The sequence below is a fragment of the Muntiacus reevesi genome, chromosome 15 (genome assembly GCF_963930625.1).
Source record: "Muntiacus reevesi chromosome 15, mMunRee1.1, whole genome shotgun sequence".
Taxonomy (NCBI): domain Eukaryota; kingdom Metazoa; phylum Chordata; class Mammalia; order Artiodactyla; family Cervidae; genus Muntiacus; species Muntiacus reevesi.
Genome location: NC_089263.1, coordinates 16,743,251 through 17,896,683, shown reverse-complemented (window position 1 = coordinate 17,896,683; position 1,153,433 = coordinate 16,743,251). Strand labels below are relative to the sequence as shown.

General features: G+C 43.7%; 1 protein-coding gene, 1 long non-coding RNA gene and 1 pseudogene across 4 annotated transcripts; all 3 read left to right on the top strand.

Moving 5' to 3' along the window:
* The first annotated feature begins 68,624 nt into the window (after nt 1-68,624).
* On the top strand, nt 68,625-379,958 carry NTRK3 (neurotrophic receptor tyrosine kinase 3). 2 transcript variants are annotated; one of them, XM_065906035.1, is made up of 14 exons: nt 68,625-68,878; nt 147,422-147,496; nt 148,001-148,072; nt 187,133-187,201; nt 201,192-201,349; nt 202,349-202,491; nt 203,117-203,258; nt 203,651-203,947; nt 212,282-212,305; nt 213,948-214,012; nt 214,833-214,935; nt 314,140-314,328; nt 375,951-376,085; nt 377,859-379,958. In XM_065906035.1, the coding sequence occupies exons 1-14, from the start codon at nt 68,631-68,633 to the stop codon at nt 377,975-377,977; spliced, it is 1,839 nt and encodes a 612-aa protein (XP_065762107.1). In that variant the 5' UTR covers nt 68,625-68,630; the 3' UTR covers nt 377,978-379,958. The 2 variants fall into 2 exon arrangements, with proteins under 2 accessions (XP_065762107.1, XP_065762108.1); XM_065906036.1 differs by lacking the exon at nt 375,951-376,085.
* Nucleotides 379,959-600,095: 220,137 nt separating this feature from the next.
* LOC136147537 (uncharacterized) lies at nt 600,096-1,112,580 on the top strand. Of its 2 annotated transcripts, XR_010659210.1 has the most exons (5): nt 600,096-600,204; nt 721,751-722,026; nt 1,055,720-1,055,890; nt 1,067,483-1,067,543; nt 1,112,506-1,112,580. It is a non-coding gene; the product is annotated as an uncharacterized lncRNA (long non-coding RNA). The 2 variants fall into 2 exon arrangements; XR_010659211.1 differs by lacking the exon at nt 1,067,483-1,067,543.
* On the top strand, nt 861,264-863,702 carry LOC136147110 (endophilin-A2 pseudogene; annotated as a pseudogene).
* Nucleotides 1,112,581-1,153,433: the final 40,853 nt, after the last annotated feature.

The window sequence follows — 1,153,433 nt, the reverse complement described above, 5'->3', positions numbered from 1 at the left end:
CTGACCAGAGCAGTTCTCCAGTGAGAACCTGGCCCTCCACAGAGATATGCCCGACTTGTAGACACGGGGGTGGGGTGGGGTGGGTGGGGTGGGAAGGAGAGGGTGGGATGAGCGGAGAGAGTAGCATGGACACATACATCCTACCATATGTAAAATAGGGAGCCAGTGGGAATTTGCTATCTGAATCTGGGAGCTCAGACTGGGGCGCTGTGACAACCTAGAGGGATGGGATCGGGGGTGGGAGGCAGGAAGGAGGTTCAGGAAGGAGGGGGCATGTGTATACCTATGCTGATTCATATTGATGTATGGCAGAAACCAACATGGTATTGTAAAGCAATTATTCTTTAATTTAAAAAAAAGGAGCGAGAGAGACCAAAAGACTGGGTTCAGTCACTTCTCCATATGGTCATCGTAAGTATTCATGGCGACCACCCAGGTGTGAGGCACAGTGCCAGGGCCACTGGTGGGCAGAATCAGACCCACTCCTGCCCCGCGTGGAAATACAGCCTTATGGTGGAGCAGTAGAAGAATCGTGCAGATGATGTAGAATGATGCTCATGAGATGCCCGGGGTGGGGGGTGGGGGAAGGGCCAGGATGCCCCGAGGCTGCACAGCACAGGCCCTGGCCCAGCCTGGGAATCAGGGCTTCATCTAGGAAGTGGCGTTCAGAGGTGGGACAGTTATGTGTCCAGTCCTGGAGTGGGCAGCGGCCAGTCCGCTAAAGGTGAGGTATGGAGGAGAGAGAAATACCTGGATGGAAAGCTGGGTCATAGGGGAAGAGACAGCATCGGGAGAGCCTTCTAGATTCTAGTCCCCTGTGATTGCTGGTGGGGCCATTTCCTAAAGTGGCAAAGTTCAGGGATGGGAGTTTGGGAGAGATCATGAATTTGATTTTGGACCTGTTGATTCTGAAGTACTTAAACAATAATTTATTTTAAAATAATTTCAAACCTGAAGAAGAGTTGCAAGAACAGCACAAAGAACTCCCATCTCCCCTCCTCCCAGACCCCCCTCAATATAGTTAGCATTTAATTGTATCTGTTCCATCACCTTTAAATACTCTGCACAGAGACTCTTCATCCCCATCCTACAAGCCCCTAGTCAGGAGATAACCCATAGCGTGGAGCTCACTCATTAGAAGAGACAGTGATGCTGGAAAAGATTGAAGGTAGGAGGAGAAGGGGATGACAGAGGATGAGATGGTTGGATGGCATCATCAACTCAGTGGACATGAGTTTGAACAACCTCTGGGAGATAGTGAAGGATAGAGGAGCCTGGCATGCTGCAGCCTATGGGGTCACAAAGAGTTGGACATGACTTAGTGACTTAGGACATGACATACCAACAACCCCATTCAAATGTCACCAACCCTCTCAAGTAGGTCTTTTCCTTCCCGGCCCAGCATCCCATCCAGGATTCGTGTAGCACTTGGATGCCATGTTGTTTTGGCCTCTCCAGTCTGGAGTATTCTCCCAGGGTTTCCTTGACGTTCCTGGACAGTCAGAAGAGTACAGGTCTTTCTGTAGGGTGAAACTCAGCCTGATGTAGTGTGAGGCTTCCTTGTGACAGGCTCAGTTCTTTTGTGTCAGGTTTATCCAGGTTACTCATCCTCTTTAGTGCATGGTTCTATGGGCTTTAACAAACACAGCACTGGGTCACCACCACCACAACAAATAAATAGAACGTGTCCACCTGGGGTTTCTTCATGGGCATGTGACCTGTGTAGTTACATAAGGCTCAGAAGGGCCCTGTGCTTGACTTAATGCTGTCCTGTCAAGTCTTGAAGTATTTAACAATTTTTTTTTTTTCATCAAGGGGCCCTGCATTTTCATTTTGCACTGGGCCTTGTCAATTATGTTTTTATTTCTCTTGAATAAGTTGTTGTTGTTCAGTCACTAAGTCATGTCTAACTGTTTGCAACCCGGTGGACTGCAGCGCACCAGGCTTCCTCATTCTTCACTATCTCCTGGAGTTCGCTCAAACTCGTGTCCGTTGAGTCAGTGATTCCATCCAAACATCTCATCCTCTGCTGCCCCTTTCTTCTTTTGCCATCAATCTTTTCTAGCCTCAGGGTCTTTTTCAATTAGTCGGCTCTTTGCATCAGGTAGCCAAAGTATCGGAGCTTTAGCTTCAGCGTCAGTTCTTCCAATGAATATTCAGGGTTAATTTCCTTTAGGATTAACTGGTTGGGTCTCCTTGCAGTACAAGGGTCTCTCAAGAGTCTTCTCCAGCACCACAACTTGAAACCATCAGTTCTTCGGTGCTCAGCCTTCTTTATGGTCCAACTCTCACTTCCGTACACAGCTACTGGAAAAACCATAGCTTTGACTACACAGACCTTTGTCGGCAAAGTGATCGTGATAATCAATAGAGTGACATTGCTGGGTCAAATGGTAAGTGTCTGTTTAACTATGTGAGAAGATGCCAAACTGTTTTCCAAAGTGGCCTCACCGTTTCGCCTTCCCACTAGCAGTGGGTGAGAGGTCCAGCCCCTCCACATTCTTGCAAACTCTGGGTGTTTTCCACATTTTAAAATTTTAGGTGCATAGTGATTTTATTTTGAATTTCCCTTATAACTGATGTTGTTGGACATCTTTTCATATGCTTGTTTGCCATCTGTATATCTTAAAGTATCTGTTCAAATTTTCTGTCCATTTGCAAACTGGATTTGCTTTTTACTATTAACCTTTGAAAGTTTCTGAATGTATGTTCTGGACATATGTCCTTTATCACATATGCGTTCCATATATACTTTGCCCTCATGCACTTTTGAAACACTCAGGTGGTAGGTAGAGCTAATGATCAGAGGAAGGTTTTAGGCTGGTGATGTAAAAATGTGACTTAATTGTGTAAATAGAAATTGAAGTCATGGGCATGGGTACAATTGCCAAGAAAGAAAGCAGAGAATTTAAAGAAGACATAGGTCAAGATTGAGTGTTTAGAGATAACAAAATTAAACATCCAGATGGAATGGAATGAGCAGGAATAGAAGATTGAAAGAGGTGTCAGAACTGTAGAGAAACCCAGGAAAGACTGAAATCAGGGAAGAAGAGAAGGGTATGTTTCAAGAAGAAAGGACTGGTCAAGAGTGTTGGATACAGTTGAAAGATCGAATAAGATGAGGTCTGAAAGTTAGCCTCAGTAGATTTAGCAACCTGGAAGTCACTGATGACCTTAGCAAAGCTTTGTATGTGGAGTGACGGAGCAAGGCTGGCATTCACACCATAGCTAATGACACAGCCGTGCTGATTGTTAGAATTTTGCAATGATTAAGTACTGATTGGTGAATGACTACCACCCCAGCCCACTGGCTCTGTCCCTGGCTCTCCTATGGGGCCTCCCCATGGTCCAGTAGCAAAGTCAACTTTCCAGCCAGCAGGGAATCTCTAGGACTCTGCTAGAACTCTATGGCGAGTTGATTGGTTTCCAGGCTGTATCTGTATCTAAACATCCTGACGGTCACTGCTGGCTAGAAGCTGTATTTGAAGTGGATTGAGAAGTGAGTGGGAAGTGAAAAAAAAACTGAGATAATAACCATGAACAATTCTTTAGAGAACTTTGCTTCTGAAGAGGAGGAGAGAGACAGACAGAAACTGGAGGAAGACGGTGACTCTGGGGGTGTTCGATTGTTTTCTTTGTCCTTTTCAGATGAGAGAGATTTGAGCATATTTAAATGCCAATGAGAAGGATGTTAATCAAGAGAGAGGGCTTTATTCAGACAGATCGAGACACTTGAGTCTGCGTGGCCTTTATGTTTCTGTGTTTTTCAATGTAAATTAATACATGAGAATTCAGTTGATATATTTATCTACAGAACTCAGTTGTCCTAAGTGACAGATCAGCTCTTAATGTTTGAGTACCAGATTCTGGAGTTTGGTAAATTCAATGGTGTAAAAAACTACCTGGGAAAGCCATTCCTCCTGTTAACCCTTCCTGGCACCATCCCAACCTCCCTGCTAGAGGTCTGTTGGATCTTCATAACATCACCCACTCAAACCCAGGGCAAGTAATGCCACCACCCCATTTCTGAGACAAACCCCAGCTGCTTCTTCTGACCCTGGTGGTAGCTGAGTGTGTAGGTCACTGAGTATTGATTAGATATTGATCTCTGCCTCTGAGGAGCTCATCTTTTTAAAAAAAATTTATTTAATTAGATTTTTAAAAATACTAGTTTGGTTTTTTGATGGTTGTTGTATTTATTTATTTATCTGGCTCTGTCGGTTTTTAGTTTCAGCACTCAGAATCTATGATGTGTCGTGCGGGGTCTTCATTGTGGTGCATGGCTTAATTAGTCACGCTGTGGCATGTGGGATCTTAGTTTCCCAACTAGGGATCAAACCTGCATCCTCTGCATTGCAAGGTGGATTCTTAACCACTCAACCATGAGGGAAGTTCCAAGGAGCTTATCCTGTGGAAGAAAAGACAAGACAGAACTAAACCAACTTGAGCCAATGCAACTGTTAGTCCCTCGGTCATGTCTGACTCTTTGCAGCCCCATGGACTGTAGCCTGACAGGCTCCTCTGTCCGTGGGATTTCCCAGGGAAGAATGCTGGAGTGAGTTGCTGTTTCCTTCTCCAAGGGATCTTCCCAACCTAGAGACTGAACCCAGGTCTCCTGCATTGCAGGCCAGCTCATTACCATCTGAGCCACCAGGGAAACTAAGCCAATACAAAGAAGACAGCAGTGAGCCTTCATCAATACAAACCTGTGAGGGAGCTCAGAGCAGAGAGAGACAGGCTTGCCAGGGAAGAATATAGTAGTGTAATTGGGTGTCCTCCTCGCGAGCCCTCTGTCTCACCTCCCTGGGACTCTGTGCACCGTTTTGCACATTTCAGGCCCAAGACATTGGTATTTGGGACAGCTCCCTGGCCTTGTCCTGCCATCTGCACAGCTGCACGGGGGTCAGGATTGAGTTGGACACAGTGCGCCACCTCTGGGACTTAGGACATCATCGCATCCCTCCTTTCAGACTCTCTTCAGACCCTGCAAATAGGGCTGTCCGCCTTCACCCACCTCTTCCCCTGTAATCTCTCTCTGCCATATGCAATCCTACCCCCACCTCAGTGACTGATGGTGAGTGATTCTTCCAGGGTTGACTTATCAAATCCTCCCAGGGAGTTTTTCCACCACCTCTTTCACTAGAAAGAGAGGAAATCACAAGCTTGAGTCCACTGGAGCCTTTTTAAAAACATGGCTTATGTATTACTTTTATTTTTGGTTGTGCCGGGTCTCTGTTGCTACACATAGTTTTTTCCTAGTTGCGGTGCACAGGCTTTTCATTGCGGTGGCTTCTCTTGTTGCCGTCTAGAGCACGTGCTCTAGAGCTCAGGCTTCAGTAGCTGTGGCGCACAGGTTTAGTTGCCCTGCCGCAGGTGGGAATCTTCCCAGATCAGAGATCAAACCCATGTCCCCTGCTTTGGCAGGCGGATTCTTACCCACTGCGCCATAGGGAAGTCCCCAGTGGAGCCTTTTGACACAGAAAATAGTTGTTTCGTCCCAGGGGGAAGGGGCTTCCCAGGTGGCGCTAGTGGTGAAGAACCCGCCTGCCAATGCAGGATATATAAGAGATGCGGATTCGATCCCTGGGTTAGGAAGATCCCCCTGGAGGAGGGCATGGCGGCCCACTCTGGTATTCTTGCCAGGCGAATCCCATGGACAGAGTAGCCTGGTGGGCTACAGTCCATGGGGTTGCAGAGTCAGACACGACTGAAGTGACTTAGCATTCACACATACAAGGCGAAGGCCAAGTTCCCTTTCCTGACTGAATTTTCTGTAGACTTCCATGTAGCTCTTTGCTCACACCGACTTACAAGTTCCTGAGGTTTCCTCCCCTCTCTGGACAGAATTACCTTCACTTTTCCTGTCTAGCAAGGGGAGGAGCTCTACCGCACAGTGCAGAAGGCTTCTTCCGGCTCTGCTGACTTATGGAGCCTTTGTCCTTTGTGGTGGGTATCCGCCCTGAGCCAAGGACACCCAGGCACTGCCATCCTCATTGTCCACCTGCAGCAGCCACCCACACCGGATCCATGCAGGGAGGCCACCCCCCACCAGGGAGGCCTTGTGGCGCTTCAATGGCAAGTTTACAAAGTACGGATGATGATAAATAATGTCTCCTCATCATTTTTAACCTTTCGGAAGAATGTCTGTATGCATAAGCCAGAGGCTTTTATTTTAAAATCAATTGTGCTCATTGTGTTCTTTGGAAAAATAAATGAGACGATAGGAAGAAAGAAGTGGGATCCGGGGTTTATTAACACAAAGAGGTTGGAGTGAAGTGTGGTTACATGGGCCTGACTAGCCCAGACTGCTATTGTCCTGGAGGAGAGGGTTAGCAGCCGAAAACCCCAAGTGGTTGCTATGGGAGAAGAGAGCTTCTCACGCTCCAAAAATGTACCAGACATATGTGGGCAAGACAGCTGTCTCCATTAGCCACAGGCGCCCCAAGAGCCTCCATTCCCTTCCTAAGGAACATGGGGCTCTTATCCCACGTATGGACTTTTAAGTCTCAAAGGTCAGACGTCCAATCCGAGTTTAACCATTTATTAGCTCTGTGACCTTGAGGGGGCCACTTGATATCTCTTCTGGAGAATGGAGGGAGTGATACTCACTGCGTGAAGTTCTGAGAATTATGGATACCCTGAGCCTATGTAGCCAAAGGCTTGTCGGGGCTGTGCAGACTGCATGTAGACATGCCCTCAAGGTAACAGGTGGATTGCTGGGTTTGGGCTGGTAACCTGAGAGAATCAAGGCAAGATCTGTGGGTGCAAGAAGGGCTGTCATTTTCGCTCTGACCTCAGTTGGATCTGCCACTGCCTTGGAAAACCATGGCATTCTGATGACAGCACTTGGGAAACTGGGAACACCACCATGCCAGGCTCTAGGTGTCTGTGCTCAATTCTGTGTAGAGTCACAACAGACACACACTGTCTGCCCTCATCCCCACTTCATCACTCAGGACCTCACACTGCTTTTCCCAGCTCACCTCCGCATCTTTTTTAAAAGGTTTTTTTTTCTCTTTTGCTCCTTTTTTTTTTTTTTAATTAAAAAAAAATTATTTATTTACTTACTTTATTTGGCTGCATCAGGTCCTAGTTCTGGTACGTGACATCTTCATGGGCTCTCTAGTTGTGGCTTGTGGGCTTGTGGGGTCTTAGTTCCCTGACCAGGGATCAAACCTGAGTTCTCTGCATTGCATGGTGGATTCTTAACCACCGGACCACCAGACAAGTCCCAGCAACTGCCACATCGTGAATGGAAAAGGAAGGGAACTCTCTATCATCTTTGCAGGGGGAAACCATGAAGAGGTTGGTTGGTATTAGATTCTGTATTAGGGGTTGGTTCACTTTTACTAGTTACGTCACTGTACATAAGATAACATCCTTCTAATGCATGGCACAGAGCAGATTCTCCAAGAGACCAGCAAGCTTTTCATTCTTTTTTTTTTTTTTTCTGACTTCCAAAGTGGTACCAGTGGTAAAGAACCCACCTGCCAATACAGAAGACATAAGGAACATGGGTTCGACCCCTGGATTGGGAAGATCTCCTGGATAAGGGCATGGCAACCCACTCCAGTATTCTTGCCTGGAGAATCCCATTGACAGAGGAGCCTGGCAGGCTGCAGTCGTTAGGGTCACACAGAGTCAGACACAACTGAAGTGACTTAGCACGAACTGACATTGATATGAGGAGGGGTTGTCATTTGCCAACAGAGGCCTCAGTGATGGCAAAGAGATCTTACTGGAGAGGCCACATTCTCAGTTTTGTCTCAATGATCTGCATTCATCTGTTCTTCTCTTTTCTAGGGCTCTCTTATTATGACCTATGTCCTAACAGGACCAGAGACAGAGGTATGGCGTGAGGGAAAAGGATGCAAACAGTGACTGTTTCTTCTGACTCATCAGACATTATTCATGAGGTTTGATTCATTGGGCTCGGGGTTAGTTGCCCAATTGTGTCCGACTCTTTGCAACCCCATAGGCTGTAGCCTGACAGGCTCCTCTGTCTGTGGAATTTTCCAGGCAAGAATACTGGAGTGGGTTGCCATTTCCTCCTCCAGGAGATCTTCCCAACCCAGTGATCAAACCCAGAACTCAGAACTGGGACAGGACTGAAGGTTCTGGTTGCTCTGGGGACCAAGGTCTTCTTCTGAGACTCTTTTCAGCAACATGGGCACCTTCCCGGTGCTCCGTCATTGTACCCTGTGTGGATGACACCCCCTGGAATTGTGCAGCACAGAAGCCCTGATGTTCATCATTCCTTAAACTCCAACTGCAATAGGCATCATTCTATAAACCTGCCATTTCTTCCTGCTGTATGGTTAAACTTTATGCCTGGATTGACTTTGAGTCAACTCTAGTGAGGTGGATGAACCTAGATCCTATTATACAGAGTGAAGTCAGTCAGAAAAAGAAAAACAAATATCATATATTAACACATATATATGGGCTTCCCTGGTGGCTCAGATGGTAAAGAATCTGCCTGCAATGCTGGAGACCCAGGTTTGATCCCTGGATTGGGAAGATCCCCTGGAGAAGGGATTAGCTACCCACTCCAGTATTCTTGCCTGGAGAATCCCATGGACAGACGAGCCTGGAGGGCTACAGTTCATGGGGTTGCAAAGAGTTGGACACAACTGAGCAACCAACACTTTCATTATGGAATCTAGAAAAATGGTACTGATGAACCTATTGCAGGGCAGCAGTGGAAAGGCAGGCATAGAGAAAAGACTGTGGACACCGCAGGGGAAGGGGAAGGGGGCAGAAATTGAGAGAGTAGCTTTGAAACATAAACATCACCGTATGTAAAATAGATAGCTAACGACAAGTTTCTGTATAACACAGGGAGCTCAACCCAGGGCTCTGTGATGACCTAGAGGGGTGGGATGGGGTGGGGAGTGGACGGAGGTTCAAGAGGGAGGGGACATCTGTATGCCTTCTTGTGGTGAGTCAGGGAGTGGTAGGAAATAGGTTAGAGAGTCAGGCTAGACCCCTCTTTTTGATAGACCTGGAGTGAGTTCTAGAACCAGACATTGGAACACAAAGTCATTCCCAGTGTGGTAAGCAGAGAGTGTATAGCATTATCCTCTTGAAAGCATTTAGGGAGTTACTCTGACCCCATGCCCACCTGGAAGATGACATTCAAGTCCTAGACCACCTCTAAAAACCCTTCTCACAGTGCAGCAGAGATCTGATAGGCTGTGTGGCTGGCTCTTCTTGGCTCAGGGACTGGCCGAGATGAGCCTGCAGTTGGCAGGGTTCAGCACCCACAGAGGACATGGAGGAAGTCTGAAAAGGCTTAGCTGGGGTGTGGTCTGAGGCCATTGGCTAAATTCTCATCTTTGCTTTTTGAATTTTTCATGCTGTCCCTGCCCTCCATCAAGCTGGCTATGAAAAAGTTGTCTATGTCATACTTTGTCTGCTCAGGCTCAAATTACCCTTCGAGGAAGCATCCTCGTCTAGAACAGGAGCTCTCCCTGCAGAGCCAGGACCCTTAAAACCCCACCTGCTAGATAGAGAACATCTTTTGAAATCACAGAACATTAGAACTGAGGACGCATGCGTGTGTGCTGAGTCTCTTTAGTTGTGTCCGACTCTGTGCAACCCTACAGACTGTAGCCCACCTAGCTTCGCTGTCCATGGGGTTCTCCAGACAAGAATATTGGAGTGGGTTGCCATGCCCTCCTCCAGGGGATCTCCCTAACGGAGGGCTCAAACCCGCATCTCTTATGTCTCCAGAATTAGCAGGTGGGTTCTGTATCATTAGCACCACCTGGGAATCCTGGAACTGAGGATGCTAAGGCCCAAATAGGAATAGGTGATTTTCTAAGGCTACCAGCTAGTTAGTGTAGAAGCCTGCCTTGGGTCAAGCCCGCCTGGATGGCCAGTTTAGTGTAACCTGTTATTGTTGTTCAGTCTCTGAGTTGTGTCCGACTCTTTGTCACCCATGGGCTGTAGCCTGCCAGACTCCTCTGTCCATGGAATTTCCCAGGCAAGAATACTGGAGTGGGTTGCCATTTCCTTCTCCAGTGTATCTTCCCCACTCAGGGATTGAAACCACGTCTCCTGCATCCACGGGCAGATTCTTGACTACTGAGCCACCTGGGAAGCTGCTTAGTGTAACGTACATGACACTAAATAATACACGGATCCATTTCATGGGCTCCCAGAACAGCTGAAAAAATGGACATGTGGAAGTATGTTCATGGAAGCTGGGGCCGAGGGCAGACATTTATCGAAGTATCTTACTGCTTTGGGATTTTTATTACCTTCCAAGACTTGGGCTCAAGTCACTGAGAGAAAGACGATATCAGAGCTTGAGAGTTCTCAGACATCCGTATAAGAGGTCCTCAGATTTTGATGGGTGCATCTCTTTTAGAATTAATTTTTGCAAGCTGACAGTGGGTCCAATTTGCTCTGGCATGGATGAATCAGTCACCTCTGGTATTTTCTGAAAATCAGACAGCGCTCCTTGGTGTTCCATCAAGAGCTGTGCTGGTCTTGCCATTAATTCTGGCGACGATTCTCGTTTTGAGGAACCACACGATAGGTAGCTGATGGGGTCTTTTCCTCCACTGAAGTGGTTTACAGACAAAAATAATTCAAGAAGTGCTGTCATTCTCTGTGCTTTGTAGGTCACTCAAACGAAAATTTAAGGACCAATGAAGCAATCCATAATTTGTCAGGGGAAGAGCAGTCCCTGATGTTAAGAAGTCCTCAGGGGGATAAGCTGAACTTCGAGTGACTGGAATAACTGACTCCTGTGTGCCCTGCATACGGATGGCCCGCATCTGCCTGTGTGGAATGTAGATACACCTCCATGTGGTCCTGTGTCTTATGACTGTAGTACCACCCACAAACTCACACCTATACCTGCAGAGACACCCGAACCGGGACACAGTGTGATAGAGGGCCCAGTGCAGGGTCCCTGGAGCTAAGCAAGCCCCGGCTCCAATTCCAGCCCACCAGCTGATTGTCTGGAGCTAAGCTCTTTCCTCCTCCGGGTCTCAGTTTCTCTGTCTGAAAAATGGGGATATTACACCAGCCTTTTTGGTTTTAGTAAAGATTAAATGAGATCCCTTTATAACAAAAAAAGTGCATAACTTACAGCAGGGCCAATTGCTTTTCTTTTTTTCTTTTGCCCTCACAGTCTTCCAGCTACTTGGGGAAATTTGGTTCCCCTCCCCCGCCACCCAAAGTCCCTGGAAAGTTCATATGTCAGAAACTTTACAGCCATGTGATAAAGACCCAATATGGCCACCAGAGAAGATGCAGGGAGCAAGAGGCTCTTCTTGGCTTTTCTTGGCTCTTCCTGACTCTTCCCTCAAGCAGACACATCTGCTTCTCGGCAAAAAGCAATCACATCCCTCTTATCCCCAAAGGGAACCTGACTTCTGAGACCTTTTCAGGCATTGGGTATCAGGGTAATAATAGTAATAGCTTCCGTCTCTTGCGTTTTTACTATATGCCAAGCATCACATTAAGTACCGTTCGAGCTTGCTTTCCACAGGCCTATCTGTGGGGCAGGAACAGGCATCCTCAGTACAGGGAGACCCAGGCCTTAAGCAGCGAAGTTCTTTGTTCAGAGTTACACAGCTAAAAAGAACTGGAATCAGGATATGAGCCCCAAACAAAGCCTCCACTCTAAATCAAGGGTCCCAGTAAGACATTCGTACATCCACGTTTTCACTGGTGTCATATGCATTGTCTTACATTTGTTGTCAATATTGCCTTGGCATTGATAATGTGTGTTTTAAAATGTCAGGCTCTAGCATCATTCACACAGGTATTAGGCAATGTTTGTCCCCCTCTCTCCCACTTGTTAAAATGTATGCTTAGAAATTGTAGATAAGTGCTACTCAATGTGTGGTCTCAACTTCACTGGGGGTGGTCTTATTAGAAATGCAGATTCTAGGTTCAACCTCAGTCCTGCTGAATGACACTGGGGTTGACCCAGAGATCTGTGTTTTAACCAGTCTCCAGGCGATTTGGAAGTGTGAGCTGCACTGGCATGGATAGCTCTTTGAGCCACTGGGTATATAGCCATGCAGGAAGGTGGAGAATTTAAATCCATCTTTCCCACATTGGTCCTCTCAGCTCTGGGGATCTTTCTGCCTTGTGTTGAAGACCTCGCAATGCTCTTGTTTTGTGAGAACCCAGGCCAGACCTGTTATTTTGCTGATAGCCGAATGAAGAAGGAACCATCCATTTCTTCTCTGACCAAGTCACTCCTCATACCCCTTTTCATTCGGTGACAATGGCAGCAAGCATGGCCATGCTCTGAAAGATTTAAATACTCAATTAATCAATGAAGTATTCCATTAGTGGGATAATCAGTTGCCATTGGCCTGATCCATAGTTACATCTCAGCTGGGCCTAACAAATTGATTCGTGATGAAGTTCTAATTGACTGAACAGTCTGATAAAGGGCCAGTTGGAGTTTATTGAAATACTGGTGAGCAGTCCCCGGGGCCGGGGCCTTTCTTAGGAGAAGGTGGGGGTGGGTGTGGGGAGAGGGGCAGAGGAGCATAATTTATGTCCAGTTCTCACTGCATCTTCTCTGCAGTGCAGTGTTTATGAGTCCCGGGTGCGGGGTACGTGCTCACAGCTGAAGAACAGGGATAAGACAGCCTCTCCGAGCCTATCCCTGCTCCAGGCGGCAGGTGACCAGAGTGGGATTTGCCCAGACATCCTTGGGGCAGTGGTTTTCAAACTCAAGTGTGCTTAACAATGACTCCAAGAACTTCTTAGACTGTAGAGTCCAGGTCCTCGTCTCAGACATTCAGACTTTCCGGGTCTGGGGCAAGGACCTAGGACTCTGCATTTCGGTCAGTTTCCCATTGATCCTGATATTGGTGGTCTCCAGACCTCCCTTTGAGAAATTCTGCTTTATGAGTTGGTGGCTTAGAGGCAGGCTGTGTCTCCGGGGCTCTGCTTCCCCGGGGGGATTCAGGTTTCTTGGGCTTTGTGTATGGGGACAGATGTGCGTGTGTACTGTCGGAGACTCTCTACCTCTTCGTTGCCTGGCACCCTTTTCATTATCTTTTCTTTTTTTCCACTTATTTTGAGTGATTTTTCCTTCCTCATGATCTACATTTACTGCTAATGGATTTGCCTTCACATTTTGATTTCACAAAGACACAAAGTATGCAATTAAAACAGTATAGTATCACCTTTATTTGTTTGATTCACTAATTCACTGGCTTATTCTCAGACATCTTTTAATGATTATGTGGCAGGCACTGAGGATAACTTTTTTGAAAAACATGAAATCAGGCAAATATATGGTTCCTAGTTGCCAGGAGCTCATACTCCTTCGGGGAGACAGGCAGGAAAGTGAAATGCACATCTGAGGTAAGCATAGCACCCTGCTATAGGACTGTAGGTGATTTAGTAGGTTTTGTTACAGGAAAAATATATATATATTATACCCATTATTATTATTATTTGAAATTTGAAAATAATTCTCAGATTTCTGTATCTGTCTTTGAGAATCCTCTCAGGTCAGAAAGTCTCTGGCGAAATGAAGCCCTTTCAACTAAAGATGCCCTTGGGTGGTCTATGAGTGTCCATGAGGATGGCTCTTCTCTTCTGGGGGTGGGGTGGGGCCGGGGGACCGCAGACACTGTTTGGTCTGAGGGGGCTAGTTTAGATATAAATGACCCAAAGTTCTGTGCATATAAAAAGGAGTTTGGGTTTGTCTTTATCATGAAGGGAGAATCGCCGAAGAATTTCATGCTGGGGAGGGCCACGATCAGATTTCAGATTTCCATTTCCAAACCAGATTTCTCATTTTCCATTTCTTTCTTGCCTTCTCTCCTCCTGCTCCTCTTTCTCTCCCCCTTCTTCCTTCTCTCTTTATACACTGTTTTGTGTATATGCAGCTTGAATTTGTGTTTAGATAGAAATGTTCAGTGTTCTCTCTGTGAAAATGCACTGCTGTTTTGGATGATGTGGGACAGGCTTTGGAGCCTGGGAATGTCTTCATGTGGCCCGGGGCTATCGAGTGTTTTCATTCCTGTAGACACAGGCCTGCCTTAAAGTGCCACCGGGGCTTTTTGGTAGCTGGAACCGTTCGTGCAGTTTACCATTCATTCCGTCTCCTCTGTCATGACGTGCTGCTTCTGACAGAGACCGCCAACTAGGTCAGAGAAAGCTCCTGGCCATGCCATCTCCCATCTTCTGTTCATTAAGTGACTCCAGTATAAGAGGCACTGCAGGCAATGCGACTGTCGTCTGGATGTGATCTTGGCCTTCAGAGGTTCATCGCCTAGGAGAGAGGCCCCTGGGCGGGTGTGGATTTCACTGGTGGGCACTGGGGGTGACTTACGGGAGACCATGAAGAGCTAGATCACACAGTGGGTAAGATAATCATATACGTGTGATTATCGTAAGTATAATCATACATATGATCTGTATGATTATTTTAAGGTGAGAGTCTCAGTGTGGCATCCGTGCACTTTTAATACTTGCTAATCTCCCTTTTAGAAGAAAAAATAGCAAGTCTCAGGCTCAGAGCTTAGGAGGGACTGTAGATTCCAGCTGGTCTTCGATAAAATTGTGAAGTTCTAATTGTATTTTTCTTCTATTTTTGGTAAATGTGATGGCTGATTTTATGTGTCAACTTGACTGGGCCACAGCAGGGGGCCCAGACATTTGGTCAAACATTATTCTGAGCGTTTCTAGATGAGATTAACATTTGAGACAATAGACTCCGGAAGGCAGACTGCTCTCCCTTCTGTGGGTGGGCCCCATCCAATCAGTTGAAGGCATGAACAGGACAAAAAGGCTGATCCTTCTTCAAGGAAGAGGGGATTCCCTCCTGCCTTGCGACCCCATGGACTGTAGCCCTCCAGGCTCCTCTGATCATGGGGATTCTCCAGGCAAGAATACTGGAGTGGGTGGCCACGCCCTCTTCCAGGGAAGCGTCCTGATTAAATGATAATGGAGGTTGAACATGGGTTTGGCAAAAATGGTGAAAAGGGTTTAGGAAATGCAGAGGTTAGGGCAGGGATGCAGAGAGCCACAGACCCAAGCAGGAATGAGGAGGGTACAAGAGGGGAGGTTGAAGTCCTGACCACTTGCCCTGCTCCCTGCCTACCCCGATCTGAGAATAGGGAGGGAAGCACAGCTGACAGGAAGAGAGGCTGGGTTCTGTGCCTGGAGCATTGGACAAGTGAAGGGCCGGCATTGGACTCACTAACTGCTATCATAGTCAACCTCAAACCTCAGCAGCTTACCCAGTCAGAGGTCATTTCTTGTTCATTCACATCAGCTCCTGTAAAGAGCACTTGGGGAGGAGGAGATGGTTCTGTTCTGAGCCCTGGTTCAGAGGCCAGACTTTGCTCAGCAGGGGCTCCATAGAGCAGCACCATCCTAGGGCTTTACGCACTGATGGGCATGTTCTGTATCCACAGTTTGATGATGGAGTACTTGATATGTGGTCACTGCTACTGAAGAACAGAATTTTTAATTTTCTTTCATTTTAAGTAATTTAAATTTGAATACCTACATGTGGCTAGCAGCTACCATATTGGACAGTGCAGTCTGGAGCCTCATCCTCTTTTATAATCATTCAGGGAGAGGGAGAGAGGGAGAGATTGAGAAAGAAGTTTTATGGGCTGGGCTTGGAGAAGTTCATCACTTTCTCCCACATTTCTCTGGTCAGAATACAGTCATTTGGCTGTGCCATAGTCCCCAGAATGAAGCATAGGTACATGCCCAGAGGAAAGGGGAATGGGTCTGGTAAGAATCTAGCCTGTCTGCCACTGCAGATTTGGCAGAAGAAGGTGATGTACCTGGAAATGAGCAATCTAGGGGTAGGCATTGGGCAGTGACTTAATCAGGGGGCATCCGGGAGGTTGGGTACACTGATGGCAGAGTTTTTATCCTGTGACTGAGGTTCAGGGTTGGGACTCTAGTCTCCAGGTACAAGGAAGCCAAACCATGGAGGATGTGGGGAACAGAGACTATCGATACATCTGAGGCATGGAAAACGGTAGGTCTCAGGGTCAAGGCAAAAAGCCGACCAGAACAGAGGCAAGCATCAGAGTGGATCCTCCAGCAAGCTGTCCAGCCCTGAGTCCTGCCCATAGGAGGGCTGCCATAGGCACCTTATAATTCCTCCCCTTTTATTATCCCCTTAGAGGTGGGGAAGGGCTGAGAGGACATGAAGGATCCAGAAGTTCTAGCATGGGAAGAGGCATGGTTGGGAGTCAGGCTGGTATCTCAGATGGAATCAAGGAGGGGGAAATATAAACTTATTTAACAAGCATATGGAAGGCATATTATGGGGCAGGCAGAGAACAGGAGATTTCAATGCACTAGTTTCAATGGTGAAACATTTCAATGCACTGAGAAACCAAACTTTTATACTCTCAGCTATTTTCCAACTAAGAAATGTACAAACCAGACATCTGCACCTCATCTCCCAACCTCATCCCCTGGTCCACCTTCAACCATAGAGTGAGTATCAGTGACAGGATGGCAATTAGGATAAACCGTGACTCGGAAATTTTAAGCATAATAATGGCTGAGCCAAATCAGTTGCACTGCAAAGACTGCATCAGATTGATCATGAGAAAATGTCTCGCTTTTCCCAGGTACTAAGTGTGGGCAGTTTTGTGGGGGAGGTGACACCTGAGCTGGGCTTTGTGGATGCAGTGGAATTTGACAGGTAGAGATGGGGGGGAGGACATTCCAAGTTGTCATCTGAATGAGCAGACTCACAGGATAAAGGAGGGTGGGTGTGTGCACAGGAGGTGGAGAGTAGACCAGTTGGCCAGAGGTGGGCGTGCTGAGAAAGATCCAGCTGGAAAGATTTGCTGGGGCCAGGTTCAGAAAGGTCTTGAATGCCTGGCTAAATGCATCACCTTTATTCTGGGGGCCATGGAGAGCCACTGGAGGGTTTAGAGCAAGGCACTGGCATAACCAATCTGGGCTGGACCAGTGGGGAGTGAGGAATGGGATGGGATGTGATTGGAGGCTGTTGCAGTGGTCTGGAGAGAAGCCTGGATAAGTGTGCTGGCCTAGGCAATGGACAGGGCTGAGTGTGTGTGGCTGGTAGTCGGGGCTGGGGGGGAAATGGGGAGGGGGATTAATCATTCAAGGCCCTAACGTAGGATTTGCTTCATGTTCATTCTGTGCTTGCTCAGCCACGCCTGGCTCTTGGGTATGTGAACGGATCAAGAGAGTGGAAGTTTGAGATGGAGGCTCAGACACCACCACCCTTTTCCTATATGAAAAACTCAAGGAATGTGCTACTTGCTTAGAGGGGAGAGGTGAATCCTGTTATTTCTTATAAAGGAGCCACCTCAACCTGAGAGCAAGAGGCTGCTTCTGGGGTGAAAAACCCATGATTCTCTGTCTCGGGGGGATTGAAAGGTGCCCCTCAGCGTGGGTTCCCATGGGAGATAGGGAGATGAGAGGCAGGTGGATGGAGAGGCTGGGAGGGAAACAGAGCAGCAGCGCTGAGCCAGGTGAAAGCACAGAAGTGAGCTGGTAACTCCCCTGGCTGCCTCGATGCCTGAAATGGCAGCAGAGGCCTGATAGAACCGGGGGTTTTGCATCACATCACAGGACTGCGGCCTTCCCAGGTGGCACTAACGGGAAAGATCCTACCTGCCGATGCAGGAGACGTGGGTTTGATCTGTGGGTCAGGAAGATCCCCTGGAGGAGGGCATGGTGACCCACTACAGTACGCTTGCCTGGGAAATCCCACGGACAGAGGAGCATGGGGTCGCAGAGAGTCGGACATGACCAAGCGCCTAGGCACGTAGAGGACTGCCTGTGCAGGGGGCTGGGCTTTGAAAAGGAGGCATTTGGTGGTTAAATTTGAATCTGTGGCAGCAACCTGATTCTTTTTACCAAGGCCAGCTGGGGAGAGTGATTTTCTTTGCCACCAAAGACTTGCAGTGTGGAAACCAACGTCCCTCCAGCAGGAATAATAGCCGTTCATATAGGACCGAGAAAGCAACAATTTCCTCATTGTATGTGTTTCTGTAGCGGCTGGGAGAAGCCCACATTCCCACCCTAGATAAGTGCCCAATTAGAGAGATTTCAAAGAGGGGACAGTCTTCAAGGTACTTGGTTTTCAGGGCTTTATTGATTCAGTTTTCCTTTTTAGTTTTCATTGTGGTTTTAATCCCAAATGGAGCTGGCAGCGTGTTATCCAGGCAAAGTTTATCTCCTGCTCATTACAGCACAGAGTGAGGCTGGCAGAGCCCTTCTCCCTCTCCAGTGTGAGTTGGTTATAAACGCGTGGGTTGGGCTGGAGCCACCCAAGCACCTACTGTATTTTCAGAGAAATCCCGGCCCAGTGATCAGCAACGCCTATCATGTTACCTCCGGCTTCCGCATCACTCTCTCCGCCTCTGAACCCACAAGGGTGAGCCCAGTCCTCAGGACAGGTCCCATAAACATCCGAGTGCCCCTGGCTAGGCTTTCTTCAACCTTCCACTCCCATCACTGAAGTATCAGCCTGTCAGAAATGTGTGAGTCATCATCATCCACAAATGTGTCCCTGGAACCTGAGCTCTGCTCTGTGACTGAGAAACTTGCTTAGCTTTCCTAAACTTCAGTTTCCTCATCTGTCAAATGGGTATCTTTCACAAAAGTCCAATTCCTGGGGGTGGCAGCTGTGAAAACCAAATTGGTCCCAGGGCGGGGCTGGGGAGCAGGCAGTGACCTTGAGGGTTGATGTTTGGCAAGGCTGGAACCTACCGCTGAGTGACCTTGATGGAGTGGGGCACACACAGCCTGGGATGGCTCTTGCCTGTGGCACCTATGAACTGTGGGACTTGGAACATGTGATCTTAGCTGCAGGAACTTAATGTTCTTCTTCTCAATAATGGGAGTAATAATAGTACCTGAGGCGTAGGGAGGTGAGAGGATTGAATGAAGCCATTGATGAGCAGGAACAAGAAGGGTGAACACAGGGCACTTAGCACTTGTGAGGTGCTTTTCCATCATTCCCCCCACGTGGCTAGTTGGCCGGGCAGACATCCAACATGTATTATGCATCTTGGCACATCTGGCACTGTGCCAGGCATTTGGGCCAACCCGGAACACAGAGATGTGGTCCCTGCCCTCCCAGGTTGCAGTCCAAGTGGGGAAACAGAAAGACAGGACACAAGCAAGAAAGCATGTTTCAGTCGGGAGCATGGGCGCTGCGAGGATACAGAAGTGGGGCTCACTGTATCCGACATGCACTCAGCCCAGAGGAGAAGTTAGGAGGCTGGCATCGTTCCGGGAGCAGCTGGCGTCTTTCTGTAGCGCCTGGGGTCCTGAGCAGGGCAGCTGGCCAGTGAGGGTGAAATGGGGCTGCCCTTTGAGTGGGATCTGGACTGAGAGGTGGGAGCACCCAAAATACCAAAATCTGACCCCAAGAGTGTATGTTGGGAGCCTCAGTTTTCTTGTCCCAGAGGGTCTTGTGAGGAAATGCTAGTTTCCCAAGCCCTGAGGGTCCTGGGGAAGAAGGGTGCAAGGGACCCCCCCCAGTCCCCTTCCTATCCCATGGCTTGTGGGCTGCCCTCTCCCGTTAGCCTTGAGCAGGCATTTTGTAGCAAGCATCTCTTCCTGTTAAGTCTCCCTCCCAGACCTGCAGACCTGCATTCCTGAGCAGCTGAGCATATGGATGGAATTCACAGGAGGCGGAGGGAGTGGGGAGGGGTGTCCAGCCCCAAGCATGTCACAGATGCCCACAGAGAGTGGGGAGGATTAGAGCAAATCATTAATTGTCATTAATATGCTGGGGCTTGACAGCCTCGGGTTTATTTTTATACCGAAGCCCAGACGTGCCTTGCACATGTCGCTGGGCTCCGGGCTCCAGGAGAGAAGGGAGCTGGTTGAACTGGTCACCTGCCAGGCTTTCTCCGGGACTGGACAACCTACTTTCAGCTTGGCTCCCTGGTCTGGCAGAAACCATGACTTCCAAGGGTCCCCTGCCTTCCTTCCCTCCTTGGCTGTCTCCCCTCCCCAGAGAGGTTTCCTGCCAAAGAGGACCCTGATTTCCATTGCTCGTGGACTTTGCCAAGACCCTAGGGAGGGATGAGGGAACTGGTCAGAGAGAATAGATAAATAGGTCAGAGAGATGGATAATGTGAAAGGGAATGGTATTCAAAGGGTTAAACTGCCACCAAGAATTGCATTATTTCAGAAAGAAAAGACTATACAACAAGACTCCTAGAGATGCTAGTGTCTCTATGGGCAAATGGAACTCTGGGTTGCCTTTCTTTTCAAATAGGTTCTGAGAACCCAGGTTAGACTCCAAACTTGACCTGGTAGCCTTTATGAGGGTTCCCAGGTGGCACTAGTGGTAAAGAACCTGCCTGCCAATGCAGGAGACACAAGAGATGAGGGTTCGATCCCTGGGTTGGGAAGATCCCCTGATGGAGGGCACAGCAACCCACTCCAGCATTCTTGCCTGGAGAATCCCATGGACAGAGGAGCCTGGTGGGCTACAGACCTTAGAATCACAGAGTCAGACATGACTGAAGCGACCGAGCACACACCAGCCTTCCCTGTCCTTCACCATCTCCCTGAGTTTGCTCAGAATCATGTCCATTGAGTCGATGATGCCACCCAACAATCTCATCCTCAGTTGCCCTCTTCTCCTCCTGCCATCAATTTTCCCCAGCATTAGGGTCTTTCCAGTGACTTGGCTCTTCACATCAGGTGGCCAAAGTATTGGAGCTTCATCTTCAGCATCAGTTCTTCCTGATGAATATTCAGAGTTGATTTCCTTTATGATGGACTGGTTGGATCTCCTTGCTGTCCAAGGGACTCTCAAAAGTTTTCTCCAGCACCACAGTTTGAAAGCATCAGTTCTTGGGCGCTCAGCCTTCTTTATGGTCCAGCTCTCACATCTATACGTGACTACTGAAAAAACCATAGCTTTGACTATACAGACCTTTGTAGGCAGAGTGATGTCTATGCTTTTTAATAGGCTGTAAGAGACCCCAGGGGTGTTCAGGCCCTGAAATAAAGGTTCTGCGAGGACACAAGAAGGTGGCCTTTCACACACCAAGGAGAGAGGACTCAGGAGCAACCACACCTGTGGATACCTCCATTTCGAACTTTGAGCCTCTAGAACTGTGAGAGATCAATTTCTGTTACTGCAGCCACCCAGCCTGTGGTACTTTGTTATGGTAGCCCGAGCAACACCTCGATGGGAACAACGTTCATCCTAGTCGACATCACCATCTTACCTGGCTCAGGGCCCGTGGAGAAGGTTTCCCATTGACCTGCAACCTCATGACTCTGTTGACCATCCCACCCGCTTTCAACCTATATTCTTGCAGCTCTCATTATTCAAAGGTGATTCTTTGGAACAAACTTCACTTTCTCTGCCTAAATTTGTGTAGATTGCTTTTCTGGATTCTGGAGGAGTTATTGTGACTCATTTGAAGTTAGCCTTGATGAAACCAAGAACTACACATATCTGGAAGTCTCCAGGACGTGGTTTATATTAGGCAGAGTCAGGAGACCATTGTGAAGGTCACTTAAAACACTTACAACGTGAATTCACTTTGGGTTTCATATTTCTTACCTTGAAGCAGAGGCAAGATTAGATTTGGGATGGCAAAGTTCAGGGATGACCAGTTCTAATCAATTCTGAGTGGCTGTGTGGTACTAGTAGGAAAGAATCCTATAACCATGTGTTCAAAGAGGACTGGAGGAGAGAAAGGTAGTCCATATGCCAGGGCTGCCAACTCAGGAGTTTTAAGATCTCTTCTAGCCCCAAGTTTCGTTTTTTAATTTAAATGTTTTTATTCTATAACACTATCAAACCACATCACTAGGTAAGCCAATAGCATTATTTTGATGCCTATAAATATATAATGGTGTTTTGTCTTTTGTCTTAATAGAACCAAGAGCAGTGTCAAAGATTTCTGGCACTGACTCTAACACCATGATGGAATTTCCTATTAGCCCCCAGTTTAGCCCCAAGTTTCTAAGCCCTGTGTTAATCAGAGATTCATGCAGACCTAGACTACAAACATTCTCTGATATTATGCCTGCAGTCATATCCCCATCCTGCTCCTTGGACCACCCGGGTCCTTGCACAACTCCTACTGTTGCTCTTTCATTGACTGTCCTCCTCTGCTGGCACCTTCACCAGGTCCCAGGGCTGCCCATTGCAAATGTCCCTCTCGCTGCTAATTAAGGCAGGGGTCCCCAACCTCTGGGACATAATGCCTGATGATCTGAGGCGGAGCTGCTGTAATACCAATAGAAATAAAGTGCACAGTAAATGGAATGCGAAACCATCCCCCCTCCATCTTCTATGAAACTGGCCCCTGGTGCCAAAAAGGTTGGGGACCTCCGAATTAAGGAATTTCTACTGAGCCCTATTGTTTAGCAACTCACATCACTCTTCAACCCACAGCCCCCGATTCCCACTGGAATCCAACTCTGATTTCATTAAGATTTCTCCACTGCCGATGGCCATCAGCTAAAGATCAGTGTATGGTCAGGAACACCCTTTGAAGTTCATCTTCACCACAAATCCAGTCGGAGAATGTGGGAGCTGGGTTTTTTTCTCTCCTCCTCCTTCTTTTTTTTTTTTTTTTTAAAAGAATGATGCACTTATGTGTATTTGTGTGTTTTTTTCCCCCAAAGAAAGCATTTCAAATGCTTGTTAGGCAAAAATATCTATTTTACACACACCGTAATTGTTCTACCTAAGATGAAATATGTTATTTTTCTGAAGTAAAGCTACAGGCAGTTTATTAGCAGAGCTAATTAACCCACAATCAGCAACTGGCTCACCTCTAATCACAACCTGCTTGCATTCTTCGCAGGCAGTGTGGTGGTGCTATAGCACTTATATTTATAAATATGTGCAATGCAATATGAACTATATTTATGTGGACAGCATCCATTTTTTAGCCTCAAAATCTGACCTACCTAAAACAGATGATGGGAGGACTGGACTACAGGTCTGAGGCTGGACGCTGAGACCCCTCATCTTGATAGCCAGAGTCCCTTTTTTTTGCTTGTCTTTAAACCTTTCAGCCTGCTAGGTGGCCTTTCCTCCTCAGACGGATTCCCAGGTGAAGAACAGTCTTGTGTCCAGGGTGTCGTGAGTGGCTGTCTCCTTGTGGGAGAGCGTCAGCCTTTCCCATCCCTCTTTCATTTGCCTACGCAGGAAATGAATAGGGGTTTCCCAGCTAGGTGGGGGTTGTTGGTGGGGGGAAGGTGGACAGGTCAGCTGGAACTTGAGAAAAGTTTAGGCTTGAAGGGATTCCTCCAAGTGTCCAAGGAGCACTGCAGGCCTGGCAGAAGTGTTCCGTTGGTGGCACATGGACATATTGGTGGAGGTTAGAGTTTGATGGTATGTCTTCCAGAGCTAAAGGCAAAGGAGAAAAGGAAAGATATTCCCATCTGAATGCAGAGTTCCAAAGAATAGCAAGGAGAGATTTTAAAAAAAGCCTTCCTCCGTTATCAGTGCAAAGAAATAGAGGAAAATAATAGAATGGGAAAGACTAGAGATCTCTTCAAGAAAATTAGAGATACCAAGGGAACATTTCATGCAAGGATGTGCTCAATAAAGGACAGAAATGGCATGGACCTAACAGAAGTAGAAGATGTTAAGAAGAGGTGGCAAGAATACACAGAAGAACTGTACAAAAAAGATCTTTATGACCAAGGTAATCATGATGGTGTGATCAGTCACCTAGAGCCAGACATCCTGGAATGTGAAGTCAAGTGGGCCTTAGGAAGCATCACTGCAAGCAAAGCTAGTGGAGGTGATGGAATTCCAGTTGAGCTATTTCAAATCCTAAAAGATGATGCTGTGAAAGTGCTGCACTCAATATGCCATCAAATGTGGAAAACTCAGCAGTGGCCACAGGCCTGGAAAAGGTCAGTTTTCATTTCAGTCCCAAAGAAAGGCAATGCCAAAGAATGCTCAAACTACTGCACAATTGCACTCATTTCACACACTGGCAAAGTAATGCTCAAAATTCTCCAAGCCAGGCTTCAACAGTTTGTGAATGGTGAACTTCCAGATGTTCAAGCCAGTTTTACAAAAGGCAGAGGAACCAGAGATCAAATTGCCAACATCCACTGGATCATTGAAAAAGAAAGAGAGTTCCAGAAAAACATCTACTTTTGCTTTGTTGACTATGTCAAAGCCTTTGACTGTGTGGATCACAACAAACTATGGAAAATTTTTAAAAAGATGGGGATATCAGACCACCTGACCTGCCTCCTGAGAAATCTATATGCAGGTCAAGAAGCAACAGTTAGAACTGAACATGGAACAACAGACTGGTTCCAAATTGGGAAAGGAGTCCATCAAGGCTGTATATTATCACCCTGCTTATTTAACTTATATGCAGAATACATCATGAGAAACACTGGACTGGAGGAAGCACAGGCTGGAATCAAGATTGCCAGGAGAAATATCAATAACCTCAGATATGCAGATGACACCACCCTTATGGTAGAAAGTGGAAAAGAACTAAAGAGCCTCTTGATGAAAGTGAAAGAGGAGAGTGAAAAAGTTGGATTAAAGCTCAACATTCAGAAAACTAAGATCATGGCATCTGGTCCCATCACTTCATGGCAAAATAGATGGGGAAACAGTAGCTGACTTTATTTTGGGGGGGCTCCAAAATCACTGCAGATCATGACTGCAGCCATGAAATTAAAAGACGCTTACTCCTTGGAAAGAAAGTTACGACCAACCTAGACAGCATATTAAAAAGCAGAGACATTACTTTGTCAACAAAGGTCCATCTAGTCAAGGCTATGATTTTTCCAGTAGTCATGTATGGATATGACAGTTGGTCTATAAAAAAAGCTGTGTGCCAAAGAATTGAAGCTTTTGAACTGTGGTGTTGGAGAAGACTCTTGAGAGTCCCTTGGACTGCAAGGAGATCCAACCAGTCCATCCTAAACGAGATCAGTCCTGGGTGTTCATTGGAAGGACTGATGTTGAAGCTGAAACTCCAATACTTTGGCCACCTGATGGGAAGAGCCAACTCATTGGAAAAGACCCTGATGCTGGGAAAGATTGAGGGCAGGAGGAGAAGGGGACGACAGAGGATGAGATAGTTGAATGGCACCACTGACTCAATGGACATGGGTTTGAGTAGACTCTGGCAGTTGGTGATGGACAGGGAGGCCTGGCGTGCTGTGGTTCATGGGGTTGCAAAGAGTCGGACACGACTGAGTGACTGAGCTGAACTGAACTGAAAGTTTGATGGTCTGTCTGCCAGAGAAGCAGGCATGCTCGTGTCATGACTTGACGATCTTTTTTCTTTCTTTTTTTTGACTTTTCTTTTTTAATTGAAATGTAGTTTATTTATAATATTATATTAGTTTCAGGTGTACAACAAAGTGGTTTTTTTTTTTTTTTTTTTTTGGTAAGCCATAGCTTATTTTATTTATTTATTTAATTTAGTTTTTAATTGGAGGAAAATTGCTTTACAGTGTTGTGTTGCTGCACAACAATGTGAATCAGCCATAATTATGCATATATCCCCTCCCTCTTGAACCTCCCTGCACCCCATCCCACCCCTCTAGGTCATCACCGAGCCCCGAGCTGAGCTCTCTCTGCCCAGCATCTTCCCACCAGCTACCTTTTTGCACATCACAGTGTATACAAGTCGATGCTACTTTCTCCATCCGTCCCACCCTCTCCCTCCCCCAGCATGTCCACAACTCTGTTCTCTACGTCTGCGTCTCCATTCCTTCCCTGCCAATAGGTTTGCAGTATTATTTTGACTATCCTTTATTTCAAAATAATGAATGGGAATGAAGAACTAAAGGGAGAGAAGAACCACTTTACTGATGCTGGACTGATGCTGAGCTCTATGGTGAAGAATGCCTTAAAGCCCCAATGCACATCTTCCGTGTCTACTACCTGTAACCATCTGAATGGAGGAAAAAAAAAAAAAAGAGGGACAGCTGGGTCCCAAGAGGGGCCCCTGCATAGACTGGAAGGAAGAGACAGCTGAGTGTGAATTCACAACCTCTAAAACTGGGGACCCAATGCACATGGCCCAGTTGATGCTCTGTGCCTGGGCCAATCAGATATAGAGCTCTTTCTGGGGTGACGGTGGGTGGCAGTGAGGAAAGTGGGAAGGAAAACGCTGTGGGAATCTGACCACTCCATACATTACGATTTATTTGAAGAAAAAAGGGAATGAAGGGAGAAAGGAAAGAAGGAAGGGGAGGAGAGGGAAAGAGAGAAAAGACGGATGAACGTGATATTCAGAATCTACGATGTGTCAGGCAGTATGCCAAACACTTGTACGTTCACTATTTTACTTACCTTCTCAGTCTTTGAGTAGAACATACTACCTTTGTTTTTATGGACATGGAATTAAGATAGAAGAATCTTTTTAAAATGTTTATTTATTTGGCTGTGCCAGGTCTTAGTTGTGGAACATGCAGCACATCTTTTAGTTGCTGCATGCAGGATCTAGTTCCTTGACCAGGGATCAAACCTAGGTTCCCTGTGTTAGGAACTCAGAGTCTTAGCCACTGGACCACCAGGGAATTCTCAAGATAGAAGAATTTTAAAAAAGAAAAACCAACATTTGGACCTGGGTTCACCCACACCTCTTTCTACTTCTCATTTTTCAAGTGTCCACTTAAGTGGGACAGGTCTGTATGTTGGATAATGAAACCACAAGTTTCTTAGCATAGTTCTAACCCAGAGTCTTGTTTTTCACATCAGTGCGGCAAAACTTAGGGCTTCCCAGGTGGCTCAGTGGTAAAGAATTCGCCTGCCAATACAGGAGATGTGGGTTTGATTCCTGGGTCAGGAAGATCCCCTGGAGGAGAGTGTGGCAACCCACTCCAGTATTCTTTCCTGGTGAATCCCCATGGACAGAGGAGCCTGGCGGGCAGGCTATGTTCCATGGGGTCACAAAGAGTCAGATAGTACTGAGCACACACACACCACGCTGGGGCAAAATTTACCGTCAGTTCAAGCTGGGGAGTGTCAAGGTCTCACAGAATTTCTAGTTATGTCAAATGTGGCTCCTTAACGATTGAGTGATTTCATCTAAGTTAAAGGGAAATGTCAGGTATTGCATTAATTTTTCTAATAGACAAGTATGCACGTAATCGGTCACTTTGGTTTTAACTTCCTGGCTAAGTCAAGAGGTGTCCTTAGGGACAGGAAATCGGGCATGGGGATTTCCCTAGGCTTGTGCTGTAAGGAGAAACTTCGGTGGAAAGGAGTGGGAACATCCCGTAGAAGGTTTGTGCCAGCGTTTCTTGTTGCCCCTTTGTGGACCAGGCTTGGGCAGATGGGAGGACTGGCCCTCTGGTGTAGTGTCCATCCCCCTTCCCTGGCCTTTATTCTCAGGACTAGGACTGGAGGCAGGTGGGGTCTGAAGGTTAATGGCGGCAGTGCATGGAGCCAGAGCAGGAGTCTCAGAAAACTTTGCAAGGGACACTGCGTTAGGGCTGGTGAGGTGTCTATAAAGTGCCAGGGGCCTGAGACAAAGAGTGGTTCCAAGCTGCAGTAATAACTCACATAGAAGCCAGAATAACTGGAGCAAGAAGCATTGACTCAGGACGGATGGTCTGGAAAAGTTTCACAGGTGGGATCCAGTGTCCTCTGGAGTTTACGCATGAGTTTGTCCGTGGGGACACCTGGTTTGCTCTTTTTTCCATGAGAGTCTTAGGAACAAAAGCTCAGTTCTTTTGAAGGCCACATCAATTCACTCAGGTAAGGTTTTATTCTCTGAGACAAGGGCAAGTCATCACAAAGTCGCCCTGATGACACCTTCTTTAAATCAGCATCCTCCAGACTTGTGAGGTTGGTTGGAAATGGGAGGAGAGAGAAAACAAAGCAATAGGTAGCCAAGTTGTTCTCTGGGTCTAGGGACTTCCTTCCTGTATTTGGGGAGGGGGGTGGTTTTCTGGGTGGAATCAGCATTGGATTCCTTGTTGCTTATCAGAAAAGGATTTTATTAATAAGGGGGAGGTTTACCAGATGTATGAGGAGCCAGCTGCTCATTTCCAGAAGTATTTAGTCAAATCTGCTGGAATTTTAAGGTGCTGGACCTGTACTTAGAAATACAGATTCCCTTCTCTGAACTTCACTTTCCCCACGTGTGAAATATAGCAGGTGAGTTGGCCATCTCAGTAAGAACTGAAGCCTCACAGTTAGTAGGAATGTCCACAAAAGATCTCAAAAGCTGCTCTGCATGGTTGAACCTTAAAAACGAGCTCAGTGAAATCAACCAGTCACAAAAGGACAAGTACCAAACGGTTCCACTCATGTGAGGCACCTAAAATAGTCAGATTCATAGAGAACGAAAGTAGAATGGTGGCTGTCAGGGATGGAGGAGTTACTGTTTAACTGGCAAAGATACTCAGTTTGGGAAGATGAATGGTGCCAATGGTTGTACCACAGTGTGAATGTACTTCCAGACACCGAACCATAAACTTGAAAGTGGAAAAACCAATAAATTTTATGCTGTATACATTTGTCACACACACAAAAAAGTTGAGCTGCCTACAGTGGGGCCACAATGTCAAGAAACCCAGTTTGCAGAACTGAGACATGTTAGTGGTTCAATGCATAGGTCAACCCTCGTCCTAGACAAAGCTAATCATGGCCTAAAGGCCACTTAAATTTTAAAAATAGTGGTCAAATCTTTTTCTCCTAAAAAGTAAAACTTTCTTATAGTCCCACTACATTAAACAAGCAACAGAGGGACTGTAGCTTAGTGGGGTGATGCGCCATGAACAAAAGTCACAGTTGCTCAGAGCAGGATGCGATCGGCATTTTGTGCTCCAGGCAAGTGAACCAGAGGGCAGAGGCCACCGCTGCCATGTGATGCTGGGCCCCAAACATTCAGAGAGTCCCACGTAGTAAGGGGCATATGAGAGGCTTGTGTCTACAATCCTTGGTGTGCAACCTGGGTGTCCATCAAGTGTGTCTCTCTGGCAGCACGGTGGCAAGACCAAGATGGGGTGAACCCTCCCTTTGGCCTCAGTCCCACCGGGAAACCTTTCATCTGGTCAGTTGCCTTTCTGCTTCCCTAATAGGTACCATCAGCCTCAGCCAGAGATGACATCCTGCGTGGTCCTCTTTAATGGACTATCTGGGTGAATGAAGACCCTTTGGGCTGCCAGTGACAGAAGCTAAATCCAAAGTGGTTTAACCGCCCGCCCCCCCCGCCCCCCAAAGATGTATTGATTTATATAACTGAAATGTCAGGTACAATTGGCTCCAGGAGTTCAAATAATGTCATGAACTCACTCTCTCTCTCTCTTTTTCTCTCTCTCATACTCTGTGATTTCTTTCCCATTTGTTTATTTCTCTCTCAGTCAGGCCCTCTCCGCATGGTGGACCCTTGGTAACAATAGGCTTATGTCATGCTTTTGGCGAGTTTGTTTTTCTCAACACGATTTACTCTCAGGTCCATCCATGAGCTACTGTCAGGGGCCGGGGCGGGAATCGTGTGATCTGATTGGCCAGGCCTGGACCGCTCGCCCGCCTCTGAAGTCAGAGGGTGGAGCCAGCATCATCCCCTCCCCCTAGACCCGCCCCGGTCATGGGCTGAGTGGGGGTCGGGTGGAGGAAGGAGTTGGTCCCCGAAGGAGAAGTGGGCACCATTACCAGAGCAGGTGGTGGAGTCGGACCAGGCGGTGACAACAGACACCCCGCACAGCGCCTCTCACGACGTGTGGAGGTGGGCGAGGGCGCTGCGCGGGCGTGGGCTGCTGCCGCCTTGTCCTTCCACAGGCGGTGCCACCCCTCGTCTCTGTGCCTCATTTGGCTCTTCTCCTTGCCCCCTGCTCTCTTCCCACTTCTGGGGCCAGTGACCCCATTTCAGGTCCTCTGAACCGGCCCGAAGACCTCCCTCCAGACCGACCTTCTGGCGCCGCCCTCTGCAGTCAGGTGCTGCCCCAGCCCAGCCCAGCTGACCCTTGAGAGCTGCCCAGGAGAGGGCCACAGGGACAGCGCCCTAGTCTGGGGGAGCTGGCCTCTGGGGAGACTTCAGGCTCACCTCCTCTGCCCTGCCAAGACCCGGAGCCTTAAACTTTTCTTCCCCTTCCAGGTTATTTTCTTCCTTCGTCAGGTCCCGGTTGTGATGTGCCGTGTGTGTTGTTGGGGGTGTCGGTTTGTTATTTTCACTCTGCTCCGTGCACTGACACTTCACAGAGGTGTGGGCACAATCTAAAATAATGATCTCCCCGTGGTCAGGAGAGCCTGGCCCCTCCGCGGGGGTGGAGCAGCTCTGGTCCGCTGGAGAGGCTGGGGCTTCACTTGACCCTAGTGTGGGAGCGGCTGATGGAAAAGCATTTCCTCTGGAGATGCAGAGAGCCTGGGCTGGAAGGGAGTGAAGGGGGAAAGGTGCTGGGTCTTAGAGAGGCTGGTCTTCAGGGGGGGCACCCAGCCTCCGTCCCCTGCCCCCGTCTCCTTGAGGTGAGCTCAAGGTCATCAAGGGCACCAGGCCCCGAAGAAACCTGGTATCTCATCTAACTGGCTGCTTGGAATGGTGAGGCTGATTTACCAGGGAGGATCTGGGTGGGGAGAGTCTTGGGAGCAGAAGCTGGAATCCCAGGTCATAATTGCTCACACATGAGCCCCCACCTCGCTAGTCTCAAGGTTCATTCTATGATGCAAATGTGGTCCAATGTCCATGCTGGTGGCATCTGCTCTGCCAGATCCAATTTTTGTTGCAAGCAGTTTCCTGCCCCTAAGGGGATCTCTCCTTACGTCCTTACCCAAGGCATTTCCATGGCTACTGTCAAAGGGTCTTTCTCCATGGTGGGCCATATGCCCGCCATTCCTGGACAGAGGAGGTCTTGGGGCACTTTGAAGATAACCCCCATTTGCCAGCTTCTCACACGGCCTCCCTTCTATGTCTGGTTCTGGCCATGGCAATTCAGTCCATTTATAACTCAGTGGTATCTTGTGTGTGCTGTGCTAAGTCTAAGTCTGTTCAGTCATGTCCAACTCTGAGACCCTATGAACTATAACCACGAGGCTCCTCTGTCCATGAAATTCTCCAGGCAAGAATACTGAGGTGGTTTGTCATGCCCTCCTCCAGGGGATCTTCCTGACCCAGGGATTTAACCCATGTCTCTTATGTCTCCTGCATTGGCAGGTGGGTTGTTTACCACTAGCGCCACGTGGGAAGCCCTTGTTTAACATGTTGCAGATACCCAGTTTACAACGAGGCTTCTTGGATTATAAGAAAGATGGTAAAGTGTCAGGATGAGAATGGACGTGAGCTCTAAAGTGAAATGGAAAAGGACGTAAGTTCTGGCTCCACCCCAAGTGGAGTGGCGTAGTCTGAATTATTCATCTTCTACAGTCTCAGCTTCTTCATCAGCACACTGTAAAGACAGAATTGTCTTCTTTTGAGGGCTGTTGCGAGGATTAAATGAAGCGAACATTTATTCCTTCAGTAAGTATTTACCGAGTGCTGAGTACACGTCGGACACTGTTTTAGCTCTTTGCTACACGGAAAAAATAACAGTTCCTACGGCTGTACTGCATGTAATGCACGTGAATGGACTTACCGAGCAGCAGATCCTCCATGAAAGAAGGAGGGGCACGGTCATTGCTTTTAGAAGGGTTTCCATTCCATTGAAATCTGTTCGAGGCCCCGATGCCTTTCCACCCAGAGACTGGACAGCACAGGCTTGCCACTAGGTGTGGGACAGAGTCTGCATGCGTGCGTGCATGCATGCATACTCAGTTGCTCAGTCGTGTCTTTGCGACCCCATGGACTGTAGCCCACCAGGCTCCTCTGTCCATGGGATTCTCTAGGCAAGAATACTGGAGTGGGATGCTGTGCCCTCCTCCAGGGGATCTTCTGACTCAGGGATCAAACCCACGTTTCCTGCATCTCCTGCTTTACAGGCAGATTCTTTACCGCTGAGCCTCCAGGGAAGCCCCAGGACAGAGTCTGCAGCACCCCTAACTCCAGTATGCAGACAGCCCTGGCCAACCAGAGGGCAAATTCCTCGACCTCCCTGAGGTGGTGGGGAGAGGGAAGTGGATGGGAGGGGCCTCCAAATTCCAAGAGAAGGAGAACCTGGTTGACTAAGATTGAAGATTCCTTTTGGGTTTGAAGCAATGGAGCAGCGCCTGGGAGGAGGTAATGCCCTGTTTCTGGCTCACACTTGCTCCTCACCCAGATCATCTTCACCTCTAAGGCTTTACTTTGGAGGTAGACTCTTTGGACCTGCCCTCTCCTCTTCCCACTAGGAAGGGAGCAGAGATGCTAAGGGGTGACAGAGAAATGGAGACTGTGAGTTGCCAGTGGGGCAGGTTGGCAAGGAGGACACTGCCTACCTAGGACAGGATTTTCCTGTTCTTTTCATGTGACTCCGAATGGTCAAAGCTATGGTTTTTCCAGTAGTCATGCATGGATATGAGAGATGGACCATAAAGAAGGCTAAGCACTGAAGAACTGATGCTTTTAAACTGTGGTGCCAGAGAGGACTCTGGAGAGTCCCTTGAACAGCAAGGAGATCAAACCAGTCAATCCTAAAGGAAATCACCCCTGGATATTCACTAGAAGGACTGATTCTGAAGTTGAAGCTCCAATACTTTGGCCACCTGCTGTGAAGAGCTGACTCATTGGAAAAGACCCTGATACTGGGAAAGATTGAAGGGAGGAGGAGAAGGGGATGACAGAGGATGAGATGGTTGGATGGCATCGCCGACTCAATGGACATGAGTTTGAGCAAACTCAGGGAAATAGTGAAGGACAGGGAAGCCTGGCGTGCTGCAGTCCATGGAGTTGCAAAGAGTCTGGCAGGACTGAGTGACTGAACATCAACATTAAAAAAAAAGGAGGCAAGGGGGCAGCACTCTGGCCCAGGAGCACTGGGCTTCTCCCTCAGAGATCAGGCCTCTCCCTTGCCCTGTGTTGTCTCCCTGCTATGGTCAGAAATTCAATTTGCAAAGATTTTCCCTGGTCTGGGCTCTGGCTTCTTTGCCTGGTGTCTCTGGCTGCTGCAGAAACCGACCCCTCCCTTCCCTGTCTCCTTTCAGATTTCTTGGGTGAAATTGATTCTCTTTAAACCTCTCACCCCAATGCAGCTCAAAACAGTAGGGTCATTGAGCGTTTTCTTCAGCAAACTGTCTTCCTCATCTGATCAGCAGTGACTCTTGAACCCTCAGATCTGGAGCATATGTGGGTGTGCCCGCGTGCGTGTATGTGATGATATATATCAAGGGGAGGAAGAATTGAAGGAAGGAGCACAGTCCTCCTGACAGGGGTGAATGTGATGTTCCCAGACTCAGCCCCTTTTCCTCCGGACTAGCCAGGGCAGGATGGAGCAGTGGGCTCTGCTGTGGTCACTTGCGTGGGCTACCCTTTCCCCCTGGAGACTGATAGAGGCAGACAGAGGAAGTTTCCATCCTCAGAAGACGAGGAACAGATATTTCTAGTGAAAACCCAGGCTTGTCATGTAAAATTCCTCTCAATGTCTCTCCCTTTATCTCTCAGATGTTGTTGATGGGGTATTTCTAATGTCCGTGCTATTGCTGTCTTTTTGGGTCCCACAGTCCTGAACATCTTACCTAGACGTGCAGGATCCCATGTGCAGCTTGTTGCATTAGGTTCCCAATAGGACCCTTTTCCTCTTCTCTTCTGTGCTTCAGTCCTCCAACCTTTCAGGGTTTCAGGAACCTGCCACGTTCTTGCTCACCTGTGCCTTGACTGAGTCCACCCTCCCACCTCCTCTGTCCTTCCTACATATTTCATTCCTCTCCTCTTTCGAGATGCTGGTAGCTTTGAGCCCTCTCCATGATGTCTCTGCGGACCACCATCCCCATCAGGGTCTCTGCTAGTAATCTGCCTCGAGCCTGCAACCTTCGGTTGTCAGATGGGGCAGCATGCACTTTGGTGTCTTACCACTTACTCATTGTGTGATGTAGACCCAGTTTTGTTTTCCGTTGTTAAGTTGTCTGAGCCTCAGCTTTCTCATCTGGAAAATGGAAATCAAAGCACCCACCTTATAGAATTGTTATAAGAAGTCCATGAGATAACATACATGAAGGCCGTAGAATGGAGACTGGCATATAGTTACTAGAGGATATGTATCCTTTCTCCAAAGAGATTGTAAAGTTCTCGAGAGAAGATACTGGATCCTGTTTCATCTTAGCGTTGCTAGAGCCTAGCCCAAAACTTACTACAGAGTAAGTGCTGTGGACTGACTGTATGTGCATGCATGCTCAGTTGTGTCCGACTCTTTGCAACCCCAGGGACTATAGCTTACCAGACTTCTCTGTTCATAGGATTTTTCAGGGAAGACTACTAGAGTGGATTGCCATTTCCTCCTCCAGGGGATCTTACTGACCCAGGGTTCAAACCCAGATGTCCTGTGTCTCCTGCACTGGCAGATGAATTCTTTACTCATTGAGCCACCCAGGAAGTCCCCCTGATGGTTCGTATCCACGTCAAGTTGTTTATTGAAATCCTAATCCCCAATGTGATGGAATTAGGAGGTGAGGTTTTGGGGAGGAGATTAGGTTATGAGGATGGAGCCCTCGTGAATGGCATTAGTGCCCTTTTGAAAGAAACCCCAGAGCTCCCCCACCCCTTGTACCATGTGAGGACACAGTGAGGAAACAGCCGTCTATGAACCAGGAAGTAGGTCCTCACCAGCCACTGGATTTTAGAATTCACAGCCTCCAGAATGCTCAGAAACAGATGTTTGTTGTCTAAGCCACCCAGTCTATGGCTGTTTGTCACAGCGGTGATACCTCAAAGTTATGATCATCAAATATCTCTCCAGGGACTTCCCTGGTGGCCCAGTGGTTAAGAGTCTGCCTGCCAATGCAGGGCACAGGGATTTTATCCTTGCTCCAGTATTCCACATGCCACAGGGAAACTAAGCCCTCAAGCTGGAACTACGGAAGCCCTCACGGCTTAGGGCCCGTGTTCTGCAATGAGAGGAGCCATCACAATGTGAAGCCCATGCACCACAACTGGAGAGTAGCCCCTGCTTCCCGCAAATAGAGAAAAGCCACGTGCAGCAACATGACCCAGCACCACCGTAAGTAAGTAAGTAAATAAATCTTTGAAAATGTTTGCAGACATTTCCAGATGTCCCCTCAAGGGCAAGATCACCTCCAGTTGAGAATTACTGCTCTGGAGCTTCGTTTTCACTTAGGTTTTTATGTAACAAATGCAGTCGCCTCTGCTTAGCACTGATTTCCCTTGTTCACCTGCCAAACTCCTGAATCACCTTTGGAAACCCAGGCCAGACATGAGCTCCTGGGAGAAGATCTCTGAGCCTCACTCTGATCCCCCCAGAGGCCCTTTTCTGTGCTCCGGAATCCCATATCATGTACCCCACTGTGCCAACCCGTATTGTCCCCTATAGCAGCTGCCTATTTTTGCATCCCTCTCTTATCCATTGCAATTTGACCTCTTCAAAGCAAAGTCTATGATTTTTTTCCACATTTTTATCTTCAACACATAATACAGGGTCTGGAATACAGCAGGTGGTTAAAGTGCGTTGAGTGAATGAATGGAAGAATTGATGAATGACGGGTGAATTGATGGACAGGTGAATGGGTGAGTTGATAAACTTGTAGGTAAGTAGATGGGAGAGTAGTTGCATGGGAAGGTGAACTAGTAGATAGAAGGATGGATAGGATTTGTGAATAAATTAATAAATAGATGATTAAATAGGTGTGTGCTTTGATGCTTGGATGGAGGATAGCTAGATGAATGGGTGAATGGAGAAGTGACCTGGTAGATAAATGGGTAGGTGATTAGATAGATGGGTGAGTGGATGAATAGTTGGATGAATGAATAGGTGGAGGATGGGTTGATGGGTATGTGAGTTAATGGATGTCTAGGTGGGTGGATGAACGGAAGGATGGATAAAATTTATGACTGAGTCAATAAACTGATAAATGGATAGGCGTGTGGTTTGATGAATGGATGGGAGGATAGATGGATGAATGAGTGAATGGATAGATAAAGGAGGGGATAAATAGGTTTAGTGGGTAGATATATGTGTTGTGGGTGAATGGATGTATGGGTGGGTGAATAGGTAAATGTTTGAATGAATTAACCCAGTTAAGGAATAGAAGGAGGCAATGAATGGGTGGATGGATGCGTGGAGGGAGAGTATGTGAATGAGTCAACGCGAGGAAGAGCACACATCCTTCTCTACTTGTCTCCTCATTTGAACAGCCTGGAGGGAGAAGCTGAATCAGCAGGAAGGAGGGCCTCCTGAGGATCGGGAATTGTGAAGGGACCCAGAATTCCAACCTCACGTTTATAGACAGTCTTTCCATGTTGAGTCTCGTTTTGAGTTTTCTCTCTTTACAATCCCTTGTACATTGGGTTAAGACAGACTCCTCTTTAAAAATATATTTATTTTTAATTGAGGGATAATTGCTTTACAATATTGTATTGGTTTCTGCCATACATTAGCATGAATCATACATATGTCCCTTCCTTCTTTTACCTCCCTCCAACCTCCCACCCCATCCCACCCCTCTCGGTGGTCACAGAGACCTGATGTGAGTTCCCTGAGTCATATAGCAAATTCCCACTGGCTCTCGGTTTTACATGTGGTAGTTTATAAGTGTCCATGCTACTTTCTTCATTCGTCCCACCCTCTCCTTCCCCACTGTGTCCATAAGACTATTCTCTATGTCTGCGTCTCCATTGAAGACAGGCTCTTAAGAAGCATTCTTTTGTGTCATTTTAGAGACGGAAATTGGATCACAGAGGGCATCAAAGCCATTGGGTGTGGATTCCAGATTTTTAACTCCCAGGCTGCTACTCCCTGGAAAATGATGCCCTGACCCCTGCTTCTGGGGATCAAGACAGCCTGGCCAAGGACTAGCAAACTCTCTTACATATAGTAGGGAAGGGCCTGGAATAGTGGTTAACAACACAGTTTCTGAAGTCAGGGAACCTGGGTGTGAATCTTGGCTCCAGTAATATCTTGCTGTGTGATCTGGTGTAAGATGAAGAGCACCTCTGAGCCTCAGTTTCCTTGTCTGTAAAACAGGAGCAGTACAAGTTCTCATCGCAGTGAGGGTGAAATAAGATAATCTGTGTGAAATGCCTGGCAGGTAACACACTCCCAATAAATGTTAGTTCTCCTTTTTTGACATATTTTGGTTAATATCGTAAACATCTTGGTCATGATCATGGTCGTTATCACCTCCTTATATAAAGGGTCTATGTTCCAATGTTGAATGATAGAATTGAACGGGGACATGAGAGGTCATCCATTCTAGCTTCCCCCATAATGTGGACCCCAAGGCTTAGAGGTGAAATGATCCATCTAGACCCACGGACGAGAGTTTGAGCAAGCTCCGGGAGATGCTGATGGACAGGGAAGCCTAGCGTGCTGCAGTCCATGGGGTCACAAAGAGTCGGACGTGACTGAATGAACAACAAGACCTGTGGAGCTGGTGAGTGATTAAGCTGGGGTGCTTGAGAATCTGCAGTCTCTTTCAGCTGTGCCCCCATTGCTTCCCCGAGAGCCCCAGCTGTGCTTTCCTGGGGAGGAGTAACTACTTCTCTTAGGTTGAGTGCTTCCCCAGGAGTAGAGTCCTGAGCTCAAGGAAGTTCTCCCTTCCTTCCGATGGGGTTTCCATGGTGAGGTCTCATCCTGCTTCCCCCTACCCCGGAACACACCTCTGGTCTCCTGAGTCACTCAGCACTCAGTTGTTCTCTCTTTCTGAGTTTCCCAGGTGGCGCTAGTGGTAAAGAACCTGCCTGCCAGTGCAGGGGACATAAGAGACGATGGTCCGATCACTGGGTCAGGAAGATGCCCTGGAGGAGGGCATGGCGACCCACTCCAGTATTCTTGCCTGGAGAATCCCATGGACAGAGGAGCCTGGTGGGCTACAGTCCATAAGGTGACAAAGAGTCGGACACGACTGAGGTGACTTAGCGCGCACATGCATACAAATCGCTAGGGGAACAGGTGACCTACTGAACCCATCAAAGTCTTAATTTCCTCATCTGTGAAATGGTCTCATTTTGTGAAATCCTCTCATAAGGATATTTCCCAGGGTCGCCTCAAGGACAGAGACCCTAGAACAGTGCCTGGTACATGGAAGCAGCTCAACAAACGTTAGTTCCCTTTGTATTTCAAAGAAGCTGGGGCCTGGGAGCCATGAGATGCCCAGCTGACCATCTCATTCTGGATTTAAAGGGGAGGAAAGCTTCAAGGCACAAGGCCAGGCCCCAAGAGGCAGAGAGAAGTGAGGAGATAGATTCTGGAAAAGTCGAGGGCGAAGAACACTGCCCAGCACCAGGGAGCCAGAGCTGGAGTCTCATGCGGTGCTGGTCTCTCCGATGATGGTCGGCATGCCCAGCCAGGCTCCAGTCTGGAAGCGAAGGTGTTAATCTGCCTGAATCAGCCACACAGGACTCAGATGCTTATGCCAGGCTCCAGGCTCCTGGGAACAGGCGAGGAGGAGGCTTCCTAAATTAGAATCAGAGTGCAGAACTGGGGTCACACCTTGGAGCAAGGGTCAAGGGTGGGGGGAGCTGCCTCACTCTGCATGCGGATGGCTCAGACGAGCTGCTGCGGAGCGGCCACCCTGGCCTCTGTTTACAGAAAGCAGACTGGAGGCCTGTGACTCCAGGCCACACATGACTTGCTGCCTGGGGGACCTTACCCGCCACTCCGCCCCCTCCCCCCAAAGGCCCCAGGGGCGTGGAGCAGAGCCCATTTAGCCCCTGGGAGAGCCAGAGAGGAGTAGGGTGAAGGAGGGAGCTGGGGAGAGGCTGGGCGGAGTGGACAGGCAATTAGGCTGCCTGAGCTGCCAGTGGCCGGGCTGCACGTCCTCCCCTCCGGGTGGAGAGGGCCCGTCATTAGCTGCTGGGCTGTAGCCCATCTCCAGCATCTTGGCGCGGCCTCCGGAGGCGGGATGGATGGGCAGCCTCAGGTGGCACGGCTGTTGATGAATAAAAACACACGGTGAGGGCGGCACTCACTCCAGACATCCAGCACTCCTCCTATGCTTTCCCCAGAACACTCTGTTCCTGCCCAGGGCAGGGAAGAGGCTTATGACTGGAATCCCCATCACCCTCCCAGATCGGTTCCCTTTCTCAGCCCTTTGGCCAGAACCTGAGGCACAGGGCAGGGCTCTGGCCTCTGGGCAGTGGGGCTGGAGTCTGAAAAAGGAAAGGGAACCCTGGAGGCTGTTCTAATTCTTCAACAAAAGATGTCTGGTTGGCTTGCCTGCCAATGCAGGAGACATGGGAGACGTGGGTTCGATCCCTGGGTAGGGAAGGTCCCCTGGAGAAGGAAATGGCAACCCATGCCAGTGTTCTTGCCCGGGAAAGCCCATGGACAGAGGGGCTTGGCAGGCTACAGTCCATGCGGTCGCAAAGAGTTGGACTGAGCGCGCGTGCGTGTGCGCGCGCGCGCACACACACACACACACACACACACACACACACACACATATACAGGATCTGTTTGAGGATTGAAGACAGTTTTGATTTAGAATCAAGATGTTTGCAGGACATTCAGGTTCATCTCTTTTGTGCCCAAATGCATTTACTAACTATCTTTTGGCCATTAAGCTTAAAAGATGTTAATAAGGCTTCTGCCTGGTGTACCTGTGCTATGATAGGTTTCTCATGTTCCTTTTAATCAGGTACTTGAAGCTGACACAGACATTGGTCACTTGAAGGGGTAAAAAGGAACCTGGTGTGATCCAAGGGAGCCTAGAATGTTCCAGAATGGGGGCAGTCTCTCTGGTTCCTGGGGCAATTTGTTTGGGGTTTAAACTCCAGCTTCCCATTTGTTGGAGGACGGGGACACCCCATCTGTGGACAGAATCTGAAGATGGGTGTGTGTCCCCCCAACCCCCAGAGGCAGGGGATGTGAGAGGCTGAGGGGCCAGCCCCTCCCTCCGTGGCCCATCTGAGGGTCCCGTCTCTCCAGGCTGGGCAGGGGCATACAGCGGTGAGCCCTGGGGGCTCTGCTTCAAGTGCAGAGAATTCCAGAGTGGTGGTGGTGGGGGGGTGGTGGAGCGGAGAGCTTCAAGACCTGTAGCTCTTCCTCTTCATGTTATAAACTGGGAACCTGGACAGCTGATACGGTAAAGAAGTCAGCGATGATCTTGCAGAAAGAAGTCAGCGATGATCTCCTGGTGAGGCTGAAGCCTTTAAAGGAGCAGGGAACCCCTGAGCACGGAGGATGAAATTAGAATGGTGTGTACATTCCCCTGGGGAACGGTTCTGGGGAGCTTTCTACGTATTTGCAAGAAGCCTGCATTCAGAGCTGTTCACAATGGCTGATCTGGCGGTGGACCCTGATGTCTTGGCGGGAGGCAGGGATTGGAGATGTCAGCTAGCACAGAGATGGGTGGGAGGGCACCTGCTGCCTGCCAGGGGAGGGGTGAGGACTCGGGAGGCAGGCAGCCCCAGGTGGTGAGAGCCCACCCTTCCCCCAGTCTAAACAGCGCCCCACTCCCTCCCACCCCCTGAAGAAATGCAAGGCCCCAGCTGATGGGCTATGTTTGTGGCCAGGCCAGGGCCCTTTTGTTAAGCAAACACAGCAGTCCTCCATTTAGCAGAAATAGCTCTGGAGCGAGGAGAGAGTGAGTGTGTCCACAAACCCATTTGCCGTTTAGGTGTCAGAAATAAATTTTACCACTGGAGTCTGTAGCATCTGATTAGTGAATTATTCAGTTGGGATATTGCGTTCCCTCTGACCTCATTAGTAACCCCGAGGTGAGAGGGATGCATTAGAGTAACCACCAGGCTGTCACGGAGGAGCAGAGTGGGGGCATTAAAGTGGATTAAAGTGCTTTACCAAGAACTACAGCACAACTCATAAAAACAGTGCATTGTTAAACCAGGGCTCAGCAAATAAACAGGCGGACGCCACTGGGAGGAGGAGGGGGGAAGGTGGGGGTACAGAGGGCAGGGAGGGGGGGTGGACAGCTTGTAGCTGCGTTGGCAGTTCTGCCTGTCTGGCTGGTGGCATTGGGGACCTGAGTCTGGGTACCCTGTCCTTCTTCTCCCAGCCTAGCTGATTTTTGTCTTTGTCTTCAACCCTTTCTCAAAACAACTGACCCCTCCCATGATCGTCCTTTTTCGCCTTCTTTTACCAATGGGTCTGAAAGTGCTGGAGAGTTGACAAGTTCAGAACACGTGAGACCTGACTGCATAACTACTATGTTCTGGCCCCTTACTAGGAGTTTTCCATTTCAGCAAAGTCTCCTGCTGCCTGTGGTTGACACACAGTCACCTGGCAAAGCTAGACGGCTGGGCCAGTCAGTCTTCCCAGAGGTCCAGCTTTCCGATTTACCCCCATGTGGAGAGAACCCAGACCCCAGGTCCTGTGTCTAGAAGGTGTGCTAGAAAGATTGCGCTGGTCCGTGGATCAAAGGGAGGCCTGGGATGGGGATGAATGAGCCTCGTCTTTTGTTCTTGCTGAGGAATTCGCATCCCTTCTAGCAGTTCCTTTTGTTGTTGTTCAGTGGCTAAGTCGTGTCCAGCTCTTTGCGACCCCATGGACTGTGGCATGCCGGGCCTCCCTGTCCATCACCAACTCCAGGAGTTTACTCAAACTCATATCCATTGGGTCAGTGATGCCATCCAACCATCTCATCCTGTCATCCCCTTCTCCTCCTGCTCTCAATCTTTCCCAGCATCAGGGTCAGGCTTAATGTATTCCAAACTATTCTTGGCTCACAAACCCAGCCTCGTTGAGCAGACCTTTGGGTCTGACACCCTCCAGAGTGAGTAGAGGATGGAAGAAAACATTGGAAGGCCAGTCCTCCTTCTGCTTATCCAAGTCAAGGGCTCACCAAACCTCCTGGCCTTTGTTTCAGGGAGTGGAACCTGTTGGCTAATCTTTAACACACAGCCTCTGTGCCTGCCTCCAACAAGGGAACCCTAAGCCATGGGTAGATTAGGTAAACAGGATCAGATTCTGAAGGTTGATATCTAAACAGTGCTTACTAACACAGTAGAGCCCAAGAACTCATCTCTATTCATGACAGAGCATTGCTCATGAAGCAAAAGCTATTGGGGGCTCCTTGGCAAGGGGTCAGGGACCTGCCCATGAATGGGGAAGATGAGAAGATGGCGAGCTGCAGCATTCCAGATCTGGATGGAGCTACAGAGCCCAGGACAGGGCTGCTGAGGGCATATCCTCTCCTTTGTTTGGGGTTGGGGCCAGGCTGGTGTTCAAGGTGGTCTCAGGAGACCCGAGCCCCAGTTCGTGACCGGTGTGTTTGCAATTGTTTGTTCAGCAGCAGTTGCAAATGGATGCTAAAAGGCTTTGTGGTTCATTGATGGTCATACTCCTCTCCAGCCCATTCTTCATCCATTTCTTAGGTGAGCCACAAGCCCGCCACTGGCAGCCCCCACTACCGCTCTTGCTTGGTGCTGGGTCCTAAACCCTGCCTGTCCTCGACCCTCCATGCCGCCAGTCATAAGAACTGGATTCCTCTCTACCTGTGTTTTGGAGACCCTTGGCAAGGCTGGGGTCTTGCTGGCTTCTCCCTGAGCCCTGAGCCTCAGAGCAGGTCCACATGGGAGCAGCTGTGGTCCAGTGGAGGAAGTAGTTCATTCAAGACACCCCAGGATGCTGAATCACACAGGGGGCGAGGCCGGAGAGAGGGGCTGCTGGGACCCCCGTTCTCGTTTCACTCTGGAGTGTGTGTGCGCAGGCTCAGTCGTGTCTGACCCTTTGCAGCCCCAAGGACTGCAGCCCACCAGGCTCCTCTGTCCTTGGAACTTTAAGTGGTCCCAAACTTGGACTCTTAATGCTGATCCCCCTGCGAAAGTCGTAGGTAGAATGACTGTACCGGTGAGGGCAGGACCTCCTTTTTACACCCCAAGGGCGTCTTCCTCACAATCTGGAACATATGGGGACTAAGCCAGATGACTAAGGGGTGGGGGTTTCTGTTTCTTTCTGGGGTTCTAGAAAGGCTGTAGTGACAATGGCGCAACTCTGTAACTATATACACTACAAGTCACCAAATCGAATCGTATACCTTAAATGGGTGAATTGTATATGATGTGAATGATGTCTCAATAAAGCTGTTAAAAAGAATCGATGCACCCTCCCCCCATCCAGTGGCCGTTTCCCCTTTCCCTTCTCCCTTGGAAGTAGGTCCCTCCCTGGCTTTGTGCCTCTTCCCCTCAGGGAGAGGAGCTGAGAAATCTGACCCGCCTGTAGGTCTCACAGGCATTTCTGCTTCAAAACCCTAAACCCCCATCAAAGTTAGATGAATTACGGAGACATGAAAAGAAGCAGGAAGAGATGCTTGGGTACAAACCAAGTGTCTTGGAGAAGCAAAAAGGAAAGCTAGACTTTTCATCCTGGACCAAAAAGAAATCCTAGGCAGGAGCAGGGAGGAGAGAGGTGTGCCGTTTCTAGAACAGTGCGGGCTCCTGCCCTGTTTTCAAGAGAACCCCCAGGGAGGAGGGTCCCATGCAGATGTGTCTGCGTGGTGATGTATTTGGTGAGTGTTCTACCTACTAATGATACGTAGCAAACGACTCTGAATTTTGCAAGATGTTTTGTTATGTTCACAGACTCTGTGGGTCAGGAATGCAGAAGGAGCACATTGGGAATGACTTGTCCAAGGAGCACTTTGTCTGGGGAGAGGCAAACGCTGGGGATGACTTGCCAGTGAGGGGCTGGAATCATCTGAAGGCTATTGCCTCCCATGTCTAGCACTTTCTCCTGTCTGTCAGTGGGGAGTCAGCTGGGGCTGTCAGCTGGAATATCCACAGGTGTCTTCTTTATGTGTCTGCTTGGTCTCCCTCATGGAGGCTTCCTGGTAGCTCAGATGGTAAAGAATCTGTCTGCACTGCGGGAGACCCGGGTTCGATCCCTGGGTTGGGAAGATCCTCTGGAGAAGGAAATGGCAACCCACTCCAGTATTCTTGCCTGGAGAATCTCATGGACAGAGGAGCCTGGTGGGCTTCAGTCCATGGGGTCGCAAAGAGTTGGACATGACTGAGCGACTGACACTGCCACTTTGGAAACTATGGCCTGCCATATGGGATTATATGCAGCCTTGAGAAAGTGTCCTTGTCTCAAGTTCTGTGCAGAAAAAAGTACTGAGCCATCAGACCCAAATGGGCCACACAGAGAGGGATGGGGAATGACCTGACAGTGGTCCTCTGCATGAAGAGGTGGCCGACGGCGTCCCTCACACTGGGTAGTCCCCGTCACATCTTGGCACAACTGAAGTCCTGACCTAAGCCCAGGGAGTTTGATTGGCAGGAAAGCCTCAAGATGGACTAAGATGACATTTCTCCCAACTAGGAAGAAAGGGGCTCAGGACAGGAAATGATGTAGAGGGTTGGAATTGGTGTTTGCAAAGAGTCTGCACACTTGGAGTTTGTAGCATGAACTTTGTTCTTGCTCTGCATTCATTCATCTCTACAAAGAGGTAACCACGGGGACAAGGGACAGACACCCAACGTGAAGGTAGCATTAAGTGCTAACTCAGCTTTTCAGCCGCCCCACGTCTCAGTCCATCCTGCCCCAGCATGCTGAGATTCCATGACATATGATACAGAACATGGAGGATTGCCGTCTCTAGCTCTGTGCCCAGAATAGGACGAAGTGCAGTGTACAGGAGCGGTCATCATATCACTTGCCCTACATCCCAAACCGGATGTGGTCCCTCTTAAGTCTGAGGGAGTCGTACTCCTTCCCCAAGAGCCTCGGAAGTTTGTCCAGAGCCACCAGCATCTCCCCTGTCACTTGAAAACAACTTGCTCTTTGTCAGTCAGTGGTTCTCAACGAGGAGCTATTTTGCCCCGCCCCCCAGGGGACACTTGGCAAAGTCTGGGGACATTTTTTATTGTCACGACTAAGGGCATTACTACTGGCGTTGAGTGAGTGGAGCTCAGGGACGCTGCTAAACATCCTGCAGCTCACGACCCGCCCCCCCCCCCCCCCCCCAACAAAGAAGAATCCAGCCTGAAATGTCATTAGTGCCAAGATTGCAAAACCCTGGTCCAGGGTTCCCAACACGAAATAGATCCTTAGAGGAAAGTTTTGAAACACTTGACTGCTTTTACTCTACTATCAGAACGGCATCCCTCCTCTCGCCCCACGTGTGTGCTCAGTCGTGTCCGACTCTTTGCAACCCCATGGACTGTAGCCCACCAGGCTCCTGTGTCCATGGGATTCTCCGGGCAAGAATACTGGAGTGGGTTGCCATTTCCTCCTCCAGGGGATCTTCCCAACCCAGGGATGAAACCCTCATCTCCTGAGCCTCCTGCATTGCAAGTGGGTTCTTTACCACTGAGTCACCGGGGAAGCCCATGCCCTCAAGGTGGTGACAATTTTTTCACCATATTCCGGGAAAAAATCCAGCCAGGCAAAGTTCCTTGGGAGTATGAAATTTGAGTCAGTGGGTGATTTCTTTTTGCCTTTTGCAATCTTTCTCACGCTAAATATAATTTTTTATTTTTAAGGCATCATGAAATCTGCCTTCCTTATAGACCAAAGTATTCTCCAAGGTAACAGTGAGTTTCATAAATGGGAAAAATAAGGTTGCTTGACAAGAAAAAGGATGGCAGGACCAGGGGTCAAATGACTTTAGTTTGAGGTCAGAGATCATGAGTTTGGAGACGCTGAAAGGAAAGACCTGGAGTGACTCCTTGATTCTGGTTGCAGGGATTTCCAGGAAGGAGTGGTCAAAAAGGCTGACTGATGGAAAGAGTGGGGAGACAGAGGCTTCGAGAAATGAAAAGGGCCAGTCAGAGGGGCAGGCAGTGCTGTTCTTGGGCTGTGTGCCCAGGGGGAGACTGGTCCTGGGAATTTTGGGACTAGAGGCAGAGAAACAGGTGAGGGCTGGCTTTGTGATGCTCAAAGAAGACAGAACTAGAGGATGGATTTGGCTTCCTTGGGGAACAGAGAAGGATTGGAGATGAAGAAAGGCAGAGAAAGATGGAGGAAAAAAGAGGAAGAAAAGAAAGAAAGGAGGAGAGGGAAGGATATGAGAGGAGAGAGACTGAAGAGGCAGAAGATAGAGAGCATTATCTGGAGATGGAGACGAAGCAAAGGGGTAAAGTGGGAGAGCCTGTTTGGTTCCAGGTCTCTGTAAACCTGGGACTTCCCAGGTGGCGCTAGTGGTAAAGAACCTGCCTACCAGTGCAGGAGACATAAGAGATGTGGGATCAAACCCTGGATGGGGAAGATCCCCAGGAGGAGGGCATGGCAACCCACTTCAGTATTCTTGCCTGGAGAGTCCCATGGACAGAAGAGCCTGGTGGGCTACAGTCCCTGGGGTCACAGAGGCAGACACAACTGAAGTGATTTAGCATGCATGCACACCTTGCCAAGGAACTTTGTGTCTCGGACTGGCTGGCAGAGGGTGGTCTTCTCGGCAGGACCTCTACAGACGGGGCAGAAAAGGAAGCAAAGACATTAGATCAAGATCAAGACATCTGGAAGAGAGCTCCAAGCCCCTAGAAGTCTGGGCGCACTCAGGGGTGCAGCCAGGGAAGCTCCTGTCCCCCAAGTCGAGTCCTTTGTGTTCAAGAACGGTGCTGATTTTCTGTGTAAAAGAGACACATAGAGACGGGGCAGAACCTCTGGAGCACCCTCTCCTCCTCTGGGGATTGGCTGTGGGGCTGGGTGGGCAGACATGCTGCTGTTCCATGGAACTTGCTATTTCGGACCCACCAAAAGCCTGTTTTTCCTGGGTCTCCACTCAAACACGAGTGACAAGACGCCTCGCAGTGATCTCTCTCCTTAACCCCTTTTACTGGGCCATCTGTTCAGAGCTCAGATGTGTGCTTCCCCTCGGAGTCGTCATCCCATTATCCAGACTCTTCACTCGCCACAGACTCTGTCCTTCCCAACTGCTCCTGCCGCACACGATAAAACCCAGCCACTTGCTCACGTCCAGAGAGTCAGAGATGTCTGCGGGTCCGTGGGCCAGCGGACCTCAGTTGAATGGCAATCCCAGAGGCCTGGTTCCTTGCTCAGCCTTCTTCAGATCTTAGCTTGTGCCTCACCTCCATCCAATCCCCAGGCTGGCTTCAAAAAATGTCCCTCCTCTGCGTGGCAGTGGTGCCTCCATCATGGCCAGTGGGAAGCTGGGGCATTTCACAGTACACGCTGATCCTGCTGAAGAGTCTCTGGGGGGCCTGCACTGTCCAACAGAACTTCCTCCCGCGATGGAAATGTTCTGTATCTTCCCAGTCCAATATGGTAGCCACTAGCCACCTGCGGCAATGGAACCGTGAAATGTGGCCAGGGGGACTGAGCAACTGTACTTTTAAATTGTAGTCAGTTAAGTTTTAATTGACTGAGACTTCAACTTACTGTAACCTCAGAGCAGCAGCTTCCCATGTAGCTCAGTGGTAAGGAATCCGTCTGCCAATGCAGGAGACACAGGTTCGATACATGGGTCAGGATGATTCCCCTGGAGGAGGAAATGGCAACCCGCTCCAGTATTCTTGCCTGAGAAATCCCATGGACAGAGGAGTCTGGCGGACTGCAGCCCACGGGATCTCATGGAGTCGGAATCAACTGAGCACGCATGCGTGCACGCAGAGCAGCAGTCGTCACTGAAAACCTAGGAACTGGCTAGAAATGCAGAACCTCGGGCCTCACCCCAGACCTCCTGGATCAGAAGCTCTGGGGCTGGGGTCCTGCCATCTGGGGCTAATGTTAACCCGCCCTCCGGGGGGGGTGTTCACACAGAGAGTTGATTAAGAAGGCTAACCCGCCCCAAGTCTTCAGGAAGCCCAGCTCATCTCTGAACTCTGCCACCCACCTGGGCCTTGGGAGAACCAGGGGTCCAGAAACTGGCTCCGATCCACCTTTGGACCCCTGCACTGGGTTTGCTGTCCATACCTCAGGCAGAGAAGGCAAAACTGGCCTCCGCTGGTGCTTCTCACACATCCGCATAGCGGGCACCGGGCTGTGGGAAAGTCTGAGTAACGAATGCAGCGGATAGGTGTGCTGGCTTTTTCCATTCGCTTGCTGAGTGCCTTTCCCTGTGGGTGGAGTGTGCAGTCAGCACCCACCCAGGAGCAGTCTTCCCTGTGAGAACAGGCCTGGCCCCCGCATCCTCCCCTCACCCACGGGAAGCTGGGAGCTGGCTGGGGGTGGTTTCGACCCCTGCCTGAGAACTTGCACCAAGAGGCTCCAAGGGGGCTCGGGGACAAAGTGGGCAGGCTCCTCTCTGTCCTTGCTTCCTAGCCAGTATTTATTGAGCTCATCACACAGGTTCTGGGGGCTTCCCCGGTGTCTCAGTCGGTAAAGAACCCTCCTGCAATGCAGGAAACACAGGAGACGTGGGTTGGATCCCTGGATCGGAAAGATCCTCTGGAGAAGAAAATGGCAACCCACTCCAGTATCCTTGCCTGAGAAATCCCATGGACGGAGGAGCCTGGTGGCTACAGTCCAAAGGGTCGCAAGGAGTCGGGCTCGACTGAAGCAGCTGAGCATGCACACACGCAGGGAATTTTTTATGTGATTCACTTAATGTTAGATCATGTGGAAACCTCCATCCCCGTTCCTTCTCCCTTTGTCTCTTTTCTCTTTCTGATTTTCATTGCCATCTCCCAACTCACAAGAGTGGAGCTGGCCCCCAAGCAGGATGCTTCCTGACTCCAGAGAGCAGCTCGGGCAAGGCAGGCGCAGGCCCCCTTGACAATGGAGGCTGGGAGGAGCCACCCAGAGCATCTGGGAGAAGAGAAGTGGCATTGTCCAGCCTGAGGGCACCTTTTGGCACTTGGCCTGCGGTGGCTGCCACGTGACCCCTTCCCAGGACATCAGAATCCCCAGGAGAGCTCAGTCCTTCCTGCCCCAGGAAGACTCCGTGTAAATCTTCCAGCACTTTCCAGGTCTGGTTCTAACCCTCGTTCACTCTTCACCTCTCCCTTGTGTCCCCTTTCCCGGCTCCTCTCCAGCTCTGCCCTCTGTCTCATTCCCTTCCCTCTCCTTAACACAGACTGCTGTCCTGGGGTCTGGCTGCTCCGGCTGCCCCCATGGCCTCTTGTTTCCTTCAGAGCATCCGTATCACCTTGGAAGTTTGCCTTCTGCCCTTGGGATGGAGGATAAGGGTGGGGAGTGCTGGGATGAGAAGGGGTGTGACAGCCAGGCCCAAAGTGACTTCAGGAGGTTTTCCCTGTGTGGCCAGTAGGTGGTGCTAGATTCCAGCCGAGGCCCTGCTGCAACGTTGGCTCAAACCGCAGCCCCGGCTTACAGGAAGAGGGGCCTGCCTGCCCAGCAGCCCTTTTTAGTGGGATGCCAGACACTCCAGGCTTCAGGGTTGATCCAGGACAGGCTGGGAGAATGCAATTGCTCTTCTTCACCCAACCCAGTGGCCCTTACAGGCTGGTCTCCCCTCTAGGACTTGGAAATGAGTTGAAAAGCACCTGCCTCACCTTTTCCTCCCCAAAGGGCTTATAACAACTGGGATACAGGACTTTGCTGCCACCCTTGCTCAAATATCACCTCTTCTAAGTGGGAGCGGTTTCTCTCCTCTAGGAGCTCAGAGCAAGCTAGACTTCACTCCACCGGGGCACTTTACACAGGGCAAAAATGAGTTGTTTCCACAGTTCCCTTACTGTCAGCTTCTGCAGCCTCTGGGATCATTTCCTTTTTAAAAAACTTTTTTTTTTTTTAATTTAAATTGGAGTATAGGGTGGCTCAGACGGTAAAGAATCTACCTGCAGTGCAGGAGACCTGGGTTTGATCCCTGGATCGAGAATATCCTCCAGAGAAGGGAATGGCTACTCACTCCAATATTCTTGCCTGGAGAATCCCCATGGACAGAGGAGCCTGGCAGGCTACAGTCCAATGGATCACAAAGAGTTGGATATGACTGAGTGACTTAACGTTTTCACTTTCATAGTCAATAAACAACATTGTGATAGTTTCACGGGGACAGCAAAGGGACTCAGTCAAACATGCATGTATCCATTCTCCCCCAAACTCCCCTCCCATCCAGGCTGTCACATAACATTGAGCAGAGTTCCGTGTGTTATACAGTAGGCCCTTACTGGTTATCCCTTTTAAGTATGACAATGTGTACACGTGTATCCCAAACTCCTGGGGGTCATTTCTAATCATTCTGCATTTCTACAGAACCTTCCCAGGCCCCTGCGCTCAGCACATGCTCAGAACTGGGTGCATGATGGAGGGAGTGAGTCGATGGCTGCACAGAGGCTGTACTACCCTTCCCCCTTAGAGGTCTCTAGAACTGGGGTGGTCCCTTTACCTGGGGGTTTTAGCCATAGCCCAATGGAGAAACAGTGGGAAGGATGGCCCTTGAAGGCCCTTGGAAGCCAATGCCTACCTCAGGACTTGAGACGTCTGTTGAAGATGCTTTATTTCCCTTCATCTGACCTACATCTCTCTAAGCAAAGAAACCTCCTTGCTTCTACAAAGAAACCTCCCCATGTCCTTGGGAAGAGGAACAACAGGAAGCCTGGGCACTGGGGCTCTGGGACTTTGGTCCTAGTTCCCCAGTTGTGCCAGTGGTAAAGAACCTGCCTGCCAGTGCAAGAGACATAGGAGACATGGGTTTGAGCCCTGTGCTGGGAAGATCCCCTGGAGAAGGGCATGACAATTCACCCCAGTATTCTTGCCTGGAGAATCCCATGGACTCGTGGCTCCTAGGCCTGCTTCTCTCCACCTGAAGAGCTCAGGCTCCTTCACTGGCTTCCTGAGTTTTGACTCTGTCCTGCTTGTTCCCCTCCGGGTCTGTTTCAGTGCACCGCATCTTTAAAAAGGCAGCGCCGGCTCTTTGTGGGGACGGACAGCAACAGAGATCGGAAAGTAACAAAGGGAGAAGCAACAGAGGTGAGGGTTTCAACACCAGCTGGCATTTGATCCAATCTTGAGACTTGGATAAAATAAGCCAGATGGACTTGTAGCCAACACGAACTGGGGGAGGGGTAGGTGATTTTTCTGGATCTGCAAAGACAAGAACAGAAGGATGGAGCAATGAGGTGTGAAATAACAAAGGTAAAAGTCAAGTTCTACTCCTAAAGCCAACTGGATGCAGGAGGCAAGGCTTCTGAGGTGCCAGCAAGAAAAGGCTTTGGTGCTTCTAATTGATCATTGGAAGGACTGATGCTGAAACTCCAATAACTTTGGCCACCTGATGTGAAGAGCCAATTCATTAGAAATAACCCTGATGTTGGGAAAAATTGAGGGCAGGAGGAGAAGGGGGCAACAGAGGATGAGATGGTTGGATGGCATCACTGACTCAATGGACGTGAGTTTGAGCAAACTCTGAGAGATGGTGAAGGACAGGGAAGCCTGGCATGCTGTGGTTCATGGGGCTGCCAAGAGTCGGACACGACTGAGCGACTGAACAAGAACAATTGAGCTGAGACAGCTGTGGGATGGAAGTGCAGCAGAAATGAATGCTCGGAGTGAAGATCGGAGCTCTGATCTGCTCTGGTCAGCCACCCTTGGGATGTTCTGTTCAGTTCTAGGAAACGCCCTATGTGATCCGTTTCATGGCAGCTCGTGTTGAAACCCTCACCTCTGTTCCTCCTCCCTTTGTTACTTTACGATCTCCGTTGCTATACGTCCCCACAAAGAGCTGGCGCCGCCTTTTAAAAGATGCGAAGTGCTGAAACAGACCCAGAGGGGAACAAGCAGGACAGAGTCAAAACTCGGGAAACCAGTGAAGGAGCCCGAGCTTTTATCGTGGGGGAACCAGACCTGGGAGCCACGAGGCTGCAGATGAACCAGTCTACACACTTGTGATGACTGCTGAGCAGACGTGACTGGAGAAGCGGCAGAGTTCTCTGGAGGTTTGCCAGCCCAGGGTGGGGTTGAGTTTGAAGCCCTGAATTTCCCTCCGGGCCACAGAGACTGAGGAAGTCCCTCCATGCCAGGGTCTGCCTTGGGGCCACTTGGCCACGACCTGAAGCAGCTGTAAAGGTCAGTGGCCTCACAGTTCCGTGTCTCCCACTGGTCCTGTGGCTGCACCCCAGCTATTTGCTAGGTCTGGAGTTGCTAATTGTGATGAATTCCCTTGCGTCTTGGGATGAGGACAAGGGCCATCAGCAGAGCTTCCGTCCTCCTGGGTCCCAGAGGGACAACACAGATACGAAGCTTTCTGTTGCTCACCCTTGCCCTCTTCCCAGCAAGGAACTGGGGTTCAAATTCTAGCTTGGTGATCCCAGTCAAGTCAGGAATCTTGGTCAAGGCGACCTCTCTGAGCCTCAGCATGGGTGGTGGCAGGTCCCCTCCACACTGACCATCCTTAGGAGCCACCTTCTCCACCTGCCATACTTCTCAGATGAGGGCCCTGCCCAGAGACTCTTGTGTCCTGGCCTAGAGTCAGTGTGACCCGGGTAACTGCCTAGTCTGCCTGGAAGGAGGGCTCCCGGGATGCAGGATTTTCAGTGCGAAAACCTGAGAAGTTTCGAATGGTCCTCTGAAGGACAGCTCAGGGCTGACATTGAGGACCAGTGCTCCCTTCTGCCCTTGGAGTTGCTTAAATCCCCGCACAGCTGAGGGACCCAGGGCAGCACCTCTTGTGCTATGGGCTCACCCTCCCTTTCTCATTTGCCAGCCATTCATTGCACCCTGGAATGTCTAATGCGTGTGGAAATGGGCCTGAGTCTCCCCCTCTAGTCCTTCCATCCTGGGAACCAGTGCCTTGCGGTGTCCACTGCTGGGGAGCCGCGAGGAGTGGCCCGCTCAGGCCGACCTTGCAGGAGGACAGTATAGCTTTGTCACCCTGTAAACATTGGTGACCATGTGGCCCCTAGGTGTCCGGGCTGGCTTCTGGCCATCACTCAATCTTCCAGGATGGACAAAGTTGACTTTGAGCTCAGTACCCGACTATCCTTGGAGCCAGGAAGTCATTGTGGTTGCTGGCTCTGTACTCAGATCATTTTACTTCCTTTCAGTTTGTCCCAAGGTCCTGCAGGAAGGGGAAGACCGTCTCTCAACACCCAAGAGACCCCACGTCGCTGAGGCCCCCTCCGTAAAAACAGATGCTAATCTCCCACGGAGTTGGGTAGGGCAATCAGCCCCCATCTGCCTTCAACTTCAAACTTTGTCCAAAGACCACACTGCCCAGTTTGCTAGTTTGGTCCCTGGGACCCCAAGGACGATTCTGTTGGGATGGAAGATGGGGGAGGGAAAGAAGAGGACTTGTTATTTTCTGGTTTAATGTTCTAGTTTAATTCAGTGCATATTAGATTGACACAGACTTCAGGCTCTGTGCAAATACAATAGGTCTGGTTTCGAGGCACCTAGAGTCCTGGAAGGAGGCAGAAATATGTCTGGCTGCCTCAGAATAGGAGAGGTCACAACAGATGTTGAGCCGGCACCCTCTCAACATCCAGGGGAGTGGAGAGGTTAGTAGGGGAACTTGGGGAGGCTTGTCAAGGAGGGTGGATGTCCAGCGTTTTGAAAGCAGGGCAAGATTCTGATAGACTGAGGCCAAGGGGCCCCAGGAGCCAAAAGGCAGAGGTGAGTGAGAGTAGGGAGGATGAGGCAGGGAGTGAGCTGGGCTCGGGAACTGGGGCAGTCTGGTGACCAGAAGGCCAAGAAGAGAGGAAGGCTGAGTCCTGGAAAGCTGGTTGCTGAGGGATGGAGCCTGGACCAGAGTCCTGTAGGTCCATGAAAGGTTTTAATTCAGGAGAGAGCTGGAGAGTAAGCATTCTTTTGACAAAAGGTCCGCCACCCGGCCACTTCTGCCCCTTGAGAACTTTGCGTTTTAAATAGGAGGAGTTGGCCCAGCTTCCTCCTCAATCTCCCCTCCACCCCCACCCTACCACGTAGCAGCCGGAGGCTTTGGTCTGTCTTCACTAGGGAAGTGCTGGCCACCGGGGCTGTGTTCACTCCCAGGGAGCTGGAGTTGCTTGTTCTCTCTGCATCTGATGCAGATGGGATCCACGCCTCTAGAGGCACCCAGCAGAGGGTCTGCCCTGGAGTGGACAGGAATTCTGAGCTCCACCCCTCACCTCCTCTGCTCCTGCCTTTCACCCCCCACACCTCTCCCTGCCGGCATTTCCACCCCCCCCCACCCCCCCGCTTGGTCCTCAACCTCACTTCCTCCCCCTTATCCTGACAGCAGGGACCTCCCTCCTGCCCCCATCCTCTGCCCACTGGATCCCTCATCCCTAGTCACTTAGGCAGGGCCTTGAGGTCAGAGCAACCCCAGCTTGTGCCTGTCCTCACCATGTGACTTCCGTGTCAGCCTCTCCAAGCGTCTGCTTCTTCACCTGTGGAGCGAGGCCAACCAGAATGAGGTCCCTGTGTGGTTGGGAGTCTGCTGGTGCCTGCGCTGCTGGCCTTGGTGGGACGCCCTCTCCTCCTGTCTCTCCCAGTTCAGGCTGGTTCTTGGCGCTTCAGGGGGTGGGTCCCTCTGGCTGCAGGGCCAGTGGGGTGTGGGGCTCCTTCCTGGGCCTGCCAAGTTGCTGATGGCTTTTTCAGTTGCCTCTCTCACAGGATAACACGGGCATAAGTCAGGGGACGTCAGTGTTCATCTGCGTTCTGGGGTTGACAGCATCCTGTTGTAGTGGGGCTCGAGGCCTGTCTAAGGAGGGTCAACCAGGGAGGACCATGGTCCAGGGCTGCGGGGGTCAGTTCAGGCCAGAGACAGGCCCCAAGGGGGCCCCAGAGCCATATGAGGGCCAGCCAGCTGTGACTCCCACACGTGCCCTCCTGTCTGGCTCACATCAGTCCTGGATCAGAAAACAGGAGCTGCAGACGGGTGGAGACTTGAACCTTCTCCCCAGAATCAGTTTATTTCAGTCTCTCAGTCGTGTCTGACTCTTTGCGACCCCATGAACTGCAGCATGCCAGGCTTCCCTGCCCATCACCAACTCCCGGAGCTTTCTCAAACTTATGTCCATCGAGTCAGTGATGCCATCCAACCATCTCATCCTCTGTCGTCCCCTTCTCCTCCTGCCTTCAGTCTTTCCCAGCATGCCCCAGGATGCCATGCTGCAAAGCGGAGACCCCTCAGCTTGCCAGGGATGGTCTCTGACAGAAATGGGAGAGGCAGGGTCTTCCACCGGGAGCCTTGGGGAGAGAGAGCCCAACAAAGGCAGGGGACCCTTCTGCTTTTCCTTCTAGGGGCTGGGAGGAGGCCGGAAGCAAGGCCAGCTCTGCGAGAGTCAGCCAAGATAAAGAAGGACACCACAGAACCTCACGACTTGGCAGGAGTGCCCTGGACTTCAGCCAGGACCCAGCTAGCTCACTGTCCCAGCTGGGAGGGGTTTGTGGAACCCTCCAGTTTCAACCTGTCCATTTTACAGATACGGAAAGCAAGACCAGGCAAGTACCATACTTGGTGATCCGCATCTTATTCCCGAAGCAGCTGCAGAGGATCTCAGTACACAGACCCATGCCCAGCAAGCAGATAAATGAATGAAAACAATGGAAAGAATGACTCCCCACATGCAGAATTAACCTCTTCTTCTCATCCCCTGCTCTCTGCGGCACATAACAGGTGACAGTCTGCCCTCCTCCTTGGCTGGGCAGGCAGACCCCAAGTTGTGTGAGAATAGAGATCAAGTCTGACATTCCCACTAACTTGCCTGGCCTGCGGCTTGCTCTCTGTCAAGTCTTGGGATGGTCCAGGGTTCTTTTTCACATCCTCCGTGAGTCCGTCTGAGGCAGGAGTCCCCAACCTCTGGGCCCTGGACCGGTGCCTCCTGTCAGATCAGTGGCAGCATGAGATTGGAAATAAAGTGCCTACGAAATGTAAATGACCTTGAATCATCCTGAAACCATCCCCCCTGCCCCTGAGTCTGTGGAAAAGTTGCCTTCCACGAAACTGGTTCCTGATGCCAAAAAGGTTGGAGACTGCTGATCTGAAGTGAGGGATGCTGGGAATGAAAGGATATTCCCATCATGCCCCACTGCAGCCCAAGAGTCAGCTGGAGAGAAACAGGCGGCCTTTCTGCTCACTGGCCCCCGTACGGAGTCAGCAAATTGGCCATCCTTAGGAAAGGTCAGCTGAATCAGCCCCCCTGCATGAAACGTGCTTGGTATTTTTAGAAGATTTTCAAGCCTGTGCTCCCGAGCTTAGCAGGAGGTACTCAGAGTCTTTGGCTATCCACCCCCAGCCCCTGCCCAGCCCAGCCCAGCCCAGCTCAACCTGACTGTCACAGCTCAGGCTAGTGCAGGCAGCTACCTCTGCACTGAAGCTGATAACAACCATTTTCGAGGCCAAGTGGGTAAAACCTGACCTCCTTTAAACTGTGCTTGAGATCCTGTCCAAGTCACTGCCCCAATCTATCCTGTGACCTTGAGAAAGTCATGTTCCCACATTACCCGCATCTATACGATCATTGTATTTACCTGTGAATTCATTTTGGAGAGGAGGCTGGATTAATAACTCAGTGTATTTGAATATGCTCAATCATGTCTGACTCTTTGCTACCCCATGAACTGTAGCCCACCAGGCTGCTCTGTTCATGGGATTTCACAGGCAAGAATACTGGTGTGGGTTGCCGTTTCCTCCTCCAGGGGATCTTCCCGATCCAGGCATCAAACCCACGTCTTCTTCATCCCCCACTTTGGCAGGAAGATTCTGTACCACTGCACCACTGGGAAGCCCCACTGGATAAACAGGAAGCCAATAAACCAAAAAATTGCTGTACTCCACAAAACTCTGGGAGATTGTTGTAAGGCCTGGGCGCGGTGCTGTTGGAGAATTTTGTGTTTCTTGGAAAAACCTGCTTAGAGAGATGATGTCATAAAAATCTGTCATAAAATGCTGTTGTGCTAATAAGGTAGCTTTCCATTTGGGGAGAGGGGTATGTGGTCTGGGAGGGGCCAGCTGTATTTGGCACATGAGGTTCTGAGAGCTGTAGCTGGAGTCTGGTTTTTGTTGTTGTTTGCTTCTTTGTTTGAATGGCAGGCTAGAGGCCTTAGAATAGAAGCCTTTGGCTGTGGTCCTAACTAGCTGTGTGGCCTTAGGGACATAACTTAGTTACCTTGGGCCTAATTTTTCTACCTATAAAATGACAGGATGGGAGAGGAGAGGCTTGGGCTACATATGTGCTTCTGAAAGTGGTAAGTTTCCACTGACAGTTTTGTGTTAAAACCCCAGAGGTCTTTGAGGACATAAGAGCAATACACATAACACGTACCTTCCAGGATCACTCACTTTACTCCATGGAGAGATTTAAAAACATCAGTTGACACGCTCACACACACATGCACACATGTATTATGCAGTAGAATGACACACTCAAGTTTTTAAAGTAAGTTTCAGGCCTGCTACCGCCCTTCTCCCACCTCCTCCTTTCCCATCGTCCCCCATGGTGGTGGGCTCATCTTCCTCTGGACTTGCAGGCTCTGGTTGGAGAAACACCAGGCTGGTTAATGTCAGGTTTTGTTTCAGATGTTAGCGTTCTCTAATGATAGTGTCTAATTTATTATTATGGTTATTATTTTGGGTATGTGTGCAGAAGGAAGTGGGGTTCATGATAAACTGACCTTACAGAAGACGACTGAATATTTTCTTTCTTCTCCCAAGAGTCCCAGGAGTGGAAACTTCCGGCAGACTTAGAAGTTGAAGGGAAAGTGAACCGGCTTCCTCAGGCAGCAGAGAGTGACGGGAGAGAGAAAAGTGGGAGTCAGGAAGGAGGGTTGATACTTAAAATGTTCTATGCCGCTATCTTCTTCTCTGAGAGCTAGCAGATTTAAAAGCTCGGCATCTAACCCCATCTGGCACAAGGGGGTGAAGATTCCCCCGGACACCCCTGATTAAGCAGCCTCATTTGCCCCCCACCCAGCAACTGCCTTTAGCACCCACCCACCCTCGGCCCCCGCCTTGCTCCCTGCTGCACACATATGTGCACGCCCAGCACAGTCTAAATGCTCGCCCACCCGCCACGCGGCTCCCCCCAGCTCACCTGCACAGCCGGGGGCCCACAGGTGCCCCCAGGGGCTGGCTGCTCAGGCCTCAGGCTGTGCGTCCACTCCTGCCCCCCTCTCCCCGCTCCCCCCCACTGCTGCTGCTCACAGCCGCCCCCAGGCTTCGAGCACACACTTGCTCACCTCGTGGAAGATCAAAAATAAACTCTCCCTGGAACTTGTTCAAAGGCTAATGTGCATCCTCTCTTAATTATTGATCTGTTTATTACAGACGTTTGGGTAGGACATTCAATGAGGCCGCTGTGCCAAGGGTCCACCTCTAGAATTCGCACCCTTCGCCAGGAGGAAGCTGGGACAGCCATCTCCTCCCGGGAAGGGGTTAGCTGCGTATTAGGTGAACTCACCTGCAAGGCGGGATGCAGACTGATCATCCCTCGGCTAAGCCCGCCAGAGCCCTGACCCAGTCCAGAGTCTCCCCTCCCTCCGTCCCATCCCTGCTACTTGTTCAGTCGCTAAGTCATGTCCTACTCTTTGTGACCCCAGTCCGTGGACTGCAACACACCAGATCTCCCTGTCCTTTACTGTCTCCTGGAGTTTGCTCAGATTCATGTCCATTGAGTCGGTGATGCTATCCAGCCACCTCATCTTCTGCCGCCCCCTTCTCCTTTTCCTCATTACTAGGGGGAGACAAATGATAGGAGAGGGCTGTCAGGGTGCCAAGCGGCAGATGGCTCCTCTGCCTTGCGAGGGGCAGCCTTGTCTCTCCTTACCACCTCACTAAGGACCAGTTTAATGTCAGAGGTAGTTTGATGCAGTGGGTATGTGTTTAGAGTTTTAACCTGGGGTCAGGGACTTCTCTGGTGGTCCAGCGACTAAAAGACTCCACACTCCCAATGTAGGGGACCTGGGTTCCATCCCTGCTCAGGGAACTAGATCCCACATGCTGCAACTAAGAGTTTGCACGCAGCAGCTAAAGACCCCATGTGTCACAACTAAGACCTGGAACAGCCAAATAGATAAATTTTAAAACATAAACCAAACTGAACTCATACCACATACCAGCTGGGTGACTCTGGACAAGGGATGTAACCTCTCTGGTTCAGTTTCCTCATCTGTAAAATGAGGTCTGTGAGGATTTGATAAGATCGTGTCTGCAAAGGCATAGAAAAATGTTACACACAGAAGCCAATATACTGTGGTTGCAGCTGTCACCATCTTCATGGGCAGCATCATTTTGCTCATCTTCATCCCCAGAATCCCAGGATCGTAGGAAGTGGCCTGCTGTGGTCCAGGGTGAAGCTGCATCTGGACCTGCTACATCTCAACACGTTGGGGCACAGAGCCTAGCACAATCATTAACTCTGCAGAAAGGGGCTGGATCGTTCAGACCAGCATGCTGGGGAAGGCTGCCCAGCCTTGGGCGAGTGGAGGGCGGAGCTGCCCCTGTGCTGAGGAACCACAGCCTCAGACACACTGGGAAGGGGTCACAGCCTACCATCTACAAAGCCGGGCTCTGGGGCACTCTTTCTTGGAGTCCTGAGGATGGTTCTAGAACTTGATACCAGGAAGAGGGCACCCAAGGGGAAGACCAGATGTTCCCTCCCTTTAGAGGTTCATCCAGCTTCTACCAGTTGGATGAACTCATGGTGTCTCCCAGATCTGCCTCCTGGCCAGGTTTCTGAGACCCTCTCCCATACACTGCACCCTCACCCCATAACTCTGGGGGTTAAATCCTGGCTCCGGCAGGTCTCTGAGACCCTCTCCCCAACACCATACTCCACCCCATAGCTCTGGGGGTTATACCTTGGCTCCAGCAGGTCTCTGAGACCCTCTCCCCAACACCGCACCCCACCCCATACCTCTGGGAGTTGTACCCAGGCTCTGGCCAGAGCTCATCAGGGCTGCTTGCACCTTCCCCCCACCGTCACCTTCACTGCGTGTCCCACCCCCATCCCGGAACTCCCCGGGCTGGGCTTTTCTTTCCCCAGTTCCCAGGCAGTGCAGCTGGTGCTGTGGGCTGGGCAGGGGGTGGAGGACTAGGCAGAAAGCCCGTGGGAGGGAGCTGTCTCTTCGTTCCAACGGGAAGCATGGCTCCCCAGCACCCCTCCCAAACATAATGCTCCCCCCAAAGTCCCACACTGGTGTCTCAGCAAATAAGACTTTTTTTTTTATTTGGTTTTCTACTTGCTCTTGATACCCACTGAAGTGGGTGCACACGCGCTGTTCCCGGTCACTGTCAGCGCCAGAGGACGTCGGAGCCAGGTTGGTGGTTTCTTGCTTGGAATCCCAGGTGTGCTGGGATCCTTCTTCTCTGGGCCTGAGGACTTCGGGGAGTCACTTCTTCAGCCCTCTGAGGTGCTGGACATCTGTGCGGCTTAAAGAAATAGAAGCCCAGATGGTTCCTAGCTAGCAGGCAGGGCAGAATTTGTGAGCACCCTAATATGAGGCCTGAACTATCTGGTGAATGTTGGACCACCCCCCCCCCCCCCCGAGGAAGAATAAAAAGAAAAAGAAGCGAAAGGACAGCTACTGTATGCCTGGCCCCCAGGCTACATGCCTTCAGCACATTTTATGACTGCGTTCCCGAAAATAGGTCTTGGGGGAAATATCCAGGAACAATGTCCAAGAGCACATTTTTTAGGTGAAGAGCACGAGGCTCAGCAAGGTGACATAATATGCCCAGGTCTCCAGCTAGCAGGTGCTGGAGCCGAGGTCTGAACCACATTTGCCTGGGGCTGATGCTCAAGCTTTAGCTGCCCCCTTTTGAAGAGGGAATGTAATATGTGGTGCGGATGGAGGCTGTTGCCTTGCATTTACCTCTCTGAGATCATCTGGTTGGTAATTGCAGGCAGGTTGGGTATGAAATACTGATAGAGTATGCAAAGGTCCTGGGGTCTACCACCTACTTAGTAGGAACCCGTGTCTGTCATTTGCGTGGTGTTCAGGGAGACCAAACCAGTCAATCCTAAAGAAATCAACCCTCAATATTCACTGGAAGGACTGATGCTGAAGCTGAAGCTCCAATACTTTGGCCACCTGATACAAAGAGCCGACTCATTGGAAAAGACACTGATGCTGGGAAATATTGAAGGCAGGAGAAGAAGGGGACAAAGAGGATGAGATGGTTGGATGGCATCACTGACTCAATGGACATGAGTCTGAGCAAGCTCCAGGAGATGGTGAAGGACAGGGAAGCCTGGTATGTTGCTGTCCATGGGGTCGCAAAGAGTCGGACACGACTGAGTGACTGAACGATGACAACAGTGATCATGAGGTGTTTTCACGTATAACATTTGATTTGATCCCTGGGATCCTTGGGCCCCCATGTTGCGGAGGAGGATGTGGAGGATCAGAGAAGTTAAGTAACGTGCCCAAGGGGACACAGCCCAATAGGCTTTTGATACTAAATGAACGAATTAGTGCAGAGCTGGGTCTGAAAGCCGCCATTCTGTGAGCCTGAGCCAGGGCAGGGGAAGGTGTGACAGAGGCTGCTTTGGTGAGAAGCAGGTGGAGGGAAGGGCACCGTGGGAGGTGTTGAAGGCACAGCAGCAGCCCAGGCACCGAACAGGAGTGGGCTGGCTTGGCTCAGGAGGACAATGGGATGGAGTGGGGCCCTGGAACTGGGGAGGAGGGTTTGGCTTTCTGCAGCATGGAATTGACAGCAATGGGGCTGCTGGGCCTGGCTAGGGCCCAGGATGGCTGGCATTGCCCTGGAGGCTGCTCTTGCCAACCTTCTCCTGACTTCAGAGCTGAGAGCAGGAGCTGCTTGTCTTTCTGCTCTTTGTCCCACTGGAGACAAGTCTGCCGCTACGAGTGTAACTCCAGGTGTGGAGGAGGTGGTCACCCCAAAGTTCTCTTAAGGACACACATGGGGATTGGGGCAGCAAAATGGTTCATTAAATCACCCCTGAATGTGTGGTGTCCACTCCTGAGCTGGCCTCGAGGTAGATTCTGGTTTTGTCAGTGCTGGTTTCTCAGGACCAGGAAACACCCAGGTCCCAGGGAAACAGACACGGATCCCTCATTTACAATGTGGTGACTGATTTGAAAGTGCCGTGCGTGCGTGCATGCTAAGTTGCTTCAGTTGTGTCTGACTCTTTGTGACCCCATGGACTGTTGCCCACCAGGCTCCTCTGTCCATGGGATTCTCCAGACTGGAGTGGGAGATACTGGACACTGGATATGGTGTCCAGGATACTGGAGTGGGTTGCCATGCCCTCCGCCAGGAGGGGATCTTTCCAATCCAGGGATCGAACCCACATTTCATATATCCTGCATGGACAGGTGGGTTCTTTACCACTAGCACCAGCTGGGAAGCCCTGACTGTTCAGGGGCTTGTTTAACAAATATGCACAGAGCATCTATTACATGTTTAGTATCATTTCAGGGGCAGGCAAGGTTCTTGTCTTCAAGGGACTTACATTTTAAAAGCTGATAACAGGAAGAAAACTCTCTTGAGAATCAGAAAGGCGCCAGATAGATCTCTGCCCCACCTTTTCAATTTCAGCTTGCCCCTTTGCCAAGCGAAGGTCATGGCCCCTGGCTGCCCTCAGGTCAGTAAATAGATAAATGGATGGGTATTGTGCAGAATGGGGTGTGATGTAAGTTACTGTGGAGAACTTATCTGGGAAGGCACATGAGGGCGGTGTCTATGATGAAGAGCAGGTGTGTGGGTGTGTCCTGGGTGTGCGGGTGGGTGGTCCTCCCTGCCAGTGATGCTGCCTGAAGCCTCTTTCGATCACTTTTCAGGAACTCACCTGTCTGGCTCCTTAGATGCTTGCTGATCCCTGACACCTTGGTTTTATTCTTGAACCATTCTGTCTGCTCTGGACTCTGCCCTCTGAAGGGTGCACAGTGGCCCTGCCCTGGGAGCTCCCATGTGCCTGGACCTAGGCCACACTGAGTTCCCAGCCGCATCCAGGTGCTCCCAGCCAGTGGTGAGCAGGGGTCACCCCGCTAAGGGCAGACCCAAGCCAGCAACCACTCTCCCACCCTGACCCACTCCTGCAGGAGCAGCAAGCTGGCAAGGGAACCAGGGAGGATCAAAGGGTTCTTTCTCAAAGGAGACACACCTCAGCTTGGCCCACGCCTCTTTCTGCAGGGACCTGGGACTCAGACCCTCACCATTCATGACTCTGGGGTCCAGGCATCTGGCTGGAAGCATCCATGAGCAATGGCTGAGCCCCTCAGCCCAACACAATTCAGGAACTTGCTGGAGTCTCGCACACGTGCAGGGTGAGCTTTATGGAGACACTGTTTTTGGCTGAGAGTGGACAGCCAGTGCGGGGGCTTCCTGGACAGGGCAGCAAAGCCCCCTGGGAACCTCAAAAGTGGAAAAATGAAGTTAACACTCACCAAGTACTTATTGTCTGTCAGGTACTGCTCAAAGGGCTTTACTGCATGATCTCACAATAACCTTGTGAGTTGTTGTTTAGTGGTGGTGTTTTTTAGTGGTTAAGTCATATCTGACTCTTTTGCAACCCCATGGTCTCTGGCCTACCAGGCTGGCTCCTCTGTCCATGGAATTCTTCAAGCAAGAATACTGGAGTGGGTTGCCATTTTCTTTTCCAGGGGATCTTTCCCACCCAGGGATCAAACCCACGTCTTCTGCATCACAGGTGGATTCTGTACCACTGAGCCACCAGGGAAGTCCAGAGACTCTATGGATCTATCATTCAGGATAAGTAGAATAAATGGACAATCAGCTGGGGAGCATCACTGACCCCTAAAGCCCTTCCAGACACTCCAACCAGGGCTGGAGAGGAGAAACTAGGTATCCTTCAGGGAATTTTGTTTTTGTAACAACAACAAAAAGAATTCATTTATTTATTTGACTGCACTGGGTCTTAGTTCTGGCATATAGGATCTAGTTCCCCAAACAGGGATTGAACCTGGGCTCCCTGCATTCAGAGCACAGAGTCTCAGCTACTGGACCCCCAGGGAAGTTCCCAGGGAATCTTCTTTAACGGACAGGAGTGAGAGGCTCTGACCCCGGCAGGCGGCTCCAGGGCTTGGTGGACCTGTGCCCACGATCTTGGGCCTTCAGTCCGGGTCCTGAGCTGTGACCTCCTGTGGTTGGATTTTCCCTTTATATCACCTTGGCACTTGACCATCCCTCCTCATGGGTGGGCTTTAAAAAAAATTGTTTATTTATTTGGCTGTGCCAAGTCTTAGTTACAACACATGGGATCTTTAGTTGTGGCATGTGGAATCTAGTTCCCTCACCAGGGATCGAACTGGGGCTTGCTGCATCGGGACCGTGGAGTCTCAGCCACTGAACCCCCAGGGAGGCCCTGTGGGTGGGCTTTCACTCTCCATGTATGGTTGAAATTCCCTCCTTGGCGCTGAGCCTTCTGGATACCATTACATCTTCTCAGCCTCCAACCATGCCTTTTCATCTCGCATCTTGAGTGTAGGCCACCCAGGAAACAGGACTTTCTTTGACCCAAGTCCAAGCCTGCCAGCTCCAGTAACTCTTTGGAACAGCAAATTCTCTGGGGATCTAGCTTTCGCTTTGTTTCCTCCTGGGCTCCCCCCTTCCCCACCCAGTCACCACCCAGAACCACAGTTCCCTTCCTGGCTCAGAGTTACAGTGGTGGGTCCCATTTCTGTTCAAACTAGAAAGCTCTGCAGCACAGTTCTTGGATTGAGGCTGACATCTTAGGAGAGGGGCATGCTGGGTAAATCCGAAATGTCTGGGGTCTGGCTTGCATCCCGGTAATGTGGTGGCTGACTTGGAGGTGAGTGTTCACTGGGAAAGGGGAGATGGCTGGTCTGGAAAGGGGGCAGACGTGTGAGCAGCAGCCCAGAAGGGGTGGCACTGGGGCAGGGGGTGATGATTCCCCCGGCAGCATTTTGTTTGTATGTCTCTTGATTGTTCACTCGCCTCCCTCCTTTTCCCCGTGGCAGAAAATTTGGCTTTGGGGACACCTTATAAACACACAATCAAGGAAAAATCTCAGGTGCTTACACAGCTGGTATATGCCCTTTGGGATGAGACATGTTCAGTTTCTCTAGATGTCGGGAAGGTTGGATCACTGTGCTCTGGAAGGCAGCCCTTCACTCTGGCCTGACCCGTGGGCGACCACATCCAGATCTTAGGAATGTTCCTGTTTTCTCCCCACCCCTGGTACCAGAGGGTGTCTGCTCAGTATTAAAAGGTTTCTGAAGGTTTATTTACTGTTCAAAAGACTCTGCCCACCCCTGCCTCTTGTTGATCAGCATGGCATCCACTGGTAAATCTCCTCCTTTCTAAGATGCTAGCTGCAAGAGATGGGAGGGATTATCCCCTGATTGGCAGGTCATGATATCTCTAGGACCCAGAGGCTAGGAATCATGGTGATGTGATGACCACTCTTCCTTGTCAACCAGGACATTCTCACCAAGCAGACAAGACACCCCAGATGCTCTGTACCCCAGCTGGCCAAGAGCAGGGTATCTGCACTGGACAATTTCTCCTGCCCCCTCTTCGAGATCTGACTGTCCTCGGAGATTAAGAACGAAAGAAGGATGAGAATATTCTCCCTTGCACTTGTAGTGAAACTTCACAGGTCTGTTTTTTGACAAGACCCTTACATCTGAAACACCCAGTTTTTGTCACCCTAACTGAATAATATTCTGAGAAGCCACACCACTGTAACTCCCCCTCCTTTTTTTTTTTCTCGAAAGTCCCTTCCACCCAGATCCATGTAGAAGCAGAGACCATCCAAGCGGGAAGGGACTTCGGGAGTCATCTCAGTGCCTCTCACCCTGTAATGTGTTTATGACTCACCTAGGGAGCGTGTTAAAATGGATATTCTGGTTTACTCAGTCTGGGGTGGTATCTCAGATATTCCATTTCTACCAAGCTTCCAGGTGATGCAGATGCTGCTAGTCAAAGGATCACACTTTGGGCAGCGTGGACCAATCTAGTCATTTTTACAGATATGAAAGCTGAGGTCTAGAGGCCATACATAAGTGATTTCCTTGAGTTCCCAAGTAGAACTCTGCTCTCTCCACTCCTGGCCCATCATGTCAGCTTTTAAAAGGGCCTTCCCCCTTCTAAGTTGCCACTTCCTGCTGAAGCCTGGAGCTCCAGCATAAACATAACGCCTCATCTTAATCCCATCACAGTGGCAGGATGAAAGGCTTCTTGTCTCATCAGGGCCCCTTGCTCCACAGCTGCCCTTGTACCATCTCCAAAGAGGTTTTTACAAGTGTTTTAAATTTGTTCTGACTTTTGGACACCTCCCCTTCTCTGCTGGAAGTGTTAGAAAGAATTTCTTTTTCAATAAAAGTGTGCAGGGCACCTTTAAGACACAACTGTCTTAGTTCCAGGCCAGGGCCAAATCCACATGGCATACCCTGCTTATGGGACTTTCCCCAGATCTGGTCTGAGAAAAGTTCTCCCTGTTTCTCTTCTACCGCCTGAAAAAAGGCCAAGGGACAGCTTTGAGTATGCCTCAGTTTCCCGGATTCTCAAGCAGAAATTCCAGAACTCATCACAGACTGGCGCTGGAGGCTATCAGAGATGGCCTTGGGCCAGTAGGAACTGGTTTGAGAGTCTAAGGAGGTCTCCACTCTCTGTCCCCTCCTGCTGGTGGGAGGGCAAAATGCCAGTCTGGTAAGGAGGCCACACTGGCAACAGGGGGTAAAAGTCTCACCGAGGCCAAGGGAAGGTGGAATGTAAGAGGGAGTCGGGAAGAATTGCCTTTTATAGACACGTTCTTTTCTTTCTTTCGTGCTTTTTTTTTTGCTTCCAAGTTTACTCACAGCGACAGAGCCACTCTCAGGCGCCCAGCCAGCCTGAGACTGCGCCCGGGGCGGGCCGGTGGCACCCGCATCTCCCCCATCCCCCCGTCTTGCCCGCAAGTTGCATGACCTGCATCGGAATCCACAGGGGGGCGGGGGAGAATCCTTTCAGATGCTGGATGCAGCTGAATTCAGCGTGTTCGCTTCCTCGCCTGCCCTCCTCCAAGTCGGCGAGGAGAGCGCCGCTTTCTTCTGCGTGTGAATGCTGTAGTGTGTCTGCCTGCTCGGACTTCCCTAACCCTTTCTTCTCCTTTCCCACCGCGAATGCTCCGGTTGTCTCAGCAAACATCTCACACTTGGCATTCTGACGTTTGATTAAAAAGAAAAATCTCTACCAAGGCGAAGAACGGGGGCTCGCCTCCTCTCCCGCGGGGGACCGAGCTCGCGTGGCAGGCTGCACCTGCTTTGCTCCCCTACCAGGAAGGGGTGCTTGTGTGGGAGGGAAGGGGGGGAGGTCCTGTGCCCCCGAATCCGGAGAAAGCAGCTCGCCCACCCCCTCGCCCGGCAGCCAGCGCAGCGCACCCGATCGCCGAACCCCGAGAAGCCGGCCTCTGACGGTACTGGCCTGGTGCTTGCCAAAAAATGCCCCTTGCATCTCAATTTCCCCGGCGGTTTTTCTCGCACGCACGGTTCGCCCCGAGCCACCTCGGATCTCCTGGGCAGCCCTTTCGTTGCTAGTTCCTTCCTTCCCGGCTCCCTGTCTGCCCAAGGACGCAAAACCCACCGCCAAGAAGGCGCAGGGGGCGCGGGGGCACCTACCCAGCCGTGTCCCGCAGTCCCCTCCCAGCTGATCCTAGCTCCCGGAGTCTAGATTACGGAAACGAGTGTCGCGTAGACCGAGGACCGCGCGTTCAGGCGCGGGTCCCCGGCCCTGGGCGCCTCTCTGGGGTTCCTGTGCGCCCTCGCACTCCCGATCGCCGTCTCCGAGCCTGTGTCCCTCCTCAACCCCAGCCGGGCTCGGGAGCGCTCCCCGGGCACCTCGGCCGCGCTCATTTTACTTCCTTTCGCGGTCCGGATTGCAGCAAAACCGGGCAGCGCGAGGGCCAAAAAGTGGAAAGGAGAGCGCCTTTCCGCGTCGCGCCGCCAGCTCGCAAAGTCCCCCTCCCCAGTCCAGACCCTCGCAATCCCAACTGCAACTTTTCCCCTTCCGTCTGGCTTTCCCCTGGGCTGCGGCGAGCGGGCGCCGGGCCGCTAGGCGTGGAGCGGGCGGTCGCGCGGCTGCGGGTGGCGGTGCGGGCGAGCGCCGCGAGCCGGCGAGTGGGTGGGTGGGTGGGTGGGGAGGAGGGGAGAGGACGGGCGGGGAGAGGGAGCGGGGTGTGGGGAGGGGAGTGGGAGTGGGAGGGAGGGGGGAGATTCCGCTCTCCTGCCGCTCCCAGCCGGGGCGGGGGGCGGGGGGTGGAGGAGGCCGCGAGGAGGGAGGGGAGAGGAGGAGGGAGGGGGTGAGAGGGAGGGGGAGAGAGGGAGGGGGCCGAGGAAGACGCTCCGATAACCCGTGCGTTTCGTAAGGCTCGGAGCACTTGTGCATTTCTGCAGGCGCGCGGCGAGCCATTCGCGGCGGCTGCTGCGGCTCCGACTGCATCTTCTCCTCCTCCCGGCGCCGGGTGTGTGGATGTGTGAGTGTGTGTGAGTGTGTGTATTTTGCAGGTGTGTCCGTTTTAATTCTGCCCAGTAGGTGGGACTTGGTGACTTTCGCACCATATTTTCCTTTTGCCTTTTTTTTTCTTTTTTGCCTCCCCACCGTCTGTTGCCACCCTGCAAAGTCTCGGAGTCGGAGAGCAGTCGGCTCGCTTTTCGAGCCACCGGACCCGGCGAGCCGGCGAGCGCCGAGCCGGCCACCATGCCAGGCAGACCGCGCCACTAGGCGCTCCCCGCGGCTCCCACCCAGCGGCGGCGGCGGCGGCGGCCGCGATGGTTTCAGACGCTGAAGGATTTTGCATCTGATCGCACGGCGTTTCAAAGGCAGAGGCCCCCTCCCCCTTCCCCCCTCCCTCGCCGTCTTTGTTTCCTTCCCCCCCCCCCAGCTCTCCCCACTCCCCCCACCCCACCCCCTCTCCTCTCCTCCTCCTCTTTTTTAGAAGCAGCGATCGGAGATGGATGTCTCTCTTTGCCCAGCCAAGTGTAGTTTCTGGCGGATTTTCTTGCTGGGAAGCGTCTGGCTGGACTATGTGGGCTCCGTGTTGGCTTGCCCTGCAAATTGTGTCTGCAGCAAGACTGAGATCAATTGCCGGCGGCCGGACGATGGGAACCTCTTCCCGCTCCTGGAAGGGCAGGATTCAGGGAACAGCAATGGGAACGCCAGCATCAACATCACGGACATCTCAAGGAATATCACTTCCATGTAAGTCAGGCGGCCGCTCCCCAGCCCCGCCGCCTCTCCCCTCGCTCCGCGTCTCCCTCTCGCCCGCCGGCCCGCAGCCGGGAGCCGGCCCTCCGCCCGCCCCAGCTCGCCGCTGCCCGCTGCCCGCCGCCTGCCGGGCGCGCGTCAGGCTCGCTTTGGCTCGGGAGATGCTCCCGGGCTGCGTATTCCAGGTGACTCCGGCCTTGGCGAGGCGTGATCCGGCGATGCGTGTGTGTGTGTGTGTGTGTGTGCGCGCGCGCGCGCGCGCGCGTGAGTGTGCCTCTCCCCCGAGAGGACCCCAGCGGCCGGGGCACGCGGGACCCGGCTCCCGCCCCCTCCCCCCACCCGCTGCGGCTCGTTTCGAGGGTGTGAATCGGGTTCTTGGCCCCCCACTAAATAGCAACAGTTTGGCCACGCTCAAGTGGAATTAAGTAGACGAGGTTCGATTCCCTGGCAGCGGCGCCGGGCAGCGACAGTGGCGGCGGCGGCAGCGCTTAGCCGGGAGGAAAGGTGACAGATAGGGACTGCTCTCGATTCAGCCGAGAGGTTTGACTCTTTCCGCTTTGAAACCTCAAAACACGCCGTCAAGTAAACAAGTTGGAAGCTGGCTGCTCGCTGGGAGACTTTGGACCTGTCGAGGCAGCCATGGACGCCTACCCCTTCCTCTTCCCTCTCGCCCGCCCTCTCCCACCCCATTTTGGGCATTTCCGAGACAGCCACCCCCCACCCCCTGATTCCCACCCTCATCTGCATCTCGGCGCCTACAGATCCCGTTCCTCTTTGAGCTTTGATAACTGTTCCAGTAATTCCGAGTCAGGCTGCTGAAGGGAGGAGGGAAGGCTTGCGTGTTTGGGAGATGGGGCTTCTTCTGTGATCGTTTATTCGAGAAATCGAACTCCGATTGGCATTGCTTGGTTCTGCCCCATCTGAGTGAGACCTATGGTGGCCTGCTCTTTTTTTGGGGGGTGGCATTTTTCTTTGGTAGGGGTGGGGGTCAGACACCGGGCAGAGAGGGGGAGCCTGTCCAAATTCTCTTCCACTGACCTCAGCCAGGTGACCCCCCCCCCAATCCTACCATCCAGAGAAGGGTGTGGATGGCATAGGGAGGGTTCAGGAGATAGCTCTCGCCTATCTCCCCCCCCCCAACAAGGCCCCCACTCCTTGGAGACCCGCAAAGTGGGTGGGATGCTGAGAAGGGTTGACACTGAAGTGCCGGCTGGCGTCTGAGGAAGGCATTTGGGCGGATTCGGCCGGGGGAACTGTTCTCCTAGGCATCAGACCTCCCTGTGCCTTGGCCCCCAGCACGATGGGGCTATAAAGCTGGGAGGAATTGTGGTCCTGCTCGCTCCCAAGCCCACCAGCCCTCTTGGGTTAATGGAGACTCCAAACGCGTTCTTGCAGCTAACAGTTTGAGGGAAGTGTGCAGCTCAGGAGGTGCCCCCTGAATCCTGGCCCAGGAGATAAGCTTGGCCCATATCTTGGCTGGACCATTCACCCCCGCCCCTCAACCTCATCACCTTCAACCCAGCTGGCCCTGGGGTGACAAAATAAACAGCCAAGGGTGGGGTGGAGGGGAGGGCAGGGGAAAACAGGATGGACCCAGCGCAGCCTCTCCCACCTGCAGGCCACAGCATCTCAGCCTCCCTAAGGATGCAGCAAGGAGGGTGGGAGTGAGATTGCCAGGGAAACTCTGCCTTGGAAGTACACTGTGGGGCGGGGGTGTGTGTGGAGGTGGGGTGGAGGAGTTTCAGGCGAGCCTAGCAGTGGGTTCAGGAGCTCAGGAGCTGGACCTGGGGATTTCCAGGGGATTGGGTGGGTCAAGAGCTGGAGAGATGGTGCCCCGGGTGCCCACTGTGGGTCTCTGGAAGCTGGTGAGCTTCACTCAATCTGTTCTCTGCTCCAAGGATGTGCGTCTCTGTAGGAAGCCAGTGGGAGGCAGGGAGGGTCACAATCACGTAGGCTTTTCATGGCCACGCAGCGGTCCTCTGAAAAATGGTCCCTCTGAAAAAATGAAGCTTGGGGAGGCAGTTCGATAGGGAAGAGCTGGTTGCTCTTTCCAGGTGGAGGGTCTAGGAAGGGACTGCTGGAAAGGTCAGTGATGAGAAGGGAGGAAGTGGCTTCTTGTTCCCTGTGCCATTGAAGGACCAAAAGGGCAGCTGGGGGGACAGGGAGCCAGGAGTAGATTGGGAGTCCCTCTGTGAGTGTCTCCATCCTTGTTTCAGGACTCAAACTCTTTACCTGGGAGTTGGGACTCCTTTCCTTGAAAACACCCCAACACCTCAGAGCCAGGCGACTGGATTCCCACAGGAGCTGTGCTGAGCGGCAGGTGGGGGAAGGTCAGAGGTCACGGGTGGGATGACCCTTCCTCACCCCATCTTCTCCCCAGTGCCCTGTTATATCCATGGCTGGTATTGACTGAACTGGGGGAGTCCAGCCTCCTGGCCTGGAGGCAGAGGACCATGGAGAGAAGGAGGGGAGGTCTGCTCGCCCTGGGAAGCAGATGTCACCCTCTGTATCTTACCCCATGATGAAGGCTCAGGCTGCCAAATGGCTCCTGGGGGCGCACAGCCCTAAGCAGTGAGCCAGGCTTAGACCTCTGCAGGGCTGAGGTCCCGCCTCAAAGCCCAGGCCCCCCACTCTGCAGGGCTGCGCATGGAGGCTTGAGGGCAGAGAGAAGCCCTCCAGGCAGAAGAGGGGGCCTTCCTTTAGTGGGATCTGGGAGGGGGGCTTCACTCCGAACCTGGGCTTTGCTCGAAAGGAATGTGTTCCTTGGATGTCTGATGGTATCAGAGATATGGTGTCAAGGGGTCCCCTAGCCCTCCATCAGCCTGAAACCCTTAATGCTGCTATGTCTGGGGGTGCAGCTTGGACAGGCTCCGGGGGCTGAGGAAGAGGCTGGAGCACGTGCAGCTCTAGCTAAGGGATCAGGGGCGACTGCCACCCAGCCACCGGCCTGTTCCCGGGGCTCTGGGGTCCTGAGGTTTCTCCAGGTGCTGAACTGATGACACCTGAGTTTTCAGAGGGACTGGAGATTTCCTGTGGTCCTTCCTCTCTGGGCTGGCGTGTGGGTTGGTTCCCGCCTCCCCCGTGGGAGGCTGACTGAGGGTGCTTCTGATGGGGAGGTGGCAGCCCCGCCAGCGTCAGGAGGAGATCAGATGCAAGGCCTCAAGACAGACGTGTGAGTCTCACCTCCATCCCTCCCCAAGCGCCCTCCCTTTTGGCCTCTTCCTGTTCAGGAGGCCAGAACCTCTGTGGTTTAAGCTCCTGACATGCAGTAACCTTACCCTGAAGGGTCCGTGCGCGGCCGCGCCCAACCCGGCTCTGACGTCACAAAGGCAGAAGGGTGGTGGCGGGGAGGGGGCCGTCTGGGCGTCTGGAGACCAGGCCTGCCTGGGGCTGGGGTGGACCCGTGCATCCTCGGGCTGTTACAAAGACCAGGGGGAGAAGGCGGCATCTCTGGGCTGGCTGTTCTTTGGTTTGAGAAGAACGCGGGCTCTTGGCTGGGGCCCTGAGCCACAGCGGGGCCCCTGGCGTTTCCGGGGCTCTGGTCCCTTTATTTCCCCTGCCTTCCCCGAAGGCCCTCCGCTGTCTGGGTGAAGGATCATTTGGGACTTCGCTTGCTGCTGCACTGACTCCTTGATTCTGTCTTCCTGAGGGTCACGAGCAGAGCCAGCCTGGACAATTACCAGTGAAAGCCGGACTGCAGGCAGCGGTGGGAGCCATCATGGGGCTCAGTCAGGAGCCCCCAAACTGGGGCTAGGCCTGAGGGAGGTAGGCAGAGATGTGAAGGGCTTTGGGGGTGAGATGTAGCAGGGGAGTGGGTATAGTCCTGGAGAGAAGCTGGGGACCCTGGGCTGCAGACGTCCTGAGCTTTTGTGTGGACGCCAGGCAGTGGGAGGTGGGTTCCAGGCCTTCCCTGGAGGACCCTCCCTGGAACCAGAGCCCTGAGCCCAGCTCAGTCTTCTGAGGAGCACCTGGGGCCCAGGACATCCATCCTGCAGCTCCAGGGGACCAAGCACATGACAGGCTTGGGTAAAACCAGCCTGGCCTGGCCCTAGCTTTGCGAGAGCTTGTCCTGGCCCCCCCGAGGGCTGAGCCTGGAACCTGGTTGTCGGCTCAGCATCCTGCGAGTGGCAGACCCGCTTCTGCGTAGTGGAAGTGGAGCGCTGAGGCTGTGTGGGGGGACGGGCCTGATGCCACCTCCACCCTTGCCCTACTGGTCTCTGCCTGCTGCCCCCTCCTCTTTGACTGTCGGGGGTGGACTCGGCCCCCGCCCCAGCTGACCCTTTGCTGAGACTGTGGGTAACCTGTGACCCTCCCTTAGGGAGGCCTTTGACCCCAGGTTTATGGCATCTCTGCTGCGGCCTGGGGTCCCGCATCTCGAGGGCCACGTCCAGTGGCTTATCCTGGGACCACAGACACCATCTCCAGCCTCCCTTTGGGGCGTCCAGTTGGCCAGTGGAAGGGTAGGCTTAGAGAAAGGGATGGGACATGCCTTTCTAGTCAACCCCCCTAGACTGTCCCTTACCCTCTGTGGACCACGATAGAAGACTGTAGCCTTTCTGAGCCTGTAAATTCAGCTGTGAGTTGAGAGCACGGGGCAGTGTGCTTTCCAGCTTGGAGGTGTGCCCTTCCAGGGCCCAAGGACCAGTCCGAGGAGGCTCTGCTAGGCCACTTCTAAGGACACCAGCCCTGGGCTTGGTGCTGACCCCCATGACGCCACCCTGAGGAGGGGAGCAGGTGCCCCCTTGCTGGCCATTGGCTACTGGCCACTGTCCTCCCCTTCCTTCCCCATCCACTTCTGGAGGACTCTGGGCTCCCCAGTGTGGGGTCACCTGCCAAGACTAAGTGTGACGCTTAGCAAGAATGCACCGAAGCCTGTGGACTCTCACTGGAGGCCTCTCATGAGCCCCTCTTCTGTACCGTGAGCTCAAGCTGGGGAGATAGCCCCTGCCAAGCTCCAGCTCCTTGCCCAAGCAGGGGCCTCTGCTGGGTGTGAGAAGAAAACGTTAGAACTTCTATTTCAAGTTATTCTCGTTGAGAAAAGGGAATATTTAATATTTAATGTATGGATGGAAGATGTATAAGCATATAATTTAGTAAATAGGCATGTTTGGAGGTTACATGATGAAATTTTTATTGCTTAAGCATGCATAATTAGAAAAGCTCAGGGCCCGCTGTTGGGATTGGAAGGGCCTGGGCCAGCATTAGGAGAGGTGGTCCTGAAGCCCTGGCTCCCCTTCTTGGCTCTGTCCCAAGGAAGGGTTGATGAATTGGCAGAGGGCGCAGCAGTGTGGGAGGAGGGGGCGGGCTGGCTGGCAGGGGGATCAGGATTCCTAGAGCCCCCTAGACCCGAGGCCAGGCCAGCGTTCGAAAGACAGTCTCCAGTAGCCCTCCGCGTCCTGCCCTTTGTCGCTTGTAGCAAATCCTTCACCTCCATGAATCCACCCCATTCATTTCTGTCTTGCTTTCCAGCTTACAGTTGTTGCATTTATTTTTGCCACAGCTCCTTGAAGAAGCAGGGATTATTAGCCCCATTGTCTCGATTTACCAAACAAAATGAAGGGCAGAACTCGAGTGTCTCACAGAAGGAAAGATCTGGAAGAGTCTTGAGCCCCCCGCCCCAGCCCCCAACCATGCCCCCTCCATGGCATTCTTTCCACAGCTGTGCCCTGCAGCTGGACACCCTCTGGCTGTTGGGAAAGGAGAAGCAGATCCTTTTTATCCAGAAAGTTCCTTTTCTGCCTAGGGGCAGCATTAAGGCAGCGGCCCATCTGGGAGGGCCTTGTGGAGGGCAGCTGAGTGTCCTGGCAGCTGGGTCTAAGTGTGGCCTGAGTCGAGGCTGGACTTGGGCCCTCAGCTCTATCAGTGACCCCCTGAGCCCTCAGCTCAGGTCATCCATCATCCCTTGAGCCTCACTGGCCTCTGCTTTGAGAAACACAAACTCTCCAGGGCCCGGCATGCCGGCAGCCCCTCTTTGATGGATTGGCTCATCAGACCATCAGGGATGGAGACTCCAGAAGCCCAGTGCCCAGTGGAACCCCCACGAGGATCCTCACATTTCTGCCTACGCCCTGAGGGCAGGGCTCCCCGGAATTCAGAGCTGGGAGGGACCTCTTGGGTGGGCTTCTCCCTTACATTCCCTGCGGGTCCCAGGAGAGGCAGAGAGAGGGGCAGGGAGTTGTGGGCCTTGGGCTGCTGGAGGATATGCCCACCTTGGTGCCAGCCCGCCTTCTCCCACTCGGCTCTGGCACCCTCTCTGGGCACTCTGTCAAAGCCAGAGCCTCGCCCACGACTGTGTCTCCCTCTGGGGCAATGATTCCAAATCCAGGGTCCCCAGAGGCAGCAACTATGCGAGGCTGGCAGCCCCAGGCTCTTCGCAGCCTGCAGCCCACGCCAATTAGAACCGAGCTCCGGGAGGCCTCTGCTGAGCTCTTTTTACATACAGGGCTCCAGGATCTGTGGGCACAGTCGGCTTGGAGCCTGTCCTTCTGACCTCCCCTTTGCCCCTGTCCCTGCATCTGACTTATCCCATGGGAAGTGTGCCCCATTTGGGTGGTGGAAGATTCAGGATTCTGTCCCCAGATAGAATCATCCGGTAGGGAGTAGAAGCTGGCAACTGGTGTCCCCATCAGCTCCCCGACACCTGGCCTTTTTCTAGCTCTGGACAAACCCCTTCCCTCCTCTGGGCCTCAGTTGCCTTCTCTGTGAGATGAGGATAATAATTACAACTACCCTCATAGCCGCACTCTTGAGAGTCAGTGGCCTACGTCAATGCCCGGTAAAGAGAAAGCTACCAATACATGGTAACTCATGACAGCTGGTGTTTACTGAGCACTTACTATGTTCCAGACACTATTCCAAGCACTTTGGAGGTAATATATACCCCATCATGGCCTCACACCAACTCTATGAGATAAGCACTATTATGAATCCCATTTTACAGATGGGAAAAATGAGTCCAGAGTTGGCATGTGACCTGCTTCCTTTCACACAACCAATCAGCGGCAAAGGAGTATGACATTTAGTATTACCTATACTCCTTTGCAGTACTGTTATGCATGTGAATATATACTGCTATACACATGCATTCATGAATCTATGACCATCCAGATAAATTAATCATAAAATAAAAGGTTTTTAAAAAATGCTTTTATGAAGGTTTAGGAGGATCCTTTTTAATGTTCCGGTTCCCTTACTGAGAATTCCCCTGGCTGGGCTTGGAGAGGAAGGCGAATCAGAGAGTGGTGGGTCTTGTGTTGGCCAGTCCGTCCTGGCCAGCGCTGACACAGACAGGCTGTAATGATGGGGGAGAGGTGGAGTCCTCCTGATCTGTTCCCAACAGCAGCCTCCCTGAGGCCGTGTCTCAGCCAAGCCCCCTCCCCAGACCTCCTTGGCCACCTCCTGGTGTCCCGGTTTCTGAGGTCAGGTCAGTTCCCCCAGGAGACCAGGTGCCAGCTGAGACTGGCGGGGATTCAGGAAGCTGGCCGCTGGGTCCCTGCCAGTTCCACTCTGGGCTGAGACACGGTCAGCAGGACTGTGTCCCCGATTGCCCATGGCCAGAGACAGCCTGGATGGGAGAGCGGAGGGCGGGGCGGCTTCTCCCAGGCCAGGTTTGGAGTTCTAAGGCTGCCACTGGATGCGGAGCACAAGGGGATGTCTGGTGTCTCCATCTTGAGCTAGAAGCTGATGTTCAGAGCATCTTCCTGGAGGGTGAATTCTAGTTCTTCCTGATGTTTCTCTTGCCTCCTCCTCAAATGAGCAGCCTTGACCTCCCTCTACCCTTTCTCTTCCTGGAGAAGGAAATGGCCAACCCACTCCAGTATTCTTGCCTGGAGAATCCCATGGACAGAGGAGGCTTGCGGGCTAGTCCCTGGGAGAGCGAAGAGCGGGACAGGGCTGAGCAGCTCATGCACACCCTTACTCTTGCGGTGTGTCTCCGTCCCCCTTGCTCAGGGATGCTCTGTCTAAAGGGATAAACATGGGGGGTGGCTCCCGGTGTCCCCACGGAGAGAGCTGGGGTTCCAGCAAACTGCTGAGGCTGCAGGGCAGGAATCTGTGGAAACACCCCATTTTGCTGCTGCTTGGCTTGAAGAGTTCACCCCATCCGGGAGCCCCTCAGTTCCCCCTTCTGGGAGCTGGGATCGCCTCTAGAAATTGGAGCCGGTCTCCCTCTCGGGGTCACTGCCAGGCCGGGGTGATCACAGACACACTCCATGGGCTCCCAAGCGCTAGGGCGCCATGTTGGTTGGTTCCATTTCTAGATGTCCGGGAGTGTTTTTGAATTAAGGGAAAAGATCAAGACTTTGAACCATAAATCATCTGACCTGGAAAGGGGCTCAGAAACAATTGGGGCCAAATCTAGTTTTACAGAGCGGGAACCTGAGGCTCCAGAGAAATGAGTAGACCGGACTCAGTCACCCAGCGAGTTCCTAGCACAGCGAGACCAGAACGCGCAAGGCCGCCTCCCCAGCTGGTGAGGCTCTCGTCCTCCCGCCCTCTGCCAGCATCTGCTCTGGGGCTGAGGGATCTAGGCTCTCCCAGAGGCAGGGAAAGGAACCCTTAGCCTCCTGCAAAGAGAAGGGGGATGAAGGGAGCAGTCTTAGACTCGCAGTCCTAATCTGGGCTGCCTCCCACGGTAAAACGGGCTGTGTGCGCGCATCGGGGGCGTCTTTGCGCACGCACAACTGCATCTCTTCCGCGTTCTCCGCACATCACGACTGAGGTCCCCGTAAACAAGCCTTAACGCCTTTGGCTTCCTGCCTGCCGAGATCGTCTGCGTCTAGGCTCCCGGTGGCCACCAGAGGGCAGTGCTGCGCACGAGACGGTCCGCGGCTGGCGGCTGCTTTTGACGGGAGCTGGGGTTGCGGCTCTCTAGTCCAGCGAGATGCTCACTGGCTGGCCTGGCTTGCAGATCCTTTCTTGAGCAGGGAGGTCGGTCTCTCCCCTAGGCGGGGCCTCCCTCGGCAGAGCTGGTCCTGCCTGCCTCGTATCTGCAGCCCAGGCACGTGAGTCTCCTCACCTGAGCTTCCTCCGGGAGGTGGCTAGGAGAGTGCCCTGGGTGAAGGATGTCGGCTGGCGCGCCCTCCTTCCCTCCAAGTCTGTCCTAGCAGCAGCAGGAGGGTCAGTTGCATCTGCTCAGGGGTAATGGAGATGAATGAACAGGACATGGTTCCTGCCCAGGAAGATCAGTCTTGCTGGGGACACAGAGAGGCTGACAGACGGCCACGCTGTGGGGTTAGTGTCATGGAAGAAGGGAGCCTTGTGACCTCCAAGGCATCTCTCCCATTTCTCTCCCCGCACCCCACCGCCGCCCCGTCCCACTCCTAAGCATTGGCATTACTTACACACCCGGTAACTGCTCAGGAAGTGCAAGGCCCTGATATTTACCAGACGTGAGAGTTTGGTGCTGTCTCTCACCTCTCTAGACCGTCACTGTTCTCAGAGACACCCATCTACATTGATGGGTATCAACGTGCCTTGCAAACCGGGGCCCTGGGCCCTCCCTGGACTGGCTTGTTGTCGTTGTCCAGTTGCTAAGTCGTGTCCGACTCCTTGCGACTCCATGGACTGTAGCCCACCGGGCTCCTCTGTCCATGGGATTTCCCAGGCAAGAATACTGGAGTGGGTTGCCATTTCCTTCTCCAAGGATCTTCCCAGATCAGGGATGGAGCCCATGCCTCTTGCATTGGCAGGCGATTCTTTCCCACTGAGCCACCGGGGCCTGCTTCTGCCCCGTGCACGCTTTGGGCTCTCCTCCGGCTGCTCCAGGCGTTCTCATATGTGAGCAGGTGCTGTCCTGTCCTGTGCACTGTTGGTTCATGGAGGAGCCTTGTCCCACGGTTACCCGTTTTGGAGACGGGATCTCCCACTTTTGTAGTGGGGCCTGCAGCTCTGCCCTGGGGGCCATCTCCTGCTGCTGGACCCCAGGCTGCAGGTAGGACCCTCTATGTTGTGGTCAGTCTTTCCCCATCTAGTTATTTCTGATACTTTTTATTGAGTCTGATCCTCTGAGGACCAGGGATGAAGACAACATTTATCGCTGTCCTACTGGGTGGAAGACTATTTGCCTGTACAACCTTGCTTATGAGTGGCACCTGCGAAATGAAGCTTGCATTCGCAACCCTGCCTCTTCCCAACTGTGTGATCCTGGGCTGGCTACTTTTGGGATCACAGTTTCCTCACTGGAAATAATACTGATAAGACTTTGATGAGAACATGCACATGCGTTTGTGTGTGTGTGTAGAACTCTTAATGCTGGTCTCTTTCATTTTCTTCTTCTCATTACCATTCTCCAGAACATCACCCCACAGGCGTGGATACTTTTAATGACCCTCATCTGCTCTTCCTGAGTCCAGTCCCTCCTCCTCCCAGCCCATCTTACACACCATACCAGATTCATCTTTTATTTATTTTTTTCTTAAAAAATTTTAAATTGGAGGATAATTGCTGTACAATATTGTAGTGGTCCCTGCCATCCATCAACATAAATCAGTCATTATCTCTCTCTCTCTCTGTAAGTATCTTCCCTCCCTCTTGCGCTTCCCTTCGCCCACTCCATCCCTCTAGGTCATCACAGAGCAGGCTGGGCTCCCTGTACTGTAGAGAAGATCCCCATTAGTCATCTGTTTTACACGCGATAGTGTATATATGTCAACACTACTTTCTCAGTTTGTCCTACCCTGGATTAATCTTTTAAAACTAGATCTTCCATTAGAACAATTCTTGAGCCCTGAGATTTTCAATGGCTCTTTTGTCTGAAAGGCAACTCAGTGTCATAGGAAGAGTAGTGGCTTCTTGGGCCAGATCACTTTCAGTTTAAATCCTGGCGCTGTGGCGGATGCTGCTGTGTGTGCTTAGGCAGGTTACCTAACCTCTCTGAGCGTCCAGCTTTTCATCTGAAAATTTACACTTCCTAGATCTACCTTCCTAGAGCAGTTGATTAAATGATGTTGCAGTAGGTGCCTGGGATCTGGTGGGTACGCAGAGGCCAAACTGGCAAATGTACAAGTCAAGTCTCTCCAAGGTGAAGGGCAGGGTTATTTCTGGGCCTGTGAAAAGTGGGAATAGAGAGGAGCTGGGACCTGGACCAGAGTCTAGGGAGGCAGCAGAATGATCAAGGTGGCGTGTATTTGGGAAAGTGACAGCGTGGCTGAGGCACTTGTCGGCTCAAGAGCAGGGAGACCGTCATGTTTGCTACTGATAGCATCAATGGGGAAACCAAGGGGCTGTGCCTGCCTGCCCCACTCCTCAGCCTTGGAAGTTTAGGTGCCAGGACCCTCCATGCAGGGAAACTCAGGGGCACCGAGCCCCTTGCAGCTGTTGTTCAGTGCGGTTTTGCTGCTCTTCTTGTCCAGTGTCGCTTCTGGCTCTCTGGAGATTCTCTTCCGGTAATTTTAATTGACGAGGCTTGTCAGCTACAGATGGGGCTCCAGGACCAGCCCTGGGAGAAACAGTGTAAGTTCGATGGGAAAGGAGTGACTACCAATCCCTCCCATTAAGAGCCTTCCATGCACATTCATTCCAGTTCCATGTTCAGCCACAAGAGGGCACTAGACCACGATTTCTGCAAGGAAGGAGGCGCTATTCATCCTGCTCTAATATGCTCATCGGGTGGCTCAGGGGTAAAGAATCGGCCTTGGATGGCGTCACCGCCTCAATGGACATGCGTTTGAGCGAACTCTGGGAGATGGTGATAGACAAGCAAGCCTGCTGTGCTGCAATCTATGGGGTTGCAAAGAGGTGGACACGACTGAGCTACTGAACAGCAGCAACAGCAGGAGGACATGGAAGAGATGGGTTCTATCTCAGGGTCCGAACGCCCCCTGGAGGAGGGAATGGCAACCTCTCCAGTATTCTTGCCTGGGAAATCCCACCGACAGAGGAGCCTGGCGGGCTACAGTCTGGAGTCGCAAAGAATGAGACCCCACTGAGCGAAGAAACAACAGCAACAAATATGATTGTGCCTTTGAACAAAACTGCGCATCGTTTCCTCCCAGCACCTCTGAGGAGCATGGCAAGCCAACTTGATTCAACCTGAACCCCCAGCACCGAGTCTGGTGTCTCAAGGGAGGCCAAAGCGTGTAGTGAATGGTCATGAAATTTGCTGTCAAACTCAGGTTCCAATCCTTGTCCTCCTTTTTGCTTGTTTTTTTTTTTTTTTTTTTTAAGCTTAGAATAAGTTAATTTCTAAGGGTCTCATTTTCTTCACTTGCAAAGTCAGGTGTTGCTGGGAGGTGTTCCTGTGAGGATTAAATTATATGATGTGTGTCAACGGCCTGGAACATGTTGGATACTCCATGATGGACCATCTCTTTGTTTCTGGAAGAAAGCTGAAGTTAGGGCACAGTGCAGGATATGTTTATGGGATCCTGTTCACCTGAGCGATAGGGGGGTGGGTGGGTCATTTTACTCCCCAAGGAGCAGGCTATGGTTCCAGTTCATTAGGGGCAGCAGTGACACCAAGTGGCCGGAATCGAGAACAGCAGTGTCCTCTGACCTGGCGGGGTGGCGGCGGTGGGCGTCATTGGGCAGAGAGGACTGAGTCTGCATCAGGCATCAGAGGACCCATCAGTTGAATTCTCTCCCCTTCTGATGCCAGCAGCTGGAGATGGTCCTCTGAGGACACAAGTGTGATGACGGCAATGGGCCATGTTTGCTGCTGGGTCGATGGCATGAGGCCCCACCTGCGGATCACACCTGTGTAGCTGCCTGACTTCATTGTAGCCAGCCAATTCCGGCATCCAACAGCCAGATCCTTCCTGGTGCTGTCTTTGGGTGTTGACTCGTCTTGAGATGCTTTCATCCTGGGTCTATCTGATTGGGCTCAGTGATGAGATGCAGGATCTCTGAGACTCTGTGTGTTTATCTGGAAAGCAGGGTGGGGGTGAATGGTTGGTCTGGTTGATGGGGAGGGCTCGTCTAGCTTGGGTTTGAGTGTCAGACATTATTTCATATCCTTTACTCAGCGTATGCGTTTGTGTGTGTGTGTGTGTGTGTGTGCACGGGCATGTGTGTGTCTAGGGGTGTGGGATGACATGGGAAGGATTTACTTTAGGCTTTCCTGGTGCAGAAAGTCCATCCCAGAGAAAGAAGGGGCTTCCCCCCACGGAGGCGTGGCTGTGAAGCTGGAATTGGGGTGCTGCTGGCTCCTTATCATTTGTAGCTTCTTCATTATCCACCTGAGATCCAGGAGGGAGCCTTGGCAGACGCGCCAGGCTCAGGAAGTTATTTAATATCAGCTTTGCTCCAGATTGTGTTTCTGACTCCTTGCCACCTCCTAAGTGGCAGTCATTTTAACAAATGTGGCGACAAGACACCAAGTGGGAAATAACATGAGGAATGGGGAGGGGGCGGGGTGGAGTCCTAGTCCCTCGGCAGAAGCCTTGTCTTGGAGGCCCTGGGAATGAGCGAGGGCTCCTGGCAGCCCCTGGCAGTGAAGGGGAGGACGTGGAAAGAGGTGCCTGGCTTTCTGGAGCCTGTGGCCTGTGGCCGAAGAGTTCCCTGTTGCCTAGGAGGCTCTGGTGTCCTCTGGGGGTGTCTGTCCCTGGGTGGGAGTTGAAGGGAGAGGCCTTGTTCTCTGTCTTTTCAAAGAACTGACTTCCAAGTGCATAACAGACCGTCAATAGGGACCTGGCGCTGGTGTGTGTTCCCTCACCGTGGAGGCTGAGCTGTGTCTGGCCCCGGACTATGGGGGCCCAGATGTTTAGCTGCCTGCCTCACCTGCCTAGGCCCGGCCAGCCTCTGGCCTCTTGGGGAAGCATGGGCGGAGGCACTGGCTGGGCTGGCAGGCCCAGGAAACAAGGGGCCAACCCTTTTCTGTCCCCGCCCCAGGCTCCAGCTGTGTGCCAGGCACGGTGCTCAGCCTTGGGATGGGACCCTCAAACGTAGAAGGCCGTGGCCCCTCTCTCTTGGAGTTCAGAATCAAGTCAGGGTGACCCGCATTAGTCAGGGGATCTATAGCTCGGAGGGCTGTCTCGAGAGAAGCAGGGAAGAATTTTAGAAAACGTATTTAATGGAAAATTTGAAAGAAAAGCAGAGATGTGAAAATAGAGCTTCCCCAGGAGGAGAGGGGACGGCTTTTTCTAAATGGAGATTTAAAAATTCTAGGTGTACCTGCTTTCGAGTCCATCTGATTGGACACAGTGGAGCTGGCAGTCAGGGTGTGGCCCTGGCCGTGACCTTGACTCAGCGTCCTGCTGTCTGTCCACAGAGGCCCCGCGAGATCGTAGGGGAAGCAGCAAACAGAAATCAGGAGAGGAGAATTGTGTTTCTTCTCCTGTCACTTTCTGATTGTAAGCGACAGAGATTTGGGGGCCCCGGGGGGCGGGGAAGGTGACCCCAGGGCACCCTGGGGGAGGGAGTGAGCTGGAGAGGGAGGAAGCCAAGAACATCGGGTTCCATGAGGTATCGCTGAGCCTCTCCCCAGGCACTCGCTCATTTCCTGATTTCTGCATTTATTCAGCATGTTTATTTGAGAGCCGCTGCTGGGCTGGCCCCTTTTGTGAGAGCTGGGAAAAAGGCAGGCAGTTCTTACTGGGCAGCTGGGTCTGTATTCTCCCCATAGTTACAAGATGTGCAAGGTCAAGCCCCTTTTCTTTCCACCTGGAGTTGACCTCTGGGCTCTGGGGATGTGGACCAGGGTGCTGAGTGTGTGGCCAGGTCCCCTTGGGCCCCCAGGCCGAGTTCCTGGGAGACGTTCCGTCAGAGGGTGATGGGGTGGGTGTGGGTCAGGGGATGGGGTGAGCGCCTGGGAGGGCAAGTGAAGACTGGCTGCACATGTTGGTCCAGGACTGAGCCCAGCTTCCCCCTCGCAGCACCCAGCTGACCCTCTGCCCAGCCCATCGGGGGCTGCCCTTCTCCACTCGGAGCCAGGCCCGGGCCTGGGGAAGCTGCAGGGGAGGAGGACCGGCTTACCCCTCCTGCAGGCATCGTGATCCAGGGCCCCGTCCTGTCTCCATGGAAACGGCCACTCTACTCTTTGCTTCTCCCCATCCTACCCCTGCTACTGGCAGGTGACTCACCTGTTTCCTGGACTCTGATCAGGAGTGTTCTGACCTTGGAACGCCACCCTGTTACTTCCCAGGTGCCTGCCCTCACATGCCCAGGAGGGTCACTGGGCAGAGAGGGTGCTCAGCCAGCATCTTAGTCCCGCAGAGACTCTCTGGGAGTGGCGCCCGCGTGCCCTGGCTGGCATCAGGGTCCTGAACCTTTCCTCCCTGTGGGTGCAGAGGGCCGTAGCCGGCACCTCACAGGGACTCCAGAGAGACTTGTCGAATGGGAACGGGCTTATTCCTGCCAGAATGTCTTGCAGATCCACCGCAGATCCTAACTTGTGGATGGTGCCCACACCTGCCTGGAGCACAGGGCACCTTGTTCTCATGGCTCCCATGCCTCTGTGGGCCCCAGCTTTACCTTCAGCAGAGCAGCTGCTGGAGGAATCTTCTAGGGAAACTTGACTGATGACAGGGAGGGCAGGCACTGTGCAGTGACCAGGTCCCAGGTGCTATTCTCAGGACAGTCTGTTTTTTTAAAATTTATTTTTAATTGAAGTATAGTTGATTTATCGTGTCATTTGATTTTTGCTGTAGAGCAGAGTGGCTCAGTTGCACACAGATACACAATCTTTTATATATGGGACAGTCTGATTTTAATCCTGTTTCACTCTCAACACAATCCAATGAGGTAGGTTAGCATTAGCATCTTCATCTTATGGGTGGGGAAACTGAGGCACAGAGAGGCTATCACACTTGTCCTGGGTCACGAGATCAGGAAGTGGCTGAGCTGAGGTTTGAATCAGCAGGTCTGCTCTGAAGCCCCTGCTCACACCCCCCCACCCACCCACCCTGTGTCACAGACCCCCTCAGTTCCTGCCCACCTACCCCCGCCAGTCCCGTGGCTTTAGTCCTAGACCCAGCGCCCCGCCCCCACAGCTCCCATCACCCCTGGCCAGTAAGGCACAGTGGGTTCTGCAGTGTTCTGCTTCTGACATTGGTCCCGGGGAGGTGGGTGGGGCAGGAGCGGCCCTGGGGCCCAGTGGAGCTCGGCGTCCCTGAATTTCATGGGAGCACGTGTCTTGGCCACATCCTGAGAACGTCCTCTGAGTGAGGGCATTGAGGCAGGATGGAGTGGTCTGTGCGGTCTGTCCCATCACGGCCACGGACTCAATGGGTGAGTCTGGGCAAGGCACTGGCCGTCTCTGAGCCTCCGTTTTCTTATATTTCATCTTGCGGGCTTGACCGGGTGACTTCTGATTCCTCTTCCGGCTTTGACCTCTCATACTTCTAACGTGGGGGTTGTGGACGGGGTGGAAGGTTAGGGAGCCCCGAGGCTGCAGAAGGATGTCTCGGGGGGTGGACCCTGTGGGGAGGAGGGGTGAGGGGTCAGACCCTGGGGGTCCTCACGCTTCTGTGTGCGTCCTCTGGCCAAAGCCCCGGCTGCTGGACCCTGGCCCAGAGTGTCTGATTCCGCTGTGAAGATTTGCGATGCGGCCAGAGGAGGCCATTTCTCATCAGTGCCCAGGTGAGGCGGACGCCGCTGGCCCGGGGACCACACTTCCAGAACGGCTGTCACACTGGCAGCTTTCAAACTGTGCTCTCTGAAGTGAGGTCAGAGCTGGTGTGGTATTCCACATAAGGCTTTTATGGCGTTTGCATGCGTGCTCAATGGTGTTCGACTCTTTGGGACCCCACAGATTGTAGCCTGCCGGGGCCCTCTGTCCATGGGATTTCCCAGAGAGGAATCTAGAGTGGGGTGGCCATTTCCTTCTCCAGCGAACCTTCCCAACCCAGGGATTGAACTTGCGTCTCCTGCATTGGCAGGCAGGTTCTTTACCCCTGCCCCACATGGGAAGCCCTTTAAGAAGTTTGCCATTCTGTGGAATGTTTGAATATGTTATTCCTGAAGAACACTACCCTCCCCTAAGCATGTTCTGGTGGTGCTCCCCCGGGTGCTGGGTTCTCTTTCTGTTTCCCTTTTGTCTCTTCTCTCTGCACTCCCCCCAAATGCTGCTTGGCTCCGTCCTGACCTTGACCCCCACTCACCTTTTCCCAGCAGGGCTGGGCTTGACTGAACATACTCTGACCTATGTCATCTGATATGCAGTTGAGAAATGAAAGAACAGCTGTTTTTTGGAATGCCTCCCAGGCTCAAAGTTGACTTTAAAAAACTATTTGGGCGGCAGGGAGGTAAATTCGGTGACTGCAGCTCAGGAACCTGTCGGGTCCTAATTGCTCCCGGGATGAGGTTGAGCCTTCGGCGTTCGTGTTCTGGCTTCAGGATCTGTCCTAGTCTTGCCTCCTGTTCTTCCCCCATGAGAACTGTCTGCCCCTGCCAAACTCATCAACTGGGCATTCTTGAAACATCCCCAAGCGTTTCCTACTCTTATTCTTCTGCTCAGGCCACTGTCTTGCCCGGAAGCCCTCTGGCCTTCATCCTGTCCACCTGAGCTCTGCCTGTCACCGGCCCCATTGTTGAGATGGTCTTCATTGTCCAGACTTGTGTTTATTGATTGCTCTATCTTTTCAGCTTCTGAGACACACAGTAGGTCAAGGCGGCTGGTTTTGAGCCCTTGCTCTGGGCCAGGCAGTGTATGTAGCGTCTCATTTAATCCACACCATTGTATGAATGGTCTGCCACTGCAGGAGACACAAGAGACGCAGGTTTGATCCCTGGGTCCAGAAGATCCCCTGGAGGAGGGCATGGCAACCCACTCCAGTATTCTTGCCTGGAGAATCCCATGGACAGAAGAGCCTGGTGGGCTACAGTCCACGGGGTCACAAAGAGTCAGACATGACTGAACGACTAACACATCCTGTGAGCGAAGAACTGCTCTCATTTCACAAATGAAGAGATTAAGGCTGAAAGATGCAAGAGCTTGAGTAAGACCATAACTGTTCATGGCAGAGTTAGGACTCAAACCCAGGCTGACTTCAGAGGCCATGGTTCCATGTTCATTGCAAACCAATTGGGAACCAGCTCACCATGTCTTCAGGAGGGAAAGGGATGAGGAATCATGTGTGCATTTGGCTGGAATCCTGCATAGCTGTTGTATCAAAAACCCTGTTCTCTGTGTAATAGCCTGGTTAAACTTAAAAAAAAAACACAACAAGTTGCAAAATGACATACCATATATGTAAAATATTCAATATTCCATAATAAACCATAATGGAAGAGAAAAGAAACAAATGTATGTATATATGTATAACTGAATCTCTTTGCTGTAATTAACACAACGTTGTAAATCAACTATACTTCAGTTTAAAGAAACCACAATGACCAATATAATATACTGTTTATATACAAAGATATGTAGTAAAAAGATAAGACCATGGGCTGAATACAGAGCGATTTCAGGAGAGGCTTCTCTATAGGAAGAGAGGAAGGGGAAGTAAAGGGTAAACACAGGACTCTTAACTTCATCTGTGATGTTTTCCTTCTGTTTGGGAGACCTTCGCATCTGACAAAATGGTAATGTGTATTAATTCCAGGTGATGGATAAAAAGGTGTTTAATGTATAATCCTTTGTTTTTTCTCTATTAAGATGACACTTGAAAAGCTTCAAGCAATAAAAAGATGACCACGCCCACTAGATTTGTAGTTAAAATAGAACCAACGTTAAGCCTCTCTTCTTGATTTGCCAATGGCCATATCCTTTTGTGTTTTCACATGGTCTTTTCTGTGTTTTTGTCCTAAATCCTTTCATTTTATGACATCAGTCATAATGCATTAGAGCCTGATGACCCCATTTTAACTTAATTATCTCTTTAAAGACCTTACCTCCATGTAGAGTCACATTTGGAAGTACTGGGGCTTAGGAGTTCAGCTTATGAATTTTGGGGGGATGCATGTCAGCTTAGAACAGCCATGTGTGTGTGTTAGTTGTTGAGTCATGTCTGACTCTTTGTGACCCCATGGACAGCAGCCTGCCAGGCTCCTCTGTCCATGGGATTCTCTAGGCAAGAGTGCTAGAGTGGATTACCATTCCCTTCTCTAGGGATTTTTGCAACCCAGGGAATAAAACCAGGGTCCCCTGCATTGTAGGCAGATTCTTCACCATCTAAGCCACCAGGGAAGCCCTAAAACAGCCGTAAGACAGACAGTTTGCATGTCTGCTGAAATGAAAATAGAGTCTTAGACTTCTTGACTGCAGAAAAGCTGAATTGTCCTCATTTTTTGGTGCCTCTGGCTGCTGGTGCTTTAAACATACCTGCTTGTTTGGCCCTTGTGAGCCAAGGAGCCCTGTGGGGGAGGTTGTGCATTCATAGGAGAAACAAGGGGGTAAAAGGGAGCCAGTGCCGAGTATGAAAAGGGCCCCGAGGACAGCTCTCTGGTGGTCTGATGTTTAGCAGACTGCAGGTGGAAATCGGAAAATAACCCGTATCAAACACACGATGCACTGTCTCTCTTATGAATTGGCTAGTTTAATTGTTTCAGCAATTACCGGTGAGTACCTGATTTGTGTCACCACCAAGTTAGACACCCGCTCCCCCCATCAAAAGTCTCAGTGGGCTGGGACCACAGCGTACAGTGATCCGTTTACAGGAAGGAAGAACGTCCTCGAAATGGGGCTGTGAAATTGCTCTCCTTTGTTTCTTGTTATTGCTGTTCAGTTGTTAAGTTGTGTCTGACTCCTTGTGACCCCGTGGACTACCGCACGGGCTGTCTCTTGGAGTTTGCTCAAATTCATGTCCATTGAGTCAGTGATCCTATCTTTCCTTGGGGCGTGCAAGTAAGTAGGATTCTCCGATATCTACCATTTCATCATGAAAATTTTTAAGCCTATAGAAAAGCTGAAAATTTTTACAGTGGACAGCCATATACCCACCCTCTGGAGTCTGCAATTAATATTTCACTTACTTGCTCTGTTATAAGGCCTCTCCTTCTCTTAGTCCTTCTAGCCACTCATTTCCACCCTCCCTGTTTTTCTGATGCACCTCAGAAGAAATTGTAGATGTTAGTATTCTATATTCTCCCCGAACACTTTTGTGTGTATATCATTACGCTAGAGTTCAGTATTTGTTTTCACTGCAGGTAGTATTTCTAGTCAATGGAATGTGTGAACTGCAAGTGTTTATTCTGTGTTTTGACAAATGTATACACCTGTGGAACCCAAACCTGGCAAGATCTAGGTGATTTCCCTTCACCCAGAAAGTTCCCCCCAATCCCCTCCCGAGTCTCTGCCCCCATCTCCCTAGAGGTGGCCACAATTCTGATATTTTCCCACTGTAAATTGCTTTTATCTGAGTTATAGCTTCATATAAATGGAAACGCACAGTATGTATTTAGCAACATGTTTTTGAGGTTCATTCATGTTGTAGACAACAGCAGGCTGTTCTTGTCTATTGCTGAGTAGTATTCCATGGAATACCCGAGTTTGTTTAGTCTCCTAGTTGTTGGAACCCTAACTGTTCCCAATTTTGGACTGTTATGGGTAAATCCGCTCTGAACATTCGAGCACAAGGCTTTTTGTGAACAAACACTTTCATCTCTCTTGGGTCTGTCCCCAGGAGTAGAATTTCTGGATTGGATGATATTTAACTTTCTAAGACACTGCCAGATCTTTTGCCAGAGTGGTTGCACCCGTCTACACAATGGGGCTGCTTTTGATGGATCTGGGTTAGGATAGACACATGTACATGACTCATCGAAACAGGTGCTGTTGTATCTTTGTCTTGCAGATGAAGAAGTTGAGGGGCACGGGGTGACAAGGTCACCCCGCTGGTAGGGGGCAGGGCTGGGAGCCCGTCTGACTCAGAGCCTGTGGGGTTTCTGCTGTGACATGCTGCTGTTCCCGGGAGCAGGGCTGAAGCCGGCAGAAAGAGCAGGGCGCTCTCCTCGGGAGCACCTTCTGGTGTCCACAGCCCAAGGACGGTCCTGGTTCTCTCAGAGCTCCGTGTTCTCTGGCACCGTGGAAGCCAGGGACGGGCAGGCGTGTGGTGCTCTCTGGCCTGGGGTTGGCCTCTTTCCTTCGTGTTCCCCATCATCCTAGTCAATTGGCCCCACTCAGTTCGCTGGGCTGGGTCCTGTGTGCCATGGACAGATGAAGGCCAGACAGCAGCCCTGGTTCTGCATTTCCCCCCTGACATGATGTAACCAGGGGACTTTCCTTGGTGGTCCAGTGGGTAAGAATGCGCTTCCACTACGGGGAACATGGGTTCAATCCCTGGTCAGGGAACTAGGATCCTGCATGCCATGCAGCCGAAAAAAAAAAGTCATTCCGAAATGATTCCCTGCTTGCTGAGTACTCAGACATGGGGTGTGAGGGGACCCCAGCCCACCTCCCAATCTGAGGTAGGTGCTGAGCGCAGGGCTGTAGCACCGGCCAGATTGGTCCTGCCTCTCAGGGTCCACAGTTAAGTGGTGTGGCCATGGGTGGGGACACAAACAAGCTTCATTCCTTCACATTGGTGATGCAATGATGCACAAGACAGATAAAGTGTCTTGTGGCCTGGAAATTCAATGGGCAGGGGCCATCATTGTTGATATAAATCACTCAGATAGTGTCAGAGAGCCGTAAGTTCTAGAAAGGAACTGAGCAGAGTGGTGAGATGAGAAGCTTGATTGGGAGATGGGAAGTGGGCGCTGCTCCTGGTTTGGGGTGGGGCAGCTCCAGGAGGAAGTAACAGTCCAGCTCTTATCTGAAGAGTGAACAGGAGGCAGAGCTTCGGGAATATCCCCAAGGGTGGAATTTTCTGGCAAACTCTTTTTGAGTTGGGGATGGACTAGATGTTGTTGGGATGGGAGAGAGGCTGGAGGAGGGTAGGGCAGGTGGGATGGAGTGAGCAAGGAGGAGGGGTGAGGCAGGTGAGGTTGGAGGGGTTGCAGGCCACAGGAAGGGGTTTCAGCTTTAATCTGAGTGTAGTGAGAGGCTCTGGAAGCCTTTTCCTTTTAAACAGGAGTTGATTCAATTTACAGCTTAAATCGGTACAATAAATGTGTTGGAGAAAGCTTACCGGCTCGTGGGATCAGATAGCTGGGGCATGTGGAGAAGGTCTCCAGAGGAAGGGACCACTGAATTGAAACCTGAAGCGTGAGTTAGACCCATGGTGGGCGACCCATGCAATGGATGCTACTCCAGAATGAGAGAATGGTGTGAGGGAGGCCCTGAAAGCATGGGAAACTTTAAAGAGCTTGAGGATCTTCTTCTGGCTGGAGAGGTAGGGAGGGGCCAGGCCAGGCAGGGATGAAGGAGGTAGACTTTTTCTTGGAACTGTTGTGAGCTTGTTGAGGACTGGGGTCTGGTCTTTTTTTGTTTTTTAAGTTTTTTCTTTTTTGATGTGGACCATTTTAAAACTCTTGATTGAATTTATGTCAACATTGCTTCTGTTTCGTTTTTTTTTGTTTGTTTCTGGCCAAGAGGCGTTTGGGACCAGGGATTGAAGCTGCGCCCCCTGGATGGGAAGGTGACGTCTTAATCACCAGGGAAGTCCTGGGGTCCAGTCTTGATTATTACTTTTTTCCCAGTGCTCAGCAGCTGCCTGGCTAAATCAGGGCTGGAGCCACATATAAATGAATGAATCAATGGATTAATGAATTAGGGGAGTTTATGCAGGGAACCTAGAGGTCGTGGGACTTTTTCAAGGTCAGGGGAGCCGAGCGGGAGCCTTGGGTCGTGAGAGAGGCAGATGTGGCTGGATGGGAGGTGGAGACCACCCCGTGACGGTGGGTCCAGGCTGCCTGACCTGACTGCCCGCGAAGGGGCGGTAGGCCTGAACCTCATCTGCCCTCAGTCGGTGGCCCAGGAGGAAGGCCCGGCCCGCCCATACGGGAAGGAGCTCTGAGTCAGGAATGCCACTTGCGAACATCTATTTGTTTATTCAGAGATTTAATTAACATGTTTAAATATTAAAGAGTAAACAACGTGTGTCTAGTGGGATTCAGCATTTACCAACAGGAGTGCTGACTTATTTAATTATTTGTGCTTTCTCGGCCCTCAGGGTCTTGTTTCTGGCTTCCTTCAAGGGAGGCACTGTTCTCCCAGGAGTGGGCGGGGAGTGGGCTTGGGGTGAGGGTGGGAAGTCAGGGGAGGAAGAGGGGCTGGGGAGGGAGGATGGGAGGAGGAGGAGACTTTTCTTGGGAGGTGGAGCTGTCCAGGCCCAGAGAAACCCAGATGCTGGGTGGGTGGCTGGCCTGTGCAGAGGAAGGAGGGGATTGTGAGTTTCAGGACAGTGAATCCGGGACTCTCTACAGCTGGGGGATTGGAGGGTCTTGGGGCCTCCTCTGTTTTCGTGTGCTGACATTTGTGGGGGGCATCTTCTCACCTCGATGTCTAAAGGGCCTGCAGCCCAGATCAGAGCCACCCTTACTTCATTCCTTCTCTTCTGGGGAGAGAAGGACCTGGGTAGTTGAAGAGGCCCAGCTGCCTCCGCAGGGGGAACTCTGAGGCCAGACGTGTTTTACAAGTGATCTGCATTATAACATCTCTGCAAATGAAGTCCTGGGTGCTGAGAGATTACACTGGGGGTTATTTATTGGCAATGCGCGCTACGGTTTTAATTTTTTCTTTTTGCTTATTCAGGCTTTAGCTCCAGAGGAAAATAGCCTGGGGTGGCTCCGAAATAGATTCTCTCTGCCCCATTAACTTATTCAGTGAGTTTAATGGTCCTTTTTCCCCTCAGCCTTGAAGCCATCATTAAAAGGCAGAGATTTATAAAAGCAAAGACACTGAGCTTTAGTCAAACTTTTGCTCTGAGGCGGGGGAAGGGCAGGGGTGGGGGCAGTTGGGGTCCCCTGGGCCCCTCTGCTGTGGGTACTGTCCATGAGTGCGGAGTGAATCCTAACGCTCAGACAGAAGCTCAAGGCTGGCTGGCTGGTCTCTGAGGGTTCGTGGAAGGGGCAGCGCCTAATTAAGGGTGAACGTCCCCCTCCAGGCTTTTCCCAGCTCTCGCTGGGCTGGGGTGTCTTGGAGTGCTTCCGCAGAGTCGCTGAAAGGCCAGGGTTGAGCTTCCCTGGTACTCAGGGATCTCCGAGGCTGTCATGAGGTCTGTCCCCGCTCCGCTCACCGTCTGCTCTGGTCCATTCAACAGAAAATCAGGTCACTGCATGCAGGGAGCAACTTGTCAGAAGCCAGCCCCCCGAAAGCCAAGTGACAGAGAGCCGGTTGCCCAGATGATCGGGGAGCAAATGGCCAACTTGCCTGTAGGCCTCTCATGGAAAGCCTGGCTGGGTGCTCCAGTTCGCCGAATTTACCAACACTCGGATTTAAGGAATAGAGTTGTGGACTCAAGTCAAGCCAGGGCTGTCCAATTCATTTCAATCCAATTGGATCCACTTCGCTTGCTCCATTATTTTAGCATCTGTGGTGTGCAGAGCTGGATGTTGCAGAAACTACAAAAAAGAGCTTAACTATCCTGGGGGGAGGTCAGATTAGACAGAGCCTCAGCTCCTCCACGGAAGGTGCCTGTGAGGAGCAGGGTCACCGCAGGACGGGAGGCGGCGGGGGCAGAGAGGGGTTCAGGAGGACTTGAATGAAGCAGACTTCCCAGGAGGCACTAGCGGTAAAGAACCTGCCTGCCAAGGCAGGAGATGCGGGTTCGTTCCCTGGGTTGGGAAGATCCCCTGGAGAAGGGCATGGCAGCCCACTCCAGTATTCTTGCCTGGAGAATCCCCGTGGACAGAGGAGCCGCCAGGCTACAGTCCAAAGAGTTGCAAAGAGTCAGACACAACTGAAGTGACTTAGCATGCTTGAGTGGGTAAAGTAGCTGATATGGGGGTGTCCCCTGATGCACAGGTCAGATCTGGATTGGGAAGGAGGAGTGGGGGGCACATTTTGGGCTGAAGGTACAGTGAAAGTGCCCAGTGCATTAGAGGAAATGCAGGGTTCCCATTATGGAATATGGAGGGGTGTGAGAGATACAGACAGACGCGCCAGGGACCACTTTGACTGCAGGGCTTTGAATGCTCAACTGAGGCATCTAAATTGGATTGGGTGAGTGATTGGAGTCGTCGAAGGTTTCACAGGACAACCTTTAGATAAAGTTCAAATGACTTCACAAAACAAAAAAAGTCTGTTTGTTAGTGGAAAATTAGAAATAGCCAATAGTAGGCAAAGAAATGACTCATAGTCCCAGCAGCCTGGAAAGAAAACCATGCTTTGGGAGGGTTTCCTTCAAGTCTTGTATTAGGGTTGAGTCTAGAGCCTGCTTAAGGCAGAAAGTAACCCCTGAAACACTTTGTACTCACTGTGAGGGGCACGTGGGAGCGGAGGCCAGCCAGGGGTTCAGCGGTGGAGTTGTAGCTTAGTCTGATAGAGGGTCTCCTCAAGCGAAATGCAGACCGAAGCACCAGTGTCTTTATAAAGTAGTTTTTATTTTCCTTTCTCACTCTTCCTGCTTGCGTAAGCTAAATGGCATAAATTCAGTGTTTGGACAGATGCTGAAGCTCCAATATTTTGGCCACCTGATGCGAAGAGCTGGTTCATTGGACAAGACCCTGATGCTGGGAAAGATTGAGGACAGGAGGAGAAGGGGACAACAGAGGATGAGATGGTTGGATGACATCACCGACTCAATGGACATGAGTTTGAGCAAGCTCCGGGAGATGGTGAAGGACAGGGAGCCTGGTGTGCTGCAGTCCCTGGGGTCGCAAAGCGTCAGACAGGACTGAGCGACGGAATAGCAGTATATGGAAGAAAGCGCACCATTGTGTGCGTGTGTGTGCACATGTGTGTGTTTGTGTGTACATGAGCAGGTCATTTTGATTTGTGTTTTAAGAAGAAGAATCGAAATGACAGGTATACCGTGGGCTAAGGAAGAGGGAGAGGTAAATGGTAGAGAAAGAAGGCAGGTGAGTGCAGTAACTCAGGGGTGGATGAGGGGGGCAGGAGGCAAAGAGGGTGCAGAGGGAAGGGATTTCAAATACCCAGCAAACATTTCAAAGGACTTTGCTGGTGGTCCAGTGGTTAAGACTCCTCACTTCCAATGCAGGGAGGCAGTGGGGCTTACGTTTGATCCCTGGGCGGGGAACTAAGATCCCGTGTGCTGCGTGGTGCAGCCAAAAGAGAGAAATGCATATGGAATTTCAACCTTTCAAAGAACTCTGATCTCACTTGCTGAGTGAGTGATGGAGACATGAAGGGGTACTGAGGTTTTTCGAACTTGACTGAGGGGAGGACATTGTTGCCTGGGGCAGGTTTAGTTGAGAAGCTGAGATGGTGACGTCTACTGGGGACACCTGAGTCCCTGGGACTTGGGAGAGGTGCTGAGGGTACAGGTTAGGAACCTGAGCGGGCCTGGGTGTCCCTGATCAGGGCCCCTCTCTGTGAAATCTCACCAACTGACGAAGCAGCCACGGTACTTGTTAAAAAGGGGCTGTGGCCACCAGCCAGCCTTCTCGATGGCCGTCTTTAGGAGAGGCATTTCTTTAGGAGAGGGTCTTTTGCCTGGGAGAGTTTTGTTAGAAACTCTGGTAGAAAACGGTGGCTCCAGAAACATCTCACCTTTCTGTCTTTATTTTCGAGGCTCTTTGGGCTTCTCTGCTCCTCTCTCCCTTCCCTCCCTTGCCTCACCACTTCTGTAGGTAGCATCCTGCCTCTTATCCCAAATAAGGACAGCAAGGTAATAGGGGGAGTCATGATGTTGGCATTTAGGTGGAATAACAAGGAACCTGGTTGTTAGATGGGTGTTAATAATCATGGAAAAGTTCAGATGATACTCACTGACTTACACTCCAGTGCCTTTTCACAATCACTTCTGATTGCCCTGTGACGAAGGCTGGCCAGACCTCACTGTCCCGTTTTCCAGAGAAGGCAAATGATTTATCTCAGATCTGTCTGTTAAGAGGAAAAGAATCCTTTCCACAGCTTCTAGTTTTCCCACGATCATATTCTCTGTCTCCAGAATGAGAACATGTGGGCACAGTTATGAGAACAGCAGGATCCCATATGTGAACTTGGGAAATCTGGAATCCTCTTATCCTCCTCTGAGCTGAAAAGTTCTTATAAATAATGATGTTGATGATGATAATGATGACAGTTGTTAATAAGAGCATTACCAAAGTTGGGTGCTTACTACGTGCCAGGCTCTATGCTGAGCGCTTTTCATTCCATGGCTTTGATTCTTAGACAACTGAATGAGGTAGGCATTACTGGTCCCATTTTCTAGATGAGCAAACTGAGGTGGCAGTGAGACCTTAGTTTGTCTATGCCCACAATCACCCAGTTTAGCAAGCAACGAAGTGGGTTGGAGCTCAGGCAGCCTGACCCCTGAGCCCATGCTCCCACACCCTCTGTTCTAGATGGCAGCCTCAGGTCTTTGGACTTCCCGTTCAGCCCACACCCAGGGGTGCTGGGACCACCCATCCCGTCCCAGCAGTTGCCTTATAACTTGGTTAGCTTTTCCAAGCGGGAACAGATGTTCCTCATGGCAGTTCAGTGAGAAATTCTGCTCCTTGCTCCCTGGGCTACATTGATCCATTCACCTCAAATAAACCGTGTGGGGAACGAGATAAAATATTTGTCCCATTGATTGCTTCATTTCGTGTGGTTGGGAGGTGGGAGGGAGCAGGTGAGGGGAGGCTGTGCCCGCCTATGCAGAGAGCAGCTGGGACAGGCCTCGGGCTGCTGGGTCCCCTGGGCATTGCCTGGCGCACCCAGATCGACTCTTAACGAGGGACTGGTAATAGCCCTGGTTAGACGCCACAGCAGCCACTGATGCGGGCACCTTCTTTTGCATGGGGAGGGATGAGGGCACCCAGCCCGAGGAAGATACAGCCCTTCCCCACACCTCCAAGGGGTCCTAAAGAAGAAAAGGGCTTCCCAGGTGGCTCAGTGGGTTAAGAACCCGCCTGCAACGCAGGTGACGCAGGCAGTCACGAGTTCAGTCCTCGGGCTGGGAAGATCGCTTGGAAGAGGTCATGGCAACCCACTCCTGTATTCTCGTCTGGAGAATTCCGTGGACAGAGGAGCCTGGCGGGCTACAGTCCGTGGGGTCACAAAGAGTCAGACACGACCAAAGCGACTGAGTACAAAGAAGAGGATGTGGTAAGTGCTTGGTCTTTTTGCTCATCGAGTCACTCAACATTGGAATACAGCATGGCGGGAAGCAGGTCAGAAAGAGCCTGGGTTTAAGAGGCAGGCAGATTTGATCCTGACTCACCTGCTCATGGGCTCTGAGATGCTGGGCAAGTCACATAACCTGTCTGAGCTTCAGTTCCTCGTGTGAAAAGTAAACAGCCATGCTGCAGGGTCACTGTTAGAGTTCAGTGGGATCACTCTTGTGATCTCGCATTTGGTTGCAACTAACTGAAAACTGGAGCTATTAGTAATTGCCCTCCACTCTTCCCCAGTAGCCTACTGGACACCTTCTGACCTGGGGGACACGTCTTCTGGTGTCATATCTTTTTGCCTTTTCATACTGTTCATGAGGTTCTCGAGGCAAGAATACTGGAGTGGGTTGCCATTCCCTCCTCCAGTGGACCACGTTTTGTCAGAACTTTTCACTATGACCTGTCCATCTTGGGTGGCCTGACCTGGAATGGCTCATAGCTTCATTGAGTTACACAAGCTTCTTCACCATGACAAGGCTGTGATCCGTGAAGGGATCTAATACCAACAGCTGTGGGACATAGTGGAGGACAGAGGAGCCTGGTGTGCTGCAGTCCATGGGGTCACAAAGGGTCAGATATGACTTAGTGACAAGAGAACAATGACTGAAAACTGACTTGGGTGGTTTAAACATACAGAGGTGGTGTTGGTCCATTGGGAAGGAGAGCGATGCCTCTGGTTTCTCATGCTGGATTTGGGTTTGGCTTGGAAAAACCACAGGCGTACATTTGGCTGGTGGTTGGAGTTTCAGGGCCAGCCTTGGGCTTAGCTGGAGGTTTGCAAATTCTGTGCCTAAAGGTGAGAGCTGAAGCCAAGGGTGTGAGTGAGCAGTGAGAAGGGACAAGGGCCAGGGAGAGAAACTGAGGTGTCGCCATTTGGAGGCGGGAGTGAGGAGAGAGGCCAAGCAGAGCGTGGGCTCACAGGGAGAGTGCATGGTGTGGTCACCAGGCAGATGTGGCCTTTTGAACCAAAGAGCAAAGTGCTCAGCCAAGGCCATGGCCAAGTGAGGGTGGATTGAAGGGGAAGGGGGAGGGCACGTGAAGCAGTGATGCAGACCCTTCCTTCAAAGGCTTTGGTTACCCTGATGGCTTGGCATGCCCGTGGAAGGCAAGGGAGGGATGGAGCCCTGGGAGGCTGATGTAAGGGCTGGAGCAACAAGGCCCAGATGTGTCCATGGGGTAGGTTGGAAAGTAACACTTTTTTTCCTCAAAGACCTGAACATGCTTGTGGCTGGAATGGAAGGACCAGTGGAAAGAAAAGGCTGATGGAACAAGAGACACTGATAGGGCAGAGACAGGGTTCATGGAATTGGAAGTTAGTGAGGGACACATGTGGAAGCTATGGTTCCTAGAAGGCTGGACACTGGTTTGTGCAGCTAAATCTGCCAGGTCTCGTACAATGCTGGATCTTGAATGAATAAAAGAAAAGGGACCCTCTTTCTCTTCGAAAGGAAGTAAAGTGGGAAAGGTGACTGTCCAGATGCCCTAGTGAAGCGGAGAAAAGATGAAAAAGCTCACATCAGGTGTCCTAGATCTTCTCAGTGAGTTATATAACCTCTCCAAGCCTCAGTTTCCTTATCTGTAAAATGGGGGTAGTATTCCTAGCACTTTCTCAGTGGGTTATTAGGAGGATTAAGGTAGATAATTTCTGTAGAATGCTTGACACATTCTTAGTGCACTTTAAAAGTTCTGTATTATTACTGTGATTAATTTTATTGGTAGTGAAATGGGAAATAAGATCCTTCATTGATGTGAGTGTGGGCCCAAGGGCAGGGATGGGGATTCAGTGGAGAATTGCACCAGCCACAGGTGGTATGCAGGCCAGAGGTGGTTCATTGATGCCGTGGGTGGGGGCCTGAGAGCAGGGAGGAGGGGCTTCTGAAGCTGAGCATCCCAGGTACTAAGATCTCCCGTGGTCAGAAGGACCCTGGGCAGCTGACATCCTCTGGAAACCTCTGTCCACCCACTATGGGCCACGTCTAGAACAATTTGTGCCTGGAACTGCAGGGGCCAGATAGTTCTCTGGGGGGTTGTCATGGTTCAGTCATAAAGTTGTGTCCGACTTTTTTGTGACCTCATAGACTGTGGCCTGCCAGGCTCCTCTGTCCATGGGATTTCCCAGGCACAAATACTGGAGTGGGTTGCCATTTCATTCTCCAGGGGAATCTTCCCAACCCAAGGATCCTGCATTGGCAGACAGATTCTTTACTGCTGAGCCACCAGAAAAGCCCCTCTCTGGGCTGAGAATATAGTAAAACGTGTGGTCCACATACTGTACTCTGATCCCCGGCTTCCCTGGGCATCTTGAGGGTTATCCCATCCACTCACACCTGGCACTTTCCACGATCTACCCTCAGTGATCCTTGGTGATGTGCTCAGGGGCCGGGGCCCGGGGGTACGGAGGGAAGGATATGGGAGGGGCACTATGCTTCCCTGGGGCAGCTGGCCTGTGCTGCTTGAGCCTTAGACCTCCCTGCCTCAGAGGTGGGGACCTAGAGATGATCTAGTTCTCTTCTCTCAGTCCACAGATGAGGAAACTGAGGCCCAGAGAAGCGAGGTCTTACCTGGAGTCACAATGTGGACATCCACAGTGAGAAGTCACACCCACAGCTTTGACTACGTGTCCAGTCCTCTCTGAACTTCTGGGATGCCCTGGGCTTGTCACATCTGCCCTTTGCACAGGTCGTCTGGCTAGGGTAGAGGGACTCAAGTCTGGGGCAGAAGCAGTGGTGGGCTGTGTATATCAGGGCAGCCAGTGACCGCTGACCACAGTCTTTAAGGCCCTCAGGACACATCTGGATCTTGTTGCTCCAGCCCTTACATCAATCTCCCAGGGCTCCAACCCTCTCTTGCCTTCCATGGGTGTGCCAGGTCATCAGGGGTCCTTGCATTTCCGGATTTCTGGAGAGGACTGAGGATCCAATCTATGGGGATCTGGGTGGGTAACATTAGTGTTGTCAAGAGAGTGGAAGTGGACTGCGTCTGGCTGGTTCTGATTGCTGGGATCCTGCTTTATGAATTGAGACTGGAGTGACTTATAGCAGGGATGTCGAGAGAAAGAGAGAGAGGCCTTCCCACGCTCTGCAGCCGAGCCCCAACTCCTCCCGCCTCTTTCCCGACCTCCATTCGCTTCACACTTCATTCATCTGCAGCTCGCTTTGGGGGGGCCTTCTCTGAATAGCATCCAGGGGTTCCTCCTACGGAGACCAGAGCATTCTTGGGGTTTGCAGAGAGGAGGCAGGGGGAGTGGCCTCTGCAGTTCCCACTGGTTCGTCTCTTTTGGATCAGGCAGAGGGTGCAGCCCCTGGCCTCCCCAGCCCAGTGGAGAACCCACAGTGGTGTGAACCCTGTATGTGAGGTTTTCTGTCCAGAAATGTCTTCTTTTATTCAAGCAAAAAGTGAAAGTTGCTCAGTCATGTCCAACTCTTTGCGACCCCATGGACTGTAGCTCTCCAGGCTCCTCTGTCCATGGAATTCTCCAGACAAGAATACTGGAGTGGGTAGCCATCCCTTTTTCCAGGGTAATCTCCCCAACCCGGGGATCAAACCTTGGATCTCCTGCATTGTAGGCTGATTCTTTACCATCTGACTCTGTGATTGGAGGGGCAGTGATCCATTGGTGTTTCTCAGCAAGTCCCCCTCTGTTTCATCTTGAGGTTCCTTCCCTCTGATTCTGGGGCATCGCTTGCTGGCCCAGAAGCATGACTCCCTACGCAGCCCCTGTGAGAAACCCCATCTTTCTTGAGTCCTCTTGGCAGTACTGGCTGACATTTAAAAGAAAAAAAAAATGACTAAATACTTAGGGAGAAGAAAGTGGGATAATTATAGGGGGGAAAAAGCAAACATTAGCAAAATAGTCAGCGTTTCAAAGAAAAGGGCTGCCTTTGTACACTTGCTAAGCCCTGCTCCCCGGGGGTCGATGTCTTTGTGTAGAGCCCGCCCCCCATCCCCAGAGGCTCCCTCCCGGAGTGTGGGGGCTCATACACACTTCTGCCCGCCTCTGTGGCGCAGGGTGCCTTGTGTAGCAGCCTCCCTGTTGAGGCGGGGACTCCTCAAGGTCAGGGGCAGGTGGGTCTGAGCAGCACCTGCCTTTTCAGCATCACAGCTCTTTTCCGTGGTGGGCGACTGGGGCCTGCATTCCTGTTAAGGAAGGGGCGTCAGTGACCACGTAGCTAACGAGAATCACAGTGACTGTCGTGAGAGCTGCTGTTTTGTTGTTCAATTGCTACATCATGTCCGACTCTTGGCGACCCCTTGGATTGCAGCATGCCAGGCTTCCCTGTCCTTCACCATCTCCTGGAGTTTGCTCAATTTCATGTCCATTGAGTTGGTGATGCCATCCAACCAATCTCATCCTTTGTTGCCACCTTCTCCTCCTGCCCTCAATCTTTCCCAGCATCAGGGTCTTCTCCAATGACTTGGCTCTTCGCATCAGGTGGCCAAAGTATTGGAGCTTCAGCATCAGTCCTTCCAATGAATATTCAGGTTTGCTATCCTTTAGGATTGACTGGTTTGATCTCCTTGCTGTCCAAGGGACTCTAGAGTCTAGTACCAGTTGCTGTCTATTAAAGTCTTAATATGATCCACGCCCTGCTACCTACTAATGGAGATGATCTCAGGGATTATTACCATGTTTCTCTGAAGTGGGAATTCATAAAGTCATTAGCCCCATTTGACAGATGAGAAAACTGAGACTCAGAGAGGTTTATGGGTAACATGCCTGAAGTCAGTCAGCTGGGAGATGGGGGAGAGAGTCCCTGGATTCGGCTTGTTCTGGTCCCAAAGTGCAGCCCATGGGGACTTGTCTGTGGTTCCGGCAGGCAGGGATTTGAAGAATCCTAACTACCTGCTATGGGGGCGTTAGACTCTGACCCCCCAGCCTGCCCTGATGCTCTGCTCCAGTTCTAAGTCCTGAGCTGTGGTGCCTGGCACAAAATGGCCCCCCACTTTGCAGGTAGAACCCTGATCTGAACTTGGCTCCTCACTCTTCTCAAGGCCAGATGCTTACAGGGGGTCCTGATGCTAACACTGTGCCATCTATAGGGTGGGGGTCCCAGTTGTTACCTGTGCAGAAAGGCAGAGTCTAAGATCTGAGCTAGGTGGGCATGACGGGGTCATCCTAGTTATGGGGATTAGGGGGTGTTGCCTGTGTCTTCTTAACTCTGCAGCTCTCCGGAGTCCACAGAATGAATGCCCCTGACTGCCCCATCCTGTCTCCAGCTCTATCCTCCCTGCTTCATGTCCCTCGAGCCCTCAGCCTCTGGTCTCTAGGCTGTAACTTCCCAGGTCTTCCTCTCCCACCCCATGAATCACAATAATGACGGCCTTTCATCAAGCACCGGTGTGGTGCCCTTGGCGTGCAACATCTCATCTACCCCTCCTGTGGTCCAGGGAGGCAGATGACCCTGTGATGGCCAGTTTCCATGGAGAGAAGTGACTGGAGATGCAGGGGTTCTGGCTAACTTTGAACGCTACTCCACACACAGCCCTGTGGCCGGGCGCCTGGCCACCCCACCAGCCTCTCGTTCCCGGTGCGGCCCTCCGCCTGCCAGCTGCTCCTCTGCCTCTGAGCCTGTGGGTGGAGGGGCTCTGGGGGGACAGGGAGCAGTAGGCAGTGGGGCACAGATGTGACCGCCCCCCTCTGGGCCCTCATGCCCGGTGACACAGGCCAGCAAACCCTGCTGGGTGGCCTTGCTGAGACACTATGCCCCGGCCAGTTGGTCAAGGACAGTCCTCTGGGAAGGTCACTGTACGCCGTGGACCCCGCATACTAGGGGTGTTCCAGCTAGACCTGCAGGCATCTGCCTTCTGTCGACTGAGCCCCGGGCCCCTCTCCGGCCGGCAGCACGGGCCAGAGGCAGATGGGGAGTGAGGGCCTTGTTACCTCGCCCCTCGCCCACCTCCTGGCCTTTCCTCCCCTCCCCACAGCTAGTTCTGAGCTCTGGGCCACTGAGCGATGGGGTGAGGCCGCCCAGCATCCTTAAAGGATCCTGGTGGCCCCGCAGTGACCCTTTAGTCAAACTCAGCTGCTGCCTGGGCAGTGAATGTTCATCAGGTCATGCCCTCTCCCTGGGCCTTGGGTTTCCTTGTCTGCTTTTTTTTTTTTTTTTTAATATTTTTATTTTTGTTTATTTATTTGGCGTGTTGGGTCTTAGTTGTGGCATGCTGGGTCTTCAGTTGCAGCATGTGGAATTTAGTTCCTTGGCCAGGGATCGAACCTGGGCCTCCTGCCTTGGGAGCGCAGAGTCTTAGCCACTGGACCACCAGGGAAGCCGCTATTCTTTTGTTGTCGAAAGGCCGTTTCAAGCACAAGAGCACAGGCCGGCCCCTGCCTGAGTTTGAATCCTAGGACTGCTTTTGGCCAGCGGTGTGACCTTGCTGTGCCTCCGTTTGCTGATCTGTCAGGTGCGGATAACTGTGGTATCTGAGTCACAGGTTTCTAGTGAGGTTTGGACACCAGCTGTGTGCCAGGCTCAGAGTCACGCGGTGCGTTGGGGGGATGAGTAGATTTGGCGTGTGTCAGAGCTGGGCTCTGGGGTCGGAATGGACGCCTGTGTGGCAGAGGAGATCTGGGTCCCCGCTAGTTGACACAGCAGCTCCTCCTCCGTACGGCCTGGCCTGCCCTGGGCTCAGAAGTTTGCTTTCTGGCTTCTGCTCTGAGGCCAAGAGATTCTGGCTGCATTTAAGGTCTGCAAGAAACCCTCGCTTGGGTTGCAATCTGTCCAGTGTCACATAAGCCGTATTGATCAATTCATCTTATATAGTTGGGACCAAACAGCCCTGTAATCTTTCTATTGTGCAGCCTAATTGGTCTCTAGGCCTGTGTCATTAGCTCGCTTGTTTGTAATCTGACTCCCTGGGCCGGCCTTTGTGAGCCAGCCGACAAGAAGACCCCAGTCTCCATTTGCCCGTCCCCGGGGTGGGGGCTGACCTTGGTGCCCCTTCATCCTGGCCTGGACTCCTTGAGCAGGTGTGACAGGCAGGGGCAGGTGAACTCCTTGGGTCAAGAAGTGAACATAGCGGTGGGATCCCCGGACCTGGGTCCCGGCTCTGCACTTGGCATTCATCAGCTACTTACCTTGTTTATTTACCGTGTTTGAAATCACTCAGTTTTTTCATCTTTATTGATTTTTCCTGTGAATGTGTAATGACATTATAAAACACTTAACATAAAATCTAAGTGAAGGGAAGCTAGGATTCAAGTTGTATATCCATAATTCTCACATCTGCCCAAGAATGCAGATGAGTGAGGATGCCCCCAACGCCGAAGTTGGTTGTCTCTGGGAGACATGATTATAAGTGACTTTAATTTTCTCAACATCTTTTCATTTTCCCCCCAACTTCCTGCAATGAGTCTATATTCCTTTACAACCAGGAAACAAATCATTGAAATTAGTCAGCGTTAGGTGCAGCAGTGATAGATTTTCTTCATTTATAAAATCAAAGCATTGAACTGGATTCCCAAACCCAGCTCTCTGTGCACTAGCATCCCCAGAAGAGCTTGCTTGCTAAAAATTCAGAGGACTGAGCCCCGCGCCGGGGACTGTGATGCTGGTGTTTCGGATGTGCATCTAAGGTTTAGAACCTTGGATATGTTTCTCTCTTGGAATCTTTCTACTGTGATCATTCCCCATGGATGCGTTGTTTTAGACCGTGGGTGGGAACAGGGAGCCCTGTGGCCAGCCACCTCCCTGCCTTCAAGAAGGTGCTTTTCAAATGTTCCTGCTCTAGCTGGGAAGAAGCTGGTTCTGGTGTGTGTGGCCTTTGGCTATAAATGGGTGGTCCCAAAGATTTGTGGGCTCGTGGCTCTGCCCAGAGGGGGGCCCTTCACTCAGACAGCAACTTCTAAGAGCCCTGCAAGGTAGAGCCATTTCCCGTCTCTGGTCACATTTCATCCCCAATAGCTCACACACTGGGGTTCTTCTTCCCATTGCCCACACAGGAGGCTCAGGAAAGCTAAGTGACTTGCCCAGGGCCACACGGCTGCTCAGTGGCAGAGCCTGGATTTAAACTCCCACCTGTAGCTGCACATTTTTTTTTTTTTTTTTAATTTCCAGCAGGTTCCACTGGGGGCTGGCTCTCAGGTCTCCAGCTTGGGGTCTTTGAGGTCCTAGCTGTCCCTATGGGCAGCCGAAGCTGGGATTTTATTTGTGTGGTTTTCTGGTGGGCTGTCTCCCTTCTCCTTGCCTCCAGCAGGACCCCTGGCTCAAGGAGTCTCCCACTCCCCGCCCCCAAATGCTTAAGCTGTTTGCCTGTTTGGGGAGCTTCTGCAGTGTCTCTGTGTGGCCCAGCGCCACTGTCGTTCTCATTATGTCGTCATCCCTGCTATTGGCATTCTTTTTCATTCTTATTTCACTTATTTTATTTTTCTTTTATTGTATTTTGGTCTTCTGATGACATCAGCTCTTAAACCCAAGCCAGCTAAATTATAGCCAGATTTGCTTGGGGATTTTCTGCAGGCTTTTGAAGCTTTTCCCTCCTGGCTGTGAACAGGTGACATTTTAAGTTGGGCTAGTGGGATCAGGGGAGGAAGTTGAGGGCAGTCCTGGGTTTGAATGCAAGTTTCCCAGTGAGGGGTGTGTGACCTCACGGGTCCCTGGTTTCATTGTGTGTGCAACAGTTGGGTAATGGCATCCGTCTCAGTGGGGTGTGCAGGGCAGGGTTGTAATTTACTCAGTTGCAGAGCCTGGACCTGGAAGTGTTCAATGTTTGTCAGTCACCACCATCAATGCTCTTCTGGTCTTGATTTTGGACTTCCCTGGTGGCTCAGTGATAAAGAATCTGCCTGCCAATACAGGAGATGCAGGTTCAATCCCTGGATTGTGAAGATTCCTTGGAGAAGGGAAGGGCAACCCACTCCAATATTCTTGCCTGGAAAATTGCATGGACAGAGGAGCCTAGCAGTTTACAGTTTATAGGGTGGCAAAGAGTCGGACACGACTGAGTGACTGAGCAACGAGTCTTGATTTTGGAAGCCCGAACAGGTCATCATCACTCCAGGAGCTTCGGTTCCCGCCAGGATGAACTGCTCTGGAAATGGAAATGCCCTCATAGTTGGGCTGACGGAGGCCTGGCCTTGGTCAACCTTGTCCAAGGAGAATGATAGCTACTTCTAGAGTTCTGCCCAGGGCAAGGGGGACAGGATAGGTTCTAATTCCTAGGCTTCCTCTGGGTTCCCTGGCTGCAGAGCACTGAAGCCAGTAGGCCAGCCTTCTGCCTCAAGGGACCGGCCTCCAGCAGCTCTGGAGTTCCCACACAGCTGCAGTGCCTTAGCAATGCCCTAGACCGGGCTCCCCCTCCCTTCCCCATTATCAGGGACCTGTCAGTCCAGAGCAGATAGCACCTTTATATACCAACAGCCACACAGCTGGCTGGAGAGGATTAAACTTAATTTGCTGCAGGATTTCCAGCCTCCCCTGTCCCCCATTGATTCTTTCCCTTTGATGTTGAAAGGGGAAGGCGGACTTGGCTGATGGGCTTCGCCCTGTGCCCAGGCAGGTGGTGTCGTGCACGTGTGTGCACCTCTGGCCCTCAGCAGCCCTTCCTCCTTACGTGGCTGGGGGCTGTTTACTTATTTCTCATCAGTCTATGTCCAAGAGGTTGTCTCCTGTCATGGTTGCTAGGCCTGTTGCTATGGCGTCTGTCATCCAGGTTGTGTTGTGAGAGAGACCAGGTGGGTGAGCTCATGCCCTCTGTGGTATAAGCTGTCCTTGCTACTGGGGTGGAGAAAAGTCTCGGTGGGAGATGCAGGTTGGGTTTATAGACAGGTGGGTTTGATGAGAAGGAAGAACTCTTAAGCCAGGGGAATCCCAGGCAGCCTGAAGCTCCTCCCCTCCCGAGGGTGAACATAAAGTCAGAGCCCCGGTGAGGGGGTCAGGGGGTCAGGGACGGATGCTGATGGTGACGTTTTTGAGCTCCTGGTCCTGGTGTGGGGCACAGAGGCAGCATAGTCACACATGGCCTGGGGGTAACACCTCCCAGGAACCCCAGCCCTGCAAGTGGGCTGTGAGCCTGAGAGCAGGCACGTGGGGGCTCTGTGACAACACGGGTGGTTAAAACTCAGAATGTTCATCATCATGGTGCATGTTCAGTCGCCTTAGTCGTGTCCGACTCTTCGTGACCGGTGGACTGTAGCCCACCAGGCTCTTCTGTCCATGGGATTCTCCAGGTAAGAACACTGGAGTGGGTAGCCAATTCTTTCTCCAGGGAATCTTCCTGACCCAGGTCAAACCCTGAGTCTCTTGCATCTCCTGCATTGGCAGGTGGATCCTTTACCACTAGCCCCACCTGGGAAGGCCCATCATCATAATTCCACTTACTAAATGCCTTCTGGATGCTGGCTACTCAGCAGGAATCATCTCTCATTCTCAGAACAGCTCTCGCTGGAGCATTATTTTCCCATTTTACAAAGGAGAAAATCTAAGCTCAGACAGATCCAGAAGGTCTCAGAGGGTCACACACCTAGGAAGTGGTAAGGGCAAGTTCCAGTTCAGCTATGGCAGGACTCTGTAGTCTGAGTCTCCTGCACTAATGACCATGGTCTTGTTGCAGAAGCCTGCTTCTTTGCAGGCCTGGGGCAGTTTTCTATGCAGTCTTCCTAAGAAAACCCATGAGAGGCGTCAGTACCGGGTACCTGCTTACACTGAAGTCAAACACTCTCCTCCTGTCTTTTTTTAAAAAATTAATTAATTAATTTGGCTCTGCTGGATCTTAGCTGTGGCATGTGGGATCTAGTTCCTTGACCAGGGATTGAACCCGGGCCTCCTGCAGTGGGAGCGCAGAGTGTTAGTCCCTTGACTGTTCCTCATGCTTTGTAGGGTGACGTGTGACTTGCCCGATGATGTGCAGAGAGTCGGGCCAGATTAGAAAGGATTCCTTGGGCACAGCTGGGTTCATCTAGTCGTTTGAGATGGTCTGGGCCCCGGAGGCCACTGGGAAAAGCCGATATTCTGTGCTCCAAGTGTTATTCCAAGGTGGCGGCTCCGAGCCAGCCTGGAGGATAGGCATGGGGTTGGGTTTTCCTTTTTCTAATTGTTATAAAATACACATAACATAAAGTTCATTTTCTTCATCAGTTTTAAGTGTGCAGCTCACTAGTATGAAAAACATTCACATTATCATGCAACCCAACCCCAGAGCTCTTTACCATGCAGAACTGAAACTCTGTACTAATTAAACTGGGTGCTCTGGTTTGGGGCTTCCCAGGTGGTGCTAGTGGTAAAGAACCTGGCTGCCAATGCAGGAGACTTAAGAGGTGTGAGTTTGATCCCTGGGTCAGAAAGATCCCCTGGAGGAGGGCATGGCAACCCACTCCAGTATTCTTGCTGGGAGAATCCCATGGACAGAGGAGCCTGGCGGGCTACAGCCCATAAAGATTACAGAGTTGAACAGGACTGAAGCAACTTAGCATGCACGCAAGCATCCATTAAACAATAATTTCCCATTTCTCTTCCCGGCCTCCACCCCTGGCAACCAACTTTCTACATTTTGTCTCTATGAATTTGACTACGCTTGGTACCTCATGTAAGTGGAATCCTACAATATTTATCTCTTTGTTACTTGCTTATTTTACTGATACTTGGTATAGCCTCAAGTTTCATCCATGTTGTAGCATGTGTCAGAATTTCCTTCCTTTTAAGACTGACTAATAGCCCGTTCTATGTATACACCACAGTTTGTTCCATGTATCCATTCATCCCTTGGGTTGACACTTGGGTTTCCTCAACCTTTGGCTATCATGAATGTTGCAATGAACTTGGCTTTACAAATCTCTCTGTGAGACCCTGGTTTCAGATTTTTTTTTGAATAATCCCTAGAAGTGGAATTTCTGGATCATATGACTTTAAAAAAATTTTTATTTATTATGGCTGCTCTGGGTCCTTGTTGCTGTGCGTGGGCTCTTCTCTAGTTCTGCCGAGCGGGGCTACTCTCTAGTTGTGTGTGTGTTTCTCGCTGCAGTGGCTTCTCTTGTTGCACAACACGGGCTCTAGGGCTCTCAGGCTTCAGTAATTGCAGCACCATGAGCTCCAGAGCACAGGCTCAGGAGTTGTGGCACACGGGCTTAGTTGCTCTGAGGCGTGTGGGATCTTCCCGGACCAGGGATCAAACCCATGTCTCTTGCATTGGCAGGTGGATTCTTTACCACTAAGCCACTAGGGGAAGCCCTGGATCATATGATTTTTAATGTTTTGAGAAATGTATGGTTTTCTATGCTGGTTGCACCATTTTGCAGTTTAATGAACAATGCACAAGGGTTCAAGTTAGAACCACATTTCTGCCGACATGTGTTACCTTCTGCTTTTTTGATAACCTATGGTTTTTCTAGTAGTCATGTATGGATGTGAGAGTTGGACCATAAAGAAAGCTGAGCGCCGAAGAATAAATGTGTTCAAACTGTGGTGTTGGAGAAGGCTCTTGAGAGTCCCTTGGACTGCAAGGAGATCCAACCAGTCCATCCTAAAGGAAATCCTGAATATTTATTGGAAGGACCGATGCTGAAGCTGAAACTCCAATACTTTGGCCACCTGATGTGAAGAACTGACTCACTGAAGAAGACCCTGATCCTGGGAAAGATTGAAGGCAGGAGGAGAAGGGAACAACAGAGGATGAGATGGTTGGATGGCATCACCGACTCGATGGATTTGAGTTTGAGCAAGCTTCAGGAGTTGTGATGGACAGGGAAGCCGGCGTGGTACAGTCCATGGGGTCGCAAAGAGTCGGACACAGCTGAGCGACTGAACTGAACTGACCCTAACAGTGTGAGGTGGAATCTCATTAAGGTTTTGATTTGCATTTTCCTAGTGACTAGTGATATTGAGCATCTTTTTCATGTGCTTACTGTCCCTAAGAGTCAGGCTTTGAAGATCTGTCAACTTGGAGCCCTAAACTGCTGACCTTGCCTCATTCCACTGGTACTTTGGAGTCACAACCAAATATAGTTCTTATTTGCAGGGCATTTGTAGATAAAGACAGGTGGAGCCTGAGGCTATTTCACAGACAACCACAGTAAAGCTGGATAAGGGACATTTCCTAAGAGAGGGGCTGATAATAGATTCTGGAGTTCTTGGAGCAGGAGGAGGCTGTGTGTTTGGGATGACCCTGAGCTCCCTTAAGAGGGGGTGACAGTATTTCCCAAGCAACTAGCCACCATCCTTCTGGGTCACCTCTGGGACTGTGTCCCCTGGAATCCTGTTCTTAGGGAGGATGGGCAAGGTGACAGGAGGCATGTCCAGCTTGGATTAAGGAGACATCTCTCCCCCTGGCTGTGCCCAGGTGTTTCAGCCCTCTGCCAAGTCTCGCTGCCAGTTAGGGGCTGGCAGAATTCTTCCTCTGCCCCGACCTGGCGCCGATGGAGCCAGGCACTCAGGCTGGGCGGTGAACCCTGGGCACCTTTGATTCTGATGCCAAGTGTCTCTCTTTCATAGGCTGCAGGTACTTAGGATGGCCTCTCTCTGGGCGGGGACAGGTGCCTGGGGCCACCGAGTGCGGGTTTTCAGTACCCAGCCCTGGTCCCTGGTGTGGCCAGGAAGTTGGACCTTAAGCCCCGGGGTATGTAAATAAAACTTAAGAGGCCTTTTTGATACCCCAGTGTTTTGTCCCTTTGGGATGGGGGGTCAGCAGTTTCTGCCGTCCTTACCCCAGCTGACTTAGAAGGCAGCAACCCATCTCCAGCCCTCATTTAAGTGATTTATTTATGTATTTTTGGCTCTGCTGGGTCTTTGTTGCGGCACGGGCTCTTTCTCTAGTTGTGGCGAGCAGGGGCTACTCTCTAGCTGGGGTGCAGGGGCTTCTGATCACAGTGGCGTCTGTTGCGGAGCACAGGCTCTAAGGGCACGCAGGCTTCAGTCGTTGCAGCACGTGGGCTCAGTCGTTGTGGCTCACGGGCTCCAGAGTGCCAGCTCAGGCTCAGTAGTTTTGGCGCACGAGCTTAGCTGCTCTATGGCATGTGGGAGCTTCCCAGATCAGAGATCAAACTCATGTCTCCCGCACAGGTAGGTGGATTCTTTACCTCTGAGCCACCAGGGAAGCCCACCACCCTTCACTTGATCCTGGATGAAATGCGAGTGCTGTGGGCCTGGGGCCGCCGGCACCCCTGAGCAGACCTTGTGCAGGCACTGCCCCCTGCTTTCCTTCCGTTTCCCTCTTCAGGTCTCATAACTTAAGGAAGACTGCGGATTGTTTCCTCCCTGGGCCTCATGGCTTGCAGGATCTCAGTTCCTTGACCAAAAGATTGAACCTGGGTCCCTGCAGTGAAAGCCTGGAATCCTATCCCCTAGGCTACCAGGGAACTGCTTCCATTTTCTGATAGAATAGGGGTGAAGAACAAAAACCCTTTGTATGAATGTTTGCATTTTCATTACATATCTTCTAAGCGTGTGTCATTCTTTGTGGCTCAGAATTCAAAAGGTGCAGTGAAAAGTTGCCCTTCTCACTGCCAGCTTCCTTTCCCTGGAGGCACCCGATGGCCAGTTTCTTACCAGAAGTGGTCCACCTTGCATTCGGTTTGCAAATGCCTCTGTGCATCTACTACTAGCATTAGATCTGAAATTTCTCCATCTCTCATTCTGTAAGTCCTTAGGCCGTGTTTCTTCTCCTCTTTCATCTCTGCGTTAGCCTAACTCTGCTGAAATCTGCCTTTTGACCTTCTGAGTTCCTCTCCCAGCAGCTCCCTCCTGGCATCCTGGGAGGCAGCAGCCAATACTGAGCATTGCAGGGGGAGAGGGGAGGGGTGAGTAATGATGGTGTGATGCAGGGGTGAGTGCGTGCACAACAAGTAACAGCTCAAAGAGAGAGGGGGTGATGGGGACCAGGAGAAGCCGTTCGGTGTGCGTTTACCCTGGAGCTGCGCTGCTCTGGCCGTCCCTGCTGATCGTAGCTTTCCTTCCCGATCCCCAAGGATGATGCTCCATTCGAATCTGGATTTGCCAGTGAGGTTGTGAACAAACTGGGATGTTTTCTCTCTGATAAACTATTATTGCTGAACTTCAGAATTTCTCCCTGAGCCTAAATGCTAGGCAAGGGAGGAAGCCGGACACAGGAATGGGGAGAAGAGAGATGACTCAGAAAGCCCTCTATTCCCCACCCATAGGCTGAGCCCCTGCTGCACCCCAGGTGCTGCTCTGGATACCTGGGTGTGAAGATGAGCCCTGGGGGTCTGCCCTTAAGGATCTCTCCTCCTTGTGGAGGGATGGACCTTTCCCCATCCGGCTGTGAGGATTGGATGGCGAGTTCTTTTCAAGCTAGGATCGCAGGGCAGGCGTGCTGGGGAAGCTGGTCTCACCTGGGAGGATGCAGCGTGAGACCTTGCTGCATTTTCTGTCTTGATTCTCTCTGGTTTCATTTTCTGCTTTATATTTTCCTGGCTCAAGGGAATCTTGGCTCTAGTTACTTTTCTTTCTAGAAACAGTGTAGCGTGGTGACTCTACTGGGTTGAATAATGTTCTCCTAAAAGTCACATCCTCATGGAAACTCAGAATGTGACCTCACTTGGTCTTGGCAGTGTAATTAGTTAAGAATGCATACTGGATGAGAAAGTGAAAGTGAAAGCGTCAGTTGCTCATTTGTGTCAGACTCTGCAATCCCGTGGACTGTAGCCCGCCAGGCTCCTCTGTCCATGGAATTCTCTAGGCAAGAATACTGAAGTGGGTAGCCATTCCCTTCTCCAGGGAATCTTCCCAACCCAGGAATCGAACCCAGCTCTCCTGCACTGCAGGCAGATTCTTTACCATCTGAACCACCAGGGAAGCACTGTGCTGGATGGAAGTGGGCCCTGAATCCAGGGACCGGTGTCCTTATAAGAGGGCTATGTCCACAGGGAACAATACTCAATATCTTGTAAACCTATGAAGGAAAAGAATCTGAAAAAGAGTATATAGAGACTTCCCTGGCAATCCAGTGGTTAAGCCCCTGTGTTTCCAATGCAGGAGGCACAAGTTCTATCTCTAGTTGGGAAACTAAGATCCCACATGCCCTGTGGCCAAAAAATAAAATAAAACATTAAAAAATAGGTTTATATATAGCTGAGTCACTTTGCTATACACTTGAAACTAACACAGCATTGTAAATTAACTATACTTCAATTTAAAAAGAACAAAAACAATAATAAAAAAAGTTAAAGGAGAAAAATTATACATTTTCCAAAAAGAAAAAATAAGGCCATGTGAAGACACAGACACACACAGGGAGGAAGGCCATGTGAGGATGGCGCCAAGACTGGAGGTATGCAGTGAGAAGCCAAGGGATGTTAAGAATTGCTAACAGCCACCGGAAGTCAGAAGAGGCCAGGAGGGTTTGACCCCTAGAGCTGGCAGAGAGAGTGAGACCCTCTAGACACCTTGGTTTCAGACTTCTAGCCTCAAGAGCTGTAAAATAATTAATTTCTGCTGTTTTAAGTCATCAGTTTGTAGTACTGTATTGTGGGAGCCCTAGAAAACCATACAGTGGCTAAGAGCATGGGTGCCCAGGCTGCATCACCTCAATGCAAACCCTGGCTATACTGTGTGACCTTAGGCAGGTTACCTGGCCCCTCTGTGCCTCAGCTTCTTCTCTGTAGAATGGGGATTGTAGTAGTATTTCTCTCACAGGGTGAGTAGGAGTGACGATAAATGAATGACTGCAAACATTTAAAACAGAACCTGGCAGAGATTTAGCCCTATGTGCCCATGATGATTATTTGAAATTCATCGACACACCTGCTTCTGAACCACAGAGCTCTCTCCACCTTCCCAGATGATGCCAGACTGCCTTGTGTGTCTGTCTGTCTGGACTCTGCAGTGTCAACTTTTGTGAGAGAAAGGCCAGGACAGACTTGAAAAGACCTTCAAGTATGTGTTTCGGCAGCTTTGTCCTTGTCCCTCCCTTGTTTCATTCTGGGTTTTTCTTTAGGTGTCAGACAGGAGCGATGCTCTGACTTCAGAGTCTTGTGGGGATTATGTGAAGTGAGATTTACTCCTCCAGGTTGTAGGTGATCAATACATGTTCCTTGCTCTTCTCCCCATGTGAGTGAGGAGGAGTCATGCTAGAAAGCTAATCTTGCTGATCTCTGACATCAAAAAGGCATATTTTTATTTTACTGCAGTATAAACCCGCGGCAAGCAGGTGCCCAGGGCAGCCACCTTCCAGCCCTGTGGAGGCTGGACTTGTGCATCTGTGTGTGTGTGTGTGTGTGTGTGTGTGTGGCAGAAGTGCTTCTGACCCAAGATGGGGTGAGGATGGAGTTGGGGCCCACCCAGTCCAGAGGCCCTGACTTCATACATGGTTCTCAGCAATTATTTGCACATTTGCCTGCTGAGTTTCTTCTTGGCTTATGGCAGTCCCACAATTGGACCATAGTGCTCACTGTGGGGGGCCTGGTGTGTGTGTGTGTGTGTGTGTGTGTGTGAGTGTGAGTGTGAGTGTGTGTGTGTGTGAGATGCAGTGACCAAAATGACTTTGAGGAAGCTTGGGTCAAGTTGGGAAGGTGGGAAGAGCTGGGGGAGGGGAGAGAAAGGGGTAGCCAGTTGTAGTAACATTGCTGGGTGGGACAGGGGTTCATTGACATGGAAGCTTCTCGTTATTCACAGCTGAATAACGGCTTCCCCTCTTGCTCACCTCATGTCTAACCTTGAGGCCCTCCTTGTGACCCACTCATAAAATATCTGCATCACGGGCATGCGTTAAAGAATCTGTGTGCTAGAGAGTCATGTGCTGAAGAAACAAACTGTTAGAGAGAGACTTTCATGGATGTTTCAGGGTTGTTTCTTTGGGCTTCTTCACGTTTGATTCACGTATTAAATCGGGCATTTAGAAAGCAGTGTGTCTGGGCCGTATTTTCTTTGCTTTATCGAATTACAGTTGAAATGCGTTCATGATCCATATAGAGTTGATTAAAAAGAAAGAAAAAATCAAAGCCACTCATTTGAAGAACATTTCTATCTCTTGCAGAAATATAAAGAGTACGTTTTCCGCAATGTCACACACAATCTTTTATACAAGGATCCTTGTTATGGATGCCTTTCTGGATTTAATGTTAGGGAAAAAAATGGTTATCTCTACAAATGACTTTTCCTAACTTGATTTGCTTCCTTTTTCACCTGAGCTGCTAGGAAACCCAGAGCGAAATTCACAGTGCCTGATTATGGAAATTAGTTCATCTTGGAGTCCTGTTAACGTATACTGTTTTGTTCTCTTTTAAGAGTATGTTTTGCTTACATACCCAGAATTGCTGTTTTATATTATGTCTATATTATACTACTGCTACTAAGTCGCTTCAGTCATGTCCGACTGTTTGTGGCCCTAGGAACTGTAGCTTTCCAGGCTCCTCTGTCCATGAGATTCTCCAGGCAAGAATACTGGAGTGGGTTGCCATTTTCTGCTCCAGGGAATCTTCCCGACCCAGGGATCTAACTCACATTTCTTGTGTCTCCTGCATTGGTAGGCAGATTCTATACCACTGTGCCACCTGGGAAGCCCTATTATGAATGTACTAAATGCTATAAATTACATACTTTAAAATGGTTGCTTTTATCATGTGTCAATTTTTTTCAAGAAAAACCAGAAAATATTGCACTGAAATTTTAAAAAATGAGTGGAGTATAGACATCCAACTGGAATGAAAGGGAGGGAGGCATTGGGAATTTGGGTGAAATCTCTCTTTGTTCTGGGGCACAAGCAGGGCACATCCCCTCCTTCCCTGCCCTGAGTCTTCCCTGAAGCTGTATCCTTTGCAGATGGCACGTACTGCCCAGCGCCTGGCCTCTGGTTAAAGGTACAGGGATGGTTGTACTCACTGCTGCAATCTTAGGATGCGCTTTCACGGCCATTTGCAAATATTATCTTGGGCTCCAAAATCACTGCAGACGGTGATTGCAGCCATGAAATTAAAAGACACTTACTCCTTGGAAGGAAAGCTATGACAAACCTAGACAGCGTATTAAAAACCAGAGACATCACTTTGCTGATGAAGGCCCGTATAGTCAAAGCTATGGTTTTTGCAGTAGTCATGGACAGATGTGAGAGTTGGACCATAAAGAAGGCTGAATACCAAGAATTGGTGCTTGTGATCTGTGGTACTGGAGAAGACTCGAGAGTCCCTTGGGCAGCAAGGAGATTAAACCAGTCAATCCTAAAGGCAATCAACCCTGAATATTCATTGGAAGAACTGATGCTAAAGCTGAAGTTCCAGTACTTTGGCATATTCATTGGAGAAGACCCTGATGCTGGGAAACATTGAAGGTAGGAGAAGGGAGCGATGGAGGATGAGATGGTTGGATAGTGTCTCTGACTCAATGGACATGAGTTTGTGCAAACTCTGGGAGTTGGTGATGGACAGGGAGGCCTGGCATGCTTCAGTTCGTGGGATTGCAAAGAGCCAGACACAGCTGAGCAATTGAACAACCATAAAGCCAGAAGACTTTGTTGAGATTGGTGGTGGTGAGGGCAGGCCTGGGCTTTCTCCTTGAACTTGATAGAGATGTACCTAGAGGAGTTTCTAAATAAAACCAGATGCAAATGGCCCTGGGTCTTGGTGACCTCTGGGGCTTGAGCACGTCCAGGCAGCACCCTGTTCAGGGGCACTTCCAGAAAACTTATTGCTGCTCTGAGCTTTCCCTCTGGCCAGTTTGTTCTGTGCCAGACCATCACGGTGCAAAGCCAAGAAAGGAGTTTAGGGATCATAGCGCCCCAGCGGCTTGAGATAGAGAACACTCTGCAGAGTCCCCTTACTTCTTTCGTAATCAGAGGCTGGGGCAGTTTTGTTTTCATTCTGAGAATTGCTTCCATCTTCAGGGCTCCATGAAGAAGACAGGGCAGACCTTGCTTCTGTTTTGGAATCCGCTCCCACTTGGAACTGCTTCTCTCCTGGTGCTTCCGAGTGGTCTGCACAGTTCAGTGGGTCTGGGACTGCCTTCCCTTGACAGGCCCTTCCTATTCCAGGAGAAGAATTTTCTCTTCACAGGTGTGGTCTCCCTTTAATTACTCTTATTTGTTGTTATTGGAGTATAATTGGTTTACAATTTTTTTGTGTGTTAGTTTCTGCTGTACAATGCAGTGATCATATATATACATATACATATACTTCATGGCAAATAGGGGAAAAAGTGGAAGCAGTGAAAGATTTTCTTTTCTTGGGCTCCAAAATCACTGTGGATGGTGACTGCAGCCATGAAGTTAAAAGATGCTTGCTCCTTGGAAGGAAAGCTATGACAAACCTCGACAGCATATTAAAAAGCAGAGACGTCACTTATAGTTAATGCTGTGGTTTTTCCAATAGTCATGTGCAGATGTGAGATTTAAACCATAAAGAAGGCTGAGCACAGAAGAATTGATGCGTTCAAATTGTGGTGCTGGAGAAGACTCTTGAAAATCCCTTGGACAGCAGGGAGATCAAACTAGTCAATCCTAAAGGAAATCAACCCTGAATATTCATTGGAAGGACTGATACTGAAGCTGAAGCTTCATTCCTTTGGCCACCTGATGCGAAGATCCATCTCATTGGAAATGACCCTGATGCTAGGAAAGATCGAGGGCAAAAGGAGAAGGGGGTGACAGAGGATGGTATGGTTGGATAGCATCACCAACACAATGGACATGAATTTGAGCAAACTCCAGGAGACAATGGAGGACACAGGAGCCTGGTGTGCTCCAGTCCACGAGTCACAAGGAGTCAGACACGACTTAACAACTGAACAAAGGCAACACGCAGATATCCCCTCCCTCTTGGACTTCCCTCCCACCCACCCTCATCCCACCCCTCAGGGTCATCACAGAGCACTGAGCTGCTGCATCAAAAAATTCTACAAACAATGGATGCTGGAGAGGATGTGGGGAAAAGGGAACCGTCTTGCTCTTGGTGGGAATGTAAATTTATACAGCCACTATGGAGAATAGTATGGCGGTTACTTAAAAACCTAAACATTGAAGTACTATATGACCCAGCAGTCCCACTTCTGGGCATATACCCCGGGAAAATCCTAATTCAAAAGACACATGTACCCCAGTGTTCATTGCAGTACTATTGACAGTAGCCAGGATGTGGAAATGATCCCTCTTTCTTAGCTTTTTCTGAGAACGGTGCTTCTCAGACATTTGTGCTCCGTGGCACAGTGAGAAACTGATCAAATTTGCTAGCACCAGGGGAATAACCAGAGAGGGTATTTGCAGCTAGAGGTAGGCGGCGTCTCCCCAGCTCCATTGCGGACAGTGTCTGCAGGACATGGGCTGGGCAGCTGTGCTCTAGGGCACGGGGGCGTTTTAAGTGCAGGGGGAAGGGGTGAGAGGAAAGGGCTGTTCAGTCAGCTTCGGCCAGAGTGAACCTGTCCTTTTCCTGTAAGCACTCAGATCCCTTCCCTGTCCTTCTAGGGCCTGACCCTTGAAAGTTCCATCTCCCAGGCTCCTTTGCCAAGTGGCTCTAGGCTGCAGCTGGCCAGTGGGAGCCACAGAGGGGGCAGGAGGAAGGGAGAAGGCAGGCACAGCCCCACTGCACCCCCTTGCTGCCCGAGGATCAGAGTATTATCTTCGCATCTTTGGCAATGGCTGCATCTCTCAGTGCTTTCTGCTGAGTGGTCCCCGCTGTCACCAGCTCCCAGCGGGCTCTGACCCTGGGCTTCTTGACACCACCTCCTCACTTCATCCTTCAGCCCGGGGGGCTTCCTGCTGTTGCTGACCGCTGGCTTGCCCGGTGGCTCCCTGTTTGGTTTTTCTTTATTTCTGTTTATTTATTTTTGGCTGCCCTGGGCCTCCGTGGCTGCCCGTGTGCCCTCTCTAGCTGCGGAGAGCGGGGGCTGCTCTTGGTGGTGGTGTGCGGACTTCTCACTGCAGCGTCCTCTCTTGTTGCAGAGCTCAGGCTCCGGGTGTGTGGGCTCAGTAGTTGCGCACGGGCTTTGTTGCCCCGTGGCATGTGGGGTCTTCCTGGGTCAGGGATGGAATCTGTGTCCCCTGCATTGGCAGGTGGAGTTTTAACCACTGGACCACCAGGGAAGTCCTGTTTGGTTTTTTGGTCACTCCAAAATATCACTAGTTTCTGCATCAAATTTCCTGTGTCAGGGAGAAGGTGTGGGCGCTGTTTTTCTGATCAGACTCTGGCTCATAAGGCATCCTGGCTGCTCCCAGTGGTCTTCCAGTAGTAGCAGTCCATAACAGAGAACATGCATTGGGTTGACCTTATACTTCATGCTACACTTTCTTCATATACCCAGGGTGGCAGTAGGCAGCCGGCCCAGAATACAGGACCCTGGGTCCTTGCCAGACATCACCCCCTATGACCAAGAATGGGGAAGAACAGAGACCTGGGACAGCTATTCCTTGTCTGCCTAGAAAACTCCTATTCATCCTTTAAGGCCCAGATATCACTGTCTCTTGATGTCTGACTTTAATCCCCCCTCTGATTTCACCTAGACTGGATCAGTTGCTTCTTTATCTGTTATTCTCAGCTTATCTGAATATGCCTTTCATTACTTTTTCTGTTAAGAGTCATGAGTGGACCTGTTCCCCTCATTAGTGGACATGCTCACTGAAGGCATAGACCTCAATTCTCTTTGCCAGTGGAATTGAGCCCATGGTGCCTGGCACGGAACAGGCAATGACATTTTTACTGTTTGAATTGAGTGGGACTCTAGCCAGGCTCCATATTAGGGTCACCTGGGAAGCTTTAAAAATTTCAAATATTCAGGCTGTACCCTAGACCAGTGACGTTAGACTCTGAATTGGGGCCCAGACACTGGCATTTTAAAAGGCTCCCTTGTGACTCAGACGGTAAAGAACCTACCTGCAATTCAGGAAACCTGGGTTCGATTCCTGGGTCAGGAGATCCCCTGGAGAAGGGAATGGCAACCCACTCCAGTATTCTTACCTGGAGAATCCCATGGACAGAGAAGCCTGTTGGGCTGCAGTCCATGGGATTGCAAAGAGTCGGACACAACTGAGCGACTAAGGCTTTCTTTTCCTTGGTAATTTTAATGTGCAGCCAGGTTGGTTTAACTACTTTAACTTATCACTTGGTGTGTGTTAATGATTCCTGCCATCAAACCCAGGTCCTCTTACAATTTAATCCTACCTAACACATCTTTTTGAGCACCTTCCTTGTGCCAAGCATTGTATAGACAGACTCTTGCTACTCTAAGCACGTTCTATGGGCCACCAACCTTGGCGTCGCCTGGAGCTTGTTAGAACTGCAGGATCTTGGGCCCCACCCTAGACCTGCTGGGTCAGAATCTGCATTGTCCCCAGCTCCCCAGCGGGCTCACATGCACGTTATAGTCTGACAAGCAAGGGTGTGGGTCTCATACAGAGGTCAAACGGCTTGTTTACTGTGAATCGCATTTCCTTTCTTATCCACTGTTTTGCTTCCCTTTATGGTGACTCAGATGGTAAAGAATCTGCCTGCAATGTGGGAGAGGGGGTTCGATCCCTGGATTGGGAAGGTCCCCTGGAGAAGGAAATGAATGGCAGCCCACTCCAGTATTCTTGCCTAGAAAATTCTATGGACAGAGGAGTCTGGTGGACTACTGTCCATGGGGTTGCAGAGTCTGACACCACTGAGAGTCTTTCATTTTCATGGAGGTATCATTTTGCATTCGTTTCTCCAGCTCAAATGGCCCATCCCAAGGAAGTGGAGACCATGAAGAGTTAGGTGAAGGGATGAATCCCCCTGAGTGTGGAGGGGAGGTGTTGGTATGGGGGGTCTTTGAGAAATGGAAGGCTTTCAGGGCACACTGATCACCAGTGCTCGAGAGGCCTCGGGGATGGGCTGTTTGGAAGGGATAACGCCCATTTCTGACATTACCATTTCCTTGGAAACGGTCCAGGCATCCTGGAGGGATGCTGTGGCCGTGCCGGATGGAGGACGGCAGTAGGTCCGATTGCCAGGGAGCGGATTGGCAGTGATGCGGGCAGAGCAGCCGTGCTTGCCTCACACATTGGGGGGGGGGAGGAGTCCAAGCACAGTAGGGAGTTTCAAGAGATCGACCTGTCGAGATCCACAGGGTTTCCTGTTATTCAGGCTTAAATGGAGTGCGGTGACCTGTGTCCATCAGTCATGACTTTTAAAGGCAACCTGGAGTGGGCAAGACCTTTAGCATATTCGACTGAGCACGCATGGTCTGAAGAGGGGCACAGGGCTCTTTGATAATGTATGTCTGGGGGACCTGGCCTCGTCCTGGGAGTCTGGAAAGGCTTCTCTGAGGAAGCATGCATTCTCTGAGACTTGAAGGAGCTGGCCATGTGGAGAGGGGTGTGGAGGGCTAATACACAGTCGAAGGCCCCAGGCAAGGGGTGCCCTTGCAGGGGTGAGGCTGAGTGTGGAGAGGTGGGGCTGAGAGATGGGCAAGGCCCGGCCCCACTGATCGGCCACGTTAAGGACTTTGGGCCCTGGCGTCCCCACTGAAGAGTTTTGCTAGTGAATTTGCAGATTGTCTCCAGCTGCTGTGGAGAATGGGTGAGAAAGGGGTCAGGTAGGTGCTGGAAGACAAGGAAGGCAGTCGTTGCAGCTGGAAACGTGCTTTAAGCCATGTCTTCCCACGGCGCCTTCTGGTCTGCGAGAGGGAGCAAGACATATCCTCTTGGGAGGCACGTGGTGGGTGGGGTCTGGGCCGGCTCAGCTCTGGGAGGTCAGAGTCCTGGGTGACTTTCATGCAGTCTGTGTACCCTCCCATCCCTAAACTATCCAGGATCCGTCCCTTGCAGTCAGGATCACCTGACTATTTATTTATTCGAGGCCTGAAGAAAGGAGGGGTCAAGTGGGAATGAGAAGATTGAGCCTGGGGCCCCCAGTTCAGAGGCTGAGTGTAGCCACTGTAGAGCAGGATTGCGTGTGGCTGAGTTACGTGTTGGGGCTTTGGGAATCAAGGGCTCTGGCTGGATGTATTTCCTGGATCTCTAGGATGACTGCCGAAGCTCATGTCTGTGGAAGTTCATAGCCTCCTACGAAGAATCTTAGACCTCCCTTGTGGTCCAGTGGTTAAGACTCTGCGCTTCCAATGCTGGAGGTGTGGGTTCGATCCCTAGTCAGGGAAGTAAGATCCCATATGTCCTGTGGCACAGCCAAAAAAAGATAGAAGAAATCTTTGGCAGATCTGATACTGAGTCCATGTAAGCATCATTACCATGCTGGGCTCTCAGTCCCCAAGGATGTTTGGACAGGTGCTTGCACAAAGGCCTCGGTGACTACGGGACCGGATCTGAGAGCCCAGAACCACATCAGTCCGTCTGGACACAGAAATACCTTGTGTTGCTCACATGCCCCCTGAGGCCAGAGAGATTTGTGCTGGGTCTTGTTTCTTCCCTGACAGGGACATTGAGGCATCAAAGCTCTAACTGAGACCTGTCTCAGAAACTGAATCAAAATCTGTTGTCTTCCCCCCATGTATAGGACAGCATGCTAAGGCTGGCAGCAGGGGCAGAAAACCCCTCTTCATGAATGTCAGTGTCAGCCCTCAGTTTTCTCCCTAATATTTATTTGGCTGAGCCAGGTCCTAATGGTGGCACGAGAATGCTTAGTTGTGGCCAAAGTGTTACTTGCTCAGTTGTGTCTGACTCTTTGTGACCCCATGGACTGTAGCCCACCAGGCTCCTCTGTCCATGAGATTCTCCAGGCAAGAATACCGGAGTGGGTAGCCATTCCCTTCTCTGGGGGATCTTCCTGACCCAGGGATGAACCCATGTCTCCTACGTTGCAGGCAGACTCTTTACCGTCTGAGTCACCAATGTGTTAGTTGGGGCCTGTGGGATGCAGTTCCCTGACCAGGGGTGGAACCCAGGCCCCCTGCATTGGGAGCGTGGAGTCTTAGCCACTGGAGCACCAGGGAGGCCCTTCAGCCCTGGTTAACTTTCTCTTTTCTGTCCAGTTTCACAGTGCTCCTGAGAAACTCTTATTTCCCTCTGGGAAGGGATGGGGTGAGTGGAGATAGCACCCTGATTTTAAACCCAGTTTTTCATTAATAGTGAACCCCGGAAATGCCTCATGGCTGCCATCACCTCCTCTTCTCTTTCCATCAAAATGGAGCCAAGTGGGGCAAACTGGGTTTGATCCAGTGGGAGAGGGGATGTGTTTCCTGGGCCAGGTTGTCCCTTCTTGCTGAGAGATGACCCTGGACAAATGCACTGGAGATGGTGACTATGCCCAGCAGGTAGCAGGTCCTTGGTGGAAATACTGGGAGATGGTGTAGAGTAGTTACCCCACCTGAAGGAGAGGCAGGCGACAGATCTGGACTATTTGCTGCTCAGTACACCTGACACTAGGCCTGCCCTGGAGAAAGCTTTCAGGCTGAGATGGTGGTCAGGAGAGCCTGGTGGTCAGGAGCCCGCCACCAGCATGAAGTGGTCCTAGGGACATCAGGGGACACAGGACATGGGTGTTTGCTCTCTAAAGTTTGTCTTGTCTCACCCAGCCCTGACCCTATTCTCCTGCTTGCCATTTGCATGTGTAATTTCTAGCCTCTCAGGCTTTAAGTCTGTGGTCTTGAGCCTTGGTTATTCTAGGTTCTCAGTTCTGAGCTGAAACCAGGCCTGTGGTACCCGCCCGCCTTTTGGAGAAACAGGTTACATCCTGCAGTTGGTAGCCACGCTGCAGACCTGGATGGTCTCCCTGGCACATCCTCCTGTCCAGGAAACGCTGTTGCAAAGCGGTGGGCTGGACCAGTGATGGAGAGGGGGCCCCCAGAGGACTTCTGGGGTCCCAGCTGTCCACACCCTGAAGATGAGCATGGATGGGTCTTTTAGTGAAAAGGACACCTTCAGCTCCCCTCACCCACAACCATCCAGAGGAGCCTGCTGAGTGCCCGGGGCTTTCGGAAACACTGACTCACTCTCTGGGTTGTCTGAGGCTTCTGCTTTAGAGAATGGGGCATTCGGCGGCCAAGTATGATTTCAGATGCAGAGATCAGCTGGCAGGGAGAGGAGATGAATGACTGAAGGGAGAGACAGGGAGAGGAAGCCAGCAAACTGGGAGGGGGGTGTTGAAGGGAAGTGAGATGGAGAGAAGCTGGCAAGGCTGCTGAGAGGCAGGCTGGGTGATGAGAAGCTTCCCCTGCCTCCCACCCTGGGTGGGGGTAACGTTTTTTAAAAAATATATATTTATTTTATTTGGAGGATGGGCAGGGAACCCATCTGTCAATGCAGGAGATTCAGGAGACTTGGATTCAATCCCTGGGTCAGGGTCCTCCCCCTGGAGGAGGGCATGGCAACCCAGTCCAGTATTCTTGCCTGGGAAATCCCAAGGACAGAGGAGCCTGGCAGGCTACAGTCCGTGGGGTCACAAAGAGTCAGACATGACTGAATTGAATGAATCAGCACATGATGGTTTTTGCCATACATCATATCAACATGAATTGGCCATAGGCATACATGTGTCCCCTCCCTCCTGAACCCTGCCTCCCACCTCCCTCCCTACCTCTTCCAGCTTTTCACAGAGCACCAGCTTTGGGTTCTCTGTGTCAGACATCAAACTTCCCCTGGCTATTTTAGGAGAGGACCTAGAAGAGAGCTCCTTTGGGTTAGGGGCAGCAGTATTCACTTGGGGAAAAGTCATTGAGGGGTGTCTGGGAATGCTAATCTGTGGACCCTGGCCCTCTTTCTTTGCAGATAGATTTGCAAATTTTGACCCCATTGTAGACTCTTTTCAGAAATTCAGACCTCTTGGAAATTTGTTCTCTTTTTAACAAAGAAAAGAAGGAAGGAGGGAAGAGAAGAGGTCAGAATAATTTAGAGCCCCACTCACATTTATTTCTTAAAGCTGCTAGCCCTAAGGAGAGCTTGGTGTGCCCTATGAAAGTGTTTTATTCCAGGGAAATCTTTAAGTAGATTCAATAGACTGGGCCCTCCTCGGCAAACAGGCAGTTTCCATTAAGAAAGAATCTGGCATCTTGGTGTCCTGTCCTTCTGTTCAGAAGTGTTGGGGTCCCCAGGCACCCCCATGTGGTTTAGTCACTAAGTCCCGTCCAACTCTTTTGACCCCATGAACTGTAGCCTGACAGGCTCCTCTGTCCATGGTATTTCCCAGGCAAGAATAATGGGGTGTGTTGCCATTTCCTTCTCTATGGCATCTTCCTGACCCAGGGATCGAATCCCAGTCTCCTGCATTGCAGGCAGGTTCTTTACCAACTGAGCCACCGGGGAAGCCCCCCAGATGCAGTAAATGGCTAGTGTCTCACAGATTTAAGCTCGGGAACTGGATGACTCAGCACCATCTCCACCTGGGTGGGCTGGCCACAGCCCCCCTGAGTCCAGACGGTGTGAATTGGGAGTGCTTGTTTTCCTTGGGCTCGTTTGCAGCTTGACTCCCTCTCTGCACACAGGTAGCCGTTAAGAACTGCCGGGGAAGTGAGAGTTCGGTGTCACGGTTTCCTCCAGTGTCTGAACTGAGTACAAGCAGTTTTCCACCTTCAGGAAGTGAATAAGCAAGTGCTGTTCTAGACTGGACCTTGCATTCTTTTTTAAAATGAATTATTATTTATTCATCTGACCACGGTGCATGGCATGTGGGATCTGTTCCCCAATTAGGAGTTGAATCCAGGCCCCTGCACTGGAAGCTCGGAGTCTTAACCACTGGACCACTGGGGAAGTCCCAGTCTTGAATTCTTTCTTTCTTTTATTTTTTTCAAGGAGCACTGGAATACTAATTTCGTTAATACTTAATTTCCCTAAAAGTAATATTACAAATCAAATAGAAATAATAATTTTTGAAAGCCTGCAATAAGATAGCTGATTTAACAAACTTTACTCAAGTTGAAATATGCTGAATATCCGTAATTTAGAGAATATTACAAACTGGCATTCTTGAATTGTTCATGATGGTGGGGCAGTTTGACAGGTCCCATCATACTCTCGTATACGCAGGGACAGCGCCCTGGGATCCATTGGTGGTTGAAGCATCTATTGGGCATTTCAGATTCCCAGGGCCATGCTGATGAAGGGAAGGAAGAAAGCTAGGAACAGGTGAGTTCAGGTTTAAGGAAAGCTGACACAGCTCTTGTGCTGGTGGCCAGAGTATAGTCAGCATTCCCACTCCAATCTCTCATGGTGAAGTAGGGTATTGGCGCTGGGGTCTGACCTGGGCTGGTGTGGCTGACTGTGGGCTCTAAAATGGGGGTCTGGGCACCAGTGCCATTGTTAACAGGAACCGAAAATGCTATGATTCCAAGGTGGGCAGACAGGAGTCCACATGATGTGAAATTGGTCCCATGAGCGGTTAGCAAGGTGATGATGAGAAATCGTGATCAGGACCTGTGCCCATCCTCTGGGAAAAAGAGGCTGATGTATCCTTTCTGGGTCGTTAGGGCCCAGTTGAGTGGCTAGAATTTGGGCAGAGTCCCCAGCATTCTGACTCCCACTAAAGTGACGACCAGAACCTGGGAAGAGCTTCTGACCTATTAGTGGGACCCACGGAACACGAGGTGGGGCCCACAGCTTGGTGCCGCAAAAGGCCTCTCCGGGTACACGGACGCTGGACGCAGGCAGCTGGCGCACAGTGCGTCCTTCATAAATAAATGAATGAGGACTTCCCTGGTGGTCCAGTGGCTAAGACTCCATACTCTCAATGCAGGGGTCCGGGTTCGATCCCTGGTCAGAGAACTAGATTCCGCATGTCTCAGCGAAGATCCTGTGTGCTGCAACTGAGACCCAGCGCAGTCAATAAATAAATAAGTGAATGTATGCAGTGGAGTTCAGCGCCCCCTCTAATGAGGTTCAGCCCTGCTGGACCAGGCTGAGATGAGCCTGTGGGGTGAAGGTGCTCCAGGCTGATAGCGGCCAGAGCCATCGAGTCCTTCCTGGTGGTGAGAGCAGCTGGGCGACTCCAGCCTGGCGGCAGAGGCTCCTCTGGTCATTACTCAGTCATGCTGCCAGCTCAGTTCCTGGCACTATCCCTTCCGACAGCCATGGGCAAAGGCTCTGCCTTCCTTTCTCTGTGCTCAGTGGCCGAGAAGAGAACTGCTGGGGATTGAGATGTGCTAGGAAAACCCCACATCTTCTGACTCTAGCTCCCGCCCCAGCTTGTAGAGGTCCCCTTTCCCGGACTCACTGAGCATCACTGGCACTTTCTGCCCTGTGCCACTGCTCCTGGAAGGGGGCCCCCGGGCGGTCCTGTCTGCTGAACTCCACGGGGGAAAATAGTGGTGCACTTGCATGTTGCCAAGCCCCTCGGTGTCCTGAGTGAACCCCGCTGTCAGCAGCCTGGAGAGGAGGCTGTCTGCAGGGTTGGGGCAAAGGCCAACCTCTGAACAGGATTCCTCCAGGTCTTGGGGTCAGAGGCTGAGATTCTACCTTGACCTTGGGGTTTCTCATACCTCCAATGAGAAGGTCAGTCTCCAGGAGATGTGCGTGAGCAGGCTCCCTAACAGAGCGTCACTGGTGTCTTTGCGGCATTCAGTTTTCTTGTCCTGCGGGGGACTCCCAGATGGAGCCTCAGGCTTCCCTTCACTGAGAACAGGATTAAATGCTCTTGCCCCAGGGTGAAGCTGACAGTGCAGGAAAAGAGAGCTTCTGGTGTACCTACACCTCCTTTACTGAGGGATTTTGAGAGCCGGGCAGGTGTCCTATTTGGTACTGGGGATGCTGAGATTAAAAAAAAAAAAAACAAAAACCAGTCCCTGCCCCTAAGGATCTCCAAGACTTGCAAGTAGTGGAGGTGTCAAAGGGTATAAGATAGCATGATGAGGGTCTGTGTGGAGCTCATACTGGTCTGCACATTCCAGCTAAGGTGGGGGTGTTGTTAAAATGGTGCATGCTTCTCTGTGTGCGTGCTAAATGGTTTCAGTTGTATCCAACTGTTTGCAGACTGTAGCCTGCCAGACTCCTCTGTCCATGGGATTCTCCTGGCAAGAATACTGGAGTGGGTTTCTATACCTCCTCCAGGGGATCTTTCTGACCCAGGGATCGAACCCACATTTCTTATGTCTCCTGTGTTGGCAGGTGGGTTCTTTACCACTAGTGCCACCTGACAGGCTTCTAAACATCTGCATCCTGAGCTCAGTAAGTGACCACATCCAATTCTCCAGTCACCCTGGTCCCTCCGGGATCCAGGAGCTAAGTAAGCATCAATTCCTGGCTTGGGAGGAGGCCCTTGGGGGCCCTGATCCAGCCCTCTGACCGGAGTCTTTTTTGCTGGGAGTTTGTGCTCTACTTGTTATTGTTCTGTTGCTCAGTTGTGTCCAAATCTTTGCAACTCCATGGACTGCAGCATGCCAGGCTTTCCTGTCCTTCAGTGTCTCCTGGAGTTTGCTTAAACTCATTTGCATTGACTCATTTGAGTTGATGATGCTGTCCAATCATCTTGAGTATCAGTGCTGTTTCTGGGACAGACAGCACAGCCAAGGCACGCTCAGGATCTGGAAGGGGAAGACCAGGGAAAGCTCCCAGAGTAAAGAGCCTGTCTGAGCTGAGTTTTGAAGGAAGACATCAGAGAAGTGTGGGCCAGCATCTTCTCTCTTCAGCCCCATGTTTTATGCTTCTCTGGGCCTTGACATTGGACTCCAGCCCTGCCCCATACCCTAGACAGCTCTTCTCTGCCACAGGCTGGAGTCCACCTCATCCCAGTTTCAAGGAGAAGCTGCTTGGAACCTCTGAGGTCTCTGCCCACTTGGGGCACAGAACCAGCACAGAGCCAGGGGAGGGTGAACAAAATAGACTGCAGAAGACTCTGTCATCAAGGGTCAAGGAATTTACGTGCTCCCTAGGGAAGAGCTCTTGGAGGAGGAAATGGCAACCCACTTCAGTATTCTTGCCTGGAGAATATCATGGACAGAGGAGCCTGGCAGGCTGCAGTCCATGGGGTCACACAGAGTTGGACACAACTGAAGTGACTGAGCACGCACGAGGGAAGCCAGGCACATGCAGGTCACAGGCTCACAGATGCAAGTCCCCAGCAGCTGATCAGCAGGATCACTGATCATTGCAACTGGGTGCGGATGGTTTGATAAAAGTTTAGTGGAGGGAGGGGCTTCCCTGGTGGCTCAGATGGTAAAGAATCTGACTACAGTGCAGGAGATCAGGGTTTAATCCCTGGGTTAGGAAGATCCTCTGGAGGAGGAAATGGCCACCTACTCCAATATTCATGCCTCGAGAAGTCCATGGACATAAAAGCCTGGTGGGCTACAGTCGAAAAGAGTCATACACGACTGAGCGACTAACACTTTTAGTAGAGGGAGGAAGATGCAGCGTATTGGCACCCCCCCAAAAGATGTTGAGCTTCTGGAACGTTTGTTAGGTACTCAAGGCGCCTGGCAGGCAGAGGAGCAGAGGAACAGGCAGAGACAGTGGCTCAGAGCAAGCAGGAGGGAACCAGCCCTGGTAGCAAGTGCTTTGTTGGGCTGACTTGTAAAGTGCAGGCTGTGTTCTATGAGGAGGCGGAGGTGTGGGGAGAGGTGAGAAAGAGGGTCTCGGGCTACATGCATGTCACAACCTCAGCACTGCAGCTACAAGCAAGGTCACTCTCCTGGGCATGGAGGCCCCAGTTCCTGACCCCAATCCATGTTCAATCCAGTGACAAGTTGAAAAGCAAAGACTCACTTCTACTTCTCTGTTCTGCTCTTAGAGTTCTTTACTTCTGGCCATCAGATGTGTGATTTCCCTCCATACCGGTCAATCCTCTAATTCTCAGCAGTCACTGAGTGGGTGTCCTCCAATTCAATGCAATTCTGACACTATCTTCCTGGAGCGAGTGTCAGGTTCCATAGTTAAGGGCTATGTTCCGTAAGGTGGTGTCACCTCAGATGCAAATCACAAGTCCAGGTTGTCACGTGAGCTGCTGACTGACCAGCTATAGATCAGAGGTTCCCTAGACCCCCTCCTGGGGTTTGGTAATTTGCTAGAGTGACTCACCGAACTCGGGAATACAGTTCACTTACTGTTTATTGTGTGTGCATGCATGCTAAGTCACTTCAGTCATATCCGACTCTGTGCGACCCCATGGACTATAGTCTACCAGCTACAGCTCTGTCTATGAGATTCTCCAGGCATGAATACTGGCATGGGTTGCCATTTCCTTCTCCAGGGGATCTTCCTGAGCCAGGGATCGAACCTGTGTCTCTTATGTCTCCTGCATTGGCAGGCAGGTTCTTTACTAGTGCCACCTGAGAAGCCCCTTACTGTTTAATATCACCAGTTTATTATAAAAGGGTCCAACTCAAGAGCAGCCAGATGGAGGAGACACACATGGAGAGGTATGGGAGGGCACAGGGAGGTTCTCTGCCCTCTCCAGGTTCATCTCCCTCCCAGCAGCCCATTGTGGTTGTGAATCTGGCAGCTCCTTGAACCTCGCTTTAGGATTTGTATGGAGGCCTCATTATGTAGGCATTATTGATTAAATTATTGACTTCTGGTGATCAATTCAGCCTCCAGTAAGGTGAGGCTGAAGGTTCCAACCCTTTAATCACTTGGTTGGGTTCCTTGGCTGCCAGCCACCCATCCTGAGGCCATCCAGGAGCCCCCAGCGACAGGCCATTTTGTTGTTGTTCAATTGCAAAGTCATGTCCAACTCTTTGCAACCCCACGAACTGCCCCACATCAGACTCCTCTGTCCATGGAATTTTCCCCCACAAGAATACTGGAGTGGGTTTCCATTTCCTACTCCAGGGGATCTTCCTGACCCAGGGATCAAACCCACGTTTCTTGTGTCTCCTGTATTGGCAGGCAGATTCTTTACCGCTGCGCCACCCAAGAAGCCCAGATTTGGTTAATGGTGTTTACGTGGACCTTCTGTATCCCGTACCCAGGACAGACATCATTAATCAATCACAGTTCTTTTTCTGGCTCAACCACAGCCTCCTTCTAGACTCAGCAGTCTGGGTTAACTCTCAGCATCCCAGTGATATTGCAGAGAAATTGAAATCTATTCATCATCTCTGCTTTAACATTTCAAGTCAGGAGGACTCAACAGAGGTACCTTGGGATAATTCAGAAGGAAAGAGCGAGCTCTCCTGTCCATATTTCTTATTTTGTTCTGAAGTGTCCACGAAAATACGTACTGTGAAAAAAGGAAGACAGGACAGTGGAGAGGTTTAGGCATTAACGGTAGAGCTGTGGAACTGGAATTCATCTCTAATTAGGCAGTTATTGAAGGCATGTGGATAGAGAGATGTCTTCCAAGAGGGTGAGTAGATGGGGAAAAAAACAGGGATAGGAAATGGCTCACGATGCTGAAGCAAGAAAGTGAAAAAAGTTAACAAGAGAAAAAACTGCACTTCCTTTTCTGAGTAGTAAGGCCATCTCCCCAGCTCCCAAAATGGAATCCTCTGGAACCTTAAGGAATGGCGGTGCTGGTTTCCTTACAGATGACAGAGACTAATGCTGTTGGCGTCTTCCTTTTTGGTCTGGGATATAACCAGGGTTTCTTCCACTGGTGATGCTTTAAAGGAGCATGCCTGTCTCCCTGCAGCCTCCCACTCCACATCCTGCTTCCAGTCTTGGCCCAGCTCACCCATCATCCTCTGTCCTGCGACATCTCTCTTCTCCATGGCTTGGTCCCATCCCAGCTTACCATGCAGAGGGAGGGCTAGGTGCCACTCGCGTGACCTTGTCTTGCTGATGATTACCTTGACTAATCACTCTGACACCCTGGTTTCTGGGGATAATGATTCTTGTAAAGTCAAGCACACCCTTTCCTTCCAGTGACCTGGATTACCCTCTTATAAGGAAAGCGCCCAGAGCCTTGGAGTGACTTTTCCACATTAACTCTGAGGCTGAGTTGCAGTGAGGACATCTACCCTTTTAATAGGGGAAAATATTGCCCTTGAATGTCTTTATGCAGTGCACTTGAGCCTAATGCTCACTTACCAATTCGCCTTTATAACTTCCACATTGAGTGAATTAAGTCCTCCATGTGGGTAGGTATTAAAGAAGTGATAAGTGCTTTATAATTCAGTAAGGGGTGGCCTGGCCATTTTGTATTTTCCTAAGGAAATTGGCCACTCCGAGGGCAACACTCTCAGGACCCCTGGGGCCAGCTGCTCTCAGGCACAGAGCTTGCACTATTGAATTACTCTCAAGCCAGCTGCTCTGGCCTAGACCCTACTTTCCTTCTTGCTCAAACTGTCTCCTCCAAGGCCACTGGGGAGAAAGCTGCAAAGCTAGTGTCCCTCCCTGCCTCAGGCCATTTCTTCTTTGGATCAAAGACCTCCTCTTTCTCTCCTGGCTCAAAGCTGAGATGTCTAGGAGGGACTGGAGGTTTTATGATCAACGTGCTTTGAGTAGAGAGAAAACTGTCTCCAAGGGGCTCTATCTCCCTCCCCAGCCCCACATTCACAACGTTGTGCTTCTTTACACCTTTGTCTGTTCAGATAGTTGGAGAACATGCTGGTTCCATCAAGACTTTGGGGGCCATGGCCTTTTCATGACTTGCTGCAAGGTCCCAGTGTTCTGAGGAAGAACAGTCATTCATTAATTTGTTCCTTTAAATCTTATACTGTGTACCAAGAACTGGGCTGAATGTTGTGGATACAACAGCGAACAAGATAGACAGGTTGCCTGCCCTCAGAGATCTTGCATTTGGTTGGGAGAAAGATACAGTAAACAAGTAAACATGCACATGAGGTAATTATAGATTTTGGCAAACAATATAAAGGAAGTAACTAGAGCAACATTTCTCAAGCTTTATACTACTGACGTGAAAAAAAAGTGAGTCATTCAGTCATGTCGGCTCTTTGCAACCCCATGGAGTATGCAGTCCGTGGAATTGTAGTATTCCTTCTCCAGGGGATCTTCCCAACCCAGGGGTCAAACCCAGGTATCCCGCTTTGCAGGTGGATTCTTTACTGGCTGAGCTACCGGGGACATCTTGGACATTCTTTGTTGTGAGGCACTGTCCTATGTTGTAGCATATTTAATAACATCCCTGGTCTTTACCTGGAGAAGGAAATGGCAACCCACTCCAGTGTTCTTGCCTGGGAAATCCCATGGACAGAGGAGCCTGGCAGGCTACAGTCTACGGGGTCACAAGACTTAGTGACTAAACCACCACTGCCTGTCCTCTACCCACTAGAGGCTAGTCATGACAGTCAAAAATGTCCCCAGACATTGCTACATGTTCTCTGAGGGGCAAAATCTTCCTCTGGCCTAAGAACACTTGATCCAGAGGAAGGTGACACAGAATGTCTTCAGCTGGTTGGTCAGGGAAGGTCTCCCTGAAGAGATGACATTGAAAGGGAATCTAAGTACTTTTAAAGGCAAAGTCAAGTGCAAGATCCTGAGAAGGGGGAGGGAGCTTGATGTTTTGAAGACTAGAAAGGAAACCAGTGAGACTAAAGCCAAGTGAACAAAGTTAAGGTTGGTTTGAGCTGAGGAGGGAGAGGGATGAGCCAGACATGGAGGATCTTGCTGGTTGAGGTGGAGACTGAATTCCATCCCAAGTACAGTCGGTGGCTTATTTTGGGCGGGGGTGGGGTGGGGGGGGGGTCTGGAGAGTGGAAAAGAGGGGATGATCTAATTTAGTTATTTTTAACATATTTTTTTGTTTATTTGACTGTGCCCAGTCTTAGTTGCGACACATGGGATCTTTGATCTTCGTTGTAGTATACGAGATCTTGTTCCCTGACCAGGGATTGAACTTGGGTTCCCTGCACTGGGACTGCGGAGACCTAGCCACTGGACCACCATGGAGGACACTTGTTTATGTGATGAAAAGCTCATTCAGATTTCTGTGTGAAGACAGGTTTCCTCAAGTGGAAGTGGAAGCCGCGGAAGCAATGGTCATGTTTTGGAGGCAGTGGTCTTTGAAAGAGACGTGGCATCCTGGGTGGTAAGAGATGATAAGAGTGGAGATGGTGGGCAGTGAGCAGAGCTGATGATCTCCTGTGGAGGTGGACTTGCTAAGGTGTGGGTGTTGGAGGGAGGGAAGGGAGCAGTTGGTGATGACATTTGACTTGGACAACTATGTGGCACTGGGGCCATTTACTGAGACAGAGGCGCCCAAGTTGGAGGACAGCAAGGACTGGTGTTGCTGACGTATCGGGGAAGAGCCTGGAGCTCAGCTGGGAGGTCCGACTAGAGGTACCTTTGGTCGCATAGATGGTGTTCACAGCAGAGCGCCTGGGTCAGCTCCCCATGGCCTGGTGAGGGGGAGACCTGGAGACTCCACCTCTGATGGATAAAGACTATGGAACCAGCAAAGGAGTCTAAGAAGTGCTAGCCAAGGAGGTGGGAAGAAATCCAGCAGAGAGTGAGGTTAAGGGATTCATAGAGAAGAGAATGTTTTCAGAAAGAGAGAGTGGTCAACTAGGTAAAATGCTGCTGAGAGACTGGGAAACTGGATGGCAGAGAAGAGTTTACTAACATGGAAACCACTGGTGATCTTGATAATATTGTTTCAGTGGAGTGGTGGGGATGAAGACAGATTGGGATGAAGAGTCAAAGGGAGGTGAGGAAGGAAGGCCTGGGAATATGGGCACTTCTTTTGAAAACATTTGGCATATGGAGATGGAGAGACATGAGTTGGTAACTGAAGAACATTGAGTTGAGGAGATTTTCTTTGAAACGGGCTTTCCTTGGATGTGTTTATATGCTGATGGAAATATCTAAGAGGGGGAGAGTGAGGGGACTGGGATGAGAAGGAGAAAAATGGAATGAGCCCTGGATTAGTGGATGCGGGCAGGGGAAGGCCCACAGGGGAGCTGGTAGAGGGCTATCCATTTCAGCTCTGCTGTTGATCACTTTGAGGTTCATCCATTCATTCAGGTGTCACTGAGCATTTGTGTGGCACTGGGGACACAAGCTTTCAGAAGGACTCATATTCTGGTGAAGGCCATAGTCATGTGGGGAAGGGAAGGATGGAAAAGATGTGCTTAGGCACCAAGAGCATTTCCACCTCATCTGCTCCAATGTCTGGTGAGAGGAGGCCCTGCCCACTGCCCCACTCCTGACCCTGATGGTGGGCAGTAGACCTGAGGTCTCTCCTGGAGGCGGGGAGGTCTGGTCCATGGGCCTCTTGAGACCTCCGGGATCACCCCATCTCTGGGCTCTGCAGTGATTGCCCAAGTTGCCTGTCCCCATCTGGGATGTTGAATCATGTGCCCTGGGCCACATTCTTATTCAGAGATCAAGCTCAGGGTTCCTGCGGGTTTAGCTACTGGCCAGGGCCCCAGGAGAGGACCGTGCGGGTGTTGTGCCTATAAAACCTCTGGCGTGAGTTGGGGCATCTAGATGGGTACTTAGCACCAATCTGGATGACAGCCCGAGTGTATACTTACCCTGGGGCAGCATTTGAGATTCTGGAGGTAAAGGAGTTGGGAATAAGACAGATAGGAGCTCTGTTCTCATGCCTCATAGTTCTAGGGACACGACAAACACGTAATCAAATAATCAAATAAGACAATTACAGATGGTTATTAAGGGCTGTGAAGGACATAAACAGGGGCTTGCGCCAGAGAGCAGCTGGCAGGGAAGGGAGGGTGGGCTCACGGAGGAGTCGGCTGGCTTCTCCGAGAGACCTTGGAGGGGAGGCCTGAGAGATTAGAAGGAGTCAGGGAAGAGTGTTTCCTGGAAGTTCTGATCAGGAATTAGCCTGGTAGGTTAAAGGACAGAAGTTCCTGTGGCTGGGGCTTGGAAAACCAGGGGGGTGTGTTCAGGGAGGGGACCATCGAAGCAACTGGCCATCAGCTCGCGTGAGATCTTGTGGGCCATGACCTGGGTTTTAGATTTTATTTTAAGGAGCAAAGGAAGCAGTTGGATGGTTATAAGCGGGAAAGAGGAGGATTGCACTGGAGGAAAGACTGTTGGGGGAGGGTGAAAGCTGGGAGGCTAGCTCAGAGGTGGTGGTCATTTGCAGTTACAGGTGGTGGCTCCCTGGCATGTGGATGTGAAGGCAGCAGTGAACGTGGGGAGAACCAGCCAGACTGGCGAGGGGCAGGCCAGTCTGGTCACAGGCTGGGACCTGTGCAGGGCAGCCTGGACTCTCCAGCAAGCTGACTGAGCCCCCAGATGCGTGCCTTTGATCATTCTTCTTTTAGGAGACGCCACATTTCAGCAGGTGGAGAGCATAGGTATGCACACAAACAGCCCCCGTTCCCGGCACGTGTCTCAGAATGGATCAGGAAGCCAGCACAGATGCTGTCGCCTTCCATCTGTTCACCGCACGACCTGAATGTTCCTTTCTGTGGTCCCGGGGGTGCCTGCGACGTGGGGCTGGTTCACTATGGCCCTTGGCAGGCAGCTGCTTGTAGAGCCGGTGTGCTCACGTGCTGGAGTGCCAGGCTTGCCAGCCCAGGAAGGCTTCCCAGGAGTCTGGTATTCCCCTTGACACCTGTCAAGGGAGGAGAGCTGAGTGACTTGGCTGGTGCGATCTGAGGCAGTTCTTCCCCAGTCCTCTGGTGCTTGAGCCCCATGGAGCTATCGCTCCAGACAGTTTGTTTATAATGCTAAACATATCAGATAATTGAAGGCTAATGCTTCTGTCTGGATCACTAGACATAATAGGCCTGGATAACAAATCAATTTTCTCCCTGCCCTACAAGGTTAGGAAGTTGAACATCCAGCATGTTCTTGATGTGTGTGCATCTGTGTGTGCATGCGTGTATGTGCACACTCATGCATGTGTGTGCTCTAACACTGACTTATTAGAAAATGAGATTCCAGGCTAGTTTCCCCAGGTATCCAACTCTATACTTCAGTTTGGGCCACCGTCTTAGATTCAAGTGAGAAGGTGATGGGAGCCCCATGTCTTTCAGGGAACAGGGACATTTGGAGATGAAAGGATGGGATGTCTGTCCAACCTTGATATCCGAAACTCCTATGTTCTTGAAGGACTGAGTACTCATATAAAGAGCATCTGAGAAACTCCAGTTTCAGCTACCTCCTGCCAGGATACACCTCCAAGAATGGCGATAGGAACATGTGAATTATGAATTAACAACAAGAACACTTACTTATTTGGCTAGCTCAATCATCCAGAAAGGGTATGTGAGACAAAGAAAGAAGGCAAGGGCAAATATCTACCTGTGTGTGTGTGTGTGTGTGTGTGTGTGTGTGTGTGTGCACAGATGTGTGTGTGTGTGCACAGATGTCTCTGTGTGTGTGTGTGTGTGTGTGCGCGCACAGATGTCTGTGTGTGTGTGTGTGTGTGCGCGCGCAGATGTCTGTGTGTGCGTGCGTGCGCACAGATATCTGTGTGTGTGTGTGCCCGCGCACAGATGTCTGTGTCTGTGTGTGTGTGTGTGTGTGCGCACCAATGTCTCTGTGTGTGTGTGTGTGTGTGGGCACAGATGTCTGTGTGTGTGTGTGCGTGTACAGATGTCTGTGTGTGTGTGTGCGCACAGATGTCTGTGTGTGTCTGTGTGTGTGTGTGTGCGCACGCACAGGTGTCTGTGTGTATGTGTGTGCACACAGATGTCTGTGTGTGTGTGTGCGTGTACAGATGTCTGTGTGTGTGTATGTGCACAGATGTGTGTGTGTGTGCACAGATGTCTGTGTATGTGTGTGTGTGTGTGTGCACAGATGTCTGTGTCTGTGTGTGTGTGTGTGTGTGCGCACCAATGTCTCTGTGTGTGTGTGTGTGTGTGGGCACAGATGTCTGTGTGTGTGTGTGCGTGTACAGATGTCTGTGTGTGTGTATGTGCACAGATGTGTGTGTGTGTGCACAGATGTCTGTGTATGTGTGTGTGTGTGTGTGCACAGATGTCTGTGTCTGTGTGTGTGTGTGTGTGTGCGCACCAATGTCTCTGTGTGTGTGTGTGTGTGTGGGCACAGATGTCTGTGTGTGTGTGTGCGCGTACAGATGTCTGTGTGTGTGTATGTGCACAGATGTGTGTGTGTGTGCACAGATGTCTGTGTCTGTGTGTGTGTGTGCAGCAATGTCTCTGTGTGTGTGTGTGTGTGTGTGTGCACAGATGTCTGTGTGTGTGTGTGTGTGCGCACCAATGTCTGTGTGTGTGTGTGTGTGTGTGGGCACAGATGTCTCTGTGTGTGTGTGTATGTGCACAGATGTGTGTGTGTGTGCACAGATGTCTCTGTGTGTGTGTGTGTGTGCACAGATGTCTGTGTGTGTGTGTGTGTGTGCGCACCAATGTCTGTGTGTGTGTGTGTGTGTGTGGGCACAGATGTCTCTGTGTGTGTGTGTATGTGCACAGATGTGTGTGTGTGTGCACAGATGTCTCTGTGTGTGTGTGTGTGTGTGTGCGCACAGATGTCTGTGTGTGTGTGTGTGTGTGTGTGTGTGCGCACCAATGTCTGTGTGTGTGTGTGTGTGCGCACAGATGTCTGTGTGTGTGTGTGTGTGTGTGGGCACAGATGTCTCTGTGTGTGTGTGTGTGTGCACAGATGTCTGTGTGTGTGTGTGTGTGTGCGCACCAATGTCTGTGTGTGTGTGTGTGTGTGTGGGCACAGATGTCTCTGTGTGTGTGTGTATGTGCACAGATGTGTGTGTGTGTGCACAGATGTCTCTGTGTGTGTGTGTGTGTGTGTGCGCACAGATGTCTGTGTGTGTGTGTGTGTGTGTGTGTGTGCGCACCAATGTCTGTGTGTGTGTGTGTGTGCGCACAGATGTCTGTGTGTGTGTGTGTGTGTGTGGGCACAGATGTCTCTGTGTGTGTGTGCATGCACAGATGTCTGTGGGTGTGTGTATGTGCACAGATGTCTGTGTGTGTGTGTGTGTGTGCGCACCAATGTCTGTGTGTGTGTGTGTGTGCGCACAGATGTCTGTGTGTGTGTGTGTGTGTGTGTGCACAGATGTCTGTGTGTGTGTGTGCGCGTACAGATGTCTGTGTGTGTGTGTGTGTGTGTGCACAGATGTCTGTGTATGTGTGTGTGTGCGCGCACGGATGTCTGTGCGTTATTTTTTTCATATTCTCTTAGATTCTTATTCAGACTCTTACTACTCTGACTTAAGGCACAGCTCCAAAGGCAGTCATAGGGTCAGCTCCGATGTGCGCTAGTGCTGGGCATCAGAGCTGAACGGAGGACGTGGGCATGGCCTCAGCTAAACCTCAGAGCACCTGGATTTCCTGTTAGGAAACTGAGGTCTGGAGAGGCTGGAGTTACTAGTCCTGAGGCATTCGGTTTCTAGATTCTGGATGTGGATATTAAGTGTCCACTGTTATTTTGTTTCTTCTTAATTATTTTTATTGAAGAAGGACACGGAAGCCTGGCTTGCTGCAGTCCATGGGGTCGCAGAGTCGGACAAAACTGAGCTACTGAATGACAATAGTTGATTTACAATGTTGGTAATTTCTGTTGTATAGCAAAGTGATTCAATTTTATGTGTGTGTATATATAATATGTTAGATAGATAGATAGATCGATAGATAGATGGGCTCGCCTAGTGGCTCAGATGGTAAAGAATCTGCCTGCCATGCAGGAGACCCAGATTCGATCCCTGGGTCAGGAAGATCCCCTGGAAAAGGGAATGGCAACCCACTCCAATACTCAGTATTCTTGCCTGGAGAATTCCATGGACAGAAAGGCCTGGTTGGCTATAGTGCATGGAGTCGCAAAGAGTTGGACACTACTGAGCAACTAACGCACACTCCACCACACACACCTATATCTATTCCTTTTAAAATATTTTTTCCGTTATGGTTTATCATAGATTCTTTTTTTTTAATTGGAAGATAATTGCTGTGCAATATTTCGTTAGTTTGTGCCGTGTAACAGTGTGAATTGTTCGGTGTATGCATATCTCCCCTCCCTCTTGAGCCTCCTCCCACCCCCGCACCTCACCCCGCTAAGTCATCACTAAGCACCCAACTGAGCTCAGGGTGTCCACTCTTAATCTCTGTTCCCCAGTGGACTGCAGAGCAGCATGTGAGAAGGGCCCTGGGGTCACAGCTTGATAGGAAAGAAGGACCAGAACATCTTTAAAAAATGGAAGCAGTAGCCCTTAGAATTCAAGCATCATTTCAGGATACGCTCATTTTGGGCAGGGACACAGGTTCTACCTACTTCAAGAGCCTCTGAGCCTAGCTCAGAGGGACAGGTAAGTTGATCACAATGATCCAGGATCTTCAAGAAAATGTCCTAAGTCGTGTTTTGTCTGTTTTGTTGTTGTTTAGTCGCTAAGTCGTATCCGACTCTTTTGCGACCCCATGGACTCCTCTGTCCATGGAATTGTCCAGGCAAAAATACTACAGTGAGTTGCCATTTCCTCCTCCGGGGGATTTTCATGACCCAGGGATCAAACTTGCCTCTCCTGGAAAAAAAAGTCTGATGGTTTCAAACATAAACAATTTTGAAAATGACTGCTTTGCAGCAAACACCAAAAGTCCCCTGACCAGCACCAAAAGGCTTGCCTCTAGGCCACAGCATTCTGGTGAGAGAAGAGAAACAAAAGCCGTGGTTCTCAGGACATTCCTCTGACAAGGGCAATCCCTACTTGAGGGGGATGAGGGAGTGTTTGGCCCACTGGCCCATGGCCCAAGCCAGGCTACACATTCTAGAAGCAATAAGGGTCTCTTCTCACCAGACTCTGGCTAGAATTCACTTTGCTGTTATTCAGTCGCTAAGTGTCTGACTCTCTGCGACCCCATGGACTACAGAATGCCAGGCTTCTCTGTCTTTTACTATCTCCCGGAGTTTGCTCAAACTCATGTCCATTGAGTCGGTGATGCTATCTAAATGGAATCCAGTGCCTAGTGCCTTTTCCCTTCACCAAAATTTATCCTATATTTCTTTATTTTTATTTCTTTATTTTTAAATTGAAGTACAATACCCAATGAGTATAATACCCACTCCAGTATTAATGCCTGGGAAATCCCAAGGACAGAGCCGCCTGGCGGGCTACAGTCCATAGGGCAAAGAGACATGACTGAGCACGCATGCACACACATAATTGCTTACAATGTTATGTTAGTTTCTGCTCTGTGACAATGTGAAGCAGCTCTCTCTCTCTCTATATATATATATGTCCCCTCCCCCTTGAACCTCCCTCTCACCCCTCTGAAAAGTGAAAGTGTTAATCGCTCGGTGGTGTCCAACTCTCTGCGACCGCATGGACTGTAGCCGGCCGGACTCCTCTGTCCATGGGATTTCCCAGGCGAGAATACTGGAGTAGGTTGCCATTTCCCCCTCCAGGGGGTCTTCCCCGCCCAGGGGTCCAGTCCGGTTCTCCCACGTTGCAGGCCAGTTCTTCGCCCCTCTAGGCCGTCACAGGACCCCGAGCTGAGCTCCCTGTGTCATACAACAGCTTCCCACTAGCGCTTCGAAGGCCTCTTCATTGCACAGGAAGGTGAAATGTTCCATGCAGAGAGGCACGCCAGTGGCCTGTCCCTGCCCCCTCGCCACTGCCCTTCCCTCATGCCACAGAATCACAACACTCTGCCGACGCTCTGCCAGGAGCCAGCGTGCAGCATTTTTCCAGGGAGAGGAAGGAAGGAACGGAGGCTTAGTTCATGACAGCGCTGAGCTCCGGAGCCAGAGCAGAGCTCAGGGTTCCAGCTCAGAGAACTTCCGGAAGGTCTCGGTGGGGGGCCCTTGGTCAAAGCACATGCTCCTTCCAGGTAGACTTGGGAAGGACAGAGTCTCTCCCAGTGGCTCATCAAGCATTTATTCCTGGAGATAAACCCAATCCACAGCTGCTTTGAACTCCTGCAGGGATGAGTCAGAGCACAAGTGAAATACTAATTAACCTGTGTGTGCATGGGTGTGTGCATGCTAAGTCCATTCAGTTGTATCCAACCCTTTTGCGATCCCATGGACCATAGCCTGCCAGGCTCCTCTGTTCATGGCATTCTCCAGGCAAGAATACTGGAGTGGGTTGCCATGGCCCTTCTCTAGGGGGTCTTCCCAACGCATGGATTGAACCCGCATCTCTTAGGTCTCCTGCATTGGCAGGTGCATTCTTTACCAACTTGCGCCACCCGCTAATTAATTAAGCCCCTGTTAATTAAAATATTCATAGAGAATATAAAAATCCTTTGCATTAGGATTCATCCAATTGTGCTGTTGTACCATTATTTCTTCCTCCTTCTCTTTGACTGGGGCCAATATGGTAATGAATTGGCAATCTCCAAGTGCATAAAAACGAGATGGTGCCGACTGTGGTCTTTATTTTAATTAAAAATATGCCATGTGGATATGTTTAAGAGTTGTTTGTATCTCCAATATTTAAAAGTTAAACGCAGAAAACTCGAGAACACTGCAACATCCAACACTGGAGGATTAAGCTGGTTGTGGATGCTCATGAGAGGGGCAAGGCCCCGTACTCCTGGCAGAGCTTTCCTCCTCACCTGGGTACCCAGAAAGAGAAGGACTGCCTGGTGGGACAAAGGAGCATCCTGCCTTTCCTTAGATGCAGCAGGCCGTATTTCCTCATTTTCCCAAGCTTTTCTCTCTCCTCCCTGCTGTCAGATGGCTGTTATTTTTCCCTGTGATCCCTCACTGCCATTAATGAGCTGTTCTTCATAACCAAATTTTCCAGACAACAAAATTTAAATACAGAACCTCTGCATGTTCAACCTCCTCACTGGATGTTTCTTCTTTTCCCTAAGATGCATTACACACCTCCTTAATTTTTGAAGCAAAGTAGACAAGAACACGGGGCTTCCCTAGTGACCCAGCAGTAAAGAATCTTAGATGGAAGTGTTCTATAATAAAGCAATATTTCCCATCCTGAATACTATGGACATTTGGGGCAGATGATTCTTTGCTGGGGGGATGCTGCCTGGTGGATGGTGGAATGTTTAGGAGCATCACTGTGGATGCCGGTGTCAATCCCTGACCCCCAGTGTGGCCATTGCAAATGTCTCCTTGCATGCATGCTCTGTTGCTTCCGTTGTGTCCAACTCTTTGCAACTCTATGGACTGTAGCCTGCCAGGATCCTCTGTCCATGGGATTTTCCAGGCAAGGATACTAGAGTGGGTTTCCATGCCCTCCTCCAGGGGATCTTTCCGACCTAGGAACCAAACCTGGATCTCCTGCATTGCAGGCAGATTCTTTACTGCTGAGCCGCCAGGAAAGCCCCCAAAATGTTTCCAGACACTGCCAAATGACCTCTGCGGGGCAAAATGGCCTCCAGTTGGGAACCACTGAATTTAAGAGACTAAAGTGGAGGGAATTAGAGTAGGGATGGGAGCCTGGAGTCACACTGAGGCGAGGCTGCAAGTCTTTGTGAGGCCACCCCCGCCACACGCTCTGTGCCTGAGCAGACAGATGCGGGGTCTGGGCTCCTTCTGACCTGCGTTCCTGGCTTCACCCTGAGTTCTCGAGCCCTCCACAGCAGTGGCAGGCGAATGCGATGCTGTCGCTCGGATGGGCTGGTGCAGCCTGTCGTCCTGGGAGAGGGTGACCAGTGACTGCCTGCTGGACAGGGCCCAAGGGCCGAACCTTCCTTTAAAAACCCAATCATTCTTGTTGTTGTTATTTAGATGGTAAGTTGTGTCCTGCTCTTTTTGTGACATCATGGACTGTAGCCCGCCGGCTCCTCTGTCCATGGGATTCTCCTGGCAGGAATACTGGAGTGGGTTTCCATTTCCTTCTCCCGGGGATCTTCCCAGATCAGGGATAGAACCCGAGTCTCCTGCATTGGCAGATGGATTCTTTACCACCGAGCCACCTGGGAAGCCCTTGATCATTTGTGATTGCTTTCCAGATGACAGAATCCACGCTCCATGAAAACAACCTGGACAACCCAGAAAAGTGCACCAAAAGAAGTCACATGTAATTGTACTGGGCCAAGGGAACCACTGTTTACCACGAACCAAAGCAAAGCAGATCTCTCTCAGACTTGGTCTTATTTATTTATTATATTTTTAGAGCCTGCCTTTTCCACTTAAACTCACGGTCTCTGCGTTAGCACAAAGCAGCCAGCAGAGTTACGACCCCTGGGGCTGGTACCAAGTGGTGAGTCACTGGGAAAGCTTGGCAGGCGCCCTGCCCATGTCAACGGCAAATGTCAGGCTGCACCTTCGAGGTTCTGCTCTTCCCTGAGAACCCGCTCGGTGCTGCTGTCTGTGCATCCTCTGACGCTGTTTATAATTTCAGCTCGAACGGTTTTCCTGGAGGTCATGAATGACAGGTTCACTGCCCCTCCACCCTTCTGCCACTCAGAGTTTCCCTCAATGATGGCCGAGAAATGACAACTTCCAGCAGAACCAGGCTGCCCTTTTTAGCATGAAAACTGAGAAAAGACTGCTCGGCCTCTACAGAAGTGATAAGAGTAAAAATGTTAGCTGCTTAGTCATGTCCATATCTTTGTGACCCCACGGACTGTAACCCCCCAAGGCTCCTCTGTCCATGGGATTTTCCAGGCAAGAATACTGGAGTGGGTAGTCATTCCCTTCTCCAGGGGATCTTACCAACCCAGGGACCAAACCCAGGTCTCCTCCACTGCAGGCTGATCGTTACAGTCTGAGTCATCAGGCAAGCCCAACCTCTACAAAGCCCGAGGTTAAAAGTAATCATCACAGTGGGCATTCCCTGAGGACTTACTCGGACCCCAGCTGCTATATCGGCTTTTTAATGTAACATGCGATCCTTACGTCCTTCTTATGCTGGAGGTATTCTATTATTCCCACTTGACAGATGAAGAAACTGAGGCACAGACAAGTGAAGAAACCTGGACAAGATCCCATAGATAGAGGTAGCGATGGAGACAGGATCTGTATCCTGGCAGTCTGGCTCTTGGCAGGGGTCAGCAACCTTTTTCTATGAAAGGCCAGAAAGTCAATATTTTAAGTGAGCTTCTGCAGCAATAACTCAACTCCATTTTTGCAGAGAAAAGTGGTCACAGACAAGAATAAATAAGCAGATATGAACGTGGAGATTTAAATTTCATATACTTTTCACATGTCACAGAATAGGATTCTACGTTAGATTGAAAAAAAATGTAAAAACTATTCTTATTTCTCAGGCTGTACGGAAATGGGTGGTGGGCTGGAGTTTGTAGTGGCTAACCCTGCTTCGGAGCAGCAACTCCTAAACACACAGTTGCTATAAAAGTGCCATTCCCTGATGTAGGAAAATTCAGACCCGAAGAAAGATACAAGGGGCTGTATAATATAGATGGGAGTGTCCCGTGCACCAAGGACTTCAGCCACCCTCCTGCTGTGTCTCAGCGAGCACCTCTGCTGGGGAAGGGTCATTTGTGGGCATAAGGACAGGAAGGCTGAGAGAAGTCAAGTATTCAAATGTAATAATGATTGACAACTCAGCCATAATAAAAACACATTTATGGAATTCTAATGTGGGCTCAGAAAACTGATTTCATTTATTTAAACAACTTGATCGACAGCTGCTTGTTGGGAGCTTGTCTGAAGTTGGGCTCCCATGAATGAATACCCGTCGGTAGGAACACTGCAATCTGTTAACACTTGGTGGTTTACATGGACTGAGTGGATACCCTGGGTGGGGGTGGGGCTGGCACAGGTCCTTCTGCTCCCTCTGGCCTTCCTTCTCAGCTGACATGGAGCCAGGGCCCCTGCCCTGGTGAACCCAGACCAAACAAACTGTCCTGGGGCCATGCGGCTTCCAGGGGAGAAAGCTTTGGAGAAGGAATTCAGTACCGACCTGGACACCTGGCCCATGTCCCCAGCAGATGCTAATGTGTCTGGCTGCTTAGCAGGGGCTCCGAGAGAATGTGGTACAAAAAGGACTCTTGGCATACCTTGTCGCTGCGCGGCTCTGAAATGCTTCCAGAGGCCCTGGCCGCTGCCTCCCTGTGGCCTTCCTGGCTCTGGTCCCATCTAATGGCAGATGGCAGAACCACGGGTGGGGTGGGGCCTGGGAGGGGATGTCTGGGGAAGGTGGCTGTCTTTTCTGTGCCTTGGGTATCACTGTCCCAGGGTGAGCTGTCACGTCTTCCCCTTCCTTTCCAAGAGGATGCTTAGACTTTGGGGGCACTGATGGGAGAGTCAGATCCCAGGAGGGCAGCGGGAAGCCTTTTCCTGTGGCCCCCTGGAGCTCCTTGGGGTGGTGGGTGTGTATGAATGGCCTCCTCTCAGATGACTTTGGAGCTGGAAAGGACCTTGGTAATCAGTAGTCTAATGCAGAGATCCCTAACCTCCGGGATCTAAAGCCTGATGTTCTGAGGTGGAGCTGATATAATAATAATAGAAATAAAGTGCACAATAAATGTAATACACTTGAATCATCCCCCAACTACCCACCCTCTCCAATCAGTAGAAAAATTGTCTTCCACAAAACCAGTCCCTGGTGCCAAAAATGGTTGAGGACTGCTGGTCTAATGGTACTCAACCTGGACCCCAAAGCAGTAATGTAGGATGTTTGTACCTGGTATTTTGTATATATATATATATATATATATATATATATATATATATATATATATATATATATATACACACATATACATCAAACAAAGGAAATCAAATCCATAGCCGTGACGAGCCCTTCCATGCTAACAGTACTTTTGAGAATTCCTTTGCTTTGGGCTGGAATTTATCTGCTGGGTGAGTCAGTGTTGGTTTATGCCCGTTGATAAAAAGCTCTGGTTAACAGTGATTTATATCTTGGATTAGTAAATCTGAGAAGATGAATTAATTATTGCTTAATAAGTGTGTGTGCTTGCTTGACACATGTTTAGGGAGCTAAGCATGAAATCTCTCGGGAGAAAGTTCTAAAAGAAGATCTTTGTGAAGAGATGGGGGAGAAACTGCTGATCTGGTGTAACCCTCTCCCCTTACAAATGAGGACACCAGAGGCCCAGAGTGTTGAGAGCTCATGCTTAAAGCCATGGCTGCTAAAGTTCCAGAGATGAAACTGGAATCCAGCTCCTCAAATGCCAGCCTCCTGTTCTTTCCGTGACACCCAGGCCTTTGGTCATGCCTCCTGTGTGGGGTTGGTTCTGCCTTATGAAGCCACTGATGTCCTTGAACTCCAGATGAAATGGGTCATGCTAACCAAAGGGGGCTTCCCTGGTGGCTCAGATGGTAAAGAGTCTGCCTGCAATGCAAGAGACTCAGATTTGATCCCTGTGTTGGAAAGATCCCCTGGAGAAGGGAATGGCTACCCACTCCAGTATTCTTGCCTGGAGAATTCCATGGAGAGTGGAGCCTGGAGAGTTACAGTCCATGGGGTCGCAATGTCAGACACAATTGAGTGACTAACTTTCACTCTCACCCAAAGGGGATTCAGGCCCCTAGGGGACCCTGAGGTGGTGTGTGTTCCTTCTGGGCTTTTCCACTCAAAAGCCATGTTCACGAGCAAGTTCCTGCCAACCCCTTTTAAAAAAAATCACTTCATTTGTATTGTTTCTGTGATCAGGAATGTAGAAAATGAGCCTATTCTTAAAAAAAAAAATTCCTAGAAGTGAAAAAGAACTTAAAGAGAATGGAAAGAAACTGAATTAGGAAGACCTGCAGGGAGACTGAATCTCAAGAATTTAAAGAGTAGGTAGTCTTTCTAGAGGCCAGGGGATGTGGGGACATTAAACTCTGTCCATGGGCTCAGAACTTGGGATCACCCAGCAAGCCCATCATCCAGGTGGTGTGTGTGGCCCACGCAGAGAGAATGAAGCCGGCTCAGAGATCACTGGAGACTTGGTGGAGAGCCTGGCTCACGGGTGGCTGCTCCAGGATTTAAGCCCAGGTCTCTGGCACTAAAGCCAGCATCTTTCCGGTGATCCCTCCGCTAACCCTGCCTTTCCTCCCTCCCTGCAGACACATAGAGAACTGGCGCGGTCTGCACACGCTCAACGCCGTGGACATGGAGCTCTACACTGGCCTCCAAAAGCTGTGAGTGCACCGGCTCCCGGCGGGGGTGGGGCAGGGGCCAGCCCACACGTCGTTCAGGCTTCAAGATACAACCTGAGCCCACGTCCCCCAGGTTAGCGCTTTCCTCAGTCCTGTGCTGGACCGATGGTCCCCAAGGAGCAGGGGTACTTCTAGTCACCTCCTCCTTTGGATTCAGTGTGAGTGTCGGCGGGGAAATTGGGGTGGGGAAAGGGAGGAGGCTGCAGTGTTATAGTTGCTGGACCTGTCTTATCCACTTGCCAGGATGGGCACATTTCTCACCCTCACCCAGGTCCCAGTGGGATGTGAGCCCAGATCCTGCCCACTGGTCCTGTGGTCCTGTCCCTTAACTGGACCATGCGTGATGACCGGTGATGAAGAAATGCATTATTTACAGAAATGGCTGTTGTCCACTCTTGGCCTCACTGGCTGTCAGCCTCGGCCCAGAGCAGAGCTGTAGCTCTACCCTGTAAGCTCTGCTGACCCTCTTTTCCTCTCTCTCTTCAGGACCATCAAGAACTCAGGACTTCGCAACATCCAGCCCAGAGCCTTCGCCAAGAACCCCCACTTGCGCTATATGTGAGTAGAGCTGGGTCCCGGCCACAGGAAGTCGGTGGGTGGGTGGGGGAAAGCATATGGCAGGGAGAGAGAGTCCTGGGCGGTGAAACCCGAGGCCTGAGATCTGGATCTGGCTTCGCGCTAGTGTGTGTCCTGGGGCAAGTCCCATCACTTCTCTGGGGCTCAGATTTTTGCCTCTTAAAATGAGGATTTTGGATTTGATGATCTCTGAGGTTCCTATAGGAAGGTAAAACCTGATACTAGGGGGTTAGTTTGTTCACTTTTTATGATGAAATTTGCAACTTAATGGGAATGTAAATGAGAGGAAATTCCCCATGTAAGTGTAGTGTGTGATGTGAATATTACTCTTCAGAGATCATTTGTAGGTCCGCAAGTGTGTGTGTGTGTGTGTGTGTGGGTTGGGATAGGGTTGGCTGAGGGAAGCAGGTCCAGGTCAAGTGTCACGTCTAGATAGATCCTGGGCTCAGTGGCGACGAGCTCTGGAAAGCAGAGACACCACATATAAAGTCACACAGCTTCGGGATGTGCTCGAGGTGACCAGGCTCTGGTGGGATCCTCTGTGCCTCCGCCTCCCGCCTCTCCCCTCCCACCACAGCCGTGTGTGGTGGTGGCAGGGCCTCCGCAGGCTCAGCTCTGCCTAGACCCGTGCAGATGAAATCTCACGAGCCTAGTGCTTCCTCTCTAAGCCTAGTTCTGGGCTGAAGACTCTGGGATTTGATGGGAGGACCACCATTTCCTGGGGAGAGACGGGCTTGAAGGGAAACCTAGAGCCGGCAATTAGGGAAAGTGCCAACACACTGCACCCATGGGGTCCTTGGTATTCGGTCAGGTCTCCTTTGCGGATGGTGGCCGTCTTGGACATCTATGGGGCATGTTCTCCAAGAGCAGAGATTCCGTAGGAACCAGCGGGGTGGAGTCTACTGTATTTGGCCAGAAAATGGAGGAAAGGTGTGCAGACGACTCTTTCCTTCGGCCACCTGAGAGTTGCGCTGGTGTAGGCACTTTGGACTTGAAGGGCATCCGGCTGCGTAGGAATCTCGCAGGAAGAGACAGAGCATCTGAGGGAAGTGGAGGGGAGGTGGAGGAAGAGAAAAGATCGTGGAGAATTGTGGTGGGAGAGTTGTTTCTCCTTTGGGGGGTCCTGGCCTCACCCTGGGCCTTTGTGTGTTTTTCCAAGCACCTAGTGAATGCTTAGGGCTTCCCTGGTGACTCAGCAGTAGAGAATCCACCTGCCAATGCAGGAGACACAGGAGATGCGGGTTTGATTCCTGGGTCAGGAAGATGCCCTGGAGGAGAGCATGGCTACTCCCTCCAGTATTCTTGCCTGGAGAATCCCGTGGCCAGAGGAACCTGGCGGGCTACAGATCACAGAGTTGCAACAGAGTTGGCAACATCTGACTCGACCGAGCACGAGTGAGGGCTTAAGTGTTTTGTTCTGAAATCAGTGATGGCCACCTCTGCTTTGTGCTGAACTTTTTTCCTCCCTTTGGACACGGCACACCGCAGGGCCATTGCTCAGAGTCTTATGTAGTAGCCGTGGGGGACTGAGTCCCCCTTTACCTCCCAGCGCAGACGTCTCAATTATTTGTTGCCCTCTTGTGCTAGTTGAGCCTCTGTGGTGGGATTCTCCTGATGTGTGTTCTTTGCAGCTGGGGGTGTAGCTGGGACCAGAGGAGGGTCTTGGGCCAGATGTTGCAGGTGTTTATTTTACTGGGGATTTCACATTCCCTGTAAACTGTCCCAGGGGATGAAGCTTTTGCCCTCTAAGAAGTCTCCTTTTCATACTAACTCCTACCAGGGTCACGAGCCAGATGCCCACAGTGGACCAATGGGGACAGTGGAAGCTGGGGGCCACGTGTTCCCTCTTAGGGCCAGCCTGTAAACAGTTCTAGCAGACTGCTGCTGAAAGAAGGTGGAGCCTTGGGTTGCCAGATTTACTGTGGGTTTTTTATTTTTTTCCAAGAAGAGCTGGAGGCTCAGTGAAACCTCTCAAGTTTTAAATACTGGCACTAAAAATAGAGCCTCTCAACGCCATGGGCCAGGCAGCACTACCCTGTGGACAGAATGTGACATAGGGAATGCCAGCTTGGGGGCCGGGGTCAGACTTTGGGGGACAAAAGCTGCCCGCATGGGAGAGGCTCTATTCCTTTAGACGGCAGTGGCTTGGTGCTCAGAATCTGCCTGCCGTCACCTGCAGCTCTCTGGGCATTTGAGAGGGTTTCCAGATGCATCGCATGTCCAAGGGCCACAGAGGTGGGAAGAAGCATGCAGCCTGGGTTCCAGGTGTCTCTGAAGTGGGTTGTACTGGAACTTGTCTTTGAATTACCCTTGAGATCCCTGAAGAGGGCTGTGACCCACCATCTCTTTTGAGATGATCCGGGTCTGCTGGCAGTGACAGGCTGGTGGGGCTTTGCAAGATTCCCCAAGGCTTTGGGGGCAGGAAGGGTGCCAATGGAATAGGTTCTGATGATACCAGTGAACCTGCCCGTGACCTTGGGCCCCGTTTCCTCCTGGACACACTGGCCAGCTCTTGCCCAAGTGTTGAGGTTGGCTGCACAAGGATCAAGAGTGAGGTGGACAGGTCACCGTCAGTCCAACCCCATTTTGGGCCTGTCTGCATATTAAGAATGAGCTGGCTGCTCAGATCCATGTGATAGGGTCAGCATCTGGCCCAGGGGCTGCTGAAGGAGCAGCCTGGGGGTCCCAGAGAGGATAGTCAAGAGGTCCAGCCATGTGCATGCGCTTCATCGATGGATTTGCTTATTAACTTTTCCCATTTACAGAGACACACCCCACATCTCGACTGAGTGAATTTCCCGGCAGCTCCGGGACACTTTCTCCTGGCAAATGGGCCAGGTTTCTCTGCTCTCTCACAACATCTTCTATTTCTGTCCTCTAAGTGCATTTACAAGTCTTCAGGCCCCAGCTGAGCAATCATAAGACGGTCACTTACTCCAGCACTAATTGCTGAGCTCTGACTTGGTGGCTTTCTTCCCCCCTTCTTCTTCTTTTTTTTTTTAGGCTGGTGGCTAAGTCTTTTCTTCTCCCCTTCTGTACATAATAAGAAGCAGAAAGTGAAATCATTGCCGTCTGTACTGATGTCAAGTTATCCAAGTTGTTCTGATTGGTCCAGCTGTCCCGCACCTCTAAGCTGCTGTTGCATTAGTCATAATACTGTCTCATGCCAGAAAATGAGCCAGCCATATGAAGGCCAAATTGTCTGCCACAAAGAAGCCTGGAGACTAGGACTCTTCAAGGTTTATGAGTGACTGAGCATCTCTTTTTGACCGTGTTTGTCTTCTTTGTCTTTTATTGAGTGTGAAGAACTAAATACTGATTTATATACATTTGAGAGACTGGAATATTCTTGACCCTTATATATCCTTTCCTTGGTGAAAAATTTTGGATTTTGAATTCTTAAGGATAAGGATTTTCCAAATAGATCATTGGAGCCACTATTTGATCATCTATAAAATGGGTGTAATGATAGTGCCTGTTCTAGTGATAGGATGTGATAAAGATTTATGATAGGAGGCACATATAGCACTTGGCCCAGTGTCAGTAAATCGTGTTTATAAATGCAAGCTGCTAGTAGTGATGGAATTACTGTTATTACTGGGGTGGTGATCCTAGAATCAATGAGGAGAGATAATATGGCTTTGATGGTGATTATGACCACTTCTTTATTAAAGGAAAAGCTGGATTTCTGTCCTGTGTCTCTCTGGTGACTAGAAGACTCCAGACTACACTCTCCCTGATGACTTTCTTCCTTGAATACTGATTGATGAACAAACCCTGATAGATTCTCTATAGTCTCCATTTAGTCCATCTTGCTCTAGATCAGGGATCCCTAACCTTTTTGGTACCAGGCACTGGTTTCATTGATTTCGTGGAAGATATTTTTTCTATGGAGAAGGCGAGGGGCTGGAGGGATGGAGTATGCAACCGAGATCCCTGGAATGTGCTGTTCATAGCAGGATTTGCGATGCTATGAGAATCTGATGCTGCCACTGCGCTGACAGGAGGTGGAGCTTGGCGGTAACGTGAGCGATGGGGAGCGGCTGTAAATACAAATGAAGCTTCCCTAGCTCACCTGCTGCTCGCCTGTTTCCTAACAGGCCACAGACCAGTACCCGTTGGGGACTCCTGCTGTAGACTGTGTGCACACCCTTCTTACCCCTGTTAGTTTCAGAAAGGATCCAACCAGTGGCAACTGAAGGGCTTACACTTTGTTGATTTCCATCTCACTTGAGACCACACCCACCAGGGCTACAGAATTTGGATTGCTTGCTGAGTGCTCTAATCTCACCCCCTGCAGCAGACTCTTCTCTTCCTTTCTGCGGTTTGTCTTCTCTGGGATGGCTCACATACATAACAGATAGCTGCAGTTTGGAGTCCCTGAAAGCAGAGTCATGACAGTGTCTACCTAAGACCTGCACTCAAATGATGGTGCTTGCTTTCATCCGTAGAGCACTGACTGGTTTCAAAGTACTTTCTTCTATATTATCTGCTCTAACCCCTTTACCATCCTGGGTGGGGGAGTGTGGTAGGCAGCCTTCCTTTATAGCCTGGGAGACAGGTCCAGGGAGGGCCTGACTTAGAAATAGCAGAGATACAACTGCACTGAAGTCCTCTGGTTCTCTTTCCAAGAATCTTTCTCCTGTGGCTTATGACCAGGAGGGACAATGTTTTTCACTGATGCAATTAAAAAATTTCTTAGCATTTTTACAAAATTGCATAAAAAATGCAGGTATATGAGGAGCAGGGGAAAGACTAATACTAATTAAGCACTTCCTATGTGCCAAGTACTGGACCTGCTACTTTGGTAAATATGATCTCGCCCCTTACAGTAACTCTTAAGTTTGGACTCCCCACCCCCATTTCATAGATGAGGACACTGAGGCTCAGAAGTCATAACTGAGTTTCCCCAAGGTCACATGGTAGTTAGTGGTACAACCAGGATTTGTACTCTGATCCTTTGGGCACTAAAGTCCATGGACTTTTCTATTCCCTTGGCATGTTTTGTTTCTCTGTCATGTTTTGTTTTCACAGCAACAATTCCTTGTGGTAGGGGTGGGGGAGGGTCTTTAAAGTTTTATTAGAGAGCAGCCATTTCTCTAGGGGCATTTAGCACCATCCATCCTCAAAGAGCGCCCGTTTAGAAAGCTCCATTTCATCTCTTTGCCTATTCAGGTCAAATCCTATAACAACAGCTACATTATGACCCGAATATCTTTGTTGTAAGATTTCTTAACGTTAGCCTGTGGCCCACTTATTTCCAAGAATATGTAATGTAAGATTCCAGCAAGCCAAGAGAATTTATTTAATCCCTTAGAGTGGTTGTGACGGGACCTTTCTTGTGTTCAGTTGGTTGATTTCTCCCCCTAAAGCTCTGAATGTCACACTAAGTTATTCCTCTGCAAATGTACATGGGATCTTCCCCCTGAGAGAGCCAGCCTGGAGCTGACCTGTGTGGGAGCAGGGTGGGGTGGGGAGGTGAGAATGTCCTGATGTGGGCATGATTATTGTGTTAATTGTGGGCATGTCAATTGTGTTATGTTCACAAGGAGTGAAAGTCAGCAACACTGGGCAGAGAGGATTAGAGGAAGTGGCCAGGGTCCCTGCCCTTTCAGCGACACATTTGAGCTGGAAGCACATTTTTCTGGAGACCACTGGGGTGAACACTTGGTGAGATGGATTTATGATGTGTTGTGAAACACTCGGTGTTCTCTCTTTTTGAAATAACCACCCCAGTCTGGGTCTAAGACAGTGTGTAGATATTGTACCAGTAGACTTGTGCCTCTCTGCTTGCCCTTTACCTCTGCACTGATTTTTCTCCAAGTCCTAAAGGGGTCGTGACTGGCACACTTGTCCCCAGATCTCTTCTCCATGTGTGCCCTCCCGCCTGTTTTATGTAGAGAACTTAACCATTGGGCGTTGTGTAGTAACAGTAAGGAATGTAGGCTTTGGAGACAGAAAGGCCAAAGTTCCGATCCTGTATCTTCTTTGTACAACTTTGGGAACTTAGGCAAGCTGATGAGCTTCCGTGAGCTTTGGAGGGAATGTAAGAGTTCCCACTTCGTGAGATTTTTCTGAGCTTTAAGTGAGACGATGCTTCAAAAGTGCTTAAGATGGTGCTTTACGAAAGACTCAATATTTTCTTTGCTGTTATTAATGACTTCTTCCTTGCTGGTGGTCTCTGATTTCACAGAATCATGGATAGTTAAAAGTGGAAGGGGTCTTAGCATTAAACCCCTAACTTTATATTTCTCGCCTTGCTCCCATCCTGGCCCTTTGGACTCATAAATCAAACTGCCTGGCTGGCATCTTTTCTTGGGTGGTTAAGACACAAGGCAGACTCAACTTGGCCAAAACAGAATTCTTGATTTCATTCCCTGTCCTGACTCCAAACCTTCAATGTTTCTTGTTTCCCTGAATGGTACCATCCACCAGATCACTGAGGCCAGAACCTTAAGAGTCATTTCTGACTCCTCTTCCCTTTCCCCGCCTGGCTCCACCCTTCCACCCTTCAAGTCCATAGGCTCTTTATATCCGTCTGCTTCTCTCTCCCTCTACAAAGGCTGTCTTGATTCAAACCACCATGCTGTCCTCTGGCTCTATGATAATAGCCTCCTAACTGGTTTTATTTCCTCCACTTTGTCCCCTGCATTTGATTCCCAACACAGTTGCCAGAGTGATGTTTTAAACACATAGATCTGATTGTGTCCCTCTACTGCTTAAAGCCTTCCAACTACTTCCCTCCTCACTGACAATAAAAGCTAAACCTCTCACCGTGGCCCTGGGATTCGAGTTGATTTGGTGTCCGTCTCCCTCTCGGCTTCCCTTGCTCTCTTCTCCCTGGCCCTCGGCTGCAGCCTGGGAACCTTTCTTTCAGTCCTTTCAACACACTGAGCTCTTGGCCCTCCTTGGAGGGTTGGCGCTTGCTGATCCATCCGACCTGCATGAATCGCTCGCCCCAGCTCCCTGCAGTGTTCGCTCCTCCTCCTCATTTCCCCCAATGCTCAGCAAGTCGTCTCTAGCCTCCCAGTCCGAGTGGCCTTTCTTCACCTCACTCTTCGATACACTGTTTCCTCACCCTTTATTACTTCTGATGATCTGACAGTATGTGTTGTTTTTTTCAGTAGCTAAGTCGTGTCCGGCTCTTTGCGGCCCCATGGACTGCAGCACACCAAGCTTCCCTTCGCCAGTCCTTCACTGTCTCTCTCGGAGTTTGATCATATTCTTCTCCATTGAGTCGGTGATGCCATCCAACCAACTCATCCTCTGCTGCCCTCTTCTCCTCCTGCCTTCAACCTTTCCCAGCATCAGGGTCTTTTCCAATGAGTCGACTCTTTACATCAGGTCACCAAGGTACTAGAGCTTCAGCTTCAACAGTAGTCCTTCCAATGAGGCTGATTTCATTTAGGACTGACTGGTTTGATCTCTTTGTAGTCCAAGGGACTGTCAAAGAGTAAGCCATTTTCATTTGTTTACTTGTTTACACTCTGGCTCCCCCACTGAATGAACTTCCACGGAACAGGGACTTGGCTCCCATGCCTAGAAGAATGCCTGTCGCATGGGCAGTGGTCCTTAGCTATTTGTTGAGTGTGTGAGTGATGCTAATCTGCCTTGATCATTCTATGGAATTTCTTCCCATAAGAAGCCCTGCACATACATACACCATTTCTCACACACTTTCAGGGATTTGCAGACTTCTCTTGAATCCTGGGTTAAGAACTGTTTCCAAGGATGTCCCAGAGAGAGGTGTGTAGTTTCTGGGATGTAAGGATTATACCTAGCAGGTCTTGGCCATTTAAAAAATATTATACCAAAAGCAACAAATGAGATTTATGTTATGTCATATTCTCATGGGCATAAAAGAATGCCTTCATAGTTTAAAATCTTGAGTATCGTTAATGATAAATCAGGAATATACTGGTACAGGATTTCTTTTTGGGATGATGAGAATATGTTCTAAAACAGATTATAGTGAGGGTTCCATAACTCTATAAATATACCAGAAACCAGCGACTTGTACATTTAATCAGGTGCCTTGTATCTAAATTATATATCAATAAAACTGATGAGTGTGTGTGTGTGTGTGCACGCGGGTGCATTCCCATCCCTCCTAGCAGAAGCTTTCAGAGCCTGTGTGTGGTCCATTGTGTCTCTTTGCCCTCTGTCATGGGACAGAGGGCATTAATGTTCCAGACGGAGGTTGTTCCATTAGCCTGAGTCTCGCTGGGGAGGTGATGGGAGTGAAGCCACAGCTGACTTGCTGTGGACTTGGAATATGAGAAAGAAATAAACTTTTGCTGTGGTTAAAAAAAAGAGAGAAAAGGATAAATCAGGAATGACAGTAGCTGTAACCAGTGCCCAGGTGGGCTGCCAGGAATGCACATTCACTCTTGGTGCCTTAGCTGCCATCCTGTTCCTTTCGATCCTACTCAAGAGAGGGTCTCAGGATGCAAGTAAGATGGCTTTGGACCTTCTCTAATTTACATGTATAAAGAAGAAAATCATAAGCAAGTAACGTTTCTTTTATTATTGGAGTATAATTGCTTCACGATGTTGTTAGTTTCTGCTGTACAGTGGAGTGAATCAGTTATACGGATACATATATCCTCTTCCCCTTGAGCCTTCCTGCCACTCCCCCCGCCCCATCCCACCCTCTAGGTCATCACAGAGCGCTGAGCTGAGCTCCCTGTTCTATATAGCAACTTCCCGCTAGCTGTCTATTTTACACATGATAGTGAGTACATGTCAGCGCTACCCTCTCAGTTCATCCCCCTCTCCTTCCCCCACTGTGTCCACATGTCCATTGTCTATATCTCTGTCTCCACTCCTGCCCTATGAATAGGTTCATCTGTACTGTTTTTCCAGATTCCACGTGTATGCTTTATGTGTTATTTATGACAAAGTTGTGACCACTCGCACCTTTGAAGCTGTGTACCTTCTCTGGTCTTTGAACACAAGGCAATGGAGGGGCCGCTGGTTTAGCCTGTAAGTGTGATTGTGGATCAAAGTTGGAGCATCTGAGGAGGCTTCCTGGAGGAGATGTGGGTTTGGATGGGTGGACAGCCTGCTCATGGCACAGGGGCTGCCGCTCACTGCAGGGTGAGTACAGACCTTCTCCAAAGGTCTTCCTTTGGAGGACCTTCCAAATTATTTTGGAATTTCTCCCAGAGCTGTGTAGACACATGTTCATGGTTCCAGGCCATCATGTCTGGTCAGCAGGGAAACACTGAAAGAATTCCAAGGGAACAGAACTTCAAAATGGAGCCATGCGTCAAGGCACTGGGATTTTTGCAGATCTAATATTGTGGGGAGCTCGAGTCACTGGTGTGTCTGGGTGGTGGTCCGGAGTGGAGAAGATGCTGAGCTCTGGGTCCACATCTGAGTGCGGAGAAGGACTCGGCCCCTGACTGGCTGTCAGCTGTGAGAGGGACTCTTTGGCTGTGACAGTGCTGGCTGACCACACCTTACATGTGACTTTGCCCTTTTTCTGCATTATCTGTGACCCTCGATAAGCTGTGTAACACATTTAATCTGTTTTCACATCTGTAAAAGGAAGCAATGTTATAAATGGCCCAGACCGGGCCTCACTGAATTTTAGGAAATTCTTCCTGGAAGAAAATGTTAGTCAGTCAGTCGTGTTCAACTCTTTGTGACCCCATGGACTGTAGCCCATCAGGTTCTTTATCCATGGAATTCTCTAGCCAAGAATACTGGAGTGGGTAGCCATTCCCTTCTCCAGGGGATCTTCCTGACCCAGGGATCGAACCTGGGTCTCCTGCATTGCAGGCAGATTCTCTATTGTCTGAGCCACCAGGGAAACCCTCCTGGAAGAAAAGTGGCCATCAGGGGCATGGCCAGAGGAAAGCTGTTTTCAGTTGGTTTTGGCCCTCCACCCCCACATCCCTGGAATGGTAGTCACTCCAATGCAGTGAGTTCCAAAGACATCTAGAAAGCACTGGTTGTATGCCAGGCCATTAGCTTGTATGCACATATTATGTCACCTTATGCTCATAATAGCAAGTGGACACTATTGCTGTCTCCATTTTACAGATGGGAATTAAAGGCACAGAGAGCTTAAGTGACTTGCTTACCCTTACACAGCCGCTCAGTGGCAGAGACAGAAGCCAACCCTGGATGGGCTGCCTCTAGGACTCCAGAACTTGTGGTCTTCATAATGGTCTTCATGGACGATCTCTGATCTACTGTCCATTGACTGTGGCCAACTCAGGTCCAACCTGGTCTGGTGTCAGTTCTCGAGCCCAGCTGGACGGGAAGGTCGAGTAATAAGCTTCAGAGCAGCGCTTTTCAGAATAGGGGCTATTTGGGGAGAAAGACCTTTGGGAGACTAAGAAGGACTCCCTGAAAACCGAGTCCTGCTTTAACTGATGGCCAAAAGGGTCGAGGGGAGCAGGTGACCCCCTTTAGCCTACTGGCTGTCACTCAGGAGGGCCATTAGCAGAAGGTCACACAGAGAGGGTGCTCCATAAGAGAATGGAGTGGGTGAGATAAATGGAGATAAATCCGTGCTGCGATATGTGGGTGCAGGAACAGCGGGCGTTCCATCCACCCATGTTCAGGAAGCTCGGAGCTGGTTTCCATGTCATCAGCTCTGGGCAGGACCGTGTCTGTAGGTGGCAGACCTCACTGCGAGATCTGAGCATGGGAGTGGGAAAGGAGGGGATGTGGAACAGAGTAGAGGAACTCTGAGGCCCAGGCTCTGCCCTGTCATGATTTCATGCTCATGTTTGCAGCTTCAACACTTGGTACCTCCTGGTGCAGTCAAGGGGTGTCTCTGTAGAGGTGCCTGCATCCTCGCATTCTTCCCGTGTCCCAGCTCCTGTGACGTCTGATGACTGCAGGGAGAGCCTCTGTTGTCCTCTTTTGTTTTTTTAAATTAAAAAAAAATTATTATTATTTCAGTTTATTTATTTGGCTAGCTGGATCTTAGTTGTGGCACACAAGATCTTGTGGTTGTGGCATGTGGGATCTAGCTCCCTGACCAGGGATTGAACCTGGGTCCCCTGCATTGGGAGCATGGGGTCTTAGCCCCTGGACCATCAGGGAAATCCCTGTTGTCCTCTTTTATTTTTTTAATTAAAAAATTATTATAATAAAGTTTATTTGTTTGGCTGTGCCACGTCTTAGTTGTGGCCCACCAGATCTGATAGGTGGGATCTAGCTCCCTGACCAGGGATCAAATTTGGGCCCTTGCATTGGGAGCTTGGGGTCTTAGCCACTGGACCACCAGGGAAGCCTCTGTTGTCCTCTTAAACGGATACCCCTTGGTCCTATTGAATCCAACATGTGTTTTGTACCCTAGAACTCACCAAGCTCCAGATTTTCAGTTTGGAGTTTCTTAGTCTCCACTCGTTTTTCTGCTGCCTCCAAAGAAAGTAGATTTCTAGTCCACTCACACCCTCATTCTCCTGGGAGATTGCCCCTCTGGAGCCATGGGGAAGATTGGCTCCTTGGTCCCTAGTGAGGCAGGTGGCAAGCTTCCTAAATTGAGTTTCTTTTTTCTTGTCCATTTGTGTCTCCCCTTCAGGCTCCCTATGGTCCTGGGATTACTCACATCTTCCCTCATTATTTCTTCCTTTTCTCTTTGTTTTGTGGACAGCATTGTGATCCACCCGTGGCAGACCCAATGTGACCCAGACTATATGGCCATGCACCTCTCTTTGCCAGCCACTGTCTGTGTTATTTTTTTTCCGCAATTTTCATAGTCAAAGCCCCACATTCAACATAAAGCCTGTGTTCTTTCTCATTTCAGGAAACTCCATTCTCTAGGATTCTTCGGACTGCACTTTAAGAGTTTTATGTAACTTCATCAGCTTTGCCTTTAAAAGCTCAGTCCAGTGCTGAGTAAACACTCTGGACTGCATGTCTCCTAGTCTTGGGGATTAGACTGTGTGCCTGTATTTTCCAACCTTGATTATTCTCTGTAGATTTTCTTTTCTTTTTTCCTCCCCTCCCCTAAGGCGTCATTACTTCCCATTTGTCCACAGCTCTTTTCTCCATTTTTCTTGTTAAGGACAGATTTAGAAAATGAGATTAGTCTCGTGGCTATTTTGGAGTCATCATTAATTTTTGTCCCTTGTCATGCCTTAGCAGGCTGGCAGTCTCGTGTCTTTCTTCCTGGTTTCTTCTCGATGGCTTTGTGAAAGTCTCTTTTGTTCCTGGGTTAACCCCTTTTGTCTCATGGGGCTTGCCTTGGTCTTGAGGGGCCTCTGCCTTTTTTGGGTGGTCTTCTAGGCTGTTCTGTCTTGGAAGGGCAGTGGGTCTCTCAGATCAGGCCTGGACCATCTGCTGCCCTGGCTGCCAGGAGGGGCTCCTCCCTGTGTTTACTTTGCAACCCTGAAATAGACTTTTAGAAAGGTATGTCTTTCCCCATGATGTGCAAGGTCCTTGGGAGGGAAGACTAGGTCTTATTCCATCATGTTTGTTTCATGCTAATTGCAGGTTTGAAAAACAAATGAATGAGGGAGTAAATGGAAGAGTGAAAACAGCGTATGCTTTGGAGGTGACATTGGATCTCCAGCTTTGCCAACTCTCTCTTTAAGTTGATGCTCTCCGCCAAGGAATGATGTCTCAGTATCCCTCCCAGAACAATGGGAGGGAATTCCCACCCTCCAGACCTTTATGTGAGGATTCAAAGAGTGAGCATATAGCACCTCCCTTGGTGGTTGCATGTGGTAGGTGCTCAGTACCCAGTCTGTCCTGTGTCTTGGAAACTATTGCAGAAGTTCGGAAGTTTAGTCCTTACTTAAGGAACTTGTAAGCCCAAGCTCTAAATAGGTGGATCTCAGGCTTCCCTGGAATTCTAACCCAGTATGTGGGGAAAACCAGGAACTCAAAGATAGGGGGGTTAGAAGGCTGTGTTGAGGAGCTGGTTGGAACCAGTGGAGCCTGGTTCTCCCTCCACCATCCCTCACTATATGCCCCATTTGCTGCCAAGCAGTAAGTGTCAGATGCCTACTCATCTCCTTCTAGAGGGAGGGCTTGGTGCTTCCCTGCCAAGAGCCCCAGCCTCTCTTACACGTGTGTGTGCTCTGTTGCTAGTCCCATCCAACTCTGTGCAACACTATGGACTATGGCCCACCAGGCTCCTCTGTCCGTGGGATTTCCCAGGCAAGAATATTGGAGTGGATTGCTATTTCCTTCTCCAGGGGATCTTCCCAACCCAGGGATCAAACCCATGTCTCCTGCATTGGCGGGCAGATTCTTTACAACTGAGCCACCTGGAAAGCCCTCTCTTACACACCAGTGTCCTAAGAGGACACTAAGGTCCTAAGAGGTCTCCCCAGAGCTGTCAATCTTAACCCCATTCCGCGATTGTTTTCTGTGCAAAGGGCAAGGAGTTTTTTTTTTTTTTTTTAATTTGGTTGCACCATGCAGCATGTGAGATCTCAGTTCCCTGACCAGGGATTGAACCCACGGCCCCTGCTTTGGAAGTGTGAAGTCTTAACCACTGGACCACCAGGGAAGTCCCAAGGAGATTGTTTAAACATTTCAATCAGAGCCTCATGAATGTGCCTCTGGTGCTCTTAGGCTAAGAACCAGGTTCCCTTGGTCTTCCAGGTGAGCATGCAGCCTGGACAGAGACCTGAATGGGAAGCAGTACAGGCCTGGTGGTAGCCTGGGGACCTGTCCCAGAGCTCTCCACTGACGTCTCCCTCTCCACCTCTTCTCTTGCTCCCGCTGCCCTGCATTTCCCTCCAAACCTCCATCGTGCCCTGCTCACGGCCTTTGTGGAGATCCCTTGGGTGGGAGACTTTCATCCAGGCCCCAGGCTCTTTAGTTAGCTCCTACCCTTCCTTCCAGTTCCAGCTCAATAATGGACTGGAAGCAAGCTTTTTGTGACCCCCACCCAACCCCTGCCACAAGTGCTGTTCCCATCACTTCTCTTAGGGCCCTGTTCTTTTTCTTCCAGGACACTTGTCTCATAAAATATACATTGGAATTGAATGATTATCTTTTAGTTCTGTGACTTCTCTGGACAAGAATACTGGAGTGGGTGGCCATTCCCTTCTCCAGGGGATCTTCCCGACCCAGGGATTGAACCCGGGTCTCCCACATTGCAGGCAGATTTTTTTTTACCATCTGAGCTCCCTGGGAAGCCCCAATTCTGTGATGTTCGTTGTCCCTCCTGGGCTGAAAGCTCCCTGAAGATAGTCATCCTGCCTCCCTCCTCTACCACCCAGTACCCAGTCCTTGGCAGCCCCTGACACATGGCAGGCACATCAGTGGATGAATGAATGGGTGACTCGATAGAAGGGTTGCATCATCATTTGTTTCCCTTTCCTCATTGGGTAGATCTGAAGCCCAGAGGCATTCGGGGACCAGCCACTGGGCAATAGAAAGTAGGCTTCTGCCTTTGAGAATCTGATCAGCCTCCTCTGATGCTTGTTGAGTCTGGTTCCACACTGTGTCAGAGCCACTCAAAACCAGTTGCCCCCAGAAATGCCTGCTCCAAGGGAGGAGTCAGAGGGATGACCTCACCCACCCACCGGCCACCCCAGCATCTTCCTCCAAAAATGAACGGGCACCTTAGTCCCTTGTCTTTTTCCACATCTGGAGAGCCGGGCTCTGTCCCAGTGGTTGGGTAGCTTACCCTCTCCCGGCGGCAGTGGGGCTGCCCCCTGAGTGCCAGCTGTCTGTCTGCAATCAGGAGTCTCTGCCGATGCCAGGGAGGGTGGTGTTTGCAAAGAGCAACCATGTGCTCCTTATTTATTGTGTGGAAAAGAAAACAAATTAAGGCCTTGTAATTATACAGTGAGGCATGTTCTTAAATAAAGCTTAAGCAGTCAGAACTCCATTTGAAATATTAATAATCACATTTCCCAGCAGCCTTCTCTCTCTCTGCTCTATCCCTCTCCTCCCATCCTTCCTTATTCCTTTTCTCCTCTGTCACTCTCATGGGGGCAGGTCTCTGCTGGGACCTCAACTGTCTCTGGAAAGCTTTGCTTGCAGGCTGGGACTGGGCATCCTTGTCATCCCACAATGGTCTTTTTTTAAAGTATTTATTTATTTTGGCTGCATCAGTTCTTGGCTGCACATGGCATCTTCATTGCATCGTTCACGATCTTTTGTCATGGCACACGGGCTTAGTTGCTCTGTAGCATGTGGGAATCTAAATTCCCAGACCAGGGATTGAACTCGACTCACCTTCGTTGCAAGGCAGATTCTTAACCACTGGACCACCAGGGTAGTCTCCACATTTGTCTTTTTAAAGATCATCAACCTGTTTTTGTAGGTGATTTCAGAGGCACGGGGCTGGATGTGCTAGGATTTTTTTGACCACTAACCACCCTCATTCCAGTTAAGCCTTGAGAAGAGGGTAATGTTGTGTTGAGGACCCAAGGACTGGAGCCAGTTGGAACTGGGCTCCATTCCCAGCTTGACTGCTGACCAGCTGCAAGACTTCAGTGAAGTTCATCTAATCTCTCTGAGCTGATTCTTCCTCTGGCGATAAAATCACCTCCCTCATAGGCTGGTCTTGGGACTCGGATGAGATAATGCTTTTAAAGTCCTGACTCATAGCAGGTTCTTACATATATTAGGTCTTTTCTTTGGATCACACCAAAATTTCATGGAGCTTATTTCTATTGGGAGCGTCCCTGATAGCTCAGTTGGTAAAGAATCCACCTGCAATGCAGGAGACCCCAGTTCAATTCCTGGGTCAGGAAGGTCCCCTGGAGAAGGGATAGACTACCCACTCCAGAATTTTTGGACTTCCCTGGTGGCACAGATGGTAAAGAATCTGCCTGGAATGTGGGAGACCTGGGTTCGATCCCTGGGTTGGGAAGATTCCCTGGAGGAGGGCATGGCAACCCACTCCAGTATTCTTGCCTGGAGAATCCCCGTGGACAGAGGAGCCTGGCGGGCTACAGTCCATGGGGTCACAAAGAGTTGGACATGACTGAGTGACTAAACACAAACACATTTCTATTGACCTGGACCCACACTTTCACTGTGTACCTAGAACATGCTAAGCACCTCTTAGGTCTCCCTAAGCATCTGTGAAGGGTTTCCCTACTGGCTCAGTGGTTAAGAATCCACCTGCAACACAGAAGATGCAGGTTCAATCCCTGGGTCAGAAAGATCCTCTGGAAAAGGAAACTACAACCCACTCCGGTATTCTTGCCTAGGGAATTCCATGGACATAGGAGCCCAGTGGGCCGCAGTCTATAGGGTCACAAAGTGCTGGACGTGACTTAGAGACTGCACATGCATGCAGGCATCTGGGAAATGAGGGATGCGTCTGTCCGGGGCCCTGCAGGTGGGCATAGAGAGGGGCTGCCACTGTCATCTCCTCTTATGACTAATGCCTGATTCCCGAGTAAGATGGTCTCATAACCCACATGGCTACGGTGCTTTATATACCGCTTCTCAGAAGTACCATCTCATTTAATATGCGGTCTTAAGGTGACGTGGCGGTTACTATCATCCTCATTTTACTGCTGAGCAAACTGAGAGAGTGAATTGCCCAAGGCCCCAGAGCTGGAAGCAGTGAAGCATGGATCAGGACCTGCATGTGACTCCAAGTTCTTGGTCTTTTCTGCTACACCGTGCTGTTTTGTCAGTCATCGCTGGCCCTCAGGAGGGGATTCACCTGGCTTCTGGACCTCCGGGTTCTGATGTTGCTTTGAGACTCACTATTGATCAATCACCACCTTGCTGTTCATTTTACTTTCTTGTGACATGGGAAACACATACCAACACTGGTTTAACAGTGATATGATGGTTGGATCATTGCATGCATGCTTAGTCACTCCAGTTGTATCTGACTCTTTGTGATCCCATGGACTGCAGCCCAGCAGGCTCCTCTGTCCATGGGATTCTCCAGGCAAGAATACTGGAGTGGGTTACCATTTCCTCCTCCAGGGGATCTTCCCATCCCAGGTATCAAACCTGTGTCTCCAGTGGATTCTTTATCACTGAGCCAGCAGGGAAACCCCTATTTGGATTGTTGCCAGAAACTAACTCCAAAGTAGTTTGAAAACATTCAAATATTGGTGGGTTCAATTCTCACTGATGATTGCTGTTACAGTTGAGTCAATAAAGATCTTGAGTATCAATATATATCTATATTTGATGATTGTATGGGTGACACCATGAAGAGCCTTGTTAAATGCAGGTAACAAGTGCTCAGAAATGTCTCCCTGTGACCAACACTGTAACCCAAGGAAGGAGGAAGGAATGGAGATACTAAGACATAACTTGTTGCAGGTATAGTTGAAATGTTCAATCTAGTTGGGAAGATAAAATTAGCTTTCTTAGACCAGAGATATCGACATACTAATATCTACTGTTTGCTGTTGACCATATCAGGTAGAGATTCTTGTATTCTGGGAATGCTCGAGAAGGACTGAAGAAGGACCTGGGCCTTAAATTTGTCTTTGAAGAAAGATAAGCAATATTATATGGGCTTCCCAGGTGACACTAAGGGTAAAGAACCTGACTTCCAATGCAGAAGATATAAGAGACTCAGGTTTGATTCCTGGGTAAGGAAGATCCCCTGGAAGAAGAAATGGCAACTCACTCCAGTATTCTTGCCTGGAGAATCCCATGGACAGAGGAGCCTGGTGGGCTACAGTCCTTAAGGTCACAAAGAGTCCGAATGACTGAAGTGACTTAGCATATAAGCAATATTATATAGGAAAAGGGAGAAAGCTCATGAAGTGTGTGTGTGGTGTGTGCACAGTTACAAGCAAACAGGGAATGAAGCCAAGAGAAAAAGAGAAGAAACATTTATTGTGTTAAGCTCTGTTCCAGGAACTCTTCCAACAGTAATCTTGCTCACATAAGGAATATTCTTTCAGTTTTACAAATGAGAACTCTAGGGCTCAGAGAGGTTATGTATCTTGTCCAAGGTCACACAGCTAAAGATATGAACTCATGTCTATAAATGTCTGCTTCAGAACTCACTTTTTTTGTTGTTGTTGTTTTTGTATCATGTTGCAAACACCAACTCACCTATCTGAGGGTGGTCAGGATCCCAACTTTCCCCCAAAAGAACATCAGAAAATTGTTTCTTCTTGGCAGGGAGACTGGTATCTTCTTAGTACCACTGTTTTTGCTTATCATGTTCTCAGCCTCCATGTCCCACTCCCTGGAGATTCAGCACCATGGCCAGAGCTGAAGGAACCCTCTCGGACTCTCCAGAGAGAAACTCCCAGTCTGATGCCCCCTGTATCTTCTCTCTAGCATCATCACAGCCGCTTACCTGTGTCCTTAAGGGCCACGCGGCACTCAGAAAGAGCCTAGCGCATGTGCTGGACAGCTGGCCTGCTCTTTGCCAGCTTGCCCGGTGGGGTCAGATGCAAGCAGAGTAGGAGATGTGAGAAAGGCGTGCTTGTCTAGGCTCCTCTCCCCCAGCAGACCCCATACAGAGGGACGGACTTGTGATTTATGACTGGGTTACCCTGAACTAGGGCATCATCTGAGACCACAGAATTGGGAAAGAGGTGGGAAGTTGGAGTGGGATTCTTTCTTTCAGGGCAGAACTCCCAGGGTCTGTGGTTCAGGTTTGCTGTGCTCATCGCTTTGGCCAAGACTGTTCTGTTTCTGTTGAACGGGGGCCCTGAGCAAGCTCAAGTGTCATGTGCCTTCTCAGAGAAATAGTCAGAGGATATAGACTGAGGGAGAAACAGCGGAGCTGGCTGAGTTACGGGTTTGTCCTATGTGACAATGGGGGTTTGTCCTAGTGGGTTTTTGTCCTACATGACAATGTGCTTTCGTTCTTGGAAGGATTTCATCTGAAGGCATGACTCGGAGTCCCAGCTGGAGGTCACACCTTCTGGCTGATGTGTGTGTGTATGTACACACTCACACACCACACACAGGTGCACACTATAGTAGTGTGTGCTAAGGGTAGGAATTCTGGAATCAGACATAATCATTCAGGTGCTGCTTTAACATTACCAGCTTTGTGACCTTGAACTAGCTACCTAACGTCTAAGCCATGTTGTGTTTTGTTTTGTTTTTTAAATGATAGCGAATCATACCAATAATGTGGGCCATAAAAGGTTTTGAGAAAGATTCAATGGACTAGCATCTTTAATATCTAATATCTTTAGTGATTAGTTCCTAACAAGCACTCAATAAATGTCACCTATTAGTTCTCCTTTTCAGGAAATTATTTCTGTATCCCAATTTTCTTTCGTTTATTCACATGATTATTGTTAATGATTCTGGAAAAATTCCCATAGTGGGGAAAGTGATTAGCAAGTTAACTAATTATTTGCATTTGTCTTCAAAGCTCATGGCTTAAATTAAGCCGAGGTCAGCTATAGTCGTGCCAGAATAAAAAAGAATTAGTTGACTTTGGCACCCTGTTTAATGCAAGATTTGTGAAATTCAGACCATTCAGTGAAATTTACTTGTGTGCTTTTATTTAACTAACAGTGATGGTGATCAAAGTGCTAACTATGTCTTCCACTCTGTGGAAAGAGCTGCGAGCAGAAACATGATTCACAAATTCTGGTGTGGACGGTCGCCCCTGGATGTGCCAGTCTTTGCCAGACTCAGGCAGGAGTGCTCTTTCCCTCTGTTCTTCTCTCTCTCGTTTCTCTAAGTCTCAGTTTAGATCCAGGGCAGGAATAGAGGCACAGACGTGGAAAACGGGCACGTGGACACAGGCAGGGGAAGGGGAGGGTGGGACGAGCGGGGAGGGTAGCGCTGGCATATGTACACTCCGTGTGTGAAACAGACAGCTAGCAGGAAACTTCTGTATCGCATGGGGAGCTCAGCTCAGTGCTCTGTGGGGACCCAGAGGTGTGGGATGAGGGTGTTGGGGGGTGGGAGGGAGGCTCAAATGGGAGGAGTGTATGTATACATACCGCTGATTCACTTTGCTGTACAGCAGAAAGTAACACAACATTGTAAAGCAACTATACTCCAATTAAAAAAAAAAAGTGCCTTATCTCTGTAGGCAAATGCCCTCCCTTCCAGCTTAGATTCCAGCCTCATGCAGCCTGGGAGAAGGTGAAGAAGCAGCCCCTCGGAGGCTGTTCCACTCTACATGGAACCAAGTGGAGGGATGGTAGATTCTGGGTTCCAGGAATTCAGTGTAAGAGTTCTCATTTCATCTCTTCCTTCCGTAAGTCCCCATGGACTCTGTCAGGTCTCCGCAGGAGGGAGTACATGGTGAATAGGAATAAGCCCTGCTTCTCTCAAACATTTTGCAGAATTGGACAATAGAGACCAAAAGACTGTGCATGGTATAAATTACAGAAAACAGTGGTGTAATGACATTGTTTGGTGAATAAATTAAAGCCCTGAGTCATGAGGCCAATAACAGAGCGAGCAAGCGAGTTGGAGAAGTATAATTAAAAGGAGAAAAGAGATGTTTTCAGCTGATGCTGGAAATGAGACCAAGATGGGGGTGGGGTGGCTGGATGGGGGCGGCTGGCCTCTTCCTATAGCCGTAGCTCAGCAGAGAGGATGCGGCTGTAAGAGGCAGTCTAGCAAGGTGAGAGAGGAGGCCAGCACTTCTGAAACCAAGGAGGATAGAGAGTGGTGACCTGGAGAATTTTAGTGGAAGGAAAAACCACATGAGCTTTGGAAATAGAGATAATTGTAGATCCTGAACTCTGAAATGATTTAAAATAAGGAGGGATGGGAGAGGTCTGTGCAAAGATGGATAAACTGGGGAATGAGAAGAGGCATCAAGATTGGGGCCAGGTGTCCTCAGAGTCATGGGGTTTTGACGATTGTTCTCTTGAGTCTCTAATATTTGCAGCTCTGGACTTTCTTGAAAATAAAGTGACTTGCCCTTTCGAAGGATTAGAAAAAACAAGATATTTTATACAAGGGCACCCACCATGGGCCAGCTGACATGCATAGATGTGGACACTGTGGCCAGGCTGACTGCATCTCACAGCCCTGTGGGGCCAGGAGAGGTTTAAGACAATGCAGAAAAATTCAAATTCTGAGCCAAAAGCAAACCTTGTCAGACAGGTCCCTTTCCCCCAATTTATCTGGAAATGTTATCAACGAAGGGGTAGGGGAACGTGTCTTGTTCACCCCACGCTCCAGTGTCTAGCCTCGCCTGGCAGAGACTAGGTAGCAGATCAGCATGTGTCGAATGATGGAGGGGTGGGGTTTACCTTTCAGTGGAGTAAAAGCTGCGAAGAGACTAAAGCTCATTTTGTTTAGAGAATTTGCTCAGCTTTTTTGTTCTGGGCTGTAAAGCAACATCTAGAAGAGGGCGTGACACAGAGTAAGAATTCATTACAATTATTGTCCAAACTGGGATGCTTCTGAGAGCAGCGGGGGAACTAATGGGATGTGATTCCGGGACCACAGGTGTAAACTGGGACTGTCTGGTACACCTTGCTATGTGGTCACCTGTCGTCAGTACTTAGTGAATAAATTAATCTTGTATTCTTGCAGATATATAAGGGAAAGGGAATGTTTTGTGGGTTTGCCTTCTTTTTATCCTTGAGTTCATTCAACAGATATTTACCAAGCACCTACCAGGTATATACGAGGTATTCTGCTTGTATCAGGGATACAAAGAGACAGGAAAGCCATGTTTTGACTCTAAGGATGCCTGCTGTCTAAAAGTGAGCCAGAGTGTTGATAGGCACATTATATGATGCTATGAAGTGAAAGTGAAAGTTGCTCAGTCGTGTCCAACTCTTTGTGACCACCATCTCCAGACAATGCTTTCTTCATGCACATGTGGAGATGGTGGTTAGGAAGGCTGCTTAGAGGAGGGACATTTGAGGGAGTCATGGAGGGTGATGAGGCGTGTACCAGACATTCTGAGAGGAGCCAGATGTCAAGGAAGCCTGCCCAGGGCAAAGAGTTTATTCCAGATGCTGGGAATAGAATTGTGACTAAGACAGTGTGTCTCAGACCTCACAGCTAGATCATCTACAAGTCCCCTCTATGACTACGTCTCCATCCCTTGCCTGCAGATAGACTTATCAGTGCCATTTTTCTAGATTCTATATATATGCATTAATACACAATGTTTGTTTTTTCTTTCTGACTTACTGAACTCTGTATAACAGACCTGTGGACATAATAGGGGAAGGAGAGGGTGGAACGAACTGAGAAAATAGCGTTGACATATATTCACTATTCACTACCATGTGTAAAATAGACAGCTAGTGGGAAGCTGCTGGGAGCTCAGCTCGGTACTCTGTGGTGGTAACTGTATATATAATTACAACTGATACACCTTGTATGCCAGAGACCAATGCAACATTGTAAAGCAATTATCTTCCAATTGAAAAAAAAAAAAATAGAGTATCATCTAATCCATCAGGTCTGCGATGGGGGAATTACAGTGTGTGACAGGAGGCAGGAGGCTTGCTGGGGGTGACCCTGGAGGTACACTTAGTAGGGGGAGAGACTTCCAGATCCTCAGTTTGACTGTGAAGGGGTGGGTGAGCATCCCCCACCCCTGCCCGCCTCCTCTCTGGTGATGTGGGATCGGTTTTTCACCCTGCAGTCCTTCCTCTGCCATTGTCAATGGGCAAATAGAGTGGCTACAAGACTGGACCGGGGCAGTCACTGTTGTGTGCAGAGGTGGGAGGCTCACAGGTCTCCCTGGGCCACCTGAAAATCTCCGGATCCAGGGGAAGAGCCTGGGTGGGAGGTAATGAGTAGACAGGAAGCCAGTGCAGGGGGAGGGAGCCGGGGTATTGCTTCGATAAGGCCCATCTGCTTCCCCATCCAGAGCTATTGAATGTAATATGAAAATGTTCCTCATTATTTTCCTTGGATGGGTTTGCTATCCTGATGATATTAATTATTCTTAAAGGTCAACAGCGCTCTTTCGAATCCCCTTCTGTTCTATCATGTAATCAGTTAATTAATTGGAAACCATTTAGCAGCGTCTGCTGAGCACGTTGTCGGGTGCGAGTTTCCTTGTTTTGCTGCTTCTGTGGTGATGGTTCCCTCCACGTGCCTCTTTTCTTCCAAGAATTTGGGAAATAGAGTGTGGGCCGCACCTTGCATCCCCCCTCCCCTGGTGGACCCCCCGCTTTGTTCACAGTTGTCGTGTCACCAGCTTTTTTCTTTTTGAATCTCTATGAGTAATAATAGCTCGTTTCCATTGAGTGCCTGCGCCGGGCACTATGTTCATGTGTATTATTTAATTCCCACTTTCCAATGTGGTAGAAATTTTGTTCCTGAGTTCCACCCCTGAATCGGGAAGATCCCCTGGAGTGGGGATTGGCTACCCACTCCAGTATTCATGGTGGTAAAGGAAGCCAGCTAAGAATTATATAGCTAGAAAGTGTCTGAGCAAAGACAGAAACTTCTAGAAGCCTTCTATCCTGTGTGCTAGGATGCTGGTGCTTCAGAGCATCTGGGAGAGGCGACTTGGGTCGTTGCTGGAGAATCTGATTTAGAATTCTTAGTCACAAGTGTTGCTGGTTCATAATGTGTGTGTTTAGTTGCTCAGGCGTGTCTGACTCTTTGTGACCCCTTGGACATAGCTCGCCAGGCTCCTTTGTCCATGGGATTCTCCAGGCAAGAATACTGGAGTGGGTTGTCATTTCCTTCTCCAGGGGATCTTCCTGACTCAGGGATCAAACCCACATCTCCTGCGTTGGCAGGCAGATTCTTTACCACTGAGCCACCAGGGAAGTCTTAGAGGGTTGTTACAGTGTGTGATTGGGCTATTATATGCACAATCTTTAAACAGCGCCAGCCCAGAGTGAGGACCACTGGGTGTGTGAGCTCCTATCATTACTACAACCTGCAATACCTCAATGACCCCAGCCAGGCATCGAGTACCTACTATGAGCCAAGAACTTGTTTTGGGGCACATGCACTAATTCATCTTGATCCTCCAAGCTGCTCTTTAAGCCTTCTGCTTTTGATTTCTGTGGTTTAGATGCACGGACTGAGACCCAGAGAGGTTCAGTAACTTTTTCAGAAAGGACCATCCAATTCGGGAGGGCCAGAGCCACCCAGCATCTAGCCCGATGGTCTGACTCCAGAGTCTGGGCTATTTACCAGTAAGCCAGCAGTTCTCACACTTCAGCCTGAGTCCGTATCACCTGGAGTGCTTGATACAACCCTGTGAGTACCCGCCTCAGCAGCTTTGGGGTGGCGATCCTGAGAATGTGCATTTCCAAGTCCACAATGATGCTCATGCTGCTGGTCTGGGGACCACACTTGGAAAATCTCTGCCTGCCCGACAGGATGTGGCTTCACAGAGCGGTGCAGTTGGGGCGTGATGAGGGTCTCCATCACACGGGCTGACTTGGGGGCTCCCTGCAGTGGCAGCTGCCTGTGCAAACTCCATCTTAAAAGCTGATCTGTTACCCAGTTCCTCAGATGTTCTTTGTGACTGAGTCTCCTGACCAGAGGAAAAGGCCCTGAGCACCAGAGACATGTATTTGTCCTCTGGGCTCTGCCAGACGCTGGGCAGGCAGCATCTTCAGCTCCTTATTTCTGCAGTCTGTGGTCCGGGAAGGGGAGGAACAGGGAGGGGGAGGGAATCTGAGCTGCTCTGGTTCAGAGAAGCCCAAAGCCCGCAGGCCATTGTCAGCAAAGTCACCTCTGTTCCACCCTGGTAACTCCAGGGAGTGGTCTCAGTTAGCCATTTGTCCCTAATTGATGACACAGTGCTCCAAGCTCCTAGAAAATCTCCAAGCTCTTCCAGAGGACCACTCCTCAGGCAGCCAGAAGTGTGGCCTTTGGCACAGAGCCACAGGCACAATCGTTTCTCCTGGACTGTGGCTCTGGCCCGCTGTTGCCATGCGCCTGCCTGCCTCCTGCCTCTCCCAGCCCAGCACCAACCTCCCCGCCCTCACCCTGGGAACCCTTCACTCGCCATGCTCCCCAGTCCCAGCCTGGGATCACACTCGTTGGTTTGGAGGCTGTATTTCTATCCCCTTGTTCTTTCTCTGCTCCCTTTCCGCAGGTCCATTTCTTGGACCTCCTTCACTGACTCTCACTTTTTCCTTCATCCTCCAGGGTCTCCAGACATGGAGTTCCAAAAGCCTTCCTTCCTGGAGGGTGTCCCCATGGGGGTTTCCCTAAAACAATCTCCAGGTGGTAAACCTGGGTCCCACGCTCAGAAATTCTGCTAAGGAGAGGGGCCAGGGGTGGGGGTAGGGGAAGCAGACAGATTCATCCTGCAAATACAGGAGGCACTTTGATCTAATTTGTTCATTTCCATCAATTTCCAGTGTGATGACAGCCCCTCTCCAGACTTCTCAGTGGCATCTCCCCATTGGCGATCCTCCACCAAATTGCAGGTGGGGATGGCTAAGTCTCCTTCCTAGCTATGAACAATGACATTTGTTCCTAGGAGCCTTTATAGGAATTGCTTAGCTCCTGACAGAGTGTCTCTTTGCATCCTTATTTTCTTATATATGTTTGATCGTCCAACCTTCCCAGACAGTAGGATTTGATAAGTATTCCCAGGTGGCTCAGTGGTAAAGGATCCACCTGCCTGTGCAGGAGATGCCAGAGACATGAGTTCGATTCTTGTGTTGGAAAGATTCCCTGGAAGAGGAAATGACAACCCACTCCAGTATTCTTGCCTGGGAAATCCCATGGACAGAGGATCCTGGCGGGCTAAAGTCCATGGGGTCCCAAGGAGTCAGATACGACTGACTGACTGAGCATACGTGTAAAGTAAACTCACTGGGGAAGCAAAACTTCACTAGATCAGTGGTTCTTGAAGTAAACTTCCCAAACCAACAACATCAGCATCCCTTGGGAGCTGCCTGGAAATGCAAATTTTTGGCCTGAGTCAGAATCTCTGGAGGGAGGTGGAGCCTGGCTGTCTGGTTTACAAGCCTCCGGGTGATGCTGATACCCAGAGCTGGAAAACCTCTCTGCAGATGCTTTCCTCAAATCCACACCTGGCCTGTGTTTCTTCAAGTGCACATCTTGAAGGAGGGTTGAGATGCCATGTCAGCCTAATCCTATTTCTGTATAAAAAGGCCCAAAGCAACTTTCTGCTCACAATTTTAAGAGAGCCATGTTGTTCAATCGCTAACTCGTGTCTGACTCTTTGTGATCCCATGGATTGTAGCACACCAGGCTTCCTTGTCCCTCACTGCCTCCCAGAGTTTGCTCAAACTCATGTCCATTGAGTCAATGATGTGATCCAACCATTGCATCCTCTTTCACCATCTTCTCCTCCTGCCCTCCGTACTTCCCAACATCAGGGTCTTTTCCAGTGAGTCAGCTCTTTGTATCACGTGTCATAAGTATTGAAGCTTCAGCTTCAGCATCAGTCCTTCCAGTGAATATTCAGGTTTGATTTTCTTTAAGATTGACTGGTTTGATCTCCTTGCTGTCCAAGGGACTCTTATAGATTTCCCTTAAATCCTGAGTAGATCTCAGAATGAGGACAGGTGACTGGCCTGGCTACCAGGTAATTAGCAGGAAAGTGCTTTCTGCATCTTGAAGAGCAGCATGGCCTTCCTGCCCCTGCCTGTCTCCCTCCCCAGCTGCCTCCCTTGGACTCAGGTTTCCCTGGTCCTGACAGCATCTCCCGAGATGCCCAGGCAGAGCCTGCACCAGACTCACCTCTAGCTCCCTCTTCCCTCAACAGTCCCTGCTTCACTCTTAGTCTCTACAGTAGTCATCCCTCAGTATCATCTAAGGGATTGGTTCCTAGACTCTGGCCATATTCCAAACTCCGAGGATGCTCAGCTCCTTTATGTGAAACAGCATAGCACCGTCTGCCCTCGGTATTTGCATCCACTGATTCAACCAGCCGTGAATTCCATCCATGGTTGGTTGAATTCATGGATGTGGAACCCGAGGATGCAGAGGGCAGACTATGATCTCTGTTTCCAGGTTTTCTCACAGATGCTCTCTGCATCTTTGTTTTTCTCCTGCCATGACAGCTCTGGAGTAAAGAGTGGATGTGATGTTTTGGTCCGCATTACCACATCATCCCTTGTGGACTGGAGCCTCTCTTGGGGTGGTGGTGCTCCCCAGCCAGGCCAGCCTGCTCTGTCCCTGAGCAGCCACTGCTGGAAACGCCCGCACCTGCCAGGCTGTGGCCGCTGGGCCGCCTGCCCAGGGCTCCAGTGACTGCTCACGTACTTCAAGGCAATTAGCTTTTTGTTAATTTGTCTGAAAAGAAACTCCCAGGGAGTAAATCCCCCAGAATAGTCTCGGTGACACTCGAGGTCTGATATGAGGCAGCCAAGTGGAGGAACGAAGCTGGCTTTAAGGCCTCTTCTGGGGTTTTGTTGTTGTTTCATTGCTATTTCACATCCAACTCTTTGTGACCGATGGACTGTAGCCCACCGGGCTCCTCTGTCCATGGGATTCCGCAGGCAAGAATACTGGAGTGAGTTGCTGTTTCCTCCTTCAGGGGATCTTCCTGACACAAGGATCGAACCCGAGTCTCCTGCACTGCAAACGGATTCTTTACTGTCTGAGCCCCTGGGGAACACATGCTAATATTTTCGACTTTGAGGGCCTTCGGTCTCCGTCACAGCAGCTCAACCCTGCAGCTCTAGTGCAGACCTGCGTTGTTTTCTTCTGCTGGTGTAACAAGTTGCTGTGGACTTGGTGTAAAGACAAAGTGATTTTCTTACACTCTGGGTTACAGGTCCCACATGGGTCTCCCTGGGCTAAATTCAAAGTGTTGACAAGGCCAGGTTTCCTTCTGGGGCCTCTCGGGGCGAATCCATTTCAATGTATCTTCCAGCTGCTTGAGGTCGTGTGCATGTCTTGGCTTTTGACCCCCTCCCCCTATTACATCCCTCTGTGCTTTCTTCTGTGTCTCATCCCTCTTGACCTCTCTGCCCCCCTCTTCCACCTCTAAGGACCTCTGTGGTTACTCTGGGGCCACAGGATAATTAAAGGTAATTTCCTCATCTCAATTCATACCGTTAATCACATCTGCAAAGTCTTTTTTGCTCTAGAAGCCGATGTATTTACAGATCCTGCGGTTGAGGCCGTGGACATCTTGGAAGATCTTTATCCCACCTGAACCATAGACATAGCACACGCATGCTTACTTCCTCAGTTGTGTCCAAGTCTTTGTACCCCCATGGATTGTAGCCCACCAGTCTTATGGGATTCTCCAGGCAAGAATACTGGAGTGGGTAGCCATTCTCTTCTCCAGGGGATCTTCCCAAACCAAGGATGGAACCTGGGTCTCCTGCATTGCAGATGGGTTCTTTACCATTTGAGATATCAGAGAGAAGCCACAATGTGCAAATAAATGGGCATGCTGTCTTATAATAAAACTTTATTTACAAAAGCAAAGTGCTGGCCCACAGGCCATAGCTTGCTGACCTTGGCACTCAATGATTAATGAATCTGCATCCAATTCTAACATGTGATTTTCCCTGCCATCAAGCAATTCTGGGTCACCAGCTGGGGGTCTCACAATTCAACTCAATTCTGACATCATCTACCCCAAAATAGCATCAGACTACACAGATTAAGGGCTCGGTCCCACCAGACCACCCTCCACTGCAGATGGTAATTGCAAGTCCAGGTTGTCACCTGGGTTTCTGAGCAACTGGCTAGATATCAGAGGTTCCATGACCCACTCCTTGGGTTTGTTCAATTTGCTAGTGCGTCTCCCAGAACTCAAGAAACTCTTTACTCTCTAGATCAGTGGTGTATTGCAAAGGACATTAAAGGATACAAGCCAACAGCCAGATGGGGACTTCTCTGGTGGTCTAGTGGCTACAACTTCACACTTCCAGTGCAGGGGAGCTGGGTTCAATCCTTGGTCAGGGAACTAGAGCCCATATACTACAATTCAGTTCACATGCCTCAACTAATGATCCTGCCTGCCACAACTAAGATCTGGTGCAGCCAAATAAATAACTATTTTTAAAAAAATCAACAACTGGATAAAGAGATACAAAAAACAAAGTCCGAAACAAGGGAACCTCTGTCCCCATGGAGTTTGCAGCTTGACATGGTGACACATAGACATATTTTGGTTTCCCAACCCCAAATCCTATCCTTCTGGGGTTTTATGGGGGCTTCCTTACATCATTGGCCATTGCTGATTGATTTCCTCTCCCCTCACTGGAGATCAGGGGTGGGGCTAAAAGTTCCAACCCTCTATTCATAGTTGATTGCCCTGACAACCAGATGCACTTCTATAGGGGATTTCTAAAGTCACTTCACTCTCTGAAGCAATTTCAGGAACTGGGGACAGGAGAATGAGTCTTATAACAAAAGATGCTCCTGTTTATCTATCCTTAAAGAAATTCCAAGGGTTTTGGGAGCTCTGTGTCAGGAACTGTGGATAAAGACCAAACATATACTTATTATGACCATCATTTCTCTCATCAGCAGTCCCTAGTCTTTTTGGCACCAGAGATGGGTTTCATGGAAGACAGTTTCTCCCACAGACCGGAGGTTGAGGGGGATGGTTTCAGGGAGATTCAAGCCCATTACATTTATTGTGCACTTTATTTCTATGTTTATTGCTTCAACTCTGCCTCAGATCATTAGGTATTAGACCCCGGAGTTTGGGGACCCCAGCTCTAAGTATATTTTGTGCAGTGATTATTTTTGCCTGACATTTCATGAAGAAGGTTCTGGGATCCAGTAAGTTTGAGAGGGGCTTCCCAGGTGGCTCAGTGGTAGAGAATCCACCTGCCAATGCAGGACACCTGGGTTCAATCCCTGGGTCAGGACGATCCCCTGGAGAAGGAAATGGCAACCCACTGCCTGGAGAATCCCATGGACAGAGGAGCCTGATGGGCCACAGTCCATGGGGCCACCAAGAGTTGGACATGATGGAGCAACTAAACAAGAACAACAAGTTTGAGAGACTCAGATCCTTAACTCGGTAAAAGTTCTGAGAAGTTCTGCAGTAGATAAGCCTGTTTAATTTCATTTAGTGCCACATTTTTCAAGCAACATGAAATTTTTGGCCTTGTAATACCCATTAGCATACAGAAGACCTCGGCTTCCCAGGAATGTTCTCTGGGAAACCCAGGGTTTAGCTCAGCCCCAGGCCTTGTGGACAAGCTGCCTCCAGTCTCCTGATCTCAGGTCAAGACACCAGTCACGTCACTTGAGATTTGATTAGAGAAAGCATTTTGGCTTCATTAAAGTTCATTAAATGAGCCATCCAGTGTAATTTAGCTGAATAAAAATGGCTCAAATGGGTTTAACCCACACCCCCCTTTTACAGCAATTTAATTGAGGGAAAAGCAAATATATCAACGACATAGAAAAATACTCCTTGGCCTTCAAGAGGAACACTGGGTGGCAGTATCTGCTTCCTTGTCACAGGGGCTGGATTTTAGGGGATCAGCTCAAGGGGGACCCCTTGGGGGTCGGCAGCAGCCTTAGTGATGAGATGGCTGGGAGCTTCCTTCCTTCAAGGAGGCTGAGGGCAGCCACCCTCACTGCGCCCCACAGTGGGCAGCAGGCATCTCTGGTGTGGGACTGGTGTGTGCAAAGTCCCATGTTCAAGATCATGAAGTGCAAGCTCTCTGGTTCTGCCAGCCTCCTCCTTCTCTGTGGTCTGTTCCTTTTTAGCAAACTCTTTGTAGGGTTGGTGCTGCATTGGATTTTCTTGGACTTTTCCTCCACATCCATCAGGGATTTCAAATGAATCTTGGTGTGGTCTAGCAGATGAGGGAGTTGACTGTCTTTAATAAGACCACAGAGATAGTTCTTTCATGGAAAAAGTTAGAAAGGCAGAGACAGATCAGGGGTGTGGGGTCTTCAGGAAGGAAGAACTGTCTCTTTCACATGCTGCATTCGTGGATGGAGGAAGTCAGAATTACATCATGATGATGTCTTCAAGCCACAGCCCCCGAGAGCTTATGAGAGTAGAAGAGGGTAGCCCTTTGCTATTCTCTGGGTGGCCACGCCTGATGCTTTGAGCTCGTTGTTCAGTCACTCAGTCGTATCAGACTCTCTGCGACCCCGTGGTCTGCAGCACACTTGGCTTCCCTGTCCTTCACTATCTCCCAGAATTTGCTCAAAATCATGTCTATTAAGTCGATGATGCCATCCAACCGTCTCATTCTCTGTCACCCTCTTCTCCTTCTGCCCTCAAACTTTCCCAGCATCAGGGTCTTTTCCAATGAGTTAGCTCTTTGCATCAGGTGGCCAAAGTCTTGGAGTTTCGTACGATTCTTAGAATAATGCTTTCTGCAAGCAGCAGAGTGAATCCTCTAGGAAAAGTCAGTGACTGTGGCATTCACAATTGGGATGCCAGCTGAGGTCACTCCTGGGTCTCTGTACTGTCTTGTAACCATCTTTTGCAAGAGGAGACTAGGATATGCCTGGGGTAGGAGCTGACCAAGCGAACAGGCCTCAGATTGCATCTTCGTGGCTGGACCCTGATTGGGAAGCTGGTTTCCTGGGGTGATGAAACAGGCACAGAGAGGGAGGGACTGAAAATCACGACTTGGACGCTTTCAGAGATCACAGTTCAGCAGCCAATTCTGCTGTCAGGACCTTGGGGGCAAAAGAGGGGCTGAGGATAGGTGTGCTCATCTGCTAGGGCTGCCATAACAAACACTGCAGACTGGGTGGCTTCAACAGCAGAAATGATGGCTTCTTCACAGTTCTGGAGGCTGGAAGTCCAAGATTAAGGTGTCAGCAGGGTTCCTCTCCTCTGAGGCCTCTTGCCTCAGCTTATAGATGCTGACTTTTCCTCCTGGTGTCTTCTCATCATCTGCCTCCGTGCATATCTATGTCCTAATCTCTTCTTATAAGGACACCAACCATATTGGATTAGGGTTCATGTCAATGGCCTCCTTTAGCCTTAATTATTTTTTTCTTCAAAAGTGAAAAAAAACAATATTTACTTTAGTGTCTATTGCCATACATTACATTCCCAAATTTCAAAAAAATAAGGCTGTAGGCAGATGAAATATGAGAAACCTAGCAAAGTGAATCCATAACATCTTACTCAATGATGAAACACTGGATGGTTTTCTTCTAGGTTTAGTAACAAGGAAAATGAGCCATCTTACTTCTCCTACTCAACATCACACTGAAAATCTTAGCTAGTACAATATGTCAAGAAAAAGGAAAATCAATTGGGTTGGGGGAGGAGCACCCAGGGTTTAATGCAGACTGTGAAAAATGTATCTTCTGGTAGGCCAGGAGGCACTTCCAAAGTCAGCCGCACCCTTAAACTGGGAAGTCCACAGAGACTTCCATCTTCAGCATCGGTTTGTGGGTGGGAATTAATATCTCCTTCTCAACCGTCAGCCCCCAATTGTCTCAGGGTGTTTGGGGAACAGACGTATTCACCTGGTTGGCTTCTTCTCACTGCAGAGTCCATCTTCTTTTAGTTTTTGATGTACAACAACATGGATCGGCCACATGTTTGCTAAGCTGCTTCAGTTGTGTTTGACTCTTTGCGACCCTGTGGACTGTAGCCCGCCAGGCTCCTCTGTCCATGGGATTCTCCAGGCAAGGATACTGGAGTGGGTTGCCGTGCCCTCCTCTGGGGATCTTCCTGACCTAGGGATAAAACCCGCATCTCTTAAGTCTTCTTCTTTGGCAGGAGGGCTCTTTACCACCAGCACCTCTTGTGAATCAGCCATAAGTATACGTATATCACCTCCCTCTTGAACCTCCCTCCCACCCCCATCCCACCCCTCCAGGCCGTCACAGAGCACGGGGCTGAGGCCCCTGTGTTATACAGCCGCTTCCCACTAGCTCTCTGTTTTACTTACGGTAGTGCATGTATGGGGCTTGCCAGGTGGCGCTAATGGTAAAGAACCTGCCTGCCAATGCAGGACACTTGGGTTCCATCCCTGGGTCGGGCTGAGCCCCTGGAGAAGGAAATGGCAACCTACTCCAGTATTCTTGCCTGGAGAATTCCATGGACAGAGGAGCCTGGCAGACTGTAGTCCATGGGGTTGCAAGAGAGCTGGACGTGACTGAAGCGACTGAGCAGTGGTCAGTTCGGTTTAACCGCTCAGTCATGCCCCTGTGCACCCACAGTGCACATATTGTCAATCCCAATCTCCCAGTTAGCCCCCCTCCTTCCCTAGCTGTGTCCTTCTCTACATTTTGGGGTCCATGTTGAGTGACCCTTCTGTTGGATGGTAGGGTTCCCAGGGTAGAGGGTGACATCCTCCCGAATCTTGGGGCTCCCTCCTGCTGCAGTTGGGAGCCCCCTTTATGAGGGTCACGGAACTACTTACCCTCCTAAGGTTCCCTCTGTTCACCACGGGGCTGATGCTGGAGGGGCCACCTCAGCCCGTCTCCTCCTCAGAGTCACATCTGGCCATCTGTGCATCTGGGCCTTGTTTCCTGAGCACCTAGGAGCTGCCTCATCGCCATTCATTACTCTGGGCCCCAGAGCCTGGGCTGTGAGAGCAGCAGTAGGGCAGGACAAAATTAATGGCTTTGTTTGGTGTCTCAGATGAGGGACACGGGGCAAGGTCATGGAGCTTGATTTTGGGAAAGTGTTTGATGCATCATCTCGTAAAATCTTGCTCACCAAATTAATTCCAGCGGTCAGGTGACTTGGAAACTGGCCACGGACTCGAGCAAAAGTCAGAGATGGGTGATAATGGATCTGTGAGGGAGGAGGCTCGGGACTGCTATGCAGCTCAGAGGCAGGATGGTTCTTAATTAAACCTTTGTCTGATGAGTGGGGTAACAGGCCCATCAATAACTGATGACAGGTGAATACAGGCGAGGCATCAGCTAGAAGGAAAAGCAGGGGCAGTGGGTGGTTAGGTGGGTGGTAAGTCAGTTAAAACTCTTTGCCTCATCTCTCCAATCTGCCCAGCACCATGAGCACTTATGGATGCCTCCGAGGGCAGGATGGCCAGAGGCGTGCCCTGCTGGCCTTGTTGGGGGTGAACACACTTGGGCTTTGTGTGTTTGCTTGCCTCTGGGCTGGATGCCTCTGTTGTGTGTCTCTGGCAGGCCGCTGTGTACGGTTGCATAGGTTGTGTACACGGCTCTCCCCCCGGGACTTGTGCATCACCATGTTATTCTCTCTGGGGACGGGCACTGTGCTGTGTGTATGTGGACCCGGGCATTTACAAGTCTGTGTGTTGGTTGCAGATGTTCCTAGGTATGTCGTTCTGTTGCCTGTTGCCGGAGTCTTTATGTTAAGACTGCTCAGAGCTGTTCAACTTTGATTGGAAGCCTCTGAACCTCAGTTTCCTCATCTATTGCGTGCAGATCATAGCAATACCTGCCTGGTACAGTTGCTGTAAATATTAAATGAAATCATGAAAGCAAAAGTGGGTAACCGAGTTGTTGTCATTGTTATTTTGTTGCTAAGCTGTGTTTAATTCTTCTGCGACCCCATGGACTATAGCCCGCCAGGCTCCTCTGTCCTTGGGGTTTTCCAGGCAAGAATACTGGAGTGGGTTGGCATTTCCTTCTCTGGGATCTTCCCAACCTGGGGATGAAACCCAGTCTCCTGCATTGGCAGGTGGGTTCTTTACCACTGAGTCAGTGCGGAAGCCCTGAGTAGCAGAGTAGCTGGTAATGAGGAAGCCTTCAGTGAATGCAGATTTTGGTCATGGAGATGATGTGAGGAGGCAGGAGGAGGGGAGAGAATAAGAGGATCTGGACCCCAGAAGGTGAAGGTGGCTTGTGGACCATCGAGGAGGAGGAAGGGGAGAGGGCAGTCATGGACAGAGCCCTTGGGTCCTGCCATGGCTGCTCCATCTGGCCAAAGAACTGAAGGAATGCAAGGGGCTCTTTCTCCTTCAGGTGGGGCTTGGTGGGTGGGGGAGGTCTGGGGCGGGGGGAGCTACAGAGGGGACACCCCTGGGAGAGCAGGAGCCCACCTCCCCTGTACCCAATCTCCCCCCCCCTCCCCCCTCTAACTTGTAATAAGGAGATAATGCCATTTCTTATTCTTTATTTGCCCAGAATGCCTGTTATTTTCTTTCTTTCAGAATCCAATTTTCTCTTGACATTTCTGCCTAATGTAGCAAAACTTGACCTTTGTGAAAGGACATTGCTGGCAGCCTGCTCCCTGCCTCGGGCCCCCCAAGAACTCCTGGCTGTTCCTCCCTCAGAGACGGGCGAGGGTCCCCACTTTACCTGGACTGCTGCTGGGTCCCCGCCTCCTCCTTCCAGTGGGGGTGGGGGTGGGGCATGTTTCCCAGGGCGCAGTGAACCTGGGGTTCCCGGCTGCCGCCTCTCACGACAGCCGCTGCTCAGCTTTAGAACCAGGGACTGTTCCAGGCTGCGCTGGAGTCGGACAGAGAGCTCAAGGCCCCTGGGCCTTGTCTGACTTCTGCTGCCACTGGTGCTGTTGTGCATAAACCAGCAACAAGATGCTCGTGCATAAACTCACCTTTATGGAAACATCAGAGCAGCTGATGGTAATGGAGATATGTAGGGTGGTACCAAATCCTGTGATTCTTGACCCCGAGCTTCAGCTTCAGGTCCACTCCCTGGTGTAAGGTCATGACTCTGATGGGCATAGAGGTCGGATCGCCTACTCCTCCCTTCCGAGCAGGAGATGCTCTGCTGGGAGCTGGGCACCTGGGTGTCCTTACATTGTTGCCATGCAGTTCTTCTGTCCCCCTTTCCTTTCAATTCAGTGGGGGAATGAGGTGGATTGTGGGAAAAAGATTTGCCATTGTTAGGGGTTTTGTGAAGCTGAGCATGCAGATGGGTTAAGGTTTATAGGCTTTTTTTTTTTAATTGGGGTACTGTATTGGGGCACTATTGCAACAGCTAAGGCATGGAAGCAACCTAAGTATTCAATGACAGATGAATGGATAAAGATGTGCTACATATACATGATGGAATATTACTCAGTCATTAAAAGGAGGTTTATAGGCTTTTGGTGAGAGGCTGTGTTGTTATTCACGCCAGCATCCCACAGCCCTGTGGAGAGGAAGTTAGTGACAGTGTGGGGATATAAGGGGCCCTCCTAAAGAGGGCCAAGGAGAGAGTGCTGGGGGTGCGGGAGAGAGTGTGACAGTAAGTTTGGGGTATACCTCCCTGGAGATCTTCCCTTTGTCCCCAGTCCCTTGCACCCCAAGAATGGGGTCTTCCTCCCCCACACAGTCATGGCTGTCACCAAGATAGTGTTAGTTGCTCAGTCATGTCTGCCTCTTTGTGACCCCATGGACTGTAACCCACCAGTCTCCTCTGCCTTCTCCAGGGAAGAATACTGGAGCGGGTTTCATTTCCTTCTCCAGGGGATATTCCTGAGCCAGGGATCCAACCCAGGTCTCCTGCACTGCAGGCAGATTCTTTACCGTCTGAGCCCCCAGGGAAGCCCATGTCACCAAGATAGAGCTGCCTCAAATGCGAGGGGGAAGCCCTGTTCTGTAGCTTGTCCTTGGCTTTGAATATCTGCTCCTGCGATAAGCCATGATTATCCTCTGTGACCTCACCCAGGATGAGCTTCTCCTATGGGCTCCAGACCCACACATCCAACAGGCCGTCTCATGCCTCTCTGTGGACATCAAACAGGCATCTCAGACTTAGTGTCTGCGGGGCGAAGGTCTTGATCTCCACGCCACTCTCAAGCTGAGACCCTTCTGCAGCCTTGGGCTCATTAAATGACAGCATCACTCTCCCGGGCATTCAAGTCTCCCTCCGTGCCTGATCTAACCCTGCAGGGATTCTGGCAGCTCCCCCTCACCACCTAGCTTGAATTCATCAGCTTAATCATCTCTGTGCTCTCTTCTTGCCTGGAATATGGCAGCATCTCCTAACTGCTTTGATGGCTTCCAGTCTTTGGTTCCTGTTTTTAAAGATGCTAGTTAGATTATGCCACATCCCTACTTAACACCGTTTGCTGCTCTCCCATTGTTCCTCACAGTAAAATCCAGATGCCTTACTTTGGCCCAAAAGGTGGGTGTGGCGTGGCCCCTTCTGGGTACTTATTCTATTTCTATTTTAAATTTTTTTTGACCAGATGGCATGGGGATCTTAGTTGCCTGACTGACCAGGGATCAAACCAGCAACCCTGCCTTGGAAGTGCAGCATTTTAACAACTGGACTGCCGGGAAAGTCTCCCTCCTGTTTATCCTAGGCCACACTTCTCCTACTTCCTTTCTCATGGCCTCCTTTCTGGCCCCCTTATCCCTCTCAGGGCCTCACACCTGGTGTTCCCACTGCCTGGGACACACCTTCCCTGGCACTTGGCTCAATCTCACTCCTCTTGTCTCAGCTCCAGTGTCACCTCTCAGAGGGCCTTTATGGAAGCCTTTGACTTGTGGAATGTTCAGAATGCTTGTTTATGGTGATTATTTCATAGATATATATTATTTTAAACTCATCAAGACATATATATATATATATATAACATGGACAAAATTTTTTGGTAAGTCAACTATACCTTAATAGTTAAAAAAAAAAAGGGAGGGATAAATTAGAAGTTTTGGACTAGCAGATACAAGCTGCTCTATCTAAAATGGATGAGCAGTAAGGTCTTACACACTTCTAACATAGCCCTGTCTCTCTTCCCCATCAGTTTCTTGCCCCACTTTGCTTAGACCCTTTATTCTACTCATCACAAACTGCAATTCTCTTGCTTATTCATTGGTAACTTGAACATACATTCCCAAGAGACCTTATCTGTTGTCCACCCCCTCATTCCTTAGTGGAGCCTATATTTGGCTGTGAACAAATATTTGTTATAAAAGTCCTTTAAATATAGGTGCACTTGTAAGTCTATGCATATGTGTATAAATAGGAGTCTGTGTTTGCATTTGTTACCAACATGTTTGATAGACATAGATATGCACGTGCTTGTGTTTGTGGATAGGTATTTACCTAAGTGCAGTCTTTACTGCTCTCCTTTCTCATCACTAGATGAGTCCACAGTTCCTGGGATACCACTTTGACTCTAACTGTCTCCAGCTGCTGCCTTGAAGGACTGTGATCACATCAAAAGTTGTTTGTTGAGCCTGGCAAAGTAATAACCGTGGGTGTGTTTCTTCCTTTATTCAGAAGACTAATGACTGCTCCTTTCCCCTGTACATCCTAATGAGAGCAATTAAATAGCCATTAGGAGGAGAACAGAAGTGTGAACCAAAAGGGTGATGTCTTGATCATCGATGGGCAAGGTTGCTGGGGGAGGGACTGGCTTGAAGGAATTATAGGTGTGGAGTTTTTTTGACTTGTGTGAATGCTAAGAGTTTGTTGGTAACAATAGCCTTACTTATGCAGGGTGAAGAAGTCCCAGGTATCTATAGTACAGGGTAGGGCATAGTTACCCACTCCAGTGTTTTTGCCTGGAGAATCCCAGGGACGGGGGAGCCTGGTGGGCTGCCATCTATGGGATTGCACAGAGTCGGACATGATTGAAGTGACTTAGCAGCAGCAGCAACAGCAGCAGGGCATAGTTAACAATACAATATTGTACACTTACAACTTTGGGAAAGGGCACATGTTCTATTAAATATTATTATCAAAGAAAAGGGAGGGGAGAAGCTTTTAGAGGTGCCAATTAAGTTTATGGCACTGTTTATGGCGATCATTTCATATGTATATCTATATTATCTTAAACTCATCAAATATAAGTATGTGCAGCTCTTTTGGTAAGTCAACTATGCCTCAGTGATAAAAAAAGGGAGGAGGGATAAATTAAGAGTTTGGGATTAGCAGATACAAACTACTATATGTAAAATGGATAAGCAATAGGTCCTACTGTGTAGCACAGGGAATTATATTCAGTTACCTATATAAACCACAATGGAAAATAATATGAAAAAGAATGTATTTTTCTGTAACAATCACTTCACTGTACAGCAGAAATTAATTCAACACTGTAAATCAACTGTACTTCATTAAAAAAAATACTTGCTGGTTTGTATAGGTTCTACCCTGAGGATTCTCTGTCCTCCTGAAAGAGGGTGGGCTTAAAAAGGTGAAATTTTATTGTGGTGAGGGGATAGCAGAGAATGATCAAGAAAATTTTATTAATTTATTTATTTCGTTTGATTTGCAAAGTCTTTTCTTTAAAAGGTCTCAGCATCCTCTCCAGACATTGCAGCCTTGACTGCTGCTGGCAGATGTGCTGTTAGCCGAATGGAACAAAGGAGAAGAACAACTAAGCCAGGCTCCCATGAGATGACCATGCTTACTACACAGTGCAAGACTTATTCCAGATCGTCCTCTGATTTTCTTTATTTGTCCATCTTGCAGAAACCTGTCAAGTAACCGGCTCACCACGCTCTCGTGGCAGCTCTTCCAGACGCTGAGTCTTCGGGAATTGTAAGTTCAGTTTCGAAAACTGTCAAAATTGGTGGAGTGGTGGTCAGAGATCGGGTGAAGCCACTGGAAGCTGGGGCATATATACACCTGAAGAGGTTTTTGGGGTGGATGATATGGGTGTACCATGTTCAGTGAGAGGGAGTCACCCCATTCCTTGATTTCTGGTGCTCTTTCTGGGCATAGTACATTTCAGAAGATAGGAATCTCATCTCTTAGCAGGATGTAGTTTTGTGACCTGTTAGTAATTAGTTAATAACAGTATTGAATTTGTAATAATAAAGAGAGTTAGTTTATAATAAACAACATTTGTAATATATAAATAGATTATTAGGTGTGCTTTCGTTTACATGACCTCTGATTTATCATCACTAGTGTCAATCAAGGTAGGTATTATTATGCTTCCCATAAAAATGGTATCTCCACCCTTTAAGATGAGGGTTTTTTAGCTCCAGAAAGGCATGTGAGACATAGCCAAGATCACCTTGCTAGGGACTGGCAGAACCAGGACTTGAACACAAGCCTTTAATCTCAGATTGCATGTCTTTTCCACTTCTCATGATCTTCTGTCAGCCTATTTGGCTTGAGTATGGGCATCCTGGAGGGACAAAGTCCATATATTTATTCACTCCGCCTGTGGACCTAAGTTTAGCCTTGCTGCATTCCAAGACTGATCAGTGTGCTCCTACCCCAACTAGTCATTTTTCACAAACACATATTGGATGGATGAGTGAAAACTTGTGACCACTGCTGAAAAAAATAACTCATGTTGTCATGTGAGTCATCAGGGTCAGCTCTGTGCATGAAGAACAGCATATTATGTTGAGAGAACAAATCAAGGAATAAATTGCAAAGGAACTGAGACCTGGATGGAATTAGGGACTCAGGGTTCCAGAAACACTGCTCACGTGTCTCCTCTTCTACTTGGTGACTCCAATCCAAATTCACTGAATACAGATTTCTTTCCTATCCTTTACCAAGAGGCAATGAATACCTTGGATCCCTGCCCGTGCTGTTGGCCTTTCAACTTGTTCTCCCTCCAGCTGGTTAAGACCTGAGTTCAAGGATGAGTCATAACCTTTTCTGACCCAGTTGGCTGGGAGGGAGAATATGTACATTGCCATGACAGTCCAGTATATACCCTACTCATCCTCTACTAGGCGTCTACATGATGGTAAAAGAGGTCATTCCAGGGATGGGAAGGGCAGAGAGGGTCTCTTTGACAGTGTTGGAGGGTTTAGGATAAGACTGCTTTCCTACCTTAGGACTTTGCCCTTCCCACTAGCCTTCTCCTCTGCTACAAGCATAATAGCTGTAGTGATCAGAGTTCATACATGGCTACCATATATCAGGTCATATATGGCTATCATCCACATGTACATCAATAAAAACTTCTTCCTGAGCTTGATAAAAAGGTAAATATATACTCACGTGTGTTCATGCTAAATCGATTCAGTTGTGCCTGACTCTGCTACCCTATGGACTGTAGTCCACCAGGCTCCTCTGTCCATGGGATTCTCCAGGCGGGAATAATGGAGCGGGTGGCAATGCCCTCCTTCAAGGGATCTTCCCAATCCAGGAATTGAACCCACATCTCCTGTGTCTTCTGCATCGCCAGGCAGGTTCTTTACCACTAGTGCCACCTGGGAAGCCCAAATATATACTTATTAGTTTGTAAAACACAGAGAAACTGGACAATGTCACAGAGACATCTCAGCGTCAGATTGGTCCACCTGATGCACTTGTGTTCATTCCCATCTTTGTAGGTAGACAAGACGTTAAAGGTAAATGAACGTGACTGCTTTGATCACCACTAATGCTGATTTCTGAGATCTTACTTTGTTGCAGGCACTGTGCCAAGCAATCTATCGAGTTATGTATGTTATTTAATCCTTATAACAATTCTATCAGGTCAGAATGACTACTATCACTTCACCTTTGGGGACCCTGGGGGGTACTTAGCAAGGTTAAGTATCTTGGTTAACGTCACCTGTTAGCTGAATGGCAGCATATGAACTCAAGATCTTGACTATTATGCTCAGCCATCTCCCAACTTTTTCAGTCTTTTGTCAGTCCAGGTGTGTTAGTCACTTAATCATGTCTGACTCTTTGTGACCCCATGGACTATAGCCTGCCAGACTCCTCTGTCCATGGGATTCTCCAGGCAAGAAAACTGGAGTGGATAGCCATTCCTTTCTCCAGGGGATCTTCCCGACCCAGGGATTGAACCCAGGTCTCTCCCATTGCAGTCAGATTCTTAACCATCAGAGCTACCAGGGAAATGCTTCCAATCCAAGGATGGATCCATCCTATGATAATTTTCAAACAAATGTGTGATTACAGTTTTTCCTTACCTTGCTTTAAAACTGACCAGGGGCCCTGCCCTAAAGGATCTGGTTGGGGGCTCTCTTTCTTGTGAGTCTTTCATTTAGTTCTCCCAGGAACCCAGCCCTTTATCTATGGGGGTCCAGGGACTGCATCTCTCCAGGGTGCATCTTGGTCTGCCATTGTTGGAATTATTGAGACAATGTTCAGTGCTCCTTCTAAAAGTCATTGGCTGCTAAATCAATGGTGTGCTGCCCCTATGACCTGTTTCTTGGAGTTTTAGAAACAGTTGTTCCATGGATATATATTTAAAGAAAATGTCAGATTTCTCCCAGAGGCTCATGGGACTCTGCATTCATCTTTGCCCGGAATCAATACACCAGTGAACTGGCTGTGACTTATGGCGGAATGAAGACGTTCCCTCCAGGGCGAGTCACTGTGGGAGAAGCACCATGTCCACGGAGTATTTTATTTCTGTCATATTGTTAAATAAGAAAAGAATTATATTGGAAAATAAAGAAACCCCTCTCTGAGGGAGCAGTCGCCTGATAGGGGTCTATTTTTTTTTTTTTTTTTGAGGAAGAATTGAATGTTGAGAGTGGAAAATTTATCTCTTGGCTGGAGGGGCCGCCTGTTGGCTCTTAGCTGTGGCTGTGATTAAAATCCAAACAATCCCAGTTCCTGGCAAATGGAAGAGGGGGTCGTATTTTCTTGTCTGACTTCCTGATTAGTCCACATGGCGCCATCTGCCATGAGCCATGTAGACTGCCAGGGTCTGCCCAATGGAGCCTGCGGGCTGGGGTGTGGGGAAGGGTGGGGTAGTTCCAGGAAGAAAGACTGTTGGCCCTGGAGGAGATGGCTCTGTGAGCTGGGCTGGCCAGATCCTCGCAAGGGTAGAGGTGTGAGGCTTCTAGCGACCTTCCCCAGGAACAGAAGGATCAAACTGGGGCTTTCGACAGCTTCTTAGCACATTTTATTCCTTCGTGGGGGATCTCTGCCTGCCCCAACCAGCCTCTCCTCTGATCCTTGATAGAGGAATGAATGCTGTTGGGATGCCCCTTCAGAAGGCTGAGTGTGTATGACTTTTCCAGTAGCAGAGAAGGAGAAAGAAGAGACATATATTGAGTCCCCAATGTATACGAGGGCTTCCCCTGTGGCTCGGCAGTAAAGAATCCGCCTGCCTATGCAGGAGGCGCTGAGATGTGGTTCAGTCCCTGGGTTGGGAAGATCCCCTGGAGGAGGAAATGGCAACTCACTCCAGTATTCTTGCCTAGAAAATCCCATGGACAGAGGAGCCTGGTGAGCTACAGTCCATAGGATCACAAAGAGTCAGACACGACTGAGCGACTAAACAACAACAATGGATAAGAGGTCCAGTCTCATCCCAGGGAACAACCCCACAGTGGGGTGGGGATGTCCTTATCCTCCAGTTGGACAGATGAGGGTTGGAGGCCTGGCCAAGTGAAATAGCTGATCCAACATCACAAGTAATGGGAATTAGTACTGTGATTATTAGCATTGCTACCACCCAGGTATGCACTTTTCAAAGACCAGCTCTTTTTTGACTCAACTTAGCCCCACAGCCCACATGCTTTGCATCTCCTTCCAGAGGCCACTGTCAACATGGCAGCTCCCCTTGGAATCAACAGAGGGGAGAAATGGAATCCAAAGGGGGAAAAAAAATTCCAAACAAGTTAGCATCTCAGGGCCATTGCCATATGCCAGACACTTCTTTTACTCATTTCTCATTTACTTTTGTGAGATGAAGGGAATGGTCTTGGCTGAGCACCAAGCCCATCGCTTCTCACTGGTCCGGGCTGTCTTTTTTCTTACTGATAAAAACTGGAAGAATCTTTTGAGAGTTGCATCAGAGTAGCCAGCTGTCTTCCCATGGCATGGGTTTGGAGAGGTTTGAGTTGGTGTTGCGCAGTGCTCGCCGAAGTTTCTGGTTTTGGCAAGATGCTGTCTTCCCATTACCAAGAAGATGGGAACTGTCCATCGAGAAAGCCAAGCGAGAATCAAAGAGATTGCCTCCGAGGTAAAGAATGAATTAGAAAGAAAAGAAGCTTGGATTCTGAATTCCATGATACAATTTAGGCAAAGGCGAGAGGCACCAGAGGATATAAACTCACAGTGCAGAAACCCTTCAGAAATACCCTAAGGACCATTAGCGTATCTCCAACAGGCTTCTCTTAATACCCTGCACGCACGGAGCAGACATGATTAAAACAGATTGGAATATTTCATTTTCTTAAAGCACAGTGATAATTATGTCTGGTATAATCTGCAGATTTAATAGACTTGGTAAAATATTAACTTGGTTTCGGGGATGGTTTTGTGCTAATCCTGGCACTTTCCCTCTCCCAGTGCTGGCCCTGACTGCTTGCCACAGCTCTTCAAGTCACTAAACAAGCTGGTTAAGGGGTTTCCTGGTTGCTCAGTGATTAAGAGGCCGCCTGCCAGTGCAGGAGACTTGGGTTCCATCCTTGGTCCGGGAAGATCCCACATGCCTTGGAGCAGCTAAGCCCATGTACCACAACTACTGAGCCTGTGAGCTGCAGCCACTGAAGCCTGAGCAGCCTGGAGCCCCTGCTCCACCACAAGAGAAGCTACCACAATGAGAAGCCCGCACACAGCAACCAGACAGTAGACCCCACTCACCGCAACTAGAGAAAAACTTGTGCAGCAATGAAGACCCGGCACAGCCTAAATAAATAAATAAGCTTCTCAGGTGACTCAGTGGTAGAGAATCTGCCTGCAGTGCAGGAGACCTGAGTTCAGTCCTTGGGTCGGGAAGATCCCCTGGAAAAGGAAATGGTAACCCACTCAGATATTCTTGCCTGGGAAATCCCATGGACAGAGGAGCCTGGTGGACTATAGTCCATGAGGTCTCAAAAGAATTAGACATGACTTAGTGACTAAGCAACCAACAACAGCAAAATAAGTAAATAAACAATCAGACTAATAATACTGTTATTATAATAATAACCTGACCTCTTTATCGCCCCTATAACTTCAGAAAGCAGGTTAACATAGATCATCACTAATCCTCACAATAACTGTGAGGAAAGAAGATTGAACCCACTTACTCCCTTTTGTAGAAGTTAAAACAGAGCCTTGCAGAATGAAGTTAATTGCTGTCTTCATATCCTAGGGCTGCCTTAACATGTTTCCACAAATTTGGTGGCTTCGAACAAAAGAAAATGATTCTCTCCCTGTTCTGGAGCCCAGAAGTCCAAAATCAAAGTGTCAGCAGGATACACACACTGCAGAGGCTCTAGGAAGAGCCCTTCCTTGCCTTTTCCAGTGTCTAGTGGCCTCTGGTGGTCCTCAGCTTGTGGTAGCACCACTCCAGTCTCTGCCTCCATCTGCACGTGGCCATCTTCCCCATCTCTTTGTCTTTGATCTTTCCCTCCTCTCTCTCTCTCTCTCTGTCTCTCTTTCATTGGCTGCACAACATGGCTTGTGAAATGTCCCTGAGCAGGGATTGAACTCATGCTCCCTGCAGTGACCACTGGGGAAGTCCTGTCCTTCCTTCCTCTTCTTTGGATACCGGTCATTGGGTTTACGGCCCACCGTATTCCAGCATGATCTCATTCATGATTTCACTTGATTATATCTGCAAAGACTCCGTTTCCATAAAGGTCACATTCACAACGACTGGGACTTAAGGCTTTGGTCGAGGAGGAGACACTCTTCAATCTACTGTGGCCCCCAAGTTGACACACCTGGCTCAACTCAGATCTTCGGGTACATTTTTTACGATCGGGCTGTTGGCATCTTCAGGTGCCCTTTGGGCACATTTTCTCCTGTGACAACAGATTTGGGTCTCTGCCCCATTTTCCACTACCTGGCACCAGGATTGCCACCCACAGCACTGATACTGCGGAGGGGAGAAGAAGACCAGAGTGATGGCTGGCGGGGAATCAGTGTTTGCTAAACACCCAGTCTTGGCGTTGGCTGTTCAGCCAAGTGTCTGTGTGCACAGACTCAGATGAGGCTGAGTTAATCTGCAGGAAGCCCCAGGGGCCCTGCAATTAGGCCCCGGGCCATCTTGGGGCAAGGGCTGGGTGTTGGTAATCTGTGCTCTGAAGCAGCTGCTGCTGTATTATTCATGGGGCTGCCTGCATTATTGATGGAGCCTGGGAAGGCTGGCTTTAGGCTCCAGGAGTCTGTCCCTGAAGCCCTGGCTGAAGGCTCCACTGCTCCAGGCTGGACTGGGTGGGAGAACAGACTGGATCATTTAGACCCAGGACTTGCCCTTCTTTGCTTCTGGTCCATTTCATTGATTTTTTGTTTTTTTAAAAAATAATCTTATTAATTAACTTATTTGGGGCCTATGCTGGGTCTTCCTTATGCGCGGGCTCTTCTCTAGTTGTGGCGAGTGAGGGTTGCTCTCTAGGTTTGGTGCATGGGCTTCTCACTGCGGTGGCTTCTCTTGTTCCAGATCACGGGCTCTAGGGCACTCGGGCTTCAGTAGTTGCAGTTTCTGGCCCCGAGAGCACAGGCTGTATAGTTGGTGACGCCTGGGCTTAGTTGTTCCACCGCATGCAGGATCCTCCCAGATCAGGGGTCGAACCCATGTCTCCTGCATTGGCAGGCAGATTCTTTACCCATGAGCCAGCAGGAAAGTCCCCACTGCACTGTTTGACTCTGTTATCAGATTGTGAAGATGACCGTGGATTTGCTTGTGAGATGCTTGTTACACTACTGTTCTGAGTCTCAGCATGCTCTCTGCTGTGTGTATGTCTCGCTGTCCAGGAGGACGGTCCAGAGGGATGGGGGAAGAACTCAGGGTTCTTCTGAAGTTTTCGGGAGACCCGGGGTTGGAGGAAAGGAACAAGTCTTGTGGTGCTTGCCTTTTGGAGGAGAAAGAGGGATGGAAATAAATAAGCCATTAGCGTGCCCATGCCCGGCAGGGTCTTAGCCATGCCCCACATATCTCATCAGCTCCTCCTGCCAGCCTCAGGGTGCTGAGGCATCAGCCTCCTTTCTGGGGGACACTCCTGAGATGTGGGGAAGCACAGTAGTGCAGGACTCAGACAAGAGCCAGAACTGAATAAAGCGCATGTGACCTGAAGCAGCCCGCCAAGCCTCTCACTCGTCTAGTGTTTTCCACCCAGGTGGGTAATTTGGATTTTTACAGCTACTTAATAATGAATGACCACATCTTGTCAAGTAAGCAACTGGGAAAAATCAGGCTGACCTGGTTCAGTTTGCATATATTCCAGCATCTGGACCCTCAATATCCTTCCAACAGGGCTGACAGGCCTCTCCTCGCAGCCCCTGCAGTGTGAATCCCAACCAGTTCTCCGCGTCCCTTCCCCCCAAGCAGGCTGGGCAGTTTCTTCCTTCCAGAAGAAACCTCTCTGGTTTTCTCCTGTCTATATTTTCTCTATTTTCTCTCTTATTTCTCAGCTGCTGCAGACGCATCTACCTTAACCCCAGGGCAAACCCCTCCAAGGGTCCTTAACTTCATCTCTCACTTTCCTGCCCTAGGACTTTCCCTTCCCCACCCCACCCCCTGGCCCTGCCCCCTACCCCAGCCCTGATATGTTTCCCTTTTTCCTTTCCACTGATTTCTTCTCTTCTTTCAACCAAAGACATTTCTCTCCACCATTACTTTCCTTGCCCTGGAGCATAAAACCTTGGGGTCGTATTTTACTCTTTCCTTTTCTTCTACCTCCAGTGAAGCACCAGACTTGACCTTTTCTTCCTTTATGATGTCTTCTCCATTTTCCCCTTGACTCTCCCCAATTTGATTGCAGAATTCCAAATTTGAATGCAGAGTTTTCCAAATTTGAATTCAGAGTTCCAAATTTGAATGCATCTTTTTGAATGAAGAGTTCCAAAGAACAGCAAGGAGAGATAAGAAAGAGATCACTTTGCACTCAGAGATCAATGCAAAGAAATAGAGGAAAACAACAGAATGGGAAAGACTAGAGATCTCAAGAAAATTATAGATACCAAGGGAACATTTCACACAAAGATGGGCACAATAAAGGACAGAAATGGTATGGACCCAACAGAAGCAGAAGATATTAAGAAGAGGTGGCAAGAATACAGAGAACTGCACAAAACGATCTTCATGACCCAGATAACCATGATGGTGTGATCACTCACCTAGAGCCAGACATCCTGGAATGTGAAATCAAGTGGGCCTTAGGAAGCATCACTCTGAACAAAGCTAGTGATGGTGGAATTCCAGTTGAGCTATTTCAAATCCTGAAAGATGATGCTATGAAAGTGCTGCACTCAATATGCCAGCAAATGTGCAAAACTCGGCAGTGGCCACAGGACTGGAAAAGGTCAGTTTTCATTCCAATCCCAAAAAAGGAAACACCGAAGAATGCTCAAACTACTGCACAATTGCACTCATCTCACATGCTAGTAAAGTAATGCTCAAAATTCTCCAAGCCAGACTGCAGCAATACATGAACTGTGAACTTCCAGATGTTCAAGCTGGATTTTAAAAAGGCAGAGGAACCAGAGATCAAATTGCCAACATCCACTGGATCATCGAAAAAGCAAGAGAGTTCCAGAGAAGCATCTACTTCTGCTTTATTGACTATGCCAAAGCTTTTGACTGTGTGGATCACAACAAACTGTGGAAAATTCTGAAAGAGATGGGAATACCAGACCACCTGACCGACCTACTGAGAAAACTGTATGTAGGTCAGGAAGCAACAGTTAGAACTGGACATGGACCAACAGACTGGTTCCAAATCAGGAAAGGAATACGTCAAGGCTGTATATTGTCACTAAGCTTATTTAACTTATATGCAGAGTACATTATGCGAAATGCTGGGCTGGATGAAGCACAAGCTGGAATCAAAATTGCTGGGAGAAATATCAATAGCTTCAGAGGTGCAGATGACACCATCCTTATAGCAGAAAGCGAAGAAGAACCAAAGAGTCTCTTGATGAAAGTGGAAGAGGAGAGTGAAAAAGTTGGCTTAAAGCTTAACATTCAGAAACTAGTATCATGGCATCCAGTCCCATCACTTCATGGCAAATAGATGGGGTAACAGTGGAAACAGTAGCTGACTTTATTTTTTGGGGCTCTAAAATCACTGCAGATGGTGACTGCAGCCCTGAAATTAAAATACACTTACTCCTTGGAAGAAAAGCTATGACCAACCTAGATAGCATATTAAAAAGCAGAGATGTTACTTTGCCAACAAAAGTCTGTCTAGTCAAAGCTATGGTTTTTCCAGTAGTCATGTATGGATATGAGAGTTGTACTATAAAGAAAGCTGAGTGCTGAGGAGTTGATGCTTTTGAACTGTGGTGTTGGAGAAAACTCTTGAGAGTCCCTTGGACTGCAAGGAGATCCAACCAGTCAATCCTAAAGGAGATCAGTCCTGAATAGTCATTGGAAGTACTGATGCTAAAGCTGAAACTCCAATACTTTGGCCACCTGATATGAAGAGCTGACTCATTTGAAAAGACCCTGATGCTGGGAAAGATTGAAGGCAGGAGGAGAAGGGGACAACAGAGGATGAGATGGTTGAATGACATCACCAACTGGATGGACATGAGTTTGAGTAAGCTCCGGGAGTTGGTGATAGACAGGGAAACCTGGCGTGCTGCAGTCCAAGGAGTTGCAAAGAGTCAGATACGACAGAGCAACTGAACTGAAGTCCCCAACTTTTACCTCTCTATTCCAGGGTCTTAGTAACTGAGCAGCAGTTCTCTCATGGTGGTCCAGAGTCCCAGGGATCCCCAAGACCCTTACTGGCAGATCACAAGGTTAAATCTCTTTTCATAATAATCCTGCAATGTTATTTGCCTTTTTCACTCCCTTGTTCAAAGAAGTTTTCTAGTGGCCATGTGATGTATGCTAACATCCTTCCTCTGATGCTCAGTGGAGTTTTTGCTAATGTATTCTTGTGTTTTAATTATTTTCCCAATTTTTATTTCTAATATGGTAAATTATGATAAGTACCATGCACCTGAAAGCTCTTTGAGACCCTCAGTCATCTATCAGGGTGAAAAGGAGTTCTGAGACCAAAAAGTTGGAGAGCACCGACCTGGAGCCTGCCAGCCTGGATGGTGCCTGCGTGTGCCTGAGAAAAGATGCCTCTTCTGGGTGGATAGAGCCCATACCTGGTGCCAGGTCTGCTCAAGGGTGTGCAGGCTGGATTTCATCTCTACTCCTCCCTTTGGCTGGGCACTTTGAGACATGTACAAACTTCCCCACTGTACACCGTGACCCTGTGTTTCTCGGATGTCCTAACTCATGTCCCAGGCTCCAGCTTGCCTCCTCTCTGGTTCATCCTGTCCAGCATTGTTGGATTGCTCTTCTTACAGTTTTGTTCACATCACTGTCCAACTACAAGGACTCCAGTGGTTCCCACTGCCTTCTGGATGCATTTCAAGCTTCTTGATGTGGCCATGGATGTCCTCCGCCATCTGGCTTTCACTTGTCCTTCCAGCTTTATTTCCTGGTGCTCCTTGACACAAGCTCTCTGCCATGGTGCAACTTTATTTTTCTTGTTTTCATAGTCCAGTCAGTAACAGGCCCTATAATTTTTCCCTAGTCACTCCCTCCACAAGCCCCCAAAGTCAGAGGTCCTGCTTACTCCTCTTAGAATCCCCTGTCTAGCAATGCCTTGCCCGTGATAGATGGTGAGGAAGATGCATGGCTTTTGGACTCCAACAGGCTGAAATTTGAGGCCCTGAGGCTTCCCCTATGACTCAGCAAGTAAAGAATCCATCCGTAGTGTAGGAGACACAGGAGACGTGTTTAATCCCTGGGTTGGTAAGATCCCCTGGAGGAGGAAATGGCAACCCACTGCAGTATTCTTACCTGGAGAATTCCATGGACAGAGGAACCTGGCAGGCTACAGTCCCTGGGGTCGCAAAGAGTTGGACATGACTGAGCACATAAATTCACTGCCACACACAGCGGAGGGACTTTGAGCGCATGGCTTGATTCTTCCGAACATGAAAGGGGGAGTCCCTCATCTGTGTGGTGATGGGACTTGGCTATCTCCAAATGTAGTTGTGAGAGGCAGATGCTTGATAAAAGTTAGTTCTTATCTCCTTTGCTGAATGAGTATGGTGTGTGGAGAAAAATCACAGGTACTTTTAGACCAAGAGGATATCACACGGGAGTGTTTGACATGCTACATTTGCTGTCCTGTTGGCTGGAAAACACTGATTCCTGCCCCCAAAGGCCTCTCTTTTCTTCTTTTATTTTAAATATTATTTATTTATTTGACTGTGCTGCATCTTTGATCGTTGTTGTGGCATTCAGGGTGTTTAGTTGCGGTATGTGTGATCTAGTTCCCTGACCAAGGATGGAACTCAGGCCCCTTGCATTGGGATTGCGAAGTCTTGGATACTGGACCACCAGGGAAGTCCCTCCCTTTTTTTTTTTTTTTTTCTTTTCGCCTGAAAGTTGGTTGATGCTGATGCCTGCTTCACTACTTCGGAATTTGCCACCTATCTTAGTGCAGTTACCCAAGCACCCCTCCCTCTGGGCATCAACAGAGTCATCCCCATACTGGCCCACAAAGAGAATCATGTTCCCCTGAGCAATCTAGGCATTCTGATCTATCAGGTGCCCTTGACCTCAGGAGTTTTACATCAGCTAATACCCCTCAGTTGTCTGCTAAAAACTCCCTTCTGGAGGGGTAGTGACCCCCTCTAAGTCACAAGGAAAGTGAGTGAGTGGAGAAGGAAGGCCTTGAGCTTGACTCTTCCTCCATTAGATGGTCTTCTTCACCAAGATGAATGCTCCCAGGAAACAGGGACTGATTATTCATTTCCATTTAAATAGCACTCACTCCAGAGCCAGACATGGAAGAGGTGCTTATTAAAGATTTTGTTGAATCTATGAAAGAATCAAGCTGGTCCTGTTACGCCTGATGTCCGAATCCCCGAGCGGGAAGAGAGAAGGCTTCCAAGACAATGCAACTCGCAAAAAGGGAAGTTTGTTGCTGACTCGAGTCAGGGCTCCTGCTGCATCCAACCCAGTGGTGCAGGTCAGAGAGCCCCGAGCCCAAGCTGTTACACAAATTTATAGGGTGGGCACACGCCGTTGGTAGTTGGTTTAAGTGAATTGGTTACAAGTTTGCAAAGCAATTTCATTGGTCAAAACTTTCATGCACGCGGGACTTTCCCGGGGGTTTCCGCCCCGTTCCTAATTTCCTAATTGGCGAACAGCGGTCAGTGTTTAAGCGAAAGCTGATTGGTTGTATCCAGGTGGCCTGATAATCTTACCACCCAGAAGTAGGAAGGCCTGCTCCTAATCTAAGCTGCCTGCCATGGTGTTACTTCTGCTTGCCTCACAGTCCCAAGATGGGTTTTGAGAAAATGTTGGAAATGGCTAATCACGTTCACTCCAAGGAGAAAAGCCTCCTCCTTCCTTTATACTTACCTTCCTTCCATTTTTCTTCCTCCTTTTATTCATTCAACAGGTATTTAAGTGCGAGGCTCAGTTATAGGTATTGGGAATACAGCAGTGAACCTAATAGTCAATGTCTCTGACTTTGATGGAATTTAATTTTTATTTAGGGAGATAAAGCAAATAAATATTTATTTTTTTAACTTTTTTCTGTATCTGTTCTATGTATAATAGTTTGCATCTGCTAGTCCCAAATTCCCAAGCAAGCAAATAAATATTTAAACTGATGCTGGGCAGTGACAAATCCTAGAAGGAAGAAAATAGGCAAGGACCTAGGCAGTGTGAGGGTATGGGTTGAGGGTGGCTTTCCTACAGAGGTGGGCAGAGAAGGCCATAGGAGATCAAGGGAGCTGATCTCACAGATATGTTCTGGGTCCAAACTCTGTAGACAGAGAGGACAACAGGTGCAAAGGCCCTGAGGTAGGAGCCTGGAGGTCACCCTACTGACCTTGACCCACAGCAAGGTCAGTGTGGCTGAAGAAGAGGAGGGGAGGGTGAGGCAGGCGATGAGAGGTGACAGAGTGTGGTGCCAATTCCATAGGCCTTTGACTTTGACTTTCGATGAGTTGGGAGGCCGCTTGGAGGGTTTTGAGGATAGGAGCTTCCCAAAATGACGTAATTAAAAGGTCTGTTCGCCAGATGAGTTCAGTGGAATGGATTTTCTTTTTAATAAGTTTATTCATTTAGAAACTATAAATTTGTGAACTTCTATGAAGTTACTTCTTTAGTTGTTCAGTCGCTCAGATGTGTCCGACTCTTTGCAACCTCATGGACTGCATGCAGCATTCCAGGCTTCCCTGCCCTTTACTCTCTCCCAGAGCTTACTCAAATTCATGTTCGTAGAGTCAGTGCTGCCATCCAACCATGTCATCCTCTGTTGTCCCCTTCTCCTCCTCCCCTCAATCTTTCCCAGCACCAGGGTCTTTTCCAATGAGTCGGCTCTTTGCATCAGGTGGCCAAAGTATTGGTGCTTCAGCTTCAGCATCAGTTCTTCCAATGAACATTTAGCACTGATTTCCTTTAGAATGGACTGGTTTGATCTCCTTGCTGTCCAAGGGACTCTCAAGAGTCTTCTCCAGTACCACAGTTCAAAAAAATCAATTCTTTGGTGCTCAATATTTCTTTAGAGACGCTGCCAAATGCCTTCTCTCATGAGTCTGAGGAGCAGGTGGGGGGCCTTTGGCTTCAGGGCCCTGGGAGGGACCGGGGCCTCCCTTGGTTCAGGGGTTCCCTTCCCTCGCTTCTCGCCCACAGGAGGTTGGAGCAGAACTTCTTCAACTGCAGCTGTGACATCCGCTGGATGCAGCTGTGGCAGGAGCAGGGGGAGGCTAAGCTCAACAGTCAGAACCTCTACTGCATCGGCGCCGATGGCTCCCAGCTGCCCCTCTTCCGCATGAACATCAGCCAGTGTGGTGAGTGAGGCCCCCGGCCTGGCTGGCTCTACGCCGGCCTCCCACAGACCCCAGGGATGGTGCGGCACGTCAGTAGAGGAAGCCAGGGCTTTCCGTCTCCACTGCCCTCCCAGCCTCGAGTTCTCCACACTGGCTGTGGATCCGGCTCCCCTCTTACTTCCTGCTTGATCCTGTCCCTTCATGAACCAGCTGTGGGAAGGTTGGCTTCAGGCAGCAGTCCCCAATCTTTCTGGCACCGGGGACTGGTTTCATGGAAGACCGTTTTTCCTTGGACGGAGGGTGGGGGATGGCATGGTTTGGGGATGATTCAAATACATTACATTTATTGTACACTTTATTCCTATTTTTATTACATCAGCTCCACCTCAGATCATCAGGCATTAGGTTCTGGAGGTTGGGGACTCTTGGTTTCAGGGATGCAGAAAAGGGTTACATGTGCCCTATTTGTGATCGAACCAGAGTCCCTGTACCCTGTCAGTTTCTTATTAAGCAAACCTGAAGGAGTGCAGGTGCAGGTGTGGTCTCCAGGTCTCCTTTATTAGTAACGTCTAAGGGACTTTTAGAGAAGCAGATGTGTGGGCCTGATCACTCATCTCTGACTTATGAGATCAGAGTGTCTGGGGATGAGTTTGGAAATGTGAATTTCTAGCGAGCTCCCCAGGGGAGTCTGAAGTGGATCAAAGTTTTGAGAGCCAGTGCCCAAAGTGGAAGGTGCCATTTGATGTCATTGCTAGAGTTGCATGCCTTGAGCAACTGTCCTCCCCTCCAACCCTGCCCGCCATCCCCTCCACCAGTAAAAGCTGCATGGGCTTACGTCCTGAGATCTGATGTCTGGAGCTGGTGTGAGGCTTCTGAGACTTGGGGTACTTTTAAGAGGTCAAGCAGGTTGTGTTGGAGTCATTATTAGACAAAGCAGGAAGTGCCACCATTGCCCTCATGGACAGAGTTTTGGTCACAAGCTCTTCCTTTTCTGTTCACCTGCCCTGTCCTCCCTCCCAGACCTTCCTGAGATCAGTGTGAGCCATGCCAACCTGACCGTACGAGAGGGTGACAATGCCGTCATCACCTGCAACGGCTCGGGCTCGCCCCTGCCCGATGTGGACTGGATAGTCACGGGCCTGCAGTCCATCAACACCCACCAGGTAGGTGTGGCCTTGGGCCCCGTCACCTATTAGTCTTATTGAGCTGAATCGTGAAGAGAAGCAAGAGATGTAAGAATAAGAAAGAGGAAGAGGGGAAGTTTGCGGTCCTCTTTCTACAAGAAGAAAGGCGGAGACTTGGGTGCTTTACCCAGCCACAACTTTTTCTGGCCAAACTGATCTTAAGCAGACTATAAACACCTCTGTACCTTACCTTCCTCATCTGTGAAATGGGTATAATGCTGCCATGCACCTCATAGAGTAAGTGTGAGGGTTACCTGAGCTCTTGACTGTAGAGAGCTTTGCCTTTGGTCAGCGTGCCTTCACTGGATAGCCCTCTTTCACTTTCTGCCCGTCTTTCCTTTTGATTCCTGAAGGTGTTGGGGAGTTTGTTGGGGGAAGCTTGTGGAAACTGATTATTGTCTTGGTTTTGGTGCCATCATCTGATTTTTCTGTTTTGAATCTTTTTTAAAATTTTTATGTGGTAAAGTATATGTAACTTAAAATTTACAGTCTTAAATGTTTTTTTAGTTCTTATAAAATATTAGCTCTATTCCCTGTGCTGTACAATATATCCCTGGAGCTTATTTTATATGTCTGATGGTTGTCTGTTTTCTTGGGGTTTTAGACAAATCTGAACTGGACCAACGTTCATGCCATCAACCTGACACTGGTAAATGTGACGAGTGAGGACAACGGCTTCACCTTGACATGCATCGCTGAGAACGTGGTGGGCATGAGCAACGCCAGCGTGGCCCTCACTGTCCACTGTGAGTGGATGCCATTGTGGAGGGTGGCTGGGACCCTGGGGATCTCGGCACAGGAGGTTGGGCTGGGGTGGGGCCACTGCAGCGGGCCCGGTCCACTAGGAGGGCAGAAAGACTCCTGTGGGGCAGTACTGGGCAAGGAGACGCAGGAGACGCTAGATCCCTGGGTTGGGAAGTGGAGAAGGAAATGGCAACCCACTCCAGTATTCTTGCAGGGATAATCCCATAGACAGAGGAGCCTGGTGGGGTACAGTCCATGGGACTGCAAAAGTCGGACATGACTGAGCATGCATGCATGCATGAAGAATTGGGCTGCCCGCCCCAGCTCCTGGTAGGCTGCTCCAGGACATGGGAGGTTCCGTGTCCTGGGCTTCAGCTGGCCTGTCCCCTGGCAGACCCCCCGCGTGTGGTGAGCCTGGAGGAGCCCGAGCTGCGCCTGGAGCACTGCATCGAGTTCGTGGTCCGCGGCAACCCGCCGCCCACGCTGCACTGGCTGCACAATGGCCAGCCGCTGCGGGAGTCCAAGATCATCCACGTGGAGTACTACCAGGAGGGTGAGGTCTCCGAGGGCTGCCTGCTCTTCAACAAGCCCACCCACTACAACAACGGCAACTACACCCTCATCGCCAAGAACCCCCTGGGCACCGCCAACCAGACCATCAATGGCCACTTCCTGAAGGAGCCCTTTCCAGGTGAGGGTGGGACTGCCCTGGGGTGGCCGATCCCTCCAGCGCTCAGGGGGGTCGGGGTGTGGGGGCTTGAGGGTGAAGCAGCGTCAACACGGATACCATCATCACCAGCAACCACACACACTTTGCAGCATCTTCGGCCACCACCAAAATTTTATATAAATTAGATACAGTCTCTGTTTTCTGTTAGCGGTCACTGTAAAAACCAAGGCCCCTTGGAAATACACAGCTATGCATATAAGGGTATACGGTGTCATGGTAGAGTAAGTAGGGACTTGGGAACTGGGTTGGAATGGTGGGGAATTTGTACCCAGTCCTTTGTTTGTTGGGGGATTCTGGGCCTGATCATTACCTCAATATCCTCATCTGTGAAATGGGCATGATGGTACTGCTCCCATAAGAATCTTGTGACTTTTATTAAATAACTTAAAGTAGACAAAGTGTGTGTCTCAGGCTTTGGTACCTAATGATGGTTTGATGATTTTCCATGTAAGGGGCTTCAAGGTCTCTCTGATTCACCCACACATTTAACAGACAAGTTAAATCTCTTTCCACTTGCTGGGTAGAAGCAAGGCTTTGCCTGGAGTTGAGGCTCCCAGGCCTGTGGCTCCTTTCCTCTAATGCTGTGGTGAGTTGATGGGTGGGGAGTTCCTGATGCCCTCAACCTGAATGGTGCTGACTTCCAGTGGATGGGTGGGGGAAGGAGAGGTCATTGAAATAATGAAAAATTTTGTTTGAATATTTGGGAAGGGAGTCTGTCTTTGTCTGGACTGGAATATTTCCAATATCTTCTTGAAGTTGGAGTAGAAGAAAACACTCCAAGAGTTTAGTGAAAGTGGCTGCAGCATCTCTTGGTAGATTTGGCAACTGATAAGTTTCTATTAGTGAAGTCATGTATCTTTGATGACCTTGCTGATTTCTGCTGGGAACAAGCTAGAGGACCTCTCAGCCTTCAATTCCTAGAAATCCAGGCTTCTAATGAGGTAAAGAGTAAAGCAGATATCAGTAAAGATATCAGTGAAGACTGATATCATGCGCGCGCTCACACACACACACACACACACACACACGGCAGAGGAGGACTAACGCTGCAGCATCTGCTTATGTGAAGGTGACTTTACAACATACAGATAACCATCATGGAGCAGCTCCAAGGGGCCTTTTAAATCTTAGCACAAGGAAACTTGAACTCTGGAGACACTGAGAGACACTCTGGAGAGACAAGACTGCCTGGGAAGCTAAATTCTTGCATGGAGCTCTGTGGAGCAGTGATGACACCGTCGCTCAGGAGAGGACTGAGAATGTGCCAATGCTTGAGACCCTGGCCATCCCATATGGTCTGACACTTCCATCATCATTCCTAGTATACCCAGTAAAGGGCCTCAGGACACTTCCCACCGTGGGTCACACGGGGCTTTTTAAGAACTGGAAGAGTCCTGGTTGGCACTGTGGAAGCAGCAAGCTTTAGATGCTGAGATGCTTTGCTTTTCAGGACTGTAACATCAGGCTAGGCTTTGTTGGCATTAAGGGTTGGAGTGGCCCTTTGCCCTGCTCATGCCCATCTGGTGATTAGAGAATGGACTCTGTTTTTAAAGGGGAGGTGTATGAACACTAACAGGGGAAAGGCGAGGTGGGATGAATTGGGAGATTGAGGTTGACATGTATACTCTACTGGGTATAAAATAGATAACTAATGAGAACCTACTGGACGGCACAGACAACTCTGCTCAATGTTCTGTGGGGACCTAAATGGGGAGGAAACCCAGAAAAGAGGAGATATATGTGCGTACGTATGGTGATTCACTCTGCTGTGTGGCAGAAACTGACAGGACATTGTACAGCAACTATCCTCCAATGCATGTTTTCTTTCTTTCTTTTTTTTTTTTTAAAGAGGAGATTCTCCACTCCCTCATGAGTGAGGAGTGAAGCCCCTGCCAAGTGATGCTTCTGTTCTCAAAGGGAAACTCCTGGGGTCTGGAGAGAGGGGGAGCCCTTGAATGTTTGAGAGGTGGGGCAAGACACTCCGGCTCCTGTCTACAGAGGGTGTGCTGGCCGTGGGGCAGCAGAAGCAGTGGAATGGTGCGGGGCATGGCTTTTCCCACTGGGAGGGAAGCCCTTCTCTGTGTCCTCCTAGCCATACGTACACCTTCTCTGTCTCCAAGAGACACAGCTGCCCCGCCTCATCACCTCTGGACACCCCTATCACCTATTGACTCTAATCAGGCCAGTCGTTCTCAAGGAGCGGTCCCCAGAGCAGCAGCGTCCACATCACCTGGGCAGGTGTTAGAACTCAAACCCTAGAGCCCCACCCAGACCTACTGAGTCAGGAATTGTGGGGTGGGGCCCAGCAGTCTGTGTCTTAACAAGCCCTCCCACCCTGAAAATTCAGATGCTCTTATTTGCCAACTGCTGGCGTGGCACGTGATGGACCGAGGAGGCAGGAGAGAGGGTGGAGTCACAGAGGAGCTTGAAGCAAACCGTTCACCCGCAGCCTGCCAGGGCCATCCTGTGCGAAGGTTTGCTTATTCGTAAAGGAATCATTGGATGATGAAACAGCAGTGACGGGGAAGAGATGGGCCAATCGTGTCAGTGACAAAGTAGCTAGGCATTCAGGAGAGTCGGTTATCTGGTTTACGCAGGCAGTAAACTGCACCCCTGCTGAGCCCTGGGTGCAAAGGCTCTTGGTGGGTTCCTAATCTTCCCTTGCTGTAAAGTGGTGGGCAGGTTGTATTTGTCATTTGTACCCGTCTCGCTTCCAGGCAGCAAAGCATGGAGGTTAAGAGTCCAAGGTCTGAAATCAGACAGATTGCGGTGCAAACTGCATCTGTGGTCCTACTGGAGAGGTGGCCTCAGCTCCTAGAATGGGGCTTGGCACACGGTGGGCGTGAGATGCCTCTGCTTCTTCATCTATAAAATGGGGATGGTAACCGGAGCTGCTGCCTGAATAGTCCGAAGATGAATGAAGTGATGTCTGCCAAATGTTTTGCTCTATGTCTGGACAGAGGGATGGTTCAGCTGCTGTTGGCCATGATTCCAGGTGGAGAGTTAAGGAGTTGAGTTCAGGAGTTCTAGAATTGGTAGGCACCCTGTAATCAAGCTGGGAAGTTCTAACAGACCATCTTCAGGCAGTTTCATCAAAGGTGGCGGTTATGGAGTCACAAGCCAGAGTTCAGATTCTTGCTCAGCTGCCCATCAGCTCTGTGATCTCAGGCAATTTATTCAGCCCTCTTGCTTCTGCCTCAGAGATTGTGGTGAAGATTCATTCACAGACACTGGATCAAACTGCCTAAAATATCTCCCACAGTGCTTGGTACAGAGTAAGAGCAGAACTAGTTTGTTTGTATTTTTAATTTTTTAAAAAAACACCCAAGGACAACTGAAAGTGGATTTGTTTGGGGAGGGGATGGAGATCTGAAGGTGAGGGTCTTCTTTCTTGACTGTTCATGGGTCCGAGGCCCACAGGAGAGATTGGATTGAAATGAATACACTGAGTGGAGACGTCTGAAGATGCAGAGGCTTAGATCAGAGGATTTTCTCCGAGCAGGACATTGAGATGAAAATGTTCTGGGAAAGCTTTTTGTAAGCTTCACATCCTATGCAAATGTTGGTGGTTCCTTCTGCATTTCCAGGAAAGCACTAGAATGTTCCGCCTGGAGTTTAAGCCTTAGTGTAGGAGCCAGTCCTTGGAAAGGAAGATGTGTTCTAGAAGCATGGAATCTTCTTTCATGTTCCAGGATCTTGGAGGGGCCACCAAAAAGGATCTGGGTGTAAGAGTGGGACTGTGAGGAATCAGGGATCTGAGTGTCAGAGGAGGCTGGGGATCATGTTAGGGTCAGGGTGGTACCTGGAAGGTCACCATGAGGGATCCTTAGATAATGATGTGATAGGAAGGGAAATGTTGCCAAGGGTGTGTGTGTGTGTGCGTGCATGTGTATGTGTTTGTATGTGTGTATGGGCGAATGTGCATGCACGCATGTATGTATGTTGTGTATGTGCGCGCATTTGTGTATGTATGAAAGAATGTATGTTTTTATGTGTGTGTCCCTGTATGTGCACGTATGTGTGTATGCATGGTATGCATGCATGTGTATGTATGTGTGTATGTATGTGTGTGTATGTGTGTATGCAAGGGAGGTGTGTGTATGTGTATGTGTGTGCATGTGTGTATGGGTGAATGTGCTTGTATGTGTGTTTATGTGTACATGTGTGCATGTATGTATGCATGTGTGTTTTTATGTGCGTGCATGTATGTGTGTGTATATGTGTGCAAGGGGTGTGCACGCGCATGTGTATGTGTTTGTACACGTGTGAATGTTCATGTGTGAGTATGTGTGTGCATTTATGTGCTTATGTGTATGTATGTATGTGTACGAGTGTATGTGTGCATATATGTGTCTATTTATGTGTGCATGCACATGTATGCACATGTGTGTGTATGTGTGTTTGCCTGCACTCCTGCAACGAATATCTGTGAATACCTGACAAAACATTTAGGAACAAGTGAGCTGCCATAACTCTTGAATTCTCCGTTTTTCACTTGGCCAGGAAGTCTCTTCATTGTGACAGCAGAAACCAGAATTCCCTCAGGGCCCCGGGTACCACCAAGGGGAGACACCATTGTGCCAACGCCCTTAGCGGCATCAAGGCTGGCTTCTTTCCCCTCAGGAACTTGTTGAGACTAGAACGTGCTCCCAGCCTGCCGGCGCTGGGGACGCGGAGGGGGCAGCCGCGTGTGGCCGTCTGGGCGGGGTGGGCCACGCATGTGGACGCCTGGCGCAGCTCCCTCTCCGTCCTCACATCTGAAGCCAGGCCATCTCTTCACATCATCACGTCTCAGTGCATCTCTGTCTGTCTGGATGCAAGCTGCCGCCTCTCTTCTCTTTTCTCTGGACCCCACTGGCTTTTCCCACTGAGTTTTTCTTGAGGAGTTTGGGATCTGGAGGAGACAGATGCCTTCCATTTGTGCCCGGTCCCCTTTGGGATTCAGATGCTGCCTTGGCACACTAGTCCAGTTGTTCTCCCAGCCTGCTGGTGCAGGCAGAGACGAGGACCACTCTTGGGTACCATCCTCTTCCAGGGTGAAGTTTCAAGTAGTCCTCCCACAGGTTAAACAGAACCCTGGAGGTCTGCTGTTCCAGGTCTCATGTGTTTCCTGGGTGAATACATGTCTCCAGGCTAAGCATTCATAGACTCACTGAGAGATTACAGGGTTCACAGATTAGGCCAAAACATTTGGCTGACATGAGACTACTTTCCAATAAAGAAAAGCCTTATGAGAAATATGTAAATCAGTTTTAACTATGAGTTGATCTGGCACATCTCTTTTCTCTGAAGTCACAGCTAGGGTCCCTTGACCCCCATCTTCCTCCCAAAGCAGGTAATTGGTCACTTGAAGAGGCTGGGGGTATGAAGGGCATGCTCAGGAATTTGGGCAAAGCTATATTTCTGTCCCTTGAAACAACAGATGATGAATAAGAAATCTATTACCAGTGCATTTACTGTATGTAGAATTTTCTTTAAAGGACTCCTTCCTTATAGAAAGCATCCTTTTCTCCACAGGTAGTTAGAGAATGGAGCTACAGCTGCAATGACTGAAGGCTTAGTTAGGCAAATGCCTGGTAAATAGAAGGTCCATGATGAATGAATGAATGAGCTGTTGCTTTCAGGCTGTGGTAGGCTTGTGACAGGAGGAGCTGTACTACAATGCAGGGGTTCTCAAAGGGAACAGCAGCATCCTCATCACCTGAAAACTTGGTCAAAATGCAAATTCTCAAAACCCACTCCAGACCTCCTGAAACAGAAACTCTGGGGTGAGGACCAGTAATCCATATTTCTTTTTTTTTAAAGTTAAAAACTTTTTTTAAAGTTCTTGATTTTGAAATAGTTTGGGATTTACACCTCCCTGCCAAATTGCAAAAGAGTACAAAAGACTTTCTTACACCCTTCACCCAGCTTCCCCCAATGTCGCCGTCTTACATAATCACAGTGCAGTGATCACAACCAGGAGTGACACTGATACAACCCTGTTACCTAATCTACAGACTTTATCTAAATTTTATCAGTTGTCCTTCTCTTCTTGAGATCCAATCCAGGATCATACGTTGCATTTGGCTGCCATGCTACCGTATTCTCTTAGTTCTTCAACCTCTCTTTGTCTTTCATGATCTGCGTCCTTTGAAGAATCCTCACTAGTTATATGTAGGCCATCCTACAGCTTGGGTTTGCCTGGCGTTTTCTCACAGTTGAATGCCAGGTATGCATTTTTGGTAAGAGCACCGCGGAAGTAATATTGTACCCTTTCAGTGCATCGTGTTGGGGGTACATGATGTCTGTACCTCTTATTACCCGTGATGCTAACTTTCTCACTTGGTCAAGATGGTGTCTGCCAGGTTTCTCCACTGCAAAGTGATAATTTTCTTCCCTTCTGTAATTAATAAGCATCATATTTTGAAGCTTTATAAATGTCATTTCTTATCATTCTTTCACATATTAATTTTAGCATTCATTGGTGATTCTTGCCTGAATCAAATATTAACGTGCCATTTGTCAATGGTGATTTTTTTCTAGTTCCATCCTTTCCTCTCTATTTATTAATTGGAATTTTATTGTAAGGAAGAGCTTTCTTTTTCTTCCTCATTTGTTGATTAAATTACTTCTTATATCAGTATGGACTCATGGGTATTTATTTTGTTCTGTGAATTACAATCCATGTGTTAATTTGCTAGAGCTGCCATGAGAAAAAGTGTCAGGGACTAAATGGCTTAAGCAGCATAAATTTATCTTCTTACAATTCTGGAGACTTGCAGTCTGAGATCAAGGTATCAGAAGGGTTGGTTCTTTCTGAGCCTGTCTCCTTGACTTGCAGGTGGTTGTCATCTCCGTGTGTCTTCATCTGCCTCCGTAAAACTATATCCTAATGCCCTCTTATAAGGACACAAGTCATATTGGATTAGTGCCCACCCTAATGAGTTTATTTTTTCTGAGCTTTTTGCAAGGGGAGAAAAATATTTATTTTTTTAATTGAAGGATAATTGCTTTACAATGTTGTGTTGGCTTCTGCCATACAACAGTGTGAATCAGTCATGAGTATACATGTGTCCCCTCACTCTTGAACCTCCTTCCCACCCTCCTATCCCACCTATCCCTCTAGGTTGCTAATGACTTTAACTTAATTACCTCTTAAAGACACTATCTTTAAATATAGTCATAGTTTAAGGTACTAGGGGTTAGGACTTCCACGTATGAATTTTGGGCAGCTCATAACATAAATAAATAATTCAGCTCATAACAACCTATGACTGTCATTATATTCTGTTGCTCAAATCATCCCCAATTTGGCCACTGGAAACCCCTCATGGTGGCTCCTGCATCCTTTCTTCCTTCCCCTAATAATTTTTGTATGCTTTCTTGCTTTTCAATACCACAAGGTGTTCTAGGTACACCTTTTATTTTTTCTTCCCCAGCCCCGGAATTATGCATTTCTCCAAGAAGCCCTCATTCTTTCTGTTGAAGGATGGTAGTGGTCATCTCCTGGATGTTTCTGTGTCAGGCTGAAGTTTGAGAATCTCTGATAAACTGGTTCCGAGCCCAGGCTTGAATCCAGGTGTATCCCTTCTTAGATGAGTGACATTCAATTAGTCACTTGATCTCTATATGTCTTTTTACTCTCCTGATGAAAGGGTGTAATGCTACCCATCTCCCAGTGTGGGTATAAGGATTGGGTGATGTGTTACATAAAGCATTTTGCACACACCCATCTCATAATCGATGCCCAATAATGATTGGTTTTCATTATTAGGTGATCGTTTCTAAAGGCTGAAGACTCAATAACACATTTTCATCTGGAAAATAGATTCTAGAGGGATTCCCAAGCATGTGTCAGTGACCTACTAGAATAAACTCTAAAACTGGGGAATTGTGATCTTGAGATCATAGCTGGCGTTTCCCAGGAAGATCACAGAAGCCCATCCTGCAGCATTTCTTCTGGGCTCTAATGTTCCACCAGAATCCCCAACACACCTGAGGGAAGGCTGTGGGTGCGACGGGGAGTCTAGATTTAATTCTTCGTCTCATGGTTTGGTTTCTAGTCTCCAGGTGGGCCAGGCCACCTCTCTTGAAACCCAGGAGTTTTAGCTCTTATTCCTTTATTTGGAAGATCACCTTCTAAAGAGTAAAAGGGTATGGGGGGAGGGTTGACATGCCAAGGGTTTTAGCTTTCAGTTGCTAGGGCAACAGGGGATCATGGTGAGTGGGAGAGGTCATAGCTATGAAGAAGATAGAGCGAGGTTGTTCTGATTTGTATTACGTTTGTTAATTATCTCTGTCTTTTTTTTGCAGAGAGCACGGATAACTTTGTCTCTTGTAAGTCTCTTTTACCTTTTGCTTTGAAAGTGATTTATTCTGATACTGTGGTGACTACTGAGTCCAGATAGCCCTCTTTCCTGTGTTATCACCATCCCCAGACCCATGGCCGCTGACAGGATCTGAGTGAACCGTGAAAGGAGAGTAGAAACTCTTCTTGGGCAGTTCCAAGCCCATGCCTCTTAGACGGTCACTTGCTGCCTCAGTTTTCTTGCAGTTTTCTAGGGTCTGACCATGTTGCAGGTCTTCCTACCCAGACAGAGAGAGGTAGTGTTAGGAAGAATGTGGGGTTCACGTGCCCCGGTGGACCCGTGTTGAGCATCTCTAGTTGTTCTTGCAGAGAGAATGTGGAGCCTGTGATGTTAGTGTTTGTCACCTGCTTCAAGAGCCAGGGAATTTGGCCAGAACCCACCCAGGTGGTGCTAGTGGTAAAGAATCTGCCTGCCAATGCAAGAGACCTAAGAGACATGGGTTCAATCCCTAGATCAGGAAGATCCGCTGGAGGAGGGCATGGCAACCTGCTCCAGTATTCTTGCCTGGGAAACCCATGGACAGAGGAGCCTGGCAGGCTACAGTCCATGGGGTCGCAACTGAAGCGACTGAGCATGCAAGACGAGTGGAGCTGTGACTGACAAGGTCTCCCACAGGCTCATCTGTCTTTGAATGAAATGATTGAGGCTCAGTCTATAAGCGATTCGGGGCCAGGACTAGACAACTCCCAAAGGATTTGGGAGTTTGCTCATGGACTGTAGGGGAACCCATATTTATTCCTTTTCCTTTTGTCCCCCATGGGAGAGGAATAGTGACAGCTGAGGTCATTTCAGCTTCCTGTGTGGCCTGAGACAGCAGACAGTCCTTTTTTAGGACATGCATTGTTCGGCTCAGATGTAAATATCACCTGTAATTCTTTTATTTGTCCTTGGCCTTAGTGGACTTGTCATCTCACAGAACATCCCTCTGGAGAAATTTGAACCGGGGGTGTCTCTGGACAAGTTGGTGATTCCAGATGGAGGTCTGAGGGAGGCTTGGCTGCTCCTCCAGGCCTTGCTGGGAAGACCTGGTGTTTCCTAGTCAGATAAACTTGCTGCTTAACTGAAGCTGCCACTGTGCTCTGATATCTGCCTCAGGGCAATGAATAGAGGGTAGTTTGTGGGGCCACAGGCCTCCTGGATCTCACTGAGGAGATCCAGGAAGGGCATAGAAAGAAGGAACAGGATAAAGGATGCAGAGAGGAGCTGTGTGTAGCCAGAGCTGCCTTCACTGACACAATGGGCTGAATCCAGACCCTGGTTGTGATCACAAACCATCTCCCTTCCTCTTATCTATCCAATAGCTCATGGCCCGTGTTGCCCAGGTTAGGGTTAGGCTATTTATTCTGGGATGTGAATTGGGGGATGAGAGTGAAGGCTCTTTATGCCTATGCAGTCTGTCCTTGAGCTTTCAACACCTGCCAGGGAGCCTTTGGGGGTCTGGTCTCTGGGGACCCCTGCAAAGCCTGGAGAGATCAGACAGAGTCTGACTTCCAAGGGATATTCTCTAGGAAGAACTTTCGAGAAGGTTTGGGAGTTGGGTAAGAACTGTGGGGGAGGTTCTCGTGGCCAGCAAACTAACTAACTTTTCTGTTTTTCTGGTTGGTTTTCAGTCTATGAAGTGAGCCCCACCCCTCCTATCACTGTGACCCACAAACCAGAGGAAGACACTTTTGGGGTGAGTCACTTCTTGGTCAAGAGAAAGGTGTTTACTGATGCAGTGGTTTTCCGCCTTCTGTTTTAAGCCGTCAACTTTTCCAAACACTCCCTTGTTTGGAACTGTGGCATAAAGAAGCCGTGATGAATGACCTCCTCTCAGGTGGTTGAAACCTGATGAGAATAATAATTCATTGTTTGAGGAAGTCTTTGAGGATCTGCTTTAAGCCCTGGGGCTTGGAAGAGAAGAGTTTGAGAATTCCCACTCCATTAGCAGCCAGCTGGGCCTGATTTGAAGGGGCTGCTAATTGTACAACCTTTTATAAAAGTCAGAGTTGCTCGGGGTATCTTCTTGGGTGGGAGGTGCCCCTACCCCACTCTCAGAGACTGAGATTTCTCTGGGGAGGAAAGGAAAGAGGTCTTTTTAGAATCTCATGGATAAGAATATTACCCCAAGCAGGTCAATGTGAAGATGCAGGATTTACTTGCTAATTAAACCACAATGAAACAATAGACAGAAGCCTCTCTAGGCTTCCTCCTGCGTCTGTTGGGATGGCCCCAGCTGAGAGGGCTCAGAACACTGAATCATGGAAGTTTTCTCTAATCGATTTGGGTAATTTATTTTTTGATGTTAGTAGAACCTCGTAAATTATGTCTTCTCAAGACTTCCCTCAATCTGAGAAGTTCTGGAGTTTTCTGAAGTTCTGGGAGGGCTCCGGTTGCTACTATTATAGGGCTGTTCTCCTCTGAGCCCGCGTGTTACTCACACACCCTCGGGTTTTCAGTAAGAGCCTCGGGTTTTCAGTAACAGCGCTTGCCTGTCTCTGTTTGGCTCCTAACAGGTGTCCATAGCAGTTGGACTTGCTGCTTTTGCCTGTGTTCTGTTGGTGGTTCTCTTTATCATGATCAACAAGTATGGGCGACGGTCCAAATTTGGAATGAAAGGTAAGGTGGGCTGTTCATTTGCGAGGGTCGCATTGGGGAACCATGGCTCCTTTTGATCAAAAGATGCTGTTTTAATCTCTCTCTGCTCTCTGAGAGGGTCTCTCGTGGTGGGCTTAAGTGGCCCTGGCTGGTGTCTCCTGTCTACACCTTTATTATTGGTAATGATGGACTGAAGACAGTGTTGGTGTCTGTGAGGACCAGACTGTGGACCACTTGGTTTTTCTGTGATGACTGAAAACATGGCTTCAGTGGGCCAGTGGCAAGATGATGCAGAGAGGTTAAGAAAGTAAAGTGAAAGTTTATTTAAACAAGGATACACTCTCAGAGGGAGAGCGGGCAGACAGATGAGGGATTCATCTCATCTGTCTGGGTCTCTTTGGCAAGCCAGGTATGAGGGGCATATAAATGAATGGGCAGAATATTCACTGGGGAAGGAGGGGTTTGGGGGTAGACTTCCCTGATTTGTCACCCCAGCTCCATTTTCCCGAGGGGAGGAGGAACTTCTGTCCCTGTTTAGCTTAGATCAAATGCGTCGTGGCATCTGCGCATGATGAGTACTTCTTATCTGTAAGGCTAATCTTGTTATGATGAGAGGGTGTGTGCATGCTAAGTCTCTTCAGTCCTGTCGACTCTGTGGACTGTAGCCCACCAGGCTCCTCTGTCCGTGGGATTCTGGAGTGGGTTGCCATGCCCTCCTCCAGGGGATCTTCCCTACTTAGGGATCAAGCATGCACCTCTTATGTCTCCTGCATTGGCCGGTGAGTTCTTTACCTATAGTGCCACCTGGGAAACCCAGTCCCGTAATGAGAGCACAATGAGTAAGAGAAGACAGACTCAGGAGATTCCTGCCTTTCCCCACCTTTCTTTGTCTGCTGCTTGAGCCCTTATCACCCAAAATGTGTGGTTTCCTGTCAGTCTGAAGGTCCCTGCTTTCATTTGTCTGCCTATAGACCCCTGTTGTTTATAGGATACGTGGTTTCTGGCCACCTGGCTCCTGCCCCCATTTCTCTGCTCATACCTAGCTACCTGTCTCCTGAAACAAAGTGACTTTCTGAGTAACTGGGTTTTGCCCTTGTCTGCACCTATACGTGGAGTTGTGATGAGAAGGCATTCAGAGAGCTAGATGTTGGTGGTAGTCTCTGGCATTGAAAGGGGCCCATGCAGGGTATTCTAGCCCCTAGCTCTATACAGAGTTCCAGAAATGATGCCAACAGCATCATGATTGCTAAATCTGCTGACCAGTTTCCATGACGCAGAGCACTCAACCCCATGACCGCTGGGATCGGGCTTGAGACATGGCTCTCCACCAAGACTTGGGTTAAGGGCACTCGCACGAAATGGGTTAATATGGTAAATTAGCATCCATCTGCCTGGTCCCAGGATGGATCTGACCAAATGGCTCAAGGGAGGCTGGGTACCAGTGCTTAAACAGAAACTTGAATTTCAAGATATATTCCCAGCTGGGGTTTCCATTTATGGCTGATGTTAATAGGAGATGGGTGGGGAGAGCTGATGAAGGGTTTGACAGGCCATCAGGTTCCTGAGCTAGGATTCAGGGTGGAGTCTTCTGATGAGATTATGGGGTCCAGAAAGATGATTTTTATGACTTCTACACCAGAGCTGGTATCTGTGGTGGGGGTCTTGACCTGGGGACTCAGGAACTGAAGGGGAAAGCATAAATGAGATTCACAGGGATAGTGGTCCCTTGAATTAAATGTGGGCTTCTCAGGTAGCTCAGTGGTAAAGAACCCACCTGCCAGTGCAAGAAACATAAGAGACGAGTGTTTGATCCCTGGGCCAGGAAGATCCCCTGGAGAAGGAAATGGAAGCTCACTCCAGTATTCTTGTCTGAAGAATCCCTTGGACAGAGAAGCCTGGCAGGCTACAGTCCACGGTGTCTCAAAGAGTCAGATATGCCTGAGCGACTCACCAACAACAATGAATTTATATGCAAATGGTTGAGTGTTTGTTCATGGCATGGGGGTGTGGGGTTGGAAAGGAACTAATCCTCAGCTCCTATTATATTCTCAAGAGTCCGTGACTGTCCTATAAATCTAGAACACTGATATATAGCAAGAGATATAGCATAAAGAACCAGAAAGGTAGGAAACGGGGCAGACTGCCTGGCTTCCTAGAAGCCTCCTGCCTCTTCTGCTCTTGGTTAAGCTGAACAAGTCCGAACAAGGCAAACCAGTGTTTCTTGAAGTATATGAGATACTTCGTCCGAGAGAAATATGTGCCCAGGCAAATTATAAAGCTTTCTATGTATAAGCTTGGCCCAAAGCCAGATGACTTATGAAACAAGAGGAGCCCATGATCAGGTACCTTGACTGGAGACATTTTATCTGCCAGTACCCCATGTGCCAAATAGGGTTTCATAGGTTTGGAAGATAAACCATCATCCTGTAAGGCTGGAGCCTGCAATCTTCTTTTAAAAAAGATAATTAATTAATCTTTGGCTGTGCTGGGTCCCCTTGTTGCTGCATGGGGCTTTCTCTAGTTGCAGTGAGCAGGAGCTTCTCTCTCATTGTGGTGCACAGGCTTCTCACTGCACGTGGCTTCTCTTTTTGCAGAGCAGAGGCTGTAGGATGCTTGGGTTTCAGAAGTTGTGGCATGCGGGCTTAGTTGATCTACAGCGTGTGGGATCTTCCTGGAGCAGAGATCGAACCCGTGTACCCTGCACTGGCAGACGGATTCTCTGCCACTAGACTACCAGGGAGGTCCCTGAGCCTTCAGTCTTAGCATCATGCTTGCAGTCCTGGCTTTGAGGACCTGGCGCTGTTTCTTGTGCAGACCTTTGGAACTTCCCTTTCTCTTCCTCCCATCACCTGAGAAAACAGCAGAGCCTTGAGCCAAGGGAAGAGTGGGGCGTTCCTGCTCTCCCCACCAAGAAGCGCGCCACCAGCTGAGACCCTGCGACAAGCTTGGCAGTGCTGTGGGAGCAGATTTTTCCTATTAATTGTCATCCGGTCTCTGGAACAGCGTGTCCCCATGTCGGATGGATTAGGCAGCACCCAGGGCGGCGCCTTCCCCTCAGCTGTCCTTGGAGCCTCTCCCAGCGCCCACTCCCCTCTCTCAGCCTGAACTGCCCTCGTCCATCCCTGCTGAGCTACAGGAGCATGTCCATGAGGTTGGCAGTGAAATATTCCTTAAAGTCAGGTGACCTAAAGAAGTTCTGCTAAAATGAGAGGCAAGATGAGATGGTGTATTGAAGGCTGACCCTGTTTAGAATTAAGCCTGCATCTTTCTGGTCTTTATTATACCTGATTGTATTTAGTTCTCATCTTAGGATGACTAGCAAATGCCCCAGGCTGCATCCACCCTTGATCTTTGATTGCCAGTGGGCATCCCAGTCCAGAAAAAAAAAAGAGCAAAGATGTGGGTGCCAGAAACCTCCCAACTCTGAAGCAGGCAAACCTCCATCTCTTCTGAGCAACCCCGTCCTCAGCTTTGACTTTTCAACTCTAGGTTAGAATCTGTGATGCCACTTTATTGCTCTTTGTTTCTAGCAAAGTTACTTAACTTCTCATGGCCTCTGGTCCCCCAACTTCAAAAGGATGCAATGATCCCACCTCCCTCTTCGGATTTCCCTGAGTGTTAAGATCTGTGTGTGACTGATGTTTGCAAGGATGCCTGTGTTTGTCATTTTCTTCTCTTCTTTGTGTATAAGCCTTTCCAGGTTCTTTTTATTCTCCTTCCAGGAAGGGCTGCCCTCTCAAGACTTAATCATGCCCTACTTTGTCCCGCACAGTATTTAGTAAAAATAGTTTTCTTCTGCCCTAATCCTAGGACACTGTCATTATTTCTCTCAGACATCATCTGTCCTGTTAGACCAGGAGTGACTTGTCATAGAAACCTGTGATCACTCAGCTCGTATGCCTGAAACTTTGCAGTCTGTGACAAATGGTTATTGAACTTAGAAATGAATGACTTTATTTTTACTCATTAAAAAAAAAAGCACAGCTTGTTAATCAGTAATGGGCTAGTTAGGGCTCATTTGGAAATCCAAGCTGTCTGGGCAGTGGGAGGGAGAGTGGGGATGATCTGGGAAACTCATAAATAATTCCCACCGTCCACATCTGAGGGCCTGGAACACAGTGTGTGGATGGGGAGGACTTATTCAAATGAATTCCTTCCGAGAAATTAAAAAATATTTTAAAAAATATGAAGATTAGTTAAACAAATACTCATATTCCATTCCTGCCACTCAGAATGAGCAACTCACTGTTTTGTTTTATATTGCACCTGATTTTTTTTCTTATTACGGATAAAAAACTAAAATGGCTTTGTTAGCCCTGGTCCCATGTCCCTTCCCATTTCCCTGGGCAGTCATTAGCCTGAGTTCACTGTGCATCCATCAGGCCTCTTGGTTTTGTCTCTTCCCCCTGTATCTCTGTCTCTCTTTCTCCACTGTCTCTGCACACCCACACTTACCCTCATGGCTCTCTCCCAACCAACCTCATACTCTGTCAAATTAGCAACTGCCTCCACCCTATGACAATCTTAGTGCCCAAGTGTGATAACCAGTTCAATTTTATAAATCTACTTATATGTATATGTGTGTATATATATGTGTGTATGTATTTATGTGTGTGTGTGTATATATATATACACACATATATATTTTATATTACAATTGCCTTTGTTAACAGATACCTAGAAAATAGTCAAAAGTATTGGGCTGGCCAGAAAGCTCATTCAGATTTTTTCCATCACCTCTTATGGAAAAACCACCTTTCTGGCCTATGCAATATGTATATTTCTGTCTCTTATAGACCTTTTTAGTAAATTTTATTTGGATAAGAGAATGTGTATGCCAGCAGTTTTAAACAGCATAGTGAAAGACTGCAGAACTCCCAAGAATTGCCACAGATATGTACAGGATGTGAAGATATACATATTACATGTATATATATATGTATACATATGTGAGTATATTTATAAGATGCATCATTTGTGTATGCTTTGATGTATGCAAATGTTTACACTGCAAGCATCCTTCCGCATCTTGCTTTATTTACCTGTCATTTGTTAGAGTTCTCACCGTGTTGGTATGTATAGGCATTCCACTGAGCAGTTGTTTTATGGGAGATGAATGTATGGACCAGAGCTTATAGAAATGAACTGAAAATGCATTGTCTCAGACATCTTTTCAGTGTCATCAACTGCCATCTTGATCAAAATTCTGGCCTGGAGAGAGGTCAGGATTCTCTCCTGTGGAGGTGTGAGGATTAGAGCTCCTCTCCTCTTGCGATCACAGAGATTCTAAAATGAGGCTGAGTGTCCAGTGGGGATTCTTTGGGCTGCTGATGAAGCCCTGTGCTTTCGAGCAGCAGGATGATCCTGAAGTACTTGATGTGGTGTAGGCACTGACCGGACAGAACAGACACCAACCCTCCCGCTGGGCAGGGCCCTGGAGCTCCCTGCTGGGTCGTGTGTTAGCTCATGATCATTGCTGGATCATGGGGTGGTTGAGGGGTGGGTGGTTGGGAGGTTCAGGGCAGGGGTCATTTACTGGGAGGTACAGAAATATTTGGTCTTCCCAGGTGGCTCAATAGTAGAGTCTGCCTACCAATGCAGGAACCACTAGAGATGTTGGTTCCATCCCTGAGGTTGGGAAAATCCCCCGGAGAAGGAAATGGCAACCTGCTTCAGTATTCTCGCCTGGGAAATCCCGTGGGCAGAGGTGCCTGGCGGGCTGCAGTCCATGGGGTTGCAAAAGAGTTGAGCATGACTTAGTGACTAATACAGCAAACAACAGAAATATTTAAAAATAGTTCACTATTTTAACATCTAGTTATATTGTGCCAGTGCATCCTGGGCCTGAAAGTGACATGGCTTAGAATTTATACCATGCTCATTCATAAACTATGATATTTTAAAATTATACATCAGAAGATCATGTCAGGGATCTAGCCAGGCTTAACAACATTAGTGTTTATAGATGAGAGAATGAGACATAGGAGATGCCAGAAAAGAGGTGACTTGCTCTGGTTTCTCAGTCTGGTGAAGCTGGGTTGGGTCTAGGATTCCCCTATCTTGCATTTTCACCCATTTTTCATGACAACTAGAATGATCTAACTCCTTGGTGTTGGCTGTTCCATCATGAATGTCCACAGTGCACCTGCCATCTTTGTTTCACATGGTTGTTAGAATGATAACCAGGTAAAGATGCTTTGTTTAAGTATGTCTTTAAATGATTGAACAGGTTCTATAATTTTCATATAAGGCGACTCATTATTATTTAATGAAGAGGAAGCAAATATGTGGGGTTTTTGGAGTCTGTAAAAAGAGCATACATTTGGAAGACTTCCTTGATGGTCCAGTGGCTACGATTCTGTGCTCCCAATGCAGGGGACCAAGGTTCAGGAAATAAGTCCAGTATTTCTTCTTGCTAATTCCCTGGTTTGGGAGCTAGATCCCTCATGCCACAACTAAGACCCGATACAGCCAAGTAAAGAAATAAATGTTTTTTTAAAAAACCAACAAAGGTCTTTGGTGCCCTGTGTCAGTAACTGGGGGCAGAGACTAAAATATATTAAAAAAAAAAGAGCATACATTCTTTGGTCTGTCTTATCTGACTACCTCTTATGTATGTCTGAATTTAGGTATGTGTGCGTGCTCAGTTGTTCCCGACTGTTTCCAACTATTTGCAACCTCACAAGGCTTCTCTGTCCATGGGATACAAGAATACTGTAATGGGTTGCCATTTCCTCCTCCAGGGGATCTTCTGGCCCAGGGATTGAAGCCAAGTCTCCTGCACTGATGTCTGCATTGGTAGGCATCGAGGTTATCCACAGAGCCATTGGGGGAAGTTGCGTGAGCATCTTTATATATATCCAGATGACAGTTACTGTGTTAGTGAACTTCCTTGGTCTTGGTTCCCTCTTACTCCCACAGAAGAACCAGACAATGGTTTATTAGAGTTGAAACAGACCTTAGACTTATTAGGCTAATGTCTCCATCGTACAGGTAAGGAAACAGACCCCGAGAAATGAAATGGCATGCCAAAATACACGGCTAGCTAGAACAATGCTGGCCTGCTTTCTCACAAATGTGGTGTGCGCAGAGTCTGGGAGGGTCTGGGAGATGAAGCTGGATTGTGAATAAATAAGCTTTGCTTATCCAGTATTTTATCTAATTATCTTTGAATGCCATCCCACTTCAACGGGGCTTCCAAAACTATCTCGTGTGAATCTGCTTTTCTCAAGCTGGGACACACCTGGCCTGGGGAGAAGATGGGAGCTGATGGAAGAGTCTTACATCCCAGGTTTAGAGGACATCCTTTGTCTCTTTCTGGATATGTTGGGGACCACCTGGCAAGGCAGAGGAAGCCGGGAGGCTGGGAAGGAAAAGCTGCCTGGGCTTCTGGGAAAACCTTAAGTGCTTCATCTGCTTGCTGTCCATCCTAATGCTTGAATGTGTGCTGGTGCCTCTGATGGGCCTGTAGACGGGCACTCCAGGATTGTTCCACTGTGAATTAGCATCAGCTAATAGGTACTTAAAGTAAAGTGGTTGCCTATTTGATTATGATTGGGAGTTATTAACATCCCCCCCCCCTACCACCATAAACAGATGGTAACTGTCCTCCAAGTGGATTGCAGAATCATGCCAGAGTCTTGAATTTGGAGGGACTGCCTGCTGCCAAAAGAGCTTGGGGGTGGCTACCCACATTGAATGGCCTTGTTTTCCCTCTGGTGTAACTGCTTGGTTAAAGGGGATGGTTAGACTTGGGAAGGAGACATTTCTGCCCTCTCTCCTAAGCTTGGGATATAGGACTCAGAAGGGTTCTTCCAGGGTTGGGAAGGGTCCTGTCCTAAGGTTTGATCCTCTCACTGGCATATCTTCTTCAGTTGGGAGAGAGAATCCCTGTATTTATAGCTGTGAGCACAGAGCCAGGGAATTGATACGAGAGTGGGGTAGAGACAGAGACTTCTGAGACAGCTGAAAGGGGACCTGAACCCTGGACGAGGCCACCATTGGTGCTGTTGATGAGGTAGCTTCTTTTGTCTTGGGAAATACACTTATCTGGCCTTGATTTTGAGGCTTCCGAGGTTGGTGCTAGTGGTAAAGAACCCAGCTGCCTATGCAGGAGGCATAAGAGACGGCCTACTGTCACCATTGGTCATGAAAGACTGCCCTGCTCTGTTCCTGTCTCAGGGCATCAGGGAACCAGCTGTTCTCCAGCACCAACTCTTCTATTTGAAGAGAATTCCCTGGGTTTTTTTTTTTTTTTGAGTCTGATACAAAATGTTTCTCTGCTGTGACTACCTGCTTGCACGGTGTTCTTGGCAGGTCCCTGCTTCCTGGACAGCAGGGCCAAGGGTGGCCAATGTGCCTGCTCTAATGCCAAAGCCATTGTCTCTCTGATTCATTTGGTTTTGGCAGCAGAACACAGTTCTTACTAGTCCATGCCATTGCAACAGGTTCCCAGAGGGTTAACAGCCCTTTGATACTTAAGATTAGAAGTTCTCAGTTTTGTGTCCCCTGCTTCACATGTGACAAAGGACTTTCAGCCACATGCCTTTGCCCTCCTGCAGGAATAACCAGGTTTTCGAACAAATACTGGCCCTTGAAGTAGCTTCATACCTAAAAAAATTAGATGCGCGTACCAGTTAGCAAAAAAGATTTTTAAAATTAGGAATAAATCAGGTCCATGCTAATTTTTACTCTTAAAAAAATGCACAAACTTTGGTGTTTTATTAGTCATCCGAAGTTCTGGTGAGACTTCCTTGCTGATCCAGAAATCTGTCTCTATCTTGGCAGTAGGATGGAGAACTAAGAGGGTAAGGGGCTGCCAGCCATGATTTTCTCACAATGTCCTTGGCCCAACATGGTTTGCCCCCTGCACAGTCAAGCTGCAGAAACAGTTCCAGCAGAATCCCCTGTCTTCTTCCAGCACATTGTTTCCATCTCTCTATCTTCTCCTGTGGGTCCTGGGGGCTTTGCACTCGCCCAGAGGAGGAGGGACCATGGACTTTGTTTAAGGGAAGCTTCCACAATGGCTGCAGCGCCTGAGCCCTGGGTTTAGGCAGCGCGTTCCCCCGTGAACTCTGCAGAAGCTTCAGGATGTCCAAAGAGTGGCCCATGGAACCACAGGCAGTGAAGCAGAGAGATGAAAACAGCCGTTGATGGGGGAACATGATTTTGGACTCGAGGAGAAAAACCACACAAGGAAACCAATGTCACATGAGAGAACCGCTGGAGTCCCTGGTCCCAGCTCCTCCTCAGCCCTGCATCTTCCAGGGGGATGAGCCGGATGGGGCAGGGGAGGGGTGTCTGCAGGAGTAGGAAGGGCAGCCTGCATCTGGCTGGGGCTCAGCCCCCAGGAGTGTCTGCCACCCGCTTGGGGCCCCAGAGCATCCCGAGGAAAGAACACCAACTTCCAGGTGGTCCCTTCCTGGCTCTAGTGACACCCTCTCTTTCTCCCTTCCTTGATAGCCCAGTATGTTTAGAGAAAGATTCATCAGGTCACTCTGGCACTCACCCCTTTATTCTTTCCTCCTGTATTCATTCTGCTGCCACAAGCCAGAGACAGATTTGCCGGTATCCTCGCATGGGTCCCCAAACCAGCTTCCTCCTTGACAGGACCAGCTGCCTGATTTGTGGGACCCAGTGCAAAATCTTCCAAAAGTACTAGAATTTCAGAGCAGCTACGGCAGAGACTTACACCCTGATCATGGGGCTCTTCTGAGCGTAGAGTCAGGGTCAGGCCCGTGAAGCCAGCTCTACTTGCTGAACACAAGCTCCAATGTGGTTTCAAGCCCTGGAGCCTTTATCTTTTCCTGCATGGTGATGAGGGGACCTGATATTTCTCTACTTCCTTTTTAGAGAGAAGCTGAGATTTGGGGTTGATTTTTCACTTCTAATCATAGCAAGGGAAGAGTGTGGGGGCATTGGGCTTTTAATGGGTACTTATTGTATGTTGTTCATTGTTCAGTCACCAAGTCATGTCCAGCTCTTTGTGACCCCATGGACTGCAGCACGCCAAGCTTCCCTGTCCTTCACCATCTCCTGGAGTTTGCTCAAACTCATGCCCACTGAATCAGTGATGCCATCCAACCATTTTATCCTCTGTTGCCCTCTTCTCCCCCTGCCTTCAATCTTTCCCAGCATCAGGGTTTTTTTTTTCCCCATGAGTTGACTCTTTGCATGAGGTGGCTAAAGTATTGGAGCTTCAACTTCAGCATCAGTCCTTCCAGTGAGTATTCAGGGTTGATTTCCTTTCAGATTGACTGGTCTGATATCCTTGCTGCCCAGGGGATTCTCCAGAGTCTTCTCCAGCACCATAGTTGGAAAGCATCAATTCTTTGGTGCTTTTACTGTATACCTGCCCTGCCTTACTTGCTGAATGTCGGATGTCTAATATACCTTATAACATTTAGTTCTTACATGTGACTATTCTCCCCATTGTAAGGATGAGAAAGATGCTCAGACTGGCTAAATTGCCCTGTGTTTTGTGACTGGTGAGTAAGAAAACCAGATTTTAATTGAGGTCACTCTGAATCAATGGTTCTCAATCTTTGCTGCACATTACAATCACTTGGTCAAATTGTTTAACTCCATCAGCCTGGGTGGCACCCCAGACCAATTGAATTCGATTCCAGAGGTGAAACTAGGGCATGGGCATGTTTTTTAATACCTTAGGCGATTTCAATTGTGTAGCCATGTTTGAGAACCAGGTCAAGATGCAGCTGCATATAGCCTCCCAGGTCATGTATGCAGTCTCTAGACCCATCTATCTGATCACCTTACGGACTTGGGAAACATGCAAATGCCTGGGATTCACTCCACACCCGCTGGGTCAGACCTCAGATAAAGTGGGGGTGATTTTGATGCTCACTAACGTTTCATGACAGTGGCTCGTGAATCCTGGGAGATGCTGGGGATTTTGGGGAAATGCAGATTCTAATTGAACAGATCTGGACAAGGGCTGAGATCTAAGTTTCCAAAGGATGTTTCTCCAGTGCCCACAGTTCAGGTAATGAGGGACTAAGTAAAAACCTGAGGCCTGTGATCTGGGGACTTAGGTCAGTCACATCTCTGCTTTTCATTTCTTCCTGCACATCATGACCAAAACCAGCCTGCCTCAAAGGCTTACTGTACTAGCTGGAATAATGTGACTCCTGGAGGAAGAAATGGCAATCTACTCCAGTTTCTTGCCTGGAAAATTCCATGGGCAGAGGAGCCTGGCAGGCTATAGTCCATGGGGTCACAAAGAGTCAGACACAACTGAACACGCACACACAACAACAATAGTGACTATCAGATTACAAAAGAGAAACATGACTTCTAAGTATTTGAGTTCTACCCTGGGCTTCGCTAGTAGCTCAGGCATTAAAGCATCTGCCTGCAATGCAGGAGACCTGGGTTTGATCCCTGGGTTGGGAAGATCCCCTGGAGAAGGAAATGGCAACCCACTCCAGTATTCTTGCCTGGAGAATTTCATGGACAGACGAGCCTGGCAGGCTACAGTCCATGGGGTTGCAGAGAGTTGGACATGACTGAGCGAATAACACAAGTTTGGGTCGCTAAGCCTCGCTTTTTTCCAAAGCAGTTTCTGTAGTGGATTCCTTGGTTTACACCAAACTGCCACCTCCTTCCATGCCAGGGTACTTTGGAAGGCATGCTGCCTCCTCTGAGCAGTATGAGGTCCATCAATGCAAGAGGTGGGGATGGAGCCCCAGGGAGGCCAGCAGTCAGTGGGCAGGCAGCCTTCCCAGCCTAGAGTCTCTTGTGCTGCCGGGGCAGGCATTACCTTTTCTCTTTTAGAAACTTCCATGCCCTGTTTCCTCTTCCTCCCACGGCAGATTTTGGAGGTACCGTTGGGGGCTGTAGGAAATCGGAGCAGCTTGGACTGGCAGGCACCGATGTGGATCCGGGCATGTTCTCTGCTGGAAGAAGCCTTATGGGTTAAGTCAGCGGTGGCCCAGGCCACCTGCCAGCCTCAGAGACGCTGCCCTTGGTGGCTGGAATGTTGTCCTCCTCACTCCTGCTGCTCTGGTGGTATTTACACTGGATGCCTGCCCTGCCCTCCCAACTGACTGTGGAATGAGAGTTGCATAGCTGGCCAGAGACTGGAACAGTTTCCTTATCAGTTCCAGAAGTGCCAGCCTCTCTACCTGACAGGCATCTGGAGTTCAGAGGGGCCTCGGTGCTGGAGCAGACGTGCATACCTGTCCCCAGGTGGTGGAGAAGAATGCCAGTGTCTGTCTGTCTGCCAGCAGGGCCTGACGTGAACCACTAGGAGGGTGCCCAGGTGATACCTTTCCAAGTGAATCCTTCCCAATCGACTGAGTTCAGCGGGTTGACCTGGGACCAGTGGAGGGGTGCCGGGGGCCACCCCGTGATTGGCTCAGTCTTTAAGGAAAGTGGGCAGGACCTGAGTCCTGTTATTGGCCATGACGTACAGATGTGGCTCGAACAGCCTCGGTCGCTGCGTGGGCTCGCTCCTCAGGAGGGAACGTGCCTGCCTGATTGGGCTGTGTGTGGGGCTGGAGGCCTTTAAGGAGAAGCATGGTCGGAAATGAGGGGCCGCGCAAGAGAATGGGAAAACGACAGTCACGTTTGCTGTCGCTGAGAGTGCGGGCTGAGGCTGCCTTTCTGGCAAGCGGCTGGCAAGTCCTATTATAAAGCTAAAGTCAGAAGAAGCCGATGCCCTGGAAACTCCACTTCTCAGAATTTTGCATCAGGTAGTGGTCACAAACAGCTTGAGGTGTGTGGGCCTTTATCCCACTGTGACTTACACAGCCAACTGGATCAACCAAGAATCGCTTATATATCTCGTAATAAATGGCTGGTTAAGCACGTGATGCTTTATACGCGTAATATAATTCAGTGAAGACGTCTAAAATGACAATTTATTATTTATTTTTCCAAACTTTAAACTTTTTATTTTGTATTGGGGTATAGCCAATTCACAGTATTGTGGTAGTTTCAGGTGACAGCAAAGGGACTCAGCCATACATATACATGTAATCATGCTCCCTCAAAACCCCTCCCAGCCAGGGAGGCACATAACACTGAACAGAGTTCCCTGTGCTATACGATAGGTCCTTGTTGGTATCCGTTTTAAATATAGTAATGTGTACATGACCTTCCCAAAGTCTCTAACTGTGCCTTCCTGTGGCCTGTGACCAGCCGTCACGGCATCATGCCCCTTCCTTCTGCAGCATCTCGAGTAGTTATTCAAAGAGTATTTGATGAAGGCTTTCCTCTCCTGGAGTTTCCTCAGATTCACGTCCATTGAGTCGGTGATGCTGTCTAAACATCTCATCCTCTGCTGACCCCTTCTCCTTTTGCCTTCAACCTTTCACAGTGTCAGGGTCTCTTCCAATGAGTCACCAAACTCCAGGAGATAGTGAAGGACAGGGAAGCCAGGCGTGCTGCCGTCCATGGGGTCACAGAGAGTCAGACACAACTGAATAACTGGACAGCAACAGCTCCTCTCCCAGGAGGTGGACTGCGCTGGGCTAGCTCACAGAGCATCACGGATGCGGCAGACCGCCCAGGCACATGGCCGTGTGGATGTCCCCCGGCCACCTGTGCCGTGCCCCCGAGACCTGAACAGACCTGCTCCCCTGACCACCAGTGCCCAGTGCTGTGGCTACTGTATGGGCTATGTGATCCCAGTGTTTTCTTGTGGCGCCTGATGATTGCCTGTAACATAGAGACATTTTCCAGCTAAATATTTTCCAGCTAAAATGTCTTTCCCTGCCTGACTTTCCTCCTTCCACCTCATGGGCATTCCATGGTCAAGAAGATGCTAGATGGACCTGCCTTTCCCTGTGTTTACTGGGTCCTCTCTCGCCCTTGATGTCTCTTCCTTTTCCCACCACCTTCCCCCCTCCTCCTCCCCCCGTGGAATTGGACCAGTAGTATGGCTCCTTCTGTTAGCATCACTGAGACTTCTTCCCAGCCTCCTAGCCACACACTTGGTGCCCCTAACCCCTTAGAGTCAGCCAGTGTGTGCCTGCTCACTCACTCAGCCGTGTCTGATTCTTTGTGACCCCTTGGACTGTAGCCCACCGGTCTCCTCTATCCTTGGGATTTTCCAGGCAAGAACACTGGAGTGGGTTGCCATTTCCTCCCCCAGGGAATCTTCCCGACTCAGGGATCAAACCTATGTCTCTTGTGTTTCCTGCGCTGGCAGGCGGATTCTTCACCACTGCAACACCTGAAAGGCTGGCAAGGAGTAGTGTCACTAGGCATACCTGGGTGAATCCCACTTCTTTTTATTTATTTCTTCGTTTATTTTTATTAGTTGGAGGCTAATTACTTTAAAATATTGTAGTGGTTTTTGCCATACATTGACATGAGTCAGCCATGGATTTACATATGTTCCCCATCCCGAGCCCCCCTCCCGTCTCCCTCCCCATGAATCCCACTTCTGATGTTCGGAAGCTGTGGCACTTACCGTGACTCCTTAATTCTCCTGGGCACCCATTTCCTCAACTGATGAATGAGAGGGCCAGTTCTCACTGTAGATGGTTTTGTGGGAATTAAATGAACTTATGTATATAAAGCAATTAGCTTAGTCCCTGGCCATGTAGTAATCACTCAGTGAATATGGTGAGGGGAGAAATAATTACGACTTTTGCTCCATTCAGACAAGTGGTGAGTATTCCAGAGATGCCATAATGGCTGGGGTTTGCAGCCTTAGGGTTATGTTAGAATTAACCTTGGGATCTTTTACAGATTCCAGTGTCCAGGCTGCTCCCCAGACCAATTAAGTCAGAATCTCAGTGGACAGGACCAGACTCTAGTAGTCTCTAAAAGCTGCCCAGGTGAGTGTAGTGGGCAGCCAAGGCTGTGAACCTACCTTCTGGTTCCCCCTGCCTCTTCCTGACAAAAAGAAAGCCTTCGGGACAGCAGCGGGTGGAAGGGATGGAGGGATGAAGACACAGCAGGGAAGGCTTTTGTTGGTTGTGTTGTGTGCGCAGTTGTGTCAACTCTTTGTGACTCCATCGATTGTAGCCCACCAGGCTCCTCTGTCCATGGAATTTTCCAGGCAAGTGTACGGGAGTGGGTTGCCATTTCCTGCTCCAGGGAATCTTCCTGACCCAGGGATCGAACCTGGGTCTCCTGTGTCTCCTGCTTTGCAGGCAGATTCTTTGCCTGCTGAGCCATTGGGGAAGCCTCTGTCCATAGGATTCTCCAGGCAAGAATACTGGAGTGGGTGGCCATGCCCTCCTCCAGGGGATCTTCCTGGCCCAAGGATCAAGCCTGCATCTCTTATGTCTCCTGCATTGGCAGGTGAGTTCTCTACCACCAGCTTGTTTATTGGGTCCCAACTATTGTGTCAGCCATGGTGCTTGGCACTTTATATGATCTCATTTTTCACTGTGAACTTGTGACACAAATTCTTGTCCCCTGTTCCTTACATGAGCTTCAGGAGGGATGAGTGGCTTGTTTCATGTCATATATCAGCTGGCTTAAGGATGAAGGGCTTCTTTGGTGGCTCAGACAGTAAAGAAGCTGCCTGCAGTGCGCGAGACCTGGGTTCAATCCCTGGATGGGGAAGATCCCCTGGAGAAGGAAATGGCAACCCACTCCAGTATTCCTGCCTGGAGAATTCTATGGACAAAGGAGACTGGCGGGCTATAGTCCATGGGGTCACAAAGAGTTGGACATGGCTGAGCAACTAACAAGGATGAAGGACCAAGAGATGCGGGTGGGACTGGGCTTTCTCTCTTTCCTTTTGGCTCCTCCCCCCCTCCCTCCTTCAGAGAGGTGATGGAGTGCCCTGGCTCTTACCCACTCTGCGTGGGGACCGGCCGCCACACCTGTTACCTGCAGTGTTTAATGACCCAGCCCTCCTGTGGTTCCTTAGGGCTGTCTGCCACCTGTTCTTACATGCACGGTTGACTGTGCTGTTTACTTAACGGAGAGACTTAAGTGCCCCACAGAGGCTCCCTGTGGATAAGAGCAGAAACATCCACTGACTAGACATGGGCGCCTTGTTGTTTGCTTTTTTAAAAAAATGTTTATTTATTTATTCATTCATTTTTAGTTGTGTGAGTCTTTGCTGCTGCTCATGGGCTTTCTCTAGTTGCGGCGAGCAAGGGCTACTCTCTATTTGCGGTGCACTGGCTTCTTATTGCGGTGCTTTATCTTGAGGCTGAGCGTGGGCTCTAGGGTTTGAGGGCTTCTGTAGCTGTGGTGCATGGGCTTATTTGTGCAGCAGCATGTGGGATCTTCCTGGACCAGGGATCGAACCCGTGTCCCCTGCATTGGCAGGCAGATTCTTACCCGCTGCATCACCCGGGAAGTCCTGCTTTGGTTTTTATTGCCGTCAATTTTTAGGCTCTCACGTGGGCTGGGGAAAAGTACGGAGCAGGATGGACACAGAAAGGGAGAGAGACTCTTTCTTGCCTGACTGTAGATCAGACGGCAACCTCTCTCGTTCAGAGTCTCCAACTTTACTGCGCATGGCAGCGCGAGAGGATCTTGGTAACATGCAGGCTCTGACTCAGCAGGTCTGGGGCAGGGTCTGAGATTCTCAATTTCTCACCAGTTGCCAGAGGAGGCTGCTCCTGGTGTTCTGCCAGCCACAGTTGGCTTAACAAGGCTCTAGTTTCCATAATGGATACCTAAGTCTATTTTCTGAACCCTGCAATTTTTACTTTGGGAGATGTCATGGGATAGTTTAAAGATCTGGGTACTAGCCCTGCCTGTACTCTAATCATCTTTGGGGATCTTATGAACTTCACTTTTCTCTTCCTTAATAGGCAGGGTTTGAATTCAGTGGCTTCCAAGGTGCCGTGTCATTGTAACATCCTGTGATTCATCGGTGGATTGGGGTGGGGGTCAGGGTAGATTAAAGGGAGCGTGGAGTAAGGAGGATGCGAATTCCTTGGGAGACGGGAGCTGAGAGGAGTGTCTGTTGCCTAAATTGGCTGTTCCTTTAAGATCAGTGGGTCTGAATCATGAGAGGTCAGAGGTTGAGGGAGATGGGCAGTGAACTTTCTATTGTGCTGTGTGCCCAGGGCCCTGGGGTAGTCTCTGAACTCCTGGCAGGCAGGGGTGTGGCTCTTGCTTCCTCACTTGCCTTCTCGGAATGGCAGGAGTGTACTGGGGGACATCTCTCATGCTGCAGGACTCCCGGAGGGCCCTCTCTGTGGGTCACAGGTCTAGGCCCTGGGGACCGCAGACGTGGGTAAGACTTGTGTTAACACTTGTCCTTCTTTGTCTTCAGCAAGCAGAGTGTACCTGGTCTCTCAGCCCCTCTCTCAAGGGGTGGGCACCCACTCATTGGCTTTCTGCCAGTGGGGTGCTGTTGTTTTCTCCAGCTGCCATGACGGTTAGCCCCTCGGGCCAGCCCCTACGGGTGGTGGCGGTGGTGATGGTGGTTTAGTCCGACTCTTTGAGACCCCATGGACTGTAGTTTGCCAGGCTCCTCCGTCCGTGGGATTTCCCAGGCAAGAATACTGGAGTGGGCTGCCACTTCCTTCTTCAGGGGATCTTCCTGACCCAGGGATCGAACATGAGCCTCTGTATCTCCCGAATTCCAGGTGGATTCTTCATTGCTGAGCCACTGGGAAAGTCCACACACTTATGCACACACACAGATACACCTCGATCTATGTAACTATCAATCTATATACCTCATATCTATATTCACATTTATGTTGTACACGTATGTTTAAATGAAAATTCAGTTCCCTGGTGGCTCAGATGGTAAAGAATCTGCCTGCAGTGGATTTGATCCCTGAGTTGGGAAGATACTCTGGAGAAGGAAATGGCACTCCAGTATTCCTGCCTGGAGAATTTCAAGTACAGAGTAACCTGGCAGGCTACATCCATGGGGTCACAAAGAGTCAGACACGACTGAGCGACGGACACTTTAAATGAAACTAGTCTTGAGCAATCCATACAGTTGTTTTGACCTATTTTTTTCACTTAACAATGTGTCTTAAACATCTTTCTGTGTTATTCAATAGGCCCATGTCTTTAGCTTTTCCATTATTCTGCAAAGGTTATTTTTCTTTTTTGCTTTCTTCTTTTCACGATGCTTATATATTACACCATTTCATCTGGTTCATTCAGAATTTAATCCATTTTCCCTGGGGCAACAATGACAAAGGGGCAAAGGCTGCATTTATATGAATGAGAGTAAGAAAGACACAGGCCAGGCCTTCTCAGCTCCCTTCAGTTCCCTCTGTGCATGTTTCCAGCCTGGCTTTGTCCAGGAAGCATCAGGTGTGAGAAGTTTGGCAGAAGCCAAGCTGACCCTCTTCTGTGAGCAGTGGCGCCAGTCCTGTCATGGGTCCCCCGAGTGAGTGTTAGTCATGAGTTCTGTCCAGCTCTTTGCGACCCCATGGACTATAGTCTGCTAGGCCCCCTTGTCCATGGAATTCTCCAGGCAAGAATACTAGAGTAGGTAGCCATTGCCTTCTCCAGGGGATCATCCTGACCCAGGGATGGAACCCGGGTCTCCTGCATTGCAGGTGGATTCTTTACTGTCTGAGCCACCCTGGAAGCCCACCATGGGGGCATTTCAAATGCTCTGAGGGACATGACTTGTCTGTGAGCTTAAGCTGATGTGGAAGCTGGGACGCACTCAAATGAAGTATTTAGCATCTGTCATCTTAACAGCAGCATCCTTTATCATATGCATGTACACACCCCAACAAAGGCTGAGGGTTGAGATGGAAGCTTGGCCAAAAAACCAAAACGTAAAACAGAAACAATATTGTAACAAATTCGAGACTTTAAAAAAATGGTCCACATAAAAAAAAAAAAATCCTTAAAAAAAATAAGACTGAATGTGGAGTTCCAGACTTGACACTTGCTCTGTGGCTCGGGTGAGTCACTTAGACTCTGTAACCTCAGTCCTCCTCGTTTGTAACGTGAATGAATAGTGCCAACTTGATTGCATTTTGAGAGCATTACCTGGGATTCCATGTGCAAAGCCCTTGGTGCAGTGACAGCCATGTGGTCAGTGTGCAGAAGGTGGCCCCTGGCATGCTTTTAGGGCTCTCCTAGATGGGAGGAAGGTAGAGCCTCTCTCTCTGTGTATTTTCACTCATGAGGTTGATTTCTTTAGATGAACTTAAAGTACTTTCTGGTAGTCATGTACAGATGTGAGAGTTTGACCATAAAGAAGGCTGAATGCTGAAGAATTGATGCTTTCAAACTGTGGGGCTAGAGAAGACTCTTGAGAGTCCCTTGGACAGCAAGGAGATCAAACCAGTCAATCCTAAAGGAAATCAACCCTGAATGTTCATCAGAAGGACTGTTGCTGAAGCTGAAGCTGCAGTACTTTGGCCACCTGATGGGAAGAGCCAACTAATCAGAAAAGACCCTGATGCTGGGAAATATTGAAGGCAGAGGAGAAGCGGATGACAGAAGATGAGATGATTGGATGACATCACCGACTCAATGGACATGAGTTTGAGCAAACTCTGGGAGATGGCAAAGGACCGAGAAGCCTGGCGTGCTGCAGTCCATGGGATCGCAAAGCGCTGGACATGACTTATTTACTGAATAACAACAACAACAAAGTACTTAATGGAGTTATCTTTCTTCAACCTCTGTATGAAGCACAGGGCAAAGATACAGTCCTGCTCTCATTTGACAGAAAGATAAATTCAGACCCAGGGATGCAGAGGTGTGCCAGGGCTGGTGGAAGAGTATTAGACCATTTTAAAGAGGTGGAGTCCTCCCCCGGCCACGGATACTGACTGGCTGTGTGGTCTGAGCAGTCACTGCCCTCTGATCCCCATTTTCATGACTCAAATGGAGCCAACTTGTGGGGCTACCTCATCACTAAGGTCTCTCCCACACTCAGTCCTCTGACCTCAAGACAGCAGTAGCTAGTCTCCCCTCTTTCAATGGTTCCCTCATTCTGGGTGGACGTTTCCGAGACATTAAGCATGGGTGGTCAGGCCCACACCCACTAGTACCCAAGAGAGCCCTGGCCGTTGCCTGGATTTGGCAATGGCCAGCTTGCACTTGGGGTGGGGGTGAGGGTTATGGTGAGATAACCATCATGTCCATTGCCTCACTGGAGTGCTTTCTCTCCCTGAGTGTATCTCAGTTGCAATTATGTATGATGATCCTTCCTAGTCATTTGGGAAGATGAATGACTCTTAGTCATCAGATCCCTTGCACAGCATTCTCTTGGCTAATGTCTATTGAGACATCAGTCCATCCAGAGTGCCAAGACTGGAGAATTTCAGGCTTTCCACTGAGGTAAGTGGGAACTAGCAGAGTCCTCCCAGGCTAAGCAGTAGCCCAACCTGCTGAAGTAGAGTAAGGTTACGGACACATTGTGTTCAACACATAGAAGGGGGGACTTCTCTGGAAGACTTTGCCTTCCATTGCAGGGGGTGCAAGTTCGATCCCTGGTCAGGGAGTTAAGATCCCACATGTCTAGAGGCCAAAAAACCAAAACATAAGACAGAAGCAATTGTTGCTCAGTCACTGAGTCACGTCCAACTCTTTATGACCCCATGGACTGCAGGACGCCAGGCTTCTTGGTCCTTTACCATCTCCCAGAGTTTGCTCAAACTTGTGTCCATTGAGTCGGCGATACCATCCAATCATCTCATCCTCTGTTGTCCCCTTCTCCTCCTGCCCTCAATCTTTCCCAGCATCAGGGTCTTTTCCAATGAGTCAGCTCCTTGCATTAAGTGGCCAAAGTCTCAGAGCTTCAGCTTCAGCATCGGTCCTTCCAGTGAATATTCAGGGTTGATTTCCTTTAGGATTGACTAGTTTGATCTCCTTGCTGTCCAAGGGACTTTCAAGAGTCTTCTCCAGCACCACAATTCAAAAGCATCAGTTCTTTGATGCTCAGCCTTGTTTATGGTCAAACTCTCACATCTGTACATGACTACCAGAAAGACCATAGCTTTGACTGTGTTGATAGCTGGCAAGTGGCAGCAGCAAGAGACTGTCAAGGGCAACTCACCCAAAGTCAAAACATGGTGGTGATGTGAGAGTGGGAAGTTGGCAGCTGTAATCTTCATCCTGGTGAAAGACTATGAAGGAAGGAACAAGTGACCAAATGTTATGAAGACAGTGTCTCAGGCTGCAATAGGGAGACAAAGATTGTTCTGTTTTTAGTTATTATTATTGGAGTATAGTTGCTTTACAATGTTGTGTTAGTTTCTGCTCTGCAATGAAGTGAACCAGCTGTAAATATACATCTACCCCCTCCCTCTCACCCTGCCCTACCCCTCTAGGTCACCACAGAGCACCGAGCTGAGCAGTAGGTTCCCACTAACTATCCGCTCCTCCACCCTCTTTCTGCTGCAGAATTGGACATTAGGGGAGAAATCAAGTGAATTCTTGGAGAACAGTGTTGGTTGGGACAGAACAAGGCTAGAACCCAATCTTTTGACTCCTGATGCTATATTCCTTCTGCTGCAGCATTACTTCTATGAGCTTACTTCTCATAGAGTAAGTAAGTAAGTAGTAAGTAAGCTTATCTCTTCTGTGAGTACTTCCGCTGTACTTCTATGAGCTTACATCCAGGTCTCCTTGTTTCGTAAATCTTTACAAATTTCAGGAAGTACTTTGGCAACTACAGGATCGGTCAATCAGTAAAATTAAGGACCTTGATTTTGAATTCCTGTTCTTCAGAATATTCGCCCTCACCCAGCTCCTGTGGTTATGGACTGTGTCAGCTTTTAGCAGCTCCTGCAGCCAGGACTCCTTGTCTCTTGCATGTGCTTTCTCCAGATTGTCTTTTTCCCCCTTTTTATCAGCTGGGTCACGTTTTCCCTTACACTTCCAAATTCAGTCATGCTTCACATTTTGACTGCTTTCCCTGGCTCTGTGAACTCTCTCCAAGTTGCTTGCATCTTTTGGCCAACAAGCTGCCCAATGTGTTTCCACTGGTCACCACCCTGGAGCATCTCACAGTTTCCTCGATGGTCCTTGACCCCTATTCTGAAAGGGCCAGGGCTTACCCCACTCAGTACATGCTGAGTGTTATTCCACTGTATACATGTCCCACATCTTCCTGACTCATTCATCTGTCAGTGGACGTCTAGGTTGCCTCCATTTCTGGCTATTGTAGATAGCACTGCAGTGAACACTGGGATATATGTGTCTTTTGGAATTATGGTTTTCTCAGGGTATATGCCCAGGAGGGGTATTTCTGGGTCATAAACCATAAAAAGGAATGACATTGGGTCATTTTTAGTGATGTGGATGGACCTAGAGTCAGTCAATGTGAAGTAAGTCAGAAAGAGAAAAACAAATCTCATCTATTAGCGTGTATGTGTAGAATCTAGAAAAATAGTACAGATGAACATATCTGCAGGGCTGGAATAGAGAGATGCAGATGCAGAGAGCAGACATGTGGACACAGGGGGAGGGGTGTGTGTGGTGAACTGGGAGATTGGGATTGGCATGTATGGTTGTCGTGTTTATAAAAGACAGCTAGTGGGAACCTGCCGTATAGCACAAGGAGCTCAGCTCTGTGATGACCGAGGTGATGGGAGTGGGGTGGGAGGGAGGTCCAAGAGGGAGGGTATGTATATATATATATGATTCACTTTGTTGTTTAGCAGAAACTGCCACAACATTGTAAAGCAGTTATGCTTCAATTAAAAGAAAAATACATGCTCTCCTCTTTCCATCCTGTGTCTCCAGCTGGCCTTTGCTCTGACACCTTGTCATTCATAGAGACCCCTTTCCTCTCCAGAGTGTCTTTCAGGATTAAAGTTGGGTGAATGAGGATTTGGGCACACAATTTTGGAGGCTGACAAAACCCCCAATAACCAAGGTTTAAAAGAAAAATCAATGAATTTTTTGCATTAACTTAATTTTTTTTTTAAAGACTATTACATCACACTACTATTTCTCTTCCTTACTGAGCCTTTGGGACCTCCTGAAATTTTGTGCCTGAGATGAATGCCTCGTTCATTTTACCCTAGACCAGACCTGTCATTCATTCTCCATCTCACTGTGTTCTTTTCTCCTGATTTTTCTCCTAGTCATTCTTCCCTGTTATCCCTCTAGCCTTCTGGTCCTTGTTGACTTATTCCTTGTTAATGAATGTTCTGTTGACATCTTTTTCCAGATTGTTCATAAAGATGTTAACACATTCTCTAGGCCTCACTCCAACCTCTCCATAGCTTGTGTGCTAACTGGGGCCCTTCGTTCAAGAAAAGAAACTGCATTTTATCATGAGTTGTGTTGTTTACTGTCTCCCAGCGAGCATTTCCATATTCCCCAGGTCTCTGTTATCCTCAGCCAAGCACCTTCATGGCTCATGTTCGAGACTTGCTGAAGCTCCACGAATGGCTTGAGAGATAAGCCCCTGTAAATTAATCCTTGTGAATGTTGGGAGCTGACAGCATGCGTGGTCTGGCCAATTTGGATTAATTTTTCAAGGGAGATTTGGGTAGAGGCCATGTCAAGAGCTTCTCTGAAGTCCCACTCTCTCATCTCAGCTCCAGTCTCCTGGGCCATCTGCTTGTTTTGGTCAATCAGGAAAAACACTGCTGCCAGTCAGATGTGACTTGCTCTTTATAAACCTAGTTGTTCTTCCTGTGCTCCACCAACCACATTAAAATATCCATCTCCTGTTAGCCTGCTTGTTTCAGAAGCAGTTGGAACTAAATTTACCTTTCTTTTTGTCAAAGGATAAGAGAGATTTTATAACAGAAACCTGGCAAAATAGAAGGATACTGTAGGATGATACATCCTCTGTAAATAGGTACATGCTTTTAGCAGCCCACGTGTTAAAGAAGATGGTCATTTTCTTTGTTCTCCATTAAAGTGGAGAATACCAGTAAAATGAATTTGGGAAATAGAGAAAAACATTAAATCACCCATGTCGTAACATCCTAAAATAACCACATGGGTTTACATCCCAGTCCATTTCTTTCTAGTCTTTTTTACATATTTATTTATGCTGTGGATGCAATTTTATATCTTCACTTTCATCTAGCAAGGTATGAGAATAGTCTCCATATCATTACCTGATCATTATTCAGTTTTAAGGATTTTCTGCTCTATAATTTACATAAATCTGTTTTTTAACAATTTAATCACTTGCCTTTTATTGGTCACTGAGGTGATAAACAACAATGAAATGAACATCTTTGTGCATATCATTTTCCTTTGTTGGGGTGAGTCCTCTGGTTTAGATTCCTGATGGTGTAATTACTGTTAATACAGGGGAATGGTAAACATATTGCTAAAACACTTTACAGAAGAGTCTGATAAAGCAACAAGGCTGCTATCAGCATATGAGGTAGTTCTTCCTACCCCTGTTCTTGCACTGAGTGAAGGTAATTTTTGCCCGTGAGTTACTGTTACCCTAAGAGTTCCTCAGCTGGGCGTATAAATAATTGTGGCACTCTTCAGAGTCCTCTGGTCTGTTCATTTTATCACGCTAACAGCATCAGTGATAGGAGCAATAACATCCCAACTGTTACCTGTCAAATTCCTTCCAACAGCGCTGTCTGGTAGAAATATATTTGAGCCATGTATGTATTGTTAAATGTTCTAGTAGACATATTAATCAAGGTAAACTCAAACAGATGAAAGTAATATTAACATTATATTTTATTTAACATAATGTGTTCAAAACACATTTCACAATTTGACTTGTGGCACTAGCTATGTTTCAGGTGCTCAAACATAGCCGTCAACCAAAAAAGTCAAAATGCACTGTTAAATTCTCTTTCTTCTTTTGGGTAGGCTGTTAAAGTCTTTTCTGGTTTTTTTTTTTTTTTTTTTAGTCTTGAGTTCAGGTTTACCCAGAAGCTGACTCTGAGACAGGGTCTTACTGTATGGGTTATTTATTTGGGAGGTGATTCCAGGAGGCAGAGGGCAGAACGCTAAGAGATGATGAGAAAGGTGACAATACGCACTTTTCGCCCTGGGCACCTGAAACTCAACCCTGCTGGGAGCCATCTGAGAATCTTGGGATGGAGGGACATACCTCAACATTGCTTCCTTGAAGATCGAAGCACTGGGGCATCTACTCACTGATCCTGGTCCTCTCTTCATTAGCTGTGCTTGTTCCCAGAGGTGTTCACTGAGTTGTACCTACTTGGGGCCAAGCCCACTGCTGGATGAAGTCCTCGGTCAAAAAAGAAAGACACAGACTCTTGAGAGCTTTGGAGACTGCATAAATTCTAGTGAACTCAAGTGGGTCAAGGATGCAAGGTGGGACCTCAGCAGCATTGGTCCTTTGGTCTATGTCAAGGGACACTGGGATCTTCTTGAATGGACACAACCCCAGTCAAGTCATTCCCAGTTAATAGTCATCATGGTTGGTTCAGTCTGAATTCTTATATACAAGCAGTCAGAAACTGATTCTGGCTAACCAGGCTAAAGGTAACTGATGGAAAGATGTTGATGACTCAGATTGTAACAGGACTGAGGAGGATGCTGACCATGTTTGGAAATAGGATGGAATAGACTTTTGCTGAATAATGTATGTAGTAAACTGGCAGCATAGCTAACATCTTGTAGTGGAACAGAATGTCCTATGGTCCCTTTGTTTATTCTAGGGCAAGGAAAAAGGTCACCCTGGTTTATTTTCAGAAGGTCACCATCTAAAATTATCCTCCTACTTATACTATACACAATGGAAGAAAGATGTTGTCCCAATAAGAAATCAAGTTGCTATGAAGGAATAAGTGCTGGACAGCTAAAAATGGACAAAGGACACTGAAAAAGAGATCAGGCTTTCTGGTGAAATCTGAGTAAGATCGTGCAGATCAATTTCCTGGTTTTGATAATGCATTCTGGTTGTGTGAGATGTCACCATTGGGGGAAGCTGGGTGATGAATATTGGGGACCTCTTCTGTACTATATTTTTGCAGCTTTTCATGAGTCCATCATCATTTCACAATAATAAGTTAAATAAAGAAAAAGGTAGGGGAATTGGCTTGGAGATTTAGATCCTCCTTTGGAGTAGAATTTGGAGAAGTCACCTTCACCTCCAACCTTCAAGGGCACCAAAAATCACTGGAGCCAGACTTTAGCTCTATACATGCTCTGCAAACCTTATAGACCTGGGAAGAGTGAAACACCCATGTATTTGGATTCCAATGGGTCTCTTGTCCTAGCCAATTTATTATATTTTTTGAAATTTAACTTTGAAAATTTGACGTTAATCTACAATTAATTGGGTAAGACAGCAGACAAGTCTGAAATGGGGTGAGTATTTATAAGATAGGATTTGTACAACTCTCAACTCTGTTTCAATAAGAAGGGAATGTGGCAAGACACATTCTGTTGAGACAATACTCCAAACAGCAGCTCTTTCTTTATGTGACTTCCCAGCCAGAGAATATTCTGGGGGAGATTATTAAATTCTAGAATGTGATGATTGGCATGAAGATAGTCAATCCCCTAAAGAAAGTGAAAAGACTCTGATGCTGGGAAAGACTGAGTGTAGGAGGAGAAGGGGGTGACAGAGGATGAGATGATTGGATGGCATCACTGACTCAATGGACATGAGTTTGAGGAAACTCCAGGAGAAAGTGAAGCCCAGGGATAGGGAAGCCTGGTGTGCTGCAGCCCATGGGGCTGTGAAGAGTCAAAGATGTCTTAGCGACTGGACAACAACAACAAGAGAAAATGAGATGCTTCCATCCTTTCTTCTTGCAGTGCTTTAATGTCAGTGGAAGTAGAGTCTGGACCTTTGGGGGCCAGGAACTGGTAACACCAGCTCAGAGTGCTGTCAATGTGGGGTGTGTCCACCACCCTCAGGTAATGGGAGTTAGGGAGCCATTCTTGGCTAAGCGAGATCTATGAGACATTTACCTTCAGTTAGCCATTAAAATTTCCAGTAATAATTCTCTATGGAGAACTGGGCCAATCAGTCTCATTGTGTTATGATGGACTTAGACAGATTTAATCTAAGCAGTAATAATAATTCATAATGATAGAAAACACGGAGTTGTAATCTTCCCACTGTCTAAGTTGTCACCTGGGAGTAAATCAAGTGTTTAGGGAGGTGCTTCCACATCTGCAGGGCGCCCGGGCATTGCTCAGTCAGGGAACAGCTGCGGGAGAGGTGGTGGGCAGCAGATGGCCCCCCAGGAGCTGGTTTCCTACTCTATGCCCTGCCCAACCCTGGAGTAGGGGTGGGTGGCTCACATTTCATGTCATCCGCCTTCTTCTTGGGAAGGTGCGGTCTTTTAGGGCTGTGATCTCATTCTTCCTCCCAGCATTTTCTGGAGGCTGACTGGGATCTGCTTTGGGGATGCTGCTGGAAGATACCTTTTTTTTTCCTCTCCCAAGACCCCTTCCACAGCTCACTTTCTTCTGAAGCCTGCAGCAAAAGAGCCCACTTTGCTGGCCTTTTCCAGGGAGTTTCCAGGGACTCACCTGGTGTCTCTGCAGAGCAACAAAAATCCATCCTCTCCTCATGTCAGGGATTTGGAGCTGGGGAGGGCTCTGTGCTATCCCGGCTCCACCAGGATGGTGATCTTGCCTGGGTTGTCTGCCCTCCCCCGTCCTCAGTTTCCTGTGGAGATGGGATGCTGGCAGGGCAGGCAGTGAATGATAGCCTGTTACACCAGCTAGCAGGGAGCTCATGTTACCTTTATAACAGAGACACTGCAGCCCAGAGAGGGTTAAAGGGATCCTTACTGAGTCAGCAGCAGCAGTCCTGCCTTCTGGTCCAGGGTGCCCCTGGGGGTGATGCCTGCATGGTCACGGTCATGGTCACAGCACTGACTCCAGGATCGAATTACATGATGGTCCTTATGATAATCACCTGCACCACCAGAGACAGACTTAGTGTGGTGACTTTTTAATATATTTATTTATTTAAAATTATTTATTTATTTGGCTGCATTGGGTCTTCATTGCATCATGCGGGATCTTTCGGTGTGGCTCCAGAGCATCTGGGCTTCAGTAGTTCCCACACATGGGCTTCTTAGTTTCTCCACAGCATGTGGAATCTTAGTTCCCCGACCAGAATTCAAATCCACCTCGCCTGTATTGCAAGGCGAATTCTTAACCATGGGGCCAGCAGGGAAGTCCCTGTTGTGACTTTTTTTTTTAATGAATAACTATGACATTTAATGGATACAATATTTTTTTTGTATTAATTATCTGTTTTTATTTTTGGCTGCATTGGGTCTTCATTGCTATGCGGACTTTCTCTAGTTGAGTCTATTGGGGTCTACTCTCTAGCTGTAGTGTGTGGACTTCCCATTTCAGTTCTCTCCTCTTTCGTTGCAGAGCATGACTCTAGGACAAGTGAACTTCGGTAGTTATGGCGCACTGGCTTAGTGGCTCCGTGGCATACGGGGTCTTTCTTGACCTGTGTCTCCTGCATTGGCAGGCAGATTCTTTACCACTGAGCCACTAGAGAAGCCCCTAGTAGTGACTTTTAGATGCAGACAGAGCCTGTTTACATCCTGACTCAGCCATTTATGAGCTGTGAGATATGGGCAAGCCATTTGCCTTTGCAGAACTGAGTTTCCTCATCTGTGAAGTAGAGAAACAGATGCCTACTCCAGGATGAGAAGAGGAGTGCAGATAGAACACCCAGCAGGCTGCCCGGTGCATAGTAGGTCCTCTCTAAGTGTCTCTTCTGGAGCCTTCCCATTCCTGCTCCCCGTCATGCTGCCCGTCTGCTGGGGATAGCCTCCCTTTCTTCCTTCTTTGTTTCTAATTCCCTGGAGAACTGACTTTCTCCAGGATAATAGATGTTTGACTTTGTGATACAGAACGAGATTCCTCTTGCTAGAAAATGCTCTCCCATCTGTTTGAGATTCTTTATCAAGGGGAAAAAAATTATGTTTACATTGAAGTAGGGTGGCATTTGGCTTTACCTTCTGTGGTAGGTAGAATAATGACACCTCCTCTCCCATACACACAGACACAAATATCAGGTCTTTGCCTCTGAAACCTGTAAATGTTACTTTTCTAAGGAAAAAGAGTCTTTGCAGATGTGATTAAATTAAGGATTTTGAGATGAGGAAATTAACTTGGATTACAGAAGAAGGTCCTAAATGCAGTCATATGTATCCTTTTAAAAGAGAGGCAGAGAGGCCTTCCCTGTTGGACCAGTGGTTAAGAATCTGCCTGCCCATGCAGGGGACATGGGTTCAATCCCTGGTCTGGGTAGATTCCATGTGCTGTGGGGTAACTAAGCCCATGCACCACAACTACTGAAGCCTGCATGGTCTAGAGCTGGTATTCCACAACAAGGGAAGCCACAGCGATGAGAAACCCAGGCACAGCAACTGGAGAGTAGCCCCCACTCGCCACAACTAGAGAAAGCCCACAAGCAGCAACGAAGACCCAATGCAGCGAAAAATAAATAAAGTTGGAAAAGAAATGGAAGAGAGGCAGACAGAGACTCTATACAGAGGAGAAGACAGGATGGAGCAGAGAGAGATTTGAAGGTGCTGGCCTTGAAGGTTGGAGAGATGTGGTCACGGGCCAAGGAATGCTGGCACCCACCAGATGCTGGAGCAGGACAAGACCAGATTTCCCCCTAGAAGCTCAGTGATCAGGGCTGTCCAGCCCTCAGGGGTTAACACCGCAACGTTGGTGGTTGGGTTTCATCTGACCTGTCTGTCTTGATTGCCTGGGTGAGGTTGTCTGTCTGTTGAGGAGTTTGAGGCTGGTCAGGACTGCAGGCAACGGGGATGTGAGATGCTTAGGAGACCATGCCTTGATTTGCTGCATCTTCATAAGACAGGAGGATGTCTTAGACCTGTGGTTCCCACTGGCCTCACTGTGATGCATGATCCAGTGTGAAATGGTATGCATATAACTTGTTAGCAGTATTAAAATGTAGACTTTTGCAGATGATTTACTTTGTTCAGTCAATGAGGGCAGGGGACTTCTCTGGTGGTCCAGTGGTTAAGACGTTACCTTCCAGTGCAAGGAGAGCAGGTTTGATCTCTGGTCAGAGAGCTAAGATCCAACATGCCCCATGGCTGACAAACTAAAACATAAAATAGAGGCAATACTGTAACAAATTAGATAAAGACTTTTAAAAAATGATCTACATCAAAATAAAATAGAATGAAATAAATTAGGCCAGATTCATGGTGCTTTTACTAACTTGCATTCTGAGATGCTCTTTTGAGTAGGGCAAAACAGGATGGGATTTTAGCACACTAGGAATTGCTCACAATTTGGGAGACACTCCTCTGGCAGAAGAGCCACGGAGATAAAAAGAATCTGAGAGTCTTGCCCAAGGTTCACTTACCCCTTCCCTCCAGTCCACAACTACAAGTCAGAATTGTGTGATCTCCCCATCCTTGGGCCCATGGCAGACATCACTAATTGATCACAGCACTATTAGGTTTGAACTCAGATACTGAATGTTTCTTAACACAGGGCTTTAGTTATCTACTACCAATTCATCTGTGTTGACATATGTGGTGGCATACATTGGCCATTGCTGCTAATTCCTCCCCAAACTTTAAGACACTACGAATCTGCTCCAGTTCCCATCAGGCAGGCTGGTCTTTCCAAAGTTCCTTTCTAGGCATCTGTTTGGCAAGAAGTCTGGCCTCCATTAGGGTTTCCCCAGTGGCTCAGCAATAAAGAATCTGCCTGCAATGCAGGAAACTCTGGTTCGATCCCTGGGCCAAGAAGATCCCTTGGAGGAGGCATGGCAACCCACTCCAGTATTCTTGCCTGGAGAATCCCATGGATGGAGGAGCCTGGCAGGCTCCAGTCCATGGGGTCACAAAAAGTCAGACATGACTGAGCATGCACTCATGCTGGCCTCTTGTTTTGATCAGGATAGTCTGCAGGTAGTAAAGCCAGTTCTCAATTTACCTCTGTTCCCCTTTCAGAGCTTTGGCAGATGTCACAGAAAGATTGTGCCTCTGGCTTTTCTCTGGGTCACAGATCACAGAGGAGGCAGGGGCACTGAATTTAGACATCAGCAACTCTCTTGTGATGGGTGTTGGGCTGTTTTTTTTTTTAAGGTGAGAATCTTGATCAGATGTGTTGAGCACCGTCGTGCACCAGGAGCCGAGAAGGGCCGTGAGGGGAGGGATATATTCAAGTTGTCCAGGAAACCGTGCTTTCTCCCATCATTTAGGACTGGAGGCTACTAGCTGGCCACCTGAGAGGAAGACATAGGAGGGGACAGTGGTGAGGAAGGAGACTTTGCAGCCTCTGGTGCTGGGGACTGTGGGTGGTAGTGGCTGTGGGGATGATGGGGGGTGAGGGAGGAGGAGGAGTGGGTGGGAAGATAATGCAAGGCTGAGTCCTGAATGTTCACAGCAGACTGGTTTGTGGATTTACTTATCTGTTTGGTATTATACACCTGAGAGGGGCTGGAGAGGGATGGCTGCCATGTCTTCGCTGGAGGGAAAATGACCATGGCTGGATTTGCATTAGGCATTTCCCACTGGGGTCGCCTAGTGATGTGTTAGCTGCTCACTTGTGTCCGACTCTTTGTGACCCCATTGGCGGTAGCCTGCCAGCCTCCTCTGTCCATGGGATTTCCCAGGCAAGAATACTGGAGTGGGTTGCCATTTCTTTCTTCAGGGAATCCTCTCGACCCAGGGATCGAACCCACATCTCATGCATTGGCAGGCAGATTCTTTACCACTGAGCCACCTGGGAAGAACCACATATTTCAGTTTAAAAATGGACATAACTTTATTTCTCTACTGTGAGCTCCAAAATGATCCAGACCCTGATTTGCCTTCTTGAAAGTGTCAAGTCTACTGTGGGGAGGGGAGTCAATACTTGCCTGCTGAGTGGTGAGGTCAGCTGGTTATACCTATGGAAAACCGGTGCCGTGGCTTTTTTGTTGTTGTTGTTTGAAGGCTAAAGTAATACATAGTTTTGGAGCGGTTTTGGAAATATTGAGAAGCACAAGAAAAGAGTAACAATTCTGTGCTTTCCCACTACCCTGAGATAATTCCTACCTGTGAGTTACTTTATATAAAGTCAGCATTGGATTCTACTGTGCCTTACTTCATTCATTCAACAGAAATGTATTAAGCGCCTATTATATATCAAAAACTGTTTTCAATGTTGAGAATATAGCAGTGACCAAAATAGAACCAAAAAATCCCTGCCCTTTGGGGATCTCACTTTAGAGGAGGGGGAAATGGACCACCCAATAAATAAGCAAAATACATAAAATGTCATATGGTGGTAAGTACTTAAGAAAAAAAAATAAAGTTGGGAAGGGGGCCAGAATGTTTGGGGGGAGTCTATAGTTTTTGATAAGATGTTTATAGAAAGAAATCCTGATTGAAAGAATGTAATTTGAGTCATTTGAGTAAATCCAACAGAGGTGAAGTTGGGAGCCCTGTAGATAACTAGGGAAGAGTATTTCTGGCATAGTTCAGAGGAAAATTCCAGTGCAAAGAACAGCATGTTCAAAAAACAGGGAGGACAATGTGGCTGGTGGGGAGGGAGGGCTTGGGAGGGATGCGGAAGATGAAGTCAGTGAGGTTACGTGGGACCACGGTGGAGACTCTGGCAGCCACTCTGAGTGAGTCGCAAGCTTGGGAGGAGTGTAAGGCAGGGGAGGGACATAAGCTGATTGTGTTTTATGAAGGGCTTCTGTGTGGGAATCAATCCCAGGGGAAGCAGGAAGGGCCGCCCTGTGTAGTGGTGCAGTTTGCGCCCTGCTCAAGGGCAGGGGCCCGAGGCTGCAGATGGGTAAGCAGCAGAGTCCATGAGAAGTGAGCATCTTTCTTGAATTCATCCAATGGATCCCATGGCTCCCAGTGACACAGCTAGTTTTGTAAACCACTCTTTCCTCTTAATAAGATGTCACGGACATTTCCCCTGTGTCTTTAAATAGTCTTTGACAACATGTTTTTTAATGGATGAACAGTATTGCATCATTTGGATGCACTATAATGTAATTAATCTCCTATGTTAGACATTTAAGTTATTCCCAGTTATTCACTATTTTTAAAAATGTGCCATTGGACGTCATTGTACATAAATCTCTGATTATTTCCCTAGGCTAAATTTCTAGAAATGGAGTAGTTGGATTAAATAATACACATTTTTAAGACTCTTGGTTATTAAATTATTTTTTTAGATAGTGGAGCTCAGGAAGGTTGAGGTACTGGCCTCCAGGCAAGCAGCCAGGAAGTGGTAGAGTGAGATTTGAATGCAAGTGTGTTGGTTTCCAGACCCAACTTCCTCCCATCACATCACACTAAGGACAGCTCAAATGTCACTCAGCCCGCAGCCACGGCCCACGTGGCCTCAGCTTGATGATGATGTCGGTTGCCACAGAGATGCAACTATCCAGCTTTCTTGAATCACTTTGCGCTGGGAACTGTGCTTGGCACAGAACATGAGTATTCTCCCTAGATCCTCAAAGGAACCCTAAGAGGTGGTAAATAGATTTAGCTCCATTGTATACATGGAGATACTGAAGGTCAGAGTGGGGAGGCAGCCTGGCTGAGGTCACACAGCTAGGAGGTAGGCAAGCGAGGACTGAGCCCTGTCTAATGCTTGCATTCTCAGCCATCTTCTGCTGCAGGGCTTTCCAAGATAGCAACCACATCCAAGTTCCTTGAGTGATAAATTCTAGCTCATGTAGGCTGCCTGTTCCACAGTCCATGCTTGGCCTGACAGCTTCCATGATGCTCTGTGTGCATGTGTGTGTGTGTGTGTGTGTGTGTGCGCGCGTGTGCGCTCACTTGCTCAGTTGTGTCCTACTCTTTGTGACCCCATGGACTGTAGTCCACCAGGCTCCTCTGTCCATGGGGCTTCTCCAGGCAAGAATACTGGAGTGGGTTGCCATTCTATTCTCCAGGGGATCTTCCCGATCCAGGAATGGAACCTGGGTCTCCTGCTCTGCAGGTGGATTCTTTACTGGCTGAGCCGCCAGGAAAGCCCCTCCATGATGCTCTAGCTTAACAATAATAATTGTCACTAACATAATTGCCTTGCTTTTATTTTACTACTGAATTTTATACTATTATAATAATATGTTTTATGCTGATATATGTATATTACTTTATATATACTAATATTTATATATATTACTGTTACTACATGCTCTTATTGTTACTGCTATTATTATATTATTACTACTAGTACTGTATTGCTACTGTTACCACACTCTGTATTTCTCACTCTGGGGCCCCAGTGAAGGGACAGAGCCTATTCTTCTCAGGGCAGATGACAGGGGTACCAAGGGTAATAAGAAGCCTGTCATGCCTCTTAATTTATTGCCTCATAGTACTGCTATACTTATTATTATGATGATAGTAATAATCATTATTATTATTACTATAATAAATATAAGAGCTGATATTTTCAAGCCAGTCACTGAGCTAAGTGTTTTGCTGGCTTTTCTCACAACTGCCCCTTGAGGCAGGTACTTTTATTTCCTTCAATTTACAGCTGGGGAAATCAAAGCCGCGAAAGTTTCAGGACTTATCCACGTCTCACATAGCTTCCCAAGTGACACTAGTGTAAAGAATCTGCCTGCCAATGCAGGAGATGCAGGAGACGGAGGTTTGATCCCTGGGTCAGGAAGATCCCCTGCAGAAGGAAATGCCAACCCACTGCAGTATTCTTGCCTGGAAAAATCCGATGAACAGAGGAGCCTGGCTGTCTACTGTCCCTGGGACCACAAAGCGTCAGACATGACTGAGTACACCGCACACACACACAGCACGGGGCATCTTAGCGGGGATATTTTTTTAAGCAGCTTTATTGAGGTCTGATGTATACATGATACCCTGGAAGCACATAAAGTGTGTGGCATGGGGTTTGGTATACACTCAGGAAACCATAACCGTGGTCAAGGTCATAACCCTTTCCTGAGTCTGATGTCCCCAGGGCTCTGATGATGCTTATGTGGGGTGCCTCCTTCTGAGACTCCCCCATCAGTCTGTGGGTGTTGCCTGATTTGGGTTTCTCTCATCTGTCCTGTTGACCACGGGAGGGACATCTCATCAGGGCCCAGATTTTTTCATGGCTGCATCCGCTTCCAGTTCCTTCTTGCCTCCACTTAAAAAAAAAAAAAAAAGTTTTAATGAATGGGAATGTACATTTTATTTTATTTTTCGACCTCACCATGTGGCATATGGGATCTAGTTCCCTGATCAGGGATGGAACCCATGCCCCCTGCATTGGGAACATAGAGGATTTTTTTTTTAATTGATTTTTCAAAAAATGTTTTAATTGGAAGAAAATTGCTTTACAATGTTATATATGTACACACACACACACACACACACACACACACACACACACACACATACACCCTCTCCTCCTTTAAAAAAATATTTATTTTAAAATTATAGTTGATTTTTAATTGGGGGATAGTTACTTTACAATATTGTGATGGTTTCTGCCATACATCAACATGGCAGCCATAGGTATACATACGTCCCCTCCTTGAACCTCCCACCTCCCACCTCATCCCACCCCTCTAGGTTATGACAGAGCACTGATTTGAGCTCCCTACATCTTAGAGTAAATTCTCAGTGGCTATCCATTTTGCATATGGTAGGAATGCATTTGAGTCAATTCTAATGAGGTGGATAAACCTAGAGCCTATTACACAGAGTGAAATAAGTCAGAAAGAGAAAAACAGATATTGTATATTAATGCATATGCATGGAATCTAGAAAGACGATACTGATGAACCTATTTGCAGGGCAACAAGGGAGACTCAGACACAGAGAAGACTTCTCCCCTCTCTCTTGAGCCTCCCTCCCCTCCCCCTGAAGCACGGAGTCTGAACCACTTCCCTTAACCAAGGGAAGCCCTTGCCCCCACATTTTGTGGTGCTTTCTGTGGCCAAGGAGCCGAATTCTTGAGTGACAGCCGGAACTTATTTCAGGGATGGCGTCTCTAGCAAGGGGGACTCCGTGGGACCACCGTGCAAGGAAGATGGGATCCCAAGAGGAGAGCAGCCCCTCCGGGGAACACCCCCCTCCTGATACTCCCCCTGAGGCCACCTGGGGAGTGGAAGCCCCCACTCTGTGACCCTGTGGAGCCTCCCACCTCCCCCTTTTCAGCTGGTGAACCTTGCTGAGTCTGCAGGGCCAGCTCTTTGGCTTCCACGCACAGATGCATTTCCTGGCTCCCTGGGGCACACACTTTGCCTCTGGGGAACTTGCTGAATCAGGTTAATTGTTACAGTATCTTCACATGAGCCTCAGTTAATATTCAGATGAACAGTGTGGGCAGAGTAATTATAAGTTTTGTGTGTGTGTTCCATTGCGGGAAACCTCTCTGTGACTGAATAATGTGATGAGCTGGGTCTCCTCAGGTAGAGCGAAGTTAACAGCCAGAAAGTCGGGGAAGTGCAGAGAGAAGCAGGGGGCCTGGCCCTGGGTGAGCTGAGGCTAGACCTCTGAAAATCCACTCTTGGGTTGGCCAGGGAGAGGTCAGTCCTGCTGATCCCATGGGTCCCAGGAGAAGACGCTTGTGGAAGAAGGGCTCAGAGAGGTCAGCCGTCCACCCTGAAGACACAGCGCGTTGTGCTTTCCACTGTCTACAGTGACAAACAGTGGCTGCATCTGTGTCCCCACTGCATGGCGAGAGGCCTGGGCCTTTCTCTGGCATTTTGCTGGAACACTGGCTCCTGCACCTGTCTGCACATGGCAGTCACCTGTGTGAGTTGTGTGTGAAGTAACTCAGCCCCGTCTGACTCTGCGACTCCATGGACTGTAGCCTGCCAGGCTCCTCTGTCCAAGGAATTCTCCAGGCAAGCATACTGGAGTGGGTTGCCATTTCCTTCTCCAGGGGGAATCACCAGGGGAGTTAATAAAATACTGATGCCCGGATGCCCCATCCTCGGCACCTGATTTAATTGGTCTAGGGGTAGACTGGCGATTAGAACTTTTTTAAAAGCCTCCCCACCCCCCACCCCGGGGATTCTTCTGTGTGTCTAGAATCTAGCACAGCACCATCTTATTGAATATAGTGAGGGTCATGTATGTACTTTTAAGTTTTTAATAGCCATACTTTTAAAAAAGCAAAAAGAAACAGGTGAAATGAATTCTAATAATTTTTTTATTTAACTCTACATATCCAAATTATTGGTGGCACAGTGGTAAAGAACCCACTTGCCAATGTAGGTGACTTGGTTTTGATCCCTGGATTGGGAAGATCCCCTAGAGTAGGAAATGACAACCCATTCCAGTATTCTTGTCTGGAAGATCCCATGAACAGAGGAGCTTGGAGGGCAGCAGTCCAACGGGTCCCATAGAGTCAGACATAACTGAGCACACACACATCCAAAATATCATTTCAACATGTTTCCGATTTTAAAATATTAATGAGGGGCTTCCCTGGTGGTCCAGTGCTTGACACTTTGCCTTTCAATTCAGGGGGTGTTGGTTTGATCCTTGGTCAGGGAGCTGGGCCTCAAACCCAAAAAACCAATACATGAAACATAAGTGATATTGTAATAAATCTAATACTTTAAAAATGATCCACATAAAAAATCTTTGAAAGAAATTGATGAGCTGTCTTAAATCCTTTTTTTCTTGTACTAAGTCTTTGGAATCCAGTGTGTTTTTATAATGAGAGCACATTGCAACTTAGACTAGTCAGCTTTCAAGTGCTTACTATGGAATCAGACAATGCAGATCTGGCACATAGTAGGTGCTCAAGGGGAGTGTTAGAACACATAAACCAAGGAGGCATTCATGACTAAATCTACAGTAATGAAACTGGGCAACTGCTCCAAAGATTTAGCGAAGTGTGATTTGTTGGCAGATCTCTGCACAGAGAACAGTCTTGCTTATGTCTTAGGATTCAGGCCTCAGACACCATTCCTACCATGAAGGTTTCTGCAATCACCTCCGTCCCACTCCTGTACTTCACTCAAGGCCTTACTTAAGTGAACTTCTTAGACTGCAGAGCTTCAAGATCCTAGACTTGTTCTGTCATTACCATTGTCTCCCTTCTCTATGTGGCTGTCTGTCATGTAACCTGTAAGTTCTCTAAGGACATGGCCATGTCCTAAATAATCTCTGTATTCCCCGTGGCCAGCCCAGTTTAATTCAATAGATGTTTGTGGAATGAAGTAATAAACCGATAATAGCATAGTGATTCAACTGCCATGGGGACCACTTTTAAGGAACAAGACTTGCCCCACAGGCCAGGTCCTGTATAGAAGGCAGAGCTGACCCAACTGATTTCTTGTAGTCTTGTCATTAGAGACTATAATCGTGTGTCATAGTCAGCTATTGCTGTATAATGCCAGGTAACAAACACCCCCAAACTCAATTGCTTCCAGCCAGCATTTATTAATAAGAAATAAATGCCTCTGAGTTTGCTGGGGTTTGGCTAATTCCAGCTGAGTTCTGCTGAGTTTTGCCCCATGGGGTTGGTCCTGTTCTCATTCACATTTCTCATTCTGGAGCCCTAGCTGAAGGGGTAGAGCATGTTCTTCTCATGATAGACGAGAGGGGTGCAAGGAAACATTCTGTCTCTCTTGGGTTGGAACTGTCCCCATTACTGTCTCTGCATGTCACCCCACCAAAAGCAGGTGACCCCACCAAGTCAAGCATCAGTGGGTCGGTGGGGCAAGGAAAGAGAATATTAGTAATCCATCTTACTGCACTGTAATAGGCTTTCTTGACTATGAGTAACGGGGCTCCTGCTTCCAGAAGCCCCATCCCTTATGTTGGTGATGTTTGACTTTAAGCCTGTTTCTCAATGGAAGAAGAGAAGAGGGACTTCCTTGGTGATCCAGTGGTTAAGAATCCGCCTTCCATTGCCAGAGACGCAGGTTCAGTCCCCGGTCAGGGAAGTAAGATCCCATGTGCCGTGGAGCAACTAAGCCCACGTGCCACAATCAGAAATCTGTGCACCCAAGAAAATATCCCACATGACACATAGATCTCACATGCCACAACTAAGATCTGACACAGCCAAATAAATAAATACATAAATAAATATTTTTAAAGATATGAGGGAGAGAAGAGAAGAGGATCGGAGTTTTTATCAGCTGTAGCTTCTCTGCGGCACTAAAGTTGCCTCTGCTCTGTTTGACATTGACTACCTTGTTTTCTACCCTTTCGACCCTTGAATTAGTTAACATAAGCATTCACGCTAAATTCCCTTCTCGCTCTCTAGGGAAGCCATCAGGGATTGTCAACCTCTGAAATATAGATTATCCAACTGTGCTGTATGTGCAGACTGTGCACATTCCCATAATGGCACTTGCTCATCCTTTGATTCTGTGGTCTCCTTGTTGAGGACAGAACGTGACTGGCCACAGGCTGGTCAGAGCTTAGGGCGGCTCAGCAGGTATTTCTCAGGATCCTTGCCTGCATTGAGAGGCATCTCCAAGGTTTAAGGAAATCAATCTGCTCTTTTTCTGTCCCCTTGATAACCTCCAGCTCCACCAGACAGGGACAGAGAGATGTCTTTGTGAATATGAAACCTTAGGGAAGACTCAGCAAGGTGAAGAATGCATCCGAGGGGGAAGGGGAGGCCAGAGCAGAGCGTCATCCTTCCATCCATCTGGTCTGGACCTTCCAAGTTCACTGCCGTTCCAGAGACCTTGCCAAAACTCACGACAGAGCTCTGCACCAGGGGCCCCGGGCCATTTCCAGAGGAACCTGCTTGTAGGGATTCTGTTTTGAGTCAAGATGCTACCTCTAATGAAGCAGAACGGAACTCCTGGCTGGCTTTTTCTCCCTCCTGCAGGCCTCTGTGCGCTCTGAGGAGCACGGCCTTGGCTGTGAACAGAACAGTGTGACCCTGACATAGCCCAACTGCTTCTACCCCCGCCCCCCCCACCTCTGCTTCTCCTGGTTTAATTTGGCTGCTTTTAGGATCTCTGCCTCCCCGAGAGGTGAGTGGGGTGAGGGGGCAGTGAACACTCCTCCAATTGGTTGAGATCTCTGGGGAAGCAGCAGCTTTGAACCCAGTTTGACCCTCTAAGGGTTCAAGTTCCTGTTCTCTTGGCAGGGTATGATTTCCTGTTTCAAAGAAAAAAACCTGGGATTTTAAGAGCTTTTTTTTTTTTTTTTTTAAAGGCTCTTGGACACAAAACAACTCTTACGAAACAACATGTTGATGAGTTTAGTATAAATGAATCGAAGACATATGGATTAAATTTCCCTTGCAATCCACAGGGGCTTCAAAATTAGGGGAAGAGTGTTTGTCAAAATGTGTATCTGTCTCCCGCCAGGGTCTGGGACAGAATGAGAGCCTGGGCCACCACCCCTTCCCCACGCCCCTCTCCCCTGATAGTGGGACTAAAAGCCAAGGGGTTTACAGCAAGCCTTAGGTTTGCACTTCTCAACCTGCAGTCTTTTTGCTCTTAATTGAGTTGTTCCTCACACCTCCCCTGTGCCTTCAACAGGCCAGTGTCTGACTCCTGCAGAGGCCTTGAACCTGTGCAAAGAAGAGAAATTGACATGAACTGCCTTGACATGTATTATATAGGTGCTTCTCCTTGACTATGAACCATCCCATGTTGACCCATCCTATCTTAACCTTCCTTTCAATATATGCATCTATTAGTATTATTGTTTAGACACGGCCATTAGAAACCTCCCCCACCCAATGGCCAGGGCATGGACTCCATAGAAGGGTGTGGGGTGAGGATTGGTGGCTTATATTTTAAGTTTCTCAGATCCCATTCTTGCTGTCAAGAGGGTTGGGGCTAGAGGTCTTCTGGTCTTATGATAAGAATAACGATACTTAAAGAAAGATGACTTTTTTGTCACCTGGAATCATCCAGATATCCAAAGTGTGTTGATCTTGGTGTTTTGGTTTTTTTTTAAGATTTTTTTTTTTGACGTGGACCATTTTAAAAAAGTCTTTATTGAATTTCTTACAATATTGCTTCTGTTTATGTTTCGGTATTTTGGTCACAAGACATATGGGATCTTGGCTCCCCTACCAGGGATTGAACCTACACCTGCATTGGAAGGCGAAGTCTTAACTACTGAACCACCAGGGAATTCCTTGCCTTAGTTTTTTTTTTTTTTTTTTTTTTTTTTAAATCTAACTTATATCTCTATTTTTGACCAAGGAGCAGAGAAATACAGTGTGTTTGGAGAGAAACCTGAGCAGCTTCTATTAATATCACTGTGTTGTTGTTTGGCCTTAGAACTCTTTCGGCAAGAGAAAGCTTAATGGAAGCCCCTTGTGTGAAACAGATAAACAGCTTCAGCTGATGAACCAGAGTATAATTCACTCTTTCCTTCATACCCTCCTGCCCCACCTTCCCCTGCTTCGTGGGTGTCGTCGGTCCCCTAGGAACACAACTTGAAAGCATAAATGATGTTCTAGAATAGAAATCACTAAATTATTTGGCCCTTACTGCCAGCAGTGAAGTTAATGCATGTCTCACGGACATTATGTTGAGTGAAAGAAGCCAGACGCGAGAGAGAACATTCTAGGGGTTCCCTTTACATGAAGTTTAGAAATAAGCAAAACGAATCAATGCTGATGGAAATCAAATAGTGGTCACTTTTAGCAGTGATTGGGAAGAATGCATGAAAGAACTTTCTTGGGAAGTGTTTTGTGTTTAGACTTGGCTGGGTGACACAGGGGGTATAGCTATGTACATATTATTTCTTGAACTGTGCACATAAGATCAGTGCACTTGATTCTCTCATTGTTGTTCAATCACTCAGTCATGCCTGACTCTTTGTGACCCCATGGACTGCAGCACACCAGGCCTCCCCTCCTTCAGTATCTCCCAGAGTTTGCTCAGACTCGTGTCCGTAGAGTCGGTGATGCCATCCCACCATCTCATTCTCTGTTTCCCCCTTTTCCTCCTGCCCTCACTCTTTCCCAGCATCAGGGTCTTTTCCAATGAGTTGGCTCTTTGGATCAGGTAGCCAAAGTATTGGAACTTTAGTTTCGGCATCAGTCCTTTCAGTGAATATTCAGTGTTGATTTCCTTTGGGATTGGTTGCCTGCTTGACTCCTTTAGAATTCTCTTAATAGTATGCATATGATGTTAAACTAAGCAACAGAAAAATTATCTTCAGGTGATTCCCACACTAACGTCTGAGGGCACCCCTGTCAGACAGACCTCTTAGCATAGTGACTGACAGTCTGGGCTTGGAGATTGTTGGTGCAGGGATGATGGTTGAGCCCGGGTAAAGCAAGACACTGGGAAAGGTCAACTCAGGAAGCACAAGCAAGGTCTCCTGCTCTAAGCAGGGCTTGAATGACAAAGACAGCCACCGTGGAGCTGGGATGATCCAGGTGGGTTCTGATTGAGTAGATTCAGCCTCATCACAAAGGCCAAACTCAGAGGACATCTGTGGGCTTGGCGGATCCTGAGCGGATTGCAATATGACGGCACTAGTGGGCGTGGGAACCAGTCCCGCCTCAGGCACTTTGGGCCAAGTTATCCAGTGGCGTGACCTGAGCCTTTGTCTTCAACCATCTTGATATGCAGAGGAATCTAGGGGCTCTGAAGAGAGGGGAACAGCACCCACACAGCCCTCACCACCCCACTCTTTTGGATTCAGAGGGACTTGGCACCCTGGAGGCAGACAAGAGAACAGAGTGTCCATGACCAGCCTGCCAGGCTTCCAGAAGGGGGCTGTGCCTGTCGCAGGCAGCGAGAAGGCTGCTTAAAGATATGGAATTAGCCCTGTAGGGTTAACTGGTCTGGGTTCTGGCTGGAAAACTGAACAAACAGTCAGTCAGTCAGATTGAGGAATATGGCCTGGACAAAGGATAGGGTTAAGTCCCCAATGGGGGAGGGGGAGTGCACCTTGGGTCGTTACCTGGTGGCCCAGCAGGTGAGGGGCACCTCCATCTCACCCCACCCTCCCCTTCCCTCTCCTGCTGAGCCTCCACACCCATCGTTGGATCCCGGCCCTGAGGCTTCCTGTCTCCTTTCTAGGGTCCATATGTGGAGGCCTGAACCTCTGCCAGGCAAAGCACACTCTTGCAGGAGGGAGATTTCAGTTCCCTTTTGGAAAACAGTTTTCCTTCCAACCTAAGCAGCTGCCCCCCTGCCAACCAGTGCTAGAAGGCAATTATGTACAGCTCTCCTTTAAAATGACCCGCCCAGCTAATTCATTCCAGCCTCTCTCTCGGTTTAGTGCTAAGGCAGGGAAAACAAACACGGTAACTTGCAGAGACTTATGCTGCCACGTATTGACACTTTCATTCTTGAGAGATAAGTGCTCTTCTGAAACTTGGCTAGTTGGACCAACAGTGCCAGTTATATCCGCGTGTGCCCACTTCCTTTCCTTTCTATGGAGTTGCCGAGCATCTGCCATATTGAGGCCACAGTGCCAGGCTTGTACTCCCCCCTCCTTAACATGACGGCTGCTCTACACCTCGGTTCCCAGCTCCTCCCTTCACCAACCTGGGCTCCTTTGCTTTGGCCTTCAGGTTGGAAAAGCCTTGTCATTATTGGATTTAGCTAAACACACTAGGGGTGTGAGAATTGTCCTGTGCATTGTAGGGTGTCCAGCAACATCCCTGAGCTCTAGTGACAAGAGTTCTCCAGCAGCACGCCCCACCTCGAGTTCCGACAGCTAAATATGTCCCTTGTTGTTGTTTAGTCGCTCAGTCGTGTCCAGCTCTTTGCGACCCCATGGACTGCAGCACGCCAGGCTTCCCTGTCCTTCATCGTCTCCCAGAGCTTGCTCAAACTCATGTCCATGGAGTTTGATTGATGTCTATTGATGCCTAGATATTGGCAAAATTATGTAAGTGATCTTTGGTCCTCAGGCCCATGGTGGCTTTTGGAGTAACTTGTAAATTGCCTTTGGGTCTAATAAGCTCTCAAAAATCAGCATGAAGAAGATAAACAAAAGGCAGGAACAGGCAATTCCTAGAATTAAAAAGGGGGAAAAAAAACCAAATGGCTACTTAACATGTGGAAATTTGTTTAGCTGAAAGTGAAAGTGAAGTCGCTCAGTCGTGTCCGACTTTTTGCGACCCCGTGGACTGTAGCCTACCAGGCTCCATGGGATTCTCCAGGCAAGAATACTGGAGTGGCTTGCCATTTCCTTCTCCAGAGGATCTTCCTGACCCAGGGATTGAACCCAGGTCTCCTGCATTGCAGGCAGATGCTTTAACCTCTGAGCTACCAGGGAAGCCCCATGTTTAGCTGAAGTTGGGGTCAAAACGATACTAATTAAATCAGTCACAAGTTTCTGCTTCCCCCTATTAAAGTGGTAAAAAATTAATAGTCCATGGTGGTTTAGATGCAGGAAAATGGGGGCTTGTGAGTTTGATCTCTGGGTCAGGAAGGTCCCCTGGAGGAGGGCATAGAAGCCTACTCCAGTGTGCTTGCCTGGAGAATCTGATGGACAGAAGAGCTACGGTCCATGGGGTCACAGAGTCAGACATGACTGCAGCGTCCTAGCATGCACACACGCGTTCCCTACTCTGAGGGGAGAAATGGGTACCAAACTTCTGGAGGGCTGTTTGACAGTATTTTTCAAAAACTTCAAAGGATATTCTCTTTGATTCAGAAATTCCATGTCTTGGCAATTCTCTTACCTTAAGGAAATAATCAGAGACGTTCATGAGCGTTCATGTGCAAGGCTGTGTATCGAAACAGTATTTGTATGATGGAAAATTGGAAATGACTGAAATGTACAACAATACAGAATCTGTTATGTAAATCAGCGTTCATTCAAATAATGAAACACCATGAAACCATTAAGACATGTCGTAGAACAATATTTGATGGCTTGAGAAATATTTACAGTATTTGCTATCTAGAAAAAATTTCAGATTGTAAGTCAGTATATTCAGAATGATCCCAATTTTATATCAACAACAAAAAGGTCAAATAGATGCACAGGTTAAAAAAAGTTGGAAAGATAAATGCCTGCAATTTCATTATGGTTATTTCTAGGTATGGCTATTATGGTGAATTTTATTTTCTACTTTGTGCTTTTCTTTTGCCATTTTCAAGTAAGAAATTGAATGCATCCTTAATTGTTTGAAATTTAGATTGTTTCCAATTTTCCATTATTGATAATGCTTTGATGAATATCCTTTGCTTAAATGTTTTAAACAGACTCTTCTCAATTCATATAATGGGATTTGAGGGGGGTGGTAATTGCAAACAAAAGTAAGGAACTTCCCTGGTGGTACAGAGGCTAAGACTCCATGCTCCCAATGCAGGGGACCTGGGTTCGTTCCCTGGTCAGGGTACTAGATTCCATATGCCACCAGTAAAGATCCCACATGCCACAACTAAGACCTGGTACAGCCAAATAAGTAAATGGACAAATAAATAAATATTGAAAAACCAAAAAAACAAAAAATAGAACAAAATTAAATCCTTGAAAGGTTTTATATTAGAATATCCTTGCCTCTGGGCTTCCCCTGTGGCTCAGTGGTAAAGAATCCGCCTGCCATGATGCGGGTTCAATCCCTGGGTTGGGAAGATCCTCTGGAGGAGAGCGTGGCAACTCACTCCAGTAGTCTTGCCTGGAGAATCCCCATGGACAGAGGAGCCTGGAGGGCTATGGTCCATGGTTTCATGAAGAGTCGAACACGACTGAAGTGACTTAGCACATTCTTGCCCCTAATCAGCCCTGTATCACACAGCTGTGTGTTCCTTGTGACACGCATCCCTGTGTCCCTCTCATATTTGCTCTCTTTTGAAGTTGTGAGCTGAGAGTTTGTGACTCCAGTGCCCCGAAGACAGGATTTGCTGATAACCTGGGCTCTGCCACTTTCTCCCTCAAATTCTCGCCTTACCCATTTGTCTCAAGCTTCTGAAACCAGGAGGCTTCCTGGGTGTTCTGTTCCTTGAGCAGCATGTCTGCTGGAAGGTGGGTCAGGAAAGGAGAAAGGCTTGAATGTATACTGAGTATCTGGTTTGTGCTGGATGCTTCCCTAGATGTTATCCAAACCCTGGGACATCTTGGATGATTTCTCTTACTCCACATCTAACCTGGTCCTCTTAGCTTTGCCTTCAGATTTTGTCACCTGTCTACTTGCTTCAGCATCTCCACCAGTGCCTCTGCTTCGTGCCCCATCACCTCCTGCTGCACAGTTGTGATGACCTCTTCTTGGCCCCCCGTGTTCCTTGTATTCTAATCTCTACCCAGTAGCCAGAAGGGCCCTTTCTGGAACATACTACCGATTTCTCTTCGCTCCCACAAACCCACTGTGGTTTCCCATTTCACGAACAAAGTCCAGGGCTCTACACATCCCCACCCAGACCACTGCCCCATCCCCCTTGCTTGTCTGCTGGCCACCCTGGCCTCGCTGCTGCTTCTCAGACATCCTGAGACCATCTTCCCTGAAGACCCCTACCAAACTCGTTTCCCTCCTGTCTGGAATGCTGCACCCCCAGCCTCCTCGCTTTGTCAAGGTCTCTGTTCTGAGGTCATGTGATCTCAGAGACCTTCTCTGACCTTGCTTTCCCCTGCCCCTGCCTTATTTGTTATCATAGTACTATCAGAACTTGCCATACAAGATCTCTTTTTCCTTTTCCCCAGTTAGATTGGAAGTGCCCAAGAGCAGAGACTCAGCTGTGTTGCTACAGTTCTGCGCTCAGAACATACCCTGGAGGAGACGTTCTCATAACAGTCCTTGAGCCTTGTGCTAGGATGACAAAGCTGGGACTTAGAGATGTTCATGTGCCCACCTGTTCAAGGTCATGCATGGCATGAACGCATTGCAGATCCAAGCTCTAACACCTGTTAGAGGCAGGGCCCCTGGGCTGGGCTGCTGGACTAGCTGCCTTTCCCAAAGCAGGGGAGCCACTGGTAGGATGCTCGTGTAGCTCAGCTGGCCCATAGATTCACATTGAGATGCACTCTGAGATTTCCCACTGGGTTCTGTCTTTTTTCTTTGCAACCCACATGGGTCTGTCCCCTGTCTGCACTGCTGTGTGATTGTTGGTGCCAGTGTTCCCACATCAGTATGTCTGGGAAGAAGACTTACTTGCTTTTTTGTTGTTGCCATTGTTGTTCAGTCACTCAGCTGTGTCTGACTCTTTGCTATTCCATGGACTGCAGCACGCCAGGCTTCCCTGCCTTTCACTATCTCCTGGAGTTTGCTCAAACTCTTGTCCATCGAGTCAATGACGCCATCCAACCATCTCATAAATGAAGATGGTTAGATAGCATCTCCCTCTCTTCTTCTTTTGCCTTCACTCTTCCCAGCATCTGGATCTTTTCCAACCAGTCTTTGCCAATGGGGTAAATAAAGTTCCTTGACCCCGTGTGACAGTTCGACCAGGGCTGTGGTTTCAGGATGCTCTGAGACATGGACTGAGAATGAAGCTGCATCCCAGCTCTGCATGCAGGAGGGACGTTTTTGCAGTGTTTTACCCAGCGTTCCCAATTGCTGCCTCCTCCCCAGGGTTATTTACAATTTGTCTAGTGCCTTCACTGTGTTCAGTGCTCCAGGAGACATAAGATTCCCTGCCTGAGACCTTGCGGTCTAACATGGGCAGACAAAGGACTCCAGCATAAGCCACCTTCCCTGGGGAAGATGGTCATCTCTCCAAGGCACTGGGTTTCTTAAGGTTTCCATTTGCACGTGACTTTCCATTTTTAAATTCCCCTTGGAAGAAGTGGAGACAACTCTGGCAAGGATGGGGGAGGCAGGGCTGGGAGGGCAGAGTGGAAAATGTTGTCTGTGAAGGGTTTTTCTTTTTTCAGAACAAATGGCATTCCAGGAGGCATTTCCAAGGCATGCAGTTCGTGACTTGAGACAGCTTTGGGGTGGGGCCAAGATGATGTTGAGAAAGAGAGAAAATGAAGGCAAACCCCCAGGGAACAGAGGCAGGTATGAGAATGAGGGACCAGAAGCCAAGTTTAGTAACTGAAGGAGTAGCAGCAAGGTCAGCATCCATCCAGCCAGTCATCCCTTCATTAATTCAGCTAACCCTTAGTCCATGTTCCATCTTAGTTGGAAACTCTGCCAGACCATGGGAGCTGGTTATTTGCCTGCTGCTCCAGGAACTCAAAAGTCTACCTACAGAAACGTAGTTTCATCCTTGAAAATACTTTAAAACCTGTGATCCTCTGACTTAGACTCTGTGGTTCCCCCTTGTGCTCTGGACTCTTCCATCACTGCATTCATCACAATTTTATTTTTTAATTTTTGAAACTAGTTAATTAATTATTAATTAATTTGGCTGTGCTGGGTCTTAGTTTCGGCATGTGGGATCTAGTTCCCTTGATCAGGGATTGAACCTCGGCCCCTTGCATTTGGAGTTCTGAGTCTCAGCCACTGGACCACCAGAGAAGTCCCCCCATCAGTATTTTAAAGTGTGGTGGGGTGTGTGGTGGCTTTTGAGTGTGTGGTGTGTATGCTCATTTGTTAAATATTCATCTCTCCTTCTGTAACTTTTTTGAGGATAGGGACCTGCCCATTTTCTTCATGCATCCCCATCCTGAGGGTAGGCATTCAATAAATAGTAGTAGAATCAATGAAACCATGAATGAATGAAGTGAAGAAAGCCTCATATGGCACTACAGAGGAATAAAGGTGAATGTAGTGGGAAATCAAAAAAGGACTCAATGGAGGAAAACTCACTTAATGATGCCTCCTGTGTAGTAACAACTATAGCACCATCAACAGCAAAACCAGTTTCTCCCATACATGGAGCCAGGCTCTGAGCTAAATTCTTCACATACGTGATCTCATGTGAGATGAGTGTGACACTCCCTATTTTGTAGGCATGGGGACTGAGGCCCAAGGAAACTGACTCATTTGTCTGTGCATCCAGGCATTGTCTGTGGGCTGGGGTTCTCACAGGACCCCCAAGCTGGTGTTCAGTGTCTTTCTGCTTTATTGCCTGTAAACTGGTGTCATCTGTTCTTGCAAATTCCTATTAAAGATTGAACCAGAGGAGATTCCAGCAGGCTCGAGAAAACTTTGGGGTGCATGGATGCTCTTCAAGAGGTAGAGAGGCGTTCTCTTTAGAGACTTTTGAGAAGGGAATGCCAAGCGGTTAGTGTCAAGGAGTTCTGGTGGGGTCCTTCCTCTTTAGGGAAAGAGAGGGCTGGGGATTCTTCTGGGGTTCCATTCAGGACTGTCCCTCTTGACCATTAAACTGCTAATAGAAAGTGTCAGTGCTTGACATTTGGTAATTAAAACATCCACTGACTGAATAATAAGTTTTTTATTGACAATCATAATGATGAATGCAAAATTAACTTGATTTTAGACATCCTTGTCATGGGCTCAGCGGGGCAGAGGCCCCTGTTGTGTGAATGGAGTTGTTGGTCCGGTGGTTGGCAGCGGGGCCTCCCAGGTGGCCTCCTTGCAGGCAAGTATGAGGTGGCCGGTGTGATCCAGTCCATGTGGGGAGACCAGCTGATTCAGGCAAGGAAGAGGTGGAGCACTGGGGCTGCTGGCTTGTGAGTGACGATACAATTGCTCGTGTATTCTGGACTCTTAACTCTGGAAGGTGTTTGGGGAAATACTCTTTAAGGCAGATCTGTGAGGTGCCTTATCATCCATGAATAGTCAGAACAACCCTCAAACGTGGGAAACTTCTAGATCTTAGAGGAATGATGTTGTGGAAGGTAGGGTAAGGGTGTCAGGAAAGGGAGATGCCTTACATTATACATCAGCTCATTTCATTTCAATAACCATAAAAGCTAATTATGTCCTCCCCGTTTTTATAGATGGGGAAGTGGAGATTCTAAGAATTCAGTAGCTTGCATAAGGCCATCCTCCTATTTAAGGACTAGGGTTAATTTGTGACTGGTCAACTATAATCCTAGGAAACCTTTATAATGAGTGTGATGGTGGGCTGGGGGTGCCCCAGGGAAAAAAGAGATTTGCTTTGTCAAAGCCACAGAAAGGCCAGGTGGCCATTGACATCACCACCCACCAGCAAGAGGATGCTGGATGAAGGTGATCTGGGAAAAAGGGTGTTTGCTACTCTGTGACCAGGGCCTGTGCTAGAATTTTGTCACCAGTTCTCTCGAGCTTGAGTCCCCCAGGGATAAGGATCAGTCTGAAATCAAAGATGGAACTCACCATTGATCGAGAGCTGAGCTCTCCAATACAGTGACCACATGTGGTTCTTTAAACTAATTAAAATTAAGTAAAATTTAAAAACCAGCTTCGCAGTACCACTAGCCACTCTTCAGAGCTTAGTAACCACGAGGCAAGTGACTACCATGTTGGCCAAATATTTCCCTTTGTACGGAAGTTCTCGTGGACAGTGCCAGACCAGAAACCACTGGCTCTTTACAATAGCATGACAACTGTGGATCCTGCTTCTCACTTTCAAACTGTGAAACTTTGAACAAAACGCTTACTTTTTCTCATCTTTGTTTCCCCCACTATAAAAAGGGAAGGGGGTTATCATGAGATAAAATGATCATGTATGAAAAGCATGGCCTGTGGTGCTGGGCATACAGCTAGTGGTCATCAGAGGCTGCCACTGCCTTCCTGTCCACAAGAGACAAAGACAAGCCCTTTTGGTCTTGGATGTTTCTGCTGGAGATGGATTTCTGTTTAGTGAGTTTACCGGAGGCCACCTGTCTTTCTGCTGTGTGTATGTATGTTAGTCACTCAGTCATGTCTGACTCTTTGTGACCCCATGGACTCTAGCCTGCCAGGCTCCTCTGTCCCTGGGATTCTCCAGGCAAGAATACTGGAGTGGGTTGCCATGCCCTTCTCCAGGGTATCATCCCAACCCAGGGATCAAACTCGGGTCTCCTGAATTGCAGGAAGATTCTTTATCATGGGGCCACCAGGGATCCTATTTGCTTTTGGAATAAATGTCACCAGAAACAAACAAACAAAAATAAGCACCTCACCTTTCCTCTCTTCTCGTGTGATGATGGCCCTATTTCCATCAGGCTAAAGCTATGTTCCCTTCCAGAGGACTGCAGACCTCTGGACCTTGGCCTGGGTCTTGCATCTTCAGATTTCTCTGTCATGCCTTCTTGTCCACCTATCTCCCACACACCTATAACAAATTCAAACATTTCATTCCTGGAGCTTATTCATCACTGTGCACTTGGACAAGCTGAGGGTATCTTTTCTTATCCCACGTGGCTTATTTTTTAAAATTTGTGTTTTGCTTCTCTGGGTCTTGTTGCTGTGCATGGACTTTCTCTAGTTGTGGCGAGCAGGGGGCTACTCTCTAGTTGCGGTGACCAGGCTTCTCACTGCGGTGGCCTCTCTTGGCAGAGCACAGGCTCCAGCTGTGTGGGCTTCAGTAGTTGTGATCCATGGGCTTAGTTGCCCCACAGCATGTGGGATCTTTCCAGACCAGGAATCGAACTTATGTCCCCTGCACTGGCAGATTCTTAACCACTGGACTACCAGGGAAGGCCCTCACTTTGCTTACAAAGAAGAGGCAGCAGAAGGTAAAGTGGTTCTTAAACTTGGGTGCATATTAGAACCACCTTGGAGGGCTTGTTACTCTAGTCCTGGGGGCTCCGCATGCTGAGTTTCAGCGTCGGTCGATTTGGGGGTAGGGCGACCAGAACTTGCATTTGTAACCAGTTAGAAATGCTGCTTGCCTGGAGACACACTTTGGGAATCTCCCTTTTAGGCCATGCTCCCCTCTATGCTGAGTGCCTTGAAGTGTGTTATGTTAGTAGCTCAGTTGCATCCAACTCTTTGTGGTCCCATGGGCTCTAGCCCACCAGGCTCCTCTGTCCATGGAATTCTCCAGGCAAGAATACTGGAATGCGTTGCCAGTCTAGGGGATCTTCCTGATCCAGAGATTGAACCCGGGTCTCCTGCATTGCAGGCAGTTTCTTTACCATCTGAGCCAGCAGGGAAGCCCAAGTGCCCTTGAAAAATTGTGCATATCAGCATTACCTGCAGGGCTTATTAAAACACAGATTACTGAGTCCTCTCCTCAGAGTTTCTGATTCATTTCTGGGGAGCTAGATAGAGCCTGAGAAATTTGCATTTTTACCAGATTCCCATGTGAGGCTGATGCTGCTGGTCTGGAAATCACACTTTGAGAACTGCTCGTATCTGTATACCAATGTTAGCTCTGTGATCAGTGAAATGTGAAGTCAAAGCCTCTCCCTGCCACTCTGTGAACCTAACATTCTCTGAGCCTCAGTTTTCCCATCTGTCGAATGGAAATGAGGGCTAAGGTTGTTGTGAGAATCAAACAAAGAGTAGGTGCTAAATAAATACTTTATTTCTTCTCCCTTAAATGTGAATTGCTCAGGCTGGGCTGCAGTGAGGCTGCCAGGAGACAGAACGTTCGTAGCTCTGTATTTGCCCATCTACGGCTTTCTGCTATCCCCTAGTCAGCATTTCCCATCCCCCTCTCTGCTCCCCAAACCTGGCAGTCCTCATCAGCCCTCTCCCCACCACAGTCAGGCTGCCAGATCTCGGCCTCCAGATGACCACCATGCCTCCACCCTCTTGCTACCACTTCCTCAGATTTCCCAAACAAATTGTGTGTCCCATCAAATTGTGCGTTAACTGTGTTACCATAAGAATAAATTGTGTTTATTTCCAGATGACCTGGAGTTTTTGGCTGCCTTGCCTTGCCTAAAAATAATTAAAAGCAGTTTTAAAAGAGAGGGAAGAAAATGGAAAACAACAACAGAAAGTAAAGGAAAGGGCAGCTCCAGCCTGATGCGAGATTTGGCAGAGTAGAGTTCACCCCCCCCCCCCCACTACCCCCTCACACCTGGCGATAAGTAACTAGCTGCCTTGCAGTGTCCTGCATGGCAATGGATCCAGAGAAAGCCCAGAGCATCCCAGAGCTGGGGCTTCCCTGGTGGCTCAGATGGTAAAGAACCCGCCTGCCATTGCAGGAGATGCAGGTTCGATCCCCAGGCCTGGAAGATCTCCTGGAGAAGGAAATAGCAACCCGCTCCAGTATTCTTGCCAGGGAAACCCCATGGACAGAGGAGCCTGGTGGGTTAGAGTCCATGGGGTTACAAAAAAGTAGGACATAGTGACTAAACAACCGAAATCCCTGAGCTAAGCCTGTCTGTGGCATGTGGTCTTTCTGAGAGCCACCCAAGGGGAAGGTGAGGTAGGAGGTTAGTTTTGTCCTACAGTTTGTAAGAAGGGACATAACTGTCCTGGGATGCTTCATGGAGGAGCTCCTCTGGGCAGCAGAAACTATCAGGAACTGAGGCACAGAAGCAGAACTCAAAAGTGGGGCAGAGGCTGGGAGTCTGGGGCCATGCCATGGAGCAGGGGTCCGCAGCCCCCAGGCTGCACAGCAGGAGGTGAGCCATGGGCAAGCCAGCAAAGCTTCGTCTGTATTTATAGCTGCTCCCCATTGCTCACATCACTGCCTGAGCTCCGCCTCCTGTCAGATCAGTGGTGGCATTAGATTCTCATAGGGGCACAAACCCTAATTGTAAAGTCAAGGCAGAATATCCTGAGATTGCCACTAAATAGAAATAAAGTGCACAGTAAATATAATGCACTTGAATCATCCAGAAACTATCACCCCCCCCACTTACCCTGGTCTATGGAAAAATTGTCTTTCACGAATCCGGTCCCTGGTGCCAAAAAGGTTGGGGACTGCTGCCATATAGAAGATACAAAAGCAAGGATTCTGTGTCTGCCAGCTCCTGCTTCCAGCACAGTCCTGATGCTTTTTGCATAGAACCTCAATCCATTTTTTCCAGCTTCTTCTTATCGGGCATGTCAGTGCTTTCCAGCTCTGTGATTTGAAGCATGCCATCTAGTCCCCCTCAACTTCTGTTTTCCTAGCTCTGAAATGGGCATTATGACATCTTAAGGCTCCAGGTTGCTGTTCAGACTAAACGAGAATGTTCATAAAACTGGACAGCATGGAGCCTACCGTACAGTAGGTGCCTGATAAACATCAGTTCCCTTTTCCTCATCTCTACTCTGTTGGAAGCCCTGCTGCAGACGTTCAGAGATGAAGGTGTGATCCTGAATGCAATGGCTTGTGCAAACCCCCATGCCTCCTTGACATTCTTGGTCAGAGGGGACAGACACGCCAGAAGAGAGAACCACACCAAAGGACCAGGTTGGCATCTTCTAAGCAGTGAGCGCTGTGGTTTCCTCAGTGCTCCCCGATCACGTACTAGGGCACAATGGCAGGCAAGCTGGAGTGGGCCTCCCAGGCAGGCTACTCGGCAGACACAGTCAGGAGGAGGGCAGCATCCACCCCACACCCTCGTTCCTACGTTGGAGTGAGGCCCTGGCCCTCAGGTGCGGGGAGACATGTATAATTCCCATCTCATCGGGCCCTAGACTTAATCGGAGCCGCCTCCTGCATCACTGCCATCCATCTTCAGGAGACAGGTGAGACTCAATGAAGATGAGTTAGGACGTGAAGAATGCGGCAGGATTAAACCCTGATCAGATCATTACTGCAGCAAGAGGAAAAAAAATCAAGCCAGGCCAGGCTGAGGTCTCTTTATGTATCTTTTATTTATTTCCTAACATCTGTGCTTCTGCTTGAGGGTCAGAAGTCTTCCTTCTCCTCTCCCTTTTTATCTGGCTCTCCTTTTCTCTCTCCTTGGGTTTAAGTTGTGGCTTTTCTTCTTGGGTCCCAGTTAAAGTTGAATGTTGTGTGTACATCCCTGACCTGTCTGGAAATGTATCTACTGCCTTGGAGGATATGCAAAATCAAGTGAAAGCCATGTCTAATGAACTGTTGTTGTAGTAAAAAAAAAAATTGATCCCTAGACCTCTGGTTCCTAACAGCATCATCCACTGACTTCCAGTTCAGGATGCAAAGAGACATATCGTGGGTAGTGCTGGTCTAGGTTCCTGCTCCCAGGCAGCCTTGCAGACCCAAGTAGACACAAGTGGATGGATTGGGGTTTCACTGGGATAGGGGAGTCACAGGCAGAGTAGAGGAGGAGGATGGTGATCAGGCAGCATGAAGAGTGAACATGCAATGGGAGTTAGAATAAAAAGAGCCGAGAATTGTGGGAAGAGAAGGATTAGGGCTGGATTTTGGCCATCTGAGTCTCAGCAGTCCCCTAGGTAAGACCTTCTTTCTCTGAAAGGAGGGATGCCAATCTTCTCCCTCTGCATCTCTTGTCATGTTTCTCTACCCCTCTCAGCAAATAATCACAGATGATCCATCTGTGATGACCCTGTGTGTCCCAGCCTGCTCTGTGGTCAGACGGAGTGCCCACAGCTACCTTAGTGCCCACTTCCTTGGGTACCACTCCTCTCCTTGCTCTCCTTCTAGGTTCAAGTTGCTGGATGATCAATGCAGGACTTGTACAATCTGGGGCACACCTGGTAATTCAAAGGCAACTGCCCCAGGCTGATAGATCCCAGGGTACCTGGAACTTTCCAGTTTTCCTCGTAGGAGCCTACTTCTTCAGACATCTTTCTTTTTAAATTAATTAATTAATTTGTTTTTGGCTGTGCTGGGACTTCATTGCTGTGCGTGTGGACTTTCTCCAGTTGCAGTGAGTGGGGGCTACTCTTCATTATGGTGCGTGGGCTTCTCACTGCAGAGGCTTTTCTTGTTGCAAAGCACAGACTCTAGGCAAGAGTGGGTTCAATAGTTGTGGTGCATGGACTTAGTTGCTCCACGGCATGTGGAATCTTCCTGGACCAGGAATGAAACCCATATCCCCTGCATTGGGGGGCAGACTCTCAACTACTGGACCACACCAGAAGTCCAGACTTCTTGAAAGGGTTGCCCAAGGGGCCTGTTTTCTGTTGAACTTGCCAACGGGGTCGTTATTTTCTCATTGATGGTCCTGCATCGCATGACGGTGCCAAGAATGATGGGAGGAAGGAAGAAGGAAGCAGGACGGAAGAGGCTACAAGATGGGTTAGTGGCAGGTGAAGCTCCTACATGATCTATAATATCAAGGATGGCTCTTGCTATGGCATCCCTGCATATTTCAGCGATCTCTCTAGACTGTAAACAGTGCTCTGTGAATTCTGGCTTCCTGGGCGTACGCCAGAGAGGAGGCACCTTGCATTTCTGAACTGCTGGAGTGCTGACCTTTTCACCAAGCCAGCCTCCCTAGGTGAGGTCAGCAAATGTATTTGGATGTGTACCATGTAAACAGTGAAACCCTAAAGGAGAGGACAAGAAGAGGCAGATGGAAAGCTGTAGCTAGCATCTGGCAGTTTGGAAGCAAAATCCTGCTAGTTCTGTGCCAGCTTCCTCCATGTCGTGTCCCCCATCTGTCTGCCAGCCCTGTTAACATGGGCCAGGGCATCTCTGGGTCCTGAGGGTCAGCATCCTGCCTCTTACTCCTCATCCCCTTCCACTGACATTACTCCACAGGGCGCTGGCTTGCCTCTGCCTGCACCCAGGCTGCCTACATACATGGCTCCTTTCAATACCATGGCAGAGTCATTAGAACGTCAGGTGTTTGCACATCACCTCAGTTCTCTGCCTAGGCTGGTATATTTGATTATTGCCTTTAAATTACTTTCCCCTCTGGGGAAACTGGTGCAAAGTTGAATGTGACTCATGAAGGGGGTACATGAGTCACACATGTACACGTGTACATACATACATGTATGTACATGTGTACATACAACACCCAAAATTGGAGCGATCATCATAATGTTCAAGATGCTCCACCATGAGCTCAGGTAGCCTCCTTCCTAAAAGCTTCTTTTGTGATATCATCTTGGATGGAGAAGGCAAGTGGGACTTGCCCAGAGGTTTTATGATGAATCTATTTCTGCAAGTTTGTAATAAAAAGTCTCACTCTTCTGCTGGAGAACTTGAGAGCAGCACTGGAGTTCTGAGATGTGAAGCAGTACTGATGACCCTTGGCACTCCTCCTCTTCGACCCCTTCCTTATCAGTGACTTCACTTCCTCTCCATTTCAGCCATACAATAGTAAGGCCACTCCTTGGCTTGCCCTATGGCATGGAATTTCTCTAAGATCCAGACCTACCTCTAATCTCCCTTCTCCCCATTGTACCTTCACTTTATTTTATTTTTTTTAACATTTTATACTAGAATATAGCCAATTAGCAATGTTGTGATAGTTTCAGGTGGATAGCAGAGTGACTCAGCCACATATATACATGTATCCATTCTCCTGCAAGAGCTTCCCAGGTGGTGCTAGCGGTGAAGAACCCGCCTGCCAAAGCAGGAGACATAAGAGATGTGGGTTCAATCCCTGGGTCAGGAAGCTCCCCTGGAGGAGGGCATGGCAACCCACTCCAGTATTCTTGCCTGGAAAAACCCCACGGACAGAGGAGCCTGGCAGGCTGTGGTTCCCAGGCTCACAAAGAGTCAGGCATGACTAAATCGACTTAGCACACACACATTCTCCTCCAAACTCCTCTCCTCTCCAGGCTGCCACACGTGTGATACAGTATGTCCTTAATGGTTATCCATTTTACATATGCTGAGCTGTGCCTCCACTTTACACCTGATCTTGACCGCCAGTCTCTTGGCCCCTGTGACTTCTGGGTTCTCTTGGCTCCATTTGCTTCCCCATCCAACCAGCCCCATTGTTAGCTCTTCAGGGCGTCTCCCGGAACTCTAGACTCCCTCCATTCCCATCATTCTTGCTCTGCCTGTTTAACAACCCCTTCTCTGTGGATCCCCATTCTGTGATTTTTCTTTCCCCTGTCCTGAGTGGCTGAACAGGACAGCTATAGACCTTTGCTAAGTGGGTCTACTGCATACCTGGTGTTCAGACCCCAGCAGGACCCCCACTGATCTTTGGCACCTTTCATTTGGCTACTGCTCACTCTATTGCAGCTGTTCTGGGCCTTGTCTAACCCTTTTAAACCCCATAGTTCAGCTCTTTGACCCTTGGTGAAATATCTTGTATATTTGGTTGAGCTTGAAGCTGCCACGTGCTTGCACTTGCAGTTTTCTTCCTTGCAAATGCAAACTTTACTCTTGTTCTGCATCCTCATCTCTTCTCTCCGGTATCACTTAAAGTATCTGCAGGGACTTCCCTGCTGGTTCAGTGCTTAAGAATCCTTCCCTTCCAATGCAGGGGACGAGAGTTTGAGGCCTAGCCAGGGAACTAAGATCCTGTATACCTTGGAGCCACTAAACCCATGTGCCACACTAGAGAAGCCCACACATTGCAGTGACGACCCAGGACAGCCAAAAGATAAATAAAATATGTTACAGATGAAATAAAGTGTCTGAGTAGGTTTGTTCATTAATTGAAAGTCTCTCTGTTATCCACTATATTCCTGAGCTAGGAATATGCCCATCACTGTGTGCATCCTAAGACAGACACACCCTACAAGGCACTGATATTCATAAAAACTACCAAAACAGGTATTAGATCATGCTGAGAATAATTGTTGTTGTTGTTCAGTCACTCAGTTGTGTCCGACTCTTTGCGACCCCATGGATGCAGAGCGCCAGGCTACCTGGTCCTTTACTATCTCCAGGAGGTTGCTCAAACTCATGTACATTGAGTCGGGGATGCCATCCAACCATCTTGTCCTCTGTCGTCTGCTTCTCCTCCTGCCCTCAATCTTACCCAGCATCAGGGTCTTTTTGAAAGAGTCGGCTCTTCGAGTGAGGTGGCCAAAGTACTGGAGCTTCAGCTTCGTCATTGGTCCTTCCAATGTTGAGAATAGTACCAATAGTTATAAGAGCAATTGTTTTCATTAATGAACACTGACTCTTATGTCAAGCCTTGTGCCAAGTACTTTTCAGGTATATCACACTTCATCTTGACCCCAAAGTCAGTGAGTTAGGGACTTACAGGATTCTCATAGAAGAGAAAAAAAGGCTGAGAGGCTTAACTCAGAGGCAGAGTTGGGATCTAAACCCAGAATGTGCCTTCAGATTCTTCCCTTGTTGCCCTCTTTCCCATTCTCCTTCCTTGTAGGTGGACTCACCCCAGGAGGGTCTCATGAGAGCATCTGGTCCCTTCCTGCATCCTCTGTGCCCTCCTGGCTTCCCAGGTCCACGCCATTCTGCTGAACAAGCGCCGCTGCTCTGACCTGCCACACATTTAGCTGCTGAGCACGTGTAGACTCACATCGTGCTTTTAACTGCAGGCAAAACCCATCCCCCTGGGAACTGTCCCAGTTTGAGGAATTTTTTTTTTTTTTTTAAAGGCAGTCATGTTAAAATAGAGATAAATACTATAGACAGAGAGAGACATGAAAATAGATCCAGGAGGGATGGTAGATAGCCTATCTAAATAGATCCCAGAGATAAATACATGGAAAGCGTAGATAATTATTGTTGGGAATAATTCTCCATGGGAGGCTCTATGGATAAATATATAGACCAGGGATAGTGGAATCATTTAGAGGAAGTGAGACGAAAACAGCGCGTGGGAGTCCACAACTGTGAGAGCTGTGCTGAATGGGCTTGGGCCTTCGGTACCGCGCGTTTCGTGGAGTTGTTCCAAGAGGAGGTTGGAAATCCGTGGGCGGGCCGTAGTCTTCCAGAAGCCACGTGGCAGGGCGTCCTGGTGAGAGTGAGAGGGGAATCAACTGAGGACTTTGTGAGTGGGGGTCTGCGAGCAGGCTAGGAGATGCTGAGGCAGACCTACCAGAGTACATCATCAGGGTCGGCTTTATAAGTTGACACAGGGATAGAAGCCTGGGAAGAAAGGGGCTAGACTGCAAAGGGCAGTGTTCCCAGGGACCCACAGAGAGACGTTCAGGGCTCTAGTCCTTGAGGGCATCTGGAGAGGAGAGCCAAGTCCCCGACCCAGCAGGTGAATCAGTGCAGCAGGCCGTCTGCACAGCATGGGACATATGTCTGGAGGCTGCAGCCCAGTGTCATAAAATTCCATCCCCGGGTAGCACTGTTCCTGTGGTTGATGACTGTGGCTCTGTGGTGATTGGATCTGGACTTGGCTCAGGCCCTGCCCACCAGTATCCAGGAAGATTATGAAAAGCTGGGGTGAACTTGGGACAGACAGCCGTTCACATGTTCTTCTTCTCCCTACCCTGGTCCCTGCCCTGTTTATCCAGAACGCTGCAGTTCTGTTTTACAGACATTCCTGACTGTGCTGTTTGGCTGTAGAATTTTCTACTCAAGGGCAGATGAAAAGGGCCAGGAGGAGGATATGATTCAGAAAGGTGGGACAGTGCTCATCACTTTGCATGAATGCTAAGTCACTTCAGTCATGTCTGACTTTGCAACACCATGGACTGTAGCCTGCCAGGCTGCCCTGTCCATGGAATTCTCCAGGCAAGAATGCTGGGGTGGGGTGCCTGCCATGCCCTCCTCCAGGGGATCTTCCCAACCCAGGGTTTGAACCTGCATTGGCAGGTGGGTTCTTGACCACTAGTGCCACCTGGGAAGCCCATTCATCTCTTTATGGAACTTCTTTTGTTTCTTAGAATGATTGACTAGGAAAGGGATCAACAATCCTTAAGTGAGGACTTTGATCCTGGACACTGATTCCATCTTTACACCCCACCCTCCTTTTCCAGATGAGAAAGGAAGTAACTGTTGACTGTTTCTGTCAGAGATCTTGCCGTGGTAGCCAATGACCCATATTTCTCCCATGCATGTCAAGAGTATCCACTGACTATCTTGCCTTATTCTAGGGTGGGTTATGGGCCAAGGTGCATAGGAATGTAAGGTCTTTACCTTCAAGGAATTTGACATCTGAAGACTTTATGTCAGAAGTCAACTTGCGGTCCCCTCTGTACTGGAGAGAAAAGAGCCCAGATGGTTGCTTCTTTGATATTGGGTGTTTTGCCTCCTATGCATGGTTAGCTGCTCCAACACTGTTTTAGATGTCATAAGACCCAGATGTCCTGTCTCAGGGATTAGCCTTGACAGTAGGGCATTCTGGCAAAGTTGCCTTTCCTTTCTGAATCAGGGTCTCTCTCCCTATGTTGGGTAAGAATCATGGTGATGTGACTCATGGGGGTGTCAGAGAGATCAGGTGAAGGATACACTGGAGAAACCCAAGTCCTCAAGCTTCCCGATGAGAGAGTCTTAGTTCAACAGAGAATTTGGAGTCCAGAATTTCTGTTGGGTTAAAATTCCTGCCCCGTTTATAGAGGAGAGACATTTGCATAAATAACAAGGGAGCAGTTCCAGAGAGAACTTTTCCAGTTGGAATTTGGCTAATCAGGTCTCTAGCTGGACTTGTCCCCAGAGGATTCATGAGAATAAAAATTGAGGGGACAGCCATCCAGATGGCATGTGGCAGGGGCGTGGGTTCTGCTCCAGCGATATTCTGGGGTCTCTGCCCAGTTCTGGCCGTCTGGAACACCCTTCCCTCTATTCCAGGCAGGGGGGTGTCCTGGAGAATGGATAGCCATCTGGTCGCCAGGCAGAGCCTCAAACCAGGGGGACAGGGACCATATGGGCTGCTCATGGTTCTACCTTGCTTACTTTTGACTTTAATCTTAAAGTCCTCTGAACTGGAAATAGGATTCAGGAGAAAGCTTTCTGTTGGAGAGTCAGACACTCTGTTTGCCATGGAATTTTTTTTCTCCCTGCTATTGCTGTGATCAGACTGATGGGCAGGAGGGTGATCCAGTAGACAGGGGATAGGGATAGGGCTGGAAATACTAGGCTTCCCTGCTAGGTTGACTGCTTATCAGCAGCCACATGCTAAGATGACCTCCATTTCCTCTCTGTAATAGGTGAAGGAAATACAGTCCTAGAAGTTGAATCTGTAAAATGCATGGACATCAATTATATGGTTGTTATAGCTACCTAGTTGTCATAACCCCTTTATTCAATACAAAAAAAATATAACCTTTTGCAAACTTAGGTTGGGCTTTCCTGGTAGCTCAGTGGTAAAGAATCTGCCTGCCAATGCAGGGGATGCAGATTTGATCCCTGGGTCAGGAAGATCCCCTGGAAAAGGAAATGGCAACCCACTCCGGTATTCATGCCTGGATAATCCCATAGACATAGGGCTCCTATAGACATAGGAGGTTGGTGGGCTACAGTCCATGGGATCACAAAGAGTCAGACACGACTGAGCAACTGAGCGTGCATGCATGCAAGCATATGTTACATGCCAGATATTGGATAGACCAAGAAAAAGGAAGATTAAGTCCTTACTTTTTTTTCATCCATGATTCCTCCCTCTTGACCTTCCAGAAACCATGTGGCACATTGCTATGTGTATCAGTGAAGGAAACAGTGTGAAGGGCATACATAGATTCAAGGATTGGACTTGGAACTCAACTGCAGAGACCCAAGAGACCTGTTTTGAACCAAGTTTTGGTTCTTCCTTAGACTCTGGGGTTCTTGACCTAGATGTTGAGTCCCTCTTCAGTAGAGGGAAGACTGGGAAAGATGGGAGTATAGTATTTAAGAGCAGGAAAGCCAGACAGATTTAGATGGGAGTCCCAACTGTGCATCAAGGAGCAAATGACTTTACCTCCTCTTCCCTGAAATAGGGTTAATAATAGAATCTACCCCAAAAGGCCATTGGAGTGTTGAAAGAGACAATGCATGCATCTTCATTGATATTTTAAAAAGAAGAAAGTGTTAGTTGCTAAGCTGTGTCCCACTATGCGACTCTATGGACTGTAGCCCTCTGTCTGGCGATTACATTGCCAGGCTCCTCTCTGTTCATGTAATTCTTCAGGCAAGAATACTGGAGTAGGTTGCTATTTCCTCCTCCAGGGGATCTTTCCAACGCAGGAATCAAAACATGTCTCCTTCATTGGAGACATATTCTTTACCCACTGAGCCATCAAGGAAGGCTGATATAAAAGTCACCATAAACTGGGTGACTTAAAACAGTGGAAATTTATTCTATCAAAGTTCTGGAGGCTGAAAGTCCAAAATAAGGTATCAGCAGGGCCATTTTCCCACCAAAGGCTCTTTTTCTTTTTTCGTTTATTTTTATTAGTTGGAGGCTAATTACTTTACAATATTGTAGTGGTTTTTGTCATACATTGACATGAATCAGCCATGGATTTACATGTATTCCCCATCCCGATCCCTGCTCCCACCTCCCTCTCTACCTGATCCTTCTGGGCTTTCCCAGTGCACCAGGCCCGAGCACTTGTCTCATACATCAAACCTGGGCTGGTGATCTGTTTCACCCTAGATAATATACATGTTTCGATGCTGATCTCTCGAAAGATCCCACCCTCGCCTTCTCCCACAGAGTCCAAAAGTCTATAAGTTCCAGAGCAAGACATACCACGCAAATTCTCCAGCAATGCAGGAACATAGCCCTGAACGTCAACATACAGGCTGCCCAAAGTCACACCTAACACATAGACCCATCTCAAAACTCATTACTGGACACTTCATTGCACTCCAGAGAGAAGAAATCCAGTTCCACACACCAGAACATCGACCCAAGCTTCCCTAACCAGGAAACCTTGACAAGGTTTCCAACTGACCAACCCCACCCACTGGGTGAAACCTCCACAATAAAAAGGAACCAGCAAAGGCTCTTAGGGAGACTTTTCCATCATTTCTTCTAGTTCCTGGTGACTCCAGGCATTCCTTGGCTTTTGGCTGCATAAAACCAGTCTCCACCTCCATCTTCACAGGGCTTTTCTCTTTTGCCTCTGTGCCGTCCTTTTCTGTCTCTTATAAGGACACCTGTCATTGGATTGAGGACCCCACCTGATTCGGTATAATCTCATCTTGAGCCTTACCTTCATTACATCTGCAAAGACTCTGTGTATACTGTGTGCTAAGTCGTATCCGACTCTTTGTCACCCCATGGACTGTAGCTCATCAGGCTCCTCTGTCCATGAAATTCTCCAGGCAAGAATACTGGAGTGGGTGACCATTCCCTTCTCCAGGGGATCTACCTGACTGAGGGATCGAACCCATGTCTCCTGTGTCTCCTGCATTGGCAGGCAGGTTCCACTAGCACAACCTGGGAAGCCCAACAAAGACTATTTCCAAGCAAGGTCATAATCTGAGATTCCAGGTGGGCATCTCTCCCTCTCTCTTTTTTGGGTGGCAGGGGCTAGGGACAATGTTTAGCCCACTACACTGACCAAAACAGAAGCAAGAGAAGTTCTTTTTCTTTTCATCCAACTCATCAGTTTCTTACTTCTGGGCTTCTGGTTACCTGGGCTTCTATGACCTGAGAAAAGAAGTTCTAGGGAACAGTTCATTCAGCCATCCACCCATGTCAACATGTACTTGTTGAACACTGCTACCCATGAGATGGATGCTGTGCCAGCCATTGGAGTATGAAGATAAATTAGGAGAACAGAAGCATGCTGCTAATGATTGGGGGCCAGCCAGGGGTCATTCTTGTGCCTGGTCCTGGGCATAGATATGAACCACATGCTCCCCACCCTCTCATAGTCTTCAGGGAAAGGTGGGCAGGTCATGAGTCAAGGACCAGCCAGAGAACTGAGCGCTCTGGCAGCTACCAGTCCAGGGCTCTAGGGGCAGAGCAGAGACCCTAGTGGACCATAGGGTCATCCAGAAAGGCCTCCCAAGAGAAGTGGCACCTGGATTCAGTCTTCAAGGGTAGGGCAAATCTGGTAGCTGGAGAAGCTTTAACTAGGCAGATTAGAAATCTGCAAAATCAGGAGACTTGAGAGAACAGGCTGGTTCAGAGAGCCATCAATAGCTCTCTGTCTGGTCCTGACATGTGCAAGTTGGTGGTGGGGAAGCTGGACAGGTGGGCCTCATCCTCACCATTGTTGTCATCGTTATCATCAACATGGCTAATGTTTATGGAAACATGGAAACTGGCTTTGAGCCCCAGTCTAAGAAATTTGGCTTTCCCCCCCCAAAGCTGTGGAAGTGTGTGTGTGAGGGAGGTGGAAGGCACCCTGTTGGGGAGGAAGAGTGAGTGGGCCGTGTCCTTCTCCACCAGGCGTGGCACCATGGATGGGGGCAGCCACTCCTTCTCTGGTCGGCTTCTCTTGCTGTTGTTGTTCAGTTGCTAAGTCATGTTCAACTCTTTCTGACCCCATGGACTACAGCATGCCAGGCTCCTTTGTCTTTCACTATCTCCTGGAGTTTGCTCAGATTCATGTCCATTGAGTTGGTGATGCCATCCAACCATCTCATCCTGCCCTCAGTCTTTCCCAGCATCAGGGTCTTTTCCAATGAGTCAGCTTTTCCCATCAGGTGGCCAAAGTATTGGAGTTTCAGCTTTAGCATTAGTCCTAATGAATATTCAGGGTTGATTTCTTTTAGGATTGACTGGTTTGACCTCCTTGCAGCCTAAGGGACTCTCAAGGGCCTTCTCCAGCACTGCAATTCAAAAGCATCAATTCTTTGATGATCAGCCTTCTTTATGGTTCAACTCTCACACCCTTACATAACTACTAGAAAAACCATGGCTTTGACTATACAGACCTTTGTTGGCAAAGGGATGTCTCTGCTTTTTAATACTCTGCCTAGGTTTGTCATGCCTTCTCTTAATATCAATTTGTTCTGGTCTGTTTTGGTCATTAAATGGAGGGCATTCAAGATGCCGAAAGCTGACCCTCCCCATGTCTTGGGGAGGGAGGCGTGAGCATTCTGTGTCCCTTTGACCACTGGGAATCAGGTAGGCGGTCATCAGTGATGGGGAGGCTTTGGTAAGGTTTTATTCTTTAAGCCAAATTTGATCATCAAGGATTCAAACTTGACTATGCTATTTTACTATAGCAAGTATGCTTTTCATGGTCGGATGAAAGTTAAATTTATTCATTTATTTAATCTTGATTAAAGGCATCTCTAATGACTTATTGATTTTTTTATTAGTTGGGGGGAAGGGGAAGCTCACGTTCTTGGCAAGCAAGCTATTACCTGATGCCAGGTTTGAAAGCTGCTAAACAAGGGATCTGTTTTTGAAATATGAAAAGAAATATTTCAACATAAAAATCGATAAAGGGACTTGAAACAATTGAAATGGATGAGCAAATTAAAAACAACTCTTTTTTCTCTTAATGAAGATCATTTGAAATGTTAAAAAAAAAAATGAAAGAAAAGGGAAGCGAGGCATTGCAATCATTTGTCTGATACCAAGACACAAAATTAACCCACTGTGAATATGTTGAGATTAAATGTGAAGATTATAGCAATGGCTGAACATAAATATGCTTTTACAAAATTTTGATTGGAGTATAGATGCTTTACAATGCTGTGTTAGTTTCTGCTGTATAGCACAGTCAATCAGCATTTAGATTGGATTGTTTCATCACTAAGTCACGTCCTCCTCTTTTTGACCCTGTGGACTGTATCACCCAGCTCTTCTGTCCATGGGATTCTCCAGGCAAGAATCCTGGAGTGGATTGCCGTTTCCTGCTCCAGAGGATCTTCCTGGCCCTGGAATTGAACCCTCATCTCCCGTATTGGCAGGTGGGTTTTTTACAACTGAGCCCCCAGGGGAGCCTGGTGTATCAGCCATATGTAGACATACATCCTCTCTTCTTTGGATTTCCTTCCCATTTGGGTCACCAGAGAGTACTGAGTAGGGTTCCCATGATGAACAAAGATAGCTTCTCACACTCGGGTTGTGCCTTCACCTTTTTTCTTTCTCGGCTGATTGAGATAGGCTTTGAATGGGGCTAATGCTTCGACTTCTCCCCGCGAACCCACAGTCCCTGTGCACACAGCATCCCGGGTGATCCCCTATGAAGCACGGTCAGATCATGCTAGCCCCCGAGGTTCAACCCCCGATGGCTTCCCAGCACGTGTAGAGCAGACAGCACTCTCTTCCCCAAGACCCACGTGGTCCTACGTGGCTTGGCCCAGGGCTGTCCCACACTGCATCTTTCCGTTCACTTCCCATCAGCCCTACCAACCTCCATGTTACTCCCGATCACATTGAGTATTTTCTCCAGGACCTTGCACATGGGATTCTCGCTGCAGGAACTTGCTTCCCCCAGCTAGCGCCCCAGTTCCTCCTTCATGGCTTGCAAGCCTCTGCTCTGATGTCACCTCCACAGGGAGGCTTCCCTACCACCCCTCTGTCTGCCTCTTTCCCTGCTTCATGTGTCTCTGCAGCGCTTAGCAGTTCCTCCCCATGTGTTGTGGGTCTCCTCTTTCCTCTTGATCATGGATCTTGCCTTCTGGGATACAAGCCCATTAAGGCTGGGGATTTGTTGTTCAATGTTCCCAGAACCTGGTGCCTCTTGGGTGTGGCATCACTTGTTATTGGGTTGACTGAAAAGTTTGTTCACGTTTTTTCCATAAGATGCTATGCAAAAACCTTAACGAACTTTTTGGCCAACCCAGTATATGACCTGGTGAGTTCTTCTCCCCATTCTACTGTCTCCTGGAGCCTCACAGTAACCCTGGGAGGTGGCCAGGACAGACAGTTGTCCACTTTTCTGATGAGAAGACTGAGGCCAAGAGCACTCATGGTCAGCTGTGGGGTGGGCCTGGGACTAGCCTCAGGGTCTCTGATGCTCAGCTAGTTCTCTTCCTGCACACCTGCTTAGGATGTCACACCAGAGACTTGCAATTTCTGCTGTGCAGTTTCTGCATTTGAGGGATACCTTGTGGGGGCCTACCCTGTACCTGACAAGAGCTTAGCAGATCCTTGGCTGGAAGCACCAAACATCTTCGAGCACCTCCCAGCGTGGGGTGTGGAAGAGAAAACAAGCTCAGTCAATATTCGTGCAACCTAATGGAACCTAAATTATCGTGGTGATTAAATCAGGGGCTTGTGTCCCAGCTCATCACTTACACAATTCCCTTAAATCTCTCTGAGCTTCAATTTCTTCAACTCTAAATAAGAACGGTAGTGGTACTTATAGAGATAGGATTGTCGGGAGTCTTGAGTGGGGTAATGGATTGAAAGTGCTTAGCAGGGCTTGGTATGTGGAACTTTTCAAAAATGCTCTTCATTTCATCTCCGTCCTTGTTGTCATCCTTCTGTGGTTTGTGGACTCTCTAGGAATGCTCAGGTTTTACTACTGAATTGGGCTCAGTTCAGTCACTCAGTCATGTCTGACTCTTTGCGACCCCATGGACTGCAGCATGCCAAGCCTTCCAGTCCATCACCAACTCCCGGAGTTTACTCAAACTTGTGCCCATTGAGTAGGTGATGCCATCCAACCATCTCATCCCCTTCTCCTCCTGCCTTCAATCTTTCCCAGCATCAGGGTATTTTCAAATGAGTCAGCTCTTCACATCAAGTGGCCAAAGTATTGGAGTTTCAGCTTCAACATCAGTCCTTCCAATGAATATTCAGGACTGATTTCCCTTAGGATGAACTGGTTGGATCTCCTTGCAGTCCAAGTGACTCTTAAGAGTCTTCTCCAACACCACAGTTCAAAAGCATCAATTCTTCAGTGTTCAGCTTTCTTTATAGTCCAACTCTCACATCCATACATGACTACTGGAAAAATCATAGACTTGACTAGATGGTCCTTTGTTGGCAAAGTAATATCTCTGCTTTTTAATATGCTGTCTTGATTGGTCATAACTTTTCTTCCAAGGAGTTAGCATCTTTTAATTTCATGGATGCAATCACCATTTGCAGTGATTATGGAGCCACCCCAAAAATAAAGTCTGCCACTGTTTCCACTGTTTCTCCATCTACTTGCCATGAAGCGATGGGACCAGATGCCATGATCTTTGTTTTCTGAATGTTGAGCTTTAAGCCAACTTTTTCACTCTCTTCTTTCACTTTCATCAAGAGGTTCTTTAGTTCTTCTTCACTTTCTGCCATACGGGTGATATCATCTGCATATCTGAGGTTATTGATATTTCTCCCAGCAATCTTGATTCCAGCTTGTGCTTCTTCCAGCCCAGCGTTTCTCATGATGTACTCTGCATATAAGTTAAATAAGCGGGGTGGCAATATACAGCCTTGATGTACTCCTTTTCCTATCTGGAGCCAGTCTGTTGTTCCATATCCAGTTCTAACTGCTGTTTCCTGACCTGCATACAGATTTCTCAAGAGGCAGGTCAGGTGGTCTGGTATTCCTATATCGTTCAGAATTTTCCAGTTTATTGTGATCCACACAGTCAAAGGCTTTGTTATAGTCAATAAAGCAGAAATAGATGTTTTTCTGGAACTCTTGCTTTATCAATGATCCAGCAGATGTTGACAATTTGATCTCTGTTTCTCTGCTTTTTCTAAAACCATCTTGACGATCTGGAAGTTCACGGTTCATGTATTGTTGAAGCCTAGCTTGGAGAATTTTGAGCATTACTTTACTAGCGTGTGAGATGAGTGCAATTGTGCGGTAGTTTGAGTATTCTTTGGCATTGCCTTTCTTTGGGATTGGAATGAAAACTGACCTTTTCCAGTCCTGTGGCCACTGCTGAGTTCTCCAAATTCGTTGGCATACTGAGTGCAGCATTTTCACAGCTTCATCTTTTAGGATTTGAAATAACTCAGCTGGAATTCCATCACCTCCACTAGCTTTGTTCGTAGTGATGCTTCCTAAGGCCCACTTAACTTCCCATTCTAGGATGTCTGGCACCTATGCAGTATCCAGGTCTTCTCAGGTGGCGTTAGTGGTAAAGCACCCACCTACCAATGCAGGAGATGTCAGAGATGTGGGTTTGACCCTCGGGTTGGAAAGATCCCGTGGAGGAGGGCATGACAATCCACTCCAGTATTCTTGCCTGGAGAATCCCATGGACAGAGGAGCTTGGCTGGCTATAGTCCATAGAGTTGCAAAGAGTCGGACATGACTGAAGCAATTTAGCACCGCACATCGTGAGCAGTAGTAGTTATAGAAGCAGCAGCAGGAAATCTTTGATAGTGTGGTCTACTTGGCCAACCTTGTGGACTTTGGTCATTACACCATTGAAGACTAGAAGGGTCCCATAGACAAGTGTCTTTGTGCAGAAGTGGACCAGCATTCACACATTTGTGAACCACACAACCCATTTACTGGTGTAGACTGAGCTCCCTGTATGTTGACTGTGTGACACCTGAGTACCAACTCCCGTCTGGCTGAGCGTCTTTGTTTGCGAGCGTTGTCATCACAAAGCACCATAGGCTGGGTGGTTAAGACAAAAAAAATCTATCTTCTCCCAGTCCTGGAAGCTATAAGTCCAATGTCAAAGTTGGCTTCTTCTGAGGTCTCTCCACCTGGCTTGTGGATGCTCATGTTCTCCCCGTATCTTCATATGGTCTTCCCTCTGGGTGTGTCTGTGTGTTGATTTTATCTCATAAGGACACAAGTCATACTGGATTAGCGTGAGTGCGTGTGTGTGTGCTCAGCCGCTTCAGCCACGTGTGACTCTTTGTGACCATATGAACTGAAGCCCACCAGGCTCCTCTGTCCGTGAGATTCACCAGGTAAGAATACTGGAGTGGGTTGCTGTTTCCTCCTCCAGGGGACCTTCCCGACCCAAGAATCAAACCCTAGTCATCTATATCTCCTGCACTGCAGGCAAATTCTTTACTACTAGCACCACGAGGAAAGCCTGTATTGGAGTGATGGCAGCCCTCTGAAGACTGGGTGGGTGTTCTGGAAAATGGATGCAAGCACTTGCCAGTGTGTTCATTTGCCCGTGTTGGTGGAGGTACATGAGGGAGATTGCCTAGGTCATGTGTTACATGGTTGGAGCTATGCACAGAATAGAAGGTGTGTGAGGCATGTACAGTTGTGGGGATATGCATGGACTGTGTTTGTACGGGTCTGGGGTCATGTGTATTTGTCCTGGACAAATCACCGGGATTTGTGCCCATCACTCGGGGTTTGGAGATGAGAGAGCAGAAACCACAAAATGAACACACAGGACATGTATGCTGCCCATCAAATGAAATCCCCAGCTCTCTGCAGACAGAATCATTCTATATTCTGGACTCTGGTCTCCCAACAAAGCCGTCCCTGATCTATCTGAATTACAGATTAACTGGCACCGAAGGGACAGCAGAATCCATTTAAATGAATAGCTCTCTAATTTATTAAAGGGCTTATTTATGCTGCTGGTATCAGAGGCTCATCAAATTCTTGGAGTGGCGCGGGCCCCTCTCCTGCCCCCCTGACCTGTCGCTGCTAGAATATTTTATCTTTTTCCAGGAGAGCTGTAACAAGCCTGCGATGGAGGATATGGGTGGGATAAAGGGCCACACACCTTCCGTGGTCTTGCTGGGTCCTTTGTAGATTAACAGTTAGCTTGCTACTCGTGAGGAACGTCTGAATCTTTGGGAAGAGGCCAGAGTCCCGCACTTTTCTCTTGGAGAAGAGGATGCAGCGGAAACACTTCCCTGACAATCAGACCCTCTGCTTAGCGTCATCCTATGTGTTGTGATGATGTGGTTTCTGGAATCTGACACATGACTCTCAAGTTGCTCTCTTGAATGTGACCCCGCTTCCCTTCTCCAGCCCCATGGTTTGGGTGAGATCTCAGAAGGATGGAATAGTCAGGAATGGTTGTGTCTGAACATGCAGGGGGCCTTCTGTGGGGTTAGCTGGCTGGCTCTTGTCTCAGGAAAGGGCACGGGCCATTGGGGAGGTTTCTAGTGCCAGGTTGGTTGCGGGGAGGGATTCTGGTAAATGAGGTGAAAAAAATGGCCATGCTTGGAGTCCTTCAGAAAACAGAGAGGCTCAAAGATAAACATCACCATCTGACCTTAGACTTTCACTAACTTTTGACCTTTGGAAGGAAGATATTCAGTTCTGCTCATCATCCTGTTCGTGCTCAGTTGCTAAGTCATGATAACTGTAGTGTCAAACATTGCTCATGTAAGCCTGGGTTTGGCTGTCTTATCAGTACCGTTTTATAGATGGAGAAACAGATAGAGAAACTAAAGAACTCCCCCACCCCCCATCAAGCCACTCAGTTAGTAAATGAGGAGCTGGGGTTCAAACCCAAGTTCAAGTCTGATGGCAGAGACCTTGTGCTTCCCTGCTCCACTGGACCATCAACCTTTCCCCTTTGCCCCAAGCAACCTGAGTTCCTGCCGACTCTCCAGACCTCGTCAGAGTCCAAGCCCTGGGCTGTACTCTCTGCCATCTGCTCTTGCTTCCATGTGCCAGGGAGAGGGACGGGCTCAGAGAGTCGTGAGCTCTCACCCTGGGAGCACGAGCTTCGTCACCCGTGGCTTCTGCGGTCGGAGCATCTGCTGGGCTCTTCATCCCCGGCCTCTCTTTCCTTGGCAGGTGATTCATGGTGTCAGTGGTGTAGCGGCCCCATGCTGGCAGCAGGCCACTCCCCAGCACATCATCAAGGCTGAGGAAGAGCAAGAAGGACGAGGTCAATCCTCTTCTCCCATTAAGATTGTTGTTCAGTCGCTCAGTTGTGTCTGACTCTGTGTCTGACCCCATGGACCGCAGCATGCCAGGCTTCCCTGTCCTTTACTGTCTCCCAGAATTTGCTCAAACTCATGTCCATTGAGTCGGTGATGCCATCCAACCATCTCATCCTCTGTCACCCCCTTCTCCTCCTACCTTCAATCTTTCCCAGCATCATTAAGTTAGTGGGAGTCATTTTGAGTGGGCTTGAAAAAGAGCTGGACAGGAGCTCAGAGGTGTCATCAGAGTGAACCTGGGTGCAGCCCTGGTTTGCTGGGGGTGGGAGTCAAGGTTATGTAAACATCTCACAGCCCCCAGTGGCACAGCGCTATGCCTCCCAGGTGCCCTTCTGAAATTGTAGCTGACAGCCCCACAGAAACACCGTTACCTTCCCTTGAAGCTCACCTCGAGTTTCCTGTTCCTCCACCTTCCAGGACTGGCCAAGGGACTCAGATAAGTGCTCCTTGGTCAAGACACACTTCCTTTTGCTTCTGATGCACTATGAAGGAAGCTGCCACTCTAGTGAAGGTGATAATCAGAAGGGATTTGGTCTGTCCCTAAAGACCGTCAGCCCAAAGGAGAGCTCTCTGCCTCCTGTCCAGGGAGGTATCACAATGGAAGATACTGGAGAGGAGTCACAGACTCTCTCTTTTCTTGTTTTTTTTTTTTTTTTTTTTGATGTGGACCATTTAAAAAGTCTTTACTGAATTAGTTATAATATTGCTTGTTTTATGTTTCACCTTTTAGCCACTGCCAGGAAGTCCCCAGACTCTCTCAGTTAGAGATTTTCTAGTCCTGAGGATGCATGCTAAGGTTTTGTGCAAGTCAGTGTTGAGCGAGTTTCACATTTTCATAAAAAAATGCTGTCTCTTTGTCACATTTGAAATTTGTGTGAGATTATTTGAATTCTTGAAACCAGTTTCTTCCCAGCTGCAAATTATGATCTCAGTGTCAAGTTGAAGCAGTGTATTTGTTCCCAAGCAGAACCAATACCCTGAGGCAGTTGATAAACTATATAAATATTGCAACTATAGGTAGAATATTTACTGTATTTATTTTTCTAAATTTGGACTGTGAAGAAAAAAAATAGAGAAATGTTATCATCTCCCTTCATCTCTGCCTTTATGCCCTAAAAATTGACTTATTATTAATATTTAAGAGCTGTCACTTTGTATGAATCATTGGCTATAAAAAGACATACGTTTTGCTCGATTTCCATTTTATTCACATATTTCTTCCATTCTCTGCCGTATGGTGGAGGTTCCACATTAAAAATACATGTATAGGAAAAAGGGTCTGTGCTTGCAATGTCTCCCCCACCTTGTCTTCACTGATTTGTTCAGTTGAGAACTCTAGGAAAATTTTACCAGTGGAAATCAGGGGCCTGACACTCTGCTTTTAGTTTTCCCGTCTGCCAGCGTTCTGTTCAGTTTGACCTCAAGCCATGCCTTAACCTACATTTAATGCCCCTCTGCCTGTTGCCAGGGCACTTTTCTCTGCCTGTGTCTGGCTTCTTCATGTGGTTGTCTTTCAGTGATGCTAGGGATGTAGGACGTCAGCCCCCTTTCATCCTATCCTTCTTTCCTTATCAAGGCTCCCTAAATTCAAAACCTGTTCCAGCTGCTGGGAGGTGGGAGATGTCTTTGTTGCTGTTGTTTTGTCTCTAAGTTGTCCAACTCTGTGACTCCATGGACTGCAGCACGCCAGTCTTCTCTGTCCTCCACTATCTCCCAGAGTTTGCTCAGATTCTTGTCCCTTGAGTCAGTGATGTTATCTAACCATCTCATCCTCTGTCACCCCCTTATCCTCCTGCCCTCAGTCTTTCCCAGCATCAGGGCCTTTCCCAAAATGAGTCTGCTCTTTGCATCAGATGGCCAAATTATTGGAGCTTTAGCAGTAGTCCTTCCAATGAATATTCAGGGTTGATTTCTTTTAGGATTGACTGTCTTGATCTCCTTGGTGTCTACTTTGGACTTAACAAACTTTTCGATTGCCCTGTTTAATGCCTCCTCCTCCATCCTGGGTGTTAGGCAGCATGCATTCCGAGTGGGGTGGGAGCACAGCATGGGAGCACGCGGTCACAACCCTGGCTTCTCCTTTTAGCTGGCTGATTGAGCAATCTCGGGCAGCTCCCTGGGTCTTAGTTTTGTCACTGGCTGGAAGGGCAGGATGTTACCTGCCTTATCTCTGTCGGGGGGTAATTGGGAGAGGGAAGCCAATGAGCCAGTGAGTGTGAAAGCTCTTGGAGTCGTATAGTGCTCTGCACACTGAGGAGATGCCGAATGAAGATTATGATGACGGCGATGACGGTGCTTCCAGGGGGCACTGGTTTAACAGATTTTATACTTCCAGGAAGTATGTCATTTGGTTTTTCCTATAAAATTTCATTATGAGAGTCTGAGCTTGAGCCCAGTCCAAAAGTTGGGAAGTGCTTTCTCCCCCAGAGCTGCCTCTGACCTCACCAGTGCTATGGGTGGGATGCGGTCACCGAGACGCCACTGCGGGTCTCCATCTGCCTGCCTCTCCGGCTATAATTCTTTAAGTGGCACAGATTTCCTTTAATCTCTTTCCTACAGAGAGGGGGGAGGGCTAGAAAGGGCAGTTGGCAAAGGTCTTTGTGTTGTCTACAGAAGTTGGAGGCCCTGGGGCTCCACTGTGGGGCCTGGGATGTGCATTTAGAGCCAGAATCTAAGCTCACGAATGCATCACACCATCAGCCATGCCTCCTTCCCTGACTCTCTGCCACCCCCGGGATTTGTAAAGTACAGGGAGTGGTCAGGCCCTAGACATACACACATTGAAATCCTAGCTCTGGATTTCCACCTCCTTGATGCTGAGCAGAAGAAGGCAATGGCACCCCACTCCAGTACTCTTGCCTGGAAAACCCCATGAACGGAGGAGCCTGGTGGGCTGCAGTCCATGGGGTCGCTAAGAGTCAGACATGACTGAGCGACTTCACTTTCACTTTTCACTCTCATGCATTGGAGAAGGAAATGGCAACCCACTCCAGTGTTCTTGCCTGGAGAATCCCAGGGACGGGGGAGCCTGGTGGGCTGCTGTCTATGGGGTTGCACAGAGTCGGACACGACTGAAGCGACTTAGCAGCGGCAGCCAATGCTGAGCAAGGGATTATATTTCTCTGAGCCTCAGTTTTTTCATCTGCAAAATGCGGCTATTCAAAGAACCTAGCTCATAGAATCAGAGGAATATCTAGGTGGGGGGTGGCAAAGTGCCTGCAAAGAGCACAGTGCTTGAAACATAGTCAGCACGACTATATTTTCAGAAGCTAGGGACAACCCTGTGTATCCTGCTAACCCGTGAGAAAATAGAGCCTCAGGAAGATTTTGGCTGGACCCTGTGTTTGCCACTGTAATGTCAGCTACCAAGGACTTTGGTAGAAACTCTAGGACCGAAGTAGGCTTCCCAAGTGGTGCTAGTGGTAAAGAATCCATCTGCCAGTGCAGGAGATGCAAGATATGTGGATTCAATCCCTGGGTCAGGAAGATCTCCTAGAGAAGGAAATGTCAAACCATTCCAGTATTCTTGACTAGGAAATCCATGACAGAGGAGCCTAGTGGGCTACCATCCCTGGGGTCGCAGAGAGACATGACTGAACATGCATACATGCATGCCGGGCTGAAGTAAGAGGGGCCATATTCTTCTGCAGTGTCTATTCATTCAGTTATTCATTCATTCTAACCATATAGAAGTCTGTGATACACTCCTCATTTTAAGGGCATGGATGTGATTCTAGTATGTCTCTGCTCTGGTGTGAAAGAAAAGCAAAAGTGTTAGTCACTCAGTCACATCCAACTCTTTGTGACCCCATGGACTGTGTAGCCTGCCAGGCTCCTCTGTCCATGGAATTCTCCAGGCAAGAATACTGGCATGGGTTGCCATTGCCTTCTCCAGGGGAACCTTCCTGACCCAGGGGTTGAATCTGGGTCTCCTGCATTGCAGGCGGGTTCTTTACCATCTGAGCCAGCAGGCAAGGGGCCTACAAGGCTAGGACACCTAAGACCCCATTACCAGCTGCAGGACAAGATGGACTGTGCACCATAGTGGGGCGTGGGGGTGAACGCCACGGAAGCAGGGGTCCCTTCCTTGGGAACTGGGGGATGGGTGAAAGCAGCGAGGCACTCGGGCCAGGATTCACAGAGCAAGAGGCCTTGAGCCAGGTCAGCAGGATATATAGATTGTCACACCTGGCTTATATTAACTTCTCAACAAATGGTAGCTATTAATGTTATTATTTAATGCTTTTCTCACAATGGGCATTCAATGTATTTTTTTGGATTGACTGACTGCCTAACTGGCGGTACAAACAAATGAGGCAGGTTTTATTATTCCCATTTCTTTCTGCCCAGAAGGGCCTCTGGCTTTTACTGAATTCGTGTGCCATCAGTCGTGGCGCCAGGACCTGAGACATCTGCAGGCCTTCACTATCCTCCCCCGCTACCCCCAACTCTGATTTCCCCTCCGCAGCAGGGCACACACCGCCTACCTGCGCACAGGATGGGGCAGACCTTCTCCGTCAAATTCCTGTCGTGTCAAATGAAACAATCAGTGGCTTTCTGTGGAGCTCGATGCAGAGAAGAAAGCTCAGGGCAGATTGCCAGAGGACAGGCAATTCCAGGCCTTAGCAGTTCCGTTAATCATGGCCTCTCCAGTCAACAAGAGATGCATATATATACGTATCCATGCTTAATAAGACTATTCAGAAGAGCTCACATTTATTCAGCCCCTTCTGGATGCCAGTTGGGCTTCCCTGGTGGCTCAGATGGTAAAAAATCTCCTGCAATACTGGGGATGCAGTTTCGATCCCTGGGTTGGGAAGATCCCTTGGAGAAGGGCATGGTAACCCACTCCAGTATTCTTACCTGGAGAATTCTGTGGACAGAGGAGCCTGGCTGACTGCAGTCCATGGAATCACAAAGAATCAGACATGACTGAGCCAGGTACTGTGCTAAGTATTTTCCAGACATTTCTCCATTTAATTCTCACAGTCTCATAAGGTTGGTGCTATTATTTTTCCCATTATTCAAGTGGAGAAACTGAGGCACAGGAGAAGACAAATAACCTGCCCAGCTGAGGTCCAAAGAGCCTGGACTTGAATGTGGAGAGCTGCCCACTACAGTCCTGACCCTGAATCAGAATCCATCATGTGACCCTGAATCAGAATCCGTCATGGCCTTACTGGATGTTGGGAATGAGATTCTTGATTGGCTAGCTTTAGACAAACTCAGGGTAAATGGCAGCACCGGGGATTGCTGGTTTCAAGGATTGTTCCTGGAAAGTACCCTTCAGCAGTCCCTAAACTTTTTGGCACCAGGGACTGGTTTCACTGAAGACTGTTTTCAGGATTATTTTAAGTGCATCATGTTCATTGTGCATGTTGTTCCTGATCTGATGCCACCACTGATCTGATAGGAGGTACTGGTCTGTGGCCCAGAGGTTAGGACCCCTGCTTTCCATGATCTTGTGTATCAGTCCCAGGAAACTGCTTAAGCCATCAGCACCCACAAAGCTCAATACTTCCACTATTTAGGAAGATCCAGGCTTTCTGCCTTTGTGGATCACCCATGTGCTGACTGCAGGGCAGATCATTTGAACCCACTGGATCCTCTAAATCTCACTAACTCATGTGTAACTCTTTTGCGATCCCATGGACTATAGCCTGCCAGGCTCCATGGGATTTCCGAGCAAGAATACTGGAGTGGATAGCCATTTCCTTCTCCAGGGGATCTTCCCAACCTAGGGATCCAACCTGTGTCTCTTGCACTGCAGGTAGATTCTTTACTACTAAGCCACCAGGGAAGCCCCATATATAAAATTAACTTCCATCCCTCGCTGTCCCCCTTACACTGCTACATCTCTTTATGGCTCTTATTCCTACCTGACAAGCATTTATTGATTTGCTTATCCACAATCTGTCCCCTTCCCCTGGAAGGTTAACTGCACAAGAGAGGGGCTTTGTTCTGCTCACTGTGCTATTCCAGTCTCTAGAATAGTGTCTGGCACATGGTAGGTATTTAATAAAATTGGTGAATGAACTGTCTTAGGTTGTACACTTATTCCTTAGTTTTACTGATGAGGAAACCAAAGTTCAGAGAGGTTAAGCAACTTACCTAAAAGTCACACAGCTGATGAGGCCCCCAGATCTTGTCAGCCAATAACCTTGGACCCACAGTCTATTTAATTTCCAGCCCTTGGTGGTCAGATACTTGGAGTCTGACAAGCTATTCCAGGAGTGAGTGCTTCTGTTACTGTGACACCTCTGTGGTCATGTCTGCCGGCAGCTTTCTGCACAAACACAACCCTCCCTACCACTTCCACTCCTGGGCCTATTACCCAAAGACTTTTCACTTTCCCTTCTCATTGCATATTGATTTATTAGCATAAGCCATTTTTAGCTCACTACTAGAAGAAATCTCTTAATTCCTAATGATTACAATCAGCATTGATTACATTTAAACTACAGTATCATACAATGCCTGGGCAGAGGGGAGACTCAGCTTTTTGACACGGTGGCCCCTGTGACCCCTGGCAGTGGAAGTCCAGGTGCCCCTTCAAAAGATGCCCATGAGCTTTAGTATGTTGGGGCTACGGAGGTCATGTGCCTGCCCAAACACTGGAGAAGGGGTGTTTAACAGATATGGGTTCAGATTGACCTTTTTTTCCCCCCTAGCCATGCATGCTTACTCCTGTGAACCCCAGTTTCCTGCCATTGGGAGATGGAGAGATGGCACCCATACTTGTTCATCCCCCAGCTACTCCCCAGAACAGGATATGGGATGAGGAACCCAGGATCAACTGCTGTGTATGTCCCATCCAGTCCTTTGGCTCTTTCAGATGAACACCTGGAAAATATTTATTACCTCCCTTACTCTGCATTTCGCCCTTGTATGGAAATCAGGGACCTGTGTCCATCTGGCTTAGAGGGCAGTGCTGCCCTTTGACATTTATTGCATCCCTACCAAATTCCTGGATGGGTGATAAATCAGACTAAAGTCATGGAAGCCAAGAAGAGTTAGCCGTCTGTCAATTCATACCCTCTTTTCTATCTCTAACAAAACTCGTTTCTTTTTTTGCATCATTAAGTACTCTTTCTTTGATCAGGGATGAGAAACATTGGTTCATTCTAATTCCCCAGCATGGAGTGGGAGACTTTCAGAAATGCAAACGGTGTCGTTCGTCTCCATATTAAAAAAAAAAAAAAGAAGAAGAAGAAGCTCTCAAATCAGTAATTAGTGTAGAGGTTAAAAGTATCAACAGCAACATTCTTGCGTTAGCTAACTGCCATTTGCTTTTGTTTTTTTACTTTCTCGGTGTTATTATTAACAGTTACTGAGTGCTTATACCAAGCCAAGTGGTTTACATAAATATTTAATTTAACTTTAACAATAGCCTGATGAGGGTGTTACTATTATTAACCCCATTTTCTAGATGAGGAAATAAATACTTCGAGGGGTTAAGTGACTTGATTCATGAATCAAGTGGGAAAATGCTCATGACCTAGACATCCTCACTGTTATCTTTCCTCAGTTGAGAAGAATAAAAAGGAAAATGACCTCAGAACTAGCTCCTCCCTTTTTGTGAGCCTTTTCCTGGCTTTGCAGAAAATAAGCATCAATTGAAGGAGACAAGAGGAGTAACTGGGAAACCTTGATTTTCAGAAGTGCTGCAGGAATTTAGAGAAGGAAGTGGCCAGGAGGCTGGGATGAGGAGAAATCAGAGAGAGAGGCGTGTTCAAGAAAGGCTTCAGGGTGATGATGGGAATTGAGCTGGCTCCTGGGAAGTACAGGATCTGATGTGGGGACTGGAGGCATCAGGGCAAGTGGCTTGGACTGGAACACAGGTATGACCAGGCTAGGAATATAGATCACCTATATGGAATAACAAACAGGCAAACAAAAAGCCAGAATTTTTACTCAATTAATAGTGGGAGTTGCGATCGGTCGATAATTAGAATCTGATGGGCTTTGAGTATCAAGGCTAAATCACCAGGACACACCTAAATAAAATTAGAGAGTGGATATGATGGAAATTCTGCAACAGACCTAAGGAAAACCTTAAATATGCTTTCTCACCTTTCATATTGCTTTTTGAAGTTTTCTTAAAAGGTTAACTTCTGTCAGACTACGTTATGGGATGACTACTGCCCTTGGCATGAGATAGCCTCTAGATTTGAATTCAGCTTCATCGTTTACCAGCTGAAGGACTGTGGATAGGGGGAAAAAGTAGTTCTGAGTCTCCATTTCTTTGTTTATAAAATGGAGATAATTGTTGCAAGATTATAAGGGTGAGACAGGCAACATTTATACATTGTTTGGGACAATTTTTTGGCCATAATTGATACTCATCCAAGAGTAGTTTATTAAATGAGAAAATAGAAGAGCACAGAGGCCAGTGCCTGGCGTGTAGCAAATGTTTCAGAGATAATATCCATTTCATTGGTGTGTGTGCTTGCGTATGGTGTGTATATGTATTTGAATATATGCACATATGTAATATTTATGAATCACTCAACCTACCTAGTAAAACTTTGAAAAGACACATGTATCACATCTGAAGTCAAAAAACATTCCACTTACAGACTCTTGGTGAACCCATGTGTGTGCCTAACAAAACTTGTTTACCCTCTAGTATTTTCTGACAGTTTTCGCCAGCAATTCCAGAGATGATGAATCATTGATTCTGCACCGTCTTTGATTAGCGGGAACTTCTAACAATCAAGTTTCTCTGCCCCAGCCCATCTCTCAATTGGTTGCATGCACGCTCAGTTGCTCAGTCATGTCTGATTCTTTGTGACCGAAAGAACTGTAGTCCACCAGGCTCCTCTGTCCCTGGGATTCTCCAGGCAAGAATACTGGAGTGGGTTGCTCTTCCCTTCTTCAGGGGATCTTCCTGACCCAGGGATTGAACCCATGTCACCTATGTCTCTGGCATTGGCAGGAGGATTCTTTACCACTGCACCATCTGGGAATGACCTTAAAAGACCCTCAGTTACACTACCACATCTTTATAGGTCTTCTTTTTAAAGGCACCTTGGAAGGCTTTGGTGGCTCAGACAGTAAAGAATCTGCTTGCAATGCAGGAGACCTGGGTTGGATTCCTGGGTTGGGAAGATCCCCTGGAGAAGGGAAAGTCTACACACTCCAATATTCTTGCCTGGAGAATTCCATGAACAGAAGAGCCTGGCAGGCTACAGTCCATGGAGTCGCAAAGAGTCGGACATGACTGAGCAACTTTCACTTTCACACTTGAAAGGAGTCTCCTGATTCACACATTCGCATATTAGGGCAATGTTCTGAGTGTGTTTGGGAAGTCAGCAGTTCCAGATTATATTGACAACAGCCTCTGGCCAGAGTTGACATTATCCAGCTCAGGCTTGCTCTATATGTTGGTTTGCTTGCCTCACTGCTTAGGTCAGTGTCAAGATCAGCTAGTTAATATTGGTGTTTGCTAACCCTATCAACACACACGTATTCTGAAATGGATACATTAAACTAGGGTGAATTTTAAATTCCATTGCAAAACACTGTGGAGTTTTTAATAGAATGTTAACGAACAATATTGTTAAGCAATTAAGAAATAATAAAGCAAGCCTGCTTAAATAGCTATAACCTAAAATTATGCCTGTTGCCCTGGGAACATAAGCTCATGAGAGCTAGGGAAAGTAAACTGTTACACTAGAGGATTTAAAATAGAGAAGTAGCTTGAGCATCACTTCCATGCTCTCTGCACGTGGTTCACTTAGCAGGAGATAAGACTGGCTTTTTTCTGTCTTCAGTCTCACCATCAACTGCATTCTCAGCTCCAGGGTTGCTTCTGTGCATCTTCTGTCAAGCACAGGGGGAAAAAAAAGCCATTTCTACATACCTTGAAAGGTCTTAAATAATCTCTGATCCCTCTGTTACCCTTGGCACTGTTGGCATTTCATTTCCTCATGGCATTGCTGGGCAGCGGGAGGTTATGGTTGACCTTCCATGAGGCATTTGAAGCTCCAGAGGAATGATGTGACCAGTTCCTGATTTCAAACAGTTGTATTCACAGCAATGCTGGGCTGAGAACCTGGATTAGAACCCGGGACCCTTGCGGCCTCCATCTGTTGCTCTTGCCTTCTGTGAAAAATCTCCTCTCCTGCTAGGATGGTTTGACTTTTACAAGATCTTGATTTCCATTTTAATAATCCCAAGACATCCCTTGACTCTGCAGAGGAATTAAATTTAAATATGTAGCCTACATTTTATCTTGACATTTTCTTTAGAAGGCAGGAAAAAGAAGGAAAAAGAAAAAGGAAAACGGGGACCAGATTGTCATTCTTCCCATCACGAGAGCAAAATCTGTCTCTTTTGTTAGAATCGTTTGCTCAGATTCTCTTGGGAAAGGTGTAGGACCAAGGGCTGCTTTGCAAGCCTCCAGGCTCTCTAGTTACCCCTGGAGACACCAGGAAAGTCTGCATCCCGTCTTCTACATCTCTGTGGGGAACGTTCAGTGTCAGCACTAAGTGATATGACTTAAAGATAGGCTTGTCAGTCTAATTGATCTTGAGTCATTGCCTTTCCTGTCAGAGCTGTCTGTCTCCTTACCCATAATCCTCATCACTTTGATAGCCCGTCAGGAATATGGGACTTGGCCCAGCCTTGCCTTCATCCAATAACATTATGAAATTGATACTGACACTTCCATTGGCACTAATTTCTCTAAGAGATTGGAGCCAGAGGACAAGTGGTTTAGCTTCATGGCAGTTAAGCTTTCCAAGTAGATCAAGATGGCCTAAGATTGATTGACCTGTACCCCGAGGAAGGGGGGAGGGAGGAGGGAACAGGGGAGAAGAGGGAATGGATGGTCGATGGCTGCTTCATCATCATCAAGTGGTATCTATTGACTGCCCACGAAGGACAGTGTCCTATATGGACAGTTTGAAGATACATGCCAGGTCCCTCCAAAGACTGCTTCAAAGGGAGTTTAGAAAGTTAGGATGGAGGCGAGTTGGCTAGAGTGGGTCACTGCTTCACTTGTGGTATCGCCCCCTTGTGTCTGGAATCTGAAACAGCAACTGAGCCTATCCAAGACTGTCTTTTCTCCACCCTCCACTTCAACACACAGCGCTCACTTTAATTAGGGAGACTGTATCATTCATCCGGCTTCCCAGGTGGCTCAGTGGTAAAGGACCCACCTGTCAGTGCAGGAGATGGGAGTTCAGTCTCTGGGTCGGGAAGATGCCCCAGAGAAGGAAACGGTAACCCACGCCAGTATTCTTGCCAGGGAAATGCCATGGACAGAGGAACCTAGTGGGCTATCATCCATGTGGTTGCAAAAGAGTCGGACATGGCTTAGCGACTAAACAACAGCAATAAATATCACTTATCATCCAATCCAAAGGATGCACTGTTGGTAATTCCTGGACCAACATGTATAAAGAAGGACTGGCCTGGGAAAATCAGGATGCATGGTCATTCACCTTTCAGTAATCAAGAACAAAGCATATCTGAGCTAAATGAGGAGATGCTGTCTCTTTGACAGGGTTTCATTCCTTACCTGAACCTCCTTTCGGTTAATGGATTCATCAGGAAGCAGGGTTTTGATGAGGAGGTCCCGTGAAAATGAGAAGTTTTTATGGATTGGGAGGTTTAATATTACCTAATCTGGAAGTCAGTATAAGAATAACACCTTAAAAGTGATTGCTGGAAGTCAGAAAGTTGAAGAAGAATATGCATTTTCAGATTAGATTTTATATCTTTGGATTTTTTTTTTCTTTCTTTGTATCAGTCTGGCTTATGTGCCTATCTTTAGAAAAGTAAATGGCTAACTCACTACTACTAGAATCGCCCTCACCACCCCTTTTTGGGGTATTCAATTTGAGTTTGAGTTTTATGTCTTTGATATATTATACTTTAGTATATTATATACATTACTCATGCAAATACTTTTGTGAGATGGAAAAGGGTTGAAATTGTAAAGAAATGTAGACCCATAAGTCTCCTTACACACCTGTTCTATGACCAGTAAACTAGTGTTCTTTACGTGTGCATCCATCTGTATTCTTGCCAGGAGTGCATCCGTGAGTGCATGCATGGAATTTCCGGCACGTTCATGAGGGTCTGGTGGGGAGCATGCCTGGGTCATCACTGCCTTGCCCTGTGTCTCCTTAGAGAACGTGGCTCCCTGCAGGGGGGTTGGAGGGAAGATATGTGAACAGGCACAGATATGACAGCATGTAAAGCGTGCCATACAAGGGAGGTGATCATAGGGCTGATACGGTGTGATTCTGATTGATTTCGGTGTTGTATTTATACCTTCATATGCTGGAGATCGATGGATCCTTTGCATTCTCCCCAGTTCCTGCAACAGCACCACTCAGATGAAATGTTTATATCATTTTTATGGCTTGTCTGCTAAAGGGAGGAGTGAGCTGAGAGATTAGTAGGGGCTGCGGAGGTTCTTGCTCGATTGCTATCCAACTGTGTGGGAAGAGGCAGTGGCCAGGGTTCAAGGTGCCTCCAAGGTGACGGCCACCACACTAGTAGAGACGGTGTCTGTAGGGCAGGAGGGAAGGTGCATCCTTTGTGATGAGGCAATGACTGTTTGTGGGGATGAGCGATGATGAACCTGAAAGCTAGTGTTTGCTGGAGGCTGGGGGTCCTTCTCTGGGCTGCCTTCCTTTCTGTCCTTCCTTGGTGTGGCATCTTCTACTTACCACCCCTAGGGTCTCCCAAGTGGCGCTAGTGGTAACAAACCCACCTGCCAGTGCAAGAGACATAAGAGATGAGAGTACCATTCGTGGGTCGGGAAGATCCCCTGCAAAAGGAAATGGCAACCCACTCCAGTATTCTTGCCTGGGAAATCCCATGGACAGAGGAGCCTGGCGGGCTACAGTCCATGGGGTTGCAAAGGGTCGGACATGAGTTAGCAGCTCAGCACAGCACAGCAGCTTCATCATCAGGCTTCCCAGGTGGCTCAGTGGTAAAGAACTCACCTGCCAATGCAGGTAGCTTGGATCCTTGGGCTGGGAAGATCCCCTGGAGAAGGAAATGGCAACCCACTCCAGTATTCTTGCCTGGAGAATCCCATGGACAGAGGAGCCTAGCAGGCTACAGTCCATGTGGTTGCAAAAAGTTGGATGTGACTTAGCAACTGAACAACAGCAACAACAAACCTCAACATTAGTCAGGAAAGATCCATATGGATGAATGGAATAGCTAAGTTCCAAAGTAGAATTTCATGGGATGGCTCGGTAACTTGTCCATGAAGATATCCTTGCCAAGGATGCAGGCTGAAAGCCTCCTATCATAGGACTCTGAGTCCCAGATGTACAGTCTTTTGTGGAGTTCCTGCCTTTAAGATAGCCGAGCCTGGGAGATGTACCAACCAAGACACGCAGGTGCCAAACCCTGGTCCAGTAGGCAGCAGGTGAGAGACAGCACTGGCAAGTCTCCATCTTCTCTGCCAGGACAGAGCCTGTGGTCCGCAGTGAGACAGTGCAAGGCTCAGGCTGCGCACAGCCTTCGGCAGATGTAGGGTCAGGAACTGTCAACCTCCAAAGGCACCAGCGGAGAACCTGGGTCTCCATCTGGAGACCACAGAGAAACCTGGGCATGTCTTGACAGCACTGTTGTCTCTTCAAGTGATAACCCCAATAATCTGCATTCTTTGAGATAATTTTGCTGGACACGCATGGGACCGACTTTGACCTTTACGGCCTTTTGTGAGGCAGGCTTTCCTTTTGTCTTGGTTTATTCTGCTTCTCTTTCATGTGTGTTGGCCCCATGGTTTCTAAGTCACTCTTGTGGGTTTCTAATTTTAGAAGAAGAGATTTGCAGCCAAACTCTTGAAATCTCCAAACAATTTCTGCAAAGATCCATCTGGTGGGAAGTCCTCGCAGCTCCCAAAGACACCAGTTTGCATCTTACTCCCCAGATGGAGAATTGCGATGCATGGCCACCCCTTAGGTTTCTAGAGGAATTAAGTTTGATGTGAGCTCTGAAGAACACTGGAGGGGGAATCGGAAGAGCCAGACTGAAGCCGCAGCTTTTCCCAACTGTGCCTTAGGTCACTTCAACAACTCTGAGCCTCAGGTTCCTCATCTGTGAAATGGAGAAGGCAGTCTCTATCTTGAGTATCTCACTGGGTTGCTTGAGTATCCCACAAGGTGATTATGGAAGTTCAAGGATAGGAAAATGTATTGGAGCAATAATATATGCCACACAGATCTGAGGGGTTTCCACTGATGTTAGATTGTGTTTTTTAAAAAAGCATTTATTTATTTGGCTGTATCAGGTCTTAGTTGGGTATGCAGGCTCTTCATTGCATCATGGGGGATTTTTTGTTGTGGTGCACAGACTTTCTAATCATGGTATAAGGGCTCAGGATTTATTGTGTGCAGGCTTAGTTGCTTTGAGGTATGTGGGATTCTTAGTTCCCTGACCGGGGATCAAACCCATGTCCCCCTTGCATTGCAAGGTGATTTTTTACTGGACCAGTAGGGAAGTCCCAGGCTGTGGTTTTTAATGCATCATATCATGAGATCCCCATTCTAAAAGGCTCTAGGGTCTGTAACTCTCATGTCCCTCCCTGCTAGGGGCTCTTAGGAGGCCTCAGACCTTTCCATTGAGCATCTTCTAGTAAAGGGAGAAATTCTTTTTGCCTGAAATAAGGTGATGGGATCTGTGCCCAGCCCAGGGAAAGCTGGGTGAATCTCTGGGTTTGGGAATGAGTTCACAATCTCAGATTGGCCTGGAAATTTCATGGTTTCTCTCCAATCTAAATTCAGGCCTCATTGCAGCATCTTCAGTTTTGGGGCATTGGAGTTTTCATTGAAGTGTGTTTATTCTAGACCTCACTGATTTGAGACTATATAATTATGTTCTCAGGTGGTGCTAGTGGTAAAGAACCCACCTACCAGTAAAGGAGACATAAGAGATGTGGGTTCAATCCCTGGGTCAGGAAGATCCCCTGGAGGAGGGCCTGGCAACTCACTCCAGTATTCTTGCCTGGAGAATCTCATGGACAGAGGAGCCTGATGGGCTACAGTCCATAGGGTTGCACAGAGTCAGACACAACTGAAGTGACTCAGCATGCACACACCATAAGGCAGTTAGGGGAGTGATTAAGATTATGGACTCTGGAGTCCAACAGGTCCAGCTTGAACCACGATGCAGGGTGTCCTGAGGCAGGTTTCTCAGCAGCTCTGACTCTAATTATAGGGCCCACTTCCCTGAGCCACTGTGAGACTTGAACGAGACAGGACAGTGCCCGGTGGTGAATATGCGCTCAGCAGACATCAGCTATTTTACAGTGTTTTGTGTGAGTACCTAAGGCCATCACTCTGCTGTAGGAAGCAGGGTTTTTTATAGGTGGCAATATGCCATGGCATCACTCCACATGTACTTAGAAATACCATGAAAGGGGTTTCTGCCTGACATACCTTGGATAAGCTATTGCTTAGAAAGCAGTGCATGAGACCCAGGCAACTATGGGAAGCTTTTCTAGTGGAGAAGCCCCCTATGAGCCAGTGCCTTTAAGCGCCCAAGTTTCTCCTAAAGAAATTTCATCTCTGTCTCTTCGAACTAGTTATGTTGTTTAGTTGCAACTAGCTGTTGTTTAGTCACAAAGAGTTGGACACGACTTAGTGACTGAACAACAGCAACGATGTCACTGAGTCATGTCCGACTCTTTTGCGACTCCATGGACTATAGCCCACCAGGCTCCTCTGTCCATGGGATTTCCGTAGGCAAGAATACAGGAGTGGGTGGTCGTTCCCTTCTTCAGGGGATCTTCCCAACCCAGGGATCAAACCCGCTTCTCCATCATTGGCAAGCGGGCTCTTTACCACTGAGTCACCAGGGAAGCCCTCCACCTAGTCATGCCTCTCTTTAATTTAAAGAACCTCACACTGAAACCATCCACAGGTCAACCAGTGAGGTTTTAGATATTGTTTCCCTTTTGTGAGCTAGGTGAAGTTAGAGGCATCCAGGTTTAGCCCTAAGGAATCTGGGCTCTCCTTCTCTTGGTCTTAGTGTTGAAATCTGATCATGCAATACAGTTACGTTAGTGAAAACTCAGACGAGTGAGTGGGTGAAGGACATGGAGACATTGTTGATCCAACATGGCAGGACTGAGTATAGGAAAATCAGAAATGATGTTTCCCTCTATTCACCCACGGTCCCCAAAAGGATGGGGAAAATCTCTGCATAATTCTTTTTTTTTTTCCAATTAATTTTCTTTGGAGTATAGTTGTTTTACTATGTTGTGTTGGTTTCTGCTGTATTGCCGAGTGAATCAGCTATATGCATGGAAATCTATGGATAAGTCCTTAGAGGAAATAAATGCCTCTACTTTGGGGTAATATTGACTAGTGCTAAATTTGAAAAGTTGAGACTTGAGCTATGATCTCTTTACGGGGCCTTGGACAAAAGCACCAGCATTTTGTACTTCAGTTGGCTTATATATGCACTAGGAAGGTGATTACTCACTTTCTGTTTGTGCCTGCAATGTTCTGAAATTCTGTCTGTATAAAGAGTCTTTGGAGAAAGATGATGAATGACAATTGCCTTTCTTCCAGGCTGCCTATTTCCACCTTCTCAGGCCCCTTGCTCCCTGCCACTCTGTCTATGAACTCCAGGTTACCTTTGCTAGCTACAACTGGGTGCATGGGTTGTGGGTCTAAAGTTCCTTAAAGATGTTGTGAGCTCCCCTCCTCAGTGAAGCCAGTTTCCTACAAATGAGTTACAAGGGAATAAAGATTGGGAAGGAGCTGGGATTGACCCATTATAACTTTTTCCAGTGTCAGAAAAACAATGCTGGAGGGTCAGGCAGCATGGTGCAGTGAAATGAGCCCAAACTTACAAGTCAGATAGACCTAAGTCGGTCTACTGTTTATTAACCATGTGACCTTGGGCAAATGATGAATCCTTGCGCTTCAATTTCCTCCACTGCCTTACAGGGATAACAGGATCTACCCTCAGGGCTGTTGTGATGATTAACTGAGATAAGGAAAATCGAGTGTTCAGAGAGACCCAGTCCTGCCTTCCTTTCCCTTACATGTGCATTCTCCAGTTGGTTGTTCACCAGCATCATTTTCAATCACCAAGCAATACCTCCAAGCTATGAATGCTACCAGGCATGAACAAAGTCTTTGGCTCCTGTAAGAGGCTGGGAGGGAATTGAAGCCAGAGAATACAGCATATCTTTTGGGAAATGATTCAGGCAGAGGAGCATAGAAGTGAGGAGGGCACGCCTTGTTGGGCAGCCTGCAGGACCCAGTGAGCCCCAGAGATCACAGTGGCGACGACTGTCAGGAAGCTAAAGGAGGCAGAGAGGGGAGGGACCAGAGGAGCCGGTCCAGGAACAGACAGTAGGTGACTTGTCCTTAGGTATGCTCTTGGGCTCAGCCTGTGTCCATTTGGCCTCTGACCCACCCCTGCCAATAAAAATTAAGAAACTGATTTTCTTTTGTTTGCCTCCGAGGACTCAGCTCTCTTTATGAAACAGTAAATGGAATCCCTCTCTGAGCATGGCTGGGTTTTTAATTGTGTTTGTTGTGCTTTCACTTATTCCATTTTATGAGTTCTCCTCCCAGATTTGTTGATGCAGAGCTCTTACCCATCAGGGACACGTCATTGTTTGATTTTTATCAGTAGAAAAAGGCTGAAGTTTTTAAAAAATCATTTCCTTAATCCAAAGGTTGGCTTGTTTGCCTTATTCTGACACACTAAAAAACCATGAGACCCATCCAGGTTTGTTTTCTTATACTTCCCAAGTCAGATTGAGGTAGGGCAGACTTTTTTTCAACAGAAGAGGCCATGATCTGGCTGTTTGTGGAACTAGATTAGTTAGAGTTTAATTTGGGGACAGAGAATTGGAAAGAGGCATTTTAAGATGAATCACATCACTGAGGACAATAAGCCCATCCTTCACATAAGACAATTTTGTAAAGATTTGTTGAGGATGTTGTGAAGCATGCTCACTGCCTGAAGCAAAGGATTAAAGTAACATTGTTAAATGCGAGCTGACTTCATTCCTGTATGAGTCAGCATGACTCGGGTTATCCTGTGATAACAAACAGCACCTCTGCCAGCCTCGATGACTTAAAACAGCAAAGCTGTGGTTCTCACTTATGCCACATGTGCACCAGGTGTTGGCTGGAGACCTCAGCTCTATGTCAGTTTCACTCAGGATGGAGCTTGCCTGGGGCTCTGCCTCATGCTTCAACAATTGCTAAGGCAGGAAAAAGACAATGTGGCAGATCACACAAAGTTGTTGTTTTTTTTAATTGTGATGTAATTGACATATGACGTTGTATTATTATATTAGTTTCAGGTGCACAACATAGTGAGTACCTATGTATATTGTGAAATGATAACATCCATCGCCACGCATAGTTAGAAATTTCTTGTAATAAGAACTTTTAAGATATACTCTCTTAGCAACTTTCAAATAAACAGTACACTATTGTTAACTGTAGTCATCATGATGTACATTACATCCCTGGAACTTCTTTTTGTTTGTTCATTTAAGATTTCACATTTCAGTTCAGCTCAGTTGCTTAGTCGTGTCCGACTCTTTGCAACCCCATGAATCGCAGCACGCCAGGCCTCCGTGTCCATCACCAACTCCCAGAGTCTACTCAAACTCATGCCCATCGAGTTGGTGATGCCACCCAGCCATCTCATCCTCTGTTGTCCCCTTCTCCTCCTGCCCCCAATCCCTCCCAGCATCAGGGTATTTTCAAATGAGTCAACTCTTCACATCAGGTGGCCAAAGTATTAGAGTTTCAGCTTCAGCATCAGTCCGTCCAATGAACACCCAGGACTGATCTCCTTTAGGATGGACTGGTTGGATCTCCTTGCGGTCCAAGGGACTTTCAAGAGTCTTCTCCAACACCACAGTTCAAAAGCATCAATTTTTCGGTGCTCAGCTTTCTTCACAGTCCAACTCTCACATCCATACATGACCACTGGAAAAACCATAGCCTTGACTAGATGGACCTTTGTTGGCAAAGTAATGTCTCTGCTTTTTAATATGCTGTCTAGTTTGGTCATAACTTTCCTTCCAAGGAGTAAGCGTCTTTTAATTTCATGGCTGCAGTCACCATCTGCAGTGATCTTGGAGCTCAAAAAATATAGTCTGACACTGTTTCCACTGTCTCCCCATCTATTTCCCATGAAGTGATGGGGCCAGATGCCATGATCTTAGTTTTCTGAATGTTGAGCTCTCAAGTCAACTTTTTCACTCTCCTCTTTCACTTTCATCAAGAGGCTTTTTAGTTCCTCTACACTTTCTGCCATAAGTGCAGTCTTATGGTATTTGTCTTTTTCTGCCTTATTTCACTTAGCATAATGCCCCTAAGGTCCATTCATGTTGTCACAAACGGCAGGATTTCCTCCTTTTTAATGGCTAAATAATATTCCATTTGATATGTCTATCAAAACTGTTTGATATACACCAATTCCTTTACGTGTATGTATATATGTATGTATATACACATACACTTCACTGGGTATAGGGTGTGTGTATACATATATATATATATATATATACACACACATATATATATACATATATATATATATGTTTATGTATATATCTGTATTATTGTTTAGTTGCTAAGTCATGCCTGACTCTTTTGCAACCACATGGACTGTGATCCACCAGGCCCCTCTGTCCATGGTATTTTCCAGGCAAGAATACTGAAATAGGTTGCCATTTTCTTCTCCAAGGCAGACACCCAAGCCAGGGGTCAAACCTACGTCTCCTGCTTGGCAGATGAATTCTTTACCACTGAGCCACCTGGGGAGCTCCATATGTGTGTATATATATATATAAACGTTATCCCTTTGTCAGTAGACAGGTTATTTCCTTATCTGGTCTATTGTAAGTAATGCTACTCTGAACATGAGGGTGCAGCTAACTCTTTGACATAATGTTTTCATTTCCTATGGATGTATAGTAGCTGCCTCCACCTTGTATCCATGGGGGATGCATTATGAAACTCCCATTGGATACCTGGAAGTGAAGATAGTACCAAACTTTATACGTATTATGTTTTCCCTATATATACATACCTATGATAAAGTTTGGCCTTTTCAAGTGGCTCAGTGATAAAGAGTCTGCCTGCAATGCAGGAGACACAGGTTCAATCCCTGGGTTGGGGAAATCCTCTGGAGGAGGAAATGGCAACCCACTCCAGTATTCTTGCCTGGGAAATCCCATGGATAGAGGAGCCTGGTGGGCTACTGTCCATGGTGTCACAAAAAAGTCAGACACGACTTAGTGACTAAGCAACAACAAATGATAAAGTTTAGTTTATAAATTAGTTAGAGATTGATGACATTGATAATTAAGATAGAACAATTATAATAATACACTCTAATAAAAGTCACATGGGTGTGATTTCTCTCTCAAATATCTTATTGTACAAGTTTAATGCCTTTTCCTTCTTAGCTTTACACTTACCATGCACTGTGGTCACAATTTCTTCAGTGTGAGGTATGACAGCAAAACTAGCATGAATTCCTTTTTCCTTCTTCACAATTTCACCGATAGAAGATTGGTCCTTACTGTGAATCTTAGCAATCTCAGCTTACAATTTTTTTATTTCCTTACTAAGTAAAGAATTTTTAGTCTTTCAATTAAAGGAAGCACTTTACAGCTTCTCTTTGGTGCTAAGTCGTGTCTGGCTCTGCGACCCCATGGACTGCAGCATACCAGGCTTCCCTGTCCTTCACTATCTCCTGGAGCTTGCTCAAACTCCTGTCCATTGAGTTGGTGATGCCATCCAACTCATAATCTGTCATCCCCTTCTCTTCCTGCCCTCAATCTTTCCCAGCATCAGGGTCTTTTCCAATGAATTGGTTCTTCACATCAGGGGGCGTCCAGAGTATTGGCGCTTCAGCTTCATTATCAGTCTTTCCAGTGAATATTCAGAGTTGATTTCCTCTAGGATTGACTGGTTAAAAGTTAATTTTCCCTTCCTTTCCCCTTTTGTTTTAACCACATCCTTGGGACTCTAAGTCATTCCTTTGGAAATGGAAGATTTCCGCTTCCACACATTGACTGGGCAAAGGCCAGAGTGGAGTGTCAATGCTGGGTGTTCTTGGGGCCAAATATCTGAGAACTGTTAGTGCTTATAAGTTAGGGGGTTGGTGGGACAGAAGGGGATTTAAGTGACAAGGATAGGAGACACTGGAGAGCTGATTTCAAGGAGGTCCTCCCCTTGATCCAAAATGGGCAGAACGTTTCCATGGTGATGCATGACCAGGGTGGCTGCTGCCCTTTCCTCTCTCGGAGTGTGTGATACACCTCCTCCCGCCCCTCACATTTTGTATGATGGACCCTGCGCAAGCCAAGGCTTCTGAAGTTGCCATGACTTCCAATCCTGGTGTGGCTTGCAGCCCCCAGCCCCCTGCGATGGGGGCCCTGCCCACTTGGGTCGGCGCTTACTGCACTGCTGGGAAATTCCCTTTCTTGTTCCCATGGGATGCCTTTGCTTTCTGCGGAATACCGAGCCTTACATTGGAATCCACCACTTGTGAAAATCTGAGCCGCTCTTGGATCTGCTCCCTTATTTTTCCTGCAGGAGCAGGGAGGGAAAGAGAAAGACAGTTTGGATCATCTTGCTGGGCTGGACACCTGTCGGGGTCATCAAGCTTTCTCTAATTATTCATTGGTTCTACTATGGTGTAGTTGAAGGATCAAAACCTACCCCTGGTGTGAAGGAAAGGAAAAGGCACCTATTTGGGAAGAGAATCATGTGATGGGGAATGTCTGAGCAGTCCTGTCTTCCCTCAGGTCTCTCTCAAAAGCTTAAACTTCCCAGAAAGACTATAAGCCGGCTTCTTTCTTTTTGTTTATTAGTGCTACATACCAAAATAATTGTGTAGTTAGGAATGGACTAGTGACAGCAGAGAGACCCATTGCAGATACTAGATGGTCTGTGTGTGTGTGAGTGCGTGTGTGTGTGTGTGTGTGTATGTGTGTTGTGTGTGTTGAGAGCTCAGAACACAGCAAGCTTGACTCCTCCTGACCTGCCTTGGGGCTCAGAAAAGAGAAGAAAGCTCCCCAGACAGCTGAGATGTCTCTTGAATTACCCGTCCCTTCTTTATATCTTAATAGATTCTTTTTCTGGGGATATTCAGGTAAGGGGAAATGATTTGTTTCCCAGAGGGATCACAGGTCTGTGGTTTTTCCCCATGAAGGGAGTGACAGGGAAATTGGCCAGACTCCGGAAGGGAGATTGTTTCTTAGGGTTGATGCTGGTTACCTCTATCAACGGTTCTCAATCTGGGGCAGTTTTGTCACCCCAGGGGGTATGTGGAAATGTGTTATGTCTTGCGTGGGAAAGCTGGCTTTTAAAAACATTTGTGTTTATTTATTTTTGGCTGTGCTGGGTCTTTGCTGTCATTGCACACGGGCTTTCTCTGGTCGCGGCGAGCAGGGGCTACGCTCTAGCTGTGGTGTGCAGGCTCCCCTTGCAGTGGCTTCTCTTGTTGTGGAGCACAGGGTCTAGAGGAAATGCTCAGTAGTTGTGGGCACGGGCTTAGTTGCCCCTTGGCACGTGGGATCTTCCCAGATCAGGGATTGAACCCGTGTCCCCTGCATTGACAGGTGGATTCTTAACCACTTAACCACTGGACCACCAGAGAAGTTCCAAGACTGGCCCTTTAAAAACATTAATTTAAACTTTATTTTGTTATTTATTTTTAAGAGTGGTTTGAGGTTCATGGCAAAATTGAGGGGAAGATGCAGACAGTTTCAGTATATTCCCTACCCCTACACATACATGGCCTCCCCTACTAGCGATACCCCCTGCCAGAGTGGTCCCTTCATTACAGTGGATGAACATGAGACTGGCTTGTCATGCCCAGGTCCAAGGATGCCACATATTCTGCCGTGCCAAGAACAGCCCTCTTCAAGGAGGACTTACCTAGCTCAGCACCATCTGTAGCCCTACTGGGAAGCAACACTGGAGTGGGCGCAGGCAAGCGGGAGCAAGCTGCAGGCTTTGCCTCTCACATCCTTGGAAGGGATGGGTCTGTGGACTCTCGATTGGCTTATATGTCAAGGAGTGTGGTTTATGGCCAAGCAGAGGTGAGTAAGAGGGCCTTGAGGGTTGGACAGCAGACTGACAGTGCGGTGCTCTTTCCGATGCGGGTGAAGTTGAATAAGAGTGCTCACAGCCCTGGGGAGAGGGGGAGATGATGAATTATCTGTAATCTGTCTGGGTGAGTCTAATGAGGTGACACACTCTGGTCCCCATTCTCAAGGTTCAAGAGGGACGTCTTTGAAAAAGGGTCTCAGGGACCTGCATCTGAAAGCAGCTGCTCATAAGCAGGAGAATGAAGCAGAATTGATCAAATGTCCCTTTGAACAAATCCGTTTACTCAGTCTGTACCTTCAAGGAGGCAGCGCTATGGAATGGTGCACAGGCTCTGGGGCCAGATAATTGGGTTGAATTCCAGCATCACCACTTTTTCGCTAGTGTGTGTCCTTGGGCACATCACTGCTCTATGCCTCCATGCTCCCATCTATAAAATGGGGAGAAATTGGTACCAACCTCACAGAGGCAGTATAAATAAAGAAGTGAACTTTCCAGAGCCTGATACATGAGTACCATTCAATAATAAAAATAATGATGAGGATGGTAATTTTTCTAGCTCCTCAGCTCACTGTGTGTGTGTGTTAATTATTTTGGGAACTGAGTAGACAGTATGTTGAGCAAATTTTTCTATAGTTTTTTTTTTCTAGTTTTTCATCTTTCTCTTCCTCTGTCTCCCTCCTTTTAATCATATGTTGGATCTCTAGATTGAGTCTTTAACTTTCATACCTTTTCTTTCCTATTTACCATTATCTCCCTTTCTGTTTGACTTTTTTACATTTTCTTCCCCTGCTCTGTGGAAACTGCTCTCATCAAGGCCACTTTCTTGTTGTCAAATGCAGTGACTTGACTTCATTCTTCATCTTACATGTCCTCTGTATATAATGCTCTTCAGCTTCTAGAAGTTCTCCTTCAATAGTAGACAGACTGACTTCAAAGACAGTAGGCTTTTCTCACTCTTTTCTACTTTTCTGAGCATTTCTTCTCACCCTTTTCCAGCTCCCTTTCCTTTGTGTGCATTTTAAGTAGTGGGTCCTCCAGAGCTCTGAAACCTGCTTTGTTCTTTTATTTCTTTCTAGTCTTTGTGAGCAACCCCAGCCATCTCTTTCCATGACTTATTGTGGTTGTTTAATTGCTGAGTTGTGTCCAACACTTTTGTGACCCCATGGACAGTAACCTGCCAGGCTCCTCTGTCCATGGGATTTCCCAGGCAAGAATACTGGAGTGGGTTGCCATTCCCTTCTCCAGGGGATCTTCCCGACCCAGGGATGGAACCTGCACCTCGTGCATTGGCAGGCAGATTCTTTACCGCTAGTGCCACCTGGGAAACCCAACTGCAGAAGGACTCTCCTACCTGTGGCTCTTTCCTAAGCCCTTTTCAAATTCTAAAATAAATAATGTCAAGAAAGTTAATGCTGTTTTAGAGCACAGCCTTTTGAAACATTTTATTGACCACTCGCTTTGTCCATGGTTGATGAAAGCTGATTTGAATGTCCAGTGTTCTATTGTCTCCAAACTCTTCCTGCCTTGATGCCCTTCCTCCATGTTGCCATAACAACTCACATCCTATAATGCTGAGAGCAGAGGAGCTGAGGTCTGGGGGCCTTCCGTTGCTTGGTCTTTGGTGAACTGGATCCGTGACTCCCTATTTCTTCCTTTGCCCCTTTGTTTTGCTGAAGCTTCCACTTGCTACTGCTTCCTAAGAAAGGGCAAGGTAAACTTTTCCATGTCTGCAAATACATCTCTTTTGCCCTTCCATTGGGTGAATACATTTTTAGGTGTAGATTTCTAGGTTGAATATTTGTCCATCAGAATTTTGAAGCAATTTGCTCAGTTAGAGTAACAGTATAAGATTGTTATGGAGAACTTTGCTATCTTTCTGTTTCCAGTTCCTTTGGAAATATGACCTGTCCCACCCTCCTGGAAGCTGTTAGCATCTTCTCCTTATCTTTATGGTTCTGGCATTTCATAATTTTGTGTCTTGGTCTGTGTATGTGTCCATGCTCTCATTTATGTGTTAACCCTCCCACAGACCCTGTGGTCCTTTCTTCCATATCTTCCTCCTCTTTGTAAGCAAGATTTGCTTCTTTGCCTTTTCATCTTCCCAGAGGTTGTTGAAATATCTCATTTCCTCTTGCTTCCCCTCTTCCTCTTTGTGCACCAATATTTATTTAATTCCTTTGTATGTTAATGTGAAAAGGAGGTAGAGACCTGTGCTCTAGCCATGTTTAACTGGATATCACTCCGAAGTGTTTCAAAAACGTTTACAATGTCTTTTCAGGAGCTGGTCTCTTTCTGCAAGGCACGTGATGGCTGCAAGAATTTCGGCAACCCCTTCCTGTGACTTTTTCAAGTGGTCTCCAAGCACAGTCAGACATTTGTTACAGATCATAACAAGCCTGTCTGTGCTTATGGAGTGGAATTCAGGGTCCTCAGTTTGCATTTACCCATCTTGCATTTAGTTCAGCCTCATTGGTGCTTCACCTTGCTATCTGATGGGAAATATTCTTCCCATAAACTTCAGTAAGATGTAATGGATTTCTACAGTGGAAATATTGTTCGAGCAGCAAAACCAAATCACGGCAGGTGCTTTGTCTTGGGACCATGTGTCTTGCAAAGCAACCATTTAAAATGCCACTTGTAGAAAGCCACAAACAGTCACAGCTAATTCACTTTACAGGAGTTTTATTTGTACGTAGGGGAGAATTGCACCAGCAAACAGAATCATTGCTCTACCAAGATTGCAACATTAATTATCTTTGTCAACTTGTGTTCACAGATCACCTTAGGTCCTAGGCTTTTTCTTTGGGGTAGAAAATGGTGGCACGGGGGTTGGTGAAGATGCAAATGGTATTCTTTGAAGCCATTGGGGCAAATATAGTGCTCTCAAGAGTGGGACATGGGTCTTCGGTCTGGTGGTCCAGTTGTTAAGAGTCCTTCTGTCAATGTGGGGGACACAGGCTTGATCTCTGGCCTGGGAAGATGCCACATGCCGTTGGCGAAACTAAGCCTGTACACCACAACCACTGAAGCCCATGTGCCTAGAGTCTGTGCTCCGCAACAAGAGAAGCCACTGCACTGAGAAGCCTGAGCACCGCAACTAGAGAGTAGCCCCCGCTCACAGCAACTAGAGAAAACTGGTGCACAGCAACAAAGATCCAGCATAGCCAAAAATTTAAAAAAACAACAAAAGAGTGGAACTGCTGTCTCAGCTGCACATAGGCTAATAGTGTTCCAGCCTCAGTGCGGTCATTTGTGAAAGCTGGTCCAAGTTAGATGCAAGCCTGCTTTGGACTTATGCAAGACAGGATACAAGCCTGTCTTGGGCCAGGGAGGCTTGAGAGCAAGTGAAAGTGTTAGCTTCTCATTTGTGTCCAATTCTTTACGACCCCATGGACTGCAGCCCACCACGCTCCTCTGTCCATGGAATTCTCCATACAAGAATACTGGAGTGGGTTGCCATTTCCTTCTCCAGGGAATCTTCCCAACCCGGGGATTAAACCCGGTCTCTCGTATTACAGCAGATTCTTTGTCCAGTGAAAGTTACTTTCTACTCCTGTAGGAATCTGATGGCCATGCTGGAAAGGTTCTTAGCCTCCAGGGACTTAGCTGGACGTGGGACTCCCAAGGAAACTCTTTAAATCGTAATCCCCAAGATACATTCCCAGACCAACTGTGTCAGAATCTTTGGGAGTGGGACCCAGCATCAATAGCTTTATTGTCTGTTTTTGAAATATTTATTCATTTATTTGGCTGTGCCAGGTCAGTTGATCTTTAGCTGCAGCTCATGAGATCCAGTTCCCTGCCCAGGGATTGCACTCTTGCTCCCTGCATTGGGAACTCAGAGCCTTAGTCCTGCCAGACCACCAGGAAAGTCCCACAATGACAGCAGTTTTGAAAGCTCTTGAAGAGACAAAGGACAGGGTGCATACTTACCACTGGGTCATTTTTTAACATCCTGTCGTTGTTACGTAAGTGAAGAAATTTAACTTTTAATTATTTTGAACTAATTTAGATGGGAAGAAAGTGGAAGTAATCATGTCATTATTATTTAGATTCACTCTTGCAGCTGCTTCCATGGCATGGTGGGGTAGAGTTTTCTCCCTCTCATGAGAGAGAATTAAGGGGTTATTGTCAATTCAGAATCTAGGGCATTTGAGGAATATCCTTCTAGTGGATTTTGCTCCCATGGAAAATGTGATGGGAGAAAATAATGGAAGGGTCCGTGGGCAGGGCTGGGCACTGGCTGGCTGTGACTTCACCCGGGTCCCGTGTCTCTCCTGGGTGTGCAGGTCCTGTGGCTGTCATCAGTGGCGAGGAGGACTCGGCTAGCCCCCTGCATCACATCAACCACGGCATCACCACGCCCTCGTCGCTGGACGCTGGGCCAGACACGGTGGTCATCGGTATGACCCGGATCCCGGTCATCGAGAATCCCCAGTACTTCCGTCAGGGACATAACTGCCACAAGCCAGACACATGTGAGTACCGTGGGAGACTCTTGTCCCTTCTGGGGGTGGAGGGGGGCATGGCGATAGACCACGGAGGCGGGGGTTCTGGAGCATTCTGGGGTGACCTACCACCTGCTAACTTCCCACTCTCTAAGAGACCCTCCCTCTTTGTCTAAAAACTCGATAAACAGCCTGGGCAAGGGGATGCCACGGGCCAGAGGCCCCTGGGCGGAGTGGGCTCGGGGCAGGGGAAGGCGAATCAGCCTGGAGGCAGCAGGCCCAGCCCCACCTGGAGAGGGGCTTCCAGTAAGGCAGGGACACAGGCGCAGCCAGTTGTATCTGCAGACACCTGGCCTGTGTGTACAGGAATCTTTGCCCAGACTATGGCCCCCAAGGTCGTCAGACCCTCCACCCACGCCTCCCCGAGAGGGGTAGGGAGGGAAGGGCAGCGAGTGCCTTTGGAATGGAAACATCTCTCCAGCTGCCCCTCCAGTGCCCCGAAGGGTACGGTCTGAGAATCGGGTCAGAGACCCTCCCCTCCTCACCGTAGATGTCTCCTTGAGATCAGAGGGCTCAGGGCACCTGCTTCCTACTTCTTACCTCCCGGTGGCTCAGGCCCTCCCTTTGTACTTCTGCTGAGTCTGCGAGGGCCTCTCCTGGCCACTGGAGCCTCGGCGGCTCTGCCTTCCCTCCGGCAGGTGTTCCCCTTGCTGTGTCCCCAGGTTCAAATCTAGGCTCAGTGACCCCGTGGCACACCCCTCCACTCCCACTGCACCTGCTCCCCCAAAATGGTCAGTGATGTCCAGAGAGGGAGCCCTGGAGACTGCCTTAGAGCTGGAAGGGACAGAAGAGATGGGTTAGGTTAAGGCCTCATCTGCAGACAGGAAACCCAAGGTTTAGGGAGGCTGTGAGTTCCCCTCTCCTGCCCACAGGCTTCTGCCAGTCCGTTCGCTTCATCTGGTCAGCTAGTCCAGGTCAGCCCAGGAAGAAATGACTCTGGTCTTGCTCTCCACCTGGTGGAGCTCTCTGTATTTGGGGTGCACTCTTGCAGTTCACAGAACTCTTGCTGCTCCCACTAGTCCATCTGATAGCAGAGCAGGCATTCGGCCACCTCATCCACCTCCGCTTCTGTTTTTCTGGCTCTGTGTTTAGCGAGAGGATTGCCGCTGTGCGAGGGACTGAGCTTGAATCTGGACAAGGTCATCATTTGCCTCCCAACCTTGAGAGTCCTCTAGAATCTGTCTTAGTGTTTGTCACACTCCCCCATCAGTACCAGTTAGAGGAAGGATACTTGGGTTCTAGAGCAGGGCTGGGCAAGGGAAGAGAGATACCTGTGTTTCGGATGAATAGTGGGGAAGACCGTGTCAAGAATGGTTCTACTCTGGCTTTAAACCTTTCGCCTGGGATCAGGATCATCCTCGACTGACCTGGGTGTGGCCATGAGGAAAGTCCTTCCATGATGCTCGAGTGAGTCTGACCTTAGTCTGGGGTCGGCATTGCTGAGTTTTCTAGAGTGATGTTGGTACTTGAATAGAGGCTTGGCACTGCTGTGTTGAATATGCAACTGGTTCTCCTTATTTCAAGGATCCTATAAGATCACCATGAACATGAAATTAGCAAACCCTGGACCATTGTTCCTGGGGAAATCCAGGGTTAGGTTCCTTGTGAGCCTCTGGTCACAACCTTTTTATCAGCTGATCAAGACATAACCTGTATTGCGTGTGCTTCTGTTTGAGGATACTTTAGTACATATTACTGATTCATTAACATTGAGCTAACAGCACTATGACTCAGGCCTGGACCAAGCTTATCAAACACACCTGTTTTCTCCATACGGCACATCACAGCATCCACACTCATGGAAAACGGTAGACCTCGATTCAGCATCTGCTTGGGGGCTGCTTTAAACAGCGAACTCGTCCACAGAAAACAAATATGCAATGAAAGTGGCATTGAATAAACCACGATAAGGGTACTCGTTTACAGCAGAAGAGCCACAACAAGAAGGCAGAGAGCATGGCTCTTTAGCCTTAATTGGGAACGTGCATGTGGGTGGGTGACTCAAATTTGTCACCACTCCTTAAATGCTTGTGAATGACTGTGAAAGCGCCGTGCGTGTGGGTTTATGGGGTTACACATCAATTGTAGCGAGCAGATGAATTCGTGAAGGCAGAACCCAGGAAAAATCAGGATGGGTTGTGTTCCTGTTAGTGGGAGCTCTAGGTCTCAGGGTAGAGGAGGGTCACATGGGCTCCTGATCCCAGGGGGAGTGACTCGGTGTCCACACGGGGAGAACCTGATATGTGGGAAGGCGGCTTCTCTAGGTTGTTGGAATAAGTTGGCCACCATGGAGAGACCTGTGGGGTCTGAATGTCCTTTGAGGTCAAGACCCAGCCCCTAGCCAGGGAGCTGTCGCCCTAGGAACTGATGCAGCGGAGAAGGGTCCCCGAAGCTCCTTGGGTTTGTGACTCAAGGCAGGCAGCCTCCCTATGGTTCTGACAGCATTTCTCTGTATAAACGATGGGGTCAGTGGAGACAGCGAGAAAGCAGGTTTAGCGACAAGACTTGAGGGGGCAGAGCACAAACAAGACCTCGCAGAGTAGAATCCCTCACTGACTCCAGATCACCCAAAACCTCTGATACTTAGGGGAGATGCCCTTTTCAGGGAAGCAGCACGTTGTGTCCCGTCAGTAGACGGCAGACGGCTCCTAATTGTTTTCAGAAAACACGTGTGGCAGGACAAACAATGTACAGGAGTCTTGTAACGGGATTTGGTTAATCCTCCCTCTGTGAATCTGTGGCTGACTCACAGTCGGGGAGGGGAGCGCCCGGCCCTCTCCTAGCTGAGGTTTACGGGCTGGGAAACAGCAGGTCTCTGATTACAAAGCCTTCATCAGTCAAAGGCAAGGGACTCCAAGACACATCCCGGTGTGCGAGGAGACACCATCATAAATAATTAAAACCACATGTGCCTGGGCGGATAAATAAGCAGCGGGCGTTTACGATGCTGCAGACGGGGCCGGGGTCACTCCTTTGGGGGTGATGGCAAGAAGCAGGGGATTGAGCAAAGAGAAATGCTCATATCTCAGGGGCCCCCCAGGGGGGCCTCTCCTGTCTGATTCTCTTCCTCATCTCATTTAGCAATGTGGACCGTGGGAAGACATCATAGGCACACAGCTACCTGACTTCAGGCTTCATTTCCGCAAGTCCCCCAGTGATGGATTTAGCACAAAAATGCTTTTCTTTTCTTTACACACGTGTTTATCATAATCAGGGGGGACCTGTTCGGCTGGAGTGATCAAGATGCTGCTCTTCTTCCTGCTTCTTGCTGTCTTCAGTCCAGGCCATAGAATTTTTCATGGTGTGTCAGAACTGCCAGGATGTTTAGGGATCACCCTGTACCATTCGTTATCAGATGCTTGCAGCCTCTCACCTGTGTCCCCGAGCACGCTGCGTATGGCACTGTCTTTATTTGGAATGTACTCGGCCTTTCCAGGGATTCTGGAAGAGCTGAATAAAGATGCTCCTACTCGGGCTTGGATACAGAATCTGCAGTCTAGTGAGGCCTCCCTCATCTTTTATTTAAAGCCCCCTGATGCTCAAAAGCATCAGGAAACTGGTCTGCCTCCTTGTCACCCAGCTGAGTTGGGACTAGGTCCTTCTGAAGAAGACAGAGAAGGAAAGGGAAACCCACTCCAGTATTCTTCCCTGGAGAATCCCTTGGGCAGAGGAGCTCGGCAGGCTCCAGTCCATGGGGTCACAAAGAGTCAGACATGACTGAAGCGACTTAGCATGCTCACCTTGTGAATAAGACACCGAGAGGCCAGTCTAGATGGGTCACAAAGAGTTTCAAGCTCTTTGTAGCCACACTGGGCAGTTGGTGACTTTTGTTCGTCTTGTGACAGCTCTGGGCTGCAGTCATGGTGCCTATACTGAGTTGGACTGTGGGCAGTGGTGTTAGGATCATGCTCTGGCTCATTCCCATCAGCTGATTGGGAGGCTACTTGGCTCTGCTGAAGGCCCTGGGGTTCTCTGCTCCTCCCCTTTTCCCGAACCTATTCTCAGAAGACAGCTGTGCTTCTTGGTTGAGAGAGCAGGGGCCAGCTGGGGTTGCTAACATGGGTTCGTTTCCTGCTCTCTGTGCCCAGGCCAGGCTGTCTGCCTTTATTCCCAGGTTGTTTCTGTCTCAGAGGAAACCGTGCCCCATCTTCCCAGCATCAGTGCTCCCACCTCTCCATCACTCTGCCCCTCCTGGTGGGCCTGCAGTCAGGGACTCTCCCCGACCCTGTTCCTTTTAGACACCGTCTCCTGCTCGGCCCTGCACATCTTCATGTTCCCTGTCGCATAGCTCCATTTCCCCAGGAATCCCTGAATCCTCCACCCTCCATCTCTTGGTAAAACAAGAGCATATTCCTTTGGGGTCTCTCCCCTTCGTTAGTATCGTCGTCATTCACAGAGTGCTGATTTTTCTCCTTTTCATCTATTCAATAAATATTCATGGAGGGTTTGTGTCAGGCCTTCTTTTTGGCTCTGGAAACAATGGCGGAAAAGGCACGCATGGTCCCTACCCTCAGGGGCTCACTGCCGCCAGGGCTGGTGTCCAAGACACAGGATGGAACACTCTGTTCGGCCTGGGGCCTTGTGAGGGCCTCACCTTGGTCCTTTCTGCTGATGACTCACCAGCCTTTACCCCTGGACACTTTTTTCCAGGTCTCCCTCCAACCGCATGTCTCCGAATCTTACCACAGTGTAATTCCTGCTTCAAATGCCCGTCTCTTCTCCCCACGTCTCCTCCCTCCCTCTTCTTCCTTCCTGCACCGCTCAACCACTGGCTCATTTCCAACCTCCCATGAGACCTTCCTGGACCCATTCTATTGCAACGTGATCTTTCCCTCCTGGGAAAGGAAAAGCCATGCACAATAATCTTGCATGACTTTAAGTCAAATCTTCAGTCATCATGTCACTTCTCAAAAAGGTGGGTACTGTCTCCCAAACCCAACTTTGAACTTTTTCCAAAGGATGTAGCTCTTCTGTGTCATCAGTCTTCATTTTCTCTGGAAACATAGCCTGGAACTAGGGTCAGAGAAGATACCAACCAAGCGTCATGATGCTTGGTGAGTATGTCTTCATTCCAGGATGCAGGCTGCTGTCACAGACCAAGAGAGAGGTCATTGATGGGCATCAGCAGCCTCCTCTGGACCAAGCCTTGGGCTGGCCTTTCCCTTTTTTATCTCATGCAGTCTTTCACCCACTCTCTAAGGGAGAGGCTGCTATACTCATTTTCTCGATAAAGAAGCTGAGGCTCAGTGAGCTTAAAGGACTTGTTGCAGTTCATACGGCTGTTAAGTGAGAGCCTGAGATTAAAAGCCAGACCTACTGACTCCAAGATCCATCCTTTCTCTATCAGATCACGTTGCCTGGGAGTCCAGTGGTCCACAAGCATTCACTCTCCACTTCTTGGGCTCAAGGAAGCTGGCTTTTGAGGAATGCTGTTTTTTTGGAGATCCACTTTTCTCCCTGTTTCCAGGATGAGGACAGCTCTCTGGGAGGAACCTTGGCTGCGGCTCCCTGCAGTCATGAAGCTGGGCCAGCCTTGGTCTGGCTGGTGGTACTCATCCCTCTTACTGAGTTCTCCCCCAACTCAAGTTCCCAAAGGACCATGGTGGCCTTTGGCAATATTTGGCCCTGGGCTTAAGTCAGTTTTTAATCTTTTAAACATTTTTTTAGAGCATGTTTAGGGTTTATAGAAAAATTAAGCAGGAAGTGCAGAAAGTTCCATCTACCCCCCAGCGCTTCCCTCACTGAAATCTCCCCTATTACAAACATCTGGCATTAGTATGGTAACATTTGTTATAATCAAAATGCAAATATTGATACATTATCATTAACTAAACCATAGTTTACAGCTGGGTTCACTCTCTGCATTGTGTACAATTCTATGGGTTTTACAAGAGCATCCTGTCATGTATCCACCATTTAAGTATCACATACAATAGGTTCACTGCCTTAAAACTCTCTTGTGGTCCATGATTCATCTCCCCTCCCAAACCCCTAGCAACCACTAATCTTTTTTTACGGTCTTCATAGTTTTGCCTTTTCCAGAATATCATTATAGTTGGGATCATACAGTATGTAGCCTTTTCAGATTGACTTCTTTCACTTAGCCCTGTACATTTTAGGTTCTTTTATGTCTTTTTGTGGCCTGATTGCTTACTTCTTTTTTTTTTTTTTTTTAATCACTGAATGCTTCTTCACCTGTGGCTGTAACACAGTTTATCTCTTTAACTACTGAAAGACATTGCATTAGTCTCTAAGGGCTGCTGTAACAAATTGGCACAAACTGGGTGCTTTCAAACAATAGAAATGTATCATCTCACACTTCTGAAGGCTGGAAGTCTAAAATCAGGGTCTCAGAGAACTCTGCGCCCTCTGCAACCTGGATGGGAATCTTCCTCCCCTCTTCCTAGCTTTTGGTGGTTTGCTGGTACCCCTTGGCTTACAGCCTCATCACTCCAGCCCGTTGTCCTCACATGGCATCCTCCCCGTGTGTCTGTCTTCACAAGGTTGTCTTATAAGAACACCAGCCATATTAGATTAACGGTCCATCCTATCCCAGGATGACCTCATCTTGACTTGACTCATTATACCTGCAATGATTCTGTTTCCAAATAAGGTCACATTGTAAGGTAGGGGGGGTTAGGAATTCAATATATTTTTGGGGGGGTGATGGTGAAGGACACCATTCAACCCATTCAACCCACAGTAAATATTTTGGTTGCTTCCTAGTCGGGGCAGTTATGAATAAAGCTGCTACAAAGATTTGTGTACAGGTTTCGCTTGGACATAAGTTTTCCACTCACTTGCATAAACACCTCAGTGCATGATTTCTGGATCGTATGGTAAGAGGGTGTTTAACTTTGTAAGAAATGGTTAAACTGTCTTCCAAGTGGCTGTACCAAAGGCACATTAGGTTCTGTTGATTTCTTCATCAGACTGGCCTCCACGGACTGGAGACCCCTCCTGCCCCAGGGTCTCTTGGACTTGTCGGTGTACACCTGCCGGTTTGGTGTGCTTTCTGGAATGTGTCTGTGTATGTGTGTGTACACACATGTGTGTGCATCTATGTATATTCTCTCCACCCTAAACTGTACCAGCAACGGATGATTGTAGAATTCTCACTGAATAGTTGCCTAACCTATATACAGGGAGCATACTTCACGTCCAACTTGTCACTGATGGGGCCAGTCGCTGCCTTGACTACAGAACTGGTCTCTTGACTTCCTGATCAGTATGCTCACGCTGTCACAGCGTCTCAAAAGCAGTTTGTCAAGGGCTTCCCCTGTGGCTCAGTGGCAAAAAATCCGCCTGCCAAGGCAGGAGACACGGATTCAGTCCCTGTTCCGGGATGATCCCCCCTGCCACGGAGCAACTAAGCCTGTGCACTACAACTCCTGAGCCCGTGCTCCGCAATAGAAGAAGCCACTGCAGCGAGAAGGCTGAGCACCGTAACTCAGGAGCAGCCCCCGCTCCCTGCAACTCGTGAGAAGCCGAAGCAGCAATCAAGACCCAGCACAGCCAAAAATAAATGAAAAAAAAATTTTTTTTAAAGATGTCAGCTTGAATCAGATGAGTGTCAAATTTCTTGGAGGGAAAAAAAAAAAAACAAAACAATTTGTCCCAGTGATTCTCCACGGTGCCCACCTGGAATGCCTGGTGACCCTCACCTCTTCAGGCATCCAAATCCTTTTCTTTTGTTTTTGCTTTCTCTGAAACTTTGCTAATTCCTTTTCTTTGCCCACGTGTCGTTTTCAAGCTGGCCCTGGCCTTCCAGCCTCTCTTTCAGGCCTTCAGGACTCTTGTTTTCCACCTGAGTCTCTGCCCTTTGAACCATAGGTGTGCATTCAGCCTGCAGCCCCTCCTGGCTAGTCGCCTCCTTTCCTGCTTCCCTGGGCTTGTCACTCAGCCTCCCTGGCTGACCTGGCAGCTCTCCCCGGGGTCCTCCTCACAGCCTGTCTCTCTCATTGAGGGTTCGATACCCCATCTATGTTGGGTCCCTCCAATGCCCTTTTCTCCTTCATTCCTCAGCCAGTCAACAAACATCCATTGAGCTTTTATTAAGTGTTGGGTTCTCTGACATGGGGGCTTCCCTGGTGGCTCAGCGGTAAAGAATTGCCTGCAATGCCAGAGACATGGGTTCGATCTCTGGTCTTGGAAGATTCCCTGGAGAAGGAAATGGCAACCCACTCCAGTATTCTTGCCTGGAGAATCCCATGGACAGAGGAGCCTGGTGGGCTACAGTCCATGAGGTTTCAAAGAGCCAGACATGACTTAGTGACTAAACAACAGCTCTGATGTGGGCCCTGGCACAGGGTGAAGGACCCACCCTTCCTTACCTCTCTGGCTACACTGCAGCTCTTCAGAAGTCCTGTCCTCACCCTCTTTCCTCAGGGCAATTGCTTAATGCAGCCCCCTTATCATACCAGCCTATAAGGTGAGGACATTCACAAAGATGACCAAAGCTGTGAACTATGTCCCTTTAACTGGGACCCATGGTTCCTTCATGAAGACTGAAGGGAACGGCTTGTCTCTTCTTCCTCTTCTGGACCAATCAGCCTTGTCTTTTCTAAAAAAGAAACTGATTTCCCTGCTGCAGTGGGGAGCACAGAGCCTGTGAACATAATGCAGGATTAATAGCGCATTGGAGTGATACAGATTTCTGTCCCCTTCTATGCTAACACACCTTGCTTAGCTCAGGGTAATGATGGGTGTTTATTCCCAGCCACTTAGCTCAGTGTCATGGACTTAGAGATGAAATACGAAGAATGGGCTCCTTTGTCTTGGAGGCCCCCACCCCAGAATCCTGAGCAGAGACAGTAGCCACAGCTGCTGCTACTGAAAAATATGGCTTTCTAGGTTTTTCTCTAGCAGAAGCCCTGATGGACTTGCCTGATGGAAGGAAGGGTGTCTGGTTACAGGGCTGGGCTAGGAGCTTCTCCTCTGGGAGTGGAGCTGAAAAGAGGAGGCTGCCTTATGGGGAAAGCGGGGGAGGAGGGACTGTTGTTTGCGCCCTCTCATTGGTTTAGGAGGGAGGCATAGCTCAGTGTGACTTGGAGAGAATAGGACCAATGTGGGGGTGGGCCGTTCTGATGCATCTCCTCCTCTATTCTGCTTGTTGGATCTTAACCACCCCGCTTAAGGGAACTGTAGGTTGTAATGGTAACAGTGATATTTTGCCTTAGCCTTTGTCACCAGTTAGATATCTCCAGGCCCTGTTTGCCAGGCAGTCTCTGGTGCACTGGGAGGACCCAGAGGAGTCGGGTGGAGGGGGGGGTGGGAGGGGGGATCGGGATGGGGAATACGTATAACTCTATGGCTGATTCATGTTAATGTATGACAAAACCCACTGAAATGTTGTGAAGTAATTGGCCTCCAACTAATAAAAAAAAAAAAAAAACATTTTAACTGAACATAAATTAGGATTGTTCCCTTGGATTTTTCTTTAATCCTATTTTCAAATCCATTTAGGATAAGTAGCAGAGTCCCGAGAAGACTGATGCTAGGTTTGGTGAGCCCAAGGAAGAAAGGAGTGCTCAGATACATTGCATGTGCTAAGTTGCTCAGTCCTGTCTGACTCTTTGCAACCCCATGGACTGTAGCCCACCAGGCTCTTCTGTCCATGGGATTCTCCAGGCAAGAATATTGCAGTAGGTTGCCATGCCCTCCTCCAGGGGATCTTCCCAATCTGGGGATCGAACCCACGTCTCTTACATCTCCTGCACTGGCAGGTAGTTTCTTTACTGCTTGTGCCACTTGGGAAGCCTGCTCAGACACATTACTTATTTCCTTTCTTTCTAGAAAGAGCTAGATGATTCCAAAATGGATTATCTTGGGAACCAAGGCAGTTAAGTCCTAGACCCATATGCTTGAACTTGTCCTGAGGATTTCAGTCAGATTAACCTCTGTTGGATACTGATGCCCAAATCACTTATATCTAGATGAAATCTAAGCTTGTCACTTTGCCATTTCCCCCTTTTTATCCCAGGAAGAAAAAAAATCACATGATTTCATTTCCTCCAAAGTACCTGGAAATGCTGAGACATTCTTGAGCATGTACTTTGGAGCTGTAACCAACTGGACAGACCATGGTCCATCGTCCTGAGCTCAGACAGTCTGCCTTCCTGTGGAATCTCATGACTTCATCTCATCTGTGTTCCACTGCCATAATCACATACGCAAAGTTTAGTAGCTTCATGAAGTCATGTTAATTAAGTAATTAGGTTTAATTATGCTCACTGTAAATACACAGTAATTGGCTTAAAAAAAGTACTTCAGGGATGAGCATGTGCTGCCTGGTGGAGGAGGAGGTGAAGAATGATAAGACCCCCCCAGTCAGCCTGGATCATGTTAGTTTGTGGGGGAACTTGCACCCAGGGGACGGTGTACCCAACAACTGAAATTGAATGAGATGTGGAGTGGGTCCTTCACTTCCTGTCCAGATCCCAGAGCCCTGGGTGTTGAAGGACAACTTGTCATCTTGGCGTGTCTTGGCCTCAGTCTTGTCTTCAAGGAGTGGGGGCAGTAACTTCCCTCCAGAGATGCTCTCCAGCTCCAGCTTTCCCAGAGCTTTTACTCTTTTTTTTTCCCCTTTCAACTGAATTTGAGCATCTAAATTGGATGGGAGTGTTTTAAGGGCCATCATTCTGAACCAGCTGAAAAATCCATACGAGGTCAGATAGGAATCAAATTTGGACTTTATTGCTAGACTTAAGGAAGTTGCTTAGGTGTAAAGCCAAGATGGGCTTCTTAATGCTTCTCCAAAGTCTTTTTACAAAAATTTGTTTATTTGGCTGTATCAGGTCTCCTTATGTCACATGGGATCTTTCGCTATGGTGAGTGGGCTCAGTTGGGGTGCACGGGCTTAGTTGCTCCGGGGTATGGGGTTTCTTGGTTCCCTGACTGGGGATCAAACCTTCTTCCCCTGCATTGCAAGGTGGATTCTCAACAAGTGGACCACCCAGGGAAGCCCCTCTTCCAAATCTTGGACTTGGAATGCACAGACAGGAGTTGGGTCTGCATAGCAGGTCTGTCTGTCTGGTTGCATGGAGAGTCACGGTCTGCCTTATCTTTTGCAAGTCAGAAAGCTTAGGAGCTCCTTGGAAAACCATGTAGGCAGAGAGAATCTCCCTTGTCTGCATTGACCCCACCCAGAAGAGAATATGATGGCAGATGATGGACTCTGCCCACCTCACCCATCGGGTACATCTCTCACTTCTTACAGGGAGGGGCCAGGTATACGTGTTGAGGGAACAGCTGGCGATTACTTCTTGTGTCTTCAAGGAGATGGAAATTCCTATTTTATGGGCAGAGGCTAAAAAAGGAAAAAGGAAAAAAGACCAACCTGCCCCCCACCATCCTTGGAGATATCAGGGAGTTCTATTGTTAGTGGTGGCCTCTGTTAGTATTCTCTTTCCAGAAGCCCTTTCCAGGAGAAAATGGTCCTCATCCCCATTTCCTCTGAATGTGCACATGAGTCATACTCCTGATGGGAGATGGGCCAAAGAGCTGGGAAGTTCTTCCTGTTGTGCTATATGCTTGTGTGTTATCTGCTCAATAGTGTCTGACTCTTTGTGATCCCATGAACTGTAACCTGCCAGGCTCCTCTGTCCATGGAATTCTCCAGGCAAGAATACTGGAGTGGGTTGCCATTTCCTTCTCCTGGGGATCTTCCTGATTCAAGGATCCTATTTGGGTCTCCTGCACTGCAGGCAGATTCTTTATCATCTGAGCCACCAGGGAAGCCTGCTATATTCTTAGTTGTCAATAATTAAAAACCCAAGTTCTACCCACTCTTAGCCAAGAAGCCTGGCATCTAAGTGCCCTTCTATATTCTCCCCAGCTGCCTTTATTTATTTATTTTTAAAGTATTTATTTGTTTGGCTGCCCCGGGTCTTAGTTGCTGCATGAAGGATCTTTAGTTGTAGCCTGTGAACTCTTAGTTGCAGCATGTGGGACCTAGTTCCCTGATCAGGGATCGAACCCAGGCCATATGTATTGGGAGTGTGCAGTCTTAGCCACTGGACCACCAGGGAAATTCCCCCAGCTGCCTTTAATGCAGGATTTCCCAAATGGTGCTTTGGGCATTCTTAAGGAAAAAGCAAAATCCATGTCAAATAAACTTGGGAAAGTCTGGATTCATACCTTTTTTTGTTTTACTGTGGGATTCTGAGAGCTTCTGTTAGTGTAGGTCATTGTAGTTTTGCCGGAGCATTTCCCATATTTTTTGGGCCTCCAAACTTGATTTTGAGGATATGCTTGTTAATATCTATCTGTGGACACAGATGTTCAGTGGATTGCATTCCAGGCTGTTCTGGGGGCCCGGGGTTCTGTTTTTGCCTCCCCAGCAGACGTGGGAACTCACGTGACGTGGGAACTCAGCATGCCCAGATGAGCCGGAATCTGTTTGGCACATGCTTGGTCCTGTTTCTTCCTGAGCATCTGGGAGGGACAGGAAGTGGCCGAATTCCACGGGAGTGCCCAGAGCTGGAGTGGTGGCACTCATCAGGATTTCTGGCAGAGCACTAAATGCCCTTCATGCAGGTAGATCTGAGGTTTTTGTCACTTGTTCTCTGCCTGAAAACTCTTGCAGGTGCCTTTAACACTTCTTAAACCCCCAGATCTGGAGATGCTGGTCATGGCCAAATTTTCATTGCACTCCTTGTTTCCAGGCAGATCTGCCTCTTAGGACTGGAACTTCAGGGAGTCATCTCCAAGGAGAAATGTACAATCCAATATGCAAATGCCCTCCCCCACCCCGCCCCTAAGCTGCTGTTTCCAAACCATTGTGCGAAAGGTCAAAGCATCTCTTAATTTCGAGAAGGGGCCATCTTTTCTTTAGAAGAGAAAGTAGCCCTAGACGCTGGTCCCAGCCTTCTGACTCAGCAACCATGAGACTGTGGGCAAGGCATCCACCTTCTCTAAACTTGAGATAAGAAAATGAGATAAGAAAACTTGATAATGAAAATGAAAAACACCGAAGGTGGTATTTTTTGAGATGATGTGGCATGAGAATTTGAAAGGGCTCTGTCACTTTGCCTAAGTGGCATATACATGACCATCTTTGCCTTGACAACAATATTTTTACAACAGATCGTTACAATTCCTGCCTCAAATATGCTGTTCAGGGAAACCAGCTTGATGGTGTCAAAAATAGAGGTTGCCAAGGCTTAAAGTTATTTCTGAAAAGATAAGGATCTTTCTCTCCAATGCTATCTTCCCCCCCAACTCTAAGAAAAAGCAGTTTATCACCCAGATCCAAAGCCACAGAGATGCTCTTAGAGTCAGGACTATAATATGTTGGTTGTCAGGAAATGATCGATGTAGATGAGCAGAGGGCTCAGACCAATTTCCTTTTGGGTTAATGAGACTGAATAGCTCTGGGCTCAACCAGGGGATGGCAGAGAGATTCATGGTAAGATTTTTGTGTTTGTTTTATATTCTCTGTTTGTTCCCCCCTCCCTTGTCAACAAACATTGTTTTGTTGAAACTGCAGTACCCTGGTACCCCCATATATCTGTCCAGGTACATCATTTATGTTATTTATATATCTGTGACCATGTGGTACTTGTTATGCAGTTAGAGTTTTAATGCCTGGTTGCTCAAGTGACCTCCTTTTTCCTTGTTCTTATAAGTACACAGCCCCTTCGTTCTTTCTCAGCAGACCTCTACATGGGACTTTCAGACATAAATGTACATGTTTATAGGTCTTGTTTATATTTGTGCATATATCTCATGTTTTGGACACTGATCGTTATCAGTTCACATCTTTTGGCCGTAAGTAATAGGCAATCCTGACCCACTTGGGCTTAAACAAGAAGGCAAGTTGTAATCACATAACTCAAGCAAATAGGTAGGGAAGGCTCCTGGTGAAGTACATTAAGACTCTAGTCCTGCTTTCCTGAGATTTTCTTGCCTCTGCTCTTCTGTGTTTGGCTTTACCACCGGTGGCTTTCCTCATGATTACGGAAAGGTTGCAGCAGCACCAGGCATCACAATGAAACACATGGATCAGGGACAGCTCAGAATTGTATCTTCTTGTGGGTTGATTGAAACTGACAGAACCTTTTCCAAGTTCCCCAAGTAGACTTTCCCTCCTGTCTCATTGACCAGAATTGTGTCATCTGTTTATTCCTAAACCCTAAAGAAAATGGGACTAAAACAAACACATAGGCTCCTCTAAATACTCCCATAAGCTTGGAGAGGCAACTCACTTCCCCTGAGGCATGAGGCTGCCTGGAGGGTAGTGATTGCCTTCACGGAGTCAGTCTGTTAGCAAGAAAGAAAGGGGAAATGGCTATGAGAAGTGACACTGCCCACCACCCCAGTTCTTTCCCCAGGGTCAACTCCAGCTCTGCTAGGAGTAAGCAGAGGCCTCATGGAGTAGAGGTGGGGTGGGGAGAAGATGAGAACATTGATCTCATGCAAATTTTACTCCTCCTGTATCTCCCCTTAGGGAAAGCAAACTGGTAATTTGTGGTGGTTGTCAGTGATGTTCTGGTCTGGTAAATTGTCCTGCTAATTTTCAAGGCTATAGTTATATGCCCAAGCAGAGACAGATTTCTTCATGTGGTTTTAGCTGGCTCTGATGATCTTGGCTCAGCTAGCTCTGTGAGTTCCTGAGAGAGCTGCTGTGTGATACTTTGGAAGCATCGTTTCTGGGGAGTTGGTGGGAGCAGGGGCTGGTGAAGAGAAAGAAGAGGGGAAAGTCGTGAGGAGAGGAGAAGTAACATTTACTCGGTGCCTCTTAAGACCTGCTCAGGGCCAGGCTCTGAGCTGCAAGCACATGAAAATAATACTGAAATCTTACCCTGCATAGCGCTTACTGTTGGTGCTAGAAATGGTTTAAATATGATAAGTTGTTTTGTGTGTCTGCTAAGTCTCTTCAGTCATGTCTGACTCTTTGCAACACCATACACTGTAGCCCGTCAGGTTCCTCTGTCCATGGGGTTTCCCAGGCAAGAATACTGGAGTGGGTTGCCATGTCCTCCTCCAGGGGATCTTCCTGACTCAGGGATCAAACCCGTGTCTCTTATGTCTCCTTCATTGGCCGGCAGATTCTTCACCACTTCCCAGGTAGTGCTACCTAGGAAGCCCAATAAGTCATAGGAGGGGACTTCCCTGGTTAAGGGTACCTTAACCACTGACCGTATCCCATAGGTGGTCCATTGGTTAAGACTCCATGCTTTCAATGCTGAGGGCCAGAGTTCAATCCCTGGTCGAGGACCTAAGATCCTGTAAGCCATACAGTGCAGAACAAAACAAAACTACAAAACCCAAAAGTCATAGGAGGCAGGTGCTACTATTTCCCCCCTTTCATAGGTGGGGAAACTGAGGCACGGGGGAGGGGGTTAAGTCATTTCCTATGGTCTCAGAACTGGAGGTGACAAAACTGTGGTTTGACAGAGCCCGCCACCCTCTCTTCCGCTCCTCAGTCCTCTGTCTGCGTTCGATCCACTTGTCATGTGAGTGTCATGATCCTCGTGTCACAGATTAGGAAACTCAGGGCCAGGGAAGTTAAGGAACTTGGCCAAGGTCACTCACTTGTCAGTAAGAGAGCCAGGATTCCAACTCAGGGGTTTAGAAACGTGCCCCTTACACTGGCCCAGACTGCCCCCTGTCACTATTAGCTGACCTCCACTTTACCTGCACACCACCTTCTGGGAGACTGAGGATGAACTTAGAGATTCTCAGACATGCTGGCTTGAGTGAGCCACAGTGCCCCCGCATTGAGTCAGCAGGAGGGGATCCCTTTCTAGGGCCTTCATGGCTCCTAAGGAGGTAGCCCCCTCCTCACTCCCACCCCAGCAGGGCACCTATAGCTTCAGACATGTGGAAGGCAGGCCTCCCCGTGTCAGCTCTGTGCCTCCCCATGGACTGTAGCCCACCAGACTCCCTGTCCATGGGGTTCTCCAGGCAAGAAGACCGGAGTGGGTTGCTGTGCCCTCCTCCAGGGCACCTTCCCCACCCAGGGATTGAACCCGCATCTCTTATATCTCCCGCATTGGCAGGTGGGTTCTTTACCTGGGGCTTCTGCCACCTGGGGCTTCCCAGGCCTCCCAGAGTGGGGCCCAAAATCAATGGGCAGTAGGGGATGCAAAGAGCTACACCGGGAGGAAGAGAATGAAAGTTCTCGGGTTTAAGTTGGCCTCTTTCTCAGCCACACCTCCTTTTCTCCTGTCCTTGGTGACTGTGTAGCTTAATTTGTCACCCAGCTGGTAGCCAGCCGGGCCTCTCACCAGGCACTGGATTCACTTCCGTCCCCAGATCTAGAATTGCTGGTGACGCAGCAACTCTTTGAACTCGGTTCTGCTGAGTCGGGCAGCCCTAATGCCACTGGTAGTGAAGAAGTGTTGGGACTAACCTCCTAATGGCTCATTGATTGGTTGAATTACACTCAGTGTGATTCTGAAAATAGATTTTAAATATGTGCTTGGGGATTTGTGGGGATTTGTTACTTAGGAGTGTTAACTCCATCGTGGCTGCTTTGACAAAGACATCCACACCAGTTGCTTGGGCTGGGGTCATATTCTTCATCTCGCGGAGACCCCTCTGCTCAGAGCCTGAGAGGTTTTCAGAGAGCAGTGCAGGCAGGTGTGGAAAGGTCACCTATCTTTCATACACAGCCCTTGGCAGGTCATCTGGTTGACCCAACCGCTGCAACCCTCCAAGTGTCCCCAGGGTGGGAAGGAGATGCACATAGATTCTGAATTCTCCTATTTACTTCCTCTGAAGTTGGGGAGCACAGACGTTTCCCTCTTTATAGTTCCAAGTTTTTACATTTCCTGGAGTTGCCATTCAGGGGAAGAATCAAAGAGAAGCTTTCTCAGAGGCTCATCTTAGCAGCCTCTTGGCATATTCAGCATCATCTGGCTGCTTGGCATCCTTGAATCCCAGGCCTAAAGTGGGAAGGTATATGAAGGGCTTCCGGTCTGGGCCTGGACTTCTAATACCTCTGCGTTTTTTTGGTGAATGCCAAGTGAATTTGGACACATTAGAGAAGCTACACGGAAACGGTAGCAATCAATGTCCTGGACTCCTTAAAGACCCCTCAAGGGGGAGCGACTTTTAAAAATGTTTGTGCGTCTATATGATGGAATATTACGTAGTCCTTGAAAATAATAAAGTAGATCAATAAGTACTGATGTTTAAAAAAAAGGAGAAAAGCAAATGAAATTTCCTCTGCAGGGAAGAATCACCTGCCTTTTGTATTTATTTCTGTCTAGCCTATCAAGGACCTAAAATATCTTCCATTTTTGATGCAGGGTAGGTCTGAAATAAATGAAGAACATCGTAATTGAGCTTCCATAGGGCACAATGGGAAGGTGCCGTAAGACCATATTTCTGAGGGAAAATTGGTCAGCAGTCTTTTTTTTTTGCAGACCGTTGATTCTGCTGCTCCATTGTAACCTCTGTCTGAAAGGCTATATTTCCTGATAGCATTCCCGGGGGGGTAATTTATACCCAGCCCATTGTGAGGGAAAAAAAGTATCCTCAGGGAAGGGAGGGAGTAAAAAACAAAACCTGGAAAAAAAGAAAAAAAAAATCACACGCTGCTCTAATAAAGAAATTACTGACGTTCTACATTATGAACTGGATTAATTTTTAATGACTGAGAAAGGAGTTGATTTATAATGCATCCTTCTCCACTGCAGTGCCTGTCCCCAGCTAATAAATAAATGACAAGTCTCTTGTATTAAAAGTATCCGTCATTTCACATTGTTGGAATGTAAAGAGTGAGAGGCGCTGAGTGAAAGGCCCCTGGGAGCGGGGGTGCCCTACTGGGCACCGCTGGCCAGAGAGGTTGGCCTAGTTCTGAAACTAGAGTTAAGCTTGTTCCTTTCTCTTGGTCTCAGCAAAATGATCCAAACCAGCTACAACTCTTGCAGTCCTCAAACCATGTAACTTAGATCGGGACTTGAAACCACTGTCTTTTAACTGAGATCACACATCTGGTCTCAGGACTTAATGAAGCTTGGGCTCTTGATGTCTCATCACAGAATTCAGTGAGGGACAAAGTAGATTTAAGAAGCAGATTTATTTAGAGAGAAACACAGTCCATAGACAGAGTGTAGGCCATCTCAGGAGGTGAGAGTGACCTCGAAATATGGTGTGGTTAGTTTTTATGGGCTGGATAATCTCATGGGCTAATGACTGGGTGGATTATTCCAACTATTTCGGGGGAGGGGTGGGGATTTACAAGAATTGGGCCACCACCAACTTTTTGGTCTTTAAAAAAATTTTTTTAACTATAATTAGTTTTGGCCATGCTGGGTCTTCACTGCTGTGCAGGCCTTTCTTTAGTTGTGGGTCTTCCTTTAGGTGCGGCGAACGGGGGCTACTCTCTAGTTGCTGTGTACGGACCTCTCGTCGTGGCACCTTCTCTTGTTGCCGAGCATGGGCTCTGGGGCCTGTGGGTTAGGTAGCTGTGGCATGTGGGTTCAGTAGTTGCACCCCCACGCTCTGGACCACAGGATCAATAGCTGTGGCATGCAGGCTTTGTTACTCCACAGCATGTGGGATCTTCCCGGCCCAGGGATGGAACCCATGTCACCCATTGGCAGGCTGATTCTTTACCCCGAGTCACCAAGGAAACTCCACTTTTTGGTCTTTGATGATCAGCCTTGGCACTGCCCTGACCCTGGTGGGTGTGGCATTTAGCTGCTGACATGTTATGATGAGCGTGTTCTGAGGCTCAAGGTCTAGTGGAAGTCAATTCATCCGCCATCTGGGATCTGTTTGGTTCCCGTTTATGTCATGTCCTTGGGCTGGGTCATTCTTTCAAAGGTTGTACTCTGCTCCCTTCATTCCCATTTCAGGCCAGGAGAAGGTTCACAGGAAGGACTGATGGAATGCTTAGGAATACTTAGGGATGAAAATTTAGACTCTTGGTCCTTAAGCAAAACTGTCTGTGGCTTCTCCCTCCGTGTCCTGACCAGGAACTGGTGGGAGCTATGTGTTCAGAACTGGTCCTTTGTTGATGGTGATAGATGATTCACAGCTCTGGTTCACTTCTCTTTGCTTCTTAACAAAAAATAAAGGCTAATATTTGCTCTGGTTCCGAAGTAGTACCTGTTCATTGTAAATATTTGGGTGGGTGGGCGGGAAATCCAAAAAAAATACAAAGGAAAAAAACTAGAAATTACCCTCAATACTGCCCTCAGCGATTTATGAACCCTTTGGTGTACTGCCTTCCACTGTTTTTTTTTCTTTTTCTTTTTTTACATTTATAACAAATCACACAAGCAGACATGCGTATGCCAATACATACACGTGCATTATGCAAAAATGAGATAATATTCTGCATACAGTCTTATAATCTAAATTTGTTGTTTAACAATATATCATTGACCTTTATTTCATCTCATTAAAAATAATGCAGCTGTTTTTAGTGGGTCCACACGTGTAGTCGGGGTCCTGTTCACGTCGGTGCCTGGGTTTGAGCTGGCGATCAGTCAGTCAGAATGCGCTGCTTTTCTTCTCTATCACAATGCCAACTCCGGGGTAAACACAGTGTGGGAGAAAAATGAGGAGGGAAGACGGTTCCGCACAGAGCTCATAATTATGGAGCAACGACGATGCTGCAGTGTCGCTGCCGTGGGATTGAGAGAGAGCAGAGTGGCGGGGTCCCGGCGTGAGGGGGGCTACGCTCCAGCTAGGGAGAGAGGCTGAACCCTGTTCCGGTGGCCCAGGCGTGAGGCGTGCATCGGGGATGCTATCACAGAAATCCTGCATGGATAGGGCCAGGTGTGCTCAGAGAGCGCCAGCTTGTTTAAATTAGGGGAAGCCGAGGCTTGGGTGAGAGTTCCATGGAGGAAGGAGAGTTTGAACTTCCTAGAAAGCAAAGGAGGATTTCTGCGGGGGGAGAGATGGAAGGTCAGGAGCCTGCAGGCCACAGCAGCAGTAGCTGGAAACAGAAAGGGGGCTTTAGAGGTCACTGGTTTGGAGCTAGACTGAAGAAGGGTCCCTCAGTAGAGGAAGCATCCTGTTGACATATTACATAGAGTAGGTTTTTTGAAATAACAGTGATGCATTTATTCACAGAATTTGCACCTAAATCGTTCCAATCTTTGTTTACCACACTTACTGTTATCAGTTTCTCAGAAGCAGAGGGTGACTTCAGAAGCAAACACGCCACTGATAGCATCATCAGAAAGGTCAGACAAAGTAGATGATTCTCTCTCGATTTAGGGACAGTTTCAAGAAGACACTGAGAAAGACCCTGTCCCAGAAAGGAGAAAGATGAAACAGTGACTGCCTATACTTTTCAGCACAAGGAATGTTATTTAGAGAGCGAGAGAGATTTACTGATCACTGCCAGCAGGTTGACGCCTTCTGATTTACTTATATTGTCTTCATAGGCTTATAGAAATGGAAGTTTGCCTGCACTTTAAGGCCAGGATTTTTGTCCTTCACATATGAGTTTATTTCTTGATTTGTTGTGTGCATTCCTAAACATAGATAGACTGATGCCTTTTGCTTTTGGGGGGAAAATAGGCAAGTCTCTGGGGCTGGTAAGTGGAGGAGTCAAGAGACCGTGTTTCTATAAAGAGCCAGCTCCTGTGTTGCAGGAGAGATTGTACCTGGCCGAGTCCCAGAAGCACTGGTTTCTGAAGCACCTGGGAGAAGCAGGTATTTTTGCCATGTTAAAAAGGGGCAAAACCCGAGATCAAGTCCTAGTTGGCTTTGGTTTTATAACCAGTCAATTGCAATATAATCCTCACTTTTATTTGTGCTTTCAAATCTTGGACCCGAAATGATTCCAGGAATAGGACTCGGCTGAAAGCAAACTTCTCCCTTTCCTGTTCTTTAATTCTCTTTCACTTAACTTTCTTATAGAACATAGAAAAAAAAATTTTTTTTTTCAGTCTGAAAAAGACCTAATTGCTCCATTAAGACCAGTCTCTTCATTCTACAGACAAGGAAACTGAGGGTCAGAAACAATTCTGGGATATAAAGCCACATGATTATCTGGAGGCAGGAGGGGGATTGGGTCCAATGGCTCTTCTTTCATGATGTTTCTGACTTCTCCTGAACCTATAAGTGGAAATGCAATCTTTTTCATTCCCCCGAAAGAAATTGATTTTGTCTGGGTCATTTAATAAGGAACGTCTGACAAAAGTGAACTGTCTGACTTAGGTGTGGTAATTGCTACAGAAATTGGTTTTAGGTACTTCGGGGAATTCTGCAGTTGAACCCAGAAACATCCTTATCGAGTACAGTTTGTTCCAATAATTCCACAAATTTGAAGCACTTGAAATACTGCCATTTCTCTTTGGAGTGATTCTTTGTTTTTTTAGTAAACTTTCAAGGAGCTCTGCCACACTGCCCCCATTGGATTCCTGGTAAGATATAGTGTCAGTGTCTTAATATTTTCTCGAGCTTCTTGAAACCAGGCACTGCTGAGTCCTTGCATCTGATGGGAAACGTCATTTGCACGAGATAGATCTTTTTGAGAAGACTGTCTGAGTTCCTAATGGCATTAAAGAGGAAGCCAACTCGAGGCTAGGCATCTGTTTGATTCCCATGCAGCTTTCGTGTTACTTAATGCATCAGTTCACAAAGGGAATTCAAGTTCCACCGGAAACTAGGAAATGTAGCCGTTATTCTAGCTGTCTAGCTAAAACTGGTGGGGAGGAAGTATTTTTATAAAGGAAAAAGACGTTGAATAGCAAGTGAAACTTTAACTCTGTTATCTATGTTTATTTCCACTCCCTCCCAAAACTCCACTGAAATAATAGTAAAGGCATTTACAGACATAAACCCCCAAGGACAAAAAGAGTAAGAGAAATGACCACAGATGAGAGAGAACAGATTTAGCAGTAGAATAACGACATTTTCAGATACACAGATATTTTTACTCTGTGTGCACCTTTCTCAGGAAGTCCCTGGAACATGTTCCCACCAAAACCAAAAGTCACCTAAGAAAGAGGAAGACAGTGGCTCCAAACCCAAAAGATATATTGTCAGGGCAGTAGGAGAGGTAACGTAGATGAGAGGCGGGTTCGATACCTGGGTCGGGAAGATCCCCTGGAGGAGGGCCTGGCAGCCCACCCCAGTATTCTTGCCTGGAGAATCCCATGGACAGAGGAGCCTGGCAGGCTACTGGGGTTGCATGAGTCCATGGGATTGCAGAGTCAGACATGACTGAAGCGACTTAGCATGCCCACACAGGAGAGGTAAATCCATCAATTAGATAGCAATCCTAGAAAGCAACCAACACAGCCTGGAGTATGCAAAGAGAGAGACCCAAAAGTAATGTCTAAGAGAAGAGGACGAAGAAGGAGGAGGAAAGGGGGAAGAGGAAGAAGAAGATGGGGAAGGAGAGGAAAGAAAGCAAGGAAGAGGAGAAATATTATCACCCCTAAAATAGAATTCCATTCTTCTCATTAGTATACCTGTATTACAAAAATCATATTCCATTCTTATTATATTTAGAATTGAATTTGGGGTTTCTCTTGTGACTCAGCTGGTAAAAAATCCACCTGCAATGCCAGAGGCCTGGGTTTGATCCCTGGGTTGGGAAGATCCCCTGGAGAAGGGAATGGCTACCCACTCCAGTATTCTGGCCTGGATAATTCCATGGTCTGTATAGTCCAATTGTATTTAATAAAAACTTATGAAAATTAAAAAAAAACACCGGAGGGAATTTGTTTCTACTCAACTTCTAATTGGCTTCACCAGATTTGCAGTTGACAAACAGCACACTGGGAAACTTCTTGATTCTTTCTTTGGCAAACTGGTTGTGTTAGCTTCACCACGCGTATGCGTTTGTATCTTTAGGTATTCCATTGACAAACATTGGCTGATGGCCCGCCGTGTAGAGCCTGTGCTAGGCAAGCACCACGTTTCCGTTGCGTATCTCAGTTGCCTGGTTAAACTCTTACCCAAAAGAAGATGGTGTTTGTGACTTTTAAGCATCCTGTCACTCTAGAACTGACAGTGGAATTTCAGAAAACCATCATTCCTATAGGATGATAGTTCTCCAGGGTGGTCCCCATACCAGCAGCATCAACATCACCTTGAAAACTTGTTAGACATGCAAATCCTCGAAATCTTTTCCCCCAAACCCACTGAATCAGAGACTCTGGGGGCAGAGCTCAGCGATTTGTGTTTTAATAAGTTTTCCAAGTTATTCTGATACACACCAAAGTATGTGAAGCGCTGTGTAAGATATTCATGGTGCTTTCCCCACCCCCTTCCATCTAAAATACTTGAAGAAATTGAGGTGGGTTTTGATACAACTGTTGGGAGTATTTTAAAATTTTTATTCATTCAGTAGACATTTACTGAGCATCTCCTAAGTTCTAGGTATTGTATTGGGTGCTGAGAACACTAGTAAGCAAACAAATAGGTCATTTTGCTGTGGTTGACTGTTTTTCTTTAAGTATTTTCATTTCATTTATTTATTTATGGCTTCACTGGGTCTTCGTTGCTGCATGTTCTCTAGTTGTGGTGCTCGGGCTTCTCATTGCGGTGGCTTCTCTTGTTGTGGAGCACAGGCTTTAGGGAGCATGAACTCAGTAGTTGAGGCCCACAGGCTTAGTTGCCCTGCAGCATGTGGGATCTTCCCTGACCAGGGATTGAACCTGTGTCCCCTGCAGTGGTAGATTCTTAACCGCTGGACCATCAGGGAAGTCCTGCTGTGGTTGTTTTGAGGTGGATGTGTAAAAACTCTTCTGGCTAACAGTAATATAAACAAGACTCTCATGTGTTATCTTCACACCATTTGAGACTTCTGAGCTCTTCCAGGCCACTCCGAATGGGGGACTTTGTCAAAGCTTGGGGGTCAGAATATCATGACAGTGACAAGTGGAGTAAACAAGATGTGGGGAGGGATCAGGCGTGTTATTTGGAAATATTAAGAATGCAAGTGTGAAGGTTTGTATCACTATTTTGTTGTTCAGTTGCTCAGTCATACCTGACTCTTTGCAACCCCATGGACTGCAGCATGGGGCCTTCCCTGTCCTTCACCATCTCCCCAAGTTTGCTCAAACTCATGTCTGTTGAGTCAGTGGTGCCATCCAACCATATTTTAAATGGTGTCAAAATGCTTCCTTTATATCAAAACCCCCATGTCCTGGCAGCCTTGTCAAAATGGCTGCATTGGATTGTCCCAGTCCACCCAAGCATCCATTAACTTGTGAGTTTGTGATTCACATAGTGATGGCAGGATAGGAGTCAGACAGCTGAATGTGGAATTCCTCAAAGAACAGTGGGTGTTTCTCCTCCATGGCCCCCCAGGCCTTCCCATGTGTAGACTTGGATGGACTTTAGAGCTTGGATTTGCTGCTGTGTCATCTAAGTCTCTATGGGATTAATGGGAGGACCTGCCTCATAGGGTCTTTCTGCGTATTAAACGATGAATGCAAGGGGCTTGAAACAGTTGCCTGCACTTAAGAGAGCGATCACTAAATTCTAGCTAGCAGGCTATTGATACATGATCAGAGTCTGCCTTAGTTACATTAAAGAAGGACTGACACAGAGCGCCAGGCTGAGCTCACTGTGTTATTCAGCAACTTCCCACTAGCGGTCTGTTTTACACATGATAGTGTATATGAGCCAACCTAGAGGGGTGGGATGGGGTGGGGGTGGGAGGGAGGCCCAAGAGGGAGGGGACGTATGTATACTGATGACCCGTTCACCCTGTTGTATGGCAGAAACCAACACAACATTGTAAAGCAATTATTCTCCAATTAAAAATTTTTGTAAAGAAATTTGAGATGTCATTAGAATACTTCTGACCTACCTGATCATTCTGGGAGTATTTGCTCATACAGATTTGGCTTGACATCATTGGCACATCACACTTTCTTCTTGGTGGAGAAATGTGTGGAGGACAGTGTCTCGCTGTGTCCAAACCATTGTTCACACTGACATTGTTTCATGACCGGCTGACATGCCCACAGCCAGGGCCTGGGTATCTCCGGTCCTGGCTTCTCCTCTGAGTTAACCATGAACCACAGCCCAGTCCTAGAACTTCACGCCTTCACCTTCTCTGGTAGAGGAGGCGATTTTGCTAGGAAATACCAGATTAGTGAGAATTTAATTATCATTTCCAAAGGTTCAAGAAGTATGCCAATACAACGAATGCCCCCTTGACATACTGAATTTAGGTATATCCAACCTCTTTCTGTTAAATATGGAAATATATTCATTTTGTGAGTCCTTCATAGAATGAAGAGTAGAACCACATTCTAATGAGTCCCCAGCTATATTTTCTCAGATCCCTCTCCATTTTGATTATAAAAGAACTTACTTAAAATATTTAACTTTAAAAATGAAAAAGAGGGATTTCCCTGGTGCTCCAGTGGTTAAGAATCTGCCTGCAATGTAGGGGACACAGGTTCGATCCCTGGTCGGGGAACGAAGATCCCAATGCCATGGAGCAAGTAAGCCTGGGTCCCACACCTGCTGAGTGTTGCTTGCTATAACTAGAGAGTCCAAGTGCTGCAACTAAGACCTGACTCAGCCAAATAAATAGGTATTTTTTTTTTAAATGGAAGGGAAAAGCCCAAGATTCAGGATTTTGCATATACAATTATAAAGTACTTAAGGGCAATTTTATTTCTTCATCATATAGAATAATACAACTAAATATGTTCTTTTCTTATATTTTGGTCATTGGATTTATTTTTTAAATTCATTTTTTATTGAAGCATAGTTGCTTTACAATATTGTGTTAGTTTCTGCATGTTGTTAGTGTAGCAAAATGACTCAGCCATTCATATAAATACACATATACCCGCCCTATTGGACTTCCTTCCCCTTTAGGTCATCACAGTGCAACCATCTGAGTTCCCTGTGCTGTAGTGTAGGTTCTTATTAGTGTCTCCCTTATACTTAGCACAATAGCGTGTGTGTGTCAATCCCAGTGTAAAAGCAAGCCACAGACTGAGTTTTCTGTCGGTAAATGCTTACTGGCGAGTAGGAGTTATAGGCAGCAAGAGTTGAGAGGCCCCGGGCAGAAGGAACAGCAAAGGTATAGAGACGTGTTCTGCGGAGAGTCGGTAGTTCTGGGTAAGTGGAGTGAAGGCATATTGCAGAAGCCAAGATGTAATGGCCTGAGGGCCCTGCTTGTTTATTTCAAACCTTTTGAAGCTAATACCTGGGGACAGAAAGATGCCCCAACAAACTATGGATCATAAAGGAACAAGAACATTTGCAAAAAAAGAAAAATAATTTTTTTTCCCTTTCTTGGGAGTGTAAGGATGGCAGTATGGGTGATGGCATGAACTCTGAATTAAAAATCTCAAGTCAAGTCCAAGTAAATACTATTAACCTACTGGTATCACGTGAGCGATTCAGAAACACCCTGAATGGTGTCTGTGAATGATACAATGAGACCTGTTAACCAACCTAGCTTATTTCTAGTGTGATGATTCTTTGATGTTTTGTATGTCTGCGTGGGGACATGGGGGGTTGATGAGTGGATGTGTATAAACACTCGAATGGTTGGACATACATTTTGCTCTTTCTTTTGCTCTTACATTTGCAAGTTCTGTTATTGGACCTTAGTGGACAAAATTAGAATGTGTATCTTTTACACTAAAGCTCTGCTTAGTCGATGTGCTTATTAAATTGCTTTTAGGAGTAAAATCTGTTAGAAATATATTAATATCTTCAACATATTATTCATTGTTTAAAATATAAAAGCATAGCTTAATTCTTCTCTACCTTTCCTTTCACTGCGGGAAAAAAAGAGTAGTAAAAAATTTGGAGAAAGAGGTACCAATTTCTTTTACATAAATTTTCTCCTTTCCCCAAGATACAAATATACTTGTGTGGGTGCTCAGGTGTGTCTGACTCTTTATGACTGCATGGACTATGGTCTGCCAAACTCCTCTGTCCTTGGAGTTTTCCAGGCAAGAATAGTAGAGTGGGTTGCCATTTCCTTCTCAGGGGATCTTCCTGACCCAGGGATTGAACCTACATCTCCTGTGTCGGCAGGAGGATTCTTCACCACTGTGCCATGTGGGAAGCCTCTAGGATAGTCACATCTCAAATCACAATCAGAGATCAGGGTGGTGGGTGGAGCCTTGAGGATGAAGCAATGCTGAATGAGAAAGGATAGATAAAGCGCAGAGCCATGGACTTGGGGTCGTATTTTAGGGAGAGAACGGGAAAGGAGATGGAGATGGAGTTGCAGCTGCTGGGAAGGGCTGCTGCATCCAAAATTGGGAAGAGTTTGCAAGAGAAGGGTGGTGTCAGAGGTAGAAGCAGTAGGCAGAGGACAGGCCAGCAGATCTGTGGAAGAGCTAGGTTCTGGAGCCCTGGTGTGGAGGGATGAGGCATATTTCCGTTGTCTGACTATACCACACGGTTCATTTATTCGTCCTGCTGTTGGTTGATATTTGAGTTCATTTTTTTTCTTTTTGCTATACAAAATGATCCTAGGTAGCAGGGATACAAACTAGAGAGCAGTGACATGATGGTGAGGAATGGGCCAACTGACCACAAAGACTTTCCCTCTAGATTTGAAAGCGATTTGAGGCCGACTCCCATGACTCATCATTTGAAAGAGCACTTCTTCTTTCCTATACCAGATGCTCTGGCTTGCATTGGTTTGGTGACCCAGGGGACAAAGGAGTCCACAGTATCCTTAGGAAGGACAAAATTCTACGTTGTGTTCTTTTCTGACTGGATCCGAGGAGGCTCTGAAAATAGGTGCGGAGGTGCCTCCTAGAACAGTAGTGGTCACCTGTTCTAGTAGAAGAATCTGGACTTGTTCCAGCCTCAGCTCCAGCACCTACAAGCTGTGAATGCTTGAGTCATTCAACTTCTCTTTTGCAAAATAGGACCTTTCAGGGCAGAGGTGCAAACCAGCAGCCTCACGGCCACATGCCACTCACAGAGGTGTGCTGTTTGACCTCTGCAGAGCGGGTGATGTTTTTGCACTGGTGGCTGACAGCTAAAACTTGAGAAAGTGCATATCATCATTCCGTGCTTACGGTTTCTCATGAAATATGAAAGGCCACAGTGGCTTACATTCTTAAGTGGCAACTATTAGCTAGAGCTAGAGCCTTTTCTAAAAAGAGCATACTTTCTCCCTTTTGCCAGAGTCCCCTTCACTCCCTGTGAGCTTATACCTGACTCCTCCCACTCATTTACATTGCTCACCTGACCTTTGTGGTCATTTTAGTTTGTGACCCTCTTTATGTTTTTAATATAAGCTGTTTATCGAGATACGGGCTTACTTGGTGGCTTATTGGTAAGGAATTGGCCTGCAATGCAGGAGACGTGGGTCCTTGGGTTTGACCCCTGGCTCAGGAGATCCCCTGGAGAAGGAAATGATGACCCACTACAATATCCTTGTCTGGGAAACCCCATGGGCAAAGGCACCTGATGGGCTGCAGTCGGTAGGGTCATAAGACACGGACACGACTTCTCGACTAAACCACCACCACCATTTATTGAGATATCGGTTAGGCCAAAGAAGTTTGTTTGGATTTTTTGGTAAGATCTTATGGAAAGCCCCAAATGAACCTTTTGGCCAACCCAGTATAAATCAAGCAGACAAATTATAAATGTACAGCTACATGAATGCTGGTTAGACCCAAGTAACCAGCACCCCATGAACTGTCTTATGTTCCTTCTAATCAGCACCTTCTCCTCCCAAAGGTAAATAATTGTCTGCCTTCTGTCACACTGTACATTAGTTTTGCTTGCTTTGAAACTTTATATAAGTGGAATCACACAATATATATTCTTGGAGTTAGTTTATTTTCACTGCTCTGTTGTATTCCATCATGTGACTATATCACAGTTCATTTATACATTTTACTGTTGGTTGAATTTTTTTTTCTTTTTTTTTTGCTCTCCTAAATAATGCTGAATGTAGATATTAAAGTGCTAAAGCGTATGTTTTGGTGAATGTATATACACATGTCCATGGGATTCACAGGTGGCTCAGTGGGAAAGAATTCTCCTGCCAATGCAAGAGACCAAGAGATGCAGGTTTGATCCCTGCACGAGGAAGATCACCTCAAGAAGGAAATGGCAACCGACTCTAGTATTCTTGCTGGAAAATCCCATGGACAGAGGAGCCTGGTGGGCTATAGTCCATGGGGTTGCAAAGAGTCAGATACAGCTGTGTGACTGAGCAAACACACACACACACACACACACGTTTCCACTGGAGAAGTAATTTTGATTGAAATTACCAGGTCTGAACTGTGTGTCCATTTATAATAATTTTAAAAATAAGGGTTTAAAAGACATGTCTGCAAAGAGCTTGGCACACAGTCATAGCTCCATAAATTGAATGTTAGCTAATATTGCCATCATCAGCGTCATCATCATCACCCTAATTATCATCATATTTTTAATGACACAGAGAAAGAATTAAACTCCTTGAATATGCCACGGGGGCCGAGGTCTCTCCCAATCCTCTTAGCTATAAAGTCTCAAAAATTTATGGACAATGACGGCTCTCTTCCCACTAGACTGACCCCTCTGTCTCTCGACCAGAGGGCCCCGTGAAGCAGACAGGAAGAGCACCAGGAGTCTGTCTCCCTTGCAGTGAGTGTTGATAGCCCTCCACTTCAGTCCTGCTTTGTTTCTTTCCTGGGCCCTAGAAGGGGGCTGGTCTGCAACGTCGGGGATATCTGAGCTGCTGCTAATGGAGAGGGAACCTTCCAGCACGGAGAGCAAAAGGAGACAGTCCTCATGGAGGTGGATCTCATTTATTCCATTTCCCGCTCGTGGTCAAGATAATATTTCGGTAATTGATATGACTTTATGAATAATGGAGCGTGGATTGAGAAGGTTGGAGCATCTGTTTCATATGAAGAATTGCTGGGGGCAGAGCCCTGGCTCCTCCTCATTGTCCTTCTACTGCACCAGGAAGCTTGAGTGCCAGGAGATTGGGGTTGTGGTTGTTGTTCAGTTGCTGAGTTGTGTCCAACGCTTTGCGACCCCAGGAACTGCAGCACGCCAGGCTTCCCTGTCCTTCAGTATCTCCCAGAGCTTGCTCAAACTCATGTCCTTTGAGTTGGTGATGCTATCCAACCATCTCATCCTCTGTCACCCACTTCTCCTCTTGCCCTCAATCTTTCCCAGCATCAGAGTCTTTCCCAATGAGTCAGCTATTTGTATCAGATGGCCAAAGTGCTGGGAAACTGGGATGAGGATGGGAAAACATACTCATTTCCTGGAGGCAGAGAATTTAAAACATGAAATTGTTAAAGGTCACCTAGTTCCGTGGGTACCAAATATATGTTCTCAGGTATCTTCACTGGAATCATCCAGAAGCTTCTAGGAACCACTGTGTCCTGGATTCCATCCCAAGATTCCGGTTGGTAGTCTGAGTGTGGGCTGGCCAGCTTCTTAGAGAATCAGAGATACTCAAGCGAATTTGGCAGCTATTGATTCCATCTAATTTTTTTGCTTTACAGACAAGAAACAGAAGCCTTGAGTGGTTAAGACTTTTGTTCTAAGAGATTCTATGACTTGGTGTCTTTGGCATCATCAGAAGCAGATGTCTCACCTTCCTTTTTCACCAAACTGTCCCTTCTAACATCCTACACACAGAACTTCTCCCTGAACCACCTCTCTTCCCTTGCAGGTTCCAGAATTATATTCCCTCTTAGTTAGTCTCAGCATTCTGTCTCTATTTTCTCTCCTGGAGAGGTCCAACCCAAATTAATTTCAGCTTCTTTCTTTCAGGGGACACCTCCCTTCTGAATGGGAACCTCTTTTTTTCTAGTGTATAAAAATCTTTTGGTTTTCTTGGTGCTCAGCATCTCTAGAGAAAAGTGGCCAAGTCAGCCTAGTAGATAATTTGTGGGCAAATCCTCTCCTGCAGTGATGCTGCAGAGCTCCGGTTGTGAAGGACCATTTGCCTCCACAACCAAGGAAATGTGGAAGTGCAACATCATAGGGCAAAAGGATCCTTAGGTGTCCCACTCATCCACCCATTTGACAGATGGGATCACTGAGGCACAGAGAGGTTGGGTGGCTTGTCCAAGAAACACAGCTGCTATGTAGGTGTAGAAGAGAGGAAAAATTAGGTCTTCCGATTCCTCTGCCCCATCCTTGCCTTGATTCAAATGAGCACATCTTTTATGACATGATTTCACATATCTGGAGACACATTGAAGGCAGGAAAAATTGGTTTCCTGGTGCAGGTCTTTGCTTGTTTCTCAACAAAGAACATCTTAGGACTGAAGGAGATTCGAGAGATCTTTCTAATCTTGCATCTCCTTCATACCCCTTGCAGGTGGTCATCCATCTCAATACCTTTCTTCAAGTGACCTAAAGCTCCTCTTTCCACGGTGGTCCAGCCCATGTGCAGGACGTTCTAGTTGTGAGAAAGGCTTCACTGTCTTGGCCTAAGAATCAGCCTCCTGGGGACCCACTCCCTGAACCTCACTGTTCTGCCTGGAGACACTCAGCCAGCAATGCGGTGTTGAGAGCAAGCCCTGGCTTTAACACTGGGTTTTAGCGCTGCTCTGCCAACTCTCAGTTGCATATCTCCAATAATCCTGCTGCAACTTCTCGAGCCTTGTCTGTGAAATGGGGGTAATAACACCTCTGTCAGACAGTCATGATGAATATAACCCCAGCTCTCATGCTCAGGATCCACATCTCACAGGGCATGAACTAGCACCCTGGACTCCCCGTGGCTCCTTCCAGGCTCCGTATCTCCCTCTTTCCATACCAAGCCTCACATATCCTTCCATTGCTTCTCCTGTGGCTCTGGCCTCAGTGCTCCATGTGCTTTTTGGCAGTTTTCACATGTGTTTCTCAGTTGAAAAGTCTCTCCTGAGATGAGTTTCTGTCCCTTTTCCATGCATGAGGAAGCATGCCTGCTAAGTCACTTCAGTCGTGTCTGACTCTTTGCAACCCAGTGAACTCTAGCCTGCCAGGCTCCTCTGTCCATGGGATTCTCCAGGCAAGAATACTGGAGTGGGTTGCCCTGCCTTCCTCCAGGGGATCTTCCCGACCCAGGGATCAAACCCGAGTCTCTTATGTCTCCTGCATTGGCACATAGATTCTTTCCACTAACCCCACCTGGGAAGTCCCACAAAAGGAAGGGAGTGTAACAATTACCCATGGCGTAGCTTCATGTCTCTAAGGCAAGTATTCTGTGTTCTGGAATCCACAGCTTGGAGACTGTCTATGTTGGACTGTGCATATATGAGTCAGAGTGTGGGTGTGTGTTTGCAGAAATCCAGGTGTGTGTCTCTGTGTGTTTCTCTTTGAGTGTGTGCATGTGTCTGTGTTCGTAGACATCTTCTTAGAAATCTATAATATTAGAGCCTCAGCTGTCCTGGCCCATTTTTTTAAGTGGGAGCCTATTACTCTTCTTTTTTTTTTTCCTAGTTGCATCTATTTATTTACTTACTTATTTTTTGACATATGGGAACTTAGTTTCCCAACCAGGGATTGAACCCCCGCCCCCTGCATTGAAAGTGTGGAATCTTAAGCACAGGCCCACCAGGGAAGTTCGTGTCCTGGCCCATTTTTCACGTCAAGGAGATGTGCACTGCTTCTTTAAGTCCCAGAATCTGCCGATGCCATGGGGCAGGGCTTTTCAGTTCATCCTTTTTTCCACCTGAAGCCGCATGTGCCGCGTCACGTTTCCATCACTAATCTGAAAAGCACTTTGCAATGAACGACACCTGAGCTGTGTAAGATATTAATAGCTGCAGATATTTCGTCCTTGTGCCATTTAAATCCCTTGCATGAGATACACTCTTATGGAGACAGTGAGGGATAAGAAGGAACAAGCCTAGAATAATTATAAGAGGTATGGAAAAACATATTTTTGGATGATTAAAATAGTATTTTGTTTTTATCATCCACCCTGCTACCTCCTGGGCTTCCCAGGTAACACAGTGGTAGAGAATCTGTCTGCCGATGCAGGAGATGCAGGAAACACGGGTTCAATCCCTGGGTTGGGAAGATCCCCTGGAGTAGGAAATGGCAACCCACTCCAGTATCCTTGTGCAGAAAATCCCATGGACAGAGGAGCCTGATGGTTTCAGTACCTGATGGTTTCAGTACCTGGGGTCGCAAAGAGTGGGACACGACTGGGTGCCTTAGCATGTACACACACGAGACCGCCAGTCACTTGAGTCGGTCCTTCCCCTGGTTCTACCAATTCAATTGTTTGCATTTCAAGGCTGAGTCACATAGATCCTTTTAAGTTTGGCCTTTCATATTCTCTAAACACCTGCTAAATTCTTCTACATGTTTTCTTGTCCTGTGGAAGGCAGCTGCACACACATTTTTCTTGGTGGAAATGCTCCGTGAATGTGCACAAGGGTAGGACAGTGTGTTTCTAATAGCTGGGTTTTCTCAAATTTCTTTTTATTGAAGTATAATTGAATGACAATATTGAGTTAATTACTGATGTACAGCAAAGTGTATCAGTTATACATATATATTCTTTTTCATATTCTTTTCCATTATGGTTTATCACAGGATATGAAATATAGTTCCCTGTGCTTATACACTAGGATCTTATGGTTTATCGATCCTATATATACCAGTTTGTACCTGCTGATCCCAAACTCCCAATCCTCCCCTCTCCCACTCTCCTCCCCCTCAGCAACCACAAATCTGTTCTTCATGACTGTGACCTGTTTCTGTTTCATATGGGTATGAGTATGCGTGTGTGCTTGGTTGTATCTGACTCTTTGGGACTCCATGGACTGTAGCCTGCCAGACTCTTCTGTCCATAGAATTTTCCAGGCAAGAATGCTGGAAGGGGTTGCCATTTCCTTCTCCAGAGGATCTTCCCGACCCAGGGATCGAACTTGTATCCTTTACATCTCCTGCGTTGGCAGGTGGATTCTTTACAGGTTAATCCACCAGGGAAGCCCCTTCTGTTTCATAGATAGGTTCATTTGTGTCATATTTTAGGTTCCACATATAAGTGATATCATATGTACTTGCTTTTGTCTTTCTGGCTTACTTCACTTAGTATGATAGTCTCTGGTGACATCCATGTTGCTGCAAATGGCATTATTTCATTCCCTTTTTATGGCTGAGTACTATTCCACTGCATATATGTATCACATCTTCTTTATCCACTCATCTGTCCATTGACAATTACATTGTTTCCATGTCTTGACTACCATGAATAGTACTGCTCTGAACAAAGAGGGTACATGTATCTTTTTGAATTATAGTTTTGTCTGGATATATGCCCAGGAGTGGGATTGTGGAATCATGTGGTGATCCTTCTAATAACTGTTTTGTGTTGGTATTTTTGGCCAAAGTAGCACATACTGAAACCATATCCTCAAGGAATACTTTTGAATCTGCCCTATGTTTCTTTTCTAGACTGCATAGTTTAGATTATCCACTAATGAGAAGCATTCCCCTTTTCTTGCCCATGTGAAAGTTTATCTGCCCATTTTCTGGGTTACTTTGCTCCTGTTGCCCAAGGCACATTCAGAACATCTCTTGAGATCTTCCCATACTTTTGCTTTAGCATTATATTACCTGGAAGAGCTGAGGGTCATTTAAAAATCAGAGTTGTTCTGGTGTAATCCCTCTTGGAGATCAAGGGTACCAGAAGGTACGTTGAGGATGGAGAGTGCAGGTAAGGAGTGAAGGAGCTTATGATGGATAAAGTGTGAGCATTGGAACAGGTGGATGATGGTACCGATGCTGAGGGACAAGACAGATAAGATAGAGCCCAGAGTCAGGTCAGGGGCACACCAAATGGAAGTACCCCAAGAAAACCAGATATGCTAGTGAAGATGCTTGTTATCCTGTCTCCCTTTTCTTAGGTGTCCCTGATGCAAGAGATTCTCCTCTTGATTGAGGAAGGATTTCCAAGAGACTCTGACCAGTTTCCCATCCATGACGGCGTATCTCCTCAATTACCATAGAGATTTCCATTTTAAAAATAGCCATTGGGTGGATAATCTTAGTGCAAAAAAAAAAAAATCCAAATATATCATAGCAGTTGGTTCTCCACACCCTTATGCCTATTTACTCCCTTGAGGATTCTCATCAGGTTTAACTTTTCCTTAAGAAAGTGTTTATTCCCCCATATGTTATATTGGCTCAAGCAATAAGTGATTCCCTGGTTGAAAATGTGTTACGTGGCCCTCTTGCTTCTTGGAGGAGCAGAGTATTGTTATACTTAGGTGTGTGGATGCTGGAGGAATCTGACCTATGTTGCAATCTCAGCTCTGCCTCCTGGGAGCTGTGTAACACTGTGTAACTTAACCTCTCTCTGTGGCTCGGTTTTCTCATCAGACATTAGACCAACATGGTACCTGGATCTTGGAGCTCTGTGTTGTAAAGGAACTAAAGCCTGGCAGGTGCTGAGAATAGCACCTGGTGTATAGTAAACCCTCCAAGCATGCCAGTGAGGGTTTTCTCCAAGAATGCTCTGAAACACACTGGCCTACGGTTTCCATGAATCATGTGAATGATATATATCATCAATAGGTCTACAAGTCCATAGAGTTGCTTCAAAGCTCAGAGGTGGCTGCTTCTAGACCTTCCAATTTATCTCCACATAGTTGTCAGTTAGATCCAGAGCATTCTGCTTGAACTGCCTACCTATCTGCTTCAAAAGACAAGACAGCAGCTAGCATTTGATTGTCTCAGGAAAGCATTAGTCAGGTAATTCATTGATCTTAGCTCTTTTGTCCCCTTCTCAACCCTAGGCCTGTGGTTGGCTCTGTGATTATTGAGTGGAGCTGAGGATCCAAATGCTGGCAGGATGCACTTGGTAGATGCAGTCTTCTCTCTGACCTTGAAGTGTTTTGCAACAGTTATTTGTGTGTTGAGGACTCAGTTAATATCTGGTTTGGGCTTGCTTATCAAGCTCCCTAGGCTTCCTCCCTCTCTTCTCTTTATTTGAGCAGTTTACTGTTTATTTGTATTTTAAAATGTGTTCTAGTTTTTGTGATAGGCTGAGATTTAGTCATCTTTGTTTTCATTTTTTGTTGGTTCTTGGGAACCTGGGGATTTTGATTCATAAGAGTCTTGTTTTCCCTGGGCTTCCAGTAAGTTGTTTTTGCATAGCCTCTCAGGTTTTTCTTGGGTTTTCATTTTGTTTCCATTTCAGTATGAGGTTAACAATGAAACTGTCCACCTATTTGTCTATTGCTTTGCTTTGCTACTCCACAATTTAAAAAAAAATCTAAAGATTAAAGCAGAGATCCGACTGATTCCTCAACCGGCATTTCTTAGTTTGGTGGTTTGTTGTTCAGTCGCTAAGTTGTATCCATCTCTTTGACGACCCCATGAAGCCCGCCCGGGTGACCAGTAGCTCACCAGGCTCCTCTGTCCATGGGATTTCCCAGGTAAGAATACTGGAATGGGTTGGCATTTCCTTCTCCAGGGGATCTTAGACAGGGATACTGATTGGGGTAGGGCTCCAGCATCCTCCATGTAATTCCTGGCAACTTTAGCCAACAGGTATGAGGGTCAGGGCACATAAATACTATCAACAGATTCACCATTTCCTTGAGGGCAGAGTCAGGTTGCTAGTGGAAATGTCTTGAACAAAGGTCTTCCATTATCCATCCTTGACTGAACTTATGTCGGTCCTTTGATGTTTTATAGTTCTTGTGGATGATACTGAATGCTTTTTAGCTTGAAGAGTTGAGAAAACTTAAAAAAAAAAGGCTCAGCTCTTAGAGTTTTACTTTGAAAGGAATGATATCCTTCATAGAAAGGAAATCTCTTTTACTGTGCACCTAGCCAAAATTATCAACTTTCTCTGTAAATACTTCTAGTAAAGGGGAGTTCATAACTTCCCATGTGCTGTGCTTAGTTGCTCAGTCGTGTCTGACTCTTTGCGACCCCGTGGACTGTAACCCGCCAGGCTCCTCTGTCCATGGGATTCTCCAGGCAAGAATACTGGAGTGGGTTGCCATGCACTCCTCTAGGAGATCTTCCCAACCCAAGGATCAAACCCAGATTTCCTGCATTGCAGGCGGATTCTTTACCATCTGAGCCACCAGGGAAGCCCAAGAATACTGAAGTGGGTAGCCTATCCCTTCTCCAGAGGAGCTTCCTGATCCAGGAATTGAACTGGGGTCTCATGCATTGCAGGTGGATTCTTTACCAGCTGAGTTACCCGGGAAGCCCAACTTCCCATGAACCACTATTACATCAATACATAACTATTTATATGGTTTTTTGGGAGTGTGCCTTTTTGGGGTTGTGGGGTCTTAGTTCTCTGACCAGGAATTGAACCTGTCCTTGGCAGTGAAAGCATCCTAACCACTGGACCTCCAGGGAATTCTCTATTTATACCTTAACTTTTTTAAATATTATTTTTGTTTAACAACTATTGCAGTTTTGGGATTGGAAGACAATATTGCTAAGATACTCTCCAAGTTGTTCATTCAATATGATTTCTATGAAAAGACCAGGTTGCCATTTTTTTTGCAGAAATTAGCATATTGATCCTAAAATGTATATGGAAATGCAAGGGACTCAGAATAGCCAAACAATCTTGAAAAAGGCAAAATTGAAGGACTTAAAATTTTCCATTTCAAAATTTGTTACAAAGCTATAGTAATTGAGACAGTGTGGTACTTGACATAAAGATAGACATACAAGTCAATGAAATAGAATTGAGTCCAGAAATCAACCCTTACATTTATGTTCAATTTGTTTTCAATAAAGTTGTCAAAACCATTCGATGGGAATAGAATAGTCTTTGCAACAATAATGCTGAGATGACTAAATATTCACATGCAGGAAAATGATGTTGAACCTCCTACCACATGCCATATACAAAAACTAATTCAAAATGAATCCATAACCTAAATATAAGAATTAAAACTATTAATATATTAGGAGAAAACATAGGTGCAAACCTCTATAGCTTTGGATTAGTCAGTGGTTTCTTAAATAAGACACCAAAGCATGAGCAATGAGAAGAAATATATATGCTGAACTTCATCAAAATGGGAAACTCTTGTGTTTCCAAGGATATCACTGAGAAATTGAAAAGAAAATCACAGAATGGAAGAAAATATTTGCAAATTATTTCTGATAAGAGAATTATATCCAGGATATGAAAAGAACATTTGCAACTCAATAAAAATAAATTTCATTGAAAAATAGGAAAATGATTTGAATAGATATTTTTCCAAGAGGATATACAAAGGGCTGATAATAGCGTGGGGAAAAAGCTCAATAGTATTAGCCATTCAGGAAATGCAAAACTATATTGAAATATCACTTTACACCCATTGGGCTGGCTAGAATCAAAAAGTTGTACAATAGCAAGTGTAGATAAGTATGTTGAGAAATTGGAACCTTCATATATTGCTGGTGGAAGGTAAAATGGTTCAGGCACTCTGGAAAATAGTTTGGCATTTCCTCAAAACATAAAACATAGAGCTACCATGTAACCCTTTAACTCCACCTCTAGGCATATATTCAAGAGAGTTAAAAGAAATATGTCTATGAAAAAATTGTACATTAACATTCATAGCAGGATTATTCATAATAGCTAAAAAGTGGAACCAATGTCTATCAACTGAGAAGTGAATTTTTAAAAATACAGTATATCTGTACAGTGGAATATTATTGAACCATAAAAAGGAACAAAGTACTAATACATATAATGACAGGGATGAATCTTGAAAACTTTATGGTAAGTGAAAGAAGCCAGACACAAAAATCAAATGTTTGATTTTATTTATTTGTTTTTAACTGTTCTGGATCTTTGTTGCTGTGCCCAGGTTTTTCTCTAGTTGTGGCGAGTGGGGGCCGCTCTCTAGTTGCCGCTCACGGGGCTTCTCATTGTGGTGGCTCCTCTTGTTGCGGAGCATGATTCAGGGTGAGCAGGCTTCAGTCATTGTGGTGCATGGGCTTAGTTGCCCCATGGCATGTGGAAGCTTCCCCGACCAGGGATAGAACTTGTGTCCTCTGCATTGGCAGGTGGATTCTTAACCACTAGACCACCAGGGAAGTCCAAAAACCGTATGTATTATGATTCCATTTATATGATTTATCCAGAATATAGGTAAATTCATATTAACAGAAAGTAGATTAGGGTAGATGGGGGATGAGGTGGAAGAGGGATGCTAATGGGTATGAATTGTATTTCTGGGGTTTGGAGGATTTTTTGTGTGTGGGAAGATGATGAAAATGTTCAGGAATTTTATAGGGCAATTATTGTACAGCCTTTTGAATATACTAAAACCTATTGAAACATATAGTTTTAAAAAGTGAATTTTATGTATGGTGGTGGTGGTTTAGTTTCTAAGTCGTGTCTGACTCTTACTACCCCATGAACTGTTGCCCCCCAGTCTCCTCTGCCCATGGGATTTCTCAGGCAAGAGTACTGGAGTAGGCTGCCGTTTCCTTCTCCAGGGGATCTTCTCGACTGAGGGATTGAACCCAAGTCTCCAGCATTGCAGGCAGATTCTTTACCCACTGAGCCACCAGGGAAGCCTGAATTTTATGTATATTAGATCTCAAAAAAAAAAAATCAGAAAAAAGAAACTCAAACCTACATGGACGCTGCCCAGTTTGAACAGATGCCTACACAGACCTTGTGTGTGGCCGCTGATGAACTGCAGAGATTCTCAGAGGAGGGGCCAAGGGTTGGCTCAGTGGGCTGAGGATCTGGTCACTCAAAGCAGAGGCTAGATACCAAGTGGTGTGGACATACTTCAGCATTTGAACAATGACCATACTGGTATGTATCCCCCTACTGTTAGCTCTGAGCTGTGCCTGAATCCTCTGACTTCCACTCAGGGCTCCGCTGTTACCCCACCGCGGCAGCAGAAAGCCTATATTCCTGTGACTTGAATAGGACCATCATAATCATAACATCAAGAAGTTTGAGCTCCGCGTATTTAGAATCTCCAAGTCTGTGGATCAGGGACCTGGTAAAAATCAGTATTTCGGGACTTCCCTGGTGGTCCACTGACTAAGACTTTGTGCTCTCATTTCAGGGGGCTGGGTTCGATCCCTAGTCAGAGAACTAGATCCCACATGCTGCTCACATACCACAACAAAAGGATCCTGCATGCCCCAACAAAGACCTGGCACAACCAAAGGGAAAAAATTAGCATTTCATTCAATATTTTTGAGTAGGGCCTCACAGAGTATGGTAGAAAAGTGTCTGGTTCTATTGAATCATAACATAATACAATGTAAAAGCCTCTCTCTCTCTCTGAGTCATTTGTATTCTCCAGTAAGTCTCTTTTGTCTGTCCCAATGCCTCTTCCTCATCTGAGTTCCATGAGCCAATCCAAAGTGTCAAAGATATATTCTTGGAGGGAAACTCTCCCACTTCAGCTACTCATCAAACTCGTACCCACAGCAGCTTTATATAAGACCCCTGCATCCTTCCCAGGGACTTATCTATATAGCTCAATCCATGGGAAATGAAATTTATATGGAAGAAGGGACGGTGTCTATGCATTACTTATTCAGTGACATCCTGTCTCACTGCAAACAGTGTTAGAGGTGATTTGCAAAAATATACATGGGCAATGCAATGGGATCAATGAAGAGAATGATAATATGTGGAAAGAAGGGAAATAAGTATAAGGAAATAAAACTAGTGGCAAGATTAGACTATTAAGTGCCTGATGATAGAGGGAGCTTATGGATTTGGCTCCAGGCATCCCAGTGGCCAAAGCACAGAGGTAAATATTTTAGGTTACAGGCTGCTGTTCAGCGGAAGAATAGCTTTCTCAAATGTTGTGGTTTAACAGACGCGTCTCCCCTAGCACCACATAAAGAGCAGAGTGTGGGATGCAGAGTTATGCTCACCAGCAACCTGAAAATAGATCCCATGGCGCACCTCTTAGGAATGGTGGTTAAAATATCCCTTGATGCAAGTCAGTGGCTTCATCCTCAAACCCACTTCACAAACTGGGTGGGAGGCAGGAGAGACATTTTTAGAAGTACCAACAGGAGCCTGGTCTTACCCTGGGGAGACCCAGCCTTGCCTGGAAAATGGGAGCCTTTGGGCAACTCCATTGCTGAGGGCTGATGGAATTTCCCTCTTCGTCCCAGAACATCTCATCTGGGGCCTTGCAGGTCAGCTTTCACGGCCAGCAGCGCCCTTCCCATCCTACCCCCTCCTCCCACTAAGGCTTTTCTTCCCAGGCTTATTGGAACTTGATCATGTGAGGCCGTAAATCATCAAAATCCAGAACAAATCTCATTTGACATTTTTATCTTGACTCTTCTGGGGGCCTTTAATTAGCATGATTGCAGTGCAGGAGATTGCCCCAATGGAATCTGTACTGCTCTTGCTTGATGTAATGGCTGTGGAAGGTTCTCTAGTTTCTGTTTCTGGTCATCTTGGAAAGACTCTAATTAAAAGTGATTAAGCTCCTTAATATGGTCATAATAAAGGGTGGTTATCAGTGAGTTTATGGATTAAAACAAATGCATCAGAACATGAACTCATATAGTTGTACAAAGTTCAACACCACGATGTGGGTTGTTTGCCGGCCTGGCTCCCACGGCCATGGCACGCACCTCCACTGCCTGTCTGCTCCTGTGGTGGCCTCTGCCCTGCAGCCCATGTAGCAGATGTCCTTGACCACCTTGCCCACAGCCATGGCACACGCACCACAGCAGGCACCCATGACATTCACAGCCCTATTAATGGCTCAAGGCTTCGGGGAGCATCAGAATATGTTATGGCTGAAGACAGAATTTTAGTTGGCATTAAGGGTCCTGATTTCTCCAGTTCCTAAAGTACAGGGTGTGGTGAAACCCTCTACTGGTGTAGAATGTACCATAACAGTGGTTTCCAGACTGGCTGACTCGGCCGCCCATGGGACCTTTGAGAATATCTGGAGACATTTTTGGTTGTCCCAATGGGGTGGAGCGTTCTACTGGCATCTAGTGACTAGAAAGATACCAAACACCCTACAGTACACATGTGGGTATCCTACAATGCCCACCATCAAGAATTATTTGGCCCCAAATGTCAACAAGGCAGAGGATAAGAAATCCTATACTCTTTCAAGGAAGACTCCGACATTATCTTATTTAAAGTTCATAAGGGCCTGGTGAGAGATAAGGTATAAAAGTTTTATTTCCATTTTACAGATGGAAAAACTGAAGCCTACAGAGGTTACACACCTCCCCTCTCCACCAGAGTCAGGCCGTCTGATTATCTCCTTCTCATTCTGTGGTCACTTGCACAAGTTGCATGGATGACATGAACTTTGGGGTCTTCACAAGGGTCCAAAAGGGGATGCAAGTTTTATTTACGTGCTTAGGGCATATCTCTGGAGAAATCATGACCCCAGCTGTCTTATGTAAGAAAAGTACCTGGACTTTGTATCTTTCCTTTAGGTATTAAAAAATATATCTATCAAAAGTACTAGATATTAAGATGATGGTCAGAGTTGATCATGTTTGATACTTGGAGAGGAGTAAGATCTTTACAGTGGGTAAAAATGAAGCCTGATACCAGTTCACACATTTAAATGCTCTGGGATCCTTGGGTGTGTGTGTGCTCAATCATGTCCGACTCTTTGTGACCCCATGAACTGTAGCCCGCCAGGTTCCTCTGTCCGTGGGATTCTCCAGGCAAGAATACTGGAGTGGGTTGGCATTTTCTACTCTAGGGGATCTTCCCTAGAAGTAGATTGAGCCTGCATCTCTGGTGTCTCCTGCATTGACAGGTGGATCCTTTACCACTGGGATCCCTGGTGGTTACATACAGCGTGACCTGGTCTGTTGTGACCATATGAAAGGGTGGTGGTTTTGGAACTGAGAAAATGCAAGCTGACAAAATGCATTCCTACAAACACACACCCACACATACGCACACACACACACACACACCATGGGCCCCTCAAGTCTCTGTGTCTGTCTGGATGTATATTTGCCAGTGGAAAATCTTCCAGAGCCTGCCAATTAGGTGGAATAACAAAACTGAGAAGGGCCACCCAATAGGATAAAAATACAACTGGATTCACATTCATTGCTTGGGTCATTTCCTGGGAGTTTTCAAGGATTCGTAGTATTAGGAGATTCTACTGGGTTGGGATTTTTCATTAAAATGTTATATTTTTTCCATAAAGTGTTACGCTTTTCCATGACATCTTATGTAAAAACTCCAACAAACTTTCTGGTCAACCGAATATAATGGAATTCGAGGCCAATGTCATGCCATTTCACACCCTTGTCTCTATTCCTAGGGCATGTATGGCTGTGTCATTGCACACTACCTATGCGTCACATTTGGAATTAGGATCTAATTCATGCTGCTTGTGGTCAGTCACTGCCCTGTGCATTTCATATGCATATCTGTAACCCTCAGGCCTTCAAGGGAAGTATAATTATCTCTATATATAGAGGGAAGCCTGAGTTCGGGGGTGGCATCACTCGCGTGTGACGCACACCTGGTTGATGGTAGAACGAGAGCTGAAACTTAAGTTTCGCTTTTTCCCTTCACCACGTTGCCATGTTAAACCGTTCAGCCAATTACACCTTTCTCTGTGCTCCTCCAAACAAGCAAGATAGTCTCATTCTCATTAGAAGAGGAAACAGGGCCCCTAAAGCATTGAATTCATTGACGATAGTGAGAGTCTAGAGTCTAGAAGTCATATCTCCTGCCTCCTAAGCCAAATGGTGTGCTTGGGGAATGAGGAATAGAATCCACGTCCCTTGCTTCTCCTGCTTTGGCAGGTGGGGGTTCTTTATCACGGGCCCTGGTTCTTGCAGTGGTGGTACTTGGGATCTTCAGCCATCATTGTGGCATGTAGGATCTAGTTCCCTGACCAGGGATGGAACCTGGGCCCCCTGCAGTGGGAGCACAGAGTCTTAGCCACTGGACCACCAGGGAAATCCCAGTACTGCATTTCTTGAGGGCCTCATTTAAGGGCAAGAGTCTTGCTTCGGGTCGGATGAAATAAAGTCAAGAGCTTAAAAAGGTTTCTAATTCCTATTCTAAGTGTGGCCACACTTTAAGGACTGCAGGATGCTCTTCCAGGTTTGTTCCGAAAGCATCACCAGCTCTCCCATGCCTGCTTCTTTTCAAGGACTCTGCAGTGTTGCTAATGGTGCCATCATCCACCATACTGAAGGACCCTGGGGCTACATAGACCCCCACTTCCTCTCCTATCTCCTGCATATAACGAGTCGCAAAATATCTGATTTGCATAAGATATCTCTGCATTTCTCTGGCATCCATCTCCTTGATTCTTCTCTGGTGATCCCAGCCCTGACTGACCACTGTTCAGCTGCTTCAGTCAGCCTTTCACCCATGGGTCTGCCCTATTGTAATGTGCATGTGTGGTCCAGACCGTCACCTGTTCTTTTTGACAGCTCAGGAGCTAAGAATGTCTTTATTTTTAAATGGTTGGAAAATATCAAAAGAACTATCATCTTTCCCAATGTGTGAAAATGATATGCAATTCAAATTTCAGTGTCCATAAATAAAGTTTATGGGAACACAGCCATGCTCATTCATTACATACTGTCCGTGGCTGCTTTCACATGGTGATGGCAGAGTTGAGTACTTGCAACAAAAACTGTATGTCCTGGAAGGCCAAAAATATTTACTATCTGGTCTTAGACAGAAAAAGCTTGCAGGCCCCTGCCCTACCTCTTCAGTCGTCCCCTCTCTCACATTTTTCCAAACTCATCTATCACTCAAACTCCTGAACTTCCTTCATCATTGGCCCAAGTTAATCTCCATTTGGGTTTCCCAGGTGGTGTTAGTGGTAAAGAACCCACCTACAAATGCAGAGTTAGTGGTAAAGAACCCACCTGCCAGTGCAGGAGATGTAAGAGGATGTGGGTTTGACTCCTGGGTCGAGAAGATTCCCTGGAGGAAGGCATGGCAACCCACTCCTGTATTCTTTCCTGGGAAATCCCATAGACAAAGGAGCCTGGTGGGCTGCAGTCCATAGGGCTGCAAAGTCGGTCACAACTGAAGCGACTTAAGCATGCACACACAATCTCCATTTATTTCCCAATAGTAACTCCTTGCCCTTCTCAGATGTATCTTATACGTCCCCACTAAGACCATCACTCAACTGATTCTTTCTGCTTGGAATAACTTTTCCTTCCTGTCTTAGAAAACGTCTCTGTTCTTCCAGCCTAACAGTAAATGCAATCTGCCTTGAAGGTCATCTTCCACACTAGTTAGCTCCCTAAAGCTCTTCTGGATCTGCTTTTAAAGCATGAAGTCCTTTCTGTCACTCCTGGCTATTTCAGTAAAGGTCCTAGGAATCTAACCAGGGGCATGGTCCCTGAAGGTGGAGGTCCCCCATAGCTGTTGCCTAGAGTTGCTATTTGTGGACCAAGTATGTCTGCCTGAGTGCTGGCTCCCTGAGCTCCTGGGGGCTGTTTTCCCAGTTGTGTAGCTCCTGTGGTTGTACAACTTATGTTTTCCCAAACCTATGTGGCATTGTTTTGAGAGTGGGAAATAGAATTCACCATTTAGAAATTGATTTTGGAGACTTCCCCAATGGTCTAGTGGCTAAAACTCTACACTCTCACTGTAGGGGGCACATGTTCAATCCCTGGTTGGGGAACTAAGATCCTACATGCCACCTGGCAATAAATAAATAAATAAATTGATTTTTAACTTTAAGTAGAAAGGTCACTGTCATTCATTGATATGTCATTTAATCTAAATCTCTTATCCATGTCACCACCTCTGCCAGTTCTGTTGATCCATCTTCACTCTTCATTTATCTATCTGTCTTCAGCTCTCTGTCCATCAATTGCTAAATTCTTTCCACAGTGTAGCCTCACCATTGTCCCTTGATTGGGGGGGGGGGGAGTCACATTTTTATCAGATTACCCGCAAATAGTGCCCAACACTGTTTTCTTACCCTGCTGAGCTGGGTCCCTATTTTGCCCTTAGTCCTGCTTTGTGCTCCAGCTAAATTATACTCTGCTTTTCTGGGAAAATCCCTGTTTCTAGGGCTGTGGTTAACAAAATCTGACAAACTTGGTGACTTAGAACAGTAGGAACTTATAATCTCACAGTTCTGGAGGCCTGGAATCTGAGATCAACGTGTTGCCTGGGTCATGCTCCCTCTAAAGGCACTAGGACGAAATCTGCTGTGTGTGTATTTCCTAGCTTCTGGATTTTTGCTGAATGTCTTGGGCATTCCTTGTAGACACATCACCTGAGTCACTGTCTTTATGTTCACATGGCATTCAGAGTGTGTGTGTGTGTGTCCAAATTTCCCCTGTTATAAGAACACAGATGTATTAGATTAGGGCCTACCCTAGGAACGTCATCTTTTGTTTTTACTGAAGTATAATTGATTGGCAGTATTAATGATCTCATCTTAACTTGATTATCTGCAGAGGTACTGTTTTCAAATAAGGTCACCTTCTGAAGTGGTGGAGTTATCTTTTGTGGGAGCGCAAATCAACCCATAACAATACCCCATTTGCTATACTTCTCTCAAGCTGCCCTCAGCACTTGCAATGCCCTCCCCTCCATATTTTTGCCGAGGCACCAGCTTTCCTTCCTCCTCTCTTCCTCTCGTGTGGACAGCCCCACTAAACTCCCACAGCTCTGGGTGGGTACTTCTCTCTTGACATTTACTAGAGTGGATTCTACATTGTAATCATTTAGTTTAGGATCCTAGTTGACTTTAAACTTCCTTTTCTTTTTTTGTTTCTGGAAGATTGATGCTCAGGTGTTTGCAAAAGTAATTGCTAGGTAAGCTTAGGAAAGTGTAGTCTTCACATTCTTGGCACTGGATTTTAGGCTTCTCTAGAAATGGCAACCCACTCCAGTATTCTTGCCTGGAAAGTCCCATGGACTGAGGATCCTGGTAGGCTACAGTCCATGGGGTCGCAAAGAGTTGGACACAACTGAGTGACTTCACTTTCAGGGTGCTAATTGGGTTTTACTCATAAAGAAGGCTGAGCACCCAAAAATTGATGCTTTTGAATTGTGGTAGTAGAGAAACCTCTTGAGAGTCACTTGAGCTGCAAGGAGATCAAACCAATCTATCCTAAAGGAAATCAACCCTGAATATTCATTGGAGGGACTGATGCTGAAGTTGAAGCTCCAATACTTTGGCCAATGATGTGAAGAACTGACTCATTGGATTAGACCCTGATGCTGGGAAAGATTGAAGGCAGGAGGAGAAGGGGGTGGCAAAGGATGAGATGGTTGGATGGCATCATCAACTCAGTGGACATGAATTTGAGCAAACTCTGGGAGATCATGAAGGATAGGGAAGTCTGGTGTGCTGCAGTCCATGGGGTCACAAAGAGTTGGACACGACTTAGCGACTGAACAACAACTTGGTATTTCTGTTCCCAACTCTAGACATAGTGCCCATGCGCACAGGAGGCCCTCAATAGGTGTCAGCAATTTGGAGATTTGGGGCACAGTGAAAGCAGGGGTTTGTGTCTGCATTTGTTGGTGTCTGTCATTGCAAAGTGGTGATGCTTTGTGACCCATATGGCATCTGTCTACTATTCTCAATATGGATCCTTGGCTAGACCATGACACTTCCACTGTCCAAAATAAATGAGTCTTTTTCGTTGTGCGTCTCTGTGTGTGTGATGCTTCCCTTAGATTGAAAAGAGCAAGCCCCAAGAAAGGTTAAGAACCGTTGCTTTATACAGATGCATGGTGGGACCTGTCCCATCTTCTTTCCATCTTTTCCTTTATCATTATTTTCAATACCTTCATCGTCATCACCAATCATAGAAATTTCAAGTTAGAAAAGCAACTCATAGGTTTATATCTTTTAATTTTTAGGACTATAAACTTAGAATGTGCTAGTTACCTGATCCTATTAACCATACTCTGCTCTAAGATAATCTGCTTAAAATTGATAACACACTCAGAGATTTGGACTTTATTGATTATATTTCCTGCTAGCCTCAGGCCTTTGCCTTTTGCTTATTGAAGCCTAAACAAAATGGCCATGACCCTGAGGAAAGTCAGGCATCTGGGAGTAGCCAGATAGACTTGAGGACTTGGGTTCTAAAAGAGGCACATGAGCAAGTCAGGGGAAGGAGGCATTGATGTTCAGATAATTCTTTTTCTTTCCTTACCTCACAGAGTTATTTTAAGGTTAACAGAATCATTTAAAGTTTTGGGAAAAGAAATGCTTTGTAAATGCCAAGGTACTATAGTAGAACTTCAAAATAATGTGGCATATTGTTATACAGATTCACACATACACACATAAGTTATATCACACGGTTCTAAAAAGTAAGTTTTATATTATCTGAAATGCAGGTCTATCAGGTAAGAAATAGGGATAGTTGTTGTAAGTGCTTCCTTCCTTGGTTTCAGTATAGCAGAAGGGTTAATATAGCACAATTCAATATAGCACAAGAGCTGGAATGAGAAAGCCTAGATTCAAGATGGTGCTGCATCTTATTCACAGGACAACTTGGCATAAGTTACTGAGAATCTTCATTCTCCCTCATCCACAGACAGGATCATAATAGTTCTCCCCTCATAGACATACCGTATAGGTTAGATGAGGAAGTCCATGCATAGCACTTTGCTCGTTGCCTTGGCATATGTAAATGCTTATAAATATTAATTGTTAGGTTTTAAAAACTGATCTTACTGAGAAATGAAAAAATATATCCATGAATAGTCCCACTGTAGTGTTCGTATTTAAAATAGTTCCAGGAAACAGAAGAAGAAATATCACACAGAAACTCACAGTTAGGAATTCCCTGGTGGTCCAGTGGTTAGTGCCTCATGCTTCCACTGCTAGAAGCAAGGACTTGATCCCTTGGGCCAGGGACTTAAGATCCTGCATGCTGTGGGGCATGGCCAAAAAAAACAGAAAGCTATCATTAGCTGCCACATGACTTACACAGACACTGAGATTTGAACTGGTTATTGAAGAATTAATTGGAATTAGATGGGGAAATAAGTTAGAAGATAAACATTCAGGATATCACAGTACCATGGCAGTAAGGACCAAAGCTAAGATCTGTAAGATATGGTCAACTTAGAGTTTATCTAACCCAGAGACTATGAATAGGGGAAGAGTGAGTGACAAGACCAGAATATTTGGCTGGAAATAGGGTGTGGCAAGACCAGTAAGGCTGCCTAAGCCACTTGAGATTCATGCAAAGGTACCTTCAGTCACTGTTGGCCCTGAGCAGGGTGGTGGGTTGGTGAATATGAGGTTTTAGCCACATAATTTGGCAATGACATGTTAGATAGATTAATCTGTATTACGAAGCTCCAAAACAGTGGCCTTAAAATGGAAATGGGGATTGAGGAAGCCTAAACTAACACTTGTTAATCATCTAATGCGTTTCATGTGTCAGACTCTGACCTGATCTTTTTTTTTTTTTTTAAATCACAACAGTGCCTGCAAGATAGATAATGATATTTACAGTTTGCAGAAAGGGAAATTGAGGCTCTGAGAATTTAGGTAATGTACTTAAGGTTTTAAGGTCACACACAGCTGATGGTAGTAGGACAGGAATTTGATAGCCGTCCAGTTTGTCTCCAGGTCTTTCTTCCATGCTTTGCTGAAGTGGGGAATCTAGTAAAAGGATGTGTAAATGAGATCCTGCAAAATAAATATTGAAACTTGATGTCTAATGAGATACAGGGGATTAAGATGATATAGGCAAGAAATGAGGATGACTCCAGTAGTTTGTGCCTAGGTAATGGTAAGCGTGGTAGTGATTTTAAAGAATCAGTCTGTTAGGAAGGGAGATTGTTTGGAACACGTGTGTGTGGGCTAAGTCACTTCAGTCGAGTCCAACTCTTTGTGACTTCATGGACTGTAGCCCACCAGGCTCCTCTGTCCTTGGGATTCTCCAGGCAAGAATACAGAAGTAGGTTGCCATGCCATCCTCCAGGGGATCTTCCAGACCCAGGGATCAAACCCAAGTCTCTTAGGTTCCTGCATTGGCAGGCAGGTTCTTTACCACTAGCCCACCTAGGAAGCCCTGTTTGGGATAGAGATGATAGAAATGATGGGTTTGTGGTTAGGATGCACAGTAACAGAAATGTCAAGTGGCCAACTGGCATTATGAGAATGAAATTTACATGAAAGTTTGTGGCTAAAGTGTTAGAAGTCACACCTCTGGGTTTGTACATTAATAATGGATTTTACAAGGACATGGAGAGAGAAAGAGAGAGAGAGAAGAGGTGGTTAGAGCAGTATTCCTACACTTTAACTGCCTGAGAATTTTGTTAAAATACTGGGGAGAGGGATGGGATAAATTGGGAGATTGGGACTGACATATATATACTACTATGTATAAAATGGATAACTAATGAAAACCTACACTGTAGCATAGGGAACTCTACTCAATGGTCTGTGGTGAACCTAAATGGGAAAGAGAAGATGCATGTATCGCTGATTCATTTTGCTGTATAGCAGAAGCTAATACAAAATCGTAGACTATACCCCACAACTATACTCCAATAAAAATTAATGTGAGGAATACAGATTTTGAATTACTAGGTCTGAAGTAAGAGCTTGAGAGTCCTCATTTCTAGCACACTCTCAGGTGAAGCTGCCTCTGCTGGTCAGAGAGCCACACTTTGAGTAGTCAGGGGTGGGAGGACTGATCCTTGAGAAGCTACCATAGGTACAGGAGAAGGAAAAGAATCCAACTGAAAGAAGAGGGACAGAAAGATGGCATGGTGTCCTAAGTGTCATGGGGGATGTGGGATGGTTAAGGTGAAGAGCAATGGAGAAAATCTAGTTAAGGACTAACCATTGGTGAACTTCAAGAGGTCTGTTTCTGTGAAGGGAATAGAACTTGGATAACAGGAATTTAATTATTAATGGTCTGTGAGATTGTGGAAATGCAATTGGAATTGAATCATGAAAAATGTTGGTACCCAAGGGCTTCCCTGGTGAGTTTGATCCATGGATTGCGAAGATTCCCTGGAGGAGGGTATGGCAACCCACTCTAGTATTCTTGCCTGGAGAATCCCATGGACAGAGGAACCTGGCAGGCTACAGTTCATGGGGTCACAAAGAGTTGGACACAACTGAAGTGACTTAGCATGCACGCAGGAAGGAGCTAAGGAAATGGGATGATAATCAATGGTATGTAAAGTGGAGGACATTGATCCATCATTTACTAGATGAGAGTCTGGGAATATGGGTACACTGGGATTTGGTACATGAGCACATACCAAAAGATAGAGATGACCATAGGCAGATTTCTGCAGAAAGGAGACTAGAACAGGATTTATGGAAGATACTGGAGAGAGAGGAAATAATTTAAGAAGGAAGTTGGAGATAGGATTGAAGACACCAGTTTAAAAAAAGGAAAAGAAAGAAAATACATTTTTCTCTGATATAGAAAGAAAGAAATCAGGCTCTGGTCAGGATGGTACAGTGAGCTTTTTAGCTCAGTTTCTACTCCAGAAACTGAAAAATATAAGAACACATAACTGGGCCTAAAAGTAAGATAAATAACCTGATGGATTATAAATAGTACAGAAATAGAAGGTTGATGAGCAGGGCTACCTTCATTCTCAGGCTGGGCTCCAAAAAGGAGGCAAAAAATATTTTTACTTTTGTTGGAGGCAAAAAGTAAGGACAGGAATTTAGCTCTTGAGGGTTCTGCCACAGCCATGTGACTCCAGATTGTTGGGGAATCAAAAAGTGAAATCTGAAAGTGAAATCGCTCAGTCGTGTCCAACTCTTTGCGATGCTGTGGACGGTAGCCTACCAGGCTCCTCTGTCCGTAGGATTTTCCAGGCAAGAGTACTGGAGTGGGTTGCCATTTCCTTCTCCAGGGGATCTTCCCAACCCAGGGACTGAACCCGGGTTCAGTTCACATTGTAGGCAGACGCTTAGACTGTTCTGCTACATCCCACTGTAAAATCCGTATGGAAGGGAACAACTATTCAACATGAGGAAAAATAAAGTTATATTATTACCTCATACCAGTCACAATAGAAGTTATACATTCAGGTTGAAAATTTGAAGTAGAACTTTTCGTTTTCAGCAAGTTTTTTATTTTAAAATGGTATTACCCTTTAGGGGCCCCAGGCCATCATTGTAGGATGCGTTTGGAGCTGAAGTTCTAAGAGTCTTGGTGGAGGCAAAAATAGCAACAACAAAAACATTAGACAATGGTGACTGAGCACAAAAGAGAAAGAGATTAAAAAAAAAACAAAACAAAACCCTTCCTACACAAAATCAACTACAATCCAAAATTATGAACCTTGTAAAAAAAAAATGACAAATAACAATAGGATATTTGTTATCCTGATTCTATTCAACAAATGTTCTAGAGATTCTACCCAATTCAATAAGACAACAAAGGAAATATAAGAATAGTGGAAAGATATACGACCTCCCTTTTGTGAATGATATGATCATCCTACATAGAATATCAAAAGGTATTTATAAAGCTAGAATGAATTAGAGAGTTCAGCAATGTTACTAATAAAAGATCAATAAACACAGATTAATATATTCCCCAAACACCATTAGAAACTCTAATTGAAAACAAATCACATTTGCAATAGCAACAACAAAATGAACCAAAATAAAAGGCAAAAGTTAAGCAATTCTTCTGGAAAACACAAGAGAGTATTAAGAGTTTAAAAAGGAATGAGTAAATGGAGCATATATCTTGTTCATAAATAGGAAGAACCAACAAATGAAGATGTTGAAGATCCCCCAAGTTTATAGATTAAATACACTCCCAATAAAATTCCCAGCAGGATTTTTGACAGCGCTTACTTGATAAGCTTAATCTACAATTTATATGAGAGAATGAAAAGCAAAGAATCACCGAGGTGTTTTTTTTAAAGAAGATAAAGATTGAGGAGACTTGCTCTAATATACAAAAAGACTTATTATAAGGTTAAACTAATTAAGACAGGGGAAACAAATAGGCCAAAAGTATAATAGTGGGGTTTTTTTAGCACTCAGAAAACATATATGTATATGTATGCAGATATACAGATAGACAGACAGAGATATGTGGCTATGTGTATATTTTTGGCATGTCATTCATTGCAAATCAGTGTGAAAGGGAGAATTTATTCAATAAAATCACATGAGGAAAAAATATTGGTATCTCATACCAGGCACACAATAAATTATGAATTCTAGTTGAAATTTAAAAGTAGAAGTTTTTTTAGGTAAGGTTTTATCTTGAAATACTTTCAGATATACAGAAATGTTGCAACAAGAATGCAGAGAATTCTCTTATGTAGTTCACTGAGTTTTCTTTATTGTAATCATCCACTTCAAATCACCATGATACATTTGTCACAACTGAGAAGCCAACTTCAGCATATTACTATTAACTAAACTCAATACTTCATTCTGATTTCACCAGTTTTTCCTCAAATGCCTGTTTTCTGTTTCAGAACTGCATCCAGAATACTGTATTGCATTTAATTATCATCCCTATTATCCCTCGTGGCTCAGTAGGTAAAGAATCTGCCTGCAATGCAGGAGACCTGAGTTCAGTCCTGGGTTAGGAAAACCCCCTGAAGAAGGAAATAGCAACCCACTCCAATATTCTTGCCTAGAATCTCATGGACAGAGGAGTCTGGTGGGCTACAGTCCATGGGGTCACAGAGAGTCAGACTGACACTTCGACCTTCATCATGTTTAACTTCATCTGATCTATGAGTTTCTCAGACTTCCCTTGTCCCCGATTACCTTGACAGTTTTGAGGAACACTGGCCAGCCTTTATTCAGAATGTCTCTCAATTTAGGCTCCAACTCATGGTTGGAGCCATGAGTTTTGGGGAGCACGACCGCGGAGATGAGTGCCGTTCTCATCACATCATTTCGAGAGCATGTACTTATCACCTGGCATCCCTGAACTTGCTAGCCCTGATCACCTGGCTGAGACCATGTTTGCCAGGATTCTCCACTAAAACGGTGCATTTTCCCCCTGCCACAGTCTTTGGGAGTAAGCTGATAAACACAGCACACAAGCTGGGGAATTAAGCCCCATTTCTTTGAGTGAGGCGTGTCTACATAAATTATTTGGAATTCTTCTCTAAGAGAAATTGCTATATGTAGTATTTTTAGAGGAAAACAATACATCCTTTTGATAAGGGAAAAAAAATCTTAAGATATAGATTATAAATAACATAAATGGAAAGATTAATACTGTTATGCCCGATGTCCGAATCCCCGAGCGGGAAGAAAAAAAGGCTTCCAAGACAATGCAACTCGCAAAAAAGGGAAGTTTATTACTGACTCGAGCCAGGGCCTTCTGCCTCACCCATCACAGTGGTGCAGGGTCAGAAAAAGCCCCGAGCCCAAGCTGTTAGCAAATTTATAAGATATGCATAAGCAATTAGTAGCTGGCTTAAGCGGATTGGTTACATGTTTGCAAAGCAATTCTATTGGTACAGACTTTCGCAGGCTTTCTCAAACCTGGGCGTTCGCGGGCTTTTCAGCTTTCCCTTTGTCTCTTACTGGGCGCATATTGATTGGCTGGCTCCAGGTTACCTGATGGGGGTAGGGAATCTTACCATTTCGGGGGAAGCTAAAACTTAATCCAGGCTGCCTGTCATGGTATTAATCCTGGCAGCCTCACAAATACATTTGATGACCTTAATTTTTTTTGAACGGATATAAGATAGCATATATAAAATTAAAAGATCAACCATAGACTGAGAGAACATAATTCCAAAGCATGTAGTCAACAAACAATTTGCATGCAGAATAAATAACAGGCTCCCACAAATAAAAAGGATAAGACAAACTCATATATAACATTTATATGTATGTGTAGATGTATATAGTATGTGTGTGTATATTCTATACATATGTTCTATAATATTCTATAATATTATTGGACTTCCCAGGTGGCTCAGTGTTAAAGAAAGTGTACCTGCCAGTATAGGAGCCGTCGGAGACTCAGGTTCAATCCCTGGGTCAGGAAGATCCCCTGGAGAAAGAAATGGCAACCCACTCCAGTATTCTTGCCTGGGAAATCCTGTGGACAGGGGAATCTGGTGGGCTACAGTCCACGGGGTCGCAAAGAGTCAGACATGACTGAGTGATCACACACATACTATTAATATATAGGCAATATATACCCACACATACACACATAATGTATATAATACACACACACAACACAATGAAGGAAGCACAGGAAGAGACAGTTCATAAAACAGGAAACTCCAGTTGAGATGATGGGAACCTCAGCAGTAATTAGGAAATGCACCTTAAAGCTATAGGAAGGTAAGACCTACCACACATCAGGAGATATGAGATAAGAAGTTCATTCATTTAGTGTCACAGAAATGAGTTTTTATCGTCACTTTGGGGAGACATTTAGCAATACAGTGAAGGATTTCTATACATGATAGAGATACCTTCTAAAGCCGTTCTTCTCAAACATTTTTTGTGCATAGAGATCACCCGAAGAGCTTGTTAAAATGAAGATGTTGATGCACTGGAGTCTGAAAGCCTCCATTTCTACCAAACTCCCAGCTGATGCTGAAACTGGTTCACATGCCCAGCCCTTGAGTAAAAACCTCTAGAGCAGAGGTCAGCAAACCTGGTCCCTATCTGTTTTTGCCAGTGACGTTTTAATTGGAACATGTTTGTTTGTTTCTGTGTTGTCTATGGTGGCTTTTGGACTGCAATGGCAGGATTTAGTAGCAGTGAAAGACAACTGTATGATGTGTAGAAATCCTAAAATAGTATTCATTATCTGGCCCTTCGCAGGGAAAGTTTGCCAACTCCTGCTCTAGAAAAACTCTCCCATGTGCATGGAAAGAGACTTGTGTAATAATATTTATTGCACCTTTTTTTTGAATTACGACAGAATGGAAATAAATGTCAGTCGGCAAAAATTTTTTAGCATGTTCACATGCTGAACTCCATTAGTTACAATTAATGAATAAGAATTACATGTTTAAACATGGATAAATCTAGAAGACATCCCCTGTTTTAAGATGTAAACTGGGGCAGTTTTCTTTACAGATATATATACCTCTGCAGCCAGATTATTAAAATACACCTGGAAATGAGCCTCATCTATCTCAGGGCAGTGGTTACCTCTGGTGAGGGAGTAGATGAGGAACAGGATGATGGATGGATTCATACAGGTTGATAGCAATAGGTGTATGTGATCTATCTCTCTCAAAAATTTGAAAAGAATATATCAAAGTGTAATAAATTGTTAATATTCGGTGGTGGGTATCCGGTTTTGATCATCGCTATACTTTCCTATTTCAGATATTCCAAACATTTGAAAAGAATGAAAAAAATCAAAAAGGGGGACATGTGCTGAATATAAAGTATTTGGGGACTTCCCTGGTGGTTCAGTAGTTAAGAATTCACCTCCCAAAGCAGGGGATGTGGGTTGGGTCCCTGATCTGGGAACTAAGATCCCACATACCTTGGAGCAACTAAGCCTGCAGGCCAAAACTAGAGAGAAGCCCCTCCCCCCTCCCCCCACTCCCCACCCCACATGCCAAAAGAAAAAGAAAAAAATAAAGGCAAGTATTTTGAAATGCAGGGAGGGAGATGAAAATAAAGAAAGGCTATTCATACCTGAGGTTCTCTCTCCTCTCAGTTAAGCAAGAGATGTTCCTGTATGATAAACTGTTCCTTATACGGTTAATTTTGAGAATGGAAAACAGGTTTTGCTAGGTGACTAATTTTACTCCATGGCTTATGAAGTATTTTGATTCTAAAAGGTCACTTTACCAGTGTCCTGGAGTGGAAGGAACTTCGCTTTCTCTGGGACTCACATTTCACTTCTTTGAGCCAAGCTCAGCTTATTGTTGGGACAATAGTGATGCCAAGGGCAAAGCCCCCAGGCATATCCTCCTCCTTTTGAGTTCAAGCTTTGCAGTATTCCTCCGGGGAGACTCAAGAGAGCCTTCAAGATTCCTTCAGGGAAGTGCCTTTTGCTTTTGTCTGAGAGTCTCAGTGTTCCTCACCCTTTTATCTCACCAAGGCATGGATGCCCTCCCACTGTGACTTCTCCTGGCACGATTCCCTGAGCTAATTCACATTTGGGTTACATTCAGCCACAGCCCCCTCGCTTAGAGCATCTGCGCACAGCTGGAACCAGACTTTGCACGTGGGCCAGGACAGTCTCATCATTGATTTTCCCAGCAGTATTGAGGCAACTTTACAGGAAGAGGTGCTGTGTGCTAAAGTTGGGGATCTCAGTTCAATACTCTTAGCCATGAAATGTACAAGAGGGACATTTCAGTTCCAAGTACATTTCAGTATGCTAAAGAAGTCTTTGTAGCTTGTTTGTTGCTGCAGGGATGTGGGAATACTTTGGGTCATATCATACCCCATGAAATTTAACAGCTGCATTAAAAAGTCTTTCTTATCTCTTTCTGAGATAAGTTTGTCCTTCTGGTAGAGATTTCCAGCCACTTCTTTATCATTTTTAACCATAACCAGTGAAAAGTGGAAGTTGCTCAGTTGTGTCCGACTCTTTGGGACATCATGAACTGTAGCCCACCAGGCTCCTCTGTCCCTGGAATGCTACAAGCAGGAATACTGGAGTGGGAAGCCATTCCCTTCTCCAGGGGATCTCCCCGACCCAGGGCTTGAATCTGGGTGTCCTGCACTGCAGGCAGACTCTTTACCATCTGAGCCTCCAGAGAAGCCCCCCTATACCCAGAGGGAGCATACATTTGGTTATCATAGGGACAGTCAGTGAGACTTGCCGACATGACATTTCCTGGTCCACAGCCTATTACCTAGTGCTGGCTTTACATTTATTATAAAGTTCTAAACCAATACTAAGACAAAGCATTCAGGGATTGTAAATAAATGATGGGACCAGGTGGAGGTAATAGAGAGTGGTGGGGTATATGGCAAATTAGAGAACACACACCGTGTGTAAACCAAGTGGCCACCGCTTTACTCTAGCTGATGACCACTGTGCCGAAAGGCTGGCCCAGCACCGACAGAGCTCTTGGATGTTCAAGGGAATCTAGACATAGGGACATTTTAAATGTGAAATCCCCCAGCTTTTAGATGTTGCAAGCTGATTCAAAAATGTTTTTAAGTTACGCTAAAAAGAGACGCAACGTAAAGCCACAGATGGCCTATAGGTTAGGTTTGCAACCTCAGAATAACAGAGGAAATGATCTGAGCGATTTAAGCAGGTTAGTTTGTGGCCAACAAGTCTAGGCCTTTGGGTCTCACCTCCCTGGCTCAGTGCCACCAGCTTTTCGTTGAATCTGATGGCAGGAGAGGAAAGACCGTAGACTGAGAAAAGCAACAGCTACATCAAGAGGCAAAAGATGAAGAACCATGTAACCAGGGTCACATCCTGGGACCACTAGGACTCTTTGATGACCTTCTTCCCATGACCTTCCAGGGCCACCACAAAGGCAGCAAATGAAGCACGCGGCTTTATGAGGGACATTTTCTTTACCATAATGTGTCCTTGCCTCTCACTTTTTGTTCACACAGTGGCCCAAGGAGAGGGTGCTGGGGAGAGAGTTCTTCTGGGCTCCATACCTCCCAGAAGGGTTGACTCTACACGCTTGCTCTAGGTGTGACTGTGTTCTGAATAATTGCTCTTCTCTCCAAGTTCATGATTCTCTCTCATCAGGTTTACTTGGCATCCTTCTTAAGCGGAACTCCCGGAAGTAACATCAGAATGAAGGGGTCAGTGTCTGGATAGGGCTTGGGATTCTTTACTTGGAAGGTCCCAGGGCAAAGTGGTAGGTGTGGCTGGCTACAGAAGTATAGAAGATGGTACAGAAGATGAGGGGGCCTGGGCATCAGCGGGAGGAGGGCTGTGGCCTGGCACGGGGATGCCCACTTCTCTGGCTAGGGAAGCCATTAGTGAGGAAAGAACACTCTAGCCCTCCAGCCAGGCCTTGCAGAAGGAGCCAGAGGCAAAGCCCTGCTTTTCCTGGAGAATGTCCCCAGCACTGCGGCCTTGACCTCCATTTCTGCCTCCTTTTCCCAAATATCGATTTGCAACAAATAGAAGCCATATTGCAAAGTAGTTAATGACAAGGAGTTTAATGTTATAAAGAACTTGGAATGTTCAGTATCAGACTCTGTCACAAAGTGAATTTGGGTTTTTTTTTTTCCTTTTTAATGTATATTACTGAGCCTCAGGTTCCCCACATATAACATAGATTTAATAATATCAACTTTTAAAAGGTATTGGAGGGACTTCCCTGGTGGTCTAGTGGTTAGGACCCTGAGCTTTCACTGCTAGGGCCTGGGTCTAATCCGCAGTTGGGGAACTAAGATCCTGCAAGCCACACGGTGTGGCCAAAAAGATTTTTAAATAAGATAAACGATGTTGTTGCTGTTGTTCAGTCGCTGAGTCATGTCTGACTCTTTGTGACTCCATGAACTGCAGCACACCAGGCTTCCCTGTCCTTCACTGTCTCCTGGAGTTTGCTCAAACTTATGTCCATTGAGTTAATGATGCTGTCCAACCATCTCATCCTCTGTCGGTCCCCTCTCCTGCCCTCAATCTTTCCCAGCATGAGGGTCTTTTCTAATGAGTTGGCTCTCCTGCGTTGCAAGCAGATTCTTTACTGTCTGAGCCACCAAGATACTAGAGATGCTGAATCACTTGTAAGCAGTGCCTGACACTATCACTAAGTTATATAGATCTTTGGATTCCAGGGTGATCAGTGATGTATTGAATGGTAGGATTGTTATGGACAAGTATTACTTGAGGCTCCCTTCATGTCTTCCCATCCCTTGAGAAACCATGCGGAGGCTGTGACTAGAATGCCCTGTGCCTGGGGTGAAGTACCTATCAGGCTCCCCACCCTGACATCTATCCTGGGGCCCTCCTGCTCTCACTGTCTCTCTGGACAAGCATCTGCACTGCTCTGTGCCTCTGATTCCCTGTAGTTAAGCCATCCATGACCTCAGTGCCAGGACTCCTGTGTATTTCAACCTCCTCCTTCTCACAGTCAAAGATATGAAAGTTCTAAGCATTGCTGTGACATAGCAACATGAAAATGATGAACGAATATATTTCAAGAGGAAATGTTGGGAAATAATCCAGTAGAGCTCTGCTTGGTACTGGGCCTTTTATTACGGCCATAACCCAAACCCACCTTATGGAGTTCGGGAATAAAATGACCATGTTGGATAACAAAAGGAAGAAGCAGGGACAGAAGGGGAAGCCTTGAGAATCCAATTGGACGGAGAGTGTGTAGGCAGAAGATGTGAGGCGGTTCTCATGGGCAGGTGTTTGAAAGGCTGCTAGCACTAGACTCCCCAGGCCAGAGCATAAGAATGGGGCTGGGATGAACCAGAGAGCGTGAGATGAATGGGATCTACAAGACTGTCAGGAAAACAGAGAAGTGTGAAGGTCTAGGTGTAGGCCATCTTTTGTGTTGTACAACCATAGCAGCCAGCCCTTGTCTTGCTGCAGTGAATATTAAAGAACTTGCCTCTGAGGATGCAACCTGCTTTCGGCCCCAGTGGATTGGCTCAGGAAGACTTTATCCAATTGTCTGGGTGCACAGCACTCCCGAGCCTCTTCCTTCAGTTTCCCTCCCTTCCCCAAAGCAACCCCAGAGTCTCTGGTTTGCATCTCAGGAAAACACACACCTAGACAGTCCCCAAAGACCAGGCTCTGTTCTGAACTACAGAGGGCCTACGAATAACTTTGTGCTGGATGACTTTGGGGAACGCTGTCTACAGATGGAGGAAAAGGTTAGACGTGGGGGTCCGTGGGCCACAGGTGGGTGAGGCTTTCTTCAGAGGGGTGTCTGCCCGCTATGGCCTTCCCTCCACCCACCTGTCTCTTTCCCAGTCTGTGTCCATGGTGGTCCTGGTCTCCCCTGCCTCACCCCCCCACCTCCCACAGCATATGCCTTTTCCTTCCTGCTCTGGGGTTGTTCTGAGTGAAAGGGGGAACAGTGGAAGATTTTGGATCTGTGCCTCTTATGCTATCAGGCTTCAGCATTTAGAATCTTGGACAGGCTCCACCTGGGAGAGAGTTCCAGAGAAAACAAACTTCAGATCCTGACTCATATGGGAAAAGGCAGCTTTTTGTTCACAGAGGCAGCTTCAGGGACCTTGGCAAAGGCTGAGGTGGGCTTGGCCCCTGCCTTTAATGGATCTGACATGGAGTCTTCCAGGGCCTGTGATGCTGCGCGGCTTCTAAGGGAGATTTCACTCTCAAGCTATAATGATACCTCTTTCATAGAATTGTCAGGTCTCTAAGGGAACCAGCATTTTTTGCTGTTCTGACTGTTGTGCCCTGAGACGGCCCAACACCCCATCTCTTCTGCTCTTCATTCCCCCTTGTCAAGTTGTTTCCCTCTTGGAGAGCAGCTGAACTTCTTTTATGGGGGAGAAGGGGCCCAAAAGGGGGCCTCAAGACCTGCAGGATCATCCCTCAAGTCATAGGAGTCATCCTTCCATCCCCAGAAATGACATCCAGAAAAGCAGTTGTGGGCACAAGTTCAGGGTTCCGCGGCCCAGGAAGAGAGATGGTAGTAAGCATGCTAGGGAAAGGTTGGACAGAGTTTATGGTGATTCCCTCGAGCAGTTCTTTCATGCCACTGTGTGATACTCAGAAGACCACATATCTAGATGTTATACCTAAAATAAGGCAGGTGCCCCTACAGTTAAAGCAGTTGTGAGCACAGGAGCTGGGAACACCTGAATTTCTGTTTCTGGCCTTGGGCACTTAAGAAAACTGCTTCCCCTTGTCTTTGCACTTTGGGGCTCAATACTGACCACTAATTTCCCCATGTCTGCCTCTTCTGCCAGGGGTCTTTTCAAACATAGACAATCATGGGATATTAAACTTGAAGGACAATAGAGATCATCTAGTCCCATCAACTCACTATATATATGAGGAACCTGAGGTCCAGAGTGGGGAAGTGTCTTACCCAAGGTCACATGGTGAGTTACCTCCTTTGACATGTTTCTATGCAGTACAGACCCCCTCCACCTCTCACCAATTTTGATTCCTAAGGTCTTAAGACCTCATGATGTCTTCATAGGTCCCTGAGGACTGGGGGGTGACTGGGTGCCCGACGTGGGTTGGTACTAAAATCCCTTAGGTGAGGGGGGTTTTCCAGGGCCTAGATGAGGAATCTTGGAGAAAGGAGAGAGGGACTGTGGCTCGGAGAGAAGCAAGGGTATCAGAGACCCTCTAGGCAGACTGCCCAGACCCATGGCCTCTGCCACAGACCCATGAGAGCCCTTGTCCTGGGTTAGCGTAGTGATGTTATCACACAAACATCTCACGTTGAGACTGAGTCTCTCTCTAAACACGGCGTCATCAGCCTGAGGAACTTTTCCTGTGTCTCCACAATCTGAGCCCAATGCCCGGAGAAGGAGGGCCCCCAGCATCCAAGATGACTCGACTCTATTTTCATTGTAATATGTCCTAAGAATGAAGAGGGGGAAGTCTCAGTGCAACCAACCCAATCTCCCCACATCACCTCCAACTGCCCATCACACCCTCCACATACCTGCACACAGCTTTCCTAAAAAGATAGGCTTACTCCTGTCTTTTCTGCACGTGCAGCTAAACAAACGCATGCCCATTACAGACGTTATTTGATAGACATGATTTTAATGTGAGATTGATTGAAAAACCTCCTCCTGAACATTTGGTCAAGATTACCCACATCTCTGGATGTCCAAATTCCATCCATGGCAGTGTGGGCCAGAGACGAGCTGAGCCAGCATGGAAGTCCTCCTTGCCTGAGGCTGCCCATGGCTTGGTGACCACCAGTGCCACCCCTCCAAGGTTTTTCCATCCCTTGTAAGACTTGGAGGGCTTCCCAGGAGGTGCTAGTGGTAAAGAACCTCCCTGCCAATGCAGGAGACATAAGAGACATGGGTTCGATCCCTGGGTCGGGAAGATCCCTTAGAGGAGGGCATGGCAACCCACTCCAGTACTCCTGCCTGGAGAATCTCATGGACAGGGGAGCCTAGTGAGTTATAGTCCATGGGATCATAAAGAGTCGCTCACGACTGAAGCGGCTGAGCACATAAGACTTGGAATTATGGGAAGGCAGAGTAATCAGTCATCATTTCACTGAATGGGTGGAGTGGGAGGACAAAGTGAAGAAGAAAGTGTTTCTAGTCTTGGAAGTACAGCACCCCCAGCCTGGTGCAGTCAAAGGTGGTCCACAGCATGCCAACTAGGATGAGAAATAGCTCACCAGAATCCCTTAAGAATATCTGGAGAGCATTCTCCTCTGACCCCTTTGCTTCCCAGGGACTCTGAGGATTGTGCCCCCTCCCCACTTCCCTCCCAGGCTCATCATCAGGGCCTCCTCCTACTTAGATGAGGTTGATCCTCCTCTTCCAGGACAATCCAAGGCCATGCCCCCAAATGTTTTGCTCCCATCCCTTCGTCAGTTCAGTGGAGGCCACAGCAAAAGTGGAGTGTTTCCAGTTTCTCTGACCATGCCTGGTTTTAAGTTAATCCGCTCCTCCTATCCTTCCCTTTTGCTGAGAATTCGTTTGGCTGTTCCCAGTATATCTGCATCCGTATCTCCAGTTGTCCCCTGTGCCCCCCTGACACACCCCCAGCCCGCCCCCACCTTTCGAGCTCCCACTCTGTTTCCCCTTCTAGTTTTGATCTTCTTTGGGGGTTTTGGTTTTTACTTTATTTTGCTTTTTTCTGTTTTTCTGTTTTTTTGTTTTTGTTTTTTATAGGTTTCAGAGAAATTATGTTGAATCCAATAAGCCTTCCCGGACATTCCAAGCCTCTTAACCATGGCATCTATGTTGAGGATGTCAATGTCTATTTCAGCAAAGGACGTCATGGCTTTTAAAGACTCCTTTTAAGCCTCCCTGTTTTGATGTCTCCTTGGTAGGCTGGGCCCTCTGAGAGGTTGGAAGCTCTAGGCATTGTTCCGTTTGGAGCCGGGGATGCTAACTAGAAACCACATGAGCCGCCGGTGCCCCCGCGTCCTTTATCGCCACCAAGACGGGTGTGTCCCCCGCCCCATCCGCCACTGGCAGGGTTGCCCTTTCCCTCCAGTCATCACTGTGCTCCTTTTTTTTCTGGCCTCCAAGGCAGCTCCTGCCATCATCTTTAGAGCCAATAAAGAGAATTAAAAACCTGTGCACCAGGAACCATCTTTTAAACATACTAGCCAATCTTTTGCTTTCCCAAAACAACCCAACCACCACGTGAAAGCCTGATGAAGTCCAGCCGTGCTCCGGCCTCACTCTCTCTGCCTGGAAGCGTGGGGTCTCCCTGGCTCTCCTTAGGATACCGGGCCACCCTCTTAGTGACCTCGTCGCCCTGCAGCCTCCCGTGGGGAAGAACATCTAAGGAGAGGTGGAGACGGCGCGGTGAGAGGAGGGGGAGCCAGGCCCACATGTTGGTACCAGATTAGGTCTCAGAGGAAAGAATGGAAACCAATCATTTTCTATATATATACATACATATATATATTTTTTTTTTTTTCTTTTTTTTTGGTGGATAAAACCATGTCTTTTTGCGGACGCACTTTCCCCCTACTTCCTCTTCTCTCTGCAACGGCTCACAGTGAGTGGTATTAGAAAGCCCCTTGGAGAAGAGGATTTCTCCAGGGCTCCTTCTCGGCCCCTAGACCTGCAGTTCCCACAAGCTCTGGCTGCAGGGGGTCTTGCCCATGAACCGGGCATCCTGCTAGGACCACAAGGGACCACAAGGGAGCCAGGGAACAAGGCCCTTCCTGCTGGCCCGTGATCCTGGCTCTCTTCCCCCACTTTTACTTGTTCTTGACTCTGAGAACTTTCGGCACCCAGTGGAATCACCATTTCAAGGCCAAGATGAACTGAAGGGGAAGAGATGTAAAAAACTGGCCTCCTCCAGCCCCTCTCATGGCACCAATGGAAGTGTCATCCTGTCCTCTGGTCAATATATGTGTTTACTTTGCTTGCTTTGACTCATGCCTTACTCCATGGCCACCCTCTCCCAAAGAGGAGGGATTTGTTTCCCCCATTTTCACCTTGATCCCTGGGCGGGAAAGTGGAGGGAATGCCTTTACCTTAGCTTCCATAGGAAAAGTATAGACGTAGGGCCTGGAAGTCCCCTAGATTTGCTGCCATATTGGCTTAGTAGATTCCAGGGGCGTGGCTTAGTTCCTCCCACCCCCGGTACTTCCACAGTGTGGGATCTGCGCAGGCTGCCCCCTTGAGGGTGGAGCTCGGAAGAGAAAAGGGCCAGCCATGGGGAGCTTGTAGGACAGGTCGGTGGTGTTTTTAACCCACTAAGTTTGGGAGTGAGGATGCACAGCGATAGATGGCAGATTCTCTGCCTTGGGAGATTCCCCTGGGGGTTAGGATTCCTCTTAGGGTTTTAGGTCCTGAGTCCTGTGGATGGGGGCTCTTCATGTCAGGTTTCCAGCCTGGTTCTGGAGACCCCCTCTGTGGGTTTTAAAAATGCAGAGCTTTCCAAGTTCTTGGCCAGTATCTGGGGTGGCCTCCCAGGCACCTGAATGTCCAGAGTATCACATGGGGGTTCAGGTTGTCTCCAGGATCTCGAAGGATGTGTTTATTCAGCCCCTCCCAGCTCCCCACCAGCCCGCTCCCCACCACTTCATGTCTGGCCATTCCCCACTGTGTCCTACCAACTCTTTGGGCCAGGGCCTCTTTTGAGTGTGGCTTTAAGGAGTAAGCTTGAGGATGATGTTTTTTGATTATTGTAATTCATTACCTCATTTCCAGCCTACCAGGCTCCATCCATCCCAGCATCTTTTATTCTGCCATTTTTCTCACCTTGTGCTATGGCCATGGGGCGTTATGTTTCCACAGAGACTTATAGGAGTGTTCAGTGTATAGTTTCTTAATAAACACTTTATTTTCTAATGAAATGACTGAATCAGACCTCTTATTTGGCAATTTTTGCAAAGAATATTAAAGACATTTCAGGCTACCCCTGTTTTTGTTTTTGTTTTTGTTTTCAATTCCTCCCTATTTTACTCTTTTAAAGAAATTTCTTAGCCAAGTCCTGTTTGCAAAGGATTTTGCAATCTGCTCCATTGGTTGCTTTCACTGAGACCTCTCCAGATACACTCTAAGCCCATACAGTGAAGTGTTCCCTCAGTCTTACTGAGAAGGCATTAGAGGCACAGAGAAGTTGATTGGTTCACCTAGAATCACACAGCATAAGAGGCAGAAGCAAAATTCAAACCAGACTCCACCAGGTACAACTCAGGTGACTGAGGCACTCGCCTCCTTGGTGGCAGGGGACTCTTCTGTTGTCTGAGCAGCCAAGACCTTTGGAGATTCTTCAGAACTGAGGTGTAAGGGACTCTGGAGTGGGGTCAAAGGATCTTTTATCTTTGGGGCACCAGCAAGCCAGTGTGATTTTTCCCTTGGTTGGAATGGTTTTATAGCTCCCTTATGAATCTTGGAGAAGAGACCTTGCCCAGAGAAAGATGGGGCTCTGAGTTTATAGGCCGACCTGCCGATTACTCAGAGACACCCCACCCCTCCCCACACACAGCAAGTACATACTCAGGTGGGCCAAGCTCTGATGGCAGGTCCCATGTGGGCTACCAGAGAAAGGGAGAAGGAGTGTCCTGGGGTCCTACTGAGACTGAAATGCTTAGATGAGCTGGGAATGTCTGTCTGCCCTTGGGTCCTGAGCCCTGACACAGCTAGTAGTGTTGAAATGCCTTCTGAGGAGGAAGTGGAAACCCATTCCAGTATTCTTGCCTGGAAAATCCCACAGATGGAGGCAAGGAGCCTGGAGTACTAGTCCACGGTGGTCACAAAAAAGTCAGACATGCCTTAGCAGCTAAATGATAACAACTCACAAAATGCAAGTCATTATTTCAGTGCATGGGTTTTAGTTGTGATGTATTGGGTTTTCTTGAGTCAGGATTTGCTTAGCAATTCCAAGGCAGAATTCAGGAATTGAAAATACATATACACACATACAACCAGTGTCTAGCACTTGAAAAAAATATACATATCTGTATATGTTTCAACTGTTAGGCACCGGTCTAGGTCTTAGGGAAGCACAGACATAATCTAGTCCTAAAAAAGCACATAATTAAACTTGAGAGACAGACCTAGAAAAGCTGATCATTAATAACCACACATCATAATACATGTCTTAATGACTGCATCAGTAAGTTTTTGTGAAATCAAACGAGGCACATAGATTTAATTTTGTTTAAGAGGAACAGCAGAAATATCACAGGCAATAATTAGGGTTTTAAGCTGCACTTTGAAAGAATAAGGATTGTATAGAATTTGTGAGAAAGCAAGGGTCTGGAAGATCCCCCGGAAAAAGTAACAGTTATCTGCTCCAGTATACTTGCCTAGAGAATTCCATGGACAGAGGAGCCTAGCGGGCTACAGTCCATGGGGTCTCGAAGAGTTGGACATGACCGAGCAACTGAGCATGAGCACAACTTACAATATCTTCCTTTTCGGAGGAAGGGACTTTGTATGTAGGAGGTTTGGAGCAACAGAGGAGGTTGGGGGCTGGGGAAGGGCTCCTGGGAGGGTTTGGACCCTTCCCTGGGTCTCAGTACGCTTTGTTGGAGCTTCTTACTTAGGAAGTAAAGATGAGGCAGGCAAAGTGGGTAGGGAGCTGAAGATAGAAGTCCAACAGGAATGGATCAGGCTAGGTCTGTGCTTTTCTACTTATCCTTGCTCACTTACTCTCCTATTGGAGTCTAGTTCTATTTGAGCCTCCACCCCTCACCTCACCCCAAATGGAAGCTCTTTTTCTATACAGTGGCCTGAATAGGGGGTTTGCACCAGCTTTGCATTCTCCTGTTCTCAAGGGTTCTAGAGTTGGACCAGAGATGCCCCAAGGGTTGAGACCATCTTTGGGACCATCAGGCTGCACGGATTCCAGGGGGAATTTCATTACTTAGGGCTTCCTTGGTGACTCAGATGGTAAAGAACATGCCCGCAGCACAGGAGACCCAGGTTTGATCTGCCAGTTGGGAAGAATCCCTGGAGGAGGAAATGGCAACTCACTCCAGTAATCTTGCCTGGAGAATCCCATGGTCAGAGGAGCCTGGTGGACTACAGTTCATGGGGGTCACAGAGTCGGACACAAGTGAGCAACTAACATTTTCACTTAAGAGATATTTAAGCTTTGTTTTATCTGGATGCATAGAGCCTGCCAATGCATGGGAGAAAAAAATGATGAGTAGAAACAGGCTCTAGGAAGATGGGAAAGAAAGCCAGCCATCCTCGGGAGGAAGGGCCAGCATCACCCACGTGGAGGGAGAGCGCAACAAGAAGAAGAAGAAGAGATGAGAGTTTAGTGGTTTGGGGGGCAAGAGAGTGAGAGAGGCCTTGTCTGGGGGCTTCTATTTTGCCTCTAAAGTGTAAGGTGAGGCCTTGGAGTGCAAGTGAGAACATCTAAGAGCAGTGAGAAGGCTTCAAGCAGCAGGAGAGACCATGGCAGATGGCAGGGAAGCGTGAGAAAGTTCCCAGGAGGCATAAGGCCTGGCTGAAGCTGGAGAACCATACTGACGTGCAGAACTCTGTCTTCCATGCTTTCCTGCTGGGCCCTGAAGTGCCATGGCATCTACCCTGACATTAGAGGCTCCGGAGCTGTCAGAGCTGGCATGGGGAGGCCTTGAGAACAGAACTCAGCCTGCTAAGGATGCTGGCTTGGACTGGCTTCATCCAGGAGGCTCAGGGGGACCCACAAGTCCTGCAGCTCTGTAACCTTCTGGGTTTGGAATCTCACCCACAGGATTTCACAGTGGCTTTCTTGAACTTAAGCTTGCATTTTGGTCATGGGGGACTTTGTGGCAAAGGCTCAAGCCCAGAAGCCAGTGTGCTTGTCCTGTGCTCTCTGGATCTTCATCCTGGAGGAAAGGATTGAGGGACTTCTCTTCTGAACACTGTTTTCTGAAGCTCAAATGGTGGGGAACTCACTCTCCTTAAGAAGGTGTAGGTCAGTGGGGAACTCGGGCGTAGGGCTTTCCAGGGACATGCTCTGGAGAGGACCTACGTCTTTCACTAGCGTTGTGTGGTTAGATCCTGAAACTGGTTACCAAGCTCCAAAGAAGGGCTTTCCTGGGGAACATAATAACAATCACTATGTCAAACTTATGAAGCACCTATTCAGAGCCAGGCCTGTTTGACCCATGGAAGCTGAAGCTCGAGAGTCAGTAATGACCAGGCCAGCTGTGAATGGCAGAGCCAAGCCTGACACGGGGTCTCCTTGACTGCCCAGTGCCCTCAGCTGTGCCACAGAACAATCCATCTTCTGCTCCAGGAAAGCTGCAGTCCTGGGGGCTCCACAATTATAGACTCCCCCCATCTCCTGAGATGAAGTCCTTTAGGGGTCTTTAGGGCTAGATGCCATCCCTAACATCCTTCTGGATGCTTGTCACCCACAGAAAAGCAGGGTGATTTTGAAAGACTCCCCAGAAAAGAACATCCACCCTGCTCTGTCAACACCCATTCTAGCATTTGGTGACCCTGGTTGCCTGAAAGTGTGGTTGTTCTTAGATCTGAGATGAATCATCTGGTTTCCAGCTGGTGAGATTTCCAAACAGACAAGGGTGGCATCTTTGAGGTTGAGAAGGATTTGTCAGCTGAGACACACCTGGTCCTCAAGCTGGTAGGTGAAGCTGCCCAGGTCTGGGCAACGTGAGCAGCTTCAGACTGGAAGGTATTGGAAGGAAGAGCCTTGCTTGACTTCTGCACCCCCACCTGAACTTTTTCCACCCTTCCCCAAAGACCTCCTGACACGTGGAAGCTCTGCCGTGTCCTTGCCACTCAGGGAGACAACAGATGCCAAGCATCTTCAGTTTGGAAGCCAAGAAGCTGGGCTCTGCACGGCCTTGCCTCTCCTTTCTTACTTGGGAATTCCTTTCTTTAGCCAAGCTTCCAGCCACCACATCGTCCTTGGCCCCAGCCGCAGGCCTAATACAGGGTCATTGACATTTCCCTGGTTCCACCCAGCTCCCGCAGGTCAAGGCCAGATTGGGCAAAGGCTCATGCATCTCTGATCCAGGAGCAAGATGCCAGGGAGGGTTTGATCCTACTGAGACAACAGATCAATGCAAGGTGACTTCATTGCCGTTAGCTTCCTGGACCATGCCAGATGCAGATTAAGCAGAGGGCTTTTGTTCCTTCAGTGTTTACTGACTTGGGGCTCCCCCTAGACTCACAGATGGCCACCAGAGTGACTCTGAAAGGGAGAGCAAGATGAGAGAGTCTCAGTGAGGGACAGACCAAGATGAGTGAGGGTGGAGTGATGCCAGCTGCTCTGAGGTTCCAATGGTTCAGCGTGCCAGAGGAGGTGGGAGTGTCAGGGGAACCTGGTTTGCATGTGAATTGTCCAGCAGGCTGAAGCCTGTTCATCTAACTCTGCCCCACCCCCACAACTTCATTGTTCTGGGAGCTTTGGAAATGCTGTCTGCGGCCCCATTTGCCTTGGATGGCTCTGGTTCTGCATTTTCCCTCTAGAAATCCCTTACCATCCCAGGTGGTGCAGTGGTAAAGAATCCACCTTTCCTAGGAGATGCCACTTTGATCTCTGGGTCAGGAAGATCCCTTGGAGGAGAGCATGGCAACCCACTCCACTATTCTTGCTTGGAGAATCCCATGGACAGAGGAGCCTGGCGAGCTACAGTCTATGGGGTCACAAAGAGTCCAACAAGGCTAAAGTGACTTAGCACGCGCGCGCACACACACACACACACACCATCCCATGCACTTCCCCTCAAGAAAACCTCAGCCTAAACTTGACCATATATCCCAGAGCTAAATAAGCCTCCTTTCACCCTCCTTGCCCCTAAAGTAAGTTGAAGATCTCTTGCTGACAAGGGATAATTTTTCTTGTCTGCTTTTTTGGATGGTTAGGGCATTCCATCAGGATTCTGAGGTCCATCTGGGTAGGATTTTAATCCCAGTTTCTCCTACTCCTACTCAGTGAATAAAACTTCTACAAAGTGACCCCAATTTGCCCTTGAGACTCATGCTCTGCGGCTCAGGGAGGAGACTGCTGCCTGCTGATGAGCCTTAAGATCTCGCTGCCTTTTCCTCCCTGTCCATCAGGACCCTCTCCCTCCTGGGTGCGTGTCTGAGAGCGCTGGCTCTTCCTTCCCCACCCCCTTGCCTTCGGGTGCAGGCAGATGCATTGCTCAGATGCCCTGTGGTTCTGGGTGTTGGGCATGGTGAGAATTGGGGAGATATTGCGGTTAGTCTTTGACTCAAGCATGTTTGGTTTCCACGCAAGAAAGAAAGAAGAAAGGCAGGAGGATCTCTGAGAAGCCCGGGTCCTAGTAGGACACAGACAATGCTGATGGTTCGGATTCTATGTCAAAGACAAGGCCATGTCTGTGCCAATCCAGTTTGGGAAGGAATTTGAAACTACTTGGGTGGAAGGGAAAGACAGGGTTACCAGATTCCAAGAGAAGAGCCAGAGCTGTAGAGAAGTCCTGACTGAGGGCTCTGGTGAGCCTTTCGAGCCTGGAAAACAGGAGATGTGTGAGCTTCCCACTCACAGCAGCTCTGGGCTTCTCCGGATCACGTGTCTTCCCATGATCCTTTGCAATAGAAGCCACTCAAAGTCTCCCTGAGATCCATGAATCCGCCTTTGATTTGTCTAAGAGAGGAGGGAGGGGCAGTGGCATAAGGCAGGAAGAATGGAGCTTGACTTTTCTGAGAAAGGAAGAGCAATTTTCTCTTCATCCCCTAAGATGATGTCAAGCACTGTCTGAGAATTTAGAGGGTGGATCAGAAGACCCCCTTGGCTACAGAGAGAGTTTGAAGGCCCAGGGGTGAGTCTCCTTAAAGGTATCAGTCCCAAGGTTGTGTCCAGTTTGTGGCTCCAATCCAAGTTTGAGGAATAGAGCGTCATGCCAGCTCAGAAAACCCCACTGAGTCTGACTTGGGTGAGCAATGGCGGAGGCCTTGGTGGCTGACAGTGACACCAGCTGGTCTGTGGAGCTCTCTCTTCTCCCCTCTGCTTCTGCCTCCCGTGTGCTGTGACCACAGCAGCAAAGTGAAGCCTGGTTCTGCCTTTGGGGACCTCACTGGAGCACCCGGCCTATTTCCCTTCAAAAGACATGGCTTCCCTCTCTTGTCCATAAGTTCATTCTGCAGCGAGAAGGGCAAGGACCCAACCCCTGTAAAGCGACTTCACCACTGTCAAATATGGCCTGGTGATACTTCCTTTATAAAGCTCTGGAATGTCACTTACTTTTTTTACTCTGAAGCTCACACCAGCCTTGGTCTGTTTTGGTTCTCGTGATGTTTTAAAATTGCAGTGCAATGTGCTTTACTTCTAAGGCCTGCAACAATGGCCTTTGGCCAAAGGTCATGTGATCCTGACTCCCAGAGAGACTGATTCCTGGGGGAAGAGAGGGTGTGGGGCTGGGGGAGGGGTCCCGGGTGCTCTGGGATGAGTGACGGCTGTCTGCAGCCCTGTGCCGTGGTTCCTAGTGGCTGGACAGGCTCGGGGAAATAGTTACTGCACATGGCCAGACTCAAGGGTGTCGGGAGCAGGGAGACATGGGAAGCCCTTGAGCTTGAAGCTCAAAGGGTTTAGATTCCATTACACAGGAGACCCCTGAAACTACGAACACTGTCTTACTGCCAGGCCATCCTCAGCCCTGACCAGACAAACCGTCTCCAGGATCTTCTATTCTGCTGTCAAAGTCCAGAAAGACAAGTCCTAAAGTCTTTGTCCCATGGACCAACTAATGTAGGCCCCTCTCCCAGGACCCACCTACAAGCAATCTCAAGGAGAAGGAAAATTCCAGAATGCAGGCTAGATGCCAAGTCCAACCTGTGTATTTTGTATACATCCACATATCAGCGTTCTCTTGCTGTTAATTCTGAAAGAAAATTCATGTGAGGGAGAACTGGAGAGGAAACCTCAAAGCAATTTTTTGTCATGAGCATTAAGCCTCTGAAAAGTCACACTGGCCGAGAGGGTATAGTCAGGACCTCTGGTCACTCCCATCTGAGGACCGCAGCTCTGACCCCAGCATTTGGCATCAGAGGGAGCCAGTTGCAGAGCTGGTCAGTGAGAACTTGACTTCGGGGCTTGTGGGAGAGGCAGGTTAGAGGAGGTACCATGAATAGAGAATATATTCTGAGAATGTCCTTCCTGCGAGAATTGAAATTCTGAGTCCATGTGTGAATGACTCACAGAATCGTTCAATCTTTATGACTGTTAACTTGACATTTCCTGGTATCATCACAGGCAATTGCTGCATAGTAACTGTGATACCAAATGGACAATCTGGTCATTAAAAAGATCAGGAGTGACACCCCTGTGCATTTTCAGGATGGTATCTTAGTAATTTTAGTGGATCAACTGCTTGACCAAGTATTGCCCTACATGTATTGATCGGTTTTCTGGGAAAGCTTCAGTTTCTGCAATAGGGTTCTCTCTTCATTTGAATGTCCAACTTGTTCTTACATAAATCATGTTGTAAGGATCGAATGGGCTTCCCTGGTGGCTCAGCGATAAAGAATTTACCTGCAATTCAGGAGACATGGGTTCAATCCCTGGGTCAGGAAGATCCCCTGGAGAAGGAAGTGACAACCCACTCCAGTGTTCTTGCCTGGCAAATCCCATGGAGAGAGGATCCTGGCGGGCTACAGTTCATGGGGTTGCAGAGTCAGACATGACTTAGGTACGGAATAACAACAACAAAAGATCATGTGCTCCCCTTTTCATTGGCCTTGGAAATGCTTCCGTGGAGCCACATGAGATGCTAAGAGCCCATCAAATAACTTCGGAGAATGTTATATGGTATATAGCCAGCCTCTTAAAGATTCACCATGTTAGGACAGCAAAGGCTCTGAGAAGTCCTGCTTTAAATAACCCTTTTGATTCTACCCCTTTCTCAGTCTAATTGAACACAAACACTGGTTACTTGATACCTAAAACAGACTCAACCCACACACTCTGGGTCACACTGGGTCAGGGTGTGGGCAACAGCCTTTTTTTTTTTTTTTTTTAGTACCAAGTAGGATGTGTTAATTAACCACTGATTTCTCACATCCAGATGAACCGCCAAATCCCAACACCTCTGCACTGCATTAGGCTCCATCCCCCACTTCTGCCCTTGGCTTTGTAAGGAGGCAGACATTATTCTGGGCGCTGGTGGGTAGGTACTCTTGTGAAGCGCAGGAAACCTTCTCTGTGAGACTTCAAAAGAAAATGGTAAATCACTTCATGTAAGAGCTTAAGACTTCAACCCTAAACCTGGTCACCCTCCCAGGCGGGTGGAGGTGATGTCGTCTAGCAGTAGCAATAAAGAGCTGGCATCAGTCTCAGCCCTACCACCAGCAAAATGACGTGGGTAAGTTACCTTTCCTTGTTCCATGTTTGTCTCTAAGTTTGCTGTTCCTCAGGGTTCCCACGTGGCGCAGTGGGAAAGAATCCGCCTGCCAATGCAGGTAATGCAGGTTTGATCCCTGGGTTGGGAAGATCCCATGGAGGAGGAAATGGCAACCCACTCTAGTATTCTTGCCTGGGAAATACCATGGACAGGAGAGCCTGGTGGGCCACAGCCCTTAGGGTTGCAAAGAATCGGACAAGACAGAGCACTCACGTACAGGTTCCTCAGAGAAGAGATCTTAGCCAGACAGGAGTTCCAAATGCCATGTCCCCATGAGTCACTATTGTCTCCTGGTGGGGGACGTCTTCTGGTTCTGGGGTCTGTCTCTCTCTGCTGTGTGTCTTGATGTGTCACGTGGGAAGGGTGACCCCTGTTCCGTCCTGGAGTGCTGGGGAAGGTAGTAAGAGGGGGAGGGTGGCTGTCCTTCTGGGTGAGGGTTGGTGGATTTTTCTGGAAGAGGAAAGAAACAGATGCTTGGAGGTTAATAGACCCTCTCTGTCACAGTTGGACAGGGCCAAGCGGGGGTTCTTGGCAAGATTTTCCAACTTTGATCTCAAGAAGGCAGCTCTGCCTAACAAATAGTCTGAAATGTCAAAGAAGAAATGTTAAAGCTTGAGGGGTCGTTCTCCTGGGAGCTGCCTGGGCTGGCTAGGGAGGCAGAGGCGGAGGGAGAGAGGGACACTTGAGAATCCTTCACATAAAGATTCTGACTTGGTTCTGTGATATTTAAGAAAGAAGAAAACTCTGAATTATTTATAGCGCAAAAGATGGAAGCTGGAATGTAGAGAAGTGACCGGGCTTCATATGATAGTTCAGGATCCATCTGCCCCAGCCTTGAAATAGTAAAAACTTTTCTTACTGGTGACATGCTCTTGACCTCTCCTTATCTGTCATTATGATTACTATTATGGTTCTTTTCATTAAGATAATGCATGACTTTTGATTATGGGAGTTGGGGAGAGGTGATTTCTAGAAATGATTGTTGCAAAGAAGCAAGAGTTCTCTCTCCCTCTTAAAGGATCCGCAGCAAGTCCTTTACCTCCTCTTTCCATCCCCATCGGCTTCCAGCTTGTGCCTCTTCAAACAATGGTTGGATAGCATCTTGGGTAACAATTGGTCATGTTAATCTGGGAAGGTAGATTTCATGTGTCAGCTGTTCCATTTGAAATATGTTCCATTTGAATATCATACGCCTCTTCTAGGTGTACTGGGCCTATGAATGATACCATGTAGTCAAAACACCTAGAAACTTGGTGAGGGAGGCAAGAAAATAGCATCTATGTTATGTGAAGGGGAGGAAAGGAAGTAAAGAAATTTACAATGGGAAACTCAGAAGTGATCAAAGGACTGGTGTTAAAGCTAGAGGGAATGAATGGGGTCTTTTATCTGTTTATTTTGGCCAGTGATGTTGTTTAGATCTTAACAAAAATACTTCTGGTTGATAAGACATCCTGATTCTATTATAGCATGGGTGACTGAAAACCACTGATGGTCTCACAATTGCAGTTAAATTTAAAATTATAAGTGTCAGATGTTCTCCCTTCCTCCTTCACAAATAATACGAACATGCACTCAGTCACCCTCCCTCTAATTATTTTTGTACACCCTTGGATCTCTCAAGGATGCCAACAAACAGAGCCAGTCTTTGGACAGGGGCAGGTTGTGGGTGTTTGAGATGAGGCTAGTCCAGATGCAAATCAGATCATCAGTAAACTTCCAAACAAGCAATATTGTATTTAGGACATATTGCTTTTATTGAAAATAGTCGTACTTTTGCTTTTTTTTTTTTTTCTTTTTCTAGACTTGTTTTTTTCCACTTCGAAGAACCTAGAGAACATTTTGCAGTTAAAATGTCACAGTGACACTCCTGTTATAAAACTCTGAAAGTGTACTTATTTTTATATTCAGTAACTTACTCTACCTCTCAAAAAGATCGTCCAAATATTTTTTCCCACTCCTGATTGTCAGTGATGTAGAGGCATGACTAATATTCTTACTACAGCACAGTGGTTCTCAAATTTTCTGGTCTTGGGACCCCTCTACATTCAAACATTACAAGGACCTCAAAGAGTTTTTGTTTATGTGGGTTTTATACATCTACATTTACTGTAATTGAAATTAAAGCTGAGAAACATTGGAAAACACACACACACCACACATGCATGCACACACGCGTTGTATTTAACTATCAGAGCAAAATTTTCATCACATGTCAGAAAATCACTGGAAAAACTCCATGCATACCTGTGAGAGCAAGTAAACAAAAGTAAACAGACCATCTTAGTATTCCTAGGAAAATAGTTTTGACAGGTGGATCTCCTGAGAGGGTCTCAGGGCCAACCAGGGGTATTTGGCCCATGTTTTTAGACCTGCTGCTCTAGGGAAAACTGAAGAATGAGCAGATTCTGAAACCGAGTCTATGTTCCCTTGGTACCAGTGAAAGGAATCAGTCACGCACTTTGCTCCAAGTGTCAGGCTCCATCATAACCTCATTTCTTCATGCAAACATCACCAACTGTCCCTTAAGTGCTGACCCAAACCTAACTGGACATAACCATGTTCAGTTGCAAGAAACGTGGGAATCATACAAAAAGGAATTCATCTATTATAAAGAAAACTATAAGGCTGGGTGTGTGCTTGCTCTGCAGAAGAAACATGGGCTTGATGCAGCTATAAACATTATTGGCTGATTGAAGAAACTCAGCATAAACAAGGTTTGCAAAATCCCATTGGTGAGGACAGGGAGAATGAATGTCAGGGGGATGAAGAGCTTTTGTAATCAGTACCTTGCAGGTCAGAAGTCTCACCATGTGTATCACAGCCCTCACTGTGCATCGGTTTTGGTTTGTGTAAGGAACACATGGGGCTTAGCAGTGTTCTACAAGGCCCCTTAGGAGTGTCTATTTAAGTTTAGAGTCCCTGGCCCCTCCTTCATTCTCCTAACCAGGGCCACTTTGGTAGAGAAAGATTGGCCCATGAAATGGTCCTTATGTCTTAAGGAGCCTCCTTGGGTCAGCTCTGTGCATCCATTAGGCAGAAGAAGCTGTCCCATCCTTGGGGTCCTGGGCTCATGACAGAGGTCGTGCCTCCTATCATTTTTATCTTTTTACCCCAGATATATCATTTATACTCTGGAGATCAAGAACAGCTCTCAGCTTGTTCTGAGGAGTTCTTTGTTCCCAATATTTCACAATCCTCACCAGGAAAATGAGGTCTTTCAAGAATGCCTCTGAGATCATGAGCAGATGTTGGTTCATTCACTCATCCCTCAGTTATTGCATACCTGCTCTCTGCCATGAACTCTGCCACTAAGTGAAGCAGTTGTGTTTCCTTCACTCCACAGCTTCAGGGTCTATTGAGCTGGTTCTCACGGCAGGGGTGACTTGTCCCCCAGAGACTTTGGTTGTCACGACTAAGGGTAGATGCTACAGACAGCCCCAGAGCAAAGAATTATCTGGCCTAAAAATGTCCGTAGTGCCAAGGTCAAGAAAATCCAATCTAGTGAGAATATGGATCAGCATCCCTTAATCTTGGACAAGAGGGTTTTCATACTTTTCAGGCTCTTCCTTCAGCTTCCAGGACTCCAAGGGTTATGGAACCACAACCTCCATCTTATGCCAATTCTACGTAAAGTCTTAGTTGCCTACACCAGAATTCCTTACCCCAATGGCCCTTAGCCCACTTCCAGGACATGTGCAGACCTCTTTGTCTGTCTTTTCTCCTAAGGATGGGCTGCACTACAGATGTGTGCCTGATAAAGCCTGAGTGGGTCAAGGGCCTGCTGTTTGGGGCAGAGGGGAGGGTATGTGTGGAGTGGTTCAGGTCGGGTGTGCCTGGAGCCTCCTTTGCTGTGAGATTGAAAGGGGGAGCAAGCCGGGGTCTTGCTCTCTGGCACCGCATGTCCCATCTCACAATTCCAGGGAGACCAAGGCATCTAAATTTGTGTCTGGTTCTTCAGGTCATTCTGAAAATATATTTAGAGGAAGATAAGATGTCCCTTATTTAACAGTGTGCTGACTTGATTTGTGCTTCCCTGTGGCTCAGATGGTAAAGAATCTGCCTCCAGTGCAGGAGACCTGGGCTCAATGCCTGAGTTAGGAAGATCCCCTGGAGAAGGAAATGGTAACCCTCTCCAGTATTCTTGCCCGGAAAACCCCATGGATAGAGGAGCCTGGCGGGCTACAGTCCAGGGGGTCACAAAGAGTCAAACATGACTGAGCAACTAGCATTAGCTTAGCTCAATTTATGATTTCCAACTTTTTGAACATGTGAGATGTGGGCTTCTAATTATTCTCTTGTCCCAAGTCCTGCAAATATAAGGGACAGGGCTTGTGCAGACAAGTGAGTAATTATGAAGCAATATGATGAAATTGTGCATGAGGTAAGCAGAGAGGAAGGACACTTAGTTCCTAAGTGTAGCTCTGGAAAATACTGAATCATGACATCTGTTTGCAGCTGTATAAATAGAAATGGCAGTTCGGGGAACCCACAGTCAGGATGATCAGTTCACACTTCCAGTGTTCCATTGTTTGGAGAAATGTCTGTCTCTTTGAGTCTTAGGAAGTCTGATGCCTTTGCCACACAGATAAATACTATGGCCCTTTGGCCACCTCGAGCTGTTCAAGTCAGGTGTTCTTCCTACTGGACCATCTCCACGCTGGGGCAGAGCTCATATAGTGTCAAGCCCTTGTCAGGTTGCCATGGAGACTGATCTCCAGGTCTCCAAAATTGATTTGTATTTATTGGGGATCTGCAGTTTTCTGGATGCTGTGACCAGCATTAAACAGAGAGAGAGAGAGAGAGGGATGCCCTCCCCCTCCCCTATTTGTGGCCTACTGGGAAGATATCTTTCTGCAACAGAGAGGTTGGAGAAATTGAATAGGAAGGATTTTTTTTTTCTTCCAATAACATTGTGCTTTTTTTCTGATTACAAAAGTAATTTATATTCAGAGTAGACAATTTGTTGAAATACAGAAAAGCACACAAACACATAAATTATCCACCATCCCATCACCTAGAGACAACACTGTTAACATTTTAGCTTTCTGCCTTTCTAATCTTTTTTCTGTTCTTATTTAATTATTTAACAGAATCAAATCATTCTATGTGCACATGCACGCACACGCCCATTGCTTTGCTACTTCCTTCCTTATAAGATTGCTTCATGTGCTGTTTAATCTTTTGTGATATCAAAGAATTTTTTTACAGATAACCTATTCACATGGTTAAAACACACACACACATGCCCACACAACTTGTACATGAATGTTCATAGCAGCATTTTTCAAAATAGCCCCAAAGTAGGAACAACCCAGATGTGTATCAGCTGATGAGAAATGAAGTATGGGATAAACAAATGATGAAATACTAGTCAATAATAGAAACGGATGAAGTGCTGGTATGTGTTACATGAAGGAACACTGGAAACAATATGCTAAGTAATAAAAGAAGCAGGACATGAAAGACCTTGTTTTATATGATGCCATTTCCCATGAAATGTCCAGAAGAGGCAAATCTATGTAGACAAGAAGACAACAAGTGGTTGCCTAAGGCTGGGGCTGGGAATGAGGATTACTTGTTAATGAACCCAAGAGATCTAATTGGAGTGATGAAACTGTATTTAATACTGAAATTGAATTACGGTGATGGTTGTACCATTGGTAAAAATATTTGAATTTTACATTAAGATGGGTGAGTTTTCAATGCTATATTTAAAATGGATACCCAACAAGGACCTACTATATAGCACAGGGAACTCTGCTGCCTGGATGGGAGGGGAGTTTGGAGAATGGATACATGTGTATGTATGGCTGAGTCCCTTTGCTGTAACCCTGAACCTATCACCACTTTGTTAATCAGCTATATTCCAATACAAAATAATAAGTAAATTAAATGGGTGAGTTTTATGGTACATGAACAACACCTCAATAAAATTTACCTATTTATACATAAATATATATGTAAAAGGAAGGTGATACATATGACATATATAATAAGTATGTGTTATATATTGATGTAAAATACAGATTTTATATATAAAATTTATTAAGTTATTGTGTACCTCAGTTATTATATATAATAAGTATTTTATATTATCTATATAGGGTTTCCTTGGCGGCTCAGCTGGTAAAGAATCCACATAACACATGTATATATAAATTCTTCCTATACCTGTCCCTCATCTGCAGGTTCTTTATCTACCACCACCATCACCACACATGTAACCACTGTCATTGTGTGTCCTTATGAATTATATCCAAACAAATTATATATGAAAGTGAAGTCGCTCAGTCGTGTCCGACTCTTTGTGACCCTGTGGACTGTAGCCCACCAGGCTCCTCTGTCCATGGGATTCTCCAGGCAAGAATACTGGAGTGGGCTGCCATTTCCTTCTCCAGGGGATCTTCCTGATCCAGGGTTTGAACCCAGGTCTCCCGCATTGCAGGCAGATGCTTTAACCTCTGAGCTACTAGGGAAGCCCAATATAAATATGCAGTTTTGTTTTTCCTCCACTTTGCACATGTAAAAGCATATGACATATATTATTATGTTCTTATTAGTAGTCTCCCTGACAGTTCCTGGAGCTCTGAGAGAAATTCCTCATTCTTCTCTTGTTAGAGATACATACTATTTCCTTGCATAGATATATCCCAATTCATTGAATGTCTCTACAAAACTTTGCTTTTATAAGTAACTTTAGTGGATTGATCATAAATGTAATAAACCTAAATGAATGTGGCTGAACACAAATACAACATTAATACAGGAACAAATAACCCCCACAGGCTATTTGGTATACCTGTTTTACACATATAACCCGTGTTTGGTTATACCAGTGTGTACCCTCTGTAATATATAAGAATGAGATTCTCTGCAGCCTCAGTAAATACAGGGTCACAGCATGATTTTTAATGGCTGGGTAATTTTCCAACAGAGAAATTTAAGAAGCAGAGACATCACTTTGTCAACAAAGGTCCATCTAGTCAAGGCTATGGTTTTTCCAGTGGTCATGTATGGGTATGAGAGTTGGACTATAAAGAAAGCTGAGTGCAAAAGAATTGATGCTTTTGAACTGTGGTGTTGGAGAAGACTCTTGAGAGTCCCTTGGACTGCAAGGAGATCCAAACAGTCCATCCTAAAGGAGATCAGTCCTGGGTGTTCATTGGAAGGACTGATGCTGAAGCTGAAGCGCCAATACTTTGGCCACCTCACATGAAGAGTTGACTCATTAGAAAAGACCCTGATGCTGGGAAAGATTGAGGGCAGGAAGAGAAAGGGACGACAGAGGATGAGATGATTGGATGGCATCACCGACTCAATGGACATGCGTTTGGGCGGACTCCGGGAGTTGGTGATGGACAGGGAGGCCTGGCGTGCTGTGGTTCATGGGGTCGCAAAGAGTCGGACACGACTGAGCGACTGAACTGAACTGAATTTTCCTCTGTGTATATATACCATATATTTTTTTAAAGTATTGGCACACCTGTATTATTTCGTATTGTTTTTCTTTTCTTATGGATAACACTGTAGGCTTTTCTACTTTTGGTAGCCAGGCTGAATGAGGGAGACGGCTGAGCGGCAGCGCCTACTAGAGGCGCTGTGTGTCATTGCATCCCGGCCTCGTGGACCACTGCAGACACCCCTGGGTATTTAGGGGCTCCCCAAGCAGGTAGCCAGAGGGCTCTCTGTATAGACAGCTCTTCTCTTAACTTAGGGAAAATTACCTTCTTCTGCAATATGATGTCTTCAGAGCCCAGGATACAAACTTGGGGAGTGGAGGGGTCATTACCTTTTCCTGGGTAACTTGGAAGTGCTGCCAATATTTCCATAACATTGTTCAAATGGCTCTTCTGGCCAGAGTCTTGCCACATTTTGGGTTTGGGAATTCAGAGCTGCACAGTCCAGAAATGTTAATGGGATTCTGAGCGAAGCCTCTAATCTCTTATGTCGTACAGATGGCTGACCAAGCGTGGCGGCTTGACTTTCTCAAGGTCAGGGTGAAGGTTGGGAGGCAGTCCCCTTGTATCCTGACCTCTTGCCCCGACCTTTAAGCAGGTTACCTCCTGGGAACGTACTGAATTGGGGCATGGCAGTAGAAATTGAAGCTGGCTGCAAGAAAAAGCCACAGACAATTTGAAGTGAGACGTTTCCTGCCAACCCGGCGATCTGGCTCCAGGCAAAAGAGAGGTCCAAACTGGAGAGAAGGCAACCAGCTGGAGCAGATTCAAGGAAATAGCAATAGGAAAGATGAAGGGGTGGAGAGATTGATCGTGAGATTATCTAAATCTGCAGCTTTGGAGGCCAAGCGATAGCCATGTTTTCTCTGTGGTAACTCTCAGTTGTGACAGCAAAGTGCATGGTGAGTTTCCAACAGGACCCCTCCTCTTTTCCTAAAAGGGCCCTTAGTGTCCCTCTGGGGTGGGCATGGAACAGAAACTGACCAGGAGGTGAAACTGGCTCTTCTCTCTTCTGAATCCTGGGCTCTTGTGTGCTGGAGAGGAGGTCCTGGGGAAAGGAAGGATACGTGAACAGCCCAGCAGATGGTGTAGAAAGAACCCAAACATATGGGGCACAGACAAGCATAAGGGGGTGATATTAAAGACTGAGATTGAGTGGCAACAGGGAAGGGAGAAAAAAAAGCAGGCCTGGGAGGAGCATTGAAGTCGAGACCAAGGAGCACAATTAGGTTTGTGTTACTTCCTACAGCCCGAGCAAGCTGTTTGTGGGTCATCTGTTAGCGGCGGCTGCCAAGGTGCCATGTGTATTCCAGGATCCCTGGGTGCTGGTCTTCCCTATATGCCAGGCCGAGGGAGGGACCGTGGATGCCAGCTCTGGAAGCCCACTCGGGCATGTGTGACGCACCATATGAGGCTCTCTGGCATCACCCCAGAAGCCAGGCTAGCTGAGAATCAAGGAAGTACAGCCTGGGAAGGACCTCTTGAGAGCCTGCCCATCTCCCTCCCTGCAGCAGGATTGCAAAGACGCAGTCGCAGGCAATTGGAGCAGCAGGGGACCACTGATGCCCATGTCAAAGGGGACCTGGTGGCCTCACTTATGTAAAAATAAATGTCCACTCCCTGTTTATTTCATTCAGTCATGTCCTCGGCAGGACCTATTCCAGCCCAGGAAGCAGAGAACACGGTGGTCACCCAGAAATCAGCCCTGCCATGGCAGCCATCTCACTCCGGCTCACTTCCTGCCTGCTTAATCCCACCCCCCCACCTCAACCCTCCCACCCTCCACCCCACTGCCCCACTCCCCCCCACACCACCCCACCCTTCCCCAGGACCTGCTGCAGCTGGTGTGCCCATCTGCTAAAGCTACAGCACCCAGAATAGTGGGTGCTTATAAACAGTTGTTCAGTTTTCCAAAGTTATTAACCAAGTCGTTAATTAAATGCTCCTTGCTTTTGAAAGATCTCCCAGGAAGGAGTATTTCCAGTTTCCCTGGAAGTCCACCCATGCAACTCACTGAGAACTTTTCCGACACAGATTCTCTTAATGATATTCTGAGATTGAATGAGTATCTAAACTTAATTTGAAGCACAGGGCTATGTGTCAGGGTGGGCTTCCCAGGTGGTGCTGGTGGTAAAGAACCCGTTTGCCAATGCAGGAGACATAAGAGACCTAGGTTCAATCTCTGGGTCAAGAAGATCCCCTGGAGAAGGGAATGGCTACCCACTCTAGTATTCTTGCCTGGAGAATCCCATGGACAGAGGAGCCTGGTGGGTTACAGCCCAGAGGGTCGCAAAGAGTTGGACATAACTAAAGCGACTTAGCACCCATGCATCAGGATGGCAAACAGGATTCAGATCTAGTTACTGCTTTGTAGGGAGATGGCCATGCAGAGTGAGATCATTCATGTTGCTATAAGTCTGTGTGTGCTCTCTGCTTCCTGGGATTTCATAATCCTGATCATATCCGAGTCTGACAAGATAAGTGAGTGCTTCTAGTCAAGTGCAAAGTAACTATTGATGAGAGAGCTTAGGTGAGATGTGTTCAGACTCTAAAGGACTTGAGATTCATCTGCACCTGATGTCATGAACTGACTCAATGGAAAAGACCCTGATGCTGGGAAAGATTGAAGACAGGAGGAAAAGGGCATGACAAAGGATGAGATGGTTGGATGGCATCACTGACTCAATGGGCATGAGTTTGAGCAAGCTCTGGGAGTTGGTGATGGACAGGGAAGCCTGGTTTGCTGTAGTCCATGGGGTCACAGAGTCAGACACAACTGAACGAGTGAACTAAACTGTATTGAATGAGGACTAATAAAAAAACTGTTGGATTTGGCTATCAGGAGATCACCATGACTTTGTGACAGGTTGGGGAGTGAAGTGGTAAAAGGAAGCGCTCGAGAAATAAATAGGGAGCTGAAAGTAGGTAGGCAGCATGAGTAGGTAGATCAATGAGTCTGGTGATGAAGGGGCGGCAGATAGCAGAAATTTCTAGGGGAGGTAGGGTCAAAGAATGCTTTTTATTAGGTTGGAGGAGACCTTATCTTGTTTCTTGTCTAAGAAGTCATTGAAAAGGAGAGATTTATAGTATTGAACAGAGTTAAGTACTAGATGGAACAATGTCCAAAAATTAAATGGGGAAAACTGAAGATGAGAGCTTAGATGGAGAGGTTATTCTTGGTGGAAAAAAAAAACAAAAACAACTACCAATTCATTTAAAACAAGAGTGAAAAATAAAAATGAGATAAGTAGAATTGCAGGGGGGAGTTGAGGGAATTTCTTTTTGTTTTTTTGGTGAAGCAGAGAACAAAGTCACTGAGAATGTGTTTGTTGGTTTATGCTGGGAAAGTTTTTCTGTGGTTCCCCTGAAAGGAGTCTTGTTTGGGATGGTGACCCAGATATTGACGAACTTCTATTCATAAGGGAATGCAAAATTGCTGTGATTTCCACTACTGTGAGTCTTGGTTGAAATCAGTTTCTATGCACATTTGATTTTGGCTGCATCGTAGCCAGATCTGGGGGCTGCCTAGTAGGGTGCAACCTGGGAAGTGCAGTAGACAAATTCCTTCATCCTCATCTCCCACCCTGCTGAGGATTCAGCTTGGCAGCCATGGCAGAATATGCTGCCCCATATAAGAACGCCTACCCTGAGTCCTGGAGATGGAATGAGGTTACATGCCTGGCCTCAGCCTAGCATTATCCTTGTAAAGGTTCATGGAACCCACCTAATTGCAAGGCCGTTTAGGACTTTCCAGTTGCAGAAATGACCCTTTTCCAGTCTGTGTCAGTGGTTTAATGAATTAATTCTGTGACCCTGGGTAGAGGCCTTCAGGTTGAGGAGAAGCTGGGGTTTCCGTGGAGATGGAGACCTGGGGTTCTGCTCTTCAGTAATCTTGACATTCTTGTGTTTTCTGGTGGAATCTACCCTCAGATGACCGAGGTCTTAAGCTTTAACTCAGAGCCGGGAGTGCCCTCCTCCTGGGAATTGTCCTGATTTAATAACTAGCTCGTCCGCCTTCGTTTCTGAATTTGGTTCTGCTGAAGCTGCAGCCACCATGGATGGTGCTGGATTCTCAATGGAGATTTTCAGAGTCATGGGAGCCTATGGAATAATGAGAATAAAACCCACTCAGGTGGTCAGTGGTCCATCCCTTGATCTGCTGGGGCATGGTTCTGCTGGAAACCCAGCCTAGCTCTCGTGGGGCTGGGGAGTTCCACTGGGGAGACCAGTTGACAAGCAGATGAATAAGTCAGTAATCCAGCTCTCCTGTGGCGGCAGTGCTGTGCATGAAAGTTTAAACACTGTCCTGTGATAGAAGAGGCCCCTTGCAGTTGAATGGTTGGAAAGTCAGCATTCGGGGACAGGTAGTCAGGGCTATCAAGGCTCTGTCAAGACTATAAGGTGGCACTGAGTTAGGCACATGTGAGAAGAGAAGGAAGGGTGGTGGGGATGGCTGGAGGGGGTGCAGGAGGGGCCAGTGATGCTGTTGGAGGCTGAGCTGGATCAGGTCCCATAAGCAATGATGAAATGAGTTTGGCTTTCATCCTAAACTCAGATTTAAAGTAGGGAAGATGTAGCAATTTTTTCTTTTAACTTTTATTGGAGTAGAGGTCCTCTACAATGTTGCGATAGTTTCTATTGTAGAGCAAAGTGAGTCAGCAGAGTAATACATGCACATCCTCTTTTGTTTGGACTTCCTGCTCATTTAGGTCACCCTTCCTGCTCATTTAGGTCACCACAGAACACGGAGTAGAGTTCCCTGTGCTGTGTGGCAGGTTCTCATTAGTTATCTACTTATACATAGTAGTGTATATACATTAATCACGATCTCCCAGTTCACCCCACGCCCCCCGCCCCATCCCCGTTCCCCTTTGGTGTCCATACATTTTTCCTCTGTGTCTGTGTCTCTATTTCTATTTTGCTACTTGACTTTTTACTGAAGATGACTCTGGCTGATGGACTGGCTTCCAGAATGGGGATGAGGGATGACATTGAGGGATGGGAGAAGAACAGAAGCTCAGGTTAGCAGGCTGCTGCTCAGGTGAGGATGGAAGATGGTGGCAGCCAGATGGGAAGAAGTCCAGCCACGGGGGACGAGGACAGGTTTGAGAAATGTTTGGAGGCTGGGGTCAGTACGATTTATTGCTGGGTTTGGAAACCTGGTGGATTAGGGGCTTGTACCACTGAATGATTGGGAATGCCATTTCCTACACTGGAGAAAATTGAGGTCTTGGGCAGGGATGGGGTAAAATGTGAGCATTCTCTTCTGGCACCGCGCTGTGCCAAACAGCACTAGACATCCTGAGAGGTCAGGTAGGGATTCGGACAATGAAGATGATTTTACAAGCCAGGTGACAGCTGAGCATCCTTCACGTGAAACTGTTGCAGCCCCAACCCACATATGCATTCCACCACTTCCTCCAGGGATGCCCAGGGTTGGGATAGGCTGAGCATGTCCTCTCATAAAGGCTTCCAAGTTCCTGCTTTCAGGATGGGTGGGTTTACAGACCTGCCTCAGCGAGCCAGTGCTGGCTCCTTGGAAGGAAATCTATGACAAACCTACATAGCATATTTTAATTTACTTATTTATTTTAATTGGAGGCTAATTACTTTACAATGCTGCAGTGTTTTTTGCCATACACGGACATGAATCAGCCACGGGTGTACATGTGTCCCCCATCCTGAACCCCCTCCCACCTCCTCCCCTCCCATCCTTTAGGTTGTCCCAGTGCACCGGCTTTGAGTGCTCTGTTTCATGCGTGGAACTTGGACTGGTTATCTATTTCACATACGGTAATATACATGTTTCAATGCTATTCCCTCAAACCATCCCACCCTCACCTTCTCCCGACAGCATATTTTAAAGCAGAGATATTACATTGCCGACAAATGTCTGTATAGTCAAAACTACGGTTTTCATGTGTGGATGTGAGAGTTGGACCATAAAGAAGGCTGAGTGCTGAAGAATTGATGCTTTCAAATTGTGTTGCTGGAGAAACCTCTTGAGAGTCCCTTGGACAGCAATGAGATCAACCAGTCAATCCTAAAGAAAATCAACCCTGAATATTCATTAGAAGGACTGCTGCTGAAGCTGGAACTCCACTACTTTGGCCACCTGATGGGAAGAGCCCACTCACTGGAAAAGATCCTGATGCTGGGAGAGATTGAAAGCAGGAGAAGGGGACAACAGAGGATGAGATGGTTAGATGGCATCTCTGACTCAATGGACCTGAATTTGAGTAAATTCCAGGAGTTGGTGAAGGACAGGAAAGCCTGGTATGCTGCAGTCCATGGAGTCACAGACACAACTTAGGGACTGAACAACAAAAACTCAGCAGCCCCATGAACCACTGTCCTCCTGAATCTTTATCCCCGTATGTGAGATGTGCCTTTCATTCAGTGTCTTATCCTCAGATCATCATGGAGAGTGACTTTTGCTATAGTTTTGATGTTACATGAGAAGGTTATATGGAAGCAATACAAATGAATGAATATTCAATCCTAGACACTTCTGTTCCTAAATGACCCTCTGGCCACCTGGCCACTTCCAAGCTGCTAGGATCCCTCTTTTCCTCCGTCAGGTTCTCCTTGCTCGCCTCCTCCCAGGGAAATCCAAGCACCACACTTCAATGTCCAGGGCAGTTTGGTTCTTTCCTTACTCAGCTCTGAGCCTACTTTTGCAATTACATAGGCTGATTAATGTGCTCTGTTAAACAATGGGCCAACTACTTCTTGTCCAACTTCTAGCAGTAGGGAGAACTAGCAGGGGCCTAAAGTATTTCGGTCTTCTTTCACAGTCTCTGAGAGGCAAAGGAAGCAGTAAGATTCATTTTTTGATTGCATGAACTGTGTCACCCCTTCTTAAAAAACTCAGTGACTATGGTTGGATGAGACGTAAACACTGACTTGTGTGTTAACCCAGGAGCAACCCAGTCATGACCATGTACCAAGAAATCCTTTTGTTCCAATGGTTCTGCTGAATGAATTCTCTATGTGAACTCATTTAATCTTACAACAACACTGTGGTACAGGTTCTCTTATTAGCCCATTTCACGGATGAGGAAATTGAGCCTCAGAATGACAATATGGTTAGGGAAAGCTGGGTTTGAATTAAGTCTAACTACCTCATCTTTTTTCCAATTGAAGTATAATTGATTTATAATATTGTGTTAGTTTGAAGTGTACAGCCAAGCAATTCAGTTATACATATATATGTTGACTAAAATAGATGCCCAACATGAGAGTTGCAGGTTAAATTTCATTTGGGGCCAAATGAGGACTGCAGCCTGGGAAGCAGCACCTCAGATAGCTCTGAGAGACTGCTCCAAAGGGGCCGTGGGGGAAGGTCAATATATAAAATTTTGGTGAAGGAAGAGTTCAAAGCAATCAGGTGCTTGCTTTACAAAAGGTTTTCTGCTAGTCCTGAGAAGGTGATGTCATCATGAAGGGATTTAGTGCTTTTCTAGTTGTGAGGAGATCCAAGGATTGGGATTATGATATCAGTTCCTGCCACCAGATTCCCTGGAGCACAGAGTGCCTCACCCCACCCTGAACTCCCTCAGTGGGTGTTGAAAGTCAGTTGCAGGCAAATGCTCTCAGCAAGTGCCAATTTGTAGTTGACATATACATATGCTTCCCTGGTGACTCAGTGACAAAGAATCTGCCTGCCAAGCAGGAGACCTGGGTTCAACCCCTCCGTTGGGAAGATCCCCTGGAGAAGGAAATGGTATCCCACTTCGGTATTCTTGCCTGGAGAATCCCAGGGATGGAGAGCCTGGGGGTTGGCTACAGTCCATGGGGTCACAGAGAGTCAGACATGACTGAGCAACTAAAAAGCAGAGGCAACGCATGCATATGCATGTATCTAAATTCTTTTTAAAAAATTCCTTTCTATTATAATTTATAGGAAGATACTGAATCTAGTTCCCTGTGCCATGCAGTGACTCTTTTGTTGTTTATCTATTATATATATGATGGTGTGCATCTGTTAATTCCATTCTCCCAATTTATTTATTCATCCTCCAAGAAACTGGGCTTCCCTGGTAGCTCAGCTGGTGAAGAATCTGCCTGCAATGCAGGAGACCTGGGTTCGATCCCTGGGTTGGGAAGATCCCCTGGAGAAGGGAAAGGTTATCCAGTCCAGTATTCTGGCCTGGAGAACCCCATGGACTATGCAAAAAGTCAGACACAACTCAACGACTTTCACTTTCCATGAAACCACTAATGCCCCTATACAAGTAGGGTGCTGCAGTGGGGCTGTGGTCATTCTTATGATGAAGGTCTTGAGGAAGGGGACAATGCTGACAGTGATGATAGCTGACGTTTAATGATGCTTGCCTAATTTAGGGTACTTTTCTAATTATTTTGCACATACTAACATATTTATACTCAGAACAGTTCTATGAGGCAGGCACTATTGTACACAATTTTTCTTTCTTTTTTTGGCCATGACTTTTGGCATGCAGGATCTTAGTTCCCTGACCCGGTATTGAACCCATGTCTCCTGCGACTGGGAGAGCAGAGGCTTAATAAAAATCAGACTACCAAGGAAGTCCTAGTATATCCAAACTTTTTATAGATAAAGAAACTGAGGCCCAGAGAAGCTAAGTAACCTTCCTGAGATTACAGAGGAAAATGGTTGGTATAGGCTGAATTTGATCCTCACCAGTCTGGTTCCTCAGTCACGTAGACCGTAGTGGGTCGGAGCCAAGCAGGTCAGATAAGGAAGCATGAAACCCTCCCCTCTGGCCCAGCAGTGGGAGATTTCTCGGCGCAGCCAGAGGATTGAGATGCGGTGAGCAGAGCAAGGCCAGCTTTCCTGAGCAGCTTTCCTCTAAACGGCCTCCGCTCACCCAACTAAATCACAGAGAGGAATCATTTGTAAGTACCTGGAGTAACTTGCAGCATGTTATTTGGGCATTTTTATTGCTATTGTTGGAGGTTGACAGAACTAGAACATTTTCTCTCAGACTGTCGGTAAAAGTCATTTTTACATGTATTTTCACAGTTTTACAAGAAGAAATTCAGGCTCAGAGAGAGTCAGTGGTTTTTCTACACAGTCTTCCCTGATCCCTCTAGACCTGGTTAGATGCACCTTCCAGGTGCTCCAGGAGTCTTCTCCTTACACCTACCAACCCCTGCCCATTCGTGGGGCTCATTGCTCTGTTGGACTTGGCCGTGACTTGGCCCTCTTGACTCTAGATTCATGGACTCCTGGAGACCCAGGACAGTCTTTTGTCCCCAACTGTGTCCCCAGCACATAGGGGAACACACTGTAACTTTTTAAAGAACTTGTATTTTTTTTCTTTTTTTTTTTTTTAGAGTACTGAGAAGCTCTGTTGGCAAAGAATCTGCCTGCAATGTGGGAGATTTGGGAGATGCAGTAGGCATGGGTTCGATCCCTGGGTAGGGAAGATCCCCTGGAGGAGGACACAGCAACCAACTCCAGTATTCTTGCCTGGAGAATCCCACGGACAGAGGAGCCTGGTGGGCTACAGTCCATAGAGCTGCAAAGAGTCGGACATGACAGAAGCAATTTAGCATGCACGCACTCCTTCTTTTCAGTGTAGATCACCACCATGATGGGGGCTAGGGTGGATCAGTGGTTGTACTTGCTGGGTAGGTTTGGAGCAAGCGTTACTTACAGGCTCTATGGTGGATGGACATTTTCTAACATAGAAATATGCTCTTTTTAGCCAGGACCCAGACACAGAGTCACTCACTGGCCTGTGTCCCTTTCAGTCATGCATATGGCTCCATAAGCCAGTGCAGAGGCTACTCCAAGTGATTTCTACCTACTGTGAGCTTATCAAGAGTCGACTGCTGGTTTCCAGCTTCCTTATGCCTTTCCATGTCATCAGACCCTCCTGACAGCAGATAACAAAAAGCTTCCATCAGTCAAGCAAAGGGCGCTTTTGGAAGGTGTCTGGCCTGGAGCTATTAGTGTTCTCCAGCTGAAAGTGGCAGGCAGAGGCTTCTGCAGAAAAGTCCCTGTTTGAGGTGGGCTGCTGGAGTAGGCATGTTCTTAGAGAAGGGAGGACTTTTCAGACCATCCCTCTGTGTGTGTGAGTGCCAGGGTGAGTGAGCGTGTGCAAGGCAGCCCAAACTGAGCAGTCTTGGCTAAGAGAGCAGAAATGGATCTCAGCCTAGTGCTCACTAGATGCCTGGTGCTCTGCTAAGAGGTTTGTAGACTGGTACTACCTCATTTGTTTACAAAGATCGAAGGTGGATCACACTTACCAGATGAGGATGTCCGGTGTCCCACAGCTAGTCCGTAGCAGAATTGGGTATATCTAATGAACATGGGTGCCTCTAACCACCATAAGGAGTGCTTCTCCATCCTTTGCCCTTTCGACTCCCACAGGACCAGAAACCTGCACTGTCTCACAGGTTTATTCTCCTGACCACACTCATGGGAAATCTATTCCCACACTCCTAGGAAATTGCACACGAGCAATGAAAAGATTTATATATAAAAAATCAGACCCCTCGAGAGCATTGTAGCCATCAGAAACTTATGAATGCACTTATAAGTGGTTTTATTTATTAATCTGTTGACTTTGAACATTCACGAAATGAAAGCAGAACAGACAGTGTACTAGGTGAAGAACATGACATAGCTTTTCACACATGTTAAATTAGTCATTATGGGCACTGCACAACAAATTCGATTTATCAAACTGATCTGTTAGAAACTTTTTGAGGGAATTTCCTCATTTCAGTGAGACATTTATCAAGTGGTTTTGCTCTTTTGCAGATAGCTTTTTTTTTTTTTATGACCAGTCTTCCATCCAAAATTTAATTCCTTCCTGATTTTATAACATGGATTTCCTAAATCGTTTTTCCTGAGTCATGACCTGGAGTAACTGGATATTCATGTGTGTTTGATCCAAAATCTCACAGATGAGTAAAAGTTATACAGGATGACATCCACGTGTAATTGACAAAAGACACATTTGCAAGAAAGGGCCATAGCTGCCTGGCCTTTCAGCTTCTGTCCTTTGTTTGTGCTGAAAATGAGGAAATGGGCAAGTTCTCAGAGAAGAGACATACGGGGAAAGGGTCAAAGAGCTAGTGTGGGAAACATCTGATCTCAAATAATCCCTCTGCCAGCAGTCAGTGGAGCCGGGAGGGGCTGTGCAGAGGGAGCCCTGCTCACAGTCTGGCCTCTCAGAGAGCTGGTGGGAGGGGACAGAAGCCCAGGCCTTTGGACCCGGCTTGAACCTCACACCGTGGAGGTTCAGGAGCCCTTCTCATTTGCCTGGGGAGCCTGAAGTGGAGATCTAGTTCGGAGAGAAAGAAAGCACATAAGTGCACACACACGCATACATGCACACACACACATGCACACACACACATGCACACACACACATGCACACACACTGAAAAGGTCACACAGGAGCAGAGCGGCTGCACAAGTGGTGAAGAGCAGGCCAACAATGAAGACCAATAACCCACAAGGAGAAGGAGCAGGCGGGCAGGGGTTAGGAAGAACCTGTTCTCAAAGAACAAGAAAGGAGTGGTGAGGATCAGGAGGGCGGTCGCAGCACTCCCTGTGAAGGCACCCACAGTAGACAGAGAATGTGTAGATGTTGCCACATCAAGCAAAATTCTCCTACAGAAAATGAGGAGACTGTCTCCCAGCCTGATGGGTAGGGGGAGTTGGGGTCCACTTGCAGGGGATGGGAATATGGCATCTCGCAAGGCTCCTGAGTGTATCTAATGTGAATTCCTGAGGCTGATGCTTTTGGGGGACACCCAAGGGTGTCCAGGGGGCTTTCCAGTTGACATTTGTGATAAAGAACCTGCTTGCCAATGCAGGGGATGCCGTTTTGATCCCTGGGTCCGGAAGATCCCCTGGAGCAGGAAATGGCAACCCACTCCAATATTCTTGCCTGGAAAATTCCATGGACAGGGGAGCCTGGCGGGCTATAGTTTATGGGGTCGCAAAGAGTCAGACATGACTGAGCACACACGGCCATCCAGAGATGGCTATCCAGAGTGGGCAGTGAGAGTTGCCCATTTGTCAGTGACACCGGTCTGCGGTCTCTGATATTCAGTGAGGTCTCTCCTCTCCTGATTTTCCACTGACGTTAGTCCTGACAGTCCCCCACCTTCAGGAATCTTCCAAAGGATTGGTAAGGAAAAAATAATATCTACATTGTTCAAAGCCCACGCTTCTCTCCAACTCCATTTCCTTGGGTGCTAGGAGAACTAGAAAGAATGGTCTTCTGATCCAAGGTACCATCTGAGGGTTTGCTGATAGCTTTAGGCAGCACACTCAGTGAACTTGATGAGATCTAGTCTGAGCTGCCAAGTCCGTGGAGGGATTCCAGGGGTCAGGCATGGCACTCAGACTTCCAGAGATAAAATTTAAACTTTATCTCTCTTTTTTTTCTTGCAAATTGTAGGGTAGGAGGAGGTTCAGGAGACAGGCCAGGAAACCGCCGGCCAGTGCGTTTAACATCTGGTGTGGGGGAGCTCTTGGAAGTCTGCTCAGAGGATGTGGTGGGAAAACACCTGGCGGGCGAGCCGGCTTCCACACGGGACGCCGGGGTCTGGGATCTCGGAGGCCGTGCGGAACGAATCTGCCGGCTGTACAGTCTCAGGCTGCCCGTGCCCGGGGCTCTGACCTTGAACCCCGCCAGATACAGGGCTGAAGAGAGTGAGGACCAGAACAGGAGGCTTAGAGAGGGCGGGGGCCCGTGATTGGAGGACGTCTTAGCTGAGGGGGTGGGAGCTGGACATGGGAGCATTTCCCCTTGGAAGGGACTCAATCGCGAACGCCTCGGGCCTCCTGACACGGCCTCTGAGGTCTATGGAGGTGCGTTTCATTGGCCTCCAACAGAGTCGGGAAGAACTGGGTGCAAACCCGGAGGATAGAAGGTCGGCCTGATGGGATTTAATGGGATGGGGAGCGGTGTTGTTGTTCTTTAGTCGCTTAGTTGTATCTGACTCTTTGTGACCCCATGGACTGTAGCCCACCAGGCTCCTCTTGTCTGTGGAATTCTCCAGGCAAGAATACTAGAGTGCCTTGCCATTTCCTTCTCCATGGGAATCTTCCTGACCCAGGGAGCGAACCCATATCTCCTGCATTGGCAGGTGGATTCTTTACCGCTGAGCCACCAGCGAAGCCTGGGTGGTGCTGAGCCTGCAGCAAAGAGCGCTTTGTGCAGATGGGGCTGAAAAGAAAGTGTGCCCAAGCCCAGCCGAGTTGGAAGGAGTGAAGGAGAGGATGGGGGGATTAGCAGGTGACATTTATCACCACAGCCCTTCCACATGACAACAGCTAGGAGAAGGCAGGAGCTTACCCAGTGGGTAAGGAGGACAGCCTGGCATTGCATCTCCCACCCGGGTGCAAGTCCTTTCCAGGAGTAGGTGCATAGGTTTAATAAGGTCCTAGTTCAAACCCTGCACAAAGAAGAGGAAAGATGGGTCCTTCTTGAAAGCAGATCCTCGGGGTTACATGGGGATGTTGTTTCTAGATTCCCCTGGCTGTGAACTGGGTGTCCTGCCTTCTCTTGGGCAACTCACCTTCTCTCTGGTTCCTGAGCCCTGCCCCTTGCTTTGGGCAGGGTTGAACTTGGCCCTTCCTAAAAATAGGGCCTCCCAGTGCTCTCAGAAGGGGTCCATGGCCATCCTGGATTACCTGTTCACTTCCCAGGGTGCTTTGTGTTAAAACTAAAGTCTTTTCATGAAGTTTGCTGCTGGGGGGAAGGCTGAGACAGAAGCAGCATCTCCAGGCCCCCAGACAGGAGCAGTTTCGACAGTAAGTGAAGGTAGGCAGTCTAAGGGCCCAGCCTGCGTGGGTAAATCAGCTGGAATCCTGTGCCCTGGTATGTCTTACGCATGTTACAAAATCTAATACTGGTGTTTACTAATGCTACTTGCTCTAGTGATGTAGCAAGGCTGTTTAGAGATGGTTTTCTCTGAGCTGTTCCAAGGTGAATTGAGATTATGAAGCAAAGTAAGCAGAGGTGATTCCAGGGCACATGTTTTTGCAATAAGAATAGGCATTTTAAAAGATTTATTAAAAAAGACAACTGGGAGAAGATTTTATGAAAGAAATGGGATTAGAATTGATCTGGAGACATAGGTTGATTTCTCCTAGTGGGAGAAGGGTACCTTGGATGGTGTGGGCATAGATACATGAGCATGAACTCATGAAGTGGGCACAGAGGACAGTGAACGGCCAGCCTGTCCATCTGTTGCACCTATTTTATGCATTTATGTCGAGAATTTATGAGGAAGAAGCTTGGGGATTTGGGCCATGTTATCAGAGTTCTCAAATATCAGAATTAAGATTAAAGATTACCTTGAGGACACCGATACTATAGGTTGTTCTGAGCACCTACTTCAGTCTCCTGCACTGTTCTCAACATTTAACATTTCTCATCTCATTTAAAAGCTTCCCAGGTGACACTTACGGTGAATAACCCACCTGCCAATGCAGGAGACATAAGAGTTGTGGGTTCAATCCCTGGGTCAGGAAGATCTCCTGGAGGAGGGCATGGCAACCCACTCCAGTATTCTTGCCTGGAGAATCCCATGGACAGAGGAGCCTGGCAGGCTACAGTTCATGGGGTCACAAAGAGTCGGACATGACTGAATCGACTTTGCATGCAGTCATGCGTCTTATTTAAGGATACCACAGCTCCATGCAATAAGCACTTTTTCCCCCATCTCCATTTTACTGGTGAGGAAATCAAGGCTCGGAGAGATTGAGTCATGGGGGAGAATCTTTGAAAGGTTGAGTCGGAGGGCAGGTGAAAGGAAGGAACAGTCCCGTTCCTCTATGAACCTTTACTGCCATGAGTTCATTCAATGCACTTCACTGTACACACCTAATTTCACTGACTCCTCATGACAACTCAGTGCGATGGACACCTTCTTAATTTCACTTAGGAAAATGTCGAGGCTTGAGACTGATTTAGTAAATCGTCAAATGCTGCCTGCTAAGATGTGTCATTGAATGTGACTCTGCACCCAGTCCTGCCTTGTTCCGGAGCCATGCTCTTCCTCATCCCCCTTGCTCTAACACTGGTGTCCTTTCCTCCTTTGGTACTTGTTTTGTATATTTCGATATATTATTGTTTCTGATGACACAGATCTCCTCCTGCCTGAAGGGTTCAGGTTTTTATTCGTACTGGTAATCGTCCATCCATGTTCCATGAATGGGTGATTGTGGTCCTGTGGTCCTCCTTCTGTGGAGGAAGGTTTTCATAGGTATGTCTGCTTGCTGTCCTCAAGACTTCCTGTGTGAAGATGCAGGGCTCCATGGTGTCCTGCAGTCTAGGTCTTGGCTCAGGGCTCCAGGATTGGAAGGTGCTTGAGTTTTGTGTTTGGTGTTAGAAATCATGTCACCAGATGGACCTGGGAGGGCAGAGTTAGATGCCAGGGATGGGAAGAGGCTGAGACAGCATCACTGGGCAACTATTGGAAGAGAAGGGCCTCTGCAGACTGAGATGCAGAAGGAATCCCTTGTATGGGCATTTTGAACCAGAGTTTGACGCTATCTCTTTGGAAAGGGAACATCTAGAAGGGGGGAGAGGAAGTGGGGAGCTGGGTAGGCTGTTGGAGGGACAGATTCCCAGTCGGAACCTGAGCTCCATCTTTCAGCACCTAACTTCTCAATTCCAGATGCTCTCCTTGGGGAGTTCTCTTGCTTTTTACTCTTGGCTCGGGCAGTCCGTGCTTAACGAGAGCCAGAGGGGTCCTCTCACACCATGGGAAGAGCCGACGCGGCATGGAGGTGAAGGAAGTGGGTAGGAAAGGGTGGGCCTGGTTAGGGAGCTGATGTCAGGGGCCCTGTGATGTTAGTAAAATGTCTGAGGTCCTGATGGTTGAACTCGGAGGGGTAGCACCTGGGGGCAGAAATACATCTGAACCTTAGCCTCATCTCTGAACTTCTTGTGTCAGGAAACGTGAGCTGGAAATCGCCCCAGAACAGACAGTCCTCTGCTGATCCTCTCTCTTCACTGCTTCCAGAAGCAGCAGGGTGTCTTGTTTATTTATTCGTCTTGGTGGGAACACCGTGTCTTGGAGTCCTAGACTGCTACCTCTAGCCTAAGGGTGCACACGTGCCCTGGTGTTTGTTGAGCTTCGGTGGATACAGACCTGCGGGGGAGCTTTGTTTAGCAGCCGGCAGTGCCCGTGACTGAGGGGTAGGACGTGGGTCTCAGGACTGTCCTGGTTCCGTGCGATCTTGGTTCCTGGGGCCAGTCTTAGAGCCAGGTCATGAATAAGTTTGCTCTTTGGAAGTTTCTGGATTCTTGCCGATTTTCACTCATCTTTCTCTTCTTTTTACTACTCCCTTGGCTTCCCTTCTTCCTCCCTCTTGGTAGTGTTTTTCTTGCTAAAGTCTCTAGCAGTGGCTTGGAGGTGATTTTTGGTTCATTTGTTTATTTATTCCATATTGAGAGAGTACCTACTGTGTATTGGGCCCTGTGCTAGACCCAGCTTACAAAGACAATAGTTCAGGATGTTTCCCTTTTGCCTTGAATATCCATTAGCACCCTTCAAAGGCCCTTTGCAAAGCCATCAAACTCTGAAAATAGCATGGGGTGTGGAATTCAGTGAGAAGAGCCTTGGGATATGATATGGGCCAGGCTGCAGACACATCAGAGTCTTAGACTAGCAATCCCGGGTCAGCCTCACCAAGGGGCAGTGACAGCAACAGACAACGATGGTGTTCCTTCAAACTGGAATTCTTTTCCATGTTGTTGTTTCCTCTGGTTGGTTGGTAACCTGGGACTAATTTAAACTTCCAGACCTCCAAGAGAAATTCTGCAGAGTTCTTCTGTTGGCTCTCTAGCCTTGGAAATGTCTTCTCTTGGAAAATCCTTGACGTGGACCCAGGAGGTCCTCTTGTTTTCCTAGTCCGTAAATCATCCCAGCATTGCTTTGCAGGAGCAGTTGCTGAGACAGTGCAGCCACGCTCTGTTCGGTGCAGGTGGAGGACTGGCTGGGTTGGCGGCAGACTACTGCAAAGATCTGCGCTGCCTGCGGACATGGTTACTGTCATGCCTTCAGGCAGGGGGAATTTAGTTCCTCTTGCCCTGCCTTGCGTAGGCTTGCGGTGGGGCCAGGAGAAGGGGGTGGGGCCAGGTCTGCGGTGGCAAAGGGACGTTCCCACTATTAGCAAAAGCAGGGGTCCTGCCCTCTCGGAGGTCTCCTTCCCCTCTCAAAGAGGCAGAGCTGGCCTTCTATCTGCCTCCTGCTGCTTCAAAAACCCACAGTTGGAGATCCGGGACTATTATTCTTTTCCATTTAAAGACATTCCATTTCATGTGTAATTAAATGTGTGGTATCGCATTAATGTTTTCTTCTGAGCATTTTTTGGCAGCCTGAGACTCTGGGGTCTGATGAGTGCAAAGAAAACATACACTTCTCAGAGAGCCGCCCTTCCTCTCCCCATTCCCTCTTCCCCCCCTTTTCCTGCCAAGAATCTCCTTCCTCCTCTGCCTACAGTTGCTCTCAGGACTCACCTTGTAATTCGAGAGCCACCCAGACTGTGGAGACCCTCTGTCCTTCTGTGGGGCATCAGGGTCTTAGCTTTCTGACTTTTGGTGCCGTCCTCATCTCCAGAAAGCATCCTCACCGTCTACCTGGAGCTCAGGTGGTGGCGACCAAGGGCGGCAGGAGTGGGTGTTATTGGAAGAGCATCTCTGTCCTTATAGATGTGAAGTCAGTTAAAGAGGCGAGGGAGCAATGGCGGAAGGATGGCTCGGTGGCAAGGCCCACCTGCACCAGAGTTTAGAGTCCAGTGGGTCACTTCTAACAGCTGGGTGATCTTGGGCAATTGCTTCGTCACCTTGAACTTCAGCTTCCTCATCTGTAGCACTTGGGGAGCAATGTGCTATGTTTAGGAGAGTTGTGAAGAAGAGACAAGGCATCTCGAGTGTTACTTAGCATGGTGCCCAGTTTTGGAATAAGTGCTCAGTACATGGCATTTTTATTATTAATAAGGTCACAGGGGATGACAGTGAGCTAAAAGGGACAAGGGCAGAGTGAGATGGAGTCGATGGGGGAAGATCCGAGAGGCTTTAGCACAGAGCCTAAGAACTGGTTGTTATTGTTATTTTAGTTGCTAAGCCATATCCGACTCTGCAACCCCATCGACTGTAGCCCACCAGGCTCCTCTGTCCGTGGGATTCCCCAGGCAAGAATACTGGAGTGGGTTGCCATTTCCTTCTTCAGAGGATCTTCCCAACTCAGGGATCAAATCCATATCTCTTGCGTTGGCAGGCAGATTCTTTAGCACTGAGTCACCTAGGAAACCCAGGAACCAATTAGGAACTCGGTAATACAATGGGCCAAGGAAGAGGGGAAGGCCGGGTGGTTAGAAAACCCATCAGGGCTCAGCTAAGAGAACTTCTGGGCAGCCCTTAGGGGTGCTGCTTCTGTGTACCCTAAGTGCCAGCCTTCAGGGAAGGACAATCTCTGCAGGGCATGCACACCTGGCTTCCCAGGACAGTAATTAACCAAAGCACCAAGTTGGCCAATGAATTTCTCTTAAGACATTTTGAGTCTGACCGAGGGAGCATGTGGCTTTGGGGAACTGACTTCACTGTTGACATACAGCAGAGTCAGGATCTCATTATTTATAACTGCTGACCCTGGGAAATCTGGTTTTTCTGTATTGATCAATAGCAATCTTTCGTAGGTGGCTGTCGCTGCCTTTGATGTCTTTATTCCATTGTTTGACAAACCTCTTCTCGCAAACTATTTTGGACCCGTAGGAAGAAGGGGTTGGACATCGTGGTGGCTTGTTCAGATAGGCTGCCAGTGACTCCCCGATCACTGTTGGCTCCTCCCCCCCACCCCCGTGCAAACTCATGCCATTTTATTTCAGAATATTACCGCGCATCTCCAAGTTTCTTTCCAAGCCACTATTTTGTTCACAGGTAGATCGACCTCTTTGTTAAAAGCAAAATCTTGCAGAAAGAAAGGAAAAATTCTGTTGTGAAATGTCCTATAGGTTTCAGATATTTTCTATTATCTCTTTGACTTAAATTTTATTAAATTAGTTCCCTCAACAACTCTGCCAAGTAGATATTGAAGGTTCCTATTCTACATATGGGCTTTCCAGGTGGCACAGTGGTAAAGAACCTGCCTGCCAATGCAGGAGACGTAAGAGATGTGGGTTCAATCCCTGAGTCGGGAAGATCTCCTGGAGGAGGTCATGGCCACTCACACCAGTATTCTTGCCTGCAGAATCCCATAGACAGAGGAGACTGGTGGGTTACAGTCCATAGGGCGGCAAAGAGTTGGACAGGACTGAAGCGACTTAGGATGCATGCATAATGACATATATCTACCATTATTAAAAAAAAATATTTATTTATTTGACTGAGCAAGGTCTTAGCTGCAGCACGTGGGATCTTCGATCTTTATTGTGGCACACCGAGTCTTTAATTGTTCCAGCAAGTAGACTTAGTTCTCTGACCAGGGGTGGAATCCCGGGCCCCTGCATTGGGAGTGCAGAGTCTTATCCACTGAACCACCTGGGAAGACCCCACAGGGTGAGGATTTCTGATGAACCAGCTATCCTGTGGGAACAGGAAGCTATCTAGGTGGCTTGCTCTGTGGGAACCACTGGTGATTTTCCCAGAAAAAGGATTTAGGGAAGAGCCAGCCCAGAGTGGCCAGGAACCCTTTCCACTTCCCCAAGACTGCTCCTCACTTTGTACCAGCCCCTTGCTCTCTTGGGCAGCCCCCTCGGCGCTGGAGGCTGGGAGGCCTTCCCAGTCTGGGATCTGCCTCCCCCTCTCCCCTCCTCCCCTCCCTGGGTCCCCTCTTCCCTCCCTGGGTCCCCTCCTCCCCTCCCTGAGTCTGCTCCTCCCCTCCCTGTGTCCCTTCCTCCCGTCCCTGGGTCCTGCATCCTCCCCTCCCTGGGTCCCCTCCTCCCCTCCTGTGTCCCCTCCTCCCCTCCCTGGGTCCCCTCCTCCCCTGCCTGGGTCCTGCATCCTCCCCTTGTGACCCAGACTCTGCTGGGCCAGCCAGCCAGGCAGTAAAAGGAGATTGATGCCCTCGCCTCCTAGGAAAATCCATCACTTTTTGGCATGTGGGTCAGATGGCTTCACCAGAGGCAGCTCTGAGCTGCGCAGTGTGAGCTAAAAATAAACACACCAAAAAGGTCCCGATAGCCGTGTGGGTGTCTGAAATGGAAATGGCCCACTCCCGCCACTCCCTGGAGGCCCGCACAGCGCCCTTTCCTCCCACACTCATCCCCACCTACACCCTTCTCCTGGGGGCCTCCGGGGTGGGTGGGTGGAGGAGGGCTCCTACTCTTTCCCTTGGGAAATGCTGCCCTCCATCCAGGAATGGACAGGGTGAGAGAAGTCGGGCCGGACTAGAGGAAGGGGGAAGACGGTAGACTGAGCTTCTGGGGACCGACTGTCTCCTCCACAAAGTGGAGGAGGACACAAGAAAGGCGGCTTCCGGTAACAGAAAGCACACAGAGTCAGGAGCCAGAGAAAGAGGAGCGAGTCCTTTGGCCATGTTTTAGCTCCGCCAGCTTGGGAAAGTTACCCGCCTGCCTCCGTGTTCTCATCTGTGAAAGGGGTGCAGTCACACCTACCTCAGTGTTATCGTGAGAAGGGCATGTGGAGCAGATAACAGGACTGGGAACCGATGAATCCCTTCACCTACGTCTTCTTCCCCTTTGGGTTCAGAGGAAGAAGCTGCGCGGACGGAGGTCTGGGATCTCGAGTCTTGTTGGTACACAGGGTTCTCCACATGGAAGTGATTAGTTTTATGCGTTTGGCCCCAGTCCAGCCCCAGTCCAGCCTCTCCATCACCGAAGCTCCCACGTTACCTCGTGGAGCTCTTATCCCCACGGCTGGAGGGAGGTTCTCTCTTGGGGAAGGATTTACGGTGGGATGGAGTCTGTTTTGATTTTCTATTCCTTCTGCTACCCCTCCTCAGGTCTGCTCACTCCATCTGTGGACTAAGCTCAAGTATTGGTCTCAAAATACTTGTCCATGCAGATGACTAGAGTCCGGCAATGTTATTCTAAGCCACTGGGTGTTTCCACGTCTCTGAAAGAGATCCATTGGCAAACTGGGGGCAGACATGTTGGTTCATGGGTGGCTTCTGCTTTATGTTTGCAGAGGGCAGATGAGTTCCCAGTGTCACGGCCACTTGTCCTCTGCCACGTTCAAGGCCCACAGCCGTCAAGTCTGCGACCTCCTGAGGCTGGGGGTTGGCAGCTGCCTCAGGGCTCCTGTGTGTGCTAAGTCGCTTCAGTCATGTCCAACTCTTTGAGACCCGCCAGAGAGAACTGTAGCCCACCAGACCCCTCTGTCCATGAGATTTCCCAGGCAAGGATACTGGAGTAAGTAGCCATTACCTCCTCCACGGGGTCCTCCTGACCCAGGGATCGAACTCAGTTCTCTTATGTCTCCTGCATTGGCAGGCGGGTTCTTTACCACTAGCACCACCTGGGAAGCCTGGGCTCTTAACTCCTGAGATTTGGAGGGAGCATCGAGAAAAGGCCTCCCTCTACACTGCTGCCACAAGGCTTGTCTGAATCTTCCAAGGCTTGTGATTCTTGCTGCCAAGGGAGGGAGAGGAGGAGGGCTCTGAGACATGCCTCAGGCTCAGCAGCTGGAAAACAGGGCCCTGCCCTCCATAGACATTCTCCCTTCTCGTTCTGGACTCGCTGTGGAAGAGAGTCAGAAGCTGGGGAGGAGGGTGAGGAGCTGGTGAGAGCACCCAGCTCAAAGTTGGACTCAAGGACCCAGGAACATATTGGGTTGTCCAAATGGTTCTTTTGAGTTTTCTGTAATAACTTACAGAAAAATGCAACTGAACATTTTGGCTAGCCCAATATGTTGGGCTTACCAGATGGTGCTAATGGTCAAGATCCCACGTGCAATTCAAGAAATGAAAGAGATACAAGTTGGATCCCTGTCTTGGGAAGATCCCCTGGAGAAGGAAATGGCAACCTCCTCCAGTATTCTCACCTGGGAAATCCCATGGACAGAGGAGATTGGCGGGCTGCTGTCCATGGGATCACAAAGAGTCAGACATGACTGAAGTGACTTAACATGCACAAAAGCCCTGAGGCAGCTGCCAGCCCCCCGCTTGGCACGACTGAGTTACTGAGCGCTCGGTGTATACTGCAGTCCTGCCTTTGTAGAGGCGTGTCCAGAAAGTAAGGAATCTAGAGAGTTGTGGTCTCCATTGTGAGGATGAGGACTGGAAGCTCTGAGAGGGGGCTTGATGAGGCCACACAGGTAAGTCCAGGATTGCAGGCCTCCTCCTGGTCTTTGAGCAGTGATGCCTTACTCATATCTGGGGGGGGGTGGAACTTGTTGAGGCCAGTCTGTTAAGGTGAGCATCAGTCATCAGCTGGCTGAATCCTCGCCCCACTCACGTCAACCTATTCCGCTGGTTCTCAAAGAAGTGTCCCGGGCCAGCGTACCAACATCACCTTGGGAATTTGTTAGAGAAGGCAAATTCTCAGGCCTCAGCCTGGACCTCCTGAATAGGAATCTCCAGGAGAAGGGCTGAGTGATCAGTTTTCATAAGCCTTCTAGGTGATTTTATTTTCATCCTGTTGCAATGTTGTTGGAGGCTGGGGTTGGTGAGGGGTCTGGGGCCAAAAAGGGCTCTTCCTTAAAAGGCCTTGCCACTCTGACCTGTCCTGGTGTTCTGGATTCGAGCCCCATTTCAACCACCAGCTGGCAATTCCTGACTTGGCCCTCATTTTCCCTTCATCAGTAATGATGAAAACACTGAAACACACACGGTTTCAGAGGACTTGAAGGTTTATAAACTTTACACATAATAGCTCCTGTAGCAGGTAAGTGGAGCTTGGGTTATATGATACTCCTCACCCATTTTACAGATGAGGAAACTGAGACTCAAGATGTTTTGTGAGGCGGGCAAGTCCATCGTGGGAGAGAGCCAGGTCCTGACCCAGGTGCCCTTGACTTCCCATTCCTGACTGATCTCTGTGGGTTCAGAGGTGCAGGCATGGCCTTAGGAAACTACCATCCTGTTACCCCTATCTCCACCCTTAGGCCCCACCAGGACGCTCATCTCTCCGGACCTGTGCGTTATCAGTAGTCACCTGGGAATGATTGTGCAGCAATGAGCAGATGGTCTCCCTGGAGAGGTCCTGACCTCTCATTTTGTCTCGGTGGGAGACCCTTAGCCTTCCCCTTCAAGGCCAAAATATCCTGTTCCTCAGAGGTTGGGAAATAGCAGCAAAGGGTGTGAAAAGGGAACCGATTTTTAATTCCCCTTCTGTAAAGATGGGGGCAAAGCCCTGCAGCATGTGGGAGCTCCCAGCCACCCCATGGCCCGGGAGCCTGCAGGGATGTCTTGCTGAGAGGAAAGAAAATGGTGTGTAAATGCTTCCGCCCACAGATCCCAGAGGGCAGGTCATCTGGGACACAGCAGGGTTACCAAGAATTCTGATAGGAAAAAAAAAAAGATCTGTGTAATCTGCTGTAAAAAGAATCGCCCCTCCCGCCCCCACCAAGCCAAACCCTAACCAAGGCCCTGGGGGCCACATGCCTCTGCTCTTGCCCTGTGACCCCTCGCCCTGGGGGACAGTCTGCCCCGTCCTCTGTCTTCAGCTTTCATTTTTTTGATGAGGTCGTTTGAGACAACGCTCTTTCCTGGCTCTGTAATGCTCTTCATAAAGTGAATGCAGGTATTTAATGAGCTTCTGCCTGTTGAACGATGAATGGAAAGGTCGTGAGTAATCTCCGGCTCGCTCCTCCCGCCGCCCCGTCATCAGCTCACTTCTTGTACGATTCCTTCGAAGCATTCTTTCCAAATAGGTGGGAGGGCTGAGGTCACAGCTTTGCTTCCTCCTGGCTGACAGACTTTAATTAGGTTGCTAAATTAGCCAAGATGGTAGCAGTCCTCTCTCTCTGCACAGACCCTGGATCTGGGGAGGTCTCTGGACTTATGTTCTTATTTCATTGATTTCTTTTTTTTTTTTTTTTGTCTCTTAGAGGAGAGGGATTCTCACATAGAGGCTTCCCCCAGATAATTTTAACTTCCACTTTGTGGATTCTGTCGTGAACCAGACACTGTGCTATAGGAGAATTACAGACATTATAACAAGAGTCAGTGTGATGTGTGTGTGTGTGTGTGTGTGTGTGTGTGTGTCTGTGTGTGTCTGTGTGTGTGTGTCTGTGTATGTGGGGGTGGGGTGTGGGTACCAAGACCCTGGGCTAAACTCTTCATATGAATTATCTCAAATAATCTTCCCAAGAATTCGGGAGGAAGGTATTGGTGTTCATTCATTTACAGGTGAGGACACAGAGGCTCTGAACTGAAATAACTTTCCCAAGCTCCAAAACCCACAGGGAGGTGGAACCAGGGTTTTGGTTTTGGGTCACCCAGGGCAGCTCATGGACCCACAGCATGCAGACATCACCTGAGAGTTTATTAGAGATGCCGAGTCTCAGACCCACTTGAGTCTGGATCCGTGCGGTGCCCAGAGGACTCCTGTGCTCAGTACTTTCAGCCAGTTATGCCTGAATCCTGGGTATTAAAGACTACTGACTCTGGCTTCCTGGTTTCCGGCCAAGGCAGCTATGATTTAGAGAGCTTCGGGGCTAGTCAGCTAAAGCCAAGATTTCATTCTGGTTAAGACTCAAATCACTGCGTGTTGCCCATTTTTACAGCCGAGGTAAGATGCTGGAGCTGGTCTGGCCTCGCCGTGGCCTCTGAGGCGGAGCTCCCTGCCCTGGACCCCTGTGCCCCCCAGCCCCTTGAGCCTCCGAGGAGAGAACGAGCACCCGAGACTGACCTGGCTGCTCTCCTCTGTTCCCTCCCGCAGACGTGCAGCACATTAAAAGGAGGGACATCGTGCTGAAGAGAGAACTGGGCGAGGGAGCCTTTGGAAAGGTCTTCCTGGCCGAGTGCTACAACCTCAGCCCCACCAAGGACAAGATGCTCGTGGCTGTGAAGGTAACGCTCAGAGGCACGTGGGCCCCCGGAAGGAAGAAGGGTGTGGCTGTCGGCCATGGGGGTGGGAGAGAGAGGCTCGCTCCATTCTGGAAGGTGGTATCAATGAATGTTATCAGATGCAGTCAAGATGTATAAACTGACATAATCAGATGCGCTTGCTCCAAGGTCCATGAAGCTTCCTCTGGATCCTATGGCTTTGGAGGGAGGGCTGTGCCCGAGGTGCAGCTGGAGGGAGAAGTGATGCCCATGATGGACCCTGGTTTTATTCTGGAGGCCCTGGGCTCACCCCTGTCCCCCGCTGACCCTCTTCCCTTCTCAGTGACTTTATAGGATGTCCTGTCCACGCCCAGAAAGTCATCTGATCATTTCTCCCTGGTACAGTTGCATGAGGGGTGGGTCGCTCATGGAGGCCCCAAGAGCCACTGCTCACGGCAGCAAACATCACAGGGAATAGGAGGTGGGCTAGTGGAGGAGTCAGGTGCTGAGCCTAGGCAGGAGAGTGGGTGAGGTTAGAAGACATGCTTGTCTACCTCCTGGGATCCAGATTCAGCCCCCCAGGGGACAGCATGCCTGAGGGCTACTGGTTTTTGTGTTGCTGGGCCAGCTGTGCAGATTTGCAGCTGGAGCCGAATAGCCTGGGGCAGTAGGCAAAGCACTTTGCTCCTGCCAGGTACCCTCCCCCACCCTTGCTCCAGCTTCTGTCAGTCAGTGTTGGACAAACCTTTGAACCCAATTGACACAGACAAGAATCAAGTAGCCTCGCTGAGGCACCCGCGGGTCTGGGGAGCCCTGGTCTGGAGCATGGAGTGGGCTCTGCGGGGGTGGGTGCAGTGAGCAGGCCTTTGAGGCTGGAATGAATTCTGCTCCATGGACAGAGGACTGGTGGCCGGAGATACCCTCTTCACGAGGACTCTCACCAGGGCCTCAAAAGGTCCCTCCTTAACACCGAGGGCTCTGACCAAGCCACTCTCTTGATGAAAGCTCAATGTTTCTGTGGCTTTGGGGATCTCTACATTTATAATCTGGTGTGTCTGCAGAGGGTAAGTACCCTCCATAGATGCAGACAGTGCTGTGTGGGCCACAGGCACAGAATGGGAATCAGAGGCCTGGATGGGCATCTAGCCATCACTGATTAGCAGTGTGACCTTGAGGTTTAACCTCTTTGAGCTTCAGTTTCCTTATCTGTATAATCAGTTCAGTTTAGTCACTCAGTTGTGTCTGACTCTTTGCGAGCCCATGGACTGCAGCACGCCAGGCCTCCCTGTCCATCACCAACTCCCGGAGCTGCTCAAACTCATGTCCATCGAGTCGGTGATACCATCCAACCATCTCCTCCTCTGTCGTTCCCCTCTCCTCCTGATTTCAGTCTTTCCCAGCATCAAGGTCTTTTCTAATGAGTCAGCTCTTCGCATTAGGTGGCCAAAGTATCCGAGCTTCAGTTTCAGCATCAGTCCTTCCAATGAATATTCAGGATTGATTAATAGGAGATATAATAGCTCTTCTTTACAATTTTGGTGATTAAATTATATAACATGAAAAATGTTTCATATACTGCTTAGGATATAGTAAATGTTAGGAATGAGTCATTGCTATTTGTTTTTGTCAACATCATTATACTTTGTTTTTAAGGTTCTTTTGTTCATTTTGTTGTTTAGTCTCTAGGTCATATCTGACTCTTTCTCAATCCTATGGACTGTAGCCCTCTAGGCTCTTCTGTCCATGAGATTTTCCAGGCTAGAATGCTGGAGTGGATTTCTGCTTCCTCCTCCAGGAGATCTTCCCAACCCAGGGATCGAACCCACATCTCTTGCACTGCAGGTGGATTCTTTAGCACTGAGCCATCAGGGAAGCCGTTTGTTCATTTACTTATTTATTATTTATTTTTTGACCGTGTGGAAGGTGAGATTTTACTTCCCTGACCAGGGATGGAACCTGAGCTCCCTGCAGTGGAAGTGCAGAGTTCTAACCACTGGACCAGGAAGGAAGTCCCAACATCATTATTCTTGATGTTCATAGTAGCCAGATGTGCTTAGACATGTGACATATGACCTGCCAAGCTTGCGTTGACCATCTAGAATAGGGGTTGTTGAACTTCTTCTCTAAAAGCCAGATAGAAAAAGTTGTAGGCTTTGAGGACCATAGGCGCTTCCTTACAGCTACTCAATTCTGCCCATGTAGTGGGAAAGCAGCCTAAACCATACATAAATAAATGGGGGTGGTGGCTGTCTTCCAATACATTTTTTATTTTTTATAAGAGTGGATATTGCCTGTCGACCTCTGCTTTAGAAAATAAATAAGGAACTAGCGTATTGTCCCATAAAAGGCTAATGCCTATTATTGCTGGCTCTCACGAATAAACTTGCTCAGTGTGTCTCCATAGACGTGGGGTGGTCAGAGGAGCAAGGGTGTCTTTAAACTGCTTGGGCCAGGAGTGTGGATTTGTCCCTACACTTAGAATCTACCCTGCCCTAAAATTTTTAATTTATAGGATGACACTCCTCTACTGGGTGTTCCAGTATCTGTCTGGGGACTGGTGAATGAACTGAACAATTTTGTGCTTTGAGCAGGAAATGAAATGATGTCGTCAACCCTGGGAAGCGTTTCCCACTGCGTGTTGTAGTGTTAAAGGGCAGTGCCCAGACTGGGTAATGCAGAAAATGTGTTTCTGTTTTCATCCTCTTAAAATGGTTTCCTTTCCTGCTTGGGTCTGGGAACCTTGAGGAGATGAATGTTTTGGGATTTTATGCCATTTGCCGCCTGATGGAGCCACCCAGTGCCCAGCCTTTGGAGAAGATGCTCATTTTCTCAGGAGAACAGCCAGGAAATGGTGCTTCCTGCTTCTCATCCTCTCTAGATTTTACTCCTTTCTTGACTCCTTCCCATTGAGTCTGTTCTCAGGTTGAGGTAGAGTAATTGTGGACTTCCAGAGAACACATCCCAGAATAACTCCAAATTAAGTTTTCCCACAATTGCGGTTTTTAAAGCAAGATTTTTTCTTTTTTTTTTTTGCCCAGCCATTGCTATGATGGAAACAAAGAACAGAAATCCTAGTCTCTGTTCTGAAGACTGTTGGAGAGACAGCAAGAGAATACCCATGAAAGAAACAGAACGCAGAACAAAACAGTGTGATTTGTATATATGTGTGGTGTAAGAGTGACATTAGAAGCATTTTAAATTTTTGATATTTTTAAATAGGTGGTGCCACCTTTAAATAGTTATTTGACAAGCAATAGACTTGCTCAAAAGAGTTTCCTCTGACAAATAGCTGATAAGAATATGAGAAAGGTGTCCAGCATTATTCATCATCAGAAAAATGCAAATTGAACCAGAATGAGATACCACGGTACGTGAAGCAGAATGGCTAAGTAGCAGTGACAAAACAAAGTGCTAACAAGGATATGGAGCATTTGCAAATTTCATACTCTGGTGAAAGTATAAAGTGGTCTAATTGTTTTGAGGAACAGTTTGATATTTTAGAACATTAGCATCTGTGTGACTCAGCATTTGCACTCTAGGTCTAGACCTGACAGGTTTTCTATCTATCCATCCATATAACTTCCTAACTATGTGCCATAAAATTAAAAGACACTTACTCCTTGAAAGGAAAGTTATGACCAAACTAGACAGCATATTGAAAAGCTGAGACATTACTTTGTCAAAAAAGGTCCATCTAGTCAAGGCTATGGTTTTTCCAGTGGTCATGTATGGATGTGAGAGTTTGGACTATAAAGAAAGCTGAGTGCCAAAGAACTGATGCTTTTGAACTGTGGTGTTGGAGAAGACTCTTGAGAGTCCCTTGGACTGCAAGGAGATCCAACCAGTCCATCCTAAAGGAGATCAGTCCTGGGTATTCATTGGAAGGACTGATGTTGAAGCTGAAACTCCAATACTTTGGCCACTGATGTGAAAGACCCTGATGCGAAGAGCTGACTCATTTGAAAAGACCCTGATGCTAGGAAAGGTTGAGGGCAGGAGGAGAAGGGGATGATAGAGGATGATATGAGATGGTTGGATGGCTTCACCAACTCAATGGACGTGGGTTTGGGTGGACTTTGGGAGTTGGTGATGGACAGGGAGGCCTGGAGTGCTATGGTTCATGGGGTCACAAAGAGTCAGACAAGACTGAGTAACTGAACTGACTGACTGACTGAACTATGTATCTATCATCTATATCTGTTAATCTGTCTCACCTGTATCTTCTATCTAATGTATACATCTATCTAATCTATTTATCTAGTCTCTCTACCTACCTACCTATGTATATATCTATCATCTATATCTGTTGATTTCTCTATCTCACCTCTATCTATCTAATTGCCTATTTATCTATGGAGAGATATGTTTAAGAATGCTCATAAGCATTCTTTATAATAGCTCAAAGCTGGAAACAACCCCAGTGTCCATCAGTAGCAGCACAGACAAATAAATGTGGTATAGTCTTTCAATGGGAAACTCTTCAACAAGGAAAATGAATGAACTATAGCTACATGCAGCAACTTGGAAGAATCTCAAAAACAGTGTTGAAAGAAAAAAGACAGATACAGAAATATATTATATATGCATGGATACATGTGTGATTTGACTTATTTAAAATTTTTTTTAAAAAGTACAACTAAGTTCTAGTATCTAGGGATATGTGTAGCTCTTCACATGTAATAAAATGTGTTTCAGTATATTAATAAAATTTGAAATTGAAATATCACCACTCTAAAAAAAGAAAAAGGAAATGGAAAGTAACAAAACCCTTAGACTGGAAAAGATGATGTGAAATGACTGTGAAGGTGTTGAGAAGTGTTGAGAACTTTGAATGTTCTGGCCATCTAGGAGATGGCTTCTCTCCTATCCAACTAACAGGACCACTGATACCCAGAGCTGGGAGTGAACATGCAACTTGATGTACATAGATGGGAGACTGGGAAAGCAAACGTCTTCAGATTTGGTGGTGGGAGGGATGGGGAAGAAGGAGCTAGGAAGGGAAAATTCCAGCTCTTCTCATTGCACTATGGATACTATAGGAAGGGTCTAGCCAGCCATCTGCCTGGCTTCAGGGACTCCTTGGCAGCCCTGTCTCTCTGAACCAACAGTTGGCAGCAGGAAGGAACCCCTGCTCCCTCCCATGCCCCTGGCTGGTGAGTGACCCATCATGAAGTTTCCCAGCTTTGAAGAAGATGCTGAGAGGCACACGAGAGTCTCAGCTGATTTTCCTCCTCAAGATTCCTCTTCTGGCATCTCTGTCCCAGTTGTGTCAACCCCTTGGGACCTGGGCCACTTGCAGCTCTGGACTCCAGTTGCCAAGACAGACCCCTTGCCAATTACACAGGAACTTCAGGTTTAATCTGGGAGAGCTGTAAAGCCCATCGTGAAGGTGGAGAAAGAACTGGCAGAAGAAGAGGTGTAGGAAAACTAAGAGAGACAGCAGTTGCCTTGTGCCCCATCTCCCAAATGTGTAACTCCTATCTGCCCTGTGGCGTAGGGCGCCGGCCTTAGGGATGCTGGCTGGCACCGCTCAAGAGCTGAGAACGGAAATATCCAATGGCTGCCATTGGCGTCCAGACTGTGCGAGAGAATGATTTACAGAGATGGAGAGTGGCCATTTGGCTGGCCCCAAATTTGATCTACTTTTCCCTCTCATAAATCCAGGGTTCACATAAATCTTCGTATTCTCCCATCCCACCCATGCTGGGTTCCTTTTCTCCTCCTCTTCTCATGCTTCATGAAAATAAATAAAACACTGGCAGTCATCCTATACATACCCACACCCCAGCTCATGCAGCTCAGGACCTGGATCACGGAGAGAGGTTTCCTGTCACCACAACCCTCTGCCTTCTTCTGTACCAAAAAAGCTTTGCATGCCTCTTTGTTCTGGTTGGATGTGAACCCAAGGCAACTGATGCCTTTAGTATCAGGCAGCTTTTCTGAGAAGGCAGCCAGAGGTGAAGCAGAAAGCACATGAGATAAGCGCTGGTTAAAATCAGCAGTGAACCAGGGGCCCTCCCACTTCCCTTTGACCTTGGCCCGCCCTCTAAGCCTGGCATCCTTGTCAGACCCCTTCATTCTGCTGGCAGCCCACACTCTTCACCTTTCCCGACCCTCTCCTCTGCCCTTTCACAGCTTTTAATTTCTGTGCCCTTCATTCCCCTGGGGACCTGCCCACTGACTTAATTGATCTGATAAATTAACTCAAGCAGGTGAACTGGACAGGAATGTATCCTGGACTTCATGCTCAAGCTATTACATCTTGAATGATCTTTGGCAAATCACTTCCCTGTTATGGACCTCAGTTTTCTCACCCATAAAATGGGAAAGCTGTATGAAGTGACTTCCAATATTGTGGTCAACATTAGGGTCATTTACTCCAACAGATTTTTGGTGAAAACTCCAAGTGTGGAAAAGAAGGAAGGGTGGTGCTTGTTGACTTTGGAGTGGGCCTTGATCGCTGGCTGAGAGACCATGGCCCTAAAGGCATTGCCATTGAACTTTGATATATCAATGAAGCCCAGCACCAAGAGATTACTGTGGTCTAGTTAAACTCTTAGCTTCTGTCGTTTAAGATGTGTGAATGTGTGCTGATCCCCAAACAGGATGGAGAGTCAGTTTTTCCAACATCAGAAGTGAACAGGTGGAAACCAATGATGATATCTAGGGCCCTTTTAAAGCTGTGAACCCATCATCTCTAATGTATGCTAATGACTGATGGAGGTTTGATGGGCCCCCTTGATACAATTTTCACACATTCACATTCCTGCAGCGCTGTAAGCCAAGGCACCCCCGTGGATTTCAGCTAATGGGGGTTGCCGTGGCAAGAAAAAGATGTCTGGCTAGGGAGGCTTTTCAATAGTAGCATCATCGATGGAGGAACTTAGTCTGCCTAAATAACCAGAAAAGGCCATAAACTGGCAGAGGGAATGAAAACCAATCTCCTGTTAGATTCTCACTACCCTGAAAATGACATGTGAAGTGCACATCCATTCCTTCATTGCCTCATGTCCTGTCTCTTGGGGTTACTAAACTTTGTCAGTTGAAGCAAGTGGATTTTTGGCTCCATTTGCCTTCTGACCTCATGGGGAGGGGAAGGAAGGCTGAAGGCGTATGTGAACACACCTGCCCAGGCGGCTCCTACTGCAGAAATGTCCCTCCCCTTCACAGTTCATTGTTCGCCATGGCCAACGTGGCTGCACCCCAGGGCAGTGCCCTATTCAAGGCCCCTTGGATGTGTTCTGGTCTCACCCTTCCCTTCTGGTTTTAGAAAATCCATGTTCACTGATAAAATTTTTTAAGTCTTTATTGAATTTGTTACCGCATTGCTTCTATTTTATGTTTTGGATTTTTTGCCATGAGACATGTGGGATCCTAACTCCCTAACCAGGGATCGAACCCACGCCCCCTGCATTGGAAGTCGAAGTCTTAACCACAAACAGGACCACTAGGGAATTCCCTGGGTAACCCTTTGGATCATTGCTCTTCCATTTATCTCCCTGGGTCCCAGGGCAAGGGGCCTGGTCTAGTGCTTCCCCTGCATACCAGGTTTTCCAACGTGGGCCAAGGTGTGACATTTCCGTGGCCACCAGCTGCCCACCATCCCATCCCACCCTGGGACTTCCTGGGGTAGGCCAGGTCTGCCCCAGGCCCTACTCCTGGCTGGGTCCTGGGGCTTTTGCCCATTGAATGCCATTCCCACAGCTGTAGTCTCCCTTACCCCCCAGTGCTTCCACCTACAAGGAGGATGCAAATGCCTTTATAGAAGCCAAGGTGTTCATGTGCGTGCATGTGTGCTAAGTTGCTTCAGACGTGTCCGACTCTTTTGACCCCACAGACTATAGCCCACCAGGCTCCTCTGTCCATGGGATTCTCCAGGCAAGACTGCTGGACTGGGTTACCATGCTCTCCTCCTGCAGGAGATCCCCCCTCCCCCTCCAGGGATTGAACCCACGTCTCTTATGTCTCCTGCATTGGCAGGAGGGTTCTTTACTGCTAGCACCACCTGGGAAGCCCCTTTGTTTCTCTATAAATATTCACTTCTTCACAATCTAAAATCAAGGAATAGAAAGAGTAAGGAAACGTAATTAATGTTGTCAGCCTGATTTCGGATGGGCTGTGGGTATAGGCTAATTTGAAAAGTTAAAACAATTGGGGACAGTGATTTCCCCACCTTTTCTTTTAATTGTGAGACCATTTCTTCGAGGAAATCTACGGGGTTGGGGGTTGTCAGGTATCCCACCTCCCAGCTCCCTCCCTCCTCTATCATTCAAACTTATCTCAGAGGAACTCTGGGGCTTCCTAGCTGGTGGATGTGACATAGGTATCAGAAAGTTGGCTTCTGTTTCTGTAAGGTTCACAATGCTGAAGGAAGCAGGAGTCAGGCCTGGCCTTTGTGACTTAGCCTCGTGGTCTTTAAAGCTCGATTAAGATCTTACTTGCTGGGGATCAGCATTGTGTTTAGGATGGGCACCAGCTTTCTTCCCAAAAGGAAATAGACAAGCGCCCGCCCTCTAGTTGCTAATAACCAATGTCCCATGTTGTTTCCAGGCCCTGAAGGATCCGACCCTGGCAGCCCGGAAGGATTTCCAGAGGGAAGCCGAGCTGCTCACCAACTTGCAGCATGAGCACATCGTCAAGTTCTACGGGGTGTGCGGTGATGGGGACCCCCTCATCATGGTCTTTGAGTACATGAAGCATGGAGACCTGAACAAGTTCCTCAGGTACACCAGGATGGCCACCTCCTCCTGTCACCCCCACTGAACCCCTTGGGTTCTCTCTGGAGCCAGAAGTCCCGTTGCTCCTGCGAACACTTCAGTCTGGGGGTTAGAAATGAGAAGCAGCCTTTCATTCTTCTACGTTACCTGCTGAGCAATTGGATGTGGGCCTTTGCCCCTGATTTCTAGGGAGGGAAGTTGAGGATGCTATGAAAAGCAACCTGCACTCTTCCCGATTCTCAGGTAGACTGAGAAGAAGGGTGAGGTCTGGAATGGCTCCAAGGAGGGAGCCCAGAGGGACTGCAAGTGTGTAACTTCCAACTTTAAGATTCTAAAGGGCCAGTCTTTCCCCTGATGTTCTGAATAGCTTTCTGACTTTATGTCTTGTGTTCTCACTTGCAAAGTGAGACTAGTCCCTGCCACACCTCCTGAAAGCCTCCTTGTCAGAGATTTTTTGATGATGAATAAGAAAGGACAAGGTTACAAACTCATGGAGAGACAGATGGCTGAAAAAAAAGGGCAGATTTTCCCCCAGATAAATTTAGAACTGTGCTATCCAGTACAGTAGCCATATATGGATATTTAAATTTAAATCTACAATGACTAAATTTAAGTAAAATGTAAAAATTCCTCTGTCTCTCCATCCACACTTCAAGTACCCAGTAGCCACATGTGACTAGTGGCTACCACATTGGACAGTGTGGTACAGAGCATTTCCATTAATAGAAAGTCCTGTTAGCTGGCACTGTTCTATAAGGATTGGATTTTTTTGTAAAAAGGGTTTCCCCAAGTCTGGAGCAAGATCATCTGGATTTTGAGAGGCTCTTGATGGAGCTTCTAAGAGACTAGAACCCCAGTCAGAAGTGCTGGATGGAGTTACAAGTGGGGGTTGGGAAGATGTGAAATCTACCTTCCCCAGAGAAGATAGCATCTCACCAATAGAGCAGAGTTAGCATTTCTCTGCCTGCCACACCTGCTGTCTCCAATTACTGCCCAGAAGTGGATGGAGCAGGCACGTGTGAGAGTGAGATCCAGGGTCTCAGAAAACAAATTGAACACTCAGGCCCTGGATGCTTTTAGGGTGTGGTCTTTGCACAGCCAACTTTTGAGTTCTACTGCTGAGAATGAGATTTCCAGAGCTCATGTGTGGCTTATGGTAAACTCTAGCACACTCCCCTAAACCTGATGAGCATCTCCTTGAAGTGGGACATTCAAATGGGTGCTGTGCTTTGAAGAAGGAATGGAAAGGGTGGGTACCAGATTTCTAAAACTGGCCCTAGAGGATTTGAAAGTATCTATAGGATATTCTAAACCTCCTAAACTTGGTTTCACAGTGAAATTTACTCCCTTCCTGAAGAACTGAGTCTTTAGCATGAGACAGACTTGGGTTCATATCCTGGGTATGTCTTAGTGGTGTAACCTAGAACAAGTTATTAACTCTTAAGTCTCTCCTGGAAAACAGGACTATTCATAACTGCTTCACATGTTTGTTGTCATGAGTATTCAATGACTATACTTGTGTGAAGTCTGGACAAGTGTTCAGTCAATGGTAGCTATGATTAAAATTATTGCAATATTATTTTATCAGAACTGTGAACCATGATAGTTTCTAAAACAAACAGCATCTTTTCTCAGTACTTGAGATCTTCCTCTTCCTGTGCCTTCGTTCCCCTGAACTCACGGGACATGATCCATTTTCCCATCAAACCCTCCGCATTGATCCAATGGTGCCTTCAGCCCTAAGCAGCCCCACCAGCAAGGCTACAGAGAGGGCCTGAGTGGTGCTCTGTGCCCCTGTCATGCCCACTCTATGGGAAGAGGAAGAGGAAGAAAAATAGGGGAGAAGGTCCTTCCTGCTCTCGCATCTCCCATTTGGTGGGTTTTAGGGGCTCCAGTGCATTCATTCTTCCAGTAAACCGGAATGGAGCTTGTCTGCTGGTCCATCTTCCTCGTGAGCTAATGCAGTTGCTCTCCTCTAGAGGCACAAGGGAGGCAGAGCCTACAGGAGATAATAAACTGAACGTGTTTATATTTAACGGTGCCTTTCAGTGGAAATTGGAGAAGCAGTAAAACAGGCCAAGGCTTCTCTGTACAGTGGGGCTCTTTGGCTCACAACTTCATAAATAAGGGCCTGGGCGTGGTTATGGCTCACTGGGCTTTCTGGAGAAAAGATGAACACTAAAAGTGACTGATATGACAAGGCAAGGTGTTTGGATAGCGAGTCTGGGCCATGATTTGGGATGCAGTGGGTGCTGTAGCTCCCCAGGTCTTTGCCTAGGCTCTCTTCTTCCTGTCCTGCCATCCACAGAAGTTGCCTGGTCCCTGGCAGGGGAATGGGGAGATTAGGAGTATAGACTGGAGTAGTGCTACCCACAGTGTGGACTGTATCACTACTGGAAGCATCATTACTGAGAGCTTGCAGGAAATGCACCTGAAAGAGCTCTACCCAGCCAATCAGAGTCATAGGGGGCAGGGCTCAGGAATCTCTTTAACAAGCCCTCTGAATGCTTCAAGTTTAAAAGTCTCCTCCATAGTCACGTGGCACCCATGCGGCCACTGCGAGACTTTGGCCAGATGATGGACCTCAGTTTCAAAATTGGGAGAGGGGGGCAGATTAAGGGAATTAATACATTACAGATACATAGAGCTGTGCATGGAACATAGTCAGGGTTATGTAAGTGTTAATTATCATTTTATTAATTACTCTATAGTAGACATGAAGGAACCGGGAAGTCCCTGGATGGCAGTAAAATATCCAAAAGAGTACATTCACCCCTTGATTCATTAAAGCGAATCTGCTGTCTTCTTAGTTGGGAATCTTAATTGTCATATTTCACCCTGATCAGGCTCACATAATGGAATTTGGGGTAGATAGAAATAAGCCACAAGGTGGCTAAGAAAAGAGATTTCATTCGTCTCTGTGGTGCATTCCAGAGATGAGGGAATCAAGAAGGCATTTCTCCTCGATCTGAACTCTCTCTGCTCCCTCCCTTCTCCTCCTACCCCCACCCCTACAGGGCCCACGGGCCAGATGCGATGATCCTTGTGGATGGGCAACCACGCCAGGCCAAAGGCGAGCTGGGGCTCTCCCAGATGCTCCACATTGCCAGTCAGATCGCCTCCGGCATGGTGTACCTGGCCTCCCAGCACTTTGTGCATCGCGATCTGGCCACCAGGAACTGCCTGGTTGGGGCCAACCTGCTGGTGAAGATCGGAGACTTCGGCATGTCCAGAGACGTCTACAGCACCGACTACTACAGGGTAAGGGGCTCCTCCAGATACAGCATCCGTGGCCCAGCTAGCACCTCACTCACGTGTCTCTGTCGTTGTCCATTAACCCTGTTACTCTGGAGCACATGCATACACTCCCGTGCCCAGGGATACACTTGATGCTTATCCTTTCACCATGCCTGCATCTCTACATACCTGTCAGTTATTCTCTTGATAGCTTACTCATCTCTTCCACCTGGACAGGAATACTCGACTATATCCTTACATTGCAATACATATGCACTGTGTTCTTACGTCCATCAGTACTCATTCTTCATGTAAACAGATACCAATATATACATATATATATATATATACATATATATGCATATATATGTCCCTCAATGCACACGTGGACAAGCTCAACTTGATGCTACATTTTAACATCTTTCAACGCGATTCCCTACCCAGCCTCACCCACAGCACATTATTGTTCTTTAATATTATCTGGTGACCATATAGGCTTGTTTGCAAAGATAGATCTCAATGAGAAGGCAGAAACCAACATAAAGGATGAAAATGGTTAGTGTATTGCTGAGCAGAATTATCCAAATGGTATAAGAAAGATGAGTGAAGGAAGCAGGTTCTCATTGCCAACTTTGGAGACAGTTGCAAATGGGCCCTAGGAGAAGCTGTTTGATGGTGAGAGGAGATATCACATTCAGCTTTACTTCTATACAGTTTTCTACTTTATATTAATAGGTATAAATATATACCTATTACTTAGCCCCCCCCCCCCATTTTTCCCCTTAATATTTGAGAATCTTCTTCCCATGGATCATGGAGTGGTTCTGACAATGTTATTATTGCCAGGGAAAGGATGAGTGGGCATGAGTGGCATTTTTTCCTGAAAGGAGAAATATGGGTGCAACCTGTATACAGAGATACAATAACTTCTGCATATTGATTAGAGAGCCAGATGCTTAAAATACATGGGGGATTTACTTTAGGGACTTTGAATGGATGAGGAGTTTGGATGGTATATAAGGAGAGGATGGTACAATGTTTTAGAAGTCGAGAGACAAGGCAGTGATTTCCCTCATCCCCCTGGTACAGAATGAATGATCATATTGTGAATCAAAGGGCCCAGACAGGACAGTCTTTTTGGCCTGAGCACGGTGGGTCAGGAGGCTGGGAGTTTGGGATTGGCATCTGCAAATCAACTCTGTCTGGATGCTCATGATGGCTTTGCCTAAAAAGCATTGCCCAGACATTATAATGGATCATTCAAGACACTTTATCTTACTTCTTTTAACTTTGAATTTTGTATTGAGGCACAACCAATAAACAATGTTGTGATAGTTTCAGGTGGATAGCGAAGGGACTCAGCCACACATACACATGTATCCATTCTCCCCCAAACTCCCCTCCCATCCAGACTGCAACGTAACATTGAGCAGAGTTCCCTATGCTATACAGTAGGTCCTTGTTGGTTATCCATTTTAAATATAGCAGTGAAGACGCTTTATTTTAGCCATAACCTGGAGAAAAATGGAATATTTGAGAAACTCCTTTTGTGCCTAAAAATTGACATGTTCATGGTATAACTGAAAGATGGCAGATGATATGCAATCATGAGGATATAAAGCAAAGTAGATCAAATAGTAGGGAAGGTAGAGTGTCAGAAGAAAGCTACCTTCTGCTGGTAGAAGAAACCCTTCTTCTGTCTAGCCACCTGCCCAGTCTTAGCATCCCTAGATTTGGAAAAAGAAGCATGATGTTGTGGCAGGCACAGACTGACAGGCAGGGCAGACCTGCCAGAAAGTATCAAAGTGGAGTCTTTCTTTAGCATCTAGACCAATTTTTTTCCAGTTGTTTCCAAGAGAAGCATTGGTGTGGTTACCAAGGGACCATGGGTCATAGATTTCTTGAGTCTAGCTGGAGCTGGCACCATTTAATTGCCTCTGCACTCTGTGTAATGGGGTTTGCTGGCCTGTCTGGCTGAGCTCAGATTTATGTTGGTGTTGATAAAAGCTAGGGACGGATCATTGTTTTTCTGTGTGAGGCGGATGTTTGATTAGACCAATCTGGTCTCCACTGGCCTTTACCAGGATCTTGAGAAACAGTTTCTGAACAGTGTGTGTGCAAACTCAGCTTTCAAACTTACTTTAAGAAGTGCACTTAATATTTCTCTGTTCTGATTTAAAAGAGAGAGAGAGAGAGAAAGAAAGAAAAGATCCCATTTCCAAACGATCTTGCTTTGCCCTAGCTTAAAAAGTTGTGAACTATCACTCTTTACTCCTGGGAGTTACAAGAAGTAAATCTACCTCACTTCTGTGGGCTGTAGGGCAGGTTAGAATTCAAGGAAGAGAGTGAGATGGGAAAATGTTCTTTTACTAGGCAGCCACAGTTCCCTTTTCACGAGGGCTAAGGCAGGGAAGCAGAGGCCAGCTGGCTTGAAAATATATGATCCCAAGGAAGTATGAAATAAAAAAGGAGAGCTGTTGCAGTCAAAGGGCTTCCTCAGTGGCTCCTGTGGGCTAAGGCACTTCAGTTGTGTCCAATGCTTTGAGACCATATGGAGTGTAGCCCTCCAGGCTCCTCTGTCCTTGGGATTTTCCAGGTAAGAGTACTGCAGTGGGTTGCCATTCCCTTCTCCAGGATATCTTCCCAACCCAGGGATCAAACCCACATCTGTTATGTCTCCTGCAATGGCAGGCAGGTTCTTTACCACTAGTGCTACCTGGCAAAGAATCTGCTGGCAATTCAGGAGACTTAGGTTCTATCCCTAGGTTGGGAAGATCCCTCAGAGGAGGAAATGGTGACCCACTCCAGTGTTCTTGCCTAGGCAATTCCATGGACAGAGGAACCTGGTGGGCAACAGTCCACGAGGTCCCAAAAGTCAGACACGACTTAGTGACTAAATTACAACAGCATCGCAGTCAAAACACAGCGCTCCATCAGAGAGCTACATACTCCACTGATGGTGGGTAGATATTATACTCTCCATATTCAAAGATCAGCTGTATCATTTCTCATGTTCAGTTCAGATGCTCACAGTGCTCTAATGTGAACATAGCCCCACTCCCACTTCTGTAAAATAAAAGACTTGCCTGAGGTCACATCAGTAATAAACCAGGAAGTCTTATTATTCATATTGGATGACATCAAGGTGACAAAGGAGGTCTGTGTTGGGTGCAGTCTTACCTGTGTTCACAACCTAACACGGCCATTAGCCGCCATGGAACCTCAACGTGTTTTCCTGAAACCTTTATGTAATTGTCCCATTTTTCAAATGAGGACAAACAGTCTCTCAATTGAGTTGTTTTTGATGTTCAGCAAGTTAATATGCGTAGAGAGCCTGGAATACACTTCTAACTGGATAAATTATTGTTTGTTTTCCTTAGTTCCCATCACACCCAAGGCAGGAGAACCTTAGGGATAATCTTACTTCCAGGTGTAATTTTTGGGTCAGAGATAAGGCCCTCCTGACCACTGGAAAATAAACTGGGATAGCACCGCTTCCCTGAAGGAGCAGATCTTTATGTTGACCACACAGGGAAAATTTCCCTCCCAAGGTTTCAACTTAACCAGAAATCCTGGGTCATCAGTACTTGCCTGTTCTTCTGGTCAGTGTTCATAGGTCCTGCTCATGAATCTCAGAGCCAAATCTTAGAGCCCAATCTTAGGTGATTTGTGAAAGATTTTTTGTTTTGTTTTGTTTGGTACACCAGCTGAGACTCCTGGGGAAGGTGGTGATTTATTAGATAGCAAGAACACTGAAGGACTGTCTCTGTAAGCTGACACCCAGGATGGGTTTGCACCTCTGGGCTACTTACATTACTGAAATCTACTGGAGCTAGAAGTTTGCTGGTTTCTGGTGCCTAACATAGCTTCATGCATGTGTGCTAAGTCGCTTCAGTAGTGTCCTGCTCTTTGCGACCCTATGGACTGTAGACCACCAGGCTCCTCTGTCCATGGAATTCTCCAGGCAAGCATACTGGAGCGGGTTGCCATTCCATTCTACAGGGCATCTTCCTGACCCAGGGATGAAACCCGCATCTCTGCATCAGCAGGCAGGTTCTTTACCACTGAGCCACCTGGGAAGCCCCCCTTACACAGCTACATGCATATCACTCTGGTGTGTGCATGTAGTGTGTGTGTGTTTGTATGTGTGTGTGTGTGCTCCCCTGCCCAGTGTAGATTCCAGGATGTGTTTAAGAGGGCAGAGGAAGTGAAGATAAACTCCTTCTTCTATTCTTTCCTTTTAAATTTCTTAACACAAAGAGGTGCCATCTGGCTCGTGTACACATGATATGAAAGTGATGCACAAGGGTGAACTGCCTAATTTCCTGTTACACATTTAGAGAGAGAAAAACAAACAACTCTGCCCCAGAGTGAGTGCCAGAGCGATTTGTTCTCTCTTCTTAAGACTGTGCCCCATGACAGATCCCTTTTTCTTGATGGGTCACTGGCTCAGCCACTTCTGAGATTGCCTTTAAATAGGCTTTGACAAGGGTGGGTTTTGAGTACCATTATATCTTTCTCAGAGTTTCAGACAACACTACAAGTTGAGGAGTCAAGTCTGGAATTAAGAAAGTCCTAGAAGAAGAGGAGGTTGGGGTTTCCAGAAAAGAAGTATTTTCAGATGTTTTGATTTGGAAGGGAGACGGTATGTTGATATAGGAAGAGCGGTGGTGGAGGGGCTTGGTGCTCCAATCTTACTGAACTGGAGCACCAGGAGAGTGCCTTCCTGTCCACTCTGCCATCCTCTGTGCCTGGCACAGGACCTGGAACTTGGCAGACACCCAGTAAAAATATGAATTAATGCATGAATGACATCAGAGTGGAAATTGAGAGTGCAGGAAGTGGATGAGGCCAGACCAAGAGGAACCTGAATAGGCATCACTTTTGGAAGGGTGGGGGGGCTTCCATGCTCTGCAGAGCTGGGTGTCAGGACCTGGTCAGCAGGCTCCCCAGTTAATTTTATTGGTTTATTTTTGGCTGTGCTGGGTCTTCATTGCCGCACGGGCTTTCTCTTTTGTTGTAAGCCAGGGCTTCTTTCTAATTGCGGTGCACGGGGGCTTCTCATTGCAGTGCCTTCTCTTGTTGCAGAGCGTATGCTCTAGGGTGTGGAGGCTTCAACATCTGCAACATGCAGACTCAATAGTTTCAGCTCATGGGCTCTGGAGCACAGGCTCAGTAGCTGTAGGTGGGCTTAGTTGTTCTGTGGCATGTGGGATCTTCCCAGATGAGGCATCAAACCCTGTTCCCTGCATTGACAGGCAGATTGTTAACTATTGGATCACCAGGGAGGTCCTGGGCTCCCCAGATAAGATCTAGAGTAGATCTTATGTATTCCAGCTACACTTAATAGTGACGGAGGTGACAACCAGAATGGTAGCAGCAGGGGATCAGTGGATGAATGACTCTGCTCTTGAATCCCATCTGATTCTCCCACCTCATGCCTCCCCACCCTATCTTGTAAGCCCTCCCACCCAAACCAGCTCATTTTACACATGCTGATTGTGGAGCTTTGCACTTTCTCACTAGCCTCTTAGTGCTATGCCAGGAAAATAAGAGGGTCTTCTAAGACCTTCCAGGTTAAGTAAGAGGTCAGACATTGTTAGCCTTCATTTTATAGCTAAGCCTTGATGAGGGTTTGTGATGTCTTCAAGGCTTTGAGATTCTTCAACAATAAGTCATTGTTAGAACATTTCTACAGCCTTCGGATGATTAATCCACCATGTGCGTTTGCTAAACTTGTCCATGCTGGTTTATTTCCCCTTGTGCCAAATCCCATAGCCATTGAGGCCCAGTGGTTAAGACTGCGCTTCCACTGCAGGGGTCTCTGGTTCAATCCCCAGTCCTGGAACTAAGATCCCACATGCCACAAAGGTGGGGGGCAAAAAAAAAAAAAAAAAAGAATTTCCTTAGGGAATATAAAACAGGAGGAAAATTTGTAATTCCACTGTCATGCAATAGGATGACCAATTTCAAAAGCCCATCTAATTATATGGATAATTTGGATCTTGAGACAGTCAGTGGGTTGAATTTTAGGAGGAATGAATATGGCTTGGAAATCGGCAAACTGAGAGAGGGATCTAGAACAGTGTATCACTCAACCAGTCAAACTTAAGGTATATAAAAGATAGAGGGAAGGAAATGTTCATAAAGGGTGGGACCACAGTGGTAGCTCTTGAAAAGCCCACTGTTCTGACGTGGGTAGCTGCAGGACAGTCTTGGAAATTTGTCACCTGCTTTAGTGTAAATAAGGCTATGTGAGGATGAGCCATCAGGCAATGTCATGTAGGAGAGACCCCTGGGACCTGAGGCCACTAAGGCTGGCTGTGGCCCTGGTCCAGGGGAGAGGCAATAAGGCTATTGGCCGTGGTGGTAGCAGTGGAGTATGGAAGAGAAGCCATCGGAATCAGGGGGCTGAGAAAGGTGAACTCAAGGCCAAGGCCTGGGAACTCAAAGCCTCTTGCTGTTTTGAATTGTAACCTTGAAAAAGAATAACAGTGAAATGGAGGGTCAGGATGGATTTTTTACAAATGCATCTTTTAGGCCACCTAGTCCATTCTGCGTCCCTGGAGTGTTAGAAAAACAGATGAACAAATGCCAAATCATTCAATTTTAAAGAAACATGAAGCTGGAAGCTGCCTTAAATGTCATCTATTTCACCCCTGTGGCCCCAGGCAGAGCAGCTTCAAAATCATCCCCGACAGATGGTTTGTTTGCTCTATTCCCCTGCATCTCCCGGGATTCCACTGGTTCCTCCTTATTCCTTCCAGCTGTGGCAAAAGGAAACTCTCATCGGTGAGAGATTTATCCTTTTCTTTCTAATTTGTAGTACCCTTTAGAAATGGGAAGTTCTCAGTTATGTCTATCCTCTACCTGCTACAAAACAAGTTTATCTTGTCCTGTATCCTTAGAAGAGATAAACATGGATTATATTCTAAAACAGACATTGAAACACTCAGGAAAATGCTAAGTAGATGCTCAGTGAGACCAAAATGGCCTAGTGTGTCTCATAGGTAATTGGTTGTATTTTATTTGTTGGCGAGGATATAAATCTCTCCCTCCCTTGACATGCATATATATATATACCCTTATATATATATATATATATGCATTATATATATATATATATATCCTTTTTCTGAGAGCAGTTTCCAGGAGTCTCCTCAATTTGGTTTCATCTCCCACAGTATTGAAATCTAGCTGTTTTCTTTTGTCAGTGACAGTGGTACAAGCATGGGATGGATGCTAATGGATGCTATCATAGTCAGCCTGATCTCCATGAGGACAGATATTGATTTAAAAAAAAAAAAAAGAACCAGGGTGAATCCTCATCAGAAAATTTCAAGAACTTGAGGCATGTTTGTTCAGGAACCCAACCTCAAGGAAGAAGAGAAGGCAGCGGGGTGTTGATTCACTCTCTCTCTCTGCTCCTGGGATGGTAGCATCTCTGGCTGGGATGGTAGCCTCTTTGTAACTTGACAGAGGCGAGTATTATAATAGACCCTGTCTAGGTTCCTCAAGTATAAAGGGTTTGTTTTGGGGTTTTTTTGTTTGTTTGTTTGTTTTTTTAATGGCAAACTGAGTATATAACATATAAAGATACATAAATTTCCATACAAATTTCTTCCTTACCAACTGTAATTAAGATATTTGCATGTAAAGAGAACAGTATATTCCCTTGACTTCCTCCTGGTGGGGAATTATATTTCTCTCCTAATCCTCAAAGCCCAAGACTTTGTGATCTGAGTCTAAACGGGAGGAGAAGGAGGAGGAGAAGGCTGAAGACTGGGTCAACATTACATTTAAAATTCAGAATTTTAAACACAGTTTTTACTCCTGGTTGTTGACTTTTCAGGTTTAGCTAATCCTACAGGGCAAAGCTGAGGTGGGCATGGGGAAAAAGTGGCCCAAGAGAAAGTGGGCCAAGTACCCACTTACAATTTAAAGTTGCAAGCCAGAGTGTTTCCATTATGTAGTGCTGGATGCTAACATTGAAGAGGAGAAGATATTCCTTTGAATATTGAGTTTCTGCTTATGAACTCCAGAATTTAGGAAATTTTCTTCAATCCTCTAAGCCTTAGATCCTCATCTGAAAAAAATGAAAACAATTTCTTTTGTGTGGATTGAATAAGATTGTGTGCGAATTGCCTGGTGCCTATTAGGCACTCAGTACATGGTAGTTATTATTCTATGTAAATGAATAAGGTAGAAATTACATACAGATCTTCCTTGACTTACAATGGGCTTGTGTGTGTGTGTTAGTTGCTCAGTTGTGTCTGACTCTTTGCAACCCTTTGGACTGTAGCCCACCAGGTTCCTCTGTCCATGGAATTCTCCAGCCAAGAATACTGGAGTAGATTGCCATTCCCTTCTCCAGGGTGTCTTCTTGACCCAGGGATCGAACCTAGGTCTCCTGCATCACAGGTGGATGCTTTACTGTCTGAGCCACCAGGGACAAGGGGCTTACTTCTAACTCATTGTAAATTGAAAATATCAGAAGTCAAAGATGCAGTTAATACACCTAAGCTGCTGAACAACATGGCTTAGCCTAGCCTACTTGGAGCCTAGTGGGCTCCAACACTTACATTAGCCTTCAGTGGACAAAATCATCTAACACCAAGTGTTTTTATAAAAAAGTGTTGATGTCTCATGTAATTTATTAATTACTTTACTGAAAGTGAAAAACAGAAGGGTTGTGTTGGTATACGATGGTTATAAATGTGTGGGTTGTGACGTCATGGCTGACCAGAAGCTGAGATTCATTGCCACTACCCAGTATCATGAGAGAGTTCCTTGCTGCATATTGCTAGCCCAGGAAAAGATCAAAATGCAAAATTCAATGTATGGTTTTTACCGAATGCATATCACTTTCACACTGTGGTAAAGTCAAGCTATTGTAAGTCGAGGATGATCTGTATAAGAAACTGCAAATTATTTAAAGATACAAGCCTAGGTATTTCCTATTATGGTCTTTGGTGCTGGATACTAACATTGAAAGGGAAAGACCCTACTTAAAAGAACCTGGGGAGATTAAAAAAAAAAAAAAAAACCAACAACAACACTCAATCTTCCGGGACTGATTTAAACAATTGGAACTGGTCGGTTGGAAGTCCAGGAAGAAAAAGAAAGCACATTTGGGTGGTCATAGGAAGGGCTTTCCCATTTTGGATCTGGTAGCTCCAATAAGGAACTAACTTTTGATAACTGTAACTATGAATTTTGTGGTCAACAAAGGCCTGCAGAATTACAGCCCATTCTCCAGGCCTCCTAAGTGTGTGATACCCCTTGTCATCTCAGAGGAAGATGTTAGGGTCATTGAACCTTGTGGATAGAAACAAGCTGGTTTAAGCCCAGTCCTCCTGCCTTTTTCTCTCTTAACAAATGCAACTTGATAACCTGTGCTTTCATTCCTATGCGTAACATGGGATAATGGATATTTAAGAGCTTCGTAAAATCATTGACTTGGGTGCTGCTGGTTTTATTACCACCATGACCACCACCACTGTTACCATCGTCACCACAGTATAGCCTGCTTAGTAGATGATTACAGGCACTCTGGAAAAAAGTTCAACATCCCAAACTTGATTGGTCGTGGTCATCAATATGCCATCTCTTTCTCTTTGCCAAACACCATGACAACCTCTCTTCCATTGAGTCATGCTCTCTAACCTCTATAGCCAGGATGGACCTTTGAGTTGTGGCCTGGTTTGTCCTTGAAGTTGATCATTTCCTTACCCGATGGGTCAGTCCCCAACTTCTTGACCTTTGTGTTTATTTAGTCAAGCCCTTGAGTCTTTCAGGTACATGCATATCCTGTAGCTCTGTGCGGCAGAAATTCCCCTGAAGGCAAAGGAACCCACTCCATTTTTATCACAGCGATGTTGCACATAAAAATCCTTAATAAAAGTGCTTAATTAAAAAATATGTAGCCATATGTCAAGTGTTTATAATGAGTAAGGAATAACATCCAAAGTACTTTCAAGTGTACCCTATAGTCTCCACTTGCCAGAGAGATCAAAGCAGTCAATCCTAAAGGAAATCAACCCTGAATATTCATTGGAAGACCTGGTGTTGGAGCTGAAACTCTAATACTTTGGCCATCTGATGCAAAGAGCTGACTCATTGGAAAAGACCCTGATACTGGGATAGATTGAAGGCAAGAGGAGAAGACGGTAACAGAGGATGAGCTGGTTGGATGGCATCACCGACTCAATGGTCATGAGTCTGAGCAAACTCTGGGAGATGGTGAAGGACAGGGAAGCCTGGCATGCTGCAATTCATGGGGTCACAAAGAGTTGGTTACAACTTAGCAACTGAACAACAACAGCAACAACAACAGAGTCTGGAAGATGCGATAACATCACCTAAGAAAAAGTCAGCAGGATCTGATTCCCCACCAAAGGCCCAAGCAATCTGCTTCTCAGTGAGAAGGCCTGAGAGAATGTCTCACCATAATTAAAACACCCTTGAGACTGGAGTTAGCACCAGGAGGACAATTTATTAATGTTCACAGGGGACCAGATCATTAAAAGGCTCTGTGATCAAAGCATCACTCCCAGTAAGCCAGCCTGTGTGGGAAGCCTGATCCTGAACCACTGAGAAGGTTGCTTAAGGAGGAAGAAATCAGAGCAAGGACATCAGATGAGTCAAACGGTCGGTATCATCCAACCAAAAAATACTGATATGTCCCTACTGATCTGAGAGCAAGGAATTCTTGCCTTCCCAGTCTTCTGCCTAAATCCTCTCCTCTCCCCTGACTGAAGCCAGGAGAGGATGAAAATCACCACCGTCTAATTCCATGACCTTTGCAGGTCTCTATGATCATACTCTTTTATTATCTGTATTCATCAGTTTACAAATGAGCCATGATGGCCTGGAAGGCACTCAGGCTTTTTCGGACAGACTTGGATGTAAATTCATGTTTTCATCCATTTTATGCTGATCTTAAGGAGATTAATTGCCTTGTCTTCATTTCCAAATACTTGGGAGGGGTCACTTTATGGTCAAAGTACCTCATGCTTTCCATGTCACTGAGTGTCCTTTATCCCTAAAAAAAAAAAAAAAAAAAGAATGACTCTTTTTGTTGCTTTTAAATCTCATTGTCTTGATGCCAAGTATTCTATCCCTTAGAGGTGGAAAGTAGGTCTCAGGTAGCAGTTCTGATGACTGGTAGTGGTTGCTCACAGTAGAGTGATGAGAAGAGCTTGGTGACCGTAACCACAGTCAGTGAAAACGCATGTGGGGTCAGCGGGTGATGTCTACCATGAGCATAGGAAAGGGGATGCTGGTACTTGGGTTGTATAGTTGCAGTCCTGAACTATTCCATCCCAATCATGCTCTCAACTCAAAGACTCTTCTGGACCCTTTTAGTCATGCTCTCACCTTAGCTTCTCACAATTGGAAGTGGTGTAATCAGGCAGAGATGTGAGTTTATTGAATGCACTGCTCTTAAAGATCATGTACAAAGGAAGGGGTTTGCCAGGTGGGCCTGCGTTACTGGGGCTAACAGGTTTATTTGCTCAAGTTCACATCAATGGAACTAGTAACCCGGTACTCTAAATTACCTTCCACTAGCCTTTTTCACACACTTTACTTTAGCATTTAGTTGTTTCTATTGTTTTAGAACCTTGCTTGCTTCGTCACTTCAGTCGTGTCTGACTCTGCGATCCTATGGACCATGGCCTGCCAGTCTCCTCTGTCCATGGGATTCTCCAGGCAAGAATACTGGAGTGGGTTGCCTTTTCCTTCTCCATTTAGAATCTTATGTACAGAAAAAATGCCTAGTTCTTCATAGATCTGGTTCCCTGTTCCACTCTGCCAAAGCTTTATATGGCCTAGATACAACTCTCCCTTCCAGTTCTGTGTCATCTAGAGCTTTTATCAACACACCAGTAATGACCTGAAACATATTTTTAATTTCTTAGAGAGTTGACTAACTCAAGACTTGGATTTGCTGCTAGAGTCCTGCCCTCAAACCCATATTGATCCAATTTTCAGCATTCTTTACATATAGTCATTCTATGGTTAGGACTCTTACCCAGTCAGACTCTTCTCCTACACCTATCAACCTCCTAAGTATATTGTGAGAACCCTTGCCTAATACCATGAAATGTGGGTAAGCAATCTATCCTGGCAAACTCAGGATAGATTCTGGCTAGATGTCCACTTGGAGGTCGTATTATAAAACCCACTTATATGACAGATGGAGACACTGAAGTCCAGAGAAAGAGTCAGTATTTCTCAAGTTCATGCATCAGTTTGGAGATAGAGTTAAAACAAGAAAATTTTTCTCGCATCTCACAGGTCCAGTGCTTCTCTTTGATCATCATCAAAGGACTTTGAGGTTGACCAGGCTAGTATTATTATTCCCACTTACAGATCTTTAAACAGAGAATCAGAGAGATTAGTTGGTTCTGCTCAGATTGCACAAAAAGTAGGGTAAGGCAGAGTTGAGTTCTGTGTTCTGATTCCTAAGTAAAGTTTTATAAAGAATGTGAGTCATGGGACTTCCATGGTGGTCCGGTGGTTAAGACTTTGGTTTCCAGTGCAGGAGGTGGGGGTTTGACCTCTGGTTGGGAATCTAAGATCCTACAAATTAAGGTTGTTGTTTAGTCGCTAAGTTGTGTTGGACTCTTTTGCCACCCCATGGTCCCATGGACTATAACCCACCAGGCTCATCTGTCCATGGGATTTCCCAGGCAAGGATACTGGAGTGGGTTGCCATTTCCTTCTCCAGGGGATCTTCCCCACCCAGGGATCAAACCCATGTCTCCAGGAGGGTTCTTTACCACTGACCCACCAGGGAAGCCCAAGATCTCACATGCTTTGCAGCCAAAAAAAACCAAAACATGAGACAGAAGAAATATTGTAACAAATTCAATAACAACTTTAAAATGATCCACATCAAAAAATCTTTTTTTAAAAATAGCTATATCCCTTTAAAAAATAAAATCAAGAATGTGAGACCATTTGTGACTAGACATTTGAAATGATCTACCAGTAGAGTACAGTATCCATCAGCTTAGGTAGAGTTTAAAGTTAGAAGTGTGAACCTATAAGAAGCTAGTGTTATGATTTTTTTTTTCTAGGAGGGCTTTGTGACAAAGACGAAAAGAAGGTAAACAGTTGAGGTGACTCAGGGATGGCCCATCCAGCAAATGAGGAGACCCTAATTCAGGGAGTGTGGGGTCTCCAGGCAGGTAATAAAGCAAGCAGTAGCAGGGTGTTTCTAGGCACGTGTAGTCTTCAAATTATAAGAGATTCAGTGAAGCTGAAGAGTAAGAAAAGGATGCCAGGAACAGAGGAGATGGTGATTAGAAATGAGGAAAGCTGTCCTGCTGCTGCAGGAAGTGACTTTTTATACATTTGTTGTGAAAATGTATTCTCAAAACATCTGTTGACACGCATTTGTTTCTAGTAGCTTGAGATATCTTTCCTTTTTGCTTTTTAATTTATTTTTGGCTGTGCTGGGTCTTTGTCACTGTGCACAGGCTTTCTCTAGCCGAGGCGGGCGAGGGCTTCTCTCTAGTTGTGTTGTGCAGGCTTCTCACTGCAGTGGCTTTTCTTGTTGCAGAGCATGAGTCCAGGGTGCTTGAGCTTCAGGAGTTGCAGCTCTCTGACTCTAGAGCACAGGCTCAATAGTTGTGGCACAGGAGCTTAGCTACTCTGCAGCACGTGGGATCCTTGTTCCTGGACCAGGTATCGAACCTGTGTCCCCCACATTGGCAGGCCGACTCACAACCACTGGACCAGCAGGGAAATCCCACTTGAGATTTATGAAAGGGCAGTATCCATGCCTTATTCCACCAGTCACATATCCTTTGCTTAACACCATACCTGGTATAGGGTAAGCATTCCAGACTTACCAGGGTAAGCATCCCATAAATGTCTGTTAAGTGAAATAAACAAGGAGACAAGTGTATCTCTTGGCAAATGGCTGATCTGGGATGGTGCTCCAGGGCACTGCAGTTTGGGTCGATCAGAAATCACAAAACCAGGTTTCATCACATTCAAAGTCCTAGGGGATTGTCCTCCATCAGTCTGACTTGGTGAATAGGTTGTGTCACACGGTCCTTTATCCACAGGGGGATCAGGATTAGAAGACTCTTGGGTGCCAGAGCTCAGCACCTATGTCCCTTCCTATGTGGAAATAATGGACCATGCTGTAAGATTGTATATTCTCCACTCCCAGGGATTTTCCAGAAAATCCAAATAGCCACCTTTTAGAGATGCTATAGAGACATATACCAGATGACCTCAAAGTTTTGCTTTTTTCTAATCTTTAGATCCTAAGAGTCAACTTAGTGATGAAACTGCTTAGACAGGTGCAAAGTGGCAGAGTAATTTAAGAAATTATGATTATGCCCCTGCAAGGAATTGTGTCAAGTATGTATTTTTGTGATGCTATAAAATATTAGGCCAGATTCACCCTCTCCCTATCAACAGATTCACACGTCTACATTCCTTCTCACTTCCCTCACACCTCACCATCTGTCACCTGCCCAATCTCTAGCTCACCTCTTGCTGTGACTGTCAGCCTCACTCGATCTTGAAGTCTCTCTCTGCCTCTTTTCTAGTCTAACATCCATGATCTCTTCTACCTGAAAGAAAACTCTTCATTTGAACTTTTTGCCACCTCCAAATTTCATTTGTCTCCTCAACTACTAAAATAGTCATGTTCATCTTCTGTCTTAAATTTTTAACAATATTTATTAATTTGGCTGTGTTGGGCCTTAGTTGTGGCACACGGGGTCTTTGTTGGGTCTTGTGAGATCTTTCCTCACAGCACACGGGCTCTCTGGTTGCGGCATCTGGGCTGCAGAGTATGAGGGCTCAGTAGTTGTGGTGGGGTTAGTTGCCTCATGGCATGTAGGATCCTAGCTCCCCGACCAGGATGGAACCTGAGTATCCTGCATTGCAAGGTGGACTTCTAATCACTGGACCACCAGGAAAGTCCCTTCTGTCTTCATTTTTAAGCTTCTGATCTTATTCCTTCCTTGACTCTGCATTTTGGGGATCACTAATTATCTCACCATGCCCAAATTCAAATGCCTTTGCTCTAAAAAGTCAAATCCTTTTTTGAACTAACTGTTGAATGACATCATCAATAACTGCACCATTCCTTGTCCCACATCTCCAGTCCCTCACTGCTTAAATCCTTGTTCAATGCCTTAGCGATGCCTCGCTCCACAATCTACTTCCCTTTCTTTCTCTCTTTTTTGATGTGGACAATTTTTAAAGTCTTTATTGAATTTGTTACAATATTACTTCTGTTTTATGTTTTTGTTTTGGCTCCCATACATGTGGGATCTTAGGTCCCCTACCAGGGTTCAGACCTGCACGCCCTGATTTGGAAGCCAAAGTCTTAACCACGGGAACAGCAGGGAAGTCCCTCTATCACCTTTTCTAGCCATTCTTTGCCTCTTCCACTGGTTTCTCACCTCACTGGAAGTTCTGGTGCCACCATTTTAGACATCTACTTCAGAATCTTCATGTACTTCCATAGTTATAAACCCTTCTTGCCTTATGCAAAAGCTGTTTGAATTTGCATTTTTATTTTATTTTGCTTTTTGGCCACATAATGTGGCACGAGGGATCTTAGTTCCCCAACCTAGGATTGAACTTGCACCCCCTGCAGTGGAACTTGCCCCCCCAAGCATGGAAGCATGGCCACCAGGGAAGTCCTTGAATTTACATTTTTAGCTTCTCTCTCTTTTCTCTTTGCTTAATCTGTAAATCTCCCCTGGAGAGTTCGTTGGTGATTGAACCTTATTGGAGATGAAACTTACCATGGTGACCTCCTACTTCCTCAGCAGTCTGTTGGCATGAACAAAAACTCTTTTGAGAGGTTCCCAAAAGGGGAGTCATTTTTTTACATTGTCTCTTCATCATCAGTACCTAAGTCTTCACCAAATCCTTCTGTCTTCATAGCACCCCAGTATCACTGTTCTTTGAATGTTGGCAAGAACAATCCTCATTGACACCCTCATCAGATCAACACTTGGATCAGTGCATGCACCTTCAATCTTGGAGCCCACCAACCCTTACTTCTCAAACTTTTCATCATTCTGCCTGATGATTTAAAGCCTTGGGGAAATACTCATGTCTCAAAAATATACATTTCTCACTCTGCACTCTGCCAGTCTCCTTCCTGTCCCCTCCCATCAGAAGCCACTTCAATGGGACACCCAGCCAGCCTGCTCCCCATTCCACAATGACATTTGCCAAGTCGTATTGGTGCATGAGAACTGCTGCATCAATTTGCAAGGGCTGCCATAACAGAGTTCCACAGAAGTCCAAGATGAAGGTATAATACATTGGTTTCTCCTGGACCTCTCTCCTTGACATGTAGATGTCCATCTCCCTGTATCCTCACATCGTCTTCCCTCTGTACATGTCTGTGTGCAAATATTCTCTTTTTCTAGGGACCCAAGTTATATTGGATCAACATCGACCCTAATGACTTCATTTAACCTTAATTACCTCTTTAAAGACCCTATCTCCACATCTAGTCACATTCTGGGGTATTGGGGATTGGGACATAAGAATTTTGTTGCGGGTACAGAATTCAGCCTGTTATATCTTCTCTTCCCAATTTCCCATGGACTCTTTTTCTCATCTCCCCCTTTGTCTTTTCTCTCTGTTCCTCGCTGCCATCAAACCCCAGCAGTGCCCATCTCATTGCCTTCATGGGATGGTCTCCTTGGCATGGCCCCATTGGTTTGCACACACAGATGTGTTGCTACATGAATGTGCTTCTTCTTTGGGTCATTCTTGTGCTTCTCTGCCTCTGGTTTGACTGAGGGCAGGGACTGTGTTTTGTGTGTTCTGCCCACAGCTCTTGATTTGGGAGGTGCTTGAGAAATGCCATCACTAAGACACCATACATCCCTTCTCCAAGGCAGCCTGACACTCACCCCCTTCCTCTGACTTCTCAAGAGGCTTTTTGAAAGAAATGGGTTTTTCCCAAGTGGTAATAGGGAAGATAAATGGTGATTTTGTTGACAGCAAAGAGAAGGAGAGTTGAGACTCTACATAGATGATGTTCTGCTAGCTCATCTCCTTTCCAAATTGGAAAACACAGAAGGTACCTGGGAGAGAAACCCCTAAAAGCAGTGATGAGTTTATTGATTTTCTCTGCTGAAGACAAATATTTCTCAGAAGCTTTGGAGAAGGTGCCATTTCTTGACCTAAAGGGAGAAAAATTCTAGGATAAGATCTATTTCCTTTCAGAGCCTCAATGGACTGGAAGGCTCATCCAGTCAAAAGTAGAACTGTTGGAGGGAAACCAGCTAGATATTGCTGGCTTGCAAAGGAAGAAGCTGGATGCCGTGTCCTAGGAGTGGTGCGATGATGTGTCTGCCTAGCCATGGACCCCTGAGTGAGGGCAGTTGGGATGAGCTGATGCAGTTAGCCTTTCTCTCCGGTAACATGGGAGCAGTGTTTGGAAGCCATGGCCGAGAGAGTCACGCCATCCAGTTAAAGATACACCCACCTCCCTTCTCCTCCCTGCTTTCATCCCTTCATGCTTTCTTCCTGTACCTTCACCCCTTTCTTCTCTCTTCCCCCGCCCCCCTGTCTCCCCCATTCACTGTCAGGAAGGGCCATGCCAGAAGGGCCCGCCCAGCGTGTCATGGCAGCGGCAGAGGCTAGAAGCATCGACAGCTTCCACAGTGAGTCTGGATTTCATTTCTGGGGGCAGGGGGCTGGGCAGTCCACACACACACTGACAGCTTGCAGACTTTGGAGAGGAACTTCCATGGGCTATGGCTGCTCTCCACCTCTCTTCCCCTGCTTCCCATGACGGGGACACCATTGAACATTCATGGAAGTCTCCTGCCAAAGCCATGATGTGCTTCGGATGTCTCATGGGCAGAAAGCATGGAGGGGGGTGGGGGGGGCCATGATCTGCTAAAATGAGGTGCACATTTGGGAAAATCCCCAGAGATCGATTGGCTGCCAGGGGTTCTGTCCCAGCCTGCGCGTGTGGTAGAGGCTGGAGGCTCTGCATGGACAGTGGTTTGGCTGCTTTCTTGCATTTCAGGAGGTGTGACCTTGAGTTTTGAAAACACGTTGGGTGCCTATGTTCCATAAGAGACACACTTGAAGGAACTAAGACTACCACATAGGCTCAAGGGTCTGAAAAACTGGAGTTCTCCTGGTTGACTTAGGGCTTCCTTGGTGACTCAGATGGTAAAGAACTTGCCTGCAGTGTGGGAGACCCGGGTTTGATCCCTGGGTCAGGAAGATTCCCTGGAGAAAGGAATGGCTACTGACTTCAGTATTCTTGCCTGGAGAATTCCATGGACAGAGGAGCCTGGTGGGCTACAGTCCGTGGGATTGCAAAGAGTCGTTCATGACTGAGCAACTAACACTTTCACTTTCACTATCGCCATTGACTTCAGATGAAGCTTAGTCTAAGAAATGTGATGTTCAGGATAGTTATTACAGAGTTCCATGACAAGTCACATGCCTGAGTACTGGAAGGAAAGTCTTTCCCCATCCCTGTTTTCATTTCTACCATAGTTTCTGAAGTAGCGATGGACATATTGCAGCATTGGTCAAAGTTATATCTGTCTTGCCTGGATCATCAGACAGGAGTAGATGTCTTCCTTCCACTTTTTGCCCAGGGGCTATTTCCTTCTGTTTGGGGAATGGTCCACTTGTGAAAACAGACTGCAAAATTTACCCACCCAACCTTAAAAACATGAGTTTGAGCAAACTCCAGGAGGGAGTGAAGGACAGGAAAGCCTGGCATGTTGCAGTCCCTGTGGTCGCTAACTCAGACACAACTGACAGACTGAATAGCCTCCACTGGACCTTAAAAATCCCACCCAGATTGGGAAAAAACAAGTCCTTTTTGCCATCTCGAAATGCTGCTTCCAAGTACTGACTGGATGTGCTGCAGTTCAGTTTGAAGTGAACAGCCTCTGCTTTCTATTATACGACATTATTCTGATGTCAGTCTTATGGGCAGGCTCACAGAGATGCTTTTACAGTTCCATTCATTTCTCTCGTGATTTGGTTATGGAGGTAAATTAAGCATAGCCTCCCAGGTTCTCTCAGGATCTCGTTTTTATAGGTATTTTTTCTTGGCACTGTTACTAATAAAGGTATTAACTTTAAGAATAGCTGTGTAGGGCTTGAGTTTATCAGAACATGTTTGCCAGTCTTATTGGAATGTTGAAAGCAGGATAATTATAAGAGATTAATTACTTTTTTTCTCCTGCTTTTACAAAAAATCATATGCATTTCATTCACATAAGAGTAAAACTCTTGGTGTCAAGAGTTGATGGGTTTAATTAAAGTATCATACTGGTCAAATTTGTTAATTAAGTTCAACAAATATTTATTATTAATCAAACTATGTGTATTTGATGGTCTAAACGAGGACATGTCAGAGACTGAAAAGAGAAGCTACTAATAATAAAACAGATATCAGAGGCATAAATTGGGATCTTGCCTGAGAAATTGGGACACAGGGCAACTCTATTCATGTATTGTGAACTGTTCTGGGCGCTAGGGATACAACTGTGAATAAAACAGACAAAAATCTCTGACCTTAATAAGTGAGATAGGAAATTAAGATAAAGTAAAATATTAATATATTGAAGTTTGAGAATAATAGATCATTAAAAGAAAAATTAAATAGAGAAGAGAAAAATAAATGCATGGTGGTGAGGATGGTGTGTGTGTGTGTGTGTGTGCAATTTTAGATAGGGAGGTCAAAGCAATTGAGTTCCCTAAAGACCTTAATGGATTTTAGTTTATTTAGGTTATTTAATTTAGCCAAGGAGGGCTTTAATGGCTTGGCTAAAATTTTTCTGAAACAAGTGAGATCTGGATATTTTGAATCCACAGCAAGAAAATACTTCAGAATGAGCCATAAAAAATGAAGGAGGCAGAATCAGGGGTGGCTATGGCATTGGAAGCATATCTTGTCTGTTTGATAGGCTTCATTTTCAACTATCATCAGAAAGCAAATAAGGCTGTGGCTTTAAGCACCTGGGAAACATCTTTGTAGAAAGTCCTTCAATCTTTTACTTGTGTTGGCCATTTAGGATAGTTCAAGGCTTTTCTTCTTCCATCTGGTGGCCTTGGGGGCGGTACGGGATGGCAAATCAAGTTTACTGAGCACCTACACCTGCCAGGTATTTGACTAGAGGCTTTGAGTACATTTATATAATCTATGCTTTCCACGTGACTCAGTGGTAAAGAATCTGACTGCAGTGCAGGAGACACAAGTTCAATTCCTGGGTCGGGAACATCCCCTGGAGGAGGAAGTGGCAACCCACGCCAGTGTTCTTGCCTGGAAAATCTCATGGTCAGAGGAGCTGGGCAGTCCATGAGGTCACAAAGAGTCAGACATGACTTGGTGACTAAACATATAATCTATACTGTTCCCTTGAAGACGTTATTATAGTCTTACTTTAGGGATTAGAACACTGATATTTAAACACAGAAATAGAAAATAGTGCAGCAATGATTTAAACCCAGGTGAAAGTAAATCTGAAATCCTGCCTTTATCAGTTAGTCTCAGCATCCATCCATAGCCACCAGTTGGCAGGATGTGGTAGAAATAAAAAGAAATAGGACTCCCTGGGTGACAGCAAGTTCCTGTGAATGGGCTGATTTGCATGGCTGGATCAGGAGCAGATGTGTTGAGTGGCTGTCCTTGTCTTTGCTGACTGTGCATGAAGGTATAGCAAATTCTGATGCTTCTCCTTATGTTGTTGTCATTGGGAATGGGGGTGGGCATGAACCACTGGGGAGCATGAGAGCAAGTCTTCTTGTCTGGCATCCATCTGTGGCAGAGGTGGAACCTGACTTCAGCGTGTCCTGGATTCCTGGGTTTCGTGCATGTTGGAAGGAGGGTGGTACATGGGTCTCTGGATAGACAATAGGGATGGGGAGGCCATATGTAATAGGGGTGGAGAGGATGTGTGTAATAGGGATGGGGAGGACAGGTTAAATAGGGGTGGGGAGGATGTGTATCATAGGGGTGGTGAGGGTGCATATAATAGGAAGGGAGGGAATCTATATAATAGGATAGGGAGAATGCATGCAGATCTGAGATCAGACAAAGGTTTTTCAACAGGGGATTGAGTGAAGAGTTGAGTTTGGAGAGAATCCTAAATTTCCTGCCCGCCTTTGTGAATGGAACCCACAGACTGACTTCATCTAGTCTTGGGATTGCTATTAGCAAGAAGCATGAAATCTCTGGACCACATCTTATTGTGGTTATACTTAACATCTGTATCACTCTGTGATCTTGTGCTTACTTGTAATGTACATTTACATACTTCCCAGAAAAGAAAAATGAAGTAGAATCCTATTTTATGCGAAGGTTGGGCTCCTGGTAAAATGATGTGGCAAGCAAACTACCTTCTATGTGCGCCAGAGAGAGTTGTTATAGCAAAATGAAGAATTATTTTGGTATCTCCAATAATCCTTTCCCATTTTCCTTTGTGCTACCGGAGGATCTTCCCACCTGTGATGCAGTTATTTTATTGGACTTCTATAACATATTTACCCAGAGGTCTCAATCCATGTCAAGGCAACGTCTCTTTGAGTTTCACAATATGTGTCATATGGATAGAGAGAAGTTATTACTCTGTCATTTGCCAAGGATTTTCTTTACCGTCACAATGTCAGCATCACTTAAGAATATACTCCAGGCCCTTGAATGTCCCTCACTGTGGTCTTCCAGGTAGTGGATGATGATGGCTTCATCAAATCCTGGTTCTTTACTGTTTATGACCCGTTATCTAGTTTCCCTCCATCACTTTGAAACTCACAGGCTAAGGAGAAAAGCATCATTCATCTTCCTCCACAGGAGACGCTTCTCTGACTTATCTAAGAGTCCTCTCCCTAGTATAAAGAAGCAAGCATGCCAACTACTTTTTCTCCTAAAATATTAACCCATTTCAACGCCTGTGACTTCTGTATTCTGCAGCTGTGTGCTCTGTGGAGTACCAGTTTGGAATGGAGATAAATATTAGAAATATCTATTATTATCTTTTAAGTGGACCAAGATATTCCTTCTTTCACTGATTACATTAGCTCACCCTGCCACTCACACATAGAATAAGTCTTAATTCTGGAAAGGACTTAGCTGCAGCTTGAAGGTCAATGCCTAAGCCTTCAACCCATGTCTGTGAGGGCAGACAATCACAAGTGAGTCCCAGTTCAGGAGTGTGCTTAGAGACTCTAGGCACACTCTTTCCACCCGCATGCTGAGAGTTCGAGGGTGTGTTTCCTCACCCCAACGAACCCAGTTTCTCTCATTCACCTGCAAACACATCCCTGTCTCTTTGCATGTATAAGGCACACAAGGAGAACTCAGTGTGAGCTTTTCCACCCCCTCTCTGCATGTTAGGGCTTTTCAGCCATCATGAATGGAGGTTGTGGAGTAAATCAAGTTGCCATGAAGTTGCCTATGAGCTAGAGAGTATTCTAAAACACCCTCGGACTTTGACAGAGTAAAAAACCCACATAGTTGAACAGCCTTGAGACTGTGGGATATGATTTTCCTCCTTTTTGTTGCTATTCCAAGTCTCACAATTTAAGATGGTGAAGACTGGCCTTTGGGGAGGGAGTCACACACTCCTGTGGGAGATGCCTCTTAATCACAGGGCATCTCACGCCCTTAGGTTCGGCGACATTGGCTGTGTGCTCCCAGGGCCAGTTCCTTGGGTTCTCACACAGAGATTTCTTCAGAGATAGGAACTCTGCCCATTCAGTGCTGATTAATCTTTGAACTCCTAGGCCCCTTGGCATTTTGCTCTCTGATGATCTGAAAATAGATGCCTCAGATCAGAGCAAGCCCCCAGAACATCATGAAGAGTTGCCTGGAATGGGATGGTGCTCAGGTCGTCATGTAAAAGGGCTCTGGGGGATCCAGAGGGAAGATGGCAGAGGAAAGAAGGGAATTGTATGGCTGTGCCATCATGCTGCTCATTAGCAAGGGCACCCTAACCTTTGTAATGGGACTCTATCCTCCTTGTTCTGAATCTTATCTTCAAAGCTGGTCAATCCATTTGTTTCCACAATTCTTTGGGGACAGATGACTCATGAGAAAATCCATATGTCTGGGGGGATTGTGACAGCACCTCCTGTCTGGAGATGTTGGCGGATATAACATTAAGTTCTGCCATCTCTCTTGCCTGGGTCTGCCGGGCTGGGCCTATCTCTCTTGAGTATTAGCTAGTTCCTCTGATCTCTGCCATCTCCTCCCGTGCTGGCACCTGTGGATAACCCTAATGGAAACTAGATGTCTGATGTGACCTGCAGCCAAATGCACTGATGTAGGGTGGATGTGGTCATGCAAGGAAATCTTTCTGTTCAGGTGCTGGTTTCAGAGTTGTGCACGCATGCTGAGTTGCTTCAGTCGTGTCTGACACTTTAGGACCCCAATGGATTGTAGCCCGCCAGGCTCCTCTGTCCATAGGATTTCCCAGGCAAGAATACTGGAGTGGGTTGCCATGCCTTCCTCCAGGATATCTTCCCGACCCAGGAATCAAGCTTGCGTCTCTTACATCTCCTGCATCGACACCACCTGGGAGCCACATGTGTGTAAACTGTGTCTGTGATGCTTTGTGGCTGGTGAGACCCGGGCAGGTGGGTACCAGCAAGCAGAGCAGGAAAAGAGAAAAGGGCACGCTATGTGTGAAAGAAAGTCTATGACAGTTCCATCCTAGCTAGGCAAGTTCATTTCTATCTGGGCCACTGGGATCTCTCTGAGTCTTTCTTCTTAGGTTCATTCTGGAAATAGACATTTTATTCCTAGAAATGGGGATGAACTTAAGTGTCAAATTTTTGAGTGTTGGATCAAGATTCTTTCAGCTACAAGTGACAGAAAACTTAATCTATCTTAAGCAAAAAGGCAGTATGTTGTCTCAGTAGTCACAAAACCCCAGATTTAGGACTTATTTCTGGGGTGCCTTAATTCTAAGACCCCACTAGGCTTGCCATGTGTTGCTAGCTCTCTCCCTCCTTCCTTCTCAGCTCTACTCAACCCCCACCCCCCATCATCCCTCCATCTCTCTCTGCCTTCCTCTTTTTCTGCCCGAGATGATGATCTTAGAGAAATAGACATTAATGGGAAATAGACTTCCAAACAATCAAGGCTAATGAATTTTGAAAAGGATGATGATACATGCTGCAGCAGCTGGGCAGATTACCCAGGACCTAGTTGATCGCTAACAAAGACTTGTCTTCATCAGGGACGGGGGGGAGGCCCGGGGGGAGGCCAGCAGAAATAATCAGTGTCACTTCTAGAGGTGTCAGGCCAGACATCATGCAGGGCAAAGCTGCAAAGCAAAGACGGAGGAAGCAAAGCCTGTGTCCGACTGCTTTTGCCATTCTGTCTACGAGCAGGAACACATGATGTTTTCAGGTGTCATTTTTATGAACGTCCTCTGGGCTGATGTCGGCTCCTATCTTCCTTCACGGCGTCTGCAGATTTAGATATTTCTGAGTGAAAATCCTCTTTAGCTTTTATGGGTGTTTTCAGAGAAATCAAATTCTAGGATTTCTATCACATTTTCCCAAATCTGCTGCCTGCAGCCCATCAATGTAGAGGCCTGAAAGCATTTTTTAATTTTTTTGCTAGTGATTCTTCTTTCAACATGGAGATGCGTAAGAATGCCAACTTGCAAGGTGCAGAAGAACATTGGTTTTGAAGTCAGAACAACTTAGGTGTGAGACTTGGATCTTTCCGTCTTCAGCCTTTTGAACTCCCACGAGTTGCTTAATCTCTTCTTCACTCTCCTTTCCTTCCTTCTTTGGTGTGATGCTTTTGGTAGCAGTAAGGTCCAGAGCCAAGGCATCTTGGGAGCAGTGGATGAAGCTGTGCATTTTAACTCATTCATCATAGACCCTGGCTCCGTATAAACACTCAATAAGTTTTTGTTCTGTATCCCTGCTCACTGGGACAGAGCTTCCACCTCTGCCCCAGCCTTGAAACACTGGAAGAATCTCTTTCCGCCTCTTTTATAATGGAGACCAGAGGTTTAAATAACTTCAGATGAGGGCCTTATGCTTGTGGACTGGCCTACCCTAGACTTAGCCTGGTTCTACTTCCTGGGGACTCACGAAATGACCCTGAGTAAGAGATTTTTGTCCCAGTTTGATGAGAAACAAGAAGCCCACTTGCCCTGAGCCTCCTTTTCTTTTGCTTTTGGAAACATGAATGTGTACACCAGAGTAGGAATGCCTTTGAAAAAAACCATTCAACTGTGATTCCTGGCTCAGCATTTAAGACTTTCTCCTGGGTTCACCCTCAGAACAGTCTCCCCCCTCCTTTTGACCTTGAGGGAGAAGCCAAGAGGTGGGGCTTGTTTATAAGGGGAGGAGGAGCAGCCCACAGCTGCAGGCCTCGGATGATGGCCTGAGATGCCAGATGCTGTGCAGAGGGACATCTCCCCCAGTCCTTTCATCTGAGATTACCCTTGGCTCACACCCTTCACTGCAAAAAGGCACCCTGGGATCCAGTCGTAGAGGAGTGAGCTATGTGGAACTCATGGGTCTCAGAACTCTAACCTTCTCCCAGGGCTGGGAGGGGCATCCAGAGGTTATCCAGTCTTTGCTTCACCACATCACCAGTGTCTTGGAACTCGATGATACCGAAAAGTCAATGAGCCCAACTCTCTTCCCTCATCCTACCGTTTTATAAACGAGGACACAGGGGCCCAGGGATGAGCCAGGTGGTGTGATGTAAACCTAAGACAGGGCCCTGGAGTTCCCAAGTGCTGGCGCATTGCCTGCAACACACTCACAGACACACACACGTGCGTGTGTATACATGCACACACAACTGCAAAGTCAGGCTGCCAAGGCTGCCGATGTTGAGAAGGGCCTTGAATGAGAATTTTTTTTTTTTTAAACTCCAAAAGCATTTTGTTTTGGGGTGTAGCCAATTAGCAGTGTTGTAGTTTCAAGTGAACAACAAAGGGACTCAGCCACACATGTACATGTGTCCAACCTCCCTCAAGCTCCCCTCCCATCCAGGCTAGCACATAACATTGAGCAGAGTTCCATGGGCTATACAGTAGGTCTTTGTTGGTTATCCATTTTAAGTACAGCAGTGTGTACGTGACCTTCCCAAAGTCCCTACCTACCCCTTGGGAAGGGCCTTGAGATGAGCTTAGGTTCGGCCCTCTTGTGTACTGACTCATGCAGATGAGAACATTTTGCTTTGGAGGACCTCATATCATTTTCAGGAGGCGAAGAATCTTAGTCCGATGCTTATTGCAGATGTGAACATTGAGACTGGAAGGAAGCAGAAGGTGTCAAAGCCACACGGTGACTCCCTAGTAGAATTGGGGCAAGAACTCAGTTGATCTGAGTCTCAGTCCAGCGCTCCTCCCACTGGACTCCACGGCTGCCCTTAATGTCAGATCTTCCTTCTGACTGTTCTTCCTCCCAGGTCACTGTAAGGGTGGTGTGACTAGATTAACCTATACTCTTTGCTGGAATTTCATAGGGGACGGGCTAGCAAGGAACCTGTGATGCTTAAAAAGTAGCCATGGTATTAACTTCTGTTGATTGATCACTTTGCAGTTCACAGAGTGATTCAGCTGCTGTCACCCATTTGCAGGCTTCCCTGAGATTTTAACCCTGTTATTTTCTCTAAGTTGAATCCCCATCTTTAAATGAGGATGGAGGATGTTATCCGCTGGTTCACATTTGTGATCCTGCCAGAGAGTCAGTCAGTGATCTGTGAGTTCTCTGTTCTCAGGCATCAATTGTCCTGTTTTTAGAATCTAAGGGACATTTTACATGTCTATAAAACATGTAAACACAAAGATAATAAAAAAACACTGACTATTTGGTAAAACAGTAAGGGATGTAAACATGTAAAAAAAAACATTTTAGAATCTAAGGACATGTCCCTAAAACATGTAAGCACAAAGATTATCAGAGAACACTGACTATTTAGTAAAACAGTAAGGAATGTAAAAATTAAGAAGGAGGAAAAGAGTTTTCAAAAGGAAATCTTTGGAGATTAGTTTGCTGTAAATAGAATATACTAAACACTCTTGATACACATAAATACTAGTAACTAACAGGTACTTGGAAAACGGCATAGCTCTAAACAATGAATATTAAATACATTAAAGGTAATTTCAGACACAAAGGATAAAACAAAGCAGTAATTAAAGAATAAGACACCCTGTGCTCACTTTGGGGCAGCCCATATACTAAAATGAATGAGACATCCATCTCCACCAACATACAGACAGGATGAGCGAACAAAATCAGATACACTTCTCCCCAGTACTTTCATTAGAAATGTTTTAAATGAACAGAACAAATGTGCCTTTATAATTTTTTTTTCATTTAGATTTCAAGCAGTAAAAGCTTTGCCATTTTAATATACATCATTGACAATCTTGTAAACAGCCTGTTGCTCATTTGGAAAAATAAACCAGTGGAGAAAACCAAAAAAGAAATAAAAGAAAACAGAAAGAAAAATTGATAGGTCTTGTGTCATGACTCAAAGAAGAATCCTTCTTCCCACTGGGTGAAGAGGGGCATTCAATTCTGCAGGGAGCTTTGAGTGTGTGGAAAGTTGTGTATTCACTTTCTTGCCCTAGTTGGAGCGGCTCCAGCTGCTAGTTAACAGAGAAACTGGAAGTTTTGCCCCAGCTCAGGGAAGCCAGATAAGGCAGTCTCTAGTCTAAGGAGGAGCTGCGAATGTTTTCCGTCAGGTCCCCTGATGCTCTTCCAAATTCCCTTTGCCTGGGGACTTAGCCATTGACGGTAGGTTTCTGCTGTGGTATGTGTTGTTTACTCAAGTAATTAAAATATGCAAAGCATTCCCTGTCCCCCATTTTGTGCTTCTTCCCCTGCCACTTCTGGCATTTTTGGTTGTCAGTTAATAAAACAAAAGGCGAGCCCAAAGGCCCACGTCTCCCTCCGGCTAGAATGATTAATTTGGAGTGGTTTGGAAGCAGCAGATTTTACCTGTAGCTACAGCCGTGCTTTTCTAGCTGATGTGTTCAACCCGCACTAAACACTACAAGCAGGGCATGGCAAATGCTTCTTTATGGGCACAGGGCAAGTGGAGGGAGGCAGGAGAAAGGAGGCAAGGCTTTATTTACCTCTTATGGTGGCACAAACCCAAGACTTCTCCTTCCAGGAAGCCCTACATTGAAAGAGCCAAGAACTTCCCTGGTAATCCAGTGGCTAAGACGCCACACCCCTGGTGCAGGGGGCCTACGTTTGATCCCTGGTCAAGGAAGTAGATGCCTCAACTAAAAGTCTGCATGCCACAGTTAGAGATCCATGTACCACAAATTAAGACCTGGCCTAGCCAAATAAATGAATAAATAAATAATTTTTTTTTGAAAGAGAGAGAGCACCATACTCAAGGACACTTGGAATTTACTTCCTAATCTGCAACCCCATGGACTGCAGCACTCCGGCTTCCTTGTCTTTCACCATCTTCCAGAATTTGCTCAAACTCGTACCCATTGAGTTGGTGATACCATCCAACTGTCTCTATTCCAGTGATTATTAAAAAAGCTCATTCTCTCATGGAGCCATTGATGTACATCTACGGTCTGTTCCCTACTACACGCGGAGGAAAAGTCCGGCTTCATAAGATGATATCATAAAATGAGAATCAAGATTAAGGAATTCAGTGCTGTAGTCTTAAAGCTGGTGGAATATTCAATCGATAGGAAGTATTATTGGTGCTGTTATTAATCTCCCTGAGAAGATGGCTGGAGGACACAATTTATCATGTGGTTTGCTTTTGGAGGAAAGAGATCCCATCTGAGTCTTTGCTTTTTAAAATCCAAATTGTCTTGTTTTTTTCTTTTTTCTCTTGAGGCCTTTTTCATAGGCGCTGCAGCCACTGAGACCAGTTCATAGGGAAATGCCCTGTTCTAATTAGTTCAGACTTGGCTTCCCAAGATTCACGTTAACTGCACTTCCTGTGTCTAAATCTTACTTTGGTAAATAGCCAAATATTCCAATAGGACCCAGATTGGTGGCCATGATGCTCCTGGAAGCCCTTTTTAGCTGCTACCAGTGTTTGTATATCGAATTGTCTTGAACCCACAAAACCCCCAAAGAGAAGGATTTGGAGTGTGGCAGTGGATTAACTTTGAGCTTGGCCTCTATCCACACACTTGCTGACATTCCAATTTTGAGCCGATTTCCTTATCCAGGAATCAAAAATAGTGCCTCTTCGTTGTAAGGGCCTCTGAGGAAAATGTCCAAGTCCCTGGAAAAGTGAAGAAGTGCTGTTCATTCAGCAAACATAGAGTTTGAGAAGTCAGCACCTTCTAAGAAATATTTCGATCCAAAGTCTTAACGCATGTGTATGTGTTTTGAAAACCGGCCATGTCTGTTTCATTTACTATCACATTTAATGTCTATACATGTTCTGTGCACCTCATTATTATCCTCATTTTGCATCCTAGGAAGCCAGTTCTTCAGAAGTTAAATGTCTAGAGTTGCTATGGGGCTTCCCAGGTAGCACTAGTGTTGAAAAACCCACCTGCCAATTCAGGAGACTCGTGTGCTATCCCTGGGTTGGGAAGATCCCCTGGAGAAGGGCAGGGCAACCCACTCCATTATTCTTGCCTGGAGAATCCCATGGGCAGAGGAGCCTGGCGGGCTGTAGACCATAGGATCGCAAAGAGTCGGACACGACTGAAGCAACTTAGCACGCAGTGTTGCCTCCCTAAGTGACATTGGCCAAGTTATAAATCATTCCTTTTGCTCTTTTGGATCCTCTGTTTCCTCATCCTATACATACATTTTCAATGTCAGTTGTTATATTTTCCATATTTTGAAGTGCATCTAAATAATAGAAAAGCCATTCTTGCTTGAAAGGGATTATCTTATTTTTGCTAAATAAGTCTGAATCTAAACCAAAACCTATTGGTGCCTGAGCTGTACAGGGTAAATTAAAAATCTAGGTTGATCTCAAGGAGGCTTTATTCTCCTGCCTTCCTTTACCCATTAATGCTTAGCAAGTGTTTGGAGTCTGAATGGGTCGGTCTGGGTCCAGTGTGATCTATGGATCTGAGCTGAGCTGAGATCTCTGGCTCCGTTCAGTGAATTGGGCTCTTTTAACACCATCCCTAAAGTTTGTTTCCATGAGAAGATATGAGTACAGCCAGGAGGCTCCAAGTACGGGCATTTGGAAAAGAAAACAAAAGCCAAGTCATATTTCAGCCCACATCTTTGGACTTGCAATGTTGCCTCTATAAAAATATATATTGCTTGGGGCAGTAAAGGACAATGAGGTCTCAGAATGACTGCCAACATTTAGACAGAATTTAGAAAGAGGAAAACAAAAGGGGAAGTGATAAAAGGTGTGTGTTCCTGGGGCTTCTATCTGAGGGGTTGTTCCTGGCAGATGCAGCTCTAGGTGAAAGAGTTGAGCAGAATCACAATGGGCCTCTTTATCCTCCAGGCTCACACTGCTCAGCAGCTTAACTGTTACACTCCTTGTGTTTTTGAAAAACTCCAAGGGTTTTTCCTAATCCGAGGCTAGAGGCTCAGCCTGAAAGAGCCATTCCACGGAGGTTCTGCTAAGTGAAATGTCTTTTGCTTAAGCTGTCATAAAGCCTTGCTTTGAGGGAGCAGCGCTATAGTGGTGTCTTTGTGAATTTCCTCTGCACCTTGCCTCAAAAGAATTCCAAGAACACTGGGGCCATGATCTTCAGCTTATATCTATGAGAAGTTACATAATACTTTGGTCACTTGATCCCAAGAGCCAACTCGTTGGAAAAGACCCTGATACTGGGAAAGATTGAGGGCAGGAGGAGAAGGGGGCAACAGAGGATGAGATGGTTGAATAGCATCACCAACTCAATGGACATGAGTTTGAGCAAACTTCAGGAGATGGTGAAGGACAGGGAGGTCTGGAGTGTTGCAGTCCATGGGATCACAAAGAGTTGGACACAACTTAGCGACTGAATAATAACAACAATCCACTTGCATGTGGCTGGCACACACATATGTTTATCTAAACAATTTCCCTCCCAGGGTGTGGAAGTGGGTATCTGCACTGGGAGGTCACTAATACCGATGGGCAGCCCATGTGGGTGAAACCGCAGACCCTCATAAATCTGGCATAGTCCAAATAAGAGTGGCAGTGATTTTAAAGACTGTTCTTGGTGGCTGCTGGGGCTCCTGCCCGGGCTGCCAGCCTTGGCTGATGGACTGCTCAGACCTGCAGACCTAGGTTTAAGAGGCAAAGCTGCTGGGGCATTTGGGAAACCAGGAGACTTTCCACGGGACAAAGAAAGCATAGGTTAAACCGTTTATTTTTCCTTAACACATATGGAGATTCTCTTATGTCCTGAGACATGCAATCAAGAAAGATTAAAATTGAATAACTAAAAAATGACACTGTGCATGATAGTCTTAGCGATAATCTCCTGAATTAAGGTATTTTGCCATTAATGTACATTGCAATATTTCTATAACTCTTCAGAAAGCAGTTGCCACTCTCATCTACTTTGACAGATTCAACACGGCCCCCATGGATGAGCGATTTCAGAGGAATCTTGAATCCTTCCATGGGTATCAAAAATGCCCTGTGTTTGCTCACCTTTCCTGGGTCCTGGCTCCTTTATCTGGCGTATATGGGTCACTCTGTCTCCTTTATACCTTGTCAGATGTGTGTAAGGATAGACGTTTTGAACTTCTGGGAGAGAAGCGGGCTTGTATGTGTCCTGTGAAGAAATTGCCTCCTTTTCTGTCTAATGAGATGCAGAGAACTGAGAGTCTTCTTGAGGTCAGCAGAATTTCTCTTTAAAACACAGAGCTGGATTCCCTCTGACTGCAGGGAAGTTGGTATTATCCGACAGAAATGAGCAAGACAATTTCCTTGTGCAGGAAAGGGAGGATCCAAAGAGAAGGGATGGGATGATAGTGGACAGGAGTGGGAGGGTGGGAGGCTCACCTCCTGCCAGGAACACTTTGCCCCAGGGCATCCTGCCCCCAGCGGAACCCAAGCCTGGCAGCCCCTGCGTCTCTCTCTTTCCACCCTTCAGTCCTGCTTACTCCTGGCTCTCAGGGCGTAGCTGGGAGTGAGGGCTGAAGGCTTGAATGGAGGAAATGAGGTTGAAGGATTTCAGTCAGGCACCCCGGGAGGATGGAGGTGAGGCTGTAGTTCTTTTTTTTTTTTTTTTAGATTCTTCTTATATCTTTTCTTTTTAATTGTTTATTTTTAATTGAATGATAATTACAATACTGTGTTGGTTCCTGCCATACATCAACATGGGTCAGCCATAGGTATACCTTTGTCCCCTCCCTCTTAAACCTCCCTCCCATCTGCTGCCCCACCCCACTCCCTCGGGGTCACAGAGCCCCAGTTTGAGTTGCCCGAGTCATACAGAAAATTCCCATTGGCTATCTATTTCACACGTGTTAGTGTATATGCTCCCATGCTGCTCCCTCTGTTTCTCCCACCCTCTTCTTTTTACCACCCCCTGCCACCCCCCTCCCCCTGTCCGTACGTCTCTTCTCTATGTCTGCATCTCCATTGCTGCCCTGTGCTTCAGTTCATCAGTATTATCTTTCTAGATTCCATATATACAGGCTAATATATGATACTTGTTTTTCTCTGTCTGACTTACTTCACTCGGTATAGTAGACTCTGGATTCATCCATCTCATTAGAACTGACTCAAATGCATTCCTTTTTATGGCCAAGTAATATTCCATTACATTTAACCGTACCACACTTCTTTATCCATTCATCTATTTATAGACATCTGTGTTACTTCCACGCCCTAGCTCTTGTAAATAGTGCTGCAGTGAACACTGTGGTACATGTTTCGTTTTCAGCTATGGTTTTCTCTCACATCTTTCCCATGATACAGCTGTAGGCCTGAAGATGGGTGGGACACAACCGTGGAGAAAGATGGAATTTAGTCAGAAAGACTCTAAACTTTGCACCCTGGATGCTCAATCTTTAATGCCCCTGTGATCTTCAAACTTTAATGCCCCTAAACAAATGAAAAAAAAATGTACCTCCCTTTGCACGTTTTAATTTACCATCTAAAATCTTCCACATGTTTATAATAAGTATGCCACTTCCACACATTGTAAATATTGACATTAAAAACACATTACTCCTTTAATGCATCTAATGAACTTTAAATACCAGAGCAATTTGATCCATCATCTATTAAACACATGAACAAGTACTTAAACCCTCAGTTTTACATGGTTCCATTTTCTTCTTGAATTTATAGTTTCATTCCAGTTTCCCCACCAAATATCCTTATGAATTATTTTTTTAATGCATGAAAGCCTTTTATTGGCCATTTTGTCATAATTTAGATGACAAAAACACATCTGTGTGTGCATACTCAGTGGTGTCTGACTCTTTGTGACCCCATGGACTGTAGCCCACCAGGCTCCTCTGTCCATGGATTTTCCAGGCAAGAATACTAGATTGGGTTGCCATGTCCTCCTCTAGGGGATCTTTCCCACCCAGGGCTTGAACCTGTATCTGTCTCCTGCCTTGATGGGTGAATACTATACCACTGAGCCACCTGGGAAGGCCACAAAAATGTATATGAAGACTTTAATTTTTAATGACCAATGGCCTTAAGTTTCTAGACATTAAGAGATTTGGATTGAGTTGTCATCATAATTATTAGTAATATACAGAAATAGGCAATAAATCAAAATAATAATCAGATAACATATATAACAATTTTTGATGAATATGAAAGATAAGGCACATAATATTTTTGGAAACCCATCTCATATTTTTCAATTAGCTTGTATTCATTAATCAATATTATTTAGTGCTAAAATAAAGAATAAGGTTAAGGTTCAGAATCAGTTCTATTACTGCTTTTTTATTTTTATAAATCTAAGAAATGAGAAACACTATACACAATAAATCAATGGATGGGAAAGGAAAGCATTTTATTACTACAACTCATATCTCGTTATTTGCCTAAAATCACATTTGGTTTTTTATCACAATTTCTTTTTACTCTTCTCTCAGTTGATAATTTTTTCGGTTTGTCCCCCTTCAGTGGTTTGAAAAGAATTAGAAACCACCGGACTTGCAAAAGAATTTATTTCCAGCCACTAGAGACATTCATTTTCAACACCTATACTAATATTTCATAGAGTTTATTCATTTGTGGTCTGTAGGTTTTCTTTCCTGAGGTTTAGAATGAGTGAAACATTTGTCTTCCCCTTTGAGAGTGGCAGTGTGTGTGTGTGTGTGTGTGTGTGTGTGTGTGTGCGTGTATGCATGAACAGGTGGGCAGGGAAATTGCTGTACCACGGGGGGTTCTCCGTGTTAGAAAAAATCTGTGAGAGTTAAGGATCTGCATAAACCTTCAGAACTATCCTTGCTAGGTTCCAGGATTGCGTGTATTTCCAAAGTTATATGGACCTTAGGTAGAAATCATTTCAGTGGTCACTGAATTCTCTCTCTGCCTATTATATTGCGTGAGAATTCTAGGCTATTATCCTATGGGAATTCTAGGCTATTACCCTTTAGAAGGAGTGAGAAACGTCCTGAGCTATATGTAAAAAGTGCGTTTCTCTGTTGGCAATACTGAAAGAATGGCAGCAATGCCAGGCCTATAAAGAGTGGATTGATTAGGTACACTGTGGTGGAGGCATGCACGTGGAGGCCAGTCTAGCTAGAAAAGGAGTGAGAGAACCCTAATGGGGAAAAAGGAAAGCATATAACAGACACAGTATAGGACTTCCGTCTATGAAGTGAGGAAAATGAATACAATCCCTATTTGCTTATGTTAAAAGCAATTGAAGAATAAACTAAAAACAAGCAAGAAATGGTTGCCTTCAGGGGAGGAGAGCAGGATGGAGGGAGTGAGCAGAGAAGAAACTAGACTTAGGTTAATGTACCTTGATTTGGCTTTGACTTTAAAATCATGTAATGGCTTTTGCATTGTTACAAAATATTATGTTGAATGGGAAAGAAAAAGGAAAGCAATTCTTAAAAATCAAAAGCAAAAGGAAACAAATAAACCTGCACATGATGTTGGTGACTTGGCCACTCAGAGAGGAATTATTTCCTGTGACTTTGAAACACAACAGTGTCTTAGATATGTCCCTAGTATGTACATCCTAAAGATGAGAAGAACTGCAAAGCCAGCTTTCAGGAATCATGTTGTTGGTAATGATCTTGAGCTAAGTTTGAAATATATATATATATATACATATATATAAGGGAAAAGAAAATAAGTAATATTATTAATGTAAGAATCAAGATTTTCAGCAAAAAAAACCACCAAATATAAAACCAAAAAAATTAAGTAAAACTCTGTAATCCTAAATTTGAGTTGGAAAAATCAATATGAACTCATGATATATTTTCCTTTCAAAGGAAAGATTTTTCTAGTGTTTTCTACTATAAGGACCTAGAAATAAATACTGATCAACCCAACAGAGGTGAGCATTCCTGGCTTCCATCATGTGGTCCCTAAATTCCATTGCCCACTGAAAGGACCCAAGGCTCCTTGGAAAAAATAACTGAGTTAGGGCCAGGACAGCAAGTGGACTAAATGAGTCTAGGATTTTTTTTTTTCATGTCAGAAAGCAAGGATGCTATCTAAGACCTCTGGGGTTTGGTGAAACGTGCCAGCTTGAAGAGGCTGCTACTGGCTAAAGATTGAACAGTGAGCATCAAAAAGAGAAATTATAATTAACTGAAACACTGTGTAAACACACACACACATGCACAAATAATTAAGTATGCTTCTCAAAAACAAGCTAAAACAAAACAAGCCTCTCACTGGTCACCTTCAGAGGATGCTAGAGAAGGAACTCAGGCTTCCCTGGAGGCTCAGCCAGTAAAGAATCTACCTGTAATGTAGGAGATGCAGGTTTGATCCCTGGGTTGGGAAGATCCTCTGGAAAGAGAATGGCTACCCACTCCAGTATTCTTGCCTGGAGAACTACATGGACAGAGGAGCCTGGCGGGCTACAGTCCATGGGGTCACAAAGATTCAGACACAACTGAGTGACTAACACACACACACAGAGAAGGAACTCATTATTCTGAAAACTGGTAGATAAAAGGAGTTTCTATATAAACTGTCACCAGTGTAACCCATAGTTAACAAAGGAAAGTTCTTATTCATGGAAGATTTCCAGATGATGTATGCAGAGGGAATGCTAGAATTAGAATGTCACCCTTTTGCAGCCACTAATGAAATAATGGATCTTGACGATGATCATCAGTGGCCACTGACATCCTGAAGTGAAAGGGAAATTTGTGATGGAAGGTCAGGCTGACAAGCATCTTGAATCCACAACAATAGAAGTGGTGGAAGAGTTATCTAAGGTAGGATAATATAAAGATCTCCAAGGACTTATCTTTTTTCTTGACTCATTCCTTGGAATTTTTGCCTTATTCCTGTATATTTCCTGTTCAAAGGCTCAGCCTTCAGATTCTTAGTGTATCTCATTGACAGCTTGGATCATTAACTAGAATTTCTCAGGCAGTGCCTGGGCAAGTTACCTTATCTTCATCTGTGAATTGGGGATCATAGGGAATTCTACCACATAGTATGAGAGACAGGCTTAAATGCAGAGTGTGTGTAACATCCAGTGGTGTGTTACATCCAGTGTATCACATCCAGTGATATTCCGTGTGTATTAATTAGGATTATTCTTATTAACATTTTTATTTTATCCCATTGCTTGCCTGGCTAGGTTTCATCATGGGGATACTTGTCTATATACATATATAAATATACATATATATATATATATATATTTTTTTTTTTTTAACCTGGGAAGGATTTGACCAATAAGTTTCCCAGAGTGGATCTCTCTAATATGAGAGAAGGATATAGGAATGCAGGCAGCTCTGAAAGAAAATCAGTATAGTCTAGGCAGGCCTATGGGAAATAAGGACAATCTAGGAAATCAGGCTTGTACTGGTGCTCACCACACACAGACAGGGCACAGTTTCTGCATTTTATGTGTATACTCTTGTATTTCATGATGCTCAGTGGGTTTCTATGTATTGAATATATCATCTCACTTTAGACACAGCTGTTGCTTAACTCCTATGTTGAAGATGAGGAAATTGAAATTCAAAGAGGTTAAGAGTTTGTCAAAAGTCACATCAGAACCCAGGGTTTTTGACTTCCAATTTACTGCTTTTGTTGTTGTTGTTATATCACAGTCCACTTGAAATATTTTAGTCCATTTCTGGAGGAATGCTGTATACATTTCACCCACACTGGCAATGCCACCCAGTGAAAATCTTAATAAAATTCTTCTTAACAGTACCTCTGTGACTGATTAATACCTTTCTGATAATTTTCGGTTCAGAGACTTAAACTCCTCAAAATTTATGCCAACGCACTCAGATTTCTCTTTTTGTGCTTTTGGAAATTTCAGTTTGAAATGGCTCTTCTGGGTTATGCATAAAATCATCAAATAAGCCAAACAGCCCACTAAGACTCTGGTATTTACCATTTCTCATCAAGAGAAATGTTCCCATATTCCTAACTTCTTTTCCTTTTCACTCAAGAAACCAGGTACAATAAACCATTCCACTAACTTTCATCAGAAACCTAGTTTTTCTCAAAGAAAATTTTGATATATAACATAAATAAATTAGGTCCACTGGTTTTCCTTTAGTCATATGTTTAGTTTTTTCCTTTTATTGTTTTAAAATTTTCAAATGTGGTACATGCTCATGAAGAGACAGCATAGAAATACATAACATAGAAAAAATGGAGTTTTCTTTTTGGTCAGTTTTCTCACTTTTCCTTCCTGGAGGAAATCACTGGCTTAATGACTATCTTTCTGGACCTTTTTCTATGCATTTACAGACTTACACATTATTGCCTTTTAATATATTTGCTTATGCATACACATTTTACATAAATGAGAATGCTAATATATATCTAAAATGTTTTACATTTTCATTTAATATATCCTGGACGAATTTACATATCACTGTACATAACTCTACTACATTCCTTTTAAGTGCTGCATATACATTTAATGATGAACAAATTGCTGCCCTTAAAAACAATGAAATAAAATATCTTCAACAAAGTATTTTTGCTTACATAAGCAAGTATTTTTCTAATACTCCTAGAAGTGAAATTGCTGAATTAAAAGGCACTTAACATCTTTAGGGCAGACATATTCTGCCAGGCTGCCCTCAGAAAAGGCTGCCCAGTCTTAGCAATGAACAACTCTTCCCTCAGGCTTTTTATACACTGGATAGTACCAATCTCTTCATTTTTCCCACATGATAAAGAATGTGTCTATTGTTTTAACTCACATCTCTTCATGTGTTTGTGGCCGTTTGTAGCTCTTCTGTGAATCATCTGTTCTTCATTTCTCTGTTGGATTTCACGTTTTTAACTAATTTAAAGAAAACGCTTTATAATGTATGGATTTTAATTCCTTCTTACATATATGGCAAATATGCCATTTGTTTCTTAACGTGTTTATTTTGTATTTTGCCATGCAAAAATATTTAATTTTTACCAGGGGTATCTCTGAATTCTGTCCTTTATGGCTTCTTGAACATGTGTCTTATTTAGGAAGGCCTTTCTCTCCTGAGGTTATATAAATACTTTTCTAAGTTTTCTTCTAATATGATTATTGTTTTGTTTTTTATGTTTAGCTCTTTAATCCATCTGGAAATGATTTTTGTATATGGTGTGAGGTAGGTATCTAACTGTACTTTTTAAATGAATAGTTCATTGTCCCTACACTGATTACTAACCCATCATTTCATATATTAAATTCCAGTATTGATACATGAGTCTGTTTCTGGACTCCACTCTGTTCCATTGATCAAAGAAATTTGTCTATTCCTATGCCAATAACCCAGTGTGTTCATTCCTGTAGTTTGATATTGTTATTTGATATCCCTTGTTGTTCTACTTCAAGTATATCTTAGTTTTTTTTAATCAAATGCGCCTCTCGATGAATTTTGGTACTGTGTTGTCAGTTTCCATACATTATGCCATTGAGGGTTTTATTTAGATGGTGCTGAATTTTTAGATTAATTTTGGGATGAATGAGAAGTATATAACTGTCTTCTTATCCAAGGAAAAGACACATCTTTCCATGTCTTCAGATCTTCTTTTATGTTTTTTAATAGTTATATTTACATAGACCTTATAAATTTTCTGCTAAGATTTATACCAAGGAATTTTAAACATTTTTTTGGTTGTTGTTCTTGTTGCTATTGTACAAACAAGTTTAATTTTCATTGAATTTTGAAGTCATTGCTACTGGTGCGTGAGAGTAATTTGATTTGTGTATATTCATTTTATGTCTGGGTAGCTTACTAAATCATACATGGTTCTAATTGCTTTATAGCTAATTGTCTTGAACTGTCATATCATATGCAAACAATGGTAGTTTTGACTCTTCCTTTTCAGTATTTTTATCTTGTTTGTATTCTCACTTTATTGTATTGACTAGGATCACTTACAGAGTTTTGCATCAAATCTGTAATAGAAGATACCTTCTATGCCTTCAGTGTTTTATCAGTAAATATGATATTTAGTGTATTAAATAAAGGAAGTTTACCTTCTATTACTAATGAATTGGAACCATTAGTCAGGAAAGGGTGTTGGTAGTTTTTGGCATCTTTTGAAAGAATAGCTTTTCTTCTTTTATTTTTACTTTAGTTTACCTTGTTTTATCTCTTGGAATTTCTGACTTCTTTTTAGGGTAATATGAGATTGGTTTTTGTAAACACATTTTCTTTTCTTTTTTTATTTATTTATTTATTTATTTTTAATTTTTTTATTTTTCAGTGGGTTTTGTCATACATTGATATGAATCAGCCATAGAGTTACACGTATTTGTAAACACATTTTCGATAATTGGAAATAATATGCAACTTTTTAAGGAGGCAAAGGATACATACATGACCTGTATCTATTAATTAACACTCATTATTTGTATTTTTTGAATGTATATTTTTGTTATCTTCTTGATCTGTCATTTTGCAAAATAAGTGTTTTAATTTTCCTTTGTAATTGTAGCTTTGTCAGTTTTCTTTATAAACTATTTTACTTTTTTATACATTTTTATTGCTGTTAATTTGAGTAAAACTATTTGTGATTTTTAATAACAGCAAATTTTATCACCTTCAGATATAATATAGATCACTTTGTCTTCACTTAGTTCTTGACTTCCTGAAATATTTTTCATATGTATATTCAATTTTTGATATATTCTATATTGACTATATAGCATATATATAATATACTTTATACATGGATTATATTTTTATATGTATTACATATATTTAATATTATCTATTCAAGTTATATTATTTATTCAATTATATTTTGCCCTTTATTTTTATATATCAATGTATTAAATTTATGCACATCATATATTGAGTATTTTTTTTTTTTTGCTGTTTGTTGTGTTTTTAAATTCTTTCAAAACTTTCAATATTTTCTGTTATTTCCTTTTAAACATGTCTTTTCTAGATAACATGTATCTTGGGTTTTTTAACATAATTTTTTTCTTTATTTAAAAGATAGTATAGTCTATTAGTTCTCATTGTCTATAGTGATGTAATTTAAAGTTCTTTTTCATTTTGTGCTTGCTCTTCACCATTGTCCCTCCTTTTTGTGGTCTTTTTATGTTGGTTAGAGATTTTTGGTTCTATTTTCCTGAAACTGCTTTGGAAACCATATGTACTGTTTTTATTCTTTTAGTAGCTACATTAATATTTTAGCAAGCACACTTAAACTGTTACAACAATTGAAGACTATAAATTCCCTTGCAGAGTCTTTATTGGGCTTTTAATTATTTCCCTATCTACTCTTCTATGCACTTATTTTTAATATTATCTAAAAATTTCATTCCAGAATATTGTTAATAGTAACAATGATATTGCTATTAGCATTATTAGTGGTATTGTTTACTTTATATCTCTGTCCTACAGAAATCCTTTATTAGTAATTATATTACATTTAACTAACATCGTACTGACCATTATTTCGATTTAAATTGTGTTTCTGTGGCTTATTTGCTTTGCACTGTTTGTTATGTTCCAACTCATTGTATATTTTAGATTCTGTTTTCATTTTCCTGTAGTACATCCTCAATTAATTTTTCTGCTTTATTTTTCTGAAAGGCCATGAGTGGTAATCTCTCTGAGTCTTTACTTATTTGAAAGAAACATCTTCATTTGTCTTTACACTCAATGGAGAACTGTTTTGATTATAAAACCCCAGGTTGAAAACAACTTCTGCAAATCCATATTATTATTTACCTTCTAAAATACTTTGTGGATAATGCAAACATGATCTCTTTTTTTAGTAACAAGATTGCCCGTCTTCAGCAACTCATTCTTTCTTAAGTGTTTATGATTATAATTCCTCCAACTGGCCCATCATAGAAATGAGAGCTTCAATTCATCATTCATCATAATAGTTCATTTATAGAGAGCTCTTTTTCGATCAGTGGAAAACAGTTTTCTAACAAGTTTCATGTGTTAGCCAGAAGTTCCAATTTCTGCTGCTCTGCTTATGAATGATGCGGTTAGTTCGTGAGTTCTAAAACATGCTGTGAATTTTCTTCCACTTATGCTAATAATATCTCTAACCTGCTGGGCAGTGAGGATTTCCCTACTGTTTTTTCTCAGGGAAGTAAGGCCTGAATGTCAGTTGCTTCCTCATATCCTGGACTGTCAGATCAGTAGATCCACAGCTGGCGAATGCCCTTGTCATTGTTGTTGTTGTTGTTCGGTCACTAAGTCATGCCTGACTCTTGTGACCTCAGGGATTATAGCCCGCCAGACTCCTCTGACCATAGGATTTCCCAGGTGAGAATACTGGAGTACGTGGCCATTTCATTCTCCAGGGGCTCTTCCCAACCCACAGATCAAACCCATGTCTCCTGCATCGCAGGCAGATTCTTTACCTCTGAGCCACTGGGGAAGCCCAAAGTCTTCCTTGGGTTACTTTGAAAAACATTCTCCTTACTGGCTTTTGTGGTCTTGCTAAGAATGGTTGTGAATTCACTTGTGGTCCACCTGATTTCTTATTAGCATGTGATCTCTCATGCTTTTGAACTTCCCCATCCCCTTCTGTCCAAACCCTAAGTTGCAGTGAGAAATTCAAGATTGTCAGATAAACGCTAAAGCCGTAGTTCTACAGAGTAGGTGCACACCGATCACGTTGTGCTTTAACCTCCTTGACCAAAGAGTCTAACCTAATGTCTGCAAATCCTCTGAGACTTGTTAGCCTCGCTCAGTGATTCTGTGACTTCCCTCTGGACTCCTTCTCAAGGTTATACCTGACTGTAGTACCAGATTCTGAAACCCTCTCTCCCACTTCAAAGCATCTCGAAATCTTTCTTGACCTTCCATGCCAAGGAGCCTACCTTCCCTTAGGTGTGATCTCTAATTGCTACCGTAGCTGCCTCTAGCATCCTAGGGCTTGGAGGTCAGCATCTCTGCTGGCCCTTTGACACAAAAGTTGCATCCCATTTGGCTATCTTAGAATAAGATGCATCAAGAGGGCATCTGCATATGAAGAGTGCAGGCTGATGCAACTGATTCTGGTCATTGGGTCACTCTGTGTGTGCTTCTGTCTCGGCCCCTTTTAGGTGGGAGGACATACCATGCTCCCCATTCGCTGGATGCCCCCTGAAAGCATCATGTACCGGAAGTTCACTACGGAGAGTGACGTGTGGAGCTTTGGGGTGATTCTCTGGGAGATCTTCACCTACGGAAAGCAGCCATGGTTCCAGCTCTCAAACACAGAAGTACGGACGGGGGCAGATGCCTGGAGGAGTGATGGGGTGGGGGGAAGGGATAGTTAAGGAGTTTGGAATGGACATGTTCACACTGCTGTATTTTAGATGGATAACCAACAAGGACCTACCATACAGCACAGGGAATTCTGCTCAGTGTCATGGGGCAGCCTGGATGGGAGGGACGTTTGGGGGAGAGCAGATACATGTATATATATGACTGAGTTGCTTTTCTATTTACCTGAAACTGTCACAACATTGTTAATCGGCTACACCCCATTATAAAAGAAAAATTTTTAAAAAGGAAAGAAAGGGGCAGGTGGAAACCTTGACTTGCAGGAGGCTGATAAAAGATATCTGAAGCCAGCACCTAGACAAGAGTGTGCAAAACACTGGGTGGGGTTTGAAGCTAGCAGAGCAAATGTCGGCAGAAGCAGGAGGAGAGCGACCTTCTTGATGGGAAAAAAAAACAAAAACAAAAAGCATAGCTGTAGGAAATGTGCTGAGATTGTCAAGAGAGCATGAAATCAGAGGTCGAAATTGAGATGCAAGGCACAGTGCTGTTTGCTCTGCTACACTTAAAAATCACAAATGTTTCACTAAGACAGAAAGTGAAAACAAAAAACAACTGTGAGGTTTTTCAACTGTGCCGTCTTGTGGAAACACCTACTATTTAGTACACTAGATCATCTGTGTCCCTGGAGGCTTAGGCAGTCCAGGCCCAGAGATGTGCTGGAAGGTGAATGGGGAAGGCAAATTTCACGTACCTGACAGAGTTGTGTGTGGACTTCCAGGAGTAAGATGAATCATAATAGTAAGTGTAGTAATATACACATTATGCATTTTTATACTTTTGATGTACAGTATTAATAAAAAGTGCTAGCCATCAAATTGAATAACAGCTCACATTTAAAGCCAGGCATTTTCCGAAGCACATTAGCCTGTATTAACTCAGTATTTTTCACACAAACACTTGTTGAAATTCAAGACAAAGGAAGGGGGGCTGCTTGGGGTTCTGGAGTGGATTGGCCTGGTCTCAGAGGTGAAAGCTTCCGCCTGGAGAAGGCCTGGGCTGTGGTCCAGAGCAAGATGCTTCTCAGTGACTTGTGTCACCCCAGGGAACTCAGTCCAGTTTGTAAGCAGTAAAGGGCTGGGTCTCACAACCCAGCAGACCTATAAAAGATTGCAGTCTATGGTCTGTTTTCTCGGAAAACATGAACACAAGGACCTTTTAATATTAAAATCCTATCTGAATATTCTAGAAAGTGTCTTTCTTTTTGGAAGCTATGTTCATGTTGGCTTTCCTGTACCCTGACCATTTAATTAAGTAAATATCAAAGGCTGAAAAGAAGGCATTTTTTAAAATTTATAATATGTTATCATTTGGAAATGAAATGGCTCCTGATGACATTTCCCAAAGCAGGAAAATACATTTTAAGAGCCTTTTCTAAAAAAAGGAAAGTGTGTATATGTAAACTCATTTGTTATGGTGCTTCGTGGGCTCCCCTGGAGACTCAAACAGTAAAAAACCTGCCTGCACTTTAGGAGACCTGGGTTCAATCCCTGGGTCGGGAAAATTCCCTGGAAAAAGGCATGGCAACTCGCTCTAGTATTCTTGCCTGGAGAATTCCATGGACAGGGGAGCCTGGTGGGCTACAGTCTATGGGACTGCAAAGAGCTGGACATGGCTGAGGGGCTAACACATACACACACAAAACTATTGTTTTCCTGGGTAGGTGGTGGTAGTAAACAGACACGCGCACACTCACACGCATGGATGCATATACACATATCCATGTGTGCACACACTGGCACATTTGCATGCACTCAGGCACACAACGCATCCTGATCACAGCCCCTATATAATTTGGCGGCTCTGGTGGAGAGGGGACTCTGGGCTGAGGGCTCTATTGGTCTCAACAGACAATCTGTCCTGGATACCTAACCTGCCTCAGCATTGCAAACGAGGTCATTTCTGACCCTCCTTAGTTAGGCACTGGCTTTGGAGATGGGCTTCCTACCTCCCCCCACCCCCAGTTATCTTGTCCACTCCATCCACACCAGCAATCAAGTCCTAGAAGTCACCAATCACGAATTTCTCTATTAAATTGACAATCTGGAGAGCCCTACATTGTAGGAGACATCCCAGTGCTTTTAATATTAGCACTAGCAGCCACTCCTTCGGTTTCCACTAGACCTCTTTTCATGGAGGTGAAGGTAATGGAGGATGGAGACAAGGCTCAAATGAAAGCAGGGAACATGAGCTGCGGGAGACCTATCAGACTATCAGACCTATCAGGCTCGCCAAAGGCCTAGTGGGCCTTTGCAGACTGGGAGGACCAGGACCAGGAAAATGCCGACACAGGGATTGTTTGACAAGCTGCCCCAGAGTGACCTGAGGCCACACTGCAGGCGAGGTGCTATTGGGGGCAGCCTAGGGAGATAAAAGCTACACACGCAGGGACTTCCATGTTGGCCCAGTGGTTAAGAGTCCATCTACCAATGCAGGGGGCTTGGGTTCTATCCGTGGTCAGGGAACTAGGTCCCACATGCCATGTGGTGCAATCTAAAAGTAAAAATAAATAAATAAGTAAAAAGGACTCCAGGTAGACTGATGGGGACAAAAAGGGGAAATGTGAAGCTGGCCAAAAAGTTTATTCATATTTTTCCATTGCAACCGAAGGAAAAACCCAAACAAACTTTCTGGCCAACCCAATAATACTTCTCACATTCTCTACTAGAAATGCATGCATGCTGTCACTTCAGTCGTGTCCGACTCTTTGCAATGCCAAGCTCCTCTGTCCATGGGATTCTCCAGGAAAGAATACTGGAGTGGGTTGCCATGCCCTCCTCCAGGGGATCTTCCCAACCCAGGGATCAAACCCAAGTCTCTAGCATCTCCTGGATTGGCACACAGGTTCTTTACCACTGAACCACCAGGAAAGTACTTGCCTAGAGACAATTCTGTGTGTTTTTATCATCACAATTTTTCTTCAAATGAGGAAACTGTAGTTTGGAGTCAGTAAGCTGCCCAAGGTTACATAGTGAGAGTTAGGAAGAAGTTCAAATAACCTGAGAACTGGAAGATGGAACCTTGAAAATTCACAGTGGCAGCAAAGAAGTCACTCTGGGGAATTGGACTCCAACCGCAAATTACAGCCATGGTCCTGAGTTACCAGCAGGGGATGGTCCAGCTATACGTTATCTACTTTCTTCCTGCTCCTCCCTGTGGCCTCCCCTTTGGTACACTGAGTCAGACAATCCCTTTTCCTCCTCATTTGCTCTTTAAAGGAGTTGGTCAAGGGATGGTGCCTGTCTTACAGGTAAGGATGCTGAGGTCCTGTGAGGCCAGTTGGCTTTCTCTGGATGCCCAGCTCGGCAGTGGTGAGTCAGGCAGCTGGTCCCAGTGTTAAGGACTTTTAAAGAAACAGAGAAAGTAGAATCGACGTATATGTTGTCATATCATGTGTCAAATAGATAACTAGTGGGACATTGCTATATAACACAGGGAGCCCAGCCTGGTGCTCTGTGATGACCTAGAGGGGCAGGATGGAGGTGTTAGGACAGAGACTTAAGAGGGAGGGTGTATATATATATATATACACACACACACCCTGGGTTCAGTCCCTAAGTTGGGAAGATCCCCTGGAGAAGGGAATGTCAACCCACTCCAGTATTCTTGCCTGGCAAATTCCTTGGACAGGGGAACTTGGTGGGCTGCAGTCCTTGTGTGTGTGTGTGTGTGTGTGTGTGTGTGACTGATTCACATTGTTGTGTGGCATAAACAAACACAACATTGTACAGCAATTATCCTCCAATTTAAAAAAGCAGAGATGGAGTGCAGAGGGCAGCAGGGGCCTGGACCAGCCAGTGCTGGGTCCTAGCACTTGGAACTCATGCCTAGGACAGATGAGCAACTCTGATCTCCAGCCCAGGGTACACTGAAGGGCATCACTGAAGTCACAGCCTTCCGCTGAGCTTGAGCCGCTGGGCCACAGCTGAGAGTTGGCGATGACTTCTTTGTTCTCTCCTCTTTTCCAGGTCATCGAATGCATCACCCAAGGTCGTGTTTTGGAGAGGCCCCGAGTCTGCCCCAAAGAGGTGTATGATGTCATGCTGGGGTGCTGGCAGAGGGAACCGCAGCAGCGGCTGAACATCAAGGAGATCTACAAGATCCTCCATGCTTTGGGGAAAGCCACCCCCATCTACCTGGACATCCTCGGCTAGCAGTGGCCGGTGGTCACAAATCCATATTCTGTTGCCTCTTCTCTCCTGGCCTCACCCCATCCCTCTTTTCCACCTCACAGACTCTTTTCTTCCATCCCTGACTGAAGCAAACATCTTCATATAAACTCAAGTGCCTGCTACACATACAACACTGAAAAAGAAAGAGAAAAACCCTGTAAGGCAGTTTGGCATATATATATATATATATATATTTATATATCTAACTATCTATCTATCTATATCTACAGAGAGATACCCTCTTCTCTAATGCACAGAGAAGCTGCTGATACAGAAACCGCAAGACTGTAATGACAACTCAGAAAATCTTATATGTTATGAACGCAATTGGAAATTTGCGTAGGTGATGGGTGTGGCCTGTGTTTCTTCGGCTCCGTCTTTTGGGAGCAGAAGATCTTAAAGATGCAGAGAGACAATCTTTGTGTTGGGATGGGAGGAGCTGGGGAGGGTGCCAATCACTTCTGCATAGGTGTGATCACCTGCACAGGAGTGTTAGCCTCAAGCTCTGCACCAGCGCATGGGCAGACCGCGCCAACAGGGTCAGCAAGAAAACCAGACCAGGGGCCGCTGGGACACCTCACGCCTCCCCTGACCATCGTCTCCACCGCCTTCCTCCTCTCCGCCACTTCCAGATGATTTTCTAACTTGTCCTTTCTAGAAAGTACAGTCCTCATGCTTTGGGGGGTCAACAATGGCGCCTACAGGTGAACACTGAACAAACAACAGCAAAATACGAAACCATGGCGACCATGGACTACATCCATCTGGGTGTAAACCGCGCCTTCATTTCTAAATCTGAAAGAGATGTGTCATCTATCCTCTGAACTTCAAAAACTGGACTTTCTGGATTTAAAGAGCCACAGAATTAAAAGCCGAAATCTGAACCCTGTCATGGCACTGCCTTCTCTCTTTCCATCAGGCAAAGACTCCTTGGCCTCGCCTCCCACACTCAGGCTCCTGGGGAGATAAGAGGGGTTTTGGACATCCCCCGTGTTGTCTGTAAATGTGGATACAGCAGAGTTCCAACAGCCGGAGACTTCATGCCTTGCAGGTGTTTGAGGTGTGCCTCTCGCTCCTTTGTGTCTCCTCCTGTCTCCTCTAGATTCTAGCTCCCACTTCTCAGGAGCTCTGTTAAGCCCCGGGTAAACCCCGCTGCTGGGAAAGGCGGTCAGGTCCAGCCAGAGCCCCAGGCAGTGCTTGTTTCAGAGAGTCAGGCGACGGTGTGGGCAGGAGCCAGCAGGGGAGAATCTATTTGGCACCTGCACCTGGCCCCTTGGCATTCCCCTCACGTTTCCAGCCCCTGGAAGGACTGATGCATCTGCCTTTGAGCTACTGTGAAAATGCAGGGGCTGAGGAATCGCTTTTGTGGGCTGGGGGCGGGGGAGGAGCCGAGGCTGCTTTGGGAGGCATCCAATGCCTGGCCCCCGCCGCAGGCTGGGCATCTTAATGAGGACGGAGCCCCGACCAAGGAGAGAGAATGAAGAAGCATCTGGGCTGGGGCCAGCTGCCTCTGCCCCGGCACCAGGGAGATCACTGCCTTCTCAGTGGCCGCTGTCAAAGACCAAGATGGGATGGGTCTCCGGGCCCCCTGACCCAAGACCACAAGAGGCCCGTGGAATCTGACAGCCTGGCCCCAGGGAGCCCTCCCGGGGGGAAGAGAGGCTGTGCTTCTCCCAGTCCGTCCACGTCGCCCCAGGCACAGAGCTACCGAATGGACTGGCCTTTTGCCCAACTGGCGTCTCCGGGTCCCCTGACGTGTGCCCCTCTCTGCCAGCTTAAGGGACCATCGGCAGCCTGGATGTTCTGGTCAGCTGCTGGACAGTCATCCTGCGTGGGGCTCGGGAGACTGAATTCTGTGTTTGTGGCTTTGCTTCTTTTTTAAGACCCACAAATATTTTTATTCGGATAGAAAAGAGCAGTGTTCAGACAGTGGGGCTCGGGTGGGCTTTGGGGATGTGCAAGGCTGCTGAGTGGGCTGCGAGGGGTGGGGAGGGAGTCGGAGGTGGGCGTGGGCTTTCTCACTGTGCTGTGCTCCCCGCCCCAAGGACTTTTGAGAAGAGCTCTTGGGATGGACCACCTCAAAGGAATCCTGTGCTGTCCTCTGGCGGTGACCCCTCGGGCCACTCCGGGGCTACTGATGCTGGGTTGAACTCTGCAGTCTGGTTTGGTCCTAGCTAAATGAAAGACAGGCGTTCCAGGAGAGAATGATCGGGGGGTCCTGGGAGGAAGTTTCTCTTATCAAGAGATGAGTCCCCAGGGTTCCTGATGCTGCCTCATCCCCGACCCCCCAGCACATACACTGTGGCTTCCATCTTCCTGGCTGTGTGTTCCTAGAACCTAGGTTCCTAGAACCTCAGAGTCTCTGGTGGTCTCGAAGATGGGGAGGTGAGAAGGGATCAGTGGGCAACTGGGAATTCAGAATGCAGCAGGGTTTCAATACAGGGTGCTGAGTCCTCCTGGCCTGATGAAAGAAGGCAATTCCTCTGCCAACACGGAGGCTGGTGTTGTCAGATTTCCCTCGTCCTAGCCCTGCGGGCCTCTGTGTTGGCCTGGGGGTCATGCCCTGGTCACAGCCATTGTCGGCAGCTGCCTCCTGTGTGAGGCCGAGGTGAAGGATACAGAGGGGAGGGCTCGCTTCCTCGCCGCCCTTGCTGTGTGCTCTGTGTAGAGTCTGCACGCCGACTTATTAACCTTGGCGGGTAGCAAACATCAAGAGTTCCTTTGGAGAATGAAGGAGGCAGAGGACGGGGCTGCAGCAGTGGACAGGGTCGCTGGGGCTCTGGGGTGAGCCACGGAGGGGTCTCCTTCTACAGGAGCGCGGGACTGAGTGGGTGCCCCCAGTCTCCACATCTCCATCTGAGGTAGGCAGGATGTGCTTGCTCAACTCTGGCCCCTTCTTTGTTCTGAGATTCTTAGACTCAGCCCTGAATCTCTGTGTCCTTTTTCTCAGGGCCGCTCTGGAATGCTGGGGGTGCCCTCCGGAGGCCCTGAGTGGGTGGGGGCAGTTGCCTCCGGGGGCTCATCCTTCTGAACACGGTGGCTTCTGAGAAGATCTCCTCTCCTCCGTGGCAGTCACAGCGCTGCAGGGCTGAAGTGCTCGAGGTTACTTTAAGTCTCCTTCACCCGCCTAGCCTCCCTGCACACTCAAAAAGCCCTGGTGAGGATTATTTATTTGCTTATTTATTTTTAAAGAGCTGGAAGTGGCTAGATGGGTTCTGAAATGACACCTCATTAGCCAATATGGCCCCCTCCATCTAGTTCAATCTCATGGCCCGCTACCAAACTCCACAGTTTAGAATGCCGGAGTGACTGGGAAGGGGTGTAGCATCATGCAAGCTCCTTTGTAGCTGTGGTGGACGCGCGAGGTCCCCCAGGCTGGTCTCCCTGCCATGCCATCCTCACCTGGTCCCCCCCGACTGTGTGTGAGTGACTTGCTGTTAGATGCCCACTTGGGAATAAGTTGCCACGGCCAGGGTTCTTTCCAGTTCTTCTTGACTTTGGCGGTGAACCCAGTGCTGTCCTCTAGTTACATCCCTGACCTCTGCGTGGATCTTGAGGGTCACTAAGCCTTGTTTCGTTAAAAGACAAAAATCTTGATATTTCCTCCTCTCAGAAGATGGTGTGCAAATCATCCCTGGAATGAGACCTCCTATGGGAGGCAAAGGTTCCTTAGTCCTTCTGGGTTCAGGTTGACCATGTCTCTCTTTCTCCTCCGATGCTTACTTTGCGGACTACACTAGTGCAACTATTTTTGGTGCTAAAATACTACAGAAACCAACACCAATGGTAGAACAGCCAGCCAGCCCATTTCTAGAGCTGTATGAGACTCAACTCAGAAGCAAAAGCAGGGCACTCTTGCCTGGAGAGCAGAGAATACATGGGAAGTTAGATGGTGACCTGGAGTGGTGGAAAGACCTCTGAGATTCCCAGCTTTGCTCTAGTTTCTCAGGGGACATTGGCCAAGTCAACTAATCTTGCAGATTATCCCGTTTCTCATCTGAGACATTTAGAAAGTTGCAATGGTTATCCTTAAGGTCTCTTTCAGTTAAAAAATGTTGCGTTATGTTCACAATTTTTTTTAAGACTTGCTTGTTAGAAATAAGAGAGAAAATAAAAGATAGGTAAGGAGGAGAGGGAGGGAGCATTATCAGTGGTTAAGATATTGATTATAGAAGCCAAATTAGACAGACTCAGTGATGATTAGGTCTGGGGGTTGTTGGTGGAGGGAAGTCAGGCAGACAAGCCCAGGACCCAATTTTCATACTTTTAAGGAAGGCTGCCAACTGGCCCCTTGGTTTATCTCACCAACCTGTCCCCCTCAACTGGTCATGCTACTCCATTCAACACCAACATACCCACAGTTGGCAGAAACTGTTCCAAGACTTGGAGACCGTGTGCCTGCTTACTCCTCATACAGGTTGCTGGCAATATGAGTCAAAATTCAGGTGATCTTTACCTTCACCTGCTTTTGTGAGGATCTAGGGCATTGAAAAGACATCAGTGTTTTAAGTGGCAGACCATTCATCAAAGTTCTTCTCTATTCGGGTGTGAGGAGTGACTTTCTTGCCACACGTTTCCAAACCAAGCAGCAGCAGTATTGTTTTCTCTCAAGGTATGGTTATTACTATGGACAGCCTTGAGGTCTGGGGTCTTTCTTGTGCTTTGCTCAGCGTCTGGAGCAGAGAAACATCTATAGATGTTTGTCGCATGAGCCCATGTGCTGCCAGTCTAGAGCGCTGCCCTCAAATGCCCCTGGACTGTCTATTGTCAGCTTTTGTTGGGAGCCAGCTTGCTATCGAGCCCATAGCAGTTGCCTTAGAGCAAAAAAAATGATTCTGTAACCAGTAAGGTTTTGGTTCCTGGAGCACCAATATCTTCTTTGATACCAGTCTTTTTTTTTTTTTTTTTGCTACACTTAATAGGTTTCAAAGGAAGATTCCAAGTTTTTGCACCATCATTAAGATATCAGTATAGGCTTTAGAACATGTTTGGGGATTGCTTAACATCACTGGGAATCATCTTAAATCATCTTAAGGAGAGTGAGTGAGTGATAGTCTCTCAGTCTTGTCTGACTCTTTGGGACCCCCACGGACTGTATTCTGCCAGCTTCCTCTGTCCATGGAATTCTCCAGGCAAGAATACTGGAGTGGGTTGCCATTTCCTTTTCTACTTATGGAGAGAATAGGCCTATATACCTTATATGTTTATATCCACATATTTCACTGGAAAGACTTCAGTGAAGATCCCCTTGGAGTAAGGAAGTTGATTCCATCAAACTTCATCAATTTGAGCCTTACATGTCTCAGGGATGAGAAATCCAGAGATGGACTGGCCTAAGAGATGTTCAGAAAGGTCCTGATGGGAAATCTGTTCTCTTGTAAAGTTCGATCATTGGGGGATCCCTGAATTAAATTCAGCTGGTGATGACATCATGAGCATCTGAAAATCACTCTTCCTGGTTCACAGATCGTACTAGAACTCACTGTTTCTATGACATCCTGTCCTGTTTCCGGGCTGGTATTGAATTCACCAGCACTGCAGGTGAAACCAATCTGTGGGAAGGATGGGAAGGAGAGAATGTGAGATGTTGGTCATTGATTGCTCTTTCTGAAAGGCACTGCTGACTGTGGTGGATGTGGTGAATATCTGTGAATCTCTACATGGGGTATGAGGCCTTTTGCTGTGAGAATAATCAGTTTCACCCAAAGGATCTGGTTTCCTGGCTTCTGACAGAGTCTATGCCTCCCTGGTACATTCCTCCTAATCAGAGTTCCCTGGATTGTTTAAACAAATTCTTTGCAAACAAGAGATCCTCCCACCCAAATCTTGGTATGCCAACATAGACACTATTCTATTTCATAAGGAGATCTAAGGAAATTTGGGGCGCTCTCACAAAGTACTTGAAATTCTTGGTCCAAGTAAGAAAAATTCAGATTCCACTTCCTCTTTAAATTCCAAGCTTAAAAAAGACCTGATCTGGTATTTGCAGTAGAGGGCGGAATCTTAAGCCAGCGTGCCGGCTGTCTCCAATGCGACAGAGGCAGGACACTGAAGTCTATTCATTTTTCCCAGTCACCAAGGTAAATGATACTTTATGTGCAGTGCCATGGCCCAAGCTTGGAGCTTGCAAGCGATACTTATGCTCAACAAAGCTAGAAGTTTATAATAGAAGGTGTATCAACATAGTATAGGTGAAGAAAGCTTATTGGAGTCGCCTTCTGAGAAATGCCTGTCACTCAGATCTTGTTTTTCAGCTTTACATCTCATGAGAGAAGTTGGTTTCTTCTCAGTTCAGATATGACAAATATAGATTTCCTTCCTGAATGTCTGAAGGTAGATTGAGCACCTGGATATCCACAGTCTACCCTGACACTTTTCTGGATGCAGCATCTCTAAAGCTCATGAGAAATATGAGTAGCTAAGCTAAATCTGGCAGCTATTCCTTCATTTAAGAAGAGTTCATGGGCGTCATAAAAACAAATTTTGTAATATGTTAACAGGTAGCACATACTCAAGTGAATAGCTTCCTGACATCTTTTGTTTTCTCTTGGAGAAGTGTTTATGCTCCATCTTCATCCCACAGCTTCCTGACATTAGCTGATTCCTCTAAGCTCACCTCTGGAGTGAATAAATAAACCTGGTCCAAGTGATTTGATGCCTGCTTTCCACAGTAGAGAAGTAAATCTTAGTAAAGAAGAACGTCTTTCATTGTTGTCTTTTTTTTTTTTTTTTTTTTTACTTTTTCTTTTTTTCTTCTGGCTCTTATCCTCCTGCTTCCATAGGACTGACAATCCAGTTTCTCAAACTCCATGAAGGTCTTAATATAAGGTGAATCCCAGGACCACAAACAGTTTGGACTTCAAACAGTGAGAAAATTGGCGTTGAATGATTCGGCACACAAAGCAGAGAACTTTCATTTCCTGCAGGCAGGATGGAATTGACTGTTATATTAAGACTTCTGAAGGAGCCCTGCCCTGGAGTAATTTCAGCACTGTCAGACAATGTTGACATCTAGATTAACCTCTGTGCAGTGAAGTTTACTGCAGAGCTCATTGAGATGCATTTGGTGGATCTCTGCAAATCCCATCTAGAACCGTTGGTGGGCCACCCTCCACACCATGCCCTTCCACTCCCCACCCACTTTTCTCCTCGTCTGTGGGTTTTTTAACCTCCAGGAGCCATGGCCTGGGATCTGATCCCAGGAGATGGAATTTGGCCCCTCTCTCTCTCTCTCTCTCTCTCTCTCTCTCTCTCTCTCTCTCTCTCTTTCTCCTGTCCATGGTGCTGAACCAGGCTTTGTGCTCAGTTGAAGTGACAGTGGTTGTCATTGCATTGGTTTTCCCCTCAGAGGACTGCAAATCAAGGCGTGAAAGCCACTCTGCTGATGACAAACAGTTTTGTGGCATATCTTCATGCTGCATAAAGTGAAATGTTTATAAGGAATTAGTATGCCCCACATCGGTGAGACTGGCTCTGAGCTCTCCAGTTCTCTAGCATTTCCAGGTTCAGATGTAACAGGTACTGATTACAGCTTGGTGGTCAGGTGGGGGTGATGGGTTCTGATGGACAAAGGTATTGCCCTATGTCAGGGTAGGTGTTTCCTATGTTTCTAACAGAAGAGGTAGCATAGCTCCTTTTTCTCCTGGTTGGGACAAAGGATGCAGCTGTCCGCTAGGATCTAGTTTGCCCACTCTCTCCTGATGGGGTGGTGGGCTTCAGAGTGGCCCATACCCTTTCTAATTCACTGTGTGAAACTACACAGGGGTGTGGCAGTCAGAAGAAACCTCAAAGTGAAAATCACAACTTCTCTACAACCGGGGGCCTCTCATCACATCAAACATCTTGAGAAACGCCCTTTAGTATAGATTCATTGACCACAGATTTCCCTGGTGTCTTACTGATTTCTTTTTCTCCCTGAAATTGTTTTTCCCACTTTGCCTCAAATCGTTAATATGAGTAGCAGGAATCTTTTTGAATTCTCTTAGACATTTCTTTAGGAGAAATGAAAGTTGCTAGTCAAGGACATTGTGTTTATTGACTGGGAAAATAGATTTCTGGGCCAAATAATGTCACAGCCATAAAGAGGCAGACCTGATGACTTTATTTAAAAGAAATTATCAGTGTTTTATTTTGTTCTGGGTGCTCAAGGTCATATAGGGTAAACTACATTCATCTTTCTATTTTATTACTTAAACTTGTTCACATGCATACATGCACACACACACACAAATACCTTTATACTCTTATTGGTCTTAAAGGTCCAACAAGCAGTGTGCCCCATTTGTCTTTCTCCCACCAATCTCCTTGCACATATAGGTGCAAATAAGTGTGCACCAAGCCTAAAGTTTCTTAAACTTATTATATCTCATCTTTTATTTTATTATCAATACACAGTCTTCAGTTTTCTGACTTTTTGCACTATGGATCATCTATGAAATTAAGGCCTCTTCAAGGAAGACTATATCTTGAGTTTTCAGAACCTTCATATTTAAAGGTTGGATTCATTTTCTCAGAGAAACATAAAACCAAACTGAACCTTGATGCAGATTTTATTTAATTTTTGGGGGATGGAGGAGAAGCACTGAATTGGAGCCTGAATAGTACATGTTGTATTAAGTATAAGTATAAATGTAAATTAGTTCAAGCAGATTACTGAACCTATCTTGGGACTGAAATCATAAGATAGCAAACATTCAAATGGAATGGGAGCATGAAGGGGAAGTGTTAAACTTTCCTGGAAAATTTCTATGTTCCAGGGGATAAGGACAGAGTATTGGGCTGGAAGTCAGCTGGGTATAGTTTGGCTGGGTGACTGTTCCTAAGTTACTTCAATTCTCTGGGCTGATGTGTAAGTGTCCTTAATCTCAGTGGGAAGCTGGTAGACCTGGGCCTCTATTTAAATGGCAGTGATAATGTAAGTCAATCTCCAGCTCGTCTGTTGCTCAGATCAGTTTTGACTGAAGACTATCTTCTCTAGGTCTCCCCTAGAACAAGATTGCAGATGTCCCTGTCCTGAAGATTCAGCCTCACTTTAGTTTTGTATTCAGTTCATCCCTTGCAGCTCTTCTCTGCATGTTCTTGAAAGTCCACACTCTTACCACCTGCCACTACCCCCTATCTCATCCCTCTATCTCTGCAAAGTCAGGAAAAGCCCCACCAGTCCAACTCCCTCTTTCCTAGTTTGCGCATCTACCGCACTTGTGATTTAGCCAAGGTTTCTGGAGAAGAAACCAGTGTGGTCTCAGCCATCAACCTCTTTCCAGCTCATTTGACCAAATGATTAGCTCCTCATTATCACCTCATCAGTCCCTTTTGCACAAGAGATGTTGGGACAACAAACCTATGATAATGCCCTGTTCTATCTTTTTGAGGATTATTTGTTCCTTCTCTTGGTTTAAAAAGACTTGCCTTGCCACTAACAGCTTTTCCTTCTAATTTCTTTGGTCATTTTTCTGGCTGTTAAATAGACTGATAAATGGTAAACCATGGTTTCCTTCTTTTTTTTTTTTTTTTTTTCTGCTTAAGTTCCTGTCAGCATGGGTGTACTATATCCCTACAGAATAAGAGCGTCACATGTCAGCAAGATGTTTATTTATTTAGTGGAAAGGCTATAATATGGAAACACAGATTTGCAGCAGCATCCAAATCTTGAAGGGGATAAAAGAGTCTTTTTCAATCAAATGAGATCTTTACTGTAATAGCACCAGAAAGGCTTATACTTTAAGAACTGAATTGAACCTGATAACATGTTCTCTTTTTAGGGAACAATGAAGTGGAAGAAATTACCCCAGGACCTGGGAGACTAGATCCTCCACTCCACAAATCATGCTGTATCAGTAGATATTTCAACTCTATCTCTCAAATGGCTCTGAGAATCAACAGTGACCTAAGATCAACTATCCACGTTAACTATTAAAAGCAAATTCATCACATTTAAACACCTTCCTATTTGCTTAATATAGTTTTTCCCCTGGTACTTCTGGGGATAGTTTAATATTGTTTCTTTTCTTGATCCCTGTTAATATTTTCAGTAAGATTTCTAAGTTCTTTTATGTTCATTTCTTTAGGAAAAACATGGAGTCAATTTAAAATTCTGTGTATGATAAAATGACTAAGCAGACTGAAAGTAGTGTGGGGTAGGGAGGCAACCATAGGACTAGGGAGGAGGCAGAGGACGTCAAAGCTCCTATTTTTGCTGAGTGATCTTGGAAAAATCATTAGCCCTTCTGTGCCTCTGGTTCTTCATCTACAAAAGAAAGCTGCTAACAGCCCTCTGTCTGCACCAGATGAGGTCATAATTGTCCAAGCACCCTGTGGGCTTCACGGGACTTCTCAAGTAACAGCCCACTCTCTGGGCAGTGAGTTTTGCCAAGAGACTTCCTGGGTGTTGAGGCTGTGAGTTCCTTTGGAGATGTGCTGTGTTTGGAGGAGCATCATTCTTAAATCCCTTCTGTGACTTGGTTTCTAGAGTTTTGTCATAGGTATTTTCCTCTTGGAATCATCATCAAGCTTGGAAGGCTAGAGAATGCCTTTCCAAAAACACAAGCAGAAAAAGGATGCTTTACTCATTTGGCTTTGTCACTGAAAAAGTTTTGATGGTAGACCTTGTTTTCAGGTCTGGAGTCCTGAACGTTTTGTAGCAAAATGGCATCTCCTGCTGTGTTTAACTCTGTATTATCTGTTATTGCTTTTGTGAGGTTCTGTAGATTTCAGTGTAATTTTTTTTCTTAAGTAGGACTCTATTACATTTCCTTGATAAATTGGGTAGTGAAGCCACTCTTGAAGAATAGCACCCAAAGCGATAATGATCCTGAAACAGTATCATGTTCATTCTGGGGCCAGCATTTTGTGTATAGGGAAATAACCTTAAGATGGAAAAAAAATCGCTGGAGTGAAGATCAAATGCCAGACCACATTTCTAACAGCCTTGAGTACTCCCAAATAGGTGTGATTGGGATTCCCACTGAGAAACACATCTGATTGGAAATGAAACCCCTGACAATACATCCTGAAGCCAGATTACCAAGATTACAACAGTGATGTCATTTACAGTCCCTTAAGAAAAAGGTCCCAGGTATTTGTAACACCAACCACTGTTTGTAAGGGTGATTACTTGCTATGTTAAATCTTTCAAATGTAATTTCCTTTAGATCTCCAAGCTATGATCAGGTGCAATGCAACTGACTAAATGCTGTGCATACCTCTTCCTTTCTTTAAAGAATTTCTCACTCCAGAGAGAAATCACAATAACACTGAGGACCTGAAATCCTGAGAAATTCACGAATCTTTTGCTCAAGTTCAGACCATTTCAGCTTCCCACGTCTCTTCCTACCTGAGGGTCAATTTTTGCCTGTCTTAGGATAGCAGCACCTTTGTTCTGAACCTCTGTCCCTATGACTTTTTCCCTGCAGCTGTGCAGCAGATAGAAAGCATTTCAGCTTACTCTGAAATGAGAGTCCAAATTGGGCTATGACTAGGATTTTAAATTATGATGTGAAATTGGAGAAGGCAAGCTGATTCAGAGTGAGGTTCCATAATTCATTCTGTTAATCCCATGGAGTTGACCTTCTTCATAGCCTGCCTTGAACAAGCCGTTTCCCTGTGTAACTTCCTAGTGTTAAGGTTTGATTACTTAAGGATTTCAGAGCTATCATTTGAGAAATAACTCACTGGGTATGGAAAATTTGATTTAGTATGTTAACAGGAACAACAAGAACCTATTTTAATGTGTTTTTTTTCTTTCCTCTCTCTGAGAATTTAGTCTTTCTTGAGGCCATTGGGCTGTTTCCTTTACAAGGCTGGAAAAAGTTGATTATAATTCATGTCTACAGCAAAGGCTCCACCAAGCCCATTGCAGTTGGAGGCAACCACAAATAACCCATGCTAATCTTTTGCTACCCAACAGATTCAAGGACCCTTCTTGGTTATGTGTGTGGGCCATGTTGGGTGAGCTCAAGGGTATTGTCAAAAATAAAATGAAAAGAAGGCAAGTTGGGACAAGAAAATTCTCAGTTTGAATTTGAGAGAAAGCAGCAGTCTTGCTCTCTCTAGCAAAGATTTGTGTCCTGTGAAGGGAATAGTCATGTTCCTTCTCAACTAGGTTTTACTTTCTGAGTGTGTGTGTGTGTGTGTGTGTGTGTGTGTGTGTGTGTGTGTGTGTTGGGTGGCAGAGGAGCTGGGAACATTATGAAGTAGCTGTTTGCGAGTTTAGACTTCCTCTTGAGCATAGTAAAAGCTCTGCTCAGTTTCTCAGAATGTGACAATAATATTTGGGGTGGACAGGAATTCAGAGGCCTATGTTTCAGTGTTATGACATTTTTACCCAAATGCTTCTTATCTGGTCCTTCGCAAGTCATATATATCCTATGTCTAAAGGTATTAGGAAAAAGAATCCATCAGTAGACAGTTTCTGCAGACCCCAATACTTCATCCAATTGATAGGTTCCTTTTCTAAGAGTTAAGTATCTTTGACTCACCTGAGAACATATAGCAATAGGTCCGGAATGGGGAGTGGTTTGAACTGAGCTACATTAGGAGGTATTATGACAGTGTGTTAACTCTGTCCCACAGGAAAACTAGGGTTGTTTTCATTTGGAATGGCATAAGAAAAAAGGCTTTTAAAACACATTTTGAGGACTGTCACCCCAAATCAGCCTCTGTTGTGAGAGTTTTCAGTTGCTTAGGCAGAATTTCTCTCTTCTCCCATCTGTCAATAATTTGGGATTGTCTGTTTTCAGCACCAGGGACAGCAAAAACTTCCCTCAGTTGAACCAATGCCTGCTATTGTGATTTACCTGCCAGTCAAAGAAGGGTGGGATTTTTCTTTTAATTCCATCCTTTGGGACTTCAAACTGGAAGACTTTATTCTTAAGATCAGGTGCTCACATCTTTTATTTATTTCCAAGCCTTTTTCTGTCACATTCTCAGTGTGCCAACAAGTAATAGGTGTTGGACTAACATGCCCAAATCTCTTGGCTCAAAGGAGTAGAAAGAAAGACATCTAGGCATCAGTGGAGGACACATTTTGGCATGGTGACCCACTGCAAAAAATCTTCGCAAGGTGCCGATGACTTGTAAACTCCCAGATAGAGCGTTGCTCATTGGTAATCACTTAGACAAAAATTTCTGCCCATTTCTCCACAAAGTGCAAGTCTATGTTTTACTCCATGTGTACGTGGAGGCAATATGTCACAAGAGTTGAGCTTTGGAGACAGAAAAGGGCCCAGTGATGCTGTTGTCAAGCATTTTGAACATTCATTGTGGAGCATGGCTTTGAATGCCAGCAGCCACCTTTCAATCCTGAATGCTGTTCAACAGCTAACCTTGCCTTAAACAATCATAGTAAAAATGCAAATGGCTCCTTGAGCCTTCTGTCAGGTTAGACTGAAGGCTGGCCCTGCGAAGATGCATAGCAGAAGCAGATTTTGTCACCTTGCTTTGTGGTGGGACAGTTGTCATATAGCACAGTCATACATAGCTGCCATCTTAGAGGCAGCGTTGCATTCTCTTAACTGATTTTCAGCATTCTCCACACATGTTAGGATGGACACTCCACTGGGAAGACAAGAGAGTCACTGAGAATTTCACTTTAAATGCTGTCTTCTATTTCACAGACATTAGATATATTCCGCTTCAATTGCTTCTGAATCATCCCGTCCAAGTCTTTGAATACTTCATTATACCCTCTCCTTCACTTTCTTCTCCCCTCTTCAGTGTTGCTTAGCATAATCCATAATATTTATTGTTGCAAGACCGCAAGGGGTCCTTTTTAAGGATAAATGAGGTGGTGGAACTAGGCCAGAACCAGATCTCAAAGGAGCCAAGTCAATGGAGCTGATCTTGAACCTTTGAATGGGTCTGAGGAAAACCCATCCTTTCCCTACATTCTTTGTCTTCCTGAGAGCATCCTATTCCAGTGCTTGCCATGTAAAAAAGGTCATGGAAAGAGTTTCTCTAGATTATTTACGTGAGGAGGGTGAGAGAGCTGGGTCAAAAATCCTTTGTTGGAGTCCTTTAGAATAGAGGAGCTTTATTTTACAATTGAAATCAAGGAACAATCCTGTTTAGAAAGAATATGCACATGAATGACCAACAGCTACCACAGAGTGTAATAAGACCAATTCCTTTTTCTCAGAACAGGGAGGAAGGAGTTGTAGATTGACTGGTAGGAAACCAGTGATCCTTTGGTCAGTGGGGCATATGATCTGAGACAGAGACACAGAAGCAATGGAGATGATGCCCTGGAAGACTCAGGAGAGAATGGGCCAGAGAATACAATCTTACAGAGATTCTCATTACTTTTTCTGCAAAATTCCTAAAGTTTCCAAGGGCACATCTAGCCCTCTGCCTCCCTAGAGGCAAGCTCAGTGTTTCTACTGAGTTATTAAGGCATATGCTCACAAACACCAAAGTCTTGTATTTTCCACTCTCAGCAACACTGGCTGTCCAGAGTGGGATTTGTCCCCCTTCCCTATGTCAAAGGGACTTGTTTTCAGGAGAAGTGTCCTTTAAATATCCAGCGAAAACTGGAGGTAATTTTTTGCATGAATGGCTTTTTACAGCTAGGTCTAAAGCAGAACAAAACTTGTATTAAACTAAGTGCTACTTTACATATCTTATTTCAAGAGAAATGAAGGATTTATTGCTGTGTAAATGATGTACACTGATTTGTTTCCTAATGGACATTACATGTCCCTTTATCTTTAGGCTGATGTTGGGCAGCAAACTTTCAATATCTGGAAAATCAGCTGGTACCTACTTCAGTGCACTCATTGGAAATTACGTTCTCAGAGAGGAATTTTGCAAATGAAGTTTAGGTGCTCATGTAACTGATTTCCACCCCCTCCCTAAGCTTTCTGTACTAAATATATGTAAAGTGATTATATCTTGTCTTATCCCATATGTTTGTGTGTGTTTCCCAATGTTTGTGTAAATATATTAGCCATCTGAAGCGTTCCTTAGAACATGGCAACAGCTGAGCAATGATGTCTATGGCATGTGGATATATGATCCATGTACACACTTGCTCTGAGGCCAAGCTAATCTTACAGAGTATAGGAAAAGAAGCAGTGTGGTGTGGCTTGGGAAAAGTTTAGCAAGGGATACAGTATTGCCAAGCCACCACTCATTGGTGGAGACCTTGGCAACAGCCGAGTTGAGGTGTGCTCAACTGGATTTGACATCATTTATTTTAATCTCAATTGATTGTTCCTCAGGTCTGTTGTATAACTTAGAAATATTCCTCCATGATTCTTGTTTCTCTTTTTCTCCCCAGACCACTGGAAATTGCGTCATTTTTGCTTCCCATTATTCAGATACTGAAATTGTTGACTTAAAAATGGGTGCCTAAGGTTTTAGTAAAACTGGGTTTTCCTAATAAGTAGTGCCACTTCCTTGAGGTACTATTTCTCCCATTCTTTTCCTTTCTAACAAATACATCCCTTAGCTATGCTAAGTTTATTTGCATCCTGGCAAGTCTTAGAGAGTCAGTTTGGTTAAAGCAATGATTGTTATTTGTGTTTGGAGAAGAGGCTCATGATCTGAATAAAATTCTTATGTAAAGGTGTGTTTTATGTAAAAAAAAAAAAAAAAAAAACAAACAAAAAAAAATCCATTCTAATTTGGTAAGATGGCTCCAGGGTAAGGGAGATGTGTTCTCAGTTAATATTAAAAGATGCATTGAAAAGGCAAGTGCCCTCCATTTCTCTCTTCCCCAGCCCACCCTTCCTTCCTCCCCAACCTCAAAAGAAAACAGAAAATTATTTTTTTAAATTGTATTAATAATTTATGTTTAATACAAAAGGATGATTTAATGGTATCACCAAAGGTCATTTCTCCCATTGTGCATGTCCTTCACTCTCGGCCCCGAATCCATCACCCCATTCTTCACCCTCATGCTTCCATCCCAAGGCAAATGTGTCTTCGTTGGAATCTATCCGTGTTGGAGTTCAATGTGGGGGCAGAGATTTAACACCATGACGCTGATGAAACCAACCATTTTTCACCTTCAAATGGTTAATTACTACAAGAAGGCAAACTCTTTTCTTGGATTTTGCTTAAAAGCATTTTATACATATATATGTATATATGTGTGTGTATGTATGGACATATGTATGTATATGCACATGTACATGTATATATGTATATATCCATCTCCAGTATAAATATAACATATGTGAGAGTTGTAAATACTCCTTGGTCATACATCTGTCTTCCTCATGGTATCATATCTTCAGTGTTATGTTAACAATTCCATTTACTGATTGATGAAATCGTGTGTAGATCTGTATTCTCCTGACATAGTTTATGTAGGGTCTCTTCTCAAATAAAGTATAAAACATAATCAATGCCTTTGTTTTATTTGGATTTATTATGTAGTAGGGAAGTGTGCTGAATTTAAAGATAGATTGAAGTTTGGGAAAGTCCAACTGTGTGCAAAGATTGTGGGATTCAGGACCATCTTGAGAGCTGGGACCCTGATTTGCTGAAGGTGAGGTCACTTGCATAATGCTTCAGGTAATCCTTAAGCTGGATATTGGGTTGAGATGGATGTTTCAAGAAGAACATATACATATTTATAATTTGAGTCAGGGCCCAAGAAAAGGATTGACTATCTCCAGGTCTATGTCATGGTGTCCTGTCATTCCAGGGACATCAGCTTCCTAGTTACAATAATTTCAGTTTCTAACAGGAGAAAATATATTCCTTGGATTTTGTTTTCTACACCAAAGATTTCAGGATTCTTTGGCATAATTACAGTAAAACTCCTTCCTCCTATTTCTACGTTTCCCCCTCTCCCCCACCCCTCCATTTGCTTTTCAACTTCCCTTCCTTTCTCTACACTTTTCTTTACAGCATATATTATGTGTTTCCTTTAATGAGGAACACTTATTTCCACTTATTTATTTCAAAAGCATTGCTGGATTATGGGGGAGAGACAGGGAGGTGGTGATGTCATTCATGAGAGTTCACCAGAGGTGCAGAAGGCAGAATCCCCCCACTTCCATCACTACTGACATTTTGGACCAGAGATTTCTTGGTTGTGGGGGTTGTCATATGCATTGTCTGTTGTTTACCAGCACTTTCATTAGAGCAGTAGTTCTGCTGTCTGTCCCTCTCCGAGGTGTGTCCACCAGAAGTGTCCCCAAACATAGTCAAATATCCTGTGGGGAAGTAGGGGGAGCAAAATTGCCCTGGTTGAGAACCACTGGGATGAGGGTTTGGCTGTTACCCTGAAGTACCATACAGTATTAAAAGAGGAGTTTCATTCAGGAAAATCAAGAGTTCCAGGTCTTGCACTTACTAGACTGGTGTGTGCACGCATGCGTGCATATGTGCGTGTGTGTGTGTGTGTGTGTGCGTGCACGCTCAGTTGCTCAGTCACATCCAGGTCTTTGTGACCCCATGGACTGTAGCCTGCCGGGCTTCTCTGTCCATGGGATTCTTTAAGCAAGAATACTGAGGAGGGTTGCCATTTCCTACTCCAGGGGACTTTCCTGACCCAGGGATGGAACCAGTGTTTCCTGCATTGGCAGGTGAATTCTTTTCCTCTGAGTCACCAGGGAAACCCACTTGGTTAACTGCTCTCCTATCTCCAAGCCTGCTGCTTAGATCAAGTTACAACACTACCTTTGGGGCTCAGACAGCCACAAAAGTATCTTCCTCATCTCTGTGTATCAAACACATTGCTACCCCTAGAATATATATTCATACTACTTTTAAAAATGTATAAGTTGTATAGCTCTGAGTGGGAAGAAACCCAAATATTCTTTTTGAAAGTTTTATCCTGAAGAAGAAAGTTAGCATACCTAAAGGATGAAAGACTTTTCTTCTTCAATTGTCTCTTGCAGTAAATTATATTTTTTACCTGGCTCTTGCCACATGGTGACATAAAATTAAAAGTTCATGGAACTTTCCTAGTGGTCCAGTGGTTAAGACTCTGAGCTTGCACTGCAGAGGGCATGGGTTTGCTTCCTAGTTGGGGAACTAAGATCCTGTATGCCATGTGGTGTGACCAAAAGCTTAAAAAATAAAACAGAATACCATTATTAGAGTTGAAAAAATTGCAAGTTCATAATTAGGCCTTTTGTAGGCAAGGGACAAAGTCCCCAGTTCATCAACTCCTTTTGATGAGTAAGCAGAGCTCATACTAAGTCCTTATGGGCAAGGGCTATTGAACAGTGATGAGTATATAGTGGTAGGAGTGTTATATATATAACAGGAGTTATACATACATAGGAAAATGCAAATGAAAACTACAATGACGTCATAATGACCATCTTTCCTATATATATTTAGTAGTAAATTTCCTATATATATTGTAGTAGGAGGAGTAGTGAAGAAAGCTGAGCACTGAAAAATTGATGCTTTTGAACTGTGGTGTTGGAGAAGACTCTTGAGAGTCCCTTGGACTGCAAGATCCAACCAGTCCATCCTAAAGGAGATCAGTCCTGGGTGTTCATTGGAAGGACTGATGCTGAAGCTGAGACTCCAATACTTTGGCCACCTCATGCGAAGAGTTGACTCATTGGAAAAGACCCTGATGCTTGGAGGGATTGGGGGTAGGAGGAGAAGGGGACGACAGAGGATGAGATGGCTGGGTGGAATCACCGACTCGATGGCATGAGTTTGAGTAAACTCCGAGAGTTGGTGATAGACAGGGAGGCCTGGCATGCTGCGATTCATGGGGTCACAAAGAGTCGGACATGACTAAGTGACTAAACTGAACTGAACTGAGGAGGAGAGGTATATTCACTCAGTCATGCCTGACTCTTTGTGACCCCATGGACTAGAGCTTGCCAGCTTCCTCTGTCCATGGAATTCTCCAGGTAAGAATATTGGAGTGGGTAGCCATTCCCTTCTCCAGAGGATCTTCCTGACCCAGGGATTGAACCTGGGTCTCTTGCCTTGCAGGCAGATCCTTTACCATCTGAGCCACCAGGGAAGCCTGATACGTATTAGCATATACGTAATAGATGTTTGTTATGTTGAACTGGATTTCTCGTTCTCCAAGGCCCAGACCATTGGTGTTGAATTCAAAGAGCTACCACTGTGCCTCATGAACCTCACATGTGAAAATTCTCAGGATCCAGAATTTGGAACCACACAACAATATGGAAGCTATGAGTAAATCTCTCTCCTCCCCAGCATGTGGCTGGCTGCCTTTGTATCCGTGTCTCCCTGGGCTGCCTGAAGGCAAAAGTAATGCTTCTCAAAGCAGGAGTTTTAAATGCCCTCAGAAGCCCAGGCCTGGTGGCTTGGCCCCTTTTTTATCTAGCCTAGTGATAGCAAGTGGTGGAAGTGCAGTGAGAGAAGGCAGGTTCTATCCCGCATGCTTGAATCCAACATCATCCTTCTGCCAGGGACTCCTTCCTACTCCACAGGAAGACTGTGGAGGCCCTGGAATCTTGCACCTGCGCTTCAGAACATCCTCACATTCTCTTAACAAATTATTTTACTTTTATTTTGGAATTACAATTTAAGGGCTGAATAAGGTTACAGACTTCCAGGTCTGGAAGGTCCTTGATTAATAATCTCATTCACCTACTTGCCTGCAGCCAGGATTCTCAGGTAAGCAAAAACTGGGTCAATCTCCCTATTGATAGCATCTTCCAATGCCTGAGGGCATGGCTAATACTATTGTCTTATAAAGATAACATGCTTCTGAAAAAATCATTACCCCAGTGGGGCAAAGAAACAATTGTTTAACAGGGAAACTTCAGAAATAGCAGCTGGCCACCCTTGAAACTGAACCTGGAGGCTGCCTATCATCGCATTGATCGTAGACATGCCAGAAAGGTAGGCATTCGACACTAGGTAGAGATACAGATTTAATAGGCCTGATGTCCTAGGGGAGGTGATAATGTTTTGGCATGCATTGTGGACGTATATAGGAGGGAACTGTCTTCTATTTGAGCTTCTCAGAATCTAGACCTCTTTCAGGGCATTGAGAGGCACCTTGCCCTTTAGCCATGCCCCATTCCTTGATCCTGTTGGGATGCTCAAGGTTACTTAGCTATTAACTAGGGAAATGTTCTATTTTAGCCTCTCTTTTCCGCCCATTACCAAGGTTTGCAGTGTTCTCAATTATTCAAATCGCCAGTGTAGGGCTCAGCAGAGGGTCTAATTACTGCTCTGCTTGCCACTTGCTGATGAGCTGCAAAGACCAGGGAATGACTTTAAATCAGTTAAGTAGGGAAGGGAAGCTTCTGTGGAAGGTTCTCTGGCAGTCTGGGTTTTATTAGGGAAATCTGAATGGTACAGCATGGGAGAGTCCATGAATAAGGCCATCTCCTGACTACAGATCATGGGCAGGGACCCAGGTCTTAGAGGGAAGCACAGTACTTATAGGAAATCAGCCAGTCTCTATGAGTATCTTAGTTAGTCCTTTATCCTCAGACTTTTAAAATAATATTTATTTATGTATGCATTTATTTATTATTATTATTTTTGGCCATGCTGGGCCTTTGTTGCTGCACAAGGGCTTTCTCTAGTACAGGTGCTTGGGCTTCACATGGCAGTGGTTTCTTTTAATGCCAAGCATGGGGTCTAGAACACAGTATTAGTAGTTGTGGCATGGGCTTAGTCTCCCCACTGCTTCTAGGATCCCCCCAGACCAGGGATCAAACTCATGTCCCATGCATTTGCAGAAGGATTCTTAACCACTGCACCACCAAGGACACCCTATCCTCAGAGTTTTGAAGACATTCCCAAGTAGTAGTTCAAGTCACTTTAGCAGGCAAATTCTCAACTCTAAAGGAGAAAGGTCATGGAAGAGAGAAATTGTCAGACATGGTCTCGGGCATTCATATTTAAGCCCCAGGTCACTATTTGCCCAGAAAGCTGTTTGCAAACACTCTGAATGAGTTAATTCTTTCAATGGTGTCATATATTTATATTTTCATTAGAAAGACCCTGATGCTGGGAAAGATTGAAGGCAGGAGGAGAAGAGGAGGACAGAGGATGAGGTGGTTACTTGGCATCACTGACTCAATGGACATAAGTTTGAGCAAGCTCTGGGAGATAGTGAAGGACAGGGAAGCCTGGCATGCTGCAGAAGCCTGGCATGCTGCAGTCCATGGGGTCACAAAGAGCTGGACATGTCTGAGCGACTGAAAAACAACAAATATTCATATTTCCATTGTATAAATGTGCTAATCAAGCTTCAGAGGTTTAGGTAACTTTTCCAAGGCTGCTCAGTCACTTGAAGCAGAAGTAAGATTTGAAAGTTTGAAACTAGTAGTTGGGTTTCATATGCATGGTCTTAATCACCTTCCTGCCCTTTCCATCACAGGGATTGAAGCATCTGTCCAAGACTACAATGGAGGGTTGTAAGCCAAAAAGCAGACAAACAAACAGAAACAATGTGGAAAGAGAGAGGATATCTCTTTCAGGATGGTTTTTCATTCATTTATTGATGTAATAAATTTGAGAGCAATCTTAATATTGTTGTTTAGTCGCTAAGTCATGTCTGACTCGTTGCAACCCTGTGGACTGTAGTCCACCAGGCTCCTCTGTTCTTGGGATTTCTCAGGCAAGAATACTGGAGTGGGTTGCTATTCCCTTCTGCAAGTCTTATATATTGGGATTCCCTGGTGGCTCAGGTGGTAAAGTGTCTGCCTGCAACGCGGGAGGCCCGGGTTTGATCCCCAGGTTAGGAAGATTCCCTGGAGAAGGAAATGGCAACCCACTCCAGTATTCTTGCCTAGAAATTTCCATGGATAGAGGAGTCTAGTGCGCTACAGTCCATGGGGTCTCAAAGAGTCTTATATTAGAGGTACTATAATACACCAAAGCCTGAAGATGTGAAGTAAATTAAAATCCTCTCTCCCTAGACTATGCTCCTCTTTGCCCCACACTCTGGATCTCTCATTGAACAGAAGATCATCTGTGCTGCCAAACTCAAGGCTATAAGAGGTTCAGAGATAGTGCAACAGAGGACAGGATTTCAGTTATGACTTGGATGATGACTAAGAGAAAGGTTTTTGATAAAGAGACTCCTCCAGCTTCTCTTGAAAGAGAGCCAGCTTCTCACTCATTTTTGTCCTTGTGTTGTATATGGAAAGGTTAAGGGCTTTGAGATCTACCTAGCCAGAATTCTGTGAATGCCTTGACCTTCTCCTAGATATTACTCCAGGTGGGAAGCCAGAATTGTCTCCCAAACCCTTACACAGACATTGACTTAGAGAGAGTAGGGTGATGTTTCAATCATAGTCTGACACCCTTGGGTCACTGCTCCAGGGACGAACTGCCTCTGTTCATTTTTGTTTCCATGAGACACAACAAGCCACTGGCTTCTGCTACGTAATGGAAAGCCCCACCGGCAGAGTTATACACCATGAGGCTGATCATAAATATGATTTATGGAGTTAGTTCATTTACTGCCTCTGATGCCGGCCCCAGCTGCCAGGAGTTTGACTGACAATTTCTGTTTATTTATTTCTCAGTATATAATATCTGACTTCACATTATAAATTCTTCTGATTGGAATTTCATGGTATCTGCTCCGGTATTTATTGATGATACACTCATCAGGGACTCTGTCCTTTTAGGGGATGAGCTGTGCTCTGAGCCCTTGCTTCTGTCTGTCAGAGTGAGGCTAGGAGCCTGACACCCCAATGTGAGAGAAAGTTACTATTACCTCTTGTGCCTGGTGAGTGATACCTGTGTATATGTCAGAGATATGGTCATGACAGATGTCTACCACAGATATCTCTTGTGATTCAAAACCGGTGGAAATAAATGACAAAGAGCAACTCAGAGTCAAAGTGGTGTTTGACCACTTGAAAGAGATCTGATGGGGTAGGATAATACAGATCTTGCCTGGATTATGGCTAGTATGTCTTTTCCTTATCCCTCTTTTCTAGTTCACAAGTAGAACAAAATGACCACTAATCTCCAGCCTTTGGATGGGGCTTAAGTTCATGCAAAGAGAAGAGAGTTGTACTCACTCATTTTGAGTTGATGTTCTTCCCATGGTTAAGTTCCCATCATTCAAGTGTAATCAAGAGTAGGGCTGAGAAAGCATTCTGAGATATCCAAGAAGAGTCCCATACTAAATTAGAAAAGGTCAAATGTTGGCTGAAAGACCCACAGAGTTATGATAGCGCTTATTCTCCTTCTATAAATGTAGAATTTTCCATCCATAAAGAATGGACCAGCAAATTTCCTTGAGACCAATTATTTAAAAAAAAAAAAAAGATTATTTTCTTTCATAAGAACTTTATAGAATTTTTCCAGAGAAATGAGACCAGTTTCTATCATGTTTCTTGACAGTATGCTTTTAACATCTTGGCCCTATTTATTTATTTATTTTTTCTTTACTTTTGGGCTTCCCTAGCTGCTCAGATGGTAAAGAATCTGCCTGCCCTGCAGGAGATGCGTGTTCGATCCCTGGGTCAGGAAGATCCTGTTTAGAAGGGAATGGCTACCCACTCCAGTATTCTTGCCTGGAGAATGCCATGGACAGAGGAGCCTAGCGGGCTACAGTCCATGGGGTCTCACGGAGTTGGACACGAAGGACTGAGCAACTAACAGTTTCACTTTTTGACCTTGTGGCAGGTGAGATCTTAGTTCCCTGCCCAGGGATCACACGCATACCTTCTGCAGTGGAAGCACAGAGTCTTAACTACTGGACCTCCAGGGAGGTCCTTATCATCATATTTCCCTCCCTGTCTGCCCACCTCTCATCCCCCACCCCCGCCAGTGTTATGCTCACAGATGGAATTTCCCTCAATTTTAGTCTCAATCAGGCTGCCCAACTCCTATAGTTGAGCTGCAAAAGAGCTGATATGGGCTTCAACCCTGAGATCTCCAAGCTCTGGCCTCTTACCTTGCTCCCTAAGAAGGAAGTAACTTTCATTAATACGTACCACCAGATATGCATCTTGATAAAGCTTCACTGAGCCATCATAACTATCCCCTGTGTGTTATGCATTTTTATTTTCATATTTCTAGTTAAGGAAACTGAGGTTTGGAGAGGCTAAGTCTCAGAAAGATTAATTTCCTTGTCAAATGACATGATCCAATATTAAGCAAGGGCAAAATTCAAATGTCTATCCGACTAATTGCTCAGTAAATTTTGTTTCAGTTTGATACTACCTGTGAGGTTTGTTCCCCAAACAGTGAGGAAGGAAAAATATCTCTCATTATCCCAAAACCTTTTTCATCCATTAATCAACTGGGCACCTTGGTCAAGTCATTTAACATTTTTGGATCTTAGTTTTCTCATATCTAAAAGACTCACAGTCATACTAATCTCTATTCTTATAGTATGGAGTCATAGGACATGAATGAAGTGTTTGGTGCTTGGTCTTGCACTTAATAAGCCTTAAATAAATGGTAGAATCATTATCATAGTCATCATATCACCATTATCATCATTATTACCATTGTCATCACCACCATCACCATCATTGCCACCATCATCATCACTATAACTAATATCATGGTCTCACCACTATAACTGTCACCATCATCAACGTTGTTATCCGCACCATCACTATCGTCACCATCACCATCATTATCACTGTTATCATTGTCATCAGCACCATCACCATCATGGTCACCATCATCATCACTATCATTAATACCATTGTCTCACTACTGTAACTGTCATCATCATCATCATTATTATTCTTACCATTTTCATCCCCACCATTGCTATCATCACCATCAACATCACCGTCATCGTTATCATTATTACCCTTACCATCACCACCACCGCCATCATCACCACCATCATTTTTATTATCATTGCCATTCCCACCATCACTATCAAAACCATCACCATCATCACCATCAAGTTCCTCATCTTCTTGAGAGTGGTCTCCATCTCCCCCTCCTCTAAGAACTAAATGCCTTCCTGACCACTGTTAGATGCACTTTGGGAGGTTTTCTCTCTATTCTATTGAGGTGGACAGGAAAACCCCTGACAGTATTGAATTACATTATTGATTTGTGCCTCCCAAGGCCAAACCCTCTTGAGGTTTGTTAAATCAAAAAATAAAAGAAAATCCCAGGAGTTAAGACATTTTTCCAACCATTGCCCAAATTCAGTCCCTCTCTCCTCAGCTTCCCCAGCCTGGTCATGGCTATTTGTGTCTGACTGTCACACAACGAGAAGGTCACTAGGGTCAATAATGGATCCAGGAATCACAACGTCTCCCAGGGCTTAAAAACTAGAATATATTTTACAAAAGTAAAAACTGGTCTTACTGTCAAAAGCTGAGTGATAGAGAGGGACAAGGGAAAGGCAGAATCTATCATTTAAGGTTCATCTGTTGATTGCTTGGATGGACCTTATTATTCTCCCACTTTTCAAATGAGAAAACTGAATCTCAGAGAGGTTAATTGCCTTGTATAATGTCACCCATCTGGTAAATGACAGAGGAGAGTTTGAACATAGGTTTATCTGACTCTGAAGGTCATGCTAATTCTACAATGTTCTGCTACTTTTATACACTCACAAGGACTTGTAGACACACATACACCTGCACATGATTGAGTATACATTGCAGTTTTCTCCAAAAGCTCCTCTAGGCTGGCATTCTGAGCTGATTAGATGAATTGGCAGAACCAAGGAGTCCTAGGCCACAACCACCATTCCCATTCCATGTGTAATCTTTATGGGCTAGGAGTAGAAGATCTTTCTAAGCCCTGAGCCAAGGCTATATTGCTTCAAGACCTTGAGAAGAAGAAATAAAAATCTGGAAAATGTGACTGCCTCAGGGTAGATCATCTTATTCCTGGGCAGGTATCTTATACCATCTATTAATACTTTACTGGTCTTAGGAGCATGGCAAGATGGTATTCTGTATTATTAACCTAAATGTACAACAGAAAATGAAGATTGAGCATATACAAACCATGGCTACTTTCTACCAATATGTGTGCGTGCATGCTAAGTTGCTTCAGTCACGTCTGACTCTTTGTGACCCTACCAGGCTCCTCTGTCCATGGGATTCTTCAGGCAAGAATACTGGAGCGGGTTGCCATGCCCTCCTCCAGAGCATCTTCCCAACTCGATTCATGGGTTGAACCCATGTCTTTTAGGTCTACTTGCATTGACAGGTGAGTTCTTTACTACTGGCGCCACCAAAACATTCTGACTTTCATTTCACAGCATCAGAATTATTACTAGGGTTCCTCTTATGCAGTGCTTAAGTCAATTCCCTGGCCATGGAGTTAAAAGCTGTCCTTGTCTGACACTTTTAACCAGATCCTGGAGTCTCTGTGAGCTGAGATTCAGTTCTCCTATCTGAAAAAAACAAGAATTAGGTGATATCTAAAAATAACTTTATCTCTAACCTCCATTGGCCATCTACTGCTGTATCAGTTCATTTCAGTCACTCAGTCATGTCTGACTGTTTGTGACTGCATGGACTGTAGCATGCCAGGCTTCCCTGTCCATCACCAGCTCCCAGAGCTTGCTCAAACTCATGTCCATCAAGTTAGTGATACCATCTAACCATCTCATTCTCTGTCATCCCTTTCTCCTCCTGCCTTCAGTCTTTCCCAACATCAGTGTCTTTTCCAATGAATCAGCTTTTTGCATCAGGTGGCCAAAGTATTGGAGCTTCAGCTTCAGCATCAGTCCTTCTAATGAATATTCAGGACTGATTTCCATTAGGATTGACTGGTTTGATCTCCTTGTAGTCCAAGGGACTCTCAAGAGTCTTCCAACACCACAGTTCGAAAGGTTTGGTGCTCAACTTTCTTTATGGTCCAACTGTCACATCGGTACATGACTACTGGAAAAACCATACCTTTGACTATATGGACCTTTGTCAGTAATGTCTCTGCTTTTTAGTATGCTGTCTAGGTTGCTCTATAGATATAGCTAAGTGAATACGGAGGGAGTGTGTAATATGAGGGATTTATATAAAAAGAAGCAAGCAAAACAAAATACTTGCAAATTAAAAAAGAAAAAGCAAGAGGAAGCTGTTTTCCCATAAAGAACCGAGGAGTCTTTAAAAAGAAAAAAAAGATAAATAGTACAAGTTAAAACAACAACCAAACAAAAAAAAAGTTGAAATAGTAGGCATTAGTGGAAGACAATGCCACCCCCAAAGTGAATTCAGCTCTGTCTACAATAATTAAAGGTCAGAACAGGTGAAGCAATGGCTTGCATTTATACAGCTGTTCAAAAATGGCAATTTTACTACTACTAATAATGCTGATGATAATAATGAAAAGTACTATTGTATTATTATCATGATCATTAAAATATGCCACATGATGACAGTCTTGGACAGGTGTTATTATGTTCATTTTAAAAACAAGTTAATCAAGTTCAAGGAGGTTAAGAAAATTGTTCCAATGTACTCAGCTACTAAGGGTTTCTCAACCTCTGTGCTGTTGGCAGTTTGGGCCAGATAATTCTTTGTTGTGGGTGGCTTTCCCAGGAGTATGTGAGCTGGAGCCAGATTATGCCACTAAAGTTTGTTCAGTAGCATCTTTGACCTAGATAGAGGCCAGTAGAAACCCCCAGTCATGAGAATCAAAATTCACAGACATTGTCAAATGTCCCCCGTGGGGGCAAAATTGACTCTGGTTGAGAACTACTGTCTTAAAGCTGGAGCTGCACTTCATGCCAATGTCTGCTGACCTTCTAAACTCAGGGCGATCATGCTACTTAAAGGAGTCATAAACTAAGAGGAGAGACAATGTCAAGATGGTGGAGTTAAGCACAGAGACAGAACCTCTCCCTCCCAATCATTAAAAAGGATCAGAGAAAGAATCCGAAAACAATTTACTAGATAGGAAGCAAGTAGGGATTGGGGTATAACCTCATGCCATAAACTTCAAAGAGTGGTGGCTATAGCAATAAACACTCTGGTGGGCTTGGTGTGGTTCCCCTCCCTCCCTCAACCCCAGGAAGCGATGCTAGAGAAAGAATGTGAGTTGAAAAAAAAAAATGCTGATATTTATAGATAATATCAGCTGAGTGAGTATAGGGAAGTCAAGGGCAAACCCTTGGGTGTAGAAGCCCCGCTTGCTTGTAAACATTATCATCAGAGGCAGGAAAGTTGATCAGAGCTCCCCAAGGCTCAGCGCTCCACTCTGTCTGGGGAGAGATCCAACATCGCCAGGGTGTCCAGCCATGTCTGAGGTATCGGTCAGATATTCTGTCAAAGTACATTTGCACCCCACTGAGTCCTTCACAACCTCCGTTCCTGCTGGGCAGTCGTTCTTTCCTCCCTGATTTTCTCCAACTACAGAAAAACTGATGACACACGACTTTCAAACTCCTGATGGTGGATAAAAGTTTCAGATCAAGTGGGAGGAGTGTCAAAGAGAATTCACCCACTCTAGATCAGAATAAATAGAAGGTCTGAACATAGTAGCCCAGATTGAGAAAGACCTAGCAAAAATGCAATATATTTATATATTGCAAATATTGCAGTACATTGCAAATGTGTGTATATACATATATAATTATATAATATAATTAACAATATAAAACATAGTGTAACTAACATTATAAAGTATAATTTAAACTAACAAAACACAAGGTAGTATAAAACATAATATAAATTATAAAACATAATGTAAATTAACAAAAGCTGGTGGAAACCAATGTGAGTATTCTTCCATTTCTCCTAGTGAGGTATTAATCAATATGATAAAAAGTGAAACAAGTAATTTAAAAGTGACTCCACTATTTTAATGTTTTTTATGTCTGTATATCATCCATAGATTAAGTTTTAGTAATTACTGTTTCTTTGATGAGTAACCACTAATGAGGGAAGTTGATTACTCAGTTCTATAATTTTATCTAAGAGAGAAAGTATACTGGGTTTCCCGGGTAGCTCAGCTGGTAAACAATCTGCCTGCAATGCAGGAGACCCCAGCTCAATTCCTGGGTAGGGAAGTTCCCCTGGAGAAGGGATAGGCTACCCACTCCAGAATTTGCGGGCTTCCCTGGTGATTGAAACAGTAAAGAATTCACCTGCAATGCGGGAGACCTGGGTTCAGTCCCTGGGTGGGGAAGATCCCCTAGAGGAGGGCATGGCAACCCACTCCAATATTCTTGCCTGGAGAGTCCCCACCGACAGAGGAGCCTGGTGGGCCCCAGTCCATGGAGCCGCAAAGAGTCAGACACGACTGAGTGACTCAGCATAGCACAGTGCAGAAAGCATACTAGAGTACATCGAAAGTGTTATTTCCTTATTGAACATGTATAGGCAAAGGCTTGCAATAATGTTCATCTATTTGGAGTATTCTTTCTAGGTGGTGACATATTTGGTGAACTTTTTCATCCTTTAATCTTTTCTATATTGTTTAAAATTTTACACTTATATGTTATATTGACAAGAAAAAAGTTGTTCAAGAAAGTATAGAATCAAGGCAAAGAAAGATGGAGGGAAGAATGGAGGAAGAAAAGAAAAAGAAAGGAAGGAAGGGGAAAAAGTGAAAGAACGTGAGAGAAAGGGAGATAAAAGGAGAAGAAACAGTGGGGCTTCTTTTGAGGGGGAGAGGTAAGAAGGCTCTGACTCATTTTTTCCGACTGGGGAGCTAGTAGAATATACTTGAAAGTGTAAAATATGTAAGGACTTTGGAGTTTTAGAGATCTGGGTACATTTTGCATCTGTCACTTAATGAAAGGATCTCTAGACAAGTTTCTTAAACTTAAGTCTGAAGTTTCCTCATCTATAAAAGGAACACATCACACTTGCTTTTATAAAGGTTGTTTCAAGTTTGTAACAGATGTATGCCCACACAGTACATCTGTTACATCGCATGGGATGAAAGTGAAAGTGTTAGTCACTCAATCCTGTTTGACTCATTGCGACCCCATGGACTGTAGCCCTCCAGACTCCTCTGTCCATGGGATTCTCCAGGCAAGAATCCTGGAGTGGGTTGCTTCCTCACCGAGGAACTGAACCCGGGTCTCCAGCATTGCAGGCAGACACTTTACCAACTGAGCCCCCAGGGAAGACTTCATAGTGTTAGTCACTCATCTTGTTTGACTCTTTAAGATCCCATGGACTGTAGCCCACCGGGATCATCTGTCCATGGAATTTCCCAGGCAAGAATACTGGAGTGGGTTGCCATTTCCTCCTCCAAGGGATCTTCCCAATCCAGGATTTGAACCTGCATCTCCAGCATTTCAGGCAGATTCTTCACTGTCTGAGCTACCAGGGAAGTCCAGATCATCCCTTAAACAATGCCAGTTTCATTTCAAATTGCCTCTGGTAATTCTTTTCCAATCCATCCCTCTACCCATTCAACCATTTATCATCCATTCATCCATCCATCCATCCATCCATCCATCCATCCATCCATCCATCCATCCATCCACCCATCCATCCATCCATCCAATTATCTATCCAATTATCCATCCATCCATCCAGCTACCCTCTCACCCTCCCATCCACCCATCCATCGCCCATGCATCCATCCATCTATTCATCTATCCATCCAACCATCAATCAAGAAACTTCTATGGGAAAAGTGTTTACTAACTGCTAGTAGTATGAAAAGATTCAATCCTTGCCCTTGGCAGAGCCAGCAGGTCAGACAGGATGAAAAAAGGGAGACTTCAGATCTTCAGGGTCAGAAGATGCAGAGGCTTCTGCAGAGAAGCCCTGGCAACCATTCATTAACCATTCCCTTCAGAGGAGGTCTCCTGCGCCTTTGCTTGGCACATAAGAGCGGCATTGTTCTGGGACTCAGGAGACAGTTGGTGGCTGCGTCATTTTCATTTTGCTCCCACCACCTCTCTGCCTCTGTTCTGACTCCCACCAATGAGTGCTCTGGCTCTTTATCATGAGTATGAAATCGAGAAAGACACTTTGGAATTCAATTAGCCACCCTGTTGCCACAGCAACGAAAACATATAAGCTTAAATGATTTATACACACAGACAACACTTCAGAAAGGAATAAATTTAATCCCGCAGCTGGGAATGAAATGGATTGTACAATAAGAAAATTGTATTCCTCTCTCCCCCATGAGAGGCTTCCAGGTCTTAATGTGATCTCAGCGAGCACAGAGGCTGAGGGAAGGAGACAGCCCGTGAGCAGCTCACACCCATGGCCAAGATCAGAGTTCACATGGATCCTTGCTCTGCAACTGCTGGGGTGTCGTGGACCAGCAGAGCCAGGCATGAGTGTCCATAGGTCAGAAGCATGTCTCCTGTAAGTGAAACTGATTGGTGTCATTTCAAGGGGGCTCTGAAGAGCTCCCGTGACATAGTCCTTTATGTCTCATTGCAGAGAAGTCATCGAGAGCAAAGTGGCAGATAAGAAGTGATTTATTAGAATAGGAAGCTTGTGACAAGAAATGCCACACCTGGAGAACTTACTGGGCTACAGTTTTGTAATCAAAGGAAAAGTGGGGAGGGGGAGAAGACCTTCTTTGTCTTTCTTGTGTAGATGCCATGTTTACCTCATCAATTCCTCCCCCAGGTAGGTCAGGGAGGTTTATTTGTCCCTCCCTATTTGATCAGTCCAGGACCGTCATAGCACTTTGGAAAAAATATTTTCAGGTCTCAGTTCAATGAGGGTCTTTCATATGGAAGTTACTTTCCCATAATAATTTTTTGTGTGCACAGAGCCTGTTTTGAGGGTCATTAAGTGGTATCATTGGAGAAGGAAATGGCAATTCACTTCAGTACTATTGCCTGGAAAATCCCAAGGACAGGGGAGCCTGAAAGGCTACAGTCCATGGGGTTGCAAAGAGTCAGACACGACTGAGCGACTTCACTTCACTCAAGAGGTATCATCAAGTGCAGATGACACCATTGGGCAGGTGGTAGGCCTTATTTTCTACTATTGTTTTATTGTTTTGGGGACGTGGTGCAAAGAACACGTCTTCGGAGCCAAAGAACATGCTTTGGGGGTTCCTAACGGGGGTTACTAACTCACTGAGCTCATTGGGCAGGGTGTGGGTCTCATGCCACCATTGTTTTGTTGTTTGGGTCTTGTCTTGTGCTTCTGTTGCATGGTCTTGTTGCTATGCAAGTCTGCTTGATTTTGTGGTTAAGCAAACCTGCTTTCTTGAGTAATCATTAACTTACAGGGGTCTCCCATATTTCTCTACTTACAGTCCCCTAGTGGGATTAACAATTTAATCTTCCTCTCCTATGGATGCTGTACATAGGTTTGTACACACTTATAAATCCTGAGATTGGCTTCATGTTAAAGTGAGGTCCTTCACAGAGCTGCAGAATCTAAGACAATGGGGCTAGGAGAAAACAAAGAAAACCCTTGCCTATCAGGTATTTTGCAACAATTCCTGCTTTACTCCTGAACTGCTCTCTGCTTACAGGTTGCAGACTCATGGGTATTATTGGACAAAGTGCAATTTTTAAGGTAGATTAGAATCTACCCAGACTGTGTGAGGAGTTATATATTTTACCTCTGCTATAGGAGAATGTTTAGTCTTCATCAGTCATATGTGTGAAAACACACGAAAACAGACAGTATCTTGAAATATTTATCTTTTATTTTTCATTTCTTTTCCTCACTATATATATATATATATATATATTGACCCTTAGGAATCACCTAAAATAGTTTATGAATTTTCTTTTATTGCACACTCCTATTAGTTGAACAAATATTTATGTTTTTATTTATAAAATATGCACATGTAGTATGACTGATCCCATATACTTTCAGAGCTAATACAGTATATATTAAAATTTATTTTGAAACAATATATTGAAGTTTTAATATTTACTCTCACACCTAAATGAATCAACTTCACCTCACTTTACAAACCACTGAGCAACATTGCTTTAAGAATTAGGGTGCTTGAAATGGGAGTCACAGAGGAAAAAATAACTTCACTTAAACTTCTAGTGTAAGATCTTGAGAATCAAAATGGAAGATCACGAGGGGACGGGGCACCCTGTGCCTTGTGAGGAATAGAGACGGATGCAGGCAATACTAGCCTTGATGTTCTCTGCCCTCTCAGAGGACTGGAAGGGGAGGGGCGAGGAGCGTATGCAAAGGGACCTGAGGTGTTATACTTGGCATTAGGGAGCCACGTAGGCATGAAGCCAATCTCTCCTTCATTCCCCACCAACTGGACGGTCAACTTGGCGCCTCAGCTGAGGAACTGTCTTTCAAGTAGGTCCTCGTTCCTTGAGGGGTCTCCATCATCAGACTTCACAGGGTACCACTGAGTGGTCCAGCTGACAGAGACTGTTGTGGAATCCAGAATCGCAAAACACACCTCAGAGGATACCCCAAGACAGTGGAGTACAGTTTATTACGCCAGCGGGTCTAAGGGGAATCAGTTCCCAACACGGACTCTGGTGTTTCTGAGAGGCCCGGTTTTATACCCCCTGCTACGTGACATGATAGCAGGCTCTTTGTTGTATATGATTCAGTTTAACGACAAGTAGGTGCTAGGAGAACAAACAATTAAGGTTAAAGAGGGGAAACAGTGGTTATACATCAAGGGGGGATGTCTCCGTGGTTATCTAACAGGGGCAGCCTGACCTCAACTACTGTCTCCGTTCGCCATCTGTAGGGAGGGAAGTCTCCAGGAGACCTGGCTTTCACTAGCAACAGTTTCCTCACTCTTGGGCAGGGTTCAGGCCCAGTTCACATCCTATCTTTAAAATGGATGACAGTCTTCAAGATGGAGTCTCTTCTGCTTTTCTCATCCTGGCCCCAACAAGACCACTGCTGCTCCCAGGACTTTGCTGTTGCTATTGTTTAGTTGCTCAGTTGTGGCCGACTCTTTTGCAAGCCCATGGACAGTAATCCGCCAGACTCCTCTGTCCGTGGGCTTTTTCAAGCAAGAATACTGGAGTGAGTAGCCATTCCCTTCTCCAGGGGATCTTCCCAATCCAGGGATTAAACCCGGGTCTCCTGCACTATAGGCTTCCCCAGAGGCTCAGAGGTAAAGAATCCGCCTGCAATGCAGGAGCCACAGGAGACATGGGTTCCATCTCTGGGGCCCAAAGATCCCCTGGAGGAGGGTATGGAAAGCTACTCCAGTACTCTTGCCTGGAGAATCTCATAGGCAGAGGAGCCTGGCAGGCTACAGTCTGTAGGGTCACAAAGCGGTGGACATGACCAAAGCGACCTAGCACGTACCCACGCAGGCTCCTGCATCGCAGGCAGATTCTTTACCATTAAGCCACCAGGGAAGCCCTAGGCTTGGCTGAGTCCATCCAAATCGCACCATCTGAAAAGCTTCATCTTCAAATGCCCGCCATTAGTGCCCTATGGAAAATGGTACAGAGGGATCCCTGACACTCACAGGACGAGTGTCTGGTGCAGGGCTAAGCCAGGCCGAATGCACAGTGGTGGGACACAGGTGGTGCGGGGCAGATGGTCAGCCAGGGATGGTGAGCGGGTCCAGTGCAAAGTCCCTGGGCTCCAGCAGAAGGGCTGAGAGGGGTGTGAGGACTGAGAGTGAGAACAGATCACTAAGACCCGCCCTTCCGTGCTGGGCTAGAGTGAAGTGGGTTTTTCTTTGCACATATTTTCCTTTCTAGTAGTGTACATGTATGCCACAAATCAGTACTCAGAAGCTCAAATTCCAACCACAACCTTAGCATGCGATTTTCTGTATAATGCTTAACACCTAGGAAAATCAGGAAATATTCCATAAGCCAGTTTTCATCAATGTATTTAGGGGAAAAAAACCCACAGTAGTTTATTCAAATCATGTAATTCAGGATTTTCCCCATTTCAGACAGTTCTTCTCCTAAGTATGCAGAGACTTTGAGTAAAGGGTTTGAATTCTTGCTCTAACTACATAGCAACTATGTAGTCCCAGGCAAACCACTTAACCTCTGAGAAATCAGTTTCCCAGTCTGTAAAACGGGGATGGCAAAACCACCTTTGTAGAATTGTTATAGTACACAGAGGTCATTCAACATGTAGCTACTCCTAGCATGGTAATCAGCATAAATGATGGAGGTTTTCCTCTATACCCCCATTCATATGTATATGTTCCCATTCATTCATATGTATATATGGATCTCTTTCCTGTATTCACATGTATGTGTTTGCCTGTTTTCAAGTAGGTTAGGACTAACTCTGTGTGTGAATGGTGGTTAAGTTTTAAAGGGATAGACACCCTTTACCACTGCCCATTCATTGGGGTTGGGCCATTCTTCAGTAGAATTTTGAGCACCGCTAGCTTCCTAGTGGCTCAGACAGTAAAAAAAAAAAAAAAAAATCTGCCTGAAATGTGAGAGACCTGGGTTCCATCCCTGGGTCTGGAAGATCCCCTGCAGGAGAGCATGTCAACCACTCCAGTGTTCTCACTTGGGCAATCCCATGGACAAAGGAGCCTGGCAGACTACAGTGCATGGGGTCACACAGAGTCAGACACAACTGAAGCGACTTAGCATCAACATCATCATCAGTTGTATAGAGGGGCTTCCCTGGTGTCGCAGATGGTAAAGTATCTGCCTGTAATGCAGGAGACCCAGGTTCACTCCCTGGGTCAGGAAGATCCCCTGGAGAATGGAATGGCAACCCACTCCAGTATTCTTACCTGGAGAATCCCATGGACAGAGGAGTCTGGTGGGTTACAGTCTGTGTGGTCGGAAAGAGTGGGACATGACTGAGTGGCCAACACGTTCACTTTTCAGCCATAGAGGGCCAGAGTGCTGAGGAGCTTCTGTGAATGTCTGCAACTGCTTCTCTGCCTGTGAGTGGGACAAGACCCATTGCCAGGCCATCTTGGTAAAAGTGGATTACATTTTTTCATTTTTGTATGTTTTTTGGTTGTGGTAAAATAAATACGTATAACATTTGCTATTTAATCATTTTAAAGCGTGCAATGCCAGATATTAAGTACATTCACAATGTTATGTATACATCACTGCCTTTTAGTTCCATAACTTCTTCATCATCACCCCAAGCAGAAGCCCCATACACATTCAGCAGAAATTCTCTATTTCTTCACCCCACCGCCACCTCTTCCTGGTTATTATTAATCTTTCTGTCTCCATAGATTTGCCTATTTTCTTTTTATTTCATATAAATAAGATCATATGGTATGTGGCCCTTTATAACTAGCTTCATCCATTTAGTGTGACATTGTCAAGGTTCATCCATTTTGTAGCACGTGTCAGTACTTCATTCTTTTTTTATGGCTAAAGGTATCCTGTATGGTGAAGCCTATGGTCTTTCTAGTAGTCATGTATGGATGACTATGGTGAGAATTGGACCATAAAGAAGGGTGAGCACCAGAGAATCAATGTTTTCGAACTGTGGTGCTGGAGAAGACTCTTGAGAGTCCCTTGGACTGCAAGGAGATCAAACCAGTCAATCCTAAAGGAAATCAACCCTGAATACACATTGGAAGTACTGATGCTGAAACTGAAGCTCCAATACTTTGGCTACCTGATGCAAACAGCCAACTCATTAGAAAAGACCATGATGCTGGAAAGGTTGAAGGCAAAAGGAGAAGGGGTTAGCCGAGGATGAGGTGGCTGGATGGCATCGTTGATTCAATGAACATGAGTCTGAGCAAATTCTGGAAGATAGTGAAGGACAGGAAACCCTGGCGTCATTGGGGTCCTTGGGGTCACATAGATTCAGACAGGACTGATAGACTGAACAACAACAAATGATATCCCACTGTGTGGATGTACTGTCTTTTGTTTATCCTGTATCTGTTGTTTAATCCCATCAGCTCAGGCCACTTCCTGATGTGGTAAACTTGAGTCACGCAGACCTCGGTTCAATGACACTGTCTCATGCACTCGCCTGTTCTGAGTATGTTTTGGCAGGTGCCCCACCTGTGAAATTCAGGTAATGATGATCCTCAGGGTTACTGGGGCAATTGAATGAGATGAACATGTGAATATGAGCATATCTGGCAAATGGGAGATATCTTAATTTATTGTTGCTTTTCTCCAATTTCTTCAACTTTGTAAAATTAAACGTTCTTGATAAAACAAGCAACAGAAACCTAGGCTCCCAGTGATGTTTACAGCAGGCTCAGCCATGGCCCTGGACCTCACTCTGACCCGTGGGGCAGGGCTGGGTCCCCTACCAAGTCCCTGGACACTGCCCACTTCTCCATTGTCCAAGTCATTCTTGTTCTTCCTCTCTATCCTGCCTCTGGAAGCTTCCTGAATCTCCCATCAAACATCAAGTAGCAACACCTGTCAGCTGATATGGGGTGAGGCAAGCAGCCTCGGTCATGGGCCACCCCTGCTGCTCTGACACTCACCTCTCAGGACTAATCCCTGGAGGTATGCCTGGAGGCAGCTCCCCCATATGCATGATGATTCTGCACATAGGTGGCCTCCGTCACTTCCCTCCCCACAGTCATTAAAATTCTTCTCTGCCAGGGTCACGTTGGATATTTTGGGGGAAAGGATGTGTTCAGGGAAGAGCTGCACTGAAAGCCTTGGCTCAGGGTGGCCTGGCCCTGGCAGATGAAGGCATAGCAATCTCTTCCGCTCTGACTCTGTTTTATTTATTTTTTTTCTGACTCTGTTTTATTCTAGCTGCTTACTCTGATGCTGCTTCTTGGACTTCCCTTCTCTGGACTGTTGAACCATCTTTGGTCACCTGGGCTCTGAGCCACTCTGTAGGCTGCAGTCCTTTCTTGATGATGCTTTCCTCAAAGATGTCTCAATCACTAGTAACCCTTCAGATGGTGGGCATGGGCCAGTCTGGATGCTGTATCCAGTGATGGTACCTGACAAGACCAGATCCATACCCATGGGATATGCGTCTTGGGATGGAGTGAGGTCTGGAGCCAGGCTTAGCTACCCAGGGGGGCAGGTACAGCTGCAGGTATTGGAAGGAAGGTCAGTCCACCAGGCTGAATGCGCAGAGATGGGACACAGGGTGTCAAACGGCCAACCAGGAATGGATGAGCAGGTCTGATGCAAAGTCACTGGGGCCCCAGCAGAAGGGCTGAGAGTGATGTGGGGAAACCCACTCAACTGATCCAAAGCCATCCTGGAAGCCAGCACCTGGGACACACCAGAATCTAGCAGCCTGACTTCAGCCCCTAAAGCAGGTTGAGTGGAAAACACTGGTCCCAGTGGTCAACTGGTAAGAACAGGCTATGTCGTGGTCTGGAGGGTGTGTCTGCCAGACAGAAGTGAATCATCCATCCCTGGGCTCTAAGTGGGTAGGGACTTGTGTTTCAGGAAAGGTGATGCTCAGGTATTGGAATGAGCTGTCTTGGAGCTCTCAAAGCCCTTCCTGTCTGAGGTTAAGTTGGTACCAAGGCCAAGGCAGTGTTGAGTGTCACCCAATGGGGAGGACATGTGCTCAGCGCCTGGGCGTGGCCATGGTATAAGAGGGTCCACCCAAGACACTTTTTCTGTGTTATAGGTTCCCGCTAAGCTCTAGTGTAGATTAATATGGTCACAGGAACTTACAGGACATTGAGGTCACCCTCTTCTTTTTTTTTTTTTTCACCCTCTTCTGTAGAGGCGCAGGTACAAGCCTTCTCAGCTCCTCTGAATCAAGCTCCCTGAGGACACAGTCAGCATCTTAATAATAATCATGTTTCTAACAGCTGGGCCCCCAAGGACTCATTGTGTTTTAATCGTTTAGTCGTATCTGGCTCTTTGCGACCCCATGGACCATAGCCCCCCATACACCTCTGTTCATGGGACTTACCAGGCAAGAATGCTGGAGTGCGTTGCATGCTCTGCTCCAGGGGATCTTCTCCACTCTGGAACTGAACCCATGTCTCCTGCATTGCAGGCAGATTCTTTACCCACTGAGCCACCTGGGAAGCCAAATAAAGGGGTCAGTGATTGTTTATTGAAATAAAACAGCCTATTTGGTTCAAAGTCTTTATGCTCCCCTCCTGACCAACCTTAATCCAATTTCCAATCAAAGTTAATACATTCTCCCATCCTGTTCTTAGCCTCATTCAAGCTAGGCACACAATATACCACACACACACACACACACACACACACACACACACACACATACACACCCTGAAAACTAGGTCACTTGAATAATTCTGGTTCTGGGTCACATTCATCCAGACTGCTGAGCTTGTAAATGTCAGTGTGATCCTGCATAAGTATTTATCTACCTCTTGTTTCAATTTCATAATAGATACAATTACTTATATTTTACCATATACTGATATGTATATATTATTTATAATATCACATGTCAAATGATCATTACAGTCCTAACTACCTCATAAGCCTAGAAGGACATTTTATTTATTATTTTCAAAGATATTTTTTGAAGTGTAATTGATTTCAATGTTGTGTTATGTTAGTTTCAGGTATGCAGCAAAATGATTCAATTATAGATACATACATATGTATATATGGTCTTCCCAGGTGGTGTTAGTGGTAAAGTATCTGCCTGTCAATGCAGGAGATGCAAGAGATGCAGATTTGATCCCTATGTCAGGAAGATCCCCTGGAGAAGGAAATGGCAACTCATTCCAGTATTCTTGCCTGGAAAATCCCATGGACAGAGGAGCCTGGCTGGCTACAGTCCATGGGGTCACAAAGAGTCGGACAGGACTGAGCGTGCACACACACACACATACACACACACACACACACACACACACACATAAAGGTATAAACATTCTTTTTCAGATTCTCTTCTCCTATAGATTACTATAAAGTACTGAGTATAGTTCCCTGTGCTATACAGTAATGTATAGTAGACTGTATATGTTAATCCCAAACTCCTAATTTGTTCCTTCCTACCCTCCTTTCCCCTTTGGGAACTGTAAGGTTGTTTTCTATGTCTGTGAGTCTATTTCTGCTTTGTATATAATTTCATTTGGATCATTTTTAAGATCCGACATGTAGTGATCTCATATGATACTTGCCTTTGGCTTATTCCACTGATCATAATAACCTCTAGGTCTAGCCATGTGGTTGCAAATGATGTTATTTCATTTTTTAATGGCTGAGTAATATTCCATTGTTTATACACCATATCCTCTTTATCCATTTATCTGTCGATGGACACTTAGGTTGCTTCCATGTCTTAGCTATCATAACTAGTGTTACTATGAATATTGCAGTGTGCATATATCTTTTCAAATTATGGTTTTCTGTGGATATATGCCCATGAGTAGGGTTGCTGGATCATATGATAGTTCTATTTTTCATTTTTTAAAGAACCTCCATACTGTTCTCTAAAACTAGCTGGCTTTATCAATTTACATTTATACCAACTGTGTAAGGGGGTTCCCTTTTCTCCAAAGCCTCTCTAGCATTTATTATTTACAGACATTTTGATGACGGTTCTGACTAGTGTGAGGTGATACCTCATTGCAGTTTTCATTTGCATTTCTCTAATAATTAGCAATCCTCATCCCAATTCCCAAGAAGAATGTGCTAACCATCAGACAATTGCACTTATCTCCCATGCTAGTAAGGTCACGCTTAAAATCTTGCATGCTAGTCTTCAGCATTATGTGAACCAAGAACTTCTAGATGTCCAAGCTGGGTTTAGAAAAGGAAGAGGAATCAGAGATCAAATTGCCAACATTCACTGGATCACAGAGAAAGCTAGGGAATTCCAGAGAGACATCTACCTCTGATGCATCAACTAAACCAAAGCCTTTGACTGTGTGCATCATGACAAACTGTGGAAAGCTCTTGAAGTGATGGGAATACCAGATCATCTTACCTGTCTTCTGAGAAACTTGTGTGCAGGTCAAGAAGCAACAGTTAGAACCCTGTATGGAACAACTGATTGTCTCAAAATTGAGAAAGTACGACAGAGCTGTCTGCTGTCACCCTGCTTGTTTAATCTATACGCTGAGGACATCATGAGAAATGCTGGGCTGGATGAGTTACAAGCTGGAATCAGGATAGGCAGAGAAACATCAACAACCTCAAATATGGGGATGATACCACTCTAAAGCCAGAAAGCGAAGAGGAACTAGAAAGCTTCTTGATGAGGGTGAAGGAGGAGAGTGCAAGAGCCAGCTTAAAACTAAATATTAAAGAAAAACTAAAATTATGGCATCTGGTCCCATTACTTCGTGGAAAATAGGAGAGGAAAAAGTGGAAGTAGTGACAGATTTCAACTCTTTTTGGGCCCCAAAATCACTGCAGATGGTGACTGCAGCCATGAAATCAGAAGACATTTGCTTCTTGGCAGAAAAGCTATGGTAAATCTAGACAGTGTGTTAAAAAGCAGAGATATTACTCTGCTGACAAAAATCTTTATAGTCAAGGCTATGGTCTTCCCGTGGCCATGTACAGTTGTGATAGCTGGACCATAAAGAAGACAGAGCACCAAGAATTGATGCTTTTGAACTGTGGCGCTGGTGAAGACTCCTAAGAGTCCTTTGGACAGCAAGGAGATCAAACCAGTCAATCTTAAGGGAGATCAACCCTGAATACTCGTTGGAATGACTGATGCTGAAGCTGAAACTCCTGTACTCTGGTCATCTGATTCGAACAGCTGACTCACTGGAAAAGTCCCTGGTGCTGGGAAAGATTGAGGGCAGAAGGAGAAGAAGGCATCAGAGGATGAGATGGCTGGATGGCATCACCAATACAATGGATATGAATTTGGACAAACTTTGGGAATGGTGAGGGACAGAGGCCTGGCGTGCTGCCATCCCTGGGGTTGCAAAGAGCTGGGCAAGACTAGGTTACTGAACAACAACAACAACAGCAATTAGCAACATTAGGACTTTTTAAATGGGAGAAAATACCTAGAAAATCCTGCCCATCCACACAGGGTCACAATTTTGAGTTTGCTCTTCCAGCTCCACAGGTCCTGTCTCTGGGTAGGGAAGACCTCCCATTGTCCAAACCCCGACCTGGAATGTCAGATGAACCCAGGCACCTCCTGAGAGAGCCAGGAGTGTCAGTGTGCTGAAGTGGGTAAAGCACCTCACACTTAGAAAATCACCGGAAAACTTATTACTTCCCTCTTTCCCTGATGGTTCAGATGGTAAAGAATCTGCCTGCAATGAGGAAGACCCAGGTTCAATCCCTGGGTCAGGAAGATCCCCTGAGGAGGAAATGGCAACCCACTCCAGTATTCTTGCCTGCAGAATTCCATGGACAGAGGAGCCCGTTGGGCTACAGTCCATGTGGTCACAAAGAGTTGAGCGACTGACACATTCATGCTTCACTTTCCCCTTTCCCTGAAGACAGCATGTGTGCGGGCTCAGCCTCAGTCATGTCCGACTTTTTGCGACCCCACCAGACTCCTCCGTCTGTGGGATTTTCCAGGCAAGAGTCCTGGAGTGGGTTTCCATTTCCTCCTCCACTGAAGACAGCTACTGGTCTTATTCATCTGTGAGCTCCTCGAAGAGTCTAGACCAGGGCCTCACACAGAGAAGTGCTTATTTAAGGCTTGGGGAATTGAGGTGAATCTGCAGGTCCCACTGAATCAAGTACCAGTACCAGATGGATCTCAGTCTTCTTCTGAGATGTGGGCTACAGAGCCAGCCGGGGAAGAGCTCCATGCCCCATAAGGTCCTTCCCCTTTAGAAAATGCATGCATATGTGTGTTCTTAGTCACTCAGTTGTGTCCAACTCTTTGTGACCCCATGGACTGTAGCCCTCCAGGCTCCTCTGTTCATGGGATTCTCCAGGCAAGAATACTGGAGTGGGTTGCCATGCCCTGCTCCATTGCGACCCCAGGGATTGAACCTGGGTCTCCTGCATTACAGGTGGATTCTTTTCCATCTGAATCATCAGGGAAGCCCTAGAAAATACACGAAGGTGAGTAAACCTAATAAAACAATGGCTATGAGGAACAAGGGAGGGTGGAGAAGCTCCAGAAAGGCCCAGGTTCCCATGGCAGGCAGTGTTTAATGAGGTCTTTTGGCACAAGGCATGTAACTCTTGGCCAGTTCCCTGGGGGCTGGATTTGCTGAATCTTGTGAAAAAAGGCATCGCTCTGCAGGGAGGTCAAGGGCTGACGAGTACAATGGAGGGGCAGTGAGTCATCAGAGCCCTGGGCTCTCCAAGCCAGGCGGCTGCTGCCAGCCGGGGCGCTGGCCACGCTCCAAGGCCCTCCGGCTGCTTTCTGTGTGGCCATCACCTTGACGGCCCACACGGGCATCCTTGGGGCTTCCTTGTTTTTTGCTTACAGAGCCCCTGACAGTGAACTTGGTATTTCCCTGGCAAATACAGCAGGCTCACAATGCCTTATCTGCAATTCCGCAAGAGCTCAGAAAATGGAAACATGTTTCGTAACTTAATTAGCAGCAAAACCTGACCTGATCTGAACTCATCTGACTGCAAAAATATGACCTTATCTGACGAGAGGTTATCCGTGCAGTGTGAATATTCATATGTTGCTCTTCAGGGATATTTATGTGTTTGATTACAGGTGCGGCCTTGGGCCCTGCTGAGGCTGTGGGGGACCCATGGTATATGTGTGAATTCTTTTCCTCAAGTCGGGGAACTTCTGTATCCTGAAATGGAGGCGGCCCTGAGGATTCCAGGAGAGGCACTGTTGATACATTCCGCACTTTTCCATTTACAGTCCAACACTGGGGGAACAGCACAGTCATCTTTTAGAGTCTGCTTTGCATTTTTTTTTTTTAATTTTTTGGCTGCTCTGGGTCTTCATTGCTGAGCAGGCTTTTCTCTAGCTGTGGTGCACAGGCTTCTCGTTGCGGTGGCTTCCCCTCTTGCATCAGCACAGACTCGAGAGCGCACGGGCTTCAATAGTTGTGGTGTGAGGTCTCAGTACTTGCAGCTCCCAGGCTCTAGAGCACAAGCTCAGCAGTTGTGGTCCACCAGCCTTATTGCCCCTCGGCCTGTGGGATCTTCCCGGACCAGGTATTGAACCCATGTCTCCTGCATTGGCAGGTGGATCTCCCCCAGGTGGATTCTCTACCACTGAGCCACCAGGGGAAGCTCTAGAGTCTGTTTTAGTTGATGCCTTCTGGATGCAAGGACCAGAAACCTCAGAAAAGGGAGGTAGCACACCTATGTGTTTTACTCCATGGGAACTGGAGGAAGAAATGAAGGCTTATCATAGATGGAGATGACTTTAGGTCTCTCTTTCCCGCTTTCTTACTCACGGGGCAGCTGCAAAGTCCTTCTCTTCCTTCCTACCCCTCCCCTCCCCCAATCCTCTTCTTCTCTCTCCACCTCTCCCCCCCCCACCCTCCTCTTTTCTCCCCTGTCTTAGCTCAGATCTCGCCTCCTCACTGAGCATCTGTTCCTTTCTCTCTCCCTCACTTCCTCTGCTTCCTCGTTCTCAGATCCTCACGAGGCTTGCTTGCACAAAGCGCATCCATCATCCCTCTATGTTTCCACACCTAGTTCCATCCTGCTTTCTGCATCTTGGTGTGCTCCATCTTTCTGTGCATCCCGACTGGACAAAGAGAATTCTAACTGTCTCAGCTTATCTTTCCATTTGTGCTAGGCGTAAGGAAGGATCGCCCTTGTTAGGTGCTCGCCTGGAGCTGTGGGCTGTGTTAGGGGAAGGTATCATGGGATATGAAATATAGCTGCCTAATCTGACCCTTGAGTGGGCGTAGGAATTAATTGCACTTAGAAGGGATTATGGCTCGGCAGCTCCAAATTTCACTACTTAATCCAAACTCCAGCATTGCTGGTGGATGCCATATAGGACCAGAGACTAAACCTGTATTTTTAACAGTTTTTAGTACCTCCTTCTCTTTTAGTCATCCTCACCCTCACAGAAGCTCAAATAGCCTGTCAAGTTGCCCTAAGTTGACGGGTCTCCTCTTTTTCACTGCTGCAGGGTGGCATGCTGCCAAGACTTGCCACTGCAGACAGTCCCCATCTCTGGGTCGGTGCTTGTCAAGCCCAGCCAACCCTGATGTCCTGGTACTTCCCATGGTGAAAGACACTGAGAGCTGAGCAAACTCACTTAGGGTCGTCAATATGGTAAGTGTCTGATAACTGTTAGTTAAAGTCACTTGGGTGAAGACACCAAGGAGAGCAGAAGAGCCAATGAATAATGATGCCTCTGTGAGCACATCTATCGAGCTTTAGCACAGTAAAGTGCAGAGCATGAGTTTTGCTGATGGAGTGGACATCAGTGAAGTCTGTAATTGCACATCCAGCGTGCGCGCTAAGTGGCTTCCGTCGTGTCTGACTCTTGGCTATGCTATGGAGGAGGACATAGCAACCCTCTCCAGTATTCTCGCCTGAAGAATTCCATGGACAGAGCACATCCAGAGGTGGTTCTTTATTATTATTATTATTATTATTCGTTCTTTTGTTTTGGGGTCTTTCCTGGTGGCTTAAACGGAAAAGAATCTGTCTGCAATGCAGGATCCCAGGGTTCAGTCCCTGAGCTGAGACGGTTCCCTGGAGAAGGGAATGGCAACCCACTCCAGTATTCTTGCCTGGAGAAGTCCATGGACAGACGAGCCTGGCAGACTACAGTCCACAGGATTGCAAAGAGTCAGATGTGACTGAGCGACTAACACTTTCACTTTTCTTTTGTTTTATTTTTTGGATTCCACATGTAAGTGATAACATACAGTATTTACCTGTCTGACTTATTTCACTAAATATCATACCCTCCACATTCATTCATGTTGTTGCACTTTTCCTTCTTTCTAACGGCTCTGCAGTATTCCATTGTGTGTGTGTGTTGGGGGGGGGGGTTTGTATGTGTGTATCACATCTTCTTTATTCATTTGTCTGTTGATGGTCTCTTAGGTTGTTTCTGTATCTTGGCTATTGTAAATAAGGTGGCTCCTTTTGCCTTAAAGCCAAGGAGACTGGGATTGCTGGCAGCTGGAAGCTACTGGGAGTCCCAGGCAGCTTGGTTCTGGAGTCCCAGGCGGCCCCCATCGCCAGCCTCCCCCCGTACTGGCAGAAGGGGGAGACCGTGTGTCCGCAGGGCTTGGGAGCTGCTGAGGTCAGAGGCCAGGCATCTCGGGGGCCAGCTGGGCAGGGCTGCAAGCTCAGCTGTGCCATTGTCACAAAGGAGGGATCCTCAGTGCAGGGGAAGGCCCTGCTGTGTCAGCAAGAGCTGTTGAAATAGATTTTCTTGCTAGCAGGGTGCTAATGAGGTGCTAACAGGGTGGAGGGGAGGCAGCAGGGGCTCTCCGGGGGAAAGAGAAGATCGAGCTGCCTTCAAAGGAACCAAGTTAGGAGCCAGAGAAGGTGGCCCTGCCCACTTGCCCTAAGTCAGGGGAGGCCTTTCTTGGAGAGTTGAAGAGGACAGCTTGGGTGTTCGGAGCACAGATCCTCTTTGTCTCAGGACTTTCAAGTCCTCCTCCTCATTCTTTAGATGCCAAAGTGCTAACTATTGTGTTCTGGGCCAATTCCCATGTTAGACCGCCCACACCGGAGTTGGGGAGGGTCACCTCTCCCTCCTGGGTTTGTCTATCATCTTATGGGGAGGGGCACTGGGGCCTATTTCATCTCAGAGGGACTCCATTCCCAGGGGACGCCCCCCCCCCTCCTTGCCAGGGGAGGCTGCAAAGGGCATGTGCTTTTATCACTCCTTCAATTATTAAAAATTTTTTTAACTTACTGATTATTATTTATTTATTTGGCTGTGCCAGGTCTTAGCTGTGGCTTGCAGGATCTTTTAAAATTGAGACATATGGGATCTAGTTCCCTGACCAAGGATTGTGCTGGGGACCCCTGCATTAGGAGCCAAGAGTCTTACCCACCTGACCACCAGGGAAGTCCCAAAAAGATTTGAAAAATTATTTTAAAATTTCTCTCCTGGAAGGCTAACAAGGTACCTTTGTTTAAGTCTCTCTATTTTAAGGACAAAAAGAGTTGGCATCTGTGAGATCAAACTGTATGAAAGTCCTATTTTTTGTAGGTCAGGAATAATTTTATGTAGGTAACATCACATTATTCAAACTATTGCTTCTGCCTGGAGCTGGGATAAAATAAAGTGGAACTTAAACTGATGGATGCTCTCGGGATGGTTTATGTGTGCACTGGGATGCAGGTTGGGGTGGCCTGGACTTGGAAGTTGAGAAAAAGAATAATGATAATGATGCTCCAGAACTAATTTTTTATTTATTTATGTCAGTCAGTCAGCTGTGTCCCACTCTTTGTGACCCCATAAATGGTAGCCCACCAGACTCTTCTGTCTATGGAATTCTTTAGGCAAGAATACTGGAGTGGGTTGCCATTCCCTTCTCCGGGGATGTTCCCAACCCAGGGATCAAATCCAGTCTCTTGTACTGCAGGTGTATTCTTTACCGTCTGATAGTCACATTTATTGAGCCCTTATTACATGCCACAATAAGAGCTTTTCCTGTAAGAACTCACTTAACACAACATCCTCATGAGCTACTTATTGAGAAGGTGAAGAACCTAAATTCCAATGAAATTAAGTAATCTGTCCAAGTCTGCCCACCAGGATACCAGAATATGGCCAGGCAGAAGCACCCCAGAGGTTAAATTGTCTTCTCGGTTTTAAGGGCGACAGAGGAACTGCAAGTCTAAGAGGTATTCTGGAAGCCCCCCATCTTCTCCCTGGCTGTAGGAAGTCGAGGTCAGGTGTGCTGTGGAAAGAACAGCCCTTTAGATGTCAGAAAAACTTGGGTCTATTGGGTTTGAATATCAGCTCCACTTTTGAAAAACTTGGGTCTTTTGGGTTTGAATATCAGCTCCAATCAAAAGGCATTGGGTTTCTAGGACATGGAAGCAACTTAAATGTCCATCAACAGAGAAATTGATAAAGGTCTAGAAAGGTAAGTGGGGGGCAGTGGGAGGGAGGCTCAGGAGGAAAGAGATATGTGTATATGTATGGCTAACTCACTTTGTTGTATGTAAGAAGCTAACACAACATTGTAAAACAATTAAAATCCAATTAAAAATAAAGTTTAGAAAAGAACACATTGTACATAAATAAAATGGAATATTGTACATATATATAGTAGAATATTACTCAGTCATAAAAAAGCACAGAATTGTGCCACTTGCAGGGATGCGGATGGATCTAGAGACTGTCATACAGACTGAAGTAACTCAGAAAGAGAAAAGCAAATCTCATATATCAACGCATACATGTAGAATCTAGAAAAATGTTACTTTTTCTAGCATTTATTTTGCAAAAAAATGCTATCTGCAAAGCGGCAATAGAGACACAGTTGTACAGAATAAACTTGGTATGGACACCAAAAGGGGAAAGGGTGGGGTAGGATGAATTGGGAGATTGGGATTAACAGGTATATATATATACTACCACGTATAAAATAGGTAATTAATCAGAACCTATTAGGGAACTCTACTCCGTGATCTGCCATAACATAAATGGGAAGGAAATCCAAAAAGGAGGGGTTATGTGTATACATATGGCTGACTCACTTTGCTGTAGAACAGAAACTAACACAACATTGTAAAACAACTATATTCTAATAATTTATTTTTAAAATAGGTATTGGGTTGGAGAAACCCTTTTATCTGTTGCTTCAACAATCCAGAGACATACATTGACTCTGCACACTAGTTGCCAGGTCTGCTTTAACAATTTACCATGAACTGGGGCTTCCCAGGTGGTATAGTGGTGAAGAATCTCACCTGCCAATGCAAGAGATGCAGGAGATGAGGGGTTACATTCCTGGCTAGGGAAGATCTTCTGCAGGAGGAAATAGCAACCCATTTCACTATTCTTGCCTGGAAAATTCCATGGACAGAGGAGCCTGGCGGGCTACAGCCCATGGGGTCACAAAGAGTTGGATATGACTGAGCATGCACACACGGGGGCCTTAAGACAACAGAAATTTACTCCTTCACAGTTCTGGAGGCTGCAAGTCCAAAATCGGGCTGTCTGCAGGGCTGTGCTCACTCTGAAAGCTCTAGAAAAAGGTCCTCTCTTGCCTTTTCTTTGGCATTCCTTGGCTTGTGCCTGAGTCTTCTCATGGCCAACTTCCCTCTGTGTGTGTATTTGTTCAGATTTCCTTCTTCTTATAAGGACACTGGTCACTAGGTGATGTTCTATCCCAATCCATTGTGACCTGATTTTAACTTGATTCTATTTCCAAAGACCCTATTTCCAAATAAAGCCAGATTCTCAAGTTCTGGATGGATATGAATTTTGGGAGAACACTACTGAATCCAGCACACCCTGCCGGCCGTCAACGTCAGCTTAACACTGATTCATTAAGTCAGTCAGCAAATGTTTATTGAACACCTAGTATCAGATACAATATTAGATACTAGAGATACATGTTGAATAAGTCAAGGTCATCCTGCATAAGGACCTCACCAACTAGTTGAAGAGACAGATGTCAATAAGAAAGCTCAGTAGAGGAATTCCTCAGTGATCCAGCGGGTAAGAATCCACCTGCCAATGTGGGGGACATGGGTCTGATCCCTCGGCCAGGAAGATCCCACATGCCTCGGAGCAACTACACCCATGTGGCATGACTACTGAGCCTGCGCTCTGAGCCCTGGAGCCACAACTACTGAAGCCGGCCTGCGTGGAGCCTGTGGTCTGCAACAAGAGAAACCACCGCAAGGAGAAGCCCACAAATGCAACTAGAGAGTAGCCCGTGGACAGCAACGAAGACCCAGGGCAGCAATAAATAAATCAATCATACATACAAAAAAAAGACAGCTCAGTAGAGGTGTATAGAGTCCATGATTAGACCCCTGTTTATAAGGCTGAAGGAGTAAGTTCAAGTTGGCCGTGAAAGGCATTGGTCAGGAGAGGTTTTGTAAGTAGCGAGGTGGTGCTTGTGCTGAGTCTTTCCTAAAGTCAGTTTTTCCTAAAAGGGGTTATTGATTAGATGAAGTGGGAAGGTGCTCTGGGTGGTGGGTGTGATATGTGCAAAGGCTGGGGCACCTTGAAACTGCCGCTGTTGGTTTGAGGTTTTGCACACTTGGGCACTGATACCAGAGAAGGGGTGCAGAACCCACTGATGTGGAGAAAACGGGAGGCAGTGACTGACTCTGAAGGTCGGCAGTGGGTCATGTGCTGATGCCAGCAAGTCTCAGCTGGGGACAGGACAGCCAGTGGTCTAGGAGCATCTTGTCCCTAAACGATGCTGTTACTTTTAGTATCTCTCACATGGCTGGTTTGCCTTGAGAAATAAAAGACACAAGGGAAAGAAGTGGGCAGACTTTGTAGCCATTTGATCATCATAATAATCCCATTTTACAGGTGAGGACTTCAAGGCACAGAGCTGTTAAATGATTTACCCTAAATGACAAAGCAAATATACTGCAGAGTGTCAAACCTTGACTACCAGGATTTTGACTCACTGAATTGTTCTGTGTTCCTCGGCTGCCTCTCAAGGAAGGTACAAAAAAAAAAAAAAAAAAAAATCCACAGTTACCAACAGGCCAATTAAAAGGCAATTATTTTTATTACATAACAGGTCTTTGGCTTACCTAGGGATTTGCCACTGTCACAGAGTTATGTTTAAATAGCAACCAGTTAATAACAGCCTCCCCCAGCAGCTTCCGTCTCCGGGGTATTTAAATGTGCCCTGATAAGTCACAAACTGCTTATTTTAGGGAAAGAGAGGAGGAAACCAAAAAGCCAAAATGTTAAAAGCCACCACCAGTTAAAGATCAATCAGAAATGAAGAGGCATTCATTAACACTTCCTGGGAATTATAATGAAAGTCCATGAAAATGTGATTGGATTAACAAATCCTGTATGTGTTAACTACAGATGCCTCCTCCACCAAAATCTGCTGCCCTGGCTACCCCTAAGTGCGAATTTTTAAAAAGGAGATTTGGACCCAGAGCACTTATGAATCAAAGTTTTCACCATGTGTACAATTTTTTTTTCTTCAGAAGCACATTTCTTAATGTTAAATGAGATGGACTGTCCCAGCTACTGAAACAATAAACTCTCTGTAAGAATCTGGCAGCTGAAGACACATGGTCGTGATGGCAGAAGGAGCTTTGGCTGGGATTACTGACATATTGGGGTTACCCCCACCCTCAGCGTGGTTGGGGCCTGAAAGACCCCAAATATCACATGAGTCTCTTGGAATACCCAACCAAACTGAGAGGGCTGTGTATACCATGCATGTCAGTCACTCAGTCGTGTCAGACTCTTTGCAACCCCATGGACTGTATGTAGTCAGCCAGGCTCCTCTGTCCATGGGATTCTCCAGGTAAGAACACTGGAGTGAGTTGCCACTTCCTCCTCTAGGGGGTCTTCCTGACCAGAGGTTGAACCCTGGTCTCCTGAATTGCAGGCAGATTCTTTACCATCTGAGCATGGCAGCCCCCAATTGGCTTATTCTAGAATAAGGAGAAATCAGATTATTCCAAAGTAAGGAGGAATCTTTGCTTCCAAAATGGAATAAAGACTAGAGGAAATTGTTCTAATGGGAATCAGGCATAAAAAGTCATAAGTTCCAATGCTCTGTGGAGACCTAAATGGGAAGGAAATACAGAACAGAGGAGCTATATGTATACAGAGAGCTGATTCACTCTGCTCTACAGTAGAAGTGAATTGTAAAGCACATGTACGCCAATAAGAATTTAGAAACAAACTCATGAGCGCAAGTCCTAGCTCTGTACTATATGAGTGGCCCGGGGCAAGTTCTTGGGTCTCTCTTGATCTTTATTTCCTTACCTATTACTTCAGCAGGGAGAAGTAGAGTCCTCGGTTATGCCCTCCTGGCTCTGACATTTTAGGATCTCTGACTAGGCAGGTGCAAAGTCAGACGCCTCCACGTGGGGAACTGTACCCAGGGCTGAAGGCTGAGCCATCCAGGGAGAGCTGCTACGAGGTCGTGGGCCAGGCTGGGGACACGGGCTGCGGCAGCTTTTACAGCTTCAGGCCTGGGAGGAATCGATCACTACGAGTCAGATGGAAAGGACATAAGCAGCAGGGGAAATGTTATTGGCAAAGGGAGACACTTAAACCTGTGGAAATGGAAATGATAAGGCAAGGACGGGGAGGCCTTGAGGCAAGGCCGTGGCAGCTGCAATGTGCCCTTGAGTTTAGCTTCAACAGCAGAGGGAAATGAACTTTGGAAGTGTGATGGGTATCAAACCCCTTCTTTGTTCAATTGCCAGAGCAAGCTCCCTATAAAGCCTGCCTACCCTCCCGTCCAGGGCTTTCCAGGTGGCGCTAGTGGTAAAGAATCTGCCTGCCAATGCAGGAGACACGGATCTGATCCCTGGGTCTGGAAGATCCCCTGGAGAAGGGCATGGCAACCCACTCCGATATTCACGCCTGGAGAATCCCATGGGCAGAGAAGCCTGGTGGGTTACAGTCCAATTGATTGCAAAGAGTTGGACACGACTGAAGTGACTTAAGAATGCACACACACCCTCCCACCCATGGCTCCCTGCCTCCCTCATAGTGTCACACAAATACACAACCACACCCAGATCCTCAATAGGAATATTACGGAATAAGTGACTCTTTGGCTTAAATAGAAGATACAGTCTTTATAGGAAACTCTGCTTCCCTGGGATTCTCAGTGATACAGGGATGATGAGAGAAAGTCTGCTTTTAAAGAGGTCACCACAGGCCAATTCCAGACTCAAATAGAGCTGACTCAGACCGTCTTTGAAGGGCACTCCCATAGGATAAACGAAAAGGCTGAAGCACACGCGTGACTGCTGTTGGGTCCAAGGCCAGCAGTCAAGACGCTAGCTGCTGTCACCTACAGAGGGCTGCTCTGTGCCACGCGCTGTGCCGAGCTGTCTCCGTTGGCAGAAGGGAGTGCGGGTGCTATGTTAGCAGCCTGGGTCTGCTCTTCACGACTGTGAAAGAATTCTGTTGAAGAGAAGAGCCTCCTTTTTCTTAGGACAACATTTTGATGGGATTACTGATCGTGGTATATGGGCTTGTCTGGGTAAGAGTGGGCAGAGAGTAAGAAAGAGTGAAATTACTCTACTGAAGAAAGCAACAGGCCAGAAAGGAGAGAAATGTTGGATGTGGTCTGCAAAGGAGGAGGACGGAGAAAAGGTCAGAAGAAGCATCCAGGATCTCAAAGGGAAGAGCCCCACTACTTAATAGTAGAGGATGTTACTGAGTACAGTTAGTCCCCAGTATATGGACCTCCAAGTTGCGACCTTTCAAAGATACGAACGTGTGTTGGCATGTCCAATCCCTGAAGTCAGTTCACATGTGGTGTACATGGTCACGTGGGTGCATCTTCTACAGGTGGTTGCTCCTGTGTGTACTTTGCAGTCCTGTATAGAGCACAGTAGTACAGTATCTTTATTTCAAGTCCAGGATGTCCAGAAGCAAAGCATAAAAGCTGTGGTGAGGTTGCTGCTACTGCTAAGAAGCTCCAAGCAATAATGACTCTGTTAGTTGGGTTTATGTAGGCTAACTTTTTGGACTTAGGAACAAATTGGACTTATGAACGCACTCTCGGAATGAAACTCAATTGCATGTAGGAGACTTATGGTATCAACCTGCCTTTGTTTTTCTTTCTGCGGCAGTCTGACTCCTCCACTGTTGCCTCGAAAGAAACAGTTTTCGAGAGGAGGCGACCTTGTCCTCCACGTACTTGGCAGCATCATCAGGAGACATTCGGGGTTGCTGTGCTTAGATTGGCGGGGTCACTACTGGCATCTAGTGAGTCATGCCCCAAAGATGCAGCTAAGCCTCCTCCATGGCATGAGTTAGCCTCATAACAAAGAGCCATTCAGTCCCAAATGTCACTAGTGCCCAGCTCTGCTCCAAGCTCTTGGTTGACTCTGCTGCACACCCAGCCTTGGGTCAGCTGAACTGTGGGGATGATAGGAAAGGGGGGCTGATTCAGGCTGAGGCAGAGCTGGGAGGTGACAGGACAGCCGTCACAGGTGAGAGCTGGCTAGGCAGGAGAACTGGGAATTCACCCTGAGGGAGGACCAAGAAGGAGCAGAAATAAGCCTATGGTGCAGGCATGAGCTATATAACATTTTTTTGTTCAGCTTTGGTGTTTCTAGTCTTTAGGAATGAAGGCTAGTCAGGATCAGTAAGCCAGAGGTATAATACTTACTATTCATTTTCATGTAGCCAAGGCCTATAAACTTCAAGCATGAAATTTTGAAGGAAGGAAATGAGCAATTAAAGCATTTCATTTTTTATTGAACTATAATTGATTTACAGTGTTAATTTCTGCTGTAGAGCAAAGTGACTCAGATATACATATACATATATTTTTTACAATTGTTTCCATTAAAGTTTATCTCAGGATATTGAATATATTATAGTTCCCTGTGCTACACTGTAAGACCTTGTTGGTTATCCATTCTATATGTAATAGTTTGCATTAAAACATTCCATTTTTAAAAACAAAAACAAGCAAACAAAAAATAATATGGTACAAGAAGTGACAGTAAAATCTAAGTGTCCCCACTCCTAGCTCCTGGGATTCTCAGTATTCTAGAAGTAGCCCCAACTTCCCTCTTACTGTGGGGTGAGTGAGATTTGACATTACTTTTTGGTATGGATGGGAAGGGCAACTCCTGCCTGTTTAAGACTTGAGGACTCTGGTTTAAACAAGTACATATGGTCTCCCTATCTTCTTAAAAACTCTGGAGAGGGTGTGGAGAAAAGGGAACCCTCTTACACTATTGGTGGGAATGCAAACTAGTACAGTCACTATGGAGAACAGTGTGGAGATTCCTTTAAAAACTGGAAATAGAACTGCCATATGACCCAGCAATCCCACTCCTGGGCATACACACTGAGGAAACCAGATCTGAAAGAGACACGTGCACCCCAATGTTCATCGCAGCACTGTTTATAATAGCCAGGACATGGAAGCAACCTAGATGCCCATCAGCAGACGAATGGATAAGAAAGCTGTGGTACATATACACCATGGAATATTACTCAGCCATTAAAAAGAATACATTTGAATCAGTTTTAATGAGATGGATGAAACTGGAGCCCATTATACAGAGTGAATAAGCCAGAAAGATAAACACCAATACAGTATACTAACACATATATATGGAATTTTAAAAGATGGTAGCGATAACCCTATATGCAAGACAGAAAAAGAGACACAGATCTATAGAACAGACTTTTGGACTCTATGGGAGAAGGCGAGGGTGGGATGACCTGAGAGAACAGCATAGAAGCATGTATATTATCAGGTGTGAAACAGATCACCAGTCCAGGTTGGATGCATGAGATAAGTGCTCAGGGCTGGTGCACTGGGAAGACACAGAGGGATGGGATGGGGAGGGAGTTGGGATGGGGAGGGGAGGGGAGGATGGGGAACACATGTAAATCCATGGCTGATTCATGTCAATGTATGGCAAAACCCACTACAATACTGTAAAGTAATTAGCCTCCAACTAATAAAAATAAAGGAAAACAAACAAACAAACCCTGTGTATAGATCTGTCGGCCACATTTTATACTGGAGAAAAACGGAGACTTAGGGCTTCCCTAAAGACTCAGATGGTAAAGAATCTGCCTGCAGGGTGGGTAGACCCAGGTTCAGTCCCTGGGTTGGAAAGATCCAATGGAGAAGGGAATGGCAACCCACTCCAGTATTCTTGCCTGGAGAATCCCGTGAACAGAGGAGCCTGGCGGGCTACAGTCCATGGGGTCACAAAGAGTCAGACATGACTGAGTGACTAACACAACAACAACAAAGTGTGGTTAAGTCGGTTTGTGATCACTTGAGTCGTCTGAGTCAGCTGGGATTTGACCCAGGTCTAGCTGACTGTGGACCCGAGCTGCCCCCAAAGCACAGGAGTGGGAGAGGGAGGAGAGGTGTACCTGGGCCGCACACGTGTTCCGGAAGGCAGAGCACACCCGTTGGCTGTGAATTTTCAAACCACTCTCATGCAGGGTGGATGATTTGTCAAGAGTTTTTAAAGAAATATTTCCTAAGTGGGATTATTTAAGTTTCAGGCGTTATGAAACCACCTGATTGATGTTACTCTGATATTTAGGTGAGGCTATTATTTTCAAATCTAGTTCCTTTCTTCCCTTCTGTCTCTGAATTACATCCTCACCTTCCTGTAGTTGGAGGGGCAGGACATTTATTCCCAGGAAATGAAGGCTCCTGCCAGGGAATGACTAGGAAGGCCATTTCTCAGTGGGGGATGATGCCATATATGCTGACTGGGGTCAGGGCTGAGGCCATCAGCCAAGCCGGGGTACAGCCTTGCTCTCTACCCTGCAGATCAGACTCCGAGTCCTCATGAGAATCTGGAAAGCCAATTGTTTAGAATTCTCAGACTTGGTTATCATCCCAGAGTCTAATTTGGTATCACAGTTCATCAGAAGAAAATGAAGTCAGCGGTGCACTTTCTCCCCCAGGACTGATAGAGCTGTCAAGCTCTCTAGCACTGGTGATGGTTTCCATTGTGGGTTCAGGAAAATCTGAGGTGCTACTCTGTTTGTATACATCTACAGAATGCTTGTGGGTAAATAGCGATTACCCCTGAGCTGCTATCATAATAATTTAATTCTTTAATTCACTGATTAAAAGGATGAACAGTGCCAGTGTTCTCAGTAGTGTTTTTAAATGAACTTGTGTTTTACTGATCACAGCATCAACTCCAACCGTTTGGAAAACAATAGCATATGCATACATGCATTTGAGTTTTCAGATCTCTGGCAATAAGCCTCTGCCACGGCCTTCTCCCCTCACTGTTGATCCTCAGCCTTCACAGCTTGCAGACTGGGAAGATCACATGAGTTTTCAGCTTGGAAGTCGGCATCTCTGCCCTTTGCCTGGCAGAACCTGGGTTGTAGGAACTAAAATACAAAAAGCTGTTTGTGTTGTTTATGCTTTGTTGCTGTTGTTTAATTGCACAGTCGTGCGTGGCTTTGCAACCCGGTGGACTGTAACCCACCAGGATCCTCTGTCCCTGGGATTTCCCAGACAAGAATACTGGACTGGGTTGCCATTTCCTTCTTCAGGGAATTTTCTCAATCCGGGGATCAAACCTGGGTCTCCTGTATTGGCAGACGGTTTTTTATTTTTTTACTGCTGCGCCACCAGGGAAACCCCTTTGTAACATCAGTGATATATGATTGTTTTCAAACTTTGACTCTTCTTACTTCTTCTGGGTCTGGCTTAGAAAAATTGCATTGAAAGGATAGAGTATTTTTCATCATGGTATAGTTACTGTTGGTAAATATTAATTCAGATGGATTCCTCCCCAGCCCTTCCCTTCTTCATTTCTCAGTTCTCTTAGCCACAGAGCAGGGTTTCTCAGGCCAGGCACTCTTGTCATTTTGGGTCATGTGCTTCTTTATTGTTGAGGGTGGGGGGCGCTATCCTGTGTGGTGTAGGATGTTTAGCAACATCCCTTACTTTTCCTGCTAGATGCCAGCAGCTCTTTCTCAGTAGTGATAACCCAAAATGTTTCTACACATTGGAAACTGTCCCTTGGGAAGCAGAATCTCCCCACAGTTAAGAACCACTACTACAGTGGTTCAGCCTTCTGTAACCATTTGCCCCATATATAAGTCATGAAAACCAAGTCCTTTAATTAAGAGTTTGAAATTCCAGGGCTTTCAGATCTAAAGGCAAAGATTTATGGTATGCTAGAGTGTTGAAGTTGGAATAAAACCTGGTCTTGAATCTGGATTCTGCTACATATCAGTAAAATAAATTAAATTCTCTAAGTTTTAATTACCTTATAATAAGATGCAGATAATATTCTGTCTTGCAAAGCTGAATGGAGAACTGAATTCCTCCCACTGGATATGGTGCTTGCCACCATCTTTGTCTCCAATACTGTGCTAGATGAAACTTGTTTAATTAGTGTGTGTGTTTAGTCACTCAGTTGTATCTGACTCTTCACGACCCCATAGACTGTAGCCCACAAGGCACTTCTGTCCATGGGGATTCTACAGGCAAAAATACTGGAATGGGTTGCCATGCCCTCCTGCAGGGGATCTTCTCAATCCAGGGATCAAACACAGGTCTCCTGCATTTCAGGAGGATTCTTAACCATCTGAGCTAGTAGGGAAGCAGCAAACTGCTAGAAACCTACATTAATAGGTGGCTGCTCAGATGGTAAAGAATCCACCTGCAATGTGGGAGACCTGGGTTAAATCCCTGGGTCAGGAAGGTAGCCTGGAGAAGGGATAGGCTACCCATTCCAGTATTCTTGCCTGGAGAATCCCCATGGACAGAGGAGCCTGGAGGGCTTACAGTCCATGGTGTCACAAAGAGTCAGACACAACTGAATCACTACACTTTCACTTTCACTTTTCTAGCAATTTGCTAGCACAATTGAGAGGATTTGATTTCCAAAGACTGTTATTTCCAAGTGAGTCTGAAATCTCCTAATCTGATAGAATGTTAATGATGGGAGGACACTCAGAAAAAATTTAGTTGGTTAAATCGGGTTAAGTTAGATTATGTGCCTTGGGAAATTCTTTGAATTAATGAATGACCTACTTGGGGATAATATCCACCACTGCAGATGACTATGACCCTGACCTGCATCTCACTATATATTCACACCATGGAACTGTGAGCAGTATGAGAGGGGAATGTTTTGTGGAATGATTCAGTTTATTGGTAGAGCCTCCTGGAATATGCCCATTACACCCAGATAAATCCTATTCCAGCTCTTTCCCCAGGCCTTCAGTGTACAAAACGCATCTTGTGTTTTCTGGTGTTTGGAGGCCTCAGTTCTGCCCTGTAACCAGAGGAAACCGTGTCTCTTGGGTTGGTTTCCTGGACTCAAGGCTGGTCTATTTGGAGCCTAAAGCGGCCCTCAATACTACAACTGTGAATTACATGGTGTGTCTTCCAGCACTGGAGACAGCCTGAGTCTCCAGTCTGCCGCTGATGGACAGAGACATGGTGTGGATGTAAATAGTCACAGAATACACAAGGAGGATGAAATGGAAGGCACATGAATTTTGGACACTGGCAGAAATAACTGATATTGACCCCAACTGCTTGTCAGCTGGGGACCCTGGGGCACTAACACATTGTGAGATTTGGTTTCTTTGTGCGTGAAGCTGACATTTGACTTTGGAAATCACCATAGGCATAGCACATGACCCAGCATGTGCCTACAGACAGTAGGCACTCAAAAAGTAGAATTTCCTGATACTGCTATTGCATATCCAATGATTGTGTTTGAACCAAGAAAATGGCAGGAAGCCTGCTCAAGAACTCTTTTCATGATGTGTTCATGTCTTAATATGAAAGAGTTTTTGCAGACACATCTAGAGGAATGTGTAGGTGTACGCTGAGTGGGTTGCCTTTAACCAGATGAGCAAATTACACCACATGGAGCTGAACAGGAAAACCTGGGACATGGTGGACTCCAAAGCCATCCCAAAGCAAACTTGAGTGAAAGAGCCTTTGAAGGCAGTGTTGTAGCGACCTAAATCATGTTTGCTCTCAACGCCTGTCTCCGTGCTGCGTTTCCCTTCTTCTTAGATTTCTTCCTGCAGCCCTCGTGTCAGCATCTTCAGATCTCCTACTGCAGAGAATCCTTTTTCGAAGACTTTTATCTCCCCGAAGTGGACTGTTCAGTCTGGGAGCATTAATACAGGGATTGCAGCAAACTCTGGCTTTCCATGTAGGTCTGATTTTTTTTTTTTTTTAACAACTGTGAGTTATTCCTTCTGAAAGTTCTAATTGTCTGGTTCTGTCAAAGCACACAATATCTCAGGCTCTAACTTCTCCTTTATGGTGACAGAAAGGCATTTGTCAAATTCTGTATAGGTTTGTTTCTCAGCTTTTTGCTATAATCCCTCTTATGAATTTGAAGGAATAAATGAATGCTTAAACATTTGAGGAAACCATTGTATTCCAACTCATTTTTTTTTCTCCCAAAGGAAAAGGGCCCTGTAAAGAAGGGACCCTTTTGTCTGACTTTGCAGCAACTTTGGAAGATGACTGAGTCCTACTCCTTTGGTGGGGAGAGCCTTGGGGAGCTGGTGCAGCCAGGACTTCTACAGGGTTCAAACTTAAAAAGTTTGCAGAGTTGGTAGCCTTCTTCTTCTTCCTTCTTCTTCTCCTGCTTTTTATTTTCCTCTTCTTCTGTCCCTCCTTTGCCTCTCCTTCACTTCCTCTCCTTCTCCTCCTTTTCATCAATCTCCTCCTTCTTCTTTTAGCATTTTATAATGAACATTTTCCAACCTACTGCAAACCTTAATTTTGTACTCAATACTTATATACCTACCATCCAGCCTCTACTGTTAACATTTTTGCCACATTTGCTCTTTCAGATAGCTCTCAACTTACCTGTATCATTTCTATCTACTCATCCACCCTTCAACTCATCCATTAATTTCTCTAATTTTTAAAGATTTCAGGTTAAATTTGCAGTACACGCCCCTAGACGTTTCAGTGTTCATGTCATCACCAGTAGTTCAGTATTTGTTTATAGGATTTTTTTCTTTGAAATAAAACTAATACACAATGAAGTGTACAATTCTTAAGTGTACGTGAGTTTTGGCAAATGATTACTTTGTGTAGCCCAGATTCCTATAAAGATTCTGAACATACACATCACCTCAGAAAGTTCTCTTGTCAAATCAGTCTTTGCTCTTCTCAAGGGAACTGCTCTTTTAGTTATTATCTACTACGAGTTGATTTTGTCTCTTCTTAGACTTCATATACTTGGAATCTCACAATATGTACTCCTTTGTGTAAGACTTCTATCATTCAGAATAAGATCTTTGAGATTCGCCCATGATGCTGTGGGTGTACATTATCCACTTCTTGTCTTGCCGAGTATGACTCTATTGTGTGAACATATCCTGCATATTATTCATTCTCTTATTGATGGACACTTGGATGGCCTCCAATTTAGAATTATTATGAATAAAACTGCTCTGAATGTTATTGTACAAGTCCTTTTGTGTACAATATTTCCATATCTTTTGTGTAAATACCTAGCAATGGAATTACTGGGTTGTAGAGTACATATACGTTTATAGGAAGCTGATAGACCTTTTCCTAAAGTAATTGTACCATTTTATAGTCTTACTAACATTGTATGAGAATTCTAGTTGTTCCACAATCTTGCCAAAATATGGTGCTACAAGTCATTTTAATTGTAACTGTTTGGGTAAGTATGTAGAAGGATCTAATCATGGTTTTAATTTGTATTTTTCTGATACCAGTGATGCTAAATGACTTCTCATCTGCTTTTTGGTCAAACAGAGGTCTTATTTTTTAAAGTAACTGTTCACATCTTTTGTCAATTTTTAAATGAGTTGCTTGCCTTTTTATTATTGGTTGTAGTGTTTCTTTATATTCAGGTTACCAGGAGTCCTTTGTCAGATATATGTTTTAAAAATATTTCCTTTCAATCTGTAGCTTGCTGAAGAATTTCCTTGGTGATACCTTATGATAAGCAGCTTTTAGTTTTGATGAAATATAATTTATTATCTTTTCTTTTGTGCCGTTTTCTATAAAGTAACAAATTTCTGCTTATTTTGTAATCTTTTCTCCTTTGTCTTCCTCTGAAAGCTTCACTGTTTCATTTTTCAAAATTGTGTATGTTATCAATTTTGAAATGGTTCTTATGTTTGGTGTGAGACAGTGGTTGAAGTCCATTTTTTTTCCAGGTAGATATCTAGTTAGCCTGGAATCATTTGTTAAAAGATCTATATATCTCTATTGAACTGCTTTGTCACCTTTGATAAAAACTAAATACTTGTAAAATGTAAGTCTAATTCTGGACTTCCTATTCTGGGCTCTTCACTGGTGAAGATGAGTTGAGATTATTATTGTTATTTATTTCCTTATTTATTTTTGCATATATACAAATTCAAATGTTTCAGTTCCATTTGTTGAAAAGGCTATCCATTTTCCATTGAATTGCTTTTGTATATTTGTTTAAAGTCAATTGACCATATATGTATGGGTCTATTTCTTGATGTTCTTTCCTTATCTTTGATGAAAATGTACACCCTTTTGCCAGTACCACATTCTATTACTGAAGCTTTGTAGTAAGTCTTGATATCAGGTAGTAGGCATATTTTTTTTCCAAAATTGCTTTGGATAGTCCAGGTCTTTTTCAATTCTATTTAAAGTGGAGTCAGCATGTCAGTTTCTGAGAAAAAAGAAAGCCTGTTGAAATTTTGACTGGGAATCATATTTATAGATCAATTTAGGGGTAGCTGAACATGATAGACCTCCATTTGTCTTCTTTTCCTTAGAGTTTTCTCTAGCTTTTAATGTACAGAACTTGCACGTCTTTTGAAAACTTACTGCTGAGTATTTTGCATGTTTTAATTCACTTGGAATTTTGACATTTTTATGTCCGCAACTAGAATATAAAAAAACGGACTTTGCATATTACCTTTTATTTTGTGATCTGTGTAAATTCATTTAGTAGTTTTACTCATCAGTTTTATATATAAAGAATTCAGTATATCACCTTGAGATTTTGAATGTAACTAGTAATGTCATCTGCAGTAGCAGTACTTTTACTGATTACCTTTTATTGTTTGTTTTTATGCTTTTTATTTATTTTTCCAGCTTTAGTACAAAGGGAAAGACATCGCGTTGAATAAAGATAGCGCGAATGGTCCCCTTTTCCTTGTTTCTGATTTTACAGTTAAAGAATTCATTATTTCATCATTAAATATGATGTCAGCTTTGATTGTTTCGTAGATGCCCTTTATCACACTGGAGAAATTCACTTCATGTCCTTGATTGCTGAGAGTTTTTACTGTGAATGCCTGTTGATTTTCTTTATACACTTACTTTGAGGTTGTGCCTCTCTCACACTTTCTTTTCTGGGGCTCCCTTCTTGCCTATCTATTAGATGAGAAAGGGTTTCATACCATTGTTTTTTTTTTTTTTTTCATTTAGCTGATTATTGGGACGTTCAACATCATTCTCTTATATTTACTAGCCACTTATTTTATTTCCTCTTCTATGAAATCCTGTTAACATCCTATGTCCAGTATTATATTGAGTTATTTTTTATTGATTTGTAGAAAGCAATACTATATCATGGATATAACATTATTCTTCCATGAAAAACAGTCTTCAAATCTTTTTTTGTCTTTTAACTTTAAAGTTGAGACTGTTTTGACACGGATGTAGTCAACTTTACTGACCTTTTCTTTTATGGCTTGCCCAATTTGTATCTTGTTCAAAAAGAGCTTTTACTTTGCCAAGCCTAGAAATGAACCATAGCAAGAGTATTCTGTAGAAAACCTGTGAGATGCAGGTAAGTAAAAGCCAGAGGAGAATCTGTAGTTTTATGTGCATTTGTCAGTGAGAAAGATTAAATGTTAATAAACAAATTTTCTCACTGAAGAAGCGAGGAAAAGAACTTCGGAGTACCAAGGAATCCTCCTTCCTCATGGAGTAAAAACTTAATTGGAAAGGCAAGCCATAGAAAAAGAAAATGTGGTCAATAAAACCAAAAGTTCTTATTTAAAAAGACAAATAAAAGAGAAAATCTTGAGCACATTTACTTAATGAAAGATGGGATAAGGCATAAATAAATAATTCAATCTAAAAAGGGACAAAGCTACTGATGGATCAAAAATTGTGATGAAATAAATGGAAATATAAAAATATTAGAAAAATACTCAAATAAATGACCACACTAATAGACAAATGAAAATTTCTTTGTTCATCTATCCCAATTCATTAAAAAAAGTACTTCTTATAATTTAACATTCATACAAAACAAACAAAGAACACAATAATCTAAAGAACCATCTTCGACAATGAGGAATCAAGAACAACTCCCTTTCTGGGATAAAGGTGTCAGCTGGAAACATCAGCATTGTATTTGGAGCCCTATTCAATAAAGGAAGACAAGAAAAAGCTTAAAAGTTATAAATATCAGAAAAGCAGAGACAAAAATCTCCTTTTTACCACAGACAATATAATCTTCTACCTAGACTACTGACAAATATTAGAATGAATATGAGCATTTAGTAACATGAGTCAAGCCCAACAATCAAAAATCATTTCAAAAACAAGTAAGTACCAAACATATATTATGAGATATGCAAAATTTTATTAAAGGACATAAAACAGGTTCAGGGAATGGATAGATATAATTCATTCTGGATGGAAATATTTAGTATGGGAAGGATGAGAACAATATCCAAATTTACCTGTAATTTCAATGCAATCCCAATAAAAATCTAATAGCATTTTTCATGGAACTTGGTAAGTTGACTCTCAAATTCATAGAAAAGGAAAAAAACAAAAAGTAGAGCCAAAGTAGCTTTAAAAATGGACAATGAGGGAAAACTACCAGCAGAAGTGGACTTACCTTGAAGAGAATGAAGCTTCAAACACAGGACCCTTCTCCTGGGATGAACCCAGCTGCATACTAACACAGTCATATGCTGTCGTGAAAACTGCCAAATTAAAATTTCCTAACTACATAACTCTCTCTATTCTACCTGCCCCTTTGTCATATTCCAACTTGCGTCCGGAGGTATTGGAGCAGCAACAGGACAGCTTCAAGGTGGGGTCATGGGGAACTGTGGCCACTGCTGAAGGCTTTTGCTCTAATGGAATGGCTTTGCAGAAGCTAGACTGTACACAAAAGTGATTGTGAACCCCATATGTTTACCCCAAACTCAATTTACCTTCAGCCAGAACCACAAATCACACTACTAACTTCTTGCAATGTGCTTTCCATGATATTTTCAGGACTCCAAAATTCATTTTGAAGAGAGAGAGTAGAAAGCAGATGAGACAAAAAATTAATTCACAAAGTGAATACCCTCTTTTAACTGCAATTTGGAAAGAAGTTTTGGAACATTTCAATAAAATAGAAATTATAGACTTCTGATTTGGATGGATATAAAAGGGAACTTCTTTGTCATCTTTAAATTTATTTATTAAAGAATAGATAAAGGAGCCAGAGAAAAAAACTGAAGCAGGAAACTCAAGCAATAAAAATGAGTTATAAAATTAACAGAAATTGTGCCGATACTGAGGAGAAAAATATAAAAAATTGCCAAATTATATCAAAAGGCATAATTATCATGAGAAAGAGATATGTTTTAAATAGAAGTCATGAATAAGCTCATAGATTGTTTGATAATCTAAGTCACAATGACAATGAAGCGTAGAAACACACTGAAAAAATATTTTCATTTATTGCTGGTTTGATAAATATGCTGATATCAACAAAAATAAAATTATAATTTGCGACTACAACGAGTACATTGACATGGAACTGGCTAATGAGTGTTGTCAATTCAAAGAGTCCTTCAGATTAATCACATCATAGAAAACTTGCAAAGCCCTGAAACTTTACAGCTCAGGTAGAAAAGAAATTAGCTAGAGAATTTTCCAAATTTAACAAAAATCTTAAAGCTGTCATTACAAATAACTGTGTTATACTGAAATATTTTTTAAAGTTATTGAGAATGGAAAACTAAACTTTAACTCAGAGGAAAGCTTGACTAAGTTTCTTATTCTCCCTGTAGAAAATATTACCAAATTATTGTCATCTTAGGTGGGCAATAAAGAGTATACAGGCCTGGGACTTCCCTGGTGGTTAGGAGTCCCAGGTTAAGAGTCCACCTGCCAATGGAGGAGACACAGGTTTGATCCCCAGTCCAGGAAGATTTCACATGCCGTTGGGCAACTAAGCCTGTGCAACATGACTGAGCCGGCGCTCTATAGCCAGAGAGCCACAACTACAGAAACCCAAGAGCCTCAGAGCCCGCGCTCTGCAACAAGAGAAGCCACCACAATGAGAAGCCCATGCACTGAAACTAGAGAGTAGCCCCCATCCCCCACCCCAGCCGCAACTAGAGAAAGTCCGTGTGCAGCAACAGAGACCTAGCCCTGCCAAAAAAGAGTACATAGCCCAAAAACTGGAGGGAAAAAACTATCAGATGTGTCAGTTCATTAATACATATAGTATATTATACAGAGAGTGTATTATTTTTCTGGATTTCTTGATGTTTGTAGTATTGATGTTTTCTTGATGTTTGCAGCATTTCAAAACTTTTTAAAATGTGTAATTTGTTGTGAACTTTTTTTCACTCAGTAAATATTTACTGTTACACCTAATTATCTAACTGTAAATTGGTATCCTTTCATCTTCCCTGCAGCTCAAATGGTAAAGAATCTGCCTGCGAGGCAGGAGACCAGGGTTCAATCCCTAGGTTGGGAAGTTTCCCTGGAGAAGGGAATGGCAATCCACTCCAGTATTCTTGCCTGGAGAATTCCATGAACAGAGGAGCCTGGCAGGCTATGGTCTGTAGGATCGCAAAGAGTCAGACACAACTGAAATGACTAACACAACACAGTCATCTTAAAGAGGATCTTCCAAATTGTGCAAGTGTTAGGCCCTACAAAAATTGAATTCTTTCTAGCCTGGTAGGTATCAAAACACATAAAACTAGAGTAATTTAAACAATGCTATGTTGGTTTGGGACTAGATCCGGGTAAGTAAATATTTTCTGTACATACAGTAAGTGTTTTTAGCGTTGTGGGTCATAGTTTCTGTTGCAACTGCTCAGTCCTGCTGTGTGAAAGATGTCACACAAAACATAACAAATGGAGGTGGCTGTGCTCCAGTAAAGCTTAATTTATGGAGACTAAAATTTTAATTTCATATATTTTTCATGTGGCAAGGCATAGTTTTCTTTTGATTATGTTTTTAAGCAATTAAAAAAATGTAAAACCTTTCTTAGCTCATAGGCTGTATAAAATCAGGCTGTGGGCCAGATTTGACCCATGGGCTGTAATTTACCAACCAGTAGAATAGATAAATATTTTAGCAGCATTAAAGAGTACATTCTCTAAAAGACTATATGTGTATTTTTTGTGTGATAGATTCAGAGATCTTAAATCAGAGGGAGAAGGACTCAGACAGTTGGTATCCATTCTGAAGCAACAATCCACATGGGGATACATTTCAGATCAGTTAAAAATTTAACCACAAGCACAATTTTTAAAGTATCAGAAGGAAATGTAGGTGGACAAGTTCATCTTTCCACAATGTAGTTTTCTCCTTTGTCTTCCCTTAGCCAATCTGCAGCAATCCTAGGCAGAAACTTACTTGGCTGGAGCCGAAAGAGATTTTGTAAATGCAGTTTATAGCAACCACGATGGAATATCGAAGTGTAAAAACCAGATCAAGAGTTGAAATATCAGGTAAAAGATTTTAGAGTTTCCCCTGCAGACAAAAGATTTTGAGCTGGAGAGTAACAAGATCAGATCTGGGCTTCTGAAATGGCACTTGTCTGGCGGTGTGGAGGAAGGATTAGAGGAAGTGGTGTGAGGAAGCAGGCAGTCCATGAGAGTCTGCTGTGTGGCTCAGAAGGGCAGGCTGGAGTCAAGGAGGAGAACTGCTTGGGGCACCCAGGTCTCTTGGGAGGTGAGTCTGGTCTCTTCAGTACCCTCAACCCTCTCATACTGGCTGGTTCTGGACATTCTGGTTTCAGCTCAGGCATTCTGGGGTCTATTTAGCGGAAATGTCAACAGCAAAACAAGTCCCCTAGATACTGTGGGATGGGTATAACAGGGGCAAAATAAAACAAACAACAAAAGAGCCACACCTTCCAGGGCTGAGAATGGGAGCTCTGCCATGGACCTACAGCTGTTGGGATAAGGACCTCCTAGGTGAAATAAAGTCTTCTGAAATTTGGGTCAGACAGATAGAAAAGGCAAATGGGCAATCCAGACTGTCCACAATAGAAAAGACAAAGGTGATTTTTTAAAGAAAGATTTTTTTGGGGGGGAACCACTGGGCACATAGAATCTTAGTTCCCCGACCAGGAATTGAACCTGTGTCCCCTGCATTGGAAGCCCAGGGTATTAACCACTGGATTTAGGTGAATTAGACTTCCATCATAAAGGAGAGGTCATAGTGTTTCTGCACTTCACCCTGAAATACACTCAAAGAGCCAAAGGTTCTCAAGAATCCAGCCAACTGGGCTCTTGTAAAATCCCAGGGGACTAGTCAGAATCTTCCCTCTGTATTATTAGGGACTATTAAGCTAGAGGGGCCTCTCTTGACTGTGTTTCATCCTCATCCCCAAAGAAAGAGTTCCCCAGGCTCCCCGTGTGTCTGTTCACCGTAGTTTCAGGCAGACCTCGTGCCTGCCCTTCATCAATCCCAAGTACCCTTGCTCCCTCATCCAGGGTTGTGGAGCTGGCGACAGAATAGCCTACATCTGCAGCTGGGCCGGGAAGGTGCGATCGGCATCCCCTGCCAGATTGGGTCACACCAGGCTCTTTATTACAGGCTGTTTTGTTTCAGGTGAACTTGATTTAACCCTCCGTTTATTTAGAATCTATGAAATCGTAAACTCTGTCTATTGTATTTGCACTCAGCAGATGCCTGAGAGAGAGTTTCTCTCCAATGTTTATGCCAGGAGGCTCCAGGGCTCCACTTCACTTCCTGCACATCTGCACACAAGTCTGAACATGCACACATTCCCTCCTGCCCGGGGGCTTCTCTGATGGCTCAGCGCGTTAAAGAATCCACCTGCAATGCAAGAGACGCTGGAGACGCGAGTTTGATTCCTGGGTCGGGAAGATCCTCTGAAGGAGGAAATGGAAATCCACTTCAATGGTCTTGCCTGGAGAATCCCATGGACAGAGGAGACTGGCGTACTACAGTCCAAAGGGTCACAAAGAGTTAGACATGACTTACCACACACACACGCGCACACACACACACACACACACACACACACTCACATATACCCAGAAACACATATACCAGCCCTGGCAATTAGCAAACTCCAGGACCCACCACTTCTTCCTGCTGGAACTCTGGCTTCTATAAGCTTCGTTAGAGCCCTTTGGGGCTTCCTTGGTGGCTCAGCTGGTAAAGAATCTGCCTGCAATACAGGAGACCCAGGCTCGATCCCTGGGTTGGGAAGATCCCCTGGAGAAGGAAATGGCAACCCACTCCAGTATTCTTGCCTGGGAAATCCCATGGACAGAGGAGCTTGGAGGGCTACAGTCCAGGGGTCACAAAGAGTCAGACAGGACTGAGCGACTTCACTTTCACTTTTTCACTTTTAGAATTCCCTAATTCGGAAACTATTTACTACTTACCTGGATGAATGCCTGACTTTCTTTCATAGCAGATCCATATATACCAAGGCAAAGGGATCATAGTTGTTGACAACTTCATTGAGGTATCTCCATAAGCAAGAGTGAAGTTGTAATGTGAGGGTAATTTGTGGATTAAGTGCATGTGCAGCTAGGTCTGGGATTTCAATTTCTTTACCATCAAGGACACTTTTTTTTTTTTGCCCACGTAGACCCCATGCCTTAAAATAGTTTGTCTAATGAGAAACCTGCAAGTATCATTAATAGCCTCTGTTTTCTTATTTAACAAAGACACCCAGGCCTTCCAATTCCAATTCCAGATCAATCCCTGATAGCTACGGCTACACATTGAACTGATAGGATCCGGGCAAAAAGCTGAGCAACTTGACATTTGAGTTAGCCTATGCAGCCTTATCTCAGATAATACACCATTTCTGTCAGGCTTTTGGAAATATTGAAAATAGCTCAAAGACCTTCACTATTCCCTTCATGGATCCCTACAGGTCTAGAGACCCCAGATTGGGAACTGCTTGAATGAAACCTTTGACCATTTTGCCAGGGCAAGTAACAGTGTAAAATAGGAATGGGGAAAAAATAAAAAGATCTGTTTAATTTTAGAACCTAGGTGGCTTTGGGGAGGTAGTTAGGCTGGCTGAAATATCTGTACTGGATTTTGCTTATAAAGTTGAAAGCCTCACAGTGTGAATGGACATGTATTAACCAGGCTCTATGATGATGAAAATTTAATGAATCATGACCATTCTAATTAGAATGTGGCCCGAGACACACAGCTAAGAATCATGTCAGAGACTGCTAGGACCCAAATCTGGGTTCCTGGATTCTGGAGAAATTCCCACTGTGGAGAGATGGGGAGAGGTACAGTAAGTCCCCTACATGGAAACCTTCAAGCTGCAAACTTTCAAAGATGCGAACGTGGAGGTTACTAATGAAGACCTGATGGATTTGGAGGCCCAGAGAAAGGACAAAGAGAGACAAGAGAAAAAAGAAGTAATGGAGGCAACTGAAGAGAGCCATGACGCAGGAAACGGAATGGAGTTTTCTTTATCTGAGGAGCATTGTTAGTTTTTGAGGCACCAGACCTGAATGTAGAACAGAACATGAAGGTTTCGGCAGAATGCAATCCAGTGCTATCGTGTCTTCTATGACAAGGTTAAAAGAGTTACTATCCAGACATCACCGGGTCACTTTTTCAAGACGGTAGATAGAATTGAATCCATGAAAGAACCAGGATCCAGGCCATCAGTGTCAGGTGTGAGTGAAGGGGCAGCCTGCCCTCCGTCTCCTATTGTTGATGATCCTTCAGCTCTACCAGCTTGCGTCTCCTCTCCTCCTCCAGTCAGTAACGCTTCTTGTCTGTTCACTCGATGCCAGCACCTGGATACCAGCTGTTGTACTGACTACTGAACTTTTCAGGGTACTGTAAGATTCAGTTCAGTTCAGTCACTCAGTCATGTCCAACTCTTTATGACTTCATAGACTGTAGTACACCAGGCTTCCCTGTCCATCACCAACTCCTGGAGTTTTCAGATTGTTTTATTTTTGTTTTTTAATGTTATCATTTGTTTGAAAAGTATTACAAAACTATTATAGTGCAGTACTATATAGCCCATTGTGTTAGCTGGGTACCTAGGCTGATTTTGTTGGACTTTTTTAGGAACATGCTCTTGGAATGGGACTCTTTCATATGTAGGGGACTATTACCTCATATTTGGTGTCTACTACTAACTTTGTACGGATTATTGAAGAAAGATTCCCTCCGGTAGTTCCTCTTCCTCTTATCTGAATTACAGATGTCACAGGCACTGCAGATAGGGTGCTTGATTCATGCTTCTTTCAAATGCAGAAAGCTGCAGGTGAAACATGCTTATAGAGCTTCAACCTTTCCTGGAGACAGAACCCTCCATTCTGGCCACTCACTGGAGTTACTCTGGTCCAAAACTGGATGTCACCGGCAGTTCGGGAAGATCCTGGCTGTGAAAACAGGCACCCAACAGAAAACAAAACAGGAAAGGATGGCTAGTTAAGAATCCAGGTGCTATTACCTGTGCCCTCCAGTCCTCCAAATGAAGTGAGTGCTCCCCAAGAGAATGAGGAAGACTTTTGCATCCTCTTGAACACTCTGTGTCACTCGTGGGCTCTCAGCATGGGGTAGATTGAAAATGCAAAGCTTCCTTCTTGTCTTAAGAAGAGAAAATAGCATGGGTTTATCCAGCTAAACTTCAGGGTGTAATTGGCTATGATCTCCATTTTATGGGGTAGGAAAAATGAGACTCAGAAGTAAGTGCAAGGGTATTTGTATGCTCCTGACATCATGGGGGCTCCTGGTGGTAGAACCTCCTCTCTCTCTGCAACAATCAGAATTTGGAAGTCCATCACTATCATCTGGGAGATAGCCAGTATGTAAGTGTTAGAGTGACTTCATGAATGAGTCTTTTGCGTCTGTTCCCTTATCTCATGTGGATCAGATGTCTTTTACTCTCAGAATCCTGTCATTCATGAAGGTCTCAAGACTCCATGCTTTTATGAAAGACAAAAGTGTGGACAGATACACATGATGTGGTTATCATTGGTGGCATGTGGACAAGGAAAGGAAAGATTACTAACATTTATCCTTTAATTTCTTAATGATTTGGTAACAATAAGCATGTGCCTTCGGAAGAGCAATTTTTAATTTTTTTCCCTCTACATGAGATTCTCTTCTATTCCAGACCATTTCCCTGCAGAAGGAAATGGCAACTCATTCCAGTATTCTTGCCTGGAAAATCCTATGGACTGAGGAGCCTGGTGGGCTACAGTCCATGGGGTTGCAGGAGCCAGACACAACTTAGCGACTAAACCACCACCACCACCAGACCATTTTTCAAGCAGGGTGTTTGGGCCAATTATTTAATCATATGAACCTCAATTTTAATAATAATGGATACCATAACACACATATCTCTATGCTTAACAGATGTTATGCAGATCAAAGAGGAACTCTAGACTTACACTTGCTGTTTAGTCATTAAGTCATATCCAATTCATTATGACCCCATGGACTTAGCCTGCCAGGCTCCTCTGACCATAGGATTTTCCAGCAAGACTACTGGAGGGGCTGCCACTTTCTTCTCCAGGGAATTTTCTCTAGCCAGGGATCAAACCCATGTCTCCTGTTTGACAGGCAGGTTCTTTACCACTGAGCCACCTGGGAAGCCCTGACATAATAGGCAATAAGTCAAATATTACTATTATTGGGAAGAACCAAAAATGCTAGAATTGTAAGGGACATGATTGTTTGCCTTCAGCTTTTTTCTCATCTCTTTAATCATCCTTCTCATTTTTTTTCCCAGCCAGAGGGCTGATTTCATTGATTCCACAAAGATTTATATGTTTTATCTGGAAGGCTCTATGGAAGATTAGAACGGTGAGAGGTCACTCTGGTGCCCTTTCATGACATTCATTCTGATTGGAGACACCCAGAGAAAAGAAAACAATTTAAAATAAAAGAGAAATTGCTATAAAGGAGCCATCAAACAGACTGACTCCCCTAATAGGAAGGGTTTCCAGTTGATTTGTAGTTTTTGATAAAATTTGCTTGATAAAGTGGTCATTCTTGTTGGGGGAAATAAACAAAGAAGGCATAGCTACACTGAACACAGACAGGGAGAATTAACTGGAGTCACGTTTGAATAGCATATTTTGACTCTATACTGCTGCTGCTTAGTCGCTCAGTCACGTCTGACTCTCTGCTACCTCATGAGTCCGTGTTAATTATAGCCCGCCAGGCTCCTCTGTCTATGGGATTCTCCAGGCAAGAATACTGGAGTGGGTTGTATGCTCTCCTCCAGGGGATTTCTGGACCAAGGGATCAAACCTGCATCTCTTATGTCTCCTGCATTGCCAGGCAGGTTCTTTACTGCTAGTGCCACCTGGGAAGCCTGAGCAATTTTTAAATATCATATTCTGACTCTGCTCTCAGACTAAAGACAGAAAGAGCTACAAATAACTACTATATTGTAGTTAGTAGGTCTGTTTACACAGGGGTTAGCAAATACAAAAACTAGTTCTTAGTTGAGGAAATATACAAAATATATTGTAGAGAAAGAGTGAGAATTCTCAAAGTCAGAGAAGGAAATTGCAAATATGAAAAGGAAAAGCTAAAATGGACTATGTGATGCTGACTTGGAATGGAGGTGGCAGCATAAACTGGTTTTTAATATATATAGTGTTGACTTAAAAATGCACAACATGAGAGTTGTAGTAAAGTTTTATTTGGGGCAAAATGAGGACTATAGACTGGGGAACAGCATTTCAGATAGCTCTGAGGAACTGCTCCAAAGAGACAGGATGGATGGCTAGTGATTTGTGATTTTGGTGAAGAAGGAATACATGCAATCAGGCACATATTTTTTTTTTTTTTGCAGAACGTTTCTGCTAGTCACAAGGAGAAGTTATCACCACAGATTTTAGCACTTTTATAGACATGAGGAGACATACAAACTAGGTTTATGAAATTGGCTCCTGAAAATATTGAAGTATTTGAAGACCTGTCCTTCTAGTATTTCCCAGAGCACAGAGTGACTCTTTCCTGGTCTCTTCCCTTAATTATTTTCAGGGGTGTTGAAATTCAGCAGCTGCTATGGCACATGATTTAATCCTTGAAGAGTAGATGGCAAGTACCAATTTGATACAAGGAAAAGATTGGAAGGACCCTGGAAAAGTGTCTTTGGGAAAGACCCTGATGCTGGGAAAGATTGAGGGCAGGAGGAGAATCGGGTGACAGAGGATGAAATGGTTGGATGGCATCACTGACGCAATGGACATGAGTTTGAGCAAACTCCGGGAGTTGGTGAAGGACAGGGAAGCCTGGCATGCTGCAGTCCATGGGGTCGCAAAGAGTCAGACATGACAGAGCGAGTGAACAACAAAAATATATGCATACACACATACACACATATATATACACATAAATGATGGAGGAGAGAAAGCTCTTTTGAGTAGAATTCCAATTAATAAATGAAGAGAGAATCATGAAATTTAGAATGACCATTTGGCAGCCACTACAGTAATAATTTTTTCAGGCAAGTGTTATCAATGAATGCTTGATTCAGTGAGTGAAATTTTTATGGGAGACAGGATACCTTCATAGTCTCTGAGCACCTCTCCACAAGGTACTGATACTCCACCTTATAGTGGAGAAACCTGATGAACGCCACCCTAACTAAGAGATTGACTTTAATATCACCAATCCTGGGACAGCTAGATGTCACGTGCCCCTGTGATGTACTGAGAGCCCAGTGTCACTTATGTGTTATTCGATCAACGATGCACAACCTGGGGCGCCCCTGGTGGCTCAGTGGTAAAGAATCCATCTGCCAGTGCAGGAGCCATGAGTTCAATCCCTGGTCTGGGAAGATCCCACACATTGCAGAACAACTAAGCTCGAGCACCGCAGCTATTGAGGCTGTGCTCTAAGCCCAGGAGTCACAGCTACGGAAGCCCACATGCTCCATGCCTGTGATCTGTAACAAGAGAAACCACCACAATGAGAAGCCCTTGCATCAAAACGAAGAGGGGCCCCTGCTCTCCACAACTAGGGGAAGGCCAAGCACAGCAATGAAGACACGGCACTGCTAAAAATAAATAAATAAATAAGCCTACATATTAAAAAAAAGCAAACTGTTTAAAAAGTCACAACTCTAACTAAGTCATAAATACTATTCGAACCTAAAGGGATGGGCTATCAGGAGGAACACTCCAGTACTCTTCCAAAATATTAAGGTCATGAAAAACAAAGAATGATGGAGGAACTGTTTCAGATGAAAGGAGATAAAGACATGATGACTAAGTGTGATACAGGATCCTAAAGACAGACGTTGGGCCAGAAAATTATTTTGCTTTTGCTACAAAGGATGCTAGTGGAACAATTGGCAAAATTTGAAGGCTCTCTGTTAATTATGACTCTTTGCAATCCCATGGACTGTAGCCCACCAGGCTCCTCTGCCCTTAGAATTTGCCAGGCAAGAATACTGGAGTGGGTTGCCATTCCCTTCTCCAGGGGATCTTACCGACTCAGGGATTGAACCTGGGTCTCCTGCATTGCAGGCAGATTATTTACCATCTGAGCCACCAGGGAAGCCCAAATAAGATAATAATTCTCCATTAATGTTAATCTGCTGTCTTGGGGAAGTATACTATGGTTATGTGAAAGAAGGTCTTACTTTCATGAAATATGTGCTGAAACAAAAAGGGGCCACATGTCTGCAAATTACTCTGAAGTACTTCAGATTATGTACGCACAGATCAATGTAGAGAGGAGGCTAAAAACACTGAGGCAAACATTTAAAATTTGAGGAGTCCAATCAAAGACATTATGTCAACTGTTTTTACTCCTTTCCTACCTCTTCTGTACATCTGAAATTATTTCCAAATAAAAAGATTTTTTTAAAGGCACAGAGATGAGCTGAGTAGCATCTGTTCAGAGCCAGAGACAGTACAGATAACTTTGGCTTAGTGATGTAGGGAGCAGCTAAAACACAGATCATCATGAGAACGGGGGGTCCACACTTGTCACTTGCACCCTGGTGCCAAGTACAGGGCAAGACCCTATGGCTACAGTCCACAGGGTCGCAAAGAGATGGACACAGCTGAAGCGACTTAGCATGCACATGCACGAATCCACTGAATACAGGGAAGATGGAAGGAGGAGGGAAGAAAGGGGGCCTTTCCTTCTAGGCTGATTAAGGGCAGAAAGTGGCCAGTTCCAGCTTCAGGTTTATTTCTTGAGCATCACTCTAGCAGGCTACAATCAGATTTTTTTCATATTCAAGTGGGCTCACTCGGAACTCGGTGAGTCCATGACTCCTTTCCTTAGTACTTGTTCCCACTGTATACCTGTGATGCTGGAGGGAGAAGTAGTCCTCCTGAAACTGGGGTGGGGCTGATACTCTCTGTCAGAGAAAATTTTCATCACCTGGCAATGACAGGTATCAGCACTGCTTACTGAATTTATAACCCAACATGTCAAAAGGAAAAATAAAGCTCTCAGAGAGTTTTGATGAGAAAACACTGAGAAAAGAATTGGAAGTCTCACTTATTAAGGTCAAAATGTCACTGAAGTATTAAAGGAGAGAATAGAAAAAAAAAATCTGAAACAGAGCTGCTTAATTCCAAGTCAAATATGCATCAGTTCAGTTACTGAGTGACTGAGGGATGACGATTCAGCAATTCGAGACGACTTCGCTGAGTGCCCACAGTGGGTGGAAAGTTCATTTAAGGATGACCTGCTATGAGCCAGAGCGTGGGCAGGGTGTATGCGCATGCTCCGTGGTGTCTGACGCTTTGTGACCCTTTGGACTATCATGTGCCAGGTTCCTCTGCCCATGGAATTTTCCAGGCAAGAATAGTGAAGTGGGTTGTCATTTCCTACTCCAAGGGATCTTCCTGACCCAGGGATCTAACCCGAGTCTCCTGCATCTCCTGCGCTGCAGGCGGATTCTTTACCACTGTGTCACCTGAGAAGCATGGGCAGGGTATAGTATATATATATATTATAATATAAAAATATTATATATATATATAAAATACACCTGTGAGCCTCCAAGCCATCACTTCCTCTCCCTCCCCTTTCCTCTAGCCTTCTTCTTCTTCAATTTATTGAATACTTACTTTGGGCCCTGCTCTTTGCTAAAACCTTCACATTCTTTATATTGCTTAATTCTTACCACTGCTCCATGAGTAGCTATGAGTGTAACTTCCTTTTGGCAGAAACATTAAATAACTCGCCTAGGGTTGCAAAAGTTGTAAGAGGCAATTTTCTGGGATCCACAAGAATTTCAGTTCTGTGACTTAAAATAACAGATGGAGGTACAGTATCCAGGACATTAACCCACAGGCAGGCTAGAAGCTAGAAACTTACAGCCACTAAAGTCGCATGTGTATTTTTTTTTTTTTCCACCCTGAGCCTGTAGGCTTGCAGAGCACCTGAATCACACAGTTAGGACCGCACAGAGGACTTACATCACTGGTGAATTTTGCTTATCTCTCTTTGGTCTTTTTATGGCATTTTCTGAAAGGGGCGACTGTTCTGATACTCAACTGCAAATGATCATTCCCTTGTCTGTCCACTCTTTTTACCTGAAGAGTATCTGTGATGTTCAGACGTCTTTTTTAACTCAAGTAAATCTAACACAACAGCAATGGCAAATACCTACTAAAGTCTGTGCTGGCTTCTGGGCCTCTCAATTTCCCTGCGTTGAACCGAGGAACTACATCTATACATAAATAACAGGGTGAGAAGAACTATAATAGAGGCATGCATAGCAAGTCATTATTTTAACTTAAAAGATTAATTGAGAAAAAATGTTTATGCTAGAGGGCTTCTTAGGTGACACAGAGGTAAAGAATCCACCTGCCAATGCAGGAGACATAAGAGATATAATTTGGTTCAGAAAGGTCCCCTGGAGGAGGGCATGGCAACCCACTCCAGTATTCTTGCCTGGAGAATCCCATGAACAGAGGAGCATGGCAGGTTACAGTCCATGCAATCGCAGAGAGTCAGACATGACCATGCTAGAAAATGACATAGGAAAAGAGATTAAGTTAATTAATGTAAGCAAAAATATATACAGCAAACAATGTGTAGAGCACACATATGCTTAAAATGTCACTCTTGTGTTAATTACAGATTAATTACAGCTTTCTTGCTGTAGGGCTTCCCTTGTGGCTCAGCTGGTGAAAAATCTGCCTGCAATGCGGGAGACCTGGGTTCAATCCCAGGGTTGGGAAGTTCCCCTGGAGAAGAGAAAAGCTACCCATTTCAGTATTCTGGCCTGGAGAATTCCATGGACCGCATAGTCCATGGGGTCGCAAAGAGGTGGACACAACTGAGCGACTTTGCTTTTTCACTTTTCTTGCCATATCAAAGGTCAGTTTTCATTCCAATCCCTAAGAAAGGCAATCCCAAAGAATGCTCAAATTACCACACAATTGCACACATCTCACACTCTAGTAAAGTAATGCTCAAAATTCTCCAAGCCAGGCTTCAATAGTACGTGAACCGTGAACTGCCAGATGTTCAAGTTGGATTTAAAAAAGGTAGAGGAACCAGAGATCAAATTGCCAACATCTGTTGGATCACTGAAAAAGCAAGAAAGTTCCAGAAAAGCATCTATTTCTGCTTTATTGACTATGCCAGGCCTTTGACTGTGTGGATCACAATAAACTGTGGAAAATTCTTCAAGAGATGGGAATACCAGACCACCTGACCTGCCTCTTGAGAAATCTGTATGCAGGTCAAGAAGCAACAGTTAGAACTGGTCATGGAACAACAGACTGGTTCCAAATGGGAAAAGGAGTACATCAAGGCTGTATATTGTCACCCTGCTTATTTAACTTATATGCAGAGTACATCATAAGAAACACTGGGCTGGATGAAGCACAAGTTGGAATCAAGATTGCTGGGAGAAATATCAGTAACCTCAGATATGCAGATAACACCACCCCTATGGCAGAAAGTGAAGAAGAACTAAAGAGTCTCTTGATGAAAGTGAAAGAAGAGAGTGAAAAAGTTGGCTTAAAACTCAACATTCAGAAAAAAAAGGTCATGGCATCTGGTTCCATCACTTCATGCAAATAGATGGGGAAACAATGGGAACAGTGAGAGACTTTATTTTCTTGGTCTCTCAAATCACTGCAGATGGTGACTGCAGCCATGAAATTAAAAGACACTTACTCCTTGGAAGGAAAGTTATGACCAACCTAGACAGCATATTAAAAAGCAGAGACATTACTTTGCCAACAAAGGACCATCTAAACAAAGCTATGGTTTTTCCAGTAGTCACGTATGGATGTGAGAGTTGGACTATAAAGAAAGCTAAGTGCTGAAGAATTGATGCTTTTGAACTATGGTGTTGGAGAAGACTCTTGAGAGTCCCTTGGAAAGCAAGGAGATCCAACCAGTCCATCCTAAAGGAAATCAGTCCTGCATATTCATTGGAAGAACTGATGCTGAAGCTGAAAGTCCAGTACTTTGACCACCTGATGCAAAGAGATGACTCATTTGAAAAGACCTTGATTCTGGTAAAGATTGAGGGCAGGAGGAGAGGGAGACGACAGAGGATGAGATGGTTGGATGGCATCACCAACTCAATGGAGATGAGTTTGGGTAAACTGATGAAGTTGGTGATGGACAGGGAGGCCAGGCGTGCTGTCGTCCACGGGGTCTCAAAGAGGCAAACACGACTGAGTGACTGCACTGAACTGAACTGCCATATCAATGGGGAATGCTCATCCAGGATAATGTTTTCTGATTCTCATGGAAATCATCCTCTTTTCTTCCTCCTCTTCTCTCTTTATTCCTTTATTTGTCTTTCACTGATTGATCTCTGAGGCTATTCTGGATAAGATTTGTTCTTTTTCATTTTTATTTTTTACAGAACTGACATATTAATAGCTATGTTGTCTCATTCTCTATGTCTGAAATTCTACAGTGTTTGAAACACAGATTTTTTTTCTCTTTGAAGATTCCTGATGGCCAGGAAATTTGACTCTTCTTTTTTTTTTCTCTTTAAAGAGTCCATAGTCCCATAGAGCAGGTGCTGAAAAAGGTCACCAAAAAAGCATATATCTTGCTATTCTTATATCTTTCTCTTTGGTGAGGTGTTTCAGTAAGATATTTAGAGCCCACATGGGCCTTGGTGAATCCACGAAGGGAGAATTTAAATCTCACTTAGCATTAATATGTGCTTCCCTGGTATCTCATAGAGTAAAGAATCTGCCTGCAATATGGGAGACCTGGGTTCTATCCCTGAGTGGGAAAGATCCCCTGGAGAAGGAAATGGCTACCCACTCTAGTATTCTTGCCTGGGAAATCCCATGGACAGAGGAGCCTGGTGGGCTACAGTCCATGGGGTTGCAAAGGGTCAGACATGACTGAGTGATTAACCCTCTCACTTTACATGTTGGATTGAAACCCCTTGGGGTTTCCACCACAATAGCAGACTTTAAATTTAAGAGGTCTGAGATAGGGGTTCAAATATGCATTTTCAATAAGTACACCAGAGAATTTCACAATTAAGCACCAACCTTCTTAGACTTGTTCCTTACAGAGATTCATAGACAAACATATAATGACTCAGCAATTACTATATATAAGTCTCTATGTGGCATGGAGATGGATACAAATGTGTCAATTTCTTCCCATTCCATTAAGGAAATTTTTTTTTGCCAGGATAAGATGTGAACAGGGTAAGCCTTAAACAACTAAAACAGATATAAATGTTAACTTTCTTAGTAGAAGTGATGTCACAAGGCCATACGTGATCCAATGGCAAATAAAATACAAAGATATACTTTCCAGAAGACTTCAGAGATGAAACAATTTCTTCAGACTGAAGTGTTCAGGGAAGGATCCAAATATGACGTGGGAGATGAAGTGGATTTTGGAGAATGATGGGAAAAAATTGAAGAAGGGGAACATTTGATAGAGAGTGATGGTAATCCACTAATAAGAGGTATTATTGGTGGAGGTAAGAGGGAAAGAAGTAATCCAAATAAACCTCTTCTCCACCCGGTGCTCTTTGCCTTATGTGACATTCAAAGAAGCATACTCTAACAATCAAAAAGTAATTACGTGAAAGTGTTAGTCACTCAGTCATGTCCTACTCTTTGCGACCCCATGGACTGTAGCCAGTCAAACTTCTCTGTCCATAGGGATTCTCCAGGCAAGAGTATTGGAGTGGGTAACCATTTCCTTCTTAAGGGAATCATCCCTGACCTAGGGATCGGACTCTGGGCAGATTCTTTACCATCTGAGCCACTAAAGCAGCCTGAGAATAATTATATTGATATGTAATTCCAATCTTTACTTGCATCTCTCAAAGAATATTAAAGGAGAACCAATTCCCATATCTACTCTTGGGAATTAACTGGATGGTTTCCTCGGAATCAAGGGTTTCCTGGGTAAACTGGGACAAACTGGCCACTCTGCATGGGAGACTTGAATTCTTTGTGATTGAAGGGTCAGAGGAATAGAAGATTCTGTGAGTACCAGTGGCCTGATCCCAGCTTATACACAGTACAAGAGATGGGTATTACTGTGAGTTGCCTGTGTAGACTCTATGCCAAATATTATAGTCATAAAGCCTGGAGATGGCTTCTTTGGTGTCAGTAGAGAAGAGAGTTCGGGGGGGGTACCTTTGGAGTGGTCTCAAAAATGGGTGTGCCTCATATCCTGACACAAAGGAAGGAGTGGTGTTAACCATGGCATTGTGTAGCAGAGGGACAAAACAGTGACCCTCATAGACCAAGAATCAGATGTTTTTCTCATCTCTTAGAGGCACTTAAGCTCAGGAATTCTTTTGTGATCCAACGGAGAGAGCAAAGGAACCCAATGATTTTATAGTCTGCTAATATTCACAGCCTTATCAAGTGGGGTTTCAGAGTTGGCTTCGCTCTTACAGGCATTAGAACATCGTTAGCATCCAGGATTGAGGGCTTCCCTGGTGGTCTAGTGGCAAAGACTTTCTGCTCCCAACGCAAGAGGCCCAGGTTTGATCCCTGGTCAGGTAACTAGATCCCACACGCCGCAACTGGAAAAAAAAATAAGATCCCACATGCCGCAAGTAATACCTGGTGCAGCTAAATAAGTGGATATTTTTAAAACATTCAGGGTTGAATTCGAACTTTGTGTCTTTACTAGCTATGTAACATTTGGCAAATTACATAATCTTTACTTACTCTCTCTGAACCTAGGTGTCCTCTTAAAGTGAGACTACCTCATGGGTCTGTGATGTGGACTAAATAAATTAATACTTGGAAAGCACTCAGAACATTACCCGATGCAGTGTAAGGTCTCTGTAGATGCTTGTTAAATTAATTTAGAAAAACAAAGTTGCCTTTCTTCTAAGGACTAGGAGACAAATTTATGTCTATGAAATCATGTAAAGCCATTGAATTTGTGATCGGAAGGACATCATTGACCCAATGCATGCAGGGGGATATTTGCAATGAATTAAGAGGAACTGAATTGTCAGCAGTAGAAGCCCCTTTTATATATTATCCACTGAACGGTTGGAAGGGAAAGGAGAGAGTGAGCAGTGTGTGTAAGATGCCAAGCGGGCTCGGATTCGTCTGTAGTTGTTCCCTTGTGGGGACCGACGTTTCCTCTTCCCTTCCCTGTTAGCTCCCTTTTGTGTTTGCCTGACTCTCCAAATGGGCAAAAACCCCAGCAGGGCTCCCCTTGGCCTGGGGCCAAGCCAAGGTGGCCTCCAGCCACGATCTCCAGCTCCTGTGTGTACACAGTAGCTGAAGTGCTTTCAGAACGGAACAGGAAATTGTATGCATATCACAGGCCAGGCACAAAGATTCTGCTTTCAAGGTCAAAAGCTCCATTTCCCTTTAATTTGTGATTTCACTGACAGCAGGAGCAGTTGGGGAGCTAGCCTCGATTGTTTCTTTAGAGCGCTCACAAAGAGGATCATCGGGACCGGGGCTCTGATCATGAAGGAGGAGACTGGGGAACTGGAAGCAGGGGAATCATAGGGTGCCAACCTGAAGACTAGAGTACCCCAGGGGCCAGCAGTTGCCATTTGTTGAGCAGGTAGCATAAGTAAGTATTATACAGAGATGTACATTGTATTTATGTTATGTATATATAATCATGCATTGTTGCTGTCGAGCCACTCAGTCCTGTCTGACTCTTTTGTGGTCCCATGGACTGTAGCCCACCAGACTCTGTCCATGAGATTTCCCTGACAAGAACACTGGAGTGGGTTGCCATTTCCTTCTCTAGGGGATGTTCCCGACCCAGGGATCAAACCCGGGTCTCCTGCATTGCAGGAAGATTCTTTACCATCTGAGCTAACAAGTACCCTTCCAAAACATACACAACTACTCATTAAATCCATGATCTCTATCACTATGAAAGTGTTATTTCCAAAGCTTACTTAAACTTTACTTGTAAACTAGCATTGCCATAATTATGTATACACATTATATTTTGTATTTACCCAAAAGTTTATTTTTCATATGGCATAACTGAGGCTCAGGGAAGTTAAATAACTTGTCCAAGGTCACAATGAGAGACATGAGTTAGAGCTGGGATTTTTCTTTTTTTTTTGAAAATTTTTGTGCTGTCTATCCTAAACTTCATGGTTTCCAAACTGTGGTTTCTTCATTAGTTCTGAGATAAGCACAGTAAAGGTGCATAGGAAACATGAAATGTATAAACTCACCTCCAGGGAGTCTGTCTTATTGGTAGCCCAGGAGGGATCCAAGAATCTGTGCTTTTCAAAGCTTGTCATATAATAGTATGGCATATTACTCAGCCATTAAAAAGAACAAAATAATGCCATTTGTAGCAACATGGATGGACCTCGAGAGTGTCACACTGAGAGCAGTAAGCAGACAGAAGGAAAAATAACATGTGACATCCCTCATATCTAAAAAGAAATGATACAAGTGAACTTACTACAAATCAGAAACAGATTCACAGATTTAGAGGATGAACTTACGGTTGGTGATGGGGAAGGCTGCGTGCATGTTCAGTTGCTCAGTCATATACAACTCTACGTGATCCCATGGACCGTAGCCCACCAGGCTCTTCTCTCCATGGGCATTTTTCAGGCAAGAATACTGGAGTGGGTTGACATTTCCTTCCCCAGGGGATCTTTCCAACCCAAGGATCGAATCCCCGTCTTCTGTGTCTCCTGTATTGACAAGAGAATTCTTTACCACTAGCACCACCTGGGAAGCCCAGGAGTAAGGATGGGGGGGAGCGGGGAGGAATAAGAAGTATAGAATTCACAGGTACACACTGCTATATTTAACATGGATAATCACCAAGGACCTACTGTACAGCACATGGAAATCTGCTCAGTGTCGTGTGGCAGCCCGGATGGGAGGGGAGTTTGGGGGAGATGGTTACATGTGTATGTCTGGCTGCTCTGCTCTGCTCTGCACCTGAAACTACCGCAGCACTGCTGATCAGCCATGCTCCAGTGCAAAGTCAGAAGCTAAAAATCAATTCATCAGGCCATTCAGTTGGTCAGTTACGAAACCACATTGGAAAAACCCTGCCCTGGGCCACCTGGATATTCCCAAATTCTTGTGGTGTCTCCAATTTCATAAGGACCATGGACGTAGGAAGAAGCCACAGCAGGCTGAATTTATCACCCTCCCCTTCTCTACCTCAAAGAAAGGAAGAAGAGGAACAGAAACTGATGGTATAAGCTGCATACATCCCTATGCCTTTGTTTTCAGCTTTGAAAGGCAGGCACATTCTGGGGCAGGGATGGCTGGACTCACGCCAGCATGGGCCAGGGAAGGCAGAGGTCTGGTGTGAGAAGCCGGCGTGAACTTATCATCTCCCAGGAGGCTGCACACACAGGCTGGGGCTGCAGTGTCTGCCGTGTGCCCTTGCACAATCTTGATACTTGGAGGCCTTAGTTGCCACCACCTAGAGCCAAGGGACCAGATTGGACAACCCCATTGGGTCCTCCCGCCACCAACATTCTAAGATCCATCATGTTTTGATCCTGAGATTCTCAGTCAGCAAGAAGGGTTGTGACTCTCCTGCTCAGACTCCAGGGAGATAGAAAAAGAGAAGAAGGCTGAGGAGAGGGAAACTGACAGCCTCTGTCACCCAGAGCAAGACCCGGCTTTGTCTGGGCAGATCAGCGGCAGGGGAGAGTGTGGGTGTGGGGCCCGGGTGAGGAGGGATCAACCAGATGCTATTTCTCTGGCGACAGAACTCTTCAGGGCTAAAGAAAAGTAATTGAACTTAATGTCCAAACACAAAATCAGTCCATAAATCCAGGTGCTGTCTATTGGAAATTTCAGAAGGGCTCTGCTTCCCTTAATCTTATCTCTGCCAGACAGTTACTGTGTTCTTGATGTAATTAGAGTGATAAAACAATGTGGCACAACTGCTGGTTTCTATCATGGCATTGCTGCTGTTGACTTAAATGACAAGGTAATAATTTTATAAGAGGCCCTTTATTTTTATTTCCCTCTCCATCGCGGAGGGGCGTTTTCCAAATGGGGGACATATCTCTCTAGATAAGTTCACCAGACACCCTATGCAAAGGCTGCTTCGTTCATTACTATTTAGTCAAGTACCTACATCTCCCAAGGGAACTTTGAGAGTGTTTTTGTAGTTAAAATCACAGGGCCAGCTAGGCAGTATCAGAACTATAGCACATTTCTGGCAGAGCAGAGTGATTTATTCATCCCTCAAAATTAACCCTGGAAGGAATAAGGCTGCCTTATCCAACTGATACCCATCTGTTTCATTAAAAAAAAAAAAAAAATGCTAGACTTGCCTAGACCCTATGCCCCCGAGAAGGAGCTGTCCAAGTGGATGTGACCAAAGGCAGACATTCCTGACCTTGTGGAGTCAGACTCAGAGAGTTCAGAAAGCAGTGTTCTCAGACAGTAAGGAATGGAGACTGATAAACAAACCAAGTTTTGTGTGAAACCAAGAAGCCATTCTGAACCCAAGGGAAAATTCAAACCATCTTTGGAGATACAAAGATCCCAAGGCCGTAACTGGGTCCAGTTTGCATTTCTCTGGGAAGATATTTTGGGGGAAACCCACATTCTAACCAGAATAGTCGTGGACTGATGGTCACAAGAGCCTCAGAGCTAAATCATCAGCATCAGAGGCCCAATGCTTTCCTGTCAAGAATAGAATTTGGGGCTTCCCCCATGGTCCAGTGGTTGAGAATCCACCTGCCAGTGCCGGAGACACTGGTTCGATCCCTGATCCGGGAAGATCCCACATGTTGCGTGACAACTAAGCCCGCGTGCCTCAGCTCTCGAAGCCCGTGCTCCCAGAGCCTGAGATCTGCACCGAGAAAAGCCTCTGCAGTGAGAAGCCCACACACTGCAACCGGAGAGTAGCCCTTGCTCTTCCCAATTAGAGAAAGCCTGCCCAGAGCAATGAAGCCCCAGCATAGCCATAAATTAATTAATTAATTAATGGGTTTTTTTGGAAAAAAAAAAGAACAAAATTGAATTATTTGCATACACTGCTGTGCATGATTTCTACTGGGTGGCTGTGATGTATTTTCCGTGGTGCCTTTCTCCAGCCTCTGCACGCCCCAATGGCCAGAGCGCTACAGGAGAAGTCACCTGGCTTAGGGACAAGAGCAGTCAGCCGTCTCCTTTTATTCAACTTCCTTTTGTTTCAGTCCTGGACAATTTTCCCATCTCACTCCATATGGAGGGCTGTTGCTCCTCCATTTCTCAAGAGAACTGGCAAGGAGGATGTTTTTACACGCCAGAAATAGATGCCAAAAATGCACAAGAAGTGCAGAGGCCCAGAGACAAGTGGTCATCCAGCTTGAAGGGCTCAAAAAGGCAAATGACCCACTTAAACACCAGCAGACATCTGTTGCTCTGTCCTGATGGCCTTTTTTTGTATTTTGTAAACTAGGAAGATAGTTTTTCATGGAAGAAGGAGGGGTAAGCCCTCATGAAACCCATTCTGAGGAATAAAAGTGGTGATCAGGCATCCAACAAGGCCATTAAGTTACTATCTTTCATAACAAAGTCAGGACTTAGAGACAAAGGGCCCAGTCTGCAACAGCTTCATAAGATTCTGGGAACCTGGATCTTTCCTCTGTCAATTTCCTAAAGCGAGTTATCCAGAAAACCTTTTATACTGAAAGGATACATGGCCATGTCTTTAAATGCTGGCAAGAAGTATGACAAACCTAGAGAGCATATTAAAAAGCAGAGATATCACTTTGCTGACAAAGGTCCATAGAGTCAAAGTTATGGTTTTTCCAGGGGTCATGTGAAGATGTGAGATTTGAACTCTAAAGAAGGCTGAGCACTGAAGATTTGATGCTTTTGAATTGTGGTGCTGGAGAAGACTCTTGAGAGTCCCTTGGACTGCAAGGAGATCAAACTATTCAGTCCTCAAGGATATCAACCCTGAATATTCATTGGAAAGACTGATGCGGAAGCTAAAGCTGCTATACTTTGGCCACCTGATGAGAAGAGCTGACTCATTGGAAAAGACCCTGAAGCTGGGAAAAATTGAGGGCAGAAGGAGAATGAGGTGACAGAGGATGAGAAGGTTAGATAGCATCACTGACTTTATGGACATGAGTTTGTGCAAACTCTGGGAGATAGTGGAGAACAGAGGAACCTGGCATGCTATAGGTTATGGAGTCACGAAGACTCAGATATAACTTAGTGACTGAAAATCAACAACAGAAAAGTAGAGAGCTAAGAATACTACGCCTCACCCTGTGGGTAGCACCAGGATTGAGCTGAAGACTCCCTATAGAGATTGCCTTGTGATCCTGGAAGAGAAAGAAAATTGAAAACTGCAGTGGACCACAGAAGAGGAAGGAAAGGGAGACCAGAGAACTGGCCAGCATCTCAGAAGGAGATATGAAGCTAAATCTACTTCCCTGAAACCTCTCCTCATTAATTCCAACCACTGAGAGTCATTGCTTTCAACCCTTTGAAGAAATTGAACAGTTTCCCATGAGTCTTCTTGAAGATAATATAACTTCCTATATTTTACTCAAAAGGAAAAACCACACAAAATCACTCTTTCTTCTTCCATTTAGAATGTACACCAGTTGCATGCGTGCTGGTGTACGCACCAGTATATGCATGGTCAGTTGTGTCCAACTCTTTGCAACCCCATGGACTGTGGCCCACCAGGCTCCTCTGTCCATGGAACTGTCCAGGCAAGAATACTGGAGCGGGTTGCCATTTCCTCCTCCAGGTGATCTTCCCGACCCAGGGATCGGACCCACAGCTCCTGCCTCCTGAGGACACATTTTTCACCTATAAAACAGGGCTCCGTGAACATAGTAGGGTTACTTAAGTAAGCAAGCGTTAGTCGCTCAGTCATGTAGGACTCTTTGCAACCTCATGGACTGTAGCCGACCAGGCTCCTGTGTCCATGGAATTCTCTAGTCAGAAATACTGGAGTGGGTAGCCATTCCCTTCTCCAGGGGATCTTCCCAACCCAGGGATCAAACACTAGTTTCCTGCATTGGCAGACATATTCTTTACCATCTGAGTCACCAGGGAAGCCCAGGTTTCTTAAGCCCTGACTTATAATAATAATTATTTTCATTTAATCAGCGTTTACCTTGAGCTGGACCTCAGCTAAGCCTTTGCATATGTTAGCTTCTGTAGTTTTCCCAGTAGCTAGAAGAGGGAGTTACTATTAAAATGATCCCCCTTGCATATATAAAGAAAGTAAGGGTCAAAGAGTAACTAGCCCAACATCTCCCAGCTATAACTGTCAAAGTTAGGACTTGAACCCATTTCTGTCTCACTCCAAAGTCCATACATACTGTTTGGCACTGTATCAAACTGACAAATCTATGAGGTATCCACCTTTTACCCATAAGACTACTGGAATTAGGAAATTTCCAAATTTTACCCTTTAAAATAATTTTCTAAAGCCTCTAACATTTGGTTCTGAAAAGAATAGAACCACCACCATATCCAGACAAGAGAAATTTGGAACTTAAAAAAAAAAAATCCATGAGATATCTAAATTTAATTAGAGAACAAAGAAAAATCTGAACTGAAGAGTTAAAGGTTATCAATGCAGAGATCGTCTTTATCTTATGCAAATTTGTCCTGGAATGGGAGGGGGAGGAAGGAAAGTTGCCAAAATAATTTTGTAGGGGATAAAAGTCAGACAGGGTTTGTAAAAGAAAATTATTGCCCAATCATATCCATAGACATAGATGCAAAAAGTTCTAAAGACAGTCACAAATAAATTTGAAAATGTGATGTGAAAGACAAAATAAAACAAAATCAATATGGGATATATCCCAAGAGTCCAAAGTTGGCTATTGATCTAATTTGCCATATTATTGGACTTCCCAGGTGGTGCAGTGGTAAAGAACCCATCTGCCAATGCAAGAGACTAGGGTTCAATCCCTGGGTCAGGGAAGATATCCTGGAGAAGGAAATGGCAGTCCACTCCAGGATTCTTGCTGGGAAATCCTATGGACAGAGGAGCCTGGCAGGCTACAGTCCATGGGGTTGCAAGAGAGTTGGACACGACTGGGCAACTAAATAACACCACCACCACCATATTATCATATTAAATATTAACTATCATATGATCATCTCAAGATATGCTGTAACAAAAACCTTTTGATAAATTTGAAGATATACTGATGACTAGAAACATCATATAAAACTAAAAAGGAAGTAATCTTTAACACAACTGTGTCTACCAAAAATATATTTGCTAGTTAATACTTAGATGTGAGCCCATTACTATCAGAGACAATTCCATAATGTTTTTTCCTCATTATTACTATTCAATATGTACTCAAGGGCTTAATCAATGCTCAAAGACAAAATAAAGAAATGGGATATATGGTTTCTAAAGAAGGAACATTTTTATTATTTGCAGATGCATTTATGATCATATACATAAAAATATAAGAGAATGTACAGAAAATTATAATAGGTGTAAAAATGATGGATATAAATGGATAAAAATGATGGATCAACAGACAATAGTTAATAAATTTTATATTCTACCAATTAGAGAACTTTATAAAAAATTCATTCACAATAGCCACACTTCTATAAAGTAGCAAAGAATAAATATCAAAGAATAAATATAATAAAAGACATGCAGAGAAAAATATGGAGAAAATTATAAAACTTTATTAAAGTTTATAAAAACCTGGGTAAACCTGGAAATAAATCACAATCATGAGTGGGAAGACACAATATTATAAAGATATGAATTCTTCAGATAATAACCTATGAATTCAAGAAAATTCTAAGTAAAATCTACATAAGACCTTTCAAAGAACTGCATAAATTGATTTTAAAACTTGTTTTAAAGTATATATGTCTAGGGACTTCCCTGTTGGTCCAGTAGCTAAGACTCCAAGCTCAGAATGCAGGTGGTCAAGGTTCCATCCCTGATCAGGGAACTAGATTCCACAGGAAGCAACTAAAGATACTGCGTTCCGCAGCTAATACCCTGTGCAGCCTATAAGTAAACAATTTTTTAAGAAAGTATCTAAGAATAGCTAAGTCAATTTTGAAGTATAATAAGGAGGGAGGATTTATACAAGAATTTGTCCTATCTAGTTTCAATAATTATAAAGCCACAGTAATTATTTAAGTGTATCATAGGATGAAAGTTGAACAAAATGACCAAAAGTATAGGGAAATCCAATAAAATTTTCCATGACGATAGAAATATTCAAACTCTAAGCTGTTTAGTGTGGTAGCCGGTAGCCACATGTGGTTTGTCAGACTAAGAAATAAAATTTTTAATATCATGTAATCTTAATCAATTTAAATTTATGTAATCATGTGAGTGTGCTTGGCAGTGCAGCTCTATAATAAAGCTCCTATAAGCTGACAAAAACAAAAACGGTAGTGCAGTTTCAGACTGAAGTGCCATTAAAAATCAGTGGGAAAAAAGAAATTGGCTAGTTAACAGGGAAAAAATTATGTATACAAATTTAATCCTCACTTCACCCTATCTGCATAAATAAATTCCAGATGAATTAAAAATCTAAATATAAAAATAAAATCTTTAATAAAACTTTTAGAGATAATACAGTAGAGTATCTTCTAGAACTTATGATAACATTTCTTAAGCAGGAACAAAAAGCACAACTCTTAAAGTAATTTATCCATATGTTTAAAAATATTAAAATTAAAAGCTTCTGCACAACCAAAGATGTCATAAAGTATAGTGAAAATACAAGAAACAGAAGAATATATTTGCCACATGTAGCCGAAAAAGATAATTATCCAGAATATACAAGTGACTACATATCAATATGAAATAGCAAGCAACTCAGTGAAAAAGATAAAGAAAATATATGAAGAATATTTTCCAGAAGAGAAAACTCAAATGGCTAATAAAAATGAAAAAGATATTCAAAATCCATAGTAATAAGGAAATGCAAATGAAACCAACAACTGCCTAATTTTCATATTCATTAGAGTACCAATGCCATGGATATTTGTCAATCTGTTCATCTAGCATCGAAGTCCCCCTTAATATGTTTGGGAATCTTGCCCACATTTAAAGAAAATTTATTGAAATACAGTTGCTTTACAATGTTGTGTTAATTTCCCCTGTGCAGCAAAGTGAATCAACTATATGTATACATATATCTCCTCTTTTTTGGATTTTCCTTCCCATTTATGTCATCACAGAGTTTTGAGTAGAGTTCCCTGTTGTATACAATAGGTTCTCATTAGTTATCCATTTTATACATAGTAGTGTATATATGTCAATCCCAGTTTCCCAATTCAGACCATCCCTCCACAACCCTCTTTGGGGTCCATACATTTATTCTGTGGCTGGGTATCTATTTCTGCTTTGCAAATAGACTCATCTCTTTATGATAAAACCAGCTGTCCTCTAGGAACCTGAAAATCCTAGATGCTAGTGGAGCCAGAGCTTAGAGCATATGGCATGGACTTCACCAATAAGATGCTGCTGACTGTGAAGAATTCTTCCAAGGGGTGGTCATACTAGTAGGGCAATAGACTGCTATGCCCATTTATAGCAGGTGTTGGGGGTGATGACCCAGGCCTCTAACAGGCAGTGTTAGGAATCTAAATGATGTAGGTACAATGTACAGTGACTGGGGTTGATGGTAGCCTGATAAAGCACCCTCATTGGACTGGATTGTGAATTTATGCTGAGCTGTGAATCTGGTTCCCAGCCTTCATTGTGGTGGTTCTGTCAACCACTCAAAGTCTTTTACATAATGTTCTTTTTTTTTTCTACTTTAATCAACCAGAGTTTGTTTCTATTTAGTATATTAGTAATACCAAGGGCATCCCTGATAGCTCAGGCTAAAGAATCCACCTGCCAATGTAGGAGACCCAAGTTCAATCTCCGGGACAATCTCTTGGAGAAGGAAATGGCAACCAATTCCAATATGCTTGCCTGGGAAATCCCATGGACAGAGGAGCTTGGTGGGCTACAGTCCATGGAGTCACAAAAGAGTCAGACAAGAACAAGTAACAAAAACAAGTAATACCAAATGCTGGTGAAGATAAGGGGAAATAGTTCAGTTCAGTTGCTCAGTTGTGTCCGACTCTTTGCAACCCCATGGACTGCAGCATGCCAGGCTCCCTGGCCATCACCAACTCCCAGAGTTTACTCAAACTCAAGTCCATTGAGTCGGTGCTGCCATCCAACCATCTCATCCTCTGTCGTCCCCTTCTCCTCCCACCTTCAATCTTTCCCAGCATCAGTGTCTTTTCCAATGAGTCAGCTCTTCACATCAGGTGGCCAAAGTATTGGAGTTTCAGCTTCAGCATCATTCATTATTCTAATGGATATTCAGGACTGATTTCCTTTAGGATGGACTGGTTGGATCTCCTTGTAGTCGAAGGGACTCTCAAGAGTCTTCTCCAACACCACAGTTCAAAAGCATCAATTCTTTGGTGCTCAGATTTCTTTATAGTCCAACTCTCACATCCATAAATCACTACTGGAAAAACCACAGCTTTGACTAGATAGAACTTTGTTGGCAAAATAATGTCTCTGCTTTTTAATATGCTGTCTAGGTTGGTCATAACTTTTCTTTCAAGGAGCAAGTATCTTTTAATTTCATGGCTGCAGCCACCATCTGCAATGATTTTGGAGCCTAAAAAAATAAAGTCTGCCACTGTTTCCCCTGTTTTCCTATCTATTTGCCGTGAAGTGATGGGACAAGATGCCATGATCTTAGTTTTTTGAATGTTGAGTTTCAAGCCAACTTTTTCATTCTCCTCTTTCAGTTTCATCACGAGGCTCTTTAGTTCTTCACTTTCTACCATAAGGGTGGTGTCACCTGCATATCTGAGGTTATTAATATTTCTCCCAGCAATCTTGATTCCAGCTTGTGCTTCATCCAGCCCAGCGTTTCTCATGATGTACTCTGCATAGAAGTTAAATAAGCAGGGTGACAATATACAGCCTTGATGTACTCCTTTTCCAATTTGGAACCAGTCTGTTGTTCCATGTCCAGTTCTAACTGTTGCTTTCTGACCTGCATACAAATTTCTCAAGAGGCAGGTCAGATGCTGGGACACAGACATTTGTTTTAGCCACTTTTGAAGGCAAGTGTAAACATATGGTGAAGGTTAAGATGCATGGATACTATGAGCCTAACTTTACACTTTTAGGAACATGCCAGATAGAAATATTTCCTCTTAAAAAAAAATAAAGTTTTTATTTAATGTTGGAGTATAGCCAATTAGCAATGTTGTGATAGTTTCATGTGGACAGCAGAAGGGCTCAGCCATCCATATACATGTATCCATCCTCCTCCAAACCTTCCTCCCATCCAGACCACCATATAACATCAGCAGAGTTCCCTGGCTATACAGTAGGTCCTTGTTGGTTATTCACTTTAAATATCGTGGTGTGTACATGTCCATCCCAAACTCCCTAACTATCCCTTCCCCCATCCTTCCCCTGTAGCAACCATAAACTGGTTCTCTAAGTCTGTGAGTCTGTTTCTATTTTGTAAATAAGTTCAATTGTATCATTTCTTTTTAGCTTCCACAGATAAAGGATATCATATGAATATTCCTCTTTATCTGACTTACTTCACTCAGTATGATAGCTGTAGGCCCATCTATATTGCTGCAAATGGCATTAAGAATATTTTCTCTTATTCAAGGAGAATGTGTATAAGGATCTCCATTGCAGCAATATTTTCAGTGGTCTACATTAGGAAACAATTTCCGTCAGTGGGGAAATGGATACATAAAGTGTGGTTTATTCGTATGATAGCTTTAACAGTGATTGTAATACATGAAATTTATCTTCTATACTTGAATATGGATGTACTTCACCCAAATGTTGACTCAAAAGAAGGTGTCAGTATGATACCTAGAATATACTATCATTTATGTACATTTATAACACATATAAAGCTATGTTCTATGTGGTTTATGAGTAAGTACATGTGTATAAGGCTTCCCAGGTGACTCAGTAGTAAAGAATTCACCTGCAACGCAGGAGTCGTGGGTTCGATCTCTGGGTTGGGAAAATACCCTGGAGGTGGAAATGGCAACCCACTCCGCTATTCTTGCCTGGAGAACTTCATGGGCAGAGGAGCCTGGTGGGCTACAGACTGGAATCACAAAAAGAGTCCGATTGGATCTAGTGACTAAAAAACAACATGTGTATAAAGGTATTTGTGGAAAGAGCCAAAAGAAAGGGAATAATTGTCAGTAGAGTAATCTCTGGGAAGGGAAGTGTAAAAAAAATCTGAATTGTATTGATCATGCCTGTTTTTTTTTTTTAAAAATAAGTAGTATCTGGACCAAATATGCCAAAATTTTGATATTTAAAAACTCTGGGTAGTGAGTATATGAATGCCTGTTATACTTCTCTCTCTACTGTATATTTGAATTATTAAAGAAACCCTAAAGCTTTTGAGTTAAAAAATTTAAGACTATTTTATTGCATTTTCACACTGTTCAGATTCCTCTAATTAATGATCATATTTTTGTTGAGTGTTCAGTATTTTTCAGGCACTGCACTAATTGTTGTAACTATATGATCTCATTGAGGCCTTTCCTTAAGCTTTTGAGGTTAACCAGAAGATCATTTGACCCTCATGGGGAACTTAAAAACAAAACAAAACAAAAAAACTGATGCCTGGACCCTATTCATGGAGAATATTGTGGTCTGACCTGGAAATTGAGTATGTTTAAAACTCCCCCTGTGATTCTAATATGCAGCCAGGGTTAACAATTCTTGAAATAATTTATAGATTTGGTTCCCAGACTCTGCCTGGTTGTAAGAATCACCAGGGGCTAATTAAGGATTCTCAGGTTCCACGGAATCACATTCTCTAGGGGAGATGCCAGTGTTTCGATCAAGAGCTTCGATGATCCCTCTGATCTGGCGAGCTTGATAAACCTGGGATTAGTACTTTCCAAGCTGGAAGGCCTTGGTCATCATATGCCCATCCCCCTCTCACCTGCATCTCTTTCCTGGAGATTCTGATGTAGGAGGTCTCAAGGGAGACTGCAAACACTATTTTCTTTAAAAAACCAAATGATGATCAGTCAGATTAAGGACTCAATAAAGTACATATTATTATTATTATCATTATTATTATTGGGCTTCACTGGTGGCTCAGAGGGTAAAGAATCTTCCTGCAATACAGGAGACCCGGGTTTGATCCCTGGGTCAGGAGGATACCCTGGAGGAGGAAATGACAACCCACTCCAGTATTCTTGCCTGGAAAATCCCATGAACAGAGGAGAATGACAGGCTACCATCCATGGGGTTGCAAAGAGTCAGACATGACTTAGCAACTAAGCATGCACGCACGCATACATTATCATCACAGAGGAGTAAACAGACTCACAAATGAGAAACACCAGCTTGGCTGGCTCCAAAGCTCCTGCTATTTCCCCCACTTACTGTTCTGATATTTGGAGTCATTTTCCCCAGACTCTGTCTCTGTTCTCACATTTTCCCTTCTGCCAGGACCCTCTAGGATTACAAACAAATGTGGACCTTCCTAGTCAACAGATGGAAATGTAAGTAGCAGAAGCCAGTTCTTTGCAGTAGGGCTGGTGGTATCTCCACTCTGAAGCAGCGATGCAGCTAAACAGGCTGGGTACCAGGACACAGATGCTAGGAGGGATGCAGAAGTGGTACCACGAGTGTGATGTTGGACCAGCCTTTGGTACGTGGACATGTGACTCACTGAGATTCTGTGCGTGTGAACTCTGCCATGGCCCCTTCAGGTTCAAGATTTGTGTGTGTATGCTGGGAAGAGTGGAACGGGCAGGCGGAATCTGCAGAGAAGTTGGGAGGAGCTGAAGAAAACCAGGTCTCAGAGTCCTCTCTTTTCCAATTCTTCTTTCCAATCTAAGCCCCCACATTCCTCAACCTGCCCATCACCAGATGAATCATTCTAAAGGTACATTTTCAAAGTGTGTTCTGCTGAACATGAGTCCCAAGAGTGATTTCTTGGGAAAAAGAAAAAAAAGGTGGGAGGGTTTCTATTGGGAACTTCTGCTCATCATATGCCCCTCTTGAAGGTTTGCTGTGCTCATTAACATTTAAAAATCCCTGAGAAGTCCTTCAGTAAAGGATTGAAGTACGAGAGCGGTTAACAAGTAAAGTGTGTAGTGCCTGTGTTCTCAGGAATTATTTTGAATAATAGTATCACAAATAACAGGCTTCCCAGGTGACTCAGTGGTAAAAAGAATCTGCCTGCCAAGCGGGAGACCTGGGTGTAATCTCTGGGTCTGGAAGATCTCCTGGAGAAGAAAATGGTAACCCACTTCAGTATTCTTGTCTGGGAAATCCCATGGACAGAGGAGCCTGGCAGACTAGAGTCCATGGGGTCGCAAAGAGTCAGACATGACTCTTTGCAACTGAACAGCAGCAGCAGCACCACAAAGGAGTATCTTGTATGTCTGTATCATCAGGTCATTGAGGAATACCGCCCACAAGGCAGGATTCAAAAAGGCAAACAACAGCAAAAACCTTTGTCATCGTGTTAGTAATACTTAAATTCTTTCGCGTTGCCCCATTTCTATTTTTATTTGGTTTTGACTTTTTATTGTATTGTGGAGTATAGCTAATTAACAGTCTTGTGACAGCTTTAGATGCACAGCAAAGGGTCTCAGCCATCCATATACATGTACCCATTCTTTCCCAAACTCCCCTTTCATGCAGGCTGTTGGCACTGTTTTTTTTTGACCAGGTAGCTATCCACCTGTAAAACCTCAGTTGTATTTGTGTGCCACAAATTCATTCTGATTTTTTTTGTCTGTTTTAACAGCACTTTATTTTCTTGTGGAAAGGAAGGGGCTCATTCATGGCCTAGTTTTAGTCCAAGAGTCCAGAGGTGGTAGGTACATGATCTATACCCAGCCAATCAGAATATTTCATCTTCTCAGCTGGGCAAGCTATGGGCATTTGACCTATGCCAAATCATCAGAAGGTCAGTTCTATAACCTCCTCAACTCTTGAGATAGTAGATTTCCTTTTTTACCCTAGGGTTTCTGGTTATAATAAAATTATAAGTTTGAAATATCAGAGGTACTATGCACAGTGAGTTTTCCTTGAGGGTGAAACCAACAGAGGAGAGAATGGAACTTGGAAAAGGAGAAAGACAGTGGCTATAGGTTGATGACATTGTTTAAGCCCCTAGATTCAACTGTGCCTGAAGCCTACCCTTTGTATGAAACTTTCTGTTGCAGTGAGCTAATAACTTGCTCTCAATTTTCTTTGCTAAAGCAAGCTGGTGGTGAGTTCTTCTCTCTTGCAGCCAGAGTAGTTTCTAACATGGTGGGTCTCAAAGTGTGGTCCTCAGAGCAGCAACATTAATTCCCCTGGGAACTCGCTTTCACCATACACATTCCTCTTTTACCTTCCACCTTTACTTTCTTGAAACCATCCTAAACACATGACCACAGTCATCTGTTTTTGACCTTAATAGTACCCATCGCACTCTACTTATTACTTGCCTTCTGTATTCTTTTGTCCATGAGAGTATGACCTCCAGAGCAACAGATACTTTCTGATTTTTCACTGATCTTCCCACTGAACTGAGAACAGAACCTGGAAAATGACTGAGAGTTGCTTAAGGCTCCTGAATGGTGTTTTCAGAGAGCCTCCCCTCCCAGGCTCCATTTGAGAAGGCAGACCTTCTTAATGAGAACTGTTAGCACCCATCAGTGTGTTTGGAGAGCCTGTCTCCCTGGGGTAATTTAAGGTTATGAAGTGCAGGCCCTTGTTAACAGCTCTTGTGAAGTAGTTGTCCTAACTTCAAACATGGGTCACTGTAACAAATGGTGCAGGAGAAACACAATTCAGGACCTTGCTAACTGTTCTCGCCTCACTGAGTTAAACATTACGTCTGCATATGACCAAAGGTCGATGGAATGAAACAGTCCCTCAAGGAAGCTAATAGAAAGTCAATTACTTTGGCCCTGTAAATTGCTTTTGGAACAGACCCATTCTAGGTCTTGTGGGACGCTTTCTTCACTCAGCTCTGATGGGTGGCTGGAAGGCCCTAAGATCACTTTGGGGCCAGCCTCCTTCTACACCAGGAAGCTCCTCTCTATCTAGTGCCATAAACAGCCGCATCATCACCCCTGGCTGGGCTGCCCAGGTCAACCCCTTGCTTTGAATCAAAATCAACAGATGACTAGTGTGTTTTGTAGGCAGGCTTCTGCTTGGCCAAAGTGGACAAGAGAACTCTCCAGAGTCTACTAGAAGTGAGCAGGGCTCATCCACGCCTGAACAGGCTTCTCTGTCAAGCCCCCTGGCCAAAGGGATTGTCCATGTCGGGGGTAGTCATTAGCAGGTGTCTCAGCATTCCCTTCCTTCTTGGGGGAACCATCTTCCTGTCTCCGGTTCAATGAGAGAATGCGCGGCTCGGCAGTCAGGGCTGGTCCTGGCTGCTGGAAGGGTGTGGCCCCCTGCTGTCCTCACCCAGCCTATTTTTGAGCTAAGTCTGAATAGCTTCTTGTTTCCCTGAGAGCTCCAGACGCTCATCTTTTGTATTTGGGCAAAATGCAGCAAAGCAATTTGCAGATACAATTTCAACCTCCGGCAGAGAAGCTCTCATTACCCCATCAGAGAAGAAAAAGGGGGGGCATCCAGAGGTCAAAGAGCAGTGTACTGCGCATCCACTCCAGGCAACACCCAAACAGTTGTAGCATTTAATTAAGGACCTTGCACTCTTAGTGGGGGGACCAGGAAATTCGCTTTTATTTCAGTCTGACTGCAAACAGTGTCTCTGTCTCTCTTCTCAGCCACTGAGTTTCACTTACTTTGAGCCAATTAAAGTATGTCCTTTTTCCTTTTTCAGTTAGGTATTGGGAAAAAATAACTGTGAGGACTATTCAGAAGCTCAGAAATAAGGAGCCAGGCAGGGAAACGGGAGTAACAAAGAGATGGCTGAAACTGGTTTGAGAGGTGTGACAGGTCTCAGAGAGTTTTGGCTGGATTTGTGTTTAGGGATTGTGTGGCATGGCTCACTTCAGGTGCCTTGCAGAGACCTTGTGTGTGCTGCATGCTAAGTCGCTTCAGTCATGTCCAACTCTGTGTGACCCTGCGGACTGCATCCCACCAGGCTCCTCTGTCCATGGGATTCTCCAGGCAAGAATACTAGAGTGGGTTGGTTTACCCACCTCCGGGGGATCTTCCTGACCCAGAGATCAAACCTGAGTCTCTCATGTCTCCTGCATTGGCAGGTGGGGTCTTTACCACTATTGCCACCTGGAAAGCCCAGCGGAGACCTGGGAGCAGCTTCTTTACCACCTGCAGAGAAGGGTAAGCTCCTGAGACGTTGAAGGTCAGGACTAGATGAGACTCTTATTCTCTCGGTTTCCTTCCCAAGAACACTGGCATCAAGAGAAAGATCTGGAGCCCCTCATGTAATGCATCCTCTCCTCTGGGTCTTTCGGGTCACGGTGGGGTTCCCTTTGCTGATGCCTTGAAAGAGAGGGTGGTCTGCCCTGAGAAAGAGAGGTTTTTGTTGCCTCTTTGTAACTTTATTTTTCTATCAGTCTGTCAGGATTGGTTCAGATCCTGATGTTAAAGGCTGTAAGTCAAAAGTTTTGATCGGGAGAGTCAATCTGAGCTTCCCTGGTGACTCAGACAGTAAAGCATCTGCCAGCAATGCGGGAAACCTGGGTTCAATCCCTGGGCTGGGAAGAGTCCCTGGAGAAGGAAATCGCAACCCACTCCAGTACTCTTGCCTGGAAAATCCCATGGATGGAAGAGCCTTGTAGGCTACAGTCCATGGGGTCGCAAACAGTTTGACACGACTGAGCGACTTCATTTGTAACTTTATTATTTTTTATTTTTTGACTGCACCAGGATGGGGGATCTTAGTTCCCCAACCAGGGATCAAACCCACGCCCCCTGACATGAAGGGGAAGCAAGGAGCCTAAACCACTGAACCACTGGTGAAGTTCCTGCCTCTTCGTGATTTTAGAGATAATTAAACTTCTCTTCGATGGCGTTCTGTGCAGCCTTGTCTCTGAGTGCTGAATTTTGTCTTGAAATTCCTCAGGATCTTGATGCCACACGGGGTTCTTAATCCCTGGACCACAAGGGAAGTCCCCACCTGCTTATAGATGGACTAGGAGGCAACCCCGGATTGAGGATGGGACAAGGCATTCTGATTGAGGGTTAAGGGGTAAGAAGATGGACAAGAGAGATGGGTGGTGGGAGTCTTTTCCATCAGTCTGTCAGGCTTGGTTCAGATCTTGATGTTAAAGGTTGTAAGTCAGAAGTTTTAACAGAACTGGTCTGGAGAGTCCATTTGAGTCTCAGGATCCCAGGGGGCTGCATTAGAGCTGAGGGGTCCCAGAACAGCCAGGTTGAGGAGGAAGCGGTGAATGTCTTTGCAGGCATGTGGAAACCAGGGCAACCCCTGTCCTGAGGATTGTAAGTTTCAAGAGCAGAGGGACAGAGGGCTCCCCTCTGCAGAGCGGACCCCTCGGGTGTTTCTCAGCAGCAGAAACTGACAAACGGCAGATGGAAGAGATGGGCAGGAGGGACAGTCTGTGGCAAAGACATCTGAGGATTCCTTTGTGGGCACATGTAAAGATTTGCGGGAGGCGGGTAGTAAGCACTGTGGTTGGAATAAGCTCCTGTTTGGTTAGGGGTGTGGGGACTTGGAACCACTGCTGTCTGAGCACAGATGCTATTGTGAAATGACGAGCTGGTAAGAGACCACACATCCAGGCTACATATAGTGACCCAAACCAGGAAAAAGCAGGGCCTCAAAGATGCCAAGCAGAGTGGGAAACAATGAAGATTTCCTGTGAATGACTTTGCTCTCAGGAGTGCCTGGGGCTACTGGGTGGCTGACTGTTTATCCTGGTGTGGGCAGGATTCAAAAGTGCCCAGGATGGGATTGGACTGAGGAGCTGGGCCTCTGCTTGGTTCTTTCTGAAGGAGATCGTTACACTGTGTATATGTGTCCTTGCCTATGGGCTTCCCAGGTAGCTCAATGGTAAAGAATCAACCTGCCAATGCAGGAGACACAGGTTCGATCCCTGGGTTGGGAAGATCTCCTGGAGGAGGAAATGGCTACCCATTCCAGTACTGTTGTCTGCAGAATCCCAATGGACAGAGGAACCTGGACACAACTGAGCACCTGAGTCTATGTTTATACATATATAACCCAGCATTACTTTTTTAAACTGTTGTGACAGGTGATCAAAACCATTTCTTTAGAAATTCACCCCTTCTTCAGTGATGCTCTGGTTGAAATGCTTCCTCTGGACTCTGAAGTGGCTTCTCTTCCACCGCCATCCATCACTCCTCCCTTTCTGGTCTCAACTCATTTCTCTAGAATCTCAATTTCGTCCCTCATATCTCTTCTTTGCTCACCCTTCAGCCTATCAACGCTATTTTTTTTTTTTTTTTAAATTTTAGTCCTGATTGACTTTCAGGATGTGTTGGGAAAGCTGTGTGTACAGGCTTGCCATCAACAGTGATTGGGGTTGCTGCCCATCTCACGGTCACGGTCATTTGCTCTCCTCTTAGTGAGACCCCATACCTAGGAACGGGCCCTTCAAGGTCATGTCCATGCTCCACGGCCCTGCTCTATGGCGTGACTGATGACTCTGAGGGGGCTGGCCAGCTTATCTTCACCTCGAGACCATGAAACCTGGAGCAGAGTGTCAGACAGTGGGGCTGAGCCACTTTTTGATGACAGCAGTGGACAGAGAACGTTCATGATAAACTCCTGCCACTGTTGTGGCTGCTGCAGCTACGGGCTCACATGTGTGCCAGGCCAGGCTGGCGTAGAGAGGAACACTCCTGTGATACCACAGGGAATGGCGCTGATATTGTGTTAGAATGGACTGTGCAGAAGTCACAAGCAGACTGAGCCATCAGAGGCCTGCCCAGTGCAACTTTATCTCTCACTTACCTGGTGCCCGATGGCTGGGCGACCCTCGGTCACACCTTCCTCCAAGAAGTGTCAGAGATCCTGGCGGCTTCCATTGGGTGGACATGCCATCTGGAATATGGAGCCACCAGAGCTGCTTCTGCAGGGGAGAGGGAGGAAGTGTCAGCCGTTCTCACTGTGGATCACCCAAAAGAATCACACACAAGGGTCACCATCACTTTAGTTCCCATCTCATTTGCCGCACTGGCCATGAGGCCTCCTGAGAACCGTACAGAAATGGTGAACACTACCTCCCTCTGCCACCGATTTTCTTCTTCTTCTTTTTAAAATATTTATTTGTTCGCCTGCAGCAGGTCTTGGTTGTGGTATGCAGGATCTTAGATCTTGGTTGCAGCATGTGGGATCTCGTTCCGTGACCGAGGATCAAACCCAGGTCCCCTGCACTGGAAGCATGGAGCGTTAGCCACTGACCATCAGGGAAGTCCCTGCCACATATTTTTCAATAGATGAAGAAAAAGAAAAAAAGAAAACTCCTCTAGGATGCCAGCATTTTCATGTGATGATGAGAGTGGTTCTTGAAATAAAGAGTTTAAAGCCAACAGAATCTTTAGGGTGAAGCAAGATGTAAGATGAAAGATATTACTTTGTTTAAGTTCAATTGTGCCAGAGTAAAGGCAGCCACCGGTACCCTTTGCTTCATCCTTCTGGTTGTTCAAAAGACAGTTACGTACAAGCCCTCACAGTCTCTAATCCTATAGACCTGAGATTAAGGATAAAGGATGAAGTTGGTGGGGGGCTGTTTTTCTAAGTGAAGTATCCTGTTTTTCTGCTTCTATAGACCCAGAAGAAGATGTCTTGATCATTAGATAGCTGTCAACACCCCAAGTGAGAGAGGAGGCAAGAACCACAAGACAGAAGGGTGAGGTGGGCAGAGGAGCATTGTAGGAGACGGCTTGGGTTGGGGAGCTTGGATGTTTGGGGAGACTTCTTGCATGGGCTCGCTGAGGCCCAGGATTCAGTGGAAACCCTGAGGGAGGCTTTCTTGCCTGCTGACTTAGAAAGGGAAGAAGCTGATAGAAGTCTGGTATAGCCACCCCATTTCCTGCCAGCTCCTTGCATATGGTTTATAGGTACAGACACCCCAGAGACCAGAGAGTCACCTCTTTGATCCCCACTTGGCTCATCTGCCCCGTGCCCTAGGAATTCAACCTGACACTGTGGTCCTTCCAGCAGAAAATGCTAAAGCAGAAAAATAACACAGAACATTTCCTTTAATTCCAATTTAACTAATAGAGGAAAGAAATTAGCCCAGCAGCTAATTTTGTGGCTGCAAATTTCAAAGGATACTTTTTAAAATTCAAAAGGAGACTCTCATTTTCTTATCTAGGTTACTTATTTATTTATATTCCTCTTAAAGGGAAATTGCCTTCCATTGCTCCCTGGTTGTTATCACTGGCAGGAGAAGCATGGTTCCATGAAGGTATTAGTCCTCTTTCTTCTCTCCTTCTCACTCCATGCTGTCTGGACAGGCCTGCTCTCTTTCAAGAAACCACACCATCTAGAACAGACACTGGGGTTCAGCCCTCATTGGGTAGGGGGCTTAATGGCCAGCATGGCATAAACGCAGATTGCGACTTGAACCCAGTCTTTTAACCTGGTCTCAGGACTTAATGGAGCTGCTTCTCCATTCTTCTCTTTCTGTTCTTGATGTTTCAACAGAGAAAGAAATCAGTGAGAGACAAAATGATGGGTTTGATTTATTTATAGAGAAACAGACAAAAGCCAGAATGTAGGCCATATCAGAAGGTGAGAAAAGAAAGATCTCCAAATATGGCGTGGTTTGTTTTGATAGGCTGGATAATTTCACGGGCTAATTAGTGGGAGGAGTATAACAGCTATTTTGGCGAAGGGGTGGGAATTTCTAGGAGCTGGGCCACTGACCACTTTTTGAATTTTATGGTTGGTCTTGGAATTGCCAGGACGCCTGTGGATATTTCACTTAGCTTGGTGATGTGTTACAATGAGTCTATACTGAGGCTCAAGGTCTAGTGGAAGTTGACTTGTCCACCATCGTGGACCTATTTGGTTCTAATCAGTTTATGTTGTGTCCTTGGGCTATGTCACTCTTGTAAAGTTTGTGCCCTGCCCCCTTCCCTCCAGTTTCAGTATCAGTTGTAGGCATTTGACTTTGAACCCTGGCTCTGCCCGTACTACATTTAGGATAAGTGTCTTGCTTTCTTTGTGTCTTTAATTTTCTCATTTTGTCTCTTTTAGGGACGTTGATGGCTGTGCAAAGCACTTAGCACAATCTCCACTGCATAGTAGGGATAAAACAAGTAAAAGCTAATGTGACCATGATTTGGGGGTAGGCGGGGAATGGGGCTTAACAAGGTTTCTGGAAATCATTCACGCTTCTTGTTTTTCCAGAACATTTATCTTGGATCTTATCTTGGTCATAGACTCATTCAAAAAGTTGATGAAATGTCCTCAGAACAAGGAAATATGAAGATGACACAAAATTTTGCATGCTTTTATTGATTGCTTCCTATAGTGCAGTGGTTCTCAACAACCTGTTTGACTATGAATGTCCTTTTTTAAATTTTGCCTTTTATGCCCCTCCCCCCACTTGATCTTAATGGCGCTTCTCATCTTGTTGATCGAGAAAATACCTAATGACACATAGTGACTCTGAATTCTGTAATGCTTTTAAGAGATTTTGCATTCTTTAATCACAACAGCATCTATCTGGATTTGAAAGGAAAAGTTATAAATATATCTATGGGCCACATGATTGATTCCATCTGTATTCAATGCTTGGTACCCCTGTGGATTTCTCCATTGTTAGAAACCTCTCCAGTAGAAAGGTTTGTGGAACCCAAGACTGGAAGGAAATCAAAGGGCCATTCAATCCAACTCTCTTAATTTGCATAACACAGAAGTCAAAGGAGGAAAATCAACTTTTTAAAAATCACACAGCCAGGTGATATCAGAGAGGATATAGGAATCCAGGATCCCCAACAGCCTAACAGTTACCTGAAGCTGACTTTCTCTGGCAGTTCTGGGTTGGTGGAAAGTCTTGCTCTTCCACCAGTCAGTGGTCAGTAGTCTATAACGAGAGTGAATTGGGAAATGAAGCTTGGCAAGTAACTGCAGTCTCAAAGCTAGAGTGACGGTATAATTTATCTTCCAAACTGGGACACGTTTGAGAGTGAAAGGGAGTGCTATTAATAATTATGCCAGAGAAATAGGTATAAAACAGGACTGTTCTGGGCAAGCCGGGGCAGACGGTCACCCTGCTGAAAGCTGACCAACGCCTAATTCAGAGCACTTTAAAAGCCAGTCAGCAATAAGGATGACTTGCTCGAAGGAATTTGGGCTAAGTGAAAAACATTTATTGATTATGCCAAAGTCTTTGACTGTGTGGATCACAACAAACTGGAAAATTCTTCAAGAGATGGGAATAGCAGACCACCTGACCTGCCTCCTAAGAAATCTCTATGCAGACCAAGAAGCAACAGTCAGAACCAGATATGAAATAACAGACTGGTTCCAAACTGGGAAAAGAGTACGGCAAGGCTGTATATTGTTACCCTGCTTATTTAACTTATATGCAGAGTACATCATGCAAAACACTGGGCTGGATGAAGCACAAGCTGGAATCAAGATTGCCAGGGGAAGTATCAATAACCCCAGATATGCAGATGACACCACATTAATGGCAGAAAACGAAGAGGAACTGAGGAGCCTCTTGATGAAAGTGAAAGAGAAGAGTGAAAAAGCAGGTTTAAAACTCAACATTCAGAAATGAAGATCATGACATCCGGTCCCATCACTTCATAGCAAACAGATGGGGAAACAATGGAAACAGAGAGACTTTATTTTGGGGGGCTCCAAAATCACTGCAGATGGTGACTGCAGCCATGAAATTAAAAGATGCTTGCTCCTTGGAAAAAAAGCTATGACCAAGCTAGACAGCATATTAGAAAGCAGAGACACTACTCTGCCAACAAAGGTCCGTCTAGTCAAAGCTAGTAGTCATGTATGGATGTGAGAGTTGGACTATAAAGAAACCTGAGTTCCGAAGAATTGATGCTTTTGAACTGCGGTGTCAGAGAAGACTCTTGAGACTCCCTTGGATTGCAAGGAGATCAAACCAGTCAATTCTAAAGGAAATCAGTTCTGAATATTCATTGGAAGGACTGATGCTGAAGATGAAATTCCAATACTTTGGCCACCTGATGCGAATAAGTGACTCATTTGAAAAGACCTTGATGCTGAGAAAGACTGAAGGCAGGAAGAGAAGGGGACAACAGATGATGAGATGATAGGATGGCATCACTGACTCGATGGACATGAGTTTGAGCAAGCTCTGGAAGTTAGTGATGGACAGGGAAGCCTGGTGTGCTACAGCCCATGGGGTCACAAACAGTTGGACATGACTGAGTGACTGAACTGAACTGTCGCCCTTCTCTCTGGCCAATTTCACATCTTGAAAGCACAGCACAGCACACACACACACACACACACACACACACACACACACACACACAAACACACAAACTTGAAAATCTGAAAGCTCACTAGGAATTACTAGTCTCTCACTGGCCTACCCTCCAGGTAGCAGCACAGGCGCCCCTTCTCTGCTTCTTTCCCACCGTGAGTATTAGTTCCTCCCTAGTCTCTCTGCTGGGATCTGTAGACATCTTCATGATGACTTGGGCGATCATGTCATCAATCCTTATAGACATAATAGGGGGACTAGTGTCCTGGAGAGTGCTTGGGATGAAACCTCTACTGGAAAACATCAAGCAATCACGTCTTCTCTCCTTAGTTTCCTAATCTGTGAAATTATCGGGTGGCGCTAGTGGTAAAGAACCCACCCGACAGTGCAGGAGATATAAGAGACACGGGTTTGATCCCTGGGTCAGGGAGATCACCAGGAGGAGGGCATGGCAACCCACTCCAGTATTCTTGCCTGGAGGATCCCACGGACAGAGGAGCCTGGTGGGCTACAGTCCATGGGGTCACAAAAGGTTCAGAGGAGCCTAGTCAGCTACAGTCCCTGGGGTTGCAGAGAATCAAACCCTGACTGAGCGATAGCACAGATGCATACAGAGATGGGACTGATGCACTCCTGTTCTCTGTTAGCCAGGGAAGGATGGGCTGTGCTAACAAACAGCCACCAATTCTAAGTGACTTAACACAGCAGAAATTTATTTCATACTCAGGCTTTAATATGAGTAGGTAGGAGGGCTCTTCTCTTTATAGCCTCTTAGGGTCCCCAGGCTCCACAGAATGGAACAGGAAATTGGAATTCAAGCAAGTGCCACTAAATATGTTCACCTAAAAGTGACATGTACATTCACATCTCATCAGCATCCACCAGTCACAGGGCCACACCTCAACTCATGGAGGCAGAGAAGAGCAGTCCTACCATGTGTCCAAGAATTGGGGGATCAGAGTATTTATAAATGCTCCCATGGCTATTCACTCCACCCTCAAATTATTTCTGATTTAAAATTTTACAATGAAAGTGCCATTTTCTTCTTCCCCATCCCCATCTTCAAATGAATTCTAATGGACAATATGACATAAAGTGGGTAGAACTGAAGCTGATCTGGTTGAAATGGAAGTTGATGATTTAGACCTTCATACTTTGGTAGCAATGTGATTTGTTTTAGGAAGATCATTTGATAGCTTTGTAGATGACAGATTGAGTTTGGAGATACAGGGAAGACCAGTTAAGTGGCTGTTTAGAATTTTCTAGGCAGGGGAACATGAAAGCTGTACAGAGGATAGAACGGGAGGGGTTGTATTTGTTATATATGTGGCATAAAGATTACCCTAAAATGAGTGGCTCGGAACAATACATGTATAAATAGCATCTCACAGTTTTTAGGGGTCAGGATGTGGTTGAACTGGGTCTTTTACATCAGAGCCTCTCACAGGCTGTAGTTTAGGTGTCGGCTAGGCTACTGTCACCTTGAAGTTTAGCTGGGGTGAGATCCCCTTTCAAGGTCTCTTTGTGGTTGTTGGCAAGATTCAATTCCTCCTGAGCTATTGGAATGGGGAACCACCGTTCTTTGCTGGCTGTTGTCTGGAGATCACCCTCATTTCCTTGCCCCTACTTCTCTCCAACAGAAGAACCAGGGAGAGAGGATGTGTGAGTAAGATGGAAGTCATAGTCTTTCAAAAGCTAATGACAGAAGTACATTGTATCACCTTTGGCATATTCTACTGGTTAGAAATCTCGAGGTTCAGTTCACACTCAAGGGGTGTGGATTACAAAAGGATGTTGAACACAGGAGGTGGGGAATCATGGAATCCAGGTTACAAGATGCCTGTTACAGGAGGTTTGGGGAGAAGCTGAGAAACCTGAACCTCCCTGAAGGAGAGTAATGAGGTGTGGGTTACAGAGATGAGGAAGGAGCAAGTGATGCCTTCAGAACTTTGGTTTGGATAAGAATGATGTCATTATTTGAAATGGGCAAAGCAGAATCATGCTTGGGGCATTAAAATGCCAACCTGGGCAGAGGTCAGGCTGGGTCCCTAGATGCTCAGAAATCCAGTAAAAAGGGTTTCTTAACTCCCAACTGGGCACCCACATCCATCCTGTTCTGTTCTGTTACTCCTAGCTCTCCCTTCAAACTTGAGCAGACTAAAGGAATTCAGGGTGAAATTTAGAGCAAGTAGAGGTGATTGAAGTGGATTTAACATTCCAGTCTTTTCAATGTAAATTACCAGGCTCTGACTCTTGCTTGGGCACCCGCTCCCCATTTTCAGTTAGAACTGAGCAATGAAAGGGCCCACAGAATGAGATTTGCATGAGGTTTTAAGAGAAAATGAGAGGACACAAGGGTTATACTGTCAAGCCTGCCAGGCTTGGCTCTCTTCGGGACATAGGCAAGTGGCTTATTTAACTTTTTTTCTTGTGTGTGTAAATTTCCTAAAAGGTTGACCTAAATGAGTTCTTACCAAGATCTGATAGCCCAGGACAATGGAATAATCCTTTTTAATAGGATTACAGGCTATGCTAAAAGAGGCTGGCAGCTTTTAGACTCTGCATTGTAATATGTGCTCAAAGAAAGCAGAGGAACACTAAGACAGAAACCAGGCTTCCTGTGTTGATTCACACTCTCTAAACTATTCCTATCTCCAGCTCACTGTATCCTTGGCTACCCAAAAAGAGCACATCCGGGATCCTCTTCTGGAATTGTCTCTAGTCCTGGGTCCTTAGGTTTCTCTGGGCCATTGTGAAAGGTGACATTGGACTAATGGATCCCTCAAGGTCAATCGTGCGCTAGTGGGAAAGAATCTGCCTGCAATGCACGGGACGCAAGAGACTCGGTTTCCGTCATTGGGTTGGGAAGATCCCCTGGAGGAGGAAATGGCAACCTACTCCAGTACTCTTGTCTGGAGAATCCCATGGACAGAGGAGCATGGTGGTCTACAGTCCATGGGGTCACAAATGTCATGATTGAGCAACTGAAGGTCAATTGCAGTAACATGAACCTGATTTCTTCAGTCTATCTTTATTCAAATTCTCTTCCAGTCTATCATTTCAGGTTCTTTATTCTGTGCGATATCAGGAACAGACTGTAGATCCAATCAAGAAGTCTCAAGATGAGGCATTGTGTTTTGGACAAGGCCTTCACATGGGACTGATGACCCCAGGCTTGGGTGTTTAATGATGAGAATTCTCTGGAGCCTTCGGAGAAGGGATGTGTAAAGGGTTCCCCTAGCTCAAAACACCCGTGTGAATGCTTCTCTTAGGTTTGGCGAGAGAGAAGCAGGAGAACCTGATGGGAATACTAAAGCCACTTCCTTCTAGAATAGTGTGTTCTGCAAATGGCAAGGCTGATCAAGAAGGAAAAAAAATTAAATTCCACCCTCACAAAGGCAGGTGACACACTTGTCAGATCAGTAGCAAACATTAATTAAGAAAATATTCTGCAAAAGGGACCATAGTCATAATGAGTGAATTAAAAAATATTAGTCAAAATTTCATCCGATCATGGAAACACACAGAGGCTATTTTATTAATCACCAGTCTGAATGCTTTGTAACTGTTTTTAATACATTTTTAAAATTCTCAGTCAAGCACTTCATGTATCTATCCAGTCCATTAGGATGTAATCCACTTGTTCAAAAGGTTTTTGTTGTTTTGTTTTGTACATTGTTGTCCAGTCGCTTAGTGGTGTCTGACGTTTTGTGACCATAGGAACAGCAGCATGCCAGGCTTTTCTGTCCTTCACTATCTCCTGAAGCTTGTTCAGACTGAAGTCCACTGAGATGATGATGTCATCCAACTATCTCATCCTCAGCTGCCCCCTTCTCCTCTGCCCTCAACCTTTCCCAGCATCAGGGTCTTTTCCAATGAGTTGGCTCTTCATATCAGGTGGTCAAAGTACTGGAGCTTCAGCTTCAGCATCAGTCCTTCCAGTGAATATTCAGGGTTGATATTTTGTACATGGACCTCACTTATATTGAAGATTGTTCTCACTCGCTATTGTCTGACTTACAGGCTAGGTTTTCTGGCCTTGTCCTGAGTGTGGAACTCAGACTGCTTTGTCCACCATGACTCAAGATCAAAGATGGGTATTTGGAAGGAGAAATGGCACCCCACCCCCAGTACTCTTGCCTGGAAAATCCCATGGACGGAGGAGCCTGGTAGGCTGCAGTCCATGGAGTCGCGAAGAGTCAGACACGACTGAGTGACTTCACTTTCACTTTTCACTGTCATGCATTGGGGAAGGAAATGGCAGCCCACTCCAGTGTTCTTGCCTGGAGAATCCCAGGCCCGGTGAAGCCTGGTGGGCTGCCGTCTATGGGGTCGCACAGAGTCGGACACGACTGAAGCGACTTAGCAGCAGCAGCAGCAGTGAGGTTATAAGTGGAATCCGAGGCTGGGGGCAGGCATGGTTTGGGGAGCACAATCAATTAACCAACGAGCTTTTATGATTAAGTACTTGCTGTGTGCACAGGGATACAGAAGAAGCCAGAACCAGTATACCTGAGCCTCAACTGACTTTCAGAGAAAGCAGTATTGGTGATCAACCCCCAGAGAGCAGAAATTTTGCCTGTGTTGTTTGTAGCTACAGATCCAGTGCCTTGAATGATACATGGATTTAAAAAAAGTTATTCAAATGATGAAATGCAAAATGATAAGAATGTAAAAAGTGCTCAGAAAAAGGAGACATCGGTTTAGGTTCAGTAGATAGAGTATGCCCAGCACACCCATCCCTGTTTCTGGAGTTGTCTTGATTCCTGCTCACCATGGACGTGTCCTCCCTGCTTTTGTTTATCTACCAAATTCATCCAGCACTTCAAACAACACCCTTTGGTGCTTTATCCAAGTTATTTTCTTTGATCCTGAAGCCCAAAGAGATCACCCACTCCTTCAAACTCTCATAAAGCATTTATGAGGACTTTGTTGTACACTTCAGTGGGGGAAGGTGGGAAAAAATGAGCCAAGGTCTTTTTGAAAGCACCTCATTAAATCTCTAAAATAAACCCAGGAACAAATTATATTATTTTCTCTTTTTTTTTTTTCTCAACAGTGGTGACTACCAGCACAAGGCTAAAAAATTTATTGAAGAGCCCAGGGCTGTTTAGACATGGATCGGGAATGATACTCATGTCTTCCGGTCTTCAAATCCCATCTCACTTGCAGCAGGTCATGCTGCTCTCTCCCTTTTTCTCATTTATCCCTACAGTGCTTCCCCTGGTGTACGCTTGGTTGACTCACATCTTGCCTTGTAAGTAGATTTCAAACTTGAGGAGGACAGTGAGCTTTGTATGACCCATTCTGGATGTTGCTTACTTTTCACAAGACAGTTACTTAAACTTGTCTGCTAAATCAATAGTGAATGACAGGAATTCCCTGATGGTCCATTGGCTAAGAATCCACACTCCCAATGCAAGGGACCTGGGTTCAATCCCTGGTCAGGGAGCTAGATGCCACATGCCTCAACTAAGAACCAGCACAATATAAGTAAGTAAGTAAATGTGTATTTTAAAGAACAATGAATGAGGTCAATCACATGTTCACAAAGTCTGTGCATGAGTTCTGATTGGATGACTTTTCTGCTTCCATTTTCCAAATGAGATCCCCTACTTCCTCCCCTTCTTGCCAATCACACCAGTCTGAGCTGGAAAGGCATGGGAGAGCGTGGACTTCATAAAGCTAGGGCTTCGAATATGATAGATTCACTCTGTTTAATAAGCCCACTGTTATATATATTTTAGAATTTCAAATTTAAATCCAACAAATATTTGCTGAGCACTGTCGGCAGAGATATGAATAGATTAAAGGAGAGGGTGAGAGGAAATGGAAAAGAAGATTCTGTGACTTCCTGGAGGATGAGAAGGTGGTAAATGTGACTCAGACATAAGGCTGGGTTAGAAGGTTCCTGAAGACCAATTTAACACTGGGGCCCATGTTTCCTGAGCTCCAGACCATGCTACATGGGAAGCTGTCGGTGCAGAAGCTGGTATAGGCTTGATGGGGTTCCCAGCCAGTGGCCTGAACTTCCTCTTGCCCAGGAGGTGCATTTAGGCACGTTTGAGAGGCAGCCTCTCAGTGGCCACAGGGCAGATGACATCACCTGGCACTGGTGAGGTCGAACTGCAAGTCTTAGCCTGCTTGGGGCTGTGCCCGGACCATGAGGCTCTAGCTATAGAATGTGACTCTGGCCCTTTAAGAGCCCAAAAGATTGATTTAGATGAACATCAGATTCATTTTCCCAGGTGGCACAGTGGTAAAGAATCCTCCTGTCAATGCAGGAGATGCAAGAAATGTGAGTTTGATCCCTGGGTCAGGAAGATACCCTGCAGGAGGACATGGCAATCCACTCCAGTATTCTTGCCTGGAAAATCCCATGGACAGAGGAGCCAGATGCGCTACAGTCCACACAGTCCAAAGAGTCGGACACGACTAAACACACACACATATTCATTGATGCTGTCCTTGTACAGACTCAGTGGGTCTCCAGGTGGACAGTGGGTCAGATCTCCAAAACATCCTTTCTTGGTTGTTTTGGCTTTTGCTTCAAATTTCAGTGTTGTCACTTTGGTTTCTGTGTGATTTCTAATCCACTCTGTCCTTCCCCCATGGTTGACTTGGTCTCCTGGTTGGAAGAGTCCCTCTTTGACCTTCTAGCCATGTTTTCTTGTCATGTTTCAGCTCTGGACTCCAAACCATGGCCTCAGCCTAAGCCTTTGTGTTTTGGGAAGGAAGGCTCTTTATGAAAGCCAGCAGGGGACTTCCCTGGTGGTCCAGTGGCTAAGACTCTTTGCTCCCAAGGCAGGGACCATGGGTTCAATTCCTAGTCAAGAACTAGATCCCACATGCCACAACTAAGATGCAACACAGCCAAATAATAAATAAAAATAAATAAATATTAAAACAAATAAATAAAGCCTAGTGGTCCTGTCCCGGATCAGTTGCAGCTTCTGTAATTACAGCCTCTTTCTAAATTTCCCTTCCTGGGTGCCCACAAACCTTTGTAAGCCAGGCCAACCTTCCCTCCAGCCCTGCTTGCTGCCAAGCCCACTCTGCCCTTGAACTGTTTTGCTTGGGTCATCAAGAAAGAAACCTTCGGTGCATTTCAATTCCCTAAGTCAAGTTTGCCGAGATGCTGCTGGGCTCCTTCTCGGTGATGATTTATGCATGGCAAGTGGAAAAGCATGCTGTTTTCATTCCTTTTAAAACCAAGTAATGACCTGGGGGGAGAACATTATATCTGTATCTGTGTCACTTCCTTCCCCTGTATGTGTGTCTTTTTCTCGATCTAAATCTGTGTAGCTACATCTATATTTGTATGGGTAGGGATCCGGTGGTGTGAATTTAGGAGTCCAGCAGAGCCTTGCCACAGCATTGTCTATAATTTATATTTGACCTAGTAGAAGTTGACACTTATTTGCAATGCAAAGATGCAGAGTTGCATCATGCCCTTCAAGAAAGATTTGTGTAAATACAGGCCAACCCCTTCAAGTGAAATAAAAATAAAGGATGTTTGTCTTTGTGCTACAGAGATGAAGATATTCAAATCGCCTTGGGGTAATACTCACTGGGTAAATGAGAAGAGTCACTAACGGAATGACCTTGGGCATGTCCTTCAAACACTCAGGACCTCCTCAGATTCCTCAACAGGGAAAAAACAAAAAGATTTAGACCAGATGACCTCTAAGGGAAATCTATGACAAAGAAACTTTTGATTTTTGGCGGGCATTATTTTAAAAAAATTATTTATTTTTATTTGAAGGATAATTGCTTTACAATATGCTGTTGGTTTCAGCCACACATCAACATGAATCCGCCGTAAGTATTCATATGTCCCCTCCCTCTTTATCCTCCCTCCCACCGCCTATCCCTTGACTGGCATTTTTTGATAAGTCATTTTTTGTCCAAATCGAGTCTTACAGATTCTGCTTAGGAAGGTACAACTGCAGGTTGAAGAACGGGGCCTTCCAGTTCTGGGTTGTGTGTTAGTCAAGGTCTAGTCAGGAAACCCATGCCAGGTGGTTTAACAAAGGGGGTTTGATACAAGGAACCAGTGTGTTGGAAGCACTGCAGAGTCAAATGGGGTGGTGAGAAAACCCCCAAACTGACAATAGCAGGGATTCACCACCATCTTTGGGCTGCAAACACCAAACGTGGTGGGGGTTTTGCCTGAACACAAGAGCCAGGGCTTCCAGGGGGAGAGGGGACCACAGAGTGAGTGACACGCTGGCAAGAGCTGAGGCCCCTCCAGGGCAGAGTTACTGCCACCAGCGCCACTCAAAGCCAAGGAGAGAGAAGTAGGAAGGGTCTGGCTGTTTTTTGCCTCTCAGACACTCATAGAAGCCAGACCTTGAGGGAGTCTGGGATGTCTTGTTTGCAGGCTCCCTGGGGCTTCCCAGATGGAACCATGGTAAAACAATCTGCCCGCCACTGCAGGAGATGCGAGAGTTGTGAGTTCGATCCCTGGGTCAGGGAGATCTCCTCGTGTAGGAAATGGCAATTCACTCTGGTATTTTTGCCTGGGAAATCCCATGGACATAGGAGCCTGGTAGGTTACAGTCTGTGGGGGTGGCAAAGAGTCAGACACACCTAAGCGACTGAGCATGCACAAGCAAAGGTGGGAGGTGGGGCCTAGGGCAGGCAAGCAGTTGACTGATGCAGGCAAGAAGGGATGCACACAAACATACAGCCACGTATTCCACAGATATATGTGTGTATATATATATAGCTGTGCCAGGTTTTAGTTGCAGCTTGCTGCATCTTTAGTTTTGGCAGGCAAACTCTTAGCTGCAGCATATGGGGTCAGGTTTCCCTACCAGGGATCAAATCTGCGCTCTCCACAATGGAAGCGTGAGGTCTTAGTCACTGGACCACCAAGGAAGTCCCAGAAGCTTCTTTCAAAGCATTTAAGAGTGCCATCCTAGCCTGGCTTTACGGTGACCTGGCCACCTGAGATGAGGCTCAGAGATGGAGAGATGTTTCAAAGGCCTTTCCAACCCCTATCACTCACATTCAGATTGCTCTAAGAAACAACTTCTAGATTCTCAAACAGTTTTGTGATATTTTCGATCAGTAGTTACAAGTTCTGACTACTTGCCCTGTGCTGAGGAGTCTATAGGTATCTCTTTCTGTCCTTTGACTAGTCTGCCTGAAAGCTATAAACACCCTTGTTTTAGAGGTGAAGAAGAAAGGTCGGCGAGGAGGAGTCAGGTGCCCAAGGGCTCCGGCTGGCTGTGTAGGAGGCAGGATTGAACCCAGGGCATTGTGTGTCTAAAGGTCCCTGTCAAACAGTAGCAAGGTCAAGTCTAGTGGAACTCACTGTTTTATAGGGACTGTCAGTTTGATTTCTGGAAAGGAAAGCTTTAAAATGCCAGGAAGCTGGGGCAACAGCAAATACTCAGGCCGGGAACAGCCACAGGGCTCCTCACCTTCTCAGAAGCGTCGAATAGGAGGGCAGGCCCCCTCCCTGCCAGCCTCTCCCATCCTGGGGTCTCCAAGGCTTCTTTTATCCACCCCCCATTAAAATGTTTTTTAAACTTTTTATTTTATATTGGAGTATAGCTGATTAGCAGTGCTGTGACTGTTAGTTTCAGGTGGACAACAGAACGACTCAGTCATGCATATACATGTATCCATTCGCCCCTAAATTCCCCTCCTGTTCAGGTGGCCACATCACATCGAGCAGAATTCCCTGCGTTAGACAGTAGGTCCTTGTCGGTTATCCATTTAAAATACAGCAGTGTGTACATGTCCATCTCAAATTCCCTGTCTCCTGGGGACTTCAAGGCTTCTAATTCTTCCTGGCAGCTTTGTCGGACTCATGCACCTCTTGGTCCCTATAACCAGATTTTTTTTTAATTACAGAATCACACTCAGCTTGTGAATGTGGCTGTGAAAAGTAGGATATTACAGGTGCTATTTGAAAGGAGTTGCTGAGTAAGGCCATTACAGCCCAGAGTAAAAATGAGGTGGGGGAGATAAGTGGATTGTTTTTCTCCTTCTGAAGAGACAGAAGGCTGGTGGCAACGACAGGAAAGAAGAGCAGTTTCAAGCCATCAGGGTAAGGCAGGGTCCAGATGGAAGAGGAGTATTACTGAGTGGGAGGCACACAGCAGACAGATGATTCCTAGCAGCTGGTGGTCCAAGAGATGAAGACAAGAGGGAAGCAGACAGCTGCCTGGAGTTAGAAAAACCCAGGCTCCATGGGCTCATGCTCCCTTCACACCATAATATAAACTTGTTGGGATGAAGATGATGGCAATACAGATTAGGGCTGCTGGGCTTGGAGGAAGCATCCACGCATAATTGGGAAGACTTAGGAACCATTCAGGAATTTGATCAGGGTTCAAAGCTTATGCATGGGCTTCCCCCAGTAGCTCAGAGGTAAAGAATGCAGGAGCCACAGGAGTCATGGGTTCGATCCTTGGGTTGGGAAGATCCCCTGGAGGAGAGCATGGCAATCCACTGCAGTATTCTTGCTTGGAGAATGCCATGGACAGAGGAGCCTGGCTGGCTACAGTCCATAGGGTCGCAAAGAGTCGGACACAACTGAAGTGACTGAGCATGTACACGTGCAATGCTTATGCGTAGGGTCCCGATAAAGAGGATGCTTTACCTCCGTCATTCTTTTTAAAATTGATTAATGATGTTAATAACACTTATCTAATAGGGCAGAGGTGAGGATTAAGTGAGGTAACTGACAGAAAATTGCTATATTAATTGATCAGAAACTTTGAACGGTTATTGCTGAATGTGTCTCCTCTGTGTGCTCAGCTGCTAAGTCACATCCGACTCTATGGGATTCTATGGACTGCCCATGGGATTTCCCAGGCAAGAATACTGGAGTGGGTTTCCATTTTCTCCTCCAGGGGATCTTCCCGATCCAGGAATTGAAGCTGAGTCTCCTGTGTCTCCTGCATTGGCAGGTAGATTCTTTACTACTGAGTCATGTGGGAAGCCTCATGTCTCCTCTGTACGGGCCCTAAAATCACATCTCTTAAAGGCGTTTAGAATATGAGGGATGACATATTGTCCCCTGCCAGTGAGACCCAAACCAGCCCTCGATTCAATTTTATAGGAAATGTAGCCAAGCAAGAGGATGACCCCGGATGCATTGGTGAGCCCAATAGTAGCTGGGGACAAGAAGACCCGGGGCACGAAAGACCATATGTAGGACATCATGTAGGACCATAAGTAGGACGTCAGAGTAGAGAGCTTGGTGGGATTAAAATGTCTATGCAGCCACAAAGGGCACAGTTATCACCAATTCTTAGGTATTTAAGAAAGGTAGACTTCAGTGCAATCAAAGGGAGACTTACTAATAATTTGAGTTATCCAATGGTTGGACAGACTGCCTTGTGAAGTAGTGAGTTCCCCATCACTGGAGGTATGCAAACTGAGGCTGAACATTATGGAGCAGAGACTAAGCACTAAGTTCTGAATGGTGCTGGGGACCCCTCAACAGTATCTGACTGTGATGCTTGGGGGACTCTGCCTCAGCATGACTTGCTTCTCAGTAAAGATTCAATTTGATGGTAGGAAGTGACCCAGATAAAGAGGGACCCCAAAGAGGGTCTGATTCCCTGGTGGCTCAGTGGTAAAGAATCCGCCTGCCAGTGCAGGAGACACGGGTTTGATCCCTGGTATGGGAAGATCCCACATGCCTCGGAGCAGCCAAGCCTATGTGCCGCTACTATGAACCTGTGCTCTAGAACCTGGAGCTGCAACTATTGAGCCCGCACGTGGCAGCTACTGAAGCCCATGCGCCTAGAGCCCATGCTCAGCAACAAGAGAAGCCTGTGAACCTTGCAGGGTTCCCATACACAGGGTGCGGGTTCCAACCCCGGTGGGAGAGCTGAGATCCCACATGCCTCGTGGCCAAAAAACGAAACATAAAACAGAAGTTTTGTCTAGATCCACAACTAGACAGCAGCTTCTGCTTCAACTAGAGAAAAGCCTGTGCAGCAATCAAGACCCAGCACAGCCAAATAAAAAACCAAAAAAAAAAAAAAAAGCCACCTAGAGCTCTTGACTTTGAGGGAAGGCTAGTGACGGGGGCATCCTTGGCTTCTGGGACTAGTGAGAGCTTTCCTAGCTTTTTGATGCAACACACCTACCCCCCCCCCCCCCAATGATTTTGATGTCTTTCATAGCTTATCCTTACAAACATCCTACGGAATAAAGTAGGCAGATAGTCATATTCCCATCTAGCAAGTGGTCAGTCAAGGAAGAAAAAACAAACTGTATGACTTCACAAACCGCAGGATGGGACTGCATGGGATCTGAGGAGATCAGCTGTGCCAAACCTCTCATCCTACAGATGGGAAAACTGAGGCCCTGAGACGCAGCCCCTTGCCCAGATTCACATTGGGCCAAATCACTCTTTGCATAATATCCCACAGTTATCACTGTAGACTTGTGGGAAGGATCTGATACGGCTCTCACGGACAGAGAAGAGATTGTGGATCCAGAAGAGATTATGGGGGACTTCCCTGGTGGTCCACTGGTTAGGACTGGGCCTAGGGTGTGGTCCAAACCCTGGTGGGAGAGCTAAGATCCCACATGACTCCAGGCCAAAAAACTAAGCATAAAACAGAAGCAATATTGTAACAAATTCAAAAACGTCTTTAAACATGGTCCACATGAAAAAAAAAAGATGGTGGACCCTCTTTCTCTGACTGATGGGAAAGTGTTTTGAGCCTTTGTGGGAAAAGGTTCCAGATAAATGGAGAATGTCTAGAATCCAGCAGAATTAGAGGTCTGATGGAGAAGCAACCACAGAGGACTAGGGTGATCACCCGCCAGGTCAAAGATGCTCTCCTGTGCTCTGGGAGGGGTTAGGAAGCTTCGGGGAAGCCAGGAGCAGCAGAAGGGATCATGCAAGCAGCGGCGAAGCGTCTGCCACCCGACACAGCGTTATCGATGTGATTACACAAAGGACAAATTTTCTATTTGAAAAAAGAGCCAGAGTACAAGAGGCATCTCCCGCCAAAACAACAGCCATGCTGGCAGCACCGGGCACTCCTGCTGCTGTTGGTGCCCAGGCATGCTGGCACGAGCTGGCTTTATGGATCCCAGCTGGGCAGAAGGAACAAGAATCCTGCCCCTCTACTGACCCCAGGGCAGCACACAAGAGGCAGGTTTTCTTTAATCACTTTCCAGCCTGATCAGAAAGCGAGACAGAAACAGCTCAGAGGTTTAGAGGACCTGGCAAGAAGGTAAAGTGAGCAAGGCAGAATTTTTATCCTGAAACTGTGATATGAAGGAGACAAAAAGATGTGTTATATATACATATATTTTTGGTCGTGCCGAGTGGCACACGTGCGTGCTAAGTTACTTCAACTGTGTCCAACTCTTTGTGACCCTGTGGACTTCAGCCTATCAGGCTCCTCTGTCCATGGGATTCTCCAAAGCAAGAATGTGGAGTAGGCTGCCATTCCCTTCTCCAGGGGATCTTTCCAACTCAGAGATCGAACCCGGGTCTCCTGCACTGCAGGCAGATTCTTTACCATCTGAGCCATCAAGGAAGCCCAATTAATATATGACACGCAAAATATTTTCCAGAGTGTGTACACAGCGTGTCAGCATAATAAAAGATGTAAAACTATGTTATCTAATTTCCTTCTATCAACTGAATGTAATTCAGTTCACAGAATTTCAGCATGTATTAAGCACCCAAAGTGTGCACATCATCTTGCTTTGTCCTGTAAAACAGTCCAGGTGGAAAACACACACACACAGACACACACACACACACACACACACACAAAACTTGAAGGGCTTGGTCCTTCTCTTAAGAGGCTTACCACTCCGTGGAGGATGTGAGGGGGATGTGTAGACAATTCATAGATGACCATCACAGGAGGCAGAAGGGAGATTTAGGCATAATAGCCGTATACACAAAAAAGTATGGGAGAGGCGAGGAAGATCTGAATCCGAAATGGTGGGATGAGGAAGACTGGATGGGCGGGGAGTTACCTGAACCGGCTTTGCAGGCTGAGTATAAAGTGCAGGCTCGCAGCTGGAAAGATTACCTGGGCAACGAGAAGGGGCGGGGCCAGAGCCCTAGGTGTGGGGGCTTCTGGGGGGCGGGGTGGGGAGGACGGGAGGGCTCGGGAAGGGAGGAGGAGCCTTTTCCTGCATCTCCAGCCTCTCCCTCAACGCAGTGGCGGCTTCTCTCCCACTCTCCTGGCCAGATTGAGTGGTGAGGGCTCCCTGCTGCCCTGAGGCACCGCCATGACGTTTGAGACCTAAGCAGGGTAAGTGAGATTCTGGCTGAGGCCCTGCAGTTCAGCTTTTGTACCCTGTCTCTTTCTACCCTTTGATCCGGGACTCAGTTTCCCCTCCTGTCACCCGTACCTCGTAACGCTTGTTGCAGTCATTACATACATCAAACACAACCACACGCGTAAAAAAGAAAAAAAAGTGAGGCATAAATATTACTTCTCTTTGAGAAGACCAAACATGTGCGGGTGAGAAATTGTGTCCCAAAGAACCATCCTTCCCTTAGAATTCAGGCTTCTTTTGTACTAAAAGGGGAGACAATGTGTTTGGTGGTTGGAAACTTCTTGGTTCCTGAAATCACTTGTTCTCCATGTAAATCTAGTTGCAATGTTCCTATCAACTTCTGGCAAGACAAATGGTGTTCTCTGTTTTGCAACTTTGTATGTCTGTAGGAATGGAGAAGTCTTATACCCTCAAAGGTCAGAGCCTTGGGAATGGGCTCTTGTGTATTTCAGGGTACAGGCAACATTCTTAACTTGCAGTGAAAGCAATAGAGAAGAAGGTTAAAGAAAAAGAAACATTCAGTATGGAGTCAGGTTTGTTCTTCTCTATTACAAAACTCTCACAGAGTACACTGAACCAGCAGCAGAGCTGGGCCAGGTTATCATCAGGAAGGTACCTATAGGCTGTCTTTATTGCTCACCTAGGAATTTTCTTTGCTGTATGTTGGAGGATCTCCCTCTCAGTTTACAGAGAAGCCATTTAGGAGGTGCAGTTATTTGAAAAATTAATTTTGAGCACTTGAACTTTTTGCCAAGGACGATATAAACGGGGAGGTTATTTTTTTCCTCTTGTGATGTTTTGGGGGCAATTTGTAATGGATGAGCATTTTATTAAAAAGGGAGCAGTTACTTTTCTCTCAACCACAAACTCTGCATAGGTAGCAAAATGTAACTCCAGTCTGATATGCAAACACGGCTGATATCTTGCTCTAGAATTCCATACACGTCAAGCTCATCTCATGAATTGTCCTTACTAACTCTGAAACAGGGAATAAAGAGGATCTCAAACTGCCTCCTGGATCCTGTCCAAGATATTTCAAATATTTGATATGACATAATACAAATGGGGTGTTTTATTCCCCCAGAGGTCAGAGTAGAGAAGTTCCTGACCATATAATTATATTCTGACCTCCTGAAATTTACCCTGCTGAAATTTACCCTCTTGAAATTTTCTTGTACTTTGCATGGGTAATGCCCCGCTTTCCCTACTGAGTGGGAGCCTTGTGCTGGATGGAAGAGAAAAGGAGATTTCTCATTTTATCCACACACCACTGGCCAAGGTAGATAGTTTCTACTCTAACAATGGTGGTCCTCTGTGTCTTTTGAGGATTTAGGGCAGCTTCTGTATTTGCTGTTAAATGAATGTAACCAATGGTAAAGGAGCAAACAATAACACCCCAGTGATATAAGAGCAGTCTTGCATGCCTGAAACACAGGCTGTGAATCAGGACCCCAATGTACCTGTCGACGGCCCAAACTTGTTCAGATGTAACCGTTGCAATTTCTAGAGTCAAATACCAACTGGGCTGGAAAAAAAACGAGAGAGGTGGAATTCAGTTAAGTAAAGGGTTAGCTGCTCTTGCATTTGCCTGAATGCATCTTGTTCTTAAAATAACTGCACAGTTGAGTCTGAATTGTTTTCTTGTGTGTGTTTGGTTTTGTTTACATTTGTGGATTTTTTTTTCAAGTAGGGCTTTCAAAGGGTAATTTATGTCTGTAATTGCATCCTTAACAAAACTGCCTAATCACCAATTAAAACAAACATTTCAAAAATAGGTAAAGTGAAAAATAGGTTGTTTTCATTACCATCTCAGATCATTTCAGTGAATAACACCTATGGCCTCCTTCAGACAGACTTACTGTTCCCGGTGGATGAAGAGGCCCCAGAAACAGGAAGCACAGACACGACTCCATATAGCCATGGTTTTGCAGTCTGCAAATTCTTCAGTATTGGAGGGCTTAGTTTTTAGGAGACTATTTCTCTGATGTTTTTAAGTTTGTAGTATGCTCTTATATATAAGTATATATAAGACATTTTAAGAATAAAGTTGCCTTCCCTTAACTTCTCTAATCAGATACCCCTTCATAGAGGAACCTACTGTGGTCAATTTAAAGACTATCCTTCCAAACTTTAACAGATATATAAATATGAAATCTGTTGAACTGTACCTATTGCACAACTTGCTTTTTTTAATTTAATGATATAGATAGGAGCTCTTCCCATGACAAAACAGGTAAGGCTTACCTCCTTAAAAAAAAAAAAGTACATTGAGTTCCATGATATAAATAGACCCTAGCCTATCATGTCATTTTCTTATTGATGACACAGATCATCTTTTAAACTTTTTCCTACTATAATTATGCCGTACAAATCCTTGTCTCTGCCATTTTGCATTGATGACAAGCATTTTTCTATGGTAGGTACCTAGAAGTGAAATTTCTGGGTTGAAGGATATGCATATTTTAAATTTTAATAGAAGCTGCCAAACTCATCTCTAAAAATGTTGTACCAATTTATACTTCCATCAACAGTGTTTGAGGACCTGTTTCTGTACACCTGAGCCAATACTTGCTATCATTCCTATTTTAATATTTTATAAACTGATGAGTGAAAGTGATATTTCATTGTTCTGTTAACTTGCTTTTCAATTTGGTTACTGATGAGAGTGAGCAGCTTTGCATTTGCCACAATCTTTTTGAAGCTGAATTTTAAAATTATATTTTATTTTAATAAATGAGTGCAAGTCCATAGTATAAAAAGGCAAATAATGCTAAAAGAGTTATAACAAAAAGAAAATATCAGCCCTCTGGTTCCCTTTTCCTCTTGTTCCTCCCTGCAAAGACAATACCTTTCAAATTTTATGATTACTTCTGCTGCTTTTTGCTTCCATATTTCTAACTAATGTGCATGTATTGCTGTCTTTTGATTCTTCATTTTTACCCATTATTCAATTTTACTTCTGAGGCGAGTTTTCTAGCCTAAATTTATTCTCCTTTTCTTGCTTTGCAGTAGGCACTATATAATAGGGGCTGGTGTTTCCAGGTAAAGAACCAGCCTTTCCTGCTTCCCTTATAGGGTAGTTGATGATTTGCATGTGGCAATCATTTAAGGGGAAGTAAATAAGTAAGTAAGTAAGTGTTAGTCGCTCAGTCATGTCCAACTCTTTGCGACCCCATGGACTGCAGCCCACCAGGGTCCTCTGTCCATGACATTTTCCAGGCAAGGATACTGGAGTGGATTGCCATTTTCTTCTCCAGGGGATCTTCCCAATCCAGGGATCAAACCTGGGTCTCCTGCACTGCAGGCAGATTCTTTACAGACTGAACTACAAGGGAAGCCCCATTTAAGAGGAAAAGCTCTTTAAAGGGAGAGAACATGTAAGTGAATTTTGACTTTCTCCCTTTCCTTCTCCTTCTTGCTTGGAACACAGATGTAATGGCTGGTGCTTGAGCAATTATCTTGTGACCATAATAATCACACAAAAAATAATAGAACAGAGAAGTGCAAGAAATCTAAGCAAACTTTCCATAGAAATTCTCCATCTACTTAATTTTGGCTTCGTTAAATTTTGCTAATCACTTATTATTTTTCCATCTGCATTTTGATTTTGTGTATTATGCTGACATTTAAAGATATTCCCCAGTTTCATGGAAAATGGAGGTTTTGTTCCTGTTGCATTTTCTTCATGTAGTTTTATGGTTATTTTTAGAGGCTAAAAAACAAAATGCCTTTTCTGTGTTACTGTAAAGCTAGAATTCTGGTATATTTTTAATGTCCTTATGTGTACTGTAATTTGATTTCTACAAAGATTATACCCTTTCACATTACAGCAGATTTGCATTAACATATCTACCTTAACTAATGCCATCAACATTAAGTAGCATATTATAAAATATTTGCCATTTTCATAAGCTAAAATGGCATCTTTAAAAATTTTTTATTTTATTAGTGAAATTTAAGCTTTTTAAGGGCTTCCCTCATAGCTCACTTGGTAAAGAAACCGCCTGCCATGCAGGAGACCCGGTTCAATTCCTGGGTCAGGAAGATCCACTGGAGAAGGGATAGACTACCCACTCCAATATTCTTGGGCTTCTCTTGTGGCTCAGCTGGTAAAGAATCTGCCTGCAATGTGGGAGACCTGGGTTTGATCCATAGGTTGGGAAGATCTCCTGGAGAAGGGAAAGGCTACCCACTCCATTCTGGCCTGGAGAATTCCATGGACTGTATAGTCTATGGGGTTGCAAAGAATTGGATATGACCGAGCAACTTTGACTTTCAAGCTTTTTTAAAAATCTCATTATTAATTTTATATTTCTTCTTTTGTGAATTTTATTTTTATCTCATTTGTCTCCTTTTACTGTCCATTTTATCTTTAATAATTTTCTCATTGTTTTTTAAGAACTTTTAATATATTTTTCATTAGCCTTTGTATTATTCAATGTTTATAAATATTTCTCTTCAATATTTCTTCATTTTTTTTCATTATGTCTTATTATTTTTGGTATGTGCAAGCTTACAGTTTTATATGGTGTTTAGTATATTGTCTGTTTTTTCTTCTATTGCTTTTTTGTTTAGAAGGTATTTTTATCATTTAGAGAGCTAGATATTTATCTGTTTTCTTCTAAAAGTTTTTATATTTAGCTCTTTAATATACGTAGAATACATTTTAATGTGCATACTAAGATTTTGTTTTTTAAATAGTTTACTATTTTTGTTACATCTTCTATTGACTTTTGAGACACTTTTGCATTGCCTTATTGTATCCCCTTTTATAATTAGTAACTTTTCACTTATTGAGGGGCTATCAATTTAGTTTCACTGTACTGTTTCTTGGTTGTTTGACCCGTGTCATGGTTATTAAATGACCATAGCTTTATAAGATATTTGTGAGGGCAAGTGAATACTTCATTTTCCCCCAAATATAGCTATTGCTTTTCTGTTTGTTTCTAGAACATCTTAAAATAACTTTGGTAAATATTCAAAATATCTGCATGAAATTTTGATTTAGATGATTAATCTTCTTCTTTATGTTTATGAAATGTTAACATATTGGAAAAATTATGTCTTCCCATCCAGACACATTATTACTCAAATCTCTTTTCTGTTTCCAATTTTACTATTTCCTATATAGAGAGTTCTCACATAACTTTTTAGGTCTTTTTTGTAGGTAGTTGGTATTTTTTGCTTACTATCATAAATATAACCTTATCTTTAAAATTATTATTGTTGGCATATGGAAATATGATTTTTTTTGCATTTTTACATTTTTTATTACCACTTACCAAAATTTAATAAATTCTGAGATCTTTTAGGTTGATTCTCTAGTGTATACTGGAATAAAGTTAAATTTTAAATCTGGCTATCTTTTAGCTTGTAATAATTTTATTAATTGCTCCTGAACTGTGTATCTTAATCTCTTTTATACTATCATACCATTATGGAGGGTGGGGGCTATAGGGCAGTCTTCAGTGAACCCTTCACAGGAGGAGAGGCTAGGATTAAGTCTTTGAAGAAGATTAAAATGCTGTCACGATGAATAAATAGAAAGCATCAGTTGCTCAGTCATGCCCGACCCTTTGCAACCCCTTGGCCTATAGCCCCCCAGGCTCTTCTGTCCATGGGATTCTCCAGGCAGGAATATTGGAGTGGGTTGCCATTCCCTTCTCCAGGGGATCTTCCCAACCCAGGGATTTAACTCCTGTCTCCTGCATTGCAGACAGATTCTTTACCAGATATGTTAAGGAGATGGTCAATAGTTTGGTATGACTGGATATAGGGATTATGAATCAGATTCACATTCCTAGTGTGATCTGTTGTTCCTGACCTCGCTTGCCCTTTTCACTCTGATCCCATCTCCCCCCAGTTCTCAGTATATAATCCAGGAACTGGCCGTGGTATGCTTCCCTCTATGCGGATTGCCTTTCCTGATCACGTTCCTGTTGCAAAGTCTTACTCTGCCTTGAATGCTCTACTCAGAAGTTTTCCAGGTCCCTGGGATGAATAAAGCAATGATTAACCCGATGGTAACATGCTTTTTATACAGTTAAAACATCTATTTATTGGGGGTGCAGTTGCTTTATGATGTTGTGTTAGTCTGTTGTGTAAGGAAGTGAATCAGCCATATGTATACACATATCCTCTCCCCCTTGAACTCCGCTTCTCCCTCCCGTCCCACCCCTCTAGGTCATCACAGAGCACTGAGCTGAGCTCCCTGCGCCACGTACAGCTTCTCACCAGCTAATTTACATGGAAGTGTATACATGTGAATCCTCATCTCCCAATTCATCCCACCACCCTTCCCCTGCCTTGTCCAAATGTCTGTTCTTTGTGTGTGCATCTCTATTCCTGACCTGCAAATACGTTCATCTGTACCATTTTTCTAGATTCTATATATATGCATTAATACACGATATTTGTTTTTATCTTTCTGATTTACTACACTCTGTATAACAACTCCAGCTCTATCGACGTCTCTACAAATGACCCACCTTCCTTCCTTTTAATAGCTGAGTAATATTCTGTTGTATACATGTACTCCATCTTTATCCATTCACATTTCTCTCTCTTGTCCTGACCTGTGTGCAAAAACTGTCTTACTTATCTTCTTCTAGTATCTAGCAAAGGTTTAAACACAGGGAAAGCAGATGAATTTAGGATTATTATAATTAGATATCCCAATTGCTTGTTTTATGCTCATGGTATTTCTTTTCTTGATTTAGTTATTCTGATGGACACCCAACATTTTATGCTACTTTTTGTTACTCTTCTCTAGTTTTATCCTCAGAATCATGTTGTTTATTTGTTGTTGTTATTCAGTTGCTCAGTTGTGTCCAGCTCTTTTCAACCCCATGGCCTGTAGCATGCCAGGCTTCCCTGTCCTTCACTATCTCCCAGAGCTTGCTCAGAACTCATGTCCATTGAGTCAGTGATGCCATCCAATCATCTCATTCTCTGGCATCCCTTTATGTTGTTTATAGCATTCCTCGTTGCTTATCAGGCACAACTTCTGAAATATTGTTTCTAGCCTGTAAGGTAGAAGGAACCAGGAAAAGTTCTTATTATTTTTCTAAATATGAGAGACACAGACTCGTGTATTAGGAGAGCCAGAGAGGAACAGTTAATCAAGTGTCTGTACCCAGCATCTAGGACAGTGCATTAAAGAGCGCTAGTAAAGCTAAAGGGCTTGGACTTATGATTTTTTTTTTTTTAATTTTTGCTTTTAGAAAGGAGTTCAGCTTTGTCTAAGTTACCAGAGGGATGGTTGTATGTGAAATAAAGAGTGGATGTTATTTTACTGAGGGTTTCTTTAAGGAGAGTTATTTCTAATGAGCTACTAATGACATGTACTCTTGAAATCCTACAATGGCATATCTACAGATTTATGGGAGGGAATGAATCTGAAAGGTCTAGCTAAATCAAGGGCATACCTATATCTATACCATCTTTTTAAAGACAATACTGGCATTATGTGTGCATGTGTGCTGAGTCACTTCAGTTGTGTTCAACTTTTTGCGATTCCATGGACTGCGGCCCATCAGGCTCCTCTATCCTTGGGTTTCCCAGGCAAGAATACTGGAGTGGGTTGCCATTTCCTTCTTCAGGGCATCTTCCCCATCTAGGGATTGAACCCATGTCTCCTGTATCTCCTGCCCTGCAAGCGGATTCTTTATCACTGAGCCAATGGGGAAGCCCATTGGCATTATAGATGTCTTTAAATAAAATAATATAGATCGAGTCAAAATAGATAAATTAAATCAAATGATTAGCTCCATCCAGTGCTAGTGAACAATTGGGTTGGATATTGGATTGAATCTGACATCTGGTTTGGAGTTCATCCAGAGAGATCTGGTTTGATTCTAATGTTGGTTAATTTTTCCTCCTGAGAGGCAAGGCAGGACCAAGAGGTCGCTGGCTCCATGGACCGCTGTGGGAGACGGAGGAGTGAGGTGGTACCTGGGGTGACCGGATGCAGGTGGAGCTGGAGCCTCAGGGCAGAATCACATCCATGAAGGAATGCAATCAGACCCAAGGTGCAGTCAGACAGTGATGGGGGAGGAGTATGTTGTGGGAAGAAACAGGGACCAGGGCTTCTCCTGGGGCCCCCAACACCATCATGATTATCTCAGGCTCTGAGTGGGGGAGGCAGTCAGGGAAGACTTTGAACAAGTGAATGCTGCTTGATCCCTGGCCAGACTGATGGGCATGATCTTAATTCTTCAACCAGACCCTTGATGAAGATATTAAATTTCACCAGCATTGCAAGCCCACTATGAGGGGCATGATGCTATTTAAACCAGATGATAGGTACTTCGGTTGATTGTACTTTGGGTGAATGTTTACCCAGCTGCTTAATATTAATAAAGTGAAATAAATAAAAGGAGGCAAGAAGGGACTAATGTGGATTCAATTCCTTACCTGCATATACTTGGGCATGTGTGCTCAGTTGTGTCCAACTTTGTGACCCCATGGACTGTGGCCTGCCAGGCTCCTCTGTCCATGGGAGCAAGAATTCTGGAGTGATCTTCCTGGGGGTCTTCCCAATCCAAGGATCAAACCTACTTTTCCTGCATCTCCTGCATTTACCACTGAGCCACCGGGAAAGCCCTATTGATACTCAGTGTTATCAAGAACAGTCATCTGGATTCCACTACTGAAAGGTGGACTGGCTATTAGTTATGAGTTTGAAGAGTGAGGATGGACTGTGTTATGATCAGAGCATAAGAGTTAACTTCACAGAGAAGAAAGGCCAGAGCTACTATGAAAGGAAGACACATGTTCCTACGAGAGTGTCCTAGGATGTGGAGAAGAAACAAGCAGCTTTAGACTTCAAAGACTGTCATGATATCATTCTGTGACCTCACCTGTCATTTATGAATAACAACGAGAATTGAAAACACTTTTTGGATGCTTATATTTTGCATGTGTAAACTGTTAGTCTTAACAACATCCCTCTGAGTTAGTGACTGTAATTTCATGCTACAGGGAGGGAGGTGCAGGGAGGCTAAGCAGCATGTCCAAGGTCACACAGCTGGTAAAAGACTGAACTAGAATCAGACTCTGTGCTGAAAGCTTTTATTTGCTAAGTCGCTTCAGTCCTGTCTCGCTCTTTGCTACCCTATGGACTGTAGCCTGCTGGGCTCCTCTGTCCTTGTGATTCTCCAGGCAAGAACTCTAGAGTGGGTTACTATGTCCTCCTCCAGGGGATCTTCCAAATCAGGGATAGAACCCATGTCTCCTGCATTGGCAGGCATGCTCTTTACCACTAGCATCACCTGGGAAGCCCAAAGGCTTTTGCACATTCTCTTATTTAAACATCTCCTAAGAGACAGAGTAGTGATACCCTCCATTTGTAAATTTGGAAATCAAGGTTTGGAGAAGCAAAGGAAGCTGCCAGAACTCACATGGTAAATGATAGATGGTGAATTTAGGTGAAAGGCATTTGAGTGTTCATTGTACTACTCTTCCAGGTTTCCTGTAGGTTGGGATTTTTCAGAGTATAAAAGTTGGCGGAAATATTTATGTCTGATTCCCTGACTCCACTGCTTGACCTCTGCTCTCTGCAAAAGTCCGTGCTGATCATCTGAGCCCCCGTAGAAAGATGGATCATTATCACCTCTGATGATCATGGGCATCAATTCACATTTACTGTGTATTCAATCAGCAAATGTCTTCTTGATCATGTACTATCTATTAAGCATCTCTCTAGGGCCTGAAGATAAAATAATGATCAAACAAAGTCCCTGACTTTGTGGAACTGGGGAAACCAGCCAAGCAGACAGAAAAATAAATATTTCAGTGAATAAATGTTTCATATTATTTCAGCTGGAGATAAAGCAGAATGGGCCTCAGAAAAGTGATGGAAAAAGATGTAGGCTGTTTAGATAAGTGTGATCAAGGAAGGCCTCTCTGAAGAGGTGGTTTGGGGGCTGAAACTTGAATGAGATGAAGGAGTGAGTCTGGGGCAGGCGTGGAAGACAAGTGTATTGCACGCAGGAGGGAAGCAAGCACAAGGAGCCGACAGACAATGTCCCAGGTACTTCACATCTCATTTAAACTCGCTATCATCTTTCTGTGTTTTTGCTCCATTTTGTTTATTTTTCAAAATGTGTAATCTGCTTTAGCAGCATTCTCTTAGAGAATATAATGACACTTTTTCTTTAAAGTGCAATCTTTTGTTTTTCAGAAAATGTAGGCAAAGAAAAAGATGTACTGTTGAAAGACTTTCAGGGGCAAGGAAATGTCACATTTCTTTCCCATTTAACTAAAGCTAATAGATTTTTCTGCTCAGAAGAGAAATAGTTTCTATCCCCTTTACTGGAGTTGCTCTAGTTGACTGGATCCTATAAACGTCTGGAGATTCGCATGCTGTGGGCCGCTTGGGGAGGTGGCTCTGAATTTGTGCCACCTCCCATCTGCTGAAGGGCTTCCCTGGGGACTCAGATGGTAAAGAAACCATCTGCAATGCAGGAGACCAGGGTTCGATCCTGGAGAAGATCCCCTGGACAAGGGAATGGCTACCCACTCCAGTACTCTGGCCTGGAGAATTCCATGCACAGAAGACCCTGGTGGGCTGCAGTCCATGGGGTCTCAAAGAGTTGGACATGATTGAGTAACCAACACTATTAACAGTTAACCCATCTGCTGAAATGTCCTTTCTTTAGGTCCTTCCCTTCCAAGTTTTTTTGCACCGTCCACTGAGAAAAATGCCCAACCTAAAAGGTGACGATTATATTCTTTTCGGCAGACAAAACGGACAGCTTAAGCCCAGGACACAGCCTCTCAGGTACCTCTGAGGGACAGCTACAAAGCAGCAAGAGGGGAACCAGGATACACAGGGGTTTTGCAATAAAGACCATGTAGCCGAAACATGAAATGGCTACTGTTTAAGGAAGACCAGACATCTCAAGTTAATGAAATTAGTGGTTTTCTATGTATGGGAAGATGCCGGAGTCTGGACTCACTGGAATCATTCCTTTGATATGCGTCTCAGCTCTCCAAGGCCATTATCCTGTGTTTTCACAACCTGAGTCTCCTCAGGGTGCACAGTCAGCGCTGTAATGTGGTAGTGTGATAGCTGCTCTATCCTTTCTTTACTGGTGTGGCAGGCAATATTTTTCATTCACATTACTAGTTTGGAAGAGTACTCTATACACTACGTTGGTCAGTCTTAGCTGATGTTGAGTTGGCCAAACAGTTCATTTGTGTATTTTCATCTGCTTTTACAGAATGAGCTTTCTGGCCAACCCAGTGCAAACAAATATTCTCCCTAATCCATCCCCAGTCATTCAACTTGGTCTCTTGTGACAATTTCTACATACACTGTTTTGATTTTTATGCCCTCAAGTCTACCACCCTTTTGTTTTTTGACTATAGCATTTGACAACCTGCCTTTAAGATCACAGAAGTAATTACTTCTGCTTTTTAAAAAGTAATCTTTATAGTTTATTACAGTTAAATCTTAAATTTTGTTTATAATTCGTGTTGATACATGGTAAGAGGCAGGGATCTAATTTTATTTCACTTCCAAAACCCGCACAAAGTTTGTTGAGGATCAAGCAAGAGAAGTACAAAGAGATAGAATTTTTATAGTTTAGGCTTCTTGGTCATAAATGCCATATTCTCAACAAAATCTTGTATAAGGAGAATTTGTGGTAGTGTAATTCATGTTTAAAGACATAAGGCCTTTTCAAGGAAATAATGCTTGAGGCATGTAGTCGTGAGTGAACTACTAACAAGACACAAATAATTTTCTTTTCTTGAAAACAAAGCAGTAAAATCAAGAGTACTAAGTAAGACAATCAGTGACAGTTTACCTTATTAACAAGTAATAGAAGACCATCAATTTTCCTTTGCTCACCTTTGTTGCCTAGAAACTTTTCAAGACTCCATTCTTTGCAAATTTAATAAGGTGCTTATAATTTTCTAAAACCATTTAAAGATGTTATGCAAGGTATGAGACATTATTTTATGAGATTGGTCCTACACTGAAAATTTCAAAATATTTTCTAATTTATTTAAAAAATGTTTTACTTTTTCTCATAGATGGTGCAATACACATTCTATGGAAATCAATATAGACTACAAATGCTGGAGATAAAAATGGCTTAGTATTACCACCATTCAGGGACACTTAATGGTATTTATTTGGTTTATGCACTTCTAATCCTTTTTCCACGTACATTCAGTTTTACAGAAACTTTATTATTATTATTATTTTAAACCAAATGTGTGAGTTTGAGCCAGTACTGTGGAAGAGAAGGACAGATTACTTTATATCCTGTGATTAATGAGAATGTGTGGCCCACGTGAATAGAATGGAAAAGAAAAGAAGCTTAGAACTTCCACCTAAGACTCTTTATAGGCAATGGCTTGGCATGACATGATGGAAAATAACTATGATGTTTTGTAGTCTGAATTCTTGTAGAATGTGTGCTTTTTAATACCCTGATAGTCGTTTATTGTGTGTCTATCATTTCTTGTTGTTTGGTAACTAAGCTGTATCGTACTCTTTGCAACCCCATGGACTGCAGCACACCAGGCTTCCCTGTCCTTCACTATCTCCTGGAATTTGTTAAACTCATGTCCATCGAGTTGAGGATGTCCTCCAACCATCTCATTCTCTGTTGCCCCCTTCTCCTCCTGCCCTCAATCTTTCCCAGCATCAGGATCTTTTCCAGTGAGTCAGCTCTTCACATCAGACCAAAGTATTAGAGCTTCAGCTTCATTATCAGTCCTTCCAGTGAACATTCAGGACTGATTTCCTTTAGGATTGACTGGTTTGATCTTGCAGTCCAAGGGACTCTCAAGAGTCTTCTCCAGCACCACAGTTTGAAAGCATCAGTTTTTCAGCATAAAGGTGCTCAAACTTCTTATGGTCAACTCTCACATCCATATATGACTACCACATGCAGGTCATTTTACACACATTAGTTCTAAGCCGCGTAACAGTTTCCGGAGTAGGAAAAGTAATAACCCTCACCCTGCTACTTTACATGTAAGAAAAAGGAGATTTAGAGGGGTTAGTAATCATCTATTTTGCTACTCTTAGAGATGATGTTAAAAATATTGAACAACTTGGCCTTCAATCAAAACCAGTACCCAACCGACCAAGCTTATGATATTCTGTCCTCTGAACATGGTACATGTCTACTACCAGTCCCCATGGGTAATAATTTTCTTGATTATGTTTTATATACTGTTTGGTAATCTTTTATTTACCCAACTCAATAATATATTGTGACATCTTTGCAAGTTATTAGCTGTCATTTTACTATATATATTTTAGTGCAGTTTTATTTAATAACCCAGAAAGGCTTGTGACTTTTATATGCTCAAACTGAAATTCTCTCTAATGGGTAAAAAGTACACAGAATTAAAATCACATATAGTTGGATTTTACATAATGAGAATTCACAGTAGGAGGGGAGTATTGTAATGAAAATTAGTAGACACTAAATAGACTAAGAAGCATCCCAAAGGCTGAGCACTTCCTGGTGAAAACATTTTCCAGTGGTTTTTATTTGCATAGATAGAAAGTGTGTGGCTGTGTGCAGGTGTGCATGTTCCTGTGTTTGTAAACAAATTACCTCTTAAAAACTCCCTCCCTTTCTGGCCTCAATCCTCTCTCTATAAAAGAGCAGGAAAACAAATAGCAAATTAAGGCAATTTAGGAGGAAAAATTGAAATGATTTGATTTTGAAAAATAGGGTCCTTTCGGAAAAGAAAACAAGAAGTTCCACAGTTTAATGACAAAAGACTGAGAGGAATTTAGAAGTTACTAAAAGTCTTATATCTCTCCTAATTATAAGCTAAAGTAAAGCATGACTTAAGTTGTAGGAAGAGAGAGTTCAATTAGGCATAAGAATGAACCTTTGACTCATTAAATTCAATGCTAGAATGTAGTGCCTAGAATCTTTAACTGGAAAATTTCAAAATTAGAATCTACAATTGGGAATCTTTACATTTTAAGTTGCTAATTGTGTGAGTCATGAACCAGACAGCAACCTGTGGAAATAGGTACGATTTACACAGTTACTCAGAAACTAGAGAAATTTTGAGCATAAAGAACTAAAGTGACCCATCGTATAGACTTGTCTCAGCCAGCACCCAGACACTTCTACATGGGATTCTTAGCATGTAGGTTTGCCTACACCATTATTATCATTATTTATTAATTTTGCAGTATGTCATGGGGATTTCCTCTATTTTTAAAGGACCAGTTTTGTAAAAAAATATTTATTTTCTTGCTTATTTATTCACTTATCTGGCTGCCCTGGGTCTTAGTTGTGGCGCACAGGATCTTTAGTTGCAGCAAGTGGGATCTAGTTACCTAACCAGGGGTCGAACCCTGGCCCCCTGCCCAGGGACCGTGGAGTCTTAGCTGCTTGACCACCACGAAGTCACTGAGGATCCGTTTTGAACAGCTGGTGTAGTGTTCCACAGTGGACTGCGCCTAGCTTTACCCAGCCTTTTGATTTCCCGATTAAGTGTCAGTCTTGGGGTTGGGAGGGGTTTGAGAGTTTGAGGAAGTTCTGGTGTTGATGTTTGGGAAGACCATCTGCCTTTAGTTGTGGTCCTGCCTCTTTGACACACTCCACAGGCAATTCCCAGAGTGAGTGCTCTTTGCAAGGCTCTTTGGCTACATTCACAAGCATGCATTTCACATTCCCTTGGGAAAACTATTAAAGATTAAAAAAAAAAAAAGATCCTGTCTTCAGTGTGGTCTCAAGGCTTCTGAGAACCCGAAGGAGCCTCAAGATTTAAGATGGGTTTCCCTCTGAACCACGTTCACTCCACACAGACATTCTGTATTTTCTCAGACTGGGCTCCAAACTCACCTATTTGCCTCTGCTGTCAACAAACTTAATACAAATTCATTTTTACTAAGGAGCTACATGTTCAGGCTTGTCAATAATCAACCACTTTCTGAATAAGAAATGGCATTCCCAGGGTAACTAAGGAATGGAAAAAATGTGGTCAGCTGAGAAACCAGTGGCTAAGCCTCCATGGGTCCTGCCCTGGGATTTGATGATGTCATTTTTAGAATACTGTGGCAGAGATTTTTTTGGCCTTAAACACACCCTGCCTTTTCTGGGGTTAGACGAAGAATGCAAGTATCTTCCGCTTTATTGAGATCCAGACATCTCTCTATAAGACAAGAAAATGTACCACTTATCCAGCTTAATGGTGACCTTGTGTATTTAATTCACTTTGTCAGTGAGAATTTCATGTGACTTTTCTGGGGTGGATATAGTGCATACACTATGGTGAACTTGGGATCCAATAAAAGGAATTACACCCAAATCTTAAGGAAGCAATGTGATCTGACAAGATTCCTGAAAGAGATGACACATATGGGCAAAGCAGCAGAATTTATTTTGAACATTACAGGCACTTCTTATGTGCAGTCGTGTCTGACTCCTTGCGACCCCATGGACTGTAGCCTGCCATGCTCCTCTGTCCATGGGGTTTCCCAGGCAAGAATATTGGAGTGGGCTGCCATTTTCTTCTCCAGGGGATCTTCCCAAACCAGGGATCAAACCTGTGTCTTCTGCATTGGCAGCCATATTCTTTATTGCTGGGCCAGGGAAACCATATGCACTTATAGTTGCCCAGATTTAAAATTATGATCAGACATGAAAACATAGTTGAAGAACTCCTTCTAGCCACAAATAATGATGAACTAAGGGCATAGGTGATTTAATATGAGGGGTTTGTGTATGCCTAGAGTCAGCATTTTGCAGGATACGTAGTAACACAATGGCATACTGACTTGAATCGAATTCTGATGTATAAATCAAATTGGTGTCAAAAAGTCAAAGTTGCTGCCCTGTCTCTAAATTGGCTGATCTCTTTGTGGAGCTCAACCTACCTTTTATTCCACAAGGGGTTGGGAGTGGATTGGGGTTCACCTGAATAGAAGTGATAAGTCACTGCTCACTTTTCTGCTTTAGAATTTTTCTAGCCTAGAACTCTAGGAAGTTCCTACCAATCAATAGAGTTGGCTTATGTTGAAGTCAGTTTCCCAACTCTAGATGGAGTCAACTCAATGCCCCCTTCCATCATTTTCTATCTGTGATCTATTGTTTGGAGTTGTAAGTCCCCATTTCTTGTATCAATATTTTGTTTATTTGTCAGTTTTTTTTTTTTTTTTTTTTTTTTTTAACTTTCAGAGGGAAGGAGGACTCCTTCAGGGTCTCAAAATGGCTTCTGAGTTCTGGAGCCAGTCTTCTTGGAATGACCAGAAGTTTCTTTGCTTTCTTGCTTTCCACTTGACAACGATCTACTTCCTGACATTTAGGTATGTTACCTTAGGATTGGTTGTTGTTGTTTAGTCACTAAGTCATGTCCTATTCTTTGCAACCCCATGGACTGCAACACACCAGCTTCTTCTGTCCTATACTATCTCCTGGAGTTTCCTCAGATTCATGTCCATTAAGTCTGTGATGTTATCTGACTATCTCATCTTCTGTTGCCCCCTCTTCCTTCTGCCTTCAATCTTTCCCAGCATCAAGGTCTTCTCCAATGAGTTGGTTCTTAGAATCAGGTGGCCAAAGTACTGGAGCTTCAGTTTCAGCATCAGTCCTTCCAATGAATACTCAGGGTTTGCTTCCTTTAGAATTGACCGATTTGATCTCCTTGCTATCCAATGGACTCTCACGAGCCTTCTCCAGCACCATAATTCAAAAGCATCAACTCTTTGGCACTCAGCTTTCTTTATGGTCCAACTCTCACATCCATATGTGACTACTGGAAAAAACATAGCTTTGCCTACATAGACCTTTGTCAGCAAAGTGATGTCTCTGTTTTTAAATATGCTGTCTAGGTTTGTCACAGTTTTCCTTCTAAAGAGCAAGTGTTTTTTATTTTCAAGGCTGCAGTCACCATCCACAGTGATTTTGGAGCCCAAGAAAAGAAAATCTGTCACTGCTTCCACTTGCTCCCCTTCTATGTGCCATGAAGTGATGGGACCAGATGTCATGGTCTTAGTTTTTTGAATGCTGAGTTTCATACCAGTTTAGTGAGTCTCAAACCCCTGCAAGTGTTGGGATGCCAGGAACCAGGCTGGGGAGCTCTCTAGGAAAAATGAAATAATCCCATGTGCTTTCTAAGTAGAAGATAAGAAAAGGAATTGACTGGACAGAATGCTTTTAATTTTTTTAAGTACCCACATTTTGTCTTACAACTGTGACTCTTACTGTTTGTTTAAGCCAATATCTAATATGAGGAGGTTATAATTTAATTTACCACAAATATATCTCTTTGGTTATTACAAGTTTAATATATTAATGTCTAAAAATGTTCCCCAAAGCACATTGCAGGTGCTTCGCAGTTGAATATGCTTGAGAATCATTTCCCTGGATTGTTTGCATTTGGAAAGTAGTGGCCATGGTTGGGCAAGCCTTAAACCAAAGTGAACATTATAATTCTTCCAGTTGCTCTCTGCTGGAGAGTGTGTTGGCCGCCAATGGAGATGTTTTAGATTGGAGCTAGAATGTGAATATCAGAAACTAGAATGTTTCTGACGCACTAGAATGTGTCTCAGAAGCTAGAGTGACTTATCCAACTCAGTAACTATGACTTTCCTTGTTACAGATGTTATAATAAATCCCAAGTGAAGATTATTGGTAATCCTAGTCAGGTCAGATGTACCTATAGAAGGAACCTCCAGGCTCAACTCTGCCCAAATGCTGAGACACTGGGGGTGATGTCTTCCACATCCTATCGCCATAGTGATATGACCGACAACCTCTGATGTTGATAATCATGGTCTAGAAGTTTAGATTTTTCAATTCAAGAGAACTCTCTAACTTCTGTCACTCGTGGTCCCTTACTCAAAATATTCATGATGGGTTCTTTTCCAAGCTCTGGATGTCAACTAGGAAAACCTGAAACAGAACTAAAGAACAAGGCTTTATCTTCTGATTGTTCAAACATTTTCTTTGCTCATTTTGAAAACTATTCATTCCTTGAAATACAGATTCTTTTCCTTCCTTATATGACAGAAATATAGATCTTGGCTGGTCCTCTGGTTACCATGACTAGTTTGGATGGCTCTAGCCTCCAGGGAGGAAAGAATGTTCCTGTCCTCCAGCTTTTTTTCTCCAGCACCTATCTGGCACCAAATATTTTCATGCCTTCTCCAGGTTAGCATTATGAACAGGTAATACATGGTCAACATAGTCCTGGGAAGACAAAGATTTTGTGCATTGGAAAAGGGAAATCAATTCAAGAAGACAGCTGAAGAGCGCCTGTTAAGTGAGCTAATTGGACAGGTGCAGATGTCCTCTCCTCCTCAATTGGTGCCCTGTAACACATTTTGATTGGCTGGTGAGTCCCTGCCAATACTTAGCTACTCAGCTGGTAGTACCACCCTTAAACTCAGGCTTCCATCTCTCCAATTGTAGTCTTCCAATTCTCAAATGGCCAAGGACTCCCTTTCAGCTGTCCAACTTGCAACTCAAGGAGAGATCATTTTGAAAGCGGATCTTTGAACTCTGAAGATCAGTGTTCACCTGCTTTTTCTCTCCTGATGACCTTCTTCAAGCTTCCTCATAGAAGATGCTGGCTCATGGATCCTGAGAGTGGGAGGGGCTCTCTCCAGCTGAAAGAGCACAGGGAAAATCTAGAACACATTGTCCAGTTATGGCCATGTGCATTTTCCTTTGTTAGAAGTATGGAGCAAGGTAGACTTTTTCTCCACAAAGAAGGATGCTCTAATTCTGCTTGTTACACAGGTCATAGACTTTCTGCAGGAAAACACATCCCCACCTGCCCTTGTTTTACTCACTTAAGTGTTCAAGGGAAATTTTGATCATTCCTTCCCAGAGATAGAGATAGTCACAACAGTGAAAGTGACAGTGTTAGTTGCTGAGCTGTGTCCGACTCTCTGTGACCCCATGGACTGTAGCTCACCAGGCTCCTCTGTCCGTGGGATTCTCCAGGCAAGAACACTGGAGTCTTGAGGATGGAGTAGCCATTCCCTTCTCCAGAGGATCTTCCCGACCTAGGCATTGAACCCACATCTCCTGCACTGCACATGGATTCTTTACCATCTGAGCCACCTGGGAAGTCACAACAATAGTGTTTATTAAGAATTTCCTATGTGCCACGCACTGTTCACAACTGTTAAGATGCATTATTCGATGTACTCCTCACAGCAGCCCTGTGAGGAATTCCCATCTGATGAATGAGCGGACTGAGCCACAGAGCAGTGAAGCCATTCTCTCGAGGTCACATGGCTTGGCCATGGCAGAGACAAGAGTTGAATCCTGGACCCATTTTTGAAACCACCACCCAAACCATGTCATCAGACGTTGTTCTTCATTGGTTCTCCATGGATGGGGCACAGAGGGAAACCTATAGTAATTGAATCTTGCTTTGTTTCTTTAAAAAAACATGTCATTGCATTCTCTCTCATATTTGAGAGAATGCAATGTTCTCTCTGTGTGTCTTTGTCGCCATTTCACAGTTGGACAGTCTCACAGGAGATTGGCTAGGTGGGCATGTGCAAAGTCACAGACCTGCAGAGTGACAGAGGTGGATTTTGACTACGAATCTGTGTTTAAAAAAAAAAAACAACAACAACCCTAAGCTGCTTTCCTGGGGAGAAAGAGAGAGAAGAAAAGACAAGATATGCTTGTTAGTCTTTTCATTCAAATTCTTCATCCTGTCATTCAACAAATATTTATTGCTGCTACAAAGTGCTGGCACTCTCTAGGTAGGTAGGAGGCACTGTCAACGTCAGAGCCTCTGTAGCTCAGACACTTTCCTTTCACAGTGGGGTCGCAAAGAGTCAGACACGACTGAGCGGCTGAGTGAATAGGCACAGCAACACAACAATGTTGTGGCCGTTTCTGATGTGTATCACAGTGATTCAGTTCTACGTAGGTGAAAAAATAATGATTCCTGGGATAGGCAGACTTGATCCTGTTTATGGGGAGAACTCTGTTCTCTAGGATTGAGAAACCATGTCTCTATTGAAAGAACCTTGGAACTTCTGGTTTCCCTGGTGTTTTCCCAGTCCTCTTGTTGTCAGAATCATGCTCATTTCACTGGCATTCCTTGGATCTGATTCCCCTTTCTCCTCTTGCATAGTTCTCCGGCTATGCAGGGCTCCTGATGGGTTCTGCTACAGAACATTTCAGGCTGTGTTTTTGTCCAAGTGGGAGGGAGCGTGGGGATAGAAAAACAGGATAAGGAGGGTATCAACTATTTTCCACACCTGATGGACTCAAGGTTCATGGACACCAGCATCCAGATGTGTTTATTCATGTGTCAGGGGACCTGCGTGGATGCAGGCACTAGCTAAACACACATAGAGATCAAGAAATAAACGCTCTGATTGCTAGGGTGACACACACAGACACACACTTGCGCTGCAGACAGTTCTGCAACATCGTTCAATGCACACAGTTCCTCTTGGTACTCATCTCTTCCAGACTTCCTGAACTTGTAAGATGCAGTAAGTTCTGAGCAGTGGTTGAAAGAAATCCCTCAAGTGTATCATGTCTTCCACTCACCCACCAACACAGTGGCTGCTTATTATTTGGTGGTTATTGTTCTTGGTTTCGAGGAAGAGGCTGTCTCATTCAGGCATCAGGGGAAAGTAGGTGTGGTTCCTCAGTCACACCTGCCCCCGATCCAGGGGACAAACAGACACCTGGGACCTAGTCTCCCTTCCCCTTTCCATCACCAAGCGCACGGAGGAGCCTCTTTCACAGCAGATGGAGATTCACCCCATCCCCTTGCTCTCATCCTCCTGAAATGAACAAATGAACCAATTGGGAGCTGGCTTCAGAATCTTCTTTCCTCCAGGTGTCAGGAGGTTACCAAATCTCAAAGACCTGCCCCCAGTCATTTCACATGGACCAGACTCCCTATGAGTAGGATGCTCACGCCCCAGGGTGAGGAGGGAACCAATGCCCTGAGACTCGCCATCTACAGGGGAGTGGGGGAGGGGCCGACCTGGGGGTCCGCCCCCCCCACCTTGGGACAGACCCGCCTGGAGGCTCCGCCAATGTTTTCACAGCTGTGGCTGGGAGGCTGCTCCCCAGGCTCCTTGCACACAGTTGGCCTGCGCCCCAGCAGCTGTGCACACCCCGGCATGACCTCGGTCCCCGCAGGGATGGGGGGGCCCTGGCCGGTGCAGCGGGATCTGGGGAGCAGAACTGACTCACCTCGCCAGGCTGGCTGCATCTCGTTTTCCTGACCCGCTTTGTTAACACGGCTATTAAGAAGTTCTCACATGGCTTCCCCAGGCTTCTCTTAACTTCCCCGGGCAGCAGTGACAGCCTTATTAACAGCAAATGGCTTCTCGTGGCAGTGTTCCATTTCTAATATTAATAATCAGCATTTAATAAAAACAAAGCAGGCAAGATACAGGCAGAAAGAACAGACTGCTTTGCCCTTCACATTTATCACCCTGGCGGGAGTTACCAGCAGTGCTACCTGAGTGGTTAATCCCACATCAAAGACATGCCAGCGTATGCACACATGTACATACACATGTGAACACACGTGTGTACACACCTGTTCTGGGAACTGCACTTCATCCCTCACTTGGCCAAAGTCAGGCTTAGACCCTCTTCCCTCCTTCCCTCCATCCCCACCCTCCGGCTCCCCCATCTGAGCATCTAGAGCGACTTTGACATTTCAGAATCATGTCATGAACTGATGTCTTTCAAGGAAGGGAGGTAAGGGAGGGGGGGCGGGTTGGCAGGAGCTGCTGGCTCTTGCATTGTTACCTTTCTCCATTTCCTTCTCTCTCCATCAGTCCAGCCATCTGTAAGACAAATGGCTCCATCCTGCCAAGGCTGAGGAGAGTGGAGGTAAAGATGTAGTTAATTACATGTACTCAAAAAGATCAACTGTCAAGATTAGAAGCTGCGTTTATCGCCACTAAAAATAACCAGGGCTGGGGAGGACAGGATGGACGAAATGGGAGTGGAAAGGTGGATGGGGGTGAAGAGGGACTTGGGGCTTTGGATCCTAGGATGCTGGACTGATACTTAAAGACCTTTGACTTTGTGGACGATCTCAGCAAGCAGCTGACATCTCCTGGGGGCCTGGGGAGATTTCCACGGTAACAAACAATCCCACTTGGAGGCTGAGAGGACTGATCCCCTCTCTGCATGTGCGGAGGCTGTAAGAAAAGGAGCTCTTTGTTTGTGGTGAGAAGCGCCGTTCTTTTATTCCCTCCTTCGTACCCCAGCTAGTGGTCCTCATCCCATTCTCTTCTTCTGCCTCTGAGCTGTGTGGACTGTGGACTGGAAGCTTTATGGAGAGGGTGCACAGGCAAGGCAACTATCCCAGAAGGAGAGCACTTCCAGGGCTTGCCTTTCCAAGCACAGTAAGTTCCCTACCTACAAATGAGTTCCATTCTGAAAGTGCATTTATAAGTCCAGTTTGTGCATAAGTCCAACACATTTAGCCTAGACACACATTCTAATGCAATTAGTTATATAGTTCTGAACTGTAATAGGTTTATGATACTTTTCGTGCAAATAATACACCACAGAAAATAAAGCAAACATTTTTAATCTTGTAGTACAACAAGAATCCCTTAGAAGAAATGGAGTAGCTCTCATAGGTCTGAAATGCAGTACTTGGGTGCAACATCAAAAACAGCAGAATGAACTGGGTTCGTTTTCAAGGCAAACCATTCACCACTACAGTAATCCAAGTCTACGCCCCAACCACTAATGCTGAACAAGGTGAAGTTGACCACTTCTATGAAGACCTACAGGACCTTCTAATGTGCCTAGTCACTCAGTCCTGTCCAACTCTTTGTGACCCCATGGACCGTAGTCCACCAGGCTTCCTCTGTCCATGGGATTGTCCAGGCAAGAATACTAGAATTGGTTACCATGCCCTCCTCCAGGGGATCTTCCCAACCTGGAAATCAAACCCAGGTCTCCTGCATTGCAGGTGGATTCTTTAACATCTGAGCCACCAGGGAAGCCCAAGACCTTCAGAACTAGCACCAGAAAAGATGTCCTTTTCATCATAGGGGACTGGGAGGCAAAAGTAGGAAGTCAAGAGATACCTGGAGTAACAGACAAGTTTGGGCTTGGAGTACAAAATGCAGCAGGGCAAAGGCTAATAGAGTTTTGTCAAGAGAACACACTGGTCATGGCAAACACCCTTTTCCAAAAACCCGAGAAGACTCTACACATGGACATCATCAGATGGTCAATGTTGAAATCAGATTGATTATGTTCTTCACAGCTGAAGATGGAGAAACTCTATGCAGTCAGAAAAAATAAGACCTGGAGCTGACTGTGGCTCACGCAGATTATGAGCTTCTTATTGCAAAATTCAGGCTTAAATTGCAGAAAGTAGGGAAAACCACTAGGCCATTCACATGCAACCTAAATCAAACCCCTTATGATTATACAGTGGTGGTGACAAATAGATTCAAAGGACTATATCTGGTACACACAGTGCCTGAGGAACTGAAGACAGAAGTTTGTAACATTGTACGGGAGATGGTGATCAAAACCATCCCAAAGAAAAAGAAATGCAAGAAGGCAAAGTAGTTGTCTGAGGAGGCTTTACAAATAACTGAGGAAAGAAGAAAAGCAAAAGGCAAAGGGGAAAGGGAAAGATATACCCAACTGAAAGCAGAGTTCCAGAGAATTATCAAGGAAAGATAAGAAGGCTTTCTTAAATGAGCACTGCAAGGAAATAGAGAAAAACAACAGAATGGGCAGGACTAGAAATCTCTTCAAGAATACTGGACATATCAAGGGCACATTTCATGCCAGGAATGAAACAATAAAGGACAGAAATGGTAAGGGCATAACAGAAGCAGAAGAGATTAAGAAGAGGTGGCAAAAATACACAGAAGAGCCATACAAAAATGGTCTTAATCACCCAGATGACCATTAATGACCCAGATAATCACAGTAGTGTGATCACTCACCCAGAGCTAAACATCCTGGAGTGTGAGGTCAAGTGGGCCTATAGGAAGCATTACTGTGAGCAAAGCTAGTGGAGGTGACAGAATTCCAACTGAAATATTTAAAATCCTGAAAGATGATGCTATTAAAGTGATGCACTCAATATGTCAGCAAATTTGGAAAACTCAGCAGTGGCCATAGAATTGAAAAAGTTCAAATTTCATTCCAATCCCAAAGAAGGAAAATGCCAAAAAATGTTCAAACTACCATACGATTGTGCTCATTTCACATGCTAGCAAGGTTATGCTCAAAATCCTTCAAGCTAGACTTCAGCAGTATGTGAACCGTGAACTTCCAGATGTACAAGCTGGGTTTCCAAGAGGCAGAAGAACAGAGATCAAATTGCCAACATTTGCTGGATCATGGAGAAAGTAAGAGAGTTCCGAAAAAGCATCTACTTATGCTTCATTGACTACACTAAAGCCTTGGACTCTGTGGATCACAACAAACTGTGGAGCATTCTGAAAGAGATGGGAGTAACAGAACAACTTACCTGTCTCCTGCGAAATCTGTATGTGGGTCAAGAAGCAACACTTAGAACCAAACTTAGAAAAACGGACTGGTTCAAAATTGGGAAAGGAGTATTTCAAAGCTACATATTGTCACCCTGCTTGTTTAACTTCTATGTAGAGTACATCAGGTGAAATGCCAGGCTAGGTGAATCACAAGCTGGAATCAACATTGCAGGGAGAAATATCAACAACCTCACATATGTAAATGATACCTGTTGGATGGCAAAAATTGAAGAGGAAATAAAGAGCCTCTTGATGAGGGAGAAAGAGGAGAGTGAGAAAGCTGGCTTGAAAATCGACATTCAAAAACTAAGATCATGCCATCCAGTCCTATCACTTCATGGAAAATAGAAGGGGAACAAGTGGAAGCAGTGACATATTTTATTTTATTGGGATCTAGAGTCACTGTGGCTGGTGACTGCAGCCATGAAATTAGAAGATGCTTGCTTCTTGGAAGAAAAGCTGTGACAAAACTAGACAGCATACTAAAAAGCAGAGACATCAGTTTGCTGACAAAGGTTCATATAGTCAAAGTTATGGTTTTTCTAACAGTCATTTAAGGATGTTAGAGTTGGACCATAAAGAAGGCTGATCACCAAAGAATTGATGCTTTTGGACTGTGGTGTTGAAGAAGACTCTTGAGAGTCCCTTGGACTGCAAGATTAAACCTGTCAATCCTGAAGGAAATCAACCCTGAATATTCATTGGAAGGACTGATGCTGAAGCTGAATTCCAATACTTTGGTCACCTGATGTGAGGAACTGACTCATTGGAAAAGACCCTGATGCTGGGACAGATTGAGGGCAGGAGGAGAAGGGGGTGACAGAGGATGAGATGGTTAGATAATATCATTGACTCAATGGATATGAGTCTGAGCAAACTCTGAGAGATAGTAGATGACAGAGGAGCTTGGCATGCTATAGTCCATGGAATTGCAAAGAGTTAGGCAAGACTTAGTGGCTGAACAACAACAACATAATACTTGAAAAGTACAGTGGTACCAGCTGCATCATTTTATGCTTGTTTCTGGACATCCTGGATTTGAAGTAGAAATACTGAGATACTCTACTCTGTACAGTACAATGCAGTAACGTGCACAAAAGCACAACAGCTTGTAGAGAATGCACACACGCCACAATGTACGCCAGACACGTGAACTAACTTATGTGATCTGACATGTGAATGCAGGTTCACATCTTTGAAACTTCCCAACTAGAAGGTTTGGATGCAGGGGACTTACGGTATATTCCAGACCCTGCCTGGCCAGGGCATCTGCTTTCCTTTCTTGGAGGCTGATAAGGTTCCTGATGGGTCCATGACCAAAGGTTACATGGCTGCCCTTAGAGATGAACTCAACCAGGCTCACTGTGTTGACCTCTGTAGCCTGAGGGAGGGATACAGAGGCACCAACTTACCCAGGAGTCACTCCCTGGACGGTACCAGCTCTTTCACCTTCCATGACCTGGCATCGACTGCTCTATTATTGCAAGCTTCTAGTCCTTCCTCAAAATCCTTCGCAGGTGTCATATCCTCTAATCCTTCAAAACCAGTTGCCAAGTCAAAGCTGATCTTTCTGTCCTTTGGTAGTTCAACACTAACTCTTACTGTTGCAGCTTTGCCTTCTTACCTCTGTGTGTGTGTGTGTGTGTGTGTGTGTGTGTGTGTGTGTGTGTGTGTGTGTGTTAGTTGCTCAGTCATGTCTGACTCTTTGCAACCCCATGAGCTCAAGCCCGCCAGGCTCCTCTGTCCATGGAATTCTTCGGGCAAGAATACTGGCTGCTGCTGCTAAGTCGCTTCAGTCGTGTCCAACTCTGTGCGACCCCATAGACGGCAGCCCGCCAGGCTCCCCCGTCCCTGGGATTCTCCAGGCAAGAACACTGGAGTGGGTTGCCATTTCCTTCTCCAGGGGATCTTTCTGACACAGGGATCAATCCCAGGTTTCCTGCGTTGCAGGCTGATTCTTTAATGTCTGACCACCAGGGAAGCTGCCTTCTTGCCTCCTCCCTCCTAAATCATGAGCATCCTAGAGGACGTGGACTTCATGCCTTTTCATCTTGCTCTTCCCCAGCCCCTCATGTAGTGCTCCTAGAGGAAGCTCAAGGGAGTTGAGGCCCCAAAGGGGCAGCAAAGGTGGGCAGCATCTCTAGCACAATGGGTTTACATTCTGAGTTAACCCCAGATGGGCCTGGCATCAAGAGCCCCGAGAGTACATCCACGTGTCAGTGACTATTGTCTTGACTTGAAAGGTGGCTGTCACTCTCCTATTCTGAGCTTTACCTTGGAAACATGCAGAGAATAGAGTCAGCACCTTTCAGATTAATTTACTTACCAAAGTGTCATTCTGCAAAAGCCGTTTGTTAGCTGTGAGTCTCTCTAAGTTTCCTTTCTTTGAGCAGGCAGCCTTCCTCTGTTAAATGTAAACACATAGGGATGCTAGGAGTTGGGGCTTGGGTTGGGAACTCAGAATCCCGGAGGCAGAGGTGGTTTGCTTGGACTGAAGCTCAGGCTCAGGCATTCATTTTTCATACATATTCCCCTCACTGGCCCGCAGGGCTAGAATAGAAAGCAGAAAAATAAAGTTTGGCGGGAAGAGGGAAGAAAAAAAAGAATCATTTTTAATGGAGACGATTACAGAGCACATCAAAGTTTTTTTTTTTTTTTTAATGTTTTCCAGGAGATAGATATAAGCTCAAAAACTGTCGTCTACCAGGATATTAATGTCCTTACTTTTTAGTTTCATATATTTAACATTCAGGGAAACCCAGCTGTGTAATAAGGATGCACTATGGAAACACCAGTGTGAGGTGAAGACAGGATCAACAGGGCTTCTTAATCTCACAGCTCGCTGCGCTCTGTCTGTCTCCCAGTCGCAGACCCAGACACAAGGGCGAGGTTTCTTAGTGCCTGCTGGCTGTTCTGCAGAAATTAAAAGCAAAACAAAACAACAGAAAACAAGAACCAGCCTCACCTGCTGCCCCAAATCTGGGCTAGTTTCTTCAGCTTCCCTGGGGGAACAGCAGGCAATCAGAACATACTGGAACACAGCTTTCTGAGAACGTTGCCCTGCTCTCTGGAGCTGGAGAACATGCAAGGTGGCTGCCAGACATTCCCTCATCTGGAGAATTCTCAGTTTCTGGTCTGGAATCTGGAGCTGATCCTCACACTGAAATGAAGGACTTGCCACATGCTTTTTTGATGCTAGACGCACCTCTGTAGGGGACATGCTTTCTGCAGGTTCACCTTTGTCCTGAGTGAGTGAGAGCAGTGCAGGAGGCCTAGGTTCCATCCCTGGGTTGGGAAGATCCTTGGAGGAGGGCATGGCACCCCACCCCAGTATTCTTGCCTGGAGAATTGGCAGGCTACAGTCCATGGGGTCGCAAAGAGTCGGACACAACTAAGTGATTAACACTCACTCACTCATGCCTACCTGGGTATGTGTATCGAGCTTACAAAGGGCGTGATGTGCTTTAGAGAACCCTGGAAGAGGAAGCAGCAATCGATATGCCTGTCCAAACAATTAGAAAGAGATGTTTCTGTGAGTCTCCTAAATCTCTCTGGCATGTGTTAGACGCATGCTGTCAGTTCAGCTGCCATTAAGCAGCTTCTAAATAATGCAAAGACAATCAGATGTACAAATAAGCAGTTCAATCTGGGTGATTGATTATTGGGATAATGCTCATGCACCCAAGGTGTGACATTTCCAATCACATCTCCATTTCATTTCTCAGGCAGTAATGATCTTTCTACCTCCAGTGATCTCATGGCTGGATGATCTGGGCATGGGCTAGTATTCTTGGGTTCTGTGATTAGCTGGTCATCTTGAATGTCGGTTGAATGGTTCTTGGACACTTGAAACAGAAGTGTCTCCTTTGAATCCTTTCCATAATATGGGAATGCCAACAGCAATGGGCTGTAGTTTTCCACATGTAAAAAACATGTTTAGGAATCTTTCAAGGTTGAGGTCTTGCAGATGACCTTAATATGGCTTAGTTTTTTCACTCTGTCCTTCCAAATTCTTAAATCTTTACAACACCTGGAGAAAGCACACTGTATCCTGCAGTCCCTACTATTGATCATGTTTTTGTCTTTCTAAAAATTTTTACTGAAGTATAGTTGACTTACAATGTGTTAATTTCTGCTGTAGAGCAGAGGGACTCAGTTCTACATACATGCATACATACATGCATGCGTGCATACATATACATATGCATACATATAAACATATACATATGTATGTACATATACATACATATACATGCATACATATACATATACAAAAGGAATATACATATATTCCTTTTCAGTTTGATTTATCACAGGATATTGAATATATTTCCCTGTGCCATATCGTAGGAGCCTTGTTGTTTATCCATCTTATATATAATATATTTGCAAATCATTTTATTTCAAAAGGATGCTAATATAGTAAGAGGGTCACCATAGAATTCAAAACTCAGCTCAGACACCACTAAGTCATGTCTGACTCTTTGTGACCCCATGGACTGTAGCCCACCAGGCTCCTCTGTCCATGGGGTTCCCCAGGCAAGAAAACTGGAGTATATTTCCATTTCATTCTCCAGGGGATCTTCCTGACCCAGGGAGCGAACGTGTATCTGCCTGCACTGCAGGAGGATTCTTGACCCCTGAGCCTCCAGGGAAGCCCTTTAGAGCTCATACCTTTAATCGTTTCACCACAGTGAAATGAGGAAGTTCGTTTAAGTAGAGAAATTTTAGAAGAAGAAATAAGGAGTCTGGCAGAAACAGGTCCCTCTGGTAGCAGAATTGAAAAGTGAGGGATAAACTAGGGAGAAATACTAGATTTCCAGTATATGGCCTTTAGTAACTCTTGACTGTGGATCTCACGCATTTCAAGACAGCTAATGCGGACCTGCCCTATAGCACAGGAAGCTCAGCTTAGTGCTCTGTGATGGCCTAGAGGGGTGGGATGGGGTCGGGGGAGGCTCAGGAGGGAGTAGATATGTGTACACATGTAGCTGATTCACTTCCTTGTACAGCAGAAGCCGACACAGCCCGGTAAAGCAATTATGCTCCAAATAAGTTCAAGTGAAATCTCATTAAAGCAAAAACTCACATTAAAAAAAGTCATAAATATATAGCTTTAAAGGAAATCTCATGAACAGAGGAGTCTAACGGGCTGTAGTCCATGGTGGCACAAAAAGTCAGACACAATTTAGTGACTAAACAACAGCAACAACAAAGGAAGAAGTAGAAGATCATCCTAATTTTAACATTGCATCTCCTCTCTTCAGGACCTGTTGGCTCCAGATCGAAAGGAAAAATTTAAATGATTTCTAGGATAGTGAAAGAGCCCTGCAGACTCTCAGCAAATACCCTTGTCTTTCGGGCAGTGATTTCTCCGCTCCTCCCCGCCTCCAGGTCCCCAGACCCAGGAGACAGAGAGAACACTGCACCACTGTCTGAGAATTCATTCCTTGTTCAAAGAGAAGTTTGCGCTCGAATAGATTTTTGCATTTTGCAATTATGTCATTAAAAGCGTTCTGAACTTCAGACTTGAAATGAACTCCAGAAAGGGTCTGCCCTTTTAGCTTTCTGGCTTTACATAATTTATGGTTTTGAATCTTATTGAAAAATGCAAAAGGGATTCAGCAAAGGTTCCAAGCAGACACCCACAGAGGCACATCCCTGTGTCTCTCCTGGGATAGTCTTTATAAAATTTCTGCCCCCAAGGGGAGGGGCACTGCCTTCGGGATTAGAGGGTCTTCAGCATGGCGTGAAAAGAACATACGCAAGTGGAAATTGTAAGGAAATTCCCCTTGTTCATACCTTTGGTTTATTTGTTAGCAGCTGTAATATTCCTCTCCTGCATTCCTTTCTCTAGCATCCTCCCGTTAGTCCCCTTCCTCCCTTCCAGCCCCCTACGCCCCTGGCACACCTGGCCCTGGAGTATCATTTAGCATTTAGGGGAGTAGATGGTGTTACTGACCAGGGTTCTTAACCTTCCTCAATCAATAGGAATTGACTAGAGGCCAGACCAGAAATACAGGCAAGGCTTTATTGGAACCCCTGCTGCAGTGGGGTGCATTGAAAGCAAACAACAGGTTCCCTTGCTTGCTCCCTGAGGGAGGTGAGCATGTCCCTTATATAGGGTGAGGGTAGGGCTGTGTCCAGGGGTTGGGCCAGCAGGGTGGCTTAGGTGTTTGGCCCACGCCTCAGGTGGTGGTGTGTGCAGGGGACATGCGCAGTACCCTGCTTTTGCTCCAGGCTCTTCAAAAGTGGCAGTTGGGTTCTTTGGTCTCTTTGTGTCTTTTGGGTCCAGAATTTTCCCCAACTGCACACACACACTGTTATTTTCAGTCCAGTACAGATTCTATGTATTTTGTTGTTCCAGGAGAGGTGTGTCTGCTGCTGCTGCTGCTAAGTTTTGCTTCAGTCGTGTCCAACTCTGTGCGACCCCATAGAACGCCGTCCCTGGGATTCTCCAGGCAAGAGTATCAGAGTGGGGTGCCATTGCCTTCTCCGAGGTGTGTCTAGGTGCAAGCTTTGCAGCAATGGTCCCAGCCCATTTCAATAGCACCGGAGGAGAGCGAAGCCACAAGTCATGTTGTCTGCATTCTACTTCTTGCTCTCCTACCTTCCAAACCTGGGTCTCTGGACAAGTCACTTTAACACTTTGCCGCTCTGGTTTGCACCCCTATGAATGAAGGCTGGTAGTTACATCTATCTTTCAGGTTGTAGCTTGGATTAAAGCTCAAACTGAAAGTAGAAAACTTAGCACTGTATTTAGTTCAGTTCAGTTCAGTCGCTCAGTCTAGTAAGTACTTTAACAAATATTTGCTTTATTATTTTGGGAGGCAGGGCAGGATGGTGTTGTGGGTAGGATCTTATTTTCTGGCAGCTGACTGTTTGAGTTTGAATCCCTAGTCTGCCACTTAATCATTGGGTCATTTTCAAAGTCATTTCTGCTCTCTGAGGTCAGTCGTCTCATCAGCATGATGCGGACAGAGATGCCATTTATCTGTAGGATCACTGCGGGGAGAGAATGAGATGCACAGGGACTGGTCCATTGCAGAACTTCCATAAATTCAGACTCTTAATGTGGGGAAGTGTGCCAAGCAGTGAGAGACACACAAACAGTAAATACGTTTCTCGAATCCCCTGAAAATTATTGCATCTAATTGGGTAAAAGGGTGACCTCACCCTCAGCCAGATTCCTGGCTGCAGATTCAACCCTGGGCTGAATTCATGGTCTTTGGCTGTGCTGCCTGCCAGACAAGGCTGCCCACCCCAGACCTGTGACAGCTTCAGGGTGAGAAAGATGTTCACATTTTTACCTGGCAACCCCCATCTCTCTCTCCATTTTAGTTGGCCTTACTCCTCTAAATATCTTTTCCTTGATGGCTAGACATCCCAGATCCCCTGCTCCAGTTCCAAATAAGGAGTGCAGTGACTGTGTGTGTGTGTGTGTGTGTGTGTGTGTGTGTGTGTGTGTGTGGCGTTGGAACAGGGTAAGCTTATGGGAAAGACCCCAGTCTCTGGCTGTCTCTCAGCCTGGGACAAGCTCAGTGATGACTGTGGCTTCCCATCCAGACCCAGGACCTGGTTCTACCTCTTCTGGCTGTGGACTCAGGCTGAGTTCCTTAGTGTCTCTCTACCAGCCTCAGTTTTCTCAGCTGTGAGACTGGAAAAACAATAGTTGCTGTTGAAAAATATTGCCTGCAGAATAACTGGCTCAGCAAATGATGGAAGGGTTATAATGGGTGTAACCTTGAATAGTGGGTCCTCAAAACAGCCAACAGAGGGTCCAGATGGATGGAGACCTGGGGAAAGAGGGCTCATCATTTTCTTTCTTTTTCTTTCTTTTCTTTTTATTTTTTGAAGTATAAGAGACTTACAATGTTATGTTAATTTCAAGTGTACAGTAGAGTGATTCCATTACATACATATATGTATATATTTATACACACATATACATATGTATCTCCTGGAGGAGGGCATAGCAACCCGATCGAGAGTTTCTGCCCAGAGAATCCCATGGACAGAGGAGCCTCATGGGCTATAGTCCATGGGGTCACAAAGAGTCGGATGAGGCTGAGAGACTAAACACATGCATGCGTATATTCTTTTTCAGACTCTTTTCCATTTTATTACAATATACTTCCCATTCTATCCATTAGGTTCTCACTGTTTATCCATTTTATATGTAGTAATTTGTGTCTGTTAATCCCAAACTCCTGATTAATCCCTCCCCCACCTTCTCCTTTGGTAACTATCCGTTTCTTTTCTGTACGTGAGTCTGTTTCTGATTTGTAAGTAAATTCATTGGTGCCATGTTTTAGATTCCACATAGAAGTGATATCATGTGGTATTTGTCTTTCTCTGTCTGACTTACTCCCCTTAGTCTGGTCATCTCTAGGCCCATCCAGAGTTCTATCATTTTAAGATCTGAGGTTCGCGTTGCTGTTTCTCCGTTTTGAACTCACTTCCTAGGTGTCATCCTTTTAGGTGCAGTGTAAATAGCCCAGAGCAGGCTCCCGGCAGGAGACCCAGGACTGGGGGAGAGAGATGGGGTTGGACTAAGCTGTCTGTGGCTCAGCAACCCGGCTCTCTGCAGAGCCTCTTCTGAATGCACCAACAGACCTTCTTTCCGAGGGTGCTGCTTAAGCTGGGAGCCTCAAGTCATCGTCCTGTCTCCTGCACTTGTTCCCTGCTTACCGAATGCCTTCTCCATACAGTGAGTATGACTTGGCCTCTCATTTTTTAAAATAATTTAAACCGAGGAGGTGTCGTGTCTCCATGGCAGGGACAGACTCAGGGGCTCTGTCTGGCACAGGCTTGCAGCCTCTCTTCTCCAGGCATGATCAAAGCTCCCTAAACTTGCACACCCTCAGATCCAGTCCCTACTTTTATTTCAGCGGCCTTTAAAATTCTTTCATTTTCTAGTAGTGCCTTGGAGCAGAATACAAAATCACAAACTGCCAGAGCAAAAAGGAACCTCAGTTGATCATCTCTGGAGATGACCAACTTCCAGTCCATGGCAAATCTGATTCACAGCAACATTTCATTTGGTCCAACACAGATTTTTTTTTTTAAATGAATGATGTGTCAACATTTAAAGCTGGGGAGTTTACCCTGGATGTCCAGCTTCTCTTATAAAGTCATAAATTTCCGTGCTGGCTTGAGTTTCAACCTGGCAGCATTTGGATGAATAGGGTCATGGCTGATCCCCACCTCCTTTTTTTTTTGACTCTTCTTTTTTAATTTTTAAACTTATTGGTTATTTTAAATGCGATTTTATTTTAGTATATATTTTTTAAGGCCATGCAGTGTAACATGTGGGGATCTTAGTTCTTGGCCAGAGATCGAACCTATGCCCCTTGCATTGGGAGCGAGGTCTTAACTACTGGACTGTCAGGGAAGTCCAGGTGGCTGCCGCCTTTGCCTTGTGCCTAAACTTTTGTACGCCCCAGCCCCTTCCACTCCCCATCACATCATGCTTGTCCCTTTGGTTCACTTTCTTATCTGTGTGACCCCAATTGGCATTTGAGTTTGCAAATTCTAATCTAGTTGCACTCATGATACAGATGGGAAATCTGAGGCCTGGTGATAGGAAGTGACTCTGCCAAGACCACCAAAAAGTAAATGCTGAGGATGGGATTTGAGTCCAGCTTTTTCCTTCTTTTAAAAATTGAAGTATAGCTGATCTACAGTGTGTGTTAATTTCTGCCATAAAGCAAAGTAATTCAGTTATATATATACATACATTATTTTAAAATAATTCTTTTCCATTATAGTTTTTCAACCCCTTTCTCCATAGAAGCCCACCTACTGAGGATGGACCAGCCCATGAATATGGCATCTTGGCCCTGATATTCTCTGAAGGACCTCAGAGTCCTGCCTCTCTGGCCTTTGTCTATCACTGAGTCACAGACTTAGGCTGGGGTGGTTTTGGCCTGAGGGCAGGACTCCTGAGTGTCTTCTGATGGTCAAAATCAGTGAAACAAGCCTGGAGACAGTGTCTGGCTTGCCGATGCCTGCTTCATTTTCCTTGCTTTGTCATCACTCATCCTTTTCCATCATCCCTGTTAGAGAAGGCTGGCTTGATGTTCTCAGGGTTTCACAGAAACTGTGGTCAAAAGGGGTAAATTACTGTGATACAGGGGGCCCTGCAGCTCCAGAACTGTCTCCTTGCCTCTTACCCCTCTTTACAGATGAGGTCATCAGGCCCCCAAAGGGTGACATGATATTGGCCCTGCAGAGCCAAGATTACAGCTCAACCCTGTCGCTCTCCCAGTGCTCAGCCCTCAGGGATACAGCTAGCGATGACATGAATGGCCAGAACCGACTCCAAACAGGCAGAGAGGAGGCTGGCAGATAGCAGCCACAGTGACCTCTGCCTCCTCCTGCCTCCCTGGGGGCTGCAGAGCCCTGCAGAGCCTGTGACAATGGGTGAGGGCTTGGTGGGGGAGGGAAATGACATCTCAGTGTCTGGCTGGTCCTGTGCATTGATGTAGGTGCCTAGAGGCCCTGTGGGGGCTGGCCGGGGCTGGCCCTACATTTCCATCCTCTTCAGTCCGCTGTAAATCCCTGTCTCTGAAAATGAAATTAATAGGCACAGCTAGGAGATAATACAGACAGTAGATCCACACATAAAATGCCTCCCCGTCCCTCTGATAAGGCTGCCCCTAGGACAAGCAACAGGATTACACAGTAATCTTATTATACAGGGTCTGCCAAGGGCAAAGAAAGGGTCATTCTTCTGTGCATGGTGACCCCACCCCCCACTTTCCTTCTCTAAGCCGCCGTCCCCATCCACTGCAGAGCTGTCCATCCTCGGGGAGCAAGGCATGATCAAGCAAGTGTCCTGGGCTTCTTTCAGGCCAAGGTGTTTTTGGTTTCCTCCCTGTTTCAATATGGTTCACAGGCTGTACCCAGCCTCAGAGACTTTCCCACAGCAGAACCTGCTGCTGGAGTTCTGATTCCATCATCTGTTAAAAGAGAAAGCTGGATAAGAGGGGTTAAAGGCATCTAGACCAAACATTCCAGTGTCTGGTCCATCCAGGTGTTCTAGTAGCACAGGGCTTATTTCTCCCTTCTAACTACCTGACCAAGCAAAAGTTCCTTCTGAGCTTCTGGCCCAAGACATGGCATTAAGAGGACTGAAAGTGAGAGATGAAGTCTTGCTACTAACATTTTTTTTAATTGGAGGATAATTACTTTACAATGTTGTGTTGGTTTTTGCCATACAATAGCATGAATCAGTCATAATTATATATCCCTTCCCTCTTGTGCCTACTTCCCATTCTACCACTCTAGGTTCCTTGCCACTAACTCCTAACTTCGTTGCCTGCTTTCTGAGTAACGAAATATTAGGAAACCATGCTTGGCCCCTACCCAGCTCCCTCCTTTTTTTGCTGTCAGTAAAATTGAACCCCATCTGCTTTCCTGATGGATCAGACCTCTGGAGGAGAGTTTGTGTGGTGCCAAGAGATGGATGGACTTGGCCGCTGGCATTGAAAGTTACCCCAGGATGGGAAAATGCACACATTTTAGCTAGTGAAAAGTAACAAGATCCAGTATTTACAGAGATTTTTACATGAAAACCCGAGGCAGTTTATATTATTGTACTCAGTTCTGTTCTCTGTGCCAGTGGATGGGGAAAAAATAGATCATGTAAGAGAATGGTAAAACCATTGTTTTGACTTTTGCAGATATTTCATTTCTTTGTAATACCAGAACAGCAGTGTGTATATACATCTCATGGAGTCATTGCTTTTGTCTTGAGCAATTGGAGGGACTTCCCTGGTGGTCCACTGGTTAGAGATCCACCTTGCAATGCAGGGGACGTGAGTTCAATCCCTGATCAGGGAACTAAGATCCCACATGCGGCAGGGCAGTGTAGCCCATGCACTGCAACTGCTGAACCTCTGTCACAGCTAGAGAGTCTGTGCCCCAGGGAAGTATCCGAACGATGCAGTGAGGATCCCATGTGCCACAATGAAGAGCTGACATGGTCAAATAAATAATCATGGGGGGAAAAAAGAGCAATCAGAAACCATCAAGGGATTTTACTTGGGTGAGTGAACGGTTTGGATTTCCATTTTCCAAGAATCTCTCTGATTGCTTTGTAAAGAGTGAATCAGAGGGTCTAAGGACAGTTGGCAGTGCTTTCAAGCAGCGTGGTGATGGTGAAGATGGCGAGAAGAGAAATAATTTAAGGAAAGTGTGAGAGGTGAAATGGAGAATTCCATGAGTTGTTGGTGGAGAGTTTCCTTTATGAGTGCAGGGTGGATGGGGTGATAGTTACTGAAATGGGCGGTTTTGCAGGAAGAAAGTTGGGGTTAGGTGGGAGGGGTTTTTTGTCAGTCATACTGAGTTTTGTTACTACTTATTGGACCCATGGACCCCAGATCTTTCAGCTCGGCTGAACCAGTTAAGACAGTTCTCACAGTGTGGGTTATTGCTGTCCCTGTTGGTACTCTCTTGGGAACATAGTTTGGATCTCAAGCAAGGGTATTGGGAACCTTGGTCTCCTACACAATTAGTTCCTCCACGTCTGAATTTCTTGGTGTGAAACTATTGTTATTTACCCTTTTGGGAAACTTAGGGCATTAGCGCTTGCTTTCTCCTCCCTTGTTCTTCCTTCTGCACCACCCTGCTGAATGTCAACAACTTCTGATGAGCAAGCCAGCTGTCGTTGTTCTCCAGACTCCTTTTCCCCTTTGATCTAGGAGTACAGTTAGTTCTGTCCTTCCAGAATCCCCTAAGTGGGCCATTTCTCCTGGGCCTGTTGTAAACTTGTCCTTGTTGATTAGGCAGGGATGGACCCCAAGGCATGATCAATGTCCAAGTAAAATTTTTCAAAAATTCTAGGATATTATCTACTCATATTTCTGCCTTTTTCCCCCTTCTTGCTCTTTTTCCTTTTAAAGAAATTCTTCCCTGATACACAGAAAGATGATATCTCTTTATTTATTTGCCATGCCATAGCATGCAGGATCATAGTTCCATGACCAGGTATCAAACCTCCTCCCTCCTGCAGTGGAAGCTCTACTGCTACACTGCCAAGGAGCCCCCCCAAACCCACCTTCTTGCTCATTGGGTTAAAGTCCTGATGGTTCCAATGTTTATAGCACTGTGACTGAAAACAGAAAAGTCATAAACCTCAACTCACAAGGCCGTTGTCAAGATTGCATGGGAATGAGCTTTCTGGATGACCCGAGGGCAACGTTTTTCTGCCTTCTCTCTTTTTCTCATCATCTGTGAAGAATTGGGGGCTGGAATCATGACTGAATCCATGGCAGTGATTTCCACACTCTTAGACAATATCAGATTCTGTATATGAGAATAAATTCCATCCAGGGAAACTCTAAGAGTAATTCTCTACTCTTTCCAGAAAACCCAGCTTCAAAAAAGTCCCATGAATGTCCCAGATCAAGAGCCAAATCCTTCTTTCTTCACCTTGAGGCACAGGAATTTGATATCCTTTCATTTTTCCCCCCACTTTTCCCTCTATGAGGAAGGGCATATGTAAAGCATGGTTGCATCTGAAGGACACAGAGAGGAAAAAAATACCCCACAGTCAGAGGAGGGATGTAATAAGCAAAGTGAAATTGAAAGTGTTAATCACGCAGTTGTATCTGACTTTTTTCAACCCCGTCGACTATAGCCCGCCAGGCTCCTCTGTCCATGGGATTCTCCAGGCAAGGATACTGGAGTGGGTTGCCATCTCCTTCTCCAGGGGATCTTCCCAACCCAGAAACTGACCCCGGGTCTTCTGCATTGCAGAATTCGCCATTGAGCCACCAGGGAAGCCCAGAATGAGTAAGTTCATTAAAATATTATTGGAAGTCCAGAAGAACAAGGCAAAATCCCATCAGCTCAGCAGTCCTGGATTATTTCACTACATGACGCTAAAAATGAACAACATGCTAACCAATTAGGTTTTTTTTTTTCCTTCTTCATGAGTCTTAGTTAGAATGGGAACATCTGGAGTTTGGAATCAATTGTCCAGAACTAGCTGCTGTGCTAATTAATATTCATTTAAATAGCATTCCACCAAGGTGTCCCTTCTTGCATCTCTGTTCCCTGCAGGCATCAGTCATTTCTCAGAAACTGTGTCCTTTTAGGAGAACTCTGGCTGGCTACCACAAGGAGAAGGGGGGAGCCAAGGGTGATAAAAGAGCCTGCAGCTTGCCATGCCCTTCTGTCTGAAACAATGGACGGTCCATTGGATGAAGTGCTGGAAAACAAGTCAAGAGAAGGAAGACTTCTACTGGGTGAAGAGGGAGATTTAATTAGCAGGGTTGCCTCCCTCCTCTCTCCAGGATAGAAGAGGATGAATCCCAGAATGATTTCATGGTTACATCTAGTCAAAAGAGGACAGAATTATGACCCTTTCTCTATTTTGAAATATTTTAAATTTTATATAAGAGTATAGTGGAGTTTACAATGTTGTTAGTTTCAGGTGTATAGCCAAGTGGTTCAGTTATACATGTTCATATATCTATTCTTTTTCAGATTCTTTTCTCATATAGATTGTTACAGAGTATTGAGTAGAGTTCTCTGCACTGTATAGTAGGTCCTTGTTGTTTATCTGTTTTGTAGATAGTAATGTACTTGATCCCAACCTCCTAACTTATCCCTCCCCTCCAAGACCTCTTCTTTAAAGGTGGAGTCTTCTGGCTTAGCCACAGTTTCTTTTTTAGTGATGAACGATATAAATGCAAGAACTGTCTGGGAAAGTCACTATCTGCAGGAATCTATACAATTCTGAGTCCCCTGCAAGTGGCTCTTGGGATAGCTTGCAAAAGTCTCTTCTTCACTTCCACTTCACAATGAATAAATTAAAATAAATTAAATTAGTTTTGATGTTAATGCCCCAGTGCACCACTTCATCCAGTGCACTGGCTTGTTGGTAATTCACTTTGCAGACCTGCACTGGTTAAAATGGTAGTTAACTGAAATGCAGTTAGTCTGAATTCAGATGTCCTGTAAGTGTAAGATTTCAAAGACAGTCTGAAGAAAAGAATGCAAAATATCTCCTTAATTACATTTAGGCAGATTACATGTTGAAAGGTAATGTTTTGGAGATACTGGATTAAATAAAATAGAGTATTAAAATTTATTTTTGCCTCTTTAATGTGACTACTAGAAATTTTAAAAGTATATATGTAGTTTACATTTGTGGCTTGCACTATATTTCTATTGGATAGTACTGATCTAGAGTCTTAAACTTCAACTGATGGAATTGCCTTCAACTCTCTCTAATAAAATAGCTACTATTTACTGATAACCTTCCTTGGAGTACCTACCCTGGTCCTGCCCCTACTTAGCTAAAAGTGGTGGCTTAGACAGTAAGGAATCTGCCTGTAATGCAGGAGACCCAGGTTTGATCCCTGGGTCAGGAAGATCCCCTGGAGAAGGGAATGGTTACCCACTCTAGTATTCTTTCCTGGAGAATCCCATGGACAGAGGAGCCTGGAGGGCTACAGTTCAAAGTGTTGCAAAGAGTCAGACACATGAGCTAACACTTTCAACCCTACTTAAGGCACTCTTAATTACCTTTAGTAGTCGTGGAAACCCTACAGTCTGGTGATTCTCAACCTCCTTTTACAGATGAAGAAGTTGGGCTTAGAGAGGACATGTGATTTCACGGATCCATTTGACTCAAGTCAACAGCCTTGACTGAGCACCAACTGTGTGTTCTACATTTTGCCAGACTCTGTGGGCCTCAGATTTGAAGGTTTACCTTCAAATTGAAACCCAAATGTAAATAACTCTTTCCTGGACACTATGTGAATTCCCTGGTAGTTTCTCAGTGTGAGGAAGGTGGAGATTTCCTGTCTGTTTCATTGTTCCATCTTTTGCTTCTCTTTTTCAAGGGGACTGATGGTGGCTCAGCGGTAAAGAATCCATCAGCCAATGCAGAAGACATAGGAGATGCGGGTTTGATCCCTGGGTTGGGAAGATCCCCTGGAGGAGGAAATGGCAACTCGCTCCAGTATTCTTGCCTGAAAATTCCCACAGACAGAAGAGCCTGGAGGGCTATAGTCCCTGGACTTGCAAACAGTCCGACACGACTGAGCATGCACGATGGATAGAATTAGAGCCAGGGTCTGGGCGTGACTATTGGAGCTCTCTGCTTAGGTAAAGCCTTTCCAGCATGAATTGATATTCTCAGTGGTCTATGAGTGTCATCAGCTGAAGCTTTCAGCCCTGGGTTTGATATTTATATAAATCAACACCATGCTAATACAGAAGGAGCCAGGATGTGATAAACTATGCAATCCTGGGATAAGAAGTTACATCTGGGGAATCGAGAAAGAAAAGCATTGAGGCCTAAGAATACGCAATCACTATGAAAAGGGGACATGTGAAAAAGGGGGACAAGAAAAGTTAATGGCAGAATCTGAGAGTCAGTCATGCAGAATGGTTAGGGGTGCAAGCTCTTTTGAGTAAGCTGGGGGCTTACAACCTAAGGCCCAGCAATATGCGAGGGTTTCTGTGAAGACAATAGTTATTCTTTCTTACATGGATTTAGAGTCTTGGTTTGCTTTGACATAAATTAAGAGATCATTTGATCTTGATTCTTTCTGGGTCCAGACTATCTAATTAATTTCTTCCACTCTGATAAATCTTATCCTGTGCTGACCCATTCATTCTGTCCCTCATCCCCTACTTGCTTTGTTGCAATAATCTTTTGGGGTCTTTCTTTAAACCAGGACCCCAAGATGAAAACCACCAAAAAAATATAACCAACAGGAGGTTTGATACCAATATACTTTGATTCTCTTGCTCTGGTATGATTCTTCTTTTGCTTCTTTCATCACCTGTGGATTTTTTTTTTTTTTTTGTAATTTTTATTTATTTATTTTTAGCTGCACTGGGTCTTCATTACTTTACGTTGGTGTTCTCTAGTTGCAGTGAGCTGGGGCTTCTCATTGCAGTGGATTATTTGGTTGCAGAGCCTAGGATTTCGGAGTGTGTGGGCTTTAGTAGTTGTGGCGTGGGCTTAGTTGCCCCAGGAAATGTGGAAACTTCCTGGACCAGGGATTGAACCCATGCACCCTGCATTGGCAGGTGAATTCTTAACCACTGGATCACCAGGTAAGTCCACCTGTGGTTTTGTTTTGCAATAAGTGTTTAAGAATCTTGGTGTGAGAAAGTGGTGGTCCATGGACATGTTCTTGGGAGCTCTTTGAGTTCTACATCTCATTTAAAATTTGTGATTTTTACATTTGTGATTTTACATTTCTTATATGTTGTAGAGATTTTCTAGAGCCTTGAAATGGTCACCATTTAGAATTGACTGCCATTATTTCAGTGACTATCTCTACAGTTTAGAATCACATCAAGGCCAGCTAACATTTTTCCAAGTGCTTGGGCAAAGAAGGAGAGGATAGAGGTAGATTAAAGCATAAAAGATGCTTCTATCCAAATGATATCACTGCATTTTGAACCAGGGGGTAGCTTGCACAGTTTTGGCAGTAGCTTGCAAAGAAAAAAAAATAGTAATAGGAAAATTGAGTCATCACAGAGCCCACATTAGTATTAGCATGCTACATTCAAAATAATTTATTCCACCACAGTCAGTATTATGTTCACATCATGAGCTGAAATTTAGTTTTAGCAAAAGAACCATATCCATCACATTAAATTAATGTTGTTAATTTAAATATTATTGGCTTTGTTTGTACTTGATTTGTGACTCTGTTTTGATTTTATAGTTGTATAAGAGTTATCAGAATAAAGAATATTTGCTTAATTTTATGTTCCTACATATTTTAGTGTGTCGGGAATAAAAGAGTAAAGTGTGAATACTCACTGTGTCTTCCTGTCAAGCACTGTGTAATAGCACCCAAACCTCCTGTTTCTCTGAGGTAGTGTCTCTAGGTGTTCCCACTCCTGAAAATCCCTGGAACTGTCTTGGATTGCGGAAGCTCCTCTTTTGAATCACTGGATGCATCTGGATTTGGAGCAGGAACCATGTTCTGCAGGACGTAGGCTTTATAAACTTTCTATGGATGCCACTGCAAGCAAATTGGTAACTTGGTTGAGTTTGATAGTTAAGGATGACCTTGCTGACCTCCTGCATCATGACCCTAGAGGATTTTGCCCCTTCAAAGAGACACTACAACAAAAACCATGACAGGTATCAGAGGGGAAAACAGATCCCATCAATAGTTACATTCTTCTGGTTCAAGAGCACACGGTGTAGCCACATGACCTTCTCAGGCTGATACCAAAGGTAGGGACTGTGAGTCGTTCCTAGAGAAAACACTGCATTCTAGATTCCTATAATGAGGGAAGACAAGACAGAATGTACACTTCTGCCTCCTATAGACTCTGGTCTCTAAGACCAAATGGATGGTCGCTTCTGCACATTAACCATGGGAAACAATATTGATGCTGGTACCTGGGTCACTGCTGCCGCTGGCTTTGTGACAATTGTACAGAAGACAAGTAGAATGTAGGAGTCTGAGTCAGCCTACTTCCTGGACATCACAGCTCTAAAGCTTAGGTACCTTTAGATGAGCCTTGGAAGGAAGAAGAGTTGATAAAAAGGATGCTGCTGTACCGTGTTCGGTCATGTCTGGCTCTTTGCAACTCTGCGGACTGTAGCCCACCAAGCTCCTCTCTCCATGGGATTCTCCAGGCAAGAATACTGCAGTGCGTTGCCGTTCCCTTCTCCATAAAAAGATGGGGACCAAGTAAATAATGTCACCCCAGTGCCTGGAGGGCCTCCCCTCCTCATGACACACCTACTTAGAGGCAGTCACAATGTCCACAGCCCTGAACTCCACTGAACCTTCTCTCTCTTTCTCTATACTTGAGGAACGTGCGCCTGGTGGTCTGGACCATTCCCTTAACTTCCAGAAGTATTGACAAGTGGAAGGACATCCACATTGAGGTCTCCTCTTCCCCTCTCTCCTCCAGGTTCTGAGACCTGTGTTCAGATGCTGATTGAGCTTGGAGGATCCTTAGAAAGTAGGAGGTCTTCAGGTTCCCACTCTTATCTTTGCCCCTGTGCACAAGATGCCTGTCATACCCCCATACCCAGTGGTGGCAACCAAGAATATCTCTAGACATTATCAATGTCACTGATGGCTTGGGAGACAGACTCTTTCCCTCTTGAGAACCATTGATGGAGAATTAGAAATCTTTGTCTACCTGTAGGAAGATTATAAGGAGGTTTCTTCTTTATATTTGCTTCTCTAGGGCCTCCTAACCTTTTTTTTCTTTCAATTACCATTTTTTATTTATTTATGACCATGCCATGCAGCACATGTGGGTTCTTGGTTCCCTAATCAGGGATCAAACCTGCACCCCATGCATTGTAAGTGAGGAGTCTCAGCCACAGGATTGTCAGGGAAACTTCCTCTCCTAACTTTTGACAATGACTTTTCTGCATAGATCTTTCATTATACCTACCCCAAGCAGAATCAGTAATATAATTCAGTGTTGATGTTGCCTCACCCCAGATCTCTACAGCTGAAAGCTGGAAGCAATAGCTCAGCCAATCAGGCTCCTGGAAAATCAACAGTGTATTCCAGAAAACCCAGTGTTTGTCAGGTTCCTATTAAATGCATTCACTCTTGTTATCGTTTAGTCGCTTAGTCGTGTCTGACTTTGCGATCCCATGGACTACAACCCCGCGCCTCCCTGTCCTTCACTATGTCCTAGGGTTTGCTTAAAATTCGTATCGAGTTGGTGACGCTGTCTAACCATCTCATCCTCTGCTGCCCTCTTCTCCTTTTGCCTTCAGTCTTTCCTGACACCAGGGATGTATCTCAAATTTTTTCAACTCTCCTACAGGTAGGCGCTAATACCCCCATTTTACAGATGACAAATGTGAGGCTCAGAGCAGTTAACTTAGGAGAGGGAGGTGGAGTTTCATCACAGTTGGAGTTTGCTCCAGATCTCATGTAGCACACACCTCCGCCCCGTCTCCGTGACCACCCCACGTTGTCTGAGATGGAGTTCTGCACCACAGGGCTCTGGAGCATAGTAACTCCAGGCTGCTGTCACCCCTGGAGCCCCACAAATTGTGCCACACACAGACAGGCTTCCAGCTTTCAGCACACTGTCAGCCGAGCGCCCTGGGGACCTGCACCAGCCCTCCCAGACTGACCCTGCAATACTTTCTGGATTCCCCTGAAACCCGAGCAGCACTTTTAAGAGCTTTGCTGTCTCTGGATATTGGCCAAACTTTCTTCCCCTTGTCTTGTTTGAGTTGTGACTGTGATAAAAACCTTCTTCCTTCAGGGAGTGAGGTGGCCTGATCTGAGCTCACTATTCTAGAGGTGCCTTCTGAGAAGTCGGACTTTCAAGACAACCTTTTGTTATTTCAGCTTCACTAGCGGGTTCATCTTCTCCAGAGTCCTCAAATCTTGGGAGATCATATCGCTAATGTAAACTTAGAGCAATTATATATAAGTTCCAAACAGAAGTCTTACTGGCTTCAAAACCCTGAAAGGTATGTTGCTAGTGGTGGTGGGGCGGGGAATTAGACTCTCCTGTGATTAATTGCTTAAATCCCCTTGGTAATGTATATTTGCCTCTCATTTTTCTACTTTAGGCAGAATTCTCTTTGCCCAAAATGATGGCATAAAAGCGAAATATAGTTGTGACAACAGTGGCTCAGGGGTAAAGAATCTGCCTGCAATGCAGGAGCCACAGGAGACGTGGGTGTGACCCCTGGGTCGGGAAGATCCCCTGGAGAAGGAAATGGCAACCCACCCCAGTATTCTTGCCTGGAGAATCCCATGGACAGAGGAGACTTGCAAGCTATAGTCCGTAGGGTCGCAAGGAATCAGATATGACTGAAGGGACTCAGCACGCACTGGCAACTGATTTCTCTACAGAGAACTCTTTAACATTTCAGTGGATTCTTACCAGTTTTTTTCTCTGTCACCCCTTTCCCCCTGCCTCTGGCTAGCTTCCTAATTCTTCATGGTTTTTTAATAATTTGTAACTCTGATCACTGTAAGTGGTTCAGCACGTTAGGCAATTTCCTTAATACTCCAGGAGTCATGTCATCAGGATGTATTGGTTTGTATACGTTCATATTCCCCAGTCTCTTTTTTATCTAGCTTTTGACAACCACAGTTTGGGTAAGGATTTCATAACTTCCAATTTCTCTGATTTCTTTACTTCCTCTCATTAAAGGCACATTTAGAAAATGAGGTCCCTATCTCAGCTTTTTCGTCTTGCCCTTCATCCTTTGTTCCTTTCTTCCTTCTTTATTGTCTGGGCTGGGGTCTCTAATTCGTTCACTCACTTCCTTATTAGGTAGAGAAAATCTGTTTCTACCTTTTAAGCATTCATTTTTCCTAAAAAATTTTGGACAAGGAAGAACAATTTTTTTCCCCAAACTTTCTGTCCCCCATATATTTCTCTCATAAGCTGTTTGCAGACCCCCCCTCATCATTGTGTTATTATTTTTTTAAGTTCAGCAGAGATAATTAGAGAGCTTAAGTCTGGACATACCACAAACATCATATAGTACTTTAGGCTCAAACTTCAGAAATAATCCTTGTTTTCAACTGCTTTTAAAATTTATCTATTTTAGTTTTCTTTCAGCATCAATTCTGAGCAAACACTGCTGAAAATGAGGCTTCAAGGGACTCTCTCTTTCCCTACTGTACAGAGCAGAGTGTCAAAAATGGAGAAGGTAGAGAAATACATTTTTGCGTCTTGGAATGTTTTCTGAGCCCCAGTAACACTTCAGATTCACTTTCCCTGTCTCTGAAGAGGTGGATCCTCCGTGGTGGGTAAATGAAGGCATCGTCTGTTTGTTGGTGTGTGCCTGTGTTCTCAGTAACTTAGTCGTGTCTGATTCTTTGTGAGCCCATGGACTGTGACCTGCCAGGCTCCTCTGTCCATGGGATTCTCCAGGCAAAAATACTGGAGTGGGTTGCATTTCCTTTTCCAGGGGATCTTCCTGACCCAAGGACCAAACCCAAGTCTCCTGCATCTACTACCTTGGCAGGCAGATTCTTTACCACTGAGCCACCTGGGTCTCTTTCTGATGAACCAGCTGTCTACCTCTTGAAATATTTGCCTTTGCTCTGAATGTACTTGTGTGCTTATGAGGCCTGTATGCATGTACACTTTTCTGAATCCCCACTTGGTAACTGAAACAGACTCTACCTGAGGTCCACATCTACATGAAATCAGGACTCATCACAGGCATTTATTTATTTATTTTTTTTAGTTGGAGGATAATTGCTTTATTGTGTTGGTTTCTGCCAGACATCAACATGAGTCAGCTGTAGGCATACATATGTCTCCTCCCTCTTGAACTTGCTTCCCACCTCCCACCCTATCTCTCCCGTCTAAATAGTCATGGAACACTAGGTTTGAGCTCTCTGCATTGCAGCCATTTCAAGGAGAAAGTTCCAAACATCTGGAGGTTGGAAATTTGGGACCGGAACTCCTGGATCCTTGTACGACTACTTTGTTATCCCCCGGTTTTCATCCTTTGGCTTGGGGTTGGCGTAGACCCCACCTTGCCGGTTCCTTCTGTAAACTGAGCCTTGTAGTACTGGTGTGTAACTGAGGTTAGCCTGGGAAAGAGAGTCAGGGGCCTCAGTGGGACGTTGCTGGACAAGCCCCAGACGATGTTAGGAAACAAACCCTTGTTTCCAGGGTGGAGCCCTTGCTGAATGACCTGTAGGACATGGTTGCAAATCAGAGGACAGAAATAAAACATTTTTAATTTCTGGGAAAGTCAGGGCTCGGTCTTCAAGAGTGAGTTATGGAGGGAGGAGAGGCTGTCCCTGGGTGGGGAGAGCTGGCAGAGAAGGCTTGATAGCTTTCCCATCTGGGGCTGGCTCATCACCCTGGGGACCGAGCTCTGTGTTTGAGGCTTTGGAATAGAAGGAGCTGGGCTTCCCAGGTGGCACAGTGGCAAAAATCTCCTGCAATGCAGGAGACACAAGTTCAGTTCCTGAGTTGGGAAGATCCCCTGGAGGAGGGTGTGCAAGCCACTCCAGTATTCTTGACTGGAGAATCCCATAAACAGAGGAAACTGGTGGGCTGCAGTCCATGAGGTCGCCAAGAGTCAGGCATGAGTGAGCAACTGAACAAAAATAACAAAAGCGCATATCAGTGCCTGGGTTGGAATTAATTCTCATTGTCAGAGCTCATTCTTTCATTCATTGACTTATTCAGTGGGTATTTACCGAGTATCTGGGCACTATGTAAGCTCAAACCCCAGCTGAAATGCAAAAGTTGGACATGTTACTCAAGCTCCACAAGTCTTAGTTTGCTGACTGTAAGATACAAATAAAAATAGTAACTATCTCTCCTGGGGGCTCTTCTGGCTGTTGTTCAGTCACTCAGTCATGTCCAACTCTTGGTGACCCCATGGTCAAGTTCTAGATTAAATGACCTAACGTTTATGAAGACTGGAGCATAGACTACTTTGGGCAGGCATGGCATCATATGCTGTGGTCAGCATCACCATCATTGTCACTATAGTTATGATAACTATAAGCCCTCCCACTATAGTTATTGTAATGAAAGCCCTCCCACTATAGTTATGATAACTATAAGCCCTCCCACTATAGTTATGATAACTATAAGCCCTCCCACTATAGTTATTGTAATGATAAGCCCTGCCATGTGTGTGGTTTCTGCCCCCAGACTTGAGCTCTGCCATCCGTGCAGCCAAGAGGCTCCGAGATGTACAGGCACAGCGTATTTTGCATTCCGTTTACCTCTTGTCAGCAATGAGGTCTTGTGCAGAACAGACTGCTTACTCAGTGTGCAATTCACAGATTTCCTGTTTCTCTCCTTGTAAGCTGCTAAAAGGTAAGGAGGAAGCTGTTTCATTACAGTCTCATTTACACCTCTCCCTGTCTTCCTGCTTCCTCCAAGGAAAGTCAGCTCGCTGTGTTCTGCACAGACAGAGCCTGGCACGCAGCACTCCAGGCTGCACTTCCCCAGGGAAGTCTCATCGGTGTTGTTCCTGCTGCCCAGAGGGCGAAGTGATTAGCCCTTCCCCACCCCACATGGCACTTTCGTGTGGTATTGTTGTTGGTCCATCTCTCAGTCGTGTCCGACTCTTTGCAACCCCATGGACTGCAGCACGCCAGGCTTTCCTGTCCATCACTATCTCCCGGAGCTTGCTCAAAGTCATGTGCATTGAGTCAGTGAAGCCATCCAACCATCTCATCCTCTGTCATCCTCTTCTCCTCCTGCCTTCAATCTTTCCCAGCATCAGGGCCCTTTCCAATGAGTTGGCTCTTCCCATCAGGTGGCAGAATATTGTAACTTCAGCTTAAGCATCAGAACTTCTAAAGAATATTCAGGTTTGATTTCCTGGCTGTCTAAGGGGCTCTTGAGTCTTCTCCAGCACCACAGTTAGAAAGCATCAATTCTTCAGCACGCAGCCTTCCTTATGGTCCAGCTCTTACATCTGTACCCTTTCTGAGCTCAGCAGATGCTGGGCTGTGTTCTGTAGGAAGAAGAAAAGAAATCAGATGGAACACCCAGCATCTGTCAACACCTATGTCCTTATTCGTGCTGCTTCCTAACTTATTATATATCATGTTCTTCCTTGGCCTGTTGAAATACCTCAGCTTTAAACCAGCAGGGCTCTGCTGTCTGGTGTAAGGAGTAAGGTAACAGTAGAGAGAACCATGAGAAGGTGGGTAGAGGTTCTGCTAAGGAGAGCCCTCGGTGCTGGGCTGAGGAGTTTACATGTAGATCAGCAAAGAAGAGTCATCCAGAGTTTAAGCTGAGGAGGATGGGATTAAAGGGCAAAATCATTTAAGTAATATCACAAGTCCTTGTCCTCAGTATTGTTCTTTGGTTTTTCTCTAAAAGTAAAATCATCCCCTGGGTTATACAGAGCAATTTTGTTTTTATTTTAATTTTTACTTTTTGACCATGCTGTGTAGCATGTAGGCAATTAGTTCACCGACCAGGGATCCAACCCATGGCCCCTGCACTGGAAGTATGAAGTCTTAACCACTAGACCACCAGGGAAGTCCTGCAAATTTTTAAAAATAAATGTTTCCAACTTTCCTGGTGGTCCACTGGTTAAGTCTCCCTGCTCCCAATTCAGGGAACACAGGTTTGATCCCTAGTCAGGGAACTAAGATCCCACACAGTGTGGCTAAAAATTAAAAATAAAAGTTTCCTCCTGATGGACATTCCACAGCTCTGCCAATGCCCATTCATCAATCCCTTGTCAAACCTATTGTTCAGACCAGGTCAAAAGATGCCCCAAATTTTCATATAGATGAGAGGCGAAGTCTTCAGGAGACAACAGAAGGCATTGCCCTTGATGTCAAGAGAAACCCAATGCCTGGGTAAAGGACAGAGCATTCCATTAGAACAAAATGGACACTGAGAGGATACATACAAAGCAGGAAGCTTGCGGGGGGGGGGGTGGGAAGGGGGATGGAAAGAGGCATCAAATTACTAAATCTACATTTCCTGTCTGGCCTGGGATTTTAACTATACAACTACACAGTGAATGACATTCATATTCTGATTTTTCTGTGCGACTGGCTTCATATAGGTAAATAACCTCTCCAACTTTCTGGGGCAAGTAAGTGATCTCTTGTATTACAAAACCCATCCTCATTCCATCACTGGGCACCATCATGTGATTTGGCTCTACAGAGATGACCAAGAACTAGTCCTCGTTATGAGGCAGCTTGTTAGTGAGCAAGGGAGGGAGTACATATACCCAAGTAATGACTAAAAATGAACAAATGTGTGGAGAGCTCTGTGGAAGATATAAGACACTGGACAATTTCAGACCAGGCCATGAACGATCATTTCCATCCAGGTGGTATAAGAAAGACTTTTTGGAAAAGATAGCAAGTGAGTTACTTTTGGGGTTGGTAGAATTTTGGCAGGTAGAAATGGCGAAGAGAGGAGTACTAGGAATTCCAGCCCAAGAAAGTCTGAAGAACAAAGCCATGGAGATGGGAAATGTGGGTATATTTTGGAGATCGGATGATGGATCATAAGAGAAAAAATTGCAAAGGCAAGCTGGATAAGGGAGGACTTTGAAATATCATTTCAAATGCAGGCATCCTGTTTTTGTTTTTAAATTTTTTGTTGGAGTATATCCAGCTAACAACGTTGTGATAGTTTCTGGTGCATAGCAGATGGATTCAGCCATACATATACATGTATCTGTTCTCCCCCAAACACCCCTCCCATCCAGACTGCCACCTAACACTGAGCAGAGTTCCCTGTACTAGACAGCAGGACCTTGTTGGGCATCCACTTTAAATATAAGGCAAAGGGGAGGCCGTGTGTGTGTCTGCACAGGGACAGATGTGGTCTGAGTGGGGCTGAAGGAAGATTAATGTGGCCAAGTGTGTAGACCAGAGAACAGAGGCCAGTGTTGGAGGGTTTGGTGCCTCTACAGTATTCAAGGGTCTCTTAACTTTGCATTAATGCAAACAATGGGAGCCGTGGACAGGGTCTAGGCTAAGTGGACAGGGTCTAGGCTAAGAATGAGGACCACTGAAGAGGCTGCAGAAATAATCTGGGGTTTTCTTTGGGTGGAGAGCCTCCTGAGTCCTGGAGTAAGATCAGATATAACAGAGACCAGGCCATATGTATGGGGCAAATAGAGCCAGTGTCACCAGATGGTGGGAGGAAATTGGTGATGGAGGGAGTGAGGATCATAGAGAGGGCTCAGAGCTGCTCGTGCATGTGTGCTCATTTGCTTCAGTTGGGTCTGACTCTTTGCGACCCCATAACTGTAGCCCGCCAGGCTCCTCTGTCCGTGGGATTCTCCGAGCAAGAATACTGGAGTGGGTTGCCATGCCCTCCTCCAGGGGATCTTCCCAACCCAGGGATTGGACCAGAGTCTCCTGCATTGCAGGTGGATTTTTTACCCACTGAGCCACCTGGGGAGCCCAGGGTTGCTCAGTGACCTCTTTTGCAAGTGTTCTCTGGTTTAAAGAGTTTCTCTTAGCTAGGAAAGATTTTTTGCAGCCTTCTGAAGACATGGACTCCCATGTTGCAGGCCCAGGACTGCAGATACCTTGCTCCTGGCCATGCTGCCGGTGGCTCTTTCATTTGGGGAGAGGGATTCAACCACAGAAGTGGTGGGAGCTGCCACATTTTGGACGAGCTAGAGAACAGAATTCTGGGCTGCCGGACTGACCTTGTGGTGGACTTTGCTCATTTGCTCCTTGGGTTTATCACCCATCTGGGCTTATCTCACCACCCTGAATGGCTCACACTCAGGGCTGGTCCAAAGAGGAAATTTATCGTCTCCAACATCTTTGTCAATTAAGTTTCCGGGAAGGTGCATATGCACCTCAGCTGTGACAGGGAGGATGATGGATGACCAAAGGCTCGTTTTTGAAATGACAAATTTGGATAATTTTCATGATACGGAAAGGGGGGTGAAGTCTGAAGTGTTTAAAATAGACTTACTAGATTTTTGACTCTTGTTAAGATGGGCCAGGATGGGCTGGGTAAAGAGCTGGCTTGGGCAGGACTTTAGGCTGCCAAGGTGTATGCCAAAAGTGCCAGCCACACCCTCATGAACCCTGGAAGACCCTGCCAGGATTCGTGTCCATGAGTGGACTTGGAACTCTCCACATAGTCTTAAATTTTGCAGTTAGGGCCAACTAGATTCTTTTTGTTATTTGGAGTGTACTGTTTTACGTGTGGTGTAAGTTTCTGCTGTACCACTAAGTGAATCAGCTTTATATATACACATAACCCCTCCTTCTAGAGCCTCCCTCCCTCCCCTCTCCCTCCCATCCCCCCGACCCCCCTAGATCATCACAGAGCACTGAGCTGAGCTCCCTGTGCTACACGGCAACTTCCCACTAACTGTTCATTTCACACATGGTAGTGTATATACGGGCTTCCCAGGTGGCACAGTGATAAAGAATCTGCCTGCCAGTACAAGAGACAGGAGCTTGATCCATGGGTCAAGAAGATTCCTTGGAGTAGCAAATGGCAACCTGATATTCTTGCCTGGGAAACTCCATAGACAGAGGAGCCTGGCAGGCTGTGCTCCAAGGAGTAGCAAGAGAGTCAGACATGACTGAGCAAGCACACAAGTGTATATATATTAGTGCTACTCTCTCAATTGATCGCTGAGGAAGGCTTTCTTATTTCTTTGCTATTCTTTGGAACTCTGCATTCAAATGGGTATGTCTTTCCTTTTCTCTTTTGCCTTTAGCTTCTTTTCTTTTCTCAGCTATTTGTAAGGCCTCCTCAGACAACCTTTTTGCATTTCTTTTTCTTGGGGATGGTCTTGATCCCTGCCTCCTGTACATTGTCACGAACCTCCATCCATACTTCTTAAGGCACTCTGTCTATCAGATCTAATCCCTTGAAGCTATTTGTCACTTCCACTGTATAATCATAAGGGATTTGATTTAGATCATACCTGAATAGTCTAGTGGTTTTCCCTACTTTCTTCAATTTAAGCCTGAATTTGGCAATACAGAGCTCATGATCTGAACCACAGTCAGCTCCCACTCTTGTTTTTGCTTACTGTATAGAGCTTCTCCATCTTTGGCTACAAAGAATATAATCAATCTGATTTCGGTATTGACCATCTGGTGATGTCCATGTGTAGAGTTTTCTCTTGTGTTGTTGGAAGAGGGTGTTTGCTATGATCAGTGCGTTCTCTTGGCAAAACTCTGTTAGCCTTTGCCCTGCTTCATTCCGTACTCCAAGGTCAAATTTGCCTGTTATTCCAGGTATCTCTTGACTTCCTACTTTTGCCTCCCAGTCCCCTATGATGAAAAGGACATCATTTTGGGGTGTTAGTTCTAGAAAGTCTTGTAGGTCTTCATAGAACTGCTCAACTTCAGCTTCTTCAGCATTACTGCCTGGAGTATAGACTTGGATTACTATGATATTGAATGGATTGCCTTGGAAATGAACAGAGATCATTCTGTCATTTTTGAGATTGCATCCAAGTACTGAATTTCGGACTCTTGTTGACTTTGATGACTACTCCATTTCTTCTAAAGGATTCTTTCCCACAGTGGTAGATATAATGGTCTTCTGAGTTAAATTCACCCATTCCAGTCCATTTTAGTTCACTGATTCCTAAAATGTTGATGTTCACTCTTGCCATCTCCTGTTTGATCACTTCCAATTTACCTTGATTCATGGACCTAATAGGTTAGAAACTGACCTAACATTCAGGTTCCTATGCAATATTGTTCTTTACACCATTGGACTTTACTTCCACCACCAGTCACATCCACAACTAGGTGTTGTTTCTGTTTGGTTCCATCCCTTCATTCTCTGTGGAGTTATTTCTCCACTGATCTCCAGTAGCCTATTGGGCACCTACCAACCTGGGGAGATCATCTTTCAGTGTCCTATCTTTATGCTTTTTCATACTGTCCATGGGGTCCTCGAGGCAAGAATACAGAAGTGGTTTGCCATTCCCTTCTCCAGTGGATCACATTCTGTCAGAATCTCCACCATGATCCATCCTTCTTGGGTGGCCCTACAAGGCCTGACTCATAGTTTCATAGAGTTAGACAAGGCTGTGGTTCATGTGATCAGTTTGATTAGTTTTCTGTGACTGTGGTTTTCATTCTTTCTGACCTCTGATGGAGAAGGATGAAGGGTTATAGAAGTTTCTTGATGGGAGAGACTGACTGAGGGGGAAACTAGGTCTAGTTCTGATGGGCAGGGCTATGCTCAGTAAATCTTTAATCCAATTTTCTGTTGATGGGAGGGGCTGTGTTCCCTCCTTCTGTTTGACCTGAGGCCACACTTTGGTGGAGGTGATGAAGATGATGGCGACCTCCTTCAAAAGGTCCCATGCACTCACTGCTGCACTCAATGCCCCCAACCCTGCAGCAGGCCACTGCTGACCCACACTTTTGCCAGAGACCTCTGGACACTCATGGCCAAGTCTGGGTCAGTCTCTTGTGGGGTCACTGCTTCTTCCTCCTGGGTCCTGGTGAGCAGTGCCCTTCAAGAGTCTCTTTCCCCAGTCCTGTGTAAGTTCTGGCGGCTCTATGGTGGGGTTAATGGTAACCTCCTTCAAGAGGGCCTATGCCATACCCAGGTCTGCTGCAGCCAGAGTCCCTGCTCCTGTGGCAGGCCATTGCTGACCATTCCTCCACAGGAGACACTCAAACACTCAGAGGCAGGTCCAGCACCGTCTCTGGGGGTCTTCTGGTGCATACAAGGTTTTGTCTGAGCCCTCCAAGCATCTCTGGTGGGAGAGGGTTTTGATTCTAAATGTGATTTCACCCCTCCTACCATCTTGCTGGGGCTTCCCCTTTGCCCTTAGATGTTTGGCATCTTTTTTTGGTGGGATCCAACATTTTTCTGTTGATGTTTTGTTCAGTGGTGAGTTGTAACTTTGGAGTTCTTGCAGGAGAAGATGAGTGCACATCCTTCTACTCTGCCATCTTGTTAAGCCTAAGAGAAGAAGAATACTAAGAAGAGGTGGCAACAATACGCAGAAGAACTATAAAAAAAAAGATATTCCTGACCCAGATAACCATGATGGTGTGATCATTCATCTAGAGCCAGACATCCTGGAATGAGATGTCAAGCGGACCTTAGGAAGCATCACTATGAACAAAGCTAGTGGAGGTGATGAATTCCAGTTGAGCTATTTCAAATACTAAAACATGATGCTGTGAAAGTGCTATACTCAATATGCCAGCAAATCTGGAAATCTCAGCAGTGGCCACAGGACTGGAAAAGGTCAGTTTTCTTTCTAATCCCAAACAAAGGCAATTCCAATGAATGTTCAAACTACTGCACAATTGCACTCATCTCAGATGCTAACAAAGTAATGCTCAAAATCCTCCAAGCCAGGCTTCAACAGTATGTGAACTCTGTGTTTCCAGACATTCAAGTTGGATTTAGGAAAGGCAGAGGAACCGGAGATTCAATTGCCAAAACCCATTGGATCATCAAAAAAGCAAGAGAGTTCCAGAAAAACACCTGGTGGTGGTTTACTGACTATGCCAAAGCCTTTGACTGTGTGGATCACAACAAAGTGTGGAAATTTCTGAAAGAGATGGGAATACCAGACCACCTTACCTGCCTCCTGAGAAACCTGTATGCAGATCAAGCAGCAAGTTAGAACTGGACATGGAACAGAACCGCAGACTGGTTCCAAATCAGGAAAGGAGTATGTCAAGGCTGTATATTGTCACCTTGCTTATTTAATTTATATGCAGAGTAAATCATGAGAAATGTTGGACTGGAAGAAGCACAAGCTGGAATCAAGATTGCCGGGAAAAATATCAATAACCTCAGATATGCAGATGACATCACCCTTATGGCAGAAAGTGAAGAGGAATTAAAAAGCCTCTTGATGAAAGTGAAAGAGAAGAGTGAAAAAGTTGACTTAAAACTCAACATTCAGAAAACTATGATCATAGCATCTGTTCCCATCACTTCCTGGCAAATAGATTGAGAAACAATGGAAATAATGAGAGACTTTTTTGAGGAGGGGCTCCAAAATCACTACAGGTGGTGACTGCAGCCATGAAATTAAAAGACACTTGCTCCTTGGAAGAAAAGCTATGACCAACCTAGACAGCAAATTAAAAAGCAGAGACATTACTTTGCCAACAAAGATCCATCTAGTCAAAGCTGTGGTTTTTCCAGTAGTCATGTATGAATGTGAGAGTTGGACTATAAAAAAAGCTGAGCACCAAAGAATTGATGCTTTTGAACTGTGGTGTTGGAGAAGACTCTTGGGAGTCCCTTGGACTGTAAGGAGATCCAACCAGTCAATCCTAAAGGAAATCGGTCCTGAATATTCATTGGAAGAACTGATGCTGAATCTGAAATTCCAATACTTTGGCCACCTGATGTGAAGAACTGACTCATTGAAAAAGACCCCAATGCTGGGAAAGGTTGAAAGCAGGAGGATAAGGTGATGACAAAGGATAAGATGATTGGATGGCATTACCAAATCAATGGAGATGAGTTTGAGCAAGCTCTGGGAGTTGGTGATGGACAGGGAAGCCTGGTGTGCTGCAGTCCACGGTATCACAAAAAGTCAATTATGACCGAGTGGCTGAACTGAACTGAACTTTTTCAAATGGGTCATTTTTAGTAATGTTCATGAACCTAGAGTCTGACATACAAAATTAAGTTAATCAGAAAGTGAAAAGCCAATGTAATATATTTACACATATATATGGCATATAGAAAAATGGTACTGATTCATATATAGGGCAGGGATAGAGATTCAGACATAGAGAACAGACCCATGGACACAGGGGGAAAAGGAGAGGGTGGGACAAATTGAGAGAATAGCATTGACATATATACACCACCAACTAGATTCTTCATTCAGTTCAGTCACTCAGTCGTGTCTGACTCTTTGCGACCCCATGAATCTCAGCACGCCAGGCCTCCCTGTCCATCACCAACTCCCGGAGTCCACTCAAACTCATGTCCTCATCTCCACTAGCTTTGTTTGTAGTGATGCTTCTAAGGCTCACCTGACTTCATATTCCAGGACGTCTGGCTCTAGGTGAGTGATCACACCATCATGATTATCTGGGTCATGAAGATCTTTTTTGTACAGTTCTTCTGTGTATTCTTGCCACCTCTTCTAAATATCTTCTGCTTCTGTTAGGTCCATGCCATTTCTGTCCTTTATTGAGCCCATCTTTGCATGAAATATTCCCTTGGTATCTCTAATTTTCTTGAAGAGATCTCTAGTCTTTCCCATTGTGTTGTTTTCCTCTATTTCTTTGCATTGATCACTGAGGAAGGCTCTTATCTCTCCTTGCTATTCTTTGGAATTCTGCATTAAATGGGAATATCTTTCCTTTTCTCCTTTGCTTATCACTTTTCTTTTTTTTCACAGCTATTTGTAAGGCCTCCTCAGACAACCATTTTGCCTTTTTGCATTTCTTTTCCATGGGGATGATCTTGATCTCTGTCTCCTGTACAATGTCACGAACCTCCGTCCATAGTTCATCAGGCACTCTGTCTATCAGATCTAGCCCCTTAAATCTATTTCTCACTTTCACTGTATAGTCATAAGGGATTCTTCATAGATCCTTGATACTGTAGAGTTAAAAGTAGTTTAAATGTAGCTTATAAGTGAGCAGCTCAGAGGTGCCAGAAACTGTGTTTGGATACTTCTTGCCTACAAATTGTAACCTCAAGACAAACCAGAGTTTCAGATCTCTTCCTGGTTGTAAAGATTTTCATCTGGAATTTTAGCGAGGTATGGGATTTACTCAAGGTCACAGAGTTGCTAACAGATCCCCCCGTTTCCAAATGCCTGCTGCTTCTGCTGGAAGGAGCTTCTCCCTGGCTGCTGGTCCTCATTTGTGGAATAAGTTAAGAAAATGAGGAAGAAGCTTCAGGCTTTTTATTAACTAGGGCTCCTGTATGGCATCGGAGAAGGACATGGCGACCCATTCCAGTGTTCTTGCCTGGAGAATCCCAGGGATGGCGGAGCCTGGTGGGCTGCCATCTATGGGGTCGCACGGAGTCAGATACGACTGAAGCGATTTAGCAGCAGCAGCCTGCATGGCATCACTCCAAGGGGCCTCCTCAGGGAGTAGCAGTGTGCCACTCTGGGTGTGTGCCAACATGAACTTGTTTTAGAGAGTGGTGGTTTAATCAGTAAGTCATGTCCGGCTCTGTGACCCCTTGGGCTTCAGCCCACCAGGCTCCTCTGTCCACGGGATTTCCCAGGGAAGAATAGTGGAGTGGTTTTCATTTCCTTCCCCAAGGGATCTTTCCTACTCAAGGATCAAACCTACATCTCTTGCTTTTCTTGAAATGGCAGGTGGATTCTTTACCACTGGGAAGCTCACAAATATATTATTTGCATTCAGTTCTTTTTCTCCACTGGCAAAATCTTGGTTAATAATAATGAATAATAATAATTCAAATGATAATGATTCAAATTTGTCGAGCCTTTTGCTCTACACACAGTGCTTTCACAAACATGACTTCCCCATAACCTCCTTTTAAAGCAGACAGTATACCTCTTATTTGTAGTTAAAGATACGGATTCTTTGAGAGGTAAGTGACAATGCTCAGGGTAACACCATAAGCTCACCTTCTTTGCGCTCAAGTCTTATTGTCCCTCCCCTCCCCCTTATAATGATTTTTTTCTTTTTCTGGTTCACTTCTTGCTTCTCTGGTGTTATTTCTCCTTCTCTATTGCTTGAATCTCTTCTTCCTTTTCTTTGCTCCCAGGCTTTGTCTTTAGACTTTCCTCTCCGGATGGGCTCATCAGTTTCCACAGCTTCAACTCTTGTCTCTAAGATGAACTTAAAAAAGATTATTTGCTTTTGGCTATCCTGGGTCTTCATTGCTGCTTGAGGGCTTTCTCTAGTTGCAGTGAGTGGAGGCTATTCTTCATTGTGGTGTGCAGACTTCTCATTGCAGTGGCTTCTTTTGTTGTGGAGCATGGGCTCTAGGCTCGTGGGCTTCAGTAGTTGTGGCACGTGGGCTTAGTTGCTCTGCAGCATGTGGAATCTTCCTGGACCAGGGATCAAACCTGTGTCCCCAGCACTGGGAGGTGGATTCTTAACCACTGGACCGCCAGGGAAGTCCTCTAAGATGGACTATAAATCTCTTTCTGTTTCTTTGTGTCTTTGGATCAGTTACTTCACTTTTGTGGGCTTCAGATTCTTTGTTTGAAATATAAGAGCACTAGGTGGCTGATGCATGCTTTCCTCTACAGCTCCAACTTCAAATGAAATGAAGAATGTTAAAGTAATTTTTAAACAAAAATCAATATCAAAGTACAAGATCTCATAAATAATTTCAGCAAGGTTGCAGGATCAAGATCAATATACTAAAAAAATCAATTGCATTTCTATAGACTAACCATGAACGATCCAAAAATAAAATTAAGAAAACAATTCCAGTTACAATAGCATCAAAAGGAATAAAATATTTATGAATAAATCTAACAAAAGAAGTGGAAGACTGACAACTCTAAGACATTGTTGAAAAAGAATTAAAGAAAATGTAAATAAATGAAGAAACATCCTATGCTCATGGATCAGAAGATTTAACAGTCTTAGGATGGCATTTTTCTCTAAATTGATCTACAAATTTAACTCAATCCCTATTACAGTATCAATTGACTGTTTTTGCAGAAATTGACAAACTGGTCTTAAAATTCATATGGAATTGCAAGGGACCCAGAATAGCCAAAATAATGTAAAAAAACAACAAAGTTGGAGGCGTCACATTTCCTGATTTCAAAACTTATGACAGAACTCAAAGCAGTGTGATAGTGACATAAAGATCAATGAAATATAATTGATAGTCTAGAAATAAACCCATACATCTGTGGCCATTGATTTTTTTTTTAAAGGGCTGCCAAGACAATTCAATAGGGGAAGGATTCATTTTTTTTCAGCAAGTGGTGTTGAGACAACTAATATCCACATGCAAAAGGATGGACTTGGACCTGTACCTGATGTGATATGCAAAAATTACCCAAAATACAAAAACAAATGTAAGAGCTAAAACTATATGTTGTTAGAAGAAAACATATAGTACATCTTAGCAATCTTGGGTTAGGCAATGATTTCTTAGATACAGTAGGAAACGTATAAGCAACGAAAGAAAAAATAGAAACATTAGACCTTTATTGAAATTAAAAGCTTTTGTACATTAGATGAGTCTATCAAGAGTAAAAACACAATCCATAGAATGGGATAAAGTGTTTCCAAACCAAATATCTGATAAGAAGCTTATGTAGAGCAAAAATATATGTCTTACAATTCAGTAATAAAAGGTAACCTGATTAAATATGGGAAAGGGGTCTGAACAGGCATTTCTAAAAAGAAGATTGTACAAATGGCCAATAAACGCATCTAAAGATATTACCATCATTATCACTAGGAAAATGCAAATCAAAACCCCAGTGAGTTCCTACTTCACCTTCTTTAAGATGGCTATAATCAAAAAGACAGTAACAGGCGTTGGTGAGGATGAGGAGAAATTGGAACCTTCGAACACTGCTGGTTGAAACGGAAAATGGCGCAACCCCTTTGGATAACAGTTTGTCGGTTTCTTGGAAGGTGAAGCACAGAGTTATCATATGATCCAAAAGTTCCACGCCAAGGGTTTTAAGAGAAATAAAACATATGTTCACAGAAAAAAAAAACCATAGCAGCATTATAGCAGCATTATTCACAATGGCCAAAAGTGCAAACAACCCAAATGTCCATTTAGTGATGAACAGATAAACAAAATGTGATGTATCTGAACAATGGAATATTTTTGGCGATTAGCAGGAAGGAAATTGTGATGCACTCTATAATATGGTTGAGCCTTGAAAGTATTATGCTACGTCAAAGAAGCCAGTCACTGAAGACTACATATTACATGATTCCATTTATATGAAATAGTTAGAACAGGCGAATCTATAAAGACAGACAGTGGATTTGTGTTTGCCTAGGGCTGGAGGTTGTGGGAGAAATGAGGAGTGAGTACTAAGGGGTTCAGGGTTTCCTTTGAGTGATGAAAATGTTCTAAACTTAGATCTTGGTCATGATTGCAAAACTCCATGAATGTGCTAAAACCTGCCGATTTGCACACTTTACGTGGGTGAACTTCTGCCATGTGAATTGTACTCACAGACTGCTGCTGTGTTCAGCTGCTTCGGTCATGTCTGACTCTTTGAAACCCTATGACTGGAGCTGGCCAGGCTCCTCTGTCTGTGGGATCCCCAGGTAAGAATACTGGAGTGGATTGCCATACTCTCCTCCAGGGGATCATCCCTAGCCAGGACTCTAACCAGCATCTCCTGTATCTCCAGCATTGCAGACAGATTCTTTACTGCTGAGCCACCAGGAAAGCCCCCACTGAAACTGTTAAAAAATCAATTTGTAAAGATGATGCTAATGATTAATATCATTATTATTCACACAATTATCCTGTTATGTAGTGGTTTCAGAATTAGGGATGTCTTTTCCTAAGTGGTTTGCCTGGGAATCATTTCCACTCACAGCCATGAATACATGACAATTCTGGTGTTTTAGAATTAAAAAAAGACCTTGATTTGATTCCCTTCTTAGCTACCATCCAGTTGTGTGTGTTATTGGACAAATTTTTGGACCTAACACCTAAAGTTCCCTAATTTCTGTAAACAAGAACCACAATGCTTTCTGAACAATGCTAGAACAAAAGATGTAAATGTTTAGCATAAAGCTGGAACTTTCTACCTGTACGATAAATGTTATTTCCATCTTTTATTACAAAAAGCTTTTCCAGCTCTTCTTCCCTGAATGGGACAGACAAGAATACTGCCTGAGGTTACCTGGCCAAAACTATGGGTAGATGGGAGGCTGGCATTGTCCATAAATTTCTTTCCATGGGTAATCAATGGGTTTTTAAAGCTCTTGGGGAATGATGAAAAGATTTCATGAAGAGCTAAGAACTTTCTCAACAGATGGCTTATTCTCTAGAGAATAATTAAAATACATATCATGCAGTGGTTTTCAGAGTCTGGTCGCTTTCTTCTCAGAAGTCCTTGACAGTTAGAACAATGAATTTTCCCCGGAAGGTATGTGCAGGGCCGGAACAGCCCAGGGGCAAGGTGGAAGGGATGATTGACTGGAGTTTTAGTCCTGACGTTGCTCAATCAATTAATTCTATAGCTCAGTTTGCCCTTCCACTAAATGGGGATTAAACTGTCCCATCAACCTTTTTCCCTCTTGGAGAATGACTTTGGGGAAACAGACTAAAACACTGACCTGTTTGAAAAGAAGATCTCAAATGAAAGTCGGGTTTTCATTAGCATCCTTACTGTTTTCTACTTCTAATTTTTATAATTTGGTGGTACTGTGTAGTTATCTATGTCTAATATGGGCTTCCCTGGTGGCTCAGTGGTAAAGAATCTGCCTGCCAAGGCAGGAGATGCAGGTTCGATCCCTGGGTTGGGAAGATCCCTGGAGAAGGAAATGGCAACCCATTCCAGTATTCTTGCCTGGGAAATCCATGGACAGAGGAGCCTGATGGGCTATAGTCCATGGGGTTGAAAAGAGTTGGACATGACTTAGCAACTGAACAACCGCAACACCACAGTATTGCATAATAACCCACGTAAATCTGCGTGTAATTGTGGTGGCCCACTTGTGCCTCGTTGCCTCCCCTCCTCTGCTAAGCCTGTGCTCCGTGGTGTGGGCCGTGTCTCAGCCCCTGTATTCCTGCTATCTGGAAGCTCAAGCTTCATGACTACAGGGATGAGCTGGGAATTGCTGGGACCCATAGCAGTCATGTGGATTAGAGAGAGCATCATAACAGTAGACTTCCTAACCATGGGCCCTGGTTCAGAAGCTATGTGTGTCTGCAAGCATTCAACAAATACATATGATGCTTCTGCTACCTACTAGACTTTGTTTCAGGCACTGGGGATGCATCAGTGAAGGAAAAATGTCAGAAATCTCTTCTCTAATGCTTAAGTGTGTGGGGTCAGGGAGAGTGATGATAGTTAGTTGGAACATAACATAGGAAGTAAGATACATAATATGGTAGATGGCAGTAAGTGCTATGGAGGAAAATAAACCAAGGAGAGAAGATGAGAAAGCACTGAAATTTTGCACATTTGGTGAGTTGAAGGAGGTGAGGTTGTCACTCTGAGGAAATAAGATGAAAGATGCAGAGGATCTGGAGATGAGGAGACTCTGGCATGGGAGTGTTCTGAGGGTCATTGTGGCTGGACTGGTGTGAGCAAGGGAGATGTTGGTAGGAGATGAGGTCAGAGAAATGATGAGGCTAGGACTGAGGGTTGTATAGCACAGGGATAGGTGAATTACCTCTGGCCAAGTCTGACACCCTCCCCCCCCCTGTTTTTATAAATAAAGTTTTATTAGAACACAGCTGCATTCATTGAATTATATATTATTTATGGCTTCTGTACTGCTAAATGGCAGAGTTCAGGAGTGCGACAGAGACTGTATGAAGCCTAAAACACTTACTACCTCACCCTTTACAGAAAAGGGTTGCTGGCCCCTCAAATGGGGCCGTGCAGGCGTTATTTCCTATTTCTTCCATGTCAGACAGTGTACTGAGTACTTAGAGGTGAAAGAATACAGTCTGTGCCCTCAGGATGCTAATAGTTTAGTGAGGAGAAAGTTATGTAGACAGGCAATGAAAACACAGCACCATGCTGTCAAAGCTATGGTTTTTCCAATAGTCATGAATGGATGTGAGAGTTGGGCCATAATGAAGGCTGAGTGCTGAAGAATTGATGCTTTTGAACTGGGTGTTGGAGGAGATTCTTGAGAGTTCCTTGGACTACAAGGAGATCAAGCCAGTCAATCGTAAAGGAAATCAATCCTGAATATTCATTGGAAGGACTGATGCTGAAGCTGAAGCTCCAATAATTTGGCCACTTGATGTGAAGAGCTGACTCATTAGAAAAGCCCCTGATGCTGGGAAAAACTGAAGACAAGAGGAGAAGGGGATGACAGAGGACAAGATGGTTGGATGGCATCACACCAAATCAATGGACATTAGCTTGAGCAAGCTCCAGGAGATAGTGAAGACAGGGAAACCTGGCATGCTGCAGTCCACGGGGTCACAAAGTGTCACACATGACTGAGTGACTGAGCAACAACCACAACCATGCTTTCACACATTGCTCTGGATTTTATAGAAGAGGCCAAGCAATTTGGAAAACTGTTTCTGTCTCCCAAAGCTAAACACAGTTATCTGCAATAACCCGACACTTCCACTCCTGTGTTTATACCCAACAGGAATAAGTGCCTGTGTTTACTAAAAGGAATATATAGGAAGTGTCCAAGAAACTTTATTCATGACAGCCCCCTAGTGGAAACACACCTATACAGTCATCAACATTTGAATGGATAAATACATTCCAGTGTCTTTATTGGAATACTATACAGCAATGAAAAATAGTGCCTGGCACTACATACAAGTACATGGACGAATTTCACAAACCTGATGCTGAATGGACAATCCAGACAGGAAAGAACTCAGATTTCATGATTTGATTTCAAGAATAGGAAGTTCAAAAACAGATATAACCAAAGTATTCAGGGAGACGTCAAAATAGTGATTATCTTTATCTCTGATAGCTCAGTTGGTAAAGAACCCACCTGTAATGCAGGAGACCCCCATTAGATTCCTGGGTCTGGAAGATCCGCTGGAGAAGAAATAGGCTACCCACTCCAGTATACTTGGGCTTCCCTTGTGGCTTAGCTGGTAAAGAATCTGCCTGCAATGCGGGAGACCTGGGTTCGATCCCTGGGTTGGAAAGATTCCCTGGAGAAGGGAAAGGCTACCCACTCCAGTATTCTGGCCTGGAGAATTGCATGGACTATATATAGTCCAAGGGGTTGCAAAGAGTCAGGCACAACTGAGTGACTTTCACATTCACTTCATTTTTGATTATCTAGCTTGGAGGGCATAAGACAGATGTTTGGGAGGCTTAAAGTCTTCTGTATCTTAACTGGGTGTAGTCACATGACTTTTGCACACTTAAAAATCAGTTGAGCTCTACCCTTAACATTTTTGTACTTTACTGACCTAGAGTATTAGTGTTAGTTGCTCAGTTGTGTCCAACTATTTGTGATTCCATGGGCTGTAGCACACCAGGCTGCTCTGTCCATGGAATTCTGCAGGAAAGAACACTGGAGTGAGTAGTCATTTCATTCTCCAGGGGATCTTTCCAACTCCAGGATCGAACTTGTGTCTCCTGCCTTGGCAGGAGGATTCTTTACTGTCTGAGCTACCAGGTGGTTTATGCCTTAATTAATACATAAAAAATGAAAATACAGAGCCACATCCATAGAATTGATAATAAGTGCTATGCCTATGCAGAAAAATAAGAGACTAACAGCTGAGGGAAGATAGGAATGCTGTCTACTGGAGCCGAAATTTGAGCTTCAGGAGTTAAGCTTTCCCTGGAAGACCAGAGTAGAAAGAATGTCCTGGGAGAGGAAATAGCATATGAAAAGTGTGAAAAACAAGACTTATTCAGGAAACTTCTGCATGTGCTTTAGTGTTTCTAATCAAATACAAAGTATTTTTACTCCCCTCTATTCTTCTTTCTTCATGCCTTCCTATTTAAATTTCTTTTTGTTTATAATTTATTTTCATGTCTTTCAGTTATTGTAATTTTCAATTCAACCATTTCTATTTTATTCCTTTTTATACTTTTATAGAAATAAAACTAACATACTATGTCTTTTCCTTTCAAAATATATAAGTCAATCATTTCCAGTACCTTCACAAGACAGTGCAACCACCACCATTCTAATTCCAGAATACACTCATCGTCTCAGAAACAAACCCCATATCAATTGGTAGTCACTATCAATTCTCCTCTCTTCCAGGCCTTGGAAACTTCTAATCTAATTTCTCCCTCTGGATTTCTCTATACTAGACATCTCATCTAAATTGGATTATGCAATATGTGCTCTATCAGGTCTGGCTTCTTTTCAAGACTCATCCATGTTTTAGCATGACTAAGCAGTATTTCAATCAGTGAACTAAAATGGACTGGAATAGGTGAATTTAACTCAGATGGCCATTCTTTCTACTACTGTGGGCAAGAATCCCTTAGAAGAAATGGAGTAGCCCTCATAGTCAACAAAAGAGTCTGAAATGCAGTATTTGGGTGCAATCTCAAAACGAACAGAATGATCTCTGTTCGTTTCCAAGACAAACCATTCAATATCACGGTAATCCAAATTTATGCCCCAACTAGTAATGCTGAAGAAGCTGAAGTTGAATGGTTCTATGAAGACCTACAAGACTGTCTAGAACTAACACCCCCCCAAAGATGCCCTTTTCATCATAGGGGACAGGAATGCGAAAGAAGGAATTCAAGAGATACCTGGAATAACAGGCAAATTTGGCCTTGCAGTACAAAACAAAGCAAGTCAAAGGCTAACAGAGCTTTGCCAAGACAACGCAGTGGTCCTAGAAATACCCTCTTCCAACAACACAAGAGAAGACTCTGCACATGGACATGACCAGATGGTCAATACCGAAATCAGATTGATTATATTCTTTGCAGCCAAAGTCAGCGAAAACAAGACTGGGAGCTGACTATGGTTCAGATCATGAATGCTTTATTGCCAAGTTCAGAGTTAAATTGAAGAAAGTAGAGAAAACCACTCGCCCATTCAGGTATGATCTAAATCAAATCCCTTATGATTATACAGTGGAAGTGACAAATAGATTCAAGGGATTAGATCTGATAAACAGAGTGCCTGAATAACTATGGAAGGAGGTTCCTGACATTGTACAGGAGGCAGTGATCAAGACCATCCTCAAGAAAGAGAAATGCAAAAAGGCAAAATGGCTGTCTGAGGAGGCCTTACAAATAGCTGAGAAAAGAAGAGAAGCTAAAGGCAAAGGAGAAAAGGAAAGATATACCCAATTGAATGCAGAGTTCCAAAGAATAGCAAGGAGAGATAAGAAAGTCTTCCTCAGAGATCAATGCAAAGAAATAGAGGAAAACAATAGGATGGGAAAAACTAGAGATCTCTTCAAAAAAATTATAGATATCAAGGGGACACTTCATGCAAAGATGGGCACAATAAAGGACAGAAATGATATGGATCTAACAGAAGCAGAAGATATTAAGAAGAGGTGGCAAGAATACATAGAAAAGCTATATAAAAAAAATCTTCATGACCCAGATAACCACGAGGGTGTAATCACTCACCTAGAGCCAGACATCCTGGAATGCGAAGTCAAGTGGGCCTTATGAAGCATCACTACAAACAAAGCTAGTGGAGGTGATGAAATTCCAGCTGAGCTGTTTCAAATACTAAAAGATGATGCTGTGAAAGTGCTGTACTCAATATGCCAGCAAATTTGGAAAACTCAACAATGGCCACAGGACTGGAAAAGGTCAGTTTTCATTCCAATCCCAAAGAAAGGCAATCCCAAAGAATGCTCAAACTACCACACAATTGCACTCATTTCACACACTAGCAAAGTACTGCTCAAAATTCTCCAAGCCAGGCTTCAGCAGTATGTGAACTGTGATCTTCCAGATGTTCAAGCTGGATTTAGAAAAGGCGAAGGAACCAGAGATCAAATTGCCAACATCCGTTGAATCATAGAGAAAGCAAGAGAGTTCCAGAAAAACATCAACTTCTGCTATATTGACTATGCCAAAGTCTTTGTCTGTGTGGATCACAACAAACTGTGGACAATTCTGAAAGAGATGGGAACACCAGACCACCTCACCTGCCTCCTGAGAAATCTGTATGTAGGTCAAGAAGCAACAGTTAGAACTGGACATAGAACTACAGACTGGTTCCAAATCAGGAAAGGCTATATATAGCATCAAGGCTATATATTGTCACCCTGCTTATTTAAGTTATATGCAGAGTTCAGTTCAGTTCAGTTCAGTCGCTCAGTTGTGTCTGCACAGTCTTATAACTGCGTATAAGTTAAATAAGCAGGGTGACAATATACAGCCTTGAGGTACTCCTTTTCCTATTTGGAACCAGTCTGTTGTTTCATATCCAGCTGTATGTCTATATGTCTGTTTATAAGCGGAGTACATCATGAGAAATACTGGGCTGGGTAAAGCATGAGCTGTAATAAAGATTGTCAGGAGAAATATCAATAACCTCAGATACGCAGATGACACCACTCTTCTGGCAGAAAGCAAAGAAGAACTAAAGAGACTCATGATGAAAGTGAAGGAGGAGCGTGAAAAACTTGGCTTTAAACTCAACATTCAGAAAACTATGGCATCTGGTTCCATCACTTCTAGGCAAATAGATGGGGAAACAATGGAAACATTGAGAGACTTTATTTTTTTTTGGGGGGGGGGCTCCAAAACCACTGTGGATGGTGACTGTAGCCATCAAATTAAAAGATGCTTGTCCCTTGAAGAAAAGCTATGACCAACCTAGATAGCATATTAAAAAGCAGAGGCATTACTTTGTCAGCAAAGGGCAGTCTAATCAAAGCTGTGGTTTTTCCAGTAGTCGTGTATGGATTTGAAAGTTGGACTATAAAGAAAGCTGAGTGCCAAAGACTTGATACTTTTGAACTGTGGTGTTGGAGAAGATTCTTGAGCATCCCTTGGACTGCAAGGAGATCCAACCATTCCATCTTAAAGGAAATTAGTCCTGAATATTCACTGGAAGAACTGACGCTGAAGCTGAAACTCCAATACTTTGGCCACCTGATGCGAAGAACTGATTTATTTGAAAAGACTCTGATGCTGGGGAAGGTTGAAGGTGGGAGGAGAAAGGGATGACAGAGGATGAGAAAGTTGGATGGCATCACCCACATGATGGACCTGAGTTTGAGTAAACTCCGGGAGTTGGTGATGGGCAGGGAAGCCTGGTGTGCTGCAGTCCATGGGGTCCCAAAGAGTTGGTCATGACGAGCGGCTGCACTGAGGCTGTGTCTCACTTTCAGATATCCCGCTTTTTTATCCATCATCAGTTGATGGACATTGGATTGTTTCCACTTTTGGCCATTGTGAATAATTCTGCTTGTACACTTGTGTACAAGTCTCTGCACGGTCATATATTCTGAATTATTTTGTTTGTATTTTTGTTTGAATTATTTTGTTTGTATCTAGGAATGGAATTCTTTGGTCATACAGTAGTTCTATGTTTAATTTATTGAGAAAATGCTGTATAATTTACATTCCTATCAGCAGTATATGAGGGTTCCACACTCTCAACATGCTTGCCAATATTTATGTCTGTCTTTTTAATTATAGCCATTCTAGTGGTTATGAAGTAGTATCTCACTGTGGTTTTTATTTATATTTCCCTAATGACTATGATTTTAAATGTCGTTTGATGTACTTATTGACCATTTGTATAACTTCTTTGGAGAAATATCATTTTAGACTCATTTTCAGTTGAAGAAAAGGTTATTTTTTATTGTTGAATTTCGAGCTCTTTATAATACTGGTTCATTATTAAATATATATGTTGTAAATCTCTCATTTTATGGGTTTTATTTTTCACTTTTTTGATTATGTCCTTTTAGTGAGAATAGTTTTTTAAATTTTGATAAAGTGTAATTTGTCTATTTATTCTTGTGTTGTTTATGCTTTTGATGTCATATATAGGAAAACATTACATAACCCAAGGTTTCAAAGGTTTCTTTCTATGTTTTCTTCTAAGAGTTTTAGAGTTATACCTCTTATTTCTAGGTCTTTAATCCATTATGAGTTAATTTCTGTATGTGGTGTAGGGTTAACATGCACAATTTTGCATGTTGACATCAGTTTTCTCAACATTACTTATAAAGCTATTTTTTCCCCATTGAATTTTCTTGGAAGATTTGTGAAAAATCAATGACCATAGATGTTTGGATTTATTTATGTACTATCAATTATATTCATTGATCTGTGTCTGCCTCTGTATGTTATTATCACACTATTTGATTCTTATAACAAATCTTGAGATCAGGAAATCTGAGTCTTCAAGGTTGTTCTTTTTATAGAGTGTTTTGGTTCTTCTGGGTCCCTTGCAATTCTGTATGGATTTTAGAATCTGTCTGTAAATTTCTGCAAAACAAAGCCATTTGTGATTGCATTAAATTTGTAGATCAAATTTAATGAGAAATGATGTCATCCTAACAGTATTAAATCTTCTGATCTATGAACATAGCATGTCTCCCAATCTGTCTATATCATCTTTGATTTTTTCTATGTTTCTTTACTGATTAGTATAAAAATATATACTTCTTCTATAAAATTTATTCCTAAATATTCTTTATGGTTATGTTGCAAATTGAAAATATTAAAAATTTTTTTTTGGCTTTTTCATTAATATAGTATATAGTGTACACTATACAACTTGTTTTTATTCTCAAGACTGTGTCTTCATCATAACAGGTTGTTGCTTTTCTTCAGTTTCTTTTTTAAATCAGATATGAGAAAAAAAGTTACAAATAAAAATTCATGTCAGATGTCATTTATGTTTAACTATGTATTTTCCTTTACTAGTTGTCTTTATTATTTCACATGGGTTCAATTTGCTGTGCAATATCTTTTTATTTTAGCTTGACTCATTCTAGTATTTCTTGTAAGTCATATTTGCTACTGACATATTGTCTTAGTTGTTGTTTATCTAGACATGTCTTAATATATTCCTAACTTTTATAGAATAGTTTTATTGGATATAGAATTCCTGGTTGATATACTGATATATATATATATATATATATATATACACACACATACACATACACACACAAACACATATATGTATACAAATATATCTATTACATTTTTCAGTACTTTTAATATGTCATCTCCCTGATATCTGGCCTCTATGATTTCTGATAAGAAACCAGGTGTTTATCTTATTGAGGATGTGTTGTATATATCGAGATTCTCTCACTGTCTTTTCCTCTTGACATTTTGTTTATAATGTGTCTATGTGTAGATCTCTTTGAGGTTGTTTTACATGGCATTGCTTGAGCTTGTTGGATATGTGGATTAAAGTTTTACGTCAAATATGGGAAGTTTTATACATTATTTCTTCAAATATTCTTTCTGCTCATCTCTCTCTCTTCTCTCTTTCCAGAATAACTGTCACTCATCTTTGGGTGTCCTAGGTGTCTCTGAAGCACTGTTAGTTTTCTCCCTTTTTTTCTCTTTCTATTGTTCAGATTGGATAATCTTGATTGACCTATCTTCAAGTTCTATGATTCTTTATTCTGCTAGCTAAAAATCTGCTGTTGAGAATCTTTGTGTGTGTTTTCATTTTAGCTAATTATACTTTTTAACTCCAGAATTTCTATTTTCTTCTTCTAGCTGCTACATTTTTATTGACATTCTGTCATATAAGCAATTGTTCTCATACTCTCCCTCAGTCACTTAAATATAGTTTAACTCTTTAAAAAGATTTGAAGTAACCAACTTACAGTCTTCATCTGGTTACTGCAATAGACTTCTTCAGGGACAGTTTATAATGATTACTTTTCCCCTTGTGTATTGTCTATCCTTCCTCATTTTTTCTGTTATATTTTTAATGGAAAGTGGAAATTTTAAATATTATCATGTTGCAACTCTGAAAACCAGATTCTTGTCCCTCGCCTTCACCAAGTGTTTGTTGCTGGCTGCTGGTGTTTCTTATAGTTGTTATTACTTTTATTTAGTGACTTTCTGAACTGATTTTGTAAACTCTGTATTCTTTGTCACATGTGGACACTTAGGTCTCTCCTTGATTAGCTCAGTAGTCAGCCAATGACTGGACAGAGATTTTAATTGCCATCACCAAAAAGTCTTCCAATTTCACATAGGAACTCTGTGTGCATGTTGGGGCATAACTTCAATAATCAGGCAGTTGAAAACTCTGCATTAGCCTTCACTTCCTGTTCTAGGATTTTCAAGTTTAGCCAGATGTGAGTACTTAGGATCTTCTTGCGTCTTTCCTGATCAAGAGTGATGCTCTGGTCATGTGTACTTCCCTGGGTGTGCTTGTGGTCATATAGATTCCCAGGAATATATCAGACCTTTGCAAAACTCCTAAGGACATCTCATTCCCCAACTTCTCCTTTCAGGCCTTTTAATTCATTTGTTGTTTGCTTCAGCTATTATCCACTACCTCAGGCCGCTTTATAGTTAACCACACAGTTGTAATAATATTTTATAATCTCCCCAGGGGAAGTAATTCTCACAGTTTTAGGTTTCTAAATCGCATCAGATACAGACACCTTTATAAGTGATACTAAACTTACATAGTGCATATACTATATAGGTCATATTTATAGGACTCTGAGAATGAGCTTTTAAAGAGCTACAGACTCTTTTGTTCCCTTCCTTTTGCTCCCCTCAACGGCTTACAGGCTATTGATCTTCATTTGAAATTGATCAATTATCTTTCAGAGCTAACAAAGAGCTGGAGAGTATGCAAAGGACTAGGACAAATTAAAAGGTTACAGAGCTCACTGTTCTTAGTACAATTTTGCTATTTGGGGGGGGGCACATACATGTTCCCCAGATTGCTTCAAGCCTTTGATTAATTCCAGTTTTGGAGAAGTTTTTGTATTATTAATTTTTTGCCAGTTTTCTTATTGCTTTTATGGAGGAAAGAATTTTCAGAGGGCTGTGCTCCATAACTTTTGCTGATTTTCTCAACTTTCTTGAGTATATTTGTGGCACGGATGTTAATACATGCCAGCAAGAGCTTATGGTCTAGTTGGAGAGAGAAAGAATATCTGCAAGTATTATAGAGCATTGGAGAATGTTTTAGAGTCTTGCTACTAAATTGTTGTCCAAGGGCCAGCATTATCAATAGCATCAGAAACTTAGAAGGACAGAATCTCAAGTCCCTCCCTATATCTACTGCATTTTAATATTTTAGCAAGATCCCTAGGTGACTCATATTCACATTGAAGTTTGATACGCATTAATATCATGGACCTCTTGCTAGGTTAAGCAATGCCAGGTGCTGCTACCCACAACTCTCTATCCCAATCTTAGTGGCTTAGCACAATACTTTTATATCCAATGTCGATGGCTGGGAGCTGTCACTATCTGATGGCACAGAGATCTAGGCTCTCTTTACTTTGTGACACTATTGTAGAAACACGTGACTTCCAAGTTTTCTACTTAAAGAAAGAAAGAGATGGAGCTAGCATGCTGCCTCTTAAATGCCTCAGCCAAGAAGTGGCACAGAAAACTTATTCTCACGTCTTTTGGCATGAACCATTCACACAGCTCCAAACTAGCTACAAGTAAGTTGGAGAATGTAAAGATGGTACGCTTGGATTATTTTTGGAGCATCATTTCTGCCACTCTCCTTCAGAGAGTCTCATATCATCCAATAGGGATATTTGGAGGAAGGATAAGTCCATTCTTGGAGGAATCCTAGAAAAAGTCATAAAGAAAGTCTATCTTTGGTTTAGGGCTTAGAAGATAGATTGAATTTAAAAGTTAAACCAGCAGAGAAAGGTAGATATGAGAGGAAGAAAGGAGAGCATTAGTTTAATACAATGTTGGAGGAAGAAGAACTGGGCATCAACATTTATTCAGAGGGAAAGACATGTTGAAGATATTTCATGAAATCACCTGTACTCACTATAAACTTGAAAACAAGTATTGCAGGATAGCTTTTGAGTTTGATTTGGGTAGACTGAATGAGTTGGGATTGTGAATTCTAACAGGTAATTAACAGGTAAGAGTGAAATTATATCCTTATCCATCTGCCCGGGAAAGAACAATGGGATAGGGACTAATGAATGTAGACTGGACCTTTGGAGACTGCCTATCTAATCCCTACTTTATTAGACATTCATTCTGGGATTTGACCTCTGACTGTTAACTCTGCTGAGCTTTCAGGGAGTGTCAACCTAGATGAGCAGCTTGTAAACCAGCAGTCCTTGACCCTGGCTGCAGAGGAAAATCATCCACAAAGCTTGCAAAAAGTTCCAGACCAAAGCAAACACTCTCTGGGGATGTGGTTGAGACATCTGTATAAATTCTGGATGAAGAAATTCTCATTTGTCCCAGTGGACTTCAAACTTTAATGTGCACATAGATCACATGAGGATCTTGTGAACATGAACATTCTGAGTCAGTGGGCCAGGAGTGTGACCTGAGATTCTGCATTTCTTTTTTAAAACTATTTGTTCATTCTTATTTTTGGCTGCCCCGGGTCTTCGTCGCTGTGTGCGGACTTTTTGTAGCTGTGGCGAGAAGGGGCTACTCTCTAGCTGCGGTGCATAGGTTTCTCATTGCAGTGGCTTCTCTTGTTGCAGAGCGCAGGCTCTAGGGTGCAAGGGCTTCACTCGTTGTGATGTATGGGCTTAGTTGCTCCAGGGCATGTGGGATCTTCCCAGACCAGAGATTGAACCCGTGTTCCTGCGTTGGCAGGTGGATCCCCGGTCATTGAACCAGCAGGGAAGTCCTAGATTCCGCATTTCTAACAGATTCCTAAATGATGCTGAGGCTACTGGTTCTGAATCCATTGAGGCCTGAATCATGTTAAATAATTCATCGATTTTAAAAGTTTTTTTTTTTTTTTTCCCAACTTCACCAGATTGGGTAGCGATTTTGGCATTGTCTAGAAGCAGGCTGGGTGGGCTCAAGCAGAGAAGCCTCTAGAGGGAGAAGTGAAATGTTTGTACTCAGAGGCTAATCCATTGCTTCCTCCCGGGTATCAGCAAGATGTGTGAGCTGGCGCTGCTCATCTCTCATGTCAACACTCCCCTTACACTGAGGGCAGGCATGCTGCCGCTGGGGATGCGAGACAGACTGATCAAAGATCAGAAGGAGCCAGAGTTAGGTCATGAATCAACACAAACTCTGCTGTGCCCCAGGCGGATGAAGACAGGAAAACGCGTGAAACTGGGAAAATCATAGGCAGGAAGAACCCGGACCCAGCCAGTCACTTTCACATGCATTATGCCAGTTCATTCTTTATCAAAAAATACCCTCAAAGGTTCGCATTATTAACTACATTTTCTAGATTAGAAAATTATGACACAGAGAAGGTAAATGGCTTATCAGCCTGGAAAACATCTACATGACACCCAAATCCATCTTTTCTTCATGAAAGCACACTAAAAGTATCTTAAATCTTTTCTTAATATTAATTGTTGCTTATTATTTATTTGACTGCAATGGGTCTTAGTCATGGTACTCAGGATCTTTAGTTGTGACATGCAAACTCTTAGTTGTGTCATGTGGGATCTAGTGCCCTGACCAAGGATTGAACCCAGGGCCTCTGCATTGGGAACACAGAGTCTTAGCCACTGGACCATCAGGGAAGTCCCAAAAGTGTCTCATATTTTAAGTCATGTTGATAGCGGGTAGAGGAACTGGGGTAACACGTCATCCACTTCTGAATCATTTTTTCATGGACATGTTGAACCTGTGGTCCACCTACTGCTTCTCTCTAGTATTTTCCATCCTGTGCAATTAATCTAATGATATGGAGGTAAGAAGAAACACTCTATAAATGGAAGCTGTGCAAAAGGAAGCAATGATAGTCCAAGACTTATGAAGAATCGCTTTCTTGGTTCTTCCCGTCTTTCAGGGTCTACCATCATGAAGGTCAGAAAAAGGAAGTACATCCAATGCAGTAGAATTTTGATGTAATGAACATGGGGGTACGTGTGTCCTTTTGAACTACAGTTTTCTCAGGGTATATGCCCAGTAATGGGATTATTCGGTCATATGATTAGTTCTACTTTTAGTTTTCTAAGGAAACTCCATACTGTTCTATACAGTGACTGTACCAGTGTACACTCCCACCAACAATGTCAGAGGGTTCTCTTTATTCTGCACTCCCTCCAGCATTTATTGTTTGTATATGTGTTGATGATGGCCATTCTGACTGGTGTGAGGTTAACACCTCATTGTAGTTTCGACATGTGTACACTTTTTGTTGTTGTTCAGTCCTTAAGTCATGGCGGACTCTTTGCGACCCCACGGACTGCAGCATGCCAGGCTCCTCTGCCCTCCACTGCCTCCCAGAATTTGCTCAAATTTATGTTCACTGAGTCAGTGATGCTATCTAACCATTTCATGCTCTGCTGCCCTCTTCTCCTTTTGCCTTCAATCTTTCCCAGCATTAGGAACTTTTCCGATGAGTCAGCTCTTTGTATCAGGTGGCCAAAGTATTAGAGCTTCAACTTCAGCATCACTCCTTCCAATGAATATTCAGGGTTGGTTTCCTTTAGGATTAACTGGTTTGACCTCCTTGCAGTCCACAGGACTCTCAAGAGTCTTTTCCAGTACCACAGTTTGAAAGCATAAGGATACTTGACCTTATGTATTTTTTTTTTTTTTAACCTGTATACTAGTTGTCTCAATCATCTGCTGGGACAATGCTTGGAAAACTTTTCCTGAATGGGCTAGATATATTTTAGGCTTTGCAGGTCGTAGTCAGCTCCATAGAAAATTTGTACATTGAATCGGTGTGTCTGTGTTTTGTTAAAACTGTGTTTACAAAAATAGACAGTGGGATAGATCTGGTTCCAGCCTGTAGTTTGCTGACACCAGCTCTAGGAGATAAGTCCTATGAAGAAAGACCTTATCTTGTCTCCAAAAATATGCCCAGCACTAAAAGTCAGTGCTTAGTATCAGGTGGCATGTAATAAATTTACCTATTTATTTATTATTATTGTTGTTGTTAGTTTTGACTGTGCTAGGTCTTTATTGCAGTGTGTGGGCTCCTTTAGCTGTGGGAGCTTAGTTGCCCCACAGCATGTGGGATCTTCATTCCCTGAACAGGGATCAAATCCACATCTCATGCATTAGAAGGTAGATTCTTAACAGCTGGAAGAGGGAAATCCCTAATAAATTTATTTTTAAGTAAATGAGTGATTGAATGAATGAATAACTTAATGAATGAATCCTCTACCTCAGGGGGGACACAGGAAAACACAGGAGAACATAGACAATAAAAGAAGTAAGTTGTAAGCTTTTGAAGCTGATGCCCCCTCTTCTAAGACAGTGTGCTATCTCTGCTGTCATGACTTGTCACAATTCTTAAAAGCAGATTTTTTTATTTTGTATTTTTTTTAAGTAGGGTAAGAGTGGAGAGAGCCCAACAGAGAGAGATGGTTAGATCATTTCTAGCAGAGTAACTCAAGTCCCTAATGGATCTTAATTCTTTGTGAAAATATTAGAAAAATGGAATTCTCTGTTTCAGAACCTTGCCCAGAATTATTCTTTTGTAGCATCAAGCATCAAGGCTATTTTGGAGCATGGGGGAAGTGGCTTAGTTCTCATTCCTTGCATATTCCTTGCAAATTAAGTAAATACCATGAACTTAAGAACTCAGAGCCTTAGGTTTTAGATCAAAAGTTGGTTTGTGTTGACTAAACAGACTGGGCAATATAATCAGCCACCCCAGAGAGGAAATGAGACCAGTCTGGGGCCACTGAGAAGATGTGAGGATAAGCAGATAAGACCAGTGGCAGCTGGTGGATTATTTCTTCTTGAGAGTAACTCTCACCCATGCCTCTTCTGGCCAAGATAGACATCATCACTCTAGGTGACTGCAAAAAGGGGCACAGAAGCAGTTGTTGTTGTTTAGTCGCTAAATCATGTCTGATTCTTTGCCACCCCTTGAACTACAGCACACCAGGCTCTCCCGTCCTTCATTCTCTCCTGGAGTTTGTTCAAACTCATGTCCACTGAGTCGGTGATGCCATCCAGCCATCTCATCCTCTGTCACCCCCTTCTTCTGCCTTCAATCTTTACCAGCATCAGGGTCTTTACTTTTCTTTTTTTTTTTAATTTTTTTTTTATTAGTTGGAGGCTAATTACTTCACAACATTTCAGTGGGTTTTGTCATACATTGATATGAATCAGCCATAGAGTTACCCGTATTCCCCATCCCAATCCCCCCTCCCACCTCCCTCTCCACCCGACTCCTCTGGGTCCTCCCAGTGCACCAGGCCTGAGCACTTGACTCATGCATCCCACCTGGGCTGGTGATCTGTTTCACCATAGATAATATACATGCTGTTCTTTCAAAACATCCCACCCTCACCTTCTCCCACAGAGTTCAAAAGTCTGTTCTGTACTTCTGTGTCTCTTTTTCTATTTTGCATATAGGGTTATCGTTACCATCTTTCTACATTCCATATATATGTGTTAGTATCAGGGTCTTTTCCAATGAGCTGACTCTTCCCATAAGAGGAACAATGTATTGGAACTTCAATTTCAGCATCAGTCCTTCCAATGAATATTCAGGGTTGGTTTTCTTTAGGAGTTACTGGTTTGACCTCCTTGATGTCCAATTGATTCTCTAGAGTCTTCTCCTGCACACAATTCAAAAGAATCAATTCATCAAGTCAGGTCTTAAAATGATGCTGTTTTCATGAGGCTGCATAGTCCCTGATCATGGGAGATTACATCTGTGTAACAATTCGGTCATCAGCAATTCTGGGGCGTCACAGCAGCCTAATAAGACTTTATTTCATGAAGATTCTTGTTCACTCTTTCAGGACGACTTATTTGAGGGACTTTCTTAGGGATTCCACACATTAGGGCTTTGAGGACAACAGGGCATTTGTTTTCAGAAATATCCCTCTCATCGAGGAGAGGACATTATGGAAAATAGTGATGTTTCTGTAGGTACGGTAAGTTCAAAGATGCAAACATGAGGCTTACTAATGAAAACCTGATGGAACTGGAGACCCAGAGAAAGGACAAAGAGAAACAAGAGGAAGAAGAAGTTAACTGAAGAACTAAAGAGATCCACAGTGCCGGAAATGGCAAGGGAAATATCTGTATTTCAGTTCAGTTCAGTCGCTCAGTCGTGTCCGACTTTTTGCGGCCCCATGAACTGCAGCACGCCAGGCCTCCCTGTCCATCACCAACTCCCGGAGTCCACCTAAACCCATGTCCATTGAGTCAGTGATGCCATCCAATCATCTCATCCTCTGTTGTCCCCTTCTTCTCCTGCTCTCAATCTTTCCCAACATTAAGGGGCTCTCAAGAGTCTTCTCCAACACTACAGTTCAAAAGCATCAGTTCTTTGGCACTCAGCTTTCTTTATAGTCCAACTCTCACATCCATACATGGCCACTGGAAAAACCATAACCTTGACTAGATGGACCTTTATTGGCAAAGTAATGTCTTTGCTTTTTATTATGCTGTCTAGGTTGGTCATAACTTTCCTTCCAAGGAGTAAGCGTCTTTTAATTTCATGGCTGCAATCACCATCTGCAGTGATTTTGGAGCCCAGAAATATAAAGTCAGCTACTGTGTCCACTGTTTCCCCATCTATTTGCCATGAAGTGATGGGACCAGATGCCATGATCTTAGTTTTCTGAATGTTGAGCTTTAAGCCAACTTTTTCACTCTCCTCTTTCACTTTCATCAAGAGGCTCTTTAATTCTTCTTCACTTTCTGCCATAAGGGTGGTGTCATCTGCATATCTGAGGTTATTGATATTTCTCCCGGCAATCTTGATTCCAGTTTGTGCTTCCTCCAGCCCAGCATTTCTCATGATGTACTCTACATATAAGTTAAATAAGCAGGGTGACAATATACAGCCTTGACATACTCCTTTTCCTATTTGGAACCAGTCTGTTGTTCATGTCCAGTTTTAACTGTTGCTTCCTGACCTGCATACAGGTTTCTCAAGAGGCAGGGCAGGTGGTCTGGTATGCCCATCTCTTTTGATGAGGCACTATTAGTTTTTGAGACTGTAGAATCATTCATGAAGGATGCAGGAGCCATTTAGAATGCAATCCAGTGTTACTATGTTATCTATAATGAGAAAAAAGAGCTACTACTAAGACATCACTAGATTGTTTTTTCAAGCGAGTAGATAGAATTGAATCCGGCGAGGAATAGGACCTGTGCCATCAGTGTCAGGCATGGGTGAAATTGCAGCCTGCCCTCCGCCTCCTATTGCTGATGATCCTTCAGCTCTACCACCTCCCACCTCCTCTCCCTCCTCCAGTCAGCAACTCTTGTCTGTTCACTTGATGCCAGCCCCTGTATACAAGCTGTTGAATTGTACTACTGTACTTTCAACGTACTATACTGTAAGATTAAATGCTTTTTTATTTTTGTGTTTGTTTTTAATGTTTGTGTGAAAAGTACTAAAAACCTATTACAGTCCAGTACTATATAGCCGATCATGTTAGTTGGGAATCTAGGCTAACATTGTTGTACTTAAGAACAAATTAGGCTTACACACTTGCTCTCATAACAGAACTCATTCGTATGGAGGGGACTTACTGTACAAGGAGGGTATGTGGACCTGTGCTGCCTCCAGGAACCTAAGACTTAGCAAGGAAGGGCGGGTAACATATGTCATGGGCTACTGTCCACATTCAGTTCAGTTCAGTTCAGTTCAGTCGCTCAGTCGTGTCCGACTCTTTGCAACCCCATCAACCATAGCACTCCAGGTCACCTTGTCCATCATCAACTCCCGAAGTTTACCCAAACTCATGTCCATTGAGTCAGTGATGCCATCCAATCATCTCATTCTCTGTCATCCCCTTCTCCTCCTGCCCTCAATCTTTCCTAATATCAGGGTCTTTTCAAATGAATCAGCTCTTCGCATCAGGTGGCCAAAGTATTGGAGTTTCAGCTTCAGCATTAGTCCTTCCAATGAACACCTAGGACTGATCTCCTTTAGGATGGACTGGTTGGATCTCCTTGATTTTCTGCAAATTAACTCTTGGAGGAGTTTTGTCTCTTAAAACAATGATCTATCTAAAACACACAATCATGGCACAACTCTAATGCTGAACTTCACTGACCTGTGGTTAACTAACAAGTCACATCGAAAGTCCTAAGCTTGGCCACCGGGCCTCTCTGTGTCCAGTCCCCACTTACTCTCCACTTTACCTCTGACCTTGCTGTTTCCTGCCTCAAACTTTTTGCTTGTGTTGTTTCCTCTGTTCAAATTATCTTTCCCTTCTCTTTTTCACGGTGGTTACATCTTCATTTTTTTCTTTTCTGTAAAGTCCCACTAACTCATCCAATCATGATTGCTACCTCCCTCCCTGGGCCAACACTGTTACTCCTTAATAACTATTTATTTTTATTTTTGTTTGCGCTGGGTCTTCACTGTAGTGTCCAGGTTCCTACAGGAGGAACCTGTAGCAGAGCACAGGCTCTACGGCACCCAGGCTTCAGTAGTTGCAGTTCCTGGGCTCAGTAACTGGTTCACGGACTTGGGTGCTCCAAGGCATGAGGGATCTTCCCGGACCAGCGATGGAACCTGTGTCCCTGCATTGACAGTCAGATTCTAATCTAAAGTACCACCACGGAAGCCCCATAAATAACTTTATTAATGGTCTCTTCTCACTTTGTTGCCCCGATTACAACCTGGGGGCTCCATTAGGGCAAGGACTGGGGTAGTTGTTCCTGACCTGATGCCTGACAGGCTTTTAATAAATGTTTAAAATGATTGAATGAGTAAGCAAATAAATGGACTCTTGCCAAAATGTGAACTCTCAGAAGACAAAGGATCAGGCATTTTAACTCATACATTGTCTGAATTTTGCAGTGTCTGACAGTTAAGAAAAATACAGTTATTACTTGTTTATAAAATAAATAGGCTATTGAAAGAACATGTTTTCCTTCTGCTAGTAGAAAAGTCTGGATGCTCAGGGGAGAGTAGCTGCCTTGAATAGAGACACTTCATACAAACGCACTGTGCAGAAGTGCCACCATAAGACCGTATCTCAACCAACTTCACCACAAGAACCTCGTGGCATCCCCTAATTGGTCACCAGCCTTTAATTCATGAGCCTGGGGTGATATTGTTAATATCAAGTTGTCTTGGGGTAATTATTGGAGGAATCTCTCTTATTCGCCAAAGTATCCTAGTTTGGAAGATAAAGCATGTGGACACCCAAGTTGTGAGCTACATGATAGGCACACATATTATGTGCAAGCTCATGCTCAGTGGCTCAGTCATGTCTGACTCTTTGTGACCCCGTGGACTATCCCACAAGGCTCCTCTGCCCATGGAATTTTCCAGGGAAGAATATTGGAGTGGGTTACTATTTCCTTCTCCAGGGAATCTTCTCAACCCAGGAAATGAACCCACATCTCTTCTGTCTCCTACATTTGTGGGCATATTCTTTACCACCAGTGCCACCTGGAAAGCCCAGGCATATGTTGTAGGTCTCAAGTTATTAATGTTTCCACAAAGCTCAAATGTGATAGCACTTGAAGATGGCAATGACGTAAGAATGATGAGAAAAGTGGCCACAAATTAAAATGTGCTGAAGCATCACTAGGTGAGCAAAAGAAATTGCACAGTAAGAGTATGCACGTGTTTGAGGGTTCCAGCAAAGGTTTCACAAGGGAGTCTGGCATTTAAGAAGAGCCCCAGTGAATGAAAGATGGGTCCGGCTTCTTTCATTCCCCGAAAGCATCTAGACAGTCTTTCCCTAGGTTGTGCTGGTTTTCTCTCTTGCTCTTCACCCGCCCCCCACCCCACCCCAATTTTGCTCAGTGTCCACACCCTCAAGAATGTCTTTCCTTCTTTTATGCACTTGAATGTTACTCATTCCTTATGACCCAGACTGAGTCCTACAGTTCAGGGCATCCACAGTCGCACTGACTCCTGTATTCTTAAATGCCTGTAGATCTTAAATCCTCTTCAGTTGGCTTGCCACTTAACATATGGTGCCTTTTAACTTTCCTTGCCACGTGTGGCATCTCCCTTAACTCTAAGCAAAAGGAAAATCTGCTGGTGAGAATCCAAAAGGTTTGGCTGGGGGTACAGGCAATGGAAGCCAGCCCTCTTGGAATGAATATGGGAAGAGTATGGGACTGAGATGCAGCCCAGAGCAGGGGGAGTGGCTCCTTCCTGGTGACTTGGGGCAGTAGACTTTCCATGGATGTACGGGGAGGCAGGAAGGAGCCACACGAGGCCCTAAGGTAGACTTTCCCGGTACCTTGGATTGAGTAACCATTGAGCATATGACTCCAAGTGATGGTGGCAGAAGCCTTTTCTTGTTGCTGACATAAGAAGGCACTGGTTTCTTCCAGGTCCTGCTCATACCCAAGCTCTGCCCAAGGTAGGGAGGCCTAGGAATGGTAGGCTGTCCAGAGGCACAGGTGCAGTGATGGAAGGGAAAACAAGTAGACTTTTGGCTGCTGACATTCTTGGTGTAGGGCAGGGATATTTCCATGAGGTCCATCGATTCTTCAGGAAGCAAGGGATAGTCACTAATGGACAGTATCAATGAGAGACCACACAGGAGAAGAAGAAACAGCTTCAGAATAATTTTCCTATTTTAATTCGGAGAAAAAAGTTGGAGAGGCTGAGATACCAAACACTTGTGTTGAAATGAATGAATACCCTGATGTTAGTTTGAAGCTGGTGATCAGGGAAACACCTATTAAATTACATGCTTTTGTTTATTTTTTTCCATTTTCTTCCTATTTCCTCCTTTCTCTCATTTCCTTCCTCCCATTCTTCCTTCCTTATTTCATTCCTTCCTCTCCCTCCCTTCCTGCTCTCCTTCCTTCCCTCCTTTTCTCCTTTCTTTTTCTCTCTATCTGTCGACTTCAACTTGAATATACATTCTGGAAGGAATTAGCAACTGGATGTAAACATTTGTATAACCACAGTATTTATCCTGATGCTCTGAATTTGATAGGTCATAAAGTGCTTAATATATGCTTTCTGATTGAATGTTGGGCTGAGAATGGTCAATAGGTACTTTCTTTGTCTGAATTACTCTTGAAACGCAGACATCGGACATTAACTGTGGCTCCTTGATTATGTAAGGGGGAAAAAACCCTCATGAACAAGAAGTCAGGGTCTAGAACCCTGTCTGAACAGGAGAGAACACCTAGAGTTAGGAAGCTGGCTGAGCACAGCTTGTCTTCCTTGAGCCGAACACAGCATCCATCAGGTCACCATGGGTCCTTGCATGTGTGCGAGCTAAGTCACTTCAGTCCTGTCTGACTCTCGGTGACCCCATGGTCTGTAGCCCGCCAGGCTCCTCTGCCCACGGGGATTCTCCAGGCAAGAATACTGGAGTGGGTTGCCATGCCCTACTCCAAGGAATCTTCCTGACACAGGGATCGAACCCGAGTCTGTCTCCTGCATTGACAGGAGAGTTCTTTATCACTAGTGCCCCCTGGGAAGCCCAATCATGGGCTCTTAGACAGTACCAAAGTGGCCAGTTAAGGAAAGTAGAAGAAAAGTAAGAGCGGAAGATTCAAGATTCTTTTGATTTTATTTTGTGCATGGATTGGGAGATGGTAACAGAACCTTCTGTTTAGGGATTGTTTCATATGCGCCTACTTTGACACGTTTCCAAACCTCCTTCTCTTGCTGCTGCTTTTGTTACGTCATTTTGCCATCACCACCTGTTCACTGATCTTCTCAGCTCAGCCCTCTAACTGCTTTTAAAAGTCAGACACCATCGTGGACTACAGAAAGCAAGAGTATACTGATGAATGCCTTCCTTTCTTCCTGACACCTCCATGGATGGAACGTCACACTTACAGCAACTTTCCAAAGTGTGGGTGACCTTTTCCACTTTAGAAAGAGCTTCTCATTGAATTGACTTCGATTTCCTGGTAGACCAGGTCTAGTGTAGGCTGGACATCCTGGCCCAGCTGGTCTCCAAGGACATTTTAGGAAGCACTGACTTCAAGGTTTAGTTTAAAAGCAGCATCTTTAGGAAAACATACCCCTCAAGAATCTGATATTTTCCCCCAAGAATGAAGAAGAAAAGCACCAGAAAACCTCTTTCTTTAGAGCCTTCAAGAAGTTGTCTTAGAGGCATTGCTTACTCAGGAAAAAGACACCGATATTGCATAAATTACCTGCTACCCGTCTCTCTAATAATTGCAAACTACAATTCCCTTAATTGCCCATGCTTCGCCTGCCTCTATACCTTCTGACATGCGATTCCTGCTTCCCAGGACATGCTAGTCCCTTATTCCCTTGGATGGACCTATTAGATGCCTAACTCCCCTTTCCAGAAGCACCCAACTCAAGAGCACCTTCTCTGTGAACTCCTCCAGGCTTTTCTCAGATATATGTCAAAGTACTTTCTCTACTAATCTTTAACTAGTAGAGAAATAATATTTATAAAAAATAATAGTAGACAATATTTAATATTTGATTCAATAATTAAACAGTAATTGCTGCATGCCAGGAACTCTGCTAGGAGCTGAAAAAAAGAATGAAATGGGATTATAGACATAGAATCTTGTCATCCAGATTCTTAAAGCTTATCTCTGGCTGTATAGGTGAAATGATATACTTGTATATTTGTTCTGTGAGTAAGAGGAGTGGGGTCTCTGGAATATGGCTGTTTGGGTTCATATCCTGGCTCTACAACCATGTAACCCTTAAGACTAGCAATTTAAATGCTCTGTGCCTCAGTTTCCTTACCTGTAACGTGGAAAATTCATATCACCAGTAGGGCTGTGATGAGAAGTAAATGAATCAACACTTACAAAGTGCTTAGAACAGTGCTTAAAATTTACTAAGCCCTCTTTAAATTTAGTTATTATTTTTCTAAAGGCTCTTTCCCCTGGAGTAGGTCCCTGATATTATTTTTTGGGTACTCCACATACTTAATGTGTAGTATATAGCATGCAATAAGTGCTTAATAAATATCTGTTGAATGAATGAAACATTATATAACAGACTAGTTTTAAAAAGAAAAGATACTAATTCATACATCTCTTCCAAGGCAGGAAATTCACTATTTGTTCCCTTAAAACACTTGGCTTTGACAGCCATGCATGAAACTGTATTAAGCCTGGAGAATTTTCCATCCGCTCCGGTGGTTGCTATTGATTTTACCTACTGAGATATTTGGCTCCTTCGTAAAATGAGAAATTATTCACAAACAAAACAGGAAAACAGTCTTTAAATGCTTATATCTACAATTCACATGTGATTTAACATTTTTTTGTCCCTTTTGGATAGGAATGAAATATCTCTCTCCATTTTGGATAAGAGTGAAAAATGACTCCAAATCAATTGGTTATTTGGTCTATAGTTATTTCAGAAGATGTATGGAGAAGAGAAAATAATTTTATAAACTGATTTTGCTTGAAAACAGCAGAAGATTGGATTTCCTCCCTGACTCAGCCAGAAACCCAGATTTTTATGTTTCGGGGTTTGTTGTAATGGAATTTGCCAGTTAACTGGGTCAAACATTTAGCTTGAATCACCTTTCTGCTCTGCCTAATGATTACTTAGGTAAACTGGCTAACTCAATTACTTTTTTGGAATAGGAGGAGAGTTTTGGTTCAATGAGAGCAATGCCATACCCTGCAGGGATCTAAGAGCCTTCTCTGCCTTATTACTTAATAAGTTATTCTTATTGGGATCAAAGTCTTTTGTTAATACCATATAAGCCTGTCACTGGTCCAGGTGTTCCTCAAAGTTCACAGACAGCCAGGCTTCATACATAATATATCATTATTCTCCCTGCCCTTTAATAATATCCTACTCAGGGCTTCCCTGGTGGCTCAGTGGTAAAGAATCTGTTTACCAACGCAGATTACACAGGTTCAATCCCTGGTCCAGGAATATCCCACATGCCACAGGACAGCTAAGCCCAAGCACTGTAACTGTTGAGTCTGTGCTCTAGACCCCGGCGGCCGTAACACTGAAGCCTGTAGCCCTGGAGCCTGCGCTCCGCAGCAAGAGAAGCCCCCTCAGTGAGACGCCCATACACGACACCTAGAGAGTAGCCCCCACTCACTGCAACCAGGGGAAAGCCTGCGCAGCAACAGATCCAGCGCAGCCAAAAATAAATAAATGAGTTTAAAAGTCATTAAAAAATAATGATATCCTAATCATGCTACCAGCTATCTATCTAGCACCTTTCACATTTCAGATCCTTTCTATGTGTTACATCACTTCATTCCCATGACAGTAGCCCATAATCATCTTCGTGACAATCTCAGGGGCTTATCACACTGATGCTTTAGTCAAAATATATGTTTCACTCATGTCCCAGTTCAAGCACATGCCTCTAAGGTGGCTTCCACAGAGTGATTCAGGGATCCAGGCTTCTTCCATCTCGTCACTCTGTCCTCCCCCAGGACATTGAAAAGCTCCACTGGACCGTTCCATTCACTGGGAGACCAGAAAAGAGTGTAATGGGTTGAGTTGTGTTCTCCATCAGGACATGCTTGAGTCCTAACCCATTAGCTGTGGAGGTGACCTTCCTTGGAAATAGGGTCTTTGCAAATACAACGATGATATAAATTAAGATGGGGTCATACTAGAGCAAGGTAGGTCCTACACCTAATGACTGACGTCTCTGTAAGGAGAGAAAGGTTTGAAGATTCAGGGACGATCTAGGGAAGAAGGCCATGCGATGCCTGAGCCAGAGATTGAAGTGATTCACTTGTAAGCCAAGAGCTGCTGGCAGCCACCAGAGTTAGGAAAGAAGGCTTTCTTGGTTATCCAGTGGTTAAGAATCCACCTCCCAATGCAGGGTACATGGGTTTGATCTCAGGTCCAGGAAGATCCCACATGCCACAGAGTGAATAAACCCATGTGACTCAACTACTGAGCCTGTGCTCTGGAGCTTGCGAGTCACAACTACTGAATCCCACGTGCCTGCAGCCTATAACCCACAACAGGAGAAGCCAGTGTGTGACAACAAAGAGTAACCCCCTCTTGTTGCAACTAGAGAAAGCCAATATGCAGCAGTGAGGACCCAGCACAGCCAAAATAAATAAATCTTAAGAAAAAGAAGTTAGGAGACAGACATGGAGCAGATTCTACTGCAGAGGGGACTAGCCCTACTGACACCTTGATTTCAAACTTCTAGTCTCCAGAACCATGAAGAAATACATTTTTTTTTTAAAGTTACCTACTTTGCAGTATACTTTAGAGCCACCTAGGAAACTAGTAAAGATGTCATTCCATCACCTTCTTGCTGTTTCCACGTGTAATCTGCTGTCTTCCTTGTTTTTGTTCTTTTGAACACAGTGTTTTCCTCTGACTGCCTTTAAGATTTTCTGGTTTTAAGCAACTTGATTATGATGTGACAAAGTAGTTCTGTTTATGTTTCTTCTGCTTGGGCTTTTTTGAGCTTTGTGGATATATGGTTTTATGGTTTTCATCAAATTTGACTGCTTAAGGTTGTCCCACAGTTCATGGAGGCTTTGTTTATTTTTAATTGTTTTCTCTGTGTTTAGTTTTGGATAGTTTCTATTGCTATGTCTTAAATTTCTCAAGTATTTTCTTCTGAGAGCTCCTCTAATCTGCCATTAATCCCACTCAGTGTTTTTCTCATCTTGATATTACACTTTTCATCTCTAGAAGTTAGATATTGATATTTTAAAATACTTTCCCTATATTTTGCTTAGTAAGTTCAATTTCCTTTAGCTTCTTGAGCATATGGAATATAGTCTATAGCTGCTTTAGTGTCTTTGTCTACCAATCCTATGATCTCTGTCACTTCTGGGTCAATTCTATAGATTAATTTCTCTCCTCTTAGGTTGTGTTTTCCTGCTTTTGCACATGACTGGTAATTTCTGATTGGGTGCTACACATTGTTAGTGCTGGGATTTTACTCGGTGCATTTCTATAAATGTTTTTGAGTTTTGCCCTAGGCTTTGATTAAATTATTTGAAAACAGTCATCCTTTCAAGTGGTTATTTTAAGCTGCGTTGGGTGGGACCATACAAGCATTTAGTATAGGGCTAATTTTCCCCAACTATTGAAGCAAAAATATTTCTTGGTGTTTTGATGTCCTTTAAATGTTGAAGTTTTTCAATAGGCTCTGTTCTGTACTCCTGCTAACCTGTTCAGGTGATCCTTTCATGGGGCTCAGATATCTGTGTGTGTCTGTGTCTTTATCACATGCAGGCATACCTCATTTTATTTTGCTTTGCTTTGTAGTACTTCACAAATACAACCTGTGTTTTACAAGTTGAAATTTTGTGGCAACCCTGTGCTTTGCAAGCCTATCAGCATCATTTTCTTCCCCCAGTGGCGTTGGCTCACTTTGTATCTCTGCGTCACACTTTGGTAATGCTCACAATATTGCAAATGTTTTCATTAAGATTAGATTTGTCATGGTGATCTGCGCTCAGCGATCTTTGATGTTTCTACTTTGGCTCAATAAAGGCTCAGATGATGGCTAGTATTTTTAGGAATAAAGTATTTTTTACTCTTAATTAATTAATTTGGCTGCCTCGGGTCTTAGTTGAGGCACACAGTGTCTCGTTGTGTCACATGGGATCTTGTGGGGTACGGACTCTCCAGGTGTTAGACACAGGCTCTTCAGGTGCGGCGCCTGGGCTTAGCTGCTCTGCGGCATGCTCCTGGGTTTTAGTTCCCTGGCCAGAGATCGAACCCGTGTCCCCTGCACTGCAAGCTGTATTCCCAACAACTGGGCCACCAGAGAAGTCCAGCAAGGAAGTGTTTTTAAGTTAAATTGGTTTTTTTTTTTTTTAGACAATACTGTCACATACTCAATAGACTATAGCACAGTGTAAAGATGACTTTTATATGCAATGGGAAGCCAAAAAATTCTTGTGACTTGCTTAAGTGCAATATTCACTTTACTGCCATGGTCTGGAACTGAACTTGCAATATTGGCAAGTTTCCCTCTCTTGTTCCATGGAACACTGGCTCTTGGAATCCCCTGGTACCAGGTATGTTTGTACACGGCCCGATTAATCTTCGTTTACTATTTGGCCGGAATGTTCTGTACATATCTGGAGCTTTCTCTGCATGCAGCTTTGTTTTCTCCCGTATTCTTCCCTGCAATCTCTAGCCACTTTAGCTTTTACAAACATTTAGCTCTGTCACCTCAACTAAGAGAGAAAGCTGCAGCCTGCCTGAATTTTTCTTCCTATGCCATGTCTGGGAAACTTCCCCCAGGCAGAAAACTGGAACAATTATAGGACTTCACCTTTTTATTCCTTGTCTCTTAGGGGTCACAGGTCTTTGTTGCTTTATGTCCACTGTCTTGACTGATGCTGGGCTGTGTATTTTGCCCAGTTTTCAATAGTTTCGAGTAAGAGGTGAATCTGGCCCTGTTCCTCCACTTCGACTGAACTCTGTGGTGGGACAACCAGGGTCAGAAATTCTTTAACACACTTCCCATTGGCAAATATGGTCTATGTCCACTCCGCTTACAACCAGGCAGGCTTTGTTACTGACTGGCCAATAGAAAACAGCAGAAGCAGTGGTGTGCTAGTTCCTGGGTCCAGAGTTCAGTAAGAGAAGGACAGCTTCCCTCTCCTGTCTCATAGTCTCATAGAATGTTAGTTCTTGGAATCCCGTGTTACGAGGAAGCCCACCACCCCAGGGAAGTTTATGGGGAGAGAAACATAGGCACTGGCTTCTCAGTCATGTGAGGGATTGATCAGGGAAGCACATCCTCTCTAACCCTAGTCAAGCTGTCCTAGCAGATGCCGCATGGACAAGAGAGAACTGTCCCTTAGTCCTGCTCATATTACAGAGGTATGAGCAGAGGGAATGAGTGCCATTGTTTCATGTTGTTATGTTTAGAGGTCCTTTTTTGTTTTTTTTTTTTTGCTTTGGTATTTTATTTTTTAATTAATTAAAATTTTATTGACGTATAGTTGATTTACAATGTTGTGTTAATTTCTTCTGTACAGCAGAGTGACTCAGTTATATATAACTTTTCTTTTCCATTATGGTTTGTCACAGGATATTGAATATATATCCCCTCTGCTATACTGTGCATAAGTGCAAGCTCAATTGTGTCCAACTCTTTGCGACCCCATGGTGTGTAGCCCAGGAGGCTCCTCTATCCATGGGATTTTCCCAGCAAGAACACTGGAGTGCGTTGCCATGCCCTCCTCCAGGGGGTCTTCCCAACCTAGGGATCGAACCCATGTCTACTGCATTGCAGGCAGATTCTTTTACTACTGAGTCATTGGGGAAGCCTATGCTTCATTGCTCATTCACAAATTATTTTTTTTTTAAAGATTTTTTATTTTTGGGATATGGACCCTTTTTAAAGTCTTTGTTGAATTTGTTACAATATTACTTCTGTCTTATGTTTTGCTTTTTGACCAGGAGGCATGTAGAACCTTAACTCCCTAACCAGGTACTCAACACACACCCCATGCATTAGAAAGCAGAATTTAATCCCTGGACTGCCAGGGAAATCCTATAAATTGCTTTTCTTTGCCTGAATCTCCCTTGGCTCCTGGAGGAGCTTTGCATAATCAACAGAGTCAGTTTACAAGGTTGGGCTGATAGAAGGAGACAATGAGGTTAAGTGAAGTAGACCCCAAAGTGGGGGTACACATGATACTGAGACTAATGGGAAGACAAGTCCCAAAAGCTAGTGAAAAGAGCCTGAATGTGCCACCAAAATATTAAGGGATTCAACATCTGGAGTGCAAGAGGTAAAGTTTGAGGTGGTCCTGGGAAAATACCTACAGCCAGCACTCTAACTTGTTCTGGGTCAGCTCTATTTGAAAGCTCAGGACTGGGATTAGTATTTTTATTAATATATTAATATTTTCATTTTGTAAAAATATTTTATTAATTTTTTTACCTGGCTACAAGGGGTCTCACTTGGGCTGGTGGAGATTTGGAAAGGAGGCCCCAGGCTTCAGCCTATTGCTTGTCATGCTGTGATGGTTAGTTTTCTGTGTCAGCTTGGTAGAGTATCCAGTTATCCAACCTCACCCAAACCTAGGTGTTGCTGTGAATATATTTTGAAGAGGGGGTTAATATCTATACTTAGTTGACTATATAGAAAGGAGGTATTCCTTGTTAATGTGCATGGGCCTTCTTCAATTTGTTGAAGGACCATAAGCACAAAACTCAGGTATTAGGAATGAGAAATTTTGCCTCAAGACTATAGCACCAGCTCCTGCCTGCATATCTCAAGCCTTCTAGCCTGCCCCATGGATTACAGGCTTGCCAGTTTCCACATATTTCATGTACTAGCAAGGTAATGCTCAAAATCCTTCAAGCTAGGCTTCAACAGTATGTGAACCAAGAACTTCCAGATGTACAAGCATGGATTTAGAAAAGGCAGAGGAACCAGAGATCAGATTGCCAACATCCATTGGATGATAGAAAAAGCAAGAGAATTCCAGAAAAACACCTACTTCTGCTTCATTGGCTGTGCTAAAGCCTTTGACTGTGTGGATCAGAGCAAACTGTGGAAAATTCTTTAAGAGATGGGAATACCAGACCACTTTACCTGCCTCTTGAGAAACTTGTATGCAAGTAAAGAAGCAACAGTTAGAACCAGACATGGAGCAATGGACTGGTGCAAAATTGGGAAAGAGAGATGGTGAAGGATAGGGAAGCCTGGCATGCCGCAGTCCCTGCGGTTGCAAAGAGTTGAACACAGCTGAGAAACTGAACAATAACAACAGTTCCCGCGACTGTAATCCGCTTTCTTGAAATAGACTTTTATACGTTCACGCATGCACATGTCCTGCTGTTTCTGTTTCTCTGGAGAACCTTGACCAATACAGACCCCACACCAAACACAGACTTGAATTCTTATATGTCTGAGAATATAGCCATTAGCACTGGGACTCAGTCACAAATATTACACAAGGGCCAGGAACCACCACCGATTTGACTTGATCATGGTGGCATCAATTACAGCCTTGAGAGAGAAGAGTAAGTTTTCCTAGGCTGTCATCTCCACAGCTTAGCAAATCAATGCAGGCTCATCTTGGAAAGCTGACTTATTGTCCGAGAAATCCAGGGACCTCTCAGAAGGCAGAGGCCTTTCATATTGAAGATTTACCCCTAAATTGGGTTCTAGTGGTGAGGGGGACTTTTCAGACAGGAAATTATCTGCATTGCACACCGGGGCTAGCCAATGCTCACTAGAAGGCAGTGATTTAAACTCTATGCACACACCAGTGGCCTCTGAATTAACTGCCATATCTGTGTTAAAAGTAGAGAAAGAGGTTAACAAAAAAGAAAGTTTAAAAAAAAAAAAGATCTACAGCCAGTGTCATTATAAGCAGTTCAATGAAGACATCTGCTCCATGCCCAGTGGCGGTCAGAGCCTTGATAAGACACAGGACTGTGTGAAGAGGATGGGGGACGAGATGCGGAAATATTATTATGCCATTCTATAAATCAGCGCTACATCCTCACTCTGAATACGGCAGCCAAGGCCAGCCGTCTCATCTCAACGAAGATATAAATGAAAGGGTGAAAGGGCAGCGGAGCTGATTAGAGGCATCAGGATTGAGATGGGGGTAGAGGCGGGAGGGTGAGTCCCACTGGCAGAGAGACTGGATGATTAGAACTGTATATTACAGAGACGCGTGGAGCGGCCAGAGAGACCAAGGCAGAGCTAAATGAGGTAATGAAGGGCTCCCCAAAGGCCAAGCAGGCGTTCCTATTTATCTTGCCTCCTGAAATTAAACGGCAGCAGATTCGAGACGGATGAAAGGACATCTCCTTTAACGCATAAGGTGCCTGGTTTTCAACTGGGCAAATAGGCGGCTGCCTGGCTTGTTGAGGAGGCTGCCAGGGAATTTAGACTGGGAGTGAGGAAGCAACGCTCTCATCAGGTGAATATGTCTGGCTCTGTTGCTTCTCTTCTCTGAGCCTCAGCTTCTGCATCTGTAGCCTGGGGAGTTGGGACCCCATCTTATCAGGCCCTTCCAACTCTGAAGATCCTTGATTCTCAGCATCTGCCTGGTATGAGCTCAGGGTAGGCATGTATGCTTAGTCGCTCAGTTGTGTCTTTGTGACCCCATGGACTGTAACCTGCCAGACTACTCTGTCCATAGGATTCTCCAGGCAAGAGTACTGGAGTGGGTTGCCATTTCCTCCTCCAGGGGATCTTCCCGACCCAGGGATCGAACCCACATCTCCTGTGTCTCCTGTCCTGGCGGTCAGGCAGATTCTTTATCACTTTACCCTTGAGCCTCCTGAGAAGCTATGAGTTAAGGGAAACCCTGTGAAAAGGCCATGCCTCTCTTCCTTCCTTCCTTCATGCCCCCTACGGAGAAAAGATGGGAAGAGCAAGGCTGGACATAGGTGTCAGGATAGCAGTCTTCCCAGGGAATCTTTGTAGCATCAGATTGCAGAAACCTGGACTGCTAATAAGATGGAGTATGTTTCAAGATATAAAGTCTCCTTAAGATAAATAAAAGATTCCTTTTTGGCCAGAGTAATTCCAGCCAAACATCAGTTTTATGACTTAAGTAAACTACCAAATTACTTATCTTCTCTAAACCTCACTTTCTTTCTCTTTAAAATGGGGATAGTATAATCACCTTCCTCTCAGGCAACAAGGTACATAGCCATATAGCCAGTGTTTAGTATATAAAAACTATTATTAAAGCTGTTGCTGAAAAGACTGGCACCAAACCATCAATAATTTGACAAATCACATTGGTATTTAGTGGCAGATTCGGAATTGAAATGCCGATTCATCTTCAAGGGAAGTATGTGTTTTTTCCCACTGGATCACATTGCTTTTAACAGAGGCAAAGTTGCTCACAGTCCCAGGCAGGGTTTGATGAATGCCACATGTCTGATAAGATAAGAAACACTGTGAGAAGTTAGGGAAGGGGAAAGCTGACTTGAGTAATCTGAGGTGGTCTTGGAAAGCTTCCTGGAGGAGTGGTCATTTGAATTGGGTCTTAGTCAAGAGGAAAACTCAAGCAGAGGCCAAGGGGCATTCACAATAGGAGAAATGGAGCAATTTACAGAGGCCAGCTGCACCCTGGTAAACACACCTGACTTAATGGAGTGGAGAGTTTCAACAGAGTGGTGATGATGTTGACAGTGGGAGATGGCAGATTACAGACGGCTTTGGAGGATGGGCTGAATTTGACCATTTTCCTAAGGAAAGTGAGGAGCCATCAAGAAGAGTTTGTGAATTAAAATGGGACGTGTGTGTGTGTGTATATGTAGTCACTCAGTTGTGTCTGACTCTTTGTGACCCCATGGACTGTAGCCCACCAGATTCCTCTGTCCATGGAATTCTCCAGGCAAGAATATTGGAGTCGGTTTCCATTTGGGGATCTTCCCGATCCAGGGATCGAACCCGGGTCTCCTGCATTCAGGCAGATACTTTACCATCTGAGTCACCAAGGAAGCCCAGAATGGGGCATAATCTTCTCAAAAACCACCAAGGTGTGTCTGAGAAGATTCATCCAGCAGTGGTGTCCAGGGTGGGGAGATGAGATGAGACCCAAAGAGCCGGGCCCAAGGCTCCACCCAGACAGGACGTTCTGGGTGTCAGGATGGGGATGGTGGTGGTGCTGGGGACCAAGGCAAGCATGGGGCATTTGGCATAAGAGAAAGATCAAGAGTAGCAAAAATAAATAGCTCCTGCGGGCTCATGTGGGCTGGTTTCTCTCCCAGGCACACAGGGTATCTTCATAGCTTCTCTAGGGGTCCCTAGGATGCTGTCCACTTTATAACCAACAGACCTGCTCCAGCACTTACTGCATGTGCAACTGAACCATGGCCAGTCACCACACTAAACCTAAGTTTTCTTATCTTTTAAATGGGCTAATTCTGTTGATTCTATAAGATAGTTTTGAGAGTTAAGGATAATGCATGCAATGTGTGTTGCTCTGCTGTGCTCAGTCATGTCCAACTCTTTGCAACCCCTTGGGATTGTAGCCCACCAGGCTCCTCTGTCCATGGGATTTCTCAGGCAAGAATACTGGAGTGGGTTGCCATATCCTTCTCTAGGGGATCTTTCTGACCCAGAGATCGAACCCACATCTCCTGCATCTCCTGCATGGCAGGCAGGTTCTTTACCACTGAGCCACCTGGGAAGCCTTAAAGATAATGTATAAAAAGAATCTAGTAGGGGAATCTGTCTTGCACTGGGTTGGTCAAAAAATTAACCAACTTTTAGCCAACTCAGTAGAAAGCCCATGCAAAATGAATGCTCTTGCTATCATGTTTATATTTAAAAGACAGCTGAAAAGGCATTTTTTGGACTTGATGTGAGAGGTGGGGCATGAAATGTCAAGAGCTCAAGGTGACTCTAGTGTTCCATTGTCAGAGTCTGAGAAAATGCTGCTTCCATGGACAGAAGTAAGAAAATTGGTTTAAAATGTGATAGGCTTGGTTTGGTTTTTGAGGTGACGGCTGAGCACCCAAGCAGAAAAGTTTGATGGGCCATTGGAGACATAAAGTCAGATCTTGGGCAAGACACCACCATTCTAGAAGAAAATTGGGCTATTTATCAAGTGTCTAAATATCTTGCCCACATAATGCCAAACATCCAGATTTTTGGAACCTTTCTGACATGGATTTAAATTTTGACTTTGTATCTCAATACTTGATTGTGTTGACTCATAGACAAAGACCTCTTGTTCTCTTCTGGATTGTGAACCCATTTTTTTTTTTTTTGCCAAGATCCACATGCCCCAAACCACCATCGATTTCTTCGCCCTTTGGCAGGGAAATACAGAAGGGTTAAATAAGAAGTTTACTTCTATTTTAGCTCTGGGCTCTTGATTTCTATATTATTCACACCTCAACAAATCTTATTTCAATACGTTTTAGAAATTGTAATATCATTTTGGTGATTACCTTTAAATTGGGGCTAATATGCTGACAGACATTAACATAATGTCAAAACATTTTCTTACAATTATTTCTTAACCTTCGTCAAATCACTCTGTCCCTGCAGACCTTTATTAATAGAATGGGGACAACACGGCAGAACTCCAAATTGTGGAAAGGAAAAAGTGATTAATAAGAGCACTTATCAGAAATGATCAAGGCTAAGGATTTCCCTGATGGTACAGTGGTTTACTGCAAGAACGCGGGTTTGATCCCTGGTTGGGGTAGTTCTACGTGCTTCGAGGTGGAAGAAAAAAAATAGGTAAAAAAATGGTCAAGGCTAGTAAAAGGCGGTGGAGTTGAGCTGTGTGTTCTCATATTTCCCTGTTCAGGAGCAGACGTTTGAAGACGCATTCTGGAAGCTGCTCCAGGGATGTTTGGGTTAGAGCATGGCTGGTAGGAGTTTTGTTCCCATTGTCACATCTGTTGCCATTACCCAAATGGAGCAGGCATTCTGGTGGAAAACGAAAACAGCTTGGCAGGCCGAAAATAGTAGCTCAGTCCCACGTGGAGAGCCTTAGGAACCAGACAGTGCCTGCTGGAAGCAGCAGTGGAAATAATATCATGAAAAGCAAGATAGTCTTAAGAGTCTTCAAAACATGTTCACTTATATGATCTACTTGGGGGATCCCAGACACTTAGGGAAGCTTGCAAGGTCAGTGGTGAGTCGTCCTCATTTTATGAAAGCTCAGACATTTTAAGGCCTCTGTGTGTGTGTATGTGTGTTCAGTCACCAGTCATGTCTGACTCTTTGCGACCCTATAGACTGTGGCCCATCAGGCTCCTCTGTCCATGGGATTCTCCAGGAAAGAATACCGGAGTGGGTTGCCATTCCCTCCTCAAGGGGATTTCCTGGCATGGGTTCTAACCCATGTCTCCTGCATCTCCTGCAGGACTCTTTGCCACTGGGCCACTGGGGAAGCCCACATTTTAGGTGACTTGCCTCCAATAATATGTTGACTATGAAGCAGAAGAGTAGATTGGTTTGGCTTTAGACTCAGACAAGGATGAATTCATTCTGTTTCCACCATGCATAAAAGTTCTTGGCTGAGAAAATAACTTAATCTTCTAGGGCTTCGGTTTCCTCATTAGTCACATGAAGATGATAGCAGTGCATTTCTCATAGAGTAAAATTGGTGCAGAGTATTCTCAGTAGTTGGTAGCTAATGAGTATTATAATTAGGAGGGAGAATGGTAGAATATGATAAACCTAGAACTTGAGCATGCTGAGTCCTGCTTTTCCCATTGTATGTACATAATACAGGGACAGGGGCGGGGTTGGCGGGTTGGTACAATTAGACCAAGCAAGAAGGAGAAAGGAAGTGGGGAAGGTTTAATCACTGCTGCCCTCTGAGCCCCATCCTTAACCTTCCACACTTATAGCCCTCAGGCTAAGGTGCTGGTTGTCTGTATAATCTTCTTAGGGTCTGTGCACAAGCTTCATCCGCATACTAAGCCCCTCTGAGCGTATACAAAACATTTGGTCCCCAAGACTTGCCTTCATCCAAGGGAGAATTATTTAAATTAAAAGGTTAGTGCTAAAAAATTCTGGTGTTTAAGGAAGAGAGCCTTTCAGAACACAGAAAAGAAATCTGAAGGAAATGAGACATTAAATGCTGGCTGCCTCTCCCAGGTCCCAGGGCAGTTGGCATTAGCTCCTGAGAGGCTCTGGGACAGGCTGGGGCCTGCAAGGAAGGAGGGAGCCAAGGTCTTTCTGCTCCCACCCCCCACACCCCCCCACCGGTGGCCTTTCTAACAGTGACTCCAACTCCCCAGTGAATCGTCTCACTATCATTCCAGTTCCTACCTGGTGACCCCAGCCACTGGGTTCCATCTTCGTCCCCTCGGCCTTGGGGTGACAGTGATTTCCTGCTGTCTGATCTCTGTGCAGCCCCACAACCTCCAGCTGGCTTTACCATCATCAGTTGTTTGATCAGTTCTGATTGCTCTTTTCCTGGTCAGAGCCAGACTGATAGCCTGTCTCAGCACCCAGCACTTTGCCCACTTTCTACAGACATCATACACATTTGTAGAACAACAAGGAGTTCGCGCTTTCTCCAAACCCAAGTAGCCATTAGCTATTCAGACCCAGCCAGAGAGAGGTCTATAGAAATGCAGGAAGAGAATTTCAGAAATGTGATGAAAATGAAGACATTCAAGTGCTGGGTGGGGGCTCTGGCAAGTTGTAAAGTTGAGTGGGAACGGAGACTGAGCCCAGGAAATGGGAATGAGGTCATCAGTGTCATCCTTTGTACAATCGATGACAGAGCTAGTCCCTTCCTAACACTCTAAACGTTTGTCCGAAGAATCAGCCAAGGAATTAAAGAGTATTTGAAATGATTCCCTTAAGCCTGAAGCATGGGAACTTCTCATTTTATAAAAATATTTCTGTCTGGGATAGTTTATTCCTTATAAAATCCATCAAAACCAAAGCAGAGGTCAGGGACCGTTATATTAATATTTGGAGGAATTTCATGACATTTTCTTTCTAACTTTAGTGGCTCTCTGGCTGCCAAGATCCTCTATTTCAGATCCTCCAAGTTGGCAGGTTCTGTGACCATGCTTCAGTGTGTGAGCGTCTGTTTGGATGTACTAGACCCTCTAGAAATTATTTACAGCCATCCAGAAAACTAACTATAGTGAAGAAGATCTCAGTGGAAAGGTGATATGGAAGGGTAATTTGAGACAGACTTAAAGGTTTCGAGGAATGGGTTAATGTGTAAATCTTGCCATTTATTAGCTCTACGATGCTCAACAAGGTACCTAAATTCTTTGAGTTATCCTCAGTTTCTTCTTCTGAAAATGGGAATAATAATGTTTGATCTGTAGTAATTGTGAAAATGAATGTGTGTACATAGACATTTATGATTATTTTATAAATTATTTATAAAATAATGTCTATTTTATAATTTTATGAAAGATTTATGAAGGGCCACCAACACAGAGTAGAGATGCAATAAATGATCCATTGCCCTCATCACCACTATTTTCATCCCCATTAACCTGCTGAATATTTAGAATAAACAGACCCAACTTATCCTCTTCTTCCTGATTGCTTAGTTACATGGTGTCAGTATCTTGAGGGTCAGAGCTTCCCAAACTATGTTCCATAAACCACTAGCCTTCTGACACTGTAATTACTCCTCTTCAAATATAAAGGGAGTAAAATTTGCAGCATCCTTTTCTTTTCTTGACCATGAACTCTTGTTGAGTAGAATAACCACATTTTTCAGAATGTATTTTGCTATACACTTAAGCAATGGTCTAAATACTGCACTTTGGGAGCAGACTGATCTGTGCTGTCATCCCAGCCCACTATTTATAGTTACATGACCCAGGACAAGTTTATTACTGTCTTTGAACTTGATTTCTCAATCTGTAAATGGTGATAATCATAGCATCAACTCTGTTGTTTCCTGTGAAGGTTTCATAAAATACTCTTAAGTGAAGGAGTGAACCTGTTGTCTGGTGCTTGTTCAACAAATGGTAGTTATTAAGGTCATAGGAGTTTCATCGGGCCGTGAGAAATAAGTAGAAATAAACATCACTGGTGCTAAATTTGGACTCAGAGACAAGAAGAGTGAGTTTCCGGGGGTAGTGGGGTTTGAGAATGGAGATGTGACTTCCCCAGGAATGAGTTGTGGACTGGTCCCTGCCCATGGGCAGCCTGGACCTTTGCCCAACTCCCCACCATCTGACTACCTGTCCACAAAGCCAGTTTTCATTTCCTGCTCGCATTTCATGTTCAGGTGCTCTGTGGCAGACCTGGATGCCCGCTGTCCAGCATACAGGACTCCTCTTTCTCCTGTGCCGTGGTCCATGGGGCAGGCTGAGAGCACCATACCCTTTCCTGGACTGGATGCTCAGCACGCCCTCTGGGAACTAGCCTTTCCCCAGATGGGCCCCCAGGGTCTGAGCTGGGCCAGAAAGGAAGCCATAAAGCAAGTCTCATAGTTCTTTGAAGCCAAAGCATCTCTAAGTTGCATCTGAGGTGGTTCATTCTATGATAGGACTATTTTTTGATCCTCATCTTAGTTCTCGAATCTGTTCCTTTATTAATTCCCAATCAAGAAGGGAGAAATGGTAAGGTTAATTGGAATCAACAGGCCTCACATAATGTCTTTACTAAAGAAGAACACACTTTGGGTCTGCAAACTGCATTTCCCCATGGTGGATGAGGATCATCATCCTTCTATAACTCCCAAACTTGATTCTGAATCAGATATCTGGGGTATATTTGCTGGATTTGACATAATTCTGGGCCTCTTCATCCAAGGATTCTATAGACAAAGGAGCCTGGTGGGCTACAATCATGTCACAAAGAGTCAGACATGACTGAGCATACACACACACGCGCGCGCACGCATGCACACACACACACACACACACACACACACCATGCAAGGAGTCTGTTTACCCATCTTGCCCCAGGGTCCTGCTGTTACCCACGACTCTCGAAGTTCTGCCCTAGGGCAGAATCTCACCATGTCCTTTACCCAGGCTCAGGACAGTGGCTGGGCATCTAAGTCCATGGTTGTTATTTCAAGTCCTTCAATTTTTTAACCATGAGTGGATTTGGACACTTTTCATTTATATTGAATGATTTTAGCCTCTGGTATAAACTTCTCTGGCCAGTCTGCATGACTGATAGTTTTTGTTCCTTCCTGAAAGAAGCTAATTCTGTTGATTTTTCATTAAGGCAGAACCAGCTTTATCATTCCTTCTTTCCTTCTATGAGGATAAGCTAGCGAGAGACTATAAGCCCAAGAAGAAGAGATAAGAGGACAGCATTTAGACTTTGACAAGGACTCTTGAGGCTCAGAGGAAAGGGAGACCCACGAATGGTTTTAATGTATCCTCATGTTGTTGATGTTTCTTGCCACCTCGGGGGGGTCCAGTGTTTTGGTTTCTGCTGATGAGAGGTGTTTAAGTGGAAGACAATATAGAGGCCTGGAGGTAGGGGTCAAATGAGGGGGGCTGAAATGGTGGAGAGCAGAGTCAAGGTGAAGGACACAAAGGTCCAGGTAATTTTAAGGTTTTTCCAGAGAGGTAAATTGTCTAGGCTTGAAGGTGATTTCCCAGCTGGACTAACATGTCATTTTATCCATCAAGGGGACAATGGGAAGAGTGAACTTGTAGCAACAAAGGTAAACTTGAATAGTAAAAAATGATTGAGGACCCATAAGGTCAATGAAATTGACTAATAAAACATTTTATACAGGGCCTATGAGAGTGGCTCCTATTGTTTCCTAAAAATGCAGATGATTTATGAAAGACCACAGACTGCTCTTATATGAAGGCTGTTTCCAGATCAATAGGCAAGAAGCACAGAGTACTCACAAGGTTGTTGTTTAGTCACAAGTTCATGTCCAACTCTTTGTGACCGTATGGACTGTAGCCCACCAGGCTCCTCTGTCCATGGGATTCTCCAGGCAAGAAGACTGGAGTTGGTTGCCATTTCCTACCCCAGGGGATCTTCCTGACTCAGGGATCAAACCCAAGTCTCCTGCATCGGCAAGTGAATTCTTTATCACTGTGCCACCAGGAACCTCTCTCCTCATGATGGGATCTGGATAAAAGTCATGGAATCTGGGCTGTTCCAACCCAGGTACTTAATGGTATTTCCTTGGTCTCCTAAGAGACTGACCAGGGTTGAGAAGCAAGGCCAAGAATAGGACAAGCCTTCTTATCCTACCATATTTCTGAAGAAGAGCCAACATGAGCCCATGTCGTAACTGTTTTGTATTAGAGCCTGGGTGTCCATAGCCTGTGATGGTGAAGGGCTGGCATTTGGAGCATGGCATTGCCCAGATGGTGTAGATCAAGCAGAATTGTGGTGAGAAGAAAGCATAGTGATAAGACCATCAATTAAAAAAGGTGGAGGGAGCAATACAGGTCAATGGCCTGGAAACTCAAGAAATTTAAGGAGCATCCCAGCCCAATGAGCTGTAACTGCTCCAAGTATTTAGGCCGGCGGAAGGCAGTCTGCCACCAGAGTGAGATGGCCAATAGCACATTAAGGGAGAGGTAGTGATGGAGAAGGGGAGAAAGCACAGTTATTTTGAAATTACAAAATTAAAAGCTGATACAACAGTTCGTTGAATAACCACGTGTCTGTGCTATAGCCAAATATTCTACATTGACGACCAGGCTAGCAGAGCAGCCTGTTTAAGGTCAGAATGGACCACAGTGAAGGCACATTTCTCTAGACTGTATAGTAAGTACCCTACGTAAGAACCTTCAAGTTTCAGACTTTCAAAGATGAAAATGTGCATTCCATCAACATCAGGTGTGAGTAAAATCGCAGCTTGCTCTCCATCTCCCATCACTGATGATCCTTCAGCTCACACCTCCTACCATCTCTCACCTCCTCTCCATCCTCCATCAGTAACTCTTCTTGCCTGTTCACTCGATACCAGCCCCTGTGTTCCTAGCTGTTGTACTATACTTCTGTACTTTTTTCAAGGCCCTATACTGTAAGATTAAAAAGGTTTTCTTTATTTTTGCTGTTCGTGTTTTATGCATTATTTGTGTGAAAAGTATTATAAACCTATTACAGTACAGTACCATATAGTCAGTGGTGTTAGTTAGGTACCTAGGCCAAGTTTGTTGGACTTACAGACAAATTGGACTTACAAACACGCTCTTGGAATGAAACTCATTCATGTGTAAGGGACATACTGTAATGGAAATGAATAATATTAGATCGGCTGCTTCAACACAACTAGAAATCATATTGGAATGGGAATCACAATCATCATAATAGGCAGTGTTTATTGAGTATTTTCTCATGGGCTGCCAGGTATTCATTGTACGCTTGCACTAATCTTTAAACAATTATGGAAGGTGGTCATTTTAGCATCACTTCGGAGAGCTCTGTTGTTTTCTTGTAAACAGCGGCTGCTCTGTGTTTTGAACCGGATTGATTTGCCCTCATAACCTGGGTGTGCACTCTCCCTCTGGCTCATTTTCTCTCTACAAGCCAGTCTGTTAGCACAGCAGACGATGATGACATCTGCTTTCTGGTGAGAGTGTGATCGGAGGTGTGACTGTGGTTGTACAAGATGAAATTGATATTTCATAGATAAAGCGATGCCTGTCAGTTCCTGCAGCCACCCTCAGTACTTCCCAGTAGTGACTTACTAAGACCTGTGACCCTCAGCTTCAGCCCCGCGAGTTGCCACCTCGCTCTTGATTGGAGAAAGAATAGCATCACCTGTCTCCTTCCATCAGTCAGGTCTTGAATTCAATTGGCTGCCTGAACACCCAGGTTTCCTTACATCTATAATGGGTCTTGGGTCTCCACACTTGGTGAGCGATATCCACACCTGCATTCTCATCCATTTTACTGTATTTATTATTTTTTTGATAATTAACTATTTTGTCTGTGTTGCGATCTTTCATTGCAGAGCACGGACTCTCGAGTCTTGACACAGACTCTCTAGTTATGGTGCGCGGGCTTAGTTGTCTTGTGACATATGGGATCTTCCTGGACCAGGGATCGAACCTGTGTGGATTCTTTACTACTGGACCACCAGGAAAATCCTTTCATCTGTTTTACATAACAAGGTTCTCTGTTTTATTTGATTCTTCCCCATGGGTCTAGAAAGCTGCTGGAACCCAGCTGAATCCTGTTCAATCCTGCCATACTGCCCGTGGGAGATTTGCACTGAACACAGTGATGGCCCCAAACCACGCTGCTACTGCCCGTGTCCGGGGACTGGTTTCTGCCCCTGGACTTCTGTGCAGGTCCTCCCCTGGCAAGTGCATGGAGTTATGGAAATTCAGCCTGGGTTTTGAAAGCTGGCCCAGTTTTTTTTTTTTTTTTTTTTTTAACTATCTGTGGAATCTGCAAAACCACACAAGTTAATTTATTCACGTCTCAGTCACCTCATCTGTGAGCTGGAGATAAAGTAGTAATTTCCACCAAAGTTCATTGAGCATCTATTCTGTGCCAGATGCTGTCTTTTGTATGTTATCACTTTCTAAGAACCCTACATTCCAGCTCTTTCTCCGCTTCTTGGCTGAAGTAGGATCCTTCATTCCAATGCCTTTTCTGATAAAAGGAAACATGTGCCATGTTCTGTTTTGAACCATCCAACTGCCCTTACAAAGACTACCTGATGTAGTTGAGTTATTTTTCTCTAGTTGCTCTCTTCCCCAGTCCCAGATCCCCCTCTCTTTTCACCAGCCATGTTATCTAACTACCAGGGTACCTCACAATTAGCATACACAGTGGGCAGACCTTCCCCCAGTGGCTCTAGTGGTAAAGAACCCACCTGCCAATGCAGGAGACATGAGAGACACAGTTTCAATCCCTGGGTCAGAAAGATCCCCTGGAGAAGGAAATGGCAACCCTCTCCAGTATCCTTGCTCAGAGAATCGCATGGACAGAGGATCCTGGCAGGTGACAGTCCATGGGGTTGCAAAGAGTCGGCTGAGTGACCGAGCACGCAGTGGGCAGACCACTGCAGTCTTTAAGTGCTGGCCTAAGGGGATAAGATGCTACCCAGTAGACAGTGATGACCATGCGTGATACTTGTATATATTGAAGTTTACTTTTGACTGCACTGGGTCTTTATTGCTGTGTGCAGGCTTTCCCTAGTTGTGGCGAACGGGGCTACTCTCTGGTTGTGGCGCGTGGGCTTCTCATTGCAGTGGCGTCTCTTGTTGCGGAGCACAGGCTCTAGACCACAAACCAGTAGTTGTGGGGCATGGGCTTAGTTGCTCTGTGGTATGTGGGATCTTCCTGGACCAGGGAGTGAACCCACGTCCCCTGCATTGGCAGGTGGAATCTTAGCCGTTCGACCACCAGGGAAGTCCCCATGAGGGATATTTTGAAGGATGGTAGGTCAGTGGTAAAGAGTGACTTACATGGTGAGATGCAGGCCCTGCCAGGAGGTACACTTGTCACTGGTAGCCCTGTGGCCTTAGCTGTCCTTCATAATAGCACAGTAGTGATGACAAGCTTGCACACCCCCTGTTGAATCCCCAAGTGAGTGCCAGTCAAGGAATTTAAATCAGATGATAAGTATGAATCAACACGTGGTCCCAAACAACTTCTCTACAGTGTGCTGGGACAGATTTTATAATTCTATGCTGTTGACAAGATATTCTAGTACTTGATAAACTTGATAAAGTAGTGGAGTCTTGATATTGCTGAACCTCTAAAGTGCAAGTCTCCCCAGAACACATGCAGAGAATAACAAGTGAAAGAGAGTGAAAGAAAAACATCCAGAGGTCATTCACTGGCGTGGCAGACACATTCCACTCCAACGCATTGACGCAAACCTTCATGGATGGCTTCTTTCCAAGGGTTGAAGGGTCCTAGTGTGTTTTTCAAGCCCTGAATGGGGAGAGGAGCCAGACTTAAACTGCATTTTTTAAAAACCATGTGCTTTGAGGGAAAGTTTAGGAAACTCATCTTATTCTTGCTTTATCAGAAGGTAAATAGAAGCTTGAAAGGGGAAAGAAGCTTGCCCAATTTAGTGCCTTGGGCAAGACTGAAAACCAGTGTCCTTTGTAAATGCGTTTTTCCTTTTAAACATTTTGTTTGGAAAAATTTTAGAGAGACTCATACCGAGAACTTTCGTGTACCTAGCAGCAATTATCAGGATTTTTTTGGTCAATCTGTTTTTTTTTTTTTTTTTTTTCTTGGAAAAGTTTGAAGCAAATATCAAAGACCACATTATTTTGCCTAAAAATATTTCCTAGGTCAGTGCATTTGAAAGATGCTGCTATATGACACTTTTGTCCCTCAGTAAAGGGAAAGATGAAGTCATGACTGCATTTTTATTTCACTTAGCATGCTTATCTTTTATTTCTAAAATGAAACCTACAATTTCTTTTCATTGAACTTAACCTAATTCAGCATACATTGGTTGAATCTCTTCTATGGTCAGAAACTGTGGATAATTAGGAAATAGATATCATTAATTGACTATCTTTGTCCTCAACTCTATAGTTAAAAGCTAGAAAGTTATATGGATCAGGTTTAGAGAGCCATCTTTCAAGTCCAACTGGTGTTTTGATCATTGTCATTTAACTCAACTGCTCCAAGTCTCTTATCTATCTAAAATGAGGCTATGTATCAGTTCTCCATTGCCAAAGTAAGGCTATATAACTAACCACCCTAAACAGGGTTTAAAACAAGAAGCATTTATCATAATCATGAGTTTGCCTTTCAGGAATTTAGGTTAGACGTGGCCAGACAATTATTCAGTTCTTCTCTGGGTTTATTTACCTTCTCAGGGTCTGCTGGCTGTGGGCTTATCTAGGGTGCTCTCAGCTGGGACTGACTGATGTGAAAAGTCAGTTCTTCTCCAACCATGGCTCAGGCACATGGCAGAGGAGCCAGAGAGTGAGTAGAAACCCAAAAATCCTTTTTCAAAGACCTCTTTGAATCCTACTTGCTGGTGTTTCATGGGTCACAACTGACTGCATATATGAGCTCACAGCCAAGTAGGGAGATGAAGCTCCATCCTCAGTGGGAAGGTGAAGTGCTAGACAGGTGAAAGGTGAGGATGCAGGTAGGGAATGGGGTCATTAGGGAATCAACATGTCATAGGATACTGACTATGCTATGCTAAATTGCTTCATCATGTCCTATTCTTTGCAACCCCATGGATTGTAGTCTACCAGGCTCCTATGCCCATGGGGTTTTCCAGGCAAGAATACTGGAGGGGGTTGCCATTTCCTACTCCAGGGTATCTTTCCGACCCAGTGATCAAACCTGTGTTTCTCATGTCTCCTGCCCTGACAGGCAGATTCTTCACTGCTAGCACTACCTGGGAAGCCCAGAATACTTACAGGACTTGCTCAATGAAGTTACTATGGGGATTCAATCAACTAGCATTCGTAGGGGGCTTAGTTTAGTATTTGGTATATCATAAGTCCTCAATAGAAATCAGCTGCTAGTTACTGTTATTATAACTATTGTCAAACTATTATCTCCAGGTAAGGGGAAAACAAAGTATTATAGGAACATAGGAAAGGGAAACTCATACTGGCTTGGGCTAAGGAAGAAGATTAAATTAAAATTAAATTAAAAGGCACTCCTTGGAAGGAAAGCTATGACAAACCTAGGCAATGTAGTAAAAATCAGAAACATCGCTTTGTCAACAAAGGTCCATACAGTCAAAACTATGACTTTTCCAGTAGTTATGTACAGTTGAGAGGGTTGGATCATAAAGAAGGCTGGGCACTGAAGAATTGATGCTTTTGAATTGTGATGCTGGAGAAGACTCTTGAGAGTCCCTTGGATAGCAAAGAGATCAAACGAGTCAGCCCTAAAGGAAATCAACCTTGAATATTCGTTAGAAGGACTGATGCTGAAGCTGAAGCTCCAATACTTTTGGCCACCTGATATGAAGAGCTGACTCACTGGAAAAGACCTGGATGCTGCAAAAGTTTGAAGGCAAGAGGAGAAGGTTGAAGGGTATCATGGACTCAATGGACTTGAGTTTGAGCAAACTTCAGGAGATAGTAAAGGGCAGGGAAGCCTGGCGTGCTACAGGCCACGGGGTTGCAAAGAGTCAGCTATGACTTAGCACCTGAATAACAACAACAAGGAGGAAAGTGTGTGTGTGAAACAACATGAGGATAAACACTGAGGGATAAACTTTGAATTTGGAGCAAAACAACAAATAAGCAAACAAAGCATTATAGACATTCCTTCAAAAGCCCACAGCTTCTGTTAGGATTGAGTTTGATACATGTCTGACTACTTGAATAGCTTGAAGGATTCCACAAAGCTTCCTGATCCTTCAGTACCTCTTCCATTAACTTAAAACTTTGTTTAAAATCCCTTCCAAGAGAATCATCCTTCTGGTTAAGACAATAGCATCATCTCCTTCCCAACACACACATAATGAAGCACAACCATGTCACTTATCAACCCCTGTGGTTCTTGGCAGTAGTGAGGTGAAGCGCAGTCCTTTGGGGAGGAGGCGAGAGTGGGGACCAGTCTGGACCATGTGATGATATTGCCCTCTAGGCTCAGGGCATAGCTTCCACAGAGGAAATGACCTCTCCAGGGTGACTCCTATGATGGGGCCAAAGGGGTTAGGCCAGTGTGGGAAGGTGCTGCACCAGAAAGAGTGAGACGATTCTGGAAAAATGATCATCTTAGACTGAATTTCTCCACAAGGAGATCCTGAGGTTTGAGGTTTGAATTATTGATTTATTATGTGATCCCAGAGGACACTGATAGGGACTTCCATGGTGGCTCAGATGGTAAAGAATCTGCCTGAAATGTAGGTGATCCAGGTTCGACCCCTGAGTCGGGAAGATCTCCTCAAGGGCGAGGCAACCCACTCCAGTATTCTTGCCTACAGAATCCCATAGACAGAGGAACATGGTGGGCTACTGTCCATGGAGTTGCAAAGAATCAGACATGATTAAATGACTAAGCACGAGGAGACACTACTAGCAGAGGTGAGGCTGAAAGCCAGAGGGAGTTGGTGAATAGAATACAGCACTGAGCGCCTGAGGCTTAGTTCCAGTGGGGAGACGGGCTGGATTAGGCCTCAGACTTGGCTCACCCAGGGGTGAAGGAAGCAGTCCATCAGTGGTTATGGGCTGCTCCCCAGAGCTTTTATCTTGCCCATCGCACAGTTTGAGCATATTCCAATGGCCAGCGATAAGAGTTAACAGGTGTGTAAAGTATGGTGCTTTTGAGTGAATGTAGGAACTATGGAATAGAGGGGATATAAAGGACTCACCACCAGCAAGTCCATCTCAGTCTACAGGTGGGACCTCAGTGGTCTTGTCAACCAGCCCTCTTCATGGACTAGCCTCCCTTTCTGCACTATTTCCTGTAAGCTCTATTTCATATTTCAAAAATTAAAATATGGTGTGGGAGAATCATGTAGCTCTCTCCTCTGCTTATGTTTTTTCTAAAGTGGATTCTCAATATTTCCTGTCATCTGGTGCAGCTAGTGAGGGAGGGTGATGTAAGCCCAGACCTGGGGAGGTGTGGACATGACAACAGACTCTTAAGGGCTTATCCCCTCTCTGCACTAAAGTTTTTGATTATGACTGAAAAGCATAACTAGGTGTGAAGAGTAAGTAGAAACTGTTAAAAAATAATCAGCCTTTTAAAATACACTCCCATTCTTATGATCTCCATTGCTATTGGTTTTAGATTTACTCTACAATATGAATCATTAGAATTACATCAAGTGGATCAATCTATTTATTTACAAAATATTTAGTGAAAGCAGTGTATGTGTGTGAGTAGGGGAGCAGAGCAGGGCCAGAGAAGCACGTGGGCTTTTTCCAATGAGCCTCTCTTAGCTCTAATCAAATAGATCCACTTGAAAAACAAGCAAGGGAAAAATCCTACAGAGATGATTGTATATTAAAACACGGGAATTGTTTGCAGGAGCAACTGAAGGGCTAAAGCATGAATCATCGTGAAACACATGAGAAATGTTAAGAAGAACAGCCTAAAAATAGTCTCTTTGTCATTTATTTTCTGTTGGGCTCTCTTTCCTTTGTCCTAGCAGGGTATTCTCTTCCCAGTGAAAGGAGAAATAGGGTCATCACAGGTTGAGAGTCAGTGATGCACCCACAGGAGCAAGAACTGTAGCCTTGGACTTCCCTGGTGATTCAGTGGTAAAGAATCTGCCTGCCAATGCAGGGGGCACGTGTTTGATCCCTAGTCCAGGAAGATTACACATACCATGGAGCAACCAAGCCTGTGAGCCACAACTGCCAAGCTTGTGCTCTAGAGCCCAGGAGCCACAACTGCTGAAGCCCGAGCGCCTAGTGTCTGTGTGTGCAACAAGGGAAGCTACAGCAGCGAGAAGCAGAGAGTAGCCCCTGCTCGCTGCAAAAAGGGAAAAGACCTGCAAGCAGCGAAGACCCAGCACAGGGGAAAAAAAAAAAAAAAAAAATATATATATATATATATATATATAAATCCAACTGCCAAGCTGAGATTTTCAAGGGAAGTTTATAAAGCCTGGGGAAGAAGAGAAACACCTGAGTAAGACAGGAGTCTATTCTTCAAAGGTACATTTCAGGATGTGACAGGTTACTAATCTAGGGACTCCAAACTGGGTTGCACTTAGGTAGGCCTTGGAGCTCTGGACTTAGATGAAGTAGGAGAGTATGATGGGGAAGTGACATAATTAGCATGTTGGGAACAATGTCAAGCTCAATAATTAACCATAGAACATATGACTCAGGGCCAATTTTCCATAAGGGAAAACTGGGTCACAATACTAAACAGAATCTACATGAATTTGTAGGTGAGGCCAAAGTGTCTTTAGCCTTTTCGGTGTCAGTCACCACTTTGTATGGGAGTAGAGAGGAGAGATTACTCCTATGGCCAGAAATGCTCCTTAGAGCTAAGTTTATGACCCCACTTTCTCCTTACACAAGCCCTTCAGTTTCAGCAAAGAAACTAAGACCCAGAGATCAAGAAATTATTCCTGGGACACTGCTAATGTTAATGGAAGAGCTGGGATGAGAACCTTTCTGCCTAATGACAAATATGCCAATATTTCTACTCCACTGTACTGTTTGATAATAAAGACAGTGAATACAAGGTGGGGTGAAAAGTTTGCCAACCATGGGGTGATGTGGAAGAAAAAGCTGAGGCCATCTAGGTGGTATTGGGAGAAAGGAGAAGGCCTGAATTGGGGGCATTGGACCTTATTGTTATCAGCATCTTCTGAGCAATTAAGCTGCCTGGTCATAGGGCAATGGGCAACAAAAGTGCGTGCATACCTTGGGGCCAATGCTAGTGTCACAAAAGGTTGGATGGAAAGTTTGAATGGATTGAATAGGTGGCCCCATCCCTGTTACAATCATAAACCCTGAATGAATTTGAATATGGCAGGAGTGGGTTGGCAGGGTTGCCAAATAGCGGGGAAAATATTTTACCAATTCACTCTTGCCTCTAGAGCTATGCCAATAGAATGTGTTCAGTTTATGGGGAAGGAGGCACAAGAGGGAGGGGATATATATATATATTCAATTATATTGAATTATGGCTGATTCAAGTTATTGTATGGCAAGGCACTAAAACATTGTAAAGCAATTATCTTTCAATTTAAAAAACAACAAAAAAGAAAAACTCAAACAATAAAATTATTTTTGTATGTAAAAAAAGTTGTACAGACATATGATGTGCTGTCTTATTCCCATTTTACAGATGCTCATCACAGCAACAGATGTCCAATAAGTGGAAAACAACTTGTGTGTTCACATTAGATGGGCATTAAGTAGTTCCAATTCTTTAATATGTTTAGGTTGGTCATTTACTAAAATATCAATACAGTCTACTCAGAGCATTTATTTTTTAGTGATGCAAGAGAATGTACATGCTCCAGTAGAAGATGAGAACTGGCTTGGTTTCTTTTTAAAATTTTTATTGAAATATAGTTGATTTACAGTGTTGTATTCATTTCTGCTCTGCAGTGAAGTGATTCAGTTATACATACATATTCTTTTTCATATCATTTTCCATTATAGTTTATCATGATTTGGTTTCTAAAAAGTGATAGAAGATATGGGACAGAATCCAAAAGGAGAAACACTGCTTGTTCAGATATTGCTGTTATTGGTTATAAAAATAATAATAGTAAATAAAGTACTCATAATTGCTAAAATAGAAAATAAAAGTACTGAATACTATGTGTATACTCTAATAGTAAAACACTAACTATAAATGCATACTAAAAATGTTAAATACTAAAATATATAATAAAAGATCACTAAAATAGAAAAATAATGGCTTAATTTGTATAATTTGTGTAAGCTATAAATTATAATCTATATGTATCATTTTATTCTGCTCTATTGTCAGTAGATAGGCATGGTGGTTGTACATCCCAGTCAAACACTGTAAAAAGAAATTTCCAGAGATAGCTTCTTTTAGGCTCATTTTATAGTAAGATGAATATATTCTATAATAGAAAAAGTAAGAGCCTCTAATGATTAATCCATTCTGGATATTTTTCAATTTATATCCAGAAAATTAAATGAAAGTGACAAACACACCTTGGGGATCATGTTGGGTGCTGATATGAGATATGAAGATAAACAAGCTATAGCCGAGCCCAGGAGGGGCCTCTGTCTTTGGGGAGAGATGCTATGTAAGTTCTTGGAAAGAAAAATAATTATAAATTATTGGAGTGATAGTTCAAGGCTGGTTGAGATGAAATGTCTCCAGGGAACTCACCAAGCTGATTGATAACCAGAGGTATTCAGGCAAGAGAGAATTGATTGAGTGCCATTGCATTTAGTTAGGAAAGGCTTTTCCTGAGGAGTTGGACTGGGATATGTGAGTTGCAGAGTCTCCAGGCAGAGATATTAGACCTTCCTTTTGATGAATTCTAACCTGGTGGTTCAGTGGTAAAGAATCCACCCGCCAGTGCATGAGATGCAGGAGATGTGGGTTCAATCCTTGGGTTGGGAAGATCTCCTGGAGAAGGGAATGGCTACTCACTCCGGTATTCTTGCCTGGGAAACCCCATGGACAGAGGAGCCTGGTGGGCTATGATCCATGAGGTCCCAAAAGAGTCTGGCATGGTTTCAGTCAGTTCAGTCACTCAGTCGTGTCTGACTCTTTGTAACCCCATGGACTGTAGCATGCCAGGCTTCCCTGTCCTTCACCAACTCCCGGAGCTTGCTCAAACTCATGTCCATCAGGTCGGTGCTGCTATCCAACCATCTCATCCTTTGTTGTCCCCTTCTCCTCCTGCCTTCAACCTTTCCTTGCATCAGGGTCTTTTCCAATGAATCCGTTCTTTGTATCAAGTGGCCAAAGTATTGGAATTTCAGCTTTAGCAACAGTCCTTCCAATGAACATTCAGGACTGATTTCCTTTAGGATGGATTGATTTGATCTCCTTGCAGTCTAAGGGACTCTCAAGAGTCTTCTCCAACACCACAGTTCAAAAGCATCATTTCTTTGGCACTCGGCTTTCTTTATAGTCCAACTCACACATCCATACATGACTACTGAAAAAACCACAGCTTTGACTAGATGGACCTTTCTCTTCCAAGTAATTTCTCTGCTTTTTAATATGCTGTCTAGATTGGTCATAGCTTTTCTTCCAAGGGGTAAGTGTCTTTTAATTTCATGGCTGCAGTCAGGATCTGCAGTGATTTTGGAGCCCAAAACAATAAAGTCTCTCACTGTTTCTATTGTTTCCCCATCTATTTGCCATGAAGTGATGGGACCAGATGCCATGATCTTAGTTTTCCGAATGTTGAATTTTAAGCCAAGTTTTTCACTCTCCCCTTTCACTTTCATCAAGAGACTCTTTAATTTTTCTTTGCTTTCTGCCATAAGGGTGATGTCATCTGCAGTCTGAAGTTATTGATATTTCTCCCAGCATTCTTGATTCCACTTTGTGCTTCATCCAACCTGGCATTTCTCGTGATGTATTCTGCATGTAAGTTAAATAAGCAGGGTGAAAATATACAGCCTTGACATACTCCTTTCCCAATTTGGAACCAGTCTGTTGTTCATGTCCAGTTCTAACTGTTGCTTCTTGACCTGCATATAGATTTCTCAGGAGGCAGGTAAGGTGGTCTGGTATTCCCATCTTTTTAAGAATTTTCCACATTTTGTTGTGATCCACACAGTTAAAGGCTTTGGTGTAGTCAATAAAGCATAAGTAGATGTTTTACTGGAACTCTTGCTTTCTCGATGGATCTCTGGACTTTTCTTGATAATTCCCCTACTCCACCATACTGAAGATGCTTAATGCTTACAGACCTTGGAGATGGTGTGATCCCTTCAGTGGTGTCCTGTCAAATGTTTAACAGCCACATGGCCTAAAATAATTAATGATCACATATATATGTATAAGATATTTGAGTGTATGTATGTATGTACATTTCATGAATTTATTATAACTTTTGTTTATATAAAGGATACCTAATACATAGTATACAAATAAGAGCAATTTGTACACAACTCTTCATTGAAATTTCTATATGGCCAACTGATTCTTACGAAATGATTATTTTTATTTTTTATGAACTCTTATTTCTATCCCCAACCTGTAGTTTCGATTAATAAATGAGTGTAGCTCTATAACGAATGCTGATAGATAACTTTTGTTTATGTCAATGAGTAAATTGAAAATGAGACAACAAAGACACGTGTGGGAACTTGACTCATTCATCAATGACATGACTGACTTCTCTGCTGATTTGATAGTTTTCACATAATGGAAGAGTGTTTCTTTAAAATTTCTGTGCCATACTCACACAGTAATGGCTAAGGATGCACTTTTAAGTGTAATTTGCATTATTAGCATTGTTTTCATAATTTTCTATAGCTTTCTACATAGACAATCTACAGAATAATAAACCATGCCCTGATGTGCAGTATTTGCTGATTTTCATATTGGTAATACTCTCATCCTTCTCAGTTTTAAGTTACCAACATGACATCATTAAATACAATAGACATGAACAAACTAAAGGGAACAGTTAGTGTGAAGTATAATAAAATAATTAGGAATTTTGAGTAGTATCTTTGTGTATCATATGTGAATGAAAAATTAATTGATCTAGGAAAGGAATGAAAATTTTCACTCATTTGAGGATTATAACCCCAGAAGAGCATCTCAGAAAGCTGTAAGGACTGTTCTGCCTTTAGAACTCAAGGCACAGTTATATAAGTATTTTGAGACAGAGGTGCGTGCATGCTCAGTAGCTTAGTTGTGTCTGTCTCTTTGCAACCCCATGGACTTTAGCCTCACCAGGCTCCTCTGTCCATGGGATTATTCAGGCAAGAATACTGGAGTGGGTAGCCATGCCCTTCTCCAGGGGGTCTTCCCAATTCAGGGATCAAACCTGTGTCTCTTACTTCTGCAGTGACAGGTGGATTCTTTACCACTAGCATCACCATGCCTAGGTATGGGCTGTACGTTAAGTAATGTATTATTGACAGTTTACACAATTCAGATCTAAGAGCTATGTGACCCCTTATCAAGAAGGAATGTTATCTTTAGAGAATTGTCTTGTTGATGCTGGGAGACTGTTGCTCTTTATGATTGAGCAGGTATTTCTTTGATGGAGGAGGTCTGGTCCACGCATAAAGCAGATATACAATGCATGGTACTGGGAGAGAGAAGGCCAAAGGGCAGAGAAACTTTTTTGTTTAAATTTGTCTTTCCATAAAATGTGAGTTTTATCTCATACAAAAAGTATATTTAATTATCAGTTTATATCATTTAAATGTTAATAATAACTGATATTCAGCGACGGCTTTTCAAAATGTTAAACACTTAGCAATCAGCTCTCCCTGACTGGTATAAGTTAGATCCAGCACACTGGTCTCTCCTGTCTCCCTCTGAACTTCATTCATACTTGCTATGCCCTGCTAATGAAGTCCTTCTTTCTTGGCTCTTAAAACAGGGGGGAAGGGGGCAGGGCACAACTTTAAAAGAATGACACAGCCTGAGGACACAACATAAACTAACAGAACCAAACAGGTCCAAGATGGCAGACGAGTTGACTTCCACTAGACCTTGGGTGCATGGGTAGTAAGTCACTTCAGTTGTCTGACTCTTTACAGTCCTATGGACTGTAGCCTGCCAGGCTCCTCTGTCAATTACCCAGGCAAGAATACTGGAGCAGGTTGCCCTGTGCATCTCTTATGTCTCCTGCATTGAAAGGCAGGTTCTTTACCACTAGCACCACCTGGGAAGTCCCTTGAGCCTTAGTATATGCTCATTGTAAGACACCAGCATATGATAAATGACCACCCATAGACCCAGGGACAGTTCTGAGGCTGATCATCAAAGATCAAAAGGTGGACGGTGGCCCAATTCCTGTCGCTTCTCTAAAATAGTTGGGATAATCCTTCCATTTCGGCATCCTAAGTGGCGCTAGTGGTAAAGAACCTGCCTGCCAATGCAGGAGATGTAAGAGATGCAGGTTTGATCCCATGATCAGAAAGATCCCCTGGAGAAGGACATGGCAACCCACCCCAGTATTCTTGCTTGGGAAATCCCATGGACAGAGGAGCCTGACGGGCTACAGTCCATGAAGTTGCAAAGAGTCAGACACAAATGAGCACACACACACACACACACACACACACACACACACACACACACAACAATCCTCTCTTTCATTAGCCTATGAAATTATCCAGCCCATAAAAACTAACCATGCTGTATTTCAAGGCCTCCTCCCTTCTGAAACAGCCCATCCTCTGTCTATGGAATGTGTTTCTCTCTAAATAAATCCACTTCTTACCTGTTGCTTTGTCTCTCACTGAATTATTTCTGTGATGAGACATCCATAACCTGAGCTTAACTAAGTCCTGAAACCAGGGGTGTGATCTCAGTTAAAAGACTGTGGGTTTTGGCCCCATTGGAGTCCCAGCTGCATGGATCCGAGTCCCAATCTGACTTACACAGTTTCAATACTGTTTATTGAAAAATGACATAATGGGCTTCCCCAGGGGCTCAACGATAAGGAATCCACCGGTAGAGCACAAGACAGGTTTGATTCTTGTGTTAGGAAGATCTCCTGGAGGAATGCACGGTAACCCACTCTAGTATTCTTGCCTGGAGAATCCCATGGACTGAGGAGCCTGGTGGGCTCCAGTCCACAGGGTTGCTAAGAGTCAGAAACTACTGAAGCAACTTAGCACGCACACATGTAAAGTAACATAACACTGCCTTGTCTGTGACTTGGAGCTATTTAATCTATTTCTCAAGGTCACCACACATTTTTGTTCTCTTGTTCTGAGAGGGCACCTGTCAATCAAGGTGCAGTTTCTGATGAAGCTTGTTCGGTTTCTTCAGTTTGGCTGGTGAGAGATGTCACCTCCATATGGTTCATTCCACTGCTATAAATGCACCCACTGGCCCTAGCCTTACTTTGAGGCGCTCTCAGATGCAAGTTGTTCCGCTTTACATCCATGCTGTAACTCATTAAAACTGTGTTTCACTCCGGCGTTCTGCTCATTACAATGGGCCGAGAGAGCTTTGCTTCTGGGAAGCACGGTTATAATGAGGGCAGAGTGTTCAGCGCAAAAACAGCTTCTAATAGCTCATTAGGAAAATTGACTAGTTAGGCAGAACTTCTGCTCACTCGCTTTGACTAAAGATCTGAAAACCTTCCCTTCTAGGGACATGGATGATCTAGCTGGGGTCCCACAGCCAGAGCTGGCCAGGCTGGTAAGAAGCTCAGGCTTCATCTTGGAAATGCCTTGGAGTTGCCTAGAGGTCGGGTGGTGGGTAGACCCTCAACGAGGCTGATCATTTGCCTGAGGAACCAGCCACTGCTTTCTGTATGCACTGGGGTTTGCTGGTGTAAGAATGGGGGAAGGGATAGAAGGAAAGGAGAGGAAGGAGGGAGAGGGGGAGAGAGAGGCAGTGACCACCCCTTACCCTTACCTTGACCCTGCCGGATATGAGCTAGATGCTATCAGGTGGTTGGTTAGGAAACTTGGAATTTCCAGTCGTATTCTCAGAAGTTCCTCCGGTTTGTGCCTCATAGGCATTTCCTCAGCTCTTGATTAAAGATAGCCCAATTTGGGCCTCTTACCTCAATGAAAATCATCATCATTATTATGGTAATTAAGACCATCATTTCCCGGAGTCACCGGAAAATCAGCGTCAAACCAGTTCAAGGACACAAAGATTGAGGCGAGCTTGGATTTAGTCAGCCAATTTGTGTCGCCAAGTTGCAATCATCGGACTTTGTGCTTTTCAAACTTTATAAATATAGTTTTTAAACCGAGAAACTATTTCTTCATGGAACATCTTACATGGAGCTCAATCTATAAAATTGATATAAAGGGAGCTTCTGTGGTTGGAAGGTGGGGGAGGGCCTGGGACTCTGCTGCTTCGGTTCCCTGCAGGGGTCTTCAAGGTGCCCCTTTTGAAGTTCCTTAGGGCAGACTGAAACCACTCTCACCCATATCAAAGGCCCAAATGATGTCCCTCCCCTTTGACCCCAGCAATCCTACTCTCGGAAGTGTAATATAATAAAACACCTGGGACTTCCTTGGAGGTCCAGTGGTTAAGAATCAGCTTTCCAATGCAGGGGCCATGGGTTCAATACCTGGTCTGGGAAATAAGATCCCACATACTGTGCCACAGGGTCAAATGTATCAACAAAAATTCTTTATTTTTGTAAAAAATTATTTATTGTGCTTATTTTCTAATAACCAAATGAGAGCTGAAGAAGTTTGCCCAGGATGTTCATCTCAACTTTGTCCATAATTTTGAAAATTTTATAAGGCTAATGAAATGCTTCTTAAGAATAGGTTTGATTAAACAAATTACAGTATGTGTATATAAAGTAGAATAATAACAGTTCATTAAGTATGATGTGAATATGTGTTTACAACATGGGAAAATAACCTTTCATACTGGTGAGCGGGATTTTAAAAAAGAGCAGACAACAACATGAATATGACATCATTTGTACAATATATGCATGGAAGGATGCACATCAAAGTATTGTCATTTTCTGGGATTTAGGATCATGTTTTATTTATTTTATTATGCAATTTCTGTTCTTCTCAATTATTTATAATAAGCATACATTATTTTTCCAAAAAGAATTTAAAAAGCACTCAAAAATTTCATTAAAAGGGAAGAAAGAAATCGTTTCTTTCAATGCCTTTCAATGCCTTTCATACACCACCCTTGACCTATTTGAGGCAACCGAACTTTTTCAAAACAAGTAGTCTAGAGATTTCTGCCTTTCCAGAATTAAGGAGGCTGGTGTTAGTAGCCCTTGGTGACCATGGCCTGTTGGCTTCAGGAGACTTGGAAACCAGCATATGGAGACCACCTTTCACACGTCTCTAGGCTGCAGACTAGCCATATATATGCATCTCTGTGTGTGCTGGGGGTGAGGACTGGAGAGGGGGTGCCTGGGCCTACCTGGCCCTTTCTCTATTTGTCCCTCTGTGGTCAAGGGATCTGTCATCTATTTGGGGCAATCACATGGGGCTGAAACAATAAAAATCCTGCTTCACTGGCCCTCTGCACCCTGGGAAGCATTCCTCGAGTAACCCGAAGTGTGTCCAGCACTGCACTGTGCTGAGTCCACTCTGCCAGCAGGCCTCCTGCTCTCTCGGATGTCCATGGGGGCTGACCCGACATCAGGTTTCATGTCCACCTGAAGACTGGCACCTCCCCTGGTGCCCCCAAGACGCGAGAGTCACATGGCATCTGGTTGTGAGTGGCAGAGGCTTGTTGTATTTTGTAGGTCATGTCCAGTCAGTGAGAGAATGCCTGCGTGGTGGCGCTCATGCGTCCTTTTTCCCTAATTCATAGGATTCCATCAGCTTCTGCCTACATCCCTTTGCACAAAGCTCCAACACCGGTCTGTGGACCTAGGCTGGAAGGCAGATGCCCGGTGTCCCTCAGGGGAACTCTACCCTCAGGTGCCAGCCAGTCACCATCCCCCTACGTGGTCTTTTCCTCTAAGGCAAATATATGCCTGCAGAAGTCATGTGCGAGTCAGTAGGCTACCAGGCCGTGGCTCACCTGCCTTGATCTTAGCCCAGAACTTGCCCATGCTTTTCTTCCTTACCTCCAGCTGCTCCCTGTAGGATCTTTTCAAGTTTTGGAAAACAGAAACCAAAGCGTAATATCCCAGCTCCACCAATTGCCCAGGAGGTCTTTATACCTTTTATGGAGCTTTGATTCATGTTGCCCTGCTTACCTGTGACCTCAGCTACAGTGGGAAGGATGAGGGGAAGGACCTCAAGACATAGAGAAGGTTCACTGTGTTAAAACACAGCTCTCTGGGTTTCATCCTCACAGCTTCGTGCTGGTGAAGAGTTGAGCCAGTGAGGCTCAGATAAGTAAGCTGTCCCAAATCATCCCATTAGGAAGCTACTAAATGAATTTGAACTTTGACCTGTTGTTCTTGTTCTTATTCAGTCACTAAATCATGACAAAAAAGGAAGAGAAGCAAAAGGAAAAGGAGAAAAGGAAAGATATATGCATTTTTATGCAGCGTTCCAAAGAATAGGAAGGAGAGATAAAAAAACCTTCCTCAGTGATCAAAGAAAAGAAATAGAGGAAAACAATAGAATAGGAAAAACTAGAAATCTCTTCAAGAAAATTAGAGATACCAAGGGGACATTTCATGCGAAGATGGGGACAATAAAGGACAGAAATGGCATGGACCTAACAGAGGCAGAAGATTTCAGACAAGGTGGCAAGAATACATAGAATAACTACACATAAAAGATCTTCATGACCCAGATAACCATGATGCTGTGATCACCCACCTAGAGCCAGACATCCTGGAATGCGAAGTCAAGTGGGCCTTAGGAAGCATCACTAGGAGCAAAGCTAGTCTGGAGGTGATGGAATTCCAGTTGAGCTATTTCAAATCCTAAAAGATGATGCTGTGAAAGTGCTGCACTCAATATGCCAGCAAATTTGGAAAACTCAACAGTGACCACAGGACTGGAAAAGGTCAATCTTTCACTAGAATCCTAAAGAAAGGCAATGCCAAAGAATGTTCAAGCTACCACATAATGACACTCATCTCACACTCTAGCAAAGTAATGCTCAAAATCCTCCAAACCAGGCTTCAACAGTATGTGAACCATGAACTTCCAGATGTTCAAGCTGGATTTGGAAAAGGCAGAGGAACCAGAGATCCAGTTTCTGGATTTTGTTAGAATATGTCTGCTGGGTCTGTATGATGTTGGACGATCATGCTCAGTGAGTTTTAGTGTTGATTTTAGTCTCTAAGTCATGTGTTTTGCGACCCCATGGACTCTAGCCTGCCAGGCTTCTCTGTCCTTGGAATTCTCCAGGCAAGAATACTGGAGTGGGTAGCCATTCCTTGCTATTATGAATTTATTACTCTGATTATGAGTATGATTACGTGCAAGCAAAGGTGTTGCAGGACTGATTCAGTATCAGACTTGCTGAAATATCTTAGGATGCTCTGAATTAGGAGGGGGGAAGAGGCATGACATTGGGAGCCCTCAGAAGGACTCCTCTCCATTATCACCACTGATCACTTGGCACTTCAGCCAGATTTCAGGAGCAGGGAGCAGGTTAATAAACTTCCACATGTGATATCTTACTTCATCTTCAGGACAGTTCTGTAAGGGAACGTGGGAGATCTTGTTTTCCAATGATGGCTGACGTGGTATTTCCCTTCTCATATTTTCTAGAACTTGGCCATCCCTCCATCAGGAGCTGAATACACATTCCCTGTCTTGAAGCTGGGCAGACTTATGGCTCAATTACAGCCCAGAGAAGACATCAAAAGTGACAGAGCATGACTTCCAGGGTGATACACTTCTCTCTCATTGATAAAGACACTCACCTTTGGAGCCCTGAGTCACCCTAGAAGTCCAACTCTCCTGAATCCTCAGTGCTGCAAGAGACCCCTGCTGGCTTGACAGGGGCCCTGCATTTCAAGTTCTCCCCGTCCAGACATCAGATCTGTAAGTACATGAACGTTCCAATGTTTCTAGTTTCTTAGCTGTCAGGTCTGTCCTAGGTGAGACATCACAGAGAGAGACCAGGTGACCTGCTTTGTCCTTTCCAAATTATTGACCTTCAAAATCTGTGAGCATTATCAAATGGTGGCTTTATATCACTGGGTGTGAGGTGGTTTGTTACACACCAATAGTTATCGGAATTGAAGTTCTTCTTTTACTAAGATGACGACCTTGCACAATCACATGGCAAGTCATTGACAAATTTGAGATTCACTCTCCAGGGCTTCCTGACTGGAGATTTCATGCTCCTTAGACTATGCTACACTTTTCTGCTCATTGGAGGGGTGAGGACTGTCGTGTTCCTAACTTGCTGGAGCTCAGAGGTACTGAGAGGGGTGGAGGAGAGGAGTTGGCCATTGTAGAGTGTCCCAGAGTTGGGCTCCTGTTGGAAACAGCTGAGCCAGGGTGGGACCAAAAGAACTGACCCTTTAGAGCATAGACAGACTGGATTCAGACTCTGCACACAATTCTGTCCTCTTAGGGAAAAAAAAAAAATCCCAGCCCCTGGTGTTTTGGTGTTTGCAGCTGCTTCTGTTGTGAAATGCAACACATGTCCACCTGTGCGCTGATTTGATGAGCGTCTATGAGAACATCTTCTGGGGTTATAATTCCTCGAGTTCTGGATAGAAGACAACACAAGGACTCGCAGCATTTCAGCCCCACTCCCCTATATCAGGAGACGGTGCAGAATTTGGTCTCTTTCAGAGGCTTCTGGGGCTCGGGGCGGAGCAGTGGGACTCCTCCAATCCTGTATGCAGTTGCTGTTAACCAGTCCTGAGCTGGCTCTAGCGGTTACCCTCTCTTGCTTAACCTACACTGTGAAGCCATCTCTGACTCCTCTAGGCAAATCTGGCTGATTCTTCCTGTATCTTTCTCCAGAACCATGTACAGAATTCTTTTAAGGGACATATTCCATTGTGTTGTTTACTTACCCATCTGAGTCCTTATCAGACTCAATTCCTCAGGGGCAGAGAATGGATTTTCTTCATCCTCAACACCTACAGCATCTGACACAGAGGAGGAACTTGGAGAGTTTATTAATACACCTTTGATTTTAATTGACCACCTACTTTCAAGTTGTTTATATGAATTGACTCAGTCCTCAAAAACAGCCCCGTGAAACAGGCATGATTATATCCTGTGATGGTTCATTTTCTGTGTCACATTTATTGGCCATCAGTGCCCAGAGATTTGGTTAAACATTATTCTGATGTTTCTGTGAGGGTGTTTTGGATGAGGTTATATTTCAATTGGTGAACTTTGAGTAAAGAAGATGACCCTTTATAAAGTGAAGGAGCTAAATGATACAATCAGTTGAAGGTCTGAGTAGAACGAAAGACTTACATCTCTCACACAAGAGGGAATTTTGCCAGCAGAGGGCTTTTGGACATAGAAGCCCATTACGACATTGTCTCTCCCTGGGTCTCAAAGCTGTGGGTCCACCCTTCACACCTTGGTCTTGCTGGGTTCCACAATCACATGAGCAAATCCCTTCAAGTCAATTCTTTCTCTCTGTACATACAAACATCATGTTGGTTCTCTTTCCCTGGAGGACTCTGACTAATGCATATCCCCATTAACAGGTGGGGAGATTTAGGCCCAGAAAGAATGCTATTTGTCCAGGTTTATATGGTAATAAGGCTTCCCTGATGCCTTAGACAGTAAAGAATCTGCCTGCAATGCAGGAGACCTGGGTTTGATCCTTGGGTCGAGAAGATCCCTTGGAGGAGGAAATGACAACCTACTCCAGTATTCTTTCCTGGAAAGTTCCATGGACAGAGGAGCCTGGCAGGCTGCAGTCCGTGAGGTTGCAAAGAGTCAGACAGGACTGAGGACACACACAGTTCCTGCTTTTAGCACTGGACATTCCAGATTCTGAGAACCCACTTAACCTTGTACCAGGGCAAACTGGTACAGTTAATCTTCCTGGATACAAATACAGCTCTGAGGTAGAATTGTTGGGTAAGATTTTTCATGGGACCTACTTATACTAAATGTGTGTGTGTGTGTACAAAATTTTATTTATTTTTAATTAATTAATTAATTTATTTATTTAATGTAGTTGTGCCCTATGTTGGCTCAGAAGGTAAAGAATCCACTTGCAATGCAAGAGACCTGGGTTCGGTCTCCAGGTGAGGAAGATCCCCTGGAGAAGTAAATGGCAATCTACTCCAGTATTCTTGTTGGGGAAATCCCGTGGACAGAGGTTGCAAAGAGTTGGACACGACTGAGTGACTAACACTTTCACTTTTACACTTAACATTTTATTTATTTAGTTTTGGCTGCACTGGGTCTGCGTTTGTGTGCATGGGCCTGTGTCCTATGTTTTTATTTCTGTATCTGGCAACCGTACTCTGAGATGTTTGCTGTGTTGTTACCAATGAAGAAACAAGCTGTTTATTATTTGGAGTAGTCCCCACATGGGGCAGAGTGGGAAATTCTTTGTCTTCTTGCTAAGAAAGGATGGGGTTTAAAGGAAGCTAAACATGACTGGTTGGGTAATGAGCATCTTTAACTCAGACTTGGCTGTAGTATCCATAGTTAGGAGTTGGTCTAATTGCTAAGTGCATGAACTCCCAGAACCAGCAGGCCAGGTTCCAACATGGGGTCTGCTATTTACTGCCTCTGCTGCCCTGGACAAGCTATTTCATCCTTTGGTGCCTCCATTTCCTCACTGGATAGGTGGGGCCATGGTGGTACTTACCTCCTAGGATTAATGTGATGATTCAACAGTTTGATATGCATTTTTTTAAATTGGAGTATAACTGTTTTACAATGTTGTGTTAATTTCTGCTGTACACCAAAGTGAATCAGCTATATGTGCACATACACGCCCTCCCTCCCTCTGGGAACTCTCTCCCACCACAGCCTGCCATCTTACTCCATCCCCCCACCCCACTCCTTCCCCCACCCCACTCCATCCCCCACCCCACTCCATCCCCTATCCCCACTCCATCCCCTCACCCCACTTCATCCCCCCACACCACTCCATCCCCCCAGCCCACTCCATCCCCTCACCCCACTCCATCCCCTCACCCCACTCCATCCCCCCACCCCACTCCATCCCCTATCCCCACTCCATCCCCTCACCCCACTCCATCCCCCCACCCCACTCCATCCCTCATCCCCACTCCATCCCCCATCCCCACTCCATCCCCCCATCCCCACTCCATCCCCCCACCCCACTCCTCTAGGTCATCACAGAGCCCTGAGCTGAGCTTCCTGTGCTGTTCGGCAGCTTCCCACTAGCTGTCTATTTCATACATGGCAGTGCACAAACATCACTCTCAATTTCCTGATTCATCTCACCCCTCTATCCCCACACTACCTGAGTGTGCACATCTGTTCTCTTAAGTCTGCAAGTAGCTTCATCTCTACCATTTTTCTAGATTGCTCTGAACAGAGCTTAGCATGCAGTAGGGCTAGTTTTTGCCTTGCTGGCATTCCTCCTCCTTTGGCTTACACCACTTATACTCCCATCCTTCCAAACTCTTGGGCCCAGTGATCTCTGAATCCAGGATGGTCACATGATAAGGCCTAGTCCAGGACCCTTCCAGAGCCCAGACCAGTAATTGCTACAAGGACAACAAGAATGGGCATAGAGCACAGGTCAGCCCAATTAGGGTCAATCCCCTGGCTTTTGTTAGGGAATGGGGGGAGAAGAGCCCTTTCTCCCTGTAGCTGGTCCCTATGAAAGGGTATGATCCTGGATAACTGGGGAACCTATATAAGTATGTATACCTGAGAACAGGGCCTGGGAGTGGAGAAGAACAGAGTCCTGCTATCCCAATGCAAGCCCCTGGACCAGCCTGGCCTTGCAAGTGGCTGAGAGCATCACCTGGGAGTTGACTTGTGGATGGGAACCCCACACAGCCTTGGCTTCTTCCACCTCCCTGTTCCCCACTCCCTTGGTTCAATGGGGATGATAATAGCTCCTCTTTAGGTGGTGCTGTGAAGATGGCATGGGTGTTATATATAAAGTGTTTAGAATAGTGTCGTGCACAGTGTATATTCTCAATAAATATTGACTGTTACCATCACCACTGAATGCTTCTGTTCTGCAAGGCCATACAGCCTCTTTGGGGCCCACGTTGGTTCAAGTAAAATGTCTGTCATTTGTTACCAGGAGAATTAATGCTAATAAAAATGCATTTGCAGAGTGCACAGAATTCTAGAATGACTTGGATGCCTCTCTAGAGACAACAAAGGGGCTATTTGGCAAGAATAACTTGGACAGGTAGCTCATCAAGAAGAGAAATTTGAATGAGAGTTCATGGATGAAAGCAGTGGTTCTGAAAATTGAATCCCTTGGGGAATTTGTTAAAACACAGATTGTTGAACCCCCACCTCCAGTGTTTTTGGTTCATAAAGTCTGGGTGGGTCTTGAGAATTAGCATTTCTTTGTTTTTATTTTTTTGAGAATTTGCATTTCTAACCATTTCTAACAAGCTTCTGGGTGATGCTCTGCTGAGGTTTCTGGTCTCTGGACTCTTTGAAAGTCACTCATTAGTGAAAGGCCAAAGCAATGACATTTATTATTAGTTTTATTTTAGTAAGTCTCGTATCATGCCTGCTATAAAGAAGACACTGTTTTGAGTACTTTACAAATACTAATGTATTTCATTTTCACAGAAGGTTTTTTTTTTTTTAACATAGCCACTATCACTATTTTGCAAAGGAGAAAGCTGAAGCACAGAAAAGTAACATGTCATGCCCCAATTTTGTTAATGGAGAGCTAGGAAATACACCCAGGCATCTTGGGTGACCATAGCCTCTATTTTAGGCTGTCTCTCAGACCAACTCAGTGGATATGAGTTTGAGCAAACTCCGGGAGATGGTGGACAGGGAAACCTGGCATGCTGCAGTCCCTGGGGTTGCAAACAGTTGGACACGGCTGAGCCATTGAACAACAACTCACTAATTGCTGATATCTAGAAAATGAAAGGATTTGAAAACTACAGAGGCTTGAGCCCCACTGCAGGCTGTGGTTCTCTGCATTTGGACGGGATGTGTCTATATAGGTCTGCCAGCTTTAGAAAGCTGCTCAGATGACTGAGACTGTGGGCCTGAGAAGTGGAAGGCTTGCCTTTGATCCTGGCTCCCAGCCTCTCAGCAGGTGTGCCTTCTCCCTGAGGAGGGCCTCTGCAGAGTTCAGGGGTGCAAGCAAGGGCGGCTCAGGAGAAAGCTCCTCTCCACTGGAAGTGTTGGGATTGCAGGCGGAGCAGCCACCTGAAGCCAGAGCATCTCACTGGACTTCCCTGGTGGCTCAGATGATAAAGAATCTGCTTACAACGTAGGAGACCTGGGTTCAATCTCTGGGTCATGAACATCCCTTGGAGATGTTCCTTGGAGAAGGGAATGGCTACCCACTCCAGTATTCTTGCCTGGAGAATCCCATGGACAGAGGCAACTGGCAGGCTATAGTCATGGGGTTGCAAAGTGTAAAAGAGGTCGAACAGGACTGAGTGACTAACACTTTCAAGATCAGATACGATCTTTAGCAATGATTAGCATTTCTGCAGCTCCACTTGCTTTATTTTGTTACATTCCTTGCTTGTCTGCCTGTTTCCAATTACTGAGGGAAGCTCAGACCAGGCTTGGGAAAACCAGCCCAGGAACTTGTGTTTTGCTCACAGGATGGTGTTTCCATGCGGTTTCCATTGGTTTGTTGATTTATTCTTAGGGAGGAAAGGGACACTAGATAAGAAACTTGTCCTACTTCTCACACTGGAAGGTGCTTGCATGTCCTTTTGTATGAACTCAGTTTGCAGTGCTGGAAATAATGTGTTTGTGTGTGCTCAGTCACGTCTGACTCTTTGTGACCCCATGGACTGTAGCCTGCCAGGCTCCTCTGTCCATGGGATTATCCCAGCAAGAATATTGAGTGGGTTGCCATGCCCTCCTCCAGGGATCTTCCCGCTTCCAAACCCAGGGATCAAGCCTGCATATCCTGCACTGCAGGCAGATTCCTTAATGCTGAGCCTCTGGGAAAGCTCAATAGTAGTCCCACTCCGGTATTCTTGCCTGGGAAATTCTATGGACAAAGGAGCCTGATGGGCTTTAATCCGTGGGGTCACAAAAGAGTCAGACACAACTTAGCAACTAAACAAAAATAGCAACAAATATAGAGATAACCCACTCCTCCTTTCCTTCCAACTTCCCCAACCACCATTGCTTCTCTCCTCCAAGCTACTTTTACAAAAGAGGAAACCATGGCACAGAGAAGGGAGCTGACTTTCACAGCTCTTGGACAATGGGTTTTAAAATTGGGGTACACAAGGAGGAAATAATTTTTAAGACAGGATAATCCAAAAGTTGATCTTTGCATGAGTCTCGGTGGGGATGAAGGCTCTCCTCTGTTTTCAGTTAGTTTAACCATACTGCCTAGATTTCCCCATGACCTTGACAAAGTACAGCTTTGCCCTCAAGGATATGGTAGAATCATCTTGGCCACTGGGGCTAGCATAGCAAAAATAACTCAGCAGGGTCATTGGGCTTTGTTTTGTGTTTGCTTTTGTTTTGATTTAAAATACCACAATTTCACTCTTCAGGAAGCAGTTCAGACAGACTTGAAATAGTAATGGAACTGTCTCCTACTCATGTGATGGAGAAAATTTCGTTCTCCTTTCATTCATCACTGGTTTGTTGAGGGAGAAGTTCTCTGTGGAGGGAGAAAGAAAAAGACACACAAGCCAAAGCCTTACTTCAGGAGCTTACAGAATAGTGAGGGATGGAAACCCCTTTAGGGCAACGTACAGAAAAATCCTACACAGGGGACCGGAGGATGGGGACTTGAATAGACATTTATTATGCATAGGTGAAACCCTGCAACTCAGATCGACACAAACCCACACGCTGGGACTCAAACCCAGCCCAAACCCAGATCGGAACTGGAACCCATGGTCTTTTAACTGAGATCCCATACCTGATCTCAGGACTTAATGAAGCTCGGGTTCTTGATGTCTCACTGCAGATAGAATTCAGTGAGACACAAAGTGATGGGCAAGAAGTGGGTCTATTATAAGAGGGAAACACACTCCACAGACAGAGGGTGGGCCGTCTCAGAGGATGAGGGTGGCCTGGAAATACGGTGTGTTGTTTTTATGGTTGGGTAATTTCATAGGCTAATGAGTGGGAGGATTATTCCAACTATTCGGGAAGGGGTGGAGATTTCCTGAAATTGGGTCACTATCCACTTTTTGATCTTTGCTGGTTAGCTTCAGGACTCTGATGGCCCTGGTGTGTGTGTGTGTGTGTCATTGTACTGATGGGTGTGTCATTTAGCTTATGCTAATGTATTACAATGAGCATATAATGAGACTCAAGGTCCATTGGAAGTCAGATCTTCCATCATCTTAAACCTATGTGTTTCTAACCAGTTTTTATCATATTCTATGACCTTATCATTCTTTTAAAGGCTGTCTCCCAAAACCCTATGGTACTAATATAACAGATGAGGCTACTGAGGCTTAGAGAGAATAGGTAAATTTCTCAAGATCTCAGAATCAGTGATAGAGCCAGGTTCTAACACTCTGTTTACTTAGGTTCAATGTTTGTGTTATCTCTGCTCTTCCATGAGCTACCAAGCATGAAGGTGCAAGTTAGTAGGTAGATTTTAACAGACAGACACATGCATACATATTTGATATGAAGAAGGTGGTTTAACAGGGGTGCCTAGTAAAGGAATCCTAGAAGAGTCTGTGTTTATATTACAGTGGTCCCCATCCATTTTGGCACCAGGGTCCAATTTCATGGAAGACAATTTTTCCATCGACTGGAGTGGAGTCTGGTCCACCCCAGGCAGATATATTACATTTTTTGTGCACTTTATTTCTATCATGATTATATCAGCTCCACCTCAGATCAGCAGGCATTAGATCCTGGGGGTTAAAGACTACTGGTTTATAAGATCAGCATAGAGATGAGCATTCCAGGTGGGAAAAAGACACAATAGTGCAGTGAAAATTGGAAGGTCCATGCAAGTTTGTAGAACCACATGTAGTTATGATTGCCAGGAATACATGCATTGTGTAGGAAAGTAATGGGAAATTGGAACAAAAGGAAATTTGTGGGCAAGTTAAAAGACAAAGTAGACTGCTAAGCCTAGAATGCTAGACTCTGCGTGATATGGCTATTGGGTGCTGGTATATGGCCATCTGTCACAATTTCACGCAAGGCTACAGTTCTCTCAACCAAGGCCCAATCAAACTCAATGTGACATTGTCCCCTGGACCCCAAAGAATTGCTTCAGATTGCTGACATTGCCCCAATTTTTATGGACTGATGTCAGCATCTGCACAAGCTACTGTCAGTCCACTTCAGTCATAATATGCATTAGCACTGGGAAGAAAACCCAAACAGTCTTGAAACAGCCCCTCAGCCCCCTTTGTCAGAGTAATCTGATCCAGAGATAGCCCCCACATATGGAGCATCCCTGAGAGCATGGCAAAGAACCACAGCACTCCCAGCAGAGGGTCTTCATATCCAACCTCTTCTGACTTATGCTCGCCTTACTCCCTACCTCCTCCACCCACATGCCATCTCATAACCTCCTGTAAATTCCTCTCCAGCTGATTCCTTCCCCAGACTCTCTGCTTCAAGACAGCACCAGTTGTGTTTCAAGCTCCCTTTACTTCTCTGGCCACCTTGGGAAGGACACTCACCCTGATGTTGATTCATTAATCCTCATGCCATGTGTTTGCTTAGTTTGCTTCAAGTCTGTTCACTGTCATTATCTGCAGTGCATTCTTCAGAAAGCTGAGGAATTAAATAAAAAATAGCATGGTGTGTTCCCCATACTGATGACAGTGTCCACACTTTATATTTCCTTTTGCCAAAATATGATTGAGTGAAACATAGAGGTAAGTCTTTCATGGGAATAGGAAGGGAAGAAGTCAATGAAGGCAATAGCTTTAAGAGTAAATCCTGGAAAAAAACAGGAGAAGCATATTGTATGTGCATATATGACTGATCCAAGGTAGATAGTTATGAACAGCCCCAAACAGCTTTGATTTTTTATGTATGAAAACCTTGGACATTTTGTTATTATTTATAATTGAGGTATAGTTAATTTATAGTGTGTTAATTTCAAGTGTACAGCAAAGTGATTCATTAATGTATATATATTCCTTTCCAGTATACATTATTCCATGATATTGGGGGACTTCTCTGGTGGTCAAGTGGTTAAGACTTCATCTTCCATTGTAGGCAGTGCAGGTTTGGTCCCTGGTCAGGGAGCTAAGATACCACATGCCTCCTGGCCAAAAAACCAGAGATGAAACAGAAGAAATATTATATAAGATATTGAGTATAGTTCCCTGTGCTGTACAGTAGGTCCTTGTTTACCTATTTTATATATAGTAATGTGTATATGTTAGCCCCATGCTTCTAGTTTGCCCTTCTCATCGCCTTTGGTAACTATAAGTTTGCTTTCTATATCTGTGAGTTTATTTCTGTTTTGTAAATAAGTTCATTTGAATCATTTATTGATTTTTTTTAGATTCCCCATATAAGTGATACCACATAGTATTTATCTTTGTCTGTCTGATTTACTTCACTTAGTATGATCATCTCTAGGCCCATCCATGCACCTTGGATCTTTTTAATGCTAGCTGAGAGGTTGATTTCTCTCTGTTCAAACACTGCCTGTACCCTGTTGGACACCTATTTTAAGTTTTTATATCCAAAAAGTGGGACTTCCCTGGTGGCTCAGATGGTAAAGAATCTGCCTGCAATGCAGGCAACCTGGGTTCTATCCCTGGGTGGGGAAGATCCCCGGGAGAAGGAAATGGCTCCAGTATTCTTTGCCTGTTGAATTTCATGGACAGAATAAGCCTGGTGGGCTATACAGTCCATGGTATTGCAAAATGTCAGACTTGACTGGGTGACTAGCACATCCAAAAAAAAAATTATTCCACTGTGAATCAAATTCCACTGTGGAAACAGCAGCATATAAAAAGACATTGGCCCTGAAATTAAGGAGGATCCATTGTAGTCAGATGGCTGAAGGATAACTGAGATACTGTACAATACACAAAATAAAGACACAGAAAAGGACAATGAACCATACCTATGTGGAAGGGTGTTAGGGCAAATTTTAAGAAGGACAAATGGTGACATTTGAGCTGAACCCTAAAGGATGTATAGGATTTCATGGGGAACAGCAGTGAATGGTGGAAAGGGAGAAGGCAATGGATGACATTCAAGGCAGAAGGAATAGCCTGCATGAAGGCATAGAGAACAGGAAGAGCAAAGAGACGGTGAGAAGGATAATGTGGCTGACTCCGTATAAGAAGGAAAGGAGTAGAAGGCAATGCTCTTTTCCCCTGGTCTCTTTTCCAACTTGTTGGCTGTGCTTCTCTGTCTCTGCAAGCTCACAATTCTTTGCCTGGTCATTAGAGATTAAATGTCCTCAAGACTTGATTTTGAAATAAATAAATAAACTTCTTAGAGACTAGGCATTAAATAAGTGTGCAGATCAGAAGAATCTGATTTTGAGCCTGCTTTTCTTCTATTCCATGTCCTCTTGGGCAACCTTATTCACCCTTGGTTTCAATCTCACCTATATGAGACTATCAATTCAGTTTAGTCACTCAGTTGTGTCCAACTCTTTGCGACCCCATGGACTGCAGCATGCCAGGCTTCCCCATCATCACCAACTCCCAGAGCTTGCTCAAATTCATGTCCATCAAGTTGGTGATGCCATCCAACCAACTCATCCTCTGTCATCCCCTACTCCTCCTGCCTTCAGCCTTTCCCAGCATCAGGGTCTTTTTCAAATGAGTCAGTTCTTTGTTTCAGGTGGCCAAAGCATTGGAGTTTCAGCTTCAGCATCAGTCCTTCCAATGAATATTCAGGACTGATTTCCTTTAGGATGGGCTGGTTGAATCTCCTTGTAGTCCAAGAGACTCTCAAGAGTCTTCTCCAACACCACAGTTCAAAAGCAGCAATTCTTCAGCACTCAGCTTTCTTTATAACCGAACTCTCACATTCATACATGAATACTGGAAAAACCATAGCTTTGACTACACGAACCTTTGTTGGCAAAGTAATATCTCTGCTTTTTAATATGATGTCTAGATTTGTCATAGTTTTTTTTCCAAGGAGCAATCGTCTTTTAATTTCATGGTTGCAGTCACCATCTGCAGTGATTTTGGAGCCTCCAAAAATAAAGTCTGTCACTGTTTCCTCTGTATCTCCATCTGTTTGCTATGAAGTGATGGAACTGGATGCTATGGTCTTAGTTTTCTGAATGGTAAGTTTTAAGCCAACTTTTTCACTCTCCTCTTTTACTTTCATCAAGAGGCTCTTTAGTTCTTTGCTTTCTGCCATAAAGGTGGTATCATCTGCATATCTGAGGTTATTGATATTTCTCTTGGCAATCTTGATTCCAGCTTGTGCTTCATTTAACCCGGCATTTCTCATGATGTACTCTGCATATAAGTTAAATAAGCAGGGTGACAATATACAACCTTGACGTACTCCTTTTCCTATTTGGAGCAAGTCTGTTGTCCCATGTCCAGTTCTAGCTGTTGCTTCCTGACCTGCATACAGGTTTATCAAGAGGCAGGTCAGGTGGTCTGGTATTCCCATCTCTTTAAGAATTTTCCACAGTCTTTTGTGATCCACACAGTCAAAGGCTTTGGTGTAGTCAATAAAGCAGAAGTAGATGTTTTTCTGGAACTCTCTTGCTTTTTCTATGATCCAGCTGATGTTTGCAATTTGATCTCTGGTTCCTCTGCCTTTTCTAAATCCAGCTTGAACATCTGGAAGGTCACAGTTCACGTACTGTTGAAGCCTGGCTTGAAAGATTTTGAGCATTTCTTCGCTAGCATGTGAGATAAATGCAATTATGCCGTAGTTTGAACATTCTTTGGCATTTCATTTCTTTGGGATTCTAATGAAAACTGACCATTTCCCATCCTGTGGCCATTACTGTTTTCCAAAGTGGCTGGCATATTAAGTGCAGCACTTTCACAGTCTCATCTTTTAGGATTTGACATAGCTCAACTAGAATTCCATCACTTCCACTAGCTTTGTTCATAGTGATGGTTCTCAAGGCCCACTTGACTTCATATTCCAGGATGTCTGGCTCTAGATGAGTGATCACACCATCGTGGTTATCTGGGTCGTGAAAACTTTTTTGTATAGTTCTTCTGTGTATTCTTGTCACCTCTTCTTAATATCTTCTGCTTCTGTTAGGTCCATACCATTTCTGTCATTTATTGTGACCATCTTTGCATGGAATGTTCCCTTGGTATCTCTTATTTTCTTGGAAAGATCTCTAGTCTTTCCCATTCTATTGTTTTCCTCTATTTCTTTTCATTGATCAGTAAGGAAGGCTTTCTTATCTCTCCTTGCTATTCTTTGGAACTCTGCATTCAAATGGGTATATCTTTCCTTTTTCCCTTTGCATTTTTGCAAAAAAGTTTTTCTTCTTTTCTCAGCTATTTGTAAGGCCTCCTCAGACAACCATTTTGCCTTTTATCATTTCTTTTTCTTGGGGATGGTCTTGATCACTGCCTCTGGTACAATGTCACAAACCTGCATCCATAGTTCTTCAGGCACTCTCTCTATCAGATGGAGATCAGTGGAGAAATAACTCCAGAAAGAATGAAGAGATGGAACCAAAGCAAAAAACACCCAGCTGTGAATGTGACTGGTGATAGAAGTAAAGTCCAATGCTATAAAGAGCAATATTGCATAGAATCCTGGGATGTTAGGTCCTTGAATCAGGCAAATTGAAAGTGGCCAAACAGGAAATGGCAAGAGTGAGCATCAGCATTTTAGGTATCAGTGAACTAAAATGGACTGGAATGGGTGAATTTAACTCAGGAGACCATTATATCTACTACTGTGGGCAAGAATCCCTTAGAAGAAATGGAGTAGTTATATAGTTAACTATAGTTATATAGTTAACCATCATATAGTTAACAAAAGACTCTGAAATATATTACTTGGATGCAGTCTCAAAAACGACAGAATGATCTCTGTTCATTTCCAAGGCAAACCATTCAATATCACAGGAATCCAAGTCTATGCCCTGACCAGTAATGCTGAAGAAGCTGAAGTTGAACGGTTCTATGAAGACCTACAAGACCTTCTAGAACTAACACCCAAAAAAGTTGTCTTTTTCCTCATAGGGGACTGGAATGCAAAAGTAGGAAGTCAAGAGATACCTGGAATAACAGGCAAATTTGGCCATGGAATACAAAACAAAGCACGTCAAATGCTAACAGAGTTTTGCCAAGAGAATACACTGGTGATTGCAAACACCCTCTTCCAACAACACAAGAGAAGACTACACATGGACATCGCCAGATGGTCAGTAACGAAATCAGATTGATTGTATTCTTTGCAGCCGAAGATGGAGAAGCTCTATACAGTTAGCAAAAACAAGACTGGGAGCTAACTGTGGCTTAGATCAATGCCAAATTCAGACTTAAATAGAAGAAAGAAGGGAAAACCACTAAACCATTCAGGTATGACCTAAATCAAATCCCTTACTATTATTATACAATGGAAGTGACATATAGCTTCAAGGGATTAGATCTGATAGACAGAGTGCCTGATGAACTATGGATGGAGGTTCATGACATTGTACCAGAGGCAGTGATCAAGACCATCCTCAAGAAAAATGAAACGAGAATATCATGGGAATTCATTTATTTAGTTCAGAGACTGACCTCTAGTTCAAATTCCCAGTATGCATATGCTACTTGGAAGTCTCAAAGGTATCAAATTTGGTTAAATGTTGAGCCCCTGATCTTTACTCTTAACCTTTACTATTAACCTGGTTCCTCTTTCAGTGATCAGCACCATCATCTACTAGTTTCACAAGTGGGACAGTATCTTGAACACTGGCATTATCCCAAACACCTCTCCCCAACTTTCTCACCCAATTCACTTCTAATAATGTTGATATTACTTCTTCAGTATTTCTCAAATCCACCCACTACTATCCATTTTTATCAAGTCCATAGCAGTTGAAGTTACAATTTTATACCTTAACCATTGCACAGTATATCCTAGCAAGTTCTTCTGTTTCTACTCTTAATCTCACTTTAAAGTCTCCAGTTCAAAGTAAGGGAATCCTTAAAAAATAGAAATTTGAGCACTATGGTGAATTGTAGATCATAGAAATTTTTCTTAGTATAGAACTATGTTCATTGGATAAATACTGCATGGCTGGCTGGAGGAAAAAAATAAGGGAATTTCTTAAAAATTAGGCATTAAATAGTGCAGATCAGCAGAATAGAACACTTGCCATGGTGGTTTATAATCTGGGTTTCAATGGACCATTTATACCAGAAAAATAAATTAAAGATTGACCTAAGAGAGGACAGGAATAAAAACAGACACTGAGAATAAATCTAAGACTTAGAAATAATGACATCCTCATGAAGAAAAATAGGAAAAAAGACATTTTCTTTTCTGTTGAAGGATGTATGCAAGTCTTTTTTTTTTTTTTTAATTACTACTTATAGAATGAGAAAAATATCCTTCAAGAATTATTATTTACATGTTTTTATTCTAGGCTTGTGACCTGGAGAAACAAAACCTAAGCTTAAATATACATATTTAAAGAAGTCAAGGTTAATTATTCCCTAGGTGACTTGCCAAAACAAACCAAATTCTGTCTGGAAGAACACAAACCCAGGCTTCAAATAATTTCTACAGATAAAATGAACATCACTAAAGAATGAAAGTAAAACCCATGAGGAGGCAAGATGTGTAAAATTAAGCAACAAAACAAAATAAAAGCAGATTCATAAACAGATCTGTAAAGTCTGCTTATATTAGAATTTGGATACAGAAGAGCAAGTGTGTTTATAAAATGCTAAGTAATTTGGATAGAAAGGAAGACGAAGAAGAGTCTACCAAGATTGATGTGGTACATAGGAAAGAAACAAACCTTCTAGAAATGAAAACACTAATAATATAAGATAGATTATATTGTAGTTTAGACATGGATAGAGATATAATGGAGGATGTTGGAGAATTAATGAACTGCAATCAAAAATTCTTGAGAATATAGACAAAAGGGTACAGAAGATAGAAAATAACACAGAATTCAAGAGAGAAAGGAAAGACAGTGAGAAGATAGAATACTTAGCTAATTGGAATCTCACAGAAAGAAAATCGATTGGAGAAAGCTAATATTTCAGTTGGCAATGGCTAAACTCCTTAACTGATGAGATATATATATCCAATGTTAAGTATAGTATGGCCACTAAATCACATCTAAAATAAATAAAATGAAATTTATTCTAAAATGCATTTCAATGAAACACAATATAGAAGTTAATAAACATGGAGAATTTCTGAAAAAACTGTCAAAGAAAAAATGAAGTTGAATTTTTTGACTTTATCTTATATTCTGAGACCTCACTGAAATTATTATTATTTCAAACAGTTTTGTATGTGTGTGTGTGCATGTGTGAGTGTATACATTCATTGGGATTTCCTACACATAAAATTCTGTCATCTGAAGATTGGAATCATTTTATTTCTTCCTTTTTGATCTATATGACTTTTTTTCTTTTTCTTTAATTTTTGCTTTGCCTTGAACATCTAGTCTTGTTTTGGATAGGAGTGAAGAAAGCAGACATCCTTACCACGTTCATGATCTTAGGGGGAAAACATTCAGTTTTTCACCATTAAGAATGTTAATTGTGAGCTTTTCTGTAGGTGCTCTTTATGAAGTTGAGGTTATTCTCTTATATTCTTAATTTTTCTGAGTGTTAATCATTAATGGGTGTCAAATTTTCGTGAAGGCTTTTTTTCTGCATTGACTGATGCAAATAAGTGATTTTTCATCTTCAGTCAATTAGGCTGGACTCCAGTGATTTATTTTGAAATTCTAAGCCATCCTTATATCCCTGGAAAAAATTCCACTTGGCCATGGTGTAAGATTATTTTTATGTATTTATGTATTTAGAAATATTATTCACTGGAATTTTATTGAGAATATTTAGGTCCATATTCATAAAGTTACTGCCTCATAGTTTGCTTTTTTGGTACAGTCTGTGTTTGGTTTGGTTTGGTTATCAAGTTAGTATGAGTTTCATAAAAAGTATTGGAAAGTGCTCCCTCTTCTATTTTCTGGAAGAGATATGTAGAATTGGTATTTTATATATATATATAAAGAATTAATAAGAATTCTTATGAAACCATCTTGACCTGGAGATTTCTTTTGGAAAGTTTTAAAATGATGAGTTTAATATCTCAACAGTATTAGAGCTTTTAAAATTACATATTTTATATTGTATTAGTTAGTTTAATCACCTCACATTTACAATTCAGTGGTTTCATGCAAGATGGTGTAGTCATTATCATCATCTAATTCTAGAACAATTTCACTACCTTTAAAAACAAATATTTTACCCATTAATAGACATTATTTAATCCTCCCTATCCCTTTCCTTGGCAGTTAATAATATACTTTCCATCTCTATGGTGAGTTTATCTATTTTGGATTATTTGAAATAAATAAAACAACACAGACTTTTTTGGAACTTTTCTATCTGGCTTCTTTCACGTGGCATAGTGGTTTTGAGGTTCACTCCATATTATAGCATGTATCACTACTTCATTTTTTTTTATGGTTGAATAATGTTCCTTTGTGTGGAATGCATATTTTTTTTTCATTCATCAGTTGATGGATATGAGCTCTTTTCATTTTTTGGCTGTTACAAATAATGGTGTTAGAATATTAGAATATTAATTTACAAGTTTTTATAAGTTTTATTATTTACAAGTTTGTCATAAATATATGTCTTTAATTCTCTTGGATAGATACCTAGGAGTAGAATTTCTGGGTCATGCAATAGCTATACATTTAGTTCTTTGAGGAAATGTCAAAATGTTTTATAATGTGACTACATCATTTTACATTTTTATCAGCAATGTATAAGAATTCCAACTTCTTCATGTATTTGTCAACATATGCCATTGTCTGTATTTCTGATAAAGTATTCCAGTGGGTATGAAGTAGGATCTCATTGTGATTTTGATTGTCATTTCCATAGTAACTAATGATGTTGAATGTATTTGCTTGTACAGTCCCATGGACTTAGGAGCCTGGCAGTCTACATTACATTGGGCTGCAAAGAGTTGGACACAACTGAAGTGACTTAGCATACATGCACACGTGGCCTATATGCATAACTTCTTTGGAGAATTGTCCATTCAAATTAATCGCCTGTTTGTTAATTTGGCAACTTGTCTCCTTATTGCTCAGCTAAAAGAATTATTTACATATTCTAGATACTAGAACTTTGCTAAATATATGATTTATAAATAAATCCTTCATTTTAGGGGGTTGATTTTTTTACTTTCTTCGTAGAGTTGATTGAAGCACAAACATAAATTTTAATTAGGTACAATTTATCTATTTTTTCTTTGCTTGTTCTTCAGGTACCGTATCTTAGGAAAAAATTATCTTTTCTATTACCTTTTCCAAGGTAAAGAAAGTGAAGACTTACCCTATGTTTTCTTGTAAGGTGTTTACAGTTTTAGCTCTTACATTTAAGTCTTGGACCCATTTTGAGTTTGTTAGTGTATGTGGTTTGTGGTATTAGTCTAATTTCATTGTTTACATTGAATGTCTAATTGTCTTATCAACATTTGTTGAAAAGACTATTATTTGCACATTTAATTGTCTCACACCTTTGTCAAAAACCAGTTGCTAAAGACGTATGACTTTGCTTCTGAACTCTTCATTCCAATTCATGCACATGCATTAGCATCACATAACAGTCTTAGCACTAAAATTTTATAGTAAGTTTAGAAATCAGTAAGTGTGAGCCCTCCAAATATGTTCTTTTTCAAAATTATTTGGATATTCTGGATCCTTTTCAATTCCATACAAATTTTAGGATCAGGTCATCAATTTCTACAAATATACATTTAGAATTTTGATAGAGATTGCATTAAAACTGTAGATCACTCTAAGCTCTGAGTAATCAGACAGGAGTCTTAACTTTCAGTTCTTAACAATATTTAGTATCCCAATATGTGAATACAAGATATCTTTCCATTTATTTAGATGTTCTTTGATTTTTGATGTGAAGTTTTTGTACCTTTTTATAGGAAGTCTTACATTTCTTTTTAAAAATTGATTGCTGTGGATTTTATTCTTTTTGTTGCTATTGTAAATATAATTGTTTTCTTGATTACATCCTTGAATTGTTTATTTCGTGTTTGTATAAATGCAATTGATTTTTGCATATTAACTTGTATCATACGTTCCCTAAATGCATTATTAACTCTAACACTTACTTTTTAGATTACTTTTTATTTTCTGTATACAAAATCAAATCATCTTAGAATAGAAATAGTTTTTTTTTTTTTTTTCTTTTTCAGTTTGGGAAACTTCTCTTTTTTATTTTATTTTTCTGTTTATTTTGGCTAGACCCTCCAGTACAGTGTGGAATTGTGGTAAGGATAGCTTTGTTTTCTTGAGCTTAATCAAAGGGTTAAAGCTTTCAGTCTTTCAGCATTATTACGTGCTCTGTAAATTTTATGTTAGAAAACCATTCTCAAGTGAAGGAAGTTTTCTTCCTCTTCCAGTTTGTTGACTATTTTGATTGCTTGTTTATGTAGAACTAAACTTCCATTTCTGACATAAGTCCCACTTGGTCACAGTATGTATTCTCTTTTATATCTTGCTAGATAAATAGTATATATGTCTAGTATTTATAAAATATCTAGTATTTTTGCATGTATATTCATGAGGGATATTAGTTTCCAGGTTCTTTTCTTATGGTATGAAGCAAAAAGAGAACATTGGGTAGTGTTCTCTCTTATGTTTTTGAAGAGTATGTGAATGGTATTCATTTTTCCTTAAATGTGTGTAGAATTTATCAATGAAGCCTATGTTTCTAGGTTTTTTTTCATGGGGAGTTTTTTGATTACTAATTCTACTAATTCAAACTCATTAGTTTCTTTTTTTTTTTTTTTTTTTTTCAGATTTTCCATGTCTTTCTTAATCACTTTCCATAGTTTTGTTTTTCTAGGAATCTGATCTGTCCATTTTATTTAATTATCTAATGTGCACGCAGTTATTCAAAGTGTTCTCTTTTAATCTTTTTCATTTTTGTAAGGACAGTAGTAATACCCTTTATTTTAGTCTTAACTTTAGTAACTTGTGTTTTTTGTTTGTTTTTTCATGTTCAGTCTACCTAAAGTTTTGCCAATTTTGTTGATCTCTTCAGAGAAACAATCTTGGTTTTGTTTATAAGTGTTTTTCAAATCTTTCAATGTCTCATTGATCTTTTCTTTCATTGTTCTATCCATGATAAAGAGAAAGATATTGACATTTCCAACCATCATTGTTTAGCTGTTTAATTTCTTCCTTTATTTATGACAGTTTTTGTTTTATTTATTCTGGAGTTTTGTTGTTATGCCCACATATGTTTAAAATTGTTATATCTTCTTAGTTGTTTGTCCTTTTTAATACTAAAAATGTTCTTTATTGCTTTTGGTTCTAATTTTTATCTTAAAGTCTATTTTAAGATATTTATATTAATATCTTCAAAATATTTATATTAAAGTCTGAGATTAATATAGCTACTTCAACTCTCTTTTGTCACTGTTTGCATTTTATGTTTTTTTCATGTTTTTACTTTAAAGATTTATCTTTCCTATTTGAATCTAAATTATGTCTCTCATAGACAGCATACAGCTGGCTCATGTTTAATATGAACCAGTGACCTGGGTTTTTTCAGTGAGAGGTCTAGCCAGATGCTTTGATCAGGTTCAAAAAAATAGTACATTTCAGAAATATTATAAGAACATGCTAAAGGTACCAATGACATGTCTATCTCATTGTGGATCTTGACAGAAAGGCAGGGGTCTCAGAAGTGGCACAAAGGGAAATGAGCACCAGGACTCTGGAAGTGGGTATCGATTAGTCTCATCTCCTACATGAAAAGAAATTTATTTGACCATGATTGAGTTTCTCATCTGTAGACTTGGCTTCACACCTCTTCTTGTTATGAAACAGAGGATCGGATAGAAAGAGACAGACTCATCAGTTCCGTATCACTAGATGGCCTTCTCGGCAAAGCCATGTGCCAGTGACCATTCCCCTCTTCCTCATCTGTAATTTATATGCCCTAAAGCCTTCAGCAAAAATCAGGAGACTTGGGTGTTAGAGGCTGCTGTCCCCAGGAACTAAATAACCATGTCCACGTTAGAACATCTGGCAAAGCATCTGGCAGCTAGTGGGAACCCGGCTGACAGAATGGGAATCCTAGAGAAACACAACATACGGTAGATTGCAGTGACTACGCTCTTCATCTCAGCATGTGCTGTGTGATGGCAATGAAAGTGATATCATGCATGATGAGGTCCCTAGATAAGCTCTCATGTTCTTTCCCTGTGGACCTGTGCTCCGGTTGCTATTGAAATAACTGTAGTGGGCTGATAGTTTCCTTGACCTCTCTTTTTCTTAATCTTCATCCTCTGTGGGAAGTGAAGAAAATAAGAAACTGACCAGAAGGCAAAAAGCAACAGGAGCTTGCTCCCTGTGCAGAGTTTGACGTTGTTGATTGCCAAATTTCTAGTGAATTACTTTTCTCCCTGGGTACACCACGACATTGTCCTCTCTGCCTCTCTTCAAACAAACACTCGGCTCTGTTTCCTTCACTGCATCCTCTTTTTCATCTTGCTCAGAAAATGTGGTGTTGTTTGGTCTTTTCTCTACACCGTCCTAATTCTTACAGGCGTAAACCCTGACAGCCATCACCTGTTTGTTTGAGTTCAGGCGCTCACAAGATCATTCATTTATACAACACCCATTTGTTCTCAGCTCTTACAAGAAAGGCACTAACCAAGGTAGTGAAACATTCTTCTCGCAAGAAGATGACAACTCAGAACAAATATTCAGCTGCCCTCTCTTACCTATTATGACCATATTAGTGATTTATCCGTTCTAATTGGTTGGTTTCTGTGATGTACCCATATCTTGACTGTTAGCTGTACCTAGATAGAGTCTGGGCTTCCATAGTGGCTCAGTGGGTAAAGAATCTGCTAGCAATGCAGGAGATTCAGCAAATAAGGGTTCAACCCTTGGGTCAGGAAGATCCTCGGAAGGAGGAAATGACAACCTATTCCAATATCCTTGCCTGGGAAATGCCATGGACAAAGGAGCTTGGCATGTTACAGTCCATGAGGTCACAAGAGTTGGACACAGCTTAGCAACTAAACAACAGATAGCATATATTACATAATAGAGAACGCCTATATCCACAGTTGATTTCTGTGTTGAATGCTACATATCCAATTTTAGGGTTTAAACTATCTTATTGACATCCACAATACAAACAACTAATGTTTTGAAAAATGTATATAATTTTTTGGCTGCTTGGGTCTTCACTGCTGCACCTGGGCTTTCTCTAGTTGTGGCGAGCAGGGGCTACTCTCTAGTTGCAGGGTGTGGGCTTCTGATTGCAGTGACTTCTCTTGTTGTGGAGCACGGGCTCTAGAGTGCAGGCTCAGTAGTTGTAGCACATGGGCTTAGTTGCTCTAAGCCTTGTGGAATTTTCCCAAACCAGGGATTGAACCAGGATTCTCTGTATTGGCAGGTGGATGCTTAACCACTGGACCACCAGGAAGTCCCACAAGCAACTAATTTTAACAGCAACCTGGTTTTAAAGTTTTAGGTCTCTCTTTTTTGTTTGTTTTTTAATTTGTATTACAAATGCTGAGCTGGAAGAATTTCAAAACTGGGTTGGGGCCTTATCTCACAAATGAGGAAGCATCGTTCAGCAGGGGGTCTGTGATCTGAGTGGCCACGCAGTTGACTAGAACTCCGATATTTCCCATTCTAAGTTCAGTGCGTCAGCAGTTTTGATGAATTGGAGGAATTTTTCAATTTCCTACTAGCTGCCCTGGCATGCAGACATGGTATTAAGATTCTTTAGAGGGGACGTGGTCCTGCAGTATCAAGAGTGTGTGAGCACCACGTATGTGAATGAGTGCATCGTTGGTAATGGTTGCAAGGATAGAGTAACTGTTGTGTTATTCTCAGGCCAAACCTTCTGCTGCCACATGTTTAATCTGCATGTATTTGGTGCCATTTCACTTACCCTTCCCACATGGCACTTCAGCAAGGCCCTTGTTATTGTCAACTTAGCTGTGATGACAACCATACGCCTGAATTTCTCAGGGACAGTACTGTTTCAAACAATGTATCTCAGCAAAATTTAATATTCAGCCATCCAGAGAAAGTTCCAAATTGTTTTGCATGCCCCTTCACCACACACACTCGAGATACAAATGTTCTTTGCCAGATCATGTGTCTTGATATTTGCTTAACAGTATATGGCCACTGGATCGATTAGGAACAGCAGAGAACAGGAGGTGGAAATGCTGACAACAAAAAAGTGACAGCTGATAGTGAGGGAGGAGGCAAAAAAAAAAAAAAAAAAGAATAGAAAGAAAAGCAGAAAACCATGGCAGGGAGGGGCCCTTCAGGGTAGTGAAAGATTTCTCAGCACATATCAACATTAGTATGACAGTCGGGGCCAATAACGGATGTTAGTAATGAAAATTCTGAAACCCCAGTGAAAAATGTCACTATTTTCCATATCTTTTGTTTCAAAAATGCCAGGGTGTATATCATAGACTTAAGAACATTTTCATTGAAAATGGTTCAGATATCTTATGGGATTCTCTGGAGGCTCAGTGGTGAAGAATCTGCCTGCCAATGCAGGAGATGTGGATTCGATTCCTGATCTGAGAAGATCCCCTGGAGGAGGAAATGGCAACCCACTCCAGTATTCTTGCCTGAGAAATCCCATGGACAGGGGAGCCTGGTGAGCTGTAGTCCATGGGGTTGCAAAGAGTCGGACACAACTTAGTGACTAAACAACAAAAGCAATAAGATAGTAATAGTGTAATAATAATACTAATAAAAGGGAGAAGAGAAAGGAGCACGAGGAGAACTCTTTTTGCTTCTTTAAGGTTACTTTCTTCATTCACATTGTCTAATGCAATCTTTAAATGAATCCTATGAAATAGACATTACGCTAACCATTGTCACTCAGGCTAATAGTAGAGAATGCAAAGACAAAAACATTACCAAGAAACACGATAGACTGTGGGAACAGCTCCCTCTAGTGTGTCCCCAAATGTGTGGTGTCCACACTCATCTATGGATGCCTAGGGCTGGATCTCTGGGACAACTTCCTGGCTGGCTCCCACTGTTTCTGGGGTCCCTGCTTTTTGACTCCAAGATAATCCTCTACAGAATCTTCCTCTATGATCTGCTTGGGACAACTTGGCCGTTTCTACTCTCTGATCCAGGAGTCATAACCCTCTATGCCTCCTGCCCTCAATATCTCCCCAAAGCCTCCATGACACAGGTTCTGTCTGACTTTTGTGATTGGATTTCCCTCCCTCTTCTGACATCCAAGCCATGTGGAGGGTGCAGGTGGAGACAAGAGCCAACAGGTCCTAAGGCAAGAAGCTGTCCAAGTTCCCCTCCCAGGGCCTCCATGTCACCCTTCCACTTGACATCTGTGCTCTGTCTGGCTCTCTCTCCCTTTCTTCTGTGTGGGCTGTTGAGGGATAACCTTTGCTCTTTACTGGATCAAGAGTCTTGTTCACCAGGCTGGCTGTCAGTTCTGATGTGTACAGTCATCTGCCATTTCTATGAAACCCCCCATGCAAATTAGACTCCTGAGTGAGCCTGGCCAAGTGGCCCCCTGGACAGACCAAGATGCGTTTGAACCTGAAAGGATCAGACTTCAGCTTCTCACATGCGACATCTTTTGTGAGCCATGGTGAATCCCCTTGAACCTGCTTTGCTATAACCATTGGCAATGAAGTTTGAGCAGATTTCAACCAGCTTCCTGCAGGTTTGTCCTAAGCCCACAGAGAAATGGTTCCTTGCAGACTGTTCTGAGATGAATTTCATCCAATTCCTTGGAAGCTCCCCTGTGGTTCAGCATCAGTTTCCTGTGGCCATGGCCAACTGGATAACATCCATGTGTGAGCTGACCTTCCTTTTTCATCCCACTGGCCTTCTTTCCTGGGATCAAGCCACACATCAGCCACCATGACCAGACGTCTTTGTTCAGAACTGTGGTCTTTGTGAGTGGGCTGCAGGGCAGTATGTATAGGGAGGGCGAGGTAGAGCCTAGACCAAGACAGTTTTCCTTTTTTGCTCCAGGTTAAAAAAAAAAAAAAAAAGGCAATCTTTTTTGAGCACTTACTACATACTAAACACAGTTCAAAATGCTTGCCATGTCCTAACAGATTTAATGCAATATATGCATTGTACAAATGAGCTAAATCAGTTTCAAAGCGACTTGTCCTGAGTTCCTCAGAATCAGGGTACGGAGCTAGTGAGATCTTCTGAACCGAGATTCAGAGTTCTGGCCACTACATGATACTGAGCATCCGTCTCCAGATGTTTGGGAACTTGGGGAGGCAGAGAGCTTATTTCTTAACTGCTGAAGGCCATTTAAGGTAAATGATCTTTGGGATAGTTTCTTGGAGTTTGGGGTGTCTGGCATCTCCTGTCCATTTATGCTGGTGAGAAGTAACATGCTCTATCTTGCTCTGGTTTAGGGCGTGCCGAGTACAGGTGTGGAGATCCTCATTCCTGAGGTCCCCAGGTCCCGCATACCTGTATCTCTCCAGGAGAGGGAGGGATGCACTCATGGCTTGGTGAACCCTCAGCGGTCAGCAGCCTTGATTTTCCTTGTCACACTAATGTTGCCCTCAATCTCTCTCTCCCTCTCTCTGACACACACACACATCACACATATATACACATTGCTGTTTAGTTGCTCAGTCATGTCTGACTCTTTGTAACCCCATGGACTGTAGCCTGCCAGGCTCCTCTGTTCTTGGGATTCTCCAGGCAAGAATACTGGAGTAGGTTGCCATTTCCTTCTCCAGGGGATCTTCTTGACCAGGAATCAAACCTGCGTCTCTTGCACTGCCAGCCAGATTCTTTATCTCTGAGCCACCAGAGAAGCCCATATATACACGTGTGCTTAGTTGCCAGTCATGCCAGTCATGTCCAACTCTTTGCAACTCCTCTGTCCATGGAATTCTCCAGGCAAGTATATTGGAATGGATAGCCATTCTTCTCTCCAGGGAATCTTCTTGACCCAAGGATCAAACCTGGGTCCCCTTTGTTGCAGACCGATTCTTTACCGTCTGAGCCACCAGGGAAAGCCCTCCCTAAAACTACAAATGGCAATAAATTCCACTCTATCTGTTATAAGGGCTAATTAAGCTGCAGAATTGTTGCTAGAAATAAAAGCTCCAGGAAACTCTCCCCTCAAATGCAACTCAGCCCTGACATCACGACTTCAGGCTACTGTACAGCCGACAGGCTCACCCCTTTGGAGACAGAACTGACATCCTTCATGAACCTTGGCCCAGACCTTCACGCCTCATGGGCTCCAGTGCTTTGTGTTGGGTGGGGCCCATGTTCCCCAAAGCTGTCTCATACCTCCACTCAAAAAAAGCAGCTGGCCATGCCACTGGCCGGTTTATGGTACAATAGCTTCCTTGGAGCGTGCTTATAAATATTTATAGCGCCAAGTGAGCAGTAATGGGCTGCTATTCAAACACACCTGCTGGGGAAGAAAGAAATAAAACAGAAAAGGAAAAAACACATACACACTCACATATATTTATGCTCACTAGATGAAGGTCACTTAGGCATTTAGACCATGAAAGCATCTGCACAGAACTCTCCAAATAATCACTGCTTTCCCAGGGTCTGTGGTCCAGGAGTGCAGTGTCTGCTCTGAGAATGTAGGGGAAGGACTGATTTTGATTTCAAATGCTGCTTCCCCTTTCTGCACCCCCTGCCGATAATGAACATGTTTGTTGAATTATATTTGGAAAATACTGAACTGTGCACAAGAAAAGAAAAATATTGCCTATGTATCTTACTTCCCAGATATAATAGTGTTAACATTTTGGAATTTTACTTTCTATGCACTGAGGAATCTATACTTTCTATGCTTTTTTGATCCCTACTTTATTACAGTTAATACAGTATCTTTAAACAGTTTAAAAATCTTTCCTAATTTGATAGTTGAAAATGATATTTTCTTGTTCCAATTTGCATTGATTTGATTACTGAGGGCTGCGTATTAAGTCAATCAATACAAATTTATGGCAGCATTACTGAGTGTAAAGTCCCTGGCATGGGTAATGTGGATGTAAAGATGTGAATTGGGCAGATCCTTCCCCCCAAAGATTTACTATCTGGTGAAATAGAGAAGGATCTTCTCTCTCCAGATAGTTTACTATCTCTCCAATTCCATTGGCTGTCTTAAAATGGGCAGGAAGAGCATTCAAGTTAAACCGGAGGAGATGGAGAGCAACCTGAATGATTGATCACAATTCAGAAAGTACACACACACACACATATGTGAAAGTTAAGTGAAAATGAAAGTGTTAGTTGCTCTGTGGTGTCCAACTCTTTGCCACCCCCATGGACTGTAGCCCTCCAGGGTCCTCTGTCCATAGGATTTTCCAAGCAATAATGCTGGAGTGGGTTGCTTTTCCTTCTCCAGGGGATCTTCTTGACTCAGAGATCAAACCTGGGTCTCCTGCATTGGCAGGCAGATTCTTTACCATCTGAGCCACCCGGGGAGTCCACACATATATGTAATATATGTATATATGTTATGCTTCCCAGGTGGTGCTAGAGGTAAAGACTCCATCTGCCAATACAGGAGATTTAAGAGATGTGAATTTGATCCCTGCATAGTGAAGATCCCCTGGAGGAGGGCATATACATATTCTTTACATGCCACGTTAAACGTTTACGATTCATGGGAATAGCTTTGGTAGGATCGTAAGTATGCTTCCAATCACTTTCTGTTTAATGTTTTCTTGTGGATTTCTGGGCACCTGCTCTGATAGCTTTCACATTCAAATAGTAAAGAGTTATAAGCATTAGGGGACTTCACTGGTGGTCCAGTGGTTGAGATTTCACTTTCCATTGCAGGGGGTACAGGTTCGACCTCTAGTGGGGAGCTGAGATCCTACATGCATCTTCACCAAGGGAACAAAACATAAAATAGAAGCAATAATGTAACAGATTCAATAAACTAAAAAATGGTCCACATTAAAAAAAAAGAGTTAGAAACATTAAAGAACAAAGCCTAACTGCAGTGGTTTATATGTACTCATGTCAGACTTAAGCCTGAGTCCAGAGAAACTCAGAGAGAAAAGACGGGGAGCATCTGCTCCTCAGTGACCCAAGAACTGGACCATTGCTCCCGCTATCAGGATGTTTCAATACTGTCCACAAGACGGGCCAACCACACTTACTGACAACATAGTAAGACGGAAAGGCAGCGTAGGGCAGATATTTGCACGGTGTGTAACACTCCGCCCAGAATTGGCTGCTCCCATGCAGCTCTACAATGGGAATACCTGACTGCCACAGAGTGATTAAACTCAGCATCTCTGAGTGGAGTTCATCCAAACATTACACGCATCCACATGTGAGGTGAATTTCAGCACCACCCAGGGAGTTGTTTAAAATATTTATTCTGAAATTAATATAGCCTTTAACTGTACACTCCAGATTGCTGGAAATACAGGGAAAAGATAAACACATTAAACAACATGATGAAGAGATAATCAGATAAATCTAGAAAATGGGACATTTACACACACACACACACACACAAAAGAGAGAGAGAGAGAGAAACCCAGATCTCTACCAAGGAAAAGGAGGAAGTAACTTCTAGATTAATTAACCCCTTAATTATCAAATATAATGTGTGCCTCCTGACCAGAGTCTGATTTTTTAAAAATCCTAAATTATATAAGACATTTTGGGAACAAGAAGGGACCTTTGAATGCTATCTGATTGTTATATGATACTAGAAAAAAAATAATAAATTTCTACAGGTGCGGTGATAGTTTTGTGGGTGTGTTGGCAATATCCTTGTTTTGGGAGATGCATGATGGACTACTTAAAGATAAAATGTCACAGTGGTTTATCAAAAATATAAATAGATAAATGTAGATAGATAGATAATAGCTAGAAGAATGATAGGTAGATAAATAGATCATAAAAATGATTTACAAATACGTAGAGATAGATCGATAGATGTGAAGACAGAAAGATAAGAAGGTAGATGAAGCAGATGAAAGTGGAAAAAATGTATGTTGAATCTTCCTAGATATATAAGTAGTCATTGCACTATAATTTCTGCTTTTCTATGTATTTACAAATTTTCATAATTCAAAGATTTTAAAAAGTGCTGTCTGTCAGATGACCTCCAAATCCCTAGGGAAATGAGAAAGAGAAATTCATCTGCTATTAAATTTCTTTTATGCCCAAATGGAAGCCCAGAGAGTTAATTCAGGTCACTTATTCAGAGATTCAGAAACAAGGTTTAGTCATGGATTTTCCCGGATGTCACAGGAGACCTAGCATTCGGATGAAATTTTACAATCTCTCTGACAGTTCTCATCTCTGTTTTTTTCCTCCCAATATTTCACTGCTGTGTTTCTTTTCTTCCTGTGGTGTACTGAAGTAGAAAGTGCATTTGATGTCAAGTCAGAAATTGTGGGTTTGAATTTGGGTCTATTACTTCTAGCTGCCAGGCCTGGGGCAGATTATTTAATCTCTTCAACTTCATTTTTCTAAACCATAAAATTTGCATATTAAACATATTTGCTTCACAGAATTACTGTGAGGTTAGGAGAATGTTTCAAAAGGTCTACAGGTTTATTGTTATGGGGTGAAATGTGTCCTCTCCAATCCCTAGTGTACATACTGAAGCCTGAGAGTCAGGCCCTCAGAAGGTGACTGTATGTGAGAGCAGGGCCTTCAAAGAGGTGATCAAGTTAAAATATGATCATGTTGTCGTTCAGTCACCAAGTCGTGTCTGACTCTTCTCGACCCTATGAACTACAGCACGCCAGACCTCCTTGTCCCTCACCGTCTCCCAGAGTTTGCCGAAGTTCATGTCCATTGCTTTGGTGATGCCATCCAGCCATCTCATCCTCTGTCACCCCCTTCTCCTCCTGCCTGCTATCTTTCCCAGCATCAGGGTCTTTTCCAATGAGTCGACTGTTCACATCAGGTGGTCAAAGTATTGGAGCTTCAGCTTCAGCATCAGTCCTTCTGATGAATAAAGGGTTAATTACATTTAAGATTGACTGGTTTGACCTCCTTGCAGTCCAAGGGACTCTCAAGAGTCTTCTCCAACACCACAGTTCGAAAGCATCTGTTCTTAGCTCTGACTTCTTAATCGTCTAGCTCTCACAATATCCCCGACAAATGGAAAGACCAAAGCCTTGACTATACTGACTTTTGTCAGCAAAGTGATGTCTTTGCTTTTCAACACACTGTCTAGGTTTGTCATAAAATTCCTGCCAAGAAGCATGAATGTGGTCCTAGGGTGGGTCTTAATCCAGTTGGACTGGTGTCATTATAAGAAGAGGACATTTGGACACTAGGAGATGCCAGGAGTAGAGTGCACAGAGGAAAGACTGAGGACCCAGTGGTAAGGTGACCATTTACAAGTCAGTGGGAAAGGCTTCAGAAGAACTACCCTCTGACATCTGCATCTTGGCCTTCCAGTCTCCAGGGGAGTGAGAAAGTAAATTTCTGTGGTTTAAGCCATCCAGTCTGTTATAGCTGTTCATAGTAATACATACAATATATTTATAATAATAATATATATATGACATATATGGTAATACGTGTGTGTGTGTGCATGTGCTAAGTGGCTTCAGTTGTGTTTGACTCTTTGTGATACTAGGGACTGTAGCCCACCAGGCTCCTCTGTCCATGGGCTTTCCCAGGCAAGAATACTGGAGTGGGTTTCCACTTCCTCCTCCAGGGGATCTTCCCAATCCAGGGATTCAACCTGCTTCTTCTATAGCTCCTGGATTATTGCAGGTGGAGTCTATACCTCTCGAGCCACCAGGGAAACCTATATATATATATATATATATATATATATATATATATACACACACCACATACATATACATATGTATATATTCATGCATATTGTCATTTCTTTTCATTCTCTTTATCAAACTATTGTGTAATAATCTTACCTTCTAGGACTGGTGTCTTTCCCCTTTGTCCCAGATACAGTTCTATCCTGGACCATATTAATCTTTCCAGCAGTCTTATTTCAGAGAATCACTCTATGACATATGGATAGAACTCAGAAGTCCTTTAACCCGCTGATGCAACAAATTTCTCTAGATTTCAATTCTCACTGAAAGGACTTTTCAGTTTGTCAATCAGTCATTCACAAAAATTTAATGATCTACTATGTGTCAAGCTCTTCCCTATTGCCAAAGCCAGTTTCTTGGAATTCGACAGAAGTATTATTTGTAAGTTTGGAAGCGAGTGGGAACCTCATGGCTAAAGAGTACAGTGACCCCAGTGGTCTTTGCAGCAGTATTTACAATAGCCAGGACATGGAAGCAACCTAAATGTCCACCAGCAGAGCAATGGATGAAGTAGGTGTGGTGTATGTATACAGTGGAATATTTCTCAGCCATAGAAATGAATGAAATTCAGTCATTTGTAGAGATGTGGATGGGCCTAGAGTCTGCCTGGAGTGAAGTAAGTCAGAAAAACAAATATCATGTATTAACACATATATGTGGAATCTAGGGAAATGGTATAGATGAAGCTATCTGCAGGGCAGGAATAGAGACACTGACGTAGGGAACAGACATGTGAATATAGCGGTTGTGGAGTGGAGTGGGTTGAATTGGGAGATTGGGATTGGCATATGCACAATGCTGTCTGTAAAACAGATAGCTAGTGAGAGCATGCTGTAAGCATAGGGAGCTCAGTTCAGGGCTTTATGATGACCTAGAGGGGTGGGATGGGGTATGAGAGGCATGCCCAAAAGGGAGCAGACATATGTATACATATAGAGGATTCACTTCTTTGTATAGCAGAAACCAACATGACATTGTAAGGCAACTACACTCCAATTAAAAAAAAAAAATCACAGTGGCTGTGAATCCACTTGTAGAGATTGGAGAGTCATGAGTTTTAATCTAAGCTCTGCCACATCAACTGAGGCTTTGGACAAATTGCTTAACATTTATAAGCCTCAGACCCCTCAGCTGTAAAATGGGCATTGTAAGATTTACCATTCAGTGGTTTTAAAAGGATTAAATAAGACGATGCACAATTCTTGGCACATTATAAATGGCAGCATGCAAGAGAGTTCATAAAGGTTTATTTGAGCATGAAATCTGTACTATTCTTTGGAGAGGAAGGAACAGGGCAGGAGACAGACAGATGGTTTAGGAGCCTATGGGCAGAACCACATTCACAGGTGTACCTCCTGTTTAGTTTCATTGGCCCTGTGCACAGATGGGCTCCACACTTGGTTTAATGCTCTGCTATCACTGTCTAGAAATTCTTAATTTTTGAATGAAGTGTCCCACTTTTTCATTGTGCAGTGGACCCTGCAAATTAGGTAGCCAATCTTGCCCATGGGTGTAATGAGCTGTTACCACCTGGCTGGCGAACACAGGGAAGGAAAAAGAGAATATAATTTGGGAGGTTCCTGAGACCAACTTCAGGTTCTCTGATTCACTTGACCTGCTCACAGAAGCCGTCAAAGCCATGCTGTTCACGGTCATGATTGACGACCAGGAAAGTGAAACATGTAACTCAGATTGGAACTTGAACCCATGATCTTCAACTGAGATCACACACCCGGTTTCAGGTTTCAGGTTCTTGTCCAGTTTCAGGTTCTTAACGTCTCATTGCAGATAGAATTCAGTAAGAGGCAAATTGATAGGTAAGAAGTGGATTTATTTAGGGAGAAACACTCTCTACACACGGTGTAGGCCATCTCAAGAGGAGCCCCAGGGTACAAGGTTGTCAGTTTTTATAGAGTTTGGTAATTTCATAGGCTTCCCAGGTGGCACGTGGTAAAGAGCACTCCTGCCAAAGAAACAGATGTGAGAGATGTAACCTGGGTTTGATACCTGAGTTGGGAAGATCCCCTGGAGAAGGCAACTCACTCCAGTGTTCTTGCCTGGAGAATTCCATGGACAGAGGAGCCTGGAGGGCTACAGTTCATGGGGTTGTAAAGAGTTGGACATGACTGAAGCAACTTAACAATAAGAGGGAGAAGTGTCCCAGCTAATTTGCGGAAGGAGTGGGGATTTCCAGGAATCGGTCCACTGCCAACACTTTGACTTTTATGGTATGCCTCGGAACTGTCAAGGCGCTAGTGGGTGTGTCATTTCGCATGATGATGTGTTACAGGAAGCATATACAGGGGCTCAAGTTGTAGGGGTTGACTCACCCACCATCTTGGGTCCATTTGGCTCTAATGAGTTTATGTCATGTCCCCGAGCTATGTCATTCTTTTAAAGGTTGTGCACTTCCTACATTTCTTCCTGTTTCAAAAGGATGCAGATTAATCTCAGCAGCAGAAAAAAGGAGCATAGGAGAGGGTCCAGGAGAGACGCCTTGCAGAACTTCCAACTGAGCTTTCCAAGTGCAGTCGTGCAGACAGTGCCTGCTTCTCCCAGCAATGATAGATGTTAACATGTGACTCAAGGTCCTCTTCATAAATCACATGGCTAGCACAGACTATTTGGCATGGCCCAAGTTTCTCAGATAAACAAAGACAGTCTTATCAGGCAGGACATTCCAAGAACTTCCAGATTATTTCCCAGAAGCCTGTCAAGGGCCCAAGCATTCTTCAGGCAAGTTTCACACTTCAGTGCACAGAGAGACCATCAGAAAAATTGTAAAGGAAAAAAAAAAAAGTGTGACTTGATGGATGATGGAAAGAAAAAGAGGAGTGCGTATAAGAGACAAGCAATGATTCTCCAAGGACCCCAAAGAGCTTGAGTATTATAGCACAATGAATATAAACAGGGAAGTTAAGAGACTTCTTCACTGTTTAAATAGAGTAGAACTGGCATTTATTGTTAACTGTTAACAGAAGACATTACATCACATCACAGATCAGGGACTTCCTTGGTGGTTCAGTGGTAGAAAATCTGCTTTGCAGCTCAGGAGACACAGGTTTGATCCCTGGTTGGGAAACTAAGATCCCACATGCCTTGGGGCGACTGAGCCCACACATTGCAATAGAAGATCCCAAGTACCACAACTAAAACCTGATGCGGCCAAGAAAATAAGTAAATAAATATAAAACCCCACGAATCAGTTATTAAGGGTGATATGTAGAAGACTCTCCTTGTATTAACTGGCTGAGTGACTTTGTATGCTTGCCTATTGCTCTGTCCTGCTCTTCTCTGGTGACTAGCTTGTAAGACTTGAATCAGCCTCCCTAGGGTCTTATCTGGGTCTCCCATTTCTCACTAGCAACCTCCTACTATCTATTCTCTCTCCCAGCTTCCCACCACACACCACAACACATGCACATGCACACGGATACACGTGTTCACACTCATATCCTGTCTCTCACCTGGGTCCCTCTCCAGACCGAGGGTCTTCTTGTGGGCAAGTCTTCCTGAAAAATGCTCTCGGGAGGCTGTTCAGTCTAAGCTGTGCTCCTCCTACCTTCTTTACCAAAGATGCCCTCAACACACCTTCAAATAAAATCTCTCGGGGCCTTGTCTCCAGCAAATATTATTCACCTTCTCAACCCCCACAGGTTGGTGCTGCATGTGGTGTTGGAACTTAATACATATGAAATAATTTGAATAATTGACCCCTTACCACCATTTATCAAAAGTAGCTTTCCTTCCCTTTTACTTTTCCTTAAAATCAAGACCTGCCACCCAGGTCTGTTTGATTTCCTTGGCAAGAAAAAAAAAATGTCCCTTAAGATGATAAATGGTTCCAGAAGCTTCAGCCCTCACATGCCAGCTCCCCACCTTGGGAGAACAGAGAAGAATAGAACAGTAGCCCATTAATTCAACAGTGATACATTTCTGTTGGCAAAGTCCTTGATTTTACTTTGTAGCAATTCCTCAAAATCACCAGGTTAAAGCAATGTGTTTGCAATAGGTTGCTTTCATGCAGATTCAGAAGGGGCAAATATACTTGGCTACCCAGATCCTCTCATCTGAGCCCCTTTACCCATCTAGCTTAGAATGTACTTGATGGATTTCTATGACTAGCATTGGTCCATGACATTCAACTTTCCAAACACTCTTACCTCATCCTTCTCAAGGTCTCAAAGAGACAGGGCAGGGGTCATCATCTTCACCATCATCATCCTTTTTAATCCCAATCAGTTTACAGTTATGAAAACTGAGACCTAACTCATTTAAATGAATTAAACAGAAGGCAGCTTCAGACTTCTGATCCATTCTTTTTTTCATCATTCATTGCCTTGGTCATTAATGCTGAAGGCAGGGCTGTAAGATACAAGGCATCCTAGCTGCCCCTTTCCATTCTGGTATCTACTGTGAGTATCCAGCCTCTTGTTCCTTTCGGAAGAGACTAGCATAACTTAGGAACACTTGGAAGAGTGCTCTGGGCAATCGTTACCCACCCATTGAACAGTGTTGGCAAGTGAATTAACACACAATTTCTATTCTTGGCGGAGGTAGTGACTTCCCAAGTGGTACTGGAAGAGAAAATTCCTTCAGAGCAAAGGCCTTTGATATTTCAGGGAATGCTTCATGGTTGGAAGAGTTTCAGAGACAAATGCAAGGGGACTAATTTTAATGTGTGTCTGTGATTTGCCAAACTTTGTGCTAATCCACATGACAACTTGTATGCACTGTCGTTTCTAATTTGCAGTCGAGAGAATCGAGTCTCAGCATTAAAGTCACTCCCCTAAACACACAATAGTGCAAGAGACAGTCAGGACTAGCCTCAACATCTGAGCCAGAGTTCTGCTACAGATGTGCCCCCAGTCACTCTCCTCCCAGCCCTCTGACTGCGCTCCTTTTCATCTTATTATAATAGCATGCTTCTCAACGTTAAAACAGAATGGCTCAGGAAAAACTAAAGGACAGAGAAAAGAGATAAATATGGGAATGACGCCAAGCTTTGCTGTGTGTGATCTTGTATACAAAGGCATGAAACCAGCATTATGTCCTTAGTTTCATTCACTGTGTGTTTAAGTCTGTGCAAGCATGTACAATTTAAAACTCTCCTTTCAGTCCTTCTTCTATTTCCTTCAAGATACCCATGCTTGTGTGTGTGACTGTTTTTTCTCTTGGATGCTCTGCAGTAAGTGGATCAGGATCAATGATGGTTACAGGAGGAGGGACATAAAAGAATATCAAAGAATATCAGCCAGCCCATATTGGCTGAACAGTTTTTGTGTATTTTGTTTATTGTTCTAGGCACTGTGGGACCACAGAGAGTATAAGACAGGGCCTCTCTTCTGTGAAACATTATAATGAGGTTAATTTCAAAGACATTATTTGATAGGGAAAAAAAGTAATATCTGCCATAGGAAAGTAATAGCATCACAAAAAGTTAGGATTTGAAAGAGACATCTTGTGACTTGCTGCTGCCTCCCCGGCTGAAGGGTTAAATAGACAAAACCGTACTTATATAGCCTGACCAGAAGGGACTCCCAGGGCCTTGGAATGGCACATCTCTTCTCTGTAGCTTCTACCCAGTAGCAAATTTTGCCACGGGGCAACTCAGAAAAACTCTCTTCCTGCTCAGAAGAGCTCCTGAAGGCAGCTGCCATTTCCGCCCTTGTTAACTGTGCCTTTTCTGGCTGAAACCATCACTGCAGTCATATTGCAGAACCTTCGCCATTCCTTGTTTAGATTCCCTCTGGTTAGCCAGAGTTCTCCATAAATGCAATCGTCAGAAGCAAGCATGGAGACTTCCCCGGTGGCCAGGGGTTAAGAATTCACCTTCCAATGCAGGGGACACGGGTTCGATCCCTGGGCAGGAAGCTAATATCCCACATGTTGTGAGGCAGCTGAACCTTAGTGCTGCTACTAGAAAGAAGCCTGCACAATGAAATGAAGGATCTGCATGGTGCTTCTCAGACCTGCTAGTGCCAAATAAAAGAGAGAAAAAAAAGAGATAGACTAACAAAGAGGTCGATGCCAATGTTTTTAAAAAAGAAAAATTAGGCAAGCACGATTCCCTAAGGGTGACTAACCTGGGCAGAAAATGCTCATGTCATTTATTTTCCTACCCTGGACACTGTGCCTCTTTTAATGCAGACTAAATCTGTGTTAATATTTTTAGCAGCTGCATAGTGTTAGTGGCACCTATGAAACACATGCTTTCTAATCTTCATCAAATTATTTTCTTAGCAATGGATGCCAAATTAGAGGCACTCTAGGACATGACTGAAGCAACTTAGCACGCACGCACACAGGGCAATTGTAAAGTATTTTAAAGAAGCTCCTCATGAGATTTGAACATTAATTCTGAGTCCAGTGCTCTTTGGCTGTGAATTCCTGGGCAAGTTCCTACCTTTTACTAGATTTCAGGTTAACATCCTTGTCAGCTGAGGTAACTGAATAAGCTGATGTTTCAAGTTCTTTATGCTATGAGATTTCTGAGTCTAGGCTATTACATCTTCTAAGACAGCAGTTAGTATTTGGAACCTACATGCAGAAATTCTTATTTGTCCCAGTTCCCTTTGTCGCATTTATTCCAGTACCTTCTGAGCAGAGTCCCAAGCCTTGAAGATCTTCTTGAATTATAATCATAGACTTGAATGTGTTAGATTTTGTGTATTACAATATTTTATTTGGAACTGATCAGCTGTTTAATATACTCTCTCTGAATAATGCCTGACCAACTCACTTCCTGACCTTTGGTCCTGCTCAGCCTTGATTCCTCAACTCACTCTAATTTCTGGTTACTGAGATTTCCAAGTTTATGAGCTAGAAGTTTCCAAAATCTATGTTTTGCTGCTTTGGAAAAATTCGGATTAAATTGATGTCTGCCTTCTCCATGTGTAGTGGCTCCCTACTCTGTTCCACAGATAGCGATCACATCTACAAATTCTCTTAGCGTGTGTGTTGCACACTTTGCCATTTCATTCTTGTCTGTCCAGTTTTCAAGCCTTTCTTCTTTTTGTAGAAACCCACCGCTGCACATGGGGCTTCCCAGGTGGCGTTAGTGGTAAAGAAACTCCTGCCAATGCAGGAGACATAAGAGACATGGGTTGGGAAGATCTCTCGGGGGAGGCAACCCCGCGTGGCAACCCACTCCAGTATTCTTGCCTGGCAGGCTACAGTCCATAAGGTTGCAAAGAGTTAGACATGACTGAAGTGACTAGTCATAGGCACACACACACACACACACACCATTACACATACTATTGGCAGATTGCTAGAACACCTCTCCCAGGATGGAAGCCAAAGGAAAGAGTTCTTTTGCCTCAGCACAGTCCTGCAGCCAGGGTAGAGGTACATGACCTGGATTTGGCCCATCACACCTTTTTGTCATGACTCTGATGTTGGAGGAAGTGATATTTACAAGGATGAAGGATGCAAGCATTCTGAGCAGCTGTGGGGATTTCCCTGGGAGGCTGGAATTGTCTCAAGAGTTTGGAAAGTGTCCTTACCAAATGGTTCCTCCTCCAACTCAGATGTTATCATTCCTGCCTACTGACCCTCTAAAGTCACATAGCTCTTTCCACTTTTCAATGTCTCTATCCTCTCTGTTTTGTGAAACACCTTGTATTTCCAATAGATTCTTCCTCATTAAGAGAGCCAAAAATTGTAACTGTTGTTTGAAACAAAGAACCCCAAGGAAAATAGCTCCTAGGCACTGGAGGAGGTAGGGGTTGCCAAGACATCGCCTCCTAAGGATATCTCTCCTTCAAGAGATTTGGCGAGCACAAAAAACTGCCTTTATCTGCATATCCCTTACCCATGTAGTCCTAACCTGCTCCCTTTGTGAGCCTCGCTCAGACTTGGCAATCCTAACTCAACCCATCTCTGGCTTTTTCTTCTCGTTCCTCATTTTTTGGACTGGTATTCTCCTCCCTCTCTACACCAAGGTTTTGATCCAACAATGGTCTCAGCATTGATTCAGAATTCTTCCAGACTCCTTGTTATGTTTCACAGTTACTTTGCTTTCCAAGGAACAAGGACATCTTAATTCTCCCTTTGGCCTGGATCGGGTCTCTCTGAAGAACTCCTTCCCTTGGTAATATCCGCAGTCTACACAGTTTTAAATACTAACCCCTTGAGAGTAACTCCCGAATTTACATCTGCAACTGTGTTACTTATACCTTGAATCTGACACTCCTGTTTCCAACCACCTCCTTGGCATTTTTGATTAGACACCTAACAAGCCTCTCAAACCCTCATCTAAAATTAAGCACGTGACCCCTCATCCTGCTGCTTCTTCAGTTGCCTCTACATCACTTGATGACTAATTTTCTTCCATTTTCTTGAATCAAACATCTTGGGATTATCCTTATCTCTTCTTGTTCTCCTATACCTCACACCTAGTCTCTCTGGAAAAAAAAAAAATTTGGCGACATCTTCAAAATATGGTTGTTGTTGTTGTTCAGGTTTAGGTTGCGTCTGACTCTTTGCAAGCCCATGGACTGCTGCACCCCAGGCTCCCCTGTCCCTCACTATCTCTTGGAGTTTGTGCAGATTCGTGTCCCTCGACTCATTGATGCTCTCTAGCCATCTCATCCTCCGCTGCCCCTTTCTCCTTTTGCCTTCAATCTTTCCTAGCATCGGGGTCTTTTTGAAAATATATCCATACTTTAAAGTGTAAACTTACTATGATACTCTTGGAAAGACTATTAGATTTATTTCAGAAGCCTGACAACTTGATTACAAATTTTCTTGGCAAAACAGACAAGCGCAGCAAGATCTTCTGAAAAAGAAGAACAGAGAAGAAGTTTCCCAGGATCGTATGAGAACACATGGCTTCTACAACAAAGGCCATGGGGACTGGTGCGTGAAAAGCCACAAAAACCAGTAAGAGGGAATAGACAATCCAGAAATAGATCCTATTGTGTATGATATATTTTTCATACAATAAAATCATTACCTCCAATCAATGGGATAGAGAATGAACAGGCTGGAGTGAAGAGAGAGAAAAAGTATGCATTTCTGTATACTCCTTATTCTGTATACTTGATATTGGAACTAGATAAAATTCTACATGATTATAAAATAAAACAAAATGAAAATGAAAATAAAGCAATCTTTGAGATTCAAAAGCTAAATAAAACTAATGAACGTTAAAGTGTATCATGTTATAGAATTTTTGACATAACTATGCAGACTAGGATTATTTCAAGCAAGTTTAAAACAAATAATTTGAGAACTTCTCTAGTGGTCCAAAAACAAATAATTGTGTGCTACATCTAAAATGCAAAATAAATGCTGCAGCCTATCCCCCCAATCTTAAATTTCCTTCAACAATAATATTACTAGTAATAATATCATTATTATTTTAAAACAGATACACATAGTTTTATTCATATAGTAAAATGTTGAGCCTAAAACCAAAAACAGAACATCCCACCCTCGCCTTCTCCCACAGAGTCTAAAAGTCTGTTTTGTATATCTGTGTCTCTCATGTAAATCCATGGCTGATCCATGTCAATGTATGGCAAAAACCACTACAATACTGTAAAGTAATTAGCCTCCAACTAATAAAAAATAAGTGGAAAAATAAATAAATAAATAAAGCATACGAATTTCAGTGTTAAAAAAAAACAAACATAGAAATACACAACACAGAAATTCCCAATTGATTTTTGACAATGTTTAAAAGTAATACTGTGATGGTAAGATAGTTTTTTCATCACACGGTGCCAGAGAAATTTAGACATCTGTAGGTAAAACAAAAAACTCAACCTATACTGCATATTTTATAAAAAAATTAACTTGAAGTGGATCATGGATTTAAATGTAAAGTGCAAAACTTAAAAAAATAGGAATAAAATCTTTGGGAACTGGGCAAAGAATACTTAGACTTGACACCAAAAACATGATGAATAAAAAGAGAGTTTGGTAGATTGGACTTCATGAAATTATAAATTCTGACTCTCAGAAAGGCCCTGTTAAAAGAATAAAGACAAAAACTACAGATGGAGGGTGCTTTCCAGGTGGTGTTGGTGGTAAAGAACCTGCCTGCCGGTGCAGGAGGTGTGAGACATAGGTTTGATCCCTGGGTAGGGAAGATCCCCTGGAGGAGGAAATGGCAACCCACTCCAGTATTCTTGCCTGGAGAATCCCATGGACAGAGGAGCCTGGTGGACCACAGTCCACAGTGTGGCACAGATGCGTACATGACTACAGTGGTTTGGCATGCATGTACATACTGAGAGAAAATACTTGTAAACCACATATGCAACGAAAGACTACTCTCTAGTGTACATGAAGAGATCTTAAAACTCAACAGGTGTAAAAGCAAACAATTCAATTTTAAAAAATGGACAAAAGACATAAAGAGATTTTCCTCTCAATAAGAAATACTGATGAAAAAATGAGCACATAAAGCGACCTTCAATAGCATTAGACATCCCATCAGGGAAGGGCATATTAACACCACAACGAGATACCAGCACATACAGAGCCAAATGGCTAAAATACAAGATGGTAAGAGACTGATTACCTGTTTATTACCAGTGGTACTAAAAAAAAAATGATACTCACTTTGAAAAAAATAGCTTGCAGCTCCCACACAAAGCAGCAATTATACTCCTGGACATTTATCTCTGAGAGATGAGAATTCATGTCACACGAAACCCTGTACATGAATGTTTATAGAAGCTCTATGAATAATATCCTGAAATTAGAAACAACTCAGATGCTCTTTGAAAGGTGAACGTTTAAATCAGTTCTGATACATCCACACCATGATATATTACTCATTAATAAAAAGGAATTGATAGACACTAAAACCTGGATGAATTTCCAGAGAATTCCGCTAAGTGAGAAAAGCCAATCCCAATGTTTACATATAGTCTGATATCATTTTTTAAAGGAATTCCTCATGAGGCTTGATTTGAAGTTAATATCAATATTATTGATAAAATTATATATACATATATGTGTGTGTGTGTATATAAAACCTGCTCTTTTATATATTAGCAGAGTAGTTGTCAGGGTTATGGGAGGGAGTGGGAGTGAGAGGGAGGTGAGTGTGGATATAAAAGCCCAACAAGGGGGGTCCTTGTGGGGATGGAAATGTTCTGTATCTTGACTGTATCAATGTCAGTGTTCTGACTGAGAAATGTTACTATAGTTACACAAGCTGTTATCATTGGGATCTCTCTGTATTATTTCTTACAACTGCATGTGAATTTACAGTTATCTAAAAATACTTTATTTAAAAAGAATAATTATGATAATGTGTTAAACTGTATCAAATATTTTAAATCCATGAGTTTATAATGACACGAAAACAAAAAATCATATTTGGGGAGTATGCTAGGAAAACAACTCATTATTCTGAAAACTGGCAAAATAAAGCAGATAAACATCCATCTGCATTTTGTTTTTAAATTATACCTCAAGAAAATCAAAGATTTGATATGAAAAATATTCTTGTTTAGAATTTTAAAGAAAATGAGCATAAAAAGAATGATATTGAACTACTACTAGTTTGAAAGCTTGAATGAAATAATGGATCAATGCAGAGCTTCTGATGTCAAGTCAGACACTCAGCGCCTCCCAATGAAAGTATACATCACCATCGATGAAGTCTCCTTGAAAACCAACAACAACAATCTGAATAAGAATCTAAATCTAATTGCCAGTTTATGAGATATCTAATGAACAAATAAATATCCCATAGGATTCATTCAGCAAAACCTAGAGTGTGGGGAAACCTACAGTACCAACAATCTAGTTTCTTCAACAATACATTTAAAGAGAATACAAAAAGGAAAGAGAAATCTGTAGGTTATAAAACTTTAGGAGACATCAAAGAACTATAATGCTTTGCCTTGTTTGAACATGGATTTTTAAAAGGAAATTCTAAAAGCAAAATTTATGAGATGATAGAGCAAATTTGATCACCGATTAGGTATTTGATACTACTAAGGAGTTATTGTTAAGTTTTTCAGATGTAAAAATTGGAATGTCATTATATTTTCAACAGCGATCTAAGCTTTAGAGATAACAGCTGAATTATTTATGGATTGGTATTTGCTTCTTGCTAATTCAGTGGGAGCAGAGGACAATGACTGTGTATAGAAAAAGCAAGATATGCCACGGGCTGGATATTTTGACGAGCCCTCACTCTATTTTTGTATTGGTGCCATTTTTGTTTATGTTTGAAATTTTTCATACTAAAATATAAAAATATATCCGGGAGCCTCTACTTCTTACTGCTTACTGCCAACCGCCTGGTCTAATCTATCACCATTTTTAAAAAGTCTATATTGAATTTGTTACAGTGTTGCTTCTGTGTTATGCTTCTTGGTCCCAGGCATGTGGGACTTAAGCTCCCTGATCAGGCCAGGGATTGAACCCTCACCCACTGCATTGAGAGATGAAGTCTCCCCCAGGGACTGAACCCTCACCCTCTGCATTGAGAGATGAAGTCTCCCCCAGGGATTGAACCTCACCCTCTGCATTGAGAGATGAAATCTCAACCACTGGGCCACCAGGGAAGTCCATTTGTTGCGGTTGTTCAGTCACTACACGATGTCCAGCTCCTTGTGACCCCATGGATGCAGCATGCCAGTTTCCTCTGTCCTTCACTATTTCCTGGAGTTTTCTCAATTTCAGATCCATTGAGTCAGTGGTGCCATCTAACCATTTCATCCTCTGCTGCCCTCTTCTCCTTTGGCCTTCTATCTTTCCCAGCATCAGGGTCTTTTCCAATCAATTGGCTCTTTGCATCAAGCAGCCAAAGTATTGGAATGTCAGCTTCAGCATCTGTCCTTTCAAAGAATATTCAGGGTTCACTTCCTTTAGGATTGACAGGTTTGATCTCCTTGCTGTCCAGCAGACTCTCAAGAGTCTTCTCCAGCACCACAGTTCAAAAACATCAGTTCTTTGGCTCTCAGCCTTCTTTATGGTCCAACTCTACATCCATACATGACCACTTGAAAAGCCATAGCTTTGACTAGATGGATGCTTGGCAGAAAAGTGATGTCTCTGCTTGGGAAGTCCCTACCACCGTTTTAAATTTGAAATGTTATAATAGAATCCTAACTGATCTCCTGGATTTATTCTGGCCCTTCTTCCATCCCAGAGCATCTCACTACTTCTGCTACCAGCCCTCTTGCCACTCCTATAACCTGTGGTCCAGATCTATGTTATGCCAGTGCTCCCTCCTAGGTTAACATTATCTCATCTCCATCCAAGTAGGATGCCTCTTATTCACCTGCCTACCCCAGACAAAGCCTCACAGTCTTTGTTGGCCGCTTGTAGTATTTCTCAGTGTCAGTTTGCTGTGGTTCAGTCCCCCACACAGCCTCCTGTGTGGTGGCTGTACATCTGTTTCATGTTTTTTCTTTCTCACATGCTTTCCTGTGCATGTTTGTATTTTGGCCCTTTTGCAATTTGGGCTTGTTAGCGCCCTGTGATACTACATATCATATTTCAGTAGCATTTCCTCTATCACAGGAATTGTCCGTACTTATAGTGTCATGGTTTCACATTTCCAAAACCCCCATCTCATATCCTGACTTCTCAGGTGGTACAGTGGCAAATAACCCACCTGCCAATGCAGGGCACAATAAATGCTCATTCGATCCCTGGGTTGGGAAGATTCACTAGAGGAGGAAATGGCAACCCACTCTAGTATTCTTGCCTGGAGAATCCCATGGACAGAGGAGCCTGGCAGGCTATAGTCAATGGGGTTGCAAAGAATCAGACATACCTGAAGCAACTTAGCATGCACGTATCTCAAGTTCACCATGCTGTCCATTGGATTCTCCAACTATGGAGATTCCCTTCTATTTCTTCAAGTCCTTTGATGTTTCAAACCCAAAGGAAAGAATTTAACATTTTCTGTGCAATCACTGTATGCCTGGCACTGTGTTACCTTATATATCATTTAATTTCATTCAAACAATAAGTGCTAATGGCAAAAGCATTTATTTGCATATCCTTTAGAAATAAGAAATATGAAATCCAGAGAATTTTGGTCAATGTGTGAAGGTCATGTATAGACCAATCAGTAGAATCAGACTTCCATTTAAAATTTTGGCTCCAAGATATAAATCATTAAGTGGTACACTTGGAGAATGTATTCATATTCTGTTAAAAATATGAGATTTCATGGCCAGGTTTTGCTAGATCTCCTATAAAATCAAGCAGGTCTTCCTATTGGTCCATGGTAACAAGCTCTCCATTTCTCCTCTCTCTGCTCTCTCATTGTTTCTCCTAGAAGATAAACCAGTTTTTAGTGCAACACCACAGGGACTTGGAAGACATCTGCTTATAGCAGGATTGAGCTTCTGGCAACACTTGGACAGCTGAAACTGTTCCTTACTCATTTATATCTATTTGATAATGTATATTTAGGGGACTTCTTTGGTGGTCTGGCAGTTAGGAATCTACACTTCTACTGCAGGAGGTGTAGGTTCAATTCCTGTTCGGGGAACTAACATCCCTCATGGCCCAAGGTTCGGCCAAATTTTTTTTTTAAAGGAGGGTGAGTGCAAAAATAGATAATGTATTACCTGGAGGAGGGCATAGCAACCCACTCCAGCATTCTTGCCTGGAAAATCCCGTGAACAGAGGAGCCTGGCGGGCTACAGTCCATAGAGTCACAAAGACTCTGACACAGCTGAAGCAGCTTAGCACAGCACACAGCACTTATTTTATTTAGATGAAATCAGCCATGTCTTTGGACGGTGGGGGAGTAAAGAATATTTGCATGATGTTGAATCTGGTTAAAAGTAGAACATCGGCCTTTACCACTGGACATCCATCTAAGTTCCATTAGTATCCACTCTGAGGCATACTCCTTAGGGATCCATTCTTACCACCTGTCAGATGAGACTGGGCTTCCTATTATAGATTCTTATATCTCAATTCTCAGTTATTTTTAACTTTAGAAAAGGTATCTTAAGTGTGAAGTTTTTAGAGCTATATAAGTGGAAAGAGTGCCAGAGTCAGAAAATTTGAGTTACAGGATAACAGCTAAAGTTTATTGAGCACATACTGTATATGGCAGGCATAGCTATAAGTGCTTCTCATTGGTTTTTTTGTTTGAACTCCACAACAACTTGAGAAAAAAATGATTATTTGGTTGAAGAACTAGAAGACTAGATGGGGCTATGTAATGTCCCCAGTGTTGCATAGCTAATGTGTGCTAAAGCTAAGATTCAGATCTCTGTGGTTCTAACCACCTCTCTATGCTACTTCCCAGCTCAGTCATTCCTACCCTGAGGCCTGTGAGGTCACTGAGCTTTCCTAGATACTTTATGCATGGAGATAACAATTGCCTTACCGGCAGGGAGCACAAAAACTTTGAGCCCATTGAAAAATATTTATAAGAATAATAGTTTATCATTGTATGAAATCATCAGTGCCAATAATAACATGTACCACCATCTTCCTTAGCATTTCTTAATGAGGGTGAATGAAAAGAATGAAAAACTTGGCTTGAAACTCAATATTAAGAAAACTAAGATCACGGCATCCAGTCCCATCACCTTGTGGCAAATAGGAGGGGAAAAAGGGAAGTAGTGATGGATTTTATTTTCTTGGGCTTCAAAATCACTATGGGTGGTAACTGCAACCATGAAATTAAAAACAAACAAACAAACAAAACACTTGCTCCTTTGAAGAAAAGGAGTGACGAACCTAGACAACATATTAAAAAGCAGCGACATCACATTGCCAACAAAGGTCTATGCAGTCAAAGCTGTGGTTTTCCCAGTAGTCATGTACAGATGTAAGAGTTATACCATAAAGAAGGATGAGCACTGAGGAGTTGACTATTTTAAATTGTGGTCCTGGACTCTTGCATGTCCTTTGGACAGTGAAGAGATCAAATCAGTCAATCCTGAAGGAAACTGACCCTGAATATTCATTAGAAAGACTGATACTGAAGCTGGAACTTCAATATTTTGGCCACCTGATGCAAAAAGCCTACTCCTGGAAAAGACCCTGATGCTGGGAAAGACTGAAAGCAAAAGGAGAAGAGGGTGGCAGAGGATGAGATGGTTAGATGGCATCACCGACTCAGTGGACATGAATTTGAGCAAACTCTGGGAGAGAGTGGAGGACAGGAGCTTGGCGTGCTGCAGTCCACGGGGCTGCGATGAGTCGGACCTGACTGAGTGACTGAACAATGACAATGAGTTGCATGGAGAGATAGCAAGATCATTCTTATAATTTTAGAGCAAGAAAAAACAGATGAAAAGATATAACATAAAATAATGTGATTAATATAATATATAAAACTATGTATAAAAATACATGTGCCTTCTTAATGCTGTATTTCTGACCATAAAACTTTAGAAACTCCCTAGTGGAAGCACACACTGTTGGCTCTTCCTTTGTGCCTGGATAATGCTGTAAGCTCATCATTTCATTTTTTTTTTTTCCCAGGAGGGTCAGAGCAGCAGGTGAGAGAGCTCGAGACAGGGGTCTCTTCCTCTGCCCGCCTGCCAATCCACAAAGCTCTATATGACCACATACAATTGTTTCTTAAAGAATCAGACACAGGCACTCTCATCTCTCCAGGAAGTTTCTCAGCCATTGTCAGAATTCATTTTCAATGACAAGACATAATGGACTTGGGGTTTCATTAACCGACAGAGCACTCTGAGAAATCCTTTGTTTGAGCAGGAGAGAACTCAGACAGAAGGTAGGATTTACTTGGTCAACAGAACATTATAGAGGACTTCCAGAATCGAAGCTTTGTATTTAGCTTTCTTCCTGCTTTGGGTTCTGAAGACATGCCCTTAAGGCCTCAGTGTTAGAGTCTTGGGGAAATAAGAAGGATGGGATGAACTGGGGACCCATGCTAGCTAGCTCATGCAAGCAGGGGTCTAGACTTCAGTAGAAGGCTCTCCAGTCTCCCTGAGAAAGGTGTCAGCTTAGGGTCAGTAGCTAAGCATGATTAAGATTAGGGCACCTTCTGTCTAACCTCTGACAGTACATCTGGCCAAGAAGGGCTAAGACCTTGTAGCACCTTGTCACATCCTCTCGAAGCCAGGGCAGGTGACAAGGTAGGGAAAGTGAGATGCTTTTGACATGCTTTCAGTGGAAGTCGTGAACAGAGGGACAGCAGGGTGAGAAGGTGATACATATGTACGTAGAAAAAAGTGCACATTTTCTCACAAGCAGGACCTCTTGCTTAGAGTCAGGCACTGTTCTTTTGCCTTCAGTTTTTGCTTTTCCACCTGGTGACGCATCCTCTTTCACTGCAGGCGTTCATTCATTGCGCTTTGACGTGAACCCTTCTCTGAGCTTCTCCCCTAGGTTATGAGTTCTTTTTCCTTGTTCACTCTACTTTGTATGGATCCTGTTTGTAAGAATCTTCACCTGATGAAGAATGGCAGATTCTTTGACTGATGAATGGCAAAACCAACATTCCATTGATGGTTTACCCGCTTATCTACCTTTTAGGACAGTGAAGCCATGAACACCACAGAAGACATCTTTTACTGTATATTTCAAGGACCAAGCTTTACCCAGTACCTAGTGGGTATGCCAATCAATGGGGATGAATGAACATTCTATCTGAAAGCCCTTTAGGCACCAACAGCTTGGGAATCTTGGATAAGATTGTTTTCATATATCAATGATATTCTCTCAATTCCTCCCACCATGAGGTGGGGGTGGGAGGGAGACTCAAGAGGGAGGGTAAATATATATACATAGTTATGGCTGATCGCGTTGTTGGGTGGCAGAAACCAACATAACGTTGTAAAACAATTATTCTCCAATAATTTTTTTTTCATAGTTTCTTCCTAAATTCAGTGGCTGTATCAGCACCCATCTCCAAGGGGCAGCTCCCAGGATTCAGCTCCTTGAAGTTATAACTCATGAGGCTGCATCTGTGTCTTTTCTAGGAAGCTTTCCCAGCATCAGAGTCTTTTTCAATGCTTTCTTGCTGCCTGGCAGGGGTGGCAGCTTAGGTTTCTACCTGGTCCTGATGACCTCAGGAGAGCGGAGGGAGAAGCAAAGTGCCTGTCAACCAGCCCTGCTTGTTCTCCTCACTGTTCCCATCATCTTGTTCCCTTTCATTGATGCTGGTGGGGTGCAGGCTCAGGTCTGCATTGGGTCCTGCTAATACTAGGAAAGGGGAGAGCTGATGAGGCTGCCTGGTAGCCTTGTTCTGTTTCCTTGATGCCACGTGAGTGCAGAGGTTGAACTTCGCACTGGTCCCCACGGATGCCCTGTGTGGGTTGGGGAATGTGGAACCCTTCCTTGGCCCACCATGTTCAATCTAGGAGGCCAAGATTTTGACTAGTCTCTGCTGGATCCCTGGCAGAGGGATTGGGGTGCCCCCTGGGGTGGGGTGCTAGCTTAGTTCCCCTTGGTCCTGTTGTGGGACTTTGGTTTTTCTGTTGGAGTTTGAGAAGAGTTGAGAAGTTACTACCAAAGCAGTTTTTTGTTAAAAACAAAAAACCCACAAAACTGTTAAATGATCCATTTTCTAGAGGAAGTAGGCTTTTCTTGGACTTTTTTGATTTTGCCTGTTGTGTGTGGTTTCAGGTGGGAGGCTTCTGCAGTGCCCTGTCTGGGATACAGTGCTCAGTTGTATCTGACTCTTTGCCACACCATAGACTGTAGCCCACCAGTTTCCTCTGTTCATGGAATTTTTCAGGCAAGAACACTGGAATGGGTAGCCATTACCTACTCCAGGGGATCTTCCTGACTGAGGGATTGAACCTGTGTCTCTTGTGTCTCCTGCACTGGCAGGCAGGCCCTTTACCACTGGGCCACCTGGAAAGCCCCCGTATTACATGTGATTTTAGCCAAAAGGTGGAGTAGGGATACAGACAAGGCCCAGCAAAGAGACCGAGGACTGTACCACCACGTTGTTCCTTGAGTCCTGGGGTCCCTAGGAAGTCTGCCCGCTTTTGTGCCGTCTTCCTATTCTTGTTTGTTGTTTATGGTTTTCTGGTCATAGGGTGAGAAACTAGGAGAATGAAACTGCTTCATATTGCCCAGAACTAGTACCCACTTATGGCTCAAACATGGACACAATGACTTAAAATTATGGCTCAGCCTTTCAAACTACTGCAGGCAGTGTGAGCAAAGACCCCTCATTTTGCTTCTGGTTCCAGTCCTGTTAGGTGCCTGTTCCTAACAGCCTGGCAGAGGGGCCTCCTTGAGGATAGGCAGTGTATCTCACTCACCTCTGCATTCTCTGCGCCTAACCTTTGCTTAGAAGATGCACGGTAACTGTTTTGAGTGAATAAAAGCAAGGGCTCTTTTAGCAGAACTGGAGAAACCTTTCTCTATGACACGAAAAAGCCTGATGAGCTTTTTCAGTGTAGAATCTAGATTGACTCTGACCTTGTTTTGCTCTTCGGCGGATGTGTGATGTGGAGGCAGGCAGGGTCTGCAGCCTCTTGCAGGCGACTGAGGACTCTCAAGGCGAACACTCCCCAGGAGGTGCCCAGCTATAGCATCACTTCCTTCCTGGCCTCCTGGTCCCCCAGATGTGTAGTTAACTCAGCAAGGTGAAATGCCTGTCTCAGCCTGCCCGGTCATTATCCACGTGAGGACAGTGTGTGTGTGTGTGTGTGTGTGTGTGTGTGTGTATGTGCACGCGCACGCTCAGTCATATCCAACTCTGCGATCCCATGGATTACGGCCCACCAGGCTCCTCTACCAATGGGAATTTCCAGGCAAGAATACTAGAGTGGGCTGCCATTTCCTCCTCTACCCAGCATCTCAGCTCTGAGCCCCTCGTCCCCGCCCCCACCTGGGCAGGCAAAGAGCTGAGGTCTGACGCCCAGACCGGCAGAGCGGGGTGAAGTGTGGTTCAGGGACGTGTGCTGTGTGTCCCTGGGTTGTTGTCTAACCTCTCTGAGCTCTGGAATATTCCTCTGAGGAACGGGGCTGCAAATAGGAGGCCTTGCCCCAGGGGGTACCCGGGGCTCCTCTTGCACGGGATCTTCCCGACCCAGGGATCAAAACTGCATGACCTGCATCTCTCTCATTGCAGACAGATTCTTTCCCACTGTGCCACCTGGGGCTGCCTCTAGTATCAGTGGCTGCGTTGGGCCCTGCATGGTGACCTGCTGGCAGGGTTGGGAAGCTCCTGGTTGTGGCATCCCAGTCGATAGTGGACTTCATTAGGAGCTGCTGGTTAGGAGAGAGAAGGCAGGCAGCTGAGAACCAAAGAGAGAGAGAGAGAGAGACTGATGGAGCAAGCATGGCAGAAGGATGGAGAAGCAGAGTGCAGAGGGGAGAGATGCTCCTCCTTCATTTTTACCAGTTTTGTGATTGGCTCTCTGGGCAGCTTTGAGCTACTTTCTTCCTTCTCAGCATGCAAAAATATTTGATTGCCCAGGAATAAAACATCAAAACCTAAAATGTAATTAGATGTAGGAAATATTGATGGGGTGCCAGAAGCATTTGGGATGCTGATGTGAGCGGAGAGGAGCTGTCTCTTTATGAGGAGAAGATCAGAAGGTAGCAAAGCCCAGCTCCTTGCAGGTGGATCCCTCTGAGCTCCGAGTGACAATATTGACTCCATCACCACACATATCAGTAAAACGATTATTGATATCAACCAGGCAAGATTAGAGGGAGGGGGGAGTGGAAACCAGAGGAGAGCTGATTTCAATCGGTAACGATACCAGAGTCAGATTTCATAAAAACAAACTAATTATTTTTGATTCTGTGATCTTTGGAACTCTTGGCTGCTACTCAAAAAACTGGGTTCATCCGTCTCCAGGAGGCAAGCCCTGGCCCTCCCTCCCCCCTCCTGCTGTGTGTGCACTGAGCCTGGCTCTGGACAGAGGCTCACAGTCCCTTCTGGAACCTTTTTCTCCTCTTTCCACTGCTCCCTGCAAACTCACATCTAGGCCACTACTTTTTACTATTCTTGGCACAACTCTCTGAACTCCAGGAAACAGCACATGACTTTACTGTCTGAGATGGTTTCCTAAATATTTTATGTAGAATGAAAACCGTTCAAGGGTGGAAGCCTGTTTGGAAGGTTTCTGCTTGCCAGGCAGTGCCGGTTTCAGAGCTGGGCCCAGGGAACAAGGGCCAAGGGGCTGACACCGCAGCTCGGAAAGGCTCTGCTCTGTCCCCATCCTCATGTCTCCATCTTTCCTCCTGCAGTCACTCCGTGTCATCGGCCCTTTACGGGGCTGGACCGGCTTTGCTTTTCCAGAAGGATGGTGGCAGGAAATTAAAGCCTGTCACCTGTCAGGCCTTCTGTGGCGTGTCCTGGATAAACAGGGTGCAGTGACTCATGGTGTTACTAAGCACGAGGGCTGAGGGCGACCACCAAGCATCAGAGAGGCTTTCCCGTGCACAGAAAATGCAGAGACCTCACAGCAAGCTGGTCAAATGCTAGTGATGCCAGGCCTTGAGATCTTCTCCCCAGAGCGGGCATCCTAGTTGACAAGCATGGCTCTTTCTGGTTACAACAAGGTGTATTTCGTTACTAAAACCAATAATACATAGAAGTACTATTGTTTATAGTTAGAATGGACACTTGTACATGCATGCCTGCTCAGCTGTGTCTGACTCTTTGTGACCCCATGATCTGTAGCCTGGCAGGTTTCTCTGTCCAGACTTGGGATTCTTCAGGCAAGGATACTAGAATGGGTTGCCATTTCCTCCTCCAGGGGATCTTCCTGACCCAGGGATTGAATCTGTGTCTCCTGAATTCTTTACCACTTGTGTCATTGGAAGCCCTATGAGCACTTTTTATGGACTAAATATTTGTTCCCTACCTCCAAAATTCGTATGTTGAAACCCTTGTTGTTGTTCTTTAGTTACTAAGTCACGTCTGGCTCTTTGCAACCCCATGGACTGTAGCCCACCAGGCTCCTCTTTCCATGGGATTCTCCAGGCAAGAATATTTGAGTGGGTAGCCATTCCCTTCTCCAGGGGAATCTTCCTGACCCAAGGATCGAACCCTTGTCTCCTGCATTGGCAGGCAGATTCTTTACCATTGAGCTACCAGGGAGTCCCTCCGCCACAACCCCTGCATTAAGTTTGGATGAGATCATGAGTCTGAAGCCCTCAGGGATGGAGTTAGTACCCTTATAGAATCACAAGAGCATTTGCTTCCTCTCTCTCCTCTCCTTGCGAGGATACAGAGAGAGGTCCACAGTCAGTGACCCAGACGAGGTCCTCACCAGACCCTGACCATACTGGCTTCCTGATTTCAGACTGTCAGCTCCAGAACCATGAGAAATAAGTTTATGTCACTTAGAAGCCACTCACCTGGCGAGATTTGGTTAGAGCCACTGAACTAAAACAGCAGTGCTTGCTGAGTGCTTATTATTATTTTCAGGGTCCCGGCTCCATCTCTGTATGCAGCATCTTAGTGTTTCCTCACCATAAATCTGGGAGTTATTATCCTCATAGTATGGATGACAAAATAAAGCTCAGAAAACTTAAACAGTTTGCCCCAAATGACTCGGCAGTTAAAGGTGTGGCCTTCAGCAAATCTGAAATTAAGCCACTTCCAATGCCCATAGCCTTAAAAACCCTGGAGCCACTGATGAAAATGGCAGAAGATATCTGAGTGTACTGGAGAGGAGCTTTCTCTGGGGAAACTTGGTTAGAGGGCAGCAGCACCTTTGGGAGATTTGGGTCATGATAATTCTCCAAGGAAATAGAATAAAAATAATAGTGACTGTACTTCTACCATGTAGCCTTTTGTTAAATTAAATATATCAATGCAGTACTAAGTCCCCCACATACGAATGAGTTCTGTTCCAAGAGCACGTTCATAAGAGCAATTTGTTGATAAATCTAACAAACTTAGCCTCATCACCCAACTAACACAATTGGCTATATAGTACTATACTGTAATAGGCTTATAATATTTTTCACACAAATAATACATAAAAAACAAACACAAAAAGTAAAGAATGCATTTTTAATCTCACAGTTCAGGACCTTGAAAAATACAAGAGTACAATACCACAGCTGGCATACAGGGGAACCTTCGCATCTTTGAAAGTTCACACCTAGAAGGTTCATATGTAGGGGACTTACTGTATATTTTCCAGACAAACAGAATCTATAGGTTTGGGAAGTGGTGCTATAATTTTCCATCTCCCAGTCTGAGGAAACTAGATTCGGTGAGGTCACACGCTGCGTCCTGGGCCAGGCTGCTGGTAACCGCAGAGTCAGACCTCAAGTCCACCCGGGCTCAGCCCTCACCATCCTGCTAAACCAGCTTTAAAGATCTGCAGGTGATGCTCTTGCAATGCCCTGTGTCCCACACATGAGGACACAGAGCGTGTGTGTCCTGTGTCCTAAGCGTGGTTGCCCTGGCTTTCACCCGGCCTCGTTGGGTCCTTGACTCCAGCCTAATTTCCTCCATTCTTCCTTTCATTTCCTGTAAAGGCAGAGCAGTCAGAAGCAGTGTCTGGGTCCCTTTGCTCCTCTCTTCTGAATTCTGCATTGATATTGTCTCAGCTGCCACCAGGCCCTTCTTTGGGACTATAGACCCCCCAGGGAGAGTGAGAGCCAGTCTTATCAGAGCAGTGCCCCTGGGGCTTGTGGAAGGGTTGAAGGCAGTACATTTTTATATTGATCTTTTGAAATGTCTTATTATAAAAAAATAATTTTTTGAATCTAGGTTTAGATTTTTAGACATTACTTTGGATGCCCTGACTCTTCACCACTGTGAGTGGGTTCTTTGTTTCAGCCTTCAGGATTCTTTTGCTGTGGCGCACAGGCTGACATGTGGGATCTTAGTTCTTTGGCCAGGGATGGAACCCATGTTCCCTGCGCTGAAAGGTGGATTCTCAATCACTGGCCCACCAGGGAAGTCCCAGGGGCTCCTCCAGAGGAGGACTTTCTCCACCTCCTCCCCCTCCTCTTCCTCCTCATTCTTGACAGAGAGATCTTTCTTATAGGAGTTGCTTCAACAGAGTTTCATTTACACAACAAAGTGACAGGATAGAAAGTGATATCACGTTAATGTCTGGCATCTGGTACCCCTATTATGACAATTTCCCTGGTAACTTAGACAATAAAGAATCTGTCTGCAGTGCAGGAGATGTGGGTTCAACCCCTGGGTGGGGAAGATCCCCTGGAGAAGGAAACGGCAACCCACTCAGGTATTCTTACCTGGAGAATCCCATGGACGGAGTAGCCTGGCGGGTTACAATTCATGGGGTTGCAAAGAATCAGGCATGACTGAGCAACTAACACATACCCCTACTATGTGCCCATAACATCATGCATCATCTCTAAGCTACACAACAAGAGGTCTTATGAATATATAATGATGAGGTCTTATCATCCACATTTTGCAGGTGACAGAACTGTAGCTTGGCATAGCTGAGCACCTTACTGAAAGTCACAGAGCTGCAATAGGAAGGAGCTGGAAGGAAACCCCAGGAATGCCCAAATCTAAACACTTTCTACTACTCCTGGGGGTGGTGTTACTCTGTAAACATCTCTTGCAGATGTTGAGCTCACAGTCCCCCCACCCCCGCTTCTGTTTTTAAGTCATCAGTTCCACAGCTTAGCGGTAGTTGGGGACAAGTGGCCATCCCGTTGTAAGCCTGTCTCAAAGGTCTGAGGAAACCTACAAAGCAAAGTCATCAGCCCCTCCCTTCCAGAAACACACCAGTTCTAGACGAAGAAACAGACGGGAGGGGAGGGAGGTAAAAGAAGGAGTTGACAGCTGACAGACAGATGGGCAAAGGTGAGAGGGGCTAGCAAGCCATCCAAGTGGGAAGGGTGCCCAGGGCAGTGGGATCACAAGTGCCCTGGTGCTGAAATACAAGAGTCATGTGGAATCACAGCAACGTGATGGAGCTGGTGCAGGAGTGTGGGAAGAACAGGGAGATAACACATAAGGGGGACCCAGAGGGGACAGGAAGATGGGAACCAGAGATTATAGCATCCTTGGATTCTAGGAGAAGTGGCCTGATTTCCTCCTCTAGGAGCAGAGGGTGCAGAGAGAACATGGCTCTCTGCCCCTACACACACCATCTCATGGATGCAAATTAATACTGCCAAATAGTCTTTCTTTTTAAAGCTTTCTCGCTCTGGCCTGATCACTCAAAAAGGAGGCTCGTGGAAGGAGGAGCAAATTGATGTGGGAGCCACGTGCCTGTCTGCCTGAGCCAGGAAAGCAGGCGTCCTCCCCTTCCAACGATACACCTTTTCCAAGAGCTGACAGTCCTGACAGCCCCTCCATCACCACGGTGGCATTCTGGGTGTGAGAGCTGAGCCATGACAGGGACCGGTACCCCAGACAGAAACACAACACACAGTCGGGGAAGGTAAATGATGGTACACACGGCATTTATCTCTGAGGTTGTTCCCCGAGCAAAACCAATTACTGGCCTTTTCCTTGTGAACGTGCAGTGAGTGTTAACTTACTGGAGGCTGGGGTGAAAAGACGCTGTGATGCATCTTTGTGATATTCATGAGTCTGCTGAGAGTTTCAAGGCAAAGGATTTAGTATTTCTGGGCTTCTGCAGGAAGGGAGGGTATGCGGTGCATCTGAGACGAGCTCTAAAGAGCAGGGTATTGAAGTGGCACTTTGTATAACAGGTGCACTTAGGAATTGCAGGTGGAAGTTGGGATCAGCCTGGGAGAGGAGGAAGGACTGATCACGTCAATAAAAGACCTGCTAAAGGGCAAATTCACTGCCCTTTCCAGAGAACAGCGGGAGGGTTTTTTGCTGAGCTACCTAGCAATCACCATGTTAAATTGACATGCAGGGCCAGATGTCCCCAAATGATGCAGGACTCACCGCCCTCTCTGCCAGGACTAAGGCTACCCAAATGTATTCATGGCCTGTCAGAACAGACTTTGCATCACAAAGAACCATCTCTGAGCTGTGCTGTCCAGCGGGAGACTGGGATGGTCATGAAAGGAGAGCCGATGCTGTGGCCTCATGTTGAAGTTTCCATCCCCAGGTTTAGCCAGAGTTACAGGGCTCTGGTATCAGTCCCGTGGGGCCTGCCAGCCACCCACCTCTGCCTTCTCTATCTGCCTTGGGTTTCTCTGTGCAGGCATCTCCTTCTTCCCCTCTGGGGGCACTGATTGGTTTCATAGTTTTTGTGTTGCGTGAAGGTATCAACCAAAAGGGACCAGGAGAATCTCAAAATTCAGAAGAACTCCATTGCAAAGCCATGTGCATGGGGAAGTGTGTTTGCACGAGAGGCTGCTTTTTTTTTTTTTTTTTTCCTGATGTGCTCAGAGAAGAGCTATAGGCAGGTGGTGGCCTTGCTTCTCCCCTCGCTTCTCCTTTACTCACAGGGGTGAGCAGGACTGAGCGGGAACCCCGGAGACCTGGGCTGAGCTGGCTGAGCAGATGCAGTGGGCAGAGGAGCCTGCTAGGCAGGAGATGCAAGACACTTATGGAGGGCAGTTAGCCCTGAGACACCCTCAGAGCCCTGTGCTACCTTCCAAAGTAGTCAGCTACAACTCTTGGGGAGCAAAATCAAGGCTCCTCGCTTATACAGACAGCCAGCTGTCTCTTCTATTATCCCTTTGATTCAAATGGATTCATTCTCTCCTGGAATTAAGAGGGTGCCCTAAACTCACATTTATTTTAGAAGCAAATAAAATGAACAGAGCCACAAAATTGTGTTGGAGCTGAGAAGGGTCTCAGAGACCCTCTGTCTTAGGAGTTGCAAAGCACTAGTTGGTGAACATACTTATTTGACACTTAGAGTTTTATTTATCATTCATTCATTCAAAAGAAGAGCTGGCAGAGGATGAGGTGGTTAGATAGCATCACCAACTCAATGGACAAGAGTTTGAGCAAACTCCGAGAGATGGTGAAGGACAGGGAAGCCTGCCGTGCTGCAGTCCATGGGGTCACAAAGAGTCGGACACGACTTAGTGACTGAACAACAACAACAGAATTCATTCATTTACTTATTTGTTTTCAAAAGGTGCTCCTAAATACTGTATGCTTTTCCAGGGCCCCGTTGTCCCCATTCCCTACCATGTTCATTTGCTGTGACTGTTTGCATAATCAGCCTGGTTCTTAGAAGCCTTTGAACTTCTCTTGCTCTTTCCACTTCCTCATTTTACAGGTGGAGAAGCTGAATTCCAAAAGAGTAGGTGGTATGCCAAGTACATGTCACCAGTCATTGGAAAGGGTTCAACTTAGAGCTGGTCTCCTCTTTCCCTTGTCCGCTGCTATTCCCTTCATATTGAGATGCTTCCCAAGTCTTGAAATGACCTCACTGTATTTAGTTCAATTTTAGCTTCACTTTAACCACCTTTGTGGTCTTACTGGAGCCTACCAGACTGCATGTTTTTTTTTTTCTCCCTTACAAAGGGGAATTGGAAGAGGGTAGACACCTTCAGCCTCTTCTTTATTGTCTCCCGAAGGTCTGAGATGATGTACAGTTGCAGTGAGTTGTGAGCAGTATCAAGGCTGCCTCCTTCACTTTGACTGCATCTTATGCTTGTCTATGGCCATATCACCCCAAACACACCTGATCTTGTCTGAACACCTCTCCTCCTGACCTCAGCCAAATTCTTCCCTGCTCTGTCTCTGCCTCCCCTGACGCTCTGTCCATTCCTGCTCAGCTTCTCTTCTAGAGGATTTTTCTTGCCTCCCAGTCTTGCTCAGCCATAATCTGTCGACCAGCTGATGTGTCCCCCTGGATGATCCAGTCACCAAGAGTGGGGTTCTTGGAACTCACACACTGTTCCCAGCTTCTTAGCCGCCTTGTTTCCTGTTATCGCCTGCTTCCCCTTTCCCATGACTTCTAGCTCTATTTTGCTTTTTGGTCCAGAACTCTCTGGATTATACATTTTTAAGAGCAAAATGATGCTTCAAATCCTGCCCTCCATAACTTTCCACTTTCCAAAATTCTACAGAGAATGTTGACCTCTGTATTCAGAATGGCCTGGGTAGAGGAGAGAGATAGAAAGAGGCTACTCTTTTAGGTTTGATAGCTGTCTCATGATTCAGGCTTGTGCTCTGCTTTACAAAATAATCTCTAATGGGTTCATAGTGCTGCCACCTTTTGGCCTCATGGAGGAAATCCCTAACAAATGTCCATTCATTCATCCATCCAACAAACAATATACTACCAAAAAAGTGACCAAGTTTCCCAGTGTCTGCCCACATAGATTTTACCTGTTGGTGGAGGAAGATAGGTAATATAGAACAAGTAGATGAACAAGATGATTTCTGCATGCTATGCAGAACATATAGCCAGATGATGTAAGAGAAAGTGATGGGTTTGGAGGGACTTCTTTACACTACATGGCAGACAAAGGCCTCACTAGATAGGTGATATTTAGCCTGAAAGATACAAAGAAATCAACCAGATTAAGCTCTGAGGAAGAGTGTTTTCAGACAATGGGGATTGACAGGTGTAAGAGTCCCAGGACTGAAAAAAGCTTGATATGTTAGGGAAAAGGAAGGCAGGCTAATATGGTGAACCATAATTATAGAGTTGGATAATGAGAGGAGTTGGGATCAGAATCTGGTAAGGAGCTTGGAACTTTTCTCTAAATCTAATGGGCAGTCATTAAAGGGTTTTAAGTATTAATAGGAAAGTGATATATTACAATGTATTTTTTGTTATAACACCAAGACTGCAAGATGGAAAATGTGTATTTGCATTCTCTCCTTTGCTGGCTTTGATAAAACAAGTTGCCATGTTGAGGAGGGTTATACAGAAGGAGCAGATGAGGACCTCTATCCAACAACCAAATAGAAAGTGATTCCTTCAGTCCAATGACCCAGAACAAATTGAATCTTGTTAACAACCATGAAAGGAAGGTTGGAAGCAAGTCTTTCCCTGGTCAAGTCTTCAGATGAGATGCCACCCAGGCAAAAACTGGATTGCAATATTATGAATGACCCTGAAGCATAAGACCCAACTAAACTATGCTCAAACTCCTAACCCATAAAATCTATGAGATAATAAATACTATTATGTTCAGTTTTTATGGATAAATGTGTTACATTTTTTGATGCACCCCATAAAGTGTTTGAGTGACCAGTTAAATGAATGTCAGCAGTCATGAAGAGATAAACAAAGATTGTATATTAACAAATATATGTGGAATCTAGAAAAATGGTACAGGTGAACCTATTTTCAAAGCAGAAATAGAGACTGTAGATGTAGAAAAGAAACATGGAAACCAAGGCGGAAGGGGGCATGGGATGAACTGGGTGCTTGGGATTAATGTATATAGACACTACTATGTATAAAATAGATAACTAATGAGAATCTACTGTATAGCATGGGGAATTCAATGATCTGTGGTGACAAAGTGAATATAGCTGATTCACTCTACTATACAGCAGAAACTAACACAATATTGTAAAGCAACTAAGCTCCAATTAAAAAAAAAATGCCAATCATCTTGTTAAAAGCAAAATTAGGGTCTAAAATATTAAGGAGGTCCCATTCTTAGGAAGCATACCAAAAGATTCTAAGATTTAATGATCATGTTGGCATAATTAGCATCTGTGGGGACAATTCATAGTCAGAATTTCCAGTAGTACAAAAGAAGACTAAATAAAGGCCCAGGTTTGCTTAAGGTCAGTACGCGTGAATCCCTGTTACTGCAGCTCATTATGTCAGTTACTCTATTGGAGTTCTCACTTCCAAGGATGTGTTGTTTTTTTTTTTTTTAGTTGCTAAGTCATGTCCAACTCTCTTGAGACCCCATGGACTCCAGCCCACCAGGCTTCTTCTGTCCATGGGATCTCCAGGCAAGAATACTGGAGTGGTTTGCCATTTCCTTCTCCAGGGGATCTTCCCATCCCAGGGATCGAACTTACATCTCCTACACTGGCAGAAGGATTCTTTACCACGAGCCACCAGGGAAGTCCAACATCCAAGGAGAAACCACTGATAAGAGTAAAAGTATGAACTGTTGAACCCACAGTTGCTATTAAAAGAATCTCAAACCTCATAAGCCCAAAGAACTTCTTCTCTAATGATGGACATTCAAGTTACAACATAGAGTGGGGGAGACCTTGGAAGGCAGAGCAAGTATTTTCAGCTCTTATTATCCTCGTTCATAAGATCCTAGCCACAAGGCATGCTGGAGCCTTTTTGGAATACATTTATGGAGACAATGAGGGAGCTAATTTCAGGTATCTGGGAGCAAACTCGGTGATAGCAATGGGCCCTGTAGACATAGGCAACGGCCTCATGCTCAGCATCTTTAGGGTCATGTTAATCTTTGGCTTGATTGAGACCATGCTAGTATTTAAGGTGCTGGGGAACAGGTCTGTTCAGGAAACAGAGATGCCAATCATAGTGGACATCTGTTCATGGACTAAGTGATTGATGGCAGTGTAGGTCAGAAGCCAGAGCTTAAATTTGTTGACAGGGTCCAGTCTTTTAGATTATGTACAGAAATTATATGTCAGCTTCAAGCTGTAGTTTATATCTCTGCCCTTCAAGGGAAATATTGGGATATGGCTTGCTGCTAAGGTAAAGTCTGTCTCTTGAGGCAGCATAAGATAATAGCCACAGATTCCACATACATGCATTAATATATGATATTTGTTTTTCTCCTTCTGATTTACTTCACTCATGGCAGACTCTAGGTCCATCCCCCTCTCTACAAATGACTGATGTTCATCCTTTTTTATGGCTGAGTAACATTCCATGGCAGAGCTTGGTGGGCTGCCGTCTATGGAGTCGCGTGCACAGCGTTGGACATGACTGAAGTGACTTAGCAGCAGCAGCAGCAGCATTCCATTGTGGATGTGTACCATATATTCTTTATCTATTCATCTGTCTGTGGACATCTAGGGTGCTTCCATGTCCTGGCTATTATAAATAGTGCTGCAATGAACATTGGGGTGCATGTGTCTCTTTGAATTATAGTTTTCTCAGGGTATATGCCTAGGAGTAGGATTGCTAAGTCATATGGTAAGTTCTCTTTTTAGTTTTTTCAGAAACATCCATACTCTTCTCCATGGTGGCTGTAGAAAATGGTAGAGATGAACCTATTTGCAGGGCAGGAATAGAGATCCAGATGTAGGGATCTGATACGTGGACACAGAGGGGAGTGGTGGTGGAGGGGCTGGAATGAATTGGGAAATTGGGATTGACATATCTGCACTGCCATGTGTAAAACAGAAAGCTTTGGTCTCATTCCATTAGCTGGAACCAGTCATGTGACATTACCTCGATGCAAGGCAGGCTGGGAAATGTAGTCTCTGGCTTGACAGTCACTTCTCAACAACAATTCCACACCTGGAAGAGGATGTAGTCTTTCAGGGTTCACTAATTATCTCTGCCTCAGGTTTCCAATGAGACTACTGGAGCGCAGAGCAGATGCTCAAAAATTTGCACAGACCTTAGAAGTGACAAAGTCTGCATTGGCAATGTGGAGAGAAAACTGTCAAACAGATGGATCTGATGTGACAGCTCCCCAGGGCTTTTGGATCTCATGGTCTCACAATTCCCAAGCAGATCTGATTAAGGGTCGAGGCTCTCAGGTCAGGTTGTCTTGGTTTTCAGCTTGGTGCAGCACTTATTAACTGCATGATTGTGTGCGAACGACTTCTCTCTTACATTTGGTTTTTGCATTTATAACATGGACCTAACAGTGGTATCTCCATCAGATGTTTTTTTGTGAGAATTAAGTGGATTGTAAGCAAAGAATTTAGATTGGTGCTTGGCAAACAGTTCTAAGTGTTACCCGTGACTCTTGCTGTTGTGATCTCTTGGTTCACTTGGGTCCAATATTGGTTCCATTTTGGGTTCATCTGCATCAGTATCAGGGCCCTTCATTCTGCAACCTCATACTTATTCATGTCATACTTTTGTGTCCACCCCCCAACCCTCATCACAACTTCCTCTCTTCTTCCTCAGCTTTAGGCCACTAGAATAAGTTTCCTTCTCCCTAAGAACATTTGTAATATTTAGCAAAATGACCAACCGCATTCTTCCTTCTGAAAGAGAGTGGTACCTTGAGCCATAATTATCTCATCATCTTAGCCATCTCCTCTGACTTCAGCACAACAAAGATTTTCTCACTATATCTGCTCCGAGATAATTATACAGGGTGGTTGCATGATCTGCATATATTTTGTTCTTCAAATGACTGAGGTTTACGAGTAGTAAAACTGATCACACTGCTTATTAAAACTGTAAAATACATTGCAGTTCAGGCATACCTGAGAATAAGATGGAATAAGCAAATTCAGTTTGTACTGATGAACTCAGGTTAATACAAAGAAAAGAATCTCTCCTTTTGACCTCCAATCTAGAGGATGTTTGGGCAGATAGTGTTCAACAGATGGGAGATATTGTTGCTCCTGTCACCTTGCCTTGCTAGAAAGGGCCTGATGTTGAACTTCTAAATGTTAAAGAGGTCATTCATAATGAACTTGCATGCTAGGAATTTTTCCAAGTAAATGTCACTGACCTACTCCCCCTAGGTCTACATACCCCAAGGAATACAATGGCCTGGCCACAAAGTGGGCACTGCGGCATCACGCAATAACCTTTCCTTTACACGATGGTCTCCATTGACATAAGGGGCATTGCGTGCTAGTCATTGTGAGCTTACAACACTGGGCCATTGTGGGCTATGCCCAGGGCACACTTCTTGGACTCAAGATCATTCCTGAATGAGAAATTCAAGGACTCACAAACACCCCGTGTCACTAGCATGTCTAGTAATGAACTGGAATCCATGGTTTAGGCTCTCATTCCAGTGTGAATTTCTGTTACTTTAAATTTCTTCCTTCCTATGTAGTTCTTCCTGTATAGTTTCTTCTTCCTACATAGACCATCACTTGGGGAAAATCCCTTAAAGTGAGGAGCTAAAAGTGGCTTTGGTAATCACCTAGTCCAAATTCCCCATCCTGAGAAAGTAGAGGCTTTAGGTATTATTATTATTATTATTGTTATTATTATTAATTGAATGGAAGATTAAAGCATTCTCTCACATCATTGTGATGTAAGAGGTACCTTAAAGCAAATCACAAGTATCATTTGAAAACATCAAGTGTTTTCAGGGACCTTTTTAGCAGTATTTATCAAAATGAAAAAAAAAGGTATATGTAGGTTGACTCAGTAATTAAACTTCTGCAGATTTCTCTAGACCCTACATCATCTTTCATAATAATGAAGAAAAAGAAAAAAGCAAAACTGATAGCAATACTAGTGTCCCTCATTGAGACTGTGGTTAAATAAACTATGGTGCATCTTTGCAATGGAAGAAGCTACCCAGGAAGAATACATAGGAAAGAAGAAAATTTGGATCAGGAAAACTTCACACTGGAATGAGAACCAGACTATGGGCCCAAGCAATTGACAACATAAAATAGATCTGGGGGAAAAAAACCTATGCAAGAAAAAAAAAAATGTTAATAGTGATTATGGTAGAAACAGAGAATGAAGGCAGAAGAGCATATAAAAAAGCTTTCACTTCTCTTTTTGTACTCTTAATATTCTATATTTGTTTTACTTTTCTTACATTGTGAAAATTTCTCATTAAAAAATCAGCAAGAATTATCTAGTGGATATATGTGTCTTTTTAATTTTATACCTTTATATATAATATTTATATATTTATATATGTATTGCTTTTTATACCTTTATGTATATATTTATATATAAAGATATAAAATAAAAATCAGTACATATATCCACTAGATAATCCTTGCTGATTTTTTAATGAAAAATTTTCACAAGGTAAGAAAAGTTATATATATATATATGAAAACTAACACATTGTTATTTTTATAAATCAAAACATACAATTCATTGTAGAAGCTTTTCAAAATACAGATATTCACTTATAATTCTACCACCCACTGCTTACATGATATCATATGCTTGTTCAACCTTTTCATTATGCATAATTTCACATATTCAAATACCATGGAGTTTTTTTTCAATAAAAATATGATCACATTGTAAATACCTCTATACAACTTAAAAGATCAAGTATCTATGACATGAGATAATTTTTTACAACATAATTTAATGATTGCAAAGTATGCAACTTTCTAGATAGTGTATTATTCCGGATCTCTAGTCGGTGATCCTTCTGTTCATTTTGTTTTGTTTCTGTTTTGCTGTGATAAACACATCATCACATTTATGTCCCTCAGGCTCACATCTCAGAAGTGACTGCACGTTATTTAAGCTTTTGATAAATATTGCCAACTAATTCCAAAGAATTCCAAATTCTAGGGAGTTACACACTGGGAGTAGATGAAAATTTTCATTCACCCTCATAGTATAATAGATGCTTGTAACAATCACGGAAATCCTGAAAATTTCAGTTACATTTGCAGAGCTTTATATCATAAAATATGAAAATTGTCTCCTTTCTACCATAAAAAAAATGCAAGAAATGCTTGAAAAGACAAGGATGCTACTTAGATAAGACCCTGTTTTTACCATTCATTCAGACAGTATTTATTGAGTGTCATCCTCTGTTTTAGTGACTGGTCATATAACAAGAGACAAGACCTCAACTAGGCAAATGGGATCTTTTAGAAAACAATTAGGACCAAGTGAAATTAAGCCAGGGGATGGGATGAGGTGGGCCAAGAAGAATGGCTGGTCAGGGAGGCCCTCTTTGAGGAGATTCTGAGAAGGGGCCAGGCATGTGAAGACCTGGGGGAAAAAGTACATTCTAGAAGAGAAGAAGGGAAATGCAAAGCCTTGAGGTCACAGAGAAAGCTCATAATTCTGATGATTCAGAAAAACGGTCCTTGTGCCTTCAGCAAAGTGAGCAAGGCAGTGACTGAAGATGAGACGTGTGTGCCGGGCAAGACATGTGAGGGCGCGTCGTGTGTGTGTGCTCAGTGGTGTCCGACTCTCGTGACCCCATGGACTGTAGCCCACCAGGCTCCTCTGTCCATGGGATTTCCCAGGCAAGAATACTGGAGTGGGTTGAGATTTCCTCCTCCAGGGGATCTTCATGACCTAAGGATTGAACCTGTGTCCTCTGCATCTCCTGCATTAGCAAGCAGAGTCTTTACTATTCTGCCACCTGAGGTGTAAAGGGCTTTGCAATTCACTGCAAGGAGCAAAGATTTCATCCTAAGTGTGATAGGAAACTGTTGGCTGGTTTGTAACAGTGCAGTGTTGCATTGCTTTTTTTAAATGTCTCTGAAGCTGCGGGGCAGAGGATGGATTGCAGGAGGTAGGTGGTTGAGTGGAAGCCGGGCAGCTTGTGAAGAGGACCTGGCAATAGTTTAAGTGCTGGCGATGGGCCCTGAATGACTGGAGCTGTTGAGATGGAGAAAAGAGAACGGACTCGAGATGCATCTCGCAGGCAAAGGTGATGAATGCAGTGATGTACGGAACGTGCAAAGTGAGAGAGAAGGGAAAACTGGGCATGACGTTTGTGTTTTCCGCAGTGCGACTGGTTTAATGAAATAGCTGTTCACAGAGAATGAGAAGATTGGAGGCAGGTTGGACAGTGGATATGGGAGCCAGAATTCTTGTTTGGAACATGTTGGGCTTGATATTGTTATATATACATTTAAATGCTGAGGTGTCAGTGGATGTACCTCTGGGGTTCAGAAGCCATATAAAAGGTGGTGATCAGTGAGCTTAAAGAGGGTATTTAAAGGCATGGGGCTAGATGAGCTCGTTAAGGATGAGAGTAATAGGAGAGGAGAGGAGGGAAAGCAGGTAGAGTGAGGAGGAGGACAAGGCTGAGTTCTGGGTTGTTCTATGATTCTGATTTCCAAGTAGAGGGAAATGTGCCATCCAGGAGGTGAGAAAAGGCAGCCAGGGGCACAGTAGGATCCTTGGGAGAGTCTGGCATCCCCAGAGTCAGGAGAAGAGCACGTGTCAAGAAGGAAGATGTGGCCAACTGCCTCCAGTAATACTCTCAGAGCCATTAGCAAGCTGACACTTGGGAAAGTGAAAAAATAAATAAATAAAACAAAACAACTGTAAGCCAGCAGAAATGGACCAGGTAGATGAGTGGCCAGCAGCAAGCTGAAACTGTAGATCCAAACTGTAGGTTTGGAGAAAAATGTGAGTAGAGCCATGGGTACCTGCAATGTCAGCCAGGGGGCATGCCAGCCTGTATTAGATTTTTACACTAATTTTTATTGCAGACTATAACATACTTACATGGAGAAAATAAGAAACGGCTATAGACAGTTTTTTAGTTTTAAATTAATTTTTATAGGAGTATAGTTGCTTTACAATGTTGTGTTACTTTCTGCTGTATAGAAAAGTGAATTAGATTCACAAAATGAATCAGGGTATAGACATAGGCCCTTCTTTTTTGAATTTACATCCCATTTAGGTCACCACAGAGCACTGGGTAGAGTTCCCTGTGCTGCGTAGTAGGTTCTCATTAGTTATCTATTTTATGCATAGTAACAATAGGGTGTATACATCAATTCCTATCTCCCAATTTGGAAATGGTTACATACATTTAAACAGATAATTGTAAAGCAAACACCTGACTCACATCCACACAGGGCAAGACCTAGAAGAGCATCAGCCCTCAGAATCGCTACTGTGTGCTTCCTAGAATTTTCCACCTGCCTGACTCAGGGATCATCACTTTGTTGCTCTGCTTTATACCTTTCTTAGTGTATATGTATCCTTCCACAATATACCTTCATTTTGCCTGATTGGAAGCAATACATTAGAATAATGACACAGTACATGTTTTGGAGTCTCACTTCTTTGCTTCAGTCTTGCACTTGGAATATTCATCTTGCTGTAGATAGTTGCAGCTTGCTCATCGTAACTGGTGTTTGACTGTGTGGACATACCAACCCATTCTACTGGTGAGCCCAACTTGAGGCCATCGGGAGCAATGCTGTTATGAATATTCCTGTACAGGTACATGTACATGGGTTTCTTGAGGGGATATGACTAAGATTAGAACTCCTCTATAGCAGAGCACTCATGCCTTCAGTTTTAAGAGACAGTGGCAAATACTTTTGAAAGGGAATTTGACTCATAATTGATACTCTCACACGCATCATAGGGGAATTACTCTTGTTTCATGTTTTTATCCCTCTTGGTATTAGTTCAGTTCAGTTCAGTTCAGTCACTCAGTCGTGTCTGACTCTTTGTGACCCCATGAATCACAGCACGCCAGGCCTCCCTGTCCATCACCAACTCCCGGAGTCCACCCAAACCCATGTCCATCAAGTTGGTGATGTCATCCAGCCATCTCATCCTCTGTCCTCCCTTCTCCTCCTGCCCCCAATCCCTCCCAGCATTAGGGTCTTTTCCAATGAGTCAACTGTTCGGATGAGGTGGCCAAAGTATTGGAGTTTCAGCTTCAACATCAGTCCTTCCAATGAACACCCAGGGCTGATCTCCTTTCAGATGGACTGAAATCCATCTCCTTGCAGTCCAAGGGACTCTGAAGAGTCTTCTCCAACACCACAGTTCAAAACCATCAATTCTTTGGCACTCAGCTTCCTTCACAGTCCAACTCTCACATCCTTACGTGACCACTGGAAAAACCATAGCCTTGACTAGATGGACCTTTGTTGACAAAGTAATGTCTCTTCTTTTAAATGTACTATCTAGTTTGGTCATAACTTTCCTTCCAAGGAGCAAGCGTCTTTTAATTTCATGGCTGCAGTCACCATCTGCAGTGATTTTGGAGCCTCCCAAAATAAAGTCTGACACTGTTTCCACTGTTTCCCCATCTATTTCCCATGAGGTGATGGGACCAAATGCCATGATCTTAGTTTTCTGAATGTTGAGCTTTAAGCCAACTTTTCCACTCTCTTCCTTCACTTTCATCAAGAGGCTTTTTAGTTCCTCTTTACTTTCTGCCTTAAGGGTGGTGTCGTCTGCATATCTGAGGTTATTGATATTTCTCCCGGCAATCTTGATTCCAGCTTGTGCTTCTTCCAGCCCAGCGTTTCTCATGATGTACTCTGCATATGAGGTAAATAAGCAGGGTGACAATATACAGCCTTGACATACTCCTTTTCCTATTTGGAACCAGTCTGTTGTTCCATGTCCAGTTCTAACTGTTGCTTCCTGACCTGCATACAAGTTTCTCTACAGGCAGGTCAGATGGTCTGGTATTCCCATCTCTTTCAGAATTTTCCACAGTTTATTGTGATCCACACAGTCAAAAGCTTTGGCATAGTCAATAAAGCAGAAATAGATGTTTTTCTGGAACTCTCTTGCTTTTTCGATGATCCAGTGGATGTTGGCAATTTGATCTCTGGTTCCTCTGCCTTTTCTAAAACCAGCTTGAACATCTGGAAGTTCATGGTTCACGTATTGCTGAAGCCTGGCTTGGAGAATTTTGATCATCACTTTACTAGCGCATGACATGAGTGCAATTGTGTGGTAGTTCAAGCATTTTTTGGCATTGCCTTTCTTTGGGACTGGAATGAAAACTGACCTTTTCCAGTCCTGTGGCCACTGCTGAGTTTTCCAAATTTGCTGGCATATTGAGTGCAGCACTTTCACAGCATCATCTTTTAGGATTTGAAATAGCTCAACTGGAATTCCATCACCTCCACTAGCTTTGTCTGTAGTGATGCTTTCTTGGTATTAACAGGTTATTAATTCTTTTGCCATCAGATGAGTATACAGTGATATTTTAATGCAACTCTATTTTTCACTTTCTAATTTCTAATTTTTATTTGTTGGTTGCTTGGATTTTCGTTATTTTTTGGTGAGAATCCTGGTTTTGTTCAGCTTTTTCTATTGGTTTCTGTTTCTGTGCTTTTTTGAATGTTGGTTTAGACTATTCTTTAGAGATTCTAGAAACTAATCCTTTGTTATGAAAAATCATTTTATATTTTCACTCTTGTGTAGGATGTCTTTTAATAAAGAAGAGGTTTAAAATTGTATCCTTTAAAATAAAATTGCTTCAAAAATGAAGGAAAATGCCTGCCTGGAAAAGTCCCTCTGAGTCTTAAGGTGCTCATATCTTTGGACTCTTTTGTCTCTGGAGTCCTCTGAATTATCCTAAAGTAGGAAAGAAGGGAACTTGAGGATATCCCATTTAAGAATGGTGAAACCACTTTTGCTGTTTAGGTCTGGAACCCTATGATAATGAGGAAACCCTTGCAGATTTCAGATTTGGACAAGCTCGTCTTAACAATGACAAGTCTGACAGTTGCTCTTGTAGAGAAAAGGAAAAAAAAAAAAAAAAAAGTAAGATGCCAAGGCAGTTACCTTAGCAAAAACATAGAGGTTTTTCTTTTTGTTTCCTTTGCAAAGAAAGCTTGAAGATGCAGCCTGTAGGAGAGGGGAGAATAAGCCCCTGCTTTAGAAATGTCAACAGTTCTCAATAGGCCTTAGTCACAGACACAGTCCCCTTAAGGAGGAGTGGGAGGGGTGTTCCTCACGGCTGTTTTGTCCCTAGGCTAGTCCCTTCACTTGTTCATTTCTGAATCATCCACCACTACCCACACCATCATTTCTCAGTCTATTTGACCAAATCCAAACCTATTTCCTCCCACTTCCAAATCGCTGCCTGCCATTCAAACCCATGTAGGCGCACTCCAATTGGCATTTGGTTCTGAATTAATGCATATTAATGGGTGGTAATACATTTCTACTAGTGCATATATTTACTTGAAATACAATTTTCCATCTAATGCATTTTATTCACATCACTGCATGGTAACTGCATCCAGAATAATATCTTTAGTGATTATTCATTACTGGAATAATATATCGGCACCAAACAGCAGCTTTTAAGTGGCTTCAGATTTTTTTTTCCTTTAAATTGAACATGTTATTATTACACAGATAGAATAATCCCATTATCCTCACTAACTGAAGATGACAGCTTTCTAGGAGGCTATTTTACAGAGCCTGGTACAGGTGGGAACCAGGCCTTTTTCTCTGATGGGGTGGGGTGGGTAGGGAACAGGTTTGATAGGAAGTGCTGCTGCTTCAGATGTGAATACAGATGTGGCATGAACAGCTGCAGCAGAGAACAGATGAGCAAGTTGAGTATAGCTCGAAGCAAAATGTGGTGTGTGCTATCTAAAACCAGAAATATAGGTAAGGGTTCTTTGAAAGCTGAGGATGAGGATGTGTGTATGTGTGTTTGTATGTCAGAGAAAGACATGGAGGCAGCAAAGAGAGCAAACATTAATACAAGAAATCCCCTAGGATTACAGAGTAATTAGTAAATCATCATACTCCATGCAGAAACTTCAGGATAAATTGTCACAACATGCTTAAAGCCAGTGTCATAACTTAGAACATGAGAGAGAAACGGGAAGCATTTGTTGATTGGCATTTCTGCTGTGTGTACCACGCATACATGTTTCATGCTGCTGCTGCTGCTAAGTCACTTTAGTCGTGTTCAACTCTGTGTGACCCCATAGATGGCAGCCCACCAGGCTCCCCTGTCCCTGGGATTCTCCAGGCAAGAACACTGGAGTGGGTTACCATTTCCTTCTCCGATGCATGAAAGTGAAAAGTGAAAGGGAAGTCGCTCAGTCGTGTCTGACTCTTTGCGACCCCATGGACTGCAGCCTACCAGGCTCCTCCGTCCATGGGATTTTCCAGGCAAGAATACTGGAGTGGGCTGCCATTGCCTTCTCCGATACATGTTTCATAAGTGACAGTTATCATCCCCCCAACCCCCATTTTCTCAGATTAGGAAGCTGAGGCTCAGAGAGATTAAGTGTAATTGTCCACAGTTTATATCGAATAATGGAGGAGGAAATGGCAATCCACTCCAGTATTTTTGCCTGGAAAATCCTGTGGACAGAGGATCCTGGCCGGCTATATACTCCATTGCAAAGAGTCAGACGCGACTGAGCCACTGAACACTTGTATTTAATAAGTGTTAGAAAGATGACTGGACTCTAAATCCATGTAGTTCCAAATCTGGTGATCCTTCATGGCATTTTGAATTGATGAGTGGTTAAGCACAGTTAAAATGGTGAGCAGACATTTGATCCCGTCCAAAATGTCTGTGAAACACTAGGTCCATGAGACATTTGGTCCACGCCGGAAAGGTCCTTGATATTTAGTTCCATCCAAAAACCACTTGGCATAGACCAAATATACTCATGAGTGCTTTAGATGGGGCCAAATTTCAAGGACCATTTGGCATGGACCAAATGTCTTATGGACAATTTGAACAGAAACCAAAAGTCCTGCCTGGTTTCAAATCTCTACTTGTTACTTGTACTTGCAAAATATGCGGCCTTAGACAAATTTCTTGATTTAATGATTGTCATTTTCTTATAGGAATTTTGTGAGAATTCAATGAGATTTTACATGTGGAGTGCCCTGGATCATAAATAATTTTTCAGTTATTGAAAACCTGTCCTTTTCTCCCTCTCTGTGACCTAGATTGTCAGGTGCTTCAGAGCTGAAACCAGACAGGAGCCGCTCTGCAACCTCCATGAAATCTTATGAAACCATAACTCTTTTGATCTCTGTATCTCTGTGCCTTGTCTCAGTCAGGACTAGAACTGAATCAGACCTCCAGCCTTTCTTTGCACTTAGCATCTGCACTTCGGAGAATAGCAGTGAAGTTGACTGGCTACTAAACTTCACAGAAGAACCTAAGTCACCTTCAGTGTTTCATGGTGATTTTCCCATTAGACTCACCTGAGAAACACTTTAAAAATAAGGATGCTGGCAGCTCAGTCCAGATGGTGAGGTTCCAAGGCATCAGTATTGTTTTAAAACTACTCACATTATTATAATATTTTACTGTTCCAGGAGGGCTGATCACCACTGGTTTAGAAATTGACTTAAGGTTGAGTCTATAGATGGGAAGATCAGTAAGTTCCTGATCTAGGTAAAAGCTATGTTGGCATATCCAGGTGCCAGGTCAGGTGTTGAGAACTTCAGAAGCCTCCAACGTGGCATAGAGGGAACCAAAGACATTTCACTTACAATTTGCTTTCTTTTTTGCTGCTTTTCTTTCCTAGGTCCTAGGAAAAGGACCTAGCTTTTCCTGTATTATTTCTCTATTGCCTATGTAGATTTATAAAGATCAATTTTAATTTTTAAATGATCATATAGTAAAACTGACTTTTGTGCTGTACATTCTGGCAATCTTAGTGTGTACAAATTTGTGTAACCACCACAATCAAAATACAGAATGTTCAACCTAAAAGAACTCCCTTGTTAGGTCCCTTAATAGCTGTCCCTTTGTATTCTCAGGGTATTGGTTTCAGGATCCCCTGAAGAAACCAAAATCCTCAGATGCTCAGGTTCCTTATATTAAATGATGTTGTATGGTCAACCCTCTGTAGCCACAAGTTCTGCATCCATATATTCAACCCATCATGACATGTGGATACAAAGGACCAACTGTATAATTACATCCTTCCCCAACTGCAACCATGGCAACCACTGATTGCTCTCCATCACTATAGCTCTGTCTTTTTGAGGATGCTATTTAAATGTGGTTACAATGTATGTAATCTTTTGAATCTGACTTCCCACACTCAGTGCAATATCTTTGGGATTCATCCAAATTGTTGTGTGTATCAATGGTTTATTCCTTTTTATTGCTGAGTAGTGTTCCATTACATGGATGTACTGCATTTTGCTTATCCATTCATGAATTGAAGGGCTTTTGGGTTACTTCCAATTTTTGGCAATTATGAATAGAGATGCTATAAACCTTTGTGTACAAGCTTTTGTGGGAACATAAATTTTCATTTTCTAGGGCATATGTGTGTGTTTAACTTTATAAAAAAGCGTCACAGCTTTCCAGAGTGGCTGTACCATCTGGTATTCACACCAGCAAGATATGAGAGTTGTATTTAACATCTTCACCAACACTTGGTAGCTTAGTTTGTTTTAGTAATTCTAATAGGTGTGCAGGGCTACCTGAGCATAGTTTTAATTGGTGTTGTTGTTCAGTCACAAAATCATGTCCGGCTCTTTCTGATCCCATGAACTGCAGCATGCCAGGATCCGGCCCGAGTTTTAACTGGTACTTTCTTAATGACTAACGATGTTGAATATCTTTTCATGTACTTATGATATGCTTAAATAATCTTTGGTGAGGTCTCTGTTCAGATCATTGGAACATTTTAGAAACTGACTTGTTTTCTTAGTACTGATTTTTGAAAGTTCTTTATACATTCTAGATATAAGACTTCTGATATATAATTTCAAATATTTTCTCTCAGTCTATAACTTATCTTTTCATTTTCTTAATAGGATCTCTCATCAGCAAAGTTTTTTAAGTTTTTTTTTTTTTTTTTTTAAATTTAGTAGAAGACCAGGTTATCAGTTTTTCTTATAGAGGTTATGTTTCTGTTGTCATGTCTATGAACATTTTGCCTAACCTCAGGTCATAAAGGTTTTCTTGGAAGATTTTTATACATTTGTGTTTTACATTTAGATTTTTGATACATTTAAGATGTGAGCTTTAGGTTAAGGGTTTTTTGTTTATTTGAATATAATGTCCATTTGTTGCCATATCACTGAAAAAAAAAAAAACCAAAGCAAAACACTATTCTTTCTCCATTAAAGTAGTTTGCATCTTTATTAAAAATCAGTTGAGGAACTTCCCTGGTGGTCTAGTGGCTAAGAGTTGGTGGACTCTTAGCACCCCCAGTGGAGGAGGCCCAGGTTCAACCCCTGGTCAGGGAACTGAATCCCACACGTGGTAACTAACAGTCTGCATGCTACAACTAAAGATACCACATGACTTAAGAAAGTTGAAATGTCCCGCTTGCAACAACTAAGACCTGGCACAGCTGAATAAATAAATATTTATTTAAACATTAAGTGGCTATATTTCTATGGGCCTATTTCTGGATTCTGTATCTTCCTTTGGTCTGCATGTCCATGTGTCCATCCCTTTACTGGTAACACACTCTCTTAATTACTGCATCTTTACAGGAACTCTTAAAATTGGATAGTATGACTCCCACAATTTTATTCTTACATTTTAAAAATATCTGAGCTATTTTCATTTTGGGGGGGCTTCCCTGGTGGCTCAGATGGTAAAGAATCTGCCTGCATTGTGGGAGAGCCAGGTTCGATCCCTGGGTCAGGAAGATCCCCTGGAGAAGGGAATGGCAACCCACTCCAGTATTCTTGCCTGGAGAACCCCATGGACAGAGGAGCCTGGCGGGCTACAGTTAAAATCAACTTTACCGGGATTTTGAATTTTTGGAATTGCATTAACTCTGTAAATAAATTTGGGAAGAATTAACATCTTTACTGCTTTGAATCTTTTAACTCATGAACGTGGTATGTCTCCCATTTATTTAGATTTTTATTTATTTCATCCATATGTTTGTAATATTCTGGTCATGGATCTTGAATATGTTTAATTTCACTTTTTGGAACTATTGTAATAGCAGTTTAAAATTTTAGTTTCCTGTTTATATTGCTGGTATATTAAATCATGGCTGACACTTATGTGGTGATCTTGTATTCTATGACTTTGTTAGACTCACTTATTAGTTCTAAGAGGTTTTGTTTTTATTTTCTGTAGATTCTATGGAGTAGAATAGATAAACTTGTTGAATTTAAATAGGGAAAGGAAAGTTTTATTTCTTAATTTCTTGTCTGTAGGTGTTTTATTTTATTTTTCCCATTTTACTACTTATGAATTACCATACTATGTTGAATAAGACCAGTGAAATCAGAATTTCTCTTCTTCTCAGTCTTAGGAGGAAAGTATTCTAGCTTTACCAAAAGGATGATGATAATTACAGGTTTTTTGTAAATGTTTTTTATTAGGTCAAGAGTGTTCCTTTCTATTCCTAATCTACTTAGGACTTTTATTTATTTATTTTTAATCATGAATGACTGTTATATTTTATTAACAAATTTTTACTTTTTCTGTATCAATGATTGATGATGATTCCATGCTTTAATCTTCTTTAGACTGTTCATACAGTTAAAAGTGATTGTGTTCATGGGTTTCAAAAGATTGATCTAGCTTTGCTTTCTTGGGATAAGCTCTACTTAGTTGTGATATATTACTGTGTGCATATTTTGATCTATTGATTTGCTTATCTTTTTATTGAAGTATAGTTGATTTACATTGTCATGCTATTCTCTGTATAGCAAAGTGACTCAGTTATACATATATATGCTTTCTTTTTTATTTCTTTTCCATATGATTTATCATAGAATTTTGTATATGGATCCCTATGCTATACATTAGGACTTCGTTGTTTATCCATTCTAAACATAATAGTTTGCATCTACCAACTCCAAACTGACTTGCTTATATTTTTTGTCTCCATGTCCATGAGAGATTTTGATATATTTCATTTGTAACATTGTCTTTGTTCTATTTATTTATTATTTATTTTTCTTTGCACAGGATCTTCATTACTGTGTACAGGCTTTCTCTAGTTGCTGTGAGTGGGGGCTCCTCTTCATTGCAGTGAGCCAGAATCTCATCACGGCAGCTTCTCTCGTCATGAAGCACAGGTTCTGGATCTCGGGCTCAGCAGTCATGGTGACAGGCTTGGTTGGTCCGAGGCAAGTGAAATCTTTCCAGACCAGGGATTGAACCCATGTTCCCTGCACGGGCAGATGGATTCTTAACCACCTGGCAAGTCCAGTCGTTGTCTTTTTGTTTCAGAATAATGCTTGCTTTATAAAATAAGGTACAAGTTGGTTTTTCCTCTTCTATTGTCTGGATTAGGTTGTGTAGAAATAGTGTTATATCATCTTTAAATATTTGGGTAGAATATTCTAGTACTATCTGGGACAGGAAGTTTTTATTTTTAGAAGATTTTGAACTACAAGTTCAAATGATTTAATAGTACAGAAATATTCAGGTTATCTATTTTATCTTGAGTGAGCTTTGGTACTTTAGACTTTTTGAGGAGTTAGCCCATTTTATCTTATTTCTCAAATTTATGTGCATAGAGTTGATTATAGATTATGGTTTCTTACTAATTATCCTTTTGGTGTCTGCAGTGTGTAGAGATATCTGCTCTCTCATTTCAAATTCATCAGGTATTTGTGTCTTTTCTCTTTTTTTCTTTGTAAATCTTGCTAGAGTTTTATTGATTTTTATTGATCCTTTAAAGATTGCGACTTTTGGTTTCATTTATATTCTCTATTGTTTTATGTTTTCAATTTTATTTATTTTTACTTTCATCTTTATTATATTCTGCTTTCTGCTTGCTTGAGTTTAACTCTCCTCTGTTTTTAGTTTTGTAATATAGAAACTTGTTCTGAGTTCGTTCTTTTTTTTTTAATATAAGCACTTAGTGCTATAAATTTCCCTGTTGTTTAGTTACTCGGTTGTGTCTGACTCTGTGGCCCCATGGACTGCAGCATGCCAGGCCTCCCTGTCCTTCACTATCTCCTGGAGTTTGCCTATGTTTATGTCCACTGAGCGTAAGCATTATTTTAGGTGAGTCTCCCATGTTTTGATATGCTGCATTTTCAGTTTTGTTCTTCTTTGTGAATTTTCAAATCCTATTTTCCAAAGACTTTTTACATTTTTAAACTATTAGGATCCATAGAGAAGTTTGAAATTGTGATTTTGCCAGTGCATGTGATATCAGCATTTATCACTATTGGCAGGTGTATGCCTCATCACATAGTCACTTGATAGATGTTTATTGATTGTTTGCTATAATTCAGGCACTGTTCTAAGCACTGCACATTCAGCACTAAAGAAAACTTAATGAGAATTTCTGCTCTTTTGGAGCTTACATGCTATTGAGAAGATAGATCACAAAGACATAATACAGTTTTAGGTAGTTAGATATGCTACAAAGCAATGTATAGCTTCCATCATTCCATTTAGTAGCAGTGTTGTTTTACATAGAAAGATCAAGAAGACTCTGAGGAGGGGTCATTTGAAGAAAGACCTGATTGAAGCAAGAAGATTACACTTGATTATATGGAGAAGAGCCTTCAGGGCAGAGAAAGAAACTTGCAAGACTTGTGCAAAGGTCTGGGGCTGGGTATAAGAAGTGAACTAAATAGCAGGAAAGAGTAAAAACATGATGAAGTATGGTGATAGCTGGTCTAACCATCAGCAGCTGATACCCACCCACTTTGATCCAAGTGGGTCTCAGGGAACTTATTAAAAAGTCGCTGAGTTCCATTCCTAATAATTCTGGTTCAGATAGGTCTAGTTGGCATCTATCTGTCTGATCAAGTGTTCCAGGTCAGTCTTGTGCTGTTATATCTTTGGACCATATGGGGCAGACTCTAGCTTCTTAACTTCACTCAGTCATTTGGAATTTCTAAAGGCCACAGGTGACAGGTCACTAGACTGAGACAGCAGTAGCCACTTCTTGCAGCCAGACAGGCGCATCACACATTGCATATACATCTTCCCTGCTCAGAAGGTCCGACCTCATTCACCGTGGCAGCTCTGATGCCGCGGTCTCCGGGGATGAAGGAGACTGACACGACCCTTATGTTTTTCACAGTCTGGAAGCCTCGGCTGTTTGAAACACAGGATCTGATTTGAAAGGAAAGAAATGTGTCTCTTGGAAGAGAAATAAAAACAAACAAACAAGTAAACAGAGAAGTACATATTCTAGTTTCTAATTAGTTAGGAGCAAAATAAATAGTGACAAAACTGCCTCTGGGCAGGAGCTGGAGCAGACCTCTTCATTCTTATATGCAGAAACTGACACCACTAAACCCTTATTATTCATCGTTTTCCAGGAGCCTCTATGATACTGGACTGCCAAGAGCTCGGGGACCTACGATAGCTATTTCCCCACAATTTACAGGGAGAACGGAGCCTGGTTGCTTGGGAGATTAATTAACTTGTCAAACAATTAAGCAGACAGGCTGTAATCGAGGTTTCCATTTCATAATTGATTTATCACTTTGTAGCTTCTTGAATCCCTGCGCTCCGAATAGAGAGACTGCCGTGCAGGTTAAACCACGCAGAGATGGCAGCAGGCTGCAGGGAGGGCCAGGGATGAGCTTCTACTCCTCCACGAGTCCTGTGGTTCAGCCTGGCTTCTCACCGGCCTGCAGACACACCGAGAATTTCATTTTCTACCTTTCTAGTAGCACTGCCAGGAGAATTCCTTTTGTAGCCTCTGAGCCTCACCCAACCCTCTATTGTTTGGTGAGGCAAAGACTCCAAGGGATTTCCACCGGGTGCATCTATGGTGTTGCGGCCGCCCTCCCCTGTGCTGAGAGTGACTGTAGAAATGTCACACGCGGTGCATTCATTCTGAGACTGCCAACTGGAGGCTGCCTTTTCTGTGTTCTCAACCAGACCTCAGGGGTCCTTTCTGGGATGCTGCCAACCCCTGGAGCATCGGCTCACGGCTGGTGTGCTGCAGGATCTGGCTGTTTTCCAGCGTTACTGTGCATCAGTATCACCGGGGGAGGGGGGATTGTCAGACAAGCGGAGCCTCCAGTCCCAGCCCAAAGAATCGGCTGTGGGAGGTCTGGGATGGGACTTAGGAATCTGCCTGTTGAACAAATTCTCCCAGGTGATTCTACTGCAGGGAGTCCAGAGTGTGAGTGTTTAGATCAGTGTAGACTCCCCAACCTCAGGCTTGATTTGGGATCTCTGCCACCAGGTGTCCTGTAGCAGAGCCTAGGAGACCCTTAGCACGCACTCCATGTATCCTTCACTCTTTACTGTGCAGCTGGACACCAGCATGGGGATCCTGGGAGCCTGGGGTTTCTGAGTTTCTCTCTTTAGGGATGCTTCAGTCTGCTGGATCAATAGGCAGAGGTCAAAGTCTAGTCTGCTCTTTTGGATTTCCTTCTGGGTGCTTGTGGATAAGGCTTCCCAGGTGGCTCAGTGGTAAAGTATCTGCCTGCAATGCTGTAGACGCAGGTTCGATCTCTGGGTCAGGAAGATCTCCTGGAGAAGGAAATGGCAACCCACTCCAGAATTCTCACCTGGGAAATCCCATGGACAGAGGAGCCTTGTGGGCTACAGTCCATGGGGTTGCAAAAGAGTGGGACATGACTGAGCAACCAAACAGCTTCAGTGGATGAGTTTGCAGTCGCACATGTGTGTATGTGTGCCTGTGTGCGTGAGTGCACACACATGTGTTGAGTTGGCCAAAACTTCTAGTTTTTCCATAACATCATATGAAAAAATCCAAATGAATGTTTCGGCCAGCCCTATATTTTGGTTGCATTTGCATGCATTTTTGTCTCATTATTTGCTTAAATCTCAAATTGTTTTCTCATACCAGGCATTCTCTACATTTCCTTTCACCCCACTTTGCCCTCCTTCTCACTTCTCTCCCAGCTAGACTTCCTGAAGCAAATGTGCTCTTTCATCAGCTCTCTGAAGTCCTCTGAATTGTCATCCATCTAAAGCCTCATACTTTCATAATAAGCTTAGGAAACTGAGCTTTACTGAGGGAGCTTTCCCTATGTCTCATCTGTTTCCTACTAAGAAGCTCAAACCATGTCCAGAGTTGGAAAGAATTTCTTTCTACACCACAGAGCAAGAGTAATTTTTACTTATTGATTGGCTTCAAAGCAAATGGCTTTTAAATAAAGCATCACAGGTATTGTAGAAATCTTCTTCTCCTTCCTATCTTCATGTTCCTTTTCCACTACCTGGCAACGACCATTATCCCAAAGCTGATGTCTGGCATATTTATCTCAACTCCATTTTTTATAGTTTATCTCCTATGTATTTGGATCCCTAAGTCACACCATATATTGTTTCCTGAATTTTTTTGAATGGGGTTTGTAATTTATACTAATGGTATTCTTCATGATTTAGCAGTCTTAATTATTATCTTTCAACCTGCTTTTTGCTCTAAACATATATGTTTATATATATATATATATATGTATGTATATATGTATGTATGTATATATTCAATTTTGGCTGCAGTGGGTCTTCTTTGCTGTGAGCAGGCTTTCTCTAGTTGCAGTGCATGAGCTTCTCATGATGATGACTTTCCTTGTTGTGGAGCACAAGCTTTGAGGTACGTGGGCTTCAGTAGTTACGGCTCTGGGCTTTGTTGTCCCACAGCTTGTGGGATTCTCCAGGACCAGGGATCAAACTTATGTTCCCTGCATTGGCAGGCAGATTCTTAACTATTGGACCACCAGCAAAATCCTAAACATTATAGTTTTAAGATCCATCTTTCTTTGCCTCTTGCAGGTGAAGCCCATCTTTCTTAGCTGCTATAGAGTATTCCTTCATCTGAGTGCACTGTTTCTGTTTAGGTCCCCCATTGTTTCACCATTTAATGCAACAATCCGGTGACCTGAGCCCCACTGTACCTGTTTCCTCCATGTGCCCATGTTCTGGGGCTTCTTCTGGGTTAATACTTGCTGAGTCTTGGACTGTCTATGTTTTGGATTAGGTTTGAGCAGACATCAACAAATTTCTCTACTCAGTGCTTGCACCAATATGTGAAAGCTATCTTTTCCTTTTGTCCCCTCCAAAACTTAGTATGGCCAAACTCTGTACATTTCCACAAGCATAATGGCAGTCTCCTCTCCAACCAGAGTTGGGAGTGGATCAGATTCTTCCTTTTGCAAATTTTTCCTAGAAGGACCTAGGCTTAAGTGATCAACCTCCAAAATAAAGGAACAAGATGAATTTAAACCTAGGGAATTCAGGTCTGCAAGAATGTATTCTAAAAACACAATAAAACCTCATTTATTGAGTGCTCCATAAAGTGCATGCGAAGCAGTAAAAAAGCAGAAAAACCAAATGAGAGTCTATTTTTAATTGCAGCATTTTAGACCAATAACAAAGGAAAAGTTTCTGGGTCTCAACTATTCCATAGCCTTTGATTTTGGGTGTATGCGATGCTTAACTACATCATAGCATTTCAGGAAGGTCATTTGTGGCTGGATCCTCTCCTTTCTGGGTTTTGCTGAAACTGTAAATACTCAGTTATGCATTGTCAGTCATCTCACTTTCGTTTTTAGCTGGCTTAACCAGTGTTTTAACAGCCCCCCCCTTCTCCTGCCACCAACATACTTTATTTTTCTTTCACTGAACATTCTGATAAACTTGAGGTCAGTCCTCATTTGAATTATTTTGCTGTCTGCATTTGAGAAGCCTGTATTAATGAGGACTTGTAGGAACTGAATAATTGATGTATGTGTATTTCTGAGCTTAATTATCAGCAAAACAGATTCTCTTCTTTTTTTTTTCCCCCTTTCTCCTGTTTGGGTTTGTAGACATCATCGAATGGCTGCTTTGAAGGTCAGTCTTATAGCTAGATTATTTGCAGGAAAAGTTAGACTCTGGAGGTCACTCAGTCATCTGGTCTCCCAGATGTCCACCTGGAGAAAATTCAACTAGTCACTAGTCATTGATCCTCTCTGATAAGACAAGCATTTGTCCCATGCAAAGCTGATGAAAATGATGTCTGTCTCCTCTAGGCGTTCACAACGTGGTAGGAGTGACAGAGCACATGTAAATAGCTCTAGTGCCAGCAAGACAGTTACTGAATGAAAAGTGAGTTAGGAGACCCAGCAAAATGGCCCCCCGACACTGCCCTGAGTCCTCTGAAGACGAACATCTGAACTTACACCCTGTGAAAGTACTTTGTGATACGCAGACCTCTGCTACTGCTGCTGCTGCTGCTACGTCACTTCAGTCGTGTCCGACTCCGTGTGACCCCACAGACGGCAGCCCACCAGGTTCCCCCATCCCTGGGATTCTCCAGGCAAGAACACTGGAGTGGGTTGCCATTTCCTCCTCCAATTCATGAAAGTGAAAAGTGAAAGTGAAGTCGCTCAGTTGTGTCCGACTCTTCGCGACCCCATGGACTGCAGCCTACCAGGCTCCTCCGTCCATGGGATTCTCCAGATAAGAGTACTGGAGTGGGGTGCCATTGCCTTCTCTGAGCTCTAAATGAATGCAAAATAGTATGTCTCCCCTGAGAGACGAGGTTAAAATGTAGACTATTAGACCCTATTCCCCAAAATAACTGACAGAATCTCTAGCTAGGGCTTACGTTTTCAGCCAGTTTCTCTGCATCAGTGGTTCTCCAGCTATGTATAATATGTATAGTATATTAATGAATGTAAAAATAAATATCAATATATTTATTTTATATATTAACATACACTTTTATTTATTTTTGACCCTACTAGGTCTGCGTGGCTGCCTGGGCTTTTCTCTAGCTGCAGTGCCCTGGCTTCTCCCTGAGGTGGCCTCTCTTGTGCAGCTCAGCTCTGGGCATGGGCTTTAGTATTTATGGCTCCCCAGCTCTAAAGAGCAGGCTCAGTAGCTGCAGCACAGGAGTTTAATCATTCCATGGCACGTGGGATCTTCCCGGGTCAGGGATTGAACCTGAGTTTCCTGCACAGGCAGGAGAATTCTTTACCACTGAGCCCCCAGGGAAGCAGGGTTCCCCAGCTCTATTTGCATCAGAATCTCCTGGAGGGCTTGGGAAAGCACAGGCAGCTGGGCCACAGCGCAGTTTCTGATTCAGAAGTCTTTTGAGTCAGTCTTTCTAATAAAGGTTCCCAGATGATGCTGATCCAGGGTGTGCACTTGGAGAATCACTTCCTGAGCGATAAACAGTAACATTTAAAAACTACTTACCTGAGACATCATTTGCTTTTGACTGTGTCACTCAGAAATGAAACTAAAAAAAGCAAAAAGGAGCAAAGAGGAAAGAAACTTAGCGAGGGTGAAGAAAAATCTGACTCTTTAATCAGTTTGCCAATGATACAGAATTCTCACCATCCTTGGATCTTACTGAGGAAATCAGACACACTTGCCTGGTCTCTAGGATAGTTACAATCTAATGGGAGCCTTCAGACCTACAATAACAACTTGTGACAGAGACGTAGACATATGCTGGAGGCTTGCTACATAAGCCTCATTTGCTGGAGTGATTCCATTTAAAAAGCCTTGTGGACTTGTTACACGGTTTGTACTAGTTTGTCTCTTGGACAGTGGATCCATGTAAATGAGATTCCTTACTAGAGTCTTGTCGCAGTGAGGTTCCAATCTCTCAACTCTTCCTGCTCTGGAGATAAGATTTTATTCTAAGCATTGGTGCTATGGCTTGAGGGACCCAGTGGAGGTTACTGGAATGACGTTACTCAGTCACTGATTTATTTTAAGCTTTTAATTCTGTATTGAAGTATAACCAGCTAACAATGTTGTGATAGTTTCAGGCGAACAGCAAAGGGACTCAGCCATATATACACATATATCCGTTCTCTTCCAAACTCCCCTCCCATATCCAGACTGCCACATAACATTAAGCAGAGTTCCCTGTGCTATACAGTAGGTCCTTGTTGGTTACCCCTTTTAAATACAGCAGTGTGTACATGTCCATCCCTAACTATCCCTTCCCTCCATCCTTCCCCCTCAGCAACCATAAGTTCATTCTTTAAGTCTGTGGATGATCGGTTGCTGTTTTGTCAGTAAGTTTATTTGTATCATGAAGTGAAAGTGAAAGTTTAGTCGTTCAGTCGTGTCCAACTCTTTGCGATCCCATGGACTGTAGCCTACCAGGCTCCTCCATCCACAGGATTTTCCAGGCAAAAGTACTGGAGTGGGTTGCCATTTTCTTCTCCAGAGGGTCTTCTCGGCCCTGGGATCAAACCCAGATCTCCCACATTGTAGGCAGGTGCTTTACCGTCTAAGCCACCAGGGAAGGTACCTTTTGTACCTTCTGTATTTGTATCATATCTTTTTATATTTTGCTTATAAGGGATGTCATATGATGTTTCTGCTTCTCTGTCTGACTTACTTCACTCAGAATGACAATCTTAAGATCCATCCATGTTTCTGGAAATGGCATTATTTCATTCTTTTTTTATCATAGCCACTAATTAAAAGATATGTCACATTAGGGCTGGAAAGGATCACAGAGTTGATGTAGTCCATTATTTTATTTATTGGCATGCAGAAATTGACAAGGAAAGTAACCTAATCAAATTCAAGGAAGAATTTATAAATCTCCGGGGAACTCAAGAAAAAAAGTATTGAGGAAGATGAGGCAAAAAGATGAAGAGACATTCAGAAAAGACAGCAAAAGGAAGTGTAAGCTGATAATAAAGTGAAGAAGGCAGCCCCTACCCCCCACTTGGTGGTAGGAATGGACTGTATTATCTGGACAAAAGAGCAAAGAAGGGATAAATGCATGAGATGGAGAGAGGGAAAGAGATTGAGAGCAATGGTGTATTCAACATGCAACCATTTCACAGATTTAAAATTAAACAAGGGACTCAGTGGTTAGGACTCTGCCTACCAGTGCAGGGGATGCTGGTTCAATTCCTGATCCAGGAACTAAGATCCCACTTGCCTCAGGGCAACTAAACCCTTGCGCTTCACCTACTGAGGCTGCACACTCTGGAGCCTGTGCTTCACCACAAGAGAAACCACAACAATGAGAAACCCACACACCACATCTAGACAGTTTGCCCCTGCTCACCACAACTAGAGATAGCCCACGCACCCCAAGGAAGACCCAGGGCAACCAGAAGTAAAAAGTAAATAAATAAAAAAACAAACCTAAATGAAGATCTTAGACTTGGGGAAATTGGAAATGATTGGCCAGTATAATAATTGAAAATGATTGGCCAATCTATCAATATGAAAAATTCAGATTCCCTGGCCTCCTCCCACCAGGAGTCTACCATTTCCACAGCCACCACATGATTTTTTCCACAAGTAAAGCTTTGAATAACTGCTGTAGCTCATCTGATAAAGAGTATTTCTCCTCTCCTTGCTTCTCTCCCAGGAAATGAGTCGTCTCCTTTAGATGCCTGAGCCTGGCCTCCCACTTTGAATACCTCCAGGGACAGGAAGCTCATTCTCTCAAAGGCAGTCTCATTCCGTTCTCATGTACTGCCTTTGTTTAAGCGGTCCTCAGGACTTCGGTGGTAAAGAAGCCACCTGCAATGCAGGAGGAGCAAGAGACGAGGGTTGGATCCCTGGGTCAGGAAGATCCTCTGGAGAAGAGAATGGCGACCCACTCCAGTATTCTCACCTGGAAAATTCCATGGACAGAGGAGTCTGGTGGGCTACGGTCCACAGAGTCACAGAGTTGGACACCGCTGAGCACACACACTCACATACACCCCACTCTGAGGGGCAGGGTGGCATGGGTTTTCAGAGTGAAAGTGTCCCCCTCCCAGGAGGAACACTCTGTGTGGTCCCGACATCTCTTGGGTTCTTACCTTCCCCTCTGTCTCATGATTTCTTTACCTTATCACCTGGAGATAATGACAGCTCCCACCTCATAGGACTATTTGGAAAGCTTCAGTTCATTGACACATGCAAAGCATTTACCATGCTAGCTGCCATGTCAGAACAGTCAGGGCTGGCTGTGCTCGGAAGGGTCCTTTGTTTGTTTAAATGCTCTGCTTTCTCCATCTTGAAATTCTTAATAATTTTTGAACAAGACACCTCCTATTTGCCTTTTGCACTAGGACCTGCAAGCTATGAGATCCTGGGAAGAACTCAATATATGGTAACACTTAAGTGTTGGCACAGTTGCTGTAACATTTTGAAAAGTTTGAATCCATAACATGGTTTTAAAAAAGAAAGCCTTGGCTCCAGGACCACGTTTCATAACGTTCATAGGAAGTCTTGGGTCCCTCCTTCATCAGAAGCTCAGGCTTATACTCCCCATGGTAGGAGGGTCTCTTCAAGTTCCAGCCCTGAATGGGGGCTTCCCTAGCCCTGGCATGCACTGCCCCTGCCCTTATTTCTCATTGTCCTGTGTTGTGTTGAACCCAATTCTCTTCTGCCATCCTGCTCAGTCCTGGCACAGACCACTCCCACTCCCATTTCTAGGGCATCCTCATTTCAGATCAGTGGGATCCTGATCTCGAGAGACAGCAGGGAGCAGTTCTGAAGAGAGATCTTATTTCCCTGCCCAGGAATTGGACCTGGGTAGCCTGGATGAAAACCAGGAATCCTCACCACTAGACCACCAGAGGCTGGAGGCTCAAAGCAAAGTTTCCCAGGCTCTTCCCCTGTTGGAATTCGAAAATGTTTCAGGGGGGCAAAAACTGTAAAAACAGACACAAAGTTGATTGTTAGAGATAGCACAATGTACAGGAGAGCACAGAAAAGCTATTTATTTAAGACAGAAGCAAGGCAGAGATACACACCCAGAAAGAAAGAGTATGGGCATCCTCTCTAATAAGGAGGAATGAAGTAAAGAGCTGGTTTAAATCCCTCATGTAGGAAAGTCCTTCCAGGTGTTTGTTTACCTTTGGCCAATTATCTTGTTTCTTTTTTCACACCTACCTGGTTGTAGTACTGTCCCCAACACGTGTGTGCGTCGTTTTGCTATGGTGAATCCCACTGTAGAAGTCTGTGGGTGCACGTCCACACTTACTTTGCGGCGCTCTTTCTGAGCCCCACAGAGCCTTCCTGTGCATGTGCAGACAGAGAAGTCTTCCTTGATCTCAGGAGTGGGCACCATATCTCGTTACTTCAGCAGAGCTCAGCTTCTGCCACTAGCTTGGTTCCTGGAGTGTCTGCATGAGAACACAGCTTACATTTTACTCCACTTGACAAACACCAGCTGTGTGGTCCAGGGACCCATCTATCTCCCACCTCAACCTCATGCTGAGACCCTGATTTCAGAGCACAGGGGTGCCCAGGAGGCCAGGTCTTTAATAATATTCCGCAGAAGTCAGCAGCTGCCAGCTACACTAATTTTGAATATCTTGCCTTGAACTTGGGTCACCAGCCTAGATTCCCTTTTTCAGCATGGTCATTTAATTTTCGGAGACCTGTTTCCCACATGTCCTATTCTATTATAGACCCTTGCTTCAAGTCGAAGAAACCAGGTTCGAGAGAACAGATCCTCCCCTCCCAGAATCTTTATGAGAATCAATCCATCTTGTTCCCAGGGACCAGTTTTCACACCAGTGTTCTCAATCAGACGTATTCTCGATAGAGTAAAGGAAGCTGTTGTTATATTCCAATCCCAAAGCAGTGGCTCAGAAGTAAAGAATCTACCTGCCAATGCAGGAGACTCAGGAGACGCAGGTTTGATCCCTGACCCGGGAAGATCCTAAGTTCCTCCGGAGAAGGAAATGGTAACCCACTCCAGTATTCTTGCCTGGGAAATCCCATGGACAGAGGAGCCTGGCGGACGACAGTTGGTGTGGTTCCAAGAGTGTCGGACACAACTTAGCGACTAAACAACAAAAAAACCCAAGGCAATGCTGCCCTAGGTCTGTTTAAGCAATATGCTCTCTGACTTAACCCTTTGTGGGGCAAAGAGGTCCCTTCACCTCAGTCCAAATCCCTCCCCCCACAATTCTTGCTTGTGGGTTCTATCCTGAGCTCTGGCCGAATTCTTCTTCAAGTTGAATCTCCTTCAAGAACTTAAAAATCAGCCTGTGTGGAGGAAATACCAGGCTTGCTGAGATGACAAAGTGGGGAATGACAGCCCGCGCCAGTGCCTGGAGAGATCTTGACACCTTTGAAGGCGGGGCTCAGCGGAAACAAAGACCCATATGGACGGTCCTTCTTGACCTTGAGCCGTTTCCTTGCACTGAGCCCCAAACACCCCATTTCTCTCCAGGAAACATTCTATCTCCTGCTGGGTTGGTTTCTTACAGTCTTCCCTGGTTTTTTGCTGTCTGCCGAGCTGCCCACGGCAGTTTACAGAGCCCATATCTGGATGACATGTATTCTGCCACAAGCGTTTTTGTCTTGAGGTGGAAGATGGTTTTAGGTTGAAAAACCTGCCGCATTTTCACTTATTTTTAATTGTCAACAGCTTGAAATGAGCATGCCAGGAAGTCTGATTTCATCCCTCTAAGAGGGAGCCAGGCTGGGTTCAGCCCTTTCAGAGCTTTTAAGTAGCCACTGTGTCTAGTATCTTGGGAAAACAAGCAGAACCCACAAAAGATTATGTGACTAGTATACTTCCAACATGAATACATCTCAGAGCCCACAGGATGAAGCTGATCGCAAACTCGTATCTGACAATCTTTCTTTTTGCCTTTCTATCTGAGCTAGTATCAGCCCTTCAGCAGAATTGTTTAAATTGATTAATTAATTTGTGTTGAGTCTTGGTTGTAGCATGTGAGATCGTCGCTGCAGCGCAGGCTTCTCTCCAGTTGTGGTGCACAGGTTACTGTGTGTTTTATGGGAGCTTAGTTACCTAACCAGGGATTGAACCCGAGTCGCCTGCATTGAAAGGTTCTTCATCACTGGACCATCTGGGAAATCCCATTCATTCTGTGGAACTTAGTTAAAGTGACTCAAATTACACATTCTCTTTTTTTTCTTGTAAATAAGATAAAGTGATGCTCCTTTAGGGCTAACTCACTTTGCAGCAACGAGCTGCCTGCTACCCTCCTGTGACTGCTTTCCTTCTTGACTAAAACTTTGATCAGAGGACTTTACAATTCCTCTTCATCTCCTGTTCACAGAAAGGCTGATTTACCCAGCCTGCTCTTAGCATGGAAACTCCCTTAGGGTCTGGAGCTCCTGGATTAAGTCTGGTTGTTGAATAAGAGACAGTGCCTCTAATTTTTATTCAAGAGGTGCCACGAATGAAACTGGACAGGGAGGAAAAGTGGGTTATAAAGAGGATCTTATTCTTCTTTTCATCACTTTCTAATGAGGAGATTTATACTGTCCATTCTGAAAGGACTCTAAGAATCATGTTGTTGTTGTTGTTGTTTAGTTGCCAAGTCGTGTCCTACTCTTTGCGACCCCATGGGCTATAGTCCACCAGGCTCCTCTGTCCATGGGATTTCCCAGGCAAGAATACTGGAATGGATTGCCATTTACTTCTCCAGACATCTCCCTGACCTAGGGATCAAACCCAGGTCTCCTGCATGGCAGGAAGATTCTTTCCTACTGAGCTTTTATATGATTTCCCTAAGTCTGTTGGAGAAAGAACAACAGAGTAAGCATGAAAAGGAAAGCTTGAGACAAGAATTTTTTACTTTCTATTGCACGTTGTCAGCCATTGAAAAACTAGTGAGTGAAAGGAATCTTGCTTTCCTTCTAGGATCATATTCATTGATTTCTTGTATGTTTCTTCTTCTGACAGCACCATTTCTTTTCCATGGATGATCTCTATAGGGATACAGTACCTAGGATTTTCTTTAGGAAACGCATAAGATTGAGGCTTCCTTGGTGGTGCTAGTGGTAAAGAAACAAAAGTCCAATCCCTGGGTCAGGAAGATCCCCTGGAGGAGGGCATGGCAGATCACTCCAGAATTCTTGCATGGAGAATCCCATGGACAGAGGAGCCTGGCGGGCTATATAGTCCATGGGGGTCGCAAAGAGTAGGGCATGGCTGAAGCGGGTTAGCACACACACATATACACAATATTATGTGAATAGCATCCTTCCAACATGACCATATTTCTTAGCCCATCAGATGAGAGTCTAAGGATGTAGGTCACCAGCCTTCAAAAATAGCAGGCGTCTGACCACATGTGGACCACGTCTGAACCAACCTAGTGCCAACCCTCATGTGTGTGCTGTGTCTTCAATCAAGCCTTAATATTTTAACTTCAACTGTGTGAGCAGTTCTGAATATCTTCACCTTTCCCATCAGGTTTCATGCTTTTGATGTTCAATCAGGCATCTGATCCAGACCTTCCTCTCAGTCAGCTCTGCCAGGCAGCTCAGCCCAGGTAGCCTCCCAAGGTTTTCCCAACGTCAGATTTTAGCCAAATAAATTTGCAACTTCCTGATGCCAATCCCACACACTCACTGACTTTTCAGCTCCTCCACTTGTCTGGGAGGGAGATGCTTGGATGGGTCAAGGACAAAATGAAGTCCTTGGGAAGTCACACAAGTGGGCTGTGACAATGAGATCTGGGTTTTTAGTTTAGAAGGCTGATGTCTCTCCCTACAGCCAGTGCTGTGGGTCAGCCCTGCTCTTGGGACAGGCTGGTGAGTGGAATGGAAGCTCTCATGGTGGTAGTAGGGCTGATAGTCACAGACCTTAAAGAAGAAAGCCTTTTTTCTCCTAAAAGTGAAAATGTTAGCTGCTCAGTCATGTCTGACTCTTTGACACCCTTTGAACTGTAGCCCTCCAGGCTCCTTAGGCCATAGGATTCTCCAGGCAAAAATACTGGAGTGGTTTGCCATGCCCTTTTCTGGGGGATCTTCCTGACCCAGGAATTGAACTTGAGTTCATGGTGTCTCCTGAACTGCAGGCAGAGATTTTACCCTCTGAGACACCCTGCTTTGGAGAGGTGAAGTTCAGAAGGCAAATGTCAGCTTGGGACTTTGGGGAAAGGTGTCTGGACACCAACCCCTCAGCTCTCTTCTGGTCTCTGTCTCAGGCTGAAAAGGGTTTCGGTAGATTAGTTGGTCCACACGTCCGGTGGTGCTGTGTGCTCGGTTGCCTCAGTCGTGTCTGACTCTTTGTGGTCCATGGACTGTAGCCCGCCAGGCTCCTCTGTCCTTGGGGATTCTCCAGGCAAGAGTACTGGAGTGGGTTGCCATGCCCTCCTCCAGGGGATGTTCCTGACCTGGAGATCAAACCCCTGTCTCTTAGCTCTCATGCATTGGCAGGCAGGTTCCTTACCACTAGCACCTCCTGGGAAACTCCCACCTCCCATAAATCACTGTTTCAGGGTCACAGTAGAGAAAGCCTTCAGCGCAGTGCTAAGTGTATCTCAGACGCTGGCACTCTGACCATCCTCCAGGTCCTCTGATGACCCACCCTGCCCCTGTGCGATGGTGGCTTTCTTCCTGGTTCCTGTCGATGGCTCCCTGGGTGCCAGGCTCTGTGCTCTGTTATTTCTCTGTATGATTTCATCTCTGAATTGGCGAGTGCTGTTGCTCCCAGCTAACATGGTGATCATCAGTTGCAAAGCAGTTAAGGACCCATCCAACTTTTTCAGAGTGTCTTACTATTGCACCTGGGGCCACCACGGAGGTAGAACTTGAACCCAGCCCTGTCTAACTCCCAAGCCCGAGATGGCAGTCTTACAAGCTGGTGTTATTCATCTATTGGGCAGACACTGGGCTAGGTCCTGGGGACACTGAGACAGAATAAGAGGACACAGCCTCTGCATCAAGCCTTGCACTCTGATGAGGGGACGTGAAGTGTGCGCCCTGTGTGTCCTTCCACCGTCATCTGTATGTCATCTGCAGTTGTCTTCCCCGTCTGCCAAATCAGTTACACTTTCTTGTCTCGGCCATCAAAGCCTCCCGCCCGCATCTCTCTGACTGTCATTTCGGTGTCACGGGCGGATGGGATGCAGGGTGTCTGTGGGTGCAGTGTGAGGAGAGGAAGAAGGGGAAGTGCCAGGGAGCCGGAACCGTCGAACAAATGATGTGACAGCAGACGCGGGGAGGGTGGCAGCTGGAAAATAGCAGTTAATAGCCCCTGGTCTATCTCCAGACTCTGCTCAGGGAGATGGCATCCTGAGTGACATCATAATGGCTTGCGGGAAAGCTGCTCAGACCGACTGAGGCCTCTGCAAGGACCCAGCCTGGTGCGCATCCTCATCACGTTCACAAAGACCACTCTTTTGGAAAATGAATCTGTGCTGGTCTTGCCCAGTGACGCAGTCCCGGGGTGCCATGCAGAGAAAACCAGCTGGACCACCTGGCACCTACTTAGCCATGTTGTTGTTGCTATTATTTGGTTGCTAAGTCGTGTCCAAGTCTTTGTGACTCCATGGACTGTAGCCCGCCAGGCTCCTCTGTCCATGGGATTTTCCCAGGAGAGAATACCGGGGTGGGCTGCCCTGCCCTCCTTCAGGGGATCTTCCTGACCCGGGGATTGAACCTGCGTCTCCTGCATTGGCAGGTGGATTATTTACCACTGAGCCATGAGGGAAGCCCCCACTTAGCCACAGCTCTCGCTAATAAACACTTAGAAGAAAAGATTGCCAAAGACTTGGAGTTTGGGTGAGGTTTTCAGAAGCTAATGGGTTGCCCAGCTATGACTCCTGAAGATAATGATAAAGATAACACCGGTTAAAATATCTAATGTTTTATTCAATATTTCGGTGAGTTTCAATTACTCCCAATTATCATTCAACTGCTTTTCTATTTAAAACGATTATTGCCCTTTGCAATGAGCTTTGAAACAAATCAATTGTTTGCTGTGATTAGTCATCACTTCTGCCAGGGGTCTCTCTCTCTAGTCCTCCGCAGCTCTGCTGTCTTTCAATTTATGACTAACTAGCAGTTGATGCTGGTTAACCCTTTGTTCCCAGTGTTAGTAACCAAACGAATTCACAGAAGGGAGAAGGGGAAAAAAAAAAAAAAGTAGCCCCAGTCACCCTTGAGACAATTATACTCATTAAAAATCAATGGGATCCAATTACGAGCGGCAGGACTCTGACTCAGTTTAAAATGTATTGAACACCGATTCCCGGCCAAGTGACAGAGGCTCATCACAGGACCCGGCAGCTGTGGCAGGAAAGGAGACACTTTGACTGGCTTCTGTGATTAGATTCAGAGCCACTGCCTCCGAGTCATTACCGTCATCTTGTGCTTATTGTGTCATTTCCCTCTATGCTAAGTGTTAAATTAAGAGCAAGGGAAGATGCAAGGAATGAAGATTATCCGCCTTCAGATAGAGTTGTAATTAGGAAAAAAAAAGAGACAGTGCCTGCAGACATTGTCATCAGAAAAGGACCCGCGCTGCAAGAAACAAGCTCAAACCTGAAGTGTCTGGCAGGCCTCGGGCGCAGCTCTCCCTAACACATTTTTATTGGATCCTACTCTGACCCTAGGAACTCGGAGATGACTGAGATCACACCTGGCCTCAAGGAACTTGCCAAGCATGTTATGGTTTGTGGCTTCATTTCATTCATCAGATCAACTACCGGGTTAGCAATGGACTAGATAGGGGTGCTGGTATACAATCTTAGAACAACAGAGCTAGAGACTGTCATTGGTATTAATAAAATATAACATCCTTGACACATTGTAATACTTTAGTGATGTTTGTTAACAACTGAATTAGACCACAGAGTTCAAGAAAATGAAATTTAACATAAAAAAAATGCTTTTCTGGAAAGGGCCTTTCAGAGTAAAATTGGGATTACCATTTATACTTACGTTCCCCTCTCAATGTTTCCATGTGTTAGTACCTGCTTGGCAGTGTTGGGTGCTGGCTTGTTTTATTTATTTATATTTCCCTTGGCTTTATGAGATATATTTGTCATATAACACTGTACAGTTTTGGACTTCGCCTGTGGCTCAGTGGTAAAGAGCCCACCTGCAAGGAAGGAGACACAGGAGATGTGGGTGCAATCCCTGGGTCAGGAAGATCCTCTGGAGGAGGTAATGGCAACCCACTCCAGTATTCTTGCCTGGAAAAGTCCCATGGACAGAGGAGCCTGGCTGGCCACAGTCCACAGGGTCTAAAGAGTCAGATGCAACTGAACACACATATACACGATGTGTAATTTTAAGGTGAACAGCATGATGATTTGATACACAGATATATTGCAAATGATTACCACAATAAGGTTACTTAGTACATGTACCATCTCACATATAATTTTTGCATGTGTGTGTGTGTATAGTGAGAACATGTTGGATCTTAGAAGCTTGCAAGTACCTGATACAGTATTTTAAGCTGTATCACCATGGAAGTGAGTACCTTTTGTCCAGTATCACCCCGTTTCCCCACTCCTAGTCCCTGGCAACCATATTCTCCTCTCTGTTTCTATGAGTTCAGCTTTATTTTTTTCTTTTTGCTGTTGAATATGATGTTAGCTAATGGGCTTGCCATATATACTCTTTATTAATTTGAGGTGTATTCGCTCTACACTGAATTTGTTGAGAGCTTTTATCATGAAAAGCTATTGAATTTTGTCAAATGCTTTTTCTGCATTTTTTGGGAGGATCACATGATTTTTTATTCTTTATTCCATTAATGTGGTACATCATATTTATTAATTTCCATATGTGGAAACATCCTCACATCCCAGAGATAAATCCTGCTTGATCGTGATGTATGATTCTTTTTATGGCTGTTGGATTCAATTAGCTAAAATTTTGTTGAGAATTTTTGCATCTCATGTAGTAAGCAAAGTAAGCAAAGAGAAGAAAAAAGAAAATTGTGTGCTGTTTTAGAATCCAAGGGAAGTGGATGCTTTAAAATAAGGGGAGATGTCTACTTTCCAATGTTACAACAGACTCCAGACAATTACAGAGTGAGATGTTACCTTTGGAGAATGAGGGGTGACCTTTGGATTTTAAAATAAGGGGATGTGATGCTTGCACTCAGTGAGGTGTTTGTGAGGAAGGTTTGGTTACAGTGGGTTGCAGGATAGTAAGATAGCAGCTAGAGTAGCTTTTCTATGAAGGGGCGGAAGAAACATGGGATGTTTAACAGTTTGATTTCAGGTATAAACAATCTGAAATCCAAAGTTTTTAATTTCATTTTGTTGTGTTTTAAGGTAGGAGATATAGAGCATGTTTGTTTGCTTCTGAGATGCTCCAGTGGAAAAAGAAGAAATTAATGCTGCTGGAGACAGCATTAATTGAACTGGTAAATTCCTCAGGAAAGAAGGTATAGTTGGGACCTAGAACACAAGTGGGAAATTCAGGATACTAGCTGGTTGCACACCATGCATTCGTGGGATCTTGGAATGCTTGAACTGACAAAGGTATTAGAGGTCATCTAGTCCAAATTATTCACTTGCTGATTCAGTCCTTCAAGTAATAGGTTTTGATATCTTTCATGAAGCAAACATGATTGAAATAGAACCTGTGCCCTTGATGCATATGTACAACCTTCTTTTTTAAACAAGAAAAATAAGACACAGAACATAGAGTACCTTGCATAAAATCATAAATTTTTTTCCAGCTAGAGCTGTAATAGAAATTCATGATGCTCTACTATCAATACATTTTGCCATTAAAAGCAAACAAACAGCTGCAGTAAAATTAGGAGGGGGCTTCCCTGGTGGGTCAGCAGGTAAAATAATCTGCCTGCAATGCAAGAGCTGCAGGAGACATGCGTTCGATCCCTGGATAGGGAAGATCCCCTGGAGGAGGGCATGGAAACCCACTCTAGTATTTTTGCCTGGAGAATCCCATGAACAGAGGAGCCTGACGGGCTACATACAGTCCATAGGATCGCAAAGAGTTAGACACAACTGTAGCAATTGATCACGCATGCACACAAAACTAAAAGGAGGTAAAATTAAGAAATTTCCCACATACCCCTTGCCCCCCACATGCATAGCCTCCCCCATTACTAACATCCCATAATAGTGGTATGTTTATTACAGTGAACCTACATTGACACATGATATTTGCCCAGTTTGTAGTTTACATTATAATTCAGTCTTGGTGTTGTATATTCTATGGGTTTTGATACACGTATAATGATGGGTACACATCTTTATAGTATCATACAGAATATTTTCACTGCCCTAAAAATCTGTATTTTACTTGTTCATCCCTTCCCTTCACCCAAGCCGTTGGACTGATATTTATACCTGTCTCCATAATTTCAACTTTCCCTGAATGTCATATAGTTGGAATCATACAGTGTGTAACATTTTCAGATTGGCTTTTTTCACTTAGTATTAATAATATGCATTTAAGTTCTTCCATGTCTTTTCATGGTCATTATTCTTTCAGTTTACCAGCCAACCACTTAACTCAGAGCCTCACTTCCTCACTTACTACTCAGGTATGTAATACAGTGAGAACTGATTAAATAAATTCTATGTTGGGTTTGCAAAAAAATAAATAAGACACCCACAAACACACAGTCGCATGGGTGAGATACTATGATGCATCAAAGAAACTTTGTGAAGATAGAATGAAAAATAATATGGGATTTCTCCTGAGAACAAGTCTTTCAAATAAGCATAAATTATATACTGTGTTACTTTTATATGGACATAAGAAGTCAGGCTACTTGATAGAGATACAATAATGTTCATCTTGATTTTTCAGAACTTGAGAGTAGGCTCTTGTCTAACACTCAGTAATGAATTGTCCAAGTAGATACATGTACTGATAAAGCAAAAGACTTTATTGGAAAGCAGTGCCCCTGGCAGAGAGCAACGGGTAAGGGGGCCCAGGAGGACTGCTCCCCGATGTGGCTCATCACAGCCTCCGGTTTTATGTAATGAGGTCAGTTTCCAGGCTCTGGCCGGTCATCTTCCTTGCAGATATTTGATCTGACTCAGGGTCCTTCCTGGTGTACACATATCTCAGTTAAGATTCTGGCAGGCTGTAGGACTTACGTGTCTCCTTCCTTTTAGGTTTCTGTGGCAGCGTTGTGCTCCTTATTGGGATCTCTTGTTGCAAGACAACTCATGCAAGTGGTTACCATTGTGTCTGGCCAAGGTGGGTGGTTTAGGTCAATAGTTCCCTAGCAGTAATGTAGAATTTTTGTGCCAAAGATATTAATAATGCTAAAGCTGAGAATCCTGGTTTAATCATCACAATCATTTCTTTCTAAATTTCTGTCATTAAATAAGAAGATCCATTTTTCAGATTTTTGAATACCTCATACATATTCCTATGCTTTACTCTGAAAGCCCTTCCTCTTTTCTATCTCTTCAAATCCTGTAAAGCCCCATTCAAGTAACTCATTCACAGAAAACTTCCTGACATCTCTCCTCTCCTCTGGCTATAGTAAAATACTAATACTGCTAATTTATTTTCTGGCATTTACCTATGTTTTTAAGTCTATTAAGCTGGTATGACTGTAAACTCCTCAAACATCAAATTGCATATTACTTTCAGACATCCCTAAAGGTCAACCACAGTGTCTTAGAGGAGACGAAAAGTGGTTGGATACTATGATTATTTCTTATTTTCATGCAATTTTTATGGCACAATGTAGTAATTGTATACTAGATTATAATACTGTGATTTATGATAAATATATATTTAGTCTTAGTCCCCATTTCTGGCATGTGTGTGTGTGTGTGTTCTTAGTCAAGTCAGTCTCTAACTCTTTGCTACCCTTTGAAGTGTAGCCTGCCATGTTCCTCTGTCTATGGGATTTTTCAGGCAGGAATACTGGAGCAGGTTGCCATTTCCTTCTCCAGGGGATCTTCCCAACTCAGGGACTGAACCCACGTTTCCTGTGTCTTGTGTTGCAGGCTGACTCTTTACCTGCTGAGCCATCTGGGAAACCCACTGGAGAAGGGATAGGCGGCTGTATTTAGGAGAGCTCCTAAAACTCTTGGAAATACCTAAGTGATGAGAGCAATAAAGGTGTCTTTTCTATGTTAACGAGGTGATTTTTGGAAAAGACTTAAAGATGAAGGCGGGTTGTCAGTGGCGCCAACCATGTGATTAGAGAGTTGGAACTTTCAGTGCTTCCCCCAGACATCTGGGGAGAGAGGAGCTGGAGATTGAAATCAATTGCCAATGGAAAAAGGGTTAATCATTCATGCCTAGGCAATGAACCTCCATAAAAACCTAAAAGGAGTGGATTTGAAAAATTTCCAGGTTGGTGAACATGTGTGATGGGAGAGTGGTATGCCTAGAGGGGGACCATTTCTCATGCCTTGCCCTGTGCATCTCTTCCATCTGGTTTTTCCTGAGTTACATCTTTTTTAAAATAAACTGGTAATCTAGTGAGTAAACTGATTTTCCTGAGTTCTGTGAGCCATTCAAGCAAATTTACCTCTTGCAAAGAGGGGCTGTTGATGCCTTCAGCTTGTAGCTTGTCGGTTAGAAGTACAAAGAACAAGCTGGGCTGGCGACTGGGATCTGAAAGAGGGGTGGTGTAGGGAAAGAGCAATTTGGCTAAGATAGGGGTGATCAGGCTCTGTCTCCCCACGGCCTCTCATCCTCGCCACACATTTTGTAAATAACGGTTATGTAACAGCAGAAGGCTGAGCGCCAAAGTATTGATGCTTTCAAACTGTGGTGTTGGAGATTTTTGAGAGTCCCTTTTGAGAGTCTTTTGAGAGTCCCTTGGACTGCAAGGAGAACAAACCAGTCAATCCTAAAGGAAATTAACCCCAAATATTCATTGCAAGGATTGATGCTGAACCTGAAGCTTTAATACTTTGGCCACCTGATGCGAGGATCTGACTCACTGGAAAAGACCCTGACGCTGGGAAAGATTTAAGGCAGGAGAAGGGGAAAACAGAAGATGAGATACTTGGATGGCATCACCAACTTCATGGACATGAGTTTGAGCAAGCTCCAGGAGATGGTGAAGGACAGGGAAACCTGGCATGCTACAGTCCATGGGTTTGCAAAGAGTCAGACATGGCTGAGTGACTGAACAACAACCGCTGAGAGCATTTGTAGCATGCACACGCGTGTCATGATGTACTTGCTTGGCCACGGACCGCTTTTGTTCTGTATGTCTATATAAGCTTCACCTGAGACCCACTTGCAACCGTGCCAGACGTTAGAGAATCAACATGTCTGCAGTTCCCACGGCTCCTCGAAGCTCCTTCCAGCGTCCCTGCTCATGCCTTGCCTACCCTGGGTTCAGCGAACAGTGTGAACAGTGAGACAGGTGGGCAGTGTTTTAGGGTTGAGCCCTTAAGGTATGAAATCTGATACTATCTCCATGTAATTCGTACAAGAATTGAGTTAAATTTTTGGACTCCCCACAGGTGTCACAGAGAATTATTGCAGGGAAAGACCTCCACTCATTTGGTGACCAGAAGTGTTGGAAGTGAGGTATTTTGCGTGCATAGTAAAGGAGGCTCACAGGAAAAAACACAGGATACAGAAAAACTGGCTTTTTTCCCCATGTAGAAAGAAAAAAATGTATTTTTTAATTTTATAGACTTTTCTGGGGTGTGTGTGTGCTAAGTCGCTTCAGTTGTGTCTGACTCTTTCCCATCCTATGGACCACAGACTGCCAGGCTCCTCTGTCCATGGGATTCTCCAGACAACCAGACTGGAGTGGGTTGCAGTGCCCTCCTCCAGGGAATCTTCCCAACCCAGGAATTGAACTTCTGTCTCAGGTCTCCTGCGTTGGCAGGTGAGCTCTTTACCACTAGCACCACCTGGGAAGACTTTACCTAGAGACACTGAAATTTCACAAAATCTAAGTTAAAAATGTTTTGCTGATGTTAATCACACATGATTTGCAAATGGTGAATCAGCAGAGCCCAACTTCATAGACTCGGGTGGGATAAATTAGAAAAGGTAGCCGATCTGCCAGAGCTCAGGTGAGCGTTCCTCTTCCCACTCCTTTGGGGAGTGGCATGCAGCAGTGCATGGGTTTGCAAAGAGTCAGACATGACTGAACGTTGAACAATGACAATGAACCACTTCTCATACACATAGCACGTGAACTGTTAGCTCACTGGAAAAAGTTCCATCTAATGGCCAGCATTCTCCCAACAAGAGATAAATTATGAGGAATCCATGAAGGTGAGAAACTCCAGAATAGGTAGACAGTTGGGTTAGAGATTGGGAAAGATATGGCAGCTGAGGTTAAGAAGAGGTGATTTACAATTAATGTTGTAGAATGTCATGTACAATAACCAGATCAAGGATAGGGGCTGTGTAACTCATGGGAGGTTTCTAAAATGATGATGTGGTCCAAGCTGAGCTTCAGAAGAATTAATCTTCTACTGATGTGTGGCAAGGTTTGGAGAGAGAAAAAACTGGAAGTCTGGGAAGTAGGGGGAAATTAGAAAATGTTTTATGATACATTAAAAACAAAACACAACAGGTGATAGTGAACGCAGTGCTTAGAAGAAAATGGATATATTCACATGCCTATATTTCAAAGAAAAATTATCAAATCAATACGTTAACCTCAAGAATCTAGGAAAAGAGCAAACTGATCTAAAACAAGCAGAAGGAAACAATAAAGGTTAACATGGAGATAAATGAAAAAAAGAATAGAAAAACAATAAAGTAAGTAAAACAAAAGTCGGTTCTCTGAAAATATTAACAAAATTAGAAAAATGTAACTAGTCTGATCAAGTGGAAAATCTCAAATTACTAAATCAAGATTTTATATAAATAAAAGTGATCAGAAGTGAATGCTGTAAACAGTTTTATGCCAACAAAATGGATAATCTAGATGAAATAACCAAGTTTCTAAAAACATTTAAATTACCAAAACTAAATCAAGAGATAATGCAAAAATATGAATAGAGCTTGTAATAAATTGAATAATAATAATTAAAAAAACAACTTTCAACAAAGAAAAGTTCAGGACCAGGTTATTTTATTGGTGAATTCTACCAAACTTAAAGGGATGAATATGAATTCTTCACAATCTATTCTGAAAGGAAGAGGAGGAAGAAACACTTTTCCAGTGATTCTATGAAGCTGGGATTATCCTGATAACAAAACCAGAAAAAAAAAAATCACAAGAAAGGAAAATTACAGGCTAGTATATTTCATAATGGAGAAGGAAATGGCAACCTACTCTGGTATTCTTGTCTGGGAAATCCCATTGGCAGAGAAACCTGGTGGGCTACAATCCACCAGATGGGCTACAGTCCATGAGGTCACAAAAAGTCATACACGACTGAGTGGCTAAATCACCACCACCACCATCTTTCATGAATATAGACATTAAAATCCACATCTAAAGACTAGCAAACTGCATTTAACAATATATGAGAAAGACTGTACATGACGATCAAGTGGAATTAATCCTCAAATGCCAAGTAGATTGAACAACAAAACCAGATCACTGTGCTGTGTTAATAGAACAAAAATAAAAAAATCACATGATCATCTCCATAGAAAAAGCACTTTACAAAATGCAACATGCTTTCATCACAAAAACATTCAACAAACTAGGGATAGGAAGGAACCTCCTCAATCTGAGAAAGTGCATCTATGCAAAATTTGCAGATCATATCATTCTCAAGACTAGATGGTTGAAAACTTCCCAGTAAGAGCAGAAACAAGAAAAGGACACTTTGACACTTGACACTTTCCAACATTGTACTGAACATTTTGGTGAAGGCAGTTAGGTAAGGAAAAAGTAAATAATAGGTTTCCAGATTTAACAGGAAGAAATAAAATGATCTCTATTTGCAGATTGAATGATACTGTACATAGAAACTAAGTTACATACACATACACACACAATAATTGTGCTTATAAATGAGTTCAGCAAGGTTGCAAAGTCAATATATAAAAATAAATTGTGTTTTGTCTATTATCAGGCTTCCCTTGTGGCTCAGCTGGTGAAGAACCCACTTGCAATGTGGGAAACCTGGGTTTGATCCCTGGTTTGGGAAGATCCCCTGGAGAAGGGAAAGGCTACCCACTCCAATATTCTGGTCTGGAAAATTCCATGGACTGTATAGTCCATGGGGTCACAAAGAGTTAGATGTGACTGAGTGACTTTCACTTTATATATTTTCAGTGAGCCACGTAAAAATGAGATTATCAAAGCAATTTTATTTAAAACACTATCAAAAGAATAAAATATTTAGGAAAAATTTAACAAATGAAGTTCAAGGTTTATAATTTAAAAGCTCCTCCCAAATAAATCTTCAGACCCAGATGGTTTCACTGGAAAATTTTACCCACATTTCAAATATAATTAACACCAATTTAAAAAAAAGTGCAAACATCATCATTAAAAGAAATTAAAGAAGATGGAAATACAATCTGTGTACATGGGTTGGAAAATCCAGTATTATTAAGAAGGCAGTGCTCCCTAAATTGGTCTACATATTTAATACAATCCCTATCAAAATTCTAGCTGCCTTTTATACATATTCTAAAAAACTGATAGTAAATTCATATGAATACAAGGCACCCAGAATAGCTAAAGGAAGCTTGAAAAAGAAGAATAAATTTGGACTCACAGTTGTCCATTTCAAGAAATTCACTACAAAGCTAGAGTAAGGAAGATGGTGTAGTCCTGGCATAAAGACATATGTAGAGATCAATGGAGGAGAATTGAGAATTCAGAAGCAAACCTATACAATTAAGTTCAATTTATTTTTGACAAAGTGCCAAGTTAATTCAATGGGGGAAAGAGCAGACTTTTTCAAAAGTGTTGAAATGACTGGATACTGACATGCAAAGTAATGAATTTGGAACCATATCTCAGTCTATATATAACACTTAACTCAAAAATGAATCAACAATAACAACAAAAAACTAGACTTATAATACTCTTAGAGGAAAACTAAGTTGTATATACTTATGACTGAATTAGGCAGTGGTTTCTTAAATATAATATCATAAGCACAAGTAAACCAAAAATAAATAAAAGAGGTTTAACCAAAAATAAAACCTTTTGTATTTGAAAAGCATTTCTTCAAAGACAACTCATAATGGGAAATATATTTGCAAATCACATATCTGAAAAGGTGCTACTATGTATAATACTCAAAAGCATATTGCATGCAAAAGGATAAATTTTAAAAATGGACAAGTTATTTGAATATTCATTTATCCAAATAAGATATGCAAAATACAACCACCTTATGAAAATATGGTAAGCATCAATAGCCATTAGGTAAATCAATATTAAAACCTCATTTAAAACTACTTCACTCTGTTCTATAAGTAAAAATAAGTATTAATTAATGTAATAAAAAATTTCACACCCACTGGGATGACTATCATTTAAAGGAGAGACAATAACCAGCAATTTCATCTGCATATGTATACCCAAAAGAAATGAAAGCCCATGTATGTACACATAAAAACGTATGTATACATAGCAGCATTATGCATAGAAGCCAAACTGTGTCAACAACCCCAGTATCCACCAATGATGAATGGGTAGCAAAATGTGATGTATTTATACAATGGTATATTACTCAGCCACAAAAAGGAATTAATTTTATGGTGAATTATATTTCAACAAAAAGAAACCATTGCAGCAAAACTTCATTGATTTCAGTGGCAAAGGAAATAGAGATGACCGGAGTCGACAAATTCCCTTCACATGATAGTAAACAGGGGCTTTTCCTGATATGCTTTTAAAATAAATACGATAGTGCATAATTTATTCAAAAGACTTTCAGCTGCCTGAATGGACAAGTTGATAATAATTAGAACCTTAGGAACAGAGGTTTGGGACGAAAGGCTGCATTAAAGCAGATGGCAGATAGGAGGAAGAGATTTCTGCAGTACAGCCCTGGGAAAGATAAAGAAACTGCCTTCTAGCCTGTGGGGAGGAGAAAGCTGAAAAGCAGGTAAAAAGGACTAATGGAATTAAATGAATATGGTTTGTTATACTCGGGCATGAAGTTATCACAGGTTATTTAACTCGCAATCTAAACTGAAGGGTCTTGGAAAATCCCAGCGAGGATTCATGGAGCGCTGCCCCTTAATCAGGATGAATTAAGTAAATCAGTGGCTGCTGTGGGAGACGTTAAGGCACTCAAGTCAAGAGGAAGCTTGTTTGTTTATTTACTTTATTAGAAGTTTAGGTATTTCAGAGATATTGGCACTTTCAAGAGATTCCCCCCCGCCTCAAAATATTAATTGATAAAATAAATAATTCCATTTGGGAAATGATATCCCAAAGTAAGAATGCCTGCCTAATCTTTTTCTCCTTAGGGTTGGGAAAATATTAAAGTGATTTCTTTTCAATGTTAGCAATTTCACACTTTATATTAGGAGGGAGGAGCTTGGCAATGATCCAAATTACCCACAAAAGAGAACCAGCTAAACAAACTGCCTCACAAATGATGGCTCTTTTAAACATATTAAAATGGTAATATGTGGCAATTTCAGCATATGAAAATCTGTAAACCATGAAGTGAATTAGCAAAACATAAAATTATATGTCAACTGATTACTAAATTTTATTACTAAAATTACTATATTTTCAAGTACTGTGTGCATGTTTTATTATGGGGAAAATATAAGAATACAGAAAGAAAGAACAAATGTACTTGGCAGATTCCCTGTCCATTATTTTCTTCCTCGTGAATGATTTGGTGAAGTTGGTAATATCCCAATTTTATACATGAAAAATTAATATTAGGCACAATTAATATAATTTATCTAGGGACACTCCACTGATAAAGGATTCAAACTCAACTCTCTTGATGCCCAAATTTATCGATCCATAGTCCAGTGAGATAAAATTGAATAGATTTTTTTTTTTCTTTGGTTACCAACTCAATAAAGTCTGAGCAGTGAGATATCAAATGAAGTAATGCTTTCTTTCCTACTCTCTGCATTCATCTTGAATTTTCTTTCCCATCTCTTAGTGATGACAGATCCCAGAGGTATCCATCAAATGTTATCATGAAAAAGGCCATTATAATCCAGTTTCATGTGGTGTAAAGCCCAAGTCTCCTCACCTCATTAAATGTTTATCATCTCCCCTTTCTCTGATATCTACCAGGTTTCAGCCCAAGAGATTTGCAGCCCATGAAAGAGGTCATGAATGGCAGGTGGAGTATCTTCTCCATTGCTTTCTCCTCTGGTTTCAGCTCCTGGGATGTCAGCTTGGGAACAGTGAACATGAGAGAGAAAAGAAAATGATTTTGTATAACTAGCATCCTGTTGATGGTTCCATTTTTGGCTTTTTCAACTTCTTTGTGAAATGTTACAGGTATTCAGGTGTTGGCCCTCTCATGGAATGTATGTATGTGTGAGTTATCCAGGTGGCCTGATAGACCTCCCCACTGTTAAGATCTGTGAAAGATCTGCTCCAGCTTCACTTATCTTTCCCCCCGACCCCCCAGCCTCTTCCCCAGGGGAACCCAGCCTTCAGTTGTTGCATTCCATCACCCCGTGTGCCAGCCTTCTCGGGTGGGATTCCAGCAAGCCGGCTCAGGCCTGACTGCCTACACGGTGTTCAGTTGGCGCATTCACTGGATGCTCGGGCCACAGGTAACAGGGGGAGCCCCGGCTGCTCTGGGGCCATACCCCCTCCCTCTTCTGCCTCTCTTATATTCCTTGTATGCTTTTGTACAAGTAGTTTGAGAGTGAAAAAAAAAAGGTCCACCACAAAAGCAGATGCCCTAGTAAACAAATAAGATGACATTTTTCCTTTCCTGCAACACTAACCTTAGAATCACCACAAAGTGCCCTCCTGGAGATCCTCTTAACTTTTCTTAGCATGAGGGACAAAAACTTTCACTCTCCCCATGGAAGCCAGGTGAATGTAGATGCTTACTCTCCCAGCTCAATGTCACATCTCTGAAAGTTCTTCAATTCTCAACCATTACCTCCCTGTCCTTGGACTTTATTTATATTTATTTAATATAGTCGATTTTCATCCGTTCTCTATATTGTATATAGTAGTATATAAGAAAGCTGAGGGCCATAGAATTGATGCTTTTGAACTGTGGTGTTAGAGAAGACACTTGAGAGTCCCTTGGACTGCAAGGAGATCCAACCAGTCCATCCTAAAGGAGCTCAGTCCTGGGTGTTCATTGGATGGACTGATGCTGAAGCTGAAACTCCAATATTTTGGCCACCTCATATGAAGAGTTGACTCATTGGAAAAGACCCTGATGCTGGGAGGGATTGAGGGCAGGAGGAGAAGGGGACGACAGGGGATGAGATTTCCGGATGGCATCACCGACTCGATGGGCATGAGTTTGAGTAAGCTCTGGGAGTTGGTGATGGACAGGGAGGCCTGGCGTGCTGCGGTTCATGGGGTCGCAAAGAGTCGGACATGACTGAGCGACTGAACTGAGTATATATATGTCAATCTCAAACTCCCAATACATCCTACTTCCCCACTTTCCCGCTTGGTTCCATGTCTGTGTCTCTATTTCTCTTCTTTCTACTTTCAAATAAGTTCATCTATACCATTTTTCTAGGTTCCGTATATATGCATTAATATGCAATATTAATTTTTCTCTTTCTTCACTTCACTTTACTCCGTATGACATTCTCATCTCTAGACTTTAATTTACATAGACTTGGGCGGGGATGGTGGCTCAATTATACTGACAGAGCAGAGCAATTTGTCTCCTTCCCCAACACTGTACACACGCGCGCACACACACACACACACACACGCACACACACAGAATAGAGACTATAAAGTCTTGGAAAGTATTTTTTTCCCCTAAATGTCTGAATCTCATTGTAGAAACTGGAATACTTCTTGTGTCGTAGCTTTGTACGCTGGTCTAGGAACAGAGAGGTCTCTCTCAGAATCCTAGTACACGTATTAAGTCACCAAAGTACAAAACAACGTTAGGAACAGGTGGTTTATGTCCAATTAAATGCCCATTAACACTTAATAGGGCTTTGTGCCACTGCCTTGATGCCTAAAGCATATTAAGAAAAACAGAAAACAGCTAGTAAATCAAAGTTGTGTGTGTGTGTGTGTGTGTGTGTGTGTGTGTGCACGCATGCACGCATGCACTGCTGAATTGTGTCCGACCCTTTGAGACCCCGCAGGCTCCTCTGTCCATGGGATTTCCAAGCAGGAATATTGGACTGGGTAGCCATTTCCTCCTCCAGGGGATCTTCCCATCCTGGGATTAACCCTGCATCTCCTACACTGCAGGCAGATTCTTTAATGCTGAGCCACCAGAGAAGCCCAAATTCAAAGTAATAGAACTTATTGAAAATCATATCTCAGAAGTCAATGGGGGGTTAACTTTAAGGGAAAAATTAAAATTTCTGTAGATTAGGGAGTTATAAATGGTAGTATAAACAAAGAAAGATATATGCCGCCTCTGCTTTCTACCCAAATTAGCAGGAAACACTCTTTCCCCCAGCTAGATGGTACCAGTGGGTTTTGATTTCATGTTGTTAAAAAGTTAAGCTGACATTCTTCATTACTAGGGATTAAAATACTTTAAATCCACATTCGCCAACTCTGTTTATGCTTCTGTCTCAGTGTTACTTAGCATTACCACACTTCAGGGGCACCTTGGCTTTTGAAACAAATCTCATCCCCTTTGTCCCCTCTGGGGGCTTCCCCTGTAGCTCAGTGGTAAAGAATCCACCTGCAATGCAGAAGACACAGGTTCAATCCCTGGGTACAGAAGATCCCTTGGAAGAGGAAATGGCAACCCACTCCAGTATTCTTGCCTGGAGAATCCCAGGGACAGAGGAGCCTGGCAGGCTGCAGTCCATGGGGTCACGGACAGGACTGAGCGACTAAATAACAACCATGTGTCCCTTTTAGAATACACCAGCTGACTGTTCTGCTCACCATCCTAAGCATGTCTGAAAATTGCAGTCTCTCTGCTTTGCTTTAGCCTGGGAGGCTCTCGCTTCTTATGTCTACATAACAAAGTCCCACCCACTGTCGGAAAGTCAGATCAGAACTCACCTTCTCAATCCTGCTGTGGGAAGTTCTCTCACTCTGCTTTCCTTTCTGGACAGTGGGTCCTGAATTGCTGTTGAGAGACTCTCAGAATGAATGTGCACACATCCCAGGTGTCCAATGACGTGTTTTCCCAAGTTTTTCTGTTTGTTTTATTGTTTTATGTTTTTTGGCCGAAGAGGGTGGAGTTTGAACGTTTTTACCATGAAGATTATCTAAAAGATTAATAATATCATCTGGATGACCAGAAAATGAATAATTCCCTATAATTTTCTTGCACAAGTGAGTGTGAATGTGATTTTTTGATCATGCTGGCATCAGGAGTTCCCTAAGAATACTAGGGCAGAGGTGGACTCAATAGGTAAATTATAGCCTCATGACAAGTGGAAGCTAAATAATTTAGGATATGCTAGGATATGCTTTGAGAAAGATGGTTTTCCTACAGAAAACAAACAAAGGGGGACTCTATTCCTGCCCTGCAAATAGGTTCATCTGCACCATTTTTTTTTTGATTCCACATATATGCGTTAATATATGTATTTGTTTTCTCTTTCTGACTTGCTTCACCCTGTATGACAGACTGTAGGTTCATCCACATAACTACAAGTAGAGATGCAGTTGTAGAGGAGGAACTTGTGGACATGATGGGGGTAGGGGAGAAAGGAAGGGTAGGATGAATTGAGAGAGTAGCATTGGCATGTATACACTGCCATGTGTAAAAGAGATGCTAACAGCTAGTGAGAAGCTGCTCTGTAGCACAGGGAGCTCTCAGCTCAGTGCTCTAGGTGATCAGGATGGGCGGGTGTGGAAGCGAGGCTCGAGGAGGGGACATATTTTTGCACACAGCTGACTCCATTCATTATACAGCAGAAGCTAACACAACATTGTAAGGTAGTTATATATGTACGTGCGCTCAGTCATGTCTGACCCTTTGTGACCCTGTGGCCCGTAGCTCGCCAGGCTCCTCTGTCCATGGGATTATCCAGGCAAGAATACTGGAGTGGGTTGCCATTTCCTCCTCCAGGGAATCTCCTTGACCCATGGATTGAACCCACATCTCCAGAGGCTCCTGCACTGCAGACAGATTCTTTACCACTGAGCTGCCAGGGAAGCCCCAAAGCAATTATACTCCAATAAGAAAAAAAAGACTGAGGGGACATGAATGATTGTATGGCCCAATGATATGGCAGAAAGGATTGAAAAGAACTTACACAGTCACCCTCAGTACTGTATTCACATTGAAAGTAGAAATTTAATTTCAAGAAAGTAACACCATCCATCTTAGTAAATTAGCATTGTCGATTTTATGTTACTGGCTTTGTAGTTTTGTTGGGGCTCAATTGCCAAATCTGATTTGGTGTTATAGTTGTATCAGTGCAGTAAGCATCAAATATTTGGATATAATTTTAGGTTTGCACACATTTAAACAATATAAGTATTACAGCATGGCATTTTATGTCAAAGTTAAGGAATCTTTGACAGTTTTTTAAAAAGGATGTGGAATACTATTTGGTTTTGAAAAACAGTGGCTTAGCATTGAATATTTGCCATTTCTTCATAGAAGCATGTCTTTTTTCCAACACTGGTGTCAGTTCTTAGAGATCAGAGATTATATCTGTTTTCTGTATCGCTCATAGCAGATAGTTGGGTGTATATAACATCTGTTTTCTGTATCGCTCATAGCAGATAGTTGGGTGTCTTACACATAACCGTTGCTCAGTAGAATTTGTCGGTGATTTGTGATTGTACTGATGTGCTTTTCCTGAGAGCTAAAGCTCTCAGAACTTCAGTTTTTCATATGAAACATGAAGTTGATGCATTAATACTTGGCTTATACATTCCGTGCCTAGTCTGATATTCTAAACAGTTTGCAGAAAAGCAGATTATGTCCACACTAAGGATAAATCTCATTATGAGAAACATGTTATGCAAAGATAAAGACATATCTAGTGATAGTGTCCATTGGGAGAAAGCATGGCTACATACCTTTTGTTCTATAAAAGAGGAGAGAGATGGATCTCTTTTCAACTGGGTGTAAGTCATGGTGCGTCATGCAGCTGACAATGAGGTATTGGCTACCCAACGACAGTTTTTCATGTGCCTGTTTCTTTGCTGAAGGGAATACAGCATTATTTCCTTTTAAAAATAGGTGTGGATGAAAAATAGTTGCATTTTCTTTGTTCCTTGCAAGTTTCCTGCAGGACCAATCAAGAAAGCAAATATAGCCTACAGTTCTTCATGTAGTTGGAACAACATGAATACTCTCAGCCCAGATGGACATAATGGTATATAAAATTTCAACACAAATACAACTGAAAGTAAAAGTGTTAGTTGCTCAGTTGTGTCTGACCCTTTGCAGTCCCATGGACTGTAGCCTGCCAGGATCCTCTGTGCTTGGAATTCTCTAGGCAAGAATACTGGAGTGGGTTGCCATTCCTGTCTCCAGGGCATCTTCCCAACACAGAGATCAAACCCTGGTCTCCTGCATTGCAGACAGATTGCTTACCATCTGAGCCACCAGGGAAATCCCAAACTGAAAAACCTCAACAAAAAAGTGTAGAGACACAGAGTCACCACTGTCTTATAGTCATCACACGCTGATGTATGCTTGTTCTTCAAATAATGCAGTTTACTGACCAAAGTACTTGAACTTCCTGATTTAATTTGCAAGAATGCCCAACCCAATTAAACATTTTTTTTTCTTCTATGTGGACTTTAATGTCAGAAAGCTCTGAGTTAGAATCACAAGCCTAATGATTATAAATGCTTTACCTTAGCAAATTCTTAAGATCAGTTTCTTTTTTAATGTAATTTAATCTATTTAAAAGATTTATAGGAGTATAGCTGCATTACAATATTGGGTTTCTACAGCAAAGTGAAACAGCCATATGTATATCCCTCCTATTTTGGATTTCTTTATCATTCGGGTCACCACAAAACACTGAGTAGAATCCCCTGAGCTGTAGAGTAGGTTCTCATTGTTTCATGGGCTTCCCAGGTGGCATCTGGTAAAGAATTCATTCGCCTGCCAATGCAGGAGACACAGGAGACATGGGTTTGATCCCTAGGTTGGGAAGATCCCCCAGAAAAGGAAATGGCAACTCACTCCATTGCTCTTGCCTGGAGAATTATATGGACAGAGGAGCCTGGTGGGCTATGGTCCAGGAGGTCTCAAAGAGTCAGACGTGACTGAGCGACTGAGCATGCACTCAGTTATCTGTCTTATACATAGTATCAGTTTCTCTATAAAATAAGGACAGCGTTGATTGATTTTCAGATATGAAATGAGGATTGGAGGTGTTTCCTAGGTGGTGCTAGTTTTAAAGAACCCACCTGCCAATGCAGGAGACACTAGTTGATCCCTGGATCAGAAAGACCCCCTGGGGTGGGAACTGGCAGTCCACTCCAGGATTCTTGCCTGGGAAATTCCATGGGCAGAGGAAGCTGGTGGGCTACAGTCCATGACGTCGCAAAGAGTCGGATACAACTGAGCCGGCACATACAGACAGACACAGACACAAAGATTGTGAGAGTCTGTATGTAAAGTTCCCGGTTTTATATGAATGACCCAATTAATGGAAATTTTTCCTATTACCTATTAAGATCTGGAAGAATAGAGATCTACTGCTCTCTGAGCTCAAAGAGTGGTCCTGCTTTCTGGTGGATCATCAATATTATCACGGGAAATTTGAAACACAGTTCATATAGACCCCACCCTGATTTAGACGATCTGTGGTGGAATCCAGGAATACATACTTCAACCCATGTCCAAGAATCACTGTCCTAGGAATCAAGATCAGTGTGCTACTTATATTTTGGATTCTTAATCCCTAGAAGGGGTCTGGTCTGAGACAAATGCTCAGTGCAAGGCATAAAGAAAGGACCCAGGGTATTCTGTTAAATGAATTCTAAACAAATCTCCTCTGTCACCCATGAGTGATTGAATTGATTCTGATGTTATTAAAACTGACCATTCAGAAGATGGATTATTTGCTAATTACGGTTGGCCCAATTAGAGAAAAGTCTATTATAAAGCACTTCAAAATGCCTTAAAGTAAAATTGATTTGGCTATATTTTATACAGTGATACAGAGTAAACTTCTTTCCTTATAACATAAAAGCCATCACTTAGAGTCTTCCTTGTGCTAGATACTTAAGCAGTCTTATTACATGGTGTTTTATAGCCGTGTTCTACATTTTCCCAAATCGGGGACTGCCATGTCATTTGGTTATCACTGTACAGAAGGAACTGCATATAATATGTAGGGCTGGTGACATGAGGTAATGCTCTTACCTCCTCCTTCCGTTTCTTATTCCCATATGGCCGGATGAAGAGCTTTGGATAATGAAAGCAGTAGTACATTTGTAGCAGTCTGTAGACTGATGTCAAAATGCCCAAGCTTAACAATTCAGAGACTACCAAAATACCTAAGAATGCCACAGACACCGATGCTTAAATCTTCTAGCCGACAGCTGATCTTTCTCTCTAAAGCACTTTTAGATATTTCAGCCCAGGCTTTGTCCTTGTTGGGGAGTGAGAAATTTAAAAATACATGACCAAGTATTAGAAAAATAGAGAAAATGGAAATTAATATTTATTAGCTCTCTAGAGGAGAGTTTTTATCTTTCAAGTAGTGAAGGAACTCACAAAGATTTGACTACAAAGATATAAGCAAATAATTATAAAATAAAGAGTAAAAAGCAACCTGGGGAAATATTCCCAGGATATATTACAGAAAGAGTGATTATTTTATATATAAAAAGATGATACTAACTTATAGAAATGAGACATCCTATAAGTAAATAGGCAAAAGTTGGTATCAGTTAATTTATAGAAGAGGGAAATTCAATATGCATCGTATGCAAAAAAATTCAATTTATAAACAAAAAATGCAAACTGAAAACAAGATTCTACTTCAATTTTCCTATCAAATTAAAAAAAAAAAAAACTTGGATAAAAAAAAAATGACAATACCCTCTGAAATAGGAAAGGGACCTATATTGTACCTATGCGAGGGTAAATTTATAGAATACAAGCCTGCATAGGATGACATTTAATAGTATTTACCAAGAGATGTAAAAATGATCAGATCTACTGACCTAATAATTCTACTTCTGGAAAATGACTGTAATAAAAAAAATAGAAAAAAGGAATGAAAAATAATAATAAGAAATAAAACTCAAATTTGGAAGAGAAATTATTCATTGCAATATATATTTATAACTGGGTTCCATCCTTGGGTCAGGAAGCAGGAAGATCCCCTGGAGAAGGAAATGGCAACCCACTTCAGTATTCTTGCCTGGAGAATTACAAGGACAGAGGAACCTGGTGGGCTATAGTCCTTGGGGTCTCAAAGAGTCAGACACGACTGAATGACTAACACTTTTTTTTTCACATATATCCATTGCAATAGTATAAAAACTTGGAAACAAGCTAAGAGTCTAAAAATGGATAATATCAGGTTAATTGTGATTCACTTACCCAGTGAAATATTATATGGCTATGTTAAAAACATATGCAAATAACTTATAATAATACAAATCATTTTATAGGAAACACAGAAGACAAAATCATATATAGTCAAGATTAAATTTAACCCCCATCCCTCAAAAATGGAAAAGAAAAGCCAGTATCTTTATGCAGAAATACAGCAATATAGTATCTCATGGATTAGTTTGTAGTTGAGGGGCTTTGATTGCCAGTTTTTCTTTTCCCCTTTTATCACTTTTTTGTGTATTTTTATAGTTTTTTCTAATTACCATGTATAATGGGAAAAATAATGTTACTCAAAATAATTCCCTCTAGCACTTGCTAACACAATAGTAGGAATCCATCCTTACATGTTCAGAGTCTTAAGGGGTATTAGAAGAAAACTTCACTCTAGATGAAAGTGTCATTGAGCACCAAAGAGCCTTGAAAAACATTCCTGCTCATCTCCATGAGCAAATGAAAAAAATGAATGTGTCGGGTTGAGAATAAATCATGATAGTGACATTGGCTAAGAAAAAATAGAATACAGAAATTAATACTTATCAGTTCTCTAGAGGAAATTCTGTAGGTTTTCAAGGAATGGAAGAAACAAACGAAAAGAAAACATTTGACTGTGAAAATAATTCAGAAGTCTGCATGTAAGTACATACAATCAGAATTAAAAGATAGCAACAAATGGGAAAACATTACAAAGAATGAATGTGAATCTCCCTAGAGTTCGCTGCTCCTAGAATAGCTTTAGCTAACTCACCTTTGGGTAGAATTTCTCTGGCAGGGGATGTATGCATTCTAGGTTTAGTTTACCTTCCAGGGAACTTTAAAAACCATACTGATTTTCCTTGTATGTAAATTCCCAGTGTGTCTGCTCAGTAGATGGATGAGGCCAGAGATTTTTCTCAAAGTTAAACATCAAGATTGTTCTATGGTAAAACACACATACACACACACACACACATATCTATATAATTTATTTATTCATTGTATTATTATGGGAGTATGCATTTCCCCAATACAATATTAATATTATATACCCAAAAAAGAAAATTGGAGTTTAATTTACATAGTACCTGTGAAACACATTTGAGGAAGCTTGTGGGACCAGCCTTTAATATTTCTTTGCATTAGCTCCTCAGGGTGAATTAATTATGGCCCCAAAGAAATAGAGCTGAAAAAGACCTTAGGGATCTTATTTAGTTTAAGAACCTTATTTTGCAGATTGAGAAATTGGAGGTCGACAAATAACTTATAGAAACAGCAGAACACAAAGTCATAACTATACCTAGAAGCTGAATCTCTAAACTCCCAGATTTGTACTCTTTACTTTCCACTTTTTTTTTCTTAAGGTGAAAGAATTAATAAATAAAGGCAACTACATTTCTCTTCACGTTTTCCAGATAGACTGGCATCTGGTATTGTTAAAACCTAAGTCGAAAGTTGTTAATGATTCATGTAAGCCTATTTTGGAAAAGAGATTAACAAGCGTTTGGCAATGATCAACCTGTACACCCATAGCTGATTCATGTGAGTGTATAGCAAAAACCACCGCAATATTGTAAAGTAATTAGCCTCCAATTAAAATAAATAAATGAAAAAAAAAGAAAAAAAAACCTCTATCTTTTAGGACAGGTAAAAAGAAAGACTAAAATATGAGTTAATAATTATGCATTTGTTTATTTAATATGCTAATATTTTTAGAACATCATATGCTCAATAAATGTGTCTTAGACATAGGTTTCAGGTGAATGCAATGCCAGCACAAATTTGATGGAGCTTCTTTTTGAGTAGTTTGGTTTTCAATAATATATTCAAACAATATTCCTCAGAATATGGCATATATAATTCTGGTGTTTTGTAAAATAATACTAGTAGCACTTTTTAATTTTTACAGTAAAGTTTCTATTTTGTTATTTATGAAATTATAACCAGCACATCAGAACTTCTTCTGTAAGCCATAGTACTTAGGATTCAAAGAAATATTTTAAGTAATTTACATTTCAGGTGGTATTATAAACATGACAAAAATTGGAAAATGGTACAAGAATGACTTAAGTTTCAGAAATGACGATGTAAGAAGTTCCTGCACTAAAGGAATAATAATTCACAGAGGGCAGATGAGTCCTTTTGGAAATATCTTCTTTCAGGTTTAGAATTTAATTCCAGGCCAGCATGAGGCAACACATTGATTAAATGGTCTTTGAACATTGGTTATCTTAATGACCAGAGAAAAATAACCCTTGACTCAGTCTCACCCATTTAGGGAGGTGAACAAAGCCACAATGTCCTTCACATTGGGGTGATGGGATTTGTCATAGTCACAGAGCTAAACTTTTTCATGTTTCATTCATTACGACTGACACTTTTTGTTTTCTTTTTTTGTTCTAGAAGTTATGTGTGTAATTAAAATATGCAAAGTAACCATAAAATCGCAGCATTTTAAAAATTACTTTTCTTTACTCTCAAACATCTCTGTTTGACTGTTGTTATCCCACTCATCTTCCCAGAAATCCAGGAAAGCTGGGCAGATGGGTGTAACCTTGATACTTTGCAAAGAGAGCTAGAGGGTCTTGTGAGCTCTCTTTACTCATCAGGGAGGTCACGAATACAGGGGAGGTAGGCAATTTCTGAATTTTCTGATTAGCCTTGCATATCCAGATCAGCTAAGATTGAATCCACCAAGGCCAGAAAAGAAACAGCCAAACATCCTGAGATGCTTCTTTTTGATGGACTTCTTGTGTGCGTGTGTGCATGCTCAGTCGCTAAGTTACCTCTGGCTCTTTGCGACCAGATGGACTGTAGCCCACCAGGCTCCTGTGTCCATGGGATTTCCCAGGCAAGAATACTGGAGTGGGTTGTCATTTCTTTCTCTGTCGATGTACTTCAAAGAGGTCCTTTGGCACGCACTGTGGCTCCACTTTCTAGAACATGTTAAACATGATGAACAGTGACTTGTGGATTAAGCGTGCCCTAGTTTGTGATGGACAGGGAGGCCTGTCGTGCTGCGATTCATGGGGTCACAAAGAGTCGGACACGACTGAGGGACTGAACTGAACTGAACTGAGTTGTTAAAATGAATCAATAAGAAATAGACTTTCATGCATTGAGTGGGAGAGAGTTTTGATAGGCTGTAGGATTGAAAAGTTAATTTTTTACTTTTGAGTTTCAGGTTGTCATAACGTGCATAAAGGGTGAGAGGGCATATAAGATTCTAAAGTAGTTAGTATTTCATGGGCATGAGAAGAACCGTTTACCTTCTGACCTATTGTGCTGCTTTATTGTAGCATTTGTCAAGACACTCTCTCAGTATTCACACTGACTTTTGAATAGATTCCACTGAAAGTGCAGCAGCCCGTTTGGGAGACTCATTTACTACTTCCATATAATGGCTTTACCTATAGGTTGTGATATCTCTCCATCATTGGTAGAAATGAAAAGAAATTGTTGACAGCCCGAATTTATTTTTAGGGACTAAAAAAGTGTTTCATTTTTTCTAACTGCATTGTAATTGATTTTTTTGAATTTATGAATAGTGTAAGTAAAATTCATGACTGCTTGTTTTTTTAACCTGTACCACTCATTTTGTTGGGAGAATAATTTCACATTTCATAAAATAACCACTGAATTAAAATATAGGTATATTAACAGACGAGATTTTTCTCTTAGGTCTACTCTAGCCAGATAATATTTTTAGAAGAACTTGATACCTCTCACTTTTCTTAAACTCAGAGCCATAAAGTCTAAAGTCCCTAGTTGTAACTACCTATCATATCTGATTCATCAAAAACACCCATTATGGCCATCTCAGTTCAATATAATTCCCTCTTATATTCACTAAGCTCTATCATCAATAAGATACCTTGCTAGATTTTTTTTTTAATGGGCTGAGAGTTTGAAAAATTCCACCTCTACTTGGAAGACACGGTTCCCTCCTTCTTGGGGTTTACAATTTATCAGACTAGATACTTATCCATCCACTCATTGGTACATTCACTGATTTAAAAATATGCATCCACTTGTATATTTTGGAGATTAATCCTTTACATATATAGAGAATGGAATATGACTCAGCCATTAAGAGGAACAAATTTGAGTCAGTTGGACTGAGAATGAACCTAGAGACTGTTATACAGAGGAAAATAAGTCAGAAAGAGAAAAACAAATATGGTATATTAATGCATATATATGGAATCTAGAAAAGTGGTACTGTTGAACCTATTTGCAGGGCAGGAATAGAGACACAGACGTAGAGAATGGATATGTAGACACAGTGAGGGAAGGAAAGGGTGGTGAATTGAGAGAGCAGCATTGGCATATACACTACCATGTGTAAAATAGACAGCTAGTGGGAAATTACTGTACAGCATGGGAGCTCAGTGGGCGCTCTGTGATGACCTAGAGGAGTTGGCTGGGAAGGGGGGAAGGGAGGCTCAAGAGGGAAGGGATATATGTAGTCTTATAGCTGACATCTATGCTGTTGTATACCAGAAGCTAGCACAACATCGTAAAGCAATTATACTCCAATTTTAAAAAAAAAATGCACCTACCATGTACCTGTGCTAAGCAGTATTTTTTTTTAATTTTTGTTTTTGTTTTTGTCAAACAGTGGTTTTTATTTTCTTTCCCCTGATGTCTAGACATAAACCTCAGGAAAGTAATGCATACCAATGACTAAATCACAGGGCCTGTCTAGATAAATGCTATGGCAGAGGTTGCATGTGTTATGACATTATAGAGAATAAATGGATAATTTCTAGCTGGGGAAGGAAGAGAAAAAATCCACAGACCTGGTGACATTTGAGCTAAGTCTTGAAAGATGAAGAGAGGGAATATTAAAAGCAAAAGCAGAGGTAGGGATGAGGAGCCAGGCTGTGGAGAGTGGAGAGGGTAGGACTGCTGTAGGGAATAGGAGCCAGTGTAGAGGGAGGGCAGGTTAGTCTTTGGAAAGTCCCATTGTCATTCTCAAGAAATTGACCTTTAATTCTTAGGAAGCTACTAAATGGCAAGATTAGTGTTTCTGTCCCCAGAGATGTTAGATAGGTCCTTTTATTTTTTTCATCTCTTCCTCACTTCTGATCTTCTTTTCTCTTTCCCCTGCCATAAGTTCACTTGCATTAAAATGCAACTGAGAAGACTGAGCTGCCTGCATTTTGATTCTACAGTGAAGACCCACTGGCATGGTTGTTTTTCCAAGTTCTCGGCTGCACTGTGCTAAGTTTGTTGCAAAAGTGATATGATTAAAGTATTAACTACTGCAATATCTAACCAACCCACCCTTTGCTGTCAAAGGCAATTAATGTGGATTACATATATTTGAAAGAAGAATTTCTTTCATTTCGAACCTTGGAGCATCTCCAGAGAGGATTAGGTAGGAAAATGAATAGTATCATTTGCATAATTTAGAGAAATATGAATAATAATTTGTATTAGGAAACACTTGCTTAGACTCTTTCCAATACATTGGTGCCATATGGCTCATCGGCTGAGCGTGACCAGGAAGTAAAAATTCCATATGATACAGTAGTCTTAGGAGCAAAAAACCCCATTGTCATGTTGCTTGTGCTTTGATGCAAAATGGAAAACAAATAAATCAAAGTGCCTTATTTGAGATTCAGTCTATATGACTGTCTGATGGATTGAAAAGAATATAGTCTTTAGGGCTCCAGGGATATATATAAAATTTATAAACACCACTCTTGCTAGAGATATACCCTGAAGATAAAAATGAGAGGAACAGGTTTAACTTATGAATTTAGAGATTTGAGTGGAGCAAAAGGACTTTCTTGAAGTCATTCTCTTTTCTCAGTAGGCACAGAAACATCATTCAGCCAGAAGCTGGAAGTAGACCCACACACCACAGAGGAAGCAGTGTCTGATGTAATTATCTTACGGAGCAGAGAGAGAACAATAGCCTTCTATGAGTAAATCCACTTGCCCTGACTATTAGCACCTTTCTTAAGGGTTGGGTTCGCAATTGCCTTTCACAATTTTAACCCATAAGCAATGCCAAAGATGGGGTCCCTTTTGTGATACTGGACTTCCCATCAGAATAATCTACACACATGGACCTGAATCCCAATGACTCTAGTAGATTTACTACTTCTAAAGAGGCCACCCCCCCTCCCCAGGTTGACTCATTCTCCTTGTCTGGCTTCTGAGGTCTATTGGAAGTAAAAGACAAGCCTTTCCTGGATTCATGCCAGAATTTTGCTTTATGGCATTTTCAGGGTCCAGAGGGCTGGTGTGGTGAAATGCAGAGGGGAATAGGAAGGGTCAACCTTTTGGGACGTCCTAAGTTGATGGCAGCACCTATGGTGTGGAAGCAGAAGCTTTATAAGCAGACCTCCATCTGAGATCAGGAATGAAAGTGCAGCAAGTTAAAATGAAAGAGACATGGGTCATTTCTAAGCCATGTCTGGGCAGTCCTCGGCTTCATTTATCATCTTGGGCCACACTGACAGATTCTGAGACGTAGGAGTCTCAGATGAGAAAAGATATTAATTTTCTTTTCAGCAAATGAAAAAAAGGGTGAATGAGTATTCTCAAGTAATCTTAATTTAATTCAAGTCATCTAAGTTTGACATCAGCCAATGGTAATAAGGCTGATACACAACATAGTCCCTTTTTTTAGTACCTTACCACTTATATGGAAAGATAAGATTTATTTCTGAATAAGCAGCAAACAAATTTTAGAAGTCTAAGTGTGTATTATTGCTATATGGACCTATCATGCTAATGCTTAGTCACTAAACTGTCTGACTGTTTTGCAACTCCATGGACTGTGGCCTGCCAGGCTCCTCTGTCCATGGGATTTTCCAGGCAAGAATACTGGAGTGGGCTGCCATTTCCTACTCCAGAGGATCTTTCCGACCCAGGGGTCAAACCCATGTCTCCTGCATTGGCAGGCAGATTCTTTACCACTGAACCACCTGGGAAGCCTATATGGACATATGTGTGTGTGCTAAGTCATTTCAGTCGTGTCCAACTCTTTGCAACCCTATGGACTGTAGCCCACCAGGCTCCTCTGTCCATGGGATTCTTCAGGCAAGAACATTGGAGTGGGTTGCCAGACCCTCCTCCAGGTATGGACATATACATATGTGCAAAATAGATACACTGCTTTACGAGGAACAATAGCTACATTTGGTGTTCTGGTAGGGCAGTCTTCTCAAATAGTCTGCGTGTGTTTTGTGGGACATGTCAAAGTATTTTCCTGTAATATTTATTTCTTCATTTGACTGTGTTGGATCTTGGTTGCATCATGTGGGGTCTTTTCTTACAGCATGTGAACTCTCCACTTGTGGCATGCCAGCTCTCCAGCTGTGGTGTGAGGGCTTAGTTGCTCTGTGGCATGTGGGAACTTAGTTTCCCGACTAAGGATGGAACCTGTTGATTCTTAACCACTGGGCCACCAGGGAAGTCCTAGTGCCAATGTATTTTCATTCTTTATGTTTCTGGCTGAGGGACAGTAATGTCCCTGCACAGCTCCCAGGTTCCATTCCTCAGAACCAAGTTTCTTCTATTGCCCATCTTCCTAAACCTTTCTCTTTTCCCCTTTGTAGATTTCCTCCAAGAGTTAACCAAACTCCTTCACATTCTCATCTCTTTCATGCACATTCACTCTACCCTGATATCCTCACTGCATCTTACTTAGTTCAGAGGTCGGATTTCTCTGGCTCTCCTAAGCATAAAAGTTCATGTTCCCAAGATCGAGGTGTCTCAGGAGGTAGCCTTCTCATGCTTTTCCCCAATCATTCTGTCTCCAATCTTTGGAGAAAGCCCTTGGTCCCTTGAGATCCATTGCCTCTAGCTACACTATGTTCATCCCCTGTATTTTGTCTTCAATCCATAAATCACTTATAGGTTTTGAATATTTCTCTCCACTGACTGTTGTCATCATTGGGGGGTTTAGCATGTGTGTCAATGTCCTAGTTAGCACTGTTGCCTGCCTCAGTTACTTCTTGTTCTGCTTAGGTCACCAGTCTCCATGGATTAACCCTAGACCTTTGCATCAACTCAAACTAGTCTACTTCTTAAATCTATAGCACTGGTATCCTAGCTGGTGACCATACCGACTGGTTTTGCCTTCCATCTTCTTCTCATTCCTTTTTCCCTTGTTGCCATGCTTCCTATAGACCAGGATCCTTCCTCTTGTAAGCTTCACTCCATTTCCAAGAATGTCAAATTTAGCAGCAGTTGATACTTGGTTTTAACTTTGGTCTGTACAGTTCATTCCCTAGGTCTCCTTTTCTTGGTCTCTAAAACCTTTCATCGACTTTTATAAACCATATAATTCTGTGGCTATCAGCAGCGATCATAAGCAAGAAACAATAATTTGGCCTTGCTCCAGAAAAAGCTATAGGCATATTATTAACTGTGTTTTTTTACTTGGGTGAAAAAGTGACTAAATGCCATTGACTTTGAACACAGTGTTTATTTATGTGGATGTCATTAGAATGAGCCTCAATATTTTCAGAAATCCAGCAATGAAAATCTATGTGCTAAGGAATCATGGGATAATTCATGGTAGCAAAAATAGTGAGAGTTTTTAAAGTCTTTGGATAATGGCTCAACAAGAGAAAATAAAACCCAAGTCTCCAGGAAATAGTTTAAGGATAGATCCTCAAAGTGATTTTTAAAATATTTCTTCTCAGCACTACTCTTTTATCTGACCTCATTAAAATGTCTCAGCATTGTTTATTCAACATACCACTTAATCAAAACCCTCTGCTTCATTCTTCCCAAGATTCATTTGTAATCCATATGAGCAAACATTCTGGAAGGTTATAATGAAGAGAGATATAGGAGAATTATAACAGCTTTCTTTTCTTTTTTGAACAGTAAATATTTTAGTAATCCATTTCCATTTCTAAAGTTGGTTTGTCTTTGAATCATATATTACTTTGCTTTAGATAAAAAGCACAGAACATGTCTGAAAATCTAAAAAGATTGGAAAGAGATTCAAGGAGCTATATTTCTTAATATTTACTTCTTAATCTAAATCTTTACTTCTCATGTGTAAATGCACGACACACTAAGTAGAGCTACCAGCCCTAAAAACTGATGTTGTCATCTGGTAAGAAAATAATTAATAGTTCTTCATCTCTTGGAGAGTGTTTGAATAGGATATTATTTACTGTAGATTCAATAAATATATGGACAATCAAATAAAGTCATTCAAGTAGAGAGCCTTCATTTCACAGATGAGAAAAATCAAGGCCCAGAGAGGTTAAAACAATAACGACTTAAAAGCATGTATAATAATTTTAATGTGGGCTTCATTTGTCCCTGAAGACTCATCCCCTTAGATGTTCATTGTCTCAATATTAAGAAAAATAATTTTAGCAGGGGTTCTCGTGACCACACTTAGAGATCCGTCAGAATTATGCTAAGAAGTAAAAGCAGAAGTTACCTTAACTTGAAGTTTGGTATAGTGACTGACTTGAAATATTAATGGAGAATGAACAAGGTGGGAAAAACTCAAGAGCTGATTTCTGCTTGAGTCTTTTGGTTGAACACAATGAAAGAAAGCAGTGTGCCCACAATATCTCCCACCCCATGTGCTCTTTTAGAACTTTGGAGTTCCTCCATCAAGAGATGGACCCTCTTGCCACCCCCTCTTGAATCTGGGTGGACTGTTTCAAACAACACAACATGGTAGAAGTTGTTAGCAGCCTAATTGTTATGAGGAGACCAAAACTCCCCATCCCTGGAGAGACCACACAGAGCTGTCCTAGAAATGCAGCGCCCTGCAATCCGCCCCCCACCACCACTTTCCTGCTCCCTGATCATCCAAATCTAGCTACTCTTTTGCTGTCACTGCAGGAAAGATCCCAAGTCAGAAACATCCAGCCAAGAGCCTCCCAATTCTCTGACTCATAGAAATTTAGATACAAGGAAATAATTTATTCTTCTACAACACTAAGTTTTGAGGTGATATGCTGTGCAGCAATAGTAATTGAAACAAAGATGATTTCTCATGATCCTCTTTCTTTAAAAGTCAAAAGGAAGATTTGCAAGGTAGATATGAGACTGCATTTGTTTTTTTAAATTGGGGTATGGGTTCTTTGCAATGTGTGTTAGTGTCTACTGTACAAGCAAGTGAATCAGCTGTGTGTGTGTGTGTGTGTTTGTGTGTGTGTGTGTGTGTGTGTGTGTGTGTGCCCCCTACCCTTGGACCTGCCTCCCACCCCTCTGGTTCATCCCAGAGCTCTGAGTTGGAGCTCTTTGTGCTTTATAGCACTTTCCCACTAGCTAGAGATTTTACATGTGGTAGTGTATATATCTCAGTCTTTATCTCCCAGTTCATCTCACTCTTCCTTACCCCTCCATGTCCACATGTCCATTCTCTGCATCTGTGTCTCTATTCTTGTCCTGCAATAGGTTCGTTTGTATAACTATTCTAGATTCCACATATATGCGTTAATACACAATATTTGTTTTTCTCTTTCTGACTTACTTTACTCTGTATGACAGACTCTAGAAGATAGCATTTTTCTTTTTTTTTCATTCTTTGAAGGTTGATGCAAGGCATTAGGCACTGGAGCAGCACATGCATATTATCTCTTACCTGCTGACTCACCCTGTTTGTCTGGAGCATCTCCTAAGTTCCAGCCACTCACCAAATCTCCCTCCTCCTTCAGCTGGTCTAAGTCCTTGACCAAGTGTGCTTACAGGGCAAAAAGTGCCAGCTTCTCTACGTGTCACCCACAGAATCCAGGTTTTTAGGTGCTTACAGAAAGATGTGGATTTCTGGTTGTCTTTATGGGTTTCTTATGAGTTCTTGTTTTCCATGTGGATTCCAGTTCATCTTCAAGGTTTCCAGTTTGCCTTTTCTTTTGTCTACATCCATCTTTCCTTTCCAACCGCAGAACTGGCTGACTTATCTCAGCTTAGACTCATCTTCATGTTTGCAGACTCCTCTATCAGCTTCCACATAGCTTGAGGTCCACCGCTTACAGCAACTCCTTATTCTACATCACTCTCAGAGGTTGGCTTCTGTGATCAAGTCCTGACTATTACAGAGATGTTCCTTGGAATGCTCAGATTGATCTGTGAGCTGAGATAAATGGAGATGTCTTGATTCATTCTTGCTTAGGGTTAGTCTGCATTTTCCTAGGAAAGCCATTTGTTTTGGGAATCTGTGTAGTTTCCAGTCATTCCAGTAATGTAAATGCCTGTGCTCAGAGTCCAGAAGCTGGAGGGAAGGCTGGAATTTTCGAAATGCTCATGCAGAGATTTGTGTGAATTCTGTAAACAGCAGAATCCAACCTGAGTGAGTTCTTAAAAAAGAACCTGTATTCATGATTTCATGAGTTAGAAGTTGATGATACTTAACTGTAGTTGCTTTTCTTCAGGAAATCTGAAGCCATTAATGTATTTATCTTTTCCATCAATCCTCTAGTCTGTATATTTTTTAAAGTTTATTTGGTTATGTCAGGTCTTACTTGTGGCCTGTGGGGTCTAGTCTCCTGACCAGGGTTTAAACTGGGGCCCCCTGCATTGGGAGCACAGAGTCTTAAACCACTGAACCATCAGGGAAGTCCTTAGTATATCTTTATATAGCACCTATTATTCTGTTTAAGACAACCAAGATCCTGTTCAGATTTGAAATATTGGAAAAGGTGTGTTTGTGTGTATATGTACGTGTATGTGCTCAGTAGCTCAGTTGTGTCCAGCTCTTTGTAACCCCATGGACTATAGCCCACCAGGCTCCTCTGTCCATGGATTCTCCAGGCAAGAATACTGGAGTCGGTTTCCATTTCCTTCTCCAGAGGATCTTCCCGACCCAGGGATAGAACCTGAGTCTCTTGCATCTCCTGCATTGGCAGACAGATTCTTTACCACTGTACCACCTGGAAGGCCCATTGGAAAGATAGATGCAGATAAATAGAAGCAGTACTATTAGTAAATAAACTGATTTTATAAGCATTATAAGAATTACATATTCAATAGCTATTGGAGACATAGAAGTAACTACCTGCACTGTAAATCTGTGTTTTATGCTTTAAAAGGAAGGGGACAAAGGGGTAGAGGGGTTCTCCATATGGCATCATATATTTTTCATAAACTGTGAACTTTCAAGGCCATTTTTACCATTTTATAGGATGGGGATAATGATGTTAGATGTTTTGTTTTGATACCTGGATTGCTGTCTAAGCTCTTTATAGAAGGATATTTCTAGAGTAATGTTTGATCTCTTTGGCTATGAGTACCATCACGGGATTCTCAGATGGCACAGTGGTAAAGAATCTGCCTGGCAATGCTGCAAACACAGGTGATTTGGGTTTGATCCCTGGGTTGGGAAGATCTCTTGGAGAAGAAAATGGCAACCCACTCCAATATTCTTGCCTGGGAAATCCCATGGACAGAGGAGCCTGGCCGGCTACAGTCCATGGGATCACGAAGAGTTGGGCATGACTGAGGAAACAAACATGACCTTATGGGAATGAGAAAACCCATGAAAAAGAACCTCTTGTCCTTAGCTTATTTTTGAAACAAAGAAAGCAAGCAAAGTGAAAGACAGAGGCCAACAATCACCTCATTATCAGTAAACTGTCAGAAGGCAGTTTCATATGAGAGTTAAGTCAGCCTATAAGCCAACATGTACAGCAGAAAGATAGACCTTCAGAGTCATGGACAATTCTGAAGCAGAGCAAGTCCTGTACGTGAGGGTCCTACAAGGATACTGGAAAACTCCTGATTCCACGGCTTAGTGTGTTCTCAAGAGGAAAAGGAAAGAAAAACTGACAAAGAAAGCATGGCTATTCTAATAGTGCATTCTAGCTCAGCTAGCATGGATTCAAGAAAGAACTGGCAAGGGGCAGGACTATGGCTCTAAATGAGTGCCGTTTGCAAAGAAATAAATGCAAGAAGTGGGACAAGGTGCTTTCTTTTCTTTCCCCCATGAACCTTATAACATACCTCCCATTTAAAAACAACCAACCAACCAAACCTTGAGGGACTTCCCTGGTGGTCCAGTGGCTAAGACTTCTTGCTCCCAATGTAGGAGACCTGGGGTTCGATTCCTGGTCAGGGAACTAGATCCTACATGCTGCAGCTAAGAGTTCTCATGCAGGAATTAAAGTAAACCCCATGGTGCAGCTAAAGATCCCACATGCCACAGCTTAAAAAAGAAAAAAAAAACACAAAACAATAAAAGATCAAAATATCCCACGTGCCACAACTAAGACCCAAGCATAGCAAAGTAAAAATTTTAAATACTTCCTCAGCAGCAGTGGCGGCAATAACAGCTTCCCAAGTGTTCTTTCTTGTTTGGGCATTTCTTTCACCATAAGTGTATCTTTGTTACAAAATCAAAGTGTTAGTCACTTGGTTTCGTGTCCAACTCTTTGCGACCCCATGGACTGTAGCCCACAAGGCTCCTCCATCCTGTCCTGGGATTTTCCAGGCAAGGGGGTCTTCCTGACCACGGATCAAACCCGTGTCTCCTGCATTGCAGGTGGTTTCTTTACGGTCTGAACCACCAGAGGAGCCCTGCAACTTCTTGGTAGGAATGACTCCTAATGCCACCTTAGTTCCTTAGTTCCTGTTTCCTTATCAGTCTGTTGAAGTAGGCATGTTGTCTGCATCAGATCTCCACTGAAATTACTCCTGAAGCCTTTATTGCCAAATGCAATATTTCTTCCCTGTCCTCATGTCTCCTATGTTTTCTGCTACACTTGACAGGTCCCCACCTTTCTGGAACTCTCCCAATGACTTTCATTTAGAAGCATCTTTCCAAGTTCTTTTCCTGCTTCCTGGGTTTCTTGATAATCTCCGTGATATTTTCTGAGAACTCTGGCAACAGGGATTCCTCTTCATTTATCTTTAAGGTCCAGTGCCTTGCACAGTACCTGGTGCCTGGTGGATGTAATTACCCCTTCAGTAGCCAATTCTCTGTCCTGGGCCATGAGATGCAGCTCATTTTTTCTTTTCCAGAAGTTCAGTGTCCTATTTGCCTAGGGAAGGTGACTCCTTATCCAGCCCCAGGGGTGGATAATGACCTGTTTAATCAGATCATGTAATTTCCCCTCCCCACTAATTGATTTAAACATGGACTCATTATGCAATCAGGTGCAATAGAGAATAAGGTTCTAGGGCAGTGGTTCCCAATGTTTTAGGCACCAGGGACTAGTTTCCTGGAAGACCATTTTTCCAAAGAAAGAGGAAGAGAAATGGTTTCAGGCTGATTCACATAAGGATCTTGGAACCTAGATCCCTCACCTGTGCAGTACACAGTAGAGTTTGTACTCCTATGAGAATAATCAATCCTGAATATTCATTGGAAGGACTGATGCTGAAGCTCCAATATTAGGCCACCTGATGTGAAGGGCTGATTCATTGGGAAAGACCCTGATGCTGGGAAAGATTGAGGGCAGGAGGAGAAGGGGTGACAGAGGATGAGATGGTTGGAAGGCATCATAGACTCAATGGACTTGAGTTTGAGGAAACTCCAGGAAATTGTGAATGACAGAGAAGCCTGGTGTGCTGCAGTCCATTGGGGTCACAATGAGTCAGATACCATTTAGCAACTGAACAACAAACAGGAGAATCTAATGCCACTGCTGATGGCAGCAGGCAGAACTCAGGCAGAAATGCCAGCGATGGGGAGGAGCTATAAATATAGAGGAAACTTTGCTTACTCACCTGCTTCCCATCTGCTGTGTGACCCAGTTTAACAAGCAATAGACCAGTAGTGGTCCATGGCCTGGGGGTTGGGGACTTATGTTCTAGGGGGTTTCTGGGGTAATTTTTCAGAATTAATAAGAAAAGGAAATAGATTAGTTTGTTAGGGGTGCTATAACAAAGCAGTGCAAACTGGGTGACTTAATGACAGAACTACATTGTTTTTCAGTTCTAGAGGTTACAAGTCTGAAATCAAAGTGTTAGCAGGTTTGGTTCCTTCTAAAGGATGTAAAGAATCTCTTCTAAGCTTCTATCCTTAGCTTTTAGATGGTCATCTTTGGGATCACTTAAAAATTCTCCCTGTATATATATCTCTGTATCCATATTTTGCCTTTTCATGAGGACATCAGTCAAATTAAGGCTAACCTTAAAGACTTCATTTTAAATTTATTACTCTGTAATGACTCTATCTCTAAGCAAGTTCACAGCCTGAGGTACTGGGAATCAGGACTTCAACCTAAAAATTGTGAAGGTGTACAATTCAACAGATAGTAAGGAAAAACTTTTCTTTAAGATTACTGATGTCTGGAGCTACAGCAGCCACTTTGTAACCATGAGAAGGCAAGATAGTTCAATTCAGTCACTCAGTTGTGTCTGACTATTTGAGACACAATTGATTACAGCACACCAGGTTTCCCTGTCCATCACCAACTCCCAGAGCTTGCTCAAACTCATGTTCATCCAGTCAGTGTAGCTATCCAACCATCTCATCCTCTGTCATCCCCTTCTACTCCTGCCTTCAATCTTTCCCAGCATCAGGGTCTTTTCTAATGAGTCAGTTCTATCCATCAGGTGGCCAAAGTATTGGACCTTCAGCTTCAGCATCAGTCCTTCCAATGAATATTTAGGACTGATTGCTTTTAGGATTGATTGGTTTATCTCCTTGCAGTCCATGGGACTCTCAAGAGTCTTCTCCAACACCACAGTTCAAAAGCATCAATTTTTCAGCGCTCAGCTTTCTTTGTAGTCCAACTCTCACATCCATACATGACTACTGGAAAAACCATAGCTTTGACTAGACAGACCTTTGTCGGCAAAGTGTATGTCTCTGCTTTTCAATATGCTCTCTAGGTTTGTCACTCTTGGAGAGCACAAACAAAAATTGTGTGCATTAGGAGCCAGGAGAAAGGAGCAGTGTCCCCAGAAGAAACTGAACCAGCCTTGCCTGTGAGTGTCCAGGAGTCTCCGGCGGAGGCCTGGGTCGACAGTGGCCTGCTGCAGGGTCAGGTGCACTGAATTCAACAGTGCAGGTGAAAGTCCTTGTGAAGGGCATTACCTTCATTACCCCTACTATAGTTTGGCCTCTGGCTAAACAACAGGGAGGGGACACAGCCCTGCCCATCAACAGAAAATTGGATTAAAGATTTACTGAGTATGGCCCTGCCCATCAGAACAAGATCCAGATTCCCCCAGCCAGTCTCTCCCATCAGGAAACTTCCACAAGCCTCTTATCCTTTTCCATCATAGGGCAGACAGGATGAAAACCACAATCACAGAAAATTAACCAAATTTATCACATGGACCACAGCCTTGTCTAACTCAATGACACTATGAGTCATGCTGTGTAGGGCCACTCAAGATGGACGGGTCATGGTGGAGAGTTCTGACCAAACATGGTCCACTGGAGAAGGAAATAGCAAACCATTTAGGTATTCTTGCCTTGAGAACCCCATGAACAGTTTGAAAAGGCAAGATGGTTAGCAGGCCAATAAACAGAAAGTGGTTGAATAATTAGAGAATCTGATCCTTGTTGGCATCTTTGATCAAAGTAGTGTTTTAGGAAACCAAATAAGTCTATGGTTTACATTCTGTTTGGATTGGAGTGGGGTGAAACTGAGAGCAGATAAACTTTAGTTTAAGTGCCTGTTACAATAGTTGTAGTGCAATGACTTGAATTAAAGTAGTGAAAAGAAGGGATATGTTCAAGAGGCATCAAAGAGGAGAATTTCTTATAAGAAGAAAGATGGTAGCCAGAGCTCAATTTGGGCCATATTCTTACTCCTCCCTCTTCTAGGGCTTCTAGTGCTGATAGCTGCTTGGATTGCATGCAATTTAAGAAAAAGATGAAAAAGAAAGAGCCAGTTATTCTAATAAGCATTTCATGAATACAAAGGCCTTGTGAATTGAACTTTTCCTTCTCCCCACTGATACAATTCTAGATATTACCTGACAGTCTAAATATAGGCAATTAAAGTAGGTATTTCAAATCAGTGTTCCCCCAAACTGTGATTTATGAAATGCTAATTCTGTGAGTTATTAATCCTCTGTCCGTGGGATTTTCCAGGCAAGAATACTGGAATGTGTTGCCATTCCCTTCTCCACGGGAATTTCCTGACTCAGGGATCAAACCTGGGCCTCCCATATTGCAGGCGGTTTCTTTACCATCTGAGCCACCAGGTAAATAAATCTTAGACAGATCAAAGGTGAGGAAAGACATGTTTGGAACCCAGGTGAATTCAGAGATTTGGGTTAAGGTCCACCTTGCAGGACTTCTCAGAGCCTTCAATGTTCAAGTGCAGCGTGACAGAAGTGCAGTATTTATAACACTTATGAAATGCAGGGTTCAGTGTTTGCAAACGTTTTATCACAGAGCTCTATGGAGCACTGCTCTAAACCATGCTCCACTCGAGGCTCCTTTTTGCCCTCTAGTATATCCCACCATGGCGATTCAGTCTCCTCCCTGTAAGGGGCCTGTTATGGATGGGATTGCCAATTCCCTGCTGACCCGTGAGCCTTTGTGCAGTGATATTGACACCCCATTTAAAGTATTGAGGCAGAAAGAGATGAGGCATACTACAGTATGAACAGAGCTATTCCCAGGAGACAGGGAGGAGGAGAAGAAATTTATGAGCCTGCTTCAGACCAGGTAATGGGCTCAATATTTGGCAAGACCAAGTGGGCATTGAGAGTCCACACTTGGAGTAGAGCCCACCAAATAAATGGCATTTGCAACAGGCGCCTCTGATAATGGAACTTTCAAGTGACAAATGCAACTGGTCGTTCCCTGGGGAGAGTTTTTCTGGACTCATCTTCCTGGACATATGTTATTTTTTATTATGAGTCCCCAAGCAGTGGTGGTGTCTGCATTTTACAGCAAGATTGTGTTTGCGTTTTATGTCCAGGCTCTCTCTCGGGAGTCTCCCATGTCTGCACAACAGGTAACATGCTTTAGAAGTTGGGAACACACGGGAACCTGGGTTCCAATCTTGACTCTACGTTTTATGGATTTTGCTTTTAAGAAGATATCTTAAAATCTTTAGACCTCAGTTTTCTCATCCATAAAGTGGGAATACTGATAATAGCCCCCTTAACAAACTATTTTGAGGCTTATTCAGACCCAAAGCTGGGCAAAAAAATAAATGCTTAATGGGTGTGTGTGCTCAGTTGCTCAGTTGTGTCTGACTCCTTGCAACCCCATGGACCGTAGCCCACCAGGCTCCTCTGTCCATGTGATTCTCCAGGCAAGAATACTGGAGTGGGTTACCATTTCCTTCTCCAGGGAATCTTCCTGATTCAGGGATCAAAGCTGCATCTCGGTCATCTCCTGCATTGGCAGGAGGATTCTTTACTACTGGTGCCACCTGGGAAACCCAAATCCTTAATAAATGTAATAAAATACAAAGATTATATGAACTTTCAATACATTGCTGAATTATTTTTTGCAACACTGCCACACACTTTTAAAAGAAGGTATTTCCAGGCAGAAGCTATGGCATATGCAAACCTGTAGAAGTGAAAAGAAAGTATTTGTTGCTCAGTCGTGTCTGACTCTTTGCGATATCTGGACTGTAGCCCACCAGGCTTCTCTGACAATGGAATTCTCCAGACAAGGACACTGGTGTGGGTAGCTATTCCTTTCTCCAGGGAATCTTCCTGACCCAGAGATTGAACTTGGGTCTCTTTGATTGCAGGCAGATTCTGAACCACAAGGGAGGAAATTGAAATGGGAGTGAATTGCAAACAGTGAACAGAGCTGGGCTTTAGGGTTCAAGATAGATTATAGCCAGCTATAGAAAGGAGTGTGTGCCATGTTGTAGAGCTTGGGCCCTACATCCATGGCAACTTACTGGAGGATTAGGTGTGGAAGGACATGGTTAATTCCTTGCCAACTAGAAAGGTCACTTTGGTAGGAGCGTGGGACTGTGTGCGTAAGTGCCAGAGTTTGAGATCCTTCACCTTCGTATAGTTTGCTGTCTAATTTAAGATGTTAATTTGTTGATCCAATAGGTATTTACTACTGATGCATCATGGTTGACATGATTGGCTTGTGCATGGTTATGACCATGAGTTTGAGCAATATCTGTGTGATGTTTACTGGGTTAGGCTAAGAAAGTTGAATACATACTATTTTTTCAATAGAATATTATGCCCTTAATCTGCATACCAGATTTCTCATCTTGACATTTCATGCAGCTTTATGATGTGATATCACATTCTTCAAATAGACTCTTCTCCTGGTTCTCCTGGGAGAACACTGTTTTCATTGGTCTCTAGTGGTGGCAGGTGCATTCCTGCCTCTGAAACTTGGCTCAGAGCATTTCCTATCCTTCCACCTCTTCTCTATCGGGATTAACTTTTTCATTAGGGCACATCCCCTATGTGACAGTGGCATCGAGTGCCCCAACCTTTTGCTGTCTGAACTTTCTCTGTACCACTTTTAAATGTATTGTTTGTATCAGTTTGTTGGGAGTTAATCTAAACTATTGCAGCCATGAAATTAAAAGACACTTACTCCTTGGAAGGAAAGTTATGACCAACCTAGATAGCATATTAAAAACCAGAGACATTACTTTGCCAACAAAGGTCTGTCTAGTCAAGGCTATAGTTTTTCCAGTGGTCATGTATGGATGTGAAAGTTGGACTGTGAAGAAAGCTGAGCGCCAAAAACTTGATGCTTTTGAACTGTGGTGTTGGCGAAGACTCATGAGAGTCCCTTGGACTGCAAGGAGATCCAACCAGTCCATCCTAAAGGAGATCAGTCCTGGGTGTTCATTGGAAGGACTGATGCTGAGGTTGAAACTCCAATACTTTGGCCACCTCATCCGAAGAGTTGACTCATTGGAAAAGACCCTGATGCTGGGAGGGATTGGGGACAGGAGGAGAAGGGGATGACAGAGGAGGAGATGGCTGGATGGTATCACCAACTCAATGGACATGAGTTTGAGTAAACTCCAGAAATTGGTGATGGACAGGGAGGCCTGGTGTGCTGCGATTCATAGGGTCGCAAAGAGTCGGACACTACTGAGCAACTGAACTGAATCAAACTGAACTGAATCTAAACTGCTTTACAAAACTGCGTCTCTCTTTCTGAAAAAATTTTTGTTATAACTTGAGCGAGGTATCTGAAGCAGTGATGAAGTCTACGTGTCCTGGGATAATGGAGAAGGAGAAATAATAGCTGAGGGATTGGTGGAGCTTTGGGTAGGAAGGTCATGGAAATTTCTCTGGCTGCAGGACTGGCCTTTGAGGCAAGTGCTATCCAGTCCAGTATGCTCAAAAGCATAATGGAAAAAAGGAAAATTGTGAGTTTAATTCCTATTAGTATTTTGGAAATTTCATTAATCTCTCTAAGCCTTGGTTTTCTCATCTGTAAAGTTGAAACAGGAGAGAAGGAGGCAGGACACACAACCTTTAAAAGAATGACAGCCATAGGATGTGACAAATACTGGTTAGAATCAACTGGGTCTAAGATGGCAGAAGAAGTGACTTCCAGTAGACCTTGACCTTCATTATATGCTCTTTGTAATACATTAGTATCTAAATGAACCCACCAATGCCATGGCAGTTCTGAGGCCAACCATAAAAGGTAAAAAATGGATCGTGACCCAATTCCTGGAAAGTCTTGCTCCTTCCTCTGAATAATTGTAATAACTCTCCCATTCATTAGCCTATAAAAATACCCAGCCCATAAAAACTGACCACACCATATTTCTAAGCTTCTTGCCTGCTCAAATGGCCCAAACTCTCTGTTGAGTGTGTTTCCCTCTAAATAAATCCACTTCTTATCTATCTCCAAATCTGTCACGATGAAGCAAGAACCTTAAATTTACCAAGAACGAAGTACGGCAAAAAAAATCTTTTAATTTAAAAAACAAACAAAACCTACCTCTCATAGTGTTATTGTGGAAATTAAATCAATGAACTTACACAAAGCACTTAACACTATGATTGATGCATAATAAGCACTCAATAAATGATGGTTATTATTATTATTATAGTCTGTAAATGAGAGGTTACAATGAAGTGCTCCTGGAACTTAGAAATAAATTACCCTCTGTGAGAGAAAGTACGAAAAATCAACACATAAAAAATGAGATTAACCATCTGTGGAATTAAGCTCTCCTCAAATGGTCTGCATGTCTGTGTGGCTGCAGAGCCTTGGGGATCACCCAAGTCTAATCAAGTAGGCAGTGGTATAACATTACAAAGGCCCAGCTGGAAGGTGATTGATGAAAAAAAAATAGCAAAAACCTGGACTCCAATCAATTATATTAGCATAACTGAAGAAAGATCTTGTCTCAAGAGAATTGATGGACTATAGAAAAAGAAAGGGTCAAAGATCAAGGTTTTGCTATTTTTCCTTCAGCATCCTGGGAAGGGGGGGGGAAGGGGATGAAGAGAGTCAGAGGCCAGAAGGGAAAGCTAAGGACACAGAGACAGGAAGACAGAAAAGGAAAAAAGAGATAATGGCAGAGAGATGGAGAGACAAAATGGAACAGAAAGTTGGGAAGAGAAAAGAAATTGTATCCAAAATACATGGATATCCAGAGTACAGTTGGTATTGTTTTTCAGTCCCTAAGTCATGTCCTATGTTTGTGACCCTGAGGACTATAGCACGTCAGGCTTCCCTGTCCTTCACCATCTCCCAGAATTGGCTCAGACTCATGTCAATTGAGTCTGTGATGCCATCCAACCATCTCATCCTCTGTCGCCCCCTTCTCCTGAACCAAGAGGATGAAATTGTCTTTCCCTCAGAGACAATCTAATATTGTTTCCTGTTCTTCCAAGCAGCATTGTGATCACAATATTAACTTTCAAGGCCAAGAGATATTTCTAACAGCTCCTCTTATCTTAGTAATGGGACTCAGCAGCTGGGCCTATATGAGGCCTCAATTGTTGGAGGGGTGAAGTGACTCTAGGAGGACTTCCTGGTCAGTACTGACTCTGGAAGTGCATGGAGGAGGCCTGCAAGAGGAGTCCCTGACTACAGTTGATCATGGCTAGTCATGACTGATTAAATTTGAAACTATTCAATGAAGAGAAAGATTGAAGGCAGGAGAAGGGGATGACAGAGCACGAGATGGTTGGATGGCATCACCGACTCAATGGATCTGAGTTTGAGTAAACTCCAGGTGTTGGTGATGGACAGGGAGGCCTGGCGTGCTGCAGTCCATGGGATCGCAAAGAGTCAGACACAACTGAGCGACTGAACTGAACTGAACTGAATGCAAAGATCATCTATGCCCAGCATTTTCTGTGCAGAACTCTGGGTTACCTGGAAGATAACTGGGATGATGCACTTGCCTTCCAGGACCTTTCCGTCCAGAAGCTCTGTAAACTTGCACAGTAATCCTCAAATAATTGATGCCAGCAGGGATCAAGGTGCTGTATCATCATGTAGAAAGCAAGGACTAATTCTGCTGAGGGGGCTGTCCTTGAGAGGTAGACGTGTTGGAGGAGGTGGAATTGGAAATGACACTTAAACCATAATGAGAGACAGATAATAGGCTGGGGATGACATTAAACATTACAGATAGAGATTAGAATGCGAATAATAGGGATGTGTTTCCAATGGAAGGTGGTGGTGAACTGGAGATCATCTAGTGTCTTAGTCAGTTCAGGCTGCTATAACAAGAGCTACATTGCTGTTGTGTAGTCACCTAGTTGCCTACAATTGCAACCTGATGGACTGTACCCTGCCAGGCTCCTCTGTCCAGGGGATTTTCCAGACAAGAATACTAAAGTAGGTTGCCATTTCCTTCTCATGGGATCTTCCCAACCCAAGGATGGAACCCACTTCTCTTGCATTTCCTGCATTGGCAGGTGTGTTCTTCAGCACTGAGCCACCAGGGAAACCCAACAAGAGTCACAGGCAGCTTATAACAACAGACATGTATTTTTCATTTCTGGAGGCTGGATATTCAAGGTTTGGATGCCAGCATGAATAGGTTCTGGTGAGGCCGTTTTTCCAGGTTGCAGACTTTCAACTTCCCCTCGCATCCTCACATGGCTCAAAGAGGGTGAGAGTGCTCTCTGGCCTGCCTTTTCAGTCAGTTCAGTTCAGTTGCTCAGTCGTGTCCAACACTTTGTGAGCCCATGAATCACAGCACGCCAGGCCTCCTTGTCCATCACCAACTCCCGGAGTTTACCCAAACTCATGTCCATTGAGTCAGTGATGCCATCCAACCATCTCTTTCTCTGTCATACCCTTCAATCTTTCCCAACATCAGAGTCTTTTCAAATGAGTCAGTTTTTCCCATCAGGTGGCCAAAGTATTGGAGTTTCAGCTTCAACATCAGTCCTTCCAATGAATATTCTGGACTGATTTCCTTTAGGATGCACTGGTTGGATCTCTTTGCAGCCCAAGGGACTCTCAAGAGTCTTCTACAACACCAGAGTTCAAAAGCATCAAATCTTTGGCACACAGCTTTCTTTATAGTCCAACTCTCACATCCATACATGACTACTGGAAAAACCAAAGCCTTGACTAGACGGACCTTTGTTGGCAAGGTAATGTCTCTGCTTTTTAATATGCTGCCCAGTTTGGTCATGACTTTCCTTCCAAGCAGCAAGTGTCTTTTAATTTCATGGCTGCAGTCACCATCTGTAGTGACTTTGGAGCTCAAAAATAAATAAATAAAGTCTGTCACTGTTTCCATTGTTTCCCCATCTATTTGCCATGAAGTGATGGAAACAGATGCCATGATCTTAGTTTCCTGAATGTTGATCTTTAAGCCAACTTTTTCACTCTCCTCTTTCACTTTCATCAAGAGGTTCGTTAGTTCTTCACTTTCTGCCATAAGGGTGGTGTCATCTGCATATCTGATGTTATTGATATTTCTCCCGGCAATCTTGATTCCAGCTTGTGCTTCTTCCAGCCCAGTGTTTCTCATGATGTACTCTGCATATAAGTTAAATAAGCAGGGTGACAATATACAGCCTTGATGTACTCCTTTTCTTATTTGGAACCAGTCTACTGTTCCATGTCCAGGTCTAACTGTTGCTTCCTGACCTGCCTACAGGTTTCTCAAGAGGCAGGTCAGGTGGTCTGGTATTCCCATCTCTTTCAGAATTTTCCACAGTTTATTGTGATTCACACAGTCAAAGGTTTTGGCATAGTCAATATGCAGAAATAGATGTTTTTCTGGAACTCTGTTGCTTTTCTGATGATCCAGCAGATGCTGACAATTTGATCTCTGCCTTTTCTAAAACCAGCTTGAACATCTGGAAGTTCATGGTTCATGTATTGCTGATGCCTGGCTTGGAGAATTTTGAGCATTACTTTACTAGAGTGTGAGATGAATGCAATTGTGTAGTAGTTTGAGCATTCTTTGGCATTGACTTTCTTTGAAAGGTTTGAAATGAAAACTGACCTTTTCCAGTCCTGTGGCCACTGCTGAGTTTTCCAAATTTGCTGGCATATTGAGTGCAGCACTTTCACAGCATCATCTTTTAGGATTTGAAATAGCTCTACTGGAATTCCATCACCTCCACTAGCTTTGTTCATAGTGATGCTTCCTAAGGCCCACTTGACTTAACATTCCAGGCTGTCTGGCTCTAGGTGAGTGATCACACCATTGTGATAATCTGGGTCGTGAAGATCTTTTTTGTACAGTTCTTCTGTGTATTCTTGCCAACTCTTCTTAATATCTTCCGCTTCTGTTAGGTCCATACCATTTCTGTCCTTTATGGAGCCCATGTCCAGAAATCTAATAGAGATTTACCAAGAGAACACACTGCTCATAGCAAACACCCTCTTCCAACAACACAAGAGAAAACTTTACACATGGACATCACCAGATGGCCAACACTGAAATCAGGTTTATTATATTCTTTGCAGCCAAAGATGGAGAACCCCTATACAGTCAGCAAAAATAAGACTGGGAGCAGACTGTGGCTCAGATCATGAACTCCTTATTGCCAAATTCAGACTTAAGTTGAAGAAAGTGGGGAAAACCACTAGACCATTCAGGTAGACCTAAATCAAATCCCTTATGGTTATACAGTGGAAGTGAGAAGTAGATTTAAGGAACTAGATCTGATAGAGTGTCTGATGAACAATGGATGGATCTTCGTGACATTGTATAGGAGACAGGGATCAAGACCACCCCCAAGAATAAGAAATGCAAACAAGCAAAATGACTGTCTGAGAAGGCCTTACGAATAGCTGTGAAAAGAAGAGAAGTGAAAAACAAAGGAGAAAAGGAAAGATATACCCATTTGAATGCAGCGTTCCAAAGAATAGCAAGGAGGGATAAGACAGGCTTCCTCAGTGATCAATGCAAAGAAATAGAGGAAAACAATAGAATGGGAAAGACTAGAGATCTCTTCAAGAAAATTAGAGATACCAAGGGAACATTTCATGCAAAGAGGGCTCAATAAAGGCTGACTTTTTTTTTTTTAATTTTATTTTATTAGTTGGAGGCTAATTACTTCACAACATTTCAGTGGGTTTTGTCATACATTGACATGAATCAGCCATAGAGTTACACGTATTCCCCATCCTGATCCCCCCTCCCACCTCCCTCTCCACCCAACTCCTCTGGGTCCTCCCAGTGCACCAGGCCCGAGCACTTGTCTCATGCATCTCACCTGGGCTAGTGATCTGTTTCACCATAGATAATATACATGTTGTTCTTTCGAAACATCCCACCCTCACCTTCTCCCACAGAGTTCAAAAGTCTGTTCTGTACTTCTGTGTCTCTTTTTCTGTTTTGTATATAGGGTTATCGTTACCATCTTTCTAAATTCTATATATATGTGTTAGTATGCTGTAATGATCTTTATCTTTCTGGCTTACTTCACTCTGTATAATGGGCTCCAGTTTCATCCATCTCATTAGAACTGATTCAAATGAATTCTTTTTAGCAGCTGAGTAATATTCCATGGTGTATATGTACCATAGCTTCCTTATCCATTCATCTGCTGATGGGTATCTAGGTTGCTTCCATGTCCTGGCTGTTATAAACAGTGCTTCGATGAACATTGGGGTGCACGTGTCTCTTTCAGATCTGGTTTCCTTGGTGTGTATGCCCAGAAGTGGTATTGCTGGGTCATATGGCAGGTCTATTTCCAGTTTTTTAAGAAATCTCCACACTGTTTTCCATAGTGGCTGTACTAGTTTGCATTCCCACCAACAGTGTAAGAGGGTTCCCTTTTCTCCACACCCTCTCCAGCATTTATTGCTTGTAGACTTTTGGATAGCAGCCATCCTGACTGGCGTGTAATGGTACCTCATTGTGGTTTTGATTTGCATTTCTCTAATAATGAGTGATGTTGAGCATCTTTTCATGTGTTTGTTAGCCATCTGTATGTCTTCTTTGGAGAAATGTCTGTTTAGTTCTTTGGCCCATTTTTTGATTGGGTCATTTATTTTTCTGGAATTGAGCTTCAGGAGTTGCTTGTATATTTTTGAGATTAATCCTTTGTCTGTTTCCTCATTTGCTATTATTTTCTCCCAATCTGAGGGCTGTCTTTTCAACTTACTTATATTTTCCTTTGTAGTGCAGAAGCTTTTAAGTTTCATTAGGTCCCATTTGTTTAGTTTTGCTTTTATTTCCAATATTCTGGGAGGTGGATCATAGAGGATCCTGCTGAGATTTATGTCGGAGAGTGTTTTGCCTATGTTCTCCTCTAGGAGTTTTATAGTTTCTGGTCTTACATTTAGATCTTTAATCCATTTTGAGTTTATTTTTGTGTATGGTGTTAGAAAGTGTTCTAGTTTCATTCTTTTACAAGTGGTTGACCAGTTTTCCCAGCACCACTTGTTAAAAAGGTTGTCTTTTTTCCATTGTATGTCCTTTCCTCCTTTGTCTAAGATAAGTTGTCCATAGGGTTGAGGCGGCGCCGGGGCTGGCGGAGCTGGCTTGAGGGCGGCGGAGGCGGTGCCAAAGGGGCCCGGTGAGGCGCGCTGGGGGTTGGTGGCCCCCAGAAACCTGTCGCTTGCGCGGTCCCTCCGGCGCGCTGAGTCCGGGCGGCAGGCCCGACTGTGGAAGGCAGCATGTCGGTGGCGGGGCTGAAGAAGCAGTTCTACAAGGCGCGCCAGCTGGTCAGTGAGAAGTTCGGAGGGGCGGAAGGGACCAAGCTTGACGATGACTTCAAAGAGATGGAGAAGAAGGTGGATGTCACCAGCAAGGCTGTGACAGAAGTGTTGGCCAGACATTGAGTACCTGCAGCCCAGCCCAGCCTCTCGGGCCAAGCTGACGATGCTCAACACGGTGTCCAAGATCCGAGGGCAGGTGAAGAACCCTGGCTACCGACAGTCGGAGGGCCTGCTGGGCGAGTGCATGATCCGCCATGGGAAGGAGCTGGGCGGCGAGTCCAACTTCGGGGACGCTCTGCTGGACGCCGGAGAGTCCATGAAGCGCCTGGCTGAGGTGAAGGACTCCCTGGACATTGAGGTCAAGCAGAACTTCATCGACCCTCTGCAGAACCTGTGCGACAAGGACCTGAAGGAGATTCAGCACCACCTGAAGAAGCTGGAGGGCCGCCGCCTGGACTTTGACTACAAGAAGAAGCGGCAGGGCAAGATCCCCGACGAGGAGCTGCCATGGAGAAGTTCGAGGAGTCCAAGGAGGTGGCAGAGACCAGTATGCATCACCTCCTGGAGACTGATATCGAGCAGGTGAGCCAGCTCTCTGCCCTGGTGGACGCCCAGCTGGACTACCGCCGGCAGGCCGTGCAGATCCTAGATGAGTTGGCCGACAAGCTCAAGCGAAGGATGCGGGACGCCTCCTCACGCTCCAAACGGGAATATAAGCCCAAGCCGAGGGAGCTCCTGGACCTCGGAGAGCCCGAGCAGCCCAATGGCGAATTCCCCTGTTCCGCGGCCCCCAAGACCACAGCTTCATCATCTTTCCGATCTTCTGACAAGCCCATCCGGACCTCCAGCGGGAGCATGCCGCCCCTGGACCAGCCGAGCTGCAAGGCCTTGTACGACTTCGAGCCTGAGAACGACGGGGAGCTGGGCTTCCGCGAGGGCGACATCATCACGCTGACCAACCAGATCGACGAGAACTGGACGGCCAGTCAGGCTTCTTCCCCCTCAGCTACGTGGAGGTGCTGGTGCCGCTGCCCCAGTGACCACCCCTCCGTCGGATCTCTGCATTCCACACGGCCAGGGCAGTGCTCGTGGCTGGCGGGGCAGCCCGCTTCCTGCCGGTCCAGGGGCAGCAGGGTCCCCGTTTACACTAGCACTCACCGCCAAGGGGCTCCCTTCCCCGCTCCGCGTGGCCGTCTTGGGGCTGGGCAGTGTTCCCCATCCTGCTGCTCTAGACTCTGCCCCCAGCCCACCTGCTCGCCCCAGGAGGCTCACACTAAGGTGCTCTTAGAAACACTAACTCCTACCACTCTCCAGGGACCGGCGACTCCAGGTGGACCTCCTCCTCTCCCCCCCACCTCTTTCTCACACACACAGATTCAAACACACGTTCTTTCCCACCTCCATCCACACACATACATGCACACTCACATCCTCTCCTGTTTCCATCCAGCATTCACACACGTACACATGTCCTCTCCCACCTCCATCCCTTGCAGCCCAGAGACTTGCCCTAAAAAGGATGGGACTGAACGTTGGTGCGATGGGGTGTCTAGGCAAGACCCCCTAGCTGAGACTCACCACCCTGCTTTTAAATTCCCCCTCCAGGGTCCCCTGGACCCATGAATGCCTACAGATGCCACCTCCCTGGAAGGCCCTCACTCCTTCCTTCTGGCTGGGGGCTCACGAAGAGACGAGCCTGGGGGTCTCAGAGGCCAGGGCCCCCAAGGACAGGCCATCTCCCTCCTGCAGGGCACTGAATCCCACACACTCTGGCCCACCGCCCCATCTCCAGCCAAGCACAGGGAGCATCTCTCTCTGGCACAAGCTGCCATGACCAGCAGACACACACAGTGCGTGTACACATACACATACACATACAGACACACACGGGACCATGGGAGCCCAGCCTCCACTATGTGGAAGGTGAAGCACAAAGGCTTTGACAAGTGAATGTTCCTGAGCCCTGGCTGCTGGGACCACTGGGGAGTCCCGGGCAACTCCCTGCCCCAAGCCAGCCACCACACCCTCTCTGGACAGTGGCTCAGGCATCTCCACACCAAGGTAGGCAGCTGCCCAGGCCAGCAGCAGACCCTGAGCCTGGCTCACATTCCTTTCCTCTGGTGACTGATAAAGTCCCCAAGGACACCAGGCCCCCCCTTATCGTCCCTGAGGCCCCCTGGTTAACCAGCATCTGGAGGAGGCACAGATGTCATAGCCTGGGGCAGATCCAAATGTAATCCTGATGTTTTTTTAAAAACATATTAAATGTCTCTTTCTACAAAAAAAAAAAAAAGGTGTCCATAGGTTCGTGGATTTATCTCTGGGCTTTCTATTCTGTTCCATTGATCTATATTTCTGTCTTTGTGCCAGTACCATACTGTCTTGATGACTGTGGCTTTGTAGTAGAGTCTGAAGTCAGGCAGGTTGATTCCTCCAGTTCCATTCTTCTTTCTCAAGATTACTTTGGCTATTCGAGGTTTTTTGTATTTCCATACAAATTGTGAAATTATTTGTTCTAGTTCTGTGAAAAATACCGTTGGTAGCATGATAGGGATTGCATTGAATCTATAGATTGCTTTGGGTAGAATAGCCATTTTGAAGGCTGACTTTTATAAGGGTACTAATTGTATTCGTGAGGTCTCCACTCTCATGACTAATTACCTCCCAAAGGCCCATTTTCCTAATTCTGTCCCAGGAAGGGTTAGGAGTTCAACATATGAATTTATAGGACAATGCAAACATTCAGTCTCTAGCAACTCGATATGCATGATGGAGAAAGTCAACTTACCAAAGCACCTTTGGTTTTGAACCCCTTGGTTTCTACAATAGGATCCATGGGATAAGTGCTCAGTGAAAGTTCATGACTATTTTGATTTTCATGCTTGAGAGAGATATTTCCTTTGACAAGGAATCACAGGTCATTGAATATCCCATGTTCCAAGTACTAGATTTTCTCAAATAAGTTGCTAAAACATGTTCCACAGGGAAAGTGGAGAAGAGAGTCAGCACTTGGGACCACCTGAGGAAAAATAGGGATGAACCCCATTTGTTTTAAAGGCTTTCTATGTACCAAATACATCAATTGTATATCAGTTGACCTAACTTAAATCCATGCTGTTCCTGTTCAGCCCCTAAGTCATATCTGACTCTTTGTGACCCGAAGAACTGCAGTCCAGCAGACTCCTCTGTCCTTCACTCTTTCTCGGAGTTTGCTCAAATTCATGTCCACTGAGTCAATGATGCTATCTAATCACCTTATCCTTGCTGCTCACTTCTCCTCCTGCCCCCAGTCTTTCCCAGCATCAGGGTCTTTTCCAGTGAGTTGGCTCTTCACATCAAGTAGCCAAAATATTGCAGCTGAAGCAACAGTCCTTCCAATGAATATTCAGGGTTGATTTCTTTTAGGATTCACTGGTTTGATCTGTTGCAGTCCAAGGAATTCACAAGAGTCTTCTCCGGTACCACAGTTCAAGAAACCCATGGACGGTATGAAGAAGGCACTTTCCATACCAGATGCTAAATGCCAGCTCCCCACTGTTGGTGTTCCTCAGACACTTCCTGTTTGAACACCAAGCCTGAAGGACTCTAGCTGTTCCATGCTAAGGGAGGCAGAAATGGCATGTGTCACAGTCCCAAATTAGTATGTTTTTTGAAAAAAAAATTAATAGACCTTTAATTTTGGCTGGGAGAGCTGGTTTCAGTCAGGTGTATTTATAAGAAAAATTTCACATGTATTGAACAAGTGGGCTTTTTCTACACACACAAAGGAAATGGGTGGAGAAGAGAAAGAAATAGCTAAACTTGAGATCAGTTAAATAATTGGGTTATTTGGAAATCAGCAGGTACCTATTTGGAGAACAAGTTCCATCATCTGTTTTCAAAATCACCATTTTTCTCAGATCCAAGTGTTTCTCCTTTGTCTGAGTCCTCACTGCTGAGTCTATGTGGGAAGCACTTCTTGACAGCAAATATATTCTGGCAGGGTTTAACATGCACACATTTTACAATTAAAATAAACATTTGAAGAATTTCCTATCCTGGAGGGCTTGAAGATTAAGAGATCTTCTCTTCAGAAAGATTTAAAAATGTTACTTCTAAAAACTGATGAACTCCTTTAGCTTTGAAACTAGTTTGGGTCAGTGATCAAACATGCGTTGACCATTTGCAACATGTAAGACACCATGGGTGTGGCAGGTGGTCAGTATGGGGCTAAGTGAGGGGGGAATTCCTACTCCTAAAAATGATTCTAATCCCTTTGAGCCAATATGTCCTGAAAGAGAATAGAAATGTACAAGGCAATGGATTGTATTTTCCTCTATTAGCCAGTATCGGCTCGGGAAAGTAAACACCATACCAGTTATTTTTAACATTCAGAATTTAATATAGGGACTTAGACAGGAATTGAATAACAAAGGTAAAAGTGGCCTCTCAGTTAAGTTAAAGATTCTGACTTCAGGAAGTAGATACCACCTCCACCCCTCCAGACTGGGGAAACTAAAGAAAGAGAAAAGACTATTTTTAAATAATTTTTATTGGAGTGTAGTTGCCTTATAATGTTGTGTTAGTTCCTACTATACAGCAAAATGAATTAGTTATATATATATGTGTGTGTGTGTGTGTGTGTGTGTGTGTGTGACACACGTGCATCTCCTCCCTTTATTTCTTCCTTCCCGTCAGGTCTCCCCAGAGCATTAAGTGGAGTTCCTTGTGCTATACAGTATGTTATTATCAGTTATCTGCTTCATACATAGTGTTAGTAGTGTATATGTGCCAACCCAGTCTCCCCATTCCCCTCACCTCTCCTTATCCCCCTTGGTATCCATACATTTGTTCTCTGCATCTGTGTCTCTATTTCTGCTAGGCAGATAGGATCATCTATACCATTTTTTAGGATTCGCCTATATTTGTTAATACACGGTATTTGTTTTCTGACTTCCTTCACTCTATATGGCAGTCTCTAGGTCCATCCGCATCTCTACAAATGACCCAATTTTGTTCCTTTTTATGGCTAAGTAATAGTTCAACGAATATTGTATATATGTACCACACTTTCTTATCCATTCCTCTGTTAATGGAATGTTTATAGTAGCACTATTTACCACATCCAGGACATGGAAGCAACCTAAATGTCCATCAGCAGAGGAAAGGGGCTATTAGAACCCAGGGGTGTGGAGGAGGGGTCTTACAGAGTAGGGCATAGATCTCTGAGGAGGGAAGGTAGCCCGGTTAACAGGGGTTGCTGTGGGTTTCAGAGGAGGCTCTGCAAGGAGCTGAGACCCAGACCCCTAAGGAGAAGATACAAGGACGCCAATCCTAGCAGTGTGTAGGAGGTATGTGGGAGAGCGGAGTATTGACAATGGAATCAGTTGCTTCTACAAGCGTGGAAATCCATTGCTGAAGTGAAGCTGAGAACGTGCATGTGTGTTAGGTCGCTTCAGTTGTGTGTGACTCTTTGTGACCGTATGGACTGTAGCCCTCCAGGCTCCCCTGTGCTTGGGATTCTGCGGACAAGAATACTGGAGTGGGATGTCATGTCCTCCTCCGGGGGATCTTTCTGAACCGGGGATCGAACCTGCGCCTCTCGTGTCTCCTGCATCGGCAGGCAGGTTCTTTACCTCTAGTGCCACCTGGGAAGTTGACAGCAACATGAAGCAATCAGAAGAAAGCTGTCCCCTTTCTTCTGCATCCTCCTGATCGCCCTCTAGTGTCCCCTCTTGGCAGGAATGAGCAGAGTTCAATTCAGTGGCTCGGTTGTGTCTGACTCTGTGAGACCCCATGGACTGCAGCATGCCAGACTTCCCTGTTCATAACCACTCCCAGAGCTTGCTCAGACTCATGTTCATTGAATCAGTGATGCCATCCAACCATCTCATCCTCTGTCATCCCCTTCTCCTCTTGCCTTCAGTCTTTCTAAGCATAAGGGTCTTTTCCAAGGAGTCAGTTCTTCACATCAGTTGGTCAAAGTATTGGAGTTTCAGCTTCAGCGTCAGTTCTTCCAATGAATATTCTGGAAGAATATTGGTTGACTAAGATTGACTAGTTTGATCTCCTTGCAGTCCAAGGGACTCTCCAGAGTCTCTATGGTGGTGTTATTTCAAATAACACTGCTTTCTTTCTTCCCTTGTAACTATCATATGAGGAAGTGTGAGCAGGTGTGGGAATACTTGGTGAGCTTGGGAAGAATTCTTAGGAAGCCCCTTTTCTTGCAGGAGTCATACGTATTTAACTTGAATTTATCTAATCAGTGACTTAGAAGAACTCAACTGAAAAAAATTGTACATGTACAATAATAAAATTATATTAATTTAAAAATGAAATTATGCATATACCCTTCCTTCCTGTGAGATATATTGTGTATGATCAGTCACTTTAGTCATGTCTGACTCTTTGCGACCCTATATACTGTAGCCCACCAGGCTCTTCAGTCCATGGTATTCTCCAAGCAAGAATACTGGAGTGGGTTGCCATTTCCTCTTCTAGGGGATCTTAGAGGATCTTCCTGACCCAGGGATCAAACCCACATCTCCTGCATCTCCTGAATTGCAGGCAGATTCTTTACTGCTGAATCACCAGGGAAGCCCCATGATATATATTATATATGGTTATGTATGATATATAATTGTATAAAAATACATTTCTAATGTATATTATATACATAATATATATATATCTTATATTTATATGTATGTATCTATTTACTTATCAATCTCGTTATAGCTGGTCTACTACCCCTAGTTGGATTATAAGCTGTTCAACTCGTAAACAGTGGTTTGCATGTAAGATCTTTTATTTATTTTTCCTCCCAGTTAGGTTGCCCTCCGAGATTTGAAAACTTCCCCCAGACCCGCCCGTGAGAGGGTTTCCTGGTGTTTGGAAACTTCCTCTATTACGACTCCTTTCCTGGGGCGGGTCTCCATCCCTAGCTCTATTGTCTCTCTTTTTGTCTTTTATATTTTTTCCTACCTCCTTTCGAAGATGATGGGCTGCTTTTCTGGGCGCCTGATGTCCTCTGCTAGTGATCAGAAGTTGTTTTGTGCAGTTTGCTCAGAGTTCAAATGTTCTTTCGCTGAATTTGTAGGGGAGAAAGTGGTCTCCCCGTCCTATTCCTCCGCCATCTTAGCTCCTCCCTCCTGCATGTAAGATCTAAACCAAGAATTTTTTTTTTGGTTGATCCTTGTGGCATGTGGGATCTTAGTTCCCTGACCAGGGATTGAACACCTGCCCCCTGCACTGGGAGTAGAGAGTCTTAACCACTGGATCACCAAGGAAGTCCCAAAACCAAGATATGTTGAGACTGAAAATGGATATTATTAATAATCTTGTCAAGATGGTGAATTGAAATGGGTACTGTCCTAGACAATCAAGAAATGTAGTCATTCTATTTTTAGTTATTTTTATCTGCTTCCCCTGACATCTAGTTTTCATACCAAGAACCAAGAGAACTTGAAAATTGTTAACTGAATTTGAAAAGTCTGCTCTATCCCACATTATGGGGAGAGATTTGTAGATTTTAAGTCCTATGTGCTAACCCCAACTTTGCCAACAGCTTGTGTGATTTTGGACAAGTCATTTAGTCATCCTAAGACATCACTTTGGTCATAGTAAAATAAAAGTTTGTGGTGAGCATAGAGGAGATGATACACTAGGAGGATCTTGTATTTTTAAAAATGAGAACCCTGTCCTCTATTGAAAGCACTCAAGCCAATAGGGCGATTAGGGTACTGGAAAATGTTTTTTCCTCACTTCCTTTCTTCCTTTTTTATTCCACAGTTCATTCATCATCCATCCATCCATCCATTCATCAGCCATCCATCCCTATGGAAATCCATGGTAAAGGGTCAGGCCATCCAAGTGACTAAATTAAATCATTTAGACCCCAGTATTACTATTTCTCCCCCAAATAATTCTATATTAGTAAAATCTGCCTACTCTAAATGTTAAAGGTGATGGCCACCTTTGGGTTAGTGCTGACACTGCTGAACAGAGTAATTACGCTATAGTTATATTGTACTTATTACACACAACTATAATGAAACCTGTATAATTAAATCCATCATTGACTATAGTAAATATATTTCACCTGACTTCTGCCATTCATCTTCCTCTGGCCTCTTAGGAATAGAATTTATCACATCATTTACCCTCAGATGAAGGCCAATTTCTTCTTACTACACTTTTATTCCTTCATTTTCTTCATATTATTAATATATTTATGCAATTTTATTTTTTACAGAGGATTTTTTCATGTTCTAATTTTATTTCACAACAAATGCATGTGCATATCTGTTTATGGGAATTAGAAGATATTGAATCAGAGATGAGGGAAGTTGACTAACTTGCTCAAAGATGCTCAGGTAGTAAGAGACAAACAGGATGTTTTAGCCCAGGAATTTAGCCCAGTCTGTATTATTTTGAGAATATATTTATACTCAGTTTTTTTTTCCATCATGTATAATCTATAAAAAATTTATTTCTCTGAACAGTCACCTTTTTTCAAAAATGACCTGCCCCATTCTGGATTCTCCAGATTGAACCTGATTCTGCAGGAATATGTTAATAGTTTCTACAGCCCAATTAAGACCTTCCAACATCCTAAGTGCCAAAATATTGTATTCACAACCCCCCTAATGTGCTGCACTTTTGATCTAAACACAAAACTAATGCAGATGCTAAAGTTAAATAGCCTAAATTTTCTGTTATTACCAGATTCTGGGTAAGTTCACTGAAGATGCTGCTGCTGCTGCTGCTGCTAAGTCGCTTCAGTCGTGTCTGATTCTGTGCGACCCCATAGATGGCAGCCCACCAGACTCCGCCATCCCTGGGATTCTCCAGGCAAGAGCACTGGAGTGGGTTGCCATTTCCTTCTCCAATGCATGACAGTGAAAACTGAAAGTGAAGTCGCTCAGTTGTGTCCGACTCTGCGCTACCCCATGGACTGCAGCCTACCAGGCTCCTCCGTCCATGGGATTTTCTAGGAAAGGGTACTGGAGTGGGTTGCCATTGCCTTCTCCATCACTGAAGATGAATCTGTCTCATTTATTTTGCTTTTATCATTTATTTATTTGAGTGATACCCTCAATGCTGATGCTCTAAATATATTCTTGCTCCATTATGGGAAATCAGCTCTGACGTTCTCTCCGGATCTCATCATATGAGAGACTTGGACCAGATCATTTCCAAGTGCCTCCAAGGTGTCTCATCTTCTGAGACTTTGTTGTGACCCCAGCCAGCTTCTGCGAGGAGCAAATTCAGAGAAGCTGATTTTGGTCTGAAGCCATAGTGGGGGACAGATGCCCAGCCTTGCCAAAGGCTCTAGGCTTTGAAGTCCCTGGCATAAAGGACACAAAAATCCTTTTTATTTCAAAAAAACTCCTAGTTCACTCTTCCCAAAGGAGTTGGTGTCAGATTACCCTTTCTTCTTCCCAGCTGGTACAGGGGTAAAGAATCCGCCTGCCGAGGCAGCAGACCCTAGTTCAATCCCTGGGTCAGGAAGATTCCCTGGAGGAGGACATGGCAACCCACTCTAATATTCCTGCCTGGGAAATCCCATGGACAGAGGAGCCTGGCAGGCTACAGTCCATGGGGTTGCCCAGAATCTGAGTGACTATGCACACATACGCACACACTCACCCTTTCTGCCAGTGGTATGGTCTTTCAGATTATGTACTCCAACACACTCAGTGCATCTCCTTTTCCAGGGAGCTTCTGCTGACTACACAGTGTCTGCAGCTTTGAAATTCCTGGGTCTATTTATCAACACCTCCCCCAGCTGCTCGAGGGCAGCCCCACATACTACATCCACCTTTAATTAACTTATTTATTTACATTGAGTTTTATTTTAAGGGAAAATGAGAGACAGAGACAACATATGCCTAAGGGAGAGCTGTAAATAGATGTCCTTTTTATTATCATTGATGTGTTCAGTCAGTTATTATCACTGTGTTCAGTTGCTCAGTTGTGTCCAACTCTTTGAGACCCCATGAGCCATAGCCTGCCAGGCTCCTCTGTCCGTGGGATTCTCCAGGCAAGAATACTGGAGTGTGTTGCTATTTCCTCCTCCAGGGGATCTTCCTGATCCAGAGATTGGACTAGCATCTCCTGCATTGGTAGGCAGATTCTCTACCACTGCATCAGCTGGGAGGCCTGGCTATGTGACATTTAACAGCCAGAGAGTCACCTCAGTGGCAGCCACTTCTCTGCACATCTGTCTAGTCCAGACAAGAGACCCTGGTACACACCACTCTCCTCTACCAGCCACGCAGGGCCTGGATCACCCTGCTCTCCACACACCCCAGGACCCCTTGGTTGTCACCTCGCATTCCTGGAGGATAAGAGAGTAGATGGTTCAAGGTTCCTATGTTGTCACTCCCCTCCTGGTTAGACAAGGCCTCTGTAACACTATGTAGGGTGGGTTATCCTTCTGCTGAGTGAAGATTCCAGCCACTGCACTCCCCCTGACACAGACTCTGGATAATCTTTTTGAACACCTTGATGAAAGGAAAGTTCTAGCCTCATCTTAATCAGCCGACAAGGAAGAATGCAGGTCTCTACATCCAGTGAGCTTCTGGGTTGTTCTATTTTGCCTCACCCTTTATTGACTTGATCAGTTATTCTTCCTTTCCACAAATATTTACGGAGTCATTGGGGAGTTCCAGGTAATTTCCTAGGTGAAGACAGATCAGATGTAGTTTCTGTACTTCCATGTACCACATTTTCCAGTGATATTGTTCAGAGAAGAAAACAGATCCTAGAGAAAGTGATACAAGATAACTGAACAGTGGTGATGGGGTGTGTATGAACATGCTTTCTGGTGAGTTCTGGTGAGAAGCATCCTTTCTGGTGAGTTAAGGAAACTGTCCCTAAAACTTGTGAGCAGCATCTATTATAAACATGAGCTTTGGATGAATAAATCCCTTCTCTGCTGCTTCTAACCTCTCCAAGACCCCAGCTCTTCTTCTCAAAAACAGGAGATAGAATAACTACCACATAGGACTGTAGCAAACAGGAATGAAATCTACAAAGCATGCAGCAAGGTGCCTGATACAAGGTAAATTTAGCTCCTTTTGATCTCAATGTTAATTGTAATTACCAAAAGACAAATGAGTGGAAAGGAAGGGGAAGAGTATCTAGGAGACGCACAACATAAACAAAGGTGTGGGGACACCCATTCCCCTCATGCAGCCCCCTTGGACTACAAAATGTCATATCCGGTCATGGACTAGGGATGGTGGAACATGACAGGAGGGACATTTGGGAACATCTGGGTATTTTGAGAGCAGCAGACTATTCACATTGCCTTCCAAACCTTGTTTCCAGAGACCTGACATTGACCTCCAGCCTACAGTCCCTTCCTCCCTTGCCCCAGCCCTCATTCAATGGATTATCCCATTCTCATTCAAGGACTAAGCATGCCTTTCCTCTAATTCCAGCACTTTTATTAGACAATCCAATAGATCATCTGATTGATAATCTCAGTATTAGAAAATCCTTATCAGACCCCAGAGAATGATTTTCTGTTATACAGGTGGGGCTATTTATTTATTTGTGTACCAAGGAAACTGTTTTTCATTCAATGAAGATTTTCCATGTTTTGGCCTGCAGCAATATCCGGAGAGAGAGAGAGAAAGATTCCTGTAGAGTGTGGGGACAAGGCTACCATCAAATGCAGTAATAAAAAGATAAAATCTAACATAACTAACACTGTTGAGTGTGGAGAAACATTGCTAAGATTAATAGAAGCTTAGCTGTGGGCGCTTTGAAAAGATCCAGGGATGTTTTAACGTACAGGACAGAGTGTATATTGCTGGCAGCTCCCAATTTTAAGTTGTAGCGGATGAAAGAGGAAAGAGGGATGCAGAGTGCAGAGAGAGCCATGTCTTCCTAACTCCATAATGTCCTTCCTGGTGGTTCAGTGGTAAAGAACCTGCCTATCAATGCAGGAGATGCAGGTTCCATCTCTGGGTTGGGCAGATTCCCTGGAGAAGGAAATAGCAACCCACCCCAGTATTCTTGCCTGGGAAATCTCATGATCAGAAGATCCTCGTGTACCACAGTCCATATAAAGTCTCAAAAGAATTGGATTTGACTCGGCGACTAAACGACAACAATGACTCCATGATTAAAAATGAAAAGAGTTTCTGGCTAAGAGGGATGGGGCAGACTGGAGCCATCCATCTGGGTAGCCTCCCATTTCCTGCCTTCACCAGGGCTGAGTATGTGATAACTGCTGAGGTCAGGCAGTGGATGAATATCGAATGGGTGAGATGCCGTCCACGGAACATTCCAGACAGGTTTGCAACAGCTAAAAGTCCGACATGGAGATGAACCAGAAAATGTTAATATGTTCAGCAGGAAGGCGGGCAAACTTAAGCTCTTGCAATTTAACAGAGCTCCTGAGGCCACCCCAGGACCTAGGGGAAGATTTGGGTTAATCTATTTCAATTTTATTTTATTCTGGGTTTTTTGTTGTTGTTTTTACATGAGTTTTATTCCTCATTGGTAGAGAAACCCTTGCTGTATCAAATGTCCTCTTTGGGTTTTGGAACTTCATTAATTAGCATCTTTTAAATGGTTGGGTAATATTCTTTTCTTCCTTTTCCGAACCATTTCCCCAAGTCCTAATTTTAATAAAGCTGGTGTTCATGAACATTTGAATTTTAAAGCCCTTGGTTATATGAAAGACAGAAGATGCATTTTAAAGAAGAGCCAATCAAGGATGACTCAAATGGTGAACAGGACTTCTCTGCTTTTATGAATCTACTTTTAAAGATCCAATATTATCTTAAGACATTTTTTTTTTCCTGCAGATATAGCAGAGAGCAACATAAAAAAAAAAATCTAAAGACTTGATTAGGCGGGCAGAGACTCCAGGGAAGAGTTAGAAGAGTAACTCTAACATACTTTAGTGTGGTTGGCAATTTCATTTAAAATAGAACAATAATAAAACTGTTTTTATTTTTTTTCATAGATAAGCACTGTATTTCAGGTGGCAAAGGTGAGCCATTTAAGAGCTTTTAAAAGACAGAACATACAACTAAAACTCTTTAAGATTCCCAATTGTTCACAGAATTTATGCAGAGATGAATTCATTTGCCAGTATAGACTGTTAAAGGCAAAATGGTTGAAAATCAACCCCACAGTTACCCACCTGCCTGGTGCAAGGTTGAGCGTTTCCCCAGCAACTGGGATAACATCATAACCACTTACAGTGCTGCTGAGCCGGCAGCCCCCTGGGTGGCTTCAGGTGGTAGTGATGCTATCAGCTGTTGCCAGGGCAACACAAAACCTTGACCTTCTGAGACCTGCCAGGCAAGGAGTGGAGAAATACAGCTTTTGAGTCCTCCTTGGAGGTCTGTTTGTGAAGAAAGGGATATCCGTCTGCCACTAGATGCTTATTAAACCACAGACACTTAAAAGTAAATACATGCTACCTAAATAATAGATGCATGCTTGCAAGTGGTCTCCCCTTTATAGGCAAAGGGTCTTTTACATTTGCAAATGGTAAATATTTTTTATCTTCTCTATGGAATCTACTCCTTGACTAGTGGCAGTGGAATTCTTCCCCTCAGCGCCGCTCCTCCCGCCCCCCAAACTCACCAGTTCCTCAAGTTTAATTCTCTCCAGGACCCGGAACCTGGAGAATGGATTAAAGACATTTCTGCAGTTTTCTTAAAATATTTTACATGCAGGAGAGCTGAGGTCCAGGAGCAGTGGGGTGAGCTGCCCAAGGGCACAGAGATCAGGGGAATGAAAAATATAGGGTTGTATTTTCTTGAGTGTATCTTTTATATTAATTTTATTTATTAATTTTTGATTGTGTTGAGCCTTTCTTGCAGCGTGGGCTTTTCTCTAGTTGCGGCCAGCAGGGGCTACTCTCTAGTGGTGCACGGCTTCTCACTGGGGTGACTTCTCTTATTGCAGAGCACACGCTCTAGGTGTGCGGGCTTCAGCAGCTGTGGCTCCACTGGTCTAGAGCACAGACCCAGTAGATGTGGCGCTCGGGCTTAGTTCTCCCACTGTATGTGAGATCTTCCTGGCTCAGGGATCAAACCCCCATCTCCTGCACTGGCAGGCAGATTCTTTACCACTGAGCCACCATGGAAGCCCTCTTGAGTGTATCTTATTTCATCTGAACCCATACTAACTGTGTTGTCCTTTGTGAGTTTTATACTTATTATGGAGGCCTTTCAGTTTTCTTTCCTGCCAAATATTTTCTCAACTTGTAAGAAAGGTTTCTGAAATCTTTCTATACTATTTTTGACCCAGTCATCATTGTCTTCTATCCTAAGTACTTCAGAAGAGAAGACAGGGAGTATCTGGTTATATTCCTATTGGCTTATGATGACCCTGATCGCCTCCACTCTGGAGTCAAAAAGAATAGATCCTAGTCATTCTTTAAAGTATATTGGTTCTCTTGTCATTGAAAGTGTTCAGACCACACCACTCTAAAATATACCACTTGGGTACATTGATTATTTTGAGCTGAAGACACTTGAGAGAGAGCAGATATAGGAAAAGCTTTCTGATCTCCATCTTTCTATCTAAAAGCAGGTCATAAAATTTCTCATGAGAAATGTCACCTCCATGTACCAGGAAGAGAACATTCTTTTCACTGGAAACTGGGAGTCAATGCTGAAGAGTATCTGTACAAACAAATCTTCTAAAATCAACCTTATCTTCTATTACTTACACCTTCGTATTTCTTAGTCAGTGTCCTACAATTTACTGTCCCTTTTGCCCAAACCACTTTTTCTGGTCATAATTTATTGTTCTTTGTTTACAGAGTTTTTGGACCTACTGGCTTCTTTGGGTCTTCAGTTTTCTTATGAAGGCTCCCATGCATATAAAATTATTAATTGCAATTTGTATGCTTTTCTCCAATGAACCTGTCTTATGTTAGTTTAATTCTCAGACCCAGCCACTGAACCTAAAAGGGTAGAAGGAAGATTTTCCTGTGCTGCATCATCACAGAGATTTTATAGGAAAGGTACTGCCAGTTACGTTTGGTATCCTGAATATTGGGGAATCAAAGGGGTGGACTCATTCATTGAAACAATGTCAGTAGCATGAAGAGAAGACAACCCTGTTTCATGAATATTTTTTAAAAATGACATAGACATTTTAAATCTGCCTTTTAGGCAGGTAGAGTCAGTCTTTCTTTCCTCATCAATAAAACAGGGGCAATATTTTCTACATAGCTACAGATTTGTGAAGATCATCAACAACATGCTTGGACTTTTATTGATTACCGTATGCTCCCTTCCCCTCCAAGTTTGGAGTATTTTGATGGTTCTCAATGACTAATTCTAATTTAGAATTCTAATTTAGAATTAGTCATTAGTCTAATTAGTCATTAGTCTAATTGGATTATTTTTATGATAGCAATAATAATATATTGGGAGGACAGAAGGATTTGGAAGGACTCATCATTTTGGAAAAATAAATATGAACCTGATTTGTTTATAGTGGCTCTATCTTAGTGCTGGCACAACAGGCTAGGTGATTGCTGGGAGAGAGGAGTAAGATGCTATTTTAGATGTAAAAGATAAAGCCATGTTGTACCCAGTGAGTATGTAATGGGGAAGATCAGACCACTACTGGGCATTAAGACAGGATAAACCAAGCCTTGAGTATATGCTTGGTCCATAATGAAAGACCCTTTTCATAATTCCATTCCTCATGAAAGAGAGTAAATCTTTTTCTTCGCTTCTGGTAATTGCATTTCTGGACACAATTGCCTGTTATCTCTAGGCATCCCACAGGTGGAGACATTCGATTCTCTTGAGAATCTGATGTAGCAGCTCGGCTCTTCACTTCTTTGTGGCATTAAATGCCATAGTGCTGAGTATCAGCATGTTTTCTGAATGAATGTGGTATGCCATCTGCAATTTGTTTACTCAGCCCTATGAGCTCCATTCCTTCAAAGGTGAAGAACAGAGCTTTTCAACAGAGATTTGAAATGGGTTCTTTACAGAGTCTTGCTTGTTACTTACAAAGGCAGAGACTATTAAAATGCAAAGAACTTGAAAAAAATAAAAGAACTCACTTACTTTGGATCACTGATGATCATTCTTGAATTGATGTAATTTACTTGAATTGTTGAATGGAACTTAGAGTTCTGGGTTTCACATTCAGCTTATAAGTACTTTTGTTTTTCTGCCACTTTGACTCTCTCCAAAGCTACAGTTTGACTTTCTAAGATGGATTCAAGAAGGCCTGATGAATGAAAATCCAAATTTGCAAAACAAATCAATTAGTGAACCAGTAGTCCAACCAGAGAGAAAATTCACAGTATGGCTCCTTAAATAAAATAATGCTTCCCATTGAGTCTGAAAAGAAATTTGATTTTCCCCGTGCTTAGGTGGAGAAATTGAGATTAGAACTGTCTCCCAACATAAAAATTTGATTCATACACAACCTTTTAGGAATACATGTATTATATAAAAGACAACGTGCCTGCTTTGCAGAGACTGATGTCAGAAACAAAAATTCTCAGCGGGAAAACTGTTCTCAAATCTGAGATCTAGTTGTGAAATCCTCTGGGACTTTTCTGGTGGCTCAGTGGTAAAGAATCTATCTGCCAAAGCAAGAGGCATGGGTTCAATCACCATGTCATGAAGCTCCCCTGGAGAAGGAAATGGCAACTCACTCTAGTATTCTTGCCTGGACAATCCCATGGACAGAGGAGTCTATTGGGCTACAGTCCATGGGGTTATAAAAGAATCAGGCATAACTTAGCAACTAGACCACAAATGTGAAATCCTTGAGTCCCCCAGAGCTATTGTAGCTCCACTTACAGACCTTTGACTTATAACCAAGGGCTTCCCTTATGGCTCAGCTTGTAAAGAATCCATCTGCAATGTAGGAGACCTGGGTTCGATCCCTGGGTTGAGTAGATCCCCTGGAGAAGGGAACGGCTACTCACTCCAGTATTCTGGCCCGGAGAATCCCATGGACTGTATTGTAGTCCATGGGGTTGCAAAGAGTCGGACATGACTGAGTGACTTTCACTTTCACTTATAATCAAAGATTTTGTCTCTGGTTTCCCCATGTACCACCAAACTGTGTGCGTCTGCTAAGTTTCTTCAGTCATGTCAAACTCTGAGACCCCATAGACTGCAGCCCACTAGTCTCTGTCCCTGGGATTTCCCAGGTAAGAATACTGGAATGGGTTGCCATGCCGTCCTCCAGGGGATCTTCCTGATCCAAAGATTGAAACCACATCTCTTTCGTCTTCTGCATTGGCAGGCAGGTTCTTTATCACTAGCTCCACCTGGGAAACACACCACCAAATTAAGAAAAGCTAAACTGGCATCTTCTGGAACTATCTAAGCATTTCTCCACAAGTAACTATCCAGCCAGGGCAACAGAATGAAGAAAGAGGAGGTATGTAAATGACTACACTTATTGCCACTGCCCAGAGAGACCTTGTTTGTGATGGGACTTCATTCTCTTGGCCATTGTTAGCTGACTTAGGAGTGGGTCATGCCAAATATTTTTTCCCTTTATCAAATTTTAATTTATTGACATCAAGTCAGTCCAGTGGTTGTGAGTATGGAAACTAGAAGGTTATAGAAACTTGGGTCTGGTAATTATTTTTAATTATATGAATAGTGATAAGGAAATAGAAAAAAAAAACTAGTGTGAAGAAAGTTTGGAGAGGTTCTTAGAGAGAAGTAACATAGAGAAGCCATGTGGCTAAGAGAATTTCTGCTTGAAAACTTTTCAGTATTGCAAAATCCTGACTCTTTCATTTATCTTTTTTTTTCTTTCCTTTATCTTAATGAGCATATCTGTACACATTGCTACATATAAAATAGATAACTAGTAAGGACACTCTATAGTACAGGGAACTCTTCTCAATACTCCGCAGTGAACTCCATGGGAAGAGAATCTATAAAAGACTGGATATATGTATATACAGGTATGACTGATTGACTTTGCTATACAGCAGAAAAACAAACACAACATTTTAAATCAACTATATTCAATAAAAATAAACCAATAATGAGTATATCCATATTATAAACTTTTTTGGGAGCCAAGTCTGAATGAGTTTGATTTCCCTTGCAACTTAAGGAGCTCTGAACATCCCATGTGCTTTGTTCTTTTAGAATCAGCCTCCAGTCAGAGAGGTTAGTTTCATCATTGACATTTTCTGAATGTGGTTAATAAATTTCAAAAATCACACCACTAATGATTTTCAATGGGGTCCTTGAGGGCAGTAGAAATTCGTCTATTTGAAGAGTCCCTCAAACCCTCATTTGAGGGGATCACCTATCCTTCTCTGCATTTTTTCTGTGAATGTCTAGGTCTTACGTTCTCCAAGGTCCTTTATACTCTGACCTCCTATAGCTGTATAAACTATTTTTTCTATCCTCTCCATTGACATAGATGCAAAACTCAGTTCTTTACACTTTCCAAAGAACTTCCATGAAGTTCTTATATAATGAATTTACTTAAGAATGAGGTTCCCAGGTGGCGCTAGTGGTAGAGAACCTGCCTGCCAATGCAGGAGACATAAGAGACCCTGGTTCAATCCCTGCGTTGGGAAGATCTCCTGGAGGACAGCATGGCAACCCACTCCACTCTTGCTGCCTGGAGAATCACATGGACAGAGGAACCTGGTGGGCTACAGTCCACAGGGTCCCAAAGAGTTGGATACGACTGAAGTGATTTAGCACACCCACATGCACACTCAAGAACTGGGGGCTAGGGGAGAGTTGAGAGTTTTTCTTTTTTTTTTTTTTAATTTTTTTTTTTTATTAGTTGGAGGCTAATTACTTCACAACATTTCAGTGGGTTTTGTCATACATTGACATGAATCAGCCATAGAGTTACGAGTATCCCCCCTCCCACCTCCCTCTCCCCCCGATTCCTCTGGGTCCTCCCAGTGCACCAGGCCTGAGCACTTGTCTCATGCATCCCACCTGGGCTGGTGATCTGTTTCACCATAGATAATATACATGCTGTTCTTTTGAAACATCCCACCCTCACCTTCTCCCACAGAGTTCAAAAGTCTGTTCTGTGTATCTGTGTCTCTTTTTCTGTTTTGCATATAGGGTTATCATTACCATCTTTCTAAATTCCATATATATGTGTTAGTATGCTGTAATGTTCTTTATCTTTCTGGCTTACTTCACTCTGTATAATGGGCTCCAGTTTCATCCATCTCATTAGAACTGATTCAAATTGAATCTAAAAATCTAAAGATTGAAATGAATTCTTTTTGGGGTTTTTCAATGTGCATTGAATAATCAAACAGAAAACTCAAAATCTTCCAAAGCACTATTTTGAACATCACTATTCTCCAAACTCCCTTTTTAGATACTCTGTCACCAGGATTTTTATACAATTTTTTTGCAAATTGCATTCCTCTTCATAACCTCCTCCTGATTCTCTCTCTTCCCTCTCTTATCTATCCTCTTTTTCATGAGGATAGATAAGAATCAGAAATCCCTCCTCATTTTACAGGCAGATCAGTTTAATCCTCTGAAAACTAGATAACAGCCAAGGCTTAAGCCTTGGGGATCACACCTTCTCACTAAGGACTTAACAGGTATTTTCTCAAAATGTGTCCCCTCTAATGAAAATTCAAGTGCCAGCTATGACAATAGCAGGGGTGATCATGGTGTAGTGTCATTCTGTCTCAACACCCTGGTGCATTGATTCATGTCCTTTGGACTTTATGTCATCACTGATTTTCAACCAGTCTGTTTTTAGTGCTGAGGTTATGGAAGTGACTCAGGGGCCCCAGGCAGGAATACAGCAGCTGAGCAGGGGAGGAGCCAGGACCCACAGGTTCACCTAAAACAGAGGATGAGATGGTTGGATGGCATCCCCGACCTGATGGACATGAGTTTGAGCAAGCTCTGGGCACTGGTGATGGACTGGGAAGCCTGGCGTCCTGCAGTCCTTGGGGCTGCAGAGTTGGACACGACCGAGCAACTGAACTGAAACCAGAGCAGTGCAGTGTATCTGCCTCACACAATGGAGTTCTATGTGTGAAATACTTTTGAAGAGAAAGGTCATGATGCTAAAAATAGCTCATAACCTCCTGAAGAAGGAAATGAGAAACCACAGAGGAATTTTAAGCAAGGAAGTAGCAAGTCTTAATCCTCTGCAGAGTGAGAGGAGAGGCTCTGGGGTCAGGAACCCCAGTGAGGAGGTTAACGTGGAAGCCCAGGAGAACGCCAAGAGCCTGCCCTGAGAAGGAGGGAAGACACAGCAGAGCTATTTCTGAGGAAAAGTCACAAGGCATGGTGATCGACTTGACTTTGGGGTCTGCCTGACTTTGGGGTCTAAGGCAGAGGAAGGCAATATGTATCTGTAAACTTTCTAACCTGGTACCTAGGTGGATGTGGGTACAATTATTGAAAGGAGTGACTACAGTAGAACTTGATTTTGAAGGGTGGGTGGGAATCTTTGTTGTTCATTTGCTCAGTTATGCCCAGCTCTTTGCAACCCCATGGACTGCAGCACCCCAGGCTTCCCTGTCCTTTGCTATCTCCCAGAATTTGTTCAAACTCATGTCCATTGAGGTGATGATGCCATCCAACCATCTCATCCTCTGTCGCACCCTTCTCCTACTGCCTTCAATCTTTCCCAGCATTAGAGTCTTTTCCAATGAGCTAGCTCTTCACATCAGCCAGGAATCTGTATTCAATTATTCCTTTATTTATTTGGCTGTGCTGGGCCTTAGGTGCAGCATGAGGGATCTTCAGTCTTCCTTGCGACATGCAGGATCTTCAGTTGCCACATGTGGGATCTAGTTTTCTGCCCAGGGATTTAACCCAGGCTCCCTGCAATGGAAGCATGGAATCTTAGCCACTGGACCACCAGGGAAGTCCCTAGGTTCAATTTTTAATACTTTGAAATAATTATGGGTTTTTTTAACCCTAACCCTATGCTTTCTGTAGAAGTTTAGTAGCTGGGTAAGACTGTGTATTGGTGCTTGAAAGAGAGATTGACTTGGAAGTCACTGGTGCTAAAGAATCACTGCCAGGCATGAAGTAGGAATGATGTGGAATATGCAGCAAAGACTTTTGCTCATGAGATACTGGGCATGCACATGTTTAGTGTCAGCAGAGGAAGCCAGGGGGGCTGGGCAGGAGGAGCCAGAGAGGCAAGAACCCCACGGGAGGTTCTGGAAGCTAAGAGAAGAGAAGGTTGGAGTGGACAGCTGAGCCAAGTAGCAACATAAAGTTATGCAGGCTGCAGAGTGGATTTGATGCTTAGACTGATGTTAGTGAAATACTTAGAAGATCTAGGAAGGTGATAGCGGCAGACAACAGGTGAGCAAAGGTGTGACTAGGAGATGACAAAAGGACAAAGGGAAGGAGAGGGGAGAATGATGAGTATGACCATTTAGGCAAAAGGGAAGGAGTGGGGAAGACAGGCAACAGTCAAAGAAAAAGAGGGCTTGTCTGATGAACAGGGTAATCAAAGGAAGTTTGAATAAAGGGGATTATAAGTATCAGGGGAGAAACTCACTTTGGAGAGGATTGCATCTCTACAAGAAGATTAAGATAAAGACAAGTTGGGAGGTTGTTTGGAATATTAAGAGTCTTTTCTTTTTCTTTTTTAATTTAGAAAGCTCTTTTCATCAATTCATTTCTAAAATGGTGCAAAAGGAGAAAGTGGGTGGGGAAACTCATAACATCCAATATTCTTCAAAACAAGTGATGGTGTTTCATTCAAACATGGAGAAAATCTTAATAGGATCAGCCTAGGGACTGCAGGGAGCCTAGTGGTTATCAGAGAGTTTAGTGCTTGGCTGCCTTCTTGACTGAGATCCATGAAGTCCTGGGGTGGGATCAGGAGCAGGGGCTGCCAGGAGATTCAACCAGTCCATCCTAAAGGAAGTCAGTCCTGAATATTCATTGGAAGGACTGACACTGAAGCTGAAGCTCCAATATTTTGGTCACCTGATGTGAAGAATTGACTCATTGGAAAAGACCCTGATGCTGGGTAAGATTGAGGGAAGGAAGAGAAGGGGGCAACAGAGGATGAGATGATTAGATGACATCACCAATGGATATGAATTTGAGCAAAATCTGGGAGATAGTGGAGGACTGAGGAGACTGACATGCTATAGTCCATGGGGTCCCAAAGAGTCCAACAAAACTTAGCGATTGAACAACAATAAGCCCTCTGGCAGAGATAAATGAATTTAGTTTAAAAAAAAAAAGATTTTTGGAGTCCTTCAGATAGTCTCTGACACTGTATCTCAATTGGAACAAATGAAGAATAATAAAGTTTGCATCTCTGCATCGACACAGAAGCAGCCATCTGAAAAATAAAAAAATAAAAATAAAATGAGATGCTAAAAAATAAGCTCCATGATCCACACACTTCTATGCAAGTATATCTGACATTTATTTCTCACTGAGATGAGAACAGAAGCCAGTTAAGTCCTGTGTAGATGTGGTCCAAACCAGATATTACCCAAGGGTAGTTTGTCTTCATGAACCTCAGTCTAGAAAATAGATACTTAGATAGTCATTCTTTCTCTTGGGAGGGTTGGGGAAGGTAGATGGGGCAGTAGGCAGAGCAGGTCCAGAGTTCCCTGGATGCAGGAGGAGGCTGTGATGGTAGAGTTGCAGGGGAGGTTTAGTTTACTGATCACAGGAGCATACTCAAGAGAGTTTTTAATTCCACCTAGCTGGTTTAGTTCAAGCAGAAACCTGGTGACGAATGGGGACTTGGTTATGACTTCATAATCCACTTAGCTAGGCTTCCGCCCTAGGTGGGTTAACCAGCAGACTTTCTCACTTGATAATCTCCTTTTATAGCCAGAGAAAACCACTTTGTTAAAACAGCTAATGCAGCAACAACAAAGCACCCTATGTGTTTAAAGAATGTGTATATAAACAGAAAGTAAGATTTTAAAGAGTCAAACACTTAGGTGTAACCGGATTTTCTTTTCTTTTTCTTTTTTTTTTTTTTTTTTGGTTGCTTTAGTTTCTATAAAAACACTACTGGAATGATAAGCTGCATAGTCTGATAAGGCCCTCATGGGAAATACTGGTTAGATCATTTTTGCACACTTCACATCTACCTGTAATTTTTAGGTTGTAGCCCAATTCCAGTTAGTGTCAGTGAAAGATCCAAATGGCTCACCCAGCTATGTCATCATCAATGGATCTTTTGAGAGTAACAGTTCCTGTCCTCTTAGGAAAAGTCTGATAATTCTGTGAGCAAAGCAAAAGTAACTACGTTGTTGCTGTGTAGTTGCTAAGTCATGTCTGACTCTTGCTACCCCATGGACTGTAGCCTACCAGACTCCTCTGGCCATGGGATTTCCCAGGCCAAATACTGGAGTGGGTTGCCATTTCCTTCTCCAGGGTATTTTCCTGACTCAGAGATGGAAGCTGCATCTCTTGTGTCTCCTGCTAAAGTAGTTATAAACATGGTTAATTGATCATGACAAGTTTAAACAAACTTCTGAAGGCCAGTCCACCAGCAACAGCCTCTTGCTTCTGAAATAGGCCAGTTGGCAATACCCTTATTCCAGTGCCACCTTTCTGAAAGTCAATCAGAACTAGCCTCACTTGAGTAACCAAGCTTCCTCTACTTAATGTCAGCAGGTCCCCAAATGCTACTGTTTTGCAATGCCTTCCAGCCCTCAAACTGCATAGTCTCCAAACTCTGTAGAAACTCAGCTCTCATCTTTATCCCCTGTGTTAGTCCACTGGGGGTGCTATCATGAAACACCATAGACTGGGTGGCTTACAAACAACAGAAATATATTTCCCATAGTTCTGATGGTTGGAAGTTCAAGATCAGGCTGCTAGCACAGTTAGCCAAGGTCCCTCTGTCAGATGGAGGAGTTCTTGTGTCTCCATGTAGGGGAAAGGGGAGGAGTGTTACATCCTCATGACTTAAGCACCTCCCAAAGATCCTGTATACAAATAGGATCACCTTTAGAAGTCATGATTTGTATCTTAAATATAAGTGATTTATTGTTATTTGCATTTACAAACATATTTTTAAATTTTATTATTGGAGTATAATTGCTTTACAATGTTGTGTTAGTTTCTGCTTTATGACAGTGTGAATCAGCTATATGTATACACATATCCCCTCCCTCTCAAGTCTCCCACCCCTCTAGGTCATCACAGAGCCCTGAGCTCAGCTCCCTTCGCAGTACAGCAGCTTCCCACTAGCTAGCCATCTTACACACGGTAGTGTAGATATGTCGATCTTAATCTCCCTATTTATTCCACCCCCCCTTCCCCATCTGTGTCCACATGTCTGTTCTCTAAATCTTCATCTCTGTTCAACAGGATTTTGACATATAAATGTGTAGGGGATGCAAACACTTAGATCACAGCACTTCCTGAATCTGCAACTTGTACATATAACTCTTTATTGCTCATGAAAGCAGTGATTTGGCTGTTTGTTTCTTATGCTGAGAGGCTGCTTCATTGTTCAGGGCTCTTAGTTGCATCAGTAAAAGAGAACTGCTGCTGCTGCTAAGTCGCCTCAGTCGTGTCCGACTCTGTGCGACCCCATAGACGGCAGCCCACCAGGTTCCCCCGTCCATGGGATTTTCCAGGCAAGAGTACTGGAGTGGGTTGCCATTGCCTTCTCCAAAAGAGAACTAGATCCATTTCCTTCTCCAATGCATGAAAGTGAAAAGTGAAAGTGAAGTCGCTCAGTTGTGTCTGTCTCTTAGCGACCCCATGGACTGCAGTCTACCAGGCTCCTCTGTCCATGGGATTTTCCAGGCAAGAGTACTGGAGTGGGTTGCCATTGCCTTCTCCAAAAGAGAACTAGATACAGTCAAGCTCTGGGCTGAGGTGATTGAAGCTGTGACAGACACAGATACAAATACAACTGGGCATTTCAGTTACACTCTTCTGTGAGAACTTTCTCAGCTGACTCCCACAGCGCCTTGGTCCCTTGTTTGCTCTGCCTCAGTTTCTCCATTTTTCTGAGCCTACAATGTATTACCAATTTCCTATATAATGTAAAATATTTTGATAAGAATAAGAAGCCATTTGGGAATTAGCATGGGAGGAAGAATACACACACACAGACACACACACACACTGTAGTAGAAAACAGAATATAAAAATGGTCTTTAATCTCTCCATGACTTTGTTTCCCCATGATAAAATGATGATGATTTTTTAAAGATTTTTTTGTTTGTTTTGATGTCTCTATTTGCTGCAATATTCTGCTTTATGTTTTGGTTTTCCATACCCCCTGCTTTGGAAGTCCCTACTGGACTGCTAGGGAAGTCCCGAAATGCTGATAATTGAAACTTCTGTCTTGCCCAAGGTGAATTTAAATAACGTTACACAAAGCATCTCATTCAGTGCCTGGGAGAGAAGCTAAGTTTAATAATGATGGTCTTACTTCTTCTAGTCATCTTTCAGTTCCTGACGGTTTGACTTTCTTTAGTACCTTCACTTTCAGTTCTGTTTTGGGTCTATTGAACAGTAAATCTCAATCGTGGCTATGCATTTGCAATGCCTGTTAATCTAAAGATAACAACAAAAACCCGAGTGATGTAGATTTAGTAGGTTTGGAGTGGGGCTTAAGCATTTGTATTTTTCAAATGCCATATGTGGGTGATTCTGATGTGCATCCAGACTTAGAATAGATGAGTCCTGACTCCAGGCTCAAAGGGAAGAAGGGAATCATTGTGTGTCTTCTCAGTTGTCTGATGCTTTTAACCGGGCAGGAAGAATATGCACTAAGGAGACACGGATAAGTGTCAGTGCTGTTTCCTGTGTCTGCAGTATAATACTTTCCATACAGTAGGGTTAAATAAATGTTGCTTGAAGTCTAGAAATAAAAATCTATTTTCCTTGGATGAATCTCTTGGATATGTAAATACTGAGAACTACATTCCCTCTCCATAACTTAACCTAGACCTCTCTCCTGATACCCAGATCTGTGGGCCTTTCCACAAGAGTCTACTGCAGACTCAGCTCAACTGTACTCTGCCTCACTGGTTTTGGACCTGGCTCTCTGCTTGACTGACTGCATCTTTAGTTTTTCCCCATATCTCATAGGATCAGTGTGAAGATTCCATTAGATTAATATTTGGAAGTGGATAAATATATATATTTATATATCTCAATAATATCTGTATATCCATTTATCAATCTATCTATCTATGAACAGAAAAGATATATATATATATATATGTAAATATGGTTATTATATTTTTTATTTTGGACTTCCCTGGTGGCTCAGCAGTAAAGAGTCTGCCTGCAGTGCAGGAGATGAATTGATCCCTGGGTCAGGAAGATCTCCTGGAGGAGGAAATGACAACCCACTTTGGTATTCTTGTCTGGGAAATCCTATGGACAGAAGAGCCTGGTGGGCTATAGCCCATTAGGTTACAAAGAGTTGGACAGGCCCGAGTGACTGAGCACACACACGTGCATATGTATTATTGAATTTATTAACCTCTTATGCAAATTCACTTCCCTCAGTTGGTCCCTATTTAGTGATGGTAGCACTAGACTTGATGACTCCATGGAAATGCCTGGAAGTCATCTTTGACTTCTCCCTCCAGTCACATCCTCCATACCTTCTAACAGCTAGCACTGACCATATATTCTTTTTCATTTTCTCCCGAAGAATCTTCTTTTTATTTATTTATTTGTTTGGCTGTGTTGGGTCTTCATGGGGGCATACAGGCTCTTTGTTGTGGTGCGGGGCTCGCCTAGTCTGTAGCACTGACATCTCTGTAGTTTTGATGCACAGGCTTAGGTGCCCCGTGGCACGTGGGGTCCTTAGTTCTCTGACCAGGGATCAAACCCAAGTCCCCTGCATTGGAAGGCACATTTTAACAACTGGACCACCAGTAAAAATCCCTTGATCACATTTTTCTTACTATCACCCAGAGTAGGCCACCATTGACTCTTCCCTGAACTCCTACAATTGTCTCTGAGTAGGTGTCCTGTCTCCAATCTACGCATTGCAGAGTGTAGCTTGCCTCCAAACTCATCATTCCAAACAGCAGAGAGGATTAATGTCATTGCCCTGCTTAAAACTTTACTGAGTTCATTTGTCCTTAGCCACTAATCTAAAGCGCCTTACGTATTGAATATATTCCTTTGGTCACTGTTTACAAGCCTCAGCTGGTTGACACCCTCCTTGAACCGTGTGCCCCTTTGATTTTATTTTTTATAATTTATTTTTTGCTTCACTGTGTCTTCGTTGCTGTGCTCAGACTTTATTTGCAGTGAGTGGGGGCTACTCTAGGTGCGGTGTGAGGGCTTCTCATTGTAGTGGCTTCTCTTGTTGCGGAGAACAGGCTCTAGGTGTGTGGGCTCCAGCAGTTTTAGCACAGGGGCTCAATAGTTGAGGTCCGTGGGCTCAGGCTGCCCCTCAGCATGTGGAATCTTCCCAGACCAGAGATCAAACCCGAGTTCCCTGCATTTGGAAGGAAGATTCTTAACCATTAGACCAGCAAGTAAGTCCTTTCCCCATTGATTTGAACCTCCCTTTTGTCTTCAGCTGCTTCATGTTTCTCTGAACTCTGTCCAGTGAACGAAATCCTCTCCATCTGGGACACTCTCACTACGAATGCAAAATGAAGTATGTGTGATATATGAGTATTGGAACGCAAAGGAAATGTTGATTATCTTAAGACCACCCTCTTGTTCTAAATCCTCACACCCTATGATAAAAGTCCTTACCTCCTAGGTTGGTGAAGATGAGGCCAATGATGCATGATATTGATCTGCTCTTTAATTGCATCAGTAAGTTCCAGCTAGTGCCAAGATAAAATCTCCCCAACCCATTTATGTTTTGGGTGCTCATGGAAATACTCCCCCAATCTTTACTCAGTACTTTCCTAGTCTCTTATTATGATACGTCCACACAATTATGCCTTTATTTGCTTTCTTTGATTTTTGCCTATGACTCCTGGATTTGACATTTGGATTTTTTTTCCCCCACTCCTTTATTTAAACGTTGGGGCTTCCCTGGTGGCTCAGACAGTAAAGAATCTGCCTGCAATGTGGGAGACCCAGGTTCGATCCCTGGGTAGGGAAGATCCCCTGGAGAAGGAAATGGTAACTCATATCAGTATTCTTGCCTAGAGAGTCCCATGAACAGTGGAGTCTGGCGGGCTACAGTCCATGGAGGGCTACAGCCTTTTTGAAGGACAGCTGCATGGACCCAGTTTTGTTCAGCATAGTCCATGGGGTCACAAAGAATCGAACACAACTGAGCAACTACGCATGCACATTTAAACCTTAGCATTTCACAGTGAGCTCTGGATTATTCTTGGCACCTGGAGTAGGATTCAGGAGGAATCCTCAAGTTCTCCTCTAGCCCCACAAAACCCAACCCGCAGCAATATCCTGGCAAACAGGCCATGGCCTGCTCTGATTCCTCTTGGAGTTTAAAAAGTAAGACATTAATTGTTGACTTCCAGATGATTCTTCCAGAATGTGATCTGTATCAGCAGGCTTAAAGCTGAACTTAATTTCCTTAATAGCAAATAAAAAAAGAAATATGTTCAAGTTATAAGAAGTATGTGTGTGTGTGTGTGTATGTGTGTGTGTGAGCATGCACGCATAAACCTCTAAATGAGAACAAGAAATATGAACCTAATTGTAGCACTAATAATGAAGGAAATCTTGCCAGACAAATTTCAACTTCATTATTGGCTTTAATAAGCAAATGAGAGGACAAATAGAATACAGTGGATGTCCCTGATCTTGACTTTATTAACACATTGCACAGAGCACTTCACGAAACGATAGCCCATCAGGGCATTTCAATCAGCATGGAGGTGAACAGTTGCAGCAGCCAGGAGCTGGCTGGTTGCATGAAAAGGGAAGGTGGTAGAAATGACAGGCTTTTTGAAGGACGGCAGCATGGACCCTGTCTTATTCAGCATAGTTCCTAATGATGTGGAAGGGAGAGCACACAGTATATTAATTAAACTTGACAAGGATGCTGAGTTGATTAGCAGAGTGAACTTGGAGAGTACAGAAGCATAGTTAGGAAATGTGCATTAAAGAATACAGTTTGGAAAAATGCAAATGGTGCATTTTGGGAGAAATAAGCCGTTAGAAAAATACTTAGCGGTCCCATCACTGGAACTAGGACACATTTAGGAAAATACAGACTGAAAACACCACACTTGTTTTCATTCCCCAAGGAGGGCATGCAGCATCGCTCCTCATGCATCCCTGAAGGCTAAACACTGTACCCCCTTAACAAGACTTCAGTAGAAGGATTTCTTACTGAGATGAAGAGCCTTTGGAATTGATAGTTTCCTTGTATTTCACCTGAGAGGCCCTTCATATTAGCGACATCTCACTGTCATTGTAGTTCTACCAAAACACTTGTCAAACTTCTGGATCACTGCGTACTTTTATTTATTTTTTAAATTTTATTTATTTATTTTTTTTTCAGTGGGTTTTGTCATACATTGACAAACTCTATGAATCAGCCATAGAGTTACACATATTCCCCATCCCGATCCCCCCTCCCACCTCCCTCTCCACCACTGCGTACTTTTAAAGGGACAAAAGATTTCTCTTTAGGGTCAAAATCTTCCTTTTCCTGCCTTCTTCATCCCTGTTCAGCCAAGAATCTTCTATCAGGGTTTGGAACTGCTTTGGGATGGGAGTTCATGTCTACCTTATCAAGTACATTAAAGAAGTTTCTAAAATAATCAAAACCTTGCTTTCATGTCACCTAATAGTATTCCTTTTCCTGGCTTTTCTTTTTTCCTGGCTTTTTATATTGTTGTTTTGGTTGCTCAGTTGTGTCCGACTCTTTCGCGACCCCATAGACTGTAAGCCTGCCAAGCTCCTCTGTCCGTGGGATTTTCCCAGCAAGAAAACTGGAATGGGTTGCCATTTCCTTCTCCAGAGGATCTTCCCGACCCAGTGATCAAACTCAAATCTCCTTCATTGGCAGGTGGGTTCTTCACCACTTTTTATAATGATCTTTCAAAGACTGTTCATTCTGGGAATGTCATAATGAAGTTTGGCTTGTTCCTTTCTTTTGCATACTGTCTTGCAAACATGAGATTATTTTGTTAGTCTTCCTCTGCAGCTTCACAGATCCATTTTGGTCCAGGTTTCTTTTTTTTTTCCTTCCTTCTTTCCTTTGTTACAGTGCCATGAAAGATGCTGGATTCTAGTTCCCTGGCCAGAACCAGGGATCGAACCAGCGCCTTCTGCAGTGAAAGCCCAGGATTTTAACCACTGGAGCACCAGGAAAGTCCTTCCCAGATACCTTTCTTGACTCTCACTTAAGTTCTGTAAGGTAGGGGGCTTTGTGTGCAGGGTTTTATTCACTATTTTGCCACAAACTATCTTTAAAAGGCAATAATTAACCTCTCTGAACTTCCATTTCCATTAGTGAACTTAGTAATACTTACCTTGTTGTAAGAAACAGAAGCAACGAGCCAGGCAAGCATGCTGTATGGAACTAGAAAGTGCCGTTCAAAGAAGAGTTATTATTGCCGTTGTACAGAACACCCTGGACTTCATGGAAATGTAGAGACTTGTTCAGCATCAGGAGGATGATGAGTGATGGGACATGAACCTACCTCCAGCATCCCTCCTTCTTTGTTCCGTGTTTTTCTACTCTCATCACCATGTTACCTCCTTCCTGCAAGCAAATCTGGGACAGATACACCAAACACATAAGAATGAGGTTCTGAAGATTTTATATGTGAAATAACCCTAATGTGGACTCCCTGGTTATTGCAAATCTTTACTTCACACTAATTCTACTCACCTGAATGCTCATTAATTGTTAAAAAAAAATTTAAAAATGAAAAAAGAAGGAAAACGAAAGAAAGAAAAAAGGAAGAAATAAAGAAAATAATGTTTGAAGCTATGAAAATCTCATACATGTTGCCCAGTTATGAGGGGCACCCATTGATAAGGCTGCAGAGAACTTAGCTGAAGTTACCCAGGAGCCCGGAAATCTTTTAGCTAATACAACCTGGAAATGCACAGTACCCATGAAAGGGAACACTGTACAAAAGTCCTCAGCAATTCATTTTCCTCCAGATTCAGAGTATCCTTTAAACAGAAAGTATCCATTAGGATTATTCTGAGCCTTGGGCTGGACTTGTGGCTTGTTGACAGGCAGCATGAGGGACCCAGAGTTAGACAGGCTGGATTAGTAAATTACAGCTTTGTCATTAGCTCCGGAACAAGGGACATCAGTTTCTGCCTCTAGGTGTGATGAGCACGAGCACTTCACCAAAGACTGGGAGAGTCGGATGAGATGATGTCTATAAATCGGCAAACACTGCGCCAGACGTATAATAAACATGATCGTAACACATTACTGAGTACTTATTAGGTGCTAGACATTGCTTCAAGTGCTTCACAGGATCAACACATTTAATAACCATAATAACCCTATTAGATAGGTTAATATTTTTCCCCTTTCATGATCGAGGAAATAAGAATAAAGAAGATGCGTGAAACTGCCAGCATCACACATCTTAGGAGTGTTGGAGACACGATGTGAACCCAAGAAACCTGGTTTTTGGTTTTGTTTTAATTAAGACCTAATGGATATTCGATAAACTATTTCTTTACAGCATGCAATTTCCTTATAAAAAACAAATGTGTGAAGGCTTCACCATAATTAAAATATGGAATGTATACCCATCAGTTCCCAAATTCCCTTGTGCCCCACTGCACTCCTTCCCACCCACCCTTTTCTGTCTGTACCCCATCCCCTTCTTACATCCCCAGGAAGTCACCAGTATGCTTTTGACTCTATAAATTCCTTTGCATTTTCTAGAATTTTATGTAAATGGAATCATATAGCAGGTACTTTTGGGGGGGGGTCTGGCATCTTTCACTTAGCATAATTATTTTAAGATTCATCTATGTTGTTGTGCATATCAATAGTTAATTCTTTCTGATATTATTATATGGAATAGCTACAGCTAGTTTAGGGCCTCCCTGGTGGCTCAGCAGTAAAGAATCTGCCTGCCAATGCAGGAGATGCAAGAGATGCATGTTCAATCTCTGGGTTGGGAAGATACCCTAGAGTAGGAAATTGCAACCCACTCCAGTATTCTTGCCTGGGAAATCCCATGGACAGAGGAGCCTGGTGGGCTACAGTCCATGGGGTCGCAAAAGAGTCGGACAATAACAACTTTTCAACAGTTAACAACTTGTTTTTCTGTTCTCCTGTTGATGGACATTTTCGTGTTTCTAGATTCTAGCTAGTATATATAAACTTGCTATGAATATTAGTAACAACTATTTAAATGGATATTAGTCTTCCCTAACTTAATCACAAAACCTCTGTAATGCCTCCCTCTATTATTGAGAAAAGCTCAGTAAACCTTAGGAGAACTTAGAAATGGTGGTCTAGCATGAACTTCCTTTCTTGAAATTCCATATTGTCCGGAAAAGAACTCAGTAGCCACGTGGTCTAGCCTCTTTTCTAGAGTAACAGCAGAAGAAAAAGAACCCCTTGTATATTCCACCTTCACGTGTGGAATTCTTTCTGGGATAGAGGAAAGAGTGAAAAAGAAAAAGAAAAGAAAAAAAGCCAAATGTGCTGGTTTACTGACATTTGCTTTACTGGAAAGCAGAACCCAATCTACTTGTCAAAATTTTCAACCTGATGTGTTTTCAGTGCAGTTACTGGTGATGAATGACTGGGCCTGACCAAGTTACCTGCCAAAAATTAATGGGAAAGCTCCAGCGACTTGGGCAGGAAATGAGATCCCCGGATGTTCCCAGAGTCAGTGAGACAATTAATCTGATTTACATCCATTGCATTTCAGAGAGCTAAAATTTCATCTGCTGCTCCTAAGCATTCATTTGGGGTGAAACCACATTACTTTAAGTGGAACCCATCCGTCAAGCTGTTTATAAAATACACAGTGACTAACAAGGATAGGAAGCCAATAGCAGAACTCAGAGATCACAGACGATGCGCTGGCAGGAGAATGCATTAAACAGGACTGCAGACACGTGGCATGAAGAAGCACAGCACTTGGGCTGAAATTCTGCCCCACAGAGAACACAGGGTCTTGATAAGTGTCTAACACCCAAGTGATAAACTCCAAAGTCCAGATGGCAGGAAGAGACAAGAGGTTGCTTCCCACAGCAGGAAATGAAATATTCTTGATGGAAAGGAAAAAAAAAATCAGGGATCTTATGGCAGGGTTTTTTTGGGTTTTTTTTTTGAGTTGTCTTCTCTTGTAGGATTTGCAGATACTAATATGACACAAATAAGATGGAAGTGAGGTTTAGAGGGTGAAGCTGAAATTTATTTGTGGCTACAAAATTCACATTTCACAGAAGGGGCAAGAGAACAGCCTGCAGAAAATTTGCCTGCCGTGGTGAGTCTAGGATACAGCTGAGAAGTTGTGTGGCGACAGCTCTCATTGCTTGGGGGGCCAATGGTGATCCTGAGGTATTATTTCCTATATTTCTGGTTTAGAGACTTTTCAAAATCCAGAGTTATCATGAAGGCCGCTTCCTGTGGCATCAGTAACCTTTACCTATGGTTGCAACCACAAATTTCAAGTCAGTTTGAGGAATAAAATTTGGACAGTTCTCAACAGTAGATGAGTCATTCTTAAGCTGCTTGAGTTTTTCTTAGTAATTGTCATTGGTGATATTGAAAGAAAAAAAAAGGCCAAGATTTCAGTAGTTATCTACAGCTATTAATAGTAAATACTAGTCATAATTAAAAATGGGCAGAAGACCTGAATAGAGATTTTTCCAAAGAAGATAGACAAATGGCTAACGGGCACATGAAAAGATATTGATATTTCTAATCTTCAGGGAAATGCAAATAAAAACCACAATGAGATATCACATCACACCTATCAGAATGGTCATTATTAAAAAAGACCATAAGTAACAAGTGTTGGTGAAGATGTGGAGAAAAGGAAGTGCTTGTTCACTGTTGGTGGGAGTGAAAATTGGTACAGTCACTATGGAAAACAGTGTGAAGAATCCTCAAAAAACAAAAATAGAATCGCCATATGATCTAGCAATTACCCTCCTGTTTATATATCTGAAGAAAATGAAAACACAAATTCAAAAGTATAAATGCACCCCCAAGGTTTATAGCAACATTATTTGCAAGAGCCAAGATATAGAAACAACCTAAGTGCCCATCAATAGACGAATGGATAAAGAAGATGTCGCATGTACATACAATGGAATACTACTCAGCCATAAAGAATAAAAGTCTGCCATTTGCAATAAATACATGGACCTAAAAGATTTAATGCTCAGTGAAATAAGTCAGATAAAGAAAGACAAATGCTCCATGTTATCATTTATATGTGGAATCTAAAAAAAATAAGCAAATAGATTTAATAAAAGAGAAAGCAGTGTTTACCAGTGGAGAGATGGAAGTGGAGAGGTCAAGAAAGGGGTATGAGATTAAGAAGTACAAACTACTGTGTTTAAAACAGATAAGCAATAATAATACATTGTACAGCATAGAGAAATATAGTTATTATTTCTCAATAACTTTAAATGGAATATCAGTACGTAAAGAATCTGCCAGCAGTGCAAGAGACCCGGGTTCAATCCCTGGGTCAGGAAGATCCCCTGGAGAAGGAATTGGCAAGCCACTCCAATATCCTCGCCTGGAGAACTCCAGACAGAGAAGCCTGGTGGGCTACAGTCCATGGGATCACAAGAGTTGGACATGACTTAGCTATTAAACCACAAACCACCACACCAGAAGCTAATATAGTATTGTAAATCTTATTCTGCAAGCAAGAGTATTGGAGTGGTAGCCTTTCTCTTCTCCAGGGGATCTTCCCAAGCCGAGGATCTTCCCAACCTAGGTCTCCCACATTGTAGGCAGATTCTTCACCAGCTGAGCCACCAGGGAAGCCCAGTAAATCAGCTATACTTCAATAAAAAAGAGAAATTAAATAACCTGTCCTAAAAGTGACTAAAAAGCAAAGAAAAGATTCAGATCCAGACAACTGGATGCAAAAAATCTAGCATCTTAGCCCCTACTTTTTGCTATGTCCTTTAAATTTCACAGCAACCCTACAAGGGATCTATTTCTTCTATTTTATGTATAATGAACAGATTGTGAGAGGTCTAGTAACTTTTTTTCTTTTTTTAAATTTATTTTTATTAGTTGGAAGCTAATTACTTTACAGTATTGTAGTGGTTTTTGCCATACATTGACATGAATCAGCCATGGACTTATATGTGTTCCCCATCCCGATCTCCGCTCCTGCCTCCCTCTCCATCCGATCCCTCTGGGTCTTCCCAGTGCACCAGCCCTGAGCACTTGTCTCATGCATCCCACCTGGGCTGGTGATCTGTTTCACCCTTGATGGTCTACTTGTTTCAGTGCTGTTCTCTCTGAACATCCCACTCTCGCCTTCTCCCACAGAGTCCCAAAGTCTGTTCTGTACATCTGGCCTAGTAACTTTTTAAAGTCACACAGCTAGTGAATAATAGAGACCAGGGGTGGAACCCAGAATGCTTCATTTCAAAATTCACTTTCTTTCTATTTTGCAGAATGTAAATTTAAATTGTTTTTGTTCAGTCACTGAATCATGTTTGACTCTTTGTGACCCCATGAATCGCAGCACGCCAGGCTTCCCTGTCCTTCACTATCTCCCAGTTTGCTTAAATTCATGTCCATTGAGTTGGTGATGCCATCCAACCATCTCGTTCTCTGCTGCCCCCTCTCCTCCTGTCTTCAATCTTTTCCAGCATCAGGGTCTTTTCTAATGAATTGGCTCTTCACATCAGGTGGCCAAAGTATTGGAACTTCAGCTGCAGCATCAGTCCTTCCAATGAATATTCAGGGTTGATTTCCTTATGATTGACTGGTTTGATCTCCTTGCAGTTCCAGGGATTCTCAAGAGTCTTCTCCAGCACCACAATTTGAAACCATAAATTCTTTGGTGCTCAGCCTTTTTTATGGTCCAACTCTCACAACTCTACAAGACTACTGGAAAATCCATAGCTTTGTCTAGACAGGTCTTTGTCGACAAAGTGATGTCTCCACTTTTTAATATGCTGTCTAGGTTTGTCATAGCTTTCCTTCCAAGGAACAAGCATCTTTTAATTTCATGGCTGCAGTCACCATCTGCAGTGATTTTGGAGCCCAAGAAAATAAAATCTGTCACTGTTTGCATTGTTTGCCCATCTATTTGCCATGAAGTGATGGGACCAGATGCCATGATCTTAGTTTTTTGAACGCTGAGATGTAAGCCAGCTTTTTCACTCTCCTCTTGCACCTTCACCAAGAGGCTCTTTTGTTCCTTTCTGCTTTCTGCCATGAGGGTGGCATTATCTGTGTATCTGAGGTTATTGTTATTTCTCCTGGCAATCTTGACTCCAGCTTGAGCTTCATCCAGCCTGGCATTTCACATGATGTATTCTGCATATAAGTTAAATAAGCAGTATTACAATATGCAGCCTTGATGTTTAAATTACAAAAAAAAATTACAATGAAAATTCAGAAGAGAGGGGTAGAAAAGTAAGCAGACTTTTAGGCAAGAACCCAATGGAAGAGCTATCGGTGGATATCAGTACTAATTTTATAGTGTATCAGTACCAACTATCTATAGTATACATAGCATGACAGGGCTGGGATGGGCCAGAGGCAGGTGCTGGTGAGATAGATGATCTGGGAATGGTGAAGAGAAATAGGGGAAGGTTTTGCACACAGATGTGAATTGTATTTCATTTGCCATAAACATAGCCTTTCTTGAATTCTGAATTTAATTGCAGATTTTCAAAGAAAAAAAAATCCAAAAACAAATCTCTTGTTATCTAAGCCTTTGCCTTGTGTCTCTCCACACTCAGAAAAAGAGAAATAGAGCAGTTCAGTTCCTGTTGGTACATTACCATGGAGACGGCTTCCACAGCATCTTCAGCCCTGACTCACCCCTGCAGGGGTCTCCAAACTTAATTACTTATTAATAGGCTTTTACCAGGGCAGTCTCCAGGGGTGGAACATCTTGCTTTCAAGGCTGAGACTGTGAAGAGAAACAGAGGCAGAAAATACTATGCAATTACAAAGAATTAATTAGAACCTCTGTAAATGTACCGACAAATATGCCTTAGGACAGCCTGCAGTGGGATTTGAGGGTACTCAGGTGTCTGGGAGAGAACAGGAAAGTGGACAGTAGATCTCCAATAATCACTTCTCCTGTGACACTGCAAGAGTCTTCCACATTGTTCTTTCCCTGAACTAATTTTTCAAGATGAATTAGTAAGCTTCACATTCAGAGAAACAATTCAGGAATTCACCCTAATATGTATATTTTTTGTATACATATATATAGTGTTTCCATCTTTGGACACTCTTCTAAGCATACCACAATAGCCTTAGCTATACTAATTAATTAATTAATTAATGGGGATTACTTAGAAATGATAGTGATAGAGTTAGGTCTTACAGGGAAGTGTGATTCCTAGGTTACCAATTTACATGATTGTACATTAATTTTTTTTTCTATATGTTTAAACCTAATGAATGGAAATAGAGTGGGAAAAGCACAAAGGTATTTGATTAACTTGTTAATTAGCTTATTAGCTCATCCATTCATTTATCCATTCAATACAGATCTCTTCATTCACTTAACTGTATTTACTGAGAATTAGATGCTGGTTTGGATATCACATGGTACTTGACCCAACAGACATGAGACAAGTACTTAGGTCACTAAATTCATCGTAAAAAGTTATTAGTTACCTTAAAATATACATTGGTGAAACATTGTGATAAATGGCATAATGAATGAGGTCACAAAGAAATCACAGAGTGATTAGTGATACTCAGTGTCTGATAATGAATTAGTTGCCCCTGATAACCCTTTCAACTCTGTCTGAAGATCTGAATCTCTGTGGAGGAGTCAACTAATTTTCATGTTATTTTGTGCAACTAACACATAAAATCTTACCTTAGTCCCACTGTTGAGTTTCCTTTTATTGAGGGCTATGTGGCGTATCTATAGGCTGTAAGTAAGTCATCAGAGATCTAACTGAGAAAATTCAATCTGTCCTTTAACAGACTGAAGTTTATACCTCCAATCCTTTCAAGTTAGGTATAATTACTTGGCAGTCCAGTTTCTGATGTATTAATAGTTGAGTCTAGGTTGTGAAAATGTACATACAGAACACTCCATAGCGCTTTAGAGCTAGAAAAAACTTATAGGTCATAAAACCAATAAAAGCTACTATGTCTTGGTTGTTTATTAGATGATAGACTATTTACTTCATATATTAGCTCCTACTGTTAAAATCTACAAGGCAAGTATGATTAGTCTTCATTGACGAGGAATTTAAGCCTGGAAATAATGATGAACAGGTTCAGTAATCCAGAGCTGGTTAGAAAAGCTGGAAAGAAACCCAGTTGTGTCTAACCCCAAAGCCAGAAAATATTTGACTGGACTCTGATCCATTCTGGGCTCAATTCCCTCATTCTTCAGATAGAAAAATTGAGACAGATTTTTGAGAAAACCTATATTCATTCTTGATCAAAAGATCTTAACAATCCAGGAAGAATTTGATCAAGAACATTATCTAAAATTAATAGCCAACATCATAATTAGCAGTAAGCCTTTAAAATAATTCTCATTGAAGTCAGGAACACTTCAGGATTCATGCAATCAATACTATTATTTAACATTGATTTGAAATTTTAGTGATGAAAATGAGAGAGGGAAATTAGAGTTATAAGAAACAGTAGAGAGAAGGAAAAGTTCATAATTGATCTCTTGATAAAACCAAATGGAACAACTGAAAATTCTAATAAAGCAAATGCTAGAGTTTGGAATATTGGCTGGTTTCAAACTACATATTCAAAAGCAAAAGCTATGGAATTGCAAGGGACCCAGAATAACTAAAATGATTTTTAAAAAAGAAGAACAAATTTAGAGCTCTCACACCTCCCAACTTCACAATTTGTTACACAGCTTTAGTAAACAAGACAAAGTGATGCTGGCCCAAAGATAGACATGTATCAAAAGAACAGAACTGAGAGTCTGGGAGCCAGCTCTCATCTTTATCGTCAAATGACTTTTGACAAGGGTGCCAAGACAATTTCTTGGGGGAAAGAATAGTCTTTCCAGCCAATGATGCTAGGATAACTGGATATTCAGATGCAAAGGAATAAAGTTAGATTCCTTCCTTATATACCACACACAATAATTAACTCAAATTGAATCAGACCTAAAAGAGCCCAAACTATAAAACTCTTAGAGGAAATAATAGAAATAAAGCTCCTTGATCTTGAATTAGGCAAAACTTTCTTATATTTGACATGAAAGCACATGGGACAAAAAAAATAGATGGACTTCCCTGGTACTCCAGTGGTTAAGACTACAGGGGCACAGGTTCTATATCTGGTCGGGGAAGCAAGATCCCACATTCCACATGGTGCAGCCAAAAAAATTAAAGAAGAGGAAATTACTTATTTTTTAAAAAAGAAATAGATATATTGGACTTCATAAAAATTAAAAGGGCTTCCCTGGTGGCTCAGTGGTAAAGAACTTGCCTGCCAATGCAGGAGACAAGAGTTTGATCCCTGGGTCAGGAAAATCCCTTGGAGAAGAAAATGACAACCCATTCCAATATTCTTGCCTGGGAAATTGCATGAAGAGAGGAGCCTAGCAAGTTATAGTCCAAAGGGTCACAAGAGAGTGGGACACAACTTAGAAACTAAATAATAACAAAAAATTTTTTAAATGTGCGTGTTGCAAGTAATACTCTCAAGAAAGTGAAAAGTTATCCCATAGAATGAGAGAAAATATTTGCAAATTAATGTCTAAAAAGATACTGATATCCAGAATACATAATGAACTCTTGCAGCCCAATAATGAAAAAGGAAAATAAAAGCATAATGGAATTTGACTAGACATTTCTTTTAAGTAGATAAAGAAGAGGCCAGAAAGTATGTGGAAAGATATATAATTAACGTTAAGGAAATGCATATCAAAACCAAAATGTGATACCATTTCAACACCATAAGTTGACTATAATCAGAAAGTGAGATGATGAGTTTTAGCCGGGAGTGATATTGTAACCCTTCGCTGATAGAAATGTAAAAAGGTGCAGCTATTTTTTTGAAAAGTTTGGCGATTTCTCTAAATGACAAATATAGTCACCTTACATGACTCAGCAATTCCACTTGTAGGTATGTACCTAAGAGATTTGAGAACATACCTAAAAAAACTTGAACATGAATGTTTCTGACAATATTATTCATAATAATCAAAACCTGAAAACTCTCCAAATAAGTCATTAGCTGATGGATGGATAAATCAGTATGGCATATCTATACAATGGAATATTATTTCTCAATAAAGTGGAGTAAAGTACTGATATGTACTACAATATGGGTAGATCTTGAAAGTCTTCTAAGTGAAAGAAGCCAGTCACAAAAGACCACATATTATATGAATCCATTTACATGAGATGTTTAGAATAGGCAGATCCATAGAAACAGAAAGTAGCTAACTGGTTTCCAGGAGAGCTACTGGGGACTGACTGCCAGCAGTCATTTTTCTTTTTAAGGGAACGGAAATGTTCCACACTTCGGTCATAGTTATGGTTTTGCAATTTTATAAATGCACTAAAGGCTTTTAATTGTTCATTTTATATAGATGACTTTTACTGAATACAAATTATGCTCAGTAAAGATGTCTTTAACAGCTTCTGTGAGTGTGTGTGTGTATATATATATGCAATTATGTGAAAAGCATAACAAAAATCCCTCATTAAAATCAGTACACAACGAAAATGCTCATAGTCATACAAAACGAAATACATGTCTATTTATTCATTATTTCTTTTATCAAATATTTATTGAGCAGCTGTACTATGCCTAAAATGGATCTATAACCTTGATGTGCATCAGTGAACAAAATAAAGAACCCTAGTTTCCATCTAGAAAGCCACAAAACTCCACTAAAAAAGATGTAAACAGGCCTCTTCTCCCTAAAATACTGATATATTGACAGTTTCAATACAATTTTTGAAACCTGACAAAAATGTTTAAAAATTTTTTCAGTCAAAATCATTCCCATGTCTAAAAGAACACAAAATATTAACTTATACACATATAGTTCCTTCAGTTCAGTTCAGTCGCTCAGTCGTGTCCAACTCTTTATGACCCCATGGACTGTAGCACATAGGCCTCCCTGTCCATCAGCAACTCCCGGAGCTTGCTCAAACTCATGCCCATCAAGTCGGTGATGCCATCCAGCCATCTCATCCTCTGTCATCCCCTTCTCCTGCCTTCAAGCTTGCCCAGCATCAATGTCTTTTCAAATGAGTCAGTTCTTTGCATGAGGTGGTCAAAGTATTGCAGTTTCAGCTTCAGCATCAGTCCTTCCAATGAAATTCAAGACTGATTTCCTTTAGATCTCCTTGCAGTCCAAGGGACTCTCAAGAGTCTTCTCCAACACCACAACTCAAAAGCATCAATTCTTCAGTGCTCAGCTTTCTTTATAGTTCAACTCTCACATCCATACACAGCTACTGGAAAAAAACATGGCTTTGACTAGATGGACCTTTGTTGGCAAAGTAATTTCTTTGCTTTTTAATATGCTGTCTAGGTTGGTCATAGCTTTTCTTCCAAGGAGCAAGCGTCTTTTCATTTCATGGCTGCAGTCACCATCTGCAGTTCCTTAATAGGATGAAATATATTTAATCCCAGCCCTCAAGCCTACATTATTTTTAATGGGGAAACATACTACTAACATTGGGTAAAAGATAAAAGGGCACATAACCACCTTTATGATTCACCATGCATTAGAAGTATTAACAATAGAATTAGAAATGAAATGCAACTAGAGCCTTAAGAAATGAAAAGGAAGAAGTAATATTCTGTTTATTTGGTTAAAAAATGATTAATTATCAGAAAAGCATCAAGTCAAATAGATTTTCAGCTTGGATATCTACAAAGAAAAGCTAGAAACTTCAAACATACAAACAAAGCTATCTGTAAGATATATTAAAAGAGAAGACTTTATAGCAATAAAAGAAAAACCAAGAAAAATGTGCAAGAATTATATGAGGAAAATTATGAAAGACTCCTGAAAGAGAAAAATGTAATTTGAATAAATGGAAAGATATACCATGTTCTTGGAAGGAATATTTAACAACAGTAAAATACAGTATCTCTGGACTTCCCTGGTGGCACAGGGGATAGGAATCTGCTTTCCAATACAGGGGACCTGAAGATGTCCCTGGTCCCTGGCCCAGGTACATCTCTGGTCCTGGAAGATGCCACATGCCATGGAGCAACTAAGCCTATACACCACAACCATCTAGAGCCCACATACTACAACTACTGAGCCTGCATGCTGCAAGTACTGAAATCTGTGAGCACCTAGAACTTGTGAGCCGCAGGAGAAGTCCTTGCAGTGGGAAGCTTGTGCACCACAACAAAGAGTAGCCCCTGCCCACTGCAGCTAGAGAAAGCCTTCCCAAAGCAACAAAGACCCAATGCAGCCAAAAATAAAATAAAGGAAAAAGTAATATCTGTAAGTTATATACAAATAAAATTGCACTTCATTTTTTTAAATTATTTTTTTTCTGGAGCCAGACAAGTTAATTATAAAGCTAATTTGCAAGAACAAAAAGCAAACTAGCAGAAGACTCCATAATTAAAACATTGTGAACAGGACCAGAAAGAAAATCACTTTCATATGAAAATTTAATATACAATAACATAGCATCTCATAGCAGTGAGAAAAGATAAACTTCTTGATGAAAGGAAATCGAATATATGGATACCAAATTAAAAATAAAACATTGGCTCATTCTTCATAGCACATGCAAAAGGGAAATTCAAAATAAATCAGATTTAAATGTGAAAAATAAAACTTTACACATGCTGAATGAAAATATGAATTAATTATATAATAATCTGGAAATAGAGATAATTTATCTAATAATTCAAAAATCCAGAATCATAGGGGAAAGCTATCTATTTAAATTTATATATTTTATATATTTTATCATGTGTTTACATTAGAATCAATTAAAATCAATATAAAAATACTGTATAAAATATGGTTTTGTAAGTACCAAAGCGACTTGCCACATATTTATATATCACAGCAAAATGTTAGTAGTCTTAATAATAAAAGAACTTCTAAGAAATACTACAGAACAAGAAAAAACAGCCCTATACACAAATGGGCAAGATACATAAAGACACCAATGCACAGAAACTAAGAAGCAAATGATGTTTAAAAATGAAAAGGTGTTCAACCTCACTTATAGTAAGAAATAGGAAAATTAAAAACTATACTGAAGTATTGTTACTCACCTTTCATATTGGCAGAATGCAAAAGTTTGACAAAATGTAGCATTGTTGAGCTGGCAAGGACACACTCTCCGAGGTTACCAGTGGAAAGGTAAAGTTGCACAACCAATTGGGTAAAAGTATATATGCATATACTAGCAAAAGTATATATGCATATACTCTTTGACCCAGCAGTCTCTGTTCTAGAAACTTATGACAATGATACATTCCAAAAATACAAAGACATATTCACAAAGGTCTTCATTACAGTAATTTGTCATAGTAAAAGACTGACCCATTTTGTCCATCAATAGGGGACTAGTTAAATAAGCTATGAATGTACAATGAACTACTACACAGTTGAAATTTACATTTATATGCTACTTTATCTGACCTTTGGGATGTATCATTAAATTTTTAAAAATAGCAAGAAAGAGAAAATTTTGCACAGTATATAAACTGCCATTTAACCAAGAGATGGGTGCAGATCTATGAATAGATAGACAGCTAAACTTCTGTATTTAAAAATGGAAGGAAGCCATATTCTGTGAAATTCTATAGGGGGAGACAAAAACAGGGGTAGAAGTTAGAGTTTTCTAATGCATTTTGTTTTGTTGATTTGATCTTAACACCATATAAATGCATATAATTTTTGGAACAAAATTACATTAAAATTCATAAATGGAATTGCTAACTATTAAATGTAAATACATACATATTTGAATTGAGTGGTTGGAATAACCATACAGAGATAAGATTTTTCAAATGACTTTAAAACATATTAATTTCATTGTATGCCTTTAATGGATTATATGCTAAAGGTAAAATAACTAAAACATACAACATATACAAATTATATTATCAGTTGTGATTGTGTGTATATGTATTGAGTAAATGACTATGCTAATAAAAATTTCTAGCATCAAGGAAGAAATCAAATAATATATGCCAAAGACAATAATCCTTCATTGGAATGTAAGTATAGCAAGAAACCATAGTATGTTTTCTTTGTTCAATGAAAAACATCTAGAAACAACGACAGAGCTATAACAATGAGCAACTCTGATACCCAGATCTTGAACTACTTAATAACAGATTTAACCAGTGATCCTTAAGGACATGGTTGATTCCTGATTGGGGTAAGAAATGTGGAAAATTAATTTGGATCATAGAAAGTATAAAAGTTACTTAAGATTATTAATGTTCAATGCAAAATGATCCATGGTAAAACAGAGATTTCCACTGTCTGAAAGGCAATTAGGGCACACGAATATGTTTAAATCCATCACATAATGTCACAGAAAAACACAAACAAACAAAAATACCCCCATTAATTACCTCTGAAGTGCTAGGAAACAACACATTATTTGAAAACTGGTCAAAAAAAAAAAAAAAAAGAGAGAGAGAGAAAAAATAAAGCAGGAAAAGATCTACCTATATAGCAGATCATGTGATCATTAGGGTCAATTTGTTTAAAGAATTGAGAAAAAGTAGCCACACTCTCCAATAATAAAACATCACTGAACTAAAACATTTAAGCCATGTGATATTACTATAATAATAAAAATAACAACATGCACAATGACAATAAATACTGACAGGACAATGAAATAAAATGCACCTCCAAGTCTGACTATTTCTCATATGACAAAGATGTCATTATAAATCATTGACAAAATGCTAGATTATTTAATAAGTAGCACAGGAGTAATTGCTAACAATCTGAAGATTTAACTTGCATTTTTACTTTACACTATAACTCAACATAAACTCCAGATGGAATAAAGAGAATACAGCATGTGAAGAAAGAGAAAAGGAAGGCAAAGAGGGAACAGAGAAAGGAAAAGAAGAAAGTGGAGAGTTAGGCAAAGAGATGAATGTTAGCAATGACAAATTATCCAATTTAGAGGGTATTAGGCTTTTCAAGGCAAAAGCCTCAAAGAAAATATGGGAAATATAATAATGAACAAAGTAGACTCTGCTGCTGCTGCTGCTAAGTCGCTTCAGTCGTGTCCGACTCTCTGCGACCTCATAGAAGGCAGCCCATCAGGCTCCACCGTCCCTGGGATTCTCCAGGCAAGAACGCTGGAGTGGGTTGCCATTTTCTTCTCCAATGTGTGAAAGTGAAAAGTGAAAGTGAAGTCTCAGTCGTGTCCAACTCTTAGCGACCCCATGGACTGCAGCCTACCAGGCTTCTCCATCCTTGGGATTTTCCAGGCAAGAGTCCTGGAGCGGGGTGCCATTGCCTTCTCTGTAGGCTCTGGAGTCTGGCTTTAATGAACCGCTCTGCTCCTTACTAGTTGTTATGTGATCTTCAGCAAGACAGTGAGCCTGTTTGTGCCTCAGTTTCCTCATCTGAAAATATGAATAATTATTGTTTACACTTTAAAGTGACTTAAATAAAACAGCATGCGTGCGTACCAAGTCACTTGAGTTGTGTCCGACCCTGTGCAATCCTATGGACTGTAGCCCACCAGGCCCTTCTGTCCGTGGGATTCTCCAGGAAAGAATGCTGGAGTGGGTTGCCATGCCCTCCTTCAAGGGATCTTCCTGGCCCAGGGATCAAACACCACGACTCCTAAGTCTCTTGCATTGGTAGATGGGTTCTTTACCACTACCACCACCTGGAAAGCCCAAAATAAAATAGCAACATTAATAATTTCATACAATCTGGAACAGATAGCAAAACTAAATAAATGGGGGGCTATCATTGGACAGAATTTAAAATTTTGTGTATATTGAAAACTTCAAAAACATGACACAAGTGACAAAATATTTGCTAAATATATATGGTAGACAAAAGGCTAATAGAATTACAAATATATAAAATGAATATGCTATTAAGAAAAAAATGAGAGGAATAATTCATAAAGCAGTATTAATCACAATTAAAAATTTAATTTAAAATTAAACCTGATGAGATTAAAATTAAATATTTATTTGTGTATTTGAAAAAAAATTAAAGGTAATTTTCAGCATATGTGAAAGTCTACCAAAACTGCTAATATCTTACATCAGTGCAGCAAATATGTCATTAGCTCTCCGTAGAGTAATTCAGGGGTCTGTGTCAGGAGTTTTAAAATATCTATAACTTTTATACTTTAAATTATATTTTTTGTCATTTAAACTAAGAAAGCACTATTAATATATGCAAAAACATTCTTCATATTTTTACTTATAATAGTGAAAACTCAGACTCAAGGCATGTGTCCAAAGTTATGCGATTATCAAATACACTTTGATAGTACCAATAAATGCTATATTGAGAAGATTTGTTAATGTCGTGTATATGCTATGTTATAAAGTTTTAAAAAGCAGGTCCCAAAGCAGTGCTTTCAGCATGATCTCAGCTTTATGTATAACTGGGTCTCTCCCTGCATAGTGGTTTGATCACTTTATTTATTTTTTTTAGTTTGTGTATTTTTCAGGTTTTCCACAGACTATGCATTTATTTTCTAAATATATATATGAGGAGAAAAAAACCTCCTCAAAGCTTAAAAAATAAGCTACTATAACTATAGCTATACTATAAATATACTAACTTACCGTGAGTTAGTCATGATATTTTTCTGAAAATACTTTGTAATTTTACTTACAAAAGTAAACAGTCAGTGCTCATTGCAGTGATCCCTGGAGTCTTGCAGACAATGAGGTCAAAGAACTGCCTGGCAGATACCAAGGAGTTTTTATTGACCATATGATGCCTCCTATGATAATATCTTGTTGTTTAGTTGCTAAATCATATCTGACTCTTTTGCAACGCCATAGACTGTAGCCCACCAGGCTCCTCTGTCCATCGGATTTCCCAGACAAGAATACTGGAGTGGGTTGCCATTTCCTCCTCCGGTTCTCCAGGTTCTTCCAAGGGATCAAACCCAAGTTTCCTGCATTGCAGGCAGATTCTTTACCGCTGAGTCATCAGGAAAACCCATATGATATCTTAAGCTGAACTAAAAAGGACTAAACTTTCAGAAAAGTTTACATGGGTTAAGCTTTTTAAAAATATTGCAATACTTTTCCCAATCCCCACTTCAAGTTAGCAAACACCCTTCACTATCAAAACTATCTCCCCAAAAGAAACACAGTGATAGTTTTTTCAAGGAAATGAAGATAATGGGCATGTTAATGCCAAATCATCCCCAATTCAGACTAATTCAAGCTCAGATTTCTAGTTTCTACCTTCTAATCTGTTTTATTTATAGGGTCTGGCATGTAAATTCTGTGCCTTTACTCACTAGTAATGAAAAACACGCCAGATTTTTCATGCTCGCCCAACATCTTGGTGTTGAGAATACTTCTTAGATCCATGGGCTTTCTGATATCCAACATCCAAATATCCTGTGATTAAAGTATCATAAGTACAAAAATCTTATCCATCAAGTAAGGATAAATAAAAAACTTTGATTCTATTTAACTCTACACTAATACCAAAAGCAGACTCCAAGACATTCCAAAACAAGAAGGGTTAGAGTCTATCAAATGTTAAATCTCTCCATTAATGAGAAAAAAAATGAGATATTAGAGAGGAATACAGGTCAAGGCAAATTTGAGATATCTTCTTCACTAAGCTAACTGTCCAGTATCATTTGTTAGGGATCATTCTGTAGTAATGGGCAGAATGTGGCTTTGGGCAGAAATCTGGCCTAGTGACACCAAGCCAAGAATATAAAAATTTTTTCTGGTTAGATAAGTTTAAATATCATGGCTTTTTCTTTCAGCAAATATTGACTGAGCACCTACTGTATGACAGTCACTGTGATCAGTCTAAGAGATATATCACAAAACTTTGAGTTTAACGTTTCATTGATGATGTTTTGGGATAAGTGAAAGAGAAATATCTAAATTTCAAATTACAGCTTGCAGGTCAAATAGAGCCCATTACTTGTACTTGTAGATAGCATTTTATTGAAATATAGCCATGCTCAATAATTTACATATTGTCTATGAGTGTTCATGTGCTCTTGTGATAGTTTGATTATGACAGAGACTACATGGACTGCAAACCCTAAAATAGTTCTTGTCTGGTGCTGACCTCTGATTTAGAAGACACTAACAATTCCTACTTCTGCACAAATACCACATCTGTGACCCAACTACCCTCATTCTACTCTTCAAGCAGCACCCAGAATCATCCATTTTATATGAAAATTCTATAATGTTACTCTCTTCTTTATACATGACAATGGCTTTTCATGTGTCTTACAATGAAGACTATATTCTTATACAACCTTCAAAGCCCAACTTGCTTCAGCTGTGTTGATCTTCTTCCAATGCCTTGAATAGATCATTCTCATTATGAATGTTTTCTCCTGTCTGGAGCAATGTTCCACTTATATCCTGCACTAATCAACTCATCCTTCATTCTTAGTTTAAATTTCACTTCCAGGGAAGTCTTCCCAACTATACTACCATAGGTCTTATAATCACTATGCCTCTACCCCAGTCTGTTATTTTCTCTTATGGTCATCTTTTATATTCTTTCGTGATATGACATATTTTGCTTTCATATATTCATTTATGGGTTTTCATGCTGACTGTCTATACTACTAGACTATAAGTTCAGTGAGGGTAATAATTAGGTCAATTTTTCAAAAAAATTAAGTGAACTGTACCCATCTAAAGATTTCTTGGACATAGTAGGGATGTCATAAATTTATTCATTTTCATTCACTTTTGGATAAAGATGGAAGGAGAATTGTAATGCCAATTGAGTCAAGGTTCACTCTTTTTTATATTATATTAATTAGTTAATTTATTTATTTTTGGCTGCACTGAGTCTTCATTGCTGTGCATGGATTTTCTCTAGTTGCAGCCAATGATGATTATTCTTCATTGCAGTGAACAGGCTTCTTATTGTGGTGAATTCTCTTGTTGCAGAGCGCCAGTTCTAAGGTGCATGGGCTTCAGTAGTTGCAACACATGTGCTGGGTAGTTGTGGCTCCCGGGTTCTAGAGCACAGGCTTATTGCTTCATGCATATGGGATCTTCTCTGACTAGGGATAGAACCTATGTCTCCTGCTTTGACAGGCAAATTCTTTATTAGTAAGCCATCAGGGAAGCCCAAGGTTCACTCTTAAATAGAGGTAGAAAATCGGTAGATAAGTTTTAATTTCTTGAATAAAATGCAAAATAAATCATATTCTAAAAATGTCTAGATATTCTATGTCATGATTTCTGATGCTATATATATGTATATATAGTCACAGCAGATATTCCAAATATGTAACCTGGAAGACCAGGTGAAAGAAATATCTCAGATGATATAGAGTTGGGAAAATATAAAAGAACAGATAAAATAATTGGATAATACATCTTAGAGACCAACAGTGCAATAAAGGAATTTCAGGAGGAGGGAAAGGAAAAAGAGAGGAGAGACAAAGATTGGCCAATTTTGTGGTTGTTGTATTCAGTCGTTCAGGCCTGCCTGACTCTTTGTGACCCCATGGACTGTAGCCCACCAGGCTCCTCTGTCCATGGAATTTTCCAGGCAAGGATACTGGAGTGGGTTGATAGTCCCTACTCCAGGGGATCTTTCCAACACAGGTACAAAATTCATGTCTCTTGCATTTCTTGCATTGACAGGCAGATACTTTACCATTGTGCCACCTGGTAAGCCCATGGTTTTAGAAAAGGATATCAGCCAAACAATAGCTGAAACAAAAGAAAATGGGAAGAAAGAATTGGAAAAAAAATAAAAGCCAAAAATCAATGAAAATTAATTCTAAAAGCAATTTAAAAAATATTATAGGAATTAAAAAAACTATTTATTGAAAAGGCCATAAACTATCTCATAAGCCTGATGAGAGACCTAAAAGAAGCAGCAGCAGAAGGCACAGGATGAGGAGAATAAGAAGAAAGAAGAAGGAATTAAATATAATACTAAATATTAGAAAGATATAATTTTACTAATATACTGGTAAAGGACAGTTATAAGAGAATATATGACAAACATTTGAAATCCTAGAAAAAGTAGATTATTTCCTAGCGAAATATTAAATTACTAAAATTAAAAAGAAGTAGAAGCTTAAATTGATTAATATAAGAAGAATGTAAAAGCAATTATACATATCATTGAAAAAAGACACCAGTAGGTTCACAGTTGGTTCTATCTACTCCTTAAGGAAAAGATCATTTTGCTATTACAAAATTGTTATGCACCAATTTAAGAAGATTTTAAGAAGTTTTCTTAATTCAAAAATCAAACAGATATGTTTCAAAAATAATTCAAATACAGCAGTAAGAATAAATGAAGTAGTGATACATGCTACAAAATGTATGGATCTTAAAAATATTGTCAGATGAAAGATGTTAGACACAGAGACACATATTGTATGATTCACATATATAGAATGTTTATTTAAAGTAGTCTATAGTCACAGTTCTTCCCAGGTGACTCAGTGGTAAGGAATCTCCCTGCCAGTGTGGGAGGCACAGGAGACTTGGATTCGATCCCTGGGTCTGGAAGATCCCCTGGAGGAGGAAGTGGTAAGCACTCCAGTACTCTTGCCTAGAAAATCCCATGGGCAGAGGAGCCTGGTGGGCTACAGCCCATGGGGTCACAAAGAGTCAGACATGACTGAGCGACTGAGCTTGAGCACAACGGATACAGAAAAGCAGATTAGTAGTTGCCTGGGGTTGGGGTTGGGGACAAGAATTGACAAGACGTGAGCACAAAGAATCTTCTTTTTTTTTTTTTAATTATTTTTTTTTAAATTTATTTTATTAGTTGGAGGCTAATTACTTCACAACATTTCAGTGGGTTTTGTGATACATTGACATGAATCAGCCATAGAGTTACACGTATTCCCCATCCCGATCCCCCCTCCCACCTCCCTCTCCCCTCGACTCCTCTGGGTCCTCCCAGTGCACCAGGCCCGAGCACTTGTCTCATGCATCCCACCTGGGCTGGTGATCTGTTTCACCATAGGTAATATACATGCTGTTCTTTCAAAATATCCCACCCTCACCTTCTCCCACAGAGTCCAAAGGTCTGTTCTGTACTTCTGTGTCTCTTTTTCTGTTTTGCATATAGGGTTATCATTACCATCTTTCTAAATTCCATATATATGTGTTAGTATGCTGTAATGTTCTTTATCTTTCTGGCTTACTTCACTCTGTATAATGGGCTCCAGTTTCATCCATCTCATTAGAACTGATTCAAATGAATTCTTTTTAACAGCTGAGTAATATTCCATGGTGTATATGTACCACAGCTTCCTTATCCATTCGTCTGCTGATGGGCGTCTAGGTTGCTTCCATGTCCTGGTTTAATTAAAAAAAAAAAAGAACTTCCCTTGTGGTCCAGTGATTAAGACTCCAAGCTTCCAATGCCAGGGGTAGGGAGCACTGGTTTTATCCTTGGTCAGGTAATTAAGATTCCATGTTATGCACAGCATGGCCAAAATGTTAAACAGATCTTGAGGTGATGTAAATATATAAACTATAGTGATGATTGCACAACTGTAAATTGACTGAAAGTCATTGAATGAAAGCTTAGAATCAGTGAATTTTATGTTAATAGCTTGTAATTATATCTCAGTAAAGATCTTTTAAAAAAGTAAATAGAAGATAAGGAAAATCAAGGCTATCATTGATGAATATAGATGCAGAAGTCAAAATAAAGTATTAGAAAGAGATTTCATATTATACATGTAAGTATATATATATGTATGTAAGTATTATATATAAGTATATATATATGTACATAAGTATTATACACATGCCATGACTAAATAGCATTTCTTCCAGTAAAGCAAGAGTGACCATATATCAGATACTCAATTGACATAATTCATTGCTTTGAGAAATTAAAGAGGAAGACACATTAGAGCATATTAACAGATAATGAAAGGCCATATAGTCAAAGTCATTAGCCATTACTGTAAAAGCAAAAGTAGGCATAAAAACGTGTTATGTAAATTTACCAAAAGTCAGCAGTAAATATTATTTTTAGTCACAGATCACTAAAATGAAAGTGAAAGTCACTCCGTCGTGTCTGACTCTTTGCAACCCCATGAACTGTAGCCTGCCAGGCTCCTCTGTCCATGAAATTCTTCAGGCAAGAATATAGGAGTGGGTAGCCGTTCCCTTCTCCAGGGGATCTTCCCAACCGAGGGATTGAACCTCAGTCTCCCGCATCGCAGATGGATTCTTTACCATTTGAGCCATCAGGGAAGTGCAGAGATCACTAAAACGGTTTCAGTTTAAATCAAGAACTAGATGAGGATATATATCGCTAGTCAATATTTTCTTGAAATTTCCAGAATTACAATAAGAAAATCAATTTATTCAAGGATATAAATTTTAAAAAGAAAACTCATAAATCTCTCTCTTCTAGATAATAAAAATATTTTATACCAAAATAACATAAAAATTCCATAGTTAAAAGTGAAAACAAAGTTCTCCTTCAATTGATAAGAGAATTTGGGAAGGAGATTTGATGTAACAGTAAAACTACAAAGAGAAAAATTTTTCCATGAAATAGCAATAAGCACTTAGAAATTGAAGTGGAACCAAACATATTCACAATGGTATAAAAATGAACAATAAAATGTCAGTAATAAATTTAACAGGGAATGGATAGACCTAGTGACCATCATACAGAGTGAAATAAGTTAGAAAAACAAATATCCTATTACATCACTTGTATAATATGCTATTATATCATAATACATCACTTATATGTGGAATCTTGAAAAATGGTACAGATAAACTTATTTTCAAAGCAGAAATAGAGACACAGATGTAGGCAATAAGCTTGCGAATACCAAGGGGAGAAGGGAGGTGGAATGAATTGGAAGATTGGGATTGCTATATATCACTACTGTGTACAAAGTAGTTAACCAGTGAAAACCTACTGCATAGCACGGGGAACTCTACTCAATGCTCTGCGGCGACGTGAATGGGAAGGAAATCTGAAAAAGAGAGGATGTATGTATGACCATAACGGATTCACTTTGCTGGGCAGCAGAAACTAATAGAACACTCTAAAGCAGCTATACTCCATAAAAGTCTTTTAAAAATGTAACAGGGAAATAACAGAAACTTCCATAAATAAAATTTCTACAAAATTGTATTAAAGGATATAAATCAGGATCTGAATAAATAGTAAGTAAGACATTGATGGTTGATAAATAAAATGCTAATTCTTCTAAAATCAGTGTATAGTTTTGTATAATTCTAAGTATAATCCAAATATATATTTCTTTTGAAATTATATAGAATTATTCTAAGAGTTTATATGAACAAATAAATGTCACAGAATTGTCAAGAAAAGCATTCAAAACAAAAACAGAAAGGGAGAAGTTGACTTATGTAAAATATCATTTGAAATAGCCACTCAAGTCAGTTTATCATTAGTATTGGCATATAAATAGATAAAGATTAGTAATGCAATTTGGGGAATCCAGAACTATATCTGAGGCTAAGTGAGAACTGAATACACAATGAGAGTAATAATTGTGTAAGAAAACTGGGTTAATGATAGATGGTACTGGCATAACTGGCTGTCTTTCCAGAAGAAACTGAAAGTAATCTCTATTTTGCCCCAAACACAAAATAATTCTAGATGAGTTAAAGATTAAATGAGAAAATAATAAAATGTTAGGACATGAATATTTAGTCTACTTCCTCTATTAAATAGAGATAGAATGAAACAAAATTAGATGCATATAGAACATATAAAATTTTAAAACCTTTGTATGGACGAAGATTTCATTTAAAAAGTGCATAGGAAACAAGAATGGATTTGGGCAAAAATGTTAATTCAAAGAATATGAGTTAGCATCCACTTTATATAAATGGCTCTTTCAAACATCCCAATAGAAAGATTAGCAAAGACAAGGATGAAGCAATGCACAGAAAGCCAATTCCAAATGGCCAACAAACATTATGATGCTCACCCTCTATAGTCATCAGTGAATGCAAATTAAAGTAACGAGATGTCCCTTTATGCCCATCAGCCTGGCAAGCACTAAACAGCAGTAACACCTATTGCTGGCAGTTATACAGAGAAAAGGGGCACTTTAATATATTGCTGGTGGAAATGTGCTTTATTACAGCTTTTTTGGAAAGCAGTCTGGCAATATCTATTAAATTAAAAATATCCTTTGACCCAGACATCCCGTTGTGGGAAAGTATCCCAGAAAAACAAACGCATCAGTATATAAGAATACAGGCACAAGAATTTTTATTGCATCACGGTTTGTTGTGCAAAAAATGTGGGAAGTTAGTGAATTCCTATTAGTAGTGGAGTGATTGAATAGTGTGAGTATTCGATATTCACACATTATAAAATGTGGGTGTAATATGATCACATTTTTAAATAAAAGCAAACATACATACATATGTGTATACATATATATGTGTGTGTCTCTATATTTGTTGTGTTAGTTGGTCAGTTGTGTCCGACTCTTTGTGACGCCATGGACTGTAGCCCACCAGGCTCCTCTGTCCATGGAATTCTCCAAGTAAGAATACTGGAGTGGGTTGCCATTCCCTTCTCCAAGAGATCTTCCTGACCCAGAAATGGAACCCAGGTCTCCCGTATTGCAGGCAGTTTTTTTACCATCTGAGCCACCATGGAAGCCCATATGTGCATCTATATCTATCTACCTATCTGTCTCTCTCTCTGTCTGTCTTTGTGTCTTTCTATTTACATCTATATCTGACTGGAGAAAAAGGAGATTATACAAGTCTGACTGTTAAAATGGATTCTCTGAGGGTAGAGATGGGGGGATGGTGCAGGTAGAGGGGCTTGAAAAGATCAAGGGCTCAGATGGAAAGTACAGTCCAAAAAGGGGAGAAATATAATTAAAACCCCACCCATGTGGTTTGACCGCATTGGTGTCAGACAACACTGAGATGGCCTCCAATCATCCACTTCCTCTGAAACTGCCTAAAATGCAGAAGACCTGGGTTTGATCCTCGGGTCAGGAAAATCCCCTGGAGAAGAGAGTGGCTACCCACTCCAGTATTCTTGGAGCTTCCCTGGTCGCTCAGACAGTGAATAATCTGCCTGCATTGCAGGACCTGGATTCAATCTCTGGGTCAGGAAAATGCCCTGGAGAAGGGCATGGCTACCCACTCCAGTATTCTTGCCTGGAGAACTTCATGGACAGAGAAGCCTGGTGGGCTAGAGTCCACGGAGTCCCAGAGTCGGACAGGACTGAGTGACTAGTAGTTATGCACTACTGACTTCCTATGCCCCAGACAGCACTGAGACAGCCTCTGATCATTCCCTTTTCCTGCTATGCATACTTCTATAGTCTCTTCCCTTCACTGTGATGGAAGCTGTGACTTGCTCCTAACCAAGAGAACATGGCAAATGTGATGGGTTGTCACCTTCGTTACTTTTACCTGTCACTACTGTCTGCCTTGAAGACTCTCCTATTGATTCTTCTTTGCTGGCCTGAATGAAGGAAACTGTTCCTGGGAGAGGCCCACAGGTTCCCTGGTATCTCACACAGTAAAGAAATTGCCTGCAATGTGGGAGACCTGGGTTTGATCCCTGGATGGGGAAGATCCCCTAAAGAAGGAAATGGCAGCCTACTCCAGTATTCTTGCCTGGAGAATTCCATGGACTGTATAGTCCATGAGATTGCAAAGAGTTGGACATGAGTGAGCGACTTTCACTGGTGAACTCACAGTGTTTTGTGAGCTCATTTGACTTACAGTTCTCATTGACTTATCATGAATTGATTAATGTACCCATTTTAGAGTTGAGAAAATTGAGTCTTGCCTCTGAGGTTTTTCCCCAGTGAAGGCATGGGGAGAGGATATCAGTGCTTGTAGAAGGAAATTTTAGAGTCTCTAACTTGGGCCTGTGAAGATGTGGAATGAGTGTTTTGCAGAATAATAAAGCAAAACCATAGGATCAACTGTCAACTCAGTTTTATAATGCTGTGTTGGAATTAAATGTACTGCAAGGCTTTCCAGAGACTTTAATAAGCTAATGTACAATGAACATTCGCATTAACTTAAATGTGTTTCAATTCAGAAAACTGACTTGGTTGTGATTTTCATATACTACTGTTAATTTTCAAAAATTACAAAGTGGAAAATTCTCCTTTACTCTTTCCATCTTCTTCTACATGTTCCTCTGTCTCTATAAAACTGACTTGACCTTACACTCCCACCCTCTCCAAATAAACTTGTGAGTGTTACTCAAATGGAATGAATTACTCTGGGAATATGCATACCGGTGATTACTTTATATGCTCTAGATATTCACAAAATGGGTCAGAACTTACATTGGAATTAGGGAAACACATAATCTTTCTAGATACAAAATCTAGTGTATCTGGTATTCTTCAAAAACTGCTAAAAAGGCATTAGGTCCAGACTTGTCATTGCTAGGAATGGGAAGGGAAGGGAAGGATTGGGAGTTTGGGACTAGCAGATGCAAAGTGTTACATATAGGATGAAGAAACAACAAGATCCTACTTTATAGCACAGGGAAATATATTCAATATCCTATAGTAAACCATAATAGAAAGGAAAATGAAAAAGAATATATATGTGTATGTGTGTAAGCATATATATATATATGTGTATGTATATATATATATATATATAATAACTGAGTTTGTTTTCTGTAGATCAGAAACTAACACCATATTACAAATTAGCTATTTGTTTTTGTTCAGTAGCTCAGTCATGTTCAACTGTTTCCCTCTCCATAGACTGAAGCACACCAGGCTTCCCTGTCCTTTACTATCTCCCGGACTTTGCTCAAACTCATGTCTATTGAGTCAGCGATGCCATCCAACCATCTCATCCTCTGTCACCCATTTCTCCTCCTGCCTGCAGTCTTTCCCAGCATCAGGGTCTTTTCTAATGAGTCGGCTCGTCCCGTCAGGTCACCAAAGTACTGGAGCTTCAGCTTCAGCATCAGTCCTTCCAATGAATATTCAGGGTTGATTTCCGTTAGGACTGACTGGTTTGATCTCCTTGCAGTCCAAGGGATTCTCAAGAGTCTTCTCCACTGCTGTAGTTCAAAAGCATCAATTTTTTGGCACTCAGTCTTCTTTATGGTCCAGTTGTCACATCCGTACAAAACTACTGCAAAAACTATAGCTTTGACTATATGGACCTTTGTTGGCAAAGTGATATCTCTGCTTTTCAATATGCTGTCTAGGTTTGTCATAGCTTTTCTTCCAAGGAATAAGCATTTTTTAATTTAATGACTGCAGTCACTCTCCACAATGATTTTGGAACCCAAGAAAATAAAGTCTGTCACTCTTTCCATTATTTCCCCATCTATTTGCCATGAAGTTATGGGACCAGATATCATAATCTTAGTCTTTTGAATGTTGAGTTTTAAGCCAACTTTTTCACTCTTTTCTTTCACCTTCATCAAGAGGCTGTTTGGTTCCTCTTCATTTTCTGCTATTAATGTGGTGCCATCTGCATGTCTGAGGTTTTTAATATTTCTCTTGGCAATCTTGATTCCAGCTTGAGCTTCATCCAGCCTCTATACTTCAGTAAAACAAAACAATTAATAAGTTAAAAAAAATAGTGCTATGGGGAATCTAGAGACAAGTAAGTACATGAATTGAATATACTAAAACTACTTTTTATGCATGTGTGCTAAGTTGCTTCAGTTGTGTCCAACTCTTTGCAACCCTGTGGACTGTAGCCTGCCAGGCTCCTCTGTCCATGGGATTCTCCAGGCAAGAATACTGGAGTGTGTTGTCATTTCCTTCTTCAGGGGATCTTATCAACCCAGGGATCAGACCTTTGTCTCTTATGCTTTCTGCATTGGCAGGCAGTTTCCTTACCACTAGTACCACTGGGGAAGCCCCCAAACTTCTTTTTAATAGTAGTTAATACAATTCAGCACTCAGTTGCTCAGTCATGTCTGACTTTTTGATTCCCCATGGACTATAGTTCTCGAGGCTTCTCTGTCCATGGAATTTTCTAGGCAAGACTACTTGACTAGGTTGCCATTTCCTGCTCCAAGGGATCTTTCAGACCAGGGGTTGAACCTGTGCCTCTGAGTCTCCTGCATCTTTAGGCAGGTTCTTTACCACCAGTGCACCTGGGAAGCTCAGGTAATTATAATAATGATGATTATATTTCTGTATGTGCCTTTTGAATAGAATGGGTACAACTATTATTTCATTTAATATTTGTAATGACTTAATGAGACTTAAGTTATCTATTATTAGCTCTGGTTTTAGAGATAAGAATAGTCCACCAGAGGTGATATGCCTAAGATCACAATGCTATTGAGTAAGAGAATTAGGATTGGAAACAGATTTGCCTTTTGGTAAAATTTTTGAGGATAATGTTCTACATTCTAGGTGATTATCTCAGATGAAGCAATTCATTATCTTTCAGCTGTATATAATCTTCCATTCAAACTGACAACAGAAAATTTATTTTGTTTTTCATATCTGTAGTTTTCTTATAAAAATTCTATTTGGTTACAATAATCTGCTTATATTTTCTTCCTGGTTTTGATTCCCTTGTCCTCCATTATAATATCAATTTGAATGTTTTGATTATGCTTATGAAAAACCCTTTCATACTGGTTCTCTATCTTAGTTTTGGAGTGTATGTTTTCCTGTTTTCTTTTTTTCCTTCTGCTGACTCTTCCTCATGGTAGTGGCTTTACTTATGGCTGTGAAACTTTTTAACATAAACTAAGTTGTAGCTTCTTCAGTTTTCTATGGCAATGTCCTATGTTTTTGGAGTGGAGAGTAGAGGGCAAATGGAAAGATGCTTATGGATTTCAAAGTCCTAGGATAATTTTTATGTTAATTTATCTGCCTATGATTTATTATGGATAGCATAAATAGAAACATAAAAGCTATGCATGATGGAGTCCTCTACTCCCTATTTCTTGCAGCTAGTTCTTTTTATACCCACAAGATGTTCCTGCAAGATATTACCTTCCTTATCAACTAGCTGAGTAGTTTTTTTCTTAATCCATTTCAGGTATGGAATAATTCTTTGTAAAGATCAATTTCATATTATTCAGTACTTTCAGTTCCCTATAAGCATAGGTTCTACAGTTTTAGCTCCCAAACCCAGAAGGAAAATCATTGCTAATAGAGAGCTAAGTTTTAACTTTTACTTACAGCCTAAACTCTAATTTTCTCTAGGTTTCTTTCACTAGGCACTTGAGAATTTCCATTTCTTGATTTCTGGCTCAATTGTATGTATTTCTAACTTCTGTTTAGAGTAAGTTCCTTACATATGAACGAGTTTCATTCCAAGAGTATGTTTGTAAGTCCAATATGTGTAAGTCCAACAAAGTTAGCTTAGATACCTAACTAACACAATTAGCCATATAGTACCATACTGTAATAGGTTTATAGTACTTTTCACACAAATAACACATAAAAAACAAGCAAAACAAAAAATAATGAAAGCATTTTTAATTTTATAATTTGGTACCTTGAGAAGTATGGTAGTACCAGCTACATCACTGTTGCTTTTAGTGTTGCTTCTAGACATCCTGGGCTTGAAATAAAATACTGTACTCTTCTGCCAATACAAGAGATGTTGGTTAGAACCCTGGGTTGAATAGATCCCCTGGAGAAGGAAATGGCAGCCCACTCCAGTATTCTTGCCAGGAAAATTCCATGGACAGAGGACCCTGGTGGGCTACAATCCCTGGGGTCACAAAACAGTTGGATTTGAGTGAATAACTAAGCGGCAGCAACAACTAGTGTACTATATACAGTACTGTGAGTTGCACTAAGGCATAGCTACTTGTAGAGGATGCACGCACGTGATGATGTACACTGGACGTGTGAACTAACTTATGTGATTGGACATGAGAATCCATATTTGCATTTTTGAAAGTTTGCAATTTGAAGGTTTGTATGTATGGCACTTTACTGTATTTATTTATGTATTCATTCATTCATTCCTTCATTTAATAAGTCCATTTTCCAGCTGTTCATGGTTTAAAGTAGGAAGGAGAATTCCTTCTTAGTCAGCCATATTAAACAGTTATCTATCTCCTGGGTCCTAAATTGTATCACTTCTTAATATTAATCTTCCACTTTGAAATCTGTAAAATAATTGACATTGTGGAAACAGTAATTATGGCTTGTTCATAAAATCTCAGAAGATCAGAAAATGATCTCAGAAGATGATAAAAATCAAAAGAGCAATTTGATAGTGAGATGAGTAAAAGGGAGGAGATAGGACCAAGATGGCCAAGTGGGAAGACCCGAGGTCCCCTCCTCCCGTGGCACACTGACATTACAACTAGTCACAGAGCCTCCACCCATGAGAAGGACCTGAAGACAAATGCGAGCGATTTCCCACAGCTAAATATATGAAGAATGAAGAGCATGCAATAGATAGGAGAGACAGAGATACAATGGAGCAAGGAGATCCAACCAGTCCTTCCTGAAGGAGACCAGTCCTGGGTGCTCATTGGACGACGGACTGATGCTGAAGCTGAAACTCCAATATTTTGGCCACCTCATGCGAAGAGTTGACTCATTGGAAAAGACCCTGATGCTGGGAGGGGTTGGGGCAGGAGGAGGAGGGGACGACAGAGGATGAGATGGCTGGATGGCATCTCCAACTTGATGGACATGAGTTTGAGTAAACTCTGGGAGTTTGTGATGGACAGGAAGGCTTGGTGTGCTGCAATTCATGGGGTCGCAAAGAGTCGGACATGACTAAGCGACTGAACTGAACTGAACTGAGAGATGCAATATAGTCAAGACCCCCACCTTGGGTAGGCAACACACAAACAGGAGGATAATAGCATTTTCAGAGTTTCTCCCCTAGAGTAATGGGTTCCAACCCCACATTGGACCTCCCAGCTGGGGGGTCATGCATTGAGAAGACAGGCCCTTAGAACGTCTGGATTTGAACGCCAGTGTATGGCTTCCATGGTGGCTCAGAGGTAAAGAATCTGTTTGCAGTGCAGGAGACACAGGAGATGCAGGTTCTACCCCTGGGTTGAGAAGATCCCCTGGAGGAGGGCATGGCAACCACTCCAGTATTCTTGCCTGCAGAATTCCATGGATAGAGGAGCCTAGCGGGTGACAGTCCACAGGGTCACAGTCAGACATGACTAAAGCAACTTAGCACTCTAGTTTCTGGGGCTTACCCATTTGTCAGTGGGCCAGCCCCACCTCTGGGCCTGTGGAATCCAATCTTGAGCCACACTGAAGATCAGTCCCACCTGATAATGGGCCAGAACCAGCCCTGGGACCCTTAGCTAGTAGCCCTGGAGCTCAGCCCTGCCATCAGTGGTTCAGCCGCCACTACACAAGACAGGGTCTGGCAGCCAGCCAAGCCCAATGCCAACCCCACCTATCAGCAAGCTCACAGCAGTTAGCCCAGCCCAACAGAACGACTCACACAGCCCCTATAGGAGTACTGATATAGCATACAGTTGTGGTCGCCAGGGTTGTGTTGCTGCTGGTTCTTATAGGATATCTTCTATATAAGGTTGCTTCTTATCAGGAGATCAAGAGAAATAACTGACCTTCCTTATACACAGAAACAGACATGGAGAATTAGGCAAAATGAGGAGACAAAATAATACATTCCTAATGAAAGAACAAGACAAAACCCCAGAAGAACTAAGAGAAGTGGAAATAATAGATTTACTCAAGAAAAATTTCAAGGTAATAGACATAAAGATGCTCAACAAACTTGAGAGAAAATGGATAAATATAGAGAGTTATTAAAAAAGATTTGGAAAATATAAAGAAACAAATGAAGCTGAAGTATGCAATAACTAAGATAGAGCATGCACATACACTACAAAGAATCAACAGTAGATGAGATGATGGGCTCAGGAAAGCAGTTCTAAGTGGGAAGTTTATAAGTGATACAAACTGACCTCAAGAAACAAGTAAAATCTCTTTACCACTGAGCCATCAGGGAAGCACAAATTAGCATATGCATATTCATATTTTACACAAATGATATCATATTATTCAAACTTTCTGTACTTTGAATTTTAACTAAGCATTATATTCCAATCATAATTTTATACCAGTGCCTACAGAGACTCTTTATCATTTTTAACACTTGTGTAACAGTCTATTGTTTCCAATTGGTTCAATGGTAAAAAAAAAATCTGCCTTCCAATGCAGGAGATGCGGGTTCTGATCCCTGGGTTTGCAAAAGTCTCTGGAGGAAGAAATGGCAACCCACTCCAGTAGTCTTGCTTGAGAAATCCCATGTATAGAGGAACCGGTGGGATACAGTTCATGAGGTCACAGAGTTGGATACAACTTAGAGACTGAGCACCAGTCTATGGTATGGATAAACTAGCCGGATAGTCATGGGAATTTACATGGTTTCTTATATTAAGTGAATATTTTTTTTTTTTTTTTTTTTTCATTTTAAATTCGTGTATTGCCTGTGCATGAGAAAACTGATAAACCCAGAAGATAGTTCTATTTTTATATGGCGATTAAAAATAACTGAAACATCAAGACACTTTCAGTGAAAGCAACATTTCAATTACAAATTGTAATGCCTGTTAAACTACCTATGGGAGAAGCTGAAAGTCCTAGGCAAATGCACTTTGGGGTTATACTACAGTGCTCCTGCAGTCTGCACAAAGATTAAGGTAATTTACAGTCAATCTGTGAATGCTGAGACAATGTTACATCATCTTGTTATTAAGTGAATATTTTAAAAATGTTAATCCCAAATACATTTTTTCCTAATTAAAAGTCTTAAATGACTTATATGATACTTAGAAAAAAATCCAAAGATGTCACGCTGACTTTTTATCCTAGCTTATAAAGCCATTAGTATCTGCTGCCTCTTCCATCCTGATTGCATCCCGCGCTGCTCTTTTGTTTGCTCACTGTGATCTAGCCAAATTAACCTTTTTTCCTATTTCCTCACTATATCAAGCTTCTCTTGCCTTATAGGTTTCTGAACTAACATTTCCTTCTTGGCATGCTATTCTCTCAAAGTTTTATGTGATTTGCTTCTTCAGAATTTAATTTAAATGACTATTCAATTTAAAGTAGCCACCAAATTATATTCTATGTAATGTAGTACTGGAGTGGGTCACCATTTCCTTCTCCAGGGGATCTTCCCTACCCAGGGATCAGAACATGTCTCCTGTGTCTCCTGCATTGCAGGTGGATTCTTTACCCGCTGAGCTGTCCGGGAAGCCCCCTATATGATGTCACACTGTTAATTGTGCTTCTATTTATAGTCAAACATTAATAAGGATTTAGTGTGATCGCTGAGTGTGGCGGCCATAGGAATGCACATCTCAGAACTCTGACTGCGGTGACCAAGGGTTCCAGCTGGTGTTCTCTGAAATATGTGGCTTCATTTGCACCAAGGGCACACTTCCCTAGGGCTGTTCTCAGCTAATGACGGATTGGTGGCAAGGATGACAAGGAAAATGCATTCCTGAGATGTGTGGGACTCCTCTGACGAGGGTTTTGACTTCAAACAGACTTTCCTTAGAGGTGAAAAATATAGGCAATGTTTTTTTGTTGTTGTTGCTGTTCTTTTTTCATTTGCTCATAGCAAGGGAGAGATTCAGTTCAATTCAGTAGCTCAGTCATGTCCGACTCTTTGCGACCCCATGAATCGCAGCATGCCAGGCCTCCCTGTCCATCACCAACTCCCGGAGTTTACTCAAACTCATGTCCATTGAGTCAGTGATGCCAACCAGCCATCTCATCGTCTGTTGTCCCCTCCTCCTCCTGCCCCCAATCCCTCCCAGCATCAGGGTCTTTTCCAATGAGTCAATTCTTCGCATGAGGTGGCCAAAGTATTGGAGTTTCAGCTTCAACATCAGTCCTTCCAGTGAACACCCAGGACTGATCTCCTTCAGGATGGACTGGTTGGATCTCCTTGCAGTCCAAGGGACTCTCAAGAGTCTTCTCCAACAACACAGTTCAAAAGCATCAATTCTTCGGCGCTCAGCTTTCTTCACAGTTAAACTCTCACATCCATACATGACGACTGGAAAAACCATAGCCTTGACTAGATGGACCTTTGTTGGCAGAGTAATGTCTCTGCTTTTTAATATGCTGTCTAGGTTGGTCATAACTTTCCTTCCAAGGAGTAAGCGACTTTTAGGAGGAGATTAGAGCACGTTTAATGGTGTATGAAAAGAATTCAGAAATGGTTGAGAAACTGAAAACATAGGAGAAAGGATAACTACAGGAGTCAAATCTTCAAGATTGATCGAATAGACAGGAACCAGAGCACAGCTGGAGTTTTGACTTTAGATATTCTCTATCAGAAAAATAAAGAAGGAAGTGTAGATGTTGGTAGAGGCAGCTGTTGAGTTCAGAAGTTAAATGACTTATCCAGTGGATTCTTTTCTCTCTCTCATGATCTCTTGCTCTCTCTCTCTCTCTTTATCTCTCTGAAACAAAAGGCAAAGCTATGTTTTGAATGAAAGGGAGGAGAAAATGGGAGTCTTCAGGAAAGTAGAGAGCTTTTAAATAGTTTTATTAGGAATGGGAGAGCAAGTTGACCTATGCTGGCTGTAATTGATGACCGTACATTTATAAATGCCTATACATTTATAAATGTTCAAAAATAAAACTATAATACAGTGCACTCATTCTAGAGTAGAGTTATAAACAGTTATTTAAAAGTATAGAAAAGAAAATGATTTATTGTACCTTAAATTATATTTAAATATAATAATATCTACCATTTACTGAGCCTCCTAACCTCTACCAGGCTCTGTGCAGAATACTTATATCCATGACCTCAATTAACCTGAACATCAATGAAAGGCTGGTATTTTCTGAATTATTAGTTAGCAGATGAGTGGACTGAGTAGCATAGACAATGAGTAAGTTACCAAAATCTCACAGCTGATAAGTCATAGAAATAGGATATGAACTCAAGGCTGATTGACCAAAACAAACAAACAGACAAACAAACAAAAAACAAAAAAACCCCACCTGAGTTATTTTCATGCCTCAAATGTGTGATGTTAAAACTTGGCCTTAATTTGAAATCCTAACCAGATTTGAGATCCAAAATGACCATGATCACTGAAATGTTTCTGAGCTCTTTAAAAATGAGACTTCCAAGGTGACACAGTGGTAGAGTCAGTCTGCCATTGCAGGAGATGCAAGAGATACAGATTTGATATCTGGGTTGGGATGATCCCCTAGGTAGAAAATGGCAACCCACTCCAGTATTCTTGCCTGAGAAATTCCATGGACAGAGGAGCCTGGTGGGCCACAGTTCATAGGGTCGCAAAGAGTCGGACACTATTGAGCACACTTGCAATTTTTTTTGTTGTGTTGTTGTTCCTCAAACACTCTTCTAAATCACAGTGCTAGTTCTGAAGCTTTTATCTTCTGAGGCCATGGTAGACATTGCTAATCAATCATGACACTAGTTTCCAGTGAGCTGAATGATCCCCATGCTGTTCTATCCAGTACTCAAGGTAGGCATGATTAATTGATCAAAGTCAACAGGAAAATTGAACATAGTATTTTCTCTGTTCTGAAAAGTAAACAGCTCTGGTGAATACAAATTTAAGAGGGAAATAGACTTTTAAAGGAAGATAAGGTAGGGGAATCCCATGGAAAATATCTGGATGAAGATTTAGTACATAGTAGGTGATTTTGAATTTAGTAGACTCTTGATAAATTACAGATCGAGTACATTTCAAAGAGAGAAGATGACTTCCTTTCCTTCCTTTTCTCTGTATTACTTAATCTCTGGAATTTTTGTGATATATCAGGAGTGCTTGTAAGTGGACGCTCTACTTTTCGGTTGAGAATATAGAGACTTCAACATGACTTGCTCTAACATGAGCAAGAAAAGAGAATGTGAAGTGCTGTCTCCTAGTCTCCAAGATGCCTGTTCAGAACACTGACGAATGGCTGAATGAGGGCTGAGGGTAATTAGGTTGGTCAGCTGGAGGGCTTTCTCAAGTCCTGTAATCTGTCACCCCTTGACGCCTGCCTTCCCCTGGAAGTGACAGATGATGCATTAAGCCACAGTGGTAATGTAAACCTTGGTGTGTCCCAGAATCCCATGTCTGCTCGTCTTATGACAAGCACTTCTTTTATGGACAATTTATTTCTCTCTGGAAAGCTCTGCCTAGACACAGCCTTAGTTTCTAGGATATTTCTTATCATGAATGCATTCTTCCCAAATTTGAGAAGTGAAATGCAGGATAGGCAACGAATCTTTCTGGAGGTCTGAGTTAGGACCCATTCAGGATTGTAACTGTGGTCCATTCTAAATGTAAGTCTCTTATGCATCATACTAGGGTTCATGCATCACAACAAACCCCATACCCCTATTATGTGAAATTTTTTACTATATTAGTCAAATTCAAAAATAACCAAAATGTACCTTAAATTCCATCAATATATGAAATATATGCTATTTCCAGATAATAAAATATCACCTCTCCCATCTCTGTGTTTTTGTTATCCCTCTTACCTGGCCTTTTCTTTCCTTTCTTTCCCTGCTTAGCATGACTTTCTGACTTGTGAAAGAATTAGTCACTCAGTTGTGTCCGACTCTTTGCAACCACATAGACTGTAGCCTACCAGGTTCCTCTGTCCATGAGATCCTCCAGGCAAGAATACTGGAGTGGATAGCCATTCCTTTCTCCAGGAGATCTTCCTGACCCAGGGATCGAACCCAGGTCTCCTGAATTGCAGGCAGATTCATCTGAGTCACCAGGGAAGCCCATATTTATTTGGTCCTTTGTTTATTGTCTGACTTCCTACACTTGAATATAATGAACGGTAATTTGTCCTTTTTTGGTACACTAACCTTGGAATACTGCAACCCCTTGGTACATATTAGTTCAAGTTTAATTAAATGGCAGATATAAAAAAAATAATTCTTTAAAACAGAACAGTCTGCATGATACAGTATCAGGAATTCTGAATTTGGAGTCAGAGAGGTTCTTGTTCCTTGAGAGTCACAAGTTTGATGTGTGTGCGTGGGATGGTGGTTGATCTCTCTGAGACCTGATATCTAAAAGCAAAGAGAATAAGTCTTGCTCCACCTATATCATTGAATTTTCCTGAGGATCACTCGACATGACAATACCTTGAAAGTTATCAATAATGCAAATATCAATTATAATCACACTAACATGTGCTCATAAACTCAGGAATATAGAGCAGGCTGCGTTTTGGCGGTCCTGTCAATATGCAGAATTTGGGGGGAGGCACGAGATTGTGGTTGCAGAGGGGCTCTTCAGAAGTTTTCTTTATCCAGAATCCTGCTCTTAGCCTCCCTCCTCCCTTTCTTCTTCTTTCCTGCTTTCCTTCCTTCCTTCCTTTCCTTCTCACTACTACATACCTTCATTTGTTCAAGCAAAAACTTTTCTTAAATAAAATTAGCATTTTATCTATCATATGCCAGTAATAAATTTATCCTGCTAAGATGACCTGGCAGTTGAAGTTATTTTAAGTCAATTCATTGAGGATGAAATGTAGCCTTCTCTTTCCCTTGGTCAAATCAGTCCTTTGCTACTCAAAGTGTGAATTTGAAGCAACAGCAAGGAAAGAAGTAAGTTTTGGTAGAATTACAGTGTGTCTTATGCCTGAGAAAAGTTGAGTGAGCAGATTTCTGGCTGGACTTTGAGTCTATTTAAGCCATTTCACTCAAGTCTCTCCATTGCCAGCAGGATAACACATTAAGTTTCTTCTTAATCCATGTCGATAAAGACTGGACTTGAACACTGTGTAGCTGGGGAAACAGAAAGAGGTTTGGAGTCATACATAGCTAGTTTTGAGTCTTGGTTCTGACACCCATCTGTCATTGGTTCTTGAGAAAATAAAGTCTCTGAGAAAATAATGGTGTCTACCCCATAGGTCAGTGAGACTTACTTGCTAAACCAAATGATTAATATAGTGGGCATGGATTATAAGCCAAGAGCAATGATCAGATTTGGGATATTGTGGAGAACAGCAAGTCTTGCCCTTATACGATCACCACCTCACTCCACATGGTGACTCTAGCTTTCCCCTTTTCCTGACTTCTGTCACTGCTGACATAGCAGCCCCAAACACAACCTCTAGATAAATGGCCATGACCAATGCTGTTTACCAAATATTTCAAAGTTAGAAGGTCAGATCATCATTTCTTCTAAGAATCCAATTAGTAAAGATGTGGAATATATTCTAATTTGTTTTAATAAGCTAATGTAAAGACAGGAGAATGGAAACTAATCTCCAGGACTTTTCAGTCGACCAATACTTCCTAAAATGCAGATGACTTAATCTAGGGATATGTAAACTGATTTTACATTATATGTGAACAGTACTTTCAGTTTTAATTATTATACCTTCTATTTATCAGAAAAAATAACTTTAGCCCATGAAAAACTATGATTGATCTTATATTTATTATGACTTATGTAGAAAAGTGAATTGAATGAAAACCATTAAGTAATTATACAGATGTTATGCAGAGATGACAAAAACAGTGAAGGGAGAGTTTAACTAGTTGAGGTTTAGAAATTCCACTTTAAAGATTCCCTCTGTCATTTCCTTATATATTCAATGCATAGTTCTTGAGATAAGAATTTCCAATTCACTAGAAATGAAAGTTGGTAAGATTATTATGTAAATGTTAATGTACATATGTTGGTCAATTCCAAGTCATTTTCCACATATGGTCTTAATTTATCTTCTAATAGTGCTGTGAAGTAGCAAGAGAGAGAGAGAAATAGAGAGAGAAACAGGGTGAGAGAGAGCCCTGGACAAGAGGGCAGACTATTTGGGCTAAGAATTAAACCTCTGCAAATCACAATGTAAAATGAGAACATCACAGAAGGGTGGAGGAAATTGTGGCTGCTCTGAAAGTTTTCTTATATGAGGATTTATTGACCAACCAGGAGATGATTGATGTAGAGAAAAGAAAATTAAAGGAAACATGGGAATTTTTTTAAATATAAAGGCTATTTTGTGGAAGCGGAAACAAATTTATTCTGCATTGATCGAGAGAAGAACTAGGATTAATGGCTGAAAGTTTCAAGAAAGCAGCTTTTTAATCATTATAAGGCTGACCTTTCTAATAATTAGAATGTTCCACAATCAACTTCTGATCAGCTTTTCTAGACTACACCTACTCCTCCTTGCTGAATTCATAGTTTTTCTAAATATTCCAGTCTCCTTTTCAACTAAATAACCCCCATGCCAAAATCACTAATATAAGGTTTCTTTTCCTTCCTATTTCCTCCACGTGAACATTAACTAAAACATTGCATTTAGAGCACAATCAAATTCAAATATATGGCCTCTGTTAGTACATCAATTCAGTCACTCAGTCCTGTCTGACTCTTTGTGACCCCATGGACTGCAACATGCCAGGCCTCCCTGTCCATTGCCAACTTCTGGAGTTTACTGAAACTCATGTCCATTGAGTCAGTTATGCCATCCAACGGTCTCCTCTGTCATCCCCTTCTCCTGCCTTCAATCTTTCCCAGCATCAGGGTCATTTCTAGTGAGTCAGTTCTTCGCATCAGGTGGGCAATGTATTGGAGTTTCAGCTTCAGCATCAGCCCTTCCAATGAATATTCAGGACTGATTTCTTTTAGGATGGACTGGTTGGATCTCCTTGCAGTCCAAGGGACTCTCAAGAGTCTTCTCCAACACCACAGTTCAAAAGCATCAGTTCTTCAGTGCTCAGCTTTCTTAATAGTCCAACTCTCACATCCATACATGACTACTGGGAAAACCGTAGCTTTGAGTAGACAGACCTTTGTTGGCAAAGTAATGTCTCTGCTTTTTAATATGCTGTCTAGATTGGTCATAACTTTTCTTCCAAGAAGTGTCCTTTAATTTCATGGCTGCAGTCACCATCTGCAATGATTTGGGAGCCCTAAAAAATAAAAAGTCTGTCACTGCTTCCACTGTTTCCCCATCTATTTGCCATGAAATGATAGGACTGGATGCCATGATCTTAGTTTTCTGAATGTTGAATTTTAAGCCAACTTTTTCACTCTCCTCTCACTTTTATCAAGAGGTTCTTTAGCTTCTCTTACTTTCTGCCCTAAGGGTGGTATTATCTGCATATCTGAGGTTATTGATGTCTTTCCTGGCAATCTTGGTTCCAGCTTGTGCTTCATCCAGTGTATTGTCACTGGGCTGGACAATATACAATACATGTATATATATACATGTGACAATATACATCCTTGACGTGCTTCTTTCCCTATTTGGAACTCGTCTGTTGTTCCATGTCCAGTTCTAACTCTTGCTTCCTGACCTGCATACAGACTTCTCAGGTGGTCTGGTATTTCCAACACTTTATGAATTTTCCAGAGTTTGTTGTGGCCCACACAGTCAAAGGCTTTGGCATAGTCAGTAAAGCAGAAGTAGATGTTTTTTTTTTTTTTTTGAACTCTCGTGTTTTTTCAGTGATCCAACGGATGTTGGCAATTTAATCTCTGGTTTATCTGCCTTTTTGAAATCCAGCTTGAACATCTGGAAGTTCACAGTTCACATACACTGAAGCCTGACTTGGAGAATTTTGAACATTTCTTTACTAGCCTGTGAGATGAGTGCAATTGTGCAGTAGTTTGAGCATTCTTTGGCATTGCCTTTCTTTGGGATTGAAAAGGAAACTGACCTTTTCCAGTCCTGTCACCACTGCTGAGTTTTCCAAATTTGATGGCATATTGAGTGCAGCACTTTCATAGCATCATCTTTTAGGATTTGAAATAGCTCAACTGGAATTCTGTTACCTCCACTAGCGTTGTTCCTAGTGATGCTTCCTAAGGCCTACTTGACTTCACATTCCAGGATGTCGGGCTCTATGTGAGTGATCACACCATCATGATTTTCTGGGTTGTGAAGATCTTTTTTGCATAGTTCTTCTGTGTATTCTTGACACCTCTTCTTATCTTCTGCTTCTATTAGGTCCATATCATTTCTGTCCTTTATTGAGCCCATTTTTACATGAAATGTTCCCTTGGTATCTCTGATTTTCTTGAAGAGATCTCTGGTCTTTCCCATTCTATTGTTTTCCTGTTAATACTGGACCTAGACTTTAAATGTATGAATAATTTTTATTTGTAGGTAGGTTTTCCCTGTGTTAGAATAGTCTACAATCTTTTCTCAAAAACCTTCTTTATTATCAACATAATCTTGAACTTCTCTTATCTATGGTTGCATAGCTAGCTCAGATTAAAGAAAAAAATCTGAAAACTTGGTCTAGCTTTACCCAAATGACCTTGAACAGAACATTTACCCTTTCTGGTTTTCAGTATCCTTATTTTAAAATTAATCATTTGGGTTGAATGATTGCTAGGGTTTTTACCAGCTCTAATTTTCCAGGATATCATTAATCAGCTTTCCTCACAGTGGAGTAGGCAAACTCTTAATTATCCAATAAAACTTTGATGGATTCTCTGTAAATAATTGTAATTCTTTCTTTGTGTTATATTCACTTAGGCTCCCCCTTAAATAAATAATTAGCTGCCTAATTTAGAATTGCATCTTTAGTCTGTTTAGCATATACATGCAGGCTTAACTGAGTGATACACATAACATGAAATGCTTTATGTATGCATGTGAATTTTGTTCATAGTGTTGGACTTGAAAACCAGAAGGAAAATGTCTTTCAAGTTTAAATCTGGAGTATAATTCTTCTGTGTCTGGATGAAAATCATGATGCTCTTCCTTTCTTAGAAACTGATAGCTTCACATTTCTCTTAGATATTTAAAAATTGGTTTTGTTTCTTTAATTTCAAAGTATAGCCTAATTTCCATTATGATTTATTATTTTTTTCCATTGGTTATTTAGTAGTGTGGGCTTCCCGGGTGACTCATGGTCAAGAATCTGCTACCCGTGCAAGAGACTCAGGTTCCATCCCTGTGTCAGGAAGATTCCCTGAAGAAGAAATGGCAACTCACTCCAGTTCTTGCCTGGAGAGGCCCATGGACAGAGGAGCCTAGTGGGCTACAGTCCACAGGGTTTCAAGAGAGTCAGATAGGTCTTAGAGACTGAAAGACAAATTTAGTAATGTGCTGGTGACTTTCCACATATTTGTGACTCCCCAAATCTATGTTATTTCAACTTGAAGAACTTCGCATAGTATTTCTTGTAAGGCTGATTTTCCAGAGACAAATATTCTTATTTTCTGTTTATTTCATGATGTCTTTATTTTACTTTCATTTATGAAAGACACACTGGCAGTAAGTGTATGCTGCTGTGCTTAATGTTGTCCCGCATGTCTCGGACACTGTTTACTTTTCTTCCTTCCTTTTTGTCTCTGTTCTTCAGGTTGGATAACCTCTATTGATCTATCTTCAAGTTAACTAATTCTTTTTTCTACCAAGTCAAACATACTGCTGATGCTCCCTAGTGAGATTTTTATTTCATTTATTGTGTTTTGCATGCATACGTGCTAATTTGCTTCAGTTGTGTCCAGCTCTTTGTGATGCCGTGGACTGCAACTTGCCACACTCTGTCTATGGGAGTCTCCAGGCAGGAGTACTGCGCCCTCCTCCAGGGCATCCCCCTGGCCCAGGGATTGAAGTCAAGTCACTTATGTTTCCTGCATTGATAGGCGTATTCTTTACCTCTAGCACCACTTGCGAAGCCCTTATTGTGTTTTAGAACCCTAGAATTTCCAATTTAAAAGAAATAATTTATACTTTTTATTGATGTACTTTATTTGATAAGACATTGCAGTGTTCAGTTCAGTCACTCAGTCATGTCTGACGCTGTGACCCCCAGGGACTGCAGCATGCCAGGCTTCCATGTCCTTCAGTGTATCTCTATAATTTTTTATTCATGGCTTCCATTCCATTAGTTCTTTGAACATATTTATAATGACTACTTTGAAGTATTTGCCCATTGAATTGTATATTTACTCATTGTGCTTCTATTATCTGTTCGCTTTCTTTTTTTTCCTGTTGTGTGAGTCACACTTTTGTGTATCTTAACTTTTTGTTGGAAACTTGATATTTAGATAATGTACTGTAGCAACTCCAGATTTTGGCTTCCCATCCCCACGGGGATTTGTTATTGTTATTTACATTTTTACTTTTTAGTGACTGATTGGATTATTTTGCTGAAGTCTGTGTCCCCTGCAGTGAGTTAAATTATAAATGTTGATATCTAATTATGTCTAAGATAGATTTTTAGTGAAATTGTGAAAGAGGAGTGCACAGAGTGTGCTCCCAATTATGTAGGGGGAAACGAGTGGTCTGTCTGTGCTTATGTGCGCTTAGTTGATTTCTAAAAGGAGACTTAAGAAACTGGTAAAGAAACTCCATCTAGGAAGGAGGACCAAGAAGTGATGAGCTGTTATTGAAGAAGGGATTCATAGGGCCTGGACTCCATCTCAGGCCTGTCTGTGCAGGTCGAGCACGGCCACCTCTCCAGTGGACTCTGAACTCTGTGCTTAGCGCCTGTGGGAATGACAATGGAAGGATAAGACCCCCTCTGGGCAGGGGAATCTTGAAGATCACATCCAGGTTACTCATCGCCTAAGATGAAACATACCGTAATCACCCCTGTCTCTGGACAGGTCATAAATTTTTTCTGTATCTATAGGGGATGTAATCACAGGCTTATCGATTATTAACTGGTTGGAAGGTGACCACAAGCTTATTGATTATTAACTGTTTGGAATGTAACTGCGGCTTATTAATTATTAACTGTTTGAACACATAGCACGTGAATGATGGGATTACTGTAGTTGTATTTACCCTTCCTTTGTTTATGTAAGTCTCAAGGAAATTGGGGTGGTGGGTTTGGACACGCACACATGGTATAAAAGATTTTCACAAATGCTGGTCGGGGTCCTTGGCTAAGAGGAGACTCTGCCTTGGGCCCACCGGTGTAATAAACTGCACTCCACTATCTGCATTGTCCTTCTGAGTGAGTTTGTTTCTCAGAGAGCATGGCTATAACATTATGAAGACTAATTCACTTTTCTTTACTTACTATTTTTGCATATGTTTTGTTTTGCCATTTGTGTGCAATTCTTCATAAAGGTATAAGGATATAACCACTGAGTTTATTAGAAAAAGAATCTGTTATCTCCTTACATTAATTTTGTGAATACATAATTTAAAGGAGAAATTGTTTCATTTAGAAATATTGTTTGAGTGGAGATTTCTGTGTTATATAATGCATTGTATATATAATTTATTATATATTACATAACATATGCATGTATATATGATATAATATTGTATATTGCATGATATTACATAATAATGCATATTGCATGATTATGTAACATGCTATATCTTATGTAATATTGCATATAAATTGTATATATGCATATAAAATATCAAAATGGATTACTGCAAATTTATTTTATAGTTTTCAAAACCCAATCTTGCAGTGCCCTGCTAAATCGCTTCAGTCTTGTCCAACTCTTTGTGACCCCATGAACTGTCGCCCACCAGGCTCCTTTGTCCATGGGGATTCTTCAGGCAAGAACACTGGAGTGGATTGCCAATCTTAGACTAGTGTTTAATCTGACAAAATCATTAATAAAATCTGAAAGTTCAACAACAACAACAAAAAAATTCTTTTAGAACTGCAGTGTTTATCTGGAGGAAATGCACATATTTGTTCATTGTATTCTTTCCTGCTTGGTTATTAGCCTCCAGCGATGGTTAGTGGCACAGCCCTTTGTGTTCATTTTGATACCACTAGGATCTCCACTTACAAGGCTGCTTCTCCTTGCTTAATGAGAGTTCCAAGACCTTTCCCAGGGTGTATTTAATTCTCAACAGCTGTAGGCAACTCCTTCTCAAACTTCATTGTCTGCATTCCTCTCCCAGAGAGGCATTCCTGCGTTCTCCCTTCAGAGTATGGCTCCTCTCTGATCAGGTTCACCACTGCAAGGTTAACCTGTCATTAAAAAGATAAAATTGTGCATCAGTGTTCTCCTGTTTCTTAAATGGATGCTGAACTGAGCTCCAAAGCCCCTTGCCAGAAGGCGGCTGCAAAGCCCTTGGCAACAGAAAGCTGATTATTTGCAAAATGGGGACTCCTAATTGGAAAATGTGATGGAATGAAAATAGTGAGTCCTCAGTAATCTCCTTTTAAAATGATAATGTGTGCCACTTAATGAATATTAATGTGTCATATTCATGAGCCTGGAAAATTTGAACCTGTGAGATAAGAATTTGTTCTACAGAGGAACCAACATTCTCACTCATTCACACTTTCCCCATTCACAGAGACAAGCAAGCTGCCATTCTTGATGGGATGCCTCTCAGAGACAGCAATTAGCATGGATACAGACCTCTAATTGGTTGTTAATTTTTCTTATTTTTTTTTTTTCTGTTCCTGGGGATAATTATGCATGCTTTCATATCTTTCTCCTGTTTGTTATAAATTCTTAACAGCAAGTGACCATATATTTTACCTCTTTTTTTAATTTCTTACTGCCCACCGGTAACATGCAGTCTATGAGATTATGAAGAAACAAAATGGAAATTATACACCCAGATATGTGTCGTGTGTATGTCAAGACTTCGTTTAGGTTCTGCTTGTTCAGATAACGTAATTAGTACTTAAAACATATTTGGAAATCTACTGTGGGACCTGGTCAATTTTCCCAGTAAAGAGTGAAGTGAAGATCTGTACAATGATTAGCTGAGTAGAGCCAAATGTGATTCGTTACTGTTCTTTTTTAAAATAATTATTTATTTTATTTTATTTTCTGGCTGTCCTGGGCCTTCGTTGCTGCTCATGAGCTTTCCCTAGTTGTGGCAAGCAGGGTTGCAGTGTACAGGATTCTCACTGCTGTGGCTTCTCTTGTTGAGGAGCGCTGGCTCCTAGTTCTCAGGCTTCAATAGTTGCAGCACATGGGTTCAAAATTTGCAAAGCATGGGCTTTGTTTCTCTGAATTAAGTGTGCTCTTCCCAGACCAGGGATAGAAACTGTGCTGCCTCCACTGGCAGTGAAAGTGAAAGTCACTGAGCCGTGTCTGACTTCTTTGCGACCCCATGGAATTCTCCAGTCCATGGAATTCTCAGTCCATGGAATTCACAGTCCATGGAATTCTCCAGGCCAGAATACTGGAGGGGGTTGCCTTTCCCTTCTCAACCCAGGGATCGAACCCAGGTCTCCCACATTGCAGGTGGATTCCCTCCACTGGCAGGTGATTATCAATTACAGGACCACTAGAGAAGTCCATGATTCATTACTTTTAAGACACAATTTTTGTATAATAATCAAGAATAGACCCAGTCAGGGACCCATCATTATCAGAATCCATCCTTGAGATAATTCCAATTTTTAAAACCTTGGACTTAAGGATCAGCTTTATTGGACTTCCCTGATGGTCTAGTGGTTAAGAGTATGCCTGCCAATTTAGGGGGCAAGGGTTCGATCACTGGCTCAGGAAGATTCCACATGCCTCGGAGCAACTAAGCCCATGCACTCCGACTACTGAGCTCAGGCTCTGGAACCTGTGAGCCACAACTATTGAGCTCAAGCACCACAACTAGAGTGAGTCCTCATTCAGTACAACTAGAGAAAGCCCATTCACAGCAATAAAAACATAGTGCAGTCAAAAATAAATATGTAAACAAAATTAAAAAAAACAGGTTTATTGAGATATATTTCATATACCTATACCAGTTAGTGACCTATTTTGAGTATATGTTTTTTAGTATACTTTAATGTACTAAAGTGTAAAGTTTTTAGTATGGTCAAAAGATGGGCAATCAACACCACCAAAGTCAATTTTAGAATGTTTTTATAATTTCAGAAAGAAATTCCATGACCATCAGCAATCACTTTCCATTCTGCCTTCCCCTGAGTAATCACTAATTTACTTTCTTACCTATTCTGGACATTACTTTTAAAGGGAATCATACCATCTGTGGTCCTTTGCAACTGGGATAGTGTTTCCACTTAAGCAAAATATTTTCAAAGTTCATCTATGTTGTGCCATGTTTCAGTATGTCGTTTCTTTTTTTCCCTCAAAATTTAAAACTTGGAACTTTTGAAGAGAAAAACTAGTTATTGTGGAAAGTCTGTACACATAGAATTTATTTTTTAATCAGTGGTGCATACATACATGAATATTTGTTAGGTATACAAGTATGTGACAAGGACAAAATATATTTTGTAGCAGAGATAAATTAGATATTTCCCTAGCATTTTCTAGGAAGAATAGAATCAGTGTGGAGAATCCTTTGTTTTATTTTGAGCTCAAAGCCAACCTGTGTGTAATAGCTTTTTCTTAGAGTTAAAATATTGGCTGTGTATAAGAAATGAGGAAATGTGGTAGAAGGGGGGAAGTTTCTCAAGGGTGGGAGGAAGTAGGGGCTTCCTGGTGGAAGGGGTTCCCAGAGAGATGAGAGCTAGGAATAGTAAGAGAGAAAACACTGGGAAAGAAGAGACAAGTCTGATGGAGGATTTATTGAAAAGTAAAATGCTGTGTCTTAGGTTACTATGGAGTGAATTGTGTCCATTCAAAATATATATTTGGAAGCTCTTATCTCTAAAGTGATGGGGTTCAGAGAAGGGCCTTTGGAAGATAATCCAGTTTGGATGATGTCATACAAGTAGAGCACCCCCGATGGGATTAGTGCCCTTATAAGAAGAGGAAGAAGGGCTTCCCAGATGGCCCAGTGGTAAAGAATCTGCCTGCAATGCAGGAGACAAGGATTTGATCCCTGAGTCAGGAAGATCCCCTGGAGGAGGAAATGGGAACCCACTCCAGTATTCTTGCCTGGGAAATCCCATGGCCAGAGGAGCCTGGTGGGCTGCAGTCTACAGGATTACAAAGAGTCAGACATGAGTGAGCAACTGAACATGCACACAAGAGAAAGAGACAGTAGAACTTTGTACAAATTGGCCATGCAAGGACACAGCAAGAAGACAATTACCTGTAAGTCAGAAAGAGCATTTCTCACCACTGGTTGGATCAGCCAGTGCCTCAATATTGGATTTCTCCTTCAGAATGCTGAGGGATATTAATAAATGTCTATTGTTTAAGCCACCCAGGCTATGGTATTTTGGTGTAGCAGCCTGAGCAGACTAATACATTTTTTAATACACTTAACATTATTAAAATCTGTACTCAGGACATCCTTGGTGGTCTAGTGGTTGGGAATCTACCTACCAATTCCAGGGGCACAGGTTTTATCCCTGGTCGGGGAAGTTCCCATATGTTGCAACTAAGTCTGTGGGCCATAACTGCTGAGCCCACACGCTGCAACTACTGAAGCCTGTGTGCCTACAGCCCATGCTCTGCAACAAGAGAAGCCACCACAATAACAAGAGAATAGCCCCTAATTGCAGCAACTAGTGTATAGCAATGAAGATCCAGCACACTCAAAAAATAAGTAAAATTAAAAAAAAAACTACACTCACAGAAAATCCTCAGTGAAAACTCAGTTTCATTTTGTGTTGATGGGGATACATACTCAGGGCTCTTCTGAGGGTTGTGTGTGAAGATCACAAGCGATTCCATCCCAATAGTTATGTTCCATTTCTGTGCACCCCCATGGTAATATATGACCAGATGGGGTTGTATACTTCCTATGTTTCCTCCTGTTCTCAGCTTCCTCCTCTGGAGCCCCTCACAGTTTATTGCCAGCCATGTGAATCACTTCATTCCTGATCAGTTCTATCCTGTTAACTTTGGGGAAATCTCAATGCAGAGATCCCAAGCCAAATCTTAAGAAACACCAAGGTTGGCAAAAGTGTCACTGATAAAATCAATTTCAAAGCAAATATGAAATTAGGGGGAAAACAATAAAAAGTAGCACTGAATGTATGTTTTACTCTAAAAGATAAATAAAACTGTAGAGAATCTATTTCCCCAGACAAAGCAAATTTCTCATCATTCTGAATCTGCTCAGGAAGGTAAATGTTTACCTGACTCACTATTTAGGGTACAATTGTTGCTGGCCACTGAGGAGCTGAGACAGACCACAGCTTTGCAAACCAACCCTCAGTTGCCTGGAACTAAAGATCTTTTCAACTTGCATTCTCTCTGTTTCATTTTTTTCCTGGGACTGAGAAACAGTGTTGGATGATGGTTAAGTGCCCAGACACTGAAGTTTGTAGACTCAGTGTGAGATTTACATAATCTCTCTGTGTCTCATTTGTAAACACAGATGAAAATCTTACTTTAGAGTTATCAGGAGGATTCAATGACTTGATGTTAGTAAAAGATTTGTATGGATCCCTGGCACATAGGAAGCATATAGGTGGCTCTGTTGTACTTATTTCATTTTTAAGAAGATTAGGTAGAAAGTTGATGCAATCATTGGCCTTTTCACAAGTTACCTCATTGGTTCACAGTTGTTTGGGGTGACTGATATCCTGTGTAACTGGCTAGAAGGATGGAGTGTAAAGAGGTTGCTCTTGGCCACTGTTCAAGGCCTGGTCCAGTGACTCTTTGCATAAGAACTCTCTCTCTATGTAGATGAGGATCCAAAGAAGCCCAGCCACTGAGCCTCGGGTTGGCAAATTCAGAGTTGTAATTCTGATGTTTCTATGCACATGCTTATTCACTCAGTCGTGTCCAACTCTTTGCAACCTATAGACTCTAGCCCTCCAGATTCCTCTGTCCATGGGATATTTTTCCAGGAAAAAATACTGAAGTGGATTACCAGGGGATGTTCCCAAACCAGGGATTGAAACGGCATCTCCTGCTGCTCCTGCATTGCAGGCAGATTACCTTTACCCCTGAACCATCAGGACAACATCGATTCTGGGATATTTAAGCCTTTCAAAACCAATCATCCACAGATACTGCCCTCTCTGGAAACTGAGCAGGACCTGAGGCATGACAGAAGGAGAGCTTCCAGCAACCAGAGTAGTGATAGTCCAGAATAAACAAAGAACAAAGAGACGAACAATTTCCTCATGTCAATGGTAGTAATCTTGTACATTTACAGGTAGTTTTTATTTTCTTCTACTGTCAACTGTAATAAATAACAATGTAGTTGGTGGAAAAGAATGAAGAAGATGATACATATAAGTCTGTTAATGTTTTTAACCTTTCTTGGAGGAAAAAATTTAAAAGGAGAAGGGAAATGAGGTAAAACATAGACAACACAGAAATGAAAGTGAGGTACTTCACTGGTGGTCCGTGGTTAGAACGTCACCTTCTAATGCAGGGGGTGCCAGTTTGATCCCTGGTCAGGGAGCTAGGATCCCACATGTCTCATGGTCAAAAAAACAAAACATAAAACAGAAGCAATATTGTAATAAATTCAATAAAGATTTTAAACATGATCCACATCAGATCCCAAGAAATCTTTAAAAAAAATGAAAATGAAATTCATTGAGGCAAATGTGAATGATATTTTTTTCTTGTTTTCTTTTTTTACATTTTAATAGTTTAAAGGTTTTCTGTATATCTATGGGCTGGCTTCCTTGGTGGCTCAGAGATAAAGAATTCTCCTACCAGTGTGGGAAAACTGGTTCAATCCCTGGGTTGGGATGACCCCCTGGAGAAGGAAATGGCAATTCATTCCAGTATTCTTGCTTGGAGAATCTCCATGGACAGAGAAGCTTGATGGGCTACAGTCCATGGCATCAGACATGTGTTTGACTCTTTTGAGACCCCATGGACTGGAGCACACGTCTCTATCCTTCACCATCTCTCGGACCTTGCTCAAACTCATCTCCTTTGAGTCAGTGATGCCATTCAACCATCTTGTCCTCTGTTGTCCCCTTCTCCCCCTGCCTTCAATCTTGCCCAGCATCAGGGTCTTTTCCAATGAGTAAGCTCTTTGCATAAGGTGGCCAAAGTATTAGAGCTTCAGCTTCAGCATCAGTCCTTCCAATGAATATTCAGGAACTGATTTCCTTTAGGATGGACTGGTTGGATCTCCTTGCCATCCAAGGGACTCTCAAGAGTTTTCTCCAACACCACAGTTCAAAATCATCAATTCTTCGGTGCTCAGCCTTCTTTATGATCCAACTCTCACATCCATACATGATTACTGGAAAAACCATAGTTTTGACTATATGAACCTCTGTCAGCAAAGTAATGTCTCTGCTTTTTAATATGCTGTCTAGGGTTGTCATAGCTTTTCTTCCAAGGAGCAAGCTTCTTTTAATTTCATGGCAGCAGTCACCATCTGCAGTGATTTTGGAGCCCAAGAAAACAAAGTCTGTCACTGTTTCCATTGTTTCCCCATCTATTTGCTATGAAGTGATGGGACCGGATGTCATGATCTTAGTTTTTTGAATGTTGAATTTTAAGCCAGCTTTTTCACTCTTCTTTTGCTTTCATCAAGAGGATCTTTTGTTCCTCTTCACTTTTTGTCATACAGCAAAAAGACAACACAAGACTGCACTCAAAATATTTTGTATGTTGCTTATTTTTTGTGTTTTTAGTAAAATGCTTTGCAGGCTGTCTCTTATATTGCAGGCAGATTTTTTTCCCTGCTTGAGACCTCAGGGAAACCCTGTATTTGAGTCAACCTGGCAACTCAACAGTAAGAAATCTGTCTGCCTATGCAGGAGACAAGGGTTCGATCCCTCAATTCTTGGATCAGGAAGGTCCCCTGGAGGAGGAAAGAGAATCCCATGAACAGAGGAACTTGGTGGTCTTTAGCCCATGGGGTCACAAAAAGTTTAGAAGTGACTGAGTGACTGGACTCACGTAATACAGTATTATATGATGATACAAGGTGTCCCCATCTGATCTCTTATTTTAATTTAGATATTATCCATTTAGGATAATATTTTCTACTGTGTTTGGTAGTCTATATTTTGTTTTCCTCCTTCATTTTTACTTAGCATTTTATTTAAGTTTTATTAAAGATAACTTCAGCATTGATTTATTTGCACAAGTTTTAATCTTTATTTTCTTAACATAATGTATCATGCAGATAATTTTTTTTTATATCAACCATCTTGGTTTCCTGGAACCTTTCTTGGTTATAATGTTCTTTCAAAAATTTTGCAGGATCAATTTTCTAGGACTCTATTTAAACTGTGATTATATTTTTCTTTTCTGTAGCATCCTTATTATATTTTGATATCAAAGTTAAATTTTACATATAAAAGGATTGGATAAATGACCATCTTTTTTATCTATGGCTGGTTTAAATCACATTGAAATTATCTCTTATTTAAAGATTTTAGATAAACTCAGCTGGAAATTCTCCTGGTCCCAATGCCTTTTGTTATACCTTCTGTGGTAATTAGGCTATTGAAGTTTTCCACTTCTTAATGGGTCAGTTTTGGTAATTGATATGTTGCTAGGAAATCATCTATTTCATTCAAATTTTCAAATATATTGTCAGAGAGTTGCATGCTTGACAAAATGTTAACGAAAAATGTAGACAAGTATAATTTCATCCATAATGTTACTTAATATAAATAGGTAGAGTTGGATACGTATTATGCATGGTCATATATTGAAGGATATAAAATGAAAAATTGATTGCATTTGGGGATAGGTTGTTGGGTAATTATTTCTCCCAAGGATTTCTGCTATTTTAATAAGATACCAGCAATATTATTAAAAAGGCAAAACATTGTACCATAGCAGTTAAGAATATATGTGCTGAATTTGGATAGACATGGTCTCAAATCCTGGGTCTGCCAGCTGATCTGTGTTTGAGGTCGGCCAGTTACTAGGAGTCTCCTAACCTCTGTTTCCTCATTTGTAACATGTGGACCATAACTGTGTCCCTCTCAGAGGGTTGACATGAGAACCAAATGTTGTGATGCAAAAGAGCTCAGCACAGTGCCTGATATACTATTAAGCCCTAATTTATTGGTAGCTATTGTCATCAGAAAAACATACTGTAATGGAGGATGATGTCTGCAGTTTGACTTTCATCACCATTGGCATCACTTATGATTTTGTTTAGTCTTCCCAGCCTTAAGGGACGAGATGGTCAAAATGAATAGTCTTGCAGTATAGCTGCTTTGTTATTATTAAACTTACAGACCCCGAGTCAAGAGTTCAGTGGAATTCAAGTTGATGTGCAATGCGGATGGCAGAAGACCTCCAGTCAGGGGTATCAGAGTGACAGGGTGCTACGGAAGACAATAAATAGGCCAAGTGAGGAGAAGCAGGAGAGTGCTGTTGGCAGGGAGGGAGCTCAGGCTGTCCGGATTTAAATCTTTTTTTCACTACTTACCATTTGTGTCTTTGAGACTTAGTGTTTTCATCTTTAAAAGAAGACTAATAATAGCACTTTCCTCATGACATTATGTTAAGAATGAAACTAGTTGATGTATGAAAAGTACCTGACTCATAGTAGGCACTCATTTGATGTTTCATATTAAGAGGTGGGCAAAGCACTGTAAACAGATGAAGATTCTCTAGTAACAGATGGAGTTGGGTAATGTAAATAGCAGGATGGCCTCATGAACTACACCTGCTGTCAGCAGAAAAGAGGACGGAAGAGAAATTTCTAAGGAACCTGATTCCTAAATGAGAAAGATAGTTGGGGGAGGGGACAGTATACCATCATTTTCCCTACACTTGTCATTAATTTGTAACTGAATTCAGAAGAAGTCCATGTTGATCAGTGACATGGTATTCAAAATCCAATTGGATATTCTGGATGTTATAGTTATGGCAATATAAGTAATAAGAAGTGGCAGTAAGTGTGCAGATGTGCATTTAGAAATGACTATTTGGGGAAAAGTGGAGAATCTTTTTTGGGGGGGAGTGGATGGTAATGTTGTGGAGGCAAGCAGAATCAATAAGAACAGATGTTGGCAGAATTGATAAGAACAGATGTTGTGGAAAGGCAAGATTAGAAAGTGACAAGATGGTTGACACACATGACAAAAATTTTAGAATTTAGGAGTTTTAATGTATTTTTAAAAAAATATTATTCTCAAAGCTTTTGTTGTTTGCCATTTTCTTTTAAGTAGGTAATAATCAAGGGAGCTGACCCTTATGGGTAGAGAAAAAGATTTTCCTGCAAAGAGGTTAAGGGAAATACCTAGAGAGACTGGAGGTTAGGGTTCTTTCTCTTGGCTGCAAGGAGAACAATTTTGATCGAAAATCGAATGATATACTTAGGCCAGTTAGAAAAGTCCCCAAAGGCAAGGAGTACATAAAAAAGAGGTCTTAGAGAATATGCAGAAAAAGAGGACTAACCAGATAGGCACCCAAAAAAAGTGGACAGGGAAGGAGAAATCAAAGTGGCCGTGAAGGCTGAAATCTCTGTCTACTTGTAATTTCCAAATTTTCTTGAAGGTTGTACACCTCAGTTCTGTTTGGAACAGTAAAATAGCCTGAGTACTTTAAAGGGATGGTTGAGCATGCCATGCTAGAACAGATTCGGTAGCAAGGAAAGAAAACTATAAGTGAGAGGCAAGGAAAGAACCCCCAGGCATATTGTCTTTGGATCAGAAACCCTGCTTACTGGAATGAATGGCAGAACGATATTTAAAGAACAGCAAAAGCCAGCTGGTGCGTCGTCAGGGCTATTTTTCGTTTGTTTGAATTTATGCATTTCTTTTGGCCTGTGCCGGGTCTTTGCTGCCATGCGCAGGGTGTGCTGGCTTTGCGGGTTTCTCATTGCTGTGGCTTCTCTTGTTGCAGCTCAGGGACTGTAGGGCATGCAAGCTCAGTTGTGGCGCACAGGTTTAGTTACTCCTCAGCCTGGGGGATCATCCTAGACTAGGGGTCGAACCCATGTCCCCTGCATTGGCAGGCAGATTCTTATCCATGGTACCACCAGGGAAGTCCCAGGGCTACGTTTTTTAACATAGATGATGTCTCTGAATCCCAAATCAAAGAGAGGATTATGCCAAGGGGACTGAAAAGGAAAAGGGGAAAATGGTCAGAAGAATGAGTCAGGCATGCCAATTAAAACAAAGAGATATCACGTATCAACTACCAAACTGGCAAAGACTTAAAAAGAATGATCATACCTAGTGTTACCTTGGGCAGAAGGAGACTGGTACTTTAATCGACACATTACTGGTTGAAATATTCATCAGCACAGCCTTTCTTGACTCAAAATTGGTAATGTGTACAGAGAGCCTTAAAAATGTGCAAACTTTCAAAGCCATTGTTTTAGTTAGGATTAGTTCAGCTGTATATGATAAAAAACCAACTTCTAAAGTGACTCAAACAAGAGAAGAGTGTATTTTGCCTTCTCTCTGTAAGTGGGCAATCCAGAGCAAGCATGGTACTCCACAGACAGCACCATGAACCCAGAAGGAACCTATCCTGTTGCTTGATCAGCCTCAGCAAAGTCTTCTTCTCATGTCCTTGGATTCTTTTAGCTCCAGCCATTCTATCAGCACTGCCAGAAGGAATGCACATAGAAGACTTCAGCTTTAGACAACACTTTGCAGAAGCCACAAACTGTACTTCCACTTAGATCCCAATGCCAGGAGCTTCTGGATCAAACAGTGTCTGAAAAGTGTAGCTTTTAGTGTAGACATTTGTGTGTGCACCAAAGTTCTGGTTTAAATACTAACAGAAAAGCAGAGAACAACTACCAGGGATAGTTTAGCAACCATCTCTGGTCCATCTCATTTTTATGAATTTATTTCAGGAAGCAGTCAAAAAATATAACTGTTCACACACACACACACACACACACACACACACACACACACACTGTGTGTGTGAGTTCAGTCACATTCGAGTCTTTCTGAACCCATAGACTGTAGCCTGCCTGTCTCCTCTGTCCGTGAAATTTTCCAGGCAAGAATACTGGAGTGGGTTGCCATTTCCTATTCCAATATGTATATACACACATATGTGTGTGTGTGTGTGTGTGTATGTTTATGGCAACACTACCATCATATTGGAAAATTAAAAATCATCTAAGATGCCCAATAGGAGAATGATTTAATTATTGTTATACCCATGTACATCGGATACTCAGTAGTAATTAACATGCTACATAAAATAAATTTTCTAACATGGAAAAGTAATTGTGAGACATTACTAACTGAGAAAAGCAGCACATAAAGCAGTATGATAGGTATCATCCTAATTTGTTAAAAAAAAAAAAGTATAAGAAATAAAAGAATGAATATATTACTCAGCCATAAAAAGGAGCACCATTGTGCCATTTACAGAGACATGGATGGACCTAGAAAAAGTTATACAGAGTGAAGTAACTCAGAAAGAGAAAAACACATATCATGTAATATCAATTACATGCGGAATCTTGAAAAATGGTACAGACAAACTTATTTGCTATGAAGAAATAGACACAGATGCAGAGAACAAACTTATGGATACCGAGGAGTGAAGAGGGCTGGGGTGAATTGGGAGAATAGGATTGACATATGTATTCTACTGTGTATAAAACTGACAACGAATGAGAACCTGCTGTATAGTACAGGAAACTCAATACTTTGTGGTTACCTAAATGGTAGGGAAATCTAAAAAGGAGAGGATATTCATGTACATATAACTGATTCACTTTGCTGTAGAGCAGAAACTATCACAACATTGTAAAGCAACTATACTCCAACAAAAATTAATTTAAAAAGAATGGTATACATAAAAATGTTCATCTTTATGGTTGGTTGGTGGAATTATTGGTTACTTTAATTTTCTCCTCTATACTTTGTGTTTTCCAAGTTTCTCTCCAATGAGTATAAACACATAAATTTAAAAAAGAAAATCTCCAACCAGGATTCCACATCTTATTTGCACTATCACAGATACTTACCTCTTTGAAATCTTGCTATTTCTCAAACCATCACACTGATCTGCTAACTCTCTGATAGGGCCTACATGGGCTCATTGTGTTAGGAGGACGTGGTCCAGAGCAGGCTAGGAGTATTTGAGAAGTAGGATGGGATTCACAGAGGGAGGGTCAAGAGCAAAGAGCGAAGAAAGTCTGTACATAAGAGATTTCTAGCCTCTTGCCGTTGCGGTGGCAGAAGTTACTGAGGTCCCATAGAGTATTATAATCGAGAGTTCTGTTTTCTGGCTGCTGGGACCTATTATCAAGTCTGTGTTGTGGTGGGATGGTGTTAGAATAGTAAATAAGTCTCTTTGGTCTAATCCCCCCTTGGAATTCCAAGGCTTTTAGATTTCAGAGAAGGCATCCTAGAGGAGTAGATTTTTGAGGGTTGGGATTGAGAATTTCCCATTGCGTCCAAATAGGAAGGGTAGACAAGGGCGAGAGAAAGTGAGGAGAAAGATCTGAGAGAAAAGGCATCCTCGTTCTCAGAACCTTCTCAGAGAGTAAGAATAGCCTGCTTTGAAATGGGTGCCCCCTGTTTCAAAATCAGATGGGGCACAAGGCCAAGGGCTCGAGGGCCGTGGGGCCGCCTAGGGCTAGGACTTGGAAAGGAGACTAGAGAGAGGGGATCTGAGAGAACGGGATTTCACTCACCCTGTAACCGAAGGACGAAATGCGGGCCGGTGTGTGGGTGTCAGTCCAGCAAGGCAAGTGGAGGGTCCCGCCCCGGAGCTCATCTCAGTTTCTTTGCAAGGTCCCAGGGAGGGGACCCCCGGGGTGGGCTGGAGAGGGGAGCCCACCCAGCTGCGGTGGACCTTCCCTCCTGGGTTTCGGCCCCAGAATGTAAGATGAGTGCGGAGGAAAGAGAGCAAGGCCGCCAGGCAAAGAAAAGGGAAACTTATGAGAGGGAAATGAGAGGGTGACTGGCCCCAAAGGAGAACTAGCGTCCTCCCTTTCTGACTGCGTCTTTCTCATCCCCCGCCCATGAAAAATTCTCTGAAGGGACGGCTAATTTTTAGCCTGCAGCTGAGTCCTGTGGTCACGTAGCCAGAGGTCTGGAATCTGGTGGTCTTGTAGCCTTGAGAAGGTAGGTGGCAGGGGAAAACAGAATGTTGTTTGGGCAATTTGGTTAGTCTCAAGGGTCAGTGTGATTTTATTCTTTGTTTGCAAGGTCAACATAATGAGCCATTTTTACGATGAGCCCCACATAGGTCCTATCACCCTCCCACTTTTGACTTTTTCTGTGCCAATCCCCCACACATTAAAACTAGTGCATTGGTTTCCCTAGAAGAATAACTCTTATCATATTATTTCTTTGTTACTCTTGAATACTCTGCAATTGCTTCTTGCATTATAATCAATACAAAAATCCTTTCCTTGAACTTCAAAGTTCTCTGCTAGGTGTTCCAAACCTACTGTGTTCACCTTGTCATGTCAAAGACATCTGCCCTGCCAAATGCGCTGTTTGCTGCTCCTAAACATCCAACTGTTTTCTAGCCTATGCCTGAACTCAAGCTGGTGTTTTTTTTTTTTTTTTTTTTTTTCCAGAAATGCCCACGTCTGTATCTTTGGCTATTGAACTCCATCTTCCTCGATCTTTAATGTTTTTCTCAGATGCTATCTCCTCCCTGAAGCAATTCCAGTAGATGTGATCTCTACCAACTTTTTAAATGGCTGTGGTTATCTTTTGTCACATACAATAGCTATTGGGCACTTGTCTTTTTCATTTTGTTAGTATCTTGCAAATCCCTGAAGCACAATCCTCCCTGCTATTCCCCTTTGTGCCTTGCTGCCCCCCCTCCCCATTAAACCTATCACATAACTGAAGTACAGTGGGAGCTTAGCCAATATTCATTAAATAAATGCAATTGAATGCAATTTGCATGATAAGAAGGAGATCACCCCTCCTTACAGGGAAATGGGAGGAGAACAGAAATGGTCAAATGATGTTGAGAAGGTGATTTCACACTGTGAAAGAAAAGAGGCATAGTGAGATGAAATAAGAAGGGTTTCCAAAGAATAAATGTCACTGAACTTTAACGAAAAACATAGCATTTAGGAAAATTAAAAAAAACAGTCATCAATGTCTTTTGTCATTACGCATGGGTCTCCATATAGTTGACATTTGGTCTTCTTTTGAATGTCTCTAGTGACAGGGAACTTACTACAACACAGGGTAGGTTCTTTAGAGAACAATTCTAATTAATGGAAAGTTCTCTTTCTTTTTTGTATTTAGACAGAATGAGTCTTTATCTTTGTTTCATGCTTCCTATTTCACCTCAAAGCTTCTTTCTCTTTGAGAGCCCTTCGTATGTCTTATCAAAGGTCTCCTGTCCTCTCCAAGTGTTTCTTCTCTTAAGCTAAGCTTCTTGGTTGTATTCCTCATCCCTCATTCCAAGGTACTCACAAAGGAGCCTATCTTTCTAATAGGTGAATATTCTATCACTGGTCTTATCAGATCTGATGTACATGTTGCCCTTCTTCCACATACAGTGTAGAAGTATCACCACTTGTATCACCACTTGTCCCACTTTCCCAAAAATCTCTCAGCAGCTTTTAAATTTTATGAAATGTGAAATAAAGCAACTTTAATAAACAGCTGTTTGTATTGACATATAATCTGATTCTCAGCACAAGTTCCTAATGCTTCTCACCTTCCGACCAATGTGCCATTTCTAGACATTTATCTTAGAAATCATGGAAGCACTACCGCATATGCGGATTCCCAGGTGGCTCAGTGGTAAAGAATCCACCCACCAATGCAGAAGACACAGGAGACGCTGGTTTGATCCCAGGGTCAGGAAGATCCCCTGGAGGAAGAAATGTCAGCCCACTCCACCATTCTTGCTGGGATAATCCCATGGGCAGAGGAGCCTGGTGAGCTACAATCCATGGGTTGCAAGGAGTCAGACATGACTGAGTTTCTGAGCACACAGGCGCGCACATACACACTGCATACAGATAAGAGAGAAAGTCCATAAGAGGTAGGTGAATCTAAATATTATCCCATGGCTGCCTCAGAGGCACAGATGTTTGAAATCAAGAGTGGGCACAAAAGACAGTGTGACTGAATCAGGTCTGGGTGCTGGGGGCTCAAAAAAGTCAGTACTCAAGAGAGAAGAAAAGTTGGTAGAGAGGAAAGCTACTTTTAATCAGAATAACAGCAATCTGGGGAGACAGTAGACTCAGCATTCCCCCCAGAACCATTTCTGAAAATTCTATCATGAAAGTTCTAAAAGGAAAAAGGGAACTCATCTCAATAATTGAGATAGGGGGTCAGAGTCATCACCATCTCCCACTGAGTGCAGGCCAATCAACTTCTTGTGATCCTCCTCTAGATGTTATCTTATTCACGAAGCTTTGTTCACCCCATTTGTTCAAGCGATTACTGAGAGGGAAGCTAGGGAAGAGATCTGGTCATCTGTAAATTACTTATTCTTCATTTCTGCTTCTTTGATCTATAGAAAGAACCAAAAAATTAGGCAAGATATTGTGTGATCAAAAGATGTGAAAGGTGTGCTAGGACTGGAGATGAGCATGGGGCACCTGCTTTAAAAGTTAGTTACACTATAGCTTTTCTAAAGTGATAAGAAAAGGGGCTTTGTGCTGAGGTTGGTTTCTTGCAAAGAGCTGCTACAACAGTGCTCACAAAAGGAGTCAGTCTTTAGATGGAGTGATTTCAAATCTTGCCTTATTTCTTTTCTGTTAATCATCTCAGTCAGGAAGCTGTGTTTCTAGAAGTTTGGAAATTAGAAATGGGACATGGTTTAGAGGAGAAGGATATCCGACATTTTGTAACTTACCTTCAGGTCACAAATAAATGCTCGACTCTTTTCCATGTATGTCCATGAAATACAGTTTCAGTCGTACAGGAAATAGTAGGTGAATGAATGAGTGAATGAATGGATTGTATAAAGTGTACAACTTATGAGACTGTGTGAAGAATCCCTTTAGAGACAGGAAGTTATTTTTGTCATGGAGTGATGGTGGGTCAAAATAAGATAAAGAGATAAATAAAAATGCCAGAGAAAGTGTCTTCACAGGTCAAACACCTAGTAAATGCTAGTTCCATCTCCACCAGTTGAATACAATTTTTGTGAAGTAAATATTCAGAACCAAAGGGGCACCAAATATGTCTCTATATGGGTAAGGGAGAAACCTAGAAGTCAAGTATCTTGTACAAGGTCATGTCCCTGGTTAGTTGAACAATTGGGGTGAAAACCTAGGCATCCTGATTTCCAATTCAACATTCTTTTTGTCACAAAGAGGAAGAGGTTTTCTTTTTTTCTTTTTTTTCTGGTTTACAATGTTAAGCAAAATATATTGACTAGAATATATCTGAAAGAGGTGGAAGTGGGGAGCTAGGGAAAAGCAGCATTACACCTCTGTGGTATAGGAGGCAAGGGACCCAGGCAAGAAAGATGACCCAGACTGGGCCAGTATGCTGCCTGCAGGATGGGGACACCAACAACTTGAGTAAATAGAATAAGAAACAAAAAGCAAATTAGAGTTTTAAAGCCCTGTTAGACATATGTAGGAGACAGAGGAGCCACTAATATATGATTTTCATCTCAATAGTGACTTCCTAACTTGAATGCTGTTTATTTCATTGATTGATTTAACACTGATTGAGTGATTAAGGGAAATGAAGGGATAATCCCAAATCCTCAAAGGAGACAGAACAGCTGCTCCTGACAGTATCAAGCTGGGCTTATTAACTGCTGTTTGTAACCCTTGAAAAAGGTCCCACTGGGCTAAAATCTGTGGATTAGTTGTGTTAAATAACAAAAATGCAACTGAGTAAATTTAAAGACCAAAGTGACTTTATTAAGCAATTCATGAATTGAGCAATATCCTAACTAGCAAGCAGAAAGAGCATTGCCAAGCTATAGGATAGGGATGGTTTTTAAAGGAAGAAAGTGGGCAAAAAAGGAAGTCATCAGCAAAGAATGCATTGTTTCAAAGAAGGTTGCATCCTAATGGGAATACAGGAGTTCCTCAGGGTGAATAACCTACTATTTATTGCTGACCAGGTAATTCCAGATTGTCTGGTAATGGTGATATTCTTGAGAGAAACTACAATTGCAATTAGGCTTGGTATTAAATCTCAATTTGGTGATAAGGTCTTAGTACTAGTGACTCCATTTTGGGCCTGCTGTCTCTCTGTTTTTTAAAACAATTTCCCCCTTTTGATCTTAGCTTAGCTGAGAGATGTGATCAAAAATTTAAAGCATCAGGCAGCACTACTCTCAGCTGCTGCTCTGTAATTCTTGTACCTTTTGTTGATTCCTTTTGTGACTTTCAAACCTCACGGTATTTTTTGCCTAATGGCATTCACAGGCCACGCCTTTAGGTTTACATGTTTTTTGTTGGCCATTCTCTTCATTTCTTTCCTAATCTTCCACTCTTAGGGAGATTGCTTGGTGGTTAGCAGTTATGAACATGGATTTGAAGCTTTTGAGGAAATACAACAAACCAGGGAGTTTATAACTATTATAAACAAGATAATTCCCAATGTTTGGAGCCCACTTTACAGCCAAGGTCCCCCAAATCTAAATTAGTCAAAATCAAATAAGTCAGGACTCTGTGGAAGGAGTCACCTTTTAAGCCGAATGTCTTGCTCAGTGATCTTATGTAACTGAGTTTCAACCTTCCAAGTGGTATCAATCCAGGTGCAGCTGGCTGATGCCTGGAGCACAGACATCTTCTTGCTCAGTTAGAAGCTAATTGAGTGAGATCCTATTATCCAGAAAAATTTTACTGGAGAATCTAAGGATTATTATTATTATTATTATTTTAATTTTGGCAGCTAGCATTTTAGGAGTAGATTCTGCAGTATTATCAATAGTTAAGGAGAGATTTCTGATCATATCATCTGTTACATTTACTCTTAACTAGGGAAGTACAGCCCTGTCAAAGGAAATGAATCTTGAGTCAAGAATGCCTCCTGGTAATTTCTTTCTAATTAAACTATGTGAATTCAGGGAGGGTTGACTAATATAGTAGCTCGGTCTTACTGTGAACAGTTAGCAACACAGTTAGGTAACCCAATAACATTACTGGGTTATGTACCAGACATCCAGGTCAAGGAGAATGATAACCACCACAGACAACAATGAATCTTTTTGAGCACAAACCACCTCCACTAAGAGGACACTGTTAATGAATTCATTTGTGGGAATTGATGCCTTTGCCCATTCACACTAGGGATCAGTTAGAGTTTCTTCTAGCCTAAAATAAAAATTTGCTCTAAATTTCAGAGTTTACTAGCTTTAGCAATGCCTTGGGAGATGTGAATGATGGTTTTATCTTTCTAGGCCAATGTCAAGTAAAGAAAAAAGGGAAGAAGAAAAAGGGTTTTATGTTAAAGTATAAAGTCTTATTCTGGTATCTTGGGAGTAAGTATTCAATCAATCACTTCTCTTCCTAGTCAATTCTGTTTGGAGGCCTCCATCATTTGCACAGGACCAAATGTCAGATACTACCCTCTTCAGCTGGTAGACACATACCAAGATCCAAGTCCTTGAAGTTTGGCTGTCATCTCGGTAGTGAGGAGGAAGTGGTTAGTCCCTTTCAAGAAAATATGAGGGTAATCTTTGCTCTTACTGATTCCAGATGAGAGGGTAGGAGAAATTTGGAATATTATTTTAGGAAGTCACAGTCAGACATTTGAAGAAATTATAATAATTCAGAATTCAGTCCAACTTACAGGTAAATAGCAAAACCTCAAAGACCAAAATCTAATACAGTCACATGTGCAAACCTAATTTTTCTTTCTATAATTATTCCCATTTATTTTTCCCAAGGATGATCACAGTAAGACTAATTTGTTTGCAATAAATTTGGCTTGATTATTTTCATAAGTATAGCAAAAATAATGACTGACCGTATTAGCTCTTTCTAAGACTATTTTGCTGGAGCTTGGCAAGCAAGGTACCAGGTTGATTTTTCCAAGGGGAAAATTTTTTATTGTCTCTATAAAGTCAACTTAATTCCTTCCTTAAAATTATCTGTCATATCTGAGTCTAGCAACAGCTCTCTTAAGCATGACATACAAGTCAAAGATTTGGTAATATAATCAATATTTCCAATTGTGTCCTATTACAAGGAGCACAGATTATTCTATATTTTTATTTATTTAAAAATAATTAAAAATTTAAATTGAAGTATATTTGCTGTATAATTATGTAGGTTATATAGCACTATATAGTGATTCACAATTTTTAAAAAATTTTTACTTTTTGTCCTTTAAAATCTTAATATATTTTTATTTTTAATTGAAGTATAGGTGATTTACAGTGTTGGGCCAATATCTGAGATTCAAAAATTTTAAAAGTGATTCTCTATGTATAATTATTATAAAACATATTGACTATATTCCCCATGTTGTGCAATATTACTTGTGGCTTTTTTTATACCTAATAATTTGTACCCTTTCTTCCCTACTCCCTAAACTACTCTTCCCCACTTCCTCTCCCAATGGGTGACTCCTAGTTTGTTCTCTATACATGAGTCTGCTTTTTTCCTGAAGGAAAACAGATTCTCACCGAATTTATCTAATTAAGTTACAATTTTGCCATAAAAATGAATACTCAAGAGTTTTCAAATTCTGGAGGGATCAGGTAGGGATAAAAACATAAACATTCTTTCTTTGTAAAGGTATACATTACCAAATTGTTGATTGTTATAGATAATAAGGTAAAAGTTTTTCTTATTAAGGAACCACCCATGTTTCAAACAAAAAGTCACTAAAATTATAATTATTCTCCTGAGTTCATTCAGACATAAGTAATTCATACTTGTTCTGTTTGAATCCAGTTTTTTCATTAGTTCCAGAAATTCTTACCCAGTTCAACTGTCTGATCTCAAAGTTTATCAGGAATCTGTGTTTGTTGAAGTTCTTTCCATGAATCTCCTTGAAGATAAGGCTTTTCCACAGAAACATTTTGGTAAAAGCATCAGAGTAACACGATAACCATGAAAAGACTTAAAGATGCTTATTGTTAAAATCTGAACAGAGTTCATTGTAATGGAATTAAGGTGGAAGTTTGTTTTTTCTTTAAGAGGAAACATTTTAAGATAATAACTAGAATTAGGACTAATAATGCATACCAAGACATATTGAAATTCTAGGAATTACACAGAATTTCTAAAACACTTGTAACACATACCTATACAAATATAGCATAAAGAATGCTCAATATTGCCTCTTACTTGACAATGTTTTCCATGTAATTTAATATGTCAAATAACTCTAATTAGTTTAACATCTTTATTTTTTTAAAAAGAGAGAGAATAAATGTTTTGAGATACTCCAGGACCCCTCTTGAAAATTCCAAGGTTATTTCTATGTCAAAAAGGCTTCATCTAAAATTTTACTTTTGGAAAATTTGTCAAAATATCTAAAGGTTTTAAAACTCATGGTCACATAGGATCATGAATCACTGTGAAACAGTACTTAGTTATTCATTTAACCATACTGACAGCTAAACACTTCATGGGTGAAAACAAAAAGTTAATAGTTGTAAAAACAAAGAAATAAAAAAACCTTAGCTTTTTTAACAGAGACAGTTTAGCTTTCTAAACTTTATCATTTTAGCAGAAAGAGAAAAACTAATTTCATTTTGTACCAATGTACTTTCAATATTAAAACTTATTAAATAAATTTATTTCAATCTTAGTCAGCTTGCCTGTGCATAAAATTACTTTCCCAAGATTCTTTTTTCACAAATCTTCTACAACTTTCTTCTTGTATTAAGATTTTGTCTTCTGTTTTTTTCTCTTTTATACTGAAATAACCAGCTTCACTTTCAGACAAAATTACATTCTTTTCCCTTAATGAAAATACATCTCCATATCTCATACTTTTTTGTAACTGAAAACACATTCTTCTTGCCTTGTAAAAAGTTGTTAATCGTATTATTTTTAATAGCTTTAGTCACATATATTAATTAGAATTTTAACCTTTAGAACGCTAATTTCTATTGAAAAATAAAATGTAAGCAATTGCAATGTATTGCAATGGTGTTCTTTAGATTGACAAATTTATGAATATATTTCATAATTTCTAGAAACACATGCTTTCTCATAGTACAATCTTTTAACATGGCACACAGAATGTTTACTAACAGAAACAAAGATCTCTGATTCTGTTGTAATAAGAAAGCAAAAGTAGATAAATGTGTTTATTAATTAATATTTCATTATTTTATCTTATTTGGAAATAATCTGAATGTTCAATGAATTTAACTTGACCCGCTATTGAAGTTAACTTAGCAAAACTTAAGCTATAAGGTTACCAAAAATATTTGGAAAACTATAACATTAGACAGAGTCTGCCATCATCCCAAATTATTTTCCTCGTTGACAGATGTTGTAAGAGATAACATGAATTGATATGACTTTGAGAGAGCCTAGGTATAATAAACAGAGAAGGCAATGGCACCCCACTCCAGTACTCTTGCCTGGAAAATCCCATGGATGGAGGAGCCTGGTAGGCTGCAGTCCATGGGGTCCCTATGAGTGGACACGACTGAGCGACTTCACTTTCACTTTTCACTTTCACACATTGGAGGAGGAAATGGCAACCCACTCCAGTGTTCTTGTCTAGAGAATCCCAGGGACCGGGGAGCCTGGTGGGCTGCTGTCTATGGGATCGCACCGAGTTGGACACGACTGAAGCGACTTAGCAGCAGCAGCAGCAGGTATAATAAAGGTATTCCACTTAATGTCAATAACTAAAGACATGCTCATTTTAATTCAGTCAAACAAACTTTGGGGGAAGAAGTGGCCTACCTATGCCAGTATTCTTGTCTGGAGAATTCCATGGACAGGAGAACCTGGCGGGCTATAGTCCATGGGGTTGCAAAGAGTCAGACATGACTGCCTGACTAAGCACAGCACACCACCATACATATGCTGCAGAGATACACACATATACCATAGATATGACATATATGTGCATATATATATGTATACATTATATCACACAGAAGCATATAGACAGATACACACAAATACTTTATAGTTTCTGTTTCTTGAATTACTGCCCTGAATCAGGTATACAAAACTTACTAGTTATAAAGAATTTGCATCTCAGTTGTTTTTTTCACATTTTCAAAAGACCTTTCCAATTTTGATTGGTTTTATTTTGCTTTTGATAAAAATTACCTCACTGATTTTTATATTTTCACATTTACATCTCAGAGGCACAGGGGAAAAATGCAGTCATAAGCCTTTCTAAGATAAATATGAGAAGTTTGGCGATTGATTAAACAAAAATAGCTGAACTTCGAACTGCTTATAGAGCTACATTTCTGGTTTTATAGAGATTTGCAAGATAAGGACAGTTGTTCTCGATTTCCCAAAGGACTGTGTTACAGCATAACACAGTGTCATAACACATATGACATCATAGGGTGATGCACCCACTCAGTGACATTAATCTTAATTTGCTTTTTTAATTTGTATGTTTTGGGGAGATTTCTAACTAAGATGGTAATCAAAAGATTTCTATCTTCTAGATTTAGAGCTATTTGCCTTTGAAATTTTTTTAGTAAATCTTTTTGTAAAGGCTTCAGAAGGTTTTTCTTTCTCTCTGGGTACACAGTTTTATTTTTAACTTGGGGAGGAGACCTAAAAAAATTCCTATTGGGTTCTGAATATCAGTTTCCTATATCTGACCAATCTCGGATCACAGAGCTACTTAAAAATTCTTTTAGATATCTTGTCTATTTTTAGCAAAGACAAACAGTAACATTTCTGGCAATATTAAACAACTCTTCCTTGGATGGAAGAAGAGTCCCCAAAGAGGCTGCAAAATATATTTTACTTTCCTCTCTCTACTGGATACTATAGGCTTCCCTGGTGGCTAGTAGTAAAATATCCACCTGCCAATGCAGGAGGCCCGAGACTCAGATTTGATCCCTGGGTCGAGAAGATCCCCTGGAGAAGGAAACAGCAATCGATTCTAGTATTCTTGTCTGGAAAATCCCTTGGACAGAGGAGCCTGGTGGGCTACAGTCCATGGGGGTCTCAAAAAGTCAGATATAACTGAGCGACTGAGCATGCACACACAGGGTATTTTATAGACAAAGATCAGGAGGGCTGATTCTGGTGAGCATTTTTACCCTTAGCCAACTTCTGCCAGTTTTCCCAGGATCCCCTTTAGAGACTCCATGTGGGTTTTAAAGTGGAGAATTTTAAAGTTTTAAAATGGGTTTTAATGTTTTAGTATCCCAAATTTGGCATTTTTAAAATTAATTTAATTTTAGTTTTTCTTAGGTGTTTAAAAAAATAATGTAGAGATTTATGAAAAAATCTCCCAGAGTCTACTCCAATCTAGGAGGGGCCCATTTGAAGGGTTAGGTATGACAGCATTGGTGCAGTGCCATGGTCCATTGCTCAGTCATGTCCAAGTCTTTGCTACCCCATGGACTGTAGCTCACCAGGCTCCCCTGTCCATGGAATTTTTCCTGGCAAGAATACTGGAGTGGATTGCCATTTCCTACTCCAGAGGATCTTCCCAACATAGGGGTCAAACCCGTGTCTCCTTCATTGGCAGGCAGGCTTGTTACCCCCAAGTCACCTGGAAAGCCCCATGAGGGCGTTGGAGTTGATGTTAAAATTTTTGCACAGCTCTTTTGAGAATCTATCTCTTTTCCAGTGTTCCAGCTGATTACATCTGAGATAGGGGTTCCTGGCCAACACTATTTTTCTTTCTTTCTTTCTTTTTTTAAATCTTATGACCATACTGCAGGGCATTGGAGCTCTTACTTCCCTGAACAGGGGCTGTGGATTGAACCCATCACCCCTGCATTGGCAGCGTGGAGTCTTAGCCACTGGACTACCCGTGAAGTCCCCTGGGTCTACCTGGGTCAACGTTTTTAACCCCTAGGAAAGTGCAGTGTGGGGGGTCCAGGTGTTATATTAGGTGCCTGGGGTTGGAATTGTTGTAGCTATAAAGTTAATGGATTGACAGACTGTTGTTTACAATCTTGTGTCTTTAAATTTTCATTATGTTTTTGCAACACATTTTTTAATGAAGCTATTTTGGAAACTTGAAGCTTTGGGGAAGCATCTACACACCGGTGAAAATAGGCATCACATTCTGTTTGTTTGATAATGGGAACCCTTACTTTCAAGGGCACTTCTTTAGTAAACAGTCTTGTCTAATTGGATCATTCCCCATAATGGCCATTGTAATCCTAATTTGTCTTTAGAAAGATCTTACCGTTTGTGTAGGTATTTACAGCTTCTGAGACCACAGCTCTTTGACATAAAATAAGCAAGTGTGCCAGAAGGTGGCATGTTAAGCAATTTGGGTTTTGAGATTCTCATCTTATGTATTTGTTTGCTTGCTAAGCCTTTTGGTCTTTTAGAGCCAAGATAATACCTAAAGGGGGGCTTCCCTGGTGACTCAGTAGTAAAGAATCTGCCTGCCAGTACAGGAGACTCTGGTTCAACTTCTGGGTCAGGAAGATCCCCTGAAGAAGAAAGTGGCAACCCAGCTCCAGTATTGCCTGGGAAATCTTACGAATGGTGGAGGCTGGCTGGCTACAGCCCATGGAGTGGCAAAAGAGTTGGACATGACTTAGTGACTAAGGCAATAACAACAATACCTAAAGCAATGAGCTGTGAGGTTTGGAATTATGTGATGTTTGCAATACACAGACATATGTTTTTTGCAGGGAACTTTTCTTGATATTGGTGGGTGATCTAGTGTAATCCATCCCATTCCATGACCAATTTATCCTAACACAGGAATCTTTGGGTTAGGTGGCAAGAACTGTAAGAACTCTTAAATGTTTGATCCATGCTCACCACTTGTGGCTTTTTTTTTGCACTTCTAGGATCCCCAGTAGTGGCAGATTTTATCTAAACAAAACATGACAAACAGACACATGTACCTTAACACACCAGCAGTGACCAAGAGAAATTACTGCAGACTTACCAAGAGACGACCATGCACACTGTCAGCAAATCCCAGCGTGTAACCAGCAGCCTCCAGCAAATGGGGACTGTGGTCTGGAAATAGTGTAAGGGATTCCAAACAGCTGGGGAATTGCAGAGGGAACCAGGGGCTTCGGTTCTAGATAGAATGGTCTGCCAACTCAGAATGACTGACTCAGCCATCAACTGGAAAACTGATTAGATTGAGAACTCAATGCAAAGATAGTGGAACTCAGAGGCAAGAGTTGACTTACCCATGACTCTCAGAAATAGTGAGAAAGACCGTGAACTGAAAGGGTTTGTGAGATGCTATGACTATGTTTCTCATTGTTCCTATAGTCCCACTGCTGACACCAGATCTGCTAAATAACAAAAATAGAAGTACAAACGAGTAGATTTAAAGACTAAATTGACTTTACATGAATTGGCAGCATTCCATCTAGTAACCAGAAAGTAGCCCCACCAAGCTAAAGAAGTGAGTAGATTTTTAAAGGTAGCAAAATGGCAGAAAAAGGAAATTATTAGCAATGAAATTAGACCTTTCAGGAAAGATCATTCTCCTAAGGGGAACTGTAAGGTTCTGTAGGGTAGACTACCTCCCTAGAGCTGACCAGGTAATTCCAGATTGGCTGGATAAAGCTTGCCTTCCTGGAAGAAGCTGATCCTGCAATTAAGTTAGGTATTGTCTCTCTTTGGTGATTTGACCTTAGTACAGTTGACTCCATTTTGGACCTGTTGTATCTTTTATGACAGTTAATGTTTTTTTTTCAATTTTATTTAAAATATTAATTTTTTAAAAACTTGCAATACACAGCCAAAGACAAGTCCCTTACCTCTTTTTAAATTGTCTTATTTCTTTTACATCACAACCTTGTTTAGGACTGGATCCTGGGTTTTCCTCTTTTTAAAATTAATTTATTTATTTTTAATTGGAGAATAATTGCTTTGCAGTATTATGTTGGTCTCTGCCATACATCAACATGAGTCAGCCATAGGTATATACATAAACCCTCCCTCCTGAGGTTCCCTCCCATTTCCCACCTCATCTCAGCCATGTAGACTGTCACAGAAGGATTTTCCTCTTTAACTCAATACACTGCACACTTCCAGGAAGCCATTGCCAGGGCCACGGTCGGGGTTCATGAAGAGGGAGGTATTGTTAGCACTGTGGACAGCGATGACCTGCGCTGATATTTTATATTCTTTCTTGCTTTCTTTGGGACTTGACTATGCTGAAAAGCAAATAAACAGACAAACAAACAAACAAACAACAACAACAATAAAAATCCCTTCTTTCTCTGTAACAATGTTCCAAAATGGAAATAATTAGACCATTTGGGAAGGTGGCATCTAGTTCAGGGGAACACACAGGCTGGATTTTCTAGGACAGTACCAATATCAAATATACATTCTTAATGTCTCTGTAAATTCATGACATATGCTGAAAATTTAATGTTCAGGGCTCCATCCTATATTTCCCACATTGCTTTTTGTACAAAACACATTTTTTTTCATGCATTTTGCTTTGAGAATTATGAGTGTTCTACACACAGACCTGCAAGACTTTGATACTCAAAGTCTGGTCCCCAGATCGGTAGCAGCATCACCAGGGAGCTTGTTAGAAATGCTAGCTCTTCAGCTCCACTCCTAGAACTGGTGTTTTAACACGCTCTCCAGGTAATTCTTTTGCGTGATATAGACTGAGAAGCACTACTGAAGGGTATAGTTTCCATAATTATGAATTTTTGATACAGTACACATAGAACAAAAAATGTTGAGATAGCATGCAAGTCCCAGAGGTCTCTGTGACTCCAAAAATGAATTTTAAAATTTATGAGATCATCTAAGATGGTAATTATATTTTATCAACAGTTCTGCTTCTTCAGCAAAAACATATTTATGAAGTCCTGTGATGGCCTTTATGCCCCATAAACCACTGTAACTATACTGTCTTCTCCATGAAAGTCTGAACATGGCAAGAGGTACCCACTTGGTAAAGATTATTTCCAAGTCTTGCTGGAAGGGTTAATGACTCTTGAAGCTCTGACTACCTAAGAAATGTGTCCAAGAGTATAGAGTACTGAGAAGAATAAAGTCCTGTCTTGCTTCCTTATTTATTTTTTTGCTTCCTGAGGGTGATAGTTGCTCTGCCTATCGAAAGTAGACAGTCATTTATTACTGGAATTAATTAAAAGACTACAAGATGTGACCTATACTAAATATTTTCTTTGTTGGGTTATAACGGCTTTGTACCATGTTACTTGAACATAGAAGGGATTACAATATATAAGATATGCAAAGTGGAATATGTCAAGACTAATGAGATACTCTATTATATGCCAAGTGGATCATGGATATATGTTTTTCCAATTCTTACAAGTCTTCCATGGCAAGTCTTTCTAAAGTAAAAACCTCCTCGACTTTCACCATCATCTCACCCTCTTCTGTTTTCCATAGCTCTTATCATAGCATAGCACACATTTGTTTATTTTTCTCTATTTGTTTTTATCCTATGGAAGCATGAGTGCCAGGAGAGCAAGAATAATGTCTGTTCTGGTTCCATCTGTACAGTGAGTATTTAGAGCAATATTTAGCTCATAGAAGGCACTTAGTGAGAGACTGAATATACGAATAAACAATGACCATACCGTATATAAAAACAGAATTTTGACACACAACCTGGAGCAACCAACACATTAACTACTATAAAAAACCATGGAAGTCAGCCTGCTATAAGTAAGAAAGATAGAATCTTTAGTAATACCTATCTACTAGCTATCTCTAGTAACCATCTAAGACGTTAAACAATGACTTTTGTAGTGATCAGTCCCGAAGGACCAGAGATGCATTAAGAACTTACAACTTCCCTAATTTTTGTTAACTTTTCCAATTTAAGGCCAACTGGAAAAAGTCAAATATGTACCTCGTAACCAACCACATGAAGGGCTTCCCAGGTGGCTCAGTGGTAAAGAATCTGCCTGCCAATGCAGGAGATGTGGTTTTGATTCCTGGGTCAGGAAGATTCCCTAGAGGAGGAAATGACAACCCACTCCAGTATTCTTCCCTAGAACATCCCATGGACAGAGGAGTCTGGCAGGCTACAGTCCTTGGGGTTGCAAAGAGTCAGACATGACTGAGTAACTGAAAACACATGCATGCAACCAACCATATAGGATGTCTTGCTTCAAGTTAGCTTGCCTGAAGCATCCCCATGTCAACTGTTCCAATCAGGGCACATCTGAAGCCTTCCCTTTTTCCACTATAAAATTTTCCCCTCCTCTGCCTGCATTTGAGTTTCTGCCAAAACATCAAATGATGGTAAAGTGATGGTGGCTGACTCTCTTGCTACTGCAAGTTCAGAATAGTGTTTGCTTTTTCCATTTAGTTAGTCATTGTTTATTTCCGCATCAATAGAGGGTTAGGAATAAGATGGCTTGGGGAGGCCAGCAAGATAAAATTATGAAATCTTATAATAAGTGGATTTTTTAAAAAATATACCATCTATATTGTAACTATAGTGTGTGTGTGTGCACACATGTGTGCATGCATGTATGTGGGGGGAGAAGGAGAGAAAACTAGAGAATAAAAGAAAGGCAAAAAGAAGGTCTTTAGGTGAGACTCACAAAATAGTCCTGAGGGGATTAAGAAACACCAACAGTCTTTATGGTTCTATCAAAATCTTAATGTTGGATCTTTGGAGAGAAGGTAATTACCAGTTTTCCCCTAAAGAAATTTTGAAAGTGAGTCCAGAATGAGAATTTAAGAATCAGTAAGTATCAAGTGTAGCATCAAGATTAGAAACCCCAATATTTCATTGGCTAAAGACAGATATCAGTAAATCCTAAAGACAGCAGAAGTTAAAACAAAACAAAACAAAACAAAAAAACCCTGATGATCAACAACTCCTCTAAAGATGGGAGCAACATTTATTATTAGGTCAAAATTTGGGCTTCCTAGGTGGTACTAGTGGTAAAAATCCCAACTGCCAATTCAGGAGATGTAAGAGATGCAAGTTTGATTTCTGGGTGGGGAAGATCTGCTGAAGGGAGGCATGGCAACCCACTCCAGTATTCTTGCCTGGAGAAACCCATGGAGAGAGGATCCTGGCAGGCTATGGTCCATGGGGTCCCAAAGAGTTGAACACGACTGACATGACTTATCACACATACACTGATGATGATAGTGGTGATAATGTGTGCCCTCATCCAACAAGGCTGGCCAGAAATTGATCCAAGTAGCCTGGGAAATTTGAGAGAGCATCTCATTGTATGGATCTAGAGTTTAAGTTAACTGAAAGGTAGATTGCCTAAAATATGTGTATTGCTACTGATGTCTTTTTTTTTTTTTTTTTTTTTCATGTCTTGGACAGTAAATTTGCATTAAAGACTGAAGTCCCTTCCAGTTAGATTTTACTGGTTGGTCCATTTCATAGGAGCCTGTCAGCAGACAATTTTGTATGCATGTGTGTTGATGTCTAGGACACATCTCCGTGTTGGGTCAGGCAGCACACAAGGGTATTCTTGACCTTTATTATGCATAATATGTGTGCCTTGGTCTTGACAGAATGTGATTAAGATGGATAAATTAAAGGGCAAAAGTGAAATCCAGTTATTTTCAAAGCAACTGTAATATAGCAGATCAATAACTTGCAACTTGTTTTTACACCAATCTTTATTGTTTTTGACAGATCCCCCACTGCATTAAGTGCTGTCTATTTCAGTGTTATCTTGGCACCCTCTGACAGGTCAGCTGGTTTCGCTGGGATTATTTTATCCTGGGTTGAAGTGTAATGGTTCATTCTGGGCATGCTGAAAGGCAGGATTTGTAGCAATGTGTGAGCCCTATGATTCACTGGTGAGATTGTGATGATGAATTGCTTGCCTGAGGGGCAGACACAAAATGCTATGAGATAAACCAAGGCCATTATCCAGGCATTCTTTGGTGTGTCTGGTCGTTTTCAGCTGCGAATGTAGCTGAAATGTTGCTTTTTTGTAGAAGATGGGAGAGAGAAAATTTTCTTGCTGGTAAAATGCTGGAGGGACAATGATGGAGCATTTTCATTCTTTAATAATGAGGCAGAAACAAAACTCATGACATAATCTCATAATCTGGTCATTTTTAAGTCTCTGGCAGAACTTCATTTAAACAATTAGAAGAAAATGCTTTGAATACATATAGTATGATATAGTGTAATATCATTATATATGACAGATTTCTTGATCTTTGCTCATTGTCCTTAAGAGGAGAAATCCAGAGTTGTCCATTGATAGATTATTTCCATGTCTCAGATTAGTTTGTCTTTTCTAATATCTTAATGATCCTTTTTCTTTTCTTGTTCTTCTTTAATGATAGCAGAAAAGCAGTATTATTTATGCTTACCCTGGCACTCTCACTTCTGAGTATCCAAAGGATTGAGTAATTTTGTAATAAACAAATTAATCCTCTTTGTTGTCACAAAGAAATTCCAAAATCTCAGTGACATAATACAGATAAAGTTAATTTCTTGCCACAAGCAAAGGTTACTCTACCTCAGGTAACCTTCCTCTATCTTGGAGCTATTTTGAACCTATGGTCCCCCAAATCATCTTGGAAGCAAAATAAAGACCGAGAGCATGAGTTAAATTTGCTTGGCATCACTTTCACTCATATCCATATGTGCCTGGTTAGACACATTGCCCCAGTGGGAAATGGAGAGTAATGTTTGTTGGGTATTTGATGAGCACTAGTTTCCACATTGGTTCTTTGAAATCTTCTCTTTTCTAGGCATCCCTTGGGATTTGTTTTTAATTCTTTATTGACTGAAATTTATTCCCCCAATCCCTAACATGTTTCCCTCAATTTACTCAGTGGCCTAAAAAAAGAGGAAGGTACAGCTAGTATAGATAAAATAGATAACTAATGAGGACCTACAGTATAGCAAAGAGAACTCTCCTCAATATTCTGTAATGACATATATGGAAAAGAATCTAAAAAAGTGTGAATATATGCATGTGTATGGCTGATTCACTTTGCCCTACACCTGAAACTAACACAGCATTATAAATCAATTATATTCCAATAAAATTAAAAAAATAAATATAAATAAAGGACTCGTTTGCATTATCTTGGAATCCTTAGATCCATATCAAGATCCAAAGTAAATATTCTGTCTCAATTATCTAAGCTGATTGCTGACATGGTTCATTTCAAAATTTAACTTCATTTGAAATAATAGGCTTTTCCCAACCAGGAGTTTTATTTATGTATTTGTTTATTTTTAATCTTATGAAATCAGCTGAAATATTTACATCCACAAGCCACATTTTAGCTTCTCTCTCTTCCTTTCTCTTTTTGTTTCGCTATTTGTTTGGTTTTTCTTTGGTTTAGATGCCTCACTAAGACCAGATACTGACGTGTCCAGCAAGAGGTTTTTTCTCAGCTAACAGTTATTACCAAGTAGTGTAGAACAGGAATGGCATCACTTTTTCACTCATTTTATTATTTTCCCTTTTCAATAAAGTGTGTGCACCCCAGGATTAATTCACATTAGGAAGCAGGGATCGAGTTAAACACACATCCATTAAAATGCATATGAAATGAAACAGCAGAAGATTAAAGGAGTCTATATTTTAAAATACCAAAATACATGGCCATTTTGCAAAGCGAAACATACAGTTAATGAAGTCCAGCATAAGTGTGAGTGGCCTAAGAGGTGGTCTCCCTCTGTCCTTCCAGCATCTCCTGAGAGCCCCTTTGTATGAGCTCCTCCTGTTCTTCTTCGACTCTTCACTTAGGAAACAGAAACCTTGGTTCAAAATTATTTTAAAACTAGTTGAAACTCTTGTGAATAGACCATTATGTTCCCAGCTATCTATCTGAAAAATGAATGAGACTGTTCACATTTCTCTCCCTCTTGAAAATAAAAGCCCATCTTAACCAGCACACACGCTCATTTTGAGTCTGACCGAACCAGGGCCCCCTTGAACCACAAACTTTGGCACTTAAGCATTCAGTCTGTTGGCTAGAACGTCATTCTGCTTGCAGGAGAGGGCTTTTTCAGGAATGAAGTCTCTGTAACATGCAGTGCCACAGAAAACTGGAGACAACATCTTTTGAAGTTGCACAGATGAAGGTTAAATCTGGACCCTGATGTCAAGAGCAGCGTCTCCTATAGGAGAGGGGGCTGTTTTCCATGTCAGAAAAATGGGTGGTGATCAACCTCATTTGTAGGATATTTGTGGGTATTAATTAGAAATATATGAATATTAGCCTGGTACACAGTAAGAACACAATAATAGATTTCTCTTATTCACCTTTATTTCAGATTTTTCCAGGGGATTACTATTGCATTGGCCAAAAAGTTCATTTTGGTTTTTCATAAGATGTCATGGATTTTCTGGGTAACATCTGTAAGACATTATGGGTCTCATAATTCAGATGTAGCAATGTTCTAGCCAACAGACTGAATGGTTAAGGAAAGAGCCAAAGTTGGGGGTTCAAGGGAGCTGTGGGTTGGTCAGACTCAAAATGAGATAATCTGCTGGTTGTTGTTGTTCAGTTGCTAAGTTGTGTCTGATTCTTTGCAGCCCCATGGACTGCAGCATGCCAGGTTCCACTATCATCACTATTTCCCAGAGTTTGCTCAAATTACTGTTCACTGAATCAATGATACTATCTAACCATCTCATCCTCTGCTGCCCCCTTCACCTTTTGCCTCTACTCTTTCCACAACAGCATCTTCCCAGGTGTCTCAGTGGTAAGGAATCTGCCTGCCAACATAGGAAATGCAAAGAGACACAGGTTTGATCCCTGGGCCAGGAAGATGCCCTGGAGTAGGAAATGGCAACCCAATCCAGTATTCTTGCCTAAAAAATTCCATAGACAGAGAAGCCTGGTGGGCTAGAGTCCACGGGGTCACAAAAGAGTTTGACACAACTAATTGATTGCATGCACACACATGCTTTCCTAGCATCAACTGCATGTATACATACTTTCCCAGCATCAGGGTCTTTTCCAATGAATCAGCTCTTAAGATGGACTTATTTTCAGGATGGAGAGAAATGGGAATGGTCTCATCCACTTTTTAGGTGGACACCTGGGAACACAATGGTCTATTCATGAAAGGTTGTTGCTGACCCACAAAAAGACGCCAGGATTCTTGGCCTCCGAAGGAGAAGAATTCAATCCGGGGCTAGAAATGAGGATTGATCACTCAGAGCTTTTGTGCAATAGAGTTTTATTAAAGTATAAAAGTGATAGAGAAAGCTCTGACATAGACATCAGAAGGGGACAGAAAGAGTACGCCCTTGCTAGTGTTAGCAGTGGAGTTATATACCTTTTAATTAGTTATTACAATGAATCAAAAGAATGTCTCAAGTTTGTGAAAATTTTACCAGACCCACTCCCACAATTTACATTTTAGAATAACAAGATTAGAATTTAACAATGGAAAGATCCTCCAGACCCACTCCCATGATATACATTCTAAGATATCAGGATTAGTCAGAAGGTTTTCAGAAAGGTGAAACTGTCCTCCAGCCAGCCACATTGTTGTTGTATAATCCCTAGTACAGAGTTTAAACTGAGTTGTGTAACTGACTAAGACTTTTGAACTGTGGTGTTGGAGAAGACTCTTGAGAGTCCCTTGGCCTGCAAGGAGATCCAACCAGTTCATCCTGAAGGAGATCAGTCCTGGGTGTTCATTGGAAGGACTGATGCTGAAGCTGAAACTCCAATACTTTGGCCACCTGATGCAAAGAACTGACACATTTGAAAACACCCTGATGCTGGGAGGGATTGGGGGCAGGAGGAGAAGGGAAGGACAGAGGTGGTTGGATGGCATCACCGACTCAATGGACATGAGTCTAAGTAAACTTCGGGAGTTGATGATGGACAGGGAGGCCTGGCGTGCTGCGGTTCATGGGGTTGCAAAGAGTCGGACATGACTGAGTGACTGAACTGAACTAGACTGAACTGAACTGAAGAAATGTAGGAAAAAAAAAAAAACCAAGTTTGTCCTTTTCTCCTCCTTGAGAATTCCAGACCCCTGATCTTCGCTCTGAGAGCCCCAGGCCCCTTTGTCCTGGGACCCTGGACTTCTTATCAATCTACCTAGGAACTGACTCTCATTCACAAGAGCTTCAACTGATTTTAAAATAGTTTGAGTTTTCTGAGTCCAACTGTCTTGCATCCGGCAATGTTTGGCACCATTTATTTGAGTTTCACTTCAAAACACAGATAAACAGAAACCCACTCTGGCTAAATGCCTTGCCTAAGGGCATAAAGTTATTGAATCACCCAGAGCCAAGGCATTAATCCTGGTTTACTGAGAATGATGCAAATCTGGAGGCATGTTTCTTTTACTTCTTGAGTCAGAAGGATATTTGGTTGTCACCTAGTTCCCATAGGCAGCCTTCAGGGATTTTGTCTCAGGAATGGATATTTGGGAATATTTTTCTTTTTGAGCTATGAGAGATCTTTGTCTATTACCTCATTTCCATTAGCACTGCAAGGTGAAGGGCATTCCCTAGCACTAAAATTAAAAATTTGTGGTAGAAGTTGGTAGAGTTTCTATTTTATATATCAGGAGGTTTTGCTTTTTCCTCATCTTAGGGTTAGCCTTTGAAGGAAAACATTATGAAACCAAGGAAATGTTATGAGCTAAGTTAAAAAAAAAGAAAAAAAGAAAGAGAGAGAAATTTAAGTGAGAAATTTCTGTTGCTATGATTTTATATTAGAAACTACAATCCAGGAAAACTTCCCTGGTGGTCCGGTGTTTAAGATGCTGCATTTCCAATGCAAGGGGCACAGGTTCAATCCCTGGTTGAGGACCTAAGGTGCTGCATGCCAAGTAAAAAGAAAAAGTCACTAATACAATTTTTAAAATGGTTTCATATAAAGAAAAAAGAGAGGTGTCTGCTAGGGTGAAGATTTACCATGTGTTAAATAGATAGCTAGTGGGAAGCTGCTGTGTAACACAGGCAGCCTAGGCTGGCACTCTATAATAACCTAGAGAGGTGGGATTGGTGGGGATGGTGGGGAGATTCAAGAGGGGAGTTCAAGAGAGAGAGAGGACTGTAACTAATTTGTGTTGTTGTATGGCAGAGACCAATACAACATTGTAAAGCAGTGATCCTTCAAATTAAAAAAATTAATATTTAAAAAAATAGAAAAAAAGTAACACTCCATGCATACTAGAGATAAGGGCCACCTGCAAAATCTTGTTTTATCCAGCTTTAATTCACAAAATGTATTTAATGCCTCCTCTGTGCTTAGCATCACCACTGTGACTAATGGGAGCAGTGTGGCCTGATATCCTTACCCTCACATTCCATAAAATGTTTCAGAGATAAAATGTACAAGCAATTATTTGTGGAACTGGCATCACAAAATTAATTACCACTATTTCTGTTCCAAGTAATAAGTGTTATTATTGTTGCTGCTGTTGTTGTAGTTCAGTTGCTGAGTCATGTCTGATTCTTTTCAACCCCATGGACTGCAGCACACCAGGCCCCCGCTGTCGATCGCTGTCTCCTGGAGTTTGCTCAGACCGAGTGTCCATTGAGTTCATTGAGTTGGTGACTCTGCTCAACCATCTCATCCTCTGCTGCCCCCTTTTCCTTTTGCCTTCAATCTTTCCCAGCATCAGGGTCTTTTCCAATGAATTGGCTTTTTGCATCAGGTGGCCAAAGCACTGGAGTTTCAGCTTCAGCATCAGTCCTTCCAATAAATATTTAGGGTTGATTTCCTTTAGGATTGACTGGTTTGATCTCCTGGCAGTCAAGGGACTCTCAAAAGTGTGATAGGAGACAAAACAGAAAAAGGTGTCAAACGCTCTTAAAATATCTGGGGAGTTTGTTTTGGGGGAAAGATAAGAGTTTTTATCTGTATCATAAGAGGTATTCATCAGATAGGAGATGGAGAAGTTCTGGAAGACCAATGGAGAGACATTATCAGGAATAGATACGGAAATATGCTTGGCCCCCAAATGGAGGTGATGGACATGAGAGAAATACATTTGTAAACTGGTCATCAAACAACATACAAAAAGATACAAGATATTCTACAAATACCTATTTTAAAAAAAATAGATGGGTTTCCTATTTTATTAACAATTTAGGAAATGTTAAATAAAAATTAAAAACAAACTATCAACCATGTTCTACAACAAGTTTCAGCATGCTGGAGTATGCTGACGCAAATAAATATCTTGACAGTACAATTCATTTTGTGCAGGCATTAGATTAAGCTTTTTTTGGTACCTGTATATATATTTGATTCTTTTGTACAGGAGCCATGGATTTATCTTTCTTTCCTTTTAAATGTAGGCATTCATGTCCAATCATGGGAAGTAGTGCAAGCAAATTCAATCATACATCCCACAATGCTACTATTATGTTGTAAATAGTTCTAATGTTTTTCTTGGTAGCTTTGGGTGATATATATTAAAAGGGATTCAACTGTGGAACAAAATGTCCAGGTACACTTAATACTCAGGAAAAAAAATGCAGTATAAAAATACAAAAACTGTTATTGTTTGTAACGATTGATCTATAAGAATCAGGATTTTCTAGATTTAGTGAATCTAATAAAAAAGGGTATAGAAATAAATTATGCTATATCTGATATAACAACTCCTTCCCCAGTCCAGTCCAAAACCTCATTGGTAAACATTGTGGTTTCCTGAAATTTATCTTATTATTCCATTGCTTTATTTTTAAGCAGTAATTTTGATAATGTGGAGTTTAAAATATATCTATGCTGAACATATAAGCTTTTTAAAATATACAATGAGATTCTACAGTAGACTTTTTTTTTTAATAAAGAGGTTTGTGAGTAAAAGATATTTGAAAAGTATTGATTTAGAGGCAGAAAAGCTGAGGTCTTGGCTCTGAACCTTGGTATCCCCAGGCCATGAAAAAAATGTAAAGAGAGGTATAGGTGCAAAGCTCACAGAGAGCAGAATTAGCAAAGACAGAATTTATTGGCCTTAAGTTTCAGCAGCTTTGATTTTCCATGGTTATCCTTTTGATAAAGCATAAGGAGAGCTAGAGTATCCCCAAATTGGATAATTAATCCCTTTATAATTGCTAGATGACTCATGCTTTAGTGTAAAACAAAAGTCTTTCTCAAAATTAGCGTGTGTTTTCTGGGAGTAGCCCCAATCTGGCTGTGGTCAAAAGCAGTGCATTACATCTAAATTTGGATGCTCTCATTGCTCAGAGCCACTGCTGGCTGAGAAGAGTCAGTATTGCAGAGATGTGGGAGGACCTGAGCCATGAGCCCTTGGAAGAGGGAGCAAAAGTAACCCAGTAGAGGCTTCTGGGTGATGCTGAAGACAGAGAGCCCTTGGAGCTAGCTGTCATGAAACAACATTTTGAAGAAAACAGTTTCTCATCTCCAGTTAATCAGGGGAGGGAAATCAACAGGAAGGGGGTGTTCATTGGTGAGGTCAAGCAGATGTCACTGTTTATCACAATGGACAGAATTTATTTTGATGTAGAGTGGCTCATCTGTAATCAAACAACTTTGCTGAAATAACTCTGTATTGTATAGAGTATTAATAGAAGAAAAGGTTTGGAAGGGAAGACTCCCCACCTAGCCCACTGAGAATCAGAACTGAAGGGGGAGCCAGATGATTGGAGGGAACTGAAGCTCCATGGACCCCTTCTCTTGGTCTGCACACACCTGAGTTTAATCTGGGCCAGTCTTGACAATAGTTCTTGTGGCTACACAGATGGAGAGATAACCTTCATTTTCTAGGAGCTGACACACTCAAGGGAACATGATCCATAAGTGATGGGCACTCCTCCAATCTTTAATACAAGGTGGGAGAAGAGCCCAAAGAACATCCAGTGTAAGTTGGTGGTCTTAAAAGATTATGTACAAAGAGGAATGGAGGGACTTCCCTGGTGGCCCAGTGGTAAAGAATCCACCTGGAAAAGCAGGGGGTGTGGGTTCAATCCCTGGTCAAGGAACTGAGATCCCACAGGCCAAAGAGCAAACGAAGCCACCTGCCATGACTGCTGAGCCAGCGCACCACTGGAGTCCACGAGCCACATGGACAAGATCTCACATGATGCAATGAAGATCCTGCATGCTGCAACTAAGACTAGACATAGCCAAATAAATAAGAGGGAGTGGAGTAGAAGGGCAATTTTTGATATGAGGGCCAATGCAACAAAGGCAGGAGGTAAGAGAAAAAGATGTATGTGAAGAAGAGCAAAGGGTGAGCCTTGGCTGGAGAACAGGGGAGATGAAGCTGGAAACACATTACAGGAAATATCACAAATGAACCAAGGTCTTGGACTTCAGGTAGCATATATTCTCCTAGTAGAAACCACAAAACCAAGAAATGAACATATCCTATACAAGATAGAACTGTAGTTGGTGTTTCTGTTGCTAGAACCCATAATCAAATTCACGAGGGTAAGTGGAGAATAAGAGGTAATTTCATCTTTACACTGGCCTGTAAGCACATTTGAATAAACAGCATCGTAGAACTCCTTGATGAATTGCATACACTGGAAATAAGCAAGGCTCTTTTTGATCATGAAGGAAAAGGCAGTGTAATAAGTATGATGATAAATATCAAGAAACTGAATGTGGTAGAGGAAGAGAAAATATCTTCAGAGAAGAGGTAAACAGTCTTCCCAGAGGAGGTGAAATCTAGTTGGGTCTTCAAGGATGAAGAAATGCTTAAGAAGTCAAGGAGGGTTACGGGCTTTCTAGCAACAGAGACTAGCCCACGTGGAGTCATAGACACGAGAAGCGGCAATAGAGAACTGGGGGATGAAACTTAAGCTGGGAACCTTTGATCCTGAGGCTTGAAAGTGTGTGTGTTTACAGAAAGGGTGAAGGATAAAGAGGAAAGATCTGACTTTGTCAGTGCTGGAGATTCCCTGAAGGATTTGAAACCAGGAAAAGATAAGATATATAGACTTTCTAGAAGAACTTAATCAGTTCTTTAAGTTAAGAAAAGTTAATTAGGAAGTGTGAGAAAACTGCCTCAATAATTTCCTTAATCCTGTATGTAGTTGCTGTTAGAAATTTTGTTGAAATGCAGTTTTGCATACAAAAGAGATAAATGGCATTTTCAAAGTCCACTGAATCTGATTGAATGAGTTGCCCAGTTAGTCACAGGAACTGTCCTAAACAGGAAAATCATCACAGAGGTTGCCTCCAAGGAAAGGAAATCAGCTTAGAGGAGACAGAGGTGGGAGGGAGACCTCCATCATGAAAAGGTACCTCCTGGCCCCTTTTTGATATCACTATAGGTACATATATTAACTTCCACCTTGTTATTTATTTAATTATTTTTTAACCAAAATATGTCCATATGGCTCCCTTTATTTAGTTTTGTGACACATATATTTCATTTCTTAATAAGCACATATTTTTAAAAAGACAAATTTTTGCAAGAAGGGCTATAACAAAGGAAGAGTGATTCATAGAACCTAATTCTTATGTCATTGAGATTAAAGTTAAGAATGAGTTGAAACATGAGAAGGTACTAAATATCACACAAAGGGCCTTATAAACTTTGTTGATAGTACAAGGCTTCAGTCCTATTCCTTGGCAAGTAATGTCATTTTAACAGGTAGTAGAGGGAAGAGAGAGGCATCCCCAAATTATTTTGCTGTGAGATTTTTAGTAACTGAACTAAGCTTTAAAGTGATAAAAGCAGAAGAAAACAATGCACAAATACAATGACTATTCAGGGTAGATAGGGAAGAAACAAGTACTTACCTGCTTAAAAACATTTAAATCCTTGATCCAGAGGACTTCAATCTCAGAGTACCAAAAAAGCTTGCAAATGTAATCTTGAAACCATGAACCATACTCTTTGAAGATTCTTGGCAATCAGGAGATTAATGATAGGTATGAAGGAAATCCAGAGTTTCAAAACTGGATAGAGAAGCTGATCCTTGGCACTATAGGCACTGACATATGGATATTTCTCTTGTGTAGAAATTGACAGCAATATGGCACCAATCATCAGTTCTCCCTAGAGAAGGGACCCTGGGTTATCTTAAGTTTACACAATGCTTGCGGTAAGTGACCTGTAGACTCAAATTTTAAAACACGGCCCTGCATACACACCGAGGAAACCAGATCTGAAAGAGACACGTGCACCCCAATGTTCATCGCAGCACTGTTTATAATAGCCAGGACATGGAAGCAACCTAGATGCCCATCAGCAGATGAATGGATAAGGAAGCTGTGGTACATATACACCATGGAATATTACTCAGCCATTAAAAAGAATTCATTTGAATCAGTTCTAATGAGATGGATGAAACTGGAGCCCATTATATAGAGTGAAGTAAGCCAGAAAGATAAAGACCATTACAGTATACTAACACATATATATGGAATTTAGAAAGATGGCAATGATAACCCTATATGCAAAACAGAAAAAGAGACACAGATGTACAGGACAGACTTTTGGACTCTGTGGGAGAAGGCGAGGGTGGGATGTTTTGAGAGAACAGCATCAAAACATGTATGTTATCTAGCATGAAACAGATCACCAGCCCAGGTTGGATGCATGAGACAAGTGCTTGGGCCTGGTGCACTGGGAAGACCCGGAGGGATCGGGTAGAGAGGGAGGGGGGAGGGGGATCGGGATGGGGAATACATGTAACTCCATGGCTGATTCATGTCAATGTATGACAAAACCCACTACAATATTGTAAAGTAATTAGCCTCCAACTAATAAAAATAAATGAAACAAACAAACAAAACAAAACACCGCCCTGTTATTTTAAGCGCTGCATTTTTAGAAAGGGGCAAGCAACTGCTGGGAGCGTGCCTCAGCCCTCCTTTACACACAAGATGCCATGCTCTCTTTGTGTTTAAAAGAACTGAGTGCCCCCTTCCAAAACTGTGCTGAGATCAGGGGAGGAAATTCCTCATAACTGAGGGAAGGCAGCTGTCCTGAGAGCTGGTGTAAAAAGGAAAGAAGGACCTCAGTGCCACGAGTCAGCAAACTTCACAAAGGCTATTTGAAAGAAATAGTGAGTAAAAGAGTTGGGGACTTGTCACAGAATTTCTCCAATAAAACAATTAGATTTGCATCTAAAATGGCTATATGACTGTCCAAAGGGGTAGACCGTGAAAGGTCTCTTTCTTAATTGAAATTTCAACTTTTGGAAGCAGTTCAAAGTTCTGTTGTTTCTGGAAGGCTGATCTAATTACTGAAACACACCGAGGGAGAGATGCTGTGTTTCTTTATAGAAAGAAATGCCCTCTTCTCTTCCTTTCCTCCTTCTCTCTCCCTCACTTCCTACCTTCAATATTCCCACACTGTCTCTTCTGTGCTAGGCACTGTGCTTGATGCAAACACAAGCTCTCTTAACTCCTGGTGCTCACATTCTGGTGGGAGAATCTAACTACTGTCATTCTACCCATCAGGGCTAGACAACAGAGAGCTCCAGAGTAGTGCAGAGAGATCAGGGAGGAGGCAGAGAAGGCTCGCTCACCCGGTGACATTTGTGTTTGCCAAATGAACCAGGGGGGTGGGATGCTTCAGACATCAAGTGCAGCATGTGCAGAGACACTGTGTTAGGACAAGAGCAGGCCATTCAAGAAGTCTAAAAACTTGGTGTCACAGAAGTCAGCCTGGAAAGACAGGCAGGAAAATGCCTTGACTTGCAGGAGAAGACATCTGTTAGAGGTGAGGCTCAACAGGAAGAATGAAGAAAGATCTTCTTCTGTATGCGGCACAGTTAGACTGGACTGCTGCCTTTGGCCACTAAAATCTTAGTTTGTATTTCTGTGCATTGACTCTGAGTCCAGATAGTGATAATGATTATGCCACAATGCCTGCATGTTTTTGTTTTTTTCCCCTTCCTTCCATCCTCTCTCCCTCCCTTCTTTCATCTCTCCTTCCACCTCTCTCTCCTTTTTCTCTTTTTCTTTGTCTTCTTTCTTCTTTCCTTCCTTCCATCTTTCTTTCCTCCTCCTCTCTCCTTCCCTAACTCTCTCCTTTCACTTTCTTTCTGTCTCCTTCTTTCTTTTTTCTTCCCTCCTTCTCTTTCTCTTCTTTCTTTCTTCCTTCTATTAGGAATTTGTAAAGAAAATAATCGATGGACCTAGTTAAACCAATACAGGAGAGAGAAACAGTTTAATGGAGGGTTAATGAGTAATGGATCTATTTAAACACTGTAAATATTTATTATTTTGTCCTTGACTCATTCATTGGGCAAGTACTGACTGAGCATCAGCTTACTCTGGGCCCTCTATGAGCCACTGAGAAAACAGGACTGAATGAGATGATCAAAGTCTTTGGTCTCATGCTCCTCTGCTCTATAGGAAGGAGGCAGGCAATAGTTAAGTCTACAATATCTACAGTTCTATATCTAGACAATGGCCTCTCTTGTAGAGTTTTGAAATCATCTGTTCTTGATCTGTCTTCTTTTCCTTTTCCCCTTCCTTTGATCTCTTTTTCTTGCATCATAGACTTTTGGAACTCAGCTGTGCTTGGGAAGAGTAAGAAGCTTCACATTTGCCCCATCCGGGATTTTGGCAGCAGAGATGGAAAGAGCTCCCTCCCTGAAAGGTGTCTTAGACCTACTGATACTTCCTGTTTGCTGCTATTTCACATCCTCTAATACAACCACTTGCTTTTTCACTGTAGAATTAATTCACTACCGGAATCATCAATGTAGGACTAAAGCCTTCTGGGAAACTTGGTATCCTTCCTCACCAAGGTGGACTGAGTTCTTTCAGCTTATAGTTTCCTGGCCTTGGTAGGCATCATCCTAGTTCATTATTCACGTTTTGAACCCTTGAGAGGTGAGTGCCAGCCTCAACCACTTTTCCAGGAGAGGCTGGTGCTTTAGGACCTGTGGATAATCTTTTATCAGAAGGTGGACACATAGGTGTCTATTTAAGGCTGGACAAACACATCAGGCTATTGTGTGCAAACAGCTCTAATCTAGAAAGCCTTTTCTATTTGATTTGAGGGAATTTAAAAAAAATGGTACTGCAGGTAAAGTTTATCAGTTGTGTGTAGCTTAGCAATAGCACAATCCAAAATATTTTTGTATGAAGAGAGATGCATGGTGAATGTAACTTTGATCTTTCTAGTCCGGGTGATGTCCCCTAAGTTGTTTCTTCAGGACAGGGTTTAGCAAAAAGTTGATCTTGGGTATGGTCTGTTAACATAAGGCCAGTCATTCATTCTACATGCTCTTTTTGGACTTTTCAAATCAGAAGATCAAAGACACTGGACACTGTCAGATTCTTACCTCTGGCCCTAAAGAGGCTTCCAGGAGGGCAGAAAACCTGGATGGGACCATATTCATATTTGTGTTTTGAATGACAGGATCTATGGCTGGAAAGTACTACAAAGCAGTTGTTTAGGGGCCTTTTACTGATTTCACCGCATTTATGTTGGTTAGTCCTAATTTCAGTCCTATTTCTCAAAGAAAATGATGAATTTTTCTCTTGAGACAAGAGGAAGAAGTATGTTTTGCTGTTGTTTGTCAATGGTATGTTTTTTCTATTATTTTGCTTTACAATCAAATCCCCCTTCCACCAAAAGAACTTCCAGATAGTCCTAGCATATAAAGCTCACCTGGTCTCTGAAGTAGAAACTATCTCTGCTTCCCTATATGACCACTTACACATGCAGCTATAGGGCCTTTTCAGTGGTGTCCTAAATATCTTACTCTTTTAATGTTTTATTTGTTTTATTACTGTATCGCTACTTACCAATTTCTAACATATCCCCTCAATTAGAGCGAAAGCTACCATGAGGGTCTATTTAAGCTTCCTTCTTTTTTCCTATTAGGAATTTGTAAAGAAAATAATTGGTAGGAATAGCTAAACCAATATGAGGGGAGTGAAACAGTTTAATTTAGTGTCAGTCTAAGGGGAAAGCGGTTAGTTTTCATTAATAAGCGTGATATTTGCTGTAGGTTTTCTTGTAGATGACCTTTATCACCCTGAGGAAATTCCCTTCCATTCCTAGTTTGCTGAGAGTATTTATCATGAATCAATGTCAAATTTTGTTAAAGGCTTTTTGGGTATCTATTAGATTATTGAATGAGTTTTTTTTTTCTTTTCTTCTATTAGTATGGTGAATTACACTAATAGATTTTCTTTTTCTTAATTTAAATTAATTTTAATTTTCTATTGGAGTTTAGCCAATTTACAATGCTGTGATAGTTTCACATGCACAGAAAAGCCACCCAGCCAACTAATTGATTTTCTAATGTTGAACCAAACTTGCATTCCTCCTTGGTTATGATGTACTATCTTTTCGAAATCTTGTTAGCTCAATTTTTTAATATTATGTTGAAGATTTTTGTTCCTATAATTCTCAGAGATATTACTCTGCAGATTTCTGTTTGTGTAATGTTTTTTTGTTTTGATCTGAGGGTAATTCTGTCTTTATAACATGTTGGGAATGTTTCCTCTACTCGTGTTTTCTGGAAAAACTTGTGTAGAAATGATGTTATTTCTTTCTTAAATGATCAATAGAATTTCCCAGTGATGACATTTGGGTCTGATGTTTTCTATGTGGGAAAGATTTTAGCCACAGTCTCAATCTCTTTAATAGATATATAACTATCCATGTTAGCCATTTCTTCTTGAATCAGCTCTAGTAATTTGTGTATTCCAAGAAATTTGTTTATTTCACCTAATTTGTCCAATGCATGACATAAAGTTTTTGTTTTTCTTTACATGCTTATTATCTTTTAATGCCTATAGGATCTGTAATAAAATCCCCTACTTCAAAATTTTTGTTATTGAAAATGTATTTATTCTCTCTTTTGTTCTTCATCAATTGCATGAGAGCAATATAGAATTTGGTAAACTTTTTCTATGATGGATCATAGAGTAAATATTTTGGATATCCAAGTCATTTAGTCTCTGTTTCAACTACTGAAGCAGAGAATTTCCCTCTTATAGTGGAAAGCAACCATAGAAAATAACCAAATGTGTTTATCTACTTTCTAGAAAAACTCTACCAAAACAGACAGTAGGCTTGACTTTGCCCACAAGCTGTGGTCTGTTGATATTGGACTAAGAGATTATTCACTTTATTAATTTATTAAAGATACTAGTTGTTTTAATTGATCTCCTTCCGTTATTTTTATTTTCCAATTTTATTCATTTTTGCTCTTATTATTGTTATGTCGTTCTTTCCTGTTTGTTAGAGGTATAATTTGTTCTTCTTTTTCTAGTTTTATAATCTAAAAACATAGGTGATGGATTCCAGACCTTGCTTTTTTGCTAACAGAACATACCTTTAATTCTGTACATTTCTCTTTAATCACTGCTTTAGGTGCATATCACATATTTGATGTTTCATTTTAATTTTCCATTCAGTTAAAATATTATCTTATATCTTTTGTAACCTCTTATTTGACTCATAGGTTATTTAGAAGTGTGGTTTTAAGACATAAAATTTGGGAGGTTCTAGATGTTTTTCTGTTACTGAAAACTTTATGATTAATTTCCAATAGATCAATAACATAGTTTATGTAATTTAAATTAACTTGAGTATGTTGAGGCTTTGTTTTATGGAATTATATTCCATAGAATAGCTCTAACTATTCCATAGAATAGTTCAATGGAGTGTCTGTAAATGACAACTTGGTTACATTGGGTGACACTATCTTTCAAGACTTCCATAGCTATACAGGTATATTTTTGCTTGGTTTATGTTTTCCTGAGATGTTTTCTGAAGTCATAAGCTATTAATTTTTGCTTCATATATGTTGAGGCTTTTAAGTTACATGCATATGTATTTAAATTTTTCCCCCTTCTTTATCAGCATATAATGCTTATTTTCATCCTCAGTAATATTTCTCATCCTGAAGTCTGCCTGATATTTATATAGCCATTCCAATTTCCTTTTGCTTAGTGTTTTCATAGCATGTTTTTTTCTACCTTTTTACTTACATTTTATACTTAAATTGGGCCTTGCATTTTTAATACAATATGATCATATCTTTGAATTGAGATGTTTAGAATATTTACACTTAGTGAAATTAATGTTAGTAAGTCTAAAATATATCACTTGGGTATTTAAAAAAAATTCATTGTTTCTTGATATTTTTCTCCATTTTTTTGCTTGCTTTGAGATAGACTACAAGGAGTCTTTGCTTTTTTAAAAATGACCAAACAAGCTGAAATCACACAAAGTGGTTGTAAAAATCAGTGGGATAGTCTAGGGTTGTTCTTTGGCCTTTTTTTTTTTAAACATTAAAGACTCATAAGTAAGTTAAAAATGTATAGGAAACGAAAAATTAGCAAAACCAATATGTTTCCTGAGTACATTAATTTAAAACAGTAGAAACATTAAGAATTAAGGTTTTATTCCTTTGTAGAGTAGTTATCAAGAGTAGACTGAGCAGTGACTTGCTTTTTTCTCCTAATGTAACACATCACATAGAGTGAGCATCTTGTCTATGTCATCCTCTTTTCTAAGTTTGTATCAACTTTCAGCATCTTGTCCTTTGTGCTTCCATGTCATGAAATATTTTTCAGAGTTCCTTTAGTGGATTTTTACCAGTAAGACTTCTTCTGGGGCACTTTACTTTTTTCCTTCAAATCCTTCCTTTGTGTCAGTAAGTTTTTCCTATGTTCTTCAGGCCGCATATCTGTTGTCTGACAATAATGGTTTCAGTGTACCTATGGTCAGCTACTTCTTCCATAACTTTTATTTATGTTCAATTTGAATATCAACTTATAGCATCATAACTTTTTGTTTCTTTGCTGCACATTCATCTTTGTTGGCTAATTCTTTCTTTAGATTATCCATTTTCTTTAAGATGTCATATTGCTTTATCACTGGGTAACACAGATGCAACGAAACTACACACTTCTGTTTACATATATTGCTGTGTTCACCAGATTATTTAAGATTCCAATCAGAGATAGTTCAAGAATCAGTTCCAATGCCTGAGATAGGTTGGAGATTCTTGTTGTCATGGTTAATTTCAGTGCATCATAAAGACATAATTTTAGTGTCTTTAAATTCTTCTGGATACTTTTTCCTTAAAGTGGAAGCTTAAGTACTACAGGATTTTTCTCAGCCCTTGTGCCCTACTCCCAGCTTTTAGCCATCACTTTGTGTCTGTACCACAGACAGGGTAGCTTCCATCATATGTCTTCTACCCCAGTTATATGCTCTTTTTATTTGTTACCTTGTCTTGCTGGGATAATATCATTCATCAAAGAGGGATTGTTTTAGCCTGGTACGTTCTTGTAGCTGTATGTGCCTGAACTTAAAGGAAGAGGGTCTTAACTCGTCTCTCCCCTTCTCTGTGTCGGGGGGCCGACTATCTTCTATTTATGATAGACTTTATGTGAATGTTTCATGCTCCTCCTCTAATGATAAAAACCTCTTAGATCTGATTAGGATTCGGGGCTCAGAACAATCTGATTCCCCTCCTGTAGGAATAGATGCCATTTTCTTTCATACGCACTCCCTTCACAATGGATCTCTAACTATGCTCTGGGAATGATCGTGTTGCTGCTCTTTCCTCTCTGATTCAAGGCGTTTTGCTCTACATGACAGGAGACAGAAGATTCTGAGCAGGATCACAAGGTTCTATGTCTTTCCATCAGTGGCAGCCTGTTCTCTCTTCTATGTCAGCGCATTTTGAGAGATTCTCTCCAGTTTCCTATTGTGTCTTTAATTTTTCTTAATATATCCAGCAGAGGCCCACAGAGAGGTTGGGAGTGGATGTAAACATTCTATCTGCATCTCCCAGCCGTGATGTACTCGCAGGCTAGCTCACACTTAGCCTTTAGCAATTTATTCACTATGCTGTGCTGTACTCAGTCGCTCAGTCATGTCCAACCCTATAGTTTATGGTCCACCAGGCTCCTCTGTCCATGGAATTTCCAGGCAAGAATGCTGGAGTGGGTTGCCATGCCCTCGTGCAGGGGATCTTCCCAACCCAGAGTTCGAACCGGCATCTCTTAGGTCTCCTGCATTGGCAGGCCGGTTCTTTACTGCCTGAACCACCAAGGAAGCCTCATTTCTTTCTCTCACTTGTGGTACAGACTCATCTTTCTCTTATGCTTGTGCATTCCATTGCTCTGTGGGTGAAGCCTGCAGGGATCTTCCTCCATGGCTATTAGTTCACTTGGTTGTCCTGTGACTTTGCAATCTGATGGATATGGACAATGCTGTAATTTGTTTTATTTTCTCTATTTTAAAAGAGGAACACATGCTACCTTATTTTTATTTGTTTATTTCTTTCTGGTTGCCTTAAATCTTAGTTGTAGCATGCAGGATCTTTGTTATGTCATGCAGAGTCATTAGCTACAGGGCATGGATTCTCTGTATAATGTCACGAACCTCCGTCCATAGTTTTTCATGCATTCTGTCTCTCAGATCTAATCCCTTGAATCTATTTGTCACTCCCACTGTATAATTGTAAGGGATTTGGTTTAGGTCATACCTGAATGGTCTAGTGGTTTTCCCTACTTTCATCAATTTAAGTCTGAATTTGGCAATAAGGAATTCAGGATCTGAGCCAATCAGCTCTCAGTCTTGTTTCGGCTGACTGTATAAAGCTTCTCCATCTTTGGCTGCAAAGAATATAATCAATCAGATTTTGGTATTGACCATCTGATGATGTCCATGTGTAGAGTCTTCTCTTGTGTTTTTGGAAGAGGGTGTTTGCTATGACCAGTGTGTTCTCTTGTAATAGTGTAAAACTCTATTAGCCTTTGACCTGCTTCATTCTGTACTCCAAGACCAAATTTGCCTATTACTCCAGGTATTTCTTGACTCCCTACTTTTGCATTCCAGTCCCCTATAATGAAAAGGACATTTTTTTGGAGGGGTGTTAGTTCTAGAAGGTCTTGTAGGTCTTCATAGAACCATTCAACTTCAGCTTCTTCAGCATTACTGGTCAGGGCATAGACTTGGATTACTGTTTTATTAAATGGTTCGCTTTAATCATTCTGTTGATTTTGAGATTGCATCCAAATACTGCATTTCAGACTCTTTTGTTGACTATGATGGCTACTCCATTTCTTCTAAGGGATTCTTGTCCACAATAGTAGATATAATGGTCATCTGAGTTAAATTAACCCATTCCAGTCCATTTTAATTCACTGATTCCTAAAATGTTGATGTTCACTCTTGCCATCCGCTGTTTGACCACTTCCAGTTTGTCTTGGTTCATGGACCTAACATTCCAGGTTCCTATGCAATATTGCTCTTCACGGCATCGGACTTTACTTTCATCACCAGTCACATCCACAACTGGGTGTTGTTTTTGCTTTGTCTTTGTCTCTTCATGTTTTCTGGAGTTATTTCTCCACTGATCTTCAGTGGCATATTGGGCACATATCAACCTGGGGAGTTCATCTTTCAGTGTCCTATGTTTTTGCCTTTTCACACTGTTCATGGGATTCTCAAGGCAAAAATACTGGTTTTCCATTCCCTTTTCCAGTGGACCATGTTTTGTCAATACTGTCCACCATGACCTGTCCATCCTGGGTGGCCCTACACGGCATGACTCATAGTTTCATTGAGTTAGACAAGGCTGTGGTCTATGGCGTTAGTTTGGTTAGTTTTCTGTGATTGTGGTTTTCATTCTGTCTGCCCTCTAATGGGCAGGGCCATCCTCAGTAAATCTTTCTGTTGAAGGGTGGTGCTATGCTCCCTCCCTGTTGTTTGACCTGAGGCCAAACTATGGTGGAGATAATGAAGATAATTGCAACCTTCAAAAGGTCCCAAGCTGGCACTGCTGCATTCACTGCCTCAGACCCTGCAGCAATCCACTGTTGACCCATGCTTCTGCTGGAGATTCCTGGATGCATGAGCAAGTCTGGGTCAGTCTTTTGTGGGATCACTGCTTCTTTCTCCTGGGTCCTGGTGTGCACAAGATTTTGTTTGTGCCTTTCAAGATTCTGTTTCCCCAGCCCTGTGTAAGTTTTGACAGCTCTGTCAATAACCTCAGATATGCAGAGGACACCACCCTTATGGAAGAAAGTGAAAAAGAACTAAAGAGCCTCTTGAAGAAAGAGAAAGAGGAGAGTGAAAAAGTTGTCTTAAAACTCAGCATTCAGAAAACTAAGATCATGGCATCTGGCTCCATCACTTCATGGCAAATAGATGGGGTAACAGTGGAAACAGTGACAGACTTCATTTTTTTGAGCTCCAAAATCGCTGCAGATGGTGACTGCAGCCATGAAATTAAAAGATGCTTGCTCCTTGGAAGAAAAACTATGACCAACCTAGGCAACATATTAAGAAGCAGAGACATTATTTTGCCAACAAAGGTCCATGTAGTCGCTATGGTTTTTCCAGTAGTCATGTATGGATGTGAGAGTTGGACTCTAAAGAAAGCTGAGCGCTGAAGAACTGATGCTTTTGAACTGTGATGTTGGAGAAGACTCTTGAGAGTCCCTTGCACTGTGAGGAGATCCAACCAGTTTGTCCTAAAAGAAATAAGTCCTGAATATTCTTTGGAAGGACTGATGCTGAAGCTGAAACTCCAATATTTGGCCACCTGATGCAAAGAGCTGACTCACTGGAAGAAACCCTGATGCTGGGAAAGATGGAGGGTCAGAGGAGAAGGGGATGACAGAGGATGAAATGGTTGGATGGCATCACCAACTCAATGAACCTTAGTTTGAGCAATTTCTAGGAGATAGTGAAGAACAGGGAAGCCTGGCATGATACAGTCCATGGGCTCACAGAGTCGGACACAACTGAGTGCCTGAACAACAGATTATTTTTATCCTGATCATTTTCAAAACCCTAATGCTGACTCATTTGAAAAGACCCTGATGCTGGGAAAGATTGAAGGTGCAAGGAGAAGGGGACAACAGAGGATGAGATGGTTGGATGGCATCACCAACTCGATTGACATAAGACTGAGCAAGCTCTGGGAGTTGGTGATAGACAGGGAAGCCTGGCATGCTGCAGTCTGTGGGGTTGCAAAGAGTTGGACATGACTGAAAAACTGAACTGAACTGAACTTATGGACTCTCTAGTTGTGGTGTGCAGGCTCAGGAGCTGTGGTGTACAGGCTCCAGAGCATGCAGGCTTCAGTAATTGCAAAGCATGGGCTTAGTTGCTCTGAAGCATATGGGATCTTAGTTGCCTGACCAGGGATCGAACCCATGTCCCTGCATTGCAAGGCAGATTCTTAATCACTCGACCTACCAGGGAAGTGCGTGAAAGTTGCTCAATCATGTCTGACTCTTTGCAACTCCATGGACTGTAACCCACCAAGTTCTTCTGTCCATGGAATTCTCCAGGCCAGAATCCTGGAGTGGGTAGCCATTCCCTTCTCCAGTGGATCTTCCCAACCCAGGGGTTGAAGCCAGGTCTCCTGCATTGCAGGTGGATTCTTTACCAGCTGAGCCACTGGGGAAACTCAAGAATACTGGAGTGGGTAACCTATTCTTTTTCCAGGGAATCTTCCTGACCCAGGAATGAAACTAGGGTCTCCTGCATTGCAAGACAGATTCTTTATCACTGGATCACCAGGGAAGTATCCTTTGTAAATTTCTAGTTTAGTTGGCTTTTGAGCTTCTAAGGTGATGCTAGTGGTAAAGAACCCACTTACCCATGCAGGAGACAAAAGAGACCTGGGTTCAATCCCTGGGTTGAGAAGATTCCCTGGAGGAGGGCATAGCAACCTACTGCAGTATTGTTGCCTGGAGAATTCCATGGTCACGGGAGCCTGGTGGGTTGCATCCACAGGTCACACAGAGTCAGATACAACTGAAGTGACTAAGCATGCATGCAACTGACTTTTTCTTGTTCTTTAGCAGGAGGGGTGCTCTTTGTTTTCCCCCACATCCTAGATTCTCTTCTGTTGCATCTCATTCTTCATAGTATATTATCTGGCATTTAAAAAACATGACACATACTAACAGAAAAGGAAAAACAAAGCTTCTTTTTTAAAGTTTTTATTTTATTTTATGGCTATGCAGCATGTGGGATCTTAGTTCCCCAACCAGTACTTGAGCCTGTACCCCCTACATTGGACGTGCAGAGCATTAACCACTGGACTGCCAGGGAAGTCTCTCCCCAAATTATTTCTGATACACATTGTATACCTGTCCCTCAGTCTACCTAATGGAGTTTAGATAGTAGAGGAGGAATAAGAACAAAAGGAGGGAGACTCTTCGACAATATTCCAACTGAGTGGTGTGGCTGACATGGACTAGGGTAGAAAGGGAGGTGACAATGAGAAATTGTTGGATTTAGATTATATTTTAAGGGAGGGTTTGTGGTGCTTGTTGATGCACAACGGTGTGTATGGAGAAATAAAAGAATCAGGATCCCTGTCAGATCCTGAGCTTTACCTGCTGGGTAACTAGGCTGATAACCAGAGTTATTTTACAGGACTGTGGATACAGACTTGTCTTACATGGAACATTACTTTTCTGCACATACACACTCACACACACAGGCTTTCCAGATTGGCTGAGACAATATAAAATCAGAATGGAATGAAAACTCAGAAGAGAGGACACGTGTAATGCACTGGGGAGTCATTGTCAACTCTTTACTAAGTCATTGCATTAGCTTAACTAAGAAGCTGTTGTGTTTTTAGGAAAAAGGATGCTAAATAAACCCCAAAGTGATTTATGGGGAACATTTGTCTAAACTTTGTTTTTTTATGAAACACCAGCTGATGTAAAACTTTACATATTATAAATTGTTTTCATTTACTCCTGTGCATCCCTTAGCATTTGCATAAAATACTCTTTTCTGGTGCATCTCATTTTTTATAATATAATGTCTGGCCTTAAAAAAAGAATCATGTAAGTAATAGCAGAAAGGAAAAAAGAATAAAAAATGAGAGGAGGAATATAAATGACTTTAACAAGGGCACTATTAATACTTAACATAATTGCAGCTTATGCTGGGAACGCTCACAAATCTTATACTCTTTCCAAGCTTTATTCTTAATATTCCAACAATATGGTGAGGGTGTAGGGGGAGAAAGCCCAGGAAGATTTGGTAGGGTCAGTGGGTCCTGGCTTGGAAATCATCACTTTTAGGTTGGAAGCCACTTCGAGGAAGCTCCTCCTCTTAGTCTTACTGTTGCAAGTACTGACCATCTGACATCCTCACCCTGACATGGGAGACAGGGAGGAGGGGGTATTACTGGATTTGATGATAGAGGGTTCAAATTGTTAAGTGAGCAGAATGTAGAATGGGAAACGTACAGAGTACTCTGTCTTAGGATAGAGGAAAGCAACCTTTATTTATCGAGAGACTGATCTATTCTGAGGTAACCAAGTGTGACTACACCAGCACCCTCGTCCCTGAGTTAATTATATAAATGACACTGGCATATGCAGAGGCTATGAGCATTTACACAGTGTGTTCTGACTTAAGCCTCCAAGGAGTTCATGGCATAATTGTAGAAAAACGAATCCTCATGTGTTCATTAAATTAACTTTTACTATGGAAAATGCACTGGAGACAGAATTTTAAGAGATAAAAGACTTCACCTCAAAAATCAGTTGAGGGGCTTCCCCGGTGGCTCAGTGGTAAAGAACCAGTGCAGGAGACATGAGCTCAACTCCTGGTCCAAGAATATTCTACCTGCCATGGAGCAACCAAGCCTGTGCACCACAACTATTGATCCTGTGCCCTAGAGCCCAGGAATCGGAACCACTGAGCCCATGGGCTGTGACTACTGTAGCCCGCAGGCCCTAGAGCCCGTGTTCCACAGAAATAGAACCCACTGCAATGAGAAGTCCACACAGTGCAATGAGGAGTAGCCCGCGCTCACCGTGAATAGAGAAAAAACCCATGCAGCAGTGGAGGCCTGGCACAACCAAAAATAAATATAATAATTATTATTTTTTTAAATCACTTGAGTGCAAAAAGATGCAATAGTTCTCTAGAATAAGATTGAGTCTGGCTTTAAATCTTTTCCTTCTGGCTTACTAAGGAATTCCAAAAGGATTCCTTCTTATTCTAGGACTTAACATTAGGTTGCTTCTACTTTCTCAAACGTCTTGGTGGTCTTCAGGTCATGCTGGTAAGTGTTGATGCACTTGGCCAATAGGTGGGGCTCTGAGTCCCTGACGTTGCTTTGTGAAAGGCTGGAGTCCCCATCAAGCCTTCTTTAGCAGATGACACAGTTTCCCATGTTCCTGCCGAGTCCTTGGGGAAGAAGGCAAGTTTCCTTCTGTTCATTCATCCCTACCCACCAGGTCTCTAGGTCAGTCCCTGGACAACACTTTCCCCTCTCTGCTCTTGGTGCTTGGTCGACACCCTCCTCTAATCTCTCTTTGGTTTGGGTAACAAGAGACAGGGAGACTTTTTTATTTTTTCCCAAATGAAATATTTGGGTTTCATTTTGTAGCATAAACCGTGCTAGGTGGAGAAAGTCTGATTTGAGTTGTTCTAGGAAATATGGAGAAGAAGGGCATTTTGAGAAAGGAAGAGCTTATATAAACACTCAGAAGCGTGAGATAGTGTTCTGCCCTAAGAGGAGAGGTAAGAGGTAAGAATGAAATGAGACACATGGTGCATTTGGGGCTGGACTTTAGATGATGCTGATCATCCATGCTACTGTGTCCCAAGTTTTTCCTTATCTGGATTATTTTTTCCCAATTAAAAGGTGTACTTTTTGATGGAGAGAGCAAAGTCATGGGGAAAAGTAAAGTGTCAATTTGAAGAATTTCCTTGAAAAGTTGAATTGTGATAATGACAGAAAACCTCTCATTTATTACTTTATCTCCATGTTAAAAAACATATCCCATTTCCAAACTATAAGATGAGTTCAAATAATCCTCATTATTTTCCAAAATCTCATTTTTTCCATGATAGCAAGAGCTAGATGGACTCAAGATCATTTATTGCTAATCATGCTGATAACCTAGTGAAATATAAATGCCTGTGCTCACTTTGATAAGTAAACAATGGTTCAGAAAGGCTCAGAAACATATCCGGCTCTTATGTTAAGGCCACTGCATGTCCCAGCATGCCCTCCAGTCTCTCCAACTTACTGGCATCTCACCTGGCATGGATGATGGCGCAAATAGGTGGGGCAGATTTTCTTTTGAGCAGTAGAATCACTATCATTCAGGAGTGGGTGACACCAGATTAATTTCCCTAAGCATGAATTGGGAGAATTGCATGGTTGTGATATAATACAAGTTTGGGATTTAGTTTTTATTCCCTTAGAAGGAGTGGCATTGCATGACCATAGTACTTCATACCTAAATCTTTGCTTCCGAAACAAGATTAGTTTTTAAGTAGCCCCATACTGGGATTGTGTGAGAATGAACACCAATAATGATCTGTGCATGAAAGATGACTTTGAACATCATGTATTAATAGAATTCTCAATAAGATATGGTTGTAACATGAGCTCGGCAGGAGCAAGGCACTCTATAAATAGAAGGCGACATTATTTTTATGATAATCTAATGCTGTTCATATTCTAGACCTCATGACACCTAAACCTACCGTGTTTTCCAAACTGTATGGGTGATTATTTGCCTAGATGATGTGTGTCATACTGTGTGTGTATACAGACAATCTTCCTTGGCTGCTGAAGTTGTTGATTTCTGAGCAGTAAAATAGGGAAAATTTAGTACAGTGTCTCTGCTTATATTTACAAGGTTTGGCAGTGTACCATTTCCTCTGGTCATTTCTCAAGGATTCTAAAAGAACATACAAAATAATAAGCCCTTTGCATTTACATGTCCCAACTATTGATTTATATTTTCTCTTAGATTAGATTGTGGATATTATTTAGATAGTAGCACACAGACATTTATGACATATAATGTTAGAGGAAAACATACTATAATTTGAATTGGATTTTTCATGGATACAATAAAAGCTTGGAATTATATTCCTGGTCACTGGGCAGAATGCCTAAATCTACTTCATTATTTTGCAAGGAAAATGAGGGCCAGCATTTTATTTACTAATTTGAAAATGCATTTTAACTTCTGTAAAACCGAATTTTGTTGTTCAGTCAATCATGTCTGACTCTGCAATCCCATTGACTGCATGCAGCTTGCCAGGCTTCCCTGTCCTTCACCATCTCTCAGAGTTTGCTCAAACTTATGTCCCTTGAGTTGGTGATGCCATCCAACCATTTAGTCTTCTGTCATCCCTTTTCCTCCTGCCTTCAGTCTTTCCCAGCATCAGGGTCTTTTCTAATGAGTCAGTTCTTTCCATCAGGTGGCCAAAGTATTGGACCTGCAATCTCAGCATCAGTCCCTCTGATTAATATTCAGGATTGCTTTCCTTTAAGATTTACTTGTCTGATCTCCTTGCTGTCCAAGGGGCTCTCAAGAGTATTCTCCAACACCACAGTTCAAATTCTTTGGCACTCAGCCTTCTTTATGGTCCAACTCTCACATCAGTACACAACTGGAAAATCCATAGCTTTGACTACACAAACCTTTGTTGGCAAAGTGATGTCTCTGTTTTTTAATATGCTGTCTAGATTTGCCATAGATTTTCTTTCAAGGAGCAAGTGTTTTTTAATTTCATAGGTGCAATCGCCACTGCAGTAATTTTGAAGCCCAAGAAAATACAGTCTTTCACTATTTCCATTGTTTCTTCGTTCTTTTGCCATGAAGCGATGGGACCAGATGCAGTGATTTTAGTTTTTTGAATGTTTAGTGTTGAGTTTTAAGCCAGCTTTTTCACTCTTCTCTTTCACCTTCATCAAGAGGTTCTTTAGTTCCTCTTTGCTTTCTGCCATAAGGATGGTGTCATCTACATATCTGAGGTTATTGATATTTCTCCCGGCAATCTTGATTCCAGCTTGTGCTTCATCCAGCCGGCATTTTGAATGACGTACTCTACATATAAGTTGAATAAGCTGGGTGATAATATACAACCTTGACCTACTCCTTTCCCAGTTTGGAACCAGTCTGTTTTTCCTTGTCCGGTTCTAACTGTTTCTTCTTGACCTGCATACACATTTCTCAGGAGGCAGATAAGCTGGTCTGGTATTCCCATCTCCTTAAGAATCTTCTACAGTTTGTTGTCATCCACACAATTAAAGGCTTTAGCATAGTCAGTGAAGCAGAACTAGAAGTTTTTCTGGAATTCTCTTGTTTTTCTATGATCCAGCAGATGTTGATAGTTTGATCTCTGGTTCCTCTGCCTTTTCTAAATCCAGCTTTAACATCTGGAAGTTCTCAGTTCACTTACTGTTGAAACATGGCTTGGAGAATTTTGAGCATTTCTTTGTTAGCATGTGAAATGAGTGCAATTGTGCAGTAGTTTGAACATTCTTTGGCATTGCCCTTCTTTGATACTGGAATGAAAATTGGCCTTTTCCAATCCTGTGGCCACTGCTGAATTTTCCAAATTTGCTGGCACAGTGAGCGCAGCACTTTCACAGCATCATCTTTTAGAATTTGAAATAGCTCAGCTGGAATTCCCTCACCTCCACTAGTTTTGTTTGTAGTGATGCTTATTATGGCCCACTTGACTTTGCACTCCAAGATGTCTGCCTCTAGGTGAGTGATCACAATATCATGGTTAAAGCTGAATAAAAACCTTGGAATTTATTCTCAGGCCTTATTATCTTTGTATTTTACTTTGATGACAAACAAGAAAGTAAAGGTTCACTTCCACCAGGTTCTGAAGGTTTTCTCCCAGAAGATTTTAACAGCCAGGATGCTTTTTAGGAGTCATCAACCTCAATTGATTGCTTTGCTAAGAAAAACAAAAAAGGACCTGAGATGTGTCTTTCAGTGCTATTTGTTTTATAACTTTCCTTGTGTTCTTATAACAAGACCTTTCTACTGATCATTTCTGGATTCTTGGGGCACATCCTCCTCAACTACTTGTTGTTGTTCAGTTGCTCATTGGTGTCTGGATTTTTGGAAATTCATGAACTGCAGCACACCAGGCCTTCCTGTCCTTCACCATTTCCTGGAGTTTGCTCAAACTCATGTCCATTGAGTCAATTATGCCGTCCAATCATTTCACCCTCAGCTATCCCTTGCAGTATATTCTGAAGTAGAAATCATCTCTACCTTTAGACCTGACCAAGTTCATCAGGCTTCCATCCTTAACTTGATGATTAGGTGAGTAGGTCAAGTACATCAACATGTTGACTTGAATAGTGGCCCAGCATCAAATCAACTAATCACAAGTCTTCTTCTACACCCAAGCAATAAAATATCCCTTACACCCCAGCCACCATATGCTCCTTGACTGTGATTGTGAATTAAAAATTATCAGCTGTTATAGTTCTTTCTCTTCTTTTATCAGACCATAGCATGACTGGATATATTGTTTCACTAGAGATAGAAAGATTTATTGATATTATTGTTGTTTCTTGAACCAACCCTTCAACAGTTGTGCATGAAAGAAAACTTTCAAGTTGATCTCTTTGTGGCCCTACCCCAACAACACCCAACATTCCCACAAATATCTTCCTAAATTGATTTATTAAACCTCAGATGGAATAGCTTTAATTTTCAGGTGGAGATGCTCTCGCTCATTTTTACTTTCCTCTCCACTTCTGCTCCACTTAGTTCATCTTCCCTGACAGTCAATCAGTGATCCAAGTTCTCTCCTTGGGGATACAGTGGGAGAGTTTTTGGAGTCATCAATCTTCATCTTGAGAAGTCAAAGCAAATGCTTGTATTCTATAAAATAGGAATCTTTGTTTCTGTGACTTGGCCTCAAATTCTTCAACTGTTTGCCAGTGCTAGAGATAAAGGCAGACTGATTCATCTCCATGCTCTTTCAGTGAGGCTGTTTGAAGTATCAGGTCGTTAATCATGGATTTTGGAGACAGAGATATGACCATTCACAATATAACCTTGGGGGAGGTTTTCTAATTTCTGGGTGTCTTGGTTTCCTCATCTGTATAAATAGTTATAAAAGTAGGACCTAGCTTACAATGTTCTTGAGATGCTTATAGAAACTCAATGTTTATATTTTGAAAGTGTTTTATAAATGACAAATTTTGTTTTACTTAAGCCTTTTTCAAGCATTGCCACATATTTTCAGAAAGATTTTTAGTTTTTGGAAGAGTATGCTCTGCATTTATGAGCTGTTTTATCACTGGTAACTGATATAGTCTCAAGTACCTAATGATTGCATAGAAAATGATACTTTAATATAAGGAAAACTTTTTTCAGGGATCAAAACCACAAGCTTAGAATCTGAATTATTTAGGATATCAATTTAGCTAGAGTAATAGACAGTGACATGAAGAAGACAGAATTTCTTTGCCACATGAAGGTCTAGAGAGATTTGTGGGCTAGTGAGGTAGTCTATAATCATCAGGAACTCAGGCTGTCTCTGTCTTGTTGCTCGAAGACTTGCCCTTCAGCTTCACTCATTGTCCTACAGAGCTGCTGTAGCTACTGTCATCACACGTGTATTTCAGCCAACAGGATGAGGGCAAGAAGAGGGGAGGAATGTTCTGTGTCCCTTAAGGTGCAGAGTCAAAGTTATATAATTTACTACATCTTGAGACCCACTCCCGTTGTCAGCCTCATTCATCAAGAATGTTGGAAACTGCACTTTTTCGCTGGGCAGCTTCCATTCTATAAGAAAGTCAGAATCTATTTTATATGTGGATGCCTGGCAAAGTGCCCTAGCATCTTCCTGGAGGGCCTGAAATGCCACACTGAGCTGCACAGAGCTGCTATGTCCAAAGGAATAGCTCTGGTATATGAGATACAAAAAACCACCCATGCTTAGCCATTGCCCTGGAGGAAGAGATCCTAATTCATCTATTTCAGTTAACAGCATGATTTATCTTCAAATTGCCCAGACTGGCCTCCTGGACTCTTCTCTCTCCCTCGACAAAAAAAAAAAAAAAAAAAATCCAATAAGTTGCTTTGTCTCTTCTAATATCTTTTACAGGCATCTCCTCTTTTCAACTCACACTAACACCCCAATTTAGGCTTAATTATGTACCACCCAGACAATTGCAATCACATCCAAATTGTTCTCCCTCTCCCCAGTTTCTTTGCTTTCCAATTCATTCTACAACATAACTGCCAAGTTAATCTTCACTGAACAAGCTCTGATCATCTCTGCCCTGCTTAGAACTTTTCACAAAGGCCAAACACCTCTATCAAGGTGCCCTGAATTCTGACTCAGACGTACCTTTCTGGCTTTATTTATCCTTCTTTCACAAATCTCTTGTTCCATGGTTGGCTCCACATTTTCCCGTGTCTACTCATTTGCCCATCACAGAACACGTCATCTTCTTTCTGTGGGTTGAAACTCACATCTTTAGAATTTAGTACAAATACTACTGCTGAAGACTGCTTCCTGCAAAGAAGAGATAGCCCCTTCCCATGAACTGGCTTCATCCTGACTTCCAACATCACAATTATTTTTGGTTTGTATCTTAAGTAGAACTACGCCATCATTATTTTTTTATTCTCCCTATTGTCTTCAGGATTCAACATTATATTTTTGAGATTCACCCATACTGATCATTTACTTTCTTTGTTATGTAATATTGCATTGGGTGAAAATCCTGTAATCTACTTATCCCATTGTATCCATGAAAGATGTTTGTTTAGTTTCCAATTTTGAATTATTACAAACAGTGCTGCTATAACTCTAGTTCATGTGTTTTTTGGTGAACATAGGTCTGCATTGGAAATATTCAGTCATGGAGTGTCTTCTATTTTCCTTGCTACTACCGAACAGTTTTCCAAGGTGGTTTTACGAGTCAGCACTCTTACCAGCAATGAACTAGAGTGTCAGTTGTTTCCCATTCTTGTCAACACTTAGTAGTTTCTGAATTTTTAATTTTTGCCGTTTGAAAATGGATATTTAGGGAATTTCCTGGTAGTCAGGTGGTTATGACTCTGTACTCTCACTGCTGAGGGCCCGACTAGGGTCCAATCCCTGATTGGGGAATGAAGATCCCACAAGCCATATGGCCAGAAAAAACATTTAGAAAATAAAATGGATCTTTAATGATATCTTAGTTTCAGTGTTCAATTCTCTAATGACTGGTGGAGTTGAATATCTTTTTCTAGATTTATTAGTCATTTGAATATCCTGTTTTATAAAGTGTCTTTTTTACATATTTTGCTCATTTTTCTATTGAATTTTTTTCTTCTTACTGAGTTAAAAGTTCTTATAACCTAGCTATGAATCCTGTATTAGTTGTAATATTGTAAATTTTTACATACATGGAAGAGTATTTAAGCTCAATAAGAGCATAGAAAATATCTCTTAAAAATATTTTCTTGGCAGAGTCTGACAAAGTGTCTGGGCATATAGTAGGATCTCTATAAAACAGCTGCAAAATGAATGAATGATTCAATAACAATGTTATCATGCACAGGTTTTTTAAAATTGTTTTTAAACTTTATTTCATGTTGGAGTATAGCTGATTAACAGATAATATTGTGATAGTTCTGGGTACACAGCAAAGGACTCAGCTATATATATACATGTATCCATTCTACCCCAAACTGCCCTCCCATCCAGGCTGCCACATAACCTTGAGCAGAGTTCCCTGGTTATACAGTAGGTCTTTGCTGGTTATCCATTTTAAATATAGCAGTGTGTATATGCCAGTCACAAACTCCCTGACTATCCCTCCCATTCTTCCCCTGGGGGAAGCCATGCATAGATATTTTAAAAGCAAGGATCCTCTTTCATGAATTTTTTGCTCTCATCCAGAGTTGCATTCACAGTGGTTCGTCTTTGTCAAGTAATGACTGGAGAGTTTCCAGCAACTAGAAATCTAGCGTTAATATGAAAAGATCTCCCACAGCAGTGACCAAGTGGAGGCTCAGCAGACTGATGTCTCATGTCTCATGTTGCTGATGTCTCTCAAGGCTTCCAAAATACCTTGCTTACACTTGAAAAGGCATGCTTGGGTCTTTCAGCCCATGGATAACTCCAAAAGTAGGATTTTAAAAATGCAAAGTGCCCATATGTTCAATTCAAACTGAGAAATGGTCTCATGAGTAATTAAAAACAGTTACAAAAGCAATGGAGTTGTAACAATTGAAATATCACACACATATGTGTGCATCAAATTAGAAAACCCCATAATATTCAGTCACTGAGTGTGTGTGTGACAGTGAGGCTTGTGACGCCGAGTGAGCATCCTTATTCAATGCTTACCACTGAGAGTTCAGTCACACCACAGAGATTTCATCATTTTTTCTACTGCTTGCTTCTGTTTGTAAGCTGTGTGCTCTACTTCAGAGAAAGGCTAACAGCTAGTGATTGTGTCTTTATGTGTTTCCTTGCCCCTGGTGTTAAACAACTTAATAATAATGGAGAAATCACCTTTGTATACAAGAAATCATGTATATATACAAATACATATAGTAGCATTTCTCTTTTCTCATGCAGGTGTGTAAGTCAGTAAAGATTTTTTTTTCCCCTCTTTTGATTTTTCTACCACTGCATTTAAAATAGAAAATGTATAATGTACAGGCTGATTTCTGAATCACATGAATTTAATGCTTATATTTCATTCTGCAGGTGATTTTTCCTAATCCAATTAGGACTTGGGAGGTAGGGGATAAAGATCTGGTTACAAGGGGACTGCCCTTGTGGTCAAGTGATTAAGAATCTGCATTCCAGTGCTGAGAACACAGGTTCTGTCTCAGGGATGTACACCCCTTCTGAATCCACCCAAATTACTTAATGGGACTTGTCTAGCCCTGGAGCTATTGCACGTGACATGAGCTCCAGTTATTACAGGCAAGTTTCCTTTCGGAGCAACTACTGCAATAGAACCGGTACTGTGTTCACGTCTCCAGAGCCTCTTTTCTAATCCTTAGTATGAGAGAAGAATGGCTCTTTCTTCTTTTATCACTGCAGGCCCACCTATGAAAAAACTGAGGAAGCAGTCATCTCTAAGATGATTCTGTATGAAAAGAATCTGTGAGATGTAAGCAACATAGTCTAGTGGGGAGAACTAGAGAAGAAATAAGAAAGCCAGAGTCTAGTATATTAATGCATGCATGTGGAATCTGGAAAAAATGGTACAGATGATAGAGATACAGATGGAGAGAACAAACATATGGTCACCAAGGGGACGTGGCGGAGGGTGGGATGAACCGGGAGATGGGGATTGATGTATATACAGTACTATGTATAAAACAGATGATCAGAGGGAGCCTGCTGCATAGCACAGGGAACTCTGCTCTATGCTCTGTGATGACCTAAACAGGAAGGAAGTCCAAAAAAGAGGGGATATGTGTATACATATGGCTAATTCACTTTGCTGTACGGTAAAACTGATAGAGCAGTGTAAATTTTAAAAACCTAAAAAAGAAAAAAACCACGAAAAACATTCTAGGTCCCCCCAGTGAACAAGGCTTAGCACTCTTGATTATCTCTTCTCATCACTGGACTTCAGTTTCCCCATTATACAACAAAACAATTTGGGTGAATGATAAATAAGACCTTCCATCAACATTTTTTATTCTTCTGTAAATCTGTGATTCAGTTCTGTCGGTAATATTTCTCTTTATTTGCTCGTGAACTATTTTTTATTGAAGACTTACTTTGTCTATAGAACTTTTTCCAAAAAGTTGAAGTCATGGCACTGTTGAAGTACCTAAGACCCATTTGGGTAGACGATGACAAATACTTGATGAATGGTGACACGATGCCTGCTAAGGATGAGTCGGAAAACACAGTAGCTTGGAAAGGTCAGGCAGTATTTCTTAAAAAAGGTCAAACCTCATTCAAGGTAGAATTTGATATTAACATCAAGTAACCAAGTAAGAAGATGTTACATTTTTAAAAGTTGGTGGAAGTTATTAATAGGGCTTTCCTGGTGGCTCAGCAGTAAAGAATCCGCCTGCAAAGCCAGAGATGCAGGGGGCCCTGGTTCAATCCTTAGGTCGGGAAGATTCCCTGGAGGAGAACATGGCAACCCACTCCAACATTCTTGCCTGGAGAATCCCATGGACAGAGGAGCCTGGCAAGCTTCAGTCCATAAGGTCGCAGAGTTGGACATGACTGAAGTGACTGAACATGCATGCAGAATTTTGATATATTGAGAGTAAGTCAATGTACAAAAGTAAATACAAAAAGAACTTTCATTTAGGAGGAGTCCATTTGGAAAAGGATATTCAAACAGTATCAGAAGGTGAGTTTAAATAAGGAATTTGGTACGTGAGTGGGCTTCCCTGGTAGCTCAGCTGGTAAAGAATTCACCTACAATGCAGGAGACCCTGATTCAATCCCTGGGTTGGGAAGATCCCCTGGAGAAGGGAAAGGCTACCTGCTCCAGTATTCTGGCCTAGAGAACTCATGGACTGTATAGTCCATGGGGTCACAAGGAGCTGGACACCACTGAGCAAATTTCACTTCACTTGGTACATAGGTAGGATGCCACTGAGAGTCAAAATAAGAAACTTGGACTTTTTCTAGAGGGAGTAATAGGTAACTGTCTGCATAGTTCTGGATAGTTGAAATAAATAACAGCTGTGTATTATGATCATTTGACAGCAGCATATTGAATAGATTGTAAGCAAGTAAATTACAATGTAAAGCAGACAATATTTGGGCAACTACAGAGACAAAACAGGTATGAAGTAATAAGATGCTCATAGTGGTAAGAACAGACCATTGCAAGAAACTTTGCTAATGAAGAACTGACAGAATTTGGCTCTTATTAGGTCTGAAACTTAGGCCAAGGAAGAGAATTATTCCAGGATTTTGTGATGACAATAACTCAATTGCTTTGCATGTAGTTTTTAAAAAAATTTTTGATATGGATAGACTGTTAGTGTATAATCCTAGGTGGTAATGTTGTGTGACAAGACATTTATTTTATCTGTAGGTTTCACCACATAATACCACCCAGAAGAGAGAAATTCTGGCTGGATTTATTTCTCTATAAAGATTTAAGGACTATATTGATTTCTAATTTGAAACATGTGCTGAATTGTGCCTATTTCTCAGGTTATTAATTTTGAGATCATTCTTTCTTCATCATTACCAATATCCCACTAATGTCTTAGGACTCTCCCTCTGGGTGAGATGACTTGCTCTGTGCCATTTGTTCCATTAATTCTTTTAAAGCCATAATCTTCCTTTTTTTTCTTCTGTACAATTCAGTGGCTTTCAGTGTATTCATCCAGTTGTGTAACCACCACTACTGTTAATTTAAAGCACTTTCATCACCCTTATGAAAGCTACATGACTATTAGAAATCACTGAAACCCAATCCCCACAGTACTAGGCAAACAATAACCTATTACTTCTGCCTCTATAGATTTACCTATTCTAAATTTTTCACACCAATATAGAATTACACATTCTATACATTTGCCTTTTTTTAAACTTCACATAATATTTTCAGTGTTATTCTATGCTGTAGCACGTTTAGTACTTCATTTTGTTTCCTTTTGTTTCCCTCTGGCCAAATAACATGCATTGCATTATCTGTGTGTGCTGGGCTCCATCGCTTCAGTTGGGTCCAATTCTTTGTGACCCAGTGGACTGAAGCCCACCAGATTCCTTTGTCCATGGGATTATCCAGGCAAGAATATTGGAGTTGGTTACTGTGCTCTCCTCCAGGGAATCTCCCCACCCAGGGATTGAACCTGTGTCTCTTGAATTGCAGGCAGATTCTTTACCGCTGAGCCTCTGGAGAAGCCCATGTTGAATTGCTGTATAACATTTATTTATTCACTCATCAATTGATTGTTTCTTGGGTTGTTTCCTCTCTCCTTTCTTTTTTTATCATTACACATAAAGTGGCTATAAAAATTTGTGTCCACATTTTGTTGTGTACATATGTTTGTTCCCCCACCCCCCCGCCCCGGCTATATACTTAGAAATGTTGAGGCAAGTGGTAACTCTATGTTTAACCTCTCAGGAACTGCCAAACTGTTTTCCAAAGAAGATGAATCATTTTACAATATCATCAACACTATATAAGGGTTCCAATTTTCTTCGATTCCTCTCCAACATTTGTTGCTGTCTGTCGTTTTGATTATAGCCATCCTAATGGGTGTGAAGTAGTATCTCAGTGTGGTTGTGTCTGCATTTCCCTAATGACTAGTGATGTTGAAAATGTTTTCATGAGTTTATTGTCCATGTACAAATCTTCTTTGGAAAGTTATCTGTTCAGATCCTTTATCCATTTTTGTCACTTGTTTTTATTATTTAATTGTTAAATGCTCTTTATATATTCTGGATTCAGCTATGGTTTACACTTATTCCCCTTTTGTGGGTTTTCTTGTCACTGTTTTGGTGGTATTTTTAAATTAAATTCTATTGGAGTTTAGTTGCTTTACTGATGGTATTCTTTGATATACACAATGTTTTAATTCTAATTAAGTCCAGTTCATTTTTGTGTCATTGCTTATCTTTTGGTGTCATATCTAACAAGGCTTTGATGAACTCTATAGGTCCAAACATTTACTCATGAATTTCATTCTGAGTTAGCTCTTAGACTTACCTCTGTGATCCATTTTGAATAAATTTATGTATGTGGTATGAGGTGTGATTCCAATTTCATTCTTTCACATGGGCATATGTAGTTGCCCCCAACATCGTTGTTTGAAAACACTCTTCTTTCTCCATGGTACCCTTATCAAAAATCAATGAACTGTAAAGATGATTTATTCTGCTCTTAATTTTTAACATATGGTGTTTTAGGAATCTAGGAAACTGCTGGTGACAGACTCTGTCACAGAGATCAGGTGTCAAATCAAGGCTACCTGGCACTGATGACCCACATCCTTAAGCTGCACAGCTGACCCCTAGTTCACCAGCCTTGTCTCATGTTCTAGGTACCTAATGAAACGTAGAGATTAAGTCAAGAGAAGCAATGACACTAAGGATAATAACAGTAGTAATAATATCTATAAATATTGAGTAGCTTCTGTGAACCATGGATGGCTTACAGTATTGTCTCATGTAATCTCCATAAGCACCTTGCCCAGACAGGTATTACTGATGAAAAAGAAAAGTGAAAAAAGAGAAAAGTGATAAAAAAGAAAAAGAATGTGGCACAGATTAAGGAATTAAGGAATTAAGGAATGTGTGTTCAAGGTCATTTAGAGAAGAAATGGCAAATGAGCTTTAGAGTTCATCAATGCAATGGTAGACATTGTCTTACCACATTACTATAGACTTTCTAGACATTTCTCAATTTCAAAAAATGACTAATTTCCTAAAGTAAATGATTTGGGTTTATTATTTCCTCCCCGTGTGCAATTGCTTTCTCTGTGTTCCCACCACTGTGTGACTCAAATGAAGAGGAGTCTAGGTATTGAGGTAAATCATTTCATTTTAACCAAGGAGAAGCCATTAAAGCTGATGAAAGTATTCTGAGTTTTAGCCCAGGGTTTCAAAGATCTTCATAGGATTTATTAAGTCAGTGAATAGGAGTGCCCACAACTGTACTGTGTATGTAAAAGCTGGATCTGGATATGTACTTTGAAAAGATCATGGTTTTTGAAGTCACATAGTCATGAATGCAGTGTATGACATGGATTAGTATCTTAACCTCTATGAACTCTTATTGGTGAGATGGAAATAATATATCATTATGGATTGTTTATGAGAATTTCCGGATAATACAACTGCCTGGCACAATGCCCACCACACAGAACAAATTCGGTAATAACAATTTTTGCTTTCATTGTGGTGGTGGTTACTTTCTTCATATGGGAAATGGCTTATCAAACATGGCTAAAAACATGTTTAAAACTCAAACATGGGTTGGCAAAAAGCAGTGCTGTTGTGTACCTTTCAGTAAAGTTAGAGAAAATTTGCTACTTTCTGGAAACCCAATGCAATCTGCACTATGTCATGACATGAATGTTCGGGTGCCCACAGCCCTTTTGCATTACCTTCGATTTTATGACCCTGCTGTGACATGTAATATCTGAGCACTCCAACTTTTCAGTTCCTCACTGCCTCCCTCCCTGGTGTGGTAGGAAATAAAGTTCATAATAGCATTATAATGGACAGTTCGGCCAGAATTCAAAAGTGGGGGTTACCACACAATCATCTGAAGGAAATTCCAAAAGTGTATATTTCTTATGTCCATATATAAAAATTGCATTACATTTCAGGAGAGTCAAAACATGTCCCAGCTTGAGTTTCCAGAGCTTATGGGTTTACAGTGCTATCCTCTGTTTCCCCCTCTTCACTTGAAAATTTAAACAGAGTAACTTGGTTGTTCCTAGAGAGATGGAGTAATTTTCTTTTCTGTTTTGTATTCTTTGTCTGTTTTTCCTAGAGAATAGGGATGCTTTTCTCTGAAATGGGCACCTTTATTTACAGACTGCCTCCAGGTCCCACATGTCTCCCATTACTATCCAATCTTTGGTTCCTCTGTTTTATTTATAATTCATTTGGAGTCTTTTAAAGCTGATTAATATAAACTCAACTTAACTTTAAGAAGGGATCTTCAACTAGAAACTTAGAAACTTCTAAGTTTATCTCCTAGAAACTTCTCCAGTTGTCTGCTAATCTGTTTTTTGTCTTCTGGGACCCACATCCCATGCACAGGACCATGTCTGCCAAACAGGCTTAATTCAGAAGCTCTTGGGGAAGTTGGATTCACTGGATATAGGCAGGTAGTCATTTCTAAAGTTAGAGGGAAACCTGGGTACCCACAGAGTCAGTATTTCTCAATCAGAGATGCTTCCATACCCAGGAGCAGTCTATGGACACACTTATCAAAGTTCCTAAGGATTGCCTCTTCCATAATCCTCATGCCTACCAGCTAATGTGGTAAGCTACACCCTGCCGACCTTGTTTTTCAAAAACTAACTATGTAATGAGCCTGTATATGAGGTTTTTTTCTCTTCTTCCCTTAATTCCTTTGTACACCACAAAAATCCTTGATGCTTGCTATTCTACTGCTGTCAGAATTTCCCTCCCAGTTGATTCTTACACTAATTTCTTTATCTTTAAGCAGAATGAATTGGTCCAAAGTGTTGATGCAAGGAGGTACAGGCCTGGGGGAACACCAACCCAGGGGAATCAGGAGCCTGTATCACCTGGTAGGTGGCTGTACTGATGCTTTAGGTGGAAGCAAGGCCAGTGACTGAGCCTGTAAAGTGTTCCAGGACCCATATGACATGTGTCTGGAGAGGCTGTAAGGATATAGTGATTAAAAAAAAGAAACCAACAACAACAAGTGGCATTAGGTTGCATCACTGTCTTTTATTGTGCTATAAAATGGCTCATTGAGGGCGGAGAATATGAATTTAGACTCTTCTGTTGTGATCCAACAGTGGTCCTAGTGGTTTTCAAGATAATTCAGTTGATCTTTCTTCTTTCTACCATTTTGACCTCCATTCCCAAAATTCTTTGTATTTTTCCTTCTTCCTTTCTTCCATCCTCCTCCACCCTTCTCTCTCTCTTCTCTCTCCAGCTTGAACTTAAACCTACTAGTTCTGCCATTACTGATTGTGTGACTTTTTGACAAGCTTATTAAGTTCTCTAAGTTTCTTTCTTTCTTTTTTCTTTTTAATTTTTGGGTCACTAAACCTGGGATAGTAATATCCATCTCATAGGCTACTGGGAAATTGTAAATGAAACTCAATTTGTAAAAGACACAGTCTTGCATTTTTCCTAGACTTCATAGGTACAGAACTTATGTGAACTACTGAACTTATGTGAACTATTATTTTCTTCTCCCTTCCAAAAAGTTACACTGCAAATTACAGATGAGCACATCTGTGGCCTGATGTTTCGACTCTTTCAGAACAGGAGTTGGTGTGACTCAGTGGTGATTGTCAGCATACACAGATGCTCCCTCTGTCCCCTGAAGACTTCCTTGGACCAGGGAGAGGTTATTAAGAATGGAGGTGATTTTAAAAAAGAAATTGGCTTCAAGACATTGAGACCTACCTGTGTTAGGGGCTGAACTGCATCCCCTGCAAATTGATATGCTAAAGTCCTAACCCCCAATATTCCACTTTGTAGCTATTTGAGGATAAAGTCTTAAAAAAGGCAATTAACTTAGAGTGAGATCGTTCACTGTTGTTGTTTCGTTGCTAAGTCATGCCCAACTTTTTGCAACTCCATAGACTGTAGCCCATTAGGCTCCTTTGTCCCTGTGGTTATCCAGGCAAGAATAGTGGAGTACATTGCCATTTCCTCCTCCAGAAGATCTTCCCAACCCAGGGATCAAACCTGCATCACCTGCATTAACAGACGGATTCTTTACCACTGAGCCACCAGGGAAGTCTGGAATGGGATCATTAGGTTGGGCTCTAATCCTATATGACAGGTATCCTTCTAAGAAGAGATGATTAGAACCCAGATGAGCACAAGCATAGAGGGACAACCATGTGAAGACACAGGCAAAAAGACAGTCATCTATGAACCCAGGGGAAAGGCCTCAAAAGAAGTTGGAATTGTGAGGAATTGTGGGAAGCCTCCAGCACTGTGAGAAAATAAATTTATGATGTTTAAGCCAGTGGGTCTCTGGGAATTTGTTACAGCAGTCCTGGGAAACTAACAAATGCAAAAATCCATGCTTATATTTCTGTAACTGTAAAATTAAGGTCAACTCTAGGAGGAAAAACAGAAATATTTTGGTTATAAGGGTTTAGAGTTTAGAAACACAAAGGGAGATTTTTGGGTAAACCAACTTGTTCGATGACCAGTGAATGGTCTAATTGACTGTCCTGGCTACAAAACGTAGGCTAAACAGTTGAAGAAAAGGCATGCTTTGACTAGAAGCTGACAGGCTGGTGTCAGTCACGCCTCTGCATAATGCCTTTTCAGCAGCTGCTGAGAATTATCTCTGCCTTTTAATCCTCTCATTTCAGAGTTGTTTCAGGCAGATTATTCCTAAAACCTCATGCAATTAATATCAATTATTTAGATTGGCTGCTTTAGTGAGTGTCAGATTTTCCAGCACAGGGCAAGACGTTATTACTATTATTACTACTAATTACTGCGTTGTAGAGCACGTATGACAATTGGACTTGAAACTGGGGGGAGGGGTGGAATCAAGGTTTAATTATAGCAAAAGTTTATGAGCAGAAAACTTGGAATTGGAATCACTGTTCTTTGTCAAATGGTTATCTTCTTGTAGATTGGAATGTACGGTTTGGAGATAAACCACCTGTTCTGATTTACAGGTTTGCACCCTTTTGGTTCTGTAACCTTAGTCATGCATTGCTCCCTTTTTGTCTATTTAGGTGGCTGACATTAGAGTCTACTTTATGTGGTTGCTGTGAAGTTGAAATGAATGAATAATGATATATGGAAAGCCCCCCCAAAAAGTTTGGTACATTGTAATTTCCAAGCATATGAGGGATCTCATTATTAATATTATTATTGCTGCATTCAATAAAGTAGTCCAAGTAAGACAAGAAGGGGGCAGCGTGTAACCTTTAAAAGAATGACATAGCCTGAGATCATGACATAAACTGATTAGAACCAAATAGGTCCAAGGTAGCCAACAAGTCAACTCCCAGGGTAACAGATCAACAAGCTAAATGACCTGCACAAACTCCACAACAGAGGACCTAAAAGTCAAAAAGTGGGCAGTGGTCCAACTCCTGGAAATCCTCACCCCCTTGCCAAAATAGCTGGAATACTTCTTCCACTCGTTAGCCTATGAAATTAGTTAGTGTTAGCCGCTCTGCCATGTCCAACCCTTTGCGACACTCAGGACTGTAGCCCACCAGGTTCCTCTGTCCGTGGAATTCTTCAGGCAAGAATACTGGAGTGGGTAGCCATTCCCTTGTCCAGGGAATCTTCCTGACTCAGGGATCAAAGCCAGGTCTCCTGCAATGCAGGCAGATTCTTTACCATCTGAGTCACCAGGGAAGCCTATGACATTACCCACCCCTATAAAAACTGAGTATTCGTTGGAAGGACTGATGCTGAAGCTCCAATACTTTTGTCACCTGATGCAAAACCCTGATGCTGGGAAAGAAGGAAGGCAAAAGGAGAAGGGGGCGGCAGGTGGTGAGTTGGTTAGATAGCATCTCTGATTCCGTGAAGATGAATCTGAGCAAACTCCAGGAGACAGTGAAGGACAGAGGAAGCTGGTGGGCTGCATAGAGTCCATAGGATCACAAAGAGTGAGACACAATTTAGTAGCTGAACAACAACATAAACACTGACAACGCCCTGCCCTGGGGACACTCTTGCCTCTCTTGCCTTCCAAGATGGTCCACACTCTGTCCATGGATTGTGTTTCTTTCCTGAATAGACCTTCTTTCCCTCTAGTATGGCTCGCTTTTGAGTTCTTTACTGCATGAAGCCAAGAAACCACACTTGGCGGCTGTCCCGAGGTCTCAGACGTTACCTGGGACTTGAGCACCCTTTCATGCTCCACTCTTCCAACAATACAAGGGGGCAACAGGGTCATATGGTAGACAAGGGGTCAGGCCAACTGAGAATCCCAGCTCTGTTGCTCACAAGGGACTGAGTAAATAACTTGAGTTATTGGAGCATAAGCACCTTAGTTCTCTATCTCACTGGAGGGCCAGATGTGGGATGAATATTAATCACTCATGCTTGCTGAGTGCTTGTGACTTCCCAGGTACAGTGCTGATAACCTTACTGCATCTACTAAGTCAATGCTCAGATTTATATCATAGGTATACTCATTATTTTCATTTCCTGGACAAAGAAAATAGAGATTGGAGACTGTGAGCAACTGGCTTGGAGTCACTTGCCTTCTCACTGGCAATGCCAAGCAATCTGAATCCAAAGCCTAAATGCTATACCCAAATCACCTGGTGTGGCATCGGTCTTGTAGGAGGTGTTTAGTAGTGGTATTTTATCTTGGTTTAAGTGGAAGATAAATTACCCATTTGCTTGAGACAAATTAAAATGTGCATAGTCGATCAATAACTGCCCTTGATCTTATCAATGATTATCCACTCTTTCCTTCTTCTCATCAGTCTCTTAATCTGATTTCTAGCCCTTGAACCCTGCTCCTTTGGAACTGAAATTTACTTACACTTTGCTAAATCCTCTGGCAAACATTAGATTGAATGACATGTTACCCACTTCCTTATATGCATGCTGATCACAGTTGGAAAAAGCAAGCTTTGATAACTGTAATCAATTAAAATAAATAATTAAAGCTCTTATTTTGTTTCTTTGTTTTTCTTTTTTTCCTACCATTTTTTAAAGGTTTTTATTTTATATTAAAGTGCAGGCAGTTTATAGTGTTGTGATAGGTTCAGGTGGACAGCAAAGGGACTCAGCCATATATATACATGTCTTCATTCTCGCCGAAATTCCCCCCATCCAGACTGTCACATAACATTAAGTTCCCTCTGCTATACAGTAGGTCCTTGTTGGTTATCAATTTTAAATATAGCAATGTTTACTTTAATAATTATAGCCAATTTAAATAAATAAAGTCATTTTGGTTTTTTTTTTGTTGTTGTTTGTTTTCTTTTCAGGTGTGCTACATAGGCCTCTTAAATGACTATTCTGTTCACTTTTAAGTCATATTGCTTTCTTCTCATGCAGACTCCCATTCTTTCATGGAAGAACTATTTATTGAGTTGGTACTATGTCTTAGAGGCTGTTGTGAGTTCTGGGAGCATAGTAGTGGCAATAGTATTAAAACATCCCTATTCTAATAAAGCTGGGCTTTCCAGTGTCTAGTGGTAAAGAACCCATCTGCCAATGCAGGAGACAAAAGAGATGCTGGTTTGACCCCTGGGTTGGAAAGATCTCCTGCACGCGAGGGCGTGGCAACCCACCACAGTATTCATGCCTGGAGAATCCCATGGACAGAGGAGCCTGGCAGGTCCATAGGGTCCCAAAGAGTCGGACACAACGGAAGTAACTTTGCAAGTATGCATATACTCTAATAAAGTTAACACTTTAGAGGCGGGAGCCAGGCAGTAAATAAATGACTGATGCAAGAAGGTTATAAATCCTTTGGAAAGGAAGCACGTTGCAATGACTGTGTATGGATTCTAGAATCAAACTCCTTGATTTTAATATTAGCTCTGTGTCTTGGCAGCTATGTGAACTTGGACAAGTTATTGACTTCTCAGTGCCTCCATTTGCTCATCTGTAGAATGGGATTTCTATCTCATAGGGGCATTTGAAATTTATATGAGTTAATACCTGTAATGATATTTAAAAGAATATATAAGTGTAGGCTATATGTATATTTTTTTTGTGATTCTAACTTTTTTATGCTATATGTATATTTTTAATTGGAGTACAGTTGTTTTACAGTGTCGTGTTAATTTCTGCTGTACAATGAAGTGAATCAGTTACATGTATATATAGATCCCTCCCTGTTAAGCCTCCCTCCCACCCCCATCCCACCTCTCTAAGTCATTACCTAGCACCAGGCTGAACTTTTGTGCTATGTAACAGCTTCCCACTAGCTATCTATTTTACACATGGCAGCGTATTTATGTCAATGTTACTCTCTCAATTCATCCAAGCATCTCCTTCTCCCATATGGCCACACGTCTGTTCTCTATGTCTGCATCTCTGCTTCTGCCCTGCAAATAGCTTCAACTGTACCATTTTTCTAGATTCCATATATATGTGTGAATGTATAATATTTGTTTTTCTCCTTCTGACTTCACACTGTATGACATACTCAAGGTTCATTCACATCACTACAAATGACCCAATTTTGTTCACTTTAATGGCTGAGTAATATTCCATTGCATATATGTACCACATCTCTTTCATCCATTCACCTGTTGACGGACATTCAGGTTGCTTCCATGTCCTGAATGTTGTAAATTGACCGGGGAAGGATACAGTGAACTTTCGAGGAGATGCCACACAGTTTGTAACAAGGAAGTCACTAAGAAGGTATTGCTTAGCAGAGAAGGCCCAGTGGGAGAAAAGCTTTCTAAGCAGAACTAACTGGCAGAGCCAAGACACTAGCATGGAAATCTGCTGGGTGTGTTGGAATAATAGCATGGATGTGGGATATGAGACAAAAGGAAGTATCAGCAGTGGATGCAAGGAATTTGGCCTAAAGAGGAATGAATGAGATGAGGGGGTTGGGTGCAGCAGGTATGCAATAGGAGAAAATGAGGAGCGCATGTTAACTTTGAGATATGTTGGAAATCTTAATGAAGACTTAGAAAAGGAGCTGTAGGAGTTCGGAGTTGGAGAAACTCATGTTGGAAATATAAATTTTGGATCATTGGAGGAGACTGAGCTGTCAAGGGACTAAGAATTCTAAAAGTTACGGGGGGAGTTTTCAGAAGTTGGGAGTAGTAGAAGCAGGGAAGAAAATAAGGGGATGCAGAACTTTATGGAGATTAGAAGGAAGGAGTGAGAGTGACCTGTAATTTACTTGTAAACAGAAGTAGGAACATAGGGAAACCAGAGATTAATCTTAATGGATTAATCCATCAAGTTAGGTGGTGGTGAATATTAGGAGCAGATAGGTTTGTAGGCTAGATTCTCAGATCTCCATGGAGACACAGAGGTGCTCTGAGTTTATCAGCGCCTAGAACAGTCTTGATCACTGGTGGTGTGCACGCGTGTGTGCTCAGTCGTGTCTGGCTCTTTATGACCCCATGGACGGTAGCCCACCAGGATCCTCTGTCCATGGAATTTTGCAAGCAAGAATACTGGAATGGGAGGGGGAATGGTGGATTTACTCAGTGTTCAGGGCTCCCCTCTGATAACTGTGGATGGAACTGAGGGGGTCTGGGAACCTGGGTATCTCTTTATCCTCTCTTAATCCTCATCAATGGAGTATGAAGACATTCATGCAAGGCTGCCCTGATTCATAGCACAGGGCACCCATGGACCTCCCAGCTGCTAGTCTGAAGGCTGAGAGTTTTCTCACTGTGGCTAAATAGACTTCACAGCTGGCTGTGTTGGATTGTGAACCCTTTATGGAGGAGAAGTGCCACTGGCAATCAATCAAGAGCAGAAGTCTGTTGTTCCAGGGATGTATTTAAAAGGATCCCTTGGGCACTCGCTATAGGAAAATAAAAGACTCCTCTAGAAGGGAAATGCCCCAGGCTTCAAGTTTTCCTATATGCTCTGGGGCCTAAATTCCTCTGGTCTCCCTAAACTGTAGGTTCTTGAGACGGGGCAATGCAATTCATTATGGTGTTTCTGCTTGTTAACTCTTGGCTTTTTTTTTTTTTTTTTTTTTTTAAGTTTTTTATCTTTTTTTCTTTTTATTTCCCCCAGTTTTGTTGAGAAATAATTGACATACATGACTGTCTAAGTCATACAGTATTATGGTTTGGTTTAAATATATAGTGAAATGGTTATAGAAACAGGTCCAGTTAACATTCATCATCTCATACAGATAAAATAGCAAGAAAAGAAAGAAGACATGAAAATAGAAAAATGTTTTCCTCTTTGTGATAAGAACTCTTAAGATTTGCTCTCTTAAGAACTTTTCTACATACCATACAGGAGTGTTAACTATAATCAGCTCTACCCCAATATGAAGAAAAAAAAAAAAAAAAAAGCTTAAAGTTACAGATTTCCAGCTCTAAGATAAATGTGTGTGTGTGCTCAATTGTCTCTGACTTTTTGTGAACCCACGGACTGTAGCCCACCAGGCTTCTCTGTCCATGGGATTATCCCAGGAAGAATACTGGAGTGGGTTGCCATTTCCTCGTCCAGGGGGTCTTCCCAACCCAGGGATCGAATCTATGTCTCCTGCATTGGCAGGCAGTTTCTTCACCAGTGAGCCTCCTGGGAAGCCCAAGATAATTCAGTATTGGGGATGTAATGTACACGATACTGATTCATTCTAAGGGGAGTGAATTTGAGTCCAGAGAAGCTGCAGTGCCCTGTGTCTGCTAACTGTTGGTGCTAATTTATTTGGCTCTGCTGCAAAAGTGTCAGCTTTTCCTGATGCTCTGCAGATAGACCCATAGGTGGATGGACAGGTAGGTGACAAGTGGAAACAGCAGGTGGGCACTGCTGGCGAGCTATAAGTGGGAGGGAAGCTGACAGAAGTGAAGAAAGAAAAGTGACAGAGAATGGGTCCCCCAAGGGACAATTAACACACTGTGAAAACATACCCTAATGAAACAACAACTCTAAGTTCCAAAGACAATTCTCAATTAAGCCCTCAGATGGTTTGCTGCTAAGAGCTGATGAATTGGTTTATTCCCTATTGCTCTCCGCAAAGTACCTTCAAACACCCACAACTCCATCTGTTTCATTAATAAATTAACTTAAATCCATAAAATTAGCAAAGAAACAGAGCAACTGGTCTGTGATAAGTGACCAGAATTCATTTCTGGAGTAGCCTTTATAGGAGACTCTACAGGGGTAAAAGCTGAAGGATAAAGACATTTCAAGGATAAGATTTGCTTTCAGTTTCCGTTTTTTCCCCCCAGTACCTAAGATAGAAGTAAAAGACCAGGATTATAAGAAAAATAAGTTGGTTACACTGACTTTCTTTGTCATACACAAAAGTAACCACTAGGACTATCCAATAGGATGCTGACCCAAAGGCAGCTTTGTACTGGGAGATACAGTTTCACATAAAAAGTCTTACAAAATAACGCCTGGACAGTTTCTCATCTTTCTAAAGTTACAACTGAGTACAGGTTAAGACCGAACAGCAATTTCTGTATTGTTGTCCAGACCTTGAGAGCAAGGGGGTTTGGATAAGAGTCAAAATCAAGAGTAATGGGCATTGTTGGGGGTCCTTTGTCCTCTGTGTTCACAAGGGAGGAATTTGTCTCACTCACCAACAAGGAGGAACGGTTGGTTGACTTCTGTTGGCCCAGCCAAGTGGGATAAAATGAAAAAGGAGAACCGATTGCAGCCTTTGGCCCGACAGATCTCTTTGGTGTCCTTGGGAAGAGAAGGTTTTATGGAGTGGTAGGGACTGAAGTCAGATGAGGAGGCATGGAAAAGCATGGGAAAGGAAGAGTTGGAGACAGCCTGTATAAACAACGCTAGAGAAGCCTGGCTACTAAAAGAGAGGAGAAATGAAGCAATGGTTTGGATGGGGAAGAACAAGCATCCTTGGACGAGGCAAGCTTATGATGAGAGGTGCTGGGAGTTAACCAGAAGGTGGTTAACCAGGTGGTGGTTGCTGGGAGTTAACCAGAAGGCAGATGACAGGAGAAAGTAATGATGTGGGGGAAACATTGGCGGAGGAAATGTTTGAGAAGTTAACAGTAAGGACATTTAATGCTAAAAGGAGGAAAGAAGAAACCTAGTGTGGTGGACCTTAGCCATCCCAATTACCTACCACCCAAGACAGAGCAGAGCTGTCTTTTTACATAGGCAGAAAGTTGGTGTTGATCTGAGCTTGATTCATACTTAACTCTGAGCATCTCCCATATGTGCAAACCTTTCATTTGTTCCCCAAATTTTGACCTTTTTGAAAATGAGAGAGGGGATTGCAAAAATTACATCCTGGTAATAAACAGTTTTTTATAAACTCATCATTTCTTAGGGGAAAAAATGTTTCTTTTTGCATTTTCTCCGAAAGCATCAACAAAATAGGGCAGGGAGAATATTATCTCTAAAAGCTTATGCATCATCCTCTTAAAATGTTAATGTCCATTTCCAGCTGAACAAATAAACCTCTACTACTTGGATGCAACTAGTTCTAATGAATGTGAGTGCCAGGCTCAAAAATAAAGAACCCACTTTTGGTTGCAGAAAGCATCTTTCACACAGAAAAAAAAAAAAAAATTAAGTCATTATTTAAAAATTGCTCCATTAATGTACCACGAACAAAGGACAGTGAGCTTGAAAAGACTAAACAGCTTTTATTTTTCGAGCACTTTATTTTCAGTGGGATTATAAACAAGATCCTCGTGAAACTCTTCAAACACACAGAACACCAAGATGGAGTATTGAGCTGCTTTTACCCACTTATTGTCTACCAGGGCCAGTTTTGTTTTGCTTCCTTAAGTGTAGTTGCAAGTTGTTTTGTTGTTGTTGTTGTTGTTGAGTTAGGAGGAAAATGGAAGGAGCACGTGAATGCTATTCCTTCTATAGTATAAGTCCGCTACATATGAGTGAGTTCCGTTAGAGAGCGCTTTCATGAGTCCAATTTGACAAGCCAAACAAAGCCAGCCTAGGTACCCAACTAATGCAATCAGCCATATAGTACTGGACTATAATAGGTCTATAATACTTTTCACACAATTAATACATTAAAAAACAAACAAAAACTAAAGCATTTTTAATCCTACTGTACAGCACTTTGAAGAGTAGAGTCGTATAGTACAATATGGCACATACAGGCTGGCATTAAGTGAACAGGCAAGAAGAGTTACCCTCTAGATGGGGGAGGAGGTGATAGAGGATGGTAGAGCTTAAGGGTTGACAGCAACAGGAGTCGGAGGGCAAGCTACCATTTCACTCACACTGGATGCTCTTGGAACGCATGTTTGCATCTTTGAAACTTCGCAGCTTGAAGATTTGTATGTAGGGGACTTACTATATTATTTACAATACAAGCAATTAGGAGAACTAAGCTAAGACAGACTTGATTTTTATCTGGGACAGCAGAAAGGAAACCCACCTGAGCATCCTAATGTTAGACGATGACTTGAGGCACCTCGCTGGTGGTCTAGAGGCTAAGACTTCCATGCTCCCAGTGCAGAGGGCCTGGGTTCTATTCCTGGTTAGGGAACTAGATCCCCCATGCTACAACTAAGACTTCACATGCCATACTTAAAGATCCCCAGTGTTGCATTTAAGACCTGGCACAGCCAAGTAAATATATATTTTTAAAGATAACTTGGAAGATGATTCAGATATTAAACTGGCAGTGAAGATGAGTTTGCTTCTCTTTTCTGGGCCATTCTGTTTCCTGAATTTTATTGAAGTAGGCATAGCATAGCAATCCACTGCAGTATTCTTTCCTGGAGAATCCCATGGACAGAGGAGGAGGGCTACAGTCCATGTGGTCACAAAGAGTCAGACACAACTGAAGCAATTTAGCAGCAGCAGCAGGCATAGCAAATGTAAGGTTATTGCTGAAGCTATTTTTCATTTTTAGAGAATATATGTAGTCATACATACAAACACCCACAAATGTACATATTCACATAAATAACATTGAGGGAGATATCTTTCTGAAAAGACTTGTGGCCTAACTTTTAGACCTGTGGTTTGGAGATGATTGAGAAGAAATTTTTCCATTATGATGATGGAGCTAGGCCAGCTTGCATCCAGGTGCTCAATCATACTTTAGGTGTACTGATGGCTAAGAGGGACCTACAACAGTGTTCATCTTCTAAGCTGACGAAATATATGCCCTTTGCCCTTGGGATGAAAAACTAGTTCTTAGGATGAAATGATACCCTCCTTGCAAATCATACTTGGATGTCCATAAAGGAACATATCCGTAACTGAATATGAATCAGTTTTACCAGCGCGCGCGCGTGCATACACACACACACACACACACACACACACACACACACACACACAGAGTTTTCTCTCTCATTCTTTTTATTTTATTCACTCCATTTTGCTTCATGACCCTTCCTTAGTAAGCTCCCATGGCAAGTAAAAGGAAATTTTGGTCATCTTCCAGTATTTCATTAGGTTTAGGAAATGCATTTCCAGGATATATGAATACAGATGTGCATTTCACCAAAGATTCTAAAAGCCACAAGCTGGCAAAGATACATCCTAACTGAGAATGCACAGTCCACTGTGCTCCTTATGCCAGTTATTTATGCATGGACCAAGGAAGATAAGCTTTCCAGTTATATCCACGTTGTGTTAACACAATGAATAAAGAATCTGTCCAATCTAACAAATTGTTAATTCAATTACAAAATAAAACTAAATTGCAAAATTTAGTTAGTTGTCCTTTATCCTTTAAAGGCTTATTTAAAAAAAAAAAAACTTTTAAAATAGATCAATTTTTACCTATTAGAAAGGCTTTTGTCAAGAAGAAAGATATAACAAGTATTGGTGAGAATGTGGGAAAAAGAGAACACTTGTGCACTGTTGTCCAGCTGGTGCTAGTGGTAAAGAACCTGCCTGCAATGCAAGAGACATGAGAGATGTGGGTTTGATCCCTGGGTTGGGAAGATCCCCTGGAGAAGGGCATGGCAACTCCCTGCAGTATTCTTGCCTGAATAATACTATGGACAGAGAAGCCTGGCAGGCTATGGTCCATAGAATTGCAAAGAGTCGGACACAACTGAAGTAACTTAGCATGTTCACTGTCAATGGGAATGTAAATTGGTACCATTATGGAAAACAGTACGGAGACTCCTCAAATATTAAAAGAAGATCTACCATATGACCCACCAACCTCACTTCTTGGTTTATATCCAAAGGAATGAAACATAATATGAAAAAGCTGTCTGCTCTTCAATGTTTATTGCAGCTTTATTTATGACAGCCAAGATATGGAAACAACACAAATGTCTGTCAATGAATGAATGGATAAAGAAAGTTTGGTGTATGTATAAAATGTGGAATACTATTCAAACCAGAGAAAGAAGGGAATCTTGTCACTTGCTACAACATCAATCAATCTTGAGGGCATTATGTTAAGTGAAATAAGTCAGACAGAGAAAGACAAATACTGTATGATATCACTTATAGGTGGGATTTTAAAAAGCTGAGCTCAAAGAAACAGAGTAGAATGGTGGTTACCAGGGACTGGGGAGATGTAGGTCAAAGGGTGTAAACTGGAAACTAGAAGATCATAAGTTCTGGGTATCTAATGCTCAGCATAGTGATAATAGTCAATAATCATGTATTACATAATTCAGGTTGCTAAGAGACTACATCTTAAATGTTCTTGTCACAAAAAGATGATAATTAAGTGACATATAGATTTTAACTAACACTACAGTGTAATCATATTGCAACATAAAATATATATCAAATCAATATATTGGAAACCTTAAATTTATACAATGTTATTTGTTAATCCACTCCAGTATTCTTGCCTGAAGAATCCTGTGGACAGGGGAGCCTGGCAGGCTACAGTCCTTAGAATCTCAAAAAGTCGGACACGACTGAAGCGACTTTGCACGCATATGTCAAACAGATCTCAATAAAAATAATTTTTAAAAATCCACTTGTGGTAGTTCTAACCATCTTCTCTTCCCATTCCTTTTCTGTCTTGCTAAGCTGATTATTTCCCCCAAATTTTTTGTTGGAATCAATGAGATGACACTGGACTCAGAGGGGTCATAGAAAGAGAGCTCGTCTGCAAGAGTTTGACTAATAAAATGTGCAAGGTTAGGATGGAGACAGAAGCTGAAAGCTGAGGTGACCTTGACCGGCCACTAATCAATGTCTTTAACATATCTAAAGAAAGAAGCTGTCAAGGAAGCAGGTGGGCGGTAAGACCCAAACACACACACTCGCACACACACACATCCGTAGAGATCCCTGAAGGGTGAAATCCCACTCACCTCCCAGCAGAATCCTAGAGAAAAGGTGTCATGGGAAGTACCATGACAAGGAAGATCCTCTGAGAGGGGGATCTTCCCCTCTCAGAATGAATGAAAATGAAGCTCTTCAATCATTCATCTCCCCAGACCCTGCACCTCCATCTCTTCCTCTTCAAGGAGAAATATCTTGCCTTGATCACCTGTGCCTGCTACAAGAGTCAGGCTGGGCTCACCTGTGTTTCTAGAATTCATCAATTTCTATCGAAGCTTACTTTGAGACCTGTTTCTGGCTTTTCCCTGCTTTGTTGCCTGAACCTCATCTCCTACCACTACTGCATTTGCCGCACTCTCCTGCCCACCTGGGAAGTCTGCAGGCCCAGGAGCATGGGAGAAGGGGGAAGCCCCTGCTCTATGGCCTGAGAAACTCCAGTAGCAGCAGCCACCTCTTCTCCAGTCTCTCAGGGAGTCAGCCCCTTGCTGGGTGACCTTAGGTGCTGGCTCTGGAATACAACTTACAACGCTTCCCTCTGCCCCTCCAGCCAGAGGTGGCGTTGCTTCCTGCATGTCACTAATTCTGGGTTCCCCAAGTCCTCTGCTTGCCTTGCAACATTTTCATCACCCATGTTACTCATTTTCTTAAGTTCCCTTCTGATTTAAATATACATGTGATCAATTGATTGATTTAATGTGTTTTTAAATTATAGTAGAAGTCAAATAATACAAAAAACATGTTATTTTAGCCATACTTAACAGTACAGTTCAGTGGCACTAAGGACATTCATGTTTTTGTTCAATTCTTACCATCATCCATCTCCTGAATTTTTTCACCTTCCTGAAATGAACTGTCCTCATTAAACACTAAGTCCCCATTCCACTGCCTCACTCCTTAGCCCTACCCCTCTGACCCCTGGCATCTACCAATGTACTTTTGAACTCCATGACTTTGACTATTCTAGGTATGTTATGTAAGTGGAATTAAACAGTATTTGTCTGCAGCAGCTAATGCATTTTGGAATGTATTTTTAAGGTTAACTATGTATGCATGCTAGCTCACTTCAGTCATGTCCAACTATTTGCAACCCTATGGACTGTAGCCCTCCAGGCTCCTCTGTCCATGGGATTCTCCAGGCAAGAATGCTGGAGTGGGTAGTCATTTCCTGCTTCATGGGAGCTTCTGAACCCAGGAATTGAACCTGCATCTCTTATATTTTCTATATTGGCCACTTGGAAAGCCCCTCCTTGGCTTTAACTTCATTCAAATCAAATCTGTTTCTTTCTAAGTTCCTTTCTCTGTGAAGCTTCTTACCTCTGAGTCCTGTTACTTTGAGTCAAGAGCACAGGTCCCTGAACTTATTTTACCAGAAATGATATTTAACTGACAGCTTCCTGGAAGTGACAACCCAAGAAGGTATCCTTGGCTTAAAGAAGTTAGGACCCCAGTCAACAAAGAGGGGCTATCAAGTCATCCAGGGGCTTGAGAGCAGGGTTTGAAAGGTCACTTAATATATATTTTTTTATTGTGGTAAAAGTCACATAATATAAAACATACTATTTTGAGCATATTTAACTATACATTTCAGTGGTACTAAGTACATTCATATTGTTGTGCAACTCTCACTGTCATCCATCTCCTGAATTTTTCATCTTCTAAACTGAAACTCCATCCCCATTAAACACTAAGTCTGGGCTTCCCTGGCAGCTCAGATGGTAAACAATCTGCCTGCAGTGGAGGAGACATGGGTTTGATCCCTGGGTCAGGAAGATCCCCTGGAGAAGGGAACAGCTACCCACTCCCATATTCTTGCCTGGAGAATCCCGTGAACAAAGGGGCCTGGCGGGCTGCAGTCCATGGGATCGCAAAGAGTCAGACATGACTGAGGACTAACGAGGACTAACACCCTCACTTTCCCCATTCCCCCTCCCTACCCTTACCCCTGGCCCCTATCATCTACCAGTGTATTTTCTGACTATGAATTTGACTGTTCTAGGTACCTCATATAATTGAAATCAAACTGTCAGTCTGGACCTGCTGTAAGTCACTTTTTAAGAACCACACATTCTCGATGTCCAAGTTTTACATTCAGGGATTTGCGAGGTATGTCACAAGAAATTATGTTTCAAGTATCAAAGTCTGAAATTATTTTTTCTGCCAATCTTTAAAAAAACAAACAAACAAATGAAATGTTGATAAATTAGACCAGATGAGGAGGTACAGTTCTTGCATGCATTTTTGTTTTGTTTGGCAAAGTCAGAGGCCATGGCCTTGATCCCCACCACCACCGGGCTCCGTGTAGTATGTGCTTGCTTGAGTGTGAGCTCAGTCATGCCCAACTCTTTGTGGCCCCATGGACGGTAGCCCACCAGGCTCCTCTGTCCGTGGGATACTCCAGGCAAGAATACGGGAGTGGGTTGCCATTTTCTTCTCCAGGGGATCTTCCTGACCCTGGGATCAAACCTGGGTCTCTTGTGTTGCAGATGAATTCTTTACCCTCTGAGAAGAAGCCAGCTTTCTTTAGTCCAGCCGATTTGATATTCTCATCCCAAGATATTTCCTGGGGGAGACAGAACACTGTACAGTCGAGTTTCAGCAGTATACACCTTGCACACCCATACATGACCACCTGGAAAACCCCCTGCATCGCTGAGGACAGCTTGGATTGAATGGAATTCAGTGGCACAGAGGCAGAGGTGAGCAGACTGGGAGGAAGTGGAAAGGCTATGGTTTCAAAATATATGGCCCAGTTGGAAATAATTTACTTAGCTGAGCTTTGCAGCACAACTTCTCCAAAGGCTACTCTGAGTAGGAAATTTCTAAAGCTAGAGGATTATAAGGATCTTGTTGTAATAGTCCAAGGCAGGGAATCGGGCCCTGGGACCCTCTATCAGCAATGTGGCAGTGATGGGTTTTCCTTCTGGAGCCCTATTCCCTTACTCGACCTACATGATTACTTTACACAGTTGGCTCTGATGACTTGGCACAGGGGGAGTGTCTTGGGAGAGTGAATTAATGTACAAGTAAGTTCCTCCAAGAGATTATTCTGCTGGCCTGCATTGTACACCCAGGGACGGCTGTTCGTTCACGTGAGCACCAGCAATCTGTCCTGCCTTACTCCACTAATGAGATCACTGCCCAGAGTGGCAGAGGGGCCCATTCAGCAGGAGGACGTGTCCCAGGACTGACATTTCCCACTAAGGAAGTGGGGGAAGGAGTTTTCTGTGTGAGTCGGGGAAGTGTCTGTCCTGTGGGTTTTTCCCCTCTCTGGGCACCTTAGCAACCAGAAGGTCTAGGTCCTAGCCTCGGGCAAGGTCATCTAGAAGATTACCAAGACTTCAGACATTCCCAAGAATGCTTGTCTGGAAGTGACATCTCAGTTGGTCATGAACTTGCCTGATCTATGCAAAGGTGCCTTTTTATGCCGTTAAGTCTGCAAATAATGTTTCTGAGTCCATTTCCACTCAGACAGGATTATCCATTCGTATGGTCAACGTGTCTTGTTTCAGGCTGAGCTTCTCATGCATGAAATGCATTGTCTTTCCCTTTCAGGAGTTTACTGCCTCAGTAACCTTTATATTTGACAAAAAAGGCTTTTTAATCCACCAGGCTGCTGCTTTCCTAAGTGGTTCCTCCCCTGGCTGGCATTATTGAGTGGACTTTCCCTGTTGACGGGTGCTATTAAGACATGCTGTCTTTTGTATCGAATCAAAACTGTGCTCTTTTATTCGCTTTTATTTTCTCTTTCTAAGTTTGCATTAAATAGCAATGTGTGTACTTCCACAGAATGATCACATCAATATAGATCAAGCGCGACTGCGTTAGATGCAAAATTCCATTCTTATTTCTCCTATTTTCTCAGATGGGAATAGTTCGGGGTTAAAACGTAGCAAGAGTTAAGCCTTCCCAAATTCCTCCTACCCGACACTGAAGACCAGGATTGGATGATGTATTATTTGGCTCCCGGATTATTTGAGTGTTTTGGTGGGCGGTTATTTGCGATGAGGCCTTTGTTCCAAGCCCTTGTTAACATAAAGAGGTTTGTTCTCAGATCCCTGAACAGAACATAGAAAACACCGGTGAATACTAAAGGCGATTGTGCTTCCAGCCTGTGGTCTGTTACCACGGGCAACCAACACTCCTTAGGGGGGTTGTGTGTTGAAGAGGGTGCTAACATCTTAAAAATCAGTTTAGAGCAAACAATTACGATTTGTGGCCTGGCTTTACCATTCGCTCCTCTGGACAAGTCACTTCATTTCTCCAAAGATGACGTGTGTCATCAGCTAGCAGGAAGTTCAGTAATGTAATGCATGTAAAAGAATGCTGTGAATTTTAAAGATCAAGTATGGGTTGTTTTAAGACTCACATTTAGACTTTATGTTAGTTAAGAGAAAATAGATTCTTTATCTCTCAAACGGGGTTCTCTTCACTAACATTTTTGACAAACTGCTCAAAGTCAGGCATTTGATGCGTGATAATTTATTTTTTTTTTCCTGACAATGATGACATAGGCATTAGATCTCTAGTTTGAAACTGGGGGCTCTAACAATTTTAGAGGGAAAGTGGTCACACAGCTTGTAAGTGACAGAACAGGGCTTGAACATGGGACTCTCTGATCATCTAAGGATCTTCATTTTATTCTGTTTGCTACTCCCCACCCCCCTTTTTTTAGGTCACAGTGTGTAGAATGCAGGATCTTAGTTCCATGACCAGGTATCGAACCTATGCACCTGCCTTGAAGTTTTAACCACTGAGCCACCACGGAAGACTTTTTATTTTTTGAGCATAAAAAAACATGTAATCCAGACATAGAAACAATTGTCTCGTGCATTCCACTACAAACATCTTGAAATCTTTCTGGATTTGATCCACTTGAAGAAGCCTCAGCTCCTTATTTCATTAGCTCAGAAGAGTAAAAACACCCCCATGTGACAGACTTAAGGATAATGCTGCCATGATAATGAAGGCAACACGATCAAAAGCAACTACGTTATCAAAAAAAGAGAAATGATCACTTTTAACAACGAATTGCGGCTAATTAGACTTTGAATAAGAAATCAAATGAAAAGGCATGAAGCCTCAATTTTCCATACAGCTGACAGCCTGACCTTTCTAGGAGTGGGAATGAAATTATTTTTAATTAACATGACTAATCATTTCCTGTCATTTTGAGGCAATTGGTTTTTGTCTTCAAAGAGGTGTGGTGGGGTGCTGTCCCCCGGTTCCTTGGCTAGTAGCTGCTGGCAGATCTAATGACATAGAACAGTGGAGGCCTGGACCACTCTGGCTGGTGGATCCCGCATCTCTGAATCATCACAGTGAGAAGACAGGGTCCCATGTGTCTCTTTTCTTCTGCCTGTACTTCTTTCATGAAACTGTTTCTAGTTCCACGAATATTCATTGCTAGGGCCACTTAATCATTGTGAAAGCACAGACTTCATTGTGTGGACAAGCTATGACGCATGTTCTACTTCTCTTTTCTCCACTTGTGCAAACAGTGTCTTCTCAGATATTTGTGCAGACTTCCAGTTCACTTATAGTCTTTACTATACTCTTTACTATACCCTTTACTCTTCAGGAACCAAAGCCCCTGTTGATCACCCTCATTCTGAGCTCCAGCAAGGATAGGAAGCAATAGTCTATGTTCTAAGCTCAAGGGTATAATTGCAAGGTGCCTATGCAATGACAATCTTGGGGACTTTCTGTGATCCAAACACCCTCTGTCAACCCCAGTCCTGAAATACCCTTTACGAGGAGATCAAACTGAGGTTATCTGCTTGTTACCTTTCTGCCATTTTCTCGGGTCTTAAGATAATTCTGAAGAGTGATGTGATGTCAGAAAACTATGGTTCTTCTCGCCTGATGTCCGTCCACTCTCCTAGTATAAGTTAGATGTGTTCTCAGAATCAAAGATATTCCTCGCACTGCCTCCACTGCCACCAGGGGAAAAGGAAGGGATGAAACGGTTAAACAGATCAAGAAGCACCATTCTATCCCAGTTGGGTTTCCTACCTGATTTCAGGAGCAACCTTCAACCTGGAGCAAGGTGTTGGGAACTTGTAACTGCCTTCTTTGTTTTTTGCTCTTGAGTCTAGGACATTTTGGGGTTTCCCAGGTAGCACCAGTGGTAAAGAACCCACCTGCCAATGCAGGAGACAAAAGAGATGCAGGTTTGATCCCTGGGTCAGGAAGATCCCCTGGAGGAGGACATGGCAACCCACTCCAGTATTCTTGCCTGGAGAATCCCATGGACAGAGGAGCCTGTGGGCTATGGTCCACAAGGTCACAAAGGGTTGGACATGACTTGTCAACTGAGCACACACAGCTTGTACATATGTATTTATAGGTAGCAGTATGGATTTATTTTTATAGTTCTCATTGGTTATGGAAATATAGGTGTTGTTCTGGAACTTGATTTTCTTTTAATTTGACAATATATCTGAAATAGTTTGACACATTAGTACTTATAAACTGAACACATTTAAAACTGCTGCCATACATTCAACCAAAATTTTGATTTACCTGTTTCCCCTATTTGGACATTTTGTCATTTTTAATTTAGTTTTTGCCATTGAAAGCAAAGCTGCACCAAATGTCTTTACACATGTGTCTTTGTGCCTAAATGCACATCTTTGGGCAAATATTTCTTGGGCATATACCAAAATGTGGAATTGTTGAATAAAGGTTCTTTACATTTAAAATTTTGATAGATGTTGCCATACTGTTCTCCAAAACAGCTGAATGATACAAGCAGTGTAGAAGATTATCCATATCCTCCTACACTTACTAATCCTTGTTATTATCAAATATTCAAAAATTGTTGTCAATCTACTAGGGTCACACTTTTTTTATTTTTCTCATGACTAGTAAGATTGAGCACATTTTCATAGCTCCTGGGCCATTTTGATTTCTTTTTCTATGAACTACTTATATATTTTGTCCATATATTTCTATGGGTTTCTTCTGATTCTGACACCTCTTTCGAGAGATTCAGCATGCTTGGCCCCAATCTCTAACTGACAGCATGAATAAAGTCATGGGATTTAAAGTCTGCCATATGTAAATTCAAATTCCAGTTGACACCCTGTGTAGGTGTGTGACTGTACCAGGTCATGCACTTATGCTGGTTTTCTGCCTTCTTCTCTATAACAGGGGGACAATAATGCCTACCATGCAAACTGTGTTTGTGTGTGCATACACACCTGTGTTAAGATGAAGACAGGTGTGCATTAATGGCCAGTTAGGCCATTATGATCTCCCCAATGGAATGATCGGTGCTACCCAGTTTTATATCACATTCCTTCAGATTCCAGGCATGGGCTGTTGGCTCCTAGATTTGCTGTTTGCCCTACGTCTCCATCCATGAGGCCAGCTGACTCTTATATTTTGAGTACATCCCAGGGCTAACCTGATGTAGTTTGGTCTCTGTGTATTTACTTAGTTCCTTTGCTTGGTTTCTGAACCTGAGGTCTGGTTGGCCCTCTGAAGTCACTGTATCTGCCCATGCCTTTCCTCCATTTGTACCTCCCCCCACCTTGTGCTCTTCTGTTAATATCGTGCTGTGTACGGGGCTGGCATCTCAGCCTGGCTCCCCTTCCTTCCCCTTCTCCATTGCTCTTTCGCTGGCAGAGCAAAGACTTGAGCCTGCATTTTCAAATTCCCCATGCTTTCAACCAGTGCTAATAGCTCTACAAATATCACTCCTGGATCTCTAACTTAATCCCTCTGAGCCTCAGCTTTCTTATCTTTCCCTAGAAATAATAATGCCAAATTCGCACTACTGTTGGGGGATTTAGATGTGATAGTTAACTCAGCACAATGTCACATTCCCCTGTCCTCTTGTCTGACTCACAAATCTTCCACAAAATAGCTTTTCCTTTGGTTTGTTTGTTTGATTATCATACCTTTGTATAGTAGATCTTCAGTACACAGCGGGCTTTGTTAAGATTCAGTGGGCATTTGGCGGCCTCTTCTAAGAAACACAAGTTAAAATGATGATGAATAATTGTGAGGGAAACCAAAGTCATGTTTACGTTCACTCGTCATAGTTTCACATCGTGGCTTTGGCTTAAATGTGAAGTGATCTGCTAAGAGTTAAAAGTTAGTTCCTGAGGTTTGAGAATGAGATTTTATAGAGGTTACTAATTTTCTAGAGAGGGATAATCCTGGGCTAGAGGAAGAATATCCCTGGGCCATGCTGGCTGGCCTGTCATGTCATCACCTCTTTGCCCATACAAAAGGCAGTGCGAGGACCAGGGAAAGGGAAGTTTGGCTTTAAAATAGATTTTTTTACTTTCCCGAGAGAGTTTTTATTTTTTTAATTTTATTATTGGAATAGAATTGCTTTACAATGTTGTGTTGGTTTCAGTTCCCAAAAGGTGGGTGCAATATAATACAAGTTTTACCTGATACTCAGGATGCAAGAGATGCTGGCACCATTGTTTTGTAAAGGAATCCATGGCACCATATCTAATGGGACTGACCATAGTGGCAGGTCAGATCTTCAGGAAAGATGGTGGGACACAGGGTAAGTCCTCAGGGAAAGACATCCAAATGATTCTTTTACCTTCTGTTTTGTGCCTCTTCAGGCAGGTTTATCATGGTGAGAAAATTGAAACAGTTTAACAAGCTCTCAACCAAATAGCTTGTTTGTTTAAAATCCAATATTGCCCTTTTGATACTGAATTTTACAGTTATTTTGATGATTTCTCAACCAGTACAAAAATGACGAAAGGGAGGTCAAGAAAAATAACGCATTTTACGGAGTCTCACTTGGGGCATCTTCACTTGAGAGAGTCAAGACCTTCCTTTTTCAGTCTGAAGATACTTTATAACTTTTACTTTTTCCTTCCAAGTTAATTTGATCCTGGAGTTACATGCCAGCTACATATTTATTGATGACGTGTGAGCTTGAAGATGAGCCCCACTGGGTCTCTGCTCCTCAGGACTCATGTTTTCCCCCTTGTCTTCCTGTCTCGTTCTCAAGCTGTCCTAAAGACAGTTTTGGGGCGTGTGTGTGTGTGTGTGTGTGTGTGTGTGTGTGTGTGTGTGTGTGTACACATGCCTGTGTTTTCTTAATTGCGGTTACTTTCCAGCTGGAATCCAGCCCCTCCTTTTGCTCAGTAGAAAGCGTCCACACATATGTTGTAGAGGATGTGCTAATTACTGGATGTCCAAACATCTGGGGGAAAACAAGCAAAGTTACAGTTAACACACAGTAAACAAATACAGAAAGGGTGGCTGCATCAGGCACATCAAAGAGACGGCTTGGAAGAATGCACTGTCTGCTCTCTCTGCACCTGTTTCCTAGCACCGTTCCGTTGGGAAAGGAAGATGCATTTGTCTCACTCTCTGTGCATCCAAACTTAATGCCTGATACTGTACACAGAAGCCCTTCAATAGTCAACAAGGAGGGGTTCTCAGGAAGGGAGCCATGACTATTCCATTGGCAATTCACAGACACCCAGGAGCTTTACTGAAAGAGCTCATCTTTGGCCCTCACATGCGTGTGTATACACACATACTGATTAAAATGGAGCTTCAACCCTCACCTTTCATCCAGCCTGTCATTATTCTTTCTCATTCTCAATTCTCCCTGCTCTAATTAGCTCTTCAGGCCACACCATCGGGTTTACTGCAGCAGCACAACAATAAAAAATAATAAGAGCTAACACGTATGGAGTGTCCGCTATGTATCAGGCCACCTTCTCAGTGCTTTACGTGCACTAACCCATGGACAGCTCCCAGCATCCTTATGAGCGCAGTGTGGTTATTCTCTGCATTTTACAAGGAGGGAGACTAAGGGGCACAGAGGTGATGTAACTTGCCCAACATCAGACAGCTGTTTGTGGCCTGGCTGCTATTCCCAGTTTTACTCAAGCTTTACTTCCTAATTGGTAACTGTTCCAACTTCTATCCAGGGTGTTTTCTGATCCTGGACCTCTTTCATTTGTTAGATTTTGTTTATGCCACTTTTAACTTTTTTAACATGTGCTCAATCAAGCTCTTGACTCTTGAGCCCTTCTTAAGAACTCTAGTTAATGCTCACCACAGTGATTCTCCTCATCATAGGCTCCTTGCATCATTTATCTGTGCTGGTGGGTCTTTATTATGAAGACCAAAACTCCAGCCCTTGCACATGCACTCCTCCAAGTCTTCAATATTTTCTAGAAAGAGGCAGGACTCCTGTCTGGTATAATTTTACATATTTCAATAATTGTAAAGTTGGGTTCATCAGTGGTGCAAAATCTCAACTACTGTCAACTCTGAAAGCATGATTTTCAGAGATCACCCAGAAGAATAAAGGAATTCATGGGAGTTTTAATGTTTAGTAATCCTCTGCTGCTTTGAGTATAGTTCTTGGGTTTCTTAGGACACATTTAAAGTTGTGCCAACCTGGTTCTGGCTCATGGCTCCATCGTCGTTATGCACCTTTTCCTTCTACTTTACTTTCTGGTCTAACACTTCTTTATTGCTGCCAGTTTCCTGGATGTCCCTCTCTGGCCTTTTCTCCTTTCCTGTTGATCCTCTAAATGTGACAGTATGCTCAGATGTGTTCCGTGCTCTCAGTCCATCAGTTCTATGACTTAAATAGTATCTATTTTTAAGAACTCCAAAATGTACCTCTCTAGCCTTACTCTTGCCTGGAAACCAAATTGGCATGCCCAACTTTCTTCATTTTTTGGCCCTAGTTGGTAATTTAAAGCCACTGTGTTGTGCACAGGATTATCCAGTGGAGAATGTTAAAGGGTTAACACCCAGCCTGAGTCCCAGGGGGTAATTTCTATGCCTTGCATGGGGCTACATCTGGAGAAAGAAGTGATACCATTCCTCTCATTGAAAGCACTGACATCCTACCAAGTTGTATACTCATGAGGCTGTGTCCTCCAATACTCCAATAAGGGGGCATCATTCTTTCAATACTCACAAAGTCAAATTAGCCTACAACTTCTTGTACATTTAAAGAAAATTCCATGGAAGCAGTCCTTGTAGGTTTTATTTGCCATTGTAGTCTCAGCATTCAGAACATTGCCTGAAACACAGAAGGTGGTCAGTCATATTTGAAAAAGACATTCTAAAATATAATAAATAAATAAATGCTTTATTTAAAAAGTCATTTTCCTATTCCCAAACCTGTTGTTCTGCTTTTGATAAATTCAACTAACTATGGGACAAACTCATTGTTCAAAATTGGGAGCCAGAAAAATGATTTAAAATTTTTAAAAACTCATGAATTAAAGATAGCAATAATAATTAAATTTATTGAACATATTATATGGTAGACACATGTCAGTTGATTCCTCATGTGACCCTTGTAAGGAAGACTCTTTGTCTTATTTCCATCTTATAGATGAGGAAACTGAGGCACACAGGATCTATGTATCTTGAGTAAGGTCATGTGGCTAAACAGTGTCAAGCAGAGCAAGGATGCTTCAGGGTGTATCTGAAGAAAGAAGCGGAGGAATAGGAAGTCTCAGGTCAGTGATTGACTGGGAGCACCATGGTTTGGGATGTATCCATAGACAGAGATTGATTCATGGAGCTCCACAATGGTATTCAAGTCCTGTTCAAAAGATAGCTACATCATTTATTATCTAAAATAGAATACTTTTTCTAACAGAATAGATTTGTGGGCATAACTTGGACCTAAACTAAGCCAACTGAGACACATAGGAACCCTATCCTCCTGGTTGGTATGGTATGGGCTCTGTCCACACTAGGCATCGTGTTCTACTTTTACTCATGGACTTTCCACTTTTCAGATTGACTCTGACCACCTCATGTCTTGGCAAGCACACTGTAAACACATATTGAATTGGATGGATTCTGTTCAGTTCAATTCAGTCGCTCAGTCGTGTCCGACTCTTTGCAACCCCATGGACTGCAGCACACCAGGCCTCCTTGTCCATTACCAGCTCTGGGAATTTACCCAAACTAATGTCCATTGAGTCGGTGATGCGGTCCAATCATCTCATCCTCTGTCGTCCCCTTCTCCTCCTGCCTTCAATCTTTCCCAGCATCAGGGTCTTTTCAAATGAGTCAGCTGTTCACATCAGGTGGCCAAAATATTGGAGTTTCAGCTTCAACATCAGTCCTTCCAATGAACACCCAGGACTGATCTCCTCTAGGATGGACTGGTTTATCTACATAAAATTCTGACACTGAATTATCTCATTCAGGATGCCTAATGACATGATATGGTGTCGTGGGGGCACTGAATCAACATCTTTTAAACAATTTCAAAGCAATGTAAACAAAATCAACAACAACAGCAAAAAGTGAGTTAACATCCTTGTTGTGATAGACATTTTACTGGGAGAAAGTTATTTAATTTTCTGGGTATCCTTGTCCTTTGGAAAAATACAAATAAATCATCACTGGGGGTTCTAAGGGTCTCCCCTTATTACTCACTTTCTAAAATATCACTGTCAACCCCACCCTAAAAGTCTCTCAAGATATTGCCCATAGCCATTTTCTTCTCTGCAAACTAAGACCGTGCAATGGGATGTTTTTGCCAGAGAATTAAAATGAGACAATTTCCATCTATCAAGAGATCACAAAAAGTAGAAAATGAGCAGTGTTGAGACATGTTGCTTTTCCATCAAGTTGTTAAAATCACATTACAATGATGATAAAAAAGAACTATCATCCATTTTTTAAAATAAGCTTTGTATTTTAGTACAGTTTTGGATTTATAGAATTGTCATCCAGATAGTCCAGAGAATTCTTGTATGCCCTACACTCAGTCTCTGCTTTTTTTTTTTTGCTTCCTTTACTCCTCTGTTCTTTTCTGTTGTGTACTATTTTCCCCAATAGATCCCTTGATGTATTAATTATAATTGTGCAGAATTTCCTGTGTTATAATTCCAGCATCTGTATCAGTCTGTATCATATCTGAGATGGGTTTTGATGGACAACGTCTTCAGACTATGTTTCTTCTGTCTTGCCTTTCACTGCGCCTTATAATTGTTTGTTGAAAGCTGGACATGATGTACTAAGTAATAGAAACTAAGATAAAGAGAATGTGAAAGTGAAATTTCATGTTAATTTGACTAACAATCAGTCTTTGTTTAATGTTTTTGTAGCCGTAGGTGCTAGAGGCTTCACATTCTCTAGTGTTCCTGGTTTTGTCTTCTGTCTTGACTTTGACTTCCTTGAGTATCCCTCCTCAGAGAAAATCTGTCTTGCAGCTATTTCAGCTGTGGTCTGTGAAACAAGCATGGTGCTGGAGCCTTGCTACTGTGGTGATAAGGCACAGAGAAAAAGGAGTATCCTGATAACACGCACTTCCTTCTCAGTCTTCTAGTCGGCTTGCTTCTCTGAATTATGACCGTCAGAAGTGCTCCTTCTGTTAGACCACCTCTTCCCATTTGATGAGAAAAGAAAGCTACAAAGGATGAGAGAAAGAGAGAGGAGAATGCCTTCCCCATGATTCTGAGACAAGCTCCCTGGGTTGGGAAGATCCCCTGGAGAAGGGAAAGGCTACCCGCTCCAGTATTCTGGCCTGGAGAATTCCATGACTGTATAGTCCATGGGGTCACAAAGAGTCAGAACTATTGAGCGACTTTCACTTTCACTCTTTTAAAACTTTCCCCCAAACCATAAGCCTTGAGGCTCAGGGCACAGATCACAAGGATCACTCTTTCTCTCCCCTTGCTGTTGTAAAGAGGGACTCTCTTTAGATCTTCACTATGTGATGATTCCTGTAGATTTCTTGGAGATGAGTCACACAAAATTGTGGAACCCTTAAGATAGCAAGCCAAGGGGTTCTCACCTTCAAGTGAGACCACATGCAACTTCTTTCATCAAAATGATTAAGTTTTTCTACCAATTTATGACTCCATCAGTTTCTATTCTATGGAAGTTCTGGGCTGTGACTCTCTGAATTCACCTCTCTCTTCAGATTTCATGTGAGAGATTTACCCTACAATTCATTTTTCCGATGAGTCCAAGAAAGTTACTGATTTTCAGTTTCTCAGCTTTTTCTTATAAGGATGGTGGTGATGACATCAACATCACATCACTGAAACCAGAAGCCTGAGTATTTTCCTTTGAAGCCATGAAGGTCCCACATCCTCCCACTCTCTTAGGGAGGAGTTAAGAATGGTGATCATCATTTTAAAGAACTGAGCCCTCAGGGCCAGTGTCGGAAAGTATCTCACCCAGGCTGTGTCACTCGATGTCTGTGGTTGGAAAATCATATCTATAACTTTCTCTAACTTGATTTTGCTCTGGGGTATCTCCTTCTCATCAGATACTTCACAGCAGAAGAGGGTAGAAGCCTCCCTGGACTTGCTATTTTTCAGGATGCCACCATTGTATTTGCATTTTATAATTGTTCCTCCAGCAGATGTTGTGAGCTAATTCATAGGAGAGGCACCTCTTTGCTTCTCCTCCTCCTCATCTCTATCTTTATTGTGTTGACTTGAAGAATTTTAAATTCATTTCTACTCTCCAAAGGAATTTTTGGATACTTGCAACCATGCTTGTTTCCTCAGCTAAAATCATGTCACTGCACTCCTCCAAGATCCTGAGTTCCAGTGAACTCAGTGATGTACCATGAAGAGAACTGTCAAGAGGCAGAGAAAGGTTCAGGAATACAGATTCCCACCACCTCCTTCACTCTACCCCCTTTCATTGAAAAAGAGGGGAAAAAGGATAAAATGCTCTCCAGGATTTTAAAAATCCCAAAGGGATTATAAATGTTCAGTATTACAGCACATACATTTATACACAAAGAAATGTGAAGGTTTTCTGATTTCAATTAAGATTATTATCTCCTCTGAGTGATGGTTTCTCCTTCCCCCCCTTTTTGCTGATATCTTTTCAAAGAGCATTAACTAGGGATAACTGAGCTTACTTTTACTGCATCTGTTTTTTCTCCAGGTCTCTTTGTCTTAAATTCCAAAGTCTCTTTCCCTAGCCTGCTAAAGGTTCAGTTCAATTCAGTCACTCAGTCATGCCTGACTCATTGTGACCCCATGAATCACAACATGCCAGGCCTCCCTGTCCATCACCAACAGGTTAGCAGCTTGAATTCAAGGGCATGAGTCATTGGTGCTCTTCAAGTGAAAGATAAGCTCTGTGGCTTTTACAGCAAAACGTATATAAGGTTCCAGAAATAGGATGGAAGTCAGAGAGATAATTGGGGGCTGTGAAAAGTCCTTTACTATGTAAGACAGAGGGCTTCCTGGGTGGCTAAGTGGTGAAGAATCCACCTGGCAAACAGGTGCAAGGGTTCCATCCACGGGTTGAGAAGATCCCCTGGAGGAAGAAATGGCAACCCACTCCAGTATTCTTACCTGGGAACTCCCTTGGGCAGAGGAGTCTGGTGGTCACAAAAGAGTCCATGGGGTCACAGAAGAGTGTAGCACGACATAGTGACTAAACCACTAATCACTACCATCTAAAACAGAAGATCAAGGACACATTTCTCTTATGCCTATTATTAGAACCTGGGTTTCATTGATCAAATTACCAAGCCTCTGACCTTCAGTTTCCTTAACTATCAAAAGAGAGTAATAATACCTGCCTTGCCATTTGACAAATTATTGGGAAGTTTTAATAACATGCAGAAATATCAGGTCTTTGTGAAACATCATGCATGTAAATGTTTGTACTGTACTTTCCTGGAGAGAGGAGCCTGGTGGGCTACAGTCTAAGGGGTCTCAAAGATTCAGACACAATTGACTGACAGTAACTAGTTAGCAACAATTTGAACATGCTAGCTCATTAGATATTCAGAAACAAATCATGACTACTTGTGGTATGGGAAGTCCCCATGAGCTTGTGACACTGAGTTGATTGTGAACCATGAAATGGCCTTGAGAAACAACTTTCTTTAATGAATGAAGGAGAACAGTTCAATACTTTTGGTTGAGGGCACTACCAATATAACCAAAATAGTACATTCCAGTTCCTAGAAAAGAATATTTCTAAAGCAAACTACCTAGAATTCATAGATTCATAGACTTTTACCACAAGTTATACAAGGGGAAAGTAGCAAAGTTATAATTTAATATATACATATCAGTCATGATCCGTAAGGACCCAGGAAGCTACTATTAATAGGTATAAAATTCAAATCTCACTGATTAATATTTTTCATGAGATATGATCACACACTACCATTTATTATTATTATTTGGCTGTATTCCGAGGCATGGCAGATCTTGGTTTCCAGCAGGGATTGAACCCAGGCCCCCTGCAGTGGAAGCATGGGGTCTTTATCACTGGACCATTATGGAAGTTCCTCAATGATAAATATTTTAAAACATTACCCCTCTGCATGACTTTTAGCAAGCTATTCCTATGTTTGCCCTACTATATCCTTTGTGCCAAGTACATGTATGAAAATCTAGTATACTAAATTGATCCTCTTAAGGCCCCAGTTTTCAAGCATTCTTAACACAAGATTACAAATATGGAATATATATATATATTTAAATTAATTAATTAATTTTAATTGGAGGCTAATTGCTTTACAATATTGTAGTGGTTTTTGCCATACATTGGCATGGATCAGCCGTGGCAGAGTATATATTTAGAATGTGTATGTGTGTGAATCTCTCATGCAAAGTGTATGTGTGCTAAGTTTATGTACAGGAGTCTTTCAAAATCAATCAACCTGACTCTAAATTTTCAACCATTTATTTGTGTCATTCATGGTCTTTGGAGAGGATTTATTTTTTTCCCCTTGATTTTCTCCCCAGGAAACCTCTCCTGTCAGCTCAGCCTCTAACATCTCAGTCCCAGATATTGAGTTCTCACATGGGGAATTTAATTTCAGATTGCTCATATCAGAGCATGTTAGCAATGTACTTTGACCAGTCCATGTCCTAGAGCATCTTCAAATTAAAAGAGATCCATTTCTGATTCTCTAGACTTTTACTATTAAAGTTTCTTCCTTGCATTCCCTTCTCTCATTATTTTACTGTCACAAAATATTTGTCCATCACTTGGTATTCCAATCCCCACCACTACCACCAGTGCACACACATGACCGCATTCAAAAACAGCTTCAGAATTGTCCATGGACTTGACTGAAGTCACACTTACCATTGCTGATTTGGGACTCAAACATCTAAGCCTTCTGAAACCTTACCTGCTTTCTTCATTGAATTATTCACTGAATTATTTTGACATTAAACTTCCGTTATTTCACAAAAGCAAAATGCATGGCTTTCTCCTTTATCCAATGGGTTGAAATGTTGAAATATTGAGTGAGTTTTAGAGCATATTGTGGGCCTTCCTGAGTGGCTCAGACAGTAAAGAATCTGCCTGCAATGCAGGAGACTTGGGTTCAATCACTGGGTTGGGAAGATCCCCTGAAGAAGAGAATGGCTCCAGTATTCTGCCTGCAGAATTCCATGGACAGAGGAGCCTAGTTGGCTATAGTCCATGGGGTTGCAAAGAGTCGGACATGACTGAGCTACTAACACTTTCACTTTCAACACAAGGCATATTGTACTTTCTACCTGGAAGGCCTACCAGTATGCTACTGCTTCAGGATGAAGAACTTAAAATCTGTCTCCCTCTTCATTCTGCTATATTCTTCACTATGTCCCAGTGGAAAGATTTAAGGAGGGATCTTATGATGGAGTCTGAAGATCACTTTTTAAAATTGAGTTGTAATTTTCAAAAAATATTTTGTTAAGATCTTAAGTTTGATGAGTTCTGACTGTATACCTTGTAACTGCTACCCAAATCAAGCTATAGAATATTTTCACCTTCCCAGAAAGTTTCCTCATGGCTGTTTCTAGTCAGTCTCCATCACAAACTCCAAAGAGGCAGTTGCCTTCTGATGGCATATATTCTTTAAGGTCTAATTTCTCTAGTATATGCATAGTTTGGGCTTCCTTGGTGGCTCATGTGGTAAAGAATCCACCTGCAATGCAGGAGGCCTGGGTTCGATCACTGGGTCAGGAAGATCCCCTGGAAAATTTCTTTTGTGTATGTATAGTTTATTTTTGAGTTTTATCCAGAGAGTTGTATGTATTAGTAGTTTATTCATTTGGTTGCTAAAGAATATTCTATTGTAGTAAAATGCCAGGATGTTTGTGTGTATACCCAGTCACTTCAGTCATGTCTAACTTTTACAACCCTATGGACTGTAGCCCATTAGCTTCCTCTGTCCATGGGATTTTCACAGGCAAGAATAATGAGTGGATTACCATGCCCTCCTCTAGGGGATCTTCCCGATCCAGGGATTTTGCATTGCAAGTGGATTCTTTACCACTGAGCCACCTGGGAAACCCCATGCTAGGATATATATTGATGACTATATTCAATTTAACATGTTAGTCACTCATTTGTGTCCAACTCTCTGTGACCCCATGGACTGCAGTCCATCAGGCTCCTCTGTCCATGGAATTCTCCAGGCAAGAATGCTGGAGTGGGTTCCCATTTCATTCTCCAGAGGATCTTCCCGACCCAGGGATTGAACTCAGCTCTCCTGCATTGCAGGAAGACTCTTTAGGACCGAGCCATCAGGAAAGCCTTTGAGGTGGGGTAAGGCCCTAATGAACTCAAAGGACGTTCAGAATTTCAGTTAGTTGCTTGATTTTCACCATCCCCTCATCTTCGTACATCTAGTTACTTACACAGCATTGTTAAGAAGTTGCTGAGTGTGGTTCTGGGTTTATCGAGTTTCCTTTCTTTTGCCCATTGAGTAAGGGGCAGGTCAGAGTGTGGACCTGGGGTCTTGGAAGGGCGCCCGCTCTCTCAATCAGCATGAAACTAGTGTCTCAACTGTGTTGTTGCTGTTGTTGAGTCGCTAAGCTGGGTCTGACTGTTTTGAGACCCTATGGACTGTAGCCTGCCAGGCTCCTCTGTCCATGGGATTTTCCAGTCAAGAATACTGGACTGGGTTGCCATTTCCTTCTCCAATTTAAGGTTATATATTCAATTTAAGGCTACTGTAAATAAGACTGCTTTCAACTTTTTCGTATAAGTCTTGTGTGGATACTTGCTTTTGTTCTTTCTTTTGGGTACATACATAGGATTGGAATTGTTGAGATATAGATATCTAGGCTTTCTTGGACATGACTTAGTGACTAAACAACAACAAATGCTTAACTTAATAAAAAAATTTACCAGAGTTTTCAGAGTGATTTCTACAAGCAGTGTATGAGCATTCTGGTTACTTAATTCTTAATTCCCTTTACAACAGTTGACATTATCAAGGTTTCTTAAGGTAAATATTCCTAAATATTTTCATTTTTTTAAATTGGTTTTACTTAGCACTTTCCTGAGGATTAGCTGAGTGTCTTCTCATAAACTTATTGTCCATTCATATGTTTCTTTAGTGATGTATCAGTCTAAATCTTTTGTCCATTTTAAAAGTGAAATTGTTTGTATTTTTGTTATTAATTTGTCAAATTTCTTTATATATTCTGGATAGCATTTCCTTGTCCAATATTATATGTTGCCAAATTTTTTCTTGTCTATGACTTGCCAATTTATCTTTATGATGCTTTTTGATAAGCATATCCTTTTCATTTTGATGAAGTCCTATCAATCATATTCTTCTTTTACGATGAATGATTTTTGTGTTCTGTATAGGAAATGTTTGCCCTACCCAAATTTGTGAAGGCGTTTCTATATATTTTCTTCCAAAAGCTTTATTCTAACTTTTACAGGTAAATCTCTGTACCATCTCAAATTATTTTTTGTGTGTCAGGAGTGAGTCTGAGGTCAGGTATTATTTTATGTGGACATTTATTGTTCTAGCATTATTTGCTGAAAAGAATATCCCTAATCCATTTATTTAACTTTGCACCTGTATTTCTTCTTTTAAGCACTGGGACAGGGTATTACCTGCCTGCCTGCCATGTTTCATGCATTTTCTAGACTTAGAAATGTTTCTTGATTTTTTTTCCATATGGTGGGGATCACTGCCTCTTTTGAGTTGTCATGTAGACCTAGATTCAATCTCTGGATCAGGAAGATTCTCTGGAGAAGGAAATGGCAACCTACTCCAGTACTCTTGCCTGGGAAATTCTACGGACAGAGGAACCTAGTGGACGACAGTCCATGGGATGGCAAAAAGTCAGATACAACTGAGCTACTGAGCACGCACGTCCTGCGGACATAATACTGAGAAGAATGAAATGTATCCTTGGAACCCATGAGCTGTAGTTAAGGCCCTAATTCACATGACTTTAGGGAAGGCACTTTAACCATTAGGCAGGTATTTTAGAAAGTCATATACCTAGGTCTATTCTCAAGAGCTTCTTTCTCCCTTCTACCACCCTCTCCCCAGGTTATGTCATTTACTCCCATCTGTCCCACTTAGAGACACTTGAGAAGCTTACAAAATTGCAGTATTTTCCCTCTGAAATGCTTTTAAGTAGCATTTTAAGGGCACTATTTCCCAACATCACTCCCACTTATGGCGCCTACTGCACGGCTTGTACAAATCACTTCCTCGCTTGTTGGCTTTCATGCATGCTAAATGCTTTTCTAAATTGACCTGATACCTATTAAACCTGAAGTGGACTTTTTGAGAGCTGAAGAACGTTTAATCAATGGGGCATTAGATTGAATAAATCATTGCTGAGATGAATTCCTTAAATTGATACGATCTTTAATGAGCATTGCACTTGATTTAATAATCTATTTATTAAATACATTTAAAAAATTGGTAAATTGAACACTTGCCTCAGAGCAAGCAATTAGGGCTATTTTCATTCCATATTTATTTTCCTGAGTTGAGACAATATTTGTTAAGTCTTAAGCGCACTGAATACCTTTTTGAATCTCTTTTTTTCTTTCAATAGCAGTCTAAATGCTAAATCTTCATGTTGCTTACACCCTCTCTCTGTTCAATTACAGAGGGTACTAACAAGTAGAAAGGGAGATTTACTAATTCCACAATTACTAGTATTGAAATCTCTGGGCAGTTTATAAAATCTGCTTAATATTTAACAAATCTAGGGGAAGATTGGTTAAATCTCTTTAACCTCTATTAAATCCAATGAGAAATGTGTTAAAGGGACCCTGTCATATCAAAGCAAATCTTAAAGGAATAGCATATTTTTTTCCCCAAATCTCATTAAACTGACATATATGGTTTTTGGGTTTCCTTTATTTCCTTTTTAATTACTGCTAGTTATTACTTACATATTTATACATAAAAAGTAGCTTTCTTCCTCTTAAATATCTTCTCCCTTGGGGCTGATTGGGTTTCTGAAGGCCTTGTACAGACCCTGGGAAATTGCAATGCATTCTCCAGTTGGGCCTCAGACAAATCTGAATGTTCCCAATTTGAGTTTCTGCCCTTTGTTTCCAAAACCTGATGAAAATGAACAATTCATCCCATTCTGATGTATAAATCTCTTATTCTGGTACATCAAGATAAAGGTCATAGACTACATTAATAATGGTTCCTTACTTGTGTTACTAATAACATCTTACATTGTTAACCCTGAAACTATTTTAAAAATCTAATTTAGCTTTCTCTATGGATGCCAGGCCAGATACTCATCTTATATGACTCAAAGGGATAATTCATCTTCACTCAATTCTGGGAGAAGAAGCCAGCCTGAGATGGCAGTTTATTTTCCATATTCGCCTGAATTATGAAACCTGGCTAGCCCATTCTAATCAATCAATGAATATTTATTAAGCTCCTACTAAGTGTTTATTTTTTTGTCCTTGTACAAAAGACTCTGTTTTCAAAGCACATCTGATTAGGAAAATTCATTCAATTCAACAAATATTTCTTGAGTACCTTTCGAGCCTGGCATAATACCAACTAAGTGATATAAAGATAAGAAAGATGTGAGTACTTCTCCCTGAAACACTGTTATCTACTTATGTGGATCAGGGAGGTGAAAAAGAGACATGAAAAGAAAATGCTGAGGATTTTATTTTCATGAAAATGTAGAACACATGGCTTTGAGTAATGAAGAACATAGGGGAAAATATGCTGAGGTCAGATTTTATCTTATTTATTTATTTTCTAGCTTTACTGAGGTATAATTGAAAAATAAAAATGTCATGTATTATTCTATACATAATATTCTTTTACATTATAAAAGAATCACCTCACGGATTTAATGTCAAGTAACATATTCATCTCTTCACATATTTGTCTTTTTTCGTGTGTATGAGAACATTTAAGTCCTTTTCTTTTAGTGAATTTCAATTATTCAATACAATGTTATTAATTATAGTCTCCACATTATAGATTAGATCCTGAGAACTTTATAATTTTACAGTTTAAGGTTTTACCAACCAGTACCAAGGTTGTACACTTTTATCAACCAGCCTCTCCCTGTTTTCTCCAATCCCCAGCCCTGGCAACTGCTTTTCACCTCTAGGTCTATGAATTTGACCTTGTTTTGACCTTGTTTTTTTTTTTCAGAATTCGACATGTAAATAAGTCATGCCATGCGATATTTATGTCTTTCTTTCTAGTTTATTTCAAGTTGCATCATGCCCTCCAGGTTCAGCTATGTTGTCCCAAATAAAAAAAATCCTCCTCTTGATAGCTGAATAATATTCCACTGTTTGTGTATATATATATATATATATATATATATATATATATATGTATATCACATTTTTATTTATCATCCACTGATGGACACTGAGGTTGTCTCCCTACCTTGATATTGGGAGTAATGCTGCTGCAAACATGGGTTTGCAGATATGTCTTCAAGATGATTCCATTTCCCATGGATGTATACTCAAAAGTGGATTACTGTTAGTATTATTTTTAATTTCTTGAGAGCCACCATACTATTTTCCACGTTACTTTCCCACCAGCAATGTGTAAGTATTCCCTTTTCTTTTCATCCTCATCAGTGTTTGCTATTTCTTGTCATTTGATAAGAGCCATCCTAATAGATTTGAGGTGAGATATAATTGTCGTTTTGATTTGCAGTTCCCTGGTGAACAGAAATGCTGAGCAATTTACACATACTTGCTGTTCATTTGTTTATCATCTTTGGAAAAATGTTTAAGCCCTTTGCCAATTTTTAACTGGGTTATTTCTTTTTTTGCTATTGAGCTGTGTGAGGTCTTGTATGTTTATATATTAACCCTTTACTGGATATATGGTTTACAAATATTTTCACACATCCAGTAGGCTTCCCTTTCATTTTGATGATGATTTCCTTTGATGTGCAGAAGATTTTCAGTTTTGTAAAGCCCTTCTTGTATACTTTTGCTTTTGTTGCTATTGCTTTTCCTGTCAAATCCAAAAACAAGCATTGCCAAGTCAAATGTTAAGGAGCTTGCCTCTTGTATTTTCTTCTAGGGGTTTTATGACTTCAGGTCTTATGTTCAATTATTTAATCCATTTTGAGTTTTGCTTTGTTTTGTTTTTGTGACTGGTGTTTCATTCTTTTGCATGTGACTATTCAGTTTTCTGAAACAATTTATTGACGTGAATATCCTTTCTCCATTATCTTTAGCCTCTTAGTCCTATGGTAACTGACATACAGTATAGGTATATTTTTATGCTGTCTATTTTGTTCATTTGATCTATATGTTTGCTTTTATGCCAATATCATACTGTTTTGATAACTGCAGAGAAAGAGAGAGAGAATTTAGCTAAAGATTTGAAGAACATCTCTAAGCATGTGTTCCATTTCTTCCTTTAGCTCTTTATAACAATGAAAATCAAATTAATAAAAGAATCATTCAGGTTATGGTATTTCTCCAAAATTTGGGTAGAAGCAGATGGCATGAACAACCTACAAAGTGAAAGGGTGGTATCACTGACCACAAAGGGGAGTTTGGAAATTCAGTTTTGTGGCGGATGATGTCTTCGGTTTTAAATGTGTGGTAACAGTAGGATATACAACTGAATGTGTCCAGTAGGATAAGAGACAGGGAACAGGAGCTCTGTGATTAATGAGATTTTGCCTTGATTGAAGATGGGGCTGGAAATGTAAATTTATGAGTCATTAGCATCATAGAAGTGATGTTTAAAGCTATGAGGATAGATGAGCTCTCCTAGAGTGAGCATTATTTTTTAAATTTTTTTTTCTTTTTTTTTTTCCATTTATTTTTATTAGTTGGAGGCTAATTACTTTACAATATTGTAGTGGTTTTTGCCATACATTGACATGAATCAGCCATGGATTTACATGTATTCCCCATCCTAGAGTGAGTATTAAAGGAGCAGTAGGCAGAGAGAAGAATGTGGTTTCTGGAAGGCCCATTCTAAGGATCGTGGTGAGGACAAAGAGAATCAGTGATGGAAATAAAAGGAAAAGGAGATGCAGGGCTAAAGGTCAGGGAAAGCTAGTGAAAGATAGAGCCAAGGTCAAGCAGGAATATCAGCTGTGAATGGAAGAGGGTGGACGTGGAAAGAGCATGATTGATCAAATAATAAGCAACCACTGGAGAACTTTAGAATAAGAAATTGCTGTGAAAGACTCTGTGTATAAATGTTAATCCATTTTTGCTTCTGCTTATAATTTATATGCACTTCAGTGGAAATATATGCTACATAGGGGGATTCATGAAGCTCACCCCAGTCGCCTTATATAACATATATATAGGGAGCTACCACTTGCTGGCTCAGAAGTCCTTGAAGATGAAACTTAACTTCTGTGAGTCTATTTATTATCAGTAGGATAAGTATATTAAAACATGCTTCATAAAGTTGGCTTAAGAATTAAATAAAATAATTAACATTAACCACTAGATTATGCTTGACATATGTGCAAATAAATATATTGCTGTGCAACTATAAATTTATGTACAAATATATAGCAACAAAATACTAATTGCCATTTTTAACTCTAAGTCAGTTTCTGAACTAATTAGGAGAGCAGAGTGTTATCTGGTCTTATCAGGGTGTTATCAAGAGTCTTTGAAGGAGTAATTGGGACAGAAACCTTACTCTTTCCTTTAAAAAAAAGAAAACCCTAATTTAAAATTCATAGACAATTTAATTTAAGGCTTAAGGAAATACTAAGATAAGAGTCCTGAAGTATGTTTTAATAGAAAGTGCATTTTCTTATATTTTTACAGTGGCAAAAATTGCAAGCATTGGAAATATTGCATCAGCAGGGAATTAGTTGAACACATATAATTGATTCTTAAAATGGACCACTGTGCCATGGAAAGATTTTTAAAAATCAGTTTACAGGACTAGGTATATGATTCTGCTTAGGAGATGGTTGGATGGGTATTTTTTCTATATATTCCTTCCTTCCTTCTTCTCTCTCTCCTTCTGTCCCTCCCTCCCTCCTTCCCTTTTCCAAAAGAAAAATGTATCATATTTATGAGCAAGAGCTATCTCACCTTTACTGAAGACATACCTCATGGACCTTTGAACACCTTCACTCACACCAGGAAGGAAATACCCCCAAAATAGGTAATGCCACGGCCTTACTGGCTGTTACACAAAGTACGAGGTGTGTCCTCCCAAAAATGCAGAGGTGAAAGTTTGCTCTGAGTCCGTGACTGGTTGGGGAATGTGACAGATTGCATTTTCCAAAGATTTCTGAACCGATGTATCCCCTCGTGTGTCAATGTGACCTTGGCACTTCGGCATTGAGAGGCAGGTTCTGTGTTGCTTCCTCTTGAACCTCGGTGGAACTGTGACTATGCTGGAAGTGACACTGTATGACTTTTGAAGTTGAATTACAGAAAGAATACAGCTTCCACCTGATCCTTCAGAAACACTCACCCTGGGAACCCAGCCACCATGCCGTGAAGCAAAGATCTCAGAGAAAGCCTCCATGAGGTCCCAGCCCACAGTAGGCAGCAACTGTTAATGTGTCAGGAAATGAACCGTCACAAGAGCTGATACTGGCTCGATCACAGCTGAGCTATGCCTTCTCATCCTGACTCAAATGGTAGGCCTTTGACTGAAGTAAATGCTGCTATTTTAAGTCACTAAATTTCAGGGTCATTTTCTATGTAGCAATAAGCAGCAGAAACAGTGAAACATGATTCTTGATGTCTTGATGGTGAAGACCTCCGCAAACAATAAGCTACTCACTAGCTATTCAAGTTTGAGGAGACTTTTAAGAGGAACTTATTTACAAAGCAGCGATAGATTCACAGACTTAGAAAGTGAACTTATGGTTGCCAGTGGTGAAAGACCAGGAGAAGGGATAGTTAGGGAGTTTGGGGTGGACATGTATATGCTGCTTTATTTAAAATGGATAATCAACAAGAACCAACTGTATAGCACAGGGAACTCTGTTCAGTGTCATGTGGAAGCCTGGACTAGAGAGAAAGCTGGGGAAGACTGGATACGTGTATATGTATGGCTAAGTCCATTCTCTGTGCTATCTGAAACTATCACAACATTGTTAATTGGCTATTTGTTGTTGTTTTTCAGTTGTCCAATTCTTTGCGACCCAGTCCACGGGATTCTCCAGGCAAGAATACTGGAGTGGGTTGCCATTTCCTTGTGAGGAGATCTTCCCAGACCAGAGATCTAACCCACGTCTCCTGCATTGGCAGGAGAATTCTTTACCACTGAGCCACCAAGGAAGCCACAATTGGCTATACTCCAATATAAAATAAAATATTAAAATTTTAAAAAAGAGAATATCTTGTCTTAGTCCTCTTTTCCCCATCTTTTCTTCTCTATTTTATATTTAGTGAAGATCTACATTTATGTAACTGAGAAGGAAGAAATGCTCATTTACTGGCTAACTGCAAGGTACTAGGTGTTTTGCGCCATACTTTGTATACATAATCTTGTTTAATTCACACAGCAGATTTATGAGCAAAGTATTGTTAACCCTCACTATGCAGATGAAGAAAAGGGGGATCAAAAGGATTAAACAACTTGCCTGAGGACACATAGCCAGGAAGGGCAGGTTTCATAGGTTAAGCCCAGTCCTTCTGATTGCTAAGGCTGCTGCCTCCCATCAGAAAATGTGTTAACTATTCAGCTTCCATGTCCAGTCTGCTGACTTCCTACTTTCATATGTCCTACTAGTCAACAAAACTTCTTTATATAGTTTGACACTATATGAACCTTCAGGGTGAGATGGCAAGAGATTGTCTAATCAATAGAACACAGGTTCCCAGGAGGATTGATGGTAATTCATTATAAGAGGGCAATGCAAGATCTGCAGAAAACCATTACTGAACAATACTCAAGAATATTCCAGGAAGAGCTGCAATAGATGGAAAGTCAAATATCCAGGAGAGATCATGACAAGAGGTTCAGTAGACTGTATGGGATGATTGGTTTGGGGGCATAGTAGAGATGTGAGGACCGGGGGGAGGGGGTGCGGTAACCAGCATTTGCTTCTTCATAAATTTTTTTTTGGCAAAATTGTGTATGTATGTATGTATGTATGTATGTATGTATGGCACACACGTATATATGTAGCTATCATCTATCTATCTACCTATTCATCTATCTATCCATTTAACTGTCTTTATCATCTGTCTATTCATGTACCTATCTAGTCATCTATCTTTCAATCCATCTATCTATCTGTCTATCTATTCATCTCTCCACGATCTCAGTCTCCTGATTCACCCACCCCCCCTCCTCTCTTCCCCCTTGGTATCCAAATGTTTGTTCTCTGTGTCTGTGTCTCTATTTCTGCTTTGCAGATAGGTTTATCTGTACCATTTTTCTAGGTTCCATGTATATGCATTAATATATGATATTTGTTTTTCTTTTTCTGACTTTCTTCACTCTGTATATCAGTCTTTAGGTCCATCCATGTCTCTACAAATGACTCATTTTCATTCCTTTTTTTGGCCAAGTAATACCCCATTGTGTATATGTACCACATTTTCTTTATCCTTTACTCTTCTAATAGACATTTAGGTTGTTTCCATGTCCTGGCTATTGTAAGTAGTGCTGAAGTTTTTAGATACCAAGTATTTTATTTTATTTTTTTTTTTTTCCTGTTAGGTCTCTCAAGCCAGCCTGCCTCTCTTCAACTCCACCACTGCCCTCAGGACTCTGGGCCACATTAATCCTTGCCCTTATCCTCCAATGGGCTCCTAACTGAGCTCCCCACCCATTTGCCCCTTCCTACTCCAGTTAATTCTGGCAGGCTGCGATTCATGAGGTCGCAAAGAGCCGGACACGACTGAGCGACTGAACTAACTAATTCCAGTTAATTCTACACAATATTTCCAATTTAGTGGTCCTAATCCTATCACATTTGTTTTCAGATTCTCCCATTGGCAACCAGTTGAAAATGCACTGAGCCAATTATGCCTTAAATTGCAAGCTCAGTCTTATTTCTCATCACTCTCTTCCATCTAGAAGCATAGTGTTTAGCCACATATGACTGTTATCATTTTTAAAAACATCCTTCTACTAGATTGATGGCAAAAAAATAGCTCAGTCATATCTATGAATCTTTAGTGAAGAAGAACTAAAGAGCCTCTTGATGAAAGTGAAAGAGGAGAGTGAAAAAGTTGACTTAAAGCACAACATTCAGAAAACTAATGGCATCCGGTCCCATCACTTCATGGCAAATAGATGGGGAAATAAAGGAAACAGTGAGAGACTTTATTTTTGGGGGCTCCAAAATCACTGAAGATGGTGATTGCAGCTATAAAATTAAAAGATGCTTGCTCCTTGGAAGAAAAGCTATGACAAACCTAGATAGCATATTAAAAAGCAAAGACATTACTTTGCCAACAAAGGTCAGTGTAGTCAAAGCTATGATTTTTCCAGTGGTCATGAATGGATGTGAGAGTTGGACTCTAAAGAAAGCTGAGCGCTGAAGAATTGATGCTTTTGAACTGTGGTGTTGGAGAAGACTCTTGAAAGTCCCTTGGACTGCAAGGAGATCCAACCAATCCATCCTAAAAGAAATCTGTCCTGCATATTCATTGGAAGAACTGATGCTGAAGCTGAAACTCCATTACTTTGACCACCTGATGTGAAGAACTGACTCATTGGAAAAGACCCTGATGCTGGGAAAGATTGAAGGCAGGAGGAGAAGGGGATGACAGAGGATGAGTTGGTTGGATGGCATCACTGACTCGATGGACATGAGTTTGAGTAAGCTCCGGGAGTTGGTGATGGACAGGGAATCCTGGCGTGCAGCAGTCCATGGGGTTGCAAAGAGTCAGACATGACTGAGTGACTGAACTGAACTGAATATGACTTTCTAGGTCTTTCCTTAAATCTGGGCTTTCCTGTGACTTGCTTGGCTCAAGAGAATGCAAGAGAAGTGGTGATGTGACAATTTTTAACCTAGACTTCATGTGGTCTTTGTTCTGCTCTCTCTCTTGCTCCTGTGACTTTGTCATGAGATTTTGATCTTGGCTAGTCTGTTGGCAGATGAGACCCATAGAGCTGAACCAAGTCACACCAGCTGTTCCAGCCAAGGTCCTATAACTATAACAGAGTCCATCCAAGATCTGTCAAGCCACCAACTGAACTTCAGTTTATTGCATGAGCCTGTGGAGTCAGTCACATGTGAATTGTGAACAAGTGAAGAATTTCCTAGCCAGCCCATGGTCTTGTGAGATGATTATTTTAAACCTATTGTTTTGATCATTATTAAACTTATTGTCTTATTAAGTTTTGAGGTGGCTTGTTAGGTAACAAGAGCTAACTTATACAGTGTCTCAAGACTTTTATTTTTTTGTTTTCTTCTCCATCCTTGTGTTTCTGATATCCTCCTGCCTAAGTTTGGTATATGATTTTGCATGTGAAGGTAGCCTGACTTCTTTTCTTTATCCTGGGAGCAGAGTTTTTCTGCTTCAATTTATTTGATTTTTTCCCACCCTTACTTTTTCTCTTCTTTAAGATCTTGAGAAGGTTGGATTCAGGTGAACCCACCTTGCTTATTCCTGTTCAGTGATACTCAGTTGCAAGTACCAGCAAATACTCTTCCAGCATTACATTAGCTAGAACAGTGGGGAAGATTATTCATTCACTTAGGTTCTTTTTAGAAAGCATAGCTTGAAGGTTAGAAGTAATCAGACTCTGTGTCACATATACGGATGTGTAAGGATCTTTGTGTCCTTTTGTTGATCAAACATGCATTATAAATGGAATAAATAGAGACATGGGCAGAAAAGTCAACAGTGATCAGTGATTCTTGAGGACAGAATGAGTTCGTTTCTCTAAAAGTCTACTGAGCCTATGTCTCATCAAGTACTGTTTGTAAAGATTTGCTTTGAAATAGCATGGAGGAACCTAAACAAATACATCAAGAAGCATCATGTTTCAGAAGTGTCTGCAGAGAAAAAAGGGATTATTCCAAGTGTGACTCCAGTCACAAAGTCTGGAAATCATGAGATCCTGAGGATTTTTTCTTTGTTTTCTATGGCATCCAGAACACGTTTTCTCTGAATAGAACTCCTAGATGAATTTTGCAATTGCCAGGCTGGAAGCTTCTCTTCTGGTTTGAGTGCCAAGCTGTGTGATTGTGTCTCTGGAACCATCCCTGGTAACGACAGAGTTACCACAGTGGCTCCACCAAAGCTTTGTTCAATGATGATCCCAGGTCAGAAGCCAGTCCCTGGTTGGGATGGTTAGAAATGATAAGCTGAATGAATCTGATCATGTTCATAATCTAGAGAAGGATCAAAATGACCTTGAGATGTAGAAGAAAGCATCGCTTTGATTGAATTGTTCTGAGTCAAAATTATATTTAAATAGTTTGTGCTCCTAACCGTTGTTCTCTGGTACAAAAAAATGAAGTCTATAAACAAGCTTCTGGAAATTAAATTCATCCAGACTCCCCATTTGGTGGTAGGATTTGTTTTGCCTACTGATTTTAAGGCACTTAATACTCTGTTTCCTCTTTATGAAGCACATTTCAGCACTTGAGATTCATCACTGTCTTTTAGAGTGAAGCTTTTGCAAAGCGAAAATTTGTAATTTCCCTCTTGTGACTTAATATTTTGTCAATATTATAAACAGTGGGCTTCCCAGGTAACTCAGTGATAAGGAATCCACCTGCCAAGCAGGAGACATGGGTTTGATCCCTGGGCTGTGAAGATCCCCTGGAGAAGGAAATGGCAAACTTCTCCAGTATTCTTGCCTGGAAAATCTCATAGACACAGTAGCCTGGTGGACTATATAGTCCATAGGGTCACAAAGAGTCCGACATGGCTGAGTGACTGAACATGCATGCATTATAAACAATGTTCCAATGAACACTAGGATGCATTTATCCTTTTAAATCATGTTTTCTTTTTTTCTGGATGTATGCCCAGGAGAGGAATTGCTGGATACATGATAGCTCTATCTTTAGGTTTTTTGTTTTTTGCTTTTATGGAACATTTATGTTCTCCATAGTGGCTGCACCAACATACATTCCTATGAACAGTGTACAAGAGTTCCCTTTGCTCCATACCCTCTCCAGCATTTATTGTTTCTAGATTTTTTGATGATGGCCATTCTGACTAGTGTGAGGTAATATCTCATTGTTGTTTAGATTTGAAATTCTCCAATAATTAGTGATGTTGAGCATTTCTTCATGTGCTTCTTGGCCATCTGTTTGTCTTCTGGGAAAAAGTGGAGGGAAGGATAGATTGGGAGTTTGGGATTGATATATACATACTGCTATATTTGAAACAGAGAAACAACAAGGACCTACTATAAAAAAATAAATAAAATATTTTGTGAGTGTGGCTACATATAATTAAAGATTTTAAAATGTTTTTATTTTTATTAACAGTACAAAAAGAAGTTTAGAAATTTACTTAATCATTTCTGTGATATCTCTACTAAGACAGATTTGAGTCTAGTCATGACAAAAGACCTAGAGGTCTCCAAGTGAAGGGAATTCTTTAAATGGAGACACATATACTATTGCTTGATCCTGGATTAGATCCTAAATATCAAGATAAACAAAGATACTTATAAGAGCATTATTGGGTCATTTGACAGAATTTGAAGATAGTATTATCAAATAGTATAGTATTAGGCAATGTTAATTTTTTCTGATTTTAGTCATTGTACTGTGACTCTGGACTTCACAGGTGGCCCATTGGTAAAGAATCTGCCTGCCAATGCAGGAGATGCAGAGACTAGGGTTTGATCCCTGGATCAGGAAGATCCCCTGAAGTAGGATATGCAAGTCACTCCAGTATTCTTGCCTAGAAAATTTCATGGACAAAGGAGCCTGGCGGGCTACACACAGTGGCGTCACAAAGAGTCAGACTCACATGCTTGCACACAGACACACACACACATTGTGGCTCTACAGTGTAAAAGAAAACACTCTTTTTTTAGGGAAATACCAAGTATTTTTAGTAGACGGACAAATCATCTTTAATTTGCCATCAAATGGTTTAGGTGAAATAATTTGCATGTGTATTCTTATGGATGGGCTAAAATGAAATTCCTAGTACGAATTGAAGCTTTAATAAATTTCAGTTCAGTTTGGTTCAGTTCAGTCACTCAGTCGTGTCCGACTATTTGCGAACCCATGAACCGCAGCACGCCAGGCCTCCCTGTCCATCACCAACTCCCAGAGTTTACTCAAACTCAAGTCTGTTGAGTTGGTGATGTCATCCAACCATCTCATCCTCTGTTGTCCCCTTCTCCTCCCGCCTTCAATCTTTCCCAGCATCAGGGTCTTTTCAAATGAGTCAGCTCTTTGCATCAGATGGCCAAAGTATTAGAGTTTCCGCTTCAACATCAGTCCTTCCAATGAACACGCAGGACTAATCTCCTTTAGGATGGACTGTTTGGGTCTTCTTGCAGTCCAAGGGACTCTCAAGAGTCTTCTCCAAAACCACAGTTCAAAAGCATCAATTATTTGGTGTTCAACTTTCTTTATAATCCAACTCTCACATCTGTACATGACTACTGGAAAAACCATAGCCTTGACTAGAAAGATCTTTGCTGACAAAGTGATAATCTGCTTTTTAATATGCTGTCTAGGTTGGTCATAACTTTCCTTCCAAGGAGTAAGCATCTTTTAATTCATGGCTACAATCACTATCTGCAGTGATTTTGGAGCCCCCAAAAATAAAGTCAGCTGCTGTTTCCACTGTTTCCCCATCCATTTGCCATGAAATGATGGGACCAGATGCCATGATCTTAGTTTTCTGAATGTTGAGTTTTAAGCCAACTTTTTCAGTCTCCTCTTTCACTTTCATCAAGAGGCTCTTTAGTTCTTCACTTTCTGCCGTAAGGGTGGTGTCATCTGCATATCTGAAGTTATTGATATTTCTCCCAGCAATCTTGATTCCAGCTTGTGCTTCATCCAGCCCAGCGTTTCTCATGATGTACTATCCATATAAGTTAAATAAGCAGGGTGACAATATACAACCTTGACGTACTCCTTTTCCTATTTGGAACCAGTCTGTTGTTCCATGTCCAGTTCTAACTATTGCTTCCTGACCTGCATACAGGTTTCTCAAGAGGCAGGTCAGGTGGTCTGGTATTCCCATCTCTTTCAGAATTTTCCACAGTTTGTTGTTTGTTGTGATCCACACAGTCAAAGGCTTTGGCATAGTCAATAAAGCAGAAATAGATGTTTTTCTGGAACTCTCTTACTTTTTCAATGATCCAGCAGATGTTGGCAATTTGATCTTTGGTTCCTCTGCCTTTTCTAAAGCCAGTGTGAACATCTGGAAGTTCATAGGTCACGTATTGCTGAAGCCTGGCTTGGAGAATTTTGAGCATTACTTTACTAACTAACTTTTGGAGTATGCATAAATGCTATAGATTTATAAAGGCCTTATTGGAACAGTTTAAATTTCTCTTACACTTATTAGTTTTGTGAATTTTAATAAGGTTCTAATTATGTTTTGTTTCAGTCAATATTTTCATATTTAGTCAGAAAAAGAGTACACAGATTTTGTACATGAAAATTAACATTTTTTATTAATTAATATATCAATAAAATTAAAAACCAAACAAAGAGAAAATGAAGTAGTGACACTATTAATTTCTGGAAAAAAGTTTCACTCACAGTTTCATTTAGCACAGCAACTATTTCTGCTTTTGCATATAACCATCTATTTCTGATTTGCATAGTTATATTTTTATAATTAACTAATAAAATTATATATTATTTTATATAATGCTTTTTAATTACCACTCAATTTGTAATATTTTAGTTTCCTATATCATCCTAATCATTATATTTTTAAATTTCTACCTAGCTTTCCTATTCAATAATGAAACATATCTCCTATATTTGGACACTTGTCTAGCTTTTAATAGTTTTTAAATAATTAACAGTGAATATTTTATAAATGCTGTATCTGTTTTTGCTTTGTTTTCACATCTGCTGAATTGTATTTGTTTAAGAATAATTCCCAGAAATGCTATTTCTGAGGCAAAATGTATAGACAACTTCATGGGTCTGAAGAGTTACACCCGTTCGTATGTGCCCTAGCAGAATTTTTCATTCAACATCACAAACCTTCAGAAAATAGGCTAATTAGGTTTTGGCTTGTGTGATGTATTTGTTAGCCTAGCAAAAGAGATAAGTAAATTTAGACCTAAGAGATGGGAAACAACTGGATTAAAAGAATGCCAAAAAAAAAAAAAAAGGCAATATGTGACTAGGAATTGTACTATTACAACAAGTTCCCTGTTGAAAGCATAAGAAAAGCATTCATGGGCTAAGCACAGAATGGCAGTCACACAAAGCTATAAGCAAAATGTAAATAGCAAAAGGCAAAACAAAACAGAAAAGTTTCAGTTAACATTAATTTTCATTCTAGTGACAATAGTGTTGATCTTAGATAGAAGATGATGTTCAGAAGTCAAAGATGGGTGCATTTTCAAATGAAGGTCTGGATGATGTTTTGAAAAGCAGTGGGTCACCATTGCCTGGGCTGGCCCCTGACAACTCAGTACCCAGGCCTTGTTGACACCCCAATTTTTCCCCAGAAGCACAAGCTCATTAAGACCTCAAATATCTTTTACTACACTTATACCACAGGTGGTATCTCTGAATGAATCTCCCAGCCTTTTGAGATGCAGCTCATAGATGCATAGAGTATATTCCTCAAATGACAAATAGGTAGCTTGGGGTAACCTGGAAGCCCCAGACCACTTTTATCATGGCTAATCTTCCCAGCCCGTTAATCATATGGTCCTTGCAGTTATCAGTCTTTTTAAATTTAAAATGAGAGGGTAGGGTAATTAGCCTTGCCAGGGTCATTGATCTTAAAGGGGATATGCTCTCGCTAGTGTTTTCACTCATCTTGCACAATTCAGAAAAAAAAAAAAAAATTCAAACCCTGTATCGCCACCCTTATCTTTAGATTGAGTTAAGGTTAATATTAACTAGGCTTTGCAGAAATGCCTTTCTTGGTGAATTAAGGGAAGCACTTTCATGAGAAATAAATCTATATTGGGGGAGGGTTGTGTTCTTTGTTAGTTACTGTATACATTGTTGTTTAGTTGCTCAGTCATGTCTGCCTCTTTTGTGACCCCAAAAAGAGTCTGTGGCCTGCCATGTTCGTCTGCTCATGGGATTTCCCAGGCAAAAATATTGGAGTGGGTTGCCATTTCCTTCTCCTGGGGATCTTCCTGACCCAGGGATTGAACCTGGGTTCCTGCATTGGCAGGCAGATTCTTTACCACGAGCCACCTGGGACACCGTTTCTAAAGGAAAAAGAAAGAATAACACTGAAATGTGAGTCTCATTCATCAGTGAGACATCTGTTGTTTCCTGTCCTAAGGCCAATAAGACAAATCTTACTGTACAGTGTATGGTCTAGTCATCAAAGATGAGCCCAATTAGATGTAAACCAAAAGATTTCTCCACTCAAAAGAAGAGAATGAGAAAAGTGTTGCAATTTAACAGTCCTCATTCTCTCTGAAGGTTTTGGCTTTGTTCATTTGTACTTCCCATTTGTTCTTGCTCCTCTCGGCTCAGCTAACTCTCCACTTTGGACCAAATCTTCAAGTCTCAGCCCAATAACTAGGCAGGCAGTTACATCATAAATAACTTCTAGGGTGTTCTTCATGGATTCTTTGGACAATATCCTGGGCAAGTAAATGAAAAATATTGAACCTACTAGAATGATTACATTTTCAAAAGGAATAGAGTAAGATATCATCAGAGATGAAACCTAAATCCATTCTCAATTGGTTTTAAAAATTCAGCTATGTAGTCATTAAAGACTCTTTACTTTTTTCTCTTTTGAGCTTCATGCCAAAGACTTGCCTATTTTGCCCAATGATTTTTGTGAACAGGGAGATGAAGAGGGGAAATAACCTTGTCAGTTTAAGCTTAGCAGATTCTTTTCTCATTTTGATAGCTTTAGTGTTTGCCCGAGAGAGCCAAATGGTGTTTAAATGTATTTGGTGTGCCAGATTTTTAAAGTCCTCTTTGCAAAGTCAATTTTGTTTCCAAGTTTCTTTTCTCTGCATAGTGCACCCCTAGAATCCATGTTCATTTCTCCTGTGTTGTGTGTTTCATCTCTTAATTGTGATTAAAACTATAAAATCTAGACTGTAGACAAATTTAGCAGAGACATTGAATTGGGGGCTTCTTGGCTTGGAATTTACTTATCTCCCTATAGCTTAAGTCCATCAGGAACCCAAGAAATAGTGAAAAAGTTACTTAGTAGCTTGCCCTCAGTACTCGCATGAACTAAGGGGTGTCAGAGCCTCCTTATTGATCAGAGGGCTTCTCTGATGACTCAGTAATAAAGAATTTGCCTGCAATGCAAGAGACACAAGTTCGATCCTTGGGTCAAGAAGACCCCCTGGATAAGGAAATGGCAACCCACGCCAGTATTCTTGCCTGGAAAATTCCATGGGCAGAGGAGCCTGGCGGGCTTCAGTCCATGGGGTCACAATGAGTCAGACATGACGGAGTGCACATGCAAACACACATGGTGAATATCGAGATTAGGAGTCTACATTAAAACTTGAAAATCTGACTGATGGAGATATTCTAGGATGACAAAACTGCCCTTATCTTGATCATATATTAGAGCACATGTCCTATTCAGACACTTCCCCTTTTACTTGAAATAAACAGAGAAAGAGAAAAGACAGAGCACAAATCCAGCAGACTTTGCAAAGAGATTCTGCTTTGCTTTAAGACACAAAATCAATGCAGATGTGAAAAACAAGGAGGAACTCATTGTTTACCTTTTATAAGACCAGTTACAATATACTAGCTTTAGAATCACATGTGTTTAAAAGGCTGTTCCTTGAGGTGTTGGCAGTTTATATATGTTGGCAGCATAGTGAGCTATGTTGACCTATTTCTTGTGATGCCCTGAGATATAAGAACAAGGAAGGTTATGTTGACTGGTGGGACTACTCTGAGGTCATGATGCCTAGTTTCTATGCAGCCCATCTGCAAACACAATGAACACTTCTGTAGAGTTCACTGTATAAAAATCAGCAGAATTATTGAATAACCTCTCAGCTTCTGAAACACTCTCTTTAACTAGAATAATACTATCAAGAAACAATTAATATGAATTTATGAAGGGCTGATCCTTTGTCCACAGGCCAAGTGGAAATCAGTAAGAGAAAGAGAGAAGAAAGAAGGCAATGAAAGTGATGACTGCATAGTGGTGAAAGCCTGCCTCTACAAAAAATATAGGAGGGGGAAAATAAAGCAGACTGATAGTGAAAATGGAGAAATAAAGAGGAATCTTAATAAAGCATAGGATGGAAAGGTGAGTCACTAATACAGGTAATCAATCCAATTTGGGGTAAAACAAAACAAAAACTCAAAAATTTCAAGATACACTAATCTGGTTAAAATTATGAACTCCTTGAAATCAACATTTTTCTTTTTTCAATTTAAGAACTATAGTATATTGACTAGAGGCTGCTTGTGAGCTTTTGGCTTTTATTTATTTCTTTTATTGGAATATAATTGCTTTACAATGTTGAGTTAATTTCTGGTCTACAACAAAGAGAATTAGCTACATGTATACATGTATCTCCTCCCTCTCTAATTCCCTCCTACTTACCCCCTTCCTACCCCTCTAGGTCATCACAGAGTGCCAAGCTGAGTTTATTGGAAATTTTAAAGTAATTATCAAATAGACCAATGATAGAGCATTAGAAGAATACTAGAAGGGATATATATTTATATGCATAGAAATCCATATATTTTATTTATGTATATAGCCACATTTCTTTGTAAATAAAATAAGATAAACTTCCCATGGACAATGTCAGTCTCTCCTTTCAGCAAAAATCTTACCTTTTTAAGAAGAATGTGGTATTCTTATGTTCATGAAGAGCCTTATTCATATAAAATCAGCAAAATAATTGTTAAAGTCATCAGATTTTCTTTCCTATGACCATCAATTAAATAAACTCATTCTTCCAACAAGTAGTTATTGAATTTCAACTCCATGTTAAATATTACACAAAATGCTGCAGGATATATAAACAAGTATAGAAAATTGTCTTCCTTCAAGGATTTTAAAGTCTTGCATGTGTATGTGTCTATGTAGATCTGTATCACCTATATCTATCTGTATGATATGTGTGTGATTTTGTTTATAAGTATTTTTATTTATATAAAAATTTAACAATGAAGAAAAACATGTAATAGACTCTATTCTAGATCATTCATTGCTTGTTTTGACTGTTCTACATTTTGGAAAAGAAAGGTATGTATAAAATGTTATCTTTACCATTTACGAGTATTCAGCTTAGGAGGAGAAAACATAAAGAATGAAAAGCAGATAAGCATAAAACCATACCCCATATATCAAATAAAAAAAGTGCAGCCAAGAGGAAACAATTAATCTAACCAAGAGGCATCAATAAGCTTTCAAAGTAAGCTACTAAGGGCATTCCAGTGGAGGAGAAGCACAAAGGTGGGAAAAGGAAGTCTTTGAGGTAGATGGGCATAGCATGATGACATGTAAAAAAGTCTTGAAACAACTACCATTTGGGGAAACGTGTGGCTAGACCAGCTGGAGGAGCAGAGAGAACATAAGATATAGAGCAATGAGAGAGGAGTCCAAAAAGTATATGAGAAAGTACAGGGTATGCCATGTTATGGAAACAGAACAGTATCTCCTGGATAAGGAGACTTTTTTTTAAACTAAATTACATTAATCTACTTTCTGTTTATATAAAATATATTTCATTCATTATATTAACCTAATTTAAATTATGAATTAATGTTATTTAGTAATTATGTGTGTGTGTGTGATCAGTTGCTCATTCTGACTCTTTGAGGCCCTATGGGCTATAGCCTGGTAGGTTGGTGGCCCCCCTGGTGTATAGTATCGTAACAGAGCTCAGAGTTGGTTATGCAATTGCAAAATTTGGTACTCATTTACAGCAATAGCTTACTCATAATTGGAGAAGAGAAGTCCATGTGTTGAACGTTTTATAAACTCCATGCATGCCACCATAAACCTATTGATGAAGCTGTGGGGCTGCTGATGGAAAGAGAGCATTATCCTTGTATAGGCTATCCTGTTCACCTGGTGACTAAAGCCTATCCCTATTGTAAGGGAGTACTCACAACAGTACTGGAACAACTCGTGGAAAATGGGCTGTCTTACTCAAGGTCCATTCTGAGATTCTTTTTCATAAAATTATTACCTAAAATTATTTTTTTAAGCTGAGGTATAATTGACTTACAATATTAAGAGTAGTTTCAAGTGTATAACATAGTGATTTGATATTCTTAGTTATTGTGAAATAATTACTATGACAAGTCTAGTCACCATCTGTCATCATACAAAGTTATTACCTCCTATTTACTATATTCCCAGTGCTTTACATTATATCCCTGAGACTTGCTTATTTAATAAGTAAGTTTGTACTTTATTCCCTTCACCTACTTCAACTTCCCCTCCCCTCTGATCACTGCTTGTTCTCTGTGTATATGAATCTGTCTCTGTTTTGTTCTGGTTTTCATTTGTTTTGTTTTTAGATTTCACATATAAATGAAATAATTTTGCATTTGTCTTTCTCTGTCTACTTTATTTCACTTAGCATAGTACCTTTTAGGACTAACCATGTTGTCTGCAAATGGCAAGATCTGATTCCTTTTCATGGCTGAGTAATATTCTATTGTATATATATGCCACATCTTCTTTATTCATCTGTCAATGGCACTTACATTATTTCCAAAATTCTTTAGCATCAATACACCAGACTTCTTATTTTTAAATTGCTAAACATCCAGCGAAACCAAAGCTCTTACAATTCTTTATACTCTTATTCTATTATCTAATTTTCCTCATAGCTGAATAAAATCATTGACTATTCTGTTCCACTATAAAAATTTAAGATAGTGCCTACAACATGGTGGGTATTCATATTTTTTCAATGAATGCAAAAATGAGAAAAAAAAAAAAGGAAAAACTGTTAAAGTTTACAAGCAGTAGATTGTCAAAATGTCAAGTGGGACAAATGAGATACATAACTGAAAAGTGAAACGGTAGTCACTCAGTTGTGTCTGACTGTTTGCAACAACATGGTCTGTAGTCCATCAGGATCCTCTGTCCATGAAGTTCTCCAGGAAAGAATACTGGAGCGGGTTGCCATTCCCTTCTCCAGAGGATCTTCCTGATCCAAGGATCGGATCTGGGTCTCCCACACTGTGCAGATTCTTTACTGTCTAATCTATAAGGGAAGACCCTGAGATAGTTAAGCATGGTGGAAAACAAATATTAAATTAAAAAAAAAAAAAGGAGCATAGCAAACAACAGTATGCCAGACACTGAACTGAGAGCTATATGCACATCATCATTTAATCTTCCCAATTCCATGAGGTAGGCACTGCAAGACCTTCTAGAACTACCACCACCCCCCCCCCCAAAAAAAATGTCTTTTCTGTTATAGAGGACTGGAATGCAAAAGTAGCAAGTCAAGAGATACCTGGAATAACAGGCAAATTTGGCCTTGGAGTACAAGATCAAGTAGGGCAAAGGCTAATACAGTTTTGCTAACAGAATGCACTGGTCATAGCAAGCACCCTCTTCCAACAACACAAAAGGAGACTCTACACATGGACATCACCAGATGGTCAATACTGAAATCACATTGATTATATTCTTTGCAGCCAAAGTTGGAGAAGCTCTATACAGTCACCAAAAACAAGACTGGGAGCTGACTGTGGCCCAGTTTATGAACTCCTTATTGCCAAATTCAGACTTAAATTGAAGAAAGTAGGGGAAACCACTAGACCATTTAGTTATAACCTAAATTAAATCCCTTATGATGGTACAGTGGCAGTGGCAAATATATTCAAGGGTCTAGATCTGAAAGAGTGCTTGAAGAACTATGGATGGAGGTTCATGACATTGTACAGGGGGCAGAGATCAAGACCATCCCCAAGAAAAAGAAATACAAAAAGGCAAAATGGTTGTCTGAGGAGGCCTTACAAATAGCTATGAAAAGAAGAGAAGTGAAAGGCAAAGGAGAAAAGGAAAGATATACCATTTGAATGCAGAGTTCCAAAGAAGAGCAAGGAGAGATAAGAAAACCTTCCTTGGTGATCATTGAAAGAAACAGAGGAAAACAAAAGAATGGGAAAGACTAGAGATCTCTTCAAGAAAATTAGAGATACCAAGGGAATATTTCATGCAAAGATGGGCTCAATAAAGGACAGAATCAGTATGGACCTAACAGAAACAGAAGATATTAAGAAGAGGTGGCAAGAATACACAGAACTATACAACAAAGATCGTCATGACCCAGATAACCATGATGGTGTGATCACTCACCTAGAAACCAGACATCCTGGAATGTGAAGTCAAGTGGACCTTAGGAAGCATCTCTATGAACAAAGCTAGTGGAGGTGATGGAATTCCAGTTGAGCTATTTCAAATATTAAAAGAAGATGCTGTGAAAGTGCTGCTGCACTCAATATGCCAGCCACTTTGAAAAACTCAGCAGTGACCACAGGTCTAGAAACAGTCAGTTTTCATTCCAATCCCAAGGAAAGGTAATGCCAAAGAATGTTCAAACTACTGTGCAATTGCCCTCATCTCACATGCTAGAAAAGTAATTCTCAAAATTCTGCAAGCCAGGCTTCAACAGTACATGAACTGTGAACTTACAGATGTTCAAGCTGGATTTAGAAAAGCCAGAGCAACCAGACATCAAATTGCCAACATCCACTGGATTATTGAAAAAGCAAGAGAGTTCCAGAAAAACATCTTCTTCTGCTTTATTGACTATACCAAAGCCTTTCACTGTGTGGATCACAAAAAAACTGTGGAAGATTCCTCAAGAGATGGAAATACCAGACCACCTGACCTGCCTCCTGAGAAATCTGTATGCATGTCAAGAAACTGGACATGGAACAACAGACTGGTTCCAAATTGGGAAAGGAGTACGTCAAAGCTGTACATTGTCACCCTGCTTATTTAACTTATATGCAGAGTACATCATGTGAAATGTCAGGCTGGATGAAGCACAAGCTAGAATTAAGATTGCCAAGAGAAATATCAGCAACCTCAGATATGCAGATGACACCACCCTTATGGCAGAAAGCAAACAAAAACTAAAGAGCCTCTTGAGGAAAGTGAAAGAGGAGAGTGAAAAAGTTGACTTAAATCTCAACATTCAGAAAACTAAAATCATGGTATCAGGCCCCATCACTTCATGGCAAATAGATGGGGAAACAGTGGAAACAGTGACAGTCTTTATTTATTGGGGCTCCAAAAATCACTGCAGATGGTGACTGCAGCCATGAAATTAAAAGATGCTTGCTCCTTGGAAGAAAAGTTATGACCAACCTAGACAGCATATTAAAAAAAGGAGACATCACTTTGCCAGCAGGGTCAATCTAGTCAAAGCTATGGTTTTTCCAGTAGTCATGTATGGATGTGAGAGTTGGACTATAAAGAAAGCTGAACATCGAAGAATTGATGGTTTTGGACTGTAGTGTTGGAGAAGACTCTTGGGAGTCCCTTGGACTTCAAGGAGTTCCAACCAGTCCATCTTAAAGTCCCGAATATTCACTGGAAGGACTGATGCTGAAGCTGGAACTTCACTACTTTGACCACCTGATGTGAAGAACTGACTCATTGGAAAAGACCCTGATGCTGGGAAAGATTGAAGGCAGGAGGCGAAGGGGATGGCAGAGGATGAGATGGTTGGATTGCATCACCGACTCAAAGGACATGAGTTTGAGTAAGCTCTGGGAGTTGTTGATGGACAGGGAAGCCTGGTGTGCTGCCATACACGGTTTCACAAAGAGTTGTACATGACTGAGTGACTGTACTGAACTGAGGCACTAATATATTTATTTGTGGATAAGTAATGTGAGGAACAGAGAGGTTAAGTAACTTTCCAAAGATCACACAGCTACTCAGTGACAGAATCTACAATTTTCATTCCAAAGACCATCTTGAACTCCTATACCACATTGCTGTAGAATCAATGTAGAAAAAAGATAGATAATGGCATGACAATGTCTTTAGAATATATTAATTATCTTGCTTTCAGCTTGTGATGAGTTTATCTCAAAGGCCAAGGAGGAGGTATCAAGAAAAATGAATTTTTCAGGGTAGTTGAGATGGGACTTTGAATTGATGAAGAACATGGTTATGAAAACTGGGAGTTTGTGTAGGGAACAAATAGATGGACCTACAATACTTGGCTTGTGTAGTAAATAATTTGTGATGTTGTTTAGTCCCTAAGATGTGTTTGACTCTTTTGTAACCTCATGGACTATAGCCTGCCAAGCTTCTCTGTCCATGGGATTTTCCAGGGAAGAATACTGGCATGGGTTGCCATTTTCTTCTCTGGAGGAAATTCTCAACCCAGGGATCAAACCCACTTCCCAAAAGAAGTGTAGCCTTTGTCTTCTAGGAGGCAGTCTTTAATCCCTTAGACTGACATGCCTGATAGGAGTATCTTTTTTGCCTGGGGCCTTGGATCACACTGGATATAGGGTGGAAACTTTGGGCCAAGACAACTGATAACACCACAACTGAGGATTTGGGTTCACCCAGGATCAATCTAATTGAAGTTGGAGATCGACTGTATGTTCAATCATCCAGGCCTCTGTGATGCAGCCCCAGTGCAGACTCTGGAAACTGAGGCTTGGCACACTCCTGGCTGGCAATCCTCCCTGTGTGATGTTACACATTGTGTCTGGGAGGGGTTAATGTGTGTGGAATCCACAGGGAGAGAATGACTGGAAGTTCCATGTTCCGAGACGTCCTAGATGCTGCTCCATACATCTCTTCCCTTGGCTGATTTTATTCCATAAAATGTATTTGTGGCCATAACCAGAACAGCTTTCAGTGAGTTCTTGTAAGCTATTCAACCCGAGGATAGTTTCAGGAAGCACCATCCCTGGTTACTCAGATGGTGTAGAATCTGCCTGCAGGGCAGGAGACCCAGGTTTGATCCCTCAGTCAGGAAGATGCTCCAGGAAAAGTACATGGCAACCCACTTCCAGCATTCTTGCCTGGAGAGTTCCATGGACAAAGGAGTCTGGTGGGCCACAGTCCACGGGGTCACAGAGTCAGATATGACTGAACGACTAACAATTTTTTTTTCAAGTTACAACTAGTTGTAGGAGTGAGGGTGAGCTCTCGTGGACCGTGTGACCTCACACTTGGCCCAGAACTATAACAGTGAGGAAAGGTGACTAGTGTCTATGAGGGCATTCATGATGTGCCAAGTGACTGCAGTCATGTCCGACTCTGTGCGACCCTATGGACTGTAGCCTTCGAGCCTGCTGTGTCCTTGGGATTCTCTAGGCAAGAATACTGGAGTGGGGAGCCATTTCCTACTCCAGGAGATCCTCCTGATCCAGAGATGGAACTCGTATCTCTTACATCTCTTGCCTTGGCAGGCAGGGTCTTTACCACTAGCACCACCTGGGAAGCCCAGAGTCTGTGAGTGGAAAAAGCTTTAGGACCAGCACTGAGCTCTTTACTTGAGTGGTCTCGTACAACACACCGGGTGGCCTGTGATAGAGATGCTATTATCCTGTTTTCAGATGAAGAAACTGTGGCTCAGAGAGGTTTTGTGACTAACCTAAGGATGCAAAGACCAAGGACTATATTCAGGTCCCTAATTTTTATTTTATATTAAAACTAAGATTTTGTTTCTAGTACTGAGGATGGAACTGGGTCATTCCAGGGGTGAAAGACCAGGGCTGTAAGAGGGGCCTGCCCACCAAACAGAAAGGAATAAAAACAATGCCATGAATTATTGATTATCTCAGACTTCTGCAAACTGTAACCAAATGAATCTGAACTGGGTTATTCCTCAAGCTCATACTTTAGCCCTAATTTATCACAAACTCTACCTTCTGTTTATGGAGCTCAGTAATTATGTTTTAGAAACCTCATTATATTTATTGCAAATACAAAGGACACAAAATAGATACTGTATTTGGCCTAGTGCGGTATTGGAGACACAGTAAACAAGAACCAAAGGAAATAGAACATGTATAAAATTACCATTTTGGTAATTGCTCTGGAAGAGAAGTTCAAAGTCTAGGGCTTTGTATGGGGAGGTCAGAAAAGCCTCCATAGAAAAAGCTGCTTTAACTCAAAGTTAATAGATACTACTCAGGAGAGGTGAAAGAGTAAGAATATTCTTGACAGAGGGGAGAAAAGGATTTTGACACGTTTCAGAAACCAAAGGCGATGTGACTAAAGCATCGTGACAAGGAGAGAGGAGGGCAGGGCCAGGCCACTGTGAGCTGTAATAAGGACTGCAGAGTTGGGAGACAGGCTAGAATCAGGATGTTAGATATGATAAACAGCTAGGGTACAAACAAGAAAGGCAGAAGGTGAGTGACATAGAAAAAAAAAAGGGTTAAGTTTATTGATGATATCAGGTAGCACTGAAGATAAACCTAAAATACCCCAGTATACAGAATGTCTGGAAAAGCTGGTGCATATAGTGTATTCACCCTAATCAAACTACCCCTTTTGAGTGGCTTTGACAGAAGATTTCCTAAAGGGATCACATGAAATTAAAACAAACAAACAAACAAAAAAAGCAAATCTGCCTGCAATTCTTCTGTATATCTCTCATTTCAGTAGGTTAGAATATCTTATGAACAAAATTCAATTAAAATTTCAGATCGCTCCTGAGGAATGGAAATGACCATTTCCAGTGGGAGAAAACCTAGGAATAGAAAGGAAATCCATCCTATAATAACATATTATTTAAAATTCAGCTTCCTATCACTTCAACAGCCCTTGATGTGCTTACCATGTGGATGTGGTCCCTGGGTCTGAAAGCTGCTGAGGTCTGAGAGATACAACACTTGTGCTAAAGCATGTAGACTTGCTATTTAAAGCCTCAATTGTTGGCAATCCAATCTTCTTTTAGATTCTTTCTGTTTGTTTTTGTTCAGTTTTAGGAACTCAGCCTGAGTCTGGTAAATAATTTAAGAATCCTGACTCCAACCACTGGGACACATCTTTCTAAATCATCAGCAACATTTGCTCTTTTCACAGAAGACGAGACCATCCTAGCTCCCCATCCTCAGTCTAAAGGAATTTCTGAGAACTTCAAGTTCAGAATGGCTGGTGGAACTTTTGAGGTTATACCTGCTTCCTCCCCAAAGCTCAGTGAATTTACAGGGAAAAAATAATTGCACCCGCTCTAGGAGCCCAGGGCGGTGTTCTTCAGCAGGAGGTAACATTTGGGATTCTGTGGATGCTACAGCATTCTGTAAGGGAGCACATGATAAAAAATAGAACAAAGTGAGCATCTCAACATACCACATAGAGAGGCGAGGATCTTCAATACAAGGAGGTTTCCCGGGGTCAGTGTAGACTGCAGGAATGGGCTATGGAGAAACTGAAGGCCATATTGATTAAAATGAAAAAGCTGTTACATAGCGTAGCTGGCTGGACCAGTCTTTGCCATATAAACTAACTGTGGATACAGTTGTCCTATGTACATCTGTTATTGTGGAATGTGCCATCCTAGCTAGAGGTCTTTTAGTGTTGCAAGAGAAAGAGGCTGAGCAGCGCCAGGTACCTCCTGGTTGCCACACAGAACACAGAACACCTTACACTGTTGATTTATGAATCTCACTGTTTGTTTAGTTGTTGTTCAATTGCTCAGTCATGTCCAACTCTTTTGCAATCCCGTAACCTACCAAGTTCCTCTGTCCATGGGATTTTCCAGGCAAGAATACTGGAGTGGGTTGCCATTTCCTTCTCTAGGGGATCTTCCTGACCCAGGGATCAAACCCACATCTCCTGCAAATCTCCTGCCTTGCAGGCTGATTCTTTACTGCTGAGCCACCAGGGAAAACCCTGTTTATTTTGTTAGTTACTTTCATAATGTTTTACCTGCCCATGAACATATCACCTATAACAGAAGCTGAGCCGCAATGGAAGCCCAAGAATACTGAAGTGGGTAGTCTATTGCTTCTCTGGCAGATCGTCCCAATCCAGGAATTGAACCAGAGTCTCCTGCATTGCAGGCAGATTCTTTACCAACTGAACTATCAGGGAAGCCCATAACAGAAGCTAGGATCTTGATAATGGTCCCTCCATCAATCTGTTACCCATCCCCTGTTAAGATGATCATCTTTAATCACACTCCCTATTCATCATTTCCTTTCCATATTTGCTTATTTCTTATACAGAAATTCTTTTAAAATTATATTATTTTACTTTATAAAAATTGGTATAATGTTGTGTGTAATCCTTTTATTTTTTTTAACTTTTTATTTTATATTGGGGGATAGCTGATTAACAGTGTTATGATAGTTTCAGCTTAACAGTGAAGCAACTCAGCCATACACGTACATGTATCCTTTCTTCTCCAAACTCACCTCTCTTCCAGGCTGCCACATAACGTTAAGCTGAGTTCCCTGTGCCATATAGTAGGTCCTTGTGATTATTCATTTTAAATATAGCAGTATGTATATGTTCATTCCAAACTCCCTACCTATCTCTTCCCCCTGGCAACTGTAAGTTCATTCTTTAAGTCTGTGAGTCTGATTCTGTTTTGTAAATAAGTACATTTGTATCATTTCCTTTTATAGTCCACATATAAGGAATATCATATGTTAGAGGATATGATCCATATATACAATGGTATTACTCAGCCATTGAAAAAAATGAAGTTATGCCATTTGTAGCAAAATGTATAGATTTAAGAGACTGTCATACTGAGTGGAGTCAGTCAGACAGAGAAAGAGAAATATAACTCTTTTACAGTTACTTTTCTATTTAAATTTATATTGCTATATTTGATCCCTATTTTTGCATCCCTATTCTTTCTAGTTATGCATTCTAACTGCTATGTGGGATTTTGTTGTCTGCATTTACTCATTTTAGTTGTGTACTCTCCTGCTGTGAGTGTTCAGACAGTTTCCAGTTTTTTGATGATGTGAACAGTGCTCCTATGAATGTGCTGAGACATCTCTCTTGGGTCCAGGTGCAGAGGCTTCTCTCTGTATACACCTAAGAGACGGATTGTCAGACCACAGCAGGGGTGATATCCAACTTTAGCCAGGAGCACCAAACCATTCTCAAAAGTGGTTCTCCAACCCACAGTCTCTCGGGCAAGGTACACTTTATCCATGTACTTGTCCTCAGTACTTCACACTGTCAGATTTCTAACTTCTGTGCATGAAATCAAATAATGCCACTGTGGTCGTTACTGACATTTTTCCGATCCTTTATTATGGTGAATATTTCTTGACAAATTTGTCATTTGTGTTTACTCTTCTGTGAAATGCTTGTTCTTGCTGCCTATTACCTTGCTTTTTAAAATGAGTTTGTTGGTGTCTGTCTAGTTAGTTTTGTTGTTGCTGTTACTGAGTTATGGGAATTCTTTGGATATTCTGGATATCTTATCACATATATGATGTTCAAGTATTTTCTCCATTCCATTGGCTGCCTTTTCACTTTTCTGTGTCCTTTGGTGAACATTTTTTTTTTTTTTCTGGTGTGTTTTTTGCCATGTGCAGCATGCAGGATCTTAGTTCCCCAGCCAGGGATCAAACCTGTGCCCCCTGCTGTAGAAGTCAGAAGTCTTAACTACTGGGTTGCCAGAGAAGTCTTTTTGGCTATTTTTTCAGCCTTTAAAATATATTTTCAATAGTAATCTTTTACTTTTCTGTTTTGCAGAGATGCTTTCCCAGATTGTAACTTACTTTTCCACTTTCTTGAACATGTCTTTTCATAAGTAAAATCTGAATTTTAATATTGCTTATTTGTTGATATTGTATATGCCTTGCTATTTCTATGTTATTTAATGAACTGCTTTTTAAAAATTAATGTAGTCATCTTGATAAATTATCATATGATTTCTAAAACATTTTCTGTGTTTTATTTTAGGTTTTGTATATAAACAGCTATCTTCTGGTGATGACACTTCTGCTTTCTCCTTTCTAAACTTGTGAGTCTACTTTTTTTCCTTTCATATATCTTAAATCTTACTGTACTGGCTAGGACTTCTGTTAAAATATTGATTAGAAGTGGTGATAGTGGATCCTCTTGTCATATTTCCTGTTGTAAAAGGAATATTTATGATATCTCTCCATTTATAATTAAAATTGCCCATATATTTTTATTCCAAAAGAGTGTTAGATCTTATCAAATTCTTGTTTTGCATCTGTTACAATAATGACATGAATGTTGCTCAGTCATATCCAACTCTTTGTGACCCCATGACTGCAGCCTTCCAGGCTTCTCTGTTCATGGAATTCTCCAGGCAAGAATACTGGAGTGGGTTGCCATTTCCCCCTCCACAGGATCTTTCCTACCCAGGGATCAAACTCACGTCTCCTGCAAGTCACTTGCATTGTGGGTAGATTCTTTACCACCTCACCACCTGGGAAGACCTTCAAATTTAACTGGGTCTACTGTAATTTTTATTTCCCTAATCTGACAGCTCTAGTGTAGATACAAGCATTATTTATCCCAGAGTCTCTTGGAAGACTTGGTAAAGCACAGATTTATCAGCTTCATTCTCTCAGTTCTGATTGAGTTTGTCTGGGAGAGACCCCCCCCCCAGATTTAAATTTCTCACAAGCTCCCGGATCATGCTAATGCTGGCCTGGAGCCAGACTTTGAGATCCTTTAGTTCATCCAAAAACAATGGTCAGGGAGAAAGCAGAGAACTATTGCTTTTTATCCTCCTACAAAACTACTGCACCACACAAACCAGCATGCACTCTAGAGATTTTTCATAGTTTTTGATATGTCTTGGTTTTTTTTCTGTTTGCCTTTTGGGATTGTTCCTGAGAGAGACAGTCAGAAACTGTGCTAGTTCAACATCTTGGTAAGAACTGGAATCATAGAGCAGTGACTTTATTTTAAATTGTGCAAGAAAATTTGCAACAAAAATTCTCCCAGTTGTGTTATTTTATACCAGTATACAACAGTAGGGCTTCCCAGGGGGCGCTACTGGTAAAGAATCTGCCTGCCAATGCAGGAGAGGCAAAAGACGGTGGGTTTGTTAGGCACACTAGACTTTGAGAACACATTAGAGGGGTTTTTTTTTTGTTTGTTTTGTTTTTTACTATTTCTGTAAGATTGGCAAGTTGATAACAGAGAGGTAGTTGTCAAGAATACTGTTCTTGTCTTAGAGGAAAAATAACTGTCGGGTTTTATAATTAGCCCAGGAAAGACACTTAGACTTGTTTTCTCCCCTATTTTTAATGAATGATTTTCAAAGTTTGGTAAGGTAGATAATTCTATTTTGACAGGTCTCTTTTAGACAGTGTAGAGTTATTGTACATCGTGTACAAAAACTGCGATTCTTGATTACCCAGAATTTAAGTGAAAGATAGCCAAAAGAATATACAGAAATTTGGTTATGTAGGAATTTTTTCTTCATTTCAATTCAGCTTAGCTAATAAAAGCATTTAATTTGTTCTATGTTATCTGTGTTTATTTTAAAGTTGCTAATTATTTTAAATTAGACATGACTTGCAAGGTTTAATAAATAATTTGTGATAAATCACCATGCTATTTTCAGAAATAATTAAGTTCACTGTAAGTTATGTATTAGAAATACACACTAGATACAACCAGTTCTTGCCTTGGAAACTTTGACAGCTAGCTTATGTAAATGCCTTAAGTCTATTCACCTGGAGTGACCTCCCACATTTTAGACCAAAAAAGAAAAAAAAACCAAAACAACAACAACTAACCACACTCTATATACTCTAGTACTATAGTCTCAAGAGTGGGGTGTCTGCACAGGGTATACAAAATACAGTCCTATGGGAGAGTGCAGGAAGAAGTGATCAGAATTTCTATTTACATTTATTTGAAATATTATCAATTGCAATTTTCTATTTTTGGTTGTATGCTATAATATCCATGATATTCATGTGTATGTGTGTGTTAGACACTCGCTCAGTCATGTCTAACTCTTTGCAACCTATGGGCTATAGCCTGCCAATCTCCTCAATCCATGGGATTCTCCAGGGAAGAATACTGGAGTGGGTTGCCATTTCCTTCTCCAGGGGATCTTCCCAACCAGTGGATTGAACTCGGGTCTGATACATTGCAGGCAGATTATTTACAGTCTGAGCCACCAGGGAAGCCCATAATATTGGTAATGAGTGATAACCAACATATTATTTTATACATCAGTATAAAGTATGCTGGTGGTACCGAACAACTTTGCTATATAATAGGAAATAACAACATTGTAAATCAACTATACTTCAATAAAAATAAATAAATAAGAAAAAGTATACTGATGGTGTATATACTGGAGGGGTGTGCTCTTGCACTGTTTTTTCAATTTATTTTTTATAGAAGGATAATTGCTTTACAGAATTTTGCTGATTTCTGTCAAACCTCAACATTAATCAGCCATAGGTATACACATATCCCCTCCCTTTTGGAACTCCCTCCCATCTCCCACCCATCCCACCCCTCTAGGTTGATACAGAGCCCCTGTTTGAGTTTCCTGAGCCACACAGCAAATTCCCGTTGGCTATCTATTTTACAAATGGTAATGTAAGTTTCCATGTTACTCTTTCCATACATCTCACCCTCTCCTCCCCTCTCCCCATGTCCATATGTCTGTTCTCTATGTCTGTTTCTCCATTGTTGCCCTGTAAGTAAATTCTTCAGTACTATTTGTCTAGATTCTGTATATATGTGTTAGGATACAGTGTTTATCTTTCTCTTTCTGAATCACTTCACTCTGTATAATAGGTTCTAGGTTCATCCACCTCATTAGAACTGACTCAATGAGTTCCTTTTTATGGCTGAGTGATATTCCATTGTGTTTATATACCACAACTTCTTAATCAATTCATATGTCGATGGACATCTAGGTTGCTTCCATGTTCTAGCAATTGTAAATAGTGCTGCAATGAACAATAGGATACATGTGTCTCTTTCAATTTTGGTTTCCTCGGGGTATATGCCTAGGAGTGTGATTGCTGGGTCATATGGTGGTTTTATTCCTAGTTTTTTTCAGGACTCTCCATACTATCTTCCATAGTGGCTGTATCAATTTACATTCCCACCAACAGTGCAAAAGCATTCCCTTTTCTCCACACCCTTTCCAGCATTTATTTTTTGTAGACTTTTTGATGAGGGCCATTCTGACTGGTGTGAGGTGATATCTTATTGTGGTTTTGATTTGCATTTCTCTAATTATAAGCAATGTTTTCACGTGTTTGTTAACCATCTATATGTCTTCTTTGGAGAAATGTCTGTTTAGGTCTTATTCCCACTTTTTGATTGAGTTGTCTGTTTTTCTGGTACTGAGTTGTATGAGCTGCTTGTATATTTTGGAAATTAATCCTTTGTCAGTTGTTTTCATTTGCTATTATTTTCTCCCTTTATGAGAGTTGTCTTTTCACCTTGCTTATAGTTTCCTTTGCTGTACAAAAGTTTTTAAGTTTAATCAAGTCCCACTTGTTTACTTCTGCTTTTATTTCCATTATTCTAGGAGGTGGGTCATAGAGGATCCTGCTTTGAATTATGTTATTGAGTGTTCTGCCTATATTTTCTTCTAAGAGTTTTATAGTTTCTGGTCTTACATTTAGGTCTTTAATCCATTTTGAGTTTATCTTTGTGTATGGTGTTAGGAAGTGTTCTAATTTTATTCTTTTACATGTAGCTGTCCAATTTTCCCAGCATCATTTATTGAAGGGGGTGTCTTTGCCCCATTGTATATTCTTGTCTCCTTTGTCAAAAATAAGGTACCCATAGGTGCATGGGTTTATTTCTGGGCTTTCTATCTTGTTTCGTTGTTCTGTATTTCCGTTTTTGTGCCAGTACCATACTGTCTTGATGACTGTAGCTTTGTAGTATAACCTGAAATTAGGAAGCTTGATTCCTCCAGCTCCAATCTTCTTTCTCAGAACTGATTTGACTATTTGGAATGTTTTGTGTTTCCATATGCATTGTGAAATTTTTTGTTCTAGTTTTGTGAAAATTGCCATTGGTAATTTGATCGGGATTGCACTGAATCTGTAGATTGCATTTGGTAGTATAGTCCTTTTCACAATGTTCATTCTTCCTACCCAGGAACATGGAATATCTCTCCATCTGTTTATTTCATCTTTGATTTCTTTCACTAGTGTCTTATAACTTTCTGTGTACAGTTCTTTTGTCTCCTTAGTTCAGTTCAGTTCAGTTCAGTTCAGTCGCTCAGTCGTGTCTGACTATTTGCAACTCCATGAATCGCAGCACGCCAGGCCTCCCTGTCCATCACAAACTCCTGGAGTTTACTCAAACTCATGCCCATTGAGTCGGTGATGCCATCCAGCCATCTCATCCTCTCTCATCCCCTTCTCCTCCTGCCTCAAATCCCTCCCATCATCAGGGTCTTTTCCAACGAGTCAACTTTTCACATGAGGTGGCCAAAGTATGGGAGTTTGAGCTTCAGCATCAGTCCTTCCAATGAACACCCAGGACTTATCTCCTTTAGGATGGACTGGTTGGATCTCCTTGAAGTCCAAGGGACTCTCAAGAGTCTTCTCCAACAACATAGTTCAAAAGCATCAATTTTTTGGTGCTCAGCTTTCTTCACAGTCCAACTCTCACATCCATACATGACCACTGGAAAAACCATAGCCTTGACCAGACAGACCTTTGTTGGTAAAGTAATGTCTCTGTTTTTTAATATGCTCTCGAGGTTGGTCATAACTTTCCTTTCAAGGAGTAAGTATCTTTTAATTTCATGGCTGCAATCACCATCTGCAATAATTTTGAAGCCCCAAATAATAAAGTCAGTCACTGTTTCCACTGTCTCCCCATCTATTTCTCATGAGGTGATGGGACCAGATGCCATGATCTTAGTTTTCTGAATGTTAAACTTTAAGCCAACTTTTTCACTCTCCTCTTTCACTTTCATCAAGAGATTTTTTAGTTCCTCTTCACTTTCTGCCATAAGGGTGGTGTCATCTGCATATCTGAGGTTATTGATGTTTCCGCCGGCAATCTTGATTCCAGCTTGTGCTTCTTCCAGCCCAGCGTTTCTCATGATGTACTATCCATATAAATTAAATAAGCAGGGTGACAATATACAGCCTTGACATACTCCTGTCCCAATTTGGATCCAGTGTGTTGTTCCATGTCCAGTTCTAACTGTTGCTTCCTGACCTGCATAGAGGTATCTCAAGAGGCAAGTCAGGTGGTCTGGTATTCCCATCTCTTTCAGAATTTCCCGCAGTTTATTGTGATCCACACAGTCGAAGGCTTTGGCATAGTCAATAAGGCAGAAATAGATGTTTTTCTGGAACTCTCTTGCTTTTTCGATGATCCAGCAGATGTTGGCAATTTGATCTCTGGTTCCTCTGCCTTTTCTAAAACCAGCTTGAACATCTGGAAGTTCACAGTTCACGTATTGCTGAAGCCTGGCTTGGAGAATTTTCAGCATTACTTTACTAGCGTGTGAGATGAGTGCAATTGTGCGGTAGTTTGAGCATTCTTTGGGATTGCCTTTCTTTGGGATTGGAGTGAAAACTGACCTTTTCCAGTCCTGTGGCCACTGGTGAGTTTTCCGAATTTGGTGGCATATTGAGTGCAGCACTTTCACAGCATCATCTTTCAGGATTTGAAATAGCTCAACTGGATTTCCATCACATCCACTAGCTTTGTCCATAGTGATGCTTTCTAAGGCCCACTTGATTTCACATTCCAGGCTGTCTGGCTCTAGGTGACTGATCACACCATCATGATTATGTGGGTCATGAAGATCTTTTTTGTACAGTTGTTCTGTGTATTCTTGCCACCTGTTCTTAATGTCTTCTGCTTCTGTTAGGTCCATACCATTTCTGTACTTTTTTGAGCCCATTTTTGCATGAAATGTTCCCTTGGTATATCTAATTTTCTTGAAGAGATCTCTAGTCTTTCCCATTCTGTTTTCCTCTATTTCTTTGCATTGATCGCTGAGGAAGGTTTTCTTATCTCTCCTGGTTATTCTTTGGAACTCTGCGTTCAGATGGGAATATCTTTCCTTTTCTCCTTTGCTTTTTGCTTCTCTTCGTTTCACAGCTATTTGTATGTCCTCCTCAGAGAACCATTTTGCCTTTTTGCATTTCTTTTCCACAGGGATGATCTTGATCCTTGTCTCCTGTATAGTGTCACAAACCTCCGTCCATAGTTCATCAGGCTCTCTGTCTATCAGATCTAGTCTCTTGAATCTATTTCTCACTTCCACTGTATCATCATAAGGGATTTGATTTAGGTAATACCTGAATGGTCTAGTTGTTATTCCTACTTTCTTCAGTTTAAGTCTGAATTTGGCAATAAGGATTTCATGATCTGAGCCACAGTCAGCTCCTGGTCTTTTTTTGCTGACTGTATAGAGTTTCTCCATCTTTGGCTGCAAATAATATAATCAATCTGATTTTTGTGTTGACCCTCTGGTGATGTCCATGTGTAGAGTCTTCTCTTGTGTTGTTGGAAGAGGGTGTTTGCTATGACCAGTGCGTTCTCTTGGCAAAACTCTATTAGCCTTTGCCCTGCTTCATTCTCTACTCCAAGGCCAAATTTGACTGTTACTCCAGGTGCTTCCTGACTTCCTACTTTTGCATTCCAGTCCCCTGTAATAAAAAGGATATCTTTTTTGGGTATTAGTTCTAAAAGGTCTTGTAGGTCTTCATAGAACCGTTCAACCGTTCAACCGTTTCTTCAGCTTGCTGGCTGGGGCATAGGCTTGGATTACCGTGATATTGAATGGTTTGCCTTGGAAACAAACAGAGATCATTTTTTCATTTTTTAGATTGTATCCAAGTACTGCATTTTGGACTCTTTTGTTGACTATGATGGCTACTCCATTTCTACTAAGGGATTCCTGCCCACAGTAGTAGATATAATGGTCATCTGAGTTAAATTCACCCATTCCAGTCCATTTTAGCTTGCTGATTCCTAGAATATTGACATTCACTCTTGCCGTCTCCTGTTTGGTCACTTCCAATTTGCCTTGATTCATTGATCTAACATTCCAGGTTCCTATGCAATATTGCTCTTTACAGCATTGTCTCCTTAGGTAAATTTATTCATATATATTTATTTATTTTTGTTGCAGTGGTGAATGGGATTGTTTCTTAATTCCTCTTTCTGATTTTTCATTGTTAGTATAAAGAAATGCAAGTGATTCCTGTGTATTGATTTTGTATCCTGCAACATTGCTAAATTCACTGATTATCTCTAGTAATCTTCTGATACTATCTTTAGGGTTTTCTACGTACAGTATCATGTCATCTTCAAACAGTGAAAACTTTACTTCTTTTCCGATCTGGATTCCTTTTGTTTATTTTTCTTCTCTGATTGCTGTAGCTAGAATTTCCAGAAATGTGTTGAATAATTGTGGCAAAAGTGAAGACCCTTGTCTTGTTCCTGATCTTAGGGGGAATACTTTCAGTTTTTGACCATTGAGAATGATGTTTTCTGTAGGCTTATCATATATGGCCTTTACTATGTTGAGGTAGGTTCCTTCTACTGCAATTTTCTGAAAAGTTTTAACCATAAATAGATGCTGAATTTTATCAAAGGCTTTTTCTGCATCTATTGAGATGATCATGTGGTTTTTATCTTTCAATTTGTTAGTATGGTGTATCACATTGATTGATTTGCATATATTGATGAATCCTTGCATCCCTGGAATAAATCCAACTTGATCATGGTGTGTGAGGTTTTGATGTGTTGCTGAATTTTGTTTCCTAAAATTTTGCTGAGGGATTTTGCATCTATGTTCACCAGTGATATTGGCCTGTAGTTTTCTTTGTTGTTGTTGTCTTTGTCTGGTTTTGGTATCAGGATGGTTGTGGCCTAGTAGAATGAGTGTGGAAGTGTTCCTTCCTCTGCAATTTTTTGAAAGAGTTTTAGAAGGATAGGCATTAGCTCTTCTCTAAATGCTTGATAGAATTCTCCTGTGAAGCCAGGGCTTTTGTTTTTTGGGAGATTTTTTTTCACAGCTTCAATTTCAGTACTTGTAATTGGGTTGCCCATAAGTTTTATTTCTTCCTGATTCAGTCTTGGAAGATTAAACTTTTCTAAGAATCTGTCCACTTCTTCCAGGTTATCTATTTTATTGCCATATAGTTGTTCATAATAGTCTCTTGTAATCCTTTTTGTCTTTACATTGTCTATTGTAACCTCTCTTTTCTCATTTCTAATTTTGTTGATTTGATTCTTCTCTCTTTTTTTCTGATGAGTCTGGCTAAGAGTTTGTCAGTTTTGATTATCTTCTCAAAGAACCAGCTTTTAGTTTTCTTAACCTTTTTTATTGTTTCTTTCATTTATTTCTGCTTGGATCTTTATGATTTCTTTCCTACTACTAATTTTGGTGTGTGTGTTTTTTTTTGTTGTTGTTCCTTTTCCAGTTGTTTTAGGTGTAAAGTTAGGTCATCTATTCGATGTTTTTCTTGTTTCTTGACATAGGATTCTATTGCTATAAACTTCCCTCTTAGAACTGGTTTTGCTGCATCCCATAGGTTTTGAGTTGTTGTGTTTACATTATCATTTGTTTCTAGATATTTTTTGATTTCCCTTTTGATTTCTTCAGTAATCTGGTTATTTAGAAACATGTTGTTTAATCTCTACGTGTTTGTGTTTCTTACAGTTTTTCTCTTGTAATTGATATCTAGTTTCATAGCATTGTGGTCAGAGAAGATGCTTATATGATTTCAGTTTTCTTAAACTTACTGAGGTCTAATTTGTGACCCAAGACATGGTCTAAACTGGAGAATTTGCCATGTGCACTTGAGAAAGAAGGTGTACTTGGATTTGGATTTGGAATGTCCTGAAGATATCAATGAGATCCATCTCATCTATTATGTATCATTTAAGACTTGTGTTTCCTTATTAATTTTCTGTTTTGATGATCTGTCCATTGGTTTGAGTGGAGTATTAAAGTCTCCTACTATTATTGTGTTACTGTCAATTTTTCCTTTTATGTCTGTTAGTGTTTGTCTTATGTATTGAGGTACGCCTATGTTGGGTGCATATATATTTACAATTGTTATGTCTTCCTCTTGGATTGATCGTTTAATCATTATGTAGTGCCCTTCCTTATCTCTTGTAATCTTTTATTTTAAAGTCTATTTGGTCTGATATGAAGATTGCTACTGCAGCTTTCTTTTGCTTCCCATTTGTATGGAATATATTTTTCAGTCTATATATATCTTGAGGTCTGAAGTGAGTTTCTTGTAGACAGCATATATATGGGTCTTGTTTTTCTATCCATTCAGCCAGTCTGTCTTTTGGTTGGAGCATTTAATCCATTTAATTTTACAGCTATTATTGATATCTATGTTCCTATTGCCAGTTTCTAATTGTTAGGGGGTGATTTTGTAGATCTTGTTTCTTCTGTTGTATTTCTTGACTGCATGAGTCTGTATAACATTTGTTGTAAGGCTGGTTTGGTGGTACTGAATTCTCTTAACTTTTGCTTGTCTGAAAAGCTTTTTATTTCTCATCAATGTTGAATGAGATCCTTGCTGGGTACAGTAATCTTGGTTTTATATTTTTCCCTTTCAGTACTTTAGATGTATCCTGCCATTCTCTTCTGGCCTGCAGAGTTTCTGCTGAAAGATCAGCTGTTAAGCGTATGGGGTGTCCCTTGTGTGTTACCTGTTGCTTCTCCCTTGCTGCTTTTAATATTCTTTCTTTGTGTTTTAGCCTTTGTTAGTTTGATCAGTATGTGTCTTGGCGTGTTTCTCCTTGAGTTTATACTGCATGGGACTCTTTGTGCCTCTTCAACTTGATTGACTATTTCCTTTTCCATGTTGGGGAAATTTTCAACCATAATCTCTTCAAAAATATTCTCATACCCTTACTTTTTCCTTTCTTCTTCTGGGACTCCTATAATTCAAATGTTGGTGTTTTTGATATAGTTCCAGTGGCCTCTGAGACTGTCCTCAGCTCTTTTCACTCTTTTTACTTTATTCTGCTCTTCACAAGTTATGTCCACCATTTTATCCCCCAGCTCACTGATTCGTTCTTCTGCTTCAGATATTCTGCTATTGATTCCTTCTAGAGTATTTTTAATTTCAGTAATTGTGTTGTTTGTCTATGTATGCTTAATCTTTAATTCTTCTAGGTTTTTTAATTGATTATTGCATTTTCTACATTTTGTTTTCAAGGTTTTTGATCATCTTTACTATCATTATTCTGAATTCTTTTAAAGGTAATTTTCCTATTTCCTCTTCATATATTTGGACTTCTGTGTTTCTAGTTTATTCCTTCATTTGTGCAGTATTTCTCTGCCTTTTAATTTTTTTTTAAAGTTATTATGTTTGAGGTCTCCTTTTCTCAGGCTTCAAGGAAAGTTGAATTCTTTCCTTGAAGAAGGTTGAATTCTTTCTTCCTTTTGGTTTCTGCCCTCCTAAGGTTGGTCCAGTGGTTTGTGTGAGCTTCGTATAGGGTGAGATTTGTGCTGTGTTTTTGTTTGTTTGATTGATTTTCCTCTGATGGACAAGGCTGAGTGAGGTGGTACTCCTGTCTGCTGATGATTGGGTTTGTATTTTTGTTTTTTTGTTTTTTTTTAAATATTATTTTATTAGTTGGAGGCCAATCACTTTACAACATTTCAGTGGGTTTTGTCATACATTGACACGAATCAGCCATATAGTTTCACGTATTCCCCATCCCGATCCCCCCTCCCACCTCCCTCCCCACCCAACTCCTCAGGGTCCTCCCAGTGCACCAGGCCCGAGCACCTGACTCATGCATCCCACCTGGGCTGTTGGTCCGTTTCACCATAGATAATATACATGCTGTTCTTTCAAAACATCCCACCCTCACGTTCTCCCCCAGAGTTCAAAAGTCTGTTCTGTACTTCTGTGTCTCTTTTTCTGTTTTGCATATAGGGTTATCGCCACCATCTATCTAAATTCCGTATATATGTGTTCGTATACTGTAATGTTCTTTATCTTTCTGGCTTACTTCACTCTGTATAATGGGCTCCAGTTTCATCCATCTCATTAGAACTGATTCAAATGAATTCTTTTTAACGGCTGAGTAATATTCCATGGTGTATATGTACCACAGTTTAGATGAGGTGTTCTGCATGGGGTACTACTGGTGGTAGGATGATGTCGGGCCTTGTATTTACGTGTTTTCCTTTGTGTGAGTTCTCACTATTTGATACTCCCTAGGATCAGTTCTCTGGTAGTCTAGGGTCTTGGAATAAGTGCTCCCACTCCAAAGGCTCAGGATTTGATCTCTAGTCAGGATTGAAGATTCCACAAGTAGTTTGTTATGGCATTAGGGAGAGTAAAACAATTATCCAAAATGAGGAACCAAAGATGAACCCCAGACCAATGTCAGTTACAAAATCAGCAAATAATAATTAAAATAATGGAATAAAGACATATACATATACACCCATGAGGAAAATCAAAACAGTCCAACAAAAATTAAGTAAGGTAGATTTATCCAGCAAACAAAGGAAATAAAAAATTATATTTACCAGTTAGGAACAAAACTAACTTAAGCAGAAACAGGAAAACAAAACTAAAACAAGGTACCAAGTGGGGAATAACACAATGAAAACAAAACTAACAAATATGTTGAAAGAAAAGAAATGAAAGAGGGAATAGATATGCAAAGAGGTAGGTGAAGCAGATTTATATGCATTAAAGATTAACTGCAAGGAGAAAAGAACAGTAGGAAAGTCTAACAAAGGAATAAATGTAGAAATAATATAATAGATTTTTAAAAATTAAAATTATTAAAAAGAGAAAACAATGGAAGAAGAAAGAAAAAAGGGGGACAAAAGGAAAATTCCACAGAACTGCAAACACCCAATGTAGAGGCAGGGGTTTATAACAACTATAGAAAGTGTGACTGAATATACACATATACATATACAACCATAAGCAAAATCAAAACAGTCCAACAAAAATTCAGTACAATAGATTGACCCAGTAAACAGAGGAAACAAAAATGTATATCTTCCAGAGCAAAACTAATTAATGTACAAACTGGAAAACAAAACTAAAGCAAGGTGCCAATTGGGGAATAAAGCAATGAAAATAAAACTAACAATTATGGTGAGAGGAAAGGAGAGAAAGAAAATAAAGAATAGATATGCAAAGTTAAATAGAGGTAGATAAAGAAGCTTTATATACATTAAAGATTAACTGCAAGGGGAAAAGAACAGTAGGAAAAGCAGACAAAGGAAAAAATGTAGAAAAAATAATAATAGGTTTTAAAAAGTTAAAATTTAAAAAGCAGAGAGAGTGGAAAAAAAAAAAAAGAAAACTCTATAGAACTGCAAAAGTCCAATGCAGAGGCAGAAGTTTATGACAACAATAAAAAAATGTGACTGAGGAAAAACAAAAAGAAAAATAAAGTTCAAAAGCTTAATTGGATTTCTTAGTGCCAATAAAATCAACAACTACAACAGAAGGAAGAAAATGGGAAAAAACAAAGAAAAAATCCAAAAGAATCTACAGAACAAGTCAAAAAATAATAATAATAAATGTTTTTTCTTGAGTAATTGCTGTCAGAGTCCTTTCCCTGGCTGGGAATCAGCCCACCTTTCCTCCCTAGGATGCCCTCCAACGCTATGCTGATCTCTGTACCTGCCATGGGGGCTGTTTAGATTCTAATCTAGTCCTACTCCTGTGTGTTCTTGCCTCCAATGTCCACAGCTATCAGAGCTAGTGCGTTTTCTTTTGTGGGAGCTCTCGGTGGCTTTTTATGTATTTCATAGACACAGAGTCTGCTTAGTTGACCCTGAGGATTTAATTGGCAGCTTGTACAGCTGGTGGGAAGGGTTTGGGTCTTCTTCCTTAGCCACACTGCCCCTGGGTTTCAATTGTGGTTTTATTTCCAACTCTACATGTGGGTCGTCCACTCAGGTTTGCTCCTGAGGCTGCCCTGGGGGGCTTGGGTTTGCCCCTGTGAGGGCCAGGCGTGGAGGTGGTGCAGCTGCTTGGGTTTCAGGGGTTCAGGTACTCAGCAGGTTGGCTGCTAGAGCAGCAAGAAATACAGTGCTCTAGAAGGGTATGGCAACCAGTATTGGCCAATGCGCTCCAGCATTCTTGTCTGGAGAGCCCCCCTCCCTGACAGAGAAGCCTGGCAGGCCACAGTCTACAGGGATGGAGAGAGTCGGACAGGACTGAGTGACCCTGCGCGGATAAACACAAGACTTTTTCTTTGCTTGTGGTACCTCTGCCCCAGTGAGAGTTGCACGTGAAGGTGGTGCAGCTGCTTGGCTTGCGGGGACCCTGGTGGTGCCAAGTATTGAGGGACACGGACTGCCTCTGCGGCCGGAGTTATGTCCCTCTCAGAGTCTTTTTTGAGCCTCTTGTAGCTGGCGATCAGAAGGCCTCTTTGGCCAGTCTTTCTCTGTAGCTCCACCCATTCAGGCACTTAGAGGGCTCCCTTGCCTGGGGTCCTTCTCTGTTGTTGTGCCCCTTAGGCACATAGAGGTGGCCCTCTTTGACTGGGGTCCTACTCTGTATAGTTCTGTGCATCAGGCGTTTCAGCTGCCGATGCAGATGCCGGTGTGTGGGGAGAGAGGCCACAGTGATGGCTCCACTCAGCAGTATGCTGAGTCATGCAGTATCGCCTTGCTTCCGTGGCTGCCTGGCTTTCCTCCACAGGCATTTCCCACCACAGTCTCCTCCCTCCCATCCCTTTGCTTCCTCTCTCCACAGTCAACAGCAGTCCTCATGATGGGATTGCTCCACAATCCCTAAATTCCAGCTTCTAGCCACTGCCCTTCCAGAAGACCCGCATTCCTGCCCAGCGTATGTATGGCTGTGCAAGGACTGTCTGATTCTCATTCCATTTAGCCTGCCAGATTAGCTGTTTCACTCTCAGCCTTAAATGTTTCTCCTCTGACTCAGACAGTGGCCCCAATGTGGGGGTTGGACCCCTGCTTCAGTTCTCCCACCTGCTGAGGGCAGGTCCAGTCCTACTAACACTCCTGATTTCCCCCCTAGTTCCTTCCTCCTACCAAGTTTTGTGTGGTTCTATATATTCTTTTCCACTGGTCAGGTACTCCTAGCTGCTCTCAGCTGGTGTCCTGCATGCACTTCTGTGTCTGAAGGGGTATTCCTCATGTATCCGTGGAGAGAGATGTACTCCTTGTCCACCTAGTCCTCCACCATCTTGTTCTTCCCACTCTTGCACTTTTAATTGCACATTCGGCAGCTTCAAGTACATTTAGAGATCCCTGTTCTAAAGCCTTGCTACTCTTTATGGGGTCTACTGACCACTAGCTGTAGCCTCCTCAAGAATTGTTTTAAATTTAAAATTAAAATTAAAAAAAAAAAATTTGCAGGCCCAAATCCACTCCAGTTCATTTGCTCAGTCATGTCTGACTCTTTGTGACCCCCATGGACTGCAACATGCCAGGCTTCCCTATCCATCACCAACTCCTGGAGCTTATTCAAACTCACATCCACCGAGTTGGTGATGCCATCCAATCATCTCATCCTCTGTCGTCCCCTTCTCCTCCTGCCTTCAATCTTTCTCAGCATCAGGGTCTTTTCCAATGAGTCAGCTCTTCACATCCGGTGACCAAAGTAGTGAAGCTTCAGCTTTAGCATCAGTTCTTCCAGTGAATATTCAGGACTAATTTCCTTTAGGATTGACTGAACTGGAATCTACATTTTCATTATCTCTTCAGATTTCTTTGCCTAGCTACATTTGAGAAGCACAGAGGACTGGCTTTGTAAATCCTTTCCAAATTAGTTCTCAGGGATCCTATGAAGGAAAAAGCAGATAAAGCTCTTTGCCCTGATGACTCAGTGGTAAAGACTCTGTCTGCAATGCAGGAAATGCAGGAGGTGTGGTTTTGATCCTTGGGTTGGGAAGATCCCCTGGAGGAGGAAATGGCAAGCCATTCCAGTATTCTTGCCTGAAGAATCTCACAGACAGAGGAGCCTGGCTGACTACAGTCCATGGGGTTGCAAAGAGTTGGATATGACTGAGCACACACACACACACAATACACAATTGATTTAATTCTCTTAGTAGGAGAAAGGGGTAAATTTTCTGTTTCTGTCCTTTCAGTTTCAGCTCAGAAAAGCCAAAGCTGGTCTGTTGTCTTCAGTTGGAATCAGTTGGAGATCTTCTTTTTTTCTGTTCTTCTTCTTCTTTTTTTTTTTTTTTTTTTAAGTATTATAGGTTTTCCCCTGGGTTATATTATTTCTTTAAGAGACAATTCCCTGTGGACATATACCTCTATTTGAGACTATTTTGCAGTGCAGAAACTAGAGAGAAGTCTGCTTGATTGCCTGATACTTGCCGCGACTCCTGTCTCCAGTATCGAAATAGCCTTCTAGCTGACAACTCTTACATTTTCCTCCAGTACGCCCTCTGTAAAGCAATCAGTTAGTTACCTTTCCAAAACTAGATTGTCAGACAGTTCCTCTATTTAAAAATATTTTAACAAAATAGTAGTTTTTGGTTTTTTAAAACAGCCTATCATTAAACATAATTGAATATGGAATTCGTCAAATGTTTTTATTTCTATTTTATGTTAATATCTATAAAGTGTAATCATGAATTATAATATTATGCTAGCATATTTCAATATTATTACAATATTATGCTAGCATTAGCATACTAATATATTTCATAATAATATATGAGGTAAAAAGCATGAGAACAGGATGAAATAAATAATATTTTACTATCTTATTGATCATCCTGAATTTATACTATTATTATAATAGCTAACAGCTTATAAGAAAATATACCCTTAGGACAAAGTTCATTACTTTTTTCAATATTTATTTTTTTGCCTGCATTGGGTCCTAGTTGCGGCATGTGGGAATTTTTTGGGGGCACATGAACTCTCTACTTTGGCACACAGGCTCCAAAGCATGCAGGCTCAGTAACTGTGTTTGGCAGGCTTAGTTGCTCCATAGCATATGGGATCTTAACTCCCAAAGCAAGGATAGAATCCATGTCTCCTGCATTGTAAAGCAGATTCTCTAACCACTGGACCACTCTAGAAGTCCCCAAAGTTCCTCCTTAACAGTAGCAGATATAAATATTTCAAAGAATTTTCTTGATCATTTCAAGTGATTTTTGCTGATCCTTTGTCAGAACTGATTGCATTGTCATTATTTTCGATTCGTCATGTGGCTAATTAAGAGCTACTGTGAGGTTAAAGGAATGTGTCAGCTCTGCCATTTTTGACTAGCTCACTTGTTCTTGCTTTATTATTTTATTAGTATTATCTTCAGTCTGCAGTGCTTGGGGGAAAAATCTTTTTAAACCACTTGTCCATTTCATGATGGTTTAATTAAAACCAGATAATTTAATGCACAACTCCATGCAACTTAGCCCACAGAACTACAACATATTGTAATGTGCTGAAAGCAAGTAAATAAGAGAGGGTGGGGCTGACTATACTTGTTTTGGGGGCCTTACATCTTCTTACTGGACACCTGTACATCAGATGAGAACGGGAACCACCTTACATACATCCCAGCAAAGACTTTGGTGACAATCCACATGATAATATAAATAAAGCTTCTTTTATTATTATTTTTTTAGCTTAATAGTATAAGTAGAAAGTCAAATATATATATATATATATATATTTTTTTTTTTTTTTTTTTTACCCAGTGGGTTCTTTTGTACCCGATGAAGACTGCTTGCCTTAAAAATTAAATTCAAATTCAGGAAACTCAAATAGGGGCTCTATATCAATTTAAAGGAGTGAGATGGGGAGGGAGATGGGAGGGAGGTTCAAAAGGGAGGGAGTATATGTACCTGAACAAAGCTAGTGGAGGTGATGGAATTCCAGTTGACCTATTTCAAATCCTAAAAGATGATGCTGTGAAAGTGATGCACTCAATATGCCAACAAATTTGGAAAACTCAGCAGTGGCCACAAGACTGGAAAAGGTAAGTTTTCATTCCAGTCCCAAAGAAAGGCAATGTCAAAGAATGCTCAAACTACTGCAAAATTGCACTCATCTCACACATTAGTAAAATAATGCTAAAAATTCTCAAAGTCAGGCTTCAGCAATATGTGAACTGTGAATTTTCAGATGTTCAAGCTGGTTTTAGAAAAGGCAGAGGAACCAGAGATCAAATTGCCAACATCTGCTGGATCATTGAAAAAGCAAGAGAGTTCCAGAAAAACATCTACTTCTGCTTTATTGACTGTGCCAAACCCTTTGACTGTGTGGATCACAATAAACTGTGGAAAATTCTGAAGAGATGGGAATACCAGACCACCTGACCTGCCTCTTGAGAAACCTGTATGCAGGTCAGGAAGCAACAGTTAGAACTGGACATGGAAAAACAGACTGATTCCTAATAGGAAAAGAAGTACGTCAAGCCTGTATGTTGTCACCCTGCTTATTTAACTTATATGTAGAGTACATTATGAGAAATGCTGAGCTGGAGGAAGCACAAGCTGGAATCAAGATTGCTGGGAGAAGCATCAATAACCTCAGATATGCAGATGACACCATCTTTATGGCAGAAAGTGAAGAAGAACTAAATAGCCTCTTGATGAAAGTGAAAGAGGAAAGTGAAAATGTTGGCTTAAAGTTCAACATTCAGAAAACTAAGATCATGGAATCTGTTCCCATCACTTCATGGCAAATAGATGGGGAAACAGTGGAAGCAGTGTCAGACTTTGTTTTTTTTGGCTCCAATATCACTGCAGATGGTGATTGCAGCCATGAAATTAAAAGATGCTTACTCCTTGGAAGGAAAGTTATGAACAATCTAGACAGCATATTAAAGAGCAGAGACATTACTTGGCCAAGAAAGTTTTATCTAGTCAAGGCTATGGTTTTTCCAGTGGTCATGTATGAATGTGAGAGTTGGACTATAAAGAAAGCTGAGCAGTGAAGAATTGATGCTTTTGAACTGTGGTGCTGGAGAAGACTCTTGAGAGTCCCTTGGACTGCAAGGAGATCCAACCAGTCCATCCTAAAGGAAATCAGTCCTGGGTGTTCATTGGAACGACTGATGCTGAAGCTGAAGCTCCAATACTTTGGCTACCTGATGCAAAGAGCTGACTCATTTGAAAAGACCCTGGTGCTGGGAGAGATTTGGGGCAGGAGGAGAAGGGGACGACAGAGGATGAGATGGCTAGATGGCATCACCGATTCGATGTATATGGGTTTGGGTGGACTCTGGGATTTAGCGATGGACAGGGAGGCCTGGCGTGCTGCGGTTCATGCGGTCGCAAAGAGTCAGACATGCCTGAGCAACTGAACTGAACTGGATATGTTATCTATGGCTGATTCATGTTGAGGTTTGAGAGAAGACAACAAAAGTCTGTAAAGCAATTATCCTTCAGTAAAAAAAAAAAAAAGAAATTAATTAAAAAATTAAATTCAAATTCCAATGCCATGTTTATTGGTTAGACAGCCTGAGATTACACACACTTTGTAGATTGGGACAAGATTTCTCACTTCCTTATCCACAGATCTTTATATAGAGCTTACTTTTTGTCCAATGAAAGTGAAAGTGTCAGTCATTCAGTCATGTCTCACACTTTGTAACCCCGTGGACTGTGACCTGCCACACTCCTCTGTCCACGGGGATTCTCCAGGCAAGAACACTGGGAGAGAGTTGCCATTCCCTTCTGCAGGGACTATTCTCAATCCAGGGATCAAATCCAGGTCTCCTGCATTGCAAGCAGATTCTTTACCATCTGAACCACCAAGGAAGCTCTAGTAATAGTTAAATGATGCTATTTTCTTTTTGTCAAAAGGGTCTAAAGTTATTTTATTGATTTTTAAGGATCTTTGAACCGCATTAATGTTCTTTAGTCAAGCATTAGTTTCATATTTCTTTGTGCATTGTTATGTCTCACAGCAGAGGAGAGAAGTTCAATAGAGAATTCAGTGACCTTTTACTTACTCACTGCTATTTGATAATCTACAGACTCTTCCCAGAGTTACAGCACTGTGAGTCTTTATGGATTCCTTCCTCTCATCATACCAATTGCTTACTTATTTTTTCTTATTTCCAATAAAAAAAATCTGATATTCAGAAAAAAAAAGTGGATATGAGATCATGCATGATCCCACTGTATTCTTTCCATCTTTCTGGCAAATGTTCTTGCAATTTCTCTGATAAATGGGTGGCGAGTGAGTGAAATTCTGACACACAGACAGACTAATTCTTACATTCTTCCTTTGGAAGAAAGCTAAGCTATGAAAGGGATTGTTAATAGCTCTTTGGAGCATCCATAACTTTGGCTTTTAATACTGTGGTTTGAAAAGGAAATATTATACTCCATACTGAAGGGATCTACTTTGAATAGTACATGGATAAAGATTTGACTCAGCTCTACTAGGAATTGGGTGTGTGGTTTCTGAGGACTGCACATACTATATTTGATTTTGAGATTCCTAAACCAGACTTTTAGGCAGATTACATTGCCTAAGTATTCTTACAGTGCCAAGGACCTGCCTAATATATATGTTTTCTTATTTCTCTGAGATAGCTTTTTTCTCTCCTTCTTTCTCTTTCTCCCTTTTCTTCTTTCTCCTTTCCTTCCAGCCTTCCTTTCCAAGTTTTATAATACCTCATCATCTTCTCCTCTTCCTCTCCTTCTTCTCATCCTCCAACTCTTTCTCCTTTTATTTATTCATTTATTTATTTTAATTTGGGTCTTGATTGCTCTCAGAAATCAATTCCCTTTGCTTCAGTCCAGTTCAGGTCAGTCGCTCAGTCATGTCTGACTCTTTGTGACCACATGGACCGCAGCACACCAGACCTCCCTGTCCATCACCAACTCCCGGAGTTTGCTAAAACTCATGTCCATCGAGTCGGTGATGCCATCCAGCCATCTCATCCTCTGTCGTCCCCTTCTCCTCCTGCCCCAAATCCCTCCCAGCATCAGGGTCTTTTCAAATGAGTCAGTACTTTGCATCAGGTGGCCAAAGCATTGGAGTTTCAGCTTCAGCATCAGTCATTCCAATGAATATTCAGGACTGATTTCCTTTAGGATGGACTGGTTGGATCTCCTTGCAGTCCAAGGGACTCTCAAAAGTTTTCTCCAACACTACAATTCAAAAGCATAAATTCTTTGGTGCTCACATCTTTATAGTCCAACTCTCACATTCATACATGACTACTGGAAAAACCATAGCCTTGACTAAATGGACCTTTGTTGGCAGAGTAATGTCTCTGCTTTTTAATATGCTGTCTAGGTTGGTCATAACTTTTCTTCCAAGGAGTAAGCATCTTTTAATTTCATGGCTGCAGTCACCATCCACAGTGATTTTGGAGCCCCCCAGGATAAAGTCTTAGTGTTTTCAAAAGAATCTGTCTGAATGTATGGTAGAGAAAAATAAATCTTGGTCAGTGTTAAGACAGGACAATTATTAAGTAAAATGTATCAGTTTCAATAAACTAAAAATAAAAATTTTGTTATAAAACCTATACAGTTAAGTCAAGCAATGTCCATATGTTTGGTCTCTATAGGACTCACCACAAGGCAGAGTTCTGTCACATGGAGGGAAGAACTGAATCTAATTGTTAGAAGAAAGCTCACTTTCCATTTTACCTTCCTTAAGTAAAACATGTTTATTAGTTCTGTGTTAATGTCAGGAAGAAATAGCTGCAACAGATGAGAACTATGGTTGTGTCAAAAAATGGTAATGTAGAGAGATATTGAAAACATTAACACTGCTTTACTAGGTTGGTACATTTTATTTGATTTGGAGAGAGAGAGACAGAAAAAAGGTGTTTGGGATGAATACACATTGTACATATTGTTATTACTGATAACTGTTCTAAAATCTGACAAAATTTATCTAAAAACTTGACATAAAATTGATTATTTGAAGTGTTTTTTACACTTTCAGATGAACTAAAAAGTTATTTTTGAACACGTGAAATGTTACAGGGAACACAAAGGAGAAAAAAAGAGTGAGAGAGAAAGAGGCATTTACTTCATAAAGCAAAAGGTTTGTTGAAGCTGTTCAAAAGCTGGATAAATACAGTATTATACTATAATATCGTATAATTTTATTGTTAATTTTATTGTTCTGTCTTTGCTCTCTAGTTTCTTTCTCTTGGGGATAAAGTGATGTGTCCAGTGAGCTAACTTTTCAAGCCATGGTGTACCTCTCCTGGTCTAACATAGCTTAATACTAAAACCATAGGCCTGTTCTTATTGGGGTGCCAAGTTTGAGACAGATTTCTTAGTCCATTAGGATGTCCTTTATCCTAAAGGGAACATACAAATTCCTTATATTTGTTACCAGGACAACAACTCAAAGGGACCTGTTTTTGCTACCAGGACAATAAACTGAAGGGGCCTTTTCTTCAATTCTTGTCCCAGTAGCAAATACAAGGAATGGGCACAGCATCTATTCAAGTTTTCACAGGTTAGCGGCATCATACCAAGTGTTACCAAGGAACACAAAAGAAGGTAACATTTAAAGCCGTCAGGCACAATTGCTGTTGTTTAGTCACTAAGTTGTGTCTGACTCTTGTGACCCATGGACTGCAGCCCACCAGGCTCCTCGGTCCATGGGATTTCCCAGGCAAGAATACTGGAGTGTGTTGCCACTTTCTTCTCCAGGAGATCTTCCTGACTCAGGCACTGAACCTGTGTTGCCTGCATTGACAGATGGACTCTTTACCACTCAGCCAGCTGGGAAGCCCAAGGCAGACACAATACATGATGCCTTTAAGCTTCTTTTTTTATAGATAATAAAATCAAGGCTAGAGAAATAATGTGAAAGATGTGAGGGCACACAGTGAGTTAATACTAAAATTGAGGCTGAGGAGGCAATGCTCTGCTTCCCAGATCTGTGTTTGTTCTGTGGTCCACACCTGCCCTCTGCTTAAGCTGAAGGAAAGGAGTACAACTGACCTGGATAGACCATCTGATTTATTGAGTTCAGGGCCTTCCCAGAGTTAACAGAACCACTCTGACTTCTTGGCAATACTTAGCAAAGCCTCTTCAATTATGTTTTCTTATTTAATCTTCATCATTGTTAAGTGCTTGTCTGGTGACTCAGTCAGTAAAGAATCCCCCTGCAATGCAGGAGACTTGGGTTTGATCCCTGGGTTGGGTAAGAGCCCTGGAGAAGAAAATGGTAATCCACTCCAGTATTCTTGCCAGGGAAATCCCATGGACAGAGGAGCCTGGTGGGCTACAGTCCATGGGGTCACAAGAGCCAGACACAACTTAGTGACTAAACAGCAACATAGTTAAATGTGGGAAGATATCATTAGTCTCACATTTTTGGAGGATATACCCAAGTTGGAAGTATTCACTCAAGGGTTTACCTATATGGGCACTTAAGTTTTTTTTCTTTTCATTTGGAGTTTTATAAGATTTAACGAAGTTATTCATTTGCTTTCATATTTAGTAAGATTGATTGCAGTACACTGACGGGGATTTAATTAAATTATGGATCTCATTTAAGTTAGCTTATACTTAAACCTTTGCACAAGTGCCCTGATCCCTAATTAAGATACAGGATTCCTGCACAGGGTTGAAACTTTCTCTAAGAAACATCTACTCTATCACTCAAGGAACATATGAGTCTAACTTCAGTGTATTTTTAAACCATTCCTAGGGGCTTTATTTTAAGAAAAATTGCCTTTGGATCTCATTTTCCAATCCAACACTCAAGGGAGTGATTGCTACACAGACCAAGAAGGGCCATGGCTGCTCATTTCATTTGTACTCATTAAAAAAGATTAAAAAAAACACTAAATAGGAAACTGTGCACAATAAGCATTGAATTTATAAGATGATGTATAGACATAGAAAGTCTTTTGAAACTAATTTTGAATAGTTAGAATGTAGTCATCATGCTGTGTGGCTGAAAGGTTGGCAACTATCTTCCACTGGAAAATTGTGTTTTGATTTAATGAATATGTATTCAATACCTATTTGTACCAAGCAGTAGTATAAAATTTGAAGAAATAATTGCAAATGAAATAAAATCCTGACCTCATATAGAAGTTATTTTCTATTGAAAGCTACAAGTATAAAGTGGCTCAGACTATAAAGGATCTGCCTGCAGTGCAAGAGACCCAGGTTCAATCTCTGGGTTGGAAAGATCCCCTGCAGAAGGGAATGGCTACCTACTCCAGTGTTCTTGCCTGGGAAATCCCAGGAAAGCCCGGTGAACCACAGTCCATGGGGTCACAAACAATCAGGCACAACTGAACAACTAACACTTTCACAGGTATGAAACAAGCAAGCATACTTGTGATTGAGTGGTAAAAAGGGCGGGAGGGGGAAGGTGCAGTTGGATGTAGTTGGGTCAATTTGTAGAGGGTTGAGTAACTGGCTCATTTGAAAAGACCCTGATGCTGGGAAAGATTGAAGGCGGGAGGAGAAGGGGATGACAGAGGATGAGATGGTTAGATGGCATCACCAACTCAATGGACATGAATTTGAGTATGCTCCGGGAGTTGGTGATGGACAGGGAATCCTGGAATGCTGCAGTCCATGGGATCACAAAGAGTTGGACATGACTGAGTGACCAAACTGAATGGCACTGAATTATTTTAGGTAGGATTGCCTAGGAGGTAGCATTTAAACTGAAATCTACATGATGTGAAGTAGCTAGTACTTTAAATCTCCTGTGTGGACACATTCTGGGAACAGGTAACAGCCAGTATAAAATCCTAGGGGCAAGTGAGAGCTGACCATGATGCAGGCACAATGAGGGTGAGGGGTTAGCAGGATGGGTGAGTGGGGAGTGTAGAGGGGTGAGGTCTAGGCAGTAAGTCAGGCCAGATCATGTAGGATCTTGTAGTCTCTCCTAAGGATTTTCAACTTCATTCAAAATTTAGAGAGAAGTCATTGGAACATTTTGAGCAGGGGTGTGACATAATGTGATTCCCTGGCTGAAAAAGAACTCTCTGATGGCTATGCATAGATTATACCACTGTGGAGGGCACCGAGCAGTGTGTGAAGGTGGTCAAGGGGGAGGGCGGACTCCTGTCCAAAGGGTGGCTGACACCCCCACCCCTGCACGGACAGCCAGGTAGTCGGAGCTTGTAGAGACAGAGGCAGGGGCTACCTGCAGAAACAGCAGTCATCTCTGATGGCCATCTTGAAATTCCTCATGCAGTGAGTACTCATGAGATGCCCAGTGTCATCTTGATTGTCTAAACTGCAGTTAATCTTCAGTTCCAGAGTCAGTTTGTTCCCCTTTCCTTGAGGTCGATTCTCGGAATCATGGCAGCTTATGTCACGACTACCACCTGGTCATCCTGTGGTTAACATCTTCCACCTGGTGGGGGTTTCAGTATCTATGTGACAGCTCACAGCACATGGCTCAGAATATTATCTGTAGCCCGTGAGCAGGAACTAAATGCCCTTGCCTTGGCTTACTGACTAAACTATTATTGTTTGTTCCTGTTTGACTATTTTTCTTTGCTTCTGATTTTCTCACTTTTCTGATTAAACTTATTCTTTGCTAAAGTTTTTCCATAGACAAAAGATAGGTGGAGGACGTGGTGTGGGAGTAGGGGGTGGAGAACCACTGGGTCTCGTTCCATTTCAAAGGGAGAAGGGCTAACCTTGGCTTTTGAGTCATTGACTCCTTGTCTGCTCTTTGCCCGGTAGCTTGCCTTTTGAATGTTTCTGTTTCTTCTTTTAATTGAAAGAGGTCCAGGCTCACCTTTGTAGGTGCGCAGGGAACTCACATGTTTGCACTGGGAACATTGCCCTGGCAATCCTCTTCCTCAGATACACAAGCCAGAGTCTGTTTTCAATTGATTATTGTTAGTGTTATTTGCTCAGTCTTGTCCGAGTCTTTGCTACCCTATGGATGTAGCCCACCAAGCCCCTCTGTTTGTGGAATTCTCCAGGCAAAAATACTGGAGTGGGTTTCCATACCCTTCTCCAGGGGATCTTCCTGATCCAGAGATTGAACCCAGGTATCCTGTATTGCAGGTGGATTCTTATCATCTTAGCCATCAGGAAAGCACCTCATATTACAAAACTATCTAGGAAATGTTGAGTTTGGAGAACAAAGAAATCACATGAAAAGGAGACTGCCGAAGAAGATCAGATACCTGTTTTTGACTTCTGGTGAAGCTTTATTGTTCAGTAAACTTGGACATTCATTGTAGACATTTTTTCTTAAGGTGAAAGGGAGTGTATGGAAACTCCTTTGTGAGGTTAGAGGGGAGATTCGATTTAACAGGGTGTTAAGTTCTAATTGAATTGGCTTGGATGAAATCTGTACCCCCAAGTGCCATGAACACAGACTGGACAGTTGTCTCCTTTTTAAGTCTCAGCAAGCAGCCCATCACCCCCAGACAGATTTAAAGGGAGACCAGGAGGTAGGACATGAAGACAGACAGTCTAACATTCTTAGGACAGGTAGGATTATCTCACCTAATATTATTCTAGCCTACATATATCAAACATAGCTATCTAAATACACAGATATTGATGGTCAATGTGTTTCTACAGCAAGGCAGAAGAGAGAGTCTGAGTTATGCTTAATCACAATGGCTTATTGTACAGATTGTGAAGCATGTTTTGTTGGCCAAACTATAAGCATTGTATAAATGTGAAGCATGTCCTGTTGGCCAAATGTAAATGTTTAAGATGATAGTAGCAAAGAGAGATTGGCTGTTTGGGATCTTAGAGCTTTCAAAGAGAAATGACTTGTGATGATCACAGTAGCAACCAACCCAAAATAAACAATTTAAAACCCCATAGATCAAGTCCAAAGACAATTTTCTTTGGGACATCAGACACATTTAATAGTTTTAAGAAAAGCATCCACCTACAGCAAGTTTCTTTATAACCAAATTTGCTGGCTTGTGCTTCCATGTTTTACTTTAGATCTAAATGGGTTAAGATTGCCCTGAAGCAAACACAGAAAGATTATTTTTTATAGAGACTTGTGGGATTTGTGTTGGAGGAACCCCATTATCAGCGTGCTCTGTGGGGCATAATAGCAATTCTTCCCTCCTGAGAAGACTACTGAGGATGTCATTTCCTTCCTTAAAAAACCTTGCTATTGCATACGCTCAAAATATTTCAGCACACCACTTGAGACTATTGATTATAATAATAAAAATGGTTGCTTCTATAGAGTTTGCAATAAAACCATGCACTCTAGAAACAAGATTCTGTTTCCATCTCTTCTGGTTCCCCATCTTATTTTGTCAGCTAACCACTCTTTTTGTCTTATCAATTTCTCAACCAGTTTCTTCCTCTAAATTTCTGCATGCTTCTTCACCATTATATTTCTTTTGTCCTTCCGAATGCGAACGCCTTTTGGGCATTAACACATTCCTTGACACATAGAACATTCTCAGTAATATTATGATTAATGAATGAGTAACTACAGAAAAGCTTAAGTCTTGACTGGTTTCACTCCATTTTTACTCACTGAAATTCTCTTTTCCTTCAAAGCCCATATAAAAAGATGTCATCTCATGAAATTTATCCTAATTGTATAATTTACAAGTATCCCCATGTATTTTTTTTCTTGCCTAAAATTCTTTGTAACTTTATTATAACACTTGCCCCCTATTAATTATATTTAAGGATTACATGTCTCTGAAGGGAATTATAAACTCCTTGAGGGACAAATTCATGTTTTCTTCATTTTTTTAGGGTCAGTGGTGATTAACATAGTACATTTGATAGCTATGCGTTACTTGAAAGTATATGTTATCACTTGAGTTTTATATGTAGGGTGACTTTAATTCTCCAAGGGCTTGACCCTATGTGAACTCTTTTTTTAATGTTTATCTGCCTTTCCAGAGGGTTTCCCAGATGGCGCTATTGGTAGAGAACCTGCCTGTCAGTGCAGGAGACGTAAGACACGTGGGTTTGATCCCTGGGTTGGGAGAATACCAGGAAAAGGAAATGGCAACCCACTCCAGTATTCTTGCCTGGTAAATCCCATAGATAGAGGAGCCAGGGATGCTACAGTCTATGGAGTTGCAAAGAGCTGGATATGACCAGGCAATTGAGCCCAGAACAGCAGAGCCTTTCTATAAGAAACTTTTATCCTCTACAAAGCAACCCCCCTGGGAGGATGTGTACCTCCCCAAATAATGCTGCTGTTGCCCAAGTCATTTGCAAAACTATTTAGGGGAATTGCCTTATAACAAAACATGTATTGTAGCTCTCCTTTTCCTTTTGAATGTGTGTGTGTGTGTGTGTGTGTGTGTGTGTGTGTTTCCTCTCTTTCCCGCCACTTACTGTATATAAATAACAAGATAAATGTTTCCTTAGTATATACACTGATAGTGCACAATTACGTTCTGAAAGAGGATTTTGTTGAAGGATTAGGGTTCTCTCCACTCCCAAATAGAACTTCCCTGGTGGCTTATTGGTAAAGAACCAATGGCATCTTTGGCATCTGCATTGGCAGGAGACGCAGGTTAGATCCTTGGGCCGGGAAGATCCCCTGGAGAAGGAAATGGCAACCCACTCCAGCATTCTTGCCTGGGACATGCTATGAGCAAGGACCCAGGCAGGCCACAGTCCATGGGGTCCCAAAAGAGTTGAACACTAAAGGACAACAACTGAACAACAACAGCAACCACTGCCAAATCTCAAGTCTGGTGAATAAGACTTTGCTCTATTTGGTCAAAACCAAAATATGAATGTCAAGGATTAAGACTGATTTACATACTCCTCTTTTAGTACAATTGATTTTTGCTTCAAAACTTCACTAATGTCTAATTAATCATTGAACACCCAGATAAAATAAAAGAAAGGGAAACCCACCCACAGTCTTATTTCATTATTTGTAAGATTTTTGCATCATTTTCTCACTTTTATAACTCACTTTTAATTTCATCTTTTGGAAACCAGGTATCTTATAAATGGCCTTTAAGTTGGCTCTCAAAATAAGAGCTTTTGGTGATTTCAGAAAGACATTCAGAGGTATTTCTTGGAAATATGAAATATAAATGTGATTACATAGCTTCTAATTTTTAATTTGTGTCTTACCTTCTTTATCTTCTTTTTCTCTCTCTCTCAATCCCAATCCCCTCTTTCTACTCCCAGTTGGTCAATTAGAGAGAAAAAAAAAAAGAATGGGATTTGGACTCAGACAGACTTGGATTTTAATTGCTGTTCTGACTGTGAAGTTATTTATTCTATCTGAGCCTTGTTTCCTTCATTAAGAAAGTTATACTCTTAATAGGAGATTGTACATATTTAAGGGGCCATGGATAATGCATAATGTATTTAGCACAGCATAGGTGCTTATTGAAATTTAGCCTAATTGGAAACACAGATGTTTTATAGTCTGAAAAAACAATGGCTCATTTTTTTCCTCATCTGGACATAATGAATAGTGTCCTTTCCTTTTTTGGTTTGTTGTAATGATCAAATTAAATCATGTATATAACATGAAACAGGGAGGCTGGAATATATGTCCAACAGACCTTTGTTGAAGACATGGATCTATTACATGTTTCGTGTTTTAGTCCTAGCCCAATGTTTTGCAGATAGTAAGATTCCAAATACTTAAAAAACATAAAGTGAATTTTATTGTTTATAGACTCATGCCAGTCTATAAACTTCTCCAGCAAGATATGTCACGCTATTTTACTAGAAAAATACAGGAATTGCATGGGGTGCTGTTTGCTGTAGGAGGTATATTAGTAAAATAAATAAGTAAACACACTTTCCTCACCTAAAACATGCACATTAATTATAAAGAAAAATGAAAATTACAGATGAAAACAAAGAAACAGCCTAAAAATATTAAAAAGGATCCTGTGATTCTTCTCTGATTGTATTTCTCTAATTGCCAAGGGCATCAAACAACACTGTCAATTGGGGCAAAAAGCTTTAGAACTCAAGTTCAAATGGCAACCCAGATTTTCTGGGTTTCACTCTAGTTTCCAGAGTGTTCCTTCACTATGCGTGTGACCCTGATGCTCATTTCTGTTCCTCGCACCAATTGTGTGCATGTGGCTCTTCACATGACTTAAAACCTTCTTAATCTGCTTTGCCAATGCCCATGGCTGCAGCGCCTCATGCAAGCTTCTTCATGTTGCTCCTTCCTTTAACTTCTGTGGAAATCTTTCATAGCACATTTGAATGTTATGTAACTTTCATTTCAAAGGCTTCATTTAATTACAACAGACTTTTATTCTATAATATCTATTTAGAATAGATAGGGTGCCCTTTTAGAGAATACAATTTGTCACAAAGGAGCTTTATTGTATATTTTCTTTCTCTGTACCCATCATACACACATAGTACCTTCATTATATTAAAAAAAGATTCTCTATTTTACTAACTTGGTCACAAAATTACAGCAGTTGAATGAAAATCTCAAGTCATTGTACATGAAAACATCTCAAATAGAGAGTCGTTTTAATGCACTCCCTTTATCTGGACAGTTTGATGCTTTCTTTATTGAGAAAACCCTTCACACACACTGTCTTATGCACACAAACACACACACACACACACACACATACATACACATCCTCACATATGTACACTCTTACACACATATGGACTCACAGGGACATACACATGTTCTCACTTTCTTACACCCGTGTATTTCCTTATTTTCTGAACCCCTACTCTCAAGAAGAACTCTTAAGCGTCGTAGCCAGAGGAGAAGACTGTGGGGAAAGGATCACTAAGGAGTTTCGGATGGACGTGTTTTGCCGTTCAGTCTCTAAGTCATGTCTGACTCTTTTTGACCCCGTAGACTGCAGCAGGCCAGACTTCCCTGTCCTTCACTATCTCCTGGAGTTTGCTCAAGCCCATGTCCATTGACTTGGTGATGTCATCTGTGTAAATACATGGATAACCAACCAGGGCCTACTGTCTAGCACAGGGAACTCTGATCAATGTTATGTGGCAGCCCGGATGGGAGGGGAGTTTGGGGGAGGATGGATACATGTATGTGTACGTCTGAGTCCCTTTGCTGTCTGCCTGAAACTATGACAACATTGTTAATTGGCTATACTACAATATATAATAAAAAGCTTTTTTATTAATAAATTAATTGAAAAAGCTCTCAGGTGGCAGAAACACCAACTTAATTGATGTAACCCACATCACTGAAATGCATGGACAATACTTGATCAATAATTTTTGACTGAGTAGCAACTTTCCATTAATTCAATCTGTGTAGCTGTAGATTGACTGCAGCTGATTAGTATTTTCTTCTTTCTAAATCAGAAGTGACAGCCTCCATTATCTAGATCTATGGTTTTCAGCCAATATGAAATACTAAAATCATCCTGAAACTCTAAACGGTACAATTCCCAGACTTCACCTTGAGCCATTCGAACTCCATTAAGTGGGGTGAGACCCTCAGCATCATTTTTCTTCAGTCTTAGGGGACTCTAAGATTCCTCAGAGTACATTGCCACTGGTATTCCTATACTTTTGAGTTGCCTGCCCCAGGGAGGCTGCTGGCCACTCCTTCCTAAAAAGTTAAATCTAGAGGCTTTAGCAGAGCGCTATAGAGGGGATAAACATTCCCCCAAATTCTTAGAGAACATTGAAAACAATCTGTAAACAGTAAAATGATCCATTTAAAGAAAAGTCCAGAGAGAAGAAAGCTTAGAAGATAAAGTATTAAAAAAAAAAAAAAAAAAAAGCCAGGAAGCAGATGGACGTTTATGGAAGCTAGTTGGAAAACACAGCAAATAAAACCATGCTGTTGTTGTTGTTGCTATTGTTCAGTAGCTCAGTCACATCTGACTCTTTGTGACCCCATGGACTGTGGGAGGTCAGGCTTCCCTGTCCTGCACTATCACCTGGATTTTTTTCAGATTCATCTCCATTGAGTCCTTGATGCTATCTAACCATAGATGCTATCTAATATTGGAAGATTTACACATCAAAGTCTGGTTCCAGTTACCTTAATGGCTTCTAATCTGGTCAGACAATCTCCATTGACTTAGTCATCACTGGCTCCATCTGTGTTTATAAAGACTGTATAGCTGAGAGCTCCTGGCTAGACTTTTCAAAGTAATTGACCATATATTTCAACAATACAATCAGAATGACCACACTATGGCTTCTCTATTGTTGGGAAAAAGCAAACCCTAAGTACTTATCTCTTCCAGAGACTGTCTTGAAAGCGTTTAATGGGCAGTAACCATTGTCAGATTCTAAGTTCATTTCACTGAGGTCCATCTCAAACTTTGTGCACAGTATAGCTTGTCCTCGGGTGAGACTGAAGCCAATAACTCTCATGCCCCCATAATCGCTAGGACCCAGAGGCAGAAAATTTCTGCCACTGAATGAAGATTTTCACAATGAATAATTACAAATGAGGCAGGCAATCATTTGTGTCATGGTTCATTGGCCCCGTCAGAGTGAAACAAAGATATTTTTCATTCTCTTCCCTCTACCATATGCACTATTAAAATGCCTTTGTAGATTACTGTAAATAATTCAAATGTTTATTAAAAACTCTGTTGGAAGATCAAGGAATCATAGATAATAGGAGAGAATACCATCCAATTTATTTTTATACGGCATGCTTCATCCATCATATCACAAGGCGCTTCAAGGGGAAACCCAAAGGGAGACAGGTTTTTTAGGCACTACTCAAAGAGGAGGTCATTTAAAATGATCTGAGAAGATGTGTTAAGAAAGTGATTCCTTGCTTCGAAGGTCCTAGTCATTTTGCTGGCTTAGGTCATTTTTCTAATTTAACTCAAATGTTTACTTATTTTCATCATAGTGATGGACTTGGCTTAGTGTAAGGAGAAGTGGGTACATTTTCTAGCATCTGTAAGCATCCCAGCTTCTGTGTCCTTCTGTTTTCTGGTGTGTGCACACGGAAGGAGGAAATGTGAACCCCACCTGGCTCTACCCTGGAGTAGGGGCATTATGGCAGCAGCATTGCCACATGGCATGTGACTGCCACGTTGGCCTGCTGTGAGATGAAGTCGGGGAGGCCAGGCCAGGACAAAGGTGGCATCCTTCTCTGATCTATGACGTTCTTGGTTGAGCCTGATCACTGGCCCTCAGCCCCAGTGACACTTGTAGTTAACAATAGTAAGGTAATCATATCTGCCATTCATCGGGCACTTGACCTGTATCAGGCACTGTAGTCGGCAGCTTTGATACAATAATAGTGGTTTTGTCTCCTGATAATTAAATTGCTGGCTTAGGAGTCAGACTGAAGAATTTGGAGTCTTGGCTTCACCTGTACCAGTTCAGTGCCTTGAGAAAATTATTTAACCTTTCTAAATCTCAAGTTCTTCATCTTTAAAATGTATTTAACAATGAAATCTGTTTCACAGGATTGTGGACTGGACAGTACTCCATGAAGAAGCATGAGCTTCTGATTATCACTGCTAACACTCCAGAAATGTTCACAATTATTATTAATCTCACTTGATACTTAATATTAATAACTGATACACTATAGTGAAGATATCAGGTTGGCCAAAAAGTTGGTTTGAGTTTTTCTGTAAGATGTAATAGAAAAAGCTTAGCGAACTTTTTGGCCAACTCAGTACTTTACTATTAGGGCAATATTATCACCTCTATTTTATATTAAAAAAAGGTACTGAGAGTCAGTGACATTTAATAGCTTGTGTGTGACCCAACTAACATTTGAATCTAGGCTTATTTGATTTCATAGCATGCTTCAAATGTGGTTATCAAAAGGCTTTACCCTTATCCACTCTACAAATAGAATTTTAAAGTCATTGCACCTCCTTTAGAAAAAGAAAATAACAGAATTTTCAGAGGGATTAACAGAAATCTAAATACTTCCAAGCTATATTTCTCCCTTACCGTGATATCCTGGCTTCTGTAAGCATCTGGGCCTTAAAGTTTTTCTTGTTATCCCGTAATCCAGTCTGAAGATACTCTGAAAAGTAGAAGTGTTAGTCATTCATTCTTGTCAGACTCTTTGCGACCCCATGGACTGTGACCCACCAGACTTCACTGTCCGTGGAATTCTCCAGGCAAGAATACTAGAGTGGGTTGCCATTCCCTTTTCCAGGGGATCTTCCCAACTCCAGAGATCAAACCCAGGTCTCCTGCATTGTAGGTAAATTCTGTACTGTCTGAGCCTCCAGGGAAGGCCCTATGACGAGTGAGGGATATATATAGCCGAAAGACAGTAGGCAAATACTTGGTATGGTAGGTGACACCTAACATAACCCTAATCTTTTAATTGAAATTCTATTTTCAGTCCACAAGATTATGGCTTTGCCTATATTGAGCAATCACTCAATCTGCTGCTGCTGCTGCTGCTAACTCACATCAGTCGTATCCGACTCTGAGCGACCCCATAGACGGCAGCCCACCAGGCTCTCCCATCCCTGGGATTCTCCGGGCAAGGACACTGGAGTGGGTTGCCATTTCCTGCTCCAATGAATGAAAGTGAAAAGTGAAAGTGAAGTCGCTCAGTCATGTCTGACTCTTCACAACCCCATGGACTGCAGACTACCAGGCTGCTCCGTCCATGGGATTTTCCAGGCAAGAGCACTGGAGTGGGGTGCCAGTTCCTTCTCCCACTCAATTAGTTTGTGTTAAAAGAGATGAGAGTGGATTGTAAGAAACTGCAAGCAGTTATTCCCTCATAAAAGTAAAAAGGACAGAAATGTTAGGTCATGATTCTGAAATTACCCATAGCTGAGTGAAATAGAATAATCTCCTCATAAATTGGGATATTCAGGTAACCAAGTCTGTGTTATTAAAGTCTCCCATTCTCAAAAGTCTTTCATTATCTCTTTTATAAATTTCAGTTTGTATTTTTTTAAATATTTATGTATCTATTTATTTATTGGGCTGTGCTGGATCTTCGTTGCAACATCTGGGATCCTTAGTTGTGGCATGCAAACTGTTAGTTGCGGCATCTGGGATCAAGTCTCCTAACCAGGGATTGAGCCCATACCCCCTGCATTGGGAATGTGGAGTTATAGCCAATGGACTACCAAGAAAGTCCCAAGAGATTTCAGTTTTTCTTGGAATCTTTAGATATAATATACAAATATGAAAATTGCCAAATGCTCCCCAGGACAATACGGCATGAAGAATTGTCCTATCTAAAACACAAGAATCAATTATTTATTTTTGTCTGCTTACTCCTTGGAAGGAAAGCTATGACCAACCTAGACAGCATATTAAAAAACAGAGACATTACTTTGTCAACAAAGGTCCGTCTAGTCAAGGCTATGGTTTTTTCAGTGGTCATGTATGGATGTGAGAGTTGGACTATAAAGAAAGCTGAGCGCCGAAGAAGTGATGCTTTTGAACTGTGGTGTTGGAGAAGTCTGTATTGGAGAAGACTCTTGAGAGTCCCTTGGGCCACAAGGAGACCCAACCAGTCCATCCTAAAGGAGATCAGTCCTGGGTGTTCATTAGAGGGACTGATGTTGAAGCTGAAATTCCAATACTTTGGCCACCTGATGCAAAGAGCTGACTCATTTGAAAAGACCCTGATTCTGGGAAAGATTGAGGGCAGGAGGAGAAGGGGACGACAGAGGATGAGATGGTTGGATGGCATCACCGACTCAATGGACATGGATTTGGGTGGACTCTGGGAGTTGGTGATGGACAGGGAGGCCTGGCATGCTGCGATTCATGGGTTTGCAGAGTCGGACACGGCTGAGCGAATGAACTGAACTGAGCCAATAGCAACAGAAGCTGATGCCTGCTAATGCTTAGCTTAGCTGATTTGTGTTAAGTGTATTTCAATCTCCCATCCCTTGTAGCTAGTCAGGGTTGTGTGACAAGTTTAGTAGTGGACTGTGAACAGAAGGTATGTCCCTTCCAGATTCAGGCTGTGAAAACCTCCTGCACAACTGTCTGTCTCGTCTCCTTTGGTGAGAGTGGAGGCTATGTTTTAAGATAGCAATGACACAAGATGGAAGCAGCCTGAGCATCCACATAGATAAGAGCAAGGGAGGGCTCAGCGTAATGAAGACTTTTGATCAGGCAAAAATCCCTCTGAAACGCCCTCCTACTGGATCCCTTATTTCTGCCTTGTTATAGTTGAAGCCTCGTAGTCACTTTCTGTTTTTTCACCCTAGTAATCACATGTGATCAGTTCTACTTTCAAAGAGCCTCTCCAAAATAGTTCTCTTGTCTACTCCTATACCTAGCGTCTTGGTCCATGAGCTTGTCAACAATTATCTGGACTATTTTAACAAGACTCTAAGTGGAATCTTTCGCTCAGACTTTTCCTGCTTCTTCTTTTTTTTTAAAATTGGAGTATAATTGCTTTACAATTCTGTGTTTTAGTTTCTACTCTACAACGAAGCAAATCTGGTATATATATACATATATCCCTCCTCTTCCCTCTTGGACTTCCCTCTCACACACCCCCACCTCCCCGTATCCCACCCATCTGGGTCATCACAGACCACCAAGCTGAGCTCCTTGGCTATGTAGCAGCTTCCCACTAGCTACCTGTTTACACATGGTAGCGTATTCACGTCCATCCTAATCTCTCAGTTTGTCTCACCTTCCCCTTCCATCCACGTACACATGTTCATTCTCTATGTCTGCATCTGTATTCATGCCCTGCAGGTAGGTTCATCTGTACCATTTTTCTAGATTCCACATACATGTGTTAATAGATGATTTTTTTTCTCCCTTTCAAATTACTTTACTCTATATGACAAACTAACTTAGATACTCAAACACAGTATTAATCTTCCTAAGCGAAGCTTTGATCAATCCAATCTCTTACTCTGTAACCTTTGAGGACTGACAAGTGTCTAAAGAATGACATTTTAAATTTCTTATCCTGATATTCTCTTTTTTTCAGTGTAATACTTTTTTCTCCTTTTATTTACTTTTAAATTGGAGCATAGTTGATTTACAGTGTTCTGTTAGTTTTAAGTGTACTGCAAATATATCTATTTTTCTCTAGATTATTTTCCCTTACAGGTTATTACAAAATACTAAGTATAGTTCCCTGTACTATGCAGCAGGTCCTTATTGTTTATCTGTTTTACATGTAATAGTGTGTTTATCCCAATCTCCTAATTTATCTCTCCCTCACTTTCCATTTGGTGATCATATGTTTGTTCCCAGTGTCTGTGAGTCTATTTTTGTTTTGTAAATAAGTTCATTACTATCATTTTTTCTTTTTTAGATTCCATGTATAAGTGATAACATACTCTATTTTTCTTTCTCAGTCTGATTTACTTCACTTAGTATGATAATCTCTAGGTCTATCCATGTTTCTGCAAATTAGTGTGGCATTCTTATTTCATCATGCTCTAGTTAATGTATCAATTACTTCCTCACCCTATGTTCATATCTTAAAGGGAGTGATTTGGAGAAATTAAAATATGACCCAGTCTAGCTACACACACTTCTGTGAGCAGGGAGATTCTTGAAGTCAAGTGGTAAACATGGCTATTTTACTCATTAGGCTGGGCATAGGCTATGATGGTAAGTAAACCCAAGATCCCAGTGAATTATTATAGAGTTTATTGTTTATATGCCCAGAGTCTGCTCTACACTGGGTTCTCCTCAGACCTATTTGACTGACTCTTGCTCAATGGCTTAGTAATCCAATCTGCTTTGATCACATGACCTTGTGGTGTGAACACATCACTTCCACACTCACCTCCAGGAGAAGAAATGGCTGGAAGGTTATTTGGGGAATTTTATTACCTGAACCAGGAGTGATACACATCACTTCTGCTCATAATCTACTAGACGATATTCATTTAGTCCTGATTACTGCAGAGGACTAGGATGTGAACTATACTTTTTTCACTTCCTACAGAAGTGAGGAGACTCAGGTAGGAGTAACACTAGCAATATCCACTCACACACTGTGCTCAATAATTATTTTTGCTGCTCCACGGTAAGAAATCACAGTTGATATTTTTTAAATAATAAAATGGGCAAATCATCCAAGAATGTACTTTTATTAATATTTAAACTAATAAGATTTGAAAGAAATTCTGCACTTATGGCAATTGCTTTAGATGCTGTCCTTAAAACCTGACAAATTAATTATTTCATTTGTGGCTCTTTGCTGAAAAGGACTTGAGTAGCACTGAATAAATCTATGATTATCTCCTCTTCCTGATGAATTACCAGCAATTTTATTAATAACATAATTTTCTACTTATATTTCTATTATTGTTTTATGCTGGTGACAAAACTTTCTTACCTTAACCATCTGAAATGTGAATTTTGTCTAATTTTTTACAAAGTAAGTTATTTTTTTAAAGTTTCTTAACTTTCTAATTTGGAAAATTTTGCCCAACAATTTGTAGAACCTATTTTTATAAGGTTTCAGCTTATTGTGAAACAAGAATTCAGATCTCTGTCTTAACACATGCAGTGTTACATCTCCAAGGTCAATAACAGTACAGGCACAACTCAGAAATATTGCAGATTTGGTCCAGACCACAGCAATATGCCTGCAAATTTGGAAAACGCAGCAGTGGCCACAGGACTGGAAAAGGACAGTTTTCATTACAATTCCAAAGAAAGCCAATGCCAAAGAATGCTCAAACTACTGCACAATTGCACTCATCTCACACACTAGTAAAGTAATGCTCAAAATTCTCAAAGCCAGGCTTCAACAATACGTGAACTGTGATCTTCCAGATGTTCAAGCTGGTTTTAGAAAAGGCAGAGGAACCAGAGATCAAATTGACAACATCCACCGATCATCAAAAAAGCAAGAGAGTTTCAGAAAAATATTTACTTCTGCTTTATTGACTATGCTAAAGCCTTTGACTGTGTGGATCACCACAAACTATGGAAAATTCTAAAAGACATGGGAATACCAGACCACCTGACCTACCTCTTGAGAAATCTGTTTGCGGGTCAGGAAGCAACAGTTAGAACTGGACACAGAGCAACAGACTGGTTCCAAATAGGAAAAGTACGTCAAGGCTGTATATTGTCACCCTGCTTATTTAACTTATATGCAGAGGACTTCATGAGAAACGTTGGGTTGGAAGAAGCACAATCTGGAATCAAGATTGCTGGGAGAAATATCAATAACCTCAGATATGCAGATGGTACCACCCTTATGACAGAAAGTGAAGAAGAACTAAAGAGCCTCTTGATGAAAGTGAAAGAGGAGAGTGAAAAAGTTGGCTGAAAGCTCAACATTCAGAAAACTAAGGCATCTGGTCCCATCACTTCATGGCAAATAGATGGGGAAACAGTGGAAACAGTGGCTGACTTTATTTTGGGGGGGCTCCAAAATCACTGCAGATGGTGATTGGAAATTAAAAGACGTTTACTCCTTGGAAGAAAAGTTACGACCAATCTAGACAGCATATTAAAAAGCTGAGACATTGCTTTGCCAACAAAGGCAAAGGCTATGGTTTTTCTAGTAGTCATGTATAGATGTGAGAGTTGGACTATAAAGAAAGCTGAATGCTGAAAAATTGATGCTTTTGAACTGTGGTATTGGAGAAGACTCTTGAGAGTCCCTTGGACTGCAAGGAGATTAACCAGTCCATCCTAAAGGAAATCAGTCCTGAATATTCATTGGAATGACTGATGTTGAAGTTGAAACTCCAATATTTGGCCACCTGATGTGAAAAACTGACTCATTGGAAAAGACCCTGATGCTGGGAAAGATTGAAGGTGGGAGGAGAAGGGGATGACAGAGGATGAGATGGTTGGATGGCATCACTGACTCAATCACATGAGTTTGAGTAAACTCCGGGATTTGGTGATGGACAGGGAGGCCTGGCGTGCTGCAGTCCATGGGGTCGCAATAACTAGGAGATGACTGAGCAACTGAAGTGAACTGAACAGCAATAAGTGAATCTTGCACCAAGGAGAGTTGCACGCATTTTCTGATTTCCCAGTGTATATGCAAGTTGTGCTCAGTCACTGAGTCTTGTCTGAGCTTATGATTCCATGGACTGTAGCCTGGCAATAGTAACATCAAAGATCACAAAGGTTACTGATAACGCATCATTATTATAAATATAATAATTATAAAAATGTTTGAAATGTTGCAAGAATTATCAACATGTGACACAAAGACACAAAATTATCAGATGCTGTTGTAAAAACAATACCAATAGACTTCCTCTATGCTGGGTTGCTGCAAGCCTTCAATCTGTAAAACAACAACAACAACAAAAACATGATATCTGTTAAGCACAATTAAGTGAAGCCCAATAAAGGAAGACATGCCTTTAAATGCAGGTATTTAAGGAAAGTTGATAAACTATACTTGACAGATTAAATTTCAAGTTCAGTAACTAGGATGAACTATAAGTCATGAGGTCTTTCTAATTTTACCTGGAGAGTATTTTCTTTCAGGATACTGATGTACTCCATGTAATGTGACGATAATAGAAATATATTAGCCAAATAAGTGGACTATTTTATAACTGACATAATGTCTCTTGAGTTTCTATTTTGATGCTGTGGGCACCTGTCAAATGTGACTATATCTGATTTGTGAAAGCATCAGCTGAGAGAATAGATTAGAAGAAGAAAACATTTATGCAACATCATATACTCATGCAAAATGATTTATTAACAGACTACAGATTAAAGGAGTGAATTAATGAATAAATGTCTGTTTTTCCAACCAAAAATGTTAAATAAAGCAGTAAAAAAAAGCAAATACAGGATATATCTTAGCCAAATACTTTTTTGTTTCTTTTCAACTTTCTAATTGATTTTATATTTGCAAACACTAAATCCTCCTCAATATGCCTTTCAGTATATAGATTTAGAATAGTTTCTGTTGATTAGATTTACTGGAAAGAGTTTGTTGAGAAGTGGTAGCACTTCTACTTTGTGAGTTTGAACCAGAAAGTTTGGACACAGATGCTGTAATTAGCTCTCTTTTAAAGAGTTTAGTAATTTCAGTTTTTATGGATAGAGCAAATATTGAAACCATTTGAAGTGTGATTTTATATCTGGCTTTTCATATATTGGTTTTCTGGGGCTACTACAGTATTCTTGCCTGGAGAATTCTGTGGTTAGATGAGACTGGTGGGCTACAGCCCATGGGGTCGCAAGGAGTCAGACATGACTGAACTACTAACACTATCACACTTTTCTGGGGCTACTGTAATAGGTTACCATAACTGGGTAGCTGAAAAAGAACCCAGAAGTTTATTCTTTCACCGTTCTAGAGGCTGCAAGTCTGAAATCAGAATGCCAGCAGGGCCATGCTCTCTCTAAAAGCTGTAGGGGAGAATCTGTTCTGTGTCTCACTTTAGGGCTTCCCAGGTGGCTGAGTGGTAAAGAACCCACCTGCCAATGCAGGAGATGCAAGGGACTTGGGTTTGATCCCTGGGTTGGGAAGATCCTCTGGAGAGGGCAATGGCAACCCACTCCAGTATTCTTGCCTGGAGAACTCCATGGACAGAGGAGTCTTGTGGGCTATAGTCCATGAGTTCGGGAAGAGACACGAACTGAGCACACACAGACATAGAAGACATGCTTCTCTTTTAGCTTCTGGTGTTGTCAGCAATCCTTGGCTGTCCTTGGCCTGTAAAGGTATCACTTGCAACATTTCCTCTTCATCTGGTATTTGTCCCCGATTCTGAATCTCTATGCATCTCCCCCTTTGTGCCTAAGGACACCAGTCATATTAGATTGGGTCCCACCCTAGTGACCTCATCTTGACTACTTCTGGAAAGACTCTAAATAAAACATTCATAGGTATTTGGGGGTGAAGACTGCAATTTATATTTCTAAGGATATAATTCAGCACATATCATCTGAAGAGTGAGTTTTAGCTAAGGTGAACAAAGAACTTCAATAGTATAACTCAAAAGCAGTTGTCTAAGAATTATTAGTACTTCTCTACCTACTAGCTTTCTCCAGATTTGTCTTTTTCTTTAACTGCCCATTTAGAAACACGTGTGTTGTGTTCATGAGTTTAATTCAAAATCGTACGATGAAGCTTCATCTCTAGACAGAATCTCAAGTCTCCTACAGACATACATTATGTGTTAACTGTCTCTTTAAATAGGGGATTTTAGCCCTCATCTTCACCTGAAACTAAGGAATATTTACCTGAACCTCTTTTCTTTCTCAATAAAGAAATCTGATGTCATCTGGATTCTTAGTGAGAATACAAATACAGCAAAATCATCAACTGCATCACAGGGAAGTTGGCAAGGCAAAGAGAAAATTGCAAATTTAGACTAAGCTCCATACATCCTTGAGAATATTTCATTTGATGCTATTTACCTGTTAATTAGGATCAAAGGAGAAAATTTATATAATAAATCTCATAAAAGCATACTGGATAAATATTAATGAATTCAGTGATGAGTTTCTGTTTCCAGGCAACCGGATATTCCCCAAGAGTATTAATATAGGCTGTAAAATAGCAACAGTTCAGGCAGGAGTACTGATGGTTCTGTAGGATAAAGACTCCAGATCCTCTGGGCAAAACTGCCACCCTTCCTGAGCTGCAGATTGAAACGATGGCTTCAAAGAAGACTGCTCGTATTGTCTCTATCATGTCTGTCACCAGCATGAGCTGCACATTCAAAATTCAGTGGGATATGGTGAAAAATTGATGTTGACACAACTAGGAGGATAGCGAACTGGGTGACTGTTCACCGTGTTAAGGAGCATGAAGCAAGGGATTTGTATTTTACTCCTCACTCTATTGCTAATGGATTAATTCCTGTTAACTTCTGTTTCCATACCTGTCCACTAAAGGGGAGAAACTAGGAAGGAAGGAAGGAAAAGAGAAGAGAAGAGAAGAGAAAAAAGGTTTTTTCAATTCACTGAATTGGACTGAATTGTGTCCAGTTCTGACAGTCTGTGATGGTTCCTTTCCCCGTGATTAAAAGAATAAAAAGGACTTCTCAAATGTTGGGAGGTGATGCCAGTAGAGACAGCGTGGAAATAAGCTACCACACTGGAAGGTAACATTTGGGGCCCAAAGTGAAGATTGGATAAACGGCAGGTCCAACATCAGGAAAGTCACCTGGTGGTCTCCTTTTTCAAAAATCATTTTTTACTGGAGTATAACGGTTTTATAATACTGTATGAGTTTCTACTGGACGGCAAAGTAAACCAGTCACGCATACACACAGATCCCCATTTTTGGACGTCTCTCTCCTGTAAGTCTCCACAGAGCCCCGAGTAGAGTCTCCTGTGCTGTCCAGGAGGTTCTCCTAGTTATCTTATATGCAGTAGTCTATGCACGTCGGTCCCCACCTCCCAGTTCCTCCCACCCCAACCCCCACCCCTTTCCATCTCGGTATCCATACACTTGTTCTCTAGGTCTGGGTCTCTATTTCTGCTTTACAAGTAAGATCATCTCTACCATGTTTCTAGATTCCACCTTTATGTGTTAATATGCGATATCTGTTTTTCTCCTCCTTTTGATGCAGACTGTCTAGTTAACTCTACCTCTCATCTAACTCCCTGTCTGCACTCTCCCCATCCCCAGCTACACCCCCATCCACAGCCCCCCTTTCTCTCTCTCCTGCTGGAGTGAGAATAAACAGGTGATCTGGAATAAACATGCCCCCACCAGCCTTCATCTGCTCCTCATCAAATCGACCAGTTGCAGCCAGTGACAGAGATGAGCCAGCCCCACAGCTGGCACAGTGACCCCTCTCTCATTCCCACTGTCGGTGCCAGGCTAGCTGAGTCAATGCATTTGAAAAGCAAGGCCCTGTTGATGCTGTGGGAACAGGGACACAGCCACCCCTGGTGAGATTTCACACTTGGGTGTTGGACTACGAAGCCAGCACCCAAGATGGGGGGATTATTAATTTGCTGACCCTTCAGAGCAACCTCTAGCCAGGGACAAGTTTGCCTCCATCCTCCCTGCCTAAGATAAGGGAAAATGGGATAGTGGTTTTGAGTCAGGCAGACCTATATTCCCGTGGCAGCTCTGTCTCTTTCAAGCTGTGAACCCAGGGCAAGTTACTTGGCCTCTCTGAGCTTATTTATTCATCTTTAAGATACATATAATATTGCCTGCCACTGGGTTGTAGTGAGAATTACATTAGTGTATTTTAAAATGTCTTAACTGGGTCTTGCAATTTCCATCACTGAATAAGTAGTAGCTGCTATTGTTATGGAAATGGTCATTATTATAATTATTACTATGAAAATATGCAAAGAGCAAAAAATGCTCAAAGGGAGGTGGTTGGAACTAGTTCTAGGGGAAAAATATGAAAGAGGTGAAAAATTGGCCGTTGAAAGTTGGCACTTTATGTTATGGAAAATGGATTTAGGGGAAAAAAAATCAGGATTTCATTTTACATTTTGAGACTCTAGCAATTGCTTTCTTGAAGGAGAAAGAGCAAAGATAAATCATTTAGAAAGACCGGTTCTTACTGTCCTCACATGTACAATACAGATAGTAGTGGCCATGTCAGGAGACAACAGGTGAAGAGCATTTGGATGTATTATGAAATGTATGTCAAAAGGTCGCTATGTTTTTGAATATTGTTTTCATTTGACCCCTTTCTCTTTCTTTCTTTCTCTCTTTTTTATTTTTTTGAAGTAATTTTATTTACCCTATTATTGGAGCATAATTGCTTTACATGTTGTGTTAGTTTTTCTTGGACAACAATGTAAATCAGCTATATGTATATATATACCCTTCCTCTTGAGCCTCTCTCCCACCCCCCGTCCCTCCCCTCTAAGTCATCACAGAGCATGGAGCTGAGCTCCCTGTGACCTACAGTAGCTTCCACCAGCTAACGGTTTTACACACGGTAGCATATATATGTCAGTGGGAAATTCTAGAGATGGAAATATCAATATTAAGCCTAGACCAGAAAGTGAGTAGCACCCTTAACATCACAAACTAGAAAGCTGCCTAATTTCCCAATGAGTAGACCTACACAAATTTCTGCTTCATTCTGGCCTTAGGCTTTGCCTCCCTCCAATCTCCTCTCCCCAGAGCCACAAAACAGATCATTCGGATGCAATCATTTCTGGTAATTTGTTTCTAGAACAAAATTTGATTCTGTGCCAGTGGGCGTAATTCATCCCCCTCTCACCCTTTCACCCGGTTCTTTATGCCTTGATAAACACCGCTGTGTGGCTTCCTCTATCTTTCTTTGTTCCTGCTGGTCTTTCCCACACCTTTAATCCCTGGACACCTTGCCATATCTGGGTCAGGTATCTCTGTCAGAAAACCTACCCTGAAGTCCTTCAGGAAGAGCTAAGACCTTTCTCTGGCATCTCATAGCACTCACAGAAGCGAGTTGAGATAATCAGTTTGCATATATTTTCCTTCCATTAATCTGTGAATTCCTGGAAGATACTGATGCTATTTGATTCATTTCTTATACTCCTCGCAGAGCCTCACCCAGATATACAAGCAGATGACTTTCTGGTTTTGGTGTTCCTTGCTCAACAAATGATCTCTTTTCTTAATGGAAACACACACAGAGATGATCTCCTCATCTTTTTCTCCTCTACCTCCTTGCTATTTCTCACCCACTCCCTTTCCTTCCCTATTCCAGACTGCACTGTGGACCCTCAAGGTCAAAATCAAGACTGTGGATGCCGGGCCATGGAATAAAAACATAGGAGTGGCTGTAAATTCAGATGTTTTATTACTATTCGTAAGTGCTGCTGGAATAAGAAGGATGAGGATTCCTTTTTCTGAGATTAACATTTCTGCCAGCAGCAGGGAGTCTATAAAAATTAAAACACAGGAGATCACAGATGTCAAATATGGTTCATATGTGAAGGAAAGGGGGAGAAAAGTTCTCCATTTTCTTTCTGGTGACAATGGCAATCACTTTTCAGTAAGTAACTGATTAGCTCCGGAGGAAGACTCTTAGCTCCATGAAGTGTTGTTTATTTATATATTTGTAGGCTAGAGGCCAACTCCTTTCCCTGTCCTATTTGTCTAGGGGAACCCCAAGTCCCTGCTTAGCATTCTGTTATGATTGCTGACAAAATACTATAGTTGTCTCCCCGGATGTAAATAGCTAATTTCTGGACCTCGGGGAAAGGACTTGTGGCTATGATTTACTGGTGTTAATGAGGCAGGACAGTACTCTTCCATAGGAGAAAGAGAAGGTGAAACTCAAGTTCAATCCCCTGCATACCTTTTCTTGTAGATACACTGAGAAGGAGCTGTAACTGAAAGTGGGGCCAGGCTGCTCACCTCTCAAAGCCAATAAAGAAGCCAGGTTGGTGGAAAGGAAACTTGCTTTATTTTGGATGCTGGCAACTGGGAGGGAGGTGGGGAGGACAGATGCCTAGCCAAAGGCTGACTCCCCCACTCCTCACTGACTGTCAGTGGGCAAGAGCTTTTAGACAGAAGGAGGGGACGACATGCAGAATCAACACAGTCAGCTCTGATAGTCATCTTGAAATTGGTTGTTGGTGGGCTGCTGAGTGTCATCAGGATGATTTTAAGTACAGTTAGTCTTCAGTTCCAGGGTCAGTTTGTTCCCATTTCTCGAGGCCAGTTCTGAGAATTGTGGCAGCTTATATCAAGGTTAAAGTCTGGTCATCATGTGGTTAACTTCTTCCACCTGGTGAGGGTTTCATTATCTCTAAGACAGCTAGAGGATACGGCTCAGAATATTATCTAAAGTCGCTGAGAAGGTCCTTTACTTTGCTAAGTGACTACATTTTTTTTACTTGGTGTCCTTTGACTGCTTTCCTTGGTTTCTGCATTTTCTCACTTCTCTGATTAAACTTATTCTTTGGCTAAAGCTTTTCCACAGACAAAATGCAGGCAGAGGACACTGGGGCAAGGACCACAGGGTCCTGCTCTGTTTCAGATGGAGAATCACCTTCAGCTCTGGTTGTCACAAGCCTCCGTGCACAAGGATGCGTATCTGGCCTGTGAGTCTTGCTTCACCTTTTCTTTCCAAAAGAGGAAGAACAGGATCACTTTAAATTCCTAGCTTGAGCTTGGTGGATTGACCAAATGGAGAGCCCACATGTGTCACAGAAAGGAATTGCTTATTTATTTATTAATGATGAACAATAGATGCCAAGACATTTTCTTACAACAATTTCGTATGTGCTTTTCATCTGCATTTGTTTACAATATAATAAACATGCATGGATGCACCTCAGGAACTTCAGATGTCCGATTTGGACCTGAACCCAGATGGCCAGATGCTTATCAAAATCTTTTGTGAACCATCCAAGCTTCTTGTATGTCAGGAACTGAAGGGGACCACTTTGCTCTTGAGCTTTCAGGCATTTCCAGGAAGACCCTGACTAATGCAAGAACAGGCTTTTTTCAAAGTGTTGGCCCTTCACCAAAATTTACAGCGCTTCCTTATAAAGACACCTCCCATAAGCCTGTGTGCAGTTGATCTCCTGGGCCATTTGAAAGGCAGAGTGGAAAATCTCCATGTTCAGATAAAGATGCTGACCACATAAGGAAAGACAGGAGCATTATGTGTGGTGTGGTTAATGAATGAGGTGATATCCTCTTCCTATGCCTTTCTTAAATGTGTCTTTCTCAATAAATACAGATGCCACACTTTGAACTTTGTAAAATCAAATGGATTTTGTTTTGCAGTTTTACCTCCTTTTAAAAAATTAAGTTGATAGCTTCCGTAAACATTTTGTGTCTTGGTGGTTTGAATCTGTCGATTTCTTTCTGGATTTACAAAAAAATTCAATTGGCTTAGCCTAAGTGAATATTTGTAACTCAATTAAATGACAAGATTCGTCAATATAGGGACATGTGGCATGTATGTCATGGATGATCTAGAATCCTTGGACAAAGAGTAACTGAGTGAAAATGTATATGATAAATTTCCACTTTTTATCTGTTACAATAGTAGCCATTGATTAATTATCAGTTCACATATAATGAAAAATGCAACAGGACAGTTTAATTAAATTTCAATATCTTTTCAGAAATATTTTTTAAACTGTTTTACCTCTTCTTATTGAAGTATAGATGTTTTTACAATATTGTGTTAGTTTGTGCTGTGAAGCAAAGTGAACCAATTATGTATATATAACATATATATATATATATATATATATATATATATGTATCTCCATTCCTTTTTAGATTTCCTTCCCATTTAGGTCACCACAGAGTACTGAGCAGAGTTCCCTGTGTTTTGCAGTAGATTCTCATTCTTTATCAATTTCACCCATAGTAGTATATCATATCAATTTCAGCTAGGTTTAGAAGAAAGTTCAGAAACTACTTACAGTTGATTACCAAAGTGAAAGCCATTTGTTTAAAAGCTCAGTCTTTTATTTCATGTCACAGAACTGAATTAAGGCTTCTAGATTTATACTGACTCATTTTCTTCAGAAATTTTTCTTTTCAATATTTTTAATGAAAGCTTAATTTTAGAACAGTTTTAGACTTAAAGAATTATTGTGAAGATAGTAATTCCCATATGCCCAAAGCAGGTTCTGTTATATTAACATCTTATTTTAGTATGGTATATTTGTTATGATTAATAAACCAATAATGATACATAATCATTAACTGAAATCTATGCTTTATTTGGGTGGTTCAGTGGTAAAGAACCTGCCTGCAGCACAGGAGATACAGGTTCCATCTCTTGGTCAGGAAGATCCCCTGGAGAAGGAAATGGCAACCCAGTGAATTAGCGACAAAATAACAATGGTTTATTTAGAGTTCCCTATTTTTCATACCTATGTCCTTTTTCTGTTCCAGGATCCCATTCAAGACACCACATCATATTTGTAGTCATGTCTTTTCAGGCTCTTTTAAACTGTGACAGTTTATTCATTTATTTTGACAAGCATTCACCATACTTGTGATTGCCTTAGATGTAATACTGGTAAGAGTTGCCAGTTAGGTTTTATTGCATTTGCCAATTTAGTTTGCTTAGAGAGTGGTTTTGAAGGTTGTTCTGAGAATGAGTTTGCACCTGGTTTAGTAGCAAAGAGCATCAAGAATGATATCAGTCAATGAAAAAGGGAGACAATGGTCACACATGTGCCTGATGGTGGCTTCACCCAAGCTGTTTAAAGTATAAATGAGATGGAAATAATTATCCTTTACAATCTTACAGTGCATCTTTGTGGCTACGATCATGCATGTGTTAAACCTCGGCGATAATCCACGCCCACTCTCTCATTCATCTGAAATTCATCTAACAGATGTTGTGTGCTGGGCTCTGGTCTAGATGACGAAGAGGGAGGTAAACCCTGTACCTAAAACTGGGTAACAATATGTGAAGCCTAGGCAGTAGGATTTATGGGAAGGTCCTTCTGTAGAAAAGGTGGTCACTGTGTAACTCATCAGAAAAAATGTTGCGTGTGTGGTCTTTGTTCTGTTTTTTAAAAATAGGACTGGAGTTATTAACTTTCAAAAAACAGAGGAGCAAAAAAGGGTGCTTTTATAAGCTTTGCTATTGTTGTTTAGTCCCTCAGTCTTGTCTGACTCTTTGTGATGCCCTGGATTATAGCCTGCCAGGTTCCTCTGTCCATGGAATTCACCAGGCAAGAATATTGGAATGGGTAGTCATTCTCTTATCCAGGGAATCTTCCCGACCCAGGGATTGAGCCTGTGTCTCCAGCATTGGCAGGCGGATTCTATACACCTGAGCCACCAGGTGGCTTCCCTTTTATAAGCTTGCCATGTGTATATTGGGGATGAGAGTGGGGGAAGGGTACGAAACACTTCCTTACCCCCAGCTAATCTGATTTCTAAGGAACAAAGGGGCACAGTGTTTTATTTGCCAAGAAGCCACTTAACTTGGGCCTCCCTTGCCTTCTCAGACCATCACTTCACTACACGCATCCCTTTATTCAATAGGTGGCCAATATATAGGTTTCCAGAACTCAAAGGGAATAAAAAGGTTACTCTCAGCCCCACAATTGGGTAATTGAATGGACAGAATCATATGCTCAGCTTAAATTTCTTAGAGACTTCCATCTGCTCCAAACTGTAATAATCTCGAGGCTGATTTGTGAGTGCAGCTTGTAGGATCAGATTTAAAATTCCAGTCATTCCATGATGTTCTCTCTTGAATGTCAAATGCAAGAATGGGAGGAGAAAATTAATGTATTCTGAGGACTGACTCTGTGCCAGGCTGTAGGCTGGCTGCATCTCTCTCTCTCTTCCTCAAGATGTGGGAAAGCATTTGCAAACTTGAAATATTACTAGAGAAGATGTCTTATATATTTTGAGCCTCTTTCTTAGAAATTCCACCAGGATACAGAGATTGAGATGTTCTAGTTGTCTGACTTCCCACCATTGAGGTATGAACTGGATATAATAATGTCCCTTAAAGATAACTATATTCTAATCCTTTATAAACAGGCTACTTTAGGTGACATCCCAGGTAGTCTAGTGGCTGAATGTCTGCATTCCCAGCACAGGGGGCCTGGATTCTATCCCTGGTCAGGGAACTAGATCCCACATGCTGCAACTAAAGATTCTGCATGCTACAACTAAGGGGAGAGAAAGAGAGAGAGATCTCGCATGCCACAACAAGACCTGGCACAGAAAAATAGTAAATAAATATTTTTTAAAAACAAGTAGGGCTTCCCTGGTGGCTCAGATGGTAAAGAATCTGCCTGCATTGCAGGAGACCCAGGTTCAGTCCCTGGGTCAGAAAGATCCCCTAGAGAAGGGAATGGCTACCCACTCTAGTATTCTTGCCTAGAGAATTCCATGCCCAGAGGAGCCTGGTGGGCTACAGTCCGTGGGGTTGCACAGAGTCAGACATGACTGAGCAACTAACTTTATATATATATGGCAAAAGAGACATCTGCAGATAGCATTCAGATTTCTATAATCCAGAGATTATTCTGGATAACATGGGTGGGTTCAATATAGTCACCTGGGCCTTTGTGAGTTGAGGAACTTCTTTGGCTCCAAGAGAAGAAGGATGGGGATGAAGCAGAAGAGAGACAGGAAAAAAAAAAAAAGAGAGTGATATCAGAGAGATTTGAAGAATGAGGAAGATTTTAGTGGCCATTGCTGGCTTAGAAGATGAAGGGGACCATCAACCAGGGGACCAGGCAATTTCTAAAGGCTGAGAATTACTCTTGGCCAACCATCATTAACAATATGTGGACCTTAGTCCTATGCCTACGTGAAACTGAATATGACTGACAAACTGAATGAGTTAGGAAGTGGATTCATCCCCAGACATTCCAGTAAGAAACGCAACCTATTGACATCTTGATTTTGGCATATGAACTGTGTTTTTGTCCCCTAACATATAGAACTGTGGTGGCTTCCCTGCTGGCTGTCTCTGTGGTAAACAATCCACCTGCTGATGCAGGAGACATGGGTTCAGTCCCTATGTTGGGAAGATCCCCTGGAGAAGGAAATGGCAAGCCACTTCAGTATTCTTCCTTGGGAAATTGCATGAACAGAGGAGTCTGGTAGGCTCCTGGGACCACAAAGAGTTGGACATGGTTTAGTGAGTAAGCAACAAAGGCAATATAGAACTGTGAGATGTTAAGAAGGCATTGTTTTTTCTTTGTTTCTTTTTAAATTTGTTTTGGTCTTACTGCAAAGCATATGGGATCTTAGTTCCCCGACCAGGGATCAAAACTACAGTCCTGCTTTGGGAGTATGGAGTCAACCACTGGACTGCCAGGGAAGTTCCAAGAGGGCATTGTTTAATCTGAAGGTGAAGAGCCTAATTGTGAGACCAGAGTCTGAAGGTGAAGGGAAGAGAGAGGAAACAGAGCAAAGTGGAAGCCCCAGATGCTTAGAGAAGAACTACTGAAACAGGATCATGAGTTGTGTCCATGAAGGAGGCGGGGGGCGGGGTGGAGTGTAGGATTATTAAAAATCAAAGGCTGGTCTTCTTAGGAGCAATGCTGTGAGCAATGCTTCATCTCCCCACTGCAGCAACCTCAGGGTTCACAATGGACCAATCAAGGATGCTTTGGACCAATCAAGGATGCTTTAGCTGTGAGTGCATGTGTGCATTCTAAGTCACTTTAGTCGTGTCTGACTCTTTGAGATCCCATGGACTGCATCCCGCCAGACTCCTCTGTCCATTGGATTCTCCAGACAAGAATACTGGAGTGGGTTGCCATGCCTTCCTCCAGGGGATCTTCCTGACCCAGAGATTGAACCCATGTCTCTTACGTCTCCTGCATTGACTGGTGGTTTCCTTACACTAGCACCATCTGGGAAGCTTAGTTGTGAGTATCCTTGTGTTAACTGGTTCCCCACTTATATGACTTTACCCTATAGATGATGTAGTGAGGCATTTTGCCCCATAATTGAGAAGCAACAAACCCAATTCCCCACTTTTCTGCCTCACAGATGTAGGGATAGTTAGCAGAAACTCACAGTGCCCTGTGGAAAACAAAGTTCTCAGTCTATGCCTGTGATGGATTCCTTGTCATATGAAGGATGAAGAATGGTCATTATGGATGATCTGGGGTAATAAAAGAGATAGACTCTGTCAGAGGGAAGAGTCTTTTTCTCCCCATTATTTCCTTGGCTACTTCTGCTCATTCTCAAGGCTGTCCACTCTAACCCTCCCTCACTCCCCTGACTCTACCTCCAAGTGGATTAACCTTCTGCTTCATGCTTCCTTAAACCAGACTCCTTAACACATTACAGAATATTTGCATGTCCCTATACTCTACATGGTGGATTCAGACTGGCATGAACTAATGACTGTATCCTCAGCCCCTCAGGCAATGCCTGAAACATAGTAAGCTCTGTTATTTACTTTATGGTAAAGAATATGTTGAGCTTCCCTGGTGGTCTGATGGTAAAGGATCTGCCTGCAACGCAGGAGACTTGGGTTCAACCCCTGGGTTGGGAAGATCCCCTGGAGGAGGGCATGGCTACCCACTCCAGTATTCTTGCCTGGAGATGTTATCTTTGGTTTCTCTTCTCTTTGGTTATGAACTTGCCCATAAGACACCCAGTGCCTTATGTTAACAGACTTTTGATGGAGCAGCCACACAAGGATTCCAGGACATTTTAAAATTTGATTAATTTTTCTGCAACTATATTGCTTAGTCTGTCTTTTGGTACTTTAGTTAAAGTGAACAGGCTAGTTTGGAATTAGAGTGAATATCATTACTGTCACATTAAATTAATATCTAGCCTGTTGCATCAAGAGTTCCTCAAAAAAGATATCAAAACACTCGATCTTAGTGATTAAGCCAGTGCCTGCTTATATACACTCACAATTTGCATGTTACCTACTTATCTGTAACTTCCCAGGTAACACTAGTGGTAAAGAACCCTCCTGCCAATGCAGGAGACATAAGAGACCCGGGTTCAATTCCTGATTTGGGAAGATCCTATGGAGAAGGAAATGGCAACCCACTCCAGTATTCATGCCTGGAAAATCCCATGGACAGAGGAGTCTGGTGGGCTACAGTCCATGGGGTCATAAAGAAATGGACACAACTGAGGCGACTTAGCACATCACACACACTTATCTGTGTGTACCGTGTGGCTTTGGACCTGCTTTAATGACAGAGAGCACACCTAAGTGCCTTCCACTATTAGCTACTGTTCACGTGTCACCTTTCTGGTAATGATACACTCAGGGCCTTAAATGTTAGATCTGCCATCCGAACTCCATCAAGCACTCCTGGAAGCTGGGCACGTCTGTCTCCCTAGCTCTGTTGCCAGCTTTGCATTAATTGTTTGCTCTGAATAGAGAACATATGGACTCTAAATGTCGAGGTTTGAAATATTTTTTCCTTTCATTTTGAAAGGCTTTTACTTGAAATGTGGAAGGTTCTAAACATTGCTTTATTTCTGAAGGGAAATAAAAGGGGAAGAAACAAGTCCTCTACAAAAAGCTGTAAGAAGGAGAAAAAAGAAGAAAAAACTTTCCCAATGTAATGTTTCAACTATCTATGCCCTTTATAGGCACAACTAGTGAAGAGCTGACTCTAATGGACACAAACGAAAAATGGATTTCAGTTTATTTTCCAAATAGGGGTGGGGGAATCCATCTTCCCACTGATTGCAAGAGAAAAATGGACCAATTACTTAAGGCAAAACGAGGAGGGGGGGCAACGAAATAGGCATTGTTTTCTTTTTCAAAGCCCCAGCTTGACAATATGTTTCTCTTAACCAGCTCTGGGATGGTAATTAGCATAACTCAGGGCTGAGCTGTGTGCTAAGACTTCAGGCCTGTCTCCTTTTCCCTACATCAGTCACACAGCAGCAGGAGGGAAACACAAGGGGAGGTCACCTCAGTCTCCACATCACGGTGAAGCCTTAATAGTACAAATGAGTCCTGGGCTTATTTACCACCACAACAGACTCTAGAAACCCCTGAATACCGAGATCAAATGTCCAATGCATTGGCAGAGATTTTTTTTTCCCCTAGACAAATAGTTTAAAAATATCACCCTTATTTTGGTACTTAAGGGAGCATACGACTTAAAGCAAAAAAGGCAAACAGTTAGGAGCATCTTGGTGTGGAAATATCAACTCTAGTACAGCCTCTGGATCATGTACAGTCAACTAGGACCCCCTGGGAAAAGTCATCAGTTTCTGTGTGGAGATCCTGGAAGACTCGAGAAGCACCACCATGGACCAAGAGCTATCTGGAGTTTATGAAAATTTCTTCTAGAGTTGCATTCTTGTGAAACTCTTTTTCCTCTTTAAAATAGAAAAATGAAAACCAGGTGACATCTATGGCTTGAGTATGTTTCCACTAAAGTTGGACATTTTGTTTCCCAATTATTTTTCATTGCTTCATAGGTGAAAGTTCTATTCTTGACAATGTCTGTGTCCATATCACCATGAGGGCAATAAACTAGACTCTTATCTGGTAGAACTGTCCACTGTGGCCATCTTTGGATGAGTAAGGATGGGAAGGACAGAAATGCATGTGAGAAACAGCTTCTTTTCTCAAGGGTAGCTCGAAGAATTGTGCGAGCTGAACATCACTCCTGTTAATTTGTGACCTTATGTAAAATACCCATCATGCTTGCTGAATTTAATTTATATTTGTTTATTAATTTATTCACCCATAAATTGAATACATATAGTGTACATATGGTGCGAGTGGTAAAGAACCTGCCTGCTAGTGCAGGAGATATGAGAGAAACAGGTTTGATTCATGGGTTGGAAAGGTCCCCTGGAGGAGGGCATAGCAACCCAGACCAGTATACTTGCTGGAGAATCCCATGGACAGAGGAGCCTGATGGGCTACATTCCATAATGTCACAAAGAGTTGGACATGACTGAAGCGACTTAGCACACATGGTGTATATATAATATATATAGGTAATGTGTATATATATATATATGTGTGTGTGTGTGTATATGTATTAAAATCATATATATTAACATGTAGATTTATCTATAGCCTATCTTGTGCCAGATGCCATGGGGGATACTAGAAATACATCAGAGGAGAAGACAGCCAAAGTCATGGAGCTTATAAACTAGCAAAGTTAGTTGTTCAGTCGTGTCTGGCTCTTTGTGACTCCATAGACTGTACCCTGCCAGGCTCTTCTGTCCATGGGATTCTCCAGGCATCAATACTGGACTGGGTTGCCATTCCCTTCTCCAGTGGATCTTTCCAACCCAGGGATCAACCCAGCTCTTCAGTATTACAGGTAGATTCTTTATCATCTGAGCCACCAGGGAAGCCCATAAACTAGTAAGAATGATGACAATTAGACAAGAGAATCTGACAAAGTATGTGCTATAGAATGCTATTCTGAAGGGTTTTATTCCAGTCTAGGTATGTGGCAATTTCTCTCTAGGAAGAAATTAAATTTAAACAAAGAGTACTTTGGACTTGGCCAGCAGAAATGTGTTAGGATGGAGGAAGAAAATGTTTCAGGAGGAGAGAGGGCTGGAAATAACAGGAAAGCTGGAAACTAGAAAATGTGCTTTGTCAAAAAAACTCAAAATAAAGTCAAATATTGTCCCCTGAATGCAAGGGGCCTTGAGTTGTAATAACTGCTCCACTGACTACATAGTTATTGAGACTAGTAGACACTTAATAAATAAATGTGTGTTGAATGATGAAGTGTGTTAGTTACCTATTTCTGTGTAACAAATTATCACTCCCCACAAAGGTAGTAGCTTAAAGCAGCAATTATTTATTATGTCACAGTTAGCAAGGCTGAGAAATCCAGGAATGGCCCAACTGGATGGTTCTGGCTCAGAGTCTCTCCTGAAGTTGCAGTCAGGAACCTGGTGGTGGCTGCCTCACTGAATGCCTGCCTGTCCTGGGGGGTCTCCTCTTAAACTCTCTCATGTTACTGATGTTGGCTGGAGTCCTTGCTTCTTGGTGACCTAGGCTTCTCCATAGCTCATAACATAGCAGCTGATCTAAAGTGAATGATAACAAGCATTCACAGAGAGAGAGAGAGAGAGAGAGAGAGAGAGAGGAAAAAGACACAAGATCTTTATAGCTTGGCCTTGAAATAACATATTTTGCTTTTGTCATATTCTTTTGATCAAACAGATCACCCCTGATACATTATGGGAGAGTTCATACAAGGGCATGAATACCATCTTGGAAGCTGACTATCATAAGGAATGAGTATTAAAAACAATTAAAATAAAGACTTCCCTGGCAGGCCAGTGGCTAAGACAGTGCTCCCAGTGAAGGGGACACACCCTTCTCCAGGGGATCTTCCTGATCCAGGGATTGAACCTATGTCTCTTACATTTTCCTGCATTGGCAGATGAGTTCTTTACCACTAGCACCACCTGGGAAGCCCCGATCATTAAGTATTAGGGGCCAAATGGCAGGCCATGTTTTAACGTCATCTGCAACCCTCAGTTCCCAAGCAACCTTCCCATCAATTGTCTTGCTATTCTCTCCTGTAGCCAGGTTGTGCGCTGTTTCCAGATTTCCAACTTTGATATCTTATCCAATTTACCTTTCTTCCTTAAGGTCCCATTTCCTCTATCTCAGGTCCATCTGTCCAACTCCAGCTCATTTCAGATGCTGTTTCTTTTAGGGATACTTTTCTGATCAGTCTCTAGCCCACCAAAGGTGACCTTCTCACCCAACTTGTTTTCTCTTGCCTTTGCTTTTCTTTGTTTGTTTGTTTGTTTGTTTTGTTTCACATGGTAATTATTTATATACCTGTCATGTCCTCTGATAAATTTTAGCAACCCTGAAACAACAGACTTTGGCCACACTCTTCTGAAACCACACAGCACCAAGGTCTGTGTTTGATAATAAACTTGCTGTTATCTGATCTTCCTTTCCCTGTTCTTCATGTAACTTTAGATATCCATCTGCACCTTCTAGCTCCATATTGGTTAAAGTTTAGTTTTTCACCACAATGTAGAAATAATCCACAAAAAGTTTCCAACTCTTGTCTCTCAAATGAGTCAAGCATACACATGTGATTCTATTTTGAAAACATAAAACCTCATTTGCTTCTCTGTGGTACCCAGATTTCTACCTTAGATCACATGGCAATTCCTCGTTCATCATTTTCAACTCCCTCGGGTCTCCCTTATTTGGATTTACATACAGGACCTGTGGCAGCTCTTACCCATGACATGAACCAGTTTCAGAAATGTTATTATGATTTTATCTCTGGCATATTCTCTGATAGTCCCAGAATCCTGTTTCCCTGCACTAGAGGTTTGGAAAAGAGATTCTGACCATAGAATCTTGGGATTGCCATCAACTGGGCTAGTTAGTCAACAAGTTAGGCAGACTGGTCCTAAAAGAATACTGTATAGTTGCAGCATGCTTTGTAGTTTATTAAGCTCATCAACAGTCATTACCATATTTAATTCATGAAACCCTATATAAGTTACAGTCTTATGCTCATTTTTTGTTTCTGTCAAGAAATAGAGGTCCTAAAATGTTATCGTTTAGTCACTAAGTCATGTCTGAGTCTTTGTGATCCCATGGACTGTAGTCTGCCAGGCTCCACTGTCCATGGGATTTCCCAGGCAAGAATATCAGAGTGGGTTACCATTTCCATCTCCAGGGGATCTTCTTGATCTAAGGATCGAAACTGCATCTCCTGCATTGGCAGGTGGGTTCTCTACTGCTGAGCCACCAGGGAAGCCCCTAAAATGTATATGACTGGCCAAAGATAGCAGAGTCATCAATTAGTGAAATCAGGAGTTACTTCCAGTTCTCTGCCCACAAGTCCATTGTTTCTTCTCTACAACTGTAACTTTATAGCCCCCAGACCTTAAAATCTTCACATCAACACGGACCAAATTTACTTTGGGGACTTTGCCCTCCCTACATGCTACTCAACAGCCTATCAGAATCACTGGCCCAGCATCAAGGTATTTTAATTGCCTTCTGTTCACATTCATCATTGCTAAGTAAGGAAGCAGAGACAGACCTATGCCAGGGACATAATAAGCCAACACCTAACTGAAGCCAGGTTAGGGTAGGAGTGGAGAGGCATATCCCAGAGCTTAAGCTATTCATTAGGTAATTCAGCTGACTGGAAGAATCAGGAATTAGGGTAAAATGCTGAAGCAGATACTTTTGCATCTTGCAGCCCCAAAATCAAGTAAGACTTTTGATAGCATGTCTCTCAAAAACAAATGGTTTCTGCTCAGACCCAGCCACTAAAGCAACATAGCCTGAAAGTTTTTTTTTTTTTTTTTAACTTGGCTATAGTTGTCTCTGTATTTGCTAGATCCTAGGACAGGCTGAGAAGTTCTTGGTGAGGTCTGTGTATGAGGAACTGAGTATGGCATCTCATCAGAAGTACTGGCCGTACTAAGTACTAAGTACTGGCACCCTCCATGTTCAAATCAGGGACCTTGATTTCATAGCGAGGGGAAAGATCTTGGCAATCTCGAAGGCTAAACATGAGTGGGTGTATGTTGGATCATTCAGATCTTGTTTCAAAGTCTATCTTTCACACTTGACAGCTTTGGGCTCTCATCAATGTAAAGTGAGGATAGTAATGTACATCTCTTTACTGGATTGTTAAATACATTAGACGAAGTTGCATATATAGACGAAATAACATATAATTAGGCTTGTATAGTCATATCTCAAAAATATCCTGGATTTTGTTCCAGACCATGAACAAGGCAACAAAAAATTTTTGTTCCAGACCATGACCAAGACCACTTCCAATTTGCATTGGTTCTTGGACCTAACATTCCAGGTTCCTAATGCAACATTGCTCTTCAGCATCGTACTTTACTTTCATCACCAGTCATGTCCACAGCTGGGTGTTGTTTTTGCTTTGGCTCCATCTCTTCATTCTTTCTGGAGTTATTTCTCCACTGATCTCCAGTAGCATATTGGGCACTTACCGACCTGGGTAGTTCATCTTCCAGTGTCCTATCTTTTTGTCTTTTCATTCTGTTCACAGGGTTCTCAAGGCAAGAATACTGAAGTGGTTTGTCATTCCCTTCTCCAATGGACCACATTTTGTCAGAACTCTCCACCATGATCCGCCCATGTTGGGTGGCCCTGCACAGCATGGCTCATAGTTTCATTGAATTAGACAAGGCTGTGGTTCATGTGATCAGATTGGTTAGTTTTCTGTGATAGTGGTTTTCATTCTGTCTGCCCTCTGATGGAGAAGGATAAGAGGCTTATGGAAGCTTCCTGATGGGAGAGACTGACTGAGGGGGAAACTGGGTCTTCTTCTGATGGGTGGGGCCATCCTCAGTAAAATTTTACTCCAATTTTCAGTTGATGGGTGGGGCTGTGTTCCCTCCCTGTTATTTGACCTGAGGCCAAACTATGGTGGAGTAACCAAGAGAGTTCCAGAAAAACATCTACTTCTGCTTTATTGACTATGCCAAAGCCTTTGACTGTGTGGATCACAATAAACTGTGGAAAATTCTTAAGGAGATGGGAATACCAGATGACTTGACCTCTCCCCTGAGAAATCTATATGCATGTCAAGAAGCAACAGTTAGAACTGGACATGGAACACAGACTGGTTCCAAATCAGGAAAGGAGTATATTGTCACCCTGCTTATTTAACTTATGTGCAGAGTACATCATGAGAAATTCTGGACTGGATGAAATGCAACCTTAAATCAAGATTGCTGGGAGAAATATCAATAACCTGAGATATGCAGATGATGCCACCCTTATGGCAGAAAGTGAAGAAGAACTAAATAGCCTCTTGATGAAAGTGAAAGAGCAAAGTGAAAAAGTTGCCTTAAAGCTCAACATTCAGAAAACTAAGATCATGGCATCCAGTCCCATCACTTCATGGCAAATAGATAGGGAAACAGTGGAAACAGTGTCAGACTTTATTTTTTGGGGCTCCAAAATCACTGCAGATGGTGATTGCAGCCATGAAATTAAAAGATGCTTACTCCTTGGAAGGAAAGTTATGACCAAACTAGACAACATATTAAAAAGCAGAGACATTACTTTGCCAAGAAAGGTCCATCTAGTCAAGCTATAGTTTTTCCAGTAGTCATGTATGAATGTGAGAGTTGGACTATAAAGATAGCCGAGCACCGAAGAATAGATTCTTTTTAGCTGTGGTGTTGGAGAAGACTCTTGAGAGTCCCTTGGACAACAAGGAGATCCAACCATTCCATCCTACAGGAAATCAGTCTTGAATATTTATTGGAAGAACCGATGCTGATGCTGAAACCCCAATACTTTGGCCACCTGATGCGAAAAACTGACTCATTGGAAAAGACCCTAATGCTGGGAAAGATTGAAGGCGGGAGAAGAAGGGGACAACAGAGGATGAGATGGCTAGATGGCATCACCAACTCAATCACATGAGTTTGAGTAAACTCCGGGAGTTGGTGATGGACAGGGAAGCCAGGCATCCTGCAGTCCATGGGGTCACAAAGAGTCTGAGAGTACTGAGCGATTGAACTGAACAGATGACCAAGATCATGGCCTTTTCCAGTGTTCCAGTGGATGAGACCCCATGCTCCCAGCTCAGGGGGTCTGAGTTCAATCCCTGGCTGAGGAACTACATGCTGCAACTAAAGATCCAACATACAACAGCTAATATCCAGCACACCACAGCTAATATCCAGCACAGCCAAATAAATAAATATTTTTTTAAAAGAATACATTGTTTTACCCCCCCCAAAAAAAAAGAAAAAAGAAAGAATAGATTAAGTCTTCATTTTGAGAGTGTGTTCATAAGTCCAGTTTTTCACAAATCCAACAAAGTTAACCTAGGTACCCAACTAACACAGTCGGTTATTTAGTACTGTACTGTAATATGTTTATAATACTTTTTCACACCAATAATACATAAAACAAGCAGAAAATAAAGAAAACGTTTTTAATCTTACAGTACTGGAAAAGTGAAGTGAAGTGATACTCACTCAATCATGTCCAACCCTTTGCAACCCCATGGACTATACAGCCCATGGAATTCTCCAGGCCAGAATATTGAATTGAGTAGCCTTTCCCTTCTCCAGGGGATCGTCCCAACCCAGGAATTGAACTGGGGTCTCCTTCTCTACTTAGTTATCAGGGAAACCCTAAAAGTTAAATAGTACAGTAGGCAGCTGGCAAACAGGGGCTGGCACCAAGTGAACAGGCAAGAAGAGCTACTTACTGGAGGAGGGAGAGGAGGTGGGAGATGGTAGAGCTGAAGGATCATCAGTGACAGGAGATGGAGGGCAAGCTGTCATTTCACTCATGTCTGATGTTGATGCCCTGGGTTCTGATTCCTTGCTAGATTCAATTCTATCTATAAAGATACTGCAACTGCACTCTATACAGTGCTCTAAAGTAAGGTACACAAAAGCACAGCTTCTTCCAGAGAACACATGCATGTGACAATGTACACCAGACACGTGAGCTAACCTACACGGCTGGATATGCAAACACATGTTTGCATCTTTGAAAGTTGGCAACTTGAAGGTCTGCATGTAGGGAACTTACTGTATTGTAATAAAGTGAGTCACGTGAATCTGTTGAAAGGTATATGAGAGCATATGAAAGTATAAAAGAGCATAGGAAAGGTTTGTTTCAATATAATGTAGTCTATTAAGTAGGCAATAGTATTATCTCTAAAGAATAATATATTTACCTTAATTTAAAATATTGTATTGTTAAAAAATATTAACCATCATCTGAGACTTCAAGGAGTTGTCATCTTTTTTGTAATAGTAACATCAAAGATCACTGATCATAGATCACATAACACATGCAATAATATTGAAAAACTTTGAAATACTGAAAGAATTACAAAACATGTGACAGAGCCACAAAGTGAGCAAATGCTGTGGAATAATGGCACCCATAGAATTGCTTACCACAGGACTGCCACAAAACTTCAATCTGTAAATTATGCAGTGTGGGTGAAGCAGAATAAAGAAAAATAATGTGAGGTATATCTATACTTGGCACATGCAAGTTCCATGACTTTGAACTTGTTTCCTCATCTACCTTCCTTGTTCCTTTGTAAGTATCTTTCCATGTTCTCAAGAACAAGTTTGAGTCCCCTGGAGAAAAAGCATAAGAAAGTGCCAGAAATGCAACTGATCAGAAGGTCAAGAGTTTTCTGATCATGAGACAACCTCTGTGCTCTTCAAGAATTAGAGGTTCCGCTGGGTATACAACCAGAAAGCTATAGGGTCAAGAACAATATCTGACCAGTGGGGCTGGAGCAAAGGCACCCCCTTCCCCTATCACATTCCCTAAGCATCTTCGTTCTATTTCTGTGTTCAGGACTCTGAAATAAAAAGATGTAATAGATGATCATGTGAGCCTCTGGTCTGATGAAGGAATGGTCTGTAGGCTGTCCACGGGTCATTATCCTTTGGAAGTACCTAAGACTTTGGCTGAGACAAAATGACGTATCAGGGCCAGCGTCCTCCCTCCCTGTGCTGAGGACATGTGCACAAACGCGCCAGCTCTCTTTCCACACCCTCTAGACAGTGCAGGCCCCAGCGGAGCACTGTTCTCATTAGTTACTCTCCTACAACTGGCTTTTAGTACAAATGCAAAACACAAACTGCATCCCCAGGGGCTGATTCTAAGAAGCTAACAACGTAGAAATAGGCATAGTACTGAAGAAACACGCTGAAAAATAGTAAGATTTGTGGCATTAGTTTTCTAATACCATCTAATTTTCATACTAAAGCATGAGTAGAGATAAGCTCTGGTAGTTAGAGATGAGCTACAGTGAAGGAAGCCACAGGGAGGCAGGGCCCCTGCTGTTCCCCTGCACCCAGAAGAGCAGCAGAGGCGCCTGGAGGAGCCGGAGGGAGGAGTCAGTGAGAACTGGATGGGGCGGGGGCACTGAGCGCCAGCCCAGAGGCGGAAGCTCTGTGAGATTTTACCATCCTTAAAGCCTCGGCCCGGATGATCACAGGCAGGTGAATTCTGACTACATCAGCGATTGTTTCACAGTCTAGTTATTATTTCCAAATTAAAAAAATGACTGCTGATTGTATTTCAAGGAAGAAAGTTCATTTTCCCTCTCTCTCTGTCTCTATGTGTTAATATATGTGTGTGTGTGTGTGTATATATATATATAAAATTAGATGCATATAGATATACATATACATATATAGATATACATATCTCTCTATATACACATATATAGAGAGATATACATATATATGTTTATCTATCTATCTGAAACTGAATTATGTTGGGGAAGAAAATAACTCAATATTCATGGTAAACATATAGCAAAAATAAGAAAATGTACTTAATGTTAAGGCATTTCATTGTAAATATCTTATATAGTAAGATGAATTTTTTTTTTTTTCATGTAGAATGGTTCTGGAGATGGAAGTCAAGGTCCCACATAACTCAAGGCTACATGACTCCAGGTTCCTTCCTCTTCTCAGCTCTTCATTTACACAGATGGGACCCTTCTTCTCATAACCCAATATGGCTGCAGAGCTCCAAGCCTCACACCAATGTTCCAGGTGATATGATAAAGAAGCTAATAAGAATCATCAGAAATTTCACATATTTCTGCTTACATTTCTGCTTTAGCTCAGGGTCCCCTAGAATCAAACCCTGAGACAAGGGTTCCAAGGCTGCTATAGTTTATTCAGGAAGTATAAGGAATAAACTTAGAGAAATGTGGAATGATATATGGAAGAGAAGGTAGCCAGAAGATACTTTGCCATTAAGCCAGCCATCAGAGTGGACAACTGGAACACAATTGGTAAACAAATCCTGGGCAATTGTGTAAAGTACACAACTTTAAATTCTCCCACCCAAGGGATGAGAAATCTATGGTGTGTGTACACCAGTTCCAGGGAGCCATGGGTTGAGGGCTATTCTTGACTGTGTTAACTTTTTCTTCTAATGCACCACACACAGGCAGTGGCCTTCCACAGTGCTGGGAAATGATGCAGCAGGCACAGAGGTGTAGACCCTTGCTGTCAGAACACATGCTGGGCAACTTACAGTCTCTATCAAGTTCACTTAGCAAACTGTGCCTCAACTCTTAACTGGAATCCCTAAGGACCTTTAGTGAATGAATTAGATTTGCATTTCAAAGTGAGTTGATTTGTCAAGATATACCTCTTACATCTGGGACTGAAATCATTCTGCCTTTCGTATGAGAACACTTCTGATCAAGGAACATACAAGGTATTCCTTTAATAAATATTACTCTCTTGATTTGAAATTTAACTTACATATTTTAATTTTTAGCATTCTATTTCTAGCTCTAAAATATATCGTGGAGGAACAAACCACTGTTGTAATTATGACTTCTGAATTCTTGACATATCAGACAATTCAGGATGCAGGGCCTATGTTTATCTCTATTTTGGAAGAAGTCGGAGGATAGATCCTTTAAAAAAAATCATCAATTATAAAAAGGCAAGAATGATCTACTCTGGCTGTGATTACTGAACTGCTCCAGGGAGTAATGTCAAACATCCAGTGTAACCAGGTGCAAATTAACTCAAGCAGATGTACATCATATCTCATAGTGAGAAAGTAAGAATGAGCTAAGAGTAAGATGAGGAATGAGGCAAGAGGGTAAGAGAAACTTGCTGGAACAGAAAAGATAGAACCTTCCAGAGAAGGTGCAAGGTAGCTCAAATCAACATGTCTCTGGAGGTACAGTTATGAATTGTATCAAAATCTAGATCAGAACAGACACCTAAGAGCTTTTTTTCTTTTTTTTCTGGAGACACAGAACAGGATGTAATAATGGACTAATCATAGATTAAGAAAGAGTGTGAGCCTATAAAAATGATATATACACCTTTATATCACCAGTGACTTACATAAGACTTGGCACAGAAATCAGTAACTATCAGTGGGAAAAAAAAAAAGAATGAATAATTAGTGAATTTCTAGGTCTCCCATGTGATTCAGTAACTGAGCAAGGGATGGCTGCTAATTCTGAAATAAGCTAATATAGAACTGTACATGTGAAATGTCTTTTGTAGGTTCTGTGTTTTTTGTTTGTTTGTTTTTCCCTTTGTGGTAAGAATTAGTTTCATTCATCAAAAAAATCCACGGCTCTCCACCTACTAAGAACCAGGGAAGAAGGCTCTTCCTGGGGCTGTTGGTGTCAAAAGGGATCACGTGGTTGCTTCTAGCCAATCAGCTGTGAGCAGAAGGGACGTATGGTTTCTGGGATGAAATGCTAGCTCTCTAGGGCTCTCTTTTCCCTCTGTCACATGACTCACAGATTTCCAGACGGCAACCGTGTTGTCAAACTCTATCTCCAGTTCGGATGATGTAGAGCAGAGGCCCCCAACCAGTACGCAGTGGCTCTGGAGCATTACAGGAAATAGGTGGTGGTGTTTTAAGCCATGTTTTGGAGATATCTGTTACCCCGGCATTATCAAACCTATCATGACTGATTCCACCCTGGGGATAGTTAATCAATCTTTCAACATATGCTCTCCATTGTGTTCTGCAAATTCTAGTTCTTTCTCCCACAGCTCTTTTCTTCATTCACTTTAGGGAGGAATCCATTTATTTCCCTAAGGGAACCCTATATTTGAATATGAAAACATTTTTTTTTTCTTCTTTTTCTTGGCAATGCCACAGGAAGAAAATCTTCCCCAGGACATTGATTCTCTTTCTTTACAAGTTCTGAGGTTCAGAGCAAAGGGATAGCGTTTCAGAAAGATATCAAAATATGTCATGTGAATGTTCCCCTGCTACTCTTCCTGACCCCTGACTACTTGAGTGATTAAAGACAGGCAGAAATGTCATTTGAACACTTAAGCCTATTCTTGCCCATGTGTGCAGATCATTCACACTCTGGTCCCTCCTGCTCCTGCTTAATCGTGTCTGACTCTCTGCGATCCCGTGGACTGCAGCCAACCCGGCTCCTCTGTCCATGGGATTTTTCAGGCAAGAATACTGGAGTGGGTTGCCATTTCTTCCTCCAGGGGATGTTCCTGACCCAGGGATGAAACCAGTGTCTCCGGGCTCCCCTGCATTGGCAGGCAGCTTCTTTTTACCACTGAGTCAACTAGGAAGCACACTCTGGTCCCTAGGAATCCACAAAATTATCTGTTAGGATATGTGCTATGGCAGACATGATGACCACCTTACTTACTCTCCGTCAAGTCAAGAACACAGTGGAACTGACTATTACAAATAAAGCAAAGCATCATTACACACAAATGGTGTAATACTGATGAATGTATAATTGGGTTTCAAAAGATGAGAGATGAATCTCCTTTTAGCCAAGGCTATAGAAGAGAAATGGGCATTTATTGCAATTAATACTGGCTAAAGTGAAGATGGTAATAGAAATATCACCATGTGGAAGATGACAGATGGATCCTGCCCAAGCTACTTCAAATCCTGAGTTGCACCATAAGATCCTGACACCCTGATATGCCAGTTGTTGTAAAGGATTGTAAGTGATGGAGGAACAGGGATTCCTGCCTCTCCAGCAGAATCTTCCAAAATTGCTTCATGAGCACTTGGCACTGCTCCCGGCTCTGCACTGAGCACGACAAGAGACAGCTTTTCCTAGTTGAAACCTCATTTGCAGCTTTATTTTAATTCTATTTCAATGCTGACCACCGTGTGCTTATCAGAGAAGAAAAGAGAGGTGAGGAGAAGAAGCTGGCTGTCCCCAAACCATTGTGAAATCTTTGCTCTTTGTGGCTGGCTCTTCCCTGCCTCCATTTGTCTATCCTCTTATATAATAGTATTCTTTATGTTAAATCTTCATTAACATCCTGAACCCAAGGAATGTTTTCTTTTCTAAATCATATTATGTTCAGGATATTGTTGGGATTCCATTTACTTTTGCCTGTTGATATTTTCCTAACTTCATTTTTGAGTTTTATTTGTTCCTTTAACTGCAGTGTGGTCAGAATGAGATGGTATTGCCAGAAAAAATGATGGGTTTGAGGAGGAGGTTGCCATGGAAACCACTTAGGTTTTGATGATGGAGGATGATGGCATATCTTCTGGAAAGAACTTGAAACTCTAAGGATACTTGATCCTCTTAAAGGCAGAGATAGCAAAGAGCCTAGAATAGAATTTCCATCTAGTTCAATGGGGCAGCGTTTTGTGTTTCTCTCTCACAATGCCCCTCACCCCACACATACATCTTAAAAAATACAGGGAAGCCCAGCATGCTGCAGTTCATGGGGTGACAAAGAGTTGGACCCAACTGAGCAACTGAGCAGCAACAACTCTGATCTTTATCACATAGAAGTCCAATACTTGAAAACCTGGTAGTAGTAGAAGGAAATGAAGTATTTCAGAACCTGTTTCATTGAGAGTAATGCTTGACCCAGGTTAGAAGGTCATAAATGAGATGATAAATAGGGTGAATTTATATGATAGATGTCTAGTAGTCTAGTTTCTCATTCTCTCGATCCCTGTTAGAAAGCATCTAATTTCTTGTTCATTTCTGGTAGACATACAAAAGGAAATAATGAATGATTGAAGAAATAATATAATTAGTTAGTCTTAAGACACTCTCATAAAAGAAAGTGGGGCCTTCATACTTTCTTTGGCTGCTGTCTTGGACATTTGAAGGAAAAGAGGCTATTCTCACACAAAATGGCTTGAGGTGTCATAGATGTTCAAATTGTATATGGCCACCATGTACTGAAAGTTGTTGCAGAGTCTGAGTTTTTTTCTTTGCTCTGATACCAAAGTGTCTTTGATCTTGGACAAAGAGCTCTATCTGCTAGGCTTCAAGTCATCTTGTGAGGGGGTTGGACTAAGGTCAATGGCAGGGTTTCCCTAGAGACTCAGCCATAAAGAATCCAACTGCCAATGCAGGAGACACAGGTTCAATCCCTGGGTCAGGAAGATCTCCTGGGGGAGTCAATGGCAATCCACTCTAGTATTAATGCCTGAAAATTCCATGAACAGAGAAACCTGGCAGGTTACAGTCCATGGGGTTGCAAAGAGTCAGATGTGACTTAGCGACTAAACAACCAACAAGAATAAGGTCAAGGCCCTTTTCAAATTAAAGGCCCTTTATTTATGTCGGTCCTGAATATCCTTTGGAAGGACTGATATTGAAGCTGAAATTCCAATACTTTGGCCACCTGATGCGAAGAGCTGACTCATTTGAAAAGACCCTGATGCTGGAAAAGATTGAGGGTGGGAGAAGGGGATGACAGAGGATGAGATGGTTGGATGGCATCATTGACTCAATGGACATGAGTTTGAGAAAGTTCTGGGAGTTGATGATGGACAGGAAGGCCTCGTGTGCTGCAGTCCATGGGGTCAGAAAGAGTCAGACATGACTGAGAGACTGAACTGAATTGATTTATAAAATAAAGCTCAGCTTTGAGATTTCTGTGTATAACAAGTGTAACTCTTTTTCATTACTGCATTCTTGGGTTATTTTTCCCTCTGTCGTTACCCCTGTCCTGGGAGCAGTATCTGATACTTATCCCCAAAGACTAGCTTCCCTTTGACTTTGCAAGGGCAACCATGCAGAAAAGACAGTGAGAAACACTAATTGTTTGAGGGCAAAAAAGTCCACCTCAGAGTGAGACTGTGTTTAAAAGACTTATGAAGAGATTTATACCAACCAAGCCATTGCAAAATGAGAAATTGACTCCTAAGATTGAAGTATAGATCCCAAGGATATTTTGGTTTCATACTGTCTGTCGTTTGAGAAAGTGACACATACCGATTAAGTATCTTGCTGTTGCTGACTTGGAGGAAGGTCGCTGGTACTACTCACCTTTTGAATTGCCTGTGACTATACACAGATTCATGCTTAGAGTGGCATTATCTTCCCATAAGTACAACAGTCCAGCTGGTCTAGTTGTCAAGGAGATTGACATGTCTGGCATGGGTTTCCACCCAGCCAGTTGCACAGTTTTTCTTTGCCGTTTTTCCTATGTAGAGTCACTTGCTTTGAAAATGTGAAAGTATCCTGATACAATAGATATATTAAAGAAAAATTTGGTCACAATGTGAGTAATGATCATTTATGCATGATTTTGTTTACATCCATTAGAAACACTAAGTAAACAGAAAAGATGCATTAAGAATATACAAAATTCACACGTGTGCACAACTTAAACATCTACCAGATAACTCAGTTCACCCTCTAAGTGTTGTGAGCCATACCTACCCTCAACTGATGCTAAACTTTGCCTTCAATTTCAGTTAATACTCCCTTCACCACTTAGCAAGTATGTATGAGCTACAATCCTTCCAACACCTAATTCCAGAAGCAAACTTCTGATCTTTCCTATGGTAAAGTACCATATTTATTGCAGTATTTATGCATTTGCTAACCATTCACATATGTAAAACTATGTCATCACTTTTATTAGATGCCTACCTTTTTAGAAGTTATTTTGCATATGTTTGTCAAGGTTTTAAGTGTTTTGCCTGTGTTTTCCTGTGTTTTCCATAGCACAATTTTTTCATATTCAGTTTCTATTGCTGCTGTAATAAAGAAGCTTGAATGTGGCTGCTTGAAATAATAAAAATTTATTGTCTCACAGTTCCTAAGAGTTAAATGTCCACACACAGCATGGATCAGCTGGGTTCTCTTCTTAAATCTTCATCAAGCTAAATTCTAGGTATTGGTTAAGTTGGGCTTTTGGGGCACAGGGTGAAGTGCAGAAATCCACTTATTAAAGTTGTTGGAAGAATTCAGTTCTGTGCAATTCTAAGTCTGAGATCTCATTTCCTAATGGCTAATGGCCAGAGCTGTTTTCAGCTTCTAAAGGCTGCCATTAGGCTTTGGTTTATAATCTCCTCTACCTTCAAGGCCAGCAACAGTGCATGGAAACCTTTCACTTCAAATTTCTCTGCACCACCTACCCTTCTCTTGTTTTCCTTGACTTCCTCTTCTGTCTTCAGCTAGGAGAAAAGCTCTGCCTGCAGGGCTATATAAGTACATTCAGTCTCTTTATTTTAAGGTCAACTAATTACTAACCTTAATTACATCCATAAAGTAACATTAGCCACATGACATCACATATTCAAATCAGGGTGTAATGGTCACAGGGGCCAAATGCCCCCCTACCATTTAGTGACCTTGCAGAACACATGCATCATCTTACAGCAGAACTGTCTCTGATTATGGGTCATCTTTCTTCTTCATAGCTTTCCCATTCTTTATTCTGCCTCCATAATGTTGAGATCCCATGTCATTCATTCTTTACTGTTCTTTGTATGCACTGAAACTGGTACATATCTTTTCTTTGAATGGAACACAATGGAGAATATAATAAAAGTTGTAGTCCATCCCCTCAGACAAATGCAAGTACACATAAGATTCCACTGATCCTGCTACAGAGGGCAGCACCATGGAGACCCTGTGAAGTAATATCTTCCTCTTCAATCTTATGTGGCAGGATAACTTTGATGTAACTAGTTCTTATAATGTGGTAGTGAAGATGCAACACATTTTCTTTTTACTATCTTATTGAATCCTGCAGCAAAACCATGAGAATGGCATTGTCATCTCATTGAACATGAGGCTTTAAAATAGCTTAGTATTTTATTAAGATACAGGTCTAATAAATGATCATCCACACATTCAAATCCAAGTTTGTGCAGCCTGTGATGACAAACACCTGACTTAAACTATTGCATTATTACAGATCATGCAAAAATATCCATCTTTAGCCCTAATATCTCTTGTGGCTCACCTGGTAAAGAATCTGCCTGAAATGTGGGAGAACTGGATTTGATCCCTGGGTTGGGAAGATCCCCTTGGGAAAGAAACAGCTACCCACTCCAGTATTCTAACCTTGAAAATTCCATGGTCTGTATAGTCTATGGGGTCACAAAGAGTTGGACACAACTGAGTGACTTTCACACACACTATCTATCCCAATGTTGAACCCAACTGGTCCCCTTCAGTAGCACCAAACTCATCATTTCTAGACTTGACTAGGTGTATTACTATCACCCCAGTCTTACCCTCAACGGTCAGGAAAACTCACAGAACCTGTCTTGATTATTCTTTTCTCCATGGCTCAGACGGTAAAGAATCTGCCTGCAATGCCAGAGACTCGAGTTGAATCCATGGGTCAGGAAGATCTAGAGAATGGAGTGACAACCCACCCCAGTATTCTTGCCTGGGAAATCCCATGGACAGAAGAGCCTGGTGGGCTACAGTCCAAGGGTTTGCAAAGAATCTGATATAACTGAGTGACTAACACTTTTGTTGCACTATATCACCAATCATCAAATCTCTGCTAATATCTATTTCCCACTCCTTTGGTAAAATTTTACTTATTCTTAAAGAAACATAACATGTTCTGTGAAAAATACCATTGGTAGCTTGATAGGGATTGCATTGAATCTATAGATTGCTTTGGGTAGAATAGCCATTTTGACAATATTGATTCTTCCAATCCATGAACACGGTATGTTTCTCCATCTGTTTGTGTCCTCTTTGATTTCTTTCATCAGTGTTTTATAGTTTTCTATGTATAGGTCTTTTGTTTCTTTAGGTAGATATACTCCTAAGTATTTTATTCTTTTTGTTGCAATGGTGAATGGTATTGTTTCCTTAATTTCTCTTTCTGTTTTTTCATTGTTAGTATATAGGAATGCAAGAGATTTCTGTGTGTTAATTTATATCCTGCAACTTTACTATATTCATTGATGAGCTCTAGTAATTTTCTGGAAGAGTCTTTAGGGTTTTCTATGTAGAGGATCATGTCATCTGCAAACAGCGAGAGTTTCACTTCTTCTTTTCCTATCTGGATTCCTTTTACATCCTTTTCTGCTCTGATTGCTGTGTCCAAAACTTCCAACACTATGTTGAATAGCAGTGGTGAGAGTGGGCATCCTTGTCTTGTTCCTGATTTCAGAGGAAATGCTTTCAATTTTTCACCATTGAGGGTGATGCTTGCTGTGGGTTTGTCATATATAGCTTTTATTATGTTGAGGTATGTTCCTTCTAGTCCTGCTTTCTGGAGAGTTTTAATCATATAAATGAGTGTTGAATTTTGTCAAAGGCTTTCTCTGCATCTATTGAGATAATCATATGGTTTTTATCTTCCAATTTGTTAATGTGGTGTATTACATTGATTGATTTGCAGATATTAAAAAATCCTTGCATTCCTGGGATAAAGCCCACTTGGTCATGGTGTATGATTTTTTTAATATGTTGTTGGATTCTGTTTGCTAGAATTTTGTTAAGGATTTTTGCATCTATGTTCATCAGTGATATTGGCCTGTAGTTTTCTTTTTTTGTGGCATCTTTGTCTGGCTTTGGAATTAGGGTGATGGTGGCCTCATAGAATGAGTTTGGAAGTTTACCTTCATCTGCAATTTTCTGGAAGACTTTGAGTAAGATAGGTGTTAGCTCTTCTCTAAATTTTTGGTAGAATTCAGCTGTGAAGCCATCTGGTCCTGGGCTTTTGTTTGCTGGAAGGTTTTTGATTACAGTTTCGATTTCCTTGCTGTGATGGTTCTGTTAAGATCTTCTATTTCTTCCTGGTTCAGTTTTGGAAAGTTATACTTTTCTAAGAATTTGTCCATTTCATCCAAGTTGTCCATTTTATTGGCATAGAGCTGCTGGTAGTAGTCTCTTATGATCCTTTGGATTTCAGTGTTGTCTGTTGTGATCTCACCCTTTTCATTTCTTATTTTGTTAATTTGGTTCTTCTCTCTTTGTTTCTTAATGAGTCTTGCTAATGGTTTGTCAATTTTATACCACTTCTGGGCATACACACTGAGGAAACCAGATCTGAAAGAGACATGTGCACCCCAATGTTCATCGCAGCACTGTTTATAATAGCCAGGACATGGAAGCAACCCAGATGCCCATCAGCAGACGAATGGATAAGGAAGCTGTGGTACATATACACCATGGAATATTACTCAGCTGTTAAAAAGAATTCATTTGAATCAGTTCTAATGAGATGGATGAAACTGGAGCCCATTATACAGAGTGAAGTAAGCCAGAAAGATAAAGACCATTACAGTATACTAACACACATATATGGAATTTAGAAAGATGGTAACGATAACCCTATATGCAAAACAGAAAAAGAGACACAGAAGTACAGAACAGACTTTTGAACTCTGTGGGAGAAGGTGAGGGTGGGATGTTTCAAAGAACAGCATGTATATTATCTATGGTGAAACAGATCACCAGCCCAGGTGGGATGCATGAGTCAAGTGCTCGGGCCTGGTGCACTGGGAAGACCCAGAGGAGTCGGGTGGAGAGGGAGGTGGGAGGGGGGATCGGAATGGGGAATACGTGTAACTCTGTGGCTGATTCATATCAATGTATGACAAAACCCACTGGGAAAAAAAAATAAAATAAAAAATTTAAAAAAAAAAAAGAAAAGAAACATAACATGTCACCACTTCTGAAAGTTTCTCTGGCTCTACCATGGAGAAACATTATGAATTCTTATAGTTTAAAACAATCCCCAGTAAATTATTGTTAAAATATTCTATTGTGGCACCTACTTCACCGTATCATAATTAATTATTTGTATCTGTCACAAAGTGGATAAGGAGTGGATGTTCCCACAAGTAAAAAGTCGACTGACTTTGGTCAGTACCATTCATTTTTTACACATTTTCTGGAATATAGTGTGAGCTTAACGAATATTTGCTAAAGGAAACTGATGAATTAAATTTAGGGAGAAACAGCAAAGGTATGTTTTAAATGAGAACAGTCTGACTTTTGTCAATCAATCTTAAGTTACCACCACCATTTTAAACATGGCAACATTTAAATATTTTTTTAAATGGGATAGAAAGATGAAATGCTTAATAGACTTAATTCACTTTGAAGGGTTTTTTGGTGTTTTTTGTTTTGTTTTGTTTTTTGTTTTTTTTGGCCCAGATGATAGCGAATCTTCCTGCAATTCAGGAGACCCAGGTTCAATCCCTGGATAAGGAAGATAACCCAGAGAAGGGAATGACTATCCACTCTAGTATTCTTGCCTGGAAAATCCCATGGACAGAGGAGCCTGGCACACTACAGTCCATGGGGTCACAAAGAGTCAGACATGACTGAGCAAATAACACTTCCACTTTCACACTGGGAGCCATCCTTAGGAGAGATGGCTCCTTATGCAGAATTCTCTTCTACTCTTTGTCCAGGTGAGTCAGCCCCCTTTTTCTCTACTGATATTCCACAAAAACTAGAGTTGAGGAATATGAATGCATGAAATCAGTCAATCAAACAACCAGATTATTGGACACCTTTCTTATCTCCGTTTTTAGTGTTTCTATTCTTTAAATGTCAGCGAATGTGGCATCATTGCTGGGTTTGAAAGAGACTTTGATTTCTTTTACCCTCATCTCAGAAACCTGATTCAAGTTGAAACTTTGAATCAGGCCCTACTAAGACTGCCTATCTACCCTTACAAGTAGAAATTTTAGGTACCAGCATATATTACAATGGGTTATAGGAGGCTTGTCCCGAACAGGCTCAGAGAGTGAGTCAAGTCCCACATCCACCTAATATCAATGAATGCGATAATGTATCTCCAGGAACAAAACTTTTCTAAATGTTGCTCTATGCCCAGCCCAGGAATGGGCACATTCATTCTCTTTACCATACTTAATTGATGGAACCATACAAATAAGAGTTGATTTTCTTATATTCCAGGTTGTAGAGGAGGAAGTTAAGCTGATGGTAATTAAGTAACTTATCTAAGATTTACTGCTACTAGAAAGTTTGAGTTTAGGTCTCTCTGATGCCATAGATTGTGCTCACTCAGTTTATGTTCAGGACTGAATGAGGTAAGGTATTAGAATCCCTAAGCCAGGAAACTGTGCTGGTGAAACCAGGTCCATCTGATTCATGTCCCTGTAGTTCCTCTGGCAGCAGCCTTGAACCTGGGGGTCGAATCACCCATCCGGGGCTCCAGAAGTGATGTCCCATAATCTTCCCCAGTGAACTAAGGGAGTCTTGAGCAGATGGGATTTCTACGCCTCTGCTACAAGTGACTGCACTGTTCCTTCAAGAGCCTTGCCAAGTCAGACACCAGGCCCTATCGTATGTAGACCGCCAGCCCTTCAGCTTTGTGCTCATTAACTTCTCTGAAGAACCATTTGGAGGCTAAGCCAGTGGGAGGACATGGAGCCTGACTGAATGCACTCCAGTTACAGGTTTGTCTTCCACTTGTCAGTTTGAATTCAGACAAGGAGATAATCTGATTAGGTGAGCTGGGAATTATCAAGATTCATTCACTCTACATATTTGCACGTAACAGACAGATCTAGAGATTGTCGGCAACCAGTGAAGCACATGTAGAGTAGCCGATTAAATTCCCCAGGATCCATTTTACTTCTCAAATTGAAAATCTAATCCTCAATTTCTCTTGGCTGTTTAAATCAGCATAGATCTTTCTTGGCATGTGACCTACTCTGACCTAGGAGAAAGCTCCTTCAAATCCCCTATTATTGGCATTGATCGTGTGTTATCCAAGGTTTGTCATTAATTTTCAGGGTCTCAGATGTAAGTCACTCAGTTCTTAAGAACATAATCCAGGGTAGGGAAGAAAAATAAGGGGATACTAGGAATATTTAGATGAGAAAACCTGATCCTTTGAGGTTGAAATGAGGGAAAGTCTCTTGCTTTCCCCCAAAATGACCATTAGGGCCGTTGTCAAAGTCAGAGCGTGATAAACTCTGTGACTTGACCTAGCATGACATTTCATGTATGATTATGGCACAGAAATTGAAGATTATTATGTGCATGCTTAAGTGGTCAGATTGACCACTCAGTAGAGGTTATTAGAACCTCACAGATGTTGACATTCACAGTGTTATTTTCCAGAGATTATCCTCCACTCAAATGATTCCTAATGTAAAAATGGCCGAAGAGGTTCCAGAGTTTTCCAGAGTCCCCAAATCATATATTGACACTGTGTGATTCAGCAGAGGTAAATTTTTTATGAAATTCAAGTTTCAAGCCCCATCACTTGCATGGGCTTCTTCTAAGACTCTGAGAGGGAAACTGGGAATATTTTAACTTGGTTATATATTAAAATTTGCAAAAGTAAGCTACTCTAACCACAGTCTATTAAGACTACTGTCTCATTTGATTATAATGCCCTCTTCCCCCAATAGCTTTCCTTTTGTTGAATAGGACTGGAATAGCTGCAGGCATTATTGGGATTCAGCTAAGGTTAGGTTGGGTTTATTGAGGTCTTTTTATGTAATCATTTCTGTAGTTAGGTGATGGCTGGCCAGTTCAGCATCGCTTCCAGAAATCCTCATCCTATTTATCTTATTGAATCATTCAGGATTGTGGCACAAAGTTGTGGATTTAAGGATCATATTGTAATATGATTAAGGTGCTCAGTACTAAAATAGGTAGTGAAGTTAGCTGCTTCAGTCATGTCCAACTCTTTGCTACCCTATCAACCGTAGCCTGCTAGGCTTCTCTGTCCTTGGGAATTCTCCAGGCAAGAATACAGGAGTGGGTTGCCATGCCATCCTCCAGGAGATTTTCCTGACCCAGGGATCAAAACCTCATCTTTTTTGGCAGGCAGGTTCTTTACCACTAGTGCCACCTTGGAAGTCCAAAAAACAGGTAGTAGAGAAAGAGAAACAAAGTTTGATATAAATGCAGCCAAAAGTTAGTTTGTGGAAAATTATTCAAGTTATCAGATATGTAACTCTAAGTGGAAAATGAAGTTCTCTGCTATCTCTGGTCAAAACAAAAGTTCATTTTTTGTCAAGAAATATACCAATGAATCAGCATATACAAGTACAAAGTCATCAAAAATAGGGATTTTTTTTTGATAATCCAGTTAATGACAAGAAGTGAATCATATGAACGCACTGGAAAATAATTAAGCATAAAATTCTTATTATTGCGACATGAAATATTAACACAGACAGGGATAACTAAAAACTCATATTATATCATTGTTACTAAGACATTGGCAATAATTTGGACAAAATGGATATGGAGTGGCAGCAATTCAAAGACTATTCAAGAGGAGTAAGTACACAAGAAACCTTAAAATTGTTTGAAATCTTACCGTCCATGTGTCAAAGAATCTTGATAGAAATTTTCCCAAATTTCACAATAATTCACATTTTTACAATAACATCCTTAGCAATTATGGTTTATGTACCTTAAAAAATGAACATTAAAATTTTAAAAGAGAAAATATTGATTGACCATCAGAAGAAACATCAGTTTGGTTTTATCTTTAGAAAAATGATAGCAAAAAATAGATATCTTGTAACAAGGAAAATTAAAAATATACAGCCAAAAAATGGCAAAAAGAGAAAAGAACAACAAAGGAAAGAATTTTATATATAATTAATTGACAAAAATATTTATTTTGAGATTTTATAAGATTGGGGATATCTGTTAGCTTTTTAAAATCCATGATTCCTTTTCAAATTCTGAATAAATAATTTTTCCTTATTTTCTTTTGATAATGTTAACTCTTCCCTTCAGTTCAGTTCAGTTCAGTCGCTCAGTAGTGTCCGACTCTTTGCAACCCCATGGACTGCAGCACATCAGACCTCCCTGTCTATCACCAACTCCCCGAGTTTACCAAAATTCATGTCCATTGAGTTGGTGATGTCATCCAACCATCTCATCCTCTGTTGTCCCCTTCTCCTTCTGTCTTCAATCTTTCCCAGCATCTGGGTCTTTTCAAATGAGTCAGCTCTTTGCATCAGGGGGCCAAAGTACTGGAGTTTCAGCTTCAACATCAGTCCTTCCAATGAGCACCCAGGACTGATCTCCTTTAGGATGGACTGGTTGGATCTCCTTGCAGTCCAAGGGACTCTCAAGAGCCTTCTCAAACACCACAGTTCAAAAGCATCAATTTTTTGGGCTCAGCTTTCTTTATAGTCCAACTCTCACATCCATACATGACTAATGGGAAAACTATAGCTTCCCTTAAAGAGGGCAATACAAATTATATCCAAACTTTAGATTCCGTAAAATCTGAATCCACCTACTATGTCAATCAGATTCCTTTAGTTGAAAGTGATAAAAAAGAATAGCAGACTCTGGCAACAACAATGAAGTGTAAAAAATCCAGTATGGCTGTACCCAGGGTCTCAGATTATGCTGTTGGGCTTCAGTCTCATCCTTCCCAGTGCTTAGCTTGTTTTTTGTTTTTTTTTTCGTTCCTTTTTTGCCTTCTGTGCTAGTTCTGTTCTTCTTTGGGCCTCATCTCCTGGTAGCAAGATGGCTGTGGGCAGTGAGGCTTCTACCCTATCCTCACAACAATTTCAACACTTCTGACAAGAGTCCTGTGTTAAATCTCCTTGGCTTAGACTAGCTAACGAGCTCATCCATGAAGAAAGTCAGGGGACTGTCATCTCTAGCTATCCAGAACTGAACTATGTGCCAACATCTCATCCATCTCATGAACAAATTGGAATGAGAAAGTGAGAAAATAGGCTTCCCTGGTGGCTCAGAGGATAAGGATCCACCTGCCAACACAGGAGACACGGGCGTTTGATCTGTGACCCCAGAAGATCCCATAGGCTGCAGAGCAACCAAGCCCGGGGGCCGCACCTACTGAGCCCACACGACAAAACTACTGAAGCCCGTGCCCCCAGAGTCTATGCTCCACAATGAGAGATGCCACTGCGATGAGAAGCCCACACTCCACAGCTAGAGAGTGGCTCCCACTCACCACAACTAGAGAAAAGCCTGGACAGCAACAAAGACCACCTACAGCCAAAAAATAAATTAATTTTAAAAAAGAGAAAAAGTGAGATTATTCCCTAAATAAAATCAGGAAATTGATATTAACAGAGGAGAAATGGATACTGGTTTAGCAAAAACAGAACAACTCTAAGACACATAGGTTATATTCTTCTATATTCTATTTAGGACCTGATTGGGAAAGATTGAAGGCAGGAGAAGGGGACAATAGAGGATGAAATGGTTAGATGGAATCACTGACTCGATGGACATGAGATTGAACAAGCTCTGGGAGGTGGTGATGGACAGGGAAGCCTGGCGTGCTGCAGTCCATGGGGTTGCAAAGAGTCAGACATGACTGAGCCACTGAACTGAACTGAACTAGGCCCAGAAGGCTTATGACCATAACAAGAGACATATGCCTGGCTACAGACTGGGAATGAGGAAGGAAGGACCATGGAAGTCTCATCAGAATTTGTTTCTATACTTTTTTTTGAAATTTGACCATATTTTTAAATTATAAGTTTAAAATACAGTTTTGTGCCTAAATATAGTTGCTAGATATGGAAGGGAAATACCAGGACCAAAGATATATCATGAATACTCTTTGACATTTGAAAGGATAGAAATTTCATTTAGTCATAACATGAGCTACCACTAATGGGTATCTGATTTGTTCCAGACATGGGGTTAGATGCTTTACATATGCATTTCTGATTTTCAAAGTCATTAAGAATGGATTCGTATGCATACTTTGAGGGGGAAGAATGTGCCCCTCAAACAGATTGACTAAATCGCCCAAGATCACTCAGTTTGTGTATAGAACAGCCAATATCCAAACTTCCAAACTGGTGCTTTGTATTATGTTAAACTGCCTCTAAAATATTTTGCCATACTTCAAACCTTTATTATGCCTGTATGTGATTGTATGGGACTTCAATGGTAAAGAATGGTAAAGAATCCATCTGCCAATGCAGGAGATAAGGACTCGATCCCTGGGTGGAGAAGATACCCTGAGGAGGAAACAGCAACTTATGCCAGTATTCTTGCCTGGAAATCCCATGGACAGAGGAGACTGGTGGGCTACAGTCCCTGGGGTTGCAAGAGTCAGATACAATTTAGCAACTAAACAACAACATGTGATGGTATAGTGTAGAAGAAATCTTGCTAAAATATATCAGATTACAGTCCTATTTTTTATAACATATAAATGCTCCTGTTGCAGCTCCAATATTCTGCAAAAATAGGATACATCCCAGCTCCCAAATAAGTAATTATCTTGTTAGATGAATTTTATTGAAGTATCTGGTGTTGACAGAAGGTACCATGTTGAGTTAATATGGAGAAATATTGTCATTGTAGGTTTTGATATGGTAAAAAAAAAAAAAAGGGAGTCCAATACATTCTGAAAGTTACCAGGACATTTTTAGTCTCCATGCTTCAGCCTTCTTTCTGGGCAGATGCTTGTGCAAGCTTAATCTGCTTTAAAAGGGCTCATTAGAAACATTGTGTGGTTCTATGGCACTTTACATTTTGTGAAGCAAAATTGTATGTTAGTGTTGAAAGAGCTTTGAAGAAGGATGAAAGGTGGGAGAGATATTCAATTTCTCTGTTCCCCAGGAAGAAATCAGAACAACTGAACCTAAAGAAAACAGTAAGACTTCTAGGTCCTATTCATAGCATCAACGCTTCTCAGGTACCACTTTGTGCCCAGCACAGGAAATGGGAAACACTTATTATTCTACAGGGTTATTTATTATGATGAAGATGGAACCAACTTTGTAACATAAGACAGTCCTTTCCCAAAATGGCAGCATAAATAGTAGTAGAGCCAACACTCAACTCTTCCAAAGGAAGGAAGAGTTACAGTGGTGAGTTCCATGAGTTGATAGCATTAAACTATTAAGGAGAAGATCCAAGAGTCATGATTTTCTGCATGTAAAAGAAGATGTAGCCTGGGCAGAGGTGGTGGTGGGTCATGTTGTTACCATGAAGATTTAAAGAACATAAAAAACAACTCTAAAAGAGCAGACTTTTTAGTAAAGCAAGCTTGAAAGTGTCTTCTGGCAAATGCCTGTGTCTTACAACTCCAGTAAAATGTGTAAGTTTTCCAAGAGAAACATGTTTAGGTTGGAAAAGGGGCAGCAAATCTTGTAACTCCTCTCTATTCTCATCTTTTCCCATTCTTCCAGGTAAGCCTCACACAAACTGATAGCTTATAACTGAAGTAAGGTTTACAAGAGTTTTCAAAAGATAGGTGATTGCTGTTACTACTAATAAAAATAAGTCCACTTAATCTGTGAAGTTCAGATGAATCAGATTACCCATACTATTGAAGAAAAGGAGAAATCCAGCCTGCTTCATAGGAAAAAGATGACCTCATGTACTAATACATTGTAGTGACCGTTGAGAGGAAAATTGTCTAGGCTTGGATATTATACCTAATCAAGTCTCTTAATGCATTTTTATTGGCACTTAAATGTTTTCCTCCACAGAGATGCTAATCAGAATGATCTGTGAGCTGTTTAAAGAGTTTCTCAGGGACAATAATGAGAAATAGAGGAACTACAGTCAAGGAAATTTTATGATATCTCTCTGTCTTAACTTTCTTCATTCCTCAAGTCTTTTCTTTCTGGTCATGAGTATATTAAAATTGGGCTTAGAAGGGCTGAGAACCATCAAGAATGCCTTTAAAAATTATTTAAAAGGTCCACATATTGTATTATAAATATGACTAAAAGTCCACAAATAGATGCTCAACATTACTAATCATCAGGAAAATGTAAATAAAAATCACACAAAGGTATTATATCATATCTACTAGAATGGTGGTGGTTTAGTGGCTAAGTTGTGGCCTGTTCTTGCAACCCCATGGACTATAGCCCGCCAAGCTCCTCTGTCCGTGGGTTTCTCTAGGAAAGTATACTGGAGTGGGTTGCCATTTCCTTCTCCAGGGGATCTTCCCAACCCAGGGATAGAACCCAGGTCTCCAGCATTGCAGGCAGATTCTTTACCAACTGAGCTACAAGGGAAGCCCTATCTACTAGAATGGCTATTATAGAAAAGATAATAGCGAGTGTTGGTGAGAATGTGGAGAAAAAGAACCCTCCTGCTGATGGGAATATAAATCGGTGCAGCCACCATGGAAAAGATAGGAGTTTCCTCAAAAAATATAAAGAGAACTACCAAATTATCCAGCAATTCTACTTCTGGGTATCTATACAAAGGAAAAAAAAAGTCACTGTCTCAAAAAGTTAGCCTTTATACCTTCATGTTCATTGTAGCATTACTTACATTAGCCAAGAGAGGGAAACAATCGAAGTGCCCATTGAGAAATGAATGGAGGAAAAAAATGTGATGGATATATAATTTAGCCATAGAAAGAGAAATTCTGCCACTTGGGGCACCATGAATTGACCTTGAGGGCATTATGCTAAATGAAATAAGTCAGAGAGAGAAAGATGAATACTGTATGACCTGACTTGTATGTGGAATCAAAAAAACAAACTCAAGTGATATAGAGAATTGGTGGTTGCCAGAAGTGGAGGAGGGAAAGGGAGGTGGGAAAATGGGTTAAAGATAAAAAAAATAATAATAACAATAATGTGATACCTACATATCTAATGAATAAGCAAGGAAAAAAATCAAAATATGCTAAAATCATGATTAAGAAATTCATGAATGTAGAAGCTGAGATCGGTGATTTAAAAGAGAACTAAATTAAAATCATGAATAAAATCCATCACAATATTTTATTTATGATTCATCTCACAGCTAGCAGATGTAGCCTGAGAACAATTTTTTTTTAATGAATGAACTATTTTCTAGACCCATACACATCTGAAAAAGGTTCTTCTGATAATTCTGCCTACAAACAAAACATTATCAGGGGACAGGATTATTAAGTAACAACAATTCCTCACTTAAAATTAAGTAGGTATTTATCAGCTGACAATATTGTAAACAGAAACTCTGATGTTAGCATTATTCCCTTTTTTAAAAAAATTATATTTCTCTGCTTTATCTTCATATGAATCTCGTTTGAGTGAGGTAATTTTTTGTCAGTAATTTTGGATTATGAAAGAGTGCTTTTATTTTTTGGTTTAATGTTTTCTTATGTTAACTGTTTGATGATTATTTTTGCTTGCTTATTCTGGATACTTCCTGAGGATGACTTTTATTAATACATGAGTCCTTGTTTTCTGTCATTCTTAACATTCTTTTTAGGAAGAAAAGAAAAGAATCTGTATGCAATGAATGTGGACTAGAGAAACAATAATAAAAAACACATCAATGTTCCATAACTTTTGAGAATAATAGTCTAAAATAATAAACATCCTTTTAAGTTGTAGATCCATTTAGTTTCTTTTATATAACTTTTTTTTTCATTTATTTTTATTAGTTGGAGGCTAATTACTTTACAATATTGTAGTGGTTTTTGTCGTACATTGACATGAATCAGCCATGGAGTTACATGTATTCCCCATCCCGATCCCCTCTCCCACCTCCCTCTCTACCCGATCCCTCTGGGTCCTCCCAGTGCACCAGGCCCGAGAACTTATCTCATGCATCCCACCTGGGCTGGTGATCTGTTTCACTCTAGATAATAAACATGTTTCAATGCTGTTCTCTCGAAACTTTCCACCCTGGCCTTCTCCCACAGAGTCCAAAAGTCTGTACTGTTCTGTGTCTCTTTTTCTGTTTTGCATATAGGGTTATCATTACCATCTTTCTAAATTCCATATGTGTATATATATATATATATATATATATATATATATATATATATATATATGTTAGTATACTGTAATGGTCTTTATCTTTCTGGCTTACTTCACTCTGTATAATGGGCTCCAGTTTCATCCATCTCATTAGAACTGATTCAAATGAATTGTTTTTAATGGCTGAGTAATATTCCATGGTGTATATGTACCAGAGCTTCCTTATCCATTCGTCTGCTGATGGGCATCTAGGTTGCTTCCATGTCCTGGCTATTATAAACAGTGCTGCGATGAACATTGGGGTGCACGTGTCTCTTTCAGATCTGGATTCCTCAGTGTGTATGCCCAGAAGTGGTATTGCTGGGTCATATGGCAGGTCTATTTCCAGTTTTTTAAGAAATCTCCACACTGTTTTCCATAGTGGCTGTACTAGCTTGCATTCCCACCAACAGTGTAAGAGGGTTCCCTTTTCTCCACACCCTCTCCAGCATTTATTGCTTGTAGACTTTTGGATAGCAGCCATCCTGACTGGCGTGTAATGGTACCTCATTGGGGTTTTGATTTGCATTTCTCTGATAATGAGTGATGTTGAGCATCTTTTCATGTGTGTTCAAACACATTTTACAGCAGAGATTCCCAGAAGATGGTTCAGGACCAGCAGCATCAACATGACCCCCAGGGAATTTGTTAAAAAAACAAATTCTTGGGTCCCCCTCCAGACCTGTTGAATTGGAGACTCTAGAGCTGGAGCCTAGAAATCTGTGCTTCAACAAATCCTTGAGGTTATCCTGATACATGCTAAAGTTTGAGAAACAGTATCTTAGTGACTAAAACTTATTATAACCAGTTTACTGTGAGACTGGGTTCCTAGTTTAGCATATAGCCTACCATCCCAGTAACTGAGTTGAGAACAGGTGAAAATAAATATAATAGTGGTTACACTGTTTACTTATTCTTTCAGTTAACTTGTGTGTCCAGCTGTGCACCCACCCAGTACTGAAAATATTGGGAAGAGTTCCCAGTGCAGTGACAGATGGAAACATGGAAACACCTAAATTATAAAGTACTCTGGTCAGCACAGACTTTGAAGGACTGCTATGAGAACACTTCAGTTGACCTGGCGGCATAGGCAAGGCCTTACAGAAAAGAAAATATTTGAACTAGAACTTGGGGTCTGCTGCAAAAAAAGATGATTTGCAGAAAGAGGTCAAAGATGATGCAAATGAATGTAATATGAGAGGCTTATGAGGTTAAGAGAAATTCCCGAGAATATGTTAAGAAAACCTTGTATCAATGCCAAGAGTGTGTGTTAGTAGCTCAGTTGTGTCCAATTCTGTAACCACGCCCCCCGACCATGGACTGTAGCCCGCCAGGCTCCTCTGTCCATGGAATTATCCAGGCAAGAGGACTGGAGTAGGCTGCCATTTCCTCCTCCAGGGGATCTTCCTGACCCAGGGATCAAACCTGTGTCTCCTGCATTATAGGTGGATTCTTTACCATCTGAGTCACCAAGGAAGCATCAGCGCCAAGAGAGGTCACATTAATAGGAATGATGGACCCTGGACTCAAAGAGAGTTTGAATCAGAGTGGATCCAAAGTTAAGGACAAGAATCATGACCTCTAGACAAAGTGCTGAAGACAAAGTATTGAAAACAACTTGCAGGTGAGATGTCCCTGCAAGTTGTTTTGGCATAGTCAGAGCCCACCTCATCTGTTCTGGATATGTCACTGGTAACATATTGGATACGACATCTCACTGCAACCATAGCATAAGGTCTGATTCCATGTACTCTCCTCCAACTGAGCTCTCCAGCTGGTGAAATCTTCCCTAAGAATTGAGGAACTGTGAAAAGTGGCAGTGTGTCAGGGAATTTGGCAGCCAGACTTGCAATCATATATTTGATACATGGTCTCATCATATATCCCAATGTCTAGAATTTGGGATCAAGCTTTCTTGGATGTAGGACTCTAGCATAGCTTGAATTAGAAGGAAATTCTCCCCTTAAGCCAAGTTTCTTGGAGTTTTTTGAGCAATAAACCTGAACTTGCCAGATGCATTGGGATTTTTTTTCTTAAATAGACTCCCTTAACTGAAAAGTTATATGGCAGTCAGAATGGCAGCTCTCCTAACGCCAGTTCCTAGGAGACCATGGAGAGGACAGAAGCTGGATTCTATGCTTTTGACATATGAGTTTTAACGAATTGGATAAAAGAAAGCTCAATATCACAAGTTTTGACCTGAAGAGAGTTTGTAGGTGTCTTTGGTTCTGGAGAACAAGATATAACAGTTCTGGAAGTTCTCAGAAGAGAAGGAATATGGTTTGAATGCCAGGCATTATGCTAGAAATGTTCTCATGTGCCAGGCTATTTAATTCTCGCACAAGGAGGCTAGAGACAAGGAATTAGCACCACCATATTCAGACAAGAAAATGTGTGCTCAGAAAGATTTGACAAATTATCCCAAATCTCACATAGCTAAAAAGTGGCAAGTTGTTGTTCAGTCACTAAGTCATGTCCGACTTTTTGCCATTCCATGGACTGTGGCATGCTGGGCTTCCCTGTCCTTTACTATCTCCTGGAGTTTGCTCAAATTCATGTCCGCTGAGTTGGTGATGCCATGCAACCATCTCATCCACAGCTGCCCTCTTCCCCAGGGTTCAAACCCAGGCCTGCAGGATGCCAGTAACTTCCTCTTACTGAACCCACCGATCTCTTTTGGTCATTCTCTCTCATCTTCTCTTATGAGCTTCAGCCTCGCCATGGAGCCCTGGGCATCTCTTGATGGCTTAGGGGCCAGAGCAGCAACTTTCAGTAGTTCCACAAAATACATCTGAAACAGGTTTCATTGAGTTGAGTAGAATGGGGCCAGATTTATGAAGTTCAGAAAATTTAAATCCTTCCTCCTCCTGCTTTCTGCCAATCAAAAAACACAATGATTTCTCATTCTCCAAGGCTGCATTCGGAAGCTCAGTCTTTCAAGATATAGGAAACACATCAATGAGCAAAGTTCTAACTTTCTCCCAACAGCGACAGAGAAGACTCAGCAGTCACCCAGGGTCCAGCTCACTCTGAACAGGCAAGTTTCCCAGACCCTGGAGCGACATCTGGAATCAGACATAAACGCTCAGATAAGGGGATCTTCCGAGGCGGGGCCATTTGTTCAATCATGTGTCCCCTCACTCAACCGACATTTATTTTGGCAGGCCAGGAAAGGAGTGTGGAAAGCAGCCAAAATCTTCATTCTACTGCAAGCCCAGAAGTTCCATAAAACTGGATGGGGGCTAGTATCAGACCAATGAGGCGGAAACTAGGGCTGAGAGAAACAGGATATGGGGCAATAGGAAGGCAGGTCTGTCCAGGAATGGAGCAGATTCAGAACCTGGTTGGATAGCCAAGGAAAATCCGGGGTTCAAGCAAGATGCAATGGCTAGGGG

What these genes read in the sequence shown, in the direction of transcription:
- NTRK3 (XM_065906035.1), top strand. Translation starts at nt 68,631, where the DNA reads ATGGATGTCTCTCTTTGCCCAGCCAAGTGTAGTTTCTGGCGGATTTTC. An exon ending in ACGCTGAGTCTTCGGGAATT is followed by an intron (nt 187,202 to 201,191) that starts GTAAGTTCAGTT and finishes TCTCGCCCACAG; the next exon opens with GAGGTTGGAGCAGAACTTCT. An exon ending in CGTGGCCCTCACTGTCCACT is followed by an intron (nt 203,259 to 203,650) that starts GTGAGTGGATGC and finishes GTCCCCTGGCAG; the next exon opens with ACCCCCCGCGTGTGGTGAGC.